This window comes from Pezoporus flaviventris, unplaced genomic scaffold, assembly GCF_033815535.1.
Source record: "Pezoporus flaviventris isolate CSIRO_AGI_PZ_B2104156 unplaced genomic scaffold, CSIRO_AGI_Pfla_v1 ptg000160l, whole genome shotgun sequence".
In the NCBI taxonomy this organism is placed as follows: Eukaryota; Metazoa; Chordata; class Aves; order Psittaciformes; family Psittacidae; genus Pezoporus; species Pezoporus flaviventris.
Genome location: NW_026892708.1, coordinates 1 through 987500, shown reverse-complemented (window position 1 = coordinate 987500; position 987500 = coordinate 1). Strand labels below are relative to the sequence as shown.

General features: G+C 49.7%; 15 protein-coding genes, 1 long non-coding RNA gene and 13 pseudogenes across 18 annotated transcripts; 14 read left to right on the top strand and 15 right to left on the bottom strand.

Annotated features, from left to right (window-relative positions):
- Nucleotides 1-288950: 288950 nt before the first annotated feature.
- On the top strand, nt 288951-293290 carry LOC133283301 (uncharacterized; the record flags this gene model as incomplete). Its single annotated transcript, XM_061479984.1, is given in 15 exon segments — nt 288951-288991; nt 289109-289141; nt 289462-289486; nt 289665-289785; nt 289875-290013; nt 290539-290620; nt 290711-290742; nt 290744-290854; nt 291569-291713; nt 292118-292198; nt 292282-292385; nt 292463-292520; nt 292720-292849; nt 292913-293027; nt 293116-293290. Coding segments are annotated over 15 exon segments (1392 nt in total), but the record flags the coding sequence as incomplete, so codon positions are not given.
- Nucleotides 293291-400122: 106832 nt separating this feature from the next.
- LOC133283275 (olfactory receptor 14C36-like) lies at nt 400123-938809 on the bottom strand. Of its 3 annotated transcripts, XM_061479967.1 has the most exons (3): nt 938648-938809; nt 817882-818053; nt 400123-401123 (listed from the first exon to the last, which is right to left on the bottom strand). In XM_061479967.1, exons 1-3 carry the CDS (start codon nt 938777-938779, stop codon nt 400123-400125), a joined length of 1305 nt encoding a protein of 434 aa, XP_061335951.1. In that variant the 5' UTR covers nt 938780-938809. The 3 variants fall into 3 exon arrangements, with proteins under 3 accessions (XP_061335951.1, XP_061335952.1, XP_061335953.1); XM_061479968.1 differs by lacking the exons at nt 817882-818053; nt 938648-938809 and adding an exon at nt 674460-674671; XM_061479969.1 differs by lacking the exons at nt 817882-818053; nt 938648-938809 and adding an exon at nt 645712-645860.
- LOC133283300 (olfactory receptor 5AP2-like) lies at nt 444643-445647 on the top strand. The gene has a single exon (XM_061479983.1). It carries the CDS (start codon nt 444643-444645, stop codon nt 445645-445647), a length of 1005 nt encoding a protein of 334 aa, XP_061335967.1.
- On the top strand, nt 478736-479693 carry LOC133283299 (olfactory receptor 5AP2-like; annotated as a pseudogene).
- On the bottom strand, nt 484943-485863 carry LOC133283298 (olfactory receptor 5T17-like). The gene has a single exon (XM_061479982.1). The coding sequence runs from the start codon at nt 485861-485863 to the stop codon at nt 484943-484945; it is 921 nt and encodes a 306-aa protein (XP_061335966.1).
- LOC133283297 (olfactory receptor 5J3-like) lies at nt 512229-513208 on the bottom strand (annotated as a pseudogene).
- LOC133283302 (olfactory receptor 5G3-like) lies at nt 532157-533077 on the top strand. The gene has a single exon (XM_061479985.1). The coding sequence runs from the start codon at nt 532157-532159 to the stop codon at nt 533075-533077; it is 921 nt and encodes a 306-aa protein (XP_061335969.1).
- Nucleotides 539809-540768, bottom strand: LOC133283296 (olfactory receptor 5AP2-like). The gene has a single exon (XM_061479979.1). It carries the CDS (start codon nt 540766-540768, stop codon nt 539809-539811), a length of 960 nt encoding a protein of 319 aa, XP_061335963.1.
- Nucleotides 541842-545476, top strand: LOC133283295 (olfactory receptor 5AP2-like; annotated as a pseudogene).
- On the top strand, nt 548965-549900 carry LOC133283294 (olfactory receptor 5J3-like; annotated as a pseudogene).
- Nucleotides 563978-564976, bottom strand: LOC133283293 (olfactory receptor 5J3-like; annotated as a pseudogene).
- LOC133283292 (olfactory receptor 5AU1-like) lies at nt 575715-576622 on the top strand (annotated as a pseudogene).
- Nucleotides 584087-585017, bottom strand: LOC133283291 (olfactory receptor 5G9-like; annotated as a pseudogene).
- LOC133283290 (olfactory receptor 5F1-like) lies at nt 589458-590398 on the bottom strand (annotated as a pseudogene).
- LOC133283289 (olfactory receptor 5AP2-like) lies at nt 590567-595697 on the top strand. The gene is made up of 3 exons (XM_061479977.1): nt 590567-590621; nt 592269-592318; nt 594759-595697. The coding sequence occupies exons 1-3, from the start codon at nt 590567-590569 to the stop codon at nt 595695-595697; spliced, it is 1044 nt and encodes a 347-aa protein (XP_061335961.1).
- On the bottom strand, nt 608220-609322 carry LOC133283303 (olfactory receptor 14J1-like; the record flags this gene model as incomplete). The annotated part of the gene is made up of 1 exon (XM_061479987.1): nt 608220-609322. A coding segment is annotated over exon 1 (900 nt), but the record flags the coding sequence as incomplete, so codon positions are not given.
- Nucleotides 687961-688918, bottom strand: LOC133283288 (olfactory receptor 5AP2-like; annotated as a pseudogene).
- On the top strand, nt 692835-693470 carry LOC133283287 (olfactory receptor 5AR1-like). The gene is made up of 2 exons (XM_061479976.1): nt 692835-692876; nt 692934-693470. The coding sequence occupies exons 1-2, from the start codon at nt 692835-692837 to the stop codon at nt 693468-693470; spliced, it is 579 nt and encodes a 192-aa protein (XP_061335960.1).
- Nucleotides 696753-697819, top strand: LOC133283286 (olfactory receptor 5AP2-like; annotated as a pseudogene).
- LOC133283285 (olfactory receptor 8U3-like) lies at nt 708024-709001 on the bottom strand. The gene has a single exon (XM_061479975.1). The coding sequence runs from the start codon at nt 708999-709001 to the stop codon at nt 708024-708026; it is 978 nt and encodes a 325-aa protein (XP_061335959.1).
- Nucleotides 714822-715748, top strand: LOC133283304 (olfactory receptor 5T17-like). Its single transcript, XM_061479988.1, has one exon. The coding sequence runs from the start codon at nt 714822-714824 to the stop codon at nt 715746-715748; it is 927 nt and encodes a 308-aa protein (XP_061335972.1).
- Nucleotides 729530-741410, bottom strand: LOC133283284 (olfactory receptor 8U9-like). Its single transcript, XM_061479974.1, has 2 exons — nt 740804-741410; nt 729530-730500 (listed from the first exon to the last, which is right to left on the bottom strand). The coding sequence occupies exons 1-2, from the start codon at nt 741408-741410 to the stop codon at nt 729530-729532; spliced, it is 1578 nt and encodes a 525-aa protein (XP_061335958.1).
- On the bottom strand, nt 751295-752236 carry LOC133283276 (olfactory receptor 5J3-like; annotated as a pseudogene).
- On the bottom strand, nt 755753-756684 carry LOC133283283 (olfactory receptor 5G9-like; annotated as a pseudogene).
- On the top strand, nt 761043-762002 carry LOC133283282 (olfactory receptor 8U3-like). The gene has a single exon (XM_061479972.1). It carries the CDS (start codon nt 761043-761045, stop codon nt 762000-762002), a length of 960 nt encoding a protein of 319 aa, XP_061335956.1.
- On the bottom strand, nt 764408-776689 carry LOC133283281 (olfactory receptor 14A16-like). Its single transcript, XM_061479971.1, has 2 exons — nt 775960-776689; nt 764408-764439 (listed from the first exon to the last, which is right to left on the bottom strand). The coding sequence occupies exons 1-2, from the start codon at nt 776684-776686 to the stop codon at nt 764408-764410; spliced, it is 759 nt and encodes a 252-aa protein (XP_061335955.1). The 5' UTR covers nt 776687-776689.
- LOC133283279 (olfactory receptor 8U3-like) lies at nt 781899-782853 on the top strand (annotated as a pseudogene).
- On the top strand, nt 785962-786891 carry LOC133283277 (olfactory receptor 8I2-like; the record flags this gene model as incomplete). Its single annotated transcript, XM_061479970.1, has 1 exon — nt 785962-786891. A coding segment is annotated over exon 1 (930 nt), but the record flags the coding sequence as incomplete, so codon positions are not given.
- A 10526-nt stretch (nt 938810-949335) lies between the features above and the next one.
- LOC133283278 (uncharacterized) lies at nt 949336-950551 on the bottom strand. The gene is made up of 3 exons (XR_009747775.1): nt 950470-950551; nt 949630-949690; nt 949336-949449 (listed from the first exon to the last, which is right to left on the bottom strand). It is a non-coding gene; the product is annotated as an uncharacterized LOC133283278 (long non-coding RNA).
- Nucleotides 950552-987500: the final 36949 nt, after the last annotated feature.

Below are 987500 nucleotides of genomic sequence, written 5' to 3'. Positions count from 1 at the left end.
GTGCTCTACTCCCTGTGCTGCTGGGCAGCCGAGAGCAAGCTCCGAAGAGGGTGCATTCAAATGGACGTTTAGGTATGAAAGCGAGGAGCGACAGCAATGATGGTGACCCCGTTGCAAAGCTGCTTGTGTGCTGAAGAGGCCAAGCACTAGCTTTCCCTGCTGGTCCTTCTGCTGTGGGAGCAGAATCCACTGTTCATTCTGTGCTGATTGTGTTGCTGCGCAGCAGAGAGCAGGCTCTGGACTGATTCCATTCAAATGCTTTTCCTGAATGAATGTGAGCAGTGAAATCAACGATGGAGGCACCAATATAAAGGTGATTGTGTGCTGAACAGGTCCAGGAGCAGCTTTCAATCCTGGCTCTTCTGCTGTGGGAGCAGAGGCCAAACGTTCGTGCTGTACTCACTGTGCTGCTGGGCAGCTGAGAGACACCACCTGAGAATTTGGATTCAAATGGACTTTTAGGTATGAAACCGAGGAGAGACTGCAATGATGGTGACACCGTTGCAAAGCTGCTTGTGTGCTGAAGAGGCCCAGCACTAGCTTTCCCTGCTCGTCCTTCTGCCGTGGGAGCAGATGCCACTGTTCATTCTGTGCTGACTGTGTTGCTGCGCAGCAGAGGGCATGCTCTGGACTGATTCCATTCAAATGCTTTTCCTGAATGAATGTGAGCAGTGAAAGCAACGATGGAGGCAGCAATGTAAAGGTGATTGTGTGCTGAACAGGTCCAGCACCAGCTTTCAATCCTGGCTCTTCTGCTGTGGGAGCAGAGGCCAAACGTTCGTGCTGTACTCACTGTGCTGCTGGGCAGCTGAGAGACACCACCTGAGAATTTGGATTCAAATGGACTTTTAGGTATGAAACCGAGGAGAGACTGCAATGATCGTGACCCCTTTGCAAAGCTGCTTGTGTGCTGAAGAGGCCCAGCACTAGCTTTCCCTGCTCGTCGTTCTGCCGTATGTGTAGATGCCACTGTTCATTCTTTGCTGACTGTGTTGCTGCGCAGCAGAGAGCAGGCTCTGGACTGATTCCATTCAAATGCTTTTCCTGAATGAATGTGAGCAGTGAAAGCAACGATGGAGGCACCAATAAAAAGGTGATTGTGTGCTGAACAGGTCCAGCACCAGCTTTCAATCCTGGCTCTTCTGCTGTGGGAGCAGAGGCCAAACGTTCGTGCTGTACTCACTGTGCTGCTGGGCAGCTGAGAGACACCACCTGAGAATTTGGATTCAAATGGACTTTTAGGTATGAAACCGAGGAGAGACTGCAATGATGGTGACACCGTTGCAAAGCTGCTTGTGTGCTGAAGAGGCCCAGCACTAGCTTTCCCTGCTGGTCCTTCTGCTGTGGGAGCAGATGCCACTGTTCATTCTGTGCTGACTGTGTTGCTGCGCAGCAGAGAGGAGGCTCTGGACTGATTCCATTCAAATGCTTTTCCTGAATGAATGTGAGCAGTGAAAGCAACGATGGAGGCACTAATGTAAAGGTGATTGTGTGCTGAACAGGTCCAGCACCAGCTTTCAATCCTGGCTCTTCTGCTGTGGGAGCAGAGGCCAAACGTTCGTGCTGTACTCACTGAGCTGCTGGGCAGCTGAGAATAACCACCTGAGAATTTGGATTCAAATGGACTTTTAGGTATGAAACCGAGGAGAGACTGCAATGATGATGACACTGTTGCAAAGCAGCTTGTGTTCTGAAGAGGCCCAGCACTAGCTTTCCCTGCTCGTCCTTCTGCCGTGGGGGCAGATGCCACTGTTCATTCTGTGCTGACTGTGTACTGCGCAGCAGAGAGCATGCTCTGGACTGATTCCATTCAAATGCTTTTCCTGTATGAATGTGAGCAGTGAAAGCAACGATGGAGGCACCAATAAAAAGGTGATTGTATGCTGAACAGGTCCAGCACCAGCTTTCAATCCTGGCTCTTCTGCTGTGGGAGCAGAGGCCAAACGTTCGTGCTCTACTCACTGTGCTGCTGGGCAGCTGAGAGACACCACCTGAGAATTTGGATTCAAATGGACTTTTAGGTATGAAACCGAGGAGAGACTGCAATGATGGTGACACCGTTGCAAAGCTGCTTGTGTGCTGAAGAGGCCCAGCACTAGCTTTCCCTGCTCGTCCTTCTGCCGTGGGAGCAGATGCCACTGTTCATTCTGTGCTGACTGTGTTGCTGCGCAGCAGAGAGGAGGCTCTGGACTGATTCCATTCAAATGCTTTTCCTGTATGAAAGTGAGCAGTGAAAGCAACGATGGATGCACCAACGTAAAGGTGATTGTGTGCTGAACAGGTCCAGCACCAGCTTTCAATCCTGGCTCTTCTGCTGTGGGAGCAGATGCCAAAATTTCGTGCTGCACTAACTGTGCTGCTGGGCAGCTGAGAGACACCACCTGAGAATTTGGATTCAAATGGACTTTTAGGTATGAAACCGAGGAGAGACTGCAATGATGGTGACCCAGTTGCAAAGCTGCTTGTGTGCTGAAGGGACACAGCACTAGCTTTCCCTGCAGGTCCTTCTGCCGTGGGAGCAGATGCCACTGTTCATTCTGTGCTGTGTTGCTGCCAGCAGGGAGCAGGCTCTGGACTGATTCTATTCAAATGCTTTTCCTGTATGAGTGTTAGCGGTGAAAGCAACGATGGAGGCACCAATGTAAAGGTGATTGTGTGCTGAACAGGTCCAGCACCAGCTTTCAATCCTTGCTCTTCTGCTGTGGGAGCAGATGCCAAACGTTCGTGCTGTACTCACTGTGCTGCTGGGCAGCTGATAGAGACCACCTGAGAATTTGGAATCAAATGGACTTTTAGGTATGAAACCGAGGAGAGACTGCAATGATGGTGACCCCTTTGCAAAGCTGACTGTGTGCTGAAGAGGCCCAGCACTAGCTTTCCCTGCTCGTCCTTCTGCTGTGGGAGCAGATGCCACTGTTCATTCTGTGCTGTGTTGCTGCGCAGCAGAGAGCAGGCTCTGGACTGATTCCATTCAAATGCTTTTCCTGAATGAATGTGAGCAGTGAAAGCAACGATGGAGGCAGCAATGTAAAGGTGATTGTGTGCTGAACAGGTCCAGCACCAGCTTTCAATCCTGGCTCTTCTGCTGTGGGAGCAGAGGCCAAACGTTCGTGCTGTACTCACTGTGCTGCTGGGCAGCTGAGAGACACCACCTGAGAATTTGGATTCAAATGGACTTTTAGGTATGAAACCGAGGAGAGACTGCAATGATCGTGACCCCTTTGCAAAGCTGACTGTGTGCTGAAGAGGCCCAGCACTAGCTTTCCCTGCTCGTCGTTCTGCCGTATGTGTAGATGCCACTGTTCATTCTGTGCTGACTGTGTTGCTGCGCAGCAGAGAGCAGGCTCTGGACTGATTCCATTCAAATGCTTTTCCTGAATGAATGTGAGCAGTGAAAGCAACGATGGAGGCACCAATAAAAAGGTGATTGTGTGCTGAACAGGTCCAGCACCAGCTTTCAATCCTGGCTCTTCTGCTGTGGGAGCAGAGGCCAAACGTTCGTGCTGTACTCACTGTGCTGCTGGGCAGCTGAGAGACACCACCTGAGAATTTGGATTCAAATGGACTTTTAGGTATGAAACCGAGGAGAGACTGCAATGATGGTGACACCGTTGCAAAGCTGCTTGTGTGCTGAAGAGGCCCAGCACTAGCTTTCCCTGCTCGTCCTTCTGCCGTGGGAGCAGATGCCACTGTTCATTCTGTGCTGACTGTGTTGCTGCGCAGCAGAGAGGAGGCTCTGGACTGATTCCATTCAAATGCTTTTCCTGAATGAATGTGAGCAGTGAAAGCAACGATGGAGGCACTAATGTAAAGGTGATTGTGTGCTGAACAGGTCCAGCACCAGCTTTCAATCCTGGCTCTTCTGCTGTGGGAGCAGAGGCCAAACGTTCGTGCTGTACTCACTGTGCTGCTGGGCAGCTGAGAGTCACCACCTGAGAATTTGGATTCAAATGGACTTTTAGGTATGAAACCGAGGAGAGACTGCAATGATGATGACACTGTTGCAAAGCAGCTTGTGTTCTGAAGAGGCCCAGCACTAGCTTTCCCTGCTCGTCCTTCTGCTGTGGGAGCAGATGCCACTGTTCATTCTGTGCTGACTGTGTTGCTGCGCAGCAGAGAGCATGCTCTGGACTGATTCCATTCAAATGCTTTTCCTGTATGAATGTGAGCAGTGAAAGCAACGATGGAGGCACCAATAAAAAGGTGATTGTGTGCTGAACAGGTCCAGCACCAGCTTTCAATCCTGGCTCTTCTGCTGTGGGAGCAGAGGCCAAACGTTCGTGCTGTACTCACTGTGCTGCTGGGCAGCTGAGAGACACCACCTGAGAATTTGGATTCAAATGGACTTTTAGGTATGAAACCGAGGAGAGACTGCAATGATCGTGACCCCTTTGCAAAGCTGACTGTGTGCTGAAGAGGCCCAGCACTAGCTTTCCCTGCTCGTCGTTCTGCCGTATGTGTAGATGCCACTGTTCATTCTGTGCTGACTGTGTTGCTGCGCAGCAGAGAGCAGGCTCTGGACTGATTCCATTCAAATGCTTTTCCTGAATGAATGTGAGCAGTGAAAGCAACGATGGAGGCACCAATAAAAAGGTGATTGTGTGCTGAACAGGTCCAGCACCAGCTTTCAATCCTGGCTCTTCTGCTGTGGGAGCAGAGGCCAAACGTTCGTGCTGTACTCACTGTGCTGCTGGGCAGCTGAGAGACACCACCTGAGAATTTGGATTCAAATGGACTTTTAGGTATGAAACCGAGGAGAGACTGCAATGATGGTGACACCGTTGCAAAGCTGCTTGTGTGCTGAAGAGGCCCAGCACTAGCTTTCCCTGCTCGTCCTTCTGCCGTGGGAGCAGATGCCACTGTTCATTCTGTGCTGACTGTGTTGCTGCGCAGCAGAGAGGAGGCTCTGGACTGATTCCATTCAAATGCTTTTCCTGAATGAATGTGAGCAGTGAAAGCAACGATGGAGGCACTAATGTAAAGGTGATTGTGTGCTGAACAGGTCCAGCACCAGCTTTCAATCCTGGCTCTTCTGCTGTGGGAGCAGAGGCCAAACGTTCGTGCTGTACTCACTGTGCTGCTGGGCAGCTGAGAGTCACCACCTGAGAATTTGGATTCAAATGGACTTTTAGGTATGAAACCGAGGAGAGACTGCAATGATGATGACACTGTTGCAAAGCAGCTTTTGTTCTGAAGAGGCCCAGCACTAGCTTTCCCTGCTCGTCCTTCTGCTGTGGGAGCAGATGCCACTGTTCATTCTGTGCTGACTGTGTTGCTGCGCAGCAGAGAGCATGCTCTGGACTGATTCCATTCAAATGCTTTTCCTGTATGAATGTGAGCAGTGAAAGCAACGATGGAGGCACCAATAAAAAGGTGATTGTGTGCTGAACAGGTCCAGCACCAGCTTTCAATCCTGGCTCTTCTGCTGTGGGAGCAGAGGCCAAACGTTCGTGCTGTACTCACTGTGCTGCTGGGCAGCTGAGAGACACCACCTGAGAATTTGGATTCAAATGGACTTTTAGGTATGAAACCGAGGAGAGACTGCAATGATGGTGACACCGTTGCAAAGCTGCTTGTGTGCTGAAGAGGCCCAGCACTAGCTTTCCCTGCTCGTCCTTCTGCCGTGGGAGCAGATGCCACTGTTCATTCTGTGCTGACTGTGTTGCTGCGCAGCAGAGAGGAGGCTCTGGACTGATTCCATTCAAATGCTTTTCCTGTATGAATGTGAGCAGTGAAAGCAACGATGGAGGCACTAATGTAAAGGTGATTGTGTGCTGAACAGGTCCAGCACCAGCTTTCAATCCTGGCTCTTCTGCTGTGGGAGCAGAGGCCAAACGTTCGTGCTGTACTCACTGTGCTGCTGGGCAGCTGAGAATAACCACCTGAGAATTTGGATTCAAATGGACTTTTAGGTATGAAACCGAGGAGAGACTGCAATGATGATGACACTGTTGCAAAGCAGCTTGTGTTCTGAAGAGGCCCAGCACTAGCTTTCCCTGCTCGTCCTTCTGCCGTGGGAGCAGATGCCACTGTTCATTCTGTGCTGACTGTGTTGCTGCGCAGCAGAGAGCATGCTCTGGACTGATTCCATTCAAATGCTTTTCCTGTATGAATGTGAGCAGTGAAAGCAACGATGGAAGCACTAATGTAAAGGTGATTGTGTGCTGAACAGGTCCAGCACCAGCTTTCAATCCTAGCTCTTCTGCTGTGGGAGCAGAGGCCAAACGTTCGTGCTGTACTCACTGTGCTGCTGGGCAGCTGAGAGACACCACCTGAGAATTTGGATTCAAATGGACTTTTAGGTATGAAACCGAGGAGAGACTGCAATGATGGTGACACCGTTGCAAAGCTGCTTGTGTGCTGAAGAGGCCCAGCACTAGCTTTCCCTGCTCGTCCTTCTGCTGTATGAGAGGATGCCACTGTTCTTTCTGTGCTGACTGTGTTGCTGCGCAGCAGAGAGGAGGCTCTGGACTGATTCCATTCAAATGCTTTTCCTGTATGAATGTGAGCAGTGAAAGCAACGATGGAGGCACTAATGTAAAGGTGATTGTGTGCTGAACAGGTCCAGCACCAGCTTTCAATCCTGGCTCTTCTGCTGTGGGAGCAGAGGCCAAACGTTCGTGCTGTACTCACTGTGCTGCTGGGCAGCTGAGAATAACCACCTGAGAATTTGGATTCAAATGGACTTTTAGGTATGAAACCGAGGAGAGACTGCAATGATGATGACACTGTTGCAAAGCAGCTTGTGTTCTGAAGAGGCCCAGCACTAGCTTTCCCTGCTCGTCCTTCTGCCGTGGGAGCAGATGCCACTGTTCATTCTGTGCTGACTGTGTTGCTGCGCAGCAGAGAGCATGCTCTGGACTGATTCCATTCAAATGCTTTTCCTGTATGAATGTGAGCAGTGAAAGCAACGATGGAAGCACTAATGTAAAGGTGATTGTGTGCTGAACAGGTCCAGCACCAGCTTTCAATCCTAGCTCTTCTGCTGTGGGAGCAGAGGCCAAACGTTCGTGCTGTACTCACTGTGCTGCTGGGCAGCTGAGAGACACCACCTGAGAATTTGCATTCAAATGGACTTTTAGGTATGAAACCGAGGAGAGACTGCAATGATGGTGACACCGTTGCAAAGCTGCTTGTGTGCTGAAGAGGCCCAGCACTAGCTTTCCCTGCTCGTCCTTCTGCTGTATGAGAGGATGCCACTGTTCTTTCTGTGCTGACTGTGTTTCTGCGCAGCAGAGAGCAGCCTCTGGACTGATTCCATTCAAATGCTTTTCCTGAATGAATGTGAGCAGTGAAAGCAACGATGGAGGCACTAATGTAAAGGTGATTGTGTGCTGAACAGGTCCAGCACCAGCTTTCAATCCTGTCTCTTCTGCTGTGGGAGCAGAGGCCAAACGTTCGTGCTGTACTCACTGTGCTGCTGGGCAGCTGAGAGACACCACCTGAGAATTTGGATTCAAATGGACTTTTAGGTATGAAACCGAGGAGAGACTGCAATGATGGTGACACCGTTGCAAAGCTGCTTGTGTGCTGAAGAGGCCCAGCACTAGCTTTCCCTTCTGGTCCTTCTGCCGTGGGAGCAGATGCCACTGTTCATTCTGTGGTGACTGTGTTGCTGCGCGGCAGAGAGCAGCCTCTGGAGTGATTCCATTCAAATGCTTTTCCTGTATGAATGTGAGCAGTGAAAGCAACGATGGAGGCACCAATGTAAAGGTGATTGTGTGCTGAACAGGTCCAGCACCAGCTTTCAATCCTGGCTCTTCTGCTGTGGGAGCAGAGGCCAAACGTTCGTGCTGTACTCACTGTGCTGCTGGGCAGCTGAGAGACACCACCTGAGAATTTGGATTCAAATGGACTTTTAGGTATGAAACCGAGGAGAGACTGCAATGATGGTGACACCGTTGCAAAGCAGCTTGTGTGCTGAAGAGGCCCAGCACTAGCTTTCCCTGCTGGTCCTTCTGCTGTGGGAGCAGATGCCACTGTTCATTCTGTGCTGACTGTGTTGCTGCGCAGCAGAGAGCAGGCTCTGGACTGATTCCATTCAAATGCTTTTCCTGAATGAATGTGAGCAGTGAAAGCAACGATGGAGGCACCAATGTAAAGGTGATTGTGTGCTGAACAGGTCCAGCACCAGCTTTCAATCCTGGCTCTTCTGCTGTGGGAGCAGAGGCCAAACGTTCGTGCTGTACTCACTGTGCTGCGGGGCAGCTGAGAGACACCACCTGAGAATTTGGATTCAAATAGACTTTTAGGTATGAAACCGAGGAGAGACTGCAATGATCGTGACCCCTTTGCAAAGCTGACTGTGTGCTGAAGGGCCCAGCTGTAGCTTTCCCTTTTGGTCCTTCTGCTGTGGGAGCAGATGCCACTGTTCATTCTGTGCTGACTGTGTTGCTGCGCAGCAGAGAGCAGGCTCTGGACTGATTCCATTCAAATGCTTTTCCTGAATGAATGTGAGCAGTGAAAGCAACAATGGAGGCACCAATGTAAAGGTGATTGTGTGCTGAACAGGTCCAGCACCAGCTTTCAATCCTGGCTCTTCTGCTGTGGGAGCAGAGGCCAAACGTTCGTGCTGTACTCACTGTGCTGCTGGGCAGCTGAAAGACACCACCTGTGAATTTGGATTCAAATGGACTTTTAGGTATGAAACCGAGGAGAGACTGCAATGATGGTGACCCCTTTGCAAAGCAGCTTGTGTGCTGAAGAGGCCCAGCACTAGCTTTCCCTGCTCGTCCTTCTGCCGTGGGAGCAGATGCCACTGTTCATTCTGTGCTGACTGTGTTGCTGCGCAGCAGAGAGCAGGCTCTGGACTGATTCCATTCAAATGCTTTTCCTGAATGAATGTGAGCAGTGAAAGCAACGATGGAGGCACCAATGTAAAGGGGACTGTGTGCTGAACAGGTCCAGCAGCAGCTTTCAATCCTGGCTCTTCTGCTGTTGGAGCAGAGGCCAAACGTTCGTGCTGTACTCACTGTGCTGCTGGGCAGCTGAAAGACACCACCTGAGAATTTGGATTCAAATGGACTTTTAGGTATGAAACCGAGGAGAGACTGCAATGATCGTGACCCCTTTGCAAAGCTGCTTGTGTGCTGAAGAGGCCCAGCACTAGCTTTCCCTTTTGGTCCTTCTGCTGTGGGAGCAGATGCCACTGTTCATTCTGTGCTGATTGTGTTGCTGCGCAGCAGAGAGCAGGCTCTGGACTGATTCCATTCAAATGCTTTTCCTGAATGAATGTGAGCAGTGAAAGCAACGATGGAGGCACCAATGTAAAGGTGATTGTGTGCTGAACAGGTCCAGCACCAGCTTTCAATCCTGGCTCTTCTGCTGTGGGAGCAGATGCCAAACGTTCGTGCTGTACTCACTGTGCTGCTGGGCAGCTGAGAGACACCACCTGAGAATTTGGATTCAAATGGACTTTTAGGTATGAAACCGAGGAGAGACTGCAATGATGGTGACACCGTTGCAAAGCTGCTTGTGTGCTGAAGAGACCCATCACTAGCTTTCCCTTTAATTCCTTCTGCCGTGGGAGCAGATGCCACTGTTCATTCTGTGCTGACTGTGTTGCTGCGCAGCAGAGAGCAGGCTCTGGACTGATTCCATTCAACTGCTTTTCCTGTGTGAATGTGAGCACTGAAAGCAACGATGGAGGCGCCAATGTAAAGGTGATTGTGTGCTGAACAGGTCCAGCACCAGCTTTCAATCCTGGCTCTTCTGCTGTGGGAGCAGAGGCCAAACGTTCGTGCTGTACTCACTGTGCTGCTGGGCAGCTGAGAGACACCACCTGAGAATTTGGATTCAAATGGTCTTTTAGGTATGAAACCGAGGAGAGACTGCAATGATCGTGACCCCTTTGCAAAGCTGCTTGTGTGCTGAAGAGGCCCAGCACTAGCTTTCCCTGCTGGTCCTTCTGCTGTGGGAGCAGATGCCACTGTTCTTTCTGTGCTGATTGTGTTGCTGCGAAGCAGAGAGCAGGCTCTGGACTGATTCCATTCAAATGCTTTTCCTGAATGAATGTGAGCACTGAAAGCAACGATGGAGGCACCAATGTAAAGGTGATTGTGTGCTGAACAGGTCCAGCACCAGCTTTCAATCCTGGCTCTTCTGCTGTGGGAGCAGAGGCCAAACGTTCGTGCTGTACTCACTGTGCTGCTGGGCAGCTGAGAGACACCACCTGAGAATTTGGATTCAAATGGACTTTTAGGTATGAAACCGAGGAGAGACTGCAATGATCGTGACCCCTTTGCCAAGCTGACTGTGTGCTGAAGAGGCCCAGCACTAGCTTTCCCTGCTGGTCCTTCTGCTGTGGGAGCAGATGCCACTGTTCATTCTGTGCTGACTGTGTTGCTGCGCAGCAGAGAGCAGCCTCTGGACTGATTCCATTCAAATGCTTTTCCTGAATGAATGTGAGCAGTGAAAGCAACGATGGAGGCACCAATGTAAAGGTGATTGTGTGCTGAACAGGTCCAGCACCAGCTTTCAATCCTGGCTCTTCTGCTGTGGGAGCAGAGGCCAAACGTTCGTGCTGTACTCACTGTGCTGCTGGGCAGCTGAGACACACCACCTGAGAATTTGGATTCAAATGGACTTTTAGGTATGAAACCGAGGAGAGACTGCAATGATGGTGACACCGTTGCAAAGCAGCTTGTGTGCTGAAGAGGCCCAGCACTAGCTTTCCCTGCTGGTCCTTCTGCCGTGTGAGCAGATGCCACTGTTCATTCTGTGCTGACTGTGTTGCTGCGCAGCAGAGAGCAGGCTCTGGACTGATTCCATTCAAATGCTTTTCCTGTATGAATGTGAGCAGTGAAAGCAATGATGGAGGCACCAATGTAAAGGGGATTGTGTGCTGAACAGGTCCAGCACCAGCTTTCAATCCTGGCTCTTCTGCTGTGGGAGCAGAGGCCAAACGTTCGTGCTGTACTCACTGTGCTGCTGGGCAGCTGAGAGACACCACCTGAGAATTTGGATTCAAATGGACTTTTAGGTATGAAACCGAGGAGAGACTGCAATGATGGTGACACCGTTGCAAAGCTGCTTGTGTGCTGAAGAGGCCCTGCCTTAGCTTTCCCTGCTCGTCCTTCTGCCGTGGGAGCAGATGCAACTGTTCATTCTGTGCTGACTGTGTTGCTGCGCAGCAGAGAGCAGGCTCTGGACTGATTCCATTCAAATGCTTTTCCTGTATGAATGTGAGCAGTGAAAGCAACGATGGAGGCACCAATGTAAAGGTGATTGTGTGCTGAACAGGTCCAGCAGCAGCTTTCAATCCTGGCTCTTCTGCTGTGGGAGCAGAGGCCAAACGTTCGTGCTGTACTCACTGTGCTGCTGGGCAGCAGAGAGACACCCCCTGGGAATTTGGATTCAAATGGACTTTTAGGTATGAAACCGAGGAGAGACTGCAATGATCGTGACCCCTTTGCAAAGCTGCTTGTGTGCTGAAGAGGCCCAGCACTAGCTTTCCCTGCTGGTCCTTCTGCTGTGGGAGCAGATGCCACTGTTCATTCTGTGCTGATGGTGTTGCTGCGCAGCAGAGAGCAGCCTCTGGACTGATTCCATTCAAATGCTTTTCCTGAATGAATGTGAGCAGTGAAAGCAACGATGGAGGCACCAATGTAAAGGTGATTGTGTGCTGAACAGGTCCAGCACCAGCTTTCAATCCTGGCTCTTCTGCTGTGGGAGCAGAGGCCAAACGTTCGTGCTGTACTCACTGTTCTGCTGGGCAGCTGAGAGACACCACCTGAGAATTTGGATTCAAATGGACTTTTAGGTATGAAACCGAGGAGAGACTGCAATGATGGTGACACCGTTGCAAAGCAGCTTGTGTGCTGAAGAGGCCCAGCACTAGCTTTCCCTGCTGGTCCTTCTGCCGTGGGAGCAGATGCCACTGTTCATTCTGTGCTGACTGTGTTGCTGCGCAGCAGAGAGCAGGCTCTGGACTGATTCCATTCAAATGCTTTTCCTGAATGAATGTGAGCACTGAAAGCAACGATGGAGGCACCAATGTAAAGGGGATTGTGTGCTGAACAGGTCCAGCAGCAGCTTTCAATCCTGGCTCTTCTGCTGTGGGAGCAGAGGCCAAACGTTCGTGCTGTACTCACTGTGCTGCTGGGCAGCTGAGAGACACCACCTGAGAATTTGGATTCAAATGGACTTTTAGGTATGAAACCGAGGAGAGACTGCAATGATGGTGACACCGTTGCAAAGCTGCTTGTGTGCTGAAGAGGCCCTGCACTAGCTTTCCCTGCTCGTCCTTCTGCCGTGGGAGCAGATGCCACTGTTCATTCTGTGCTGATGGTGTTCCTGCGCAGCAGAGAGCAGCCTCTGGACTGATTCCATTCAAATGCTTTTCCTGTATGAATGTGAGCAGTGAAAGCAACGATGGAGGCGCTAATGTAAAGGTGATTGTGTGCTGAACAGGTCGAGCAGCAGCTATCAATCCTGGCTCTTCTGCTGTGGGAGCAGAGGCCAAACGTTCGTGCTGTACTCACTGTGCAGCTGGGCAGCTGAGAGACACCACCTGAGAATTTGGATTCAAATGGACTTTTAGGTATGAAACCGAGGAGAGACTGCAATGATGGTGACCCCGTTGCAAAGCTGCTTGTGTGCTGAAGAGGCCCAGCACTAGCTTTCCCTGCTGGTCCTTCTGCCGTATGAGCAGATGCCACTGTTCATTCTGTGCTGACTGTGTTGCTGCGCAGCAGAGAGCAGGCTCTGGACTGATTCCATTCAAATGCTTTTCCTGTATGAAAGTGAGCAGTGAAAGCAACGATGGAGGCACTAATGTAAAGGTGATTGTGTGCTGAACAGGTCCAGCACCAGCTTTCAATCCTGGCTCTTCTGCTGTTGGAGCAGAGGCCAAACGTTCGTGCTGTACTCACTGTGCTGCTGGGCAGCTGAGAGACACCACCTGAGAATTTGGATTCAAATGGACTTTTAGGTATGAAACCGAGGAGAGACTGCAATGATGGTGACACCGTTGCAAAGCAGCTTGTGTGCTGAAGAGGCCCAGCACTAGCTTTCCCTGCTGGTCCTTCTGCTGTGGGAGCAGATGCCACTGTTCATTCTGTGCTGACTGTGTTGCTGCGCAGCAGAGAGCAGGCTCTGGACTGATTCCATTCAAATGCTTTTCCTGTATGAATGTGAGCAGTGAAAGCAATGATGGAGGCACCAATGTAAAGGGGATTGTGTGCTGAACAGGTCCAGCACCAGCTTTCAATCCTGGCTCTTCTGCTGTGGGAGCAGAGGCCAAACGTTCGTGCTGTACTCACTGTGCTGCTGGGCAGCTGAGAGACACCACCTGAGAATTTGGATTCAAATGGACTTTTAGGTATGAAACCGAGGAGAGACTGCAATGATGGTGACACCGTTGCAAAGCTGCTTGTGTGCTGAAGAGGCCCTGCACTAGCTTTCCCTGCTCGTCCTTCTGCCGTGGGAGCAGATGCAACTGTTCATTCTGTGCTGACTGTGTTGCTGCGCAGCAGAGAGAGGCTCTGGACTGATTCCATTCAAATGCTTTTCCTGTATGAATGTGAGCAGTGAAAGCAACGATGGAGGCACCAATGTAAAGGTGATTGTGTGCTGAACAGGTCCAGCAGCAGCTTTCAATCCTGGCTCTTCTGCTGTGGGAGCAGAGGCCAAACGTTCGTGCTGTACTCACTGTGCTGCTGGGCAGCAGAGAGACACCCCCTGGGAATTTGGATTCAAATGGACTTTTAGGTATGAAACCGAGGAGAGACTGCAATGATCGTGACCCCTTTGCAAAGCTGCTTGTGTGCTGAAGAGGCCCAGCACTAGCTTTCCCTGCTGGTCCTTCTGCTGTGGGAGCAGATGCCACTGTTCATTCTGTGCTGATGGTGTTGCTGCGCAGCAGAGAGCAGCCTCTGGACTGATTCCATTCAAATGCTTTTCCTGAATGAATGTGAGCAGTGAAAGCAACGATGGAGGCACCAATGTAAAGGTGATTGTGTGCTGAACAGGTCCAGCACCAGCTTTCAATCCTGGCTCTTCTGCTGTGGGAGCAGAGGCCAAACGTTCGTGCTGTACTCACTGTTCTGCTGGGCAGCTGAGAGACACCACCTGAGAATTTGGATTCAAATGGACTTTTAGGTATGAAACCGAGGAGAGACTGCAATGATGGTGACACCGTTGCAAAGCAGCTTGTGTGCTGAAGAGGCCCAGCACTAGCTTTCCCTGCTGGTCCTTCTGCCGTGGGAGCAGATGCCACTGTTCATTCTGTGCTGACTGTGTTGCTGCGCAGCAGAGAGCAGGCTCTGGACTGATTCCATTCAAATGCTTTTCCTGAATGAATGTGAGCACTGAAAGCAACGATGGAGGCACCAATGTAAAGGGGATTGTGTGCTGAACAGGTCCAGCACCAGCTTTCAATCCTGGCTCTTCTGCTGTGGGAGCAGAGGCCAAACGTTCGTGCTGTACTCACTGTGCTGCTGGGCAGCTGAGAGACACCACCTGAGAATTTGGATTCAAATGGACTTTTAGGTATGAAACCGAGGAGAGACTGCAATGATGGTGACACCGTTGCAAAGCTGCTTGTGTGCTGAAGAGGCCCTGCACTAGCTTTCCCTGCTCGTCCTTCTGCCGTGGGAGCAGATGCCACTGTTCATTCTGTGCTGATGGTGTTCCTGCGCAGCAGAGAGCAGCCTCTGGACTGATTCCATTCAAATGCTTTTCCTGTATGAATGTGAGCAGTGAAAGCAACGATGGAGGCGCTAATGTAAAGGTGATTGTGTGCTGAACAGGTCGAGCAGCAGCTATCAATCCTGGCTCTTCTGCTGTGGGAGCAGAGGCCAAACGTTCGTGCTGTACTCACTGTGCAGCTGGGCAGCTGAGAGACACCACCTGAGAATTTGGATTCAAATGGACTTTTAGGTATGAAACCGAGGAGAGACTGCAATGATGGTGACCCCGTTGCAAAGCTGCTTGTGTGCTGAAGAGGCCCAGCACTAGCTTTCCCTGCTGGTCCTTCTGCCGTATGAGCAGATGCCACTGTTCATTCTGTGCTGACTGTGTTGCTGCGCAGCAGAGAGCAGGCTCTGGACTGATTCCATTCAAATGCTTTTCCTGTATGAAAGTGAGCAGTGAAAGCAACGATGGAGGCACTAATGTAAAGGTGATTGTGTGCTGAACAGGTCCAGCACCAGCTTTCAATCCTGGCTCTTCTGCTGTTGGAGCAGAGGCCAAACGTTCGTGCTGTACTCACTGTGCTGCTGGGCAGCTGAGAGACACCACCTGAGAATTTGGATTCAAATGGACTTTTAGGTATGAAACCGAAGAGAGACTGCAATGATGGTGACACCGTTGCAAAGCAGCTTGTGTGCTGAAGAGGCCCAGCACTAGCTTTCCCTGCTGGTCCTTCTGCCGTGGGAGCAGATGCCACTGTTCATTCTGTGCTGACTGTGTTGCTGCGCAGCAGAGAGCAGGCTCTGGACTGATTCCATTCAAATGCTTTTCCTGAATGAATGTGAGCAGTGAAAGCAACGATGGAGGCACCAATGTAAAGGGGATTGTGTGCTGAACAGGTCCAGCAGCAGCTTTCAATCCTGGCTCTTCTGCTGTGGGAGCAGAGGCCAAACGTTCGTGCTGTACTCACTGTGCTGCTGGGCAGCTGAGAGACACCACCTGAGAATTTGGATTCAAATGGACTTTTAGGTATGAAACCGAGGAGAGACTGCAATGATGGTGACACCGTTGCAAAGCTGCTTGTGTGCTGAAGAGGCCCTGCACTAGCTTTCCCTGCTCGTCCTTCTGCCGTGGGAGCAGATGCCACTGTTCATTCTGTGCTGATGGTGTTCCTGCGCAGCAGAGAGCAGCCTCTGGACTGATTCCATTCAAATGCTTTTCCTGTATGAATGTGAGCAGTGAAAGCAACGATGGAGGCGCTAATGTAAAGGTGATTGTGTGCTGAACAGGTCGAGCAGCAGCTATCAATCCTGGCTCTTCTGCTGTGGGAGCAGAGGCCAAACGTTCGTGCTGTACTCACTGTGCAGCTGGGCAGCTGAGAGACACCACCTGAGAATTTGGATTCAAATGGACTTTTAGGTATGAAACCGAGGAGAGACTGCAATGATGGTGACCCCGTTGCAAAGCTGCTTGTGTGCTGAAGAGGCCCAGCACTAGCTTTCCCTGCTGGTCCTTCTGCCGTATGAGCAGATGCCACTGTTCATTCTGTGCTGACTGTGTTGCTGCGCAGCAGAGAGCAGGCTCTGGACTGATTCCATTCAAATGCTTTTCCTGTATGAAAGTGAGCAGTGAAAGCAACGATGGAGGCACTAATGTAAAGGTGATTGTGTGCTGAACAGGTCCAGCACCAGCTTTCAATCCTGGCTCTTCTGCTGTTGGAGCAGAGGCCAAACGTTCGTGCTGTACTCACTGTGCTGCTGGGCAGCTGAGAGACACCACCTGAGAATTTGGATTCAAATGGACTTTTAGGTATGAAACCGAGGAGAGACTGCAATGATGGTGACACCGTTGCAAAGCAGCTTGTGTGCTGAAGAGGCCCAGCACTAGCTTTCCCTGCTGGTCCTTCTGCTGTGGGAGCAGATGCCACTGTTCATTCTGTGCTGACTGTGTTGCTGCGCAGCAGAGAGCAGGCTCTGGACTGATTCCATTCAAATGCTTTTCCTGAATGAATGTGAGCAGTGAAAGCAACGATGGAGGCACCAATGTAAAGGTGATTGTGTGCTGAACAGGTCCAGCACCAGCTTTCAATCCTGGCTCTTCTGCTGTGGGAGCAGAGGCCAAACGTTCGTGCTGTACTCACTGTGCTGCTGGGCAGCTGAGACACACCACCTGAGAATTTGGATTCAAATGGACTTTTAGGTATGAAACCGAGGAGAGACTGCAATGATGGTGACACCGTTGCAAAGCTGCTTGTGTGCTGAAGAGGCCCTGCACTAGCTTTCCCTGCTCGTCCTTCTGCCGTGGGAGCAGATGCCAGTGTTCATTCTGTGCTGATGGTGTTCCTGCGCAGCAGAGAGCAGCCTCTGGACTGATTCCATTCAAATGCTTTTCCTGAATGAATGTGAGCAGTGAAAGCAACGATGGAGGCACCAATGTAAAGGTGATTGTGTGCTGAACAGGTCCAGCACCAGCTTTCAATCCTGGCTCTTCTGCTGTGGGAGCAGAGGCCAAACGTTCGTGCTGTACTCACTGTGCTGCTGGGCAGCTGAGAGACACCACCTGAGAATTTGGATTCAAATGGACTTTTAGGTATGAAACCGAGGAGAGACTGCAATGATCGTGACCCCTTTGCAAAGCTGCTTGTGTGCTGAAGAGGCCCAGCCCTAGCTTTCCCTGCTCGTCCTTCTGCCGTGGGAGCAGATGCCACTGTTCATTCTGTGCGGACTGTGTTGCTGCGCAGCAGAGAGCATGCTCTGGACTGATTCCATTCAAATGCTTTTCCTGAATGAATGTGAGCAGTGAAAGCAACGATGGAGGCACCAATGTAAAGGTGATTGTGTGCTGAACAGGTCCAGCACCAGCTTTCAATCCTGGCTCTTCTGCTGTGGGAGCAGAGGCCAAACGTTCGTGCTGTACTCACTGTGCTGCTGGGCAGCTGAGACACACCACCTGAGAATTTGGATTCAAATGGACTTTTAGGTATGAAACCGAGGAGAGACTGCAATGATGATGACACCGTTGCAAAGCAGCTTGTGTGCTGAAGAGGCCCAGCACTAGCTTTCCCTGCTGGTCCTTCTGCCGTGTGAGCAGATGCCACTGTTCATTCTGTGCTGACTGTGTTGCTGCGCAGCAGAGAGCAGGCTCTGGACTGATTCCATTCAAATGCTTTTCCTGTATGAATGTGAGCAGTGAAAGCAGCGATGGAGGCACCAATGTAAAGGTGATTGTGTGCTGAACAGGTCCAGCACCAGCTTTCAATCCTGGCTCTTCTGCTGTGGGAGCAGAGGCCAAACGTTCGTGCTGTACTCACTGTGCTGCTGGGCAGCTGAGAGACACCACCTGAGAATTTGGATTCAAATGGACTTTTAGGTATGAAACCGAGGAGAGACTGCAATGATGGTGACACCGTTGCAAAGCTGCTTGTGTGCTGAAGAGTCCCAGCACTAGCTTTCCCTGCTCGTCCTTCTGCCGTGGGAGCAGATGCAACTGTTCATTCTGTGCTGACTGTGTTGCTGCGCAGCAGAGAGCAGGCTCTGGACTGATTCCATTCAAATGCTTTTCCTGTATGAATGTGAGCAGTGAAAGCAACGATGGAGGCACCAATGTAAAGGTGATTGTGTGCTGAACAGGTCCAGCAGCAGCTTTCAATCCTGGCTCTTCTGCTGTGGGAGCAGAGGCCAAACGTTCGTGCTGTACTCACTGTGCTGCTGGGCAGCTGAGAGACACCCCCTGGGAATTTGGATTCAAATGGACTTTTAGGTATGAAACCGAGGAGAGACTGCAATGATCGTGACCCCTTTGCAAAGCTGCTTGTGTGCTGAAGAGGCCCAGCACTAGCTTTCCCTGCTGGTCCTTCTGCTGTGGGAGCAGATGCCACTGTTCATTCTGTGCTGATGGTGTTGCTGCGCAGCAGAGAGCAGGCTCTGGACTGATTCCATTCAAATGCTTTTCCTGTATGAATGTGAGCAGTGAAAGCAATGATGGAGGCACCAATGTAAAGGTGATTGTGTGCTGAACAGGTCCAGCACCAGCTTTCAATCCTGGCTCTTCTGCTGTGGGAGCAGAGGCCAAACGTTCGTGCTGTACTCACTGTGCTGCTGGGCAGCTGAGAGACACCACCTGAGAATTTGGATTCAAATGGACTTTTAGGTATGAAACCGAGGAGAGACTGCAATGATGGTGACACCGTTGCAAAGCTGCTTGTGTGCTGAAGAGGCCCTGCACTAGCTTTCCCTGCTCGTCCTTCTGCCGTGGGAGCAGATGCAACTGTTCATTCTGTGCTGACTGTGTTGCTGCGCAGCAGAGAGCAGGCTCTGGACTGATTCCATTCAAATGCTTTTCCTGTATGAATGTGAGCAGTGAAAGCAACGATGGAGGCACCAATGTAAAGGTGATTGTGTGCTGAACAGGTCCAGCAGCAGCTTTCAATCCTGGCTCTTCTGCTGTGGGAGCAGAGGCCAAACGTTCGTGCTGTACTCACTGTGCTGCTGGGCAGCTGAGAGACACCCCCTGGGAATTTGGATTCAAATGGACTTTTAGGTATGAAACCGAGGAGAGACTGCAATGATCGTGACCCCTTTGCAAAGCTGCTTGTGTGCTGAAGAGGCCCAGCACTAGCTTTCCCTGCTGGTCCTTCTGCTGTGGGAGCAGATGCCACTGTTCATTCTGTGCTGATGGTGTTGCTGCGCAGCAGAGAGCAGCCTCTGGACTGATTCCATTCAAATGCTTTTCCTGAATGAATGTGAGCAGTGAAAGCAACGATGGAGGCACCAATGTAAAGGTGATTGTGTGCTGAACAGGTCCAGCACCAGCTTTCAATCCTGGCTCTTCTGCTGTGGGAGCAGAGGCCAAACGTTCGTGCTGTACTCACTGTGCTGCTGGGCAGCTGAGAGACACCACCTGAGAATTTGGATTCAAATGGACTTTTAGGTATGAAACCGAGGAGAGACTGCAATGATGGTGACACCGTTGCAAAGCTGCTTGTGTGCTGAAGAGACCCATCACTAGCTTTCCCTTTAATTCCTTCTGCCGTGGGAGCAGATGCCACTGTTCATTCTGTGCTGACTGTGTTGCTGCGCAGCAGAGAGCAGGCTCTGGACTGATTCCATTCAACTGCTTTTCCTGTGTGAATGTGAGCACTGAAAGCAACGATGGAGGCGCCAATGTAAAGGTGATTGTGTGCTGAACAGGTCCAGCACCAGCTTTCAATCCTGGCTCTTCTGCTGTGGGAGCAGAGGCCAAACGTTCGTGCTGTACTCACTGTGCTGCTGGGCAGCTGAGAGACACCACCTGAGAATTTGGATTCAAATGGACTTTTAGGTATGAAACCGAGGAGAGACTGCAATGATCGTGACCCCTTTGCAAAGCTGCTTGTGTGCTGAAGAGGCCCAGCACTAGCTTTCCCTGCTGGTCCTTCTGCTGTGGGAGCAGATGCCACTGTTCTTTCTGTGCTGATTGTGTTGCTGCGAAGCAGAGAGCAGGCTCTGGACTGATTCCATTCAAATGCTTTTCCTGAATGAATGTGAGCACTGAAAGCAACGATGGAGGCACCAATGTAAAGGTGATTGTGTGCTGAACAGGTCCAGCACCAGCTTTCAATCCTGGCTCTTCTGCTGTGGGAGCAGAGGCCAAACGTTCGTGCTGTACTCACTGTGCTGCTGGGCAGCTGAGAGACACCACCTGAGAATTTGGATTCAAATGGACTTTTAGGTATGAAACCGAGGAGAGACTGCAATGATCGTGACCCCTTTGCCAAGCTGACTGTGTGCTGAAGAGGCCCAGCACTAGCTTTCCCTGCTGGTCCTTCTGCTGTGGGAGCAGATGCCACTGTTCATTCTGTGCTGACTGTGTTGCTGCGCAGCAGAGAGCAGCCTCTGGACTGATTCCATTCAAATGCTTTTCCTGAATGAATGTGAGCAGTGAAAGCAACGATGGAGGCACCAATGTAAAGGTGATTGTGTGCTGAACAGGTCCAGCACCAGCTTTCAATCCTGGCTCTTCTGCTGTGGGAGCAGAGGCCAAACGTTCGTGCTGTACTCACTGTGCTGCTGGGCAGCTGAGACACACCACCTGAGAATTTGGATTCAAATGGACTTTTAGGTATGAAACCGAGGAGAGACTGCAATGATGGTGACACCGTTGCAAAGCAGCTTGTGTGCTGAAGAGGCCCAGCACTAGCTTTCCCTGCTGGTCCTTCTGCCGTGTGAGCAGATGCCACTGTTCATTCTGTGCTGACTGTGTTGCTGCGCAGCAGAGAGCAGGCTCTGGACTGATTCCATTCAAATGCTTTTCCTGTATGAATGTGAGCAGTGAAAGCAATGATGGAGGCACCAATGTAAAGGGGATTGTGTGCTGAACAGGTCCAGCACCAGCTTTCAATCCTGGCTCTTCTGCTGTGGGAGCAGAGGCCAAACGTTCGTGCTGTACTCACTGTGCTGCTGGGCAGCTGAGAGACACCACCTGAGAATTTGGATTCAAATGGACTTTTAGGTATGAAACCGAGGAGAGACTGCAATGATGGTGACACCGTTGCAAAGCTGCTTGTGTGCTGAAGAGGCCCTGCCTTAGCTTTCCCTGCTCGTCCTTCTGCCGTGGGAGCAGATGCAACTGTTCATTCTGTGCTGACTGTGTTGCTGCGCAGCAGAGAGCAGGCTCTGGACTGATTCCATTCAAATGCTTTTCCTGTATGAATGTGAGCAGTGAAAGCAACGATGGAGGCACCAATGTAAAGGTGATTGTGTGCTGAACAGGTCCAGCAGCAGCTTTCAATCCTGGCTCTTCTGCTGTGGGAGCAGAGGCCAAACGTTCGTGCTGTACTCACTGTGCTGCTGGGCAGCAGAGAGACACCCCCTGGGAATTTGGATTCAAATGGACTTTTAGGTATGAAACCGAGGAGAGACTGCAATGATCGTGACCCCTTTGCAAAGCTGCTTGTGTGCTGAAGAGGCCCAGCACTAGCTTTCCCTGCTGGTCCTTCTGCTGTGGGAGCAGATGCCACTGTTCATTCTGTGCTGATGGTGTTGCTGCGCAGCAGAGAGCAGCCTCTGGACTGATTCCATTCAAATGCTTTTCCTGAATGAATGTGAGCAGTGAAAGCAACGATGGAGGCACCAATGTAAAGGTGATTGTGTGCTGAACAGGTCCAGCACCAGCTTTCAATCCTGGCTCTTCTGCTGTGGGAGCAGAGGCCAAACGTTCGTGCTGTACTCACTGTTCTGCTGGGCAGCTGAGAGACACCACCTGAGAATTTGGATTCAAATGGACTTTTAGGTATGAAACCGAGGAGAGACTGCAATGATGGTGACACCGTTGCAAAGCAGCTTGTGTGCTGAAGAGGCCCAGCACTAGCTTTCCCTGCTGGTCCTTCTGCCGTGGGAGCAGATGCCACTGTTCATTCTGTGCTGACTGTGTTGCTGCGCAGCAGAGAGCAGGCTCTGGACTGATTCCATTCAAATGCTTTTCCTGAATGAATGTGAGCACTGAAAGCAACGATGGAGGCACCAATGTAAAGGGGATTGTGTGCTGAACAGGTCCAGCAGCAGCTTTCAATCCTGGCTCTTCTGCTGTGGGAGCAGAGGCCAAACGTTCGTGCTGTACTCACTGTGCTGCTGGGCAGCTGAGAGACACCACCTGAGAATTTGGATTCAAATGGACTTTTAGGTATGAAACCGAGGAGAGACTGCAATGATGGTGACACCGTTGCAAAGCTGCTTGTGTGCTGAAGAGGCCCTGCACTAGCTTTCCCTGCTCGTCCTTCTGCCGTGGGAGCAGATGCCACTGTTCATTCTGTGCTGATGGTGTTCCTGCGCAGCAGAGAGCAGCCTCTGGACTGATTCCATTCAAATGCTTTTCCTGTATGAATGTGAGCAGTGAAAGCAACGATGGAGGCGCTAATGTAAAGGTGATTGTGTGCTGAACAGGTCGAGCAGCAGCTATCAATCCTGGCTCTTCTGCTGTGGGAGCAGAGGCCAAACGTTCGTGCTGTACTCACTGTGCAGCTGGGCAGCTGAGAGACACCACCTGAGAATTTGGATTCAAATGGACTTTTAGGTATGAAACCGAGGAGAGACTGCAATGATGGTGACCCCGTTGCAAAGCTGCTTGTGTGCTGAAGAGGCCCAGCACTAGCTTTCCCTGCTGGTCCTTCTGCCGTATGAGCAGATGCCACTGTTCATTCTGTGCTGACTGTGTTGCTGCGCAGCAGAGAGCAGGCTCTGGACTGATTCCATTCAAATGCTTTTCCTGTATGAAAGTGAGCAGTGAAAGCAACGATGGAGGCACTAATGTAAAGGTGATTGTGTGCTGAACAGGTCCAGCACCAGCTTTCAATCCTGGCTCTTCTGCTGTTGGAGCAGAGGCCAAACGTTCGTGCTGTACTCACTGTGCTGCTGGGCAGCTGAGAGACACCACCTGAGAATTTGGATTCAAATGGACTTTTAGGTATGAAACCGAGGAGAGACTGCAATGATGGTGACACCGTTGCAAAGCAGCTTGTGTGCTGAAGAGGCCCAGCACTAGCTTTCCCTGCTGGTCCTTCTGCTGTGGGAGCAGATGCCACTGTTCATTCTGTGCTGACTGTGTTGCTGCGCAGCAGAGAGCAGGCTCTGGACTGATTCCATTCAAATGCTTTTCCTGTATGAATGTGAGCAGTGAAAGCAATGATGGAGGCACCAATGTAAAGGGGATTGTGTGCTGAACAGGTCCAGCACCAGCTTTCAATCCTGGCTCTTCTGCTGTGGGAGCAGAGGCCAAACGTTCGTGCTGTACTCACTGTGCTGCTGGGCAGCTGAGAGACACCACCTGAGAATTTGGATTCAAATGGACTTTTAGGTATGAAACCGAGGAGAGACTGCAATGATGGTGACACCGTTGCAAAGCTGCTTGTGTGCTGAAGAGGCCCTGCACTAGCTTTCCCTGCTCGTCCTTCTGCCGTGGGAGCAGATGCAACTGTTCATTCTGTGCTGACTGTGTTGCTGCGCAGCAGAGAGAGGCTCTGGACTGATTCCATTGAAATGCTTTTCCTGTATGAATGTGAGCAGTGAAAGCAACGATGGAGGCACCAATGTAAAGGTGATTGTGTGCTGAACAGGTCCAGCAGCAGCTTTCAATCCTGGCTCTTCTGCTGTGGGAGCAGAGGCCAAACGTTCGTGCTGTACTCACTGTGCTGCTGGGCAGCAGAGAGACACCCCCTGGGAATTTGGATTCAAATGGACTTTTAGGTATGAAACCGAGGAGAGACTGCAATGATCGTGACCCCTTTGCAAAGCTGCTTGTGTGCTGAAGAGGCCCAGCACTAGCTTTCCCTGCTGGTCCTTCTGCTGTGGGAGCAGATGCCACTGTTCATTCTGTGCTGATGGTGTTGCTGCGCAGCAGAGAGCAGCCTCTGGACTGATTCCATTCAAATGCTTTTCCTGAATGAATGTGAGCAGTGAAAGCAACGATGGAGGCACCAATGTAAAGGTGATTGTGTGCTGAACAGGTCCAGCACCAGCTTTCAATCCTGGCTCTTCTGCTGTGGGAGCAGAGGCCAAACGTTCGTGCTGTACTCACTGTTCTGCTGGGCAGCTGAGAGACACCACCTGAGAATTTGGATTCAAATGGACTTTTAGGTATGAAACCGAGGAGAGACTGCAATGATGGTGACACCGTTGCAAAGCAGCTTGTGTGCTGAAGAGGCCCAGCACTAGCTTTCCCTGCTGGTCCTTCTGCCGTTGGAGCAGATGCCACTGTTCATTCTGTGCTGACTGTGTTGCTGCGCAGCAGAGAGCAGGCTCTGGACTGATTCCATTCAAATGCTTTTCCTGAATGAATGTGAGCACTGAAAGCAACGATGGAGGCACCAATGTAAAGGGGATTGTGTGCTGAACAGGTCCAGCAGCAGCTTTCAATCCTGGCTCTTCTGCTGTGGGAGCAGAGGCCAAACGTTCGTGCTGTACTCACTGTGCTGCTGGGCAGCTGAGAGACACCACCTGAGAATTTGGATTCAAATGGACTTTTAGGTATGAAACCGAGGAGAGACTGCAATGATGGTGACACCGTTGCAAAGCTGCTTGTGTGCTGAAGAGGCCCTGCACTAGCTTTCCCTGCTCGTCCTTCTGCCGTGGGAGCAGATGCCACTGTTCATTCTGTGCTGATGGTGTTCCTGCGCAGCAGAGAGCAGCCTCTGGACTGATTCCATTCAAATGCTTTTCCTGTATGAATGTGAGCAGTGAAAGCAACGATGGAGGCGCTAATGTAAAGGTGATTGTGTGCTGAACAGGTCGAGCAGCAGCTATCAATCCTGGCTCTTCTGCTGTGGGAGCAGAGGCCAAACGTTCGTGCTGTACTCACTGTGCAGCTGGGCAGCTGAGAGACACCACCTGAGAATTTGGATTCAAATGGACTTTTAGGTATGAAACCGAGGAGAGACTGCAATGATGGTGACCCCGTTGCAAAGCTGCTTGTGTGCTGAAGAGGCCCAGCACTAGCTTTCCCTGCTGGTCCTTCTGCCGTATGAGCAGATGCCACTGTTCATTCTGTGCTGACTGTGTTGCTGCGCAGCAGAGAGCAGGCTCTGGACTGATTCCATTCAAATGCTTTTCCTGTATGAAAGTGAGCAGTGAAAGCAACGATGGAGGCACTAATGTAAAGGTGATTGTGTGCTGAACAGGTCCAGCACCAGCTTTCAATCCTGGCTCTTCTGCTGTTGGAGCAGAGGCCAAACGTTCGTGCTGTACTCACTGTGCTGCTGGGCAGCTGAGAGACACCACCTGAGAATTTGGATTCAAATGGACTTTTAGGTATGAAACCGAGGAGAGACTGCAATGATGGTGACACCGTTGCAAAGCAGCTTGTGTGCTGAAGAGGCCCAGCACTAGCTTTCCCTGCTGGTCCTTCTGCTGTGGGAGCAGATGCCACTGTTCATTCTGTGCTGACTGTGTTGCTGCGCAGCAGAGAGCAGGCTCTGGACTGATTCCATTCAAATGCTTTTCCTGAATGAATGTGAGCAGTGAAAGCAACGATGGAGGCACCAATGTAAAGGTGATTGTGTGCTGAACAGGTCCAGCACCAGCTTTCAATCCTGGCTCTTCTGCTGTGGGAGCAGAGGCCAAACGTTCGTGCTGTACTCACTGTGCTGCTGGGCAGCTGAGACACACCACCTGAGAATTTGGATTCAAATGGACTTTTAGGTATGAAACCGAGGAGAGACTGCAATGATGGTGACACCGTTGCAAAGCTGCTTGTGTGCTGAAGAGGCCCTGCACTAGCTTTCCCTGCTCGTCCTTCTGCCGTGGGAGCAGATGCCAGTGTTCATTCTGTGCTGATGGTGTTCCTGCGCAGCAGAGAGCAGCCTCTGGACTGATTCCATTCAAATGCTTTTCCTGAATGAATGTGAGCAGTGAAAGCAACGATGGAGGCACCAATGTAAAGGTGATTGTGTGCTGAACAGGTCCAGCACCAGCTTTCAATCCTGGCTCTTCTGCTGTGGGAGCAGAGGCCAAACGTTCGTGCTGTACTCACTGTGCTGCTGGGCAGCTGAGAGACACCACCTGAGAATTTGGATTCAAATGGACTTTTAGGTATGAAACCGAGGAGAGACTGCAATGATCGTGACCCCTTTGCAAAGCTGCTTGTGTGCTGAAGAGGCCCAGCCCTAGCTTTCCCTGCTCGTCCTTCTGCCGTGGGAGCAGATGCCACTGTTCATTCTGTGCGGACTGTGTTGCTGCGCAGCAGAGAGCATGCTCTGGACTGATTCCATTCAAATGCTTTTCCTGAATGAATGTGAGCAGTGAAAGCAACGATGGAGGCACCAATGTAAAGGTGATTGTGTGCTGAACAGGTCCAGCACCAGCTTTCAATCCTGGCTCTTCTGCTGTGGGAGCAGAGGCCAAACGTTCGTGCTGTACTCACTGTGCTGCTGGGCAGCTGAGACACACCACCTGAGAATTTGGATTCAAATGGACTTTTAGGTATGAAACCGAGGAGAGACTGCAATGATGATGACACCGTTGCAAAGCAGCTTGTGTGCTGAAGAGGCCCAGCACTAGCTTTCCCTGCTGGTCCTTCTGCCGTGTGAGCAGATGCCACTGTTCATTCTGTGCTGACTGTGTTGCTGCGCAGCAGAGAGCAGGCTCTGGACTGATTCCATTCAAATGCTTTTCCTGTATGAATGTGAGCAGTGAAAGCAGCGATGGAGGCACCAATGTAAAGGTGATTGTGTGCTGAACAGGTCCAGCACCAGCTTTCAATCCTGGCTCTTCTGCTGTGGGAGCAGAGGCCAAACGTTCGTGCTGTACTCACTGTGCTGCTGGGCAGCTGAGAGACACCACCTGAGAATTTGGATTCAAATGGACTTTTAGGTATGAAACCGAGGAGAGACTGCAATGATGGTGACACCGTTGCAAAGCTGCTTGTGTGCTGAAGAGTCCCAGCACTAGCTTTCCCTGCTCGTCCTTCTGCCGTGGGAGCAGATGCAACTGTTCATTCTGTGCTGACTGTGTTGCTGCGCAGCAGAGAGCAGGCTCTGGACTGATTCCATTCAAATGCTTTTCCTGTATGAATGTGAGCAGTGAAAGCAACGATGGAGGCACCAATGTAAAGGTGATTGTGTGCTGAACAGGTCCAGCAGCAGCTTTCAATCCTGGCTCTTCTGCTGTGGGAGCAGAGGCCAAACGTTCGTGCTGTACTCACTGTGCTGCTGGGCAGCTGAGAGACACCCCCTGGGAATTTGGATTCAAATGGACTTTTAGGTATGAAACCGAGGAGAGACTGCAATGATCGTGACCCCTTTGCAAAGCTGCTTGTGTGCTGAAGAGGCCCAGCACTAGCTTTCCCTGCTGGTCCTTCTGCTGTGGGAGCAGATGCCACTGTTCATTCTGTGCTGATGGTGTTGCTGCGCAGCAGAGAGCAGGCTCTGGACTGATTCCATTCAAATGCTTTTCCTGTATGAATGTGAGCAGTGAAAGCAATGATGGAGGCACCAATGTAAAGGTGATTGTGTGCTGAACAGGTCCAGCACCAGCTTTCAATCCTGGCTCTTCTGCTGTGGGAGCAGAGGCCAAACGTTCGTGCTGTACTCACTGTGCTGCTGGGCAGCTGAGAGACACCACCTGAGAATTTGGATTCAAATGGACTTTTAGGTATGAAACCGAGGAGAGACTGCAATGATGGTGACACCGTTGCAAAGCTGCTTGTGTGCTGAAGAGGCCCTGCACTAGCTTTCCCTGCTCGTCCTTCTGCCGTGGGAGCAGATGCAACTGTTCATTCCGTGCTGACTGTGTTGCTGCGCAGCAGAGAGCAGGCTCTGGACTGATTCCATTCAAATGCTTTTCCTGTATGAATGTGAGCAGTGAAAGCAACGATGGAGGCACCAATGTAAAGGTGATTGTGTGCTGAACAGGTCCAGCAGCAGCTTTCAATCCTGGCTCTTCTGCTGTGGGAGCAGAGGCCAAACGTTCGTGCTGTACTCACTGTGCTGCTGGGCAGCTGAGAGACACCCCCTGGGAATTTGGATTCAAATGGACTTTTAGGTATGAAACCGAGGAGAGACTGCAATGATCGTGACCCCTTTGCAAAGCTGCTTGTGTGCTGAAGAGGCCCAGCACTAGCTTTCCCTGCTGGTCCTTCTGCTGTGGGAGCAGATGCCACTGTTCATTCTGTGCTGATGGTGTTGCTGCGCAGCAGAGAGCAGCCTCTGGACTGATTCCATTCAAATGCTTTTCCTGAATGAATGTGAGCAGTGAAAGCAACGATGGAGGCACCAATGTAAAGGTGATTGTGTGCTGAACAGGTCCAGCACCAGCTTTCAATCCTGGCTCTTCTGCTGTGGGAGCAGAGGCCAAACGTTCGTGCTGTACTCACTGTGCTGCTGGGCAGCTGAGAGACACCACCTGAGAATTTGGATTCAAATGGACTTTTAGGTATGAAACCGAGGAGAGACTGCAATGATCGTGACCCCTTTGCAAAGCTGCTTGTGTGCTGAAGAGGCCCAGCCCTAGCTTTCCCTGCTCGTCCTTCTGCCGTGGGAGCAGATGCCACTGTTCATTCTGTGCGGACTGTGTTGCTGCGCAGCAGAGAGCATGCTCTGGACTGATTCCATTCAAATGCTTTTCCTGAATGAATGTGAGCAGTGAAAGCAACGATGGAGGCACCAATGTAAAGGTGATTGTGTGCTGAACAGGTCCAGCACCAGCTTTCAATCCTGGCTCTTCTGCTGTGGGAGCAGAGGCCAAACGTTCGTGCTGTACTCACTGTGCTGCTGGGCAGCTGAGAGACACCACCTGAGAATTTGGATTCAAATGGACTTTTAGGTATGAAACCGAGGAGAGACTGCAATGATGGTGACACCGTTGCAAAGCAGCTTGTGTGCTGAAGAGGCCCAGCACTAGCTTTCCCTGCTGGTCCTTCTGCCATGTGAGCAGATGCCACTGTTCATTCTGTGCTGACTGTGTTGCTGCGCAGCAGAGAGCAGGCTCTGGACTGATTCCATTCAAATGCTTTTCCTGTATGAATGTGAGCAGTGAAAGCAATGATGGAGGCACCAATGTAAAGGTGATTGTGTGCTGAACAGGTCCAGCACCAGCTTTCAATCCTGGCTCTTCTGCTGTGGGAGCAGAGGCCAAACGTTCGTGCTGTACTCACTGTGCTGCTGGGCAGCTGAGAGACACCACCTGAGAATTTGGATTCAAATGGACTTTTAGGTATGAAACCGAGGAGAGACTGCAATGATGGTGACACCGTTGCAAAGCTGCTTGTGTGCTGAAGAGGCCCTGCACTAGCTTTCCCTGCTCGTCCTTCTGCCGTGGGAGCAGATGCAACTGTTCATTCTGTGCTGACTGTGTTGCTGCGCAGCAGAGAGCAGGCTCTGGACTGATTCCATTCAAATGCTTTTCCTGTATGAATGTGAGCAGTGAAAGCAACGATGGAGGCACCAATGTAAAGGTGATTGTGTGCTGAACAGGTCCAGCAGCAGCTTTCAATCCTGGCTCTTCTGCTGTGGGAGCAGAGGCCAAACGTTCGTGCTGTACTCACTGTGCTGCTGGGCAGCTGAGAGACACCCCCTGGGAATTTGGATTCAAATGGACTTTTAGGTATGAAACCGAGGAGAGACTGCAATGATCGTGACCCCTTTGCAAAGCTGCTTGTGTGCTGAAGAGGCCCAGCACTAGCTTTCCCTGCTGGTCCTTCTGCTGTGGGAGCAGATGCCACTGTTCATTCTGTGCTGATGGTGTTGCTGCGCAGCAGAGAGCAGCCTCTGGACTGATTCCATTCAAATGCTTTTCCTGAATGAATGTGAGCAGTGAAAGCAACGATGGAGGCACCAATGTAAAGGTGATTGTGTGCTGAACAGGTCCAGCACCAGCTTTCAATCCTGGCTCTTCTGCTGTGGGAGCAGAGGCCAAACGTTCGTGCTGTACTCACTGTTCTGCTGGGCAGCTGAGAGACACCACCTGAGAATTTGGATTCAAATGGACTTTTAGGTATGAAACCGAGGAGAGACTACAATGATGGTGACACCGTTGCAAAGCAGCTTGTGTGCTGAAGAGGCCCAGCACTAGCTTTCCCTGCTGGTCCTTCTGCCGTGGGAGCAGATGCCACTGTTCATTCTGTGCTGACTGTGTTGCTGCGCAGCAGAGAGCAGGCTCTGGACTGATTCCATTCAAATGCTTTTTGTGAATGAATGTGAGCACTGAAAGCAACGATGGAGGCACCAATGTAAAGGGGATTGTGTGCTGAACAGGTCCAGCACCAGCTTTCAATCCTGGCTCTTCTGCTGTGGGAGCAGAGGCCAAACGTTCGTGCTGTACTCACTGTGCTGCTGGGCAGCTGAGAGACACCACCTGAGAATTTGGATTCAAATGGACTTTTAGGTATGAAACCGAGGAGAGACTGCAATGATGGTGACACCGTTGCAAAGCTGCTTGTGTGCTGAAGAGGCCCTGCACTAGCTTTCCCTGCTCGTCCTTCTGCCGTGGGAGCAGATGCCACTGTTCATTCTGTGCTGATGGTGTTCCTGCGCAGCAGAGAGCAGCCTCTGGACTGATTCCATTCAAATGCTTTTCCTGAATGAATGTGAGCAGTGAAAGCAACGATGGAGGCACCAATGTAAAGGTGATTGTGTGCTGAACAGGTCCAGCACCAGCTTTCAATCCTGGCTCTTCTGCTGTGGGAGCAGAGGCCAAACGTTCGTGCTGTACTCACTGTGCTGCTGGGCAGCTGAGAGACACCACCTGAGAATTTGGATTCAAATGGACTTTTAGGTATGAAACCGAGGAGAGACTGCAATGATCGTGACCCCTTTGCAAAGCTGACTGTGTGCTGAAGAGGCCCAGCACTAGCTTTCCCTGCTGGTCCTTCTGCTGTGGGAGCAGATGCCACTGTTCATTCTGTGCTGATGGTGTTGCTGCGCAGCAGAGAGCAGGCTCTGGACTGATTCCATTCAAATGCTTTTCCTGAATGAATGTGAGCAGTGAAAGCAATGATGGAGGCACCAATATAAAGGTGATTGTGTGCTGAACAGGTCCAGCACCAGCTTTCAATCCTGGCTCTTCTGCTGTGGGAGCAGAGGCCAAACGTTCGTGCTGTACTCACTGTGCTGCTGGGCAGCTGAGAGACACCACCTGAGAATTTGGATTCAAATGGACTTTTAGGTATGAAACCGAGGAGAGACTGCAATGATGGTGACACCGTTGCAAAGCTGCTTGTGTGCTGAAGAGGCCCAGCACTAGCTTTCCCCGCTCGTCCTCCTGCCGTGGGAGCAGATGCCACTGTTCATTCTGTGCTGACTGTGTTGCTGCGCAGCAGAGAGCAGGCTCTGGACTGATTCCATTCAAATGCTTTTCCTGTATGAATGTGAGCAGTGAAAGCAACGATGGAGGCACCAATGTAAAGGTGATTGTGTGCTGAACAGGTCCAGCAGCAGCTTTCAATCCTGGCTCTTCTGCTGTGGGAGCAGAGGCCAAACGTTCGTGCTCTACTCACTGTGCAGCTGGGCAGCTGAGAGACACCCCCTGAGAATTTGGATTCAAATGGACTTTTAGGTATGAAACCGAGGAAAGACTGCAATGATGGTGACACCGTTGCAAAGCTGCTTGTGTGCTGAAGAGGCCCAGCCCTAGCTTTCCCTTTAGGTCCTTCTGCCGTGTGAGCAGATGCCACTGTTCATTCTGTGCTGACTGTGTTGCTGCCAGCAGAGAGCAGGCTCTGGACTGATTCCATTCAAATGCTTTTCCTGTATGAATGTGAGCAGTGAAAGCAATGATGGAGGCACCAATGTAAAGGTGATTGTGTGCTGAACAGGTCCAGCACCAGCTTTCAATCCTGGCTCTTCTGCTGTGGGAGCAGAGGCCAAACGTTCGTGCTGTACTCACTGTGCTGCTGGGCAGCTGAGAGACACCACCTGAGAATTTGGATTCAAATGGACTTTTAGGTATGAAACCGAGGAGAGACTGCAATGATGGTGACACCGTTGCAAAGCTGCTTGTGTGCTGAAGAGGCCCAGCACTAGCTTTTCCTGCTCATCCTTCTGCCGTGGGAGCAGATGCCACTGTTCATTCTGTGCTGACTGTGTTGCTGCGCAGCAGAGAGCAGGCTCTGGACTGATTCCATTCAAATGCTTTTCCTGAATGAATGTGAGCACTGAAAGCAACGTTGGAGGCACCAATGTAAAGGTGATTGTGTGCTGAACAGGTCCAGCACCAGCTTTCAATCCTGGCTCTTCTGCTGTGGGAGCAGATGCCAAACGTTCGTGCTGTACTCACTGTGCTGCTGGGCAGCTGAGAGACACCACCTGAGAATTTGGATTCAAATGGACTTTTAGGTATGAAACCGAGGAGAGACTGCAATGATGGTGACACCGTTGCAAAGCTGCTTGTGTGCTGAAGAGACCCAGCACTAGCTTTCCCTTTAATTCCTTCTGCCGTGGGAGCAGATGCCACTGTTCATTCTGTGCTGACTGTGTTGCTGCGCAGCAGAGAGCAGGCTCTGGACTGATTCCATTCAAATGCTTTTCCTGAATGAATGTGAGCACTGAAAGCAACGTTGGAGGCACCAATGTAAAGGTGATTGTGTGCTGAACAGGTCCAGCACCAGCTTTCAATCCTGGCTCTTCTGCTGTGGGAGCAGAGGCCAAACGTTCGTGCTGTACTCACTGTGCTGCTGGGCAGCTGAGAGACACCACCTGAGAATTTGGATTCAAATGGACTTTTAGGTATGAAACCGAGGAGAGACTGCAATGATGGTGACACCGTTGCAAAGCTGCTTGTGTGCTGAAGAGGCCCAGCACTAGCTTTCCCTGCTGGTCCTTCTGCCGTATGAGCAGATGCCACTGTTCATTCTGTGCTGACTGTGTTGCTGCGCAGCAGAGAGCAGCCTCTGGACTGATTCCATTCAAATGCTTTTCCTGTATGAATGTGAGCAGTGAAAGCAACGATGGAGGCACCAATGTAAAGGTGATTGTGTGCTGAACAGGTCCAGCACCAGCTTTCAATCCTGGCTCTTCTGCTGTGGGAGCAGAGGCCAAACGTTCGTGCTGTACTCACTGTGCTGCTGGGCAGCTGAGAGACACCACCTGAGAATTTGGATTCAAATGGACTTTTAGGTATGAAACCGAGGAGAGACTGCAATGATCATGACCCCTTTGCAAAGCTGCTTGTGTGCTGAAGAGGCCCAGCACTAGCTTTCCCTGCTGGTCCTTCTGCCGTGGGAGCAGATGCAACTGTTCATTCTGTGCTGACTGTGTTGCTGTGCAGCAGCGAGCAGGCTCTGGACTGATTCCATTCAAATGCTTTTCCTGTATGAATGTGAGCAGTGAAAGCAACGATGGAGGCACCAATGTAAAGGTGATTGTGTGCTGACCAGGTCCAGCCCCAGCTTTCAAACCTGGCTCTTCTGCTGTGGGAGCAGAGGCCAAACGTTCGTGCTGTACTCACTGTGCTGCTGGGCAGCTGAGAGACACCACCTGAGAATTTGGATTCAAATGGACTTTTAGGTATGAAACCGAGGAGAGACTGCAATGATCGTGACCCCTTTGCAAAGCTGCTTGTGTGCTGAAGAGGCCCAGCACTAGCTTTCCCTGCTGGTCCTTCTGCCGTGGGAGCAGATGCCACTGTTCATTCTGTGCTGACTGTGTTGCTGCGCAGCAGAGAGCAGCCTCTGGACTGATTCCATTCAAATGCTTTTCCTGTATGAAAGTGAGCAGTGAAAGCAACGATGGAGGCACTAATGTAAAGGTGATTGTGTGCTGAACAGGTCCAGCAGCAGCTTTCAATCCTGGCTCTTCTGCTGTGGGAGCAGAGGCCAAACGTTCGTGCTGTACTCACTGTGCTGCTGGGCAGCTGAGAGACACCACCTGAGAATTTGGATTCAAATGGACTTTTAGGTATGAAACCGAGGAGAGACTGCAATGATGGTGACACCGTTGCAAAGCTGCTTGTGTGCTGAAGAGGCCCTGCACTAGCTTTCCCTGCTCGTCCTTCTGCCGTGGGAGCAGATGCCACTGTTCATTCTGTGCTGACTGTGTTGCTGCGCAGCAGAGAGGAGGCTCTGGACTGATTCCATTCAAATGCTTTTCCTGTATGAATGTGAGCAGTGAAAGCAACGATGGAGGCACCAATGTAAAGGTGATTGTGTGCTGAACAGGTCCAGCAGCAGCTTTCAATCCTGGCTCTTCTGCTGTGGGAGCAGAGGCCAAACGTTCGTGCTGTACTCACTGTGCTGCTGGGCAGCTGAGAGACACCCCCTGGGAATTTGGATTCAAATGGACTTTTAGGTATGAAACCGAGGAGAGACTGCAATGATCGTGACCCCTTTGCAAAGCTGCTTGTGTGCTGAAGAGGCCCAGCACTAGCTTTCCCTGCTGGTCCTTCTGCTGTGGGAGCAGATGCCACTGTTCATTCTGTGCTGATGGTGTTGCTGCGCAGCAGAGAGAAGCCTCTGGACTGATTCCATTCAAATGCTTTTCCTGAATGAATGTGAGCAGTGAAAGCAACGATGGAGGCACCAATGTAAAGGTGATTGTGTGCTGAACAGGTCCAGCACCAGCTTTCAATCCTGGCTCTTCTGCTGTGGGAGCAGAGGCCAAACGTTCGTGCTGTACTCACTGTGCTGCTGGGCAGCTGAGAGACACCACCTGAGAATTTGGATTCAAATGGACTTTTAGGTATGAAACCGAGGAGAGACTGCAATGATGGTGACACTGTTGCAAAGCAGCTTGTGTGCTGAAGAGGCCCAGCACTAGCTTTCCCTGCTGGTCCTTCTGCCGTGGGAGCAGATGCCACTGTTCATTCTGTGCTGACTGTGTTGCTGCGCAGCAGAGAGCAGGCTCTGGACTGATTCCATTCAAATGCTTTTCCTGAATGAATGTGAGCAGTGAAAGCAACGATGGAGGCACCAATGTAAAGGTGATTGTGTGCTGAACAGGTCCAGCACCAGCTTTCAATCCTGGCTCTTCTGCTGTGGGAGCAGAGGCCAAACGTTCGTGCTGTACTCACTGTGCTGCTGGGCAGCTGAGAGACACCACCTGAGAATTTGGATTCAAATGGACTTTTAGGTATGAAACCGAGGAGAGACTGCAATGATGGTGACACCGTTGCAAAGCTGCTTGTGTGCTGAAGAGGCCCTGCACTAGCTTTCCCTGCTCGTCCTTCTGCCGTGGGAGCAGATGCCACTGTTCATTCTGTGCTGATGGTGTTGCTGCGCAGCAGAGAGCAGCCTCTGGACTGATTCCATTCAAATGCTTTTCCTGAATGAATGTGAGCAGTGAAAGCAACGATGGAGGCACCAATGTAAAGGTGATTGTGTGCTGAACAGGTCCAGCAGCAGCTTTCAATCCTGGCTCTTCTGCTGTGGGAGCAGAGGCCAAACGTTCGTGCTGTACTCACTGTGCTGCTGGGCAGCTGAGAGACACCACCTGAGAATTTGGATTCAAATGGACTTTTAGGTATGAAACCGAGGAGAGACTGCAATGATCGTGACCCCTTTGCAAAGCTGACTGTGTGCTGAAGAGTCCCAGCACTAGCTTTCCCTGCTGGTCCTTCTGCTGTGGGAGCAGATGCCACTGTTCATTCTGTGCTGATTGTGTTGCTGCGCAGCAGAGAGCAGGCTCTGGACTGATTCCATTCAAATGCTTTTCCTGAATGAATGTGAGCAGTGAAAGCAATGATGGAGGCACCAATATAAAGGTGATTGTGTCCTGAACTGGTCCAGCAGCAGCTTTCAATCCTGGCTCTTCTGCTGTGGGAGCAGAGGCCAAACGTTCGTGCTGTACTCACTGTGCTGCTGGGCAGCTGAGAGACACCACCTGAGAATTTGGATTCAAATGGACTTTTAGGTATGAAACCGAGGAGAGACTGCAATGATGGTGACACCGTTGCAAAGCTGCTTGTGTGCTGAAGAGGCCCTGCACTAGCTTTCCCTGCTCGTCCTTCTGCCGTGGGAGCAGATGCAACTGTTCATTCTGTGCTGACTTTGTTGCTGCGCAGCAGAGAGCAGCCTCTGGACTGATTCCATTCAAATGCTTTTCCTGTATGAATGTGAGCAGTGAAAGCAACGATGGAGGCACCAATGTAAAGGTGATTGTGTGCTGAACAGGTCCAGCACCAGCTTTCAATCCTGGCTCTTCTGCTGTGGGAGCAGAGGCCAAACGTTCGTGCTCTACTCACTGTGCAGCTGGGCAGCTGAGAGACACCCCCTGAGAATTTGGATTCAAATGGACTTTTAGGTATGAAACCGAGGAGAGACTGCAATGATGGTGACACCGTTGCAAAGCTGCTTGTGTGCTGAAGAGGCCCAGCCCTAGCTTTCCCTTTAGGTCCTTCTGCCGTGTGAGCAGATGCCACTGTTCATTCTGTGCTGACTGTGTTGCTGCGCAGCAGAGAGCAGGCTCTGGACTGATTCCATTCAAATGCTTTTCCTGTATGAATGTGAGCAGTGAAAGCAATGATGGAGGCACCAATGTAAAGGTGATTGTGTGCTGAACAGGTCCAGCACCAGCTTTCAATCCTGGCTCTTCTGCTGTGGGAGCAGAGGCCAAACGTTCGTGCTGTACTCACTGTGCTGCTGGGCAGCTGAGAGACACCACCTGAGAATTTGGATTCAAATGGACTTTTAGGTATGAAACCGAGGAGAGACTGCAATGATGGTGACACCGTTGCAAAGCTGCTTGTGTGCTGAAGAGGCCCAGCACTAGCTTTTCCTGCTCATCCTTCTGCCGTGGGAGCAGATGCCACTGTTCATTCTGTGCTGACTGTGTTGCTGCGCAGCAGAGAGCAGGCTCTGGACTGATTCCATTCAAATGCTTTTCCTGAATGAATGTGAGCACTGAAAGCAACGTTGGAGGCACCAATGTAAAGGTGATTGTGTGCTGAACAGGTCCAGCACCAGCTTTCAATCCTGGCTCTTCTGCTGTGGGAGCAGAGGCCAAACGTTCGTGCTGTACTCACTGTGCTGCTGGGCAGCTGAGAGACACCACCTGAGAATTTGGATTCAAATGGACTTTTAGGTATGAAACCGAGGAGAGACTGCAATGATGGTGACACCGTTGCAAAGCTGCTTGTGTGCTGAAGAGGCCCAGCACTAGCTTTCCCCGCTCGTCCTCCTGCCGTGGGAGCAGATGCCACTGTTCATTCTGTGCTGACTGTGTTGCTGCGCAGCAGAGAGCAGGCTCTGGACTGATTCCATTCAAATGCTTTTCCTGTATGAATGTGAGCAGTGAAAGCAACGATGGAGGCACCAATGTAAAGGTGATTGTGTGCTGAACAGGTCCAGCACCAGCTTTCAATCCTGGCTCTTCTGCTGTGGGAGCAGAGGCCAAACGTTCGTGCTCTACTCACTGTGCAGCTGGGCAGCTGAGAGACACCCCCTGAGAATTTGGATTCAAATGGACTTTTAGGTATGAAACCGAGGAGAGACTGCAATGATGGTGACACCGTTGCAAAGCTGCTTGTGTGCTGAAGAGGCCCAGCCCTAGCTTTCCCTGCTGGTCCTTCTGCCGTGGGAGCAGATGCCACTGTTCATTCTGTGCTGACTGTGTTGCTGTGCAGCAGAGAGCAGCCTCTGGACTGATTCCATTCAAATGCTTTTCCTGAATGAATGTGAGCAGTGAAAGCAACGATGGAGGCACCAATGTAAAGGTGATTGTGTGCTGAACAGGTCCAGCCCCAGCTTTCAAACCTGGCTCTTCTGCTGTGGGAGCAGAGGCCAAACGTTCGTGCTGTACTCACTGTGCTGCTGGGCAGCTGAGAGACACCACCTGAGAATTTGGATTCAAATGGACTTTTAGGTATGAAACCGAGGAGAGACTGCAATGATCGTGACCCCTTTGCAAAGCTGCTTGTGTGCTGAAGAGGCCCAGCCCTAGCTTTCCCTGCTGGTCCTTCTGCCGTGGGAGCAGATGCCACTGTTCATTCTGTGCTGACTGTGTTGCTGCGCAGCAGAGAGCAGGCTCTGGACTGATTCCATTCAAATGCTTTTCCTGTATGAAAGTGAGCAGTGAAAGCAACGATGGAGGCACTAATGTAAAGGTGATTGTGTGCTGAACAGGTCCAGCACCAGCTTTCAATCCTGGCTCTTCTGCTGTGGGAGCAGAGGCCAAACGTTCGTGCTGTACTCACTGTGCTGCTGGGCAGCTGAGAGACACCACCTGAGAATTTGGATTCAAATGGACTTTTAGGTATGAAACCGAGGAGAGACTGCAATGATGGTGACACTGTTGCAAAGCTGCTTGTGTGCTGAAGAGGCCCAGCACTAGCTTTCCCTGCTGGTCCTTCTGCCGTATGAGCAGATGCCACTGTTCATTCTGTGCTAACTGTGTTGCTGCGCAGCAGAGAGCAGGCTCTGGACTGATTCCATTCAAATGCTTTTCCTGTATGAATGTGAGCAGTGAAAGCAACGATGGAGGCACCAATGTAAAGGTGATTGTGTGCTGAACAGGTCCAGCACCAGCTTTCAATCCTGGCTCTTCTGCTGTGGGAGCAGAGGCCAAACGTTCGTGCTCTACTCACTGTGCAGCTGGGCAGCTGAGAGACACCCCCTGAGAATTTGGATTCAAATGGACTTTTAGGTATGAAACCGAGGAGAGACTGCAATGATGGTGACACCGTTGCAAAGCTGCTTGTGTGCTGAAGAGGCCCAGCCCTAGCTTTCCCTGCTGGTCCTTCTGCCGTGGGAGCAGATGCCACTGTTCATTCTGTGCTGACTGTGTTGCTGTGCAGCAGAGAGCAGCCTCTGGACTGATTCCATTCAAATGCTTTTCCTGAATGAATGTGAGCAGTGAAAGCAACGATGGAGGCACCAATGTAAAGGTGATTGTGTGCTGAACAGGTCCAGCCCCAGCTTTCAAACCTGGCTCTTCTGCTGTGGGAGCAGAGGCCAAACGTTCGTGCTGTACTCACTGTGCTGCTGGGCAGCTGAGAGACACCACCTGAGAATTTGGATTCAAATGGACTTTTAGGTATGAAACCGAGGAGAGACTGCAATGATCGTGACCCCTTTGCAAAGCTGCTTGTGTGCTGAAGAGGCCCAGCCCTAGCTTTCCCTGCTGGTCCTTCTGCCGTGGGAGCAGATGCCACTGTTCATTCTGTGCTGACTGTGTTGCTGCGCAGCAGAGAGCAGGCTCTGGACTGATTCCATTCAAATGCTTTTCCTGTATGAAAGTGAGCAGTGAAAGCAACGATGGAGGCACTAATGTAAAGGTGATTGTGTGCTGAACAGGTCCAGCACCAGCTTTCAATCCTGGCTCTTCTGCTGTGGGAGCAGAGGCCAAACGTTCGTGCTGTACTCACTGTGCTGCTGGGCAGCTGAGAGACACCACCTGAGAATTTGGATTCAAATGGACTTTTAGGTATGAAACCGAGGAGAGACTGCAATGATGGTGACACTGTTGCAAAGCTGCTTGTGTGCTGAAGAGGCCCAGCACTAGCTTTCCCTGCTGGTCCTTCTGCCGTATGAGCAGATGCCACTGTTCATTCTGTGCTAACTGTGTTGCTGCGCAGCAGAGAGCAGGCTCTGGACTGATTCCATTCAAATGCTTTTCCTGTATGAATGTGAGCACTGAAAGCAACGATGGAGGCACCAATGTAAAGGTGATTGTGTGCTGAACAGGTCCAGCACCAGCTTTCAATCCTGGCTCTTCTGCTGTGGGAGCAGAGGCCAAACGTTCGTGCTGTACTCACTGTGCTGCTGGGCAGCTGAGAGACACCACCTGAGAATTTGGATTCAAATGGACTTTTAGGTATGAAACCGAGGAGAGACTGCAATGATTGTGACCCCTTTGCAAAGCTGACTGTGTGCTGAAGAGGCCCAGCACTAGCTTTCCCTGCTGGTCCTTCTGCCGTGGGAGCAGATGCCACTGTTCATTCTGTGCTGACTGTGTTGCTGTGCAGCAGAGAGCAGGCTCTGGACTGATTCCATTCAAATGCTTTTCCTGAATGAATGTGAGCAGTGAAAGCAACGATGGAGGCACTAATGTAAAGGTGATTGTGTGCTGAACAGGTCCAGCAGCAGCTTTCAATCCTGGCTCTTCTGCTGTGGGAGCAGAGGCCAAACGTTCGTGCTGTACTCACTGTGCTGCTGGGCAGCTGAGAGACACCACCTGAGAATTTGGATTCAAATGGACTTTTAGGTATGAAACCGAGGAGAGACTGCAATGATCGTGACCCCTTTGCCAAGCTGACTGTGTGCTGAAGAGGCCCAGCACTAGCTTTCCCTGCTGGTCCTTCTGCCGTGGGAGCAGATGCCACTGTTCATTCTGTGCTGACTGTGTTGCTGCGCAGCAGAGAGCAGCCTCTGGACTGATTCCATTCAAATGCTTTTCCTGAATGAATCTGAGCAGTGAAAGCAACGATGGAGGCACCAATGTAAAGGTGATTGTGTGCTGAACAGGTCCAGCACCAGCTTTCAATCCTGGCTCTTCTGCTGTGGGAGCAGAGGCCAAACGTTCGTGCTGTACTCACTGTGCTGCTGGGCAGCTGAGAGACACCACCTGAGAATTTGGATTCAAATGGACTTTTAGGTATGAAACCGAGGAGAGACTGCAATGATGGTGACACCGTTGCAAAGCTGCTTGTGTGCTGAAGAGGCCCAGCACTAGCTTTTCCTGCTCATCCTTCTGCCGTGGGAGCAGATGCCACTGTTCATTCTGTGCTTACTGTGTTGCTGCGCAGCAGAGAGCAGGCTCTGGACTGATTCCATTCAAATGCTTTTCCTGAATGAATGTGAGCACTGAAAGCAACGTTGGAGGCACCAATGTAAAGGTGATTGTGTGCTGAACAGGTCCAGCACCAGCTTTCAATCCTGGCTCTTCTGCTGTGGGAGCAGAGGCCAAACGTTCGTGCTGTACTCACTGTGCTGCTGGGCAGCTGAGAGACACCACCTGAGAATTTGGATTCAAATGGACTTTTAGGTATGAAACCGAGGAGAGACTGCAATGATGGTGACACCGTTGCAAAGCTGCTTGTGTGCTGAAGAGGCCCAGCACTAGCTTTCCCCGCTCGTCCTCCTGCCGTGGGAGCAGATGCCACTGTTCATTCTGTGCTGACTGTGTTGCTGCGCAGCAGAGAGCAGGCTCTGGACTGATTCCATTCAAATGCTTTTCCTGTATGAATGTGAGCAGTGAAAGCAACGATGGAGGCACCAATGTAAAGGTGATTGTGTGCTGAACAGGTCCAGCACCAGCTTTCAATCCTGGCTCTTCTGCTGTGGGAGCAGAGGCCAAACGTTCGTGCTCTACTCACTGTGCAGCTGGGCAGCTGAGAGACACCCCCTGAGAATTTGGATTCAAATGGACTTTTAGGTATGAAACCGAGGAGAGACTGCAATGATGGTGACACCGTTGCAAAGCTGCTTGTGTGCTGAAGAGGCCCAGCCCTAGCTTTCCCTGCTGGTCCTTCTGCCGTGGGAGCAGATGCCACTGTTCATTCTGTGCTGACTGTGTTGCTGTGCAGCAGAGAGCAGGCTCTGGACTGATTCCATTCAAATGCTTTTCCTGAATGAATGTGAGCAGTGAAAGCAACGATGGAGGCACCAATGTAAAGGTGATTGTGTGCTGAACAGGTCCAGCAGCAGCTTTCAAACCTGGCTCTTCTGCTGTGGGAGCAGAGGCCAAACGTTCGTGCTGTACTCACTGTGCTGCTGGGCAGCTGAGAGACACCACCTGAGAATTTGGATTCAAATGGACTTTTAGGTATGAAACCGAGGAGAGACTGCAATGATCGTGACCCCTTTGCAAAGCTGCTTGTGTGCTGAAGAGGCCCAGCCCTAGCTTTCCCTGCTGGTCCTTCTGCCGTGGGAGCAGATGCCACTGTTCATTCTGTGCTGACTGTGTTGCTGCGCAGCAGAGAGCAGGCTCTGGACTGATTCCATTCAAATGCTTTTCCTGTATGAAAGTGAGCAGTGAAAGCAACGATGGAGGCACTAATGTAAAGGTGATTGTGTGCTGAACAGGTCCAGCACCAGCTTTCAATCCTGGCTCTTCTGCTGTGGGAGCAGAGGCCAAACGTTCGTGCTGTACTCACTGTGCTGCTGGGCAGCTGAGAGACACCACCTGAGAATTTGGATTCAAATGGACTTTTAGGTATGAAACCGAGGAGAGACTGCAATGATGGTGACACTGTTGCAAAGCTGCTTGTGTGCTGAAGAGGCCCAGCACTAGCTTTCCCTGCTGGTCCTTCTGCCGTATGAGCAGATGCCACTGTTCATTCTGTGCTAACTGTGTTGCTGCGCAGCAGAGAGCAGGCTCTGGACTGATTCCATTCAAATGCTTTTCCTGTATGAATGTGAGCACTGAAAGCAACGATGGAGGCACCAATGTAAAGGTGATTGTGTGCTGAACAGGTCCAGCACCAGCTTTCAATCCTGGCTCTTCTGCTGTGGGAGCAGAGGCCAAACGTTCGTGCTGTACTCACTGTGCTGCTGGGCAGCTGAGAGACACCACCTGAGAATTTGGATTCAAATGGACTTTTAGGTATGAAACCGAGGAGAGACTGCAATGATTGTGACCCCTTTGCAAAGCTGACTGTGTGCTGAAGAGGCCCAGCACTAGCTTTCCCTGCTGGTCCTTCTGCCGTGGGAGCAGATGCCACTGTTCATTCTGTGCTGACTGTGTTGCTGTGCAGCAGAGAGCAGGCTCTGGACTGATTCCATTCAAATGCTTTTCCTGAATGAATGTGAGCAGTGAAAGCAACGATGGAGGCACTAATGTAAAGGTGATTGTGTGCTGAACAGGTCCAGCAGCAGCTTTCAATCCTGGCTCTTCTGCTGTGGGAGCAGAGGCCAAACGTTCGTGCTGTACTCACTGTGCTGCTGGGCAGCTGAGAGACACCACCTGAGAATTTGGATTCAAATGGACTTTTAGGTATGAAACCGAGGAGAGACTGCAATGATCGTGACCCCTTTGCCAAGCTGACTGTGTGCTGAAGAGGCCCAGCACTAGCTTTCCCTGCTGGTCCTTCTGCCGTGGGAGCAGATGCCACTGTTCATTCTGTGCTGACTGTGTTGCTGCGCAGCAGAGAGCAGCCTCTGGACTGATTCCATTCAAATGCTTTTCCTGAATGAATGTGAGCAGTGAAAGCAACGATGGAGGCACCAATGTAAAGGTGATTGTGTGCTGAACAGGTCCAGCACCAGCTTTCAATCCTGGCTCTTCTGCTGTGGGAGCAGAGGCCAAACGTTCGTGCTGTACTCACTGTGCTGCTGGGCAGCTGAGAGACACCACCTGAGAATTTGGATTCAAATGGACTTTTAGGTATGAAACCGAGGAGAGACTGCAATGATCGTGACACCGTTGCAAAGCTGCTTGTGTGCTGAAGAGGCCCAGCCCTAGCTTTCCCTGCTCGTCCTTCTGCCGTGGGAGCAGATGCCACTGTTCATTCTGTGCGGACTGTGTTGCTGCGCAGCAGAGAGCAGCCTCTGGACTGATTCCATTCAAATGCTTTTCCTGAATGAATGTGAGCAGTGAAAGCAACGATGGAGGCACCAATGTAAAGGTGATTGTGTGCTGAACAGGTCCAGCACCAGCTTTCAATCCTGGCTCTTCTGCTGTGGGAGCAGAGGCCAAACGTTCGTGCTGTACTCACTGTGCTGCTGGGCAGCTGAGACACACCACCTGAGAATTTGGATTCAAATGGACTTTTAGGTATGAAACCGAGGAGAGACTGCAATGATGGTGACACCGTTGCAAAGCAGCTTGTGTGCTGAAGAGGCCCAGCACTAGCTTTCCCTGCTCGTCCTTCTCCCGTGGGAGCAGATGCCACTGTTCATTCTGTGCTGACTGTGTTGCTGCGCAGCAGAGAGCAGCCTCTGGACTGATTCCATTCAAATGCTTTTCCTGTATGAATGTGAGCAGTGAAAGCAATGATGGAGGCACCAATGTAAAGGTGATTGTGTGCTGAACAGGTCCAGCACCAGCTTTCAATCCTGGCTCTTCTGCTGTGGGAGCAGAGGCCAAACGTTCGTGCTGTACTCACTGTGCTGCTGGGCAGCTGAGAGACACCACCTGAGAATTTGGATTCAAATGGACTTTTAGGTATGAAACTGAGGAGAGACCGCAATGATGGTGACACCATTGCAAAGCTGCTTGTGTGCTGAAGAGGCCCTGCACTAGCTTTCCCTGCTCGTCCTTCTGCCGTGGGAGCAGATGCAACTGTTCATTCTGTGCTGACTGTGTTGCTGCGCAGCAGAGAGCAGGCTCTGGACTGATTCCATTCAAATGCTTTTCCTGTATGAATGTGAGCAGTGAAAGCAACGATGGAGGCACCAATGTAAAGGTGATTGTGTGCTGAACAGGTCCAGCACCAGCTTTCAATCCTGGCTCTTCTGCTGTGGGAGCAGAGGCCAAACGTTCGTGCTGTACTCACTGTGCTGCTGGGCAGCTGAGAGACACCCCCTGGGAATTTGGATTCAAATGGACTTTTAGGTATGAAACCGAGGAGAGACTGCAATGATCGTGACCCCTTTGCAAAGCTGCTTGTGTGCTGAAGAGGCCCAGCACTAGCTTTCCCTGCTGGTCCTTCTGCTGTGGGAGCAGATGCCACTGTTCATTCTGTGCTGATTGTGTTGCTGCGCAGCAGAGAGCAGGCTCTGGACTGATTCCTTTCAAATGCTTTTCCTGAATGAATGTGAGCAGTGAAAGCAACGATGGAGGCACCAATATAAAGGTGATTGTGTGCTGAACAGGTCCAGCACCAGCTTTCAATCCAGTCTCTTCTGCTGTGGGAGCAGAGGCCAAACGTTCGTGCTGTACTCACTGTGCTGCTGGGCAGCTGAGAGACACCACCTGAGAATTTGGATTCAAATGGCCTTTTAGGTATGAAACCGAGGAGAGACTGCAATGATCGTGACCCCTTTGCAAAGCTGACTGTGTGCTGAAGAGGCCCAGCACTAGCTTTCCCTGCTCGTCCTTCTGCCGTGGGAGCAGATGCAACTGTTCATTCTGTGCTGACTTTGTTGCTGCGCAGCAGAGAGCAGCCTCTGGACTGATTCCATTCAAATGCTTTTCCTGTATGAATGTGAGCAGTGAAAGCAACGATGGAGGCACCAATGTAAAGGTGATTGTGTGCTGAACAGGTCCAGCACCAGCTTTCAATCCTGGCTCTTCTGCTGTGGGAGCAGAGGCCAAACGTTCGTGCTGTACTCACTGTGCTGCTGGGCAGCTGAGAGACACCACCTGAGAATTTGGATTCAAATGGACTTTTAGGTATGAAACCGAGGAGAGACTGCAATGATGGTGACACCGTTGCAAAGCTGCTTGTGTGCTGAAGAGGCCCAGCACTAGCTTTCCCCGCTGGTCCTTCTGCCGTGGGAGCAGATGCCACTGTTCATTCTGTGCTGACTGTGTTGCTGCGCAGCAGAGAGCAGCCTCTGGACTGATTCCATTCAAATGCTTTTCCTGTATGAATGTGAGCACTGAAAGCAACGATGGAGGCACCAATGTAAAGGTGATTGTGTGCTGAACAGGTCCAGCACCAGCTTTCAATCCTGGCTCTTCTGCTGTGGGAGCAGAGGCCAAACGTTCGTGCTGTACTCACTGTGCTGCTGGGCAGCTGAGAGACACCACCTGAGAATTTGGATTCAAATGGACTTTTAGGTATGAAACCGAGGAGAGACTGCAATGATGGTGACACCGTTGCAAAGCTGCTTGTGTGCTGAAGAGGCCCAGCACTAGCTTTCCCTGCTCGTCCTTCTGCCGTGGGAGCAGATGCCACTGTTCATTCTGTGCTGACTGTGTTGCTGCGCAGCAGAGAGCAGGCTCTGGACTGATTCCATTCAAATGCTTTTCCTGAATGAATGTGAGCACTGAAAGCAACGATGGAGGCACCAATGTAAAGGGGATTGTGTGCTGAACAGGTCCAGCAGCAGCTTTCAATCCTGGCTCTTCTGCTGTGGGAGCAGAGGCCAAACGTTCGTGCTGTACTCACTGTGCTGCTGGGCAGCTGAGAGACACCACCTGAGAATTTGGATTCAAATGGACTTTTAGGTAGGAAACCGAGGAGAGACTGCAATGATGGTGACACCGTTGCAAAGCTGCTTGTGTGCTGAAGAGGCCCAGCACTAGATTTCCCCGCTGGTCCTTCTGCCGTGGGAGCAGATGCCACTGTTCATTCTGTGCTGACTGTGTTGCTGCGCAGCAGAGAGCAGGCTCTGGACTGATTCCATTCAAATGCTTTTCCTGTATGAATGTGAGCACTGAAAGCAACGATGGAGGCACCAATGAAAAGGAGATTGTGTGCTGAACAGGTCCAGCACCAGCTTTCAATCCTGGCTCTTCTGCTGTGGGAGCAGAGGCCAAACGTTCGTGCTGTACTCACTGTGCTGCTGGGCAGCTGAGAGACACCACCTGAGAATTTGGATTCAAATGGACTTTTAGGTATGAAACCGAGGAGAGACTGCAATGATGGTGACCCCTTTGCAAAGCTGCCTGTGTGCTGAAGAGGCCCAGCACTAGCTTTCCCTGCTGGTCCTTCTGCTGTGGGAGCAGATGCCACTGTTCATTCTGTGCTGATTGTGTTGCTGCGCAGCAGAGAGCAGCCTCTGGACTGATTCCATTCAAATGCTTTTCCTGTATGAATGTGAGCAGTGAAAGCAACGATGGAGGCACCAATGTAAAGGTGATTGTGTGCTGAACAGGTCCAGCAGCAGCTTTCAATCCTGGCTCTTCTGCTGTGGGAGCAGAGGCCAAACGTTCGTGCTGTACTCACTGTGCTGCTGGGCAGCTGAGAGACACCACCTGAGAATTTGGATTCAAATGGACTTTTAGGTATGAAACCGAGGAGAGACTGCAATGATGGTGACACCGTTGCAAAGCTGCTTGTGTGCTGAAGAGGCCCAGCACTAGCTTTCCCTGCTCGTCCTTCTGCCGTGTGAGCAGATGCCACTGTTCATTCTGTGCTGACTGTGTTGCTGCGCAGCAGAGAGCAGGCTCTGGACTGATTCCATTCAAATGCTTTTCCTGAATGAATGTGAGCAGTGAAAGCAACGATGGAGGCACCAATGTAAAGGTGATTGTGTGCTGAACAGGTCCAGCACCAGCTTTCAATCCTGGCTCTTCTGCTGTGGGAGCAGAGGCCAAACGTTCGTGCTGTACTCACTGTGCTGCTGGGCAGCTGAGAGACACCACCTGAGAATTTGGATTCAAATGGACTTTTAGGTATGAAACCGAGGAGAGACTGCAATGATGGTGACACCGTTGCAAAGCTGCTTGTGTGCTGAAGAGGCCCAGCACTAGCTTTCCCTGCTCGTCCTTCTGCCGTGGGAGCAGATGCCACTGTTCATTCTGTGCTGACTGTGTTGCTGCGCAGCAGAGAGCAGGCTCTGGACTGATTCCATTCAAATGCTTTTCCTGAATGAATGTGAGCACTGAAAGCAACGATGGAGGCACCAATGTAAAGGGGATTGTGTGCTGAACAGGTCCAGCACCAGCTTTCAATCCTGGCTCTTCTGCTGTGGGAGCAGAGGCCAAACGTTCGTGCTGTACTCACTGTGCTGCTGGGCAGCTGAGAGACACCACCTGAGAATTTGGATTCAAATGGACTTTTAGGTAGGAAACCGAGGAGAGACTGCAATGATGGTGACACCGTTGCAAAGCTGCTTGTGTGCTGAAGAGGCCCAGCACTAGCTTTCCCCGCTGGTCCTTCTGCCGTGGGAGCAGATGCCACTGTTCATTCTGTGCTGACTGTGTTGCTGCGCAGCAGAGAGCAGGCTCTGGACTGATTCCATTCAAATGCTTTTCCTGTATGAATGTGAGCACTGAAAGCAACGATGGAGGCACCAATGAAAAGGAGATTGTGTGCTGAACAGGTCCAGCACCAGCTTTCAATCCTGGCTCTTCTGCTGTGGGAGCAGAGGCCAAACGTTCGTGCTGTACTCACTGTGCTGCTGGGCAGCTGAGAGACACCACCTGAGAATTTGGATTCAAATGGACTTTTAGGTATGAAACCGAGGAGAGACTGCAATGATGGTGACCCCTTTGCAAAGCTGCCTGTGTGCTGAAGAGGCCCAGCACTAGCTTTCCCTGCTGGTCCTTCTGCTGTGGGAGCAGATGCCACTGTTCATTCTGTGCTGATTGTGTTGCTGCGCAGCAGAGAGCAGCCTCTGGACTGATTCCATTCAAATGCTTTTCCTGTATGAATGTGAGCAGTGAAAGCAACGATGGAGGCACCAATGTAAAGGTGATTGTGTGCTGAACAGGTCCAGCACCAGCTTTCAATCCTGGCTCTTCTGCTGTGGGAGCAGAGGCCAAACGTTCGTGCTGTACTCACTGTGCTGCTGGGCAGCTGAGAGACACCACCTGAGAATTTGGATTCAAATGGACTTTTAGGTATGAAACCGAGGAGAGACTGCAATGATGGTGACACCGTTGCAAAGCTGCTTGTGTGCTGAAGAGGCCCTGCACTAGCTTTCCCTGCTCGTCCTTCTGCCGTGGGAGCAGATGCCACTGTTCATTCTGTGCTGACTTTGTTGCTGCGCAGCAGAGAGCAGGCTCTGGACTGATTCCATTCAAATGCTTTTCCTGTATGAATGTGAGCAGTGAAAGCAACGATGGAGGCACCAATGTAAAGGTGATTGTGTGCTGAACAGGTCCAGCAGCAGCTTTCAATCCTGGCTCTTCTGCTGTGGGAGCAGAGGCCAAACGTTCGTGCTGTACTCACTGTGCTGCTGGGCAGCTGAGAGACACCACCTGAGAATTTGGATTCAAATGGACTTTTAGGTATGAAACCGAGGAGAGACTGCAATGATGGTGACACCGTTGCAAAGCAGCTTGTGTGCTGAAGAGGCCCAGCACTAGCTTTCCCTGCTGGTCCTTCTGCCGTGTGAGCAGATGCCACTGTTCATTCTGTGCTGACTGTGTTGCTGCGCAGCAGAGAGCAGGCTCTGGACAGATTCCATTCAAATGCTTTTCCTGAATGAATGTGAGCAGTGAAAGCAACGATGGAGGCACCAATGTAAAGGTGATTGTGTGCTGAACAGGTCCAGCACCAGCTTTCAATCCTGGCTCTTCTGCTGTGGGAGCAGAGGCCAAACGTTCGTGCTGTACTCACTGTGCTGCTGGGCAGCTGAGAGACACCACCTGAGAATTTGGATTCAAATGGACTTTTAGGTATGAAACCGAGGAGAGACTGCAATGATGGTGACACCGTAGCAAAGCTGCTTGTGTGCTGAAGAGGCCCAGCCCTAGCTTTCCCTGCTGGTCCTTCTGCCGTGTGAGCAGATGCCACTGTTCATTCTGTGCTGACTGTGTTGCTGCGCAGCAGAGAGCAGCCTCTGGACTGATTCCATTCAAATGCTTTTCCTGTATGAATGTGAGCAGTGAAAGCACTGATGGAGGCACCAATGTAAAGGTGATTGTGTGCTGAACAGGTCCAGCACCAGCTTTCAATCCTGGCTCTTCTGCTGTGGGAGCAGAGGACAAACGTTCGTGCTGTACTCACTGTGCTGCTGGGCAGCTGAGAGACACCACCTGAGAATTTGGATTCAAATGGACTTTTAGGTATGAAACCGAGGAGAGACTGCAATGATGGTGACACCGTTGCAAAGCTGCTTGTGTGCTGAAGAGGCCCAGCACTAGCTTTCCCTGCTGGTCCTTCTGCCGTGTGAGCAGATGCCACTGTTCATTCTGTGCTGACTGTGTTGCTGCGCAGCAGAGAGCAGGCTCTGGACTGATTCCATTCAAATGCTTTTCCTGAATGAATGTGAGCAGTGAAAGCAACGATGGAGGCACCAATATAAAGGTGATTGTGTGCTGAACAGGTCCAGCACCAGCTTTCAATCCAGTCTCTTCTGCTGTGGGAGCAGAGGCCAAACGTTCGTGCTGTACTCACTGTGCTGCTGGGCAGCTGAGAGACACCACCTGAGAATTTGGATTCAAATGGCCTTTTAGGTATGAAACCGAGGAGAGACTGCAATGATCGTGACCCCTTTGCAAAGCTGACTGTGTGCTGAAGAGGCCCAGCACTAGCTTTCCCTGCTCGTCCTTCTGCCGTGGGAGCAGATGCAACTGTTCATTCTGTGCTGACTTTGTTGCTGCGCAGCAGAGAGCAGCCTCTGGACTGATTCCATTCAAATGCTTTTCCTGTATGAATGTGAGCAGTGAAAGCAACGATGGAGGCACCAATGTAAAGGTGATTGTGTGCTGAACAGGTCCAGCACCAGCTTTCAATCCTGGCTCTTCTGCTGTGGGAGCAGAGGCCAAACGTTCGTGCTGTACTCACTGTGCTGCTGGGCAGCTGAGAGACACCACCTGAGAATTTGGATTCAAATGGACTTTTAGGTATGAAACCGAGGAGAGACTGCAATGATGGTGACACCGTTGCAAAGCTGCTTGTGTGCTGAAGAGGCCCAGCACTAGCTTTCCCCGCTGGTCCTTCTGCCGTGGGAGCAGATGCCACTGTTCATTCTGTGCTGACTGTGTTGCTGCGCAGCAGAGAGCAGCCTCTGGACTGATTCCATTCAAATGCTTTTCCTGTATGAATGTGAGCAGTGAAAGCAACGATGGAGGCACCAATGTAAAGGTGATTGTGTGCTGAACAGGTCCAGCACCAGCTTTCAATCCTGGCTCTTCTGCTGTGGGAGCAGAGGCCAAACGTTCGTGCTGTACTCACTGTGCTGCTGGGCAGCTGAGAGACACCACCTGAGAATTTGGATTCAAATGGACTTTTAGGTATGAAACCGAGGAGAGACTGCAATGATGGTGACACCGTTGCAAAGCTGCTTGTGTGCTGAAGAGGCCCAGCACTAGCTTTCCCTGCTGGTCCTTCTGCCGTGTGAGCAGATGCCACTGTTCATTCTGTGCTGACTGTGTTGCTGCGCAGCAGAGAGCAGGCTCTGGACTGATTCCATTCAAATGCTTTTCCTGAATGAATGTGAGCACTGAAAGCAACGATGGAGGCACCAATGTAAAGGGGATTGTGTGCTGAACAGGTCCAGCACCAGCTTTCAATCCTGGCTCTTCTGCTGTGGGAGCAGAGGCCAAACGTTCGTGCTGTACTCACTGTGCTGCTGGGCAGCTGAGAGACACCACCTGAGAATTTGGATTCAAATGGACTTTTAGGTAGGAAACCGAGGAGAGACTGCAATGATGGTGACACCGTTGCAAAGCTGCTTGTGTGCTGAAGAGGCCCAGCACTAGCTTTCCCCGCTGGTCCTTCTGCCGTGGGAGCAGATGCCACTGTTCATTCTGTGCTGACTGTGTTGCTGCGCAGCAGAGAGCAGGCTCTGGACTGATTCCATTCAAATGCTTTTCCTGTATGAATGTGAGCACTGAAAGCAACGATGGAGGCACCAATGAAAAGGAGATTGTGTGCTGAACAGGTCCAGCAGCAGCTTTCAATCCTGGCTCTTCTGCTGTGGGAGCAGAGGCCAAACGTTCGTGCTGTACTCACTGTGCTGCTGGGCAGCTGAGAGACACCACCTGAGAATTTGGATTCAAATGGACTTTTAGGTATGAAACCGAGGAGAGACTGCAATGATGGTGACCCCTTTGCAAAGCTGCCTGTGTGCTGAAGAGGCCCAGCACTAGCTTTCCCTGCTGGTCCTTCTGCTGTGGGAGCAGATGCCACTGTTCATTCTGTGCTGATTGTGTTGCTGCGCAGCAGAGAGCAGCCTCTGGACTGATTCCATTCAAATGCTTTTCCTGTATGAATGTGAGCAGTGAAAGCAACGATGGAGGCACCAATGTAAAGGTGATTGTGTGCTGAACAGGTCCAGCAGCAGCTTTCAATCCTGGCTCTTCTGCTGTGGGAGCAGAGGCCAAACGTTCGTGCTGTACTCACTGTGCTGCTGGGCAGCTGAGAGACACCACCTGAGAATTTGGATTCAAATGGACTTTTAGGTATGAAACCGAGGAGAGACTGCAATGATGGTGACACCGTTGCAAAGCTGCTTGTGTGCTGAAGAGGCCCAGCACTAGCTTTCCCTGCTCGTCCTTCTGCCGTGTGAGCAGATGCCACTGTTCATTCTGTGCTGACTGTGTTGCTGCGCAGCAGAGAGCAGGCTCTGGACTGATTCCATTCAAATGCTTTTCCTGAATGAATGTGAGCAGTGAAAGCAACGATGGAGGCACCAATGTAAAGGTGATTGTGTGCTGAACAGGTCCAGCACCAGCTTTCAATCCTGGCTCTTCTGCTGTGGGAGCAGAGGCCAAACGTTCGTGCTGTACTCACTGTGCTGCTGGGCAGCTGAGAGACACCACCTGAGAATTTGGATTCAAATGGACTTTTAGGTATGAAACCGAGGAGAGACTGCAATGATGGTGACACCGTTGCGAAGCTGCTTGTGTGCTGAAGAGGCCCAGCACTAGCTTTCCCTGCTCGTCCTTCTGCCGTGGGAGCAGATGCCACTGTTCATTCTGTGCTGACTGTGTTGCTGCGCAGCAGAGAGCAGGCTCTGGACTGATTCCATTCAAATGCTTTTCCTGAATGAATGTGAGCACTGAAAGCAACGATGGAGGCACCAATGTAAAGGGGATTGTGTGCTGAACAGGTCCAGCACCAGCTTTCAATCCTGGCTCTTCTGCTGTGGGAGCAGAGGCCAAACGTTCGTGCTGTACTCACTGTGCTGCGGGGCAGCTGAGAGACACCACCTGAGAATTTGGATTCAAATGGACTTTTAGGTAGGAAACCGAGGAGAGACTGCAATGATGGTGACACCGTTGCAAAGCTGCTTGTGTGCTGAAGAGGCCCAGCACTAGCTTTCCCCGCTGGTCCTTCTGCCGTGGGAGCAGATGCCACTGTTCATTCTGTGCTGACTGTGTTGCTGCGCAGCAGAGAGCAGGCTCTGGACTGATTCCATTCAAATGCTTTTCCTGTATGAATGTGAGCACTGAAAGCAACGATGGAGGCACCAATGAAAAGGAGATTGTGTGCTGAACAGGTCCAGCAGCAGCTTTCAATCCTGGCTCTTCTGCTGTGGGAGCAGAGGCCAAACGTTCGTGCTGTACTCACTGTGCTGCTGGGCAGCTGAGAGACACCACCTGAGAATTTGGATTCAAATGGACTTTTAGGTATGAAACCGAGGAGAGACTGCAATGATGGTGACCCCTTTGCAAAGCTGCCTGTGTGCTGAAGAGGCCCAGCACTAGCTTTCCCTGCTGGTCCTTCTGCTGTGGGAGCAGATGCCACTGTTCATTCTGTGCTGATTGTGTTGCTGCGCAGCAGAGAGCAGCCTCTGGACTGATTCCATTCAAATGCTTTTCCTGTATGAATGTGAGCAGTGAAAGCAACGATGGAGGCACCAATGTAAAGGTGATTGTGTGCTGAACAGGTCCAGCACCAGCTTTCAATCCTGGCTCTTCTGCTGTGGGAGCAGAGGCCAAACGTTCGTGCTGTACTCACTGTGCTGCTGGGCAGCTGAGAGACACCACCTGAGAATTTGGATTCAAATGGACTTTTAGGTATGAAACCGAGGAGAGACTGCAATGATGGTGACACCGTTGCAAAGCTGCTTGTGTGCTGAAGAGGCCCTGCACTAGCTTTCCCTGCTCGTCCTTCTGCCGTGGGAGCAGATGCAACTGTTCATTCTGTGCTGACTTTGTTGCTGCGCAGCAGAGAGCAGGCTCTGGACTGATTCCATTCAAATGCTTTTCCTGTATGAATGTGAGCAGTGAAAGCAACGATGGAGGCACCAATGTAAAGGTGATTGTGTGCTGAACAGGTCCAGCAGCAGCTTTCAATCCTGGCTCTTCTGCTGTGGGAGCAGAGGCCAAACGTTCGTGCTGTACTCACTGTGCTGCTGGGCAGCTGAGAGACACCACCTGAGAATTTGGATTCAAATGGACTTTTAGGTATGAAACCGAGGAGAGACTGCAATGATGGTGACACCGTTGCAAAGCTGCTTGTGTGCTGAAGAGGCCCAGCACTAGCTTTCCCTGCTGGTCCTTCTGCCGTGTGAGCAGATGCCACTGTTCATTCTGTGCTGACTGTGTTGCTGCGCAGCAGAGAGCAGGCTCTGGACAGATTCCATTCAAATGCTTTTCCTGAATGAATGTGAGCAGTGAAAGCAACGATGGAGGCACCAATGTAAAGGTGATTGTGTGCTGAACAGGTCCAGCACCAGCTTTCAATCCTGGCTCTTCTGCTGTGGGAGCAGAGGCCAAACGTTCGTGCTGTACTCACTGTGCTGCTGGGCAGCTGAGAGACACCACCTGAGAATTTGGATTCAAATGGACTTTTAGGTATGAAACCGAGGAGAGACTGCAATGATGGTGACACCGTTGCAAAGCTGCTTGTGTGCTGAAGAGGCCCAGCACTAGCTTTCCCTGCTTGTCCTTCTGCCGTGGGAGCAGATGCCACTGTTCATTCTGTGCTGACTGTGTTGCTGCGCAGCAGAGAGCAGCCTCTGGACTGATTCCATTCAAATGCTTTTCCTGTATGAATGTGAGCAGTGAAAGCACTGATGGAGGCACCAATGTAAAGGTGATTGTGTGCTGAACAGGTCCAGCACCAGCTTTCAATCCTGGCTCTTCTGCTGTGGGAGCAGAGGACAAACGTTCGTGCTGTACTCACTGTGCTGCTGGGCAGCTGAGAGACACCACCTGAGAATTTGGATTCAAATGGACTTTTAGGTATGAAACCGAGGAGAGACTGCAATGATGGTGACCCCGTTGCAAAGCTGCTTGTGTGCTGAAGAGGCCCAGCACTAGCTTTCCCTGCTGGTCCTTCTGCCGTGTGAGCAGATGCCACTGTTCATTCTGTGCTGACTGTGTTGCTGCGCAGCAGAGAGCAGGCTCTGGACTGATTCCATTCAAATGCTTTTCCTGAATGAATGTGAGCAGTGAAAGCAACGATGGAGGCGCTAATGTAAAGGTGATTGTGTGCTGAACAGGTCCAGCACCAGCTTTCAATCCTGGCTCTTCTGCTGTGGGAGCAGAGGCCAAACGTTCGTGCTGTACTCACTGTGCTGCTGGGCAGCTGAGAGACACCACCTGAGAATTTGGATTCAAATGGACTTTTAGGTATGAAACCGAGGAGAGACTGCAATGATGGTGACACCGTTGCAAAGCTGCTTGTGTGCTGAAGAGGCCCTGCACTAGCTTTCCCTGCTCGTCCTTCTGCCGTGGGAGCAGATGCCACTGTTCATTCTGTGCTGACTGTGTTGCTGCGCAGCAGAGAGCAGGCTCTGGACTGATTCCATTCAAATGCTTTTCCTGTATGAATGTGAGCAGTGAAAGGAAAGATGGAGGCACCAATGTAAAGGTGATTGTGTGCTGAACAGGTCCAGCACCAGCTTTCAATCCTGGCTCTTCTGCTGTGGGAGCAGAGGCCAAACGTTCGTGCTCTACTCACTGTGCTGCTGGGCAGCTGAGAGACACCACCTGAGAATTTGGATTCAAATGGACTTTTAGGTATGAAACCGAGGAGAGACTGCAATGATCGTGACCCCTTTGCAAAGCTGACTGTGTGCTGAAGAGGCCCAGCACTAGCTTTCCCAGCTGGTCCTTCTGCTGTGGGAGCAGATGCCACTGTTCATTCTGTGCTGATTGTGTTGCTGCGCAGCAGAGAGCAGGCTCTGGACTGATTCCATTCAAATGCTTTTCCTGAATGAATGTGAGCAGTGAAAGCAATGATGGAGGCACCAATATAAAGGTGATTGTGTGCTGAACAGGTCCAGCACCAGCTTTCAATCCTGGCTCTTCTGCTGTGGGAGCAGAGGCCAAACGTTCGTGCTGTACTCACTGTGCTGCTGGGCAGCTGAGAGACACCACCTGAGAATTTGGATTCAAATGGACTTTTAGGTATGAAACCGAGGAGAGACTGCAATGATCGTGACCCCTTTGCAAAGCTGACTGTGTGCTGAAGAGGCCCAGCACTAGCTTTCCCTGCTCGTCCTTCTGCCGTGGGAGCAGATGCCACTGTTCATTCTGTGCTGACTGTGTTGCTGCGCAGCAGAGAGCAGGCTCTGGACTGATTCCATTCAAATGCTTTTCCTGAATGAATGTGAGCAGTGAAAGCGACGATGGAGGCACCAATGTAAAGGTGATTGTGTGCTGAACAGGTCCAGCACCAGCTTTCAATCCTGGCTCTTCTGCTGTGGGAGCAGAGGCCAAACGTTCGTGCTGTACTCACTGTGCTGCTGGGCAGCTGAGGGACACCACCTGAGAATTTGGATTCAAATGGACTTTTAGGTATGAAACCGAGGAGAGACTGCAATGATCGTGTCCCCTTTGCAAAGCTGACTGTGTGCTGAAGAGGCCCAGCACTAGCTTTCCCTGCTGGTCCTTCTGCCGTGGGAGCAGATGCCACTGTTCATTCTGTGCTGACTGTGTTGCTGCGCAGCAGAGAGCAGCCTCTGGACTGATTCCATTCAAATGCTTTTCCTGTATGAATGTGAGCAGTGAAAGCAACGATGGAGGCACCAATGTAAAGGTGATTGTGTGCTGAACAGGTCCAGCACCAGCTTTCAATCCTGGCTCTTCTGCTGTGGGAGCAGAGGCCAAACGTTCGTGCTGTACTCACTGTGCTGCTGGGCAGCTGAGAGACACCACCTGAGAATTTGGATTCAAATGGACTTTTAGGTATGAAACCGAGGAGAGACTGCAATGATCGTGACCCCTTTGCAAAGCTGACTGTGTGCTGAAGAGGCCCAGCACTAGCTTTCCCTGCTCGTCCTTCTGCTGTGGGAGCAGATGCCACTGTTCATTCTGTGCTGATTGTGTTGCTGCGCAGCAGAGAGCAGGCTCTGGACTGATTCCATTCAAATGCTTTTCCTGAATGAATGTGAGCAGTGAAAGCAACGATGGAGGCACCAATATAAAGGTGATTGTGTGCTGAACAGGTCCAGCACCAGCTTTCAATCCTGGCTCTTCTGCTGTGGGAGCAGAGGCCAAACGTTCGTGCTGTACTCACTGTGCTGCTGGGCAGCTGAGAGACACCACCTGAGAATTTGGATTCAAATGGACTTTTAGGTATGAAACCGAGGAGAGACTGCAATGATCGTGACCCCTTTGCAAAGCTGACTGTGTGCTGAAGAGGCCCAGCACTAGCTTTCCCTGCTCGTCCTTCTGCCGTGGGAGCAGATGCCACTGTTCATTCTGTGCTGACTGTGTTGCTGCGCAGCAGAGAGCAGGCTCTGGACTGATTCCATTCAAATGCTTTTCCTGAATGAATGTGAGCAGTGAAAGCGACGATGGAGGCACCAATGTAAAGGTGATTGTGTGCTGAACAGGTCCAGCAGCAGCTTTCAATCCTGGCTCTTCTGCTGTGGGAGCAGAGGCCAAACGTTCGTGCTGTACTCACTGTGCTGCTGGGCAGCTGAGAGACACCACCTGAGAATTTGGATTCAAATGGACTTTTAGGTATGAAACCGAGGAGAGACTGCAATGATCGTGTCCCCTTTGCAAAGCTGACTGTGTGCTGAAGAGGCCCAGCACTAGCTTTCCCTGCTGGTCCTTCTGCTGTGGGAGCAGATGCCACTGTTCATTCTGTGCTGATTGTGTTGCTGCGCAGCAGAGAGCAGGCTCTGGACTGATTCCATTCAAATGCTTTTCCTGAATGAATGTGAGCAGTGAAAGCAACGATGGAGGCACCAATGTAAAGGTGATTGTGTGCTGAACAGGTCCAGCAGCAGCTTTCAATCCTGGCTCTTCTGCTGTGGGAGCAGAGGCCAAACGTTCGTGCTGTACTCACTGTGCTGCTGGGCAGCTGAGAGACACCACCTGAGAATTTGGATTCAAATGGACTTTTAGGTATGAAACCGAGGAGAGACTGCAATGATGGTGACACCGTTGCAAAGCTGCTTGTGTGCTGAAGAGGCCCAGCACTAGCTTTCCCTGCTCGTCCTTCTGCCGTGGGAGCAGATGCCACTGTTCATTCTGTGCTGTGTTGCTGCGCAGCAGAGAGCAGCCTCTGGACTGATTCCATTCAAATGCTTTTCCTGAATGAATGTGAGCACTGAAAGCAACGATGGAGGCACCAATGTAAAGGTGATTGTGTGCTGAACAGGTCCAGCACCAGCTTTCAATCCTGGCTCTTCTGCTGTGGGAGCAGAGGCCAAACGTTCGTGCTGTACTCACTGTGCTGCTGGGCAGCTGAGAGACACCACCTGAGAATTTGGATTCAAATGGACTTTTAGGTATGAAACCGAGGAGAGACTGCAATGATCGTGACCCCTTTGCAAAGCTGACTGTGTGCTGAAGAGGCCCAGCACTAGCTTTCCCTGCTGGTCCTTCTGCTGTGGGAGCAGATGCCACTGTTCATTCTGTGCTGATTGTGTGCTGCGCAGCAGAGAGCAGGCTCTGGACTGATTCCTTTCAAATGCTTTTCCTGAATGAATGTGAGCAGTGAAAGCAACGATGGAGGCACCAATATAAAGGTGATTGTGTGCTGAACAGGTCCAGCAGCAGCTTTCAATCCTGGCTCTTCTGCTGTGGGAGCAGAGGCCAAACGTTCGTGCTGTACTCACTGTGCTGCTGGGCAGCTGAGAGACACCACCTGAGAATTTGGATTCAAATGGACTTTTATGTATGAAACCGAGGAGAGACTGCAATGATGGTGACACCGTTGCAAAGCTGCTTGTGTGCTGAAGAGGCCCAGCACTAGCTTTCCCAGCTCGTCCTTCTGCCGTGTGAGCAGATGCCACTGTTCATTCTGTGCTGACTGTGTTGCTGCGCAGCAGAGAGCAGGCTCTGGACTGATTCCATTCAAATGCTTTTCCTGTATGAATGTGAGCACTGAAAGCAACGATGGAGGCACCAATGAAAAGGAGATTGTGTGCTGAACAGGTCCCGCAGCAGCTTTCAATCCTGGCTCTTCTGCTGTGGGAGCAGAGGCCAAACGTTCGTGCTGTACTCACTGTGCTGCTGGGCAGCTGAGAGACACCACCTGAGAATTTGGATTCAAATGGACTTTTAGGTATGAAACCGAGGAGAGACTGCAATGATGGTGACCCCTTTGCAAAGCTGACTGTGTGCTAAAGAGGCCCAGCACTAGCTTTCCCTGCTGGTCCTTCTGCTGTGGGAGCAGATGCCACTGTTCATTCTGTGCTGATTGTGTTGCTGCGCAGCAGAGAGCAGCCTCTGGACTGATTCCATTCAAATGCTTTTCCTGTATGAATGTGAGCAGTGAAAGCAACGATGGAGGCACCAATGTAAAGGTGATTGTGTGCTGAACAGGTCCAGCACCAGCTTTCAATCCTGGCTCTTCTGCTGTGGGAGCAGAGGCCAAACGTTCGTGCTGTACTCACTGTGCTGCTGGGCAGCTGGGAGACACCACCTGAGAATTTGGATTCAAATGGACTTTTAGGTATGAAACCGAGGAGAGACTGCAATGATCGTGACCCCTTTGCAAAGCTGACTGTGTGCTGAAGTGGCCCAGCACTAGCTTTCCCTGCTGGTCCTTCTGCCGTGTGAGCAGATGCCACTGTTCATTCTGTGCTGACTGTGTTGCTGCGCAGCAGAGAGCAGGCTCTGGACTGATTCCATTCAAATGCTTTTCCTGAATGAATGTGAGCAGTGAAAGCAACGATGGAGGCACCAATGTAAAGGTGATTGTGTGCTGAACAGGTCCAGCAGCAGCTTTCAATCCTGGCTCTTCTGCTGTGGGAGCAGAGGCCAAACGCTCGTGCTGTACTCACTGTTCTGCTGGGCAGCTGAGAGACACCACCTGAGAATTTGGATTCAAATGGACTTTTAGGTATGAAACCGAGGAGAGACTGCAATGATCGTGACCCCTTTGCAAAGCTGACTGTGTGCTGAAGAGGCCCAGCACTAGCTTTCCCTGCTGGTCCTTCTGCTGTGGGAGCAGATGCCACTGTTCATTCTGTGCTGATTGTGTTGCTGCGCAGCAGAGAGCAGGCTCTGTACTGATTCCATTCAAATGCTTTTCCTGAATGAATGTGAGCAGTGAAAGCAACGATGGAGGCACCAATGTAAAGGCGATTGTGTGCTGAACAGGTCCAGCACCAGCTTTCAATCCTGGCTCTTCTGCTGTGGGAGCAGAGGCCAAACGTTCGTGCTGTACTCACTGTGCTGCTGGGCAGCTGAGATAGACCACCTGAGAATTTGGATTCAAATGGACTTTTAGGTATGAAACCGAGGAGAGACTGCAATGATGATGACACCGTTGCAAAGCAGCTTGTGTTCTGAAGAGGCCCAGCACTAGCTTCCCCTGCTCGTCCTTCTGCCGTGTGAGCAGATGCCACTGCTCATTCTGTGCTGACTGTGTTGCTGCGCAGCAGAGAGCAGGCTCTGGACTGATTCCATTCAAATGCTTTTCCTGAATGAATGTGAGCACTGAAAGAACGATGGAGTCACTAATGTAAAGGTGATTGTGTGCTGAACAGGTCCAGCAGAAGCTTTCAATCCTGGCTCTTCTGCTGTGGGAGCAGAGGCCAAACATTCGTGCTGTACTCACTGTGCAGCTGGGCAGCTGAGAGACACCACCTGAGAATTTGGATTCAAATGGACTTTTAGGTATGAAACCGAGGAGAGACTGCAATGATGGTGACACCGTTGCAAAGCTGCTTGTGTGCTGAAGAGGCCCAGCACTAGCTTTCCCCGCTCGTCCTTCTGCCGTGGGAGCAGATGCCACTGTTCATTCTGTGTTGACTGTGTTGCTGCGCAGCAGAGAGCAGCCTCTGGACTGATTCCATTCAAATGCTTTTCCTGTATGAATGTGAGCAGTGAAAGCAACGATGGAGGCACCAATGTAAAGGTGATTGTGTGCTGAACATGTCCAGCAGAAGCTTTCAATCCTGGCTCTTCTGCTGTGGGAGCAGAGGCCAAACGTTCGTGCTGTACTCACTGTGCTGCTGGGCACCTGAGAGACACCACCTGAGAATTTGGATTCAAATGGACTTTTAGGTATGAAACCGAGGAGAGACTGCAATGATGGTGACACCGTTGCAAAGCTGCTTGTGTGCTGAAGAGGCCCAGCACTAGCTTTCCCTGCTGGTCCTTCTGCCGTGGGAGCAGATGCCACTGTTCTTTCTGTGCTGATTGTGTTGCTGCGCAGCAGAGAGCAGGCTCTGTACTGATTCCATTCAAATGCTTTTCCTGAATGAATGTGAGCAGTGAAAGCAACGATGGAGGCACCAATGAAAAGGTGATTGTGTGCTGAACAGGTCCAGCACCAGCTTTCAATCCTGGCTCTTCTGCTGTGGGAGCAGAGGCCAAACGTTCGTGCTGTACTCACTGTGCTGCTGGGCAGCTGAGAATAACCACCTGAGAATTTGGATTCAAATGGACTTTTAGGTATGAAACCGAGGAGAGACTGCAATGATCGTGACCCCTTTGCAAAGCTGACTGTGTGCTGAAGAGGCCAAGCACTAGCTTTCCCTGCTGGTCCTTCTGCTGTGGGAGCAGATGCCACTGTTCATTCTGTGCTGATTGTGTTGCTGCGCAGCAGAGAGCAGGCTCTGTACTGATTCCATTCAAATGCTTTTCCTGAATGAATGTGAGCAGTGAAAGCAACGATGGAGGCACCAATGTAAAGGCGATTGTGTGCTGAACAGGTCCAGCAGCAGCTTTCAATCCTGGCTCTTCTGCTGTGGGAGCAGAGGCCAAACGTTCGTGCTGTACTCACTGTGCTGCTGGGCAGCTGAGAGACACCACCTGAGAATTTGGATTCAAATGGACTTTTAGGTATGAAACCGAGGAGAGACTGCAATGATGATGACACCGTTGCAAAGCAGCTTGTGTTCTGAAGAGGCAGAGCACTAGCTTTCCCTGCTCGTCCTTCTGCCGTGTGAGCAGATGCCACTGCTCATTCTGTGCTGACTGTGTTGCTGCGCAGCAGAGAGCAGGCTCTGGACTGATTCCATTCAAATGCTTTTCCTGAATGAATGTGAGCACTGAAAGAACGATGGAGTCACTAATGTAAAGGTGATTGTGTGCTGAACAGGTCCAGCAGAAGCTTTCAATCCTGGCTGTTCTGCTGTGGGAGCAGAGGCCAAACATTCGTGCTGTACTCACTGTGCAGCTGGGCAGCTGAGAGACACCACCTGAGAATTTGGATTCAAATGGACTTTTAGGTATGAAACCGAGGAGAGACTGCAATGACGGTGACACCGTTGCAAAGCTGCTTGTGTGCTGAAGAGGCCCAGCACTAGCTTTCCCCGCTCGTCCTTCTGCCGTGGGAGCAGATGCCACTGTTCATTCTGTGTTGACTGTGTTGCTGCGCAGCAGAGAGCAGCCTCTGGACTGATTCCATTCAAATGCTTTTCCTGTATGAATGTGAGCAGTGAAAGCAACGATGGAGGCACCAATGTAAAGGTGATTGTGTGCTGAACATGTCCAGCAGCAGCTTTCAATCCTGGCTCTTCTGCTGTGGGAGCAGAGGCCAAACGTTCGTGCTGTACTCACTGTGCTGCTGGGCAGCTGAGAGACACCCCCTGAGAATTTGGATTCAAATGGACTTTTAGGTATGAAACCGAGGAGAGACTGCAATGATGGTGACACCGTTGCAAAGCTGCTTGTGTGCTGAAGAGGCCCAGCACTAGCTTTCCCTGCTTGTCCTTCTGCCGTGGGAGCAGATGCCACTGTTCTTTCTGTGCTGATTGTGTTGCTGCGCAGCAGAGAGCAGCCTCTGGACTGATTCCATTCAAATGCTTTTCCTGAATGAATGTGAGCACTGAAAGCAACGATGGAGGCACCAATGAAAAGGTGATTGTGTGCTGAACAGGTCCAGCACCAGCTTTCAATCCTGGCTCTTCTGCTGTGGGAGCAGAGGCCAAACGTTCGTGCTGTACTCACTGTGCTGCTGGGCAGCTGAGAATAACCACCTGAGAATTTGGATTCAAATGGACTTTTAGGTATGAAACCGAGGAGAGACTGCAATGATGGTGACACCGTTGCAAAACTGCTTGTGTGCTGAAGAGGCCCAGCACTAGCTTTCCCTGCTCGTCCTTCTGCCGTGGGAGCAGACGCCACTGTTCATTCTGTGCTGACTGTGTTGCTGCGCAGCAGAGAGCAGCCTCTGGACTGATTCCATTCAAATGCTTTTCCTGTATGAATGTGAGCACTGAAAGCAACGATGGAGGCACCAATGTAAAGGTGATTGTGTGCTGAACAGGTCCAGCACCAGCTTTCAATCCTGGCTCTTCTGCTGTGGGAGCAGAGGCCAAACGTTCGTGCTGTACTCACTGTGCTGCTGGGCAGCTGAGAATAACCACCTGAGAATTTGGATTCAAATGGACTTTTAGGTATGAAACCGAGGAGAGACTGCAATGATCGTGACCCCTTTGCAAAGCTGACTGTGTGCTGAAGAGGCCAAGCACTAGCTTTCCCTGCTGGTCCTTCTGCTGTGGGAGCAGATGCCACTGTTCATTCTGTGCTGATTGTGTTGCTGCGCAGCAGAGAGCAGGCTCTGTACTGATTCCATTCAAATGCTTTTCCTGAATGAATGTGAGCAGTGAAAGCAACGATGGAGGCACCAATGTAAAGGCGATTGTGTGCTGAACAGGTCCAGCAGCAGCTTTCAATCCTGGCTCTTCTGCTGTGGGAGCAGAGGCCAAACGTTCGTGCTGTACTCACTGTGCTGCTGGGCAGCTGAGAGACACCACCTGAGAATTTGGATTCAAATGGACTTTTAGGTATGAAACCGAGGAGAGACTGCAATGATGATGACACCGTTGCAAAGCAGCTTGTGTTCTGAAGAGGCCCAGCACTAGCTTTCCCTGCTCGTCCTTCTGCCGTGTGAGCAGATGCCACTGCTCATTCTGTGCTGACTGTGTTGCTGCGCAGCAGAGAGCAGGCTCTGGACTGATTCCATTCAAATGCTTTTCCTGAATGAATGTGAGCACTGAAAGAACGATGGAGTCAGTAATGTAAAGGTGATTGTGTGCTGAACAGGTCCAGCAGAAGCTTTCAATCCTGGCTGTTCTGCTGTGGGAGCAGAGGCCAAACATTCGTGCTGTACTCACTGTGCAGCTGGGCAGCTGAGAGACACCACCTGAGAATTTGGATTCAAATGGACTTTTAGGTATGAAACCGAGGAGAGACTGCAATGATGGTGACACCGTTGCAAAGCTGCTTGTGTGCTGAAGAGGCCCAGCACTAGCTTTCCCCGCTCGTCCTTCTGCCGTGGGAGCAGATGCCACTGTTCATTCTGTGTTGACTGTGTTGCTGCGCAGCAGAGAGCAGCCTCTGGACTGATTCCATTCAAATGCTTTTCCTGTATGAATGTGAGCAGTGAAAGCAACGATGGAGGCACCAATGTAAAGGTGATTGTGTGCTGAACATGTCCAGCAGCAGCTTTCAATCCTGGCTCTTCTGCTGTGGGAGCAGAGGCCAAACGTTCGTGCTGTACTCACTGTGCTGCTGGGCAGCTGAGAGACACCCCCTGAGAATTTGGATTCAAATGGACTTTTAGGTATGAAACCGAGGAGAGACTGCAATGATGGTGACACCGTTGCAAAGCTGCTTGTGTGCTGAAGAGGCCCAGCACTAGCTTTCCCTGCTTGTCCTTCTGCCGTGGGAGCAGATGCCACTGTTTTTTCTGTGCTGATTGTGTTGCTGCGCAGCAGAGAGCAGCCTCTGGACTGATTCCATTCAAATGCTTTTCCTGAATGAATGTGAGCAGTGAAAGCAACGATGGAGGCACCAATGAAAAGGTGATTGTGTGCTGAACAGGTCCAGCACCAGCTTTCAATCCTGGCTCTTCTGCTGTGGGAGCAGAGGCCAAACGTTCGTGCTGTACTCACTGTGCTGCTGGGCAGCTGAGAATAACCACCTGAGAATTTGGATTCAAATGGACTTTTAGGTATGAAACCGAGGAGAGACTGCAATGATGGTGACACCGTTGCAAAACTGCTTGTGTGCTGAAGAGGCCCAGCACTAGCTTTCCCTGCTCGTCCTTCTGCCGTGGGAGCAGACGCCACTGTTCATTCTGTGCTGACTGTGTTGCTGCGCAGCAGAGAGCAGCCTCTGGACTGATTCCATTCAAATGCTTTTCCTGTATGAATGTGAGCACTGAAAGCAACGATGGAGGCACCAATGTAAAGGTGATTGTGTGCTGAACAGGTCCAGCACCAGCTTTCAATCCTGGCTCTTCTGCTGTGGGAGCAGAGGCCAAACGTTCGTGCTGTACTCACTGTGCTGCTGGGCAGCTGAGAGACACCACCTGAGAATTTGGATTCAAATGGACTTTTAGGTATGAAACCGAGGAGAGACTGCAATGATCGTGACCCCTTTGCAAAGCTGCTTGTGTGCTGAAGAGGCCCAGCACTAGCTTTCCCTGCTCGTCCTTCTGCCGTGTGAGCAGATGCCACTGTTCATTCTGTGCTGACTGTGTTGCTGCGCAGCAGAGAGCAGGCTCTGGACTGCTTCCATTCAAATGCTTTTCCTGAATGAATGTGAGCAGTGAAAGCGACGATGGAGGCACCAATGTAAAGGTGATTGTGTGCTGAACAGGTCCAGCACCAGCTTTCAATCCTGGCTCTTCTGCTGTGGGAGCAGAGGCCAAATGTTCGTGCTGTACTCACTGTGCTGCTGGGCAGCTGAGAGACACCACCTGAGAATTTGGATTCAAATGGACTTTTAGGTATGAAACCGAGGAGAGACTGCAATGATGATGACACCGTTGCAAAGCAGCTTGTGTTCTGAAGAGGCCCAGCACTAGCTTTCCCTGCTCGTCCTTCTGCCGTGTGAGCAGATGCCACTGCTCATTCTGTGCTGACTGTGTTGCTGCGCAGCAGAGAGCAGGCTCTGGACTGCTTCCATTCAAATGCTTTTCCTGAATGAATGTGAGCAGTGAAAGCGACGATGGAGGCAGCAATGTAAAGGTGATTGTGTGCTGAACAGGTCCAGCACCAGCTTTCAATCCTGGCTCTTCTGCTGTGGGAGCAGAGGCCAAACGTTCGTGCTGTACTCACTGTGCTGCTGGGCAGCTGAGAGACACCACCTGAGAATTTGGATTCAAATGGACTTTTAGGTATGAAACCGAGGAGAGACTGCAATGATCGTGTCCCCTTTGCAAAGCGGACTGTGTGCTGAAGAGGCCCAGCACTAGCTTTCCCTGCTGGTCCTTCTGCTGTGGGAGCAGATGCCAATGTTCATTCCGTGCTGATTGTGTTGCTGCGCAGCAGAGAGCAGGCTCTGGACTGATTCCATTCAAATGCTTTTCCTGAATGAACGTGAGCAGTGAAAGCAACGATGGAGGCACCAATGTAAAGGTGATTGTGTGCTGAACAGGTCCAGCAGCAGCTTTCAATCCTGGCTCTTCTGCTGTGGGAGCAGAGGCCAAACGTTCGTGCTGTACTCACTGTGCTGCTGGGCAGCTGAGAGACACCACCTGAGAATTTGGATTCAAATGGACTTTTAGGTATGAAACCGAGGAGAGACTGCAATGATGGTGACACCGTTGCAAAGCTGCTTGTGTGCTGAAGAGGCCCAGCACTAGCTTTCCCCGCTGGTCCTTCTGCCGTGGGAGCAGATGCCACTGTTCATTCTGTGCTGACTGTGTTGCTGCGCAGCAGAGAGCAGGCTCTGGACTGATTCCATTCAAATGCTTTTCCTGTATGAATGTGAGCACTGAAAGCAACGATGGAGGCACCAATGAAAAGGAGATTGTGTGCTGAACAGGTCCAGCAGCAGCTTTCAATCCTGGCTCTTCTGCTGTGGGAGCAGAGGCCAAACGTTCGTGCTGTACTCACTGTGCTGCTGGGCAGCTGTCACCACCTGAGAATTTGGATTCAAATGGACTTTTAGGTATGAAACCGAGGAGAGACTGCAATGATGGTGACACCGTTGCAAAGCTGCTTGTGTGCTGAAGAGGCCCAGCACTAGCTTTCCCTTCTGGTCCTTCTGCCGTGGGAGCAGACGCCACTGTTCATTCTGTGCTGACTGTGTTGCTGCGCAGCAGAGAGCAGGCTCTGGACTGATTCCATTCAAATGCTTTTCCTGAATGAATGTGAGCAGTGAAAGCAACGATGGAGGCACCAATGTAAAGGTGATTGTGTGCTGAACAGGTCCAGCACCAGCTTTCAACCCTGGCTCTTCTGCTGTGGGAGCAGAGGCCAAACGTTCGTGCTGTACTCACTGTGCTGCTGGGCAGCTGAGAGACACCACCTGAGAATTTGGATTCAAATGGACTTTTAGGTATGAAACCGAGGAGAGACTGCAATGATCGTGACCCCTTTGCAAAGCTGACTGTGTGCTGAAGTGGCCCAGCACTAGCTTTCCCTGCTGGTCCTTCTGCCGTGTGAGCAGATGCCACTGTTCATTCTGTGCTGATTGTGTTGCTGCGCAGCACAGAGCAGGCTCTGGACTGATTCCATTCAAATGCTTTTCCTGTGTGAATGTGAGCAGTGAAAGCAACGATGGAGGCACCAATATAAAGGTGATTGTGTGCTGAACAGGTCCAGCAGCAGCTTTCAATCCTGGCTCTTCTGCTGTGGGAGCAGAGGCCAAACGTTCGTGCTGTACTCACTGTGCTGCTGGGCAGCTGGGAGACACCACCTGAGAATTTGGATTCAAATGGACTTTTAGGTATGAAACCGAGGAGAGACTGCAATGATCGTGACCCCTTTGCAAAGCTGACTGTGTGCTGAAGTGGCCCAGCACTAGCTTTCCCTGCTGGTCCTTCTGCCGTGTGAGCAGATGCCACTGTTCATTCTGTGCTGACTGTGTTGCTGCGCAGCAGAGAGCAGGCTCTGGACTGATTCCATTCAAATGCTTTTCCTGAATGAATGTGAGCAGTGAAAGCAACGATGGAGGCGCTAATGTAAAGGTGATTGTGTGCTGAACAGGTCCAGCACCAGCTTTCAATCCTGGCTCTTCTGCTGTGGGAGCAGAGGCCAAACGTTCGTGCTGTACTCACTGTGCTGCTGGGCAGCTGAGAGACACCACCTGAGAATTTGGATTCAAATGGACTTTTAGGTATGAAACCGAGGAGAGACTGCAATGATGGTGACACCGTTGCAAAGCTGCTTGTGTGCTGAAGAGGCCCAGCACTAGCTTTCCCCGCTCGTCCTTCTGCCGTGGGAGCAGATGCCACTGTTCATTCTGTGCTGACTGTGTTGCTGCGCAACAGTGAGCAGCCTCTGGACTGATTCCATTCAAATGCTTTTCCTGAATGAATGTGAGCAGTGAAAGCAACGATGGAGGCACCAATGTAAATGTGATTGTGTGCTGAACAGGTCCAGCAGCAGCTTTCAATCCTGGCTCTTCTGCTGTGGGAGCAGAGGCCAAACGTTCGTGCTGTACTCACTGTGCTGCTGGGCAGCTGAGAGACACCACCTGAGAATTTGGATTCAAATGGACTTTTAGGCATGAAACCGAGGAGAGAATTCTATAATGGTGACAACGTTGCAAAGCTGCTTGTGTGCTGAAGAGGCCCAGCACTAGCTTTCCCAGCGCGTCCTTCTGCCGTGGGAGCAGATGCCACTGTTCATTCTGTGCTGACTGTGTTGCTGCGCAGCAGAGAGCAGGCTCTGGACTGATTCCATTCAAATGCTTTTCCTGTATGAATGTGAGCAGTGAAAGCAACGATGGAGGCACTAATGTAAAGGTGATTGTGTGCTGAACATGTCCAGCACCAGCTTTCAATCCTGGCTCTTCTGCTGTGGGAGCAGAGGCCAAACGTTCGTGCTGTACTCACTGTGTTGCTGGGCAGCTGAGAAAAACTACCTGAGAATTTGGATTCAAATGGACTTTTAGGTATGAAACCGAGGAGAGACTGCAATGATGGTGACACCGTTGCAAAGCAGCTTGTGTGCTGAAGAGGCCTAGCACTAGCTTTCCCTGCTCGTCCTTCTGCCGTGTGAGCAGATGCCACTGTTCATTCTGTGCTGACTGTGTTGCTGCGCAGCAGAGAGCAGCCTCTGGACTGATTCCATTCAAATGCTTTTCCTGTATGAATGTGAGCAGTGAAAGCAACGATGGAGGCACCAATGTAAAGGTGATTGTGTGCTGAACAGGTCCAGCACCAGCTTTCAATCCTGGCTCTTCTGCTGTGGGAGCAGAGGCCAAACGTTCGTGCTGTACTCACTGTGCTGCTGGGCAGCCGAGAGACACCACCTGAGAATTTGGATTCAAGTGGACTTTTAGCTATGAAAAGGAGGAGAGACTGCAATGATGGTGACACTGTTGCAAAGCTGCTTGTGTGCTGAAGAGGCCCAGCACTAGCTTTCCCTGCTGGTCCTTCTGCCGTGGGAGTAGATGCCACTGTTCATTCTGTACTGACTGTGTTGCTGCCAGCAGAGAGCAGCCTCTGGACTGATTCCATTCAAATGCTTTTCCTGTATGAATGTGAGCAGTGAAAGCAACGATGGAGGCACCAATGTAAAGGTGATTGTGTGCTGAACAGGTCCAGCACCAGCTTTCAATCCTGGCTCTTCTGCTGTGGGAGCAGAGGCCAAACGTTCGTGCTCTACTCACTGTGCTGCTGGGCAGCTGAGAAAAACCACCTGAGAATTTGGATTCAAATGGACTTTTAGGTATGAAACCGAGGAGAGACTGCAATGATGGTGACACCGTTGCAAAGCTGCTTGTGTGCTGAAGAGGCCCAGCACTAGCTTTCCCTGCTCGTCCTTCTGCCGTGGGAGCAGATGCCACTGTTCATTCTGTACTGACTGTGTTGCTGCCAGCAGAGAGCAGCCTCTGGAGTGATTCCATTCAAATGCTTTTCCTGTATGAATGTGAGCAGTGAAAGCAACGATGGAGGCACTAATGTAAAGGTGATTGTGTGCTGAACAGGTCCAGCACCAGCTTTCAATCCTGGCTCTTCTGCTGTGGGAGCAGAGGCCAAACGTTCGTGCTGTACTCACTGTGCTGCTGGGCAGCCGAGAGACACCACCTGAGAATTTGGATTCAAATGGACTTTTAGCTATGAAAAGGAGGAGAGACTGCAATGATGGTGACACTGTTGCAAAGCTGCTTGTGTGCTGAAGAGGCCCAGCACTAGCTTTCCCTGCTGGTCCTTCTGCCGTGGGAGCAGATGCCACTGTTCATTCTGTGCTGACTGTGTTGCTGCGCAGCAGAGAGCAGCCTCTGGACTGATTCCATTCAAATGCTTTTCCTGTATGAATGTGAGCAGTGAAAGCAACGATGGAAGCACCAATGTAAAGGTGATTGTGTGCTGAACAGGTCCAGCACCAGCTTTCAATCCTGGCTCTTCTGCTGTGGGAGCAGAGGCCAAACGTTCGTGCTGTACTCACTGTGCTGCTGGGCAGCTGAGAGACACCACCTGAGAATTTGGATTCAAATGGACTTTTAGGTATGAAACCGAGGAGAGACTGCAATGATGGTGACACCGTTGCAAAGCTGCTTGTGTGCTGAAGAGGCCCAGCACTAGCTTTCCCTGCTCGTCCTTCTGCCGTGGGAGCAGATGCCACTGTTCATTCTGTGCTGACTGTGTTGCTGCGCAGCAGAGAGCAGGCTCTGGACTGATTCCATTCAAATGCTTTTCCTGTATGAATGTGAGCAGTGAAAGCAACGATGGAGGCACTAATGTAAAGGTGATTGTGTGCTGAACAGGTCCAGCACCAGCTTTCAATCCTGGCTCTTCTGCTGTGGGAGCAGAGGCCAAACGTTCGTGCTGTACTCACTGTGCTGCTGGGCAGCTGAGAAAAACTACCTGAGAATTTGGATTCAAATGGACTTTTAGGTATGAAACCGAGGAGAGACTGCAATGATGGTGACACCGTTGCAAAGCAGCTTGTGTGCTGAAGAGGCCTAGCACTGGCTTTCCCTGCTGGTCCTTCTGCCGTGGGAGCAGATGCCACTGTTCATTCTGTGCTGACTTTGTTGCTGCCAGCAGAGAGCAGCCTCTGGACTGATTCCATTCAACTGCTTTTCCTGTATGAATGTGAGCAGTGAAAGCAACGATGGAGGCACTAATGTAAAGGTGATTGTGTGCTGAACAGGTCCAGCACCAGCTTTCAATCCTGGCTCTTCTGCTGTGGGATCAGATGCCAAACGTTCGTGCTGTACTCACTGTGCTGCTGGGCAGCTGAGAGACACCACCTGAGAATTTGGATTCAAATGGACTTTTAGGTATGAAACCGAGGAGAGACTGCAATGATGGTGACACCGTTGCAAAGCTGCTTGTGTGCTGAAGAGGCCCAGCACTAGCTTTCCCTGCTCGTCCTTCTGCCGTGGGAGCAGATGCCACTGTTCATTCTGTGCTGACTGTGTTGCTGCCAGCAGAGAGCAGCCTCTGGACTGATTCCATTCAACTGCTTTTCCTGTATGAATGTGAGCAGTGAAAGCAACGATGGACGCACTAATGTAAAGGTGATTGTGTGCTGAACAGGTCCAGCACCAGCTTTCAATCCTGGCTCTTCTGCTGTGGGAGCAGAGGCCAAACGTTCGTGCTGTACTCACTGTGCTGCTGGGCAGCTGAGAGACACCACCTGAGAATTTGGATTCAAATGGACTTTTAGGTATGAAACCGAGGAGAGACTGCAATGATGGTGACACCGTTGCAAAGCTGCTTGTGTGCTGAAGAGGCCCAGCACCCGCTTTCCCTGCTGGTCCTTCTGCCGTGTGAGCAGATGCCACTGTTCATTCTGTACTGACTGTGTTGCTGCCAGCAGAGAGCAGCCTCTGGACTGATTCCATTCAAATGCTTTTCCTGTATGAATGTGAGCAGTGAAAGCAACGATGGAGGCACAAATGTAAAGGTGATTGTGTGCTGAACAGGTCCAGCACCAGCTTTCAATCCTGGCTCTTCTGCTGTGGGAGCAGAGGCCAAACGTTCGTGCTGTACTCACTGTGCTGCTGGGCAGCTGAGAGACACCACCTGAGAATTTGGATTCAAATGGACTTTTAGGTATGAAACCGAGGAGAGACTGCAATGATGGTGACACCGTTGCAAAGCTGCTTGTGTGCTGAAGAGGCCCAGCACTAGCTTTCCCTGCTCGTCCTTCTGCCGTGTGAGCAGATGCCACTGTTCATTCTGTACTGACTGTGTTGCTGCCAGCAGAGAGCAGCCTCTGGACTGATTCCATTCAAATGCTTTTCCTGTATGAATGCGAGCAGTGAAAGCAACGATGGAGGCACCAATGTAAATGTGATTGTGTGCTGAACAGGTCCAGCACCAGCTTTCAATCCTGGCTCTTCTGCTGTGGGAGCAGAGGCCAAACGTTCGTGCTGTACTCACTGTGCTGCTGGGCAGCCGAGAGACACCACCTGAGAATTTGGATTCAAATGGACTTTTAGGTATGAAACCGAGGAGAGACTGCAATGATGGTGACACCGTTGCAAAGCTGCTTGTGTGCTGAAGAGGCCCAGCACTAGCTTTCCCTGCTGGTCCTTCTGCCGTGGGAGCAGATGCCACTGTTCATTCTGTGCTGACTGTGTTGCTGCGCAGCAGAGAGCAGGCTCTGGACTGATTCCATTCAAATGCTTTTCCTGTATGAATCTGAGCAGTGAAAGCAACGATGGAAGCACCAATGTAAAGGTGATTGTGTGCTGAACAGGTCCAGCCCCAGCTTTCAATCCTGGCTCTTCTGCTGTGGGAGCAGAGGCCAAACGTTCGTGCTGTACTCACTGTGCTGCTGGGCAGCTGAGAGACACCACCTGAGAATTTGGATTCAAATGGACTTTTAGGTATGAAACCGAGGAGAGACTGCAATGATGGTGACACCGTTGCAAAGCTGCTTGTGTGCTGAAGAGGCCCAGCACTAGCTTTCCCAGCTCGTCCTTCTGCCGTGGGAGCAGATGCCACTGTTCATTCTGTGCTGACTGTGTTGCTGTGCAGCAGAGAGCAGGCTCTGGACTGATTCCATTCAAATGCTTTTCCTGTATGAATGTGAGCAGTGAAAGCAACGATGGAGGCACTAATGTAAAGGTGATTGTGTGCTGAACATGTCCAGCACCAGCTTTCAATCCTGGCTCTTCTGCTGTGGGAGCAGAGGCCAAACGTTCGTGCTGTACTCACTGTGCTGCTGGGCAGCTGAGAAAAACCACCTGAGAATTTGGATTCAAATGGACTTTTAGGTATGAAACCGAGGAGAGACTGCAATGATGGTGACACCGTTGCAAAGCTGCTTGTGTGCTGAAGAGGCCCAGCACTAGCTTTCCCTGCTGGTCCTTCTGCCGTGGGAGCAGATGCCACTGTTCATTCTGTGCTGACTGTGTTGCTGCCAGCAGAGAGCAGCCTCTGGACTGATTCCATTCAACTGCTTTTCCTGTATGAATGTGAGCAGTGAAAGCAACGATGGAGGCACTAATGTAAAGGTGATTGTGTGCTGAACAGGTCCAGCACCAGCTTTCAATCCTGGCTCTTCTGCTGTGGGATCAGATGCCAAACGTTCGTGCTGTACTCACTGTGCTGCTGGGCAGCTGAGAGACACCACCTGAGAATTTGGATTCAAATGGACTTTTAGGTATGAAACCGAGGAGAGACTGCAATGATGGTGACACCGTTGCAAAGCTGCTTGTGTGCTGAAGAGGCCCAGCACTAGCTTTCCCTGCTCGTCCTTCTGCCGTGGGAGCAGATGCCACTGTTCATTCTGTGCTGACTGTGTTGCTGCCAGCAGAGAGCAGCCTCTGGACTGATTCCATTCAACTGCTTTTCCTGTATGAATGTGAGCAGTGAAAGCAACGATGGACGCACTAATGTAAAGGTGATTGTGTGCTGAACAGGTCCAGCACCAGCTTTCAATCCTGGCTCTTCTGCTGTGGGAGCAGAGGCCAAACGTTCGTGCTGTACTCACTGTGCTGCTGGGCAGCTGAGAGACACCACCTGAGAATTTGGATTCAAATGGACTTTTAGGTATGAAACCGAGGAGAGACTGCAATGATGGTGACACCGTTGCAAAGCTGCTTGTGTGCTGAAGAGGCCCAGCACCCGCTTTCCCTGCTGGTCCTTCTGCCGTGTGAGCAGATGCCACTGTTCATTCTGTACTGACTGTGTTGCTGCCAGCAGAGAGCAGCCTCTGGACTGATTCCATTCAAATGCTTTTCCTGTATGAATGTGAGCAGTGAAAGCAACGATGGAGGCACAAATGTAAAGGTGATTGTGTGCTGAACAGGTCCAGCACCAGCTTTCAATCCTGGCTCTTCTGCTGTGGGAGCAGAGGCCAAACGTTCGTGCTGTACTCACTGTGCTGCTGGGCAGCTGAGAGACACCACCTGAGAATTTGGATTCAAATGGACTTTTAGGTATGAAACCGAGGAGAGACTGCAATGATGGTGACACCGTTGCAAAGCTGCTTGTGTGCTGAAGAGGCCCAGCACTAGCTTTCCCTGCTCGTCCTTCTGCCGTGTGAGCAGATGCCACTGTTCATTCTGTACTGACTGTGTTGCTGCCAGCAGAGAGCAGCCTCTGGACTGATTCCATTCAAATGCTTTTCCTGTATGAATGCGAGCAGTGAAAGCAACGATGGAGGCACCAATGTAAAGGTGATTGTGTGCTGAACAGGTCCAGCACCAGCTTTCAATCCTGGCTCTTCTGCTGTGGGAGCAGAGGCCAAACGTTCGTGCTGTACTCACTGTGCTGCTGGGCAGCCGAGAGACACCACCTGAGAATTTGGATTCAAATGGACTTTTAGGTATGAAACCGAGGAGAGACTGCAATGATGGTGACACCGTTGCAAAGCTGCTTGTGTGCTGAAGAGGCCCAGCACTAGCTTTCCCTGCTGGTCCTTCTGCCGTGGGAGCAGATGCCACTGTTCATTCTGTGCTGACTGTGTTGCTGCGCAGCAGAGAGCAGGCTCTGGACTGATTCCATTCAAATGCTTTTCCTGTATGAATCTGAGCAGTGAAAGCAACGATGGAAGCACCAATGTAAAGGTGATTGTGTGCTGAACAGGTCCAGCCCCAGCTTTCAATCCTGGCTCTTCTGCTGTGGGAGCAGAGGCCAAACGTTCGTGCTGTACTCACTGTGCTGCTGGGCAGCTGAGAGACACCACCTGAGAATTTGGATTCAAATGGACTTTTAGGTATGAAACCGAGGAGAGACTGCAATGATGGTGACACCGTTGCAAAGCTGCTTGTGTGCTGAAGAGGCCCAGCACTAGCTTTCCCAGCTCGTCCTTCTGCCGTGGGAGCAGATGCCACTGTTCATTCTGTGCTGACTGTGTTGCTGCGCAGCAGAGAGCAGGCTCTGGACTGATTCCATTCAAATGCTTTTCCTGTATGAATGTGAGCAGTGAAAGCAACGATGGAGGCACTAATGTAAAGGTGATTGTGTGCTGAACATGTCCAGCACCAGCTTTCAATCCTGGCTCTTCTGCTGTGGGAGCAGAGGCCAAACGTTCGTGCTGTACTCACTGTGCTGCTGGGCAGCTGAGAAAAACCACCTGAGAATTTGGATTCAAATGGACTTTTAGGTATGAAACCGAGGAGAGACTGCAATGATGGTGACACCGTTGCAAAGCTGCTTGTGTGCTGAAGAGGCCCAGCACTAGCTTTCCCTGCTGGTCCTTCTGCCGTGGGAGCAGATGCCACTGTTCATTCTGTGCTGACTGTGTTGCTGCCAGCAGAGAGCAGCCTCTGGACTGATTCCATTCAACTGCTTTTCCTGTATGAATGTGAGCAGTGAAAGCAACGATGGAGGCACTAATGTAAAGGTGATTGTGTGCTGAACAGGTCCAGCACCAGCTTTCAATCCTGGCTCTTCTGCTGTGGGATCAGATGCCAAACGTTTGTGCTGTACTCACTGTGCTGCTGGGCAGCTGAGAGACACCACCTGAGAATTTGGATTCAAATGGACTTTTAGGTATGAAACCGAGGAGAGACTGCAATGATGGTGACACCGTTGCAAAGCTGCTTGTGTGCTGAAGAGGCCCAGCACTAGCTTTCCCTGCTGGTCCTTCTGCCGTGGGAGCAGATGCCACTGTTCATTCTGTGCTGACTGTGTTGCTGCCAGCAGAGAGCAGCCTCTGGACTGATTCCATTCAAATGCTTTTCCTGTATGAATGTGAGCAGTGAAAGCAACGATGGAGTCACCAATATAAAGGTGATTGTGTGCTGAACAGGTCCAGCAGCAGCTTTCAATCCTGGCTCTTCTGCTGTGGGAGCAGAGGCCAAACGTTCGTGCTGTACTCACTGTGCTGCTGGGCAGCTGAGAGACACCACCTGAGAATTTGGATTCAAATGGACTTTTAGGTATGAAACCGAGGGGAGACTGCAATGATGGTGACACCGTTGCAAAGCTGCTTGTGTGCTGAAGAGGCCCAGCACTAGCTTTCCCTGCTTGTCCTTCTGCCGTGGGAGCAGATGCCACTGTTCTTTCTGTACTGCGTTGCTGCCAGCAGAGAGCAGCCTCTGGACTGATTCCATTCAAATGCTTTTCCTGAATGAATGCGAGAAGTGAAAGCAACGATGGAGGCACCAATGTAAAGGTGATTGTGTGCTGAACAGGTCCAGCACCAGCTTTCAATCCTGGCTCTTCTGCTGTGGGAGCAGAGGCCAAACGTTCGTGCTGTACTCACTTTGCTGCTGGGCAGCTGAGAATAACCACCTGAGAATTTGGATTCAAATGGACTTTTAGGTATGAAACCGAGGAGAGACTGCAAGGACGGTGACACCGTTGCAAAGCTGCTTGTGTGCTGAAGAGGCCCAGCACTAGCTTTCCCTGCTCGTCCTTCTGCCATGTGAGCAGATGCCACTGCTCATTCTGTGCTGACTGTGTTGCTGCCAGCAGAGAGCAGGCTCTGGACTGATTCCATTCAAATGCTTTTCCTGTATGAATGTGAGCACTGAAAGCAACGATGGAGGCACCAATGTAAAGGTGATTGTGTGCTGAACAGGTCCAGCACCAGCTTTCAATCCTGGCTCTTCTGCTGTGGGAGCAGAGGCCAAACGTTCGTGCTGTACTCACTGTGTTGCTGGGCAGCTGAGAGACACCACCTGAGAATTTGGATTCAAATGGACTTTTAGGTATGAAACCGAGGAGAGACTGCAATGACGGTGACACCGTTGCAAAGCTGCTTGTGTGCTGAAGAGGCCCAGCACTAGCTTTCCCTGCTGGTCCTTTTGATGTGTGAGCAGATGCCACTGTTCATTCTGTGCTGACTGTGTTGCTGCCAGCAGAGAGCAGCCTCTGGACTGATTCCATTCAACTGCTTTTCCTGTATGAATGTGAGCACTGAAAGCAACGATGGAGGCACCAATGTAAAGGTGATTGTGTGCTGAACAGGTCCAGCACCAGCTTTCAATCCTGGCTCTTCTGCTGTGGGAGCAGAGGCCAAACGTTCGTGCTGTACTCACTGTGCTGCTGGGCAGCTGAGAGACACCACCTGAGAATTTGGATTCAAATGGACTTTTAGGTATGAAACCGAGCAGAGACTGCAATGATGGTGACACAGTTGCAAAGCTGCCTGTGTGCTGAAGAGGCCCAGCACTAGCTTTCCCTGCTGATCCTTCTGCCGTGTGAGCAGATGCCACTGTTCATTCTGTACTGACTGTGTTGCTGCCAGCAGAGAGCAGGCTCTGGACTGATTCCATTCAAATGCTTTTCCTGTATGAATGTGAGCACTGAAAGCAACGATGGAGGCACCAATGTAAAGGTGATTGTGTGCTGAACAGGTCCAGCACCAGCTTTCAATCCTGTCTCTTCTGCTGTGGGAGCAGAGGCCAAACGTTCGTGCTGTACTCACTGTGCTGCTGGGCAGCTGAGAGACACCACCTGAGAATTTGGATTCAAATGGACTTTTAGGCATGCAAAGGAGGAGAGACTGCAATGACGGTGACACAGTTGCAAAGCTGCCTGTGTGCTGAAGAGGCCCAGCACTAGCTTTCCCTGCTGATCCTTCTGCCGTGTGAGCAGATGCCACTGTTCATTCTGTACTGACTGTGTTGCTGCCAGCAGAGAGCAGCCTCTGGACTGATTCCATTCAAATGCTTTTCCTGTATGAATGTGAGCACTGAAAGCAACGATGGAGGCACCAATGTAAAGGTGATTGTGTGCTGAACAGGTCCAGCACCAGCTTTCAATCCTGTCTCTTCTGCTGTGGGAGCAGAGGCCAAACGTTCGTGCTGTACTCACTGTGCTGCTGGGCAGCTGAGAGACACCACCTGAGAATTTGGATTCAAATGGACTTTTAGGTATGAAACCGAGGAGAGACTGCAATGACGGTGACACCGTTGCAAAGCTGCTTGTGTGCTGAAGAGGCCCAGCACTAGCTTTCCCTGCTGGTCCTTCTGCCGTGTGAGCAGATGCCACTGTTCATTCTGTACTGACTGTGTTGCTGCCAGCAGAGAGCAGCCTCTGGACTGATTCCATTCAAATGCTTTTCCTGAATGAATGCGAGAAGTGAAAGCAACGATGGAGGCACCAATGTAAAGGTGATTGTGTGCTGAACAGGTCCAGCACCAGCTTTCAATCCTGGCTCTTCTGCTGTGGGAGCAGAGGCCAAACGTTCATGCTGTACTCACTGTGCTGCTGGGCAGCTGAGAGACACCACCTGAGAATTTGGATTCAAATGGACTTTTAGGTATGAAACCGAGGAGAGACTGCAATGACGGTGACACCGTTGCAAAGCTGCTTGTGTGCTGAAGAGGCCCAGCACTAGCTTTCCCTGCTGGTCCTTCTGCTGTGGGAGCAGATGCCACTGTTCATTCTGTGCTGACTGTGTTGCTGCGCAGCAGAGAGCAGGGTCTGGACTGATTCCATTCAAATGCTTTTCCTGTATGAATGTGAGCACTGAAAGCAACGATGGAGGCACCAATGTAAAGGTGATTGTGTGCTGAACAGGTCCAGCACCAGCTTTCAATCCTGTCTCTTCTGCTGTGGGAGCAGAGGCCAAACGTTCGTGCTGTACTCACTGTGCTGCTGGGCAGCTGAGAGACACCACCTGAGAATTTGGATTCAAATGGACTTTTAAGTATGAAACCGAGGAGAGACTGCAATGATGGTGACACCGTTGCAAAGCTGCTTGTGTGCTGAAGGGGCCCAGCACTAGCTTTCCCTGCTGGTCCTTCTGCCGTGGGAGCAGATGCCACTGTTCATTCTGTACTGACTGTGTTGCTGCGCAGCAGAGAGCAGGCTCTGGACTGATTCCATTCAAATGCTTTTCCTGTATGAATGTGAGCAGTGAAAGCAACAATGGAGGCACTAATGTAAAGGTGATTGTGTGCTGAACAGGTCCAGCACCAGCTTTCAATCCTGGCTCTTCTGCTGTGGGAGCAGAGGCCAAACGTTCGTGCTGTACTCACTGTGCTGCTGGGCAGCTGAGAGACACCACCTGAGAATTTGGATTCAAATGGACTTTTAGGCATGCAAAGGAGGAGAGACTGCAATGGCGGTGACACCGTTGCAAAGCTGCTTGTGTGCTGAAGAGGCCCAGCACTAGCTTTCCCTGCTGGTCCTTCTGCCGTGTGAGCAGATGCCACTGTTCATTCTGTACTGACTGTGTTGCTGCCAGCAGAGAGCAGCCTCTGGACTGATTCCATTCAAATGCTTTTCCTGAATGAATGCGAGAAGTGAAAGCAACGATGGAGGCACCAATGTAAATGTGATTGTGTGCTGAACAGGTCCAGCACCAGCTTTCAATCCTGGCTCTTCTGCTGTGGGAGCAGAGGCCAAACGTTCGTGCTGTACGCACTGTGCTGCTGGGCAGCTGAGAGACACCACCTGAGAATTTGGATTCAAATGGACTTTTAGGTATGAAACCGAGGAGAGACTGCAATGATGGTGACACCGTTGCAAAGCTGCTTGTGTGCTGAAGAGGCCCAGCACTAGCTTTCCCTGCTGGTCCTTCTGCTGTGGGAGCAGATGCCACTGTTCATTCTGTGCTGACTGTGTTGCTGCGCAGCAGAGAGCAGCCTCTGGACTGATTCCATTCAACTGCTTTTCCTGGATGAATGTGAGCACTGAAAGCAACGATGGAGGCACCAATGTAAAGGTGATTGTGTGCTGAACAGGTCCAGCCCCAGCTTTCAATCCTGGCTCTTCTGCTGTGGGAGCAGAGGCCAAACGTTCGTGCTGTACTCACTGTGCTGCTGGGCAGCTGAGAGACACCACCTGAGAATTTGGATTCAAATGGACTTTTAGGCATGAAACCGAGGAGAGACTGCAATAATGTTGACACCGTTGCAAAACTGCTTGTGTGCTGAAGAGGCCCAGCACTAGCTTTCCCTGCTCGTCCTTCTGCCGTGGGAGCAGATGCCACTGTTCATTCTGTGCTGACTGTGTTGCTGCGCAGCAGAGAGCAGGGTCTGGACTGATTCCATTCAAATGCTTTTCCTGTATGAATGTGAGCACTGAAAGCAACGATGGAGGCACCAATGTAAAGGTGATTGTGTGCTGAACAGGTCCAGCACCAGCTTTCAATCCCGTCTCTTCTGCTGTGGGAGCAGAGGCCAAACGTTCGTGCTGTACTCACTGTGCTGCTGGGCAGCTGAGAGACACCACCTGAGAATTTGGATTCAAATGGACTTTTAGGCATGCAAAGGAGGAGAGACTGCAATGACGGTGACACCGTTGCAAAGCTGCTTGTGTGCTGAAGAGGCCCAGCACTAGCTTTCCCTGCTGGTCCTTCTGCCGTGTGAGCAGATGCCACTGTTCATTCTGTACTGACTGTGTTGCTGCCAGCAGAGAGCAGCCTCTGGACTGATTCCATTCAAATGCTTTTCCTGAATGAATGCGAGAAGTGAAAGCAACGATGGAGGCACCAATGTAAAGGTGATTGTGTGCTGAACAGGTCCAGCACCAGCTTTCAATCCTGGCTCTTCTGCTGTGGGAGCAGAGGCCAAACGTTCGTGCTGTACTCACTGTGCTGCTGGGCAGCTGAGAGACACCACCTGAGAATTTGGATTCAAATGGACTTTTAGGGATGAAACCGAGCAGAGACTGCAATGATGGTGACACAGTTGCAAAGCTGCCTGTGTGCTGAAGAGGCCCAGCACTAGCTTTCCCTGCTGATCCTTCTGCCGTGTGAGCAGATGCCACTGTTCATTCTGTACTGACTGTGTTGCTGCCAGCAGAGAGCAGCCTCTGGACTGATTCCATTCAAATGCTTTTCCTGTATGAATGTGAGCACTGAAAGCAACGATGGAGGCACCAATGTAAAGGTGATTGTGTGCTGAACAGGTCCAGCACCAGCTTTCAATCCTGGCTCTTCTGCTGTGGGAGCAGAGGCCAAACGTTCGTGCTGTACTCACTGTGCTGCTGGGCAGCTGAGAGACACCACCTGAGAATTTGGATTCAAATGGACTTTTAGGTATGAAACCGAGGAGAGACTGCAATGATGGTGACACCGTTGCAAAGCTGCTTGTGTGCTGAAGAGGCCCAGCACCCGCTTTCCCTGCTGGTCCTTCTGCCGTGTGAGCAGATGCCACTGTTCATTCTGTACTGACTGTGTTGCTGCCAGCAGAGAGCAGCCTCTGGACTGATTCCATTCAAATGCTTTTCCTGTATGAATGTGAGCAGTGAAAGCAACGATGGAGGCACAAATGTAAAGGTGATTGTGTGCTGAACAGGTCCAGCACCAGCTTTCAATCCTGGCTCTTCTGCTGTGGGAGCAGAGGCCAAACGTTCGTGCTGTACTCACTGTGCTGCTGGGCAGCTGAGAGACACCACCTGAGAATTTGGATTCAAATGGACTTTTAGGTATGAAACCGAGGAGAGACTGCAATGATGGTGACACCGTTGCAAAGCTGCTTGTGTGCTGAAGAGGCCCAGCACTAGCTTTCCCTGCTCGTCCTTCTGCCGTGTGAGCAGATGCCACTGTTCATTCTGTACTGACTGTGTTGCTGCCAGCAGAGAGCAGCCTCTGGACTGATTCCATTCAAATGCTTTTCCTGTATGAATGCGAGCAGTGAAAGCAACGATGGAGGCACCAATGTAAAGGTGATTGTGTGCTGAACAGGTCCAGCACCAGCTTTCAATCCTGGCTCTTCTGCTGTGGGAGCAGAGGCCAAACGTTCGTGCTGTACTCACTGTGCTGCTGGGCAGCCGAGAGACACCACCTGAGAATTTGGATTCAAATGGACTTTTAGGTATGAAACCGAGGAGAGACTGCAATGATGGTGACACCGTTGCAAAGCTGCTTGTGTGCTGAAGAGGCCCAGCACTAGCTTTCCCTGCTGGTCCTTCTGCCGTGGGAGCAGATGCCACTGTTCATTCTGTGCTGACTGTGTTGCTGCGCAGCAGAGAGCAGGCTCTGGACTGATTCCATTCAAATGCTTTTCCTGTATGAATCTGAGCAGTGAAAGCAACGATGGAAGCACCAATGTAAAGGTGATTGTGTGCTGAACAGGTCCAGCCCCAGCTTTCAATCCTGGCTCTTCTGCTGTGGGAGCAGAGGCCAAACGTTCGTGCTGTACTCACTGTGCTGCTGGGCAGCTGAGAGACACCACCTGAGAATTTGGATTCAAATGGACTTTTAGGTATGAAACCGAGGAGAGACTGCAATGATGGTGACACCGTTGCAAAGCTGCTTGTGTGCTGAAGAGGCCCAGCACTAGCTTTCCCAGCTCGTCCTTCTGCCGTGGGAGCAGATGCCACTGTTCATTCTGTGCTGACTGTGTTGCTGCGCAGCAGAGAGCAGGCTCTGGACTGATTCCATTCAAATGCTTTTCCTGTATGAATGTGAGCAGTGAAAGCAACGATGGAGGCACTAATGTAAAGGTGATTGTGTGCTGAACATGTCCAGCACCAGCTTTCAATCCTGGCTCTTCTGCTGTGGGAGCAGAGGCCAAACGTTCGTGCTGTACTCACTGTGCTGCTGGGCAGCTGAGAAAAACCACCTGAGAATTTGGATTCAAATGGACTTTTAGGTATGAAACCGAGGAGAGACTGCAATGATGGTGACACCGTTGCAAAGCTGCTTGTGTGCTGAAGAGGCCCAGCACTAGCTTTCCCTGCTGGTCCTTCTGCCGTGGGAGCAGATGCCACTGTTCATTCTGTGCTGACTGTGTTGCTGCCAGCAGAGAGCAGCCTCTGGACTGATTCCATTCAACTGCTTTTCCTGTATGAATGTGAGCAGTGAAAGCAACGATGGAGGCACTAATGTAAAGGTGATTGTGTGCTGAACAGGTCCAGCACCAGCTTTCAATCCTGGCTCTTCTGCTGTGGGATCAGATGCCAAACGTTCGTGCTGTACTCACTGTGCTGCTGGGCAGCTGAGAGACACCACCTGAGAATTTGGATTCAAATGGACTTTTAGGTATGAAACCGAGGAGAGACTGCAATGATGGTGACACCGTTGCAAAGCTGCTTGTGTGCTGAAGAGGCCCAGCACTAGCTTTCCCTGCTCGTCCTTCTGCCGTGGGAGCAGATGCCACTGTTCATTCTGTGCTGACTGTGTTGCTGCCAGCAGAGAGCAGCCTCTGGACTGATTCCATTCAACTGCTTTTCCTGTATGAATGTGAGCAGTGAAAGCAACGATGGACGCACTAATGTAAAGGTGATTGTGTGCTGAACAGGTCCAGCACCAGCTTTCAATCCTGGCTCTTCTGCTGTGGGAGCAGAGGCCAAACGTTCGTGCTGTACTCACTGTGCTGCTGGGCAGCTGAGAGACACCACCTGAGAATTTGGATTCAAATGGACTTTTAGGTATGAAACCGAGGAGAGACTGCAATGATGGTGACACCGTTGCAAAGCTGCTTGTGTGCTGAAGAGGCCCAGCACCCGCTTTCCCTGCTGGTCCTTCTGCCGTGTGAGCAGATGCCACTGTTCATTCTGTACTGACTGTGTTGCTGCCAGCAGAGAGCAGCCTCTGGACTGATTCCATTCAAATGCTTTTCCTGTATGAATGTGAGCAGTGAAAGCAACGATGGAGGCACAAATGTAAAGGTGATTGTGTGCTGAACAGGTCCAGCACCAGCTTTCAATCCTGGCTCTTCTGCTGTGGGAGCAGAGGCCAAACGTTCGTGCTGTACTCACTGTGCTGCTGGGCAGCTGAGAGACACCACCTGAGAATTTGGATTCAAATGGACTTTTAGGTATGAAACCGAGGAGAGACTGCAATGATGGTGACACCGTTGCAAAGCTGCTTGTGTGCTGAAGAGGCCCAGCACTAGCTTTCCCTGCTCGTCCTTCTGCCGTGTGAGCAGATGCCACTGTTCATTCTGTACTGACTGTGTTGCTGCCAGCAGAGAGCAGCCTCTGGACTGATTCCATTCAAATGCTTTTCCTGTATGAATGCGAGCAGTGAAAGCAACGATGGAGGCACCAATGTAAAGGTGATTGTGTGCTGAACAGGTCCAGCACCAGCTTTCAATCCTGGCTCTTCTGCTGTGGGAGCAGAGGCCAAACGTTCGTGCTGTACTCACTGTGCTGCTGGGCAGCCGAGAGACACCACCTGAGAATTTGGATTCAAATGGACTTTTAGGTATGAAACCGAGGAGAGACTGCAATGATGGTGACACCGTTGCAAAGCTGCTTGTGTGCTGAAGAGGCCCAGCACTAGCTTTCCCTGCTGGTCCTTCTGCCGTGGGAGCAGATGCCACTGTTCATTCTGTGCTGACTGTGTTGCTGCGCAGCAGAGAGCAGGCTCTGGACTGATTCCATTCAAATGCTTTTCCTGTATGAATCTGAGCAGTGAAAGCAACGATGGAAGCACCAATGTAAAGGTGATTGTGTGCTGAACAGGTCCAGCCCCAGCTTTCAATCCTGGCTCTTCTGCTGTGGGAGCAGAGGCCAAACGTTCGTGCTGTACTCACTGTGCTGCTGGGCAGCTGAGAGACACCACCTGAGAATTTGGATTCAAATGGACTTTTAGGTATGAAACCGAGGAGAGACTGCAATGATGGTGACACCGTTGCAAAGCTGCTTGTGTGCTGAAGAGGCCCAGCACTAGCTTTCCCAGCTCGTCCTTCTGCCGTGGGAGCAGATGCCACTGTTCATTCTGTGCTGACTGTGTTGCTGCGCAGCAGAGAGCAGGCTCTGGACTGATTCCATTCAAATGCTTTTCCTGTATGAATGTGAGCAGTGAAAGCAACGATGGAGGCACTAATGTAAAGGTGATTGTGTGCTGAACATGTCCAGCACCAGCTTTCAATCCTGGCTCTTCTGCTGTGGGAGCAGAGGCCAAACGTTCGTGCTGTACTCACTGTGCTGCTGGGCAGCTGAGAAAAACCACCTGAGAATTTGGATTCAAATGGACTTTTAGGTATGAAACCGAGGAGAGACTGCAATGATGGTGACACCGTTGCAAAGCTGCTTGTGTGCTGAAGAGGCCCAGCACTAGCTTTCCCAGCTCGTCCTTCTGCCGTGGGAGCAGATGCCACTGTTCATTCTGTGCTGACTGTGTTGCTGCCAGCAGAGAGCAGCCTCTGGACTGATTCCATTCAACTGCTTTTCCTGTATGAATGTGAGCAGTGAAAGCAACGATGGAGGCACTAATGTAAAGGTGATTGTGTGCTGAACAGGTCCAGCACCAGCTTTCAATCCTGGCTCTTCTGCTGTGGGATCAGATGCCAAACGTTTGTGCTGTACTCACTGTGCTGCTGGGCAGCTGAGAGACACCACCTGAGAATTTGGATTCAAATGGACTTTTAGGTATGAAACCGAGGAGAGACTGCAATGATGGTGACACCGTTGCAAAGCTGCTTGTGTGCTGAAGAGGCCCAGCACTAGCTTTCCCTGCTGGTCCTTCTGCCGTGGGAGCAGATGCCACTGTTCATTCTGTGCTGACTGTGTTGCTGCCAGCAGAGAGCAGCCTCTGGACTGATTCCATTCAAATGCTTTTCCTGTATGAATGTGAGCAGTGAAAGCAACGATGGAGTCACCAATATAAAGGTGATTGTGTGCTGAACAGGTCCAGCACCAGCTTTCAATCCTGGCTCTTCTGCTGTGGGAGCAGAGGCCAAACGTTCGTGCTGTACTCACTGTGCTGCTGGGCAGCTGAGAGACACCACCTGAGAATTTGGATTCAAATGGACTTTTAGGTATGAAACCGAGGGGAGACTGCAATGATGGTGACACCGTTGCAAAGCTGCTTGTGTGCTGAAGAGGCCCAGCACTAGCTTTCCCTGCTTGTCCTTCTGCCGTGGGAGCAGATGCCACTGTTCTTTCTGTACTGCGTTGCTGCCAGCAGAGAGCAGCCTCTGGACTGATTCCATTCAAATGCTTTTCCTGAATGAATGCGAGAAGTGAAAGCAACGATGGAGGCACCAATGTAAAGGTGATTGTGTGCTGAACAGGTCCAGCACCAGCTTTCAATCCTGGCTCTTCTGCTGTGGGAGCAGAGGCCAAACGTTCGTGCTGTACTCACTTTGCTGCTGGGCAGCTGAGAATAACCACCTGAGAATTTGGATTCAAATGGACTTTTAGGTATGAAACCGAGGAGAGACTGCAAGGACGGTGACACCGTTGCAAAGCTGCTTGTGTGCTGAAGAGGCCCAGCACTAGCTTTCCCTGCTCGTCCTTCTGCCATGTGAGCAGATGCCACTGCTCATTCTGTGCTGACTGTGTTGCTGCCAGCAGAGAGCAGGCTCTGGACTGATTCCATTCAAATGCTTTTCCTGAATGAATGTGAGCAGTGAAAGCAACGATGGAGGCACCAATGTAAAGGTGATTGTGTGCTGAACAGGTCCAGCACCAGCTTTCAATCCTGGCTCTTCTGCTGTGGGAGCAGAGGCCAAACGTTCGTGCTGTACTCACTGTGTTGCTGGGCAGCTGAGAGACACCACCTGAGAATTTGGATTCAAATGGACTTTTAGGTATGAAACCGAGGAGAGACTGCAATGACGGTGACACCGTTGCAAAGCTGCTTGTGTGCTGAAGAGGCCCAGCACTAGCTTTCCCTGCTGGTCCTTTTGATGTGTGAGCAGATGCCACTGTTCATTCTGTGCTGACTGTGTTGCTGCCAGCAGAGAGCAGGCTCTGGACTGATTCCATTCAAATGCTTTTCCTGTATGAATGTGAGCACTGAAAGCAACGATGGAGGCACCAATGTAAAGGTGATTGTGTGCTGAACAGGTCCAGCACCAGCTTTCAATCCTGTCTCTTCTGCTGTGGGAGCAGAGGCCAAACGTTCGTGCTGTACTCACTGTGCTGCTGGGCAGCTGAGAGACACCACCTGAGAATTTGGATTCAAATGGACTTTTAGGTATGAAACCGAGGAGAGACTGCAATGACGGTGACACCGTTGCAAAGCTGCTTGTGTGCTGAAGAGGCCCAGCACTAGCTTTCCCTGCTGGTCCTTCTGCCGTGTGAGCAGATGCCACTGTTCATTCTGTACTGACTGTGTTGCTGCCAGCAGAGAGCAGCCTCTGGACTGATTCCATTCAAATGCTTTTCCTGAATGAATGCGAGAAGTGAAAGCAACGATGGAGGCACCAATGTAAAGGTGATTGTGTGCTGAACAGGTCCAGCACCAGCTTTCAATCCTGGCTCTTCTGCTGTGGGAGCAGAGGCCAAACGTTCGTGCTGTACTCACTGTGCTGCTGGGCAGCTGAGAGACACCACCTGAGAATTTGGATTCAAATGGACTTTTAGGTATGAAACCGAGGAGAGACTGCAATGACGGTGACACCGTTGCAAAGCTGCTTGTGTGCTGAAGAGGCCCAGCACTAGCTTTCCCTGCTGGTCCTTCTGCTGTGGGAGCAGATGCCACTGTTCATTCTGTGCTGACTGTGTTGCTGCGCAGCAGAGAGCAGGGTCTGGACTGATTCCATTCAAATGCTTTTCCTGTATGAATGTGAGCACTGAAAGCAACGATGGAGGCACCAATGTAAAGGTGATTGTGTGCTGAACAGGTCCAGCACCAGCTTTCAATCCTGTCTCTTCTGCTGTGGGAGCAGAGGCCAAACGTTCGTGCTGTACTCACTGTGCTGCTGGGCAGCTGAGAGACACCACCTGAGAATTTGGATTCAAATGGACTTTTAAGTATGAAACCGAGGAGAGACTGCAATGATGGTGACACCGTTGCAAAGCTGCTTGTGTGCTGAAGGGGCCCAGCACTAGCTTTCCCTGCTGGTCCTTCTGCCGTGGGAGCAGATGCCACTGTTCATTCTGTACTGACTGTGTTGCTGCGCAGCAGAGAGCAGGCTCTGGACTGATTCCATTCAAATGCTTTTCCTGTATGAATGTGAGCAGTGAAAGCAACAATGGAGGCACTAATGTAAAGGTGATTGTGTGCTGAACAGGTCCAGCAGCAGCTTTCAATCCTGGCTCTTCTGCTGTGGGAGCAGAGGCCAAACGTTCGTGCTGTACTCACTGTGCTGCTGGGCAGCTGAGAGACACCACCTGAGAATTTGGATTCAAATGGACTTTTAGGCATGCAAACGAGGAGAGACTGCAATGGCGGTGACACCGTTGCAAAGCTGCTTGTGTGCTGAAGAGGCCCAGCACTAGCTTTCCCTGCTGGTCCTTCTGCCGTGTGAGCAGATGCCACTGTTCATTCTGTACTGACTGTGTTGCTGCCAGCAGAGAGCAGCCTCTGGACTGATTCCATTCAAATGCTTTTCCTGAATGAATGCGAGAAGTGAAAGCAACGATGGAGGCACCAATGTAAATGTGATTGTGTGCTGAACAGGTCCAGCACCAGCTTTCAATCCTGGCTCTTCTGCTGTGGGAGCAGAGGCCAAACGTTCGTGCTGTACGCACTGTGCTGCTGGGCAGCTGAGAGACACCACCTGAGAATTTGGATTCAAATGGACTTTTAGGTATGAAACCGAGGAGAGACTGCAATGATGGTGACACCGTTGCAAAGCTGCTTGTGTGCTGAAGAGGCCCAGCACTAGCTTTCCCTGCTGGTCCTTCTGCTGTGGGAGCAGATGCCACTGTTCATTCTGTGCTGACTGTGTTGCTGCGCAGCAGAGAGCAGCCTCTGGACTGATTCCATTCAACTGCTTTTCCTGGATGAATGTGAGCACTGAAAGCAACGATGGAGGCACCAATGTAAAGGTGATTGTGTGCTGAACAGGTCCAGCCCCAGCTTTCAATCCTGGCTCTTCTGCTGTGGGAGCAGAGGCCAAACGTTCGTGCTGTACTCACTGTGCTGCTGGGCAGCTGAGAGACACCACCTGAGAATTTGGATTCAAATGGACTTTTAGGCATGAAACCGAGGAGAGACTGCAATAATGTTGACACCGTTGCAAAGCTGCTTGTGTGCTGAAGAGGCCCAGCACTAGCTTTCCCAGCTCGTCCTTCTGCCGTGGGAGCAGATGCCACTGTTCATTCTGTGCTGACTGTGTTGCTGCGCAGCAGAGAGCAGGGTCTGGACTGATTCCATTCAAATGCTTTTCCTGTATGAATGTGAGCACTGAAAGCAACGATGGAGGCACCAATGTAAAGGTGATTGTGTGCTGAACAGGTCCAGCACCAGCTTTCAATCCCGTCTCTTCTGCTGTGGGAGCAGAGGCCAAACGTTCGTGCTGTACTCACTGTGCTGCTGGGCAGCTGAGAGACACCACCTGAGAATTTGGATTCAAATGGACTTTTAGGCATGCAAAGGAGGAGAGACTGCAATGACGGTGACACCGTTGCAAAGCTGCTTGTGTGCTGAAGAGGCCCAGCACTAGCTTTCCCTGCTGGTCCTTCTGCCGTGTGAGCAGATGCCACTGTTCATTCTGTACTGACTGTGTTGCTGCCAGCAGAGAGCAGCCTCTGGACTGATTCCATTCAAATGCTTTTCCTGAATGAATGCGAGAAGTGAAAGCAACGATGGAGGCACCAATGTAAAGGTGATTGTGTGCTGAACAGGTCCAGCACCAGCTTTCAATCCTGGCTCTTCTGCTGTGGGAGCAGAGGCCAAACGTTCGTGCTGTACTCACTGTGCTGCTGGGCAGCTGAGAGACACCACCTGAGAATTTGGATTCAAATGGACTTTTAGGGATGAAACCGAGCAGAGACTGCAATGATGGTGACACAGTTGCAAAGCTGCCTGTGTGCTGAAGAAGCCCAGCACTAGCTTTCCCTGCTGATCCTTCTGCCGTGTGAGCAGATGCCACTGTTCATTCTGTACTGACTGTGTTGCTGCCAGCAGAGAGCAGCCTCTGGACTGATTCCATTCAAATGCTTTTCCTGTATGAATGTGAGCAGTGAAAGCAACGATGGAGGCACCAATGTAAAGGTGATTGTGTGCTGAACAGGTCCAGCACCAGCTTTCAATCCTGGCTCTTCTGCTGTGGGAGCAGAGGCCAAACGTTCGTGCTGTACTCACTGTGCTGCTGGGCAGCTGAGAGACACCACCTGAGAATTTGGATTCAAATGGACTTTTAGGCATGAAACCGAGGAGAGACTGCAATAATGTTGACACCGTTGCAAAGCTGCTTGTGTGCTGAAGAGGCCCAGCACTAGCTTTCCCAGCTCGTCCTTCTGCCGTGGGAGCAGATGCCACTGTTCATTCTGTGCTGACTGTGTTGCTGCGCAGCAGAGAGCAGGCTCTGGACTGATTCCATTCAAATGCTTTTCCTGTATGAATGTGAGCACTGAAAGCAACGATGGAGGCACCAATGTAAAGGTGATTGTGTGCTGAACAGGTCCAGCACCAGCTTTCAATCCTGGCTCTTCTGCTGTGGGAGCAGAGGCCAAACGTTCGTGCTGTACTCACTGTGCTGCTGGGCAGCTGAGAGACACCACCTGAGAATTTGGATTCAAATGGACTTTTAGGCATGAAAAGGAGGAGAGACTGCAATGACGGTGACACCGTTGCAAAGCTGCTTGTGTGCTGAAGAGGCCCAGAACTAGCTTTCCCTGCTGGTCCTTCTGCCGTGTGAGCAGATGCCACTGTTCATTCTGTACTGATTGTGTTGCTGCTAGCAGAGAGCAGCCTCTGGACTGATTCCATTCAAATGCTTTTCCTGAATGAATGCGAGAAGTGAAAGCAACGATGGAGGCACCAATGTAAAGGTGATTGTGTGCTGAACAGGTCCAGCACCAGCTTTCAATCCTGGCTCTTCTGCTGTGGGAGCAGAGGCCAAACGTTCGTGCTGTACTCACTGTGCTGCTGGGCATCTGAGAAAAACCACCTGAGAATTTGGATTCAAATGGACTTTTAGGTATGAAACCGAGGAGAGACTGCAATGATGGTGACACCGTTGCAAAGCTGCTTGTGTGCTGAAGAGGCCCAGCACTAGCTTTCCCTGCTCGTCCTTCTGCCGTGGGAGCAGATGCCACTGTTCATTCTGTGCTGACTGTGTTGCTGCGCAGCAGAGAGCAGGCTCTGGACTGATTCCATTCAAATGCTTTTCCTGTATGAATGTGAGCAGTGAAAGCAACGATGGAGGCACTAATGTAAAGGTGATTGTGTGCTGAACAGGTCCAGCACCAGCTTTCAATCCTGGCTCTTCTGCTGTGGGAGCAGAGGCCAAACGTTCGTGCTGTACTCACTGTGCTGCTGGGCAGCTGAGAGACACCACCTGAGAATTTGGATTCAAATGGACTTTTAGGCATGAAACCGAGGAGAGACTGCAATAATGTTGACACCGTTGCAAAGCTGCTTGTGTGCTGAAGAGGCCCAGCACTAGCTTTCCCTGCTCGTCCTTCTGCCGTGGGAGCAGATGCCACTGTTCATTCTGCGCTGACTGTGTTGCTGCGCAGCAGAGAGCAGCCTCTGGACTGATTCCATTCAACTGCTTTTCCTGTATGAATGTGAGCACTGAAAGCAACGATGGAGGCACCAATGTAAAGGTGATTGTGTGCTGAACAGGTCCAGCACCAGCTTTCAATCCTGGCTCTTCTGCTGTGGGAGCAGAGGCCAAACGTTCGTGCTGTACTCACTGTGCTGCTGGGCAGCTGAGAGACACCACCTGAGAATTTGGATTCAAATGGACTTTTAGGGATGAAACCGAGCAGAGACTGCAATGATGGTGACACAGTTTCAAACCTGCCTGTGTGCTGAAGAGGCCCAGCACTAGCTTTCCCTGCTGATCCTTCTGCCGTGTGAGCAGATGCCACTGTTCATTCTGTACTGACTGTGTTGCTGCCAGCAGAGAGCAGCCTCTGGACTGATTCCATTCAAATGCTTTTCCTGTATGAATGTGAGCAGTGAAAGCAACGATGGAGGCACCAATGTAAAGGTGATTGTGTGCTGAACAGGTCCAGCACCAGCTTTCAATCCTGGCTCTTCTGCTGTGGGAGCAGAGGCCAAACGTTCGTGCTGTACTCACTGTGCTGCTGGGCAGCTGAGAGACACCACCTGAGAATTTGGATTCAAATGGACTTTTAGGTATGAAACCGAGGAGAGACTGCAATAATGTTGACACCGTTGCAAAGCTGCTTGTGTGCTGAAGAGGCCCAGCACTAGCTTTCCCAGCTCGTCCTTCTGCCGTGGGAGCAGATGCCACTGTTCATTCTGTGCTGACTGTGTTGCTGCGCAGCAGAGAGCAGGCTCTGGACTGATTCCATTCAAATGCTTTTCCTGTATGAATGTGAGCACTGAAAGCAACGATGGAGGCACCAATGTAAAGGTGATTGTGTGCTGAACAGGTCCAGCACCAGCTTTCAGTCCTGTCTCTTCTGCTGTGGGAGCAGAGGCCAAACATTCGTGCTGTACTCACTGTGCTGCTGGGCAGCTGAGAGACACCACCTGAGAATTTGGATTCAAATGGACTTTTAGGCATGCAAAGGAGGAGAGACTGCAATGACGGTGACACCGTTGCAAAGCTGCTTGTGTGCTGAAGAGGCCCAGCACTAGCTTTCCCTGCTTGTCCTTCTGCCGTGTGAGCAGATGCCACTGTTCATTCTGTACTGACTGTGTTGCTGCCAGCAGAGAGCAGCCTCTGGTCTGATTCCATTCAAATGCTTTTCCTGAATGAATGCGAGAAGTGAAAGCAACGATGGAGGCACCAATGTAAAGGTGATTGTGTGCTGAACAGGTCCAGCACCAGCTTTCAATCCTGGCTCTTCTGCTGTGGGAGCAGAGGCCAAACGTTCGTGCTGTACTCACTGTGCTGCTGGGCAGCTGAGAGACACCACCTGAGAATTTGGATTCAAATGGACTTTTAGGTATGAAACCGAGGAGAGACTGCAATGATCGTGACCCCTTTGCAAAGGTGCTTGTATGCTGAAGAGGCCCAGCACTAGCTTTCCCTGCTGGTCTTTCTGCTGTGGAAGCAGATGCCACTGTTCATTCTGTACTGATTGTGTTGCTGAGCAGCCGAGAGCAGGCTCTGGACTGATTCCATTCAAATGCTTTTCCTGTATGAATGTGAGCAGTGAAAGCAACGATGGAGGCACTAATGTAAAGGTGATTGTGTGCTGAACAGGTTCAGCACCAGCTTTCAATCCTGGCTCTTCTGCTGTGGGAGCAGAGGCCAAACGTTCGTGCTGTACTCACTGTGCTGCTGGGCAGCTGAGAGACACCACCTGAGAATTTGGATTCAAATGGACTTTTAGGTATGAAACCGAGGAGAGACTGCAATGATGGTGACACCGTTGCAAAGCTGCTTGTGTGCTGAAGAGGCCCAGCACTAGCTTTCCCTGCTGGTCCTTCTGCCGTGGGAGCAGATGCCACTGTTCATTCTGTGCTGACTGTGTTGCTGCCAGCAGAGAGCAGCCTCTGGACTGATTCCATTCAAATGCTTTTTCTGTATGAATGTGAGCAGTGAAAGCAACAATGGAGGCACTAATGTAAAGGTGATTGTGTGCTGAACAGGTCCAGCAGCAGCTTTCAATCCTGGCTCTTCTGCTGTGGGAGCAGAGGCCAAACGTTCGTGCTGTACTCACTGTGCTGCTGGGCAGCTGAGAGACACCACCTGAGAATTTGGATTCAGATGGACTTTTAGGCATGCAAAGGAGGAGAGACTGCAATGACGGTGACACCGTTGCAAAGCTGCTTGTGTGCTGAAGAGGCCCAGCACTAGCTTTCCCTGCTTGTCCTTCTGCCGTGTGAGCAGATGCCACTGTTCATTCTGTACTGACTGTGTTGCAGCCAGCAGAGAGCAGCCTCTGGTCTGATTCCATTCAAATGCTTTTCCTGAATGAATGCGAGAAGTGAAAGCAACGATGGAGGCACCAATGTAAAGGTGATTGTGTGCTGAACAGGTCCAGCACCAGCTTTCAATCCTGGCTCTTCTGCTGTGGGAGCAGAGGCCAAACGTTCGTGCTGTACTCACTGTGCTGCTGGGCAGCTGAGAGTGACCACCTGAGAATTTGGATTCAAATGGACTTTTAGGTATGAAACCGAGGAGAGACTGCAATGATGGTGACACCGTTGCAAAGCTGCTTGTGTGCTGAAGAGGCCCAGCACTAGCTTTCCCTGCTCGTCCTTCTGCCGTGGGAGCAGATGCCACTGTTCATTCTGTGCTGACTGTGTTGCTGCGCAGCAGAGAGCAGGCTCTGGACTGATTCCATTCAAATGCTTTTCCTCTATGAATGTGAGCAGTGAAAGCAACGATGGAGGCACTAATGTAAAGGTGATTGTGTGCTGAACAGGTCCAGCACCAGCTTTCAATCCTGGCTCTTCTGCTGTGGGAGCAGAGGCCAAACATTCGTGCTGTACTCACTGTGCTGCTGGGCAGCTGAGAAAAACCACCTGAGAATTTGGATTCAAATGGACTTTTAGGTATGAAACTGAGGAGAGACTGCAATGATGGTGACACCGTTGCAAAGCTGCTTGTGTGCTGAAGAGGCCCAGCACTAGCTTTCCCTGCTGGTCCTTCTGCCGTGGGAGCAGCTGCCAGTGTTCATTCTGTGCTGACTGTGTTGCTGCGCAGCAGAGAGTAGGCTCTGGACTGATTCCATTCAAATGCTTTTCCTGAATGAATGTGAGCAGTGAAAGCAACGATGGAGGCACCAATGTAAAGGTGATTGTGTGCTGAACAGGTCCAGCACCAGCTTTCAATCCTGGCTCTTCTGCTGTGGGAGCAGAGGCCAAACGTTCGTGCTGTACTCACTGTGCTGCTGGGCAGCTGAGAGACACCACCTGAGAATTTGGATTCAAATGGACTTTTAGGTATGAAACCGAGGAGAGACTGCAATGATCGTGACCCCTTTGCAAAGGTGCTTGTATGCTGAAGAGGCCCAGCACTAGCTTTCCCTGCTGGTCTTTCTGCTGTGGAAGCAGATGCCACTGTTCATTCTGTGCTGACTGTGTTGCTGCGCAGCAGAGAGCAGGCTCTGGACTGATTCCATTCAAATGCTTTTCCTGTATGAATGTGAGCACTGAAAGCAACGATGGAGGCACCAATGTAAAGGTGATTGTGTGCTGAACAGGTCCAGCACCAGCTTTCAATCCTGGCTCTTCTGCTGTGGGAGCAGAGGCCAAACATTCGTGCTGTACTCACTGTGCTGCTGGGCAGCTGAGAGACACCACCTGAGAATTTGGATTCAAATGGACTTTTAGGCATGCAAAGGAGGAGAGACTGCAATGACGGTGACACCGTTGCAAAGCTGCTTGTGTGCTGAAGAGGCCCAGCACTAGCTTTCCCTGCTTGTCCTTCTGCCGTGTGAGCAGATGCCACTGTTCATTCTGTACTGACTGTGTTGCTGCCAGCAGAGAGCAGCCTCTGGTCTGATTCCATTCAAATGCTTTTCCTGAATGAATGCGAGAATTGAAAGCAACGATGGAGGCACCAATGTAAAGGTGATTGTGTGCTGAACAGGTCCAGCACCAGCTTTCAATCCTGGCTCTTCTGCTGTGGGAGCAGAGGCCGAACGTTCGTGCTGTACTCACTGTGCTGCTGGGCAGCTGAGAGACACCACCTGAGAATTTGGATTCAAATGGACTTTTAGGTATGAAACCGAGGAGAGACTGCAATGATGGTGACACCATTGCAAAGCTGCTTGTGTGCTGAAGAGGCCCAGCACTAGCTTTCCCTGCTGGTCCTTCTGCTGTGGGAGCAGATGCCACTGTTCATTCTGTGCTGACTGTGTTGCTGCCAGCAGAGAGCAGCCTCTGGACTGATTCCATTCAAATGCTTTTCCTGTATGAATGTGAGCAGTGAAAGCAACAATGGAGGCACCAATGTAAAGGTGATTGTGTGCTGAACAGGTCCAGCACCAGCTTTCAATCCTGGCTCTTCTGCTGTGGGAGCAGAGGCCAAACGTTCGTGCTGTACTCACTGTGCTGCTGGGCAGCTGAGAGACACCACCTGAGAATTTGGATTCAAATGGACTTTTAGGTATGAAACCGAGGAGAGACTGCAATGATGGTGACACCGTTGCAAAGCTGCTTGTGTGCTGAAGAGGCCCAGCACTAGCTTTCCCTGCTGGTCTTTCTGCTGTGGAAGCAGATGCCACTGTTCATTCTGTACTGATTGTGTTGCTGAGCAGCCGAGAGCAGCCTCTGGACTGATTCCATTCAAATGCTTTTCCTGTATGAATGTGAGCAGTGAAAGCAACGATGGAGGCACTAATGTAAAGGTGATTGTGTGCTGAACAGGTTCAGCACCAGCTTTCAATCCTGGCTCTTCTGCTGTGGGAGCAGAGGCCAAACGTTCGTGCTGTACTCACTGTGCTGCTGGGCAGCTGAGAGACACCACCTGAGAATTTGGATTCAAATGGACTTTTAGGTATGAAACCGAGGAGAGACTGCAATGATGGTGACACCGTTGCAAAGCTGCTTGTGTGCTGAAGAGGCCCAGCACTAGCTTTCCCTGCTGGTCCTTCTGCCGTGGGAGCAGATGCCACTGTTCATTCTGTGCTGACTGTGTTGCTGCCAGCAGAGAGCAGCCTCTGGACTGATTCCATTCAAATGCTTTTTCTGTATGAATGTGAGCAGTGAAAGCAACAATGGAGGCACTAATGTAAAGGTGATTGTGTGCTGAACAGGTCCAGCACCAGCTTTCCGTCCTGGCTCTCTTGCTGTGGGAGCAGAGGCCAAACGTTCGTGCTGTACTCACTGTGCTGCTGGGCAGCTGAGAGACACCACCTGAGAATTTGGATTCAAATGGACTTTTAGGTATGAAACCGAGGAGAGACTGCAATGATGGTGACACCGTTGCAAAGCTGCTTGTGTGCTGAAGAGGCCCAGCACTAGCTTTCCCTGCTGGTCCTTCTGCCGTGTGAGCAGATGTAACTGTTCATTCTGTGCTTATTCTGTTGCTGCGCAGCAGAGAGCAGGCTCTGGACTGATTCCATTCAAATGCTTTTCCTGTATGAATGTGAGCAGTGAAAGCAACGATGGAGGCACCAATGTAAAGGTGATTGTGTGCTGAACAGGTCCAGCACCAGCTTTCAATCCTGGCTCTTCTGCTGTGGGAGCAGAGGCCAAACGTTCGTGCTGTACTCACTGTGCTGCTGGGCAGCTGAGAGACACCACCTGAGAATTTGGATTCAAATGGACTTTTAGGCATGAAACCGAGGAGAGACTGCAATAATGTTGACACCGTTGCAAAGCTGCTTGTGTGCTGAAGAGGCCCAGCACTAGCTTTCCCAGCTCGTCCTTCTGCCGTGGGAGCAGATGCCACTGTTCATTCTGTGCTGACTGTGTTGCTGCGCAGCAGAGAGCAGGCTCTGGACTGATTCCATTCAAATGCTTTTCCTGTATGAATGTGAGCACTGAAAGCAACGATGGAGGCACCAATGTAAAGGTGATTGTGTGCTGAACAGGTCCAGCACCAGCTTTCAATCCTGTCTCTTCTGCTGTGGGAGCAGAGGCCAAACGTTCGTGCTGTACTCACTGTGCTGCTGGGCAGCTGAGAGACACCACCTGAGAATTTGGATTCAAATGGACTTTTAGGCATGCAAAGGAGGAGAGACTGCAATGACGGTGACACCGTTGCAAAGCTGCTTGTGTGCTGAAGAGGCCCAGCACTAGCTTTCCCTGCTTGTCCTTCTGCCGTGTGAGCAGATGCCACTGTTCATTCTGTACTGACTGTGTTGCTGCCAGCAGAGAGCAGCCTCTGGTCTGATTCCATTCAAATGCTTTTCCTGAATGAATGCGAGAAGTGAAAGCAACGATGGAGGCACCAATGTAAAGGTGATTGTGTGCTGAACAGGTCCAGCACCAGCTTTCAATCCTGGCTCTTCTGCTGTGGGAGCAGAGGCCAAACGTTCGTGCTGTACTCACTGTGCTGCTGGGCAGCTGAGAGACACCACCTGAGAATTTGGATTCAAATGGACTTTTAGGTATGAAACCGAGGAGAGACTGCAATGATGGTGACACCGTTGCAAAGCTGCTTGTGTGCTGAAGAGGCCCAGCACTAGCTTTCCCTGCTGGTCCTTCTGCTGTGGGAGCAGATGCCACTGTTCATTCTGTGCTGACTGTGTTGCTGCCAGCAGAGAGCAGCCTCTGGACTGATTCCATTCAAATGCTTTTCCTGTATGAATGTGAGCAGTGAAAGCAACAATGGAGGCACCAATGTAAAGGTGATTGTGTGCTGAACAGGTCCAGCACCAGCTTTCAATCCTGGCTCTTCTGCTGTGGGAGCAGAGGCCAAACGTTCGTGCTGTACTCACTGTGCTGCTGGGCAGCTGAGAGACACCACCTGAGAATTTGGATTCAAATGGACTTTTAGGTATGAAACCGAGGAGAGACTGCAATGATCGTGACCCCTTTGCAAAGGTGCTTGTATGCTGAAGAGGCCCAGCACTAGCTTTCCCTGCTGGTCTTTCTGCTGTGGAAGCAGATGCCACTGTTCATTCTGTACTGATTGTGTTGCTGAGCAGCCGAGAGCAGCCTCTGGACTGATTCCATTCAAATGCTTTTCCTGTATGAATGTGAGCAGTGAAAGCAACGATGGAGTCACTAATGTAAAGGTGATTGTGTGCTGAACAGGTTCAGCACCAGCTTTCAATCCTGGCTCTTCTGCTGTGGGAGCAGAGGCCAAACGTTCGTGCTGTACTCACTGTGCTGCTGGGCAGCTGAGAGACACCACCTGAGAATTTGGATTCAAATGGACTTTTAGGTATGAAACCGAGGAGAGACTGCAATGATGGTGACACCGTTGCAAAGCTGCTTGTGTGCTGAAGAGGCCCAGCACTAGATTTCCCTGCTCGTCCTTCTGCCGTGGGAGCAGATGCCACTGTTCATTCTGTGCTGACTGTGTTGCTGCGCAGCAGAGAGCAGGCTCTGGACTGATTCCATTCAAATGCTTTTCCTCTATGAATGTGAGCAGTGAAAGCAACGATGGAGGCACTAATGTAAAGGTGATTGTGTGCTGAACAGGTCCAGCACCAGCTTTCAATCCTGGCTCTTCTGCTGTGGGAGCAGAGGCCAAACATTCGTGCTGTACTCACTGTGCTGCTGGGCAGCTGAGAAAAACCACCTGAGAATTTGGATTCAAATGGACTTTTAGGTATGAAACTGAGGAGAGACTGCAATGATGGTGACACCGTTGCAAAGCTGCTTGTGTGCTGAAGAGGCCCAGCACTAGCATTCCCTGCTCTTCCTTCTGCCGTGGGAGCAGCTGCCAGTGTTCATTCTGTGCTGACTGTGTTGCTGCGCAGCAGAGAGCAGGCTCTGGACTGATTCCATTCAAATGCTTTTCCTGAATGAATGTGAGCAGTGAAAGCAACGATGGAGGCACCAATGTAAAGGTGATTGTGTGCTGAACAGGTCCAGCACCAGCTTTCAATCCTGGCTCTTCTGCTGTGGGAGCAGAGGCCAAACGTTCGTGCTGTACTCACTGTGCTGCTGGGCAGCTGAGAGACACCACCTGAGAATTTGGATTCAAATGGACTTTTAGGTATGAAACCGAGGAGAGACTGTAATGATGGTGACCCCGTTGCAAAGCTTTTTGTGTGCTGAAGAGGCCCAGCACTAGCTTTCCCTGCTGGTCTTTCTGCTGTGGAAGCAGATGCCACTGTTCATTCTGTACTGATTGTGTTGCTGAGCAGCCGAGAGCAGCCTCTGGACTGATTCCATTCAAATGCTTTTCCTGTATGAATGTGAGCAGTGAAAGCAACGATGGAGGCACTAATGTAAAGGTGATTGTGTGCTGAACAGGTCCAGCACCAGCTTTCAATCCTGGCTCTTCTGCTGTGGGAGCAGAGGCCAAACGTTCGTGCTGTACTCACTGTGCTGCTGGGCAGCTGAGAGACACCACCTGAGAATTTGGATTCAAATGGACTTTTAGGTATGAAACCGAGGAGAGACTGCAATGATGGTGACACCGTTGCAAAGCTGCTTGTGTGCTGAAGAGGCCCAGCACTAGCTTTCCCTGCTGGTCCTTCTGCCGTGGGAGCAGATGCCACTGTTCATTCTGTGCTGACTGTGTTGCTGCCAGCAGAGAGCAGCCTCTGGACTGATTCCATTCAAATGCTTTTCCTGTATGAATGTGAGCAGTGAAAGCAACAATGGAGGCACTAATGTAAAGGTGATTGTGTGCTGAACAGGTCCAGCACCAGCTTTCCGTCCTGGCTCTTCTGCTGTGGGAGCAGAGGCCAAACGTTCGTGCTGTACTCACTGTGCTGCTGGGCAGCTGAGAGACACCACCTGAGAATTTGGATTCAAATGGACTTTTAGGTATGAAACCGAGGAGAGACTGCAATGATGGTGACACCGTTGCAAAGCTGCTTGTGTGCTGAAGAGGCCCAGCACTAGCTTTCCCTGCTGGTCCTTCTGCCGTGTGAGCAGATGCCACTGTTCATTCTGTGCTGACTGTGTTGCTGCCAGCAGAGAGCAGCCTCTGGACTGATTCCATTCAAATGCTTTTCCTGAATGAATGTGAGCAGTGAAAGCAACGATGGAGGCACCAATGTAAAGGTGATTGTGTGCTGAACAGGTCCAGCACCAGCTTTCAATCCTGGCTCTTCTGCTGTGGGAGCAGAGGCCAAACGTTCGTGCTGTACTCACTGTGCTGCTGGGCAGCTGAGAGACACCACCTGAGAATTTGGATTCAAATGGACTTTTAGGTATGAAACCGAGGAGAGACTGCAATGATCGTGACCCCTTTGCAAAGGTGCTTGTATGCTGAAGAGGCCCAGCACTAGCTTTCCCTGCTGGTCTTTCTGCTGTGGAAGCAGATGCCACTGTTCATTCTGTACTGATTGTGTTGCTGAGCAGCCGAGAGCAGCCTCTGGACTGATTCCATTCAAATGCTTTTCCTGTATGAATGTGAGCAGTGAAAGCAACGATGGAGGCACTAATGTAAAGGTGATTGTGTGCTGAACAGGTTCAGCACCAGCTTTCAATCCTGGCTCTTCTGCTGTGGGAGCAGAGGCCAAACGTTCGTGCTGTACTCACTGTGCTGCTGGGCAGCTGAGAGACACCACCTGAGAATTTGGATTCAAATGGACTTTTAGGTATGAAACCGAGGAGAGACTGCAATGATGGTGACACCGTTGCAAAGCTGCTTGTGTGCTGAAGAGGCCCAGCACTAGCTTTCCCTGCTGGTCCTTCTGCCGTGGGAGCAGATGCCACTGTTCATTCTGTGCTGACTGTGTTGCTGCGCAGCAGAGAGCAGCCTCTGGACTGATTCCATTCAAATGCTTTTCCTGTATGAATGTGAGCAGTGAAAGCAACAATGGAGGCACTAATGTAAAGGTGATTGTGTGCTGAACAGGTCCAGCACCAGCTTTCCGTCCTGGCTCTTCTGCTGTGGGAGCAGAGGCCAAACGTTCGTGCTGTACTCACTGTGCTGCTGGGCAGCTGAGAGACACCACCTGAGAATTTGGATTCAAATGGACTTTTAGGTATGAAACCGAGGAGAGACTGCAATGATGGTGACACCGTTGCAAAGCTGCTTGTGTGCTGAAGAGGCCCAGCACTAGCTTTCCCTGCTGGTCCTTCTGCCGTGTGAGCAGATGCCACTGTTCATTCTGTGCTGATTCTGTTGCTGCGCAGCAGAGAGCAGGCTCTGGACTGATTCCATTCAAATGCTTTTCCTGTATGAATGTGAGCAGTGAAAGCAACGATGGAGGCACCAATGTAAAGGTGATTGTGTGCTGAACAGGTCCAGCACCAGCTTTCAATCCTGGCTCTTCTGCTGTGGGAGCAGAGGCCAAACGTTCGTGCTGTACTCACTGTGCTGCTGGGCAGCTGAGAGACACCACCTGAGAATTTGGATTCAAATGGACTTTTAGGCATGAAACCGAGGAGAGACTGCAATAATGTTGACACCGTTGCAAAGCTGCTTGTGTGCTGAAGAGGCCCAGCACTTGCTTTCCCAGCTCGTCCTTCTGCCGTGGGAGCAGATGCCACTGTTCATTCTGTGCTGACTGTGTTGCTGCGCAGCAGAGAGCAGGCTCTGGACTGATTCCATTCAAATGCTTTTCCTGTTTGAATGTGAGCACTGAAAGCAACGATGGAGGCACCAATGTAAAGGTGATTGTGTGCTGAACAGGTCCAGCACCAGCTTTCAATCCTGGCTCTTCTGCTGTGGGAGCAGAGGCCAAACGTTCGTGCTGTACTCACTGTGCTGCTGGGCAGCTGAGAGACACCACCTGAGAATTTGGATTCAAATGGACTTTTAGGCATGCAAAGGAGGAGAGACTGCAATGACGGTGACACCGTTGCAAAGCTGCTTGTGTGCTGAAGAGGCCCAGCACTAGCTTTCCCTGCTTGTCCTTCTGCCGTGTGAGCAGATGCCACTGTTCATTCTGTACTGACTGTGTTGCTGCCAGCAGAGAGCAGCCTCTGGTCTGATTCCATTCAAATGCTTTTCCTGAATGAATGCGAGAAGTGAAAGCAACAATGGAGGCACCAATGTAAAGGTGATTGTGTGCTGAACAGGTCCAGCACCAGCTTTCAATCCTGGCTCTTCTGCTGTGGGAGCAGAGGCCAAACGTTCGTGCTGTACTCACTGTGCTGCTGGGCAGCTGAGAGACACCACCTGAGAATTTGGATTCAAATGGACTTTTAGGTATGAAACCGAGGAGAGACTGCAATGATGGTGACACCGTTGCAAAGCTGCTTGTGTGCTGAAGAGGCCCAGCACTAGCTTTCCCTGCTGGTCCTTCTGCTGTGGGAGCAGATGCCACTGTTCATTCTGTGCTGACTGTGTTGCTGCCAGCAGAGAGCAGCCTCTGGACTGATTCCATTCAAATGCTTTTCCTGTATGAATGTGAGCAGTGAAAGCAACAATGGCGGCACCAATGTAAAGGTGATTGTGTGCTGAACAGGTCCAGCACCAGCTTTCAATCCTGGCTCTTCTGCTGTGGGAGCAGAGGCCAAACATTCGTGCTGTACTCACTGTGCTGCTGGGCAGCTGAGAGACACCACCTGAGAATTTGGATTCAAATGGACTTTTAGGTATGAAACCGAGGAGAGACTGCAATGATCGTGACCCCTTTGCAAAGGTGCTTGTATGCTGAAGAGGCCCAGCACTAGCTTTCCCTGCTGGTCTTTCTGCTGTGGAAGCAGATGCCACTGTTCATTCTGTACTGATTGTGTTGCTGAGCAGCCGAGAGCAGCCTCTGGACTGATTCCATTCAAATGCTTTTCCTGTATGAATGTGAGCAGTGAAAGCAACGATGGAGGCACCAATGTAAAGGTGATTGTGTGCTGAACAGGTCCAGCACCAGCTTTCAATCCTGGCTCTTCTGCTGTGGGAGCAGAGGCCAAACGTTCGTGCTGCACTCACTGTGCTGCTGGGCAGCTGAGAGACACCACCTGAGAATTTGGATTCAAATGGACTTTTAGGTATGAAACCGAGGAGAGACTGCAATGATGGTGACACCGTTGCAAAGCTGCTTGTGTGCTGAAGAGGCCCAGCACTAGCTTTCCCTGCTCGTCCTTCTGCTGTGGGAGCAGATGCCACTGTTCATTCTGTGCTGACTGTGTTGCTGCCAGCCGAGAGCAGCCTCTGGACTGATTCCATTCAAATGCTTTTCCTGTATGAATGTGAGCAGTGAAAGCAACAACGGAGGCACTAATGTAAAGGTGATTGTGTGCTGAACAGGTCCAGCACCAGCTTTCAATCCTGGCTCTTCTGCTGTGGGAGCAGAGGCCAAACGTTCGTGCTGTACTCACTGTGCTGCTGGGCAGCTGAGAAAAACCAGCTGAGAATTTGGATTCAAATGGACTTTTAGGTATGAAACCGAGGAGAGACTGCAATGATGGTGACACCGTTGCAAAGCTGCTTGTGTGCTGAAGAGGCCCAGCACTAGATTTCCCTGCTCGTCCTTCTGCCGTGGGAGCAGATGCCACTGTTCATTCTGTGCTGACTGTGTTGCTGCGCAGCAGAGAGCAGGCTCTGGACTGATTCCATTCAAATGCTTTTCCTCTATGAATGTGAGCAGTGAAAGCAACGATGGAGGCACTAATGTAAAGGTGATTGTGTGCTGAACAGGTCCAGCACCAGCTTTCAATCCTGGCTCTTCTGCTGTGGGAGCAGAGGCCAAACATTCGTGCTGTACTCACTGTGCTGCTGGGCAGCTGAGAAAAACCACCTGAGAATTTGGATTCAAATGGACTTTTAGGTATGAAACTGAGGAGAGACTGCAATGATGGTGACACCGTTGCAAAGCTGCTTGTGTGCTGAAGAGGCCCAGCACTAGCTTTCCCTGCTCTTCCTTCTGCCGTGGGAGCAGCTCCCAGTTTTCATTCTGTGCTGACTGTGTTGCTGCGCAGCACAGAGCAGGCTCTGGACTGATTCCATTCAAATGCTTTTCCTGAATGAATGTGAGCAGTGAAAGCAACGATGGAGGCACCAATGTAAAGGTGATTGTGTGCTGAACAGGTCCAGCACCAGCTTTCAATCCTGGCTCTTCTGCTGTGGGAGCAGAGGCCAAACGTTCGTGCTGTACTCACTGTGCTGCTGGGCAGCTGAGAGACACCACCTGAGAATTTGGATTCAAATGGACTTTTAGGTATGAAACCGAGGAGAGACTGCAATGATCGTGACCCCTTTGCAAAGGTGCTTGTGTGCTGAAGAGGCCCAGCACTAGATTTTCCTGCTGGTCTTTCTGCTGTGGGAGCAGATGCCACTGTTCATTCTGTACTGATTGTGTTGCTGAGCAGCCGAGAGCAGGCTCTGGACTGATTCCATTCAAATGCTTTTCCTGTATGAATGTGAGCAGTGAAAGCAACGATGGAGGCACTAATGTAAAGGTGATTGTGTGCTGAACAGGTCCAGCACCAGCTTTCAATCCTGGCTCTTCTGCTGTGGGAGCAGAGGCCAAACGTTCGTGCTGTACTCACTGTGCTGCTGGGCAGCTGAGAGACACCACCTGAGAATTTGGATTCAAATGGACTTTTAGGTATGAAACCGAGGAGAGACTGCAATGATGGTGACACCGTTGCAAAGCTGCTTGTGTGCTGAAGAGGCCCAGCACTAGCTTTCCCTGCTGGTCTTTCTGCTGTGGGAGCAGATGCCACTGTTCATTCTGTGCTGACTGTGTTGCTGCCAGCAGAGAGCAGCCTCTGGACTGATTCCATTCAAATGCTTTTCCTGTATGAATGTGAGCAGTGAAAGCAACAATGGAGGCACTAATGTAAAGGTGATTGTGTGCTGAACAGGTCCAGCACCAGCTTTCAATCCTGGCTCTTCTGCTGTGGGAGCAGAGGCCAAACGTTCGTGCTGTACACACTGTGCTGCTGGGCAGCTGAGAGACACCACCTGAGAATTTGGATTCAAATGGACTTTTAGGTATGAAACCGAGGAGAGACTGCAATGATGGTGACACCGTTGCAAAGCTGCTTGTGTGCTGAAGAGGCCCAGCACTAGCTTTCCCTGCTGGTCCTTCTGCCGTGGGAGCAGATGCCACTGTTCATTCTGTGCTGTGTTGCTGCGCAGCAGAGAGCAGGCTCTGGACTGATTCCATTCAAATGCTTTTCCTGTATGAATGTGAGCAGTGAAAGCAACGATGGAGGCACTAATGTAAAGGTGATTGTGTGCTGAACAGGTCCAGCACCAGCTTTCAATCCTGGCTCTTCTGCTGTGGGAGCAGAGGCCAAACGTTCGTGCTCTACTCACTGTGCTGCTGGGCAGCCGAGAGACACCACCTGAGAATTTGGATTCAAATGGACTTTTAGGTATGAAACCGAGGAGAGACTGCAATGATGGTGACACCGTTGCAAAGCTGCTTGTGTGCTGAAGAGGCCCAGCACTAGCGTTCCCTGCTGGTCCTTCTGCCGTGGGAGCAGATGCCACTGTTCATTCTGTGCTGACTGTGTTGCTGCGCAGCAGAGAGCAGCCTCTGGACTGATTCAATTCACATGCTTTTACTGTATGAATGTGCGCAGTGAAAGCAACGATGGAGGCACTAATGTAAAGGTGATTGTGTGCTGAACAGGTCCAGCACCAGCTTTCAATCCTGGCTCTTCTGCTGTGGGAGCAGAGGCCAAACGTTCGTGCTGTACTCACTGTGCTGCTGGGCAGCTGAGAGACACCACCTGAGAATTTGGATTCAAATGGACTTTTAGGTATGAAACCGAGGAGAGACTGCAATGATGGTGACACCGTTGCAAAGCTGCTTGTGTGCTGAAGAGGCCCAGCACTAGCTTTCCCTGCTCGTCCTTCTGCCGTGGGAGCCGATGCCACTGTTCATTCTGTACTGACTGTGTTGCTGCCAGCAGAGAGCAGGCTCTGGTCTGATTCCATTCAAATGCTTTTCCTGTATGAATGTGAGCAGTGAAAGCAACGATGGAGGCACTAATGTAAAGGTGATTGTGTGCTGAACAGGTCCAGCAGCAGCTTTCAATCCTGGCTCTTCTGCTGTGGGAGCAGAGGTCAAACGTTCGTGCTGTACTCACTGTGCTGCTGGGCAGCTGAGAGACACCACCTGAGAATTTGGATTCAAATGGACTTTTAGGTATGATACCGAGGAGAGACTGCAATGATGATGACACCGTTGCAAAGATGCTTGTGTTCTGAAGAGGCCCAGCACTAGCTTTCCCTGCTGGTCCTTCTGCCGTGGGAGCAGATGCCACTGTTCATTCTGTGCTGACTGTGTTGCTGCCAGCAGAGAGCAGCCTCTGGACTGATTCCATTCAAATGCTTTTCCTGTATGAATGTGAGCAGTGAAAGCAACGATGGAGGCACCAATGTAAAGGTGATTGTGTGCTGAACAGGTCCAGCACCAGCTTTCAATCCTGGCTCTTCTGCTGTGGGAGCAGAGGCCAAACGTTCGTGCTGTACTCACTGTGCTGCTGGGCAGCTGAGAGACACCACCTGAGAATTTGGATTCAAATGGACTTTTAGGTATGAAACCGAGGAGAGACTGTAATGATGGTGACACCGTTGCAAAGCAGCTTGTGTGCTGAAGAGGCCCAGCACTAGCTTTCCCTGCTGGTCCTTCTGCCGTGGGAGCAGATGCCACTGTTCATTCTGTGCTGACTATGTTGCTGCGCAGCAGAGAGCAGGCTCTGGACTGATTCCATTCAAATGCTTTTCCTGTATGAATGTGAGCAGTGAAAGCAACGATGGAGGCACCAATGTAAATGTGATTGTGTGCTGAACAGGTCCAGCACCAGCTTTCAATCCTGGCTCTTCTGCTGTGGGAGCAGAGGCCAAACGTTCGTGCTGTACTCACTGTGCTGCTGGGCAGCTGAGAGACACCACCTGAGAATTTGGATTCAAATGGACTTTTAGGTATGAAACCGAGGAGAGACTGCAATGATGGTGACACCGTTGCAAAGCTGCTTGTGTGCTGAAGAGGCCCAGCACTAGCTTTCCCTGCTCGTCCTTCTGCCGTGGGAGCCGATGCCACTGTTCATTCTGTACTGACTGTGTTGCTGCCAGCAGAGAGCAGGCTCTGGTCTGATTCCATTCAAATGCTTTTCCTGTATGAATGTGAGCAGTGAAAGCAACGATGGAGGCACTAATGTAAAGGTGATTGTGTGCTGAACAGGTCCAGCAGCAGCTTTCAATCCTGGCTCTTCTGCTGTGGGAGCAGAGGTCAAATGTTCGTGCTGTACTCACTGTGCTGCTGGGCAGCTGAGAGACACCACCTGAGAATTTGGATTCAAATGGACTTTTAGGTATGATACCGAGGAGAGACTGCAATGATGATGACACCGTTGCAAAGATGCTTGTGTTCTGAAGAGGCCCAGCACTAGCTTTCCCTGCTGGTCCTTCTGCCGTGGGAGCAGATGCCACTGTTCATTCTGTGCTGACTGTGTTGCTGCCAGCAGAGAGCAGCCTCTGGACTGATTCCATTCAAATGCTTTTCCTGTATGAATGTGAGCAGTGAAAGCAACGATGGAGGCACCAATGTAAAGGTGATTGTGTGCTGAACAGGTCCAGCACCAGCTTTCAATCCTGGCTCTTCTGCTGTGGGAGCAGAGGCCAAACGTTCGTGCTGTACTCACTGTGCTGCTGGGCAGCTGAGAGACACCACCTGAGAATTTGGATTCAAATGGACTTTTAGGTATGAAACCGAGGAGAGACTGTAATGATGGTGACACCGTTGCAAAGCAGCTTGTGTGCTGAAGAGGCCCAGCACTAGCTTTCCCTGCTGGTCCTTCTGCCGTGGGAGCAGATGCCACTGTTCATTCTGTGCTGACTATGTTGCTGCGCAGCAGAGAGCAGGCTCTGGACTGATTCCATTCAAATGCTTTTCCTGTATGAATGTGAGCAGTGAAAGCAACGATGGAGGCACCAATGTAAATGTGATTGTGTGCTGAACAGGTCCAGCACCAGCTTTCAATCCTGGCTCTTCTGCTGTGGGAGCAGAGGCCAAACGTTCGTGCTGTACTCACTGTGCTGCTGGGCAGCTGAGAGACACCACCTGAGAATTTGGATTCAAATGGACTTTTAGGTATGAAACCGAGGAGAGACTGCAATGATGGTGACACCGTTGCAAAGATGCTTGTGTGCTGAAGAGGCCCAGCACTAGCTTTCCCTGCTCGTCCTTCTCCCGTGGGAGCAGATGCCACTGTTCATTCTGTGCTGACTGTGTTGCTGCCAGCAGAGAGCAGCCTCTGGACTGATTCCATTCAAATGCTTTTCCTGTATGAATGTGAGCAGTGAAAGCAACGATGGAGGCACCAATGTAAAGGTGATTGTGTGCTGAACAGGTCCAGCACCAGCTTTCAATCCTGGCTCTTCTGCTGTGGGAGCAGAGGACAAACGTTCGTGCTGTACTCACTGTGCTGCTGGGCAGCTGAGAGACACCACCTGAGAATTTGGACTCAAATGGACTTTTAGGTATGAAACCGAGGAGAGACTGCAATGATGGTGACACCGTTGCAAAGCTGCTTGTGTGCTGAAGAGGCCCAGCACTAGCTTTCCCTGCTCGTCCTTCTGCCGTGGGAGCAGATGCCACTGTTCATTCTGTGCTGACTGTGTTGCTGCGCAGCAGAGAGCAGGCTCTGGACTGATTCCATTCAAATGCTTTTCCTGTATGAATGTGAGCAGTGAAAGCAACGATGGAGGCACCAATGTAAAGGTGATTGTGTGCTGAACAGGTCCAGCACCAGCTTTCAATCCTGGCTCTTCTGCTGTGGGAGCAGAGGCCAAACGTTCGTGCTGTACTCACTGTGCTGCTGGGCAGCTGAGAGACACCACCTGAGAATTTGGATTCAAATGGACTTTTAGGTATGAAACCGAGGAGAGACTGCAATGATGGTGACACCGTTGCAAAGCTGCTTGTGTGCTGAAGAGGCCCAGCACTAGCTTTCCCTGCTGGTCCTTCTGCCGTGGGAGCAGATGCCACTGTTCATTCTGTGCTGACTGTGTTGCTGCGCAGCAGAGAGCAGCCTCTGGACTGATTCCATTCAAATGCTTTTCCTGAATGAATGTGAGCAGTGAAAGCAGCGATGGAGGCACCAATGTAAAGGTGATTGTGTGCTGAACAGGTCCAGCACCAGCTTTCAATCCTGGCTCTTCTTCTGTGGGAGCAGAGGCCAAACGTTCGTGCTGTACTCACTGTGCTGCTGGGCAGCTGAGAGACACCACCTGAGAATTTGGATTCAAATGGACTTTTAGGTATGAAACCGAGGAGAGACTGCAATGATGGTGACACCGTTGCAAAGCTGCTTGTGTGCTGAAGAGGCCCAGCACTAGCTTTCCCAGCTCGTCCTTCTGCCGTATGAGCAGATGCCACTGTTCATTCTGTGCTGACTGTGTTGCTGCGCAGCACAGAGCAGCCTCTGGACTGATTCCATTCAAATGCTTTTCCTGTATGAATGTGAGCAGTGAAAGCAACGATGGAGGCACTAATGTAAAGGTGATTGTGTGCTGAACAGGTCCAGCACCAGCTTTCAATCCTGGCTCTTCTGCTGTGGGAGCAGAGGTCAAACGTTCGTGCTGTACTCACTGTGCTGCTGGGCAGCTGAGAGACACCACCTGAGAATTTGGATTCAAATGGACTTTTAGGTATGAAACCGAGGAGAGACTGCAATGATGGTGACACCGTTGCAAAGCAGCTTGTGTGCTGAAGAGGCCCAGCACTAGCTTTCCCTGCTCGTCCTTCTGCCGTGGGAGCAGATGCCACTGTTCATTCAGTGCTGACTGTGTTGCTGCGCAGCAGAGAGCAGCCTCTGGACTGATTCCATTCAAATGCTTTTCCTGAATGAATGTGAGCAGTGAAAGCAACAATGGAGGCACCAATGTAAAGGTTATTGTGTGCTGAACAGGTCCAGCACCAGCTTTCAATCCTGGCTCTTCTGCTGTGGGAGCAGAGGACAAACGTTCGTGCTGTACTCACTGTGCTGCTGGGCAGCTGAGAGACACCACCTGAGAATTTGGATTCAAATGGACTTTTAGGTATGAAACCGAGGAGAGACTGCAATGATGGTGACACCGTTGCAAAGCTGCTTGTGTGCTGAAGAGGCCCAGCACTAGCTTTCCCTGCTGGTCCTTCTGCCGTGGGAGCAGATGCCACTGTTCATTCTGTGCTGACTGTGTTGCTGCCAGCAGAGAGCAGCCTCTGGACTGATTCCATTCAAATGCTTTTCCTGTATGAATGTGAGCAGTGAAAGCAACGATGGAGGCACCAATGTAAAGGTGATTGTGTGCTGAACAGGTCCAGCACCAGCTTTCAATCCTGGCTCTTCTGCTGTGGGAGCAGAGGCCAAACATTCGTGCTCTACTCACTGTGCTGCTGGGCAGCTGAGAGACACCACCTGAGAATTTGGATTCAAATGGACTTTTAGGTATGAAACCGAGGAGAGACTGCAATGATGGTGACACCGTTGCAAAGCTGCTTATGTGCTGAAGAGGCCCAGCACTAGCTTTCCCTGTTGGTCCTTCTGCCGTGGGAGCAGATGCCACTGTTCATTCTGTGCTGACTGTGTTGCTGCGCAGCAGAGAGCAGGCTCTGGACTGATTCCATTCAAATGCTTTTCCTGAATGAATGTGAGCACTGAAAGCAACGATGGAGGCACCAATGTAAAGGTGATTGTGTGCTGAACAGGTCCAGCACCAGCTTTCAATCCTGGCTCTTCTGCTGTGGGAGCAGAAGCCAAACGTTCGTGCTCTACTCACTGTGCTGCTGGGCAGCTGAGAGACACCACCTGAGAATTTGGATTCAAATGGACTTTTAGGTATGAAACCGAGGAGAGACTGCAATGATGGTGACACCGTTGCAAAGCTGCTTGTGTGCTGAAGAGGCCCAGCACAAGCTTTCCCAGCTCGTCTTTCTGCCGTATGAGCAGATGCCACTGTTCATTCTGTGCTGACTGTGTTGCTGCGCAGCACAGAGCAGCCTCTGGACTGATTCCATTCAAATGCTTTTCCTGTATGAATGTGAGCAGTGAAAGCAACGATGGAGGCACTAATGTAAAGGTGATTGTGTGCTGAACAGGTCCAGCACCAGCTTTCAATCCTGGCTCTTCTGCTGTGGGAGCAGAGGTCAAACGTTCGTGCTGTACTCACTGTGCTGCTGGGCAGCTGAGAGACACCACCTGAGAATTTGGATTCAAATGGACTTTTAGGTATGAAACCGAGGAGAGACTGCAATGATGGTGACACCGTTGCAAAGCTGCTTGTGTGCTGAAGAGGCCCGGCACTAGCTTTCCCTGCTGGTCCTTCTGCCGTGTGAGCAGATGCCACTGTTCATTCTGTGCTGACTGTGTTGCTGCGCAGCACAGAGCAGCCTCTGGACTGATTCCATTCAAATGCTTTTCCTGAATGAATGTGAGCAGTGAAAGCAACGATGGAGGCACTAATGTAAAGGTGATTGTGTGCTGAACAGGTCCAGCACCAGCTTTCAATCCTGGCTCTTCTGCTGTGGGAGCAGAGGCCAAACGTTCGTGCTGTACTCACTGTGCTGCTGGGCAGCTGAGAGACACCACCTGAGAATTTGGATTCAAATGGACTTTTAGGTATGAAACCGAGGAGAGACTGCAATGATGGTGACACCGTTGCAAAGCTGCTTGTGTGCTGAAGAGGCCCAGCACTAGCTTTCCCTGCTGGTCCTTCTGCCGTATGAGCAGATGCCACTGTTCATTCTGTGCTGACTGTGTTGCTGCCAGCAGAGAGCAGGCTCTGGACTGATTCCATTCAAATGCTTTTTCTGTATGAATGTGAGCATTGAAAGCAACGATGGAGGCACCAATGTAAAGGTGATTGTGTGCTGAACAGGTCCAGCACCAGCTTTCAATCCTGGCTCTTCTGCTGTGGGAGCAGAGGCCAAACGTTCATGCTGTACTCACTGTGCTGCTGGGCAGCTGAGAGACACCACCTGAGAATTTGGATTCAAATGGACTTTTAGGTATGAAACCGAGGAGAGACTGCAATGATGGTGACACCGTTGCAAAGCTGCTTGTGTGCTGAAGAGGCCCAGCACTAGCTTTCCCTGCTGGTCCTTCTGCCGTGGGAGCAGATGCCACTGTTCATTCTGTGCTGACTGTGTTGCTGCGCAGCACAGAGCAGCCTCTGGACTGATTCCATTCAAATGCTTTTCCTGTATGAATGTGAGCAGTGAAAGCAACGATGGAGGCACTAATGTAAAGGTGATTGTGTGCTGAACAGGTCCAGCACCAGCTTTCAATCCTGTCTCTTCTGCTGTGGGAGCAGAGGCCAAACGTTCGTGCTGTACTCACTGTGCTGCTGGGCAGCTGAGAGACACCACCTGAGAATTTGGATTCAAATGGACTTTTAGGTATGAAACCGAGGAGAGACTGCAATGATGGTGACACCGTTGCAAAGCTGCTTGTGTGCTGAAGAGGCCCAGCACTAGCTTTCCCAGCTCATCCTTCTGCCGTGGGAGCAGATGCCACTGTTCATTCAGAACTGACAGTGTTGCTGCCAGCAGAGAGCAGCCTCTAGACTGATTCCATTCAAATGCTTTTTCTGTATGAATGTGAGCAGTGAAAGCAACAATGGAGGCACTAATGTAAAGGTGATTGTGTGCTGAACAGGTCCAGAACCAGCTTTCAATCCTGGCTCTTCTGCTGTGGGAGCAGAGGCCAAACGTTCGTGCTGTACTCACTGTGCTGCTGGGCAGCTGAGAGACACCACCTGAGAATTTGGATTCAAATGGACTTTTAGGTATGAAACCGAGGAGAGACTGCAATGATGGTGACACCGTTGCAAAGCCGCTTGTGTGCTGAAGAGGCCCAGCACTAGCTTTCCCTGCTGGTCCTTCTGCCGTGGGAGCAGATGCCACTGTTCATTCTGTACTGACAGTGTTGCTGGCAGCAGAGAGCAGCCTCTAGACTGATTCCATTCAAATGCTTTTTCTGTATGAATGTGAGCATTGAAAGCAACGATGGAGGCACCAATGTAAAGGTGATTGTGTGCTGAACAGGTCCAGCACCAGCTTTCAATCCTGGCTCTTCTGCTGTGGGAGCAGAGGCCAAACGTTCGTGCTGTACTCACTGTGCTGCTGGGCAGCTGAGAGACACCACCTGAGAATTTGGATTCAAATGGACTTTTAGGTATGAAACCGAGGAGAGACTGCAATGATGGTGACACCGTTGCAAAGCTGCTTGTGTGCTGAAGAGGCCCAGCACTATCTTTCTCTGCTGGTCCTTCTCCCGTGGGAGCAGATGCCACTGTTCATTCTGTGCTGACTGTGTTGCTGCGCAGCAGAGAGCAGGCTCTGGACTGATTCCATTCAAATGCTTTTCCTGAATGAATGTGAGCAGTGAAAGCAACGATGGAGGCACCAATGTAAAGGTGATTGTGTGCTGAACAGGTCCAGCACCAGCTTTCAATCCTGGCTCTTCTGCTGTGGGAGCAGAGGCCAAACTTTCGTGCTGTACTCACTGTGCTGCTGGGCAGCTGAGAGAGACCACCTGAGAATTTGGATTCAAATGGACTTTTAGGTATGAAACCGAGGAGAGACTGCAATGATGGTGACACCGTTGCAAAGCTGCTTGTGTGCTGAAGAGGCCCAGCACTAGCTTTCCCTGCTCGTCCTTCTGCCGTGGGAGCAGATGCCACTGTTCATTCTGTACTGACAGTGTTGCTGCCAGCAGAGAGCAGGCTCTGGACTGATTCCATTCAAATGCTTTTCCTGTATGAATGTGAGCAGTGAAAGCAACGATGGAGGCACCAATGTAAAGGTGATTGTGTGCTGAACAGGTCCAGCACCAGCTTTCAATCCTGGCTCTTCTGCTGTGGGAGCAGAGGACAAACATTCGTGCTGTACTCACTGTGCTGCTGGGCAGCTGAGAGACACCACCTGAGAATTTGGATTCAAATGGACTTTTAGGTATGAAACCGAGGAGAGACTGCAATGATGGTGACACCGTTGCAAAGCTGCTTGTGTGCTGAAGAGGCCCAGCACTAGCTTTCCCTGCTGGTCCTTCTGCCGTGTGAGCAGATGCCACTGTTCATTCTGTGCTGACTGTGTTGCTGCGCAGCACAGAGCAGCCTCTGGACTGATTCCATTCAAATGCTTTTCCTGTATGAATGTGAGCAGTGAAAGCAACGATGGAGGCACTAATGTAAAGGTGATTGTGTGCTGAACAGGTCCAGCACCAGCTTTCAATCCTGTCTCTTCTGCTGTGGGAGCAGAGGCCAAACGTTCGTGCTGTACTCACTGTGCTGCTGGGCAGCTGAGAGACACCACCTGAGAATTTGGATTCAAATGGACTTTTAGGTATGAAACCGAGGAGAGACTGCAATGATGGTGACACCGTTGCAAAGCTGCTTGTGTGCTGAAGAGGCCCAGCACTAGCTTTCCCAGCTCGTCCTTCTGCCGTGGGAGCAGATGCCACTGTTCATTCAGTACTGACAGTGTGGCTGCCAGCAGAGAGCAGCCTCTAGACTGATTCCATTCAAATGCTTTTTCTGTATGAATGTGAGCAGTGAAAGCAACGATGGAGGCACTAATGTAAAGGTGATTGTGTGCTGAACAGGTCCAGCAGCAGCTTTCAATCCTGGCTCTTCTGCTGTGGGAGCAGAGGCCAAACGTTCGTGCTGTACTCACTGTGCTGCTGGGCAGCTGAGAGACACCACCTGAGAATTTGGATTCAAATGGACTTTTAGGTATGAAACCGAGGAGAGACTGCAATGATGGTGACACCGTTGCAAAGCTGCTTGTGTGCTGAAGAGGCCCGGCACTAGCTTTCCCTGCTCGTCCTTCTGCTTTGTGAGCAGATGCCACTGTTCATTCTGTGCTGACTGTGTTGCTGCGCAGCACAGAGCAGCCTCTGGACTGATTCCATTCAAATGCTTTTCCTGTATGAATGTGAGCAGTGAAAGCAACGATGGAGGCACCAATGTAAAGGTGATTGTGTGCTGAACAGGTCCAGCACCAGCTTTCAGTCCTGGCTCTTCTGCTGTGGGAGCAGAGGCCAAACGTTCGTGCTGTACTCACTGTGCTGCTGGGCAGCTGAGAGACACCACCTGAGAATTTGGATTCAAATGGACTTTTAGGTATGAAACCGAGGAGAGACTGCAATGATGGTGACACCGTTGCAAAGCTGCTTGTGTGCTGAAGAGGCCCAGCACTAGCTTTCCCTGCTCGTCCTTCTGCCGTATGAGCAGATGCCACTGTTCATTCCGTACTGACTGTGTTGCTGCCAGCAGAGAGCAGGCTCTGGACTGATTCCATTCAAATGCTTTTCCTGTATGAATGTGAGCAGTGAAAGCAACGATGGAGGCACCAATGTAAATGTGATTGTGTGCTGAACAGGTCCAGCACCAGCTTTCAATCCTGGCTCTTCTGCTGTGGGAGCAGAGGCCAAACGTTCGTGCTGTACTCACTGTGCTGCTGGGCAGCTGAGAGACACCACCTGAGAATTTGGATTCAAATGGACTTTTAGGTATGAAACCGAGGAGAGACTGCAATGATGGTGACACCGTTGCAAAGCTGCTTGTGTGCTGAAGAGGCCCAGCACTATCTTTCTCTGCTGGTCCTTCTCCCGTGGGAGCAGATGCCACTGTTCATTCTGTGCAGACTGTGTTGCTGCGCAGCAGAGAGCAGCCTCTGGACTGATTCCATTCAAATGCTTTTCCTGAATGAATGTGAGCAGTGAAAGCAACGATGGAGGCACCAATGTAAAGGTGATTGTGTGCTGAACAGGTCCAGCACCAGCTTTCAATCCTGGCTCTTCTGCTGTGGGAGCAGAGGCCAAACTTTCGTGCTGTACTCACTGTGCTGCTGGGCAGCTGAGAGACACCACCTGAGAATTTGGATTCAAATGGACTTTTAGGTATGAAACCGAGGAGAGACTGCAATGATCATGACCCCTTTGCAAAGCTGACTGTGTGCTGAAGAAGCCCAGCACTAGCTTTCCCTGATCGTCATTCTGCCGTGGGAGCAGATGCCACTGTTCATTCTGTGCTGATTGTGTTGCTGCCAGCAGAGAGCAGCCTCTGGACTGATTCCATTCAAATGCTTTTCCTGTATGAATGTGATCAGTGAAAGCAACGATGGAGGCACTAATGTAAAGCTGCTTGTGTGCTGAAGAGGCCCAGCACTAGCTTTCCCTGCTCGTCCTTCTGCTGTTGGAGCAGATGCCACTGTTCATTCTGTACTGACAGTGTCGCTGGCAGCAGAGAGCAGCCTCTAGACTGATTCCATTCAAATGCTTTTCCTGTGTGAATGTGAGCATTGAAAGCAACGATGGAGGCACCAATGTAAAGGTGATTGTGTGCTGAACAGGTCCAGCACCAGCTTTCAATCCTGGCTCTTCTGCTGTGGGAGCAGAGGCCAAACGTTCGTGCTGTACTCACTGTGCTGCTGGGCAGCTGAGAGACACCACCTGAGAATTTGGATTCAAATGGACTTTTAGGTATGAAACCGAGGAGAGACTGAAATGATGGTGACACCGTTGCAAAGCTGCTTGTGCGCTGAAGAGGCCCAGCACTAGCTTTCCCTGCTGGTCCTTCTGCCGTGGGAGCAGATGCCACTGTTCATTCTGTACTGACTCTGTGGCTGCCAGCAGAGAGCAGCCTCTGGACTGATTCCATTCAAAAGCGTTTCCTGCATGAATGTGAGCAGTGAAAGCAACGATGGAGGCACCAATGGAAAGGTGATTGTGTGCTGAACAGGTCCAGCACCAGCTTTCAATCCTGGCTCTTCTGCTGTGGGAGCAGAGGCCAAACGTTCGTGCTGTACTCACTGTGCTGCTGGGCAGCTGAGAGACACCACCTGAGAATTTGGATTCAAATGGACTTTTAGGTATGAAAAGGAGGAGAGACTGCAATGATGGTGACACCGTTGCAAAGCAGCTTGTGTGCTGAAGAGGCCCAGCACTAGCTTTCCCTGCTGGTCCTTCTGCCGTGGGAGCAGATGCCACTGTTCATTCTGTACTGACTCTGTTGCTGCCAGCAGAGAGCAGCCTCTGGACTGATTCCATTCAAATGCTTTTCCTGTATGAATGTGAGCAGTGAAAGCAACGATGGAGGCACTAATGTAAAGGTGATTGTGTGCTGAACAGGTCCAGCACCAGCTTTCAATCCTGGCTCTTCTGCTGTGGGAGCAGAGGCCAAACGTTCGTGCTCTACTCACTGTGCTGCTGGGCAGCTGAGAGACACCACCTGATAATTTGGATTCAAATGGACTTTTAGGTATGAAAAGGAGGAGAGACTGCAATAATGGTGACACCGTTGCAAAGCTGCTTGTGTGCTGAAGAGGCCCAGCACTAGCTTTCCCTGCTCGTCCTTCTGCTGTGGGAGCAGATGCCACTGTTCATTCTGTACTGACAGTCTTGCTGGCAGCAGAGAGCAGCCTCTAGACTGATTCCATTCAAATGCTTTTCCTGTATGAATGTTAGCAGTGAAAGCAACGATGGAGGCACCAATGTAAAGGTGATTGTGTGCTGAACAGGTCCAGCACCAGCTTTCAATCCTGGCTCTTCTGCTGTGGGAGCAGAGGCCAAACGTTCGTGCTGTACTCACTGTGCTGCTGGGCAGCTGAGAGACACCACCTGAGAATTTGGATTCAAATGGACTTTTAGGTATGAAACCGAGGAGAGACTGAAATGATGGTGACACCGTTGCAAAGCTGCTTGTGTGCTGAAGAGGCCCAGCACTAGCTTTCCCTGCTGGTCCTTCTGCCGTGGGAGCAGATGCCACTGTTCATTCTGTACTGACTGTGTTGCTGCCAGCAGAGAGCAGCCTCTGGACTGATTCCATTCAAAAGCTTTTCCTGCATGAATGTGAGCAGTGAAAGCAACGATGGAGGCACCAATGGAAAGGTGATTGTGTGCTGAACAGGTCCAGCACCAGCTTTCAATCCTGGCTCTTCTGCTGTGGGAGCAGAGGCCAAACGTTCGTGCTGTACACACTGTGCTGCTGGGCAGCTGAGAGACACCACCTGAGAATTTGGATTCAAATGGACTTTTAGGTATGAAACCGAGGAGAGACTGCAATGATGGTGACACCGTTGCAAAGCAGCTTGTGTGCTGAAGAGGCCCAGCACTAGCTTTCCCTGCTCGTCCTTCTGCCGTGTGAGCAGATGCCACTGTTCATTCTGTGCAGACTGTGTTGCTGCGCAGCAGAGAGCAGGCTCTGGACTGATTCCATTCAAATGCTTTTCCTGTATGAATGTGAGCAGTGAAAGCAACGATGGAGGCACTAATGTAAAGGTGATTGTGTGCTGAACTGGTCCAGCACCAGCTTTCAATCCTGGCTCTTCTGCTGTGGGAGCAGAGGCCAAACGTTCGTGCTGTACTCACTGTGCTGCTGGGCAGCTGAGAGACACCACCTGAGAATTTGGATTCAAATGGACTTTTAGGTATGAAAAGGAGGAGAGACTGCAATGATGGTGACACCGTTGCAAAGCTGCTTGTGTGCTGAAGAGGCCCAGCACTAGCTTTCCCTGCTGGTCCTTCTGCCGTGGGAGCAGATGCCACTGTTCATTCTGTACTGACTCTGTTGCTGCCAGCAGAGAGCAGCCTCTGGACTGATTCCATTCAAATGCTTTTCCTGTATGAATGTGAGCAGTGAAAGCAACGATGGAGGCACTAATGTAAAGGTGATTGTGTGCTGAACAGGTCCAGCAGCAGCTTTCAATCCTGGCTCTTCTGCTGTGGGAGCAGAGGCCAAACGTTCGTGCTGTACTCACTGTGCTGCTGGGCAGCTGAGAGACACCACCTGAGAATTTGGATTCAAATGGACTTTTAGGTATGAAACCGAGGAGAGACTGAAATGATGGTGACACCGTTGCAAAGCTGCTTGTGCGCTGAAGAGGCCCAGCACTAGCTTTCCCTGCTCGTCCTTCTGCCGTGGGAGCAGATGCCACTGTTCATTCTGTGCTTACTGTGTTGCTGCCAGCAGAGAGCAGCCTCTGGACTGATTCCATTCAAAAGCTTTTCCTGCATGAATGTGAGCAGTGAAAGCAACGATGGAGGCACCAATGTAAATGTGATTGTGTGCTGAACAGGTCCAGCAGCAGCTTTCAATCCTGGCTCTTCTGCTGTGGGAGCAGAGGCCAAACGTTCGTGCTGTACTCACTGTGCTGCTGGGCAGCTGAGAGACACCACCTGAGAATTTGGATTCAAATGGACTTTTAGGTATGAAACCGAGGAGAGACTGCAATGATGGTGACACCGTTGCAAAGCTGCTTGTGTGCTGAAGAGGCCCAGCACTACCTTTCCCTGCTCGTCCTTCTGCCGTGTGAGCAGATGCCACTGTTCATTCTGTGCTTACTGTGTTGCTGCCAGAAGAGAGCAGCCTCTGGACTGATTCCATTCAAAAGCTTTTCCTGCATGAATGTGAGCAGTGAAAGCAACGATGGAGGCACCAATGGAAAGGTGATTGTGTGCTGAACAGGTCCAGCACCAGCTTTCAATCCTGGCTCTTCTGCTGTGGGAGCAGAGGCCAAACGTTCGTGCTGTACTCACTGTGCTGCTGGGCAGCTGAGAGACACCACCTGAGAATTTGGATTCAAATGGACTTTTAGGTATGAAACCGAGGAGAGACTGCAATGATGGTGACACCGTTGCAAAGCTGCTTGTGTGCTGAAGAGGCCCAGCACTAGCTTTCCCTGCTCGTCCTTCTGCTGTGGGAGCAGATGCCACTGTTCATTCTGTACTGACAGTGTTGCTGGCAGCAGAGAGCAGCCTCTAGACTGATTCCATTCAAATGCTTTTCCTGTATGAATGTGAGCATTGAAAGCAACGTTGGAGGCACCAATGTAAAGGTGATTGTGTGCTGAACAGGTCCAGCACCAGCTTTCAATCCTGGCTCTTCTGCTGTGGGAGCAGAGGCCAAACGTTCGTGCTGTACTCACTGTGCTGCTGGGCAGCTGAGAGACACCACCTGAGAATTTGGATTCAAATGGACTTTTAGCTATGAAAAGGAGGAGAGACTGCAATGATGGTGACACCGTTGCAAAGCTGCTTGTGTGCTGAAGAGGCCCAGCACTAGCTTTCCCTGCTCGTCCTTCTGCCGTGGGAGCAGATGCCACTGTTCATTCTGTGCTGACTGTGTTGCTGACAGCAGAGAGCAGCCTCTAGACTGATTCCATTCAAATGCTTTTCCTGCATGAATGTGAGCAGTGAAAGCAACGATGGAGGCACCAATGGAAAGGTGATTGTGTGCTGAACAGGTCCAGCACCAGCTTTCAATCCTGGCTCTTCTGCTGTGGGAGCAGAGGCCAAACGTTCGTGCTGTACACACTGTGCTGCTGGGCAGCTGAGAGACACCACCTGAGAATTTGGATTCAAATGGACTTTTAGGTATGAAACCGAGGAGAGACTGCAATGATGGTGACACCGTTGCAAAGCAGCTTGTGTGCTGAAGAGGCCCAGCACTAGCTTTCCCTGCTCGTCCTTCTGCCGTGTGAGCAGATGCCACTGTTCATTCTGTGCAGACTGTGTTGCTGCGCAGCAGAGAGCAGGCTCTGGACTGATTCCATTCAAATGCTTTTCCTGTATGAATGTGAGCAGTGAAAGCAACGATGGAGGCACTAATGTAAAGGTGATTGTGTGCTGAACTGGTCCAGCACCAGCTTTCAATCCTGGCTCTTCTGCTGTGGGAGCAGAGGCCAAACGTTCGTGCTGTACTCACTGTGCTGCTGGGCAGCTGAGAGACACCACCTGAGAATTTGGATTCAAATGGACTTTTAGGTATGAAAAGGAGGAGAGACTGCAATGATGGTGACACCGTTGCAAAGCTGCTTGTGTGCTGAAGAGGCCCAGCACTAGCTTTCCCTGCTGGTCCTTCTGCCGTGGGAGCAGATGCCACTGTTCATTCTGTACTGACTCTGTTGCTGCCAGCAGAGAGCAGCCTCTGGACTGATTCCATTCAAATGCTTTTCCTGTATGAATGTGAGCAGTGAAAGCAACGATGGAGGCACTAATGTAAAGGTGATTGTGTGCTGAACAGGTCCAGCAGCAGCTTTCAATCCTGGCTCTTCTGCTGTGGGAGCAGAGGCCAAACGTTCGTGCTGTACTCACTGTGCTGCTGGGCAGCTGAGAGACACCACCTGAGAATTTGGATTCAAATGGACTTTTAGGTATGAAACCGAGGAGAGACTGAAATGATGGTGACACCGTTGCAAAGCTGCTTGTGCGCTGAAGAGGCCCAGCACTAGCTTTCCCTGCTCGTCCTTCTGCCGTGTGAGCAGATGCCACTGTTCATTCTGTGCTTACTGTGTTGCTGCCAGCAGAGAGCAGCCTCTGGACTGATTCCATTCAAAAGCTTTTCCTGCATGAATGTGAGCAGTGAAAGCAACGATGGAGGCACCAATGTAAATGTGATTGTGTGCTGAACAGGTCCAGCAGCAGCTTTCAATCCTGGCTCTTCTGCTGTGGGAGCAGAGGCCAAACGTTCGTGCTGTACTCACTGTGCTGCTGGGCAGCTGAGAGACACCACCTGAGAATTTGGATTCAAATGGACTTTTAGGTATGAAACCGAGGAGAGACTGCAATGATGGTGACACCGTTGCAAAGCTGCTTGTGTGCTGAAGAGGCCCAGCACTACCTTTCCCTGCTCGTCCTTCTGCCGTGTGAGCAGATGCCACTGTTCATTCTGTGCTTACTGTGTTGCTGCCAGAAGAGAGCAGCCTCTGGACTGATTCCATTCAAAAGCTTTTCCTGCATGAATGTGAGCAGTGAAAGCAACGATGGAGGCACCAATGGAAAGGTGATTGTGTGCTGAACAGGTCCAGCACCAGCTTTCAATCCTGGCTCTTCTGCTGTGGGAGCAGAGGCCAAACGTTCGTGCTGTACTCACTGTGCTGCTGGGCAGCTGAGAGACACCACCTGAGAATTTGGATTCAAATGGACTTTTAGGTATGAAACCGAGGAGAGACTGCAATGATGGTGACACCGTTGCAAAGCTGCTTGTGTGCTGAAGAGGCCCAGCACTAGCTTTCCCTGCTCGTCCTTCTGCTGTGGGAGCAGATGCCACTGTTCATTCTGTACTGACAGTGTTGCTGGCAGCAGAGAGCAGCCTCTAGACTGCTTCCATTCAAATGCTTTTCCTGTATGAATGTGAGCATTGAAAGCAACGTTGGAGGCACCAATGTAAAGGTGATTGTGTGCTGAACAGGTCCAGCACCAGCTTTCAATCCTGGCTCTTCTGCTGTGGGAGCAGAGGCCAAACGTTCGTGCTGTACTCACTGTGCTGCTGGGCAGCTGAGAGACACCACCTGAGAATTTGGATTCAAATGGACTTTTAGGTATGAAACCGAGGAGAGACTGCAATGATGGTGACACCGTTGCAAAGCTGCTTGTGTGCTGAAGAGGCCCAGCACTAGCTTTCCCTGCTCGTCCTTCTGCTGTGGGAGCAGATGCCACTGTTCATTCTGTACTGACAGTGTTGCTGGCAGCAGAGAGCAGCCTCTAGACTGATTCCATTCAAATGCTTTTCCTGTATGAATGTGAGCATTGAAAGCAACGTTGGAGGCACCAATGGAAAGGTGATTGTGTGCTGAACAGGTCCAGCACCAGCTTTCAATCCTGGCTCTTCTGCTGTGGGAGCAGAGGCCAAACGTTCGTGCTGTACTCACTGTGCTGCTGGGCAGCTGAGAGACACCACCTGAGAATTTGGATTCAAATGGACTTTTAGCTATGAAAAGGAGGAGAGACTGCAATGATGGTGACACCGTTGCAAAGCTGCTTGTGTGCTGAAGAGGCCCAGCACTAGCTTTCCCTGCTGGTCCTTCTGCCGTGGGAGCAGATGCCACTGTTCATTCTGTGCTGACTGTGTTGCTGACAGCAGAGAGCAGCCTCTAGACTGATTCCATTCAAATGCTTTTCCTGCATGAATGTGAGCAGTGAAAGCAACGATGGAGGCACCAATGTAAAGGTGATTGTGTGCTGAACAGGTCCAGCAGCAGCTTTCAATCCTGGCTCTTCTGCTGTGGGAGCAGAGGCCAAACGTTCGTGCTGTACTCACTGTGCTGCTGGGCAGCTGAGAGACACCACCTGAGAATTTGGATTCAAATGGACTTTTAGGTATGAAACCGAGGAGAGACTGCAATGATGGTGACACCGTTGCAAAGCTGCTTGTGTGCTGAAGAGGCCCAGCACTAGCTTTCCCTGCTCGTCCTTCTGCTGTGGGAGCAGATGCCACTGTTCATTCCGTACTGACAGTCTTGCTGGCAGCAGAGAGCAGCCTCTAGACTGATTCCATTCAAATGCTTTTCCTGTATGAATGTGAGCAGTGAAAGCAACGTTGGAGGCACCAATGTAAAGGTGATTGTGTGCTGAACAGGTCCAGCACCAGCTTTCAATCCTGGCTCTTCTGCTGTGGGAGCAGAGGCCAAACGTTCGTGCTGTACTCACTGTGCTGCTGGGCAGCTGAGAGACACCACCTGAGAATTTGGATTCAAATGGACTTTTAGGTATGAAACCGAGGAGAGACTGCAATGATGGTGACACCGTTGCAAAGCTGCTTGTGTGCTGAAGAGGCCCAGCACTAGCTTTCCCTGCTCGTCCTTCTGCTGTGGGAGCAGATGCCACTGTTCATTCTGTACTGACAGTGTTGCTGGCAGCAGAGAGCAGCCTCTAGACTGATTCCATTCAAATGCTTTTCCTGTATGAATGTGAGCATTGAAAGCAACGTTGGAGGCACCAATGTAAAGGTGATTGTGTGCTGAACAGGTCCAGCACCAGCTTTCAATCCTGGCTCTTCTGCTGTGGGAGCAGAGGCCAAACGTTCGTGCTGTACTCACTGTGCTGCTGGGCAGCTGAGAGACACCACCTGAGAATTTGGATTCAAATGGACTTTTAGCTATGAAAAGGAGGAGAGACTGCAATGATGGTGACACCGTTGCAAAGCTGCTTGTGCGCTGAAGAGGCCCAGCACTAGCTTTCCCTGCTCGTCCTTCTGCCGTGGGAGCAGATGCCACTGTTCATTCTGTGCTGACTGTGTTGCTGCGCAGCAGAGAGCAGCCTCTGGACTGATTCCATTCAAATGCTTTTCCTGTATGAATGTGAGCAGTGAAAGCAACGATGGAGGCACCAATGTAAAGGTGATTGTGTGCTGAACAGGTCCAGCACCAGCTTTCAATCCTGGCTCTTCTGCTGTGGGAGCAGAGGCCAAACGTTCGTGCTGTACTCACTGTGCTGCTGGGCAGCTGAGAGACACCACCTGAGAATTTGGATTCAAATGGACTTTTAGGTATGAAACCGAGGAGAGACTGCAATGATGGTGACACCGTTGCAAAGCTGCTTGTGTGCTGAAGAGGCCCAGCACTAGCTTTCCCTGCTGGTCCTTCTGCCGTGGGAGCAGATGCCACTGTTCATTCTGTGCTGACTATGTTGCTGCGCAGCAGAGAGCAGCCTCTGGACTGATTCCATTCAAATGCTTTTCCTGTATGAATGTGAGCAGTGAAAGCAACGATGGAGGCACTAATGTAAAGGTGATTGTGTGCTGAACAGGTCCAGAACCAGCTTTCAATCCTGGCTCTTCTGCTGTGGGAGCAGAGGCCAAACGTTCGTGCTGTACTCACTGTGCTGCTGGGCAGCTGAGAGACACCACCTGAGAATTTGGATTCAAATGGACTTTTAGGTATGAAACCGAGGAGAGACTGCAATGATGGTGACACCGTTGCAAAGCTGCTTGTGTGCTGAAGAGGCCCAGCACTAGCTTTCCCTGCTCGTCCTTCTGCTGTGGGAGCAGATGCCACTGTTCATTCTGTACTGACTCTGTTGCTGCCAGCAGAGAGCAGCCTCTAGACTGATTCCATTCAAATGATTTTCCTGTATGAATGTGAGCAGTGAAAGCAACGATGGAGGCACTAATGTAAAGGTGATTGTGTGCTGAACAGGTCCAGCACCAGCTTTCAATCCTGGCTCTTCTGCTGTGGGAGCAGAGGCCAAACGTTCGTGCTGTACTCACTGTGCTGCTGGGCAGCTGAGAGACACCACCTGAGAATTTGGATTCAAATGGACATTTAGATATGAAAAGGAGGAGAGACTGCAATGATGGTGACACCGTTGCAAAGCTGCTTGTGTGCTGAAGAGGCCCAGCACTAGCTTTCCCTGCTCGTTCTTCTGCTGTGGGAGCAGATGCCACTGTTCATTCTGTGCTGACTGTGTTGCTGCGCAGCAGAGAGCAGCCTCTGGACTGATTCCATTCAAATGCTTTTCCTGTATGAATGTGAGCAGTGAAAGCAACGATGGAGGCACCAATGTAAATGTGATTGTGTGCTGAACAGGTCCAGCAGCAGCTTTCAATCCTGGCTCTTCTGCTGTGGGAGCAGAGGCCAAACGTTCGTGCTGTACTCACTGTGCTGCTGGGCAGCTGAGAGACACCACCTGAGAATTTGGATTCAAATGGACTTTTAGGTATGAAACCGAGGAGAGACTGCAATGATGGTGACACCGTTGCAAAGCTGCTTGTGTGCTGAAGAGGCCCAGCACTAGCTTTCCCTGCTCGTCCTTCTGCCGTGTGAGCAGATGCCACTGTTCATTCTGTGCTTACTGTGTTGCTGCCCGCAGAGAGCAGCCTCTGGACTGATTCCATTCAAAAGCTTTTCCTGCATGAATGTGAGCAGTGAAAGCAACGATGGAGGCACCAATGGAAAGGTGATTTTGTGCTGAACAGGTCCAGCACCAGCTTTCAATCCTGGCTCTTCTGCTGTGGGAGCAGAGGCCAAACGTTCGTGCTGTACTCACTGTGCTGCTGGGCAGCTGAGAGACACCACCTGAGAATTTGGATTCAAATGGACTTTTAGGTATGAAACCGAGGAGAGACTGCAATGATGGTGACACCGTTGCAAAGCTGCTTGTGTGCTGAAGAGGCCCAGCACTAGCTTTCCCTGCTCGTCCTTCTGCTGTGGGAGCAGATGCCACTGTTCATTCTGTACTGACAGTCTTGCTGGCAGCAGAGAGCAGCCTCTAGACTGATTCCATTCAAATGCTTTTCCTGTATGAATGTGAGCAGTGAAAGCAACGTTGGAGGCACCAATGTAAAGGTGATTGTGTGCTGAACAGGTCCAGCACCAGCTTTCAATCCTGGCTCTTCTGCTGTGGGAGCAGAGGCCAAACGTTCGTGCTGTACTCACTGTGCTGCTGGGCAGCTGAGAGACACCACCTGAGAATTAGGATTCAAATGGACTTTTAGGTATGAAACCGAGGAGAGACTGCAATGATGGTGACACCGTTACAAAGCTGCTTGTGTGCTGAAGAGGCCCAGCACTAGCTTTCCCTGCTTGTCCTTCTGCTGTGGGAGCAGATGCCACTGTTCATTCTGTACTGACAGTGTTGCTGGCAGCAGAGAGCAGCCTCTAGACTGATTCCATTCAAATGCTTTTCCTGTATGAATGTGAGCATTGAAAGCAACGTTGGAGGCACCAATGTAAAGGTGATTGTGTGCTGAACAGGTCCAGCACCAGCTTTCAATCCTGGCTCTTCTGCTGTGGGAGCAGAGGCCAAACGTTCGTGCTGTACTCACTGTGCTGCTGGGCAGCTGAGAGACACCACCTGAGAATTTGGATTCAAATGGACTTTTAGCTATGAAAAGGAGGAGAGACTGCAATGATGGTGACACCGTTGCAAAGCTGCTTGTGCGCTGAAGAGGCCCAGCACTAGCTTTCCCTGCTGGTCCTTCTGCCGTGGGAGCAGATGCCACTGTTCATTCTGTGCTGACTGTGTTGCTGCGCAGCAGAGAGCAGCCTCTGGACTGATTCCATTCAAATGCTTTTCCTGTATGAATGTGAGCAGTGAAAGCAACGATGGAGGCACCAATGTAAAGGTGAATGTGTGCTGAACAGGTCCAGCACCAGCTTTCAATCCTGGCTCTTCTGCTGTGGGAGCAGAGGCCAAACGTTCGTGCTGTACTCACTGTGCTGCTGGGCAGCTGAGAGACACCACCTGAGAATTTGGATTCAAATGGACTTTTAGGTATGAAACCGAGGAGAGACTGCAATGATGGTGACACCGTTGCAAAGCTGCTTGTGTGCTGAAGAGGCCCAGCACTAGCTTTCCCTGCTGGTCCTTCTGCCGTGGGAGCAGATGCCGCTGTTCATTCTGTGCTGACTATGTTGCTGCGCAGCAGAGAGCAGCCTCTGGACTGATTCCATTCAAATGCTTTTCCTGTATGAATGTGAGCAGTGAAAGCAACGATGGAGGCACTAATGTAAAGGTGATTGTGTGCTGAACAGGTCCAGAACCAGCTTTCAATCCTGGCTCTTCTGCTGTGGGAGCAGAGGCCAAACGTTCGTGCTGTACTCACTGTGCTGCTGGGCAGCTGAGAGACACCACCTGAGAATTTGGATTCAAATGGACTTTTAGGTATGAAACCGAGGAGAGACTGCAATGATGGTGACACCGTTGCAAAGCTGCTTGTGTGCTGAAGAGGCCCAGCACTAGCTTTCCCTGCTCGTCCTTCTGCTGTGGGAGCAGATGCCACTGTTCATTCTGTACTGACTCTGTTGCTGCCAGCAGAGAGCAGCCTCAGGACTGATTCCATTCAAATGATTTTCCTGTATGAATGTGAGCAGTGAAAGCAATGATGGAGGCACTAATGTAAAGGTGATTGTGTGCTGAACAGGTCCAGCACCAGCTTTCAATCCTGGCTCTTCTGCTGTGGGAGCAGAGGCCAAACGTTCGTGCTGTACTCACTGTGCTGCTGGGCAGCTGAGAGACACCACCTGAGAATTTGGATTCAAATGGACATTTAGATATGAAAAGGAGGAGAGACTGCAATGATGGTGACACCGTTGCAAAGCTGCTTGTGTGCTGAAGAGGCCCAGCACTAGCTTTCCCTGCTGGTCCTTCTGCCGTATGAGCAGATGCCACTGTTCATTCTGTGCTGACTGTGTTGCTGCGCAGCAGAGAGCAGCCTCTGGACTGATTCCATTCAAATGCTTTTCCTGTATGAATGTGAGCAGTGAAAGCAACGATGGAGGCACTAATGTAAAGGTGATTGTGTGCTGAACAGGTCCAGCACCAGCTTTCAATCCTGGCTCTTCTGCTGTGGGAGCAGAGGCCAAACGTTCGTGCTGTACTCACTGTGCTGCTGGGCAGCTGAGAGACACCACCTGAGAATTTGGATTCAAATGGACTTTTAGGTATGAAACCGAGGAGAGACTGCAATGATGGTGACACCGTTGCAAAGCTGCTTGTGTGCTGAAGAGGCCCAGCACTAGCTTTCCCTGATCGTCCTTCTGCCGTGGGAGCAGATGCCACTGCTCATTCTGTACTGACTGTGTTGCTGCCAGCAGAGAGCAGCCTCTAGACTGATTCCATTCAAATGCTTTTCCTGTATGAATGTGAGCATTGAAAGCAACGATGGAGGCACCAATGTAAAGGTGATTGTGTGCTGAACAGGTCCAGCAGCAGCTTTCAATCCTGGCTCTTCTGCTGTGGGAGCAGAGACCAAACGTTCGTGCTGTACTCACTGTGCTGCTGGGCAGCTGAGAGACACCACCTGAGAATTTGGATTCAAATGGACTTTTAGGTATGAAACCGAGGAGAGACTGAAATGATGGTGACACCGTTGCAAAGCTGCTTGTGCGCTGAAGAGGCCCAGCACTAGCTTTCCCTGCTCGTCCTTCTGCCGTGTGAGCAGATGCCACTGTTCATTCTGTGCTTACTGTGTTGCTGCCAGCAGAGAGCAGCCTCTGGACTGATTCCATTCAAAAGCTTTTCCTGCATGAATGTGAGCAGTGAAAGCAACGATGGAGGCACCAATGTAAATGTGATTGTGTGCTGAACAGGTCCAGCAGCAGCTTTCAATCCTGGCTCTTCTGCTGTGGGAGCAGAGGCCAAACGTTCGTGCTGTACTCACTGTGCTGCTGGGCAGCTGAGAGACACCACCTGAGAATTTGGATTCAAATGGACTTTTAGGTATGAAACCGAGGAGAGACTGCAATGATGGTGACACCGTTGCAAAGCTGCTTGTGTGCTGAAGAGGCCCAGCACTAGCTTTCCCTGCTGGTCCTTCTGCCGTGGGAGCAGATGCCACTGTTCATTCTGTGCTGACTATGTTGCTGCGCAGCAGAGAGCAGCCTCTGGACTGATTCCATTCAAATGCTTTTCCTGTATGAATGTGAGCAGTGAAAGCAACGATGGAGGCACTAATGTAAAGGTGATTGTGTGCTGAACAGGTCCAGAACCAGCTTTCAATCCTGGCTCTTCTGCTGTGGGAGCAGAGGCCAAACGTTCGTGCTGTACTCACTGTGCTGCTGGGCAGCTGAGAGACACCACCTGAGAATTTGGATTCAAATGGACTTTTAGGTATGAAACCGAGGAGAGACTGCAATGATGGTGACACCGTTGCAAAGCTGCTTGTGTGCTGAAGAGGCCCAGCACTAGCTTTCCCTGCTCGTCCTTCTGCTGTGGGAGCAGATGCCACTGTTCATTCTGTACTGACTCTGTTGCTGCCAGCAGAGAGCAGCCTCTAGACTGATTCCATTCAAATGATTTTCCTGTATGAATGTGAGCAGTGAAAGCAACGATGGAGGCACTAATGTAAAGGTGATTGTGTGCTGAACAGGTCCAGCACCAGCTTTCAATCCTGGCTCTTCTGCTGTGGGAGCAGAGGCCAAACGTTCGTGCTGTACTCACTGTGCTGCTGGGCAGCTGAGAGACACCACCTGAGAATTTGGATTCAAATGGACTTTTAGGTATGAAACCGAGGAGAGACTGCAATGATGGTGACACCGTTGCAAAGCTGCTTGTGTGCTGAAGAGGCCCAGCACTAGCTTTCCCTGCTCGTCCTTCTGCTGTGGGAGCAGATGCCACTGTTCATTCTGTACTGACTCTGTTGCTGCCAGCAGAGAGCAGCCTCTAGACTGATTCCATTCAAATGATTTTCCTGTATGAATGTGAGCAGTGAAAGCAACGATGGAGGCACTAATGTAAAGGTGATTGTGTGCTGAACAGGTCCAGCACCAGCTTTCAATCCTGGCTCTTCTGCTGTGGGAGCAGAGGCCAAACGTTCGTGCTGTACTCACTGTGCTGCTGGGCAGCTGAGAGACACCACCTGAGAATTTGGATTCAAATGGACATTTAGATATGAAAAGGAGGGGAGACTGCAATGATGGTGACACCGTTGCAAAGCTGCTTGTGTGCTGAAGAGGCCCAGCACTAGCTTTCCCTGCTCGTTCTTCTGCTGTGGGAGCAGATGCCACTGTTCATTCTGTGCTGACTGTGTTGCTCCGCAGCAGAGAGCAGCCTCTGGACTGATTCCATTCAAATGCTTTTCCTGTATGAATGTGAGCAGTGAAAGCAACGATGGAGGCACCAATGTAAATGTGATTGTGTGCTGAACAGGTCCAGCAGCAGCTTTCAATCCTGGCTCTTCTGCTGTGGGAGCAGAGGCCAAACGTTCGTGCTGTACTCACTGTGCTGCTGGGCAGCTGAGAGACACCACCTGAGAATTTGGATTCAAATGGACTTTTAGGTATGAAACCGAGGAGAGACTGCAATGATGGTGACACCGTTGCAAAGCTGCTTGTGTGCTGAAGAGGCCCAGCACTAGCTTTCCCTGCTCGTCCTTCTGCCGTGTGAGCAGATGCCACTGTTCATTCTGTGCTGACTGTGTTGCTGCCAGCAGAGAGCAGCCTCTGGACTGATTCCATTCAAAAGCTTTTCCTGCATGAATGTGAGCAGTGAAAGCAACGATGGAGGCACCAATGGAAAGGTGATTTTGTGCTGAACAGGTCCAGCACCAGCTTTCAATCCTGGCTCTTCTGCTGTGGGAGCAGAGGCCAAACGTTCGTGCTGTACTCACTGTGCTGCTGGGCAGCTGAGAGACACCACCTGAGAATTTGGATTCAAATGGACTTTTAGGTATGAAACCGAGGAGAGACTGCAATGATGGTGACACCGTTGCAAAGCTGCTTGTGTGCTGAAGAGGCCCAGCACTAGCTTTCCCTGCTCGTCCTTCTGCTGTGGGAGCAGATGCCACTGTTCATTCTGTACTGACAGTCTTGCTGGCAGCAGAGAGCAGCCTCTAGACTGATTCCATTCAAATGCTTTTCCTGTATGAATGTGAGCAGTGAAAGCAACGTTGGAGGCACCAATGTAAAGGTGATTGTGTGCTGAACAGGTCCAGCACCAGCTTTCAATCCTGGCTCTTCTGCTGTGGGAGCAGAGGCCAAACGTTCGTGCTGTACTCACTGTGCTGCTGGGCAGCTGAGAGACACCACCTGAGAATTTGGATTCAAATGGACTTTTAGGTATGAAACCGAGGAGAGACTGCAATGATGGTGACACCGTTGCAAAGCTGCTTGTGTGCTGAAGAGGCCCAGCACTAGCTTTCCCTGCTTGTCCTTCTGCTGTGGGAGCAGATGCCACTGTTCATTCTGTACTGACAGTGTTGCTGGCAGCAGAGAGCAGCCTCTAGACTGATTCCATTCAAATGCTTTTCCTGTATGAATGTGAGCATTGAAAGCAACGTTGGAGGCACCAATGTAAAGGTGATTGTGTGCTGAACAGGTCCAGCACCAGCTTTCAATCCTGGCTCTTCTGCTGTGGGAGCAGAGGCCAAACGTTCGTGCTGTACTCACTGTGCTGCTGGGCAGCTGAGAGACACCACCTGAGAATTTGGATTCAAATGGACTTTTAGCTATGAAAAGGAGGAGAGACTGCAATGATGGTGACACCGTTGCAAAGCTGCTTGTGCGCTGAAGAGGCCCAGCACTAGCTTTCCCTGCTGGTCCTTCTGCCGTGGGAGCAGATGCCACTGTTCATTCTGTGCTGACTGTGTTGCTGCGCAGCAGAGAGCAGCCTCTGGACTGATTCCATTCAAATGCTTTTCCTGTATGAATGTGAGCAGTGAAAGCAACGATGGAGGCACCAATGTAAAGGTGATTGTGTGCTGAACAGGTCCAGCACCAGCTTTCAATCCTGGCTCTTCTGCTGTGGGAGCAGAGGCCAAACGTTCGTGCTGTACTCACTGTGCTGCTGGGCAGCTGAGAGACACCACCTGAGAATTTGGATTCAAATGGACTTTTAGGTATGAAACCGAGGAGAGACTGCAATGATGGTGACACCGTTGCAAAGCTGCTTGTGTGCTGAAGAGGCCCAGCACTAGCTTTCCCTGCTGGTCCTTCTGCCGTGGGAGCAGATGCCACTGTTCATTCTGTGCTGACTATGTTGCTGCGCAGCAGAGAGCAGCCTCTGGACTGATTCCATTCAAATGCTTTTCCTGTATGAATGTGAGCAGTGAAAGCAACGATGGAGGCACCAATGGAAAGGTGATTGTGTGCTGAACAGGTCCAGCACCAGCTTTCAATCCTGGCTCTTCTGCTGTGGGAGCAGAGGCCAAACGTTCGTGCTGTACTCACTGTGCTGCTGGGCAGCTGAGAGACACCACCTGAGAATTTGGATTCAAATGGACTTTTAGGTATGAAACCGAGGAGAGGCTGCAATGATGGTGACACCGTTGCTAAGCTGCTTGTGTGCTGAAGAGGCCCAGCACTAGCTTTCCCTGCTCGTCCTTCTGCTTTGGGAGCAGATGCCACTGTTCATTCTGTACTGACAGTGTTGCTGGCAGCAGAGAGCAGCCTCTAGACTGCTTCCATTCAAATGCTTTTCCTGTATGAATGTGAGCATTGAAAGCAACGTTGGAGGCACCAATGTAAAGGTGATTGTGTGCTGAACAGGTCCAGCACCAGCTTTCAATCCTGGCTCTTCTGCTGTGGGAGCAGAGGCCAAACGTTCGTGCTGTACTCACTGTGCTGCTGGGCAGCTGAGAGACACCACCTGAGAATTTGGATTCAAATGGACTTTTAGGTATGAAACTGAGGAGAGACTGCAATGATGGTGACACCGTTGCAAAGCTGCTTGTGTGCTGAAGAGGCCCAGCACTAGCTTTCCCTGCTCGTCCTTCTGCTGTGGGAGCAGATGCCACTGTTCATTCTGTACTGACAGTGTTGCTGGCAGCAGAGAGCAGCCTCTAGACTGATTCCATTCAAATGCTTTTCCTGTATGAATGTGAGCATTGAAAGCAACGTTGGAGGCACCAATGTAAAGGTGATTGTGTGCTGAACAGGTCCAGCACCAGCTTTCAATCCTGGCTCTTCTGCTGTGGGAGCAGAGGCCAAACGTTCGTGCTGTACTCACTGTGCTGCTGGGCAGCTGAGAGACACCACCTGAGAATTTGGATTCAAATGGACTTTTAGCTATGAAAAGGAGGAGAGACTGCAATGATGGTGACACCGTTGCAAAGCTGCTTGTGCGCTGAAGAGGCCCAGCACTAGCTTTCCCTGCTGGTCCTTCTGCCGTGGGAGCAGATGCCACTGTTCATTCTGTGCTGACTGTGTTGCTGCGCAGCAGAGAGCAGCCTCTGGACTGATTCCATTCAAATGCTTTTCCTGTATGAATGTGAGCAGTGAAAGCAACGATGGAGGCACCAATGTAAAGGTGATTGTGTGCTGAACAGGTCCAGCACCAGCTTTCAATCCTGGCTCTTCTGCTGTGGGAGCAGAGGCCAAACGTTCGTGCTGTACTCACTGTGCTGCTGGGCAGCTGAGAGACACCACCTGAGAATTTGGATTCAAATGGACTTTTAGGTATGAAACCGAGGAGAGACTGCAATGATGGTGACACCGTTGCAAAGCTGCTTGTGTGCTGAAGAGGCCCAGCACTAGCTTTCCCTGCTGGTCCTTCTGCCGTGGGAGCAGATGCCACTGTTCATTCTGTGCTGACTATGTTGCTGCGCAGCAGAGAGCAGCCTCTGGACTGATTCCATTCAAATGCTTTTCCTGTATGAATGTGAGCAGTGAAAGCAACGATGGAGGCACCAATGGAAAGGTGATTGTGTGCTGAACAGGTCCAGCACCAGCTTTCAATCCTGGCTCTTCTGCTGTGGGAGCAGAGGCCAAACGTTCGTGCTGTACTCACTGTGCTGCTGGGCAGCTGAGAGACACCACCTGAGAATTTGGATTCAAATGGACTTTTAGGTATGAAACCGAGGAGAGGCTGCAATGATGGTGACACCGTTGCTAAGCTGCTTGTGTGCTGAAGAGGCCCAGCACTAGCTTTCCCTGCTCGTCCTTCTGCTGTGGGAGCAGATGCCACTGTTCATTCTGTACTGACAGTGTTGCTGGCAGCAGAGAGCAGCCTCTAGACTGCTTCCATTCAAATGCTTTTCCTGTATGAATGTGAGCATTGAAAGCAACGTTGGAGGCACCAATGTAAAGGTGATTGTGTGCTGAACAGGTCCAGCACCAGCTTTCAATCCTGGCTCTTCTGCTGTGGGAGCAGAGGCCAAACGTTCGTGCTGTACTCACTGTGCTGCTGGGCAGCTGAGAGACACCACCTGAGAATTTGGATTCAAATGGACTTTTAGGTATGAAACTGAGGAGAGACTGCAATGATGGTGACACCGTTGCAAAGCTGCTTGTGTGCTGAAGAGGCCCAGCACTAGCTTTCCCTGCTCGTCCTTCTGCTGTGGGAGCAGATGCCACTGTTCATTCTGTACTGACAGTGTTGCTGGCAGCAGAGAGCAGCCTCTAGACTGATTCCATTCAAATGCTTTTCCTGTATGAATGTGAGCATTGAAAGCAACGTTGGAGGCACCAATGTAAAGGTGATTGTGTGCTGAACAGGTCCAGCACCAGCTTTCAATCCTGGCTCTTCTGCTGTGGGAGCAGAGGCCAAACGTTCGTGCTGTACTCACTGTGCTGCTGGGCAGCTGAGAGACACCACCTGAAAATTTGGATTCAAATGGACTTTTAGCTATGAAAAGGAGGAGAGACTGCAATGATGGTGACACCGTTGCAAAGCTGCTTGTGTGCTGAAGAGGCCCAGCACTAGCTTTCCCTGCTGGTCCTTCTGCCGTGGGAGCAGATGCCACTGTTCATTCTGTGCTGACTCTGTTGCTGGCAGCAGAGAGCAGCCTCTAGACTGATTCCATTCAAATGCTTTTCCTGTATGAATGTGAGCAGTGAAAGCAACGTTGGAGGCACCAATGTAAAGGTGATTGTGTGCTGAACAGGTCCAGCACCAGCTTTCAATCCTGGCTCTTCTGCTGTGGGAGCAGAGGCCAAACGTTCGTGCTGTACTCACTGTGCTGCTGGGCAGCTGAGAGAGACCACCTGAGAATTTGGATTCAAATGGACTTTTAGGTATGAAACCGAGGAGAGACTGCAATGATGGTGACACCGTTGCAAAGCTGCTTGTGTGCTGAAGAGGCCCAGCACTAGCTTTCCCTGCTCGTCCTTCTGCTGTGGGAGCAGATGCCACTGTTCATTCTGTACTGACAGTGTTGCTGGCAGCAGAGAGCAGCCTCTAGACTGATTCCATTCAAATGCTTTTCCTGTATGAATGTGAGCATTGAAAGCAACGTTGGAGGCACCAATGTAAAGGTGATTGTGTGCTGAACAGGTCCAGCACCAGCTTTCAATCCTGGCTCTTCTGCTGTGGGAGCAGAGGCCAAACGTTCGTGCTGTACTCACTGTGCTGCTGGGCAGCTGAGAGACACCACCTGAGAATTTGGATTCAAATGGACTTTTAGCTATGAAAAGGAGGAGAGACTGCAATGATGGTGACACCGTTGCAAAGCTGCTTGTGCGCTGAAGAGGCCCAGCACTAGCTTTCCCTGCTCGTCCTTCTGCCGTGGGAGCAGATGCCACTGTTCATTCTGTGCTGACTGTGTTGCTGCGCAGCAGAGAGCAGCCTCTGGGCTGATTCCATTCAAATGCTTTTCCTGTATGAATGTGAGCAGTGAAAGCAACGATGGAGGCACCAATGTAAAGGTGATTGTGTGCTGAACAGGTCCAGCACCAGCTTTCAATCCTGGCTCTTCTGCTGTGGGAGCAGAGGCCAAACGTTCGTGCTGTACTCACTGTGCTGCTGGGCAGCTGAGAGACACCACCTGAGAATTTGGATTCAAATGGACTTTTAGGTATGAAACCGAGGAGAGACTGCAATGATGGTGACACCGTTGCAAAGCTGCTTGTGTGCTGAAGAGGCCCAGCACTAGCTTTCCCTGCTGGTCCTTCTGCCGTGGGAGCAGATGCCACTGTTCATTCTGTGCTGACTATGTTGCTGCGCAGCAGAGAGCAGCCTCTGGACTGATTCCATTCAAATGCTTTTCCTGTATGAATGTGAGCAGTGAAAGCAACGATGGAGGCACTAATGTAAAGGTGATTGTGTGCTGAACAGGTCCAGAACCAGCTTTCAATCCTGGCTCTTCTGCTGTGGGAGCAGAGGCCAAACGTTCGTGCTGTACTCACTGTGCTGCTGGGCAGCTGAGAGACACCACCTGAGAATTTGGATTCAAATGGACTTTTAGGTATGAAACCGAGGAGAGACTGCAATGATGGTGACACCGTTGCAAAGCTGCTTGTGTGCTGAAGAGGCCCAGCACTAGCTTTCCCTGCTCGTCCTTCTGCTGTGGGAGCAGATGCCACTGTTCATTCTGTACTGACTCTGTTGCTGCCAGCAGAGAGCAGCCTCTAGACTGATTCCATTCAAATGATTTTCCTGTATGAATGTGAGCAGTGAAAGCAACGATGGAGGCACTAATGTAAAGGTGATTGTGTGCTGAACAGGTCCAGCACCAGCTTTCAATCCTGGCTCTTCTGCTGTGGGAGCAGAGGCCAAACGTTCGTGCTGTACTCACTGTGCTGCTGGGCAGCTGAGAGACACCACCTGAGAATTTGGATTCAAATGGACATTTAGATATGAAAAGGAGGGGAGACTGCAATGATGGTGACACCGTTGCAAAGCTGCTTGTGTGCTGAAGAGGCCCAGCACTAGCTTTCCCTGCTCGTTCTTCTGCTGTGGGAGCAGATGCCACTGTTCATTCTGTGCTGACTGTGTTGCTCCGCAGCAGAGAGCAGCCTCTGGACTGATTCCATTCAAATGCTTTTCCTGTATGAATGTGAGCAGTGAAAGCAACGATGGAGGCACCAATGTAAATGTGATTGTGTGCTGAACAGGTCCAGCAGCAGCTTTCAATCCTGGCTCTTCTGCTGTGGGAGCAGAGGCCAAACGTTCGTGCTGTACTCACTGTGCTGCTGGGCAGCTGAGAGACACCACCTGAGAATTTGGATTCAAATGGACTTTTAGGTATGAAACCGAGGAGAGACTGCAATGATGGTGACACCGTTGCAAAGCTGCTTGTGTGCTGAAGAGGCCCAGCACTAGCTTTCCCTGCTCGTCCTTCTGCTGTGGGAGCAGATGCCACTGTTCATTCTGTACTGACAGTCTTGCTGGCAGCAGAGAGCAGCCTCTAGACTGATTCCATTCAAATGCTTTTCCTGTATGAATGTGAGCAGTGAAAGCAACGTTGGAGGCACCAATGTAAAGGTGATTGTGTGCTGAACAGGTCCAGCACCAGCTTTCAATCCTGGCTCTTCTGCTGTGGGAGCAGAGGCCAAACGTTCGTGCTGTACTCACTGTGCTGCTGGGCAGCTGAGAGACACCACCTGAGAATTTGGATTCAAATGGACTTTTAGGTATGAAACCGAGGAGAGACTGCAATGATGGTGACACCGTTGCAAAGCTGCTTGTGTGCTGAAGAGGCCCAGCACTAGCTTTCCCTGCTTGTCCTTCTGCTGTGGGAGCAGATGCCACTGTTCATTCTGTACTGACAGTGTTGCTGGCAGCAGAGAGCAGCCTCTAGACTGATTCCATTCAAATGCTTTTCCTGTATGAATGTGAGCATTGAAAGCAACGTTGGAGGCACCAATGTAAAGGTGATTGTGTGCTGAACAGGTCCAGCACCAGCTTTCAATCCTGGCTCTTCTGCTGTGGGAGCAGAGGCCAAACGTTCGTGCTGTACTCACTGTGCTGCTGGGCAGCTGAGAGACACCACCTGAGAATTTGGATTCAAATGGACTTTTAGCTATGAAAAGGAGGAGAGACTGCAATGATGGTGACACCGTTGCAAAGCTGCTTGTGCGCTGAAGAGGCCCAGCACTAGCTTTCCCTGCTGGTCCTTCTGCCGTGGGAGCAGATGCCACTGTTCATTCTGTGCTGACTGTGTTGCTGCGCAGCAGAGAGCAGCCTCTGGACTGATTCCATTCAAATGCTTTTCCTGTATGAATGTGAGCAGTGAAAGCAACGATGGAGGCACCAATGTAAAGGTGATTGTGTGCTGAACAGGTCCAGCACCAGCTTTCAATCCTGGCTCTTCTGCTGTGGGAGCAGAGGCCAAACGTTCGTGCTGTACTCACTGTGCTGCTGGGCAGCTGAGAGACACCACCTGAGAATTTGGATTCAAATGGACTTTTAGGTATGAAACCGAGGAGAGACTGCAATGATGGTGACACCGTTGCAAAGCTGCTTGTGTGCTGAAGAGGCCCAGCACTAGCTTTCCCTGCTGGTCCTTCTGCCGTGGGAGCAGATGCCACTGTTCATTCTGTGCTGACTATGTTGCTGCGCAGCAGAGAGCAGCCTCTGGACTGATTCCATTCAAATGCTTTTCCTGTATGAATGTGAGCAGTGAAAGCAACGATGGAGGCACTAATGTAAAGGTGATTGTGTGCTGAACAGGTCCAGAACCAGCTTTCAATCCTGGCTCTTCTGCTGTGGGAGCAGAGGCCAAACGTTCGTGCTGTACTCACTGTGCTGCTGGGCAGCTGAGAGACACCACCTGAGAATTTGGATTCAAATGGACTTTTAGGTATGAAACCGAGGAGAGACTGCAATGATGGTGACACCGTTGCAAAGCTGCTTGTGTGCTGAAGAGGCCCAGCACTAGCTTTCCCTGCTCGTCCTTCTGCTGTGGGAGCAGATGCCACTGTTCATTCTGTACTGACTCTGTTGCTGCCAGCAGAGAGCAGCCTCAGGACTGATTCCATTCAAATGATTTTCCTGTATGAATGTGAGCAGTGAAAGCAATGATGGAGGCACTAATGTAAAGGTGATTGTGTGCTGAACAGGTCCAGCACCAGCTTTCAATCCTGGCTCTTCTGCTGTGGGAGCAGAGGCCAAACGTTCGTGCTGTACTCACTGTGCTGCTGGGCAGCTGAGAGACACCACCTGAGAATTTGGATTCAAATGGACATTTAGATATGAAAAGGAGGAGAGACTGCAATGATGGTGACACCGTTGCAAAGCTGCTTGTGTGCTGAAGAGGCCCAGCACTAGCTTTCCCTGCTCGTTCTTCTGCTGTGGGAGCAGATGCCACTGTTCATTCTGTGCTGACTGTGTTGCTGCGCAGAAGAGAGCAGCCTCTGGACTGATTCCATTCAAATGCTTTTCCTGTATGAATGTGAGCAGTGAAAGCAACGATGGAGGCACCAATGTAAATGTGATTGTGTGCTGAACAGGTCCAGCAGCAGCTTTCAATCCTGGCTCTTCTGCTGTGGGAGCAGAGGCCAAACGTTCGTGCTGTACTCACTGTGCTGCTGGGCAGCTGAGAGACACCACCTGAGAATTTGGATTCAAATGGACTTTTAGGTATGAAACCGAGGAGAGACTGCAATGATGGTGACACCGTTGCAAAGCTGCTTGTGTGCTGAAGAGGCCCAGCACTAGCTTTCCCTGCTCGTCCTTCTGCCGTGTGAGCAGATGCCACTGTTCATTCTGTGCTGACTGTGTTGCTGCCAGCAGAGAGCAGCCTCTGGACTGATTCCATTCAAAAGCTTTTCCTGCATGAATGTGAGCAGTGAAAGCAACGATGGAGGCACCAATGGAAAGGTGATTTTGTGCTGAACAGGTCCAGCACCAGCTTTCAATCCTGGCTCTTCTGCTGTGGGAGCAGAGGCCAAACGTTCGTGCTGTACTCACTGTGCTGCTGGGCAGCTGAGAGACACCACCTGAGAATTTGGATTCAAATGGACTTTTAGGTATGAAACCGAGGAGAGACTGCAATGATGGTGACACCGTTGCAAAGCTGCTTGTGTGCTGAAGAGGCCCAGCACTAGCTTTCCCTGCTCGTCCTTCTGCTGTGGGAGCAGATGCCACTGTTCATTCTGTACTGACAGTGTTGCTGGCAGCAGAGAGCAGCCTCTAGACTGATTCCATTCAAATGCTTTTCCTGAATGAATGTGAGCATTGAAAGCAACGACGGAGGCACCAATGTAAAGGTGATTGTGTGCTGAACAGGTCCAGCAGCAGCTTTCAATCCTGGCTCTTCTGCTGTGGGAGCAGAGGCCAAACGTTCGTGCTGTACTCACTGTGCTGCTGGGCAGCTGAGAGACACCACCTGAGAATTTGGATTCAAATGGACTTTTAGGTATGAAACCGAGGAGAGACTGCAATGATGGTGACACCGTTGCAAAGCTGCTTGTGTGCTGAAGAGGCCCAGCACTAGCTTTCCCTGCTCGTCCTTCTGCCGTGGGAGCAGATGCCACTGTTCATTCTGTGCTGACTGTGTTGCTGCGCAGCAGAGAGCAGGCTCTGGACTGATTCCATTCAAATGCTTTTCCTGTATGAATGTGAGCAGTGAAAGCAACGATGGAGGCACCAATGTAAAGGTGATTGTGTGCTGAACAGGTCCAGCACCAGCTTTCAATCCTGGCTCTTCTGTTGTGGGAGCAGAGGCCAAACGTTCGTGCTGTACTCACTGTGCTGCTGGGCAGCTGAGAGACACCACCTGAGAATTTGGATTCAAATGGACTTTTAGGTATGAAACCGAGGAGAGACTGAAATGATGGTGACACCGTTGCAAAGCTGCTTGTGCGCTGAAGAGGCCCAGCACTAGCTTTCCCTGCTCGTCCTTCTGCCGTGTGAGCAGATGCCACTGTTCATTCTGTGCTGATTGTGTTGCTGCGCAGCAGAGAGCAGCCTCTGGACTGATTCCATTCAAAAGCTTTTCCTGCATGAATGTGAGCAGTGAAAGCAACGATGGAGGCACCAATGGAAAGGTGATTGTGTGCTGAACAGGTCCAGCACCAGCTTTCAATCCTGGCTCTTCTGCTGTGGGAGCAGAGGCCAAACGTTCGTGCTGTACTCACTGTGCTGCTGGGCAGCTGAGAGACACCACCTGAGAATTTGGATTCAAATGGACTTTTAGGTATGAAACCGAGGAGAGACTGCAATGATGGTGACACCGTTGCAAAGCTGCTTGTGTGCTGAAGAGGCCCAGCACTAGCTTTCCCTGCTGGTCCTTCTGCCGTGGGAGCAGATGCCACTGTTCATTCTGTGCTGACTATGTTGCTGCGCAGCAGAGAGCAGCCTCTGGACTGATTCCATTCAAATGCTTTTCCTGTATGAATGTGAGCAGTGAAAGCAACGATGGAGGCACTAATGTAAAGGTGACTGTGTGCTGAACAGGTCCAGAACCAGCTTTCAATCCTGGCTCTTCTGCTGTGGGAGCAGAGGCCAAACGTTCGTGCTGTACTCACTGTGCTGCTGGGCAGCTGAGAGACACCACCTGAGAATTTGGATTCAAATGGACTTTTAGCTATGAAAAGGAGGAGAGACTGCAATGATGGTGACACCGTTGCAAAGCTGCTTGTGTGCTGAAGAGGCCCAGCACTAGCTTTCCCTGCTCGTCCTTCTGCCGTGGGAGCAGATGCCACTGTTCATTCTGTGCTGACTGTGTTGCTGCGCAGCAGAGAGCAGCCTCTGGACTGATTCCATTCAAATGCTTTTCCTGTATGAATGTGAGCAGTGAAAGCAACGATGGAGGCACCAATGTAAAGGTGATTGTGTGCTGAACAGGTCCAGCACCAGCTTTCAATCCTGGCTCTTCTGCTGTGGGAGCAGAGGCCAAACGTTCGTGCTGTACTCACTGTGCTGCTGGGCAGCTGAGAGACACCACCTGAGAATTTGGATTCAAATGGACTTTTAGGTATGAAACCGAGGAGAGACTGCAATGATGGTGACACCGTTGCAAAGCTGCTTGTGTGCTGAAGAGGCCCAGCACTAGCTTTCCCTGCTCGTCCTTCTGCTGTGGGAGCAGATGCCACTGTTCATTCTGTACTGACTCTGTTGCTGCCAGCAGAGAGCAGCCTCTGGACTGATTCCATTCAAATGATTTTCCTGTATGAATGTGAGCAGTGAAAGCAACGATGGAGGCACTAATGTAAAGGTGATTGTGTGCTGAACAGGTCCAGCACCAGCTTTCAATCCTGGCTCTTCTGCTGTGGGAGCAGAGGCCAAACGTTCGTGCTGTACTCACTGTGCTGCTGGGCAGCTGAGAGACACCACCTGAGAATTTGGATTCAAATGGAATTTAGGTATGAAACCGAGGAGAGACTGCAATGATGATGACACCGTTGCAAAGCTGCTTGTGTTCTGACGAGGCCCAGTACTAGCTTTCCCTGCTCGTCCTTCTGCCGTGTGAGCCGATGCCACTGTTCATTCTGTGCTGACTGTGTTGCTGCGCAGCAGAGAGCAGCCTCTGGACTGATTCCATTCAAATGCTTTTCCTGTATGAATGTGAGCAGTGAAAGCAACGATGGAGGCACCAATGTAAAGGTGATTGTGTGCTGAACAGGTCCAGCACCAGCTTTCAATCCTGGCTCTTCTGCTGTGGGAGCAGAGGCCAAACGTTCGTGCTGTACACACTGTGCTGCTGGGCAGCTGAGAGACACCACCTGAGAATTTGGATTCAAATGGACTTTTAGGTATGAAACCGAGGAGAGACTGCAATGATGGTGACACCGTTGCAAAGCAGCTTGTGTGCTGAAGAGGCCCAGCACTAGCTTTCCCTGCTGGTCCTTCTGCCGTGTGAGCAGATGCCACTGTTCATTCTGTGCTGACTGTGTTGCTGCGCAGCAGAGAGCAGGCTCTGGACTGATTCCATTCAAATGCTTTTCCTGTATGAATGTGAGCAGTGAAAGCAACGATGGAGGCACCAATGTAAAGGTGATTGTGTGCTGAACAGGTCCAGCACCAGCTTTCAATCCTGGCTCTTCTGTTGTGGGAGCAGAGGCCAAACGTTCGTGCTGTACTCACTGTGCTGCTGGGCAGCTGAGAGACACCACCTGAGAATTTGGATTCAAATGGACTTTTAGGTATGAAACCGAGGAGAGACTGAAATGATGGTGACACCGTTGCAAAGCTGCTTGTGCGCTGAAGAGGCCCAGCACTAGCTTTCCCTGCTCGTCCTTCTGCCGTGTGAGCAGATGCCACTGTTCATTCTGTGCTGATTGTGTTGCTGCGCAGCAGAGAGCAGCCTCTGGACTGATTCCATTCAAAAGCTTTTCCTGCATGAATGTGAGCAGTGAAAGCAACGATGGAGGCACCAATGGAAAGGTGATTGTGTGCTGAACAGGTCCAGCACCAGCTTTCAATCCTGGCTCTTCTGCTGTGGGAGCAGAGGCCAAACGTTCGTGCTGTACTCACTGTGCTGCTGGGCAGCTGAGAGACACCACCTGAGAATTTGGATTCAAATGGACTTTTAGGTATGAAACCGAGGAGAGACTGCAATGATGGTGACACCGTTGCAAAGCTGCTTGTGTGCTGAAGAGGCCCAGCACTAGCTTTCCCTGCTGGTCCTTCTGCCGTGGGAGCAGATGCCACTGTTCATTCTGTGCTGACTATGTTGCTGCGCAGCAGAGAGCAGCCTCTGGACTGATTCCATTCAAATGCTTTTCCTGTATGAATGTGAGCAGTGAAAGCAACGATGGAGGCACTAATGTAAAGGTGACTGTGTGCTGAACAGGTCCAGAACCAGCTTTCAATCCTGGCTCTTCTGCTGTGGGAGCAGAGGCCAAACGTTCGTGCTGTACTCACTGTGCTGCTGGGCAGCTGAGAGACACCACCTGAGAATTTGGATTCAAATGGACTTTTAGCTATGAAAAGGAGGAGAGACTGCAATGATGGTGACACCGTTGCAAAGCTGCTTGTGTGCTGAAGAGGCCCAGCACTAGGTTTCCCTGCTCGTCCTTCTGCCGTGGGAGCAGATGCCACTGTTCATTCTGTGCTGACTGTGTTGCTGCGCAGCAGAGAGCAGCCTCTGGACTGATTCCATTCAAATGCTTTTCCTGTATGAATGTGAGCAGTGAAAGCAACGATGGAGGCACCAATGTAAAGGTGATTGTGTGCTGAACAGGTCCAGCACCAGCTTTCAATCCTGGCTCTTCTGCTGTGGGAGCAGAGGCCAAACGTTCGTGCTGTACTCACTGTGCTGCTGGGCAGCTGAGAGACACCACCTGAGAATTTGGATTCAAATGGACTTTTAGGTATGAAACCGAGGAGAGACTGCAATGATGGTGACACCGTTGCAAAGCTGCTTGTGTGCTGAAGAGGCCCAGCACTAGCTTTCCCTGCTCGTCCTTCTGCTGTGGGAGCAGATGCCACTGTTCATTCTGTACTGACTCTGTTGCTGCCAGCAGAGAGCAGCCTCTGGACTGATTCCATTCAAATGATTTTCCTGTATGAATGTGAGCAGTGAAAGCAACGATGGAGGCACTAATGTAAAGGTGATTGTGTGCTGAACAGGTCCAGCACCAGCTTTCAATCCTGGCTCTTCTGCTGTGGGAGCAGAGGCCAAACGTTCGTGCTGTACTCACTGTGCTGCTGGGCAGCTGAGAGACACCACCTGAGAATTTGGATTCAAATGGAATTTAGGTATGAAACCGAGGAGAGACTGCAATGATGATGACACCGTTGCAAAGCTGCTTGTGTTCTGACGAGGCCCAGTACTAGCTTTCCCTGCTCGTCCTTCTGCCGTGTGAGCCGATGCCACTGTTCATTCTGTGCTGACTGTGTTGCTGCGCAGCAGAGAGCAGCCTCTGGACTGATTCCATTCAAATGCTTTTCCTGTATGAATGTGAGCAGTGAAAGCAACGATGGAGGCACCAATGTAAAGGTGATTGTGTGCTGAACAGGTCCAGCACCAGCTTTCAATCCTGGCTCTTCTGCTGTGGGAGCAGAGGCCAAACGTTCGTGCTGTACACACTGTGCTGCTGGGCAGCTGAGAGACACCACCTGAGAATTTGGATTCAAATGGACTTTTAGGTATGAAACCGAGGAGAGACTGCAATGATGGTGACACCGTTGCAAAGCATCTTGTGTGCTGAAGAGGCCCAGCACTAGCTTTCCCTGCTGGTCCTTCTGCCGTGTGAGCAGATGCCACTGTTCATTCTGTGCTGACTGTGTTGCTGCGCAGCACAGAGCAGCCACTGGACTGATTCCATTCAAATGCTTTTCCTGAATGAATGTGAGCAGTGAAAGCAGCGATGGAGGCACCAATGTAAAGGTGATTGTGTGCTGAACAGGTCCAGCACCAGCTTTCAATCCTGGCTCTTCTGCTGTGGGAGCAGAGGCCAAACGTTCGTGCTGTACTAACTGTGCTGCTGGGCAGCTGAGAGACACCACCTGAGAATTTGGATTCAAATGGACTTTTAGGTATGAAACCGAGGAGAGACTGAAATGATGGTGATACCGTTGCAAAGCTGCTTGTGCGCTGAAGAGGCCCAGCACTAGCTTTCCCTGCTCGTCCTTCTGCCGTGTGAGCAGATGCCACTGTTCATTCTGTGCTTACTCTGTTGCTGCCAGCAGAGAGCAGCCTCTGGACTGATTCCATTCAAAAGCTTTTCCTGCATGAATGTGAGCAGTGAAAGCAACGATGGAGGCACCAATGGAAAGGTGATTGTGTGCTGAACAGGTCCAGCACCAGCTTTCAATCCTGGCTCTTCTGCTGTGGGAGCAGAGGCCAAACGTTCGTGCTGTACTCACTGTGCTGCTGGGCAGCTGAGAGACACCACCTGAGAATTTGGATTCAAATGGACTTTTAGGTATGAAACCGAGGAGAGACTGCAATGATGGTGACACCGTTGCAAAGCTGCTTGTGTGCTGAAGAGGCCCAGCACTAGCTTTCCCTGCTGGTCCTTCTGCCGTGGGAGCAGATGCCACTGTTCATTCTGTGCTGACTGTGTTGCTGCGCAGCAGAGAGCAGGCTCTGGACTGATTCCATTCAAATGCTTTTCCTGTATGAATGTGAGCATTCAAAGCAACGATGGAGGCACCAATGTAAAGGTGATTGTGTGCTGAACAGGTCCAGCACCAGCTTTCAATCCTGGCTCTTCTGCTGTGGGAGCAGAGGCCAAACGTTCGTGCTGTACTCACTGTGCTGCTGGGCAGCTGAGAGACACCACCTGAGAATTTGGATTCAAATGGACTTTTAGGTATGAAACCGAGGAGAGACTGCAATGATGGTGACACCGTTGCAAAGCTGCTTGTGTGCTGAAGAGGCCCAGCACTAGCTTTCCCTGCTCGTCCTTCTGCCGTGTGAGCAGATGCCACTGTTCATTCTGTGCTGACTGTGTTGCTGCGCAGCACAGAGCAGCCTCTAGACTGATTCCATTCAAAAGCTTTTCCTGTATGAATGTGAGCATTGAAAGCAACGATGGAGGCACCAATGTAAAGGTGATTGTGTGCTGAACAGGTCCAGCACCAGCTTTCAATCCTGGCTCTTCTGCTGTGGGAGCAGAGGCCAAACGTTCGTGCTGTACTCACTGTGCTGCTGGGCAGCTGAGAGACACCACCTGAGAATTTGGATTCAAATGGACTTTTAGGTATGAAACCGAGGAGAGACTGAAATGATGGTGACACCGTTGCAAAGCTGCTTGTGCGCTGAAGAGGCCCAGCACTAGCTTTCCCTGCTGGTCCTTCTGCCGTGTGAGCAGATGCCACTGTTCATTCTGTGCTTACTGTGTTGCTGCCAGCAGAGAGCAGCCTCTGGACTGATTCCATTCAAAAGCTTTTCCTGCATGAATGTGAGCAGTGAAAGCAACGATGGAGGCACCAATGGAAAGGTGATTGTGTGCTGAACAGGTCCAGCACCAGCTTTCAATCCTGGCTCTTCTGCTGTGGGAGCAGAGGCCAAACGTTCGTGCTGTACTCACTGTGCTGCTGGGCAGCTGAGAGACACCACCTGAGAATTTGGATTCAAATGGACTTAAGGTATGAAACCGAGGAGAGACTGCAATGATGGTGAAACCGTTGCAAAGCTGCTTGTGTGCTGAAGAGGCCCAGCACTAGCTTTCCCTGCTCGTCCTTCTGCTGTGGGAGCAGATGCCACTGTTCATTCTGTACTGACAGTGTTGCTGGCAGCAGAGAGCAGGCTCTGGACTGATTCCATTCAAATGCTTTTCCTGTATGAATGTGAGCATTGAAAGCAACGATGGAGGCACCAATGTAAAGGTGATTGTGTGCTGAACAGGTCCAGCACCAGCTTTCAATCCTGGCTCTTCTGCTGTGGGAGCAGAGGCCAAACGTTCGTGCTGTACTCACTGTGCTGCTGGGCAGCTGAGAGACACCACCTGAGAATTTGGATTGAAATGGACTTTTAGCTATGAAAAGGAGGAGAGACTGCAATGATGGTGACACCGTTGCAAAGCTGCTTGTGTGCTGAAGAGGCCCAGCACTAGCTTTCCCTGCTGGTCCTTCGGCCGTGGGAGCAGATGCCACTGTTCATTCTGTGCTGACTGTGTTGCTGCGCAGCAGAGAGCAGCCTCTGGACTGATTCCATTCAAATGCTTTTCCTGTATGAATGTGAGCAGTGAAAGCAACGATGGAGGCACCAATGTAAAGGTGATTGTGTGCTGAACAGGTCCAGCACCAGCTTTCAATCCTGGCTCTTCTGCTGTGGGAGCAGAGGCCAAACGTTCGTGCTGTACTCACTGTGCTGCTGGGCAGCTGAGAGACACCACCTGAGAATTTGGATTCAAATGGACTTTTAGGTATGAAACCGAGGAGAGACTGCAATGATGGTGACACCGTTGCAAAGCTGCTTGTGTGCTGAAGAGGCCCAGCACTAGCTTTCCCTGCTCGTCCTTCTGCTGTGGGAGCAGATGCCACTGTTCATTCTGTACTGACTCTGTTGCTGCCAGCAGAGAGCAGCCTCTGGACTGATTCCATTCAAATGATTTTCCTGTATGAATGTGAGCAGTGAAAGCAACGATGGAGGCACTAATGTAAAGGTGATTGTGTGCTGAACAGGTCCAGCAGCAGCTTTCAATCCTGGCTCTTCTGCTGTGGGAGCAGAGGCCAAACGTTCGTGCTGTACTCACTGTGCTGCTGGGCAGCTGAGAGACACCACCTGAGAATTTGGATTCAAATGGAATTTAGGTATGAAACCGAGGAGAGACTGCAATGATGATGACACCGTTGCAAAGCTGCTTGTGTTCTGACGAGGCCCAGTACTAGCTTTCCCTGCTCGTCCTTCTGCCGTGTGAGCCGATGCCACTGTTCATTCTGTGCTGACTGTGTTGCTGCGCAGCAGAGAGCAGCCTCTGGACTGATTCCATTCAAATGCTTTTCCTGTATGAATGTGAGCAGTGAAAGCAACGATGGAGGCACTAATGTAAAGGTGATTGTGTGCTGAACAGGTCCAGCACCAGCTTTCAATCCTGGCTCTTCTGCTGTGGGAGCAGAGGCCAAACGTTCGTGCTGTACTCACTGTGCTGCTGGGCAGCTGAGACACCACCTGAGAATTTGGATTCAAATGGACTTTTAGGTATGAAACCGAGGAGAGACTGCAATGATGGTGACACCGTTGCAAAGCTGCTTGTGTGCTGAAGAGACCCAGCACTAGCTTTCCCTGCTTGTCCTTCTGCCGTGGGAGCAGATGCCACTGTTCATTCTGTACTGACTGTGTTGCTGCCAGCAGAGAGCAGGCTCTGCACTGATTCCATTCAAATGCTTTTCCTGTATGAATGTGAGCATTGAAAGCAACGATGGAGGCGCCAATGTAAAGGTGATTGTGTGCTGAACAGGTCCAGCACCAGCTTTCAATCCTGGCTCTTCTGCTGTGGGAGCAGAGGCCAAAGGTTCGTGCTGTACACACTGTGCTGCTGGGCAGCTGAGAGACACCACCTGAGAATTTGGATTCAAATGGACTTTTAGGTATGAAACCGAGGAGAGACTGCAATGATGGTGACACCGTTGCAAAGCTGCTTGTGTGCTGAAGAGGCCCAGCACTAGCTTTCCCTGCTCGTCCTTCTGCCGTGTGAGCAGATGCCACTGTTCATTCTGTGCAGACTGTGTTGCTGCGCAGCAGAGAGCAGCCTCTGGACTGATTCCATTCAAATGCTTTTCCTGTATGAATGTGAGCAGTGAAAGCAACGATGGAGGCACCAATGTAAAGGTGATTGTGTGCTGAACAGGTCCAGCACCAGCTTTCAATCCTGGCTCTTCTGCTGTGGGAGCAGAGGCCAAACATTCGTGCTGTACTCACTGTGCTGCTGGGCAGCTGAGAGACACCACCTGAGAATTTGGATTCAAATGGGCTTTTAGGTATGAAAAGGAGGAGAGACTGCAATGATGGTGACACCGTTGCAAAGCAGCTTGTGTGCTGAAGAGGCCCAGCACTAGCTTTCCCTGCTGGTCCTTCTGCCGTGGGAGCAGATGCCACTGTTCATTCTGTGCTGACTGTGTTGCTGCGCAGCAGAGAGCAGCCTCTGGACTGATTCCATTCAAATGCTTTTCCTGTATGAATGTGAGCAGTGAAAGCAACGATGGAGGCACCAATGTAAAGGTGATTGTGTGCTGAACAGGTCCAGCACCAGCTTTCAATCCTGGCTCTTCTGCTGTGGGAGCAGAGGCCAAACGTTCGTGCTGTACTCACTGTGCTGCTGGGCAGCTGAGAGACACCACCTGAGAATTTGGATTCAAATGGACTTTTAGGTATGAAACCGAGGAGAGACTGCAATGATGGTGACACCGTTGCAAAGCTGCTTGTGTGCTGAAGAGGCCCAGCACTAGCTTTCCCTGCTCGTCCTTCTGCTGTGGGAGCAGATGCCAGTGTTCATTCTGTGCTGACTGTGTTGCTGCGCAGCAGAGAGCAGCCTCTGGACTGATTCCATTCAAATGCTTTTCCTGTATGAATGTGAGCAGTGAAAGCAACGATGGAGGCACTAATGTAAAGGTGATTGTGTGCTGAACAGGTCCAGCACCAGCTTTCAATCCTGGCTCTTCTGCTGTGGGAGCAGAGGCCAAACGTTCGTGCTGTACTCACTGTGCTGCTGGGCAGCTGAGACACCACCTGAGAATTTGGATTCAAATGGACTTTTAGGTATGAAACCGAGGAGAGACTGCAATGATGGTGACACCGTTGCAAAGCAGCTTGTGTGCTGAAGAGGCCCAGCACTAGCTTTCCCTGCTGGTCCTTCTGCCGTGGGAGCAGATGCCACTGTTCATTCTGTGCTGACTGTGTTGCTGCGCAGCACAGAGCAGCCTCTGGACTGATTCCATTCAAATGCTTTTCCTGAATGAATGTGAGCAGTGAAAGCAGCGATGGAGGCACCAATGTAAAGGTGATTGTGTGCTGAACAGGTCCAGCACCAGCTTTCAATCCTGGCTCTTCTGCTGTGGGAGCAGAGGCCAAACGTTCGTGCTGTACTCACTGTGCTGCTGGGCAGCTGAGAGACACCACCTGAGAATTTGGATTCAAATGGACATTTAGGTATGAAAAGGAGGAGAGACTGCAATGATGGTGACACCGTTCCAAAGCTGCTTGTGTGCTGAAGAGGCCCAGTACTAGCTTTCCCTGCTCGTTCTTCTGCTGTGGGAGCAGATGCCACTGTTCATTCTGTACTGACAGTGTTGCTGGCAGCAGAGAGCAGCCTCTAGACTGATTCCATTCAAATGCTTTTCCTGTATGAAAATGTGAGCATTGAAAGCAACGATGGAGGCACCAATGTAAAGGTGATTGTGTGCTGAACAGGTCCAGCACCAGCTTTCAATCCTGGCTCTTCTGCTGTGGGAGCAGAGGCCAAACGTTCGTGCTGTACTCACTGTGCTGCTGGGCAGCTGAGAGACACCTCTTGAGAATTTGGATTCAAATGGACTTTTAGGTATGAAACCGAGGAGAGACTGCAATGATGGTGACACCGTTGCAAAGCTGCTTGTGTGCTGAAGAGGCCCAGCACTAGCTTTCCCTGCTCGTCCTTCTACCGCTTGAGCCGAAGCCACTGTTCATTCTGTGCTGACTGTGTTGCTGCCAGCAGAGAGCAGCCTCTGGACTGATTCCATTCAAATGCTTTTCCTGTATGAATGTGAGCAGTGAAAGCAACGATGGAGGCACTAATGTAAAGGTGATTGTGTGCTGAACAGGTCCAGCACCAGCTTTCAATCCTGGCTCTTCTGCTGTGGGAGCAGAGGCCAAACGTTCGTGCTGTACTCACTGTGCTGCTGGGCAGCTGAGAGACACCACCTGAGAATTTGGATTCAAATGGACTTTTAGCTATGAAAAGGAGGAGAGACTGCAATGATGGTGACACCGTTGCAAAGCTGCTTGTGCGCTGAAGAGGCCCAGCACTAGCTTTCCCTGCTGGTCCTTCTGCCGTGGGAGCAGATGCCACTGTTCATTCTGTGCTGACTGTGTTGCTGCGCAGCAGAGAGCAGCCTCTGGACTGATTCCATTCAAATGCTTTTCCTGTATGAATGTGAGCAGTGAAAGCAACGATGGAGGCACCAATGTAAAGGTGATTGTGTGCTGAACAGGTCCAGCACCAGCTTTCAATCCTGGCTCTTCTGCTGTGGGAGCAGAGGCCAAACGTTCGTGCTGTACTCACTGTGCTGCTGGGCAGCTGAGAGACACCACCTGAGAATTTGGATTCAAATGGACTTTTAGGTATGAAACCGAGGAGAGACTGCAATGATGGTGACACCGTTGCAAAGCTGCTTGTGTGCTGAAGAGGCCCAGCACTAGCTTTCCCTGCTGGTCCTTCTGCTGTGGGAGCAGATGCCACTGTTCATTCTGTACTGACTCTGTTGCTGCCAGCAGAGAGCAGCCTCAGGACTGATTCCATTCAAATGATTTTCCTGTATGAATGTGAGCAGTGAAAGCAATGATGGAGGCACTAACGTAAAGGTGATTGTGTGCTGAACAGGTCCAGCACCAGCTTTCAATCCTGGCTCTTCTGCTGTGGGAGCAGAGGCCAAACGTTCGTGCTGTACTCACTGTGCTGCTGGGCAGCTGAGAGACACCACCTGAGAATTTGGATTCAAATGGACATTTAGATATGAAAACGAGGAGAGACTGCAATGATGGTGACACCGTTGCAAAGCTGCTTGTGTGCTGAAGAGGCCCAGCACTAGCTTTCCCTGCTCGTTCTTCTGCTGTGGGAGCAGATGCCACTGTTCATTCTGTGCTGACTGTGTTGCTGCGCAGAAGAGAGCAGCCTCTGGACTGATTCCATTCAAATGCTTTTCCTGTATGAATGTGAGCAGTGAAAGCAACGATGGAGGCACCAATGTAAATGTGATTGTGTGCTGAACAGGTCCAGCAGCAGCTTTCAATCCTGGCTCTTCTGCTGTGGGAGCAGAGGCCAAACGTTCGTGCTGTACTCACTGTGCTGCTGGGCAGCTGAGAGACACCACCTGAGAATTTGGATTCAAATGGACTTTTAGGTATGAAACCGAGGAGAGACTGCAATGATGGTGACACCGTTGCAAAGCTGCTTGTGTGCTGAAGAGGCCCAGCACTAGCTTTCCCTGCTCGTCCTTCTGCCGTGTGAGCAGATGCCACTGTTCATTCTGTGCTTACTCTGTTGCTGCCAGCAGAGAGCAGCCTCTGGACTGATTCCATTCAAAAGCTTTTCCTGCATGAATGTGAGCAGTGAAAGCAACGATGGAGGCACCAATGGAAAGGTGATTTTGTGCTGAACAGGTCCAGCACCAGCTTTCAATCCTGGCTCTTCTGCTGTGGGAGCAGAGGCCAAACGTTCGTGCTGTACTCACTGTGCTGCTGGGCAGCTGAGAGACACCACCTGAGAATTTGGATTCAAATGGACTTTTAGGTATGAAACCGAGGAGAGACTGCAATGATGGTGACACCGTTGCAAAGCTGCTTGTGTGCTGAAGAGGCCCAGCACTAGCTTTCCCTGCTCGTCCTTCTGCCGTGGGAGCAGATGCCACTGTTCATTCTGTGCTGACTATGTTGCTGCGCAGCAGAGAGCAGCCTCTGGACTGATTCCATTCAAATGCTTTTCCTGTATGAATGTGAGCAGTGAAAGCAACGATGGAGGCACTAATGTAAAGGTGATTGTGTGCTGAACAGGTCCAGAACCAGCTTTCAATCCTGGCTCTTCTGCTGTGGGAGCAGAGGCCAAACGTTCGTGCTGTACTCACTGTGCTGCTGGGCAGCTGAGAGACACCACCTGAGAATTTGGATTCAAATGGACTTTTAGGTATGAAACCGAGGAGAGACTGCAATGATGGTGACACCGTTGCAAAGCTGCTTGTGTGCTGAAGAGGCCCAGCACTAGCTTTCCCTGCTCGTCCTTCTGCTGTGGGAGCAGATGCCACTGTTCATTCTGTACTGACTCTGTTGCTGCCAGCAGAGAGCAGCCTCAGGACTGATTCCATTCAAATGATTTTCCTGTATGAATGTGAGCAGTGAAAGCAATGATGGAGGCACTAATGTAAAGGTGATTGTGTGCTGAACAGGTCCAGCACCAGCTTTCAATCCTGGCTCTTCTGCTGTGGGAGCAGAGGCCAAACGTTCGTGCTGTACTCACTGTGCTGCTGGGCAGCTGAGAGACACCACCTGAGAATTTGGATTCAAATGGACATTTAGATATGAAAAGGAGGAGAGACTGCAATGATGGTGACACCGTTGCAAAGCTGCTTGTGTGCTGAAGAGGCCCAGCACTAGCTTTCCCTGCTCGTCCTTCTGCTGTGGGAGCAGATGCCACTGTTCATTCTGTGCTGACTGTGTTGCTGCGCAGAAGAGAGCAGCCTCTGGACTGATTCCATTCAAATGCTTTTCCTGTATGAATGTGAGCAGTGAAAGCAACGATGGAGGCACCAATGTAAATGTGATTGTGTGCTGAACAGGTCCAGCAGCAGCTTTCAATCCTGGCTCTTCTGCTGTGGGAGCAGAGGCCAAACGTTCGTGCTGTACTCACTGTGCTGCTGGGCAGCTGAGAGACACCACCTGAGAATTTGGATTCAAATGGACTTTTAGGTATGAAACCGAGGAGAGACTGCAATGATGGTGACACCGTTGCAAAGCTGCTTGTGTGCTGAAGAGGCCCAGCACTAGCTTTCCCTGCTCGTCCTTCTGCCGTGTGAGCAGATGCCACTGTTCATTCTGTGCTTACTCTGTTGCTGCCAGCAGAGAGCAGCCTCTGGACTGATTCCATTCAAAAGCTTTTCCTGCATGAATGTGAGCAGTGAAAGCAACGATGGAGGCACCAATGGAAAGGTGATTTTGTGCTGAACAGGTCCAGCACCAGCTTTCAATCCTGGCTCTTCTGCTGTGGGAGCAGAGGCCAAACGTTCGTGCTGTACTCACTGTGCTGCTGGGCAGCTGAGAGACACCACCTGAGAATTTGGATTCAAATGGACTTTTAGGTATGAAACCGAGGAGAGACTGCAATGATGGTGACACCGTTGCAAAGCTGCTTGTGTGCTGAAGAGGCCCAGCACTAGCTTTCCCTGCTCGTCCTTCTGCCGTGTGAGCAGATGCCACTGTTCATTCTGTGCTGATTGTGTTGCTGCGCAGCAGAGAGCAGCCTCTGGACTGATTCCATTCAAAAGCTTTTCCTGCATGAATGTGAGCAGTGAAAGCAACGATGGAGGCACCAATGGAAAGGTGATTGTGTGCTGAACAGGTCCAGCACCAGCTTTCAATCCTGGCTCTTCTGCTGTGGGAGCAGAGGCCAAACGTTCGTGCTGTACTCACTGTGCTGCTGGGCAGCTGAGAGACACCACCTGAGAATTTGGATTCAAATGGACTTTTAGGTATGAAACCGAGGAGAGACTGCAATGATGGTGACACCGTTGCAAAGCTGCTTGTGTGCTGAAGAGGCCCAGCACTAGCTTTCCCTGCTGGTCCTTCTGCCGTGGGAGCAGATGCCACTGTTCATTCTGTGCTGACTATGTTGCTGCGCAGCAGAGAGCAGCCTCTGGACTGATTCCATTCAAATGCTTTTCCTGTATGAATGTGAGCAGTGAAAGCAACGATGGAGGCACTAATGTAAAGGTGACTGTGTGCTGAACAGGTCCAGAACCAGCTTTCAATCCTGGCTCTTCTGCTGTGGGAGCAGAGGCCAAACGTTCGTGCTGTACTCACTGTGCTGCTGGGCAGCTGAGAGACACCACCTGAGAATTTGGATTCAAATGGACTTTTAGCTATGAAAAGGAGGAGAGACTGCAATGATGGTGACACCGTTGCAAAGCTGCTTGTGTGCTGAAGAGGCCCAGCACTAGCTTTCCCTGCTCGTCCTTCTGCCGTGGGAGCAGATGCCACTGTTCATTCTGTGCTGACTGTGTTGCTGCGCAGCAGAGAGCAGCCTCTGGACTGATTCCATTCAAATGCTTTTCCTGTATGAATGTGAGCAGTGAAAGCAACGATGGAGGCACCAATGTAAAGGTGATTGTGTGCTGAACAGGTCCAGCACCAGCTTTCAATCCTGGCTCTTCTGCTGTGGGAGCAGAGGCCAAACGTTCGTGCTGTACTCACTGTGCTGCTGGGCAGCTGAGAGACACCACCTGAGAATTTGGATTCAAATGGACTTTTAGGTATGAAACCGAGGAGAGACTGCAATGATGGTGACACCGTTGCAAAGCTGCTTGTGTGCTGAAGAGGCCCAGCACTAGCTTTCCCTGCTCGTCCTTCTGCTGTGGGAGCAGATGCCACTGTTCATTCTGTACTGACTCTGTTGCTGCCAGCAGAGAGCAGCCTCTGGACTGATTCCATTCAAATGATTTTCCTGTATGAATGTGAGCAGTGAAAGCAACGATGGAGGCACTAATGTAAAGGTGATTGTGTGCTGAACAGGTCCAGCACCAGCTTTCAATCCTGGCTCTTCTGCTGTGGGAGCAGAGGCCAAACGTTCGTGCTGTACTCACTGTGCTGCTGGGCAGCTGAGAGACACCACCTGAGAATTTGGATTCAAATGGAATTTAGGTATGAAACCGAGGAGAGACTGCAATGATGATGACACCGTTGCAAAGCTGCTTGTGTTCTGACGAGGCCCAGTACTAGCTTTCCCTGCTCGTCCTTCTGCCGTGTGAGCCGATGCCACTGTTCATTCTGTGCTGACTGTGTTGCTGCGCAGCAGAGAGCAGCCTCTGGACTGATTCCATTCAAATGCTTTTCCTGTATGAATGTGAGCAGTGAAAGCAACGATGGAGGCACCAATGTAAAGGTGATTGTGTGCTGAACAGGTCCAGCACCAGCTTTCAATCCTGGCTCTTCTGCTGTGGGAGCAGAGGCCAAACGTTCGTGCTGTACACACTGTGCTGCTGGGCAGCTGAGAGACACCACCTGAGAATTTGGATTCAAATGGACTTTTAGGTATGAAACCGAGGAGAGACTGCAATGATGGTGACACCGTTGCAAAGCAGCTTGTGTGCTGAAGAGGCCCAGCACTAGCTTTCCCTGCTGGTCCTTCTGCCGTGGGAGCAGATGCCACTGTTCATTCTGTGCTGACTGTGTTGCTGCGCAGCACAGAGCAGCCTCTGGACTGATTCCATTCAAATGCTTTTCCTGAATGAATGTGAGCAGTGAAAGCAGCGATGGAGGCACCAATGTAAAGGTGATTGTGTGCTGAACAGGTCCAGCACCAGCTTTCAATCCTGGCTCTTCTGCTGTGGGAGCAGAGGCCAAACGTTCGTGCTGTACTCACTGTGCTGCTGGGCAGCTGAGAGACACCACCTGAGAATTTGGATTCAAATGGACTTTTAGGTATGAAACCGAGGAGAGACTGAAATGATGGTGACACCGTTGCAAAGCTGCTTGTGCGCTGAAGAGGCCCAGCACTAGCTTTCCCTGCTCGTCCTTCTGCCGTGTGAGCAGATGCCACTGTTCATTCTGTGCTTACTGTGTTGCTGCCAGCAGAGAGCAGCCTCTGGACTGATTCCATTCAAAAGCTTTTCCTGCATGAATGTGAGCAGTGAAAGCAACGATGGAGGCACCAATGGAAAGGTGATTGTGTGCTGAACAGGTCCAGCACCAGCTTTCAATCCTGGCTCTTCTGCTGTGGGAGCAGAGGCCAAACGTTCGTGCTGTACTCACTGTGCTGCTGGGCAGCTGAGAGACACCACCTGAGAATTTGGATTCAAATGGACTTTTAGGTATGAAACCGAGGAGAGACTGCAATGATGGTGACACCGTTGCAAAGCTGCTTGTGTGCTGAAGAGGCCCAGCACTAGCTTTCCCTGCTCGTCCTTCTGCCGTGGGAGCAGATGCCACTGTTCATTCTGTGCTGACTGTGTTGCTGCGCAGCAGAGAGCAGCCTCTGGACTGATTCCATTCAAATGCTTTTCCTGTATGAATGTGAGCATTCAAAGCAACGATGGAGGCACCAATGTAAAGGTGATTGTGTGCTGAACAGGTCCAGCACCAGCTTTCAATCCTGGCTCTTCTGCTGTGGGAGCAGAGGCCAAACGTTCGTGCTGTACTCACTGTGCTGCTGGGCAGCTGAGAGACACCACCTGAGAATTTGGATTCAAATGGAATTTAGGTATGAAACCGAGGAGAGACTGCAATGATGATGACACCGTTGCAAAGCTGCTTGTGTTCTGACGAGGCCCAGTACTAGCTTTCCCTGCTCGTCCTTCTGCCGTGGGAGCAGATGCCACTGTTCATTCTGTGCTGACTGTGTTGCTGCGCAGCAGAGAGCAGCCTCTGGACTGATTCCATTCAAATGCTTTTCCTGTATGAATGTGAGCAGTGAAAGGAACGATGGAGGCACTAATGTAAAGGTGATTGTGTGCTGAACAGGTCCAGCACCAGCTTTCAATCCTGGCTCTTCTGCTGTGGGAGCAGAGGCCAAACGTTCGTGCTGTACTCACTGTGCTGCTGGGCAGCTGAGACACCACCTGAGAATTTGGATTCAAATGGACTTTTAGGTATGAAACCGAGGAGAGACTGCAATGATGGTGACACCGTTGCAAAGCTGCTTGTGTGCTGAAGAGACCCAGCACTAGCTTTCCCTGCTTGTCCTTCTGCCGTGGGAGCAGATGCCACTGTTCATTCTGTGCTGACTGTGTTGCTGCGCAGCACAGAGCAGCCTCTGGACTGATTCCATTCAAATGCTTTTCCTGAATGAATGTGAGCAGTGAAAGCAACGATGGAGGCGCCAATGTAAAGGTGATTGTGTGCTGAACAGGTCCAGCACCAGCTTTCAATCCTGGCTCTTCTGCTGTGGGAGCAGAGGCCAAAGGTTCGTGCTGTACACACTGTGCTGCTGGGCAGCTGAGAGACACCACCTGAGAATTTGGATTCAAATGGACTTTTAGGTATGAAACCGAGGAGAGACTGCAATGATGGTGACACCGTTGCAAAGCAGCTTGTGTGCTGAAGAGGCCCAGCACTAGCTTTCCCTGCTCGTCCTTCTGCCGTGTGAGCAGATGCCACTGTTCATTCTGTGCAGACTGTGTTGCTGCGCAGCAGAGAGGAGCCTCTGGACTGATTCCATTCAAATGCTTTTCCTGTATGAATGTGAGCAGTGAAAGCAACGATGGAGGCACCAATGTAAAGGTGATTGTGTGCTGAACAGGTCCAGCACCAGCTTTCAATCCTGGCTCTTCTGCTGTGGGAGCAGAGGCCAAACATTCGTGCTGTACTCACTGTGCTGCTGGGCAGCTGAGAGACACCACCTGAGAATTTGGATTCAAATGGGCTTTTAGGTATGAAAAGGAGGAGAGACTGCAATGATGGTGACACCGTTGCAAAGCAGCTTGTGTGCTGAAGAGGCCCAGCACTAGCTTTCCCTGCTGGTCACTCTGCCGTGGGAGCAGATGCCACTGTTCATTCTGTGCTGACTGTGTTGCTGCGCAGCACAGAGCAGCCTCTGGACTGATTCCATTCAAATGCTTTTCCTGAATGAATGTGAGCAGTGAAAGCAGCGATGGAGGCACCAATGTAAAGGTGATTGTGTGCTGAACAGGTCCAGCACCAGCTTTCAATCCTGGCTCTTCTGCTGTGGGAGCAGAGGCCAAACGTTCGTGCTGTACTCACTGTGCTGCTGGGCAGCTGAGAGACACCACCTGAGAATTTGGATTCAAATGGACATTTAGGTATGAAAAGGAGGAGAGACTGCAATGATGGTGACACCGTTGCAAAGCTGCTTGTGTGCTGAATAGGCCCAGCACTAGCTTTCCCTGCTGGTCCTTCGGCCGTGGGAGCAGATGCCACTGTTCATTCTGTGCTGACTGTGTTGCTGCGCAGCAGAGAGCAGCCTCTGGACTGATTCCATTCAAATGCTTTTCCTGTATGAAAGTGAGCAGTGAAAGCAACGATGGAGGCACCAATGTAAAGGTGATTGTGTGCTGAACAGGTCCAGCACCAGCTTTCAATCCTGGCTCTTCTGCTGTGGGAGCAGAGGCCAAACGTTCGTGCTGTACTCACTGTGCTGCTGGGCAGCTGAGAGACACCACCTGAGAATTTGGATTCAAATGGACTTTTAGGTATGAAACCGAGGAGAGACTGCAATGATGGTGACACCGTTGCAAAGCTGCTTGTGTGCTGAAGAGGCCCAGCACTAGCTTTCCCTGCTCGTCCTTCTGCTGTGGGAGCAGATGCCACTGTTCATTCTGTACTGACTCTGTTGCTGCCAGCAGAGAGCAGCCTCTGGACTGATTCCATTCAAATGATTTTCCTGTATGAATGTGAGCAGTGAAAGCAACAATGGAGGCACTAATGTAAAGGTGATTGTGTGCTGAACAGGTCCAGCAGCAGCTTTCAATCCTGGCTCTTCTGCTGTGGGAGCAGAGGCCAAACGTTCGTGCTGTACTCACTGTGCTGCTGGGCAGCTGAGAGACACCACCTGAGAATTTGGATTCAAATGGAATTTAGGTATGAAACCGAGGAGAGACTGCAATGATGATGACACCGTTGCAAAGCTGCTTGTGTTCTGACGAGGCCCAGTACTAGCTTTCCCTGCTCGTCCTTCTGCCGTGTGAGCCGATGCCACTGTTCATTCTGTGCTGACTGTGTTGCTGCGCAGCAGAGAGCAGCCTCTGGACTGATTCCATTCAAATGCTTTTCCTGTATGAATGTGAGCAGTGAAAGCAACGATGGAGGCACTAATGTAAAGGTGATTGTGTGCTGAACAGGTCCAGCACCAGCTTTCAATCCTGGCTCTTCTGCTGTGGGAGCAGAGGCCAAACGTTCGTGCTGTACTCACTGTGCTGCTGGGCAGCTGAGACACCACCTGAGAATTTGGATTCAAATGGACTTTTAGGTATGAAACCGAGGAGAGACTGCAATGATGGTGACACCGTTGCAAAGCTGCTTGTGTGCTGAAGAGACCCAGCACTAGCTTTCCCTGCTTGTCCTTCTGCCGTGGGAGCAGATGCCACTGTTCATTCTGTACTGACTGTGTTGCTGCCAGCAGAGAGCAGGCTCTGCACTGATTACATTCAAATGCTTTTCCTGTATGAATGTGAGCATTGAAAGCAACGATGGAGGCGCCAATGTAAAGGTGATTGTGTGCTGAACAGGTCCAGCACCAGCTTTCAATCCTGGCTCTTCTGCTGTGGGAGCAGAGGCCAAAGGTTCGTGCTGTACACACTGTGCTGCTGGGCAGCTGAGAGACACCACCTGAGAATTTGGATTCAAATGGACTTTTAGGTATGAAACCGAGGAGAGACTGCAATGATGGTGACACCGTTGCAAAGCAGCTTGTGTGCTGAAGAGGCCCAGCACTAGCTTTCCCTGCTCGTCCTTCTGCCGTGTGAGCAGATGCCACTGTTCATTCTGTGCAGACTGTGTTGCTGCGCAGCAGAGAGCAGCCTCTGGACTGATTCCATTCAAATGCTTTTCCTGTATGAATGTGAGCAGTGAAAGCAACGATGGAGGCACCAATGTAAAGGTGATTGTGTGCTGAACAGGTCCAGCACCAGCTTTCAATCCTGGCTCTTCTGCTGTGGGAGCAGAGGCCAAACATTCGTGCTGTACTCACTGTGCTGCTGGGCAGCTGAGAGACACCACCTGAGAATTTGGATTCAAATGGGCTTTTAGGTATGAAAAGGAGGAGAGACTGCAATGATGGTGACACCGTTGCAAAGCAGCTTGTGTGCTGAAGAGGCCCAGCACTAGCTTTCCCTGCTCGTCCTTCTGCCGTGGGAGCAGATGCCACTGTTCATTCTGTGCTGACTGTGTTGCTGCGCAGCACAGAGCAGCCTCTGGACTGATTCCATTCAAATGCTTTTCCTGAATGAATGTGAGCAGTGAAAGCAGCGATGGAGGCACCAATGTAAAGGTGATTGTGTGCTGAACAGGTCCAGCACCAGCTTTCAATCCTGGCTCTTCTGCTGTGGGAGCAGAGGCCAAACGTTCGTGCTGTACTCACTGTGCTGCTGGGCAGCTGAGAGACACCACCTGAGAATTTGGATTCAAATGGACATTTAGGTATGAAAAGGAGGAGAGACTGCAATGATGGTGACACCGTTGCAAAGCTGCTTGTGTGCTGAATAGGCCCAGCACTAGCTTTCCCTGCTCGTCCTTCTGCCGTGGGAGCAGATGCCACTGTTCATTCTGTACTGACTCTGTTGCTGCCAGCAGAGAGCAGCCTCTGGACTGATTCCATTCAAATGCTTTTCCTGTATGAATGTGAGCAGTGAAAGCAACGATGGAGGCACTAATGTAAAGGTGATTGTGTGCTGAACAGGTCCAGCACCAGCTTTCAATCCTGGCTCTTCTGCTGTGGGAGCAGAGGACAAACGTTCGTGCTGTACTCACTGTGCTGCTGGGCAGCTGAGAGACACCACCTGAGAATTTGGATTCAAATGGAATTTAGGTATGAAACCGAGGAGAGACTGCAATGATGATGACACCGTTGCAAAGCTGCTTGTGTTCTGACGAGGCCCAGCACTAGCTTTCCCTGATCGTCATTCTGCCGTGTGAGCCGATGCCACTGTTCATTCTGTGCTGACTGTGTTGCTGCGCAGCAGAGAGCAGCCTCTGGACTGATTCCATTCAAATGCTTTACCTCAATGAATGTGAGCAGTGAAAGCAACGATGGAGGCACTAATGTAAAGGTGATTGTGTGCTGAACAGGTCCAGCACCAGCTTTCAATCCTGTCTCTTCTGCTGTGGGAGCAGAGGCCAAACGTTCGTGCTGTACTCACTGTGCTGCTGGGCAGCTGAGACACCACCTGAGAATTTGGATTCAAATGGACTTTTAGGTATGAAACCGAGGAGAGACTGCAATGATGGTGACACCGTTGCAAAGCTGCTTGTGTGCTGAAGAGGCCCAGCACTAGCTTTCCCTGCTCATCCTTCTGCCGTGTGAGCAGATGCCACTGTTCATTCTGTGCAGACTGTGTTCCTGCGCAGCAGAGAGCAGCCTCTGGACTGATTCCATTCAAATGCTTTTCCTGTATGAATTTGAGCAGTGAAAGCAACGATGGAGGCACCAATGTAAAGGTGATTGTGTGCTGAACAGGTCCAGCACCAGCTTTCAATCCTGGCTCTTCTGCTGTGGGAGCAGAGGCCAAACGTTCGTGCTGTACTCACTGTGCTGCTGGGCAGCTGAGACACCACCTGAGAATTTGGATTCAAATGGACTTTTAGGTATGAAACCGAGGAGAGACTGCAATGATGGTGACACCGTTGCAAAGCTGCTTGTGTGCTGAAGAGACTCAGCACTAGCTTTCCCTGCTTGTCCTTCTGCCGTGGGAGCAGATGCCACTGTTCATTCTGTACTGACTGTGTTGCTGCCAGCAGAGAGCAGGCTCTGCACTGATTACATTCAAATGCTTTTCCTGTATGAATGTGAGCCTTGAAAGCAACGATGGAGGCGCCAATGTAAAGGTGATTGTGTGCTGAACAGGTCCAGCACCAGCTTTCAATCCTGGCTCTTCTGCTGTGGGAGCAGAGGCCAAACGTTCGTGCTGTACTCACTGTGCTGCTGGGCAGCTGAGACACCACCTGAGAATTTGGATTCAAATGGACTTTTAGGTATGAAACCGAGGAGAGACTGCAATGATGGTGACACCGTTGCAAAGCTGCTTGTGTGCTGAAGAGGCCCAGCACTAGCTTTCCCTGCTCGTCCTTCTGCCGTGTGAGCAGATGCCGCTGTTCATTCTGTGCCGACTGTGTTGCTGCGCAGCAGAGAGCAGCCTCTGGACTGATTCCATTCAAATGCTTCTCCTGTATGAATGTGAGCAGTGAAAGCAACGATGGAGGCACCAATGTAAAGGTGATTGTGTGCTGAACAGGTCCAGCACCAGCTTTCAATCCTGGCTCTTCTGCTGTGGGAGCAGAGGCCAAACGTTCGTGCTGTACTCACTGTGCTGCTGGGCAGCTGAGAGACACCACCTGAGAATTTGGATTCAAATGGACTTTTAGGTATGAAACCGAGGAGAGACTGCAATGATGGTGACACCGTTGCAAAGCTGCTTGTGTGCTGAAGAGGCCCAGCACTAGCTTTCCCTGCTCGTCCTTCTGCTGTGGGAGCAGATGCCAGTGTTCATTCTGTGCTGACTGTGTTGCTGCGCAGCAGAGAGCAGCCTCTGGACTGATTCCATTCAAATGCTTTTCCTCAATGAATGTGAGCAGTGAAAGCAACGATGGAGGCACCAATGTAAAGGTGATTGTGTGCTGAACAGGTCCAGCACCAGCTTTCAATCCTGGCTCTTCTGCTGTGGGATCAGATGCCAAACGTTCGTGCTGTACTCACTGTGCTGCTGGGCAGCTGAGAGACACCACCTGAGAATTTGGATTCAAATGGACTTTTAGGTATGAAAAGGAGGAGAGACTGCAATGATGGTGACACCGTTGCAAAGCAGCTTGTGTGCTGAAGAGGCCCAGCACTAGCTTTCCCTGCTGGTCCTTCTGCCGTGGGAGCAGATGCCACTGTTCATTCTGTGCTGACTGTGTTGCTGCCAGCACAGAGCAGCCTCTGGACTGATTCCATTCAAATGCTTTTCCTGAATGAATGTGAGCAGTGAAAGCAGCGATGGAGGCACCAATGTAAAGGTGATTGTGTGCTGAACAGGTCCAGCACCAGCTTTCAATCCTGGCTCTTCTGCTGTGGGAGCAGAGGCCAAACGTTCGTGCTGTACTCACTGTGCTGCTGGGCAGCTGAGAGACACCACCTGAGAATTTGGATTCAAATGGACATTTAGGTATGAAAAGGAGGAGAGACTGCAATGATGGTGACACCGTTCCAAAGCTGCTTGTGTGCTGAAGAGGCCCAATACTAGCTTTCCCTGCTCGTTCTTCTGCTGTGGGAGCAGATGCCACTGTTCATTCTGTACTGACAGTGTTGCTGGCAGCAGAGAGCAGCCTCTAGACTGATTCCATTCAAATGCTTTTCCTGTATGAAAATGTGAGCATTGAAAGCAACGATGGAGGCACCAATGTAAAGGTGATTGTGTGCTGAACAGGTCCAGCACCAGCTTTCAATCCTGGCTCTTCTGCTGTGGGAGCAGAGGCCAAACGTTCGTGCTGTACTCACTGTGCTGCTGGGCAGCTGAGAGACACCTCTTGAGAATTTGGATTCAAATGGACTTTTAGGTATGAAACCGAGGAGAGACTGCAATGATGGTGACACCGTTGCAAAGCTGCTTGTGTGCTGAAGAGGCCCAGCACTAGCTTTCCCTGCTCGTCCTTCTACCGCTTGAGCCGAAGCCACTGTTCATTCTGTGCTGACTGTGTTGCTGCCAGCAGAGAGCAGCCTCTGGACTGATTCCATTCAAATGCTTTTCCTGTATGAATGTGAGCAGTGAAAGCAACGATGGAGGCACCAATGTAAAGATGATTGTGTGCTGAACAGGTCCAGCACCAGCTTTCAATCCTGGCTCTTCTGCTGTGGGAGCAGAGGCCAAACGTTCGTGCTGTACTCACTGTGCTGCTGGGCAGCTGAGAGACACCACCTGAGAATTTGGATTCAAATGGACTTTTAGGTATGAAACCGAGGAGAGACTGCAATGATGGTGACACCGTTGCAAAGCTGCTTGTGTGCTGAAGAGGCCCAGCACTAGCTTTCCCTGCTCGTCCTTCTGCTGTGTGAGCCAATGCCACTGTTCATTCTGTGCTTACTGTGTTGCTGCCAGCAGAGAGCAGCCTCTGGACTGATTCCATTCAAATGCTTTTCCTGTATGAATGTGAGCAGTGAAAGCAACGATGGAGGCACTAATGTAAAGGTGATTGTGTGCTGAACAGGTCCAGCAGCAGCTTTCAATCCTGGCTCTTCTGCTGTGGGAGCAGAGGCCAAACGTTCGTGCTGTACTCACTGTGCTGCTGGGCAGCTGAGAGACACCACCTGAGAATTTGGATTCAAATGGACTTTTAGGTATGAAAAGGAAGAGAGACTGCAATGATGGTGACACCGTTGCAAAGCTGCTTGTGTGCTGAAGAGGCCCAGCACTAGCTTTCCCTGCTCGTCCTTCTGCAGTGGGAGCAGATGCCACTGTTCATTCTGTGCTGACTGTGTTGCTGCGCAGCAGAGAGCAGCCTCTGGACTGATTCCATTCAAATGCTTTTCCTGTATGAATGTGAGCAGTGAAAGCAACGATGGAGGCACCAATGTAAAGGTGATTGTGTGCTGAACAGGTCCAGCACCAGCTTTCAATCCTGGCTCTTCTGCTGTGGGAGCAGAGGCCAAACGTTCGTGCTGTACTCACTGTGCTGCTGGGCAGCTGAGAGACACCACCTGAGAATTTGGATTCAAATGGACTTTTAGGTATGAAACCGAGGAGAGACTGCAATGATGGTGACACCGTTGCAAAGCTGCTTGTGTGCTGAAGAGGCCCAGCACTAGCTTTCCCTGCTCGTCCTTCTGCCGTGTGAGCCGATGCCACTGTTCATTCTGTGCTTACTGTGTTGCTGCCAGCAGAGAGCAGCCTCTGGACTGATTCCATTCAAATGCTTTTCCTGTATGAATGTGAGCAGTGAAAGCAACGATTGAGGCACTAATGTAAAGGTGATTGTGTGCTGAACAGGTCCAGCAGCAGCTTTCAATCCTGGCTCTTCTGCTGTGGGAGCAGAGGCCAAACGTTCGTGCTGTACTCACTGTGCTGCTGGGCAGCTGAGAGACACCACCTGAGAATTTGGATTCAAATGGACTTTTAGGTATGAAAAGGAAGAGAGACTGCAATGATGGTGACACCGTTGCAAAGCTGCTTGTGTGCTGAAGAGGCCCAGCACTAGCTTTCCCTGCTCGTCCTTCTGCAGTGGGAGCAGATGCCACTGTTCATTCTGTGCTGACTGTGTTGCTGCGCAGCAGAGAGCAGCCTCTGGACTGATTCCATTCAAATGCTTTTCCTGTATGAATGTGAGCAGTGAAAGCAACGATGGAGGCACCAATGTAAAGGTGATTGTGTGCTGAACAGGTCCAGCACCAGCTTTCAATCCTGGCTCTTCTGCTGTGGGAGCAGAGGCCAAACGTTCGTGCTGTACTCACTGTGCTGCTGGGCAGCTGAGAGACACCACCTGAGAATTTGGATTCAAATGGACTTTTAGGTATGAAACCGAGGAGAGACTGCAATGATGGTGACACCGTTGCAAAGCTGCTTGTGTGCTGAAGAGGCCCAGCACTAGCTTTCCCTGCTCGTCCTTCTGCCGTGTGAGCCGATGCCACTGTTCATTCTGTGCTTACTGTGTTGCTGCCAGCAGAGAGCAGCCTCTGGACTGATTCCATTCAAATGCTTTTCCTGTATGAATGTGAGCAGTGAAAGCAACGATGGAGGCACTAATGTAAAGGTGATTGTGTGCTGAACAGGTCCAGCACCAGCTTTCAATCCTGGCTCTTCTGCTGTGGGAGCAGAGGCCAAACGTTCGTGCTGTACTCACTGTGCTGCTGGGCAGCTGAGAGACACCACCTGAGAATTTGGATTCAAATGGACTTTTAGGTATGAAAAGGAGGAGAGACTGCAATGATGGTGACACCGTTGCAAAGCTGCTTGTGTGCTGAAGAGGCCCAGCACTAGCTTTCCCTGCTGGTCCTTCTGCCGTGGGAGCAGATGCCACTGTTCATTCTGTGCTGACTGTGTTGCTGCGCAGCAGAGAGCAGCCTCTGGACTGATTCCATTCAAATGCTTTTCCTGTATGAATGTGAGCAGTGAAAGCAACGATGGAGGCACTAATGTAAAGGTGATTGTGTGCTGAACAGGTCCAGCACCAGCTTTCAATCCTGGCTCTTCTGCTGTGGGAGCAGAGGCCAAACGTTCGTGCTGTACTCACTGTGCTGCTGGGCAGCTGAGAGACACCACCTGAGAATTTGGATTCAAATGGACTTTTAGGTATGAAACCGAGGAGAGACTGCAATGATGGTGACACCGTTGCAAAGCTGCTTGTGTGCTGAAGAGGCCCAGCACTAGCTTTCCCTGCTCGTCCTTCTGCCGTGGGAGCAGATGCCACTGTTCATTCTGTGCTGACTGTGTTGCTGCGCAGCAGAGAGCAGCCTCTGGACTGATTCCATTCAAATGCTTTTCCTGTATGAATGTGAGCAGTGAAAGCAACGATGGAGGCACTAATGTAAAGGTGATTGTGTGCTGCACAGGTCCAGCACCAGCTTTCAATCCTGGCTCTTCTGCTGTGGGAGCAGAGGCCAAACGTTCGTGCTGTACTCACTGTGCTGCTGGGCAGCTGAGAGACACCACCTGAGAATTTGGATTCAAATGGACTTTTAGGTATGAAACCGAGGAGAGACTGCAATGATGGTGACACCGTTGCAAAGCTGCTTGTGTGCTGAAGAGGCCCAGCACTAGCTTTCCCTGCTCGTCCTTCTGCCGTGGGAGCAGATGCCACTGCTCATTCTGTACTGACTGTGTTGCTGCCAGCAGAGAGCAGCCTCTAGACTGATTCCATTCAAATGCTTTTCCTGTATGAATGTGAGCATTGAAAGCAACGATGGAGGCACCAATGTAAAGGTGATTGTGTGCTGAACAGGTCCAGCACCAGCTTTCAATCCTGGCTCTTCTGCTGTGGGAGCAGAGGCCAAACGTTCGTGCTGTACTCACTGTGCTGCTGGGCAGCTGAGAGACACCACCTGAGAATTTGGATTCAAATGGACTTTTAGGTATGAAACCGAGGAGAGACTGCAATGATGGTGACACCGTTGCAAAGCTGCTTGTGTGCTGAAGAGGCCCAGCACTAGCTTTCCCTGCTCGTCCTTCTGCCGTATGAGCAGATGCCACTGCTCATTCTGTACTGACTGTGTTGCTGCCAGCAGAGAGCAGCCTCTAGACTGATTCCATTCAAATGCTTTTCCTGTATGAAAATGTGAGCATTGAAAGCAACGATGGAGGCACCAATGTAAAGGTGATTGTGTGCTGAACAGGTCCAGCACCAGCTTTCAATCCTGGCTCTTCTGCTGTGGGAGCAGAGGCCAAACGTTCGTGCTGTACTCACTGTGCTGCTGGGCAGCTGAGAGACACCTCTTGAGAATTTGGATTCAAATGGACTTTTAGGTATGAAACCGAGGAGAGACTGCAATGATGGTGACACCGTTGCAAAGCTGCTTGTGTGCTGAAGAGGCCCAGCACTAGCTTTCCCTGCTCGTCCTTCTGCCGTGTGAGCCGATGCCACTGTTCATTCTGTGCTTACTGTGTTGCTGCCAGCAGAGAGCAGCCTCTGGACTGATTCCATTCAAATGCTTTTCCTGTATGAATGTGAGCAGTGAAAGCAACGATGGAGGCACTAATGTAAAGGTGATTGTGTGCTGAACAGGTCCAGCACCAGCTTTCAATCCTGGCTCTTCTGCTGTGGGAGCAGAGGCCAAACGTTCGTGCTGTACTCACTGTGCTGCTGGGCAGCTGAGAGACACCACCTGAGAATTTGGATTCAAATGGACTTTTAGGTATGAAACCGAGGAGAGACTGCAATGATGGTGACACCGTTGCAAAGCTGCTTGTGTGCTGAAGAGGCCCAGCACTAGCTTTCCCTGCTCGTCCTTCTGCTGTGGGAGCAGATGCCACTGTTCATTCTGTACTGACAGTGTTGCTGGCAGCAGAGAGCAGCCTCTAGACTGATTCCATTCAAATGCTTTTCCTGTATGAATGTGAGCATTGAAAGCAACGATGGAGGCACCAATGTAAAGGTGATTGTGTGCTGAACAGGTCCAGCACCAGCTTTCAATCCTGGCTCTTCTGCTGTGGGAGCAGAGGCCAAACGTTCGTGCTGTACTCACTGTGCTGCTGGGCAGCTGAGAGACACCACCTGAGAATTTGGATTCAAATGGACTTTTAGCTATGAAAAGGAGGAGAGACTGCAATGATGGTGACACCGTTGCAAAGCTGCTTGTGTGCTGAAGAGGCCCAGCACTAGCTTTCCCTGCTGGTCCTTCTGCCGTGGGAGCAGATGCCACTGTTCATTCTGTGCTGACTGTGTTGCTGCGCAGCAGAGAGCAGCCTCTGGACTGATTCCATTCAAATGCTTTTCCTGTATGAATGTGAGCAGTGAAAGCAACAATGGAGGCACCAATGTAAAGGTGATTGTGTGCTGAACAGGTCCAGCACCAGCTTTCAATCCTGGCTCTTCTGCTGTGGGAGCAGAGGCCAAACGTTCGTGCTGTACTCACTGTGCTGCTGGGCAGCTGAGAGACACCACCTGAGAATTTGGATTCAAATGGACTTTTAGGTATGAAACCGAGGAGAGACTGCAATGATGGTGACACCGTTGCAAAGCTGCTTGTGTGCTGAAGAGGCCCAGCACTAGCTTTCCCTGCTCGTCCTTCTGCTGTGGGAGCAGATGCCACTGTTCATTCTGTGCTGACTGTGTTGCTGCGCAGCAGAGAGCAGCCTCTGGACTGATTCCATTCAAATGCTTTTCCTGTATGAATGTGAGCAGTGAAAGCAACGATGGAGGCACCAATGTAAATGTGATTGTGTGCTGAACAGGTCCAGCAGCAGCTTTCAATCCTGGCTCTTCTGCTGTGGGAGCAGAGGCCAAACGTTCGTGCTGTACTCACTGTGCTGCTGGGCAGCTGAGAGACACCACCTGAGAATTTGGATTCAAATGGACTTTTAGGTATGAAACCGAGGAGAGACTGCAATGATGGTGACACCGTTGCAAAGCTGCTTGTGTGCTGAAGAGGCCCAGCACTAGCTTTCCCTGCTCGTCCTTCTGCTGTGGGAGCAGATGCCACTGTTCATTCTGTGCTGACTGTGTTGCTGCGCAGCAGAGAGCAGCCTCTGGACTGATTCCATTCAAATGCTTTTCCTGTATGAATGTGAGCAGTGAAAGCAACGATGGAGGCACCAATGTAAATGTGATTGTGTGCTGAACAGGTCCAGCAGCAGCTTTCAATCCTGGCTCTTCTGCTGTGGGAGCAGAGGCCAAACGTTCGTGCTGTACTCACTGTGCTGCTGGGCAGCTGAGAGACACCACCTGAGAATTTGGATTCAAATGGACTTTTAGGTATGAAACCGAGGAGAGACTGCAATGATGGTGACACCGTTGCAAAGCTGCTTGTGTGCTGAAGAGGCCCAGCACTAGCTTTCCCTGCTGGTCCTTCTGCCGTGGGAGCAGATGCCACTGTTCATTCTGTGCTGACTGTGTTGCTGCGCAGCAGAGAGCAGCCTCTGGACTGATTCCATTCAAATGCTTTTCCTGTATGAATGTGAGCAGTGAAAGCAACGATGGAGGCACTAATGTAAAGGTGATTGTGTGCTGAACAGGTCCAGCACCAGCTTTCAATCCTGGCTCTTCTGCTGTGGGAGCAGAGGCCAAACGTTCGTGCTGTACTCACTGTGCTGCTGGGCAGCTGAGAGACACCACCTGAGAATTTGGATTCAAATGGACTTTTAGGTATGAAAAGGAGGAGAGACTGCAATGATGGTGACACCGTTGCAAAGCTGCTTGTGTGCTGAAGAGGCCCAGCACTAGCTTTCCCTGCTCGTCCTTCTGCCGTGTGAGCAGATGCCACTGTTCATTCTGTGCTGACTGTGTTGCTGCGCAGCAGAGAGCAGCCTCTGGACTGATTCCATTCAAATGCTTTTCCTGTATGAATGTGAGCAGTGAAAGCAACGATGGAGGCACCAATGTAAATGTGATTGTGTGCTGAACAGGTCCAGCAGCAGCTTTCAATCCTGGCTCTTCTGCTGTGGGAGCAGAGGCCAAACGTTCGTGCTGTACTCACTGTGCTGCTGGGCAGCTGAGAGACACCACCTGAGAATTTGGATTCAAATGGACTTTTAGGTATGAAACCGAGGAGAGACTGCAATGATGGTGACACCGTTGCAAAGCTGCTTGTGTGCTGAAGAGGCCCAGCACTAGCTTTCCCTGCTGGTCCTTCTGCCGTGGGAGCAGATGCCACTGTTCATTCTGTGCTGACTGTGTTGCTGCGCAGCAGAGAGCAGCCTCTGGACTGATTCCATTCAAATGCTTTTCCTGTATGAATGTGAGCAGTGAAAGCAACGATGGAGGCACTAATGTAAAGGTGATTGTGTGCTGAACAGGTCCAGCACCAGCTTTCAATGCTGGCTCTTCTGCTGTGGGAGCAGAGGCCAAACGTTCGTGCTGTACTCACTGTGCTGCTGGGCAGCTGAGAGACACCACCTGAGAATTTGGATTCAAATGGACTTTTAGGTATGAAAAGGAGGAGAGACTGCAATGATGGTGACACCGTTGCAAAGCTGCTTGTGTGCTGAAGAGGCCCAGCACTAGCTTTCCCTGCTCGTCCTTCTGCCGTGTGAGCAGATGCCACTGTTCATTCTGTGCTGACTGTGTTGCTGCGCAGCAGAGAGCAGCCTCTGGACTGATTCCATTCAAATGCTTTTCCTGTATGAATGTGAGCAGTGAAAGCAACGATGGAGGCACCAATGTAAATGTGATTGTGTGCTGAACAGGTCCAGCAGCAGCTTTCAATCCTGGCTCTTCTGCTGTGGGAGCAGAGGCCAAACGTTCGTGCTGTACTCACTGTGCTGCTGGGCAGCTGAGAGACACCACCTGAGAATTTGGATTCAAATGGACTTTTAGGTATGAAACCGAGGAGAGACTGCAATGATGGTGACACCGTTGCAAAGCTGCTTGTGTGCTGAAGAGGCCCAGCACTAGCTTTCCCTGCTGGTCCTTCTGCCGTGGGAGCAGATGCCACTGTTCATTCTGTGCTGACTGTGTTGCTGCGCAGCAGAGAGCAGCCTCTGGACTGATTCCATTCAAATGCTTTTCCTGAATGAATGTGAGCAGTGAAAGCAACGATGGAGGCACTAATGTAAAGGTGATTGTGTGCTGAACAGGTCCAGCACCAGCTTTCAATCCTGGCTCTTCTGCTGTGGGAGCAGAGGCCTAACGTTCGTGCTGTACTCACTGTGCTGCTGGGCAGCTGAGAGACACCACCTGAGAATTTGGATTCAAATGGACTTTTAGGTATGAAATCGAGGAGAGACTGCAATGATTGTGACCCCTTTGCAAAGCTGCTTGTGTGCTGAAGAGGCCCAGCACTAGCTTTCCCTGCTGGTCCTTCTGCTGTGGGAGCAGATGCCACTGTTCATTCTGTGCTGATTGTGTTGCTGCGCAGCAGAGAGCAGCCTCTGGACTGATTCCATTCAAATGCTTTTCCTGGATGAATGTGAGCGCTGAAAGCAACGATGGAGGCACCAATGTAAAGGTGATTGTGTGCTGAACAGGTCCAGCACCAGCTTTCAATCCTGGCTCTTCTGCTGTGGGAGCAGAGGCCAAACGTTCGTGCTGTACTCACTGTGCTGCTGGGCAGCTGAGAGACACCACCTGTGAATTTGAATTCAAATGGACTTTTAGGTATGAAACCGAGGAGAGACTGAAATGATGGTGACACCGTTGCAAAGCTGCTTGTGTGCTGAAGAGGCCCAGCACTAGCTTTCCCTGCTGGTCCTTCTGCCGTATGAGCAGATGCCACTGTTCATTCTGTACTGACTGCGTTGCTGCCAGCAGAGAGCAGGGTCTGGACTGATTCCATTCAAATGCTTTTCCTGTATGAATGTGAGCATTGAAAGCAACGATGGAGGCACCAATGTAAAGGTGATTGTGTGCTGAACAGGTCCAGCACCAGCTTTCAATCCTGGCTCTTCTGCTGTGGGAGCAGAGGCCAAACGTTCGTGCTGTACTCACTGTGCTGCTGGGCAGCTGAGAGACACCACCTGAGAATTTGGATTCAAATGGACTTTTAGGTATGAAACCGAGGAGAGACTGCAATGATGGTGACACCGTTGCAAAGCTGCTTGTGTGCTGAAGAGGCCCAGCACTAGCTTTCCCTGCTCGTCCTTCTGCCGTATGAGCAGATGCCACTGTTCATTCTGTGCTGACTGTGTTGCTGCGCAGCAGAGAGCAGGCTCTGGACTGATTCCATTCAAATGCTTTTCCTGTATGAATGTGAGCAGTGAAAGCAACGATGGAGGCACCAATGTAAAGATGATTGTGTGCTGAACAGGTCCAGCACCAGCTTTCAATCCTGGCTCTTCTGCTGTGGGAGCAGAGGCCAAACGTTCGTGCTGTACTCACTGTGCTGCTGGGCAGCTGAGAGACACCACCTGAGAATTTGGATTCAAATGGACTTTTAGGTATGAAACCGAGGAGAGACTGCAATGATGGTGACACCGTTGCAAAGCTGCTTGTGTGCTGAAGAGGCCCAGCACTAGCTTTCCCTGCTGGTCCTTGTGCCGTGGGAGCAGATGCCACTGCTCATTCTGAACTGACTGTGTTGCTGCGCAGCAGAGAGCAGCCTCTGGACTGATTCCATTCAAATGCTTTTCCTGTATGAATGTGAGCAGTGAAAGCAACGATGGAGGCACCAATGTAAAGGTGATTGTGTGCTGAACAGGTCCAGCACCAGCTTTCAATCCTGGCTCTTCTGCTGTGGGAGCAGAGGCCAAACGTTCGTGCTGTACTCACTGTGCTGCTGGGCAGCTGAGAGACACCACCTGAGAATTTGGATTCAAATGGACTTTTAGGTATGAAACCGAGGAGAGACTGCAATGATGGTGACACCGTTGCAAAGCTGCTTGTGTGCTGAAGAGGCCCAGCACTAGCTTTCCCTGCTGGTCCTTCTGCCGTGTGAGCAGATGCCACTGTTCATTCTGTGCTGACTATGTTGCTGCGCAGCAGAGAGCAGCCTCTGGACTGATTCCATTCAAATGCTTTTCCTGTATGAATGTTAGCAGTGAAAGCAACGATGGAGGCACTAATGTAAAGGTGATTGTGTGCGGAACAGGTCCAGAACCAGCTTTCAATCCTGGCTCTTCTGCTGTGGGAGCAGAGGCCAAACGTTCGTGCTGTACTCACTGTGCTGCTGGGCAGCTGAGACACCACCTGAGAATTTGGATTCAAATGGACTTTTAGGTATGAAACCGAGGAGAGACTGCAATGATGGTGACACCGTTGCAAAGCTGCTTGTGTGCTGAAGAGACCCAGCACTAGCTTTCCCTGCTTGTCCTTCTGCCGTGGGAGCAGATGCCACTGTTCATTCTGTACTGACTGTGTTGCTGCCAGCAGAGAGCAGGCTCTGCACTGATTACATTCAAATGCTTTTCCTGTATGAATGTGAGCATTGAAAGCAGCGATGGAGGCACCAATGTAAAGGTGATTGTGTGCTGAACAGGTCCAGCACCAGCTTTCAATCCTGGCTCTTCTGCTGTGGGAGCAGAGGCCAAACGTTCGTGCTGTACTCACTGTGCTGCTGGGCAGCTGAGAGACACCACCTGAGAATTTGGATTCAAATGGACATTTAGGTATGAAAAGGAGGAGAGACTGCAATGATGGTGACACCGTTGCAAAGCTGCTTGTGTGCTGAATAGGCCCAGCACTAGCTTTCCCTGCTCGTCCTTCTGCCGTGGGAGCAGATGCCACTGTTCATTCTGTACTGACTCTGTTGCTGCCAGCAGAGAGCAGCCTCTGGACTGATTCCATTCAAATGCTTTTCCTGTATGAATGTGAGCAGTGAAAGCAACGATGGAGGCACTAATGTAAAGGTGATTGTGTGCTGAACAGGTCCAGCACCAGCTTTCAATCCTGGCTCTTCTGCTGTGGGAGCAGAGGACAAACGTTCGTGCTGTACTCACTGTGCTGCTGGGCAGCTGAGAGACACCACCTGAGAATTTGGATTCAAATGGAATTTAGGTATGAAACCGAGGAGAGACTGCAATGATGATGACACCGTTGCAAAGCTGCTTGTGTGCTGAAGAGGCCCAGCACTAGCTTTCCCTGCTCGTCCTTCTGCCGTGTGAACAGATGCCACTGTTCATTCTGTGCAGACTGTGTTGCTGCGCAGCAGAGAGCAGGCTCTGGACTGATTCCATTCAAATGCTTTTCCTGTATGAATGTGAGCAGTGAAAGCAACGATGGAGGCACCAATGTAAAGGTGATTGTGTGCTGAACAGGTCCAGCACCAGCTTTCAATCCTGGCTCTTCTGCTGTGGGAGCAGAGGCCAAACGTTCGTGCTGTACTCACTGTGCTGCTGGGCAGCTGAGAGACACCACCTGAGAATTTGGATTCAAATGGACTTTTAGGTATGAAAAGGAGGAGAGACTGCAATGATGGTGACACCGTTGCAAAGCAGCTTGTGTGCTGAAGAGGCCCAGCACTAGCTTTCCCTGCTGGTCCTTCTGCCGTGGGAGCAGATGCCACTGTTCATTCTGTGCTGACTGTGTTGCTGCGCAGCAGGGAGCAGCCTCTGGACTGATTCCATTCAAATGCTTTTCCTGTATGAATGTGAGCAGTGAAAGCAGCGATGGAGGCACCAATGTAAAGGTGATTGTGTGCTGAACAGGTCCAGCACCAGCTTTCAATCCTGGCTCTTCTGCTGTGGGAGCAGAGGCCAAACGTTCGTGCTGTACTCACTGTGCTGCTGGGCAGCTGAGAGACACCACCTGAGAATTTGGATTCAAATGCACATTTAGGCATGAAAAGGAGGAGAGACTGCAATGATGGTGACACCGTTGCAAAGCTGCTTGTGTGCTGAAGAGGCCCAGCACTAGCTTTCCCTGCTCGTCCTTCTGCTGTGGGAGCAGATGCCACTGTTCATTCTGTACTGACTCTGTTGCTGCCAGCAGAGAGCAGCCTCTGGACTGATTCCATTCAAATGCTTTTCCTGTATGAATGTGAGCGCTGAAAGCAACGATGGAGGCACCAATGTAAAGGTGATTGTGTGCTGAACAGGTCCAGCACCAGCTTTCAATCCTGGCTCTTCTGCTGTGGGAGCAGAGGCGAAACGTTCGTGCTCTACTCACTGTGCTGCTGGGCAGCTGAGAGACACCACCTGTGAATTTGAATTCAAATGGACTTTTAGGTATGAAACCGAGGAGAGACTGAAATGATGGTGACACCGTTGCAAAGCTGCTTGTGTGCTGAAGAGGCCCAGCACTAGCTTTCCCTGCTCGTCCTTCTGCCGTATGAGCAGATGCCACTGTTCATTCTGTACTGACTGCGTTGCTGCCAGCAGAGTGCAGGGTCTGGACTGATTCCATTCAAATGCTTTTCCTGTATGAATGTGAGCAGTGAAAGCAACGATGGAGGCACTAATGTAAAGGTGATTGTGTGCTGAACAGGTCCAGCACCAGCTTTCAATCCTGGCTTTTCTGCTGTGGGAGCAGAGGCCAAACGTTCGTGCTGTACTCACTGTGCTGCTGGGCAGCTGAGAGACACCACCTGAGAATTTGGATTCAAATGGACTTTTAGGTATGAAACCGAGGAGAGACTGCAATGATGGTGACACCGTTGCAAAGCTGCTTGTGTGCTGAAGAGGCCCAGCACGAGCTTTCCCTGCTCGTCCTTCTGCCGTATGAGCAGATGCCACTGTTCATTCTGTGCTGACTGTGTTGCTGCGCAGCAGAGAGCAGGCTCTGGACTGATTCCATTCAAATGCTTTTCCTGTATGAATGTGAGCAGTGAAAGCAACGATGGAGGCACCAATGTAAAGATGATTGTGTGCTGAACAGGTCCAGCACCAGCTTTCAATCCTGGCTCTTCTGCTGTGGGAGCAGAGGCCAAACGTTCGTGCTGTACTCACTGTGCTGCTGGGCAGCTGAGAGACACCACCTGAGAATTTGGATTCAAATGGACTTTTAGGTATGAAACCGAGGAGAGACTGCAATGATCGTGACCACTTTGCAAAGCTGCTTGTGTGCTGAAGAGGCCCAGCACTAGCTTTCCCTGCTGGTCCTTCTGCCGTGTGAGCAGATGCCACTGTTCGTTCTGTGCTGACTGTGTTGCTGCGCAGCAGAGAGTAGCCTCTGGACTGATTCCATTCAAATGCTTTTCCTGAATGAATGTGAGCAGTGAAAGCAACGATGGAGGCACCAATGTAAAGGTGATTGTGTGCTGAACAGGTCCAGCACCAGCTTTCAATCCTGGCTCTTCTGCTGTGGGAGCAGAGGACAAACGTTCGTGCTGTACTCACTGTGCAGTTGGGCAGCAGAGAGAGACCACCTGAGAATTTGGATTCAAATGGACTTTTAGGTATGAAACCGAGGAGAGACTGCAATGATGGTGACACCGTTGCAAAGCTGCTTGTGTGCTAAAGAGGCCCAGCACTAGCTTTCCCTGCTGGTCCTTCTGCCGTGTGAGCAGATGCCACTGTTCATTCTGTGCTGACTGTGTTGCTGCGCAGCAGAGAGCAGGCTCTGGACTGATTCCATTCAAATGCTTTTCCTGTATGAATGTGAGCAGTGAAAGCAACGATGGAGGCACTAATGTAAAGATGATTGTGTGCTGAACAGGTCCAGCCCCAGCTTTCAATCCTGGCTCTTCTGCTGTGGGAGCAGAGGCCAAACGTTCGTGCTGTACTCACTGTGCTGCTGGGCAGCTGAGAGACACCACCTGAGAATTTGGATTCAAATGGACTTTTAGGTATGAAACCGAGGAGAGACTGCAATGATGGTGACACCGTTGCAAAGCTGCTTGTGTGCTGAAGAGGCCCAGCACTAGCTTTCCCTGCTGGTCCTTCTGCCGTGGGAGCAGATGCCACTGTTCATTCTGTGCTGACTGTGTTGCTGCGCCGCAGAGAGCAGCCTCTGGACTGGTTCCATTCAAATGCTTTTCCTGAATGAATGTGAGCAGTGAAAGCAACGATTGATGCACCAATGTAAAGGTGATTGTGTGCTGAACAGGTCCAGCACCAGCTTTCAATCCTGGCTCTTCTTCTGTGGGAGCAGAGGCCAAACGTTGGTGCTGTACTCACTGTGCTGCTGGGCAGCTGAGAGACACAACCTCAGAATTTGGATTCAAATGGACTTTTAGGTATGAAACCGAGGAGAGACTGCAATGATTGTGACCCCTTTGCAAAGCTGACTGTGTGCTGAAGAGGCCCAGCACTAGCTTTCCCTGCTGGTCCTTCTGCTGTGGGAGCAGATGCCCCTGTTCATTCTGTGGTGATTGTGTTGCTGCGCAGCAGAGAGCAGCCTCTGGACTGATTCCATTCAAATGCTTTTCCTGAATGAATGTTAGCAGTGAAAACAACGATGGAGGCACCAATGTAAAGGTGATTGTGTGCTGAACAGGTCCAGCACCAGCTTTCAATCCTGGCTCTTCTGCTGTGGGAGCAGAGGCCAAACGTTCGTGCTGTACTCACTGTGCTGCTGGGCAGCTGAGAGACACCACCTGAGAATTTGGATTCAAATGGACTTTTAGGTATGAAACCGAGGAGAGACTGCAATGATGTTGACACCGTTGCAAAGCAGCTTGTGTGCTGAAGAGGCCCAGCACTAGCTTTCCCTGCTGGTCCTTCTGCCGTGGGATCAGATGCCACTGTTCATTCTGTGCTGACTGTGTTGCTGCGCAGCAGAGAGCAGGCTCTGGACTGATTCCATTCAAATGCTTTTCCTGAATGAACGTGAGCAGTGAAAGCAACGATGGAGCCACCAATGTAAAGGTGATTGTGTGCTGAACAGGTCCAGCACCAGCTTTCAATCCTGGCTCTTCTGTTGTGGGAGCAGAGGCCAAACGTTCGTGCTGTACTCACTGTGCTGCTGGGCAGCTGAGAGACACCACCTGAGAATTTGGATTCAAATGGACTTTTAGGTATGAAACCGAGGAGAGACTGCAATGATGGTGACACCGTTGCAAAGCTGCTTGTGTGCTGAAGAGGCCCTGCACTAGCTTTCCCTGCTGGTCCTTCTGCCGTGGGAGCAGAGTCCACTGTTCATTCTGTGCTGATTGTGTTGCTGCGCAGCAGGGAGCAGCCTCTGGACTGATTCCATTCAAATGCTTTTCCTGTATGAATGTGAGCAGTGAAAGCAACGATGGAGGCACCAATGTAAAGGTGATTGTGTGCTGAACAGGTCCAGCACCAACTTTCAATCCTGGCTCTTCTGCTGTGGGAGCAGAGGCCAAACGTTCGTGCTGTACTCACTCTGCTGCTGGGCAGCTGAGGGACACCACCTGAGAATTTGGATTCAAATGGACTTTTAGGTATGAAACCGAGGAGAGACTTCTATGATCGTGACCCCTTTGCAAAGCGGACTGTGTGCTGAAGAGGCCCAGCACTAGCTTTCCCTGCTGGTCCTTCTGCTGTGGGAGCAGATGCCACTGTTCATTCTGTGCTGATTGTGTTGCTGCGCAGCAGAGAGCAGCCTCTGGACTGATTCCATTCAAATGCTTTTCCTGTATGAATGTGAGCGCTGAAAGCAACGATGGAGGCACCAATGTAAAGGTGATTGTGTGCTGAACAGGTCCAGCACCAGCTTTCAATCCTGGCTCTTCTGCTGTGGGAGCAGAGGCCAAACGTTCGTGCTGTACTCACTGTGCTGCTGGGCAGCTGAGAGACACCACCTGAGAATTTGGATTCAAATGGACTTTTAGGTATGAAACCGAGGAGAGACTGCAATGATGGTGACACCGTTGCAAAGCTGCTTGTGTGCTGAAGAGGCCCAGCACTAGCTTTCCCTGCTCGTCCTTCTGCCGTGGGAGCAGATGCCACTGTTCATTCTGTGCTGACTGTGTTGCTGCGCAGCAGAGAGCAGCCTCTGGACTGATTCCATTCAAATGCTTTTCCTGTATGAATGTGAGCTGTGAAAGCAACGATGGAGGCACCAATGTAAAGGTGATTGTGTGCTGAACAGGTCCAGCACCAGCTTTCAATCCTGGCTCTTCTGTTGTGGGAGCAGAGGCCAAACGTTCGTGCTGTACTCACTGTGCTGCTGGGCAGCTGAGAGACACCACCTGAGAATTTGGATTCAAATGGACTTTTAGGTATGAAACCGAGGAGAGACTGCAATGATGGTGACACCGTTGCAAAGCTGCTTGTGTGCTGAAGAGGCCCTGCACTAGCTTTCCCTGCTGGTCCTTCTGCCGTGGGAGCAGAGTCCACTGTTCATTCTGTGCTGATTGTGTTGCTGCGCAGCAGGGAGCAGCCTCTGGACTGATTCCATTCAAATGCTTTTCCTGTATGAATGTGAGCAGTGAAAGCAACGATGGAGGCACCAATGTAAAGGTGATTGTGTGCTGAACAGGTCCAGCACCAACTTTCAATCCTGGCTCTTCTGCTGTGGGAGCAGAGGCCAAACGTTCGTGCTGTACTCACTCTGCTGCTGGGCAGCTGAGGGACACCACCTGAGAATTTGGATTCAAATGGACTTTTAGGTATGAAACCGAGGAGAGACTTCTATGATCGTGACCCCTTTGCAAAGCTGACTGTGTGCTGAAGAGGCCCAGCACTAGCTTTCCCTGCTGGTCCTTCTGCTGTGGGAGCAGATGCCACTGTTCATTCTGTGCTGATTGTGTTGCTGCGCAGCAGAGAGCAGCCTCTGGACTGATTCCATTCAAATGCTTTTCCTGTATGAATGTGAGCGCTGAAAGCAACGATGGAGGCACCAATGTAAAGGTGATTGTGTGCTGAACAGGTCCAGCACCAGCTTTCAATCCTGGCTCTTCTGCTGTGGGAGCAGAGGCCAAACGTTCGTGCTGTACTCACTGTGCTGCTGGGCAGCTGAGAGACACCACCTGAGAATTTGGATTCAAATGGACTTTTAGGTATGAAACCGAGGAGAGACTGCAATGATGGTGACACCGTTGCAAAGCTGCTTGTGTGCTGAAGAGGCCCAGCACTAGCTTTCCCTGCTCGTCCTTCTGCCGTGGGAGCAGATGCCACTGTTCATTCTGTGCTGACTGTGTTGCTGCGCAGCAGAGAGCAGCCTCTGGACTGATTCCATTCAAATGCTTTTCCTGTATGAATGTGAGCAGTGAAAGCAACGATGGAGGCACTAATGTAAAGATGATTGTGTGCTGAACAGGTCCAGCACCAGCTTTCAATCCTGGCTCTTCTGCTGTGGGAGCAGAGGCCAAACGTTCGTGCTGTACTCACTGTGCTGCTGGGCAGCTGAGAGACACCACCTGAGAATTTGGATTCAAATGGACTTTTAGGTATGAAACCGAGGAGAGACTGCAATGATGTTGACACCGTTGCAAAGCAGCTTGTGTGCTGAAGAGGCCCAGCACTAGCTTTCCCTGCTGGTCCTTCTGCCGTGGGAGCAGATGCCACTGTTCATTCTGTGCTGACTGTGTTGCTGCGCAGCACAGAGCAGGCTCTGGACTGATTCCATTCAAATGCTTTTCCTGAATGAACGTGAGCAGTGAAAGCAACGATGGAGGCACCAATGTAAAGGTGATTGTGTGCTGAACAGGTCCAGCACCAGCTTTCAATCCTGGCTCTTCTGCTGTGGGAGCAGAGGCCAAACGTTCGTGCTGTACTCACTGTGCTGCTGGGCAGCTGAGAGACACAACCTGAGAATTTGGATTCAAATGGACTTTTAGGTATGAAACCGAGGAGAGACTGCAATGATCGTGACCCCTTTGCAAAGCAGACTGTGTGCTGAAGAGGCCCAGCACTAGCTTTCCCTGCTGGTCCTTCTGCCGTGTGAGCAGATGCCACTGTTCGTTCTGTGCTGACTGTGTTGCTGCGCAGCAGAGAGCAGCCTCTGGACTGATTCCATTCAAATGCTTTTCCTGTATGAATGTGAGCAGTGAAAGCAACGATGGAGGCACCAATGTAAAGGTGATTGTGTGCTGAACAGGTCCAGCACCAGCTTTCAATCCTGGCTCTTCTGCTGTGGGAGCAGAGGACAAACGTTCGTGCTGTACTCACTGTGCAGTTGGGCAGCAGAGAGAGACCACCTGAGAATTTGGATTCAAATGGACTTTTAGGTATGAAACCGAGGAGAGACTGCAATGATGGTGACACCGTTGCAAAGCTGCTTGTGTGCTAAAGAGGCCCTGCACTAGCTTTCCCTGCTGGTCCTTCTGCCGTGGGAGCAGATGCCACTGTTCATTCTGTGCTGATTGTGTTGCTGCGCAGCACAGAGCAGCGTCTGGACTGATTCCATTCAAATGCTTTTCCTGTATGAATGTGAGCGCTGAAAGCAACGATGGAGGCACCAATGTAAAGGTGATTGTGTGCTGAACAGGTCCAGCACCAGCTTTCAATCCTGGCTCTTCTGCTGTGGGAGCAGAGGCGAAACGTTCGTGCTCTACTCACTGTGCTGCTGGGCAGCTGAGAGACACCACCTGTGAATTTGAATTCAAATGGACTTTTAGGTATGAAACCGAGGAGAGACTGAAATGATGGTGACACCGTTGCAAAGCTGCTTGTGTGCTGAAGAGGCCCAGCACTAGCTTTCCGTGCTGGTCCTTCTGCCGTATGAGCAGATGCCACTGTTCATTCTGTACTGACTGCGTTGCTGCCAGCAGAGAGCAGGGTCTGGACTGATTCCATTCAAATGCTTTTCCTGTATGAATGTGAGCAGTGAAAGCAACGATGGAGGCACCAATGTAAAGGTGATTGTGTGCTGAACAGGTCCAGCACCAGCTTTCAATGCTGGCTCTTCTGCTGTGGGAGCAGAGGCCAAACGTTCGTGCTGTACTCACAGTGCTGCTGGGCAGCTGAGATTGACCACCTGAGAATTTGGATTCAAATGGACTTTTAGGTATGAAACCGAGGAGAGACTGCAATGATGGTGACACCGTTGCAAAGCTGCTTGTGTGCTGAAGAGGCCCAGCACTAGCTTTCCCTGCTCGTCCTTCTGCCGTATGAGCAGATGCCACTGTTCATTCTGTGCTGACTGTGTTGCTGCGCAGCAGAGAGCAGGCTCTGGACTGATTCCATTCAAATGCTTTTCCTGTATGAAAGTGAGCAGTGAAAGCAACGATGGAGGCACCAATGTAAAGGTGATTGTGTGCTGAACAGGTCCAACACCAGGTTTCAATCCTGGCTCTTCTGCTGTGGGAGCAGAGGCCAAACGTTGGTGCTGTACTCACTGTGCTGCTGGGCAGCTGAGAGACACCCCCTGAGAATTTGGATTCAAATGGACTTTTAGGTATGAAACCGAGGAGAGACTGCAATGATGGTGACACCGTTGCAAAGCTGCTTGTGTGCTGAAGAGGCCCAGCACTAGCTTTCCCTGCTGGTCCTTCTGCTGTGGGAGCAGATGCCACTGTTCATTCTGTGCTGATTGTATTGCTGCGCAGCAGAGAGCAGGCTCTGGACTGATTCCATTCAAATGCTTTTCCTGGATGAATGTGAGCAGTGAAAGCAACGATGGAGGCACCAATGTAAAGGTGATTGTGTGCTGAACAGGTCCAGCACCAGCTTTCAATCCTGGCTCTTCTGCTGTGGGAGCAGAGGCCAAACGTTCGTGCTGTACTCACTGTGCTGCTGGGCAGCTGAGAGTGACCACCTGAGAATTTGGATTCAAATGGACTTTTAGGGATGAAACCGAGGAGAGACTGCAATGATGGTGACACTTTTGCAAAGCTGACTGTGTGCTGAAGAGGCCCAGCACTAGCTTTCCCTGCTGGTCCTTCTGCTGTGGGAGCAGATGCCACTGTTCATTCTGTGCTAATTGTGCTGCTGCGCAGCAGAGAGCAGGCTCTGGACTGATTCCATTCAAATTCTTTACCTGTATGAATGTTAGCAGTGAAAGCAACGATGGAGGCACCAATGTAAAGGTGATTGTGTGCTGAACAGGTCCAGCACCAGCTTTCAATCCTTGCTCTTCTGCTGTGGGAGCAGAGGCCAAACGTTCGTGCTCTACTCACTGTGCTGCTGGGCAGCTGAGAGATACCACCTGAGAATTTGGATTCAAATGGACTTTTAGGTATGAAACCGAGGAGAGACTGCAATGATGGTGTCACCGTTGCAAAGCTGCTTGTGTGCTGAAGAGGCCCAGCACTAGGTTTCCCTGCTGGTCCTTCTGCTGTGGGAGCAGATGGCACTGTTCATTCTGTGCTGACTGTGTTGCTGCCAGCAGAGAGCAGCCCCTGGACTGATTGCATTTAAATGCTTTTCGTGGATGAAAGTGAGCAGTGAAAGCAACGATGGAGGCACCAATGTAAAGGTGATTGTGTGCTGAACAGGTCCAACACCAGGTTTCAATCCTGGCTCTTCTGCTGTGGGAGCAGAGGCCAAACGTTGGTGCTGTACTCACTGTGCTGCTGGGCAGATGAGAGAGACCACCTGAGAATTTGGATTCAAATGGACTTTTAGGTATGAAACCGAGGAGAGACTGCAATGATGGTTACCCTTTTGCAAAGCTGACTGTGTGCTGAAGAGGCCCAGCACTAGCTTTCCCTGCTGGTCCTTCTGCTGTGGGAGCAGATGCCACTGTTCATTCTGTGCTGATTGTGTTGCTGCGCAGCAGAGAGCAGGCTCTGGACTGATTCCATTCAAATGCTTTTCCTGGATGAATGTGAGCAGTGAAAGGAACGATGGAGGCACCAATGTAAAGGTGATTGTGTGCTGAACAGGTCCAGCACCAGCTTTCAATCCTGGCTCTTCTGCTGTGGGAGCAGAGGCCAAACGTTCGTGCTGTACTCACTGTGCTGCTGGGTAGCTGAAAGAGACCACCTGAGAATTTGGATTCAAATGGACTTTTAGGTATGAAACCGAGGAGAGACTGCAATGATCTTGACACCGTTGCAAAGGTGCTTGTGTGCTGAAGCGGCCCAGCACTAGCTTTCCCTGCTGGTCCTTCTGCTGTGGGAGCAGATGCCACTGTTCATTCTGTGCTGATTGTGTTGCTGCACAGCAGAGAGCCATCTGTGGGCTGATTCCATTCAAATGCTTTTCCTGTATGAAAGTGAACAGTGAAAGCAACGATGGAGGCACCAATGTAAAGGGGATTGTGTGCTGAACAGGTCCAGCACCAGCTTTCAATCCTGGCTCTTCTGCTGTGGGAGCAGAGGCCAAACGTTCGTGCTGTACTCACTGTGCTGCTGGGCAGCTGAGAGTGGCCACCTGAGAATTTGGATTCAAATGGACTTTTAGGTATGAAACCGAGGAGAGACTGCAATGATGGTGACACCGTTGCAAAGGTGCTTGTGTGCTGAAGAGGCCCAGCACTAGCTTTCCCTGCTGGTCCTTCTGCTGTGGGAGCAGATGCCACTGTTCATTTTGTGCTGATTGTGTTGCTGCGCAGCAGAGAGCAGGCTCTGGACTGATTCCATTCAAATGCTTTTCCTGTATGAATGTGAGCAGTGAAAGCAACGATGGAGGCACCAATGTAAAGGTGATTGTGTGCTGAACAGGTCCAGCCCCACCTTTCAATCCTGGCTCTTCTGCTGTGGGAGCAGAGGCCAAACGTTCGTGCTATACTCACTGTGCTGCTGGGCAGCTGAGAGAGACCACCTGAGAATTTGGATTCAACTGGACTTTTAGGTATGAAACCGAGGAGAGACTGCAATGATGGTGACACCGTTGCAAAGCTGCTTGTGTGCTGAAGAGGCCCAGCACTAGCTTTCCCTGCTGGTCCTTCTGCTGTGGGAGCAGATGCCACTGTTCATTCTGTGCTAATTGTGTTGCTGCGCAGCAGAGAGCAGGCTCTGGACTGATTCCATTCAAATGCTTTTCCTGAATGAATGTGAGCAGTGAAAGCAACGATGGAGGCACCAATGTAAAGGTGATTGTGTGCTGAACAGGTCCAACACCAGGTTTCAATCCTGGCTCTTCTGCTGTGGGAGCAGAGGCCAAACGTTCGTGCTCTACTCACTGAGCTGCTGGGCAGCTGAGAGATACCACCTGAGAATTTGGCTTCAAATGGACTTTTAGGTATGAAACCGAGGAGAGACTGCAATGATGGTGACACCGTTGCAAAGCTGCTTGTGTGCTGAAGAGGCCCAGCACTAGCTTTCCCTGCTGGTCCTTCTGCCGTGAGAGCAGATGCCACTGTTCATTCTGTGCTGACTGTGTTGCTGCCAGCAGAGAGCAGCCCCTGGACTGATTCCATTTAAATGCTTTTCCTGGATGAAAGTGAGCAGTGAAAGCAACGATGGAGGCACCAATGTAAAGGTGATTGTGTGCTGAACAGGTCCAGCCCCACCTTTCAATCCTGGCTCTTCTGCTGTGGGAGCAGAGGCCAAACGTTCGTGCTATACTCACTGTGCTGCTGGGCAGCTGAGAGAGACCACCTGAGAATTTGGATTCAACTGGACTTTTAGGTATGAAACCGAGGAGAGACTGCAATGATGGTGACACCGTTGCAAAGGTGCTTGTGTGCTGAAGAGGCCCAGCACTAGCTTTCCCTGCTGGTCCTTCTGCTGTGGGAGCAGATGCCACTGTTCATTCTGTGCTAATTGTGTTGCTGCGCAGCAGAGAGCAGGCTCTGGACTGATTCCATTCAAATGCTTTTCCTGAATGAATGTGAGCAGTGAAAGCAACGATGGAGGCACCAATGTAAAGGTGATTGTGTGCTGAACAGGTCCAACACCAGGTTTCAATCCTGGCTCTTCTGCTGTGGGAGCAGAGGCCAAACGTTCGTGCTCTACTCACTGAGCTGCTGGGCAGCTGAGAGATACCACCTGAGAATTTGGCTTCAAATGGACTTTTAGGTATGAAACCGAGGAGAGACTGCAATGATGGTGACACCGTTGCAAAGCTGCTTGTGTGCTGAAGAGGCCCAGCACTAGCTTTCCCTGCTGGTCCTTCTGCCGTGAGAGCAGATGCCACTGTTCATTCTGTGCTGACTGTGTTGCTGCCAGCAGAGAGCAGCCCCTGGACTGATTCCATTTAAATGCTTTTCCTGTATGAATGTGAGCAGTGAAAGCAACGATGGAGGCACCAATGTAAAGGTGATTGTGTGCTGAACAGGTCCAGCACCAACTTTCAATCCTGGCTCTTCTGCTGTGGGAGCAGAGGCCAAACGTTCGTGCTGTACTCACTCTGCTGCTGGGCAGCTGAGGGACACCACCTGAGAATTTGGATTCAAATGGACTTTTAGGTATGAAACCGAGGAGAGACTTCTATGATCGTGACCCCTTTGCAAAGCTGACTGTGTGCTGAAGAGGCCCAGCACTAGCTTTCCCTGCTGGTCCTTCTGCTGTGGGAGCAGATGCCACTGTTCATTCTGTGCTGATTGTCTTGCTGTGCAGCAGAGAGCAGGCTCTGGACTGATTCCATTCAAATGCTTTTCCTGTATGAATGTGAGCGCTGAAAGCAACGATGGAGGCACCAATGTAAAGGTGATTGTGTGCTGAACAGGTCCAGCACCAGCTTTCAATCCTGGCTCTTCTGCTGTGGGAGCAGAGGCCAAACGTTCGTGCTGTACTCACTATGCTGCTGGGCAGCTGAGAGAGACCTCCTGAGAATTTGGATTCAAATGGACTTTTAGGTATGAAAACGAGGAGAGACTGCAATGATGGTTACCCTTTTGCAAAGCTCACTGTGTGCTGGAGAGGCCCAGCACTAGCTTTCCCTGCTGGTCCTTCTGCTGTGGGAGCAGATGCCACTGTTCATTCTGTGCTGATTGTGTTGCTGCGCAGCAGAGAGCAGGCTCTGGACTGATTCCATTCAAATGCTTTTCCTGGATGAATGTGAGCAGTGAAAGCAACGATGGAGGCACCAATGTAAAGGTGATTGTGTGCTGAACAGGTCCAGCACCAGCTTTCAATCCTGGCTCTTCTGCTGTGGGAGCAGAGGCCAAACGTTCGTGCTCTACTCACTGTGCTGCTGGGCAGCTGAGAGACACCACCTGAGAATTTGGATTCAAATGGACGTTTAGGTATGAAACCGAGGAGAGACTGCAATGATGGTGACACCGTTGCAAAGCTGCTTGTGTGCTGAAGAGGCCCAGCACTAGCTTTCCCTGCTGGTCCTTCTGCTGTGGGAGCAGATGCCACTGTTCATTCTGTGCTGATTGTGTTGCTGCGCAGCAGAGAGCAGGCTCTGGACTGATTCCATTCAAATGCTTTTCCTGTATGAATGTGAGCAGTGAAAGCAACGATGGAGGCACCAATGTAAAGGTGATTGTGTGCTGAACAGGTCCAGCACCAGCTTTCAATCCTGGCTCTTCTGCTGTGGGAGCAGAGGCCAAACGTTCGTGCTGTACTCACTGTGCTGCTGGGCAGCTGAGAGTGACCACCTGAGAATTTGGATTCAAATGGACTTTTAGGTATGAAACCGAGGAGAGACTGCAATGATGGTGACACCGTTGCAAAGCTGCTTGTGTGCTGAAGAGGCCCAGCACTAGCTTTCCCTGCTGGTCCTTCTGCTGTGGGAGCAGATGCCACTGTTCATTCTGTGCTGATTGTATTGCTGCGCAGCAGAGAGCAGGCTCTGGACTGATTCCATTCAAATTCTTTACCTGTATGAATGTTAGCAGTGAAAGCAACGATGGAGGCACCAATGTAAAGGTGATTGTGTGCTGAACAGGTCCAGCACCAGCTTTCAATCCTGGCTCTTCTGCTGTGGGAGCAGAGGCCAAACGTTCGTGCTCTACTCACTGTGCTGCTGGGCAGCTGAGAGATACCACCTGAGAATTTGGATTCAAATGGACTTTTAGGTATGAAACCGAGGAGAGACTGCAATGATGGTGTCACCGTTGCAAAGCTGCTTGTGTGCTGAAGAGGCCCAGCACTAGGTTTCCCTGCTGGTCCTTCTGCTGTGGGAGCAGATGCCACTGTTCATTCTGTGCTGACTGTGTTGCTGCCAGCAGAGAGCAGCCCCTGGACTGATTCCATTTAAATGCTTTTCGTGGATGAAAGTGAGCAGTGAAAGCAACGATGGAGGCACCAATGTAAAGGTGATTGTGTGCTGAACAGGTCCAACACCAGGTTTCAATCCTGGCTCTTCTGCTGTGGGAGCAGAGGCCAAACGTTGGTGCTGTACTCACTGTGCTGCTGGGCAGATGAGAGAGACCACCTGAGAATTTGGATTCAAATGGACTTTTAGGTATGAAACCGAGGAGAGACTGCAATGATGGTGACCCTTTTGCAAAGCTGACTGTGTGCTGAAGAGGCCCAGCACTAGCTTTCCCTGCTGGTCCTTCTGCTGTGGGAGCAGATGCCACTGTTCATTCTGTGCTGATTGTGTTGCTGCGCAGCAGAGAGCAGGCTCTGGACTGATTCCATTCAAATGCTTTTCCTGGATGAATGTGAGCAGTGAAAGCAACGATGGAGGCACCGATGTAAAGGTGATTGTGTGCTGAACAGGTCCAGCACCAGCTTTCAATCCTGGCTCTTCTGCTGTGGGAGCAGAGGCCAAACGTTCGTGCTGTACTCACTGTGCTGCTGGGCAGCTGAGAGAGACCTCCTGGGAATTTGGATTCAAATGGACTTTTAGGTATGAAACCGAGGAGAGACTGCATTGATGGTGACACCGTTGCAAAGCTGCTTGTGTGCTGAAGAGGCCCAGCACTAGCTTTCCCTGCTGGTCCTTCTGCCGTGTGAGCAGATGCCACTGTTCATACTGTGCTGACTGTGTTGCTGCGCAGCAGAGAGAAGGCTCTGGACTGATTCCATTCAAATGCTTTTCCTGTATGAAAGTGAGCAGTGAAAGCAACGATGGAGGCACCAATGTAAAGGTGATTGTGTGCTGAACAGGTCCAGCACCAGCTTTCAATCCTGGCTCTTCTTCTATGGGAGCAGAGGCCAAACGTTCGTGCTGTACTCACAGTGCTGCTGGGCAGCTGAGAGAGACCACCTGAGAATTTGGATTCAAATGGACTTTTAGGTATGAAACCGAGGAGAGACTGCAATGATGGTGACACCGTTGCAAAGCTGCTTGTGTGCTGAAGAGGCCCAGCACTAGCTTTCCCTGCTGGTCCTTCTGCCGTGTGAGCAGATTCCACTGTTCATTCTGTGCTGACTGTGTTGCTGCGCAGCAGAGAGCAGCCCCTGGACTGATTCCATTTAAATGCTTTTCCTGTATGAAAGTGAGCAGTGAAAGCAACGATGGAGGCACCAATGTAAAGGTGATTGTGTGCTGAACAGGTCCAACACCAGGTTTCAATCCTGGCTCTTCTGCTGTGGGAGCAGAGGCCAAACGTTGGTGCTGTACTCACTGTGCTGCTGGGCAGATGAGAGAGACCACCTGAGAATTTGGATTCAAATGGACTTTTAGGTATGAAACCGAGGAGAGACTGCAATGATGGTTACCCTTTTGCAAAGCTGACTGTGTGCTGAAGAGGCCCAGCACTAGCTTTCCCTGCTGGTCCTTCTGCTGTGGGAGCAGATGCCACTGTTCATTCTGTGCTGATTGTGTTGCTGCTCAGCAGAGAGCAGGCTCTGGACTGATTCCATTCAAATGCTTTTCCTGAATGAATGTGAGCAGTGAAAGCAACGATGGAGGCACCAATGTAAAGGTGATTGTGTGCTGAACAGGTCCAGCACCAGCTTTCAATCCTGGCTCTTCTGCTGTGGGAGCAGAGGCCAAACGTTCGTGCTCTACTCACTGTGCTGCTGGGCAGCTGAGAGACACCACCTGAGAATTTGGATTCAAATGGACTTTTAGGTATGAAACCGAGGAGAGACTGCAATGATGGTGACACCGTTGCAAAGCTGCTTGTGTGCTGAAGAGGCCCAGCACTAGCTTTCCCTGCTGGTCCTTCTGCTGTGGGAGCAGATGCCACTGTTCATTCTGTGCTGATTGTGTTGCTGCGCAGCAGAGAGCAGGCTCTGGACTGATTCCATTCAAATGCTTTTCCTGTATGAATGTGAGCAGTGAAAGCAACGATGGAGGCACCAATGTAAAGGTGATTGTGTGCTGAACAGGTCCAGCACCAGCTTTCAATCCTGGCTCTTCTGCTGTGGGAGCAGAGGCCAAACGTTCGTGCTGTACTCACTGTGCTGCTGGGCAGCTGAGAGTGACCACCTGTTAATTTGGATTCAAATGGACTTTTAGGTATGAAACCGAGGAGAGACTGCAATGATGGTGACTCTTTTGCAAAGCTGACTGTGTGCTGAAGAGGCCCAGCACTAGCTTTCCCTGCTGGTCCTTCTGCTGTGGGAGCAGATGCCACTGTTCATTCTGTGCTAATTGTGCTGCTGCGCAGCAGAGAGCAGGCTCTGGACTGATTCCATTCAAATGCTTTTCCTGTATGAATGTTAGCAGTGAAAGCAACGATGGAGGCACCAATGTAAAGGTGATTGTGTGCTGAACAGGTCCAGCACCAGCTTTCAATCCTGGCTCTTCTGCTGTGGGAGCAGAGGCCAAATGTTCGTGCTCTACTCACTGTGCTGCTGGGCAGCTGAGAGATACCACCTGAGAATTTGGATTCAAATGGACTTTTAGGTATGAAACCGAGGAGAGACTGCAATGATGGTGTCACCGTTGCAAAGCTGCTTGTGTGCTGAAGAGGCCGAGCACTAGCTTTCCCTGCTGGTCCTTCTGCTGTGGGAGCAGATGCCACTGTTCATTCTGTGCTAATTGTGTTGCTGCGCAGCAGAGAGCAGGCTCTGGACTGATTCCATTCAAATTCTTTACCTGTATGAATGTTAGCAGTGAAAGCAACGATGGAGGCACCAATGTAAAGGTGATTGTGTGCTGAACAGGTCCAGCACCAGCTTTCAATCCTGGCTCTTCTGCTGTGGGAGCAGAGGCCAAACGTTCGTGCTGTACTCACTGTGCTGCTGGGCAGATGAGAGAGACCACCTGAGAATTTGGATTCAAATGGACTTTTAGGTATGAAACCGAGGAGAGACTGCAATGATGGTTACCCTTTTGCAAAGCTGACTGTGTGCTGAAGAGGCCCAGCACTAGCTTTCCCTGCTGGTCCTTCTGCTGTGGGAGCAGATGCCACTGTTCATTCTGTGCTGATTGTGTTGCTGCGCAGCAGAGAGCAGGCTCTGGACTGATTCCATTCAAATGCTTTTCCTGGATGAATGTGAGCAGTGAAAGCAACGATGGAGGCACCAATGTAAAGGTGATTGTGTGCTGAACAGGTCCAGCACCAGCTTTCAATCCTGGCTCTTCTGCTGTGGGAGCAGAGGCCAAACGTTCGTGCTGTACTCACTGTGCTGCTGGGCAGCTGAGAGACACAACCTGAGAATTTGGATTCAAATTGACTTTTAGGTATGAAACCGAGGAGAGACTGCAATGATGGTGACACCGTTGCAAAGCTGACTGTGTGCTGAAGAGGCCCAGCACTAGCTTTCCCTGCTGGTCCTTCTGCTGTGGGAGCAGATGCCACTGTTCATTCTGTGCTAATTGTGTTGCTGCGCAGCAGAGAGCAGGCTCTGGACTGATTCCATTCAAATTCTTTACCTGTATGAATGTTAGCAGTGAAAGCAACGATGGAGGCACCAATGTAAAGGTGATTGTGTGCTGAACAGGTCCAGCACCAGCTTTCAATCCTGGCTCTTCTGCTGTGGGAGCAGAGGCCAAACGTTCGTGCTGTACTCACTGTGCTGCTGGGCAGCTGAGAGTGACCACCTGAGAATTTGGATTCAAATGGACTTTTAGGTATGAAACCGAGGAGAGACTGCAATGATGGTGACACCGTTGCAAAGCTGCTTGTGTGCTGAAGAGGCCCAGCACTAGCTTTCCCTGCTGGTCCTTCTGCTGTGGGAGCAGATGCCACTGTTCATTCTGTGCTGATTGTATTGCTGCGCAGCAGAGAGCAGGCTCTGGACTGATTCCATTCAAATGCTTTTCCTGTATGAAAGTGAGCAGTGAAAGCAGCTATGGAGGCACCAATGTAAAGGTGATTGTGGGCTGAACAGGTCCAGCACCAGCTTTCAATCCTGGCTCTTCTGCTGTGGGAGCAGAGGCCAAACGTTCGTGCTGTACTCACTGTGCTGCTGGGCAGCTGAGAGTGACCACCTGAGCTTTTGGATTCAAATGGACTTTTAGGTATGAAACCGAGGAGAGACTGCAATGATGGTGACACCGTTGCAAAGCTGCTTGTGTGCTGAAGAGGCCCAGCACTAGCTTTCCCTGCTGGTCCTTCTGCCGTGTGAGCAGATGCCACTGTTCATTCTGTGCTGACTGTGTTGCTGCCAGCAGAGAGCAGCCCCTGGACTGATTCCATTTAAATGCTTTTCCTGGATGAAAGTGAGCAGTGAAAGCAACGATGGAGGCACCAATGTAAAGGTGATTGTGTGCTGAACAGGTCCAACACCAGCTTTCAATCCTGGCTCTTCTGCTGTGGGAGCAGAGGCCAAACGTTCGTGCTGTACTCACTGTGCTGCTGGGCAGCTGAGAGAGACCACCTGAGAATTTGGATTCAAATGGACTTTTAGGTATGAAACCGAGGAGAGACTGCAATGATGGTTACCCTTTTGCAAAGCTGACTGTGTGCTGAAGAGGCCCAGCACTAGCTTTCCCTGCTGGTCCTTCTGCCGTGGGAGCAGATGCCACTGTTCATTCTGTGCTGATTGTGTTGCTGCGCAGCAGAGAGCAGGCTCTGGACTGATTCCCTTCAAATGCTTTTCCTGGATGAATGTGAGCAGTGAAAGCAACGATGGAGGCACCAATGTAAAGGTGATTGTGTGCTGAACAGGTCCAGCACCAGCTTTCAATCCTGGCTCTTCTGCTGTGGGAGCAGAGGCCAAACGTTCGTGCTCTACTCACTGTGCTGCTGGGCAGCTGAGAGACACCACCTGAGATTTTGGATTCAAATGGACTTTTAGGTATGAAACCGAGGAGAGACTGCAATGATGGTGACACCATTGCAAAGCTGCTTGAGTGCTGAAGAGGCCCAGCACTAGCTTTCCCTGCTGGTCCTTCTGCCGTGTGAGCAGATGCCACTGTTCATTCTGTGCTGACTGTGTTGCTGCCAGCGGAGAGCAGCCCCTGGACTGATTCCATTTAAGTGCTTTTCCTGTATGAAAGTGAGCAGTGAAAGCAACGATGGAGGCACCAATTTAAAGGTGATTGTGTGCTGAACAGGTCCAACACAAGGTTTCAATCGTGGCTCTTCTGCTGTGGGAGCTGAGGCCAAACGTTCGTGCTCTACTCACTGTGCTGCTGGGCAGCTGAGAGACACCACCTGAGAATTTGGATTCAAATGGACTTTTAGGTATGAAACCGAGGAGAGACTGCAATGATGGTGACACCGTTGCAAAGCTGCTTGTGTGCTGAAGAGGCCCAGCACTAGCTTTCCCTGCTGGTCCTTCTGCCGTGAGAGCAGATGCCACTGTTCATTCTGTGCTGATTGTGTTGTTGCCAGCAGAGAGCAGGCTCTGGACTGATTCCATTTAAATGCTTTTCCTGGATGAAAGTGAGCAGTGAAAGCAACGATGGAGGCACCAATGTAAAGGTGATTGTGTGCTGAACGGGTCCAGCACAAGCTTTCAATCCTGGCTCTTCTGCTGTGGGAGGAGAGGCCAAACGTTCGTGCTCTACTCACTGTACTGCTGGGCAGCTGAGAGTGGCCACCTGAGAATTTGGATTCTAATAGACTTTTAGGTATGAAACCGAGGAGAGACTGCAATGATGGTGACACCGTTGCAAAGCTGACTGTGTGCTGAAGAGGCCCAGCACTAGCTTTCCCTGCTGGTCCTTATGCCGTGCGAGCAGATGCCACTGTTCATTCTGTGCTGATTGTGTTGCTGCGCAGCAGAGAGCAGGCTCTGGACTGATTCCATTCCAATGCTTTTCCTGTATGAAAGTGAGCAGTGAAAGCAACGATGGAGGCACCAATGTAAAGGTGATTGTGTGCTGAACAGGTCCAGCACCAGCTTTCAATCCTGGCTCTTCTGCTGTGGGAGCAGAGGCCAAACGTTCGTGCTGTACTCACTGTGCTGCTGGGCAGCTACGTGACACCTCCTGAGAATTTGGATTCAAATGGACTTTTAGGTATGAAACCGAGGAGAGACTGCAATGATGGTGACACCGTTGCAAAGCTGCTTGTGTGCTGAAGAGGCCCAGCACTAGCTTTCCCTGCTGGTCCTTCTGCCGTGTAAGCAGATGCCACTGTTCATTCTGTGCTGACTGTGTTGCTGCCAGCAGGGAGCAGCCCCTGGACTGATTCCATTTAAATGCTTTTCCTGTATGAAAGTGAGCAGTGAAAGCAACGATGGAGGCACCAATGTAAAGGTGATTGTGTGCTGAACAGGTCCAACACAAGGTTTCAATCCTGGCTCTTCTGCTGTGGGAGCAGAGGCCAAACGTTCGTGCTCTACTCACTCTGCTGCTGGGCAGCTGAGAGATACCACCTGAGATTTTGGATTCAAATGGACTTTTAGGTATGAAACCGAGGAGAGACTGCAATGATGGTGACACCGTTGCAAAGCTGCTTGTGTGCTGAAGAGGCCCAGCACTAGCTTTCCCTGCTGGTCCTTCTGCCGTGAGAGCAGATGCCACTGTTCATTCTGTGCTGATTGTGTTGCTGCGCAGCAGAGAGCAGGCTCTGGACTGATTCCATTCAAATGCTTTTCCTGTATGAAAGTGAGCAGTGAAAGCAGCTATGGAGGCACCAATGTAAAGGTGATTGTGGGCTGAACAGGTCCAGCACCAGCTTTCAATCCTGGCTCTTCTGCTGTGGGAGCAGAGGCCAAACGTTCGTGCTGTACTCACTGTGCTGCTGGGCAGCTGAGAGTGACCACCTGAGATTTTGGATTCAAATGGACTTTTAGGTATGAAACCGAGGAGAGACTGCAATGATGGTTACCCTTTTGCAAAGCTGACTGTGTGCTGAAGAGGCCCAGCACTAGCTTTCCCTGCTGGTCCTTCTGCTGTGGGAGCAGATGCCACTGTTCATTCTGTGCTGATTGTGTTGCTGCGCAGCAGAGAGCAGGCTCTGGACTGATTCCCTTCAAATGCTTTTCCTGGATGAATGTGAGCAGTGAAAGCAACGATGGAGGCACCAATGTAAAGGTGATTGTGTGCTGAACAGGTCCAGCACCAGCTTTCAATCCTGGCTCTTCTGCTGTGGGAGCAGAGGCCAAACGTTCGTGCTGTAGTCACTGTGCTGCTGGGCAGCTGAGAGTGACCACCTGAGAATTTGGATTCAAATCGACTTTTAGGTATGAAACCGAGGAGAGACTGCAATGATGGTGACACCGTTGCAAAGCTGCTTGTGTGCTGAAGAGGCCCAGCACTAGCTTTCCCTGCTGGTCCTTCTGCTGTGGTAGCAGTTGCCACTGTTCATTCTGTGCTGATTGTGTTGCTGCGCAGCAGAGAGCAGGCTCTGGACTGATTCCATTCAAATGCTTTACCTGTATGAATGTCAGCAGTGAAAGCAACGATGGAGGCACCAATGTAAAGGTGATTGTGTGCTGAACAGGTCCAGCACCAGCTTTCAATCCTGGCTCTTGTGCTGTGGGAGCAGAGGCCAAACGTCCGTGCTCTAATCACTGTGCTGCTGGGCTGCTGAGAGTGACTACCTGAGATTTTGGATTCAAATGGACTTTTAGGTATGAAACCGAGGAGTGACAGCAATGATGGTGACACCGTTGCAAAGCTGCTTGTGTGCTGAAGAGGCCAAGCACTAGCTTTCCCTGCTGGTCCTTCTGCCGTGTGAGCAGATGCCACTGTTCATTCTGTGCTGACTGTGTTGCTGCCAGCGGAGAGCAGCCCCTGGACTGATTCCATTTAAATGCTTTTCCTGTATGAAAGTGAGCAGTGAAAGCAACGATGGAGGCACCAATTTAAAGGTGATTGTGTGCTGAACAGGTCCAACACAAGGTTTCAATCGTGGCTCTTCTGCTGTGGGAGCAGAGGCCAAACGTTCGTGCTCTACTCACTGTGCTGCTGGGCAGCTGAGAGATACCACCTGAGAATTTGGATTCAAATGGACTTTTAGGTATGAAACCGAGGAGAGACTGCAATGATGGTGACACCGTTGCAAAGCTGCTTGTGTGCTGAAGAGGCCCAGCACTAGCTTTCCCTGCTGGTCCTTCTGCCGTGAGAGCAGATGCCACTGTTCATTCTGTGCTGATTGTGTTGCTGCCAGCAGAGAGCAGGCTCTGGACTGATTCCATTTAAATGCTTTTCCTGGATGAAAGTGAGCAGTGAAAGCAACGATGGAGGCACCAATGTAAAGGTGATTGTGTGCTGAACACGTCCAGCACCAGCTTTCAATACTGGCTCTTCTGCTGTGGGAGGAGAGGCCAAACGTTCGTGCTCTACTCACTGTACTGCTGGGCAGCTGAGAGTGGCCACCTGAGAATTTGGATTCTAATAGACTTTTAGGTATGAAACCGAGGAGAGACTGCAATGATGGTGACCCTTTTGCAAAGCTGACTGTGTGCTGAAGAGGCCCAGCACTAGCTTTCCCTGCTGGTCCTTATGCCGTGCGAGCAGATGCCACTGTTCATTCTGTGCTGATTGTGTTGCTGCGCAGCAGAGAGCAGGCTCTGGACTGATTCCATTCCAATGCTTTTCCTGTATGAAAGTGAGCAGTGAAAGCAATGATGGAGGCACCAATGTAAAGGTGATTGTGTGCTGAACAGGTCCAGCACCAGCTTTCAATCCTGGCTCTTCTGCTGTGGGAGCAGAGGCCAAACGTTCGTGCTGTACTCACTGTGCTGCTGGGCAGCTACGTGAGACCTCCTGAGAATTTGGATTCAAATGGACTTTTAGGTATGAAACCGAGGAGAGACTGCAATGATGGTGACACCATTGCAAAGCTGCTTGTGTGCTGAAGAGGCCCAGCACTAGCTTTCCCTGCTGGTCCTTCTGCCGTGTGAGCAGATGCCACTGTTCATTCTGTGCTGACTGTGTTGCTGCGCAGCAGAGAGCAGGCTCTGGACTGATTCCATTTAAATGCTTTTCCTGTATGAAAGTGAGCAGTGAAAGCAACAATGTAGGCGCAAATGTAAAAATGAGTGTGTGCTGAACAGGTCCAGCACCAGCTTTCAATCCTGGCTCTTCTGCTGTGGGAGCAGAGGCCAAACGTTCGTGCTGTACTCACTGTGCTGCTGGGCAGCTGAGAGACACCACCTGAGAATTTGGATTCAAATTGACTTTTAGGTATGAAACCGAGGAGAGACTGCAATGATGGCGACACCGTTGCAAAGCTGCTTGTGTGCTGAAGAGGCCTAGCACTAGCTTTCCCTGCTGGTCCTTCTGCTGTGTGAGCAGATGCCACTGTTCATTCTGTGCTGACTGTGTTGCTGCCAGCAGAGAGCAGCCTCTGGACTGATTCCATTCAAATGCTTTTCCTGGATGAATGTGAGCAGTGAAAGCAACGATGGAGGCACCAATGTAAAGGTGATTGTGTGCTGAACAGGTCCAGCACCAGCTTTTAATCCTGGCTCTTCTGCTGTGGGAGCAGAGGCCAAACGTTCGTGCTGTACTCACTGTGCTGCGGGGCAGCTGAGAGACACCACCTGAGAATTTGGATTCAAATGGACTTTTAGGTATGAAACCGAGGAGAGACTGCCATAATGGTGGCCCTTTTGCAAAGCTGACTGTGTGCTGAAGAGGCCCAGCACTAGCTTTCCCTGCTGGTCCTTCTGCCGTGCAAGCAGATGCCACTGTTCATTCTGTGCTCACTGTGTTGCTGCGCAGCAGAGAGCAGGCTCTGGACTGATTCCATTCAAATGCTTTTCCTGGATGAAAGTGAGCAGTGAAAGCAACGATGGAGGCACCAATGTAAAGGTGATTGTGTGCTGAACAGGTCCAGCACCAGCTTTCAATACTGGCTCTTCTGCTGTGGGAGCAGAGGCCAAAGTTCTTGCTGTACTCACTGTGCTGCTGGGCAGCTGAGAGTGACCACCTGAGAATTTGGATTCAAATGGACTTTTAGGTATGAAACCGAGGAGAGACTGCAATGATGGTGATATCGTTGCAAAGCTGACTGTGTGCTGAAGGGTCCCAGCACTAGCTTTCCCTGCTGGTCCTTCTGCCGTGTGAGCAGATGCCACTGTTCATTCTGTGCTGACTGCGTTGCTGCCAGCAGAGAGCAGCCCCTGGACTGATTCCATTTAAAAGCTTTTCCTGTATGAAAGTGAGCAGTGAAAGCAACGATGGAGGCACCAATTTAAAGGTGATTGTGTGCTGAACAGGTCCAACACAAGGTTTCAATCCTGGCTCTTCTGCTGTGGGAGCAGAGGCCAAACGTTCGTGCTCTACTCACTGTGCTGCTGGGCAGCTGAGAGATACCACCTGAGAATTTGGATTCAAATGCACTTTTAGGTATGAAACCGAGGAGAGACTGCAATGATGGTGACACCGTTGCAAAGCTGCTTGTGTGCTGAAGAGGCCCAGCACTAGCTTTCCCTGCTGGTCCTTCTGCCGTGAGAGCAGATGCCACTGTTCATTCTGTGCTGATTGTGTTGCTGCCAGCAGAGAGCAGGCTCTGGACTGATTCCATTTAAATGCTTTACCTGGATGAAAGTGAGCAGTGAAAGCAACGATGGAGGCACCAATGTAAAGGTGATTGTGTGCTGAACAGGTCCAGCACCAGCTTTCAATCCTGGCTCTTCTGCTGTGGGAGCAGAGGCCAAACGTTCGTGCTCTACTCACTGTGCTGCTGGGCAGCTGAGAGACACCACCTGAGAATTTGGATTCAAATGGACTTTTAGGTATGAAACCGAGGAGAGACTGCAATGATGGTGACACCATTGCAAAGCTGCTTGTGTGCTGAAGAGGCCCAGCACTAGCTTTCCCTGCTGGTCCTTCTGCCGTGTGAGCAGATGCCACTGTTCATTCTGTGCTGATTGTGTTGCTGCGCAGCAGAGAGCAGGCTCTGGACTGATTCCATTTAAATGCTTTTCCTGTATGAAAGTGAGCAGTGAAAGCAACAATGGAGGCACCAATGTAAAAATGAGTGTGTGCTGAACAGGTCCAGCACCAGATTTCAATCCTGGCTCTTCTGCTGTGGGAGCAGAGGCCAAACGTTTGTGCTCTACTCACTGTGCTGCTGGGCAGCTGAGAGAGACCACCTGAGAATTTGGATTCAAATCGACTTTTAGGTATGAAACCGAGGAGAGACTGCAATGATGGTTACCCTTTTGCAAAGCTGACTGTGTGCTGAAGAGGCCCAGCACTAGCTTTCCCTGCTGGTCCTTCTGCTGTGGGAGCAGATGCCACTGTTCATTCTGTGCTGATTGTGTTGCTGCGCAGCAGAGAGCAGCCTCTGGACTGATTCCATTCAAATGCTTTACCTGTATGAATGTCAGCAGTGAAAGCAACGATGGAGGCACCAATGTAAAGGTGATTGTGTGCTGAACACGTCCAGCACCAGGTTTCAATCCTGGCTCTTCTGCTGTGGGAGCAGAGGCCAAACGTTCGTGCTCTACTCACTGTGCTGCTGGGCAGCTGAGAGACACCACCTGAGAATTTGGATTCAAATGGACTTTTAGGTATGAAACCGAGGAGAGACTGCAATGATGGTGACACCGTTGCAAAGCTGCTTGTGTGCTGAAGAGGCCCAGCACTAGCTTTCCCTGCTGGTCCTTCTGCCGTGAGAGCAGATGCCACTGTTCATTCTGTGCTGATTGTGTTGCTGCCAGCAGAGAGCAGGCTCTGGACTGATTCCTTTTAAATGATTTTCCTGGATGAAAGTGAGCAGTGAAAGCAACGATGGAGGCACCAATGTAAAGGTGATTGTGTGCTGAACAGGTCCAGCACCAGCTTTCAATCCTGGCTCTTCTGCTGTGGGAGCAGAGGCCAAACGTCCGTGCTCTACTCACTGTGCTGCTGGGCAGCTGAGAGACACCACCTGAGAATTTGGATTCAAATGGACTTTTAGGTATGAAACCGAGGAGAGACTGCAATGATGGTGACCCTTTTGCAAAGCTGACTGTGTGCTGAAGAAGCCCAGCACTAGCTTTCCCTGATGGTCCTTCTGCCGTGCGAGCAGATGCCACTGTTCATTCTGTGCTGATTGTGTTGCTGCCACCAGAGAGCAGGCTCTGGACTGATTCCATTCCAATGCTTTTCCTGTATGAAAGTGAGCAGTGAAAGCAACGATGGAGGCACCAATGTAAAGGCGATTGTGTGCTGAACAGGTCCAGCAGCAGCTTTCAATCCTGGCTCTTCTGCTGTGGGAGCAGAGGCCAAACGGTGGTGCTGTACTCACTGTGCTGCTGGGCAGCTACGTGAGACCTCCTGAGAATTTGGATTCAAATGGACTTTTAGGTATGAAACCGAGGAGAGACTGCAATGATGGTGACACTGTTGCAAATCTGACTGTGTGCTGAAGAGGCCCAGCACTAGCTTTCCCTGCTGGTCCTTCTGCCGTGTGAGCAGATGCCACTGTTCATACTGTGCTGACTGTGTTGCTGCGCAGCACAGAGCAGGCTCTGGACTGATTCCATTCAAATGCTTTTCCTGTATGAAAGTGAGCAGTGAAAGCAACGATGGAGGCACCAATGTAAAGGTGATTGTGTGCTGAACAGGTCCAGCACCAGCTTTCAATCCTGGCTCTTCTGCTGTGGGAGCAGAGGCCAAACGTTGGTGCTGTACTCACTGTGCTGCTGGGCAGCTGAGAGACACCACCTGAGAATTTGGATTCAAATGGGCTTTTAGGTATGAAACCGAGGAGAGACTGCAATGATGGGGACCCCTTTGCAAAGCTGCTTGTGTGCTGAAGAGGCCCAGCACTAGCTTTCCCTGCTGGTCCTTCTGCCTTGTGAGAAGATGCCACTGTTCATTCTGTGCTGATTGTGTTGCTGCGCAGCAGAGAGCAGGCTCTGAACTGATTCCATTCAAATGCTTTTCCTGTATGAAAGTGAGCAGTGAAAGCAACGATGGAGGCACCAATGTAAAGGTGATTGTGTGCTGAACAGGTCCAGCACCAGCTTTCAATCCTGGCTCTTCTGCTGTGGGAGCAGAGGCCAAACGTTCGTGCTGTACTCACTGTGCTGCTGAGCAGCTGAGAGAGACCACCTGAGAATTTGGATTCAAATGGACTTTTAGGTATGAAACCGAGGAGAGACTGCAATGATGGTGACAGCATTGCAAAGCTGCTTGTGTGCTGAAGAGGCCCAGCACTAGCTTTCCCTGCTGGTCCTTCTGCCGTGTGAGCAGATGCCACTGTTCATTCTGTGCTGACTGTGTTGCTGCCAGCAGAGGGAAGGCTCTGGACTGATGCCATTCAAATGCTTTTCCTGTATGAAAGTGAGCAGTGAAAGCAACGATGGAGGCACCAATGTAAAGGTGATTGTGTGCTGAACAGGTCCAGCACCAGCTTTCAATCGTGGCTCTTCTGCTGTGGGAGCAGAGGCTGAACGTTCCTGCTGTACTCACTGAGGTGCTGGGCAGCTGAGAGACACCACCTGAGAATTTGGATTCAACTGGACTTTTAGGTATGAAACCGAGGAGAGACTGCAATGATGGTGACACCGTTGCAAAGCTGACTGCGTGCTGAAGAGTCCCAGCACTAGCTTTCCCCTCTGGTACTTCTGCTGTGGGAGCAGATGCCCCTGTTCATTCTGTGCTGATTGTGTTGCTGCCACCAGAGAGCAGGCTCTGGACTGATTCCATTCAAATTCTTTACCTGTATGAATGTTAGCAGTGAAAGCAACGATGGAGGCACCAATGTAAAGGTGATTGTGTGCTGAACAGGCCCAGCACCAGATTTCAATCCTGGCTCTTCTGCTGTGGGAGCAGAGGCCAAACGTTCGTGCTGTACTCACTGTGCTGTTGGGCAGCTGAGAGCGACCACCTGAGAATTTGGATTCAAATGGACTTTTAGGTATGAAACCGAGGAGAGACTGCAATGATGGTGACACCTTTGCAAAGCTGACTGTGTGCTGAAGGGTCCCAGCACTAGCTTTCCCTGCTCGTCCTTCTGCTGTGGGAGCAGATGCCACTGTTCATTCTGTGCTGACTGTGATGCTGCGCAGCAGAGAGCAGCCTCTGGACTGATTCCATTCAAATGCTTTTCCTGTATGAAAGTGAGCAGTGAAAGCAACGATGGAGGCACCAATGTAAAGGTGATTGTGTGCTGAACAGGTCCAACACCAGCTTTCGATCCTGGCTCTTCTGCTGTGGGAGCAGAGGCTAAACGTTCGTGCTGTACTCACTGTGCTGCTGGGCAGCTGTGAACGACCACTCAAGAATTTGGATTCAAATAGACTTTTAGGTATGAAACCGAGGAGAGACTGCAATGATGGCGACAGCGTTGCAAAGCTGCTTGTGTGCTGAAGAGGCCCAGCACTTGCTTTCCCCTCTGGTCCTTCTGCTGTGGGAGCAGATGCCACTGTTCATTCTGTGCTGACTGTGTTGCTGCGCAGCAGAGAGCAGGCTCTGGACTGATTCCATTCAAATGGGTTTCCTGTATGAAAGTGAGCAGTGAAAGCAACGATGGAGGCACCAATGTAAAGGTGATTGTGTGCTGAACAGGTCCAGCACCAGCTTTCAATCCTGGCTCTTCTTCTGTGGGAGCAGAGGCCAAACGTTGGTGCTGTACTCACTGTGCTGCTGGGCAGCTGAGAGTGACCACCTGAGAATTTGGATTCAAATGGACTTTTAGGTATGAAACTGAGGAGAGACTGCAATGATGGTGACACGGTTGCAAAGCTGACTGTGTGCTGAATAGGACCAGCAGTAGCTTTCCCTCCTGGCTCTTCTGCTGTGGGAGCAGAGGCCAAACATTCGTGCTGTACTCACTGTGCTGCTGGGCACCTGAGAGAGACCACCCGAGAATTTGGATTCAAATCGACTTTTAGGTATGAAACGGAGGAGAGACTGCAATGATGGTGACACCGTTGCAAAGCTGACTGCGTGCTGAAGAGTCCCAGCACTAGCTTTCCCCTCTGGTACTTCTGCTGTGGGAGCAGATGCCCCTGTTCATTCTGTGCTGATTGTGTTGCTGCCACCAGAGAGCAGGCTCTGGACTGATTCCATTCAAATTCTTTACCTGTATGAATGTTAGCAGTGAAAGCAACGATGGAGGCACCAATGTAAAGGTGATTGTGTGCTGAACAGGCCCAGCACCAGATTTCAATCCTGGCTCTTCTGCTGTGGGAGCAGAGGCCAAACGTTCGTGCTGTACTCACTGTGCTGTTGGGCAGCTGAGAGCGACCACCTGAGAATTTGGATTCAAATGGACTTTTAGGTATGAAACCGAGGAGAGACTGCAATGATGGTGACACCTTTGCAAAGCTGACTGTGTGCTGAAGGGTCCCAGCACTAGCTTTCCCTGCTCGTCCTTCTGCTGTGGGAGCAGATGCCACTGTTCATTCTGTGCTGACTGTGATGCTGCGCAGCAGAGAGCAGCCTCTGGACTGATTCCATTCAAATGCTTTTCCTGTATGAAAGTGAGCAGTGAAAGCAACGATGGAGGCACCAATGTAAAGGTGATTGTGTGCTGAACAGGTCCAACACCAGCTTTCGATCCTGGCTCTTCTGCTGTGGGAGCAGAGGCTAAACGTTCGTGCTGTACTCACTGTGCTGCTGGGCAGCTGTGAACGACCACTCAAGAATTTGGATTCAAATAGACTTTTAGGTATGAAACCGAGGAGAGACTGCAATGATGGCGACAGCGTTGCAAAGCTGCTTGTGTGCTGAAGAGGCCCAGCACTTGCTTTCCCCTCTGGTCCTTCTGCTGTGGGAGCAGATGCCACTGTTCATTCTGTGCTGACTGTGTTGCTGCGCAGCAGAGAGCAGGCTCTGGACTGATTCCATTCAAATGGGTTTCCTGTATGAAAGTGAGCAGTGAAAGCAACGATGGAGGCACCAATGTAAAGGTGATTGTGTGCTGAACAGGTCCAGCACCAGGTTTCAATCCTGGCTCTTCTGCTGTGGGAGCAGAGGCCAAACGTTGGTGCTGTACTCACTGTGCTGCTGGGCAGCTGAGAGTGACCACCTGAGAATTTGGATTCAAATGGACTTTTAGGTATGAAACTGAGGAGAGACTGCAATGATGGTGACACGGTTGCAAAGCTGACTGTGTGCTGAAGAGGACCAGCAGTAGCTTTCCCTCCTGGCTCTTCTGCTGTGGGAGCAGAGGCCAAACATTCGTGCTGTACTCACTGTGCTGCTGGGCACCTGAGAGAGACCACCCGAGAATTTGGATTCAAATCGACTTTTAGGTATGAAACCGAGGAGAGACTGCAATGATGGTGACACCGTTGCAAAGCTGACTGCGTGCTGAAGAGTCCCAGCACTAGCTTTCCCTGCTGGTACTTCTGCTGTGGGAGCAGATGCCCCTGTTCATTCTGTGCTGATTGTGTTGCTGCCACCAGAGAGCAGGCTCTGGACTGATTCCATTCAAATTCTTTACCTGTATGAATGTTAGCAGTGAAAGCAACGATGGAGGCACCAATGTAAAGGTGATTGTGTGCTGAACAGGCCCAGCACCAGATTTCAATCCTGGCTCTTCTGCTGTGGGAGCAGAGGCCAAACGTTCGTGCTGTACTCACTGTGCTGTTGGGCAGCTGAGAGCGACCACCTGAGAATTTGGATTCAAATGGACTTTTAGGTATGAAACCGAGGAGAGACTGCAATGATGGTGACACCGTTGCAAAGCTGCCTGTGTGTTGAAGGGTCCCAGCACAAGATTTCCCAGCTGGCTCTTCTGCTGTAGGAGCAGATGCCACTGTTCATTCTGTGCTGACAGTCTTGCTGCGCAGCAGGCAGCAGGCTCTGGACTGATTCCATTCAAATGCTTTTCCTGTATGAATGTGAGCAGTGAAAGCAACGATGGAGGCACCAATGTAAAGGTGATTGTGTGCTGAACAGGCCCAGCACCAGATTTCAATCCTGGCTCTTCTGCTGTGGGAGCAGAGGCCAAACGTTCCTGCTGTACTCACTGTGCTGCTGGGCAGCTGAGAGACACCACCCAAGGATTTGTATTCAAATGGACTTTTAGGTATGAAACCGAGGAGAGACTGCAATGATGGTGACACCGTTGCAAAGCTGACTGTGTACTGATGAGGTCCAGGACTACCTTTCCCTGCTGGTACTTCTGCTGTGGGAGCAGATGCCACTGTTCATTCTGTGCTGACTATGTTGCTGTGCGGACGAGAGCAGGCTCTGGACTGATTCCATTCAAATGCTTTTCCTGTTTGAAAGTGAGAAGTGAAAGCAGCGATGGAAGCACCGATGCAAAGGTGATTGTGTGCTGAAGAGGCCCAGCACAAGCTTTCAATCCTGGCTCTTCTGCTGTGGGAGCAGAGGCCAAACGTTCGTGCTGTACTCACTGTGCTGCTGGGCAGCTGAGAGGGACCACCTGAGAATTTGGATTCAAATGGACTTCTAGGTATGAAACCGAGGAGAGACTGCAATGATGGTGACAGCGTTGCAAAGCTGCTTGTGTGCTGAAGAGGCTCATCACTAGCTTTCCCGGCTGGTCCTTCTGCTGTGCGAGCAGATGCCACTGTTCATTCTGTGCTGACTGTGTTGCTGCGCAGCACAAAGCAGGCTCTGGACTGATTCCATTCAAATGCTTTTCCTGTATGAAAGTGAGCAGTGAAAGCAACGATGGAGGAATCGATGTAAAGGTGATTGTGTGCTGAACAGGTCCAGCATCAACTTTCAATCCTAGCTCTTCTGCTGTGGGAGCAGAGGCCGAACGTTCGTGCTGTACTCACTGTGCTGCCTGGCAGCTGAGAGAGACCACCTGAGAATTTGGATTCAAATGGACTTTTAGATATGAAACCGAAGAGAGACTGCAATGATGGTGACACCGTTGCAAAGCTGCTTGTGTGCTGAAGAGGCCCAGCACTAGCTTTCCGTGCTGGCCCTTCTGCTGTGGGATCAGATGCCACTGTTCATTCTGTGCTGACTGTGTTGCTGCGCAGCAGAGAGCAGGCTCTGGACTGATTCCATTCAAATGCTTTTCCTGTATGTAAGTGAGCAGGGAACGCTATGATGGAGGCACCTTTGCACAGCTGACTGTTTGCTGAAGAGGCCCAAAACTAGCTTTCCCTGCTCGTCCCTCTGCTGTGGGATCAGATGCCACTGTTCATTCTGTGCTGTGTTGCTGCGCAGCAGAGAGCAGGCTCTGGACTGATTCCATTCAAATGCTTTTCCTGTATGAAAGTGAGCAGTGAAAGCAGCAATGGAGGCACCGATGGAAAGGTGATTGTTTGCTGAACAGGCCCAGCACCATTTTTCCTTCCTGGCTCTTCTACTGTGGGAGCAGAGGCCAAACGTTCGTGCTGTACTCACTGTTCTTCTGGGCAGCTGAGACCAGCAGAGAATTTGGATTCAAATGGTCTTTTAGGTATGAAACCGAGGAGAGACTGCAATGATGGTGACACCGTTGCAAAGCTGACTGTGTGCTGAAGAGGCCCAGCACCAGCTTTCCCTGCTGGCCCTTCTGCTGTGGGAGCAGATGCCACTGCTCATTCTGTGCTGATTGTGTTGCTGCGCAGCAGAGAGCAGGCTCTGGACTGATTCCATTCAAATGCTTTTCCTGTATGAAAGTGAGCAGTGAAAGCAATGATGGAGGCACCTTTGCAAAGCTGACTGTGTGCTGACGAATCCCTGCACCAGCTTTCCCTCGTGGCTCTTCTGCTGTGGGAGCAGAGGCCAAACGTTCGTGCTGTACTCACTGTGCTGCTGAGCAGCTGAGAGGGAACACCTGAGAATTTGTATTCAAATGGAATTTTAGGTAATGAAACGGAGGAGAGACTGCAATGATGGTGACACCGTTGCAAAGCTGACTGTGTGCTGAAGATTCCCAGCACCAGCTTTCCCTCCTGGCTCTTCTGCTGTGGGAGCAGAGGCCAAACGTTAGTGCTCTACTCACTGTGCTGCTTGGCAGCTGAGGGCGACCACCCGAGAATTTTGATTCAAATGGACTTTTAGGTATGAAACGGAGGAGAGACTGCAATGATGGTGACACCGTTGCAAATCTGACTGTGTGCTGAAGAGGCCCAGCACCAGATTTGCCTCCTGGCTCTTCTGCTGTGCGAGCAGAGTCCAAACGTTCATTCTGTGCTGACTGTGTTGCTGCGCAGCAGAGAGCAGGTTCTGGAGTGATTGCATTCAAATGCTTTTCATGTATGACAGTAAGCAGTGAAAGCAATGATGGAGGCACCGATGCAAAGCTGACTGTGTGCTGAATATTCCCAGCACCAGCTTTCCCTGATGGCTCTTCTGCTGTGGGAGTAAAGAACAAACGTTCATGCTCTACTCACTGTGCTGCTGGGTAGGCGAGAGCAAGCTCCGCTGATGTTTCATTCAAATGCACTCTTAGATATGAAAGTGTGCAGTGAGAGCAATGATGGAGGCACCGTTGCAAAGCTGACTGTCTGCTGAAGATCACTCGCACCAGCTTTCCCTCCTGGCTCTTCAGCTTTGGAAGCAGAAGGCCAACGTTCGTGCTCTCCTCGCTGTGCTGCTGGGCCCCCTAGAGCAAGCCCCGGAGAGGTACAATTCAAATGGACTTTCACGTATGAAAGCGAGCAGTCGCAGGAATGATGGTGACACCGTTGTAAAGCTGCCTGTGTGCTGAAGAATCCCAGCACCAGCTTTCCCTCCTGGCTCTTCTGCTGTGGCAGTAAAGAATGACCGCTCATGCTCTACTCACTGTGCTGCTGTGCAGCAGAGTGCAGGCTTCAGAGAGGTTTTATTCAAATGCTCTTTCAGGTATGAAAGTTAATGGTGACAGCAATGATGGTGGCACACTTGAAAGCTGACTGTGAGCTGAATAATCCCAGCACCAACTTTCCCTCCTGGCTTGTCTGTTGTGGGAGCAGAGGCCAAACATTCATGCTCTACTCACAGTGCTGCTGGGCAGCTGAGAGCGACCACCTGAGAATTTGTATTCAAATGGACTTTTAGGTATGAAACGGAGGAGAGACTGCAATGATGGTGACACCGTTGCAAAGCTGACTGTGTGCTGAAGAGGCCCAGCACCAGCTTTCCCTGCTGCCCCTTCTGCTGTGGGGGCAGATGCCAAACGTTCATTCTGTGCTGACTGTGTTGCTGCGCAGCAGAGAGCAGGCTCTGGACTGATTGCATTCAAATGCTTTTCCTGTGTGAAAGTGAGCAGTGAAAGCAATGATGGAGGCACCGATGCAAAGGTGATTGTGTGCTGAAGAGGCCCAGCATCAGCTTTCCCTCCTGGCTCTTCTGCTGTGGGAGCAGAGGACAAACGTTCGTGCTGTACTCACTGTGCTGCTGGGCAGCTGAGAGCAACCACCCGAGAGTTTGTATTCAAATGGACTTTTAGGTATGAAACCGAGGAGAGACTGCAATGATGGTGACACCGTTGCAAAGCTGACTGTGTGCTGAAGAGGCCCAGCACCAGATTTGCCTCCTGGCTCTTCTGCTGTTGGAGCAGATGCCAAACGTTTATTCTGTGCTGACTGTGTTGCTGTGCAGCAGAGATCAGGCTCTGGACAGATTGCATTCAAATGCTTTTCATGTATGAAAGTGAGCAGTGAAAGCAATGATGGAGGCACCTTTGCAAAGCTGACTGTGTGCTGAATATTCTCAGCACCAGCTTTCCCTCCTGGCTCTTCTGCTGTGTGAGTAAATGACAAACGTTCATGCTCTACTCACTGTGCTGCTTGGTAGGCGAGAGCAAGCTCCGCAGATGTTGCATTCAAATGCTCTCTTAGATACGAAAGTGAACAGTGAGAGCAATGATGGAGGCACCGTTGCAAATCTGACTCACGGGTGAGTGAACTGAAGAGAGGAGCAAGGGCCAAGACTGATCGTCCCATGAGTGCTACGGCTTCAGTCTCTGGTGAGCAGTTTCTCAGATGGAATGGAAGAGCTGATTTTACTCCAGCTCCTGTGATAACGACGAATAATCCCTTTTACCACACTTAAGTGTCCAACGCTGTGATGACCATTAGAGGGGCCCTGCCTCCAGCCAGGGGGAGGTAGGGGACAATCGGATTTACTGGACTGTGTGGATCAGATGGCCTGGCACATCAGTCCCTCAGAAGTATATGGCTCTAGTAGATACCGGTGCACAGTGCACCCTGATGCCATCAAGCTGTCAAGGGGTGGAACCCATCTATATTTCTGGAGTAACAGGAGGATCCCAAGCATATACTGTGCTGGAGGCTGAAATCAGCCTGACTGGGAGGGAATGGCAAAAGCACCCTATTGTGACTGGTCCAGAGGCTCCATGCATCCTCGGCATAGACTACCTCAAGAGAGGGTACTTCAAAGACCCAAAAGGGTACCGGTGGGCTTTTGGTATTGCTGCTTTGGAGACTGAGGAAATTGAGCAGCTGTCCACCTTGCCTGGTCTCTCAGAAGATCCCTCTGCTGTGGGGTTGCTGAAAGTTGAAGAACAACAAGTGCCAATTGCGACCACAACAGTGCACCGGCGGCAATATCGCACCAACCGAGACTCCCTGATTCCCATCCATCAGCTGATCCGTAGACTGGAGAGTCAGGGGGTGATCACCAGGACCCGCTCACCCTTCAATAGCCCCATATGGCCAGTGCGAAAGTCTAATGGAGAATGGAGACTAACAGTAGACTATCGTGGCCTGAATGAAGTCACACCACCATTGAGTGCTGCCGTACCGGACATGCTAGAACTTCAGTATGAACTAGAGTCAAAGGCAGCCAAGTGGTATGCCACGATTGATATTGCCAATGCATTTTTCTCCATTCCTTTGGCAGCAGAGTGCAGGCCACAGTTTGCTTTTACTTGGAGAGGTGTCCAGTTCACTTGGAACCGACTGCCCCAGGGGTGGAAACACAGCCCTACCATTTGCCACGGACTGATCCAGACTGCACTGGAACAGGGGCAAGCTCCAGAACACCTGCAATACATTGATGACATTATTGTGTGGGGCAATACAGCGGAAGAAGTCTTTGAGAAAGGGAGGAAAATAATCCAAATTCTGCTGAAAGCCGGTTTTGCCATAAAACGGAGTAAGGTCAAGGGACCTGCACAGGAGATTCAATTTTGGGGAATAAAATGGCAAGATGGACGTAGACAGATCCCCACAGATGTGATCAACAAGATAACAGCAATGTCTCCACCAACTAATAAGAAAGAAACGCAAGCTTTCTTGGGTGCAGTGGGGTTCTGGAGAATGCACATCCCAAATTACAGTTCAATTGTAAGCCCTCTCTATCATGTGACCCGGAAGAAGAATGATTTTAAATGGGGCCCTGAGCAGCAACAAGCCTTTGAGCAAATTAAACGCAAGATAGTTCATGCAGTAGCCCTTGGACCAGTCCGGACCGGGCCAGATGTAAAAAATGTACTGTACACTGCAGCTGGGGAGAACGGTCCTACCTGGAGCCTCTGGCAGAAAGCTCCAGGGGAGACTCGAGGTCGACCCCTCGGCTTTTGGAGCCGGGGATATAAAGGATCTGAGGCCAGCTATACCCCAACTGAGAAAGAGATATTGGCAGCCTATGAAGGGGTTCGAGCTGCTTCGGAAGTGATTCGCACTGAAGCACAGCTCCTCCTGGCACCCCGGCTGCCCGTGCTGGGCTGGATGTTCAAAGGCAGGGTCTCCTCTACACATCATGCAACCGCTGCTACATGGAGTAAATGGGCTGCACTAATTACACAACGAACTCGAACAGGAAATCTCAGTCATCCAGTGTCCTGGGTTCAGCAGTAGCAGTCATGTTTTTTCCTTTGTGTTAACTGGTGCAGTGCTGTGTTTTGACTTCTAGTTTTGAGAACAGCGTTGGTGAAGCCGATGTTTTCGGTTGTTGCTAAGTGATGTTTACCCTGACCAAGGACTTTGTGAGGCTCATGCTCTGCCAGGGAGGAGGGGAAGCTGTGAGGAAGCAGAGACGGGGCGCCTGACCCGGGCTAGCCGGGGAGGTATTCCATACCACAGCACGTCATGCCCGGGGTGGGGGGTAACTGGGAGTTGCCCGGAAGGACAGGGGCTTCCGGGTGGAACTCGTTTTCTTGGCCGGTGGTATCGTATTCTCTTCCCTTGTTATTTTCCCTTATCATTGTTTTAGCTGATAGTAGCGGTGGTGATTTGTTGCTGGACTGTTCTTGTCTCAACCCGTAGGAGTTGTACTCTCTCGATCCTCCTCCCCGTTCCTCCGGGAGCGGGGAAGGGGAGAGCCCCGGTGCAGGGAGGGGGGGGAGACGAACACGGACCTTGATTGTTGTCAGCTTGGCACCACTCACTGGGAGTGAGTGAACAAGTTACCTGACTGGGTTTAAACCACGACAGTTCTTTTTGGCGCCCAACGTGGGGCACGAAGGGTTGAGATAACGACAGATTTGACTGGATTAATAGTCATTCGTCACAATGCTGATTTATTGGCTCTCAGAGTTGTTCTTGTTGATCTCACAGCTTCAGACCGTTGTAACTTACGTAGAGCCGGTATTTGCTGTGATAGTGTTTATCAAGTGTGGGGCCTGGGCTAAGGTTCTTGTCTCACTGTGCTTTATGGCAATGGCTTGTAATACGGGTGGGCTCCAGCAGCAGGGCGGGACGGACGTGGCCGTGGACTTGTACCTGGCCGTCCGGCTGCTCTTCACCGTCCTGGCCCTCGCCCTACTCTCCATCTTCGTGAGGCTGCAGGGAACTGAGGGGGAGCGGCCCCGGGAGCCGGCGGCTGCTGAAGCGGCCCGGGAGAGCGGCCCCGGGGACCAAGCGGCGGCGGGAGCGGGGCCTGAGGCCGCGAGGGGACGGCTGCTGGTGGAGGAGGTCGGGGCGGTCGAGGAGCGGAAGGAGGCGGCTGCCGAACAGCGGGAGAAGGCGGCGGAGGAGCCGAGCCCCGCGGCCGAGCCGAGCCCGGTGGCCGAGCCCAGCCCCGCGGAGGAGCCGAGCCCCGCGGCCGAGCCGAGCCCCGCGACGGCCGAGAGCATTCCCCGGCAGCCACCCGCCGAGCCCCAGGAGGATGCAGGAGACCACGCAGCACTTCCCAGCAAGGCAGAGGAGGAAGAGCTGGACTCAGGAAAAGAGAAGCCGGTGGTGGGAGAGCCGGCAAGCACAGCAGCTACACCAGCCCCAGTGACAAGCACAGCAGCATCGTTTGAGAGTTCTGAAGGCTCTGAATGGCCTTTGGGTATCCTTGGGACCTGCCTGCTGATTGTGATGGGGATCAGCATGTTGGCACACACACAGGCTGTGTTCTACCCACCACCATTTTGTCTGATCTCAAAAGTTAAGCAGAGTCAGGTTTGGGTCTTGTCTGGGGTTAGACAACAATATAGGGGGACCAAGAGATTTTCCCCAAGGCTGGAGAGTCATGAGTGGCAGGGTGTGTGGGACAGTATGGGCAAGTATCTAGTCCACTGGGCCCCTCCAGTGCTTTGGAAGCATCGGAGATGGAAGGCAGCTGTATGGAGTCCCCAGCAACAAGCTGCAGAAACTGCTTAAGGGGACAGTGAATTATTTTAAGCCTGGTGGGCCCATGGCACTTCAGGCCATCAGGGCAGAGATGCAACATATAGATGGGCCCGTGACCGAGGGGTGGACTTAACAATGGACACTATTGCCCAGGTTATTCATGAGTGTGAAACATGTGCTGCAATTAAACAAGCCAAGCGGTTAAAGCCTCTTTGGTATGGAGGACGATGGTTGAAGTATAAATATGGGGAGGCCTGGCAGATTGACTATATCACACTGCCACCAACCCGCCAAGGCAAGCGCCATGTGCTTACCATGGTGGAAGCAACCACGGGCTGGCTGGAAACATACGCTGTGCCCCATGCCACTGCCCGGAACACCATCCTGGGCCATGAGAAACAGATTTTGTGGCGACACGGCACCCCAGAGAGAATTGAGTCAGACAATGGGACTCATTTCCGGAATAACCTTATAGATATTTGGGCCAAAGAGCATGGCATTGAGTGGGTATATCACATCCCCTACCATGCACCAGCCTCTGGGAAAATCGAACGGTACAATGGGCTGTTAAAAACTACACTGAGAGCGATGGGTGGGGGAACTTTCAAGCATTGGGATACACATTTACCAAAGGCCACCTGGTTGGTCAACACCAGAGGATCTGCCAACAGGGCTGGCCCAGCCCAGTCAGAACTTTTACATATTGTAGAGGGGGACAAAGTTCCCGTGGTGCATATGAAGAATTTGCTGGGGAAGACAGTCTGGGTTATTCCTGCTTCAGGTAAAGGCAAACCCACTCGTGGGATTGCTTTTGCTCAGGGACCTGGATATACTTGGTGGGTAATGCGGGAAGATGGGGAAGTCCGATGTATACCTCAAGGGGATTTGATATTAGGGGAAAACAGCCAGTGAACTCAATTGTATGCTGTTACCTGCTGTGTAATGCTTTTATAGCCCATCAACTAGATGTCTCCAGGTCACCAGCGACTGGCCCTGACTTCCCTCCAGCCATCATCCCAACAGAGAATGAACTTGGAACATCATGGACCGAATGGACTCGGCAGCATTATAGGGATTGGTCCATGCACTAAGAAAATGATTTTTTTTTCCTCTTGGTCTGTATGTATATGGATGTATATATGTGGGAGAGCGATGGTGTATTGAAAATGTGGGATCTGAGCACGACGTGAATGGTATGGAATAAGGGGTGGATAATGTCCTGGGTTCAGCAGTAGCAGTCATGTTTTTTCCTTTGTGTTAACTGGTGCAGTGCTGTGTTTTGACTTCTAGTTTTGAGAACAGCGTTGGTGAAGCCGATGTTTTCGGTTGTTGCTAAGTGATGTTTACCCTGACCAAGGACTTTGTGAGGCTCATGCTCTGCCAGGGAGGAGGGGAAGCTGTGAGGAAGCAGAGACGGGGCGCCTGACCCGGGCTAGCCGGGGAGGTATTCCATACCACAGCACGTCATGCCCGGGGTGGGGGGTAACTGGGAGTTGCCCGGAAGGACAGGGGCTTCCGGGTGGAACTCGTTTTCTTGGCCGGTGGTATCGTATTCTCTTCCCTTGTTATTTTCCCTTATCATTGTTTTAGCTGATAGTAGCGGTGGTGATTTGTTGCTGGACTGTTCTTGTCTCAACCCGTAGGAGTTGTACTCTCTCGATCCTCCTCCCCGTTCCTCCGGGAGCGGGGAAGGGGAGAGCCCCGGTGCAGGGAGGGGGGGGAGACGAACACGGACCTTGATTGTTGTCAGCTTGGCACCACTCACTGGGAGTGAGTGAACAAGTTACCTGACTGGGTTTAAACCACGACATCCAGGCATTCTAGAAGTCATCATGGACTGGCCAGAGGGCAAAGATTTTGGAATGTCACCAAAGGAGGAGGTGGTGCGCGCTGAAGAGGCCCCACCATATAATAAACTGTCAGAAAGTGAAAAGCAGTATGCCTTGTTTACTGATGGCTCTTGCCGTACTGTGGGAAAGCATCGGAGACGGAAGGCAGCTGTATGGAGTCCTGGAGGACAAGTTGCAGAACCTGCTGAAGGAGAGGGTGAATCAAGTCAGTTTGCTGAGGTGAAAGCCATCCAGCTGGCCCTGGACATTGCTGAATGAGAAAAGTGGCCAGTACTTTATCTCTATACTGACTCATGGATGGTGGCAAATGCCCTGTGGGGGTGGTTGAAGCAATGGAAGCAGAGCAACTGGCAACGCAGAGGTAAACCCATCTGGGCTGCTGCACTGTGGAAAGATATTGCTGCCAGGGTGCAGAATCTGGTGGTGAAGGTACGTCATGTAGATGCCCATGTACCCAAGAGTTGGGCCACTGAGGAACACCAGAACAACCAACAAGTAGATAAAGCGGCTAAGATTGAAGTGGCTCAGATGGACTTAGATTGGCAACATAAAGCTGAATTATTTTTGGCCCGCTGGGCCCATGACACTTCAGGCCACCAGGGGAGAGATGCAACATATAGATGGGCCCGTGACCGAGGGGTGGACTTAACAATGGACACTATTGTCCAGGTTATTCATGAGTGTGAAACATGTGCTGCAATTAAACAAGCCAAGCGGTTAAAGCCTCTTTGGTATGGAGGACGATGGTTGAAGTATAAATATGGGGAGGCCTGGCAGATTGACTATATCACACTGCCACCAACCCGCCAAGGCAAGCGCCATGTGCTTACCATGGTGGAAGCAACCACGGGCTGGCTGGAAACATACGCTGTGCCCCATGCCACTGCCCGGAACACTATCCTGGGCCTTGAGAAACAGATTTTGTGGCGACACGGCACCCCAGAGAGAATTGAGTCAGACAATGGGACTCATTTCCGGAATAACCTTATAGATATTTGGGCCAAAGAGCATGGCATTGAGTGGGTATATCACATCCCCTACCATGCACCAGCCTCTGGGAAAATCGAACGGTACAATGGGCTGTTAAAAACTACACTGAGAGCAATGGGTGGGGGAACTTTCAAGCATTGGGATACACACTTACCAAAGGCCACCTGGTTGGTCAACACCAGAGGATCTGCCAACAGGGCCGGCTCAGCCCAGTCAGAACTTTTACATACTGTAGAGGGGGACAAAGTTCCCGTGGTGCATATGAAGAATTTACGGGGGAAGACAGTCTGGGTTATTCCTGCTTCAGGTAAAGGCAAACCCACTCGTGGGATTGCTTTTGCTCAGGGGCCTGGATATACTTGGTGGGTAATGCGGGAAGATGAGCAAGTCCGATGTATACCTCACGGGGATTTGATTTTAGGGGAAAACAGCCAGTGAACTCAATTGTATGCTGTTGCCTGCTGTGTAATACTTTTATAGCCCATCAACTAGATGTCTCCAGGTCACCAGCGACTGGCCCTGACTTCCCTCCAGCCATCATCCCAACAGAGAATGAACTTTGAACATCATGGGCCGAATGGACTCGGCAGCATTATAGGGATTGGTCCACGCACTAAGAAAATGAATTTTTCCTCTTGGTCTGTATGTATATGGATGTATATATGTGGGAGAGCGATGGTGTATTGAAAATGTGGGATCTGAGCACGACGTGAATGGTATGGAATAAAGGGTGGATAATGTCCTGGGTTCAGCAGTAGCAGTCATGTTTTTCCTTTGTGCTAGCTGGTGCAGTGCTGTGTTTTGACTTCCAGCCTAAGAACAGTGTTGGTGAAGCTGATGTTTTTGGTTGTTGCTAAATGATGTTTACCCTGACCAAGGACTTTGTGAGGCTCATGCTCTGCCAGGGAGGAGGGGAAGCCGTGAGGAAGCAGAGACAGGGCGCCTGACCCAGGCAAGCCAGGGAGGTATTCCATACCACAGCACGTCATGCCCAGAGTGGGTGGTGACTGGGAGTTACCCGGAAGGACACGGGCTTCCGGGTGGGACTCGCTTCTTGGCTGGTGATATCGTATTCTCTTCCCTTGTTATTTTCCCTTATCATTGTTGTAGTTGATAGTAGCGGTGGTGATTTGTGTACATTGGTAGCTGATCTGTTCGTGTCTCAACCCGTAGGAGTTGCACTCTTTCGATCCTCCTCCCTGTTCCTCCGGGAGCGGGGAAGCGGAGAGCCCCGGTAGGGGGGGGACACGGCCCTCAATTGTTGCCAGCTCGGCACAACTCACTGGGACTGAGTGAACAAGTTACCTGACTGGGTTTAAACCACGACAGCTCCCACAGCAGAAGAGCCAGGAGGGAAAGCTAGTGCTGAGCCTCTTCAGCACACAGGCAGCTTTGCAACGGTGTCTCCATCATTGCTTTCACTGCTCACTGTCATACATGAAAGTGCATTCGAACGCAACCTCTCCGGAGCCTGCACTCTGCTGCCCAGCAACACACTGAGGAGAGCACGAATGTTTGGCCTCTGCTCCCACAGCAGAAGAGCCACGAGGGAAAGCTGGTGCTGGGATTATTCAGCTCACAGTCAGCTTTCAAGTGTGTCACCATCATTGCTGTCACCATTCACATTCATACCTGAAAAAGCATTTGAGTACAACCTCTCAGAAGCCTGCACTCTGCTGCCCAGCAGCACAGTGAGTAGAGCATGAGCGGTCGTTCTTTACTGCCACAGCACAAGAGCCAGGAGGGAAAGATGGTGCTGGGATTGTTCAGCACACAGGCAACTTTACAACAGAGTCACCATCATTCCTGACACTGCTCACTTTCATACGTGAAAGTCCATTTGAATTGTACCTCTCCGAGCCTTGCTCTTGGGGGCCCAGCAGCACAGCGAGGAGAGCACGAGCGTTTGCCCTCTGCTTCCAAAGCTGAAGAGCCAGGAGGGAAAGCTGGTGCGAGAGATCTTCAGCAGACAGTCAGCTTTGCAACAGTGCCTCCATCATTGCTCTCACTGCTCACTTTCGTATCTAAGAGTGCATTTGAATGCAACATCAGCGGAGCTTGCTCTCGCCTACCCAGCAGCACAGCGACTGGAGCATGAGCGGCCCTTCTTTACTCCCACAGCAGAAGAGCCAGGAGGGAAAGCTGGTGCTGGGAATCTTCAGCACACAGCCAGCTTTGCAACGGTGCCTCCGTCATGGCTCTCACTGCTCACTGTCATACATGAAAAGCATTTGAATGCAATCAGTCCAGAACCAGCTCACTGCTGCGCAGCAACACAGCACAGAATGAACGTTTGGCATCTGCTCCCACAGCAGAAGAGCCAGGAGGCAAATCTGGTGCTGGGACTCTTCAGCACACAATCAGCTTTGCAACGGACTCAACATCATTGCAGTCTCTCCTCGGTTTCATACCTAAAAGTCCATTTGAATCCAAAATCTCAGGTGGTCGCTCTCAGCAGCCAGGCAGCACTGGGAGTATAGCACGAACGTTTGGCCTCCGCTCCTACAGCAGAAGAACCAAGAGGGAAAGCTGATGCTGGGCCTCTTCAGCACACAGTCACCTTTGCATCGGTGCCTCCATCATTGCTTTCACTGCTCACTTTCATACAGGAAAAGCAGATGAATGCAATCAGTCCAGAGCCTGCTCTCTGCCGCGCAGCAACACAGTCAGCACAGAATGAATGTTTGGCCTCTGCTCCCACAGCAGAAGAGCCAGGAGACAAATCTGGTGCTGGGCCTCTTCAGCACACAGTCAGTTTTGCAACGGTGCCACCATCATTGCAGTCTCTCCTCAGTTTCATACCTAAAAGTCCATTTGAATCCAAATTCTCGAGTGGTCGCCCTCAGCTGCCCAGCAGCACAGTGAGTACAGCACGAACGTTTGGCCTCTGCTCCCACAGCAGAAGAGACAGCAGGGAAAGTTGGTGCTGGGCCTGTTCAGCACACAATCACCTTTGCATCGGTGCCTCCATCATTGCTTTCACTGCTCACTTTCATACATGAAAGGCATTTGAATGCAATCAGTCCAGAACCTGCTCTCTGCTGCGCAGCAACACAGCACAGAATGAACGTTTGGCATCTGCTCCCACAGCAGAAGGGCCAGCAGGGAAAGCTGGTGCTGGGCATCTTCAGCACACAGTCAGCTTTACAACGGTGTCACCATCATTGCAGTCTCTCCTCCGTTTCATACATAAAAGTCCATTTGAATACAAATTCTCAGGTGGTTGCTCTCAGCTGCCCAGAAGCACACTGAGTAGAGCACGAACGTTCGGCCTCTGCTCCCACAGAAGAAGAGCCATTAGGGAAAGCTGGTGCTGGGATTCATCAGCACACAGGCAGCTTTACAATGGAGTCACCATCATTCCTGACACTGCCCAATTTCATATGTGAAAGTCCATTTGAATTGTACATCTCCGGGGCTTGCTCAAGGGGGCCCAACAGCACAGCGAGGAGAGCACGAACCTTTGCCCTCTTCTTCCAAGTCTGAAGAGCCAGGAGGGAAAGCTGGTGCGAGTGATCTTCAGCACACAGTCAGCTTTGCAACGGTGTCACCATCATTGCTCTCACTGCTCACTTTCATATCTAAGAGTGCATTTGAATGCAACATTTGCGAAGCTTGCTCTAGCCTACCCAGCAGCACAGTGAGTAGAGCATGAATGTTTGTTCTTTACTCACACAGCAGAAGAGACAGGAAGGAAAGCTGGTGCAGGGAATCTTCAGCACACAGTCAGCTTTGCAAAGGTGCCTCCATCATTGCTTTCATTGCTCACTGTAATACAGGAAAAGCATTTGAATGCAAACTGCGGAGCCTGCTCTCTACTGCGCAGCAACACAGACAGCACAGAATGAACGTTTGGCATCTGCTCCAACAGCAGAAGAGCCAGGAGGCAAATCTGGTGCTGGGGCTCTTCAGAACACAGTCAGCTTTGCAACGCTGTCACCATCATTGCACTCTCTCCTCAGTTTCATACCTAAAAGACCATTTGAATACGAATTCTCAGGTGGTCGCTCTCAGCTGCCTAGCACCACAGTGAGTACAGCACGAACGTTTGTCCTCTGCTCCCACAGCAGAAGAGCCAGGATTGAAAGCTGGTGCTGGACCTGTTCAGCACACAATCACCTTTACATCGGTGCCTCCATCGTTGCTTTCACTGCTCACTTTCATACAGGAAAAGCATTTGAATGGATTCAGTCCAGAGCCTGCTCTCTGCTGCGCAGCAACACAATCACACAGAATGAACAGTGGCATCTGCTCCCACAGCAGAAGGACCAGCAGGGAAAGCTACTGCTGGTCCTCTTCAGCACACAGTCAGCTTTGCAACGGTGTCACCATCTTCTCAGTCTCTCCTCGGTTTCATACCTAAAAGTCCATTATAATACAAACTCTCAGGTGGTCTCTCTGAGCTGCCCAGCAGCTCAGTGAGTACAGCAGGAAGGTTTGGCCTCTGCTGCCACAGCAGAAGAGCCAGGAGGGAAAGCTGGTGCTGGACCTGTTCAGCACACAATCACCTTTGCATCGGTGCCTCCATCATTGCTTTCACTGCTCACTTTCACACAGGAAAAGCATTTGAATGGAATCAGTCCGGAACATGCTCTCTGCTGCGCAGCACCACAGTCAGCACTGAATGAACAGTGGCATCTGCTCCCACAGCAGAAGGACCAGCAGGGAAAGCTAGTGCTGGGCCTCTTCAGCACACAAGCAGCTTTGCAACGGTGTCACCATCATTGCAGTCTCTCCTCGGTTTCATACCAAAAAGTCCATTTGAATCCAAATTCTCAGGTGGTGTCTCGCAGCTGCCCAGCAGCACAGTGAGTAGAGCATGAACGTTTGGCCTCTGCTCCCACTGCAGAAGAGCCAGGAGGGAAAGCTGGTGCTGGGCCTGTTCAGCACACAATCACCTTTGCATCGGTGCCTCCATCATTGCTTTCACTGCTCACTATCATACAGGAAAAGCATTTGAATGGAATCAGTCCAGAGCCTCCTCTCTGCTGCGCAGCAACACAGCAAAGAATGAATAGTGGCATCTGCTCCCACAGCAGAGGGACCAGCAGGGAAAGCTAGGGCTGGGCCTCTTCAGCACACAGTCAGCTTTGACACGGTGTCACCATCATTGCAGTGTCTCCTCGGTTTCATACCTAAAAGTCCATTTGAATCCAAATTCTCAGCTGCTCTCTCTCAGCTGCCCAGCAGCACAGTGGTTACAGCACGAAGGTTTGGCCTCTGCTGCCACAGCAGAAGAGCCAAGAGGGAAAGCTGGTGCTGGGCCTGTTCAGCACACAATCACCTTTGTATCGGAGCCTCCATCATTGCTTTCACTGCTCACTATCATACAGGAAGAGCATTTGAATGGAGCCAGCCCAGAGGCTGCTCTCTGCTGCGCAGCAACACAGTCAGCACAGAATGAACAGTGGCATCTGATCCCACAGCAGAAGTGCCAGCTGGGAAAGCTAGGGCTGGGCCTCTTCAGCACACAGTCAGCTTTGCAACGGTGTCACCATCAATTCTGCCACTGCTCACTTTCAAACGTGAAAGTCCATTTGAATTGTTCCACTTTGGGGCTTTCTCTAGGTGGCCCAGCAGCACAGCAAGGAGAGCACGAACGTTTGCCCTCAGCTTCCAAAGCTGAAGAGCCAGGAGCGAAAGATGGTGCGAGTGATCTTCAGCACGCAGTCATCTTTGCAACGGTGCCCCCATCATTGCTCTCACTGCTCACTTTCATATCTAAGAGTGCATTTGAATGCAACATCTGCGGAGCTTGCTCTCGCCTACTCAGCAGCACAGTGAGTAGAGCATGAACGTTTGTTCTTTACTCCCACAGCAGAAGAGCCAGGAGGCAAATCGTTTGCTGGGCCTCTTCAGCACACAGTCAGCTTTGCAATTGTGTCACCATCATTGCAGTCTCTCCTCAGTTTCATACCTAAAAGTCCATCAGAATACAAATTCTCAGGTGGTCACTCTCAGCTGCCCAACAGCACAGTGAGTACAGCACGAACGTTTGGCCTCTGCTCCCACAGCAGAAGAGCCAGGATTGAAAGCTGGTGCTGGACCTGTTCAGCACACAATCACCTTTACATTGGTGCCTCCATCGTTGCTTTCACTGCTCACTTTCATACAGGAAAAGCATTTGAATTCAATCACTCCAGAACCTGCTCTCTGCTGCGCAGCAACACAGTCAGCACAGAATGAATGTTTGGCATCTGCTCCCACAGCAGAAGGGGCAGCAGGGAAAGCTAGTGCTGGACCTCTTCAGCACAGTCAGCTTTGCAACGGTGTCACCATCATTGCAGTCTCTCCTCGGTTTCATACCTAAAAGTCCATTTGAATACAAATTCTCGGGTGGTCGCCCTCAGCTGCCAGGCAGCACAGTGTGTTTATCACGAACGTTAGGCCTATGCTCCCACAGCAGAAGAGCCAGGAAAGAAAGCTGGTGCTGGGCCTGTTCAGCACACAATCACCTTTGCCTCGGGGCCTCCATCATGGATTTCACTGCTCACTTTCATACAGGAAAAGCATTTGAATGCAATCAGTCCAGAACCTGCTCGCTGCTGCGCAGCAGCACACTCAGCACAGAATGAACGTTTGGCATCTGCTCCCACAGCAGAAGGGCCAGCAGGGAAAGCTGGTGCTGGGCCTCTTCAGCACACAGTCAGCTTTGCAACGCTGTCACCATCATTGCAGTTTGTCCTCGGTTTCATACCTAAAAGTCCATTTGAATATAAATTCTCGGGTGGTCGCCCTCAGCTGCCAGGCAGCACATTGTGTATAGCACGAAAGTTTGCCTCTGCTCCCCCAGCAGAAGACCCAGGATAGAAAGCTGGTGCTGGGATTCTTCAGCTCACAGGCAGCTTTCAAGTGTGTCACCATCATTGCTGTCACCATTCCCTTTCATACCTGAAAGAGCATTTGAATACTACCTCTGCGAATCATAGCTAGGGTAGGCTAGGCTAATCTAAGGCAGGCTAGGCTAAAGCAGGCCTAACCTTACGCCTGACCCTAACCCTTACCCCTAACCCTAATGTCTTCAACCTAACTGTAACCCCTAACCATAAACCTAACCCTTAACCCTAACCATGACCCTAATTGTAAGAGTAACACATTCTTACACTAACCATTATCCTAAACCCTAACACTAACCCATCCTAAACCTAAACCATACATTAAAACTAACCATAACCCATAACCTTAACAATTACTCTAACTCTTTTTTCTAACCCCTAACTCTAATGGCTGCCAGTTTAACCCAGCCCACTGACCCTAACATTAGCTATAACCCATCCTAACCATAGACCTAACACTAACCCCTAATGCTTACGCTAACACCTAAACCTAAACCTAACACATCCTAAAGCTTACCATACCATTAACCCTTAGGCTAAACCCTAACCCTAGCCCCTAACTCTAAACCTAACCCTAAACCTTACCCTTAATGCACCCTAATTTCTAAACCTAATCCTCTACACTCATAGCCAAAGAACCAGGCTAGAAAGCTGGTGCTGCGCATCTTTGGCACAGAGTGTGGTTTGTTACGGTGCCACCCACCTTGGGGGCGCTCCTCACTTTCCCACCCAAATGTCCAATTGAATCCAACCCATTTGGTGGTACCCTAGGCTGCCCTTCAGCACGGCCAGCAGAGCTCTCTAGCCTGGTTCTTTGGCTATGGGAGTACAGGATTAGGGTTACAAGTTAAGGTGGATTAAGGTTAGGGTAAGGTTTAGGGTGATGGTTAGAGTTAGGGGTTGGGGTTACGGTTTAGGTTAGGGGTTATTGGTGTGGTTTAGAATGTGTTAGGCTTAGGTTTAGGGTTAGGTGTTAGGGTAAGTATTAGGGGTTAGGTTTAGGTGTACAGCTAGGATGGGTTATGTCTAGTATTAGGGCCAGCGGTTATGGTTAAGGTGGCAGCGATTAGAGTTAAGGGTTAGAAATAAGAGAGTAAGGGTTAAGGTTATGGGTTATGGTTAGGTTTAGGGCAAGGGGCAGGTTTAAGATGGGTTAGTGATAGGGTTTAGGGAAACAGGGGTCTCATGTGTTACTCTTACGATTAGGGTCATGATTAGGGTTATGTGTTAGGTTTATGGTTAGGGGTTATAGTTAGCTTGAAGACATTGGGGTTAGGGGTAAGGGTTAGGGTCAGGGGTAAGGTTAGGCCTGCTTTAGCCTAGCCTGCCTTAGATTAGCCTAGCCTACCCTAGCTATGCCTGGGTTAGGTTACATTACATTAGCCTAACCTAGCCTAGCTTGGCTTAGATTAGCCTAGCTCTGCCTGCTTTAGATTACAATAGACTAGCCTAGCATCTATTAGCATAGGCTCGGTTAGATTACCATAGCCTAGCTCTGCTAGGTTAGATTAGACTAGCCTAGCTTAGTCTGGATTAGCCTAGCCTTGTCTAGATTAGCCTAGCCTTGTCTAGATCAGCCTAGCCTTGGTTAGATTAGCTGAGCGTAGCCTAGCTCTGCCTGGGTTAGATTAGGTTAGACTTTCCCAGCCTAGCCTGGGTTAGCCTAGAGCAGATGAGTCTGCCTTGGGTTACATTAGATTAGTCTAGTTTAGCCTGTGAGAGGCCAAGCCTTCGTGCTCTACTCACTCTGCTGCTGGGCAGCTGAGACCTACCACCAAAGAGGTTGGATTCAAATGGACTTCTAGATGGGAAAGTAAGGAGCAACACCAATGTCGGTGGCACCGTAGCAAAGCTCACTGTGTGCTGAAGATGCCCAGCACCAGCTTTCTAGCCTGGTTCTTTGGCTATGGGAGAAGAGGATTAGGGTTACGGGTTAGGATGGATTAAAGTTAGGGTAGGGTTTAGGGTTAGAGTCAGGGGTTAGGTTTACAGTTTAGGGTAAAGGTTAGTGGTAGGGTAAGGATTAGGATGTGTTAGGGTTAAGTATTAGGGTAAGTATTAGGGATAAGTGTTAGGTATATGGTTAGGAGGGCTTTTGGATAGTGTTAGGGTCAAGGGTTAGGGTTAAGGTGGCAGCCATTAGAGTTAGGGGTTAGAAATAAAAGATATAATAAGGCTTAAGGTAATGGGTTATGCTTAGCCTTAGGGTAAGGGTTAGGTTTAGGATGGGTTAGTTTTAGTTTTTAGGGTAAGGGTTAGGGTTATTGTATGTTACTCTTAAGATTAGGGTCATCCTTAGGGTTAAGGGTAAGGGTTAGGGTTAGGGTTAGGCCTGGTTTAGTCTAGCCTGCCTTATATTAGCCTAGCCTACCCTAGCTCTGCCTGGGTTAGATTACATTAGCCTAACCTAGCTCAGTTTGTTTTAGATTAGCATAGCTCTGCCTGCCTTAGATTACAATTAGCCAGCGTAACCTCGGTTAGCCCAGCCTTGGTTTCCTTATCATAGCCTAGCTCTGCTGGTTTAGATTACACTAGCCTTGCCTGGCCTGGGTTAGATTAGCCTAGCCTAGACTGGTTTAGCCTTGCCTGGGTTAGATTAGCGCAGCCTGCCCTAGCACTGCCTGGGTTAGATTAGGTTAGACTATTCTAGCCTAGCCTGGGTTAGCCAGGGACACCCGAGTCAGGGCTGGGGTAGATTACATTAGCCTGGCTTAGCTTTTGAGAGGACAAGAATTCATCCTCTACTCACTCTACTGTTGGGCAGTTGAGAGCTACCCCCAAAGACATTGATATCAAATGGACTTTTAGGTGGGAACGTGAGGATCAACACCAATGTCGGTAGCACCGTAGCAAAGCTCACTGTGTTGGTAACATTCCCAGCACCAGCTTTCTAGACTGGTTCTTTGGCTATGGGAGTTCAGGGTTAGGGTTATGGGTTAGCATGGATTAAGGTTAGCGTTAGATTTAGGGGTTGGTGTTAGGGTTTAGGGTAAGGGTTAGTGGTAGGGTAAGGCTTCGGATGTGTTAGGCTTTGGTGGAGGGTTCGGTGTTACAGTAAGCATTAGGGGTTAGGTTTAGGTGTACGGCTAGGAGGGGTTATGGCTAGTGTTAGGGTCAGCGGGTTGGGTTAAGGTGGCAGCCATTAGAGTTAGGGTTAGAAATAAGAGTTAGAGTAAGGGTTAAGGTTATGGGTAGGTTCAGGGTAAGGCTCTGGTTTAGGATGGGTTAGTGTTAGGGGTTAGTATAATGGTTAGGGTTCTTATGTGTTACTCTTACAGTTAGGGTCATGGTTAGGGTTAAGGGTTAAATTTACGGTTAGGGGTTACAGTTAGGTTGAAGACATTGGGGTTAGGGGTAAGGGTTAGGGTCAGGGGTAAGGTTAGGCCTGCTTTAGCCTAGCCTGCCTTAGATTAGCCTAGCCTACCCTAGCTATGCCTGGGTTAGGTTACATTACATTAGCCTAACCTAGCCTAGCTTGGCTTAGATTAGCCTAGCTCTGCCTGCCTTAGATTACAATAGCCTAGCCTAGCATTTATTAGCATAGCCTCGGTTAGATTACCATAGCCTAGCATGGCTAGGTTAGATTAGACTAGCCTAGCTTAGTCTGGATTAGCCTAGGCTAGCCTACTCTGGATTAGCCTAGCCTGGGTTAGATTAGCCGAGCCTAGCCTACCTCTACCTCGGTTAGATTAGGTTAGACTATCCTAACCTAACGTGGGTTAGCCTAGACCAGCCGTGTCTGCCTTGGGTTACATTAGATTAGTCTAGTTTAGCCTGTGAGAGGCCAAACATTTGTGCTCTACTCACTCTGCTGCTGGGCAGCCGAGACCTACCACCAAAGAGGTTGGATTCAAATGGACTTCTAGTTGGGAAAGTAAGGGGCGACACCAATCTCGACCAATCTAGGGTTACGGGTTAGGATGGATTAAAGTTAGGGTAAGGTTTAGGGTTAGAGTCAGGTTAGGGTTAGGGTTTAGGGTAAGGGTTAGTGGTAGGGTAAGGCTTAGGATGTGTTTGGGTTTGGTGTTTGAGTAAGTATTAGGGATTAGTGTGAGGTATATGCTTACGATGGCTTTTGGATAGTGTTAGGCTCAGGGGTTAGGGTTAAGGTGGCAGCCATTAGAGTTAGGGGTTAGAAATAAGAGCTGTAATAAGGGTTAAGGTTATGGGTTATGCTTAGCTTTAGGGTAAGGGTTAGGTTTAGGATAGGTTAGTTTTAGTTGTTAGGGTAAGGGTTAGAGTTATTATATGTTACTCTTATGATTAGGCTCATGGTTAGGGTTAAGGGTAAGGGATAGGCCTGGTTTAGCCTAGCCTGTCTTATATAATCCTAGCCTACCTGATCTCTGTCTGGGTTACATTACATTGCCCTAACCTAGCCTAGCTCTGCCTGCCTTAGATTAGAATAGCCTACCCTAGCCTGTCTTAGCCTAGCCTCGGTTAGATTTTCATAGCCTAGCTCGGCTACCTTAGATTAGACTAGCCTAACCTAGCCTGGCTTACATTAGCCTAGCCTTGTCTGGTTTACCCTAGCCTGGGTTAGAGTAGCCTAGCCTTGCCTACTCTGCCTGCATTAGATTAGATCAGGCTATCCTTGCCTAGCCTGGGTTAGCCTTGCCCAACCAAGCCTGGGTTAGATCAGATTAGCCTAATTTAGCTGGTGACAGGCCAAACATTCGTGCTCTACTCCCTCTGCTGTTGGGCAGCCAAGAGCTACCACCAAAGAAGTTGGATTCAAATGGACTTTTAGGTGGGAAAGTGAGGAGCGACACCTATGTGGGTTGCCCCGTAGCAAAGCTCACTGTGTGCTGAAGATGCCTAGCACCAGGTTTCAGGCCTGCTTCTTTGGCTGTGGGTCTAGAAGGTTAGGGTTACGAGTTAGCGTTAGGCTGGAGTAGGCTTAGGGTAAGGTTTACTTTAGGGTTATGGATTACAGTTAGTGGGTAGGGTTAGGGTTTAAAATCAGGCTTACAGGTAAGGATAATGGTTACCGTTAGGGGTTATAGCTAAGGGTTTAGGGTTTATGGTTAGGGTTAGGGTTTAGGGTAAGTGTTAGTGTAAGGTTTATGATGTGTAAGGCTTAGTTTCAGGTTTAGGTGTTAATTTAAGTATTAGGGGTTATGCTTAGGTGTATGGCTAGGGTTGGTTATATTTAGTGTAAGGGTAGGTGTTTAGGGTTAAGTTAGCACCCATTAGCTTTAGGGGTTAGGGTTAGGGTTAGGCCTGGTTTAGCCTAGCCTGGTTTAGCCTAGCCTGCCTTAGATTAGGCTGGAGTAGGCTTAGGGTAAGGTTTAAGTTTAGGGTTATGGATTACAGTTAGGGGGTAGGGTTAGGGTTTTAAATTAGGCTTACAGTTAAGGATTATGGTTACCATTAGGGTAAACCCTAAGGGTTTATGGTTAGTGTTAGGTCTAGGGTTTAGGGTAAGTGTTAGTGTAAGGTTTATGATGTGTTAGGCTTAGTTTCAGGGTTAGGTGTTAAGGTAAGTATTAGGGGTTATGCTTAGGTGTATGGTTAGGTTTGGTTATATTTAGTGTAAGGGTCGGTGTTTAGGAATAAGTTAGCACCCATTAGGTTTAGGGGTTAGGGTTAAGAGATAGCGTAAATATCAAGGTTATGGGTTAAGCTTAGGTTTAGGTTAAGCTTTAGGTTTAGATTCTAGATGGGTCAGTGTTAGTGGTTAGGGTAAGTGTTAGGGTTTTTATGGGTACCCTTATGGTTAGGGTCATGTTTAGGGTTTAGGGTAAGGGTTAGGGTCAGGGTTAGGGTTAGGGTCAGGGTGAGGCCTGGTTTAGTCTAGCCTGCCTTAGATTAGCCTGACCATTGCTCTGCCTGGGTTAGATTACATTAGCCTCACCTAGACCAGCTTGGGTTAGGTTTGCATAGCCCTGCCTGCCTTAGATTACAATAGTCTAGCGTAACCTCGGTTAGCCCAGCCTTGGTTTGCTTATCATAGCCTAGATCTGCTGGCTTAGATTACACTAGCTTTGTCTCGCCTGGGTTAGATTAGCCGAGCCTGCCCTAGCTCTGCGTGGGTTAGACTAGGTTAGACTATCCTAGCCTAGCCCAACCGAGGCAGGGTTGTGGTAGATTACATTAGCCTGGCTTAGCCAAACATTCATGCTCTACTCACTCTGCTGTTGGGCAGCTGAGAGCTACCACCAAAGACATTGATATCAAATGGACTTTTAGGTGGGAACGTGAGGAGCGAAACCAATCTCGGCGGCACCGTAGCAAAGCTCACTGTGTGCTGAAGATGCCCAGCACCAGCTTTCTAGCCTTGTTCTTTGGCTATGGGAGTTCAGGGTTAGGGTTATGGGTTAGCACGGATTAAGGTTAGGCTAAGGGTTAGGGTTAGACTTAGGGATTAGCTTTGGGCTTTAGGGTAAGGGTTAGTGGTAGGGCAAGTGTTAAGATGTGTTAGGCTTAGGTTTAGGGTTAGGTGTTAGGGTAAGTATTAGGGGTTAGGTTTAGGTGTATGGTTCGGATGCCTTATGGCTAGTATTAGGGTCAGGGGGTTGGGTTAAGTTGGCAGCCATTAGAGTTAGGGGTTAGAAATAAAAGTTAGAGTAAGGGTTAAGGTTATGGGTTATGGTTAGGTTTAGGGCAAGGGGCAGGTTTAGGATGGGTTAGTGTTAAGGGTTCGGGTAATGGTTAGGGGTCTTATGTGTCACTCTTATGATTAGGGTAATGGTTAGGCTTAAGTGTTAGGTTTACAGTGAGGGGTTACAGCTAGGTTGAAGACATTGGGGTTAGGGGTAAGGGTTAGGGTCAGGGGTAAGGTTAGGCCTGCTTTAGCCTAGCCTGCCTTAGATTAGCCTAGCCTACCCTAGCTATGCCTGGGTTAGGTTACATTACATTAGCCTAACCTAGCCTAGCTTGGCTTAGATTAGCCTAGCTCTGCCTGCCTTAGATTACAATAGCCTAGCCTAGCATTTATTAGCATAGCCACGGTTAGATTACCATAGCCTAGCATGGCTAGGTTAGATTAGACTAGCCTAGCTTAGTCTGGATTAGCCTAGGCTAGCCTACTCTGGATTAGCCTAGCCTGGGTAAGATTAGCCGAGCCTAGCCTACCTCTACCTCGGTTAGATTAGGTTAGATTATCCTAGCCTAGCCTGGGTTAGCCTAGACCAGCCGAGTCTGCCTTGAGTTACATTAGATTAGTCTAGTTTAGCCTGTGAGAGGCCAAACATTTGTGCTCTACTCACTCTGCTGCTGGGCAGCTGAGACCTACCACCAAAGAGGTTGGATTCAAATGGACTTCTAGATGGGAAAGTAAGGAGCGACACAAATCTCGGCGGCACCGTAGCAAAGCTCAGTGTGTGCGGAAGATGCCCAGCACCAGCTTTCTAGCCTGGTTCTTTGGCTATGGGAGAAGAGGATTAGGGTTACGGGTTAGGATGGATTAAAGTTAGGGTAAGGTTTAGGGTTAGAGTCAGGTTAGGGTAAGGGTTAGGGTTTAGGGTAAGGGTTAGTGGTAGGGTAAGGGTGAGGATGTGTTAGGGTTAGGTATTAGGGTAAGTATTATGGATTAAAGTTAGGGTAAGGTTTAGGGTTAGAGTCAGGTTAGGGTAAGGGTTAGGGTTTAGGGTAAGGGTTAGTGGTAGGGTAAGGGTGAGGATGTGTTAGGGTTAGGTATTAGGGTAAGTATTAGGGATTAGTGTTAGGTATATGCTTAGGATGGCTTTTAGATAGTGTTAGGATCAGGGGTTAAGGTTAAGGTGGCAGCCATTAGAGTTAGGAGTTAGAAATAAGAGCTATAATAAGGGTTAAGGTTATGGGTTACGTTTAGCTTTAGGGTAAGGGTTAGGTTTAGGATGTGTTAGGTTTAGTTGTTAGGGTAAGGGTTAGAGTCATTATATGTTACTCTTATGATTAAGGTCATGGTTAGGGTTAAGGGTAAGGGTTAGGCCTGGTTTAGCCTAGCCTGTCTTATATAAGTCTAGCCTACCCTAGATCTGTCTGGGTTACATTACATTGACCTAAACTAGCCTAGCTCTGCCTGCCTTAGATTAGAATAGCCTACCCTAGCCTGTGTTAGCCTAGCCTCGGTTAGATTTTCATAGCCTAGCTCTGCTAGCTTATATGAGACTAGCCTAGCCTAGTCTGTCTTAGATTAGCCTAGCCTGGCTTAGATTAGCGTAGCCTAGTCTGGTTTACCCTAGCCTGGGTTAGAGTAGCCTAGCCTTGCCTACTCTGCCTGCATTAGATTAGATCAGGCTATCCTTGCCTAGCCTGGGTTAGCCTTGCCCAACCAAGCCTGAGTTAGCCTAGCCTGGGTTAGATCAGATTAGCCTAATTTAGCTCGTGACAGGCCAAACATTCGTGCTCTACTCCCTCTGCAGCTGGGCAGCCAAGAGCTACCATCAAAGAGGCTGGATTCAAATGGACTTTTAGGTGGGAAAGTGAGGAGCGACACCTACGTGGGTGGCACCGTCACAAAGCTCATTGCGTGCTGAAGATGCCTAGCACCAGGTTTTGGGCCTGCTTCTTTGGCTGTGGGTCTAGAAGGTTAGGGTTACGAGTTAGGGTTAGGGTGGAGTAGGCTTAGGGTAAGGTTTAAGTTTAGGGTTATGGATTACAGCTAGGGGTAGGGTTAGGGTTTTAAATTAGGCTTACAGTTAAGGATTATGGTTACTGTTAGGGTTTATAGCTAAGGGTTTAGGGTTAGTGTTAGGTTTAGGGTTTAGGGTAAGTGTTAGTGTAAGGTTTATGATGTGTTAGGCTTAGTTTTAGGGTTAGGTGTTGAGGTAAGTATTTGGGGTTATGCTTAGGTGTATGGTTAGGTTTGATTATATTTAGTGTAAGGGTAGGTGTTTAGGGTTAAGTTAGCACCCATTAGGTTTAGGGGTTATGATTAAGAGATAGGGTAAATGTTAAGGTTATGGGTTAAGCTTAGGTTTAGGGTAAGGGTTAGGTCTAGATTCTGGATGGGTTAGTGTTAGTGGATAGAGTAAGGGTTAGGGTTATTATGGGTACCCTTATGGTTAGGGTCATGTTTAGGGTTAAGGGTAAGGGTTAGGGTCAGGGTGAGGCCTGGTTTAGTCTAGCCTGCCTTAGATTAGCCTAGCTGACCATTGCTCTGCCTGGGTTAGATTACATTAGCCTCACCTAGACCAGCTTGGGTTAGGTTTGCATAGCCCTGCCTGCCTTAGATTACAATAGCCTAGCGTAACCTCGGTTAGCCCAGCCTTAGTTTGCTTATCATAGCCTAGCTCTGCTGGCTTAGATTACACTAGCTTTGTCTCGCCTGGGTTAGATTAGCCGAGCCTGCCCTAGCTCTGAGCCTGAAGGTCCCTTCCAACCCAAACCACTCTATGATTCTATGATATTCTGGATTTCGTAAGGCAGGCAAATCAACACTTTTCCTAAAATCTGCAGCTTTTAGGCCGCTTCCCAGAATATGACAGGACACAACCTTTTTAATCTGAGCTATCGCTATGAAACTCAAAACTAATGCTTCCAGCCCTGGTCCTGCTTGCACCCGATACAAACCTCAAACAAATCTCCTGAAGATACTCACATATTGGTGTGAATCTGAGTCAAAGCCACTGCCTGTAACCAGTGTCAGTGTCTACAGCACTTTACATTCAATTCCTGCTTTAGCTAAAAATAGTAGGCTCCTATCTATGCACACACAGCTCCTATTTACTTCATGAAATTGCTTTACAGTGCTGCATCAAATTCCTGTTCTTTAATAAAAATGGGTTCTCTGCTTTTCTCTCCTAGTCACAGCACTGATGAAACGTGACAAGATTTTCTTTAGACATCTCATGGCCTTCTCTGATGCTAAAAACGACAGAAGAGAGAAGTATTTGTACGAGTAACCAGCAGAAGCATCAGTGGGCTCAGGATGTCCCACAAATATTCAGAACAACACAGCAGTGGGCTCGCGAAACTGCTCATGATGAACCAGTTCCTTGACGTCAGGCATTTCACTAGTAAAGCCTCGCTGCAGCCACTCTCTTTGGGGATTGCCCTTCACAGAACTGTTCAAAACCAAAGTTAATCATGCAGCAAAGCCAAGAGCCAAGGAACTCATCCCTGCCACACCACAAAAATTAGCGATGTGCTGGCATCTTCACGAGGTGCTGATTGCCACAGTTTATTGAACACCAGTGCTGAAGGCCTTACCACCCTCACAGGGAAGAACTTGTGCCTGAGATCTCCCTTGACCTGCTCCTCACGCCCTGGGGGGGGATGCAGCCCAGCACACAGGGGGGTTCTGGGCTCAAGCGCACCCTCAAGCCAGGTCACGGGGAGATTCTCGTCACCCAAAACCCCAAGTCCTTCTCCTCAGGGCTGCTCCATCCCATCCCCACTAGACTGTGCTCACAGTCCCACAACAACACGTTCAAATGCCCTCGTGTGCCCATTCCACTGGAATGACAGACTGCAGTATCTTTCCTTCAGGGACCTCACAGTGCTGATGAAACCTTCCCACTCCTCTGTGTGGTGTTCTGCTCCTGCTGTGTACCTCAGGAGGCAGGAGTTATTTTAGCAGACAGCAGAATAACAGGAAAAAACAACAGAAAATTCGATTCCCAGCTCCTTCGATTCCCAGGCAAAGCAACACCTGAGCTGCCTGGGGGGACTTGGTGCACCCTTCCATAGGGGCAGCAGCCCCTCCAACCTAAGAAGTTAGTAGTGCAACAATTGTCATGTACCCAGGCAGTTCCAGCAAGGCAACTGCATTTCCAGCTACTGAAAGACCAGCCCCCATCCCCATTCCCACGTTTTGGCACTTGAGAGGTCACTTTGGTAAACCAGATGACACCCAACAGCCACTTTGTGGCACATCAGCTGACTATCAAAGGAGAACTTTTCTGCATAGCTCATTCACGTATTTCAGAAGCCTTTCAGGGTATTGGGAAGTCAAAGTACATTAATCTCTGCTTTATACAACTCCACTGGGCAGTCAGAAACCATTCATTATCTCTGCCTGTCAGAAAGATATTGCAAACCCACACATCACTGAGGTTGTGCAATCTTATGACCTGTGCTGTGCAGCGATGAAGTTGATCTTCAGTATTTAAGGCAAGCAAATACTCTTGTAGAGATCCAAGCTCCTGCAACAAAGCCTTCAGTGAACACCAACACTTCTAGTAAAGACATCATCCTACTCATTATCATTAAAATGCTGATCATTACAGTAGTCCCCATGAACCAAAGGTATCTGAACTACACAGAAGACTCTCCCTGACTAGAACACACTTTGTGAACACAGAAATCAGTTCGTTACAGGCTGTTCCTACGTAGTGTGCAAAACCAACTCAATGAAAAGCACATTTAAATAACTTTAAATTAATTATTAAAGCAGCGTTCCTCTCAGAATAAAGAGTGGCTTTAGGGCTTGCTGCCTGAAGTGCATAAGGAGGAGTCATGACTATTATATAAGGCTCCACAATGGATATGGCAACAGCATGGCCCCTCTAGTAGAATTTGCTGCCAGACTCCACAAGAGAAAGTTTGTAATGTTTCTGAAGCATTTAATGGTTCTAAAGCTCTGATGAACTTTCCCAAGGGAAAGGAAAACTGCTTTTAATTTAACACTGAACTACGTATCATTCTGGGCACTGGGGAGAGGAGGGGTGCAAGTACAGGAACTGCTTACACTAACTCTGTTTTCTGTAACAAGGAAGAGTTCTGCAAGCGCACAACGAAGAGGAAGAAGAATCCCAGGCTTGGCCATGTCATGACAGAAGTTGTTTTCCGTACGGGTAAAAAGCTGCCAAAGTGGCTTCAACAAGGTAAGGTCACAGTCCCTGAAAAAAGCTAATTCTAATGAAATAGTGAGTGACCGTGACCTTATGCCTCTTTCTGGGAGGGAAAAAAAAACAACACAGAACCCCAAACAAATTCAAGAGAACAGAACCAAACAGTTTTAACAGATGCATCAATGAAGGAAGAGGCACAAGAATTACTCTAAAATTTAAATTCAGTCAAGTGTTTCAGCACAATTAATTTCATTCTGAATCGGTGAAGTGGAGAAAACCTCACATCTATGAATATGTCCAAATGACTTTGGTAAAACTAAGTGGCCTCCTGAAATGAGGACTTGAAAATACCTGTATCCATCACTTTGCAAAATGCTGTAGCTCCATTGATTGAAATTATCCAGTACTGCACTACAGCAGTGAGCAGGTGATGCCCTTGTATAGGGCAAAATCTCATCTATAGCTTTCAAAACAATTCCAACCCTGCCTCCTTCTTACTCCCCAGTTAAAGCCAACTAACCCAAATGTTACTTATTACACAGAGAGGATGACAAATATTGGGGAGGGGGGAGGGGAGGGACAAGGGGAAACTCAATTTCAGAACGTATCATCAGATTAACGCAAGGAAAATACTAAATAATACAAGCACAATGGAGACTTGGCCTTTCAGTAATTAAACCTGGCGTCCACATGACAAAAGATGACATTTGCTGATGAAAACACCTAAGGGAACTTGAAAAAGTAATAAACCATAAGTAATTATTACCATAAGTAATAAGACCATAAGAAAAGCACAGTTTCATTCACTGCCCAAAACCAAACCAACACAGATGCGGTCAGAAAGTGAACTGGTGTGAAACACCCCTGTGACTGCCACGGCACAACGCAGAGCCAGCACAGGCCCTGCACCACAGAACAGCCAGGGCAGTCTCACCAGCCCATCTCGGGCCCCTGTGTGGCAAAGCAACACCTGAGCTGCCTGGGGGGACTTGGTGCACCCTTCCATAGGGGCAGCAGCCCCTCCAACCTAAGAAGCAGGGGACTTGCTGCAGACAAGAACGCTTCCCTCCCCACTGCCCACTTCTAGACAGCCCTGTCTCCAGCAGCCCACTCCACGCCTGCCAGAACCACCAGTCCCCTCAACGGCCTGCAGGCAGGCAGAACAATGAGACTTCTGGAGCAAACACAGACACTAGTAACTAAATAAAGGAATAAACAAGAAATCTAAGGTTGTAACAGTGCTGCGGCTGCTCTGCAGCACACTGCAGGGTCCCTGCCACACTGCAGCCTTCAGAGTTGAAGCTGAAAAGATGTTTGGAACAAGCCCCCTATAACCTCTCCACTGGTCCCAGCAGCACCATGATGGACACAAAGAGGAGACGAAAGTCACTGTCACTCCTTGCCAAGCCTTCACTTTGCTCCTTCGCACTATGAATGTAATGAATGGCCCTTTATTTTACAGCTGTACTAATGCCAGTGCAAAAAAAAACCAATAACCGTGGGCAAACACATCACCAGTCACTGACAAAAGCTCAGACCAACCTTGGGGAGCAAAGGTGTTGGGATCCCACAGCTGCTGGACTCACACAGGACACAGTTAGAAAATCAGAGCCCAGCTCTGAAGCAAGCTGCCTCCAGTGCAATAGCAGAACTGTGGTCTCAGCAGCATCTGGAGAGATTCTATTCATTTAGCAAGCAAGAAAAATTCAACACATTCTCATCCTAAGAAATAAAAGAAATTAAACTAAAGGAGCTAAAGGCATGTGGGACTATCATCTTCTCTCCCAAGCTGCTTAGCAGCTACATTAAACCCTTTGAACTCTGATACACTCACCACACTCAGAGTGCATCACACTCGGGTGTATTACCCAGCTGCAGGTTCCTCCCTGAAATGAGCAGGTACCAACGGCCCCTGCCTAAGCCCTCTCCTGCCCCTGCTCAGAGCCTGCCATGACTGAGGGTCCACAGCAGTACCTCTAACAAAGAACACCGTCTCTCACTTGGCTTGCTAAAAGGCCACCACTAAGACTTCAAAGCCTGGGCCACCATCTGCTCTTTGCAGAGCCTCACCTTGATTTGTGAGCGCTTCTCTCAGAGCTGGGGTTATCACCTCTCACTTCCCACCCTCCTCCTTCCTCCCAGCATTCCCTTGAGTCAAGCTCATTCCAACACCTCCTTCCTCGACCTCACATTCTCTCTGTTTCAAGACAAGGAATTACAACCATTTAGATCCAAGCATCACAGTTTGAACGCTGTGGCACAGTTCAGCCACAGACCTGCTGAGCTTAAAACTGACACAAGCGTCCACATGTTAATTCCTGCATTCCTGTAATTCTGCTTTTTACCCCTCTTCCCATCGGACTCTGACCTTTCAGTTTGAGATTTAAGACAGAAAATATACTTAAATAAATAAATAAAACACCACACCAGGAACCAGGTGGATTTGTTCTACTAACACAGCAACCGGCTTCAAGCAGCCTGGGCTAGTGGAAGGTAGGTGGGGTGGAACTAGGTGAGCTTTAAAGTCCCTTCTAACCCAAAGCACTGTGTGATTCTGTGATTTAGTAACATTCTCCAGGGCATGTTAAGAAACAAGCTGTTTGAATCTCATGTGAGGTTGAGTGGGACCCCAAAGGTTGAAGCCCAAGAGTTTCAGGGCTTCACAATAACCTCATCTCTCCACAGAGCACAAACCAGAGGGAATTATACATTGCCTGGAGAGACAAGCATCTATAGTTCCAGTTATCTGGGACAGGTCAGGGGAGAAAACCACATCGCTACCACGACTCAGCCCAGGATAACTGTCACTTCTGAGACTTTATGGGTATTTATTCTTTCACATCTGAACAAAGAAGCATGAAAGTCTAAATAATTACTTTGATATTTCATAAAGCTTGTCAGCTCCTTATGGCTGGTTTTGAAATATTAAAGGAGATATGAATAAACAACCACCCAAAATCAACTGAGCACCTTTTCTTTTCACAAATGGGCTATCGCCCATCCAAGCCTCCTGCGTGCCAAAGACATCAAGAAGTTCATACAAACACTTCCAGTTTGAGTCCACCCACCAACTGTGGCCGTGACGAAGGAAACCACAGATTTCTTGTGGATCTGAGCAAAATTTCAGAAATAAAGGAGCCCCAGAAGAAAAAAAGAAAGAGAAAAACCATCCAACCAACCAAAAAACCAAAACAACACAAACCAAGAGACTCAGAGGTTCAAGGGCAAAAGAGTTCCTCGTAAGCACTTGAAAAGAAAGTAGGAGAGTAGACCATTTAGGGACAGAGGTTATTACCTTCCCCACTCATCTTGAATAAAACTCTGGCCCACACTTTCAGGGAGGCTGTTCAGGAAGGTGTTTTTTAATGACCAGTAACACAACATGGTCCAAGCTGTTTCCATCTTCTACTTCCTTTCACTCTGCTGAATTTTTAGGCAGGATTTCATTGCTTTCTATAGCACGGCAGAACTTCCCTCAAAGGCAGCGCTATAAAGTACCTGTCATTTGTTGGGTTTAAAAGCTCGTTTCTTGAGACGTGATTTATCAGCAAGATGCTTCAGCAGTAAAATATTAACCATAGAATCGCAGAGTGGTTTGGGTTGAAGGGACCTCAAAACCCATCCAGCTCCAAGCCCCTCCCACAGTCAGAGGCAGCTCCCACCAGGTGCTCCAAGCCCCAGAACGTCTCCATGGACTCCTCTGGACTGGGGTTGAACGGATTGAAAGTAGCCCTGAGAAGAAGCACTTGGGGGTGTTGGTCTATGAGAAGCTCCCCATGCCCTGGCTTCAGTGGGCGCTTGAGCCCAGATCCCCTCCCTGTGCTGGGCTGCAACCTCAGAGCATGAGCAGCAGCTCAGGGAGGGGATTCTCCCCCTCTGCTGTGTTTCGGGGAGACCCCCCTGCAGGCCTGATCCAGCTCTGGGGCAACAGCACAAGAGGGACGTGGAGCTGCTGGAGCGAGTCCAGAGGAGGAAATGGAGATGATGCGAGGGCTGGAGCAGCTCTGCTCTGGAGCCAGGCTGAGAGAGCTGGGCTGGTTCCACCTGCACAAGAGAAGGCTCCTCAAGGGGAGACCTTAGAGCAGCTCCAGTGCCTAAAGGGGCTACAGGAATCCTGGAGAGGGGCCTTGGGTAGCGGCCTGCAGGAACACCAAACAGGAGGGAAACCCTCGCCTTCTCGTGGCCCCATCCAGCAAAAAGTTCCAGGGCCTTTTATGCAATGAAAGGCACACACTTTAAGAAAACAATAATCAAGGGCTAGAGCCAGGACTAACAGAACCAGCGCTGAGGGAAAACCTTGGCAAGGCTGTCAGACAGAAAGCCTGCCTGGCAGCAAGGAACACTGCTACAACATTCCCAGGGGAGCTCTTAAAGTTCATGGATTACACGACTGAAGAGCTCAAGTTCAAATCCACGGAGCTCTGGAAGAGGTACTGCAGGGGCAAGAGGACAGCTAGAAAAGCTGATGACTTGGCCCTTACTTCAGGCTCATCTGTCACTGACACCACAGGCAAGAACCACCTGGGTTGTTCAGAAAACTGTGTTAGACATCAGGCTGCCCACAGGAACAGCACTTGGCTCCTTGCAAAACAGCCTTCTGCAGGACTAAAACATACGGGAGAAACCGGGACAGGGAGCAGACTTCCACGCAGCTACTCCTGAACACAACGCAAGAGGAGAACCCTGCTAGTGCATGTGGGCATCTTCCTGCTCCAGCTACAAAGTCTGCCTGCCACAACCCAGCTGAAGAGATGCTGACAGTGCTGCAGTTTGCTCAGCCCACAGATGAAAGGCCCTGCCAGTCTTACACAGCACAGGATACTCTCACTGCTCTCAGTCACATGCAGAATGGCTTGGAGCATTTGCAAGTGAGCACAAAGACAAACACTGGAACCTTGGTTTGAGTCATCCGTGAACCAGCAAACACCCCAACAGCAAGAAAACCTCCTTAGAAGTAGCTGCTAGTGTCAACAGAAACACAAGCCCCAGACCCCCTCCGGTGAAGCACAAAAGCCTGAAGCAAAAAGCAGACAGCGGTTGAAGCCTGACAGCTGAGAGATGGCCATCTTGGCAATCCCTTACCCCTCAGCACTGCCAGAGGAAGTGTCCTGATCAAGAGCAAATCTCATGGCATGTATTTTCAGCAAGTGTCCCTGAAATGGGGAAGGCCCCTGAGAAGCTCTCGGAAGCCAGGCTTTTACTCCTGGAACAGAAACCTCTGTGACTATGCCATAACCAGCTGGAAGGAAGCCTCCATCCACACATCCATCCCCACGCAGCAGAAGGTCCCTCACGTTATGCTCAGGCAGCAGGTCCTAGCTGCCAGCCAAAGGAAGGATGCTATTCAAGCAGACCTGCAGCTCAGCCTCCACAGGGGGAATCCTGCACTTTCTTTCCTGTGAAAAGTCACTGCTGAGGGTTTTGGACATACACAACAGCATTTGAAAACCCAAACTCATGCAGACACGTAATAAGGGAAGACTTGGGCTGCTATCCAACCACCTCACTCTGCCAGGGTGCTGCACATCTGGGAAATACAAGTGGCTAAATCATCCTACCAACATCCCATTTTCCTGTAGTTCAACATCAGCCAGAACCCTCATGGATAAAACAATTCCCACATCACAACTCTAAAAATACATCTGCAGGGCTCCAGGGCTTGAAGGTTGCTTCCCCTAGCTAGAACATCCCTGCTGGGCTGGAGGGAAAGCTTTACAGCAGCTCATTAAACCACAACTCCATCTGCTGCACAGTTCTGCCAAGGTTTGTTTGATTTGGGGAACTTCCTTCCACACACCATAAAGATTGATTCCCAAAGGAAACAAAAGAGAACTAAGGATGTGCCTGTCTCCGCCCAAAAGGCACTCCCTCACAGTTGAACATTGGGCCATACAGTCACACTTTTACTGCTTTCTTCCCTGCTAGGGTAATCACAACTAAAATCCAGGTAAATGTGATTTAAGCAGCGACCCAAAGCCCCACTTGCCAAAAGCACAGGCCAGAAAGGATGGAGGAATTCCACACTTCACCCTCTGAAAGGGGACACAGCCCAGTTCCATGCACACAACCACACCAGCTGCTTTGCCAGCAAAGCCTTGTGCTTCACGCCTAGGCTTCTCCTGCATGTTTGTTCACAGCAGATGAGACATAACAGTTCTCTTCCTTTAAAACCTACCAACCCATCCTTGTTTGGCCACTGCTGATGGCTCACAGGGACCAGCCCAACTGAGCTGGGGCACACTGAGCCCTACACAGGGAGCACAGATCCAGACCCACGCTGCCACCAGGCACCAGCAAAGGCTCTGCCAGTGGCAAAGAGGAACATCATTTCCTTGGGCAAAAGCTTCACTGCATTATTACAAGAAAATGGTTTCCACAATTACATTGAAAAAAATCCAGATGGTTGGGAACACATGTTAGCACTCCATGCAACACAGAAACAGTTTCATGACATGTTATAGCATCCAGCTCTTTCTGTAGAGCTGAGAGAATGCTACTTCTGTTCTCTTAGTGCCACTCTCTTCTGTTGAGAGAGCTTTTTGGAAAGATTGCATCTCATCTGCACATCCACAGCACCTACCAAAATGCAGTCCCCATCTCATGCCAAGCCTCTGCAACCCAACAGCAAGAGAGGGACGTCAGAAGAGCACCTCTGACACACAAACAAGGACAGGTGAATACTGGGCCTGCTTTGGCAACACAAGTATCAGCAAAGGAAGCAAAACTGTGGCTCACCTTGTAACAGGAAAGAAAAAGCAGCTCCCACTCTCCAAAGCTGCTCTTCACACAGAGCAGGGGGGCACTGGACAAGGTGAGCATGTGCTGGCACTTGAGAGCCACCTACAAACTGCACTGACCACTGCAAGCAAGAACCTGGAGAGCTGCTGCAGCTGCAGGCCCAGCCTGCGGGGCTTGTCCCACAGAACACCAGTGCAGCCAAACACAAGCTCCAGCCTGAGCTTACCTTTAAAGTAACTTTGCTTTCTTCCGCCCTTATTTAGCAGGGACTCCCAAGTCCTACCCAGAAAAAGGCAAGCCTCAAGAGCTCTTGTAATGTTATTTATGAATTATAACCCTTTTCAATGGACAAGATTTAGAGAAGAAAGATTTGAAGGAAAGGGACAAGTGTCCCTCTGGCAAATCCACATTTAAGGAAGTTTTTCTTCCGAGCCACAGCAGCAGAGGTCAAAGCCCAGCCCAGCCCAGCCAAATGAGCTGCTGCAGATGAAAGCACAGTGCTCCTACAGGAATCTTTCACACCTTAAAAGTTCCAGGAAGTTTTTGGAGAGCTCTAAACCCCTGTATCAATTTTAGTTGATTTTAAATCTGACCGTTAAGTACCCCAGCCCCATGCAGTTAGCTTAAAATACAGCTAACAATTCTTGGGGACTCCAACAAGTTTCTGCCTGCAACTCAAAATCGCAGACAACCCTTTTTCTGTAAGCCTTATACCTTAAGCACCTTGTATCTTAACACTCACTTCCTCATTTCAAATAGGACTTCAACACAAGTTTCTTCATCCAGGGTCAGCATTGTTTGGTCTTCCACAGCCCTCACATGCTCACAAAGGAGGTGATGGGCACTCCCAGGGCCATTGAACTCCCTTTCAGGGGAGAGTGCCAAAGGGGATGAGGAAACATCCCCCCTGGCAAATGCACACAGAAGAAAACAAACTTCTTGACCATGTATTGTCTCCTGTAAACCCCATCTCAGTCTTGCTCTCTGTCTCTCTCACACACACACACACACACACCCCTTTTTCTTTACATTGCAAATGTGACTCTCAGCATCATTACATTTTCGTTTGGGAAACCAAGAACATTAACCTCAAAACTGTGTCCAGAGAATATGCCCATTTGATTGCTTCCCAGACCAGCACAGAAAATTAGGGTATTACCATCACTATTACTCATGCCTGCAGTTTAGAAATACAAAGGTTAATAAAGCCATTTCATTCCCTGGAAACAAGTCTAGATTGAGCTGTCTTTCCAGTCTACAAGGGGGCCTCCAGTCTCTAGGGGGCCTCCAAGGATGCTGGAGGGGGACTCTTCACTAGGGACTGGAGTGATAGGACAAGGGGTAACGGCTTAAAACTTAAACAGGGGAAGTTGAGATTGGACAGAAGGAAGAAGTTCCTTACTTTTGCACAGATCCAACACGTGCAAATCTCTCGAGCCACAAAGCTCCGTGGCAAGGGCCAAATCACCTCCAAGTGACAAAAACAGGAGAACAGCAGGCCAAAACACCCCAAACAACCCCCAAAATAGTCCAAAACCACCCCAAAATCACCTTGTCCTGCTTCTCCTATGGGACACAGGTCAGAGCCCCAAAACTGGACAAAACCACACCAAAACCACCCCAAAAACACCTTGTCCTGTTTCTCCTGTGGGATACAAGTTCAGAACCCCAAAACAGGCTCAAAAAAGGACAAAAACAACTCAAACCTATTTAAAACCACCCCCAAAACAACCCCAAACCACCCTAAAACCACCAAAATAACACCTTGTCCTGCTTCTGTGGGATACAGGCTCAGAGCCCCAAAACAGACCCAAAACAGGCCAAAAAGAGGAAGAAAACACACCAAAACACCCAAAACCACCCCTAAAACAGCCCAAGCCAACCCCAAAACCACCTTGTCCTGCTTCTCTTATGGGATACAGGGTCAGAGCCTCAAAACAGACCCAAAACAGGACAAAACTAGCAAAATCAGCAACAAAACACCACCAAATGACCCCCAAACCACCCCAAAACCAACCTGTGAGGCTTCTCCTCTGGGATACAGGGTCAGAGCCCCAAAACAGGACAAAAAGCAAGCCAAAAGCAGGCCAAAACACCCAAAACAACCCCCAAAACAGGCCAAAACCACCCCAAAATCACCTTGTCCTGCTTCTCATGGGGCACAGGTCAGAGCCCCAAAACAGGAAAAAAACAACCCAAAACCACCTTGAACTGTTTCTCCTGTGGGATACAGGCTCAGAGCCCCAAAACAGACCCAAAACACGCCAAAAACCACCCCAAGGCAACCTTGTCCTGATTCTTCTATGGGACACAGAGTCAGAGCCCCAAAACAGCCCTAAAACAGGACAAAAACAACCCAAAACACCCGAAAACCACCTTGTCCTGCTTCTCCTACGTGATACAGGGTAAGAGGCCCAAAATAGACCCAAAACAGACCAAAACCAGGCGAAAACCAGACCAAAACACCCAAAGAAAACCCCAAAACATGCCAAACCACCCCAAAACCACTGTGTCCTCCTTCTCCTAAGGGACATAGGGTCAGAGCCCCAAAACAGACCCAAAATAGCCCCAAAAGAGGCCAAAACCAGATGAAAACAAGGCCAAAACAAGCCAAAGCAAACCCCAAAACAACCCCAAACCCCCCCAAAACCACCTTGTCCTGCTTCTCCTATGGGATACAGGGTCAGAGCTTCCAAACAGACCCAAAACAGGACAAAAACAGTCATAAACCCCCAAAAGAGCCCCAAAACACCCCAAAACCACCTTGTCCTGCTTCTCCTATGAGATACAGGGTCAGAGCCCCAAAACACCCCAAAACCAGGACAAAAACCACACCAAAAACACACCAAAACCACCTTGTCCTCCTTCTCCTGTGGGATACAGGCTCAGAGCCCCAAAACAGACCCAAAACAGACCCAAAACACCCCAAAAACCACCCCAAGGCCACCTTGTCCTGCTTCTACTATGGCACACAGGGTGAGAGCCCCAAAACAGACCCAAAATAGCCCCAAAACAGGCCAAAAACAAGCAAAAACAAGGCCAAAGCACCCAAAAACCACCCCAAAATCACTTTCTCCTGCTTCTCTTATGGGATTCAGGGTCAAAGTCCCCCAAAAAAGACCCAAAACAGGCCAAAACCAGGCAAAAACACCGTAAAACCACCTTGTCCTGCTTCGTCTAGGGCATACAGGGTAAGAGGCCCAAACAAGACCCAAAACAGGCCAAAAACGGGCCGAAACACCCAAAGCAAACCCCCAAACACCCCCAAACCACCCCAAAACCACCTTGTCCTGCTTCTCTTATGGGATACAGGGTCAGAGCCTCAAAACTGACCCAAACCAGGACAAAACCAGCAAAATCAGCCACAAAACACCACCAAATGACCCCCAACCCACCCCAAAACCAACCTGTGAGGCTATGGGGCTCTGTTAGGCTATAATAGGATTTAGGAGGCAATAATGGGGCTGTATGATGCAATAATCAGGCTCTATGAGGCAATAATGGGCTCTATAGGGAAATAATTTGGCTCTATGAGGTTATAATGGGGCTCTATGATGCAATCATGGGGCTCTATGACGCACTAATGGGGGTTCTATGACGCAATAATGGAGCTCTATGAGGCAATAATGCGGCTCTATGTCGCAACAATGGGGATCTAGGAGGCTATAGTGAGGTCTATGAGGCAATAATGGGGCTCTATGCGGTTATAGAGTCTCAATAATGCAATAATGGGGCTCTATGAGCCAATAATGGGGCTCTAAAACGCAAAACTGGGTCTCTACGAGGTAATAATGGGGCTCTATGAGGCAAAAATGGGGCTCAACGAGGTAATAATGAGGCTCTATGAGTCAAAACTGAAGCTCTAGGATGAAATAATGGGGCTCTATGAGGCAATAATGGGGCTCTATGAGGCAATAATGGGGCTCTATGAGGCTATAATGAAGTCTATGAGGCAATAATGGGGCACTATGATGCAATAGTGGAGCTCTAAGAGGCAATAATGGGGCTCTATAAGGCAATAATAGGGCTCTATGTCGTTATAAAGGGACTCTATGACGCAATAATGGGCTCTATGAGGCAATAATGGGGCTCTATGACGCAATAATGGGGCTCTATGTTGCAGAAATGGGGGTCTATGAGGCAATACTGGGGCTCTAGGTCGTTATAAAGGGGCTCTATGAGGCAATAATAAGGCTCTATGAGGCAATAATGGGGCTCTATGTCGCAACAATGGGGGTCTATGAGGCAATATTGGGGCTCTATGTCGTTATAAAGGGGCTCTATGAGGCAATAATGGGGCTCTTTGAGGCAACAGTGGGGGTCTATGAGGCAATAGTGGGGCTCTATTGGACAATAATGGGCCTCTAAGCGGTAACAATCGGCCTCTACGAGGCAATACTGGGGCTCTATATTGAAATAATGGGGCTCTATGAGGTTTTAATGGGGCTCTATGATGCAATAATGGGGCTCTATAAGGGCATAATGGGGTATATGAGGCAATAATGGGGCTCTATGAGGCAATAACGGGGCTCTATTAAGGAATAATGTGGCTCTATGAGGCTATAATGAGGTCTACGAGGCTATAATGGCGTCTACGGGGTTATAATGGGGCTCTATGAGGGTATAACGGGGCTCTACGAGGTAATAATGGGGCTCTGTGAGCAATACTGGAGCTCTATGATGCAATAATGGGGCTCTATGAGGTTATAATGGGGCTCTGTTAGCCTATAATAGGGTTTATGAGGCAATAATGGGGCTCTATGACGCAATAATGTAGCTCTATGATGCAATAATAGGCTCTATGTGGTTATAAAGGGTCTCTATGATGCAATAATGTGGCTCTATGAGCCAATAATGGGGCTCTAAAATGCAATAATGGGGCTCTACTAGGTAATAATGGGGCTCTATGGGGCTATAATGAAGCTCTATGAGGCTATAATGGGGCTCTATGAAGCTATAATATGATTTATGAGGCAATAATGGGGCTCTGTGATGCAATAATGGAACACTATGAAGCAATAATGGGGCTCTATAACGCAATAATGGGGCTCTACGAGGTAATAATGGGGCTCTATGAGGCAATAACGGGGCTCTATGACACAATACTGGGGCTCAATGATGGCTATAATGAAGTCTACGAGGCTATAATGGGGCTCTATGGGGTTCTAATTGGCCTCTATGAGGCAGTAATGGGGCTCGATGAGGGAATAATGGGGCTCTATATAGCAACAATGGGACTCTATGAGGCTATAATGGGGTCTATGAGGCTATTCTGGGGATCTATGGAGCAATAATGGGACTCTAGGAGTAAATAATGGGGCTCTATGTTGCAATCATGGCGCTCCATGAGATAAGAATTGGGCTCTAGGATGCAATTATGCGGCTCTAGGATGCAATAATGGGGCTCTATGATGCAATAATGGGGCTCTGATGCAATAATGAGGCTCTATGAGGTTATAATGGGCCTCTATGATGCAAAAATGGGGCTCTATGAAGCAATAATGCGGCTCCATGAGGCTATAATGGATTCTATGACGCAATAATGAAGCTCTATGAGGCAATAATGGGGCTCTATGAGACAATAGTGGGGTTCTATGTAGTTATAAAGGGGTTCTATGAGGTAATAATGGGGCTCTATGAGGCAATACTGAGGCTCTGTGTCGCAACAGTGGGGCTCTATGAGGCAATAATGGGGTCTATGAGGCTATTCTGGGGATCTATGGAGCAATAATGGGACTCTACGAGTAAATAATGGGGCTCTATGTTGCAATCATGGTGCTCTATGAGAGAAGAATTGGGCTCTAGGATGCAATTATGCGTCTCTAGGACGCAATAATGGGGCTCTATGAGGCAATAACGGGCTCTATGGGGAAATAATTAGGCTCTATAAGGTTATAATAGGGCTGTATATAGCAACAATGGGACTCTATGAGGCTATACTGGGGTCTATGCGGCTATTCTGGAGCTCTATGGAGCAATAATGGGACTCTTACGAGTAAATAATGGGGCTCTATGTTGCAGTCATGGTGCTCTATGAGGCAATAATGGGGCTCTAGAATGCAATAATAGGGCTCTATGAGGCAATAACGGCGCTCTGATGCAATAATGAGGCTCTATGAGGTTATAATGGGCCTCTATGATGCAAAAATGGGGCTCTATGAGGCAATAATGCGGCTCCATGAGGCTATAATGGGGTCTATGACGCAATAATGAAGCTCTATGAGGCAATAATTGGGATCTATGAGACAATAATGGGGTTCTATGTAGTTATAAAGGGGTACTATGAGGTAATAATGGGGCTCTATGAGGCAATACTGAGGCTCTATGAGGCAATAATGGGGCTCTATGTCGCAACAATGGGGCTCAATGAGGTTATAATGGGGCTCTATGAGGCAATACTGGGGCTCTATGAGGCAATAATGGGGCTCTATGTCGCAACAATGGGGCTCTATGAGTCAATAATGCGGCTCTATGAGGATTTAATGAGGTCTTTGAGGCTATAATGGGCCTCTATGGGGTTATAATGGGGCTCTGTTAGGCTATAATAGGGTTTACGAGGCAATAATGGGGCTCTATGACACAATAATCGGGCTCTATGAGGCAATAATGGGGTTCTATGTCGTTATAAAGGCACTCTATGAGGCAATAATGGGGCTCTATGAGGCAATAATGGGGCTCTGTGTCGCAACAATGGGGCTCTATGAGGCAATAATGCGGCTCTATGAGGCTATAATGGGGTCTTTGAGGCTATAATGGGCCTCTATGAGGTTATAATGGGGCTCTGTTAGGCTATAATAGGGTTTATGAGGCAATAATGGGGCTCTATGACGCAATAATCGGGCTCTTTGAGGCAATAATGGGCTCTATGGGGAAATAATTTGGCTCTATAAGGTTATAATGGGGCTCTATATAGCAACTATGGGACTCTATGAGGCTATACTGGGGTCTATGAGGCTATTCAGGGGCTCTATGGAGCAATAATGGGACTCTTACGAGTAAATAATGGGGCACTATGTTGCAATCATGGTGCTCTATGAGGTAAGAATTGGGCTGTATGATGCAATAATGGGGCTCAATTACGCAATAATGGGGCTCTACAAGGTAATAATGGGGCTCTATGAGGCAATAACGGGGCTCTATGACGCAATACTGGGGCTCAATGATGGCTATAATGAGGTCTACGAGGCTATAATGGGACTCTATGGGGTTATAATTGGCTTCTATGAGGCAGGAATAGGGCTCTATGAGGGAATAATGGAGCTCTATATAGCAAAAATAATGGGGCTCTAATGCAATAATGGGGCTCTATGACGCAATAATGGGCCTCTATGATGCAATAATGGGGCTCTATGAGGCAATAATGCGGCTCTACGAGACTATAATGATGTCTTTGAGGCGATAATAAGCCTCTATGAGGTTATAATGGGGATGTGTTAGGCTATAATAAGGTTTATGAGGCAAAAATGGGGCTCTATGATGAAATAATGGGGCTCTATGATGCAATAACTAGGCTCTATGTAGCAATAATGCGGCTCCATGAGGCTATAATGGGGTCTATGACGCAATAATGGAGCTCTATGTCGCAATAATGGAGCTCTATGAGGCAATAATGGGTCTCTATGAGGCAATAATGGGGCTCTATGTGGTTATAAAGGGGTTCTATGAGGCTATAATGAGGCTCTATGAGGTTATAATGGGGCTCTGTTAGGCTATAATAGGGTTTATGAGGCAATAATGGGGCTCTATGACACAATAATGGGGCTCTATAAGGCAATAATGGGGCTCTATGGGGAAATAATTTGGCTCTATGATCTTATAATGGGGCTCTATGAGGCAATACTGGGGCTCTATGTGGTTATAAAGGGGCTCTATGACGCAATAATGGAGCTCTATGAGGCTATAATGGGGCTCTAAGAGGTTATAATGAGGCTCTGTTAGGCTATAATAGGGTTTATGAGGCAATAATGGGGCTCTATGATGCAATAATGTGGCTCTATAAGGCAATAATGGGCTCTATGGGGAAATAATTTGGCTCTATGATCTTATAACGGGGCTCTATGAGGCAATACTGGGGCTCTATGTGGTTATAAAGGGGCTCTATGACGGAATAATGGGGCTCTATGTCGCAACAATGGGGCTCTATGAGGCAATAATACGGCTCTATGAGGCTATAATGAGGTCTTTGAGGCTATAATGGGCCTCTATGGAGTTATAATGGGGCTCTGTTAGGCTATAATAGGATTTATGAGGCAATAATGGGGCTGTATGACGCAATAATCAGGCTCTATGAGGCAATAATGGGCTCTATAGGGAAATAATTTGGCTCTATGAGGTTATAATGGGGCTCTATGATGCAATCATGGGGCTCTATGACGCACTAATGGGGGTTCTATGACGCAATAATGGAGCTCTATGAGGCAATAATGCGGCTCAACGAGACTATAATGATGTCTTTGAGGCTATAATGGGCCTCTATGAGATTATAATGGGGATGTGTTAGGCTATAATAGGGTTTATGAGGCAATAATGGGGCTCTATGCAGCAATAATGAAGCTCTATGAGGCAATAGTGGGGCTCTATGAGGCAATAATGGGGTTCTATGTAGTTATAAAGGGGTTCTATGAGGTAATAATGGGGCTCTATGCGGCAATACTGGGGCTCTATGAGGCAATAATGAGGCTCTATGTCGCAACAATGGGGCTCTATGAGGCATTAATGCAGCTCTATGAGGCAATAAAGGGTCTCTATGAGGTTATAATGGGGCTCTATGAGGCAATAATGGGGCTCTATGCCGCAACAATGGGGCTCTATGAGTCAATAATGCGGCTCTATGAGGCTATAAGGATGTCTTTGAGGCAATAATGGGGCTCTATGAGGCTATAATGGGGATCTATGTGGTTATAATGGGGCTCTGTTAGGCTATAATAGGGTTTATGAGGCAATAATCGGGCTCTATGACGCAATAATGTGGCTCTATGAGCCAATAATGGGGCTCTAAAACGCAATAATGGGGCTCTACGAGGTAATAATGGGGCTCTATGATGCAATAATGGGGCTCTATGTTGCAATAATGGGGCTCTATGAAGCAATAATGCGGCTCCATGAGGCTATAATGGGGTCTATGAGGCACTAATGGAGCTCTATGTCGCAATAATGGAGCTCTATGAGGCAATAATGGGGCTCTATAAGGCAATAATGGGTTCTATGTCGTTATAAAGAGGCGCTATGATGCAATAATGGCTCTCTATGAGGCAATTCTGGGGCTCTATGAGGCAATAATGGGGGTCTATGTCGCAACAATGGGACTCTATGAGCCAATAATGGGGCTCTATGAGGCAGTAATGGAGCTCAAAGTGGTTATAAAGGGGCTCTATGAGGTTATAATGGGGCTCTGTTAGGCTATAATAGGGTTTATGAGGCAATAATGGGGCTCTATGACGCAATAATGGGTCTCTATGAGGCAATGATGCGGCTCTATGAGGCTATAATGAGGTCTTTGAGGCTATAATGGGCCTCTCTGGGGTTATACTGGGGCTCTGTTAGGCCATAATAGGGTTTATGAGGCAATAATGGGGCTCTATGACGCAATAATCGGGCTCTATGAGGCAATAACGGGCTCTATGGGGAAATAATTTGGCTCTATAAGGTTATAATAGGGCTCTATATAGCAACAACTCTATGAGGCTATACTGCGGTCTATGAGGCTATTCTGGAGCTCTATGGGGCAATAATGGGACTCTTACGAGTAAATAATGGGGCTCTATGTTGCAGTCATGGTGCTCTATGAGGCAATAATGGGGCTCTAGAATGCAATAATGGGGCTCTATGAGGCAATAACGGGGCTCTGATGCAATAAGGAGGCTCTAAGAGGTTATAATGCGCCTCTATGATGCAATAATGGGGCTCTATGACGCAATAATGCAGCTCTATGAGGCTATAAGGATGTCTTTGAGGCTATAATGGGCCTCTATGAGGTTATAATGGGGCTCTGTTAGGCTATAATAGGGTTTATGAGGCAACAATGGGGCTCTATGATGCAGTAATGGGGCTCTATGAGGCAATAATAGGCTCTATGAGGCAATATTAGGCTCTATGGGAAAATAATTTGGCCCTACGATGCAATAATGGGGCTCAATGAGGTAATAATGGGGCTCTATGAGGCAATAATGGGGATCTATGTCGCAACAATGGGGCTCTAGGTGGCTATAATGAGGTCTATGAGGCAATAATGGGGCTCTATGTGGTTATAAAGGGTCTCTATGATGCAATAATGGGGCTCTATGAGCCAATAATGGGGCTCTAAAATGCAATACTGGGGCTCTACGAGGTAATAATGGGGCTCTATGAGGCAATAATGGGGCTCTATGAGACAATACTGGGGCTCTATGTGGTTACAAAGGGGCTCTATGACATAATAATGGGGCTCTTTGAGGCAATAATGGGGCTCTATGTCACAACAATGGGGCTCAATTAGGCAATAATGAGGCTCTATGAGGCTATAATGAGGACCACGAGGCTATAATGGCGCCTATGGGGTTATAATGGGGCTCTGTTAGGCTATAACGGGGGTTTATGAGGTAATAATAGGGCTCTGTGAGCAATACTGGGGCTCTATGATTCAATAATGGGGCTCTATGAGGCAATAATCAGGCTCTCTGAGGCAATACTGGGGCTCTGTGAGTCAGTACTGGGGCTCTATCATACAATAATGGGGCTCTATCAGGCAATAATGGGGCTCTAAAACGCAATACTGGGGCTCAACGAGGTAATGATGAGTCAATACTGAAGCTCTATGATGCAATAATGGGGCTCTATGAGGCAATAATAGGGCTCTATGAGGTTATAATGGGGCTCTATGATGTTATAATGGGGCTCTATGATGCTATAATGGGGTCTATGACGCAATAATGGAGCTCTATGCGGCAATAATGGGGCTCTATGTCACAACAATGGGGGTCTATGACGCAATAATGGGGCTCTGTGGTTATAAAGGGTCTCTATGATGCAATACTGGGGCTCTACGAGGTAATAATGGGGCTCTATGAGGTAATAACGGGGCTCTATGAGGTAATAATGGGGCTCTACGAGGCAATACTGGGGGTCTGTGAGTCAGGACTGGGGCTCTATGATGCAATAATGGGGCTCTATGAGGTAATAATGGGGCGCTATGATGCAATAATGGGGCTCTATGAGGCAATAATGGGGCTCTATGTCGCAACAATGGGGGCTATGAGGCAATAATGGGGCTCTATTAGGCAATAATGGGGCTCTATGAGGTAATAATGGGGCTCTATGAGGTTATAATGGGGCTCTGTGATGTTAAATGGGGCTCTATGAAGCTATAATGGGGTCTGTGACGCAATAATGGAGCTCTATGAGGCAATAATGGGGCTCTATGAGGCAATAATGGGGGTCTCTGTCGTTATAAATGGGCTCAATGACGCAATAATTGGGCTCTACGAGGCAATAATGGGGGTCTATGAGGCGATATTGGGGCTCTATGTCGTTATAAAGGGGCTCTACGAGGTAATAATGGGGCTCTATGAGGCAATAACGGGGCTCTATGAGGTAATAATGGGGCTCTATGAGGCAATACTGGGGCTCTGTGAGTCAGTACTGGGGCTCTATGATGCAATAATGGGGCTTTATGAGGTAATAATGGGGCACTATGATGCAATAATGGGGCTCTATGCGGATATAATGGGGCTCTATGAGGATATAATGGGGTCTATGAGGCTATAATAGGATTTATGAGGCAATAATGGGGCTCTGTGATGCAATAATGGAACGCTATGAAGCAAAATGCGGCTCTATAACGCGATAATGGGGCTCTACGAGGTAATAATGGAGGTCTATGAGGCAATAACGGGGCTCTCTGAAGCAATAATGGGGGTCTATGAGGCAATAATGGAGCTCTATCAGGTAATAATGGGGCTCTAAAACGCAATAGTGGGGCTCTACGAGGTAATAATGGGGCTCTATGAGGCAATAATGGGGCTCTATGAGGTTATAATAGGGCTCTATGATGTTAAATGGGGCTCTATGAAGCTATAATGGGGTCTGTGACGCAATAATGGAGCTCTATGAGGCAATAATGGGGGTCTATGTCGTTATAAATGGGCTCAATGACGCAATAATGGGGCTCTATGAGGCAATAATGGGGCTCTATGTCGCATCAATGGGGGTCTATGAGGCGATATTGGGGCTCTATGTCGTTATAAAGGGGCTCTACGAGGTAATAATGGGGCTCTATGAGGCAATAACGGGGCTCAATGAGGTAATAATGGGGCTCTATGAGGCAATACTGGGGCTCTGTGAGTCAGTACTGGGGCTCTATGATGCAATAATGGGGCTCTATGAGGTAATAATGGGGCTCTACGAGGTAATAATGGGGAGCTATGATGCAATAGTGGGGCTCTATGAGGCAATAATGGGGCTCTATGAGGCTATAATGGGGTCTATGAGGCTATAATAGGATTTATGAGGCAATAATGGGGCTCTGTGATGCAATAATGGAACACTATGAAGCAATAATGGGGCTCTATAACGCAATAATGGGGCTCTACGAGGAAATAATGGGGCTCTATGAGGCAATAACGGGGCTCTATGACTCAATACTGGGGCTCAATGATGGCTATAATGAGGTCTATGAGGCTATAATGGGGCTCTATGGTGTTATAATTGGCCTCTATGAGGCACTAATAGGGCTCTATGAGGGAATAATGGGGCTCTATATAGCAACAGTGGGACTCTATGAGGCTATAATGGGGTCTATGAGGCTATAATGATGTCTTTGAGGCTATAATGGGCCTCTATGAGGTTATAATGGGGATGTGTTAGGCTATAATAGGGTTTATGAGGCAATAATGGGGCTCTATGATACAATAATGGGGCTCTATGATACAATAATGGGGCTCTATGAAGAAATAATGCGGCTCCATGAGGCTATAATTGGGTCAATGATGCAATAATGGGGCTCTAAGAGGCAATAATGGGGCTCTATGTGGCAATAATTGGGTTCTATGAGGCAATAATGAAGCTCTATGTCGTAACAATGGGGCTCTATGAGGCAATAATGGGGCTCTATGAGGTAATAATGGGGCTCTATGAGGCAATACTGGGGCTCTATGAGGCAATAATGGGGCTCTATGTCGCAAAAATGGGGCTCTATGAGGCAATACTGGGGCTCTATGAGGCAATACTGGGGCTCTATGAGGCAATACTGGGGCATGTTGTGGTTATAAAGGAGCTCTATGACGCAATAATGGGGCTCTATGAGGTTATAATGGGGTATATGAGGCAACAATGGGGCTCTATGAGGCAATAACGGGGCTCTATTAGGCAATAATGGGGCTCTATGACGCTCTAATGAGGTCTACGAGGCTATAATGGCGTCTATGGGGTTATAATGGGGCTCTATGAGGCTATAACGGGGCTCTACGAGGTAATAATTGGGCTCTATGACGCAATAACGGGGCTCTATGACGAAATAATGGGGCTCAATGATGGCTATAATGAGGTCTATGAGGCTATAATGGGGCTCTACGGGGTTATAATTGGCCTCTATGAGGAAATAATGGGGCTCTATATAGCAAAAATGGGACTCTTGGAGGCTATAATGAAGTCTATGAGGCAATAATGGGGCTCTATGTGGTTATAAAGGGTCTCTATGATGCAATAATGTGGCTCTATGAGCCAATAATGGGGCTCTAAAACGCAATAATGGGGCTCTACGAGGTTATAATGGGGCTCTATGAGGCAATAATGGGGCTCTAAGAAGCAATAATGGGGCTCTATGAGGCAATACTGGGACTCTGTGAGTCAGTACTGGGGCTCTATGATGCAATAATGGGGCTCTATGAGGTAATAATGGGGCGCTATGATGCAATAATGTGGCTCTATGAGGCAATAATGGGGCTCTATGAGGCAATACTGGATGTCTATGTCGCAACAATGGGGCTCTATTAGGCAATAATGGGGATCTCTGAGGCAATACTGGGGCCCGATGTGGTTATAAAGGGGCTCTATGACGCAATAATGGGGCTCTATGAGGCTATAATGGGGTTTATGAGGCAATAATGGGGCTCTATGAGGCAATAACGGGGCTCTATTAGGCAATAATGGGGCACTATGACGCTCTAATGAGGTCTACGAGGCTATAATGGCGTCTATGGGGTTATAATGGGGCTCTAGGAGGCAAAAACGGGGCTCTACGAGGTAATAATGGGGCTCTATGATGCAATAATGGGGCTCTATGAGGCTATAATGGGGCTCTATGAGGTTATAATGGGGCTCTATGAGGTTATAATGGGGCTCTGTTAGGCTATAATAGGGTTTATGAGGCAATAATGGGCTCTATGACGCAATAATGGGGCTCTATGAGGTTATAATGGGGCTCTGTTAGGCTATAATATGGTTTATGAGGCTATAATGGGGCTCTATGAGGCAATAATGGGGCTCTGTGTCGCAACAATGGGGCTCTATGAGGCAATAATGGGGCTCTATGAGGTAATAATGAGACGCTTTGATGCAATAATGGGGCTCTATGAGGCTATAATGGGGCTCTATGAGGCTATAATGGGGTCTATGAGGCTATAATGGGGTCTATGAGGCTATAATAGGATTTATGAGGCAATAATGGGGCTCTGTGATGCAATAATGGAACACTATGAAGCAATAACGGGGCTCCATAATGAAATAATGGGGCTCTACGAGGTAATAATGGGGCTCTATGAGTCAATAACGGGGCTCTATGATGCAATACTGGGGCTCAATGATGGCTATTGTGAGATCTATGAGGCTATAATGGGGCTCTATGGGGTTATAATTGGCCTCTATGCGGCAGTAATAGGGCTCTGTGAGGGAATAATGGAGCTATATAGCAACAATGGAACTCTATGAGGCTATAATGGGGTCTATGAGGCTATTCTGGGGCTCTATGGAGCAATAATGAGACTCTACGAGTAAATAATGGGGCTCTATGTTGCCATCATGGTGCTCTATGAAGTAAGAATTGGGCACTATGATGCAATAATGGGGCTCTATGAGGCAAAAATGGGGCTCTGATGCAATAATGAGGCTCTATGAGGTTATAATGGGCCTCTATGATGCAATAATGGGGCTCTATGAGGCAATAATGCGGCTCTATGAGGCTCTAATGATGTCTTTGAGGCTATAATGGGCCTCTATGAGGTTATAATGGGGATGTGTTAGGCTATAATCGGGTTTATGAGGCAATAATGGGGCTCTATGATGCAATAATGGGGCTCTATGAAGCAATAATGCGGCTCCATGAGGCTATAATGGGGTCTATGACGCAATAATGGAGCTCTATGTCGCAATAATGGAGCTCTATGAGGCAATAATGGAGCTCTATATCGTTATAATGGGGCTCTATATCGTTATAATGGGGCTCTATGTCGTTATATATGGTAATAATGAGACGCTTTGATGCAATAAAGGGGCTCTATGAGGCAATAATGGGGCTCTATTAGGCAATAATGGGGCTCTATGTCGCAACAATGGGAATGTATGAGGCAATATTGGGGCTCTATGAGGCAATACTGGGGCTCTATGAGGCAAAAATGGGGGCCTATGATGCAATAATGGGCCTCAATTAGGCAATAATAGGGCTCTATGACGTAATAAAGGGGCTCTATGAGGCAATAATGGGGCTCTATGTGTTAATAAGGAGGCTCTATGAGTCAATACTGAAGCTCTATGATGCAATAATGGGGCTCTATGAGGCAATAATGGGGCTCTATGAGGCAATAATGGGGCTCTATGAGGCTATAATGGGGCTCTATGATGTTATAACGGGGCTCTATGAGGGTATAATGAAGTCTATGAGGCAATAATGGGGCTCTATGATGCAATAATGGAGCTCTGAGGCAATAATGGGGCTCTATGTCATTATAATGGGGCTCTATGTCGTTATAAAGGGGCTCTATGATGCAATAATGGGGCTCTATAAGGCAATAAAGGGGCTCTAAGTTGCAACAATGGGCCTCTTGGAAACTATAATGAAGTCTATGAGGCAATAATGGGGCTCTGTGGTTATAAAGGGTCTCTATGAGGCAATAATGGGGCTCTATGATGCAATAATGGGGCTCTATGGTGCAATAATGGGGTTCTATGAGGCTATAATGGGGTATATGAGGCAATAATGAAGCTCGATGAGGCAATAATGGGCCTCTAGGAGGCTATAATGAAGCTCTATGAGGGTATAATGGGGCTCTATGAGGCAATAATGGGGCTCTATGATGCAATAATGGGGCTCTATGAGACAATAATGGGGCTCTATGATGCAATAATAAGGCTCTATGAGGCCGTCATGGGGCCCTATGAGGCTATAATGGGGCTCTACGATGTTATAATGGGGTATATGACGCAATAATGGAGCTCTATGATGCAATAATAAAGCTCTATGAGGCAATAATGGGGCTCTATGAGGCAATATTGGGGCTCTATGTCGTTATAAAGGGGCTCTATGATGCAATAATGGGGCTCTATGAGGCTATAATGGGGTATATAAGGCAATAATGGGGCTCTATGAGGCAATATTGGGGCTCTATGTCGTTATAAAGGGGCTCTATGAGGCAATACTGGGGCTCTATGATGCAATAATGGGGCTCTATGAGGCTATAATGGGGTATATAAGGCAATAATGGGGCTCTATGAGGCAATAACGGGGCTCTATTAGGGAATAATGGGGCTCTATGAGGCTATAATGAGGTCTACGAGGCTATAATAACGTCTACGTGGTTATAATGGGGCTCAATGAGGCTATTACGGGGCTCTATGATGAGGTAATAATGGGGCTCTGTGAGCAATACTGGGGCTCTATGATGCAATAATGGGGCTCTATGAGGCTATAATGGGGCTCTATGATGGCTATAATGAGGTCTATGAGGCTATAATGGGGCTCTATGGGGTTATAATTGGCCTCTATGAGGAAGTAAAAGGGCTCGATGAGGGAATAATGGGGCTCTATATAGCAACAATGGGACTCTATGAGGCTATAATGGGGTCTATGAGGCTATTCTGGGGCTCTATGGAGCAATAATGGGACTCTACGAGTAAATAATGGGGCTCTATGTGGTTACAAACGGTCTCTATGACACAATAAAGGGGCTCTATGAGGCAATAATGGGTCTCCATGTCGCAACAATGGGGCTCTATGAGGCAATAATGGGGCTCTGTGATGCAATAATGGAACACTATGAAGCAATAATGGGGCTCTATAACGCAAGAATGGGGCTCTACGAGGTAATAATGGGGCTCTATGAGGCAATAATGGGGCTCTGTGACGCAATAATGGGGCTCTACGAGGTAATAATGGGGCTCTATGAGTCAATAACAGGGCTCTATGACGCATACTGGGGCTCAATTATGGCTATAATGAGGTCTATGAGGCTATAATGGGGCTCTATAGGGTTATAATTGGCCTCTATGAGGCAGTAATAGGTCTCTACGAGGGAATAATGGGGCTCTATATAGCAGCAATGGGACTCTATGAGGCTATAATGGGGTATATGAGGCAATAATGGGGCTCTATGAGGCAATAATGGGGCTCTATGAGGCAATAACGGGGCTCTATAAGGCAATAATGGGGCTCTATGAGGCTATAATGAGGTCTACGAGGCTATAATGGCGTCTATGGGGTTATAATGGGGATCTATGAGGCTATAACGGGGCTCTACGAGGTAATAATGGGGCTCTATGAGGCAATAATGGGGCTCTATGAGGCTATAATGGGGCTCTCTGAGGCTATAATGGGACTCTATGTGGTTATGAAGGGTCTCTATGATGCAATAATGGGGCTCTATGAGCCAATAATGGGGCTCTAAAAAGCAATACTGGGGCTCTATGAGCTAATAATGGGGCTCTATGAGGCAATAATGGGGCTCTCTGATGCAATAATGGGGCTCTATGAGGCAATAATGCGGCTCCATGAGGCAATAATGGGGCTCTATGAGGTAATAATGGGGCTCTATGAGGCAATACTGGGGCTCTATCTGATTACAAAAGGGGCTCTATGACACAATAATGGGGCTCTATGAGGCAATAATGGGGGTTCTATGTCACAACAATGGGGCTCTATGAGGCAATAATGGGCCTCTATTAGGCAATAATGGGGCTCTATGCGGTAATAATCGGGCTCTATGAGGCAATACTGGGGCTCTATGATGCAATAATGGGCCTCTATGAGGTTTTAATGGGGCTCTATGGAGCAATAATGAGACTCGACGAGAAATTAATGGGGCTCTATGTTGCAATCATGGTGCTCTATGAGGTAAGAATTGGGCTCTATGATGCAATAATGGGGTACTATGAGGCAATAATGGGGCTCTGATGCAATAATGAGGCTCTATGCGGATATAATGGGCCTCTACGATGCAATAATGGGGCTCTATGAGGCAATAAAGGGGCTCTATGAGGCAATAATGTGGCTCTATGAGGCTATAATGAGGTCTACAATGAGGTCTACGAGGCTATAATGGCGTCTATGGGGTTATAATGGGGCTCTATGAGGCTATAACGGGGATCTACGAGGTAATATTGGGGCTCTGTGAGCAATACTGGGGCTCTATGATGCAATAACGGGGCTCTATGAGGCTATAATGGGGCTCTATGAGGTTATAATGGGGCTCTGTTAGGCTATAATAGGGTTTATGAGGCAATAATAGGGCTCTATGAAGCAATCATGGGGCTCTATGATGCACTAATGTGGGTTCTATGACGCAATAATGGGGCTCTATGAGGCAATAATGGGGTCTATGAGGCAATAATGGGGCTCTATGTGGTGATAAAGGGTCTCTATGATGCAATAATGTGGCTCTATGAGGCTATAATGGGGCTCTATGATGCAATAATGGGGCTCTATGAGGCTATAATGGGGCTCTATGAGGTTCTAATGGGGCTCTAGGAGGCTATAATGAAGTCTATGAGGCAATAATGGGGCTCTAAGAGGTTATAAATGGTCCCTATTATGCAATAATGTGGCTCTATGAGCCAATAATAGGGCTCTAAAACGCAATACTGGGGCTCTACGAGGTAATAATGGGGCTCTATTAGGCAATAATGGGGCTCTATGAGGAAATAATCGGGCTCTATGAGGCAATACTGGGGCTCTGTGAGTCAGTACTGGGGCTCTATAATGCAATAATGGGGCTCTATGAGGTAATAATGGGGCGCTATGATGCAATAATGGGGCTCTATGTGGCAATAATGGGGCTCTATGAGGCAATAATGGGGCTCTATGACGCAATAATAGGGCTCTATGAGGCAATAATGGGGCTCTATGAGGCTACAATGGGGCTCTATGAGGTAATAATTGGGCTCTATCAGGCAATCCTGGGGTCTATGTGGTTATAAAGGGGCACTATGACGCAATAATGGGGCTCTATGAGGCAATAATGGGGCTCTATGTCGCAACAATGGGGGTCTATAATGCAATAATAGGGCTCTATGAGCCAATAATGGGGCTCTATGATGCAATAATGGGGCTCTATGAGGTTTTAATGGGGCTCTATGACGCAATAATGGGGCTCTATGAGGCTATAATGGGGTATATGAGGCAATAATGGGGCTCTATGAGGCAATAATGGGGTCTATGGGGCAATAATGGGGCTCTGTGAGGCAAGAATGAGGCTCTATGAGGCTATAATGGGGTCTGTGAGGCTATAATAGGATTTGTGAGGCAATAATGGGGCTCTGTGATGCAATAATGGAACACTATGAAGCAATAATGGGGCTCTATGAGGTAATAATGGGGCTCTATGAGGCAATAACTGGGGTCTATGATGCAATACTGGGGCTCAATAATGGCTATAATGAGGTCTATGAGTCTATAATGGGCCTCTATGAGGTTATAATGGGGATCTGTTAGGTCATAGTAGGGTTTATGAGGCAATAATGGGACTCTATGATGCAATAATGGGGCACTATGAGGCAATAATGGGGTCTATGAGGCTATTATGGGGCTCTATGTGGCAATAATGGGGCTCTAAGAGGCAATAATGGGGCTCTATGAGGTTATAATGGGGCAGTATGATGCAATAATGGGGCTCTATTAAGCAAGAATGGGGGATCTATGACGCCTAAACAGAGCTCTATGACGCAGGAATGGGGCTCTATGTGGCTATAATGGGGCTCTATGTCACAACAATTGGGGTCTATGAGGCAATACTGGGGCTCTATGTCGTTATAAAGGGGCTCTATGAGGCAACAATGGGGCTCTATGACGCAATAATGGGGCTCTATGAGGCAATAACGGGGGTCTATGACGCAATACTGGGGCTCTATGTGGTTATAAAGGGGCTCTATGACACAATAATGGGGCTCTATGAGGCATTAATGGTGCTCTATGAGGCTATAATGGGGTCTATGAGGCAATAATGGGGCTCTATTAGGCAATAATGGGGCTCTATGGGGCAGTAATTGGGCTCTATAAGGTAAAAATGGGCCTCTATGAGGCAATAATGGGGCTCTATGGGGCTATAATGGGGTGTATGGGGCAGTAATGGGGTGTATGAGGCAGTAATGGGGCTCTATGTGGTTATAATTGGGGTCGGGGGGGGCAATAATGGGGCTCCATGAGGAATTAATGGGGCTCTATGAGGCTACAATGGGGTTTATGAGGCAGTAATGGGGCTCTATGTGATTATAATTGGGCTCTGGGGGGCAATAGTGGGGCTCCATGAGGCAATAGTCATGGAATCATAGAATCATTATCGTTGGAAAGGCCCTTAAGATAATCCAGTTCCAACCCCCCTGCCATGGGCAGGGACACCTCACACTAAACCATCTCACCCAAGTCTTCGTCCAACCTGTTCTTGAACACTGCCAGGGATGGAGCATTCACAACCACCCTGGGCAACCCATTCCAGTGCCTCACCACCCTCACAGGAAAGAATTTCCTCCTTAGATCCAATCTAAACTTCCCCTGTTTCAGTTTTAACCCATCACCCCTTGTCCTGTCACTACAGTCCCTAATGAAGAGTCCCTCCCCAGCATCCCTATAGGCCCCCTTCAGGTACTGGATGGCTGCTATGAGGTCTCCACGCAGCCTTCTCTTCTCTGCTTCTGCAGAAAACCCAGAGAACTAGATGGTACTGGTATGGGTAATCAAAGCTAGGAAGTAAGATCCCGAAACATCAGCATTACAGTGCAGATGCCCTGCTAACAGTTTCCCAAATGAACTTACCCAAGTGCCCAGTGCCAGCAGAGAGCACGCCGGGTCCTGCGGCTCACGGTAGCCGGCCCGTTCGGTGCGCATGGCCACGCACAGCACAGTCAGGATGCTCCTCTTCACACACAGCTCCGCAAACACACCGCAGTCCTGACCTCCAGGGCTGCTTATTGTGGTTTGGAATGTTTCTGAACAGCTACTGCCAGAATTGTCAAAATGAATGAAATTAAAAACTGACCTACAGTGAAAACCACGCTCGGTTTTTTATTTATGACTCAAAATAAGAATATATCTTCCTACTTTTAAAGTCTGTCAAATAAGGAAAGTTTAAAATTACGTAGATAATTCACAATCAGTGATGAATTTTAAAGTCAGCCACGTGTCTCCAGTTCGTGTCAATACGTCTGAGGAAATTCTCTCGGTCGTCTTTGGTATTTGAAGAGTTAGAAGCACGTTGTAACAAACAAACAAGGACCCATGCAGAGATATCAATGGGTGGTATTGCCACAAGGCATGAAAAATTCACCAACAATATGTCAAGGTTATGTTGATGTAGCTGCGTCCATTTCGGGAAAGACACCCCCAATTATTAGTGTATCGTTATATGGATGATATACTGGTGGCTGGGAAAGTAACCTAGAAGCTGTTAAACAAGAATTGTGTTCAGTGTTGCAACAACATAAATTGCAAATTGCCCCTGAAAAGGTTCAGGATACCACACCTGGGTTGGAAAATCTTAGATCATACCATTGAATCTCAGAAAATTAGCCATCAAGGTCAATATCCATACACTTAACGATGTGCAAGTCTTGTTAGGGAATATCAATTGGATTCGAGCATTATTGGGAATTGACAGCAAAACTTTAGAACCATTGTTTGAATGGTTGAAGGGTGACACAGACTTCAATGCACCCAGACAATTAACACCAGCAGCAAAACGAGCAATAGCCATGGTAGAAGCCGCATTAAGTGAGAGACAGGCACATCGTGCGATGAATGGAGTTCCTACTGAGTTTTTGACTGTCAGTAATGATTTCCCGCCAGTAGGATTAATCATGCAATGGGTTGACTCTGATAAGGAGAAATTGAAAAAACAGTGCAAAACCCCCAAAATAGCCCCAAAACACCTCAAAACCACCTTCTCCTGCTTCTCCTCTGCGATACAGGGTCAGAGTCCCAAAACAGACAAAAAACACCCTGAAAACCACCCCAAAACCACCTTGTCCTGCTTCTCCTGTAGGATACAGGGTCAGAGCCCCAAAACAGACCCAAAACAGGACAAAAACAACCCAAAACACCCCAAACTACCCAAAACCGACCTTGTCCTGCTTCTCCTGTGAAATACAGGGTCAGGGCCCCAAAATAGGACAAAAACAACACAAAAACCCCCAAAACCAGCCCAAAACCACCTTCTCCAGCTTCTGCTCCGGGATACAGGGTTGGAGACCCCAAACAGACCCAAAACAGGCCAAAACCAGTCAGAAACCCCAAAACACCCCAAAACTACCTTGTCTTGCTTCTCCTGTGGGATACAGTGTCAGAGCCCCAAAACAGGACAAAACCAGACCCAAAACAGGACAAAAACACCCCAAAACTCCCAAAACCACCCAAAAAAACTCCCCCAAAGCACCCTAAAACCACCCCAAAACCATGTTATCCGCCTGCTTCTGTGGGATACAGGGTCAGAGCCCCAAAACAGACTCAAAACAGGACAAAAACAACCCAAAACCACTCCCGAAACCAGCCCAAAACCACCCTGTCCTGCTTCTGCTATGGGATACAGGGTCAGAGCCCCCAAACAGCCTCAAAACAGGCCAAAATCACTCCAAAACCCCCAAACCACCCGAAAACCTCATTGACCTGCTTCTCCTGGGGGATACAGGGTCAGAGCCTCAAAACAGGCCAAAAACAGGCCAAAAACAGGACAAAACACGCAAAAAAAAAAAGGTCAAGCAGGCCAAAACCACCCCAAAATCACCTTGTCCTGATTCTCCTATGGGACACAGGTCAGAGCCCCAAAACAGCCCCAAAACAGCCCAAACACAGGACTAAAACACCCCACAACCACCCCAGAACGACCCCAAAACCACCCTGTCCTGCTTCTCCTAGGGGATACAGGGTCAGAGCCCCAATACGGGACAAAAACAGCCCTAAAACTCCCCAAAAACGAACCCAAAACCACCTTGTCCAGCTTCTCCTGTGGGACACAGGGTCACACCACAAAACAGATGCAAAACAGGACAAAAGCAACCCAAAACCACCCCAAAACCACCTTGTCCTGCTTCTTTTATGGGATACAAGGTCAGAGACCCAAAACAGCCTTAAAAACAGAGAAAACCACCCCAAAACACCGAGTCCTGCTTCTACTATGGGTGCCACCCAGTGAAAACCCAAAACAGCCCCAAATCACCCCAACCCCCCCCCAAAATGTTACCTTCTGGAAGTTGCTTTGGAGATGCTTTAGCCTGGCCTTGAGCTGCGACACCTTGCCAAAACTGCATGGTGCCCCAAACCCCAATCAACCACAGGCATCTCCACCCCTCCCAACACTGCTGGCACCCCTAAATGACCCCAAACCCCATCTTTATTGAGCTCCATAAGGAAGGGTCCCCACACCCAGCACGTTGGGGTCTGGAGCCAGCGGCCCAGCTGCGCCATGATGGCCGAAATTGGCCCGCTGGGAGCGCCGCGCGGCACGACGGGAGTTGTAGTCCAAGCCGGGCGGCTCCTTAGTGGTGCTGTAGGGGTGTCGTACTGCATCATGGGAGTTGTAGTCCAGGCTGGGTGCCGCCATAACGGGGCTCAACGGGTGCCGCGCGGCATGATGGGAGTTGTAGTCATAACTGGGCGCCGCCATAACGGGGCTCATGGGTGCCGCGCTGCATGATGGGAGTTGTAGTCCCGGCTGGGTGCCACCGTAAAGGGGCTCTATGGGTGCCGCATTGCATGATCAGGGTTGTAGTCCCTGCAGTCTATGGGTCTCTATGGGGTCTCTATGGGGTCTCTATGGAGTCTCTATGGGGTCTCTATGAAGTCTCTATGGTTCACTTTGGGTTGCTTTCGGGCTCTGTGCAGTGTCTATGGATCTCTATGGGTTTCTATGAGTCTCTATGGGGTCTCTAAGGGCCTCTATGAGTCTCTGTGGGCTGTGGGTCTCTCTATGGGGTCTCTATGGGTCCCTGCAGCGTGTGACCATGGAGGGGGGGGGTCTCTTTACGAGTCCCTTGGAGGGGGAAGCAGCAGCAGCTCCAGTACCAGGATGCAGGGGGCAGAGCTCAAAACCCCGAGACCCCCCCTTTACCCCCATTGCCCCCGTTACCCCAAATTGCTCCCATTGCCCCATTACCGCCATTGCCCCCATATAAAGCCATGGGGGGAGCCAGCAGTGGGTGTGAACCTGTCCCTGCCCCATAGGGTTCTATAGGGGTCCATAGGGGTCCCATCGCCCCCCATCTCCCTCCTTTCCCCCCCAGCCAACGCGCGCTCTGTTCCTGTCTCCCCGCCCACTTCCACGACAGCCAATCAGCGCCTGGCCCCGCGCACTGCGCCGCGGAGCCAATCAGAGCGCAGGGTGGGAGAGTAACCCCTCCGCTCCCCTCAGCTGACTCCGCCCCCTGTAACAGCCGCAGGCGCGAGGAGAGGTGGGGGGCGGGGGGCAATGGGGCCGATGGGGGGCAATGGGAGTAATGGGGGGTAATGGGGACAGTCGGGGGTAATCGGGGGCAATGGGGGTAATGGGTGTATATGGGGCCAATGTGGGGGTAAAGGGGGGCAATGGGGCAGTGGGGGCAATGGAGATAATGGGGGGTGATTGGAGGTAATGTGGGCAATGGGGGTAATGGGGACAGTGGGGGTTATGAGGGACAATGGGGGTTATGGCCGGTAATGAAGGCAATGAGTGTAATGGGGATAATGGGGGGCAATGAAGCCAATGTGGGGGTAATGGAGGCCATGGGGGTAATGGGGGGTGATGGAGGAAATGGGGTAATGGGGCAATGGGTTAATGGGGGCAGTGGGGTCAATGGCGACAACAGGGTGTGATGGGAGGTAATGTGGGCAATGGGGGCAATGGGGGGTAATGGGGGCAATGGGGGGCAATGGGGGCAATGGGGTGGTAATGGGGGGTAAAAGGGGCATGGGGGGCAATGGGGACAATGGGGGTTGGTCAGTGGGGATCCTGGGGTCTCCACAGGGCGAACTGCGGCCCTTTGGGGGATCAAACTTCACAACTCCATTTCCTCACCCACATTTCATAGAATCATACAATCATAGAATAGTTAGGGTTGGAAAGGACCTTAAGATCATCCAGTTCCAACCCCCCCTGCCATGGGCAGGGACACCTCACACTAAACCATCTCACCCAAGGCCTCGTCCAACCTGGCCTTGAACACTGCCAGGGATGGAGCATTCACAACCTCCCTGGGCAACCCATTCCAGTGCCTCACCACCCTCACAGGAAAGAATTTCCTCCTTAGATCCAATCTAAACTTCCCCTGTTTAACTTTCAACCCATCACCCCTTGTCCTATCACTACAGTCCCTAATGAAGAGTCCCTCCCCAGCATCCCTATAGGCCCCCTTCAGATACTGGAAGCTGCTATGAGGTCTCCACGCAGCTTCTCTTCTCCAGGCTGAACACCCCCAACTTCCTCAGCCTGTCTCCATACGGGAGGTGCTCCAGTCCCTGATCATCCTCGTGGCCTCCTCTGGACTTGTTCCAACAGTTCCATGTCCTTTTTATGTTGAGGACACCAGAACTGCACACAATGCTCCAGGTGAGGTCTCACCAGAGCAGAGCAGAGGGGCAGGATCACCTCCTTCGACCTGCTGGTCACGCTCCTTTTGATGCCCAGGATACAGTTGGTTTCTGGGCTGCAAGTGCACACTGAAGCCGGCTCATGTTCATTTTCTCATCGACCAACACCCCCAAGTCCTTCTCCTTGGGCTGCTCTGAATCTCTTCTCTGCCCAGCCTGTAGCTGTGCCTGGGATTGCTCCCACCCAGGTGTAGGACCTTGCACTTGGCATGGTTAAACTCCATGAGGTTGGCATCAGCCCACCTCACAAGCGTGTCGAGGTCCCTCTGGATGGCATTCCTTCCCTCCAGGGTACCAACCGAACCACACAGCTCGGTGTCATCGGCAAACTTGCTGAGGGCGCGCTCAATCCCACTGTCCATGTCAGCGACAAAGATGTTGAACAAGACCGGTCCCAACACCGATCCCTGAGGGACCCCACTCGTTACTGGTCTCCAGCTGGACATTGAGCCATTGACAAGGCAAGGGAAAGCAAGGCCACTCCAGGACAGCCAGGTAGGGCCAGGTAAGGCAAGGCAAGGCAAGGCCAGTCCAGGACAGGCAACACAAGGCCAGATAAGGCCAGGGAAGGCAAGGCAAAAAAAAGCCAGGCAAGACAAGGCAAGAAAAGTCAATGCAAGGCAAGGCCTGGCCAGGCCAGGCCAGGAAGGCAAGGCAAGGCCAGTCACGGCAAGGTAAGTCTAGGCAAGGCAAGGCCGGTCCAGGACTGGCCAGTCCATGCAAGGCCAGGTAAAGGCCATGTAAGGCAAGGTAAGGCAAGGTAAGGCAAGGCAAGGCCCATGCACTAGTTGCAGTTCAGGCCAGGTAAGGCAAGCCCAGGACAGGTAAGGCCAAGTAAGGCAAGGCCTGGCCAGCCAAGGCCAGGCAAGGGCAGGCAAGCTCAGGCCAATCAAGGCCGGCGAGGGCAAGGCCAGTCCAGGCTAGGCCAGGCAAGGAAAGGCTAGGCAGGGAAAGGCAAGGCACAGCAAGGCAACAGAAGGCCAGGCAATGCCAGTCCAGGCAAGGCCAAGCAGGTCAAGGCCAGGCCAGGCAAGGCTAGGCGAGGCAAGGCAATTCAAAGCAAGGCAAGGCTAGGCAAGGCAAGGCAATGCAAGGCAAGGCAAGTCCAGGACAGGCAATGCTAGGCCAGGTAAGGCCAGGTAAGGCAAGGCAAGGAAAGGCCATGCCATGAAGGCCAGGCCAGGCCAGGCAAGGCAAGGAAAGGCAAGGCAAGGCAAGGCAAGGAAAAGCAAGGCAAGGCAAGGCAAGGAAAAGCAAGGCAAGGCAAGGCAAGGAAAGGCAAGGCAAGGTGAAGCAAAGCAAGGCAAGGCAATGCAAGGAAATTGCAGGACGGGCAATGCAAGGCCAGGTAAGGCCATGCAAGACCAGGCCAGGCCAGGCTCGGCCAGGTCATACAAAACCAGGCAAGGCAAGGCAAGGCAAGCAAGGCCAGGCAAAGCAAGGGCAGGCCAGGCAAGGCCAGGCAAGTCCAGGCAAGGCAAGGCAAGGACAGGCAAGGGAAGGCAAGGCAAGGCCAGGCAAGGGAAGGAAAAGCAAATCAAGGGAAGGTAAGGAAAAGAAAGGCCAGGCAAGGTAAGGCCAAGCAAAGACTGGCAAGGAAAGGCAAGGCAAGACAAAGCAAGGCAAGGCGAGGCAAGGCAAGGCCAGGCCAGGCCAGGCCAGGCCAGGCCAAGCCATGCAAGGAAAGTCCAGACCACACCAGGCAAGGCAAGGCAATGCAAGGCAAGGCAAGGCCAGGGAAGGCAAGGCAGACCAGGCCAGGCCAGGCCAGGAGAGGCAAGTCTAGGCAAGGCAAGGCAAAGCAAGGCAAGGCTCGTCCCGGACAGGCAATGCAGGCCAGGTAAATCCAGGTAAGTCAAGGCAAGGCCAGGCAAGGCCAGGCCAGGCAAGGCCAGTCAAGACCAGGACTGCCAATGCAAAGCCAGATATGGCAAGTTCAGTTGAGGACAGGCCAGGACAGGCAGTGCAAGTCCAGGTAAGGACAGGTAAGGCAAGGAATGGCCAGGTCAGGCAAGGGAAGGCAAGGCCAGGACAGCCCATGAAAGGCCAGGCCAGGCCATGCCAGGAAATGCAAGGGCAGGCCAGTATAGGCAAACCCTTGGCAGGCCAGGCAAGGCAAGGCAAGGCAAGGCAATGCAAGGCAAGGCTCGGTCAGGACAAGCAATGCAGGCCAGGTAAGGCAAGACAAGGCCAGCCCAAGCCAGGCAAGGGCAGGTAAGGCCAGGTGAGGCTAGGCAAACAAGGCCAGTCCAGGACTGGCCAGTACATGCAAGGCCAGGTAAGGCCAGGTAAGGCAAGCCATGCAAAGGCCAGGCCAGGCAAGGCAAGGCAAGGCTAGGACAGGCAAGGCAAGGCAAGGCTAAGCAAGGCAAGGCAAGGTAAGGCTAGGCAAGTCCAGGACAGGCAATGCAAGGCAAGGCAAGACAAGGCTAGGCAAGTCCAGGAGAGGCAATGCAAGGCCAGGCAATGCAAGGCCAGGTAAGGCCAGGCAATGCCAGCCCAGGCCTGGCCAGGCCAGGATAGGCCAAGTCATACAAAACCAGGCCAGGCCAGGCAAGGCCTGGCATGGCCAGGTAAGGCTAGGCAAGGCAAGGCCAGTCCACGACTGCCCAGTCCATGCAAGGCCAGGTAAGGCCAGGAAAGGCCAGGTAAGTCCAGTTAAAGCCAGGTCAGGCAAGGCCAGGGAAGTCCATGCATGGCCAGGCCAGGCAAGGCATGGCAAGGCAAGGCAAGGCAAGACAAAGAAAGGCAAGTCAAGGCAAGGAAAGGCAAGGCAAGGTGAACTAAGCAAGGCAAGGCAATGCAAGGAAATTGCAGGACGGGCAATGCAAGGCCAGGTAAGGCCATGCAAGGCCAGGCCAGGCCAGGCTCGGCCAGGTCATACAAAAACAGGCCAGGCAAGGCAAGGCAAGGAAAGCAAGGCCAGGGAAGGCAAGGGCAGGCCAGGCAAGTCCAGGCAAGGACAGGCAAGGGAAGGCAAGACAAGGCCAAGCAAGGCAAGGAAGGGCAAATCAAGGGGAGGCAAGGAAAAGAAAGGCCAGGCAAGGTAAGGCCAAGCAACGACTGGCAAGGAAAGGCAAGGGGAGACAAGGCAAGGCAAGGTGAGGCAAGGCAAGGACAGGCCATGCCAGGCCAGGCCAAGCCATGCAAGGAAAGTCCAGACCAGACCAGGCAAGGCAAGGCAATGCAAGGCAAGGCAAGGCAAGGCCAGGCCAGGCCAGGAGAGGCAAGTCTAGGCAAGGCAAGGCAAAGCAAGGCAAGGCTCGTCCCGGACAGTCAATGCAGGCCAGGTAAGGCCAGGTAAGGCCAGGTAAGGCAAGGCCAGGCCAGCCCAAGCCAGGCAAGGGCAGGCAAGGCCAGGACAGGCAAGGCCAGTCAAGACCAGGACTGCCAATGCAAGGCCAGATATGGCAAGTTCAGTTGAGGACAGGCCAGGACAGGCAGTGTAAGTCCAGGTAAGGCAAGGAATGGCCAGGTCAGGCAAGGGAAGGCAAGGCCAGGACAGCCCATGAAAGGCCAGGCCAGGCCATGCCAGGAAATGCAAGGGCAGGCCAGTATAGGCAAACCCTTGGCAGGCCAGGCAAGGCAAGGCAAGGCAAGACAAGGCAAGGCTCGTTCAGGACAGGCAATGCAGGCCAGGTAAGGCAAGACAAGGCCAGCCCAAGCCAGGCAAGGGCAGGTAAGGCCAGGTGAGGCTAGGCAAGCAAGGCCCGTCCAGGGCTGTCCAGTACATGCAAGGCTAGGTAAGGCTAGGTAAGGCAAGCCATGGAAAAGCCCGGCCAGGAAAGGCAAGGCAAGGCAAGGCAGGCAAGTCAAGGGAAGGGAAGGAAAGGGAAAGGAAGGGAAGGGAAGGCAAGGCTAGGGAAGGGAAGGCAAGGCTAGGCAAGGCAAGGCAAGGCCAGTCCAGGGCAGGGAATGCAAGGCCAGGTTAAGCCAGGGAAGGCCAGGGGAGGCAAGGCCAAGCCAGGCAAGGCCAGGCGACTCAAGGCCAGGGAACGTAAGGCCACCCCAGGTCATGACAGGCCAGGCCAGGCAAGGTATTTCAAGTCAACGCAAATCAAGGTAAGGCATGGCAAGGCGAGGCAAGGCAAGGCAAGGCCAGGCCAGGCAGTGCAAGTCCAGGACAGGCCAGACAAGGCCAGGCAAGGCAAGGCAATACAAGGCAAGATAAGGCAAGGCAAGCAAAGCAAGGCCAGGCAAGGCAAGGCCACGAGAAGCAATGCCAGGCAAGGCAAAGCAAGGCCAGGCATGGCAAGACAAGGAGAGGCAAGTCAAGGCCAGGCAAGGCAAGGCAAGGGAAGGCAAGGCCAGGCAAGGCAAGGCAAGGGAAGGCAAGGCCAGGCAAAGCAAGGCAAGGCAAGGCAGGGCCAGGCAAAGGAAGGCAAGGCAATTCAAGGGCAGTTCAGGACAGGAAATGCTAGGCCAGGTAAGGTGAGGTAAGGCTATGCAAGGCAAGGCAAGGCCAGGCAAAGGAAGGCAAGGCAAGGATAGTCTAGGACAGGTAATGGAAGGACAGGTAAGGCCTGGTAAGTAAGGCAAGTCAAGGCCAAGCAAAGGAAGGCAAGGCAATTAAAGGGCAGTCCAGGACAGGTAATGCAAGGCCAGGTAAGGCCTTGTAAGTAAGGCAAGGCAAGGCAATTCAAGGGCAGTCCAGGACAGGCAATGCTAGGCCAGGTAAGGCAAGGTAAGGCTATGCAAGACAAGGCAAGGCCACACATTGCAAAACAAGGCAAGGCCAGACATTGCAAGGCAAGGCAAGGACAGGTAATGCAAGGCCAGGTAAGGCCTGGTAAGTAAGGCAAGGCAAGGCCAGCCAAGGCAGGGCAATGCAAGGCAAGGCAAGGCAATGCAAGGCCTCTCCAGGACAGGCAATGCTAGGCCAGGTAATGCACTGCAAGGCAAGGCAAGGCCAGTCCAGGACAAGCAACGGAAGGCCAGGTAAGACAAGGGCAGGCAAGGGCAGGCAAGGCAAGGTAAGGCTAGGCAAGGCAAGGCCTGTCCAGGACAGGAAATGCAAGGCCTGGTAAGGCCAGGTAAGCCAAGGCCAGGCCAGGCCATGAATGCAGGGCCAGCCAAGGCAAGGCATAGCAAGGTAAGGCTAGGCTAGGCAAGGCAAGGCAAGGGAAGGGAAGGGAAGGACAGGCCAATCAAGGCAAGACAAGGCGAAGCAAGGCAATGCAAGGCAAGGCAAGGGCAGGCCAGGCCAGGCAAGTCAAGGCAAGGCAAGGATAGACAAGGCAAGACTACACAAGGCAAGGCAAGGCAAGTTTAGGCAAGACCAGGACTAGCAAGGGTAGGCCTGGAAAGTCCAGGCCAGGCCAGTCCAGGTCATACAAAACCAGGGCAGGCCAGGCAAATTCAGGCAAGGCAAAGTAATACAAGGCAAGTCAAGTCAAGAAAAGTCCAGGCAAGGCAAGACCAGGCCAGGCGAGGCATGGCCAGGCAAGGAAAGGCCAGGCTATGCAAGGCCATGCAAGGCCAGGCAAGGCAAGGAAAGGTAAGCCAAGGCCAGGCCAGGCCATGTAGGCAGGGCCAGGCCAGGCCAGGCCAGTCCATGCAAGGCCAGGCAAGGCAAGGCAAGGCAAGGTAAGGCAAATCCAGGCAAGGCAAGGCAAGGCAAGGCAAACTTAGGCCAGGCCAGGCCAGGCAATGCAATGCCAAGTAATATAAGGCCAGGGCAGGCAAGGGAAGGCTTGGACAGGCAAGGCCAGTAAAGGCCATTAAAGACAAGGCAAGGCAAGGCCAAGCAAGGCCAAGCAAGGCCAAGCAAGGCCAGGCCATGCCAGGCCAGGCTAGGTTAGAGAAGGTAAGCAAAGGCAGGGTAAGTCAGTGCAAGTCAAGGCAAGGCGTGGCTAGGCAAGGCAAGGCCAGATCAAGCCATGCAAGGCAAATCCAGACCAGGACAAGCAAGGCAAGACAATGCAAGGCAAGGCCAGGACAGGCCAGGAGATGCAAGGGCAGGCAAGGCAAGGCAAGGCAAGGCAAGGCCGGGCCGGGCCAGGCAAAGTCAGTGACGGCCTGGCAAGGCCGGGCCAGGCAAGGCCAAGCCAATCAATGCTAGGCAAGGCCACGCAATGCATGGGCAGGCAAAGCAAGGCAAGACAAGGAAAAGCCAGGACAGGCAAGGCAAGTCAGTGCAAGTCAAGGCAAGGGAAGATAAGGCAACACAAGGCAAGGAAAGCCAGGCCAGGCCTGGCAAGGCATGTCATGGCAAGGCAAGACAAGGCAATGAAAGGCAAGAAAGAGACAGGCAATGCAAGGCCAGGTAATTCCAGGTAATTCAAGGACAGGTGAGTCCAGGCCAGGCAATCCAATTCAGAGCAATGCAAGGGAAGGGAAGGGAATGCAAGGCCAGGCCATGCCAGGCAATGCAAGGTCAGGTAAGGAAAGGCCAGGCTATGACATGCCAGGAAAAGCCAGGCCAGGCAAGGCCAGGCAAGAGCAGGGAAGGCCAGTCCAACACAGGAAATGCAAGAAAATGTAAGGCCAGCTAAGCCAAGGCCAGTCCAGGCCATAAAGGGAAGGCCAGGCCTGGCCAGGCAAGGCAAGGCAAGTCAAGGCCAGGCCAGGCCAGGCAAGGGAAGGCCTGTCCAGGACTGGCCAGGCAAGGCAGGGCCAGGCAAGGCCAGGCCAGTGAAGTAAAGTCAAGGCCAGGCAAGGCCAGGCAAGGCAGGGAAATGACAGGCAAGGCAAGGCAAGGCAAGGCACGGCAAAGCAAGGCAAGGCAAGTCCAGGACAGGCAGTGCAAATCCAGAACAGGCCAGGGAAGGCCAGGTAAGCCCAGGCCAGGCCAAATCATGAAGGCAAGGCCAGGCCAGGCAAGGCAAGGCCATGCAAGGCAAGGTAAGGCTAGGCAAGGCAAGGCCAGTCCAGGACTGGCCAGTGCATGCAAGGTCAGGGAAGGCCAGGCAAGGAAGGTAAGGCCATGTAAGGCCAGGTGAGGCAAGGAAAGGAAAGGCCAGCAAGGCAAGGCAAGGCCAGTCCAGGACTGGACAGTATATTCAAGGCCAGGTAAGACAAGGTAAGGCCAGGCCAGACCAGGTAAGGCCAGGTCAGGCAAGGCCAGAGAAGGCCAGCAGGGCAAGGCAAGGCAAAGCAAGGCAATGCGAGTCAAGGCCATGCAAGGCAAGGTAAGGCTAGGCAAGGCAAGGCACGTCATGTCAATGCAAGGCAAGGCAAAGCTAGTCAAGGCAATGCAAGGCAAGGCAAGGCAAGTCATGTCAATGCAAGGCAAGGCAAAGCTAGTCAAGACAATGCAAGGCAAGGCAAGGCGAGGCAAGGCAAGGCAAGGCCAGAAAAAGCAAAGCAAGAAAATGAAAGGCCAGGGAAGCCAGGCACTGCCAGGCCACACCAGGCAAGGCAAGGCAAGGCCAGGACAGGCAAGGTAAGGGAAGGAAAGGCCAGGCCAGGCAAGGTAAGGGGAGGAAGGGGCAGACTAGGCAATGTAAGACTAGACAAGAAAAAGCCAGACAAGGCAAGGTAAGGCTAGGCAAGGCAAGACCAGTCCAGGACTTGCCAGTCCCTGCAAGGCCAGGTAAGGCTAGGTAAGGCCAGGCAAGGCCAGGTAAGGCCAGGTCAGGTGTTGCAGAATGGCTCCAAGAGCAAGGCCATGGATCCTTAGAAGCCTCGTGCGAGCAAGGCAAAGTGTAGGCCTCACAGGTAACCGGAAACTGGATGTGGGAAGAGAATGTAAAGGAAGCCATGTAGAACTAACCAATAGTGTTGTGACTAGTAGGCGTGGCTAACACCACGCAGATATAAGCGATGTGCTCCACGACTAAAGTAGAAGCTTGCTTATCACCCATATTGGGTTGGCGTGTCTTGCTTCTCCTCGCCGCTAACAGCCTTGCTTTCTCTAGCCTTGCCTCGCCTTGCCTTGCCTTGCCTTGGTTGCCTGGCCTGTCCTCCCTAGCCTTACCTTGCCTTGCCTGGCATTGCCTTGCCTTGCCTGGCCTGGCCTGGTTTTATATGAACTGGGCAGGCCTGGTTGGTCTGGCCTTGCCTGGCCTTACCTGCCATTGCACTGACTGTCCTGAACTTGACTTGTATTACCTTGCCTTGCCTTGCCTTGCCTTGCCTAGCCTTGCCTTGCCTTGCATGGCCTTCCCTTGCCTTGCCTTGCCTGGCCTGCCCTTGCCTTCATGGCCTGGCCTGGGCTTACCTTGCCTTACCTGGCCATGCATGGCCTTGCCTTAACCTATATTACCTTGCCTTGTTTTGCCTTGCTTTGCCCTGCCTTGCGTAGCCTTGCCTGTCGTGGCCTTGCCTGGCCTGGCCTTCCCTTGTCTGGCCTGGCCAGGCCAGGCCTTGCCTTGCCTTGTCTTGCCTGGCCTTGCCAAGCCTGGCCTGGCGTGGCCTGGCCTGGCCTTTTCTTGACCTGCTTGGCCTTGCCTGGACTGGCCTTGCCTTGCTTAGCCTTATCTTGCCTTGCCTTGCCTTGCCTTGCCTTGCCTGGCCAGGCCTGGCCTTGCCTGGCCAGGCCTGGCCTTGCCTTTATGGCCTGGCCTGGACTTGGCTTAGCTGGCCTTACATGGTCTTGCATTGCCTGTCTTGGACTGGTCTTGTCTTGCCTTGCCTTGCTTTGCCTTTCCTGGCCTTGCCTGGCCTGGCTTTGTCTGGCCTGCCCTCATTTTGTATGACCTGGCCTGGCCTGGCCTGGCCTTTCCTGGGCTGGCCTTTTCTTGCCTTACCAGGCCTTCCATTGCCTGTCCTGGACATGCCTTACCTTGCCTTTCCTCGGCTTGTGTAGCCTTGCCTTGCCTTGCCTTGCCTGGCCTTGCCTTGCCTGGCCTGGCCTGGCCTTACCTTGTCTTCGCTTGCCTTGCCTTGACTGGCCTTGCCTGGCCTAGTCTAGCTTTGCATTGCCTTGCATTACCTTCCCTTGCCTTGCCTTGCTTTGCCTTGCCTTGCCTTGGCTGGCCTTGCCTGGCGTGCCCTGGTTTTGTATGACCTGGTCTGGCCTTTCCTGGCCTGGCCTTCCCTGGCCTGGCCTTCCCTTGCATTACCAGGGGTTCCATTGCCTGTCGTGGATTTGCCTTATCTTGTCTTGCCTTGCATTGCCTTACCTGGCCTTGCCAGACCTTCCCTGGCCTGGCCCAGCCTTGCCTTCCCTTCCCTTCCCTTGACTTGCATTGCACTGAATTGCCTTGCCTGGCCTGCCCAGGCCTGGCCTTGCCATGCCTTGCCTGTCCAGGCCTTGCCTGGATTGGCCTGGCCTGGCCTGACCTGGCCTGGCCTTGTCTTTCCTGACCTTCTCTGGCCTCGTCTGGCCTGGCCTTTTCTTACCTGGCCTTTTATTGCCTGATCTGGCCTGGCCTTCCCTGCTCTTGTCTGGCCTTGCCTAGCCTCGCCTTTCCTGGCACGTCATAGCCTGGCCTTTCCTTACCTGGCCTTGCATTGCCTGGCATGGCCTGGCATGGCCTGGCCTTGCATTCCCTTCCCCTCCCTTGCATTGCTCTGAATTGGATTGCCTGGCCTGGCCTGGCCTGGCCTGTCCTTGAATTACCTGGAATTACCGGGCCTTGCATTGCCTGTCTCTGTCTTGCCTTTCATTGCGTTGTCTTGCCTTGCCTGGCCTTGCTATGACTTGACTTGCCTTATCAGGCCTGGCCTGGCTTTCCTTGCCTTGCCTTCCCTAGCCTTGACTTGCACTGACTTACCTTGCCTGGCCTGGCCTGGCCTGGCTTTTCCTTGTCTTACTTTGCTTTGTCTGGCCTTGCATTGCCTGGCATTGCTTAGCATTGATTGGCCTGGCCTTGCCTGGCCTTCCCTAACCTATCCTTGCCTTGCCTTGCCTTGCCTTGTCTTACCTTGCCTTGCCTTGCCTTGTCTTACCTTGCCTTGCCTTGCCTTGTCTTACCTTGCCTTGCCTTGCCTTGTCTTACCTTGCCTTGCCTGGCTTTGGCTTGCCTTGCCTGGCCTGACCTTGCCTGGCCTAGACTTGCCTTGACTTGCCTTGCCTTGCCTTGATTGTCCTTGCCTGGCCTGGCCTTGACTTGCTTTGCCTGGCCTGGCCTTCATTTGCCTTGCCTTTCCTTGCCTTGCCTTTATTGGCGTGGCCTTGCCTTGCATTGTCTTGCCTTGCTTGACCTTGCCTGGTCTGGATTTGCATTGCATGGTTTGGCCTGGCCTTGATTGTCTTTGCCTGGCCTGGCATTGACTTGCCTTGCCTGGCCTGGCCTTCATTTGCCTTGCCTTTCCTTTCCTTGACTTGATTGTCCTTGCCTCGCCTGGCCTGGCCTTGACTTGCCAGGCCTGGCCTTCATTTGCCTTGACTTGCCAGGCCTGGCCTTCATTTGCCTTGCCTTTCCTTGCCTTGCCTTTATTGGCCTGGCCTGGCCTGGCCTGGCGTGGCCTTGCCTTGCATTGTCTTGCCTTGCTTGTCCTGGTCTGGATTTGCCTTGCATGGCTTGGCCTGGCCTTGCCTTGCCTAGCCACGCCTTGCCTTGCATTGCACTGACTTGCCCTGCCTGTCCTTGCCTTCTCTGGCCTAGTCTTTCCTGGCCTGGCCTGACCTGGCCTGGCCCTGCCTACATGGCCTGGCCTGGCCTTGGCTTACCTGGCCTTACCAGGCCTTGCATTTCCTGTCCTGGACAGGCCTTGCCTTGCCTTGCCTAGCCTTACCTTGCCTTGCCTTGCCTTGCCTGACCTTGCATGGCCTGGCCTTTCCTTGCCTGGCCATGCCTTGCCTGGCCTTGTCTTGCCTGGCCATGCCTCGCCTGGCCTTGTCTTGCCTTGCCTGGCCTTGTCTTGATTTGCCTTGCCTTGTATTACTTTGCCTTGCCTAGATTTGCCTGGCCGGCCCTGGTTTGTATGACCTGGCTTGGCCTTTCCTGGCCTTTCCAAGCCTACCCTTGCCGGTCCTGGACTTGTCTAAACTTGCCTTGCCTTGCCTTGTATAGTCTTGCATTGTCTATCCTTGCCTTGCCTTGCCTGGCCTTGCCTGGCCTGGCCTTGGCTTACCTGGCCTTACCAGGCCTTGCATTTCCTGTCCTGGACAGGCCTTGCCTCTCCTAGCCTGGCCTGGCCTGGCATTGCCTTCCCTGGCCTTACCTGGCCTTGCATTGCCTGTCCTGGACTTGCCTTGGACTTGCTTGGACTGACTTGCCTTGACTGGCCTGCCCTGGCCTGGCCTTGCCTTGCCTTGCCTTACCAGGCTCTTGTTGCCTGTCTTGGACTGGCCTTGCCTTGCATTACCTGGCCTAGCATTGCCTGTCCTGGAGAGGCCCTGCATTGCCTTGCCTTGCCTTCCATTGCCTTGCTTTGCCCTGCCTTGCCTGGCCTTGCCTTGCCTTGCCTTACTTACCAGGCCTTACCTGGCCTTGCATTACCTGTCCTAGACTGTCCTTACCTTGCCTTGCCTTGCATAGCCTTACCTTGCCTTACCTGGGCTAGCATTGCCTGTCCTGGACTACCCTTGCCTTGCCTTGCCTTCCTTTCCCTGGCCTTGTCTTGCATTTCCTTGCCTTGCCTTGTCTTGCCTGACCTTGCCTGGCCTTGCCTTGCCTTGCCTGGCTTTGCTTCTCGTGGCCTTGCCTTGCCTTGAATGGCCTGGCCTTGCCTTGTCTTGCCTTGCCTTGCCTTGCCTTGCCTAGCCTTGCCTTGCTTTGAATTGCCTTGCCTGGCCTAGCCTGGCCTTGACTTGCTTGGCCTTGCCTGAACTGGCCTTGCCTTGCCTTCTGTTGCTTTGCCTTGCCTTGCCTTGCCTTGCCTTGACTTTCTGTGCCTAGCCTTTCCTTGCATGGCCTAGACTGGACTGGCCTTGCCCTGGCTGGCCTTGATTGGCCTGAGCTTGCCTGCCCTTGCCTGACCGTGGCTGGCCAGGCCTTGCCTTGCCTGGACTTTCCTGTCCCTTCCTGGCCTTGCCTGGTCTACCCTTGCCTTTCCTGGCATTGCCTGGCCTTGCCTTGCCTTGCCTTGCCTTGCCTTGCCATGCCTTGCCTTGCCTAGCCTTGCCATGCCTTGCCTTGCCTTATATTGCCTTGCCAGGCCTTAACTGGCCTTCCATTACCTGTCCTAGACTGTCCTTGCCTTCCCTTGTGTTCCCTTGCCTTCCCTTGCCTTGTCTGGCCTTGGCTTGCCTGGCCTGGCCTTGCCTTGCCTGGCCAGGCCTGGCCTTGCCTTTATGGCCTGGCCTGGATTTGGCTTAGCTGGCCTTACATGGTCTTGCATTGCCTGTCTTGGACTGGCCTTGTCTTGCCTTGCCTTGTATTGCCTTGCGTTGCCCTGATTTTGTATGACCTGGCCTGGCCTGGCCTTACCAGGGCTTCCATTGCCTGTCCTGGACTTGCTTTACCTCCTGTTGCCTTGTCTTGCCTTGCCTCGCCTTGCCTTGCCTCGCTTTGCCTTGGGTGCCTGGCCTTGCCTTGGTTGCCTGGCCTGTCCTTCCCTAGCCTTACCTTGCCTTGCCTGGCATTGCCTTGCCTAGTCTTGCCTGGCCTGGCCTTGCCTTCATGGCCTGCCCTAGCCTGGGCTTGCCTTGCCTTGCCTGGCCTTGCCTTCCCCTGTATTGCTTTGCCTTGTTTTTCCTTGCCTTGCCCTGCCTTGCCTGGCCTTGCCCGCCTGGCCTTGCCTTGCCTTGCCTGGTATTGCTTCTCCTGGCCATGCCTTGCCTTGTCTGGCCTGGCCTGGCCAAGCCTTGCTTTGCCTTCCCTTGTATTGCATTGCCTTGCCTGGCCTTGCCTGTCCTGGCCTGGTTTTATATGAACTGGGCAGGCCTGGTTGATCTGGCCTTGCCTGGCCTTACCTGGCCTTGCATTCACTGTCCTGGACTTGCCTTGTATTACCTTGCCTTGCCTTGGCTTGACTAGCCTTGCCTTGCCTTGCATTGACATGACTTGCCTTGCATGGCCTAGCCTTACCTTGCCTTGCATGGCCTTCTCTGGCCTTGCCTGACCTGGCCTTACCTGGTTTGGCCTGGCCTTACCTTGTCTTACCTGGCCTTGCATATACTGTCCAGTCCTGGACTGGCCTTGCCTTGCCTTGCCTTACTGGCCTTACTTTTCCTTGCCTGACCTGGCCTTACATGGCCTTACCTGCCTTGCCTGGCCTTCCCTGACCTTGCATGCACTGGCCAGTCCTGGACTGGCCTTGCCTTGCCTAGCCTTATCTTGCCTTGCATGGCCTTGGCTTGCCTTGCCTCCTTGCCTGGCCTGGCCTTGCCTTCATGGCCTGGCCTTACCTTGCCTTTCCTGGCCTTGCCTTCCCCTGTATTGCCTTGCCTTGGTTTGCCTTGCCTTGCCCTGCCTTGCCTTGCTTTGAATTGACTTGCCTGGCCTAGCCTTGCCTTTCCTGGCATTGCCTGGCCTGGCCTTGCTTTGCCTTGACTTGCCTTGCCTAGCCTTGCCCTGTATTGCCTTGCCTTATTTTGCCTTAGCAGGCCTTAACTGGCCTTCCATTACCTGTCCTAGACTGTTCTTTCTTGCATTGCCTTGCCTTGCCTTGTATTGCCTTTCCTTGCCTTGCCTCGCCTGGCCTATCCTGGCCTGGCCTGGCCTTGACTGACCTTACCTGGACTTGCATTGGACGTTCAGCACTTGCCTTGCCTTGCCTTGCCTTGTCTTGCTTTCCCTCACCTTTCCTTGACTTGACTTGCCTCTCCTTGCTATCCTTGCCTTGCCTTGCCTTGCCTTGTATTACCTTGCCTTGCCTTGCCTGGCCTGGCATGGCCTGGTTTTGTATGAGTTGGTCTAGCCTGGCCTGGCCTTGCCTTTCATGTCCTGGACTTGCCTTGCCTTGCCTTGATTTCCTTTGCGTTGCCTGGCCTGGCCTGGCCTGGCTGTATCTGGCCTGGCATTACGTATCCTGGACTTCTCTGGCCTTGTCTGTCCTGGCTTTGCCTGTCCTTCCCTTTCCTGTCCTTGTCTGGCTTGGCCTTGCTTTGCCTTGCTTTGTCTTGCCTTGCCTTGCCTGCTTTGCCTTGCCTGCCTTGCCTTGCCTTGCCTTGCCTGGCCTTGCCTTGTCTTGCCTTGCCTTGCCTTGCCTTGCCTTGTCTTGCCTGGCTTTACCTGGCCTTTCATTGCCTGTCCGGGACTGGCCTTGCCTTGCCTTGCTTTGCTTTGCCTTGCTTTTCTTGGCCTTGCCTGGCCTGCTCTGTCCAGGTTTGTCCTGGCCTTGCCTTGCCTGGTCTGTCCCAGTTTGTCCTGGCCTTGTCTTGCCTTGCCTTGCCCTGTATTGCCTTGCCTTGCCTGGCCTTGCAGTGCCCTGATTTTGTATGACCTGGCCCGGCCTGGCCTTACCAGGCCTTCCAGTACCTGTCCTGGACTTGCTTTACCTTGTGTTGCCTTGCCTTGTCTAGTCTTGCCTTGCCTTGCCTTGCCTGGCTTGGCCTTGCCTTGCCTTGCCTAGCCTTACCTTGCCGTGCCTGGCCTAGCCTTGCCTTGCCTTGCCTGGCCTGGCCTGGCCTGGCCTGACCTGGTATTGCCTCTCCTGGCCTTGCCTTGCCTTGTTTTAACTTGCCTTGCCTTGTATTGCCTTGCCTTGCCTGGCTTTAGCTGGCCTTGCATTGCCTGTCCTGGACTGGCATTGCCTTGCCTTGCCTTGCTTTGCCTTGCCTTGTCTTGCATAGCCTTATCTGGCCTTACCTGGCATAGCATTGCCTGTCCTGGAGTGGTCTTCCTTGCCTTGCATGGCCTTGCCTTGTCTTGCATTGCCCTGCATTGCCTTGCCTTGCCTGGCCTGGTCTGCACTTGCCTTGCATACCTTGGCCTTGCCTTGCCTGGCCTTACCTTGCCTTGCCTTGCCTTGCCTTTCATTGCCTTGCCTTGCCTGGCCTGGTCTTGAGTTTCCTTGCATGGCTTGACTTGGCCTGGCCTTGCCTTGCCTTGCCTTGTATTGCCTTGCCTTGCCTAGCCTTGATTGGCCTGGCCTGGCCTGGCCTGGCATAGCCTGGCCTTGCCTTGCCTGACCTTGAATGGCCTGGGCTTACCTTAACTTGCCTTGCCCTGCCTTCTATGGCCTTGCCTAGACTGGCTTTGCCTGGCCTTGCCGTGCCTGGCCTTACGTTGCCTGGCCTTGCATTCCCTGTCCTGGACTTGCCTTTCCTTTCCTTGCCTTGCCTTGCCTTACCAGGCCTTACCTGGCCTTGCGTTGCCTGTCCTGGACTGGTTCTTGCCTTGCCTTGCCTTGCCTGGCATTGCCTTGCCTTTCTTTTCCTTGCCTTGTATTGCCTGACTTGGCCCAGCCTGGCCTGGCCTGCCATTTCCTGGCCTGGCCTTGCCTTGCCTCGTTTTAACTTGCCTTGCCTTCTATTGCCTTGCCTCGTCTGGCCTTGCCTGGCCTTACCTGGCCTTGCATTGCCTGTTCTGGACTTGCTATGCTTTTCATTGCCTTGCCTTACCTAGCCTTGCCTTGCTTTGAATTCCCTTGCCTGGCCTGGCCTGTCGTGTCCTGGCCTGGCCTTGAATTCCCTGGCCTTGCCTGGCCTATCCTTGCCTGGCCTGGCCTGGCCTTGCCTTCCCTGCCCTTTTCTGGCCTTGCATTGCCTTGATTGGCAAGGCCTGGCCTTGACCTGCTTGGCCTTGCCTGGACTGGCCTTGCCTGGCCATGCCTGGCATAGCATGACCAAGACTGGCATGGCCTGGCCTTGCCTTTCCTAGCCTAGCCTGCCATGCATGGCCTAACCTGGCCTGGCCTTGCCCTAGCTGGCCTTGATCGGCCTGCCCTTGCCTGGCCTTACCTGTCCTGGCCTTGCCTTACCTGCCCTTCCCTGTCCTGCACTGCTGCTACTGTATGGGCCTTGCCTGGGCTTTACCTGTCCTTGCATGGACTGGCCAGTCCTGGACTAGCCTTGCCTTGCTTGGCCTTGCCTTGCCTGAGCTGGTGTGGTCTTCCCTTGCATGGCTTGGCCTGGCCTTTCCTTGTCTTCCCTTGCCTTGCCTTGCCTGGCCTGGCCTGGCCTGGCCCCTTGTCCCATCCCCACAGGCCCTTGCTCTCCCCACAAGAAATGAGGGCAGATCCCAGGATCATCCCTCGGCAGCCGCAGCGCTCCGCTGCCGGCTCAGCCAGCCCAACTCACACACCGAGTCCAAAGCAGCCACTCTGGGGAAGTCTCTTGAGGTGTTCTGGCAACTCCTACAGCACCCCAAGATCGCCATCGCCACCCACCTCCTTCCACGCTCCTCTGTCCACAGGCATCACCGGCTCTGAGACACCAAGACGGGAACCACCAGAGGAGCTGCTCTTGCCTCCTCCACCGGTAGCTTGTGTTCCGTGGGGCAGCTGTCGTCTCCCGGTGCCTCTGCTGGAGGGTTCTGTGGGGTTCTGTGACCTCACACACCTGAACAGGGGGAGTTCCAGAATCAGCCACCCCTGTGGTCTCCATGTCCCCAAGGTCATTGTGATGCAGGAGCTCTGACTGGGTCCATGGGGTGCTCTGGAGGTGCTGCAGGCATTCTCTGGGATTCTCTAAGGGTATCCCCAGGATGCCCTGGGAGTGCACAGAGACACAGGGCCGTGGAGCAAGCTGCTCTAGTGGAAGGTGTCCCTGCCCGTGCCTTTGGGAGTTGGAGCTGGGTGAGCTTTAAGGTCCCTTCCAGCCCAGCCCAGCCCACTCTGGGATTCCATGACTCTCTGCTGTGCCAATGTCGGTCCCTCTCCACTCCTCGTAGGTGGCCGTGACGCCCTGTTCCATGGCCCACGTTGAGCTGTGACCCCTCGCATGCTGCACCTCCGGACCAAAGGCACTGAGGAAGAGCAGCCCGTGAGGGATCTCCCCGAGCCGGCTGGGCAGAGGCTGGTCCCCCCGCAGCGACTCCCGGAGCACCCCTGGGTGCCCAGCGGTCATGGGCACAATGCTGCCGCCATCCCAAAGCCCCAGTGATCTGTGGGGTGGTCTCTGGTGGCTGTAGACCCTGTTTGAGGCCTCCATTTGTCCCCTGCAGAGCTTGGGCACATTCCCATGAACCTCCTAATCCCCCTAAACCTCCAGTTCCCTTCCGAACCCCAAATCCCTTCCATTTACTGCCATGGACCAACAGGGGCACTGAAGAGTCAGGGTACTCTGGGTCAAATGTAACCCCTGGTTTTGGGACACTGGCTGTTCCCCAAATGCCTGCACCACCCCAGGGAGCTTTGGGGAGCTCCCCCAATGCCGAAATCCCCTTTGAACCCCCAAACTCTTCCCCTCAACACATCTCCACGCTGGGGGAATGTTGCTCACCCAAAAGCGACTGAGGGGGCCCTGGGACCCAGGTACATGGGAGATCTCCCAGTATAATGTGCCTCCTACAGCTCATTTTGGGGATCCCCCCCTGAACCTCAAAATGTTCCTTGAACCCTCAAATCCCTCTGAACACCCAAATTCCTCCCGCTTGTGTCAACGGGGCTCCCTAGGGCATCCAATGAGATTCGGCTGCCCTGGGATTGATGGACCCCCCAGTCTCGGTAGACAGGGAGTCCCTCAAATAAATGAGCCACCCCAAAGAGTTTTGTGGACCAGCCTGAATCCCCAAATCCTCCCTGCATCCCCCCAGATCCCCCCAAACCCAAAGCCCACAGCTCCAAAGCCACCCTGGCTCAGCACAGTGGCACAGACTTGCTAAAAAAGGGGTGTTCCGAAAAGTGGTGTTCCCCCAACACCTGCCCTGGGGATCCATCAAGATGCTCTGGAACCCCGAACACACTGGGGGGACCCCAACATTGCTTTCGGTTCAGTAGTGAATTAGGTGGGCCTAAGGGGGTGGATCCCCAAAAGGTTCACCCCAATAAAGGGGCAAACCAAAACCACACTGCACCCCAAAGGGCCCTGGAGGCACCCAAAGCAATCGTGCTGCCCCTAAATCCTAGGGTAACCCCAAATCTCCCTGAAGCAGCACAAAAGCATGCAGGACCCCCAAGTGGGGGCCTGGGGCAGCACAAAAGTCACCCACACCCTTCCATCCCCCCGGCCCCCCCCAGATGAACCCAGGGACCCAAAAACCTGGAGGGGCCCCACCAAACACCCGCCCCCAACTGGGGGTACCCCAGAAAAGCTGCTCCCCCCCTCCAATGCCACCCAGCCCCAAATTGCTCCTCGTTGCCCCCAAACCACACCTCATGGGGCACCCCAGCTCCCCCGTCCCTGGTATCAGGGAGCTGGGGGGGCCAGCACCAGAGTGGGAGTTGCCTAATTTGGGATGTCCCACCAAAAGACCAAGGAGGTGTGGTGGGGGATGGAGGGTAGGAAGCTCTGCAGAGGGATCTGGACAGGCTGGATCCATGGGCTGTGGCCAATGTGTTGAGGGTCAAGAAGGCAAAGTGCAGGGTCCTGCGGTTGGGCCACAACAACCCCCTGCAACGCTCCAGGTTTGGGGAAGAGGGGCTGAAAACTGCTCATGGGAAAGGAGCTGGGGGTGCTGATTGATGGAGCTGAACATGAGCAGCTTGTGCCCAGGCAGCCAGGAAGCTCCCAGCATCCTGGCCTGGATCAGCACCAGTGCAGCAGCAGGGCCAGGGCAGTGGTGGTGCCCCTGCACTGAGCACTGCTGAGGCCGCACCTCGAATCCTGGGTTCACCTCTGGGCCCCTCACTACAAGAGAGACATTGAGGTGCTGGAGCGGGGCCAGAGAAGGGCAATGGAGCTGGTGCAGGGCCTGGAGCACAAATGTGATGGGGAAGGGCTGAGGGACCTGGGGGGACCTGATTGCTGCCTACAACTGCCTGCGAGGAGGATGGAGCCAGGAGGGGCTGGGCTCTGCTCCCAAGGAACAAGGGATGGAACAAGAGGAAATGGCCTCAAGCTGCACCAGCGCAGGTTTAGATGGAGCTGAGGAACAATTTGTCCAGGAAGCTAGGGACCAGGTTAGGAAAGCTGAGGCCCAGTTAGAATTCAAATAGGCTCGGGATGTTAAGGATAACAGGAAGGGATTCTTCAGGTATGTAGCAAATAAAAAACAGACTAGGGAGAACATAGCCCCCTTCCGGAAGCTCTCGGGAGAACTGGCTACACGGGATTTGGAGAAGGCTGAGGTTCTTAATGACTTCTTTGCCTCGGTCTTCACTGGCAAAGGCTCTGACCACACCAACCAAGTCTTGGAAGGCAGATGCAGGAACTGTGAGAATGAAGACCTTGGGCCCACTGTAGGAGAGGAGCTGGCTTGAGACCATCTTAAAAACCTGAACATGCACAAGTCCATGGGGCCTAATGAAATCCATGCACAGGTCCTGAAGGAGCGGGCGAATGAAGTTGCTAAGCCACTGGCCTTCGTATTTGAAAAAACATGGAAGTCAGGTGAAGTTCCTGACGACTGGAAAAAGGGAACTATAACCCCCATTTTCAAGAAGGGGAAAATGGATGACCTGGGGAATGACAGAGCAGTCAGTCTCACCTCCGTGCCTGGCAAAAACTTGGAGCATTCTCCTGGAAGGCATGCTAAGGCACATGAAAATCAACAAGGTGCTTGGTGACAGCCAGCAGGGCTTCACTGAGGGGAAATCCTGCCTGACCAATGTGGTGGCCTTCTATGATGGGGCTACAGAACTGATGGACAGGGGCAGAGCAGTTGATGGCATCTACCTGGACTTGTGCAAAGCGTTCGACACCGTCCCACACGACATCCTTTTCTCTAAATTGGAGAGACATCAACTTGATGGATGGACCACTGGGTGGATAAAGAACTGGCTGGATGGCCGCACACAGAGAGTTGTGGTCAATGGCTCAGTGTCCGGCTGGAGACCGGTAACGAGTGGGGTCCCTCAGGGATCGGGGTTGGGACCGGTCTTGTTCAACGGCCTGCGGCCGTTACAGGGGGGGGAGTCAGCTGAGGGGAGCGGAGGGGGTTACTCTCCCACACTACGCTCTGATTGGCTCCGTGGCGCAGTGCGCGGGGCCAGGGGCTGATTGGCTGCCGTGGAAGTGGGCGGGGCGACAGGAACAGAGCACGCGTTGTCTGGGGGGAAGGAAAGGAGGGAGATGGGGGGCGATGGGACCCCTATGGACCCCTATAGAACCCTATGGGGCAGGGACAGGTTCACACCCACTGCTGGCTCCCCCCATGGCTTTATATGGGGGCAATGGCGGTAATGGGGCAATAGGAGCAATTTGGGGTAACGGGGGGCAATGGGGGTAAAAGGGGGGTCTCGGGGTCTCGAGCTCTGCCCCCTGCATCCTGGTACTGGAGCTGCTGCTGCTTCCCCCTCCAAGGGACTCGCAAAGAGACACCCCCTCCATGGTCATGATGCGCGGATTGACTCCACAACTCATTAAAAGTTGTAAAGTAGGTATGCTTTTTATTCAGCGCTGAGACGCACGGGGATAATTCCTCAAAGTCATGCATACCTCAGTGTTGTTTCCCTCTACATTTATTCTCTAAAGTTATATATATTCATAAGGTTGCACAATACGCCTATACATATTCATGTCCTATCCCTGCTTCGTATTATAATGAGCCAGAAGGTCCTCTGCGCCTGCGCAGTGCCCCCTCTGGTCATGGGCAGGGGTCTTCAAGATGAAGTAAATGAGTCTTCCTCTTCTTGCACTTTTCACCTTTTTAGACTTATGTGTAGCCTTAGAGTTTGGTCAGTGTCCCAGCCGTAAATCCTCTACTTCTCCCCTTTATCAGTAGATTCAGGCATCTGCTTATTAACAGGACCGGAGGTCTCTGTTCTGCTTAGCAGGCATTTACAATAGATAGTCCTTTTGTTTAAACAAATTCCTCTAACCCCCTTGTACAACCCCCCTGTACAACTCCCTTGTACAATGGTCAACCCTCTGTATCAGTCAGACCCTGCAGGAACCCATAGAGACCCCATAGGGAGACCCATAGAGGCCAAACAGAGAGACCCATAGAGACCATATAGATCCACAGCCCACAGAGACTCATAGAGACCCATAGAGTTCCATAGACACCGCAGAGATCCTGAAAGCGACCCAAAGTGAACCATAGAGATGCCCCATAGAGACCCCATAGAGACTCCATAGAGACCCCATAGAGACCCATAGACTACAGGGACTACAACCCTGATCATGCAACGCGGCACCCATAGAGCCCCTTTACGGTGGCGCCCAGCCGGGACTACTACTCCCATCATGCAGCGCGGCACCCATTGAGCCCTGTTATGGCGGCGCCCAGTTATGACTACATCTCCCATCATACCCCGCGGCTCCCATAGAACACCATTATACAGCCGCCAGGCGGTACTACGACTCCCATCATGCCGCGCGGCAACCAGAGAGCACCACGAGGGCGTCGCCCAGCCTGGACTACAACTCCCATGATGCAGTGCGACACCCCTACAGCACCACTAAGGCACCGCCCAGGTTGGACTACAACTCCCGTCGTGCCGCGCGGCGCTCCCAGCGCTCCAATTTCGCCCATTGTGGCGGAGCTGGAGCTCCCCTCCGATCCCGACCTGCGCAGGTTGGAGCCCGCGGGACCCCCCAGTGGGGACTTTTGGGGTCCTGGGGGGGTTTGGGTGCTCCTGACCCCCTCTCTTTGTCTCCCCCCTCCTCCAGGCTGTGCACGGGGCCCTGTGCCCCCATCCGGGAGTACATCATGGGCCACGTGCGGCACCCGCGGTGAGGGGGGCACCCCAACATGTGGGGGGGAGGAACTGCAACATCTGGAGGGACCCCAAACCTCGGATCGGTCCCTAAAATACATGGCGGAGGGGGGGGTTGTGTGTGTTCCTATAGGAATGTGAAGAAGATCAAAGGGAACCTGCTGTGGTAACCGTTGCACCCAAAAAAGGGGTGGGGACCCAAAGCTGCCCCCTCTGGGGACCCCCAAGCTCCTTGGAGAGCCTCCAAAACCCCTCCAAAATTGCATTGGGATCCCAAGACCCACCCCAGCACCCCCCAGTTCCCCCTGTGACCCCCCCAACCTCTTTTCTCCTCCCAAATCCATGCACAGGAGCCCCAAATTCCTTTAGGACAACTCCAAATCCCATTGGGATCCCCAGGAACCCCCAATTCCCTCCCATGACCCCCCCACCAACCCCCCCCAACTCCTCCTTTAACCCCCGTTTCCTCCTTAACTCGGGGCTCAGGTACCGGCACCTCGAGGAGATTCAGGTTTGGGGGGGGGGAGGGTTTTTGGGGAGCTGTATGGGGTTTTGGGGGGTCCCAGAGGGACGGGGGTGGGCAAGATTTGAGCGGGGGTGCAAATTTCAGGGGTGGTGGAGGGAGAAAAAATGGGACTTAAGGATAGGGGGTGTGGTGTCCTCAGGTGACCTTTGGTGTCTCTCCCCAGCGAGGGGCGGGGTCAAGCACGCCTTATATGGAAGTGCATGAGGCCTTGGAGCAGGTAAGGGCGGAGCTTAAAGTGATGGGTGGGGCCGTGGGCGAGGCCGGGGCAGCGGTGCTGGAGCTGGGTGAGTTGACTGGGGGGTGGGATGGGGGGTAAAGGGGCGGGGCTACCGGTCACCTGACCTGAGGCTCTGCCCCCTTAGTTTCCTTGTAGAAGAGGCACTGGGGGCGGAGCTTAACGGCCAGGGGGCGGAGCGTCGCCGAGGGGCGGAGCTTCGCGCCCTGGGGGTGGAGTCGGCGCAGGAGGGGCTGTGGCTGCGGAGGGAGCGGGCCCAGATAAGCTCCGCCCACTCGTAAGCAAGGAGTGGGCGGGGCTTCCCCATGGGTATCCCAATGGAGGCGGGGGGCAGCATTCCCATGATGCTCTGCGCTTGCAGGGAGCCGGGGACAAAGGTGGGACTAACGTGGAAATTGGCGGTAAGAAGGGGCGGGGCTTATTGGGAAGGAGGAGGGGCTTATCTACGGGGGAGGGGTCTGAGCGTGGCCACGCCCCCATTGCCCCGCCCGCCCTCCCCCCCAGGCCGTGTGCAAGCTGCGGGAGGAGGCCCTGGAGGAGCTTATGAGGGGTGGGGCTTACGGGGAGGAGCTTAGGAGAGGGGAGGGACTTAAGAAATGGAGCTTTGGGAGGGGGTGGAGCTTAGAGAAGGGGCAGAGCCAGTGGGCTGCTGGGGGTGTGGCTTAAAGGGGGCAGGACTTCCCTTATAAGGTTCTGAGGGTGTGGCCCCAGGGCACTAGGGAAGGGGCGGGGCTACCGGTGGGTGGAGCCAACAGAGGGGCGGGGTTGCGTCCTCCCTCCATTCCCCGTTGTTCCATTGCAGGAAGGGGTACCCCAAAATCAGCCCTGACCTTGACCCCAACCCTGACCCTGATGCTCAGCCCCCTATGAAGACCCTCATCCAGGTAAATGGGGAGACTTGAGGGGCACATTTGGGGGTGCTTTAGGGCTCGGAGCTCCCCATTGATGTGGGATCCCCCCTTTGCACCTCCCAGGACTGCTGGGTGGATGTGGGGGGACTCTGGGACTCTCCACTCCTTGGCTTCCCGCCTGTCCCCGTTGAAGCTCCGGCTCCTCCAGCTGCTGGTGGAGATCCCGCAGCGCCTGGAGGGGGACCCCAAAGCCCAGCAGGCTGCCAGGTAAAACCCTGCACCCCAAAACACCTCCCTGAACCCCAAAACCACCCCTCTGCACCCCAAAACACCCACTTGCACTCCAAAACCATTCCCCATGCACCCCAAAGCACACCCCCTGCATCTGAAAACACCCCCTCTGCACCCCAAAACCATCCCCCCTGCACCCCAAAACAATCCACTACATTTCAAACCACCTCCCCTGCACCCCAAAACCTTATCCCCTGCACCTCAGAACACACCCCCTGCACCCTAAAACCACCCCCATGCACCCCAGAACCCACACGGCACCGCAAAACAACCCCCCTGCACCCCAAAACCTCCCTATGGAGTCCCTCATGCACCCAAAACCCTCTCAAGGACCCCCTGAATGCGTCCTGCAGCCCGGTTTCCCCCCCTGCACCCCAAAACTGCCCCTGGGTCCTCCCCCATAACTTTTTCCTCCCCACTCCTGAACCTCAGAACCCTTTAGGGACTCTCTCTGTACTTTAAACCCCACTGGGTTTCCTTCTGAAGCGGGTGCTGGGCTCATAGGGGTCCTTAAAGCCCCCCAGATTCTCCCTAAACCCAGTGCTGGGACCTTTTGGGGTGCCCCCAATCCCTCCATGGTCCCTGCAGTCCTTTTATGGTCCCGTCCCCCCCCCAAAAAGGGTTCTTGAACCCCTTTGGGCCTCCGAAACTCCCCTCAACGTTTGGCTTTGGGGCCCCATTGCCCCCCAGGTTGATGCTGGAGGCCGCAGGGCTCTCAGGGGCTCGGGACGCCCTGATCAAGCAGGTCCTGGAGCTACGGGGCAGCCCCATGGACTCCCCAGAAGCTGCCCTGGGGCCACTGAGGAGGCAGCTGCAGGAGGGGAAGCAGTGGCTGGTGGGTGCCAACGGGGGAATGTGGGGATTTGGGGGGGGTCCTGATGGGCTTGGGGGGGGCTGGGGGGTGGAATCTGATGGTTATGGGGAGGGGTTGGGGTCCCTAAAGGGTCCCAGCACCACTTTTTGGGAGGGATGAGGGATATCTGGGGGTCCTGGAGGGGGATTTTGGGTCTATAGGGGATGATCTGGGGGAGTTTGGGGCTTTAGAGGGGATTTGGGGGATTCAGCATTGCTGGGAGGGGTATCTGGGGTTCTGGATTGGTTTGGGGTGAAGGGAGAGGTTTTGGGGAGAAATATGGGGCGATATTTAAGGTGTTTGGGGGTCTTGAGGGGGTATTTGGGTCCCTCCCATGGCTTTGGGGTCCCTCATTTCCTTGTGTCCCCGCTCCCCACCCCTTCCAGTCCCGCCGCTGGATCCAGCTCCGGGCTCTGGCCGCATCCAATGGGAAGCTCCGGGCGCAGCTGTGCCCCCTGCAGGCCCAGGTGAGGAAGGAGGGGGAGGGAAGTGGGGCGGGGCTTAATGGTGAGTGGGCGAGGCCTCAGAGCTTTGGCCACGCCCCTTTCAGGCCCGAGGAGCTGTGCGGCTCCCCCCAGGGCTGCAGGGGGAAGGGCAGCGGCTGCAGGTAGCGCTGAGCATGCTGGGAAAGGAGAGAGTGCCCCTCCCCCCGAGGTGAGTGAATTGGGGGGGGGGAGGGTGGTGGGGGAGGAGGGGGAAGGGCTGTGCTGACCCCTCCATTCTCCCTTTAGCCCCGCCCACTACCCACTGCAGCCAATCAGACCTGCCCTAGGAATGGCAGAGAGTGAGGTGGTGGAGGGGCCATAGACGGGGAGGGGAATTGGAAGGAGGGGCCATAGAGGGGGCAGGGGTCATAAAGAGGGGGAAGGCCATAAAGGGGGAAGGGCAATGCGAGAAGGGGACATAAAGGAAGGCGGGGCAATGGAAGGAGGGGACATAGAGGGGGGAGGGGCAATGGGGCCGTTGCTCAGGGGTATTTGTGCCTCAGCCCCCACAGGGGGCGCTGTTGCGGGCGGCAGAGCTGCAGGGGGAGCTGGAACAGCTGCAGGGGGCGAGGTCAGCGCAAGGGGCGTGGTCAGCTCAAGGGGCGGGACCCGGGAAGCCCCGCCCACCCCGCGGTGAGTGAGGGGGACGAGCTGGGGGGTGAGGGTGTGGCCTGCGCTGATCCCGTCCCTTTGCAGCACCCGCGGAGGGCGTGGCCATCGCCGAGCTCCTCCCCCAGCTGCAGGCGCTGTCCATTCGGGTCCAGCAGTGCCTCGAGGGCTGGCCCCACCTCCAGGACGTCATCAGCCAATGGTGAGACAGCGAGGGTGGGTCCGTGAGCGGCCACGCCCACCATGTGTGATGTCACATTCCCCCTTCCCCCCTCCTTCGTCTTCCATAGGTGGGAGCAGCCGGCTCAGTGGATACCGGCCACCCCCCCCAGCAACATCCCCTTCTCCCATTGGCTGAAGCGCTGGTCCCAGGCCACCCGTACCCTAAACTTGCACCGCCCCCTCCCCTTAGCGCCGCCTACCAGCGACAAGGAAGGGCGTGACCAGAGCAAGCCCCACCCCTGAGCCTCGGTTTCATCAGATGCTCCTATTGGATGGGGTGCAGGAGGCAGGGCTTGGAGGGGGGTGTGGCCACAAGGCTGTGGTCCTGGAAGCGGAATAGAGTAGGTCCTATAGAAATAGAGCAGTAAATAAAGCAGGTCCTCTGTTAATTACATGTAAATGAGGTTGCACCCATGTTAATGAGATGCAAAGCAGGTCTTGTGTTAATAAACTCGTCCCGCCTGCAGTAACAGCATGTCAACAGAGCAGAGCCTCCAATAACAATGCACAGATAACATGTGGCCTACAGTAACACATAAATAAAGCAGGTCCTACAGTAACGAAAGTGTAAACAAAGCAGGTCCTGACATACTAAATTCCCTTATAAAGCACGACCTACAATAACAGCCTGGGAATAAAGTAGGACGTACAGGAATATGTAAATTAGACAGGCTCTATGTTAATGACAGGTACATAAAAGTAGATCCTACATTAAGAACTTGTAAATAAGTTACTCAGTAAAGCGGGTCCTGACATAACAACCACCCCCAATACAGTAGGTCCTACAGGAATGAAACTGTAAATACAACATGTAAATAAAGTAGGCCCTACATTAATAACTCCCTCAAAAAAATGGGTCCTACAATAATACCTCCTCGATAAAGTAGGACCTACAATAAGGGCCCATAAATGAAGTAGGTCCTGCCCCAATACCCTGTCAATAGAGCAGATCCGACAGCAACTGTACATAAAATAGGTCCTACATTAATAAGTGAGTAAATACAGGAGGTCCTGGCACAGCACCATGTAAATACAGGAGGTCCTACAGTAAGAACGTGCAAATACGAGTGGCTCCATGTTAATGACATGTAAATAAAGCAGGTCCTCCACTAAAAGGACGCAAATTAAGTAGGCCCTCCATTAATAACATGTAAATAAGGAAGGGTCTGTGTTAGTAACATGTAAATAAGTTCAAGCCTACATGAACTGCGTGTGAGTAAAGCAGGTCCTACGCTAATTGCATGTAAATAAGGGGGGGGGGTAACGATGGTGTGATGAGAAATGGGGAGGGATGGAGGGAGAGGGGGAGAAATGGCAGGAATGTGGGGAATGGGGGTGGGAAAAAGGGGAGGGGGAATGGGGGGCATAAGGGGAGGAGGAGAAGAGGGGACAAATGGGGGGCAGGGGCAAGGAAAAGCCCCATATTCAGGGCCATGGGGGGGGCAGCCGGGACGGGGTTAAATGGGGACACGAGTTGGGGAGCTCAGAGCTGATTGGCTGTTGCCTGGGCAACGGTCGCCAGAACGAGGCGGGGGGCGGGGGCAAGGTTGCCTGGCAACGCGCAGTGGTGGAAGCTCACTGGCCGTCACCTGGCAACGCAGGGGAAGCGGTACGCGGAGACCCCGTTGCCTAGCAACCAACCCGGAAGTGCGGCGAGCATCACCGAACAGGGATGGGGAAAGGCCGAAATTTGGGAGCTAGGGGGGAAAAGAGGCCTCGATTTCCTGTGAAATCTTTATTTATTGGTTAATTTTCCTTTTTATACAGTCTTAAGGTGACGCCTCCCGCCTTCCCTCCCCTTCCCCCCCTCCCCCCCCCCGCTATTTACATTGGTGTCAACAAGGCTTCGGATCGACACCCCCCCATCCCCCCTTTATCCTCCCCTCTCCCATCCTGGCTATAAAGAGGGGGGGAGGTCCCCACCCCCGACACCCCCGGGTGGGGGATGGGAGGTTGTGTCCATTGGGGACCCTCCCGCCCCCCCCCCCCGTTTTGGAAGCTGAGGGCACCCAGGGGTGCTCCGGGAGTCGCTGCGGGGGGACCAGCCTCTGCCCAGCCGGCTCAGGGAGGTCCCTCACGGGCTGCTCTTCCTCAGTGCCTTTGGTCCAGAGGTGGAGCATGCGAGGGGTCACAGCTCACCGTGGGCCATGGAACAGGGCGTCACGGCCACCTACGAGGAGTGGAGAGGGACCGACATTGGCACAGCAGAGAATCATGGAATCCCAGAGTGGGCTGAGCTGGGCTGGAAGGAACCTTAAAGCTCACCCAGCTCCAATCCCCAAAGGCACGGGCAGGGAAACCTTCCACTAGAGCAGCTTGCTCCACGGCCCTGTGTCTCTGTGCACTCCCAGGGCATCCTGGGGATACCCCTAGAGAATCCCAGAGAATGCCTGCAAGCACCTCCAGAGCACCCCATGGACCCAGTCAGAGCTCCTGCATCACAATGACCTTGGGGACATGGAGACCACAGGGGTGGCTGATTCTGGAACTCCCCGTGTTCAGGTGTGTGAGGTCACAGAGCCCCATGGAACCCTTCAGAGGAGGCACCGGGAGACGACAGCTGCCCCACGGAACACAAGCTACTGGTGGAGGAGGCAAGAGCAGCTCCTCTGGTGGTTCCCGTCTTGGTGTCTCAGAGCCGGTGATGCCTGTGGACAGAGGAGCGTGGAAGGAGGTGGGTGGCGATGGCGATCTTTGGGTGCTGTAGGAGTTGCCAGAACACCTCAAGAGACTTCCCCAGAGTGGCTGCTTTGGACTCGGTGTGTGAGTTGGGCTGGCTGAGCCGGCAGCGGAGCACTGCGGCTTCCCAGGGATGATCCTGGGATCTGCCCTCATTTCTTGTGGGGAGAGCAAGGGCCTGTGGGGATGGGACAAGGGGGATGGCTTTAATGTGACATGGAGGGGAGATTGAGATGAGATCTTAGAAGCTGTTCCCTGTGAGGGTGGTGGGGCAGTGGCACAGGGTGCCCAGAGAAGCTGTGGCTGCCCCATGGCTGGCAGTGCTCAAGGCCAGGTTGAATGGAGCTTGGAGCAAGCTGCTCCAGTGGAAGTTGTCTCTGCCAGTGGCAGGGGTTGGAGCTGGAGGAGCTTTAAGGTCCCTCCCAGTCCAAACCATTGTGTGCTTCCGTGATATCCTCAAGTCCCCTGGGGGGAAGTGAGTGAACAAGCTGTCTGGCTGGGTTTAAACCAGGACAGCAAGGCAAGGCAAGGCAAGACCAGGCAAGGCAGGTGAGACCAGGCCAGGAGAGGCAAGGCAAGGCAAGGCAAGACAAGGCAAGGGAAGGCAAGGCCCATGAAGGGAAGGCCAGGCCAGGTCAGGCAAGGAAAGGAAAGGCCAGCTAAGGCAAGGTAAGGCTAGGCAAGGCAAGGCTAGTCCAGGTCTAGACAGGCCATGTAAGGCCAGGCAAGGCCAGGTAAGGAAAGGCCAGGCAAGGCCAAGCAGGTCAGGGAAAGGCCAGGCCAGGCCAGGCTAATAAAGGCAATGCAAGGCCAGGAAATCACAGGGAAGGCAAAGCCAGGCCAGGCCAGAAAAGGCCAGGCCACACAAGGCCAGGCCAGGCAAAACCAGGGACGGACAGGCCAGGCCATGCCATGCCATGCCAGCCGAGGCAAGGCAAGGCAAGGCAAGGCCATTCCAGGACAGGCAATGCTAGGCCAGGTAAGGCAGGGTAAAGCAATGCAAGGCACGGCCAGTCAAGGGCAGGCAACTCAAGGCCAGGTTAGGCCAGGTAAGTCAAGACAAGGAAAGGCCAGGCAAGGCAAGGCAAGACAAGGCAAGGCAAAGGAAGGCAAGACCAGGCCAGGGCAGGCAAGGCAAGGCAAGAGAAGACAAGACAAGGCAAGGCCACGCCAGGCCAAGCCATGCAAGACAAGACCAGACCAGGCCAGGCAAGGCAAGGCCAAGCAAGGCAAGGCTAGTCCAGGACTGGCCAGTCCATGCAAGGCCCGGTGAAGGCCAGGTAAGGCAAGGTAAGGCAAGGCAAGGCCCATACAGTAGTAGCAGTGCAGGACAGGGAAGGGCAGGTAAGGCAAGGCCAGGACAGGTAAGGCCAGGCAAGGGCAGGTAAGGTCAGGCCAATCAAGGCCAGCCAGGGCAAGGCCAGGCCAGGTTAGGCCATGCAAGGCAGGGCTAGGCTAGGAAAGGCAAGGCCAGGCCATGACAGTCTGGGTCAGGCTATACCAAGCATGGCCAGGCAAGGCCAGGCCAGGCAAGGCCAGGCCAGGAGAGGCCAGGATAGGCCAAACATGGCAATGCAAGGCCAGAAAAGGACAGGGAAGGCAAGGCCAGGCCAGGCAAGGCCAGGGAATTCAAGGCCAGGCCAGGCCATGACAGGCCAGGCCAGGCAAGGGAATTCAAAGCAAGGCAAGGCTAGGTAAGGCAAGACAATGCAAGGCATAGCAAGTCCACGACAGGCAATGCAAGGCCAGGTTAGGCCAGGCTATGCCAGGCCAGGCCAGGCCAGTCAAGGCCAGGCAAGACAAGGCAATAAAAGGCAAGGCAAGGCCAAGTCAAGCCATGCAAGGAAAGTCAAGACCAGGCCAGGCAAGGCAAGGCAAGGCAAGGCCAGGGAAGGCCAGGCCAGGCAAGGTCAGACCAGGTTAGTCAAGGCCTGGGAAGGCAAGGCCAGGCCAGGTCATGACAGGCCAGGCCAAGCAAGGCAATTCAAGTCAAGGCAAGTCAAGACAAGTCAAGGCAAGGCTAGGCAAGGAACGGGAAAGCAAGGCAAGTCCAGGATAGGCAATGCAAGGCCAGTTAAGGCCAGGCAAGGAAATACAAGGGAAGGCAAGGCAAGGCAAGGCCAGGCAAGGCAATGTCAGGCATGGCCAGGCCAGGCCAGGCCAGGCAAGTCATGGCAAGGCTAGGCCAGGCAAGGCAAGGCAAGACAAGACAAGGCAATGCAAGGCAAGAAAAGGCAAGGCAAGGCCAGGCAAGGGAAGGTAAGTGTAGGCAAGGCAAGGCAAGTCCGGGACTAGGTAGTCCATGCAAGGCCAGGTAAGCCTAGTCAAGGCCAGGTAAGGCCAGGTTAGGCAAATCCAGGGAAGGCCAGCAGGGCAAGGCAAGGCAAAGCAAGGCAAGGCAGTGCAAGGCCAGGCAACGCAAGGTAAGGCTAGGCAAGGCAAGGCCAGTCCAGAACTGGCCAGTCCCTGCAAGGCCAGGTAAAGGCCAGGTAAGGCAAAGTAAGGCAAGGTAAGGCAAAGTAAGACAAGGCATGGCCCATACAGTAGTAGAAATGCAGGACAGGTAAGGCCAGGTAAGAAAGGCTGGGCGAGTCCCAGCCAGGCAAGGGCAGGCAAGATCAGGCCAATCAAGGCCAGCCAGGGCAAGGCCAGGCCAGGCAAGGAAAGGAAAGGCAAGGTAAGGTAAGGCTAGGCAAGGCATGGTAAGGTAAGGCTAGGCAAGGCATGGTAAGGTAAGGCTAGGCAAGGCATGGTAAGGTAAGGCTAGGCAAGGCAAGGCAAGGCTAAGCAAGGCAAGGCAAACTTAGGCCAGGCCAGGCCAGGCAATGCAATGCCAGGTAATATAAGGCCAGGACAGGCAAGGAAGGCTTGGTAAGGCCAGGCCAGGCAAGGCCAGCCAAGGCCATTAAAGACAAGACAAGGCCAGGCCAGGAGATGCAAGGACAGGCAAGGCAAGGCAAGGCAAAGCAATGCAAGGCCAGGCCAGGCAATGCAATGCCAGGTAATATAAGGCCTGGACAGGCAAGGGAAGGCTTGGTAAGGCCAGGCTAGGCAAGGCCAGTCAAGGCCATTAAAGACAAGGCAAAGCAAGGCCAAGCAAGGCCAGGCCATGCCAGGCCAGGCTAGGCCAGAGAAGGCAAGGAAAGGCAGGGCAAGTCAGTGCAAGGCAAGGCAAGGCCAGATCAAGCCATGCAAGGCAAATCTAGACCAGGACAAGCAAGGCAAGTCAATGCAAGGCAAGGCAAGGCCAGGCCAGGATAGGAGACGCAAGGCCAGGCAAGGCAAGGCATGGCAAGGCACAGCAAGGCCAGGCCAGGGCACGCCAGGCAAGGAAATTCAGTGCAATGCAAGTCAAGGGAAGGGAATGCAAGGCCAGGCCATGCCAAGGCATGCCAGGCAATGCAGGGCCAGGTAAGGAAAGGCCAGGCAATGACATGCCAGGAAAAGCCAGGCCAGGCAAGGCCAGGCAAGCGCAGGGAAGGCCAGGCCAGATCAGGCAATAAAAGGCCATGTAAGAAAAGGGCAGGCCAGACGAAGCCAGAGAAGGTCAGGAAAGACAAGGCCAGGCCAGGTCAGGCCATGGCAGGACAGGCAATCTCAGGGCAGGCCAGGCCAGGCCAGGCAGGGAGATGTAAGGGCAGGCCAGGGATTGCCAGGCAAGACAAGGTCAGGCCAGGCCAGGCCAGGCCAGGCCAGGCAAGGGCTGGCCAGGCAAGGCATGGCAAGGCCAGGCCTAGGCAGGCCAGGCCAGGCAATTCAGTGCAATGGAAGTCAAGGGAAGGGAAGGCAAGGCCGGGCCAGATGAGGCCATGACAGGCAATGCAAGGCCAGGCAAGGCAAGGCCAAACCAGGCCAGGCCTACCAAGGCCAGGTAAGGCAATGCAAGGCAAGGCAAGATAAGGCAAGTCCACAACAGGCAATGGAAGGCCTGGTAACGCAAAGCAAGGCCAGGCTAGGAAAGTCCAGGCCAGGAAAGGCCACGCCAGGGCAGGCCAGGCCAGGTCATACAAAACCAGGGCATGCCAGGCAAGGCCAGCCGATGCAAGGCAAGGCAAAGCAAGGCAAGGCAAGGGAAGGTAATGCAAGGCAATGCAAGGCAAGACTAGGACAGGCAAGGCCAGGCAAGGCAAGGCAAGCGAAGACAAGGTAAGGCAGGGCAAGGCAAGGCAAGGCAAGGCAAGGCAAGGCTACACAAGGCGAGGAAAGGCAAGGTAGGGCATGTCCAGGACAGGCAATGGAAGGCCTGGTAAGGCAAGACAAGGCCAGCCCAGGAAGGGCCAGGCCAAGTCATACAAAAGGAGGGCAGGCCAGGCAAGGCCAGGCCAGGCAAGGCCAGGAAAGGCAAGGCAAGAAAAGGCCAGTCCAAGACAGGAAATGCAAGGCCATATAAGACCAGCTAAGCCAAATCCAGGACAGGCCATAAATGCAAGGCAAGGCCAGGCAAGGGAAGGCCTTTCCAGGACTGGCCAGGCAAGGCACGGCCAGGCAAGGCCAGGCCAGGCAAGGCAAGGACAGGCAAGGGAAGGCCTTTCCAGGACTGGCCAGGCAAGGCCAGGCCAGACCAGGCCTGTAAAGTAAAGTAAAGTCAAGGCCAGGCAAGGCAGGGAAATGACAGGCAAGGAAAGGCACTGCAAAGCAAGGCAAGGCAAGTCCAGGACAGGCAGTGCAAATCCAGGACAGGCCAGGCAAGGCCAGGTAAGACCAGGCCAGGATAAACCATGAAGGCAAGGCCAGGACAGGCCAGGCAAGGCCAGGTAAGACCAGGCCAGGATAAACCATGAAGGCAAGGCCAGGCCAGGCAAGGCAAGGCCATGCAAGGCAAGGTAATGCTAGGCAAGGCAAGGCCAGTCCAGGACTGGCCAGGCAAGGCCAGGTCAGGGAAGGCCAGGCAAGGCAGGTAAGGCCATGTAAGGCGAGGTCAGGCAAGGAAAGGAAAGGCTAGCAAGGCAAGGCAAGGCAAGGCCAGTCCAGGACTGGACAGTATATACAAGGCCAAGTAAGACCTGGTAAGGCCAGGCCAGACCAGGTAAGGCCAGGTCAGGCAAGGCCAGAGAAGGCCAGCAGGGCAAGGCAAGGCAAAGCAAGGCAATGCAAGGCAAGGCCATGAAAGGCAAGGTAAGGCCAGGCAAGGCAACGCAAGGCAAGGCAATGCAATGCAAGGCAAGGCAAGGCAAGTCAAGTCATGTCAAGTCAATGCAAGGCAAGGCAAGGCTAGTCAAGTCAATGCAAGGCAAGGCAAGGCAAGGTAATAGAAGGCAAGTCCAGGGCAGTCAATGCAAGGCCAGGTAAGGCCAGGCAAGGCCAAACCAACCCGGCCTACCCAGTTCATATACAATCAGGCCAGGCCAGGCAAGGCAATGCAATACAAGGGAAGGCAAAGCAAGACTTGGCCAGGCCAGACAAGGCAAGGCATGGCCAGGAGAAGCAATGCCAGGCAAGGCAAGGCAAGTCCAGGCCAGGCCTGGCCAGGCAGGCAAGGCCAGGCAAGGCAGGGCAAGGCAAGACAAAACAAGGCAAGGCAATACAGGGGAAAACAAGGCCAGGCAAGGCAAGGCATGCCCAGGCTAGGCCAGGCCATGAAGGCAAGGCCAGGCCAGGCAAGGCTAGGCAAGGCAATGCCAGGCAAGGCAAGGTAAGGCTAGGGAAGGACAGGCCATGCAACCAAGGCAAGGCATGGCAAGGTGAGGCAAGGCAAGGCAAGGCTAGACAAGGCAAGGCAACACAAGGTAAAGCAAGTCCAAGACAGGCAATGGAAGGCCTGGTAAGGCCAGGCCGGGCCAGGTCATTCAAAATCAGGGCAATGCAAAGCAAGGCCAGGCCAGGCAAGTCAAGGCAAGGCCATGCAAGGCAAGGTAAGGATAGCAAGGCAAGGCCTGTGCAGGACTGGCCAGGCAAGGCTAGGGCAGGCAAGGCAAGGCCAGGCCAGGCAAGCTAGGACAGTCCAGTTAAGGGCAGGCCAGGCCAGGCCAGGGAAGGCCAGGTGAGTCTAGGCAAATCAAGGCCAGGCAAGGCAAGGCAATGCAAGGCAGTGCAAGGCCACTCCAGGACATGCCAGGAGAGGCATTGCAATGGCAGATAAGACCAGGTAAGGCCAGGTAAGGATAGGTAATATCAGGACAGGGCCAGGCCAGGCCAGTAAAGGAAATGAGAGGCAAGGCAAGGCAAGCCAAGCCAAGGAAATGAGAGGCAGGGCAAGGCAGGGCAAGGCAAGGCAAGGCAGAGCAGGGCAGGGCAAGGCAAGGCAAGGCAGGGCAAGGCAGGGCAGGGCAGGGCAAGGCAAGGCAAGGGAAGGCAAGGCAAGGCCAGAAAAAGCAAGGCATGAAAATGAAAGGCCAGGCAAGCCAGGCGCTGCCAGGCCACACCAGGCAATGCAAGGCCAGGCTAGGCCAGGCAAGGTAAGGGAAGGAAAGAGCAGGCTAAGCAATGTAAGTCTAGACAAGAAAAAGCCAGACAAGGCAAGGTAAGGCTAGGCAAGGCAAGACCAGTCCAGGACTTGCCAGTCCCTGCAAGGCCAGGTAAGGCTAGCTAAGGCCAGGGAAGGCCAGGTAAGGCCAGGTCAGGTGTTGCAGAATGGCTCCAAGAGCAAGGCCATAGATCCTAAGAGGCCTTGTGCAAGCAAAGCAAAGTGTAGGCCTCACAGGTAACCAGAAACCGGACGTGGGAGGAGAATGTAAAAGAAGCCATGTAGAACTAACCAATAGTGTTGTGACTAGTAGGCATGGCTAACACCACGCGGATATAAGCGATGTGCGCCACGAATAAAGTAGAAGCTTGCTTATCACCCATATTGGGTTGGCGTGTCTTGCTTCTCCTCGCCGCTAACAGCCTTGCTTTCTCTAGCCTTGCCTCGCCTTGCCTTGCCTTGCCTTGGTTGCCTGGCCTGTCCTTCCCTAGCCTTACCTTGCCTTGCCTGGCATTGCCTTGCCTTGCCTGGCCTGGCCTGGTTTTATATGAACTGGGCAGGCCTGGTTGGTCTGGCCTTGCCTGGCCTTACCTGGCATTGCATTGACTGTCCTGAACTTGCCTTGTATTACCTTGCCTTGCCTTGCCTTGACTAGCCTTGCCTTGTCTTGCATTGACTTGACTTGCCTTGCCTTGCCTAGCCTTACCTTGCCTTGCATGGCCTTGCCTTGCCTGGCCTGGCCTTGACTTCATGGCCTGGCTTGGCCTGGGCTTACCTTGCCTTACCTGGCCTTGCCTGGCCTTGCCTTAACCTGTATTGCCTGGCCTTGCCTGGCCTTGCCTTGTCTTGCCTTGCCTTGCCTTGCTTTGCCTTTCCTGGCTTTACCTGGCCTTGCATTGCCTGTCCAGGACTGGCCTTGCCTTGCCTTGCTTTGCTTTGCCTTGCTTTTCCTGGCCTTGCATGGCCTGGTCTGTCCTGGTTTGTCCTGGCCTTGTCTTGCCTTGCCTTGCCTTGTATTGCCTTGCCTTGCCTGACCTGGCATTGCCTCTGCTGGCCTTAACTTGCCTTGTTTTAACTTGCCTTGTATTGTCTGACCTTGCCTGGCCTTCGCTGGCATTGCCTTGCCTTGCCTTGCCTTGCCTTTCCTGGCATTGCCTTACATAGCCTTACCTGCCTTACCTAGCATAGCATTGACTGTCCTGGAGTGACCTTGCCTTGCCTGGCCTGGCCTTGCCTTGCCTGGCCTTGCCTGGACTTCCCTTTCCTTGAATTGCCTAGCCTGGCCTTACCTGGCATTGCATTACCTGCCCTTTCATTCCCTGTCCTGGACTTGACTTGCCTTGACTTGCCTTCACTTGCCTTGACTTGCTTTGCCTTACCAGGCCTTACCTGGCCTTGCATTGCTTGTCCTGGACTGCCCTCGCCTTGCCTTGCCTTCCTTTGCCTGGCCTTGCCTTGCCTTGCCTTGCTTTTCTTTGCCTTGCTGGGCCTGGCATTGCTCGCCTTGTTTTAACTCGCCTTACCTTGTATTGCCTTGCTTGCCTGGCCTTGCCTGGCCTTAGCTGCCCTTCCATTGCCTGTCGTGGACTTGCTATGCCTTGCATTGTCTTGCCTTACCTAGCCTTGCCTTGCTGTGAATTCCCTTGCCTGTCCTGGCCTTACCTTGTCTTCGCTTGCCTTGCCTTGCCTGGCCTAGTCTTGCTTTGCATTGCCTTGCATTGCCTTGCATTACCTTCCCTTCCATTGCCTTGCCTTGCCTGGCCTTACCTTGTCTTCGCTTGCCTTGTCTTGCCTGGCCTAGTCTTGCTTTGCATTGCCTTGCATTACCTTCCCTTCCCTTGCCTTGCCTGGACTTACCTTGTCTTCGCTTGCCTTGCCTTGACTGGCCTTGCCTGGCCTGGTCTTGCTTTGCGTTGCCTTGCGTTACCTTCCCTTGCCTTGCCTTGCTTTGTCTTGCCTTGCCTTGGCTGGCCTTGCTTGGCGTGCCCTGGTTTTGTATGACCTGGCCTGGCCTGACCTGGCCTTGCTTTGCGTTACCAGGCCTTCCATTGCCTGTCGTGGACTTGCCTTACCTTGTCTTGCCTTGCATTGCCTTCCCTGGCCTTGGCAGGCCTGGCCTGGTTTGGCCTTGCCTTGCCTGGCCTTGCGTTGCCTGTCATGGCCTGGCCTGGCCCGGTCTTGCCTTCCCTTCCCTTGATTTGCATTGCACTGAATTGCCTGGCCTGGACTGACCTGGCCTTGCCGTGCCTTGCCTGGCCAGGCCTTGCCTTGTCTTGCCTTGCCTGGCCTTGCATGGCCTGGCCTGGCCCTGCCTACATGGCTTGGCCTGGCCTTGGCTTACCTGGCCTTACCAGGCCTTGCCTTGCCTAGCCTTACCTTGCCTTGCCTTGCCTAGCCTTACCTTGCCTTGCCTTGCCTAGCCTTGCATGGCCTGGCCTTTCCTTGCCTGGCCATGCCTTTCCTGGCCTTGTCTTTCCTGGCCATGCCTCGCCTGGCCTTGTCTTGCCTTGTCTAGCCTTGTCTTGACTTGCCTTGCCTTGTATTACTTTGCCTTGCCTGTATTTGCCTGGCCTGCCCTGGTCTTGCCTTGTCTAGCCTTGTCTTGACTTGCCTTGCCTTGTATTACTTTGCCTTGCCTGTATTTGCCTGGCCTGCCCTGGTTTTGTATGACCTGGACTGGCCTGGCCTGGACTTGCCTGGACTCTCCAAGCCTACCCTTGCTGGTCCTGGACTTGCCTAAACTTGCCTTGCCTTGTGTAGGCTTGCCTTGTCAATCCTTGCCTTGCCTTGACTTGCCTGGCCTGGCCTGCTTTTGCCTTGCCTTGCCTTGCCTGGCCTGGCCTGGCCTGGCCTGACCCTGCCTTCATGGCCTGGCCTGGCCTTGGCTTACCTGGCCTTACCAGGCCTTGCATTTCCTGTCGTGGACAGGCCTTGCCTTGCCTAGCCTTACCTTGCCTTGCCTGGCCTGGCCTGCCCTGGCCTGGCCTTGCCTTTCCTGGCCTTCCCTGGCCTTGCATTGCCTGTCCTGGGACTTGCCTTGGACTGATTTGCCTTGACTGGCCTGCCCTGGCGTGGCGTTTCCTTGCCTTGCCTTACCTGGCCTTCCGTTGCCTGTCCTGGACTGGCCTTGCCTTGCCTTGCAGTGCATTACCTGGCCTAGCATTGCCTGTCCTGGAGAGGCCTTGCATTGCCTTGCCTTGCCTTGACTTGCATTGCCCTGCCTTGCCTTGCCTGGCCTTGCCTTAATTACCAGGCCTTACCTGGCCTTGCATTACCTGTCCTAGACTGTCCTTGCCTTGCCTTGCAATGTCTGGCCTTGCCTTGCCTTGCATTGCCTTACCTCGCCTTACCTGGCCTATCATTGCCTGTCCTGGACTGCCCTTGAATTGCCTTGCCTTCCGTTGCCTGGCCTTGCCTTGCCTGGCATTGCTTCTCGTGGCCTTGCCTTGCCTGGCTTTGAATGGCCTGGCCTTGCCTTGTCTTGCCTTGCATTGCCTTGCCTTGCCTGGCCTTGTCTGGCCTGTCCTGGACTTGCACTGCCTGTCCGGGACTTGCCTTGCCTTGCCTTGCCTTGCCTTGCCTTGCCTTGATTTGCTTGCCTTGCCTTGCCTTGCTTTGCCTCACATTGCCTTACCTTGATTTGCATTGACTTGAAATACCTTGCCTGGCCTGGCCTGTCATGACATGGCCTGGCCTTGCGTTCCCTGGCCTTGAGTTGCCTGGCCTTGCCTGGCTTGGCCTTGCCTCCCCTGGCCTTCCCTGGCTTAACCTGGCCTTGCATTGCCTGTCCTGGACTGGCCTTGCCTTGCATTGCCTAGCCTTGCCTTCCCTTCCCTTCCCTTGACTTGCCTGCCTTGCCTTGCCTTGCCTTGCCTTCCCTTTCCTGGCCTTTCCTTGCCTTTCCTGGCCTGGCCTTTCCATGGCTTGCCTTACCTGGCCTTACCTGGCCTTGCATGTACTGGCCAGTCCTGGACTGGCCTTGTTTGCCTAGCCTCACCTGGCCTTACCTGCCCTTGCCTGGCTTGGGCTGGCCTTGTCTTGCCTTACCTGGCCTGCATTGCCTGTCCTGAACGAGCCTTGCCTTGTCTTGCCTTGCCTTGCCTTGCCTGGCCTGCCAAGGGTTTGCCTATACTGGCCTGCCCTTGCATTTCCTGGCATGGCCTGGCCTGGCCTTTCATGGGCTGTCCTGGCCTTGCCTTCCCTTGCCTGACCTGGCCATTCCTTGCCTTACCTGTCCTTACCTGGACTTGCACTGCCTCTCCTGGCCTGTCCTCAACTGAACTTGCCATATCTGGCCTTGCATTGGCAGTCCTGGTCTTGACTGGCCTTGCCTGGCCGGGCCTTGCCTGTCCTTGCCTGTCCTGGCCTTGCCTGCCCTTGCCTGGCTTGGGCTGGCCTGGTCTTGCCTTACCTGGCCTTACCTGGCCTGCATTGCCTGTCCGGGATGAGCCTTGCCTTGCTTTGCCTTGCCTTGCCTAGACTTGCCTCTCCTGGCCTGGCCTGGCCTGGTCTGCCTTGCCTTCCCTGGCCTTGCCTTGCCTTGCATTGCCTTGCCTTGCCTGGCGTGGTCTGGACTTTCCTTGCATGGCTTGGAAATGCAAGGCCTGGTAAGGCCAGGTAAGCCAAGGCCAGGCCAGGCCATGTAGGCAGGGCCAGGCCAGGTCAGGCCAGGCCAGGGAAGACTAGGCCAGAGAAGGCAAGGACAGGCAGGGCAAGTCAGTGCAATGCAAGGCAAGGCGTGGCTAGGCAAGGCAAGGCCAGGCCAAGCCATGCAAGGCAAATCCAGACCAGGACAAGCAAGGCAAGACAATGCAAGGCAAGGCCACGCCAGGCCAGGCCAGGCCAGGCCAATAAAGGCAAGGCAAGGAAAGGCAAGGCAAATGAAGGCCAGGCCTGGCAAGTCAAGGCAAATGAAGGCCAGGCCTGGCAAGTCAAGGCCAGGCCAGGCGAGGCAAGGACAATCAAGTCAAGGAAAGGAAAGGCAAGGCAAATGAAGGCCAGGCCAGGCAAGGCAAGTCAATGCCAGGCCAGGCAAAGACAATCAAGGCCAGGCCAAACCATGCAATGCAAATCCAGACCAGGCAAGGTCAAGCAAGGCAAGACAATGCAAGGCAAGGCCACGCCAATAAAGGCAAGGCAAGGAAAGGCAAGGCAAATGAAGGCCAGGCCAGGCAAAGCAAGTCAAGGCCAGGCCAGGCAAGGACAATCAAGGCAAGGCAAGGCAAGTCAAGGCAAGTCTAGGCCAGGCAAGGTCAGGCCAGGCAAGGCAAGCCAAAGCCAGGCAAGGCAAGGTAAGACAAGGCAAGGCAAGGCAAGGTAAGACAAGGCAAGGCAAGGCAAGGTAAGACAAGGCAAGGCAAGGCAAGGCAAGGATAGGTTAGGGAAGGCCAGGCAAGGCCAGGCCAATCAATGCTAAGCAATGCCAGGCAATGCAAGGCCAGACAAAGCAAAGTAAGACAAGGAAAAGCCAGGCCAGGCCAGGCCAGGCAAGGTAAGTCAGTGCAAGTCAAGGCTAGGGAAGGCAAGGCAAGGAAAGCCAGGCCAGGCCTGATAAGGCAAGTCAAGTCATAGCAAGGCCAGGCAAGGCAAGACAACGCAATGAAAGGCAAGACAGAGACAGGCAATGCAAGGCCCGGTAATTCCAGGTAATTCAAGGACAGGCCAGGCCAGGCCAGGCCAGGCAATCCAATTCAGAGCAATGCAAGGGAGGGGAAGGGAATGCAAGGCCAGGCCATGCCAGGCCATGCCAGGCAATGCAAGGCCAGGTAAGGAAAGGCCAGGCTATGACGTGCCAGGAAAGGCGAGGCTAGGCAAGGCCAGACAAGAGCAGGGAAGGCCAGGCCAGATCAGGCAATAAAAGGCCAGGTAAGAAAAGGCCAGGCCAGACGAGGCCAGAGAAGGTCAGGAAAGACAAGGCCAGGCCAGGTCAGGCCAGGCCAGGCCAATCCAGGCAAGGCCTGGACAGGCAAGGCATGGCAAGGCCAGGCCTGGGCAGGCCAGGCAAGGCAATTCAGTGCAATGCAAGTCAAGGGAAGGGAAGGGAAGGCAAGGCTGGGCCAGGCCAGGGAAGGTCTGGCAAGGCCAGGTAAGGCAATGCAAGGCAAGACAAGATAAGGCAAATCCACGACAGGCAATGGAACCCCTGGTAATGCAAGGGAAGGCCAGGCCAGGAAAGGCCAGACCAGGTCATACAAAACCAGGGCACGCCAGGCAAGGCCAGCCAAGGCAAGGCAAGGCAAAGCAAGGCAAGGCAAGGGAAGGTAATGCAAGGCAATGCAAAGCTAGACTAGGCCAGGCAAGGCCAGTCAAGGCAAGGCAAGCGAAGACAAGGTAAGGCCAGGCCAGGCCAGGCAAGGCAAGGCCAGGCAAGGCAAGGCAAGGCAAGGCTACACAAGCCGAGGAAAGGCAAGGTAAGGCATGTCCAGGACAGGCAATGGAAGGCCTGGTAAGGCAAGAAAAGGCCAGCCCAGGAAAGGCCAGGCCAGGCCAGGCCAGGTCATACAAAATGAGGGCAGGCCAGACAAAGCCAGGCCAGGCAAGGCCAGGAAAGGCAAAGCAAGGCAAGGCAAGACAAGGCCAGTCCAAGACAGGCAATGCAAGACCATGTAAGGCCAGCTAAGCCAAGTCCAGGCCAGGCCATAAAGGCAAGGCAAGGCAAGGCCAGGCAAGCCAAGATAAGGCAAGGCAAGGCCAGTCCAGGCAAGGCCAAGCAGGTCAAGAAAAGGCCAGGCCAGGCCACGCCAGGCCAGGCTAGGCAAGGCCAGGCAAGACAAGGCAAGGTAAGGCCTGGCCTGGCCAGGCCAGACAAGGGAAGGCCAGGCCAGGCAAGGCCACGACAGGCAAGGCTACGCAAGGCAGGGCAAAGCAAGGCAAAACAGGGCAAGGTAATATAGGTTAAGGCAAGGCCATGCATGGCCAGGTAAGGCAAGGTAAGCCCAGGCCAGGCCAGGCCATGAAGGCAAGGGCAGGCCAGGCAAGGCAAGGCAAGGCAAGGCCATGCAAGGCAAGGCAAGGCTAGGCAAGGCAAGTCAACGCAAGGTAATATAAGGCAAGTCCAGGACAGTCAATGCAATGGCAGGTAAGGCCAGGCAAGGCCAGACCAACCAGGCCTGCCCAGTTCATATAAAACCAGGCCAGGCCAGGCCAGGCCAGGCAAGGCAAGGCAATGCCAGGCAAGGCAAGGTAAGGCTAGGGAGGACAGGCCAGGCAACCAAGGCAAGGCAAGGCAATGCCAGGCAAGGCTAGAGAAAGCAAGGCTGTTAGCGGCGAGGAGAAGCAAGACACGCCAACCCAATATGGGTGATAAGCAAGCTTCTACTTTAGTCGTGGAGCACATCGCTTATATCTGCGTGGTGTTAGCCACGCCTACTAGTCACAACACTATTGGTTCGTTCTACATGGCTTCCTTTACATTCTCTTCCCACATCCAGTTTCCGGTTACCTGTGAGGCCTACACTTTGCCTTGCTCGCACGAGGCTTCTAAGGATCCATGGCCTTGCTCTTGGAGCCATTCTGCAACACCTGACCTGGCCTTACCTGGCCTTGCCTGGCCTTACCTAGCCTTACCTGGCCTTGCATCGACTGGCAAGTCCTGGACTGGTCTTGCCTTGCCTAGCCTTACCTTGCCTTGTCTGGCTTTTTCTTGTCTAGTCTTACATTGCCTAGTCTGCCCCTTCCTCCCCTTACCTTGCCTGGCCTGGCCTTTCCTTCCCTTACCTTGCCTGTCCTGGCCTTGCCTTGCCTTGCCTGGTGTGGCCTGGCAGTGCCTGGCTTCCCTGGCCTTTCATTTTCTTGCTTTGCTTTTTCTGGCCTTGCCTTGCCTTGCCTCGCCTTGCCTTGCCTTGCATTGTCTTGACTAGCTTTGCCTTGCCTTGCATTGACATGACTTGCCTTGCCTTGCCTTGCATTGCCTTGACTAGCTTTGCCTTGCCTTGCATTGACATGACTTGCCTTGCCTTGCCTAGCCTTACCTTGCCTTGCATGGCCTTGACTCGCACTGCCTTGCTTTGCCTTGCCTTGCCCTGCTGGCCTTCTCTGGCCTTGCCTGACCTGGCCTTACCTGGTCTGGCCTGGCCTTACCTTGTCTTACCTGGCCTTGAATATACTGTCCAGTCCTGGACTGGCCTTGCCTTGCCTTGCCTTGCTGGCCTTTCCTTTCCTTGCCTCACCTGGCCTTACATGGCCTTACCTTCCTTGCCTGGCCTTCCCTGACCTTGCATGCACTGGCCAGTCCTGGACTGGCCTTGCCTTGCCTAGCCTTACCTTGCCTTGCATGGCCTTGCCTTGCCTGGCCTGGCCTTGCCTTCATGATTTGGCCTGGCCTGGGCTTACCTGGCCTTCCCTGGCCTGTTCTGGATTTGCACTGCCTGTCCTGGACTTGCCTTGCCTTGCTTTGCCGTGCCTTGCTTTGCCTTGCCTTGTCTGTCATTTCCCTGCCTTGCCTGGCCTTGCCTGGCCTTGGCTTTACTTTACTTCACTGGCCTGGCCTTGCCTGGCCCTGCCTTGCCTGGCCAGTCCTGGACAGGCCTTCCCTTGCCTGGCCTGGCCTGGCCTTGACTTGCCTTGCCTTGCCTGGCCAGGCCTGGCCTTCCCTTTATGGCCTGGACTGGCCTTGGCTTAGCTGGCCTTACATTTTCTTGCATTTCCTGTGTTGGACTGGCCTTCCCTGCTCTTGCCTGGCCTTGCCTGGCCTAGCTTTTCCTGGCATGTCATAGCCTGGCCTTTCCTTACCTGACCTTGCATTGCCTGGCATGGCCTGGCCTTGCATTCCCTTCCCTTCCCTTGCATTGCTCTGAATTGGATTGCCTGGCCTGGACTCACCTGTCCTTGAATTACCTGGAATTACCTGGCCTTGCATTGCCTGTCTCTGTCTTGCCTTTCATTGCCTTGTCTTGCCTTGCCATGACTTGCCTTGCCAGGCCTGGCCTGGCTTTCCTTGCCTTGTGTTGCCTTATCTTCCCTTGCCTTGACTTGCACTGACTTGCCTTGCCTGTCCTGGCTTTTCCTTGTCTTGCCTTGCTTTGCCTGCCCATGCATTGCGTGGCCTTGCCTAGCATTGATTGGCTTGGCCTTGCCTGGCCCGGCCTTGCCAGGCCGTCACTGACTTTGCCTGGCCCGGCCCGGCCTTGCCTTGCCTTGCCTTGCCTTGCCTGCCCTTGCATCTCCTGGCCTGTCCTGGCCTTGCCTTGCATTGTCTTGCCTTGCTTGTCCTGGTCTGGATTTGCCTTGCATGGCTTGATCTGGCCTTGCCTTGCCTAGCCACGCCTTGCCTTGACTTGCACTGACTTACCCTGCCTTTGCTTACCTTCTCTGGCCTAGCCTGGCCTGGCATGGCCTGGCCTTGCTTGGCCTTGCTTGGCCTTGCTTGGCCTTGCCTTGCCTTGTCTTTAATGGCCTTGACTGGCCTTGCCTGGCCTGGCCTTACCAAGCCTTCCCTTGCCTGTCCTGGCCTTATATTACTTGGCATTGCATTGCCTGGCCTGGCCTGGCCTAAGTTTGCCTTGCCTTGCCTTGCCTTGCCTGGATTTGCCTTACCTTGCCTTGCCTTGCCTTGCCTGGCCTTGCGTGGCCTGGCCTGGCCTGGCCTGGCCCTGCCTACATGGCCTGGCCTGGCCTTGGCTTACCTCTCCTTGCCTTGCCTGGCCTTGCATGGCCTTGCATAGCCTGGCCTTTCCTTGCCTGGCCATGCCTCGCCTGGCCTGGTCTTGCCTTGCCTGGACTTTTCTTGACTTGACTTGCCTTGTATTACTTTGCCTTGCCTGAATTTGCCTGGCCTGCCCTGGTTTTGTATGACCTGGACTGGCCTGGCCTGGACTTTCCAAGCCTACCCTTGCTGGTCCTGGTCTTGCCTAAACTTGCCTTGCCTTGCCTTGTGTAGTCTTGCCTTGTCTATCCTTGCCTTGCCTTGACTTGCCTGGCCTGGCCTGCCCTTGTCTTGCCTTGCATTGCCTTGCTTCGCCTTGTCTTGCCTTGATTGGCCTGTCCTTCCCTTCCCTTCCCTTGCCTTGCCTTGCCTAGCCTAGCCTTACCTTGCTATGCCTTGCCTTGGCTGGCCCTGCATTCATGGCCTGGCCTGGCCTTGGCTTACCTGGCCTTACCAGGCCTTGCATTTCCTGTCCTGGACAGGCCTTGCCTTGCCTAGCCTTACCTTGCCTTGCCTGCCCTTGCCTGCCCTTGTCTTACCTGGCCTTCCGTTGCTTGTCCTGGACTGGCCTTGCCTTGCCTTGCAGTGCATTACCTGGCCTAGCATTGCCTGTCCTGGAGAGGCCTTGCATTGCCTTGCCTTGCCTTGCATTGCCCTGCCTTGGCTGGCCTTGCCTTGCCTTACTTACCAGGCCTTACCTGGCCTTGCATTACCTGTCCTTGCCTTGCCTTGCAATGTCTGGCCTTGCCTTGTTTTGCAATGTGTGGCCTTGCCTTGTCTTGCATAGCCTTACCTTGCCTTACCTGGCCTAGCATTGCCTGTCCTGGACTGCCCTTGAATTGCCTTGCCTTGCCTTACTTACCAGGCCTTACCTGGCCTTGCATTACCTGTCCTGGACTGCCCTTTAATTGCCTTGCCTTCCTTTGCTTGGCCTTGCCTTGCCTTACTTACCAGGCCTTACCTGTCCTTGCATTACCTGTCCTAGACTATCCTTGCCTTGCCTTCCTTTGCCTGGCCTTGCCTTGCCTTGCATAGCCTTACCTCACCTTACCTGGCCTAGCATTTCCTGTCCTGAACTGCCCTTGAATTGCCTTGCCTTCCTTTGCCTGGCCCTGCCTTGCCTTGCCTTGCTTTGCCTGGCCTTGCCTTCCCTTGCCTTGCCTTGCCTGGCCTTGACTTGCCTCTCCTTGTCTTGCCTTGCCTGGCATTGCTTCTCGTGGCCTTGCCTTGCCTGGCCTTGCTTTGCTTGCCTTGCCTTATCTTGCCTTGTATTGCCTTGCCTTGCCTGGCCTTGTCTGGCCTGTCCTGGACTTGCACTGGACTTGCACTGCCTGGCCTGGCCTTGCCTTGCCTTGCCTTGCCATGCCTTACCTTGATTTGCGTTGACTTGAAATACCTTGCCTGGCCTGGCCTGTCATGACCTGGGGTGGCCTTACGTTCCCTGGCCTTGAGTCGCCTGGCCTTGCCTGGCTTGGCCTTGCCTCCCCTGGCCTTCCCTGGCTTAACCTGGCCTTGCATTGCCTGTCCTGGACTGGCCTTGCCTTGCATTGCCTAGCCTTGCCTTCCCTTCCCTAGCCTTGCCTTCCCTTCCCTTCCTTTCCCTTTCCTTCCCTTCCCTTGACTTGCCTGCCTTGCCTTGCCTTGCCTTTCCTGGCCTGGCTTTTCCATGGCTTGCCTTACCTGGCCTTACCTAGCCTTGCATGTACTGGACAGCCCTGGACGGGCCTTGCTTGCCTAGCCTCACCTGGCCTTACCTGCCCTTGCCTGGCTTGGGCTGGCCTTGTCTTGCCTTACCTGGCCTGCATTGCCTGTCCTGAACGAGCCTTGCCTTGTCTTGCCTTGCCTTGCCTTGCCTGGCCTGCCAAGGGTTTGCCTATACTGGCCTGCCCTTGCATTTCCTGGCATGGCCTGGCCTGGCCTTTCATGGGCTGTCCTGGCCTTGCCTTCCCTTGCCTGACCTGGCTATTCCTTGCCTTACCTGTCCTTACCTGGACTTGCACTGCCTGGCCTGGCCTGTCCTCAACTGAACTTGCCATATCTGGCCTTGCATTGGCAGTCCTGGTCTTGACTGGCCTTGCCTTACCTGGCCTTACCTGGCCTGCATTGCCTGTCCGGGACGAGCCTTGCCTTGCTTTGCCTTGCCTTGCCTAGACTTGCCTCTCCTGGCCTGGCCTGGCCTGGTCTGCCTTGCCTTCCCTGGCCTTGCCTTGCCTTGCATTGCCTTGCCTTGCCTGGCGTGGTCTGGACTTTCCTTGCATGGCTTGGCCTGGCCTGGCCTGGCCTGGCCTGTCCTTGCCTTGCCTCGCCTTGCCTTGCTTTGTCTTGCCTTGCCTTTCCTTGCCAGTCCTTGCTTGGCCTTACCTTGCCTGGCCTTTCTTTTCCTTGCCTTCCCTTGATTTGCTTTTCCTTCCTTTGCCTGGCCTTGCCTTGCCTTCCCTTGCCTGTCCTTGCCTTGCCTTGCCTGGACTTGCCTGGCCTTGCCTGGCCTGCCCTTGCTTTGCCTGGCCTTGCTTGCCTTGCCTTGCCTTGCCTGGTTTTGTATGACCTGGCCGAGCTTGGCCTGGCCTGGTCTTGCATGGCCTTACCTGGGCTTGCATTGCCCGTCCTGCAATTTCCTTGCATTGCCTTGCCTTGCTTTGCTTCACCTTGCCTTGCCTTGCCTTGCCTTGCCTTGCCTTGCCTTGCCTTGCCTTGCCTTTCTTTGTCTTGCCTTGCCTTGCCTTGCCTTGCCATGCCTTGCCTGGCCTGGCCTGGCCATGCATGGACTTCCCTGGCCTTGCCTGACCTGGCTTTACCTGGACTTACCTGGCCTTTCCTGGCCTTGCATGGACTGGGCAGTCCTGGACTGGCCTTGCCTTGCCTCGCCTTACCTTGCCTTGCCAGGCCTTGCCTGGCCTGCCCTGGTTTTGTATGACTTGGCTTAGCCTGGCCTGGCCAGACCTGGGCTGGCATTGCCTGGCCTTACCTGGCCTTGCATTGCCTGGCCTTTCCTGGCCTTGCATTGCCTGTCCTGGGCTTGTCTTGCCTTGCCTTGCCTTGCTTAGCCTTGCCTTGCCTTGCCTGACCTGGCCTTCCCTTGCATGACCTGGGCTATCATGGCCTGGGCTAGCATGGCCTTGCCTGATCTTTACCTGGCCTGGCTTGGCCTGGCTTTGTCTTGCCTGTCCTTGCCTGGCTTGGCCTTACCTTGCCTGGCATTGCCTAGCCTTGCCTTGCCTTCCTTTGCCTTGTCTTGCCTGGCCTTGACTGGCTTGGCATTTCCTGGTCTTACCTGGTCTTGCATTGCATGTCCTGGCCTCTCCTGGACTGGACTGGGCTTGCCTTGTCTTGCCTAGCCTAGTCTGGCCTTGCCTTGCATTGCCTGCCCTGTTCTGGCCTTGCTTACCTGGCCTGGCCTGGCCTGGCCTGGCCTTGCCTCGCCTGGTCTTGCCTGGCCTTACCTGGTTTTGCCTTGCCTTGCCTTGTCTGCCTGGGCTTCCTTGGTGTGGACTGGCCTTGCTGGCCTGGCCTAGTCCTGCCCAGCCTGTTCTTAATGGCTTATCCTTACCTGGCCTGGCCTTGCCTTGCCTTGCCTTGCCTCAACTAGGCTTCCTTGCCTTGCCTTGCCTCAACTAGGCTTCCTTGCCTTGCCTTGCCTAGCATTTCCTGCCCTGGCCTGGATTTCCTTGCCTTGCCTTGCCTTGCCTCTCATTTCCTTGCCTTGCCTTGCCTGGCCTTGCCTTGTCTTGAATTTCCTTTACTGGCCTGGCCTGGCCTGGCGTTGGCTGGCCTTGTCTGTCCTGATATTACCTATCCTTACCTGGCCTTACCTGGTCTGACCTGGCATTGCAATGCCTGTCCTGGTATGTCCCAGAGTGGCCTTGCACTGCCTTGCATTGCCGTGCCTTGCCTGGCCTTGCTTTGATTTGCCTAGACTCACCTGGCCTTCCCTGGCCTGGCCTGGCCTGGCCTTGACTGGACTGTCCTAGCTTGCCTGGCCTGGCCTGGCCTGGCCTTGCCTGGCCTTGCTTTGCCTTGCCTGGCCTTGCCTTGCCTGGCCAGTCCTGGACAGGCCTTGCCTTGCTAGCCTTACCTTGCCTTGCCTGGCCTCGCCTGTCCTTGCCTTCATGGCCTGGCCTGGCCTTGGCTTACCTGGCCTTACCAGGCCTTGAATTGCCTGTCCTGGACTGGCCTTGCCTTGCCTAGTCTTACCTTGCCTTGCCTGGCCTTGCCTGCCTTGCATGGCCTTGTATGGCCTGGCCTGGCCTTTCCTTGCCTGCCCATGTGTCGCCTGGTCATGTCTTGCCTCACCTGGCCTTTTCTTGACTTGCCTTGCATTGTATTATCTTACCTTGCCTGGCATTGCCTAGCCTTGCCTTGCCTTCCTTTGCCTTGCCTTGCCTGGCCTTGACTGGCTTGGCCTTTCCTGGTCTTACCTGGTCTTACCTGGTCTTGCCTTGCATGTCCTGGCCTCTCCTGGACTGAACTGGGCTTGCCTTGCCTGGCCTTACCTTGCCTTACCTTGCCTTGCCTTGCCTGGGCTTGCATGGCCTGGCATGGCCTGGCCTGGCCTTTCCTGCCTGCCCATGTCTCGCCTGGCTATGTCTTGCCTCTCCTGGGTTGTCTTGACTTGCCTTGCCTTGTATTACCTTGCCTTGCCTGGACTTGCCTGGCCTGCCCTGGTTTTGTATGACCTGGACTGGCTTGGCTTGGCCTTGCCTTGCCTTACCGAGCTTTCTATTGCCTGTCCTGGAGCTGCGTAAACTTGCTTTTCCTTGTGTTGTGTAGCCTTGCCTTGTCTAGGCTTGCCTTGCCTTGCCTTGATTGTCTGGCCTGTCCTTCCCTTGCCTTGCCTTGCCTTGACTTGAATGGCCTTGAATGGCCTATCCTGGCCTGCTCTGGACTGGCCTGGCCTGGCCTGGCGTTGCCTTGCCGTGCCTTGCATTGCCTTGCTTTGCCTGGCCTTGCATTCATGGCCTGGCCTGGCCTGGCCTTGGCTTACCTGGCTTTACCTGGCCTTGCATTGCCTGTCTTGGACTGGCCTTGCCTTGCCTTGCCTTGCCTTGCCAGGCCTTGCCAGGCCTGCCCTGGTTTGGCCTGGCCTGGCCTTGCCTTCCCTGTCATTTCCTGGCCTTGCATTGCCTTGATTGGCCTGACCTGGCCTGGCCTGGCCTGACCTTGCCTGGCCTTGCCTCGACTGGCCTTGCCTTGCCTAGCCTTATGTTGCCTTTCCTTGCCTTGCCTGGCCTGGCCTGGCCTGGCCTGGCCTGGCCTTCATGGCATGGCCTTTCCTTGCCTTGCCTTACCTGGCCTTACCTGGCCTAGCATTGCCTGTCCTGGACTTGCCTTGCCTTGCATTGCCTTGCCTTGCCTAGCCTTGCCTTCATGGCATGGCCTTTCCTTGCCTTGCCTTACCTGGCCTTACCTGGCCTAGCATTGCCTGTCCTGGACTTGCCTTGCCTTGCATTGCCTTGCCTTGCCTAGACTTGCCTCTCCTGGCCTGGCCTGGCCTGGTCTGCCTTGCCTTCCCTGGCCTTGCCTTGCCTTGCATTGCCTTGCCTTGCCTGGTGTGGTCTGGACTTTCCTTGCATGGCTTGGCCTGGCCTGGCCTGGCCTGGCCTGGCCTTGCCTGGCCTTGCCTTGACTTACCTGGATTTACCTGGCCTGCATTGCCTGTCCGGGACGAGCCTTGCCTTGCTTTGCCTTGCCTTGCCTAGACTTGCCTCTCCTGGCCTGGCCTGGCCTGGTCTGCCTTGCCTTCCCTGGCCTTGCCTTGCCTTGCATTGCCTTGCCTTGCCTGGTGTGGTCTGGACTTTCCTTGCATGGCTTGGCCTGGCCTGGCCTGGCCTGGCCTGGCCTTGCCTTGCCTCGCCTTGCCTTGCTTTGTCTTGCCTTGCCTTTCCTTGCCAGTCTTTGCTTGGCCTTACCTTGCCTGGCCTTTCTTTTCCTTACCTTCCCTTGATTTGCTTTTCCTTCCCTTGCCTGGCCTTGCCTTGCCTTCCCTTGCCTGTCCTTGCCTTGCCTTGCCTGGACTTGCCTGGCCTTGCCTGGCCTGCCCTTGCTTTGCCTGGCCTTGCTTGCCTTGCCTTGCCTTGCCTGGTTTTGTATGACCTGGCCGAGCCTGGCCTGGCCTGGTCTTGCATGGCCTTACCTGGCCTTGCATTGCCCGTCCTGCAATTTCCTTGCATTGCCTTGCCTTGCTTTGCTTCACCTTGCCTTGCCTTTCCTTGCCTTGCCTTGCCTTGCTTTTCCTTGCCTTGCCTTGCCTTGCTTTTCCTTGCCTTGCCTTGCCTTGCCTTTCCTTGCCTTGCCTGGCCTGGCCTGGCCTTCATGGCATGGCCTTTCCTTGCCTTGCCTTACCTGGCCTTACCTGGCCTAGCATTGCCTGTCCTGGACTTGCCTTGCCTTGCATTGCCTTGCCTTGCCTAGCCTTGCCTTGCTTTGAATTGCCTTGCCTCGCCTAGCCTTGCCTGGCCTGGCCTTGACCTGCTTGGCCTTGCCTGGACTGGCATTGCCTGGCCTTCTGTTGCCTTGCTGTGCCTTGCCTTTCCCTGCCTAGCCTTTCCTTGCCTGGCCTAGCCTGGACTGGCCTTGCCCTCGCCGGCCTTGATTGGCCTGAGCTTGCCTGCCCTTGCCTGGCCTTGGCTGGCCAGGCCTTGCCTTACTTGGCCTTACCTGTCCTGGGCTTGCCTTACCTGGCCTGAACTGCAACTAGTGCATGGGCCTTGCCTTGCCTTACCTTGCCTTACCTTGCCTTACATGGCCTTTACCTGGCCTTGCATGGACTGGCCAGTCCTGGACCGGCCTTGCCTTGCCTAGACTTACCTTGCCGTGACTGGCCTTGCCTTGCCTTCCTGGCCTGGCCTGGCCAGGCCTTGCCTTGCATTGACTTTTCTTGCCTTGTCTTGCCTGGCTTTTTTTTGCCTTGCCTTCCCTGGCCTTATCTGGCCTTGTGTTGCCTGTCCTGGACTGGCCTTGCCTTGCCTTGCCTTACCTGGCCCTACCTGGCTGTCCTGGAGTGGCCTTGCTTTCCCTTGCCTTGTCAATGGCTCAATGTCCAGCTGGAGACCAGTAACGAGTGGGGTCCCTCAGGGATCGGTGTTGGGACCGGTCTTGTTCAACATCTTTGTCGCTGACATGGACAGTGGGATTGAGCGCGCCCTCAGCAAGTTTGCCGATGACACCGAGCTGTGTGGTTCGGTTGGTACCCTGGAGGGAAGGAATGCCATCCAGAGGGACCTCGACACGCTTGTGAGGTGGGCTGATGCCAACCTCATGGAGTTTAACCATGCCAAGTGCAAGGTCCTACACCTGGGTGGGAGCAATCCCAGGCACAGCTACAGGCTGGGCAGAGAAGAGATTCAGAGCAGCCCAAGGAGAAGGACTTGGGGGTGTTGGTCGATGAGAAAATGAACATGAGCCGGCTTCAGTGTGCACTTGCAGCCCAGAAACCAACTGTATCCTGGGCATCAAAAGGAGCGTGACCAGCAGGTCGAAGGAGGTGATCCTGCCCCTCTGCTCTGCTCTGGTGAGACCTCACCTGGAGCATTGTGTGCAGTTCTGGTGTCCTCAACATAAAAAGGACATGGAACTGTTGGAACAAGTCCAGAGGAGGCCACGAGGATGATCAGGGACTGGAGCACCTCCCGTATGGAGACAGGCTGAGGAAGTTGGGGGTGTTCAGCCTGGAGAAGAGAAGCTGCGTGGAGACCTCATAGCAGCTTCCAGTATCTGAAGGGGGCCTATAGGGATGCTGGGGAGGGACTCTTCATTAGGGACTGTAGTGATAGGACAAGGGGTGATGGGTTGAAAGTTAAACAGGGGAAGTTTAGATTGGATCTAAGGAGGAAATTCTTTCCTGTGAGGGTGGTGAGGCACTGGAATGGGTTGCCCAGGGAGGTTGTGAATGCTCCATCCCTGGCAGTGTTCAAGGCCAGGTTGGACGAGGCCTTGGGTGAGATGGTTTAGTGTGAGGTGTCCCTGCCCATGGCAGGGGGGGTTGGAACTGGATGATCTTAAGGTCCTTTCCAACCCTAACTATTCTATGATTGTATGATTCTATGAAATGTGGGTGAGGAAATGGAGTTGTGAAGTTTGATCCCCCAAAGGGCCGCAGTTCGCCCTGTGGAGACCCCAGGATCCCCACTGACCAACCCCCATTGTCCCCATTGCCCCCCATGCCCCTTTTACCCCCCATTACCACCCCATTGCCCCCATTGCCCCCCATTGCCCCCATTACCCCCCATTGCCCCCATTGCCCACATTACCTCCCATCACACCCTGTTGTCGCCATTGACCCCACTGCCCCCATTAACCCATTGCCCCATTACCCCATTTCCTCCATCACCCCCCATTACCCCCATGGCCTCCATTACCCCCACATTGGCTTCATTGCCCCCCATTATCCCCATTACACTCATTGCCTTCATTACCGGCCATAACCCCCATTGTCCCTCATAACCCCCACTGTCCCCATTACCCCCATTGCCCACATTACCTCCAATCACCCCCCATTATCTCCATTGCCCCCACTGCCCCATTGCCCCCCTTTACCCCCACATTGGCCCCATATACACCCATTACCCCCATTGCCCCCGATTACCCCCGACTGTCCCCATTACCCCCCATTACTCCCATTGCCCCCCATCGGCCCCATTGCCCCCCGCCCCCCACCTCTCCTCGCGCCTGCGGCTGTTACAGGGGGCGGAGTCAGCTGAGGGGAGCGGAGGGGTTACTCTCCCACCCTGCGCTCTGATTGGCTCCGCGGCGCAGTGCGCGGGGCCAGGCGCTGATTGGCTGTCGTGGAAGTGGGCGGGGAGACAGGAACAGAGCGCGCGTTGGCTGGGGGGGAAAGGAGGGAGATGGGGGGCGATGGGACCCCTATGGACCCCTATAGAACCCTATGGGGCAGGGACAGGTTCACACCCACTGCTGGCTCCCCCCATGGCTTTATATGGGGGCAATGGCGGTAATGGGGCAATGGGAGCAATTTGGGGTAACGGGGGCAATGGGGGTAAAGGGGGGGTCTCGGGGTTTTGAGCTCTGCCCCCTGCATCCTGGTACTGGAGCTGCTGCTGCTTCCCCCTCCAAGGGACTCGTAAAGAGACCCCCCCCCTCCATGGTCAGACGCTGCAGGGACCCATAGAGACCCCATAGAGAGACCCACAGCCCACAGAGACTCATAGAGGCCCTTAGAGACCCCATAGAGACTCATAGAAACCCATAGAGATCCATAGACACTGCACAGAGCCCGAAAGCAACCCAAAGTGAACCATAGAGACTTCATAGAGACCCCATAGAGACTCCATAGAGACCCCATAGAGACCCCATAGAGACCCATAGACTGCAGGGACTACAACCCTGATCATGCAATGCGGCACCCATAGAGCCCCTTTACGGTGGCACCCAGCCGGGACTACAACTCCCATCATGCAGCGCGGCACCCATGAGCCCCGTTATGGCGGCGCCCAGTTATGACTACAACTCCCATCATGCCGCGCGGCACCCGTTGAGCCCCGTTATGGCGGCACCCAGCCTGGACTACAACTCCCATGATGCAGTACGACACCCCTACAGCACCACTAAGGAGCAGCCCGGCTTGGACTACAACTCCCGTCGTGCCGCGCGGCGCTCCCAGCGGGCCAATTACGGCCATCATGGCGCAGCTGGGCCGCTGGCTCCAGACCCCAACGTGCTGGGTGTGGGGACCCTTCCTTATGGAGCTCAATAAAGATGGGGTTTGGGGTCATTTAGGGGTGCCAGCAGTGTTGGGAGGGGTGGAGATGCCTGTGGTTGATTGGGGTTTGGGGCACCATGCAGTTTTGGCAAGGTGTCGCAGCTCAAGGCCAGGCTAAAGCATCTCCAAAGCAACTTCCAGAAGGTAACATTTTGGGGGGGGGTTGGGGTGATTTGGGGCTGTTTTGGGTTTTCACTGGGTGGCACCCATAGTAGAAGCAGGACTCGGTGTTTTGGGGTGGTTTTCTCTGTTTTTAAGGCTGTTTTGGGTCTCTGACCTTGTATCCCATAAAAGAAGCAGGACAAGGTGGTTTTGGGGTGGTTTTGGGTTGCTTTTGTCCTGTTTTGCATCTGTTTTGTGGTGTGACCCTGTGTCCCACAGGAGAAGCTGGACAAGGTGGTTTTGGGTTCGTTTTTGGGGAGTTTTAGGGCTGTTTTTGTCCCGTATTGGGGCTCTGACCCTGTATCCCCTAGGAGAAGCAGGACAGGGTGGTTTTGGGGTCGTTCTGGGGTGGTTGTGGGGTGTTTTAGTCCTGTGTTTGGGCTGTTTTGGGGCTGTTTTGGGGCTCTGACCTTTGTCCCATAGGAGAATCAGGACAAGGTGATTTTGGGGTGGTTTTGGCCTGTTTGACCTTTTTTTTTTTGCGTGTTTTGTCCTGTTTTTGGCCTGTTTTTGGCCTGTTTTGAGGCTCTGACCCTGTATCCCCCAGGAGAAGCAGGTCAATGAGGTTTTCGGGTGGTTTGGGGGTTTTGGAGTGATTTTGGCCTGTTTTGAGGCTGTTTGGGGGCTCTGACCCTGTATCCCATAGCAGAAGCAGGACAGGGTGGTTTTGGGCTGGTTTCGGGAGTGGTTTTGGGTTGTTTTTGTCCTGTTTTGAGTCTGTTTTGGGGCTCTGACCCTGTATCCCACAGAAGCAGGCGGATAACATGGTTTTGGGGTGGTTTTAGGGTGCTTTGGGGGAGTTTTTTTGGGTGGTTTTGGGAGTTTTGGGGTGTTTTTGTCCTGTTTTGGGTCTGGTTTTGTCCTGTTTTGGGGCTCTGACACTGTATCCCACAGGAGAAGCAAGACAAGGTAGTTTTGGGGTGTTTTGGGGTTTCTGACTGGTTTTGGCCTGTTTTGGGTCTGTTTGGGGTCTCCAACCCTGTATCCCGGAGCAGAAGCTGGAGAAGGTGGTTTTGGGCTGGTTTTGGGGGTTTTTGTGTTGTTTTTGTCCTATTTTGGGGCCCTGACCCTGTATTTCACAGGAGAAGCAGGACAAGGTCGGTTTTGGGTAGTTTGGGGTGTTTTGGGTTGTTTTTGTCCTGTTTTGGGTCTGTTTTGGGGCTCTGACCCTGTATCCTACAGGAGAAGCAGGACAAGGTGGTTTTGGGGTGGTTTTCAGGGTGTTTTTTGTCTGTTTTGGGACTCTGACCCTGTATCGCAGAGGAGAAGCAGGAGAAGGTGGTTTTGAGGTGTTTTGGGGCTATTTTGGGGGTTTTGCACTGTTTTTTCAATTTCTCCTTATCAGAGTCAACCCATTGCATGATTAATCCTACTGGCGGGAAATCATTACTGACAGTCAAAAACTCAGTGGGAACTCCATTCATCGCACAATGTGCCTGTCTCTCACTTAATGCGGCTTCTACCATTGCTATTGCTCGTTTTGCTGCTGGTGTTAATTGTCTGGGTGCATTGAAGTCTGTGTCACCCTTCAACAATTCAAACAATGGTCCTAAAGTTTTGCTGTCAATTCCCAATAATGTTCGAATCCAATTGATATTCCCTAACAAGACTTGCACATCGTTAAGTGTATGGATATTGACCTTGATGGCTAATTTTCTGAGATTCAATGGTATGATCTAAGATTTTCCAACCCAAATATTTCCATGGTGTGGTATCCTGAACCTTTTCAGGGGCAATTTGCAATTTATGTTGTTGCAACACTGAACACAATTCTTGTTTAACAGCTTCTAGGTTACTTTCCCAGCCACCAGTATATCATCCATATAACGATACACTAATAATTGGGGGTGTCTTTCCCGAAATGGACGCAGCTACATCAACATAACCTTGACATATTGTTGGTGAATTTTTCATGCCTTGTGGCAATACCACCCATTGATATCTCTGCATGGGTCCTTGTTTGTTTGTTACAACGTGCTTCTAACTCTTCAAATACCAAAGACGACCGAGAGAATTTCCTCAGACGTATTGACACGAACTGGAGACACGTGGCTGACTTTAAAATTCATCACTGATTGTGAATTATCTACGTAATTTTAAACTTTCCTTATTTGACAGACTTTAAAAGTAGGAAGATATATTCTTATTTTGAGTCATAAATAAAAAACCGAGCGTGGTTTTCACTGTAGGTCAGTTTTTAATTTCATTCATTTTGACAATTCTGGCAGTAGCTGTTCAGAAACATTCCAAACCACAATAAGCAGCCCTGGAGGTCAGGACTGCGGTGCGTTTGCAGAGCTGTGTGTGAAGAGGAGCATCCTGACTGTGCTGTGCGTGGCCATGCGCACCGAACGGGCCGGCTACCGTGAGCCGCAGTACCCGGCGTGCTCTCTGCTGGCACTGGGCACTTGGGTAAGTTCATTTGGGAAACTGTTAGCAGGGCATCTGCACTGTAATGCTGATGTTTCGGGATCTTACTTCCTAGCTTTGATTACCCATACCAGTACCATCTAGTTCTCTGGGTTTTCTGCAGAAGCAGAGAAGAGAAGGCTGCGTGGAGACCTCATAGCAGCCATCCAGTACCTGAAGGGGGCCTATAGGGATGCTGGGGAGGGACTCTTCATTAGGGACTGTAGTGACAGGACAAGGGGTGATGGGTTAAAACTGAAACAGGGGAAGTTTAGATTGGATCTAAGGAGGAAATTCTTTCCTGTGAGGGTGGTGAGGCACTGGAATGGGTTGCCCTGGGTGGTTGTGAATGCTCCATCCCTGGCAGTGTTCAAGAACAGGTTGGACGAAGACTTGGGTGAGATGGTTTAGTGTGAGCTGTCCCTGCCCATGGCAGGGGGGTTGGAACTGGATTATCTTAAGGGCCTTTCCAACGATGATGATTCTATGATTCCATGACTATTGCCTCATGGAGCCCCACTATTGCCCCCCAGAGCCCAATTATAATCACATAGAGCCCCATTACTGCCTCATACACCCCATTGTAGCCTCATAGAGCCCCATTAATGCCTCATGGAGCCCCATTATTGCGCCCCCCCGACCCCAATTATAACCACATAGAGCCCCATTACTGCCTCATACACCCCATTACTGCCTCATACCCCCCATTATAGCCACATAGAGCCCCATTATTGCCTCATAGAGGCCCATTTTTACCTTATAGAGCCCAATTACTGCCCCATAGAGCCCCATTATTGCCTCATAGAGCCCCATTATTGCCTCATAGACCCCATTATAGCCTCATAGAGCCCCATTAATGCATCATAGAGCCCCATTAATGCCTCATAGAGCCCCATTATTGTGTCATAGAGCCCCTTTATAACCACATAGAGCCCCAGTATTGCCTCATAGAGCCCCATTATTGCCTAATAGAGCCCCATTATTGCCTCATAGAGCCCCATTCTTGCGACATAGAGCCCCATTATAGCCACATAGAGCCCCATTCCTGCGTCATAGAGCTCTGTTTAGGCGTCATAGATCCCCCATTCTTGCTTAATAGAGCCCCATTATTGCATCATACTGCCCCATTATAACCTCATAGAGCCCCATTATTGCCTCTTAGAGCCCCATTATTGCCACATAGAGCCCCATAATAGCCTCATAGACCCCATTATTGCCTCATAGTGCCCCATTATTGCATCATAGAGTCCCATTATTGCCTCATAAACCCTACTATGACCTAACAGATCCCCATTATAACCTCATAGAGGCCCATTATAGACTCATAGACCTCATTATAGCCATTATTGAGCCCCAGTATTGCGTCATAGACCCCCATTATTGCCTCATAGAGCCCCATTATTACCTCATAGAGCCCCATTATTGCTCCATAGTGTTCCATTATTGCATCACAGAGCCCCATTATTGCCTCACAAATCCTATTATAGCCTCGCAGACCCCATTATAGCCTCATAGAGCCTCATTCTTGCCTCACAGAGCCCCATTATTGCCCCATAGACCCCATTATTGCCTCATAGAGCCCCATTATTGCCTTATAGAGCTCCATTATTGCGTCATACAACCCCCATTATTGCCTCACAGACCCCATTATAGCCTCAAAGAGCCCCGTTATTGCCTCATAGAGCCCCATTATTGCCTCATATACCCCATTATAGCCTCATAGAGCCCCATTATTGCGTCATAGAGCCCCATTAAAACCTCATAGAGCCCCATTATTGCATCATAGAGCCCCATTATTGGCTCATAGAGCCCTATTATTGCATTATAGACCCCCATTGTTGCGACATAGAGCCCCATTATTGCCTCATAGAGCCCCATTATTGTGTCATAGAGCCCCTTTATAACCACATAGACCCCAGTATTGCCTCATAGAGCCCCATTATTACCACATAGAGCCCCATTATAGCCTCATAGAGCGCCATTATTGCCTCATAGAGCCCTATTATTGCATCGTAGACCCCATTATTGCCTCATAGTGCCCCATTATTGCCACATAGAGCCCCATTATTGCATCATAGCGCCCCATTATTACCTCATAGAGCCCCATTATTGCATTATAGAGCCCCAGTACTGACTCACAGAGCCCCAGTATTGCCTCATAGAGCCCGATTATTTCCCATAGAGCCCCATTATTGCCTAATAGAGCCCCATTATTACCTCGTAGAACCCCAGTATTGCCTTTTAGAGCCCCATTATTGGCTCATAGAGCCACATTACTGCATCATAGAGACCATTTATAACAACACAGAGCCCGATTATTGCCTCATAGACTTCATTATAGCCTCCTAGAGCCCCATTAGAACCTCATAGAGCCCCATTATAGCCTCATAGAGCCCCATTATTGCATCATAGAGCCCCATTATAGCCTCATAGAGCCACATTATGGCATCATAGAGACCTTTTATCACCACATAGAGCCCCATTATTGCCTCATAGACCCCATTATTGCCTCATAGAGCCCCATTATTGCGTCATAGAACCCGCATTAGTGCATCATAGAGCCCCATGATTGCTTCATAGAGCCCCATTATAACCTCATAGAGCCAAATTATTTCCCCATAGAGCCTATTATTGCCTCATAGAGCCCCGTTATTGTGCCATAGAGCCCAATTATTGCCTCATAAACCCTATTGTAGCCTAACAGAGCCCCATTATAACCACTTAGAGCCCCATTATAGCCTCATAGAGCCCCATTATTGCATCATAGAGCCCCAGTATTGCTCACAGAGCCCCATTATTACCTCGTAGAGCCCCGTTATAGCCTCATAGAGCCCCATTATAACCCCATAGACGCCATTATAGCCTCGTAGACCTCATTATAGCCTCATAGAGCCACATTATTGCCTCATAGAGCCACATTATTGCATCATAGAGGCCCATTATATCCTCATAGAGCCTCATTATTGCATCAGAGCCCCATTATTGCCTCATAGTACCCCATTATTGCATCATAGAGCCCAATTCTTACCTCATAGAGCACCATGATTGCAACATAGAGCCCCATTAATTTCTCGTCGAGTCTCATTATTGCTCCATAGAGCCCCATTAAAACCTCATAGAGGCACATTATTGCATTATAGAGCCCCAGTACTGACTCACAGAGCCCCAGTATTGCCTCATAGAGCCCGATTATTACCGCATAGAGCCCCATTATTGCCTAATAGAGCCCCATTATTGCCTCATACACCCCCATTGTTGCCTCACAGAGCCCCATTATTGCCTCATAGACCTCCATTATTGCGTCATAGACCCCATTATAGCCTCATAGAGCCCCATTATTGCCTCATAGAGCCCCATTATTGCCTCATAGAGCCCCATTGTTGCGACATAGAACCCCCATTATTGCCTCATAGAGCCCCATTACTGTGTCATAGACCCCTTTTGTTATCAGATAGAGCCCCAGTATTGCCTCATAGAGCCCCATTATTAGCTCATAGAGCCCCATTATTGCCTAATAGAGCCCCATTATTGCCTCATACACCCCCATTGTTGCCTCATAGAGCCCCATTATTGCCTCATAGACCCCTTTATAACGACATAGAGCTCCATTATTGCCTCATAGAGCTCCATTATTGCCTCATAGACCCCATTATAGCCTCATAGAGCCCCATTATTGCCTCATGGAGCCCCATTATTGCCTCATAGAGCCGCATTATTGCCTCATAGAGCCCCATTATTGCATCAGAGAGCCCCATTATTGCCTCATGAAGCCCCATTATTACCTCTTAGAGCCCCATGATTGCGTTTTAGAGCCCCATTATTGGCTCATAGAGCCCCATTATTGCATCATAGAGACCCTTCATAACCACATAGAGTCCCATTATAGCCTCAGAGAGTCCCAGTATAGCCTCAGAGAGCACCATTATTGCCTCATAGAGCCCCATTATTACCTCGTAGAGCCCCGTTATAGCCTCATAGATCCCCATTATAACCCCATAGACGCCATTATAGCCTCGTAGACCTCATTATAGCCTCATAGAGCCCCATTATTGCCTTATAGAGCCCCGTTATTGCCTCATAGAGCCCCATTATTGCCTCATATACCCCATTATAGCCTCATAGAGTCCCATTGTTGCTATATAGAGCCCCATTATTCCCTCGTAGAGACCTATTACTGCCTCATAGAGGCCAATTATAACCCTATAGAGCCCCATTATAGCCTCATAGACCTCATTATAGCCATAGTTGAGCCCCAGTATGCGTCATAGAGCCCTGTTATTGACTCATAGAGCCCCATTATTACCTCGTAGAGCCCCATTATTGCGTTATAGAGCCCCATTATTGCTTCATAGTGTTCCATTATTGCATCACAGAGCCCCATTATTGCCTCATAAATCCTATTATAGCCGCATAGACCCCATTATAGCCTCATAGAGCCCCATTATTGCCACATAGAGCCCCATTATTGCATCATAGCGCCCCATTATTACCTCATAGAGCCCCATTATTGCATTATAGAGCCCCAGTACTGACTCACAGAGCCCCAGTATTGCCTCATAGAGCCCGATTATTTCCTCATAGAGCCCCATTATTGCCTAATAGAGCCTTATTATTACCTCGTAGAGCCCCAGTATTGCGTTTTAGAGCCCCATTATTGGCTCATAGAGCCACATTATTGCATCATAGAGACCATTTATAACCACACGGAGCCCCATTATTGAATCATAGACTTCATTATAGCCTCCTAGAGCCCCATTGTTGCGACATAGAGCCCCATTATAGCCTCATAGAGCCCCATTATTGCATCATAGCGCCTTATTATTACCTCATAGAGCCCCATTATTGCATCATAGAGCCCATTTATAGCCTCATAGAGCTCCTTTATAGCCTCATCGAGCCACATTATTGCATCATAGAGACCCTTTATCCACACATAGAGCCCCATTATTTCCTCATAGACCCCATTATTGCCTCATAGAGCCCCATTATTGCGTCATAGAGCCCCATGATTGCCTCATACAGCCCCGTTATTGCGTCATAGAGCCCAATTATTGCCTCATAAACCCTATTGTAGCCTAACAGAGCCCCATTATAACCACATAGAGCCCCATTATAGCCTCATAGAGCCCCATTATTGCATCATAGAGCCTTAGTATTGCTCACAGAGCCCCATTATTACCTCGTGGATCCCCGTTATAGCCTCCTAGAGCCCCATTATAACCCCATAGACTCCATTATAGCCTCGTAGACCCCATTATAGCCTCATAGAGCCCCATTATAGCCTCTTAGAGCCCCATTATTGCCTCATAGTACCCCATTATTACCTCATAGAGCCCCATTCTTGCATTATAGAGCCCCAGTACTGACTCACAGAGACCCAGTATTGCCTCATAGAGCCCGATTATTTCCTCATAGAGACCCATTATTGCCTAATAGAGCCCCATTATTACCTCGTAGAGCCCCAGTATTGCGTTTTAGAGCCCCATTATTGGCTCATAGAGCCACATTATTGCATCGTAGAGACCATTTATAACCACATAGAGCCCCATTATTGCCTCATAGACTTCATTATAGCCTCCTAGAGCCCCATTGTTGCGACATAGAGCCCCATTATTGAATCATAGAGCGCCATTATTGCCTCATAAACCCTATTATAGCCTAACACATCCCCATTATAACCTCATAGAGGCCCATTATAGCCTCAAAGACATCATTATAGCCTCATAGAGCCGCATTATTGCCTCATAGAGCCCCATTATTGCCTCATAGAGCCCCATTATTGCCTCATAGAGCCCGATTATTACCGCATAGAGACCCATTATTGCCTAATACAGGCCCATTATTGCCTCATAGAGCCCCATTGTTGCGACATAGATCCCCATTATTGCCTCATAGAGCCCCATTATTGTGTCATAGAGCCACTTTATAACGACATAGAACCGCATTATTGCCTCATAGAGCTCCATTATTGCTACATAGAGCTCCATTATTGCGTCATAGACCCCATTATAGCCTCATGGAGCCGCATTATTGCTTCATAGAGCCCCATTATTGCCTCATAAACCCTATTATAGCCTAGCACATCCCTATTATAACCTCATAGAGGCCCATTATAGCCTCAAAGACATCATTATAGCCTCATAGAGCCGCATTATTGCGTTGTAGAGCCCCATTATTGCTTCATAGTGTTCCATTATTGCATCACAGAGCCCCATTATTGCCTCATAAATCCTATTATAGCCTCATAGACCCCATTATAGCCTCATAGAGCCCCATTATTGCCTCATAGAGCCCTATTATTGCGTCATAGAGCCCCATTATTGCCTCATAGAGCCCCATTATTGCATCATAGCGCCCCATTATTACCTCATAGAGCCCCATTCTTGCATTATAGATCCCCAGTACTGACTCACAGAGCCCCAGTATTGCCTCATAGAGCCCGATTATTTCCTCATAGAGCCCCATTATTGCCTAATAGAGCCCCATTATAACCTCGTAGAGCCCCATTATTGCGTTTTAGAGCCCCATTATTGGCTCATAGAGCCACATTATTGCATCAGAGACCATTTATAACCACTTAGAGCCCCATTATTGCCTCATAGACTTCATTATAGCCTCCTAGAGCCCCATTAGAACCTCATAGATCCCCATTATAGCCTCATAGAGCCCCATTATTGCATCATAGCTCCCCATTATTACCTCATAGAGCTCCATTATTGCATCATAGAGCCCCATTATAGCCTCATAGAGCCACATTATTGCATCATAGAGACCCTTTATCACCACATAGAGCCACATTATTGCATCATAGAGACCCTTTATCACCACATAGAGCCCCATTATTGCATCATAGACCTCATTATAGCCTCATAGAGCCCCATTATTCCCTAATAGAGCCCCGTTATTGCCTCATAGAGCCCCATTACTGCCTTATATACCCTATTATAGCCTCATAGAGCCCTATTATTGCCTAATAGAGCCCCAGTATTGCCTCATAGAGCCCCTTTATAACGACATAGAGCCCCGTTATTGCCTCATAGAGCCCACTTATTTCATCATGGATGCCCATTATAACCTCACAGAGCCTCAATATTGCATCAGAGCCCCATTATTGCCTCATAGAGCCTCATAATTGCATCATAGAGCCCCATTATTCCCTCATAAACCCTATTATAGCCTAACACATCCCCATTATAACCTCATAGAGGCTCATTATAGCCTCAAAGACATCATTATAGCCTCATAGAGCCGCATTATTGCCTCATAGAGCCCCATTATTGCATCATAGAGGCCCATTATAACCTCATAGAGCCTCATTATTGCATCACAGAGCCTCATTATTGCCCCATAGAGCCCCATTATTTCATCATAGGTACCCATTATTGCCTCATAGAGCCCCATTATTCCCTCATAGAGCCCCATTATTGCCTCGTAGAGCCCATTATTTTGTCATAGAGCCGCATTATAGCCTCACAGAGCCCCATTATTGCTTCATAGAGCCCCATTATTGTTTCAGAGAGCCCCATTATTAGTATTTGATGAGACAATGAACATGAGCCATCAGTGTGGGCGTGCAGCCAAGAAAGCGAATCTTATCCTGGGCTGCATCAAAAGGAGCGTTACCAGCAGGTCAAAGGAGGTGATACTGCCCCTCTACTCTTCTGTCGTGAGACCTCACCTGGAGCATTGTGTGCAGTTCCTGTGTCCTCAACATAAAAAGGACATGGAACTGTTGGAACAAGTCCAGAGGAGGGAAAGAGGGTGATCAGGGTGTGAAGCACCTCCCGTATGAAGACAGGTTGAGGTTGCTCGGGCTGTTCAGTCTGGAGTAGAGAAGGCTGCGCGGAGACCTCATAGCAGCCTTGCAGTATCTGAAAGGGGGCTATGGGGATGCTGTGGACGGACTCTTCATTAGGGACTGTAGTGGCAGTACAAGGGGTAACAGGTTAAAACTGAAACCGGGGAAGATTAGATTGGATCTAAGGAGGAAATTCTTTCCTGTTAGGGTGGTGAGGCACTGGAATGGGTTGCCCAGGGAGGTTGTGAATGCTCCATCCCTGGCAGTGTTCAAGGCCAGGTTGGACGAGGCCTTGGGTGATATGGTTTAGTGTGAGGTGTCCCTGCTCATGGCAGGGGGGTTGGAACTGGATGATCTTAAGGTCCTTTCCAACCCGATCCATTCTAAGATTCTATGATTTTTCCATGACTTCACTATCACTCCTTATTGACTTCTCTATGACTACTCTGTGACTCCTCTGACTACTCTATGACTCCTGTATGACTTCGCTATGACACTTCTATGACTCTATGACTTTATGACTCCTCTCCAACTCCTATATGACTCCTGTATGAATACTCTTAGACTCCTCTATGACTCCCCTAAGACTCTATGACTCCTCTATGACAGTATGACTCCTCTCTGACTCCTCTATGTATCCTCTATGACCCCTCAGTGACCCCTCTTTGAATCCTCTATGACCCGTCTATGACTTCTCTATGTGTTCTCTATGACTCCCCTAAGACTCTTTTCGGACTCCTCTCTGACACGTCTCAGACTCCTCTATGACTCCTCTATGACCCCTAATTGACTGCTCTTTAATCCTCTATGACTTCTCTATGACACTATAACACCTCTATGACTCCTCTATGACTCTTCTTTGACTTCTCTATGACTCCTCTATGACTCTTCTATGACTCCTCTATGACTCTTCTATGACTGCTCTGACTGCTGTATGACTCCTCTATGAGTTCTCTATGACTGCTGTTACTGCTCTGACTCCTCTATGACTCCGCTGTGACTCCTCTGACTCCTCTATGACTGCTCTGACTGCTCTGTGACTTCACCATGACTCCTCTATGACTCTTCTATGACTCCAATATGACTCTCCTATGACTCCTCTATAAGTCTATGACTCCCCTATTACTCTCTATGACTCCTCCATGACACCTCTCTGATGTTTCTATGATGCCTTTATGACAGCTCTATGCTACCTCTGTGACTCCACTATGATTCCTATGACCCTTCTATGACCCCTCTATGGCCCCTTCTATGACTCCTCTATGACTGATACTTGACTGCTCTATGACTCCTCTAGGTCACCTCTATGACTCTATGACACTATGACTCCTCTCCAACTCCTCTATGACTCTAGGACACTCTGAGTCCTCTATGAATATTCTATGACTCCTATATGAGTCCTCTAAGACTCCCCTATGACTCCTCTGCTATGACACTATGACTCCTCTCCAACTCCTCTATGACTCTAGGACACTATGAGTCCTCTATGAATATTCTATGACTCCTATATGAGTCCTCTAAGACTCCCCTATGACTCCTCTGTGACTCTTCTATGACACCTCTATGAGTTCTGTATGACTCTTCTTTGTCTCCACTATGACTCCTCTGACTCCTCTATGACTCCTCTTTGACTCTTCTATAACTCCTCTATGATGCCTCTATGACACCTCTATGATGCCTCTAAGACTCCTCTATGATGCCTCTATGACCCCTATAACTCCTATGACTCCTCTAGGAGCCCTCTAGGAGCCCTCTATGACTCCTCCAATATGACACCTCTATGATGCATCTATGACGCTTCTATGATGACTCTGTGCCCTGTCTATGACTCCGGTATGAGTGCTGTACGTCCCCACTATGATTCATCTATGACTCCTCTATGACCTCACTATGAACCCTCTATGACTCCTCTAAGACTTTTCTATGACTCCTCTATGATACCCCTATGACTCCTACATGACTCCTCTATGACGCCTCCATGACTCTTCTATGAATTCTCTATGACTCCTCTAGACTTTATAACACAATTGCTCCTCTATGACTCCCCTATGACTTGCCTAGGACTCCTCTATGACTCCTCTATTACTCCTCTATGACTCAGCTATGACTCTTTTATGAATCCTCCGTGACTCCTCCATGACTCCTCTATGACCACTCTATGACCCCTCTGTGACTGGTCTATGAACTCTATATGACTCCTCTATGACTTCTCTATGACTCCTCTAGGTCTCCACTATGATTCCTCTGACTCCTCTATGGCACCTCAGACTCCTCTATGATTCCTCTATGACTTTTCTATGACTCCTCTATGACTCCTCTATGACTATATGACACCAGAGTAACTCGATGACTTCTATATGACTCCTCCAGGACTCCACCATGACAGCTATACCACTCCTCTATGACTCCACTATGACTCCTCCATGAGTCCTCCATGAATCCTTCAGGACTCCTCCATGACTCCTGAATGACTCCTTGTCCTGGGTTCAGCAGTAGCAGTCATTTTTCTCCTTCTTGGTAGCTGGTGCAGTGCAGTGTTTTGACTTTCGGCTTGGGAACAGATCTGATAACAAGGATGTTTTGGTTTGGCCAAGGACTTTGTGAGCCTCATGCTCTGCCAGGGAGGAGGGGAAACCAGGAGGAGGCAGAGACAGGACACCTGACCCAAACTGACCAAAGAGGTATTCCATACCACAGCACGTCATGCCCAGGATGTAACTGGGAGTTAGCTGGAAGGGCTGGGAGACTGCAGGGTTGGAGGAGGTATCGGTCGGTGCTTGGTCGGGCTGGGGGGGCGAGTTATCAGTTGGCTGGTGGTGAGGTGATGTATTCTCTTCCCTTGTTATTTCCTTTATCATTATTATTATTGGTGGTAGCAGTTGTGATCTGTGTTATACCTTAGTTACTAAACTGTTCATATCTCAACCTGTGCGAGTTGTATTCTTTTCGATTCTCCTCTCCGTCCCTCCGGGAGTAGGGGGAGGGAAAGAAGGGGGGGAAGTGAGTGAACGAGTTACCTGACTGGGTTTAAACCACGACACCAGTCATTGGGAACTTCCCCTGACTGCCAGGATTTCTCAAATATGACGGCCAGCGACTTCGCAACTTCATTCGCCAGCTCCTTCAGGACCCGCGGGTGGATCTCACATGGACTTGTGCACATTCAGATTTTTAAGATGGTCTCGAACCAGTCCCTCTCCTACAAGACAAAACCAGCCCAAAAACACCTTGTAATGCTTCTGCTATGGGATACAGGGTCAGAGCCTCAAAACAGCCTCTAACCACGCCAAAAACAGGCAAAAACCAGGCCAAAACACACAAAGTAAAGCCCAAAACACGCCAAAACCACCCAAAATCACCTTGTCCTGCTTCTGCTGTGGGATACAGGGTCAGAGCCCAAAAAGAAACACAAAACAGGCCAAAAAAACCTCCCAAAACACCCCAAACCCACCTTGTTCTGCTTCTGCTATGGGATACAGGGTCAGAGCCCCGAAACAGCCCCAAAACAGGAGAAAAACAGAAGAAAATCACCCATAACCAGCCCCAAAACACCCCCAAACCAACCCAAAGCCACCTTGTTTTGCTTCTCCTATGGGATACAGGGTCAGAGCCCCCAAAATGGCCAAAACCAAACCAAAACACCCAAAAAATAGCCCAAAACCAACTTCTCCTGCTTCTGCTATGAGATACAGGGTCAGAGCCCCAAAACAGACCTAAAACAGGACAAAAAAAAAACCAAACCCCTCAAAACAGCCCCAAAACACCTCAAAACCAACTTGTCCCTCTTCTCCTATGGGATACAGGGTCAGAGACCCAAAACAGATTCAAAAGAGGCCAAAAACAACCTAAAACACCCCAAAACCAGCCCAAACCCACCTTGTCTTGCTTCTGCTATGGGATACAGGGTCAGAGCCCCAAAATAAACCCCCAACCAACCCAAAACACCCAAAAAAACAGCCAAAAACCACCTTGTCCTGCTTCTGCTATGAGATACAGGGTCAGAGCCCCAAAACAGACCCAAAACCACCTTGTCCTGCTTCTCCTGTGGGATACAGGGTCAGAGCCTCAAAATAGCCCTAAAACTGGCCAAAACCAGGTGAAAACCAGGCCTAAAACCCCCAAGTAAACCCCAAAACAGGCCAAAACCACCCCAAAATCTCGTCCTGCTTCTTCTGTGGGATACAGGGTCAGAGCCCCAGAACAGGCCAAAACCAGGCCAAAAACACTCCAAAACCCCCAAAACAGGCCCAAAACACCTCAAAACCACAATGTCCTGCTTCTCCTATGGGATACAGGGTCAGAGCCCCAAAACAGATCCAAAACCAGCCAAACACAACCCCCAAAACACCCGAAAAACCAGCCCAAAACCGCCTTCTCCTGCTTCTGCTATTGGATAGAAGGTCAGAGCCCCAGAACAGCCCCAAAACACCCAAAAAACAGGACAAATCCAGCCCAAAATCACCTTGTCCTGCTTCTCCTGTGGGATACAGGGTCAGAGCCCCAAAACAGACCCAAAACAGGCCAAAAAACACACCCCAAATCACACAAAAACACCCCTAAAACGGCCCAAACCTACCCCAAAACCACCTTCTCCTGCTTCTGCTATATGATACAGGGACAGAGTCCCAAAACAGCCCCAAAACATGCCAAAAACAGTCAAAAACCCCCAAAACAGCCCCAAAACACCCCAAGCCACGTTGTCCTGCTTCTGCTATGGCATACAGGGTCAGAGCCGCAAACAGATCCAAAACAGCCCCAAAACAGACCAAAAACAGGTGAGAAACAGGCCAAAACACCCAAAGCAAACCGGAAACTGACCAAAACCACCCCAAAATAACCTTGTACTGCTTTTCCTATGGGACACATTTCAGAGCCCCAAAACAGACCAAAAACAGGCCAGAAACAACCCAAAACCCTGCCCAAAAGCACCTTGCCCTGCTTCTCCTATGGGATACAAGGTCAGAGCCGCAAAACAGATCCAAAACAGCCCCAAAACAGACCAAAACCAGGCGAAAAACAGGCCAACACACCCAAAGCAAACCGGAAACTGACCAAAACCACCCCAAAGTAACCTTGTCATGCTTCTCCTATGGGACACAGGTCAGAGCCCCAAAACAGACCAAAAACAGAACAAAACCACCCCAAAACCACCTTGTCCTGCTTCTCCTATGGGATACAGGGTCAGAGCCCCCAAACACCCCAAAACCAGCCCCAAAACACCCCAAAAGCAGCCCAAAACCACCTTGTCCTGCTTCTCCTGTGGGATACAGGGTCAGAGCCCCAAAACAGACCCAACACAGGACAAAAACACCCCAAAACACACCCAAACCACCCCAAAACCACCTTGCCCTGCTTCTCCTATGGGATACAGGGTCAGACTCTGAGAACAGCACCAAAACAGGCCAAAACCAGGCCAAAACCAAATAAAACACGCACAAAACAGTCCCAAAACAACACAAACCCAGCCCAAAACCACCTTGTCCAGCTTCTCCTTTGGGATACAGGGTCAGATCCCAAAAAAAGACGCAAAACAGGCCAAAAACAACACAGAACACCCCAAAACCCACCCCCAAAAAAACCTTGTTCTGCTTCTCCTATAGGATACAGGGTCAGAGACCCAAAACAGACCAAAACCAGTCCCAAAACAGGCCAAAAACAGGTGAAAACCAGCCCAAAACACGCAAAGCAAAGCCCGAAACAGGCCAAAACCATCCCAAAATCACCTTTTCCTGCTTCTCCTGTGGGATACAGGGTCAGAGCCCCAAAACAGACCCAAAAGAGGCCAAAAACATCCCAAAACACCCCAAAACCCACCCCAAAAATAACCTTGTCCTGCTTTGCACTGGGGGGGGTGGCACGTCAGCACCCCAAAACCAGCCCAAACCAGCCTAAAATACCCCAAAACCAGCCAAAAACAACCATAATACCCCAAAACCAGCCCAAAACAATCAAAGTGCCCAAAAACCAGCCCAAAACAGCCCAAAATACCCCCAAAGCCAGCCCCAAATCCCCCAAACCACCCCAAAACAGCCAAAATACCCCAAAACCAGCTCAAAACACCCCAAAATACCCCCAAAATAGCCCAAGACAGCCAAAATACCCCAAAACCAGCCCAAAACACCCCCAAATACCCCAAAACCAGCCCAAACCACTCCGAAGCACCCCTACAACACCCCGAAACACCTCCAAACCAGCCCAAAATACCTGCAAACAGCCCAAAACATCTCAAAACACAACCCACAGCTCTGCCACTCCCCCGGCCCCACAGCTTCCACGTCCTCGCATGAGGGTACTGCTTCACCTGAATCCCAGGCATCTCCATCACTCCCAACATTCCCACTGCTCCCAGGAGCCCTGAGACCCTCGAAGCATCCCATAACCCATCTGGTAATCAGAAACCCACCCCGCCCCAGCCGTCTCCATCCATCCCAGTAGCGCTAAGCCACCCCGAAACTACATGGTATCCCAAACCCCAACCAACCCCAGGCATCTCCATCCCTTCCAATCCCCTAAATGGTACCCCTAAACCATTCCAAAATCCACCTTGTACCCCAAATCCAAACAACGCAAGGCATCTCCAACCTAGATGGGAAACTAATAGGAGATGAGACTTATGGGATCGACATGTATCCATTCATCCATTCATCCATCATCCATCACCCATCCATCCATCCATCCATCCATCATTCATCTTCCATCATCCATCATCCATTCATCCATCATCCATCCATCCATCCATCCATCACCCATCTTCCATTCATCATCCATCCTTCCATCATCAATCATCCATCCATCACCAGTCTATCATCCATCCATCACCAGTCTATCATCCATCCATCCATTCATCCATCCATCCATCCATCCATCCATCCATCCATCCATCCATCCATCATCCATCCATCCCCAATCTATCATCCATCCATCCATCCATCCTTCCATCATCAATCATCCATCCATCACCAGTCTATCATCCATCCATCCATCCATCCATCCATCCATCCATCCATCCATCCATCCATCATCCATCCATCCCCAATCTATCATCCATCCATCCATCCATCCTTCCATCATCAATCATCCATCCATCACCAGTCTATCATCCATCCATCCATCCATCCATCCATCCATCCATCCATCCATCATCCATCCATCCCCAATCTATCATCCATCCATCCATCCATCCATCCTTCCATCATCAATCATCCATCCATCACCAGTCTATCATCCATCCATCCATCCATCCATCCATCCATCCATCCATCCATCCATCCATCATCCATCCATCCCCAATCTATCATCCATCCATCATCGATCCATCCAGTATCCATCATTTGTCATCCATCCATCCATCCATCCATCCATCCATCCATCAGCCATCCATCCCCAATCTATCATCCATCCATTCATCCATCCATCCATCCATCCATCCATCCATCCATCCATCCATCCATCCATTCATCCATCATTTGTCTTCCATCCATACATTCATCCATCCATCCATCATACATTCATCCATTCATCCGTCCATCCATCCATCCATCCATCCATCCATCCATCCATCCATCCATCCATTCATCTTCAATCATCGATCCATCAACAATTCAGCATCCATCCATCATCCATGTTCCATCCATCATCCATCCATCCATCCATCCATCCATCCATCCATCATCCATCCATCCATCCATCCATCCGTCCATCCATCCATCATCCATCCATCCATCCATCCATCCATCCATCCATCCATCCATCCATCCCTGGTCCACCCCTGGTCCATGGCTCCCCTGTTCCCCCCACAGAAGACTCCCCCGGGTGATTTCCCCCATGAGCCATCCAATCGCACAGAGGAAAGAATCCTTTAATGTGAGACTATGGTGGGAAAGGGACCTTGCATGCAGGTAAGATTCATTCCCATTGGACGTGCAGGGGTATGGGAACAAGGCACTGGAATGTGTTGCCCATCAAGGTTGTGAATGCTCCATCCCTGTCCGTGTTGAAGGCCAGGTTGGATGGAGCCTTGGGTGACACGGTTTAGTGTGAGGTGTCCCTGCCCATGGCAGGGGGTTGGAACTGAGTGAGGGCCCCATCTTCTCTGCAGCTTCTGATAGTGGCTGACAGCGGGCCACCAAGTGCCCCGTGCTTATGGGGCTGCTCTGCTCCCCTAGCACCATGGATGCAGGTGGCTTCCTGCATGCAAGCCCATGGCTGCCCTCCCATCAGATGAAGCCTGCGAGCGAGCGCTGCAGGTACGTGCTGAGGCAAAGGGGCAGCCCCGTCGGTCAGCCCCCAAGGAGCTGAGCCTAACTCTGCTGCATCCCCATCCCTGCATGCTGCCGCTGCTCCCCCATTAACAGTGTCCATCAAAGGATGGGGCTTCCCATGGCAAAGGGGCTGGAGGCTCCTCCGCTGCCAAGGTCCACCTGGAAATGCACAGGAGCAAGCTCTGGGACTGCTTGCAGGGATGGATCCATCAAAGCACAGGAAATGCAGGAAGATGCTCAACCTCTCCTGCTCACATTCCCGCTTTAGGGCAACACAGCTCCCAAAGCTGCCTTGCTGTGACATCACCCATCACGTATGACGTCACAAATCACCGGCGCTTACGTAACGCAGCCGGGTATAAAAGCAGGCCCGTCGCTGTGTCTGGGTCAGGAGGGAAGAGCTCTGCGAGCGGTTGGGTGTCATGCCCATTTGATGTCATTTTGTGCCGTACGGTGCCGTACTGTTGCGTACCGTACCGTGCCCTACCGTGCTGCGCCATTCCGTACCCTGCCCTACCGTTTCGTACCATGCCGTACCATTCCGTACCGTACCATGTCATTTCATTTCATTTCATTTCATTTCATTTCATTTCATTTCATGTCATTTTGTGCCATACAGTGCCGTTCTGTACCGTATTGTGCCGTACTGTGCCGCGCCATACCGTACCATGCCCTACCGTTTTGTATCGTGTCGTGCCGTTCCGTACTGTACCGTACCATATAATTTAATTATATGTAATTTCATTTCCTTTCCTTTCCTTTCATTTCCATTTGATGTCATTTTGTGCTGCACAGTGCCGTACCGTTGCATACCGTACTGGGCTGTTCCGTGCCGCGTGATACCGTACCATGCCCTACCGTTTTGTACTGTGCCGTACCGTTCCGTGCTGTACCATACCATGTCATTTCATTTCATTTCATTTCATTTCATTTCATGTCATTTTGTGCCGTACGGTGCCGTACCGTTGTGTACTGTACTGTGCCGTACCGTGCCGCGACATACCGTACCATGCCCTACCGTTTCGTACCGTGTTGTACCGTTCCGTACCGTACCGTACCATATAATTTAATTATATGTAATTTCCTTTCCTTTCATTTCATTTCATGACCATTTGATGTCATTTTGTGCCGTACGGTGCAGTACCGTTGCGTAGTGTACTGTGCCGTTCTGTGCCGCGCAATACCATACCATGCCCTACTGTTTCGTACTGTGCCGTACCGTTCCGTGCCGTACCGTACCATGTCATTTCATTTCATTTCATTTCATTTCATGCCGTACTGTTGCGTACTGTACTGTGCCGTACTGTGCCGCACGATACTGTACCATGACCTACCGTTTCGTACCATGCTGTACCGTTCCGTACCGTACCATACCATATAATTTAATCATATGTAATTTCATTTCATTTCATTTCATTTCATGTCCATTTGATGTCATTTTGTGCCGTATTGTGCTGTACCGTTCCGTGCCGTACCATACCATGTAATTTCATTTCATTTCATTTTATTTCATTTCATTTCATTTCATTTCCATTTGATTTCTTTTTGTGCCATACCGTGCCGTACCATTGCGTACCAGACCATGCTCTACCGCGCCGCGCGATACCATACCATGCCCTACCGTTTCGTACCGTGCCGTGCCGTACCATGTAATTTCATTTCATTTCATTTCATTTCATTTCATTTCATTTCATTTCATGTCCATTTGATGTCATTTTGTGCCATACAGTGCCATTCTGTACTGTACTGTGCCGTACCGTGCCGCGCCATACCGTACCATGCCCTACAGTATTGTGTCGTGTTGTTCCGTTCCGTACTGTACCGTACCATATAATTTAATTATATGCAATTTCATTTCCTTTCATTTCCATTTGATGTCATTTTGTGCCGTACGGTGCCGTACCGTTGCATACCGTACTGTGCTGTTCCGTGCCGTGCGATACCGTACCCTGCCCTACCGTTTTGTACCGTGCCGTACCGTTCCGTGCTGTACCGTACCATGTCATTTCATTTCATTTCATTTCATTTCATTTCATTTCATTTCATTTCCATTTGATGTCATTTTGTGCCGTACGGTGCAGTACCGTTGCGTAGTGTACTGTGTCGTTCCGTGCCGCGCGATACCGTACCATGCCCTACTGTTTCGTACCGTGCCATACCGTACCATGTCATGTCATTTCATTTCATTTCATTTCATTTCATTTCATTTCATTTCATGCTGTACCGTTGCGTACTGTACTGTGCCGTACCGTGCCGCGCCATACCGTACCATGCCCTACCGTTTCCTACCATGCTGTACCGTTCCGTACCGTACCATACCATGTAGTTTAATTATATGTAATTTCATTTCATTTCATGTCCATTTGATATCATTTTGTGCCGTACGGTGCCGTACCGTTGCATGCTGTACTGTGCCCTACCATGCCACGCCTTACCGTACCATGCCCTACCCTTTCATATGGTGCCGTACCGTTCCGTGCCGTACCGTCCCATGTAATTTCATTTCATTTCATTTCATTTCATTTCATTTCATTTCATTTCATTTCATTTCATGTCCATTTGATTTCTTTTTGTGCCATACCGTGCCGTACCGTTGCGTACCAGACCATGCTCTACCGTGCCGTGCGATACCGTACCATGCCCTACCGTTTCATGCCGTTCCGTGCCGTGCTGTACCGTACCATGTCGTTTCATTTCATTTCATTTCATTTCATTTGATGTCATTTTGTGCCGTACCGTTCCGTAGTGTGCTGTGCCGTACCGTACTGCGCGATACCGTAGCATGCCCTACCGTTTCGTACCATGCCATACCGTTCCGTAAGGTACCGTACCATATAATTTAATTATATGTAATTTCCTTTCCTTTCATTTCCTTTCCTTTCATTTCATTTCATTTCATTTCCATTTGATGCCATTTTGTCTTGTACGGTGCCGTACCGTTACGTACCGTACAGTGCCCTACTGTGCCGCACCATTCTGTACCCTGCCCTACCGTTTCATACCGTGCCGTACCGTTCTGTGCTGTACTGTACCATGACATTTCATTTCATTTCATTTCATTTCATTTCATTTCATGTCCATTTGATGTCATTTTGTGCCATACAGTGCCGTTCTGTACCGTATTGTGCCGTACCGTGCAGTGCCATACCGTACCATGCCCTACCGTTTTGTATCGTGTCGTGCCATTCTGTACTGTACCATACCATATAATTTAATTATATGTAATTTCATTGCCTTTCCTTTCATTTCCATTTGATGTCATTTTGTGCCGTACCGTTGCGTACTGTACTGTGCTGTACCGTGCCGCGCGATACCGTACCATGCCCTACCGTTTCGTACCGTGTCGTACCGTTCCGTACCGTACCGTACCATATAATCTAATTATATGTAATTTCCTTTCCTTTCATTTCATGTCCATTTGATGTCATTTTGTGCCGTACGGTGCAGTGCCGTTGCATAGTGTACTGTGCCGTTCCGTGCCGCGCGATACCGTACCATGCCCTACTGTTTCGTACCGTGCCGTACCGTTCCGTGCCGTACCGTACCATGTAATTTCATTTCATTTCATTTCATTTCATTTCATTTCATTTCATTTCATTTCATGTCCATTTGATTTCTTTTTGTGCCATACCGTGCCGTACCGTTGCGTACCAGACCATGCTCTACCGTGCCGCACGATACCGTACCATGCCCCACCGTTTCATACAGTGCCGTGCCGTACCATACCATGTAATTTCACTTCATTTCATTTCATTTCATTTCATTTCATTTCATTTCATTTCATTTCATGTCATTTTGTGCCGTACCGTTGCGTAGTGTACTGTGCCGTACCGTGCCGCGCGATACCATACCATGCCCTACCGTGTCGTACCATGCCATACCGTTCCATACGGTACCCTACCATATAATTTAATTATATGTAATTTCCTTTCCTTTCATTTCCTTTCATTTCATTTCATTTCCATTTGATGCCATTTTGTCTTGTACGGTGCCGTACCGTTACGTACCGCACCGTGCCCTACCATGCCGCACCATTCCGTACCCTGCCCTACCGTTTCATACTGTGCCGTATCGTTCCGTGCCGTACTGTACCATGACATTTCATTTCATTTCATTTCATTTCATTTCATTTCATTTCATTTCATTTCATTTCATTTCATGTCCATTTGATGTCATTTTGTGCCATACAGTGCCGTTCTGTACCGTACTGTGCCGTACCGTGCTGTGCTATACCGTACCATGTCCTACCATTTCGTACCATGCTGTACCGTTCCATGCCGTACCGTTCCGTACCGTACCGTACCATATAATTTAATTATATGTAATTTCCTTTCCTTTCATTTAATTTCATTTCATTTCATGTCCATTTGATGTCATTTTGTGCCGTACGGTGCCGTACCGTTGCGTACTGTGTCGTACCGTGCCGCGCTATACCTTACCATGCCCTACCGTTTCGTACCGTATCGTACCATTCCGTACCGTACCGTACCATATAATTTAATTATATATAATTTCCTTTCCTTTCCTTTCCTTTCATTTCATTTCATTTCATTTTGTGCCGTACCGTGCCGTACCGTTGCGTACCGTACCATGCCCTACCGTTTCGTAATGTGCCGTACCATTTCATTTCATTTCATTTCATTTCATTTCATTTCATTTCATTTCATGTCCAGTTGATGTCATTTTGTGCCATACAGTGCCGTTCTGTACCGTACTGTGCCATACCGTGCCGCGCCATACCGTACCATGCCCTACCATTTCGTACCGTGTCATACCATGTCGTACCGTTCCGTACCATATAATTTAATTATATGTCATTTCATTTCATTTCATTCCATTTCGTTTCATTTCATGTCCATTTGATGTCATTTTGTTTAATTTTATTTCATCCTCCTCATCTCATTGTATATCTCGTATCATATCACGTTACATATTATGTTTTGTCGTGTTATACCATGTTACATCATGTTACGGCGTCATATCAGATCATATAATTTCATTTCATTTCATTTCCATTTCATTGCATTTGTTTTCATTTCTCCTCCTTCTCATTTTCTTTCCCCCTGTCCTCTCCGAAAATACTGTATCATGTAATGCCATATCAAATTATATATCATATATATCATGTCATAATCTATCATATAATAACCATCCTATCATTTTATTTCATTTCATTTACCTTTCATGTCGTATCATTTTACGTTATATCATAATTTACTTTAATTTACTTTGATTTAATTTCCATTTCCATTTCCTTTCCATTCACATCATGTCTTCTCACGCTATATCAAATCATGTTATGTTATAGCATCATATCAGTTCCCGTTATTTCTTCCTTCTCATTTCATCTCATCTCAACTCCTCTAAACTCATCCTGCATCCTCCCATTTCATCTCATTCATCTCCTCTCTTCTCCTCTCTGAAAATATATCATTTCATATCACATTATATTGTATGATATAGTTTCATTTCCATTTCATTTCATTTCATCCTTCTCCTCTCCTCTCCTCTCATCTGATCTCATCACATCACATCGAATTGCATCACATCTCAACTGCTCTCACCTCATTGAATCTCACATCACCTCATCTTGTCTCATCTCGTATCCTCTCCAAAAATATACCATTTTGTATCATATCATATAATTTCATTTTCCTTTCTTTTCTTTTAATTTTATTTTATTTCATTTCATGTTCATCTGACGTAATCTCATTGAATTTCATTTCATCCTCCGCATCCCTTCCTTTCTCTTCTCTCTCTTCTCTTCTCTTCTCTTCTCTTCTCTTCTCTTCTCTTCTCTTCTCTTCTCTTCTCTTCTCTTCTCTTCTCTTCTCTTCTCTTCTCTTCTCTTCCTCTTCTCTTCTCTCTCTTCTCTTCTCTTCTCTTCTCTTCTCTTCTCTTCTCTTCTCTTCTCTTCTCTTCTCTTCTCTTCTCTTCTCTTCTCTTCTCTTCTCTTCTCTCCTCTCCTCTCCTCTCCTCTCCTCTCCTCTCCTCTCTCCTCTCCTCTCCAGACCCACATGTGGGGGTCCCAGCCCCACATACAAGGAGGACATGGGGGGCAGGTCTCCATATGGGGGAGGGGGGGTCCCTGTACCTGATGGGGGGTGCTCCTCCGCAGCCTCTCCAGGGGTAGGGGGGAGTCAGGGTTCAGCACCAGCTCCGTGAGGGAGTATAAAGACATGGCCCTTTGCACTGGGGGGGTGGCACTTCAGCACCCCAAAACCAGCCCAAACCAGCCTAAAATACCCCCAAACCAGCCCAAAATCCCCCAAAACAGCCCAAAACAGCCAAAATACCCCCAAACCAGCCCAAACCAGCCCAAAATACCCCAAAACCAGCCCAAAACAGGTAAAATACCTCCAAACCAGCTCAAAATACCCCTAAACAAGCCCAAACCAGCCCCAAATACCCCAAAACCAGCCCAAACCAGCCTAAAGTACCCCAAAAGCAGCCCAAAACAGCCCATAAAATACACCCAAACCAGCCCAAAATACCCCCAAACTAGCCCTAAGCACTGCAGAGCACTCCAAAACACCCACAATGCAGTCTGAAACACCCCAAACCCAGCCCCAAAACACCCCAAAACATCCCTGAAACAGCTCAAAAAAAAAACCAAAACCAGCCCAAACCCCCTCCACAACAGTTTAACACCCCCAAAACAACCTGAAACAATCCTAAATGCCCTCAAAACACCACGAATCACCCCAAAACACCCCTAAAAGTGCCCAAACCACCCAAAGCAGCCCAAAGCACCCTGAAAACCAGGCAAAACAGCCCCAAAACCGATGAAAGAACCTGTTTGTAATAGATTGATTTGGGTTTGGACCATTGCAAGGTAAGGCAAGGACAGTCTAGGACAGGTAATGCAAGGCCAGGTAAGGCCTGGTAAGTAAGGCAATGCAAGGCAAGGCAATGCAAGGCCTCTCCAGGACAGGCAATGCTAGGCCAGGTAATGCACTGCAAGGCAAGGCAAGGCCAGTCCAGGACAGTCAACGGAAGGCCAGGTAAGGCAAGTGTCCTGGGTTCAGCAGTAGCAGTCATGTTTTTTCCTTTGTGTTAACTGGTGCAGTGCTGTGTTTTGACTTCTAGTTTGAGAACAGTGTTGGTGAAGCCGATGTTTTCGGTTGTTGCTAAGTGATGTTTACCCTGACCAAGGACTCTGTGAGGCTCATGCTCTGCCAGGGAGGAGGGGAGGCTGTGAGGAAGCAGAGACGGGGCACCTGACCCGGGCTAGCCGGGGAGGTATTCCATACCACAGCACGTCATGCCCGGGGTGGGGGGTAACTGGGAGTTACCCGGAAGGACAGGGGCTTCCGGGTGGAACTCGCTTTCTTGGCCGGTGGTATCGTATTCTCTTCTCTTGTTATTTTCCCTTATCATTGTTTTAGCTGATAGTAGCGGTGGTGATTTGTTGCTGGACTGTTCTTGTCTCAACCCGTAGGAGTTGCACTCTCTCGATCCTCCTCCCCGTTCCTCCGGGAGCGGGGAAGGGGAGAGCCCCGGTGCAGGGTGGGGGGGGGGGAGACGGACACGGACCTTGATTGTTGTCAGCTCGGCACCACTCACTGGGAGTGAGTGAACAAGTTACCTGACTGGGTTTAAACCACGACAGTTCTTTTTGGCGCCCAACGTGGGGCTCGAGGGGTTGAGATAAGAACAGATCTGACTGGATTGATAGTCACTCGTCACAATGCTGATTTATTGGCTCTCAAGGTTTTTCCTCTTGATCTCACAGTTTCAGTATATCATATCTTACATCCATCCGGTATTGGCTGTATTAGTGTTTTTCAAGTGTGGGGCTTGGGCTAAGGTTTTTATCCCATTGTACTTTATGGTAATGACTTGTAATACAATAGAATCATTGATCATGAAACTGATCTGGCTTATGTTCCCAGTGTGGTCACCACCTTTATACTTTGGGAGGTATATGATGGAGGTGCTTAGCAATTACACATCTTTTTTCTCCTTCTCAGGTGCTCAACCTGTGAAGGAGACATCCTTTTACCCTCCTAGTCGTCCCCCCAGACCATTTACATTTGAGAGTTTTGAATTTTTTGAATGGCCTTTTAATGCTGTTGAGACTTGTTTGCTGATGGTGATGGGAATCACCATGCTAACACGCATACAGAGTGTGTTTTGCCCACTACTGATTTCAAGAGTTAAGCAGATTCAGGTTTGGGTCTTGTCTGGGGTCAAACGACGATGTAGGAGGACCGAGAGATTTTCCCAGAGGCTGGACAGCCATGAGTGGCAGGGTGTGTGGGATAGTATGGGCAAGTATCTAGGTCAGTGGGCCCCTCCAGTATTTTGGAATTTCACTACCGAACAACTGCAAAATCCAGAAGAATTAGTAAAACACTTAAATGAGGTGTGTGGTCATTCTGGCCATACCAGAGATGGACAAATCACGGCAACGTGCTGGGGCTTGGCCTATGCTTACAGGGCCTTGTTCAACACTATCCAGCACCTTCAAAAGGAAAAGAATGTCGGCGGATTTGAGGGCAAAGTGACAGTCGCTACTCAAACTTTGGCTGCAATGAACTGCGCAGCTACCCCAGTGGCAAGTACAGCAGCTGCTCAAACTTCAACTGCAACAGACAGCACGGTTACCCCAGCTCCAAGCACGGTAGCTACACCACCCCCAGCAACAAGTACAGTCGCTACTCAAACCACAGTGATAATCACTGCAGCCAAACCAGAGGACCAATTCGTACCAATATCAGTTGCCCCTGTACGCAAGAGAACAAGCAAAAAGGAGGCAAAAAGGGTGAAGCGAGATGAAGAACCAATGAATTCACCACCCGGTCCAGAATCTGATCAGGAGTCATCATCACATGACGAAGAAGAAGAAGAAGAGGTAACTTCTCGACCTCGGACCTCAACCGAGCTGCGGAATATGCGAAAAGATTTTACCCGTCAACCAGGGGAGCACATCATCACCTGGTTACTCCGATGCTGGGACAATGGGGCCGATGGTCACGAACTAGAAGGTACAGAAGCCAAGCAGCTGGGATCACTTGCTAGAGAAGGGGGAATTGACAAAGCAATTGCAAGAGAGAAAAAGTCCCTCAGCCTTTGGAGGAGGCTCTTGGCAGCTGTGAAAGAAAGGTTTCCGTACAAGGACGATGTTACGAGTCGTTCGGCCAAGTGGACTACTATAGACAAAGGCATCCAGTCTCTGAGGGAATCGGCCATCGTAGAGATGATCTATCACATCAAGCCGAATAACGGGGATACACCTATAGATCCAGATGAAGTTGAATGTACACGACCCATGTGGCGAAAACTTACACGGAATGCACCGTCATCATATGCCCATTCATTGGCAACAGTGACCTGGAATGACATAGTACCACTAACAGTGGATGAAATGGTTCATAAACTCCGAGAGTTCGAAGACAATCTCACTCCTTCCATCATCTCAGCTGTGAAAAAACTGTCCCAGGACCTTGACAAATTGAGGGACGATCTATCTGATTTATCCAGCTCCTCACGTGTACCAACACACGTCTCAGCTATTAACAAAAGACGTCCTATTGTTCAAGAGAGGAGATACAGAAGGTATACGCCACGGGGTACCCTATGGTTTTACCTGCTGGATCACGGAGAAGACATGACAAAGTGGGATGGAAAACCTACTTCAGCTTTGGAGGAACGGCTGAGTGAACTGAAGAGGGGAGCAAGGGCCAAGACTGATCGTCCCATGAGAGCTACGGCTTCAGTCTCTGGTGAGCAGTTTCCCAGATGGAGTGGAAGAGCTGATTTTACTCCAGCTCCTGTGATAATGAAGAATAATCCCTTTCAACACGACTTAAGTGTCCAATGCTGTGACGACCATTAGAGGGGCCCTGCCTCCAGCCAGGTGGAGGTAGGGGACAATCGGATTTACTGGACTGTGTGGATCAGATGGCCTGGCACATCAGTCCCACAGAAGTATAAGGCTCTAGTAGATACCGGTGCACAGTGTACCCTGATGCCATCAAGCTGTCAAGGGGTGGAACCCATCTATATTTCTGGAGTAACAGGAGGATCCCAAGAGTTGACTGTGCTGGAGGGTGAAATCAGCCTGACTGGGAGGGAGTGACAAAAGCACCCTATTGTGACTGGTCCAGAGGCTCCATGCATCCTTGGCATAGACTACCTCAAGAGAGGGTACTTCAAAGACCCAAAAGGGTACCGGTGGGCTTTTGGTATTGCTGCTTTGGAGACTGAGGAAATTGAGCAGCTGTCCACCTTGCCTGGTCTCTCAGAAGATCCCTCTGCTGTGGGGTTGCTGAAAGTTGAAGAACAACAAGTGCCAATTGCGACCACAACAGTGCACCGGCGGCAATATCGCACCAACAGAGACTCCCTGATTCCCATCCATCAGCTGATCCGTAGACTGGAGAGTCAGGGGGTGATCACCAGGACCCGCTCACCCTTCAATAGCCCCATATGGCCAGTGCGAAAGTCTAATGGAGAATGGAGACTAACAGTAGACTATCGTGGCCTGAATGAAGTCACACCACCATTGAGTGCTGCCGTACCGGACATGCTAGAACTTCAGTATGAACTAGAGTCAAAGGCAGCCAAGTGGTATGCCACGATTGATATTGCCAATGCATTTTTCTCAATTCCTTTGGCAGCAGAGTGCAGGCCACAGTTTGCTTTTACTTGGAGGGGTGTCCAGTTCACTTGGAACCGACTGCCCCAGGGGTGGAAACACAGCCCTACCATTTGCCACGGACTGATCCAGACTGCACTGGAACAGGGGCAAGCTCCAGAACACCTGCAATACATTGATGACATTATTGTGTGGGGCGATACAGCGGAAGAAGTCTTTGAGAAAGGGAGGAAAATAATCCAAATCCTGCTGAAAGCCGGTTTTGCCATAAAACGGAGTAAGGTCAAGGGACCTGCACAGGAGATTCAATTTTTGGGAATAAAATGGCAAGATGGACGTAGACAGATCCCCACAGATGTGATCAACAAGATAACAGCAATGTCTCCACCAACTAATAAGAAAGAAACGCAAGCTTTCTTGGGTGCAGTGGGGTTCTGGAGAATGCACATCCCAAATTACAGTTCGATTGTAAGCCCTCTCTATCATGTGACCCGGAAGAAGAATGATTTTAAATGGGGCCCTGAGCAGCAACAAGCCTTTGAGCAAATTAAACGCGAGATAGTTCATGCAGTAGCCCTTGGACCAGTCCGGACTGGACCAGATGTAAAAAATGTGCTGTACACTGCAGCTGGGGAGAACGGTCCTACCTGGAGCCTCTGGCAGAAAGCTCCAGGGGAGACTCGAGGTCGACCCCTCGGCTTTTGGAGTCGGGGATACAAAGGATCTGAGGCCAGCTATACCCCAACTGAGAAAGAGATACTGGCAGCCTATGAAGGGGTTCGAGCTGCTTCGGAAGTGATTGGCACTGAAGCACAGCTCCTCCTGGCACCCCGGCTGCCCGTGCTGGGCTGGATGTTCAAAGGCAGGGTCTCCTCTACACATCATGCAACTGATGCTACATGGAGTAAATGGGCTGCACTAATTACATAACGAACTCGAATAGGAAATCCCAGTCGTCCAGGCATTCTAGAAGTCATCATGGACTGGCCAGAGGGCAAAGATTTCGGAATGTCACCAGAGGAGGAGGTGGTGCGCGCTGAAGAGGCCCCACCATATAATAAACTGTCAGAAAGTGAAAAGCAGTATGCCTTGTTTACTGATGGCTCTTGCCGTATTGTGGGAAAGCATCGGAGATGGAAGGCAGCTGTATGGAGTCCTGGACGACAAGTTGCAGAAACTGCTGAAGGAGAGGGTGAATCGAGTCAATTTGCCGAGGTGAAAGCCATCCAGCTGGCCCTGGACATTGCTGAACGAGAAAAGTGGCCAGTACTTTATCTCTATACTGACTCATGGATGGTGGCAAATGCCCTGTGGGGGTGGTTGAAGCAATGGAAGCAGAGCAACTGGCAACGCAGAGGTAAACCCATCTGGGCTGCTGCACTGTGGAAAGATATTGCTGCCAGGGTGCAGAACCTGGTGGTGAAGGTACGTCATGTAGATGCCCATGTACCCAAGAGTCGGGCCACTGAGGAACACCAGAACAACCAACAAGTGGATAAAGCGGCTAAGATTGAAGTGGCTCAGATGGACTTAGATTGGCAACATAAAGGTGAATTATTTTTGGCCCGGTGGGCCCATGACACTTCAGGCCATCAGGGCAGAGATGCAACATATAGATGGGCCCGTGACCGAGGGGTGGACTTAACAATGGACACTATTGACCAGGTTATTCATGAGTGTGAAACATGTGCTGCAATTAAACAAGCCAAGCGGTTAAAGCCTCTTTGGTATGGAGGACGATGGTTGAAGTATAAATATGGGGAGGCCTGGCAGATTGACTATATCACACTGCCACCAACCCGCCAAGGCAAGCGCCATGTGCTTACCATGGTGGAAGCAACCACCAGGTGGCTGGAAACATACGCTGTGCCCCATGCCACTGCCCGGAACACCATCCTGGGCCTTGAGAAACAGATTTTGTGGCGACACGGCACCCCAGAGAGAATTGAGTCAGACAATGGGACTCATTTCCGGAATAACCTTATAGATATTTGGGCCAAAGAGCATGGCATTGAGTGGGTATATCACATCCCCTACCAAGCACCAGCCTCTGGGAAAATCGAACGGTACAATGGGCTGTTAAAAACTACACTGAGAGCGATGGGTGGGGGAACTTTCAAGCATTGGGATACACATTTACCAAAGGCCACCTGGTTGGTCAACACCAGGGGATCTGCCAACAGGGCCGGCCCAGCCCAGTCAGAACTTTTACATATTGTAGAGGGGGACAAAGTTCCCGTGGTGCATATGAAGAATTTGCTGGGGAAGAGTCTGGGTTATTCCTGCTTCAGGTAAAGGCAAACCCACTCGTGGGATTGCTTTTGCTCAGGGACCTGGATATACTTGGTGGGTAATGCGGGAAGATGGGGAAGTCCGATGTATACCTCAAGGGGATTTGATTTTAGGGGAAAACAGCCAGTGAACTCAATTGTATGCCGTTGCCTGCTGTGTAATGCTTTTATAGGCCATCAACTAGATGTCTCCAGGTCACCAGCGACTGGCCCTGACTTCCCTCCAGCCATCATCCCAACAGAGAATGAACTTTGAACATCATGGACCGAATGGACTCGGCAGCATTATAGGGATTGGTCCATGCACTAAGAAAATGATTTTTTCCTCTTGGTCTGTATGTATATGGATGTATATATGTGGGAGAGCGATGGTGTATTGAAAATGTGGGATCTGAGCATGACGTGAATGGTATGGAATAAGGGGTGGATAATGTCCTGGGTTCAGCAGTAGCAGTCATGTTTTTTCCTTTGTGTTAACTGGTGCAGTGCTGTGTTTTGACTTCTAGTTTGAGAACAGTGTTGGTGAAGCCGATGTTTTCGGTTGTTGCTAAGTGATGTTTACCCTGACCAAGGACTCTGTGAGGCTCATGCTCTGCCAGGGAGGAGGGGAGGCTGTGAGGAAGCAGAGACGGGGCGCCTGACCCGGGCATTCCATACCACAGCACGTCATGCCCGGGGTGGGGGGTAACTGGGAGTTACCCGGAAGGACAGGGGCTTCCGGGTGGAACTCGCTTTCTTGGCCGGTGGTATCGTATTCTCTTCTCTTGTTATTTTCCCTTATCATTGTTTTAGCTGATAGTAGCGGTGCTGATTTGTTGCTGGACTGTTCTTGTCTCAACCCGTAGGAGTTGCACTCTCTCGATCCTCCTCCCCGTTCCTCTGGGAGCGGGAAAGGGGAGAGCCCCGGTGCAGGGGGGCGGGGGAGACGGACACGGACCTTGATTGTTGTCAGCTCGGCACCACTCACTGGGAGTGAGTGAACAAGTTACCTGACTGGGTTTAAACCACGACAGCAAGGCAAGGAAAGGCCAGGCTAGGGCAGGCCAGTCAAGGCAAGTCAGTCCAAGGCAAGTCCCAGGACAGGCAATGCAAGGCCAGGGAAGGCCAGGGAAGACAAGGCAAGGCAAAGCCAGGCCAGGCAAGTCAAGGCAAGGCAAGGATTGACAAGGCAAGACTACACAAGGCAAGGCAAGGCAAGTTTAGGCAAGTCCAGGACCAGCAAGGGTAGGCTTGGAAAGTCCAGGAAAGTCCAGGCCAGGCCAGTTCAGGTCACACAAAACCAGGGCAGGCCAGGCAAATCCTGGCAAGGCAAAGTAATACAAGGCAAGGCAAGAAAAGGCCAGGCAAGGCAAGACCAGGCCAGGTGAGGCATGGCCAGGCAAGGAAAGGCAAGCCATGGAAGGCCAGGCAAGGCAAGGAAAGGTAAGCCAAGGCCAGGCCAGGCCATGTAGGCAGGGCCAGGGCAGGCCAGGCCAGGCCAGGCCAGGCCACGCAAGGCCAGGCAAGGTAAGGCTAGGCAAGGTAAGGCAAGGCAAGGCCAGGCCAAGCCAGGCAAGGCAAGGCAAGGCAAGGCAAGGCAAACTTAGGCCAGGCCAGGCCAGGCAAGGCAAGGCAAGGCAAACTTAGGCCAGGCCAGGCCAGGCAATGCAATGCCAAGTAATATAAGGCCAGGACAGGCAAGGGAAGGCTTGGTAAGGCAAGGCCGGTCAAGGCCATTAAAGACAAGGCAAAGCAAGGCAAAGCAAGGCCAAGCAAGGCCAGGCCATGCCAGGCCAGGCTAGGCCAGAGAAGGAAAGCAAAGGCAGGGCAAGTCAGTGCAAGTCAAGGCAAGGCGTGGCTAGGCAAGGCAAGGCCAGGCCAAGCCATGCAAGGCAAATCCAGACCAGGAAAAGCAAAGCAAGACAATGCAAGGCAAGGCCAGGACAGGCCAGGCAAAGCCAGTGACAGCCTGGCAAGGCCAGGCCAGGCCAGCTCAGGCCAATAAAGGCAAGGCAAGGAAAGGTAAGGCAAATGAAGGCCAGGCCAGGCCAGGCAAGTCAAGGCCAGGCCAGGCCAGGCCAATCAAGGCAAGGCAAGGCAAGTCCAGGCCAGGCAAGGTCAGGCCAGGCAAGGCAAGCCAAGGCCAGGTAAGGCAAGGCAAGGCAATGCAAGGGAAGGCTAGGCAAGGCAAGACAAGGCAAAGCCAGGCCAGGCCAGGCCAGGCAAGGCAAGTCAGTGCAAGTCAAGGCAAGGGAAGGCAAGGCAACGCAAGGCAAGGAAAGCCAGGCCAGGCCTGGCAAGGCAAGGCAAGTCATGGCAAGGCCAGGCAAGGCCAGACAAGGCAATGAAAGGCAAGACCAAGACAGACAATGACAGGCCAGGTAATTCCAGGTAATTCAAGGACAAGGCCAGGTGAGTCCAGGCCAGGCAATCCAATTCAGAGCAATGCAAGGGAAGAGAAGGGAATGCAAGGCCAGGCCATGCCAAGGCATGCCAGGCAATGCAAGGCCAGGTAAGGAAAGGCCAGGCTATGACATGCCAGGAAAAGCCAGGCCAGGCAAGGCTAGACAAGAGCAGGGAAGGCCAGGCCAGACCAGGCAATAAAAGGCCAGGTAAGAAAAGGCCAGGCCAGATGAGACCAGAGAAGGTCAGGAAAGACAAGGCCAGGCCAGGTCAGGCACGGCAGGACAGGCAATCTCAGGGCAGGACAGGCAATCTCAGGGCAGGACAGGCAATCTCAGGGCAGGCCAGGCCAGGGCAGGCAGGGAGATGTAAGGGCAGACCAGAGATTGCCAGGCAAGACAAGGTCAGGCCAGGCCAATCTAGGCAAGGCCTGGCCAGCCAAGGCACGGCAAGGCCAGGCCAGGGCAGGCCAGTCCAGGCAAGGGCTGGCCAGGCAAGGCATGGCAAGGCCAGGCCTAGGCAGGCCAGGACAGGACAGGCAATTCAGTGCAATGCAAGTCAAGGGAAGGGAAGGCAAGGCCAGGTCAGGCCAGGCCATGACAGGCAATGCAAGGCCAGGCAAGGCAAGGCCAAACCAGGCCAGGCCTGGCAAAGCCAGGTAAGGCAATGCAAGGCAAAGCCAGGCCAGGCCAGAAAAGGCCAGGCCACACAAGGCCATGTCAGGCAAGGCCAGGGAAGGCAAGGCCAGGCCAGGCCATGCCATGCCAGCCAAGGCAAGGCAAGGCAAGGCAAGGCAAGGCAAGGCAAGGCAAGGCCAGGCCACTCCAGGACAGGCAATGCTAGGCCAGGTAAGGCAGAGTAAAGCAATGCAAGGCACGGCCAGTCGAAGGCAGGCAACCCAAGGCCAGGTTAGGCCAGGTAAGTCAAGGCAAGGAAAGGCCAGGCAAGGAAAGCCAAGACAAGGTAAGGCAAGGGAAGGCAAGGCCAGGCCAGGCCAGGCCAGGCAAGGCAAGGGAAGGTAGGCAAGGGAAGGCAAGGCCAGTGCAGGCAAGGATAGGCCAGGCAATGCCAGGGAATTCAAGGCCAGGCCAGGCCAGGCAAGGCAATTCAAAGCAATTCAAAGCTAGGTAAGGCAAGACAATGCAAGGTATAGCAAGTCCAGGACAGGCAATGCAAGGCCAGCTAAGGCCAGGCAAGGCCAGGCAAGGCAAGGCAAGTGAAGTTAAAAGAAGGCAAGGCAAGGCCAGGCCAGGCCTGGAAATGGCAGGCCAGGCCAGGCAAGGCAAGGCAAGGTAAGACAATGCAAGGCAAGGTAAGACCAGGCAAGGCAAGGCAAGGCAAGGCCAGGCAAAGGAAGGCAAGGCAAGGCAAGGGCAGTCCAGGACAGGCAATGCAAAGCCAGATAAGGCCTGTTAAGGCAAGGAAAAGCAAGGCAAGGCAAGGCAAGTCCAGGACAGGGAATGCAAGGCCAGGCAACGTAAGGCCAGGCAAGGCCAGGCCAGGCTAGGCCAAGGCAAGGCAATGCAACACAAGGCAAGGTAAGGCAAGGCAAGGCAAAGGAAGACCACTCCAGGACAGGCAATGCTATGCCAGGTAAGCCCAGGGAAGGCTATGCAAGGCAATGCCAGGCAAGGCAAGGCAAGACAAGACAAGCCAAGGCAATGCCAGGCAAGGCAAGGCAAGACAAGGCAAGGCCAGGCAAGGCCAAGCAAAGGAAGGCAAGGGAAGGCAAGGGCAGTCCACGATAGACAATGCAAGGCCAGGTTAGGCCTGGTAAGGCAAAGCAAGGCAAGGCCAGGCTATGCAATGCAAGGCCACTCCCAGACAGGCAATGCTAGGCCAGGTAAGGCCAGGTAAGGCTATGCAAGGCAACACCAGGCAAGCCAGGCGAGGCCAGGCCAGGGCAGTCAAGGCAATGCGAGGCAAGTCAAAGCAAGGCAAGGCAGGCAAGTCAACGGAAGGGAAGGGAATGCAAGGCTAGGCAAGCAAGGCAAGGCCAGTCCAGCACAGGCAATGCGAGGCCAGGTTAAGCCAGGGAAGGCCAGGGGAGGGAACGCCAAGCCAGGCAAGGCCAGGCGACTCAAGGCCAGGGAATGCAAGGCCAGGCCGGGTCATGACAGGCCAGGCCAGGCAAGGTATTTCAAGTCAACACAAATCAAGGTAAGGCAAGGCAAGGCAAGGCTAGGCAAGGCAAGACAAAGCAAGGTAAGTCAAGCAAAGCAAGGCAAGGCAAGTCCAGGACTGGCAGTGCAAGTCCAGCCCAGGCCAGGAAGGGCAAGGCAATACAAGGCAAGGCAAGACAAAGCAAGGCCAGGCCATTCAAGGCCAGGCAGGGCAAGGCCAGGAGAAGCAATGCCAGGCAAGGCAAGGCAAGGCAAAGCCAGGCAAGACCAGGGAAGGCAAGGCTAGGCCAGGCAAAGGAAGGCAAGGCAAGGCAAGGGCAGTCCAGGACAGGCAATGCTAGGCCAGGTAAGGCAAGGTAAGGCTAGGCAAGGCAAGGCAAGGCCTGTCCAGGACAGGAAATGCAAGGCCTGGTAAAGCCAGGTAAGCCAAGGCCAGTCCAGGCCATGAAGGCAGGCCAGGCCAGGTAAGGCCAGGCCAGGCCAAGAAAGGCTAGGCTAGGCTAGGCTAGGCTAGGCTAGGCAAGGCAAGGCAAGGCAAGGCAAGGCCAGACAATCAAGGCAAGGCAAGGCAACGCAGGGCAAAGCAAGGGCAGACCAGGCCAGGCAAGTCAAGGCAAGGAAAGGATAGACAAGGCAAGGCTATACAAGGCAAGGCAAGGAGTTTAGGCAAGTCCAGGCCCAGCAAGGGTAGGCTTCGTAAGGCCAGGCAAGTCCAGGCGAGGAAAGTTCAGGCCAGGCAAGTCCAGGCCAGGCCAGTCCAGGTCATACAAAACCAGGGCAGGCCAGGCAAATCCACGCAAGGCAAAGTAATACAAGGCAAGGCCAGGCAAGGAAAGGCCAGGCCATGCAAGGCCAGGAAAGGCAAGGCCAGGCGAGGTAAGGCTAGGTAAGGCTAGGCAAGGCAAGGCCTGTCCAGGACAGGAAATGCAAGGCCTGGTAAGGCCAGTTAAGCCAAGGCCAGGCCAGGCCATGAAGGCAGGGCCAGGCCAGGCCAGGCAAGGCCAGGCAAGGAAAGGTAAGGGTAGGCAAGGCGCGGCAAGGTAAGGCTAGGCTAGGCAAGGCCAGGCCAGGCCAGGCCAAGGCAGGCAAGGCAAGGCAAGGCAAGGCAAGGCAAGGTAAACTTAGGCCAGGCCAGGCCAGGCAATGCAATGCCAGGTGATATAAGGCCAGGAAAGGCAAGGGAACACTTGGTAAGGCCAGGCCAGTCAAGGCCATTAAAGACAGGGCAAGGCAAAGCAAGGCAAAGCAAGGCCAATCATGGCCAGGCCATGCCAGGCCAGGCTAGGCCAGAGAAGGCAAGGACAGGCAGGGCCAGTCACTGCAAGGCAAGGCAAGGTGTGGCTAGGCAAGGCAAGGCCAGGCCAGGCCATGCAAGGCAAATCCAGACCAGGACAAGGAAGGAAAGACAATGCAAGGCAAAGCCAGGCCAGGCCAGGAGATGCAAGGGCAGGCAAGGCAAGGCAAGGCAAGGCCAGGCCAGGCAAAGCCAGAGACGAGCAGGCAAGGCAAGGCCAGGCCAGGACAGGCCAATCAAGGCAAGACAAGGCAAGGCAAGGAAAGGCAAGGCAAATGAAGGCCAGGCCTGGCAAGTCAAGGCCAGGCCAGGCAAGGACAATCAAGGCAAGGCAAGGAAAGGCAAGGCATATGAAGGCCAGGCTAGGCAAGGCAAGTCAACGCCAGGCCAGGCAAGAACAATCAAGGCAAGGCAAGTCAAGGCAAGTCCAGGCCAGGCAAGGTCAGGCCAGGCAAGGCAAGCCAAGGCCAGGCAAGGCAAGGCAAGGCAAGGAAAGGCTACGCAAGTCAAGGTAAGACAAAGCAAGGCAAGGCAAGGAAAGGATAGGTTAGGGAAGGCCAGGCAAGGGCAGGCCAATCAATGCTAGGCAAGGCCAGGCAATGCAAGGCCAGGCAAGGCAAGGCAAGCCAAGGCAAAGCCAGGCCAGGCCAGGCCAGGCAAGGTAAGTCGGTGCAAGTCAAGGCAAGGGAAGCAAGGCAATGCAAGGCAAGGAAAGCCAGGCCAAACCTGGCAAGGCAAGTCATGGTAAGGCCAGGCAAGGCAAAACAAGGATATGCAATGAAAGGCAAGACTAAGACCAGGTAATTCAAGGACAGGTGAGGCCAGGCCAGGCAATCCAGTTCAGAGCAATGCAAGGGAAGGGAAGGGAATGCAAGGCCAGGCCGTGCCAGGCAATGAAAGGCCAGGTAAGGAAAGGGCAGGCTATGACATGCCAGGAAGGACCAGGACAGGCAAGGCCAGACAAGAGCAGGGAAGGCCAGGCCAGACCAGGCAATAAAAGGCCAGGTAAGAAAAGGCCAGAGAAGGTCAGGAAAGACAAGGCCAGGCCAGGTCAGGCACAGCAGGACAGGCAATCTCAGGGCAGGCCAGGCCAGGGCAGGCAGGGAGATGTAAGGGCAGGCCAGGGATTGATAGGCAAGACAAGGTCAGGTCAGGCCAGGCCAGGCCAGGCCAGGCCAATCCAGGCAAGGCCTGGCCAGGCAAGGCACGGCAAGGGCAGGACAGGGCAGGCCAGGCCAGGCAATTCAGTGCAATGCAAGTCAAGGGAAGGGAAGGCAAGGCCGGGCCAGGCCAGGCCATGACAGGCAATGCAAGGCCAGGCAAGGCAAGGCCAAATCAGGCCAGGCCTGCCAAGGCCAGGTAAGGCAATGCAAGGCAAGACAAGGTAAGGAGTCCACAACAGGCAATGGAACCCCTGGTAATGCAAGGCAAGGCCAGGCCAGGAAAGGCCAGGCCAGGTCATACAAAACCAGGGCACGCCAGGCAAGCCCAGCCAAGGCAAGGCAAGGCAAAGCAAGGCAAGGCAAGGGAAGGTAATGCAAGGCAACGCAAAGCAAGACTAGGCCAGGCTAGGCCAGGCAATGCAATTGAAAGCCAGGCAAGGCTAGGCAAGGCAAGGCAAGGCCAGGCAATACAAGGCAATTTAAAACAAGGCAAGGGAAGGCCAACAGCGGCAATGCCAGGTCAGGCAAGGCAAGGGCAGACCAGGCCAGGCCTGACAAGGCAAGGAAGACAAGTCAAGGCAAGGCAAGGCCAGGCAAAGGAAGGCAAGGGCAGTCCAGGACAGGCAATGCAAGGCCAGGTAAGGCCTGGTACGGCAAAGCAAGGACAGGCAAGGCAAGGCAAGGCAAGGCCAGCCAAGGCAAGGCAAGGCAAGGCAAGGCCCAGCTGGCAAGGAAAGGCAAGGCAAGGCACGGCTGGCAAGGAAAGGCAAGGCAAGGCACATCTAGCAAGGGAAGGCAAGGCAAGGCAAGGAGACCACAGGACAGGCGATGCTAGGCCAGGTAAGGCCAGGTAAGGGAATGCAAGGCACGGCCAGTCCAGGCCAGGCAAGGCAAGGCCAGATTAGGGCAGGTAAGTCAAGGCAAGGAAAGGCCAGGCAAGGCAAGGCAAGACAAGGCAAGGCAAGGCAAGGGAAGGCAAGGCCAGGCAAGGGAAGGCAAGGCCAGGCCAGTACAAGACTGCCCAGTCCATGCAGGGCAAGGTAAGGCCAGGTAAGGCCAGGTCAGGCAAGGCCAGGGAAGGCAAGCAAGGCAAGGCAAGGGAAGACAAGGCAAGGCCAGGCAAGGCAAGGGAAGGCTAGGCAAGGCAAGGCCAGGCCAGGACTGGCCAGTCCATGCAAGGCCAGGTAAAGACCATGTAAGGCAAGGTAAGGCAAGGCAAGGCAAGGCCCATACAGTAGTAGCAGTGCAGGACAGGTAAGGGCAGGTAAGGCAAGGCCAGGACAGGTAAGGCCAGGCAAGGGCAGGTAAGGTCAGCCCAATCAAGGCCAGCCAGGGCAAGGCTAGGCCCGGCTAGGCCATGCAAGGCAAGGCTAGGAAAGGAAAGGCAAGGCCAGGCCATGCCAGTCTTGGTCAGGCTATACCAGGCATGGCCCGGCAAGGCATGGCCAGGCAAGGCCAAGCAGGTCAAGGCCAGGCCAGGCCAGGCTAGGCAAGTCCAGACCAGGAGAGGCCAGGCCTTGCCAATCAAGGCAATGCAAGGACAGGAAAGGACAGGGAAGGCAAGGCCAGGCCAGGCCAGGCAAGGCTAGGCAAGGCAACGCCAAGCCAGGCCAGGCCAGTCAAAGCAATTCAAAGCATGGCAAGGCTAGGCAAGGCAAGGGAGTGCAAGGCATAGCAAGTCCAGGACAGGCAATGGAAGGCCAGCTAAGGCTAGGCAAGACTAGGCAAGCAAGGCAATACAAGGCAAGGCGAGTTAAAACAAGGCGAGGCAAGGCCAGGCCAGGCAAGACAAGGCAAGGCGAAGAAAAGCAAGGCAAGGCAAGGCAAGGCCAGGCAAAGGAAGGCAAGGCAAGGCGAGGGCAGTCCAGGACAGGCAATGCAAGGCCAGGTAAGGCCTGGTAAGGCAAAGCAAGGCAAGGCAAGGCAAGGCAAGAACAGGACAGGGAATGAAAGGCCAGGTAATGCAATGCCAGGCAAGGCCAGGCTAGGCAATTCAAGGAAAGGGAAGGCCAGGCAAGGCCAGGCAAGGCAAGGCCATGCAAGGCAAGGTAAGGCTAGGCAAGGCAAGGCAAGTCAAGTCAATGCAAGGCAATGCAAGGCTAGTCAAGGCAAGGCAAGGCAAGGTAATACAAGGCAAGTCCAGGACAGTCAATGAAATGCCAGGTAAGGCCAGGCAAGGCCAGACCAACCAGGCCTGCCCAGTTCATATAAAACCAGGCCAGGCCAGGCCAGGCCAGGCAAGGCAAGGCAATGCCAGACAAGGCAAGGGAAGGCTAGGGAAGGACAGGCCAGGCAACCAAGGCAAAGCGAGGCAAGGCTAGAGAAAGCAAGGCTGTTAGCGGCGAGGAGAAGCAGGACACGCCAACCCAATATGGGTGATAAGCAATCTTCTATTTTAGTCGTGGCGCACATCGCTTATATCCGCGTGGTGTTAGCCACGCCTACTAGTCACAACACTATTGGTTAGTTCTAAATGGCTTCCTTTACATTCTCCTGCCACGTCTGGTTTCCGGTTACCTGTGAGGCCTACACTTTGCTTTGCTCGCACAAGGCCTCTAAGGATGCATGGCCTTGCTCTTGGAGCCATTCTGCAACACCTGACCTGGCCTTCCCTGGCCTTCCCTAGCCTTACCTGGCCTTCCCTGGCCTTACCTAGCCTTACCTGGCCTTGCATGGACTGGCAAGTCCTGGACTGGTCTTGCCTTGCCTAGCCTTACCTTGCCTTGTCTGGCTATTTCTTGTCTAGTCTTACATTGCCTAGCCTGCCCTTTTCTTCCCTTACTTTGCCTGGCCTGGCCTGGCCTTGCATTGCCTGGTGTGGCCTGGCAGCGCCTGGCTTGCCTGGCCTTTCATTTTCTTGCCTTGCTTTTTCTGGCCTTGCCTTGCCTTGCCTTGCCTTGCCCTGCCCTGCCCTGCCTTGCCTTGCCTTGCCTTGCCTTGCCTTCCTTGCCTTGCCCTGCCCTGACTTGCCCTGCCTTGCCTTGCCTTGCCCTGCCCTGCCTTGCCTTCCCCTGCCCTGCCCTACTGGGGCATGCCCTTGACTGGACTGTCCTAGCTTGCCTGGCCTGGCCTTGCCTTCCCTGGCATTGCCTTGCCTTGCCTGTCCTTGCCTTGCCTGGCCAGTCCTGGACTGGCATTGCCTTGCTATCCTTACCTTGCTTTGTGTGGCCTTGCCTTGCCTTGCCTAGCCTAGCCTAGCCTTGCATTGCCCTGATTTTGTATGACCTGGCCCGGCCTGGCCTTACCAGGCCTTCCATTGCTTGTCTTGGACTTGCTTTACCTTGTGTTGCCCTGCCTTGTCTAGCCCTGCCTTGCCTTGCCTTGCCTTGCCTTGCCTTGCCTTGGTTGCCTGTCCTGTCCTTCCCTAGCCTTACCTTGCCTTGCCTGGCATTGCCTTGCCTGGCCTTGCCTGGCCTGGCCTGGCCTTGCCTTCATGGCCTGGCCTTAGCCTGGGCATGCCTTGCCTTGCCTGGCCTTGCCTTCCCTGGCCTTGCCTTCCCCTATATTGCCTTGCCTTGTTTTGCCTTGCCTTGCCCTGCCTTACCTGGCCTTGCCTGCCTGGCCAGGTCTGGCTTGGACTTGCCTTGTGTTGCCTTCCTTCACCTTGTCTTGCCTTGATTGTCTGGCCTGTCCTTCCCTTGCCTTGCCTTGCCATGCCTAGCCTAGCCTTACCTTGCTTTGCCTTGCCTTGCCTAGCCTAGCCTTGCCTTACCTTGCTTTGCCTTGCCTGGCCTTGCCTGGGCTGCCCTGATTTTGTATGACCTGCCCCGGCCTGGCCTTACCAGGCCTTTCATTGCCTGTCCTGGACTTGCTTTACCTTGTGTTGCCCTGCCTTGTCTAGCCTTGCCTTGCCTTGCCTCGCCTTGCCTTGCCTTGGTTTCCTGGCCTGTCCTTCCCTAGCCTTACCTTGCCTTGCCTGGCATTTCTTGCCTAGCCTTGCCTGGCCTGGCCTGGCCTTGCCTTGCTTTCATGGCCTGGCCTGGCCTGGCCTTGCCTTGCATTGACTTGCCTGGCTTTTTTTTTGCCTTGCCCTACCTGGCCTTATCTGGCCTTGTGTTGCCTGTCCTGGACTGGCCTTGCCTTGCATTGCCTTACCTGGCCCTACCTGGCCTAGCAGTCGCTGTCCTGGAGTGGCCTTGCATTGCCTTGCCTAGCCTTGCCTTGCCTGTCTTGGCCTTGCCTTGCCTTGCCTAGCCTTACCTTGCCTTGCCTTGCCTTGCCTTGCCTGGCCTGGCCTTGCCTTGCCTGGCCTTGCCCTGGCTGGCCTTGATTGGCCTGACCTTGACTGCCCTTGCCTGGCTGGGGCTCGCCCGGCCTTTCTTACCTGGGCATACCTGTCCTGCATTTCTACTGCTGTATGGGCCATGCCTTGTCTTACCTTGCCTTACCTTGCCTTACCTGGCCTTGCAGGGAATGGCCAGTTCTGGACTGGCCTTGCCTTGCCTAGCCTTACGTTGCCTTGCCTGGCCTTGCACTGCCTTGCCTTGCTTTGCCTTGCCTTGCCCTGCTGGCCTTCCCTGGATTTGCCTGACCTGGCCTTGCCTAGGCTTACCTGGCCTTGCATGGACTGCCCAGTCCCAGACTTGCCTTGTCTTGCCTACACTTACCTTGCCTTGCCTGGCCTTGCCTTGCCTTGCCTGGCCTGGTCGGGCCTTGCCTTCCCTTGCCTTGCCTTGTCTTGCCTTACCTTGCCTTGTCTTGCCTTGCCTGGCCTTGCCTACCCTTGCATTGCCTTGTCTTGCCTTACCTTGCCTTGTCTTGCCTTGCCTGGCCTAGCCTTGCCATGACTTGCCTGGCCTGGCCTGGCCTGGCATGGGCTGGCCTAGCCTGGCCTTGCCATGCCTGTCATTGCTTTGCCTGGCCCTTGCCTTGCCTTGCCTTGCCTTGCCTTGCCTTGCCTTGCCTTGCCTTGCCTTGCCTTGCCTTCCCTTGTAATTCCTTGCCTGGCCTTACCTGGCCTTGCATTGCCTATCCTGGACTTGCCTTGCTTTCCCTTTCCTTGCCTAGCCTTTCCTTGACTTATCTTGCCTTGCCTTGACTTGAATTGCCTTGCTTGGCCTTTCCTGTCATGAGCTGGCCTGGCCTTGCCTTCCCAGGCCTTGACTGACCTGGCTTGGCCTTGCCTGGCCTGGCCTTCCCTGGCTTTACCAGGCCTTGCATTGCCTGTCCTGGACTGCCATGCCTTGCCTTGCCTTGCCTAGCCTTGCCTTCCCTTCCCTTGCCTGGCCTTGCCTGGCCTTGCCAGGCCTATCCAGGCCTGGCCTGGCATAGCCTGGTCTTAGCTGGCCTTGCATTGCCTGTCCTGGACTTGCTATGCCTTGCATTGTCTTGCCTTACCTAGCCTTGCCTTGCTTTGATTTCCCTTGCCTGGCCTGGCCTTGCCTTACCTGCCCTTACCTGTCCTGCACTGCTACTACTGTATGGGCCTTGCCTTGCCTTACCTTGCCTTACCTGGCCTTTCCCTGGCCTTGCATGGACTGGCCAGTCCTGGACTGGCCTTGCATTACTTGGCCTTGCCTTTCCTGGCCTGGTCTGGTCTTCCCTTGCACATGGCTTGGCCTGGCCTGACCTGGCCTTGCCTTGTCTTGTCTTCCTTGCCTTGCCTGGCCTGGCCTGGCCTGGCCTGGCCTTGCTTTGCCTTACCTGGCCTAACCTGGCCTTGGGTTGCCTGCCCTTGACTGGCCGTGCCTTGCATCGCTTTCCCTGCCTTACCTGGCCTAGCATTGCCTGTCCTGGAGTGGCCTTGCCTTGCCTTGCCTCGCCTCGGCTGGCATGACATGGCCTGGCCTGGCCTTGCCTTCCCCGGCCTTGCCTGGCATAGCCTTATGTGGCCTGGCCTTTTCTGCCTGGCCTGGCTTTGCCTTCCCTGTGATTTCCTGGCCTTGCATTGCCTTTATTAGCCTGGCCTGGCCTGGCCTTTCCCTGACCTGCTTGGCCTTGCCTGGCCTTTCCTTACCTGGCCTTGCCTGGCCTTACATGGCCTGTCTAGACCTGGACTAGCCTTGCCTTGCTAGCCTTACCTTGCCTTAGCTGGCCTTTCCTTTCCTTGCCTGACCTGGCCTGGCCTTCCCTTCATGGGCCTTGCCTTCCTTGCCTTGTCTTGCCTTGCCTTGCCTTGCCTCTCCTGGCCTGGTCTCGCCTGTCTTGCCTGGCCTTGCCTTGCCTTGCTGCCTTGCCTTGCTGTCCTGGTTTAAACCCCAGCCAGACAGCTTGTTCACTCACTTCCCCCCCAGGGACTTGAGGATATCACGGAAGCACACAATGGTTTGGATTCAGAGGGTCCTTAAAGCTCCTCCAGCTCCAACCCCTGCCACTGGCAGAGACAACTTCCACTGGAGCAGCTTGCTCCAAGCTCCATTCAACCTGGCCTTGAACACTGCAGCCATGGGGCAGCCACAACTTCTCTGGGCACCCTGTGCCACTGTCCCACCACCCTCACAGGGAACAACTTCTAAGATCTCATCTCAATCTCCCCTCTCTGTCACGTTAAAATCGTTCCCCCTTGGCCCATCCCCACAGGCCCTTGCTCTCCCCACAAGAAATGAGGGCAGATCCCAGGATCATCCCTTGGCAGCCGCAGCGCTCCGCTGCCGGCTCAGCCAGCCCAACTCACACACTGAGTCCAAAGCAGCCACTCTGGGGAAGTCTCTTGAGGTGTTCTGGAAACTCCTACAGCACCCCAAGATCGCCATCGCCACCCACCTCCTTCCACGCTCCTGTGTCCACAGGCGTCACCGGCTCCGAGACACCAAGACGGGAACCACCAGAGGAGCTGCTCTTGCCTCCTCCACCGGTAGCTTGTGTTCCGGGGGGCAGCTGTCGTCTCCCGGTGCCTCTGCTGGAGGGTTCTGTGGGGTTCTGTGACCTCACACACCTGAACAGGGGGAGTTCCAGAATCAGCCACCCCTGTGGTCTCCATGTCCCCAAGGTCATTGTGATGCATGAGCTCTGACTGGGTCCATGGGGTGCTCTGGAGGTGCTGCAGGCATTCTCTGGGATTCTCTAGGGGTATCCCCAGGATGCCCTGGGAGTGCACAGAGACACAGGGCCGTGGAGCAAGCTGCTCTAGTGGAAGGTGTCCCTGCCTGTGCCTCTGGGGGTTGGAGCTGGATGAGCTTTAAGGTCCCTTCCAGCCCACTCTGGGATTCCATGACTCTCTGCTGTGCCAATGTCGGTCCCTCTCCACTCCTCGTAGGTGGCCGTGACGCCCTGTTCCATGGCCCACGTTGAGCTGTGACCCCTCGCATGCTGCACCTCCGGACCAAAGGCACTGAGGAAGAGCAGCCCGTGAGGGATCTCCCCGAGCCGGCTGGGCAGAGGCTGGTCCCCCCGCAGCGACTCCTGGAGCACCCCTGGGTGCCCAGTGGCCATGGGCACAATGCTGCTGCCATCCCAAAGCCCCAGTGATCTGTGGGGTGGTCTCTGGTGGCTGTAGCCCCTGTTTGAGGCCTCCATTTGTCCCCTGCAGAGCTTGGGCACATTCCCATGAACCTCCTAATCCCCCTAAACCTCCAGTTCCCTTCCGAACTCCAAATCCCTTCCATTTGCTGCCATGAGCCAACAGGGGCACTGAAGAGTCAGGGTACTCTGGGTAAAATATAACCCCAGCTTTGGGACACTGGCTGTTCCCCAAATCCCTGCACCACCCCGGGGAGCTTTGGGAATCTCCCCCAATGCCGAAAACCCCTTTGAACCCCCAAACTCTTCCCCTCAACACATCTCCACGCTGGGGAATGTTGCTCACCCAAAAGCGACTGAGGGGGCCCTGGGACCCAGGTACATGGGAGATCTCCCAATATAATGTGCCTCCTACAGCACGTTTTGGGGATCCCCCCTTGAACCTCAAAATGTTCCTTGAACCCTCAAATCCCTCTGAACACCCAAATTCCTCCCGCTTGTGTCAACGGGGCTCCCTAGGGCATCCAATGAGATTCGGCTGCCCTGGGATTGATGGACGCCCCAGTCTCGGTAGACAGGGAGTCCCCCAAATAAATGAGCCACCCCAAAGAGTTTTGTGGACCAGCCTGAATCCCCAAATCCTCCCTGCATCCCCCCAAATTCCCCCAAACCCAAAGCCCACAGCTTCAAAGCCGCCCCGGCTCAGCACAGTGGCACAGACTTGCTAAAAAAGGGGTGTTCCAAAAAGTGGTGTTCCCCCAACACCTGCCCTGGGGATCCATCAAGATGCTCTGGAACCCCGAACACACTGGGGGGACCCCAACATTGCTTTCGGTTCAGTAGTGAATTAGGTGGGCCTAAGGGGGTGGATCCCCCAAAAGAGTCACCCCAATAAAGGGGCAAACCAAAACCACACTGCACCCCAAAGGGCCCTGGAGGCACCCAAAGCAATCGTGGTGCCCCTAAAACCTAGGGTAACCCCAAATCTCCCTGAAGCAGCACAAAAGCAGGCAGGACCCCCAAGTGGGGGCCTGGGGCAGCATAAAAGTCACCCACACCCTTCCATCACCCCGGGCCCTCCCAGATGAACCCAGGGACCCAAAATCCTGGAGGGGCCCCACCAAACACCCACCCCCAACTGAGGGTACCCCAGAAAAGCTGCTCCCCCCCTCCAATGCCACCCAGCCCCAAATTGCTTCTTGTTGCTCCCAAACCACACCTCATGGGGCTCCCCAGCTCCCCCATCTCTGGTATCAGGGAGCTGGGGGGGCCAGCCCCAGAGTGGGGGTTGCCTAATTTGGGATGTCCCACCAAAAGACCAAGGAGGTGTGGTGGGGGATGGAGGGTAGGAAGCTCTGCAGAGGGATCTGGACAGGCTGGATCCATGGGCTGTGGCCAATGTGTTGAGGGTCAAGAAGGCAAAGTGCAGGGTCCTGCGGTTGGGCCACAACAACCCCCTGCAACGCTCCAGGTTTGGGGAAGAGGGGCTGAAAACTGCTCATGGGAAAGGAGCTGGGGGTGCTGATTGATGGAGCCGAACATGAGCAGCTTGTGCCCAGGCAGCCAGGAAGCTCCCAGCATCCTGGCCTGGATCAGCACCAGTGCAGCAGCAGGGCCGGGGCAGTGGTGGTGCCCCTGCACTGAGCACTGCTGAGGCCGCACCTCGAATCCTGGGTTCACCTCTGGGCCCCTCACTACAAGAGAGACATTGAGGTGCTGGAGCGGGGCCAGAGAAGGGCAATGGAGCTGGTGCAGGGCCTGGAGCACAAATGTGATGGGGAAGGGCTGAGGGACCTGGGGGGACCTGATTGCTGCCTACAACTGCCTGCGAGGAGGATGGAGCCAGGAGGGGCTGGGCTCTGCTCCCAAGGAACAAGGGATGGAACAAGAGGAAATGGCCTCAAGCTGCACCAGCGCAGGTTTAGATGGAGCTGAGGAACAATTTGTCCAGGAAGCTAGGGACCAGGTTAGGAAAGCTGAGGCCCAGTTAGAATTCAAATAGGCTCGGGATGTTAAGGATAACAGGAAGGGATTCTTCAGGTATGTAGCAAATAAAAAACAGACTAGGGACAACATAGCCCCCCTCTGGAAGCTCTCAGGAGAACTGGCTACACAGGATTTGGAGAAGGCTGAGGTTCTGAATGACTTCTTTGCCTCGGTCTTCACTGCCAAAGGCTCTGACCAAACCACCCAAGTCTTGGAAGGCAGATGCAGGGACTGTGAGAATGAAGACCTTGGGCCCACAGTAGGACAGGAACTGGTTCGAAACCATCTCAAAAATCTGAACGTGCACAAGTCCATGGGTCCTGATGAGATCCACCCGCGGGTCCTGAAGGAGCTGGAGAATGAAGTTGTGAAGCCGCTGGCCATCATATTTGAGAAATCGTGGCAGTCAGGTGAAGTTCCCATGACTGGAAAAAGGGAAATATAACCCCCATTTTCAAGAAGGGGAAAATGGATGACCTGGGGAATTACAGAGCAGTCAGTCTCACCTCTGTGCCTGGCAAAAGCTTGGAGCAGGTTCTCCTGGAAGGCATGCTAAGGCACATGAAAATCAACAAGGTGCTTGGTGACAGCCAGCAGGGCTTCACTGAGGGGAAATCCTGCCTGACCAATGTGGTGGCCTTCTATGATGGGGCTACAGAACTGATGGACAGGGGTAGAGCAGCTGATGGCATCTACCTGGACTTGTGTAAAGAGTTCGACACCGTCCCACACGACATCCTTGTCTCTAAATTGGAGAGACATCAATTTGATGGATGGACCACTCGGTGGATAAAGAACTGGCTGGATGGCCGCACACAGAGAGTTGTGGTCAATGGCTCAGTGTCCGGCTGGAGACCGGTAACGAGTGGTGTCCCTATGGACCCCTATAGAACCCTATGGGGCAGGGACAGGTTCACACCCACTGCTGGCTCCATGGCTTTATATGGGGGCAATGGCGGTAATGGGTCAATGGGAGCAATTTGGGGTAACGGGGGCAATGGGGGTAAAAGGGGGGTCTCAGGGTCTCGAGCTCTGCCCCCTGCATCCTGGTACTGGAGCTGCTGCTGCTTCCCCCTCCAAGGGACTCGTAAAGAGACCCCCCTCCATGGTCAGACCCTGCAGGGACCCATAGAGACCCCATAGAGAGACCCATAGAGAGCATATAGACCCACAGCCCACAGAGACTCAAACAGACCCATAGAGACCCCATACAGACCCCATAGAGAGTCATAGAGACCCATAGAGATCCATAGACACCGCAGAGAGCCCGAAAGCGACCCAAAGTGAACCATAGAGACCCCATAGAGACCCCATAGAGACTTCATAGAGACCCCATAGAGACCCCATAGAGACCCTATAGAGACCCCATAGAGACCCCATAGAGACCCTATAGAGACCCCATAGAGACCCCATAGAGACTTCATAGAGACCCCATAGAGACCCCATAGAGACCCTATAGAGACCCCATAGAGACTTCATAGAGACCCCATAGAGACCCCATAGAGACCCCATAGAGACTTCATAGAGACCCCATAGAGACCCTATAGAGACTCCATAGAGACTCCATAGAGACCCATAAACTACAGGCACTACAACCCTGATCATGCAACGCGGCACCCATAGAGCTCCTTTACGGTGGCGCCCAGCCGGGACTACAACTCCCATCATGCAGCGCGGCACCCATTGAGCCCCGTTATGGCGGCGCCCAGTTATGACTACAACTCCCATCAAACCCTGCGGCTCCCATAGAACACCATTATACAGCCGCCAGGCGGTACTACGACTCCCATCATGCCGTGCGGCACGCAGAGAGCGCTGTCATGGCGTCGCCCAGCCTGGACTACAACTCCCATGATGCAGCGCGACACCCCTACAGCACCACTAAGGCGGCGCCCGGCTTGGACTACAACTCCCGTCGTGCCGCGCGGCGCTCCCAGCGCGCCAATTTCGCCCATCATGGCGGAGCTGGAGGTCCCCTCCGATCCCGACCTGCGCAGGTTGGAGCCCGCGGGACCCCCCAGTGGGGGCTTTTGGGGTCCTGGGGGGGTTGGGGTGCTCCTGACCCCCTCTCTTTGTCTCCCCCCCACCTCCAGGCTGTGCACGGGGCCCTGTGCCCCCATCCGGGAGTACATCATGGGCCACGTGCGGCACCCGCGGTGAGGGGGGCACCCCAGCATCTGGGGGGGAGAAACTGCAACATCTGGAGGGACCCCAAACCTCGGATCGGTCCCTAAAATACATGGCGGGGGGGGTGGGGGGGTGGGTGTTTCTATAGGAATGTGAAGAAGATCAAAGGGAACCTGCTGTGGTATCTGCTGCACCCCAAAGTGGGGGGGGGACCCCCAAGCTCATTGGGGAGCCTCCAAAACCCCTCAGGACCCCCCCAAACCCCTTTGCCTGTTAGGACCCCCAAAATTCCATTGGGATCCCAACAACCCCCCAGCACCCCCTCAGTTCCCCCTTGTGACCCCCCAACCCCTTCTCCCAGATCCATGCAGAGGAGCCCAAATTCCTTTAGGACCCCTCCAAATCCCATTGGGATCCCCAGGAACCCCCAGTTCCCTCCCAGGATCCTCCCCGACCCCCCCCAACCCCTCCTGTAACCCCTCCCCCCCAGGTTTCCTCCTTAACTCGGGGTTCAGGTACCAGCACCTCAAGGAGATTCAGGTTTGGGGGGAGGGGTGGGGAGCGTTAGAGGGTTTTGGGGGGGCTCTATGGGGTTTTGGGGGGTCCCACAGGGACCAAAACACCCCCTTGCACCCCAAAACCACCCTTCCTGCACCCCAAAACCATCCCCCCTGCATCCGAAAACACCCCCTCTGCACCTCAAAACAACCCCCCGCACCCCAAAACCATGGCCCCTGCATCCCAAAACGCCCCCCCGCACCCCAAAACCAAGCCCCCTGCACCCCAAAACACAACCCCTGCACCCTAAAACCACCCCCATGCATCCCAGAAGCCCCACAACACCCCAAAACTGCCCCCCGCACCCCAAAACACACCTCTGCACCCCAAATCTACCCCCACTGCACCCCAAAACAACCCCCTGCACCCCAAAAGCATCCACTGTGCACCCCAAAAACACCGTATGGATTCCCGCATGCACCCAAAGACCCCCCTAAATACATCCTGCAGCCCGGTTTCCCCCCCTGCACCCCAAAACTGCCCCTGGGCCCTCCCCCATGATCTTTTCCTCCCCACTCCTGAACCCCAGAACCCTTTAGGGACCCCCTCTATACTTTAAACCCCCCTGGGTTTCCTTCTGAAGTGGGTGTGTGGCTCATAGGGGTCCTTAAAGCCCCCCCAGATTCTCCCTAAACCCAGTGCTGAGACCTTTTGGGGTGCCCCCAACCCCTCCATGGTCCCTGCAGCCCTTTTGGGGTCCCCAAAATGGGATCTGGACCCCTTTGGGCCCCCCAAACTCCCCTCAACGTTTGGCTTTGGGGCCCCCCTTGCCACCAGGTTGATGCTGGAGGCTACGGGGCTCTCAGGGCCTCGGGGGGCCCAGATCCAGCAGGGCCCAGAGCTACGGGGCAGCCCCATGGAATCCCCAGAAGCTGCCCTGGGGCCACTGAGGAGGCAGCTGCAGGAGGGGAAGCAGCGGCTGGTGGGTGCCAACGGGGGAATGTGGGGATTTGGGGGGGTCCTGATGGGCTTGGGGGGGTTGGGAAGTGGAATTTGATGGTTATGGGGAGGGGTTGGGGTCCCTAAAGGGTCCCAGCACTGCTTTTTGGGAGGGATGAGGGATATTTGGGGGTCCTGGAGGGGGATTTTGGGTCTATAGGGGATGACATGGGGGAGTTTGGGGCTTTAGGGGGAATTTTGGGGGTGCTGGGAGGGGGATCTGGGGGTTCTGGATGGGTTTGGTGTTAAGGGAGAGGCTTGTGGGGAAATGTGGGGCGATATTTAAGGTGTTTGGGGGTCTTGGGGGGTATTTGGGTCCCTCCCATGGCTTTGGGGTCCCTCATTTCCTTGTGTCCCCCCCTCCATCCCTTCCAGTCCCGTCGCTGGATCCAGCTCCGGGCTCTGGCCGCATCCAATGGGAAGCTCCAGGCGCAGCTGCGCCCCCTGCAGGCCCAGGTGAGCAAAGAGGGGGCGGGGCTTAAGGGAGAGAGGGCAGAAAATGGGTATGCGGTGGGGGAGGGGAAGAGGGGCCAAATGTTGGGGGGGAGGGGCGAGGAAAGGCCCCATATTCAGCCCCATGGGGGGCAGCCGGGACGGGGTTAAACGGGGACACGAGTTGGGGAGAGCTCAGAGCTGATTGGCTGTTGCCTGGGCAACGGTCGCCAGAACGAGGCCGGCGGGGGGGGGGGACTGGCCTGGCAACGCGCGGGAAGCGGTACGGGGAGACCCCGTTGCTAGGCAACGGCGGCAGCCAACCCGGAAGTGCGGAGAGCATCGCGGAACGGGGATGAGGAAAGGCCAAAACACGGGGGGGGGGGGGGAGAGGGGGCCTCGATTTCCTGTGAAATCTTTATTTATTGGTTAAGTTTCCTTTTCATACATTCTTAAGGTGACTCCTCCCCTCTCTCCTCCTCCCCCCCCATTTACATCGGTGTCAATAAGGCTTTGGATAGACACCATTCCCCCCCCATCCCCCCCCTTTATCCTCCCCTCTCCCATACCTGGTATAAAGAGGGAGGGACCCCCGGGTGGGGGATGGGAGGTTGTGTCCATTGGGGACCCTCCCCCACATCCACGCCCCCCCTTTTGAGGGGCTGGGGGGGAGGTGAGGCCCATCCCTCCCCTTCCCCACAGACAGTTCATCAACAGGCACTTAATGACACCCCCCCACCTTCCCCGCTCACCCCACCCCCGTTTTTGGTTACATGAAGCCGTTTCTACAGGGAACCCCCCAAACCCCACGCACGCACCCACAATGTGTTTGAGGCCAACACTAAAACAGGATTGCAAAGTCAAAGAACACGGACCTGGATGCGCAGGGCAGCCCCGGGAGATGCAGCCTCCCGAGGGAGGGGAGGGCTCTCCTCTGCACTGGTTACTGCAGGGCTCTCCCTCCTTAAAGAGCCCACGCTCACCCAGCTCCAACCCCCAGAGGCACGGGCAGGGACACCTTCCACTAGAGCAGCTTGCTCCACGGCCCTGTGTCTCTGTGCACTCCCAGGGCATCCTGGGGATACCCCTAGAGAATCCCAGAGAATGCCTGCAGCACCTCCAGAGCACCCCATGGACCCAGTCAGAGCTCCTGCATCACAATGACCTTGGGGACATGGAGACCACAGGGGTGGCTGATTCTGGAACTCCCCCTGTTCAGGTGTGTGAGGTCACAGAACCCCACAGAACCCTCCAGCAGAGGCACCGGGAGACGACAGCTGCCCCCCGGAACACAAGCTACCGGTGGAGGAGGCAAGAGCAGCTCCTCTGGTGGTTCCCGTCTTGGTGTCTCGGAGCCGGTGACGCCTGTGGACACAGGAGCGTGGAAGGAGGTGGGTGGCGATGGCGATCTTGGGGTGCTGTAGGAGTTGCCAGAACACCTCAAGAGACTTCCCCAGAGTGGCTGCTTTGGACTCGCTGTGTGAGTTGGGCTGGCTGAGCCGGCAGCGGAGCGCTGCGGCTTCCGAGGGATGATCCTGGGATCTGCCCTCATTTCTTGTGGGGAGAGCGAGGGCCTGTGGGGATGGGCCAAGGGGGAACGATTTTAACGTGACAGAGAGGGGAGATTGAGATGAGATCTTAGAAGTTGTTCCCTGTGAGGGTGGTGGGGCAGTGGCACAGGGTGCCCGGAGAAGCTGTGGCTGCCCCATGGCTGGCAGTGTTCAAGACAGAGCTGAAAATACCCTGACCCTTTCCTTGGTACATGGTTGAGTTGCAGGTTTTATTCTATTTTTGGCTAAATCTGAACTATTCATGGAAGTTTCTAGCCTATTTTAAGCTTTTCCTAGCTATTTCTTAACTGGTGTAGGCTGTTTCAAACCCTTTTTTCCCCAATTCTAACACTTTTTGAACCATTTTGACCTTTTCCAAACGTTTTTTGTCCATTTCTTACTAATTTCTTGCCATTTCTAACCCATTTTTGCTCTTTCCTGACTCGGTTTGAGCCATTTTTGACCATTCCTAATCCAGTGTTGCCAATTTCTAACCCATTTTAAGTCTGGCTATTTCTAAAAAAATTATGGCCATTTCTATCCTAATTTTGGCCATTTCTTACCAGTTTTAAGCTTTTTTTTTTGGCTATTCCTAGTCCATTCTTGCCTGCTTGTCCCCTGTTTGAAGCATTTTTTACCACTTCTAAACAATTGATGACCATTTCTATCTTATTTTTGCCCATGTCTTACCAGTTTTAAGCCATTTTTGGCAATTCCTAAAGAATTCATGGCCATTTCTAGCCTGGTTTCAGCTTTTCTTAGCTATTTCTTAACTGGCTTGAGCTATTTCTAACCTTTTTTTTGCCCAATTCTCTTTTTAAGCCATTATGGCCATTTCCAAACCGTTCTTGTCCTGTACTTACCAATTTCTTTCTAACCCTTTTTATGGCCTTCCCTAACTTGGTTTAACCCATTTTTGGCCCTTTCTGACCCACTTTACCTTTTTTTTGGCTATTTCTAAACAATGGCTGGTCATTCTCACCTTATTTTTGCCCATTTCTTACCTGGTTTATGCCATTTTTGGCTAATGCTTCACTTTCTTATGGGCATTTCTAGCCTGGTTTAAGCTTTTCTTACCTATTTCTAAACAGCTTGAGCTATTTCTAACCCTTTTTTTCCAACTCATTTTAAGTCATTTTGGCCATTCCCAATCCATTTCTGTCCAGTTCTTACCAATTTTTTTCTGTTTCTAACTCAGTTTTTGCCCTTTCCTGACTTGGTTTAAACCATTTTTGGCCCTTTCTAACCCCTTTTAAGTCTTTTTTTGCTATTTCTAAACAATTGCTGGTCATTCTTATCTTATTTTTGCCCATTTCTTGCAGGTTTTATTCCTTTTTTTGGCTAAATCTGAACTATTTATGGAAGTTTCTAGCCTGGTTTAAGCTTTTCTTACCTATTTCTAAACGCCTTGAGCTATTTCTAGCCCTTTTTTTTTGTGCAATACTGACTTTTTAAGCCATTTTGGCCATTCTCAAACCCTTTCCTCCAGTTCTTACCAATTTCTTTCTATTTCTAACTTGGTTTTGCCCTTTCCTGACTTGGTTTAAACCATTTTTAGCCCTTTCTAACTCATTTTAAGTCTTTTTCGGCTATTTCTAAGCAATTGCTGGTCATTCTTACCTTATTTTTGCCCATTTTTTGCAGGTTTTATTCCTTTTTTGGCTAAATCTGAACTATTTATGGAAGTTTCTAGCCTGGTTTAAGCTTTTCTTAGCTATTTCTAAACTGGCTTGAGCTATATCTAACCCTTTTTTGCGCAATACTGACTGTTTTTAAGTCATTTTGTCCATTCCCAAACCCTTTCTGTCCAGTTCTTACCAATTTTTTTTTCTTTTTTTAACACAGCTTTTGCCCTTTCCTGACTGGGTTTAAACCATTTCTGGCTTTTTCTAACACATTTTAGGTCTTTTTTGGCTATTTCTGAACAATTGCTGGTCATTCTTATCTTAGTTTTGCCCATTTTTCTTGCAGGTTTTATTCCTTTTATGGCTAAACGTGAACTATTTATGGAAGTTTCTAGCCTGGTTTAAGCTTTTCTTAGCTATTTCTAAACTGGCTTGAGCTATATCTAACCCTTTTTTTTTTGTGCAATACTGACTCTGTTTAAGCCATTTTGCCCATTCCCAAACCCTTTCTGTCCAGTTCTTACCAATTTCTTTCTATTTCTAACCTGGTTTTGCCCTTTCCTGACTTGGTTTAAACCATTTTTGGCCCTTTCTAACGCATTTTAAGTCTTTTTTGGCTATTTCTAAGCAATTGCTGGTCATTCTTACCTTATTTTTGCCAATTTCTTACCAGTTTTATGCCATTTTTGACTAAGTCTGAACAGTTTCTTGCCATTTCTAGTTTGGTTTAAGCTTTTCATAGCTATTTCTACATTGGTCTAGATTACTTCTAACCCTTTTTTGCCCACTTCTATCTCTATTTTAGTCATTTTGGCCATTTCCAAACCATTTTTGTCCTGTTTTTACTAATTTCCTGTCATTTCTAACCCATTTTTGCCCTTTCCTGACTTGGTTTAAGCTATTTTTGGATTTTTCTAACCTATTTTAAGTCCATTTTGGCTATTTCTAAACAATTGCTTGTCATTCTTATCTTATTTTTGCCAATTTCATACCAGTTCTATGCCATTTTTGACTAAGTCTGAACAGTTTCTTGCCATTTGTAGTTTTGTTTACGCTTTTCTTAGCTATTTCTAAACTGGTTTAGACTATTTCTAACCCTTTTTTGCCCAGTTCTATCTCTTTTTTAGTCATTTTGGCCATTTCCAAACCATTTTTGTCCTGTTCTTACCAATTGATTTCTGTTTCTAAACCATTTTTGCCCTTTCCTAACTTGGTTTAAACCATTTTTGGCTCTTTCTGACCCTTTTAAGTTTTTTTTTTGGCTATTTCTAAGCAATTTCTGGTCATTCTTATCTTATTTTTGCCCATTTCTTGCAGGTTTTATTCCATTTTTGGCAATTTCTGAACTATTTATGGAAGTTTCTAGCCTGGTTTAAGCTTTTCTTAGCTATTTCTAAACTGGCTTGAGCTATATCTAACCCTTTTTTGCGCAATACTGACTCTTTTTAAGTCATTTTGGCCATTCCCAAACCCTTTCTGTCCAGGTCTTACCAATTTCTTTCTATTTCTAACCTGGTTTTGCCCTTTCCTGACTTGGTTTAAACCATTTTTGGCCCTTTCTAACCCATTTTAAGTCTTTTTCGGCTATTTCTAAACAATTGCTGGTCATTCTTATTTTTGCCTATTTCTTAGTAATTTTATGCATTGTTGACTAAGTCTGAACTGTTTCTTCCCATTTCCGGCCTGGTTTAACTTTTTCCTAGCTATTTCTAAAATGGCTTGACCTATTTCTAACCCTTTTTTGTGCAATACTGACTCTTTTTAAGTCATTTTGGCCATTCCCAAACCATTTCTGTCCAGTTCTTACCAATTTATTTCTATTTGTAACCATTTTTGCCCTTTTCCAACTTGGTTTAAACCATTTTTGGCTCTTTCTGACCCTTTTAAGTTTTTTTTTTTGGCTATTTCTAAACAATTGCTGGTCATTCTTGTCTTATTTTTGCCCGTTTTTTGCAGGTTTTATTCCATTTTTGGCTAAGTGTGAACTATTTATGGAAGTTTCTAGCCTGGTTTAAGCTTTTCCTTGCTATTTCTAAACTGGCTTGAGCTACATCTAACCCTTTTTTTTTTGTGCAATACTGACTCTGTTTAAGCCATTTTGGCCATTTCCAAACCCTTTCTGTCCGGTTCTTACCAATTTCTTTCTATTTCTAACCTGGTTTTGCCCTTTCCTCACTTGGTTTAAACCATTTTTGGCCCCTTCTGACCCATTTTAAGTCTTTTTTGGCTATTTCTAAACAATTGCTGGTCATTCTTATCTCTTTTTGCCTATTTCTTAGTAATTTTATGCATTGTTGACTAAGTCTGAACTGTTTGTCTCCATTTCCAGCCTGGTTTAACATTTTCCTAGCTATTTCTAAACTGGCTTGAGCTATTTCTAACTCTTTTTAGCCCAATTCTAACTCTTCTTAAGTCATTTTGGTCATTTCCAAACCATTTTTGTCCAGTTCTTACCAATTTCTTTCTGTTTCTAAACCATTTTTGCCCTTTTCTAACCTGGTTTAAACTATTTTTGGCTCTTTCTGACCCTTTTAAGGTTTTTTTGGCTATTTCTAAACAATTGCTGGTCATTCTTACCTTATTTTTGCCCATTTCTTGCCCATTTGAAGCCATTTTTGGCAATTTCTGAACTATTTGTGGAAGTTTCTAGTCTGCTTTAAGCTTTTCTTACCTATTTCTGAACTGGCTTGAGCTACTTCTAACCCTTTTTTGCGCAATACTGACTCTTTTTAAGCCATTTTGGCCATTTTCAAACCATTTTTCTCCATTTCTTCTTATAAATTTCTTTCTGTTTCTAACCCGTTTTGACCCTTTCCTGACTTGGTTTAACCCATTTTTGCTTCCTTATAACCCATTTTAAATCTTTTTTTTGGCTATTTCTAAGCAATTGCTGGTCATTCTTATTTTTGCTCATTTCTTGCAGGTTTTATTCCATTTTTGGCTAAATGTGAACTATTTATGGAAGTTTCTAGCCTGGTTTAAGCTTTTCTTAGCTATTTCTAAACTGGCTTGAGCTATATCTAACCCTTTTTTGCGCAATACTGACTCTTTTTAAGTCATTTTGGCCATTCCCAAACCATTTCTGTCCAGTTCTTACCAATTTTTTTTTCTGTTTTTAACACAGCTTTTGCCCTTTCCTGACTTCGTTTAAACCATTTTTGGCTTTTTCTGACAAATTTTAAGGTTTTTTCGGCTATTTCTAAACAATTGCTGGTCGTTCTTACCTTATTTTTGCCCATTTCTTGCAGGTTTTATTCCATTTTTGGCTAAATCTGAACTGTTTATGGAAGTTTCTAGCCTGGTTGAAACTTTTCTTACCTATTTTTAAACTGGCTTGAGCTATTTCTAACCCTTTTTTTGTGCAATACTGACTCTGTTTAAGTCATTTTGGCCATTTCCAAACCCTTTCTGTCCAGTTCTTACCAATTTCTTTCTATTTGTAACCTGGTTTTGCCTTTTCCTCACTTGGTTTAAACCATTTTTGGCCCTTTCTAACCCATTCTAAATCTTTTTTGGCTATTTCTAAACAATTGCTGGTCATTCTTATTTTTGCCTATTTCTTAGTAATTTTATGCATTGTTGACTAAGTCTGAACTGTTTCTTGCCATTTCCACCCTGGTTTAACCTTTTCCTTGCTATTTCTAAACTGGCTTGAGCTATTTCTAACCCTTTTTTGCGCAATACTGACTCTTTTTATGTCATTTTGGCCATTCCCAAACCCTTTCTGTCCAGCTCTTACCAATTTCTTTCTATTTCTAAAGTGGTTTTGCCATTTCCTGACTTGGTTTAAACCATTTTTGGCCCTTTCTAACTCATTTTAAGTCTTTTTTGGCTATTTCTAAACAATTGCTGGTCATTCTTATCTATTTTTGCCTATTTCTTAGTAATTTTATGCAGTGTTGACTAAGTCTGAACAGTTTCTTGACATTTCTAGTTTGGTTTAACCTTTTCCTAGCTATTTCTAAACTAGCTTGAGCTATTTCTAACCCTTTTTTTGTGCAATACTGACTCTTTTTAAGCCATTTTGGCCATTTCCAAACCATTTTTCAACTGTTCTTACCAATGGATTTCTGTTTCTAAACCATTTTTGCCCTTTCCTCACTTGGTTTAAACCATTTTTGTCTCTTTCTGACCCTTTTATGGTTTTTTTGGCTATTTCTAAACAATTACTGGTCATTCTTACCTTATTTTTGCCCATTTCCTGCTTATTTGAAGCCATTTTTGGCAATTTCTGAACTATTTGTGGAAGTTTCTAGCCTGGTTTAAGCTTTTCTTGGCTATTTCTAAACTGGCTTGAGCTATTTCTAACCCTTTTTTGCGCAATACTGACTCTTTTTAAGCCATTTTGGCCATTTTCAAACCAATTTTCTCCATTTCTTCTTATAAATTTCTTTCTATTTCTAACCCTTTTTTGCCCTTTCCTGACTTGGTTTAAAGCATTTTTGCTTCTTTATAACCTATTTTAAATCTTTTTTTGGCTATTTCTAAGCAATTGCTGGTCATTCTTATTTTTGCTCATTTCTTGCAGGTTTTATTTCATTTTTGGCTAAATGTGAACTATTTATGGAAGTTTCTAGCCTGGTTTAAGCTTTTCTTAGCTATTTCTAAACTGGCTTGAGCTACATCTAACCCTTTTTTTTTGCGCAAAACTGACTCTTTTTAAGCCATTTTGGCCATTCCCAAACCCTTTCTGTCCAGTTCTTACCAATTTCTTTCTATTTCTAACCTGGTTTTACCCTTTCCTCACATGGTTTAAACCATTTTTGGCCCTTTCTAACTCATTTTATGTCTTTTTTGGCTATTTCTATACAATTGCTGGTCATTCTTATCTTATTTTTGCCAATTTCTTACCAGTTTTATGCCATTTTTGACTAAGTCTGAACAGTTTCTTGCCATTTCTAGTTTGGTTTAAGCTTTTCCTAGCTATTTCTAAACTGGTTTAGACTAGTTCTAACCCTTTTTTTCCCACTTCTATCTCTTCTTAAGTCGTTTTGGCCTTTTCCAAACCATTTTTGTCCATTTCCTACTAATTTCCTGTCATTTCTAACCCATTTTTGCCCTTTCCTGACTTGGTTTAAACAATTTTTGGCTTTTTCTAACCCATTTAAAATTTTTTTTTGGCTATTTCTAAGCAACTGCTGGTCGTTCTTACCTTATTTTTGGCCATTTCTTGCAGGTTTCATTCCATTTTTGGCTAAATCTGAACTATTTATGGAAGTTTCTCGCCTGCTTTAAGTCTTTTTTGGCTATTTCTAAACAATTGCTGGTCATTCTTGTCTTATTTTTGCCCATTTCTTGCAGGTTTTATTCCATTTTTGGCAATTTCTGAACTATTTATGGAAGTTTCTAGCCTGGTTTAAGCTTTTCTTTCCCCAGTTCTATCTCTATTTTAGTCATTTTGGCCATTTCCAAACCACGTATGTCCTGTTCTTACCAATTGATTTCTGTTTCGAAACCATTTTTGCCCTTTCCTAACTTGGTTTAAACCATTTTTGGCTCTTTCTGACCCTTTTCAGGGTTTTTTTTTGGCTATTCCTAAACAATTGCTGGTCATTCTTACCTTATTTTTGCCAATTTCTTGCCAGTTTTAAGCCATTTTATGGCAATTTCTGAACTATTTATGAAAGGTTCTAGCCTGGTTTAAGCTTTTCTTAGCTATTTCTAAACTGGTTTGAGCTATTTCTAACCCTTTTTTTGCGCAATACTGACTCTTTCTAAGCCATTTTGGCCATTTTCAAACCATTTTTCAACTGTTCTTACCAATTTCTTTCTGTTTCTAAACCATTTTTGCCCTTTCCTCAGTTGGTTTAAACCATTTTTGTCTCTTTCTGACCCTTTTATGGTTTTTTTGCTATTTCTAAACAATTGCTGGTCATTCTTACCTTATTTTTGCCCATTTCCTGCCAATTTGAAGCCATTTTTGGCAATTTCTGAACTATTTGTGGAAGTTTCTAGCCTGGTTTAAGCTTTTCTTAGCTATTTCTAAAGTGGCTTGAGCTATTTCTAACCCTTTTTTGCGCAATACTGACTTTTTTTAAGTCATTTTGGCCATTCTTAAACCCTTTAAGTCCAGTTCTTACCATTTTTTTTTTTCTGTTCTTAACACAGCTTTTGCCCTTTCCTGACTTGGTTTAAACCATTTTTGACCCTTTCTAACTCATTTTAAGTCTTTTTTGGCTATTTCTAAACAATTGCTGGTCATTCTTATCTTATTTTTGCCCATTTCTTGCCAGTTTTAAGCCATTTTATGGCAATTTCTGAACTATTTATGGAAGTTTCTAGCCTGGTTTAAGCTTTTCTTAGCTATTTCTAAACTGGCTTGAGCTATATCTAACCCTTTTTTTGCGCAATACTGACTCTTTTTAAGCTGTTTTGGCCATTCCCAAACCCTTTCTGTCCAGTTCTTACCAATTTCTTGTAAGCGGCGAGGAGAAGCAGACAGGCCAACCCAATATGGGTGATAAGCAACTTCTACTTTATTTGTGACGCCGTTCACACATATATATAGGAGTGGTATTCAGCCACTCCTTCTTGGCACAACAGTATTGGTTAGCCCCCCACAGCTTCCTCCACATTCTCCTCCCAGGTCCGGTCTCCGGCTACCTGTGGGGGCCACCCCCTGCCTTGCTCGTACAGTCCTCCAGAACTCTATGGTCCTGCTCTTAGAGTCATTCTGCAACAATTCCCCCCTTTTTGTTTGTGCAAGCAAGGCGTTGTGGGTTATTCTGTTCACCTGTTTTATCACACAACTATAAGCAAGTCTAACGATTAACGTAATCAATGATACATAAGTGCAATACTTTAAACAGCAGTGTTTGACTCAACCTGTAATGCCCTGTAAAAACAACCATCTAATTATTCTTAGAATACTGCTCATTTACTATTGCTGGGTAAGCTGAGCCAGGGTTCTCAGCTGTGCGTACATCGAATTAGCATAATCAGAGACTCATACACCACATTCCAACAAACTCCTCAGATCCATGTCCCTGTTCCAACAACAAAAGGTTCTGCAGTCTTGCATGTCTTACAGAGTCAACATTAAAACAAATCAGGAATTGCCTTCGATGTAGAATTGTCTGCTTAGCAACTCAGCAACCCAGTCTGCTTAGTTGAGTCAAGGCCCCGGCTGAAGCACTTACGGTGATTTGGCATATTGTGATTGGATACATGTTTTGAAGACTCTTAGTGACTAACATATAATTGGTTAAACACAGGTGTGAGAACTCAACCTTGAAAGCTTGCCAACAGTCCACAGTTCTCATTAACTTGGTGAATTCCAGCTTCTTATCTTGCTTGCTTAAGCTTCTTCAGGCCTCTCATGGCCTTGCTGTATCTTTCAGGACTATTCAAAGTTTATGTACCAATCTATGTGTTCTCCTGTGAGAACACTGTCTCCACATCTTCCCCGTTTATGTTTTATATATGTTTTGGGTGACCCTACTTGAGCAGGGGATCTGGGCTAGATTATATCCCCAACATATGCCAACTACAGGCTGCTGGGCCTGCCCCTTTTTTCCTCTATATGGCTCCCTGGTAACAGGCTGTATAGCTCTCTGATCCTCCACATCAAGGTCTGGCATGGCATGTGTCCCCACCGCTCCACGCCTGCTGGGTTGCAGCCAACAGCAGAGCTAAAGGTTCTTCTTGGTGGCAAACACAGAAGCCAACCCAGTCTTGCCCTTGACTGTGGTAGCAGGCATTTTGTCAGCCTCAGTCCTTGCACCTTGTTGTCAATGCAGAGTTTCACCTCCTTCATCCAGTAACAAGTTGCTACTACAGCAAGGCACACACACATTTACATTAGCAGAGTAACTATTACAGGGTGCAGCAGCATGTTGAAGATGCTGATGGCAGCGAGGGACTAGCCAAAGAAATTTCTTACCACTGGAATTCTCCCACCTCTTAATTTGTTCCATCATCTGCTTTATAACACTACCATTGTATTAGAATCTTTCCAGCTTTTGCCTTAGCATTTTCTAACAGCTACTTCAAATTTCCATCCTCTAACATCTCTTTTACAAGTGACAAATCTATATAATACAAGGTGTGGTTTCTTATTAGCGACTGGCTAGTAAATACAGGTGGTTATATACACAAAATCACAGCCTCTAATAATAGCTACTTTACAAGCACACATATTCAAGCAGTTACTTTTCAGTTGGCCCCAAGTGACATTTTGCAATCATTAGATTTTCTCTTCCTCTATCTCATTCTGCTTGGGGTATTCACAGTCAGCTCCTGTAGCTGAGGCATCAGGTTTTTCCATTCGTCTGTCCAGCTCATGGCAAGGCTTCACAAACTTTGCAGGCAGTTGCTATGGACCTGTAGGCAGAAGGACACAAATATACCCCCTCCCCCAGGTTATCCGTTCTTGAGAAGCAGACAGGTTAAACTGCACGTTGTTAACTGGCAAGGAGTTTGCTGCATCATTGCCTTTGTTTTTGTTTTTTTTAAATCCAGAGTTGCTCACCCTACAAACCCCAGCCTGCTCAGCAGCAGCTACAGCTGCCTGCCTGCTTCAGCGGCAACCATAAACACCTGCTGGCAACCGCACTTTTGCATTAACCCTTTCATGCCCAAAATGTTAAACTGCTCCCCGTTAAAAACTTTTACATGAACCCAACACCAAAAAAACCACACAGAACACCGTCTGCCCTCAACACACGCACACACACACGCGTATGGGATCCCACAAGCACACACCACACAACTACAATATTTGAAGCACAAAATCCAGACAATCATTACTCCCACTACAGTCCCACGTACAGAACGTGGCACAAGGACCCTGTGGAGACTAACAGCAAACCAGCTCCGAGAAGCATCATTGCAGTGCGAGGTGGCAGGCTCAACCTTAGCGGGCTTCCCCACAGAGGCTCTGCCTCCCCCACATCGTATGAGGCTTGGGCTTTTATACTGACCAAAATGCACACTCATTCCGACACAGGTGGCCAGACTGTGCTGGAAGAAGTGGCCAGCAGTATCTACAAAGGTCTCCAAAGGTTGATAGAAACCTGGACATACTTATTTACTTATTTTTACCAACTTCTAGGACATGGGTATCACAGAGAAACTGTATGGGCTCCCCCTGTCAGTTGCAAGAAAAAATCATAACATATACAGCTTGAGTATAAGAGGATTTTAACGCATACGTGGTTACTGCTTGTCAGGCCTCCTTAACTATTTTGAGATCAAGAGCTTCTCACTCTTTAGCCCCCTGCTGTGTAGTAAACACAGGATATGCAGAGAGGCCCATTGCAGAAAATTCACCAGTGATCACATCTTTGATTAAACATTGTTGCAGCTGAGCATCTCCAGGGCCAGCGGAGTCTGAGCAGACCGACCTGGGAGACAAAGAGTCAGAGTCTGGAAGCAGAGGATATAAATCTGGCTCGGATTCAGGGGATTCAGGGGCTGATCCTGGGCCAAACTCAGGGTCTCCGTTGTTTGCAGCTATGTCTTTCTTGTCAGATGTCTCTCGTTTGGTATGTGGCCATCTGCAGACCTGGCTCCTCCGTAACTGAGTTAAAAATTTCCACTCTAGGGCATTAGTGGGCTGGAGAGGCTCGCGGTTCCTTTAAATCTCCCGCTCGCGCATGATCTCTATTTTCTACTGCGTGCTTCAAAGTGGCGCCGCAATCGATCCGGCGCCGAGGCACCGCCCTCTTTCTTTTGGATTCCTCTACATTCATCATGCGTATACCTTCTAATATACTTTCTCTGTCCTGTTTAAAGTCCCTACTTTCGGAACTGGGGTGGTGGGGGAGCAGGGGGTTACACCTCCTCCGCGGCACCTTCTGATGGAGGGGGAGAAAAGGAAGGGGGGGGGGGAAACCCTGTGCTCCCGTGAGTTGGGGGAAACGAGTTGTAATCTTCCCCCGGTTTCAACCGACCGGGGACGTCTGTTCCTAGTTTCTCCGTTGCTACCGCGGCAGTTTTCTTTTCCGCCTTTTATCTTTTTATACAGTTTATTACTTCTCTCCGTGGTTTACCGAGTTTCTTTGCCGTTTTATTATCATTGAGCATTGAGTCAAATAGTTCATCACCAAAACTTTCGCCACTCACTCTCCTCAAAACTGTATTAGGATCTACAAAAATCCCTTAGCCTTCCCTACAGCCACTAGACCTGCTAGCTGCTTTAGAGTCTCAGGCTCAATTCCCTGCTTTTATAAAAAGCACTGTAATAAGTCCAGGGCTCAATTCCCCACTTTTATAAAAAGCACTGTAATAAGTCCAGGGTTACCTCTCGGTCCATTTTCATGGCTGGCCTTTCCCGGATCATCTTCTTCTGGGTCGTCCTGTAACCTCGGTCTCCGGATCGGCCTCCCGATGCAGCAGTGTCTGGTTCGCCCCAGCGGCGGACTCCTTTCGGTTAGTCCAAGCACCCGGGTCCGTCATGCCACCGCAGTGGCATTGCCCGTGCTCCCCGGCCGCTGCCGCTGGTGCCACTCACTCGCTGTTCCGGGTCCCTGATACTCGGGGCCCTGTATTCCGGGTCCCTGATACTCGGGGCCCTGTATTCCGGGTCCCCGTAACTGGGGCCCTGTATTCTGGGTCCCCGTTTACCGGGGCCCTGTATTCTGGGTCCCCGCTAACCGGGGCCTTATATTCCTGGTCCCTGCTAATCAGGGCCCTTTATTTCGGGTCCCTGTTAACCGGGGCCCTGTATTCCGGGTCCCCGCTCACCAGGGCCCTGTAATCCGGGTCCTCGGTAGCCAGGGCCCTGTAGTCCATGGTCCCTGTTCGGGCGCCATTTGTAAGCGGCGAAGAGAAGCCAGACAGGCCAACCCAATATGGGTGATAAGCAAACTTCTACTTTATTTGTGGCGCACTTTGCTTAAATCTGCGTGGTGTTTAGCCACGCCTACTACTCAGAACAGTATTGGTTAGTTCTACACAGCTTCCTTCACATTCTCCTCCCACATCCGGCATCTGGTTACCTGTGAGGCCTACACCTTGCCTTGCTCGCACAAGGCCTCTAAGGCTCCATGGCCTTGCTCTTAGAGTCATTCTGCAACGGGTATATTTGTGTCCTCCAGCCTACAGGTCCATGGTGACTGCCTGAAAGTTTGTGAAGCCTTGCCATGAGCTGGACAGACGAATGGAAAAAACTGATGCCTCAGCTACAGGAGCTGACCGTGAATACCCCAAACAGAATGAGATAGAGGAAGAGAAAAACGAATGATTGCAAAACATCACTTGAGGGCAACTGAAAAGTAACATCCTGAATATGTGTGCTTGTAAAGTAGCTATTATTAGAGGTTGTGATTTTGTGTATAAAACCACCTGTATTTACTAGCTAGTTGCTAATAAGAAACTACACCTTGTATTGTATAGATTTGTCACTTGTAAAAGAGATGTTAGAGTATGGAAATTTGCAGTAGCTGCTAGAAAATGCTAAGGCAAAAGCTGGAAAGATTTTAATACAATGGTAGTGTTATAAAGCAGGTAATGGAACAAACTAAGAGGGTTGGAGAATTTCACTGGTAAGAAATTTCTTTGGCTAGTCCCTCGCTGCCATCACCATCTTCAACATGCTGCTGCACCCTGTAATAGTTATTCTGCCTATGTAAATTTATGTGCCTTGCTGTAGTAGCGACTTGTTACTGGATATAAAACAAAAGGGGGGAGATGTGGAGACAGTGTTCTCACGGGAGAATGCATAATTAGTACATAAACTTTAAATAGTCCTGAAAGATACTGCAAGGCCATGAGAGGCCTGAAGAAGCTTAAGCAAGCAAGATAAGAAGCTGGAATTCACCGAGTTAATGAGAACTGTGGCCTGTTGGCAAGCTTTCGAGGTCAAGTTCTCACACCTGTGCTTAACCAATTATATGCTAGTCACTAAGGGTCTTCAAGGCATGTATCCAATCATAATATGCCAAATCACTGTAAGTGCTTCAGCCGGGGCCTTGGCTCAGTTAAACAAGCTAGGCTGCTGGCTTGCTAAGCAGACAAATGCTACATTGAAGGCGATTTCTGATTTGTTGTTTAATGTTGACTCTGTAAGACATGCAACACTGCAGAACCTTTTGTTGTTGGAACAGGGACATGGATGTGAAGAGTTTGATGGAATGTGTTGTATGAATCTTTCTGGTCATTCTAATTCGATACATGCACAGCTGAAAACCCTGGCTCAGCTTACCCAGCAATTGCGCAATGACCTAGGAATAACTAAATGGCTGTGCTCATGGGGCATTACAGGTTGGCTTAAAACACTGCTATTTGAAGGACTGTGCTTATGTATCATTGCTATTTTAATCATTGTAGTTGTTAGACTTGCTTACAGTCGTGTGATGAAACAAGTGAACAGAATAACCCACAATATTTTGCTCGCGCAAAAGAAAAAGGGGGAATTGTTGCAGAATGGCTCTAAGAGCAAGGCCATGGATCCTTAGGGGCCTTCTGCAAGCAAAGCAAGGTGTAGGCCTCACAGGTAACCGGAAACCAGATGTAGGAGGAGAATGTGAAGGAAGCTGCGTAGAAGTAACCAATACTGTTGTGACTAGTAGGTGTGGCTAAACACCATGCTGATATAAGCGAACTGCGACACAAAGTAGAAGCTTGCTTATCGCTCATATTGGGTTAGCGCGTCTTGCTTCTCCTCGCTGCTAACATAAGCTCTCCATGGGAACACTAAGTTCTCCATGGAAATGCCAAGTTCCCCATGGAAAAGCTAAGTTCTACATGGAAATGTTCACTTCTCCATGGAAACCCTAAGTTCTCCATGCGAATGCTAAATTATCAATGGAAACGCTAACTTCCCCAAGGAAAAGCTAAGTTCCCCATAAAAACACTAAGTTCCCCATGGAAACGCAAAAGTTCTCCATGGAAACGCTAAGTTCTCCATGGGAACTCTTAAGTTCTCCATGGAAACCTGATTTTCCCATGGAAACGCTAAGTTCCCCATGAAAACGCTAAGTTGTCCATAGGAACACTAACTTCTCCAAGGAAACACTAAGTTCTAAATGGAAACATTAACTTACCAACAGAAATGGTAAATAACCCATGGAAACGCTGTTTTCCAAAGTTCTTTGTTAAAATGCTAAGCTCTCCATGGACACGCTAAGTTCTCAATGGAAAAGTTAACTTCCCCGTGGAAACACTAAGTTGCCCATTGAAACACTAAGTTGGCCATGGAAACGCTAAGCTCCCCATGGAAACGATACGTTCTCCATGAAAACGTTTAACTTGCCCATGGATATGTGAATTTCCCCTTGAAAATCCTAAGTTCTCTATGGAAATGCTAAGTTCTGCATGGAAACACTAAGTTGTCCATGGAAACGCTATGTTCTCCATGGAAATGCTAAATTTGTCATGGAAACGCTAAGTTTGCCAAGGAAGCACTAAGTTCTCCATGGAAACGCTAGGTTCTCCATGGAAACACTAAGTTCTCCATGGGAAATGCTAGGTTCTCCATGGAAACGCTTAACTTCTCCATAGATGGGTGAAATTCCCCATGAAAAGGCTAAGTTGTCCATGGAAATGCTAAGCTCTTCATGCAAACACTAAGTTCTAAATGTGAAAGTTAAAACTTCTTAATGGAAACACTAAGTTATCCTTGGAAATGCTAGATTCTCAATGAAAAAGCTAAGTTCCCAATGGAAATGCTAAGTTCCCCTAGAAATGCTAAGCTCGCCATGGAAATACTAAGTTCGCCACAGAAATGCTAAGTTGTCCATGGAAACACTAAGTTGTCCAAGAAAACCCTGAGTTCTCCCTGAAAATGCTAATCTCTCCATGGAAATGCTAAGTTGTGAATGGAAACGTTAACTTCCCCATGGAAACGCTAAGTTGTCCATGGAAACGCTTAGTTCTAAATGGAAACGTTAACATCCCAACAGAAATGGAAAATTCTCCATGGAAACACAAAGTTCCAAAGTTTCCATGGGAACACAAATGTTCCTCATGGATACGTGAATTTCCCTTTGGAAACACTACATTTCCCATGGAAACACTAAGTTCTATATTGAAATGTTAAGTTCTCCATGGATATGTGAATTTCCCCTTGGAAACGCTATGTTCTCTATGGAAACACTAAGTTCTCCGTGGAAACATTAAGATTGGTATGGAAACTCTAAGTTCTCCATGGAAACGCTTAACTTCCCCATGGATACATGAATTTTTCCATGGAAACGTTAAGTTCCAAATGGAAACGTTGTCTTCCCAATGGAAAAAGTAAATTCCTCATGGAAACGCTAAGCTCTCCATGGAAACGCTAAGTTCTAAATGGAAACCTTAACTTCCCCATGGAAACGCTAATTTCTAAATGGAAACGTCAACTTCCTCATGGAAACGGTAAGTTCTAAAAGGAAACGTTAACATTTTCATGGAAACGATAAGTTCGCATTTGAAACTCTATCTTCTCCATGGAAACTCTAACTTCCCCATGGAAACGCTAAGTTCTCCATGGAAACACTAAGTTCACCATGGAAAGGCTAAATTTGCCATGGAAACACTAAGTTTGCCATAGAAACACTAAGTTCATAAAATCATAGAATCATAGAATACTTAAGGTAGGAAAGGACATTAAGATCATCTAGTTCCAACGCCCCAGCCTTGGGCAGGGACACCTTATGCTCAAGAATATCACCCAAGGCCTCGTCCAGCCTGGTCTTGAACACTGCCAGGGATGGAGCATTCACAACCTCCCTGGGCAACCCATTCCAGTGCGTCCAGTTCTCCATGAAAACGCTGACTTTCCCATGAAACCCCAAGTTCCCATTGAAAACGCTAAGTTGTCCATGGAAATGGTATCTTCTCCATGGAAACTCTAAGTTCTCCCTGGAAACACTGAGTTCAGCATGGAAATGCTAACTTCTCCATGGATATGCTAAGTTTGCCTTGGAAATGCTAAGATCCCAATGGAAACGCTAAGCTCTCATGGAGACATGAATTTCCCTTTGGAAACGCAAAGCTGCCCATGGAAACACTAAGTTCCCCATGGAAACAATAAGTGCTCGATGGAAACACGAAGTTCTCCATAGAAACACTAAGTGCTCGATGGAAACGCTGATTTCCCCATGGAAACAATAATTCCTCTATGGAAACACTACGTTCTGTGTGGAAACACTACGTTCTGTGTGGAAACGCTACGTTCTCTATGAAAAGACTAAGTTCTCAATGGAAACCCTATGTTCCCCACGGAAACGCTAACTTCTACATGGAAACGCTAAGTTCTCCAAGGAAACACTTCATTCTCTGTGGAAACGCTACGTTTGCCATGGAAACACTAAGTTTGCCATGGAAACGCTAAGTTCTCTATGGAAACACTTACTTCCAAATGGATACGTGAATTTGCACATGCAAAAGCTAAGTTCTCTATTGAAACACTTGCCTTCCCCATGGATACATGAATTACCTCCTGGAAACTCTAAGTTCTATATGGAAATGCTACGTTCGCCATGGAAACAATAAGCTCTCCATGGAAATGCTAAGGTCTTCATGGTAACGCTAAGTTGTCCATACAAAAGCTATGTTCTCCATGGAAACCATAAGTTCCCCATGGAAACGCTGATTTCCCAATGGAAACACTAGGTTCTCCATGTAAACGCTATTTTCTCGATGGAAATGCTAAGTTCTCCTTGGAAGCACTTAACTTCCCCATGGCTATGTAAATTTCCCCTTAGAAAAGATAAGTTCTCTATGGAAACGCTATGTTTGCAATGGAAACGCTAAGTGGTCCATGGAAACGTTAATTTCTCCATGAAAATGTTTAACTTCCCCATGGATACGTGAATTTCTCCTTAAAAAAAGCTAAGCTCTCTATAGAAACGCAACATTCTCTGTGGAAACACTAAGCTCTCCATGGAAATACTAAGTTCTTCATGGAAACACTAAGTTCTCCATGGAAACGCTCAGTTCCTCGTGGAAACGATAAGTTCTCCATGGAAACGTTTAACTTCTCCATATGTGAATTTCCCCTTAGAAAAGCTCAGTTGTGTATGGAAATGCTACGTTCTCCACAGAAATGCTACGTTCTCCACGGAAACGTTAAGTTTTCCAAGGAAACACTAAGTTCTCCATTTTAATGCTAACTTGCCAAAGGAAATGCTATGTTTGCCATGGAAACGCTAAATTCTCCATGGAAACGCTAACTTCCCCATGGAAATGCTAAGTTCCCCATAGAAACAATAAGTTCCCCATGGTAAGGCTAAGTTCTACATGGAAACGCTACATTCTCCATGGAAATGATAAGTTGTCCAGGGAAACACTAAGTTCTCCATGGAAATGCTAAGTTCTCCATGGAAATGTCAAGTTCTCCACGGAAATGATAAGTTCTACATGGAAACGTTAAGTTTGCAATGGAAACGCTAAGTTTGCAATGGAAAGGCTAACTTCCCCATGGATACCTGAATTTCCCTATAGAAACACTAAGTTCTCCATTGAAAGGCTAAGCTCTCCAGGGAAATGCTACATTCTCCATGGAAACTCTAAGCTTCCCATGGAAATGCTAAGTTCTCCATGGAAATGTTAAGTTCTCCATGGAAACGCTAAGTTCTCCACGGAAACGCTAAGTTCTCTATAGAAATGCTAAGTTCTCCATGGAAACGATTAACTTCTAAATGGATACGTGAATTTCCCATTAAAAAAAGCTAAGTTCTCTATGGAAAACACTACATTTTCCATGGAATCTGTAAGCTATCCAAGGAATTGCTAAGCTCTCCAAGGAAATGTTAAGTTCTCCTTGGAAACGCTAAGTTAGCCATAGAAAAGATATGTTCTCCATGGAAATGCTAACTTCCCCATGGAAACGCAAAGTTTCCTATAAAAACACTAAGTTCCCCATGGAAAGGTTAAGTTCTCCATGGAAACGTTAAGTTCTCAATGGAAACGCTAAGTTCTCCATGGAAACGCTAAGTTTTCTGTGGAAACGTTAAGTTGTCCACAGAAACGCTAAGTTCTACATAGAAACACTAAGTTCATAGAATCATAGAATCATAGAATCGTTAGGGTTGGAAAGGACCTTAAGATCTTCTAGTTCCAACCCCCGTGCAATGAGCAGGGACATCTGACGCTAAATCATATCACCCAAGGCCTCATCCAACCTGGCCTTGAACACTGCCAGGGATGGAGCATTCACAACCTCCCTGGGCAACCCATTCCAGTGCCTCACCACCCTAACAGGAAAGAATTTCCTCCTTATATCTAACCTAAACTTCCCCTGTTTCAGTTTTAACCCGTTACCCCTTGTCCTGTCACTACAGTCTCTAATGAAGAGTCCCTCCCCAGCATCCCTATAGGCCCCCTTCAGATACTGGAAGGCTGCTATGAGGCCTCAACGCAGCCTTCTCTACTCCAGGCTGAACAGCCCCAACTTCCTCAGCCTGTCTTCATATGGGAGGTGCTCCAATCCCCTGATCATCCTCGTGGCCCTTCTCTGCACTTGTTCAAGCAGTTCCATGTCCTTTTTATGTTGAGGACACCGGAATTGTACACTATCCTCCAGGTGAGGTCTCACAAGAACAGAGTAGAGGGGCAGGATCACCTCCTTCAACCTGCTGGTCATGCTCCTTTTGATGCAGCCCAGGATACGGTTGGCTTTCTGGGCTGCAAGCGCACACTGCCGGCTCATGTTCATTTTCTCATCAACCAACACCCCCAAGTCCTCCTCCACAGGGCTGCTCTGCATCTCTTCTCTGCCCAACCTGTAGCTGTGCCTGGGATTGCTCCCACCCAGGTGTAGGACCTTGCACTTGGCATGGTTAAACTTCATGAGGTTGCCATCAGCCCACCTCGCAAGCGTGTCGAGGTCCCTATGGATGGCATTCCTTCCCTCCAGGGTATCAACCGAACCACACAGCTTGGTGTCATCAGCAAAATTGTTGAGGGCACACTCAATCCCACTGTCCATGTCAGCGACAAAGATGTTGAACAAGACCAGTCCCAGCACCGATCCCTGAGGGACACCACTCGTTACTGGTCTCCAGCTGGACATTGAGCCATTGACCACAATGCTTTGCATGTGGCCATCCAGGCAGTTCTTTATCCACCGAGTGGTCCATCCATCAAATCGATGTCTCTCCAATTTAGAGACAAGGATGTCGTGTGGGACAGTGTCGAACGCTTTGCACAAGTCCAGGTAGATGCCATCAACTGCTCTACCCCTGACCATCAGTTCTGTAGCCCCATCATAGAAGGCCACCACATTGGTCAGGCAGGATTTCCCCTCAGTGAAGCCATGCTGGCTGTCACCAAGCACCTTGTTGATATTCATGTCCCTTAGCATGCATTCCAGGAGAATCCGCTCCAAGATTTTGCCAGGCACAGAGGTGAGACTGACTGCTCTGTCATTCCCCAGGTCATCCATTTTCCCCTTCTTGAAAATGGGGGTTATATTTCCCTTTTTCCAGTCATGGGAACTTCACCTGACTTCCATGATTTCTCAAATATGATGGCCAGCAGCTTCGCAACTTCATTCCCCAGCTCCTTCAGGACCCGTGGATGGATTACATCGGTACCCATGGACACGTGCACGTTCAGATTTTTAAGATGGTCTCGAACCAGTTCCTCTCCTTCATTGGGCCGAAGGTCTTCATTCTCACAGTCCCTGCATCTGCCTTCCAAGACTTGGGTGGTTGGTCAGAGCATTTGCCAGCAAAGACCGAGGCAAAAAAGTCATTCAGAACCTCAGCCTTCTCCAAATCCTGTGTAGCCAGTTCTCCCGAGAGCTTCCTGAGGGGACCTACTTTTACCCTAGTCTGTTTTTTATTTGCTATGTACCTGTAGAATCCCTTCCTGTTATCCTTAACATCCTTAGCCAAGTTGAATTCTAACTGGGCCTTAGCTTTCCTAACCTGGTCCCTAGATCCCCGGTCAACATCCCTGTATTGTTCCCAGGATGCCTGTCTTTGCTTCCACCTTTTAGAAGCCTCTTTTTTCATTTGAATTTTCCTCAGGAACTCCTTATTGAAACAAGGAGGTCTCCTGGCCCTCCTGCTGCACTTCCTTCTGGTTGGGATGCAACACTCCTGAGCTTGTAGCAGGTGATCCCTGCATATCAACCAACAGTCTTGGGCCCCTCTGCCCTCTAGGGCTGGATCCCATGGAACCTTCCTAAGCAGGTTCCTGAAGAGGCCAAAGTCTGCTCTTTTGAAGTCCAGGGCAGTGAGCTTGCTGCACGGTCTCCTCACAGTCCTGAGGATCTCAAATTCGAGCATCTCGTGATCGCTGCATCAAAGACTGCCCTGGAGCATCACATTTCCTACGAGCCCTTCCCTGTTGGTGAGCACAAGGTCAAACACGGCACATCTCCTTGTCGGTTCTTCTATTTCTTGCAGAAGGAAGTTGTCTTCTACGCAATCGAGGAACCTCCTGGAGTGCTTGTGCCGGGCCGTACCGTCATTCCAACAGATGTCAGGGTGGTTGAAGTCACCCATGAGAACAAGGGCCTGTGAGCGTGAGGCTGTTCCTATCTGTCTATAGAGTGCTTCATCCGCACGTTCTCCTTGATCAGGCGGTCTGTAACAGATCCCCACAGTAATGTCCCCCATCACTTTTCTCCCTTTATCTCTCACCCACAAACTCTCTGTTGGCTGCTCACCTGTCCCCAGGCAGTTCCATACTCTCCAGCCATCACAAAGCTGTGGCGGTCACTGTGGAGATGCCCATTGTGACGGGGCCCCCACGGTGAGCGTGGGCTTTTTAAGTTGCCAGAGCCCTGCAGTAACCAGTGTGGAGGAGACCCCTCCCTCGGGAGGCTGCATCTCCCAGGGCTGCCCTGCGCATCCAGGTCTGTGTTCTTTGACTTTGCAATCCTGTTTTAGTGTTGGCCTCAAACACATTGTGGGTGCGTGCTGGGAAGGGAGGAGAAGCTGTCAGGAGCTGTGCTGGTGCCATCCCAGCTGTAGGAGCAGGGGATGGATGGATGAGGAGGAGGCACTGGGCTTGTTCATGTGCTTGGAGCACAGCTCTGCTTGCAGAGGTGCTGGGGGCAAAGCAGGAGCCTTCTGTGTGGAGGAGCTGCTGGTGTCAGAGGTGCTGACAAGGTGTCAGGGCAGGAGCAGCCCCTGGGCACTGCAGCTGCTGGTGCTGTCACTGGGATCTGAGCACAAGGGGACCTTCCTGGCTCCGGCAAGGATCACAGAAGCTCACCAGGCATTGCGGAAGGCGGCCGGGCCCTGGCAGGTTCTTGTGATCCCTGTGCTGGGCATTCCAGAAGGCACAGGAATTTCTAAACTTAAAAGTATGAAAACAAACACTTGTCAGTAAGTTTTATCAGTTGCTCTTTGCAATCTTCCTGCACTCAGAAACCTCCAATATGCTGTGCAACCTGAAAGACTTGACAAAACGCAGAGGTTTTAATGAGCCCCATGGTGTATTTGGGCTGAGTCCATGTACCTCAGGGGCTGAGAGGAGACTGAGGAAACCTCTCAGGAAGTCCAAGTCAGAAACAAAGCCCCAAGTGCCTTCAGCATTAATGGGCCCCACTGAGGGCTGTTACTGATGATGCCTCCCCAGGGACTCGTTAAAGCAAGTAACTGGAGGCTGTGATTACAGGGAGACAAAGGCAAAATGCAGGTGTCTGATGGTGAGAAGGCCAAGCCCTGACTGCAGCCCTTAGGGAAGAGCCTGAAATCCTGAGAATGAAGGTTCTCCTCATAGGCCTTGATGAAAGAGGCAACTGCCATAGCCCAGGGCACAGAGGCCTTTTGCTCTTTTGGGCCTTTTAGCAATGCCAGAACCCTGTCATCTCTGCTGCAGGCTGTCCTACACTGGCCCATGCCTGCACCTCTTTCCCTTCAGGCTGTTGACCCCCATCTTGCTTTCCCACCTAGCTCTCACCTGGCATTTCTGTACCTTCAGTCCCATCTCTGCACCCATCGCTGTCTGTTCCTTGAAACACAAAGCCATGGGCTGAGCCAGACTCCCTCTGGGTGACCACAAGTCACCACAAGTCCACCTTTTGAGAGACATTTCTCTTTCCTAACTTCGAATCTGAACCTTCCAAGCCGCACTTTGCAGAGGTTTCCTTCTCTTGCTGCTAGCAAGAAAACCTCCATCATCTCTGCAGCCACATTTCACATAGTTGTAGGCTGCTACTACAGTGTCAATTCAGCAGGTGGAGTGAATACCCCTCAGCAAGCTGATCTAAAGGAGGCTTCTAGAGGAATGGGTGATGCAATCAGTATAGAGAAAAAAGCACCATGAGAGAGCAGTGGGAAAACAGAATGGTCTGGATTGAGAACTTCTTGGCAAGAGCCAAAAGGAAAGGTGGTGTCCTTGGGTGCAAGGTACCCCATGCTCTGGGGACAGGGCGCTCCATCTGGGACAGCTTCCTGCCTGTAGCACCCTCTCTGCTGCGCACACCCCGCTCTCTGCCCGCACTCACAAGTGTCTCACAGAAGCTTTGCACCTCCACTGCAGGAGGTTCCTGCATTCCCCAGGCTCAGGGATGGATCCTGTATCCCACAGGAGAAGCAGGATAAGGTGTTTTTGGGGTGGTTGTGGTTTTCTGAAGGGCTGTTTTGGCTGTTTTGTTTTGGTTTTGGTCTGGTTTTGGCCTGTTTTGGGTCTGTTTTGGGGCTCTGACCCTGTATCCCACAGGAGATGAAGGAGAAGGTGGTTTTGGCATGGTTTTTGGTATGTTTTGGGGTGGTTTTGTTCTCTTTTGGGGCTGTTTTGGGGCTCTGACCCTGTACCCCACAGGAGAAGCAGGACAAGGTGGTTTGGGGCTGGTTTTCTCCTGTTTTGTGGGTGTTTTTGGCTGTTTTGAGGCTCTGGCCCTGTATCCCCTAGGAGAAGCAGGACAAAGTGGTTTTGGTGTGGTTTGGGTTTGTTTTGGTTTTTTCGGTGGTTTGGGGTTTTCTCCTGTTTTATGCCTCTCTTTTGGGGCTCCTATATCCTACAGGAGAAGCAGGAGAAGTTGGTTTTGGTGTGGGTGTGGGCTGTTTTTGTCCTGTTTTTGAGGTCTGACCCGGTATCCCATAGGAGAAGCAGGACAAGGTGGTTTTGGCTGTTTTCTGGGTTTTGGGTTGGTTTTGGCCTGGTTTTTGCCTCTATTGGGTTTGTTTTGGGGCTCTGACTTTGTATTCCACAGGAGAAGCAGGACAAGGTGGTTTTGGTGTTGTTTGGTGGTGTTTTGTGGGTGTTTTTGGTTACTTTTGTCCTGTTTTGGGTCTGTTTTGGGGGTCTGACCCTGTATCCCATAGGAGAAGCAGGATAAAGTGGTTTTAGGGGTTTTTTTGGGTGTTTTGGGGCTGTTTTGGGAGTTGTTTTGGGCTGTTTAGTCCTGTTTGGGTCTTTTTGGGGGTCTGACCCTGTATTCCAAAGAAGAAGCAGGACAAGGTGATTTTGGGGTGATTTTGGCCTTTTTTGTGGTTTTCTTTGCATGTTTTGGTCTGGTTTTCCCCTGTTTTTGGGCTGTTTTACGGCTGTTTTGGGGCTCTGACCCTATATCCCATAGGAGAAGGAGGAGAAGGCATTTTTGGGCTGGTTTTGGGTGTGCTTTGGGGCTTTTTTTGTCCATTTTTGGGGCTCTGACCTTGTATCCCACAGGGGAAGCAGGATAAGGTGGTTTTGGGATAGTTTTGGGGTGGTTTGGGGGTGTTTTGGTCTTGTTTTGTGTGGTTTTGGGGTAGTTTTGTCCTGTTTGTGTGGCTGTTTTTTGGTTCTGACCCTGAGTTTCATAGGAGAAGCAGGAGAAGATGGTTTTGGGCTGTTTTTTTGGGGGTGTTTTTGTCCTGTTTTGGGTCTGTTTTGAGGCTCTGACCCTGTATCCCATAGGAGAAGAAGGACAAGGTGGTTTGGGGGGGGTTGTGCTGTTATTGGGGTGGCACAAGATCTCAGGTCCCCATGAGCCTTCCCTTCTCCTGGCTGGAGAAGTCCAGCTCCCCCAGACTCTCCCCGCCGGCATCGTGCTCCAGTATCTCCTGACCTGAGGGCCCATTACTAAACCCACTCCTGAACTGGGGATCTGAATCCTCTATGGAGTATTCCAGATCATTCTTTCCCTTGTTCTCCTCTGTGCTCCTGCTCATACATCCCGTGATGCTGCTGTCCTCCCTTGCTGCCAGGGCACACGCTGCCTCCTGTCCAGCTCCTGCCCACCCAGACCTTTCCCATGGGCTGTTCTCAGCCTGGCAGCCCCAGCCTGTGCCATTGCAGGGGAGTCCCCTGCAGGGACCCCTGTGTCCCCTGCTCCCCTGCCCAGCACACCCTGAGATCTCTGCACCCCCCCCCATGCCATCCCATCTCCCCACTCCAGCACAACAGCCACAATCATGGGGCTCCTCAAGAGCTCTTCCTGCTGCAGGCACAGAGCAGCCATTCCAGAGCTGGAGCAGCCAGAAAGCTGCTTTCGTTCCCCTTCATTCCTGACATGTGAGGACATATCACAGAGAAGAAGTTGCTGCAGGATCATTTATTTTACTGAAATACAATCAGAGACCAGAGTGACACAAAGTCTGTGGGTCACACAACACGAGTGGCAACTTAATTAGGAGGAGATGAAAACTGACATTTCTATGAAGACAACATCATCACAAATTGAAATAGGAAAACAAATGTAAAGCAGGAAAGACAGACATGGTCTGTCATGACCTACACTGGAAACCCTTTCCAGGGTAAAGCAAGCAGTGTGTATCTGCTGAAACACATCTGGTCACCAGCTTCCTCATAGCATCCTTCAGCTCCTGGTTCCTCAGGCTGTAGATGAGGGGGTTCACTGCTGGAGGCACCACCGAGTACAGCACTGACACCATCATATCCAGGGATGGGGAGGAGACGGAGGGGGGCTTCAAGTAGGCAAAGACAGCAGTGTTGACAAGGAGGGAAAGCACGGCCAGGTGAGGGAGGCACGTGGAAAAGGCTTTGTAGCGTCCCTGCTCAGAGGGCATCCTCAGCACGGCCCTGAAGATCTGCACATAGGACCCCACAATAAAAACAAAACAGCCAACAGCAATCAGGGCAGCAACCACAAGAAGCCCGACTTCCCTGAGGTAGGAGTGTGAGCAGGAGAGCTTGAGGATGCGGGGGATTTCACAGAAGAACTGCTCCACAGCATTGCCTCGGCAGAGGGGCAGTGAAAATGTATTGGCCGTGTGCAGCAGAGCACTGAGAAACCCAGTGCCCCAGGCAGCTGCTGCCATGTGGACACAAGCTCTGCTGCCCAGGAGGGTCCCATAGTGCAGGGGCTTGCAGATGGCCACGTAGCGGTCATAGGACATGACAGCAAGGAGAGAATACTCAGCTATGAGAAAAAAGAGAAAGAAAAAGAGCTGTGCAGCACAGCCTGTGTAGGAGATGTCCCTGGTGTCCCAGAGGGAATTGGCCATGGATTTGGGGACAGTGGTGGAGATGCAGCCCAGGTCCAGCAGGGAGAGGTTGAGGAGGAAGAAGTACCTGGGGGTGTGGAGGTGCTGGTCACAGGCTGTGCTGGTGATGATGAGGCCATTGCCCAGGAGTGCAGCCAGGGAGATGCCCAGGAAGAGCCAGAAGTGGCAGAGCTGCAGCTCCCGCGTGTGTGCGAATGGCAGGAGGAGGAACTGGGTGATGGAGCTGCCGTTGGACATCTGCTGCCTCTGGGCATGGGGCACTGTCAGAGGAGAAAAAGGCAGTGACAGGTCAGGACAGGAGGGATGTCAGATACAGAAGTTCAGTTTACACACGACTCTGAGCACATTATAGGAGGACAGGAGAGGCTCAGTGTCATCACCAGTGATGTCATTATACTGCTGGGCTTTCTTCATACATACAATCAGGAGAACATGCATCAGGCAAAAAGTCTCAGTTTTTTGCAGCTTAGTACATAGCCTAGAGAGCTTCAGTGTCCATCACTCCCATTTGCCCTCTTCTTACACTTGCAATGCCTGTAAGATGCTTTCACACACATTGATCTTAAATGCCCAAGAAATATTTGTCCTGTGCTGAGACCAGGGGAGAACGGTTTCAAAGGGCAGATCACAGAGCTCTCACGCTGAGAAGCAAAGGGCTGTGGGCAGCAGAGCACAACCAGCAGCCACCTCCAGTGGCAGACCCCAAGAGAGCTGCCTGAACGCACCCTCCCCAGGGCTGGGCTGCACTTTGCCCCCACTCCCTGCCCATCCATATCTCTGCTGCCTGGAGCTGTCCCTGCCAGGAGCTGCTGCTCTGTGCCCAGCTCTGCTCCCTCTCAGTGCTCCCAGAGCCCATGCCATGGGCTGTGTGCTCAGCTCTGCCCTGCACACCCCTGCCTGTGCAGGGGCTCAGGAGCAGCTCACACAAGCCCTCACAAGACTCTCCGTGCCTTCCCCAAAGCAGAGAAGTAAATTCCCAGCTCCCACTGCCCAACCTGCCCACCAAGAGGGAAAAACATCAAAGCTCAGCATCCTTCCCTATCAGGTAAATGATGCCTCAGTGTCTTTCAGAAGGAGCCTCTGAAGAAGTGCTCAGAGTGATGGCAGATTGGAGCAGCGTCACCCATCCAGCACTTCCCTTCCCTGTCAGGGGTTTCTCCTTTCCCCTCAGCTCCCCTCGAGCTCCATGGAGAGCTCCCGGGCAGGCCGAGTGCTGACCCTGGCAGGCAGCAGAGTCCCTGCCCCTGCACACAGCCTTTGGGCTGCAGGGACCCTGCTGCAAGGGCAGCGCTGGGCACCCCTGGCTGCACACCCACATTCACACCCTGCAGCCAGCCCCGGGACAAGGGACCTGCCTTGTCCTGTCCCTGCATGGTGCAGGGGGAAGCCCTGCTCTGCAGCACATCCTCCTACTTATCTACAGAGAGAAACTGCAGCTGCATTGCCCTGCACCCAGTGCCTTACCACAAACAGGGCTGGGAAGGTTTCTCCTTCAGAAGGTTCCTCCTCCTCGTCCTCAGCATCCTCCACTGCCAAGTGCCTTTAAGCTCCCTGTGTCTCGCCGGTCTCCCCTCGGTCCCAGTTCAGCAGCAGAAGCCCAGCCCAAGGTGGCTCTGCCTCTGCCCCCATGGGCTCCTTCCAGGGCTCCCTGGGGCTCCAGGGAAACACCATGGGAAACAGCCTGATGATACAAAGATTTAAGGCTAAAAATCTTTGTTTATTACAATCAATCAATTAATTTGAAAATGGCCCTTTGAGAACATCAAATCCAACCATTAACCTATCTCTGGCAAGTCCACACACTGAGCATGAAAACATCTCTGGTAGAATACCCTGTTTGGATGGTCAGCAACAGCAACTGGGGCTTTAAAGTTGAATTTTACATCCTACCTTAATTTCACTAATTTATATCCTATTCTGTTTGTTGTTAAACATTCTGCTATACATTAGAGCATAGAAATCAGCTGAACAAGTTATGTTGATGCAGAAACCTGTCCATATATATAATCGTACTTAAACTCATTTAAGAAATTCTTAACAACTAAGCAACCAGACATTGCCCTCAATTTATAACTGGAATTCAGCTCTACTCTGTTTACTGGCACAGCGTCAAGAGGTGAGCACACCACTCTGAGAAAGATGAACTGACTTTAGTTACGGGGTGGAATGTGCTGATGCACTTCCCCCCCATTTCCTGGAGCCCTCTGCTTCCCCAGGAGTTCCTGTTAGGCCCCAGCCTTTGCACACTGCAAGGAGTTGGCTGCTAGCTGCTCCCTGGCTGCACCAGGAGCTCTGGTTGCCTGGCAAAGGTGGGAGCAGCACACAGAGATCAGGAAAGTCGGATACTCCTTGCTCATACCAGGAGCTCTTTCAGGTTGATCAGGCATTCCCTGACAGCCTGCAACAGAGCTGTTGTGCACTGTTGAAACTGACACAGAGTTGTGGCCAGGATGAAATCTGACTGATGACTAAAGCCCGTCATCTGACGACCCTACAAGTGGTAGTGCCAAGAGAGAGATCCTTTGAGCTCTCCTGGACCGCAGTGTGCTGTGAGCGGCATCTCCCTCATAGTGAGGCATCTCTGAGAGCCCCCTAAACTCTCCAGTTTAGCTAATAGGGAGATCATCTGGCTGGGCCGATCCTGCTGCTCACTGACACTCAGCCCTTCGCCCGCTGAGGAGTGCTTCCAGAGCTGCTGGGAGTATTGTGCTCTGCTTTTACTTTTCACTGCACCAAGGGCAGCTTCAGCATAGGGATGCATCTAGATCTGTGCACAGCCATCTAGCTCCATCTCAGTGTGTTGTGTTAGGTTGGATATTTAATTGCAAGTGTGTGTATATTAGCTTCAGTGATCAAGTGCTGTTAGAAATCCTGTGATTGAGTTTACAAATGCAAACTGCTGCTAGCTGGCATTTGTGATCCTTTAGATGAATAGCAGGCCTGAGACTAAGATGGAATCCAGCTGCACGCAGACTGCTCTCAGAGAGGGATCTTAGAAAGCAAAGAGATCCAATCTGAACCTCGTGACTCAACAAGAGGGTCTCCCTTATTCCTTTCTGTTTGCAGTTTCTATACACATGATTTCAGTTGAATGCCGTATAAATCACTTGAATCCAGTCCTGGATAAATCCTTGCCAAGTCTGACACAATCTCTTTTTGTAGATGGTGGAGTGGGGCCTCGCCACCAAATCCTGAGGAATCCTGCTTTTAGAAATTCACATTAAAATCACTTTTGCTGGTATGTGTGGAAGTGATTCTTTCAGCAATCCTAAAGAGTTTCACAAGAAGCACGCAGGATTTCTCTGGGAAACCCATTCCAGTGTCTCACCACCCTCCCCGGAAAGAATTTCTTCAGAGAACATGGTTTCTGTTTCACTGCAGACAAAGGAGGCAGGAGAGAAGGGGTGGGGAGCACGCACCCCAGCCCCGACTCCGCACAGGGCAGCGAGGGGTGCTGCTCTTCACTACAGCACAGCTGGGCTGAACTGAGTCAGTGCTTACACAGAAACCTGTCCTTGTCCCTGATGAAGCTCTACAGCCCACAGGCTTCTCCACAAGTTCCAGCCCATCTGTTTTTCTTGTCACGTCTTGCCCAGTGTCACAAGCTGTAGCACAAGGGGAGGCCCTTGCTGCTGTTTCTCCTGGAACACAGGGAAGTAGAAAATGAAATACTTTTTTTAATAGTGAAACCCATTCCAGTTACCACGGAAAATATGGAACAAGATGCTAGAGCCCTACAGGTTTTACCAGGAAGAGCTACAATTAGCTAAAAATTCCCTCCTGCGCTGTTTCCTTTCCCAGCCCATGGATACTTTCCTCAGTAACTGGCAAGTGCACATGGCACAGCAAGAGATCTGTGTCAAGCAAGGCCAGGCAAGGCAAGGCAATGCAAGACAAAGGAAGGCAAAGCAAGGGAAAACAATGCAAGGCAAGGCAAGGCAAGGCAACGCAAGGCAAGAAATGGCAAGGCAAGGAAAGGCAAGGCAACTCAAGGTAAGGCAAGGCAAGGCAAGGCAAGGCCAGGCAAGGCCATGACAGGCCAGGCCAGGCCAGGCAAGGAAATGCAAGGAAATGCAAGGAAAGCCAAGGCAATGCAAGGCCAGGCAAGGCAATGCTAGCCAAGGCAAGGCATGTCCAGGCCAGGCTAGGCCAGGAAAGGCCAGGCAAGGCAAGGCAAGGCCAGGCAAGGCAAGGCAAGGCCAGGCAAGGCAAGGCATGGCAAGGCTAGGCAAGGCATGGCAAGGCAAGGGAAGACACGGCAAGACAAGTCAAGGCAAGGAAAGACAAGACGTGGCAAAGGAAGGAATGGCATGGCAAGGTGATGCGAGGCAATGAAAGGCAAGGCAAGGCAAAACATGGCAAGGGAAGGTAAGTCATGGCGAGGTGAGGAGAGGCAAGGTGATGCGAGGCAATGAAAGGCAAGGCAAGGCAAAACATGGCAAGGGAAGGTAAGTCATGGCGAGGTGAGGAGAGGCGAGGCGACGCGAGGCGAGGCAATGCAAGGCAAGGCATGGCAAGGCAAGGGAAGGAAATTCATAGTGAGTCAAGGTGAGGCGAGGTAAGGCAGGGCAACAGAAATAAAGACATAGTGAGGTGAGGTGAGGCAAGGCGAGGCGAGGCAAGGCAAGGCAAGGAAAGGCATGGTGAGGAGAGGGGAGGCAAGGAAAGGCATGGTGAGGCGAGGGGAGGCAAGGCAAGGCAAGGCGAGGTGAGGCAAGGCAATGTAAGGTAAGGCAAGGCAAGGCAAGGTGAGGCAAGGCAATGCAAGGCAAGGCAAGGTAAGGCAAGGCAAGGCCATTAAAGTCCAGGAAAGGAGAGGAGAGGTAAGGCGAGGCGAGGCAAGGGAAGGGAAGGAAAGAAAAGTCAAGGCAAAGCATGGCAATGGAAGGCAAGGCAAGGCAAGAAAAGGCAAGGTAAGGCGAGGCAAGGCGAGGCAAGGCAAGGCAAGGCAATGCAAGGCAAGGCAGTGCAAGGCAAGGCAAGGCAAGGCAAAGAAAGGAAATTAATGGCGAGGTGAGGCAAGGTAAGGGAAGTCCAGGCAAGGCAAGGAGAGGCGAGGAGAGGCAAGGCAAGGCAAGCAATGGCAATGTAAGGAAAGTAATGGCGAGGTGAGGCAAGGCAAGGCAAAGGAAGGAAAACCCTCGCGAGGCGAAATGAGGTGAGGAGAGGTGAGGCGATGAGAGGTGAGGCGAGGTGATTAGAGGCGAAGCAAGGCAAGGCAAAGCAAGACCAGGGAAGGCAACGCATTGCAAGGAATGGCAAGGCAAGGAAAGGCAAGACAAAGCAAGGGAATGCAAGGCAAGGCAAGGGAAGGCAAGGGAAAGAAAGACCTGGCGATGTGAGGCGAGGCGAGGCAAAGCAATGCAAGACAAGGCAAGGAAAGGCAAGGCATGGCAAGGGAAGGAAAGGCATGGCGAGGCGAGGCAACACAAGGTGAGGCAAGGCAAGGCAATGCAAGGCAAGGCGAGGCAAGGTGAGGCGAAGCAAGGTGAGGCAAGGCGAGGCAAGGAAAGGCCATTCCTGGATAGGCAGGGCGAGGCTAGTCGAGGCAAGGTGAGGCGGTGTGAGGCGATTCCAGGCAAAGCAAGGCAAGACGAGGCAAGGCAAGGCAAAGGAAGGAAAGGCATGGCAAGGCATGGCACGACACGGCAAGGCATGGCAAGGCAAGGGAAAGCAAGGCAAGGCAAGGGAAGGCAAAGTGAGATGAGGCAAAGCCAGGCAAGGCAAGGGAAGGGAAGACCTGGCGAGGCGAGGCGAATCAACGCAAGGCAAGGTCAAGCATTGAAAAGCAAGGCAAGGCCATTTAAGGCCAGGCGAGGCGAGGTGAGGCAAGGCAAGTGAAGGCAAGGCATGGCATGGCAAGGGAAGGAAAGTCATTGTAAGACATGGCAAGGTGAGGGAAGGCAAGGCACGGGAAGGCCAGGCAAGGCAAGTCAAGGGAAGGCCAGGCATGGCATGGCAAGGGAATTAAAGGCATGGCAGAGAGGGGAAGGCAAGGCAAGGGAAGGCCAGGCAAGGCAAGGCAAGGCAAGTGAAGGCCAGGCAAGGCAATGCAAGACAAGGAATGGCAAGGGAAGGAAAATCATAGCAAGGCATGGCAAGACAAGGGAAGGTAAGGCAACGGAAGTCAATTCAAGGGAAGGCAAGAAAAGGCAAGGCAAGGCATGGCAAGGAGACGCAAGGCAAGGCGAGGCGAGGCAAGACAGGGCAAGGCAAGGCAAGGCATGGCAAGGGAAAGAAAGGCATGGCAAGGCAGGGCAAGGCAGGGGAATGCAAGGCAAGGCAATGCAAGGCAAGGTGAGGCAGGGCAAGGAAAGGCAAGGCCATTCCAGGCCAGGCAAGGCAATGAAAGGCTATGCAAGTCGATGCGAGGCAAGGCAAGGAAAGGCAAGGCAAGGCAAGGCAAGGACAGGCAAGGCCAGACCAGGACAGGCAAGGCCAGGCTAGGCATGGCAAGGCAATGCAAGGCAAGGGAAGGCAAGGCAAGGCCAGGCAAGGTAAGGCAAAGAAAGGGCAGGCAAGGCAAGGCAAAGCAAGGCAATGCCAGGCAAGGAAATGCAAGGCAGGGCAATGCAAGGCAAGGCAAGGCAGGGCAATGCCAGGCAAGGCCAGGCATGGTAAGGCAAGGTAAGGCAAGGCAAGACAAAGCAAGGCAAGTCAAGGCCAGGCCAGCCCAGGAAGGAGAAGGCAAAGCAAGACAAAGAAAGCCCTGCAAGGCTAGGAAAGGCCACGGCAAGCAGGGCAAGGCCAGGACAGTCAAGGCAATGGAAGGTACGGAAATACAATGCAAGGCAAAGCAAGGCCAGGCCAAGCCATGCCAGGAAAGGCCAGGCAAGATAAGTCAATGCAAGGCAAGACCAGGCAATGCAAGGCAAGGAAAGACAAGGCAAGGTCATGCAAGGCCAGGTAAGGCCAGGCTAGGCCAGTCCACGGCAGGCAAGGCCAGGCTAGGTCAGTCCAAGCCAGGCAAGACCAGGCAATGCAAGGCAAGGCAAAGCAAGGCAAGGCCAGGCTAGGCCAGGCCAGGCCAGGCAAGGCCAGGCGACGCCAGGCAAGGCAAGGAAATGCAAGGCAAGGCAAAGCAAGGCAAGGCCAGTCAAGGCCAGGTAAGGCCAGGCTAGGCCAGTCCAGGGCAGGCAAGGCCAGGCTAGGCCAGTCCAGGCCAGGCAAGACCAGGCAATGCAAGGCAAGGCAAAGTAAGGCAAGGCCAGTCAAAGCCAGTCCAGGCCAGCCTAGGCCAATCAAGGGCAGGCAAGGCCAGGCTAGGCCAGTCCAGGCCAGCCAAGGCAAGGAAATGCAAGGCAAGACAAAGGAAGGCCAGGCCAGGCAAGGCAAGGCAAGGCAAGGCCAGGCAAGGCCAGACAAGGCAAGGCAATGCCTGCAATGCAAGGCAAGGCAAGGCCAGGCAAGGCAAGGAAAGGACAGGCAAGGCAAGACAAAGACAGGCAAGGAAATGCCAGGCAAGGCCAAGCCAGGCAATGCCAGGCAAGGCCAGGCAATGCAAGGCAAGGCAAGACAAGGCAAGGCATTACAAGGCAAGGCAATGGAAGGAAGGCACGTCAAGGCAAGGCCAGGCCAGGCCAAGTCAGGCAAGCCTAGGCAAGGCAAGTGTCGTGGTTTAAAACTAGTCAGGCAGCTTGTTCACTAACTTCCCCCCTTCTTGCTCTCCCCCTACTCCCAGAGGGTACGGAGAGGAGAATCAAAAAGAATGCAACTCCCACAGGTTGTGAAAAGAACAGTTTAGTAACTCAGGTATAACACAAATCACTACTGCTACCACCAGTAATATTAATGATAAAGGAAGTGTCCTGGGTTCAGCAGTAGCAGTCATTTTTCTCCTTCTTGGTAGCTGGTGCAGTGCTGTGTTTTGACTTTCAGCTCGGGAACAGAGCTGATAACAAGGATGTTTTGGTTTGGCCAAGGACTTTGTGAGCCTCATGCTCTGCCAGGGGGGAGGGGAAGCCGGGAGGAAGCAGAGACAGGACACCTGACCCAAACTGACCAAAGAGGTATTCCATACCACAGCACGTCATGCCCAGGATGTAACTGGGAGTTAGCCGGGAGGGATGGGAGACTGCAGGGTTGGAGGAGGTATCGGTCGGTGCTTGGTCGGGCTGAGGGGGGGCAAGTTATCGGTCTGCTGGTGCTGAGGTGTTGTATTCTCTTCCCTTGTGATTTCCTTTATCATTATTATCATTGGTGGTAGCAGTAGTGATTTGTGTTATACCTTAGTTACTAAACTGTTCTTATCTCAACCCATGGGAGTTGCATTCTTTTCTATTCTCCTCTCTGTCCCTCCGGGAGCAGGGGGAGGGAAAGAAGGGGGGGAGTGAGTGAACAAGTTACCTGACTGGGTTTAAACCACGACAGGAAGTAACAAGGGAAGAGAATACAACACCTCAGCACCAGCTGACCGGTAACTCGCCCCACAGCCTCACCAAGCACCGACCGATACCTCCTCTAACCTGGAGTCCTAGCCCTTCCAGGTAACTCTCAGTTACATCCTGGGAATGATGTGTGGTGGTATGGAATACCTCTTTGGTCAGTTTGGGTCAGGTGTCCTGTCTCTGCTTCCTCCCGGCTTCCCCTCCTCCCTCGCAGAGCATGAGGCTCACAAATGTCCTTGGTCAGAATAAACATGACTTTGCAAAAACTAAAAACATTGGTGTTATCAGCTCTGCTCCCAGGGCGAAAGTCTAAACACAACGCTGAACCAGCTACTAAGGTGAAATATGACTGCTACTGCTAAACCAGTATCCAGCCCTGATTGCATACCATTCACGTCATGCCCAGATCCTACATTTTCAATATGTCATTGCTCTTACATATATACATCCATATATACACACGGACAGTGAGAAAGAGATCATTTCTTAGCGCAGGGACCAATCCCTATAAAGCTGCTGAGTCCATTTGGTCCATGATACCGGGTTTCATCTCTTATAACAGCCTTTCAGAACAGGAGAGGCTGTGTGCAGTGTTCACACAAGTGAATCTCCTGGGCAATAGCGTCCATTGCTAAGTCCACCCCTTCATCATGAGTTCACCTGTATGTTGCATCTCTGCCCTGATGGCCTGAAGTGCTATGGGCCCACCAGGCTCAAAATAATTCACTGTCCCCTTCAGCAGTTTCTGCCCCTTGTTGCTGGGGACTCCATACAGCTGCCTTCCATCTCTGATGTTTCCAAAACACTGGAGGGGCCTAGTTTACTAGATACTTGCCCATACTGTCCCACACATCCTGCCACTCATGACTGTACAGCCTTGAGGAAAATCTCTTGGTCCTCCAATATCAACCATAGACAAGACCCAAACTCGACTCTGCTTAACTTTTGAGATCAGACAAAATGGTGGTGGGTAAAACACAGTCTGTGTGTCTGCCAACATGCTGATCCCCACCACAATCAGCAGGCAGGTCCCAAGGGTACCCAAAGGCCATTCAAAACCTTCAGACCTCTCAAACGATGCTGCTGTACTTGTCACTGGGACTGGGGTAGCTGCTGTGCTTGCTGGCACTCCCACCACCAGCTTCCCTTTTCCTGAGTCCAGATCTTCCTCCTCTGCTTTGCTGGGAAATGCTGCGTGGTCTCCTGCATCCTCCTGGGGCTCGCCTGGCAGCTTCCAGGGAATGCTCTCGGCCGTTGTGGGGCTGGGCTTGGTCACGGGTCTCGGCTACTCCACCGCCTTATCCCGCTACTCTGCAGCCACCTCCTTCTGCCCCTCGACAGCCCTGACATCCCCCACCAGCAGCCGCTGCCTGCCGGCCTCCAGCCCCGCTCCCCCCACCTCTTGGTCCCGGGGCTGCTCTCCCGGGCCAGTTCGGCAGCTGCTGGCTCCCTCGACCGCTCCCCCTCAGCTCCCCGCAGCCTCTTGAAGATGGATTCGAGGACTAGGGCCACGACGGGGCAGAGCAGCGTACAGGTACAGGTACAAGTCCACGGCCACGTCCGTCCTGCGCTGCTGCTGGAGCTTCCCCGTATTACAAGTTATTGCACAAGGGGGAATGGCTTTAACCTGAAAAAAAGGGAGATTTAGCTTGACTTTAGGAGGAAGTTGTTCCCTTTGAGGGTGGTGGGACACTGGCACAGGGTGCCCAGAGAAGCTGTGGCTGCACCATCCCTGGCAATGTTCAAGGCTGGATTGGATGGGAGTCACCTTTGCTCTGAAGCAGTGAAGTCCAGCTCTGCTTTGCACAACACATGTCAGATGAAATCCAACGTGGTTGTAAAGTTTTCTACATGTACTCATGATTTGAATGCGTGTGGGCTGTACAACTGAAGCTCAGCATGGCCTTAGAATCATTTTCTCTCTGTTATTTATTTACTGGCTTAACATTGCTGAGGTTGTTTTGGGGGGTATAAAACATTATTTCTTTGAAAGAAAATCAGAAGAGTATTGAAACAGGGAGAAGTTCTCAGCTCTTTGAAGCTTAGTGCAGAGCCAGGGGAGCTGCAGCATCCATCAGTCCTTTCCATTTCCCCTGTGCTCAAACTTGCACTGCCTGTAAGATGCCTTCACACAAAAACTGATCTGAAGAACCCCCACAAACATCTGTCCTGTGCGGAGAGCAGGGCAGCACGGTTTCAAAGGGCAGGTCACAGAGCTCTCATGGGCAGAAGCAGAGGACTGCGTGCAGCAGAGCATGGCCAGCAGCCACCTCCAGTGCCAGACCCGAAGAGAGCTGCCTGAATGCGCCCTCCCCTTTAGATCCGCTTGCTGAGGGATGTTCAATGCATCTCTTGAATTGACACTATAGTAGCAGCCTACAGCTGCTTGAAATGTGGCTTCAGAGATGATGTAGTTTTTCTTGCTAGCAGGAAGAGAAGGAAACCTCTGCAAAGTGCAGCTTGGAAGGTTCAGACTCAAAGTTAGGAAAGAGAAATGTCTCTCAAAAGGTGGACTTGTGGTGCAAGAGGTCACCCAGAGGAAGTCTGGCTCAGCCCATGGCTTTGTGTTTCAAGGAACAGACAGCGATGGGTGCAGAGATGGGACTGAAGGTACAGAAATGCCAGGTGAGAGCTAGGTGGGAAAGCAAGATGGGGGTCAACAGCCTGAAGGGAAAGAGGTGCAGGCATGGGCCAGTGTAGGACAGCCTGCAGCAGAGATGACAGGGTTCTGGCATGGCTGAAAAGCCCAAAAGAACAAAAGGCCTCTGTGCCCTGGGCTATGGCAGTTGCCTCTTTCATCAAGGCCTATGAGGAGAACTTTCATCCTCAGGATTTCAGGCTCTGCTTCTCCAAGGGCTGTGGTCAGGGCTTGGCCTTTCTGCATCATCAAACAAACCAAGGGTTTTCTCACCATCAGACACCTGCACTTTGCCTTTGTCTCCCTGTAATCACAGCTTCCAGTTACTTGCTTTAACGAGTCCCTGGGGAGACTTTGTCAGCAGCAGCCCTCAGTGGGGCCCATTAATGCTGAAGGCACTTGGGGCTTTGTTTCTGACTTGGACTTCTTGAGAGGTTTCCTCAGTCTCCTCTCAGCACCTCAGGTTCACGGACTCAGCCCAAATACACCATGGGACTCATTAAACCCTGATGAGCCATGTCTCACTGTGTAGTTTTTGTCAAGTCTTCCAGATTGTCTTCCAGGGAACTGGGGAGGTTTCCAAGTGCAGGAAGATTACAAAGGGCATCTGATAGAAGTTATTTGAAAGGGTTATTTGAAAGGAAAATCTACGAAAGATGAGAGGAATGAAGGACGCGGTGTAACAGGCAGGAGAGTGGCAGTGCAGTTACAGGGGAAGATCGGCATTCCTTTGGGATCCCCCTTGTGAAAGGCCATTGGATTGGCAGAGGTCTCTTGGGAGAGAGGACAAGGCCATGTTGCAGTTACCTTTGATAAAGGTGCCAAGGGCAACCCAGGGGAGCCCAGACTGTACAAGCTGCCTTTGGTGAGGCGTGTGCCAGCATCAAAGTCCTCTTGGCTGACATCTCTGGGCACCTAAACGCCGTCCGAAGGGTAACTGCTGCCTGGCCAAGCTGAGAGCCTGCAGTTGTGCGTGAGGAGGCAAAGAGTGGATGTGGTTTCCCTCAGCTCCAGCACAGCTCTTGGAACGGTCTCCCTCAAGGCTGCTGTACCCAAGGGGTACACCACAGACATAACAATCCTGCTGTCCTTCTACTTATCAATTAGTTTAACTGCAGCCCATCCTGGACACCTGCCATTCCCAGATACCCCTTATCCCTGTGTCCTGTTCTTCTAGCCTGTTTTTCTTACACTCATTTTGTACTAAGGTCATAAGGGCCTAAAACTACGTCAGCTATAATGGTTTATCCTACATGAGAAAGAATTCTCAGCCTGTTCTCTAGCCGTGCTGCTTTTTTTTCTGTGTATCATGCACCTCCGTAATTTTCCATTGCTACTGTTACAAAGCCATCAAACAACATTACTTAAAACTGATTCTAAAGGTATATATATTTCATTTTGTAATGTTTTGCCTCCCCCCTTTTCTCAAATTCCCCCTTTTTATGTCCTTTTGCAAATTCTTTTGCAACATTTTTTATATTACCATTACCGTCTAAAGACTTTTTGAAATAATTTCCCGTTTCTACTTGGTGCTTAATTTCGTTCCTTTGCCAATCGTCATAATTGATCATAGACCATTTACAACAGCAGAGGGAACATTGTATCATACCACAAGTAATCAATATTAAAACAAATAACATCAATATTCCTGAAACTGGTTGCCTCAACCAGGAGAGGTTCAGGTAACCATGAAGTTATTTTTTTCCATATTTTTTCAAAACCCCAGGAGGTGTCATCCATGGCCATTTCATGAAATATCTTAGTTTGTTTCCAAATTTCCTCCAGATCTGTTTCGATTCTGCCACTTCAGTCTGTATAGGAACAACAACTTTCATTGATTATGGAAGAAAACCCTCCTTGTCATGCCAATAACATGTCTAGAGCTATTCAGTTTTGTAATACCACTTTAGACGGACTGGTTATCTCTTGTTGTTCTGCCTGAATTATATCAATGTTTTTACTTTCCATTTCCTCTATGGTTGCTGAGATATTTACAATTGCCTTCTCTAATTCACTTACTCCCAAAGATGGAATTAGCCCTCTTACAAAACTATGAAATGCAGTGTGCCATTCAATAATAGGGTTTTCCCCTCTCTTAATCCGTTTAGCAAAACTTCTAATCCAGGTCCCAGAAGGATACCTGTTGATAATAAAAATAGTAAAATTCGGTATTACAGCACCTAAGGTGCATGCCTCCTTCCAGCTTGGGGGCAGAGTCTTATAAGCATTTTCTCCACATAACCAGTACCTTTAGGAACAGGCCATCACTGAACTACAATACCATCTATATTAATAGCACGATTGCAATTTGAATGGTGACCTACATCTGTGGCATTGAAACAAGCATGATCTCCTACCCTGGTTCCTGGTGTAATACATCTTTGTGCACAGGTGTAATGTTTATTACCTGGATTAGGATTAACTATTCCAAAGTTTAACCTTTCCTTCGAATACAGATTGCTAGTGTTCACCCACAAATTTGTCCATGAGGCAGTGTTTGGAATTGGAACTCCAATTAATGGGAGATCCAGGCTTTCTCCTGATTTAGGCAACTGTGCACACACCCAATAGTCAGTACGATTAAAAACATTAGTAATATTCTGCACTAACTTCAGGTGTAAGTTCTGGTCCCAAGCTCGTGCACCAGTTATCATATGAGTCCAAATTATGACCGACGCAATTTCATACGTAAGGGTCCTGAAGGTTCGATCCGCCATGTCTTCTGTAGCTCTGGTGCTTTCTTAATTCTTGAATGATGTATCCAAGCAGGTTGTTCCTTTATCTTCACTGCTGTAAAGGTGGTCAGTAATATTGTAGGGGAGTCGTAGAAGAGTCATAGTGTGGTAGAGGAGGCATAGAGGAGTCAGATGGCTAACAGACGGCTCATAGAGCAATCTTAGGAGTCATAGTAGAGTCACAATGGGGGTCATAGAGGGGTCATAGAGGCATCATAGTGGCATCATAGAGGAGTCATAGAGGTGTCTTAGGGGAGTCATAGGGGAGTCATAGAGGAGTCATAGAGGAGTCATAGAGGTGTCATAGAGGAGTCCTAGAGAAGTCATACAGGAGTCCTGGATGAGTCATAGAGAGGTCATAGAGCAGTTGTAGAGGAGTCATGGAGGGGTCATAGAGGACTCATAGATGGGTCATTGAGTGGTCATAGAGGAGTCACAGAGGGGTCATGGAGAAGTCATAGAGGAGTCATAGAGGTGTCATGGAGGATTCATGGAGGAGTCATAGAGGAGTCATGAAGGAGTCATACAGCAGTCTGAGAGGAGTCTTGATGTCAAAAGTCACAGAGGTGTCATTGAGAAGTCATAGAGCAGTCATACAGCAGTAACAATGTAGTCATAGAGGAGTCATGGACGAGTCATAGAGGAGTCATAGTGACATAGAGGAATCACAGAGGTGTCATAGAGGTGTCCTAGAAAAGTCAGAGAGGAGTCACAGAGGAATCAGAGAGTCATAGGGCAGTCATAGAGAAGTCATAGAGTCATTGAGGAGTCACAGAGGTTTCATAGAGGTTTCATAGAGGAGTCATAGAGGAGTCATAGACGGGTCATAGAGGCGTCACAGAGGCATCATAGAGGTGTCATAGAAAAGTCATCCTGTCCAAGACTCATAGAGGATTCGGAGAGGAGTCATAGAGTCATAGAGTCATGGAGGTGTCATAGAGGACTCATAGAGGAGTCGTAGAGGAGTCGTAGAGGAGTCATAGTGTTATAGAGGAGTCATAGAGGAGTCATAGAAGAGTCAGGGGCTCATTGACGACTCAGAGGAGTCATAATAGTCATAGTGGAGTCAGAGGGGTCATAGATGCGTCATAGAAGCATCATAGATGTGTCATAGAGGAGTCATAAAGGTTTCATAGAGTTATAGAGGAGACATTCAGGAATCATAGGGGAGTCATAAAAGAGTCATAGAAGAGTCATAGAGGAGTCATAGAGGAGTCAGAGGAGTCAGAGGAGTCATAGAGGACTCATAGAGGGGTCATAGAGAAGTCATAGAGGAGTCATAGAGGAGTCATAGAGGAGTCATAGAGGAGTCATACTGTCCTAGAGTCAAAGAGGGGTCATAGAAGTGTCATAGTGTCATAGAGTCATAGGGGTGTCATAGAGGAGTCATAGAGCAGTCAAATATCAGTCATAGAGGAGTCATAAAGGAGTCATAGAGGAGTCATACAGCATTCACAGGGGAGTCATAGAGAGTCATAGAGAAGTCATAGAAGAGTCATGGAGGAATCATGGAGGTGTCATAGAGGAGTTATAGAGGAGCCATTGTGTCATAAGGGCATAGTGGAGTCATAGACAGGTCGTAGAGAAGTCATAGAAGTTTCTTTTAGTGGTCATAGAGGAGTCATAGAGGGGTCATGGAGGAGTCATAGAGAAGTCATAAATTCATACATGTGTCATAGAGGAATCAGAGAGGAGTCACAGGAGTCATAGAGTAGTCGGAGAAGTCATAGTGGAGACATAGAGGAGTCATAGAGTAGTCATAGAGGTGTCATAGAGGAGTCATATAAGAGTCATGGAAGAGTCATAGAGGAGTTATATTGGAGTCATAATGGAGTCATAGAGAAGTCATGGAATAGTCATGGAGGAGTCATGGAAGAGTCATAGAGAAGTCATAGCGGAGTCATGGGCGTGTCATAGGGGACTCATAGAGGAGTCATAGGGGAGTCATGGAGGAGTTGTAGATGAGTCATAGAGGAGTCATACTGGAGTCATAGAAGAGTCCTAGGGGACTCATAGAGGAGTCCTAGAGGAGTCAAAGAAGATTCTTATAGGCATCTTAGAGGAGTCATATAGGATTATTAGAGGGTTCATTGAATAGTCACAGATGAGTCATTGAGGATTTATAGTGGAGTTATAGTGGAGTCATAGTGGAGTCATAGAGGAGTCATAGAATGGTCAAAGTGGAGTCATAGAGGAATCATAGAGGATTCAGAGAGGAGTCAGAGAGGAGTCAGAGAGTCATAGAGGTGTCACAGAGTCACAGATGTGTCATAGAGGCGTTATGGAGGAGTTAAGGAGGATTCATAGATGAGTCGTGGTGGAGTCATAATGAAATCATAGAGGAGTCATATTGGATTCATACAGGAGTCATAGAATAGTCAAAGAGGAATCATAGAGGAGTCAGAGAGGAGTAAGAGAGGAGTCAGAAAAGAGTCAGAGATTCACAGAGGAGTCATAGAGTCATAGATGTGTCATAGAGGAGCCTTGGAGGAATCAGGAAGGAGTCATAGTGGAGTAATAGAGGAGTCGTATAGCTTTCATGGAGGAGTCATAGAGGGGTCATGGAGGAGTCATAGAGGGGTCATGGAGGAGTCATAGAGGAGTCATGGAGGAGTCATAGAGGAGTCATGGAGGAGTTGGAGGCATCATAGATTCATAGATGTGTCATAGAGGAGTCATTGTGTCATAAAGTCATAGAGGTTTCATGCAGGAGTCATTGAGGGGTCGTAGCAGAGTCATAGAATGGTCATTCTGTGGTCATAGAGGAGTCATATATAGGTCGTAGAGAAGTCATAGGGGTGTCTTAGAGGAGTCATAGAGGATTCTTAGAGGAGTCTTAGAGGAGTCATATTGGAGTCAGAGAGGAGTCATAGAGGAGTCGTAGAGGAGTCGCAGATTACTCACAGAGAAGTAGAGGAGTGGAAGAGGAATTGTAGATTAGTCATAGAGGTGTCAGAGGATTCATAGAGAAGTCATAAGGGAGTCATAGATTCATAGATGTGTTGTAGAGCATTCATCGAAGTGTCATAGAGGAGTCATTGCCTAAAGTCATAGAGGATTCATACAGGAGTGATAGAGGAGTCATAGAGGAGTCATAGAGAAGTCATAGAGGAATCATAGAGAAGTCATAGAGGAGTCAGAGAGTCAATAAGGTGTCAGAGCAGTCAATAAGGAGTCCTACAGGAGTCATAGAGGAGTTGTGGAGGAGTCATAGAGGAGTCATAGAGGAGTCATAGAGGAGTTGGAGAGTAGACATAGTATCACAGAATTATAGGGGTGTCATAGAGGAGACAGAGGACTCAAAGAGGATTCATAGAGGAGTCATAGTGTCTTAGAGGAGTCATAGTGTCTTAGAGGAGTCAGAGAGGAGTCAGAGAGGCATCAGAGAGGTGTCCTAGAGGAGTGCTAGAGGAATCCTAGAAAAGTCCTAGTGGAGTCTTAGAGGAGTCCTAGAGGAGTCATGGAGGGGTTATTGGGTGTTCATAGAGGAGTCTTAGACGAGTCATGGAGGATTCATAGAGGAGTCTTAGAGGGGTCATGGAGGAGTCATAGGGGCATCTTAGGATGGTCATAGAGCAATCATAGTGGAGTCATAGAGGAGTAATAGAGTCAAAGAGGAGTCATAGGGGGGTCATAGAGGAGTCATAGCGGAGTCATAGAGTAGTCATAGAGGATTCATAGAGGAGTCATAGTGTCATAGAGTCATAGAGGAATCGTAGAGAACTCGTAGAAGAGTCATAGAGGAGTCATAGGGGAGTCATAGATTCATAGATGTGTCATAGAGCATTCATAGATGTGTCATAGAGGAGTCATAGGGGAGTCATAGATTCATAGATGTGTCACAGAGCATTCATAGCGATGTCATAGAGGAGTCATAGAGTAGTCATTGTTCCATGAAGTCATAGAGGATTCATACAGGAGTCATAGAGGAGTCATAGAGGAGTCGCAGAGGAGTCAATAAGGTGTCAGAGCAGTCAATAAGGAGTCCTACAGGAGTCATAGGGGAGTCATGGAGGAGTCATGGAGGAGTCATAGAGGAGTCATAGAGGAGTAATGGAGGTGTCATAGGGGAGTCAGAGAGTAGTCATAGTATCATAGAGTCATAGGGGTATCATAGAGGAGACAGAGGACTCAAAGAGGATTCATAGAGGAGTCATAGTGTCGTATAGGAGTCACAGAGGAGTCATTGAGTAGTCACAGAGGAGTCATAGGGGAGTCATAGCAAAGTCATAGCCGAATCACAGATGAGTCATAGTGGAGTCATAGAGATGTCGTAGAGGAGTCCTAGAGGAGTCATAGAAGAGTCTAAGGGCAGTCATATAGGTGCTACAGAGGAGTCATAGAGTAGTCATAGTGGAGTCAGACTGGAGTCATAGTGGAGTCATAGAAGTGTCATAGAGGAGTCATAGCGAAGTCCTAGAGGAGTCATAGAAGAGTCATAGTGGAGTTTTAGTGGAGTCATAGAGGTGTCATAGGGGAGTCCTCGAGGAATCCTAGAATAGTCCTAACGGAATCATAGATGACTCATAGAGGAGTGTTAGAGGAGTTCTAGGGGAGTCATAGACGAGTCACAGAGGAGTCATAGAGTCAAAGATGAGTCATAGTGGAATCATAGAGGAGTCATTAAGGAGTCAGAGAAGTGTCACAGAGGTGTCACAGAGGAGTCACGGAGGAGTCCTTGAGGAGTCATAGTGTCATAGAGAAGTCATAGAGCAGTGAAAGAGGAGTCAATGAGGGATCAGAGAGGAGTCAGAGAAGAGTCATAGAGGATTCATAGAGTTGTCATACAGGGGTCACAGTGGAGTCACAGTGCAATCACATTATAGTTATAGAGGTTTCATAGAGGCGTCCAAGAGTAGTCACAGAGATGTCATGGAGGAGTCACAGTGTCATGGATATGTCATACAGATGTCCTAGAGGAGTCCAAGAGGAGTCCTAGAGGAGTCATAGTGGAGTCATATTGGAGTCAAAGTGTAGTCATAGTGGAGTCAAACAAGAATCACAGTTCAGTCATAGAGGAGTCATAGAGGTGTCACAGAGGAATCATAGAGTTACAGAACAGTCTTAGAAGGAGTCATAGAGGAGTCTTAGAGGAGTCATAATGGAGTCAAACAGGAGTCACAGAGGAGTCACAGGGGAGTCATAGAGTTATAGAGAAGTCCTACAGGAGTCCTAGAGGAGTCAAAGAAGAGTCATAGTGGAGTCAAAGAGGAGACATAGTGTAATCATAGAGGAATCAAAGAGGAGTCACAGAGGAGTCATAGAGTCATAGAGGAGTCATAGAGGAGTCATAGGAGAGACATGAATGAATGATAGTGAAGTCATAGAGTCATCAAAGAGGCGTAATATAGGCGTCAGAGAGGAGTCAGAGAGGAGTAGATGAGTCATTGAGGAGTCATACTGTTATAGAGGAGTCATAAAGGAATCATAGTGGAGTCATAGGGGCGTCACAGAGGCGTCATAGAGACACCTTAGAGGAATAATAGATCAGACATAGAGGCGTCAATGAGCGGTCATAGAGGAGTCAGAGTCGAGTTAGAGAGGAGTCAGAGAGTCATACAGTAGTCATAGTGTCATAGAGGAGTCATAGATTCATAGAAAAGTCATAGAGGAGTCACAGAAAAGTCATAGTGAAGTCATAGAGGACTCAGAGAACTCATAGAAGACTTGTAGAGGAGTCATGGAGGAGTCATGTTGGAGTCTTAGATGAGTCATAGTGGAGTCATAAAGGATTCGGAGAGGCGTCATAATGACATAGTGTCATTTAGCTGTCATAGAGGAGTCATGGAGTCAAGGAGGAATCAGAGAGTCATAGAGGGCTCATAAATTAATAGAGTGTTCATAGAGTCATAGAGGAGTCATAGAGAAGTCATATTGTCATAGAGGATTCATAGTGTCATAGAGGAGTCATAGAGGAGTCATAGAGGAGTCATAGAGGAATCATAGAGGAGTCAGAGGAGTCATACAGGGCTCACAGTGGAGTCCCGGTGGAGTCAAGGTGGAGTCATAGAAGAGTCATAGATGAATCATAGAGGTGTCTTAGAGTCATAGAGGAGTCATAGAGGTGTCTTAGAGTCATAGAGGAGTCGTAGCATCATAGAGGAATCATACTGTCATAGAGGAGTCATAGAGGAGTAATCCAGGAGTCATAGAGGCATCATAGAGGCATCCAAGAGGAGTCATAGAGGAGTCATAGAGGAGTCATGCAGGGGTCACAGTGGAGACACAGAGGAGTCACAGTGGAGTCATAGAGGCTTCATAGAGGCATTATAGCAGCGTCACAGAGACGTCCAAGAGGAGTCATAGAAGAGTCGTAGAGGTGTCATAAAGGAGTCATAGTGTCATACAGAGTCATAGAGGAGCCATAGAGGAGTCATAGAGGAGTCATACAATGGTCACAATCTAGTCACAGTGGAGTCACAGAGGAGTCATACGACGGTCACAATCTAGTCACAGTGGAGTCACAGAGGAGTCATAAAAGCTTCATAGAGGCATCATACAGGCGTCATAGAAGCGTCACAGAGTTGTCATAGAGGTGTCCAAGAGGAGTTATAGACGAGTCATAGACAAGTCATAGAGGAGTCATAGAGCATTCAAATATCTGTCATAGAGGAATCATAGAGTAGTCATAGTTATAGAGGAGTTATAGACGAGTCATAGACAAGTCATAGAGGAGTCATAGAGCATTCAAATATCTGTCATAGAGGAATCATAGTCATAGAGTTATAGAGGAGTTATAGAAGAGTCATAGACAAGTCATAGAGGAGTCATAGAGCATTCAAATATCTTTCATAGAGGAATCAGTCATAGAGTTATAGAGGAGTTATAGACTAGTCATAGAGGAGTCATAGAGCATTCTGCTTCCTCCCAGCTTCCCCTCCTCCCTGGCAGAGCATGAGCCTCACAGAGTCCTTGGTCAGGGTAAACATCACTTAGCAACAACTGAAAACATCGACTTCACCAACACTGTTCTCAGGCTGGAAGTCAAAACACAGCACTGTACCAGCTACTACAAAGGAGAAAAAAAAACATGACTGCTACTGCTGAACCCAGGACATTATCCACCCCTTATTCCATACCATTCATGTCATGCTCAGATCCCACATTTTCAATACACCATCGCTCTCCCATATATATACATCCATATACATACAGGCCAAGAGGAAAAGATCATTTTCTTAGTGCATGGACCAATCCCTATATTCGGTCCATGATGTTCAAAGTTCATTCTCTGTTGGGATGACGGCTGGAGGGAAGTCAGGGCCAGTCGCTGGTGACCTGGAGACATCTAGTTGATGGGCTATAAAAGCATTATACAGCAGGCAACAGCATACAATTGAGTTCACTGGCTGTTTTCCCCTAAAATCAAATCCCCTTGAGGTATACATCGGACTTCCCCATTTCCCGCATTACCCACCAAGTATATCCAGGTCCCTGAGCAAAAGCAATCCCACGAGTGGGTTTGCCTTTACCTGAAGCAGGAATTACCCCTGAAGCAGGTCTTCCCCAGCAAATTCTTCATATGCACCATGGGAACTTTGTCCCCCTCTACAAGATGTAAAAGTTCTGACTGGGCTGGGCCAGCCCTGTTGGCAGATCCTCTGGTGCTGACCAACCAGGTGGCCTTTGGTAAGTGTGTATCCCAATGCTTGAAAGTTCCCCCACCCATTGCTCTCAGTGTAGTTTTTAACAGCCCATTGTACCGTTCGATTTTCCCAGAGGCTGGTGCATGGTAGGGGATGTGATATACCCACTCAATGCCATGCTCTTTGGCCCAAATATCTATAAGGTTATTCTGGAAATGAGTCCCATTGTCTGACTCAATTCTCTCTGGGGTGCCGTGTCGCCACAAAATCTGTTTCTCAAGGCCCAGGATAGTGTTCCGGGCAGTGGCATGGGGCACAGCATGTGTTTCCAGCCACCCGGTGGTTGCTTCCACCATGGTAAGCACATGGCGCTTGCCTTGGCGGGTTGGTGGCAGTGTGATATAGTCAATCTGCCAGGCCTCCCCATATTTATACTTCAACCATCGTCCTCCATACCAAGGAGGCTTTAACCGCTTGGCTTGTTTAATTGCAGCACACGTTTCAAACTCATGAATAACCTGGGCAATAGTGTCCATTGTTAAGTCCACCCCTCGATCACGGGCCCACCTGTATGTTGCATCTCTGCCCTGATGGCCTGAAGTGTCATGGGCCCACCAGGCCAAAAATAATTCACCTTTATGTTGCCAATCTAAGTCCATCTGAGCCACTTCAATCTTAGCTGCTTTATCCACTTGTTGGTTGTTCTGGTGTTCCCCAGTGGCCCGACTCTTGGGTACATGGGCATCTACATGACGTACCTTCACCACCAGGTTCTGCACCCTGGCAGCAATATCTTGCCACAGTGCAGCAGCCCAGATGGGTTTACCTCTGCGTTGCCAGTTGCTCTGCTTCCATTGCTTCAACCACCCCCACAGGGCATTTGCCACCATCCATGAGTCAGTATAGAGATAAAGTACTGGCCACTTTTCTCATTCAGCAATGTCCAGGGCCAGCTGGATGGCTTTCACCTTGGCAAACTGACTTGATTCACCCTCTCCATCAGCAGTTTCTGCAACTTGTCGTCCAGGACTCCATACAGCTGCCTTCCATCTCCGATGCTTTCCCACAATACGGCAAGAGCCATCAGTAAACAAGGCATACTGCTTTTCACTTTCTGACAGTTTATTATATGGTGGGGCCTCTTCAGCGCGCACCACCTCCTCCTTTGGTGACATTCCAAAATCTTTGCCCTCTGGCCAGTCCATGATGACTTCTAGAATGCCTGGACGACTGAGATTTCCTATTCGAGTTCATTGTGTAATTAGTGCAGCCCATTTACTCCATGTAGCATCAGTTGCATGATGTGTAGAGGAGACCCTGCCTTTGAACATCCAGCCCAGCACGGGCAACCGGGGTGCCAGGAGGAGCTGTGCTTCAGTGCCAATCACTTCCGAAGCAGCTCGAACCCCTTCATAGGCTGCCAGTATCTCTTTCTCAGTTGGGGTATAACTGGCCTCAGATCCTTTGTATCCCCGACTCCAAAAGCCGAGGGGTCGACCTCGAGTCTCCCCTGGAGCTTTCTGCCAGAGGCTCCAGGTAGGACCGTTCTCCCCAGCTGCAGTGTACAGTACATTTTTTACATCTGGCCCGGTCCGGACTGGTCCAAGGGCTACTGCATGAACTATCTCACGTTTAATTTGCTCAAAGGCTTGTTGCTGCTCAGGGCCCCATTTAAAATCATTCTTCTTCCGGGTCACATGATAGAGAGGGCTTACAATCGAACTGTAATTTGGGATGTGCATTCTGCAGAACCCCACTGCACCCAAGAAAGCTTGCATTTCTTTCCTATTAGTTGGTGGAGACATTGCTGTTATCTTGCTGATCACATCTGTGGGGATCTGTCTACGTCCATCTTGCCATTTTATTCTCCAAAATTGAATCTCCTGTGCAGGTCCCTCGACCTTACTCCGTTTGATGGAAAAAACAGCTTTCAGCAGGATTTGGATTATTTTCCTCCCTTTCTCAAAGACTTCTTCCGCTGTATCGCCCCACACAATAATGTCATCAATGTATTGCAGGTGTTCTGGAGCTTGCCCCTGTTCCAGTGCAGTCTGGATCAGTCCGTGGCAAATGGTAGGGCTGTGTTTCCACCCCTGGGGCAGTCAGTTCCAAGTGAACTGGACACCCCTCCAAGTAAAAGCAAACTGTGGCCTGCACTCTGCTGCCAAAGGAATTGAGAAAAATGCATTGGCAATATCAATCGTGGCATACCACTTGGCTGCCTTTGACTCTAGTTCATACTGAAGTTCTAGCATGTCCGGTACGGCAGCACTCAATGGTGGTGTGACTTCATTCAGGCCACGATAGTCTACGGTTAGTCTCCATTCTCCATTAGACTTTTGCACTGGCCATATGGGGCTATTGAAGGGTGAGCGGGTCCTGCTGATCACCCCCTGACTCTCCAGTCTACGGATCAGTCGATAGATGGGAATCACTGAGTCTCGGTTGGTGCGATACTGCCGCCGGTGCACTGTTGTGGTCGCAATTGGCACTTGTTGTTCTTTGACTTTCAGCAATCCCAAAACAGAAGGATCTTCTGAGAGACCAGGCAAGGTGGACAGCTGCTCAATTTCCTCAGTCTCCAAAGCAGCAATACCAAAAACCCATTGCTACCCTTTTGGGTCTTTGAAGTACCCTCTCTTGAGGTAGTTTATGCCGAGGATGCATGGAGCCTCTGGACCAGTCACAATAGGGTGCTTTTGCCATTCCCTCCCAGTCAGGCTGATTTCAGCCTCCAGAGCAGTCAACTCTTGGGATCCTCCTGTTACTCCAGAAATATAGATGGGTTCCCCCCCTTGCCAACTTGATGGCATCAGGGTACACTGTGCGCTGGTATCTACTAGAGTCTTATACTTGTGTGGGACTGATGTGCCAGGCCATCTGATCCACACAGTCCAGTAAATCCGATTGTCCCCTACCTCCACCTGGCTGGAGGCAGGGCCCCTCTAATGGTCATCACAGCATTGGACACTTAAATCGGGGTAAAAGGGATTATTCTTCGTTATCATTGAATTGCTGAGGTGAGTAGCTCGAGAGAGGACGCCTTCAACACCGGAGCGGGGGGAGATCAGGGTCCAGGAGCCTCAACTCAGAGCGACAAGAGCCACTGAGGGAGCCTCAAGTCCTCGAGAGGACCTGCCCAGGAGCTGTCAGCTCAGCTTACACGAGCAGCTGACTCACACAGGGCGGAGCCTGAAGCAGTGGCACTAACCCTGACTGGTTAATGACCTGCCCCAGGGAGCGCGAGCGACCAGGAGCCCGGCGAACAGAGCGGGTCGAGGCAGTTTGCGTGGCAGTTCGCACCTCCCGCGTGAAGACAGGCTGAGGAAGTTGGGGCTGTAAACCTGGAGAAGAGAAGGCTGCGGGGAGACCTCAGAGCAGCTTCCAGTATCTGAAGGGGGTCTATAGGGATGCTGGAGAGGGACTCTTCATTAGAGACTGTATTGACAGGACAAGGGGTAATGGGTTAAAACTTAAACAGGGAAAGTTTAGATTGGATATAAGAAGGAAATTCTTTCCTGTTAGGGTGGTGAGGCACTGGAATGGGTTGCCCAGGGAGGTTGTGAATGCTCCATTCCTGGCAGCATTCAAGGCCAGGTTGGACGAGGCCTTGGGTGATATGATTTCGTGTGAGGTGTCCCTGTCCATGGCAGGGGGTTTGGAACTTGATGATCTTAAGGTTCTTTCCAACCATAACTATTCTATGATTCTATGAGGATTTGTTCCAGAGGCTGTGGAGCCTCCACCCATGGACATGTTCAGAAGCTGCCTGAATGAGGCCAGGAGCAACCTGATGCGGCCATGACTAGCATGACCATGACTAGTCACTGATGTGACTATGACCAGCAGGACGTAGTTATTGGTCAGAAAGGACATCTAGGAGGTCTCTATTCCTATGATGGGCAAGTTATACACATAAACACATATATATGTGTGTATATATATCAAAACACAATATTAAATGCATTCTAAACTATATATATATAGCACAGTATATTCTTGTGTTAAATGTCAACACCAACACACACAATACTAGTTTTCCTTGCCTCAGTTTAGTTGGTGTCCCAGTGATTTGTAGGGTGGGGAGGGCCCAGCTGCTATGGGCTTTTCCCAGGAAGGATGGAAACCCAAGATCTAAATGGATGAACTGATCTTTTAATGCAGTTATGGAGCAATGGGATATCGTGCATGAGCCAAGTGAGTGAAATGCAAATTCTTCAACAGGTCTGTGTTTGGAACCGGGCTGCTGAGTTAAATCACAGTCAAATTGGGCTTTGCCACTTCTTTTCAGGCAGCTGTGGAACTTCACCCTTTCAGTTTTCCTCCTCAAGTTCTGCCTCTCTCAAAGCCTTTAAGAGGAGCTCTAAGGAGTTTTCTAATTTATACCCACAGTGGTTTGTTAAAAACAAAGGCAAGAATGTTATCAGTAGAATTTGCTGCAGGAGAGTTGCACCTTGGTTTGAGGCAATGGGGATTAGAGAAACAACGGGAAAATTGAAGGTAATGGAAAAACCCAACCAAAAGTCTTTATTTCCTATGCAAGAAGTCATTCCTGGCACAAATTGCAGCTCCCCCATATCTTGGTTGCTATAAAATCACAATGCCACCAGGGGAAACAGTCACCACAGGGTTTCCCCACACACCCAAAACTTCCCTATTTCTTTAGCAGCTCATCACTCAAAGGTGAGAGATGTCCCTGATCCAACTGTGTTAACAAGCTCCACTGGGAATGGATTTGGAGCTGAAGGGCTTTTAGGAAGGAGAAGGCTTGGCTGAGTCCTGGATGGAGATTTTCCACCTGTGGTCACTTGAGCTGTGGCATCTCCAGTGGGAAAAACACTCCCTAATCCTGGGGAAAATAACCTAAACAGGGATGTGACCCTGGCCAGCACTAAGAAATAAATATTCTTTTTTTATACTTTATTCTGTATTTGTACTTTATTCTCTATCATTTACGTTGTATTTTGATTATATATATTTTTTATTTTATATATATATTATATATATTCTTATTCTTTACTCTTATTCTTTGTTCTTACTCTTTACTAAAGTTACCAGCCTGAAGCTGACTCTTACTGTTGCCAGCAGGACATGACAGTATCCACGTATGCTTGCTCTTTAGATGTCCATTTCCCCTTCAAAACTACATTTCATCTACTTCTGAACAAAATCCATTCCTTTTCCTGTGTGATTTTTGTTCCTTCTTGGTACCATTGCTCTCTGCGGTCACCTCCAAGAGGTGCAAAATGGTCACAGGAGTCCCTGTAGGTATCAAAAGGAAGAAGTTTTGAAATAAGTGGCTAGAAACTCATGGATCAGGATTTCTTATACAACACCACCATCTATTGGACGTTGCTGGGAATAGCCACCCCTTTAAGATAAAAACTTATGTGCTGGGAAGCTTTGGGTAGCCAAGTGGCTTGTTCTTACCCAAGAAACTGAGAAATAATAGATAAGTAAACTAAGGCCATCATGTTGCCTCTACAGTTGGCTGATCCTATGTAGACAGTTTATTTCCTGACCCTGTTCAAGCAATGTCAGATAGTTTAAAAGCTTCAAACAAAGTCCCCTCGGATTTAGAAATGATGCTTTAAAACCCACTTTTCCTAATGCAGTTCTTGGCTGAGGCTTCAGGTTGTATGAAATGTAGATTATTGTAGAATCATAGACTGGTTTGGGTTGGAAAGGACCTTGGTTCCAACCCCCTGCCATGGTCAGGGACACTACATGTTAGACCATGTCACCCAACACTCTGTCCAAACTGGCCTTGGGCACTGCCAGGGATGGGGCAGCCAAAGCTTCTCTGAGCACCCTGTGCCAGTGCCTCAGCACCCTCACAGGGAAGAGCTTCTTTGTTATCTGTAACCTGAACTCCCTGTGTTTCATTTGAACTCATCACCCCTTGTCCTGTCAATCCAGTCCCTAATGAAGAGTCCCTCTCCAGCATCCTTGTAGCCCCCTTCAGACACTGGAAGCTGCTCTGAGGTCTCCACACAGCTTCTTTTCTCCAGGCTGAACAGCCCCAATGTTCTCAGCCTGGCTCCATATGGGAGGTGCTCCAGCCCCTGATCATCCTCGTGGCCTCGCCTGGACTTGATCCATGTCCTTCTGTTGTTGAGGATATCAAATTCACTCTGCCTTTTAAATGTTTTTTTCATTAAATAGCCTGTGCTATCCATACACAATTTGAAGTGCTTATTTGTGGTGTTTTAAATGATTCCTTTCTCCATCAGTTGTTTCCTCTAGATCCACAGATCCCTCTCAGAAAGTGTCCCCATTGCACATCTTTACTCCTGACAAAGCCATCCCAGATTTCATAATGGAAGCAAACAAAAACACATCAGATCTCCAACCTGGTAAGGTCTCAACCTTTATCCCATGGAGGTGAAGGATTTAATTCCTTGTTGTTGATGTATGTAAATCACACCCATCACCACCTAAATCATCGCAGGGGAGCAGCTGGGCTTATTTAGGTGCTCTCTGATGCTGAATTAAATGGGTGAGGATGCCTACACAGTAACCAAGTTCCTGGGTTACTGGTGGATCCATCCTGGTAACCTGCATGGGGTAGGAAACCCACCTTTTGTTACAGAACATTACGTGCTAGGCAGGAATAGCCAGGGTCATTCCCTACTAGGGCTTTCGGGGAGTAAAGAGGTGATTTCTGTCCTTTCCTGGAAGGCCCTGCAGCCCCCTCTCATCTTTGGGAGCGCAGTAACGAAAGCATTTCTGATTGAAAAGTAAAGGCAGCTGCTTCAAAATGAAAAGGAAGTTGTGCTTTTATATTTTCATTCTAAGTAGCAGCATAAACTGAGATAAAGGAGAGCTGTATTTTCCCTACACTGAGGGTTGAACACATCTAAGAGTGCTTCCCAAGAGGTAATCTTGTTTTTGAATACGGATATGAGACAGTACATACTGCTATGTACTAAAAAAACTACCTTTGGGGATGTTTGAAGGCTGGATAAAACTCTTAAAGGCAACGATTTTGGGCTTCTTTTTTTCAAATAAGACCTTCTGATGCCATTAATTTTAAAACCTGTTGGGTGTATCCTGACCTGGCTCTTGGGAGCCCTTTGGGCTGACCCTTGCCTGGTCTGACAGCTCCCTGCCAGTTAATGTGTAATCCCCTGACTTGTTTCACCCCTGGCTCTGTGAATACCACAAAGGACAAGGCTCTGGAAGGACGGGTAGATGCTGCATGGGGGAAGACAGAGCAGCATTACCCTTCTAGCTGGAGCCTGGAGAAGCTGGGAGTATTAAAACCCATTTCAAGTGGATCTGAGAGCAAAGAGGAAGAAATCCCTGATATGAAAACCCTGCTTTGTCCTGTGGCATCCACAGGATCCACAGGCCTTGTAGCAAACCTTAACACCTCTGCTTTATATCAGGGCAGCAGAAACCATCCCCTTGAGGAATCAGAGGGATGCTGGTAGTGTGAGCATGGGGCTCTTTTGCTTCATATTTTAAACGATCCTTTTCTTTTGATAGTTTGTGCTGTATGACTCTCGAAAGAACAGCTAACCAGTGCGTTATAACTTTATATATCTGGCACCTTCCCCTTGTGCCTGTACTGAAATCTTGAGGATGACATCCACCATGATGGCTTTGGACTGCCTGAGGGGAGACTGAGATGAGCTCTTAGGCAGAAGCTCTTCCCTGTGAGGGTGCTGAGGTGCTGGCACAGGGTGCCCAGAGAAGCTGTGGCTGCCCCATCCCTGGCAGTGTTCAAGGCCAGGTTGGACACAGGGGCTTGGAGCAAGCTGCTCTAGTGGAAGGGGTCCCTGCCCGTGGCAGGGGCTGGTGCTGGATGAGCCTTAAGTTCCCTTCCAAAACAAACCTCTCTGGGATTCTATGGTTCTATGAGAACAAGCTCACTGCTACCTAACCAGGAGGTTGTGCTGCCAGGTTTTTCTTTGCTGTAGGATCTCAACAGCAGTCGGTTGTTCCCTTATCCATGTCAAGAGTTACATCTTGGATCACACTAGCAACAGTCTGCTTGGTGAGTCCTATTGCAGCTTGTTGAAAGCTTGGCCTAAAAGCAAGATGTTGCCAAATCGGAGTAGGAAAGCCACAAATGGAGGTCCTTTCCCCAGGAATACAGAGATAAATATTCAGTTAACTCTTCAGCAGAGTGTGGACCCACAACCTGCATGGATAATATCTAAACGAAGTGAGCAAGGTATGGGTTTTCAGATTAATTTATCTCCATTCCAGTGAGTGTGCGCAAGCTGCAGGGAGATGTGATTGCTGGGGGGAAGCTGTCGTGTATAGCACAAGCTGCACCCTTAGAAACATCCCAGGTTTCATATCTGCACCTTGGATCACTTCAGACCAAGCACTTGGTTTGTCAAGCAAGAAAAAGCGAGGGTGAGCCTTTGTTAATTGTGAGCTTCAGGTCAATTCTCCCCTGGCAGGAGATGTGTGTGTCTGGGCAGGTGGATGCTGCCTCAGGGAGAGGATAGAGCCCCAGACCCAAACAGTTCGATTTTCATTACTTGGCTCACATCTTCCAGCTCCATGGTGATGGTTCAGGAGCTGCTTTGCCTCCGGCATCTCTATGTGAGCAGTGAAAAGCAGCTCTAAATCCCAATTAATAACACCAGGAGACCACATGCATTGCTCACAGGACATCTGAAATGAGGAGTCTGGCTCTGGAGGTGGACCTCACCCCTTCAGCAAAGGGCCATCGAATAATGATGACTCTTAAGCATGGCTCTGCTTGTCAGACACCAGCCACGCGCACTCCTGCTTTGCTCCCTGGTGTAACTCTATCAAGTGATGATTAATGTTAGGCAGGAAAAATCAATGAGGATTTATTCTACCTGTCGTAAGCTGTGATTTTTGGAGCTGCTGATTTCTCCCAGGGAGAACTTATCTTTGATCAAGCCTGAATGTATCTTTTGTCTCCAAGTTAGGCATCGTGTCTAAAGCAAAGTGAGACGAGAAATCCTGGATCTGCACCATCCTACCTTAAGAAAAGCCACATTTGCTCTCAAAGAGCTCCTCCTGGGTCACAGAGAACAGCTATTTATTCCTCATGTATCACACTAGATTGGCAGCACCCAAAAGATGAGAAATAATTGCCTTTCCCCAGCAGTTACTCAGGATTTCAAGGACTTCCATGTGTCAATGGCTTGAGAGGAACTATGAAGAACCCTACAGTTTATTCATTCTGGTGTTGCCCTCCCTCCTTTGCCTTAAAATATCTACTTGCTTCCAAGTGTGTTGGTGGTGGTTGTGGTGCTTAGCCAAGACTGGGCTTGGGAACTTGGTGTTTTCCTCTCTCAGAATGAATTTACCTTATATTGATTTATATATATGTATGTGTGTGTATATATGTATATATACACACTTTATATTGACTTAAAGTGGTGTAACTGACTGATAGACAAAACCTGACATTCTTAACATTATTGAGGGATTTGGGCCTATTCCACATTTCAATTTCAAGACATAAAGCAGGTACTCCCAGGCCCAGCCACAGGTTAGGCAGAGAAGAGATTCAGAGCAGCCCTGCGGAGAAGGGGTGTCGGTCGATGAGAAAATGAACATGAGCCAACAGTGTGTGCTTGCAGCCCATAACCCAACCATATCCTGGGCTGCATCAAAAGGAGCGTGACCAGCAGGTCCAAGGAGGTGATCCTGCCCCTCTGCTCTGCTCTTGTGAGACCTCACCTGGAGCATTGTGTGCAGTTCTGGTGTCCTCAACATAAAAAGGACATGGAACTGTTGGAACAAGTCCAGAGAAGGGCCACGAGGATGATCAGGGGACTGGAGCACCCCCCGCATGAAGACAGGCTGAGGAAGTTCAGCCTGGAGAAGAGAAGGCTGTGTGGAGACCTCAGAGCAGCCTTCCAGTATCTGAAGGAGGCCTATAGGGATGCTGGGGAGGGACTCTTCATTAGGGACTGTAGTGACAGGTCAAGGGGTAATGGGTAAAAACTTAAACAGGGGAAGTTTAGGTTAGATATAAGGAGGAAATTCTTTCCTGTTAGGGTGGTGAGGCACTGGAATGGGTTGCCCAGGGAGATTGTGAATGCTCCATCCCTGGAAGTGTTCAAGGCCAGGTTGGACGAGACCTTGGGTGATATGATCTTAAGGTCTTTTCCAACCCTGACGATTCTATGATTCTATGAATCTCCTTATAGGTTCAATATGGTTGAAGATAATTATATGTCCCCCTCTGAGTTTATTCTCCTGGGCTTCTCAAACAGGGAAGACCTGTGGGTGATGTGCTTTGTCTTATTCCTTGCCATCTATGTGGTTACCTTCATAGGAAACCTGGGAGTAATTGCATTAATCAGAATGGATTCCTGCCTACACACTCCCATGTACTTCTTCCTAAGCCACTTGTCTCTCCTGGATGTCTGCTACTCCTCTATCATCATCCCTCAAGCCTTGCTCCATGTTCTAGTGGAGAAGAAGGTGATTTCCTTCATTAGATGTGCCACTTAGCTCTTTTCCTTTGCAACCTGTGCCACCACCGAGTGCTACGTGCTGGCTGCTATGGCTTACGATCACTACGTGGCCATTTGTAACCCCCTTCTCCTACTCCATGGTCATGTCCCAAAGGCTTTGCATTGGGATGTTGGCTGGTGCCTACTTAGCTGGCATGATCAGCTCTACCATACACACGGTTTCCATATCTCGTCTCCCATTCTGTTGTTCCAAGATGTTCCATCACTTTTTCTGTGATGGACCACCACTGCTAGCCCTCTCCTGCTCTGACACCCCTGCCATCGAGGTGATGGTTGCTGCCGTGGTGGGGTCCAAGGTACTGAGCACCACGGTCTTCATCCTCATCTCCTACTTTTTGGTCCTTTCCACTGTCATGCGGATGCGGTCTGTGGCTGGTCAACGCAAAGCTTTCTCCACCTGTGCCTCTCACCTCATCTCCATTGCTTTGTACTATGGCAGCTCTCTCTTCATGTACCTGCTCCCCAGCTCCAGCTAGTCCTCGAAGTATGACGAGGTGGTCTCCATGCTGTACTCTGTGGTTGTCCCCATGCTGAACCTGCTCATCTACAGCCTAAGAAATGCAGATATGAAGAACGCCATGAGGATAGCAAGAAGTAGAGTCTTTGTCCATTCATGGTTCCTAGTCAGCTGAAAGGAGAGGGCTACCCTGCCCTGGTGAGGAGAACAAGCAGGCTGGATATTGCACCTTCAAGGATGGCTGGATATTGGAGATTGAAAAGGATGATTGGATATAGCACCTTCAAGTATGGGTGGATATAGAACCTTCAAGTATGGGTGGATAAAGCACCTTCACAAAGCAGGGACTAAACATACTTGGAAGCATGACACCGGGAAAACACGCTTCTCCTTAAACCAAGGCTACATTCTGTGCTGGCATGGACAGGACTTTCTCTGGCTGCAGCCTGAAACCTGACAGTGACTGTGTACTGGAAAGAAAGTTGTTGTCCAAAGTGATTATTACTTAAATATTACTTGAAATTAATATATTTTAATATTTAAATGTTATTAAACATAACAATAAACTTTATTTCAGGCTTCAGAGAGCAAAATGGAGAAGGTGGTGGCTTTGCCCTCCTGGCATCAGACCAACTGGTACCTAAGCTCATGTTTTATGTTAGCAAATGATTTCTGGTGTTATTTCTGGTCTTAAGGAAATATCAACTTATATTTCCAGGTATTTCAACTCCAGACTACAAGGTTTGGTCACATGAAATGACAGAGGGGATATTGAGGTGAGCTGTTAAGTAGAAGTTGCTCCCTGGGAGGGTGCTGAGGTGCTGGCACAGGGTGCCCAGAGAAGCTGTGGCTGCCCCATCCATTGGACACAGGGGCTTGGAGCAAGCTGCTCTAGTGGAAGCTAGACAAAAGTAGACAACTACAAGTGTGCAGCTCTCTTCATTTTAGGATAAGGGGGGACCTTATCACTTCCTACACCTGCCTGACAGGAGGACGGAGCCAGGAGGGGCTGGGCTCTGCTCCCAGGGAACAAGGGATGGGACAAAAGGAAATGGCCTCAAGCTGCACCAGGGCAGGTTTAGATGGAGCTGAGGAACAATTCCTTCCCCAGAGGGTGCTCAGGCATTGGAACAGGCTGCCCAGGGCAGGGCTGCAGGCACTGGCCCTGCAACTGTTCACAAACCCTATAGACAAGGCCCTCAGTGCCATGGGTCAGTGGTGGCCTTGACAGTGCTGGGGAATGGTTGAACTTGATGAGCTTAAAGCTCTTTTCCTTTTTGCTCTCCCTTTTGCTTGGCAAATGAGAATAAACAGAGAGTGAATTCTACCGTTCCACTGGATCAAACTCCATTTCTAGACAGTGTTGTTAAATTCATTGAGGGCCTTAAGAAAAGGACAAAAACACCTTTAGCAAGAGAAATAGAGATGACAGCAAATAAGTGTGATGCCATGCAGGCAGTATTTCTAGGTTTTGATGTACAAACCTAATTCAATGATTTCTAGCACCATTCACCTCATTTCATTTCAGACAGCAAAGAATTTCAGTGGAATATGGTAAATTGTGTGACCACTACTATGAATGAAGGTGCTTTGAAAGTGTTTTAAGACGTGATAGTGATGAATCCCCACCAAGGGCAGAAACTATCAAGGAATCCCCATCCACTGCTCCACGCCTTTGCTTTTGAGCTCCCTGTTGGCAGCAACAGAAGCCACGATCTCCATGGCAGCCTGATCACACCAGAGCACAGGAGCTCTGGTGTTGCTCATCAGCCTTCAGACCTCCTGTGTGGCAGCCCATGGATTCCCGTACCGATGGCATTGCCTGCCCTGATGTCTCTCCTGTTGCTTTCCTGCACAGAGAGCTGATTGGTGATGGGCAAACATTGCATACATAAACCACCCCAAAATACTCCAATGTGTGCATTACCTCAGCCCATAGACCTGCAGCCTCTGCCAGGCCCATGGTGAAACCCGGAGCCATGGCTGAGCTTTAGGGCTATCCTAGAGACACATAATAACCTAGGCTGGAGGGAGAAGCTCCATGGCTGGATTCAGTTAAGTCAGGATCAAAGTGGTTTGCTCATTTCTTAACAACACACAACTAGCAGGCACCCAGGGTCAATCAGCTGAATCCTGCTTTGTTCCCAAAGCTTCCTGATAATTCCCTGGTTATTATTTAACCCAGATGACAGTTGTTTTCCTGCTGAGCCTTGGGGACAAGCAGGAGCAGAGGTTTCACACCCTTCTTGGCCCCTATGTCAGTGTTTGGCTGCTCTTACAGTGGGGTTTTCCCCCTCCCTCTGTTTCTAACTGGAATTTCTCATGCTGCACATTCACAATAGGAAATCTGAGATTTACCCTCATCTGCACGATAACGCACATGGAGAACTTGCAGATGGCATCAAGTCAAAGAGAATGTGACACCATTAATTCTTTCATGCATCCTTTCTCTTTTTCTAAAATCATAGAATCATGGAATGGGTTGGCATGAAGGGAGCTTAAAGCTCACCCAGTTCCAACCCCAACCCCTTCCACTGGAGCAGCTTGCTCCAAGCCCCAGTGTCCAACCTGGCCTTGAACACTGCCAGGGATGGGGCAGCCACAGTTTCTCCCGGCACCCTGTGCCAGTGCCTCAGCACCCTCACAGGGAAGAGCTACAACCCTGTCGCTCTGCTCATTGTGGCTTGACTTCAGAGGTGCTGCTCTCAGAAGGGAAAGCTTTTTGCTCCTTGTTGTGTGTGTTTAAGGAAACCAGTGGTTTGCTGTGTCTAAGGGCTGCCACTGCCTTCAATGGGGTTATCATCTGACCAGGAGAGCAAACACCAGGTGAGGTTCTAGGAAGCAGAAGCAGCAGCCAGCATTGCAATTCATCTTCCTGCTGGGTCATGATGAGCAGGCAATGAGGTGCCTGGCTTCTGGCGTTCCTGCTGATGAGCTCCTAATGGCTTTAGCTCCCCATTCTCAGGTGGAGTTGCTTTCATTGTAGTTAAGTCTGGTTTAAAGGCAGCTGAGCAAATGCTGGGTAGGAGCTACCTCCCCTTCTTTGGGTACTTAGTGATTGGATTTAGGAATCACCTCAAATGTCCTTAGGCAAGCACTTATCTCCTTACATTTGAATGCACCATGTCACCCCTATGTGTTTACTGGGTCCATCAGCTCCCTTTAGTGTTGAGGGAGATTTGGTGGGATTCATGCCTCTCACTGCAAGGCAGACACCTCCATTGCTCCAGCTGAAGAGAGCTGAATGAGCTCTGCTGATTGCATTGGCCTGAGTCTCCTTAGCTGTAATGGGACCTTGGCTCATAAATAGGTAAGGAGATACACTCATTTTTGGCTCTTAGTATTAGCTGTAGCTGTAACTGGGTGAAACAAATATCCTGATAGGTTAAAAAAAGACCCAGAAGCAAGCGAATGATGGGTTTTCCCTTTGGTTGAAAAGGTTTTGAAGATTAGGGCTTCAAATGAGTAGATCCTGCACTGAGGTTGTGATGCTCCCTGTTGTGTAAGTTCATGTATGGGAAGAACCAGGAACATTGAGTGTTGTTTTCTTGTCTCCAGGTTAACTGGAAATAGAGCTGTCTTGGTTTGGTCTTACTCCTTTTGAATTTGGTTACTAGGATATTTCTCTTATTTTTGTTTGTTTGCTTGTTTGTTTGTTTTTAATGAGAATCGAGAGAGTTTAGATTGGTTTCTTTTAGTCACCATTTCTACCATGAAGGGAAGCAACCTTGTGAGGTTGTGGTGGAAGAAGCAAGGATATCTTCTTCAAACACTGGTGAGTTCATTTCTGTGTCTGCCTTTATCACTGTTCATGGCTTGGAAAGATATGGGGTGGATTGAGATGAGCTCTTAAGCAGAAGCTCTTCCCTGGGAGGGTGCTGAGGTGCTGCCACAGGGTGCCCAGAGAAGCTGTGGCTGCCCCATCCCTGGCAGTGTTCAAGGCCAGGTTGGACACAGGGGCTTGGAGCAGCCTGCTCTAGCAGAAGGTGTTGGAGGTGGAGCTGGAGGAGCTTTAAGGTCCCTTCAACCCAAACCGTTCTATGATTTTCATTTATGATAGTTTGAACTCAAGAAAGAGCAATTTGCATATGCCAGATCTTGAGAAAGGGTGAAAGAGTGAAAGGGAAGGTTGGGTTGAGCAAGGACAGGCAGACCCATTGGCAGTACTGGTCTTGCAGTTGTGTGTCTAAAGCAGGGACCACAGAGAAAAGAGTGCTTCTGTGTGTGATAAGATGTGGGTATTTGATGTGGGATGGGTGATGTTTTGCGCTGTTTAGACAAGCTGTGGCATTGAGAATGGCTGGTTTGGGTGTTGTTAGATGCAAGGTGTGTGTTTGAGATGTCTACTGTTTACGTAGCTCTAACTTAATTATATAAGTACTAAACAAGGTGAAGGAGGAGAATGAGGATGAGGAGATGGCCATTGAGTGTGTGAGCCATTAGCAATGGGAAACAGCAGTTGCCTTCATCCCCCTGCCTGAGGTGGCTGTAGACAACTCCAGCTGGATCTTCTGAACCCCTTAGAAGGTGTTAAAGCTTTAGCAAAGCCCTGTCTGCTGTCAGCTGCTTTTCTCTACAAGGAGCAAGTCCCACTCTTGGTTTCGTTTCTTCCTTTTGCAAGCATCAAAGAGCCGTCCTGAGGGTATTTAAATCTTGAGGCATATAATGTAAAATAGCATTTCCAAAGCAAAATTTGGGTTCAAAATGGGCAGGTGGAATCAGACAGATTTCAAAAAGGGAAAATGCTGAGTCCTGCCCATGGGGAAGAGTTGCTCTAAGCACCATGACAGGCTAGGGGGCAGCTTAGCAGAGAGGGACAAGGTGGTTGTGGTGTCCACTGTGTTGAAATGAGCCATCAATGTGCCCTTGCAGCAAAGGCACCCACCAACAACATGAGAAGAGCATTGGTGGTGGGTCAGGGGACTTTGTGCAATGAACATCTGAGCACAGGCTGGGGAATGGGGAAGTAAAAGCTGCTTTGGGAAAGGTGGAGGGAGAAGATGAATTGTGCTGAAGAAATGGTCATCTTGCTTGAAAAGGGGCTGATGGAAAGAAGGACGTGGTAGGGGAAGGGGGAGGAATGCTCATTTCTCAACAGGCAATACGCATATTTTAAGGTTGTCTCCTCATCATTTTAAGGTCTGCATATTCCAGGTTAACATGAACAGCAGTCATCTCGTGTACATCTATATATAAACACATGTTCATTAAATAGAAGTAAGCACAGAGGAAGAAATATATGCAAGAATAATTCAGATGAGAAGGGGTGGTTTTTCCCTTGAAGCTATAAGTACATGGAATTGCATTCAGGGATTCTGGTCTCACCTTAATCAAGTCAAACATCACTGCAGAGTAAAAAAAATCACTGCAATGTGACCTCTTATCTGTTTAATGCAACACTAATTCTTGTGGCAAATTAAGGCATGATATTATTGTATTTACTTGTTCTTAAATAAGAACAACCCCCACAAACAGGAAGGAAATCATCCCAAACAAGCCTCCTTCTTAAAAAGAATTTGGATGCTCATGAGAAGATGCTCATCTTTTGCAGAACCAATTCTTTCCCTAACGGGCCAGTCATACCTTTAGGTTTTAAGCTCTAAGATGAGTTTTTAGGTTATAGGAACTATAGACTGTTATTTATCAAGGTATCATTTTTCAGTGTATTATTTAGAACCTTCAACCATCATGGTTTTATCTCCCAGGAATTGGGTGCAGTCCTAAAGGAAACCCCAAATCCTGCATTAACCTCATGCACTGTGTGCTCCCATGAGCTGGGAGAAGTGATTCAACCTCTTGCCATGTTTCTTTGTCTCCTGCTGCCAAGAGAGTGGCTGGAGGAAACCACTTGAGTGTGACCATGTTTGTCCTCTTGGGCTTCCCTAGCGTGTAGAAGCTGCTCTTTGGGACTGTTTTACTCATCTCCAACACCATGGTGGTGGGGAACCTTATCAAGACCAGCTCTCAGCTTCATGTGCCCATCTACTTCTTTCCTCATAGGAAATGTATTTAGTTCCTCCATAGGATGTAGCTGGGCATTTTGCTCTTCTGGATGGGCCTGCACCATGGAAAGCTGCCAGCATGCTGACCTAGGAGCAAGGTGGAATTTCATCCCCTGTGATAAGCAGTCACCCAACTTGGTTCGGGAACAGCCTTTCAAGGCACTGCTTGAGCAGTGTTGGCTTTTCCTTCGATGCCATCTGGTGCTGATGATACAGATGCTCCATGCTTCTGGCCATATGTTGTATGCAGATGTGCCCTGTTGCAGAATGACTCTAAGAGCAGGGCCATAGAGCCCTGGAGGACTGTGCAAGCAAGGCAGGGGGTGGCCCCCAGAGATAACGGGAAACCGGACATGGGAGGAGAATGTGGAGGAAGCTGTGTGGGTCTAACCAATACTGTTGTGCCAAGGAGGTGTGGCTGAATACCACTCCTATATATATGTGAACTGCATCACAAATAAAGGAGAAGTTTGCTTATCACCCATATTGGGTTGGCCTCTCTGCTTCTCCTCGCCGCTTATAAACAAGTGTACCCAGAGGAGATGACCTCAGCTTGAGCGAGCCGCAGGACTTTGGGCTCCCTTAGAGCAAACCACAGAACAAGCCCACCTTTCACATCCACTTTTGGAGCATTTCTGCGACAGTTACATCTTCAGAAGGGCCATGGTTGACATTATCATGGCAGGTAGATGAGGGGAACCTTGCTGATGGGAGCTGGCACCAGCGTCCATCAGCAATGTCAGGCACCACAGGCAATGAAGCAGCTTTCCACCCATCTTCAATTCCTTTTGCTCAAATCATAGCTCACAAGTTTGGCTGCAAAGAAGCCCACAGGAGATGGTGGTGACCTTGCTAACAGTGAGGTAAATGCTGTCCTCTACTTCTTGTCCATGCAAACATCAATGCTCACATCACCCAAGGCACTCAGATTGGTCAGGTGTGACTTGGTGTCGTGGTTTAAACCCAGTCAGGTAACTCGTTCGCTCACTTCCCCCCCCTTTCTTGCCCTCCCCCTGCTCTCGGAGGGACGGAGAGGAGAATCTAAAAGAATGCAACTCCCACATGTTGAGATAAGAACAGTTTAGTAACTAAGGTATAACACAGATCACTACTGCTACCACCAATGATAATAATGATAAAGGAAATAACAAGGGAATACAACACCTCACCACCAGCCGACCGATAACTTGCTCCCCCCAGCCCCGACCAAGCACCGACCGATACCTCCTCCAACCCTGCAGTCTCCCAGCCCTTCCGGCTAACTCCCAGTTACATCCTGGGCATGACGTGCTGTGGTATGGAATACCTCTTTGGTCAGTTTGGGTCAGGTGTCCTGTCTCTGCTTCCTCCCGGCTTCCCCTCCTCCCTGGCAGAGCATGAGGCTCACAAAGTCCTTGGCCAAACCAAAACATCGCTATCAGTTCTGTTCCCAGGCCGAAAGTCAAAACACTGCACCAGCTACCAAGAAGGAGAAAAATGACTGCTACTGCTGAATCCAGGACACTTGGCCTTGGTACCTCTGTGCTGGCTGCTCATGGTCACCCTCCTGTCCTTCCTCTGTGTGGTGACGGCTTCCTGGGGAATTTGGTTCTTCACCTCAGTGGGGATTGAGGCAGCCTCAGTCCTTGTTCTCTCCCTGATGATGACATTCACCTTCTTACACCCATTGTGTTGGAAGCACAAGAGACAAAGGAGGGCCTGAGGGAGCGGTGCCCAAAAGTGGAAGGAAAGAGATGGGGAGGAGCAGTGAGGAGTGTGGTGAAGGACTGAAATGGGCAGCAACAGGGGGAAAGGGCCCTTCTGAATGGGGGTGCTTTAAGATTGCCTCTGTCGCTGGTGGCTCTGATGGATGCTCCCAAGCCCATCACAGAATCCCAGCCTGGTTTGTGTTGGAAGGGACCTTAAAGCTCCTCCAGCTCCAACCCCTGCCATGGGCAGGGACGCCTTCCACTGGAGCAACTTGTTCCAAGCCCCTGTGTCCAACCTGGCCTTGAACACTGCCATGGATGGGGCAGCCACAGCTTCTCTGGGCACCCTGTGCCAGCGCCTCAGCACCCTCACAGGGAAGAGCTTCTGCCTAACCTCTGGCAGGTTAAAGCCTTCATGGGTGTTGTAGGAAACCTCCTTCTGCAGCGAAACATGAAAGGAAAGTGCATGTCACACGGATTCCCACCAGAGATCATCCGGATCCCCTGGCAGTGCACACTGGGAGCAAACCCTAACTATCTGGGCACCATTTTGTGTTCCAGCCACTTCCAGAGCCACATCCTCCTCTTTCCTTCTCTCTCCAGCAGTAAAACCATTCACAGGAGCTGCAGGACATGGTGAGATGCTGAGGATGCGCCCCCTCCATCCTGCTCCTGCTGTCAGCTCTGCCTCTCACACCTCCTCATCTCCCTGCTCAATACCAGCCCCACAGGCACAGCAGGAGATGGATGGGGGAGAGCCTGCTGAGGCTCTGAGGGCATGAGATATGTGTATGTATGTGATGGACATAGTAGGTGTACACAGGTATGGTCCCTCCTTGCTTTGCATCAGTCCTGGTCCCAAATCCTCACACTGCTCACGAAGCCCCCATGGCCATCTTGCAGGACATGGGAGGCAGAGGGTGTCCTCTCCATTATGATGGCCATAGGAAGGATTTAAGCACTGATCCCTAAGAAGTGAAAGGTGAGTCCCAGTTTGGATCCAGCTCCATGCAGAGCAGGGAGGGATATCAGCCCTTGCCTCCATCACCAGGGTACCATCAGGGGCAGAAGCCATCAGCGTCCATATGAGAATGTTTCCTGTAGAGCCTCAGCATCCTTCACCCTGTCCCATGGTGTGCAGTGAGGTGCTGGAGTTTGCAGTTTGAATGAAGTCATAATGCAGGTTTTAAGCTATCACCTGGAGATGCTGACAGCTTTGGAAGATATTTTTGACAGGCTAGCAAGGATCCTGGTGCTAATATCCAGTGTGGATCAGAAAAGACCAAGACACAGGGAAAAAAACCCAGATACTAAGGGCAATAAAAGAGTGTAGATAAATCAGATTGTCTGTGGTCTTTCTACACAAACCAGTCATAGGAAAAAAGCAAGACTTAGAAATGGTTCCAAACCAAGCCTGGAAACCCAAGGAAGTGGCTGGGGAAACCAAAGTCCCTGGTGTCCGTGAAGCTCTGGTGTCCTCTGTCACAAAACCAGCACAGAAACGTTGTTCTAAAGCTACATTCAAACAAAAGTGTTGATAAACTACTGAAGAATGAAAGTCTAATTTTATACTTGGTAAACAAGAAGGCACTAAGGAAAAGATAAGAACACTTGAATGTAAGGATTAATTTATTGCTATCGTCTCCTAATTTGCTCATGCAGGGACATGTTCTGGGTGGAGAAGGACTGCCAGAGCAGTGAGCACTGGCTAGGCTGTTGGGGTGCAGAGGGTGATGGGTTCTACTCTGCAGAAGCCTGGAAAGTACCACAGGGGTTTGTCTCCTTTATCTGTCTAAACAGAACCAAAGGAGAACACCCTGGTGTGCAGGGACCATCCCACAGCACCTGAGCAAGAGAAGTAGGACAGGAACAGAGAACTGGGCCAAGTTTAACCAAGGCTCCAGAGCATCAGGAAAGCTGGTGATGAGGAGGCAGATTCAAGACCAAGCCAAGTCAGGTCGAGTCAGTCTCTTTTTCAGGATCAGGTGAAAAAATTGCGAGGAAGATAGATGAGAAAACCTAGGTGACCACCAAAAGATTGCATAGGTGTGCTGAACTCCTACTAAACTGGAAACCAGAACTGCTCTAGTAAAGACTAATCCTACCTGTTCTGAGCTGAAATAGAGATGGGGGAACAATAGGAGGAGGGTGGGGATGGAGCCCCAGCTGAGGCTGCTCAGGGGGATAAAGGCCTATTAGTTCAGCCTGGGACAATTCCTCCCTGCCTCAAAATGCCTGTTTTTCATCCTTGAATACAGTGGAAGTCCAGATGCACCAGCTCAGCCTCTGGACATCCAGACACTACATGTGGATAACCCCATTGGGGCTGGAAAACTGGGTTCACCCTCCACAGAGGGACATCAGCAGCTCCAGAGATGGAGTCACTTGTTCTTCATGTTCCTTTTGAGGACTGTGTGCAAGATCTGGAATGTCTCTAAACCCATTTTCATTGTGTCTGTATGTTCAGACCAAAATGTTTGCATGGTCCACAAGTATGTCAGAAGCATCCTATGAGCTACCCATAACTGTGTAGCTGTTCTCAGGGATGGCTCACCCACACCATGTCTCTCAGATTCCCAAGCACCACAATGCCTTTCAGAGTTGATTTCACACCCTTTGCTTTTCCTTCTCTTTGTTTTCCTCTGCTAAAGCATGAGCAGCCCTGGAGGCTTCCTCCCAGGAGAGCACATGCAACTGTATTTATAGCCCCAGCACCACAAGATGGGCTCTTGGAGTCTGGCAGGAGCTCACCTCTCTTCACATCAGTTGCTTAACAGAAGTGATGCTGACATGTAGATGCTCTCTGCTGCATTGGAGATAAAACCTTGACTCCCATCACTCGATGGCAGAGGGAAGGCACAGGAGGTAATACCAACACAAGGCAGAACCTCACCTGCGTTGAGGTCGTGTGCTTTTGTCTTCATGTTCTTGCGTCCTCTTAGGTAAAGCTGTGTCAGAAAACAGCCTTACCAGTGTGGGTTTTCTTTATAAGAGGGAGTAATGTCTGATACATGCTGTGTTTCTTTTGCATAGGCAGCTAAAGCAAGATGCACTGATTTATTCAAGAGTTAAAAGTTGACGACTCCTGTTATACAGAAATGCAACAATTCAGATTGTCATCAGAATATAATCACTAACAAATGAGCCTTTGGAATCAGCCTGTTAGAACATAAATTCCTTTTTAAAGCAAGAAACTTAATGCCCATATGTTTAAGATGCTATAGCCTGCTGTAACTCAGAAGTGTATAAATCATGAATTTACCAATGTCAATGTTATTTGATGTAAATGATCTCAAATAGTTTTGTAAATGTGATTTGGTGACTGGAATGGTAACTAAAAGCTGAGGGAAAATGTCTGGAGGTCATTCATGTGTAAGCAGGGCTTTCACTGCGACTGACAATTTCTCTTGATCCATGATTAAATGCAATCCTATGAGGTTCCTCTGAGGTGTCTTCTGGTACAAATTGCCTTCAAATTGAAAGTGAATATAGATCTGAATCTTTGCTCAAACCTGAAAACACGTGTGCCTGAGTAACTCTGGTGTTTTAACTATCCCACCACAGAAAAACAAAAATGCCCCTTTTTGCTTCAAGAAACTCCATGTTCTTTTCTAAACACCTTATCTGAAAAGCATAAAATAGATATAATTTTGGTTAGAAAATAAAATGGAAAATTCTATTTGCAGTTATTCTATGGCAGTTAAAATGGTCACTGATTGAAGTTAGATATGGTCCAAATCTGAATGTCCATTTTTGAACAGTTTGATGTTTCTCTTCCTTTTGCCTCAGGAGGTAACACCTGGTCATGAGAGGAAATCACACGCAGACTAAATTTATCCTCTTGGGAATTGCAGACAGGCCATGTGAGCAGACTCCTCCTTTTGTCTTGTTTCTCCTGATTTACATTGTCACTCTGGTGGGGAACTTTGCCATTTTCACATTGGTTTGGGTGTCTCCCAGCCTCCACACCCCCATGTACTTCTTCCTTGCCCATTTTGCCTTCACTGACATCTGCTATTCCACAGTCATCTCCCCCAGGATGCTGGCAGACCTGTTATCAGAGGACAAAACCATTTCTTTCACTGGCTGCATGACGCAGTTCCTCACTTTTGCTTTCTTTGCTACTATTGAATGTTACCTCCTGGCCATAATGGCCTATGACCGGCAGGTTGCTATCTGCCAGCCCCTGCTTTATGTGACCATCATCTCCAGCCGTGTCTGCTGGCAGCTGATAGCATCATCCTACCTATTCGCCTTCCTCAGTGCCATCATCTACACATGGTGCGTGTTTGGAGGTTCCTTCTGTGGTCCCAACCGCATCGACCACTTCTTCTGTGATGTTGTCCCTGTTCTAAAGCTCGTGTGCTCTGACACCCACAGCAGTGAGATGGTCATCTTTGCCTTTGTCACCATCAACGTGGTGGGCACGAGCATGGTCATTTTACTCTCCTACATCTCTATTCTCTGTACTGTGCTAAGGGTGTGCTCAGCACAGAGCAGGGCCAGAGCCTTCCACACCTGCGCCTCCCATTTGATGTCTGTTTCCTTGTTCTTTGGGACATCATTCTTCATGTACCTACAACCTCCATCTAGCCACAGGAGCCTGGATAAGGTGGCCTCCATCATCTACACAATGGTCACCCCCATGCTCAACCCATTCATCTACAGCCTGAGGAACAAGGAGGTGAAGGGGGCTCTGCTGAAGTGCAGGAGAAATTCTTCAGCCACTGGCAACATAGAAGAGTTCTGTCATCTGGGACATGAACAGTCCATGTGCAGTGTGAAAGCCAATGGGGCACTGAAATACTGAGATTTTCCACTGATACTCATGACTTTACGGAAGTTCTTCCACAGTTTCTGCACAAAAGTCTATGATAGTACTGAATGCGAAACAGACCCCCAGATCACACCATTCTTGGAAGAAAACCAAGAGGAGATTGAGCCTCAAAGTTCATTTCACTTCGCAGGCCCGCTCCTAGAAGAAGAAATTACCCTCAATAATCCCAGGCCTCTTTTCCTCACAGGAAACACCAATCAGCTTTATTCATATTAAACGTTTGTCATTCATAAATGTGTATTTTCATTGCAAGATTCTTGACCTTGTTCCTCAGCTCCAGTAGAGGTCCTCACTATTACCTGTGAGCTCTTTATTAAAGCTGCTGGGGTGGGAGGGAAGAGGCAGTGTAGTTTTACATTTGCTTGCTGAAAAAGAGTCAGAGAAAAGGCTTCAAAAGATTGATTGCATTTGTTTGTGCCTTCCAAATAGAAGAAGTTGGTGGGAATCAAGATCTCAAGCTGCACCTTTGAATATCATGAGGAATCCCACCCCAGTCTGCAGATTCACAATAAATTTCACTTCAAAGAAGAAATTGTAGACAATATAATTCATAATACAGGATGATGAACTGTGTTGATATTTCTCAGTGTGAAGGACAATTTGGGCACATCAGGGGGTCTCCCATTCATTTTAAGTGGAGTTTTACATTCATTTGCAGTGCTGTTTACTTCAATAGTGAGAGAAATGGAATTCCAGCTGGACATCAGCACACACATCCCATGTCCATGCCCAGCTCATGCTAAAGCCCACCAGGAAACCAAATTGTCTATTTCATATAAGAATTAATTCTGTAGAAAGCTTCCATAGATGAAACACAATGCTGAACAGAATCAATGGTAATTGAGAGCTTTCTGGGTCTGAAAGAAGCCAAAGCACACTGATGGGGGAAAATATCTTTCCTTTAGCTGTTGTGACTGAGAATTAACTTATATTTGGAAAGTATGTGGATGGTGAAGAGACTGTTTATGTGCTCTGAAAAACAATGATATGAAAGGAGACTGTCTTAGGTATAAGGGGAATGTGGCTTCTACCTGCAGTCAATGAAGGGGCCAGACCCTACATCATTAAATGCTATAGAATTTGCAGGACAGAAACCTTTGATATCAGAGAACTTCCTTTAAAAACTTCACTGAACCTTGTTTTCTTCCAATCTATTTTATTGGATATTTCTGCTTAGACTATAGGTATGGAATCATGCAGCTTCAAAAAGCCCAAGTTTGACCTCAAAATAGAGGTACTGGAGAAACACAATTGTGAAGTCCAGCAATACATGAAACAGGCTTGAGGTTTTGGAAATACATTTTATACTGAGATCATCATTGCATGATTCTGCTTCAATCTTTGCAGAGAAAGGGTCTACATAATGCAGAAACTCCTGGCTGTAGACACAAAATTCCCACACCAAATACATACCAGATTTCCTCTCAATCCAAGTCTAAGAGTTTACCTGGTAAAGGAGAAGTCACTATGAACCAGAGAATGACACTTGTATATAGGGTTCAATTCATTATTCTATTTCCCTCACTGAGAACACTACCTCCTATTTTGCCCATGCAGGGACATGGTCCAGATGGAAAGCAATAGCCAAAGCAGTGAGCACTGCTGGGTGCAGAGCATGATGGGTTCTCCTCTGCAGGAGCCTGGAGACTGCCACAGGGTTGGTCTCATTCATCTCTTTAAAGAGAGGCAAAGGGGAACACTCTGGTGTGCAGGGACCATCCCACAGAATCTGAGCAAGAGAAGTTAGGCAGAACAGAGACCTGGGCCAAGTTCAGACAAGACTCCAGAGCATCAGGCAAGTTGGTGATGAGGAGGCAGGTCCAAGAACAAAACGGGTCAATACAGAAGAAGTCAACAACCTGCTCAGGATCAGGTTCAGCAATGGCTAGGGAGATCCATTAGCAAGCCTAGGTCACCATGAAAGGATTCCATAGGTGTGCACAACGCCTGCTAAACTGTAAACCACAATGCCTTTAATAAAACTCAAACTCTCTGGGCTGAGGTTAAATAGAGATGGAGGTCAAATATGCAGAGGGTAGGGATGGAGCTGCAACTGAGGCTGCTCAGGTGGATGAAGGCCTCTTAGTTCACCCTGGGATAATTCATCATTGCCTGGAAGTGTCCATTTCTCGACCTTGAGTACAGTGGAAGCCCAGAGTCAGCAGCTCAACTGTTGGACATCCAGGTACTTCATAGAATCATAGAACAGTTAGGGCTGAAAAAGACCTTAAGATCATCAAGTTCCAAACCCCCTGCATTGGGCAGGGACACCTCACACTAAACCATGTCAACCAAGGCTCTGTCCTTGAACACCACCAGGGATGGAGCTTCCACAAGTTCCTTGGGCAATCCACTCCAGTGCCTCACCACCCTCACAGTAATGAACTCCCTCCTTAGAGCCAATCTAAACTTACCCTGTTTAAATGTTAACCCATTAGCCCTTGTCCTATCACTACAGTTAATAATGAAGAGTCCCTCCCCAGCATCCTTATAGGCCCCCTTCAGATACTGGAAGGCTGCTATGAGGTCCCCATGCAGTCTCCTCCAGGATGAAGAGCCCCAACTTCCTCAGCCTATCTTCAAACAGGAGGTGCTCCAGCCCCTGATCATCCTCATGGCCTCCTCTGGATTTACCATGTAGATAGCCACACTGGGGATGGAAAACTGGGCTCTCAAGTGTCCACAGAGGGACAGCAGCAAATCCAGAGGGGGAGTCCCTTGTGCATCATGTTCCATTTTGGGACCCTCTGTAAGATCTGAAATGGCTCTAAACTCATTCTCATTCTGTGGCCAAGAACAGACAAAAAACTTTGCATTCCCCACAGGTGTGTCAGAAACACCACGAAAGCTGCTCATCAGTGCTGCTGTGTAGCTGTGATAAGGGATGGCTCAGCAACTCCATGACTCTCAGATGCCCAAGCACCACAATGCCTTTCGGAGCTGATTTCACACCCTTTGATTTTCCTTTCCTTTGTTTTCCTCTGGGAAAGCATGAGCAGCCCTGAAGGCTTCCTCCCAGGAGAGCACATGCAACTCTATTTACAGCCCCAGCACCACAAGCTGGGCTCTTGGAGTCTGGCAGGAGCTCACCTCTCTTCACATCAGGTACTTAACAGAGCTGATGCCGGCACGTAGATGTAGATGTACTCTGCTGCACTGGGGATAAACCCTTGGCTCCCATCACTGAGTGGCAGAGGGAAGGCACAGGAGGTAACACCAACACAAAGCAGAGCTTCACCTGCACTGAGGTAGTGGGCTTGTGTCTGCATGTTCTAGTTGCCTCTTTAGCAAAGCTGTGTCAGAAAACAGCCTTACCAATGTGGGTTTTCCTTATGATAAGATGGAGCAATGTCTGATGCAGGTTGTTTTTCTGTTACATAGGCAGCTTAAGCAAGATACACTGATTTATTCAAGAGTTAAATGAGGATGAATCTTATTCTGTTATAAAGAAATGCAACAGTTCAGATTGTCAGCAGAATATAGTCACTAAGAAATCAGCCTTTGGAATCAGCACATTTTAACACCAACTCAGCTTTCAAGCAAGCAGCTTAATGCCCATGCTTTTAGGATGCTTCAGCATGCTGGAGCTCACAAAGGTATAAATCATGATTTTACCAATGTGTATTTCATCCTTTGAGAATGATCTCAAATAGTTTGATAAATGTGATTTGAAGACCAGAATGATGATCAAAAACCAAGGGAAAATATCCCTTGCATGTGAAGTCATGCACGTGTAATCTGGGGTTTCCCTGGGACTGGGACTTTCTCTTGCTCCAAGCTTGCGTGCACTCATCATGAGTTTCCTCTTAGCTGTCTTCTGAAACGAATTGCTTCCAAAGTGAAAGCTAATAAAGATTTAATTCTTTTTTTCCATCTCAAAAAATATTTGTTGCAGAATGGCTCCAAGAGCAAGGCCATGGATCCTTAGAGGCCTTGTGTGAGCAAAGCAAGGTGTAGGCCTCACAGGTAACCGGAAACCAGATGTGGGAGGAGAATGTGAAGGAAGCTGTGTAGAACTAGCCAATACTGTTGTGACTAGTAGGCGTCGTTAAACACCACGCGGATTTAAGCGAAGTGGGCCACAAATAAAGTAGAAGCTTGCTTATCACCCATATTGGGTTGGCGTGTCTTGCTTCTCCTCGCCACTAACAAATGGCACCCAAACAGGGACGCAGACTACAGGGCCCCGGTTAGCGGGGACCCGGACTACAGGGCACCGGTTGACGGGGACCCGGAATACAGGGCCCCAGTTGATGGGGACCCAGAATACAGGGCCCTGAGTAACAGGGACCCGGAACGGCGAGTGAGCGGCACCAGCAGCAGCGGCCGGGGAGCGTGGGCAGTGCTACTGCGGTGGCGTGACGGACCCGGGTGCTTGGACTGACCGAAAGGAGTCCGCCGCTGGGGCGAACCAGACACTGCTGCATCGGGAGGACGATTCGGAGACTGAGGTTACAGGACAATCCAGAAAAGGATGATCTGGAAAAGGCTGGCCATGAAAATGGACCAAGAGGTAGCCCCTGATTTATTACAGCGCTTTTTATAAAAGCGGGGAATTAAGCCTGAGACTCTAAAGCAGCTAGCAGGTCTAGTGGCTGTAGGGAAGGCTCAGGGATTTTTTGTAGATCCTAATACAGTTTTTGAGGAGAGTGAGTGGCAAAAGTTTGGTGATGAGTTATTCGACTCGATGCTTGATGATGATAAAACGGCAAGGAAACTTGGTAAGCCTTGGAGAGAAGTAATAAATTGTATAAAAAAATACAAGGCGTAAAAGAAAATCGCAGCTGTAGCAACAGAGAAACTAGGAACAGAGGTCCCCGGTCTGTTGAGGCCGGGAGAATATTATAACTCGTTTCCCCCAACCCGCGGGGCGCTCCCTGTGCTCGGAGCGCAAGGTTTCCCGCCCCCCTTTCCTTTTCTCCCCCTCCTTCTTCATCAGAAGGTGCAGCGGAGGAGGCGCAACTCCCTGCTCCCCCACCACCCCAGTTGAGTTCCGAAAGGCAGAGGGATTCCGACAGGAGGGACTTTGAAAAGGACAGAGAGAGTGTATTAGAAGGGATACGCATGATAAATGTCGAGGAATCCGAAAGGAAGAGGGTGGTGCCTCGGCGCCGGATCGATTGGGACGCCATTTTGAAACATGCAGTAGAAAATAGAGTTTATGCCCTAGCGGGAGATCTGGAGGACCTGCGAGCCTTTCCAGTCCGGTACGAACCAGATGGACTGGGAGGAGCACAGGGAACCCATTATGCCCTAGATTGGAAATTTTTAACTCAGTTACGGGGTATGGTAAACGAATCAGGATTGCACGGTGAGCCCACTAAACAGATGTTAGGTTATATATGGAGTGGTACAGTTTTATGCCCTGAAGATAATAAGGGAATAATTAGGATGATCATGACACAAGCACAGCAGCTACTGTGGCAGGCGCATTGGCAGCAGCTCTGTGATAGATCATCAAATCTGCCCAGAGGTCAAAATGACCCGCTGTTTGGTGTTACAACAGAACAATTGATGGGAACTGGGTGATTTGCTAGTATAGACATTCAAGTGCAAATGGGGCCAGACGTTTGCCTGAAATCCATGCGTACTGCCCAGGAAGCCATGCAGAGGGCGTGCACGGCGCCCCCCACCCCCTGGTACATGTCCATTAAACGGGGAAAAGATGAACTATTTGCTGATTTTGTGGATAGACTAACCACAGCCATAGCGGGTACTCCAGATTATATGAGGGGTCCGTTGTTGCGCCAGTGTGTCATGGAAAATAGTAACACCTACACAAAAAGTATTTTAGTTACCCTACCCGCAGATGCCACCATAGAATGCATGAGCAGGGTGCCCGTAGGAGCTCAGGCACTATTTGTAGAAACTGTTAAAGAGATGGGAAAAGAGATAGCTCAGGCACAGAGGGAGGCAGCTCAGGCTCAGGTACAGGCTTTTGCAGCGCTGGGTCCTCTCCGGTCCAACAACATAGTGCCGGCCCAACCAAGACGTGAATGCAAGCCGCAGATTCGTTGCTTCCGATGTGGCGGAAGACATTTGAAATGAAACTGCAGAAGGACTGTCTGGTGCTCTAATTGTCACCGAAACAGCCACAGCACAGAAGCCTGCAGCTGCTCTGGAAACGGACAGATGACCGCGAACGGCCGCCGCGCGCACATAACAATTGCGGCCCCTGTTCAGGCCGCCGCCCAGTGGCCAGCGCCAAGTGCGACACCGTCGGCTGCCGCCCAGTGGCCAGCGCCAAGTGCGACACCATCTGCCGGGAGCTGCGGCCCGCAGCCGGCCTACAGCCCGCCACAAGAGGGAGCCTTGGCTTGGACCTGGCAACCGCAGTAGATGTGACCCTCATTGATCAACGGCCGTGTAAGATCCCCACCACAGTACAGGGACCACTAATGATCAATGGACAGGGCCATGGGGCATTGCTGCTTGGGCAATCCTCCAGTGGACTGAAGGGTCTGTTTTATATTACCTGGACTGATTGATGCAGACTTTACTGGAGAAATTTGCATGGTAGCTCAAATGTCATTTCCTCCGATTCATATCCCTGAAGGGAGTAAAATTGCCCAGCTAGTCCCCTTGCCACAATTAACTGCTGCAATGCAAGATACTGGCCCACTGGCCAAGCGTGGGTCCCAAGGATTTGGCTCCACAGGAGGCCTTGTTATGTTAACTGTCCCAATGACCACCAGACCCGTCGTTGACTCCACATGGTCTCGAGGGAATCAGCGTCTAAATCTACCAGCATTACTGGACACTGGAGCCAATATCACCATAATAAACACTGACAAGTGGCCACACTGGTGGCCGTGCCACCCTACCTTTGGCGGGGTTGAAGGCGTTGGCGGTACTGCTTCTGTGCAACGCACCTCTGATTTAATACAGGTGGCCGTCGATGGTCAGGTTGCCTCCATCTATGAAACCATCATTTCGTTGCCGACTGGGGTTAATGCCCTAATCGGCCGAGATGTGCTAGACCAGCTGGGACTGGTGCTGACTAACCAACATTTTTAGGAGCGGTCGCTGCACTATGGACTTTCCCAATCCAGCTCACATGGACTACTAACACTCCGGTGTGGGTCGAGCAGTGGTCGCTGAAAAAGGAAAGTCTAGAGCAAGCGCAACTTTTAGTGCCGGAACAATTACAACAGGGACATCTACGACCTTCCATGAGCCCTTGGAATATGCCGATTTTTGTTATAAAAAAGAAAACAGGAAAATATAGACTGCTACAGGATTTGAGAGCTGTCAATGCACAGATACAAGCGATGGGTGCCTTGCAGCCAGGACTGCCCAACCCTGCTATGCTCCCTGAGGGTTGGCACCTGCTGATTATTGATCTCAAAGATTGCTTTTTCACAATTAAGCTGCATCCAGTAGATACCGCACTATTTGCCTTTACCTTGCCAATGCCAAATAAAGCAGCACCTTTTCGCCGTTTTGAATGGACTGTATTGCCACAGGGCATGAAAAACAGCCCTGCCCTGTGTCAACTGTTTGTGGCCAATGCGCTCCAGCCCCTTCACCGAATATGGCCAGGAACATTAATTTATCACTCTATGGACAATATTCTATTCGCCCAAAATCAACCCTTCACTACGGACCAAGAGACTCTACTGGAGCAGCAACTGAGCAAGCATGGACTCGTTATCGTGGCTGAAAAAATTCAGCGCAGCCCTGCCTGGAAATATTTAGGCTGGCATATTACGGAGGGCCAAGTACGACTGCAAAACCTGCAACTTCACATTCAAATATCAACCTTACATGACACACAGCGCTTACTTGGAGATATACAATGGCTGCGTCCCGTCGTGGGCATTTCAAACGATGATATTGACACCCTGAGATCCCTGTTGCAAGGTACCAACCCAGCACGGCCTGTGCGACCCACGTCGGAACAGCGGCTAACCATCCAGCGCATTAGCACACAAATCGCACAGCGATGGGTTGACCGTCGAGACCCAGATCTTCCCATAGATCTTACAATACTACAAGGCCCTAAGCAACTTTTGGGTGCACTGACACAGTGCAAAAAGAAAAAGGGGGAGGAGGTGAAGATATTGGAATGGGTTTTTACTGCTATCCGGCCCAAAACTACTATTCAACAGAAAATTGAAAATTTAGCAGAGTTGGTCCAAAAGGGCCGTATGAGGGCATTGCAATTAACAGCCCAGGAACCCGGAACCATTTACTTGCCGATAAAATGGCGGGATCTTGAGTCGTATCTCCAGCATTCACAGGCGTTACAAGTCAGCCTGCTGTCTCAGGCTGCGGAGCTCAAGGTAGAACAACTGTAATCCACCACCTTGCGCTGGATCAGCCAGCAAGAATGGGTCAAGATACCAAAAAGGAGTGAGCGCCCGCTGGCCGATGCAGTAACGGTTTTTACAGACGCCAGAAAGAAGTCTCGGCGTGCCGCGGCGACCTGGATGCAGGATGAGAAATGGCACCAGCAGATATTGGCCGCAGAAGCAGAGGACTCACTGCAAACCTTAGAACTAGCGGCGGTCGTTTGGACCTTTCTGAACTGGCATCACACAGAAATAAATGTAATCTCTGATTCTATGTACGTCACAGGTGTGGTTCAGCGCATTGAGGATGCTCGACTCAGAGAGTGTCAAAACCGGCGGTTGTTTGACCTGCTGCGTCAGCTGCAGGCAACCATTCACCAGCGGGAGTGGGCTTATGCCATCATCCACATACGGAGTCATAAATGGTCACAGAGTTTGGGGGAAGGCAATGATAGAGCAGATCAATTAGTTTCCATTGCTGCACCCCTGAGCGACTTCATAAAAGCCAGGGAGGCCCACAACACTTTTCACCAGAATGCCAAAGGACTATTCCGTCAATTTAAGATTACAATGGAAGAAGCAAGAGGCATTGTTAGGGCCTGCCCCAGCTGTAGCCATCATGGACCAGGGCTGGGAATTGGGGTGAACCCTCGGGGCTTGGGCCCTTGTGAATTGTGGCAGATGGATGTCACACACGTGCTGCAGTTTGGACGCCTAAAGTATGTGCACGTCACAATTGACACATATAGCAGATTCCTATGGGCTACAGCCCAGACAGGAGAAAAGGGCTCCCATGTAGCATGGCATCTAACTAGCTGCTTTGCCGTTATGGGAGTACCTCAGCAAATAAAAACGGACAATGGGCCTGCCTATGTAGGTGAGAGAATGCACCAATTTTGTCAACAATGGGGAGTCAAACATGTGACTGGCATTCCCCTTTCACCAACGGGACAGGCAATAGTTGAGCAGGCGACTCAGAACCTGAAACAGTACCGTGAAAAGTTCAGTGACGTTCACGACGTGCAAGAAAGACTGTCTAAGGCATTGTTTGTTTTGAATTACTTGTGCATTTTTGCAGACCAGGACTCTCCCCCTGCTCAAGTGCATGGCCGAGTTGCGGTGTCTGAGTCTAAGGCACCCATGATGGTCACGTACCGTGATCCAAGCACGGGCCTCTGGCGGGGCCCAGCAGAAGTGAAGTACATGGGGCGAGGTTATATGTGTGTGCTCACGTCCACAGGTACACAATGGGTCCCCGCAAAGTGGACTAAAACAGTGTCTTTATCTTCCCCTGCTCTTCCTGATAGTAATGAAGACTCCGGAAACGGCCAGTTATCTGCCTCCGCAGCCCAAGACCAACGGGTGGGAGACAATGGTTAAGCTTAGGGGGCAGAACACCATTTGCCTCGCCTTATCTTCCCCTGGCAACCCGTTTTCAACCTGTTTGGTTGGTGTTCCTATAGATGAGTGGCCCTGCCCGTCCACCATACCGTGTGTAGCGCTGCCAACCTCAACAGCACAACAGACAGTTGGGACGCTTGGGTACCCTATTTGCCTATTGCCCCAAATGAGCCTCAGGAGTTAGAATTATTAGGGGCCGTGCGAACGGATGCCTGTGTGACACTTAGTTGGACAAGCGCCCAAGCCAAGGTGAATGGTACCGCGACAAATGTAAATTCTAGTCCTTTAGTTTACAGGAACGCCAGCGTGTGGTGCAGGTATGCTTCCCGCAACACTTCCCGCTCTACCGATCATCCCCTGAAGTTGCCCAGTGGAATGTTCCTGATTTGTGGCGATCGAGCCTGGCCTGTTATTCCCTCTAAAATGAAAGGGGGACCTTGTTCTATTGGAAGACTGACACTGTTGGACCCCAACACTTCAATAATTCCTCATATGTCTTGACAGCACCATTTAAGGCGCTTAAAACACTTTGTACATAGTTTTACTGCCAACTGTAGATCTGATGTAAAGTTTTGGTTACCTGACACTATTATAGCAACTTCTTTTCTCGCGCCAGGTGTGGCTTCGGCCAGGGCCTTGGTTCAATTAAACAGACTGGGTTGCTGACTTGCTAAGCAGACAAATACTACCTCGAAGGCAATTTCTGATTTGTTCTTTGATGTTGATTCTGTGAGACATGCAACGCTGCAGAACAGAGCCGCTATAGACTTTTTGTTGTTGGCACAGGGACATGGATGTGAGGAGTTTGATGGAATGTATTGTATGAATCTTTCTGATCATTTTAATTCGATACACGCACAGCTGAAAACCCTGGCTCAGCTTACCCAGCAATTGCAAGTGAGCAATGACCTAGGGATAACTAAATGGTTGTCCTCATGGGGCATTACAGGTTGACTTAAAACACTGCTATTCGAAGGACTGCATTTATGTATCATTGTTATTTCAATCATTGTAGTTGTTAGACTTGCTTATAGTTGCGTGATGAAACAGGTGAACAGAACGACCCACAATGTCTTGCTCGCAGAAAAGAAAAAGGGTGGAATTGTTGCGGAATGGCTGCAAGAGAAGGCCATGGATCCTTAGAGGCCTTGTGCAAGCAAAGCAAGGTGTAGGCCTCACAGGTAACCGGAAACCGGATGTGGGAGGAGAATGTGGAGGAAGCTGTGTAGAACTAACCAATACTGTTGTGACTAGGAGGCGTGGCTAAACGCCACGCAGATATAAGCCAAGTGCACCACAAATAAAGTAGAAGCTTGCTTATCACCCATATTGGGTTGGCGTGTCTTGCTTCTCCTCGCCGCTAACAAGTATTAAATCCATACTTTTAAGTGTCACATCTTCAAAAAAATACATGCCACCTGTTGCTTCAATGCTCTTGCTGTTCATTTCTAAATACCTCAACTGAAAAAAAATAAAGTATACATAATTTGGGTTAGAAAATGTAGTAGAATATTCTAAAAAGTAGCAGTTACAATGGTTATTGATTGAGATAAGATATGGTCCAAATGTGAATTTCTTTCACTGGCTGCATGATGCAGTTCCTCACCTTTGCTTTCTTTGCTACTATTGAGTGTCATCGCCTGGCCATGATGGCCTACGACCAGCACGTTGCTATCTGCCAACCCCTGCATTATGTGACCATCATCTCCAGCCGCATCTGCTGGCAGCTGGTAGCATCGTCCTACCTATTTGCCTTCCTCAGTGCCATCATCTACACATGGTGCACGTTTGGAGGTTCCTTCTGTGGACCCAAACACATTGACCGTTTCTTCTGTGACATCGTACCTGTGCTTAAACTCCTCTGCCCTAATAAATACAACAGCGAGATGGTCACCTTTGCCTTTCTCACCACCAATGTGGTCATGAGCGTGGTCATTTTGCTCTCCTACACCTCTATCATCCGCACCGTGCTGAGGGTGTGCTCAGCACAGAGCAGGGCCAGAGCCTTCCACAGCTGTGCTTCCCATTTGACGGCTGTTGCCTTATTTTTGGGGACATCATTCTTCATGTACCTACAACCTCCTTCTAGCCACAGGAGCCTGGACAAGGTGGCCTCCATCTTCTACGCTTTGCTCACCTCCATGCTCAACCCATTCATCTACAGCCCGAGGAACAAGGAGGTGAAGGCAGCTCTGGTCAAGTGTGAGAGGAGATTGCTCAGCAGATGGCAACATAAAAGAGTTGTATCACCTAGTACACCAAGTTCATCTTAAGTGAGAGACTTTGGGACACTAAAACAATGGGATTTTCCACTGATCCTCATCATTTTATATAGGTTCATCCACAATTCCTGCACATGAGTCAATGACAGTATTGAATGAGAAATACACACCACAAATCACATCTTCCTTGGAAAGAAACTAAAAGGAAAGGAACCTCAAACTTCATTTCACTTCACAGTCACCAGCCTGTGGGAAGAGATTACCTTCAATTATACCAGGCCTCTTTTCCTCACAGGAAACACCAATCAGCTTTATTCAGTTACAGGTTTCGTCACTGATAAATATTTGTTTTCCTTGCAAGATTCGTGACCTTGTCCCTCACCTCCAATAAAATTCCTCACTCTTACCTGTGAGTTCTTTCGGCCTGGGAACAGCACTGATAGCACTGACGTTTTTAGTTACTGCTCACATGTTTAGACTGACCAAGGACTTTGTGAGCCTCATGCTCTGCTAGGGAGGAGGGGAAACCGGGAGGAAGCAGAGACAGGACACCTGACCCAAACTGACCAAAGAGGTATTCCATACCACAGCACGTCATGCCCAGGAGGTAACTGAGAGTTACCTGGAAGGGCTGGGACTGCGGGGTTGGACGAGGAATTGGTTGGTGCATGGTTGGGCTGGGGGGGTGGAGGAGTTATCAGTCAGTGGGTGATGAGGTTTTGTATTCTCTTCCCTTGTTCTTTCCTTTATTATTATTGGTGGTGTTTTGTGTTATACCTTAGTTACTAAACCATTCTTATCTCAACCAGTGGGAGTTCCATTTTTCTGATTTTCTTCCCCATCCCTCTGAGAGCAGGAGGAGGGCAAGGGGGGGGGTGTGTGCGGTGTGTATGTGTGTGGGAGAGAGACTGTGTGCCTGGGTTTAAACCCAGTTTTCAATGTCAATCTGTTTTCCTGCTGGAAGGCACCAGACTGTGACAGTCCATGAGATGCACTGGAGGAGCGTAGAAAAGGATTTCTGAGTGGTTTTGAATGTCTTTCTTCCCCATTGGGTACTGGGCTAAAACCAAGGCTTGAGATGTGGGAAGATCAATATAACAGAGGGAGAAATAACCCTCAATCAATTTTGGAAATAAGAAAAATATGTAATTCAAAGATTATTGAAAAGAACTACATGAAGGCAAAAAAAGCCACCAAGAATACCTGGGTGCACTTGTGCAGGGTGAATAATGCAGCTTGAAGTCCCAGATACAGTCAGCTGGTTATTGCACTTGCTCCATCAGCTTCATCAGGGGACCCAGGCCAGCAGCACCTTGGCTGTTCAGGGGTGAGGAAGACCCCAGATCCTCTCTCCTACCAGCACTAAGGCTCATTGTACCCCTACTTAAATCCACAGCAGAGCAGAGGCTCAGATATGACTCATCCCCATTTAGTACAAGGGCTTTGTTGACCAACAGACTGTCAGAAATTTATTTCACAGAATCCCAGCCTGGTTTCTGTTGGAAGGGTCTTTAAAGCTCATCCAGATCCAATCCACCTCCAACGGGGAGGGACACCTTCCACTAGAGCAGCTTGCTCCAAGCCCTGTGTCCAACCTGCCCTTGAACACTGCCAGGGATGGGGCAGCCACAGCTTCTCTGGGCACCCTGTGCCAGCACCTCAGCACCCTCAGAGGGAAGAGCTTCGGCCTAAGAGCTCATCTCAGTCTCCCCTCGGGCAGGTTCAAGCCATTCCCCTTGGCCTGTCCCTACAGGCCCTTGTCCAAAGCTCCTCCCCAGGCTTCTTGTAGCCCATTTAGGTACTGGAAGCTTCTCTGAGGTCTCCACACAGCTTCTCTTCTCCAGGATGAACAGACCCAATATTATCAGCCTGGCTCCATACGGGAGGTGCTCCAGCCCCAGACCATCCTTGTTGCCTCCCCTGTACTTGCTTCAGCAGCTCTGTGACCTCCTTGTGTTGCAGACACCAGAGCTCTATCAAATCCTCTTGACCTTCCCGCAGTTCATCATTGAGGAAATGCTTATCAAGCAGGCAATGGAGACAGTGGTCAGTGCCTTATGTGAAGTCTGAGCCTCCTTTTTGTGGGCTCTACTTTCATTTAGCACAATACAGACACAAAACACCATGGTGCTGTCTCAGGGCTGCTATTGAGGAGCTGATACTTATTCGGATGAAATATTGAATGCTCAGGCCACACTTAAAACCACCTGAGGCTCTTTGAAGAGAACCATTTGTTATGCAGGTTCTCCATACCCTGCACTTGCTTTGTGATCTCCTTAACTGTAATAATGACCAATAGGGACCAATAATGACCAATAATGGCCAGTAATTATCAATTCCATGACCACATGTTTCTTCCTTACCTCCACAATACTGAAGAGCTCCAAATGTGCTTTCAAACCCTGCATAGATGTGGCAGCAGCTTTCTCTCCCACAGCCTCCTCAGAGCCCCCTTCACCTCCTTGTTCCTCAAGCTGTAGATGAGGGGGTTGAGGGTTGGGGTGAGGATGCAGTAACACACCGACACCAGCTTTGCCTGATCCCATGAGGATGCCTCATGAGGCTGGACATAGGTGAGGATCGCGGGTGCGTAGAAGATGATGATGGCAGCCAAGTGGGAGGTGCAAGTAGAGAAGACCTTCAGCCTCCTCGTGGCCAAAGGGATCTGCAAGATGGTGTGGAGGATGTAGGTGTAGGACACCAGGATCATCAGGAGAGGGCCCATGGCATTAAACACAGCGTTGTATACCTGGAAGACCTCATTTGTGCTTGTGTCTGAGCAGGAGAGCTGCAGGAGGGTGGGCAGCTCACAGCAGAAGTGGTTGATGCTCCTGGCCTGACAGAAGGACAACCTCCCCGCCAGCGTGATGTGCACCAGGGAGGTGAGGAACCCGATGCTGTACACCAGCACCATCATGCCATAGCAACGCACCCTGGTCATGGTAGTGGTGTAGAGCAGGGGCTTGCACACAGCCATGTATCGGTCATAAGCCATTACCCCATAGAGAAAGCTCTCACAGATAGCCAGACCCAGGAAAATATACATCTGAGCAAAGCAACCCCAAAAGGAGATGTGGCTTCTCCCCAGCAGGAAGGTCTCCAGAGCTTTTGGGATGATAGCAGAGGAAAGGCAAACATCCATGCAAGATAAGTGGCTCAGGAAGAAGTACATGGGGATGTGGAGGTGGGGGTCAGTGTTGATCAACAGGATCATCGTCAGGTTCCCCAGAACTATTAAAACATACAGGGACAAGAAGATTGTGAAGATGGTAGTTTGTAGCTCTGGGGCATCAGAAAAACCCAAGAGGACGAAGCCGGATAGAACAGTGAGGTTTCCTGTATCCGTCATTTCAACAAGTTGATGGATTTAGATTTAAATGAAAGCAATCAGTGAAATAAACCTTTAGAAGAGAAATAATGTGGAAATTTAGTTGAAGTTTAATCCATAAAGTAAATGCAATAGAAAATGGTGTATTTGTAATGCTTTACTTCTGTGTGTAGCCCAAGATCTGAAGTCAAAGTGGTGAAGGAGCTCATTACACAACCTGAAATTAAAAGAGAATAATTCTACCATGATTGATATACACTGCACAACTGATACACTGAGAAACATCACGTCTATCAAAGTATAATACAATAAAATCAAATAAATACATCTCAAAATGTGGAAAACAGAAAAGATTTTGTATTTTCTTCACTGATTTCTGGGAATTTTAAAGTTTTTTTTCTCTCTTTTTTGTATTTTTCACAGTGGATTAGTACTCTTCTGTAGCTTCATTGCTGTTGCTACATCATTTTCATTACAACACAAAGCCATGTACTTGAAATTTGGTTTACATTCTAAGTTTATTGGCTTTTGAAGAACCCCCACCATCCATAATATTAAGGGAAAGCAGTGGTCTTGGCTCCAGCAGAGCTTTGCTGTCATTGCAGTGAGCTGCCTATGACCAACCTAAATATGCACCTAAGGGTGTAAAATATATCATACATAAACCAAAATTTTAAGGCTTTAGCTTGGATATTTTCATCTCCGCCATTCAATTCCTCTGCAGATTAATTATTTAATGGAATATCAATCTATGAACGGCTACATCACTGCAAAAATACCCCTAAATCTGTTGTAGTTGGGGTGAGGAACATGGGTTTTTCAACCAAACCCACCCTGTATTAGGGCACTATTATTCACACCACAGACTATCATAGAATGCTTTGGGTCGAAGGGACCTTAAAAGTCATCCAGTCCCAACCTCCTGCCGAGAACCCCCACACTGCATAAGGTTAAGGGAATGCAGAGCTCTTGGCTCTAGCAGAGCTTTGCTGTGATTGCAGTGAGCTTCCTATGACCAAACCAAATATCCACCTAAGGGTATACAATACAAAATATACCATATATAAACCAAAACTTTAAGGCTTTACCTTGGATATTCTCATGCTAAAATATCTCTAAATCAGTTGTAGATGGGGTCAGGAAGGTTGGTATTTTTGAAGCAAACCCCATACTAGGGGCACTTCTATTCACACCGTGGGCTATCATAGAACGGTTTGGGTTGAAGGGAAATTAAAGCTCACCCAGCTCCAACCCACTGCCATTGGCAGGGACCCCTTCCACTAGAGCAGCTTGCTCCAAGCCCCTGTGTCCGTCCAACCTGGCCTTGAACACTGCCAGGGGTGGGGCAGCCACAGCTTCTCTGGACACCCTGTGCTAGCGCCTCAGCACCCTCACAGGGAAGAACTTCTTCCTTATCTCCAACCTGAATTTCCCTGTTTCAGTTTAAACCCATCACACCTTGCCCTATCAATACAGTCCCTGGAAAAGAGTGAAATTTAACATGCCATCAAGCATGTGAGAGGCAGCATGACCAGAGTCAAACTGGACACATCACCCATCAAACCCTTTTGTACCTGCTTGGTTAAAGAGGAAGGTAGTGGTGGATGCAGTGCCTGCAGCTCCTCCTGGAGACCATGCGATGGGTTGAAGGAGAGATGCTTGGGAGCAGGATGCTCCAGGCTGGCTGGTGGAACGGTTTTATATCACAGGAGGCATTACCTCAGAGGCTTGTGTTGTGCAAACTGTTCTCCCAAAGGACCCTCCTCCATCGGATAATTAGTTTGACTTGATCAGCAAAACAACCTCTCAATTCCTCTCTCCCCAAACTCCTTCTGGCTGCATCAGCACCTCCAAGAGCAGTTCTCCTGCAGAGACCTACCCAGGAAGACAGGCCCAGGACAGTTTGCTTTGTATTTCCCCATCTATCACACACCTCTTCCTTTCAGTGTTTCCTGAGGAAGCCCTTTACATCCACAGAGATCATCTAATATTGCATTGAAGGGAGCTGAAAACAAGCACAACAAAGCATCCTCTCTGTGTGGATGGTTTGCGCTGGTCATGGGGAGTCCTTTCCATCACATGCATTTATTTCCATATGTCCTGGGTTCAGCAGTAGCAGTCATGTTTCTCCTCCTTGGTAGCTGGTGCAGTGCAGTGTTTTGACTTTCGGCTCGGGAACAGAGCTGATAGAGATGTTTTGGTTTGGCCAAGGACTTTGTGAGCCTCATGCTCTGCCAGGGAGGAGGGGAAGCTGGGAGGAAGCAGAGACAGGACACCTGACCCAAACTGACCAAAGAGGTATTCCATACCACAGCACGTCATGCCCAGGAGGTAACTGGGAGTTAGCCGGAAGGGCTGGGGGACTGCAGGGTTGGAGGAGGTATCAGTCGGAACTTGGTCGGGCTTGGGGGGTGAGTTATCAGTCAGCGGGCGGTGAGGTGTTGTATTCTCTTCCCTTGTTATTTTGCTTTATCATTATTATCATTGGTGGCAGCAGTAGTGATTTGTGTTATACCTTAGTTACTAAACTGTTCTTATCTCAACCCGTGGGAGTTGCATTCTTTTGATTCTCCTCTCCATCCCTCCGAGAGCAGGGGGAGGGCAAGAAAGGGGGGGAAGTGAGCGAACGAATTACCTGACTGGGTTTAAACCACGACAGTTCTTTTTGGCGCCCAACGTGGGGCACGAAGGGTTTAGATAACGACAGATTTGACTGGATTAATAGTCATTCGTCACAATGCTGATTTATTGGGTATCAGAGTTGTTCTTCTTGATCTCACAGCTTCAGACCGTTGTAACTTACGTAGAGCCGGTATTTGCTGTGATAGTGTTTATCAAGTGTGGGGCCTGGGCTAAGGTTCTTGTCTCACTGTGCTTTATGGCAATGGCTTGTAATACGGGCGGGCTCCAGCAGCAGGGCGGGACGGACGTGGCCGTGGACTTGTACCTGGCCGTCCGGCTGCTCTTCACCGTCCTGGCCCTCACCCTACTCTCCATCTTCGTGAGGCTGCGGGGAACTGAGGGGGAGCGGCGGCGGGAGCGGGGCCGGAGGCCGCGAGGGGACGGCTGCCGGTGGAGGAGGCCGGGGTGGTCGAGGAGCAGAAGGAAGCGGCTGCCGAGTAGCGGGATAAGGTGGCGGAGGAGCCGAGCCCCGCGGAGGAGCCGAGCTCCGCGGAGGAGCCGAGCCCCGCGGAGGAGCCCAGCCCCGCGGGGGAGCCCAGCCCCGCGACGGCCGAGAGCATTCCCCGGCAGCCACCCGCCGAGCCCCAGGAGGATGCAGGAGACCACGCAGCATTTCCCAGCAAGGCAGAGGAGGAAGAGCCGGACTCAGGAAAAGAGAAGCTGGCGGTGGGAGAGCCGGCAAGCACAGCAGCTACACCAGCCCCAGTGACAAGTACAGCAGCATCAACTGAGAGTTCTGAAGGTTTTGAAAGGCCTTTGGGTACCCTTGGGACCTGCCTGCTGATTGTGGTGGGGATCAGCATGTTGGCACACACACACACTGTGTTCTACCCACAACCATTTTGTCTGATCTCAAAAGTTAAGCAGAGTCGGGTTTGGGTCTTGTCTGGGGTTAGACGACAATACAGGGGGACCAAGAGGTTTTCCCCAAGGCTGGACAGCCAGGAGTGGCAGGGTGTGTGTGACAGTATGGGCAAGTATCTAGTCCACTGGGCCCCTCCAGTGCTTTGGAAGCATCGGAGATGGAAGGCAGCTGTATGGAGTTCCCAGCAACAAGCTGCAGAAACTGCTTAAGGGGACAGTGAATTATTTTAAACCTGGTGGGCCCATGGCACTTCAGGCCATCAGAGCAGAGATGCAACACAGAGATGGACTCATGATCGAGGGGTGGACTTAACAATGGACACTATTGCCCAGGTTATTCACGAGTGTGAACACTGCACACAGTCTCTCCTGCTCTGGAAGACTGTTACAAGAGATGGAGCCTGACATGGACCAGATGGACACAGCAGCTTTATAGGGACTGGTCCATGCACTAAGATAAGAGTGCACCGAGATAAGAGTGATGGTATATTGAAAATGTGGGATCTGAGCATGACGTGAATGGTATGGAATAAGGGGTGGATAATGTCCTGGATTCAGCAGTAGCAGTCATGTTTCTCCTCCTTGGTAGCTGGTGCAGTGCAGTGTTTTGACTTTCGGCTCGGGAACAGAGCTGATAGAGATGTTTTGGTTTGGCCAAGGACTTTGTGAGCCTCATGCTCTGCCAGGGAGGAGGGGAAGCCAGGAGGAAGCAGAGACAGGACACCTGACCCAAACTGACCAAAGAGATATTCCATACCACAGCACGTCATGCCCAGGAGGTAACTGGGAGTTAGCCGGAAGGGCTGGGGAACTGCAGGGTTGGAGGAGGTATCGGTCGGAACTTGGTCAGGCTTGGGGGGCGAGTTATCAGTCAGCGGGTGGTGAGGTGTTGTATTCTCTTCCCTTGTTATTTCCTTTATCATTATTATCATTGGTGGCAGCAGTAGTGATTTGTGTTATACCTTAGTTACTAAACTGTTCTTATCTCAACCCGTGGGAGTTGCATTCTTTTGATTCTCCTCTCCATCCCTCCGAGAGCAGGGGGAGGGCAAGAAAGGGGGGGGAAGTGAGCGAACGAATTACCTGACTGGGTTTAAACCACGACACCATACAGTTGACTAGTGATTGTACAACACTTTGGTCAAAAGCATTGGCTCAAAACGTGGCTGCTTTGAGGATATATCAGGGTGAAGTCAGATTTCCCAGTCTTCATCTGAAGAATCCTGAGTGCCGGTGTGTCCCGAATGCTTCTCCTAGATGAAGAGACATGATAAAACCCTTAGGAAAAATACTAAATGATAACCTTGTCCCAGACATCTAGAAAACACAAAGGATGGGGCAATCAGGGGAGAAAATTGAGCTATGAAAGTGTGGGGAAGGAAGAAGAAGTACACAGGTGGCTTTAGATGTTTTCAATGTCAACCCGTTTTTCTGCTAGAAGGCACCAGACTGACAGTCCAGGAGATGCATTGGAGGAGGGTAGAAAAGGATTTCTGTGTGGTTTTGAATGTCTTTCTTCCCCATTGGGTAGTGGGCTAAACCGAAGTCTTGTGAAGTGGGGAAATCAGTATAACAGAGGGAGAAATAACTCACAATCAACTTCTGGAAAGAAGAGCAATATGTAATTCAAAGATTATTAAAAAGAACTATATGAAGGCAAAAAGAGGCACTAAGCATACCTGGGTGCGCTTATGCAGGGTGAATAATCAGCTTGAAGTCCCAGATGCAGACAGCTGGGTACTGCACTTGCTCCATCCGCTTCGTCAGGGGACCCAAGCAAGCAGCACCTTGGGTGTTCAGGGGAGAGGAAGACCCCTGATCCTCCCTCCTAGCAGCACTCAGGTTTTTTAGAACCCTACTTCAATTCACAGCAGAGCAGAGGCTCAGATATGACTTGTCCCCATTCAGCACAAGGGCTCTGATATCAAGAGACTGACAGAGCTTTATTTCTTAGAATCCCAGCCTGGATTCAATTACAGAAAGCTTACATGAAGAGGAAGTGGGGAGAAGTTACTGCTGGTTCCCATTTCACTGGGGATATCCCTGATGCAGTAAGGGGAGTCAGAATTCCAGACTGGTTTGAATTGAAGGGACCTTAAAGCTCATCCAGCTCCAACCCCTGCTATGGACAGGGACACCTTCCACTAGAGCAGCTTGCTCCAAGCCCCTGTGTCCAACCTGGCCTTGAACACTGCCAGGGATGGGGCAGCCACAGCTTCTCTGGGCACCCTGTGCCAGCACCTCAGCACCCTCCCAGGGAGAAACTTCTGCCTAAGAGCTCATCTCAATATCCCCTCTGTCATTTCACGTGACCAAACCTTATGGGCTGGAGTTGAAATACCTGGAAATATCAGTTAATATTTCCTTAAAACCAGAAATAAAATCAGAAATCATTTGTTAATATAAAACATGAGCTCAGATACCAGCTGGTTTGATGCCAGCAGGGCAAAGCCACCACCTTCTCCCTTTTTGCTCTCTGAAGCCTGAAATAAAGTCTATTGTTATGTTTAATAGCATTTAAATAATAAAATATATTAATTTCAAGTAATATTTATGTAACATTCACATTGGACAACAACTTTCTTTCCAATACACAGTCACTGTCAGGTCTCAGGCTGCAGCCAGAGAAAGTCCTGTCGATCCCAGCGCAGAATGCAGCCTTGGTTTAAGGAGTAGCATGTTTTCCAGCTGTCATGCTTCCAAGTATGTTTAGTCCCTGCTTTGTGAAGGTGCTATATCCACCCATCCTCATCAAGGTGCTATATCCAACCATCCTCTTCAAGGTACAATATCCAGCCATCCTTGAACGTGCAATATCCAGCTACCTTCTTCTCCTCACCAGGGCAGGGTAGCCCTCTCCTTTCAGCTGATTAGGAATCATGAATGGACAAAGAGGAGAGGACTCTACTTTCTGCTTTCGTCATGGCATTCTTCATATCCACATTTCTTAGGCTGTAGCTGAGTGGGTTCAGCATGGGGACAGCCAGAGAGTACAGCATGGAGATCCCCTCGTCATGCTTCGAGGAATGGCTGGAGACGCGGAGCAGGTACTGGAAGAGGGAGCTGCCATTATACAAAGCAATGGAGATGAAGTGAGAGGCACAGGTGAAGAAAGCTTTGTGTTGACCAACCACAGACTGCATTAGCATGACAGTGGAAAGGACCAAAAAGTAGGAGATGAGGATGAAGACCGCGGTGCTCAGTACCTTGAACCCCACCACGGCAGCCAACCATCACCTCGATGGCAGGGGTGTCAGAGCAGGAGAGGGCTAGCAGTGGTGGTCCATCACAGAAGAAGTGATGGAACATCTTGGAACAACAGAATGGGAGACGAGATATGGAAACCGTGTGTATGGTAGAGCTGATCACGCCAGCTAAGCAGGCACTAGCCAACATCCCAATGCAAAGCCTTTGGGACATGACCATGGAGTAGGAGAAGGGGGTTACAAATGGCCATGTAGCGATCATAAGCCTTAGCAGCCAGCACGTAGCACTCGGTTGTGGCACAGGTTGCAAAGGAGAACACCTGAGTGGCACATCTAATGAAGGAAATCACCTTCTTCTCCACTGGAACATCGAGCAAGGCTTGAGGGATGATGTTAGAAGAGTAGCAGACATCCAGGAGAGACAAGTGGCTTAGGAAGAAGTACATGGGGGTGTGTAGGCAGGAATCCATTCTGATTAATGCAGTTACTCCCAGGTTTCCTATGAAGGTAACAACATAGATGGCAAGGAATAAGACAAAGCACATCACCCGCAGGTCTTCCCTGTTTGTGAAGCCCAGGAGAATAAACTCAGAGGGGGACATATAATTATCTTCAACCATAGTAAACCTATAAGCAGTTTGCCTGATTTATGTCTTTAAATTGAAATGCTGAATAGGCCCAAATCCCTCAATAATGTTAAGAATGTGAGGTTTTATCTATCAATCAGTTACACCACTTTAAGTCAATAGAAAGTGTGTAGTTTTTATATACACACACATGCTGCTACTTAGAAGGAAAAAATAAAAGCACAACTTCCTTTTCATTTTGATGCAGCTGCCTTTACTTTTCAATCAGAAATGCTTCCATTACTGTGCTCCCAAAGATGAGAGGGGGCTGCAGGGCCTTCCAGGAAAGGACAGAAGTCACCTCCTTGCTCCCAAAAAGCCCTAGTAGGGAATGACCCTGTTTATTCCTGCCTAGCACTTAATGTTCTGTAACAAAAGGTGGGTTTCCTACCCCATGCAGGTTACCAGGATGGATCCACCAGTAACCCAGGAACTTGGTTACTGTATAGGCATCCTCACCCATTTAATTCAGCATCAGAGAGCACCTAAATAAGCCCAGCTGCTCCCCTGGGATTATTTAGGTGGTGATGGGTGTGATTTACATACATCAACAACAAGGAATTAAATCCTTCATCTCCATGGGATAAACCTGTTTTGAGATCTGATGTGTTTTCCTTTGCTTTCATTACAAAATCTGGGATGGCTTTGTCAGGAGTAAAGATGTGCAATGCGGACGCTTTCTGAGAGGGATCTGTGGATCTAGAGGAAACAACTGATGGAGAAGGGAATAATTTAAAACACCATGAATTTGCACTTCAAATTGTGTACGGATAGCACAGGCTATTTAATGAAAAAAAAACATTTAAAAGGCAGAATGAATTTGATATCCTCAACAACAGAAGGACATGGAGCAAGTGCAGAGGAGGAGAAGAGGACACAAGGATGATCAGGGGCTAGAGCACCTCCCATACAGAGCCAGGCTGAGAACATTGGGGCTGTTCAGCCTGGAGAAGAGAAGCTGCGTGGAGACCTCAGAGCAGCTTCCAGTGTCTGAATGGTGCTACAAGGATGCTGGAGAGGGACTCTTCATCAGAGATTGGAGTGATAGGAAAAGGGGTGATGGGTTCAAACTGAAACAGGGGGAGTTCAGGTTACAGATAACAAAGAAGCTCTTCCCTGTGAAGGTGCTGAGGCACTGGCACAGGGTGCCCAGAGAAGCTGTGGCTGCCCCATCCCTGGCAGTGTTCAAGGCCAGGCTGGACAAAGTCTTGGGTGACATGGTCTAATGTGTAGTGTCCCTGATCATGACAGGGGGTTGGAACCAAGCTCCTTTCCAACCCAAACCACTCTATGATTCTACAATAATCTACATTTCATACAACCTGAAGCCTCAGCCAAAAACTGCTTTAGGAAAAGTGGGGTTTAAAACATCATTTCTAAATGTGAGGGGACTTCATTTCAAGCTGTTAACAGGGTCAGGAAATAAACTGTCTACATAGGATCAGCCAACTGTAGAGGCAACATGACGGTCTTAGTTTATTTATCTATTATTTCTCAGTTTCCTGGGCAAGAACAAGCCACTTGGCTAATCAAACTTTCCCAGCACGTAAGAAAAAGTTTTTAATCTTAAATAAAAAGAAGTGGATATTCCCAGCAACGTCCAATAGATGGTGGTGTTGTATAAGAAATCCTGATCCATGATTTTCTAGCCACTTATTTCAACTCTTCTGCCTTTTGATACCTAAAGGGACTCCTGTGACCATTTTGCACCTCTTGGAGGTGACCACAGAGAGCAATGGTACCAAGAAGGAACAAAAATCACACAGGAAAAGGAGTGGATTTTGTTCAGAAGTAGATGAAATGCAGCTTTGAAGGGGAAATGGGCATCTAAAGAGCAGGCATATGTGGGTACTGTCATGTCCTGCTGGCAACAGTAAGAGTCAGCTTCAGGTTCGTAACTTTAGTAAACAGTTAGAACAAAGAATAAGAGTAAAGAATAAGAATATATAGATAATATATATATAATTATAAATTAAATATATATAACAAATACAATGTAAATTATAAAGTATAAAAAAAGAATAAAGATTTATTTCTTAGTGCTGGCCAGGGTCACATCCTTGTTTGGGTTATTTTCCCCTGGGTTAAAGAGTGTTTTTCCCACTGGTGATGCCACAGCTCAAGTGACCACAGGTGGAAAATCCCCATCCAGGACTCAGCCAAGCCTTCTCCTTCCTATCAGCCCATCAGCTCCAAATCCATTCCCAGAGGAGCTTGTTAACACAGATGGATCAGGGACATCTCACACCTTTGAGTGATGAGCTGCTAAAGAAATAGGGAAGTTTTGGGTGTGTGGGGAAACCCTGTGGTGACTGTTTTCCCTGGTGGCATTGCGATTTTATAGCAACCAAGATATGGGGGAGCTGCAACTTGTGCCAGGAATGACTTCTTGCATAGGAAATAAGGACTTTTGGTTGGTTTTCTTCATTACCTTCGATTTCCCTGTTGTTTCAGGGTGTTGGTGTGTTTCCATGTTTGCTTTGGGTTACTTTAATCCCCATTGCCTCAAACCAAAGTGCAACTCTCCTGCAGCAAACTCTACTGATAACATTCTTGCCTTTGTTTTTAACAAACCACTGTGGGTATAAATTAGAAAACTCCTTAGAGCTCCTCTTAAAGGCTTTGAGAAAGGCAGAACTTGAGGAGGAAAATGAAAGGGTGAAGTTCTACAGCTGCCTGAATAGAGGTGGCAAGCCCAATTTGACTGTGATTTAACTCAGCAGCCTGGTTCCAAACACAGACCTGATGAAGAATTTGCATTTCATTCACTTGGCTCATGCACAATATCCCATTGCTCCATAACTGCATTAAACCATCAGTTCATCCATTTAGATCTTGGGTTTCCATCCTTCCTGGGAAAAGCTTTGCATAGGAGCTGCCTCCTCTACCCAGCCCATAAATCACTGAGACCCCAACTAAACTGAGGCAAGGAAAACTAGTATTGTTGTGTGTTGGTGTTCACATTTAACACAAGAATATATTGAGTTATATATAAATATATAGGTTAGGATGCATTTAATATTGTGTTGTGATATATATACACACATACATAAGTGTTTATGTGTATAATTTGCCAGTCATAGGAACAGAGACCTCCTAGATGTCCTTTCTGAACAGTAACTATGTCCTGCTGGTCATTGTCACATCAGTGACTGGTCATGGTCACATCAGGTTGCTCCTGGCCTCATTCAGGCAGCTTTTGAACATGGCCATGGGTGGAGGCTCCACAGCCTCTGGAACAAAGCCTCATGTTACCCAAATCCCTGGATCAGGGTTTTCAAAGCCTCACTGTGATTCTTTCTGCTGTTCTCCTCAGAGCATCCTTCATCTCTTTGTTCCTCAAGCTGTAGATGAGAGGGTTGAGCATGGGGATCACCACCGTGTAGAAAACAGAGACCACTTTGTCATTGTTCAGGGAGTAACTAGAGCTAGGGCGTAAATACATGAAGATGGTTGTTCCATACAACATGGTCACCACAATCAGGTGGGACATACAGGTGGAAAAGGCTTTTTGCCTGCCCTCAGCATTACGGACCCTCAGGATGGCAAAGAAGATGAAGACGTAGGAGACCAGAATGGCAGAGATGGTGCTGAGCTCAATGACACCAGCCAAAGAGAAGAGGATCATCTCATTGATGTACATGCTGGCACAGGGCAGAGCCAGGAGAGGAGGAACATCACAGAAGAAGTGGTTGATGACATTGGAGCTGCAGAAGGGCAGCCTGATGATGAGGGTCATCTGAATGATGGAGTTCAGGACACCCCCAATATAGCACCCAACCACCAGCCCCACACATAACCTCCGAGTCATGAGCTAGCTACAGTGGAATGGACTGCTCTGTGGCCATCTGCTCCAAGCTTGCCCTCTAACACAGCCCAAGGAAAGAGGAGGCCCCTTCTGAAGTGAGAGCATCCCAGCTTCCCCAAACACCTCTGAGCAGATTCATTTGTATCACTCAATCCCATTTTGGTACCTACAGTTTGATGAGACCAATGGCTACAGCAGCAGAGAGGATTCGATGTGACACAAACCAAGCCACTATTTCAGGGCCAGTGGCTAGGTTCATCTGTCCTTGTGAGGACAGGGGCCTGTAGGGACAGGCCAAGGAGAATGGCTTTAACCTGCCCCAGGGGAGACTGAGATGAGCTCTTAGGCAGAAGTTCTTCCCTGTGAGGGTGCTGAGGTGCTGGCACAGGGTGCCCAGAGAAGCTGTGGCTGCCCCATCCCTGGCAGTGTTCAAGGGCAGGTTGGACACAGGGGCTTGGAGCAAGCTGCTCTAGTGGAAGGTGTCCCTGCCCGTGTCAGGGGTTGGAGCTGGATGAGCTTTAAACTCCCTTCCAACCCAAATCAGGCTGGGATTCTATGAGTACATCCCAGCAAGAATATTTCATCTCTTTAAAACCAACACAGAGGAGCAAATCTTTACCTGGCACTATTCTGAGCAGCCTCCCCAGTTGCTGCAGTGATTTCTACCAGAGCATGGCTAACCTGGACCTTTCATGGTATGGTCTCACGTACCTGTGGAAGGGGGTCACCTCTTACAGCTGTAAATTCTCTTCCACATTAGATGACACTGGATATCTGCACAGCAAATCAAGGGGATTATCTCTTGAAGGCATCTTCCTAGATTCCAAACAAGAATGTCTCTCCTGAATCTCCAAGAGCTTCCAGCCTATTTTCATCAGATGAAGTTCTTCACTTGCACCAATGTGTTGCCTTTGTATCTCTCCCTGCAGGTCTTTAAAGGCAACAGACACAAACACTTAAGGAATAAGTGTTTGTCACAGTTTTGGCTACAGTTCAGGGCTCTAAGACACGTGAACCTTGGTTGTATATTGCTGGCCCCTGAATGAGAACCCATGAGTCACAACAGCCTAAACTACTAATAAAGGTTTAGCTTTAGATTGGATCTAAGGAGGAAATTCTTTCCTGTTAGTGTGGTAAGGCACTGGAATAGGGTGCCCAGGGAGGTTGTGATTGCTCCATCCCTGGCAGTGTTCAAGACCAGGTTGGATGAGGCCTTGGATGACATGGTTTAATGTGAGGTGTCCCTGCCCATGGCAGGGGGGTTGGAACTTGATGATCATACGGTGGTTTCCAACCCTAACTATTCTATGATTCTGTGATTCTATGCACACAGGCTGATGAAATATCTCTTCTAATTATTGTCACAAAGATGTCTAACCTGTTACAACATTCAGCATAAGAACAGTGACCTCCTAGATGTCCTTTCTGAACAATAACTATGTCCTGTGGTTTTCATGGTAACATCAGGTTGCTCCTGGCCTCATTCACCTTTGAATATCAGGGGGAATCCCATCCCAGGCTTCAGCTTCACAAGAGATTTCACTTCAAAGAAGGGAATTGTAAGCAATGGAATTCATAACTGAGAATGATGAACTGTGCTGAGACCATCCAGTGGTAAGGAGAATTTGGGCACATCAAGGGCTCATCCCATTCATATTAAGGGGTGTTGTACATTCATCTGAAGTCCTATTTACTTAAATGGTGAGGTAAATGGAAATAAGCTGGAAATGAGCAACCACATGCCATGTCCATGACCAGATCATCCTAAAGCACACCAGGGAAAACTAAATTGTCTATGTCACTGTCCTGGGTTCAGCAGTAGCAGTCATGTTTCTCCTCCTTGGTAGCTGGTGCAGTGCAGTGTTTTGACTTTCGGCTCGGGAACAGAGCTGATAGAGATGTTTTGGTTTGGCCAAGGACTCTGTGAGCCTCATGCTCTGCCAGGGAGGAGGGGAAGCTGGGAGGAAGCAGAGACAGGATACCTGACCCAAACTGACCAAAGAGGTATTCCATACCACAGCACGTCATGCCCAGGAGGTAACTGGGAGTTAGCCGGAAGGGCTGGGAGACTGCAGGGTTGGAGGAGGTATCGGTCGGAGCTTGGTCGGGCTTGGGGGGCGAGTTATCGGTCAGCGGGTGGTGAGGTGTTGTATTCTGTTCCCTTGTTATTTCCTTTATCATTATTATCATTGGTGGTAGCAGTAGTGATTTGTGTTATACCTTAGTTACTAAACTGTTCTTATCTCAACCCGTGGGAGTTGCAATCTTTTGATTCTCCTCTCCGTCCCTCCGAGAGCAGGGGGAGGGCAAGAAAGGGGGGGAAGTGAGCGAACGAATTACCTGACTGGGTTTAAACCACGACAGTTCTTTTTGGCGCCCAACGTGGGGCGCGAAGGGTTGAGACAACGACAGATTTGACTGGATTAATAGTCATTCGTCACAATGCTGATTTATTGGGTATCAGAGTTGTTCTTCTTGATCTCACAGCTTCAGACCGTTGTAACTTACGTAGAGCCGGTATTTGCTGTGATAGTGTTTATCAAGTGTGGGGCCTGGGCTAAGGTTCTTGTCTCACTGTGCTTTATGGCAATGGCTTGTAATACGGGCGGGCTCCAGCAGCAGGGCGGGACGGACGTGGCCGTGGACTTGTACCTGGCCGTCCGGCTGCTCTTCACCGTCCTGGCCCTCACCCTACTCTCCATCTTCGTGAGGCTGCGGGGAGCCGAGGGGGAGCGGCCCCGGGAGCCGGCGGCTGCTGAAGCGGCCTGGGAGAGCGGCCCCGGGGACCAAGCGGCGGCGGGAGCGGGGCCGGAGGCCGCGAGGGGACGGCTGCCGGTGGAGGAGGCCGGGGCGGTCGAGGAGCAGAAGGAAGCGGCTGCCGAGCAGCGGGATAAGGCGGCGGAGGAGCCGAGCCCCGCGGAAGAGCCGAGCCCCGCGGAGGAGCCCAGCCCCGCGGAGGAGCCCAGCCCCGCGACGGCCGAGAGCATGCCCCGGCAGCCGCCCGCCGAGCCCCAGGAGGATGCAGGAGACCACGCAGCATTTCCCAGCAAGGCAGAGGAGGAAGAGCCGGACTCAGGAAAAGAGAAGCTGGCGGTGGGAGAGCCGGCAAGCACAGCAGCCACACCAGCCCCAGTGACAAGCACAGCAGCATCGTTTGAGAGTTCTGAAGGCTCTGAATGGCCTTTGGGTACCCTTGGGACCTGCCTGCTGATTGTGATGGGGATCAGCATGTTGGCACACACACAGGCTGTGTTCTACCCACAACCATTTTGTCTGATCTCAAAAGTTAAGCAGAGTCAGGTTTGGGTCTTGTCTGGGGTTAGACAACAATATAGGGGGACCAAGAGATTTTCCCCAAGGCTGGAGAGTCATGAGTGGCAGGGTGTGTAGGACAGTATGGGCAAGTATCTAGTCCACTGGGCCCCTCCAGTGCTTTGGAAGCATCGGAGATGGAAGGCAGCTGTATGGAGTCCCCAGCAACAAGCTGCAGAAACTGCTTAAGGGGACAGTGAATTATTTTAAGTCTGGTGGGCCCATGGCACTTCAGGCCATCAGAGCAGAGATGCAACACAGAGATGGACTCATGATCGAGGGGTGGACTTAACAATGGACACTATTGCCCAGGTTATTCACGAGTGTGAACACTGCACACAGTCTCTCCTGCTCTGGAAGACTGTTACAAGAGATGGAGCCTGACATGGACCAGATGGACGCAGCAGCTTTATAGGGACTGGTCCATGCACTAAGATAAGAGTGCACCGAGATAAGAGTGATGGTATATTGAAAATGTGGGATCTGAGCATGACGTGAATAGTATGGAATAAGGGGTGGATAATGTCCTGGGTTCAGCAGTAGCAGTCATGTTTCTCCTCCTTGGTAGCTGGTGCAGTGCAGTGTTTTGACTTTCGGCTCGGGAACAGAGCTGATAGAGATGTTTTGGTTTGGCCAAGGACTCTGTGAGCCTCATGCTCTGCCAGGGAGGAGGGGAAGCTGGGAGGAAGCAGAGACAGGACACCTGACCCAAACTGACCAAAGAGCTATTCCATACCACAGCACGTCATGCCCAGGATGTTACTGGGAGTTAGCCGGAAGGGCTGGGAGACTGCAGGGTTGGAGGAGGTATCGGTCGGAGCTTGGTCGGGCTTGGGGGGCGAGTTATCAGTCAGCGGGTGGTGAGGTGTTGTATTCTGTTCCCTTGTTATTTCCTTTATCATTATTATCATTGGTGGTAGCAGTAGTGATTTGTGTTATACCTTAGTTACTAAACTGTTCTTATCTCAACCCGTGGGAGTTGCATTCTTTTGATTCTCCTCTCCATCCCTCCGAGAGCAGGGGGAGGGCAAGAAAGGGGGGGAAGTGAGCGAACGAATTACCTGACTGGGTTTAAACCACGACAGTCACTTACAAAGTAAGCCTGTTGATGGTGACTTAGGTCGGGGGAAAAGTTTCTTCTACTTGTGGTCAACAAAGGAGCCACAATCAATGCAATTAAATGCTGAAAAGTTAGGAAGGACAGAGGCCTTTGAAATCAGACCAGAAAATAACACTTGAATGTAATGTTCGATTTCTCACTCTAATTTCCCTCACTGAATAGACTATCTCCTAAGTTGCCCATGTAGGGATAGGATCTGGGTGGAGAGGGACTGGCAGAACAGTGAGCACTGGCTGGGCTGTTGGGTGCAGAGGGTGAGAGATTCTAGTCTGCAGGAGACCAGAGACTGCCACAGGGGTTTGTCTTCTAAATCTGTCTAAACAGAACCAAAAGAGAATGCCATGGGGTGCAGGACCCATCCCACAGTATCTGAGCAAGAGCAGGAGGGCAGGAACAGAGACCTGGGACAAGCCAACACAGATCAAATCAATCCCCCGATTACGATCAGGTTCAGCAATTGCTAGGAAGATACATGAACAAGCTTTGGTCACCATCAAAGGATCCCATAGATGTGCACAACTCCTGCTAAAACGAAAACAAAAACTCAAAAATAGCCCAACTTCCCTGGGCTGAGCTTAAATAGAGATGAGGAGTAAATGGGTGGAGGGTAGGGATGAAGTCCCAGCTGAGGCTGCTCAGGGGAATAAAGGCCTATTAGTTCACCCTGGGACAATTCATCACTGCTTCAAATGCCCGTTTCTCATCCTTCAATACAGTGGAAGCCCTAAAGCACAAGCTCAGGTGTTGGACATCCAGGCACTATACGTGGATAATCCCACTGGGGCTCAAGTGTTCACAGAGGGATATCAGCAGCAGCTCCAGAGAAGGAGTCACTTGTGGTTCCTGTCGCATTTAGGGACCCTCTACAAGATCTGAAATGTCTCTAAACCCATCCTCATTCTTTTGGCAAAGAGAGATAGAATGCTTGGCATAATACACAAGTATGTCAGAAGCATCCCTTCATGACTCTCAGATGCCCAAGCACCACAATGCCTTTCAGAGGTGATTTCACACCCTTTGCTTTTCCTTCTCTTTGTTTTCCTCTGGGAAAGCATGAGCAGCCCTGGAGGCTTCCTCCCAGGAGAGCACATGCAACTGTATTTACAGCCCCAGCACCACAAGCTGGGCTCTTGGAGTCTGGCACGAGCTCCCTTCTCTTCACATCAGGTGCTTAACAGAGCTGATGCCGGTACGTAGATGTTCTCTGCTGCACTGGGGATAAATCCTTGGCTCCCATCACTCGGTGGCAGAGGGAAGGCACAGGAGGTAACACCAACACAAAGCAGAGCCTCACCTGCAGTGAGGTAGTGGGTTTGCTTCTTCATGTTCTCTCGTCCTCTTTGGTAAAGCTGTGTCAGAAAACAGCCTTACCAATGTGGGTTTTCTTTATAAGAAGAGGGAGCAATGTCTGATGCAGGTTGTGTTTCTTTTACATCGGCAGCTAAAGCAAGATGAACTGATTTATTCAAAAGAATCTTATTCTGTTATAAAGAAATGCAGCATTTCAGATTGTCAACAGAATATGGTCACTAACAAATCAGCCTTTGGATTCAGCCTCTTATAACATCAACTCTTTTTTAGGTCAAGCAACATAATGCCCATAGGTGTGAAGGTGCTTCAGCATGCTGGAACTCAGAAAGGTATAAATCATGACTTTAGCAATGTGAATGTTATCCTTTTTGAATTATGTATAACACTTTGATAAATGCAATCTTAAGACTGGCATTAGAACTAAAAACCAAAGGAAAATTCTGGAGGTCATTAATGTGTAAGCTACCATTTCAATGGGAATGTGACTTTCTCTTGCTCAAGGTTTATGTGTGCTCCTATGAGGTTCCTCTAAGCTGTCTTCTGACACAAACTGCCTCCAATCTGAAAGTGAGTAAAGATCTGATTCTTCACTCAAACCTGAAAAATCAGGTGCTTGAATAAATCCATAGTTTATGTTTCTCAGCGTAGAAGAACAAAAATGGCAGTTTTTGCTTCATCGCACTCTCTGTTCTTTTCCAAATACCTCAAATGAAAACCAAAATCATATAATTTGGGTTTAAAAAATACAATACAAAATATTAATTCCACCAAAACATGGCAGTTAAACTGGTGATCGATTGTAGTTAAATGTGGTCCAAAAGTGAATTTCTGTTTGCAATGATTTTGATGTTTTCTCTTCCTTTTGCCTTGGTAGGTAACACCTGGTCATGGGAGGAAATCACACGCAGACTAAACTCATCCTGTTGGGAATTACAGACAGCCCATATGCACAGACCCCTCTTTTAGTCTTGTTTCTATTGATTTACATTGTCACTTTGGTGGGGAACTTTGGCATTATCATCTTGGTGCGGGTCTCCCAGCCTCCACACCCCCATGTACTTCTTCCTCACCCATTTTGCCTTCACTGACATCTGCTATTCCACAGTCTTCTGCCCCAGGATGCTGGCAGACCTGTTATCAGAGGACAAAACCATTTCTTTCGCTGGCTGCATGACGCAGTTCCTCACCTTTGCTTTCTTTGCTACTATTGAGTGTCACCTCCTGGCCATGATGGCCTATGATTGCCATGTTGCTATCTGCCAGCCCCTGCTTTATGTGACCATCATCTCCAGCCATGTCTGCTGGCAGCTGGTAGTATCATCCTACCTATTCGCCTTCCTCAGTGCCATTGTCTACACATGGTGCGTGTTTGGAGGTTCCTTCCGTGGTCCCAACCGCATCGACCACTTCTTCTGTGACAAAGTTCCTGTGCTGAAGCTCCTGTGCTCCGACACCCACAGCAGCGAGATGCTCATCTTTGCCTTCGTCACCATCAACTTAGTGGGCACAAGCGTGGTCATTTTACTCTCCTACATGTCTATCATCCGCACCGTGCTGAGGATGTGCTCAGCACAGAGCAGGGCCAGAGCCTTCCACACCTGCGCCTCCCATTTGATGGCTGTTTCTATATTCTTTGGGACAGGATTCTTCATGTACCTACAACCTTCTTCTAGCCATAGGAGCCTGGATAAGGTGGCCTCCGTCTTCTACACTGTGGTCACCCCAATGCTCAACCCATTCACCTACAGCCTGAGGAACAAGGAGGTGAAGGGGGCTCTGCTGAAGTGTGGGAGGAGGATGTTCAACCACTGGCAACAAGCAAGACTTGTATCATGCAGGACATGAATACTCTACATCAAGTGAGAACGCCTAAACTAATGGGATTTTCCACTAATCCTCATGACTCTGTGTAGCTCTTTCACAGTTCCTGCACAATAGTCAGAGTATTTAATGAGAACTAGAACCCCCATCGCATCTTCCTTGGAAGGAAACCAAGAGGAGCAGGAACCTCAAACTTCATTTCACTTCTCAGCCACCAGCGTGTAGGAAGAGATTACCTTGAATTATCCCAGGCTTCTTTTTCCTCGCAGGAAACACCCATCAGCTTTATTCAATTCTCACTTTTGTCACTGATAAATATCCACTTTTTTTTTGCAAGATTCTTGACCTTGTCCCTCAATATATGTGTAATATGTGTTTATGTGTGTAAATATATATATGTGTGACAGAGGAATACAAATAAAACGTATAAAACTGGTATTACAAATAAAGTGACACAGATAGACTTAGAGAATCACAGAATTGTTTAGGTTGGAAAAGACCTTTAAGATCATCCAGTCCAACCATTCCCCAGCACTGCCAAGGCCACCACTAACCCATGGTACTAAGGGCCTTGTCTACACGGTTTAGGACACTTGTAGGAATGGTGAGCCCAGCTCTGCCCCGGGCAGCCTATTCCAATGCCTGAGCACCCTTTTAGATATTTCCTAAAGAGAGCTGACTGGGAGGGTACTGTCCAAATGGATGGTGGTAGCAGTGATCCTTCAGCAAGAGGGATTTATTGGAAGCCTGCTGCAGTGTTTGGCTATGGGGTATATGCTGGCTTTTGATCAGCCTTGGGGAAAACATACCTGGCATCTACACTGGATATAACTGTATAGGAGATTTTCCCACTGATTTTCCCACTGGACTCCAGTATTTAAGCTCATTTTATAAATTCATACTGTCGTTGTTTCTATTTTTCCCCAAGAAAGTGATTTCTTACTTTCTAATCTTTTTACTACTACCTTCGGTTTCCTTTGCACAAGCATACGGGCCCTTTGGGGAGGCAGCGAGATCAAAGGAAGCTGACAGAGCCACTTGTATTTAGAATTCCCATGACATTTCCCATGACAATTCCACTTGGACTCAATGTATGGATCTGCATGACTGTACTGCACAGAATCATCTCTATCTTGAGAAAAAAATGATTTTCTCACCTCCTGGCTTGCTTTATAAAACAGAGCTTCAGAGAAGTAAATCCTCCAAGTCTCCTTTTTTTTCTCTGTTCAGTTCTATAGGGTGTTGGGTGTCAATGTTTGGCTGCATCTACCAGAGACTCCTGTCTTTACCTGTTATTACTTTCTATCTTAGATGGTTGGGATACGATGCCAGCAGCCTCACTGGGCACATCACCTTTGGCAATCTTGTTTTCTCTCCCCTTCAGCTTTAGCTGAAAAATTTCCTTAGTGATTTCGTAAGTTAAAAATCTGCAGCTGTTAATTCCTCAACCTTTGAGATGAGTTGTCTTCTGGGAGACAGAATAGAACAAGATCGGACACTGTCCTGAAGTTACTGAGAAAGAGCATTTCTTAGAGGTGGCACCTCAGCATCTTCAAAGCAAAGAAACATTGAAGCTGGAAAGATTAAAGAGTCTTTACTAAGACTTGAAACACATTTCCAAATAAAAGTGCTGCCTATCTACTAAAGACCATAATTCTAATATATTTTGAAGTGGAGGAGATACTAATGACCAGAGAATAACACTGAATGGAATGCTCAGTTGATTACTCTATTTTCCTCACTGAGAAGACTATCTCCTAATTTGCCCATGCAGGGACATGGTCTGAATGGAGAGCGTGTGCCAGAGTAGCGAGCCCTGGCTGGGCTTTTGGATGCAGCCAGAGAAAGGTTCTAATTTCTTAGAATCATAGAATAGTCAGGGTTGGAAAGGACCTTAAGATCATCCAGTTCCAACCCCCTTACCATGGGCAGGGACACCTCACGCTAAACCATGCCACCCAAGGATGGTTTGCAGAAACCTGGCCAGTACCACAGGGGTTTCTCTCTTTAATCTCTTGAAACAGAGCCAAAGGGGAACACCATGGGGTGCAGGGACCACCCCACAGTACCTGAGCAAGAGAAGCAGGGCAGGAACAGAGACCTGGGCCAAGTTCAGCCAAGACTCCAAATCATCAGGCAAGTTGGTGATGACAAGATAGGTACGAGAGCAGGCCAAGTCAGATCAAATCAGGCCCTGAACCACGGTCAGGTCCAGCAATTGCTAGGGAAGTCTATGAGCAAACCTAGGTCTTCATCAAAGGATTCCACAGGTGTGCACACCTCCTGCCAAACTGGGAACTGGAACTCCTCTTATGAAGTTCAACCTCCCTGGGCTGAGATTAAATAGAGAAGGGGGACAAATGGGCAGAGGGTGGGGATGGAGCCGCAGCTGAGGCTGCTCAGGGGGATAAAGGCCTGTTACTTCACCCTGGGATAATTGATCATTGCCTCAAAATGCCCATTTCTCATCCTTGAATACAGTGGAAGCCCAGAGTCACCAGCTCAGCAGGTCTTCATCAAAGGATTACACATAAAGGATGTGCTCAGCACAGAACAGGGCCAGAGCCTTCCACACCTGCGCATCCCATTAGATGGTTGTTGACTTATTCTATGGTACAATGTTTTTCATGTACCTACAACCGCTATCTAGCCACAGGAGCCTGGATAAGGTGGCCTCCATCTTCTACACCATGATCACCCCCATGCTCAACCCATTCATCTGCAGCCTGAGGAACAAGGACGTGAAGGCGGCTCTGGTCAAGTGCACAAGGAGGTTTTTCAACCACTGGCTACACAAAAGAGCTCTGTCATCCAGGACATGAACAGTTCATCTTAACTGAGGAAGACTGCGATGCACTAAAACAATGAGATTTTCACTAATCCACATGACTTTATTTATGTTCTTCCACAGATCCTGCACAGAAGTCAATGACAGTATGTAATGAGAAAGAGACCCAGCCATCACATGCTCCTTGGAAGGAAACTAAAAGGAGAAGGAACCTCAAACTTCAATTCAGTTTGTAGGCACCAGTCTGTAGGGAGAAATTACCCTCAATTATCCCAGGCTCCTTTTCCTCACAGGAAACACCAATCAGCTTTATTCATTTATAACTTTTGTCACTCGTAATTATCTATTTTTCTTACAAGATTGTTGACCTTGTTCTCTGCTCCAATAAAATTCCTCACTCTTACCTGTGAGCTCTTTATTAAAGTTGCTGGGGTGGGAGGGAAGAGCAAGTGTAGTTTTACATTTCCTTGCTGAAAAAGAGTCGGAGAAAAGGTTTCAAAAGATTCGTAGCATTTGTTTGTGCCTTTCAAAGAGAAGAAGTTGGTGGGAATCAAGCTCTCAAGTTGCACTTTTGAATATCAGGGCAAATCCCTCCCCAGGCTGCAGCTTTACAATAGATTATACATAAAGGAAAAAATTGTAGACAGTATCATTCATAACACAGGATGATGAACTGTGCTGAGACCACCCAGTGTAAAGGAAAATTTGGGCACATCAGCTCTCCTCCCATTCATTTTGAGGGGTATTTTATACTCATTTGACATGACCTTTTACCTAAATGGTGAGAGAAATGGAATTCCAGCTTGAGATCGGCACCCACATCCCATATCCATGCCCAGCTCATGCTCAAGAGCACTGGGAAGCACCAAACAGTGGATTTCACATAAGAATTAAGCCTGTGGGAAGTTTCTGTTGATGAAAGACAATCCTGAACACAGAATCAATGGTATCCGGGTCTCAAAGAAGCCAAAACACACTGATGGGGGAAAAGTTCTTTTGCTGATGTGAGTAGGAATTAACTTATATTTGGAAAGTATGTTTATAATGAACACACTGCTTATGTGCACTGAAAAACAACATTATTAAGAGAACACGTCTTACATGTGGGGGAACGTGTTGGCAGGACAGAGACCTTTTATATCGGACAGCTTTCTTCAAAACCTTCAACACACCTTGTTTTCTTCCATTTTGTTGGATATTTTGGCTTAGACTATACATATAGAATCATAGAGCCACAGAAAGCCCAGGCTGGACCTCAAAATATTATCTGATCTGAGCTTTTGTGGAAACAGGAATCTAGATGAGCATTGTCATGTGGAGGGCTCATCCCTGTCTGATGAATTACCCCACTCTGGTGTCCTTATTTCCTCTTGGGTTTAAGAAAGTTTCCAAAGCAGAGACAACTGAAATGGTCAAAGGTTTACCCACACTTGGTGCTACCTTTCCAAGGGAAGTCTTGAATGCCATAGTCCTGTGTGTGGTGGATCCGACTCAGTGAACTGGCAATAGGAACCTCAGTCTAACGTGCAGGGGAGGCACAATTGTGAATTCCAGCAATATAAGAAACAGGCTTGAGGGTCTGGAAATACATTTTATACTGAGAGCTTCATTGCATGATTCTGCTTCAATCTTTGCAGAGAAGGGATCTACAAAAAGCAGAAAGCCCTGGCTGTAGACACAAACTTCTCACATCAAATACATGACAGAGGTCCTCTCATTAAGTACTTCTGATACCTCAAAAAGAAATCACCTTTTGGCAGGAAGAGCTGGACATGGGCCTCTTTACCCTGTTCTGCAGGTGCTGTTAGACCAGCCTGAATATTTTGGAGGAGAATATTGGATTCTCTGGAGATGATTCAAAACCTGGACTACATTGAAATGAGCATAAAAGACGATATTATTCAACAGCCTTATCTACCTAACAATTAGTTAACAAATCTCATCTTTAGATACCATATCTAGCTTTATCCATAGATAATAGAGAAGATAGAGATCTCAGAGCAGTGCCTAATTAGGTGAGGTTAATGCCAGTTTTTCTCTTAAAATAAATGTACTTCATTCATTATTTTGAGTTCATTTCCTGCACTTGTACAGAAAAAAATTCGTTGCCCTTTAATGATAGGGGAGAAAGACCCTGAAAATGAGAAGAGGTCGTAAGGCAGGTTTTAAGCCATCAACTGGGAGATGCTGATGGCCATGGAAGAGCATTTTCACAGGGCTATCAAGGAGCCCAGAACTAATGTTCAGTGCCCATCTGATAAGACAAAAAAAGAGGGGGGGGGAAATAAAGGCAATAAAATAGAGCAGATAAATTAGATTGTGGTGTTGTGCACAAGCCAGTCATAGGAAGAAAGACAGACTTGGAAATGGTTCCAAACCAGATCTTTAAGGTGAAGGAATAGGGTGGCGAAACAAAAGTCCTTGGTGTCAACTGAAGCTCTGGAGACCTTTGTCACAAAACCAGCAGCTAAACATCCTGCCAAAGCTACTTCCACCTGACAAAGTCCCTCAGGGCATTCTTCACTTCCCTGTTCCTGAGGCTGTAGATCAGGGGGTTCAGCATGGGCACCACCAGCGAGTAGAACACAGCAAAGACCTTATCCGTGCTCAGGCTGCTGCCAGACCCTAGTCGGAAGTTCAGGCCGAGGATGGACCCGTGGAAGATGGTGACTCCAGCCAGGTGAGAGGTGCACGTGGAGAAGGCTTTCCGAGCAGAGCTGATCCTTGAGACAGCAGCGAGGATGAAGGCATAGGAGACCAGGATGGCCAAGATGGTCACCATCTCCACCAGCCCACCAAGGACAAATATCAGACACCTATTGACACGTGTGTCGGAGCAGGAGAGAGCTAGAACAGGCATGAGGTCACAGTAGAAGTGGTTGACCTTGGCTGGCTGGCATAAAGGCAGGCTGAAGGCGAACTCTGTGTGCACCCAGGAATGCAGCAGGCCAAGCACATAGGAACTGGCCACCAGCAGCATGCAGAGCTGGTGGGATATGATGGACAAGTACAGCAAGGGCTTGCAGATGGCCATGTAGCGGTCGTACGCCATCGCAGCCAGGAGGAAGCACTCGGTGATGCCAAAGGCTATGAAGAAGTAAAGCTGGGTTGCGCAGCCGATGACAGAGATTGTTTGCTTCTCCATCAGAAAGTTCATTAACGTCCTCGGTGCCACCACTGATGAGTAGCAAGCATCGAGGAGAGGTAAGTTGCTAAGGAAAAAGTACATGGGGGACTGCAGCTGAGCGCTGCTCCTGATGAGCACAACCATGCCCAGGTTCCCCACCAGCGTGATGAAGTAAATGAGGAGGAAGAGGATGAACAAAGGTGCTTGTAGTTGGGGGTTGTCCGTCAGTCCCACAAGAGTCAGCTCCGTCACTTGCTTGCTTTGATTTTTCTCAGCCATCTTCTCCTAAAGCACTGCAAGATGTATTCACAGTGCCATAATAAACAGTTAATGAAGACACTCAGCACCTAAAAAGCCCATCGATCCCCAAGGTCTGGATGGCAAACCCTCTCCTTATCAGAGATCTGCTTCATTTGCATCAACATCCATCAAAAAACAGTTAGCAAAGCAATGAATGTTTTATTCTGGTAGCAGTCACTCTACCAAGTGTTCCCTATTCCATTCATTCTAATATACATCTCCCTGATGTATACTCATGGTATATATCACATTCCAGGGTAACCCTCCCAAGTTCTGACAAAGAAAGTGTAAAAGAAGGGGTTCAGTGCTTCCTGTAATGAATTAGTGACATCAATAATGAAAATTTCACACTAGACCGTGTCTTTAGAGGTGACACGGTCTAGTGTGAGATGTCCCTGCCCAAGCCTGAGAGGTTGGAACTAGCTGAACTTCAGGTGCTTTCCAACCCAAACCAGTCTGTGATTCTGTAATTCTAGGACTTAGAATCATAGAATCAACTGGGTTGGAAAAGACCTTTCAGATCATCAAATCCAACCTTTGAAGTAGAATAGAACATTTGGCATCTTAGGGAGCCTTCCCCGTAGAGGTTTTCCTTAAAGGTGATTTTGCTTGCACACTGCAGAGATAAAACAGGAAAACCCCATTTATTCTTCAGTAACTTTTCATCTGTTTTGCTATTTCAGGGTTATTCTTCTATTGGGTATATAGAAATGGTGAAGTGCCATCATGAGGGAGAAAACCATTAAAAACAAAAAATGGCACAACAAATCTTTTCCTTTTTATCAACTTTTCCTACACCTCCTCTTTCTAAAATCCATATTTAAGAGTTCTATGAAAATACACCATGGCATCCTGCCTTTTAATCACAGCATCAGGGAGGGATATGGAGCAGCCTCCACAGGGGTCCACAAGGAACCACTGTAACATAAACACTTGGAAGAGACCAAGAAAAGAGACAGGAAAACTGCTGGGAATAGCAGATCAATATTAGCCTAAGATCATGGAAAGCACTGTGCTGCTCATGGGGTGTGCGTCACTGTCAGCAAATCTCTGCAGTGCAATGAGCACAGCTTTCCTATCAGCAGTCACTGTAAAACTGGTATCAAAGAGCCTGGCTTATATTCAGAAAGGAAAATCAGATAAACCATTTATCCCTATGGAAGAAGCACATGGGCTTTAGCTCTATGTACAACCTGCAGCATGACAGAATTAATGAGGGTGGCATCCCCAGCACTGCAGTGATAAAGGATTTATTATAACTGGTATTTTAGCTGCTATTTGCTACTATTAAAAAATAACCAAACCATTATAACTGGTACAACACCCTTCACAAAATCCACGTGCTCTGTGATCTTCCTTCTTCTGTTGTTCTCTTGCTCTGCCATGAAATAAACAGCTCCTTATGGTATGTCTAATAAAGATACAACCCAAAACAATCAAATTCCTCTCTACAGACCTCATCTCTAAAGGATGAAACCATTCTCCTGCCCTCCTGCTTCCTGCAAGGAATTATGTATTGTATTGCACAAGGAGACACTGGCACAGGGTGCCCAGAGAAGCTGTGGCTGCCCCATCCCTGGCAGTGTTCAGGTCCAGGTTGGACACAGGGGCTTGGAGCAAGCTGCTCCAGTGGAAGGTGTCCCTGCTCTTGGCAGGGGTTAGAACTGGATGAGCTTTAAGCACCCTTCCAACACAAGCAATTCCGGGATTCTATGATACTATATAGCCCCTTAAAATTATAAACTACCTTCTAACTCCAGCGATAAAACAAATCCTGATGTCCCCCTGTCCTTACCAGTGAGAGCTTGGTTCTTCTTCCTTGCTTCACATTAAGTTACGACAGATGATGAGTTCACTTATATGCTCTGTCTGTCCCCCCTGCTGGTGTAACTGCTTTATAACCCTTATCTCTAATCCACTGAGACCTCCGAGGTGCTTTGGCTGAGAGGTGTTTTGCAGAACTTCCTTTGGGAGAAGTGCAATTATTATTATATTACTCTGTCATACATATATGTGTGTGCATGGGGGGGGTGCATAGAAGGATGACAGAGGAATATGAAAATAAAATAAAAAATAAAGTTAAATTAAAAAATGAACTAAAAAAATAAGATTAATAAGAATTAAAAATTATAAAAATAAATTAAAACTTCAAAACTAAACATAAAAAGCAAACAAAAATGTATATTAAAATAAATTAACTTACCTAAATTAAAGAATAGACTAGAATAATAAATTAAAATAAAATAATATGAAATAGTAAAATAAATAAAAACTAAACTGAAAACTAAACTAAACCAAACCAAATTGAAATAAAGCTGGTCTTCCTGCATGGATCCTTCTCCTTGGAGAGGGGCTTTGGATCAAGGGCTGTAGGGACAGGCCAAGGGGAATGGCTTGAACCTGCCAGAGGGGAGACTGAGATGAGCTCTTAGGCACAAGCTCTTCCCTTTGAGGGTGCTGAGGCACTGGCACAGGGTGCCCAGAGAAGCTGTGGCTGCCCCATCCCTGGCAGTGTTCAAGGCCAGGTTGGACACAGGGGCTTGAAGCAAGCTGCTCCAGTGGAAGGGGTCCCTGCCCGTGGCAGGGGTTGGAGCTCGATGAGCTTTAAGCTCCCTTCCAGCCCAAACTACTCTGGATGCCAGGTTTCATCCTAGATATTCATATAAATACAAGCATGAACACAGATTTCCATTGCTGGGACACAAACAGGCATTTCTGGGCTCTGATTCATGCGATTTGCTTTAGAGACTGGAGGTACAACAGAGTGAATTACACATAAAGGTGCCTGGTTCTTATGGTTGGGAGGAAATATCCACTTGCTGAAAGAGTTACTTTAGCACGAACATGGTTTATCCCAACTTTAAAGTTGTTTACTTGTATTTTTTACCTGGGTTTGCTTCTTTGACAGAGAGCCCTTCAGCTTTAAGAGCTGGGAAATCCAACACTGATGATTCAATCACTGCTGAAACAATCGATATTGACCCAACTTGTGATTAAGTTCTTTACATTTGCACACCGTCTGCAAAAGAACAGCAAAGACAAGGCTCAAATTGCCCAAAGGCTTCCAGGTAAATTAGCACCAACACTGTGAGATTTCAAAGGACCAAACACCTTCAGCTTGACCTGAAATTTCACTTGTAGGAACCAAGTTTTGGGTGGGAAAGCTTTATTTAAGAGTGCCACAAGCCTTATCATGAGAAAGTACAGTGGAGACTTGTGTGATTGAGTTATTAACTGATTCTATGATGTCCTGTGGTCCTTTGGGTCTATTCCGTTCTCACCCATCCCGGTAGGCACTGGATTTCAGAGACACTCCAGAAGAAGAGAGTTTCTGGCTCTTCTTTTGAGTTCACCTCTGAACCTTGGCAACCTGGAAACCCATGCCCAGGGTAGTCCATGCTGTCTCTGTAGTGACTGAACAGAGCAATGTGATGAACAGGATGAATCAAGGTGTCCGGAGGAGCTGTTTGTGCACATTGACCATTGGTGATGAATGAGGTTGGGCTTCATCTCACCCACCTTCATCTAGGCAGGTGTTACATGACAAATCAGTGTCAGATACCTTATAAATGAGAGAGAAATTACAGAGTAATCACCTCAATACACCTTCACAGAGACCTCAGTGCTGCAATGAGTCCTACTCAATAACAGCAACAAGGAAACACCCTCCTGGTCACCAGCTTCCTCCATTCACTGCTGTCCTGGGTTCAGCAGTAGCAGTCATGTTTTTTCCTTTGTGTTAACTGGTGCAGTGCTGTGTTTTGACTTCTAGTTTGAGAACAGTGTTGGTGAAGCCGATGTTTTCGGTTGTTGCTAAGTGATGTTTACCCTGACCAAGGACTCTGTGAGGCTCATGCTCTGCCAGGGAGGAGGGGAGGCTGTGAGGAAGCAGAGACGGGGCGCCTGACCCGGGCTAGCCGGGGAGGTATTCCATACCACAGCACGCCATGCCCGGGGTGGGGGGTAACTGGGAGTTACCCGGAAGGACAGGGGCTTCCGGGTGGAACTCGCTTTCTTGGCCGGTGGTATCGTATTCTCTTCTCTTGTTATTTTCCCTTATCATTGTTTTAGCTGATAGTAGCGGTGGTGATTTGTTGCTGGACTGTTCTTGTCTCAACCCGTAGGAGTTGCACTCTCTCGATCCTCCTCCCCGTTCCTCCAGGAGCGGGGAAGGGGAGAGCCCCGGTGCGGGGGGGGGGGGGGGGAGACGGACACGGACCTTGATTGTTGTCAGCTCGGCACCACTCACTGGGAGTGAGTGAACAAGTTACCTGACTGGGTTTAAACCACGACAGTTCTTTTGGCGCCCAACGTGGGGCACGAGGGGTTGAGATAAGAACAGATCTGACTGGATTGATAGTCACTCGTCACAATGCTGATTTATTGGCTCTCAAGGTTTTTCCTCTTGATCTCACAGTTTCAGTATATCATATCTTACGTCCATCCGGTATTGGCTGTATTAGTGTTTTTCAAGTGTGGGGCTTGGGCTAAGGTTTTTATCCCATTGTACTTTATGGTAATGACTTGTAATACAATAGAATCATTGATCATGAAACTGATCTGGCTTATGTTCCCAGTGTGGTCACCACCTTTATACTTTGGGAGGTATATGATGGAGGTGCTTAGCAATTACACATCTTTTTTCTCCTTCTCAGGTGCTCAACCTGTGAAGGAGACATCCTTTTACCCTCCTAGTCGTCCCCCCAGACCATTTACATTTGAGAGTTTTGAATTTTTTGAATGGCCTTTTAATGCTGTTGAGACTTGTTTGCTGATGGTGATGGGAATCACCATGCTAACACGCATACAGAGTGTGTTTTGCCCACGACTGATTTCAAGAGTTAAGCAGAGTCAGGTTTGGGTCTTGTCTGGGGTCAAACGATGATGTAGGAGGACCGAGAGATTTTCCCAGAGGCTGGACAGCCATGAGTGGCAGGGTGTGTGGGATAGTATGGGCAAGTATCTAGGTCAGTGGGCCCCTCCAGTATTTTGGAATTTCACTATCGAACAACTGCAAAATCCAGAAGAATTAGTAAAACACTTAAATGAGGTGTGTGGTCATTCTGGCCATACCAGAGATGGACAAATCACGGCAACGTGCTGGGGCTTGGCCTATGCTTACAGGGCCTTGTTCAACACTATCCAGCACCTTCAAAAGGAAAAGAATGTCGGCGGATTTGAGGGCAAAGTGACAGTCGCTACTCAAACTTTGGCTGCAATGAACTGCGCAGCTACCCCAGTGGCAAGTACAGCAGCTGCTCAAACTTCAACTGCAACAGACAGCGCGGTTACCCCAGCTCCAAGCACGGTAGCTACACCACCCCCAGCAACAAGTACAGTCGCTACTCAAACCACAGTGATAATCACTGCAGCCAAACCAGAGGACCAATTCGTACCAATATCAGTTGCCCCTGTACGCAAGAGAACAAGCAAAAAGGAGGCAAAAAGGGTGAAGCGAGATGAAGAACCAATGAATTCACCACCCGGTCCAGAATCTGATCAGGAGTCATCATCACATGACGAAGAAGAAGAAGAAGAGGTAACTTCTCGACCTCGGACCTCAACCGAGCTGCGGAATATGCGAAAAGATTTTACCCGTCAACCAGGGGAGCACATCATCACCTGGTTACTCCGATGCTGGGACAATGGGGCCGATGGTCACGAACTAGAAGGTACAGAAGCCAAGCAGCTGGGATCACTTGCTAGAGAAGGGGGAATTGACAAAGCAATTGCAAGAGAGAAAAAGTCCCTCAGCCTTTGGAGGAGGCTCTTGGCAGCTGTGAAAGAAAGGTTTCCGTACAAGGACGATGTTACGAGTCGTTCGGCCAAGTGGACTACTATAGACAAAGGCATCCAGTCTCTGAGGGAATCGGCCATCATAGAGATGATCTATCACATCAAGCCGAATAACGGGGATACACCTATAGATCCAGATGAAGTTGAATGTACACGACCCATGTGGCGAAAACTTACACGGAATGCACCGTCATCATATGCCCATTCATTGGCAACAGTGACCTGGAATGACATAGTACCACTAACAGTGGATGAAATGGTTCATAAACTCCGAGAGTTCGAAGACAATCTCACTCCTTCCATCATCTCAGCTGTGAAAAAACTGTCCCAGGACCTTGACAAATTGAGGGACGATCTATCTGATTTATCCAGCTCCTCACGTGTACCAACACACGTCTCAGCTATTAACAAAAGACGTCCTATTATTCAAGAGAGGAGATACAGAAGGTATACGCCACGGGGTACCCTATGGTTTTACCTGCTGGATCACGGAGAAGACATGACAAAGTGGGATGGAAAACCTACTTCAGCTTTGGAGGAACGGGTGAGTGAACTGAAGAGGGGAGCAAGGGCCAAGACTGATCGTCCCATGAGAGCTACGGCTTCAGTCTCTGGTGAGCAGTTTCCCAGATGGAGTGGAAGAGCTGATTTTACTCCAGCTCCTGTGATAACGAAGAATAATCCCTTTCAACACGACTTAAGTGTCCAATGCTGTGACGACCATTAGAGGGGCCCTGCCTCCAGCCAGGTGGAGGTAGGGGACAATTGGATTTACTGGACTGTGTGGATCAGATGGCCTGGCACATCAGTCCCACAGAAGTATAAGGCTCTAGTAGATACTGGTGCACAGTGTACCCTGATGCCATCAAGCTGTCAAGGGGTGGAACCCATCTATATTTCTGGAGTAACAGGAGGATCCCAAGAGTTGACTGTGCTGGAGGCTGAAATCAGTCTGACTGGGAGGGAGTGGCAAAAGCACCCTATTGTGACTGGTCCAGAGGCTCCATGCATCCTCGGCATAGACTACCTCAAGAGAGGGTACTTCAAAGACCCAAAAGGGTACCGGTGGGCTTTTGGTATTGCTGCTTTGGAGACTGAGGAAATTGAGCAGCTGTCCACCTTGCCTGGTCTCTCAGAAGATCCCTCTGCTGTGGGGTTGCTGAAAGTTGAAGAACAACAAGTGCCAATTGCGACCACAACAGTGCACCGGCGGCAATATCGCACCAACCGAGACTCCCTGATTCCCATCCATCAGCTGATCCGTAGACTGGAGAGTCAGGGGGTGATCAGCAGGACCCGCTCACCCTTCAATAGCCCCATATGGCCAGTGCGAAAGTCTAATGGAGAATGGAGACTAACAGTAGACTATCGTGGCCTGAATGAAGTCACACCACCATTGAGTGCTGCCGTACCGGACATGCTAGAACTTCAGTATGAACTAGAGTCAAAGGCAGCCAAGTGGTATGCCACGATTGATATTGCCAATGCATTTTTCTCCATTCCTTTGGCAGCAGAGTGCAGGCCACAGTTTGCTTTTACTTGGAGGGGTGTCCAGTTCACTTGGAACCGACTGCCCCAGGGGTGGAAACACAGCCCTACCATTTGTCACGGACTGATCCAGACTGCACTGGAACAGGGGCAAGCTCCAGAACACCTGCAATACATTGATGACATTATTGTGTGGGGCGATACAGCGGAAGAAGTCTTTGAGAAAGGGAGGAAAATAATCCAAATCCTGCTGAAAGCCGGTTTTGCCATAAAACGGAGTAAGGTCAAGGGACCTGCACAGGAGATTCAATTTTTGGGAATAAAATGGCAAGATGGACGTAGACAGATCCCCACAGATGTGATCAACAAGATAACAGCAATGTCTCCACCAACTAATAAGAAAGAAACGCAAGCTTTCTTGGGTGCAGTGGGGTTCTGGAGAATGCACATCCCAAATTACAGTTCGATTGTAAGCCCTCTCTATCATGTGACCCGGAAGAAGAATGATTTTAAATGGGGCCCTGAGCAGCAACAAGCCTTTGAGCAAATTAAACGTGAGATAGTTCATGCAGTAGCCCTTGGACCAGTCCGGACCGGGCCAGATGTAAAAATGTGCTGTACACTGCAGCTGGGGAGAACGGTCCTACCTGGAGCCTCTGGCAGAAAGCTCCACGGGAGACTCGAGGTCGACCCCTCGGCTTTTGGAGTCGGGGATACAAAGGATCTGAGGCCAGCTATACCCCAACTGAGAAAGAGATACTGGCAGCCTATGAAGGGGTTCGAGCTGCTTCGGAAGTGATTGGCACTGAAGCACAGCTCCTCCTGGCACCCCGGCTGCCCGTGCTGGGCTGGATGTTCAAAGGCAGGGTCTCCTCTACACATCATGCAACTGATGCTACATGGAGTAAATGGGCTGCACTAATTACACAACGAACTCGAATAGGAAATCCCAGTCGTCCAGGCGTTCTAGAAGTCATCATGGACTGGCCAGAGGGCAAAGATTTCGGAATGTCACCAGAGGAGGAGGTGGTGCGTGCTGAAGAGGCCCCACCATATAATAAACTGTCAGAAAGTGAAAAGCAGTATGCCTTGTTTACTGATGGCTCTTGCCGTATTGTGGGAAAGCATCGGAGATGGAAGGCAGCTGTATGGAGTCCTGGACGACAAGTTGCAGAAACTGCTGAAGGAGAGGGTGAATCGAGTCAATTTGCCGAGGTGAAAGCCATCCAGCTGGCCCTGGACATTGCTGAACGAGAAAAGTGGCCAGTACTTTATCTCTATACTGACTCATGGATGGTGGCAAATGCCCTGTGGGGGTGGTTGAAGCAATGGAAGCAGAGCAACTGGCAACGCAGAGGTAAACCCATCTGGGCTGCTGCACTGTGGAAAGATATTGCTGCCCGGGTGCAGAACCTGGTGGTGAAGGTACGTCATGTAGATGCCCATGTACCCAAGAGTCGGGCCACTGAGGAACACCAGAACAACCAACAAGTGGATAAAGCGGCTAAGATTGAAGTGGCTCAGATGGACTTAGATTGGCAACATAAAGGTGAATTATTTTTGGCCCGGTGGGCCCATGACACTTCAGGCCATCAGGGCAGAGATGCAACATATAGATGGGCCCGTGACCGAGGGGTGGACTTAACAATGGACACTATTGCCCAGGTTATTCATGAGTGTGAAACATGTGCTGCAATTAAACAAGCCAAGCGGTTAAAGCCTCTTTGGTATGGAGGATGATGGTTGAAGTATAAATATGGGGAGACCTGGCAGATTGACTATATCACACTGCCACCAACCCGCCAAGGCAAGCGCCATGTGCTTACCATGGTGGAAGCAACCACCGGGTGGCTGGAAACATACGCTGTGCCCCATGCCACTGCCCGGAACACCATCCTGGGCCTTGAGAAACAGATTTTGTGGCGACACGGCACCCCAGAGAGAATTGAGTCAGACAATGGGACTCATTTCCGGAATAACCTTATAGATATTTGGGCCAAAGAGCATGGCATTGAGTGGGTATATCACATCCCCTACCATGCACCAGCCTCTGGGAAAATCGAACGGTACAATGGGCTGTTAAAAACTACACTGAGAGCGATGGGTGGGGGAACTTTCAAGCATTGGGATACACATTTACCAAAGGCCACCTGGTTGGTCAACACCAGAGGATCTGCCAACAGGGCTGGCTCAGCCCAGTCAGAACTTTTACATATTGTAGAGGGGGACAAAGTTCCCATGGTGCATATGAAGAATTTGCTGGGGAAGACAGTCTGGGTTATTCCTGCTTCAGGTAAAGGCAAACCCACTCGTGGGATTGCTTTTGCTCAGGGACCTGGATATACTTGGTGGGTAATGCGGGAAGATGGGGAAGTCCGATGTATACCTCAAGGGGATTTGATTTTAGGGGAAAACAGCCAGTGAACTCAATTGTATGCTGTTGCCTGCTGTGTAATGCTTTTATAGCCCATCAACTAGATGTCTCCAGGTCACCAGCGACTGGCCCTGACTTCCCTCTAGCCATCATCCCAACAGAGAATGAACTTGGAACATCATGGACCGAATGGACTCGGCAGCATTATAGGGATTGGTCCATGCACTAAGAAAATGAATTTTTCCTCTTGGTCTGTATGTATATGGATGTATATATGTGGGAGAGCGATGGTGTATTGAAAATGTGGGATCTGAGCACGACGTGAATGGTATGGAATAAGGGGTGGATAATGTCCTGGGTTCAGCAGTAGCAGTCATGTTTTTTCCTTTGTGTTAACTGGTGCAGTGCTGTGTTTTGACTTCTAGTTTGAGAACAGTGTTGGTGAAGCCGATGTTGTCGGTTGTTGCTAAGTGATGTTTACCCTGACCAAGGACTCTGTGAGGCTCATGCTCTGCCAGGGAGGAGGGGGGGCTGTGAGGAAGCAGAGACAGGGCGCCTGACCCGGGCTAGCTGGGGAGGTATTCCATACCACAGCACGTCATGCCCGGGGTGGGGGGTAACTGGGAGTTACCCGGAAGGACAGGAGCTTCCGGGTGGAACTCGCTTTCTTGGCCAGTGGTATCGTATTCTCTTCCCTTGTTATTTTCCCTTATCATTGTTTTAGCTGATAGTAGCGGTGGTGATTTGTTGCTGGACTGTTCTTGTCTCAACCCGTAGGAGTTGCACTCTCTCGATCCTCCTCCCCGTTCCTCCGGGAGCGGGGAAGGGGAGAGCCCCGGTGCAGGGGGGGATGGGGAGACGGACACGGACCTTGATTGTTGTCAGCTCGGCACCACTCACTGGGAGTGAGTGAACAAGTTACCTGACTGGGTTTAAACCACGACATGAAGGCAGGAAAAAAGCCTTTTCCACCTCCATGTCCCACCTGATTGTGGTGATCATGTTGTACGGAACAACCATCTTCATGTATTTACGCCCTAGCTCTAGTTACTCCCTGAACAATGACAAAGTGGTCTCTGTTTTCTACATGGTGGTGATCCCCATGCTCAACCCCCTCATCTACAGCTTGAGGAACAAAGAGATGAAGGATGCTCTGTGGAGAACTGCAGAAAGAATCACAGTCAGGATTTGAAAACCCTGATCCAGGGATGTGGGTAACATGAGGCTTTGTTCCAGAGGCTGTGGAGCCTCCACCCATGGACATGTTCAGAAGCTGCCTGAATGAGGCCAGGAGCAACCTGATGTGACCATGACTAGCATGACCATGACTAGTCACTGATGTGACTATGACCAGTAGGACATAGTTATTGCTCAGAAAGGACATCTAGGAGGTCTCTGGTCCTATGACTTGCAAGTTATACACATAAACACATATGTATTTGTGTTTATATACATAAAAACACAATATTAAATGCATCCTAAACTCTATATTTATATATAACACAATATATTCTTGTGTTAAATGTGAAACCAACACCCATGAGACTGATTTTCCTTGCCTCAGTTTAGTTGGGGTCTCAGTGAATTGTGGGCTGGGTGGGGGAGGCAGCTCCTATGAAAAGCTTTTCCCAGGAAGGATGGAAACCCAAGATCTAAATGGATGAACTGATCTTTTAATGCAGTTATGGAGCAATGGGATATCGTGCGTGAGCCAAGTGAGTGAAATGCAAATTCTTCAACAGGTCTGTGTTTGGAACCAGGCTGCTGAGTTAAATCACAGTCAAATTGGGCTTTGCCACCTCTTTTCAGGCAGCTGTAGAACTTCACCCTTTCAGTTTTCCTCCTCAAGTTCTGCCTTTCTCAAAGCCTTTAAGAGATTCTCTAAGGAGTTTTCTAATTTATACCCACAGTGGTTTGTTAAAAACAAAGGCAAGAATGTTATCAGTAGAATTTGCCGCAGGAGAGTTGCACTTTGGTTTGAGGCAATGGGGATTAAAGAAACCCAAAGGAAACATGGAAACACACCAACACCCTGAAACAACAGGGAAAATCGGAGGTAATGAAAAAACCTAACCAAAAGTCTTTATTTCCTATGCAAGAAGTCATTCCTGGCACAAATTGCAGCTCCCCCATATCCTGGTTGCTATAAAATCACAATGCCACCAGGGAAAACAGTCACCACAGGGTTTCCCCACACACCCAAAACTTCCCTATTTCTTCAGCAGCTCATCACTCAAAGGTGAGAGATGTCCCTGATCCATCTGTGTTAACAAGCTCCTCTGGGAATGGATTTGGAGCTGATGGGCTGATAGGCAGGAGAAGGCTTGGCTGAGTCCTGGATGGAGATTTTCCACCTGTGGTCATTTGACCTGTGGCTTCCCCAGTGGGAAAACCACTCTTTAATCCAGGGGAAAATAACCCAAACAGGGATGTGACCCTGTCCAGCACTAAGAAATAAGTCTTTATTCTTCATTTAGACTTCATTTTTTATTTATACTTTATTCTTTAACCTTTTCCTTTTTTTTATTATGTATTTATTATATATATATTATATATATATTCTTATTCTTTACTCTTATTCTTTGTTCTTACTGTTTACTAAACTTACCATCCTGAACCTGACTCTTACTGTTGCCAGCAGGACATGACAGTATCCACATATGCCTGCTCTTTAGATGCCCATTTTCCCTTCAAAGCTGCATTTCATCTACTTCTGAACAAAATCCATTCCTTTTCCTGTGTGATTTTTGTTCCTTCTTGGTACCATTGCTCTCTGTGGTCACCTCCAAGAGGTGCAAAATGGTCACAGGAGTCCCTGTAGGTAACAAAAGGCAGAAGTTTTGAAATAAGTGGCTAGAAAATCCTGTATCAGGATTTCTTATACAACACCACCATCTATTGGACGTTGCTGGGAATAGCCACTCCTTTTTCTCTGAGATAAAACTTTAATTTCTTACGTGCTGGGAAAGTTTGATAAGCCAAGTGGCTTGTTCTTGCCCAGGAAACTGAGAGATAATAGATAAATAAACTAAGACCATCATGTTGCCTCTACAGTTGGCTGATCCTATGTAGACAGTTTACTTCCTGACCCTGTTAAATCAATGTCAGAGGGTTTAACAGATTGAAACAAAGTCCCCTCACATTTAGAAATGATGCTTTAAACCCCACTTTTCCTAATGCAGTTTTTGGCTGAGGCTTCAGGTTGTATGAAATGTAGATTATTGTAGAATCATAGAGTGGTTTGGTTTGGAAAGGAGCTTGGTTCCAACCCCCTGCCATGGTCAGGGACACTACACACTAGACCATGTCACCGAAGACTCTGTCCAACCTGGCCTTGAACACTGCCAGGGATGGGGCAGCCAAAGCTTCTCTGGGCACCCTGTGCCTGTGCCTCAGCACCCTCACAGGGAAGAGCTTCTTTGTTATCTGTAACCTGAACTCCCCCTGTTTCAGTTTGAACCCATCACCCCTTGTCCTGTCACTCCAGTCCCTGATGAAGAGTCCCTCTCCAGCACCCTTGTAGCCCCCTTCAGACACTGGAAGCTGCTCTGAGGTCTCCACACAGCTTCTTTTCTTCAGGCTGAACAGCCCCAGTGTTCTCAGCCTGGCTCCATACAGGAGCTGCTCCATCCCCTGATCATCCTCGTGGCCTCCTCCGCACTTGATCCATGTCCTTCTGATGTTGAGGATATCAAATTCACTCTGCCTTTTAAATGTTTTTTTTTTTTCATTAAATAGTCTGGGCTATCCATATACAATTTGAAGTGCTAATTCATGGTGTTTTAAATGATTCCTTTCTCCATCTAGATCCTTCCTCTAGATCCACAGATCCCTCTCAGAAAGTATCCCCATTGTACATCTTTACTCCTGACAAAGCCATCCCAGATTTTATAATGAAAGCAAACGAAAACATATCAGATCTCAAAACAGGTAAGGTCTCAACCTTTATCCCATGGAGGTGAAGGATTTAATTCCTTGTTGTTGATGTATATAAATCACACCCATCACCACCTAAATAATCCCAGGGGAGCAGCTGGGCTTATTTAGGTGCTCTCTGATGCTGAATTAAATGGGTTAGGATGCCTATAGAGTAACCAAGTTCCTGGGCTACTGGTGGATCCATCCTGGTAACCTGCATGGGGTTGGAAACCCACCTTTTGTTACAGAACATTAAGTTCTAGGCAGGAATAGCCAGGGTCATTCCCTACTAAGGCTTTCGGGGAGTAAAGAGGTGATTTCTGTCCTTTCCTGGAAGGCCCTGCAGCCCCCTCTCATCTTTGGGAGCACAGTAATGGAAGCATTTCTGATTGAAATGGAAAGGCAGCTGCATCAAAATGAAAAGGAAGTTGTGCTTTTATATCTTCATTCTAAGTAGCAGCATGAACTGAGATAAAGGAGAGCTGGATTTCCCCTACACTGAGGGTTGAACGCATCTGAGAGTGCTTCCCAAGAGGTAATCTTGTTTTTGAATACAGATACGACACACTACATACTGCTATGTACTAAAAAACTACTTTTGGGGATTTTTGAAGGCTGGATAAAACTCTTAAAGACAACAGTTTGGGGCTGGTATTGTTCAAATAAGACCTTCCGGTGCCATTAATTTTAAAACCTGTTGGGTGTATCCTGACCTGGCTCTTGGGAGCCCTTTGGGCTGACCCTTGCCTGGTCTGACAGCTCCCTGGCGGTTAATGTGTAATCCCCTGACTTGTTTTACCCCTGGCTCTGTGAATACCACAAAGGACAAGGCTCTGGAAGGACGGGTAGATGCTGCATGGGAGAAGACAGAGCAGCATTACCCTTCTAGCTGGAGCCTGGAGAAGCTGGGAGTATTAAAACCCATTTCAAGTGGATCTGAGAGCAAAGAGGAAGAAATCCCTGATATGAAAACCCTGCTTTGTCCTGTGGCATCCACAGGATCCACAGGCCTTGTAGCAAACCCTACCTCCTCTGCTTTATTTCAGGGCAGCAGAAACCATCCCCTTGAGGAATCAGAGGGATGCTGGTAGTGTGAGCATGGGGCTCTTTTGCTTCATATTTTAAACGGTCCCTTTCTTCACTCATTTGATAGTTTGTGCTGTAAGACTCTCTAAAGAGCAGCTAGCCAAACAGTGTGTTATAGCTCTAGAGAGCTGGCACCTTCCCCTTGTTCCTGTACTGAGATCTTGAGGATAACATCCACCATGATGGCTTCGGACTGTCAGAGGGGAGATTGAGATGAGCTCTTAGGCAGAAGCTCTTCCCTGTGAGGGTGCTGAGGCGCTGGCACAGGGTGCCCAGAGAAGCTGTGGCTGCCCCATCCCTGGCTGTGCTCAAGGCCAGGCTGGACACAGGAGCTTGGAGCAAGCTGCTCCAGTGGAAGGGGTCCCTGCTCGTGGCAGGGATTGGAGCAGGATGAGCTTTAAGGTCTCTTCCAACACAAACTACTCTGGGATTCTATGGTTCTATGAGAACAAGCTAACTGCTACCTAACCAGGAGGTTGTGATGCAAGGTTTTGCTTGGCTGTAGAGTCTCAACAGCAGCTGGATGTTCCCTTATCCATGTCAAGAGTTGCATCTTGGATAATACTAGCAACAGTCTGCTTGGTGAGCCCTAGGGCAGCTTGTTGAAAGCTTGGCCAAAAAACAAGATCTTACCAAATCGGAGTAGGAAAGCCACAAATGGAGGTCCTTTCCCCAGGAATACAGGGATAAATATTCAGTTAACTCTTCAGCAGAGTGTGGACCCACAACCTGCATGGATAATATCTAAACGAGGGCGGCAAGGTGTGGATTTTCAGATTAATTTATCTCCATTCCAGTGAGTTTGCTCAAGCTGCAGGGAGATCTGATTGCTGGGGGAAGCTGTCGTGCATAGCACAAGCTGCAGCCTTAGACACATCCCACGTTTCATATCTGCCCTTGGATCACTTCAGACCAAGCACTTGGTTTGTCAAGCAAGAAAAAGCGAGGGTGAGCCTTTGTTAATTGTGAGCTTCAGGTCAATTCTCCCCTGGCAGGAGATGTGTGTGTCTGGGCAGGTGGATGTTACCTCAGGGGGAGGATTGAGCCCCAGACCCAAACAGTTTGATTTTCATTACTTGGGTCACGTTTCCCAGCTCTGTGGTGATGGCTCAGGAGCTGCTTTGCCTCCGGCATCTCTATGCGAGCAGTGAAAAGCAGCTCTAAATCCCAATTAATAACACCAGGAGACCACATGCGTTGCTCAGAAGACATCTGAACTGAGGAGTCTGGCTCTGGAGGGGGAACTCACCCCTTCAGCAAAAGGTCATCAAATAATGATGACTTAAGCATGGCTCTGCTTGTCAGATACCAGCCACATGCACTCTTGCTTTGCTCTCTGGTGTAACTCTGTCAAGTGATGATTAATGTTAGGCAGGAAAAATCAATGAAGATTTATTCTGCCTGTTGTAAGCTGTGATATTAGGAGCTGCTGATTTCTCCCAGGCAGAATTTATCTTTGATCAAGCCTTAATTTATCTTTTGTCTACAAGTTAGGCATCGTGTCTAAAGCAAAGTGAGGCAAGAAATCCTGGCTCTGCACCATCCTACCCTAAGGAAAGCCACATTTGCTCTCAAAGAGCTCCTCCTGGGTCACAGAGAACAGCTATTTATTCCTCATGTATCACACTAGACTGGCAGCACCCAAAAGATGAGAAATAATTCCCTTTCCCCAGCAGTTACTCAGGATTTCAAGGACTTCCATGTGTCAATGGCTTGAGAGGAACTATGAGAAACCCTGCAGTTTATTCATTCTGGTGTTGCCCTCCCTCCTTGCCTTAAAATACCTACTAGCTTCCAGCTGTGTTGGTGGTGGTTGTGGTGTTCAGCCAAGACTGGCCTTGGTGTTTTCCTCTCTCAAAAAGAATTTACCTCATATTGACTTATATATATGTATGTGTGTGTATATATGTATATATACACCCTTTACATTGACTTAAAGTGGGGTAGCTGATTGATAGACAAAACCTGACATTCTTAATATTATTGAGGGATTCGGGCCTCTTCAGAATTTTCAGTTGCCTCTCCTGGATGTCTGCTAGTCCTCTACCATCATCCCTCAAGCCTTGCTCAATATTCTAGTAGAGCAGAAAGTGATTTCCTTCATTAGATGTGCCACTCAGCTCTTCTTGTTCACAACCTGTGCCACCATCGAGTGCTACGTGCTGGCTGCTATGGCTTATGATTGCTACGTGGCCATTTGTAACCCCCTTCTCTACTCCACAATCATGTCCCAAAGGCTTTGCATTGGGATGTTGGCTGGTGCCTACTCAGCTGGTGTGATCAGCTCTACCATTCACACGGTTTCCATATCTCGTCTCCCATTCTGTCAGTCCAAGACGATCAATCACTTCTGTGATGGACCACCACTGCTAGCCCTCTCCTGCTCTGACACCCCTGCCATCGAGGTGATGGTTGCTGCCATGGTGGGGTTCAAGGTACTGAGCACCACGGTCTTCATCCTCATCTCCTACTTGTAGGTACTTTCCACTATCATGCGGATGCGGTCTGTGGTTGGTCAATGCAAAGCTTTCTCCACCTGTGCCTCTCACTTCATCTCCATTGCTTTGTACTATGGCAGCTCCCTCTTCATGTACCTGCACCCCAGCTCCAGCCAGTCCTCGAAGCATGACGAGGAGGTCTCCATGACACACTCTGTGGCTGTCAGCATGCTGAACCCTCTCATCCACAGCCTAAGAAATGCGGATATGAAGAATGGCATGAGGAAAGCAAAAAGTAGAGTCCTCTGCTCTTTGTCCATTCATGGTTCCTAGTCAGCTGAGAGGGCTACCCTGCCATGGTGAGAACAAGCAGGCTGGATATTGCACCTTCAAGGATGGTTCGATATTGCACCTTGAAGAGGATGGTTGGATATAGCACCTTGATGAGAATGGGTGGATAAGGCACCTTCACAAAGACGGGACTAAACATACTTGGAAGCATGACACCTGGAAAACACGCTTCTCCTTAAACCAGAACTACATGCTATACTCCGATGGACAGGACTTTCTCTGGCTGCAGCCTGAGACCTGAGAGTGACTGTGTATTGGAAAGAAAGTTGTTGTCCAAAGTGAGTGTTACTTAAATATCACTTGAAATTCATATATCTTATTATTTAAATGCTATTAAACATAACAATAAACTTTACTTCAGGCTCCAGAGAGCAAAAGGGAGAAGGTGGTGTCTTTGCCCTGCCTGCATCAAACCAACTGGTACCTGAGCTCATGTTTTATATTAGCAAATGATTTATGGTGTTATTTCTGGTTTTAAGGAAATATTAACTGATATTTCCAGGTATTTCAAGTCCAGACCACAAGTTTTTTTCACGTGAAATGGCAGAGGGGATATTGAGGTGAGCTGTTAAGCAGAAGTTGCTCCCTGTGAGGGTGCTGAGGCCCTGGCACAGGGTGCCCAGAGAAGCTGAGGCTGTTGCTTCCCTGCCAGTTTTCAAGGCCAGGTTGGACACAGGGGCTTGGAGCAAGCTGCTCTAGTGGAAGGTGTCCCTGTCCATAGCAGGGGTTGGAGCTTTAAGGTCCCTTCCAACACAAACTGCGATGCGATTGTAAGAAATAAAGCTCTGACAGTCTGTTGGTCAACAAAGCCCTTGTGCTAAATGGGGACAAGTCATATCTGAGCCTCTGCTCTGCTGCGATTTTAAGTAGGGGTGTAAAGGGGCTGAGTGCTGTTACAATGGAGGATCGGGGTCTTCCTCCATCCTGAACAGCCAAGGTGCTGCTGGCCTGGGTATCCTGACAAAGCTGATGGGACTGTCTGCTTCTGGGACTTCAAGCTGCATTATTCACCCTGCACATGTGCACCCATGTATTCTTAGTGCCTGTTTTTGAATTCATGCAGTTCTTTTCAATAATCTTTGAATTATATATTGTTCTTCTTCTAAATTTGGTTGAGGGTTATTTCTCCCTCTGTTATATTGATTTTCCCACTTCACAAGCCTTGGTCTTAGCCCAGTACCCAATGGGGATGAAAGACATTCAAAATCACGCAGAAATCCTTTTCTACCCTCCTCCAGTGCATCTCCTGGACTGTCAGTCTTGTGCCTTCCAGCAGAAAAACAAGGTTGACATTGAAAACATCTAAAGCCACCTATATACTTCCCCTTCTTCCTTCCCACACTTTCATAGCTTGGTTTTCTCCTCTCATTGCCCCAACCTTTGTCTTTTCTAAATGTGTGGGACAAGGTTATCATTTAATATTTCTACTAAGAGTTTTATAATGTCTCTTCATCTAAGAGAAGCATTCAGGACACACCGGCACTCAGGATTCTTTGGATGAAGACTGGGAAATCTGACTTCATCCTGCTATATCCTCAAAGCAGCCACGTTTTGAGCCAATGCTTTTGACCAAAGTGTTGTACAATCACTAGTTAAGTGTATGGAAATAAATGCATGTGATGGAAAGGTCTCCTCATGACCAGCACAAACCATCCACACAGAGGATGCTTTGTTGAGCTTGTTTTCAGCTCCCTTTAATGCAATATTAGATGAACCCTGTGGATGTAAAGGGCTTCCTCAGGGAAACACTGAAAGGAAGATGTATGTGATAGATGGGGAAAGACAGCCAGGAAGACTTTGGGGAGAGAGGACTTGAGAGGTTGTTTTGCTGATCAAGTCAAACTAATTATCCGATGGAGGAGGGTCCTTTGGGAGAACAGTTTGCACAACACAAGCCTCTGAGGTAATGCCTCCTGTGCGATAAAACCCCTCCACCAGCCAGCCTGGAGCATCCTGCTCCCAAGCATCTCTCCTTCAACCCATCACATGGTCTCCAGGAGGAGCTGCAGGCACTGCATCCACCACCACCTTCCTCTTTAACCAAGCAGGTACAAAAGGGTTTGATGGGTGGTGGGTCCACTTTGACTCTGGTCGTGCTGCCTCTCACATGCTTGATGGCATGTTGAATTTCACTCTTCTTCAGGGACTGTAGAGATAGGGCAAGGGGTGATGGGTTTAAACTGAAACAGGGAAATTCAGGTTGGAGATAAGGAAGAAGTGTTTTACTGTGAGGGTGCTGAGGTGCTGGCACAGGGTGCCCAGAGAAGCTGTGCCTGCCCCATCCCTGGCAGTGTTCAAGGCCAGGTTGGACACAGGGGCTTGGAGCAAGCTGCTCTAGTGGAAGGTGTGCCTGCCCGTGTCAGGGTTTGGAGCTGTGTGAGCTTTAATTTCCCTTCAACCCAAACCATTCTATGATAACCCATGGTGTGAATAAAAGTGCCCTAGTATGCCTAGTAGGTTTGCTTCAAAAACACCAATATTCCTGACCCCATCTACAACTGATTTAGCGATATTTTAGCATGAGAATATCCAAGCTAAAGCCTTAAAATTTTGGTTTATATATGGTATGTTTTGTATTTTACACCCTTAGGTGGATATTTGGGTTGGTCATAGGAAGCTCACTGCAACCACAGCAAAGCTCTGCTGGAGCCAAGACCACTGCTTTCCCTTAACATTATGCAGGGTGGGGGTATTCAAAAGCAGATAACCTTAGAACCTAAAGGAAATTTCAAGTACATGGCTTTGTGTGGTGTTGAAAAGGATGCAGCACAAGTAATGAATCTACAGAAGAGCACTGATCCACTCTGAAAAATACAAAAAAGGGAGAAAAATAATCCTTAAAATTCCCAGAAATCAGTGAAGAAAATACAACATCTTTTCTGTTTTCCACATTTTGTGATGTACTTATTTGGTTTTATTGTATTACGTTTGGATAGACATGTTTCTCACTGTTTCATTAGTGATGTGTATATCATATCGATCATTGTAGAATTATTCTCTTTTCATTTCCGGTCGTGTAATGAGCTCCTTCACCTCTTTGACTTCAGATCTTGAGTTACAGACAGAAATACACCATTACAAATACACCATTTTCTATTGCATTTACTTTGTGGATTAAACTCCAACTAAACTTCCACATTATTACTCTTGTAGGGATGTGTTTCAGTGATTCCTTTCATTTCAATCCAAATCCATCAACTTGTTGAAATGACAGATACAGGAAAACTCACTGTTCTCTCCGGCTTCATCCTCTTGGGTTTCTCTGATGCCCCAGCGCTACAAACCGCCATCTTCACAATCTTCTTATCCCTCTATGTTTTCATGGTTCTGGGGAACCTGACGATGATCCTGCTGATCAACACTGACCCCCACCTCCACATCCCCATGTACTTCTTCCTGAGCCACTTATCTTGCATGGATGTTTGCCTTTCCTCCGCTATCATCCCAAAAGCTCTGGAGACCTTCCTGCTGGGGAGAAGCCACATCTCCTTTTGGGGTTGCTTTGCTCAGATGTATATTTTCATGGCTCTGGCTACCAGTGAGAGCTTTCTCTATGGGCTTATGACCGATACACGGCTGTGTGCAAGCCCCTGCTCTACACCACTACCATGACCAGGGCGCGTTGCTATGGCATGATGGTGCTGGTGTACAGCATCGGGTTCCTCGCCTCCCTGGTGCACATCACACTGGCAGGGAGGTTGTCCTTCTGTCAGGCCAGGAGCATCAACCACTTCTTCTGTGAGCTGCCCAGCCTCCTGCAGCTCTCCTGCTCAGACACAAGCACAAATGAGGTCTTCCAGGTTTACCATGCTGTGTTAAACACCGTGGGCCCTCTCCTGATGATCCTGGTGTCCTACACCTACATCCTCCACACCGTCCTGCAGATCCCTTTGGCCACGAGGAGGCTGAAGGTCTTCTCTACCTGTGCTTCCCACTTGGTTGCCATCACCATCTTCTACGCACCCGCGATCCTCACCTATGTCCAGCCTCATGAGGCATCCAGATGTTGATGCAGCCAGAAGGAGTCTGGGGAATGAATGGTTCCTTCAAACAGCTTCAGGTGATTTTAAGCATGGACTGAGTCTTTGATAATTCATCCAAATAAGTATCAGTTATTTAATAGCAGGACTGAGACAGCACCATGGTGGTTTGTGTTTAAATTGTGCTAAATGAAAGTAGTTCCCACAAAAAGAAGGCTCAGCCTTGAGGTAAGGTAGTGACCACTGTCTCCATTGCCTGGTTGATAACTGTTCATCCCAAGTGAGCTTGAAGATCTGAGGGAAGGACCAAAGGTTCAATACAGCTCTGGTATCCCCTGCAGTTCTGATACAGTTTTGGTGTCTATAGAATACTAGAATCATAGAATAGTTAGGGTTGGAAAGTACCTTAACATCACCTAGTTCCACCCCCCTGCCATGGGCAGGGACACCTCACACTAAACCATGCCACCCAAGTCTCTGTCCAACCTGGTCTTGAACACTGCCAGGGATACAACATTCACAACCTCCCTGGGCAACCCATTCCAGTGCCTCACCACCCTCACAGGAAGGAATTTCTTTAGTATATCCAACCTAAACTTCCCCTGCTTCAGTTTTAACTCGTTACCCCTTGTCCTGTCACTACAGTCCCTAATGACGAGTCCCTCGCCAGCATCCCTATAGACCCCCTTCAGATACTGGAAGGCTGCTCTGAGGTCTCCACGCAGCCTTCTCTTCTCCAGGCTGAACAGCTCCAACTTCCTCTGCCTGTCTTCATACGGGAGGTGCTCCAGTCCATGAGCATCCTCGTGGCCTCCTTTGGACTTGTTCCAGCAGTTCCATGTCCTTTTTATGTTGAGGACACAAGAACTGCACACAATGCTCCAGGTGAAGTCTCACAAGAGCGGAGCAGAGGGGCAGGATCAACTCCTTTGACCTGCTGGCCACTCTCCTTTGGATGCCGCCCAAGATACGGTTCGTTTCTTGGCTGCAAGCACACACTGCTGGCTCATGGTCCTTTTCTCATTGACCAGCACCCCCAAGTGCTTCTCTGCAGGGAACATAAGAAGGCCATGGAGCTGCTGGAGTAAGTCCAGAGGAGGCCACGAGGGTGCTCAGGGGCTGGAGCAGCTCCCGTATGGTGCCAGGCTGAGAACACTGGGGCTATTGAGCCTGGAGAAGAGAAGCTGCTTGGAGACCTCAGAGCAGCTTCCAGTGTCTGAAGGGGGCTACAAGGATGCAGGAGAGGAATTCTTCATCAGGGAGTGTAGGGATAGGACAAGGGGTGATGGGTTCAAACTGAAACCGGGGGGATCCAGATTGGATTTGAGGAAGGAATCCTTCACTATGAGGGTGCCGAGGTGCCGGCAGAGGGTGCCCAGAGAAGCTGTGGCTGCCCCATCCCTGGCAGTGTTCAAGGCCAGGTTGGACACAGGGGCTTGGAGCAAATTGGTCTAGTGGAAATTGTCCCTGCCCATGGCAGGGGTTGGAAGTTGAGAGCTTTTAGGTCCCTTCCAACATAAACCAGTCTGGGATTCTGTGATACCTGATATGAGCATCCAATACATTTATCCCGTGTAAGTGAGCTGGAGCAATGCTAAGGACCTGTGATAGGCACACATAGGTTAGCATGTGGCCAGAAGTATGTCCCAACTAAAATCTTCCTGGGATGTCTGGTCCTCACATCTTTTCCTTTCTGTATGTTCAGTACCAGGTCTGTGCTTTGTGGATTTGACCATGTCACATCCCCTTCTGTATGTCATCACATTATTGAGGGGAAAGATGCTCTAAATGAAACAGTAGATGGAGGGGTGTCGTGGTTTAAACCCAGTCAGGCAACTCGTTCACTCACTTCCCCCCCTTTCTTTCCCTCCCCCTGCTCCCGGAGGGACGGAGAGGAGAATCAAAAAGAATGCAACTCCCACGGGTTGAGATAAGAACAGTTTAGTAACTAAGGTATAACACAGATCACTACTGCTACCACCAGTGATAATAATGATAAAGGAAATAACAAGGGAAGAGAGTACAACACCTCAGCACCAGCCGACCGATCACTCGCCCCCCAAGCCCGACCAAGCTCCAACCGATACCTCCTCCAACCCTGCAGTCTCCCAGCCCTTCCGGCTAACTCCCAGTTACATCCTGGGCATGACGTGCTGTGGTATGGAATACCTCTTTGGTCAGTTTGGGTCAGGTGTCCTGTCTCTGCTTCCTCCCAGCTTCCCCTCCTCCCTGGCAGAGCATGAGGCTCACAAAGTCCTTGGCCAAACCAAAACATCCTTGTTATCAGCTCTGTTCCCAAGCCGAAAGTCAAAACACTGCACTGCACCAGCTACCAAGGAGGAGAAACATGACTGCTACTGCTGAACCCAGGACAAGGGGTTTTAACATTTAATCCAAACACACCATTTCTGTTTAATGAACTGTACAATTGCTGGAAGAACATGTACTTGTATAATGACAAACTGAATAAATTTGTTTTTTCAAATAAGCACCTTTGGAAACCGTGGTCTTCTGCAAAGAACTGTGATGAATAATGAATGAATGCAATGGCAACCAGTCAAAATCTAATTTAAGGCGGTGTGAAGTGAAATGCTCACTTTATAAGCTTTTAATCAAAGTTTCTGATGGAGTTTTCATGAAAAATAGAGACATTTGGACAATTCCCTCAAGAAAAGAGAACACAACATGTGAAGCAACTTATTCAGATAGAATAAGAGAATGACTCCTCATCAGGGCCTGTAGGGACAGGCCAAGGGGAATGGCTTTAACCTGCCAGAGGGGAGACTGAGATGAGCTCTAAGACAGAAGCTCTTCCCTGTGAGGGTGCTGAGGAGCTGGCACAGGGTTCCCAGAGAAGCTGTGGCTGCCCCATCCCTGGCAGTGTTCAAGGCCAGGTTGGACACAGGGGCTTGGAGCAAGCTGCTCCAGTGGAAGGGGTTGGGGTTGGAGCTGGAGGAGCCTTAAGCTGCCTTCCAACCCAAACCATTCCATGATTCCATGATTTTGCATAACTGAGGAGGGATGATTCTCATTAACACAACAAAGGAGCTCTTTGCTCCTTTCGGCTCCATTCTTTCATCCTCTGCACACAGGAATACATCAGAGGAGGCTGAATGCAGAGCTGCCGCTGTGTTTAGGGCATTGGGTGGTGGAAAACCCAGTTCCCCTCTCCTTGAGACATCAGGGAGTGCAGCCACAGTAATTGCCATGGCCAGCATCACCTGGGTCCTTCTCACACACCCTCTGCCATAGGCTCAGGCTCTATTTAAGCTCAGTCCTGGCAGTGGGCTCATTTCCAGGGCTGTGCTTTAACTGGGTTTGCTCCTGGTCAGTAGCAACCGTGAACCTGACTCTCAGTTTCCCCTGGGCTATCAGTGGAAGCTGCTGCTGTGCTCAGGCACACGGGGACCGTGCTCTGCTTTGTGGGCACTTTCAGCTCCCAGCTTGCCTTCCCATTGGAAATAACTGGTCCTGGCTGCTCCCTTGAGGCACCTTGCATCATGCAAACAGCACAAACAGCTCTCAATGAGAGGCAAGACCCTCTGGTGTCCAAGCTAGGGACAAGGCAAGCTCTAATGGAAACTAAGTGTTATAAACATCTCCCCCTCCTTGTCTGTGTCTGTCTCTTAGGGAAAATGACCCCTGTTCAACTGGGTGCTCCAGATAGATTGTTTCGCTCTACATCAGGCATCCAAATGCAAACTCCTACATCTGAGGGGGGAAAAGAAGTTAAAATTCTAGGTATAGCATACAGTGGGTATGCTTAGTCATGTTTTCCATGTCCAACTAACAGAAATGGTGCTGGGAGTCTATCTTTTATTTTTACCTATGAAAAACACCAAGTCAGGACTAACTTGGGTGCAGCCATGTGCAAAGTACCATGAAGTAACAGATGATCCCCCCTCTCCTGCAATGCATCCAGGTCTCTATTTGCTACAGAAAGAGCTTATTGCTAAAGGTCTCTAACAGGTTGCAGTTGGTTATTTCTGCTTTGCAGAGCATGAAGTTCTGCAGCATTCCTCAGTGGTACCTTCACAGTTAACAGATTGTGTTGGGGAAGAGTTGGGTGGGAGGAAATATCACAGCAGCCCCACGAGAAGAAACTAGGGGAAAAAAACATACTTCTCCCTAAAGTCATTACATTCAATCACACTAAAATCCTTGGCAATTGGGGAAAATCCTACTCTCAGCTGCTACTTCTCCTAAACCAGATGTGAGATGAAGCCCACAGCAAGGAGGTTAGAAATAGGTGGCCTTTAAGCTCCCTCCAACCCACACAGTTCTGAGACCTCTTTGGCTGAGCTGAATGTTTGCAGTGGTAGGAAGGAAGGTGCAGGATGACAGACACAGCTCTGCTGCCTCCAGGCTGGGATGTTCTGGTCACACAGCGATTTAGCATCTTCCCAATGCTCAATCACAGCACGCACCATGCTCATCCTCTGGCAGCTCAGTGGCTCTGCTTCTCCTCCCATTTCCTTACTTTGCACTGCACATCCTTCTGGGAGCAAATGGGATTTTATGCATTTCCTTGCATTAGCCCAAAGTAAAGTGATGTTTTTCGGATGTACCTCCTCAAAACCCTTCATCCCTCCTTGAACTTGCCTCTGGATGAATCACTGCTTGAATCAGTGCAACTTCTAAAGTTAAACTGAAGAGGGAAATTCCTCATGGGCTTCTTTTTGCCACCTCCTATGATATCACATCTATTTTCCTCAAAACAAAAACCCCAAGAGATGACAAGAGAATATTTATCAGAGACCTATATTGACGGGATGCTTAACATCACTGAGTCTCTGCAGAGTTTAAAGCATGGTTAGAATGTGCTGTACCTGCTCCTGTAAAGACATTCAGTTCCTTCCTCCTCCAGACAGCTGACACAAAACAAGTTAAAAAGGGAAAGAGGAGGAGTTCTATCAACCAACTGGGACCGGGTTGGTCAATGAGCAGCTCACAATGAGGTTACTTGCTGTTGCTTTTCTAAGGGCATCTTTAACATCCTTGTTCCTCAAGCTGTAGATCAGAGGGTTGAGCATAGGGACAAGGAGGGTGTAAAACACAGCGGTGATTTTCTCTGTCTCCAGGGAGTACTTGGAAGCTGATTGCATGTGGCTGAGCCCAGCAGGGACATAGAACAAGGTAACGGTCAGGAGGTGGGAGGCACAAGTAGAGAAGGCTTTGTGCCTTCCTTCAGCAGACCTAATCCTCAGGATGGACAAGAGGATGTATACATAGGAGGTGATGATGAGGACGAGCACAGACATGGAAATGCTCCCATGAAGAATGAATTACAAGCAAAAGCTCATTGAGGTGGCTGTTGGAGCAAGAGAGCTTCAGCAAAGGGTTAGTGTCACAGAAGTAATGGTTGATGGTGTTTGGACCGCAGAAAGGCAGCAGCAGCAAGCAACAGGTTTGGATTAGGGAATTCAAAATCCCCCCCATGTATGATGCAGCCACCAGCTGAACACAGACCCCGTGGGACATGGAAACCGTGTAGAGCAGTGGGTTGCAGATGGCTACATAGCAGTCATAAGCCATCCCAGCCAGCAAGAGCACCTCTGTGGTCACAAACATGAGGAAGAAGAAATGCTGCAGGAAGCAGGCAGGGTAAGAGATGGTTTTGTTTTCCACCAAGAAGCAGCTTTGGAGCAAAGACAGAGGAGTAGCAAAGATCGAGAACAGAGAGATTGCAGAGGAAGAAGTACATGGGGGTGTGCAGCCGGGGGCTTGTCTTGAACAGTGCCATCAGCCCAAGTTTGCCCATGAGAGTGATGAGATAAATCATGACGAAGATTACAAAGAGAGGAGTCTGCATCTTGGGCTCGCTTGTCAGGCCGAGGAGGATGAAGTGGGTCACTGCGGTGTGGTTGCCTTCAGCCCTGTTACTGTATTGCATGGCAGCATCCCTGTGGGAAGGAGGAAAGATGGAGTGAAATAGGGAAGAGCAATGCCATGTGGCTTGCATGTACTCCGTTAGGCTGGACATTAAAACAATAAAGATTTGATAGTTGAGGCAACATCTAACTGTGGTTCTTGGTGAATCTTCACAGGCAGAGAAACACATCCAAAAAACCTTCAGAAATCTCTTAATCATGAGGCTAAATCAGACCTTTTCTTTTAAAAACCCAAACCCGTTCTTTGAAAACTGGAGAAGAGGTGAAGAACTTGCAAACTGGTCATCACATTTCATTAGGGAGGCAGAAAAAGGGACTGTGCATTCCATTTGCTCCATGAGAAAGACTGAAAACATCTGAGTGTGATGCCCCAGGAGCCCTGAATCCATCACCCCAGCTCTGATACAGCATTGCTGGATCCCCAGCTGCCCACAACAACTCATTGAGTGAGATACTCAAGTCTCAGGAGGTTTCCCTGGCAGCGTGGGGCAGAGAGTCCTGTCCTAGGCAGCCAAAATAGGCTGAGCTGGCACACTGCTGTCAGTAGAATCGTTGAACAGTTAGGGTTTGAAAGGACCTTAAGATCATCCAGTTCCAACCCCCCTGCCATGGGCAGAGACACCTCACACTAAACCATGCCACCCAAGGCTCTGTCCAACCTGGCCTTGAACACTGCCAGGGATGGAGCATTCACAACCTCCCTGGGCAACCCATTCCAGTGCCTCACCACCCTCACAGTAAAGAACTTCTTCCTTATACCCAACCTAAACTTCCCCTGTTTAAGTTTTAACCCATTACCCTTTGTCCTATCAATACTACTACTACTACTCAGGTTCCAGCACAGAGAGAACTATTCCCCTCAGTGTGGCAGATGAGTCTAACAGAGAGCCAGTGCACTTAACTTCTGTTATCTGCTCCAGCTCAGGTATTATTTCCATGGTTTTCCCCACTCAAGGTCAGGAAGGGGTTGGCAGGCTGCTCCTCACAACTCTGAGACTAAGAAATGAACTGGACATCATGTTCTGTAGGTAATGGAATGCTGTTAGCAGTATTTGAGGGAAATCGTAGAATCCCAGACTGGTTTGGGTTGGAAGAGAGCTTAAAGCTCCTCCAGCTCCAACCCCAACCCCTTCCACTGGAGCAGCTTGCTCCAAGCCCCTGTGTCCAACCTGGCCTTGAACACTGCCAGGGATGGGGCAGGCACAGCTTGTCTGGGCACCCTGTGCCAGCGCCTCAGCACCCTCCCACGGAAGAGCTTCTGCCTAAGAGCTCATCTCAGTCTCCCCTCGGGCAGGTTAAAGCCATTCCCCTTGGCCTGTCCCTACAGGCCCTTGTCCCAAGCCCCTCTCCAGGTTTCCCGGAGCCCCTTCGGGCACTGGAGCTGCTCTCAGGTCTCCCCTTCAGGAGCCTTCTCTTGTCCAGGCTGACCCAGCCCAGCTCTCTCAGCCTGGCTCCAGAGCAGAGCTGCTCCAGCCCTCGCAGCATCTCCATGGCCTCCTCTGGCCTCTCTCCATCAACTCCACGTCCCTCTTGTGCTGTTGCCCCATAGCTGGATCAGGACTGCAGGGGAGCGGGGGGGTCTCCCCAGAGCAAGATAGAGGGAGGAAAAGAGGTGGGGAGGCAAATGCCCAAATAAATGATCTCTGTATGGTCCCAGCACTTCAGGTTTGGGTTTAGTGCTTCCCACTGGGGTGGCTGCTCTCCGCTTCCCTGCTGCAACCCCACATTGTTACTTATATCTCAGTGAGATTTTGCACTTTTTACATATTTATGAGCTTCCAACATACCAGAAATAGCCAGAAATGTTGTATATAGATTTCTAGGTTCTATTTCTAGCTGCTTTTACCTTCCCTTAAATGAACATCTTCTGAGAACACTCCAACATCCTTATCCCCAGAAATCCAGAACAGACCACCCAACCCTATGGCTGGGACAAAGCACCAACCTTCTGCCATTGAGGAATAACCTTTCAGAAGGTTGCTTGAGGTTTTGCAGTGCATTTTTAGTCTTCTTAGAGGAAAAACCTGGAAGGTTTCCTCATGGAATGTGCCCTGTGTGTCATTCCCAGGTATTTCTGTGCCACTGCATGCTGTGGTGCAGCTCTTGTCCTCTTCAGTTTAGGGCTGGGGCAGAAAAGCAGCCTTTTTGAATGCTTTCCCTAAGGTTTTATCACCATCAGATGGTGACACACACATAGGGTGTGAAGATAATGCCTAGAAACTCAGACCTATGGAAAACACATAGCTCAGGTATATTCTTGTTGAGCTTTTTGCCCCAAATCAGTAAATTTAGAAGCTTGAAAGCTGTGGGTTTTAATCTAGCTCTACATTTGAAGCCTATGATCCTGCTTGCCTGCCAGATTCTTATATGCCAGATCCTTACCTAGCATCCTTATGCAGCTTTCTGGGATTTACACACACGGTGTGTACGTTATCCTAAGGCAGAAGATCCATGATCTGTTTTCCTTCATTCTTCAGGTGTCTCTAATGCTATCGGAGGGGGAAGTGGCAGCTCATGGATGAAGTGAGCCAAGCACAAGTAATGCAGCAGCTCCGTCAGCAAGAAGCTTTTTGCCCAGAGCGGGTGATGACACTGTCCCAGAGGGGGACAGCACCTGGGTTTATTTACTCCTTTGGTCCTCATGGATAAAACCCCTGAAGTAAAGCTTAGCTGAGCAAAAAGGGGATCATTAGAGACTCCCAGCAGAGCCTGGAAGAGGTTTGGACCTGGGTCCTGCACCCCAGCTAATGGTGCAAGGCTCATTAACCTCAGTGCTAATGTGGAAGGGCAGGGGGGTCATCTCTGCTGAGGCAGAGGTGGGAAAGAAGCCTAGGAGTGTGTTTAATGGGATGCCAGGGGTTGGGATTTATTGTGCCGTTTGAACTGTGCAAGTCTAGAGCTTCACCTAAACCATAGTTTAAGGTAGCTGGAAGCACCAAGTGCTGTAACCAAAGTCAAATGTGCACATGAATCACTTCATCTCCCTGCGTATGGCAATGGTTTTTATAGTTTGAACTGAAACCCCCCTGATCTCTCCCACTGATCACTCTGTGCCTGGAGATCACCCCTGCAACTGCACCCAGAGAGCCATGGAGGCAGAGGAGATGCACTTCCAACCCAAAGGTATGAAGCACAACATGTACTTCAGCACAAGCCAAGTGTACAAACACCAAACCTGGTTTCTGTGGTCACACTCACGATTTTACTTGAGGCTCACTGAGGGTTTTGTGTGCATCAATTGATACAACAGCAGCAAACTTTAATGTTCCTTTAAGTCAATTAAAGGTACATGAAAGGGCAGTTCAACTTTGTTAGAAATGTTTTGTCATTTCTGCCTCATTCCTTGAGCTATTTGTGGCGTTGTGACAGTGTGATACATCACAATGTACTAGTGCTACTACTACAAGGATACTCAGGCCAGCAAGAAGTGGGCAGGGTTGAAGACTGTTTGCAGCTGCTTTATCCTGCTGCTGACTTATTTTACTTCCCTTCTATAAGCATTTTCCCACCTCTTACTTCCATTTATGATTACTTCTTTAAACATTCATCCCCTCACCAAAACCCCATTTCACTGTTACCTTTCCACATGGTCACAACAAAAGTGTTTGGAGATAAACCAGGAATACTGAATTAAAAATCTCCTGTTAGGGCAAAGTATGGATTGAAACATTTAAGGGAATACAGATCAGGAAAAACAACCCCAGTTTTTTGTCTTTAGTGCATTTTGAAATGAAGTCATTTAATTAAGTAATGAAATCTGAGTATATAAAATGACTGAACCACTGTGACTACCAGGTAAGTATCAGTTAAGGATGACAAATCATGGCAACACCATAGGAAAATGTCTTTCAATCAAGTTTCACTGATAGCTTAATACATGTAAGAAACATGTTTCAAAATACAAGTATCTTCATCATTTGAAACTCAGAGGGACTATTCACTGGGGACTGTAGTGATAGGACAAGGGGTAATGAGTTAAAACTTTAACAGGGGAAGTTTAGATTGGATCTAAGGAAGAAGCTCTTTCCTGTAAGGGTGGTGAGGCACTGGAATGGGCTGCCCAGGGAAATTGTGAATGCTCCATCCCTGGCGGTGTTCAAGACCAGGTTGGACAGAGCCTTGGGTGCCATGGTTTAGTGGGAGGTGTCGCTGCCCAAGACAGGGGGGTTGGAACTGGATGATCTTAAGGTCCTTTCCAACCCTAACTATCCTATGATGTTATGATTCTATGGTATCAAAGGTCTCTGTGCTGCCAAGCTCTTTAGCATCTGATTATATCAGTTCTGCCTCCTTCACTGAGCACAGGTTGAAGCTACTTTCCCACAGACAACATCTCATCTCTTGCTGCTGTTTGCCAGAGCACACAGAAGAGATTGTTCACCATTCATGTTCAGTTCACAACATCAGTTAATTCCCACTCACAGCAGGTAATGGAAAGATATTTTCCCCCGTCGGTGTGTTTTGGCTTCTCTGAGACCCAGACAGCTCTCGGTTAGGATCGATTCTGTGTTCAGGATTGTCTTTCATCTATGGAAATGAGCCACTGTTGAAGAATGGCTTAGAAAGAAAGGGCACAGTGGGTCTAGTGACCCTCTGTATCGAGAAAGTCAGTTTTGATGATTGCGGCCTAGTCTGGTTCAGCGGCCTTGACATCTCTACTGCTACGAGATTGACGTGGCAGTGGAAAAGTACCGACCGCTAATAACCCTAGGTCAAGTTCGGTTGAGGACAAGTATGATAAACAACTTTGAGGAAGTGCCCTCTCAGGAATAAGGATGTTAGCCTGCCGTTAAACCGCAAGTAAACCGCAAGTAGGAGAAGTATATTAATGTAACCTTTAGGCTTGCAGCCTATCAGCAACTGACTAGTAGGCGTAAATCATTGTAAGAGTATAAAAGATGACAAGTTGAATCAATAAACGAAGTCTGCTTATCACTCATATTGAGTCTGATTGCATTCTTCCTCCGCCGATGAAAGATGACACTGCTTGCGGGTCTGGGACTCTGACTCAATAACCACCCAACATTTGGCGCCCGAACAGGGACCCGAAGTCGGTGTCACCACGACGGATCGGCGGACAGGAGCACGGCACCGGGAGCAGCCACCGGTGGGCAAGAGCGACTCAACACTGTTGCGGTGTGTCGACTCCGAGGTCCGGTCCGACTGAAGACTGCCGCTGCCAGGGCTACAGGCTGAGGGGCTGCAGGAACGGGACGTTAGGGTAAGACAGCGCGCTTTATAAAAGATAAGAGGTTATGGATCTAGAAGTAGCCCTAGAAATGTTAGAAGGCTTTTTAGAAAAGCGGGGGGTTGATAAAAGTTGCGTTAAAGCACTAGCGGGACTAGTGGCAACAGGGCGTACACAGGGGTGTTTTAGGAGCTCAGAGGATATATTTGAAGAGGAGGAGTGGCGTAAGCTAGGAGATTATTTGTGGGACAGAGTAATAGATGATGACAAAACAGCAAGGAAACTGATGAAACCTTGGCGTGAAATCATTAACAATATAAAACGTTATAAGATTGAAAAAGGTCTTGCGGCAGTCGCCTCGGCAAAACTGGAGCAGGGGGGGCCTTCCCCATCCTCCACAGCCGACTGTGGCCTCTCTACATTCTCTAGTAGCGCCACGCAGGCTCCGACAGGAGGAGGGGTGATGTTTAGTGGTACACGGATACCTCCAGAGCCATGCTGGCAAAAGGTGCCTGTGAGTAAACACTCAAAGGAGCCAAGACAAGAGACAGATAGTGATACGGAGGATAAAACGGAACCGGTCACGGAATCAGATTCTATTAGGAGGTGAGTGACAGGGACGAATTGGCAGAAGGTTATGGAAGATGCGATAACTGAGGAAGGAACAGGGATACTGTCAAGTTTAGCCTTCCCAGTAATGTTCAATATTAACGAACATGGGGATGTGCACGGGGAGCATAATCCAATTAGTTGGAAAATGTTATCACAATTAAGGCAGACAGTAAATGACGCTGGGCTGCATGGGGAGCCAACGAAGCAGTTCATGAATTATATATGGGGAAGCACGCTATTGTGTCCCGAAGACATTAAGGTAATAATGAGAATGATAATGACGCAGTCGCAGATTTTATTGTGGCAAGCACATTGGCAGCGACTCTGTGAAGCCTCAGTGCAGCAGCCCAGAGGAGATAATGATCCACTGAGGGGGGTCACTGTTGAACAGCTGATGGGGTCAGGACCCTTTATTACGGTTAGAGCACAGCTGGAGATGGGACCGGAGAGGTGCCTAGAAGCAATGAGAACGGCTAAGGCAGCCATAGAGTTAGTTAAAACGACACCCCCGTCCCCATCATATATGAATATTAAACAGGGAAGAGAGGAGCCTTTCTCTGCATTCGTAGACAGATTGACCAGTGCCATAGAACAATCAGATGTTCCCGACTGGATGCATGGGGCACTACTCAGGCAGTGTGTTTTACAGAATGCAAATTCATCAACAAGGAGTGTGCTAGTGACGTTGCCGGTTGATGCGACTATCGAGATGATGTTAGAAAGAATGAGCAGGGTGCCGGTAGGTGCGCAAGCGATGTTAGTAGAGGCGGTGAAAAATCTAGGGAAAGATTTCCTGCAAGCCAAACAGCAAGCCCTCGTAGCACAGCAGCAAGCGACACAACAAGTTTTTGCTGCGTTAGCTCCGCTGAGGCCTCCAGATAAAGGCGAGCAACGAAAGGGCTCTTCTGGCAGACGACACAATAAATGTTTTCGCTGTGGCCGTGACGGGCATATTCGGCGAGACTGTCGCGCAGGTCAAGTGTGGTGTGAAAACTGCAAGTCGAGCAACCATAATACCGCAGCCTGTTATCGCTCGGGAAACGGCCAGCAGAGCGCGTCGAGCCGCCGCGCCCAGACAACAGTAGCTGCTCCAGCGCTTCAAACTCCCGTGATGCAGCAACAAGGGCCACCGGACCCGCAAGGCCCTCCTGCCAGCTACAACCAGCTACCAGAGGGAGCCTCGGGCTGGACCTGGCAACAGCAGTAGATATTACCTTGATTGACAGCAAACCACAACGCGTCGCATCGCCAGTTTATGGTCCACTCATCATCAACGGGCAAGCTGTTGGAGCACTATTGTTAGGGCGATCATCTACCGGACTCAAAGGACTAATGATTTTGCCGGGAGTCATCGATGCCGATTACCAGGGACGAATTGACATTGTGATGTACACCTTATTTCCGCCGCTCCATATCCCGGCGGGGAGCCGCGTTGCACAGCTAGTCCCAATAGCACAAGTCACAAAGGGCATGACGTCTCTTAGTAACCAAGAAAGAAATGATCAGGGGTTTGGATCTACAGGGGTAGCGGCTATGCTCACCCTCTCTATGAAAAAGAGGCCAATTGTGACTGCGCAACTATGTGCTCGGAATGAGACTGTGACCCTTGCATTACTTCTCGATACGGGTGCGGACTTGACTATCATAGACAGCAACTATTGGCCCCAGCGCTGGCCCCTCCGATCTACCACCAGAGGAGTGGAAGGGGTTGGAGGCCATTCATCAGTTCAACAAAGTGTCGATAGAGTCCAGATATACATAGGTGGATGTCAAGCTAACACCTTTGTTACTGTAATGAAATTACCTGAGGGAGTGCAAGGACTCGTTGGTAGAGATGTGCTCGATCAGATGGGAGCAATTCTAACTACCGACCAAGGTCCAAATTTTGGCTGACGGCCACTGCACAATGGGCTTTCCCGATCCCGCTAAAATGGACTACCGATAACCCAGTATGGATCGAACAGTGGCCGTTAAAATTGGAAAGCCTGCAAGCTGCACATCACTTAGTGCAAGAACAGTTCAGTCAGGGACACCTAAAACTGTCTACGAGCCCTTGGAATACTCCAATTTTTGTGATCGGGAAAAAATCTGGGAAGTACCGTCTGTTACACGACCTCCGAGCTGTTAACGACCAGATGCAAGCCATGGGGGCGCTACAGCCTGGTCTACCTAATCCTGCAATGCTGCCAGAATCTTGGCACCTTTTGGTGATTGATCTCAAGGACTGCTTCTTTACCATCAGTTTACATCCACAAGATACCCAGCGTTTTGCTTTTACCTTGCCAGCAATTAATAGGGAAGCGCCTGCTCAGCGCTTCGAATGGACGGTGCTGCCTCAAGGGATGAAGAACAGTCCCACCTTATGTCAGTTGTTTGTCGACAACGCTTTACAACCCATCAGGCAACTATGGAAGGGCGTCTTTATATATCATTATATGGATGATATTTTGTTTGCACAACAGCAGCCATTTGACCAACACCAATTACAGACCTTGCGACAACAGTTAAACTCCAAAGGCCTGGTCGTAGCAGAAGAAAAAAATCCAACAGAAAGCGCCGTGGCTTTATCTTGGCTGGAAGATTACGGACTCTCAAATACGTCCTCAAAAGATACAACTTAGGACGGAAATAAAAACCCTCAACGATGCGCAGAAATTGTTAGGAGATATCCAGTGGATTCGCCCGGTAGTTGGCATTCCCACCCATCAGCTTGAGGTTCTTCGTCCGCTACTCAAAGGCACGGATCCTGCTGCCAAGGTGGACGTTACAATGGAACAAGCTACTGTAATTCAGACCCTTGCTGAACAGATCACAGAACATTTTGTTTCAAGACGCAGTCTTGCTCTCCCCATCGATCTTACTATTTGGCATACTCACCATCAGTTATTAGGCGCCTTGACGCAATTTAAAAAGAAAAAGGGGGAGAAAAGCGAGCTTAAGATCTTGGAGTGGGTATTTACAAGTTTGCAGCCAAAAAAGTCGATTCAGCCCAAAGTAGAAAACTTAGCAGAGTTAATTAAAAAGGGCCGAACCAGAATTTTACAAATAACAGGAAAAGAACCACATTCTATACAGTTGCCGATATCCAAGGAGGACATTGACTGGTACCTGCAACACAGCCCAGGGCTACGAGACAGCCTGCTGTCAGAATATTCTCCAATTATCATAGAGCCGGTAAAATCACCCATAGTGCAGTGGATCAGTCGCAATGAGTGGATACGGCGGCCACTAAGGAGTGAGACTCCGGTAAAGGATGCGCTCACGGTCTTTACAGATGCAGGCAAGAGGTCTATGCGAGCAGCAATTACCTGGATGGCTGACGGTGAATGGCACCACCATTTGCTGAATGCTGTCCCTGGGGACTCGCTGCAGACGCTGGAACTTGCCGCAGTAACGTGGGCCGTAGAGTACTGGATTACCGTACCACTCAACGTCGTGACAGATTCACTTTATGTAGCTGGGGTGATGGAAAGGATAGAGGATGCTCGAGTAAAAGAAGTTGCCAATCCCAGACTTAATGAACTTTTTAGACAATTGCAGACTGCACTGAGCCTTCGGTCGGTCCCTTATTCGGTCATCCATATAAGGAGCCATATGTGGACAGTGGGGCTAGGGGAAGGAAATGACAAGGCGGATCAATTAGTCATGCATGCAGTACCTTTAAATGACTTTGTAAGGGCCAGGGAAGCGCATAACATATTCCATCAGAATGCACGAGGGTTAAGGTCTCAGTTCAATATCACCATAGAAGAGGCAAAGGGAATTGTGAAAACTTGTCCGCAATGTAGTCATCATGGGCCTGGCCTGGGGGTTGGAGTCAATCCTCGAGGGTTGAGGTCCTGTGAGATATGGCAGATGGATGTTACGCATGTATCTGAATTTGGAAGGCTAAAATATGTGCACGTTACCATTGATACTTACAGTCACTTTGTATGGGCCACCGCACAGGTGGGAGAAAAGGCTATTCATGTGATACGGCACCTAACGAGCTGTTTTGCAGTCATGGGGGTGCCAAAAGAAATTAAAACAGATAATGGTCCAGCCTATACCTCTGAAAAAATGAGAAAATTCTGTCAACAGTGGGGAGTCCGACATGTGACAGGAATCCCACATTCTCCCACAGGGCAGGCCATAGTAGAAAGGATGAACCAAACGCTGAAGCGTTATTTTGATAAGTTTGTAGATGTAAAGGATGTCCATGAACGGGTCTCAAAAACATTGTTTGTATTGAATTATTTATGTATCTTTGGCCCTGAGGAAGAGCCACCAGTCAGAATACATGCCGGGGTGCAGGAACGACGACAGGTTCAGGTGAAAGTGTTATACAAGGATCCAGAAACTGGACAATGGCAAGGGCCTGTTGAGGTACAATATGTAGGCAGGGGTTATATGTGCGTGCTTACACCAACAGGACCCAAGTGGATTCCGGCCAAGTGGACCCGCGCGGTTCACCTGAATGAACAGCCCGGAAGCGAGGCGACGTCGTCGTCTGCAGAGTGTACTACGACCGCTGTTGGAACCGATTGAGAGACACTTTGGGGTCCGGTTATCATATAGAACGGAAGAAGAAGCAGAAACATGCCTAAGCTGGGAACTCAACTCCCTTTGTGATAAGTTTGCTCTGCCGCGATATTGTTTTGCTTGCTTGAAAGAAACGCATCTTGCCTGGGTAAAAATCAACTGTGGGAAGTGTCATAAAGGGTGGTGGGTCTCTCAACATCAGTTGAGGCTACTTAATTGTTGCATAGATTGTAGTTGGGAATTGCAGCACAGTAACGATAACACTCCCCTTAGAGCATTTTTTGTGGAAACTGGAGCTCTCTTTTTATCGGCCTACCCAATAATTGAGAACAGAGAGGATCTAAGTTTACGATACCTGAAGTGGCGGGTACAACAACAGCTTAATTGTCTGATTGCATTCTTCCTCCGCCGATGAAAGATGACACTGCTTGCGGGTCTGGGACTCTGACTCAATAACCACCCGACAAGCCACTGTCTTAACTCCTATATGAAATACACTATTTGGTATTTCCTGGTGTGCACTAGCAAGAGTTAAACATGGGCATGGAATGTAGGTGCTTGTCTCGTGATGGAATTCCATGGATCGCACCATTTAAGTAAACGGCACTTAAGAAGAATGTAAAACTCCCCTTAAAATGAATGGGATGACCCCTTAATGTGCCCAAATTGTCCTTAACACTGGGTAGCCTCAGCACCATTCATCATCCTGTATTATGAATGATATTGTCCACAGTTTCTGCCTTAAAGTGAAATCTATCGTGAAGCTGCAGCCTGGGGAGGGATTCCCCTTGATATTCAAAGCTGGAGCTTGAGATCTTGATTCCCACCAGCTTCTTCTCTTTGAAAGGCACAAGCGAATGCAATGAATCTTTTGAAACCTTTTCTGTGACTCTTTTTCAGCAAGCAAATGTAAAACTACACTTGCTCTTCCCTCCCACCCCAGCAGCTTTAATAAAGAGCTCACAGGTAAGAGTGAAGAATTTTATTGGTGCTGAGGGAAAAGGTCAAGAATCTTGCAAGAAAAATAGATATTTATCAGTGACAAAAGTTATAACTGAATAAAGCTGATTGGTGTTTCCTGTGAGGAAAAGAGGCCTGGGATAATTCAGGGTAATTTCTTCATGCAAGCTAGTGACTGAGAAGTGAATTCAAGTTTGAGGTTCCATTACTCTTGGTTTCCTTCAGAGGAAGGATGATGCGATTTGGGGAGTCTATTTCTCATGCAATACTGTCATTGACTTTTGTGCAGTAACTGTAGAAGAACTTGCATCGAATCATGGAAATAATTGGGAAAATGCCATTATTTTAGTGCCCCATAGGCTTTCTCATTTGAGGTGAATTGCTCATGTCCTCGATGACAGAACTCTTCCATGTTGTTGAGGTGGCACTCACTAATAGCAAATAAAGCGAAGGTGAGGAACTGCATCATGCAGCCAGTAAAAGAAATGGTTTTGTCCTCTGATAACAGGTTTGCCAGCATCCTGGGGGAGATGACTGTGGAACAGCTGATGTCAACGAACGCAAAATGGGTGAGGAAGAAGTACATGGGGGTGTGGAGGCTGGGAGACACCCGAACCAAGATAATTCCAACATTCCCTATGAGTGTCACAACATAATCAATAGAAACAAGGCAAAAAGTGGGGTCTGCGCACATAGGCTGTCTGTAATTCCCAAAAGGATAAATTTAATCTGTGTGAGATTTCCTCCCATGACCAGTTGTTACCTGCTGAGGCAAAATCAAGAGAATATCACATTGATCAAAACCAGAGATTTGCTTTTGGACCATATCTAACTCCAATCAATGACCATTTCAACTGTGTCATTTTAAAATATTCCAATATATTTTCTAACCAAAATGTATCTATTTTACGTTTTTCAGATGAGGTATTCAGAAAAGTACCAGGAGTTTCCTGAAGCAGTTAATGGCAGTTTTGTTTTTCTATGCTGGGAAAAATTAAACTCTGGATTTAGTCAAGCACGTGTGTTTTCAGGTTTGAGTAAAGAATCAGATCTTTATTCACTTTCAGTTTGAAGGAAATTTGTGTCAGAAGACACCTCAGAGGAACCTCATAGGATCGCACGTAAGCGTGGAGCAAGAGAAAGTCCCAGTCCCAGTGAAATCACAGCTTACAGATGAATGACCACTGGACATTTGCTCTTGGCTTTTGATTATCATTCAGTCACCAAACCACATTTATCAAACTATTTGAGCTTATTCACAATAGATAACACTCACACTGGTAAATTCATGATACCTACCTTTCTGAGCTACAGCATGCTGAAGCATCCTAAACCCATAGGCATTAGGTTGCTTCCTTTAAAATGGAATTGATATTACAACATGTTGATTCCAAAGGCTGATTTCTTAGTGACTGTATTCTGCTGACAAACTGAAACGTTTCATTTCTTTATAACAGAAGAAGATTCATCCTCATTTAAGTCTTGAATAAATCAGTGCATCTTGCTTTAGCTGCCTGTATAAAAGAAACACAACCTGCATCAGACATTGCTCCCTCTTCTTATAAAGAAAACCCACGTTGGTAAGGCTGTTTTCTGACCAAGACAGAAAAAAGACGACCTGAGGACATGCAGAAGCAAGCCCACTGCCTCAATGCAGGCGAGGCTCTGCTTTGTGTTAGTGTTACCTCTTGTGCCTTCCCTGTGCCATCAAGGATGGGAGCCAAGGGTTTATCCTCAACACAGCAGAGAACATCCACGCGCCAGCATCAGCTCTGTTAAGCACCTGATGTGAAGAGAGGGGAGCTCCTGCCAGACTCCAAGAGCCCAGCTTGTGTTGCTGGGGCTGTAAATACAGTTGCATGTGCTCTCCTGGGAGGAAGACTCTAGGGCTGCTCATGCTTTCCCAGAGGAAAACAAAGAGAAGGGAAAGCAAAGGGTGTGAAATCACCTCTGAAAGGCATTGTGGTGCTTGAGCATCTGAAAGACATAGCATGAATGAGCCATCCCTGAGCACAGCTACAGGGCAGCAGTGATGAGCAGCTTGTATGATGCTTCTGACATACTTGTGGACCATGCAAAGGTTTCACTTTGACATTGGCAACAGAATGAGAATGGGTTTAGAGACATTTCAGATCTTGCAGAGGGTCCTCAAATGGAAACTGATGCACAAATGACCCCATCTCTGGATTTGCTGCTGTTCCTCTCTGTGCACACCTGAGAGCCCAGTTTTTCAGCCCCCGTGGGGTTATATACATGTAGTGCCTAGATGTCCAACAGCTGAGCTGGTGCCTCTGGGCTTCCACTGTATTCAAGGGTGAGAAATGGGCATTTTTAGGCAGGGATGAATTGTCCCAGGGTGAACTAATAGGCCTTTATCCCCCTGAGCAGCCTCAGCTGCGGCTTCATCCCACCCTCTGCCCATTTGTCCCCCATCTCTATTTAAGAGATTTAATTCTGTTTTACCAAGTATAATATTGGGCTTCTATGGCAGGACCTCTGTTATTTACCTGATATGAGAATTTTGTGTCTACAGCCAGGGGATTCTGAATTTTGTAGATCCCTTCTCTGCAAAGATTGAAGCAGACTCATGCAATGATGCTTTTGTCATCAAATGTGTTTTCAGAACCCCAAGCCTGTTTCTTGTTGCTGGAATTGACAGCTATTCTTCCCCTGTACGTTAGACTGAGGTTCCTCTTGGGAGTCCCCTGAGTTGGATCCACCACACACAAGACTATAGCAATCCAGACCTCCCATAGCAATGTAGCACCAAGTCTAGGTAAACCTTTATGTATTGCAGTTGTCTCTGCTTTGGAATTTTTCTTAAACCAAAGAGGGGATAAGAACACCAGAGTGGGGTAATTCATCAAGCAGCGATGAGCCTTACACGTGACACTTCTCATCTAGGCTCCCTTTCCCATTAAAGCTTGGACCAGATGATCTCTTGAGGTGAAACTTGGGTTTTCTGTGGCTCTATGATTCTATTTGTATATATTCTACATGTCTCAGCTACAATATGCAAGAAAGAAGCAAAAAACCAAGGTGTGGTGAAGGTTTTCAAGAAGCTCTCTGATACCAAAGTCTCCGTCCTGCCAAGCTCATCAGCAAGTAATTACATCAATTCTGGCTTCCTCACTGACCACAGATAGAAGTCACTTTTCCACAGACCTCTCACTGCTGTTTTCCAGAGCACACAAAAGACACTGTTCATGACCCATGTACTTCCCAAATAGAAGTTAATTCTCCCTCACAAGAGGTAAAGGAAAAACATTTTCCCACACCAGTGGTTTTTTGCTTCTTTCTGACCCAGGCAGCTCTCGGTTACCATTGATTCTGGGTTCAGGATTGTCTTTCACCAACGGAAACTTGCCTCATGCTGTATTTATAAGTGCAACCCACCGCTTGGTGTTTCCTGGTGTGCTTTAGTGTGAGCTGGGCATGGACATGGGTTGTGGGTGCTTATCTCCAGCTGGAATTCCATTTCTCTCACCATTTAAGTAAAGGGCACTTAAAAAGAGTGTAAAACACCACTTAAAATGAATAGGAAGACCACTTGATATGCCCAGTTTGTCCTTAACACTGGGTAGTCTCAGCACAGTTCATCAATCTGCACTAGGTATTACATTTTCTACACTTCCTTACATGAAGTGAAATCTCCTGTGAAGCTGCAGCCTGGGGAGGGATTCCCCTTGACATTTTAAGGTGCAGCTTGAGACCTTGATTCCCACCAACTTCTTCTCTTTGAAAGGCACAAACGAATGCAATGAATCTTTTGAAACCTTTTCTCTGACTCTTTTTCAGCAAGCAAATGTAAAACTACACTTCCTCTTCCCTCCCACCCCAGAGGCATTAATAAAGAGCTCACAGGTAAGAGTGAGGAATTTTATTGGAGCTGAGGGACAAGGTCAAGAATCTTGCAAGAAAAATAGATATTTTTCAGTGACCAAGGCTATAACTCAATAAAGCTGATTGGTGTTTTACGTGAGGAAAAGAAGCCTGGGATAATTGTGGCTAATTTCTTCCTCAAAGATGGTAACTGTGAACTGAAATGAAGTTTGATGTTCCTTCTCCTCTTGGTTTCATCACAAGGAAGGAAGATGTGATGTCACACATCCAATTGAAGGGACATAGGGGTTGCTGTGACTCCCTCTCCTGGTCAAAGCCCCTCTGGGTACCACCAGCTCAGCCATATTAAAAAGCACAGCAGCATCCACAGTGTTGTGGCTGCTCGTGCAGAGCCTCTGCAGCTCTGGAAGAGGGAAGAGAAATGTGCAATGTGGTCCCCTGTCCCCTTGCACCCATTCCAAACGCTGGTCCTGTCTCTGTGCTGCCACCTGGAACCTCACCATCTTGTCCCACACCTCCCATCTCCATGCTCAATCCCAGCCTGACAGCAGGAGATGGATGGGGAGAAGCCATGGCCGTGGGGACAAGGGACGTGTGCAGGGAGGTCACTGACACAGGGATAAAGGCTGGAGGGGGCAGAGAGCAAAGGGGCTGCTCCATAGTCCCCTTCAAACTGCAAACTCCAGCACCTCACTGCACACCACGGGGCAGGATGAAGGATGCTGGGGCTCTGCAGGAAACAAGGGACATTCTCATATGGATGCTGATGGCTTCTGCCCCAGTGGAGGCACTGGGCAAGGGTTGAAATCCCCCCATGCTCTGCATGGAGCTGGATCCAAACTGGGACTCAGCTTTCACTTCTTTGGGATCAGTGCTTAAATCCTTCGTATGTCCACCATAGCACAGAGGAGACCCTCTGCCCCCCATGTCCTGCAGGGTGGCCACAGGGGCTGTGTGAGCAGTGCGAGGATTTGGGACCAGGACTGATGCAAAGCAAGGAGGGACCATCTCCTCACATCTCCCCTGTATCCATCACATCCCTACACATTCATACACATATCCCATGCCCTGGAGGACTGACTCACTCCCATTCATCTCCCACTGTCAGCCAGGCTGTGGCTGTGGGGCTGGTATTGAACAGGAAGATGAGGAGGTGAGAGATGGACAGTTGACAACAGGAGGAGGATGGAGGGGCCTCATCTGCAGCATCGCACCATGTCCTGAGGCTCCTATGCCTGGTTTTACGACTGGAGAGAGAAGGAAAGGGGAGGATGTGGCTCTGGAAGCGGTTGGAACCAAATGGTGCCCAAATTGTGAGGGTTTTCTCCTGGTGTGCACTGCCAGGGGATCCGGATGATCTCTGGTGGGAATCTGCGTGACATGCACTTTCCTTTCATGTTTGGCTGTAGAAGGAGGTTCCCCACAACCCCCATGAAGGCTTTAACCTGTCAGAGGGGAGACTGAGATGAGCTCTTAGGCAGAAGCTCTTCCCTGTGAGGGTGCTGAGGTGCTGGCACAGGGTGCCCAGAGAAGCTGTGGCTGTTCCACCACTGGCAGTGTTCAAGGCCAGGTTGGACACAGGGGCTTGGAGCAAGCTGCTTTAGTGGAGGGGGTCCCTGCCTGTGGCAGTGGTTGGAGCTGGATGAGCTTTAAGGTCCCTTCCAACACAAAGGCTGGGATTCTGTGATAGGCTTGGGAGCATCCATCAGAGCCACCAGTGACAAGGGCAACCCTAAAGCACCCTTCAGAAGGGCCCTTTTCCCTGTTGCTGCCCATTTCAGTCCTTTACCACACTCCTCACTGCTCCTCCCCGTCTCCTTCCTTCCACTTTTGGGCACCGCTCCTTCAGGCTCTCCTTTGTCTCTTGTGCTTCCAGCACGATGGGTGGAAGAAGGTGAATGTCATCATCAAGGAGAGCACAAGGACTGGGGGTGCCTGTGTCCCCCATGGGATTAAGAACCAAGTTCCCCAGGAAGCCCTGTCCAGGCAGAGGAAGGACAGGAGGGTGACCATGAGCAGCCAGCATGGAGGTACCAAGGCCAAGTCACGCCTGAGCAACCTGAGTGCCTTGGGTGATGTGAGCATTGATGTTTACATGGACAAGAAGTAGTGGACAGCATTTACCTCGTCGTTAGCAAGGTCACCACGATCTCCTGTTGGCTCCTTTGCAGCCAAACTTGTGAGCTATGGTTTGAGTACAAGGAATTGAAGATGGGTGGAAAGCTGGTTCATTGCCTGTGGTGCTGGGATTGCTGATGGACCCTGGTACCAGCTCCCATTAGCGAGGTTCCCCTCAGCTGCCTGCCATGATAATGTCAACCATGGCCCCTGTGAAGCTGTAACTGCTTCAGAAATGCTCCAAAAGTGGATGTCAAAGGTGGGCTTGTTCTGTGCTTTGCTCTAAGGGAGCCCAAAGCTCTGTTTCTTGCTCAAGCTGAGATCATCTCCTCTGGGTACATTTCTTCTCCAAACCAAGCAGCACAGAGAAGAGATAATGACCTGCTTTGGGCTTTGTCACCTCCTGGGGCACAAAGACATTCACAGTCCCACATCCCCACATCACTTGAAATAGAAAGGGGGTTTGCTGATGCTGGTTCATTCCCAGGCTCCCTGCACAGCTCCAGGCACATTCATCTTCACATCCATCTCCGAGAGCATGAGGAGGGCAGCAGAGACAGAGCTGAGATGTAAGTGAGGGGCAGCATCTTCCAGCCCATCATTCTCCTGTGGTTCTCTCTTGCCAACAAGCAGCAGCTCCTGTCTTCATCTCCTGCCTGACTGCAGGGTCCTGGGTTTCTTGATGATGCTCTGGGCTTCCCAGGGAGCTGCTTGTGCTGTGTGCTCCCCACGCTGCTGCTGAGAAGGCAGGTTTGGAGATCACCCTGGTGGAGAACACCCTCAGGAGGCTTCCTCTTCTCAGTGACCTCAGATGTTTCCTGGATGAGCACTTCAGGCTTTCCTGTACAGGACATTCAGGGTGCTCCCCATTGCTGAGATGAGGCAGCTCCAAAAGATTACTTTTTTCCCCCAAAATATGTGTTCAAGAAGAGTTTGCTGAGCTCTGGGGTTTGCCCATTTCTATTGGAGACTCAAGGAACAGGTTAAAGAACCATGAAAAGGTTTTAGATCTGACAGAGTGTGCCAGGAGGGAGGGGAAACTGATATTAACCACTGTGTAAGATTGCACAGGAGCATAGTATGATTTCTGTTCGAAGAGACCTTAAATCTCACCCAGCTCCAAGCCCCTGTGATGGTCAGGGACACCTTCCACTAGAGCAGGTTGCCCTGTCCAACCTGCACTTTGTATAGGTCAGGAATTCATTCAAGTCATAAAGAAACTCAAGCAGAGAGGGAAGAAGCAAGTGGTTGGGAAATGCCCACAAGAGGATGAGGGATCAGCTCTGCACTGTGAAAGCACCACATTTCTCTGTGTTCCAGGTTGAGCCGGATGGTCTCCAGGCCCCAGGCTCAGCACTAATGCAGGCGATGAAGTGCAGCACTAAGGTAAAGCTACTCGGGTGAGTGGAACCTCCCCACTGCTTTCCAGAGTGGTCATTGCTCAACATCCAGAAGTGAGCCAGAGGAGCACACACCACGTTGTGCCATGGTGTTCAACTGCTTGAGCACCCCTTTGTTCTACCTGTGCTGGCACACGACTTTCACCAACCTGTTCCTCATTGATCTGTGCCTGAAGTCTCCCTTTCCATCCTGCAGGACTGTCTCTGAGCAGCTCCCACCACACAGAGGCTTTTCCACCTGGGACATCCCTGCCTCTTGGAGAAGAAACCTCCAGCCAGGAGCTCACACAGAAAGCACCATCCAGCCCATGGCACAAAGCAATTGCACCCAAGTGACCGAGTTCAACCTAGCAGGGTTCACAGAGGACCCGGTGACTCAGGTCTACTTGTTCCTGCTTTTCCTGCTCACCTACCTTGTCACCATTGTGGGCAACCTGGGCATCATCATCTTAATCAGGGCCAGCCCCAACCTCCACTCCCCCATGTATTATTTCCTGGGCAACCTGGCCTTTGTAGACCTCTGTTCTTCCACCATCATCACCCCCAGGATGTTGGTTGACTTGATGTTGGAGAAGAAGAGCATTGCTTCTGCTGGCTGCGTGGCTCAGGTGTTTCTCTTTGATATCTTTGTGGTATCTGAATGCTTCCTGCTGGCTGCAATGGCCTATGACCGTTATGTGGCCATTTGCCATCCCCTGCTGTACCCCCTTGTCATGTCCCCTAAGTGCTGTTTCCAGCTGGTGACTGGCTCATACCTCGTGGGGCTGACCAATGGTGTGGGACAGACCATCAGCATGTCCACCCTGTCCTTCTGCAGCTCCAGCGTCATCAACCTCTTCTTCTGTGACATTTCCCCCCTCATCTCACTCTCCACCTCTGACACCACCCTCAGTCACATCATCCTGACCACTGCAGCATCTCTCTTTGGTGTGTCCAGCATTCTGGTTATCCTGCTCTCCTACGTGGCCATCATCGCCACCATCCTGAGCATCAATTCAGCCGAGGGCAAGCGCAAAGCCTTCTCCACCTGCACCTCCCACCTCACCACTGTCAGCATCTTCTATGGGGCATGTTTTTTTATGTATTTATTCCACAGCTCAGACAGCTCAAGAGCAGCAGACAAATGGGCTGTGGTGCTCTACACCGTGGTGACTCCCATGTTGAACCCCTTGATCTACAGCCTGAGGAATAAGGAGGTGAAGGAGGCTTTGAGGAAGCTCAAAAAATAAAATGATCTTAATTGTTGTAAGTTGAGGACCAGATAGAATGGATGTACTGGGGGAGATGCTATGGTTTTGGTTAAGTATGAACAACATTGAGGGGTTTTCTGCAAACAGTTTGAAAGAGTTTTAAGACGTGATAGTGATTAATGCCCAGCAAAGGGCAGAAACTATCAAGGAATCCCCATCCACTGCTCCGCACCTTTGCTTTTGAGCTCCCTGTTGGCAGCAATAGAAGCCATGATCTCCATGGCAGCCTGATCACAACAGAGCACAGGAGCTGTGGTGTTGCTCAGCAGCCTTCAGACCTCCTATGTGGCAGCCCATGGCAGCCAGGAGCAATGGCATTGCCTGCCCTGATGTCTCTCCTGTTGCGTTCCTTCACAGAGAGCTGATTGGTGATGGGCAAACATTGCAAACCTAAACCACCCCAAAATACTCCACTGTGTGCATTACCTCAGTCCATAGAGCTGTATCCTCTGCCAGGACCATGGTGAAACCCAGAGCCATGGCTGAGCTTTAGGGATGTCATAGACACAATAATAACCTAGGCTGGAGGGAGAAGGTCCATGGCTGGATTCAGTTAAGTCAGGATCTAAGTGGTATGCTGATTTCTTAACAATACACAACTAACAGGCACCCAGCGTCAATCAGCTGAATCCTGCTTTGTTCCCAAAGCTTCCTAATAATTCCCTGGTTATTATTTAACCCAGATGAAGCCTAAAGCTCCTCCAGCTCCATCCCCCTGCCACGGGCACGGACACGGACACCTTCCACTGGAGCAGCTTGCTCCAAGCCCCTGTGTCCAACCTGCTCTTGAACACTGCCAGGGATGGGGCAGCCACAGCTTCTCTGGGCACCCTGTGCCAGCGCCTCAGCACCCTCACAGGGAAGAGCTTCTGCCTTAGAGCTCATCTCAGTCTCCCCTTGGGCAGGTTAAAGCATTTCCGCTTGGCCTGTCCCTACAGGCCCTTGTCCAAAGCCCCTCTCCAGGTGTCTTGTAGTCCCCTTAAGGTATTGAAAGGCCACAACAAGGTCTCTCTGGTGCCTTCTACAACAATAGTCAATGACTTTATGTCTAGCTGTTCTCTCCTTCACCATCACCAAGTGTTTAAACAGGAACATGAGCTCTTAGTGTCTTAAAAACACAAGTCTGTGGGTACAACCCTATCACTCTGCTCATTGTGGTTTCACATTGGAGCTGCTGCTCTCAAAACCAGATTTTGCTCCTTGTTGTGTGTGTTTAAGGAAGCGAGTGGTTTGCTGTGTCTAAGGGCTGCCACTGCCTTCAATGGGGTTATCATCTGACCAGGAGAGCAGAGCAAACACCACATGAGGTTCCAGGAAGCAGAAGCAGCAGCCAGCATTGCAATGCATCTTCCTGCTGGGTCATGATGAGCAGGCAATGAGGAGGCTGGCTTCTGGCATTCCTGCTGATGAGCTCCTAATGGCTTTAGCTCCCAAACTCTCAGCTGGAGCTGCTTTCATTGTAGTTAAATCTCATTTAAAGGCAGCTGAGCAAATGCTGGGTAGGAGCTACCTCCCCTTTTTGGGTACTTAGTGATTGGATTTACAATCACTTCAAATGTCCTTAGGCAAGCACTTGTCTCCTTACATTTGAATGCACCATGTCACCCCTATGTGTTTACTGGGTTCATCAGCTCCCTTTAGTGTTGAGGGAGATTTGGTGGGGTTCATGCCTCTCACTGCAAGGCAGACACCTCCATTGCTCCAGCTGAAGAGATCTGAATGAGCTCTGCTGATTGCATTGGCCTGAGTCTCCTTAGCTGTAATGGGACTTTGTCTCATAAATAGATAAGGAGAGACACTCATGTTTGGTTTTTAATTAAGTCACGTCTAAAAGAGGGTGAGTGCCCTCCTCTTTGGAGATGTCTGGTATGTCTCCGGCAGCTGGTAAGTTTAAAATGTCAACACAAGGGGAATGTATTTTATCCATTTTGATTGGAAAGGATTTCAATAGTTGGGTTTCAAATGTGTAGATTCTACACTGGGGATGTGATTCCTTTCCAGTGTGTGGCTTTCCAGACAAAGGAGAGCCTGAGGGAGCGGTGCCCGAAAAGGGAAAGGAAGGAGATGGGGAGGAACAGTGAGGAGTGTGGTAAAAGACTGAAATGGTCAGCAACAGGGGAAAAGGGCTTCAGGGAGATGTTATTGTGGCCTTTCAATACCATAAGGGGCACTGCAGGAAACCTGGAGAGGGGCTTTGGACCAAGGCCTGCAGGAACAGGCCAAGGGGAATGGCTTTAACCTGCCTGAGGGGAGACTGAGATGAGCTCTTAGGCAGAAGCTCTTCAATGGGAGGGTGCTGAGGCGCTGGCACAGGGTGCCCAGAGAAGCTGTGGCTGCCCCATCCCTGGCAGTGTTCAAGGCCAGGTTGGACACAGGGGCTTGGAGCAAGCTGCTCCAGTGGAAGGTGTTGGGGTTGGAGCTGGAGGAGCTTTAAGCTCCCTTTCAACACAAACCAGGCTGGATTCTATGATCCAGGCCCATGAAATTGTCCTTAATACACAAACATGCCAACACACTGACCCTCCAACTCACTGGCTTTGGACATGAGCCATCTCTGTCAAGCAAGGCAGCTGTAGAAGTGAACTTTGTTGGTAACAAAGAAGAAAGTTTCTTTCTTGTTATCCCCAGCTAATTAATCTCTGATGGCTTGTTATGAAGAATGAGGGAAGTCACATCCAAGTTTTCTGAGAAGCTTTTGTGGTGATGAGGAAACTTCCTTGGTAAACCCCAGAAGGTCTTGTTAAAGCTGATGACTCCTGCAAGGGTGGTTGGTCCCCAAGGACCACTTCTTGCTTTTGCAAAGTGAGCAGCATCACTTGTGATGGAAACAGCTGTGACTGCTTGTATTGTGAAAGCCTGGATTTTGGGCCTGCTGGAGGGCTTTCTGTGCCCATGCAAGCTTGGTCCTACTCTCTCTTTAAAGACACATCCCTGACTTCATGACATGTGCAGATAATGTGGTTCTTGCTAACGGGGTGCTTTTTCTCTTCCTACTTTTGACCCCTAATAAAGGGAGCTGGGGAAGCTCATTGCATTTCTCTTCACTTTTCAGCCCCCTCAAGGACACTTCATACATTGAAGTTCTTGTTATTACTTGTCTTGGGATGGATTTATTTGTGTCTCTCTTTAGTTCTTTACCTGCTAAAAATGTTCTTAAACTGTTAAACTGAGGCAAGTTGAAGTCCACTACATCTATCCTCCATGTCTTCCTGGCTTTCATAAATGTGATTTTCCTACCATTATGAATTTGGGATTGGAGAATAAGCATGGGTCACCCGACTCAACATCTAAAATTCATTGTCTAGTTATGAGATAGTCAGGTCCCTTCTAGGGTGGTTGGGAATAAAAGGATGTTTTATCACATCCTAGGACAGCTGGTGAGGATGGATGTGGTCCAGAGCAGGTCTGAACATCAGAAGGACATGTATATGCATGTCAGAATAGCTTTCTCTGGATTAAACTAATTCCAGTCAGGATCTGAAGGCCTCCTGGAGGTTAAACTGCATCAGTTGCCCCCTCAAATCTATTTTCAGTTTGTTTTAATCCAAAAGACAGGACAAGAGGAAATGGCCTCAAGATGCACCAGGGCAGGTTTAGATGGAGCTGAGGAACAATTCCTGCCCCAAAGGGTGCTCAGGCATTGGAACAGGCTGTCCAGGGCAGGGCTGCAGACACTGGCCCTGCAAGTGTTTACAAACCCTATAGACAAGGCCCTCAGTGCCATGGGTTAGTGGTGGCCTTGGCAGTGCTGTTGTAAGGGTTTGACTGGATGAGCTTGAAGGGCTTTTCCAACCTGGTTCATTCAATGAATCTAAAAGGAGCCCAGTTCATGCAGCCTGACCCCAGCCTCTGATGGGGATGGAAACACAGTGAGGGGAGGACACTCTGTGTGTGTGTGTCTTCCAACTTGAACTCTTGAAACTGCTCTTTTTATCTGAATAAATACTAGAGATACAAAAACACACCTTCACTGAGCACAGATGGAGACACAAAACTGTGATTTAATGACTCGGCTTTTAATTATCTAAATTCGAAGAAGGTGAAACTACTTCAGATCTCCTAATCCCTCCTCCCAACACTCTTAAAAGAGGTATTTTAGTTTTCCTTTCAGTTGGACTAAAACTTCGTATAGGGGGAAAACATATAAGATAATTGAAGGACTAAAAAACCACTTTCTTTGCATGTTTTCCTAGAAGTGGTGGGGAAAACTATCATTTAAGTTGAAGGGAAGGAGACAGATGCAGTGAAATGCCCCAGTTCAGGTTTGGTCTCCCTTATATAGAAATGTGGTGCCATTTCCTCTGTCCTGAAGTGCCCAGGACCTTGGCAAGCCCTTGACATGTACATCCTGCAACCTCAGAGTGAGCCCCAGGGGCATTTCCATGGTGTTAATAGTCAATGTTCAGGCAACTGAACTCTGTCCCAGATGCCTTTATGCTTCCTGACATGGTTCATCCAATCTGATCCACCTACCCATGCTCATGTGAATGTTTCACTGGGATAATGGTCTAGGACGATGGAATTATGTCTGTGTGGTGCAGTCATCATCGTGAAGAAATAACTGGGACAGCTCAGGACCAGACACACGTTACTTCATGACTTCTGGTTACCCAAAGCAGTGGTAAATGCTCCATCCCTGGCAGTGTTCAAGGGCAGGTTGGACACAGGGGCTTGGAGCAAGCTGCTCTAGCGAAAGGTGACCCTGCCTGTGGCAGGGGGTTGGGACTGGATGAACTGAAGGGACTATATGGTATCTAAAGATGAGAATTGCTAACTAATTGTTAGGTTAACAAGGCTGTCATATGAATATCATCTTTAATGCTCATGCCAATAGAGGCCAGGTTTTGAATCATCTCCACAAAAAACAATATCCTTCTCCAAAACATTTAGGCTGATCTAACAGCACCTGAAGCACAGGGCAAAGAGACCCATGTCCAGCTCTTCCTGCCCAAAAGGTGCTTGCTATTTGAGGTATCAGAACCATTTATGCAGAAGACCCCTATCATGTATTTGACATGGGAAGTTTGTGTCTACAGCCAGGGGTGGCTGCATTTTACAGATCCCTTCTCTGCAAAGATTGAAACAGAATTCATATGATGATGCTCTCAGTAGAAAATGTATTTCCAAAACCTCAAGCCTGTTTCTTGTGTTGCTGGAATTCACCATGCTGCCTCCCCGGCATGTTAAACTGAGGTTTCTATTGCCAACTCACTAAGCAGTTTCCTCCACACAGGACTATGGCAATCCAGTCCTCTGTGAGTGAAGTATCATCCAGTCTGGGTAAATGTTTGAACATTTCAGTTGTCTCTGCTTTGGAAGCTTTCTTAAACCCAAGAGGAAATAAGGACACCAGAGTGGGATAATTCATCAGACAGTGATGAGCCCTACACATGAGACTGCACATCTAGACTCCTGTTTCTACAGAAGCTCAGACCAGATGATCTTTTGAGGCCCAGCCTGGGCTTTCTGTGGCTCTATGATTCTATATGTATAGTGTAAGCCAAAATATCCAACAAAATGGAAGAAAACAAGATATGGTGAAAGTTTTGAAGGAAGCTCTCTGGTATCCAAGGTGCCAAGCCCTTTAGCGTTTAATGATACAGATTCTGGCTCCTTCATTGACTGCTGGTCGAAGCCACATTGCCCCCACACCTATGACAGTGTATGCTTTCATACTGTTGTTTTTCTGAGCACATAAAAATTCTGTTCACCATCCATATACTTTCCCAATATAAGTTAATTCTCACTCACAACAGCTAAAGGAAAGATATTCTCCCCATCAGTGTGTTTTGGCCTTATTGAGACCCAGACAGCTCTCAGTTACCACCAATTCTGTGTTCAGGTTTGTCTTTCATCTATGGAAGCTTCCTACAAACTTAATTCTTATATGAAATAGACAATTTGGTTTTCCTGGTGTGCTTGAGCATGAGCAAGGCATGGACATGGGATGTAGGTGCTTATCTCCAAGTGGAATTCTGTTTCTCTCACCATTTAGGTAAAAGGTTATTTCAGATGAATGTAAAACACCACTTACAATGAATGGGAAGAGGTCCTGATGTGCCCAAAATGTCCCTGACACTGGGTGGTCTCAGCACAGTTCATCATCCTCCATTATGAATTATATCATCTACAACTTTTTACTTTAAATGAAATCTTGATATTCAAAGGTGCAACTTGAGATCTTGATTCCCACCAGCTTCTTCTCTTTGAAAGGCACAAACAAATGCCATGAATCTTCTGAAACCTTTTCTCTGACTCTTTTTCAGCAAGCAAATGTAAAACTACACTTCCTCTTCCCTCCCACCCCAGCAGCGTTAATAAAGAGCTCACAGGTAAGAGTGAGGAATTTTACTGGAGCTGAGGGACAAGGTCAAGAATCTTGCAAGAAGAAGACATCTTTATCAGTGACAAAAGTTATAACTGAGCAAAGCTGATTGGTGTTTCCTGTGAGGGAAAGAGGCCTGGGATAATTCAGGGTAATTTCTTCCTACAGGCTGCTAACTATGAAATGAATTGAAGTTTGAGGTTCTTCTCCTTTTAGTTTCCTTCCAAGGAAGGAAGATGTGATTCTGGGGATCTATATCTCATTAAAATCTGTAATTGAGTTTTGTGCAGGAAGTGTGGAAGATTCTACATCAAATCATGGGGTTTATTGGGAAAAATCCCTTTGTTTTAGTGCCCTATAGGCTTTCTCACTTGAGATGAACTGTTCATGTCCTCGATGACAGAAATCTTCTGTGTTGCCAGCAGCTGAAAAACCTCCTCGCGCATTTCATCAGAGACCGCTTCACCTCCCTGTTCCTCAGGCTGTAGATGAAGGGGTTGAGCATGGGGATGAGCACAGCATAGAAGATGGAGGCCACCTTATCCAGGCTTCTGTGGCTAGAAGGAGGTTGTAGGTACATGAAGAATCCTGTCCCAAAGTACATGGAAACAGCCATAAAATGGGAGGCACAGGTGTGGAAGGCTCTGGCCCTGCTCTGTGCTGAGCACATCCTCAGCACGGTGCAGAGGATAGAGATGTAGGAGAGAAGAATGACCACACTTGCAAACACCGCATTGACGGTGATGAAGGCAAAGATGACCATCTCACTGCTGTGCATGTCGGAGCACACAAGCTTTAGCACAGGGACGACGTCGCAGAAGAAGTGGTCAATGCGGTTGAGACCACAGAAGGAACCTCCAAACACGCACCATGTAAAGATGATGGCACTGGGGAAGGCAAATAGGTAGGATGATGCTACCAGCTGCCAGCAGACACGGCTGGAGATGATGGTCACATAAAGCAGGGGCTGGCAGATAGCAACGTGCCGATCATAGGCCATCATGGCCAGGAGGTGGCACTCACTAATAGCAAAGAAAGCGAACATGAAGAACTGCATCATGCAGCCAAGAAAAGAAATGGTTTTGTCCTCTGATAACAGGTCTGCCAGCATCCTGGGGGAGATGACTGTGGAATAGCAGATGTCAGTGAAGGCAAAATGGGTGAGGAAGAAGTACATGGGGGTGTGGAGGCTGGGAGACACCCGAACCAAGATGATAATGCCAGAGTTCCCCACCAGAGTGACAATGTAAATCAACAGAAACAACACAAACAGAGGGGTCTGCGCAAGAGGGCTGTCTGTAATTCCCAACAGGATGAATTCAGTCTGGGTCTGATTTCCTTCCATGACCTGGTGCTACCTGCTGAGGCAAAAGGAAGAGAAACATAACAGTTTTTAGAAGTGGAGATTCATTTTCGGACCATATTTGACTCCAATCAATCACATTTTTAAGTGCCACATTTTGGTTGAATTCATATATTATGCTATCTTTTTAACCAAAATCATATGGTTTTTTGGTCTTCACTTAGTCTATTTATAAAGGAACAGGAAGCACACTGAAGCCACAAATGACATTTTTGGTTTTCTATACTGGAACACTTAAAACGATGGATTTATTTAGGCACTTTTGGACCATATTGTAATTCAAACAATGACCAGTTTAACTGCTACATTACTGTATATTCCACTCTATTTTCTAAGCCAAATTATATATATTTTATGTTATACAGTTGAGGTATCTTGAACTGGGACCGCATTCTAGGAACAAACAGTATTTTCAATGCTAGGACTCTTAAAACCATGGATTTATTCAAGCGCGTGTGTTTTCAGATTAAAGAAAAGAATCAGATCTTTCTTCACTTTCACTCTTCAGTTTTCAGAGTTAATTTGGACAGAAGACAACTGAAAACCTCATAGTAGCGCATGTAAACCAGGGGGATAGAAAGTCCCAGTCCCAGTGAAATCCAGCTTACGCGTGAATGAGCTGCACGCATTTTCCCTTGCCTTTTAGATATCATTCCAGTCACCAAATCACATTTATCAAACTATTTGACTTTATTCATAACAGATAAAATTCACATGATTTATACCTCTCTGAGCTCCAGCACAGTGAAGCATCCTAAACCTATGAGTATTAAGTTGCTTGCATTAAAAAGGAGTGGATGTTACAATGTGCTGATTTGTTACTGACTATATTAGTCAGTGACTATATTCTGCTGACAATCTGCAATGTTGCATTTCTTTGTAACAAAATAAGATTCATCTTCATTTAACTCTTGAATAAATCAGTGCATCTTGCTTTAGCAGCCTCTGTAAAAGAAACACAACCTGCATCAGACATTGCTCCCTCTTATTATAAAAAGAACCCACATTGATAAGGCTGTTTTCTGACACAGCTTTCCCAAAGAGGACCTGAGGACATGAAGAAGAAATGCCACTGCTTCAATGAAGGTAAGGCTCTGCTTTGTGTTGATGTTACCTCCTGTGACTTCCTTCTGCCACCGAGTGATGGGAGCCATGGGTTAATCCCCAAAGCAGCAGAGAACATCTATGTGCCGGCATCAGCTCTGTTAAGCACCCGATGTGAAGAGAGGTGAACTCCTTCAGACTCCAAGAGCCCAGCTTGTGGTGCTGAGGCTGTAAATACAGTTGCATGTGCTCTCCTGGGAGGAAGCCTTCAGGGCTGCTCGTGACTTACCTCAGGTAAACAAAGAGAAGCAAAAAGCAAAGGGTGTGAAATCACCTCTGAAAGGCATTGTGGTGCTTGGGAATCTGAGAGACATGGAGTGGATGAGCCAAGCCAGAGCACAGCTACACAGCAGCAGTGCTGAGCAGCTCATAGGATGCTTCTGGCATACTTGTGGACTATGCAAAGGTTTTGGTCTCACCTTGGCAACAGAATGAGGAGGGATTTAGAGACATTCCTGATCTTGCAGAGGGTCCCTAAATACAACATGAAGTACAAGTGACTCCTTCTCTGGAGCTGCTGCTGTCCCTCTGTGCACACTTGCGTGCCCAGTTTTCCAGCCCCAATAGGATTATCCACATGTAGTGCCTGGATGGCCAACACCTGAGCTGGTGCTTTAGGGCTTCCACTGTATTGAAGGGTGAGAAATGGGCATTTGAAGCAGTGATGAATTGTCCCAGGGTGAGCTAATAGGCCTTTATCCACCTGAGCAGCCTCAGCTGGGGCTTCATCCCTACCCTCCACCCATTTACCCCTCATCTCTATTTAAGCTCAGCCCAAGGTTTTTGCACTATGCTTGAGAAAGTCTGGTTTCCAGTTTAGCATTAGTTGTGCCCATCTATGGAATCCGTTGATGGTGATCTGAGGTTGCTTGTGGACTTCCCTAGCAATTGCTGGACCTAAACCTCACCAGGGGATTGACTTGACCTGTGTTGGCTTGGTTTTGGACGTGCTTCATAGTCTCCAACTCGCCTGATGCTCTGGAATCTTGGCTGAACTTGGCCTAGGTCTCTGTTCCTGCTCTACTTTTCCTGCTCAGGTACCATGGGATGGTCCCTGCACACAGTGGTGTTCTCCTTCGGTTCAATTTAGATAGATTAAGGAGACAAACCCCTGTGGCACTCCCCATGTTCCTGCAGAGTAGAACCCATTACCCTCTGCACCCAACAGCCCAGCCACTGTTCACTGCTCTGGCAGTCCCTCTCCATCCAGACCATTTCCCTGCATGGGCACAAGAGTAGATAGTCTATTCAGTGTGGGAATTAGAGTGATCAATTGAACTTTATACTGGAGTGTTATTCTCCGGTCATTAGTATCACCTCCATTTTCCAAATATAATTGTAGAATGATGTTTTGAGTAGGTGGGTAACACTGTGGTTTGGTAATGGGTTTCCAGTCTTAGTAAAAGCTCTTTGCAAACATCTCCTTGCTTAGTGGTAATGGTTATACTCGGACAAATATAAACATGTACAGAAGGAATGTCTAATATGTATTTACCCCCTCTCCTGACACAATCCTTTTTGGGGATGTATTTTATCCTATTTAAGAGATCAGCATAGACAATTTCAATAGGATATGCTCTATTTGTCTGTATTGTTGCCTTTCTAGTTCCCCTCAGCAATGATAAGGTGCAGAATCTGTCTTTGAATGATTTCCTTGGAGAAAGGAACAAGAGGTATGCACGATAATAGCTCAGCCTGAAAGAGGCTGGGTCTTCAACAGGAAACCAGAAGTGGCATCTCAGGTACTGTTTTGGGGGATGGTGGTGGAACTAGTTTTAAACTCCTCTCAAATGTCTGTGTTTGAGACACATGGTTATGTTATAAATCCTTTCTAAATGGAAGTTTTACTTCCTGACCTTAATCTGGCAGGAAATCAGTTGCTTGAAAGTATTTGCTGTTTGCTTAAGATGTAAGTTGAATGATAGAAATTAAAGGGAAAAGCACATTTTTAACAAGTCACCAGTGAAGCTGGAAGATACTGGTGAAGCAAAGATAAATGCATATGCCCTTCTCTCTCTTCTAGGTATTTATTCTTTTGAGATGAGAGCAGTTATTGAGATGGAGTTTAGCCCCAAAGTAGCCACTAACCTTGTTATTAATCAGTTGTTTTTAATGAAAACCAACATATTGCTTTTATTTCTGAGCACTTAGACTAAGGAGCAACAAATTCAGACTCTGAGCTACCTGGGGTAATGAAAAGAGTCTCTGGGACATCTTCAACCTGAAAAGCAGCATGAAAGTTAATATTCCTTTACTTTGTGTATTATCACAACAGTCAACCTGAGCTGCTCTTCCCTTAATGTGGGGAAAACTGCAGGCAGATGGAAACATAGTGAAGACCACGGTGATGTCCAAGGGAAAACTTGTTTTGTTGGCTTCAGACTTCCTTTGAAATCGGTGTGTGAAGGTAGAACATATATACAAAGCTTGATCTAAGAGCTTGAGTGGTAGATGTAGTCAGTGACTCCCTGCATGGGCAGGTGGTTGTGGACCACCTAAGCATCCTGCCAAGGTGCCTGGCTGTGTTTCATTAGAGAATGTCTTCATTATCTACAGAGTACAGGATTAAATCCCACTAATAATTAAGCAAGGGATTAAGCCATCATAACCAAGCCCACGGAAACCACCCTGCTGCCTGGGAGCTGGGAGCCTCTTGGACACTGATGGCCTGGGAAAACTGGACTACGGTGACAGAGTTTGTTTTCAAGGGGTTCACAGATTGCCTCGACTTCCAGGTTACCCTTTTGTGCTTTTCCTGCTCATCTGTGTCACCACCTTGGCATCATTGCTGCAGTCTAGCTCGATTCCCAGCTTCAAAGCCCCATGTACTTCTTCCTCAGCCACTTGTCCTACTTGGATCTGTGCTATTCCTCCGTGGTGACACCCAAAATGCTGCTGAACCTCTTGTCTGAAAGGAAGACTTTCTTTTGCTGGCTGCTTCCTACAGCTCTATATCTATGCTGCTTTTGCAATCACAGAGTGCTACCTCCTGGCTGGGATGGCGTATGACTGCTATGTTGCCATCTGCAACCCCTTGCGTTAACCCATCCTCATGTCCAAGAAGGTCTGTGTTTCCCTCTTAGTTGGGTCCTATGCAGTTGGGCTTTTTAGTTCAGCCATCTTCACAGGCTTTGCATTGAGGGTGTCCTTCTGTGGCCCCAATGTCATTGACCACTACTTCTGCGATGGGCCACCACTCTCAAAGTTGGCTTGTTCTTATACTTCCCTCAACCAAGTGTTGCTGTTTGCTTTTGGGGGCTTCAATGAGGTCACCACAATATCAGTCATCCTCATCTCCTATGGCCACATCCTCTTCACCGTCATGAGGACAGGCTCTGTGCTGGGCAAAGCTTTTGGTACCTGTGCATCCCACCTAGTGGCTGTCACCATCTTCTATGGGACCCTTATCTTCGTGTACCTACGGCCCAGCTCCAGCTACAACCTGGGCAGGGACAAAATAGTTTCTGTCTTTTACACCACGGTGACCCCAATGTTGAACCCTTTCATCTACAGCCTGAGGAACAAGGAGGTTAAGAGTGCTCTGAAGAGAACAGTGGGGAGAACGATTATTTCCCTGCCAAAGTAGTAAATGGTTTGACACTTAGTGATGGGAGTGGGGTAGGTGTTTTTGAGTCTTCTTGAGGTTGGAGAGAAGCTGTGATAATACTTCTGTGTATTATTGTCCATTTTGTAGATCAGCTTTATCGATGTGGGAGTAATTTGCTATACATTTGCCTCTTGATAGTGTATTTCATAACAGGAGAAACACATACTCACTGAAGAGCCACCAAAGGTTGATTTGTGATGAAACATGCTAAAATGTCCAACTTGTTCCTGAATATTTGAAGGCAAGAATATGTTGGATTTTCCTATGTACCTGCCATGGCTTAAGCAACCCCAAATCGCTTCTTTCTTGAAGGGAAATATGATGACAAGGCTCGGTCCTGTTAAAATAACCCATTTATGAGATTTCTGCTGAGGACTTGGACTAGTTTCTCAGCTGTCTTTTCAAGAGCCCACTTGTGGTCTCTTACAGCTGGGACATCATTCACCAGTATGGTGGACGCTCTACCAAGTGCTGTACCTCTTCCAGCCATGAGATGTGATCTATGGACTTAAGGTGAATTTCAGTGCTTCCAGGTAATCCCCATGACAGATGGGAGCATGCAGGAGAACACACAGAGCAGACCAAGGAGGCTTGGAGGAGAGAGGAGGAAGAAAAGTTCCCTAAAGCTGCAGGAAACAGGGAAGCTGAAGAGGAGCTTCTCGGAATTTTCTTCCCTGATCAACAACCCATCAAAGAATGTTCAAAGGTATTTGAAGATTTCCCTGCTGCGCTTTAATCCTTCAAAGTGCTTTTTATAGTGAAGAAATACTTCAAATGATTTTGTTAATATACAGAGCAAAGGATTGGACAGTGATGGTTCCTAAATGTACTGTTGAGTGGAATTGTTCAATACGTATATTCAAACTTAATGTACAGTAAAGCCATGCTGCGTTTGTTGCAATAAAACACATTTCTATTTTTATTCTCTTTTTTTTTTCTCTAAGCATGTAGTTCTCTGTATCCACAAGACCATTAGTTGTGGGATTTCACTGGCCAAAAATGGAGTTTAATAAGTAGACATTATATCTGATCTCAGTCTCCCTCCTTAAAAGGAACTCAAATGGCTCAAGTGAATGGTGGTGCATAAAGATATAATAAAGATATATAAAGATATTAGCTGCATATAGAACGTATATCATGATTCTGATATATTTAAGTTCAGGACATCTGAATTTCAGGTGGCGGAGGCCCACCCAGCCTATGGGTCATGGCACCTCCTTATGTCAGATTTCAGTTCTGTATAACTTCAATGTACTTTTTATTTGAAACTCCCCCTTTCCATTATCACCTTCATTATAAGAGGAAAATTAATAGGCTCAAAACATCCTTAGACACAACAGAGCTGATACAAGATGAGGAATTTAGTGATAAAAACTTCGAAGGTTTATACCTAATAACCTGATGACTGTCTACCTGCTTTCTACAAGTTGTTTTTCCTCCTTGTCATGCTGTTGTAAGAAGCAAAATAAGTTTATTCTGGCAATAACTGGAATATGTGTTTTTAGTCACCTTTTCAGGGAAGGGGAGGGTGTTTTGAGCTGTACCTGAAGGATTGGTGATACAGTGGGAACAAACAGGAATCACTGGTGAAAGTGTTGTCACAGAAACTCCCCAAATATAAACCTTGCTGTTAAAATATTGCCATTTGTAGAAGCTAAACCCAACCAGGGGTCAACACAGCTGTCTGCATTGCTCTTCTCCATCCATATTTAGGTTTGTTGGTGCAAATTGTTGCTGGTTGTGCTGGTGACATTGATGCTTTCCTCCAGAAGCTCATGGGTTCCAGTGAGTCCTGCAGCATTTCTCAGCCATTCCTTTGGCCAACTGAATGGCACCACTGGCGTTCACAGACTGGAAGATAACCTGGCACACCTATAGCTCATGTGTTGGTCTGTATGTCACACTGATGGGTAGCAAGGTGAGCCCAAACCCATCTCATTTGTCCATCTCTCAGCCAGTCCTCTAGGCTCTCAGTGATACAAATCAGTAGCCCAGTGACAGTCTCCCCAGGGAAGTGGTGGATTCCCTCCCATTGGACACTTAAGCTTCAGCTGGAGAAGGTGCTGGAACATCTAGCTTAGATCAGGCTTTGCCTAGAAAGGTTGGACCAGATGATCCTTGAGGTCCCTTCCACCCTGGTGTTCTCTGGTTCTGATGGAGAACTTAGTCTGTTCATGCAACCATGTGTGGGTCTTCTCTGGCCATGGCAAATCCTCCTTTGGGCTACACAGACTCTATTGATCCATCCAATTCCTCCTGAGGTATCATAGGATGTATGGACACAGGTCTTGGCAGGCATGGCTTGTGTCCTTTAGGGTAGCCAGAGGGATGTATGGTAGGTCTTTGATAGTCCTGGACTCCCACGTATGAACAGTTGAGCCACCACCTTCATTTCTCCTGACTGCAATGAGACTTTTGGCAGTTAGCTCATATACCAATGCTTAATGCTGTTGGCAACTGATGGATGAATAAATCCCACTTATGGATCAAATCTGATCCAAATATGACTCTGTTCATGCTGTCGGTCTAATCTCAAAGCATGGGCTTCTAGTATTTAAAGGGAAAACTCAGCTATACTGAAAGAAACACTGTGAATTGTAACACCCAAAAACGTTCCAGGCACTGGAAGAATCTGGTGTCTATTGAGTGTGTTGAGCAGAGGCAAACGACACTGAAGTTACCATGAATATACTATCAATTTGCTGCTACACCCCTCCAAAAATGTTATAGAAAGAACTGGATTAACATCATCCCTTTTCAAAAGAAGTTGTAATGGAATGGGTTTGGTCTTGCAATAGAAGTGGAGCAGTGGAATGACTTGTCTCTGTGCAAAAAGGAGTCAAAAATGGGTAGCTGAGATACTCTGGAAGTACCTGGAGCACAGTAAAAAGGTCTAATGGACCATCAGTCATGTTCTGACAAGTTGGTCCTAGATAGACCCCTGTGTTCCTAACCATCAGTAGCCTTTCAGGCTCATTTAGTGCTTGGAGGCTTGGGTCAGCCTTCATCTTCTATAATCCCAGCTTTCTTCTCCAGGCATCCATCCAGAGGTAATTACCTAAGCTGCTTGCAGCAGATGTTTAAGATAATTGACACAGACTGCCCTTTGGCTGCACCTTCTCACCTGCCCCTTGATTCTTCAAAAGGGCTTGTGAAGAACAACTTGTGCTTGTTTGGATCTCTGCTTTTCCGGTCCCTGGAGGCTGCTGAATGTTGTTACAGGTTAGAAATCTTTGTGACAACAATTAGAAGAGATTTTCCACCAGCCTGTGTGGGCAAGCTTGGAGCAAATGGCCACAGAGCAGTCCATTCCACTGTAGCTCCCTGGAAATGAATAGTGGGGATGCCCTCGATGCACAGGGTGCTAATTGTCAAGTTATCCCATTCCAGTTCAAATAAAGGCATGGTTTCCACTGTCCTGTATTTTCAAGACTTTTTTCCTTCCTTGCCAGATACAAAAGCCCTGAATGGCAGAGCAGAATCACACCTCAGCAGCAGAGTTCATTCTCAAGGGTCTCAGTGACCAAGCGGAGGTGAAGGCAGCCCTTTTTGTGCTGTTGCTGCTCATCTACACCGTCACCCTTCTGGGCAACACAGGGATAACTGTAGCCATCTGAGGTCACCCACAGCTCCACACATCCATGTACTTCTTCCTGGGCAGCCTCTCCATTGTTCACATCTGCTTCACCTCCATGGTAGCCCCCAGGACTTCGGTCAACTTCCTATTGGAGAAGACCATTTCCTTTGCTGGCTGTATGGGTCAAGGTTTCTTCTACATCGTCTTTGTGACAACTGAGTTTTTCCTGCTGGCTGTCATGGCCTATGACCGGTATGTGGCCATCTGTAACCACTTGCTCTACTCCTCTGTTATGATTCGGAGGTTATGTGTGGGGCTGGTGGTTGGGTGCTATATTGGGGGTGTCCTGAACTCCATCATTCAGATGACCTTCATCATCAGGCTGCCCTTCTGCAGCTTCAATGTCATCAACCACTTCTTCTGTGATGTTCCTCCTCTCCTGGCTCTGTCCTGTGCCAGCACGTACATCAATGAGATGATCCTCTTCTCCTTGGCTGGTGTCATTGAGCTCAGCACCATCTCTGCCATTCTGGTCTCCTATGTCTTCATCTTCTTTGCCATCCTGAGGGTCCGTTCTGCTGAGGGCAGGAAAAAAGCCTTTTCCACCTGCATGTCCCACCTGATTGTGGTGATCAAGTTGTACGGAACAGCCATCTTCATGTATTTACGCCCTAACTCTAGTTACTCCCTGAACACTGACAAAGTGGTCTCTGTTTTCTACACGGTGGTGATCCCCATGCTCAACCCCCTCATCTACAGCTTGAGGAACAAAGAGATGAAGGATGCTCTGTGGAGAACTGCAGAAAGAATCACAGTCAGGCTTTGAAAACCCTGATCCAGGGATTTGGGTAACATGAGGATTTGTCCCAGAGGCTGTGGAGCCTCCACCCATGGACATGTTCAGAAGCTGCCTGAATGAGGCCAGGAGCAACCTGATGTGACCATGACTAGCATGACCATGACTAGTCACTGATGTGACTATGACCAGCAGGACATAGTTATTGCTCAGAAAGGACATCTAGGAGGTCTCTGGTCCTATGACTTGCAAGTTATACACATAAACACATATGTATTTGTGTGTATATACATAAAAACACAATATTAAATGCATCCTAAACTCTATATTTATATATAACACAATATATTCTTGTGTTAAATGTGAAACCAACACCCATGAGACTGATTTTCCTTGCCTCAGTTTAGTTGGGGTCTCAGTGAATTGTGGGCTGGGTGGGGGAGACAGCTCCTATGAAAAGCTTTTCCCAGGACGGATGGAAACCCAAGATCTAAATGGATGAACTGATGTTTTAATGCAGTTGTGGAGCAATGGGATATCGTGCGTGAGCCAAGTGAGTGAAATGCAAATTCTTCAACAGGTCTGTGTTTGGAACCAGGCTGCTGAGTTAAATCACAGTCAAATTGGGCTTTGCCACCTCTTTTCAGGCAGCTGTAGAACTTCACCCTTTCATTTTTCCTCCTCAAGTTCTGCCTTTCTCAAAGCCTTTAAGAGAAGCTCTAAGGAGTTTTCTAATTTATACCCACAGTGGTTTGTTAAAAACAAAGGCAAGAATGTTATCAGTAGAGTTTGCTGCAGGAGAGTTGCATTTTGGTTTGAGGCAATGGGGATTAAAGAAACCCAAGGGAAACATGGAAACACACCAACACGCTGAAACAACAGGGAAAATCGGAGGTAATGAAAAAACCTAACCAAAAGTCTTTATTTCCTATGCAAGAAGTCATTCCTGGCACAAATTGCAGCTCCCCCATATCCTGGTTGCTATAAAATCACAATGCCACCAGGGAAAACAGTCACCACAGGGTTTCCCTACACACCCAAAACTTCCCTATTTCTTCAGCAGCTCATCACTCAAAGGTGAGAGATGTCCCTGATCCAACTGTGTTAACAAGCTCATCTGGGAATGGATTTGGAGCTGATGGGCTGATAGGAAGGAGAAGGCTTGGCTGAGTCCTGGATGGAGATTTTCCACCTGTGGTCACTTGACCTGTGTCTTCCCCAGTGGGAAAAACACTCTTTAATCCTGGGGAAAATAACCCAAACAGGGATGTGACCCTGGCCAGCACTAAGAAATAAGTCTTTATTCTTCATTTAGACTTCATTCTTTATTTATACTTTATTCTTTAACCTTTACATTTTTTTTATTATGTATTTATTATATATATATTATATATATATATTCTTATTCTTTACTCTTATTCTTTGTTCTTACTGTTTACTAAACTTACCATCCTGAACCTGACTCTTACTGTTGCCAGGAGGACATGACAGTATCCACATATGCCTGCTCTTTAGATGTCCATTTCCCCTTCAAAGCTGCATTTCATCTACTTCTGAACAAAATCCATTCCTTTTCCTATGTGATTTTTGTTCCTTCTTGGTACCATTACTCTCTGTGGTCACCTCCAAGAGGTGCAAAATGGTCACAGGAGTCCCTCTAGGTATCAAAAGGCAGAAGTTTTGAAATAAGTGGCTAGAAAATCCTGTATCAGGATTTCTTATACAACACCACCATCTATTGGACGTTGCTGGGAATAGCCACTCCTTTTTCTCTGAGATAAAACTTTAATTTCTTACGTGCTGGGAAAGTTTGATAAGCCAAGTGGCTTGTTCTTGCACAGGAAACTGAGAGATAATAGATAAATAAACTAAGACCATCATGTTGCCTCTACAGTTGGCTGATCCTATGTAGACGGTTTATTTCCTGACCCTGTTAAGGCAATGTCAGATGGTTTAACAGCTTCAAAGTCCCCTCACATTTAGAAATGATGCTTTAAACCCCACTTTTCCTAATGCAGTTTTTGGCTGAGGCTTCAGGTTGTATGAAATGTAGATTATTGTAGAATCATAGAGTGGTTTGGTTTGGAAAGGAGCTTGGTTCCAACCCCCTGCCATGGTCAGGGACACTACACACTAGACCATGTCATCCAAGCCCCTGTGTCCAACCTGGCCTTGAACATTGCCAGGCATGGGGCAGCCACAGCTTCTCTGGGCACCCTGTGCCAGTGCCTCAGCACCCTCACAGGGAAGAGCTTCTTTGTTATCTGTAACCTGAACTCCCCCTGTTCCATTTGAACCCATCACCCCTTGCCCTGTCACTCCAGTCCCTGATGAAGAGTCCCTCTCCAGCACCCTTGTGGCCCCCTTCAGACACTGGAAGCTGCTCTGAGGTCTCCACACAGCTTCTTTTCTTCAGGCTGAACAGCCCCAGTGTTCTCAGCCTGGCTCCATACAGGAGCTGCTCCATCCCCTGATCATCCTCGTGGCCTCCTCCGCACTTGATCCGTGTCCTTCTGATGTTGAGGATATCAAATTCACTCTGCCTTTTAAATGTTTTTTTTTTTCATTAAATAGTCTGTGCTATCCATACACAATTTGAAGTGCTAATTCCTGGTGTTTTAAATGATTCCTTTCTCCATCTAGATCCTTCCTCTAGATTCACAGATCCCTCTCAGAAAGTATCCCCATTGTACATCTTTAGTCCTGACAAAGCCATCCCAGATTTTATAATGAAAGCAAACGAAAACATATCAGATCTCAAAACAGGTAAGGTCTCAACCTTTATCCCATGGACGTGAAGCATTTAATTCCTTGTTGATGTATGTAAATCACACCCATCACCACCTAAATAATCCCTGGGGAGCAGCTGGGCTTATTTAGGTGCTCTCTGATGCTGAATTAAATGGGTGAGGATGCCTATACAGTAACCAAGTTCCTGGGTTACTGGTGGATCCATCCTGGTAACCTGCATGGGGTAGGAAACCCACCTTTTGTTACAGAGCATTAAGTTCTAGGCAGGAATAACCAGGGTCATTCCCTACTAGGGCTTTTGGGGAGTAAAGAGGTGATTTCTGTCCTTTCCTGGAAGGCCCTGCAGCCCCCTCTCATCTTTGGGAGCACAGTAACGGAAGCATTTCTGATTGAAAAGTAAAGGCAACTGCATCAAAATGAAAAGGAAGTTGTGCTTTTATATTTTCATTCTAAGTAGCAGCATAAACTGATATAAAGGAGAGCTGAATTTCTCCTACACTGAGGGTTGAACACATTTGAGAGTGCTTCCCAAGAGGTAATCTTGTTTTTGAATACGGATGTGACACACTACATATTGCTATGTACTAAAAAAATACCTTTGGGGATTTTTGAAGGCTGGGTAAAACTCTTAAAGGCAACAATTTTGGGCTGGTATTGTTCAAATAAGACCTTCCGGTGCCATTAATTTTAAAACCTGTTGGGTGTATCCTGACCTGGCTCTTGGGAGCCCTTTGGGCTGTCCCTTGCCTGGTCTGACAGCTCCCTGCCAGTTAATGTGTAATCCCCTGACTTGTTTTACCCCTGGCTCTGTGAATACCACAAAGGACAAGGCTCTGGAAGGACGGGTAGATGCTGCATGGGAGAAGACAGAGCAGCATTACCCTTCTAGCTGGAGCCTGGAGAAGCTGGGAGTATTAAAACCCATTTCAAGTGGATCTGAGAGCAAAGAGGAAGAAATCCCTGATATGAAAACCCTGCTTTGTCCTGTGGCATCCACAGTGTCCACAGGCCTTGTAGCAAACCTTACCTCCTCTGCTTTATTTCAGGGCAGCAGAAACCATCCCCTTGAGGAATCAGAGGGATGCTGGTGCTGTGAGCATGGGGCTCTTTTGCTTCCTATTTTAAACGATCCTTTTCTTCACTCATTAGACAGTTTGTGCTTTAAGACTCTCGAAAGAGCAGGTAACCAAGCAGTGTGTTATGACTTTATATATCTGGCACCTTCCCCTTGTTCCTGTACTGGGATCTTGAGGATAACATCCACTATGATGGCTTTGGACTACCAGACTGGAAATTGAGATGAGTTCTTAGGCAGAAGCTCTTCTCTGTGAAGGTGCTGAGGCGCTGGCACAGGGTGCCCAGAGAAGCTGTGGCTGCCCCATCCCTGGCAGTGTTCAAGGTCAGGTTCGATGGGACTTGGAGCAAGCTGCTCCAGTGGAAGGTGTCCCTGCCACGGGAAGGGTTGGAATGGGATGAGCTTTAAGGTCTCTTCCAACACAAACCTGTCTGGGATTCTATGGTTCCATGAGAGCAAGGTAACTGCTACCTAACCAGGAGGTTATGCTGCAAGGTTTTGCTTGGCTGTAGGATCATAACAGCATCTGGATGTTCTCCTATCCATAATGTCAAGAGTTACATCTTGGATAACCCTAGCAACAGTCTTCTTGGTGAGTCCTAGGGCAGCTTGTTGAAAGCTTGGCCAAAAACCAAGATCTTACCAAATCGGAGTAGGAAAGCCACAAATGGAGGTCCTTTCCCCAGGAATACAGGGATAAATATTCAGTCAACTCTTCAGCTGAGTGTGGACCCACAACCTGCATGGATAATATCTAAACGAGGGCGGCAAGGTATGGGTTTTCAGATTAATTTATCTCCATTCCAGTGAGTGTGCGCAAGCTGCAGGGAGATGTGATTGCTGGGGGAAGCTGTCGTGTATAGCACAAGCTGCAGCCTTAGAAACATCCCAGCTTTCATATCTGCCCTTGGATCACTTCAGACCAAGCACTTGGTTTGTCAAGCAAGAAAAAGTGAGGGTGAGCCTTTGTTAATTGTGAGCTTCAGGTCAATTGTCCCCTGGCAGGAGATGTGTGTGTCTGGGCAGGTGGATGCTGCCTCAGGGGGAGGATTGAGCCCCAGACCCAAACAGTTTGATTTTCATTACTTGGGTCACATCTTCCAGCTCCATGGTGATGGCTCAGGAGCTGCTTTGCCTCTGGCATCTCTATGTGAGCAGTGAAAAGCAGCTCTAAATCCCCATTAATAACACCAGGAGACCACACGCGTTGCTCACAAGACATCTGAACTGAGGAGTCTGGCTCTGGAGGGGGAGCTCACCCCTTCAGCAAAAGGTCATCAAATAATGATGACTCTTAAGCATGGCTCTGCTTGTCAGATACCAGCCACGCGCACTCCTGCTTTGCTCTCTGGTGTAACTCTGTCAAGTGATGATTAATGTTAGGCAGGAAAAATCAATGAAGATTTATTCTGCCTGTTGTAAGCTGTGATTTTAGGAGCTGCTGATTTCTCCCAGGCAGAATTTATCTTTGATCAAGCCTGAATGTATCTTTTGTCTCCAAGTTAGGCATCGTGTCTAAAGCAAAGTGGGGTGAGAAATCCTGGCTCTGCACCATCCTACCCTAAGGAAAGCCACATTTGCTCTCAAAGAGGTCCTCCTGGGTCACAGAGAACAGCTATTTATTCCTCATGTACTCACACTGGACTGGCAGCACCCAAAAGATGAGAAATAATTCCCACGAGTGCTACGTGCTGGCTGCTACGGCTTACGATCGCTACGTGGCCATTTGTAACCCCCTTCTCCTACTCCATGGTCATGTCCCAAAGGCTTTGCACTGGGTTGTTGGCTGGTGCCTTCTTAGCTGGCGTGATCAGCTCTACCACACACACGGTTTCCATATCTCGTCTCCCGTTCTGTTGGTCCAAGACGATCAATCACTTCTTCTGTGATGGACCACCACTGCTAGCCCTCTCCTGCTCTGACACCCCTGCCATGAGGATAGCAAAAAGTAGAGTCTTCTCCTCTTTGTCCATTCATGGTTCCTAGTCAGCTGAAAGGAGAGCACTACCCTGCCCTGGTGAGAAGCAGCAGGATGGATATTGCACCTTCAAGGATGGTTCGATATTGCACCTTGATGAGGATGGTTGGATATAGCACCTTCAAGTATGCTTGGATATAGCACCTTCATAAAGAAGGGACTAAACATACTTGGAAGCATGACAGCTGGAAAACACGCTTCTCCTTAAACCAAGGCTACATTCTGTGCTGGGATGGACAGGACTTTCTCTGGCTGCAGCCTGAGACCTGACAGTGACTGTGTACTGGAAAGAAAGTTGTTGTCCAAAGTGATTCTTACTTAAATATTACTTGAATTTAATATATTTTATTATTTAAATGTTATTAAACATAACAATAAACTTTATTTCAGGCTTCAGAGTGCAAAAGGGAGAAGGTAGGTGGCAGCTTTGCCCTGCTGGCATCAAACCAGCAGATATCTAAGCTCATGTTTTATATTAGCAAATGATTTCTGGTGTTATTTCTGGTTTTAAGGAAATATTAACTGATATTTCCAGGTATTTCAACTCCAGCCCACAAGGTTTGGTGACGTGAAATGACAGAGGGGATTTTGAGATGAGCTCTTAGGCAAAAGCTCTTCCCTGGGAGGGTGCTGAGGCACTGGCAAAGGGTGCCCAGAGAAGCTGTGGCTGCCCCATCCCTGGCAGTGTTCAAGGCCAGGTTGGACACAGGGGCTTGGAGCAAGCTTCCCTAGTGCAAGGTGTCCCTGCCCGTGGCAGGGGTTGGAACTGGAGGGCTTTAAGGTCCCTTCCAACACAAACCAGGCTGCAATTCTAAGAAATAAAGCTGTCAGTCTCTTGAAGTCAAAGCCCTTGTGGGAAATGGGGACAAGTCATATCTGAGCCTCTGCTCTGCTGTGATTTTAAGTAGGGTTGTAAAAAACCTGAGTGCTGTTAGGAGGGAGGATTTGGGGTCCTCCTCCCCCCTGAAAAGCCAAGGTTCTGCTGGGCTGGGTCCCCTGACAAAGCTGATGGAGCAAGTGCAGTACCCAGCTGTCTGCATCTGGGACTTCAAGCTGCATTATTCACCCTGCACAAGTGCACCCAGGCATTCTTAGTGGCCTTTTTTGCCTTCATGTTGTTCCTTTAAATGATCTTTGAATTATATATTTTTCTTCTTTCCAGAATTTGATTGAGAGTTATTTGTCTCTCTGTTATACTGATTTTCCCACTTCATAAGCCTTTGCTTTAGCCCAGTACCCAATGTGGAAGAAAGACATTCAAAACCACTCAGAAATCCTTTTCTGCCCTCCTCCAGTCCATCTCCTGGACTGTCAGTCTGTTGCTTTCTAGCAGAAAACAAGGTTTGCATTGAAAACATTTAAAGCGACCTGTTTGCCCCATCCTTTGTGTTTTCTAAATGTCTGGGACAAGGTTATCAGTTAATTTTTTTACCAAGGGTTTTATAATATCTCTTCATATAGGAGAAGCATTCAGGACACACCAGCACTCAGGATTCTTCAGATGAAGGCTGGGAAATCTGACTTCATCCTGCTATATCCTCAAAGCAGCCATGTTTTGAGCCAATGCTTTTGACCTAAGTGTTGTACAATCACTAGTCAAGTGCATGGAAATAAAGCTGTCTTTTGGAAAATAATCCCCATGAGCACCTCAAACCATCCACACAGAGGATGCTTTGTTGTGTTTGTTTTCAGCTCCCTTCAGTGCAATATTAGATGATCTCTGTGGAAGTAAAGGGAAACACTGAAAGGAAGAGGTATGTGATAGATGGGGAAAGACAGAGCAAACTGTCCTGGGCCTGCCTTCCTGGGTAGGTCTCTGCAGGAGAACTGGTCTTGGAGGTGTTGATGCAGCCAGAAGGAGTTTGGGGAGAGAGGAATTGAGAGGTTGTTTTGCTGATCAAGTCAAACTAATTATCCGATGGAGGAGGGTCCTTTGGGAGAACAGTTTGCACAACACAAGCCTCTGAGGTAATGCCTCCTGTGAGATAAAACCCCTCCACCAGCCAGCCTGGAGCATCCTGCTCCCAGGCATCTCTCCTTCAACCCATCGCATGGTCTCCAGGAGGAGCTGCAGGCACTGCATCCACCACCACCTTCCTCTTTAACCAAGCAGGTACAAAAGGGTTTGATGGGTGGTGGGTCCAGTTTGACCCTGGTCATGCTACCTCTCCCATGCTTTGATGGCATGTTGAATTTCACTCTTCTTCAGGGACTGCATTGATAGGGCAAAGGGTGATGGGTTTAAACTGAAACAGGGAAATTCAGGTTGGAGATAAGGAAGAAGTTCTTCCCTGTGAGGGTGCTGAGGCGTTGGCACAGGGTGCCCAGGGAAGCTGTGGCTGCCCCATCCCTGGCAGTGTTCAAGGCCAGGTTGGACACAGGGGCTTGGAGCAAGCTGCTCTAGTGGAAGGGGTCCCTTCCCATGTGTCGTGGTTTAAACCCAGTCAGGTAACTCGTTCACTCACTTCCCCCCCTTCTTTCCCTACCCCTACTCCCGGAGGGACGGAGAGGAGAATCAAAAAGAATGCAACTCCCACGGGTTGAGATAAGAACAGTTTAGTAACTAAGGTATAACACAAATCACTACTGCTACCACCAGTGATAATAATGATAAAGGAAATAACAAGGGAAGAGGATACATCATCTCAGCACCAGCCGACCTATAACTCGCCCCCCCCAGCCCGACCAAGCTCTGCCCGATACCTCCTCCAACTCTGCAGTCTCCCAGCCCTTCCGGCTAACTCCCAGTTACATCCTGGGCATGACGTGCTGTGGTATGGAATACCTCTTTGGTCAGTTTGGGTCACGTGTCCTGTCTCTGCTTCCTCCTGGCTTCCCCTCCTCCCTGGCAGAGCATGAGGCTCACAAAGTCCTTGGCCAAACCAAAACATCCTTGTTATCAGCTCTGTTCCCGAGCTGAAAGTCAAAACACAGCACTACACCAGCTACCAAGGAGGAGAAAAATGACTGCTACTGCTGAACCCAGGGCACCATGGCAGGGTGTGGAGCTGTGTGAGTTTTAATTTCCCTTCAACCAAAACCGTTCTATGATAACCCATGGCGTGAATAAAAGTGCCCTAGTATGCCTAGTAGGTTTGCTTCAAAAACACCAATGTTCCTGACCCCATCTACAACTGATTTAGCAATATTTTAGCATGAGAATATCCAAGCTAAAGCCTTAAGATTTAGGTTTATATATGGCATATTTTGTGTTTTACACCCTTAGGTGGATATTTGGGTTGGTCATACGAAGCTCACTGCAACCACAGCAAAGCTCTGCTGGAGCCAAGTCCACTGCTTTCCCTTAACATTATGCAGGGTGGGGGTTCTTCAAAAACAGATAAACTTAGAACTTAGAACAAATTTCAAGTGTGGTGTTGAAAAGGATGCAGCACAAGTAATGAAGCTACAGAAGAGCACTGATCCAGTCTGAAAAAAAAAAACAAAAAAGAGAGAAAAAAAAACCTTAAAATTCCCAGAAATCAGTGAAGAAAATACAAAATCTTTTCTGTTTTCCACATTTTGAGATGCACTTCTTTGATTTTATTGTATTACGTTTGGATAGACATGATGTTTTGCAGTGTTTCATGTGATGTGTGTATCAATCATGGTAAAATTATTCTCTTTTAATTTCAGGCTGTGCAATGAGCTCCTTCACCTCTTTGACTTCAGATCTTGGGCTACACACAGAAATACACCATTACAAATACACCATTTTCCATTGAATTTACTTTATGGATTAAACTCCAACTAAACTTCCACATTATTTCTCTTGCAGTTATGTATTTCAGTGATTCCTTTCATTTCAATCCAAATCCATCAACTTGTTGAAATGACGGATACAGGAAACCTCACTGTTCTAAGCAGCTTCATCCTCTTGGGTTTCTCTGATGCCCCAGAGCTACAAACCACCATCTTCACAGTCTTCTTATCCCTCTATGTTTTCATGGTGCTGGAGAACCTGACGATGATCCTGCTGATCAACACTGACCCCCACCTCCACATTCCCATGTACTTCTTCCTGATCCACTTATCTTGCATGGATGTTTGCCTTTCCTCTGCTATCATCCCAAAAGCTCTGGAGACCTTCCTGCTGGGGAGAAGCCACATCTCCTTTTGGGGTTGCTTTGCCCAGATGTATATTTTTGTGGCTCTGGCTGTCTCTGAGAGCTTCCTGCTTGGGGTAATGGCTTATGACCGATACACGGCTGTGTGCAAGCCCCTGCTCTACACCACTACCATGACCAGGGCGCGTTGCTATGGCATGATGGTGCTGGTGTACAGCATCGGGTTCCTCACCTCCCTGGTGCACATCACACTGGCAGGGAGGTTGTCCTTCTGTCAGGCCAGGAGCATCAACCACTTCTTCTGTGAGCTGCCCACCCTCCTGCAGCTCTCCTGCTCAGACACCCACAGAAACAAGTTTGTGTTGGTGTCCAGTGCTACTTTTAACTCCATGGTCTCTCTCCTGATGATCCTGGTGTCCTACACCTACATTCTTCACACCGTCCTGCAGATCCCTTTGGCCACAAGAAGGCTGAAGGTCTTCTCTACCTGCGCCTCCCACTTGGCTGCCATCACCATCTTCTATGCACCTGGGATCCTCACCTACGTCCAGCCTCATGAGGCATCCTCATGGGATCAGGCAAAACTGGTGTCGCTGTGTTACTCCATCCTCACCCCAACCCTCAACCCCCTCATCTACAGCCTGAGGAACAAGGAGGTGAAGGGGTCTCTGAGGAGGCTGTGGGAGCGAAAGCTGCTGCCACATCTATGCAGGGTTTGAAAGCACATTTGGAGCTCTTCAGTACTGTGGAGGTAAGGAAGGAATATGTGGAATATGTGATTATGGAATTGAGCATTACTGGCCATTATTGGTCATTACTGCTCACCATTGGTCATTATTAGAGACAAGGAGATCACACAACAAGTGCAGTGTATGAAGAAACAGCACAACAAATGGCTGCCTTCAAACAGATTCTGGTGATTTTAAGTATGGACTGAGTCTCCAATAATTCATCCAAATAAGTATCAGCTCTTCAATAGCATGCCTGAGACAGCACCATGGTGTTTTGTGTTTAAATTGTACTAAATGAAAGTAGTTCCTACAAAAAGGAGTCTCAGCCTTGAGGTAAGGCAGTGACCACTGTCTCCATTGCCTGCTTGATAATTGTTCATCCCAAGCGAGCTTGAAAATCTGAGGGAAGGACAAAGATTCAATATAGCTCGGGTATTGCCTGCAGTTCTGATAGTTTTGGTGTCTATAGAATCCTAGAACCATAAAATACTTATGGTTGGAAAGGACCTTAAGATCATCTAGTTCCAACCCCCCTGCCACGGGCAGGGACACCTCACACTAAACCTTATCACCCAAGGCTCTGTCCAACCTGGCCTTGAACACTGCCAGGGATGGAGCATTCACATCCTCCCTGGGCAACCCATTCCAGTGCCTCACCACCCTCACAGGAAAGAATTTCCTCCTTAGATCCAATCTAAACCTCCCCTGTTTAAGCTTAAACCCGTTACCCCTTGTCCTGTCACTACAGTCCCTAATGAAGAGTCCCTCCCCAGCATCCCTATAGGCCCCCTTCAGATACTGGAAGGCTGCTATGAGGTCTCCACGCAGCCTTCTCTTCTCCAGGCTGAACAGCCCCAACTTTCTCATCCTGTCTTCAAATAGGAGGTGCTCCAGTCCCTGATCATCCTCGTGGCCTCCTCTGGACTTGTTCCAACAGTTCCATGTCCTTTTAATGTTCAGGAAACCAGAACTGCACACAATGCTCCAGGTGAGGTCTCACAAGAGCAGAGTACGCTTGGTTTGTGGGATGCAAACGCACACTGAAGCTGGCTCATATTCATTTTCTCATCGCCCAGCACCCCCAGGTCCTTCTCTGTAGGGAACATAAGAAGGCCATGGAGCTGCTGGAGTAAGTCCAGAGAAGGCCACGAGGATGCTCAGGGGCTGGAGCAGCTCCCATATGGAGCCAGGCTGAGAATATTGAGGCTGTTCAGCCTGGAGCAGAGAAGCTGCTTGGTGACCTCAGAGCAGCTTCCAGTGTCTGAAGGGGGCTACAAGGATGGAGGAAAGGGACTCTTCATCAGGAACTGTAGGGATAGGACAAGGGGTGGTGGGTTCAAACTGAAACAGGGGGGATCCAGATTTTATGTAAGGAAGGAATTCTTCACTATGAGGGTGTCGAGGTGCTGGCACAGGGTGCCCAGAGAAGCTGTGGCTGCCCCATCCCTGGCAGTGTTCAAGGCCAGGTGGGACACAGGGGCTTGGAGCAAGCTGTTCCAGTGGAAGGTGTTGGGGTTGGAGCTGGAGGAGCTTTAAGCTCCCTTCCAACACAAACCATTCCATGATTCCATGATTTTGCATAACTGAGGAGGGGTGATTCTCATTAACACAATAAAGGAGCTCTTTGCTCCTTTCGGCTCCATTCTTTCATCCTCTGCGGACAGGAATACATCAGAGGAGGCTGAATGCAGAGCTACTGCTGTGTTTAGGACATTGGATGGTGGAAAACCCAGTTCCCCTCTCCTTGAGACATCAGGGAGTGCAGCCACAGTAATTGCCATGGCCAGCATCACCTGGGTCCTTCTCACACACCCTCTGCCATAGGCTCAGGCTCTATTTAAGCTCAGTCCTGGCACTGGGCCCACTTCCAGGGCTGTGCTTTAACTGGGCTTGCTCCTGGTCAGTAGCAACCATGAGCCTGACTCTCAGTTTACCCTGGGCTATCAGTGGAAGCTGCTGCTGTGCTCAGGCACAGGGGGACTGTGCTCTGCTTTGTGGGCACTTTCAGCTCCCAGCTCACCTTCCCATTGGGAATAACTGGTCCTGGCTGCTCCCTTGAGGCATCTTGCATCATGCAAACAGCACGAACAACTCTCAATGAGAGGCAAGACCCTCTGGTGTCCAAGCTAGGGACAAGGCAAGCTCTAATGGAAACTAAGTGTTATAAACATCTCCCCCTCCTTGTCTGTGTCTGTCTCTTAGGGAAAATGACCCCTGTTCCACTGGGTGCTCCAGATAGATTTTGTTTCACTCTACATCAGGCATCCAAATGCAAACTCCTACATCTGAGGGGGAAAAAAACAAGTTAAAATTCTAGGTATACCATACAGTGGGTATGCTTAGTCATGATTTCTATGTCCAACTAACAGAAATGATGCTGAGAGTCTTTTCTCTTTTATTTTTAGCTATGAAAAACACCACGTCAGGACTAACTTGGGTGCAGCCATGTGCAAAGTACCATGAAGTAACAGATGATCCCCCCCCCTCCTGCAATGCATCCAGGTCTCTATTTGCTACAGAAAGAGCTTATTGCTAAAGGTCTCTAACAGGTTGCAGTTGGTTATTTCTGCTTTGCAGAGCATGAAGTTCTGCAGCATTCCTCAGTGGTACCTTCTCAGTTAACAGGTTGTGTTGGGGAAGAGTTGGGTGGGAGGAAATATCACTTACAGCAGCCCCACAACAAGAAAATAGGGGAAAAAAAACATACTTCTCCCTAAGGTCATTACATTCAATCATACTAAAATTCTTGGCAATAGGGGAAAATCCTACTCTCAGCTGCTACTTCTCCTAAACCAGATGTGAGATGAAGCCCACAGCAAGGAAGCAAGGAGGTAAGAAATAGGTGGCCTTAATCTCCCTCTAACCCACACTGTGCTGAGACCTCTTTGGCTCAGCTGGATGTTTCCAGTGGTAGGAAGGAAGGTGCAGGATGACAGACACAGCTCTGCTGCCTCCAGCCTGGGATGTTCTGGTCACACAGAGATTTAGCATCTTCCCAATGCTCAATCACAGCAGGTACCATGCTCATCCTCTGGCAGCTCAGTGGCTCTGCTTCTCCTTCCGTTTCCTTACTTTGCACTGCACATCCTTCTGGGAGCAAATGGGATTTTATGCATTTCCTTGCATTAGCCCAAAGTAAAGTGATGTTTTTCGGATGTACCTCCTCAAAACCCTTCATCCCTCCTTGAACTTGCCTCTGGATGAATGACTGCTTGAATCAGTGCAACTTCTAAAGCTAAACTGAAGAGGGAAATTCCTCATGGGCTTATTTTTGCCACCTCCTATGATATCACATCTATTTTCCCCAAAACAAAAACCCCAAGAGATGACAAGAGAATATTTATCAGAGACCTATATTGAAGGGATGCTTAACATCACAGAGCCTCTGCAGAGTTTAAAGCATGGTTAGAATGTGCTGTACCTGCTCCTGTAAAGACATTCAGTTCCTTCCTCCTCCAGACAGCTGACACAAAACAAGTTAAAAAGGGAAAGAGGAGGAGTTCTATCAACCAACTGGGACCGGGTTGGTCAATGAGCAGCTCACAATGAGGTTACTTGCTGTTGCTTTTCTAAGGGCATCTTTAACATCCTTGTTCCTCAAGCTGTAGATCAGAGGGTTGAGCATAGGGACAAGGAGGGTGTAAAACACAGCGGTGTCATTCTCTGTCTCCAGGGAGTACTTGGAAGCTGATTGCATGTGGCTGAGCCCAGCAGGGACATAGAACAAGGTAACGGTCAGGAGGTGGGAGGCACAAGTAGAGAAGGCTTTGTGCCTTCCTTCAGCAGACCTAATCCTCAGGATGGACAAGAGGATGTATACATAGGAGGTGATGATGAGGACGAGCACAGACATGGAAATGCTCCCATGAAGAATGAATTACAAGCAAAAGCTCATTGAGGTGGCTGTTGGAGCAGGAGAGCTTCAGCAAAGGGTTAGTGTCACAGAAGTAATGGTTGATGGTGTTTGGACCGCAGAAAGGCAACAGCAGCAAGCAACAGGTTTGGATTAGGGAGTTCAAAATTCCCCCCCCCCCCCCCCCCCATGTATGATGCAGCCACCAGCTGAACACAGACCCCGTGGGGCATGGAAACCGTGTAGAGCAGTGGGTTGCAGATGGCTACATAGCAGTCATAAGCCATCCCAGCCAGCAAGAGCACCTCTGTGGTCACAAACATGAGGAAGAAGAAATGCTGCAGGAAGCAAGCAGGGTAAGAGATGGTTTTGTTTTCCACCAAGAAGGCAAGAAGCAGCTTTGGAGCAAATACAGAGGAGTAGCAAAGATCGAGAACAGAGAGATTGCAGAGGAAGAAGTACATGGGGGTGTGCAGCCGGGGGCTTGTCTTGATCAGTGCCATCAGCCCAAGGTTGCCCATGAGAGTGATGAGATAAATCATGAAGAAGATTACAGAGAGGAGTCTGCATCTTGGGCTCGCTTGTCAGGCCGAGGAGGATGAAGTGGGTCACTGCAGTGTGGTTGCCTTCAGCCCCGTTACTGTATTGCATGGCAGCATCCCTGCGGGAAGGAGGAAAGATGGAGTGAAATAGGGAAGAGCAATGCCATGTGGCTTGCATGTACTCTGTTAGGTTGGACATTAGAACAATAAAGATTTGATAGTTGAGGCAACGCTTAACTGTGGTTCTTGGTGAATCTTCACAGGCAGAGAAACACATCCAAAAGCCCTTCAGAAATCTCTTAATCATGAGGCTAAATCAGACCTTTTCTTTTAAAAACCCAAACCCAATCTTGAACCATTTGAAAACTGGAGAAGAGGTGCAAACTGGTCATCACATTTCATTAGGGAGGCAGAAAAAGGGACTGTACATTCCATTTGCTCCATGAGAAAGACTGAAAATATCTGAGTGTGATGCCCCAGGAGCCCTGAATCCACCACCCCAGCTCTGATACAGCATTGCTGGATCCCCAGCTGCCCACAACAACTCATTGAGTGAGATACTCAAGTCTCAGGAGGTTTCCCTGGCAGCGTGGGGCAGAGAGTCCTGTCCTAGACAGCAAAAATAGGCTGAGCTGGCAATTGCTGTCAGTAGAATCGTAGAACAGTTAAGGTTGGAAAGGACCTTAAGATCATCCAGTTCCAACCCCCCTGCCATGGGCAGGGACACCTCACACTAAACCATGCCACCCAAGGCTCTGTCCAACCTGGTCTTGAACACTGCCAGGGATGGAGCATTCACAACCTCCCTGGGCAACCCATTCCAGGGCCTCACCACCCTCACAGGAAAGAATTTCCTCCTTAGATCCAATCTAAACTTTCCCTGTTTAAGTTTTAACCCATTCCCCTTTGTCCTATCACTACTAGCAGTTTTGGTCAGGTTCCAGCACAGAGAGAAATATTCCCCTCAATGTGGCAAATAAGTCTAACAGAGTCAGTGCACTTAACTTCTGTTATCTCCTCCAGCTCAGGTATTATTTCCACGGTTTTCCCCACTCAAGGTCAGGAAGGGGTTGGCAGGCTGCTCCTCACAACTCTGAGACTAAGAAATGAACTGGACATCATGTTCTGTAGGTAATAGAATGTTGTTAGCTGTCTTTGAGGGATTGATAGAATCCCAGACTGGTTGGGGTTGGAAAGGAGCTTAAAGCTCCTCCAGCTCCAACCCCAACCCCTTCCACTGGAGCAGCTTGCTCCAAGCCCTGTGTCCAACCTGCCCTTGAACACTGCCAGGGATGGGGCAGCCACAGCTTCTCTGGGCACCCTGTGCCAGCGCCTCAACACCCTCCCACGGAAGAGCTTCTGCCTAAGAGCTCATCTCAGTCTCCCCTCGGGCAGGTTAAAGCCATTCCCCTTGGCCTGTCCCTACATCCCTCGTCCCAAGCCTCTCTCCAGCTTCCCTGCAGCCCCTTCAGGCACTGGAGCTGCTCTCAGGTCTCCCCTTCAGGAGCCTTCTCTTGTCCAGGCTGACCCAGCCCAGCTCTCTCAGCCTGGCTCCAGAGCAGAGCTGCTCCAGCCCTCGCAGCATCTCCATGGCCTCCTCTGGCCTCTCTCCATCAACTCCACGTCCCTCTTGTGCTGTTGCCCCATAGCTGGATCAGGACTGCAGGGGAGCGGGGGGGTCTCCCCAGAGCAAGGTAGAGGGAGGAAAAGAGGTGGGGAGGCAAATGCCCAAATAAATGATCTCTGTATGGTCCCAGCACTTCAGGTTTGGGTTTAGTGCTTCCCACTGGGGTGGCTGCTCTCCGCTTCCCTGCTGCAACCCCACATTGTTACTTATATCTCTGTGAGATTTTGCACTTTTTACATATTTATGAGCTCCCAACACACCAGAAATAGCCAGAAATGTTGTATATAGATTTCTAGGTTCTATTTCTAGCTGCTTTTACCTTCCCTTAAATGAACATCTTCTGAGAACACTCCAACATCCTTATCCCCAGAAATCCAGAACAGACCACCCAACCCTATGGCTGGGACAAAGCACCAACCTTCTGCCATTGAGGAATAACCTTTCAGAAGGTTGCTTGAGGTTTTGCAGTGCATTTTTAGTCTTCTTAGAGGAAAAACCTGGAAGGTTTCCTCATGGAATGTGCCCTGTGTGTCATTCCCAGGTATTTCTGTGCCACTGCATGCTGTGATGCAGCTCTTGTCCTACACCGAGGGAGCCTCGAGTCCTCGACAGGACCTGCTCAGGAGCCGGCAGCTCAGCTGGGGCGAGCAGGGACTCACAGTGGGGGGAGCCAGGAGGGGCGGCACCAGCCCTGAGGGGTTAAAAACCTGCCCCAGGGAGCGCGGCGAACAGAGCGGGTCGGGGCAGTTTGTGCGGGCAGGCGAGCGGGATGCTGAGCACTCGGCGTGTGAGCAGGGCCCGGTCCGGGAGCTCTGCTCTGGCTGCCCCGGTGGTGGCAGCGTAGGCACCCAGACAGAGCCGGTGAGAGGGGCGGGAGGCTGCAGTGCAGAGCTCGGGGTGCAGAGAGTGCCTGCACCGGTCTGGTGAGGGGAGGGTGCACAATGGGCAGGGCTGCACTCGGTGCTCCCTGGTGGAGGTGCTCCTGCAGCAGGGGCTGAGCTGGGGGATGCTGTTAATAGACTGTGAGATGTCAGGGAAGCTGAGAGGAAGCAGGAATGTTTGCTCCTGGCCCAAACTGTGCAGGGGCCTCGAGCTTCACCTCTAGCTCATGAAGGAAAGAAGGAGGCCGTTAACCTGGGAAGCTGGGAATTAGTGACAAAAAAAAAAAAACAAAAAAAATAGGAAAAGAACAATCAAAAGCAAGGGGCTTCCCCCTAAATCTGTTGTCCCCAGGCAGATCCGCTTTGCTGTCCTGCAGGGGGCTAATGAGAAAGAAACAGCCGGCTGATGCACTGGTAAAGAAGATCTCTACTGGTGCTGCCAGGAAAAAGTGGCGGGTCATAGTAGTAGGGGACTCTACACTGAAAGGGACAGAAGCACTCGTCTGTCGGCCTGACCCCATCTCAAGGGAGGTGTGTTGCCTACCAGGGGCATGGATCAGGGATGTGGCAGAAAGGCTGCCTGCTGTAGTACGTCCCATGGACTATTACCCACTCCTGGTGATACATGTGGGTGCTAGGAATATAGATAGTAGTAGCCTGGGGAACATAAAGAAGGACTACAGAGCCCTGGGGGAGGTGGTGAGGGGCTCTGGAGCTCAGATAGTCTTTTTGTCAATTCCCCACGATGCAGGGGAGGACATTAAAAAAGCTAGGAGGATTAGCCAGGTTAATAACTGGTTAAAAGGGGGGTGTTATAGTCAGGGGTTTGGGTGCCTTGAACACGGGACCCAAGTTTGTAGGCCAGGTCTAGTGGGGGCTGGTGGAGCTGGTCTAAAGGGAAAGAGCAGTTTTGGTAGGAGGCTTGCCAGACTGGTCAAGGAGGCTTTAAACTAGATGTGTTGGGGGAGGGGGGCATCATTACATCCCATCACACCCAGTCAGCGTCCAGCACCTATAATAAATGCTTGGAGCAATGTAGAGATATCCCAGCCGCTCCAGCCAATGAGCCGGCTTCATTTGGAGCTCGGCTCAGGTGCCTCTATAGAAATGCCTGTAGCATGGGGAACAAACAAGAGGAATTAGAGACGTGTGCACGTCTACGAGGGTATGATATAATGGGCGTCACAGAAACATGGTGGGACAGCTCCTATGACTGGAGTGTTGGAATGGAAGGTTACAGGCTCTTTAGGAAGGACGGGCCTGGCAGGCAGGGAGGGGGCGTTGCCCTTTATGTCAGGGATAGGCTGGAGAGTATGGAACTCTGTCTGGGGACAGGTGAGCAGTCCACAGAGAGTTTGTGGGTCAGGGTTAAAGGGAATATAGCTATGGGAGACATTACTGTGGGGATTTGTTACAGACCGCCTGATCAAGGAGAACCTGTGGATCAAGTGCTCTATAGACAGATAGGAAAAGCTTCACACTCACAGGCCCTTGTTCTCATGGGTGACTTCAACCACCCTGACATCTGTTTTAAGGACGGTACGGCCTGGCACAAGCACTCCAGGAGGTTCCTCGATTGTGTGGAAGACAACTTCCTTCTGCAAGTAATAGAGGAACCAACAAGGAGAGGTGCCGTGCTTGACCTCATGCTCACCAACAGGGAAGGGCTCGTTGGAAATGTGACTCTCCAGGGCAGCCTTGGATGCAGCGATCATGAGATGGTCAAATTTGAGATCCTCAGGAAAGTGAGGAGAGCACGCAGCAAGCTCACTGCCCTGGACTTCAAAAGAGCAGACTTTGGCCTCTTCAGGAACCTGCTTAGTAAGGTTCCATGGGATATAGCCCTAGGGGGCAAGGAGGTGCAAGATTCTTGGTTAATATTCAAGGATCACCTGCAAGCTTGCTGATGACACCAAGCTGTGTGATTCGGTTGATACCCTGGAGGAAAGGAATGCCATCCAGAGGGACCTCAACAAGCTTGTGAGGTGGGCTGATGCCAACCTCATGAAGTTTAACCATGCCAAGTGCATGGTCCTATACTTGGGTCGGAGCAGTCCCAGGCACAGCTATAGGTTGGGTAGTGAAGGGATTCAGAGCAGCCCTGTGGAGAAGGACTTGGGGGTGTTGTTCAATGAGAAAATGAACATGAGCCAGCTTCAGTGTGCGCTCGCAGCCCAGAAAGCAACCGTATCCTGGGCTGCATCAAAAGGAGCATGACCAGCAGGTCGTAGGAGGTGATCCTGCCCCTCTCCTCTGCTCTTGTGAGACCTCACCTGGAGCACTGTGTGCAGTTCTGGTGTCCTCAACATAAAAGGGACATGGAACTGTTGGAACAAGTCCAGAGAAGGGACACGAGGATGATCAGGGAACTGGAGCACCTCCCTTATGAATACAGGAATGAGAAAGTTAGGGCTGTTCAGCCTGGAGAAGAGAAGGCTGCGTGGAGTCCTCAGAGCAGCTTTCCAGTATCTGAAGGGGGCCTATAGGGATGCTGGAGAGGGACTCTTAATTCGGGACTCCATTGACAGGACAAGGGGTAACGGGTTCAAGCTTAAACAGGGGAGGTTTAGATTGGATCTAAGGAGGAAATTCTTCCCTGTGAGGGTGATGAGGCACTGGAATAGGTTGCCCAGGGAGGTTGTGAATGCTCCATCCCTGGCAGTGCTCAAGGCCAGGCTGGACGAGGCCTTGGATGATATGGTTTAGTGTGAGGTGTCCCTGTCCATGGCAGGGGGGTTGGAACTGAATGATCTTAAGGTGCTTTCCAACCATAACTATTCTGTGATTCTATGAGGATTTGTCCCAGAGGCTGTGGAGCCTCCACCCATGGACATGCTCAGAAGTTGCCTGAATGAGGACAGGAGTAACCTGATGCGGCCATGACTAGCATGACCATGACTAGTCACTGATGTGACTATGACCAGCAGGACATAGTTATTGTTCACAAAGGACATCTAGGAGGTCTCTGTTCCTATGACTGGCAAATTATACACATAAACACATATGTATGTGTGTATATATATCAAAACACAATATTAAATGAATCCTAAACTATATATTTATATATAGCACAGTGTATTCTTGTGTCAAATGTCAACACCAACACACACAATACTAATTTTCCTTGCCTCAGTTTAGTTGGGGTCTCAGTGATTCGTAGGGTGGGGAGGGCCCAGGTGCTATGGGCTTTTCCCAAGATCTAAATGGATGAACTGATGTTTTAATGCAGTTATGGAGCCCTGGGACATCGTGCCTGAGTCAAGTAAGTGAAATGCATATTCTTCAACAGGTCTCTGTTTGGAACCGGGCTGCTGATTTAAATCACAGTCAAATTGGGCTTTGCCACCTCGATTCAGGCAGCTGTGGAACTTCACCCTTTCAGTTTTCCTCCTCAAGTTCTGCCTTTCTCAAAGCCTTTAAGAGAAGCTCTAAGGAGTTTTCTAATTTATACCCACAGTGGTTTGTTAAAAACAAAGGCAAGAATGTTATCAGTAGAGTTTGCCGCAGGAGAGTTGCACTTTGGTTTGAGGCAATGGGGATTAGAGAAATCCAAAGAGAACATGGAAACACACCAAAACACTGAAACAGCAGGAAAATCGAAGGTAATGAAAAAACCCAATCATAAGTCTTTATTTCCTATGCAAGAAGTCATTCCTGGCACAAATTGCAGCTCCCCCATATCTTGGTTGCTATAAAATCGCAATGCCACCAGGGAAAACAGTCACCACAGGGTTTCCCCACACACCCAAAACTTCCCCATTTCTTTAGCAGCTCATCACTCAAAGGTGAGAGATGTCCGTTGATCCAGTTGTGTTAACACGCTCCTCTGGGAATGGATTTGGAGCTGAAGGGCTGATAGGAAGGAGAAGGCTTGGCTGAGTCCTGGATGGAGATTTTCCACCTGTGGTCACTTGAGCTGTGGCATCTCCAGTGGGAGAAACACTCTTTAATCCAGGGGAAAATAACCCAAACAGGGATGTGACCCTGGCCAGCACTAAGGAATAAATCTTTATTCTTTTTTTATACTTTCTTCTTTATTTATACTTTATACTTTAACACTGGAACAGGCTGCCCAGGGAGGTTGTGGAGTCTCCTTCCCTGGAGACATTCAAAACCCGCCTGGACGCATTCCTGTGTAACATTATCTAGGTGTTCCTGCTCCGGCAGGGGGATTGGACTAGATGATCTTTCGAGGTCCCTTCCAATCTCTAACATACTGTGATACTGTGATACTTTATCCTTTACGTTTTATTTCTTATTATATATATATTTATTATATATATATAATATATATATTCTTATTCTTTACTCTAATTTACTAAAGTTACCATCCTGAAGCTGACTCTTACTGTTGCCAGCAGGACATGACAGTATCCACATATGCCTGCTCTTTAGATGTCCATTTCCCCTTCAAAGCTGCATTTCATCTACTTCTGAAGAAAATTCATTCCTTTTTCTATGCGATTTTTGTTCCTTCTTGGTACCATTGCTCTCTGTGGTCACCTCCAAGAGGTGCAAAATTGTCACAGGAGTCCCTCTAGGTATCAAAAGGCAGAAGTTTTCAAATAAGTGGCTAGAAACTCATGGATCGGGATTTCTTATACAACACCACCATCTAGTGGAGGTTTCTGCAATAGTCACTCCTTTCATTTAAGATAAAACCACCTTTTTCTTACGTGCTGGGAAGCTTTGGGTAGCCAAGTGGCTTGTTCTTACTCAAGAAACTGAGAGATAATAGATAAATAAACTAAGACCATCATGTTGCCTCTACAGTTGGCTGATCCTATGTAGACAGTTTATTTCCTGACCCTGTTAAAGCAATGTCAGATAGTTTAACAGCTTCAAAGTCCCCTCACATTTAGAAATGATGCTTTAAACCCCACTTTTCCTAGTGCAGTTCTTGGCTGAGGCTTCAGGTTGTATGAAATGTAGATTATTGTAGAATCATAGAGTGGTTTGGGTTGGAAAGGAGCTTGGTTCCAACCCCCTGCCATGGTCAGGGACACTACACGCTAGACCATGTCATCCAAGACTCCGTCCAACCTGGCCTTGGACACTGCCAGGGATGGGGGGCAGCCACAGCTTCTCTGGGCACCCTGTGCCAGTGCCTCAGCACCCTCACAGGGAAGAGCTTCCTTGTTATCTGTAACCTGAACTCCCCCTGTTTCAGTTCGAACCCATCACCCCTTTTCCTGTCACTACAGTCCCTGATGAAGAGTCCCTCTCCAGCATCCTTGAAGCCCCCTTCAGACACTGGAAGCTGTTCTGAGGTCTCCACACAGCTTCTTTTCTCCATGCTCAGCAGCCCCTATGTTCTCAGCCTGGCTCCATACAGGAGCTGCTCCAGCCCCTGAGCGTCCTCGTGGCCTCCTTTGGACTTGATCCATGTCCTCCTGATGTTGAGGATATCAAATTCACTCTGCCTTTTAAATGCTTTTTTCATTAAATAGTCTGGGCTATCCATACACAATTTGAAGTGCTAATTCCTGGTGTTTTAAATGATTCCTTTCTCCATCAGTTGTTTCCTACAGATTCACAGATCCCTCTCAGAAAGTGTCCCCATTGTACATCTTTACTCCTGACAAAGCCATCCCAGATTTTATAATGAAAGCAAAAAAAAACACATCAGATCTCAAATCAGGTAAGGTCTCAACCTTTATCCCATGGACGTGAAGCATTTAATTCCTTGTTGTTGATGTATGTAAATCACACCCATCACCACCTAAATAATCCCAGGGGAGCAGCTGGGCTTATTTAGGTGCTCTCTGATGCTGAATTGAATGGGTGAGGATGCCTATACAGTAACCAAGTTCCTGGGTTACTGGTGGATCCATCCTGGTAACCTGCATGGGGTAGGAAACCCACCTTTTGTTGCAGAGCATTAAGTGCTAGGCAGGAATAGCCAGGGTCATTCCCTACTAGGGCTTTCTGGGAGTAAAGAGGTGATTTCTGTCCTTTCCTGGAAGGCCCTGCAGCCCCCTCTCATCTTTGGGCGCACAGTAATGGAAGCATTTCTGATTGAAATGGAAAGGCAGCTGCAAAGGAAGTTCTGCCTTTATTTTTTCCTTCTAAGTAGCAGCATGAACTGAGATAAAGGAGAGCTGGATTGTAACTACACAGAGGGTTGAACACTTCCAAGAGTGCTTCTCAAGAGGTAATCTTGTTTTTGAACACGGATATGACACACTACATACTGCTATGTACTAAACCACCTCTGGGGATTTTTGAAGGCTGGATAAAACTCTTAAAAGGGCTGATATTGTTCAAATAAGACCTTCTGGTGCCATTAATTTTAAAACCTGTTGGGTGTATCCTGACCTGGCTCTTGGGAGCCCTTTGGGCTGTCCCTTGCCTGGTCTGACAGCTCCCTGGCGGTTAATGTGTAATCCCCTGACTTGTTTTACCCCTGGCTCGGTGAATACCACAAAGGACAAGGCTCTGGAAGGACGGGTAGATGCTGCATGGGAGAAGACAGAGCAGCATTACCCTTCTAGCTGGAGCCTGGAGAAGCTGGGAGTATTAAAACCCATTTCAAGTGGATCTGAGAGCAAAGACGAAGAAATCCCTGATATGAAAACCCTGCTTTGTCCTGTGGCATCCACAGGATCCACAGGCCTTGTAGCAAACCTTACCTCCTCTGCTTTATTTCAGGGCAGCAGAAACCATCCCCTTGAGGAATCAGAGGGATGCTGGTGCTGTGAGCATGGGGCTCTTTTGCTTCATATTTTAAACAATCCTTTTCTTCACTCATTAGACAGTTTGTGCTGTAAGACTCTCGAAAGAGCAGGTAACCAAGCAGTGTGTTATGACTTTATATATCTGGCACCTTCCTCTTGTTCCTGTACTGAGATCTTGAGGATAACATCCACTATGATGGCTTTGGACTGCCAGACTGGAAATTGAGATGAGCTCTTAGGCAGAAGCTCTTCCCTGTGAGGGTGCTGAGGCGCTGGCACAGGGTGCCCAGAGAAGCTGTGGCTGCCCCATCCCTGGCAGTGTTCAAGGTCAGGTTCGATGGGGCTTGGAACAAGCTGCTCCAGTGGAAGGTGTCCCTGCCACGGGAAGGGTTGGAGCTGGAGGAGCTTTAAGGTCTCTTCCAACACAAACCTGTCTGGGATTCTATGGTTCCATGACAGCAAGGTAACTGCTACCTAACCAGGAGGTTATGCTGCAAGGTTTTGCTTGGCTGTAGGATCATAACAGCATCTGGATGTTCTCCTATCCATAATGTCAAGAGTTACATCTTGGATAAAACTAGCAACAGTCTGCTTGGTGAGTCCTAGGGCAGCTTGTTGAAAGCTTGGCCAAAAAACAAGATCTTACCAAATCGGAGTAGGAAAGCCACAAATGGAGGTCCTTTCCCCAGGAATACAGGGATAAATATTCAGTCAACTCTTCAGCTGAGTGTGGACCCACAACCTGCATGGATAATATCTAAACGAGGGCGGCAAGGTATGGGTTTTCAGATGAATTTATCTCCATTCCAGTGAGTGTGCGCAAGCTGCAGGGAGATGTGATGACTCTTAAGCATGGCTCTGCTTGTCAGATACCAGCCACGCGCACTCCTGCTTTGCTCTCTGGTGTAACTCTGTCAAGTGATGATTAATGTTAGGCAGGAAAAATCAATGAAGATTTATTCTGCCTGTCGTAAGCTGTGATTTTAGGAGCTGCTGGTTTCTCCCAGGCAGAATTTATCTTTGATCAAGCCTGAATGTATCTTTTGTCTCCATGTTAGGCATCGTGTCTAAAGCAAAGTGAGACGAGAAATCCTGGCTCTGCACCATCCTACCCTAAGGAAAGCCACATTTGCTCTCAAAGAGCTCCTCCTGGGTCACAGAGAACAGCCATTTATTCCTCACGTACTCACACTGGACTGGCAGCACCCAAAAGATGAGAAGTAATTCCTTTTTCCCAGCAGTTACTCAGGAATTCAAGGACTTCCATGTGTCAATGGCTTGAGAGGAACTATGAGGAACCCTGCAGTTTATTTATTCTGGTGTTGCCCTCCCTCCTTGCCTTAAAATACCTACTTGCTTCCAAGTGTGTTGGTGGTGGTTGTGGTGTTCAGCCAAGACTCGCCTTGGGCACTTGGTGTTTTCCTCTCTCAAAAAGAATTTACCTCCTATTGACTTATATATATGTATCTGTGTGTATATATATGTATATATACACACTTTATATTGACTTAAAGTGATGTAACTGACTGATAGACAAAACGTGACATTCTTAACATTATTGAGGGATTTGGGCCTATTCAGAATTTTCAATTTAAAGACATAAAGCAGGTAATCTTCTTTTAGGTTCACTATGGTTGAAGATAATTATATGTTCCCCTCTGGGGCTTCACAAACAGGGAAGACCTGCGGGTGATGTGCTTTGCCTTATTCCTTGCCATCTATGTGGTTACCTTCATAGGAAACCTGGGAGTAACTGCATTAATCAGAATGCATTCATGCCTACACATCCCATGTACTTCTTCCTAAGCCACTTGTCTCTCCTGGATGTCTGCTACTCCTCTACCATCATCTCTCAAGCCTTGCTCGGTGTTCTAGTGGAGCAGAAGGTGATTTCCTTCATTAGATGTGCCACTCAGCTCTTCTGCTTTGCAACCTGTGCCACCACCGAGTGCTACGTGCTGGCTGCTATGGCTTACGATCACTACATGGCCATTTGTAACCCCCTTCTCTACTCCATAGTCATGTCCCAAAGGCTTTGCATTGGGATGTTGGCTGGTGCCTACTTAGCTGGCGTGATCAGCTCTACCATACACACGGTTTTCATATCTCGTCTCCCGTTCTGTCGGTCCAAGACGATCAATCACTTCTTCTGTGATGGACCACCACTGCTAGCCCTCTCCTGCTCTGACACCCCTGCCATCGAGGTGATGGTTGCTGCCGTGGTGGGGTTCAAGGTACTGAGCACCACGGTCTTCATCCTCATCTCCTACTTTTTGGTCCTTTCCACTGTCATGTGGATGTGGTCTGTGGCTGGTCAACGTAAAGCTTTCTCCACCTGTGCCTCTCACTTCATCTCCATTGCTTTCTACTATGGCAGCTCCCTCTTCGTGTACTTCCGGCCCAGCTCCAGCCAGTCCTCAAAGCATGACGAGGTGGTCTCCATGCTGTACTCTGTGGTTGTCCCCATGCTGAACCCACTCATCTACAGCCTAAGAAATGCAGATATGAAGAATGCCATGAGGAAAGCAAAAAGTAAAGTCCTCTGCTCTTTGTCCATTCATGGTTCCTAGTCAGCTGAAAGGAGAGGGCTACCCTGCCCTGGTGAGGAGAACAAGCAGGCTGGATACTGCACCTTCAAGAATGGCTGGATATTACACGTTGAAGAGGCTGGTTGGATATAGCACCTTCAAGGATGGGTGTATATAGCACCTGCACAAAGCAGGGACTAAACATACTTGGAAGCATGACAGCTGGAAAACATGCTTCTCCTTAAACCAAGGCTACATTCTGTGCTGGGATGGACAGGACTTTCTCTGGCTGCAGCCTGAGACCTGACAGTGACTGTGTACTGGAAAGAAAGTTGTTGTCCAAAGTCATTGTTACTTAAATAGTAATTGAAGTTAATATATTTTATTATTTAAACGTTATTAGACATAGCAATAAACTTTATTTCAGGCTTCAGAGTGCAAAAGGGAGAAGGTAGGTGGCGGCTTTGCCCTGCTGGCATCAAACCACAGATATCTAAGCTCATGTTTTATATTAGCAAATGATTTCTGGTGTTATTTCTGGTTTTAAGGAAATATTAACTGATATTTCCAGGTATTTCAACTCCAGCCCACAAGGTTTGGGCACGTGAAATGACAGAGGGGATATTGAGGTGAGCTCTTAGGCAAAAGCTCTTCCCTGGGAGGGTGCTGAGGCGCTGGCACAGGGTGCCCAGAGAAGCTGTGGCTGCCCCATCCCTGGCAGTGTTCAAGGCCAGGTTGGACACAGGGGCTTGGAGCAAGCTTCCCTAGTACAAGGTGTCCCTGCCCGTGGCAGGGGTTGGAACTGGAGGGGCTTTAAGGTCCCTTCCAACACAAACCAGGCTGCAATTCTAAGAAATAAAGCTGTCAGTCTCTTGAAGTCAAAGCCCTTGTGGGAAATGAGGACAAGTCATATCTGAGCCTCTGCTCTGCTGTGATTTTAAGTAGGGTTGTAAAAAACCTGAGTGCTGTTAGGAGGGAGGATTTGGGGTCCTCCTCCCCCCTGAAAAGCCAAGGTTCTGCTGGGCTGGGTCCCCTGACAAAGCTGATGGAGCAAGTGCAGTACCCAGCTGTCTGCATCTGGGACTTCAAGCTGCATTATTCACCCTGCACAAGTGCACCCAGGCATTCTTAGTGGCCTTTTTTGCCTTCATGTTGTTCCTTTAAATGATCTTTGAATTATATATTTTTCTTCTTTCCAGAATTTGATTGAAAGTTATTTCTCTCTCTGTTATACTGATTTTCCCACTTCATAAGCCTTTGCTTTAGCCCAGTACCCAATGGGGAAGAAAGACATTCAAAACCACTCAGAAATCCTTTTCTGCCCTCCTCCAGTCCATCTCCTGGACTGTCAGTCTGTTGCTTTCTAGCAGAAAACAAGGTTTGCATTGAAAACATTTAAAGCGACCTGTTTGCCCCATCCTTTGTGTTTTCTAAATGTCTGGGACAAGGTTATCAGTTAATTTTTTTACCAAGGGTTTTATAATATCTCTTCATATAGGAGAAGCATTCAGGACACACTGGCACTCAGGATTCTTCAGATGAAGGCTGGGAAATCTGACTTCATCCTGCTATATCCTCAAAGCAGCCATGTTTTGAGCCAATGCTTTTGACCTAAGTGTTGTACAATCACTAGTCAAGTGTATGGAAATAAAGCTGTCTTTTGGAAACTAATCCCCATGAGCACCTCAAACCATCCACACAGAGGATGCTTTGTTGTGTTTGTTTTCAGCTCCCTTCAATGCAATATTAGATGATCTCTGTGGAAGTAAAGGGAAACACTGAAAGGAAGAGGTATGTGATAGATGGGGAAAGACAGAGCAAACTGTCCTGGGCCTGCCTTCCTGGGAAGGTCTCTGCAGGAGAACTGGTCTTGGAGGTGTTGATGCAGCCAGAAGGAGTTTGGGGAGAGAGGAATTGAGAGGTTGTTTTGCTGATCAAGTCAAACTAATTATCCGATGGAGGAGGGTCCTTTGGGAGAACAGTTTGCACAACACAAGCCTCTGAGGTAATGCCTCCTGTGAGATAAAACCCCTCCACCAGCCAGCCTGGAGCATCCTGCTCCCAGGCATTTCTCCTTCAACCTATCGGATGGGCTCCAAAAGGAGCTGCAGGCACTGCATCCACCACCACCTTCCTCTTTAAACAAGCAAGTACAAAAGGCTTTGATGGGTGGTGGGTCCAGTTTGACCCTGGTCATGCTGCCTCTCCCATGCTTGATGGCATGTTGAATTTCACTCTTCTTCAGGGACTGTATTGATAGGGCAAGGGGTGAAGGGTTTAAACTGAAACAGGGAAATTCAGGTTGGAGATTAGGAAGATGTTCTTCTTTATGAGGGTGCTGAGGTGCTGGCACAGGGTTCCCAGAGAAGCTGTGGCTGCCCCATCCCTGTCAGTGTTCGAGGCCATGTTGATTAAAGAGGTTTGGAGGAAGCTGCTCTAGTGGAAGGGGTCCCTTCCCATGGCAGTGTGTTGGGTCCGGGTGAGCTTTAGTTTCCCTTCAACCCAAACCGTTCTATGATAAATCATGATGTGAGTAAAAGTGCCCTAGTATGGGGTAGGTTTGCTTCAAAAACACCAACCTTCCTGACCCCATTTACAACTGATTTAGCAATATTTTAGCATGAGAATATCCAAGCTAAAGCCTTAAAATTTCGGTTTTTATTTTGTGTCTTTTGTATTTTACACCCTTAGGTGGATATTTAGGTTGGTCATAGGAAGCTCACTGCAATCCCAGCAAAGCTCTCCTAGAGCCAAGACCACTGCATTCCCTTAACCTTATGCAGCGTGGGGGTTCTTGGGAGGAGGTTGGGACTGGATGAGTTTTAAGGTCCCTTTGACCCAAAGCATTCTATGATAGCCTGCGGTGTGATTAAACGTGCCCTAACAAAGGGTGGGTTTAGTTCAAAAACCCACATACCTACAAGAGAGTTAGGGGTATTTTTGCAGTGATGTAGCCGTTCATAGATTGATATTCCATCAAGTAATTCAACTGCAGAGGAATTGAATGGCAGAGATGAGAGTATCCAAGATAAAGCCTTAACATTTTGGTTTATATATGATATATTCTGCACTCTTAGGTGGATATTTGAGTTGGTCATAGGCAGCTCACTGCAATCACAGCAAAGCTCTGCTGGAGACAAGTCCACTGCTTTCCCTTAACATTATGCAGGGTGGGGGTTCTTCAAAAGCAGATAAACTTAGAACATAAAGGAAATTTCAAGTACATGGCTTTGTGGTGTGATGAAAAGGATGCAGCACAAGTAATGAAGCTACAGAAGAGCACTGGTCCACTCTGAAAAATACAAAAAAGAGAGAAAAAAATCCTTAAAATGCCCAGAAATCAGAGAAGAAAATACAAAATGTTTTCTGATTTCCACATTTTGAGATGTACTTCTTTGATTTTATTGTATTACGTTTGGATAGACATGATGTTTTGCAGTGTTTCATTAGTGATGTGTATATCAATCATTGTAGAATTATTCTCTTTTAATTTCAGGCTGTGTAATGAGCTCCTTCACTTCTTTGACTTCAGATCTTGAGCTACAGACAGAAATACACCATTACAAATACACCATTTTCCATTGCACTTACTTTATGGATTAAACTCCAACTAAACTTCCACATTATTTCTTTTCTAGGGATGTATTTCACTGATTCCTTTCAATCCAAATCCATCAACTTGTTGAAATGACGGATACAGGAAACCTCACTGTTTTCTCTAGCTTCATCCTCTTGGGTTTGTCTGATGCCCCAGAGCTACAAACCACCATTTTCACAGTCTTCTTCTCCCTCTATGTTTTCATGGTGCTGGGGAACCTGACGATGATCCTGCTGATCAACACTGACCCCCACCTCCACATCCTCATGTACTTCTTCCTGACCCACTTATCTTGCATGGATGTTTGCCTTTCCTCCGCTATCATCCCAAAAGCTCTGGATACCTTCCTGCTGGGGGGAAGCCACATCTCCTTTTGGGGTTGCTTTGCCCAGATGTATATTTTCATGGCTCTGGCTACCAGTGAGAGCTTCCTGCTTGGGGTAATGGCTTATGACCGATACACGGCTGTGTGCAAGCCCCTGCTCTACACCACTACCATGACCAGGGTGCGTTGCTATGGCATGATGGTGCTGGTGTACAGCATCGGGTTCCTCACCTCCCTGGTGCACATCACGCTGGCAGAGAGGTTGTCCTTCTGTCAGGCCAGGAGCATCAACCACTTCTTCTGTGAGCTGCCCACCCTCCTGCAGCTCTCCTGCTCAGACACAAGCACAAATGAGGTCTTGCAGGTTTACAGCACTGTGTTTATTGCCATGGTCTCTCTCCTGATGATCCTGGTGTCCTACACCTACATCCTCCACACCGTCCTGCAGATCCCTTTGGCCACGAGGAGGCTGAAGGTCTTCTCTACCTGCGCCTCCCACTTGGCTGCCATCACCATCTTCTACGCACCTGCGATACTCACCTACGTCCAGCCTCATGCGGCATCCTCATGGGATCAGGCAAAGCTGGTGTCGGTGTGTTACTGCATCCTCACCCCAACCCTCAACCCCCTCATCTACAGCCTGAGGAACAAGGAGGTGAAGGGGGCTCTGAGGAGGCTGTGGGAGAGAAAGCTGCTGCCACATCTATGCAGGGTTTGAAAGCACATTTGGAGCTCTTCAGTACTGTGGAGGTAAGGAAGGAATATGTGGAATATGTGATTATGGAACTGAGCATTACTGGCCATTATTGGTCATTCTTGCTCACTACTGGTCATTATTACAGCAAGTGCAGGGTACGGAAACCAGCACAACGAATGGTTCTCTTCAAGTAGCCTCAGGTTGTTTTAAGCGAGGCCTGAGCCTTCAGTAATCCATCCAAATAAGTATCAGGTATTTAATAGCAGGCCTGAGACAGCACCATGTTTTTTCTGTCTAAATTGTGCTAAATGAAAGTAGAGCCCACAAAAAGGAGGCTCAGACTTCACATAAGGCACTGACGTCTGTCTACATTGCCTGATTTATAAGCATTTCCTCAATGATGAACTGGTGGAAGGTCAAGAGGATTTGATACAGCTCTGGTGTCCCCAACACAAGGAGTACATGGAGCTGCTGGAGCAAGTCCAGAGATGCAACAAGGATGCTCAGAGGCTGGAGCACCTCCCGTATGGGGCCAGGCTGAGAACACTGGGGCTGTGCAGCCTGGGGAAGAGAAGCTGCTTAGAGTCCACAGAGCAGCTTTCAGTGTCTGAAGGGGACTACAAGAAGCCTGCAGGAGGGCTTTGGCCAAGGGCCTGTAGGGACAGGCCAAGGGGAATGTCTTGAACCTGCCTGAGGGGAGACTGAGATGAGCTCTTAGGCAGAAGCTCTTCCCTGTGAGGGTGCTGAGGCACTGGCACAGGGTGCCCAGAGAAGCTGTGGCTGCCCCATCCCTGGCAGTGTTCAAGGCCAGGTTGGACACAGGGGCTTGGATGACATGGTCTAGTGTGTAGTGTCCCTGACCATGGCAGGGGGTTGGAACCAAGGTCCTTTCCAACCCAAACCACTCTATGATTCTACAATAATCTACATTTCATACAACCTGAAGCCTCAGCCAAGAACTGCATTAGGAAAAGTGGGGTTTAAAGCATCATTTCTAAATGTGAGAGGACTTTGAAGCTGTTAAACTATCTGGCATTGCCTTAACAGGGTCAGGAAATAAACTGTCTACATAGGATCAGCCAACTGTAGAGGCAACATGATGGCCTTAGTTTATTTATCTATTATTTCTCAGTTTTCTGAGAACAAGCCTCTTGGCAACCCAAAGCTTCCCAGCACGTAAGAAAAAGGTGGTTTTATCTTAAATGAAAGGAGTGACTATTCCAGCAACGTCCAATAGATGGTGGTGTTGTATAAGAAATCCTGATCCATGATTTTTCTAGACGGTTATTCAAATCTTCTGCCTTTTGATACCTACAGGGACTCCTGTGACCATTTTGCACCTCTTGGAGGTGACCACAGAGAGCAATGGTACCAAGAAGGAACAAAAATCACACAGGAAAAGGAATGGATTTTGTTCAGAAGTAGATGAAATGTAGTTTTGAAGGGGAAATGGACATCTAAAGAACAAGCATATGTGGATACTGTCATATCCTGCTGGCAACAGTAAGATTCAGCTTCAGGCTGGTAACTTTACTAAAGAATAAGAATAAATAAAGAATAAAAGAGAACAGATAAAGAATAAAGTATAAATAAAGAATAAAGTATAAAAAAATAAAGATTTATTCCTTAGTGCTGACCAGGGTCACATCCCTGTTTGGGTTATTTTCCCCGGGATTAAAGAGTGTTTTTTCCACTGGAGATGCCACAGCTCAAGTGACCACAGGTGGAAAATCTCCATCCACGACTCAGCCAAGCCTTCTCCTTCCTATCAGCCCATCAGCTCCAAATCCATTCCCAGAGGAGCGTGTTAACACAACTGGATCAACGGACATCTCTCACCTTTGAGTGATGAGCTGCTAAAGAAATGGGGAAGTTTTGGGTGTGTGGGGAAACCCTGTGGTGACTGTTTTCCCTGGTGGCATTGCGATTTTATAGCAACCAAGATATGTGGGGGCTGCAATTTGTGCCAGGAATGACTTCTTGCATAGGAAATAAAGACTTTTGGTTGGGTTTTTCAATTACCTTCGATTTTCTTGCTGTTTCAGGGTGTTGGTGTGTTTCCATGTTTGCTTTGGGTTTCTTTAATCCCCATTGCCTCAAACCAAAGTGCAACTCTCCTGCAGCAAACTCTACTGATAACATTCTTGCCTTTGTTTTTAACAAACCACTGTGGGTATAAATTAGAAAACTCCTTAGAGCTTCTCTTAAAGGCTTTGAGAAAGGCAGAACTTGAGGAGGAAAAATGAAAGGGTGAATTTCTACAGCTGCCTGAAAAGAGGTGGCAAAGCCCAATTTGACTGTGATTTAACTCAGCAGCCTGGTTCCAAACACAGACCTGTTGTAGAATTTGCATTTCACTCACTTGGCTCACGCACGATATCCCATTGCTCCATAACTGCATTAAAAGATCAGTTCATCCATTTAGATCTTGGGTTTCCATCCTTCCTGGGAAAACCTTTTCGTAGGAGCTGCCTCCCCTACCCAGCCCATAAATCACTGAGACCCCAGCTAAACTGAGGCAAGCAAAATCTGTATCGTCTGTGTTGGTGTTGACATTTAACACAAGAATATATTGTGTTATATATAAATATATAGTTTAGGATGCATTTAATATTGTGTTTTTATATATATACACACATATACATATATGTTTATGTGTATAATTTGCCGGTCATAGGAACAGAGACCTCCTAGATGTCCTTTCTGAGCAATAACTATGTCCTGCTGGTCATAGTCACATCAGTGACGAGTCATGGTCATGCTAGTCATGGCCGCATCAGGTTGCTCCTGGCCTCATTCAGGCAGCTTCTGAACATGTCCATGGGTGGAGGCTCCACAGCCTCTGGAACAAAGCCTCATGTTACCCACATCCCTGGATCAGGGTTTTCAAAGCCTCACTGTGATTCTTTCTGCAGTTCTCCACAGAGCATCCTTCATCTCTTTGTTCCTCAAGCTGTAGATGAGGGGGTTGAGCATGGGGATCACCACCGTGTAGAAAACAGAGACCACTTTGTCAGTGTTCAGGGAGTAACTAGAGCTAGGGCATAAATACATGAAAATGGTTGTTCCATACAACATGGTCACCACAATCAGGTGGGACATGCAGGTGGAAAAGGCTTTTTTCCTGCCCTCAGCAGAACGGATCCTCAGGATGGCAAAGAAGATGAAGACGTAGGAGACCAGAATGGCAGAGATGGTGCTGAGCTCAATGACACCAGCCAAGGAGAAGAGGATCATCTCATTGATGTATGTGCTGGCACAGGACAGAGCCAGGAGAGGAGGAACATCACAGAAGAAGTGATTGATGACATTGAAGCTGCAGAAGGGCAGCCTGATGATGAAGGTCATCTGAATGATGGAGTTCAGGACACCCCCAATATAGCACCCTACCACCAGCCCCACACATAACCTCTGAGTCATGACAGAGGAGTAGAGCAAGTGGTTACAGATGGCCACATACCAGCCATAGGCCATGACAGCCAGCAGGAAACACTCAGTTGTCACAAAGACGATGTAGAAGAAACCTTGACCCATACAGCCAGCAAAGGAAATGGTCTTCTTCTCCAATAGGAAGTTGACCAAAGTCCTGGGGGCTACCACGGAGGAGAAGCAGATGTCAACAATGGAGAGGCTGCCTAGGAAGCAGCGAACTAGGAAGCGGGTGACCTCGGATGGCTACAATTATCCCTGCGTTGCCCAGAAGGGTGATGGTGTAGATGAGCAGCAACAGCACAAAAAAGGCTGCCTTCATCTCCACTTGGTCACTGGGACCCTTGAGGATGAACTCTGCTGCTGAGGTGTGATTCTGCTCTGCCATTCTGGGCTTTTGTATCTGGCAAGGAAGGAAAAAAGTCTGGAAAATACAGGACAGTGGAAACCATGCCTTTATTTGAACTGGAATGGGATAACTTGACAATTAGCACCCTGTGCACCGAGGGCATCCCCACTATTCATTTCCAGGGAGCTAGAGTGGAATGGACTGCTCTGTGGCCATCTGCTCTAAACTTGACCTCTTACACAGCCCAAGGAAAGAGGTGGCCCCTTCTGAAGTGACAGCATCCCAGCTTCCCCAAACACCTCTGAGCAGATTCATTTGTATCACTCAATCCCATTTTGGTACCTACGGTTTGATGAGACCAATGGCTACAGCAGCAGAGAGGGATCAATGTGACACAAACCAAGCCATCAGCTCTGCCCTTGATCTCCTGTGATCAAGTTTCTCTGAAGACAGCACTGATTTTGGAAGCAGCTTCTGCCTTTAACTCATATAAGACGAAAAGCACTGTAGCTTTCCTTGGGTGGTTTTGGAAAAGTCATTGAGATGAAGGAAAAAGAGCCTTTAATTTGCTGGGAATTAAGGAAGGAGAAGGGAAGGGGAGCTGCATGACCCTAAAACTCATTCAGGACATGAAGAGTTTAATATTACAGTCTTGGAAACCTTGGGGAGGTGAAGCCAGGAGACCATGAGCAAAATTTGGGTCTGAAGATGTTATTCCCTTAGTACTATTAAGAGAATATACGATTAGGAGGAATCAACACCATGATGAGACCATTGAGCTCTGCTAAGCCAAACTCACTCAACTCTGGTTGTCTAAGTTAGGCACTAAGTTAAGCTGCTCACCCTCATGAAAAAAAAAGTGTGAATTACAGGTTTCTGTCCCTGATAACATGAAGGTTCAGAATAAAACAACTAAATCTTTACAGGATTAAAGATGAGAATTAAAATCTTACCCCACCAGATGAGTGTCAGGACCAGAAGACTCAGCAAAGATCCATTCTCCGTCAACAGAATATTTCTTTGTAGAAATATTCTTTACATTTTAAAGTGAATATCACTATTTCAGGGCCAGTGGTTAGGTTCATCTGTCCTTGTGAGTTTGCTCATCTCTTATTTTCCAAGGCTCCTTAAACATACCATAACCATCATGATAAGCACCAGTGCCTAAAGGGGCCACAAGAAAGATGGAGAAGGGCTTTGGACAGGGGCCTGTACGGACAGGCCAAGGGGAATGGCTTGAACCTGCCAGAGGGGAGACTGAGATGAGCTCTTAGGCGGAAGCTCTTCCCTGGGAGGGTGCTGAGGCACTGGCACAGGGTGCCTAGAGAAGCTGTGGCTGCCCCATCCCTGGCAGTGTTCAAGGCCAGGTTGGACACAGGGGCTTGGAGCACCCTGCTCCAGTGGAAGGGGTCCCTGCCTGTGGCAGGGGTTGGAGCTGGAGGAGCTTTAAGGTCCCTTCCAACACAAACCAGGCTGGGATTCTGTGATGGGCTTGGGAGCATCCATCAGAGCCACCAGCGACAGGTCTATCTAGGAGCAACTTGTCAGAACATGACTGATGGTCCCTTAGACCTTTTTACTGTGCTCCAGGTACTTCCAGAGTATCTCAGCTACCCATTTTTGACTCCTTTTTGCACAGAGACAAGTCATTCCAGTGCTCCACCTCTATTGCAAGACCAAACCCATTCCACTACAACCTCTTTTGAAAAGGGATGATGCTAATCCAGTTCTTTTTACAACATTTCGGGAGGGGTGTAGCAGCAAACCGATAGTATATTCATGGTAACTTCAGTGTCGTTTGCCTCTGCTCAACACACTCAATAGACACCAGATTCTTCCAGTGCCTGGAACATTTTTGGGGGTTACAATTCACACTGTTTCTTTCAGTATATAGCTAAGTTTTCCCTTTAAATAACAGAAGCCCATGCTTTGAGATCAGACTGACAGCATGAACAGAGCCATATTTGGATCAGATTTGATCCATAAGTGGGATTTATTCATCCATCAGTTGCCAACAGCATTAAGCATTGGTATATGAGCTAACTGCCAAGAGTCTCTTTGCAGTCAGGAGAAATGAAGGTGGTGGCTCAGCTGTTCAGACGTGGGTGTCCAGGACTATCAGAGACTTACCATACATCCCTCTGGCTACCCTAAAGGACACAAGCCATGCCTGCCAGACCTGTGTCCATACATTCTATGATATCTCAGGGGGAACTGGATGGATCAATAGAGTCTGTGTAGCCCAAAGGAGGATTTGCCATGGCCAGAGAAGACCCACACATGGTCCCATGAACAGGCTAAGTTTTCCATCAGAACCAGAGAACACCAGGGTGGAAGGGACCTCAAGGATCATCTGGTCCAACCTTTCTAGGCAAAGCCTGATCTAAGCTAGATGTTCCAGCACCTTCTCCAGCTGAAGCTTAAGTGTCCAATGGGAGGGAATCCACCACTTCCCTGGGGAGACTGTCACTGGGCTACTGATTTGTATCCCTGAGAGCCTAAAGGACTGGCTGAGAGATGGGCAAATGAGATGGGTTTGGGCTCACCTTGCTCCACATCAGCGTGACATACAGACCAACACATGAGCTATAGGTGTCCCAGGTTATCTTCCAGTCTGTGAACTCCAGTGGTGCCATTCAGTTGGCCAAAGGAATGGCTGAGAAATGCTGCAGGACTCACTGGAACCCATGAGCTTCTGGAGGAAAGCATCAATGTCACAAGCACAACCAGCAACAATCTGCATTAACAAACCCGAATATGGATGGAGAAGAGCAATGCAGACAGCTGTGTTGACCCCAGACAAGTGTTTGGTTGGGTTTAGCTTCTACAAATGGCAATATTTTAACAGCAGGGTTTATATTTGAGGAGTTTCTGTGCCAACACTTTCACCAGTGATTCCTGTTTGTTCCCACTTCAGGCACAGCTCAAAACACCCTCCCCTTCCCTGAAAAGGTGACTAAAAACACATATTCCAGTTATTGCCAGAATAAACTTATTTTGCTTCTTACAACAGCATGACAAGGAGGAAAAACAACTTGTAGAAAGCAGGTAGAGAGTCATCAGTTTATTAGGTATAAACCTTCAAAGTGTTTATCACTAAATTCCTTGTCTTGTATCAGCTCTGTTGTGTCTAAGGATGTTTTGAGCCTATTAATTTTCCTCTTATAATGACGGTGGTAATGGAAAGGGGAAGTTTCAAATAAAAAATACATTGAAGTTACGTAGAACTGAAATCTGACCTAAGGAAGTGCCATGACCCATATGCTGGGTGGGCCTTATCCACCTGAAATTCAGATGGCCTGAAGTTAAATATATCAGAATCATGATATACATTCTATATGCAGCTGATATCTTTACATATCGTTATTATATCTTTATGCACCATCATTCACTTGAGCCATTTGAGTTCCTTCTAAGGAGGGAGACTGAGATCAGATATAATGTCTACTTATTAAACTCCATTTTTGGCCAGTGAAATCCCACAACTAATGGTCTTGTGGATACAGAGAACTACATGCTTAGAGAAAAAAAGAAGAGAATAAAAATAGAAATGTGTTTTATTGCAACAAACGCAGCATGGCTTTACTGTACATTAAGTTTGAATATACGTATTGAACAATTCCACTCAACAGTACATTTAGGAACCATCACTGTCCAATCCTTTGCTCTGTATATTAACAAAATCATTTGAAGTATTTCTTCACTATAAAAAGCACTTTGAAGGATTAAAGCGCAGCAGGGAAATCTTCAAATACCTTTGAACATTCTTTGATGGGTCGTTGATCAGGGAAGAAAATTCCAAGAAGCTCCTCTCCAGCTTCCCTGTTTCCTGCAGCTTTAGGAAACTTTTCTTCCTCCTCTCTCCTCCAAGCCTCCTTGGTCTGCTCTGTGAGTTCTTCTGCATGCTCCCATCTGTCATGGGGATTACCTGGAAGCACTGAAATTCACCTTAAGTCCATAGATCACATCTCATGGCTGGAAGAGGTACAGCACTTGGTAGAGCGTCCACCATACTGGTGAATGGTGTCCCAGCTGTAAGAGACCACAAGTGGGCTCTTGAAAAGACAGCTGAGAAACTAGTCCAAGTCCTCAGCAGAAATCTCATAAATGGGTTATTTTAACAGGACTGAGCCTTGTCATCATATTTCCCTTCAAGAAAGAAGCGATTTGGGGTTGCTTAAGCAATGGCAGGTACATAGGAAAATCCAACACATTCTTGCCTTCAAATATTCAGGAACAAGTTGGACATTTTAGCATGTTTCATCACAAATCAACCTTTGGTGGCTCTTCAGTGAGTATGTGTTTCTCCTGTTATGAAATACACAATCAAGAGGCAAATGTATAGCAAATTACTCCCACATCGATAAAGCTGGTCTACAAAATGGACAATAATATATAGAAGTATCATCACAGCTTCTCTCCAACCTCAAAAAGACTCAAAAACACCAACCCCACTCCCATCACTAAGTGTCAAACCATTTACCACTTCGGCAGGGAAATAATCGTTCTCCCCACTGTTCTCTTCAGAGCACTCTTTACCTCCTTGTTCCTCAGGCTGTAGATGAAAGGGTTCAACACTGGGGTCACCGTGGTGTAAAAGACAGAAACTGTTTTGTCCCTGCCCACGTTGTAGCTGGAGCTGGGCTGTAGGTACATGAAGATAAGGGTCCCATAGAAGATGGTGACAGCCACTAGGTGGGATGCACAGGTACCAAAAGCTTTGCCCAGCACAGAGCCTGTCCTCATGACGGTGAAGAGGATGTGGCCATAGGAGATGAGGATGACTGATATTGTGGTGACCTCATTGAAGCCCCCAATAGCAAACAGCAACACTTGGTTGAGGGAAGTATAAGAACAAGCCAACTTTGAGAGTGGTGGCCCATCGCAGAAGAAGTGGTCAATGACATTAGGGCCACAGAAGGACACCCTCAATGCAAAGCCTGTGGAGACAGCTGAATTAAAAAGCCCAACTGCATAGGACCCACCTAAGATGGAAACACAGACGTTCTTGGACATGAGGATGGGTTAACGCAAGGGGTTGCAGATGGCAACATAGCTGTCATATGCCATCCCAGCCAGGAGGTAGCACTCTGTGATTGCAAAAGCAGCATAGAAATAGAGCTGTAGGAAGCAGCCAGCAAAAGAAATACTCTTCCTTTCAGACAAGAGGTTCAGCAGCATTTTGGGTATCACCACGGAGGAGTAGCACAGATCCAAGAAGGACAAGTGGCTGAGGAAGAAGTACATGGGGCTCCGAAGCTGGGAATCGAGCCAGACTGCAGCAATGATGCCAAGGTTTCCTATCACGGTGGTGACATAGATGAGCAGGAAAAGCACAAAAGGGTAACCTGGAAGTCGAGGCAATCTGTGAACCCCTTGAAAACAAACTCTGTCACCGTAGTCCAGTTTTCCCAGGCCATCAGTGTCCAAGAGGCTCCCAGCTCCCAGGCAGCAGGGTGGTTTCCGTGGGCTTGGTTATGATGGCTTAATCCCTTGCTTAACTATTAGTGGGGTTTAAGCCTGTTCTCTGTAGATAATGAAGACATTCTCTAATGAAACACAGCCAGGCACCTTGGCAGGATGCTTAGATGGTCCACAACCACCTGCCCATGCAGGGAGTCACTGACTACATCTACTACTCAAGCTCTTAAACCAAGCTTTGAATGTATCTTCAATCTTCACACACTGATTTCAAAGGAAGTCTGAAGCCAACAAAACAAGTTTTCCCTTGGACATCACCGTGGTCTTCACTATGTTTCCATCTGCCTGCAGTTTTCCCCACATTAAGGGAAGAGCAGCTCAGGTTGACTGCTCTGATAATACAGGGTAAAGAAATATTAACTTTCATGCTGCTTTTCAGGTTGAAGATGTCCCAGAGACTCTTTTCATTACCCCAGGTAGCTCAGAGTCTGAATTTGTTGCTCCTTAGTCTAAGTGCTCAGAAATAAAAGCAATATGTTGGTTTTCATTAAAAACAACTGATTAATAACAAGGTTAGTGGCTACTTTGGGGCTAAACTGCATCTCAATAACTGCTCTCATCTCAGAATAAATACCTAGAAGAGAGAGACGGGCATATGAATTTATCTTTGCTTCTCCAGTAACTTCCAGCTTCACTGGTGACTTGTTAAAAATGTGTTTTTCCCTTTAATTTCTATCATTCAACTTACATCTTAAGCAAACAGCAAATACTTTCAAGCAACTGATTTCCTGCCAGATTAAGGTCAGGAAGTAAAACTTCCATTTAGAAAGGATTTATAACATAACCATGTATCTCAAACACAGACATTTGAGAGGAGTTTAAAACTAGTTCCACCACCATCCCCCAAAACAGTACCTGAGATGCCACTTCTGGTTTCCTGTTGAAGACCCAGCCTCTTTGAGGCTGAGCTATTATCGTGCCTACCTCTTGTTCCTTTCTCCAAGGAAATCATTCAAAGACAGAACCTGCACCTTATCATTGCTGAGGGGAACTAGAAAGGCAACAATACAGACAAATAGAGCATATCCTATTGAAATTGTCTATGCTGATCTCTTAAATAGGATAAAATACATCCCCAAAAAGGATTGTGTCAGGAGAGGGGGTAAATACATAAGATATTAGACATTTCTTCTGTACATGTTTATATTTGTCCCAGTATAACCATTACCACTAAGCAAGGAGATCTTTGCAAAGAGAAAAGGCAATTTAAGCTCCTGTGACAATCACTGCTACATTCCTTTGGCATTGCCTCTAAGCAGATCTTCCTTGCCCATTTGCATGACTATTACACAGAAGCATCTCTGTCTTTACAGTATTTTTCCACCTCCCAGCTTGCTTTATATACCAGAGCTTCAGAGAAGAAATTTTGTGATTCTATGAGGCTGTGCTTCACCATTCCATGAAATCCTCCAAGTCTCCTTTCCTTCCCTGTTTAGTTCTACATGGTGTTGCCTGTCCATGTATGGCTGTGTCTCCCAGAGGCTCCTGTCTTCACTATTTATTGCTTTCCAGCTTAGATGGTTGACATAAGCTGCCAGCAGTCTCATTGGGCACATCACCCCATGCCAGTCTTGTTTTCTCCCTCCTTTAAATATAATTGGAAAGTTGCCTAAGGGACTTCACAAGTCAGGCATCTGGAGCTATTACTGCCTCAACCCCTGAGATGGGCTGTCTTCTGGGAGCCAGAATACACTGAAATCAGAAATTGCTGTGAGGTTATTGACAAAGAGCATCTCTTAGTGCTGACATCTCAGCACCTTGTAACTACAGAAACCCTCAAGCTGGACAGCTTTATGAGTTTTTACTAAGACTGGAAACCCATTACCAAACCACCTACTCAAAAACATCATTCTACAATTGTATTTGGAAAATGGAGGTGATACTAATGACCACAGAATAACACTCGAGTATAAAGTTCAATTGATCACTCTAATTCCCTCACTGAATAGACTATCTCCTATTGTGCCCATGCAGGGATATGGTCTGGATGGAGAGGGACTGCCAGAGGAGTGAGCAGTGGCTGGGCTGTTGGGTGCAGAGGGTAATGGATTCTACTCTGCAGGAACATGGGGAGTGCCATAGGGACTAATCTATCTAAATTGAACCGAAGGAGAACACCACTGTGTGCAGGGACCATCCCATGGTACCTGAGCAGGAAAAGTAGAGCAGGAACAGAGACCTAGGCCAAGTTCAGCCAAGATTCCAGAGCATCAGGCGAGTTGGAGACTATGAAGCATGTCCAAAACCAAGCCAACACAGGTCAAGTCAATCCCCTGGTCAGGTTTAGGTCCAGCAATTGCTAGGGAAGTCCACAAGCAACCTCAGATCACCATCAATGGATTCCATAGATGGGCACAGCTAATGCTAAACTGGAAACCAGAATTTCTCAAGCATAGTGCAAAAACCTTGGGCTGAGCTTAAATAGAGATGAGGGGTAAATGGGTGGAGGGTAGGGATGAAGCCCCAGCTGAGGCTGCTCAGGTGGATAAAGGCCTATTAGCTCACCCTGGGACAATTCATCACTGCTTCAAATGCCCATTTCTCACCCTTCAATACAGTGGAAGCCCTAAAGCACCAGCTCAGGTGTTGGCCATCCAGGCACTACATGTGGATAATCCTATTGGGGCTGGAAAACTGGGCACGCAAGTGTGCACAGAGGGACAGCAGCAGCTCCAGAGAAGGAGTCACTTGCTCTTCGTGTTGTATTTAGGGACCCTCTGTAAGATCAGGAATGTCTCTAAATCCCTCCTCATTCTGTTGCCAAGGTGAGACCAAAACCTTTGCATAGTCCACAAGTATGCCAGAAGCATCCTATGAGCTGCTCAGCACTGTTGCTGTGTAGCTGTGCTCAGGCTTGGGTCATCCACTCTCAGATTCCCAAGCACCACAATGCCTTTCAGAGGTGATTTCATACCCTTTGCTTTTTGCTTCTCTTTGTTTTCCTCAGGTAAGTCATGAGCACCCTGGAGGCTTCCTCCCAGCAGAGCACATGCAACTGTATTTACAGCCTCAGCACCACAAGCTGGGCTCTTGGAGTCTGAAGGAGTTCACCTCTCTTCACATCGGGTGCTTAACAGAGCTGATGCCGGCACATAGATGTTCTCTGCTGCTTTGGGGATTAACCCATGGCTCACATCACTCAGTGGCAGAAGGAAGTCACAGGAGGTAACATCAACACAAAGCAGAGCCTCACCTTCATTGAAGCAGTGGTATTTCTTCTTCATGTCCTCAGGTCCTCTTTGGGAAAGCTGTGTCAGAAAACAGCCTTATCAATGTGGGTTCTTTTTATAATAAGAGGGAGCAATGTCTGATGCAGGTTGTGTTTCTTTTACAGAGGCTGCTAAAGCAAGATGCACTGATTTATTCAAGAGTTAAATGAGGATGAATCTTATTTTGTTATAAAGAAATGCAGCATTGCAGATTGTCAGCAGAATATAGTCACTAACAAATAAGCACATTGTAACATCAACTTTTTAATGCAAGCAGCTTAATGCTCATAGGTTTAGGATGCTTCATTGTGCTGGAGCTCAGAGAGGTATAAATCATGTGAATTTTATCTGTTATGAATAAAGTCAAATAGTTTGATAAATGTGATTTGGTGACTGGAATGATAACTAAAAGGCAAGGGAAAATGCGTGCAGTTCATTCACGTGTAAGCTGGATTTCACTGGGACTGGGACTTTCTATCCCCCTGGTTTACATGCGCTACTATGAGGTTTTCAGGTGTCTTCTGACCAAATTAACTCTGAAAACTGAAGAGTGAAAGTGAAGAAAGATCTGATTCTTTTTCTTTAATCTGAAAACACATGCGCTTGAATAAATCCATAGTTTTAAGAGTCCTAGCATTGAAAATACTGTTTGTTCCTAGAATGCGGTCCCAGTTCAAGATACCTCAACTGTATAACATAAAATATATATAATTTGGGTTAGAAAATATGTGGAATATACAGTAATGTAGCAGTTAAACTGGTCATTGTTTGAATTACAATATGGTCCAAAAGTGCCTAAATAAATCCATCGTTTTAAGTGTTCCAGTATAGAAAACCAAAAATGTCATTTGTGGCTTCAGTGTGCTTCCTGTTCCTTTATAAATACACTAAGTGAAGACCAAAAAACCATATGATTTTGGTTAAAAAGATAGCATAATATATGAATTCAACCAAAATGTGGCACTTAAAAATGTGATTGATTGGAGTCAAATATGGTCCAAAAATGAATCTCCACTTCTAAAAACTGTTATGTTTCTCTTCCTTTTGCCTCAGCAGGTAGCACCAGGTCATGGAAGGAAATCAGACCCAGACTGAATTCACCCTGTTGGGAATTACAGACAGCCCTCTTGCGCAGACCCCTCTGTTTGTGTTGTTTCTGTTGATTTACATTGTCACTCTGGTGGGGAACTTTGGCATTATCATCTTGGTTCGGGTGTCTCCCAGCCTCCACACCCCCATGTACTTCTTCCTCACCCATTTTGCCTTCATTGACATCTGCTATTCCACAGTCATCTCCCCCAGGCTGCTGGCAGACCTGTTATCAGAGGACAAAACCCTTTCTTTTCTTGGCTGCATGATGCAGTTCCTCATGTTCGCTTTCTTTGCTATTAGTGAGTGCCACCTCCTGGCCATGATGGCCTATGATCGGCACGTTGCTATCTGCCAGCCCCTGCTTTATGTGACCATCATCTCCAGCCGTGTCTGCTGGCAGCTGGTAGCATCATCTTACCTATTTGCCTTCCCCAGTGCCATCATCTTTACATGGTGCGTGTTTGGAGGTTCCTTCTGTGGTCCCAACCGCATTGACCACTTCTTCTGCGACATCGTCCCTGTGCTAAAGCTCGTGTGCTCCGACATGCACAACAGCGAGAGGGTCATCTTTGCCTTCGTCACCATCAATGTGGTGGGCACAAGTGTGGTCATTTTGCTCTCCTACATCTCTATCCTCTGCACCGTGCTGAGGATGTGCTCAGCACAGAGCACGGTCAGAGCCTTCCACACCTGTGCCTCCCATTTAACGGCTGTGTCCATATACTTTGGGTCAGCATTCTTCATGTACCTACAACCTTCTTCTAGCCACAGAAGCCTGGATAAGGTGGCCTCCATTTTCTATGCCGTGGTCACCCCCATGCTCAACCCATTCATCTACAGCCTGAGGAACAAGGAGGTGAAGGGGGCTCTGGTGAAGTGTGGGGGAAGGCTTTTCAACAGCTGGCAACATAGAAGAGTTGTATCATCCCGGACATGAACATTTCATGTGATTTGAGAAAGCCTATGGGGCACTGAAACATTGGTATTTTCCTCTAATCCTCATGATTTTATGTAGTTTCTTCCACAGTTCATGCACAAAAGTCAATTACAGTATTTAATGAGAAATGAACCCCACAAATCACTTTTTTTCTTTCTTGGAAGTAAACCAAGAGGAGAGGAACCTCAAACTTCATTTCACTTCGCAGTCACCAGCCTATATGAAGAAATTGCCCTGAATTATCCCAGGCGTCTTTTCCTCACAGGAAACACCAATCAGCTTTACTCAGTCATAACTTCTGTCACTGGTAAAGATGTCTTTTTCTTGCAAGATTCTGGACCTTGTTCCTCAGCTGTTAGAAATTTCCTCCCTCTTACCTGTGAGTTCTTTATTAAAGCTGCTGGGGTGGGAGGGAAGAGGAAGTGTAGTTTTACATTTGTTTGCTGAAAAAGAGAGAAAAGGTTTCAAAAGATTCATTGCATTTGTTTGTGCCATTCAAAGAGAAGAAGCTGGTGGGAATCAAGGTCTCAAGCTCCAGCTTTGAATATCAGGGGGAATCCCTCCCCAGGCTTCAGCTTTGAATACCAGGGGGAATCCCTCCCCAGGCTTCAGCTTCACAAGAGATTTCGCTTCAAAGAAGGGAATTGTAAGCAATGGAATTCATAACTGAGAATGATGAACTGTGCTGAGACCACCCAGTGGTAAGGAGTATTTGGGCACATCAAAGACTCATCCCATTCATTTTAAGGGGTGTTTTGCATTCATCTTATATCCTGTTTACTTAAATGGTGAGATAAATGGAAATAAGCTGGAAATAAGCACCCACATTCTATGCCCATGGCCAGCTCATGCTAAAGCACACCAGGGAGAACTAAATTGTCTATGTCACTTACAAATTAAGCCTGTTGATGGTGACTTAGATCCAGGGCAAAAGGGTCTTATACTTGTGGTCAGTGAAGGAGCCAGGATCAATGCAATTAAATGCTGAAAAGCAAGGAAGATCAGAGGCCTTTGAAATTGGAGGGCTTCCTTAAAAACCTTCACCGTGCCTTGTTTTCTCCCTTCTAGTTTGTCAAATATATGCAGTATATAGCTTAAAGGACAAACAGGAAGGGGAAAAAATGATACATAATGACATACAGCAGATACATCAGATTGTCTGCGGTATTGTAGCACAAGCCCGTTGTAGAAACAAAGCAAGACTTGCAAATCATTGAAAACCAGGTCTGTAAGGAGAAGAAATAAGGTGGGGAAACGAAAGTCCTTGGTGTCAAATGAAGCCCTGAAGTCTTCTGGGACAAAATCAGCAGATAAACATCATGCCAAAGCCACTGCCAAAACAAAGTGTTGCCAATCAAACGAACACTAAAAACCTAATATTATACTTGGTAAAGGAGATAGCACAAAGGATCAGAAAATAACACTTGAATGTAATATTCAATTTCTTACTCTAATTTCCCTCACTGATTGGACTATCTCCTAATTTGCCCATGCAGGGATATGGTCTGGATGGAGAGGGACTGCCAGAGGAGTGAGCACTGGTTGGGCTGTTGGGGGCAGAGGGTAATGGGTTCTATTCTGCAGGAACACGGGGAGTGCCACAGGGGTTTGTCTCCTTAATCTAAACCGAACTGAAGAAGAACACCATTGTGCGCAGGGACCATCCCACAGTACCTGAGCAAGAGAAGCAGAGCAGAAACAGAGACCTAGGCCAAGTTCAGCCAAGATTTCAGAGCATCAAGCGAGTTGGGGATTATGAGGAGGTCCAAGACGAAGCCAAACCAAGCCAACACAGATCAAGTCAATCCCTGAATCGGGGTCAGGTTCAGCCATCACTAGGAAGGCACATGAACAAGCTTTGGTCACCATCAAAGGATTCCACAGGAGCCTGGATAAGGTGGCCTCCATCTTCTATGCCGTAGTCACCCCCATGCTCAACCCATTTATCTACAGCCTGAGGAACAAGGAGGTGAAGAGGGCTCTGGTGGAGTGAGGGAGAAGGCTTTTCAGCCACTTACAACACAAAAGAGTTGTATCATCCAGGACATGAAGATTTCATGTCAAGTGAGAAAGCCTATAAGACACTAAAACATTGGGATATTCCACTAACCCTCCTGATTTTATGTAGGTTCTACCACAGTTCCTGAACAAAAGTCAGTGACAGTATTGCATGAGAAATGGACCCAGCCTTCACATCTTCCCTGGAAGAAATCAAGAGGAGAAGGAACCTCAAACTCCAATTTACTTTGCAGTCACCAGCCTATATGAAGAAACTGCCCAGAATTATCCCAGGCCTCTTTTCCTCACAGGAAACACCAATCAGCTTTATTCAGTTATAACTTTTGTCACTGATTGTCGTGGTTTATACCCTAGCCAGACAGCTTGTTCACTCACTCCCAGTGAGTGGTGCTGGGCTGAGAGCAAGCGAGGCCCCACCCCACCCCAGGGCTCTCCCCTTCCCCGCTCCTGGAGGGATGGGGAGGAGGATTGAAAGAGTGCAACTCCCATGGGGAGATAAGAGCAGTCCAGCAATCAATGTACAACACAAATCACCACCACTACCACCAACGACAACAATGATAAGAGAAAATAACAAGGGAAGAGAATACAATACCACGGGCCAAGAAATGAGTCCCACTCGGAAGCCTGTGTCCTTCCAGGTAACTCCCAGTTACCCCCCACCCCGAGCATGACGTGCTGTGGTACGGAACACCTCCTTGGCTAGCCTGGGTCAGGCACCCCGTCTCTGCATCCTCACAGCTTCCCCTCCTCCCTGGCAGAACATGAGCCTCACAATGTCCTTGGTCAGGGTAAACATCACTTAGCAACAACCGAAAACATTGGTATCACCAGCACTGTTCCCAGGCTGGAAGTCAAAACACAGCACTGCACAAGCTACCACGAAGGAGAAAAATGACTGCTACTGCTAAACCCAGGACACTGATAAAGATGAATTTTTTTTTTTTTTTTTTTTTGCAAGATTCTGGACCTTGTCCCTCAGCTCCAATAAAATTCTTCACTCTTACCTGTGAGCTGTTTAGTAAAGCTGCTGGGGTGGGAGGAAGAGGAAGTGTATTTTTACGTTTGCTTGCTCAAGAAGAGTCAGAAAAAAGGTTTCAAAAGATTCATTGCATTTGTTTGTGCCTTTCAAAGAGAAGAAGCTGGTGGGAATCAAGGTCTCAAGCTCCAGCTTTGAATATTAGGGGGAATCCCTCCCCAGGCTGCAGCTTCGCAAGAGATTTCACTTCAAAGAAGGGAATTGTAAGCAATAGAATTCATAACTGAGAATGATGAACTGTGCTGAGACCACCCAGTGGTAAGGAGTATTTGGGCACATCAAGGGCTCATCAGATTCAGAATTAAGGGGTGTTGTACATTTCTTAAGTCCTATTTACTTAAATGGTGAGATAAATGGAAATAAGCTGGAAATAAGCACCCACATGCCATGTCCATGCCCATGTCAGCACGTTGCTATCTGCCAGCCCCTGCTTTATGTGACCGTCATCTCCAGACGCGTCTGCTGGCAGCTGGTAGCATCATCCTACCTATTTGCCTTCCTCAGTGCCATCGTCTACACATGGTGCGTGTTTGGAGGTTCCTTCTGTGGTCCCAACCGCATTGACCACTTCTTCTGTGACAAAGTTCCTGTAGTAAAGTTCCTGTGCTCTGACACCCACAGCAGCAAGATGCTCATCTTTGCCTTCGTCACCATCAGCATCATGGGCACAAGTGTGGTCATTTTGCTCTCCTACATCTCTATCATCCGCACCGTGCTGAGGATGTGCTCAGCACAGAGCAGGGCCAGAGCCTTTCACACCTGTGCCTCCCATTTGAGGGCTGTTTCCATATTCTTTGGGACAGGATTCTTCATGTACCTGCAACCTTCTTCTAGCCATAGGAGCCTGGATAAGGTGGCCTCTTGTCTTTTACACCGTGGTCACCCCAATGCTCAACCCATTCATCTACAGCCTGAGGAATAAGGAGGTGAAGGGGGCTTTGCTGAAGTGTGTGAGGAGGTTGCTCAACCACTGGCAACATGCAAGACTTGTGTCATGCAGGACATGAATACATCAAGTAAGCAGGTCTAAACTAATGGGATTTTCCTCTAATCCTCATGACTTTATACATCTTCTTTCACAGTTCCTACACAGAAGTCAGTTACCTTGAATTATCCCAGGCTTCTTTTTCCTCACAGGAAACACCCATCAGCTTTATTCAATTCTCACTTTTGTCACTGATAAATACCCACTTTTCTTGCAAGATTCTTAACCTTGTCCCTCAGCTCCAATATGCGTAATATGTGTATGTGTGTAAATATATATATGTGTGGCAGAGGAATACAAATAAAATGTGTAAAACTGGTATTACAAGTGACACACACAGACTTGGTGGACTCAATGTATGGATCTGCATGACTGTACTGCACAGAATCATCTCTATCTTGAGAAAAAACTGATTTTCTCACCTCCTGGCTTGCTTTATAAATCAGAGCTTCAGAGAAGTAAATTCTCCACCTCTCCTTTTTAGCTCTGTTCAGTTCTACAGGGTGTTGGGTGTCAATGTTTGGCTGCATCAACCAGAGACTCCTGTCTTTACCGGTTATTACTTTCTATCTTAGATGGTTGGGATACGATGCCAGCAGCCTCACTGGGCACATCACCCATGGCAATCTTGTTTCCTCTCCCCTTCAGATGTAACTGAAGAATTTCTTTAGTGATTTCACAAGTTAAACATCTGGAGCTGTTAATTCCTCAACCTTTGAGATGGCTTGTCTTCTGGGAGACAGACTAGAACAAGATCAGAAACTGCTCTGAAGTTACTGAGAAAGAGCATTTCTTAGAGATGGCACCTCAGCATCTTCAAAGCAAAGAAACATTGAAGCTGGAAAGATTAAAGAGTCTTTACTAAGACTTGAAACCCATTTCCAAACAAAAGTGCTGCTCATCTACTAAAGACCATAATTCTAATTTATTTTGAAATGGAGGAGATACTAATGACCAGAGAATAACATTGAATAGAATGTTCAGTTGCTTACTCATTTGCCTCACTGAGAAGACTATCTCTTAATTTGCCCATGCAGGGACAAGGTCTGAATGGAGAGTGACTGCCAGAGTAGTGAGCACTGGCAGGGCTGTTGGGTGCAGCCAGAGAAAGGTTCTAATTTGCAGAAACCTGGCCAGTACTACAGAGGTTTATCTCTTTAATCTCTTTAAACAGAGCCAGAGGGGAACATCATGGTGTGCAGGGACCATCCCACAGTACCTGAGCAAGAGCAGTAAGGCGGGAACAGAGACCTGGGCCAAGTTCAGCCAAGACTCCAAATCATCAGGCAAGTTCATAGAATCATAGAATCACAGAATAGTTATGATTGGAAAGGACTTTAAGACCATCTAGTTCCAACCCCCCTGCCATGGACAGGGACACCTCACACTACACCGTATCCCCCAAGGCTCCATTCATATTGGCCTTGAACACTGCCAGGGATGGAGCATTCACAACCTCCCTGAGCAACCCATTCCAGGGCCTCGCCACCCTAACAGGAAAGAATTTCTTCCTCATATCCAATCTAAACTTCCCCTGTTTAAGTTTTACCCCGTTACCCCTTGTCCTATCAATACAGTCCCTAATGAAGAGTCCCTCCCCAGCATCCCTATAGGCCCCCTTCAGATACTGGAAACTGCTCTGAGGTCTCCACGCAGCCTTCTCTTCTCCAGGCTGAACAGCCCCAGCTTTCTCAGCCTATCTTCATACAGGAGGTGCTCCAGTCCCTGATCATCCTCGTGGCCTCCTCTGGACTTGTTCCAACAGTTCCATGTCCTTTTTATGTTGAGGACACCAGAACTGCACACAATGCTCCAGGTGAGGTCTCACAAGAGCAGAGTAGATGGGCAGGATCACCTCCTTCGACCTTCTGGTCACACTCCTTTTAATGCAGCCCAGGATACGGTTGGTTTCTGGTCTGTGAGCACACACTGAAGCCGGCTCATGTTCATTTTCTCATCTACCAACACCCCAAGTCCTTCTCCGCAGGGCTGCTCTGAATCTCTTCTCTGCCCAACCTGTAGCTGTGCCTGGGATTGCTCCCACCCAGGTGTAGGACCTTGCACTTGGCATGGTTAAACTTCATGGGGTTGCCATCAGCCCACCTCGCAAGCATGTCGAGGTCCCTCTGGATGGCATTCCTTCCCTCCAGGGTATCAACCGAACCACACAGCTTGGTGTCATCAGCAAAATTCTTGAGGGCGCACTAAATCCCACTGTCCATGTCAGCGACAAAGATGTTGAACAAGACCGGTCCCAGCACCGATCCCTGAGGGACACCACTCGTTACTGGTCTCCAGCCGGACATTGAGCCATTGACCACAATGCTTTGCATGTGGCCATCCAGGCAGTTCTTTATCCACCGAGTGGTCCATCCATCAAATTGATGTCTCTCCAATTTAGAGACAAGGATGTTGTGTGGGACAGTGTCGAATGCTTTGCACAAGTCCAGGTAGATGCCATCAACTGCTCTACCCCTGACCATCAGTTCTGTAGCCCCATCATAGAAGGCCACCACATTGGTCAGGCAGGATTTCCCCTCAGTGAAGCCATGCTGGCTGTCACCAAGCACCTTGTTGATATTCATGTCCCTTAGCATGCATTCCAGGAGAATCTGCTCTAAGATTTTGCCAGGCACAGAGGTGAGACTGACTGCTCTGTCATTCCCCAGGTCATCCATTTTCCCCTTCTTGAAGATGGGGGTTATATTTCCCTTTTTCCAGTCTTTGGGAACTTCACCTGACTGCCAGGATTTCTCAAATATGATGGCCAGTGGCTTCGAAACTTCATTCCCCAGCTCCTTCAGGACCCATGGATGGATTACATCGGTACCCATGGACACGTGCACGTTCAGATTTTTAAGATGGTCTCGAACCAGTTCCTCTCCTACAGTGGGCGCAAGGTCTTCATTCTCACAGTCCCTGCATCTGCCTTTTGAGACTTGGGTGGTGCAGTCAGAGCCTTTGCCAGTGAAGACCGAGGCAAAGAAGTCATTGGGAACCTCAGCCTTCTCCAAATCCTGTGTAGCCAGTTCTCCTGAGAGCTTTCTGAGGGGACCTACTTTTACCCTAGTCTGTTTCTTATTTGCTATGTACCTGTAGAATCCCTTCCTGTTATCCTTAACCTCCTTAGCCAAGTTGAATTCTAACTGGGCCTTAGCTTTCCTAACCTGGTCCCTATATCCCCGGTCAACATCCCTGTATTGTTCCCAGGATGCCTGTCTTTGCTTCCACCTTTTAGAAGCCCCTTTTTTTGTTTGAATTTTCCTCAGGAACTCCTTATTGAAACAAGGAGGTCTCCTGGCCCTCCTGCTGCACTTCCTTCTGGTTGGGATGCAACACTCCTGAGCTTGTAGCAGGTGATCCTTGCATATCAACCAACAGTCTTGGGCCCCTCTGCCCTCTAGGGCTGGATCCCATGGAACCTTCCTAAGCAGGTTCCTGAAGAGGCCAAAGTCTGCTCTTTTGAAGTCCAGGGCAGTGAGCTTGCTGCACGGTCTCCTCACAGTCCTGAGGATCTCAAATTCGAGCATCTCGTGATCGCTGCATCAAAGGCTGCCCTGGAGCATCACATTTCCTACGAGCCCTTCCCTGTTGGTGAGTACAAGGTCAAGCACGGCACCTCTCCTTGTCGGTTCTTCTATTTCTTGCAGAAGGAAGTTGTCTTCTACACAATCGAGGAACCTCCTGGATTGCTTGTGCTGGGCCATACCCTCCTTCCAACAGATGTCAGGGTGGTTGAAGTCACCCATGAGAACAAGGGCCTGTGAGCGTGAGGCTGTTCCTATCTGTCTATAGAGTGCTTCATCCACAGGTTCTCCTTGATCAGGTGTCTGTAAGAGATCCCCACAGTAATGTCTCCCAGAGCTATATTCCCTTTAACCCTGACCCACAAACTCTCTGTTGGCTGCTCACCTGTCCCCAGACAGAGTTCCATACTCTCCAGCCATCACAAAGGTGTGGTGGTATCTGTGGAGACACCCATTGTGATGGGGCCCCCACGGTGAGCGTGGGCCATTTAAGGAGCCAGAGCCCTACAGTAACCAGACTCCTCCCTCGGGAGGCTGCATCTGTCGTGGCTGCCCTGCACATCCAGGTCCGTGTTCTTTGACTTTGCAATCCTGTTTTAGTGTTGGCCTCAAACACATTGTGGGTGCGTGCTGGGAAGGGAGGAGAAGCTGTCAGGAGCTGTGCTGGTGCCATCCCAACTGTAGGAGCAGGGGATGGATGGGTGAGGAGGAGGCACTGGGCTTGTTCATGTGCTTGGAGCTCAGTTCTGCCTGCAGAGGTGCTGGGGGCAAAGCAGGAACCTTCTGTGTGCAGGAGCTGCTGATGTCAGAGGTGCTGAGAAGGTGTCAGGGCAGGAGCAGCCCCTGGGCACTGCAGCTGCTGGTGCTGTCACTGGGAGCTGAGCACAAGGGGACCTTCCTGGCTCCGGCAAGGATCACAGAAGCTCACCAGGCATTGCAGAAGGCGGCTGGGCCCTGGCAGGTTCTTGTGATCCCTGTGCCAGGCATTCCAGAAGGCACAGGAATTTCTAAACTTGAAAGTATGAAAACAAACACTTGACAAGAACTTTTATCAGTTGTTCTTTGCAATCTTCCTGCACTCAGAAACCTCCAATGTGCTGTGCAATCCAAAAGACAAAACCCAAAGGTTCTAATGAGCCCCATAGTGTATTTGGGCTGAGTCCATGAACCTCAGGGGCTGAGGAAACCTCTCAGGAAGTCCAACTCAGAAACAAAGCCCCAAGTGCCTTCAGCATTAATGGGCCCCACTGAGGGCTGTTACTGGCAAAGCCTCCCCAGGGACTTGTTAAAGCAAGTAACTGCAGGCTGTGATTACAGGGAGACAAAGGCAAAATGCAGGTGTCTGATGGTGAGAAGGCCAAGCCCTGACTGCAGCCCTTAGGGAAGAGCCTGAAATCCTGAGAAGGAAAGGTCTCCTTATAGGTCTTGATGAAAGAGGCAACTGCCATAGCCCAGGGCACAGAGGACTTTTGTTCTTTTGGGCCTTCCAGCCATGCCAGAATCCTCAGCCATTTCTGCTGCAGGCTGTCCTTCACTGGCCCATGCCTGCACTTCTTTCCCTTCAGGCTGTTGACCCCCATCTTGCTTTCCCACCTAGCTCTCACCTGGCATTTCTGTATCTTCAGTCTCATCTCTGCACCCATGGCTGTCTGTTCCTTGAAACACAAAGCCATGGGCTGAGCCAGACTTCTTCTGGGAGACCTCTTGCACCACAAGTCCACCTTTTGAGAGATATTTCTCTTTCCTAACTTTGAATCGGAACCTTCCAGGCTGCACTTTGTAGAGGTTTCCTTCTCTTCCTCCTAGCAAGAAAACCTCCATCATCTCAACAGCCACATTACAAGTAGTTGTAGGCTGCTACTACAGTGTCAATTCAAGAGATGCATTGAATATCCCTCAGCAAGCTGATCTAAAGGAGGCTTCTAGAGGAATGGGTGATGCCATCAGTATAGAGAACTAAGCACCATGGGAGAGCAGTGGGAAAAGGCAATGGTCTGGATTGAGAACTTCTTGGCAAGAGCCAAAAGGAAAGGTGGTGTCCTTGGGTGCAAGGCACCCCATGCTCTGGGGACAGGGCACCTCATCTCGGACAGCTTCCTGCCTGTAGCACCCTCTCTGCTGCACACACCCCACTCTATGCCCGCACTCACAAATGTCTCACAGAAGCTTTTCACTTCCCCTGCAGCAGCGACACCTCACTGCAGGAGGTTCCTGCATTCCCCAGGCTCAGGGATGGATCCTGCATTCCAGGCAAGTTTGGGTAGTGCAGGAGAGGGAGACAGGAAGGTGGGCTCATGGGGCATGATGAGCAGCGTTCAGGCACCCCCAGCAGTGGGCATTCCCCATGTGCCGCGCTGAGGCATGTTCCCATGAGGGAAAGTTCTCAGGTAGCCTCTAGTCTGTCCAGGGCCTGCAGCCACACTCCAGGAGCACCTACTCCTCCTCCACCTACAGATACCAGCTGCTCCCCATTGCTGGGCTTTGTCCTGCTTGTAAGGATTTGTTAAAGCCCAGAACCATCGCCTTGCTTCTTGCTGACTTCCCTCCACCCTCTCTCACCTCCCTACACACTGCTCATTGCCACCAGTAACTAACTGAAGAGTTAAGAAGCTCTCAAGGCTTTCCTCAGGGGCTGACCATGTTTCTCCATTCACCACTGATGGATCCATTGAGTGCCAGGTGTGAGGTTCCTGCAGAGGCAGAGATGCCCCTGGGCAGAGCCCTGCTGCTGGGAGCAGCGTGCAGGGCAGAGCTGAGCACACAGCCCATGGCATGGGCTCTGGGAGCACTGAGAGGGAGCAGAGCTGGGCACAGAGCAGCAGCTCCTGGCAAGGACAGCTCCAGGCAGCAGAGACATGGGCAGGGAGTGGGGGGAAAGTGCAGCCCAGCCCTGGGGAGGGTGCGTTCAGGCAGCTCTCTTGGGGTCTGCCACTGGAGGTGGCTGCTGGCCGTGCTCTGCTGCCCACAGCCCTTTGCTTCTCTCCATGAGAGCTCCGTGATCTTCTCTTTGAAACCGTGCTCCCCTGCTTTCAGCACAGGACAGGTGTTTGTGGGGATTCTTAAGATCAATTTGTGTGTGAAGGCATCATATACAAGTGTTGTAAGCACAGGGCAAATGGGAAAGGACTGATGGACACTAGCCCTCCTTGCTCTGCACTAAGGAGCTGAGAACTTCTCCCTGTTTCAATATTGTTCTGATTTTTTTGTCATACAAAGAATGTTTTATAGTCCCGTCCCCCCCCTAAAAGTGTTATGAGAGTAAATAAATAACACAGTCCAAATGACTCAAAGGCCATGCTGAGCCTCTCTGGTGCAGCCCAGACTCACTTGAGTCATGAGTACAAGTAGTGAACTTTACAATGTAGTAGGATTTCATCTGTCATCCCTTGTGAACATCAGAGGTGGACAAAGCACTGCTTCAGAGCAAAGCTGACTTCCATCCAACCTGGCCTTGACCACTGCCAGGGATGGGGCAGCCACAGCTTCTCTGGGCACCCTGTGCCAGTGGCCCACCACTCTCAAAGGGAACAACTTCATCTGAATGTCCAAGCTAAATCTCCCTTTTTTCAGCTTAAAGCCATTCCCCCTTGTCCTGTCACTGCACAGCCTCATAAAAAGCCCCTCTTCAGATTCTTTGTAGGCCCTGCTTAGACACGGGAAGATTGCTAAGATGTCTCCCTGAAACCTTCTCTTCTCCAGGCTGAAGACCAACATCTCTCAGCCTGTTTCCATTGGAGACGTGTTCCAGCCCTTAGAGCATCTTTGTGACTCTTCATAAGCCCATCATTGTAGGATCAGAAGTGAACAGAGGTTGGAAGGGACCCCAGGATATCTCAAGTCAAACCCACCAGGAGCAGGGTCAGAGCAAGTGTTTCAAGGCTTGATTCAGTCTGAGTTGGCAATCCTTAAGGCCAGAGACTGCACAGCCTCTCTGGGTGACCTGATGCAGCACTTGCCTGAGCTGATGGGAACAAGGTTTCCTTCTGTCCTGGCTGAACCTCTCCTCTGTCACTGTCCCCCACTGCCTTTTGTCCTCCCACCAGGCACCATGGTGAGGAGCCTGGCTCTGTATTCTCCATGTCCTCCTTGCCGCTACAGGCAGCCAGTCCCCAACAGCCTTCCCTTCCCAAGATCTCAGGTCCCCACCAGCCTCCCCTTCTCCAGGCTGGAGAAGTCCAGCTCCCCCAAACTTTCCCCACAGACACCGTGCTCCAGTATCTCCTGACCTGAGGGCCCATTACTAAACCCACTCCTGAACTGGGGATCTGAAACCTGGATGGAGGATTCCAGATCATCCCTTCACTTGTTCTCCTGCCGTGCTCCTGCTCATACAGCCCGCGATGCTGCTGTCCTCCCTTGCTGCCTCCTGTCCAGCTCCTGCCCACCCAGACCTTTCCCATGGGCTGTTCTCAGCCTGGCAGCCCCAGCCTGGGCCATTGTAGGGGAGTTCCCTACAGGGACTCCTGTGTCCCCTGCTCCCCTGCCCAGGACACCCTGAGAGCTCTGCAGCCCCCCCCCCCCCCTATGCCATCCCATCTCCCCACACCAGCACAACAGCCCCATTCATTGGGCTCCCCAAGAGCTCTTCCTGCTGCAGGCACAGAGCAGCCATCCCACAGCTGGAGCAGACAGAAAGCTGCTTTCATTCCCCTTCATTCCTGACATGTGAGGACGTATCACAGAGAAGAAGTTGCTGCAGGATCATTTATTTCCCTTAAATACAATCAGAGACCAGAGTGACACAAAGTCTATGGGTCACACAACACGAGTGGCAACTTAATTAGGAGATGAAAACTGACATTTCTATGAAGACAACATCATCACAGATTGAAATAGGAAAACAAATGTAAAGCAGGAAAGACAGGCATGTCCTGTCATGACCTACACTGGAAACCCTTTCCAGGGTAAAGCAAGCAGTGTATATCTGCTGAAACACATCTGGTCACCAGCTTCCTCACAGCATCCTTCAGCTCCTGGTTCCTCAGGCTGTAGATGAGGGGGTTCACTGCTGGAGGCACCACCGAGTACAGCACTGACACCACCAGATCCAGGGATGGGGAGGAGATGGAGAGGGGCTTCAGGTAGGCAAATGTGCCAGTGCTGAGAAGCAGGGAAAGCACGGCCAGGTGAGGGAGGCACGTGGTAAAGTCTTTGTGGCGTCCCTGCTCAGAGGGCATCCTCAGCACGGCCCTGAAGATCTGCACATAGGACCCCACAATAAAAACAAAGCAGCCAACAGCAATCAGGGCAGCAACCACAAGAAGCCCGACTTCCCTGAGGTAGGAGTGTGAGCAGGAGAGCTTCAGGATCTGGGGGATTTCACAGAAGAACTGCTCCACAGCATTGCCTCGGCACAGGGGCAGTGAAAATGTATTGGCCACGTGCAGCAGAGCATTGAGAAACCCAGTGCCCCAGGCAGCTGCTGCCATGTGGACACAAGCTCTGCTGCCCAGGAGGGTCCCATAGTGCAGGGGCTTGCAGATGGCCACGTAGCGGTCGTAGGTCATGACAGTGAGGAGAGAATACTCTGCTGAAATGAAGAAGAGAAAGAAAAAGAGCTGTGCAGCACAGCCTGTGTAGGAGATGGCCCTGGTGTCCCAGAGGGAATTGGCCATGGATTTGGGGACAGTGGTGGAGATGCAGCCCAGGTCCAGCAGGGAGAGGTTGAGGAGGAAGAAGTACATGGGGGTGTGGAGGCGCTGGTCACAGGCTGTGCTGGTGATGATGAGGCCATTGCCCAGGAGCGCAGCCAGGGAGATGCCCAGGAAGAGCCAGAAGTAGCAGAGCTGCAGCTCCCGTGTGTGTGCGAATGGCAGGAGGAGGAACTGGGTGATGGAGCTGCCGTTGGACATCTGCTGCCTCTGGGCATTGGGCACCGTCAGAGGAGAAAAAGGCAGTGACAGGTTAGGACAGGAGGGATGTCAGATACAGAAGTTCAGTTTACACATTCACAACTGAGCACATTTTAGCAGGAGAGGAGAGGTTCAGCGTCATCACCAGTCATGTCATTACACTGCTGAGGCTTCTTCCTAGGTACAATCAGAAGAGCATTGCATCAGGCCAAAAGTCTCAGTTCTTTGCAGAACCAAGAGAGCTGCAGTGTCCATCAGTCCTCTCCCACTTGCGCTCTGCTCAAACTTGCACTGCCTGTAAGGTGCCTTCACACACAAATTGACCTTAAGAACTCCCACAAACATCTGTCCTGTGCTGAGACCAGGGGAGAACGGTTTCAAAGGACAGTCCACAGAGCTCTCACGCTGAGAAGCAAAGGGCTGTGGGCAGCAGAGCACGGCCAGCAGCCACCTCCAGTGCCAGACCCCAAGAGAGCTGCCTGAACGCACCCTCCCCAGGGCTGGGCTGCACTTTGCCCCCACTCCCTGCCCGTCCATATCTCTGCTGCCTGGAGCTGTCCCTGCCAGGAGCTGCTGCTCTGTGCCCAGCTCTGCTCCCTCTCAGTGCTCCCAGAGCCCATGCCATGGGCTGTGTGCTCAGCTCTGCCCTGCACACCCCTGCCTGTGCAGGGGCTCAGGAGCAGCTCACACGAGCCCTCACAAGACTCTCGGTGCCCCCCCCAAACCAGAGAAGTAAATTCCCAGCTCCCACTGTCCAACCTGCCCACCAAGAGGGAAAAACATCAAAGCTCAGCATCCTTCCCTATCAGGTAAATGATGCCTCAGTGTCTTTCAGAAGGACCCTCTGAAGAAGTGCTCAGACTGACGGCAGATTGGAGCAGCCTCACCCACCCAGCACTTCCCTTCCCTCTCAGAGGCTGTTCCCTTCCCCTCAGCTCCCCTCTCCCCCTCTGAGCTCCATGGGGAGCTCCCGGGCAGGCCGAGTGCTGACCCTGGCAGGCAGCAGAATCCCTGCCCCTGCACACAGCCTTTGGGCTGCAGGGACCCTGCTGCAAGGGCAGTGCTGGGCACCCCTGGCTGCACACCCACATTCACACCCTGCAGCCAGCCCCGGGACAAGGGACCTGCCTTGTCCTGTCCCTGCATGGTGCAGGGGAAGCCCTGCTCTGGAGCACATCCTCCTCCTTATCTACACAGAAACTGCAGCTGCATTGCCCTGCACCCAGTGCCTTACCACAAACAGGGCTGGGAAGGTTTCTCCTTCAGAAGGTTCCTCCTCCTCCTCCTCAGCATCCTCCACTGCCAAGTGCCTTTAAGCTCCCTGTGTCTCGCAGGTCTCCCCTCGGTCCCAGTTCAGCAGCAGAGGCCCAGCCCAAGGTGGCTCTGCCTCTGCCCCACTGGGCTCCTTCCAGGGCTCCCTGGGGCTCCAGGAAACACCATGGGAAACAGCCTGATGATACAAAGATTTAAGGCTAAAAATCTTCGTTTATTACAATCAATCAATTAATTTGAAAATGGCCCTTTGAGAACATCGAGTCCAACCATTAACCTATCCCTGGGAAGTCCACACACTGAGCATGAGAACATCTCTGGTAGGATACCCTGGTTGGATGGTCAGCAACAGCAACTGGGGCTTTAAAGTTGAATTTTACATCCTACCTTAATTTCACTAATTTATATCCTATTCTGTTTGTTGTTAAACATTCTGCTATACATTAGAGCATAGAAATCAGCTGAACAAGTTATGTTGATGCAGAAACCTGTCCATATATATAATTGTACTTAAACTCATTTAAGAAATTCTTAACAACTAAGCAACCAAACATTGCCCTCAATTTATAACTGGAATTCAGCACTACTCTGTTTACTGGCACAGCGTCAAGAGGTGAGCACACCACTCTGAGAAAGATGAACTGACGTTAGTTACGGGGTGGAATGTGCTGATGCACTTCCCCCCCCATTTCCTGGAGCCCTCTGCTTCCCCAGGAGTTCCTGTTAGGCCCCAGCCTTTGCACACTGCAAGGAGTTGGATGCTGGCTGCTCCCTGGCTGCACCAGGAGCTCTGGTTGCCTGGCAAAGGTGGGAGCAGCACACAGAGATCAGGAAAGTTGGATACTCCCTGCTCATACCAGGAGCTCTTTCAGGTTGATCAGGCATTCCCTGACAGCCTGCAACAGAGCTGTTGTGCACTGTTGAAACTGACACAGAATTGAGGCCAGGATGAAATCTGACTGATGACTAAAGCCCGTCACCTGACGACCCTACAAGTGGTGGTGCCAAGAGAGAGATCCTTTGACCTCTCCTGGACCGCACTGTGCTGTGAGCGGCATCTCCCTCATAGTGAGGCACCTCTGAGAGCCCCCTAAACTCTCCAGTTTAGCTAATAGGGAGATCATCTGGCTGGGCCGATCCTGCTGCTCACTGACACTCAGCCCTTCGCCCGCTGAGGAGTGCTTCCAGAGCTGCTGGGAGTATTGTGCTCTGCTTTTACTTTTCGCTGCACCAAGGGTAGCTTTAGCATAGGGATGCATCTAGATCTGTGCACAGCCATCTAGCTCCATCTCAGTGTGTTGTGTTAGGTTGGATATTTAATTGCAAGTGCGTGTATATTAGCTTCAGTGATCAAGTGCTGTTAGAAATCCTGTGATTGAGTTTACAAATGCAAACTGCTGCTAGCTGGCATTTGTGATCCTTTAGGTGAATACCAGGCCTGAGACTAAGATGGAATCCAGCTGCATGCAGACTGCTCTTGGAGAGGGAGCTTAGAAAGCAAAGAGATCCAATCTGAACTTCGTGACTCAACAAGAGGGTCTCCCTTATTCCTTTCTGTTTGCAGTTTCTATACACATGATTTCAGTTCAATGCTGTATAAATCACTTGAATCCAGTCCTGGATAAATCCTTGCCAGGTCTGACACAATCTCTTTTTGTAGATGGTGGAGTGGGGCCTCGCCACCAAATCCTGAGGAATCCTGCTTTTAGAAATTCACATTAAAATCACTTTTGCTGGTATGTGTGGAAGTGATTCTTTCAGCAATCCTAAACAGTTTCACAACAGGCACCAGGACATCTCTGGGAAACACGTTCCAGTGTCTCACCACCCTCACCAGAAAGAATTTCTTTAGAGAACACAGTTTCTGTTTCACTGCAGACAAAGGAGGCAGGAGAGAAGGGGTGGGGAGCACGCACCCCAGCCCCGACTCCGCACAGGGCAGCGAGGGGTGCTGCTCTTCACTACAGCACAGCTGGGCTGAACTGAGTCAGTGCTTACACAGAAACCTGTCCTTGTCCCTGATGAAGCTCTACAGGCCACAGGCTTCTCCACAAGTACCAGCCCATCTGTTTTTCTTGTCACGTCTTGCCCAGTGTCACAAGCTGTGGCACAAGGGGAGGCCCTTGTTGCTGTCTCTCCTGGAACACAGGGAAGTAGAAAATGAAATACTTTTTTTAATAATGAAACCCATTCCAGTTACCACAGAAAATATGGAACAAGATGCTAGAGCCCTACAGGTTTTACCAGGAAGAGCAACAACTAACTAAAAATTCCCTCCTGCGCTGTTTCCTTTCCCAGCCCATGGATACTTCCCTCAGTAACTGGCAAGTGCACATGACACAGAAGAGATCTGTGTATCTGCTGCACATGAAGGTGAACAGTTCCTTTTGGTGTTAGAGCTGTAGAGTCAGATTTATCTCCAAAGCAACTCAACCATGGACCAAGGAAACAGGCAGGGAATTTTCAGCTGTACCTGCAGTGTCCTGCAAAAGCAGGCAAGTCAGGGCCAGGATGCACAAGGCAAGGCAGGGCAAGGTGAGGCAAGGCAAGACAGGGCAAAACAAGTTATGGCAAGGTAAGGCAAGGTAAGGCAAGGCCAGGAAGGGCAGGGCAGGGCAGGGTAAGGCAGGGCACGGAGAGGTAGGGCAAGGCAGAGCAAGGAAGTTCAAGGCAGATCACGGCAAGGCAAGGCAAGGTAAGGCAATGAAAGGCAAGTCAAGTCAAGGCATGGCAAGGCAGGGTAAGGCAGGGTAAGGAAGTTCAAGGCAGATCAAGACAAGGCAAGGCAAGGCAAGGAAAGGCAAGGCAAGGCAAGGGAGTCAAGGCCAGGGCAGGCTAGGGCAGGCCAGGCAAGGCCAGGCAAGGTGAGGCAAGGCGAGGCAAGGAATGGCAAGGCAAGGAATGGCAATAGAAGGAAAGTAATGGCGACGCGAGGCATGGCAAGGCGAGGTGAGGCATGGCAAGGTGAGGTGAGGCAAGGCAAGGCGAGGTAAGGCAAGGCAAGGCGAGGTGAGGCAAGGCGAGGCGAGGCGAGGCAAGGCAAGGCCATTAAAGGCCAGGCAAGGAAAGGAGAGGCGAGTCGAGCTGAGGCAAGGCAAAGCAAGGGAAGGAAACTCCTCGCAAGGCGAAACTAGGTGAGGAAAGGCGAGGTGATGAGAGGTGAGGCAAGGCAAGGCAAGGGAAGGAAACTCCTCGCGAGGCGAAACTAGGTGAGGAAAGGCGAGGTGATGAGAGGTGAGGCAAGGCAAAGCAAAGCAAGACCAGAGACCAGGAAAGGCAAGGCATTGCAAGGGAAGGAAAGACATGGCAAGGAAAGGCAAATCAATGCAAGGCAAACCAATGCAAGACAAGGGAAGGCAAGGGAAGATAAGGCAAGGAATGGCAAGGCAAGGAAAGGCAAGGCAAAGCAAGGGAATGCAAGGCAAGGGAAGGCAAGGGAAGATAAGGCAAGGCACGTCAAGGGAAAGAAAGACCTGGCATTGTGAGGTGAGGCGAGGCAAAGCAATGCAAGGCAAGGCAAGGAAAGGCAAGGCATGCAAGGGAAGGAAAGGCATGGTGAGGTGAGGCAACGCGAGGCGAGGCAAGGCAAGGCAAGGCAAGGCAAAGCGAGGTGAAATGAGGTGAAGCGAGGCGAGGCAAGGAAAGGCCATTCCAGGCCAGGCAGGGCAAGGCTAGTCGAGTCAAGGTGAGGCGATGTGAGGCGATTCCAGGCAAAGCAAGGCAAGGCGATGGAAGGCAAGGCAAGGGAAGGAAAGGCATGGCAAGGCATGCCAAGGAAAGGCATGGCAAGGCAAGGGAAAGCAAGGCAAGGCAAGGCAAGGGAAGGCAAAGCGAGGCGAGGCAAAGCCAGGCAAGGCAAGGGAAGGAAAGACCTGGCGAGGCGAGGCGAAGCAACGTAAGGCAAGTTCAAGCAAGGAAAAGCAAGGCAAGGCCATTTAAAGCCAGGCAAGGCGAGGTGAGATGAGGCGAGACTAGGTGAGGCAAGGCAATGTGAAGGCAAGGCAAGGCATGGCAAGGAAAGAAAAGTCCTGGTGAAGCCAGGCGAGGCGTATTGATGCAAGACAAGGGAAGTCAAGGCATGGCATGGCAAGGGAAGGAACACCTCAGCACCAGCCGGCCGATAACTCGCCCTGCAGCCTGACCAAGCACCGACCAATACCTCCTATAACCTGGAGTCCTAGCCCTTCCAGGTAACTCTCAGTTACATCCTGGGAATGATGTGTGGCGAGGACAAGGGCCAGGACAGGGAAGAGCAACGTACAGATACAGGTACAAAGCCACGGCCACCTTCGTCCCGCCCTGCTGCTGGAGCCCGCCTGTACTACAAGTTATTGCCATAAAGCACAGTCAGACAAGAACCTTAGCCCAAGCCCCACACTTGATAAACACTAAGACAGCAAATACTGGCTCTAAGTAAGTTACAACAGTCTGAAACTGTGAGATGAAGAGGAACAATTCTGAGAGCCAATAAATCGGCATTGTGATGAGTGACTATTAATCTGGTCAAATCTGGCGTTATCTCAACCTCTGTGCCCCAGTTAGGCGCCAAAAAGAACTGTTGTGGTTTAAAACCAGTCAGGCAGCTTGTTCACTCACTCCCCTCCTTCTTACCCGCCCCCTACTCCCAGAGGGACAGAGAGGAGAATCGAAAAGAATGCAACTCCCATGGGTTGAGATAAGAACAATTTAGTTACTAAGGTCTACCACACATCACTACCGCTACCACCAATGACAAAGGAAATAACAAGGGAAGAGAATACAACATCTCACCACCAGCTGACTGATAACTCACCCCCCCCCCCAACCTGAACAAGCACCGACCGGTACCTAGTCCAACCTGGCAGTCCTCTAGCCCTTCTGGGTAACTCCCTGTTACATCCTGGGCATGACATGATGTGGCTTGGAATACCTCTTTGGTCAGTTTGGGTCAGGTGTCCTGGCTCAGATTCCTCCCAGATTCCCCTCCTCCCTCGCAGAGCATGAGGCTCAGAAAGTCCAAGCCTTAAGTCAAAACCACAGCGCTGCACCAGCTACTAAGAAGGAGAAAAATGACTGCTACTGCTAAAGCCAGAACACTCACCAATGACCTTTCTAAGAGTCAACTAAGACCCCTCTATGACCCCTCAAGGAGTCCTGTATGACTCCTCTGACACTCCTCAATGGTGCCCCTACGACTCCTCTATGATGCCCCTATGACACCTCTATGATTCCTCTATGACTCCACTATAACTCTAAGACACCTCTATGACTGTAAGACTCTTCTATGTCTAACTTCTCCATGACTCACTCCCCTACAATTCCTCTAAGACTCCCCTGACTCCTAGATGACTCTACTATGACTCATCTATGAGTCCTCTACGACTCCTCTATGACTGCCCTATGAATCTATGATCCTATGACTCCTCTAAGACTCCTGTAAGACCCCACTATTACTCTCTATGACTCCTCTATGACCCGTCTATGACTCCTCTATGACTCCTCTATAACGACTCTATGATGTCTCTATGACACCTCTATGACTGCTCTATGAATCTATGACACTAGGACTCCTCTATTATTCCAATATGACTCCCCTATGACTATTCTTTGACTCCACTATGACTCCTGTATGACTCCTGTATGAGTCCTCGATGACTCCTCTATGAATCTATGACACTATGACTCCTCTAAGACACCTCTATGACTCCACTATGACTCCTCTATGACTCCTCTATGTCTCTTCTATGACAACTCTAAGACACCTCTATGACTCCACTATGACTCCTCTATGACTCCTCTATGTCTCTTCTATGACAACTCTAAGACGCCTCTATGACCTCTCTATTACTACACTATGACCCCTATATGACCCCTCTAAGACGCTTCTATGACCCCCTACGACTCCACTATGACCCCATTATGACTCCTCTAAGACATCTCTGTGACTCCACTATGACCCCTCTATGACCCATCTGTGACTCTTCTATGAATCTTCTATGACTCCACTATGACTCCTCTACGACTCTTCCATGTCTCCTCTACAACACCTGTACGAATCCTCTACGATTCCTCTACGACTCCTCTACAACTTCTCTACAATTCTTCTATGACTTCTCTATGACATTATGACTCCTCTTTGATACCACTATGATTCCACTATAAACTCCTTTATGACTTCTGTATGAGTCCTTGATGATTCCTCTATGGCTCCTCTATCAATCTATGACACAATGACTCCTCTATGACACCTCTATTAATCCTCTATGACTCCTCTCTCACTCCTCTATGAAACCTTTATCACTCCTCTATGACTCCTATATGACTCCGGTATGATTCCTCTACGATTCTGGCTCCTCAAGGACTCCACTAGGACTCTTCTGTGACGCCAGCATGACTACTCTATGTCTCTTCTATGAATCCTCTATGACTCGATGACTCCTGCATGACTCCTCTATGACTCCTCTATGACTCCTGATTGACTCCTCTATGACTCGTCTATGACTCCACTATGACTCCTTGTCGTGGTTTAAACCCAGTCAGGCAACTTGTTCACTCACTCCCAGTGAGTGGTGCCGGGCTGACAACAATCAAGGCCCCCCCCCCCCACCGGGGCCCTCCCCTTCCCCCCTCCCGGAGGAATTGGGAGGAGGATCAAAAGGGTGCAACTCCTACGGGTTGACACAAGAACAGTCCAGCAACCAATGTACAACACAAATCACCACCGCTACTACCAACAACAACAATGATAAGAGAAAATAACAAGGGAAGAGAATACGATACCACCGGCCAAGAAACGAGTCCCACCCCGAAGCGCGTGTCCTTCCGGGTAACTCCCAGTCACCCCCCACCCCGGGCATGAAGTGCTGTGGTATGGAATACCTCCCCGGCTAGCCCGGGTCAGGCGCCCCATCTCTGCTTCCTCCCGGCTTCCCCTCCTCCCTGGCAGAGCATGAGCCTCACAAAGTCCTTGGTCAGGGTAAACATCACTTAGCAACAACCGAAAACATCGACTTCACCAACAATGTTCTCAGGCTGGAAGTCAAAACACAGCACTGCACCAGCTAGCACAAAGGAAAAAAAAAACATGACTGCTACTGCTGAACCCAGGACATTATCCACCCCTTATTCCATGCCATTCACGTCGTGCTCAGATCCCACATTTTCAATACACCATCGCTCTCCCATATATATACATCCATATACATACAGACCAAGAGGAAAAGATCATTTTCTTAGTGCATGGACCAATCCCTATAATGCTGCCGAGTCCATTCGGTCCATGATGTTCCAAGTTCATTCTCTGTTGGGATGATGGCTGGAGGGAAGTCAGGGCCAGTCGCTGGTGACCTGGAGACATCTAGTTGATGGGCTATAAAAGCATTACACAGCAGGCAACGGCATACAATTGAGTTCACTGGCTGTTTTCCCCTAAAATCAAATCCCCTTGAGGTATACATCGGACTTCCCCATCTTCCCGCATTACCCACCAGGTATATCCAGGTCCCTGAGCAAAAGCAATCCCACGAGTGGGTTTGCCTTTACCTGAAGCAGGAATAACCCAGACTGTCTTCCCCAGCAAATTCTTCATATGCACCACGGGAACTTTGTCCCCCTCTACAATATGTAAAAGTTCTGACTGGGCTGGGCCAGCCCTGTTGGCAGATCCTCTGGTGTTGACCAACCAGGTGGCCTTTGGTAAGTGTGTATCCCAATGCTTGAAAGTTCCCCCACCCATCGCTCTCAGTGTAGTTTTTAACAGCCCATTGTACCGTTCGATTTTCCCAGAGGCTGGTGCATGGTAGGGGATGTGATATACCCACTCAATGCCATGCTCTTTGGCCCAAATATCTATAAGGTTATTCCGGAAATGAGTCCCATTGTCTGACTCAATTCTCTCTGGGGTGCCGTGTCGCCACAAAATCTGTTTCTCAAGGCCCAGGATAGTGTTCCGGGCAGTGGCATGGGGCACAGCGTATGTTTCCAGCCACCCGGTGGTTGCTTCCACCATGGTAAGCACATGGCGCTTGCCTTGGCGGGTTGGTGGCAGTGTGATATAGTCAATCTGCCAGGCCTCCCCATATTTATACTTCAACCATCGTCCTCCATACCAAAGAGGCTTTAACCGCTTGGCTTGTTTAATTGCAGCACATGTTTCACACTCATGAATAACCTGGGCAATAGTGTCCATTGTTATGTCCACCCCTCGGTCACGGGCCCACCTGTATGTTGCATCTCTGCCCTGATGGCCTGAAGTGTCATGGGCCCACCGGGCCAAAAATAATTCACCTTTATGTTGCCAATCTAAGTCCATCTGAGCCACTTCAATCTTAGCCGCTTTATCCACTTGTTGGTTGTTCTGGTGTTCCTCAGTGGCCCGACTCTTGGGTACATGGGCATCTACATGACGTACCTTCACCACCAGGTTCTGCACCCTGGCAGCAATATCTTTCCACAGTGCAGCAGCCCAGATGGGTTTACCTCTGCGTTGCCAGTTGCTCTGCTTCCATTGCTTCAACCACCCCCACAGGGCATTTGCCACCATCCATGAGTCAGTATAGAGATAAAGTACTGGCCACTTTTCTCGTTCAGCAATGTCCAGGGCCAGCTGGATGGCTTTCACCTCGGCAAATTGACTCGATTCACCCTCTCCTTCAGCAGTTTCTGCAACTTGTCGTCCAGGACTCCATACAGCTGCCTTCCATCTCCGATGCTTTCCCACAATACGGCAAGAGCCATCAGTAAACAAGGCATACTGCTTTTCACTTTCTGACAGTTTATTATATGGTGGGGCCTCTTCAGCACGCACCACCTCCTCCTCTGGTGACATTCCGAAATCTTTGCCCTCTGGCCAGTCCATGATGACTTCTAGAATGCCTGGACGACTGGGATTTCCTATTCGAGTTCGTTGTGTAATTAGTGCAGCCCATTTACTCCATGTAGCATCAGTTGCATGATGTGTAGAGGAGACCCTGCCTTTGAACATCCAGCCCAGCACGGGCAGCCGGGGTGCCAGGAGGAGCTGTGCTTCAGTGCCAATCACTTCCGAAGCAGCTCGAACCCCTTCATAGGCTGCCAGTATCTCTTTCTCAGTTGGGGTATAGCTGGCCTCAGATCCTTTGTATCCCCGACTCCAAAAGCCGAGGGGTCGACCTCGAGTCTCCCCTGAAGCTTTCTGCCAGAGGCTCCAGGTAGGACCGTTCTCCCCAGCTGCAGTGTACAGCACATTTTTTATATCTGGCCCGCTCCGGACTGGTCCAAGGGCTACTGCATGAACTATCTCACGTTTAATTTGCTCAAAGGCTTGTTGCTGCTCAGGGCCCCATTTAAAATCATTCTTCTTCCGGGTCACATGATAGAGAGGGCTTACAATCGAACTGTAATTTGGGATGTGCATTCTCCAGAACCCCACTGCACCCAAGAAAGCTTGCGTTTCTTTCTTATTAGTTGGTGGAGACATTGCTGTTATCTTGTTGATCACATCTGTGGGGATCTGTCTACGTCCATCTTGCCATTTTATTCCCAAAAATTGAATCTCCTGTGCAGGTCCCTTGACCTTACTCCGTTTTATGGCAAAACCGGCTTTCAGCAGGATTTGGATTATTTTCCTCCCTTTCTCAAAGACTTCTTCCGCTGTATCGCCCCACACAATAATATCATCAATGTATTGCAGGTGTTCTGGAGCTTGCCCCTGTTCCAGTGCAGTCTGGATCAGTCCATGGCAAATGGTAGGGCTGTGTTTCCACCCCTGGGGCAGTCGGTTCCAAGTGAACTGGACACCCCTCCAAGTAAAAGCAAACTGTGGCCTGCACTCTGCTGCCAAAGGAATGGAGAAAAATGCATTGGCAATATCAATCGTGGCATACCACTTGGCTGCCTTTGACTCTAGTTCATACTGAAGTTCTAGCATGTCCGGTACGGCAGCACTCAATGGTGGTGTGACTTCATTCAGGCCACGATAGTCTACTGTTAGTCTCCATTCTCCATTAGACTTTCGCGCTGGCCATATGGGGCTATTAAAGGGAGAGCGGGTCCTGCTGATCACCCCCTGACTCTCCAGTCTACGGACCAGTCGATGGATGGGAATCACTGAGTCTCGGTTGGTGCGATATTGCCGTCGGTGCACTGTTGTGGTCGCAATTGGCACTTGTTGTTCTTCAACTTTCAGCAACCCCACAGCAGAGGGATCTTCTGAGAGACCAGGCAAGGTGGACAGCTGCTCAATTTCCTCAGTCTCCAAAGCAGCAATACCAAAAGCCCACCGGTACCCTTTTGGGTCTTTGAAGTACCCTCTCTTGAGGTAGTCTATGCCGAGGATGCATGGAGCCTCTGGACCAGTCACAATAGGGTGCTTTTGCCACTCCCTCCCAGTCAGGCTGATTTCAGCCTCCAGCACAGTCAACTCTTGGGATCCTCCTGTTACTCCAGAAATATAGATGGGTTCCACCCCTTGACAGCTTGATGGCATCAGGGTACACTGTGCACCGGTATCTACTAGAGCCTTATACTTCTGTGGGACTGATGTGCCAGGCCATATGATCCACACAGTCCAGTAAATCCGATTGTCCCCTACCTCCACCTGGCTGGAGGCAGGGCCCCTCTAATGGTCGTCACAGCATTGGACACTTAAGTCGTGTTGAAAGGGATTATTCTTCGTTATCACAGGAGCTGGAGTAAAATCAGCTCTTCCACTCCATCTGGGAAACTGCTCACCAGAGACTGAAGCCGTAGCTCTCATGGGACGATCAGTCTTGGCCCTTGCTCCCCTCTTCAGTTCACTCAGCCGTTCCTCCAAAGCTGAAGTAGGTTTTCCATCCCACTTTGTCATGTCTTCTCCGTGATCCAGCAGGTAAAACCATAGGGTACCCCGTGGCGTATACCTTCTGTATCTCCTCTCTCGAACAATAGGACGTCTTTTGTTAATAGCTGAGACGTGTGTTGGTACACGTGAGGAGCTGGATAAATCAGATACATCGTCCCTCAATTTGTCAAGGTCCTGAGACAGTTTTTTCACAGCTGAGATGATGGAAGGAGTGAGATTGTCTTCGAACTCTCGGAGTTTATGAACCATTTCATCCACTGTTAGTGGTACTATGTCATTCCAGGTCACTGTTGCCAATGAATGGGCATATGATGACGGTGCATTCCATGTAAGTTTTCGCCACATGGGTCGTGTACATTCAACTTCATCTGGATCTATAGGTGTATCCCCGTTATTCGGCTTGATGTGATAGATCATCTCTACGATGGCCAATTCCCTCAGAGACTGGATGCCTTTGTCTATAGTAGTCCACTTGGCCGAACGACTCGTAACATCGTCCTTGTACGGAAACCTTTCTTTCACAGCTGCCAAGAGCCTCCTCCAAAGGCTGAGGGACTTTTTCTCTCTTGCAATTGCTTTGTCAATTCCCCCTTCTCTAGCAAGTGATCCCAGCTGCTTGGCTTCTGTACCTTCTAGTTCGTGACCATCGGCCCCATTGTCCCAGCATCGGAGTAACCAGGTGATGATGTGCTCCCCTGGTTGACGGGTAAAATCTTTTCGCATATTCCGCAGCTCGGTTGAGGTCCGAGGTCGAGAAGTTACCTCTTCTTCTTCGTCATGTGATGATGACTCCTGATCAGATTCTGGACCGGGTGGTGAATTCATTGGTTCTTCATCTCGCTTCACCCTTTTTGCCTCCTTTTTGCTTGTCCTCTTGCGTACAGGGGCAACTGATATTGGTACGAATTGGTCCTCTGGTTTGGCTGCAGTGATTATCACTGTGGTTTGAGTAGCGACTGTACTTGTTGCTGGGGGTGGTGTAGCTGCTGTGCTTGGAGCTGGGGTAACCGCGCTGTCTGTTGCAGTTGAAGTTTGAGCAGCTGCTGTACTTGCCACTGGGGTAGCTGCGCAGTTCATTGCAGCCAAAGTTTGAGTAGCGACTGTCGCTTTGCCCTCAAATCCGCCGACATTCTTTTCCTTTTGAAGGTGCTGGATAGTGTTGAACAAGGCCCTGTAAGCATAGGCCAAGCCCCAGCACGTTGCCGTGATTTGTCCATCTCTGGTATGGCCAGAATGACCACACACCTCATTTAAGTGTTTTACTAATTCTTCTGGATTTTGCAGTTGTTCGGTAGTGAAATTCCAAAATACTGGAGGGGCCCACTGACCTAGATACTTGCCCATACTATCCCACACACCCTGCCACTCATGGCTGTCCAGCCTCTGGGAAAATCTCTCGGTCCTCCTACATCGTCATTTGACCCCAGACAAGACCCAAACCTGAATCTGCTTAACTCTTGAAATCAGTAGTGGGCAAAACACACTCTGTATGCGTGTTAGCATGGTGATTCCCATCACCATCAGCAAACAAGTCTCAACAGCATTAAAAGGCCATTCAAAAAATTCAAAACTCTCAAATGTAAATGGTCTGGGGGGACGATTAGGAGGGTAAAAGGATGTCTCCTTCACAGGTTGAGCACCTGAGAAGGAGAAAAAAGATGTGTAATTGCTAAGCACTTCCATCATATACCTCCCAAAGTATAAAGGTGGTGACCACACTGGGAACTTATGTGGCTTATGCCAGATCAGTTTCATGATCAATGATTCTATTGTATTACAAGTCATTACCATAAAGTACAATGGGATAAAAACCTTAGCCCAAGCCCCACACTTAATAAACACTAACACAGCGAATACCGGCTCTACGTAAGATATGATATACTGAAACTGTGAGATCAAGAGGAAAAACCTTGAGAGCCAATAAATCAGCATTGTGACGAGTGACTATCAATCCAGTCAGATCTGTTCTTATCTCAACCCCTCGTGCCCCATGTTGGGCGCCAAAAAGAACTGTCGTGGTTTAAACCCAGTCAGGTAACTCGTTCGCTCACTCCCAGTGAGTGGTGCCGAGCTGACAACAATCGAAGTCCGTGTCCGTCTCCCCCCCTCCCCCGCACCGGGGCTCTCCCCTTCCCCGCTCCCGGAGGAACGGGGAGGAGGATCGAGAGAGTGCAACTCCTACGGGTTGAGACAAGAACAGTCCAGCAACAAATCACCACCGCTACTATCAGCTAAAACAATGATAAGGGAAAATAACAAGGGAAGAGAATACGATACCACCGGCCAAGAAAACGAGTTCCACCCCAAAGCCCCTGTCCTTCCGGGTAACTCCCAGTTACCCCCCACCCCGGGCATGACGTGCTGTGGTATGGAATACCTCCCCGGCTAGCCCGGGTCAGGCGCCCCGTCTCTGCTTCCTCACAGCTTCCCCTCCTCCCTGGCAGAGCATGAGCCTCACAGAGTCCTTGGTCAGGGTAAACATCACTTAGCAACAACCGAAAACATCGGCTTCACCAACACTGTTCTCAAACTAGAAGTCAAAACACAGCACTGCACCAGTTAACACAAAGGAAAAAACATGACTGCTACTGCTGAACCCAGGACAAAAGGGTAGACAGTATTAAGATTACATTTAACATATATGAGGGTACCGTTTGTCATGTAGAACCTATTGAGAAAAGCATCTCCCTTCTTATGGCAGTAACACCATCATACATTTTTTAATACAAAATAGTAACCATAAGTCTTTTGCTTTTGGTGGTTAAATAACTTTATTAGAATAATCCCTCCCGAGTTCATGGGAGATTACGTATGATCACTTTATGTGCATATATATATGTACTCTAGGTACAAATAACTCCTCTATGCGCTTTTGCAGACAACAGAAACTAGGAAGGTCTCTACTTGTTCATCTAACCTGTCATCCTGCTTAAATAAGTATCAGTTATGCTTTAAGCCACTGTCTTTAAAAACCTACAGCAATGAGGTAACAAGATTGTTTGAAAGCATTTTCATGCTAATATTCAAGACTCAATAAGCCTACTTTGTAAGTTGTTTCTAAATGAATGAGTTAAAATCTTGGCTTGATTTCAGAGATCAATGTCTGGAAGTGTTCCAATTTAATGGCCTCATCTTGAGTCTGTTCAGTGAGGTACCCGAGGAAATATTTTGGAAAACAAAACAAGCAACATCTATTGGACACAAACTCTAAAAAATGAGCTTCCAAGAAAAAAAAAAATACCCAAGACACTATGGGAATAGTCTGTAAAAGAGCCAATAGCTATGGCATGTTGCACCATGTTTAACACGAGTTGAATCAGGGGAAAAAAAAGCAGGTACCCCATGTCCCTGCGCACTACTACTAAAATGGGGTGAGGGAACAATTGTCAATTTTACAATAATTGGTAGCTATACATGACAATTTTTCTAAGTAGGCATAGTTTCTCAACTTAAATGATCTATGACACACTCAAATTTTTCAAATGTTCACTAGTCCAGACAGAAGGAGAGAATAACTTTACAATCACATGTTCGGGTTGCGCATTTGGGAGATATGGGTCCACTTCTTACCAGTTTAAATGACTATGGGTTTTGGGTGGGGTGTTTTCAGTTTTGTTTGTTGGGGTTCTTCTGATACAAAGTATTTGCAGCAGCAGCAATGTTTGTGAAATTCAGCCTACTCCATGCAGAAGTGAGTTCCAGCCTGTAAAGCTCTGATAGTGGGATCAGAACACTGGAACTGGGACAATGGACAGGTGACCATGTGTTGCTCCAAGAGGTCTAAGACATTTGCTAATTGCTTCTCAGTTGCAGCAGTTCACACTATAGCACTTTAGAAGAAAGACAATGACTTTGTTTTGCCTTAAAGTGCAGTACTTGAAAATACTGCTGTTCTGAATTTAATTAATGAGGGGGGCAGACATCTAGACGGTGACCACTTTGCCTTCAGCAAGCTTAACTATTCTACCTGAAGATCAAACCTCTGCATTCATTACACATTGTGTAGGAAAATCAGTCATCTCTCACAGGGCTGAGGGCTCAATGAGGAAAAGTAACATTAGACTCCGTCTATTTCTTATTTGTGAATAACTGGAAGAAACAAATCTGATACATAATTGTTGCAGAATGGCTCCAAGAGCAAGGCCACGGATCCTTAGAGGCCTTGTGCGAGCAAAGCAAGGTGTAGGCCTCACAGGTAACCGGAAACCGGATGTGGGAGGAGAATGTGGAGGAAGCTGTGTAGAACTAACCAATACTGTTGTGACTAGGAGGTGTGGCTAAACACCACGCGGATATAAGTGAAGTGCCCCACAAATAAAGTAGAAGTTTGCTTGTCACCCATACTGGGTTGGCGTGTCTTGCTTCTCCTCACCGCTAACAAATGGTGCCCAAACAGGGACCTGGATTACAGGGCCCCGGTTAGCGGGGACCCGGAATACAGGGCCCTGAGTATCGGGGACCCGGAACGGCAAGTGAGCGGCGCCGGCGGCAGCAGCCTGGGAGCGTGGGCAATGCTGCTGCAGTGGCGTGACGGACCTGGGTGCTTGGACTGACCGAAAGGAGTCCGCCGCTGGGGCGAACCAGAACCTGCTGCGTCGGGAGGCAGATCCGGAGACCGAGGTTACAGGACGACCCAGGAGAAGACGATCCGGAAAAGGCCGGCCATGAAAATGCACCGAGAGGTAGCCCTGGACTTATTACAGTGCTTTTTATAAAAGCGGGGAACTGAGCCCTGAACTTTTTACAGTGCTTTTTATAAAAGCAGGGAATTGAGCCTGAGACTCTAAAGCAGCTAGCAGGTCTAGTGGCTGTAGGGAAGGCTAAGGGATTTTTTGTAGATCCTAATACAGTTTTTGAGGAGAGTGAGTGGCGAAAGTTTTGGTGATGAACTATTTGACTCAATGCTCAATGATAATAAAACAGCAAAGAAACTCGGTAAACCATGGAGAGAAGTAATAAACTGTATAGAAAGATACAAGGCAGAAAAGAAAACCGCCGCGGTAGCAACGGAGAAACTAGGAACAGACGTCCCCGGTCAGTTGAAGCCGGGGGAAGATTACAACTCGTTTTACCCAACTCGCAGGAGCACAGGGTTCCCCCCCCCCCGCTTCCTTTTCTCCCCCTCCTTCTTCATCAGAAGGTGCAGCGGAGGAGGTGTAACCCCCTGCTCCCCCACCACCCCAGTTCTGAAAGTAGGGACTTTGAAAAGGACAGAGAAAGTATATTAGAAGGGATACGCATGATAAATGTCGAGGAATCCGAAAGAAAGAGGGCGGTGCCTCGGTGCCGGATCAATTGGGGCGCCATTTTGAAGCACGCAGTAGAAAATAGAGATCATGCGCTAGCGGGAGATTTAAAGGAACTGCGAGCCTTTCCAACCCATTATGCCCTAGAGTGGAAATTTGTAACTCAGTCACGGAGGAGCCAGGTCTGCAGATGGCTACATACCGAACAAGAGATATCTGACAAGAAAGACACAGCTGCGAGCAAGGGAGACCCTGAATTCAGCCCAGGATCAGACCCCGAATCCCCTGAATCCGAGCCAGATTTATATCCTCTGCTTCCAGACTCTTTGTCTCCCAGGTCTGTCTGCTCAGACTTGCTGGCCCTGGAGATGCTCAGCTGCAACAATGGTTAATCAAAGATGTGATCATTACTGGTGAATTTTCTGCAATGGGCATCTCTGCATATCTTGTGTTTACTACACAGCAGGGGGCTAAAGAGTGGGAAGCTCTTGATCTCAAAATAGTTAAGGAGGCCTGACAAGCAGTGACCACGTATGCGTTAAAATCCTCTTATACTCAAGCTGTATATGTTATGATTTTTTCTTGCAATTGACAGGGGGAGCCCATACAGTTTCTCTGTGATACCCATGTACTAGAAGTTGGTAAAAATAAGTAAATAAGTATGTCCAGGTTTCTATCAACCTTTGGAGACCTTTGTAGATACTGCTGGCCACTTCTTCCAGCACAGGCTGGCCACCTGTGTCAGAATGAGTGTGCATTTTGGTCAGTATAAAAGCCCAAGCCTCATGTGATGTGGGGGAGGCAGAGCCTCTGCGGGGACGCCCACTAAGGTTGAGCCTGCCACCTCGCACTGCAATGATGCTTCTCGGAGCTGGTTTGCTATTAGTCTCCACAGGGTCCTTGTGCCACATTCTGTACGTGGAACTGTAGTGGGAGTAATGATTGTCTGGATTTTGTGCTTCAAATATTGTAGTTGTGTGGCGTGTGCTTGTGGGATCCCATACGCGTGTGTGTGCGTGCGTGTGTGTGCGTGCGTGTGTTGAGGGCAGACGATGTTCTGTGTGTTTTTTTTGGTGTTGGGTTCATGTAAAAGTTTTTAACGGGGAGCAGTTTAACATTTTGGGCATGAAAGGGTTAATGCAAAAGTGCGGTTGCCGGCAGGTATTTATGGTTGCTGCTGAAGCAAGCAGGCAGCTGTAGGTGCTGCCGAGCAGGCTGGGGTTTGTAGGGTGAGCAACTTTGGATTAAAAAAAAACAAAAACAAAGGCAATGATGCAGCAAACTCCTCGCCAGTTAACAACGTGCAGTTTAACCTGTCTGCTTCTCAAGAACTGATAACCTGGGGGAGGGGGTATATTTGTGTCCTCCTGCCTACAGGTCCATAGCAACTGCCTGCAAAGTTTGTGAAGCCTTGCCATGAGCTGAACAGACGAATGGAAAAACCTGATGCCTCAGCTACAGGAGCTGACCGTGAATACCCCAAGCAGAATGAGATAGAGGAAGAGAAAATCTAATGATTGCAAAAAGTCACTTGGGGGCAACTGAAAAGTAACTGCTTGAATATGTGTGCTTGTAAAGTAGCTATTATTAGAGGTTGTGATTTTGTGTATAAAACCACCTGTATTTACTAGCCAGTCGCTAATAAGAAACCACACCTTGTATTATATAGATTTGTCACTTGTAAAAGAGATGTTAGAGGATGGAAATTTGAAGTAGCTGCTAGAAAATGCTAAGGCAAAAGCTGGAAAGATTCTAATACACTGATAGTGTTATAAAGCAGATGATGGAACAAATTAAGAGGTGGGAGAATTCCAGTGGTAAGAAATATCTTTGGCTAGTCCCTCGCTGCCATCAGCATCTTCAACATGCTGCTGCACCCTGTAATAGTTACTCTGCTAATGTAAATTTGTGTGTGCCTTGCTGTAGTAGCGACTTGGTACTGGATGAAGCAGGTGAGACTCTGCATTGACAAGAAGGTGCAAGGACTGAGGCTGACAAAATGCCTGCTACCACAGTCAAGGGCAAGACTGGGTTGGCCTCTGTGTTTGCCACCAAGAAGAACCTTTAGCTCTGCTGTTGGCTGCAACCCAGCAGGCTTGGAGCGGTGGGGACACATGCTATGCCAGACCTTGATGTGAAGGATGGCCTCCCCTGTTATCAGAGAGCCATACAGCAGGAAAAAGGGGCAGGCCCAGCAGCCTGTAGTTGGCATATGTTGAAGATATGATCTAGCCCAAATCCGCTGCTCAAGTAGGGTCACCCAAAACATATATAAAACAAAAAGAGGGAGATGTGGAGGCAGTGTTCTCAAAGGAGAATGGATAATTAGTACATAAATTCTGAATAATCCTGAAAGATACAGCAAGGCCATGAGAGGCCCGAAGAAGCTTAAGCAAGCAAGATAAGAAGAAGCTGGAATTCACTGAGCTAATGAGAACTGTGGACTGTTGGCAAGCTTTCGAGTTTGAATTCTCACACGTGTGTTTAACCAATTATATGTTAGTCACTAAGGGTCTTCAAGACATGTATCCAATCATAATATGCCAAATCACTGTAAGTGCATGTAAGAAATAGTATACAAGGAGTTAAGGCTTTGTAATAAATTTGGCAATTGCTTGATCACATTGATCGTCTCTGCGTTGTCTATGACTCCCGCGTCAACAATCTTGTAGTGTTCATGACTGCAGATATAATTTATTACCTTTACATAACAATACACTGAAATCATAGACCCATATTTTGTGAACTTACAAGAAAAACAGCCATATAGACTACCAAATATTTTATGCAACCAGCAAATTCAAAGAAATGTCAAAGGAGGTAAAATTAAGTACCAAGAAGCATATTTTGGTGGCTTCATCCAAACCTTCCAGAGGATCAAGTTTGTTCTGCTCTAGATCTACAGGACCAACAATGGGTGGCTCCACATCTTGATCTTGTTCCCTTTCTTCCACTTCAGTATGCTCACGTTCAGCCAGGGAACTGATCTTTCTCTAAGAGGAATACAGCATTATTGACAAAATCTAGATAGAAAAAAAGGCAGCATATGCTGTGACAGCTGTAGATAATACTAGTGTATCTGCAATCAGCATTTTCTATGAACATTTTAAGACTTGGACCGTGCTCAGCCCCCTACTCCAGAGACAAGCTGCTGCTACTGCTAAGAAATACCGAGTGGGTCATTTTGAAGGGGAACAGTGTTAAATGGTCTGCAATGCAGTATCAGGAGCAAAATTCCTCGCTCCGACAACGCTATCGCTTTCTATTTGCTGTTTATGATGTACCTGCTGTGTAGGGACAGAGGGACAAAATGCACGGCAATCCTCTCCCTACCAGTCCAGTCACCACTGCAGAATTAAATGCACCACTGCTACCTGATACATGAGAAAAAAAGGAAGACAAAAGACACAAGCAGTACATTTTCCTTCCCAGCCATTAAATTGCTCTGAAGAAAAGCAACAAAAACTTACACACTAAACCTGCTATTTGCTGAGTTCGTTCAAGCCAGGATATGATGAAAGCCCATCAAGAGCCCCAATTAACATTTCAGAACGCAAACTTCACAGGATGACCAGTGTCTAATGCTTACATCTAACACTAACATGGGACACAGCTTCTCCAAAATACTCTCCAAAATTCTGCCGTCCTTCTGCACTAATGCTGCCATTTCAATATCCTCATGAAGTATTTCCATTGTTAAAACTTGAAGATTATGAAACAGAAAAAGTGGGATTCAGGAGGGATTTGGCTGGGTTTGCATGCACACTCAGGCTTTGGGATGGAAGGGGTATTTCTGGCAACCAGGTCCCTGGGGAAGGCGTGAATACAAGAGGAAGCGCAAGCCCCATCGTATGAATTAGCTGGCAAGACAAAAGAGCTCAGAGAATAACCTCCATGTCCTCCCACTCAGCGCACTTTCACGTCACTGCTTTTGGTTTTGCTGAGTGCCTCTCACCAACCCCATCCTGGGCTCCCAGCCTGGCAAAACCCTCCCTTGGCAGCCCAGTGAGTGAGCACCACTGGAGCTGCTCACTGCTCCCATCCGGGCAGAGCTCATTGCCTTTAGAGAACTAACAAAGTCATCCCCCTAAGAAGAGGGGTCACTTTACTGACTAGAATGGAAAGTCATCTATTAGAGACTGCTTTAGGAAGGCAACAATTACCAAGTCATCACTTTTCACTCACTGAGATTGCAACTGAATTGGTGGTGATGAAGGTACCTGGAGTAAGAAAAACGGTCCAATTTCAAACCAAAGATACTCATTTTGCTTTGCACCTCGGTGGCTTTGCACAAGATGGGCCAGCCCACGTTCTCTAGAGCACCAGGAGCCACATGCAACCTCAGACAGTGATCTCCAGGGGGAACCAAACCTCTACCAAGTGGGAATTGCAGAGCAGTACACGGAGAGGTGTGTGTCTCCTGCCTACCCACTGCTCCTTCCACTGCTTCCCAGCCAGTCTGACACAGGACTCAGCTCTAGGGAAGGTGGCACCTCCTCAGTCTCCCAGATGTGGAGCCCACCCACCCAGCTCACATCCAACCATCCCACACCCATGGGCTCCAGCAGCTCTTGGAAGAGGAGTCCAGGCAGGAAGGGGGAGCCACCTGCTCCCTTTCAAACCCATCCTCCACCAACTTGCAAATTAAAGGGGCACACAAGTAACACTGCCCCAGGCTTCAGGAACAGCACAGGGACAGAGTGGAACAGAGCCCCTGTCCCACAGTAGAACTGCATCAGAGTTGACCTCCAGCAAAAGACACATCTGCTGGCACAGGCCAGGCTCGTTGGGGCCTCCATGCAGTGATGGAGGCCACATCCATAAACTGTGTGCTTGTAGCAGCCTCCTCAGCCTCGGAGCATCAACTAACAGCACAGAAAGACACAAACAAATTCCAAGAACATTAAGCTGAGTGCAGAGGTTTAAATCTGCTCCCCAGGCACATCTGATGTAAGAAATCCACAGCACACAGGTCACGGAATCACAGACTGCTTTGGGTTGAAAGGGACCCTAAAGCTCATCCAGTTCCAACCCCCTGCCACCATGTGACAATGGTACCTTTCAATCTACCTTCCTCCTCCACCTGAGGAGTCCTGGCCATCCAAAAGGAAGTTTCCACTGAGCAGTGGGGAAAGAACGCACAGGTGACCCCAGACATATGCACAGCCTTGCTATACAGCTGGAAAATTAAAATGGGAAATGCTGGTTATTCCACCCATTCCTCAAACAACAGAGACTTCAGGAGATTCACAAATTCGAGGAGACCAAGGGCAGGTTGGACAGGGCTCGGAGCAACCTGCTCTACTGGAAGGCATCCCTGCCCATAGCAGGGGGTTGCAGCTGGGTGAGCCTTAAGGTCCCTTCCAACCCAAACCACTCTATGATTCGATGATATTCTGGATTTCGTAAGACAGGCAAATCAACACTTTTCCTAAAATTTGCAGCTTTTAGGCCGCTTCCCAGAATATGCCAGAACACAATCTTTTTAATCTGAGCTATCACTGTGAAACTCAAAACTAATGCTTCCAGCCCTGGTCCTGCTTGCACCCGATACAAACCTCAAACAAATCTCCTGAAGATACTCACATATTGGTGTGAATCTGAGTCAAAGCCACTGCCTGTAACCAATGTCAGTGTCTACAGCACTTTACATTCAATTCCTGCTTTAGCTAAAAATAGTAGGCTCCTATCTATGCACACAGAGCTCCTATTTACTTCATGAAATTGCTTTACAGTGCTGCATCAAATTCCTGTTCTTTAATAAAAATGGGTTCTCTGCTTTTCTCTCCTAGTCACAGCACTGATGAAATGTGACAAGATTTTCTTTAGACATCTCATGGCCTTCTCTGATGCTAAAAACGACAGAAGTATTTGTACGAGTAACCAGCAGAAGCATCAGTGGGCTCAGGATGTCCCACAAATATTCAGAACAACACAGCAGTGGGCTCGCGGAACTGCTCATGATGAACCAGTTCCTTGACGCCAAGCATTTCACTAGGAAAGCCTCGCTGCAGCCACTCTCTTTGGGGATTGCCCTTCACAGAACTGTTCAAAACCAAAGTTAATCATGCAGCAAAGCCAAGAGACAAGGAACTCATCCCTGCCACACCACAAAAATTAGCGATGTGCTGGCATCTTCACGAGGTACTGATTGCCACAGTTTATTGAACACCAATGCTGAAGGCCTTACCACCCTCACAGGGAAGAACTTGTGCATGAGATCTCCCTTGACCTGCTCCTCACGCCCTGGGGGATGATGCAGCCCAACACACAGGGGGGTTCTGGGCTCAAGCGCACACTCAAGCCAGGTCACAGGGAGATTCTCGTCACCCAAAACCCCAAATCCTTCTCCTCAGGGCTGCTCCATCCGATCCCCACTAGACTGTGCTCACAGTCCCACAACAACACGTTCAAATGCCCTCGTGTGCCCATTCCACTGGAATGACAGACAGCAGTATCTTTGTTTCAGGGACCTCACAGTGCTGATGAAACCTTCCCACTCCTCTGTGTGGTGTTCTGCTCCTGCTGTGTACCTCAGGAGGCAGGAGTTATTTTAGCAGACAGCAGAATAACAGGAAAAAACAACAGAAAATTCGATTCCCAGCTCCTTCGATTCCCAGGCAAAGCAACACCTGAGCTGCCTGGGGGGACTTGGTGCACCCTTCCATAGGGGCAGCAGCCCCTCCAACCTAAGAAGTTAGTAGTGCAACAATTGTCATGTACCCAGGCAGTTCCAGCAAGGCAACTGCATTTCCAGCTACTGAAAGACCAGCCCCCATCCCCATTCCCACGTTTTGGCACTTGAGAGGTCACTTTGGTAAACCAGATGACACCCAACAGCCACTTTGTGGCACATCAGCTGACTATCAAAGGAGAACTTTTCTGCATAGCTCATTCACGTATTTCAGAAGCCTTTCAGGATACTGGGAAGTCCAAGTACATTTATCTCTACTTTATACAACTCCACTGGGCACTCAGAAACCATTCATTATCTCTGCCTGTCAGAAAGATATTGCAAAACCACACATCACTGAGGTTGTGCAATCTTATGACCTGTGCTGTGCAGCGATGAAGTTGATCTTCAGTATTTAAGGCAAGCAAATACGCTTGTAGAGATCCAAGCTCCTGCAACAAAGCCTTCAGTGAACACCAACACTTCTAGTAAAGATATCATCCTACTCATTATCATTAAAATGCTGATCATTACAGTAGTCCCCATGAACCAAAGGTATCTGAACTACACAGAAGACTCTCCCTGACTAGAACACACTTTGTGAACACAGAAATCAGTTTGTTACAGACTGTTCCTACGTAATGTGCAAAACCAACTCAAGGAAAAGCACATTTAAATACCTTTAAATTCATTATTAAAGCAGCATTCCTCTCAGAATAAAGAGTGGCTGTAGGGCTTGCTGCCTGAAGTGCGTAAGGAGGAGTCATGACTATTATATAAGGCTCCACAATGGATATGGCAACAGCATGGCCCCTCTAGTAGAATTTGCTGCCAGACTCCACAAGAGAAAGTTTGTCATGTTTCTGAAGCATTTAATGGTTCTAAAGCTCTGATGAACTTTGCCAAGGGAAAGGAAAACTGCTTTTAATTTAACACTGAACTATGTGTCATTCTGGGCACTGGGGAGAGGAGGGTTGCAAGTACAGGACCTGCTTACACTAACTCTGTTTTCTGTAACAAGGAAGAGTTCTGCAAGTGCACGACGAAGAGGAAGAAGAATCCCAGGCTTGGCCATGTCATGACACAAGTTGTTTTCCGTACGGGTAAAAAGCTGCCAAAGTGGCTTCAACAAGGTAAGGTCACAGTCCCTGAAAAAAAACTAATTCTAATGAAATAGTGAGTGATCGTGACCTTATGCCTCTTTCTGGGAGGGAAAAAAACCCAACACAGAACCCCAAACAAATTCAAGAGAACAGAACCATACAGTTTTAACAGATGCATCAATGAAGGAAGAGGCACAAGAATTACTCTAAATTTTAAATTCAGTCAAGTGTTTCAGCACAATTAATTTCATTCTGAATCGGTGAAGTGGAGAAAACCTCACATCCATGAATATGTCCAAATGACTTTGGTAAAACTAAGTGGCCTCCTGAAATGAGGACTTGAAAATACCTGTATTCATCACTTTGCAAAATGCTGTAGCTCCATTGATTGAAATTATCCAATACTGCACTACAGCACTAAGCAGGTGATGCCCTTGTATAGGGCAGTCAAAATTTCATCTATAGCTTTCAGAACAATTCCAACCCTGCCTCCTTCTTACTCCCCAGTTAAAGCCAACTAACCCAAAAGTTACTTACTACACAGAGAGGATGACAAATACTGGGGAGGGGGGAGGGGAGGGAAAAGGGGAAACTCAATTTCAGAATGTATCATCAGATTAACGCAAGGAAAAATACTAAATAATACAAGCACAATGGAGACTTCTCCTTTCAGCAATTAAATCTGGTGTCCACATGACAAAAGATGACATTTGCTGATGAAACCACCTAAGGGAACTTGAAAAAGTAATAAACCATAAGTAATTATTACCATAAGTAATAAGACCATCAGAAAAGCACAGTTTCATTCACTGCCCAAAAACAAACCAATACAGATGCGGTCAGAAAGTGAACCGGTGTGAAACACCCCTGTGACTGCCACGGCACAACGCAGAGCCAGCACAGGCCCTGCACCACAGAACAGCCAGGGCAGTCTCACCAGCCCATCTCGGGCCCCTGTGTGGCAAAGCAACACCTGAGCTGCCTGGGGGGACTTGGTGCACCCTTCCATAGGGGCAGCAGCCCCTCCAACCTAAGAAGCAGGGGACTTGCTGCAGACAAGAACACTTCCTTCCCCACTGCCCACTTCTAGACAGCCCTGTCTCCAGCAGCCCACTCCACGCCTGCCAGAACCACCAGTCCCCTCAACGGCCTGCAGGCAGGCAGAACAATGAGACTTCTGGATCAAACACAGACACTAGTAACTAAATAAAGGAATAAACAAGAAATCTAAGGTTGTAACAGTGCTGCGGCTGCTCTGTAGCACACTGCAGGCTCCCTGCCTCACTGCAGCCTTCAGAGTTGAAGCTGAAAAGATGTTTTGAACCAGCCCCCTATAACCTCTCCACTGGTCCCAGCAGCACCATGATGGACACAAAGAGGAGACAAAAGTCACTGCCACTCCTTGCCAAGCCTTCACTTTGCTCCTTCACACTACGAATGTAATGAATGGCTCTTTATTTTATAGCTGTACTAATGCCAGTGCAAAAAAAAACAATAACCATGGGCAAACACATCACCAGTCACTGACAAAAGCTCAGACCAATCTTGGGGATCAAAGGTGTTGGGATCCCACAGCTGCTGGACTCACACAGGACACAGTCAGAAAATCAGAGCCCAGCTCTGAAGCAAGCTGCCTCCAGTGCAATAGCAGAACTGTGGTCTCAGCAGCATCAGGAGAGATTCTATTCATTTAGCAAGCAAGAAAAATTCAGCACATTCTCATCCTAAGAAATAAAAGAAATTAAACTAAAGGAGCTAAAGGCATGTGGGACTATCGTCTTCTCTCCCAAGCTGCTTAGCAGCTACATTAAACCCTTTGAACTCTGATACACTCACCACACTCAGAGTGCATCACACTCGGGTGTATTACCCAGCTGCAGGTTCCTCCCTGAAATGAGCAGGTACCAACGGCCCCTGCCTAAGCCCTCTCCTGCCCCTGCTCAGAGCCTGCCATGACTGAGGGTCCACAGCAGTACCTCTAACAAAGAACACCGTCTCTCACTTGGCTTACTAAAAGGCCACCACTAAGACTTCAAAGCCTGGGCCACCATCTGCTCTTTGCAGAACCTCACCTTGATTTGTGAGCGCTTCTCTCAGAGCTGGGGTTATCATCTCTCACTTCCCACCCTCCTCCTTCCTCCCAGCGTTCTCTTGAGTCAAGCTCATTCCAATACCTCCCTCCTCAACCTCACATTCTCTGTTTCAAGACAAGGAATTACAACCATTTAGATCCAAGCATCACAGTTTAAACACTGTGGCACAGTTCAGCCACAGACCTGCTGAGCTTAAAACTGACACAAGTGTCCACACGTTAATTCCTGCATTCCTGTAATTCTGCTTTTTACCCCTCTTCCCATCAGACTCTGACCTTTCAGTTTTAGATTTAAGACAGAAAATATACTTAAATAAATAAATAAAACACCACACCAGAAACCAGGTGGACTTGTTCTACTAACACAGCAACCAGCTTCAAGCAGCCTGGGCTAGTGGAAGGTAGGTGGGGTGGAACTAGGTGAGCTTTAAAGTCCCTTCTAACCCAAAGCACTGTGTGATTCTGTGATTTAGTAACATTCTCCAGGGCATGTTAAGAAACAAGCTGTTTGAATCTCATGCGAGGTTGAGTGGGACCCCAAAGCTTGAAGCCCAAGAGTTTCATGGCTTCACAATAACCTCATCTCTCCACAGAGCACAAACCAGAGGGAACAATACATTGCCTGGAGTGACAAGCATCTATAGTTCCAGTTATCTGGGACAGGTCAGGGGAGAAAACCACATCGCTACCATGACTCAGCCCAGGATAAGTGTCACTTCTGAGACTTAATGGGTATTTATTCTTTCACATCTGCACAAAGAAGCATGAAAGTCTAAATAATTACTTTGATATTTCATAAAGCTTGTAATCTGTCAGCACCTTATGGCTGGCTTTGAAATATTAAAGGAGATATGAATAAACAACCACCCAAAATCAACTGAGCACAATTTCTTTTCACAAATGGCAAAAAAAGGTTAGAACTAGTCTAAACCAGTTTAGAAATAGCTACGAAAAGCTTAAACCAAAGTAGAAATGGCAAGAAACTGTTCAGACTTAGTCAAAAATGGCATAAAACTGGTAAGAAATTGGCAAAAATAAGAATGACCAGCAATTGTTTAGAAATAGCCAAAAAAAACTTAAAATGGGTTATAAAGAAGCCAAAAATGGTTTAAACCAAGTCAGGAAAGGGCAAAACCAGGTCAGAAATAGAAAGACATTGGTAAGACCTGGACAGAAAGGGTATGGGTATGGCCAAAAAGGCTTAAAAAGAGTGAGTACTGCGCAAAAAAGGGTTAGATATAGCTCAAGCCAGTTTAGAAATAGCTAAGAAAAGCTTTAACCAGGCTAGAAACTTGCATAAATAGTTCAGAAATTGCCATAAAATGGCTTAAAACTGGCAAGAAATAAGCAAAAATAAGAGAAGAATGACCAGCAATTGCTTAGAAATAGCCAAAAAAGACTTAAAATAGTTTAGAAAGAGCCAAAAATGGTTTAAACCAAGTCAGGAAAGGGAAAAACCAGGTTAGAAATAGAAAGAAATTGGTAAGAACTGGACAGAAAGGGATTGGGAATGGCCAAAACAGCTTAAAAAGAGTCAGTATTGTGCAAAAAAGGGTTAGATACAGCTCATGCCAGTTCAGAAATAGGTAAGAAAAGCGTAAACCAGGCTAGAAACTTCCATAAATAGTTCAAAAATTGCCGAAAATGGCTTCAAATGGGCAAGAAATGGGCAAAAATAAGCTAAGAATGACCAGCAATTGTTTAGAAATAGCCAAAAAAAACTTAGAAGGGTCAGAAAGAGACAAAAATGGTTTAAACTAGGATAGAAAAGGGCAAAAATGGTTTAGAAACAGAAAGAAATTGGTAAGAACAGGACAAAAATGGTTTGGAGATGGCCAAAATGACTTAAGAAGAGTTAGAATTGGGGAAAAAAGGGTTAGAAATAGCTCAAGCCAGTTTAGAAACAGCTAGGAAAAGGTTAAACCAGGCTGGGAATGGAAAGAAACAGTTCAGACTTAGTCAACAATGCATAAAATTACTAAGAAATTGGCAAAAATAAGATAAGAATGACCAGCAATTGTTTAGAAATAGCCAAAAAAGATTTAGAATGGGTTAGAAAGGGCCAAAAATGGTTTAAACCAAGTCAGGAAAGGTCAAAACCCAGGTTAGAAACAGAAAGAACATGGTAAGAACTGGACAGAAAGGGATTGGGAATGGCCAAAATGGCTTAAAAAACAGTCAGTATTGCGCAAAAAAGGGTTAGATATAGCTCAAGCCAGTTTAGAAATAGGCAAGAAAAGCTTAAACCAGGCTAGAAACTTCCATAAATACTTCAGAAATTGTTCAGATTTAGGCAAAACAGGAATAAAACTTGCAAGAAATGGGCAAAAGTAAGACAAGAATGACCAGCAATTGCTTAGAAATAGCCAAAAAAAAAAGATTTAAAATGGGTTATAAAGAAGAAAAAATGGGTTAAACCAAGTCAGGAAAGGGCCAAAACGGGATAGAAATAGAAATAAATTGGTAAGAAATGTTGAAAAATGGTTTGAAAATGGCCAAAATGGCTTAAACAGAGTCAGTATTGCGCAAAAAAAAGGGTTAGATATAGCTCAAGCCAGTTTAGAAATAGGTAAGAAAAGCTTAAACCAGGCTAGAAACTTCCATAAATAGTTCAGAAATTGCCAAAAAAGGAATAAAACCTGCAGGAAATGGGCAAAAATAAGATAAGAATGACCAGCAATTGTTTAGAAATAGCCAAAAAAGACTTAAAATGGGTTAGAAAAAGCCAAAAATGGTTTAAACCAAGTCAGGAAAGAGCAAAAACTGAGTTAGGAACAGAAAAGAAATTGGTAAGAACTGGACAGAAAGGGTTTGGGAATGGCCAAAATGGCATAAAAAGAGTCAGTATTGCGCAAAAAAGGGTTAGATATAGCTCACGCCTGTTTAGAAATAGGTATGAAAAGCTTAAACCAGACTAGAAACTTCCATAAATTGCTCAGGAATTGCCAAAAATGGAATAAAACCTGCAAAAAATGGGCAAAAATAAGACAAGAATGACCAGCAATTGTTCAGAAATAGCCAAAAAATACTTAAACCAGGCTAGAAACTTCCATAAATAGTTCAGATTTAGCCAAAAATGGCATGAAACCTGCAAGAAATGGCCAAAAATAAGAATGAACAGCAGTTGCTTAGAAATAGCCAAAAAAAAGATTTAAAATGGGTTAGAAAAAGCCAAAAATGGTTTAAACCAAGTCAGGAAAGGGCAAAAATGGGTTAGAAATGACAGGAAATTAGTAGGAAATGGACAAAAATGGCTTGGAAATGGCCAAAACGACTTAAAAAGAGATAGAAGTGCGCAAAAAAAGGGTTAGGAATAGTCTAACCCAGTTTAGAAATAGCTACGAAAAGCTTAAAGCAAACTAGAAATGGCAAGAAACTGTTCAGACTTAGTCAAAAACGGCATAAAACTGGTAAGAAATTGGCAAAAATAAGATAAGAATGACCAGCAATTGTTTAGAAATAGTCAAAAAAGACTTAAAATGGGTTAGAAAGGGCCAAAAATGTTTTAAACCAAGTCAGGAAAGGGCAAAACCAGGTTAGAAATAGAAAGAAATTGGTAAGAACTGGACAAAAAGGGATTGGGAATGGCCAAAACAGCTTAAAAAGAGTCAGTATTGTGCAAAAAAAGGGTTAGATATAGCTCATGCCAGTTCAGAAATAGGTAAGAAAAGCATAAACCAGGCTAGAAACTTCCATAAATACTTCAGAAATTGCTGAAAACGGCTTCAAATGGGCAAGAAATGGGCAAAAATAAGCTAAGAAGGACCAGCAATTGTTTAGAAATAGCCAAAAAAAACTTAAAAGGGTCAGAAAGAGACAAAAATGGTTTAAATTAGGATAGAAAAGGGCAAAAATGGTTTAGAAACAGAAAGAAATTGGTAAGAACTGGACAGAAAGGTTTTGGGAATGGCCAAAATGACTTAAAAAGAGTCAGTATTGGGCAAAAAATGGTTAGAAATAGCTCAAGCCAGTTTAGAAACAGCTAGGAAAAGGTTAAACCAGGCTGAAAATGGCAAGAAACAGTTCAGACTTAGTCAACAATGCATAAAATTACTAAGAAATAGGCAAAAATAAGATAAGAATGACAGGCAATTGTTTAGAAATAGCCAAAAAAGACTTAAAATGGGTTAGAAAGGGCCAAAAATGGTTTAAACCAAGTCAGGAAAGGGCAAAACCAGGTTAGAAATAGAAAGAAATTGGTAAGAACTGGACAGAAAGGGATTGGGAATGGCCAAAACGGCTTAAAAAGAGTCAGTATTGTGCAAAAAAAAAGGGTTAGATATAGCTCAAGCCAGTTTAGAAATAGGTAAGAAAAGCTTAAACCAGGCTAGAAACTTCCATAAATCGTTCAGAAATTGCAAAAAAGGAATAAAACCTGCAAGAAATGAGAAAAAATAAGACAAGAATGACCAGCAATTGCTTAGAAATAGCCAAAAAAAGATTAAAAATGGATTATAAAGAAGCAAAAATAGGTTAAATGAAGTCAGGAAGGGGCCAAAATGGGTTAGAAATAGAAATAAATTGGTAAGAAATGTTGAAAAATGGTTTCAAAATGGCCAAAATGGCTTAAAAAGAGTCAGTATTGCACAAAAAAGGGTTAGAAATAGCTCAAGCCAGTTTAGAAATAGGTAAGAAAAGCTTAAACCAGGCTAGAAACTTCCATAAATAGTTGAGAAATTGCCAAAAATGGCTTCAAATGGGCAAGAAATGTGCAAAAATAAGGTAAGAATGACCAGCAATTGTTTAGAAGTAGCCAAAAAAGATTTAGAATGGGTTAAAAAGGGACAAAAATGGTTTAAACCAAGTCAGGAAAGGGGAAAACCAGGTTAGAAATAGAAAGAAATTTGTAAGAAATGGAGAAAAATGGTTTGGGAATGGCCAAAATGGCTTAAAAAGAGTCAGTATTGCGCAAAAACTGGGTCAAATATAGCTCAAGCCAGTTTAGAAATAGGTAAGAAAAGCTTAAACCAGACTAGAAACTTCCATAAATCATTCAGGAATTGCCAAAAAAGGAATAAAACCTGCAGGAAATGGGCAAAAATAAGATAAGAATGACCAGCAATTGTTTAGAAATAGCCAAAAAAGACTTAAAATGGGTTAGAAAAAGCCAAAAATGGTTTAAACCAAGTCAGGAAAGAGCAAAAACTGAGTTAGGAACAGAAAAGAAATTGGTAAGAACTGGACAGAAAGGGTTTGGGAATGGCCAAAATGACTTAAAAAGAGTCAGTATTGCGCAAAAAAATGGGTCAGATATAGCTCAAGCCAGTTTAGAAATAGGTAAGAAAAGCTTAAACCAGGCTAGAAGCTTCCATAAATTGCTCAGAAATTGCCAAAAAAGGAATAAAACCTGCAAGAAATGGGCAAGAATAAGACAAGAATGACCAGCAATTGCTTAGAAATAGCCAAAAAAGACTTAAAATAATTTAGAAAGGGGCAAAAATGGCTTACACCAAGTCAGGAAAGGGCAAAACCAGGTTAGAAATAGAAAGAAATTGGTAAGAACTGGACAGAAAGGGTTTGGGAATGGCCAAAATGACTTAAAAAGAGTCAGTATTGCGCAAAAAAATGGGTCAGATATAGCTCAAGCCAGTTTAGAAATAGGTAAGAAAAGCTTAAACCAGGCTAGAAGCTTCCATAAATTGCTCAGAAATTGCCAAAAAAGGAATAAAACCTGCAAGAAATGGGCAAAAATAAGACAAGAATGACCAGCAATTGCTTAGAAATAGCCAAAAAAAGATTTAAAATGGGTTATAAAGAAGCAAAAAATGGTTTAAACCAAGTCAGGAAAGGGCAAAAACGGGTTAGAAATAGAAAGAAATTTGTAAGAAATGGAGAAAAATGGTTTGGGAATGGCCAAAATGGCTTAAAAAGAGTCAGTATTGCGCAAAAAAGGGTTAGAAATAGCTCAAGCCAGTTTAGAAATAGAAAGAAAAGCTTAAACCAGGCTAGAAACTTCCGTAAGTAGTTCACACTAAGCCAAAAATGGAATAAAACCTGCAAGAAAAAATGGGCAAAAATAAGGTAGGATGACCAGCAATTGTTTAGAAATAGCCAAAAAACCTTAAAAGGGTCAGAAAGAGCCAAAAATGGTTTAAACCAAGTTAGGAAAGGGCAAAAATGGTTTAGAAACAGAAATCAATTCGTAAGAACAGGACATAAATGGTTTGGAAATGGCCAAAATGACTAAAATAGAGACAGAACTGGGCAAAAAAGGGTTAGAAATAGTCTAAACCAGTTTAGAAATAGCTAAGAAAAGCGTAAAACAAACTAGAAATGGCAAGAAACTGTTCAGACTTAGTAAAAAATGGCATAAAACTGGTAAGAAATTGGCAAAAATAAGATAAGAATGACCAGCAATTGTTTAGAAACAGCCAAAAAGGACTTAAAATGGGTTAGAAAAATCCAAAAATGGTTTAAACCAAGTCAGGAAAGGGCAAAAATGGGTTAGAAATGACAGGAAATTAGTAGGAAATGGACAAAAATGGTTTGAAATGGCCAAAATGACTTAAAAAGAGATAGAAGTGGGCAAAAAAGGGTTAGAAGTAATCTACACCAGTTTAGAAATAGCTACGAAAAGCTTAAACCAAAGAGGAAATGGCAAGAAACTGTTCAGACTTAGTCAAAAATGGCATAAAACTGGTAAGAAATTGACAAAAATAAGACAAGAATGACCAGCAATTGTTTAGAAATAGCCAAAAAAGACTTAAAATGGGTTAGAAGGGGCCAAAAATGTTTTAAACCAAGTCAGGAAAGGGCAAAACCAGGTTAGAAATAGAAAGAAATTGGTAAGAACCGGACAGAAAGGGTTTGGGAATGGCCAAAATGGCTTAAAAAGAGTCAGTATTGCGGAAAAAAAAGGGTTAGAAATAGCTCAAGCCAGTTTAGAAATAGCTAGAAAAAGTTCAACCAGGCTGAAAATGGCAAGAAACAGTTCAGACTTAGTCAACAATGCATAAAATTACTAAGAAATAGGCAAAAATAAGACAAGAATGACCAGCAATTGTTTAGAAATAGCCAAAAAAGACTTAAAATGGGTTAGAAAAAGCCAAAAATGGTTTAAACCAAGTCAGGAAAGGGCAAAACCAGGTTACAAATAGAAATTGGTAAGAACTGGACAGAAAGGGTTTGGGAATGGCCAAAATGACTTAGAGTCAGCACTGACCAAAAAAAAGGGTTAGATATAGCTCAAGCCAGTTTAGAAATAGCTAGGAGAAGGTTAAACCAGGCTAGAAACTTCCATAAATAGTTCCCATTTAGCCAAAAAAGGAATAAATCCTGCAAAAAATGGGCAAAAATAAGGTAAGAACGACCAGCAATTGTTGAGAAATAGCAAAAAAAAGACTTAAAATGAGTTAGAAATGGCTAAAAATAGTTTAAACCAAGTCAGGAAAGGGCAAAACCAGGTTAGAAACAGAAAGAAATTGGTAAGAACTGGATGAAAGGGTTTGGGAATGGCCAAAATGGCTTAAAAAGAGTCAGTATTGCGGAAAAAAAAGGGTTAGAAATAGCTCAAGCCAGTTTAGAAATAGCTAAGAAAAGCTTAAAGCAGGCTAGAAACTTCCATAAATAGTTCAGATTTAGCCAAAAATGGAATAAAACCTGCAAGAAATGGGCAAAAATAAGAATGACCAGCAGTTGCTTAGAAATAGCCAAAAAAAAAAGATTTTAAATGGGTTAGAAAAAGCCAAAAATGGTTTAAACCAAGTCAGGAAAGGGCAAAAACGGGTTAGAAATTAGGAAATTAGTAAGAAATGGACAGAAATGGTTTGGAAATGGCCAAAACGACTTAAAAAGAGATAGAAGTGGGCAAAAAAGGGTTAGAAATAGTCTAAATCAGTTTAGAAATAGCTACGAAAAGCTTAAACCAAAGTAGAAATGGCAAGAAACTGTTCAGACTTAGTCAAAAACGGCATAAAACTGGTAAGAAATTGGCAAAAATAAGAATGACCAGCAATTGTTTAGAAATAGTCAAAAAAGACTTAAAATGGGTTAGAAAGGGCCAAAAATGTTTTAAAGCAAGTCAGGAAAGGGCAAAAACTGAGTTAGGAACAGAAAAAAAAAGGTAAGAACTGGACAGAAATGGATTGGGAATGTCCAAAATGACTTAAAAAGAGTTAGAATTGGGCAAAAAAGGGTTAGATATAGCTCAAGCCAGTTTAGAAATAGGTAAGAAAAGCTTAAACCAGGCTAGAAATGCCCATAAAAAAAGTGAAGCATTAGCCAAAAATGGCATAAACCAGGTAAGAAATGGGCAAAAATAAGGTGAGAATGACCAGCCATTGTTTAGAAATAGCCAAAAAAAAACTTAAAGTGGGTCAGAACGGGCCAAAAATGGGTTAAACCAAGTTAGGGAAGGCCAAAAAAAGGGTTAGAAAGAAATTGGTAAGAACAGGACAAGAACGGTTTGGAAATGGCCATAATGGCTTAAAAAGAGTTAGAGCTGGGCAAAAAAAAAGGTTAGAAATAGCTCAAGCCAGTTAAAAAATAGCTAAGAGAAGCTGAAACCAGGCTAGAAATGGCCATGAATTCTTTAGGAATTGCCAAAAATGGCTTAAAACTGGTAAGACATGGGCAAAAATAAGATAGAAATGGTCATCAATTGTTTTGAAGTGGTAAAAAATGCTTCAAACAGGGGACAAGCAGGCAAGAATGGACTAGGAATAGCCAAAAAAAGAGCTTAAAACTGGTAAGAAATGGCCAAAATTAGGATAGAAATGGCCGTAATTTTTTTAGAAATAGCCAGACTTAAAATGGGTTAGAAATTGGCAACACTGGGTTAGGAATGGCCAAAAATGGCTCAAACCGAGTCAGGAAAGAGCAAAAATGGGTTAGAAATGGCAAGAAATTAGTAAGAAACGGACAAAAAATGTTTGGAAAAGGTCAAAATGGTTCAAAAAGTGTTAGAATTGGGGAAAAAAGGGTTCGAAACAGCCTACACCAGTTAAGAAATAGCTAGGAAAAGCTTAAAATAGGCTAGAAACTTCCATAAATAGTTCAGATTTAGCCAAAAATGGAATAAAACCTGCAACTCAATCATGTACCAAGGAAAGAGTCAGGGTATTTTCAGCTCTGTCTTGAACACTGCCAGCCATGGGGCAGCCACAGCTTCTCTGGGCACCCTGTGCCACTGTCCCACCACCCTCACAGGGAACAACTTCTAAGATCTCATCTCAATCTCCCCTCTCTGTCACGTTAAAATCGTTCCCCCTTGGCCCATCCCCACAGGCCCTTGCTCTCCCCACAAGAAATGAGGGCAGATCCCAGGATCATCCCTCGGCAGCCGCAGCGCTCCGCTGCCGGCTCAGCCAGCCCAACTCACACACCGAGTCCAAAGCAGCCACTCTGGGGAAGTCTCTTGAGGTGTTCTGGCAACTCCTACAGCACCCCAAGATCGCCATCGCCACCCACCTCGTTCCACGCTCCCCTGTCCACAGGCGTCACCGGCTCTGAGACACCAAGACGGGAACCACCAGAGGAGCTGCTCTGGCCTCCTCCACCGGTAGCTTGTGTTCCGGGGGGCAGCTGTCGTCTCCCGGTGCCTCTGCTGGAGGGTTCCGTGGGGTCTGTGACCTCACACACCTGAACACGGGGAGTTCCAGAATCAGCCACCCCTGTGGTCTCCATGTCCCCAAGGTCATTGTGATGCAGGAGCTCTGACTGGGTCCATGGGGTGCTCTGGAGGTGCTGCAGGTATTCTCTGGGATTCTCTAGGGGTATCCCCAGGATGCCCTGGGGGTGCACAGAGACACAGGGCCGTGGAGCAAGCTGCTCTAGTGGAAGGTGTCCCTGCCTGTGCCTTTGGGGGTTGGAGCTGGGTGAGCGTGGGCTCTTTAAGGAGGGAGAGCCCTGCAGTAACCAGTGCAGAGGAGAGCCCTCCCCTCCCTCGGGAGGCTGCATCTCCCGGGGCTGCCCTGCGCATCCAGGTCCGTGTTCTTTGACTTTGCAATCCTGTTTTAGTGTTGGCCTCAAACACATTGTGGGTGCGTGCGTGGGTTTTGGGGGGTTCCCTGTAGAAACGGCTTCATGTAACCAAAAACGGGGGTGGGGTGGGCGGGGAAGGTGGTGGTGGGGGGGGGGGGGGGGTCATTAAGTGCCTGTTGATGAACTGTCTGTGGGGAAGGGGGGGGGATGGGCCTCACCTCCCCCCCAGCACCCCAAAACGGGGGGGGTGGATGTGGGGGAGGGTCCCCAATGGACACAACCTCCCATCCCCCACCCGGGGGTCCCTCCCTCTTTATACCAGGTATGGGAGAGGGGAGGATAAAGGGGGGGGATGGGGGGGGGGATGGTGTCTATCCAAAGCCTTATTGACACCGATGTAAATGGGGGGGGAGGAGGAGAGAGGGGAGGGGTCACCTTAAGAATGTATGAAAAGGAAACTTAACCAATAAATAAAGATTTCACAGGAAATCGAGGCCCCCTCTCCCCCCCCCCCCCCGTGTTTCGGCCTTTCCTCATCCCCGTTCCGCGATGCTCTCCGCACTTCCGGGTTGGTTGCCTCCGTTGCCTAGCAACGGGGTCTCCACATACCACTTCCCGCGCGTTGCCAGACGGGGCAGGACCTACTTCATTTATGGGCCCTTATTGTGGGCCTTACTTTATCGGGGAGGTATTACTGTAGGACCCAATTTGCTGAGGGGGTTATTAATGTAGGGACTACTTTATTTACATGTTGTTATGGGAGGACCACCGGTATTTACAGTTTCATTACCGCAGGACCTACTTTATTACAGGTTATGGTATGTCCTGCTTCATCTACATGTTGTTATTGAAGGACCTACTGTATTGGGGGTGGTTGTTATGTCAGGACCTGCTTTATTGAGTAATTTACTTACAAGTTCTTAATGTAGGACCTACTTTATGTACCTGTCATTAACATAGATCCTAATTTACATATTCCTGTAGGTCCTACTTTATTCCCAGGCTGTTATTGTAGGTCCTGCTTTATTAGGGGGTTTATTATGTCAGGACCTGCTTTGTTTACACTTTTGTTACTGTAGGACCTGCTTTATTTATGTGTTACTGTAGGCCACACGTTATCTGTGCATTGTTACTGGAGGCTCTGCTCTGTTGACATGCTGTTACTGCAGGCGGGAGGAGTTTATTAATGTGTAGCCCTGCTTTGCATCTCATTAACATGGGCGCAACCTCATTTACACGTAATTAACACAGGACCTGCTTTATTTACTGCTTTATTTCTATAGGACCTACTGTATTCCCCTTCTAGGACTCTCTGCCATCCCTAGAGCACGTCTGATTGGCTGCAAGGGGCTCTGGGCGGGGCTAAAGGGAGAAGGGAGGGGTCAGCACAGCCTTTCCCAACCCCCCCCCCCAATTCACTCACCTCGGGGGGAGGGGCGCCCTCTCCTTTCCCAGCATGCTCAGCGCTTCCAGCAGCCCCTGCCCTTCTCCCTAAGGCCTGAAAGGGGCGTGGCCAAAGGGATGAGGTCACGCCCCCTCTCCCTTAAGCCCCGCCCCTTCCTCCCCCTCTTTGCTCACCTGGGCCTGCAGGGGCCGCAGCTGCGCCTGGAGCTTCCCATTGGATGCGCCCAGAGCCCGGAGCTGGATCCAGCGACGGGACTGGAAGCGGTGGAGGGGGGGGACACAAGGAAATGAGGGACCCCAAAGCCATGGGAGGGACCCAAATACCCCCCAAGACCCCCAAACACCTTAAATATCGCCCCATATTTCCCCACAAGCCTCTCCCTTAACACCAAACCCATTCATAACCCCCAGATCCCCCTCACAGGAGCCCCAAAATTCCCCCTAAAGCCCCAAACTCCCCCATGTCATCCCCTATAGACCCAAAATCCCCCTCCAGGACCCCCAGATATCCCTCCCAAAAAGCGGCGCTGGGACCCTTTAGGGACCCCACCCCCTCCCCATAACCATCAAATTCCACTTCCCAGACCCCCCCAAGCCCATCAGGACCCCCCCAAATCCCCATATTCCCCCGTTGGCACCCACCAGCCGCTGCTTCCCCTCCTGCAGCTGCCTCCTCAGTGGCCCCAGGGCAGCTTCTGGGGATTCCATGGGGCTGCCCCGTAGCTCTGGGCCCTGCTGGATCTGGGCCCCCTGAGCCCCTGAGAGCCCCGTGGCCTCCAGCATCAACCTGGGGGGCAAGGGGGGCCCCAAAGCCAAACGTTGAGGGGAGTTTGGGGGCCCAAAGGGGTCCAGATCCCATTTTGGGGGGTGGAGGTTGGGGACCCCAAAAGGGCTGCAGGGACCATGGAGGGGTTGGGGGCACCCCAAAAGGTCCCAACACCGGGTTTAGGGAGAGTGGGGGGGGAACTTTAAGGACCCCTATGAGCCCAGCACTCACTTCAGAAGGAAACCCAGGGGGGTTTAAAGTATAGAGGGGGTCCCTAAAGGGTTCTGGGGTTCAGGAGTGGGCAGGAAAAGATCATGGGGGAGGGCCCAGGGGCAGTTTTGGGGTGCAGGGGGGGAAACCGGGCTGCAGGATGCATTCAGGGGGTCCTTGAGAGGGTTTTGGGTGCATGGGGGAATCCATAGGGTGGGTTTGGGGTGCAGAGGGGTTGTTTTGGGGTGCACAGTGGGTGCTTTTGGGGTGCAGGGGGTTGTTTTGGGGTGCAGAGGTGTGTTTTGGGGTGCAGGGGGGCAGTTTTGGGGTGCCATAGGGCTTCTGGGATGCATGGGGGTGGTTTTAGGGTGCAGGGGTTGTGTTTTGGTGTGCAGGGGGCATGGTTTTTGGGGTGCGGGGGGGCGTTTTGGGATGCAGGGGGTTGTTTTGGGGTGCAGGGGAGATGGTTTTGGAGTGCAGAGGGGGTGTTTTCGGATGCAGGGGGAATGGTTTTGGGGTACAGGGGGGTGTTTTGGTCCCTGTGGGACCCCCCAAAACCCCACACAGCCCCCCAAAACCCTCAAACGCTCCCCACCCTGCCCCCCAAACCTGAATTTCCTTGAGGTACTGGTACCTGAGCCCCGAGTTAAGGAGGAAACCTGGGGGGGGGGTTAAAGGAGGGGTTGGGGGCGTCGGGGACTATCATGGGAGGGAATTGGGGGTTCCTGGGGATCCCAGTGGGATTTGGAGGGGTCCTAAAGGAATTTGGGCTCCTGTGCATGGATCTGGGAGAAGAAAAGGGGTTGGGGGGGGGGGTCACAAGGTGGAATTGGGGGGTGCTGGGGGGTTGTTGGGATCCCAATGGAATTTTGGGGGGTCCTAATAGGCAAAGGGGTTTGGGGGGGTCCTGAGGGGTTTTGGAGTCTCCTCAATGAGCTTGGGTGTCCCCCCCCACTTTGGGGTGCCGCGGATACCACAGCAGGTTCCCTTTGATCTTCTTCACATTCCTACAGGAACACCCCCCCCCCCCCCCCGCCATGTATTTTAGGGACCGATCCGAGGTTTGGGGTCCCTCCAGATGTTGCAGTTCCTCCCCCCCACATGTTGGGGTGCCCCCCTCACCGCGGGTGCCGCACGTGGCCCATGATGTACTCCCGGATGGGGGCACAGGGCCCCGTGCACAGCCTGGAGGTGGGGGGGAGACAAAGAGAGGGGGTCAGGAGCACCCCAACCCCCCCAGGACCCCAAAAGCCCCCACTGGGGGGTCCCGCGGGCTCCAACCTGCGCAGGTCGGGATCGGAGGGGACCTCCAGCTCCGCCATGATGGGCGAAATTGGCGCGCTGGGAGCGCCGCGCGGCACGACGGGAGTTGTAGTCCAAGCCGGGCGCCGCCTTAGTGGTGCTGTATGGGTGTCGCACTGCATCATGGGAGTTGTAGTCCAGGCTGGGCGACGCCATGACAGCGCTCTCTGCGTGCCGCGCGGCATGATGGGAGTCGTAGTACCGCCTGGCGTCTGTATAATGGTGTTCTATGGGAACCGCGGGGTATGATGGGAGTTGTAGTCATAACTGGGCGACGCCATAACGGGGCTCAATGGGTGCCGCGCTGCATGATGGGAGTTGTAGTCCCGGCTGGGCGCCACCGTAAAGGAGCTCTATGGGTGCCGCGTTGCATGATCAGGGTTGTAGTGCCTGTAGTTTATGGGTCTCTATGGGTCTCTATGGGGTCTCTACGGGGGCTCTATGAGGGCTCTATGGAGTCTCTATGGGGGCTCTATGGGGTCTCTATGAAGTCTCTATGGGGTCTCTATGGAGTCTCTATGGGGTCTCTATGAAGTCTCTATGGGGTCTCTATAGGGTCTCTATGGGGTCTCTGTGGGGTCTCTATGGGGTCTCTGTGGGGTCTCTGTAGGGTCTCTATGGTTCACTTTGGGTCGCTTTCTGGCTCTCTGCGGTGTCTATGGATCTCTATGGGTCTCTATGAGTCTCTATGGGGTCTCTATGTGGTCTCTATGGGGTCTCTATGGTTCACTTTGGGTCGCTTTCGGGCTCTCTGCAGTGTCTATGGATCTCTATGGGTCTCTATGAGTCTCTATGGGGTCTCTATGGGCCTCTATGAGTCTCTGTGGGCTGTAGGTCTATATGGTTTCTATGGGTCTCCCTATGGGGTCTCTATGGGTCCCTGCAGGGTCTGACCATGGAGGGGGGGTCTCTTTACGAGTCCCTTGGAGGGGGAAGCAGCAGCAGCTCCAGTACCAGGATGCAGGGGGCAGAGCTCGAGACCCTGAGACCCCCCTTTACCCCCATTGCCCCCGTTACCCCAAATTGCTCCCATTGCCCCATTACCGCCATTGCCCCCATATAAAGCCATGGGGGGAGCCAGCAGTGGGTGTGAACCTGTCCCTGCCCCATAGGGTTCTATAGGGGTCCATAGGGGTCCCATCGCCCCCATCTCCCTCCTTTCCCCCCCCAGCCAACGCTTGCTCTGCTCCTGTCGCCCCGCCCATTTCCACGGCAGCCAATCAGCGCCTGGCCCCGCGCACTGCGCCGCGGAGCCAATCAGAGCGCAGGGTGGGAGAGTAACCCCGCCGTTCCCTTCAGCTGACTCCGCCCCCTGTAACGGCCGCAGGCTGTTGAACAAGACCGGTCCCAACACCGATCCCTGAGGGACACCACTTGTTACTGGTCTCCAGCCGGATACTGAGCCATTGACCACAACTCTCTGTGTGCGGCCATCCAGCCAGTTCTTTATCCACCGAGTGGTCCATCCATCAAATCGATGTCTCTCCAATTTAGAGACAAGGATGTCATGTGGGACAGTGTCGAACGCTTTGCACAAGTCCAGGTAGATGCCATCAACTGCTCTGCCCCTGTCCATCAGTTCTGTAGCCTATCATAGAAGGCCACCACATTGGTCAGGCAGGATTTCCCCTCAGTGAAGCCATGCTGGCTGTCACCAAGCACCTTGTTGATTTTCATGTGCCTTAGCATGCCTGCCAGGAGAATCTGCTATTTCCTTTGTTGTTATTATCATTGCTGGCAGCAGTAGTGATCTGTGTTATACCTTGGTTACCAAACTGTTCTTATCTCAACCCAGGGGAGTTGCATTCTTTTCGATTCTCCTCTCCATCCCTCCGGGAGTAGGGGGAGGGCAAGAAGGGGGGGAAAGGAGTGAACAAGCTGTCTGGCTGGGTTTAAACCACGACAGCAAGGCAAGGCAAGGCAAGGCAAGGCCAGGCAAGACAGGCGAGACCAGGCCAGGAGAGGCAAGGCAAGACAAGGGAAGGCAAGGCCCATGAAGGGAAGGCCAGGCCAGGTCAGGCAAGGAAAGGCAAGGCCAGTTAAGGCAAGGTAAGGCTAGGCAAGGCAAGGCTAGTCCAGGTCTAGACAAGCCAGGCAAGGCCAGGTAAGGAAAGGCCAGGCACGGCCAAGTAGGGCAAGGCAAAGGCAAGGCAAGGCAAGGCAAGGCAAGGCGTTTAGGCAAGTCCAAGATCGGCAAGGGTAGGCTTCATAAGGCCAGAAAAGTCCAGGCCAGGCAAGTCCAGGCCAGGCAAGTCAAGGCCAGGCCAGTCCAGGTCATACAAAACCAGGACAGGCCAGGCAAATCCAGGCAAGGCAAAGTAATACAAGGCAAGGCAAGTCAAGACAAGGCCAGACGAGGCATGGCCAGGCAAGGAAAGGCCAGGCCAAGCAAGGCCAGGCAAGGCAAGGCAAGGCAAGGTAAGGCTAGGCAAGGCAAGGTAAGGCCAGGCAAGGCAAGGTAAGGCCAGGACAGGAAATGCAAGGCCTGGTAAGGCCATGAAGGCAGGGCCAGGCCAGGCCAGGCCAGGCAAGGCCAGGCAAGGAAAGGTAAGGCCAGGCCAGGCAAGGCAAGGTAAGGCTAGGCTAGGCAAGGCCAGGCCAGGCCAGGCTAAGGCAGGCAAGGCAAGGCTAGGCAAGGCAAGGTAAACTTAGGCCAGACCAGGCCAGGCAATGCAATGCCAGGTAATATAAGGCCAGGAAAGGCAAGGGAACGCTTGGTAAGGCCAGGCCAGGCAAGGCCAGTCAAGGCCATTAAAGACAAGGCAAGGCAAGGCAAAGCAAGGCAAAGCAAGGCAAAACAAGGCCAAGCATGGCCAGGCCATGCTAGGCCAGGCTAGGCCAGAGAAGGCAAGGACAGGCAGGGCCAGTCAGTGCAAGGCAAGGCAAGGCGTGGCTAGGCAAGGCAAGGCCAGGCCAGGCCATGCAAGGCAAATCCAGACCAGGACAAGCAAGGAAAGACAATGCAAGGCAAGGCCAGGCCAGGCCAGGAGATGCAAGGGCAGGCAAGGCAAGGCAAGGCAAGGCCAGGCAAAGCCAGAGACGGGCTGGCAAGGCAAGGCCAGGCCAGGCCAGGCCAATAGAGGCAAGGCAAGGAAAGGCAAGGCAAATGAAGGCCAGGCCTGGCAAGTCATGGACAGGCCAGGCAAGGACAATCAAGGCAAGGCAAGGAAAGGCAAGGCAAATGAAGGCCAGGCAAGGCAAATCAACGCCAGGCCAGGCAGGTACAATCAAGGCAAGGCAAGGCAAATCAAGGCAAGTCCAGGCCAGGCAAGGTCAGGCCAGGCAAGGCAAGCCAAGGCCAGGGAAGGCTAGGCAAGGCAAGGTAAGACGAGGCAAGGCAAGAATAGGTTAGGGAAGGCCAGGCAAGGCCAGGCCAATCAATGCTAGGCAAGGCCAGGCAATGCAAGGCCAGGCAAGGCAAGGCAAGACAAGGCAAAGCCAGGCCAGGCCAGGCAAGGTAAGTCAGTGCAAGTCAAGGCAAGGGAAGGCAAGGCAAATGAAGGCCAGGCCTGGCAAGTCATGGACAGGCCAGGCAAGGACAATCAAGGCAAGGCAAGGAAAGGCAAGGCAAATGAAGGCCAGGCAAGGCAAATCAACGCCAGGCCAGGCAGGTACAATCAAGGCAAGGCAAGGCAAATCAAGGCAAGTCCAGGCCAGGCAAGGTCAGGCCAGGCAAGGCAAGCCAAGGCCAGGGAAGGCTAGGCAAGGCAAGGTAAGACGAGGCAAGGCAAGGCAAGGAAAGGATAGGTTAGGGAAGGCCAGGCAAGGCCAGGCCAATCAATGCTAGGCAAGGCCAGGCAATGCAAGGCCAGGCAAGGCAAGGCAAGACAAGACAAAGCCAGGCCAGGCCAGGCAAGGTAAGTCAGTGCAAGTCAAGGCAAGGGAAGGCAAGGCAACACAAGGCAAGGAAAGTCATGGCAAGGCCAGGCAAGGCAAGACTAGGATACGCAATGAAAGGCAAGATCAAGACCAGGTAATTCAAGGATAGCTGAGGCCAGGCCAGGCAATCCAATTCAGAGCAATGCAAGGGAAGGGAAGGGAATGCAAGGCCAGGCCGTGCCAGGCAATGAAAGGCCAGGTAAGGAAAGGCCAGGCTATGACATGTCAGGAAAGGCCAGGACAGGCAAGGCCAGACAAGAGTAGGGCAGGCCAGGCCAGACCAGGCAAGAAAAGGCCAGGCCAGATGAGGCCAGAGAAGGTCAGGAAAAACAAGGCCAGGCCAGGTCAGGCCACGGCAGGACAGGCAATCTCAGGGCAGGCCAGGCCAGGTCAAGCCATGGCAGTACAGGCAATCTCAGGGCAGGCAGGGAGATGTAAGGACAGGCCAGGGATTGCCAGGCAAGGCAAGGTCAGGCCAGGCCAGGCCAGGCCAGTCCAGGGAAGGCAATGCAAGGCAAGTCCACGACAGGCAATGGAAGGCCTGGTAATGCAAGGCAAGGCCAGGCCAGGCCAGGTCATACAAAACCAGCGCACGCCAGGCAAGGCCAGCCAAGTCAAGGCAAGGCCAAGCAAGGCAAGGCAAGGGAAGGTAATGCAAGGCAATGAAAAGCAAGACTAGGCCAGGCAAGGCCAGTCAAGGCAAGGCAAGCGAAGACAAGGTAAGGCCAGGCAAGGCCAGTCAATGCAAGGCAAGCGAAGACAAGGTAAGGCCAGGCAAGGCCAGTAAAGGCCAGGCAAGGCCAGGCAAGGCAAGGCAATGCTACATGAGGCGAGGAAAGGCAAGGTAAGGCATGTCCAGGACAGGCAACGGAAGACTGGTAAGGCAAGACAAGGCCAGCTCAGGAAAGGCCAGGCCAGGCCAGGCCAGATCATACAAAAGGAGGGCAGGCCAGGCAAGGCCAGGCCAGGCAAGGCCAGGAAAGGCAAGGCAAGGCAAAGCAAGGCCAGTCCAAGACAGGCAATGCAAGACCATGTAAGGCCAGCTGAGCCAAGTCCAGGCCAGGCCATAAAGGCAAGGCCAGGCCTGACCAGGCAAGGCAAGGCAAGGCCAGGCAAGCCAAGGTAAGGCTAGGCAAGGGAAGGCCTGGCCAGGACTGGCCAGGCAAGGCAAGGACAGGCACGGCCAGGCAAGGCCAGGCAAGGCAAGGCCAGGCAAGGTCAAGCCAGGCCAGGCCAGTGAAGTAAAGTAAAGTCAAGGCCAGGCAATGCCAGGCAAGGCAAGGAAATGACAGGCAAGGCAAGGCAAGGCAAGTCCAGGACAAGCAGTGCAAATCCAGGACAGTCCAGGCAAGGCCAGGTTAGGCCAGTCAAGGCCAGGCAAGGCAAGGCCAGGAGAGGCCATGCCAGGCAAGGCAAGGCCAGTCCAGTCCAGGAGAGGCAAGGCCAGACAAGTCAAGGGAAGGGAAGGCAAGGACAGTCTAGGACAGGTAATGGAAGGCCAGTTAAGGCCTGGAAAGGCAATATAAGGCAAGGCAAGGCAAGGCAAGGCATGGCAAGGCTAGGCAAGGCAAGGCAAGGCCAGGCCAGGCAATGCCAGGAAAGGCAAGGGTCAGGAAAGGCCAGGCAAGGCAAAACAAGGAAGGCTAGGCCAGGCAAGGGCAGGCAAGCTCAGGCCAATCAAGGCCAGCCAGGGCAAGGCCAGTCCAGGCTAGGCCATGCAAGGAAAGGCTAGGCACAGAAAGGCAAGGCAAGGCAAGGCAAAGCAACAGAAGGCCAGGCAAGGCCAGTCCAGGCAAGGCCAAGCAAGTCAAGGGCAGGCTAGGCCAGGCAAGGCAATTCAAAGCAAGGCAAGGCTAGGCAAGGCAAGGCAATGCAAGGCAAGGCAAGTCCAGGACAGGCAATGCTAGGCCAGGTAAGGCCAGGTAAGTTAATGCAAGGCAATACAAGTCCAGGACAGGCAATGCAAGGCCTGGTAAGGCAAGGCAAGGAAAGGCCAGGCAAGGAAAGGCAAGCTAAGGTAAGGAAAGGGAAGGCAAGGCCAGACTGGGCCAATCAACACAAGGCAAGGCCAGGAAAGGACACGGAAGGCAAGGCCAGGCCAGGACAAACCTGGCCAGGCTTGGCAAGGCCAGGCAAGGCAAGGCAAGGCAAGGCCAGGCCAGGCAAGGCCACGCCAGGCAAGGCTAGGCAAGGCAGGGCAAAGCAAGGCAAAAAAGGCAAGGCAATACAGGTTAAGGCAAGGCCAGGCAAGGCCAGGTAAGGCAAGGTAAGCCCAAGCCAGGCCTGCCCATGAAGGCAAGGCCAGGCCAGGCAAGGCAATACCATGCAAGGAAAGGTAAGGCTAGGCCAGGCAAGGCCAGTCCAGGACTGGCCAGTGCATGCAAGGTCAGGGAAGGCCAAGCAAGGCAGGTAAGGCCATGTAAGGCCAGGTCAGGCAAGCAAAGGAAAGGCCAGCAAGGCAAGGCAAGGCCAGTCCAGGACTGGACAGTATATGCAAGGCCAGGTAAGGCCAGGCCAGACCAGGTAAGGCCAGGTCAGGCAAGGCCAGAGAAGGCCAGCAGGGCAAGGCAAGGCTAGGCAAAGCAAGGCAAGTCATGTCAATGCAAGGCAAGGCTAGTCAAGGCAAGGCAAGGCAAGGTAATACAAGGCAAGTCCAGGACAGTCAATGCAATGCCAGGTAAGGCCAGGCAAGGCCAGACCAACCAGGCCTGCCCAGTTCATATAAAACCAGGACAGGACAGGCAAGGCAATGCAATACAAGGGAAGGCAAGGCAAGGCTTGGCTTGGCCAGGCCAGGCCAGACAAGGCAAGGCATGGCCAGGAGAAGCAATGCCAGGCAAGGCAAGGCAAGGCCAGGCTAGGCCTGGCCAGGAAGGCAAGGCCAAGCAAGGCAGGGCAACGAAAGGCAAAACAAGGCAAGGCAATACAGGGGAAGGCAAGGCCCGGCAAGGCCACGCAAGGCAAGGCAAGCCCAGGCTAGGCCAGGCCAAGAAGGCAAGGCCAGGCCAGGCAAGGCAATGCAAGGTAAGGCTAGGGAAGGACAGGCCAGGCAACCAAGGCAAGGCAAGGCGAGGCAAGGCAAGGCAAGGCTAGACAAGGCAGGCAACACAAGGTAAAGCAAGTCCAGGACAGGCAATGGAAGGCCTGGTAAGGCCAGGCCGAGCCAGGACATACAAAATCAGGGCAATGCAAGGCCAGGCAAGGCAAGGCAAGACAAGGCCAGGACAAACCAGCCCAGACCAGACCAGGCAAGGCCAGGAAAAGCAAGGCAAAGCAAAGCAAAGCAATGCAAGGCCAGTCCAGGACAGGCAATGCAAGGTCAGGTAAAGCCAGGCAAGGCCAGTCCAGGACAGGCAATGCAAAGCCAAGCAAGGCAAAGCAAGGCAAGGGAAGATAAGGCAAGGCAAGGCCAGGCAAGGCAAGGCAAGGCAAAGCAGGCAAGGCAAGGCAAGGCAGGCAAGGAAAGGCAGGCAAGGCAAAGCAAGACAAAGCAAGGCAAGGACAGGAAAGGGAAGGACAGGCAAATCCAGGCCAGGCAACGCCAGAGAAGTGCATGATAGGTAATGCCAGGCCAGGCCAAGCCAGGCCAGGCTAGGCGAGGAAAGGCCAGGCCAGGTAGGGCCAGGCCAGGCCAGGCCAGGCCAGGCTAGGCCAGGAAAGGCCAGGCCAGGTACAGCCAGGCCAGGCCAGGCCAGGCCAGGCTAGGCCAGGAAAGGCCAGGCCAGGTACAGACAGGCCAGGCCAGGCCAGGCAACGCAAAGGCAATCAAGGCAAGGCAAGTCCAGGACAGGAAAGGCAAGGCCAGGCCAGGCAACGCAAAGGCAACCAAGGCAAGGCAAGTCCAGGACAGGAAAGGCAAGGCCAGGCCAGGCTAGGCCAGCTCATACAAAACCAGGCCATGCCAGGCCAGGCAAGGTAATACAAGGCAACCAAGGCAAGGCAGTGAAAGCAAGGAGAGGCAAGTCAAGTCAAGGAAAGGCGAGGGAAAGCAAGGCGAGGGAAGTGCAGAACGTGCAATGCAAGTCCAGGTAAGGCCAGTCAAGGCCAGGCCAGGCCAGGCTAGGCCAGGTCATACAAAACCAGGCCAGGCCAGGCGAGGCCAGGCAAGGAAAGGCAATACAAGGCAAGGAAAGGCAATACAAGGCAAGGAAAGGCAAGGAAAGCAAGGACAGTCTAGAATAGGTAATGGAAAGCCAGTTAAGGCCTGGTAAGGCAAAATAAGGCAAGGCAATGCAAGGCAAGGCTAGGCAAGGCAAGGCAAGGCATGGCAAGGCAAGGCAAGGCCAGGTCAGGCAATGCCAAGAAAGGAGAGGCAAGGCAAGGCCAGGCCAGGCAATGCCAGGCAAGGCAAGGCAGGACCAGGCAAGGCAAGGCAAGGCCAGGCCAGGCAATGCCAGGCAAGGCAAGGCTAGACCAAGGCCAGGCCAGGAAGGGACAGGAAAGGCCAGGCAAGGCAAGGCAAGGCAAGGCAGGCTAGTCCAGGCAAGGCCAGACAAGGCAAGGCAAGTCCAGGACAGGCAAAGTCCAAGTCCAATGCAAGGCCAGGTAAGGCCTGGTAAGTAAGGCAAGGTTAGGCAAGGCAAGGCAAGGCAACACAAGTCCAGGACAGGCCAGGACAGGCAATGCAAGGCCAGGTAAGGCCAGGTAAGGCCAGGCAAGGCCATACAAGGCAAGGTAAGGCAAGGCAAGGCAAGGGAAAGACAGGCCAGGCAGGCATGGCAAGGCAAGACGAGGCGAGGCGAGGCAAGGCAAGGTAAGGCAAGGCAAAGCAAGGCAAGGCAAGGCAAAGCAAGGCAAGGCAAGGACAGGACAGGACAGTCCATACAAAGCAAGGCAAGGCAAGGCAAAGCAAGGCAAGGCAAGGACAGGACAGGACAGTCCATGCAAGGCAAGGCAAGGCAAGGCAAGGCCAGGCCAGGCCAGACCAGGCCAGGCTAGGCCAGGTGAGGACAATCTAGGCAGGGCAAGGCAATTCAAGGATAGGTTATGGAAGGCTAGGAAAGGACAGTCAAGGACAGGCCAATCAAAGCCAGGCAAGGCAAGGCAGGGCAAGTCAAGCAAGTCAAGGCAAGGCAGGGAAAGTGAAGGAAGGCAAGGCAAGGCAACGCCAGGCCATTCCAGGCAAGGCCAGGCACTGCAAGGCCAGGTAAGGAAAGGTAATACAAGGGCAGGCCAGGTAAGGCCAGGCAAGGCAATTCAGTGCAATGTAAGGCAAGGGATGGGAATGCAATGCCAGGCCAGGCCAGGAAATGGAAGGCCAAGTAAGGCCAGGCGAGGCAAGGCGAGGCAAGGCAAGGCAAGGCATGGTAAGGCAGGTCCAGGACAAGGAATGCAAGGCCTGGTAAGGTCAGGCCACGCCAAGCCATGCAAGACAAGTGCAGACCAGGCCAAGCAAGGCAAGGCAATGCAAGGCAAGGAAGGCAAGGCCACTCCAGGAAAGGCAATGCTATGCCAGGTAAGGCCAGGTAAGGCTTTGCAAGGCAAGGCAAGGCAACGGCAGGTAAGGGAAGCCAAGAAAAGGCAAGGCAAGGCAAGGCAGGGCAAGGGAAGGCAAGGCAACACCAGGCAAGCCAGGCGAGGCCAGGCCAGGGCAGGCAAGGCAAGGCAAGGCAAGGAAGGCAAGGCAAGGCAAGGCAGGAGAAGGCAATGCTAGGCCAGGTAAGGCCAGGCAAGGTAATGCAAGGCAAGGCCAGTCCAGGACAGGCAACGCAAGGCGAGGTAAGGCCAGGTAAGTCAAGGCAAGAAAATACGAGACAAGCCAAAGAAAGGGAAGGCAAGGCCAGGCCAGGCCAGGCAAGGCAAGGAAAGGCAACATAAGGCTAGGCTAGGCAAGGCCAGGCCAGGCAAGGCCAAGCAGGTCAAGGCCAGGCCAGGCCAGGCAAGGCAAGGCCATTCAAGGCAAGGCAAGGCAAGGCAAGGCAAGGCAAGGCAAGGCAAGTCAAGACAAGGCAAGGCAAGGGAAGGACAGTCCAGACAATCAAGGCAAGGCAAGGCAAGCCTAGGCAAGGCAAGCCTAGTCAAGGCAAGGCTACACAACGCAAGGAAAGGCAAGTTTAGGCAGCTCCAGGACAGGCAATGGAAAGCTTGGTAAGGCCAGGCAAGGCCAAGCCAAGCCAGTCCAGGTCATACAAAACCAGGGCAGGCCAGGCAAGTCCAGGCAAGGCAAGGTAATACAAGGCAAGGCAAGTCAAGACAAGGCCAGGCGAGGCAAGACATGGCCAGGCGAGACATGGGCAGGCAAGGAAAGGCCAGGCCAGGCCATGCCAGGCCATGCAAGCCCAGGCAAGGCAAGGCAAGGCAAGGTAAGGCTAGGCAAGGCAAGGCCAGTCCAGGACAGGCAATGCAAGGCAAGGCCAGACTAGGCCAGGCAAGGCCAGGCAAGCCCAGTCCAGTCCAGGAGAGGCCAGGACATGCAAGGCAAGACCAGGTAATGCCAGGTAAGACCAGGAAAGGCCAAGCCAGTCAAGGCCAGGCAAGGCAAGGCAAAGGAAGGCAAGGCAAGGTTAGGCAATGCCAGGCAAGGTAAGGTAATACAAGGCAAGGCAAGTCAAGACAAGGCCAGGTGAGGCAAGACAAGGCCAGGTGAGGCAAGACATGGTCAGGCGAGACATGGGCAGGCAAGGAAAGGCCAGGCCAGGCCATGCCAGGCCATGCAAGCCCAGGCAAGGCAAGGCAAGGTAAGGCTAGGCAAGGCAAGGCCAGTCCAGGACAGGCAATGTAAGGCAAGGCCAGACTAGGCAAGGCAAGGCCAGTCCAGGACAGGCAATGTAAGGCAAGGCCAGACTAGGCCAGGCAAGGCAAGGCAAGGCAAGGCAAGGCAAGGCAAGCCCAGTCCAGTCCAGGAGAGGCCAGGACATGCAAGGCAAGACCAGGTAATGCCAGGTAAGACCAGGAAAGGCCAAGCCAGTCAAGGCCAGGCAAGGCAAGGCAAAGGAAGGCAAGGCAAGGTTAGGCAATGCCAGGCAAGGTAAGGTAATACAAGGCAAGGCAAGACAAGGCCAGGTGAGGTAAGACATGGCCAGGCGAGACATGGGCAGGCAAGGAAAGGCCAGGCCAGGCCATGCAAGGCCATGCAAGGCAAGGTAAGACTAGGCAAGGCAAGGCCAGTCCAGGACAGGCAATGCAAGGCCTGGTAAGGCCAGGTAAGCCAAGGCCAGGCCAGACCATGAAGGCAAGGCCAGGCCAGGCCAGGCAAGGCAAGGTAAGGCTAGCAAGGCAAGGCCTGTCCAGGACTGGACAGGCAAGGCAAGGACAGGCAAGGCCAGGCCAGGCCAGGCAAGCTAGGACAGTCCAGTCAAGGCCAGGCCAGGCCAGGCCAGGGAAGGCCAGGTGAGTCTAGGCAAATCAAAGCAAGGCCAGGCAAGGCAAGGCAATGCAAGGCAGTGCAAGGCCACTCTGGGACATACCAGGGCAGGCACTGCAATGCCAGATAAGACCAGGTAAGGCCAGGTAAGGATAGGTAATATCAGGACAGACAAGGCCAGCCAATGCCAGGCCACGCCAGGCCAGTAAAGGAAATTCAAGGCAAGGCAAGGCCAGGCAAGGCAAGGCCAGGCAAGGCAAGGAAATGAGAGGCAAGGCAAGGCCAGGCAAGGCAAGGCAAGGAAATCCAGGCCAGGTCAGGAAATGCTAGGCAAGGCAAGGCCAGGCAAGGCAGCCTAGTCGGGGCAAGGCAAGGCAAGGCCAGGCAAGGCCAGGCCAGGTAAGGATAGGCCATTAAGGACAGGCCAGGCAAGACCAGGCCAGGCCAGGCAAGGCCAGTCCACACCAAGGGAGCCCAGGCAGACAAGGCAAGGCAAGGCAAAACCAGGTAAGGCCAGGCAAGACCAGGCCAGGCCAGGCCAGGCCAGGTAAGCAAGGCCAGACCAGGGCAGGCAATGCAAGGCAAGGCCAGACTAGGCCAGGCAAGACAAGGCAAGCCCAGTCCAGTCCAGGACAGTCCAGGACATACAATGCAAGACCAGGTAAGGCCAGGTAAGACCAGGAAAGGCCAAGCCAGTCAAGGCCAGGCAAGGCAAGGCAAAGGAAGGCAAGGCAAGGCTAGGCAATGCCAGGCAAGGTAAGGCCAAGCCAGGCAAGGACAGGCAAGACAAAGCCAGGCCAGGCCAGGCCAGGTAAAGATCAGGCAAGGCCATGCTAGCGCACGCCATGATAGGCCAGGTCATGCAAGGGAAGGCCAGGCTAGGCAAGGCAAGGCAAGGCAATGCAAGGCTAAGCAAGGCAAGGCAAGGCAAGGCTAGGCAAGTCCAGGACTGGCAATGCAAGGCCAGGTAAGGCCATGCAATGCCAGGCCAGGCCAGGCTAGGCCAGGTCATACAAAAACAGGCCAGGCCAGGCCAGGCAAGGCAAGGGAAGGCAAGCAAGGCCAGGGAAGGCAAGGCAAAGGCAGGCCAGGCAAGTCCAGGCAAGTCCAGGCAAGGCAAGGCAAGGACAGGCAAGGGAAGGCAAGGCAAGGCCAAGCAAGGCAAGGAAAGGTAAATCAAGGGAAGGCAAGGAAAAGAAAGGCCAGGCAAGGTAAGGCCAAGCAAGGACTGGCAAGGCAAGGCAAGGCAAGGCAAGGCAAGGCAAGGTGAGGCAAGGCAAGGACAGGCCATGCCAGGCCAGGCCAAGCCATGCAAGGAAAGTCCAGACCATGCCAGGCAAGGCAAGGCAATGCAAGGCAAGGCAAGGCCAGGGAATGCAAGGCAGGCCAGGCCAGGCCAGGCCAGGAGAGGCAAGGCTAGGCAAGGCAAGGCAAAGCAAGGCAAGGCTCGTCCCGAACAGGCAATGCAGGCCAGGTAAGGCAAGGCCAGGCCAGCCCAAGCCAGGCAAGGCCAGGCAAGGCCAGGCCAGGCAAGGCCAGGCAAGACCAGGACTGCCAATGCAAGGCCAGATACGGCAAGTTCAGTTGAGGACAGGCCAGGACAGGCAGTGCAAGTCCAGGTAAGGTCAGGTAAGGCAAGGAAAGGCCAGGTCAGGCAAGGGAAGGCAAGGCCAGGACAGCCTATGCCAGGAAATGCAAGGAGAGGCCAGTATAGGCAAACCCTTGGAAGGCCAGGCAAGGCAAGGCAAGGCAAGACAAGGCAAGGCTCATTCAGGACAGGCAATGCAGGCCAGGTAAGGCAAGACAAGGCCAGCCCAAGCCAGGCAAGGGCAGGTAAGGCCAGGTGAGGCTAGGCAAGCAAGGCCAGGTAAGGCCAGGTAAGGCAAGCCATGGAAAGGCCAGGCAAGGAAAGGCCAGGTAAGGCAAGCCATGGAAAGGCCAGGCCAGGAAAGGCAAGGAAAGGCCAGGAAAGGCAAGGCAAGGCAAGGCAGGCACGTCAAGGTAAGGTAAGGTAAGGGAAAACAAGGCTAGGCAAGGCAAGGTAAGGCCAGTCCAGGACAGGCAATGCAAGGCCAGGTTAAGCCAGGGAAGGCCAGGGGAGGCAAGGCCAAGACAGGCAAGGCCAGGCAACTCAAGGCCAGGGAACACAAGGCCAGGCCAGGTCATAACAGGATAGGCCAGGCAAGGTATTTCAAGTCAAGGCAAATCAAGGTAGGGCAAGGCAAGGCTAGGCAAGGCAAGGCAAAGCAAGGCAAGGCAAGCAAAGCAAGGCAAGGCAAGGCAAGGCAAGTCCAGGACAGGCAGTGCAAGTCCAGGACAGGCCAGACAAGGCCAGGAAAGGCAAGGCAATACAAGGCAAGACAAGGCAAGGCCAGGCCATTCAAGGCCAGGCAAGCCAAGGCCACAAGAAGCAATGCCATGTAAGGCAAGGCAAGGCCAGGCCAGGCCAGGCCAGGCAAGACAAGGAGAGGCAAGGCAAGGCCAGGCAAAGCAAAGCAAGGCAAGGCAAGGCAAGGCAAGGCCAGGCAAAGGAAGGCAAGGCAATTCAAGGGCAGTCCAGGACAGGCAATGCTAGGCCAGGTAAGGTGAGGTAAGGATATGCAAGGCAAGGCAAGGCCAGACATTGCAAGGCAAGGCAAGGACAGTCTAGGACAGGTAATGCAAGGCCAGGTAGGGCCTGGTAAGTAAGGCAAGGCAAGGCAATGCAAGGCAAGGCAATGCAAGGCAAGGCAATGCAATGCAAGGCCTCTCCAGGACAGGCAATGCTAGGCCAGGTAATGCACTGCAAGGCAAGGCGAGGCCAGTCCAGGACAGGAACGGAAGGCCAGATAAGGCAAGGCAAGGAAAGGCCAGGCCAGGGCAGGCCAGTCAAGGCAAGTCAGTCCAAGGCAAGTCCCAGGACAGGCAATGCAAGGCCAGGTAAGGCCAGGGAATGAAAGGCCAGGCTAGGCCAGGGAAGGCAAGGCCAGGCCATGCCAGGCAAGGCCAGGCAAGGCAAGGTAAGGCTAGACAAGGCAAGGCCTGTCCAGGACAGGAAATGCAAGGCCTGGTAAGGCCAGGTAAGACAAGGCCAGGCCAGGCCATGAAGGCAGGGCCAGGCAAGGCAAGGCAAAGCAAGGTAAGTCTAGGCTAGGCAAGGGAAGGGAAGGGAAGGGAAGGGAAGGGAAGGGAAGGGAAGGGAAGGGAAGGGAAGGGAAGGACAGACAATCAAAGCAAGACAAGGCGAAGCAAGGCAATGCAAGGCAAGGCAAGGGCAGGCCAGGCCAGGCAAGTCAAGGCAAGGCAAGGATTGACAAGGCAAGACTACACAAGGCAAGGCAAGGCAAGTTTAGGCAAGTCCAGGACCAGCAAGGGTAGGCTTGGAAAGTCCAGGAAAAGTCCAGGCCAGGCCAGTCCAGGTCATACAAAACCAGGGCAGGCCAGGCAAATCCAGGCAAGGCAATGAAAGGCAAGACCAAGACAGGCAATGCAAGGCCAGGTAATTCCAGGTAATTCAAGGACAGGTGAGTCCAGGCCAGGCAATCCAATTCAGAGCAATGCAAGGGAAGGGAAGGGAATGCAAGGCCAGGGCATGCCAAGGCATGCCAGGCAATGCAAGGCCAGGTAAGGAACAGCCAGGCTATGACATGCCAGGAAAAGCCAGGACAGGCAAGGCCAGACAAGAGCAGGGAAAGCCAGGCCAGACCAGGCAAGAAAAGGCCAGGTAAGAAAAGGCCAGGCCAGATGAGACCAGAGAAGGTCAGGAAAGACAAGGCCAGGCCAGGTCAGGCACGGCAGGACAGGCAATCTCAGGGCAGGCCAGGCCAGGGCAGGCAGGGAGATGTAAGGGCAGGCCAGGGATTGCCAGTCAAGAAGAGGTCAGGCCAGGCCAGACCAGGCCAGGCCAGTCCAGGCAAGGCCTGGACAGGCAAGGCCAGGGCAGGCCAGGTCAGGCAAGGCCTGGCCAGCAAGGCACGGCAAGGCCAGGCCTAGGCAGGCCAGGCCAGGCAATTCAGTGAAATGCAAGTCAAGGGAAGGGAAGGCAAGGCCGGGCCAGATGAGGCCATGACAGGCAATGCAAGGCCAGGCAAGGCAAGACCAAACCAGGCCAGGCCTGGCAAGGCCAGGTAAGGAAATGCAAGGCAAGACAAGGTAAGGCAAGTCCACGACAGGCAATGGAAGGCCTGGTTACGCAAAGCAAGGCCAGGCTAGGAAAGGCAAGGCAACACAAGGTAAAGCAAGTCCAAGACAGGCAATGGATGGCCTGGTAAGGCCAGGCCGGGCCAGGTCATACAAAATCAGGGCAATGCAAGGCCAGGCAAGGCAAGGCAATACAAGGCAAGGCAAGGTAAGAGAAGGCCAGGCCAGGCATGGCCAGGCAAGGCAAGGCCAGGACAAACCAGGACAGACCAGGCCAGGCAAGGCCAGGAAAAGCAAGGCAAAGCAAGGCAAGGCGAGGCCAGTCCAGGACAGGCAATGCAAGGCCAGGTAAAGCCAGGTAAGCCAAGGCCAGGACAGGCCAGTCCGTGAATACAAGGCCAGGCAAAGCAAAGCAATGCAAGGCACGGAAAGGCAAGTCCAGGCCAGTCCAGGCCAGGCAAGGCCATGCAAGTCAAGGCAAGTCAAGACAAGGCAAGGCAAGGCAAGGCAAGGCAAGGCAAGGCAAGGGAAGGACAGGCCAGACAATCAATGCAAAGCAAGGCAAGCCTAGACAAGGCAAGGCTACACAACGCAAGGAAAGGCAAGTTTAGGCAGCTCCAGGACAGGCAATGGAAAGCTTGGTAAGGCCAGGCAAGGCCAAGCCAAGCCAGTCCAGGTCATACAAAACCAGGGCAGGCCAGGCAAGTCCAGGCAAGGCAAGGTAATACAAGGCAAGGCAAGTCAAGACAAGGCCAGGCGAGGCAAGACATGGGCAGGCAAGGAAAGGCCATGCCAGGCCATGCCAGGCCATTCAAGTCCAGGCAAGGCAAGGCAAGGTAAGGCTAGGCAAAGCAAGGCCAGTCCAGGACAGGCAATGCAAGGCCTGGTAAGGCCAGGTAAGCCAAGGCCAGGCCATGCCAGGCCATTCAAGTCCAGGCAAGGCAAGGCAAGGTAAGGCTAGGCAAAGCAAGGCCAGTCCAGGACAGGCAATGCAAGGCCTGGTAAGGCCAGGTAAGCCAAGGCCAGGCCAGGTTATGAAGGCAAGTCTAGGCCAAGCCAGGCAAAGCAAGGCAAGGCCAGGCAAGGCAAGGTAAGGATAGCAAGGCAAGGTCTGTCCAGGACTGGCCAGGCAAGGCAAGGACAGGCAAGGCAAGGCCAGGCCAGGCAAGCTAGGACAGTCCAGTTAAGGGCAGGCCAGGCCAGGCCAGGGAAGGACAGGTGAGTCTAGGCAAATCAAAGCAAGGCAAGGCAAAGCACAGCAATGCAAGGCAGTGCAAGGCCACTCCAGGACATGCCAGGACAGGCATTGCAATGCCAGATAAGACCAGGTAAGGCCAGGTAAGGATAGGTAATATCAGGACAGACAAGGCCAGCCAACGCCAGGCCACGCCAGGCCAGTAAAGGAAATTCAAGGCAAGGCAAAGCCAGGCAAGGCAAGGCAAGGAAATGAGAGGCAAGGCAAGGCCAGGAAAGGCAAGGCAGGGCAAGGCAGGGCATGGCAGGGCAGGGCAAGGCAAAGCAAGGCAAGGCAGGGCAGGGCAGGGCAGCGCAGGGCAGGGGAAGGCAAGGCAAGGCAAGGCAAGGCAAGGCCAGGCCAGAAAAAGCAAGGCAAGAAAATGAAAGGCCAGGCAAGCCAGGTGCTGCCAGGCCACACCAGGCAAGGCAAGGCCAGGCCAGGCAAGGTAAGGGAAGGAAAGGCCAGGCCAGGCAAGGTAAGGGAAGGAAAGGGCAGGCTAAGCAATGTAAGACTAGACAAGAAATAGCCAGACAAGGCAAGGTAAGGCTAGGCAAGGCAAGACCAGTCCAGGACTGGCCAGTCCATGCAAGGCCAGGTAAGGATAGGCAAGGCCAGGCAAGGCCAGGTAAGGCCAGGTCAGGTGTTGCAGAATGGCGCCAAGAGCAAGGCCATGGATCCTTAGAGGCCTTGTGCGAGCAAAGCAAAGTGTAGGCCTCACAGGTAACCAGAAACCAGACATGGGAAGAGAATGTAAAGGAAGCCATGTAGAACTAACCAATACCGCTGTGACTAGTAGGCGTGGCTAACACCACGTGGATATAAGGGATGTGCGCCACGAATAAAGTAGAAGCTTGCTTATCACCCATATTGGGTTGGCATGTCTTGCTTCTTCTCACCGCTAACAGCCTTGCCTTGTCTAGCCTTGCCTCGCCTTGCCTTGCCTTCGTTGCCTGGCCTGTCCTTCCCTAGCCTTACCTTCCCTTGCCTTGCCTTGCCTTGCCTGGCCTTACCTTGCCTTCGCTTGCCTTGTCTTGACTGGCCTGGCCTGTCCTAGTCTTGCCTTGCATTGCCATGCATTACCTTCCCTTGCCTTGCCTTGCCTTGCCTGGACTTACCTTGTCTTCGCTTGCCTTGCCTCGCTTTGCCTTGCCTTGCCTCACCTCGGCTGGCCTTGCCTGGCATGCCCTGGTTTTGTGTGACCTGGCCTGGCCTGCCCTGGCCTGGCCTTTCCTGGCCTGGCCTTTCCTAGCCTGGCCTTGCTTTGCGTTACCCGGCCTTCCATTGCCTGTCGTGGACTTGCCTTACCTTGTCTTGCCTTGCATTGCCTTACCTGGCCTTGCCAGGCCTGGCCTGGTTTGGTCTTGTCTTGCCTGGCCTTGCATTGCCTGTCATGGCCTCATCTGGCCCAGCCTTGCCTTCTCTTCCCTTGACTTGCATTGCACTGAATTGCCTGGCCTGGCCTGCCTAGGCCTGGCCTTGCCGTGCCTTGCTGGCCAGGCCTTGCCTACATTGGCCGGGCCTGACCTTGTCTTGCCTGGCAATCCCTGGCCTGGCCTGGCCTGAGATTGCCTGTCCTGCCATGGCCTGACCTGGCCTGGCCTTGTCTTTCCTGACCTTCTCTGGCCTCGTCTGGCCTGGCCTTTTCTTACCTGGCCTTTTATTGACTGGTCTGGCCTGGCCTTCCCTGCTCTTGTCTGGCCTTGTCTGGCCTGGTTTTTCCTGGCATGTCATAGCCTGGCCTTTCCTTGGCATGGCCTGGCCTTGCATTCCCTTCCCTTCCCTTGCATTGCTCTGAATTGGATTGCCTGGCCTGGACTCACCCGTCCTTGAATTACCTGGAATTACCTGGCCTTGCATTGCCTGTCTTGGTCTTGCCTTTCATTGCCTTGTCTTGCCTTGCCTGGCCTTGCCATGACTTGCCTTGCCTTGCCAGGCCTGGCCTGGCTTTCCTTGCCTTGCTTTGCCTTGCCTTCCCTTGCCTTGCCTTGCCTTGATTGTCCTTGCCTGGCCTGGCCTTGACTTGCCTGGCCTGGCCTGGCCTGGCCTTCGCCTTGCCTTTCCTTGCCTTGCCTTGATTGTCCTTACCTGGCCTGGCCTTGACTTGCCAGGCCTGGCCTTCATTTTCCTCACCTTTCCTTGCCTTGCCTTTATTGGCCTGGCCTGGCCTAGCCTGGCCTTGCCTTGCCTTACCTTTCCTTGCCTGGCCTTGCATCTCCTGGTCGGGCCTGGCCTGGCCTGGCCTTGCATTGTCTTGCCTTGCTTGTCCTGGTCTGGATTTGCCTTGCATGGCTTGGCCTGGCCTTGCCTTACCTTGCATTGCACTCACTTCCGCTGCCTGTCCTTGCCTTCTCTGGCCTAGCCTGGCCTGGCATGGCCTGGCCTTGCCTGGCCTTGCTTTGCCTTGCTTTGCCTTGCCTTGCCTTGCCTTGTCTTTAATGGCCTTGACTGGCTTTGCCTGGCCTGCCCTTACCAAGCCTTCCCTTGCCTGTCCTGCCCTTATATTACTTGGCATTGCATTGCCTGGCCTGGCCTGGCCTTCCCTTTCCTTGCCTTGTCTTGCCTTTCCTTGCCTTGTCTTGCCTTTCCTTGCCTCGCCTTTCCTTGCCTTGCCTTACCTGGCCTTACCAGGCCTTGCATTGCCTGTCCTGGGCTTGTATTGCCTTGCATTAACTTACCTGGCCTTACCTGGCCTAGCATTGCCTGTCGTGGACTTGCCTTGCCTTGCATTGCCTTGCCTTGCCTAGCCTTGCCTTGCTTTGCCTAGCCTTGCCTAGCCTTGCCTTGCTTTGAATTGCCTTGCCTGGCCTGGCCTTGCCTGGCTTGGCCTTGCCTGGCCTTCTGTTGCCTTGCCTTGCCTTGCTTTTCCCTGCCTAGCCTTTCCTTGCATGGCCTAGCCTGGACTGGCGTTGCCCTGGCTGGCCTTGATTGGCCTGAGCTTGCCTGCCCTTGCCTGGCCTTGGCTGGCCAGGCCTTGCCTTACTTGGCCTTACCTGTCCTGGGCTTGCCTTACCTGGCCTTACTTTGCCTGAACTGCAACTACTGTATGGGCCTTTCCTTGCCTTACCTTGCCTTACATGGCCTTTACCTGGCCTTGCATGGACTGGCCAGTCCTGGACTGGCCTTGCCTTGCCCTGCCCAGACTTTCCTTGCCATGCCTGGCCTTAACTTGCCTTGCCTGGCCTGGCCGGGCCTTGCCTTCGTGGCCTGGCCTGGCCTGGTCTGGCCTTGCCTTGCATTCACTTGTCTTGCCTTGCCTTGCCTTGCCTGGCTTTTTTCTTGCCTTGCCCTACCTGGCCTTATCTGGCCTTGTGTTGCCTGTCCTGGACTGGCCTTGCCTTGCATTGCCTTACCTGGCCCTATCTGGCCTAGCAGTCACTGTCCTGGAGTGGCTTTGCATTGCCTTGCCTTACTTACCAGGCATTACCTGGCCTTGCATTACCTGTCCTAGACAGTCCTTGCCTTGCCTTGCCTAGCCTTGCCATGCCTTGCCTTGCCTTACATTGCCTTACCAGGCCTTAACTGGCCTTCCATTACCTGTCCTACACTGGCCTTGCCTTGCCTTGCCTCTCCTTGCCTTGCCTTGCCTTGCCTGGCCTTGCCTCTCCTGGCCTGGCCTGGCCTTGCCTTGCCTGGCATGGCTTCTCCTGGCCTTGCCTTACCTGGCCTTGCCTGGCCTGTCCTGGATTTGCACTGCCTGTCCTGGCCTTGCCTTGCCTGGCCTTGCCTTACCTTGCCTTGCCTGGCCAGTCGTGGACAGGCTTTCCCTTGCCTAGCTTTGCCTTGCCTGGCCTGGCCTTGCCTTGCCTTGCGTGGCCAGGCCTTGCCTTGCCTTTATGGCCTGGCCTGGCCTTGACTTAGCTGTCCTTACATGATCTTGCATTGCCTGTCTTGGACTGGCCTTGTCTTGCCTTGCCTTTCCTTGCCTGGCCTTGCCTGGCCTGCCCTCCTTTTGTATGACCTGGCCTGGCCTGGCCTTTCCTGGGCTGGCCTTGTCTTGCCTTATCAGGCCTTCCATTGCCTGTCCTGGACATGCCTTACCTTGCCTTTCCTCGCCTTGTGTAGCCTTGCCTTGCCTTGCCTGGCCTGGCCTTACCTTGTCTTTGCTTGCCTTGTCTTGACTGGCCTTGCCTGGCCTAGTCTTGCTTTGCATTGCCTTGCATTACCTTCCCTTCCCTTGCCTTACTTCCCTTGCCTTGCCTGGCCTTGCCTGGCCTTGAATGGTGTGCCCTGGTTTTGTATGACCTGGCCCGGCCTTTCCTGGCCCAGCCTTTCCTGGCCTGGCCCTGCTTTGCATTACCAGGCCTTCCATTGCCTGTCGTGGACTTGCCTTACCTTGTCTTCCCTTGCATTGCCTTACCTGGCCTTGCCAGGCCTGGCGTGGTTTGGCCTTGCCTTGCCTGGCCTTGCATTGCCTGTCATGGCCTCACCTGGCCCGGCCTTGCCTTCCCTTCCCTTGACTTGCATTGCACTGAATTGCTTTGCCTGGCGTGCCCAGGCCTGGCCTTCCCGTGCCTTGCCTGGCCAGCCCTTGCCTGGACTGGCCTGCCCTGTCCTGGCCTTGCTGTGCCTTGCCTTGCTTTACCTTACCTGGCCTTGCATCTCCTATCCTGGCCTGGCCTGGCCTTGCCTTGCATTGTCTTGCCTTGCTTGTCCTGGTCTGGATTTGCCTTGCATGGCTTGGCCTGGCCGTGCCTTGCCTAGCCACGCCTTGCCTTGCCTTGCACTGACTTGCCCTGCCTTTGCTTTCCTTCTCTGGCCTAGCCTGGCCTGGCATGGCCTGGCCATGTTTGGCCTTGCTTTGCCTTGCCTTGTCTTTAATGGCCTTGACTGGCCTTGCCTGGCCTGGCCTTCCCAAGCCTTCCCTTGCCTGTCCTGGCCTTATATTACCTGGCATTGCATTTTCTGGCCTGGCCTTGCATTGCTTTGCATTGCCTTACGTTGCCTTGCCTGGCCTTATATTACCTGGCATTGCGTTGCCTGGCCTGGCCTGGCCTAAGTTTGCCTTCCCTTGCCTAGCCTTGCCTTGCCTGGCTTGGGCTTGCCTTGCCTTGCCTAGCCTTACCTTACCATGTCTTGCCTAGCCTTACCTTGTCTTGCCTTGTCTTGCCTGGCCTGCCCTGGCCTTGCCCTGGCTGGCCTTGATTGGCCTGACCTTGCCTGCCCTTGCCTGGACGGGGCTCGCCCGGCCTTTCTTACCTGGCCTTACCTGTCCTGCATTTCTACTACTGTATGGGCCATGCCTTGTCTTACCTTGCCTTACCTTGCCTTACCTGTCCTGCACTGCTACTACTGTATGGGCCTTGCCTTGCCTTACCTTGCCTTACCTGTCCTGCACTGCTACTACTGTATGGGCCTTGCCTTGCTTGGCCTTGCCTTGCCTGGCCTGGTCTGGTCTTCCCTTGCATGGCTTGGCCTGGCCTGGCCTGGCCTGGCCTTGCCTTGCCTTGTCTTGTCTTGTCTTGCCTTGCCTGGCCTAGCCTTGCCATGACTTGCCTGGCCTGGCCTTGCCATGCCTGACATTGCCTTGCCTTGCCTTGCCTTCCCTTGTGTTTCCTTGCCTGGCCTTACCTGGCCTTGCATTGCCTATCCTGGACTTGCCTTGCTTTCCCGTTCCTTGCCTTGCCTTTCCTTGACTTGTCTTGACTTTCCTTGAGTTGAATTGCCTTGCTTGGCCTGGCCTGTCATGACCTGTCCTGGCCTTGCCTTCCCAGGCCTTGACTAACCTGGCCTGACCTTGCCTGGCCTGGCCTTCCCTGGCTTTACCAGGCCTTGCATTGCCTGTCCTGGACTGGCCGTGCCTTGCCTTGCCTTGCCTAGCCTTGCCTTCCCTTGACTTGCCTTATCTTGCCTGGCCTTGCCAGGCCTGGCCTGGCCTGGCCTGACCTTGCATGGACTCTCCTGGCCTTGCTTTGCCTTGTTTTAACTTGCCTTGCCTGGCCTTAGCTGGCCTTGCATTGCCCGTCCTGGACTGGCATTGCCTTGCTGGGCCTTGCCTCGTCTTGCCTTGCCTTCCCTGGCATTGCCTTGCCTTGCCTTGCCTTCCCTAGCATTGCCTTGCCTTGACTTGCCTTTCCTTGCCTTCCCTGGCATTGCCTTGCCTTGCCTTGCCTTTCCTTGCCTTGCCTGGCATTGCCTTGCCTTGCCTGGCATTGCCTTGCATAGCCTTACCTGGCATGGCATTGCGTTTCCTGGAGTGGTCTTCCCTTGCCTTGCCTTGCCTTGTCTTGCATTGCCTTGTCTTGCCTGGCCTGGTCTGCACTTGCCTTGCATGCCTTGGCCTAGCCTGGACTTGCCTTGCCTTGCCTTGCCTTTGGTTGCCTTGCCTTGCCTGGCCTGGTCTTGACTTTCCTTGCATGGCTTGACATGGCCTGGCCGTGCCTTGCCTTGCTTTGAATTCCCTTGCCTGGCCTGGCCCGTCATGGCCTGGCCTGGCCTGGCCTTGCCTTCCTTGTCCTTTTCTGGCCTTGCATTGCCATGATTGGCCTATCCTGGCCTTGCCTGGCCTGGCCTGGCCTGGCCTGGCCTTGACCTGCTTGGCCTTGCCTGAACTGGCCTTGCCTGGCCGTGCTTGGTATAGCCTGACCAAGACTGGCATGGCCTGGCCTTGCCTTTCCTTGCCTAGCCTTGCCTTGCATGGCCTAACCTGGCCTGGCCTTGCCCTGTCTCGCCTTGATTGGGCTGACCTTACCTGCCCTTGCCTGGCCTTACCTGTCCTGGCCTTGCGTTACCTGCCCTTACCTGTCCTGCACTGCTACTACTGTATGGGCCTTGCCTTGCTTTACTTTGCCTTACCTGGCCTTTCCCTGGCCTTGCATGGACTGGCCAGTCCTGGACTAGCCTTGCCTTGCTTGGCCTTGCCTTGCCTGGCCTGGTCTGGTCTTCTCTTGCACGGCTTGGCCTGGCCTGGCCTTGCCTTGTCTTGTCTTCCCTTGCCTTGCCTTGCCTGCCCTGGCCTGGCCTTGCCTTCGCTTGCCTTGCCTTGTCTTGCCTTGCCTTGCCTGGCCTTTCCTTGCCTTGACTTACCTGGCCTAACCTGGCCTTGGGTTGCCTGCCCTCGACTGGCCGTGCCTTGCATTGCTTTACCCTGCCTTACCTGGCCTAGCATTGCCTGGCCTGGAGTGGCCTCGCCTGGCCTTGCCTTCCCTGGCCTTGCCTGGCCTGGCCTTGTGTGGCCTGGCCTTTTCTGGCCTGGCCTGGCTTTGCCTTCCCTGTGATTTCCTGGCCTTGCATTGCCTTTATTAGCCTGGCCTGGCCTGGCCTTTCCCTGACCTGCTTGGCCTTGCCTGGCCTTTCCTTACCTGGCCTTGCCTGGCCTTACATGGCCTGTCTAGACCTGGACTAGCCTTGCCTTGCCTAGCCTTACCTTGCCTTAACTGGCCTTGCCTTTCCTTTCCTGACCTGGCCTGGCCTTCCCCTTCATGGGCCTTGCCTTCCCTTGTCTTGCATCTCCTGGCCTGGTCTCGCCTGGCGTTGCCTTGCCTTGCCTTGCCTTGCCGTCCTGGTTTAAACGCAGACAGACAGCTTGTTCACTCACTTCCCCCCAGGGGACTTGAGGATATCACGGAAGCACACAATGGTTTGGATTCGGAGGGTCCTTAAAGCTCCTCCAGCTCCAAACCCTGCCACTGGCAGAGACAACTTCCACTGGAGCAGCTTGCTCCAAGCTCCATTCAACCTGGCCTTGAACACTGCCAGCCATGGGGCAGCTACAACTTCTCTGGGCACCCTGTGCCACTGTCCCACCACCCTCACAGGGAACAACTTCTAAGATCTCATCTCAATCTCCCCTCTCTGTCACGTTAAAATCGTTCCCCCTTGGCCCATCCCCACAGGCCCTTGCTCTCCCCACAAGAAATGAGGGCAGATCCCAGGATCATCCCTCGGCAGCCGCAGCGCTTCGCTGCCGGCTCAGCCAGCCCAACTCACACACCGAGTCCAAAGCAGCCACTCTGGGGGAGTCTCTTGAGGTGTTCTGGCAACTCCTACAGCACCCCAAGATCGCCATCGCCACCCACCTCGTTCCATGCTCCCCTGTCCACAGGCATCACCGGCTCCGAGACACCAAGACGGGAACCACCAGAGGAGCTGCTCTGGCCTCCTCCACCGGTAGCTTGTGTTCCGTGGGGCAGCTGTCATCTCCCGGTGCCTCTGCTGGAGGGTTCCGTGGGGTTCTGTGACCTCACACACCTGAACACGGGGAGTTCCAGAATCAGCCACCCCTGTGGTCTCCATGTCCCCAAGGTCATTGTGATGCATGAGCTCTGACTGGGTCCATGGGGAGCTCTGGAGGTGCTGCAGGTATTCTCTGGGATTCTCTAGGGGTATCCCCAGGATGCCCTGGGAGTGCACAGAGACACAGGGCCGTGGAGCAAGCTGCTCTAGTGGAAGGTGTCCCTGCCCGTGCCTCTGGGGGTTGGAGCTGGATGAGCTTTAAGGTCCCTTCCAGCCCACTCTGGGATTCCATGATTCTCTGCTGTGTCAATGTCGGTCCCTCTCCACTCCTCGTAGGTGGCCGTGACGCCCTGTTCCGTGGCCCACGTTGAGCTGTGACCCCTCGCATGCTCCACCTCCGGACCAAAGGCACTGAGGAAGAGCAGCCCGTGAGGGACCTCCCCGAGCCGGCTGGGCAGAGGCTGGTCCCCCTGCAGCGACTCCCAGAGCACCCCTGGGTGCCCAGTGGCCATGGGCACAATGCTGCCGCCATCCCAAAGCCCCAGTGATCTGTGGGGTGGTCTCTGGTGGCTGTAGCCCCTGTTTGAGGCCTCCATTTGTCCCCTGCAGAGCTTGGGCACATTCCCATGAACCTCCAAATCCCCCTAAACCTCCAGTTCCCTTCCGAACCCCAAATCCTTTCCATTTGCTGCCATGAGCCAACAGGGGCACTGAAGAGTCAGGGTACTCTGGGTAAAATATAACCCCTAGCTTTGGGACACTGGCTGTTCCCCAAATCCCTGCACCACCCCGGGGAGCTTTGGGAATCTCCCCCAATGCCGAAAACCCCTTTGAACCCCCAAACTCTTCCCCTCAACACATCTCCACGCTGGGGGAATGTTGCTCACCCAAAAGCGACTGAGGGGGCCCTGGGACCCAGGTACGTGGGGGATCTCCCAATATAATGTGCCTCCTACAGCGTGTTTTGGGGATCCCCCCTTGAACCTCAAAATGTTCCTTGAACCCTCAAATCCCTCTGAACACCCAAATTCCTCCCGCTTCTGTCAACGGGGCTCCCTAGGGCATCCAATGAGATTCGGCTGCCCTGGGATTGATGGACGCCCCAGTCTCGGTAGACAGGGAGTCCCCCAAATAAATGAGCTACCCCAAAGAGTTTTGTGGACCAGCCTGAATCCCCAAATCCTCCCTGCATCCCCCCAAATCCCCCCAAACCCAAAGCCCACAGCTCCAAAGCCGCCCCGGCTCAGCACAGTGGCACAGACTTGCTAAAAAAGGGATGTTCCGAAAAGTGGTGTTCCCCCAACACCTGCCCTGGGGATCCATCAAGATGCTCTGGAACCCCGAACACACTGGGGGGACCCCAACATTGCTTTCGGTTCAGTAGTGAATTAGGTGGGCCTAAGGGGGTGGATCCCCAAAAGGGTCACCCCAATAAAGGGGCAAACCAAAACCACACTGCACCCCAAAGGGCCCTGGAGGCACCCAAAGCAATCGTGCTGCCCCTAAATCCTAGGGTAACCCCAAATTTCCCTGAAGCAGCACAAAAGCAGGCAGGACCCCCAAGTGGGGGCCTGGGGCAGCACAAAGTCACCCACACACTTCCATCACCCCGGGCCCCCCCAGATGAACCCAGGGACCCAAAAACCTGGAGGAGCCCCACCAAACACCCGCCCCCAACTGGGGTACCCCAGAAAAGCTGCTCCCCCCCTCCAATGCCACCCAGCCCCAAATTGCTCCTCGTTGCCCCCAAACCACACCCCATGGGGCATCCCAGCTCCCCCATCTCTGGTATCAGGGAGTTGGGGGCGCCAGCCCCAGAGTGGGGGTTGCCTAATTTGGGATGTCCCAACAAAAGACCAGGGAGGTGTGGTGGGGGATGGAGGGTAGGAAGCTCTGTAGAGGGATCTGGACAGGCTGGATCCATGGGCTGTGGCCAATGTGTTGAGGGTCAAGAAGGCAAAGTGCAGGGTCCTGCGCTTGGGCCACAACAACCCCCTGCAATGCTCCAGGTTTGGGGAAGAGGGGCTGAAAACTGCTCATGGGAAAGGAGCTGGGGGTGCTGATTGATGGAGCTGAACATGAGCAGCTTGTGCCCAGGCAGCCAGGAAGCTCCCAGCATCCTGGCCTGGATCAGCACTAGTGCGGCAGCAGGGCCGGGGCAGTGGTGGTGCCCCTGCACTGAGCACTGCTGAGGCTGCACCTCGAATCCTGGGTTCACCTCTGGGCCCCTCACTACAAGAGAGACATTGAGGTGCTGGAGCGGGGGCAGAGAAGGGCAGTGGAGCTGGTGCAGGGCCTGGAGCACAAATGTGATGGGGAAGGGCTGAGGAACCTGGGGGGGGACCTGATCGCTGCCTACAACTGCCTGAGAGGAGGATGGAGCCAGGAGGGGCTGGGCTCTGCTCCCAAGGAACAAGGGATGGGACAAGAGGAAATGGCCTCAAGCTGCACCAGGGCAGGTTTAGATGGAGCTGAGGAAGAATTTCTCCGGGAAGCTAGGGACCAGGTTAGGAAAGCTGAGACCCAGTTAGAATTCAGATAGGCTCGGGATGTTAAGGATAACAGGAAGGGATTCTTCAGGTATGTAGCAAATAAAAAACAGACTAGGGACAACACAGCCCCCTTCCGGAAGCTCTCGGGAGAACTGGCTACACGGGATTTGGAGAAGGCTGAGGTTCTGAATGACTTCTTTGCCTCACTCTTCACTGGCAAAGGCTCTGACCACACCACCCAAGTCTTGGAAGGCAGATGCAGGGACTGTGAGAATGAAGACCTTGCGCCCACTGTAGGAGAGGAGCTGGCTCGAGACGATCTTAAAAACCTGAACATGCACAAGTCCATGGGGCCTAATGAAATCCATGCATGAGTCCTGAAGGAGCGGGCGAATGAAGTTGCTAAGCCACTGGTCTTCATATTTGAAAAAACATGGAAGTCAGGTGAAGTTCCTGACGACTGGAAAAAGGGAACTATAACCCCCATTTTCAAGAAGGGGAAAATGGATGACCTGGGGAATGACAGAGCAGTCAGTCTCACCTCTGTGCCTGGCAAAAGCTTGGAGCAGATTCTCCTGGAAGGCATGCTAAGGCACATGAAAATCAACAAGGTGCTTGAAGCAGGGCTTCACTGAGGGGAAATCCTGCCTGACCAATGTGGTGGCCTTCTATGATGGGGCTACAGAACTGATGGACAGGGGCAGAGCAGTTGATGGCATCTACCTGGACTTGTGCAAAGCGTTCGACACCGTCCCACACGACATCCTTTTCTCTAAATTGGAGAGACATCAATTTGATGGATGGACCACTTGGTGGATAAAAAACTGGCTAGATGGCCGCACACAGAGAGTTGTGGTCAATGGCTCAGTGTCCGGCTGGAGACCAGTAACAAGTGGGGTCCCTCAGGGATCGGGGTTGGGACCGGTCTCGTTCAACAGCCTGCGGCCGTTACAGGGGGCGGAGTCAGCTGAGGGGAGCGGAGGGGGTTACTCTCCCACCCTGCGCTCTGATTGGCTCCGCGGTGCAGTGGGCAGAGCCAGGCGCTGATTGGCTGCCGTGGAAGTGGGCAGGGCGACAAGAACAGAGCGCGCGTTGGCTGGGGGGGGAAAGGAGGGAGATGGGGGGCGATGGGACCCCTATAGAACCCTATGGGGCAGGGACAGGTTCACACCCACTGCTGGCTCCATGGCTTTATATGGGGGCAATGGCGGTAATGGGGCAATGGGAGCAATTTGGGGTAACGGGGGGTAATGGGGGTAAAGGGGGGGTCTCGGGGTCTCGAGCTCTGCCCCCTGCATCCTGGTACTGGAGCTGCTGCTGCTTCCCCCTCCAAGGAACTCGTAAAGAGATCCCCCCCCTCCATGGTCAGACCCTGCAGGGACCCATAGAGACCCCATAGAGAGACCCATAGACAACATATAGACCCACAGCCCACAGAGACTCATAGAGGCCCATAGAGACCCCATAGAGACTCATAGAGACCCATAGACACCGCAGAGAGCCAGAAAGCGACCCAAAGTGAACCATAGAGACCCCACAGAGACCCCATAGAGACCCCATAGAGACCCATAGACTACAGGGACTACAACCCTGATCATGCTGATACAGAGGGTTGACCATTGTACAGGGGGGTAGTACAGGGGGGTTGTACAAGGGGGTTGTACAGGGGCGTTGTACAGGGGGGTTAGAGGAATTTGTTTAAACAAAAGGACTATCTGTTGTAAATGCCTGCTAAGCAGAACAGAGACCTCCGGTCCTGTTAATAAGCAGACGCCTGAATCTACTGATAAAGGGGAGAAGCAGAGGATTTACAGCTGGGACACTGATCAAACACTACTGATAAAGGGGAGAAGTAGAGGATTTACTGCTGGGACACTGATCAAACTCTACTGATAAAGGGGAGAAGTCGAGGATTTACAGCTGGGACACTGACCAAACTCTAAGGCCACACGTAAAGACTAAAAAAGGTGAAAAGTGCAAGAAGAGGAAGACTCATTTACTTCATCTTGAAGACCCCTACCCAGAGGAGGAAGACTCATTTACTTCATCTTGAGACCCCTGCCCATGACCAGAGGGGGCACTGCACAGGCGCAGAGGACCTTCTGGCTCATTATAATACGAAGCGGGGATGGGACATGAATATGTATAGGCGTATTGTGCAACCTTATGAATATATATAACTTTAGAGAATAAATGTAGAGGGAAACAACACTGAGGTACGCATGACTTTGAGGAATTATCCCCGTGCGTCTCAGCGCTGAATAAAAAGCATACCTACTTTACAACTTTTAACGAGTTGTGGAGTCAATCCGCGCATCAATTTGGCGAGCCAGCCAGGAGGTCTCTGTTCGGCTGCAGGATCGGCTGAGGGGCGGACATCCTAGGCGCCCCAGGCCGCTTGCCTGGAGGAGCTCCGCTCCTCGTCCGCTCACTGCGAGGACAGACAACAACCTGTGCCGGCTGCGGAGAAACGGGGGGCCTGTAAGGCGTACGCGTGGCCCGGGGCTGCTGGTAAGGCGCACAGAGACGTCTGGCACACAGCGTAGTTCCCCTTGGCAGGTAGGGCTTGCAAGCAGGGGACTCGCTGACCGGTAGAGCGGCCGCTAGCGATCCTGAGGGTGGATCGGGTGAGTTCGGGTTTTCGCTGCATCCCAAGTTTTGGGAGCCAGGAAGGATCTGCTAATGACTGTAGTGGAAGCAGATGAACCGGTAGGCGAACCCACCAGGTCTCCGCTGCATCTCAAATTACAGATCTGCTACCATAGGAAGCAGGAGAAGGGTAAGGCGGAACCATAGTGTGAGTGTGTGGGATCCCATGTGTGTTTGTGTTTCTGTGTGACTGAGACGTAGCACAGCTACGAAGGGAGTGTGGAGTCCTGATCCGCGGTTCCGTGTTCTCTGCGTCTTTGTTTTGTGTTGCGCCTAAGTGCTTTGTGTGTATATGTCTGTCGTTAGTGTTAAAGATTAGCGTTTAAGCGGTGGGGGAGGAGTAGACAAAAGTAAACTGTGGCTAATGGGGGTTTAAGAAGAGTTCCCTCTCTGCGCCCCAGTGGCTGTATAAGAAAAGTATAACCTCTAATATCTGTAGTCCTATTCTTGAGATCTGGACTTTACACTCAGTACCAGAGGCTTGTAGCCTCACATATGGGTGCATATTAACTTCTGAACAGTGGAACCTGCCGTGGATACTAGTGTAAATTTTGCTGGAACCGAAACTATGATCTAACAACAGGGGAACTGATCCGCAGAACCCAGAGATATTATTTTACTGAACCCCTGAGAGTATCATAAAACTTGTGTGTAGGTGCTCTCATTTTTAAGTGCATTTGCAGAGCACTAGGAAAGAGAAGCTATAGATTTGTAAAAGATTGTTTGAAATGGGAGCTGGTCGAAATAAGGGAATTCTGAAGAAAAGCCCATTGGGTTACATTTTGGCACATTGGAAAGAACTGGGAGGGTCTTCTGGGGGTTCGGTAAACAAGAAAACGTTGATAAAATATTGTAAAATTCTCCATTCCTGTAATTTTGCATGATGTACACCCCTGTTATTTTTAACTTGTAAAATTTGATAGGAAACTTCTCTGGATAAAATTGAGTACTTGATGCATACGTATGGAATATCAGGTCTTGTGTGCAGGTATATAATTTTATGAAGACTGTGATGTTCCTATCTGTAAAAATATTGTGAGTGTAAAAAGCTTACTTTTGAAAAATTCATTGCCAAGCTTGTGATTGTTTATGAGATTGGGAAAGTATTAATTGGGATTTTGGTGTGAAGTCTCTGAAGTTGAGTACCAGAGGACAAGTATTAGCCCCCTATTTATTATATGCTTATCCGTAAAAAAAAACCCCATAAGACATTCAGGAATGATATGGAAAGAGAACAGTGTGTCAATGAAATGACTCTTTCCCATGGTCATCATCTGTATGTGTTTGATTTGCCTTTCCAGACTTGGATTGCTCTGGAGACTGCTAAGCATTTTTCCTATTTGATATGGAATTTTCCCTGACTTGGATTCCTCCTTCTGTCTGTCGTGTGTTAGGGTTTGATAGCAGTTCTTTAAGGATGTTTGATGCCTAAGGCAGAGGATCCTCTGGCAGTGTGTACATGTATAAATTATTTATTTTAAATTTATCAGATCAGAAAATGGGGCTACAGCTCCCATTGTCTGTCTGGTAAATCTTAGTGAATTTAATTATATAAAGCAATGAAAATGGTTGAATTATAGGAGAGAGGTTAAAAAAAAAAAAAAAAATCACATTTTAATCTCATGTCTCAAGCTGGGCATGGGGAGGCTTAGTCTGGGTATTAGGAAAAATTTCTTCACCAAAATGTGATCAAGCATTGGAACAGGTGGCCCAGGGAAGTAGTGGAATACGTGTCCCTGGAAGCGTTCAAAAAAAAAAAAAACAACAACATTGAGATGAGGCCTTTAATGGCATGGCTTAGTGGTGGTTTGGGCAGTCCTGGGGTAATGGTTAGACTTTATGATCTTAAAGGTCTTTTCCAACCCGATTAATTCTACAATTCTGTGATCAGGAGAAATGGCCTAAAAATGGAACTTTAAATTATAATACATTGCTACAATTAATGTTGGTTTTGAGGGGGCCAGGAAAATGGGATGAAGTACTATATACAGATAGGGATCTGGCAGAGCTAATTTCACATCCTGTCTGCCACTCCGGGTGGTTTCTTAAAGTGAAAAACCTAATTTTGGCTTTGGAAAAGGACAGAGAAAACCAGAAAGCTAAGCTGAAGAGATGTTGTGATATTGGGAGAATGATGTTTAAAAGTTGAATCAGGAAAATAAATAATAGAAAAATTATATATATCACAGATACCTCTGAGAGGAGCATCCTCTATACCTGTCCTATCAGATATTGATAAGGAGGAGGAGATTCTGTCACTCGCAGCAAGCAACAAAACCAGAAGTGCTGTTGCAGAGGCAGGCATCTGTAACCCCTGCAGAGCAGGGTGAGCAGCTGTGAGAAGAAAAAAAAAAAACCAAAAAAAAAAGGGAAAACCAAAGGGGAAAGGAGGGGAGCTCGAGCAGCTCCTGTGTTTGAGCACGGAATGAGTGCTGGGGCAGGCAAACAAGTGGGAACAGACATGTTGATAGACGGGACTGAGGGGTTGTTGAATGTTTTGAAACTGGTGGAGGAGGAATGTCGGGCAAAGGTGGGGGAAGTGGGTTTTTCTCCTATGGGACCGGGTGCTGTGGAGAGTTTTTGCCCTGGGGGAAGAATTCCATGGACAAAGGACCTGGGGAATCTGCCCTAGTAGATCCACTGATTAAATTAAAACTAGAGACCAGAGGAAATAAAGTGGAATTTTAGTGGATACAGGAGCAACTTATTCGGCGTTCATTCAGAGGGAAAAGAATTTGTTACAGATGTGGGAGCAGCCTGAGCACGGATAAGGTCTTTGCTGTGTTCTACTCGCTGGTGGTGCCCATGCTGAACCCCCTGATCTACAGCCTCAGGAACACGGAGGTGAAGAACGCCCTGAGGGACTTTGTCAGGTGGAAGTAGCTTTGGCACGATGTTTAGCTGCTGGTTTTGTGACAAAGGTCTCCAGAGTTTCAGCTGACACCAAGGACTTTTGTTTCCCCACCCTATTCCTTCACCTTAAAGATCCGGTTTGGAACCATTTCCAAGTCTGTCTTTCTTCCTATGACTGGCTTGTGCACAACACCACAATCTGATTTATCTGCTCTATTTTATTGCCTTTATTTTCCCCCCCTTCTTTTTTTGTCTTATGAGATGGGCACTGAACATTAGTTCTGGGCTCCTTGATAGCCCTGTGAAAATGCTCTTCCACAGCCATCAGCATCTCCCAGTTGATGGCTTAAAACCTGCCTTACGACCTCTTCTCATTTTCAGGGTCTTTCTCCCCTATCATTAAAGGGCAACGATTTTTTTTCTGTACAAGTGCAGGAAATGAACTCAAAATAATGAATGAAGTACACTTATTTTAAGAGAAAAACTGGCATTAACCTCACCTAATTAGGCACTGCTCTGAGATCTCTATCTTCTCTATTATCTATGGATAAAGCTAGATATGGTATCTAAAGATGAGATTTGTTAACTAATTGTTAGGTAGATAAGGCTGTTGAATAATATTGTCTTTAATGCTCATTTCAATGTAGTCCAGGTTTTGAATCATCTCCAGAGAATCCAATATTCTCCTCCAAAATATTCAGGCTGGTCTAACAGCACCTGCAGAACAGGGTAAAGAGGCCCATGTCCAGCTCTTCCTGCCAAAAGGTGATTTCTTTTTGAGGTATCAGAAGTACTTAATGAGAGGACCTCTGTCATGTATTTGATGTGAGAAGTTTGTGTCTACAGCCAGGGCTTTCTGCGTTTTGTAGATCCCTTCTCTACAAAGATTGAAGCAGAATCATGCAATGAAGCTCTCAGTATAAAATGTATTTCCAGACCCTCAAGCCTGTTTCTTATATTGCTGGAATTCACAATTGTGCCTCCCCTGCACGTTAGACTGAGGTTCCTATTGCCAGTTCACTGAGTCGAATCCACCACACACAGGACTATGGCATTCAAGACTTCCCTTGGAAAGGTAGCACCAAGTGTGGGTAAACCTTTGACCATTTCAGTTGTCTCTGCTTTGGAAACTTTCTTAAACCCAAGAGGAAATAAGGACACCAGAGTGGGGTAATTCATCAGACAGTGATGAGCCCTCCACATGACACTGCTCATCTAGACTCCTGTTTCCACAAAAGCTCAGATCAGATAATATTTTGAGGTCCAGCCTGGGCTTTCTGTGGCTCTATGATTCTATATGTACAGTCTAAGCCAAAATATCCAACAAAATGGAAGAAAACAAGGTGTGGTGAAGGTTTTGAAGGAAGCTGTCCAATATCAAAGGTCTCTGTCCTGCCAAGCTCTTAATGACATCAAGCATTTAATGACAATTCTGGCTTCTTCACTGACTGCAGGTAGGAGCCACGTTCCCCCCACATGTAAGACAATGTGTTCTCTTAACACTTGTTTTTCAGAGCACGTAAACAGTGTGTTCATTATAAACATACTTTCCAAATATAAGTTAATACCTACTCACATCAGCTAAAGAATTTTTCCCCCATCAGTGTGTTTTGGCTTCTTTGAGACCCGGATAGCTCTCAATTACCATTGATTCTGTGTTCAGGATTGTCTTTCATCAACAGAAACTTCCCACAGGCTTAATTCTTATATGAAATCCACTGTTTGGTGTTTCCCAGTGCGCTTGAGCATGAGCTGGGCATGGACATGGGATGTGGGTGCCGATCTCGAGCTGGAATTCCATCTCTCACCATTTAGGTAAAAGGTCATGTCAAATGAGTATAAAATACCCCTTAAAATGAATGGGAGGAGACCTGATGTGCCCAAATTTTCCTTTACACTGGGTGGTCTCAGCACAGTTCATCATCCTGTGTTATGAATGATATTGTCTACAGTTTTTTCCTTTATGTATTATCTATTGTAAAGCTGCAGCCTGGGGAGGGATTCAGCCTGATATTCAGAAGTGCAACTTGAGAGCTTGTTTCCCACCAACTTCTTCTCTTTGAAAGGCACAAACAAATGCTATGAATCTTTTGGAAACTTTTCTCTGACTCTTTTTCAGCAAGCAAATGTAAAACTACACTTGCTTTTCACTCCCACCCCAGCAACTTTAATAAAGAGCTCACAGGTAAGAGTGAGGAATTTTATTGGAGCTGAGAATAAGGTCAACAATCTTGTAAGAAAAATAGATAATTACGAGTGACAAAAGTTATAAATGAATAAAGCTGATTGGTGTTTCCTGTGAGGAAAAGGAGCCTGGGATAATTGAGGGTAATTTCTCCCTACAGACTGGTGCCTACAAACTGAATTGAAGTTTGAGGTTCCTTCTCCTCTTGATTTCCTTCCAAGGAGCATGTGATGGCTGGGTCTCTTTCTCATTACATACTGTCACTGATTTCTGTGCAGGATCTGTGGAAGAACATAAATAAAGTCATGTGGATTAGTGAAAATCTCATTGTTTTAGTGCATCGCAGTCTTCCTCAGTTAAGATGAACTGTTCATGTCCTGGATGACAGAGCTCTTTTGTGTAGCCAGTGGTTGAAGAACCTCCTTGTGCACTTGACCAGAGCCGCCTTCACGTCCTTGTTCCTCAGGCTGCAGATGAATGGGTTGAGCATGGGGGTGATCATGGTGTAGAAGATGGAGGCCACCTTATCCAGGCTCCTGAGGCTAGATAGCGGTTATAGGTACATGAAAAACGTTGTACCATAGAATAAGTCAACAACCATCAAATGGGATGCACAGGTGTGGAAGGCTCTGGCCCTGCTCTGTGCTGAGCACATCCTTTATGTGTAATCCTTTGATGAAGACCTGCTGAGCTGGTGACTCTGGGCTTCCACTGTATTCAAGGATGAGAAATGGGCATTTTGAGGCAATGATCAATTATCCCAGGGTGAAGTAACAGGCCTTTATCCCCCTGAGCAGCCTCAGCTGGGGCTCCATCCCCACCCTCTGCCCATTTGTCCCCCTTCTCTATTTAATCTCAGCCCAGGGAGGTTGAACTTCATAAGAGGAGTTCCAGTTCCCAGTTTGGCAGGAGGTGTGCACACCTGTGGAATCCTTTGATGAAGACCTAGGTTTGCTCATAGACTTCCCTAGCAATTGCTGGACCTGACCGTGGTTCAGGGCCTGATTTGATCTGACTTGGCCTGCTCTTGTACCTATCTTGTCATCACCAACTTGCCTGATGATTTGGAGTCTTGGCTGAACTTGGCCCAGGTCTCTGTTCCTGCCCTGCTTCTCTTGCTCAGGTACTGTGGGGTGGTCCCTGCCCCCCATGGTGTTCCCCTTTGGCTCTGTTTCAAGAGATTAAAGAGAGAAACCCCTGTGGTACTGGCCAGGTTTCTGCAAACCATCCTTGGGTGGCATGGTTTAGCGTGAGGTGTCCCTGCCCATGGTAAGGGGGTTGGAACTGGATGATCTTAAGGTCCTTTCCAACCCTGACTATTCTATGAAATTAGAACTTTTCTCTGGCTGTACCCAACAGCCCAGCCAGGGCTCACTGCTCTGGCACACGCTCTCCATTCAGACCATGTCCCTGCATGGGCAAATTAGGAGATAGTCTTCTCAGTGAGGAAAACAGAGTAATCAACTGAGCATTCTATTCAGTGTTATTCTCTGGTCATTAGTATCTCCTCCATTTCAAAATATGATATTAGAATTATGGTCTCTAGTAGATAGGCAGCACTTTTATTTGGAAATGTGTTTCAAGTCTTAGTAAAGACTCTTTAATCTTTCCAGCTTCAATGTTTCTTTGCTTTGAAGATGCTGAGGTACCATCTCTAAGAAATGCTCTTTCTCAGTAACTTCAGGACAGTGTCCGATCTTGTTCTATTCTGTCTCCCAGAAGACAACTCATCTCAAAGGTTGAGGAATTAACAGCTCCAGATTTTTAACTTTCGAAATCACTAAGGAAATTTTTCAGCTAAAGCTGAAGGGGAGAGAAAACAAGATTGCCATAGGTGATGTGCCCAGTGAGGCTGCTGGCATCGTATCCCAACCATCTAAGATAGAAAGTAATAACCGGTAAAGACAGGAGTCTCTGGTAGATGCAGCCAAACATTGACACCCAACACCCTATAGAACTGAACAGAAAAAAAAGGAGACTTGGAGGATTTACTTCTCTGAAGCTCTGATTTATAAAGCAAGCCAGGAGGTGAGAAAATCATTTTTTTCTCAAGATAGAGATGATTCTGTGCAGTACAGTCATGCAGATCCATACATTGAGTCCAAGTGGAATTGTCATGGGAAATGTCATGGGAATTCTAAATACAGGTGGCTCTGTCAGCTTCCTTTGATCTCGCTGCCTCCCCAAAGGGCCCGTATGCTTGTGCAAAGGAAACCGAAGGTAGTAGTAAAAAGATTAGAAAGTAAGAAATCACTTTCTTGGGGAAAAATAGAAACAACGACAGTATGAATTTATAAAATGAGCTTAAATACTGGAGTCCAGTGGGAAAATCAGTGGGAAAATCTCCTATACAGTTATATCCAGTGTAGATGCCAGGTATGTTTTCCCCAAGGCTGATCAAAAGCCAGCATATACCCCATAGCCAAACACTGCAGCAGGCTTCCAATAAATCCCTCTTGCTGAAGGATCACTGCTACCACCATCCATTTGCACAGTACCCTCCCAGTCAGCTCTCTTTAGGAAATATCTAAAAGGGTGCTCAGGCATTGGAATAGGCTGCCCGGGGCAGAGCTGGGCTCACCATTCCTACAAGTGTCCTAAACCGTGTAGACAAGGCCCTTAGTACCATGGGTTAGTGGTGGCCTTGGCAGTGCTGGGGAATGGTTGGACTGGATGATCTTAAAGGTCTTTTCCAACCTAAACAATTCTGTGATTCTCTAAGTCTATCTGTGTCACTTTATTTGTAATACCAGTTTTATACGTTTTATTTGTATTCCTCTGTCACACATATATATATTTACACACATAAACACATATTACACATATTGGAGCTGAGGGACAAGGTCAAGAATCTTGCAAAAAAAAAGTGGATATTTATCAGTGACAAAAGTGAGAATTGAATAAAGCTGATGGGTGTTTCCTGCGAGGAAAAAGAAGCCTGGGATAATTCAAGGTAATCTCTTCCTACACGCTGGTGGCTGAGAAGTGAAATGAAGTTTGAGGTTCCTGCTCCTCTTGGTTTCCTTCCAAGGAAGATGTGATGGGGGTTCTATTTCTCATTAAATACTCTGACTATTGTGCAGGAACTGTGAAAGAGCTACACAGAGTCATGAGGATTAGTGGAAAATCCCATTAGTTTAGGCGTTCTCACTTGATGTAGAGTATTCATGTCCTGCATGATACAAGTCTTGCTTTTTGCCAGTGGTTGAACATCCTCCTCCCACACTTCAGCAGAGCCCCCTTCACCTCCTTGTTCCTCAGGCTGTAGGTGAATGGGTTGAGCATTGGGGTGACCACGGTGTAGAAGACGGAGGCCACCTTATCCAGGCTCCTATGGCTAGAAGAAGGTTGTAGGTACATGAAGAATCCTGTCCCAAAGAATATAGAAACAGCCATCAAATGGGAGGCACAGGTGTGGAAGGCTCTGGCCCTGCTCTGTGCTGAGCACATCCTCAGCACGGTGCGGATGATAGACATGTAGGAGAGTAAAATGACCACGCTTGTGCCCACTAAGTTGATGGTGACGAAGGCAAAGATGAGCATCTCGCTGCTGTGGGTGTCGGAGCACAGGAGCTTCAGCACAGGAACTTTGTCACAGAAGAAGTGGTCAATGCGGTTGGGACCACGGAAGGAACCTCCAAACACGCACCATGTGTAGACGATGGCACTGAGGAAGGCGAATAGGTAGGATGATACTACCAGCTGCCAGCAGACATGGCTGGAGATGATGGTCACATAAAGCAGGGGTTGGCAGATAGCAACATGGCAATCATAGGCCATCATGGCCAGGAGGTGACACTCAATAGTAGCAAAGAAAGCAAAGGTGAGGAACTGCGTCATGCAGCCAGTGAAAGAAATGGTTTTGTCCTCTGATAACAGGTCTGCCAGCATCCTGGGGCAGAAGACTGTGGAATAGCAGATGTCAGTGAAGGCAAAATGGGTGAGGAAGAAGTACATGGGGGTGTGGAGGCTGGGAGACCCGCACCAAGATGATAATGCCAAAGTTCCCCACCAAAGTGACAATGTAAATCAATAGAAACAAGACTAAAAGAGGGGTCTGTGCATATGGGCTGTCTGTAATTCCCAACAGGATGAGTTTAGTCTGCGTGTGATTTCCTCTCATGACCAGGTGTTACCTACCAAGGCAAAAGGAAGGAAAACATCAAAATCATTGCAAACAGAAATTCACTTTTGGACCACATTTAACTACAATCGATCACCAGTTTAACTGCCATGTTTTGGTGGAATTAATATTTTGTATTGTATTTTTTAAACCCAAATTATATGATTTTGGTTTTCATTTGAGGTATTTGGAAAAGAACAGAGAGTGCGATGAAGCAAAAACTGCCATTTTTGTTCTTCTATGCTGAGAAACATAAACTATGGATTTATTCAAGCACCTGATTTTTCAGGTTTGAGTGAAGAATCAGATCTTTACTCATTTTCAGATTGGAGGCAGTTTGTGTCAGAAGACAGCTTAGAGGAACCTCATAGGAGCACACATAAACCTTGAGCAAGAGAAAGTCACATTCCCATTGAAATGGTAGCTTACACATTAATGACCTCCAGAATTTTCCTTTGGTTTTTAGTTCTAATGCCAGTCTTCAGATTGCATTTATCAAAGTGTTATACATAATTCAAAAAGGATAACATTCACATTGCTAAAGTCATGATTTATACCTTTCTGAGTTCCAGCATGCTGAAGCACCTTCACACCTATGGGCATTATGTTGCTTGACCTAAAAAAGAGTTGATGTTATAAGAGGCTGAATCCAAAGGCTGATTTGTTAGTGACCATATTCTGTTGACAATCTGAAATGCTGCATTTCTTTATAACAGAATAAGATTCTTTTGAATAAATCAGTTCATCTTGCTTTAGCTGCCGATGTAAAAGAAACACAACCTGCATCAGACATTGCTCCCTCTTCTTATAAAGAAAACCCACATTGGTAAGGCTGTTTTCTGACACAGCTTTACCAAAGAGGATGAGAGAACATGAAGAAGCAAACCCACTACCTCACTGCACGTGAGGCTCTGCTTTGTGTTGGTGTTACCTCCTGTGCCTTCCCTCTGCCACCGAGTGATGGGAGCCAAGGATTTATCCCCAATGCAGCAGAGAACATCTACGTACCGGCATCAGCTCTGTTAAGCACCTGATGTGAAGAGAAGGGAGCTCGTGCCAGACTCCAAGAGCCCAGCTTGTGGTGCTGGGGCTGTAAATACAGTTGCATGTGCTCTCCTGGGAGGAAGCCTCCAGGGCTGCTCATGCTTTCCCAGAGGAAAACAAAGAGAAGGAAAAGCAAAGGGTGTGAAATCACCTCTGAAAGGCATTGTGGTGCTTGGGCATCTGAGAGTCATGAAGGGATGCTTCTGACATACTTGTGTATTATGCCAAGCATTCTATCTCTCTTTGCCAAAAGAATGAGGATGGGTTTAGAGACATTTCAGATCTTGTAGAGGGTCCCTAAATGCGACAGGAACCACAAGTGACTCCTTCTCTGGAGCTGCTGCTGATATCCCTCTGTGAACACTTGAGCCCCAGTGGGATTATCCACATATAGTGCCTGGATGTCCAACACCTGAGCTTGTGCTTTAGGGCTTCCACTGTATTGAAGGATGAGAAACGAGCATTTGAAGCAGTGATGAATTGTCCCAGGGTGAACTAATAGGCCTTTATTCCCCTGAGCAGCCTCAGCTGGGACTTCATCCCTACCCTCCACCCATTTACTCCTCATCTCTATTTAAGCTCAGCCCAGGGAAGTTGGGCTATTTTTGAGTTTTTGTTTTCGTTTTAGCAGGAGTTGTGCACATCTATGGGATCCTTTGATGGTGACCAAAGCTTGTTCATGTATCTTCCTAGCAATTGCTGAACCTGATCGTGATCGGGGGATTGATTTGATCTGTGTTGGCTTGTCCCAGGTCTCTGTTCCTGCCCTCCTGCTCTTGCTCAGATACTGTGGGATGGGTCCTGCACCCCATGGCATTCTCTTTTGGTTCTGTTTAGACAGATTTAGAAGACAAACCCCTGTGGCAGTCTCTGGTCTCCTGCAGACTAGAATCTCTCACCCTCTGCACCCAACAGCCCAGCCAGTGCTCACTGTTCTGCCAGTCCCTCTCCACCCAGATCCTATCCCTACATGGGCAACTTAGGAGATAGTCTATTCAGTGAGGGAAATTAGAGTGAGAAATCGAACATTACATTCAAGTGTTATTTTCTGGTCTGATTTCAAAGGCCTCTGTCCTTCCTAACTTTTCAGCATTTAATTGCATTGATTGTGGCTCCTTTGTTGACCACAAGTAGAAGAAACTTTTCCCCCGACCTAAGTCACCATCAACAGGCTTACTTTGTAAGTGACATAGACAATTTAGTTTTCCCTGGTGTGCTTTAGGATGATCTGGTCATGGACATGGCATGTGGTTGCTCATTTCCAGCTTATTTCCATTTACCTCACCATTTAAGTAAATAGGACTTCAGATGAATGTAACACCCCTTAATATGAATGGGATGAGCCCTTGATGTGCCCAAATTCTCCTTACCACTGGATGGTCTCAGCACAGTTCATCATTCTCAGTTATGAATTCCATTGCTTACAATTCCCTTCTTTGAAGTGAAATCTCTTGTGAAGCTGAAGCCTGGGATGGGATTCCCCCTGATATTCAAAGGTGAATGAGGCCAGGAGCAACCTGATGTTACCATGAAAACCACAGGACATAGTTATTGTTCAGAAAGGACATCTAGGAGGTCACTGTTCTTATGCTGAATGTTGTAACAGGTTAGACATCTTTGTGACAATAATTAGAAGAGATATTTCATCAGCCTGTGTGCATAGAATCACAGAATCATAGAATAGTTAGGGTTGGAAACCACCGTATGATCATCAAGTTCCAACCCCCCTGCCATGGGCAGGGACACCTCACATTAAACCATGTCATCCAAGGCCTCATCCAACCTGGTCTTGAACACTGCCAGGGATGGAGCAATCACAACCTCCCTGGGCACCCTATTCCAGTGCCTTACCACACTAACAGGAAAGAATTTCCTCCTTAGATCCAATCTAAAGCTAAACCTTTATTAGTAGTTTAGGCTGTTGTGACTCATGGGTTCTCATTCAGGGGCCAGCAATATACAACCAAGGTTCACGTGTCTTAGAGCCCTGAACTGTAGCCAAAACTGTGACAAACACTTATTCCTTAAGTGTTTGTGTCTGTTGCCTTTAAAGACCTGCAGGGAGAGATACAAAGGCAACATATTGGTGCAAGTGAAGAACTTCATCTGATGAAAATAGGCTGGAAGCTCTTGGAGATTCAGGAGAGACATTCTTGTTTGGAATCTAGGAAGATGCCTTCAAGAGATAATCCCCTTGATTTGCTGTGCAGATATCCAGTGTCATCTAATGTGGAAGAGAATTTACAGCTGTAAGAGGTGACCCCCTTCCACAGGTACGTGAGACCATACCATGAAAGGTCCAGGTTAGCCATGCTCTGGTAGAAATCACTGCAGCAACTGGGGAGGCTGCTCAGAATAGTGCCAGGTAAAGATTTGCTCCTCTGTGTTGGTTTTAAAGAGATGAAATATTCTTGCTGGGATGTACTCATAGAATCCCAGCCTGATTTGGGTTGGAAGGGAGTTTAAAGCTCATCCAGCTCCAACCCCTGACACGGGCAGGGACACCTTCCACTAGAGCAGCTTGCTCCAAGCCCCTGTGTCCAACCTGCCCTTGAACACTGCCAGGGATGGGGCAGCCACAGCTTCTCTGGGCACCCTGTGCCAGCACCTCAGCACCCTCACAGGGAAGAACTTCTGCCTCATCTCAGTCTCCCCTGGGGCAGGTTAAAGCCATTCTCCTTGGCCTGTCCCTACAGGCCCCTGTCCTCACAAGGACAGATGAACCTAGCCACTGGCCCTGAAATAGTGGCTTGGTTTGTGTCACATCGAATCCTCTCTGCTGCTGTAGCCATTGGTCTCATCAAACTGTAGGTACCAAAATGGGATTGAGTGATACAAATGAATCTGCTCAGAGGTGTTTGGGGAAGCTGGGATGCTCTCACTTCAGAAGGGGCCTCCTCTTTCCTTGGGCTGTGTAAGAGGGCAAGCTTGGAGCAGATGGCCACAGAGCAGTCCATTCCACTGTAGCTAGCTCATGACTCGGAGGTTATGTGTGGGGCTGGTGGTTGGGTGCTATATTGGGGGTGTCCTGAACTCCATCATTCAGATGACCCTCATCATCAGGCTGCCCTTCTGCAGCTCCAATGTCATCAACCACTTCTTCTGTGATGTTCCTCCTCTCCTGGCTCTGTCCTGTGCCAGCACGTACATCAATGAGATGATCCTCTTCTCCTTGGCTGGTGTCATTGAGCTCAGCACCATCTCTGCCATTCTGGTCTCCTACGTCTTCATCTTCTTTGCCATCCTGAGTGTCCGTTCTGCTGAGGGCAGGCAAAAAGCCTTTTCCACCTGTATGTCCCACCTGATTGTGGTGACCATATTGTATGGAACAACCATCTTCATGTATTTACGCCCTAGCTCTAGTTACTCCCTGAACAATGACAAAGTGGTCTCTGTTTTCTACACGGTGGTGATCCCCATGCTCAACCCTCTCATCTACAGCTTGAGGAACAAAGAGATGAAGGATGCTCTGAGGAGAACAGCAGAAAGAATCACAGTGAGGCTTTGAAAACCCTGATCCAGGGATTTGGGTAACATGAGGCTTTGTTCCAGAGGCTGTGGAGGCTCCACCCATGGCCATGTTCAAAAGCTGCCTGAATGAGGCCAGGAGCAACCTGATGTGACCATGACCAGTCACTGATGTGACAATGACCAGCAGGACATAGTTACTGTTCAGAAAGGACATCTAGGAGGTCTCTGTTCCTATGACTGGCAAATTATACACATAAACACTTACGTATGTGTGTATATATATCACAACACAATATTAAATGCATCCTAACCTATATATTTATATATCACTCAATATATTCTTGTGTTAAATGTGAACACCAACACACAACAATACTAGTTTTCCTTGCCTCAGTTTAGTTGGGGTCTCAGTGATTTATGGGCTGGGTAGAGGAGGCAGCTCCTATGCAAAGCTTTTCCCAGGAAGGATGGAAACCCAAGATCTAAATGGATGAACTGATGTTTTAATGCAGTTATGGAGCAATAGGATATTGTGCATGAGCCAAGTGAATGAAATGCAAATTCTTCATCAGGTCTGTGTTTGGAACCAGGCTGCTGAGTTAAATCACATTCAAATTGGGCTTGCCACCTCTATTCAGGCAGCTGTAGAACTTCACCCTTTCATTTTCCTCATCAAGTTCTGCCTTTCTCAAAGCCTTTAAGAGAAGCTCTAAGGAGTTCTCTAATTTATACCCACAGTGGTTTGTTAAAAACAAAGGCAAGAATGTTATCAGTAGAGTTTGCCGCAGGAGAGTTGCACTTTGGTTTGAGGCAATGGGGATTAAAGTAACCCAAAGCAAACATGGAAACACACCAACACCCTGAAACAACAGGGAAATCGAAGGTAATGAAGAAAACCAACCAAAAGTCCTTATTTCCTATGCATGAAGTCATTCCTGGCACAAATTGCAGCTCCCCCATATCTTGGTTGCTATAAAATCGCAATGCCACCAGGGAAAACAGTCACCACAGGGTTTCCCCACACACCCAAAACTTCCCTATTTCTTTAGCAGCTCATCACTCAAAGGTGTGAGATGTCCCTGATCCATCTGTGTTAACAAGCTCCTCTGGGAATGGATTTGGAGCTGATGGGCTGATAGGAAGGAGAAGGCTTGGCTGAGTCCTGGATGGAGATTTTCCACCTGTGGTCACTTGAGCTGTGGCATCACCAGTGGGAAAAACACTCTTTAATCCAGGGGAAAATAACCCAAACAAGGATGTGACCCTGGCCAGCACTAAGAAATAAATCTTTATTCTTTTTTTATACTTTATAATTTACATTGTATTTGTTATATATATTTAATTTATAATTATATATATATTATCTATATATTCTTATTCTTTACTCTTATTCTTTGTTCTAACTGTTTACTAAAGTTACGAACCTGAAGCTGACTCTTACTGTTGCCAGCAGGACATGACAGTACCCACATATGCCTGCTCTTTAGATGCCCATTTCCCCTTCAAAGCTGCATTTCATCTACTTCTGAACAAAATCCACTCCTTTTCCTGTGTGATTTTTGTTCCTTCTTGGTACCATTGCTTTCTGTGGTCACCTCCAAGAGGTGCAAAATGGTCACAGGAGTCCCTTTAGGTATCAAAAGGCAGAAGAGTTGAAATAAGTGGCTAGAAAATCATGGATCAGGATTTCTTATACAACACCACCATCTATTGGACGTTGCTGGGAATATCCACTTCTTTTTATTTAAGATAAAAACTTTTTCTTACGTGCTGGGAAAGTTTGATTAGCCAAGTGGCTTGTTCTTGCCCAGGAAACTGAGAAATAATAGATAAATAAACTAAGACCGTCATGTTGCCTCTACAGTTGGCTGATCCTATGTAGACAGTTTATTTCCTGACCCTGTTAACAGCTTGAAATGAAGTCCCCTCACATTTAGAAATGATGTTTTAAACCCCACTTTTCCTAAAGCAGTTTTTGGCTGAGGCTTCAGGTTGTATGAAATGTAGATTATTGTAGAATCATAGAGTGGTTTGGGTTGGAAAGAAGCTTGGTTCCAACCCCCTGTCATGATCAGGGACACTACACATTAGACCATGTCACCCAAGACTTTGTCCAGCCTGGCCTTGAGCACTGCCAGGGATGGGGCAGCCACAGCTTCTCTGGGCACCCTGTGCCAGTGCCTCAGCACCCTCACAGGGAAGAGCTTCTTTGTTATCTGTAACCTGAACTCCCCCTGTTTCATTTTGAACCCATCACCCCTTTTCCTGTCACTCCAGTCTCTGATGAAGAGTCCCTCTCCAGCATCCTTGTAGCACCATTCAGACACTGGAAGCTGCTCTGAGGTCTCCACGCAGCTTCTCTTCTCCAGGCTGAACAGCCCCAATGTTCTCAGCCTGGCTCTGTATGGGAGGTGCTCTAGCCCCTGATCATCCTTGTGTCCTCTTCTCCTCCTCTGCACTTGCTCCATGTCCTTCTGTTGTTGAGGATATCAAATTCATTCTGCCTTTTAAATGTTTTTTTTTCATTAAATAGCCTGTGCTATCCGTACACAATTTGAAGTGCAAATTCATGGTGTTTTAAATTATTCCCTTCTCCATCAGTTGTTTCCTCTAGATCCACAGATCCCTCTCAGAAAGCGTCCGCATTGCACATCTTTACTCCTGACAAAGCCATCCCAGATTTTGTAATGAAAGCAAAGGAAAACACATCAGATCTCAAAACAGGTTTATCCCATGGAGATGAAGGATTTAATTCCTTGTTGTTGATGTATGTAAATCACACCCATCAGCACCTAAATAATCCCAGGGGAGCAGCTGGGCTTATTTAGGTGCTCTCTGATGCTGAATTAAATGGGTGAGGATGCCTATACAGTAACCAAGTTCCTGTGTTACTGGTGGATCCATCCTGGTAACCTGCATGGGGTAGGAAACCCACCTTTTGTTACAGAACATTAAGTGCTAGGCAGGAATAAACAGGGTCATTCCCTACTAGGGCTTTTTGGGAGCAAGGAGGTGACTTCTGTCCTTTCCTTGAAGGCCCTGCAGCCCCCTCTCATCTTTGGGAGCACAGTAATGGAAGCATTTCTGATTGAAAAGTAAAGGCAGCTGCATCAAAATGAAAAGGAAGTTGTGCTTTTATTTTTTCCTTCTAAGTAGCAGCATGTGTGTGTATATAAAAACTACACACTTTCTATTGACTTAAAGTGGTGTAACTGATTGATAGATAAAACCTCACATTCTTAACATTATTGAGGGATTTGGGCCTATTCAGCATTTCAATTTAAAGACATAAATCAGGCAAACTGCTTATAGGTTTACTATGGTTGAAGATAATTATATGTCCCCCTCTGAGTTTATTCTCCTGGGCTTCACAAACAGGGAAGACCTGCGGGTGATGTGCTTTGTCTTATTCCTTGCCATCTATGTTGTTACCTTCATAGGAAACCTGGGAGTAACTGCATTAATCAGGATGGATTCCTGCCTACACACCCCCATGTACTTCTTCCTAAGCCACTTGTCTCTCCTGGATGTCTGCTACTCTTCTAACATCATCCCTCAAACCTTGCTCAATGTTCTAGTGGAGAAAAAGGTGATTTCCTTCATTAGATGTGCCACTCAGGTGTTCTCCTTTGCAACCTGTGCCACAACCGAGTGCTACGTGCTGGCTGCTATAGCTTATGATCGCTACATGGCCATTTGTAACCCCCTTCTCCTACTCCATGGTCATGTCCCAAAGGCTTTGCATTGGGATGTTGGCTAGTGCCTGCTTAGCTGGCGTGATCAGCTCTACCATACACACGGTTTCCATATCTCGTCTCCCATTCTGTTGTTCCAAGATGTTCCATCACTTCTTCTGTGATGGACCACCACTGCTAGCCCTCTCCTGCTCTGACACCCCTGCCATCGAGGTGATGGTTGGCTGCCGTGGTGGGGTTCAAGGTACTGAGCACCGCGGTCTTCATCCTCATCTCCTACTTTTTGGTCCTTTCCACTGTCATGCTAATGCAGTCTGTGGTTGGTCAACACAAAGCTTTCTTCACCTGTGCCTCTCACTTCATCTCCATTGCTTTGTACAATGGCAGCTCCCTCTTCCAGTACCTGCTCCGTGTCTCCAGCCATTCCTCGAAGCATGACGAGGTGATCTCCATGCTGTACTCTCTGGCTGTCCCCATGCTGAACCCACTCAGCTACAGCCTAAGAAATGTGGATATGAAGAATGCCATGACGAAAGCAGAAAGTAGAGTCCTCTCCTCTTTGTCCATTCATGATTTCTAATCAGCTGAAAGGAGAGGGCTACCCTGCCCTGGTGAGGAGAAGAAGGTAGCTGGATATTGCACGTTCAAGGATGGCTGGATATTGTACCTTGAAGAGGATGGTTGGATATAGCACCTTGATGAGGATGGGTGGATATAGCACCTTCACAAAGCAGGGACTAAGCATACTTGGAAGCATGACACCTGGAAAACATGCTACTCCTTAAACCAAGGCTGCATTCTGTGCTGGGATCGACAGAAATGAAGAAGCCTGAGACCTGACAGTGACTGTGTATTGGAAAGAAAGTTGTTGTCCAATGTGAATGTTACATAAATATTACTTGAAATTAATATATTTTATTATTTAAATGCTATTAAACATAACAATAGACTTTATTTCAGGCTTCAGAGAGCAAAAAGGGAGAAGGTGGTGGCTTTGCCCTGCTGGCATCAAACCAGCTGGTATCTGAGCTCATGTTTTATATTAACAAATGATTTCTGATTTTATTTCTGGTTTTAAGGAAATATTAACTGATATTTCCAGGTATTTCAACTCCAGCCCATAAGGTTTGGTCACGTGAAATGACAGAGGGGATATTGAGATGAGCTCTTAGGCAGAAGTTTCTCCCTGGGAGGGTGCTGAGGCGCTGGCACAGGGTGCCCAGAGAAGCTGTGGCTGCCCCATCCCTGGCAGTGTTCAAGGCCAGGTTGGACACAGGGGCTTGGAGCAAGCTGCTCTAGTGGAAGGTGTCCCTGTCCATAGCAGGGGTTGGAGCTGGATGAGCTTTAAGGTCCCTTCAATTCAAACCAGTCTGGAATTCTGACTCCCCTTACTGCATCAGGGATATCCCCAGTGAAATGGGAACCAGCAGTAACTTCTCCCCACTTCCTCTTCATGTAAGCTTTCTGTAATTGAATCCAGGCTGGGATTCTAAGAAATAAAGCTCTGTCAGTCTCTTGATATCAGAGCCCTTGTGCTGAATGGGGACAAGTCATATCTGAGCCTCTGCTCTGCTGTGAATTGAAGTAGGGTTCTAAAAAACCTGAGTGCTGCTAGGAGGGAGGATCAGGGGTCTTCCTCTCCCCTGAACACCCAAGGTGCTGCTTGCTTGGGTCCCCTGACGAAGCGGATGGAGCAAGTGCAGTACCCAGCTGTCTGCATCTGGGACTTCAAGCTGATTATTCACCCTGCATAAGCGCACCCAGGTATGCTTAGTGCCTCTTTTTGCCTTCATATAGTTCTTTTTAATAATCTTTGAATTACATATTGCTCTTCTTTCCAGAAGTTGATTGTGAGTTATTTCTCCCTCTGTTATACTGATTTCCCCACTTCACAAGACTTCGGTTTAGCCCACTACCCAATGGGGAAGAAAGACATTCAAAACCACACAGAAATCCTTTTCTACCCTCCTCCAATGCATCTCCTGGACTGTCAGTCTGGTGCCTTCTAGCAGAAAAACGGGTTGACATTGAAAACATCTAAAGCCACCTGTGTACTTCTTCTTCCTTCCCCACACTTTCATAGCTCAATTTTCTCCCCTGATTGCCCCATCCTTTGTGTTTTCTAGATGTCTGGGACAAGGTTATCATTTAGTATTTTTCCTAAGGGTTTTATCATGTCTCTTCATCTAGGAGAAGCATTCGGGACACACCGGCACTCAGGATTCTTCAGATGAAGACTGGGAAATCTGACTTCACCCTGATATATCCTCAAAGCAGCCACGTTTTGAGCCAATGCTTTTGACCAAAGTGTTGTACAATCACTAGTCAACTGTATGGAAATAAATGCATGTGATGGAAAGGACTCCCCATGACCAGCGCAAACCATCCACACAGAGAGGGTGCTTTGTTGTGCTTGTTTTCAGCTCCCTTCAATGCAATATTAGATGATCTCTGTGGATGTAAAGGGCTTCCTCAGGAAACACTGAAAGGAAGAGGTGTGTGATAGATGGGGAAATACAAAGCAAACTGTCCTGGGCCTGTCTTCCTGGGTAGGTCTCTGCAGGAGAACTGCTCTTGGAGGTGTTGATGCAGCCAGAAGGAGTTTGGGGAGAGAGGAATTGAGAGGTTGTTTTGCTGATCAAGTCAAACTAATTATCCGATGGAGGAGGGTCCTTTGGGAGAACAGTTTGCTCAACACAAGCCTCTGAGGTAATGCCTCCTGTGAGATAAAACCCTTCCACCAGCCAGCCTGGAGCATCCTGCTCCCAAGCATCTCTCCTTCAACCCATCCCATGGTCTCCAGGAGGAGCTGCAGGCACTGCATCCACCACTACCTTCCTCTTTAACCAAGCAGGTACAAAAGGGTTTGATGGGTGATGTGTCCAGTTTGACTCTGGTCATGCTGCCTCTCACATGCTTGATGGCATGTTAAATTTCACTCTTTTCCAGGGACTGTATTGATAGGGCAAGGGGTGATGGGTTTAAACTGAAACAGGGAAATTCAGGTTGGAGATAAGGAAGAAGTTCTTCCCTGTGAGGGTGCTGAGGCGCTGGCACAGGGTGTCCAGAGAAGCTGTGGCTGCCCCACCCCTGGCAGTGTTCAAGGCCAGGTTGGACGGACACAGGGGCTTGGAGCAAGCTGCTCTAGTGGAAGGGGTCCCTGCCAATGGCAGTGGGTTGGAGCTGGGTGAGCTTTAATTTCCCTTCAACCCAAACCGTTCTATGATAGCCCACGGTGTGAATAGAAGTGCCCCTAGTATGGGGTTTGCTTCAAAAATACCAACCTTCCTGACCCCATCTACAACTGATTTAGAGATATTTTAGCATGAGAATATCCAAGGTAAAGCCTTAAAGTTTTGGTTTATGTATGGTATATTTTGTATTGTATACCCTTAGGTGGGTATTTGGTTTGGTCATAGGAAGCTCACTGCAATCACAGCAAAGCTCTGCTAGAGCCAAGAACTCTGCATTCCCTTAACCTTATGCAGTGTGGGGGTTCTCGGCAGGAGGTTGGGACTGGATGACTTTTAAGGTCCCTTCGACCCAAAGCATTCTATGATAGTCTGTGGTGTGAATAATAGTGCCCTAATACAGCTTGCCTTCATGTAGTTCTTTCAATAATCTTTGAATTACATATTTTTCTTATTTCCAAAATTGATTGAGGGTTATTTCTCCCTCTGTTATATTGATCTTCTCACGTCTCAAGCCTTGGTTTTAGCCCAGTACCCAATGGGGAAGAAAGACATTCAAAACCACTCAGAAATCCTTTTCTACGCTCCTCCAGTGCATCTCATGGACTGTCACAGTCTGGTGCCTTCCAGCAGGAAAACAGATTGACATTGAAAACTGGGTTTAAACCCAGGCACACAGTCTCTCACACACACACGCACTGCACCCCCCCCCCTCCCCCCTTGCCCTCCCCCTGCTCTCAGAGGGATGGGGAAGAAAATCAAAAGAATGGAACTCCCACTGGTTGAGATAAGAATGTTTTAGTAACTAATGTATAACACAAAACACCACCAATAATAATAAAGGATATAACAAAGGAAGAGAATACAAAGCCTCATCACCCACTGACTGATAACTCCTCCACCCCCCCAGCCCAACCATGCACCAATCAATTCCTCGTCCAACCCCGCAGTCCCAGCCCTTCCCGGTAACTCTCAGTTACCTCCTGGGCATGACGTGCTGTGGTATGGAATACCCCTTTGGTCAGTTTGAGTCAGGTGTCCTGTCTCTGCTTCCTCCCGGCTTCCCCTCCTCCCTAGCAGAGCATGAGGCTCACAAAGTCCTTGGTCAGGCTAAACATGTGAGCAGTAACTAAAAATGTCAGTGCTCTCAGTGCTGTTCCCAGGCTGAAAGAACTCACAGGTAAGAGTGAGGAATTTTATTGGAGGTGAGGGACAAGGTCACGAATCTTGCAAGGAAAACAAATATTTATCAGTGACGAAACCTGTAACTGACTAAAGCTGATTGGTGTTTCCTGTGAGGAAAAGAGGCCTGGTATAATTGAAGGTCATCTCTTCCCACAGGCTGGTGACTGTGAAGTGAAATGAAGTTTGAGGTTCCTTTCCTCTTAGTTTCTTTCCAAGGAAGATGTGATTTGTGGTGTGTATTTCTCATTCAATACTGTCATTGACTCATGTGCAGGAATTGTGGATGAACCTATATAAAATGATGAGGATCAGTGGAAAATCCCATTGTTTTAGTGTCCCAAAGTCTCTCACGTAAGATGAACTTGGTGTACTAGGTGATACAACTGTTTTATGTTGCCATCTGCTGAGCAATCTCCTCTCACACTTGACCAGAGCTGCCTTCACCTCCTTGTTCCTCGGGCTGTAGATGAATGGGTTGAGCATGAAGGTGAGCAAAGCGTAGAAGATGGAGGCCACCTTGTCCAGGCTCCTGTGGCTAGAAGGAGGTTGTAGGTACATGAAGAATGATGTCCCCAAAAATAAGGCAACAGCCGTCAAATGGGAAGCACAGCTGTGGAAGGCTCTGGCCCTGCTCTGTGCTGAGCACACCCTCAGCACAGTGCGGATGATAGAGATGTAGGAAAGCAAAATGACCACGCTCATGACCACATTCGTGGTGAGAAAGGCAAAGATGACCATCTCGCTGTTGTATTTATTAGGGCAGAGGAGTTTAAGCACAGGTACAATATCACAGAAGAAGTGGTCAATGTGTTTGGGTCCACAGAAGGAACCTCCAAACAGGCACCATGTGTAGATGATGGCACTGAGGAAGGCAAATAGGTAGGACGATGCTACCAGCTGCCAGCAGACGCATCTGGAGATGATGGTCACATAAAGCAGAGGATGGCAGATAGCAATGTGCCGGTCGTAGGCCATCATGGCCAGCAGGTGACACTCAATAGTACTAAAAAAAGCAAAGGTGAGGAACTGCATCATGCAGCCAGTGAAAGAAATGGTTTTGTCCTCTGATAACAGGTCTGCCAGCATTCTGGGGGAGATGACTGTGGAATAGCAGATGTCAATGAAGGCAAAATGGGTGAGGAAGAAGTACATGGGGGTGTGGAGGCTGGGAGACACCCAAACCAAGATGATAATCCCAACGTTTTCCACCAGGGTGACAATGTAAATCACTAGAAACAAGACAAAAAGTGGGGTCTGCGCACATGGGCTGTCTGTAAATCCCACCAGGATGAATTCAGTCTGGGTGAGATTTCCTCCCATGACCAGGTGTTACCTGCTGAGGCAAAAGGAAGAGAAACATCAAACTGATTAAAAATGGTGGTTCACTTTTGGACCATATCTAATCTCGATCAGTAACCATTGGAACTGGTACATTTTCGAATATTTTTCTACATTTTCTAACCCAATTTATGTATACTTCATGTTTTTCAGTTGAGGTATTTAAAAATGAATAGTAAGAGCATTGAAGCAACAAATGGCATTTTTGTTTTCCTAAGATGTGACACTTAAAAATACGGATTTAATATAATGCTTGCTTTTGAGATTTAAAAGAGGAATCAAATCGTTATTCACTTTCAGTTTGGAGGCAGTTTTTTTCAGAAGACAGCTAAGAGGGAACTCATGGTGAGTTCAAGCAAGCTCGGAGCAAGAGAAAGTCCCAGTCCCAGGGAAACCCCAGGTTACACATGCATGACCTCCGGATATTTTCCCTTGGCTTTCAATTATCATTCCAGTCACCAAATCACATTTATCAAAGTATTTGAGATCATTGGCAAAGTATGAAATATGCATTGGTAAAATCATGTTTTATACCTTTGTGAGCTCCAGCATGCTGAAGCATCTTAAACCCACGGGCATTAAGCTGCTTGCTTGAAAGCTGAGTTGATGTTAAAATGTGCTGATTCCAAAGGTTGATTTCTTAGTGACTATATTCTGCTGACAATCTGAAATGCTGCATTTCTTTATGACAGAATAAGATTCATCCTTATTTAACTCTTGAGTAAATCAGTGAATCTTGTTTTAGCTGCCTATTGAGTAAATCAGTGAATCTTGTTTTAGCTGCCTATGTAAAAGAAACACAATATACATCAGCCTTAGCTCCCCCTTTCATAAAGAAAACCCACGTTGGTAAGTCTGTTTTCTGACACAGCATTGCTAAGGAGGACACGAGGACATGCAGAAGCAAGCCCACTAGGTCAGTGAAGGTGAGGTTCTGCTTTGTGTTGGTGTTACCTCCTGTGACTTCCTTCTGCCACCGAGTGATGGGAGCCAAGGGTTTATCCCCAGTGCAGCAGAGAACACCTACGTGCTGGCATCAGCTCTGTTAAGCACCTGATGTGAAGAGAGGGGAGCTCCTGCCAGATTCCAAGAGCCCAGCTTGTGGTGCTGGGGCTGTAAATACAGTTGCATGTGCTCTCCTGGGAGGAAGCCTCCAGGGCTGCTCATGCTTTGCCAGAGGAAAACAAAGAGAAGGAAAAGCAAAGGGTGTGAAATCACCTCTGAAAGGCATTGTGGTGCTTGGGCATCTGAAAGAGATGGTGTGGATGAGCCATGCCTGAGCACAGCTACACAGCAGCAGTGATGACAGGCTTACATGATGCTTCTGACATGCTTGTGGGGAAAGCAATGGTTTTTGTTTGTCTTTGGCAACAGAATGAGAATGGGTTTAGAGAAATTTCCAATCTTGCAGAGGGTCCTCAAATGGGACATGAAGCACAAGTGACTCCATCTCTGGAGCTGCTGCTGTCCATCTGTGGACACTTGAGAGCCCAGTTTTCCATCCCCAGTGTGGTTATCCACATTCAGATTCAGAGCAGCCCTGCAGAGGAGGACTTGAGGGTGTTGGTTGATGAGAAAATGAACATGAGCCGGCTTCAGTGTGCGCTTGCAGCCCAGAAACCAACCGTATCCTGGGCTGCATCAAAAGGAGCGTGACCAGCAGGTCAAAGGAGGTGATCCTGCCCCTCTACTCTGCTCTGGTGAGACCTCACCTGGAGCATTGTGTGCAGTTCTGGTGTCCTCAACATAAAAAGGACATGGAACTGTTGGAACAAGTCCAGAGGAGGCCACGAGGATGATCAGGAGCACCTCCTGTATGAAGACAGGCTGAGAAAGTTGGGGCTGTTCAGCCTGGAGAAGAGAAGGTTGCGTGGAGACCTCAGAGCAGCCTTCCAGTACCTGAAGGGTGCCTATAGGGATGCTGGGGAGGGACTCTTCATTAGGGTCTGGAGTGACAGGACAAGGGGTAATGGGTTAAAACTTAAACAGGGGAAGTTTAGATTGGGTGTAAGGAGGAAGTTCTTCACTGTAAGGGTGGTGAAACACTGGAATCGGTTGCCCAAGGAACTTATGAAAGCTCCATCCCTGGTGGTGTTCAAGGATAGAGCCTTGGTTGGCATGGTTTAGTGTGAGGTGTCCCTGCCCACGGCAGAGGAATTGGAACTTGATGATCTTAAGGTCTATGATTCTATGAAGTGCCTGGCTGTCCAACACCTGAGCTGGTGACTCTGGGCTTCTACTGTATTCAAGGGTGAGAAATGTGCATTTTCAAACATTTACAAATTGTTCCAGGGTAAACTAATTGGCCTTTATTCACCTGAGAAGCCTCAGTTGCTGCTCCATCCCCACCCTCTGCAAATTTGCCCTCCATCTCTATTTAAGCTTAGCCCAGGGAGCTTGACCTTTACTAGAGCATTATGGTTTCCAGTTTAGCAGGCGTTGTGCACACCTATGGAATCTTTTCATGGTGACCTAGGCTTTGCTAATGGATCTCCCTAGCCATTGCTGAACCTGATCCTGAGCAGGTTGTTGACTACTTCTGTATTGACCTGTTTTGTTCTTGGACCTGCCTCATGATCACCAGCTTTCCTGATGCTCTGGAGTCTTGGCTGAACTTGGCCCAGATCTCTGTTCCTGCCATATTTCTGTAGTTCAGGTACTGTGGGATGGTCTCTGGAAAGGTGTCCCCTTTGTCTTTGTTTAAAGAGATGAATGAGACGAGCCCTGTGGCAGTCCCCAGGCTCCTGCAGAGTAGAACCCATCATCCTTTGCACCCAACAGTGCTCATTGCTCTGACTGTTGTCTCCATCCAGACTATGTCCCTGCATGGGCAAAATAGGAGACAGTGTTCTTAGTGAGGGAAATAGAGTAATGAATTGAACGTTATATACAAGTGTCATTCTCTGGTCCATAGTGCCTTCTCCTTTACCAAGTATAATATTAGACTTTGATCGAGAGGAAATCTGGTATGTATTTGGTGTGGGCATTTTGTGTCACAGCCAGGAGTTTCTGCATTATGTAGACCCTTTCTCTGCAAAGATTGAAGGAGAATCATGCAATGACACTCTCTGTATAAAATATATTCCCAAAACCTCAGGACTCTTTCTTGTATTGCTGGAATTCACAATTCTGTTTTTCTTGCACATTAGACTGAGATTCCTCTTGGACAGTCACAAAGTTGCATACAAGACTATGGCAAACCAGAGCCCTCTTAGGACCATAGCATCAAGTCTGGGTAAATGTTTGAGCATTTCAATTATCTCTGCTTTGGAAACTTTATTAAAGCCAAGAGGAAATAAGGACACCAGAGTGGGATAATTCATCAAGCAGTGATGAGCCCAGCACATGACACTTCTCTTGTAGGCTCCCTTTCCCAGAAAAGCTTGGATCAGATGATCCTTTCTGGCTCAACCTGGGGATTTTTGACTCTAAGATTCCGTACCTATAGTCTAAGCAGAAATATCCAATAAAATAGAAGGAAGAAAACAAGGTGTGGTGAGGTTTTTAAATGAAGCTCTCTGATATCAAAGGTCTCTGTCCTGCCAAGCTTTATAGCCTTTAATTATATAGGTTCTGGCTCCTTCATTGACTGAAGCTAGAAGCTATGTTTCCCTCACACCTAAGACAATGCTCCCTTTCATACCGTTGTTTTTCTGAGCACATAAAAATTCTGTTCACCATCCATATACTTTCCCAATATAAGTTAATTCTTACAACAGCTGAAAGAAAGATATTCTCCCCCATCAGTGTCTTTTGGCTTTATTGAGACCCAGACAGCTCTCAGTTACCATCGGTTCTGTGTTCAGGATTGTCTTTCATCTATGGAAGCTTTCTACAGAATTAATTCTCACAGTAGACATTTTGGTTTTCCTGGTGTTCTTGAGCATAAGCTGGACATGGACATGGGATATAGGTGTTTATCTCCAAGTGGAGTTCCATTTATGTCACCATTTAGGTAAAAGGTCATTTCAGATGAATGTAAAACACCCCTTAAAGGGAATGCGAGGATCCTTTGATGCACCCAAATTGTCCTTCACAGTGGGTGGTCTCAGCACAGTTCATCACCATGTATTATGAATTATATTGCTGTGTCAGTGACACCACAAAAATAGAAAAGTACTGTGTGTTCATGTTGGCTCCTCCCCGAAAAGTCCTCCTTTGGCTCCTCTCTGGAAGATCCCGCTTTGGCTGATCCCTGGAAAAGTCCCAACCCTGGGAGACCTTTCTAGATATTGCTGGCCACTTCTTCCAATGTAGGCTGGACCCCTACATCAGAATGAGTGCGCATTCTTGCTAGTACAAAAGCCAGAACCTCATGCGATGCAGGGAGGCAGAACCTCATACCATCAGGTCAGTGTTGTCTTCGCAGGGACGCCTGCTAAGGTTGAGCCTGCCACCTAGCACTGCAATGATGTTTCTCAGGGCCGGTTTCCTGATCATCATTACATGGTCTTTGGGGTTGGTAAGATAACCAGCCATCAGAATTATCCTTTACTGTACCTTATCTCTATATTTTCCCTGTATTAATATACTTGTTGTGATTCATTACTGTGTAGCATTTCTCTGAACCCGGAATCCTCAAACTCTGGAACAATTGCCTACAATAACTTTCTTTAAGTGAAATCTCTTGTGAAGCTGCAGCCTGGGAAAGGTTTCCCCTTGACATTCAAAAGTGAAGCTGGAGATCTTGATTCCCACCAGCTTCTTCTCTTTGAAAGGCACAAACAAATGCAATGAATCTTTTGAAACCTTTTCTGTGACTCTTTTTCAGCAAGCAAATGTAAAACTACACTTGCTCTTCCCTCCCACCCCAGCAGCTTTAATAAAGAGCTCGCAGGTAAGAGGGAGGAATTTTATTGGAGCTGAGGGACAAGGTCAAGAATCTTGCAAGAAAAATAGATATTTATCAGTGACAAAAGATATAACTGAATAAAGCTGATTGGTGCTTTCTGTGAGGAAAAGAGGCCTGGGATAATTGAGGGTGATTTCTTCCTACAGGCTGATGACTGAGAAGTGAATTGAAATTTGAGGCTTAGTCTCCTCCTGTTTTTCTTCCAAGAACAGTGTGATTTTGGGGGTCTGTTTCTCATTCAATACTGTCATTGACTTTTGTGCAGGAACTGCGGAAAAATCTACATCAAATCATGGGGAGTATTGGAAAAAAATGTACCATAGGCTTTCTCAGTTGACACGAACTGTGCCTGTGCTAGATGATAGAACTTTCTTATGTTGCCAATGGTTGAAGAGCCTGCTCCTGCACTTCACCAGAGCCCCCTTCACCTCCCTGTTCCTCAGGCTGTAGATGAATGGGTTAAGCAGGGGGGTGATGATGGTATAGATGATGGAGGCCACCTTATCCAGGCTCCTGTGGGTAGAAGGAGGTTGTAGGTACATGAAGAATCCTGTCCCAAAGTACATAGAAACAGCCACCAAATGGGAGGCACAGGTGTGGAAGGCTCTGGCCCTGCTCTGTGCTGAGCACATCCTCAGCACAGTGCGGATGATAGAGATGTAGGAGAGAAAAATGATCATGCTTGTGCCCACCACATTGATGGTGATGAAAGCAAAGATGACCATCTCACTGCTGTGAGTGTCAGAGCACATGAGCTTCAGCACAGGAACTTCGTCACAGAAGAAGTGGTCAATGCTGTTGGGACCAGAGAAGGAACCTCCAAACAGGCACCATGTGTAGATGATGGCACTGAGGAAGGCGAATAGGTAGGATGATGCTATCAGTTGCCAGCAGATGCGGCTGGAGATGATGGTCACATAAAGCAGGGGCTGGCAGATAGCAACGTGCCGGTCGTAGGCCATCATGGCCAGCAGGTGACACTCAATAGTACTAAAAAAAGCAAAGGTGAGGAACTGCATCATGCAGCCAGTGAAAGAAATGGTTTTGCCCTCTGATAACAGGTCTGCCAGCATCCTGGGGGAGATGACTGTGGAATAGCAGATGTCAGTGAAGGCAAAATGGGTGAGGAAGAAGTACATGGGGGTGTGGAGGCTGGGAGACACCCAAACCAAGATGATAATCCCAACATTCCCCACCTGAGTGACAATGTAAATCAATAGAAACAAGACAAAAAGAGGAGTCTGCAGACATGGGCTGTCTGTAATTCCCAAGAGAATGAATTCAATCTGGGTGTGATTTCCTCCCATGAACAGGTGGTCCCTGCTGAGGCAAAAGGAAGAGAAACATCAAACTGATCAAAAATGGAGATTCAAATCTGAACCACATCTATCTCCAATCAATGACCACTATACCTGCCACACATTAGATTATTCTAATATATTTTCTAACCAAAATTATATGCATATATTATGTTTTTCAGATGAGGTAATCAGAAAAGAACAGGTAGTTCATTGAAGCAGGAAATGGCATTTTTATTTTTCTATGCTGGGACAATTAACACTGGCTTTAGTCAAGCAGGTGTGTTTTCAGGTTTCAGCAAAGAATCAGATCTTTATTCACTTTCAGTTTGAAGGAAATTTGTGTCAGAAGACACCTCAGAGGATCCTCATAGGATTGCACGTAAACGTGAAGCAAGAGAGTTTCTCAGTCTCAGTGAAAGCCCAGCTTACACATGCATGACTTCCAGACACTTTTCTTTGGCTTTTGATTGTCATTCCAGTCACCAAATCACATTTAACAAACTATTTGAGATCATTAACAACAAATAACATTGACTTTGTTAAACTCATGATTTATACCTTCCTGAGCTCCAGCATAATAAAGCATCCTAAACCTATGGGCATTCAGTTTCTTGCTTTAAAAAACAGTTGCTGTTATAACAAGCTGATTCTAAAGGCTGATTTGTTAGTGACTGTATTCTGCTGACAGTCTAAAATGTTGCATTTCTGTGTAACAGAATAAGATTCATCCTCATTTAACTCTTGAATAAATCAATGTATCTGGCTTAAGCTGCCTTTGCAAAAGAAACACAACCTGCATCAGATGTTGCTCCATATTATTATAAAGAAAACCCACATTGGTAAGGTTGCTTTCTGACAAAGCTTTACCACAGATTACACGAGGACATGCAGACACAAGCCCACTGCCTAAGTGCAGGTGAGGCTCTGCTTTGTGTTGGTGTTACCTCCTGTGACTTCCTTCTGCCACCGAGTGATGGGTGCCAAGGATTTATCCCCAACGCAGCAGAGAACATCTATGTGCCAGCATCAGCTCTGTTGCACCTGATGTGAAGAGAGGGGAGCTCCTGCCAGACTCCAAGAGCCCAGCTTGTGGTGCTGGGGCTGTAAATACAGTTGCATGTGCTCTGCTGGGAGGAAGCCTCCAGGGCTGCTCATGCTTTCCCAGAGGAAAAGAAAGAGAAGGAAAAGCAAAGGGTGTGAAATCAGCTCTGAAAGGCATTGTGGTGCTTGAGCATCTGAGAGACATGGAGTGGGTGAGCCATGCCTGAGCACAGCTGCACAGCAGCAGTAATGAGTAGCTCATAGGATGCTTCCTACATACTTGTGGACCATGCAAATGTTTTGGTCTGAACATATTGACACAATGAAAATGGGTTTAGAGACATTCCAGATCTTGCACACGGTCCTCAAATGGGACATGAAGAAGTGACTCCATCTCTGAAGCTGCTGATGACCCTCTGTGGAGGGACAGTTTTCCAGCCCAAATGGGGTTACCTACATGTAGTGCCTGGATGTCCAACAGCTGAGCGGGTGCCTCTGGACTTCCACTGTACTCAAGGATGAAAAACAGGCATTTTGAGGCAGAGAGGATTTGTCCCAGAATTAACTAATAGGCCTTTATCCCCCTGAGCAGCCTCAGCTGGGGCTCCATCCCCACTCTCTTCCTGTTGTTTCCCCCATCTCCATTTAAACTCAGAACAGGCAGATTGAGCTTTACTAGAGGAGTTCTGGTTTCCAGTTTAGTAGGAGTTCAGCACACCTATGCAATCTTTTGGTGGTCACCTAGGATTTCTCATATATCTTCCTCGCAATTTTTTCACCTGATCCTGAACAAGGGATTGACTTGACCTGACTTGGCTTGGTCTTGAATCTGCCTCCTCATCACCAGCTTTCCTGATGCTTTGGAGCTGTGGTTGAACTTGGTCCATGTCTCTGTTCCTGCCCTGCTTCTCTTGCTCAGGTACTGTGAGATGGTCCCTGCACCAGGGAGTTCTCCCTTGGTTCCGTTTAGACAGATAAAGGAGACAAACCCCTGTGGCAGACCCCAGGCTCCTGCACAGTAGAACCCATCACCCTCTGCACCTGACAGCCCAGCCAGTGCTCACTGCTCTGACAGTCATTTTCCATCCAGAACATGTCTCTACAGGAACAAATTAGGAGGAAGTTTTTCAGTGATGAAAAGTAGAGTAACAAGTTGATCCTTACATTCAAGCATTGTTATCTTTTCCTTAGTGCCTTTTCTTTTACCAAGTATAACATTAGACTTTCAGTCTTCAGCAGATTGGCAACACTTTGGTTTGGAAGTATCTTTCGGGCGATGTTTATCTGCTGGTTTTGTGACAGAGGACACCAGAGCTTCAGTGACACCAGGGACTTGGGTTTCCCCAACCTCTTCCTTAGGCTTGCAGGCTTGGTTTGGAACCATTTCTAGGTCTTGCTTTCTTCCTATGACTGGTTTGTGCAACAAGACCACAGATAATCTGATTTATCTACACTCTTTTATTGCCCTTAGTGGTTATTTTTTTTCCCCTATGTCTTGGTCTTTTCTGATCTACACTTGACATTAGAACCTGGCTCCTTGCTAGCCCTGTCAAAAATATCTTCCAAAGCTGTCAGCATCTCCAGGTGATAGCTTAAAATCTGCATTGTGACATCTTTCAAACTGCAAACTCCAGCACCTCACTGCACACCATGGGGCAGGATGAAGGATGCTGGGGCTCTGCAGGAAACAATGTACATTCTCATATGGATGCTGATGGCTTCTGCCCCTGGTGGTACTCTGGTGATGGAGGCACTGGGCAAGGGCTGAAATCCCTCCCTGCTCTGCATGGAGCTGCCTCCAAACTGGGATTCAGCTTTCACTTCTTTGCGATCAGTGCTTAAATCCTTCTTGTGTCCATCATAGCGGAGAGGAGAGCCTCTGCCCTCCATGTGCTGCAGGGTGGCCACAGGGGCTGTGTGATCAGTGCGAGGATTTGGGACCAGGACTGATGCAAAGCAAGGAGGGACCATCTCCTCACATCTCTCCTGTATCCATCACTACACATTCATACACATACGCCATGCCCTGTGGAGAACTGACTCAGTCCCATTCATCTCCCACTGTCAGCCAGGCTGTGGCTGTGGGGCTGGTATTGAACAGGGAGATGAGGAGGTGAGAGATGCAGAGTTGACAACAGGAGGACGGTGGAGGGGGGTCATCCGCAGCATCGCACCGTGTCCTGCAGCTCCTGTGAATGGTTTTACTGCTGGAGAGAGAGAGAAAGGGGAGGATGTGGCTCTGGAAGGGGTTGGAACCCCAAATGATGCCCAGATTGTGCGGGTTTGCTCCCAGTGTGCACTGCCAGGGGATCTGGCCGATCTCTGGTGGGAATCCGTGTGACATGCACTTTCCTTTCATGTTTGGCTGTAGAAGGAGGTTCCCCATAACCCCCATGAAAGCTTTAACCTGTCAGAGGGGAGACTGAGATGAGCTCTTAGGCAGAAGCTCTTCCCTGTGAGGGTGCTGAGGTGCTGGCCAGGGTGCCCAGAGAAGCTGTGGCTGCCCCATCCCTGGCAGTGTTCAAGACCAGGTTGGACACAGGGGCTTGGAGCAAGCTGCTTTAGTAAAGGGTGTCCCTGCCTGTGGCAGAGGTTGGACCTGGAAGAGCTTTAAGGTCCTTTCCAACACAAAACAGCCTGGGATTCTGTGACAGGCTTGAGAGCATCCATCAGAGCCACCACCGACAAGGGCAACCCTAAAGCACCCTTCAGAAGGGCCCTTTTCCCCTGTTGCTGCCCATTTCAGTCCTTTACCACACTCCTCACTGTTCCTCCCCATCTCCTTCCTTTCACTTTTGGGCACCGCTCCCTCAGGCTCTCCTTTCTTTCTTGTGCCTGATGGGTGGAAGAAGGTGAATGTCATCATCAAGGAGAGCACAAGGACTGGGGCTGCCTCAGGCCCACTGTGGTGAAGATCCAAATTCCCCAGGAAGTTTTCTCCAGGCAGAGTAAGGATAGGAGGGTGACCATGAGCAGCCAGCACAGAGGTACCAAGGCCAGTCACGCCTGACCAACCTGAATGCCTTGGGTGATGTGAGCATTGATGTTTGCATGGACAAGAAGTAGAGGACAGCATTTACCTCGTCGTTAGCAAGGTCACCATGATATTCTGTTGGCTCCTTTGCAGCCAAACTTGTGAGCTATGGTTTGAGTACAAGGAATTGAAGATGGGTGGAAAGCTGGTTCACTGCGCATGGTGCCTGGCATTGGTGAGGGACCCTGGTACCAGCTCCCACTGGCAAGGTTCCTCTCAGCTCCCTGCCATGATAATGTCAACCATGGCACTTGTGAAGCTGTAACTGCCTCAGAAATGCTCCAAAAGTGGATGTCAAAGGTGGAGTTTTTCTCTGTTTTGCTCTAAGGGAGCCCAAAGCCCTGTTGCTCGCTCAAGCTCAGGTCATCTCCTCTGGGTACATTCTCCTTCTCCAAACTAATCAACACAGAGAAGAGATAATGACCTGCTTTGGGCTTTGTCACCCTCCTGGGGCACAAAGAGATTCACAGTCCCACATCCCCACATCACTTGAAATAGGAAGGGGGTTTGCTGATGCTGGCTCATTCCCAGGCTCCCTGCACAGCTCCAGGCACGTTCATCTTCACATCCATCTCCAGGAGCATCAGGAGGGCAGCAGAGACAGAGCTGAGATGTAAGTGAGGGGCAGCATCTTTCAGCCCATCATTCTCCTGTGATTCTCTCTTGCCAACAAGCAGCAGCTCCTGTCTTCATCTCCTGCCCTACTGCAGGGTCCTGGGCTTCTTGATGATGCTCTGGGCTTCCCAGGGAGCTGCTTCTGCTGTGTGCTCCCCACGTTGCTGCTGAGAAGGCAGGTTTGGAGATCACCCTCATGGAGAACACACTCAGGAGGCTTCCTCTCCTCAGTGACCACAGATGTTTCCTGGATGAGCACCAGAAGCTTTCCTGTACAGGACATTCAGGGTGCTCCCCATTGCTGAGATGAGGCAGCTCCAAAAGATTACTTTTTTTTCCCCAAAACATGGGTTCAAGAAGAGTTTGCTGAGCTCTGAGGTTTGCCCATTTGTATTGGAGACTCAAGGGAAAGGTTAAAGAACCATGAAAATGTTTTAGATCTGACAGAGTGTGTCAAGGGGGAGGGAAAACCGATACTAACCACTGTGTAAAGTTGCATAGGATCATAGTATGGTTTGTGTTGGAAGAGACCTTAAATCTCACCCAGTTCCAAGCCCCTGTGATGGCCAGGGACACGTTCCACTAGAGCAGGTTGCCCTGTCCAACCTGCACTTTGGATAGGTCAGGAATTCATTCCAGTTAGGAAGAAACTCAAGCAGAGAGGGAAGAAGCGGGTGGTTGGGAAAAGCCCAAAAGAGGATGAGGGATCAACTCTGCACTGCGAAAGCACCACGTTTCTCTGTGTTCCAGGTTGAGCCGGATGGTCTCCAAGCCCCAGGTTCAGCACTATCACAGGCGAGGAAGTGCAGCACTAAGGTAAAGCTACCTGGGTGTGCAACCTTCCCACTGCTTTCCAGAGTGGTCATTGCTCAGCATCTCAAGGTGAGCCACAGGAGCAGGCACCATGTTGTGCCATGGTGTTTAACTGTTTGAGCACCCCTTTGTTCTACCTGTGCTGGCACACGACTTTCACCAACCTGTTCCCCACTGAGCTGTGCCTGAACTCTCCCTTTCCATCCTGCGGGACTGTCTCTGAGCAGCTCCCACCACACAGAGCCTTTTCCACCTGGGACATCCCTGCCTCTTGGAGAAGAAACCTCCAGCCAGGAGCTCACACACAAAGCACCATCCAGCCCATGGCACAAAGCAATTGCACCCAAACGACCGAGTTCAGTCTGGCAGGGTTCACAGAGGACCCGGTGACTCAGGTCTACTTGTTCCTGCTCTTCCTGCTCACCTACCTTGTCACCATTGTGGGCAACCTGGGCATCATCATCTTAATCAGGGCCAGCCACCTCCTCCACTCCCCCATGTATTATTTCCTGGGCAATCTGGCCTCTGTAGACCTCTGTTCTTCCACTGTCATCACCCCCAAGTTGCTGGTTGACTTGATGTCAGAGAAGAAGAGCATTGCTTATGCTGGGTGTGTGGCTCAGGTCTTCCTCTTTCAGCTTCTTGGGATAACTGAATGCTTCCTGCTGGTTTCAATGGCCTATGACCGTTACGTGGCCATTTGCCATCCCCTGCTGTACCCCCTTGTCATGTCCCCTAAGTGCTGTTTCCAGCTGATGACTGCCTCGTACCTCATGGGGCTGACCAATGGCGTGGGACAGACCATCAGCATGTCCACCCTGTCCTTCTGCAGCTCCAGCACCATCGACCTCTTCTTCTGTGACATTTCCCCCCTCATCTCACTTTCCACCTCTGACACCACCCTCAGCCACATCATCCTGACCACTGCAGCATCTCTCTTTGGTGTGTCCAGCATTCTGGTTATCCTGCTCTCCTACGTGGCCATCATCGCCACCATCCTGAGCATCAATTCAGCCGAGGGCAAGCGCAAAGCCTTCTCCACCTGCACCTCCCATCTCACTACTGTCAGCATCTTCTATGGGGCATCCTTTTTTATGTATTTATTCCCCAGCTCAGACAGCTCAAGGGCAGCAGATAAATGGGCTGTGGTGCTCTACACCGTGGTGACTCCCATGCTGAACCCCTTGATCTACAGCCTGAGGAATAAGGAGGTGAAGGAGGCATTGAGGAAGCTCACAAAAATAAGATGATCTTGAATGGTGCAAGTTTACGGCCAGACAGAATGGAGATGTGGGGTAGATGATCGGGTATCAGTTAAGTATGGACAACATGTTGGGGGTCTTCTGAACCCAGACTTACATGATGCACTGGTTGATATGATTGAAAATACAAATAATTTCACTCTCTAAACTTTGATAATTATATTTAGTAGTTTATTTCACTTAATTAGTTAATTTGTACTTTATTTCACCTAACGAAGACACAGGTAGACAACTACAAGCATGCTCTCCTCTTCATCTCAGGAAAAGGGGGGACCTGATCGCTGCCTACACCTGCCTGAAAGGAGGATGGAGCCAGGAGGGGGCTAGGCTCTGCTCCCAGGGAACAAGGGATGGGACAACAGGAAATGGCCTCAGGCTGCACCAGGGCAGGTTTAGATGGAGCTGAGGAACAATTCCTGCCCCAGAGGGTGCTCAGGCATTGGAACAGGCTGCCCAGGGCAGGGCTGCAGGCACCGGCCCTGCAAGTGCTCACAAACCCCTCAGTGCCATGGGTTAGGGGTGGCCTCAACAGGGCAAGGGAACACTTGGAGTGCATGAACTTAAAGATCTTTTCTTTTTTGCTCTCCCTTTTGCTTGGCAAATGAGAATAAACTGTGAATTCTACCGTTCCAGTGGATCAAACTTCATTTCATAATGGTGTTGTTAAATCATTAAGGGCCTTAAGAAAAGGACAAAAACACCTTTAGCAAGAACACCAGAAATGATAGCAAATAAGTGTGATGCCATGCAGTCAGTATTATTAGGTTTTGATGGACAAAATGATTTCCAGCACCATTGACCTCATTTCATTTTAGACAGCAAAGAATTTAAGTGAAATATGGTACTTGTATTATGACTGAACGCGCTTTGAAAGTGTTTTAAGACGTGATAGTGATGAATCCCCACCAAAGGGCAGAAACTATCAAGGAATCCCCATCCACTGCTCCACACCTTTGCTTTCCATTCCCCTGTTGGCAGCAATAGAAGCTGTTGCAGAATGGCTCCGAGAGCAAGGCCATGAATCCTTGGAGGTCTTCTGCGAGCAAAGCAAAGTGTAGGCCTAACATGTACATGACTTAAGCTGAAGGACACACTGTCCTTGAGCTCTGGGGAAAGTACCCAGAACTGAATTGCAGCTGATGTAATGAGGAAGATCCTTGAAAACAGAAACCGGATGTGGGAGGAGAATGTAAATGAAACCGTTTAGAACTAACCAATGCTGTTGTGACTAGTAGGCATAATTAACACTATGAGGATATAAGCGATGTGCGACACAAATAAAGTAGAAGCTTGCTTATCACTCTTATTGGGTTGTCGTGTCTTGCTTCTCCTCGTCGTCAGCAGAAGCCATGGTCTCCATGGCAGCCTGATCACAACAGAGGACAGGAGCTGTGGTGCTGTTCAGCAGCCTTCAGATCTGATACGTGGCAGCCCCTGGCAGCCTGGAGCGATGGCATTGCCTGCCCTGATGTCTCTCCTGTTGCTTTCCTGCTCAGAAAGCTGAATGGTGGTAGGCAAACACAGTATATATAAAACACCCCAAAATGCATCACTTTCTGCATTACCTCAGCCCATGGAGCTGCAGCCACTGCCAGGACCGTGGTGAAACCTGGAGCCATGGCTGAGCCTTAGGACTATCCTAAGGACCCACATTAACCTAGGCTGGAGGGAGAAGGTCCATGGCTGGATTCAGTTAAGTCAGGATCTAAGTGGTTTTCTCATTTCTTAACAACACACAACTCACAGGCACCCAGGGTCAATCAGCTGAATCCTGCTTTGTTCCCAGAGCTTCCTGATAATTCCCTGGTTATTATTTAACCCAGACAACGGTTGTTTTCCTGCTGAGCCTTGGGGACAAGCAGGGGCAGAGGTTTCACACCCTCCCTGGCCCCTATGTCAATGTTTGACTGCTCTTACAGTGGGGTTTTCTAACTCCCTCTGTTTCTAACTGGAATTTCCCATGCTGCAAATTCACAATAGGAAATCTGAGATTTACCCTCATCTGCACGATAAAGCACATGGAGAACTTGCAGGAGGCATCAAGTGAAAAAGAATGGGACACCATTAATTCTTGCATTAATCTTTTATCTGTCCCTGAAATCATAGAAGCATTGAATGGTTTGGGTTCGAAAGGGACCTTAAAGCTCCTCCAGCTCCAACCCCTGCCACGGGCAGGGACACCTTCCACTAGAGCAGCTTGCTCCAAGCCCCTGTGTCCAACCTGGCCTTGAACACTGCCAGGGATGGGGCAGCCACAGCTTCTCTGGGCACCCTGTGCCAGCGCCTCAGCACCTTCCCAGGGAAGAGCTTCTGCCTAAGAGCTCATCTCAGTCTCCCCTCGGGCAGGTTCAAGTCATTCCCCTTGGCCTCTCCCTAAAAGCCCTTGTCCAAAGCCCCTCTCCAGATTTCTTGTAGCCCCTCTTAAGGGATTCAAAGGCCACAATAAGGTCTCTCTGGTGCCTTCTGCAACAATATTCAATGACTTTATGTCCAGCTTCTCCCTCCTTCACCATCACCAAGTGTTTAAACAGGAACATGAGCTCTTAGTGTCTTGAAAACACAAGTCTGTAGCTACAACCCTATCGCTCTGCTTCTTGTGGCTTCACATTGGAGCTGCTGATATCAAACCCCAAAGCTTTTTGCTCCTTGTTGTGTGTGTTTAAGGAAACCAGTGGTTTGCTGTGTCTAAGGGCTGCCACTGCCTTCAATGGGGTTATCATCTGATCATGAGAGCAGAGCAAACAGCACATGATGTTCTAGGAAGCAGAAGCAGCAGCCAGCATTGCAATGCATCTTCCTGCTGGGTCATGATGAGCAGGCAATGAGGTGCCTGGCTTCTGGCATTCCTGCTGAGGAACTCCTAATGGCTTTAGCTCCCCACTCTCAGGTGGAGCTGCTTTCATTGTAGTTAAATCTGGTTTAAAGTGAGCTGAGCAAATGCTGGGTAGGAGCTACCTCCCCTCCTTTGGGTACTTAGTGATTGGATTTAGGAATCACCTCAAATGTCCTCAAGCACTTATCTCCTTACATTTGAATGCACCATGTCACCTCTATGTGTTTACTGGATCCATCAGTTCCCTTTAGTGTTGAGGGAGATTTGGTGGGGTTCATGCCTCTCACTGCAAGGCAGACACCTCCATTGCTCCAGCTGAAGAGATCTGAATGAGCTCTGCTGATTGCATTGGACAGTCTCATCAGCTGTAATGGGACCTTGGCTCATAAATAGATAAGGAGAAATTTTCATGTTTGGCTTGTACTGTATGTCACGTCTAAAAGAGGGTGAGTGCTGTCCTCTTTGGAGATGTCTGGTATGGCTCCCTTAGCTGGTAAGGTAAAAATGTCATGAAACAAGGGGAACATGTTTTTTCCATTTTGATTGGAAAGGATTTCAAGGCTTGGGTTTTGAATGTGTGGATTTTACACTGAGGATGTGATTCCTCTCCAGTGTGTAGTATCTAGATGTATAAGAAGAACCAGGAACACGGAGTACCAAGCTTTTCTCTCCAGGGTAGCTGGAAACTGAGCTACTTCCCTTCATTACAAGGGGTAATGGGTTAAAACTTGAACAGGGGAAGTTTAGGTTGGATATAAGAAGGAAATTCTTTCCTGTGAGGGTGGTGAGGCACTGGAATGCGTTGCCAAGGGAGGTTGTGAATGCTCCATCCCTGGCAGTGTTCAAGGCCAGATTGGATGAGGCATTGGGTGATATGATTTAGCGTTAAGGTGTCCCTGCCCACGGCAGGGGGGTTGGAACTAGATGATCTTAAGGTCCTTTCCAACCCTAACGATTCTATGATTCTATGTAGAAATGAAAAGGTGAAATTCACTTTGGTTTTACTCCCTTTAAAACTGTTGGCCATGTTATCTTTATTTTCTTTTTGAAAAAGAATTGGGAGATATTAGAATGGCTTCTTTTAGACACTGTTGTTACTTGGAGGAACCCTTCTGAGGTCCTGGTGGAAGAAACAAGGAGATTTTCTTCAAGTACTGGTGAGTTCATCTCTGTGTCTGCCTTTACCAGTATTGATGGCTTGGAAAGAGATGTTGGTGGCTTGAGATGAGCTCTTAGGCAGAAGCTCTTCCCTGGGAGGGTGCTGAGGCGCTGGCACAGGGTGCCCAGAGAAGCTGTGGGCCAGTTTTAGGTCCAAAATGGGCAGGTGGAATCAGACAGACTTCAAAAAGGGAAAATGCTGAGTCCTGCCTATGAGGAGGACTTGCTCTAAGCACTAAGACAGGCTGGTGGGCACCTTATCAGAGAGGGACAAGGCTCTTGTGGTGTCCACTGAGTTGAAATGAGCCATCAATGTGCAATAAACGTCTGAGCACAGGCTGGGAATGGGGAAGTAAAAGCTGCTTTGGGAAGGGTGGAGGGAGAAGATGAATTGTGCTGAAGAAATGGTCATCTTGCTTGAAAAGGGGCTGATGGAAAGAGGGGAGTGGGAGGGGAAGGAGGAGGAATGCTCATTTCTCATCAGGCAATATAGTTATTTTAAGGTCATCCCCTCATCTTTTTAAGGTCTGCATACTTCAGGTTAACATGAACAGCAGTCATCTCGTGTACATCTATACATACATACATGTTCTTTAAGTAGAAGTAAGAACAGAGGAAGGAATATATGCAAGAATAATTCAGATGAGAAGGGGTTGGTTTTTCCCTTGAAGCTACAAGTACGTGGAATTGCATTCAGGGATTCTGGTCTCACTTTAATTGACTCAAACATCACTACAGAGTCAGAAAATAACTCCAATTTGATTTCTTATCTATATAATGCAACACTAATTCTTGTGGCAGATTAAGGCATGATATTATTGTATTTACTTGTCCTTAAATAAGAACAACTCCCACAGACAGCAAAGAAATCATCCCAAACAAGCCTCCTTGTTAAAAAGATTTTGGATGCTCATGAGAAGACACTTATCTTTTGCAGGACCAATTCTTTCCATAACAGGCCAGCCACAGCTTTAGGATTTAAGGTTTAAGATTATTTTTTTCCATATAGGAACTATTGCCTATTATTTTATCAAGGTATTATTTTTCAGTATATTATTTAGGACCTTCAACCATCATGGTTTTATCTCCCAGGAATTGGGTGCAGTCCTAAAGGAAACCCCAAATCCTGCATTAACCTTATGCACTGTGTGTTCCTGTGAGCTGGGAGAAGTGATTCAACCTCTTCCCATGTTTCGTTGTCTCCTGCTGCCAAGAGAGTGGCTGGAGGAAAGCACTTGAGTGTGACCACGTTTGTCCTCTTGGGCTTCCCCAGCGTGTAGAAGCTGCTCTTTGGGACTGTTTTACTCATCTCCATCAGCATGGTGGTGGGGAACCTTATGACGACCAGCTCTCAGCTTCATGTGCCCATCTCCTTATTTCCTCATAGGGAATGTACTTATTTCCTCCATAGGATGTATCTGGATGTCTTGCTTTCCTGGATGGGCCTGCTCCATGGAAAGCTGCCACCATGCTGACCTAGAAGCAGAGTGTAACTTCATTCCCTGTGATAAGTAGTCACGTAACTTGGTCCAGGAACAGCCTTTCAAGGCACTGCCTGAGCAGTGTTGGCTTTTCCTTGGATGCCATCTGGTGCTGATGACACAGATGCTCCATGCTTCTGGCCATATGTTGTATCCAGACATGTCCAACCTATTTCATGGCTCAAAGACTCTCAGTGTTGTCTGGAGCTACCCTATCATTTCTTCTTTTCCTTATGTCTCTCCATTTAGGCAAAGGTTATTTTCCATCCCAGCTGCAGCTTACTCATGATTTCTCATTCCAGGGTTTGGGGGTTGAGTCACATCAGTCCAGGAGTCATCTTATCTAACTGTAGGCTTTCACATCTGAATTAGACACAGAAGGTTCCCCTTATGGAGACAAGGATGCATCTGGGGTTTTTGATTCAGCTTGGATCTATTTTAAGCATCCATATCAGAGATTTCTTCTGGAAAAAGTGCATGGTTCTCTGCATTTGCAGTGAAGGGTGATGGGCAGACACAGCTACAATGTGGATTGTGTTCAGAGCAGACAGAGGCCATCGCCTGAGGAGTAAGTTTAAGTCTAATGGGAAACATCAGCTCACTGTGCTGATGTGTTGGGGTCCTTCAGAAACCCCACTCAAAAGTGAGGAGGTGAAAGCAGCTTTTCATACAACCATGGAATGGTTTGGGTTGGAAGGGAGCTTAAAGCTCACCCAGTTCCAGCCCCCTGCCACAGGCAGAAACACCTTCCAGTAGAGCAGGTTGCTGCAATCACCATCCAACCTGTCCTCAATCATTTCTGTTGGTCAATAATGTCTAATGCAGTAGAGCCTCAAAGCTCAGCATGCATAAATCACTTCCTGAACAGAATAGGAAAGCAAAATGGAGGTAGGCAGTGTCCTGGCTGTGTGTTTGCTTTTAGAAAGGTTGCTAATAGCAGATATTAACTTCCTAATGAGGGGTTTCTGTTCTGCATGGATGGATAGGAAATTATTGCCTAGAAGATACTAGTGTTGGTTTGCTCTTTTTAGAGCCATAAGAAAGGAACTTTTCCCCATAAACCTGTGCCTAAAGGGGTTTCAGGAAACATGGAGAGGGGCTTAGGACAGGTGCCTGCAGGAACAGGCCAAGGGGAATGGCTTTAACCTGCCAGAGGGGAGACTGAGATGAGCTCTAAGGCAGAAGCTCTTCCCTGTGAGGGTGCTGAGGCGCTGGCACAGGGTGCCCAGAGAAGCTGTGGCTGCCCCATCCCTGGCAGTGTTCAAGGCCAGGTTGGACACAGGGGCTTGGAGCAAGCTGCTCCAGTGGAAGGTGTCCCTGCCCGTGGCAGGGGTTGGGGCTGGAGGAGCTTTAAGGTCCCTTTCAACACAAAGCAGGCTGGGATTCTATGATCCAGGCCCATGAAATTGTCCTTAATACACAAATATGCCAACACACTGACCCTCCAACTCACTGGCTTTGGACATGAGCCATCTCTGTCAAGCAAGGCAGCTGTAGAAGTGAACTTTGCTGTTAACAAAGAAGAAAGTTTCTTTCTTGTTATCCCCAGCTAATTAATCTCTGATGGCTTGTTATGAAGAGTGAGGGAAGTCACATCCAAGTTTTCTGAGAAGCTTTTGTGGTAATGAGGAAACTTCCTTGGTAAACCCCAGAAGGTCTTGTTAAACCTGATGACTCCTGGAAGGGTGCTTGGTCCCCAAGGACCACTTCTTGCTTTGGCTAAGTGAGCAGTATCACTTGCGATGGAAATAGCTGTGACTGCTTGTATTGTGAAAGCCTGGATTTTGGGCCTGCTGGAGGGCTTTCTGTGCCCATGCAAGCTTGGTCCTACTCTCTCTTTAAAGACACATCCCTGTCTTCATGGCATGTGCAGATCATGTGGTTCTTCCTAATGGGGTGCTTTGTCCCTTCCTACTTTTGACCACTAATAAAGGGAGCTGGGGAGGCTCATTGCATTTCTCTTCACTTTTCAGCCTCCTCAAGGACACTTCATACATTGAATTTCTTGTTATTAGTTGTCTTGGGATGGATTTATTTGTGTCTCTCTTTAGTTCTTTACCTGTTAAAAATGTTCTTAAACTGTTAAACTGAGGCAAGTTGTAGTCCACTACATCCATCCTCCATGTCTGTCTGGCTTTCATAAATGTGATTTTCCTACCATTATGAATTTGGGATTGGAGAATAAGCATGGGTCACCTGACTCAACATCTAAAATTCATTGCCTAGTTATGAGATAGTCAGGTCCCTTCTAGGGTGGTTTGGAATAAAAGGATGTTTTATCACATCCTAGGACAGCTGGTGAGGATGGATGTGGTCCAGAGCAGGTCTGAACATCAGAAGGACATTTATATGCATCTCAGAATAGCTTTCTCTGGATTAAACTAATTCCAGTCAGGATGTGAAGGCCTCCTAGAGGTCAAACTGCATCAGTTGCCCCCTCAAAACTATTTTCAGTTTGTTTTAATCCAAAAGACAGGACAAGAGGAAACGGCCTCAAGATGCACCAGGGCAGGTTTAGATGGAGCTGAGGAACAATTCCTGCCCCAGAAGGTGCTCAGGCATTGGAAAGGCTGCCCAGGGCAGGGCTGCAGGCACCGGCCCTGCAAGAGTTCACAAACCCTATAGACAAGGCCCTCAGTGCCATGGGTTAGTGGTAGCCTTGGCAGTGCTGTTGTAAGGGTTTGACTGGATGAGCTTGAAGGGCTTTTCCAACCTGGTTGATTCAATGAGTCTAAAAGGAGCCCAGTTCATGCAGCCTGACCCCAGCCTCTGATGGGGATGGAAACACAGTGAGGGGAGGACACTCTGTGTGTGTGTGTCTTCCAACTTGAACTCTTGAAACTGCTCTTTTTATCTGAATAAATACTAGAGATACAAAAACACACCTTCACTGAGCACAGATGGAGACACAAAACTGTGATTTAATGACTCAGCTTTTAATTATCTAAATTCGAAGAAGGTGAAACTACTTCAGATCTCCTAATCCCTCATCCCAACACTCTTAAAAGAGGTATTTTAGTTTTCCTTTCAGTTGGACTAAAACTTCATATAGGGGGAAAACATATAAGATAATTGAAGGACTAAAAAACCACTTTCTTTGCATGTTTTCCTAGAAGTGGTGGGAAAAACTATCATTTAAGTTGAAGGGAAGGAGGCAGATGCAGTGAAATGCCCCAGTTCAGGTTTGGTCTCCCTTATATAGAAATGTGGTGCCATTTCCTCTGTCCTGAAGTGCCCAGGACCTTGGCAAGCACTTGACATGTACATCCTGCAACCCTCAGAAGGGTTGGGTCATTCTGGAGCCACATGTGAAAGCTCAGAGTGAGCCCCAGGGGCATTTCCATGGTGTTAATAGTCAATGTTCAGGCAACTGAACTCTGTCCCAGATGCCTTTATGCTTCCTGACATGGTTCATCCAATCTGATCCACCTACCCATGCTCATGTGAATGTTTCACTGGGATAATGGTCTAGGACGATGGAATTATGTCTGTGTGGTGCAGTCATCATTGTGAAGAAATAACTGGGACAGCTCAGGACCAGACACACGTTACTTCATGACTTCTGGTTACCCAAAGCAGTGGTAAATGCTCCATCCCTGGCAGTGTTCAAGGGCAGGTTGGACACAGGGGCTTGGAGCAAGCCGCTCTAGCGAAAGGTGACCCTGCCTGTGGCAGGGGGTTGGGACTGGATGATCTGAAGGGACTATATGGTATCTAAAGATGAGAATTGCTAACTAATTGTTAGGTTAACAAGGCTGTCATATGAATATCATCTTTAATGTTCATGTCAATAGAGGCCAGGTTTTGAATCATCTCCAGAAAAACCAATATTCTTCTCCAAAACATTTAGGCTGATCTAACAGCACCTGAAGCACAGGACAAAGGGACCCATGTCCAGCTCTTCCTACCAAAAAGGTGCTTGCTATTTGAGGTATCAGAACTTTTCATGGATAGGACCCCCGTCATGTATTTGATGTGGGAAGCTTGTTTCTAGAGCCAGGGGTGGCTGCATTTTATAGATCCCTTCTCTGCAAAGAATGAAACAGAATTCGTACAATGATGCTCTCAGTATGAAATGTATTTCCAAAACCTCAAGCCTGTTTCTTGTGTTGCTGGAATTCACCATGCTGCCTCCCCGGCATGTTAAACTGAGGTTTCTATTGCCAGATCACTGAGCAGTTTCCTCCACACAAGACTATGGCAATCTAGAGCTCTGTTAGTGAAGTAGCATCCAGTCTGGGTAAATGTTTGAACATTTCAGTTGTCTCTGAAATGGAAACTTTCTTAAACACAAGAGGAAATAAGGACACCAGAGTGGGCTAATTCATCAAGCAGCGATGAGCCCTACACAGGACACTGCTCATCTAGACTCCTGTTTTCACAGAAGCTCAGACCAGATGATCTTTTGAGGCCCAGCCTGGGCTTTCTGTGGCTCTATGATTCTATATGTATAGTGTAAGCCAAAATATCCAACAAAATGGAAGAAGACAAGATATGGTGAAGATTTTGAAGGAAGCCGTCTGATATCCAAGGTGCCAAGCCCTTTAGCATTTAATGATACAGATTCTGGCTCCTTCATTGACTGCAGGTCAAAGCCACGTTGCCCCCACACCTATGACAGTGTATGCTTTCATACTGTTGTTTTTCTGAGCACATAAAAGTTCTGTTCACCATCCATATACTTTCCCAATATAAGTTAATTGCCACTCACAGCAGGTAAGGGAAAGATACTTTCCCCCATCAGTGTGTTTTGGCTTTATTGAGACCCAGACAGCTCTCACTTACCATCAATTCTTTGTTCTTTCATTTATGGAAGCTTGCCACAAAGTTAATTCTAATGTGAAATAGACAGTTTGGTTTTTGCGGTGTGCTTGAGCATGAGCAGGGCATGGACATGGGTTATGGGTGCTTATCTCCAAGTGGAATTCCATTTCTCTCACCATTTAGGTAAAAGGTTATTTCAGATGAATGTAAAACACCACTTAAAATGAATGGGAGGAGATCTTGATGTGCCCGAAATGTCCCTAACACTGGGTGGTCTCAGCACAGTTCATCATCCTCTATTATGAATTATATTGTCTATAACTTTTTCCTTTAAATGAAATCTCCTATGAAGCTGCAGCCTGGGGAGGGATTCCCTTTAACATTCAAAGGCGCAGCTTGAATCTTTATTCCCACCAGCTTCTGTTCCTTGAAAGGCACAAACAAAAGCAATGAATCTTTTGAAACCTTTTCTCTGACTCTTTTTTAACAAGCAAATGTAAAACTACACTTCCTCTTCCCTCCCATCCCAGCAGCTTTAATGAAGAGCTCACAGGTAAGAGGGAGGAATTTTATTGGAGCTGAGGGACAAGGTCAAGAATCTTGCAAGAAAAATAGATCTTTATCAGTGACAAAAGCTATAACTGAATAAAGCTGATTGGTGTTTTCTGTGAGGAAAAGAGGCCTGGGATAATTGAGGGTAATTTCTTCCTACAGGCTGCTAACTATGAAGTGAAATGAAGTATGAGGTTCCTCTCCTTTTGGTTTCCTTGTGGATCATTCAAAGGTTTTGTTTTGACATTGGCAATGGAATCAAAAATGGGTTTAGAGACATTTCAGATCTTGTAGAGTGTCCCCAAATGGGACATAAAGCACAAGTGACTCCATCTCTGGAGCTGCTGATGTCCATCTGTAGACACTTGAGAGCCCAGTTTTCCATTCCCAGTGGAGTTATCCACATGCCGTGCCTGGATGTCGAACAGCTGAGCTGGTGCCTCTGGGCTTACACTATATTCAAGGGTGAGAAATGGGTATTTTCACACAGTGATGAATTGTCCCAGCTTTAACTAATAGGCTTTTATCCCCCTGAGCAGCCTCAGCTGGGGTTCCATCCCCACCCTTTGCCTATTTGTCCCCCATCTCTATCAAAGCTCAGGAAGACTGAGGTTTTTTAGATGAGTTTTGTTTTGAACTTTAGCAGGAGTTCTGCACACCTTTGCAATTCTTTGATGGTGATTTTGGCTTTCTCATTTATCTTCCTAGCATTTTTTGGACCTGTTCCTGAACAAGGGATTGACTTGACCTCACTAGGCTTGGTCCTGGATCTGCCTCATAATCACCTGCTTGCCTGATGCACTCTAATCTTGGCTGAACTTAACCCAAGTCACCCAAGTCTTCTTTTGCTGCCCTACTTCTCTTGCTCAGGTACTGTGGGATGGTCCCTGCACACTGTGGTGCTCTTCTTTGGCTCTGTTGATAGAGATTCAAAAGTCAAACCCCTGTGGCAGTCCCCAGGCTCCTGCAGAGCAGAACCCATCACCCTCTGCACCCCAACAGCCCAGCCAGTGCTCACTGCTCTGGCAGTCCCTCTCCATCCAGAGCATGTCCCTACATGGGAAATTAGGAGACAGTCTTTTCAGTGAGGTGAGTAGAGTAATAAATTGAACCTTATTTTCAATTGTTATTATCTTTTCCTTAGTGCTTTCTCGTTTACCAAGTACAGCATTAGACTTTCATTCTTCAGCAGATTGGCAACACTTTGGTTTGGATGTAGCTTTGGCATGATGTTCATCTGCTGGTTTTGTGACAGAGAACACCAGAGTTTCAGTGATACCAAGGACTTTGGCTTCCCCAGCCTCTTTCTTAGGCTTCCAGGCTTGCTTTGGAACCATTTCTAAGTCTTGCTTTCTCACTGTGACTGGTTTGTGCAACAAGACCACAGATAATCTGATTTATCTACACTCTTTTATTGACCTTACTGGGTTGTTTTTTTTTCTCCTGTGTGTAGGTCTTTTCCCATCTACACTTGACATTTCCACCAGGCTCCTTGCTAGCCCTGTCAAAAATATCTTCCAAAGCTGTCAGCATCTCCAGGTGATAGCTTCAAACCTACATTATGACCTCATCTTATTTTCAGGGGCTTCTTCTTTTTTCTAGTGAAGTACAGGAATTGTAATGGTATTATTTAATGAAGTAGATTATTTTAAGATGAAAGATGCATTTCTCTCATTGATGTTAGGCCCTGCTTTGTAATTTCTGTCAGCTCTCTTATCTAACTGATAAAGCAAGATAACTTATCCAAAGAGTCTATATATTTTATGGATATATAGGTTCTATATATGTAAGAAGACAGTCTTAAATGCTCAGGTCTATATGGGCCACATACCTAATAGCAAAGGTCTCTGTGCTACCAAGCTCTTTAGCAATTAATGGCATTGATTCTGGCTCACTCGTTCACAAATATTGAAGCCACTTTCCCCAGACCTAAGACAACATCTCCCATCTAGATGCTGTTTGACAGAGCACACACTGTTCACCACCCACATACTTGATAAATATAAGTTGATTTCCACTCAAAACAGGTAAGAGAAAGAGATTTTCCCACACCGGTGTGTTTTGGCTTCTTTGAGAGGCAGGCAGCTCTCAGTTACCATTGATTCTGTGTTCAGTTTACTCTTTCATCTAGGGAAACTAGCCACATTCCTAACTTCTATAAGAAATCCACAGTTTGGTTTCCTGTTGTGCTTAAGCATGGTCTTGGCATGGACATGGGATGTGGGTGATTATCACCAGCTGGAATTCCATTTATATCTAAGTAAATGGCACTTCAGATGAATGTAAAACACCATTTAAAATGAATGGGAGGAGCCCTTGATGTGCCCAAATTATCCTTAACACTGGGTGGTCTCAGCACAGTTCATCATCCTGTATTACAAATTATGTTATCTACATTGTCTTCCTTTAAGTGAAATTGCTCGTGAAGCTGCAAACAGGAGAGGGATTCCCCTTGACATTCAAAGGTGCAGCTTGAGACCTTGATCCTTACCTGCTTCTTCTCTTTGAAAGGCACAAACAAATGCAATGAATCTTTTTAGGCCTTTTCCCTTACTTTTTTCAGCAAGCAAATGTAAAACTACACTTCCTCTTCCCTCCCACCCCAGCAGCTTTAATAAAGAGCTCACAGGTAAGAGTAAGGAATTTTATGGGAGCTGAGGAACCAGGGCAAGAATCTTGCAAGAAAAAGACATCTTTATCAGTGACAAAAGCTATAACTGGGTAAAGCTGATTGGTGTTTCCTGTGAGGAAAAGAGGCCTGGGATAATTGAGGGTGATTTCTTCCCACAGGCTGGTGACTGAGAAGTGAATTGAAATTTGAGGCTTAGTCTCCTCTTGATTTTCTTCCAAGAACGGTGTGATTTTGGGGGTCTGTTTCTCATTCAATACTGTCATTGACTTTTGTGCAGGAACTGCGGAAAAATCTACATCAAATCATGGGGAGTATTGGAAAAAAATGTTTTAGTGTACCATAGGCTTTCTCAGTTGACATGAACTGTGCCTGTGCTAGATGATCGAACTTTCTTATGTTGCCAATGGTTGAAGAGCCTGCTCCTGCACTTCACCAGAGCCCCCTTCACCTCCTTGTTCCTCAGGCTGTAGATGAATGGGTTAAGCATGGGGGTGATGATGGTATAGATGATGGAGGCCACCTTATCCAGGCTCCTGTGGGTAGAAGGAGGTTGTAGGTACATGAAGAATCCTGTCCCAAAATACATAGAAACAGCCACCAAATGGGAGGCACAGGTGTGGAAGGCTCTGGCCCTGCTCTGTGCTGAGCACATCCTCAGCACAGTGCAGATGATAGAGATGTAGGAGAGAAAAATGACCACACTTGCACACACCGCATTGATGGTGACGAAGGCAAAGATGACCATCTCACTGCTGTGGGTGTCAGAGCACACGAGCTTCAGCACAGGAACTTCGTCGCAGAAGAAGTGGTCAATGTGGTTGGGACCACAGAAGGAACCTCCAAACAGGCACCATGTGTAGATGATGGCACTGAGGAAGGCGAATAGGTAGGATGATGCTATCAGTTGCCAGCAGATGCGGCTGGAGATGATGGTCACATAAAGCAGGGGCTGGCAGATAGCAATGTGCCGGTCGTAGGCCATCATGGCCAGGAGATGACACTCAATAGTACTAAAAAAAGCAAAGGTGAGGAACTGCATCATGCAGCCAGTGAAAGAAATGGTTTTGTCCTCTGATAACAGGTCTGCCAGCATCCTGGGGGAGATGACTGTGGAATAGCAGATGTCAGTGAAGGCAAAATGGGTGAGGAAGAAGTACATGGGGGTGTGGAGGCTGGGAGACACCCAAACCAAGATGATAATCCCAACATTCCCCACCTGAGTGACAATGTAAATCAATAGAAACAAGACAAAAAGAGGAGTCTGCAGACATGGGCTGTCTGTAATTCCCAAGAGAATGAATTCAATCTGGGTGTGATTTCCTCCCATGACCAGGTGGTCCCTGCTGAGGCAAAAGGAAGAGAAACATCAAACTGATCAAAAATGGAGATTCAGATCTGGACCACATCTATCTCCAATCAATGACCACTATACCTGCCACACATTAGATTATTCTAATATATTTTCTAACCAAAATTATATGCATATATTATGTTTTTCAGATGAGGTAATCAGAAAAGAACAGGTAGTTCATTGAAGCAGTAAATGGCATTTTTATTTTTCTATGCTGGTACAATTAACACTGGCTTTAGACAAGCAGGTGTGTTTTCAGGTTTCAGCAAAGAATCAGATCTTTATTCACTTTCAGTTTGAAAGAAATTTGTGTCAGAAGACACCTCAGAGGATCCTCATAGGATTGCACGTAAACGTGAAGCAAGAGAGTTTCTCAGTCTCAGTGAAAGCCCAGCTTACACATGCATGACTTCCAGACACTTTTCTTTGGCTTTTGATTGTCATTCCAGTCACCAAATCACATTTAACAAACTATTTGAGATCATTAACAACAAATAACATTGACTTTGTTAAACTCATGATTTATACCTTCCTGAGCTCCAGCATAATAAAGCATCCTAAACCTATGGGCATTCAGTTTCTTGCTTTAAAAAACAGTTGCTGTTATAACAAGCTGATTCTAAAGGCTGATTTGTTAGTGACTATATTCTGCTGACAGTCTGAACTGTTGCATTTCTGTATAACAGAATAAGATTCATCCTCATTTAACTCTTGAATAAATCAATGTATCTGGCTTAAGCTGCCTTTGCAAAAGAAACACAACCTGCATCAGACGTTGCTCCATATTATTATAAAGAAAACCCACATTGGTAAGGTTGCTTTCTGACACAGCTTTACCACAGATTACACGAGGACATGCTGAAGCAAGCCCACTGCCTAAGTGCAGGTGAGGCTCTGCTTTGTGCTGGTGTTACCTCCTGTGACTTCCTTCTGCCACCGAGTGATGGGTGCCAAGGATTTATCCCCAACGCAGCAGAGAACATCTATGTGCCAGCATCAGCTCTGTTGCACCTGATGTGAAGAGAGGGGAGCTCCTGCCAGACTCCAAGAGCCCAGCTCGTGGTGCTGGGGCTGTAAATACAGTTGCATGTGCTCTGCTGGGAGGAAGCCTCCAGGGCTGCTCATGCTTTCCCAAAGGAAAACAAAGAGAAGGAAAAACAAAGGGTGTGAAATCAGCTCTGAAAGGCATTGTGGTGCTTGAGCATCTGAGAGTCATGGAGTGGGTGAGCCATGCCTGAGCACAGCTGCACAGCAGCAGTAATGAGTAGCTCATAGGATGCTTCCTACATACTTGTGGACCATGCAAATGTTTTGGTCTGAACATATTGACACAATGAAAATGGGTTTAGAGACATTCCAGATCTTGCACACGGTCCTCAAATGGGACATGAAGAAGTAACTCCACCTCTGAAGCTGCTGATGTCCCTCTGTGGAGGGACAGTTTTCCAGCCCAAATGGGGTTACCCACATGTAGTGCCTGGATGTCCAACAGCTGAGCTGGTGCCTCTGGACTTCCACTGTATTCAAGGGTGAAAAACAGGCATTTTGAGGCAGAGAGGATTTGTCCCAGAATTAACTAATAGGCCTTTATCCCCCTGAGCAGCCTCAGCTGGGGCTCCATCCCCACTCTCTTCCTGTTGTTTCCCCAATCTCTATTTAAACTCAGAACAGGCAGATTGAGCTTTACTAGAGCAGTTCTGGTTTCCAGTTTAGTAGGAGTTCAGCACACCTATGCAATCTTTTGGTGGTCACCTAGGATTTCTCATATATCTTCCTCGCAATTTTTTCACCTGATCCTGAACAAGGGATTGACTCAACCTGACTTGGCTTGGTCTTGAATCTGCCTCCTCATCACCAGCTTTCCTGATGCTATGGAGCCTTGGTTGAACTTGGTCCATGTGTCTGTTCCTGCCCTGCTTCTATTTTTCAGGTACCGTGGGATTGTCCCTGCACACCAGGGTGTTCTCCTTTGGTTCTGTTTAGACAGATAAAGGAGAAAAACCCCTGTGGCAGTCCCCAGGCTCCTGCAGAGTAGAACCCATCACCCTCTGCACCTGACAGCCCAGCCAGTGCTCACTGCTCTGGCAGTCATTTTCCATCCAGAGCATGTCCCTACAGGAGCAAATTAGGAGGTAGTTTTTCAGTGATGAAAAGTAGAGTCTCCACACAGCCTTCTCTTCTCCAGGCTGAACAGCCCCAACTTCCTCAGCCTGTCTTCATACGGGAGGTGCTCCAGTCCCCTGATCATCCTCGTGGCCCTTCTCTGGACTTGTTCCAACAGTTCCATGTCCTTTTTATGTTGAGGACACCAGAACTGCACACAGTGCTCCAGGTGAGGTCTCACCAGAGCAGAGTAGAGGGGCAGGATCACCTCCTTCGACCTGCTGGTCACGCTCCTTCTGATGCAGCCCAGGATACTGTTGGCTTTCTGGGCTACAAGCACACACTGAAGCTGGTTCATGTTCATTTTCTCATCAGCCAACACCCCCAAGTCCTTCTCTGCAGGGCTGCTCTGAATATCTTCTCTGCCCAACCTGCAGCTGTGCCTGGGATTGCTCCCACCCAAGTGTAAGACCTTGCACTTGGCATGGTTAAACCTCATGAGGTTGCCATCAGCCCACCTCACAAGCGTGTCGAGGTCCCTCTGGATGGCATTCCTTCCCTCCAGGGTATCAACCCAACCACACAGCTTGGTGTCATCGGCCACCAAATTGGTCAGGCAGGATTTCCCCTCAGTGAAGCCATGCTGGCTGTCACCAAGCACCTTGTTGATTTTCATGTGCCTTAGCATGCCTTCCAGGAGAATCTGCTCCAAGATTTTGCCTGGCACAGAGGTGAGACTGACTGCTCTGTAATTCCCCGGGTCATCCATTTTCCCCTTCTTGAAAATGGGGGTTATATTTCCCTTTTTCCAGTCATCGGGAACTTCCCCTGACTGCCATTATTTCTCAAATATGATGGCCAGCGGCTTCGCAACTTCACTCGCCAGCTCCTTCAGGACCCACGGATGGATCTCATCAGGACCCATGGACTTGTGCATGTTCAGATTTTTAAGATGGTCTTGAACCAGATCCTCTCCTACAGTGGGCGCAAGGTCTTCATTCTCACAGTCCCTGCATCTGCCTTCCAAGACTTGGGTGGTACAGTCAGAGCCTTTGCCAGTGAAGAGTGAGGCAAAGAAGTCATTGGGAACCTCAGCCTTCTCCAAATCCTGTGTAGCCAGTTCTCCCGAGAGCTTCCTGAGGGAGCCTACATTCTCCCTTGTCTGTTTTTTATTTGCTATGTACCTGTAGAATCCCTTCCTGTTATCTTTAAACATCTTTAAACTTACCCCTAGCTAAGTTTAATTCTAACTGGGCTTTAGCTTTCCTAACCTGGTCCCTAGCTTTTCGAACAATATCCCTGTACTCTTCCCATGCCACCTGTCCTTGCTTCCACTTATTATAAACCTCTTTTTTCAATTGAATTTTCCTCAGGAGCTCCTTATCCATCCAAGGAGGTCTCCTGACCCTCCTGCAGCACTTCCTTCTGGTTGGGATGCAACACTTCTGAGCTTCCAGCAAGTGATCCTTGAATATCAACCAACAGTCTTGGGCCCCTCTGCCCTCTAGGGCTGGATGCCATGGAACCTTCCTAAGCAGGTTCCTGAAGAGGCCAAAGTCTGCTCTTTTGAAGCCCAGGGCAGTGAGCTTGCTGCACGCTCTTCTCACTGTCCTGAGGATCTCAAATTCAAGCATCTCATGATCGCTGCATCCAAGGCTGCCCTGGAGCGTCACATTTCCAATGAGCCCTTCCCTTTTGGTGAGCACGAGGTCAAGCACGGCACCTCTCGTTGTCGGCTCCCCTATTTCTTGCAGAAGGAAGTTGTCTTCTACACAATCGAGGAACCTCCTGGATTGCTTGTGCCGGGCTGTACCGTCCTCCCAACGGATGTCAGGGTGGTTGAAGTCACCCATGAGAACAAGGGCCTGTGAGCGTGAGGCTTTTCCTATCTCTCTATGGAGTGCTTCATCCACAGGTTCTCCTTGATCAGGCGGTCTGTAACAGATCCCCACAGTAATGTCTCCCAGAGCTATATTCCCTTTAACCCTGACCCACAAACTCTCTGTGGACTGCTCACCTGTCCCCAGACACAGTTCCATACTCTCCAGCCTATCCCTAACACAAAGGGAAACTCCCCCTCCCGCCTGCCAGGCCCGTCCTTCCTAAAGAGCCTGTAACCTTCTATCGCAACACTCCAGTCATAGGAGCCATCCCACCATGTTTCTGTGATGCCTATTATATCATTCCCCCATAGATGTGCACACATCTCTAATTCCTCTTGTTTGTTCCCCATGCTACGGGTGTTTGTATAGAGGCATCTGAGCCGAGCTCCAACTGAAGCCGGCTCATTGGCTGGAGCGGCTGGGATATCTCTACATTGCTCCAGGCATTTATTATAGGTTCTGGCAACTGACTGGGTGTGTTGGAATGGAATGATGCTCCCCTCCCCCAACACATCTAGTTTAAAGCCTTTTAATACCTGAGCTGGAGGAGATAACAGAAGTTAAGTGCACTGACTCTCTGTTAGACTCATCTGCCACACTGAGGGGAATAGTTCTCTCTGTGCTGGAACCTGACCAAAACTTCTAGTAGTGATAGGACAAAGGGGAATGGGTTAAAACTTAAATAGGGGAAGTTTAGGTTGATCTAAGGAAGAAGTTCTTTACTGTAAGGGTGGTGAGGCACTGGAATGGGTTGCCCAGGGAGGTTGTGAATGCTCCATCCCTGGCAGTGTTCAAGGCCAGGCTGGACAGAGCCTTGGGTGACATGGTTTAGTGTCAACCCATGGCAGGGGGGTTGGAACTGGATGATCTTAAGGTCCTTTCCAACCTTAACTGTTCTACGATTCTACTGACAGCAGTGTGCCAGCTCAGCCTATTTTGGCTGCCTAGGACAGGACTCTCTGCCCCAGGCTGCCAGGGAAACCTCCTGAGACTTGAGTATCTCACTCAATGAGTTGTTGTGGGCAGCTGGGGATCCAGCAATGCTGTATCAGAGCTGGGGTGATGGATTCAGGGCTCCTGGGGCATCACACTCAGATGTGTTTAGTCTTTCTCATGGAGGAAATGGAATGTACAGTCCCTTTTTCTGCCTCCCTAATGAAATGTGATGACCAGTTTGCAAGTTCTTCACCTCTTCTCCAGTTTTCAAAGATTGGGTATGGGTTTTTAAAAGAAAAGGTCCGATTTAGCCTCATGATTAAGAGATTTCTGAAGGGTTTTTGGATGTGTTTCTCTGCCTGTGAAGATTCACCAAGAACCACAGTTAGATGTTGCCTCAACTATCAAATCTTTATTGTTTTAATGTCCAGCCTAACAGAGTACATGCAAGCCACATGGCATTGCTCTTCCCTATTTCACTCCATCTTTCCTCCTTCCCACAGGGATGCTGCCATGCAATACAGTAACAGGGCTGAAGGCAACCACACTGCAGTGACCCACTTCATCCTCCTCGGCCTGACAAGCGAGCCCAAGATGCAGACTCCTCTCTGTAATCTTCTTCATGATTTATCTCATCACTCTCATGGGCAAACTTGGGCTGATGGCACTGATCAAGACAAGCCCCCGGCTGCACACCCCCATGTACTTCTTCCTCTGCAATCTCTCTGTTCTCGATCTTTGCTACTCCTCTGTCTTTGCTCCAAAGCTGCTTCTTGGTGGAAAACAAAACCATCTCTTATCCTGCCTGCTTCCTGCAGCATTTCTTCTTCCTCATGTTTGTGACCACAGAGGTGCTCTTGCTGGCTGTGATGGCTTATGACCACTATGTAGCCATCTGCAACCCACTGCTCTACACGGTTTCCATGCCCCACGGGGTCTGTGTTCAGCTGGTGGCTGCATCATACATGGGGGGGGTGGGATTTTGAACTCCCTAATCCAAATCTGTTGCTTGCTGTTGCTGCCTTTCTGCGGTCCAAACACCATCAACCATTACTTCTGTGACACTAACCCTTTGCTGAAGCTCTCTTGCTCCAACAGCCACCTCAATGAGCTTTTGCTTGTAATTCTTCATGGGAGCATTTCCATGTCTGTGCTCGTCCTCATCATCACCTCCTATGTATACATCCTCTTGTCCATCCTGAGGATTAGGTCTGCTGAAGGAAGGCACAAAGCCTTCTCTACTTGTGCCTCCCACCTCCTGACCGTTACCTTGTTCTATGTCCCTGCTGGGCTCAGCCACATGCAATCAGCTTCCAAGTACTCCCTGGAGACAGAGAAAGTCACCGCTGTGTTTTACACCCTCCTTGTCCCTATGCTCAACCCTCTGATCTACAGCTTGAGGAACAAGGATGTTAAAGATGCCCTTAGAAGAGCAACAGCAAATAACCTCATTGCGAGCTGCTCATTGACCAACCCGGTCCCAGCTGGATGATAGAACTCCTCCTCTTTCCCTTTTTAACTCATTTGGTATCAGCTGTCTGGAGGAGGAAGGAACTGAATGTCTTTACAGGAGCAGGTACAGCACATTCTAACCATGCTTTAAACTCTGCAGAGGCTCAGTGATGTTAAGCATCCCCTCAATATAGGTCTCTGATAAATATTCTCTTGTCATCTCTTGGGGTTTTTGTTTTGGGGAAAATAGATGTGATATCATAGGAGGTGGCAAAAAGAAGCCCATGAGGAATTTCCCTCTTCAGTTTAACTTTAGAAGTTGCACTGATTCAAGCAGTGATTCATCCAGAGGCAAGTTCAAGGAGGGATGAAGGGTTTTGAGGAGGTACATCCAAAATACATCACTTTACTTTGGGCTAACGCAAGGAAATGCATAAAATCCCATTTGCTTCCAGAAGGATGTGCAGTGCAAAGTAAGGAAACGGGAGGAGAAGCAGGGCCACTGAGCTGCCAGAGGATGAGCATGGTATGTGCTGTGATTGAGCATTGGGAAGATGCTGAATCTCTGTGTGACCAGGACATCCCAGCCTGGAGGCAGCAGAGCTGTGTCTGTCATCCTGCACCTTCCGTCCTACCACTGGAAACATCCAGCTCAGCCAAAGAGGTTTCACAGCACTGTGTGGGTTGGAGGGAGCTTAAAGGCCACCTATTTCTAACCTCCTTGCTGTGGGCTTCATCTCACATCCGGTTTAGGAGAAGTAGCAGCTGAGAGTAGGATTTTCCCCTATTGCCAAGGATTTTAGTGTGATTGAATGTAATGACTTTAGGGAGAAGTATGTTTTCTTCCCCTATTTTCTTGTTGTGGTGCTGCTGTAAGTGATATTTCCTCCCACCCAACTCTTCCCCAACACAACCTGTTAACTGAGAAGGTACCACTGAGGAATGCTGCAGAACTTCATGCTCTGCAAAGCAGAAATAACCAACTGCAACCTGTTAGAGACCTTTAGCAATAAGCTCTTTCTGTAGCAAATAGAGACCTGGATGCATTGCAGGAGGGGGGGGGATCATCTGTTACTTCATGGTACTTTGCACATGGCTGCACCCAAGTTAGTCCTGACGTGGTGTTTTTCATAGCTAAAAATAAAAGAGAAAAGACTCTCAGCATCATTTCTGTTAGTTGGACATAGAAATCATGACTAAGCATACCCACTGTATGGTATACCTAGAATTTTAACTTGTTTTTTTCCCCCTCAGATGTAGGAGTTTGCATTTGGATGCCTGATGTAGAGTGAAACAAAATCTATCTGGAGCACCCAGTGGAACAGGGGTCATTTTCCCTAAGAGACAGACACAGACAAGGAGGGGGAGATGTTTATAACACTTAGTTTCCATTAGAGCTTGCCTTGTCCCTAGCTTGGACACCAGAGGGTCTTGCCTCTCATTGAGAGTTGTTCGTGCTGTTTGCATGATGCAAGATGCCTCAAGGGAGCAGCCAGGACCAGTTATTCCCAATGGGAAGGTGAGCTGGGAGCTGAAAGTGCCCACAAAGCAGAGCACAGTCCCCCTGTGCCTGAGCACAGCAGCAGCTTCCACTGATAGCCCAGGGTAAACTGAGAGTCAGGCTCATGGTTGCTACTGACCAGGAGCAAGCCCAGTTAAAGCACAGCCCTGGAAGTGGGCCCAGTGCCAGGACTGAGCTTAAATAGAGCCTGAGCCTATGGCAGAGGGTGTGTGAGAAGGACCCAGGTGATGCTGGCCATGGCAATTACTGTGGCTGCACTCCCTGATGTCTCAAGGAGAGGGGAACTGGGTTTTCCACCATCCAATGTCCTAAACACAGCAGTAGCTCTGCATTCAGCCTCCTCTGATGTATTCCTGTCCGCAGAGGATGAAAGAATGGAGCCGAAAGGAGCAAAGAGCTCCTTTATTGTGTTAATGAGAATCACCCCTCCTCAGTTATGCAAAATCATGGAATCATGGAATGGTTTGTGTTGGAAGGGAGCTTAAAGCTCCTCCAGCTCCAACCCCAACACCTTCCACTGGAACAGCTTGCTCCAAGCCCCTGTGTCCCACCTGGCCTTGAACACTGCCAGGGATGGGGCAGCCACAGCTTCTCTGGGCACCCTGTGCCAGCACCTCGACACCCTCATAGTGAAGAATTCCTTCCTTACATAAAATCTGGATCCCCCCTGTTTCAGTTTGAACCCACCACCCCTTGTCCTATCCCTACAGTTCCTGATGAAGAGTCCCTTTCCTCCATCCTTGTAGCCCCCTTCAGACACTGGAAGCTGCTCTGAGGTCACCAAGCAGCTTCTCTGCTCCAGGCTGAACAGCCTCAATATTCTCAGCCTGGCTCCATATGGGAGCTGCTCCAGCCCCTGAGCATCCTCGTGGCCTTCTCTGGACTTACTCCAGCAGCTCCATGGCCTTCTTATGTTCCCTACAGAGAAGGACCTGGGGGTGCTGGGCGATGAGAAAATGAATATGAGCCAGCTTCAGTGTGCGTTTGCATCCCACAAACCAAGCGTACTCTGCTCTTGTGAGACCTCACCTGGAGCATTGTGTGCAGTTCTGGTTTCCTGAACATTAAAAGGACATGGAACTGTTGGAACAAGTCCAGAGGAGGCCACGAGGATGATCAGGGACTGGAGCACCTCCTATTTGAAGACAGGATGAGAAAGTTGGGGCTGTTCAGCCTGGAGAAGAGAAGGCTGCGTGGAGACCTCATAGCAGCCTTCCAGTATCTGAAGGGGGCCTATAGGGATGCTGGGGAGGGACTCTTCATTAGGGACTGTAGTGACAGGACAAGGGGTAACGGGTTTAAGCTTAAACAGGGGAGGTTTAGATTGGATCTAAGGAGGAAATTCTTTCCTGTGAGGGTGGTGAGGCACTGGAATGGGTTGCCCAGGGAGGATGTGAATGCTCCATCCCTGGCAGTGTTCAAGGCCAGGTTGGACAGAGCCTTGGGTGATAAGGTTTAGTGTGAGGTGTCCCTGCCCGTGGCAGGGGGGTTGGAACTAGATGATCTTAAGGTCCTTTCCAACCATAAGTATTTTATGGTTCTAGGATTCTATAGACACCAAAACTATCAGAACTGCAGGCAATACCCGAGCTATATTGAATCTTTGTCCTTCCCTCAGATTTTCAAGCTCGCTTGGGATGAACAATTATCAAGCAGGCAATGGAGACAGTGGTCACTGCCTTACCTCAAGGCTGAGACTCCTTTTTGTAGGAACTACTTTCATTTAGTACAATTTAAACACAAAACACCATGGTGCTGTCTCAGGCATGCTATTGAAGAGCTGATACTTATTTGGATGAATTATTGGAGACTCAGTCCATACTTAAAATCACCAGAATCTGTTTGAAGGCAGCCATTTGTTGTGCTGTTTCTTCATACACTGCACTTGTTGTGTGATCTCCTTGTCTCTAATAATGACCAATGGTGAGCAGTAATGACCAATAATGGCCAGTAATGCTCAATTCCATAATCACATATTCCACATATTCCTTCCTTACCTCCACAGTACTGAAGAGCTCCAAATGTGCTTTCAAACCCTGCATAGATGTGGCAGCAGCTTTCGCTCCCACAGCCTCCTCAGAGACCCCTTCACCTCCTTGTTCCTCAGGCTGTAGATGAGGGGGTTGAGGGTTGGGGTGAGGATGGAGTAACACAGCGACACCAGTTTTGCCTGATCCCATGAGGATGCCTCATGAGGCTGGACGTAGGTGAGGATCCCAGGTGCATAGAAGATGGTGATGGCAGCCAAGTGGGAGGCGCAGGTAGAGAAGACCTTCAGCCTTCTTGTGGCCAAAGGGATCTGCAGGACGGTGTGAAGAATGTAGGTGTAGGACACCAGGATCATCAGGAGAGAGACCATGGAGTTAAAAGTAGCACTGGACACCAACACAAACTTGTTTCTGTGGGTGTCTGAGCAGGAGAGCTGCAGGAGGGTGGGCAGCTCACAGAAGAAGTGGTTGATGCTCCTGGCCTGACAGAAGGACAACCTCCCTGCCAGTGTGATGTGCACCAGGGAGGTGAGGAACCCGATGCTGTACACCAGCACCATCATGCCATAGCAACGCGCCCTGGTCATGGTAGTGGTGTAGAGCAGGGGCTTGCACACAGCCGTGTATCGGTCATAAGCCATTACCCCAAGCAGGAAGCTCTCAGAGACAGCCAGAGCCACAAAAATATACATCTGGGCAAAGCAACCCCAAAAGGAGATGTGGCTTCTCCCCAGCAGGAAGGTCTCCAGAGCTTTTGGGATGATAGCAGAGGAAAGGCAAACATCCATGCAAGATAAGTGGATCAGGAAGAAGTACATGGGAATGTGGAGGTGGGGGTCAGTGTTGATCAGCAGGATCATCGTCAGGTTCCCCAGCACCATGAAAACATAGAGGGATAAGAAGACTGTGAAGATGGTGGTTTGTAGCTCTGGGGCATCAGAGAAACCCAAGAGGATGAAGCTGCTTAGAACAGTGAGGTTTCCTGTATCCGTCATTTCAACAAGTTGATGGATTTGGATTGAAATGAAAGGAATCACTGAAATACATAACTACAAGAGAAATAATGTGGAAGTTTAGTTGGAGTTTAATCCATAAAGTAAATTCAATGGAAAATGGTGTATTTGTAATGGTGTATTTCTGTGTGTAGCCCAAGATCTGAAGTCAAAGAGGTGAAGGAGCTCATTGCACAGCCTGAAATTAAAAGAGAATAATTTTACCATGATTGATACACACATCACATGAAACACTGCAAAACATCATGTCTATCCAAACGTAATACAATAAAATCAAAGAAGTGCATCTCAAAATGTGGAAAACAGAAAAGATTTTGTATTTTCTTCACTGATTTCTGGGAATTTTAAGGTTTATTTTTCTCTCTTTTTTGTTTTTTTTTTTCAGACTGGATCAGTGCTCTTCTGTAGCTTCATTACTTGTGCTGCATCCTTTTCAACACCACACTTGAAATTTGTTCTAAGTTCTAAGTTTATCTGTTTTTGAAGAACCCCCACCCTGCATAATGTTAAGGGAAAGCAGTGGACTTGGCTCCAGCAGAGCTTTGCTGTGGTTGCAGTGAGCTTCGTATGACCAACCCAAATATCCACCTAAGGGTGTAAAACACAAAATATGCCATATATAAACCTAAATCTTAAGGCTTTAGCTTGGATATTCTCATGCTAAAATATTGCTAAATCAGTTGTAGATGGGGTCAGGAACATTGGTGTTTTTGAAGCAAACCTACTAGGCATACTAGGGCACTTTTATTCACGCCATGGGTTATCATAGAACGGTTTTGGTTGAAGGGAAATTAAAACTCACACAGCTCCACACCCTGCCATGGTGCCCTGGGTTCAGCAGTAGCAGTCATTTTTCTCCTCCTTGGTAGCTGGTGTAGTGCTGTGTTTTGACTTTCAGCTCGGGAACAGAGCTGATAACAAGGATGTTTTGGTTTGGCCAAGGACTTTGTGAGCCTCATGCTCTGCCAGGGAGGAGGGGAAGCCAGGAGGAAGCAGAGACAGGACACGTGACCCAAACTGACCAAAGAGGTATTCCATACCACAGCACGTCATGCCCAGGATGTAACTGGGAGTTAGCCGGAAGGGCTGGGAGACTGCAGAGTTGGAGGAGGTATCGGGCAGAGCTTGGTCGGGCTGGGGGGGGCGAGTTATAGGTCGGCTGGTGCTGAGATGATGTATCCTCTTCCCTTGTTATTTCCTTTATCATTATTATCACTGGTGGTAGCAGTAGTGATTTGTGTTATACCTTAGTTACTAAACTGTTCTTATCTCAACCCGTGGGAGTTGCATTCTTTTTGATTCTCCTCTCCGTCCCTCCGGGAGTAGGGGTAGGGAAAGAAGGGGGGGAAGTGAGTGAACGAGTTACCTGACTGGGTTTAAACCACGACACATGGGAAGGGACCCCTTCCACTAGAGCAGCTTGCTCCAAGCCCCTGTGTCCAACCTGGCCTTGAACACTGCCAGGGATGGGGCAGCCACAGCTTCCCTGGGCACCCTGTGCCAACGCCTCAGCACCCTCACAGGGAAGAACTTCTTCCTTATCTCCAACCTGAATTTCCCTGTTTCAGTTTAAACCCATCACCCTTTGCCCTATCAATGCAGTCCCTGAAGAAGAGTGAAATTCAACATGCCATCAAAGCATGGGAGAGGTAGCATGACCAGGGTCAAACTGGACCCACCACCCATCAAACCCTTTTGTACCTGCTTGGTTAAAGAGGAAGGTGGTGGTGGATGCAGTGCCTGCAGCTCCTCCTGGAGACCATGCGATGGGTTGAAGGAGAGATGCCTGGGAGCAGGATGCTCCAGGCTGGCTGGTGGAGGGGTTTTATCTCACAGGAGGCATTACCTCAGAGGCTTGTGTTGTGCAAACTGTTCTCCCAAAGGACCCTCCTCCATCGGATAATTAGTTTGACTTGATCAGCAAAACAACCTCTCAATTCCTCTCTCCCCAAACTCCTTCTGGCTGCATCAACACCTCCAAGACCAGTTCTCCTGCAGAGACCTACCCAGGAAGGCAGGCCCAGGACAGTTTGCTCTGTCTTTCCCCATCTATCACATACCTCTTCCTTTCAGTGTTTCCCTTTACTTCCACAGAGATCATCTAATATTGCATTGAAGGGAGCTGAAAACAAACACAACAAAGCATCCTCTGTGTGGATGGTTTGAGGTGCTCATGGGGATTATTTTCCAAAAGACAGCTTTATTTCCATGCACTTGACTAGTGATTGTACAACACTTAGGTCAAAAGCATTGGCTCAAAACATGGCTGCTTTGAGGATATAGCAGGATGAAGTCAGATTTCCCAGCCTTCATCTGAAGAATCCTGAGTGCTGGTGTGTCCTGAATGCTTCTCCTATATGAAGAGATATTATAAAAACCTTGGTAAAAAAATTAACTGATAACCTTGTCCCAGACATTTAGAAAACACAAAGGATGGGGCAAACAGGTCGCTTTAAATGTTTTCAATGCAAACCTTGTTTTCTGCTAGAAAGCAACAGACTGACAGTCCAGGAGATGGACTGGAGGAGGGCAGAAAAGGATTTCTGAGTGGTTTTGAATGTCTTTCTTCCACATTGGGTACTGGGCTAAAGCAAAGGCTTATGAAGTGGGAAAATCAGTATAACAGAGAGACAAATAACTCTCAATCAAATTCTGGAAAGAAGAAAAATATATAATTCAAAGATCATTTAAAGGAACAACATGAAGGCAAAAAAGGCCACTAAGAATGCCTGGGTGCACTTGTGCAGGGTGAATAATGCAGCTTGAAGTCCCAGATGCAGACAGCTGGGTACTGCACTTGCTCCATCAGCTTTGTCAGGGGACCCAGCCCAGCAGAACCTTGGCTTTTCAGGGGGGAGGAGGACCCCAAATCCTCCCTCCTAACAGCACTCAGGTTTTTTACAACCCTACTTAAAATCACAGCAGAGCAGAGGCTCAGATATGACTTGTCCCCATTTCCCACAAGGGCTTTGACTTCAAGAGACTGACAGCTTTATTTCTTAGAATTGCAGCCTGGTTTGTGTTGGAAGGGACCTTAAAGCCCTCCAGTTCCAACCCCTGCCACGGGCAGGGACACCTTGCACTAGGGAAGCTTGCTTCAAGCCCCTGTGTCCAACCTGGCCTTGAACACTGCCAGGGATGGGGCAGCCACAGCTTCTCTGGGCACCCTTTGCCAGTGCCTCAGCACCCTCCCAGGGAAGAGCTTTTGCCTAAGAGCTCATCTCAAAATCCCCTCTGTCATTTCACGTCACCAAACCTTGTGGGCTGGAGTTGAAATACCTGGAAATATCAGTTAATATTTCCTTAAAACCAGAAATAACACCAGAAATCATTTGCTAATATAAAACATGAGCTTAGATATCTGCTGGTTTGATGCCAGCAGGGCAAAGCTGCCACCTACCTTCTCCCTTTTGCACTCTGAAGCCTGAAATAAAGTTTATTGTTATGTTTAATAACATTTAAATAATAAAATATATTAAATTCAAGTAATATTTAAGTAAGAATCACTTTGGACAACAACTTTCTTTCCAGTACACAGTCACTGTCAGGTCTCAGGCTGCAGCCAGAGAAAGTCCTGTCCATCCCAGCACAGAATGTAGCCTTGGTTTAAGGAGAAGCGTGTTTTCCAGCTGTCATGCTTCCAAGTATGTTTAGTCCCTTCTTTATGAAGGTGCTATATCCAAGCATACTTGAAGGTGCTATATCCAACCATCCTCATCAAGGTGCAATATCGAACCATCCTTGAAGGTGCAATATCCATCCTGCTGCTTCTCACCAGGGCAGGGTAGTGCTCTCCTTTCAGCTGACTAGGAACCATGAATGGACAAAGAGGAGAAGACTCTACTTTTTGCTATCCTCATGGCAGGGGTGTCAGAGCAGGAGAGGGCTAGCAGTGGTGGTCCATCACAGAAGAAGTGATTGATCGTCTTGGACCAACAGAACGGGAGACGAGATATGGAAACCGTGTGTGTGGTAGAGCTGATCACGCCAGCTAAGAAGGCACCAGCCAACAACCCAGTGCAAAGCCTTTGGGACATGACCATGGAGTAGGAGAAGGGGGTTACAAATGGCCACGTAGCGATCGTAAGCCGTAGCAGCCAGCACGTAGCACTCGTGGGAATTATTTCTCATCTTTTGGGTGCTGCCAGTCCAGTGTGAGTACATGAGGAATAAATAGCTGTTCTCTGTGACCCAGGAGGACCTCTTTGAGAGCAAATGTGGCTTTCCTTAGGGTAGGATGGTGCAGAGCCAGGATTTCTCACCCCACTTTGCTTTAGACACGATGCCTAACTTGGAGACAAAAGATACATTCAGGCTTGATCAAAGATAAATTCTGCCTGGGAGAAATCAGCAGCTCCTAAAATCACAGCTTACAACAGGCAGAATAAATCTTCATTGATTTTTCCTGCCTAACATTAATCATCACTTGACAGAGTTACACCAGAGAGCAAAGCAGGAGTGCGCGTGGCTGGTATCTGACAAGCAGAGCCATGCTTAAGAGTCATCATTATTTGATGACCTTTTGCTGAAGGGGTGAGCTCCCCCTCCAGAGCCAGACTCCTCAGTTCAGATGTCTTGTGAGCAACGCGTGTGGTCTCCTGGTGTTATTAATGGGGATTTAGAGCTGCTTTTCACTGCTCACATAGAGATGCCAGAGGCAAAGCAGCTCCTGAGCCATCACCATGGAGCTGGAAGATGTGACCCAAGTAATGAAAATCAAACTGTTTGGGTCTGGGGCTCAATCCTCCCCCTGAGGCAGCATCCACCTGCCCAGACACACACATCTCCTGCCAGGGGACAATTGACCTGAAGCTCACAATTAACAAAGGCTCACCCTCACTTTTTCTTGCTTGACAAACCAAGTGCTTGGTCTGAAGTGATCCAAGGGCAGATATGAAAGCTGGGATGTTTCTAAGGCTGCAGCTTGTGCTATACACGACAGCTTCCCCCAGCAATCACATTTCCTTGCAGTCAGAGCTGACACTGACTGGAATGGAGATAAATTAATCTGAAAACCCATACCTTGCCGCCCTCGTTTAGATATTATCCATGCAGGTTGTGGGTCCACACTCTGCTGAAGAGTTGACTGAATATTTATCCCTGCATTCCTGGGGAAAGGACCTCCATTTGTGGCTTTCCTACTCCGATTTGGTAAGATCTTGCTTTTTGGCCAAGCTTTCAACAAGCTGCCCTAGGACTCACCAAGCAGACTGTTGCTAGTATTATCCAAGATGTAACTCGTGACATTATGGATAGGAGAACATCCAGATGCTGTTATGATCCTACAGCCAAGCAAAACCTTGCAGCATAACCTCCTGGTTAGGTAGCAGTTACCTTGCTCTCATGGAACCATAGAATCCCAGACAGGTTTGTGTTGGAAGGGACCTTAAAGCTCATCCCGCTCCAACCCTTCCCGTGGCAGGGACACATTCCACTGGAGCAGCTTGCTCCAAGCCCCATCGAACCTGACCTTGAACACTGCCAGGAGATGGGCAGCCACAGCTTCTCTGGGCACCCTGTGCCAGCGCCTCAGCACCTTCACAGAGAAGAGCTTCTGCCTAAGAGCTCATCTCAATTTCCAGTCTGGCAGTCCAAAGCCATCATAGTGGATGTTATCCTCAAGATCTCAGTACAGGAACAAGAGGAAGGTGCCAGATATATAAAGTCATAACACACTGCTTGGTTACCTGCTCTTTCGAGAGTCTTACAGCACAAACTGTCTAATGAGTGAAGAAAAGGATTGTTTAAAATATGAAGCAAAAGAGCCCCATGCTCACAGCACCAGCATCCCTCTGATTCCTCAAGGGGATGGTTTCTGCTGCCCTGAAATAAAGCAGAGGAGGTAAGGTTTGCTACAAGGCCTGTGGATACTGTGGATGCCACAGGACAAAGCAGGGTTTTCATATCAGGGATTTCTTCCTCTTTGCTCTCAGATCCACTTGAAATGGGTTTTAATACTCCCAGCTTCTCCAGGCTCCAGCTAGAAGGGTAATGCTGCCTGTCTTCTCCCATGCAGCATCTACCCGTCCTTCCAGAGCCTTGTCCTTTGTGGTATTCACCGAGCCAGGGGTAAAACAAGTCAGGGGATTACACATTAACCGCCAGGGAGCTGTCAGACCAGGCAAGGGACAGCCCAAAGGGCTCCCAAGAGCCAGGTCAGGATACACCCAACAGGTTTTAAAATTAATGGCACCAGAAGGTCTTATTTGAACAATATCAGCCCCTTTAAGAGTTTTATCCAGCCTTCAAAAATCCCCAGAGGTGGTTTAGTGCATAGCAGTATGTAGTGTGTCATATCCATATTCAAAAACAAGATTACCTCTTGAGAAGCACTCTTGGAAGTGTTCAACCCTCTGTGTAGTTACAATCCAGCTCTCCTTTATCTCAGTTCATGCTGCTACTTAGAAGGAAAAAATAAAGGCAGAACTTCCTTTGCAGCTGCCTTTACTTTTCAATCAGAAATGCTTCCATTACTGTGCGCCCAAAGATGAGAGGGGGCTGCAGGGCCTTCCAGGAAAGGACAGAAGTCACCTCGTTACTCCCCAAAAGCCCTAGTAGGGAATGACCCTGGTTATTCCTGCCTAGCACTTAACGCTCTGCAACAAAAGGTGGGTTTCCTACCCCATGCAGGTTACCAGGATGGATCCACCAGTAACCCAGGAACTTGGTTACTGTATAGGCATCCTCACCCATTCAATTCAGCATCAGAGAGCACCTAAATAAGCCCAGCTGCTCCCCTGGGATTATTTAGGTGCTGATGGGTGTGATTTACATACATCAACAACAAGGAATTAAATCCTTCACCTCCATGGGATAAAGGTTGAGACCTTACCTGAGATCTGATGTGTTTTTGTTTGCTTTCATTATAAAATCTGGGATGGCTTTGTCAGGACTAAAGATGTGCAATGGGGATACTTTCTGAGAGGGATCTGTGAATCTGTAGGAAACAACTGATGGAGAAAGGAATCATTTCAAACACCACGAATTAGCACTTCAAATTGTGTATGGATAGCCCAGACTATTTAATGAAAAAAGCATTTAAAAGGCAGAGTGAATTTGATATCCTCAACATCAGGAGGACATGGATCAAGTCCAAAGGAGGCCACGAGGACGCTCAGGGGCTGGAGCAGCTCCTGTATGGAGCCAGGCTGAGAACATTGGGGCTGCTGAGCATGGAGAAGAGAAGCTGTGTGGAGACCTCAGAGCAGCTTCCAGTGTCTGAAGGGGGCTTCAAGGATGCTGGAGAGGGACTTTTCATCAGGGACTGTAGTGACAGGAAAAGGGGTGATGGGTTCGAACTGAAACAGGGGGAGTGCAGGTTACAGATAACAAGGAAGCTCTTCCCTGTGAGGGTGCTGAGGCACTGGCACAGGGTGCCCAGAGAAGCTGTGGCTGCCCCATCCCTGGCAGTGCTCAAGGCCAGGTTGGACAGAGTGTTGGGTGACATGGTCTAGTGTGTAGTGTCCCTGACCATGGCAGGGGGTTGGAACCAAGCTCCTTTCCAACCCAAACCACTCTATGATTCTACAATAATCTACATTTCATACAACCTGAAGCCTCAGCCAAGAACTGCACTAGGAAAAGTGGGGTTTAAAGCATCATTTCTAAATGTGAGGGGACTTTGAAGCTGTTAAACTATCTGACATTGCTTTAACAGGGTCAGGAAATAAACTGCCTACATGGAATCAGCCACCTGTAGAGGCAACATGATGGCCTTAGTTTATTTATCTATTATTTCTCAGTTTCTTGAGTAAGAACAAGCCACTTGGCTACCCAAAGCTTCCCAGCACGTAAGAAAATGTCTATAAATATATAAAGGGGGAGTGTCACGAGGACGGAGCCAGGCTCTACTCAGTGGCAAACAATGATAGGACAAGGGGTAATGGGTACAAACTGGAACACAAGAGGTTCCACTTAAACTTGAGAAGAAACTTTTTCTCAGTGAGGGTGACGGAACACTGGAACAGGCTGCCCAGGGAGGTTGTGGAGTCTCCTTCCCTGGAGACATTCAAAACCCGCCTGGACACATTCCTGTGTAACATTATCTAGGTGTTCCTGCTCCGGCAGGGGGATTGGACTAGATGATCTTTCGAGGTCCCTTCCAATCTCTAACATACTGTGATACTGTGATACTGTGAAAAAGGTGGTTTTATCTTAAATGAAAGGAGTGACTATTGCAGAAACCTCCACTAGATGGTGGTGTTGTATAAGAAATCCCGATCCATGAGTTTCTAGCCACTTATTTCGAAACTTCTGCCTTTTGATACCTAGAGGGACTCCTGTGACCATTTTGCACCTCTTGGAGGTGACCACAGAGAGCAATGGTACCAAGAAGGAACAAAAGTCGCATAGAAAAAGGAATGAATTTTCTTCAGAAGTAGATGAAATGCAGCTTTGAAGGGGAAATGGGCATCTAAAGAGCAGGCATATGTGGGTACTGTCATGTCCTGCTGGCAACAGTAAGAGTCAGCATCAGGATGGTAACTTTAGTAAATTAGAGTAAAGAATAAGAATATATATATTATATATATATAATAAATATATATATAATAAGAAATAAAATGTAAAGGATAAAGTATAAAGTATAAATAAAGAAGAAAGTATAAAAAAAGAATAAAGATTAATTCCTTAGTGCTGGCCAGGGTCACATCCCTGTTTGGGTTATTTTCCCCAGGATTAAAGAGTGTTTTTCCCACTGGGGAAGCCACAGGTCAAGTGACCACAGGTGGAAAATCTCCATCCACGACTCAGCCAAGCCTTCTCCTTCCTATCAGCCCATCAGCTCCAAATCCATTCCCAGAGGAGCTTGTTAACACAACTGGATCAGGGACATCTCTCGCCTTTGAGTGATGAGCTGCTAAAGAAATAGGAAAGTTTTGGGTGTGTGGGGAAACCCTGTGGTGACTGTTTTCCCTGGTGGCATTGTGATTTTATAGCAACCAAGATATGGGGGAGCTGCAATTTGTGCCAGGAATGACTTCTTGCATAGGAAATAAAGACTTATGATTGGGTTTTTTCATTACCTTTGATTTTCCCGTTGTTTCAGGGTCCTGGTGTGTTTCCATGTTATCTTTGGGTTTCTCTAATCCCAATTGCCTCAAACCAAGGTGCAACTCTCCTGCGGCAAATTCTACTGATAACATTCTTGCCTTTGTTTTTAACAAACCACTCTGGGTATAAATTAGAAAACTCCTTAGAGCTTCTCTTAAAGGCTTTGAGAAAGGCAGAACTTGAGGAGGAAAACTGAAAGGGTGAAGTTCTACAGCTGCCTGAAAAGAGGTGGCAAAGCCCAATTTGAATGTGATTTAACTCAGCAGCCTGGTTCCAAACACAGACCTGTTGAAGAATTTGCATTTCACTCACTTGGCTCATGCACAATACCCATTGCTCCATAACTGCATTAAAACATCAGTTCATCCATTTAGATCTTGGGTTTCCATCCTTCCTGGGAAAAGCCCACAGCAGATGGACCCTCCCCACCCTATAAATCACTGAGAATCCAACTAAACTGAGGAAAGGAAAATCAGTATCGTGGGTGTTGGTGTTGACATTTAACATAAGAATATATTGTGTTATATATAAATCTATAGTTTAGGACGCATTTAATATTGTGCTTTTGTATATATAGACACATATACATATAAGTTTATGTGTATAATTTGCCAGTCATAGGAACAGAGACCTCCTAGATGTCCTTTGTGAGCCATAACTATGTCCTGCTGGTCATAGTCACATCAGTGACTAGTCATGGTCACATCAGGTTGCTCCTGGCCTCATTCAGGCAGCTTCTGAACATGTCCATGGGTGGAGGCTCCACAGCCTCTGGAACAAAGCCTCATGTTACCCAAATCCCTGGATCAGGGTTTTCAAAGCCTGACTATGATTCTTTCTGCAGTTCTCCACAGAGCATCCTTCATCTCTTTGTTCCTCAAGCTGTAGATGAGGGGGTTGAGCATGGGGATCACCACCGTGTAGAAAACAGAGACCACTTTGTCAGTGTTCAGGGAGTAACTAGAGCTAGGGCGTAAATACATGAAGATGGTTGTTCCATACAACATGGTCACCACAATCAGGTGCGACATGCAGGTGGAAAAGGCCTTTTTCCTGCCCTCAGCAGAACGAACACTCAGGATGGCAAAGAAGATGAAGAGGTAGGAGACCAGAATGGCAGAGATGGTGCTGAGCTCAATGACACCAGCCGAGGAGAAGAGGATCATCTCATTGATGTACGTGCTGGCACAGGACAGAGCCAGGAGAGGAGGAACATCACAGAAGAAGTGGTTGATGACATTGAAGCTGCAGAAGGGCAGCCTGATGATGAAGGTCATCTGAATGATGGAGTTCAGGACACCCCCAATATAGCACCCAACCACCAGCCCCACACATAACCTCCGAGTCATAAAAGAGGAGTAGAGCAGGGGGTTGCAGAAGGCCACGTACCGGTCATAGGCCATGACAGCCAGCACAAAACACTAAGTTGTCACAAAGACGATGTAGAAGAAAGCTTGACCCATACAGCCAGCAAAGGAAATGGTCTTCTTCTCCCACAGGAAGTTGACCAAAGTCCTGGGGGCTACCACAGAGGAGAAGCGGATGTGAACAATGGAGAGGCTGCCCAGGAAGAAGTACATGGATGTGTGGAGCTGTGGGTGACCTCGGATGGCTACAATTATCCCTGTGTTGCCCAGAAGGGTGACACTGTAGATGAGCAGCAACAGGACAAATAAGGCTGCCTTCATCTCCACTTGGTCACTGAGACCCTTGAGAATGAACTCTGCTGCTGAGGTGAGATTCTGCTCTGCCATTCTGGGCTTTTGTATCTGGCAAGGAAGGAAAAAAGTCTGGAAAATACAGGACAGTGGAAACCATGCCTTTATTTGAACTGGAATGGGATAACTTGACAATTAGCACCCTGTGCATCAAGGGCATCCCCACTATTCATTTCCAGGGAGCTACAGTGGAATGGACTGCTCTGTGGCCATCTGCTCCAAGCTTGCCCTCTTACACAGCCCAAGGAAAGAGGAGGCCCCTTCTGAAGTGAGAGCATCCCAGCTTCCCCAAACACCTCTGAGCAGATCCATTTATATCACTCAATCCCATTTTGGTACCTACAGTTTGATGAGACCAATGGCTACAGCAGCAGAGAGGGATCGATGTGACACAAACCAAGCCATCAGCTCTGCCCTTGATCTCCTGTGATTAAGTTTCTCTGAAGACAGCACTGATTTTGGAAGCAGCTTCTGGCTATAACTCATATAAGACTAAAAGTACTGTAGCTTTCCTTTGGTGGTTTTGGAAAAGTCATTGAGATGAAGGAAAAAAAGCCTTTAATTTGCTGGGAATTAAGGAAGGAGAAGGGAAGGGGTGCTGCATGACCCTAAAACTCATTCAGGACATGAAGAGTTTAATATTACAGTCTTCAAAACCCTGGGGAGGTGAAGCCAGGAGATCACATGGGTCTGAAGATGTGATTCCCTTGGTACAATTGAGAGAATATACAAATAAGAGGAGTCAACACCATGATGACACCATTGAGCTCTGCTAAGGCAAACTCACTCAACTCTGGTTGTCTAAATTAGGCATTAAGTTAAACTGCTCACCCTCATGAAAGTGTGAATTACAGGTTTCTGTCCCTGATAACATGAAGGTTCGGATAAAACAATTAAATCTTTACAGGATTAAAGATGAGAATTAAAATCTTACCCCACCAGATGAGTGTCAGGACCAGAAGACTCAGCGAAGATCCATTCTCCATCAACAGAATATTTCTTTGTAGAAATATTCTTTACATTTTAAAGTGAATTTCACTATTTCAGGATCAGTGGCTAAGCTAATCCTTCCTTGAGAGTGTTCTCCTCTCTTCTTCTCCAAGGCTCCTTAAACATACCATAAGCACCATGATAAGCACCAGTGCCTAAAGGGGCCACAAGAAAGACGGAGAAGGGCTTTGGACAAGGGCCTGTACGGACAGGCCAAGGGGAACGGCTTTAACCTGCCAGAGGGGAGACTGAGATGAGCTCTTAGGCAGAAGCTCTTCCCTATGAGGGTGCTGAGGCACTGGCACAGGGTGCCCAGAGAAGCTGCGGTTGCCCCATCCCTGGCAGTGTTCAAGGCCAGGTTGGACACAGGGGCTTGGAGCAAGCTGATCCAGTGGAAGGTGTCCCTGCCCGTGGCAGGGATTGGAGCTGGATGAGCTTTAAACTCCCTTCCAACCGAAAGCAGCCTGGGATTCTATGAGTACATCCCAGCAAGAATATTTCATCTCTTTAAAACCAACACAGAGGAGCAAATCTTTACCTGGCACTATTCTGAGCAGCCTCCCCAGTTGCTGCAGTGATTTCTACCAGAGAAGGGCTAACCTGGACCTTTCATGGTATGGTCTCATGTACCTGTGGAAGGGGGTCACCTCTTACAGCTGCAAGTTCTCTTCCACATTAGATGACACTGGATATCTGCACAGCAAATCGAGGGGATTATCTCTTGAAGGCATCCTCCTAGCTTCCAAACAAGAATGTCTCTCCTGAACCTTCAAGAGCTTCCAGCCTATTTTCATCACCAGATGAAGTTCTTCACTTGCACCAATGTGTTACTTTTACATCTCTCCCTGCAGGTCTATAAAGGCAACAGACACAAACACTTGGGGAACAAGTGTTTGTCATGGTTTTGGCTACAGTTCAGGGCTCTAAGATACATGAACCTTGGTTATATATTACTGGCCCCTGAATGAGAACCCATGAGTCACAACAGCCTAAACTGCTAATAAAGGCTTAGCTATGCACACAGGCTGATGGAAAATCTCTTCTAATTGTTGTCACAAAGATCTCTAACCTGTTACAACATTCAGCAGCCTCCAGGGACAGGAAAAGTAGAGATCCAAACAAGCACAAGTTGTTCTTCATAAGCCCTTTTGAAGAATCAAGGGGCAGGTGAGAAGGTGCAGCCAAAGGGCAGTCTGTGTCAATTATCTTAAACACCTGCTGCAAGCAGCTTAGCTAATTACCTCTGGATGGATGCCTGGAGAAGACAGCTGGGATTATAGAAGATGAAGGCTGACCCAAGCCTCCAAGCACTAAATGAGCCTGAAAGGCTACTGATGGTTAGGAACACAGGGGTCTATCTAGGAGCAACTTGTCAGAACATGACTGATGGTCCATTAGACCTTTTTACTGTGCTCCAGGTACTTCCAGAGTGTTTCAGCTACCCATTTTTGACTCCTTTTTGCACAGAGACAAGTCATTCCACTGCTCCACTTCTATTGCAAGACCAAACCCATTCCATTACAACCTCTTTTGAAAAGGGATGATGTTAATCCAGTTCTTTCTACAACATTTCTGGAGGGGTGTAGCAGCAAATTGATAGTATATTCATGGTAACTTCAGTGTCGTTTGCCTCTGCTCAACACACTCAATAGACACCAGATTCTTCCAGTGTCTGGAACATTTTTGGGGGTTACAATTCACACTGTTTCTTTCAGTATAGCTGAGTTTTCCCTTTAAATACTAGAAGCCCATGCTTTGAGATCAGACCGACAGCATGAACAGAGTCATATTTGGATCAGATTTGATCCATAAGTGGGATTTATTCATCCATCAGTTGCCAACAGCATTAAGCATTGGTATATGGGCTAACTGCCAAGAGTCTCTTTGCAGTCAGGAGAAATGAAGGTGTTTCCTGCAGCTTTAGGGAACTTTTCTTCCTCCTCTCTCCTCCAAGCCTCCTTGGTCTGCTCTGTGAGTTCTTCTGCATGCTCCCATCTGTCACGGGGATTACCTGGAAGCACTGAAATTCACCTTAAGTCCATAGATCACATCTCATGGCTGGAAGAGGTACAGCACTTGGTAGAGCGTCCACCATACTGGTGAATGATGTCCCAGCTGTAAGAGACCACAAGTGGGCTCTTGAAAAGACAGCTGAGAAAACAGTCCAAGTCCTCAGCAGAAATCTCATAAATGGGTTATTTTAACAGGACCGAGCCTTGTCATCATATTTCCCTTCAAGAAAGAAGCGATTTGGAGTTGCTTAAGCAATGGCAGGTACATAGGAAAATCCAACACATTCTTGCCTTCAAATATTCAGGAACAAGTTGGACATTTTAGCATGTTTCATCACAAATCAATCTTTGGTGGCTCTTCAGCGAGTATGTGTTTCTCCTGTTCTGAAATACACAATCAAGAGGCAAATGTATAGCAAATTACGCCCACATCGATAAAGCTGGTCTACAAAATGGACAATAATATATAGAAGTATCATCACAGCTTCTCTCCAACCTCAAAAAGACTCAAAAACACCAACCCCACTCCCATCACTAAGTGTCAAACCATTTACTACTTTGGCAGGGAAATAATCGTTCTCCCCACTGTTCTCTTCAGAGCAATCTTTACCTCCTTGTTCCTCAGGCTGTAGATGAAAGGGTTCAACATTGGGGTCACCGTGGTGTAAAAGACAGAAACTATTTTGTCCCTGCCCACGTTGTAGCTGGAGCTGGGCCGTAGGTACACGAAGATAAGGGTCCCATAGAAGATGGTGACAGCCACTAGGTGGGATGCACAGGTACCAAAAGCTTTGCCCAGCACAGAGCCTGTCCTCATGACGGTGAAGAGGATGTGGCCATAGATGAGGATGACTGATATTGTGGTGATCTTACTGAAGCCCCCAAAGCAAACAGCAACACTTGGTTGAGGGAAGTATCAGAGTAAGCCAACTTTGAGAGTGGTGGCCCATCACAGAAGAAGTGGTCAATGACATTGGGGCCACAGAAGGACACCCTCAATGCAAAGCCTGTGAAGACAGCTGAATTAAAAAGCCCAACTGCATAGGACCCAGCTAAGAGGGAAACACAGACCTTCTTGTACATGAGGATGGGGTAAGGCAAAGGGTTGCAGATGACAACATAGCGGTCATATGCCATCCCAGCCAGGATGTAGCACTCTGTGATTGCAAAAGCAGCATAGATATAGAGCTGTAGGAAGCAGCCAGCAAAAGAAAGTCTTCCTTTCAGACAAGAGGTTCAGCAGGATTTTGAGTGTCACCACGGAGGAGTAGCACAGATCCAAGAAGGACAAGTGGCTGAGGAAGAAGTACATGGGGCTCTGAAGCTGGGAATCGAGCCAGACTGCAGCAATGATGCCAAGGTTTCCTATCACGGTGGTGACATAGATGAGCAGGAAAAGCACAAAAGGGTAACCTGGAAGTCGAGGCAATCTGTGAACCCCTTGAAAACAAACTCTGTCACCGTAGTCCAGTTTTCCCAGGCCATCAGTGTCCAAGAGGCTCCCAGCTCCCAGGCAGCAGGGTGGTTTCCGTGGTCTTGGTTATGATGGCTTAATCCCTTGCTTAACTATTAGTGGGGTTTAATCCTGTACTCTGTAGATAATGAAGACATTCTCTAATGAAACACAGCCAGGCACCTTGGCAGGATGCTTAGATGGTCCACAACCACCTGCCCATGCAGGGAGTCACTGACTACATCTACCACTCAGGCTCTTAGACCAAGCTTTGAATGTATCTTCTATCTTCACACACTGATTTCAAAGGAAGTCTGAAGCCAACAAAACAAGTTTTCCCTTGGACATCACCGTGGTCTTCACTATGTTTCCATCTGCCTGCAGTTTTCCCCACATTAAGGGAAGGTTGACTGTTGTGATAATACACAAAGTAAAGGAATATTAACTTTCGTGCTGCTTTTCAGGTTGAAGATGTCCCAGAGACTCTTTTCATTACCCCAGGTAGCTCAGAGTCTGAATTTGTTGCTCCTTAGTCTAAGTGCTCAGAAATAAAAGCAATATGTTGGTTTTCATTAAAAACAACTGATTAATAACAAGGTTAGTGGCTACTTTGGAGGCTAAACTGCATTTTAATAACTGCTCTCATCTCATAAGAATAAATACCTAGAAGAGAGAGAAGGGCATATGCATTTATCTTTGCTTCTCCAGTAACTTCCAGCTTCACTGGTGACTTGTTAAAAATGTGCTTTTCCCTTTAATTTCTATCATTCAACTTACATCTTAAGCAAACAGCAAATACTTTCAAGCAACTGATTTCCTGCCAGATTAAGATCAGGAAGTAAAACTTCCATTTAGAAAGGATTTATAACATAACCATGTGTCTCAAACACAGACATTTGAGAGGAGTTTAAATCTAGTTCCACCACCATCCCCCAAAAAAGTACCTGAGATGACACTTCTGGTTTCCTGTTGAAGACCCAGCCTCTTTGAGGCTGAGCTATTATTGTGCATACCTCTTGTTCCTTTCTCCAAGGAAATCATTCAAAGACAGAACCTGCACCTTATCATTGCTGAGGGGAACTAGAAAGGCAACAATACAGACAAATAGAGCATATCCTATTGAAATTGTCTATGCTGATCTCTTAAATAGGATAAAATACGTCCCCAAAAAAGGATTGTGTCAGGAGAGGGGGTAAATACATAAGATATTAGGCATTTCTTCTGTACATGTTTATATTTGTCCAGTATAACCATTACCACTAAGCAAGGAGATGTTTGCAAAGAGAAAAGGCAATTTAAGCTCCTGCGACAATCACTGCTACATTCCTTTGACATTGCCTCTAAGCAGATCTTCCTTGCCTGTTTGCGTGACTATTACACAGAAGCATCTCTGTCTTTACAGTATTTTTCCACCTTGTAGCTTGCTTTATAAATCAGAGCTTCAGAGAAGAAAATTTGTGATTCTATGATGCTGTGCTTCACCATTCCATGAAATCCTCCAAGTCTCCTTTCCTTCCCTGTTTAGTTCTACATGGTGTGGCCTGTCCATGTATGGCTGTGTCTCCCAGAGGCTCCTGTCTTCACTATTTATTGCTTTCCAGCTTAGATGGTTGACATAAGCTGCCAGCAGTCTCATTGGGCACATCACCCCATGCCGGTCTTGTTTTCTCCCCCCTTCAAATATAATTGGAAAGTTGCCTTTGGGACTTAACAAGTCAGGCATCTGGAGCTATTACTGCCTCAACCCCTGAGATGGGCTGTCTTCTGGGAGCCAGAATACACTGAAATCAGAAATTGCTGTGAGGTTATTGACAAAGAGCATCTCTTAGTGATGACATCTCAGCACCTTGTAACTACAGAAACCCTCAAGCTGGACAGCTTTATGAGTTTTTACTAAGACTGGAAACCAAACCACAGTGTTACTCACCTACTCAAAAGCATTATTCTACAATTATATTTGTAAAATGGAGGTGATACTAATGACCGGAGAATAACACTCAAGTATAAAGTTCAATTGATCACTCTAATTCCCTCACTGAATAGACTTTCTCCTGTTGTGCCCATGGAGGGATACGGTCTCGATGGAAAGGGACTGCCAGAGCAGTGAGCAGTGGCTGGGCTGTTGGGTGCAGAGGGTAATGGGTTCTACTCTGCAGGAACATGGGGAGTGCCACAGGGGTTTGTCTCTTCAATCTATCAAAATTGAACTGAAGGAGAACATCACTGTGTGCAGGGACCATCCCACGGTACCTGAGCAAGAGAAACAGAGCAGGAACAGAGACCTAGGCAAGATTCCACAGCATCAAGCAAGTTGGGGACTATGAGGCAGGTCCAAAACCAAGCCAACACAGGTCAAATCAATCCCCTGGTAAGGTTTAGGTCCAGCAATTGCTAGGAAAGTCCATAAGAAACCTCAGATCACCCTCAAAGTATTCCATAGATGTGCACAACTCCTGCTAAAATGGAAACAAAAACTCAAATATAGTCCAACCACCTTGGGCTGAGCTTAAACAGAGATGGGGGCAAATGGGCCAAGGGTGGGAGTGGAGCCCCAGCTGAGGCTGCTCAGGTGAATAAAGGCCTATTAGCTCACCCTGGCACAATTCATCACTGCCTCAAATGCCCATTTCTCACCCTTGAATACAGTGGAAGCCCTAAAGCACCAGCTCAGGTGTTGGACATTCAGGCACTACATGTGGATAATCCCACAGAGGATGGAAAATTGGGCACTCAAGTGTGCAGAGGGGCAGCAGCAGCTCCATAGATGGAGTCACTTGTACTTCACGTTGCATTTAGGGACCCTCTGCAAGATCTGAAATGTCTCTAAACCCATTCTCATTCTGTTGACAAGGTCAAACTGAAAACTTTGTATGGTCCACAGGTATGTAGGAAGCATCCTATGAGCTGCTGATCACTGCTGCTGTGTAGCTGTGCTCAGGAATGGCTCATCCACATCATGTCTCAGATGCCCAAGCACCACAATGCCTTTCAGAGGTGATTTCACACCCTTTGCTTTTCCTTCTCTTTGTTTTCCTCTGGGAAAGCATGAGCAGCCCTGGAGGCTTCCTCCCAGCAGAGCACACGCAACTGTATTTACAGCCCCAGCACCACAAGCTGGGCTCTTGGAGTCTGGCAGGAACTCACCTCTCCTCACATCAGGTGCTTAACAGAGCTGATGCTGGCACACAGATGTTCTCTGCTGCATTGGGGATTAACCCGTGGCTCCCATCACTCGGTGGCAGAAGGAAGTCACAGGAGGTAACATCAACACAAAGCAGAGCCTCACCTTCATTGAAGCAGTGGTATTTCTTCTTCATGTCCTCAGGGCCTCTTTGGGAAAGCTGTGTCAGAAAACAGCCTTATCAATGTGGGTTCTTTTTATAATAAGAGGGAGCAATGTCTGATGCAGGTTGTGTTTCTTTTACAGAGGCTGCTAAAGCAAGATGCACTGATTTATTCAAGAGTTAAATGAGGATGAATCTTATTTTGTTATAAAGAAATGCAACATTGCAGATTGTCAGCAGAATATAGTCACTGACTAATAGAGTCAGTAACAAATCAGCACGTTGTAACATCCACTCCTTTTTAATGCAAGCAGCTTAATGCTCATAGGTTTAGGATGCTTCAGTGTGCTGGAGCTCAGAAAAGTATAAATCATGTGAATTTTATCTGTTATGAATAATCTCAAATAGTTTAATAAATGTGATTTGGTGACTGGAATGATAACTAAAAGCCAAGGGAAAATGTGTGCAGTTTATTCATGTGTAAGATGGATTTCACTAGGACTTGGACTTTCTTTCCCCCTGGATTACATGTACTACTATGAGGTTTTCAGGTGTCTTCTGACCAAATTAACTCTGAATACTGAAAAGTGAAAGTGAAGAAAGATCTAATTCTTTTCTTTAATCTGAAAACACATGTGCTTGAATAAATTCATAGTTTTAAGAGTCCTAGCACTGAAAATAGCATTTGTGCCTTGAATGCAGTCCATGTTCTTTTCAAGATACCTCAGTTGAATAACATAAAATATATATAATTTGGGTTAGTTAATATAGTAGAATATACAGTAATGTGGCATTAAACTGGTCATTGTTTGGATTAAAATATGGTCCAAAAGTGCCTAAATAAATCCATCGTTTTAAGTGTTAGAGCATAGAAAACCAAAAATGCCATTTGTTACTTCAGTGTGCTTCCTGTTCTCTTATAAATACACTAACTGAAAACCAAAAACCATACGATTTTGGGTTAAAAATATAGTACAGTATATGAATTCAACCAAAATGTGGCACTTACAGTGGTGATTGACTGTAGTTAAACATGGTCCAAAAATGAATCTCCGTTTTTAAAAAAATGTTTCTCTTCCTTTTGCCTCAGCAGGTAACACCAGATCATGGGAGGAAATCAAACCCAGATTAAATTCATCCTTTCAGGAATTACAGACAGCCCGGGTGCTCAGATCCCTCTGTTTGTGTTGTTTCTGCTGAATTACATTGTCATTTTGGTGGGGAACTTCGGCATTATCATCTTGGTTCGGGTGTCTTCCAGCCTCCAGACCCCCATGTACTTCTTCCTCTCCCATTTTGCCTTCATTGACATCTGCTATTCCACAGTCATCTCCCCCAGGATGCTGGCAGACCTGTTATCAGAGGACAAAACCATTTCTTTTACCGGCTGCATGATGCAGTCTCAAAGCTTTACACACTTTGCTGTTATTGAGTGTCACCTGCTGGCCATGATGGCCTACGATCGGTACGTTGCTATCTGCCAGCCCCTGCTTTATGTGACCATCATCTCCAGACGCGTCTGCTGGCAGCTGGTAGCATCATCCTACCTATTTGCCTTCCTCAGTGCCATCATCTGCACATGGTGCACGTTTGGAGGTTCCTTCTGTGGTCCCAACCGCATTGACCACTTCTTCTGTGACGTTGTTCCTGTGCTAAAGCTCGTGTGCTCTGACACACACAGCAGTGAGATGCTCATCTTTGCCTTCGTCACCATCAATGTAGTGGGTACGAGCGTTATCATTTTGCTCTCCTACATCTCTATCATCCGCAACATGCTGAGGGTGTGCTCAGCACAGAGCAGGGCCAGAGCCTTCCATACCTGCACCTCCCATTTGGTGGCTGTTGCCTTGTTATATGGGTCAGCATTCTTCATGTACCTACAACCTCCATCTAGCCACAGGAGCCTGGATAAGGTGGCTTCCATCCTCTATGCTGTGGTCAACCCCATGCTTAACCCATTTATCTACAGCCTGAGGAATAAGGAGGTGAAGGAGGCTCTGATCAAGTGCAGGAGAAGGTTCTTCAACCACTGGCAGCGCAGAAGAGTTGTATTATCCACGACATGAAGATTTCATGTCAAGTGAGAAAGCTTATGGGACACTGAAACAATGGGATTTCCCACTAATCCTCATGACTTTATGTAGGTTCTTACACTGTCCCTGCACAAAAGCCAATGACAGTATTTAATGAGAAAGAGACTCCCCCAAATCACATCTGCATTGGAAGGAACCCAAGAGGAACAGCAACCTCAAACTTCATTACATTTTGCTGTTATCCTCCTCTAGGAAGAATTTACCCTCAATTATTCCAGGCCTCTTCTCACAGGAAATACCAATCAGCTTTACTTGGTTATAACTTTTGTCACTGATAATATTTTTTTTTTTTTGCAAGATTTTTGACCTTGTCCTTCAGCTCTAATAAAATTCCTCACTCTTACCTGTGAGCTTTTTATTAAAGCTGCTGGGGTGGGAGGGAAGAGCAAGTGTAGTTTTACATTTGCTTGCTGAAAAAGAGTCAGAGAAAAGGTTAGAAAAGATTCATTGCATTTGTTTGTGCCTTTCAAAGAGAAGAAGCTGGTGGGAATCAAGGTCTCAAGCTGCATCTTTGAATATGAAGAGGAATCCCTCCCCAGGCTGCAGCTTCACAAGAGATGAGGTCTTGGGTGATCTGATTTAGTGTAAGGTGTCCCTGCCCACGGCAGGGGGGTTGGAACTAGAAGATCTTAAGGTCCTTTCCAACCCTAATTATTTTATGATTCTATAAAGGAAGAAATTGTAGATTTAATTAATACATTATAACTAATGTCAATATAATTAATTACTATGTTTCATTAATGTTAATATAATATATAATAAAGAGTGAACTGTTCTGAGACCACCCAGTGTTAAGGACATTTTGGGCACATCAGGGAGTCCTTCAATTCATCTTAAGTGCCCTATACTTAAATGGTGAGATAAATGGAATTCCAGCTGGAGATAAGTACCCACATCCCATGTCCATGCCCAGCTCATGATAAAGTACACCACGGAACACAAATGGTGTATTTTACTGACAAATGAAACCTGCGGCTTGTTTCCATAGATGAAAGGCAATCTTGAGCACAGAATTCCTGGTAACTGAGAACTGTCTGGGTCTGAGAAAAGCCAAAACACACAGATGGGGGATAACAGCTTTCCTTTACCTGTTGAGTGGGAATTAACCTGTATTTGATAAGTGTATGGATGGTGAACAGTCTCTTTTGTTTGCTCTGCCAAACCACAGCAAGAGAGGAGATGTTGTCTAAGGTCTCGGGGAAAAGTGGTTTCTACCTGTGTCCACTGATGGAGACAGCAGAAATGTGATTAAATGCTGAAGAACTTAAGGTGTCAGAGACTTTTAATATCAGAGAGCTTCCTTGAAAACCTTCACCATAACTTCTTTTCCTCCTTCTAGTTAGTTGGATGTCTTTGCTTACACTGTACACATAAAATCATAGAGCCACAGAAAGCCCAAGCTGGACCTCAAAAGATCATCTGGTTCAAGCTTTTGTGGGAAAGGGAGTCTAGATGAGAAGCGTGATGTGTAGGGCTCACCACTGCTTGATGAATTACCCCACTCTGGTGTCCTTATTTCCTGTTCGGTTTAACAAATTTTCCAAAACAGAGACAACTGAAATGCTCAAAGGTTTACCCACACTTGATGCCATGCTCCTAAGAGAGCTCTGGTTTGCCATAGTCTTGTGTGCGGTGGATCCAACTCAGTGAACTGGCAATAGGAACCTAAGTCTAATGTACAGGGGAGGCAGAACTCTGAATTCCAGCAACACAAGAAACAGGCTGGAGGTTTTGGAAATACATTTTACACCGAGACAATCATTGCATGATTCTGCTTCAATCTTTGCAGAGAAATGATCTACAAAATGCAGAGATCCCTGGGGGTAGACACAAACTTCCCACATCACATACATACAAGAGGTCCTCTCCATAGAAGTCTCACATCACACTTGGTAAAGGAGAAAGCACCAAGGACAAGAGAATAATACATGAACTTAAGGTGCACTTGATTACTCAACTTCCCTAACACAGAAGAATAGCTCCAAATTTGCCCATTTAAGTACATGATCTAGAGAGAGAGGGAATGCCAGAGCAGTGAGCCCTGGCCGAGCTGTTGAGAGCAGTGTGCTGGGTTCTGCTCTGCAGGAGCATGAGGAATGCCACAGGAGTGTCTTTCTTTATCTCTTTAAGTAGAGCCAAAAAGGAACACCATGGTGCACAGTGAGCATCCCACAGTACCTGAGCCAGAGAAGTAGGACAGGAACAGAGACCTGGGCCAAGTTCAGCCAAGACTCCAATCATCAGGCAGGTTGGTGATGATATGAAAGACACAGGTCCAGGACTAAGCCAAAGAATGTCAGATCAAGCCAAGTCAATCCCCTGAACAGGGTCAGGTCCAGCAATTGCTAGGAAGATACATGAGCAAGCTTTGGTCACCATCAAAGGATTCCATAGATGTGCACAACTCCTGCTAAAATGGAAACAAAAACTCAAACATAACCCAACTTCCCTGGGCTGAGTTAAAATAGAGACGGTGGGCAAATGGGTGGAGGGTGGGGACGGAGCCCCAGCTGAGGCTGCTCAGGGGGATAAAGGCCTATTAGTTCACCCTGGGACAATTCATCCTTGCCTCAAATACCCATTTCTCATCCTTCAATAGAGTGGAAGCCCCAAAGCACCAGCTCAGCTGTTGGCCATCCAGGCTCTACGCATGGAGAACCCCACTGGGGATGGAAAACTGGGCTCGCCAGTGTCCAAGGAGGAACATCAGCAGCTCCAGAGAAGGAGTCACTTGTGCTTCCTGTCCCATTTGGGGATCCTCTGCAAGATCAGAAATGGCACTAAACCCATTTTCATTCTGTTGCCAATGACAGACAGAAAGCTTGGCATAGTCCATAAGTATGTCAGAAGCATCCTATGAGCTGCTCATCACTGCTGCTGCTGTGTAGCTGTGCTCAGGTTTGGCTCATCCACGCCATGTCTCTCAGATGCCCAAGCACCACAATGCCTTTCAGAGGTGATTTCACACCCTTTGTTTTGTTTTCCTCTGGTAAATCATGAGCAGCCCTGGAGGCTTCCTCCAGCAGAGCACATGCAACTGTATTTACAGCCCCAGCACCACAAGCTGGGCTCTTGGAGTCTGGCAGGAGCTCACCTCTCTTCACATCAGGTGCTTAACAGAGCTGATGCCGGCACGTAGACTTTCTCTGCTGCGTTGGGGACTAACCTGTGGCTCCCATTACTCGGTGGGAGAAGGAAGTCACAGGAGGTAACACCAACACAAAGCAGAATCTCACCTGCATTGAGGCAGTGGGCTTGCTTCTGCATGTCCTTGGGTTGCCTTTGGGAAAGCTGCATTGGAAAACAGCCTTACCAATGCAGGTTTCCTTTATAATAAGAGGGAGCATTGGCTTATGCAGGTTGTTTTCTTTTACATAGGTAGCTAAAGCAAGATGAACTGAATTACTCCAGAGTTAAATGAGGATGAATCTTATTTTGTCATAAAGAAATGCAGCATTTCAGGTTGTCAACAGAATATGGTCACTAACAAATCAGGCTTTGGATTCAGCCTCTTATAACACCAACTCTTTTCTAAGGCAAGCAACATAATGCCCATAGGTTGAGGGTGCTTCAGCATGCTGGAACTCAGAAAGGTAGAAATCATGACTTTAGCAATGTGAATTTTATCCTTTTTGAATTATAGGTAACACTTCGATATATGTGATTTTAAGACTGGCATTAGAATTAAAAGCCAAGGGAAAATATCTGGAGGTCATTAATGTGTAAGCTACGATTTCAATGGGAGTGTGACTTTCTCTTGCTCAAGGTTTACTTGAGCTCCTATGAGTTTCCTCTAAGCTGTCTTCTGACACAAACTGCCTCCAATCTGAAAGTGAATAAAGATCTGATTCTTCACTCAAACCTGAAAAATCAGGTGCTTGAATAAATCCATAGTTTATGTTTCTCAGCATAGAAGAACAAAAATGGCAGTTTTTGCTTCATCGCACTCTCTGTTCTTTTCTAAGTACCTCAAATGAAGAACAAAATCATATAATTTGGGTTTACAAAATACAATACAAAACACCAAAATGCCAAAACATGGCAGTTAAACTGGTGATTGATTGTAGTTAAGTATGGTCCAAAAGTGAATTTCTGTTTGCAATGATTTTGACGTTTTCCTTCCTTTTGCCTTGGTAGGTAACACCTGGTCATGGAAGGAAATCACACGCAGACTAAATTTGTCTTCTTGGGAATTACAGACAGACCATGTGCGCAGACCCCTCTTTTTGTCTTGTTTCTCCTGATTTACATTGTCGCTTTGGAGGGGAACTTTGGCGTTATCATCTTGGTTCGGGTGTCTCCCAGCCTCCATACCCCCATGTACTTCTTCCTCTCCCATTTTGCCTTCACTGATATCTGCTGTTCTACAGTCATCTGCCCCAGGATGCTGGCAGACCTGTTATCAGAGGACAAAACCATTTCTTTCACCGGCTGCATGATGCAGCTCCTCACCTTTGCTTTCTTTGTCACTATTGAGTGTCACCTCCTGGCCATGATGGCCTACGACCGGCACATTGCTATCTGCCACCCCCTGCTTTATGTGACCTTCATCTCCAGAGGCGTCTGCTGGCAGCTGGTAGCATCATCCTACCTATTTGCCTTTCTCAGTGCCATCATCTGCACATGGTGCGTGGTTGGAGGTTCTTTCTGTGGTCCGAACCACATTGACCACTTCTTCTGTGACGGTGTTCCTGTGCTAAAGCTCGTGTGCTCTGACACGCACAGCACTGAGATGGTCCGTCTTTTACACCGTGGTCACCCCAATGCTAAACCCATTCATCTACACCCTGAGGATCAAGGAGGTGAAGTGCCCTCTGCTGAAGTGCAGGAGGAGGTTGTTCAACCACTGGCAACATGCAAGACTTGTATCATGCAGGACATGAATACATCAAGTGAGAAAGCCTAAACTAATGGGATTTTCCACTAATCCTCATGACTTTATGTAGGTTCTTTCACAGTTCCTGCACAACAGTCAATGAGAGCATTTAATGAGAAATAGAACCCCCATCGCATATTCCTAGGAAGGACACCAAGAGGAGCAGCAACTTCAAACTTCATTTCACTTCTCAGCCACCAGCGTGTAGGAACAGATTACCTTGAATTATCCCAGGCCTCTTTTTCCTCACAGGAAACACCAATCAGCTTTATTCAATTCTCACTTTTGTCACTGATAAATATCCACTTTGCTTGCAAGATTCTTGACCTTGTCCCTCACCTCCAATATGCGTACTATGTGTGTATGTGTGTAAATATACGTATGTGTGACAGAGGAATACAAATAAAATGTATAAAACTGGTATTAGACATAATGTGACACAAACAGACTTGGACTCAATGTGTGGGTCTGCATGACTGTACTGCACAGAATCATCTCTATCTTGAGAAAAAACTGATTTTCTCACCTCCTGGCTTGTTTTATAGAATCATAGAATCATTAGGGTTGGAAAGGACCTTAAGATCATCTAGTTCCAACCCCCCTGCCGTGGGCAGGGACACCTTATGCTAAACCATATCACCCAAGGCCTCGTCCAACCTGGTCTTGAACACTGCCAGGGATGGAGCATTCACAACCTCCCTGGGCAACCTATTCCAGGGCCTCACCACCCTCACAGGAAAGAATTTCCTTCTTATATCAAACTTAAACTTCCCCTGTTTCAGTTTTAACCCGTTACCCCTTGTCCTGTTACTACAGTCCTTAATGAAGAGTCCCTCTCCAGCATCCCTATAGGCCCCCTTCAGGTACTGGAAGGCTGCTATGAGGTCTCCACGCAGCCTTCTCTTCTCCAGGCTGAAGAGCCCCAACTTCCTCAGACTGTCTTCATACGGGAGGTGCTCCAGTCCCCTGATCATCCTCGTGGCCTCCTCTGGACTTGTTCCAACAGTTCCATGTCCTTTTTATGTTGAGGACACCAGAACTGCACACAATGCTCCAGGTGAGGTCTCAGAAGAGCAGAGTAGAGGGGCAGGATCACCTCCTTTCACCTGCTGGTCATGCATCTTTTGATGCAGCCCAGGATATATTTGCTTTCTGGGCTGCAAGCGCACACTGCGAGCCCATGTTCATTTTCCCATCAACCAACACCCCCAAGTCCTTCTCCTTGGTCTGCTCTGAATCTCTTCTCTGCCCAACCTGTAGCTGTGCCTGGGATTGCTCCCACCCAGGTGTAGGACCTTGCACTTGGCATGGTTAAACTACATGAGGTTGGCATCAGCCCACCTCACAAGCGTGTCAAGGTCCCTCTGGATGGCATTCCTTCCCTCCAGCGTATCAACCGAACCATACAGCTTGGTGTCATCGGCAAACTTGCTGAGGGCGCACTCAATCCCACTGTCCACATCAGTGATGAAGATGTTAAACAAGACCGGTCCCAACACCGATCCCTGAGGGACACCACTAGTTACTGGTCTCCAGCCGGACATTGAGCCATCGACCACAACTCTTTGCATGCAGCCATCCAGCCAGTTCTTTATCCACCGAGTGGTCCATCCATCAAATTGATGTTTCTCCAATTTAGAGACAAGGATGTTGTGTGGGACAGTGTCAAACGCTCATTCAGATTATTAAGATGGTCTCGAACCAGTTCCTCTCCTACACTGGTGTAAGTTCTTCATTTTCACAGTCCCTGCATCTGCCTTCCAAGACTTGGGTGGTGCGGTCAGAGCCTTTGCCAGTGAAGACCAAGGCAAAGAAGTCATTCAGAACCTCAGTCTTCTCCAAATCCTGTGTAGCCAGTTCTCCCGAGAGCTTCCTGAGGGGGCCTACTTTTTCCCTACTCTGTTTTTTATTTGCTACATACTTGTAGAATCCCTTCCTGTTATCTTTAATACCCCTAGCCAAGTTTAATTCTAACTGGGCCTTAGCTTTCCTAACCTGGTCCCTAGCTTCCCAAACAACATCCCTGTACTCTTCCCATGCCACTTGTCCTTGCTTCCACTTATTATAAGCCTCTTTTTTCATTTGAATTTTCCCCAGGAGCTCCTTATCCATCCAAGGAGGTCTCCTGACCCTCCTGCTGCACTTCCTTCTGGTTGGGATGCAGCACTCCTGAGCTTGTAGCAGGTGATCCTTGAATATCAACCAAGAGTCTTGGGCCCCCCTGCCCTCTAGGGCTGTATCCCATGGAACCTTCCTAAGCAGGTTCCTGAAGAGGCCAAAGTCTGCTCTCTTGAAGTCCAGGGCAGTGAACTTGCTGCACGGTCTCCTCACAGTCCTGAGGATCTCAAATTCGAGCATCTCATGATCGCTGCATCCAAGGCTGCCCTGGAGCGTCACATTTCCAACGAGCCCTTCCCTGTTGGTGAGCACAAGGTCAAACATGGCACCTCTCCTTGTCGGCTCCTCTATTACTTGCAGAAGGAAGTTGTCTTCTACACAATGGAGGAACCTCCTGGATTGCTTGTGCCAGGCTGTACCGTCCTTCCAACAGATGTCAGGGTGGTTGAAGTCACCCATGAGAACAAGGGTCTGCGAGTGTGAGGCTGTTCCTATCTGTCTATAGAGTGCTTCATCCGCAGGTTCTCCTTGATCAGGCAGTCTGTAACAGATCCCCACAGTAATGTCCCCCATCGCTTTTCTCCCTTTATCTCTCACCCACAAACTGTCTGTTGGCTGCTCACCTGTCCCCAGACAGTTCCATACTCTCCAGCCATCACAAAGCTGTGGCGGTCGCTGTGGAGACACCCATTGTGATGGGGCCCCCACGGCTTTTTAAGTTGCCAGAGCCCTGCAGTAACCAGTGTGGAGGAGACCCCTCCCTCGGGAGGCTGCATCTCCCGTGGCTGCCCTGCGCATCCAGGTCCGTGTTCTTTGACTTTGCAATCCTGTTTTAGTGTTGGCCTCAAACACATTGTGGGTGCGTGCTGGGAAGGGAGGAGAAGCTGTGAGGAGCTGTGCTGGTGCCATCCCAGCTGTAGGAGGAGGGGATGGATGGGTGAGGAGGAGGCACTGGGCTTGTTCATGTGCTTGGAGCACAGCTCTGCCTGCAGAGGTGCTGGGGGCAAAGCAGGAGCCTTCTGCGTGCAGGAGCTGCTGGTGTCAGAGGTGCTGAGCAGGTGGCAGGGCAGGAGCAGCCCCTGGGCAGTGCAGCTGCTGGTGCTGTCTCTGGGAGCTGAGCACAAGGGGACCTGCCTGGCTCTGGCAAGGATCACGGAAGCTCACCAGGCATTGCGGAAGGCGGCCGGGCCCTGGCAGGGTCTTGTGATCCCTGTGCCGGGCATTCCAGAAGGCACAGAAAATTCTAAACTGAAAAGTATGAAAACAAACACTTGTCAATAAGTTTTATCAGTTGCTCTTTGCAATCTTCCTGCACTCAGAAACCTCCAATGTGCTGTGCAACCTGAAAGACTTGACAAAACGCAAAGGTTTTAATGAGCCCCATGGTGTATTTGGGCTGAGTACCTGAACCTCAGGGGCTGAGAGGAGACTGAGGAAACCTCTCAAGAAGTCCAAGTCAGAAACAAAGCCCCAAGTGCCTTCAGCATTAATGGGCCCCACTGAGGGCTGTTACTGGCAAAGCCTCCCCAGGGACTCGTTAAAGCAAGTAACTGGAGGCTGTGATTACAGGGAGACAAAGGCAAAGTGCAGGTGTCTGATGGTGAGAAGGCCAAGCCCTGACTGCAGCCCTTAGGGAAGAGCCTGAAATCCTGAGAAGGAAAGGTCTCCTTACAGCTCCTGATGAAAGAGGCAACTGCCATAGCCCAGGGCACAGAGGCCTTTTGTTCTTTGGACCTTCCAGCCATGCCAGAATCCTCAGCCATCTCTGCTGCAGGCTGTCCTTCACTGGCCCATGCCTGCACCTCTTTCCCTTCAGGCTGTTGACCCCCATCTTGCTTTCCCACCTAGCTCTCACCTGGCATTTCTGTACCTTCAGTCCCATCTCTGCACCCATCGCTGTCTGTTCCTTGAAACACAAAGCCATGGGCTGAGCCAGACTCCCTCTGGGTGACCACAAGTCACCACAAGTCCACCTTTTGAGAGACATTTCTCTTTCCTAACTTCGAATCTGAACCTTCCAGGCTGCACTTTGCAGAGGTTTCCTTCTCTTGCTGCTAGCAAGAAAACCTCCATCATCTCTGCAGCCACATTTCACCTAGTTGTAGGCTGCTACTACAGTGTCAATTCAGCAGGTGGAGTGAATACCCCTCAGCAAGCTGATCTAAAGGAGGCTTCTAGAGGAATGGGTGATGCAATCAGTATAGAGAAAAAAGCACCATGAGAGAGCAGTGGGAAAACACAATGGTCTGGATTGAGAACTTGTTGGCAAGAGCCAAAAGGAAAGGTGGAGTCCTTGGGTGCAAGGTACCCCATGCTCTGGAGACAGGGCGCTCCATCTGGGACAGCTTCCTGCCTGTAGCACCCTCTCTGCTGCACACACCCCGCTCTCTGCCCGCACTCACAAGTGTCTCACAGAAGCTTTGCACCTCCACTGCAGGAGGTTCCTGCATTCCCCAGGCTCAGGGATGGATCCTGTATCCCACAGGAGAAGCAGGATAAGGTGTTTTTGGGGTGGTTGTGGTTTTCTGAAGGGCTGTTTTGGCTGTTTTGTTTTGGTTTTGGTCTGGTTTTGGCCTGTTTTGGGTCTGTTTTGGGGCTCTGACCCTGTATCCCACAGGAGATGAAGGAGAACGTGGTTTTGGCATGGTTTTTTGTATGTTTTGGGGTGATTTTGTTCTCTTTTGGGGCTGTTTTGGGGCTCTGACCCTGTACCCCACAGGAGAAGCAGGACAAGGTGGTTTGGGGCTGGTTTTCTCCTGTTTTGTGGGTGTTTTTGGCTGTTTTGAGGCTCTGGCCCTGTATCCCCTAGGAGAAGCAAGACAAAGTGGTTTTGGTGTGGTTTGGGTTTGTTTTGGTTTTTTCGGTGGTTTTGGGTTTTCTTCTGTTTTATGCCTCTCTTTTGGGGCTCTGACCCTATATCCTACAGGAGAAGCAGGAGAAGTTGGTTTTGGTGTGGGCTGTTTTTGTCCTGTTTTTGAGGTCTGACCCGATATCCCATAGGAGAAGCAGGACAAGGTGGTTTTGGCTGTTTTCTGGGTTTTGGGTTGGTTTTGGCCTGGTTTTTGCCTCTATTGGGTTTGTTTTGGGGCTCTGACTTTGTATTCCACAGGAGAAGCAGGACAAGGTGGTTTTGGTGGTGTTTGGTGGTGTTTTGTGGGTGTTTTTGGTTAGTTTTGTCCTGTTTTGGGTCTGTTTTGGGGGTCTGACCCTGTATCCCATAGGAGAAGCAGGATAAAGTGGTTTTAGGGTTTTTTTTGAGTGTTTTGGGGCTGTTTTGGGAGTTGTTTTGGGCTGTTTAGTCCTGTTTGGGTCTTTTGGGGGGTCTGACCCTGTATTCCAAAGAAGAAGCAGGACAAGGTGATTTTGGGGTGATTTTGGCCTTTTTTGTGGTTTTCTTTGCATGTTTTGGTCTGGTTTTCCCCTGTTTTTGGGCTGTTTTACGGCTGTTTTGGGGCTCTGACCCTATATCCCGTAGGAGAAGGAGGAGAAGGCATTTTTGGGCTGGTTTTGGGTGTGCTTTGGGGCTTTTTTTGTCCATTTTTGGGGCTCTGACCTTGTATCCCACAGGGGAAGCAGGATAAGGTGGTTTTGGGATAGTTTTGGGGTGGTTTGGGGGTGTTTTGGTCTTGTTTTGGGTGGTTTTGGGGTGGTTTTGTCCTGTTTGTGTGGCTGTTTTTTGGTTCTGACCCTGTGTTTCATAGGAGAAGCAGAAGAAGATGGGTTTGGGCTGGTTTTTTGGGGTGTTTTTGTCCTGTTTTGGGTCTGTTTTGAGGCTCTGACCCTGTATCCCATAGGAGAAGCAGGACAAGGTGGTTTGGGGGGGGTTGTGCTGTTATTGGGGTGGCACTGTGCACCCAGGGGTGCTCCGGGAGTGACCACATGAGTAACCTGTTCTAGTGGAAGATGTCCCTACCTGTCGTAGCGCTTTCAATGAGCTTTAAGATCCCTTCCACCCTAACCCACTCTGGGATTCCATGATACTCTGCTGTGCCAATGTCGGTCCCTCTCCACTCCTCGTAGGTGGCCGTGGCGCCCTGTTCCATTGCCCACGTTGAGCTGTGACCCCTCGCATGCTCCACCTCCGGACCAAAGGCACTGAGGAAGAGCAGTCTGTGAGGGACCTCCCCGAGCCAGCTGGGCAGAGGCTGGTCCCCCTGCAGGGACTCCTGGAGCATTCCTGCATTCCCCAGGCTCAGGGATGGATCCTGCATTCCAGGCAAGTTTGGGTACTGCAAGAGAGGGAGACAGGAAGGTGGGCTCATGGGGCATGATGAGCAGCGTTCAGGCACCCCCAGCAGTGGGCATTCCCCATGTGCCACGCTGAGGCATGTTCCCATGAGGGAAACTTCTCAGATAGCCTCTGGTTTGTCCAGGGCCTGGCCTGCAGCCACACTCCAGGAACACCTACTCCTCCTCCACCTACAGACACCAACTGCTCTCCATTGCTGGGCTCCATCATGCTTGTAAGGATTTGTTAAAGCCCTGAACCATCACCTTGATTCTTGCTGACTTCCCTCCACCCTCTCTCACCTCCCTACACACTGCTCATTGCCACCAGTAACTAACTGAAGAGTTAAGAAGCTCTCAAGGCTTTCCTCAGGGGCTGACCATGTTTCTCCATTCACCACTGATGGATCCATTGAGTGCCAGGTGTGAGGTTCCTGCAGAGGCAGAGATGCCCCTGGGCAGAGCCCTGCTGCTGGGAGGGGTGTGCAGGGCAGAGCTGAGCACACAGCCCATGGCATGGGCTCTGGGGGCACTGAGAGGGAGCAGAGCTGGGCACAGAGCAGCAGCTCCTGGCAGGGACAGCTCCAGGCAGTAGAGATATGGATGGGCAGGGAGTGGGGGGAAAGTGCAGCCCAGCCCTGGGGAGGGTGCGTTCAGGCAGCTCTCTTGGGGTCTGCCACTGGAGGTGGCTGCTGGCTGTGCTCTGCTGCCCACAGCCCTTTGCTTCTCTCCATGAGAGCTCCATGATCTTCTCTTTGAAACCGTGCTCCCCTGCTTTCAGCACAGGACAGGTGTTTGTGGGGGTTCTTAAGATCAATTTGTGTGTGAAGGCATCACACACAAGTGTTGTAAGCACAGGGCAAATGGGAAAGGAGTGATGGACACTGCAGCCCTCCTTGCTCTGCACTAAGCTACAAGGAGCTGAGAACTTCTCCCTGTTTCAATATTGTTCTGATTTTCTGTCATACAAAGAATGTTTTATAGCCCCCCCCCCCCCCAATAAAAACACCTCAGCAGTGTTATGCCAGTAAATAAGTAACACAATCCAAATGACTCTAAGGCCATGCTGAGCCTCTCTTGTGCAGCCCAGACTCACTTGAGTCATGAGTACAAGTAGTGAACTTTACAATGAAGTTGGATTTCATCTGTCATCCCTTGTGAACATCAGAGGTGGACAAAGCACTGCTTCAGAGCAAAGCTGACTCCCATCCAACCTGGCCTTGACCACTGCCAGGGATGGGGCAGCCACAGCTTCTCTGGGCACCCTGTGCCAGTGGCCCACCACTCTCAAAGGGAACAACTTCATCTGAATGTCCAAGCTAAATCTCCCTTTTTTCAGCTTAAAGCCATTCCTCCTTGTCCTGTCACTGCACAGCCTCATAAAAAGCCCCTCTCCAGATTCTTTGTAGGCCCTGCTTAGACACGGGAAGATTGCTAAGATGTCTCCCTGAAACCTTCTCTTCTCCAGGCTGAAGACCAACATCTCTCAGCCTGTTTCCATTGGAGATGTGCTCCATCCATTAGAGCATCTTTGTGACCCTTCATAAGCCCATCATTGTAGGATCAGAAGTGAACAAGGGTAAAGAAGGGACCCCAGGATGTCTCAAGTCAAACCCACCAGGAGCAGGGTCAGAGCAAGTGGTTCAAGGCTTGATTCAGTCTGAGTTGGCAATCCTTAAGGCCAGAGACTGCACAGCCTCTCTGGGTGACCTGATGCAGCACTTGCCTGAGCCGATGGGAACAAGGTTTCCTTCTGTCCTGGCTGAACCTCTCCTCTGTCACTGTCCCCCACTGCCTTTTGTCCTCCCACCAGGCACCATGGTGAGGAGCCTGGCCATGTCCTCCTTGCCGGTACAGGCAGCCAGTCCCCAACAGCCTTCCCTTCCCAAGATCTCAGGTCCCCATCAGCCTTCCCTTCTCCAGGCTGGAGAAGTCCAGCTCCCCCAAACTCTCCCCGCCGGCATCGTGCTCCAGTATCTCCTGACCTGAGGGCCCATTACTAAACCCACTCCTGAACTGGGGATCTGAAACCTGGATGGAGGATTCCAGATCATCCCTTCACTTGTTCTCCTGCCGTGCTCCTGCTCATACAGCCCGCGATGCTGCTGTCCTCCCTTGCTGCCTCCTGTCCAGCTCCTGCCCACCCAGACCTTTCCCATGGGCTGTTCTCAGCCAGGCAGCCTCAGCCTGTGCCATTGCAGGGGAGCTCCCTGCAGGGACCCCTGTGTCCCCTGCTCCCCTGCCCAGGACACCCTGAGAGCTCTGCACCCCCCCCCATGCCATCCCATCTCCCCACTCCAGCACAACAGCCACATTCATTGGGCTCCCCAAGAGCTCTTCCTGCTGCAGTCACAGAGCAGCCATCCCAGAGCTGGAGCAGACAGAAAGCTGCTTTCATTCCCCTTCATTCCTGACATGTGAGGACGTATCACAGAGAAGAAGTTGCTGCAGGATCATTTATTTCCCTTAAGTACAATCAGAGACCAGAGTGACACAAAGTCTGTGGGTCACACAACACGAGTGGCAACTTAATTAGGAAATGAAAACTGACATTTCTATGAAGACAACATCATCACAAATTGAAATAGGAAAACAAATGTAAAGCAGGAAAGACAGGCATGGCCTGTCATGACCTCCACTGGAAACCCTTTCCAGGGTAAAACAAGCAGCATATATCTGCTGAAACACATCTGGTCACCAGCTTCCTCACAGCATCCTTGAGCTCCTGGTTCCTCAGGCTGTAGATGAGGGGGTTCACTGCTGGAGGCACCACCGAGTACAGCACTGACACCACCAGATCCAGGGATGGGGAGGAGATGGAGGGGGGCTTCAAGTAGGCAAAGACAGAAGTGTTGACAAAGAGGGAAAGCACGGCCAGGTGAGGGAGGCACATGGAAAAGGCTTTGTGGCGTCCCTGCTCAGAGGGCATCCTCAGCACGGCCCTGAAGATCTGCACGTAGGACCCCACAATGAAAACAAAACAGCCAACAGTAAGCAGGACACCAACCACAAGAAGCCCAACTTCCCTGAGGTAGGAGTGTGAGCAGGAGAGCTTGAGGATCTGGGGGATTTCACAGAAGAACTGCTCCACAGCATTGCCTCGGCACAGGGGCAGTGAAAATGTATTGGCCACGTGCAGCAGAGCATTGAGAAACCCACTGCCCCAGGCAGCTGCTGCCATGTGGACACAAGCTCTGCTGCCCAGGAGGGTCCCATAGTGCAGGGGCTTGCAGATGGCCACGTAGCGGTCATAGGACATGACAGTGAGGAGAGAATACTCTGCTGAAATGAAGAAGAGAAAGAAAAAGAGCTGTGCAGCACAGCCTGTGTAGGAGATGGCCCTGGTGTCCCAGAGGGAATTGGCCATGGATTTGGGGACAGTGGTGGAGATGCAGCCCAGGTCCAGCAGGGAGAGGTTGAGGAGGAAGAAGTACATGGGGGTGTGGAGGCGCTGGTCACAGGCTGTGCTGGTGATGATGAGGCCGTTGCGCAGGAGCGCAGCCAGGGAGATGCCCAGGAAGAGCCAGAAGTGGCAGAGCTGCAGCTCCCGCGTGTGTGCGAATGGCAGGAGGAGGAACTGGGTGATGGAGCTGCCGTTGGACATCTTCTGCCTCTGGGCATTGGGCACCGTCAGAGGAGAAAAAGGCGGTGACAGGTTAGGACAGGAGGGGTGTCAGATACAGAAGTTCAGTTTACACATTCACAACTGAGCACATTTTAGCAGGAGAGGAGAGGTTCAGCGTCATCACCATGTCATTACACTGCTGAGGCTTCTTCCGAGGTACAATCAGAAGAGCATTGCATCAGGCAAAAAGTCTCAGTTCTTTGCAGAACCAAGAGAGCTGCAGTGTCCATCAGTCCTCTCCCACTTGCCCTCTGCTCAAACTTGCACTGCCTGTAAGGTGCCTTCACACACAAATTGACCTTAAGAACTCCCACAAACATCTGTCCTGTGCTGAGACCAGGGGAGAAGGGTTTCAAAGGACAGTCCACAGAGCTCTCACGCTGAGAAGCAAAGGGCTGTGGGCAGCAGAGCACGGCCAGCAGCCACCTCCAGTGGCAGACCCCAAGAGGGCTGCCTGAATGCACCCTCCCCAGGGCTGGGCTGCACTTTCCCCCCACTCTCTGCCCATGTCTCTGCTGCCTGGAGCTGTCCCTGCCAGGAGTTGCTGCTCTGTGCCCAGCTCTGCTCCCTCTCAGTGCTCCCAGAGCCCATGCCATGGGCTGTGTGCTCAGCTCTGCCCTGCACACCCCTGCCTGTGCAGGGGCTCAGGAGCAGCTCACACGAGCCCTCACAAGACTCTCGGTGCCTCCCCCAAAGCAGAGAAGAAAATTCCCAGCTCCCACTGCCCAACCTGCCCACCAAGAGGGAAAAACTTCAAAGCTCAGCATCCTTCCCTATCAGGTAAATGATGCCTCAATGTCTTTCAGAAGGACCCTCTGAAGAAGTGCTCAGATTGAAGGCAGATTGGAGCAGCCTCACCCACCCAGCACTTCCCTTCCCTCTCAGAGGCTGTTCCCTTCCCCTCAGCTCCCCTCTCCCCCTCCGAGCTCCATGGGGAGCTCCCGGGCAGGCTGAGTGCTGACCCTGGCAGGCAGCAGAGTCCCTGCCCCTGCACACAGCCTTTGGGCTGCAGGGACCCTGCTGCAAGGGCAGCGCTGGGCACCCCTGGCTGCACACCCACATTCACACCCTGCAGCCAGCCCCGGGACAAGGGACCTGCCTTGTCCTGTCCCTGCATGGTGCAGGGGGAAGCCCTGTTCTGCAGCACATCCTCCTCCTTATCTACAGAGAGAAACTGCAGCTGCATTGCCCTGCACCCAGTGCCTTACCACAAACAGGGCTGGGAAGGTTTCTCCTTCAGAAAGTTCCTCCTCCTCCTCCTCAGCATCCTCCACTGCCAAGTGCCTTTAAGCTCCCTGTGTCTCGCAGGTCTCCCCTCGGTCCCAGCTCAGCAGCAGAGGCCCAGCCCAAGGTGGCTCTGCCTCTGCCCCCTGTGCTCCTTGCAGGGCTCCCTGGGGCTCCAGGGAAACACCATGGGAAACAGCCTGAAGCAAGCACTGATCTTCCCTCCCTCCGCTGGAAGGCACACTGCCTTCCTGCAGTGCCATTTCTCTGATGATACAAAGATTTAAGGCTAAAAATCTTTGTTTCTTACAATCAATCAATTAATTTGAAAATGGCCTTTTGAGAACATCGAGTCCAACCAAACCTATCCCTGGGAAGTCCACACACTGAGCATGAGAACATCTCTGGTAGGATACACTGGTTGGATGGTCAGCAACAGCAACTGGGGCTTTAAAGTTGAATTTTACATCCTACCTTAATTTCACTAATTTATATCCTATTCTGTTTGTTGTTAAACATTCTGCTATACATTAGAGCATAGAAATCAGCTGGACAAGTTATGTTGATGCAGAAACCTGTCCATATATATAATTGTACTTAAACCCATTTAAGAAATTCTTAACAACTGAGTAAAGCAACCAAACATTGCCCTCAATTTATAACTGGAATTCAGTACAACTCTGTTTGTTGGCACAGCAGCAAGAGGTGAGCACAGCACTCTGAGAAAGATGGACTGACTTTATTTACGGGATGGAATGCATCTCGATCTGTGCACAGCCATCTAGCTCCATCTCAGTGTGTTGTGTTAGGTTGGATATTTAATTGCAGATGCGTGTATATTAGCTTCAGTGATCAAGTGCTGTTACAAATCCTGTGATTGAGTTTACAAATGCAAACTGCTGCTAGCTGGCATTTGATTCTTTAGATGAATAGCAGGCCTGAGACTAAGATGGAATCCAGCTGCATGCAGACTGCTCTCAGAGAGGGAACTTAGAAAGCAAAGAGATCCAGTCTGAACCTCATGACTCAACAAGAGGGTCTCCCTTATTCCTTTCTGTTTGCAGTTTCTATACACATGATTTCAGTTCAATGCTGTATAAATCACAGTCAAATTGGGCTTTGCCACCTCTTTTCAGGCACCTGTGGAACTTCACCCTTTCAGTTTTCCTCCTCAAGTTCTGCCTTTCTCAAAGCCTTTAAGAGAAGCTCTAAGGAGTTTTCTAATTTATACCCAGAGTGGTTTGTTAAAAACAAAGGCAAGAATTTTATCAGTAGAATTTGCCGCAGGAGAGTTGCACCTTGGTTTGAGGCAATGGGGATTAGAGAAACCCAAAGATAACATGGAAACACACCAGGACCCTGAAACAACGGGAAAACCAAAGGTAATGAAGAAACCCAATCATAAGTCTTTATTTCCTATGCAAGAAGTCATTCCTGGCACAAATTGCAGCTCCCCCATATCTTGGTTGCTATAAAATCGCAATGCCACCAGGGAAAACAGTCACCACAGGGTTTCCCCACACACCCAAAACTTCCCTATTTCTTTAGCAGCTCATCACTCAAAGGCGAGAGATGTCCGTTGATCCAGTTGTGTTAACAAGCTCCTCTGGGAATGGATTTGGAGCTGATGGGCTGATAGGCAGGAGAAGGCTTGGCTGAGTCCTGGGTGGAGATTTTCCACCTGTGGTCACTTGAGTTGTGGCTTCCCCAGTGGGAAAAACACTCTTTAATCCAGGGGAAAATAACCCAAACAGGGATGTGACCCTGGCCAGCACTAAGGAATAAATCTTTATTTTTTTATACTTTCTTCTTTATTTATACTTTATCCTTTATATTTTATTTCTTATTATATATATATTTATTATATATATATAATATATATATTCTTATTCTTTACTCTAGTTTACTGAAGTTACCATCCTGATGCTGACTCTTACTGTTGCCAGCAGGACATGACAGTATCCACATATGCCTGCTCTTTAGATGCCCATTTCCCCTTCAAAGCTGCATTTCATCTACTTCTGAACAAAATCTTTTCCTTTTCCTGTGTGATTTTTGTTCCTTCTTGGTACCATTGCTCTCTGTGGTCACCTCCAAGAGGTGCAAAATGGTCACAGGAGTCCCTCTAGGTATCAAAAGGCAGAAGATTTCAAGTAAGTGGCTAGAAACTCATGGATCAGGATTTCTTATACAACACCACCATCTAGTGGAGGTTTCTGGAATAGTCTCTCCTTTCATTTAAGATAAAACCACCTTTTTCTTACGTGCTGCAAGGTTTTGCTTGGCTGTAGGGTCTCAACAGCAGTCGGATGTTCCCTTATCCATGTCAAGAGTTACATCTTGGATAACACTAGCAACAGTCTGCTTGGTGAGTCCTAGGGCAGCTTGTTGAAAGCTTGGCCAAAAAGCAAGGTGTTGCCAAATCGGAGTAGGAAAGCCACAAATGGAGGTCCTTTCCCCAGGAATACAGGGATAAATATTCAGTTAACTCTTCAGCAGAGTGCGGACCCGCAACCTGCATGGATAATATCTAAACGAGGGCGGCAAGGTATGGGTTTTCAGTTTAATTTATCTCCATTCCAGTGAGTGTGCTCAAACTGCAGGGAGATGTGATTGCTGGGGGGAAGTTGTCGTGTATAGCACAAGCTGCAGCCTTAGACACATCCCAGCTTTCATATCTGCACCTTGGATCACTTCAGACCAAGCACTTGGTTTGTCAAGCAAGAAAAAGCAAGGGTGAGCCTTTGTTAATTGTGAGCTTCAGGTCAATTGTCCCCTGGCAGGAGATGTGTGTGTCTGGGCAGGTGGATGCTGCCTCAGGGGGAGGATTGAGCCCCAGACCCAAACAGTTTGATTTTCATTACTTGGGTCACATCTTCCAGCTCCGTGGTGATGGCTCAGGAGCTGCTTTGCCTCCGGCATGTCTATGTGAGCAGTGAAAAGCAGCTCTAAATCCCCATTAATAACACCAGGAGACCACACGCGTTGCTCACAAGACATCTGAACTGAGGAGTCTGGCTCTGGAGGGGGAGCTCACCCCTTCAGCAAAAGGTCATCAAATGATGATGACTCTTAAGCATGGCTCTGTTTGTCAGATGCCAGCCACGCACACTCCTGCTTTGCTCTCTGGTGTAACTCTGTCAAGTGATGATTAATGTTAGGCAAGATAAATCAATGAGGATTTATTCTACCTGTCGTAAGCTGTGATTTTAGGAGCTGCTGATTTCTCCCAGGGAGAACTTATCTTTGGTCAAACCCGAATATATCTTTTGTCTCCAATTTAGGCATCGTGTCTAAAGCAAAGTGGGGTGAGAAATCCTGGTTCTGCACCATACTACCCTAAGGAAAGCCACATTTGCTCTCAAGGATCTCCTCCTGGGTCACAGAGAACAGCTATTTATTCCTCATGTACTTACACTGGACTAGCATCACCCAAAAGATGAGAAATAATTCCCTTTTCCCAGCAGTTACTGGGGAATTTAAGGACTTCCATGCGTCAATGGCTTGAGAGGAACTATGAGGAACCCTGCAGTTTATTCATTCTGGTGTTGCCCTCCTTCCTTTGCCTTAAAACATCTGCTTGCTTCTAAGTGTGTTTGTGATGGTTGTGGTGTTTAGCCTTGGAACTTGGTGTTTTCCTCTCTCAAAGAGAATTTACCTTATATTGACTTGTATGTATGTAAGTGGTGTAACTGATTGATAGACAAAACCTGACATTCTTAACATTATTGAGGGGTTTGGGCCTATTCAGCATTTCAATTTGAAGACATAAATAAGGCAAACTGCTTATAGGTTCACTATGGTTGAAGATAATTATACGTCCTCCTCTGAGCTTATTCTCCTGGGCTTCACAAACAAGGAAGACCTGTGGGTGATGTGCTTTGTCTTATTCCTTGCCATCTATGTGGTTACCTTCATAGGAAACCTGGGAGTAATTGCATTAATCAGAATGGATTCCTGCCTACACACCCCCATGTACTTCTTCCTAAGCCACTTGTCTCTCCTGGAAGTCTGCTACTCTTCTAACATCATCCCTCAAGCCTTGCTCAATGTTCTAGTGGAGAAGAAGGTGATTTCCTTCATTAGATGTGACACTCAGCTCTTCTGCTTTGCAACCTGTGCCACCACCTAGTGCTACGTGCTGGCTGCTATAGCTTACGATCGCTACATGGCCATTTGTAACCCCCTTCTCCTACTCCATGGTCATGTCCCAAAGGCTTTGCACTGGGTTGTTGGCTGGTGCCTACTTAGCTGGCGTGATCAGCTCTACCATATACACGGTTTCCATATCTAGTCTCCCGTTCTGTCGGTCCAAGACGATCAATCACTTCTTCTGTGATGGACCACCACTGCTAGCCCTCTCCTGCTCTGACACCCCTTCCATCGAGGTGATGGTTGCTGCCGTGGTGGGGTTCAAGGTACTGAGCACCACGGTCTTCATCCTCATCTCCTACTTGTAGGTCCTTTCCACTGTCATGCGGATGCGGTCTGTGGTTGGTCAACGCAAAGCTTTCTCCACCTGTGCCTCTCACTTCATCTCCATTGCTTTCTACTACGGCAGCTTCCTCTTCATGTACCTGCACCCCATCTCCAGCCAGTCCTCAAAGCATGATGAGGTGGTCTCCATGACGCACTCTGTGGCTGTCCCCATACTGAACCCACTCATCTACAGCCTAAGAAATGCAAATATGAAGAACGCCATGAGGAAAGCAAAAAGTAGAGTCCTCTGCTCTTTGTACATTCACGGTTCCTAGTCAGCTGAAAGGAGAGGGCTACCCTGCCCTGGTGAGGAGAGCAAGCAGGCTGGATATTGCACCTTCAAGGATGGCTGGATATTGGGCGTTGAAGAGCCTGGTTGGATGTAGCATCTTCAAGGATGGGTGGATATAGCACCTTCGCAAAGAAGGGACTAAACATACTTGGAAGCATGACAGCTGGAAAACACGCTTCTCCTTAAACCAAGGCTACATTCTGTGCTGGCATGGACAGGACTTCCTCTGGCTGCAGCCTGAGACCTGACAGTGACTGTGTACTGGAAAGAAAGTTGTTGTCCAAAGTCATTGTTACTTAAATATTACTTGAAATTAATATATTTTATTATTTAAATGTTATTGAACATAGCAATAAACTTTATTTCAGGCTTCAGAGTGCAAAAGGGAGAAGGTAGGTGGTGGCTTTGCCCTGCTGGCATCAAACCAACTGGTATCTAAGCTCATGTCTTATATTAGCAAATGATTTCTGGTGTTATTTCTGGTTTTAAGGAAATATTAACTGATATTTCCAGGTATTTCAACTCCAGCCCACAAGGTTTGGTCACGTGAAATGACAGAGGGGATATTGAAGTGAGCTCTTAGGCAGAAGCTCTTCCCTGGGAGGGTGCTGAGGCACTGGCAAAGGGTGCCCAGAGAAGCTGTGGCTGCCCCATCCCTGGCAGTGTTGAAGGCCAGGTTGGACACAGGGGCTTAGAGCAAGCTTCCCTAGTACAAGGTGTCCCTGCCTGTGTGCAGGGGTTGGAACTAGAGGGGCTTTAAGGTCCCTTCCAACACAAAAGAAGGCTGCGATTCTAAGTAATAAAGTTGTCAGTCTCTTGAAGTCAAAGCCCTTGTGGGAAATGGGGACAAGTCATATCTGAGCCTCTGCTCTGCTGTGAATTTAAGTAGGGTTGTAAAAAACCTGACTGCTGTTGGGAGGGAGGATTTGGGGTCCTCCTCCCCCCTGAAAAGCCGAGGTTCTGCTGGGCTGGGTCCCCTGACAAAGCTGATGGAGCAAGTGCAGTACCCAGCTGTCTGCACCTGGGATTTCAAGCTGCATTATTCACCCTGCACAAGTGCACACAGGCATTCTTAGTGGCCTTTTTTGCCTTCATGTAGTTCTCCTAAATAATCTTTGAATTGCATATTTTTCTTCTTTCCAGAATTTGATTGAGAGTTATTTCTCTCTCTGTTATATTGATTTTCCCACTTCACAAGCCTTTGCTTTAGCCTAGTACCCAATGTGGAAGAAAGACATTCAAAACCACTCAGAAATCCTTTTCTACCCTCCTCCAGTCCATCTCCTGGATTGTCAGTCTGTTGCTTTCTAGCAAAAAACAAGGTTTGCATTGAAAACATTTAAAGCGACCTGTGTACTTCTCCTTCTTCCTTCCCCACACTTTCATAGCTCAGTTTTCTCCCCTGTTTGCCCCATCCTTTGTGTTTTCTAAATGTCTGGGACAAGGTTATCAGTTAATTTTTCTACCAAGGGTTTTATAATGTCTCTTCATCTAGGAGAAGCATTCAGGACACACCAGCACTCAGGATTCTTCAGATGAAGACTGCGAAATCTGACTTCATCCTGATATATCCTCAAAGCCGCCACATTTTGAGCCAATGCTTTTGACCTAAGTGTTGTACAATCACTAGTCAAGTGTATGGAAATAAAGCTGCCTTTTGGAAAATAATCCCCATGAGCACCTCAAACCATCCACACAGAGGATGCTCCGTTGTGTTTGTTTTCAACTCCCTTCAATGCAATATTAGATGATCTGTGTGGAAGTAAAGGGCTTCCTCAGGGAAACACTGAAAGGAAGAGGTATGTGATAGATGGGGAAATACAAAGCAAACTATCCTGGGCCTGTCTTCCTGGGTGGGTCTCTGCAGGAGAACTGGTCTTGGAGGTGTTGATGCAGCCAGAAGGAGTTTGGGGAGAGAGGACTTGAGAGGTTGTTTTGCTGATCAAGTCAAACTAATTATCCGAGGGAGGAGGGTCCTCTGGGAGAACAGTTTGCACAACACAAGCCTCTGAGGTAATGCCTCCTGTGAGATAAAACCCCTCCACCAGCCAACCTGGACCATCCTGCTCCCAAGCATCTCTCCTTCAACCCATCGCATGGCCTCCAGGAGGAGCTGCAGGCACTGCATCCACCACCACCTTCCTCTTTAACCAAGCAGGTACAAAAGGGTTTGATGGGTGGTGGGTCCAGTTTGACCCTGGTCTTGCTGCCTCTCACATGCTTGATGGCATGTTATATTTCACTCTTCTTCAGGGACTGCATTGATAGGGCAAGGGGTGATGGGTTTAATCTGAAACAGAGAAATTCAGGTTGGAAATAAGGAAGAAATTCTTCCCTGTGAGAGTGCTGAGATGCTGGCACAGGGTGCCCAGAGAATCTGTGGCTGCCCCATCTGTGGCAGTGTTCAAGGCCAGGTTGGACACAGGGGCTTGGAGCAAGCTGCTCTAGTGGAAGGTGTCCCTTCCCATGGCAGGGTTTGGAGCTGTGTGAGCTTTAATTTCCCTTCAACCCAAACCATTCTATGATAACCCACGGCGTGAATAAAAGTGCCCTAGTATGGGGTAGGTTTGCTTCAAAAACACCAAAATAACAAACTTAGAACTTAAAACAAATTTCAAGTACATGGCTTTGTGTGGTGTTGAAAAGGATGCAGCACAATTAATGAATCTACAGAAGAGCACTGATCCACTCTGAAAAATACAAAAAAGGGAGAAAAATAATCCTTAAAATTCCCAGAAATCAGTGAAGAAAATACAACATCTTTTCTGTTTTCCACATTTTGTGATGTACTTATTTGGTTTTATTGTATTACGTTTGGATAGACATGATGTTTCTCACTGTTTCATTAGTGATGTGTATATCAATCATTGTAGAATTATTCTCTTTTAATTTCCTGTTGTGTAATGAGCTCCTTCACCTCTTTGACTTCAGATCTTGAGTTACAGACAGAAATACACCATTACAAATATACCTTTTTCTATTGCATTTACTTTGTGGATTAAACTCCAACTAAACTTCCACATTATTTCTCTTGTAGGGATGTATTTCAGTGATTCCTTTCATTTCAATCCAAATCCATCAACTTGTTGAAATGACAGATACAGGAAAACTCACTGTTCCCTCCGGCTTCATCCTCTTGGGTTTCTCTGATGCCCCAGAGCTACAAACCACCATCTTCACAGTCTTCTTATCCCTCTATGTTTTCATGGTGCTGGGGAACCTGACAATGATCCTGCTGATCAACACTGACCCCCACCTCCACATCCCCATGTACTTCTTCCTGACCCACTTATCTTGCATGGATGTTTGCCTTTCCTCCGCTATCATCCCAAAAGCTCTGGAGACCTTCCTGCTGGGGAGAAGCCACATCTCCTTTTGGGGTTGCTTTGCCCAGATGTATACTTTCGTGGCTCTGGCTATCTGTGAGAGCTTTCTCTATGGGGTAATGGCTTACAACAGATACACGGCTGTGTGCAAGCCCCTGCTCTACACCACTACCATGACCAGGGCGCGTTGCTATGGCATGATGGTGCTGGTGTACACCATCGGGTTCCTCACCTCCCTGGTGCACATCACGCTGGTGGGGAGGTTGTCCTTCTGTCAGGCCAGGAGCATCAACCATTTCTTCTGTGAGCTGCCCACCCTCCTGCAGCTCTCCTGCTCAGACACAAGCACAAATGAGGTCTTGCAGGTTTACAGCACTGTGTTTAACGCCATGGTCTCTCTCCTGATGATCCTGGTGTCCTACACCTACATCCTCCACACCGTCCTGCAGATCCCTTTGGCCACGAGGAGGCTGAAGGTCTTCTCTACCTGCGCCTCCCACTTGGCTGCCATCACCATCTTCTATGCACCCGCGACCCTCACCTATGTCCAGCCTCATGAGGCATCCTCGTGGGATCAGGCAAAGCTGGTGTCGGTGTGTTACTCCATCCTCACCCCAACCCTCAACCCCCTCATCTACAGCCTGAGGAACAAGGAGGTGAAGGCGGCTCTGAGGAGGCTGTGGGAGCGAAAGCTGCTGCCACATCTATGCAGGGTTTGAAAGCACATTTGGAGCTCTTCAGTACTGTGGAGGTAAGCAAGAATCATGTGGTCATGGAATTGATAATTACTGGCCATTATTTGTCATTATTGGTCCCTATTGGTCATTATTACTGTTAAGGAGATCACAAAGCAAGTGCAGGGTATGGAGAACCTGCACAACAAAAGGTTCTCTTCAAGGAGCCTCAGGTGGTTTTAAGTGTGGCCTGAGAATTCAATATTTCATCCAAATAAGTATCAGCTCCTCAATAGCAGCCCTGAGACATCACCATGGTGTTTTGTGTCTTCATTGTGCTAAATGAAAGTAGAGCCCACAAAAAGGAGGCTCAGACTTCACATAAGGCACTGACCACTGTCTCCATTGCCCGCTTGATAAGCATTTTCTCAATGATGAACTGTGGGAAGGTCAAGAGGATTTGATAGAGCTCTGATGTCTGCAACACAAGGAGGTCATGGAGCTGCTGAAGCAAGTACAGAGGAGGCAACGAGGATGGTCAGGGGCTGGATCACCTCCCGTACGGAGCCAGGCTGATAATATTGGGTCTGTTCATCCTGGAGAAGAGAAGCTGTGTGGAGACCTCAGAGAAGCTTCCAGTACCTAAAGGGGCTACAAGAAGCCTGGGGAGGAGCTTTGGACAAGGGCCTGTAGGGACAGGCCAAGGAGAATGGCTTGAACCTGCCCAAGGGGAGACTGAGATGAGCTCTTAGGCCGAAGCTCTTCCCTCTGAGGGTGCTGAGGTGCTGGCACAGGGTGCCCAGAGAAGCTGTGGCTGCCCCATCCCTGGCAGTGTTCAAGGCCAGGTTGGACACAGGGCTTGGAGCAAGCTGCTCTAGCGGAAGGTGTCCCTGCCCGTTGGAGGGGGATTGGATCTGGACAAGCTTTAAAGACAATTCCAACACAAACCAGGCTGGGATTCTGTGAAATAAATCTCTGACAGTCTGTTGGTCAACAAAGCCCTTGTGCTAAATGGGGACAAGTCATATCTGAGCCTCTGCTCTGCTGTGAATTTAAGCAGGGGTACAAAGAGCCTTAGTGCTGGTGGGAGAGAGGATTTGGGGTCTTCCTCACCCCTGAACAGCCAAGGTGCTGCTGGCCTGGGTCCCCTGATGAAGCTGATGGAGCAAGTGCAATAACCAGCTGACTGTATCTGGGACTTCAAGCTGCATTATTCACCCTGCACAAGCGCACCCACGTATACTTAGTGGCTTTTTTTGCCTTCATGTAGTTCTTTTCAATAATCTTTGAATTACATATTTTTCTTGTTTCCAAAATTGATTGAGAGTTATTTCTCCCTCTGTTATATTGATCTTCCCACGTCTCAAGCCTTGGTTTTAGCCCAGTACCCCATGGGGAAGAAAGACATTCAAAACCACTCAGAAATCCTGTTCTACGCTCCTCCAGTGCATCTCCTGGACTGTCAGTCTGGTGCCTTCCAGCAGAAAAACAGATTGACATTGAAAACTGGGTTTAAACCCAGGCACACAGTCTCTCTCTCACACACACACACACCACACCCCCCCCCCCCCTTGCCCTCCCCCTGCTCTCAGAGGGATGGGGAAGAAAATCAGAAGAATGGAACTCCCACTGGTTGAGATAAGAATGTTTTAGTAACTAATGTATAACACAAAACACCACCAATAATAATAAAGCAAATAACAAGGGAAGAGAACACAAAACCTCATCACCCACTGACTGATAACTCCTCCACCCCCCCAGCCCAACCATGCACCAACCAATACCTCGTCCAACCCTGCAATCCCAGCCGTTCCAGGTAACTCTCAGTTACATCCTGGGCATGACGTGCTGTGGTATGGAATACCTCTTTGGTCAGTTTGGGTCAGGTGTCCTGTCTCTGCTTCCTCCCGGCTTCCCCTCCTCCCTGGCAGAGCATGAGGCTCACAAAGTCCTTGGTCAGTCTAAACATGTGAGCAGTAACTAAAAACGTCAGTGCTATCAGTGCTGTTCCCAGGCCGAAAGAACTCACAGGTAAGAGTGAGGAATTTTATTGGAGGTGAGGGACTGTCGTGGTTTAAACCCAGTTAGGTAACTCGTTCACTCACTCCCCCCCTTCTTTCCCTCCCCCTACTCCCAGAGGGACGGAGAGGAGAATCGAAAAGAATGCAACTCCCAGGGTTGAGATAAGAACAGTTTAGTAACTGAGGTATAACACAAATCACTACTGCTACCACCAATGATAATAATGATAAAGGAAATAACAAGGAAGAGAATACAACACCTCACCACCAGCCGACCAATAACTCGCCCCCCCTAGCCCGACCAAGCTCTGACCGATACCTCCTCCAACCCTGCAGTCTCCCAGCCCTTCCGGCTAACTCCCAGTTACATCCTGGGCATGACGTGCTGTGGTATGGAATACCTCTTTGGTCAGTTTGGGTCAGGTGTCCTGTCTCTGCTTCCTCCTGGCTTCCCCTCCTCCCTGGCAGAGCATGAAGCTCACAAAGTCCTTGGCCAAACCAAAACATCGCTATCAGCTCTGTTCCCGAGCTGAAAGTCAAAACACAACACTGCACCAGCTACCAAGAAGGAGAAACATGACTGCTACTGCTGAACCCAGGACATTATCCACCCCTTATTCCATACCATTCACGTCATGCTCAGATCCCCCATTTTCATTATACTCTTATCTTAGTGCATGGACCAGTCCCTATAAAGCTGCTGAGTCCATCTGGTCCATGATGTCAGGCTCCATCTCTTGTAACAGTCGGAGCAGGAGAGGCTGTGTGCAGTGTTCACACTCGTGAATAACCTGGGCAATAGTGTCCATTGCTAAGTCCACCCCTCGATCATGAGTCCATCTCTGTGTTGCATCTCTGCTCTGATGGCCTGAAGTGCCATGGGCCCACCAGGCTCAAAATAATTCACTGTCCCCTTCAGCAGTTTCTTCAGCTTGTTGCTGGGGATTCCATACAGCTGCCTTCCATCTCCGATGCTTCCAAAGCACTGGAGGGGCCCAGTGGACTAGATACTTGCCCATACTGTCCCACACACCCTGCCACTCATGACTGTCCTTCCTTGGAGAAAACTTCTTGGTCCCCCTATATTGTCGTCTAACCCCAGATAGGACCCAAACCTGACTCTGCTTAACTTCTGAGATCAGACAAAATGGTTGTGGGTAGAACACAGTCTGTGTGCGTGCCAGCATGCTGATCCCCACCACAATCAGCAGGCAGGTCCCGAGGATACCCAAAGGCCATTCAAAACCTTCAGAACTCTCAAACGATGCTGCTGTACTTGTCACTGGAGCTGGTGTACCTGCTGTGCTTGCCGGCTCTCCCACAACCAGCTTCTCTTTTCCTGAGTCCAGCTCTTCCTTTTTTGCCTGCTGGGAAATGCTGCGTGGTCTCCTGCATCCTCCTGGGGCTCGGCGGGCGGCTTCCGGGGGATGCTCTCGGCCGTCGTGGGGCTTGGCTCCCCGCGGCCTCACGAAGATGGAGAGTAGGGCGAGGGCCAGGGCGGTGAAGAGCAGCCGGACGGCCAGGTACAAGTCCACAGCCATGTCCGTCCCGCCCTGCTGCTGGAGCCCGCCCGTATTACAAGTCATTGCCATAAAGCACAGTGAGACGAGAACCTTAGCCCAGGCCCCACACTTGATAAACACTAACACAGCAAATACCGGCTCTAAGTAAGTTACAATGGTCTGAAGCTGTGAGATCAACAAGAACAACTCTGAGAGCCAATAAATCAGCATTGTGACGAGTGACTATTAATCCAGTCAAATCTGTCGTTATCTCAACCCCTCGTGCCCCATGTTGGGCGCCAAAAAGAACTGTCGTGGTTTAAACCCAGTCAGGTAATTCGTTCGCTCACTTCCCCCCCTTTCTTGCCCTCCCCCTGCTCTCGGAGGGACGGAGAGGAGAATCGAAAAGAATGCAACTCCCACGGGTTGAGATAAGAACAGTTTAGTAACTAAGGTATAACACACATCACTACTGCTACCACCAATAGTAATAATGATAAAGGAAATAACAAGGGAAGAGAATACAACACCTCAGCACCAGCTGACCGATAACTCGCCCCCCAAGCCCGACCAAGCACCGACCGATACCTCCTCCAACCCTGCAGTCTCCCAGCCCTCCCGGCTAACTCCCAGTTACATCCTGGGCATGACGTGCTGTGGTATGGAATACCTCTTTGGTCAGTTTGGGTCAGGTGTCCTGTCTCTGCTTCCTCCCGGCTTCCCCTCCTCCCTGGCAGAGCACGAGGCTCTCAAAGTCCTTGGCCAAACCAAAACTTTGCTGTCAGCTCTGTTCCCGAGCCGAAAGTCAAAACACTGCACTGCACCAGCTACCAAGGAGGGGAAACATGACTGCTACTGCTGAACCCAGGACAACCATCTGCATCAAGAAGCTCCCATCCACGCGCCGGAGGAACCTTCTAGAACGCAAATGAGTTCCTCTATAGGTCCTCCAGCAGATATGGGGTGGTTAAAAACCCCATAAGGACCAAGGCACGGGGGTTGTGGGGCTGCTTTCAGTCCCCTCTCCTTCACCCTCAGCAGGTCTATGATGGACCCCATAACCGTGCCCCCCATACCAGCCAGTGGGACCCTTCTGCTCTTCATCCGTACTAGAACGCTGCCACAGCCCCACTGCCCTTGGAACCTGCCCCATAGATCTATGGGTCAGCCTCGGACCCTTTTCCCCCCTGCAGGATGGGGGTCAAACCAAAAACCCCCCAAGTGGAACGATGGCTTGAGTCCTTCCCCAAGCTCCCACCCCATTTCTCACCCCACCATCATTACCCCGCCCCTTATTTACATGCAATTAGCATAGGACCTGCTTTATCCGCACGTAGGGCCGACCTTATTGACACGTTACTTCCTTATTTACGTGTTATTAACGGAGGGCCTGCTTAATTTACATGTCATTAACATAGAGCCGCCCCTATTTGCATGTTCTGATTGGAGGGCCTCCTCTATTTACATATTTATTAACGTAGGACCTAATTTACATACAGGTTGCTGCTCTATTGACAGGGTATTGGGGCAGGACCTACTTCATTTAGGGCCATTATTGTAGGTCCTACTTTATCAGGGGGGTATTATTGTAGGGCCCAATTAATTGGGGGAGTTATTAACGTAGGGCCTACCTTATTTACATGTTCATTACAGTCTCATTACAGGTTATGGTATGTCCTGCTTCATTTACATGTTGTTAGTGTAGGACCTACTGTATTGGGGGTGGTGGTCGCGTCAGGAGCCGCTTTATGGAGTCATTTGCTTAATGTAGGACCTACTTTATGTACCTGTCATTAGCATAGAGCCTAATTTACATATTCCTGCTTTATTGCCAGGTTGTTATTGTAGGTCCTGCTTTATTAGGGGGTTTAATTATGTCAGGACCTGCTTTATTTACGTGTTATTGTAGGCCACGTGTTATCTGTGCATTGTTATTGGAGGCTCTGCTCTGTTGACATGCTGTTACTGCAGGTGGGAGGAGCTTATTAACATGTAAATGTTAACGCATCTCATTAACATGGGAGCAACCTCATTTACATGTAATTAACACAGGACCTGCTATATTTATGTCTTATTGTAGGCCACGTGTTATCTGTGCATTGTTATTGGAGGCTCTGCTCTGTTGACATGCTGTTACTGCAGGTGGGAGGAGCTTATTAACACGTAGACCTGCTTTGCATCTCATTAACATGGGCACAACCTCATTTACATGTAATTAACACCCTCCCATTGGATGCTGGATCCAGCGACCGGACTGGAAGGGATGGAGTGGGGGGGACACAAGGGAATGAGGGACCCCAAAGCCATGGGAGGGACCCAAATACCCCCCAAACACCCGAAATATCGCCCCATATTTCCCCCCCAAACCTCTCCCTTCACCCCAAACCCATCCAGCATCAACCTGGGGGGCAAGGGGGGCCCCAAAGCCAAACGTTGAGGGGAGTTTGGGGTCCAGATCCCATTTTGGGGACCCCAAAAGGGCTGCAGGGACCATGAAGGGGTTGGGGGCACCCCAAAAGGTCTCAGCATTGGGTTTAGGGAGAATCAGGGGGGGCTTTAAGGACCCCTATGAGCTCAGCACCCACTTCAGAAGGAAACCCAGGGGGGTTTAAAGTATAGAGGGGGTCCCTAAAGGGTTCTGGGGTTCAGGAGTGGGGAGGAAAAGGTCATGGGGGAGGGCCCAGGGGCAGTTTTGGGTTGCAGGGGGGGAAACCGAGCTGCAGGATGTATTTGGGGGGGTCTTTGGGTGCATGCGGGAATCCATACGGTGGTTTTGGGGTGCACAGTGGATGCTTTTGGGGTGCAGGGGGTTGTTTTGGGGCGCAGTGGGGGTAGATTTGGGGTGCAGAGGTGTGTTTTGGAGTGCAGGGGGGCGGTTTTGGGGTGCCGTGGGCTTCTGGGATGCATGGGGGTGATTTTAGGGTGCAGGGGTTGTGTTTTGGGGTGCAGGGGGCATGGTTTTGGGGTGCAGGGGGTTTTGGGGTGCAATGGGGGTAGATTTGGGGTGCACAGTGGGTGCTTTTGGGGTGCAGGGGGGCGGTTTTGGGGTGCCGTGGGGCTTCTGGGATGCATGGGGGTGGTTTTAGGGTGCAGGGGTTGGGGTGCAGGGGGCTTGGTTTTGAGGTTCAGGGGGGTGGTTTTGGGGTGCCATGGGGGTAGATTTGGGGTGCAGAGGTGTGTTTTGGGGTGCAGGGGGGCGGTTTTGGGGTGCCGTGGGGCTTCTGGGATGCATGGGGGTGGTTTTAGGGTGCAGGGGTTGTGTTTTAGGGTGCAGGGGGCATGGTTTTGGGGTGCGGGGGGCGGTTTGGGATGCAGGGGGTTGTTTTGGGGTGCAGGGGGGATGGTTTTGGAGGGCAGAGGGGGTGTTTTCGGATGCAGGGGGGGTGGTTTTGGGGTGCAGGGGGGGGTGTTTTTGGATGGAGGGGGTGTGGTTTTGGGGTGCAGGGGGGTGTTTTGGTCCCTGTGGGACCCCCTAAAACCCCACAGAGCCCCCCAAAACCTGAATCTCCTTGAGGTGCTGGTACCTGAGCCCCGAGTTAAGGAGGAAACCTGGGGGAAGGGGGGGTTAAAGGAAGGGTTGGGGGGGGGTCGGGGAGGATCCTGGGAGGGAACTGGGGATTCCTGGGGATCCCAATGGGATTTGGGGGGGTCCTAAAGGAATTTGGGCTCCCCTGCATGGATCTGGGAGAAGAAAAGGGGTTGGGGGGTCACAAGGGGGAACTAAGGGGGTGCTGGGGGGTTGTTGGGATCCCAACGGAATTTTGGGGGGTCCTAACAGGCAAAGGTGTTTGGGGGGGTCCTGAGGGGTTTTGGAGGCTCCCCAGTGAGCTTGGGGGTCCCCCCCCCACTTTGGGGTGCAGCGGATACCACAGCAGGTTCCCTTTGATCTTCTTCACATTCCTATAGGAACTCCACCCCCCCCACCCCCCCCCCCCCGCCATGTATTTTAGGGACCGATCCGAGGTTTGGGGTCCCTCCAGATGTTGCAGTTCCTCCCCCCCACATGTTGGGGTGCCCCCCTCACCGCGGGTGCCGCACGTGGCCCATGATGTACTCCCGGATGGGGGCACAGGGCCCCGTGCACAGCCTGGAGGTGGGGGGGAGACAAAGAGAGGGGGTCAGGAGCACCCCAACCCCCCCAGGACCCCAAAAGCCCCCACTGGGGGGTCCCGCGGGCTCCAACCTGCGCAGGTCGGGATCGGAGGGGACCTCCAGCTCCGCCATGATGGGCGAAATTGGCGCGCTGGGAGCGCCGCGCGGCACGACGGGAGTTGTAGTCCAAGCCGGGCGCCGCCTTAGTGGTGCTGTATGGGTGTCGCACTGGATCATGGGAGTTGTAGTCCAGGCTGGGCGACGCCATGACAGCGCTCTCTGCGTGCCGCGCGGCATGATTGGAGTCGTAGTACCGCCTGGCGGCTGTATAATGGTGTTCTATGGGAACCGCGGGGTATGATGGGAGTTGTAGTCATAACTGGGCGACGCCATAACGGGGCTCAATGGGTGCCACGCTGCATGATGGGAGTTGTAGTCCCGGCTGGGCGCCACCGTAAAGGGGCTCTATGGGTGCCGCGTTGCATGATCAGGGTTGTAGTGCCTGTAGTTTATGGGTCTCTATAGGGTCTCTATGGGGTCTCTACGGGGGCTCTATGGGGGCTCTATGGAGTCTCTATGGGGTCTCTATGGGGTCTCTATGAAGTCTCTATGGGGTCTCTATGAAGTCTCTATGGGGTCTCTATAGGGTCTCTATGGGGTCTCTATGGGGTCTCTGTGGGGTCTCTGTAGGGTCTCTATGGTTCACTTTGGGTCACTTTCTGGCTCTCTGCGGTGTCTATGGATCTCTATGGGTCTCTATTAGTCTCTATGGGGTCTCTATGTGGTCTCTATGGGGTCTCTATGGTTCACTTTGGGTCACCTTCAGGCTCTCTGCGGTGTCTATGGATCTCTATGGGTCTCTATGAGTCTCTATGGGGTCTCTATGGGCCTCTATGAGTCTCTGTGGGCTGTAGGTCTATATGGTTTCTATGGGTCTCCATATGGGGTCTCTATGGGTCCCTTCAGGGTCTGACCATGGAGGGGGGGTCTCTTTACGAGTCCCTTGGAGGGGGAAGCAGCAGCAGCTCCAGTACCAGGATGCAGGGGGCTGAGCTCGAGACCCTGAGACCCCCCTTTTACCCCCATTGCCCCCGTTACCCCAAATTGCTCCCATTGCCCCATTACCCCATTGCCCCCATTTAAAGCCATGGGGGGAGCCAGCAGTGGGTGTGAACCTGTCCCTGCCCCATAGGGTTCTATAGGGGTCCATAGGGGTCCCATCGCCCCCCATCTCCCTCCTTTCCCCCCCAGCCAACACGCGCTCTGCTCCTGTCGCCCCGCCCACTTCCACGGCAGCCAATCAGCGCATGGCCCCGCGCACTGCGCCGCGGAGCCAACCAGAGCGCAGGGTGGGCGAGTAACCCCGCCGCTCCCCTCAGCTGACTCTGCCCCCTGTAACGACCGCAGGCCGCTGAACAAGACCGGTCCCAACCCCGATCCCTGAGGGACCCCACTCGTTACTGGTCTCCAGCCGGACACTGAGCCATTGACCACAACTCTCTGTGTGCGGCCATCCAGCCAGTTCTTTATCCACCGAGTGGTCCATCCATCAAATTGATGTCTCTCCAATTTAGAGACAAGGATGTTGTGTGGGACAGTGTCGAACGCTTTGCACAAGTCCAGGTAGATGCCATCAACTGCTCTACCCCTGTCCATCAGTTCTGTAGCCCCATCATAGAAGGCCACCACATTGGTCAGACAGGATTTCCCCTTAGTGAAGCCCTGCTGGCTGTCACCAAGCACCTTGTTGACTTTCATGTGCCTTAGCATGCCTGCCAGGAGAATCTGCTATTTCCTTTATTGTTATTATCATTGCTGGCAGCAGTAGTGATCTGTGTTATACCTTGGTTACCAAACTGTTCTTATCTCAACCCAGGGGAGTTGCATTCTTTTCGATTCTCCTCTCCATCCCTCCGGGAGTAGGGGGAGGGCAAGAAGGGGGGGAAAGGAGTGAACAAGCTGTCTGGCAGGGTTTAAACCACGACAGCAAGGCAAGGCAAGGCAAGGCAAGGCCAGGCAAGACAGGCGAGACCAGGCCAGGAGAGGCAAGGCAAGACAAGGGAAGGCAAGGCCCATGAAGGGAAGGCCAGGCCAGGTCAGGCAAGGAAAGGCAAGGCCAGTTAAGGCAAGGTAAGGCTAGGCAAGGCAAGGCTAGTCCAGGTCTAGACAAGCCATGCAAGGCCAGGTAAGGAAAGGCCAGGCACGGCCAAGTAGGGCAAGGCAAAGGCAAGGCAAGGCAAGGCAAGTCAAGGCAAGGCAAGGCGTTTAGGCAAGTCCAGGATCGGCAAGGGTAGGCTTCATAAGGCCAGGAAAGTCCAGGCCAGGCAAGTCCAGGCCAGGCAAGTCAAGGCCAGGCCAGTCCAGGTCATACAAAACCAGGGCAGGCCAGGCAAATCCAGGCAAGGCAAAGTAATACAAGGCAAGGCAAGTCAAGACAAGGCCAGACGAGGCATGGCCAGGCAAGGAAAGGGCAGGCCAGGCAACTCCAGGCAAGGCAAAGTAATACAAGGCAAGGCAAGACAAGACAAGGCCAGACGAGGCATGGCCAAGCAAGGAAAGGCCAGGCCAAGCAAGGCCAGGCAAGGCAAGGCAAGGCAAGGTAAGGCCAGGCAAGGCAAGGTAAGGCCAGGACAGGAAATGCAAGGCCTGGTAAGGCCAGGTAAGCCAAGGCCAGGCCAGGCCATGAAGGCAGGGCCAGGCCAGGCCAGGCCAGGCAAGGCCAGGCAAGGAAAGGTAAGGCCAGGCCAGGCAAGGCAAGGTAAGGCTAGGCTAGGCAAGGCCAGACCAGGCCAGGCTAAGGCAGGCAAGGCAAGGCTAGGCAAGGCAAGGTAAACTTAGGCCAGACCAGGCCAGGCAATGCAATGCCAGGTAATATAAGGCCAGGAAAGGCAAGGGAACGCTTGGTAAGGCCAGGCCAGGCAAGGCCAGTCAAGGCCATTAAAGACAAGGCAAGGCAAGGCAAAGCAAGGCAAAGCAAGGCCAAGCATGGCCAGGCCATGCTAGGCCAGGCTAGGCCAGAGAAGGCAAGGACAGGCAGGGCCAGTCAGTGCAAGGCAAGGCAAGGCGTGGCTAGGCAAGGCAAGGCCAGGCCAGGCCATGCAAGGCAAATCCAGACCAGGACAAGCAAGGAAAGACAATGCAAGGCAAGGCCAGGCCAGGCCAGGAGATGCAAGGGCAGGCAAGGCAAGGCAAGGCAAGGCCAGGCAAAGCCAGAGACGGGCTGGCAAGGCAAGGCCAGGCCAGGCCAGGCCAATAGAGGCAAGGCAAGGAAAGGCAAGGCAAATGAAGGCCAGGCCTGGCAAGTCATGGACAGGCCAGGCAAGGACAATCAAGGCAAGGCAAGGAAAGGCAAGGCAAATGAAGGCCAGGCAAGGCAAATCAACGCCAGGCCAGGCAGGTACAATCAAGGCAAGGCAAGGCAAATCAAGGCAAGTCCAGGCCAGGCAAGGTCAGGCCAGGCAAGGCAAGCCAAGGCCAGGGAAGGCTAGGCAAGGCAAGGTAAGACGAGGCAAGGCAAGAATAGGTTAGGGAAGGCCAGGCAAGGCCAGGCCAATCAATGCTAGGCAAGGCCAGGCAATGCAAGGCCAGGCAAGGCAAGGCAAGACAAGGCAAAGCCAGGCCAGGCCAGGCAAGGTAAGTCAGTGCAAGTCAAGGCAAGGGAAGGCAAGGCAAATGAAGGCCAGGCCTGGCAAGTCATGGACAGGCCAGGCAAGGACAATCAAGGCAAGGCAAGGAAAGGCAAGGCAAATGAAGGCCAGGCAAGGCAAATCAACGCCAGGCCAGGCAGGTACAATCAAGGCAAGGCAAGGCAAATCAAGGCAAGTCCAGGCCAGGCAAGGTCAGGCCAGGCAAGGCAAGCCAAGGCCAGGGAAGGCTAGGCAAGGCAAGGTAAGACGAGGCAAGGCAAGGCAAGGAAAGGATAGGTTAGGGAAGGCCAGGCAAGGCCAGGCCAATCAATGCTAGGCAAGGCCAGGCAATGCAAGGCCAGGCAAGGCAAGGCAAGACAAGACAAAGCCAGGCCAGGCCAGGCAAGGTAAGTCAGTGCAAGTCAAGGCAAGGGAAGGCAAGGCAACACAAGGCAAGGAAAGTCATGGCAAGGCCAGGCAAGGCAAGACTAGGATACGCAATGAAAGGCAAGATCAAGACCAGGTAATTCAAGGATAGCTGAGGCCAGGCCAGGCAATCCAATTCAGAGCAATGCAAGGGAAGGGAAGGGAATGCAAGGCCAGGCCGTGCCAGGCAATGAAAGGCCAGGTAAGGAAAGGCCAGGCTATGACATGTCAGGAAAGGCCAGGACAGGCAAGGCCAGACAAGAGTAGGGCAGGCCAGGCCAGACCAGGCAAGAAAAGGCCAGGCCAGATGAGGCCAGAGAAGGTCAGGAAAAACAAGGCCAGGCCAGGTCAGGCCACGGCAGGACAGGCAATCTCAGGGCAGGCCAGGCCAGGTCAAGCCATGGCAGTACAGGCAATCTCAGGGCAGGCAGGGAGATGTAAGGACAGGCCAGGGATTGCCAGGCAAGGCAAGGTCAGGCCAGGCCAGGCCAGGCCAGTCCAGGGAAGGCAATGCAAGGCAAGTCCACGACAGGCAATGGAAGGCCTGGTAATGCAAGGCAAGGCCAGGCCAGGCCAGGTCATACAAAACCAGCGCACGCCAGGCAAGGCCAGCCAAGTCAAGGCAAGGCCAAGCAAGGCAAGGCAAGGGAAGGTAATGCAAGGCAATGAAAAGCAAGACTAGGCCAGGCAAGGCCAGTCAAGGCAAGGCAAGCGAAGACAAGGTAAGGCCAGGCAAGGCCAGTCAATGCAAGGCAAGCGAAGACAAGGTAAGGCCAGGCAAGGCCAGTAAAGGCCAGGCAAGGCCAGGCAAGGCAAGGCAATGCTACATGAGGCGAGGAAAGGCAAGGTAAGGCATGTCCAGGACAGGCAACGGAAGACTGGTAAGGCAAGACAAGGCCAGCTCAGGAAAGGCCAGGCCAGGCCAGGCCAGATCATACAAAAGGAGGGCAGGCCAGGCAAGGCCAGGCCAGGCAAGGCCAGGAAAGGCAAGGCAAGGCAAAGCAAGGCCAGTCCAAGACAGGCAATGCAAGACCATGTAAGGCCAGCTGAGCCAAGTCCAGGCCAGGCCATAAAGGCAAGGCCAGGCCTGACCAGGCAAGGCAAGGCAAGGCCAGGCAAGCCAAGGTAAGGCTAGGCAAGGGAAGGCCTGGCCAGGACTGGCCAGGCAAGGCAAGGACAGGCACGGCCAGGCAAGGCCAGGCAAGGCAAGGCCAGGCAAGGTCAAGCCAGGCCAGGCCAGTGAAGTAAAGTAAAGTCAAGGCCAGGCAATGCCAGGCAAGGCAAGGAAATGACAGGCAAGGCAAGGCAAGGCAAGTCCAGGACAAGCAGTGCAAATCCAGGACAGTCCAGGCAAGGCCAGGTTAGGCCAGTCAAGGCCAGGCAAGGCAAGGCCAGGAGAGGCCATGCCAGGCAAGGCAAGGCCAGTCCAGTCCAGGAGAGGCAAGGCCAGACAAGTCAAGGGAAGGGAAGGCAAGGACAGTCTAGGACAGGTAATGGAAGGCCAGTTAAGGCCTGGAAAGGCAATATAAGGCAAGGCAAGGCAAGGCAAGGCATGGCAAGGCTAGGCAAGGCAAGGCAAGGCCAGGCCAGGCAATGCCAGGAAAGGCAAGGGTCAGGAAAGGCCAGGCAAGGCAAAACAAGGAAGGCTAGGCCAGGCAAGGGCAGGCAAGCTCAGGCCAATCAAGGCCAGCCAGGGCAAGGCCAGTCCAGGCTAGGCCATGCAAGGAAAGGCTAGGCACAGAAAGGCAAGGCAAGGCAAGGCAAAGCAACAGAAGGCCAGGCAAGGCCAGTCCAGGCAAGGCCAAGCAAGTCAAGGGCAGGCTAGGCCAGGCAAGGCAATTCAAAGCAAGGCAAGGCTAGGCAAGGCAAGGCAATGCAAGGCAAGGCAAGTCCAGGACAGGCAATGCTAGGCCAGGTAAGGCCAGGTAAGTTAATGCAAGGCAATACAAGTCCAGGACAGGCAATGCAAGGCCTGGTAAGGCAAGGCAAGGAAAGGCCAGGCAAGGAAAGGCAAGCTAAGGTAAGGAAAGGGAAGGCAAGGCCAGACTGGGCCAATCAACACAAGGCAAGGCCAGGAAAGGACACGGAAGGCAAGGCCAGGCCAGGACAAACCTGGCCAGGCTTGGCAAGGCCAGGCAAGGCAAGGCAAGGCAAGGCCAGGCCAGGCAAGGCCACGCCAGGCAAGGCTAGGCAAGGCAGGGCAAAGCAAGGCAAAAAAGGCAAGGCAATACAGGTTAAGGCAAGGCCAGGCAAGGCCAGGTAAGGCAAGGTAAGCCCAAGCCAGGCCTGCCCATGAAGGCAAGGCCAGGCCAGGCAAGGCAATACCATGCAAGGAAAGGTAAGGCTAGGCCAGGCAAGGCCAGTCCAGGACTGGCCAGTGCATGCAAGGTCAGGGAAGGCCAAGCAAGGCAGGTAAGGCCATGTAAGGCCAGGTCAGGCAAGCAAAGGAAAGGCCAGCAAGGCAAGGCAAGGCCAGTCCAGGACTGGACAGTATATGCAAGGCCAGGTAAGGCCAGGCCAGACCAGGTAAGGCCAGGTCAGGCAAGGCCAGAGAAGGCCAGCAGGGCAAGGCAAGGCTAGGCAAAGCAAGGCAAGTCATGTCAATGCAAGGCAAGGCTAGTCAAGGCAAGGCAAGGCAAGGTAATACAAGGCAAGTCCAGGACAGTCAATGCAATGCCAGGTAAGGCCAGGCAAGGCCAGACCAACCAGGCCTGCCCAGTTCATATAAAACCAGGACAGGACAGGCAAGGCAATGCAATACAAGGGAAGGCAAGGCAAGGCTTGGCTTGGCCAGGCCAGGCCAGACAAGGCAAGGCATGGCCAGGAGAAGCAATGCCAGGCAAGGCAAGGCAAGGCCAGGCTAGGCCTGGCCAGGAAGGCAAGGCCAAGCAAGGCAGGGCAACGAAAGGCAAAACAAGGCAAGGCAATACAGGGGAAGGCAAGGCCCGGCAAGGCCACGCAAGGCAAGGCAAGCCCAGGCTAGGCCAGGCCAAGAAGGCAAGGCCAGGCCAGGCAAGGCAATGCAAGGTAAGGCTAGGGAAGGACAGGCCAGGCAACCAAGGCAAGGCAAGGCGAGGCAAGGCAAGGCAAGGCTAGACAAGGCAAGGCAACACAAGGTAAAGCAAGTCCAGGACAGGCAATGGAAGGCCTGGTAAGGCCAGGCCGAGCCAGGACATACAAAATCAGGGCAATGCAAGGCCAGGCAAGGCAAGGCAAGACAAGGCCAGGACAAACCAGCCCAGACCAGGCCAGGCAAGGCCAGGAAAAGCAAGGCAAAGCAAAGCAAAGCAATGCAAGGCCAGTCCAGGACAGGCAATGCAAGGTCAGGTAAAGCCAGGCAAGGCCAGTCCAGGACAGGCAATGCAAAGCCAAGCAAGGCAAAGCAAGGCAAGGGAAGATAAGGCAAGGCAAGGCCAGGCAAGGCAAGGCAAGGCAAAGCAGGCAAGGCAAGGCAAGGCAGGCAAGGAAAGGCAGGCAAGGCAAAGCAAGACAAAGCAAGGCAAGGACAGGAAAGGGAAGGACAGGCAAATCCAGGCCAGGCAACGCCAGAGAAGTGCATGATAGGTAATGCCAGGCCAGGCCAAGCCAGGCCAGGCTAGGCGAGGAAAGGCCAGGCCAGGTACGGCCAGGCCAGGCCAGGCCAGGCCAGGCTAGGCCAGGAAAGGCCAGGCCAGGTACAGCCAGGCCAGGCCAGGCCAGGTCAGGCTAGGCCAGGAAAGGCCAGGCCAGGTACAGACAGGCCAGGCCAGGCCAGGCAACGCAAAGGCAATCAAGGCAAGGCAAGTCCAGGACAGGAAAGGCAAGGCCAGGCCAGGCAACGCAAAGGCAACCAAGGCAAGGCAAGTCCAGGACAGGAAAGGCAAGGCCAGGCCAGGCTAGGCCAGCTCACACAAAACCAGGCCATGCCAGGCCAGGCAAGGTAATACAAGGCAACCAAGGCAAGGCAGTGAAAGCAAGGAGAGGCAAGTCAAGTCAAGGAAAGGCGAGGGAAAGCAAGGCGAGGGAAGTGCAGAACGTGCAATGCAAGTCCAGGTAAGGCCAGTCAAGGCCAGGCCAGGCCAGGCTAGGCCAGGTCATACAAAACCAGGCCAGGCCAGGCGAGGCCAGGCAAGGAAAGGCAATACAAGGCAAGGAAAGGCAATACAAGGCAAGGAAAGGCAAGGAAAGCAAGGACAGTCTAGAATAGGTAATGGAAAGCCAGTTAAGGCCTGGTAAGGCAAAATAAGGCAAGGCAATGCAAGGCAAGGCTAGGCAAGGCAAGGCAAGGCATGGCAAGGCAAGGCAAGGCCAGGTCAGGCAATGCCAAGAAAGGAGAGGCAAGGCAAGGCCAGGCCAGGCAATGCCAGGCAAGGCAAGGCAGGACCAGGCAAGGCAAGGCAAGGCCAGGCCAGGCAATGCCAGGCAAGGCAAGGCTAGAACAAGGCCAGGCCAGGAAGGGACAGGAAAGGCCAGGCAAGGCAAGGCAAGGCAAGGCAGGCTAGTCCAGGCAAGGCCAGACAAGGCAAGGCAAGTCCAGGACAGGCAAAGTCCAAGTCCAATGCAAGGCCAGGTAAGGCCTGGTAAGTAAGGCAAGGTTAGGCAAGGCAAGGCAAGGCAACACAAGTCCAGGACAGGCCAGGACAGGCAATGCAAGGCCAGGTAAGGCCAGGTAAGGCCAGGCAAGGCCAGGCAAGGCAAGGCCATACAAGGCAAGGTAAGGCAAGGCAAGGCAAGGGAAAGACAGGCCAGGCAGGCATGGCAAGGCAAGACGAGGCGAGGCGAGGCAAGGCAAGGTAAGGCAAGGCAAAGCAAGGCAAGGCAAGGCAAAGCAAGGCAAGGCAAGGACAGGACAGGACAGTCCATGCAAAGCAAGGCAAGGCAAGGCAAAGCAAGGCAAGGCAAGGACAGGACAGGACAGTCCATGCAAGGCAAGGCAAGGCAAGGCCAGGCCAGGCCAGACCAGGCCAGGCTAGGCCAGGTGAGGACAATCTAGGCAGGGCAAGGCAATTCAAGGATAGGTTATGGAAGGCTAGGAAAGGACAGTCAAGGACAGGCCAATCAAAGCCAGGCAAGGCAAGGCCCGGCAAGGCAAGGCAGGGCAAGTCAAGCAAGTCAAGGCAAGGCAGGGAAAGTGAAGGAAGGCAAGGCAAGGCAACGCCAGGCCATTCCAGGCAAGGCCAGGCACTGCAAGGCCAGGTAAGGAAAGGTAATACAAGGGCAGGCCAGGTAAGGCCAGGCAAGGCAATTCAGTGCAATGTAAGGCAAGGGATGGGAATGCAATGCCAGGCCAGGCCAGGAAATGGAAGGCCAAGTAAGGCCAGGCGAGGCAAGGCGAGGCAAGGCAAGGCAAGGCATGGCAAGGCAGGTCCAGGACAAGGAATGCAAGGCCTGGTAAGGTCAGACCACACCAAGCCATGCAAGACAAGTTCAGACCAGGCCAAGCAAGGCAAGGCAATGCAAGGCAAGGAAGGCAAGGCCACTCCAGGAAAGGCAATGCTATGCCAGGTAAGGCCAGGTAAGGCTTTGCAAGGCAAGGCAAGGCAACGGCAGGTAAGGGAAGCCAAGAAAAGGCAAGGCAAGGCAAGGCAGGGCAAGGGAAGGCAAGGCAACACCAGGCAAGCCAGGCGAGGCCAGGCCAGGGCAGGCAAGGCAAGGCAAGGAAGGCAAGGCAAGGCAAGGCAGGAGAAGGCAATGCTAGGCCAGGTAAGGCCAGGCAAGGTAATGCAAAGCAAGGCCAGTCCAGGACAGGCAACGCAAGGCGAGGTAAGGCCAGGTAAGTCAAGGCAAGAAAATACGAGACAAGCCAAAGAAAGGGAAGGCAAGGCCAGGCCAGGCCAGGCAAGGCAAGGAAAGGCAACATAAGGCTAGGCTAGGCAAGGCCAGGCCAGGCAAGGCCAAGCAGGTCAAGGCCAGGCCAGGCCAGGCAAGGCAAGGCCATTCAAGGCAAGGCAAGGCAAGGCAAGGCAAGGGACGGGAAGGCAAGGCAAGGCAAGGGAAGGACAGTCCAGACAATCAAGGCAAGGCAAGCCTAGGCAAGGCAAGCCTAGTCAAGGCAAGGCTACACAACGCAAGGAAAGGCAAGTTTAGGCAGCTCCAGGACAGGCAATGGAAAGCTTGGTAAGGCCAGGCAAGGCCAAGCCAAGCCAGTCCAGGTCATACAAAACCAGGGCAGGCCAGGCAAGTTCAGGCAAGGCAAGGTAATACAAGGCAAGGCAAGTCAAGACAAGGCCAGGCGAGGCAAGACATGGCCAGGCGAGACATGGGCAGGCAAGGAAAGGCCAGGCCAGGCCATGCCAGGCCATGCAAGCCCAGGCAAGGCAAGGCAAGGCAAGGTAAGGCTAGGCAAGGCAAGGCCAGTCCAGGACAGGCAATGCAAGGCAAGGCCAGACTAGGCCAGGCAAGGCCAGACAAGGCAAGGCAAGGCCAGTCCAGTCCAGGAGAGGCCAGGACATGCAAGGCAAGACCAGGTAATGCCAGGTAAGACCAGGAAAGGCCAGGCCAGTCAAGGCCAGGCAAGGCAAGGCAAAGGAAGGCAAGGCAAGGTTAGGCAATGCCAGGCAAGGTAAGGTAATACAAGGCAAGGCAAGTCAAGACAAGGCCAGGTGAGGCAAGACAAGGCCAGGTGAGGCAAGACATGGCCAGGCGAGACATGGGCAGGCAAGGAAAGGCCAGGCCAGGCCATGCCAGGCCATGCAAGCCCAGGCAAGGCAAGGCAAGGTAAGGCTAGGCAAGGCAAGGCCAGTCCAGGACAGGCAATGTAAGGCAAGGCCAGACTAGGCAAGGCAAGGCCAGTCCAGGACAGGCAATGTAAGGCAAGGCCAGACTAGGCCAGGCAAGGCAAGGCAAGGCAAGGCAAGCCCAGTCCAGTCCAGGAGAGGCCAGGACATGCAAGGCAAGACCAGGTAATGCCAGGTAAGACCAGGAAAGGCCAAGCCAGTCAAGGCCAGGCAAGGCAAGGCAAAGGAAGGCAAGGCAAGGTTAGGCAATGCCAGGCAAGGTAAGGTAATACAAGGCAAGGCAAGACAAGGCCAGGTGAGGTAAGACATGGCCAGGCGAGACATGGGCAGGCAAGGAAAGGCCAGGCCAGGCCATGCAAGGCAAGGCAAGGCAAGGTAAGACTAGGCAAGGCAAGGCCAGTCCAGGACAGGCAATGCAAGGCCTGGTAAGGCCAGGTAAGCCAAGGCCAGGCCAGACCATGAAGGCAAGGCCAGGCCAGGCCAGGCAAGGCAAGGTAAGGCTAGCAAGGCAAGGCCTGTCCAGGACTGGCCAGGCAAGGCAAGGACAGGCAAGGCCAGGCCAGGCAAGCTAGGACAGTCCAGTCAAGGCCAGGCCAGGCCAGGCCAGGGAAGGCCAGGTGAGTCTAGGCAAATCAAAGCAAGGCCAGGCAAGGCAAGGCAATGCAAGGCAGTGCAAGGCCACTCTGGGACATACCAGGGCAGGCACTGCAATGCCAGATAAGACCAGGTAAGGCCAGGTAAGGATAGGTAATATCAGGACAGACAAGGCCAGCCAATGCCAGGCCACGCCAGGCCAGTAAAGGAAATTCAAGGCAAGGCAAGGCCAGGCAAGGCAAGGCCAGGCAAGGCAAGGAAATGAGAGGCAAGGCAAGGCCAGGCAAGGCAAGGCAAGGAAATCCAGGCCAGGTCAGGAAATGCTAGGCAAGGCAAGGCCAGGCAAGGCAGCCTAGTCGGGGCAAGGCAAGGCAAGGCCAGGCAAGGCCAGGCCAGGTAAGGATAGGCCATTAAGGACAGGCCAGGCAAGACCAGGCCAGGCCAGGCAAGGCCAGTCCACACCAAGGGAGCCCAGGCAGACAAGGCAAGGCAAGGCAAAACCAGGTAAGGCCAGGCAAGACCAGGCCAGGCCAGGCCAGGCCAGGTAAGCAAGGCCAGACCAGGGCAGGCAATGCAAGGCAAGGCCAGACTAGGCCAGGCAAGACAAGGCAAGCCCAGTCCAGTCCAGGACAGTCCAGGACATACAATGCAAGACCAGGTAAGGCCAGGTAAGACCAGGAAAGGCCAAGCCAGTCAAGGCCAGGCAAGGCAAGGCAAAGGAAGGCAAGGCAAGGCTAGGCAATGCCAGGCAAGGTAAGGCCAAGCCAGGCAAGGACAAGCAAGACAAAGCCAGGCCAGGCCAGGCCAGGTAAAGATCAGGCAAGGCCATGCTAGCACACGCCATGATAGGCCAGGTCATGCAAGGGAAGGCCAGGCTAGGCAAGGCAAGGCAAGGCAAGGCAAGGCTAAGCAAGGCAAGGCAAGGCAAGGCTAGGCAAGTCCAGGACTGGCAATGCAAGGCCAGGTAAGGCCATGCAATGCCAGGCCAGGCCAGGCTAGGCCAGGTCATACAAAAACAGGCCAGGCCAGGCCAGGCAAGGCAAGGGAAGGCAAGCAAGGCCAGGGAAGGCAAGGCAAAGGCAGGCCAGGCAAGTCCAGGCAAGTCCAGGCAAGGCAAGGCAAGGACAGGCAAGGGAAGGCAAGGCAAGGCCAAGCAAGGCAAGGAAAGGTAAATCAAGGGAAGGCAAGGAAAAGAAAGGCCAGGCAAGGTAAGGCCAAGCAAGGACTGGCAAGGCAAGGCAAGGCAAGGCAAGGCAAGGTGAGGCAAGGCAAGGACAGGCCATGCCAGGCCAGGCCAAGCCATGCAAGGAAAGTCCAGACCATGCCAGGCAAGGCAAGGCAATGCAAGGCAAGGCAAGGCCAGGGAATGCAAGGCAGGCCAGGCCAGGCCAGGCCAGGAGAGGCAAGGCTAGGCAAGGCAAGGCAAAGCAAGGCAAGGCTCGTCCCGAACAGGCAATGCAGGCCAGGTAAGGCCAGGTAAGGCAAGGCCAGGCCAGCCCAAGCCAGGCAAGGGCAGGCAAGGCCAGGCCAGGCAAGGCCAGGCAAGACCAGGACTGCCAATGCAAGGCCAGATACGGCAAGTTCAGTTGAGGACAGGCCAGGACAGGCAGTGCAAGTCCAGGTAAGGTCAGGTAAGGCAAGGAAAGGCCAGGTCAGGCAAGGGAAGGCAAGGCCAGGACAGCCCATGAAAGGCCAGGACAGCCTATGCCAGGAAATGCAAGGAGAGGCCAGTATAGGCAAACCCTTGGAAGGCCAGGCAAGGCAAGGCAAGGCAAGGCAAGACAAGGCAAGGCTCGTTCAGGACAGGCAATGCAGGCCAGGTAAGGCAAGACAAGGCCAGCCCAAGCCAGGCAAGGGCAGGTAAGGCCAGGTGAGGCTAGGCAAGCAAGGCCAGGTAAGGCCAGGTAAGGCAAGCCATGGAAAGGCCAGGCAAGGAAAGGCCAGGTAAGGCAAGCCATGGAAAGGCCAGGCCAGGAAAGGCAAGGAAAGGCCAGGAAAGGCAAGGCAAGGCAAGGCAGGCACGTCAAGGTAAGGTAAGGTAAGGGAAAACAAGGCTAGGCAAGGCAAGGTAAGGCCAGTCCAGGACAGGCAATGCAAGGCCAGGTTAAGCCAGGGAAGGCCAGGGGAGGCAAGGCCAAGACAGGCAAGGCCAGGCAACTCAAGGCCAGGGAACACAAGGCCAGGCCAGGTCATAACAGGATAGGCCAGGCAAGGTATTTCAAGTCAAGGCAAATCAAGGTAGGGCAAGGCAAGGCAAGCAAAGCAAGGCAAGGCAAGGCAAGGCAAGTCCAGGACAGGCAGTGCAAGTCCAGGACAGGCCAGACAAGGCCAGGAAAGGCAAGGCAATACAAGGCAAGACAAGGCAAGGCCAGGCCATTCAAGGCCAGGCAAGCCAAGGCCACAAGAAGCAATGCCATGTAAGGCAAGGCAAGGCCAGGCCAGGCCAGGCCAGGCAAGACAAGGAGAGGCAAGGCAAGGCCAGGCAAAGCAAAGCAAGGCAAGGCAAGGCAAGGCAAGGCCAGGCAAAGGAAGGCAAGGCAATTCAAGGGCAGTCCAGGACAGGCAATGCTAGGCCAGGTAAGGTGAAGTAAGGATATGCAAGGCAAAGCAAGGCCAGACATTGCAAGGCAAGGCAAGGACAGTCTAGGACAGGTAATGCAAGGCCAGGTAGGGCCTGGTAAGTAAGGCAAGGCAAGGCAATGCAAGGCAAGGCAATGCAATGCAAGGCCTCTCCAGGACAGGCAATGCTAGGCCAGGTAATGCACTGCAAGGCAAGGCGAGGCCAGTCCAGGACAGGCAACGGAAGGCCAGGCTAGGAAAGGCAAGGCAACACAAGGTAAAGCAAGTCCAAGACAGGCAATGGATGGCCTGGTAAGGCCAGGCCGGGCCAGGTCATACAAAATCAGGGCAATGCAAGGCCAGGCAAGGCAAGGCAATACAAGGCAAGGCAAGGTAAGAGAAGGCCAGGCCAGGCATGGCCAGGCAAGGCAAGGCCAGGACAAACCAGGACAGACCAGGCCAGGCAAGGCCAGGAAAAGCAAGGCAAAGCAAGGCAAGGCGAGGCCAGTCCAGGACAGGCAATGCAAGGCCAGGTAAAGCCAGGTAAGCCAAGGCCAGGACAGGCCAGTCCGTGAATACAAGGCCAGGCAAAGCAAAGCAATGCAAGGCACGGCAAGGCAAGTCCAGGCCAGTCCAGGCCAGGCAAGGCCATGCAAGTCAAGGCAAGTCAAGACAAGGCAAGGCAAGGCAAGGCAAGGCAAGGCAAGGGAAGGACAGGCCAGACAATCAATGCAAAGCAAGGCAAGCCTAGACAAGGCAAGGCTACACAACGCAAGGAAAAGCAAGTTTAGGCAGCTCCAGGACAGGCAATGGAAAGCTTGGTAAGGCCAGGCAAGGCCAAGCCAAGCCAGTCCAGGTCATACAAAACCAGGGCAGGCCAGGCAAGTCCAGGCAAGGCAAGGTAATACAAGGCAAGGCAAGTCAAGACAAGGCCAGGCGAGGCAAGACATGGGCAGGCAAGGAAAGGCCATGCCAGGCCATGCCAGGCCATACAAGTCCAGGCAAGGCAAGGCAAGGTAAGGCTAGGCAAAGCAAGGCCAGTCCAGGACAGGCAATGCAAGGCCTGGTAAGGCCAGGTAAGCCAAGGCCAGGCCAGGTTATGAAGGCAAGTCTAGGCCAAGCCAGGCAAAGAAAGGCAAGGCCAGGCAAGGCAAGGTAAGGATAGCAAGGCAAGGTCTGTCCAGGACTGGCCAGGCAAGGCAAGGACAGGCAAGGCAAGGCCAGGCCAGGCAAGCTAGGACAGTCCAGTTAAGGGCAGGCCAGGCCAGGCCAGGGAAGGACAGGTGAGTCTAGGCAAATCAAAGCAAGGCAAGGCAAAGCACAGCAATGCAAGGCAGTGCAAGGCCACTCCAGGACATGCCAGGACAGGCATTGCAATGCCAGATAAGACCAGGTAAGGCCAGGTAAGGATAGGTAATATCAGGACAGACAAGGCCAGCCAACGCCAGGCCACGCCAGGCCAGTAAAGGAAATTCAAGGCAAGGCAAAGCCAGGCAAGGCAAGGCAAGGAAATGAAAGGCAAGGCAAGGCCAGGAAAGGCAAGGCAGGGAAAGGCAGGGCATGGCAGGGCAGGGCAAGGCAAAGCAAGGCAAGGCAGGGCAGGGCAGGGCAGCGCAGGGCAGGGGAAGGCAAGGCAAGGCCAGGCCAGAAAAAGCAAGGCAAGAAAATGAAAGGCCAGGCAAGCCAGGTGCTGCCAGGCCACACCAGGCAAGGCAAGGCCAGGCCAGGCAAGGTAAGGGAAGGAAAGGCCAGGCCAGGCAAGGTAAGGGAAGGAAAGGGCAGGCTAAGCAATGTAAGACTAGACAAGAAATAGCCAGACAAGGCAAGGTAAGGCTAGGCAAGGCAAGACCAGTCCAGGACTGGCCAGTCCATGCAAGGCCAGGTAAGGATAGGCAAGGCCAGGCAAGGCCAGGTAAGGCCAGGTCAGGTGTTGCAGAATGGCGCCAAGAGCAAGGCCATGGATCCTTAGAGGCCTTGTGCGAGCAAAGCAAAGTGTAGGCCTCACAGGTAACCGGAAACCAGACATGGGAAGAGAATGTAAAGGAAGCTATGTAGAACTAACCAATACCGCTGTGACTAGTAGGCGTGGCTAACACCACGTGGATATAAGGGATGTGCGCCACGAATAAAGTAGAAGCTTGCTTATCACCCATATTGGGTTGGCATGTCTTGCTTCTTCTCACCGCTAACAGCCTTGCCTTGTCTAGCCTTGCCTCGCCTTGCCTTGCCTTGCCTTCATTGCCTGGCCTGTCCTTCCCTAGCCTTACCTTCCCTTGCCTTGCCTTGCCTTGCCTGGCCTTACCTTGCCTTCGCTTGCCTTGTCTTGACTGGCCTCGACTGTCCTAGTCTTGCCTTGCATTGCCATGCATTACCTTCCCTTGCCTTGCCTTGCCTTGCCTGGACTTACCTTGTCTTCGCTTGCCTTGCCTCGCTTTGCCTTGCCTTGCCTCGCCTCGGCTGGCCTTGCCTGGCATGCCCTGGTTTTGTATGACCTGGCCTGGCCTGACCTTTCCTGGCCTGGCCTTTCCTAGCCTGGCCTTGCTTTGCGTTACCCGGCCTTCCATTGCCTGTCGTGGACTTGCCTTACCTTGTCTTGCCTTGCATTGCCTTACCTGGCCTTGCCAGGCCTGGCCTGGTTTGGTCTTGTCTTGCCTGGCCTTGCATTGCCTGTCATGGCCTCATTTGGCCCAGCCTTGCCTTCTCTTCCCTTGACTTGCATTGCACTGAATTGCCTGGCCTGGCCTGCCTAGGCCTGGCCTTGCCATGCCTTGCCTGGCCAGCCCTTGCCTGGACTGGCCTGCCCTGTCCAGGCCTTGCCGTGCCTTGCTGGCCAGGCCTTGCCTACATTGGCCGGGCCTGACCTTGTCTTGCCTGGCAATCCCTGGCCTGGCCTGGCCTGAGATTGCCTGTCCTGCCATGGCCTGACCTGGCCTGGCCTTGTCTTTCCGGACCTTCTCTGGCCTTGTCTGGCCTGGCCTTTTCTTACCTGGCCTTTTATTGACTGGTCTGGCCTGGCCTTCCCTGCTCTTGTCTGGCCTTGTTTGGCCTGGTTTTTCCTGGCATGTCATAGCCTGGCCTTTCCTAGGCATGGCCTGGCCTTGCATTCCCTTCCCTTCCCTTGCATTGCTCTGAATTGGATTGCCTGGCCTGGACTCACCCGTCCTTGAATTACCTGGAATTACCTGGCCTTGCATTGCCTGTCTTGGTCTTGCCTTTCATTGCCTTGTCTTGCCTTGCCTGGCCTTGCCATGACTTGCCTTGCCTTGCCAGGCCTGGCCTGGCTTTCCTTGCCTTGCTTTGCCTTGCCTTCCCTTGCCTTGCCTTGCCTTGATTGTCCTTGCCTGGCCTGGCCTTGACTTGCCTGGCCTGGCCTGGCCTGGCCTTCGCCTTGCCTTTCCTTGCCTTGCCTTGATTGTCCTTACCTGGCCTGGCCTTGACTTGCCAGGCCTGGCCTTCATTTTCCTCACCTTTCCTTGCCTTGCCTTTATTGGCCTGGCCTGGCCTAGCCTGGCCTTGCCTTGCCTTACCTTTCCTTGCCTGGCCTTGCATCTCCTGGTTGGGCCTGGCCTGGCCTGGCCTTGCATTGTCTTGCCTTGCTTGTCCTGGTCTGGATTTGCCTTGCATGGCTTGGCCTGGCCTTGCCTTACCTTGCATTGCACTCACTTGCACTGCCTGGCCTTGCATTGTCTTGCCTTGCTTGTCCTGGTCTGGATTTGCCTTGCATGGCTTGGCCTGGCCTTGCCTTACCTTGCATTGCACTCACTTGCGCTGCCTGTCCTTGCCTTCTCTGGCCTAGCCTGGCCTGGCATGGCCTGGCCTTGCTTGTCCTTGCTTTGCCTTGCTTTGCCTTGCCTTGCCTTGCCTTGTCTTTAATGGCCTTGACTGGCTTTGCCTGGCCTGCCCTTACCAAGCCTTCCCTTGCCTGTCCTGCCCTTATATTACTTGGCATTGCATTGCCTGGCCTGGCCTGGCCTTCCCTTTCCTTGCCTTGTCTTGCCTTTCCTTGCCTGGCCTTTCCTTGCCTTGCCTTACCTGGCCTTACCAGGCCTTGCATTGCCTGTCCTGGGCTTGTATTGCCTTGCATTAACTTACCTGGCCTTACCTGGCCTAGCATTGCCTGTCGTGGACTTGCCTTGCCTTGCATTGCCTTGCCTTGCCTAGCCTTGCCTTGCTTTGCCTAGCCTTGCCTAGCCTTGCCTTGCTTTGAATTGCCTTGCCTGGCCTGGCCTGGCCTGGACTGGCCTTGCCTGGCCTTCTGTTGCCTTGCCTTGCCTTGCTTTTCCCTGCCTAGCCTTTCCTTGCATGGCCTAGCCTGGACTGGCGTTGCCCTGGCTGGCCTTGATTGGCCTGAGCTTGCCTGCCCTTGCCTGGCCTTGGCTGGCCAGGCCTTGCCTTACTTGGCCTTACCTGTCCTGGGCTTGCCTTACCTGGCCTTACTTGGCCTGAACTGCAACTACTGTATGGGCCTTGCCTTGCCTTACCTTGCCTTACATGGCCTTTACCTGGCCTTGCATGGACTGGCCAGTCCTGGACTGGCCTTGCCTTGCCCTGCCCAGACTTTCCTTGCCATGCCTGGCCTTAACTTGCCTTGCCTGGCCTGGCCGGGCCTTGCCTTCGTGGCCTGGCCTGGCCTGGTCTGGCCTTGCCTTGCATTCACTTGTCTTGCCTTGCCTTGCCTTGCCTGGCTTTTTTCTTGCCTTGCCCTACCTGGCCTTATCTGGCCTTGTGTTGCCTGTCCTGGACTGGCCTTGCCTTGCATTGCCTTACCTGGCCCTACCTGGCCTAGCAGTCACTGTCCTGGAGTTGCTTTGCATTGCCTTGCCTTGCCTTGCATTGCCTTGCCTTACTTACCAGGCATTACCTGGCCTTGCATTACCTGTCCTAGACAGTCCTTGCCTTGCCTTGCCTTGCCTTGCCTAGCCTTGCCATGCCTTGCCTTGCCTTACATTGCCTTACCAGGCCTTAACTGGCCTTCCATTACCTGTCCTACACTGGCCTTGCCTTGCCTTGCCTCTCCTTGCCTTGCCTTGCCTTGCCTGGCCTTGCCTCTCCTGGCCTGGCCTGGCCTTGCCTTGCCTGGCATGGCTTCTCCTGGCCTTGCCTTACCTGGCCTTGCCTGGCCTGTCCTGGATTTGCACTGCCTGTCCTGGCCTTGCCTTGCCTGGCCTTGCCTTACCTTGCCTTGCCTGGCCAGTCGTGGACAGGCTTTCCCTTGCCTAGCTTTGCCTTGCCTGGCTTGGACTTGCCTTGCCTTGCGTGGCCAGGCCTTGCCTTGCCTTTATGGCCTGGCCTGGCCTTGACTTAGCTGTCCTTACATGATCTTGCATTGCCTGTCTTGGACTGGCCTTGTCTTGCCTTGCCTTTCCTTGCCTGGCCTTGCCTGGCCTGCCCTCCTTTTGTATGACCTGGCCTGGCCTGGCCTTTCCTGGGCTGGCCTTGTCTTGCCTTATCAGGCCTTCCATTGCCTGTCCTGGACATGCCTTACCTTGCCTTTCCTCGCCTTGTGTAGCCTTGCCTTGCCTTGCCTGGCCTGGCCTTACCTTGTCTTTGCTTGCCTTGTCTTGACTGGCCTTGCCTGGCCTAGTCTTGCTTTGCATTGCCTTGCATTACCTTCCCTTCCCTTGCCTTACTTCCCTTGCCTTGCCTGGCCTTGCCTGGCCTTGAATGGCGTGCCCTGGTTTTGTATGACCTGGCCCGGCCTTTCCTGGCCCGGCCTTTCCTGACCTGGCCCTGCCTTGCATTACCAGGCCTTCCATTGCCTGTCGTGGACTTGCCTTACCTTGTCTTCCCTTGCATTGCCTTACCTGGCCTTGCCAGGCCTGGCGTGGCTTGGCCTTGCCTTGCCTGGCCTTGCATTGCCTGTCATGGCCTCACCTGGCCCGGCCTTGCCTTCCCTTCCCTTGACTTGCATTGCACTGAATTGCTTTGCCTGGCGTGCCCAGGCCTGGCCTTCCCGTGCCTTGCCTGGCCAGCCCTTGCCTGGACTGGCCTGCCCTGTCCTGGCCTTGCTGTGCCTTGCCTTGCTTTGCCTTACCTGGCCTTGCATCTCCTATCCTGGCCTGGCCTGGCCTTGCCTTGCATTGTCTTGCCTTGCTTGTCCTGGTCTGCATTTGCCTTGCATGGCTTGGCCTGGCCTTGCCTTGCCTAGCCACGCCTTGCCTTGCCTTGCACTGACTTGCCCTGCCTTTGCTTTCCTTCTCTGGCCTAGCCTGGCCTGGCATGGCCTGGCCATGCTTGGCCTTGCTTTGCCTTGCTCTGCCTTGCCTTGTCTTTAATGGCCTTGACTGGCCTTGCCTGGCCTGCCCTTCCCAAGCCTTCCCTTGCCTGTCCTGGCCTTATATTACCTGGCATTGCATTTCCTGGCCTGGCCTTGCATTGCTTTGCATTGCCTTACGTTGCCTTGCCTGGCCTTATATTACCTGGCATTGCGTTGCCTGGCCTGGCCTGGCCTAAGTTTGCCTTCCCTAGCCTAGCCTTGCCTTGCCTGGCTTGGGCTTGCCTTGCCTTGCCTAGCCTTACCTTACCATGCCTTGCCTAGCCTTACCTTGCCTTGCCTTGTCTTGCCTGGCCTGCCCTGGCCTTGCCCTGGCTGGCCTTGATTGGCCTGACCTTGCCTGCCCTTGCCTGGACGGGGCTCTCCCGGCCTTTCTTACCTGGCCTTACCTGTCCTGCATTTCTACTACTGTATGGGCCATGCCTTGTCTTACCTTGCCTTACCTTGCCTTACCTGTCCTGCACTGCTACTACTGTATGGGCCTTGCCTTGCCTTACCTTGCCTTACCTGTCCTGCACTGCTACTACTGTATGGGCCTTGCCTTACCTTGCCTTACCTGGCCTTTCCCTGTCCTTGCATGGACTGGCCAGTCCTGGACTCGCCTTGCCTTGCATGGCCTTGCCTTGCCTGGCCTGGTCTGGTCTTCCCTTGCATGGCTTGGCCTGGCCTGGCCTGGCCTGGCCTTGCCTTGCCTTGTCTTGTCTTGCCTTGCCTGGCCTAGCCTTGCCATGACTTGCCTGGCCTGGCCTTGCCATGCCTGACATTGCCTTGCCTTGCCTTGCCTTCCCTTGTGTTTCCTTGCCTGGCCTTACCTGGCCTTGCATTGCCTATCCTGGACTTGCCTTGCTTTCCCGTTCCTTGCCTTGCCTTTCCTTGACTTGTCTTGACTTTCCTTGAGTTGAATTGCCTTGCTTGGCCTGGCCTGTCATGACCTGTCCTGGCCTTGCCTTCCCAGGCCTTGACTAACCTGGCCTGACCTTGCCTGGCCTGGCCTTCCCTGGCTTTACCAGGCCTTGCATTGCCTGTCCTGGACTGGCCGTGCCTTGCCTTGCCTTGCCTAGCCTTGCCTTCCCTTGACTTGCCTTATCTTGCCTGGCCTTGCCAGGCCTGGCCTGGCCTGGCCTGACCTTGCATGGACTCTCCTGGCCTTGCTTTGCCTTGTTTTAACTTGCCTTGCCTGGCCTTAGCTGGCCTTGCATTGCCCGTCCTGGACTGGCATTGCCTTGCTGGGCCTTGCCTCGTCTTGCCTTGCCTTCCCTGGCATTGCCTTGCCTTGCCTTGCCTTCCCTAGCATTGCCTTGCCTTGACTTGCCTTTCCTTGCCTTCCCTGGCATTGCCTTGCCTTGCCTTGCCTTTCCTTGCCTTGCCTGGCATTGCCTTGCCTTGCCTGGCATTGCCTTGCATAGCCTTACCTGGCATGGCATTGCGTTTCCTGGAGTGGTCTTCCCTTGCCTTGCCTTGCCTTGTCTTGCATTGCCTTGTCTTGCCTGGCCTGGTCTGCACTTGCCTTGCATGCCTTGGCCTAGCCTGGACTTGCCTTGCCTTGCCTTGCCTTTGGTTGCCTTGCCTTGCCTGGCCTGGTCTTGACTTTCCTTGCATGGCTTGACATGGCCTGGCCGTGCCTTGCCTTGCTTTGAATTCCCTTGCCTGGCCTGGCCCGTCATGGCCTGGCCTGGCCTGGCCTTGCCTTCCTTGTCCTTTTCTGGCCTTGCATTGCCATGATTGGCCTATCCTGGCCTTGCCTGGCCTGGCCTGGCCTGGCCTGGCCTTGACCTGCTTGGCCTTGCCTGAACTGGCCTTGCCTGGCCGTGCTTGGTATAGCCTGACCAAGACTGGCATGGCCTGGCCTTGCCTTTCCTTGCCTAGCCTTGCCTTGCATGGCCTAACCTGGCCTGGCCTTGCCCTGTCTCGCCTTGATTGGGCTGACCTTACCTGCCCTTGCCTGGCCTTACCTGTCCTGGCCTTGCGTTACCTGCCCTTACCTGTCCTGCACTGCTACTACTGTATGGGCCTTGCCTTGCTTTACCTTGCCTTACCTGGCCTTTCCCTGGCCTTGCATAGACTGGCCAGTCCTGGACTAGCCTTGCCTTGCTTGGCCTTGCCTTGCCTGGCCTGGTCTGGTCTTCTCTTGCACGGCTTGGCCTGGCCTGGCCTTGCCTTGTCTTGTCTTCCCTTGCCTTGCCTTGCCTGCCCTGGCCTGGACTGGCCTTCGCTTGCCTTGCCTTGTCTTGCCTTGCCTTGCCTGGCCTTTCCTTGCCTTGACTTACCTGGCCTAACCTGGCCTTGGGTTGCCTGCCCTCGACTGGCCGTGCCTTGCATTGCTTTACCCTGCCTTACCTGGCCTAGCATTGCCTGGCCTGGAGGGGCCTGGCCTGGCTTTGCCTTCCCTGGCCTTGCCTGGCCTGGCCTTGTGTGGCCTGGCCTTTTCTGGCCTGGCCTGGCTTTGCCTTCCCTGTGATTTCCTGGCCTTGCATTGCCTTTATTAGCCTGGCCTGGCCTGGCCTTTCCCTGACCTGCTTGGCCTTGCCTGGCCTTTCCTTACCTGGCCTTGCCTGGCCTTACATGGCCTGTCTAGACCTGGACTAGCCTTGCCTTGCCTAGCCTTACCTTGCCTTAACTGGCCTTGCCTTTCCTTTCCTGACCTGGCCTGGCCTTCCCTTCATGGGCCTTGCCTTCCCTTGTCTTGCATCTCCTGGCCTGGTCTCGCCTGGCGTTGCCTTGCCTTGCCTTGCCTTGCCGTCCTGGTTTAAACGCAGACAGACAGCTTGTTCACTCACTTCCCCCCAGGGGACTTGAGGATATCACGGAAGCACACAATGGTTTTGATTCGGAGGGTCCTTAAAGCTCCTCCAGCTCCAAACCCTGCCACTGGCAGAGACAACTTCCACTGGAGCAGCTTGCTCCAAGCTCCATTCAACCTGGCCTTGAACACTGCCAGCCATGGGGCAGCCACAACTTCTCTGGGCACCCTGTGCCACTGTCCCACCACCCTCACAGGGAACAACTTCTAAGATCTCATCTCAATCTCCCCTCTCGGTCACGTTAAAATCGTTCCCCCTTGGCCCATCCCCACAGGCCCTTGCTCTCCCCACAAGAAATGAGGGCAGATCCCAGGATCATCCCTCGGCAGCCACTCTGGGGAAGTCTCTTGAGGTGTTCTGGAAACTCCTACAGCACCCCAAGATCGCCATCGCCACCCACCTCCTTCCACGCTCCTGTGTCCACAGGCGGCACCGGCTCTGAGACACCAAGACAGGAACCACCAGAGGAGCTGCTCTTGCCTCCTCCACCGGTAGCTTGTGTTCCGTGGGGCAGCTGTCGTCTCCCGGTGCCTCTGCTGGAGGGTTCCATGGGGTTCTGTGACCTCACACACCTGAACACAGGGAGTTCCAGAATCAGCCACCCCTGTGGTCTCCATGTCCCCAAGGTCATTGTGATGCAGGAGCTCTGACTGGGTCTATGGGGTGCTCTGGAGGTGCTGCAGGCATTCTCTGGGATTCTCTAGGGGTATCCCCAGGATGCCCTGGGAGTGCACAGAGACACAGGGCTGTGGAGCAAGCTGCTCTAGTGGAAGGTGTCCCTGCCCGTGCCTTTGGGGATTGGAGCTGAGTGAGCTTTAAGGTCCCTTCCAGCCCAGCTCAGCCCACTCTGGGATTCCATGATTCTCTGCTGTGCCAATGTCGGTCCCTCTCCACTCCTCGTAGGTGGCCGTGACGCCCTGTTCCATGGCCCACGTTGAGCTGTGACCCCTCGCATGCTCCACCTCCGGACCAAAGGCACTGAGGAAGAGCAGCCCGTGAGGGACCTCCCCGAGCCGGCTGGGCAGAGGCTGGTCCCCCTGCAGCGACTCCCGGAGCACCCCTGGGTGCCCTCAGCTTCCAAAATGGGGGGATGGGGGGGGCGGTCGATCCGAAGCCTTGTTGACACCAATGTAAATAGCGGGGGGTGGGAGGGGGGGAAGGGGAGGGAGGGCGGGAGGCGTCACCTTAAGACTGTATAAAAAGGAAAATTAACCAATAAATAAAGATTTCACAGGAAATCGAGGCCTCTTTTCCCCCCTAGCTCCCAAATTTCGGCCTTTCCCCATCCCCGTTCGGTGATGCTCGCCGCACTTCCGGGTTGGTTGCTAGGCAACGGGGTCTCCGCGTACCGCTTCCCCTGCGTTGCCAGGTGACGGCCAGTGAGCTTCCACCGCGCTGCATGTTGCCAGGCAACCTTGCCCCCGCCCCCCGCCTCGTTCTGGCGACCGTTGCCCAGTCAACAGCCAATCAGCTCTGAGCTCCCCAACTCTTGTCCCCATTTAACCCCGTCCCGGCTGCCCCCCCCATGGCCCTGAATATGGGGCTTTTCCTTGCCCCTGCCCCCCATTTGTCCCCTCTTCTCCTCCCCCCCTTATGCCCCCCATTCCCCCTCCCCTTTTTCCCACCCCCATTCCCCACATTCCTGCCATTTCTCCCCCTCTCCCTCCATCCCTCCCCATTTCTCATCCCACCATCGTTACCCCCCCCCTTAATTAACATGCAATTAGCGTAGGACCTGCTTTACTCACACGCAGTTCATGTAGGGTTGAACTTATTTACATGTTACTAACACAGACCCTTCCTTATTTACATGTTATTAATGGAGGGCCTACTTAATTTGCGTCCTTTTAGTGGAGGACCTGCTTTATTTACATGTTATTAACATGGAGCCACTCGTATTTGCATGTTCTTACTGTAGGACCTCCTGTATTTACATTGTGCTGTGCCAGGACCTCCTGTATTTACTCACTTATTAATGTAGGACCTATTTTATGTACAGTTGCTGTCGGATCTGCTCTATTGACAGGGTATTGGGGCAGGACCTACTTCATTTATGGGCCCTTATTGTAGGTCCTACTTTATCGAGGAGGTATTATTGTAGGACCCATTTTTTTGAGGGAGTTATTAATGTAGGGCCTACTTTATTTACATGTTGTATTTACAGTTTCATTCCTGTAGGACCTACTGTATTGGGGGTGGTTGTTATGTCAGGACCCGCTTTACTGAGTAACTTATTTACAAGTTCTTAATGTAGGATCTACTTTTATGTACCTGTCATTAATATAGAGCCTGTCTAATTTACATATTCCTGTACATCCTACTTTATTCCCAGGCTGTTATTGTAGGTCGTGCTTTATAAGGGAATTTAGTATGTCAGGACCTGCTTTGTTTACACTTTCGTTACTGTAGGACCTGCTTTATTTATGTGTTACTGTAGGCCACATGTTATCTGTGCATTGTTATTGGAGGCTCTGCTCTGTTGACATGCTGTTACTGCAGGCGGGACGAGTTTATTAATACAAGACCTGCTTTGCATCTCATTAACATGGGTGCAACCTCATTTACATGTAATTAACAGAGGACCTGTTTTATTTACTGCTCTATTTCTATAGGACCTACTCTATTCCGCTTCCAGGACCGCAGCCTTGTGGCCACACCCCCCTCCAAGCCCTGCCTCCTGCACCCCATCCAATAGGAGCATCTGATGAAACCGAGGCTCAGGGGTGGGGCTTGCTCTGGTCACGCCCTTCCTTGTCGCTGGTGGGCGGCGCTAAGGGGAGGGGGCGGTGCAAGTTTAGGGTACGGGTGGCCTGGGACCAGCGCTTCAGCCAATGGGAGAAGGGGATGTTGCTGGGGGGGGTGGCCTGTATCCACTGAGCCGGCTGCTCCCACCTATGGGAGACGAAGGAGGGGGGAAGGGGGAATGTGACATCACACATGGTGGGCGTGGCCTCTCACAGACCCACCCTCGCTGTCTCACCATTGGCTGATGACGTCCTGGAGGTGGGGCCAGCCCTCGAGGCACTGCTGGACCCGAATGGACAGCGCCTGCAGCTGGGGGAGGAGCTCGGCGATGGCCACGCCCTCCGCGGGTGCTGCAAAGGGACGGGATCAGCGCAGGCCACACCCTCACCCCCCAGCTCGTCCCCCTCACTCACCGCGGGGTGGGCGGGGCTTCCCGGGTCCCGCCCCTTGAGCTGACCACGCCCCTTGCGCTGACCTCGCCCCCTGCAGCTGTTCCAGCTCCCCCTGCAGCTCTGCCGCCCGAAACAGCGCCCCCTGTGGGGGCTGAGGCACAAACACCCCTGAGCAACGGCCCCATTGCCCCTCCCCCCTCTATGTCCCCTCCTTCCATTGCCCCGCCTTCCTTTATGTCCCCTTCTCGCATTGCCCTTCCCCCTTTATGGCCTTCCCCCTCTTTATGACCCCTGCCCCCTCTATGGCCCCTCCTTCCAATTCCCCTCCCCGTCTATGGCCCCTCCACCACCTCACTCTCTGCCATTCCTAGGGCAGGTCTGATTGGCTGCAGTGGGTAGTGGGCGGGGCTAAAGGGAGAATGGAGGGGTCAGCACAGCCCTTCCCCCTCCTCCTCCACCACCCTCCCCCCCCCCCAATTCACTCACCTCGGGGGGAGGGGCACTCTCTCCTTTCCCAGCATGCTCAGCGCTGCCTGCAGCCACTGCCCTTCCCCCTGCAGCCCTGGGGGGAGCCGCACAGCTCCTCGGGCCTGAAAGGGGTGTGGCCAAAGCGCTGAGGCCTCGCCCACTCACCATTAAGCCCCGCCCCACTTCCCTCCCCCTCGTTCCTCACCTGGGCCTGCAGGGGGCACAGCTGCGCCCGGAGCTTCCCATTGGATGCGGCCAGAGCCCGGAGCTGGATCCAGCGGCGGGACTGGAAGGGGTGGGGAGGGGGGACACAAGGAAATGAGGGACCCCAAAGCCATGGGAGGGACCCAAATACCCCCTCAAGACCCCCAAACACCTTAAATATCGCCCCATATTTCCCCACAAGCCTCTCCCTTCACCCCAAACCAATCCAGAACCCCAGATACCCCTCCCAGCAATGCTGAATCCCCCAAATCCCCTCTAAAGCCCCAAACTCCCCCAGATCATCCCCTATAGACCCAAAATCCCCCTCCAGGACCCCCAGATATCCCTCATCCCTCCCAAAAAGTGGTGCTGGGACCCTTTAGGGACCCCAACCCCTCCCCATAACCATCAGATTCCACCCCCCAGACCCCCCCAAGCCCATCAGGACCCCCCCCAAATCCCCACATTCCCCCGTTGGCACCCACCAGCCGCTGCTTCCCCTCCTGCAGCTGCCTCCTCAGTGGCCCCAGGGCAGCTTCTGGGGAGTCCATGGGGCTGCCCCGTAGCTCCAGGACCTGCTTGATCAGGGCGTCCCGAGCCCCTGAGAGCCCTGCGGCCTCCAGCATCAACCTGGGGGGCAATGGGGCCCCAAAGCCAAACGTTGAGGGGAGTTTGGGAGGCCCAAAGGGGTTCAAGAACCCTTTTTGGGGGGGGGGGGGGACGGGACCATAAAAGGACTGCAGGGACCATGGAGGGATTGGGGGCACCCCAAAAGGTCCCAGCACTGGGTTTAGGGAGAATCTGGGGGGCTTTAAGGACCCCTATGAGCCCAGCACCCGCTTCAGAAGGAAACCCAGTGGGGTTTAAAGTACAGAGAGAGTCCCTAAAGGGTTCTGGGGTTCAGGAGTGGGGAGGAAAAAGTTATGGGCAAAATTGAAACGCTGGGAGCGCCGCGCGGCACGACGGCAGTTGTAGTCCAACCGGGGCGGTGCCTTAGTGGTGCTGTAGGGGTGTCGCACTGCATCATGGGAGTTGTAGTCCAGGCTGGGGGACGCCCTCGTGGTGCTCTATGCGTGCCGCGCGGCATGATGGGAGTCGTAGTACCGCCTGGCGGCTGTATAATGGTGTTCTATGGGAGCCGCGGGGTATGATGGGAGTTGTAGTCATAACTGGGCGCCGCCATAACAGGGCTCAATGGGTGCCGCGCTGCATGATGGGAGTAGTAGTCCCGGCTGGGCGCCACCGTAAAGGGGCTCTATGGGTGCCGCGTTGCATGATCAGGGTTGTAGTCCCTGTAGTCTATGGGTCTCTATGGGGTCTCTATGGAGTCTCTATGGGCTCTCTATGGGGCGTCTCTATGGTTCACTTTGGGTCGCTTTCAGGATCTCTGCGGTGTCTATGGATCTCTATGGGTCTCTATGAGTCTCTATGGGGTCTCTATGAGTCTCTGTGGGCTGTGGATCTATATGGTCTCTATGGGTCTCTCTGTTTGGCCTCTATGGGTCTCCCTATGGGGTCTCTATGGGTTCCTGCAGGGTCTGACTGATACAGAGGGTTGACCATTGTACAAGGGAGTTGTACAGGGGGGTTGTACAAGGGGGTTAGAGGAATTTGTTTAAACAAAAGGACTATCTATTGTAAATGCCTGCTAAGCAGAACAGAGACCTCCGGTCCTGTTAATAAGCAGACGCCTGAATCTACGGATAAAGGGGCGAAGCAGAGGATTTACGGATGGGACACTGATCAAACTCTACTGATAAAGGGGAGAAGTAGAGGATTTACGGCTGGGACACTGACCAAACTCTAAGGCCACACATAAGTCTAAAAAGGTGAAAAGTGCAAGAAGAGGAAGACTCATTTACTTCATCTTGAAGACCCCTGCCCATGACCAGAGGGGGCACTGCGCAGGCGCAGAGGACCTTCTGGCTCATTATAATACGAAGCGGGGATAGGACATGAATATGTATAGGCGTATTGTGCAACCTTATGACTATATATAACTTTAGAGAATAAATGTAGAGGGAAACAACACTGAGGTACGCATGACTTTGAGGAATTATCCCCGTGCGTCTCAGCGCTGAATAAAAAGCATACCTACTTTACAACTTTTAATGAGTTGTGGAGTCAATCCGCGCATCATGACCATGGAGGGGGTGTCTCTTTACGAGTCCCTTGGAGGGGGAAGCAGCAGCAGCTCCAGTACCAGGATGCAGGGGGCAGAGCTCGAGACCCCGAGACCCCCCTTTTACCCCCATTGCCCCCCGTTACCCCAAATTGCTCCTATTGCCCCATTACCGCCATTGCCCCCATATAAAGCCATGGGGGGAGCCAGCAGTGGGTGTGAACCTGTCCCTGCCCCATAGGGTTCTATAGGGGTCCATAGGGGTCCCATCGCCCCCCCATCTCCCTCCTTTCCTCCCCCCCAGACAACGCGCGCTCTGTTCCTGTCGCCCCGCCCACTTCCACGGCAGCCAATCAGCGCCTGGCCCCGCGCACTGCACCACGGAGCCAATCAGAGCGCAGGGTGGGAGAGTAACCCCCTCCGCTCCCCTCAGCTGACTCCCCCCCCGTAACGGCCGCAGGCCGTTGAACAAGACCGGTCCCAACCCCGATCCCTGAGGGACCCCACTTGTTACTGGTCTCCAGCCGGACACTGAGCCATTGACCACAACTCTCTGTGTGCGGCCATCTAGCCAGTTTTTTATCCACCGAGTGGTCCATCCATCAAGTTGATGTCTCTCCAATTTAGAGACAAGGATGTCATGTGGGACAGTGTCGAACGCTTTGCACAAGTCCAGGTAGATGCCATCAACTGCTCTGCCCCTGTCCATCAGTTCTGTAGCCCCATCATAGAAGTCCACCACATTGGTCAGGCAGGATTTCCCCTCAGTGAAGCCCTGCTGGCTGTCACCAAGCACCTTGTTGATTTTCATGTGCCTTAGCATGCCTTCCAGGAGAATGCTCCAAGCTTTTGCCAGGCACAGAGGTGAGACTGACTGCTCTGTCATTCCCCAGGTCATCCATTTTCCCCTTCTTGAAAATGGGGGTTATAGTTCCCTTTTTCCAGTCGTCAGGAACTTCACCTGACTTCCATGTTTTTTCAAATATGAAGACCAGTGGCTTAGCAACTTCATTCGCCCGCTCCTTCAGGACCTGTGCATGGATTTCATTAGGCCCCGTGGACTTGTGCATGTTCAGGTTTTTAAGATGGTCTCAAGCCATCTCCTCTCCTACAGTGGGCGCAAGGTCTTCATTCTCACAGTTCCTGCATCTGCCTTCCAAGACTTGGTTGGTGTGGTCAGAGCCTTTGCCAGTGAAGAGCAAGGCAAAGAAGTCATTCAGAACCTCAGCCTTCTCCAAATCCCGTGTAGCCAGTTCTCCCGAGAGCTTCCGGAAGGGGTCTATGTTCTCCCTAGTCTGTTTTTTATTTGCTACATACCTGAAGAATCCCATCCTGTTATCCTTAACATCCTGAGCCTATTTGAATTCTAACTGGGCCTCAGCTTTCCTAACCTGGTCCCTAGCTTCCTGGACAAATTGTTCCTCAGCTCCATCTAAACCTGCGCTGGTGCAGCTTGAGGCCATTTCCTCTTGTCCCATCCCTTGTTCCTTGGGAGCAGAGCCCAGCCCCTCCTGGCTCCATCCTCCTCGCAGGCAGTTGTAGGCAGCAATCAGGTCCCCCCCAGGTCCCTCAGCCCTTCCCCATCACATTTGTGCTCCAGGCCCTGCACCAGCTCCATTGCCCTTCTCTGGCCCCTCTCCAGCACCTCAATGTCTCTCTTGTAGTGAGGGGCCCAGAGGTGAACCCAGGATTCGAGGTGCGGCCTCAGCAGTGCTCAGTGCAGGGGCACAACCACTGCCCTGGCCCTGCTGCCGCACTGGTGCTGATCCAGGCCAGGGTGCTGGTGGCTTCCTGGCTGCCTGAGCACAAGCTGCTCATGTTCAGCTCCATCAATCAGCACCCCCAGCTCCTTTCCCATGAGCAGTTTTCAGCCCCTCTTCCCCAAACCTGGAGCATTGCAGGGGGTTGTTGTGGCCCAAGCGCAGGACCCTGCACTTTGCCTTCTTGACCCTCAACACATTGGCCACAGCCCATGGATCCAGCCTGTCCAGATCCCTCTGCAGAGCTTCCTACCCTCCATCCCCCACCACACCTCCCTGGTCTTTTGGTGGGACATCCCAAATTAGGCAACCCCCACTCTGGGGCTGGCGCCCCCAACTCCCTGATACCAGGGACGGGGGAGCTGGGGTGCCCCATGGGGTGTGGTTTGGGGGCAACGAGGAGCAATTTGGGGCTGGGTGGCATTGGAAGGGGGGAGCAGCTTTTCTGGGGTACCCCAGTTGGGGGCGGGTGTTTGGTGGGGCTCCTCCAGGTTTTTGGGTCCCTGGGTTCATCTGGGGGGGGCCGGGGGGATGGAAGGGTGTGGGTGACTTTGTGCTGCCCCAGGCCCCCACTTGGGGGTCCTGCCTGCTTTTGTGCTGCTTCAGGGAAATTTGGGGTTACCCTAGGATTTAGGGGCAGCACGATTGCTTTGGGTGCCTCCAGGGCCCTTTGGGGTGCAGTGTGGTTTTGGTTTGCCCCTTTATTGGGGTGACCCTTTTGGGGATCCACCCCCTTAGGCCCACCTAATTCACTACTGAACCGAAAGCAATGTTGGGGTCCCCCCAGTGTGTTCGGGGTTCCAGAGCATCTTGATGGATCCCCAGGGCAGGTGTTGGGGGAACACCACTTTTCGGAACACCCCTTTTTTAGCAAGTCTGTGCCACTGTGCTGAGCCGGGGCGGCTTTGGAGCTGTGGGCTTTGGGTTTGGGAGGATCTGGGGGGATGCAGGGAGGATTTGGGGATTCAGGCTGGTCCACAAAACTCTTTGGGGTAGCTCATTTATTTGGGGGACTCCCTGTCTACCGAGACTGGGGTGTCCATCAATCCCAGGGCAGCCGAATCTCATTGGATGCCCTAGGGAGCCCCGTTGACAGAAGCGGGAGGAATTTGGGTGTTCAGAGGGATTTGAGGGCTCAAGGAACATTTTGAGGTTCAGGGGGGGATCCCCAAAATGTTCTGTAGGGGGCACATTATATTGGGAGATCTCCCATGTACCTGGGTCCCAGGGCCCCCTCAGTCGCTTTTGAGTGAGCAACATTCCCCCAGCATGGAGATGTGTTGAGGGGAAGAGTTTGGGGGTTCAGATGGGATTTTGGCATTGGGGGAGATCCCCAAAGCTCCCCGGGGTGGTGCAGGGATTTGGGGAACAGCCAGTGTCCCAAAGCTAGGGGTTACATTTGACCCAGAGTACCCTGAGTCTTTAGTACCCCTGTTGGCCCATGGCAGTAAATGGAAGGGATTTGGGGTTCGGAAGGGAACTGGAGGTTTAGGGGGATTTGGAGGTTCATGGGAATGCACCAAAGCTCTGCAGGGGACAAATGGAGGCCTCAAACAGGGGCTACAGCCACCAGAGACCACCCCACAGATCACTGGGGCTTTTGGATGGCGGCAGCATCGTGCCCATGACCACTGGGCACCCAGGGGTGCTCCGGGAGTCGCTGCGGGGGGACCAGCCTCTGCCCAACCGGCTCGGGGAGGTCCCTCACGGGCTGCTCTTTCTCAGTGCCTTTGGTCCGGAGGTGGAGCATGCGAGGGGTCACAGCTCAACCTGGGCCATGGAACAGGGCGTCACGGCCACCTACGAGGAGTGGAGAGGGACCGACATTGGCACAGCAGAGAATCATGGAATCCCAGAGTGGGCTGGGCTGGGCTGGAAGGGACCTTAAAGCTCACCCAGCTCCAGCCCCCAAAGGCACGGGCAGGGACACCTTCCACTAGAGCAGCTTGCTCCACGGCCCTGTGTCTCTGTGCACTCCCAGGGCATCCTGTGGATACCCCTAGAGAATCCCAGAGAATGCCTGCAGCACCTCCAGAGCACCCCGTGGACCCAGTCAGAGCTCATGCATCACAATGACCTTGGGGACATGGAGACCACAGGGGTGGCTGATTCTGGAACTCCCCGTGTTCAGGTGTGTGAGGTCACAGAACCCCACAGAACCCTCCAGCAGAGGCACCGGGAGACGACAGCTGCCCCACGGAACACAAGCTACCGGTGGAGGAGGCAAGAGCAGCTCCTCTGGTGGTTCCTGTCTTGGTGTCTCAGAGCTGGTGACGCCTGTGGACAGAGGAGCGTGGAAGGAGGTGGGTGGCGATGGCGATCTTGGGGTGCTGTAGGAGTTGCCAGAACACCTCAAGAGACTTCCCCAGAGTGGCTGCTTTGGACTCGGTGTGTGAGTTGGGCTGGCTGAGCCGGCAGCGGAGCGCTGCGGCTGCCGAGGGATGATCCTGGGATCTGCCCTCATTTCTTGTGGGGAAAACAAGGGCCTGTGGGGATGGGAGAAGGGGGAACGAATTTAACGTGACAGAGAGGGGAGATTGAGATGAGATCTTAGAAGTTGTTCCCTGTGAGGGTGGTGGGACAGTGGCACAGGGTGCCCAGAGAAGCTGTGGCTGCCCCATGGCTGGCAGTGTTCAAGACCAGGTTGAATGGAGCTTGGAGCAAACTGCTCTAGTGGAAGCTGTCTCTGGCAGTGGCAGGGGTTGGAGCTGGAGGAGCTTTAAGGTCCCTCCCAGTCCAAACCATTGTGTGCTTCCATGATATCCTCAAGTCCCCTGGGGGGAAGTAAGTGAACAAGCTGTCTGGCTCGGTTTAAACCAGGACAGCAAGGCAAGGCAAGGCAAGGCAAGGCAAGGCAAGGCCAGGCAAGACAGTTGAGACCAGGCCAGGAGAGGCAAGGCAAGACAAGGCAAGGGAAGGCAAAGCCCATGAAGGGAAGGCCAGGCCAGGTCAGGCAAGGAAAGGAAAGGCCAGTTAAGGCAAGGTAAGGCTAGGCAAGGCAAGGCTAGTCCAGGTCTAGACAGGCCATGTAAGGCCAGGTAAGGCCAGGTAAGGAAAGGCCAGGCAAGGCCAAGCAGGTCAGGGAAAGGCCAGGCCAGGCCAGGCTAATAAAGGCAATGCAAGGCCAGGAAATCACAGGGAAGGCAAGGCCAGGCCAGGCCATGCCATGCCAGCCGAGGCGAGGCAAGGCAAGGCAAGGCCACTCCAGGACAGGCAATGCTAGGCCAGGTAAGGCAGGGTAAAGCGATGCAAGGCACAGCCAGTCAAGGGCAGGCAACCCAAGGCCAGGTTAGGCCAGGTAAGGCAAAGCAAGGCCAGGCCAGGCCAGGCCAGGCCAGGCAAGGCACGGGAAGACAAGACAAGGCAATGCCAGGTCAGGCCAGGCCAAGCCATGCAAGGGAAGACCAGACCAGGCCAGGAAAGGCAAGGCCAAGCAAGGCAAGGCCAGTCCAGGACTGGCCAGTCCATGCAAGGCCAGGGAAAGGCCAGGTAAGGCAAGGTAAGGCAAGGCAAGGCAAGGCCCATACAGTAGTAGCAGTGCAGGACAGGTAAGGGCAGGTAAGGCAAGGCCAGGACAGGTAAGGCCAGGCAAGGGCAGGTAAGGTCAGCCCAATCAAGGCCAGCCAGGGCAAGGCTAGGCCAGGTTAGGCCATGCAAGGCAAGGCTAGGCAAGGAAAGGCAAGGCCAGGTGATGCCAGTCTTGATCAGGCTATGCCAGGCATGGCCAGGCAAGGCCAGTCCAGGGAAGGCCAGGCTAGGCCTTGCCAATCAAGGCAATGCAAGGACAGGAAAGGACAGGGAAGGCAAGGCCAGGCCAGGCCAGGCAAGGCCAGGCCAGGCAAGGCCAGGGAATTCAAGGCCAGGCCAGGCCATGACAGGCCAGGCCAGGCAAGGGAATTCAAAGCAAGGCAAGGCTAGGTAAGGCAAGACAATACAAGGCATAGCAAGTCCAAGACAGGCAATGGAAGGCCAGCTAAGGCCAGGCAAGGCCAGGCAAGCAAGGCAATACAAGGTAAGGTGAGTTAAAACAAGGCGAGGCAATGCCAGGCCCGGCAAGACAAGGCAAGGCGAAGAAAAGCAAGGCAAGGCAAGGCAAGGCCAGGCAAAGGAAGGCAAGGCCAGGCGAGGGCAGTCCAGGACAGGCAATGCAAGGCCAGGTAAGGCCTGGTAAGGCAAAGCAAGGCAAGGCAAGGCAAGTCCAGGACAGGGAATGAAAGGGCAGGTAATGCAATGCCAGGTAAGGCCAGGCTAGGCAATTCAAGGAAAGGGAAGGCCAGGCAAGGCCAGGCAAGGCAAGGAGAAGCAAGGCAACACAAGGCAAGGCAAGTCCAGGCCAGGGCTGGCCAGGCAGGCAAGGCCAGGCAAGGCAGGGCAAGGCAAGGCAAAACAAGGCAAGGCAATACAGGGGAAAACAAGGCCAGGCAAGGCAAGGCATGCCCAGGCTAGGCCAGGCCATGAAGGCAAGGCCAGGCCAGGCCAGGCCAGGCAAGGCTAGGCAAGGCAATGCCAGGCAAGGCAAGGTAAGGCTAGGGAAGGACAGGCCAGGCAACCAAGGCAAGGTAAGGCAAGGCGAGGCAAGGCAAGGCAAGGCTAGACAAGGCAAGGCAACACAAGGTAAAGCAAGTCCAGGACAGGCAATGGAAGGCCTGGTAAGGCCAGGCCAGGCCAGGTCATACAAAATCAGGGCAGGCCAGGCAAGGCCAGGCAAGGCAAAGCAAGGCAAGGTAAGGCTAGGCTAGGCAAGGCAAGGCAAGGCTAGGCAAGGCAAGGCAAGGTAAGGACAGGCCAGACAATCAAGGCAAGACAAGGAGAAGCAAGGCAACACAAGGCAAGGCAAGTCCAGGCCAGGCCTGGCCAGGCAGGCAAGGCCAGGCAAGGCAGGGCAAGGCAAGGCAAAACAAGGCAAGGCAATACAGGGGAAAACAAGGCCAGGCAAGGCAAGGCATGCCCAGGCTAGGCCAGGCCATGAAGGCAAGGCCAGGCCAGGCCGGGCCAGGCAAGGCTAGGCAAGGCAATGCCAGGCAAGGCAAGGTAAGGCTAGGGAAGGACAGGCCAGTCAACCAAGGCAAGGCAAGGTGAGGCAAGGCAAGGCAAGGCTAGACAAGGCAAGGCAACACAAGGTAAATCAAGTCCAAGACAAGCAATGGAAGGCCTGGTAAGGCCAGGCCGGGCCAGGTCATACAAAATCCGGGCAATGCAAGGCAAGGCCAGGCTAGGCAAGGCAAGGCAAGGCCATGCAAGGCAAGGTAAGGATAGCAAGGCAAGGCCTGTGCAGGACTGGCCAGGCAAGGCTAGGACAGGCAAGGCAAGGCCAGGCCAGGCAAGCTAGGACAGTCCAGTTAAGGGCAGGCCAGGCCAGGCCAGGGAAGGCCAGGTGAGTCTAGGCAAATCAAAGCAAGGCCAGGCAAGGCATGGCTATGCAAGGCAGTGCAAGGCCACTCCAGGACATGCCAGGACAGGCATTGCAATGCCAGATAAGACGAGGTAAGGCCAGGTAAGGATAGGTAATATCAGGACAGACAAGGCCAGCCAACGCCAGGCGAGGCAAGGCCAGTAAAGGAAATTCAAGGCAAGGCAAGGCCAGGCAAGGCAAGGCAGGGCAAGGCAAGGCAGGGCAGGGCAAGGCAGGGCAAGGGAGGGCAAGTCAAGGCAAGGCAGGGCAGGGCAGGGCAGGGCAAGGCAAGGCAAGCTAAGGCAGGGCAGGGCAGGGCAAGGCAAGGCAAGGCAGGGCAAGGAAAGGCAATGCAGGGCAAGGCAGGCCAAGGCAAGGCAAGCCAAGGCAGAGTAGGGCAGGGCAGGGGAAGGCAAGGCAGGGCAGGGCAAGGGAAGGCAAGGCAGGGCAGGGCAAGGCAAGGCAAGGCAGGGCAGGGCAGGGCAAGGCAAGGAAGGCAAGGCAAGGCAAGGCAAGGCAGGGCAGGGCAGGGCAAGGCAAGGCAAGGCAAGGCAAGGCCAGAAAAAGCAAGGCAAGAAAATGAAAGGCCAGGCAAGCCAGGCGCTGCCAGGCCACACCAGGCAATGCAAGGCCAGGCCAGGCCAGGCCAGGCAAAGTAAGGGAAGGAAAGGGCAGGCTAGGCAATGTAAGACTAGAGAAGAAAAAAACCAGACAAGGCAAGGTAAGGCTAGGCAAGGCAAGACCAGTCCAGGACTTGCCAGTCCATGCAAGGCCAGGTAAGGCTAGGTAAGGCCAGGGAAGGCCAGGTAAGGCTAGGGAAGGCCAGGGAAGGCCAGGTCAGGTGTTGCAGAATGGCTCCAAGAGCAAGGCCATGCATCCTTAGAGGCCTTGTGCGAGCAAAGCAAAGTGTAGGCCTCACAGGTAACCAGAAACCAGACGTGGGAGGAGAATGCAAAGGAAGCCTTGTAGAACTAACCAATACTGTTGTGACTAGTAGGCGTGGCTAGCACCATGCGGATATAAGCGATGTGCGCCATGACTAAAGTAGAAGCTTGCTTATCACCCATATTGGGTTGGCGTGTCTTGCTTCTCCTCGCCGCTAACAGCCTTGCTTTCTCTAGCCTTGCCTCGCCTTGCCTTGGTTGCCTGGCCTGTCCTTCCCTAGTCTTCCCTTGCCTTGTCTGGCATTGCCTTGCCTTGCCTGGCCTGGCCTGGCCTGGCCTGGTTTTATATGAACTGGGCAGGCCTGGTTGGTCTGGCCTTGCCTGGCCTTACCTGGCATTGCATTGACTGTCCTGGACTTGCCTTGTATTACCTTGCCTTGCCTTGCCTTGACTAGCCTTGCATTGCCTTGCATTGACTTGACTTGCCTTGCCTTGCCTAGCCTTACCTTGCCTTGCATGGCCTTGCCTTGCCTTCCCTTGCCTGGCCTGGCCTTGACTTCATGGCCTTGCCTTGCCTGGCCTTGCCTGGCCTTCCCTTTCCTTGAATTGCCTAGCCTGGCCTTGCCTGGCATTGCATTACCTGGCCTTTCATTCCCTGTCCTGTTCTTGCCTTGCCTTGCCTTGCCTTGCTTTGCCTTACCAGGCCTTACCTGGCCTTGCATTGCCTGTCCTGGACTGCCCTCGCCTTGCCTTGCCTTCCTTTGCCTGGCCTTGCCTTGCCTTGCCTTGCTTTTCTTCGCCTTGCCTTGTCTTGCCTGGCCTGGCCTGGCCTTGCCTCGCCTTGTTTTAACTCACCTTGCCTTGTATTGCCTTGCTTGCCTAGTCTTGCCTAGCCTTAGCTGGCCTTCCATTGCCTGTCCTGGACTTGCTATGCCTTGCACTCCCTTGCCTTGCCTAGCCTTGCCATGCTTTGAATTGCTTTGACTGGCCTGGCCTGGCTTGGCGTTGCCTTGCCTAGCCTTGCCTGGCCTGGCCTGGCCTTGCCTTCCCTGTCCTTTCCTGTCCTTGCATTGCCTTGATTGGCAAGGCCTGGCCTCTCCTGGTCTGGACTTGCCTAGCCTGGCCTGGCCTGGCCTTGACCTGCTTGGCCTTGCCTGGCCATGCCTTGCCGGGCCATGCCTGGTATAGCCTGACCAAGACTGGCATGGCCTGGCCTTGCCTTTCCTTTCCTAGCCTTGCCTTGCATGGCCTAGCCGGGCCTAGCCTTGCCCTGGCTGGCCTTGATTGGGCTGACCTTACCTGCCCTTGCCTGGCCTTACCTGTCCTGGCCTTGCCTTACCTGCCCTTACCTGTCCTGCACTGCTACTACTGTATGGGCCTTGCCTTGCCTTGCCTTGCCTTACCTTGCCTTACATGGTCTTTACCTGGCCTTGCATGGACTGGCCAGTCCTGGCCTGGCCTTGCCTTGCCTAGCCTTCCCTTGCCTTGCCTGGCCTTGCCTTGCCTCCCCTACCTTGCCTTGCTTGCCTTCCCTGGCCTTGCCTGACCTGGCATTACCCACCAAGTATATCCAGGTCCCTGAGCAAAAGCAATCCCACGAGTGGGTTTGCCTTTACCTGAAGCAGGAATAACCCAGACTGTCTTCCCCAGCAAATTCTTCATATGCACCACGGGAACTTTGTCCCCCTCTACAATATGTAAAAGTTCTGACTGGGCTGGGCCAGCCCTGTTGGCAGATCCTCTGGTGTTGACCAACCAGGTGGCCTTTGGTAAGTGTGTATCCCAATGCTTGAAAGTTCCCCCACCCATCGCTCTCAGTGTAGTTTTTAACAGCCCATTGTACCGTTCGATTTTCCCAGAGGCTGGTGCATGGTAGGGGATGTGATATACCCACTCAATGCCATGCTCTTTGGCCCAAATATCTATAAGGTTATTCCGGAAATGAGTCCCATTGTCTGACTCAATTCTCTCTGGGGTGCCGTGTCGCCACAAAATCTGTTTCTCAAGGCCCAGGATAGTGTTCCGGGCAGTGGCATGGGGCACAGCGTATGTTTCCAGCCACCCGGTGGTTGCTTCCACCATGGTAAGCACATGGCGCTTGCCTTGGCGGGTTGGTGGCAGTGTGATATAGTCAATCTGCCAGGCCTCCCCATATTTATACTTCAACCATCGTCCTCCATACCAAAGAGGCTTTAACCGCTTGGCTTGTTTAATTGCAGCACATGTTTCACACTCATGAATAACCTGGGCAATAGTGTCCATTGTTATGTCCACCCCTCGGTCACGGGCCCACCTGTATGTTGCATCTCTGCCCTGATGGCCTGAAGTGTCATGGGCCCACCGGGCCAAAAATAATTCACCTTTATGTTGCCAATCTAAGTCCATCTGAGCCACTTCAATCTTAGCCGCTTTATCCACTTGTTGGTTGTTCTGGTGTTCCTCAGTGGCCCGACTCTTGGGTACATGGGCATCTACATGACGTACCTTCACCACCAGGTTCTGCACCCTGGCAGCAATATCTTTCCACAGTGCAGCAGCCCAGATGGGTTTACCTCTGCGTTGCCAGTTGCTCTGCTTCCATTGCTTCAACCACCCCCACAGGGCATTTGCCACCATCCATGAGTCAGTATAGAGATAAAGTACTGGCCACTTTTCTCGTTCAGCAATGTCCAGGGCCAGCTGGATGGCTTTCACCTCGGCAAATTGACTCGATTCACCCTCTCCTTCAGCAGTTTCTGCAACTTGTCGTCCAGGACTCCATACAGCTGCCTTCCATCTCCGATGCTTTCCCACAATACGGCAAGAGCCATCAGTAAACAAGGCATACTGCTTTTCACTTTCTGACAGTTTATTATATGGTGGGGCCTCTTCAGCACGCACCACCTCCTCCTCTGGTGACATTCCGAAATCTTTGCCCTCTGGCCAGTCCATGATGACTTCTAGAATGCCTGGACGACTGGGATTTCCTATTCGAGTTCGTTGTGTAATTAGTGCAGCCCATTTACTCCATGTAGCATCAGTTGCATGATGTGTAGAGGAGACCCTGCCTTTGAACATCCAGCCCAGCACGGGCAGCCGGGGTGCCAGGAGGAGCTGTGCCCCATGCCACTGCCCGGAACACTATCCTGGGCCTTGAGAAACAGATTTTGTGGCGACACGGCACCCCAGAGAGAATTGAGTCAGACAATGGGACTCATTTCCGGAATAACCTTATAGATATTTGGGCCAAAGAGCATGGCATTGAGTGGGTATATCACATCCCCTACCATGCACCAGCCTCTGGGAAAATCGAACGGTACAATGGGCTGTTAAAAACTACACTGAGAGCGATGGGTGGGGGAACTTTCAAGCATTGGGATACACATTTACCAAAGGCCACCTGGTTGGTCAACACCAGAGGATCTGCCAACAGGGCTGGCCCAGCCCAGTCAGAACTTTTACATATTGTAGAGGGGGACAAAGTTCCCGTGGTGCATATGAAGAATTTGCTGGGGAAGACAGTCTGGGTTATTCCTGCTTCAGGTAAAGGCAAACCCACTCGTGGGATTGCTTTTGCTCAGGGACCTGGATATACTTGGTGGGTAATGCGGGAAGATGGGGAAGTCCGATGTATACCTCAAGGGGATTTGATTTTAGGGGAAAACAGCCAGTGAACTCAATTGTATACTGTTGCCTGCTGTGTAATGCTTTTATAGCCCATCAACTAGATGTCTCCAGGTCACCAGCGACTGGCCCTGACTTCCCTCCAGCCATCATCCCAACAGAGAATGAACTTGGAACATCATGGACCGAATGGACTCGGCAGCATTATAGGGATTGGTCCATGCACTAAGAAAATGATTTTTTCCTCTTGGTCTGTATGTATATGGATGTATATATGTGGGAGAGCGATGGTGTATTGAAAATGTGGGATCTGAGCACGACGTGAATGGTATGGAATAAGGGGTGGATAATGTCCTGGGTTCAGCAGTAGCAGTCATGTTTTTTCCTTTGTGTTAACTGGTGCAGTGCTGTGTTTTGACTTCTAGTTTGAGAACAGCGTTGGTGAAGCCGATGTTGTCGGTTGTTGCTAAATGATGTTTACCCTGACCAAGGACTCTGTGAGGCTCATGCTCTGCCAGGGAGGAGGGGAAGCTGTGAGGAAGCAGAGACGGGGCGCCTGACCCGGGCTAGCCAGGGAGGTATTCCATACCACAGCACGTCATGCCCGGGGTGGGGGGTTACTGGGAGTTACCCGGAAGGACAGGAGCTTCCGGGTGGAACTCGTTTTCTTGGCCGGTGGTATCGTATTCTCTTCCCTTGTTATTTTCCCTTATCATTGTTTTAGCTGATAGTAGCGGTGGTGATTTGTTGCTGGACTGTTCTTGTCTCAACCCGTAGGAGTTGCACTCTCTCGATCCTCCTCCCCGTTCCTCCGGGAGCGGGGAAGGGGAGAGCCCCGGTGCAGGGGGGGGGGGAGACGGACACGGACCTTGATTGTTGTCAGCTCGGCACCACTCACTGGGAGTGAGTGAACAAGTTACCTGACTGGGTTTAAACCACGACACCTTACCTGGCCTTACCTTGCCCTGCAGGGACTGGGCAGTCTTGTACTGGCCTTGCCTTGCCTGGCCTGATCTGGACTTCCCTTGCATAGCTTGGCCTGACCTTACCTTCACTTGCCTTTCCTTGCATTCCCTTGCTTTGCCTTGCACTGACTTGCCTTGCCTGCCCTTGCCTTGCCTGGCCGGGCCTTGCCTTCCCTTGCCTGGCCTTGCCTTGCCTTGTCTTGCCTTGCCTTGCCTGGCCTTTCCTTGCCTTGACTTACCTTCCCTAATCTGGCCTTGCCTTGCCTGGCCTGGACTGGCCGTGCCTTGCATTCCGTTACCTGGCCTTACCTGGCCTAGCATCGCCTGTCCTGTTGTCTCCTTGCCTTGCCTTGCCTTCCCTTGCTAGACGTGCCTTGCCTTGCCTTTCCTTGCCAGCCGTGCATTGCCTTGCCTTTCCTTGCCAGCTGGGCCTTGCCTTGCCTTGCCTTGCCTTGCCTTGGCTGGCCTTGCCTTGCCTTGCCTTGCCTGTCCTTGCTTTGCCGTACCAGGCCTTACCTGGCCTTGCATTGCCTGTCCTGGACTGCCCTTGCCTTCCTTTGCCTGGCCTTGCCTTGCCTTGACTTGTCTTGCTTGCCTTGTCAGGCCTGGCCTGGTCTGCCCTTGCCTTGCCTGACCTGGCATTGCCTCTGTTGGCCTTCCCTTGCCTTGTTTTAAATTGCCTTGTATTGCCTGGCCTTGCCTTGCCTTGCCTAGCCTTGCCTGGCTTTCAATTGCCTTGCCTGGCCTAGCCTGGCCTGGCCTTGCCCTGGCTGGCCTTGATTAGCCTGAGCTTGTTTGCCCTTGCCTGGCCTTGGCTGGCCAGGCCTTGCCTTACTTGGCTTTACCTGTCCTGGGCTTGCCTTACATGGCCTTACCTGTCCTGAATTGCAACTACTGTATGGGCCTTGCCTTCCCTTACCTTGCCTTACATGGCCTTTACCTGGCCTTGCATGGACTGGCCAGTCCTGGACTGGCCTTGCCTTGCCTAGACTTACCTTGCCGTGCCTGGCTTTCCCTTGCCTTGCCTGGCCTGGCCGGGCCATGCCTTCATAGCCTGGCCTGGCCTGGCCTTGCCTTGCCTTGCATTGACTTGTCTTGCCTTGCCTTTCCTGGTTTTTTTTTTTGCCTTGCCTTACCTGCCCTTGCCTTGCCTTGCCTTGTCTTGCCTTGTCTGCCTTTACCTGGCCTTGCCTTGCCTTGCCTTGCCTTGCGTGGCCTGGCCTTACCTTGTCTTCGCTTGCCTTGCCTTGACTGGCCTTGCCTGGCCTAGTCTTGCTTTGCGTTGCCTTGCATTACCTTCCCTTGCCTTGCCTTGCTTTGCCTTGCCTTGCCTTGGCTGGCCTTGCCTGGCGTGCCCTGGTTTTGTATAACCTGGCCTGGCCTTTCCTGGCCTGGCCTTGCCTTGCATTACCAGGCCTTCCATTGCCTGTTGTGGACTTGCCTTACCTTGTCTTGCCTTGCATTGTCTTCCCTGGCCTTGCCAGGCCTGGCCTGTTTTGGCCTTGCCTTGCCTGGCCTTGCATTGCCTGTCATGGCCTGGCCTGGCCTGGTCTTGCCTTCCCTTCCCTTGACTTGCATTGCACTGAATTGCCTGGCCTGGCCTGCCCTGGCCTGCCCTTGCCATGCCTTGCCTGGCCAGGCCTTGCCTGGATTGGCCTGGCCTGGCCTGGCCTGGCCTGACCTGACCTGACCTTCCCTTGCCTATCAGTCCCTGGCCTGCCCTTACATCTCCCTGCCTGCCCTGGCCTGGCCTGCCCTGAGATTGCCTGTCCTGCCGTGGCCTGACCTGGCCTGGCCTTGTCTTTCCTGACCTTCTCTGGCCTTTTCTTACCTGGCCTTTTATTGCCTGGTCTGGCCTGGCCTTCCCTGCTCTTGTCTGGCCTTGCCTGTCCTGGCCTTTCCTGACATGTCATAGCCTGGCCTTTCCTTACCTGGCCTTTCATTGCCTGGCACGCCCTGGCCTTGCATTCCCTTCCCTTCCCTTGCATTGCTCTGAATTGGATTGCCTGGCCTGGCCTCACCTGTCCTTGAATTACCTGGTCTTGGTCTTGCCTTTCATTGCGTATCCTTGTTTTGCCTTGCCTGGCCTTACCATGACTTGCCTTGCCAGGTTTGGCCTGGCTTTCCTTGCCTTGCGTTGCCTTGCCTTCCCTTGCCTTGACTTGCACCGACTTACCTTGCCTGGCCTGGCCTGGCCTGGCTTTGCCTTGTCTTGCCTTGCCTTGCCTGGCCTTGCATTGCCTGGCCTTGCCTAGCATTGATTGGCCTGGCCTTGCCTGGCCTTCCCTAACCTATCCTTTCCTTGCCTTGCCTTGCTTTGTCTTACCTTGACTTGCGTAGCCTTTCCTTGCCTTGCCTTGCCTTGCCTGGCCTTGGCTTGCCTTGCCTGGCCTGACCTTGCCTGGCCTGGACTTGCCTTGACTTGCCTTGCCTTGATTGTCCTTGCCTGGCCTGGCGTTGACTTGCCTTGCCTAGCCTGGCCTTCATTTGCCTTACCTTTCCTTGCCTTGCCTTGATTGTCCTTGCCTGGCCTGGCCTTGACTTGCCAGGCCTGGCCTTCATTTGCCTTGCCTTTCCTTGCCTTGCCTTGCCTTGATTGGCCTGGCCTGGCCTGGCCTTGCCTTGCCTGCCTGTCTCTGGCTTTGCCTGGCCTGGCCTTGCCTTGCCTTGCCTTGCCTTGCCTGCCCTTGCATCTCCTGGCCTGGCCTGGCTTTGCCTTGCATTGTCTTTCCTTCCTTGTCCTGGTCTGGATTTGCCTTGCATGGCCTGGCCTGGCCTTGCCTTGCCTAGCCACGCCTTGCCTTGCCTTGCAGTGACTGGCCCTGCCTGTCCTTGCCTTCTCTGACCTATCCTGGCCTGGCATGGCCTGGCCATGATTGGCCTTGCTTTGCCTTGCTTTGCCTTGCCTTGTCCTTAATGGCCTTGACTGGCCTGGCCTTACCAAGTGTTCCCTTGCCTTTCCTGGCCTTATATCACCTGGCATTGTATTGCCTGGCCTGGCCTGGCCTAAGTTTACCTTGCCTTGCCTTGCCTTGCCTTGCCTGCCTTGGCCTGGCCTGGCCTGGCCTTGCCTAGCCTAGCCTTACCTTGCCGTGCCTTGCCTACCCTTACCTTTCCTTGCCTGGCCTTGCCTGGCCTGGCCTGGCCTGGCCTGGCCCTGCCTTCATGGCCTGGCCTGGCCTTGGCTTAACTGGCCTTACCAGGCCTTGCATTTCCTGTCCTGGACAGGCCTTGCCTTGCCTAGCCTTGCCTTGCCTTGCCTAGCCTTACCTCGCCTGGCCTTGCCTTTCCTGGCCTTGCATGGCCTGGCCTTTCCTTGCCTGGCCTTGCCTTGTATTACTTTGCCTTGCGTGGATTTGCCTGGCCTGCCCTGGTTTTGTATGACCTGGACTGGCCTGGCCTGGACTTGCCTGGCCTGAACTTTCCTGGCCTGGACTTGCCTGGCCTTACGAAGCCTACCCTTGCTGGGCCTGGACTTGCCTAAACTCCTTGCCTTGCCTTCTATAGCCTTGCCTTGTCTATCCTTTCCTTGCCTTGATTTGCCTGGCCTGGTCTGCCCTTGCTTTGCCCTGCGTTGCCTTGCCTTGATTGTCTGGCCTTGCCTTGCCTTGCCTTGCCTTGCCTAGCCTAGCCTAGCCTAGCCTAGCCTTTCTTGGCCTGGCCTGGCCTTACCTGGCCTGGCCCTGCCTTCATGGCCTGGACTGGCCTTGGCTTACCTGGCTTTACCAGGCCTTGCATTTCCTGTCCTGGACAGGCCTTGCCTTGCCTAGCCTTACCTAGCCTTACCTTGCCTTACCTGGCCTAGCATTGCCTGTCCTGGACTGCCCTTGCCTTGCCTTGCCTTCCTTTGCCTGGCCTAGCCTTGCCTTCCCTGGTCTTGCCTGGCTTTGCCTTGCCTTGCCTTGTCTGCCATTGCTTCTCCTGGCCTTGCCCTGCCTGGCCTTGAATGGCCTGGCCTTGCTTTGTCTTGCCTTGCCTTGTATTGCCTTGCCTTTCCTGGCCTGGGCTGGACTTGCACTGCCAATCCTGGACTTGCCTTGCCTTGCTTTGCTTGACTTACCTTGCTTTGTCTTGCCTTGCCTTGCCTTGCCTTACCTTGATTTGCGTTGACTTGAAATACCTTGCCTGGCCTGGCCTGTCATGACCTGGCCTGGCCTTGCATTCCCTGGCCTTGAGTCGCCTGGCCTTGCCTGGCTTGGCCTTCCCTCCCCTGGCCTTCCCTGGCTTAACCTGGCCTTGCATTGCCTGTGCTGGACTGGCCTTGCCTTGCTTGCCTAGCCTTGCATTCCCTTCCCTTCCATTGACTTGCCTGCCTTGCCTTGCTTTGACTTGCCTCGCATTTCCTTGCCTGCCCTGGCCTGGCCTCGCCTGGCTTGCCTGGTGTTGCCTTGCATAGCCTTACCTGGCCTTACCTGGCCTAGCATTGCCTGTCTGGGAGTGGCCTTGCATTGCATAGCCTGGCCTTGCCTTGCTTTGCCTTACCAGGCCTAACCTGGCCTTGCATTGTCTATCGTGGACTGCCCTTGCCTTCCCTTGCCTTCCTTTGCTTGGCCTTGCCTGGCCTTGCCTGGCCTTGCCTTGTCTTGCCTTGCCTTGCCTGGCATTGCCTTGGCTTGGCTTGGCTTGGCTTGCCTTGCCTGGCATTGCCTTGCATAGCCTTCCCTGGGCTTACCTGGCATAGCATTGCCTGTCCTGGAGTGGTCTTCCTTTGCCTTGCCTTGCCTTACCTTGCCTTGTGTTGCATTGCCTTGCCTTGGCCTAGCCTGGCCTGGCCTTGCCTGGCCTTACGTTGCCTGGCCTTACATTGCCTGGCCTTACATTACCTGGCTTGCATTCCCTGTCCTGGACTTGCCTTGCCTTGCCTTGCTTTTTCTTGCCTTAACAGGCCTTATCTGGCTTTGCATTGCCTGTCCTGGACTGCCCTTGCCTTGCCTTGCCTTCCTTTGCCTGGCCTTGCCTTGCCTTGCCTTGCCTGGCCTTGCCTTGCCTTTCTTTGCCTTGCCTTGCCTTACCTTGCCTTGCCTTGTTTTACCTTGCCTTGCCTTGCCCGGCCTGGCCTGCCATTTCCAGGCCTGGCCTGGCCTTCCCTTGCCTTCTTTTAACTTCACTTGCCTTGCCTTGCCTGGCCTTGCCTGGCCTTAGCTGGCCTTGCATTGCCTGTCCTGGACTTGCTATGCCTTGCATTGTCTTGCCTTACCTAGCTTTGCCTTGCTTTGAATTGCCTTGCCTGGCCTGGCCTGGCCTTGAATTCCCTGGCATTGCCTGGCCTATCCTTGCCTGCACTGGCCTTGCCTTCCCTTGCCTACCTTCCCTTGCCTTGCCTTGCCTTGCCTGGCCTTTCCTTGCCTTGACTTACCTGGCCTAACCTGGCCTTGGGTTGCCTGCCCTCGACTGGCTGTGCCTTGCATTGCTTTACTATGCCTTACCTGGCCTAGCATTGCCTGTCCTGGAGTGGCCTGGCCTTGCCTTGCCTTGCCTTGCCTTGCCTTGCCTTGCCTTGCCTTGGCTGGCATGGCATGGCATGGCCTGGCCTTGCCTTCCCTGGCCTTGCCTGACATGGCCTTGTGTGGCCTGGCCTTTTCTGGCCTGGCCTGGCTTTGCCTTCCCTGTGATTTCCTGGCCTTGCATTGCCTTTATTAGCCTGGCCTGGCCTGGCCTGGACCTGACCTGCTTGGCCTTGCCTGGCCTTTCCTTACCTGGCCTTACCTGGCCTTGCATGGCCTGTTTAGACCTGGACTAGCCTTGCCTTGCCTAGCCTTACCTTGCCTTGCCTTTCCTTGCCTGGCCTGGCCTGGCCTTCCCTTCATGGCTCTTGGCTTCCCTTGCCTTGCCTAGCCTCTCCTGGACGGGACTCGCCTGTCTTGCCTTGCCTTGCTTCGCCTTGGCTGGCCTTGCCTGGCATGCCCTGGTTTTGTATGACCTGGCCTGGCCTGGCCTTTCCTGGCCTGGCCTTTCCTAGCCTGGCCTTGCTTTGCGTTACCCGGCCTTCCATTGCCTGTCATGGACTTGCCTTACCTTGTCTTGCCTTGCATTGCCTTCCCTGGCCTTGCCAGGCCTGGCCTGGTTTGGCCTTGCCTTGCCTGGCCTTGCATTGCCTGTCATGGCCTGGCCTGACCTGGCCTTGCCTTCCCTTCCCTTGACTTGCATTGCACTGAATTGCCTGTCCTGTCCTGTCCTGCCTAGGCCTGGCCTTGCCATGCCTTGCCTGGCCAGCCCTTGCCTGGACTGGCCTGCCCTGGCCTGGCCTTGCCGTGCCTTGGCTGGCCAGGCCTTGCCTAGATTGGCCTGGCCTGACCTTGTCTTGCCTGGCAATCCCTGGTCTGCCCTTACATCTCCCTGCCTGCCCTGGCCTGGCCTGCCCTGAGATTGCCTGTCCTGCCGTGCCTGACCTGGCCTGGCCTTGTCTTTCCTGACCTTCTCTGGTCTCATCTGGCCTGGCCTTTTCTTACCTGGCCTTTTATTGCCTGGTCTGGCCTGGCCTTCCCTGCTCTTGTCTAGCCTTGCCTGGCCTGGCTTTTCCTGGCATATCATAGCCTGGCCTTTCCTTACCTGGCCTTGCATTGCCTGGCATGCCTTGGCATGGCCTGGCCTTGCATTCCCTTCCCCTCCCTTGCATTGCTCTGAATTGGATTGCCTGGCCTGGACTCACCTGGCCTTGTCCTTGAATTACCTGGAATTACCTGGCCTGGCATTGTCTGTCTTGGTCTTGCCTTTCATTGCCTTGTCTTGCCTTGCCTTGCCATGACTTGCCTTGCCTTGCCAGGCCTGGCCTGGCTTTCCTTGCCTTGCGTTGCCTTGCCTTCCCTTGCCTTGACTTGCACTGACTTGCCTTGCCTGGCCTGGCCTGGCCTGGCTTTGCCTTGTCTTGCCTTGCCTTGCCTGGCCTTGCATTGCCTGCTCTTGACTAGCATTGATTGGCCTGGCCTTGCCTGGCATTCCCTACCCTATCCTTTCCTTGCCTTGCCTTGTCTTACTTTGCCTTGCCTAGCCTTCCCTTGCATTGCCTTGCCTTGCCTTACCTGGCCTTGGCTTGCCTTGCCTGGCCTGACCTTGCCTGGCCTGGACTTGCCTTGCCTTGCCTTGCCTTGATTGGCCTGGCCTGGCCTGGCCTTGACTTGCCTGGCCTGGCCTGGCCTTCATTTGCCTTACCTTTCCTTGCCTTGCCTTTATTGGCCTGAGCTGGCCTTGCCTGGCCTGGCCTTGCCAGGCTGTCACTGGCTTTGCCTGGCCTGGCCTGGCCTTGCCTTGCATTGTCTTGCTTTGCTTGTCCTGGTCTGGATTTGCCTTGCATGGCTTGGCCTGGCCTTGCCTTGCCTAGCCACGCCTTGCCTTGACTTGCACTGACTTGCCCTGCCTTTGCTTTCCTTCTCTGGCCTGGCATGGCCTGGCCTTGCTTGGCCTTGCTTTGCCTTGCTTTGCCTTGTCTTTAATGGCCTTGCCTGGCCTTGCCTGGCCTGGCCTTACCAAGCCTTCCCTTGCCTGTCCTGGCCTTATATTACTTGGCATTGCATTGCCTGGCCTGGCCTGGCCTAAGTTTGCCTTGCCTTGCCTTGCCTTGCCTTGCCTGGCTTGGCCTTGCCTTGCCTTGCCTTGCCTAGCCTTGTCTTGCCTGGCCTTGCGTGGCCTGGCCTGGCCTGGCCTGGCCTGCCCTGGCCCTGCTTACATGGCCTGGCCTGGCCTTGGCTTACCTTTCCTTGCCTTGCCTGGCCTTCCATGGCTTGCCTTTCCTTGCCTGGCCATGCCTCACCTGGCCTGGTCTTGCCTTGCCTTGCCTTGTATTACTTTGCCTTGCCGGGATTTGCCTGGCCTGCCCTGGTTTTGTATGACCTGAACTGGCCTGGCCTGGACTTTCCTGGACTTTCCAAGCCTACCCTTGCTGGTCCTGGACTTGCCTAAACTTGCCTTGCCTTGCCTTGTGTAGTCTTGCCTTGTCAATCCTTGCCTTGCCTTGACTTGCCTGGCCTGGCCTGCCCTTGCCTTGCCTTGCATTGCCTTGCTTCGCCTTGTCTTGCCTTGATTGTTTGGCCTTCCCTTCCCTTCCCTTCCCTTCCCTTGGGGCTGTTTTGGCCTGGTTTTCAGGGTGCTTTGGGCTGCTTTGGGTAGTTTGGGCTCTTTTAGGGGTGTTTTGGGGTGATTCGTGGTGTTTTGAGGGCGTTTAGGATTGTTTCAGGTTGTTTTGGGGGTGTTAAACTGTTGTGGAGGGGGTTTGGGCTGGTTTTGGTTTTTTTTTGAGCTGTTTCAGGGATGTTTTGGGGCTGGGTTTGGGGTGTTTCAGACTGCTTTGTGGGTGTTTTGGAGTGTTCTGCGGTGTTTAGGGCTAGTTTGGGGGTATTTTGGGCTGGTTTGGGGGTATTTTATGGGCTGTTTTGGGCTTCTTTTGGGGTACTTTAGGCTGGTTTGGGATGGTTTTGGGGTATTTGGGGCTGGTTTGGGCTTGTTTAGGGGTATTTTGAGCTGGTTTGGGGGTATTTTACCTGTTTTGGGCTGGTTTTTGGGTATTTTGGGCTGGTTTGGGGGTATTTTAGGCTGGTTTGGGCTGGTTTTGCGGTGCTGAAGTGCCACCCCCCCAGTGCAAAGGGCCATGTCCCTATACTCCCTCACGGAGCTGGTGCTGAACCCTGACTCCCCCCTACCCCTGGAGAGGCTGCGGAGGGGCATCCCCCATCAGGTACAGGGACCCCCCCCTATATGGAGACCTGCCCCCCATGTCCCCCTTGTATGTGTGGCTGGGACCCCCACATGTGGGTCTGGGGAGGAGAGGAGAGGAGAGGAGAGGAGAGGAGAGGAGAGGAGAGGAGAGGAGAGGAGAGGAGAGGAGAGGAGAGGAGAGGAGAGGAGAGGAGAGGAGAGGAGAGGAGAGGAGAGAAGAGAAGAGAAGAGAAGAGAAGAGAAGAGAAGAGAAGAGAAGAGAAGAGAAGAGAAGAGAAGAGAAGAGAAGAGAAGAGAAGAGAAGAGAAGAGAAGAGAAGAGAAGAGAAGAGAAGAGAAGAGAAGAGAAGAGAAAGGAAGGGATGAGGAGGATGAAATGAAATTCAATGAGATTACATCAGATGAACATGAAATGAAATAAAATTAAAAGAAAAGAAAGAAAAATGAAATTATATGATATGATACAAAATGGTATATTTTTGAAGAGGATACGAGATGAGACAAGATGAGGTGATGTGAGATTCAATGAGGTGAGAGAAGTTGAGATGTGATGCAATTCGATGCGATGTGATGAGATCAGATGAGAGGAGAGGAGAAGGATGAAATGAAATGAAATGGAAATGAAACTATATCATACAATATAATATGATATGAAATGATATATTTTCAGAGAGGAGAGGAGATGAATGAGATGAAATGGGAGGATGCAGGATGAGACGAGTTTAGAGGAGTTGAGATAAGATGAGATGAAATGAGAAGGAAGAAATAACGCGAACTGATATGATGCTATAACATAACATGATTTGATACAGCGTGAGAAGACATGATGTGAATGGAAAGGAAATGGAAATGGAAATTAAATCAAAGTAAATTAAAGTAAATTATGATATAACGTAAAATGATACAACATGAAAGGTAAATGAAATGAAATGAAATAAAATGATAGGATGGTTATTATATGATAGATTATGACAAGATATATATGATATATAATTTGATATGGCATTACATGATACAATATTTTCGGAGAGGACAGGGGGAAAGAAAATGAGAAGGAGGAGAAATGAAAACAAATGCAATGAAATGGAAATGAAATGCAATGAAATTATATGATCTGATATGACACCGTAACATGATGTAACATGGTATAACACGACAAAACATAATATGTAACGTGATATGATACGAGATATGCAATGAGATGAGGAGGATGAAATAAAATTAAACAAAATGAAATCAAATGGACATGAAATGAAGTGAAATGAAATGAAATGAAATGACATATAATTAAATTATATGGCAAGGAACGGTACGACATGGTACGACACGGTACGAAACAGTAGGGCATGGTACGGTATGGCGCGGCACAGTACGGCACAGTACGGTACAGAATGGCACTGTATGGCACAAAATGACATCAACTGGACATCAACTGGACATGAAATGACATGAAATGAAATGAAATGAAATGAAATGAAATGAAATGGTACGGCACGGTACGAAACGGTAGGGCATGGTACGGTACGCAACGGTACGGCACGGTACGGCACAAAATGAAATGAAATGAAAGGAAAGGAAAGGAAATTACATATAATTAAATTATATGGTACAGTACGGTACGGAACGGTACGACACGGTACGAAACAGTAGGGCATGGTAAAGTATAGCACAGCACGGTACGACACAGTACGCAACGGTACGGCACCGTACGGCACAAAATGACATCAAATGGACATGAAATGAAAGGAAAGGAAAGGAAAGGAAATTACATATAATTAAATTATATGGTACGGTACAGTACAGAACAGTACGGCACGGAACGGTACGGCACGGTACGAAATGGTAGGGCATGGTACGGTATAGTGCAGCACGGTACGGCACAGTACGGTACAGAATGGCACTGTATGGCACAAAATGACATCAAATGGACATGAAATGAAATGAAATGAAATGAAATGAAATGAAATGAAATGAAATGAAATGAAATGAAATGTCATGGTACAGTACGGCACGGAACGGTACGGCACGGTATGAAACGGTAGGGCAGGGTACGGAATGGTGCGGCACAGTAGGGCACGGTGTGGTACGTAACGGTACGGCACCGTACAACACAAAATGGCATCAAATGAAATGAAATGAAATGAAATTACATATAATTAAATTATATGGTACGGTACCGTACGGAACGGTATGGCATGGTACGAAATGGCAGGGCATGGTACGGTATCGCGCGGCACGGTACGGCACAGTACACTATGGAACGGTACGGCACAAAATGACATCACATGGACATGAAATGAAATGAAATGAAATGAAATGAAATTACATATAATTAAATTATATGGTACGGTACGTCACGGTACGAAACGGTAGGGCATGGTGCGGTATGGCACGGCACGGTACGGTACAGTACAGTACGGTACGTTACGGCACCGTACGGCACAAAATGACAACAAATGGAAATGAAATGATGAAATGAAATGTCATGGTACAGTACGGCATGGAACGGTATGGCACGGTATGAAAGGGTAGGGCAGAGTATGGAATGGTGTGGCACAGTAGGGCACGGTATGGTACGTAACGGTACGGCACCGTACAACACAAAATGGCATCAAATGGAAATGAAATGAAATGAAATGAAATGAAATGAAATGAAATTACATGGTACAGTACGGCACGGAACGGTTCGGCGCTGTATAGCACAAAATGACATCAAATGGACATGAAATGAAATGAAATGAAATGAAATTACATATAATTAAATTATATGGTATGGTACGGTACGGAACGGTACAGCATGGTACAAAACGGTAGGGCATGGTACAGTATCGCACGGCACGGTACGGCACAGTACAGTACGCAACGGTACGGCATGAAATGAAATGAAATAAAATGACATGTTACGGTACAGCACGGAACGGTACGGCACAGTACGAAACAGTATGGCATGGTACGGTATCGCGTGGCATGGAACGGCACAGTACACTACGCAACGGTACTGCACCGTATGGCACAAAATGACATCAAATGGACATGAAATGAAATGAAAGGAAAGGAAATTACATATAATTAAATTATATAGTACGGTACAGTACGGAACGGTACGACACGGTACGAAACGGTAGGGCATGGTGCGGTATGGCGCGGCACGGTACGGCACAGTACAGTACGCAACGGTACGGCACCGTACGGCACAAAATTACATCAGATGGACATGAAATGAAATGAAATGAAATGAAATGAAATGAAATGAAACGAAATGAAATGAAATGACATGGTACGGTACGGCATGGAACGGTACAGCACGGTACAAAATGGTAGGGCAGGGTACGGTATCGTGCGGCACAGAACAGCACAGTACGGTATGCAACGGTACGGCACCGTACGGCACAAAATGACATCAAATGGAAATGAAAGGAAAGGAAAGGAAAGGAAATGAAATTACAAATAATTAAATTATATGGTGCGGTACAGTACGGAACAGCACGACACGATACAAAACAGTAGGGCATGGTACGGCATGGCGTGGCACGGTACAGCACAGTACGGTACAGAACGGCACTGTATGGCACAAAATGACATGACATGAAATGAAATGAAATGAAATGAAATGTCATAGTACAGTACGGCACGGAACGGTACGGCACTGTATGAAATGGTAGGGCAGGGTATGGAATGGTGCGGCACAGTAGGGCATGGTACGGTACGTAACGGTACGGCACCGTACAACACAAAGTGGCATCAAATGGAAATGAAATGAAATGAAAGGAAAGGAAATGAAATTACATATAATTAAATTACATGGTACGGTACCGTACGGAACGGTATGGCATGGAACGAAATGGTAGGGCATGGTACGGTATCGCGCGGCACGGTACAGCACAGTACACTACGGAACGGTACGGCACAAAATGACATCAAATGGAAATGGAATGAAATGAAATGAAATGAAATGACATGGTACGGTACGGCACGGCACGGAACGGCACGGCACGGTATGAAACGGTAGGGCATGGTACGGTATTGCGCGGCACGATAGAGCATGGTCTGGTACGCAACGGTACGACATGGTATGGCACAAAAAGAAATCAAATGGACATGAAATGAAATGAAATAAAATGAAATGAAATGAAATTACATGGTACGGCACGGCACGGAACGGTACAGCACCATACGGCACAAAATGACATCAAATGGACATGAAATGAAATGAAATGAAATGACATGAAATTACATATAATTAAATTATATGGTATGGTACGGTACGGAACGGTACAGCATGGTACAAAACGGTAGGGCATGGTACAGTATCGCACAGCACGGTACGGCACAGTACAGTACGCCACGGTACGGCATGAAATGAAATGAAATGAAATGAAATGAAATGAAATGAAATGAAATGAAATTACATGGTACGGTACGGCACGGAACGGTACGGCACAGTACGAAACAGTAGGGCATGGTACGGTATCGCGCGGCACGGAACGGCACAGTACACTATGCAACGGTACTGCACCGTACGGCACAAAATGACATCAAATGGACATGAAATGAAATGAAATGAAATGGAAGGAAAGGAAAGGAAATTACATATAATTAAATTATATGGTACGGTACAGTACGCAACGGTACGGCACCGTACGGCACAAAATGACATCAAATGGACATGAAATGAAATGAAATGAAATGAAATGAAATGAAATGAAATGAAATGTCATGGTACAGTACGGCACGGAACGGTACGGCACGGCATGAAAGGGTAGGGCATGGTACGGAATGGTGCGGCACAGTAGGGCACTGTACGGTACGTAACGGTACGGCACCGTACAACACAAAATGGCATCAAATGGAAATGAAATGAAAGGAAAGGAAAGGAAATTACATATAATTAAATTACATGGTACGGTACCGTACAGAACGGTATGGCATGGTACGAAACGGTAGGGCATGGTACAGTATCGCACGGCACGGTACGGCACAGTACAGTACGCAACGGTACGGCATGAAATGAAATGAAATGAAATGAAATGAAATGGTACGGTACGGCACGGAACGGTACGGCACAGTACGAAACAGTATGGCATGGTACGGTATCGCGCGGCACGGTACGGCACAGTACACTACGGAACGGTACGGCACAAAATGACATCAAATGGACATGAAATGAAATGAAATGAAAGGAAATGAAATGAAATGACATGGTACGGTACGGCATGGAACGGTACGGCATGGTACAAAACGTTGGGGCAGGGTACGGGGTCGCGCGACACTGAACAGCACAGCACGGCACGCAACGGTACGGCACCGTACGGCACAAAATGACGTCAAATGGAAAAGAAAGGAAAGGAAATGAAATTACATACAATTAAATTATATGGTACGGTACAGTACCGAACAGCACGACACGATACAAAACGGTAGGGCATGGTACGGTATGGCGCGGCACAGTACGGCACAGGACGGTACAGAACGGCACTGTATGGCACAAAATGACATCAAATCGACATGAAATGAAATGAAATGAAATGAAATGTCATGGTACAGTACGGCACGGAACGGTATGGCAAGGTATGAAACGGTACGGCAGGTTACGGAATGGTGCGGCACAGTAGGGCACGGTACGGTACATAACGGTACGGCACCGTACAACACAAAATGGCATCAAATGGAAATGAAATGAAATGAAATGAACGGAGAGGAAAAGAAATGGAATTACATATAAGTAAATTATATGGTACAGTACCGTACGGAACGGTATGGCATGGTACGAAATGGTAGGGCATGTTACGGTATCGCGCGGCACGGTGCGGCACAGTACACTACGGAACGGTACGGCGCAAAATGACATCAAATGGACATGAAATGAAATGAAATGAAATGACATGGTACGGTACAGCACGGAACGGTGCGGCACAGTACAAAACGGTAGGGCAGGGTACGGTATCGCGCGGCACGGAACAGCACAGTACACTACGCAACGGTACGGCACCGTATGGCACAAAATGACATCAAATGGAAATGAAATGAAAGGAAAGGAAAGGAAATTACAAATAATTAAATTATATGGTATGGTACAGTATGGAACGGCACGACACGATACAAAACGGTAGGGCATGGTACAGTATGGCGCGGCACGGTACGGCACAGTGCAGTACAGAACGGCCCTGTATGGCACAAAATGACATGAAATGAAATGAAATGAAATGAAATGAAATGAAATGAAATGAAATGTCATGGTACAGTACGGCACGGAACATACGGCAAGGTATGAAACGGTAGGGCAGGGTACGGAATGGTGCGACACAGTAGGACACGGTACGGTACGTAACGGTACGGCACCGTACAACACAAAATGGCATCAAATGGAAATGAAATGAAATGAAATGAAATTACATATAATTATATTATATGGTACGGTACCTTACGGAACGGTATGGCATGGTATGAAATGGTAGGGCATGGTACTGTATCGCGCGGCACGGTACGGCACATTACACTACAGAACGGTACGGCACAAAATGACATGAAATGAAATGAAATGAAATGAAATGAAAGGAAAGGAAAGGAAAGGAAAGGAAAGGAAAGGAAAGGAAAGGAAAGGAAAGGAAAGGAAAGGAAAGGAAAGGAAAGGAAAGGAAAGGAAATGGTACGGTACGGCACGGCACGGTACGAAACGGTAGGGCATGGTACGGTATCGCGTGGCACGGTAGAGCATGGTCTGGTACACAACGGTATGGCACGGTATGGCACAAAAAGAAATCAAATCTACATGAAATGAAATGAAATGAAATGAAATGAAATGAAATGAAATTACATGGTACGGTACGGCACGGAATGGTACGGCACCATACGGCACAAAATGACATCAAATGGACATGAAATGAAATGAAATTAAATTAAATTAAATGAAATGAAATGAAATTACATATAATTAAATTATATGGTATGGTGCGGTACGGTACGGAACGGTACAGCATGGTACGAAACGGTAGGGCATGGTACAGTATCGCGCGGCACGGTACAGCACAGTACAGTACGCAACGGTACGGCATGAAATGAAATGAAATGAAATGAAATGAAATGAAATGAAATGAAATGACATGGTACGGTACGGTACGGCACGGAACGTTACAGCACAGTACGTAACAGTAGGGCATGGTACGGTATCGCGCGGCACGGAACGGCACAGTACACTACGCAACAGTACTGCACCGTACGGCACAAAATGACATCAAATGGAAAGGAAAGGAAAGGAAATTACATATAATTAAATTATATGGTACGGTACAGTACGGAACGGTACGACATGGTACGAAACAGTAGGGCATGGTACGGTATGGCACGGTACGGTACGGCACAGTACAGTATGCAACGGTACGGCACCGTACGGCACGAAATGAAATGAAATGAAATGAAATGAAATGAAATGAAATGACATGGTATGGTACGGCACGGAACGGTACGGCACGGTACAAAACAGTAGGGCAGGGTACGGTATCGCGCGGCACTGAACAGCACAGTACGGTACGCAACAGTACTGCACCATGCGGCACAAAATGACATCAAATGGAAAGGAAAGGAAATTACATATAATTAAATTATATGGTACGGTACAGTACGGAAAGGCACGACACGATACAAAACGGTAGGGCATGGTACGGTATGGCGCGGCATGGTACGGTATGGCGCAGCACAGTACGGCACAGTACGGTACAGAACGGCACTGTATGGCACAAAATGACATCAAATGGACATGAAATGAAATGAAATGAAATGAAATGAAATGAAATGAAATGAAATGAAATGAAATGAAATTACATGGTACGGTACGGCACGGAATGGTACAGCACGGCACGAAACGGTAGGGCAGGGTACGGAATGGCGCAGCACGGTAGGGCACGGTATGGTACGCAACAGTACGGCACCGTACGGCACAAAATGACATCAAATGGCCATGACACCCAACCGCTCGCAGAGCTCTTCCCTCCTGACCCAGACACAGCGACGGGCCTGCTTTTATACCCGGCTGCGTTACGTAAGCGCCGGTGCTTTGTGACGTCATACGTGATGGGTGATGTCACAGCAAGGCAGCTGTGGGAGCTGCGTTGCCCTAAAGCGGGAATGTGAGCAGGAGAGGTTGAGCATCTTCCTGCATTTCCTGTGCTTTGATGGATCCATCCCTGCAAGCAGCCCCAGAGCTTGCTCTTGTGCATTTCCAGGTGGACCTTGGCAGCGGAGGAGCCTCCAGCCCCTTTGCCATGGGAAGCCCCATTCTTTGATGGACACTGTTAATGGGGGAGCAGCTGCAGCATGCAGGGATGGGGATGCAGCAGAGTTAGGCTCAGCTCCTTGGGGGCTGACCGACGGGGCTGCCCCTTTGCCTCAGCACGTACCTGCAGCGCTCGCTCGCAGGCTTCATCTGATGGGAGGGCAGCCATGGGCTTGCATGCAGGAAGCCACCTGCATCCATGGTGCTAGGGGAGCAGAGCAGCCCCATAAGCACGGGGCACTTGGTGGCCCGCTGTCAGCCACTATCAGAAGCTGCAGAGAAGATGGGGCCCTCACTCAGTTCCAACCCCCTGCCATGGGCAGGGACACCTCACACTAAACCGTGTCACCCAAGGCTCCATCCAACCTGGCCTTCAACACGGACAGGGATGGAGCATTCACAACCTTGATGGGCAACACATTCCAGTGCCTTGTTCCCATACCCCTGCACGTCCAATGGGAATGAATCTTACCTGCATGCAAGGTCCCTTTCCCACCATAGTCTCACATTAAAGGATTCTTTCCTCTGTGCGATGGGATGGCTCATGGGGGAAATCACCCGGGGGAGTCTTCTGTGGGGGGAACAGGGGGAGCCATGGACCAGGGGTGGACCAGGGATGGATGGATGGATGGATGGATGGATGGATGGATGGATGGATAGAGGGATGGAAGATGCATGGATGGATGATGGATGGATGGATAGATGATGGATGATGGATGGATGGATGGATGATGGATGGAAGATGGATGATGGATGATGCTGAATTGTTGATGGATCGATGATTGAAGATGAATGGATGGATGGATGGATGGATGGATGGATGGATGGATGGATGGACGGATGAATGGATGAATGTATGATGGATGGATGGATGGATGAATGTATGGATGGAAGACAAATGATGGATGAATGGATGAATGGATGGATGGATGGATGGATGGATGGATGGATGGATGGATGGATGGATGAATGGATGGATGGATGGATGATAGACTGGTGATGGATGGATGATTGATGATGGAAGGATGGATGATGAATGGAAGATGGGTGATGGATGGATGGATGATGGATGAATGAAAGGATGATGGATGATGGAAGATGAATGATGGATGGATGGATGGATGGGTGATGGATGATGGATGAATGGATGAATGGATACATGTTGATCCCATAAGTCTCATCTCCTATTAGTTTCCCATCTAGGTTGGAGATGCCTTGTGTTGTTTGGATTTGGGGTACAAAGTGGATTTTGGAATGGTTTAGGGGTACCATTTAGGGGATTGGAAGGGATGGAGATGCCTGGGGTTGGTTGGGGTTTGGGATACCATGTAGTTTTGGGGTGGCTTAGCGCCACTGGGATGGATGGAGACGGCTGGGGCGGGTTGGGTTTCTGATTACCAGATGGGTTATGGGATGCTTCGAGGGTCTCAGGGCTCTTGGGGGCAGTGGGAATGTTGGGAGTGATGGAGATGCCTGGGATTGAGGTGAAGCAGTACCCTCATGCGAGGACGTGGAAGCTGTGGGGCCGGGGGAGTGGCAGAGCTGTGGGGTGGGCATCAGGCCCCATGGGTCTGTTGTGGCCATGGAGGGTGCTACATCAGGAGAGCTGCTGCAGGTGATGGAAGCCCCTTGAAGGAAGCTGCTGAGAGCCAGGCTGAGAACACTGGGTCTGGAGAAGAGACCTCCGAGCAGCTTCCAGTGCCTGAAGGGGGTTACAAGGATTCTGGAGAGGGACTGCACTGCATTGCCTTGAAGAACCAGCTCCATCTTGCTCTCAACAGAGAGCTCCCAATCTACAGCTTGCAATTAACCGTGGTTTTGATTTACAGTTTACAATTCCCCCCCCCCCCCGGAGCCTCACAGCATGCATGTAGATCCCATAAGCCCCATCTCCTATCAGTTTCCCATCTGTAATGCTGAAACCCCATTGTCAAGAGCAGCACAGAGGCATTGAAACCCTCATAGGGTCCAAACCCAAATCTATTACAAACAGGTTCTTTCATCAGTTTAGGGGCTGTTTTGGCCTGGTTTTCAGGGTGCTTTGGGCTGCTTTGGGTGGTTTGGGTTCTTTTAGGGGTGTTTTTGGGTGATTCATGGTGTTTTGAAGGAGTTTGGGGTTGTTTCAGGGTGTTTTGGGGGTGTTAACCTGTTGTGGAGCGGGGTTGGGCTGGTTTTGGGGTGTTTTGAGCTGTTTCGGGGGTGTTTTGGGGTGGTTTTGGGTTGGGTTTGGGGTGTTTGCTTTGTGGGTGCTTTGAGATGTTTTGGGGTGTTTTGCAGGTATTTTGGGCTGGTTTGGAGGTGTTTCGGGGTGTTGTAGGGGTGCTTCGGAGTGTTTTGGGCTGTTTTGGGCTGGTTTTGGGGTATTTGGGGGTGTTTTGGGCTGGTTTTGGGGTATTTTGGCTGTCTTGGGCTATTTTGGGGGTATTTTGGGGTGTTTTGAGCTGGTTTTGGGGTATTTGGGGCTGGTTTGGGGGTATTTTGGCTGTTTTGGGGTGGTTTGGGGGATTTGGGGCTGGCTTTGAGGGTATTTTGGGCTGGTTTGGGCTGGTTTTCGGGTACTTCGGTTGTTTTGGACTGGTTTTGGGGTATTACGGTTGTTTTGGTCTGGTTTTGGGGTATTTTAGGCTGGTTTGGGCTGGTTTTGGGGTGCTGACGTGCCACCCCCCCAGTGCAAAGGGCCGTGTCCCTGCTCTCCCTCAAGGAGCCGGTGCTGAGCCCCCACCCCTGGAGAGGCCGCTGCCCCCCCCCCCCATCAGGTACAGGGACCCCCCCATATGGAGATCCCCCCTGTCCCCCTTGTATGTGGAGCTGGGACCCCCACATGTGGGTCTGGGATCCCCCCCCCAGTATGCGGACACCCCATTCCCCCCCTCCCATTGCCCTCCACACCCCCCCCCCCCCCCCCCCCCAGCTCCCTCCCATCCTTGGACCTACCCCAGAAGGTGTCGCAGCTCGAGGCCAGGCTAAAGCAGCTCCACAGCGACCTCCAGGAGGTACCATTTTGTGGGGGGTTGGGGTGATTTGGGGCTGTTTTGGGTGCTCACTGGGTGCCACCCATAGGAGAAGCAGGACAAGGTGGTTTGGGGGTAGTTTTTGGGGTTTTGGGGTGGTTTTCGGCTGTTTTAAGGCTCTTTTGGGGACCTGACCCCGTGTCCCTTAGGAGAAGCAGGACAAGATGGTTTGGGGCTGTTTTGGGGGTGTTTTAGGTTGTTTTTGGCCAGTTTTGGGTCTGTTTGGGGGCTCTGACTCTGTATCCCACAGGAGAAGCAGGGCAAGGTGGTTTTGGGGTGGGTTTTCTCCTGTTTTGAAGGTGCTTTGGGGCTCTGACCCTGTATCTCATAGGAGAAGCAGGACAAGGTTATTTTTGGGGTGGGTTTTGGGGTGTTCTGGGATGTTTTTGGCCTCTTTTGGGTCTGTTTTGGGGCTCTGACCCTGTATCCCACAGGAGAAGCAGGACAAGGTGATTTTGGGGTGGTTTTGGCCTGTTTTGGGCTTTGCTTTGCGTGTTTTGGGCTGGTTTTCACCTGTTTTTGGCCTGTTTTGGGGCTGTTTTTGGTCTGTTTTGGGTCTCTGACCCTGTATCCTATAGGAGAAGCAGAACAAGGTTTTTTTTGGGGTGGGTTTTGGGTTGTTCTGTGTTGTTTTTGGCCTGTTTTGCATCTTTTTTTAGGCTCTGACCCTGTATCCCAAAGGAGAAGCTGGACAAGGTGGTTTTGGGCTGGGTTTGTGTTGCTTTGGGACTGTTTTGTGCGTGTTTTATTTGGTTTTGGCCTGGTTTTGGCCTGTTTTGGTGCTGTTCTCAGAGTATGACCCTGTATCCCATAGGAGAAGCAGGGCAAGGTGGTTTTGGGGTGGTTTGGGTGTGTTTTGGGGTGTTTTTGTACTGTGTTGGGTCTGTTTTGGGGCTCTGACCCTGTATCCCACAGGAGAAGCAGGACAAGGTGGTTTTGGGCTGCTTTTGGGGTGTTTTGGGGCTGGTTTTGGGGTGTTTGGGGGCTCTGACCCTGTATCCCATAGGAGAAGCAGGACAAGGTGGTTTAGGGGTGGTTTTGTTCTGTTTTTGGTCTGTTTTGGGGCTCTGACCTGTGTCCCATAGGAGAAGCATGACAAGGTTACTTTGGGGTGGTTTTGGTCAGTTTCCGGTTTGCTTTGGGCGTTTTGGCCTGTTTTTCACCTTGTTTTGGTCTGTTTTGGGGCTGTTTTGGATCTGTTTTGCGGCTCTGACCTTGTATCCCATAGGAGAAGCAGGGCAAGGTGGTTTTGGGCTGGGTTTTGGGTTGTTTCTGGCCTGTTTTTGGTCTGTTTTGGGGCTCTGAAATGTGTCCCATAGGAAAAGCAGTACAAGGTTTTTTGGGGTGGTTTTGGTCAGTTTCCGGTTTGCTTTGGGTGTTTTGGCCTGTTTTTCACCTGTTTTTGGTCTGTTTTGGAGCTGTTTTGGATCTGTTTTGCGGCTCTGACCCTGTATGCCATAGCAGAAGCAGGACAACGTGGCTTGGGGTGTTTTGGGGCTGTTTTGGGGGTTTTTGACTGTTTTTGGCATGTTTTGGGGCTGTTTTGGGGCTCTGACCCTGTATCATATAGCAGAAGCAGGAGAAGGTGGTTTTGGGGTAGGTTTGGGCCGTTTTAGGGGTGTTTTTGTGTGATTTGGGGTGTGTTTTTGGCCTGTTTTGGGGCTCTGACCCTGTATCCCACAGGAGAAGCAGGACAAGGTGATTCTGGGCTGGTTTTGTCCTGTTTTTTGGGTGTTTTGGGGCTGTTCTGGGGCTCTGACCTTCTATCCAATAGCAGAAGCAGGAGAAGGCGGTTTTGGGCTGTTTTTTCAGGTGTTTTGGGGGTTGTGTTTGGCCGGTTTTGGGTCTGTTTTGGGGCTCTGACCCTGTATCCCATAGGAGAAGCAGGACATTGTGGTTTTGAGGTGTTTTGGGCCTGTTTTGGGGGTTTTGGAATGTTTTTGCCCTTTTTTTGGCCTGTTCTGGGGCTCTGACCCTATATCCCACAGAAGAAGCAGGACGAGATTTTGGGGTGGTTTTGGCCGGTTTTGGGGTTTACTTGGGGGTTTTAGGCCTGGTTTTCACCTGGTTTTGGCCAGTTTTGGGGCTATTTTGAGGCTCTGACCCTGTATCCCACAGGAGAAGCAGGACAAGGTGGTTATGGGTCTGTTTTGGGGCTCTGACCCTGTATCTCATAGCAGAAGCAGGACAAGGTGGTTTTTGGCGTTTTTTGGGGTGTTTTGGGTTGGGTTGGGGTTTATTTTGGGCCTCTGACCCTGTATCCCATAGCAGAAGCAAGACAAGGTGGGTTTGGGCTGGTTTTGGGGTGTTTTGGGTTGTTTTTGGCCTCTTTTGAATCTGTTTTGGCTCTCTGACCCTGTATCCCATAGGAGAAGAGGGACAAGTTGGTTTTGAGGCGTTTTGGGGCTGTTTTGAGGGGTTTGGGTTTTTTTTTGTCCTGTTTTAGGTCTGTTTTGGGGCTCTGACCCTGTATCTCATAGCAGAAGCAGGAGAAGTTGGTTTTGGGCTATTTTTTGGGTTTTTTGGTTTGGTTTTGGCCATTTCGGGGGCTCTGACCCTGTATCCCATAGGAGAAACAAAACAAGGTGGCTTTGGGTTGGTTTGGGGGTGTTTTGGGGCTGGTTATGGGTGATTTTCTTCTGTTTTTCTCCTGTTTTGGGGCTGTTTCGGGGCTCTGACCCTGTATCCCATAGCAGAAGCAGAACAAGGTGGGTTTGGGGTGTTTTGGGAGGTTTTTTTGGCCTGTTTTGTGTTTCTTTTTGGGCTCTGACCCTGTATCCCACAGCAGAAGCAGGACAAGGTGATTTTGGGGTGGTTTTGGCGTGTTTTGGGCTTTACTTTGTGTGTTTTGACCTGTTTTTTGCGTGTATTTGGCGTGGTTAGAGGCTGTTTTGAGGCTCTGACCCTGTATCCCATAGCAGAAGCATTACAAGGTGGTTTTGGGCTGGTTTTGTCTTGTAGGAGAGGGACTGGTTCGAGACCATCTTAAAAATCTGAATGTGCACAAGCCCATGTGAGATCCACCCGCGGGTCCTGAAGGAGCTGGCGAATGAAGTTGCGAAGTCGCTGGCCGTCATATTTGAGAAATCCTGGCAGTCAGGGGAAGTTCCCAATGACTGGTGTCGTGGTTTAAACCCAGTCAGGTAACTCGTTCACTCACTTCCCCCCCTTCTTTCCCTCCCCCTACTCCCGGAGGGACGGAGAGGAGAATCGAAAAGAATGCAACTCCCACGGGTTGAGATAAGAACAGTTTAGTAACTAAGGTATAACACAGATCACAACTGCTACCACCAATAATAATAATGATAAAGGAAATAACAAGGGAAGAGAATACATCACCTCACCACCAGCCAACTGATAACTCGCCCCCCCAGCCCGACCAAGCACCGACCGATACCTCCTCCAACCCTGCAGTCTCCCAGCCCTTCCAGCTAACTCCCAGTTACATCCTGGGCATGACGTGCTGTGGTATGGAATACCTCTTTGGTCAGTTTGGGTCAGGTGTCCTGTCTCTGCCTCCTCCTGGCTTCCCCTCCTCCCTGGCAGAGCATGAGGCTCACAAAGTCCTTGGCCAAACCAAAACATCCTTGTTATCAGCTCTGTTCCCAAGCCGAAAGTCAAAACACTGCACTGCACCAGCTACCAAGAAGGAGAAAAATGACTGCTACTGCTGAACCCAGGACAAGGAGTCATTCAGGAGTCATGGAGGAGTCCTGAAGGATTCATGGAGGACTCATGGAGGAGTCATAGTGGAGTCATAGAGGAGTGGTATAGCTGTCATGGTGGAGTCCTGGAGGAGTCATATAGAAGTCATCGAGTTACTCTGGTGTCATATAGTCATAGAGGAGTCATAGAAAAGTCATAGAGGAATCATAGAGGAGTCTGAGGTGTCATAGAGGAGTCAGAGGAATCATAGTGGAGACCTAGAGGAGTCATAGAGAAGTCATAGAGGAGTCATATAGAGTTCATAGACCAGTCATAGAGGGGTCATAGAGCGGTCATAGAGGAGTCATGGAGGAGTCATGGAGGATTCATAAAAGAGTCATAGCTGAGTCATAGAGGAGTAATAGAGGAGTCATAGAGGAGTCCTAGGCAAGTCATAGGGGAGTCATAGAGGAGCAATTGTGTCATAAAGTCTAGAGGAGTCATAGAGAATTCATAGAAGAGTCATGGAGGCGTCATAGAGGAGTCATGTAGGAGTCATAGGGGTATCATAGAGGAGTCATAGAAAAGTCTTAGAGGAGTCATAGAGGGTTCATAGTGAGGTCATAGAGGAGTCATAGATGAATCATAGTGGGGACGTACAGCACTCATACCGGAGTCATAGACAGGGCACAGAGTCATCATAGAAGCGTCATAGAGGTGTCATATTGGAGGAGTCATAGAGGGCTCCTAGAGGGCTCCTAGAGGAGTCATAGGAGTCATAGGGGTCATAGAGGCGTCATAGAGGAGTCTTAGAGGCATCATAGAGGTGTCATAGAGGCATCATAGAGGTGTCATAGAAGAGTCAAAGAGGAGTCATAGAGGAGTCAGAGGAGTCATAGTGGAGACAAAGAAGAGTCATACAGAACTCATAGAGGTGTCATAGAAGAGTCACAGAGGAGTCATAGGGGAGTCTTAGAGGGCTCATATAGGAGTCATAGAATATTCATAGAGGACTCATAGTGTCCTAGAGTCATAGAGGAGTTGGAGAGGAGTCATAGTGTCATAGAGTCATAGAGGTGACCTAGAGGAGTCATAGAGCAGTCAAGTATCAGTCATAGAAGAGTCATAGAAGGGGCCATAGAGGGGTCATAGAAGGGTCATAGGAATCATAGCAGAGTCACAGAGGTAGCATAGAGCTGTCATAAAGGCATCATAGAAACATCAGAGAGGTGTCATGGAGGAGTCATAGAGAGTAATAGAGGAGTCATAGAGTTATAGAGGAGTCATAGGAGAGTCATATTGGAGTCATAGAAGAGTCATAGAGGAGTCATGGTGAAGTCACAGAGTAGTCAGAGCAGTCATAGAGGAGTCAGAGGAGTCACAGCGGAGTCATAGAGGAGTCAGAGCAGTAACAGCAGTCATAGAGAACTCATAGAGGAGTCATAGAGGAGTCATACAGCAGTCAGAGCAGTCATAGAAGAGTCATAGAGTAGTCATAGAGGAGTCAAAGAAGAGTCATAGAGGAGTCATAGAGGAGTCATACAGCAGTCAGAGCAGTCATAGAAGAGTCATAGAGTAGTCATAGAGGAGTCAAAGAAGAGTCATAGAGGAGTCATAGAGGTGTTATAGTGTCATAGAGAAGTCATACAGGATTAAAGAGCAGTCAATTAGGTGTCATAGAGGAGTCATAGAGGAGTCTGAGATGTGTCAGAGAGGAGTCCGAAAAGAGTCTTAGGGGAGTCATAGAGAACTCATAGAGAAGTCATAGACGGGTCATAGAGGATTCAAAGAGGGGTCACTGAGGGGTCATAGAGGATACATAGAGGAGTTATACTGTCATAGAGGAGTCATAGAGTCTTAGAGGAGTCATAGAGGAGTCTAAGAGTATTCATACAGGAGTCATATAGGAGTTGGAGAGGAGTCATAAAGTCATAGAGTCATAGAAGTGTCATAGCAAAGTCATACAGGAGTCATAGAGTAGTCAGAGGAGTCATAGAGTAGTCAAAGAGGAGTCAATAAGGAGTGATAGTGGAGTCATGGAAAAATCATAGAATCATAGAATGGTTCAGGTTGGAAAGGACCTTAAGATCATCCAGTTCCAACCCCCCTGCCATGAGCAGGGACACCTCACTCTAAACCATATCACCCAAGGCCTCATCCAACCTGGTCTTGAACACTGCCAGAGATGGAGCATTCACAACCTCCCTGGGCAACCCATTCCAGTGCCTCACCACCCTAACAGGAAACAATTTCCTCCTTAGATCCAATCTAATCTTCCCCAGTTTCAGTTTTAACCTGTTACCCCTTGTACTGCCACTACAGTCCCTAATGAAGAGTCCCTCCACAGCAACCCCATAGCCCCCTTTCAGATACTGCAAGGCTGCTATGAGGTCTCTGCGCAGCCTTCTCTTCTCCAGACTGAACAGCCCCAGCTTCCTCAGCCTGTCTTCATACGGGAGGTGCTTCACACCCTGATCACCCTCTTTCCCTCCTCTGGAATTGTTCCAACAATTCCATGTCCTTTTTATATTGAGGACAGCAGAACTGCACACAATACTCCGGGTGAGGTCTCACGACAGAAGAGTAGAGGGGCAGGATGACCTCCTTTGACCTGCTGGTAACGCTCCTTTTGATGCAGTCCAGGATAAGGTTGGCTTTCTTGCCTGCACGCGCACACTGATGGCTCATGTTCATTTTCTCATCAAATACTAATACTGGGGCTCTATGGGGCTATGATGGGGCACTATGAAGCAATAATCGGGCTCTATGAGGCAATAATGGGGCTCTATGAGACAATAATGGGGCTCTGTGAGGCTATAATGCGGCTCTATGACGAAATAATGGGCTCTATGAGGCAATAATGGGGCTCTATGAAGGAATAATGGGGATCTATGAGGCAACAAAGGGTACCTATGATGAAATAATGGGGCTCTATGGGGCAATAATGGGGCTCTATGTGGTTATAAAGAGGATCTATGATGCAATAATGGGGCTCTACGAGGTAATAATGGGGCTCTATGAGGCTATACTGGGGCTCTATGAGGCAATAATGGGAGACTATGACGCAATAATGGGGATCTACGTGGTTATAAAGGGGCTCTCTGAGGAGATAATAGGGCTCTATGACGCAATAATGGGGATCCGTGATGCAATCATGAGATCTATGAGGTTATAATGGGGCTATAAGAAGCAATAATGGGGCTCTAAGAAGCAATAATGGGGGTTCTATGACGCAATAACGGAGCTCTATGACGCAATAATGGGGATCTATGAGGCAATAATGGGGCTCTGTGATGCAATAATGGGGCTCTATGAGGTTATAATAGGGCTCTATGAGGCAATAAGGAGCTCTATGGGGCAATAATGGGGCCCTGTGAGGCAATAATGGGGCTCTATGAGGCTATAATGGGGTCTATGAGGCTATAATAGGGTTTACGAGGCAATAATGGGGCTCTTTGATGCAATAATGGAACTCTATGAAGCAATAATGGGGCTCTATAACCCAATAATGAGGCTGTACAAGGTAATAATAAGGCTCTATGATGCAAAACTGGAGCTCTATGATGGCTATAATGCGGTCTATGAGGCTATAATGGGGCTCTATGGGGTTAGAATGAGGCTCTATGAGGCAGCAATGGGGCTCTATGAGGGAATAATGGGGCTCTACATCCAAACAATGGGGCTCCATGAGGCAATAATGGGGCTCAATGAGGCCATAATGGGGCTATATCAGGCAATAATGGGGCTTTATGAGGCTATAATGGGGCTCTATGAGGCATTAATGGGGTCTATGAGGCTATTAAGGGGCTCTATGGAGCAATAACGGGGCTCTGTGAGGCAATAATGGGGCTCTATGAGACAATAGTAGGGCTCTATGAGACAATAATGGGGCTCTACGAGGTTATAATGGTGCTCTATAGTGCAATAATGGGGCTCTATGAGGCAATTATTGGGGGTTCTATGACGCAATAATGGAGCTCTGTGACGCAATAATAGGGCTCTATCATGCAATAATGGCGCTCTATTACACAGTAATGGGGCTCTACGAGGTAATAATGCGGCTCTATAAAGCCATATAGGGGATCTATGAGGCAATAATAGGGCTCTATGAGGCAATAATGCGGCTCGATGAGGAAATAACGGGCTCTATGAGGTAATAATGGGGCTCTACGAGGCAATAATGGGGCTCTATGTTGCAATAATGGGGCTCTATGATGCAATAATGGGACTCTATTAGGCAATAATGGGGCTCTATGAGACAATAATGGGGCTCTACGAGGTTATAAGGGTGCTCTATAATGCAATAATGGGGCTCTATGAGGTAAGAATGCGGCTCTATGAAGCCATATTAGGGCTCTATGAGGCAATATTAGGGCGCTATGAGGCAATAATGGGACTCGATGAGGTTATAATGGTGCTCTATAACGCAATAATGAGGCTCTATGAGGCAAATCTGGGGGTTCTATGACGCAATAATGGAGCTCTATCATGGATAATAGGGTTCTATCATGCAATAATGGTGCTCTATAACGCAATAATGGGGCTCTACGCAATAATGCGGCTCTATGAAGCCGTATTGGGGCTCTATGAGGCAATAATGAGGCTCTACGAGGCAATAATGGGGCTCCACGAGGCAATAATGGGGCTCTATGAGACAATAATGGGGCTCTATGATGCAATAGTAGGGGTCTATGAGGCAATAATGGTGTTCTATAACGCAATAATGGGGCTCTACGAGGTAATAATGGGGCTCTATGAAGCCATACAGGGGCTCTATGAGGCAATAATGGGCTCTATGAGGTAATAATGGGGCTCTAAGAGGATATACTGGGGCTCTATGAGGCAATAATGGGGGTTCTATGACGCAATAATGGAGCTCTATGACGCAATAATAGGGGTCTATGAGGCAATAACGGGGCTCTATTATGCAATTATGGGGCTCTATGAGGCAATAATGGGGCTCTATGAGGCAATAATGGGGCTCTATGTCGCAACAATGGGTCTCTATCAGGCTTTAATGAAGTCTATGAGGCAATAATGGGGCTCTATGTGGTTATAAAGGGTCTCTATGATGCAATAATGTAGCTCTATGAGCCAATAATGGGGCTCTAAAACGCAATAATGGGGCTCTACGAGGTAATAATGGGGCTCTATGAGGCAATAATGGGGCTCTATGAGGTAATAATGGGGCTCAATGAGGCAATACTGGGGCACTGTGAGTCAGTACTGGGGCTCTATGATGCAGTAATGGGGCTCTATGAGGTAATAATGGGGCGCTATGATGCAGTAATGTGGCTCTATGAGGCAATAATGGGGCTCTATGAGGCTATAATGGGACTCTCTGACGCAATGAAGGGGCACTGTGAGTCAGTGCTGGGGCTCTATGATGCAGTAATGGGGCTCTATGAGGCAATAATAGGGCGCTATGATGCAGTAATGTGGCTCTATGAGGCAATAATGGGGCTCTATGAGGCTATAATGGGACTCTCTGAAACAATAATGGGGCTCTATGAGGCAATAATGGGGCACTAAAACGCAATACCGGGGCACTAAGAGGTAATAATGGGGCTCTATGAGGTTATAAATGGGTCTATGAGGCTATAATAGGATTTATGAGGCAATAATGGGGCTCTGTGATGCAATAAAGGAACACTAGGAAGCAATAATGGGCTTTATAACGCAATAATGGGGCTCTACGAGGTAATAATGGGCTCTATGAGGCAATAACGGGGCTCTATGATGCAATACTGGGGCTCAATGATGCCTATAATGAGGTCTATGAGGCTATAATGGGGCTCTATGGGGTTATAATTGGCCTCTATGAGGCAGTAATAGGGCTCTATGGGGGAATAATGGGGCTCTATATAGCAACAATGGGACTCTATGAGGCTATAATGGGGTCTATGAGGCTATTCTGGGACTCTATGGAGCAATAATGGGACTCTACGAGTAAATAATGGGGCTCTATGTTGCAATCATGGTGCTCTATGAGGTAAGAATTGGCCGCAATGATGCAATAATGGGGCTCTATGAGGCAATAACGGGGCACTTATGCAATAATGAGGCTCTATGAGGTTATAATGGGCCTTAATGATGCAATACTGGGGCTCTATGAGGCAATAATGCGGCTCTATGAGGCTATAATGAGGTCTTTGTGGCTATAATGGGCCTCTATGAGGTTATAATGGGGATGTGTTAGGCGATAATAGGGTTTATGAGGCAATAATGGGGCTCTATGATGCACTAATGGGGGTTCTATGATGCAATAATGTAGCTCTATCAGCCAATAATGGGGCTCTAAAACGCAATAATGGGGCTCTACGAGGTAATAATGGGGCTCTATGAGGCAATAATGGGGCTCTATGAGGTAATATTGGGGCTCTATGAGGCAATACTGGGGCTCTGTGAGTCAGTATTGGGGCTCTATGATGCAATAGTGGGGCTCTATGATGCAATAACGGGGCTCTATGAAGCAATAATGTGGCTCCAGAGGCTATAATGGGATCTATGACGCAATAATGGAGCTCTCTGTTGCAATAATGGGGCTCTATGAGGCAATAATGGGGTTCTACATCGTTAGAAAGCGGCTCTATGACGCAATAGTGGGGCTCTATGAGGCAATACTGGGGCTCTAGGAGGCAATAATGGGGCTCTATGTCGCAACAATGGGGCTCTATGAGGCAATAATGGGGCTCTATGAGGCAATAATGGGGCTCTAGGAGGAAATAATGGGGCTCTATGAGGCAATAATAGGGGTCTATATCGCAACAATGGGGCTCTATGAGTCAATAATGCGGCTCTATGAGGCAATAATGGGCACTGTGGGGAAATAATTTGGCTCTATGAGGTTATAATGGGGCTCTAAGAAGCAATCATGGGGCTCTATGATGCACTAATGGGGGTTCTACGACGCAATAATGGGGCTCTATCAGGCAATAATGGGGCACTATGTCGCAACAATGGGGCTCTATGAGGCAATAATGAAGCTCTATGAGGCTATAATGGGGCTCTATGATGTTATAATGGGGCTCTATGAAGCTATAATGGGGTCTATGACGAAATAATGGTGCTCTACGATGCAATAATGGAGCTCTATGAGGAAATAATGGGGCTCTATGAGGCAATAATGGGGCTCTATGTCGCAACAATGGGGCTCTATGAGGCAATAATGGGGCTCTATGTCGCAACAATGGGGCTCGATGAGGCAATAATGGGGCTCTATGAGGCAATAATGGGGCTCTATGAGGTAATAATGGAGCTCTATGAGGCAATAATGGAGGTCTATGTCGCAACAATGGGGCTCTATGAGTCAATAATGCGGCTCTATGTGGCTATAATGAGGTCTTTGAGGCTATAATGGGCCTCTATGGGGTTATAATGGGGTTCTGTTTGGCTATAATAGGGTTTATGAGGCAATAATGGGGCTCTATGACGCAATAATGGGGCTCTATGAATCAATAATGGGCACTGTGGGGAAATAATTTGGCTCTATGAGGTTATAATGGGGTACTATGAAGCAATCATGGGGCTCTATAATACACTAATGGGGGTTCTATGATGCAATAATGGGGCTCTATCAGGCAATAATGCGGCTCTATGTCGCAACAATGGAGCTCTATGAGGCTATAATGGGGCTCTCTGATGTTATAATGGGGCTCTATGAAGCTATAATGGGGTCTATGACGCAATAATGGTGCTCTATGATGCAATAATAAAGCTCTATGAGGCAATAATGGGGCTTAATGAGGCAATAATGGGGCTCTATGTCGCAACAATGGGGCTCTATGAGGCAATAATAGGGCTCTATGTCGCAACAATGGGGCTCTATGGGTCGATAATGCGGCTCTATGAGGCTATAATGAGGTCTTTGAGGCTATAATGGGCCTCTATGGGTTATAATGGGGTTCTGTTAGGCTAAAATAGGGTTTATGAGGCAATAATGGGGCTCTATGACACAATAATGGGGCTCTATGAGGCAATAATGGGCTCTGTAGGGAAATAATTTTGCTCTATGATGTTATAATGGGGCTCTATGAAGCAATCATGGGGCTCTATGATGCACTAATGGGGGTCCTATGACGCAATAATGGGGCTCTATGAGGCAATATTGGGGCTCTATGTCGCAACAATGGGGGTCTATGAGGCAATATTGGGGCTCTATGTCGTTATAAAGGGGCTCTATGAGGCAATAACGGGGCTCTATTAGGCAATAATGGGGCTCTATGAGGCAATAATGGGGCTCTATGTCGCAACAATGGGGGTCTATGAGGCAATATTGGGGCTCTATGTCGTTATAAAGGGGCTCTATGAAGCAATAATGGGGCTCTATGAGGCAATAATGGGGCTCTATGAGGCAATAATGGGGCTCTATGTCGCAACAATGGGGGTCTATAAGGCAATAATGGGGCTCTCTTAGGCAAGAATGGGGCTCTATGGGATAATTATCGGGCTCTTTGAGGCAATACTGGGGCTCTATGATGCAATCATGGGGTTCTATAAGGTTTTAATGGGGCTCTATGATGCAATAATGAGGGTCTATGAGGCAATAACGGGGCTCTATGAGGCAATAACGAGGCTCAATTAGGCAATAATGGGGCCCTATGAGGCTATAATGAGGTCTACGAGTCTATAAAGGCGCCTATGGGGTTATAATGAGGCTCTATGAGGCTACAACGGGGCTCTACGAGGTAATAATAGGGCTCTATGAGGTAATAATGGGGCTCTAGATGCAATAATGGGGCTCTATAAGGCAATAATGGGGCTCTATGAGGTTATAATGGGGCTCTATGAGGTTATAATGGGGCTCTGTTAGGCTATAATAGGGTTTATGAGACAATAATGGGGCTCTATGACAAAATAATGGGGCTCTATGAGGCAATAACAGGCTCTATGGGAAAATAATTTGGCTCTATGAGGTTATAATGGGTCTCTATGAAGCAATCATGGGGCTCTATGATGCACTAATGGGGGTTCTATGATGCAATACTGGGGCTCTACGAGGTAATAATGGGGCTCTATTAGGCAATAATGGGGCTCTATGAGGTAATAATGGGGCTCTATGAGGCAATACTGGAGCAATGTGAGTCAGTACTGGGGCTCTATGATGCAATAATGGGGCTCTATGAGGTAATAATGGGGCACTATGACGCAATCATGGGGCTCTATGAGGCAATAATGGGGCTCTATGAGGCTATAATGGGGCTCTATGAGATTATAATGGGGCTCTATGTGGCTATAATAAAGTCTATGAGGCAATAATGGGGCTCTATGTGGTTATAAAGGGTCTCTATGATGCAATAATGGGACTCTATGAGCCAATAATGGGGCTCTAAAACGCAATACGGGGGCTCTACGAGGTAATAATGGGGCTCTATTAGGCAATAATGGGGCTCTATGAGGAAATAATCGGGCTCAATGAGGCAGTACTGCGGCTCTGTGATTCAGTACTGGGGGTCTATAATGCAATAATGGGGCTCTAGGAGGTAATAATGGGGCTCTATGATGCAATAATGGAGCTCTATGAGGCAATAATGGGGCTCTATGAGGCTATAATAAGGCTCCATGAGGCTATAATAGGATTTATGAGGCAATAATGGGGCTCTGTGATGCAATACAGGAACACTATGAAGCAATAATGGGGCTCTATGTGATTATAAGGGGTCTCTATGATGCAATAATGGGGCTCTATGAGCCAATATTGGGACTCTAAAACGCAATACTGGGGCTCTACGAGGTAATAATGGGGCTCTATGAGGCAATAACGGGACTCTCTGACGCATTACTGGGGCTCAACGATGGCTATAATGAGCCTCTATGGGTTATAATTGGCCTCTATGAGGCAGTAATAGGGCTCTTTGTGGGAATAATGGGTCTCTGTATAGCAACAATGGGACTCTATGAGGCTATAATGGGGTCTATGAGGCTATTCTGGGGCTCTATGGAGCAATAATGGGAATCTACGAGTAAATAATGGGGCTCTATGTTGCAATCATGGTGCTCTATGAGGTAAGAATTGGCCTCTATGATGCAATAATGGGGCTCTATAAGGCAATAACGGGGCTCTGCTGCAATAATGAGGCTCTATGAGGTTATAATGGGCCTCTAGGATGCAATAATGGGGCTCTATAAGGCAATAATGGGATCTATGAGGCTATTATGCGGCTCTATGTCGCAACAATGGGGCTCTATGAGGCTATAATCGGGCTCTACGAGGCAATAATGTGGCTCTAAGAGGTAATAATGGGGCTCTATGAGGCAATAATGGTGCTCTATGAGGTAATAATGGGGCTCTATGAGGTAATAATGAGGCGCTATGATGCAATAATGGGGCTCTAATGAGGCAATAATGGGGCTCTAAAACACAATAATGGGACTCTACGAGGTAATAATGGGGCTCTATGTCGCAACAATGGGGGTCTATGAGGCAATATTGGGGCTCTATGTCGTTATAAAGGGGCTATATGAGCCAATAATGGGGCTCTATGAGGCAATAATGGGGCTCTATGTGGTTAAAAAGGGGCTCTATGACACAATAATGGGGCTCTATGAGGCAAAAATGGGCCTCTATTAGGCAATATTGAAGCTCTATGGGGTAATAATCGGGCTCTATGAGGCAATACTGGGGCTCTATGATGCAATCATGGGGCTCTATGAGGTTTTAATGGGGCTCTATGAGGCAATAATGGGGCTCTATGAGGCAATAATGGGGCTCTATGAGGCTATAATGGGGTATATGAGGCAATAATGGGGCACTATGAGGGAATAACGGGGCTCTATTAAGCAATAATGGGGCTCTATGAGGCTATAATGCGGTCTACGAGGCTATAATGGCGTCTATGGGGTTATAATGGGGCTCTATGATGCTATAACGGCGCTCTACGAGGTAATAATAGGGCTCTATGAGTCAATAATGGGGCTCTATGACACAATAATGGGGCTCTATGAGGCAATAACAGGCTCTATGGGGAAATAATTTGGCTCTATGAGGTTATAATGGGGCGCTACAGGTAATAATGGGGCTCTATGAGGCAATAATGGGGCTCTATGATGCAATAATGGGGCTCTACGAGGTAATAATGGAATGCTATGATGCAATAATGGGGCTCTATGAGGCAATAATGGGGCTCTAAAACGCAATACTGGGGCTCTACGAGGTAATAATGGGGCTCTATGAGGCAATAATGGGGCTCTATGAGGCTGTAATGGGGCTCTATGAGGTTATAATGGGGCTCTATGAGGCTATAATGAAGTCTATGAGGCAATAATGGGGCTCTATGTGGTTATAAAGGGGCTCTATGATGCAATAATGTGGCTCTATGAGCCAATAATGGGGCTCTATGAGGTAATAAAGGGTCTCTATGATGCAATAATGGGGCTCTATGAGGCAATAATGGGGCTCTATGAGGCTGTAATGGGGCTCTATGAGGTTATAATGGGGCTCTATGAGGCTATAATGAAGTATATGAGGCAATAATGGGGCTCTATGTGGTTATAAAGGGTCTCTATGATGCAATAATGTGGCTCTATGAGCCAATAATGGGGCTCTAAAACGCAATACTGGGGCTCGACGAGGTAATAATGGGGCTCTATTAGGCAATAATGGGGCTCTATGAGGAAATAAACGGGCTCAATGAGGCAGTACTGCGGCTCTGTGAGTCAGTACTGGGGCTCTGTAATGCAATAATGGGGCTCTATGAGGTAATAATGGGGTGCTATGATGCAATAATGGGGATCTATGAGGCAATAATGTGGCTCTATGAGGCTATAATGGGGCTCTATGAGGCCATAATAGGATTTATGATGCAGTAATTGGGCCCTGGATGCAATAATGGAACATTATGAAGCAATAATGGGGCTCTATAACGCAATAATGTGGCTCTACGAGGTGATAATGGGACTCTATGACGCAATAATGGAGCTCTATGAGGCAATAACGGGGCTCTATTAGGCCATAATGGAACTCTATGAGGCTATAATGAGGTCTACGAGGCTATAATGGCGACTATGGGTTTATAATGGGGCTTTAAGAGGCTATAATGGGGCTCTACGAGGTAATAATGGGGCTCTGTGAGCAATACTGGGGCTCTATGATGCAATAATGGGGCTCTATGAGGCAATAATGGGGCTCTATGAGGTTTTAATGGGGCTCTATGAGGCTATAATCGGGCTCTATGAGGCTATAATGGGGTATATGAGGAAATAATGGGGCTCTATGAGGCTGTAATGAGGTCTAGGAGGCTATAATGGCGTCTATGGGGTTATAATGGGGCTCTATGAGGCTATAACGGGGCTCTACGAGGTAATAATGGGGCTCTGTGAGCAATACTGGGGCTCTATGAGGCAATAGTGGGCTCTCTGAAGCAATAATGAGGCTCTATGGGGCTATAATGGGGCTCTATGAGCTTATAATGGGGCTCTGTTAGGCTATAATAGGGTTTATGAGGCAATAATCGGGCTCTATGAGGTAATAATCGGGCTCTATGAGGCAATAATAGGCTCTATGGGGAAATAATTTGGCTCTATGAGGTTATAATGGGGCTCCAGGAAGCAATCATGGGGCTCTATGATGCACTAATATGGGTCCTATGACGCAATAATGGGGCTCTATGAGGCAATAATGGGGCTCTATTAGGCAACAATGGGGCTCTATGAGGCTATAATGAAGTCTATGAGGCAATAATGGGGCTCTATGTGGTTATAAAGGGTCTCTATGATGCAATAATGTGGCTCTATGAGCCAATAATAAGGCTCTAAAATGCAATACTGGGTCTCTACGAGGTAATAATGGGGCTCTATTAGGCAATAATGGGGCTCTATGAAGAAATAATCGGGCTCTATGAGGCAATAATGGGGCTGGGGCTCTATGAGGCCATAATGGGGCTCTATGAGGCTATAATGGGGTCTATGAGGCTATAATAGGATTTATGAGGCAATAATGCGGCTCTATGAGGCTATAATAATGTCCTTGAGTCTATAATGGGCCTCTATGATGTTATAATGGGGATGTGTTAGGCTATAATAGGGTTTATGATGCAATAATGGGGCTCTATGATGCAATAATGGGGCTCTATGAAGCAATAATGCCTCTCCATGAGGCTATAATGGGGTCTATGAAGCAATAATGACGCTCCATGAGGCTATAATGGGGTCTATGACGCAATAATTGAGCTCTATGTCGCAATAATGGAGCTCTATGAGGCAATAATGGGGCTCTATGAGGCAATAATGGGGTTCTATGTCGTTATAAAGAGGCTCTATGACTCAATAATGGGGCTCTATAATGCAATAATGAGGCTCTATGAGCCAATAATGGGGCTCTAAAACCCAATACTGGAGCTCTACGAGGCAATAATGGGGCTCTATGAGGCAATAATGGGGCTCTATGAGGCTATAATGGGGCTCTATGATGTTATAATGGGGCTCTATGAAGCTATAATGGGGTCTATGACACAATAATGGAGCTCTGTGATGCAATAATGGAGCTCTATGAGGCAATAATGGGGCTCTATGTGGTTATAAAGGGTCTCTATGATGCAATAATGGGGCTCTATGAGGCAATAATGGGGCTCTATGAGGCAATAATGGGGCTCTATGAGGCAATAATAGGGCTCTATGTCGCAACAATAAGGGTTTATGAGGCAATATTGGGGCTCTATGTCGTTATGAAGGGGCTCTATGAGGCAATAATGGGGCTCTATGAGGCAACAATGGGGGTCTATGAGGCAATAATGGGGTTCTATTAGGCAATAATGGGGCTCTATGAGGTAATAATGGGGCTCAATGAGGCAATACTGGGGCTCTATGATGCAATAATGGGGCTCTATGAGGTTTTAATGGGGCTCTATGAGGCTATAATGGGGCTCTATGAGGCTATAATGGGGTACATGAGGCAATAATGGGGCTCTATGAGGTTTTAATGGGGCTCTATTAGGCAATAATGGGGCTCTATGAGGCTGTAATGAGGTCTACGAGGCTATAATGGCGTCTATGGGGTTATAATGGGGCTCAATGAGGCTATAACGGGGCTCTACGAGGTAATAATGGGACTCTGTGAGCAATACTGGGGCTCTATGAGGCAATAGTGGGCTCTATGAGGCAATAATGGGGCTCTATGAGGCTATAATGGGGCTCTACGAGGTTATAATGGGGCTCTGTTAGGCTATAATAGGGTTTATGAGGCAATAATGGGGCTCTATGACGCAATAATGGGGTCTGTGAGGCAATAATGGGCTCTATGGGTAAATAATTTGGCTCTATGAGATTATAATGGGACTCTATGAAGCAATCATGGGGCTCTATGATGCACTAATGGGGGTTCTATGACGCAATAATGGAGCTCTATGAGGCAATTAAGGGTGCTCTATGAGGCAATAATGAGGCTTTATGTCGAAACAATGGGGCTCTAGGAGGCTATAATGAAGTCAATGAGGCAATAATGGGGCTCTATGTGGTTTTAATAGGGCTCTATGAGGTTTTAATGGGGCTCTATTAGGCAATAATGGGGCTCTATGACGCTGTAATGAGGTCTACGAGGTTATAATGGAGTCTATGGGGTTATAATGGGGCTCTACGAGGTAATGGCGCTCTGTGAGCAGTACTGGGGCTCTATGATGCAAAAGTGGGCTCTATAAGGCAATAATGGGGCTCTATGAGGGTATAATGGGGCTCTAGGAAGCAATCATGGGGCTCTATGATGCACTAATGGGGGTTCTATGACGCAATAATGGGGCTCTATGAGGGAATAATGGGGCTCTATGTCGCAATAATGGAGCTCTAGGAGGCTATAATGAAGTCTATGAGGCAATAATGGGGCTCTACGTGGTTATAAAGGGTCTCTATGATGCAATAATGGGGCTCTATGAGGCAATAATGGGGCTCTGTGATGCAATAATGGAACACTAGGAAGCAATAATGGGGCTCTACAACGCAATAATGGGGCTCCATGAGGTAATAGTGGTGGTCTATGAGGCAATAACGGGGCTCTATGATGCAATACTGGGCCTCAATGACGGCTTTAGTGAGGTCTATGAGGCTATAATGGGGCTCTATGGGGTTATAATTGGCCTCTATGAGGCAGTAATAGGGCTCTATGAGGGAATAATGGGGCTCTATATAGCAACAATGGGACTCTATGAGCTATAATGGGGTTCCATGAGGCACTAATGGGGCTATATGAGGCTATAATGGGGCTCTACGAGGTTATAATGGGGCTCTAGGAGGCTATAATGAAGTCTATTAGGCTATAACTGGGCTCTACAAGGTAATAATCAGGCTCTGTGAGCAATACTGGGGCTCTATGATGCAATAATGAAGCTCTATGAGCCAAGAATGCGGGTCTATGAGGCTATAATGATGCCTTTGAGGCTATAATGGGCCTCTATGAGGTTATAATGGGGATGTGTTAGGCTATAATAGGGTTTATGAGACAATAATAGGGCTCTATGATGCAATAATGGGGCACTATGATGCAATAATGGGGCTTTATGAAGCAATAATGCGGCTCCATGAGGCTATAATGGGGACTATGATGCAATAATGGAGCTCTATGTCACAATAATGGAGCTCTATGAGGCAATAATGGGGCTCTATGAGGCTATAATGGGGCTCTATGAGGTTATAATGGGGCTCTGTTAGGCTATAATACGGTTTATGAGGCAATAATGGGGCTCTATGATGCAATAATGGGGCTCTATGAGGCAATAATAGGTTCTATGGGGAAATAATTTGGCTCTATGAGGTTATAATGGGGCTCTATGAAGCAATCATGGGGATCTATTATGCACTAAAGGGGGTTCTATGATGCAATAATGGGGCTCTATGAGGCAATAATGGGGCTCTATCTCGCAACAATGGGGCTCTAGGAAGCTATAATGAAGTCTATTGAACAATAATGGGACTCTATGTGTTTATAAAGGGTCGCTATGATGCAATAATGTGGCTCTGTGATCCAATAATGGGGCTCTATAACGCAATAATGGGGCTCTACGAGGTAATAATGGGGCTCTATGATGCAATAATGGGGCTCTATGAGGCAATACTGGGACTCTGTGAGTCAGTAATGGGGCTCTATGATGCAATAATGTGGCTCTATGAGGTAATAATGGGGCGCTATGATGCAATAATGGGGCTCTATGAGGCAATAATGGGGCTCTATGTCGCAACAATGGGGCTCTATGTCGCAACAATGGGGCTCTATGTCGCAACAATGGGGCTCTAGGAGGCTATAATGAAGTCGACGAGGCTATAATGGGGCTCTATGTGGTTATAAAGGGTCACTATGATGCAATAACGTGGCTCTATGAGCCAATAATGGGGCTCTAAAACGCAACACTGGGGCTCTGTGAGGTAATAATGGGGCTCTATTAGGCAATAATGGGGCTCTATGAGGAAATAATTGGGCTCTATGAGGCAAGAATGGAGCTCAATGAGCCAATAATGGGGCTCTAAAACGCAATAATGGGGCTCTATGGGGCACTAACGGGGCTCTATGACGCAATACTGGGGCTCAATGATGGCTATAATGAAGTCTATGAGGCTATAATGGGGCTCTATGGGGTTATAATTGGCCTCTGTGAGGCAGTAATAGAGCTCTATGAGGGAATAATGGGGATCTATATAGCAAGAATGGGACTCTACAAGTAAATAATGGGGCTCTATGTTCCAATCATGGTGCTCTATGAGGTAATAATGGGGCACTATGATGCAATAATGGGGCTCTATGATGCAATAATGGGGCTCTATGAGGCAATAATGGGGCTCTGATGAAATAATGAGGCTCTATGAGTTTATAATGGGCCTCCATGATGCAAAACTGGGTCTCTATGATGCAATAATTGGGCTCTATGAATTTTTAATGGGGCTCTATGACGCAATAATGGGGCTCTATGAGGCTGTAATGGGGTATATGAGGCAATAATGGGGCTCTATGAGGCAATAACGGGGCTCTGTTAGGCAATAATGGGGTTCTATGAGGCTATAATGAGGTCTACGAGGCTATAATGGCGTCTATGGGGTTATAATGGGGCTCTATGAGGCTATAACGGGGCTCTACGTCGTAACAATGGGGCTCTATGCGGCAATAATGGGGATCTATAAGGCTATAATGGGGATCTATGAGGAAATAATGGGGTCTATGAGGCTTTAATGGGGCTCTAGGAGGCAATAATGGGGCTCTATGATGCAATAATGGGGCTCTATATGGCAATAATTTGGCTCTATGAGGTTATAATGGGGCTCTATGAAGCAATCATGGGGCTCTATGACGCACTAATGGGGGTTCAATGAGGCAATAATGGGGCTCTATGAGGCAATAATGGGGCTCTATGAGGCAATAATGGGGCTCTATGTCACAACAATGGGGCTCTAGGAGGCTATAATGAGGTCTATGAGGCAATAATGGGGCTCTGTGGTTATAAAGGGTCTCTATGATGCAATAATGGGGCTCTATGAGGTAACAATCGGGCTCTATGAGGCAATACTGGGGCTCTATGATGCAATAATGGGGCTCTATGAGGCAATAATGGGGCTCTATGAGGCTATAATGGGGCTCTATGAGGTTACAATGGGGCTCTATGAGGCGATAATGGGGTCTATAAGGCAATAATGGGGGTTCTATGATGCAATAATGGAGCTCTATAAGGCAAAAATGGGGCTCTATGAGGCAATAATGGGGTCTATGGGGCAATAATGGGGCTCTGTGAGGCAAGAATGAGGCTCTATGAGGCTATAATGGAGTCTGTGAGGCTATAATAGGATTTATGAGGCAATAATGGGGCTCTGTGATGCAATAATGGAACACTATGAAGCAATAATGGGGCTCTATAACGCAATAATGGGGCTCTAGGAGGCAATAATGGGGCTCTATGAGGCAATAACGGGGGTCTATGACACAATACTGGGGCTCAATGATGGCTATAATGAGGTCTATGAGGCTATAATGGGCCTCAATGAGGTTATAATGGGGATCTGTTAGGTCATAGTAGGGTTTATGAGGCAATAACGGGGCTCTATGATGCAATAATGGGGCTCTATGAGGCAATAATGGGGTCTATGAGGCTATTATGGGGCTCTATGTGGCAATAATGGGGCTCTATTAGGTTATAATGGGGTCTATGATTCCACAATGGGTCTCTACGTGGTTATAATGGGGCTCTATGATGCAATAATGAGGCTCTATTGGGCAATAATCGGGTTCTATGAGGCAATAATGGGGCTCTATGAGGCAATACTGGCGCTCTATAAGGCTATAATGGGGCTCTATGAGGCAATAATGGGGGACTATGACGCAATAATGGGGCTCTACAAGGTAATAATGGGGCTCTATGACTCAATAATGGGGCTCTATGAGGCAATAATGGGGATGTATGATGCAATAATGGGGCTCTATGAGGCTATAATGGGGTCTATAAGGTTATAATGGGGCAATATGTGGTTATAAACGGGCTCTATGACGCAATAATTGTGCTCTAGAAGGTAATAATAGGGGTCTATGAGACAATAATGGGGCTCTATGAGGCAATAATGGGACTCTGTGGTAATAATGGGGCTCTATGAGGCAATAATGGGGCTCTATGAGGCTATAATGGGGCTCTATGTTGTTATAAAGGGGCTCTATGAGGCAATAATGGGGCTCTATGAGGCAACAATGGGGGTCTATGAGGCAATAATGGAGCTCTATTAGGCAATAATGGGGCTCTTTGAGGTAATAATGGGGCTCTATGAGGCAATACTGGGGCTCTATGTGGTTATAAAGGGGCTCTATGACACAATAATGGGGCTCTATGAGGCATTAATGGGGCTCTATGAGGCTATAATGGGGTCTATGAGGCTATAATGGGGCTCTATGAGGCAATAATGGGGCTCTATAAGGTAAAAATGGGCCTCTATGAGGCAATAATGGGCCTCTATGGGGCTATAATGGGGTGTATGAGGCAGTAATCACAGTCACAGTCACAGTATGTTAGAGATTGGAAGGGACCTCGAAAGATCATCTAGTCCAATCCCCCTGCCGGAGCAGGGTAATGGGGTGTATGAGGCAGTAATGGGGCTCTATGTGGTTATAATTGGGGTCTGGGGGGCAATAATGGGGCTCTGTGAGGCATTAATGGGGCTCTATGAGGCTACAATGGGGTTTATGAGGCAGTAATGGGGCTCTATGTGGTTATAATTGGGCTCTGGGGGGCAATAATGGGGCTCCATGAGGTAATAGTCATAGAATCATAGAATCATTATGGTTGGAAAGGCCCTTAAGATCATCCAGTTCCAACCCCCTGCCACGGGCAGGGACACCTCACACTAAACCATCTCACCCAAGGCCTCGTCCAACCTGGTCTTGAACACTGCCAGGGATGGAGCATTCACAACCTCCCTGGGCAACCCATTCCAGTGCCTCACCACCCTCACAGGAAAGAATTTCCTCCTTAGATCCAATCTAAACTTCCCCTGTTTAACTTTGAACCCATCACCCCTTGTCCTGTCACTACAGTCCCTAATGAAGAGTCCCTCCCCAGCATCCCTATAGGCCCCCTTCAGATACTGGAAGGCTGCTATCAGATCTCCACGCAGCCTTCTCTTCTCTGCTTCTGCAGAAAACCCAGAGAACTAGATGGTCCTGGTATGGGTAATCAAAGCTAGGAAGTAAGATCCCGAAACATCAGCATTACAGTGCAGATGCCCTGCTAACAGTTTCCCAAATGAACTTACCCAAGTGCCCAGTGCCAGCAGAGAGCATGCCGGGTCCTGCGGCTCACGGTAGCCGGCCTGTTCGGTGCGCATGGCCACGCACAGCACAGTCAGGATGCTCCTCTTCACACACAGCTCTGCAAACACGCCGCAGTCCTGACCTCCAGGGCTGCTTATTGTGGTTTGGAATGTTTCTGAACAGCTACTGCCAGAATTGTCAAAATGAAAGAAATAAAAAATTGACCTCCAGTGAAAAACACACTTGAATTTTTATGACTCAAAATAAGAATATACCTTCCTACTTTTAAAGTCTGTCATATAAGGAAAAGGTAAAATTATGTAGATAATTCACAATCAGTGATAAAGTTTAAAGTCAGCCACGTGTCTCCAGTTCGTGTCAATGCGTCTGAGGAAATTCTCTCGGTCGTCTTTGGTACTCAAAGAGTTGGAAGCACGTTGGGTGGTATTGCCACCATCAGTGGGTGGTATTGCCACAAGGCATGAAAAATTCACCAACAACATGTCAAGGTTATGTTGATGTAGCATTGCGTCCATTTCGGGGAAGACACCCCCAGTTATTAGTGTATCGTTATATGGATGATATACTGGTGGCTGGGAAAGTAACCTAGGAGCTGTTAAACAAGAATTGTGTTCAGTGTTGCAACAACATAAATTGCAAATAGCCCCTGAAAAGGTTCAGGATACCACACCATGGAAATATTTGGGTTGGAAAATCTTAGATCATACCACTGAACCTCAGGAAATTAGCCATCAAGGTCAATATCCATACACTTAATGATGTGCAAGTCGTGTTAGGAAATATCAATTGGATTCAAACATTATTGGGAATTGACAGCAAAACTTTAGAACCATTGTTTGAATTGTTGAAGGGTGACACAGACTTCAATGCACCCAGACAATTAACACCAGCAGCAAAATGAGCAATAGCAATGGTAGAAGCTGCATTAAGTGAGAGGCAGGCACACCATGTGATGAATGGAGTTCCTATTGAGTTTTTGGTTGCCAGTAATGATTTCCAGCCAGTAGGATTAATCATGCAATGGGTTGACTCTGATAAGGAGAAACTGAAAATTCTCGAGTGCCAATTTTTGTCACATCAACCGTCAAAAAACATTGTAACGAGACCTGAAACGTTTGCTAAGTTGCCTCTTTGCAAAACAGGGCTGCCACAGACTTCTTATTATTAGCACAAAGCCATGACTGTAAAGATTTTGAGGGTATGTGCTGCACGAATTTGTCAGACTTTTCGGAATCTATTCCTAAAACTATTCAGGAACTGAAAAAAGGAGTAACAAAGTTACAGATAAATGATGGATTTTTTGGATTAGGAAATTGTCTTAACTCTCTAGGACTTGGGACATGGGTTGTTTCATTGATCAAAGGAGGTCTTATAATGCTATTCATTGTTATTTGTATCTTACTGATTGTTCCATGTTTATTGAGTTGCCTACAGAGAACGTCAGAAAACATGGTAAACCAAGTGATGTTTTTAGAAAAACAAAAAAGGGGAGATGTAGGAGAAGAGGCATTTGGACTTGGTCAGAGGATGCTGAGTGACCTTGATTCTTTGGGGAATTAACTTTGAGCCAGACTCTGCAATTTAGCTCTGTGGGGAACTAACATCAAGCAAGAAACGTGGAGCAAAAGAAATGGAATAAAAGGGGATGAGAAGTAGAAGAAGGAACTGAGAAGTGAGGAGAAGGTCGAAAGGATAGTGTCGAAAAAGCAGACTAATCAATTATAATTTTAGATTATGCTCATGGACAGCAGCAACTAACCAAGTGTATTGTAGCTTTAAGTGCGTGGATATGATCAAAAACATATATAAACCATGTAATCTAAAGTAAAGAGGTCTTCGACCAGCAATCGGACTCCGTGCCTTCAATCCCCTCACTAAAGGAGAAAAGTGATTTTAGAAACTGGACTACTACACCCGAATATAATTGACTTCTGAAGATGCTGGTACATTTCTTTTGTACAGAGTATAAATAAGGCAAGTGCTTTTACTTAATGAGCTGTGATGTAGAAAGCGTTGATCTAGAACAGCTGGAAAAAATTAGTTATTCAGATATACTTTAGAAAAGGCTTAATACAGAAGGACAGGGAAAGGGTTGCATGTTTAATATTAGCATAGCGGAGTGACGCTTACTGCAAATTTAATTACCTAATACGCATATTTGAGTGTTGTCTGAAAATAGTCACTGACGACTTACTGTAGTGACTGAAAAATTACCAGCTCCAACTGCTGAGGATGCTAGCGGCTGACAGACGCAGTGGTTGCTGCTGTCAGAACAAAGGGAGAAGCTGGTGGGAATGCAAACACATTTTGTAAGGTAGTACTTATTATCACTAAGGTGTCTAGAGCAAATGGTGGGCAAATAGTCGTAGAACAGTTAGGGCAAGAAAGGACTTCAAGATCATCTAGTTACAACCTCCCTGCTGATACGGAGAAAACTCCAGGAACAAACTCACCACCAAAGTTTTCAAGCTGACAAGCAGGTATTCTTTATTGCAGTGCCGGGAGACACGGGGGATAGCTCCAGCTAGCATGTATCACCCCAGTTGCCACACAAGCCGTCCTTTTATAGCCACTGGGCATACATACATATTCATGAGGCTACGAATGGATTACATCATTTTCCAGAGAGTTCCCCGCATGCGTACAGAATTGTGGGGGTGGTCTCTGAGGGTCGTTTACTTCCTCCAACCATCTTCATCACTTCTGGCAGCCTTTGAAGCACGCGCAGTAGATGCTCATACCAGTTTAATTGGTTCGTTAGCACCAGAGACATAACAATCCTCCTATCCTCCTACTTATCAGTTAGTTTAACTGTAGCCCATCCTGGACACCTGCGGTTCCCAGATACTCCTTATCCTGTGTCCTGTTCTTCTAGACTGTTTTTTCCTTAAAACTATGTCAACTGTAGCAATTTCTCTTGTGAGAATTCTCAGTATGTTCTCTATGTTCTCTAGCTGCTCTATGTAATCTTTTTCTCTATGTATCATGCACCTCAGTAATTTTCCATTGCTACTGTTACAAAGCCATCAAACTTAACATTACTTAAAGCTAATTATAAAGATTTCTATATTCCATTTTGTGATTTTGTGCCCCCCCCCCCTTGTCTCACTATGGAATGCCATTGTCCCGGGGGAGGGTTACAGCTCCTCCTTGTCCATGGTGCTGAAGAAGATGTGAAATCCTCAGTGTCCCTTATGGAACTGCATCTCCCTATGGAATCCCAGCATTCCTTATGGAATGGCAGCATTCTCTATGGAATGACGGTGTTCCCTATGGAATGCCATTGTCCGGGGGGAGGGGGGGGGGGGGTGTCACAGCTCTTCCTTGTCCACAGTACCGGAGAAGAAGCGGGTGAAGCAGCAGAGATGCCGTAAGGCCGACTGCAATTCCTGCTGCAGGCACCGGTTGTTGTGGCACAGGTTGGCCACTTCCACCTGGAGAACCACCTTGTCCTGCTTCTCCTGCAGGATACAGGCTCAGAGCCCCAAAACAGCCCCAAAATTGCCCCCAAACCAGCCCATAAACACCTTAACCTGCTTCTCCTATGGGATACAGAGTTAGAGCCCCAAAACATAAGAAAAAACAGGACAAAACCACCCCAAAACAGCCACAAAACACCCCAAAACCATCAGAAAACCACCTTGTCCTGCTTCTCCTATGTGCTACCAGGTCAGAGCCCCAAAACAGGACAAAACCACACCAAAATACCCTCACAACACCACAAAAAACATCCAAAAACCACCTTGTTCTGCTTGTCCTATGAGATACAGGGTCAGAGCCCCAAAACAGGACAAAAACAGCCCAAACCACACAAAACCACACACAAAACACCCCAAACCACAGAAAAAACACACGAAAACCACCTTGTCCTGGTTCTCCTGTGGGATACAGGGTCAGAGCCCCAAAACAGACCCCAAAAATTCCCGAAACACCCCCAAAAAAGCCAAAAACGACCCCAAAACCACCTTGACCTGCTTCTGCTGTGGGATACAGGGACAGAGCCCAAAACCAGCTCCAAACCAGGCCAAAATCACTCAACCCCCCCAAAACACACCCAAAATAGACCCAAAAAACACCTTGTCCTGCTTCTCCTATGGGATACAGGGTCAGAGCCCAAAAACAGACCCCAAAACAGGCCAAAAGCACCCAAAACAGCCCCAAAACCACCTTGTCCTGCTTCTCCTATGAAATACAGGGTCAGAGCTCCAAAACAGACCCAAAACAGCCTCAAAACACCCCAAAAAAACAGCCCAAAACCACCTTGTCCTGCTTCTGCTATGGGACACAGGGTCAGAACCCAAAAACAGCCCTAAAAAAGGACAAAAACAACCTAAAACACCCCCAAAAGCAGCCCAAAACCACCATGACCTGCTTCTCCTGTGAAATACAGGGTCAAAGCCCAAAAAACAGACCCAAAACAGGACAAAAAAAAACCAAAACACCCCAAACCCACCCCAAACCCAACTTGTCCTCCTTCTCCTATGGGATACAGGGTCAGAGCCCCAAAACAGACCCAAAAGAGGCCAAAACCAACCCAAAACACCCATAAACCCAGCCCAAAACCACCTTGTCCTGCTACTGCTATGGGATACAGGGTCAGAGCCCCAAAACAGACCCAAAACAGGACAAAAACAACCCAAAACACCCAAAACCACCCCAAAACCACCTTGTCCTGCTTATCCTAAAGAATACACGGTCAGAGCCCCCAGAAAGACCCAAAACAGGCCAAAACCAACCCAAATCACTCCAAAACTCAGCTCAAAACCACGTTGTCCTGCTTCTGCTATGGGACACATGGTCAGAACCCCAAAACAGCCCTAAAACAGGACAAAAACAACCTAAAACACGCCAAAAAAACACCCCAAAACCACCTTGTCCTGCTTCTCCTATGGGATACAGGGTCAGAGCCTCCAAACAGCCCCCAAACATGCCAAAAAAAGTCAAAAACCACCAAAACAGCCCCAAAACACCCCAAAACTAACTTGTCCTGCGTCTGCTACGGGATACAGAGGCAGAGCCCCCAAAAAGACCCAAAACAGGCAAAAAACAACCCAAAACACCCAAAACCCAGCCCAAAACCACCTTGTTCTGCTTCTCCTCTGGGATACAGGGTCAGAGCCCCAAAACAGACACAAAACAGGACAAAAAAACACCAAAACACCCCAAACCCAGCCCAAAACCACCTTGCCCTGCTTCTGCTATCGGATACAGGGTCAGAGCTCCAAAACAGACCCAAAACAGGCCAAAAAAAAACCCAAAACACCCAAAAACCCAGCCCAAAACCACCTTGTCCTGCTTCTGCTACAGGATACAGGGTCAGAGCCCCCCTAAAGACCCAAAAAAGGCCAAAACCACCCCAAAACCACTTTGTCCAGCTTCTGCTAAGGGATACAGGGTCAGAGCCCCAAAAAAGACCCAAAACAGGATGAAAACAACCCAAAACACCCAAAACAGGCCCCAAACCCAGCCCAAAACCACCCTGTCCTGTTTCTCCTATAGGATACAGGGTCAGACCCCAAAACACAACAAATACCACCCCAAAACTACCTTGTCCTGCTCCTTCTATGGAATACAGGGTCAGAGCCCAAAAACAGATCGAAAAACAGGCCAAAACCACCCCATAACCACCTTGTCCTGCTTCTCCTATTGGATACAGGGTCAGAGTCCCAAAACAGACCCAAAGGAGGACAAAAACACACCAAAACACCCAAAACCAGACACAAAACATGCCCAAAACACTCCAAAACCCCCTTGTTCTGCTTCTCCTATAGGTTACAGGGTCTTTGCCCCAAAACAGGCCCCCAAACACCCCAAAAACAGGTGAAAATTACCCCAAAACCACCTTGTCCTACTTCTTCTCTTTGATACAGGGTCAGAGCCCCAAAACAGCCCCAAAACACCCCAAAACAGCCTTGTCCTGCTTCCCCTATGGGTTGCAGTGTCAGAGCCCCAAAACAGCTGCAAAACAGAACAAAAACCCAAAACCACCCCCAAATCCACCTTGTCCTGCTTCCCCTATGGGTTGCAGTGTCAGAGCCCCAAAACAGCTGCAAAACAGAATAAAAACCCAAAACCACCCCCAAATCCACCTTGTCCTGCTTCTCCTATGGGATACAGGGTCAAAAGCCCTAAACACCCCAAAAACAGGACAAAAATACCTCAAAACCAACTTGTCCTGCTTCTGCTACGGGAGTCAGAGCCCTGAAACAGACCCAAAACAGGCCACGTACAACCCAAATCAGCCCAAAACCACCTCCAAAACCCCCAAACCAACCCAAAACCACCTTGTCCTGCTTCTCCTAAGGAACACAGAGTCAGAACCCCAAAACAGTCCAAAACCAGGCCAAACCACTCCAAAACCAACTTGTCCTGCTTCTTGTATGAGACACAGGGTCAGAGCCTCAAAACAGACCAAAAAGAGGCCAGAAACACTCCAAAACACCCCCAAAACCAGGACAAAACCACCTTGTCCTCCTTCTGCTATGGGATACAGTGTCAGAGCCCCAAAACAGACCCAAAACAGGCCACAAACGACCCAAAACACCCCAAAACCACCTTGTCCTGCTTCTCCTATATGATACAGGGTCAGAGCCCCCCAAAAAGACACAAAACATGACCAAAATATGGCAAAACAACCCCAAAACTACCTTGTCCTGCTTCTACTCTGGGGTACACATTCACAGCCCCCAAACAGCCCCAAACCAGCCCCAAAACAGGACAAAACCAGGCCAAAACACCCAAAACAACCCCCAAAACCACCCCAAAATCACCTTGTCCTGCTTCTCCTATGGGACACAGGTCAGAACCCCAAAACAGGACAAAACCAACCTAAAACCAGCCCAAAACCACCTTGTCCTGCTTCTGCTGGGGGATACAGGGTCAGAGCCCCAAAACAGACCCAAAACAACCCAAAAACCACCCCAACCCCCCTTGTCCTGCTTCTCCTGTGGGATACAGGGTCAGAACTCCAAAACAGACCCAAAACAGGCCAAAAACAACCCCAAAACCACCCCAAGCCTACCTTGTCCTGCTTCTCCTGTGGCATACATGGTCAGAACCTCAAAACAGCTGCAAAACAGGATAAAAGCAACCCCAAACCATTCAAAACAGACCCAAAACACCCTAAACCAGGTGTCTGCTTCTCCTTATCAATGGTTAGTGCCTTTGTTCTGCTTAGTAGGCATGATAGGTACAGACCATACTTTTGTTTTAGCAAGTGAATTCCTCTAACCCCCTTGTACAACCCCATTGTACAACCCCCCTGTACATTGGTTAACCCTGTATCAGATGGACGGATAGATGGATGGATGGATGGGTGATGGATGAATGGATGGATGACAGCTTCGTGATGGATGGATGGATGATGGATGAATGGATGGATGATGGATGGATGATGGATGGATGGATGGATGGATGATGGATGATGGATGAATGGATGGATGATGGATGGATGGATGAATGGATGGATGATGGATGAATGGATGGATGATGGATGATGCATGTATGGAAGATGGGTGATGGATGAATGGATGAGTGGAAGGATGATGGATAATGAAAGATGGATGATGGGTGGATGATGGATAACGGATGAATGGATGAATGAATACACATAGATTCCATAAGCCTCATCTCCTATTACTTTCCCATCTGTAATGCTGAAAGCCCATCGTGAAGAGCAGCACTGAACCAATGAAACCCTTGTAGGGTCCAAACACAAATCAGTCTATTACACACAAATTCTTTAATCATGTCCAATTTAATAGTTAAGAGTCCCAGGGCAGCTCCTCACAGCAATCAGTCAAACCATGGACAGTTCAGGCTCAGTCCAGTTCAGTCACTCACAAGGGGATGGGGTGGGATTGACATGGGATGGGAAGGGGTGGGATCGAATGGGATTAGGATGGGTTGAGGTGGGATGGAATGGAGTGGGCCTGGGTGGGGTGGGATGCAAAGATGAGACGAGATGAGATGCAATGCAATGGGATGCTTTGAGATGCAATGAGATGCCATGGGATGGCAAGAGATAGGGGATAGGAGATAGAGATAGGGGAGAGGAGATAGAGATAGGGGATAGGAGATAGGGGATAGGAGACAGAGATAGATATAGGGGATAGGAGATAGAGATAGAGATAGGGGATAGGAGATGGAGATAGAGATAGGGGATAGGAGATGGAGATAGAGATAGGGGATAGGAGATAGAGATAGGGGATAGGAGATGGAGATAGAGATAGGGGATAGGAGATAGAGATAGGGGATAGGAGATGGAGATAGAGATAGGGGATAGGAGATGGAGATAGAGATAGGGGATAGGAGATGGAGATAGGGGATAGGAGATAGGGGATAGGAGACAGAGATAGATATAGGGGATAGGAGATGGAGATAGAGATAGGGGATAGGAGATGGAGATAGAGATAGGGGATAGGAGATGGAGACAGAGATAGGGGATAGGAGATAGAGATAGGGGATAGGAGATGGAGATAGAGATAGGGGATAGGAGATGGAGATAGAGATAGGGGATAGGAGATGGAGATAGAGATAGGGGATAGGAGATGGAGATAGGGGATAGGAGATGGAGATAGGGGATAGGAGATGGAGATAGGGGATAGGAGATGGAGATAGGGGATAGGAGATGAAGATAGGGGATAGGAGATGGAGATAGGGGATAGGAGATGGAGATAGGGGATAGGAGATGAAGATAGGGGATAGGAGATGGAGATAGGGGATAGGAGATAGAGATAGGGGAGAGGAGATAGAGATAGGGGATAGGAGATAGGGGATAGGAGACAGAGATAGATATAGGGGATAGGAGATAGAGATAGAGATAGGGGATAGGAGATGGAGATAGAGATAGGGGATAGGAGATAGAGATAGGGGATAGGAGATGGAGATAGAGATAGGGGATAGGAGATAGAGATAGAGATAGGGGATAGGAGATGGAGACAGAGATAGGGGATAGGAGATAGAGATAGGGGATAGGAGATGGAGATAGAGATAGGGGATAGGAGATGGAGATAGAGATAGGGGATAGGAGATGGAGATAGAGATAGGGGATAGGAGATGGAGATAGGGGATAGGAGATAGGGGATAGGAGACAGAGATAGATATAGGGGATAGGAGATGGAGATAGAGATAGGGGATAGGAGATGGAGATAGAGATAGGGGATAGGAGATGGAGACAGAGATAGGGGATAGGAGATAGAGATAGGGGATAGGAGATGGAGATAGAGATAGGGGATAGGAGATAGAGATAGGGGATAGGAGATGGAGATAGAGATAGGGGATAGGAGATGGAGATAGAGATAGGGGATAGGAGATGGAGATAGGGGATAGGAGATGGAGATAGGGGATAGGAGATGGAGATAGGGGATAGGAGATGGAGATAGGGGATAGGAGATGAAGATAGGGGATAGGAGATGGAGATAGGGGATAGGAGATGGAGATAGGGGATAGGAGATAGGAGATAGAGCTAGAGCTAGAGCTAGAGAGCTAGAGCTAGAGATAGAGCTAGAGATAGAGAGAGATAGAGCTAGAGAGATAGATAGAGCTAGAGCTAGAGAGATAGAGATAGAGCTAGAGAGATAGAGATAGAGCTAGAGAGATAGATAGAGCTAGAGCTAGAGATAGAGAGATAGAGATAGAGCTAGAGAGATAGCTAGAGCTAGAGCTAGAGCTAGAGATAGAGCTAGAGATAGAGATAGAGAGATAGAGATAGAGCTAGAGAGATAGCTAGAGCTAGAGCTAGAGGGCTAGCTAGAGCTAGAGAGATAGAGATAGAGCTAGAGAGATAGAGCTAGAGCTGGAGCTAGAGATAGAGCTAGAGCTAGAGAGATAGAGATAGAGAGCTAGAGCTAGAGCTAGAGACAGAGCTAGAGACAGAGCTAGAGAGATAGAGATAGAGATAGAGAGATAGATAGAGCTAGAGATAGAGCTAGAGCTAGAGAGATAGAGATAGAGCTAGAGAGATAGATAGAGATAGAGATAGAGATAGAGAGATAGAGAGAGCTAGAGAGACAGCTAGAGCTAGAGATAGAGCTAGAGAGATAGAGATAGAGATAGAGAGATAGCTAGAGCTAGAGCTAGAGAGATAGAGATAGAGCTAGAGAGATAGAGAGAGCTAGAGAGATAGACAGAGCTAGAGCTAGAGAGATAGATAGAGCTAGATAGATAGAGCTAGAGATAGAGACAGAGCTAGAGCTAGAGCTAGAGAGATAGAGATAGAGCTAGAGAGATAGATAGAGCTAGAGCTAGAGCGATAGAGATAGAGCTAGAGAGATAGATAGAGCTAGAGCTAGAGCTAGAGCTAGAGCTAGAGAGATAGCTGGAGCTGGAGCTAGAGCTAGAGAGATAGAGATAGAGCTAGAGAGATAGCTAGAGCTAGAGCTAGAGCTAGAGCTAGACAGAGCTAGAGCTAGAGCTAGAGAGATAGAGATAGAGCTAGAGAGATAGCTAGAGATAGAGCTAGAGCTAGAGAAGAGAAAGGGATGAGGACAATTAAATGAAACTCAATGAAATTATATCAAATGGACATGAAATTAAATGAAATAAAATAAAGTGAAAAAACAAAATGAAGTGAAATGATAGGAAATGGTATATTTTTGAAGAGAAGGAGAGAAAATGACAAGGAGGAGAAAAGAAACCAAATGCAATGAAATGGAAATGAAATTATATGATATGATATGACACTATAACATGACATAACATGATAAAACATAATATGGTATATACTATGATACAATATATGCTATGAGGGTGAAACGAATTTAAATGAAATGACATCAAATGGACGTGAAATGGAAATGAAAATGGAAGGAAATTAAATATAATCAAATTCTATGGTATGGTATGATACGGTATGGTACAGCATGGTATGTATAATATGCTATGATAGCAAAGATAAGCTATGATATGCTTTGATAAGGTATGATATGCTATGATATACTATTGTATGATATGTGATATGATGGTATGCTATACAACTGCATGACATGATCAGATATGATATGATAGATTATGATATGATAAAATACAGTATGATAAAATATGATACGATATGATCTGATACGGTATAACATGACATAATATTTTTGGAGAGGAGAGAAAATGGTGAGGATGAAATGAAATTAATTGCAATGTAATGGAAACAAAATGAAATGATATGATGATATGATGTAACATGATATAACATAATAAAACATATGATATGATACAAGATATGCTATGCTATGCTTTGACATGGTATGATATGCTATAATATGCTATATGATTCAATATCATATTCTACAGCATATGATGAGGGGAGGAGAGTAGAGGAGAGAACATGGCATGAGATGGAAGGGATGGAATGGGATGCGATGGGATTAGATGCAATGAGATGAGATGCCATGAGATGCGATGAGATGTGATGCAATGAGATCAGAAGAGATCTGGGAAGACGCTGGCTCAGGCAGTCGGCTGTGTCCCCTCTGCCTTGACAAACTGCCACCACAATCCACAAGTGGCCCGTGCCCACTGCGCCCAGAGCCTGGGATGCAAAGCAGAGAATTACAAGGGTGTCCCGGTCACACGGGGAACCCCAAATGAGGTTTTACACAGGGTTCTCACACCCTTCAAACGCTCATGTACCACACATTTGGACCAAGCACTAGCACCCTCACTGCCAATGACCAGTCCTAGTCCAACTCTGCCAGGCGCTCACGCTACTTCTGCTGCACTCCTGCTCTTGTCTATTGATGCAGATGCCCCTGGAGCCAGTCCTGCAAGAGATACTGATGAATGGTGTGCGGGGCAGTGGGAGGGTTTCAAAGACATTCTGGAGGGGCTGGGATTCTGACATTGTTTCTGCTGTGCTGCAATACCTCTTCTCCTTCACAGACAGCTCTAAGATACCCTTAAGAAAAGTCCTAGTTCCAGGGCTGGGCTGAGGCTTCCAGGGAAAATCCACTACCTCATCACATTACAGTGCACATAGAAATATATGGAGACATATATAAATAAAAGAGCCATTTATTAATACTTTAAAGACTGGTTGATCTAGTAGATAGGGGGAAGAGAATTTTCATAACATGCCTTGTGGGTCCCAAACGCCAGTGACAGGGTGGCGAGAGGCAGCAAAGATGCCATCCCAGGGGGATCAGTCTCCTGAGAGCGGGCAGGAAAAAACAACCCAGAAGTGCCACAAGCCCCCTTCCCACTTCCACCACTGGGGAAGATTGGGAAACACGCACATCAGCATCCCAGGGCCAGCGGTGCCGGCCCCATCCCTTCCCCTCGCACATGAAATTCACCTCCCCCAAACCACAGCCGGCACGGGAAAGCCTCGTTTAGGCCAGGAGATCACCAGCAGGGCAGGAAAGCATTGCGAGGGGCAGCTGCTGGGGCTGACAAAGCAAAGCCCCGCGAGGCTGCTGAAGCAGCCAGGACTCGTGGAACTGGGGCGGAACCCGAGGGAGGGGGCAGTTGGCCCCCGCCCAACCGGCACTGACCAACTGCCGGGGCAGGTACAGCAGCAGCTCCCGCTCCTCCTGGTGCTCCTGCCCTACAGGTAAACCCCAGCCGGCTCTGCCTGCCAAACTCTCACCCCAGCACCTCTCTGCTTCTCCCAACAGAGAGGCTCCCTCTCCAGCTGCCCACGGCATCGGAGGTACCCGGCGTGAGCTTCACCGCTCCGGCCATGCCGCCTCCTGTGCGTGCCTGTGTGCTGCCCTCAGGCCCGGGGCTGCCAGTCTCTGCTGAGCCTGCCCAAGTCCAGCAGCTCCCCAAGGAGCCAGCAGCAGCGGCGGCGGCGCTGGAGAACAGCGAGGACAATGTCCCTGATGTCTACGATTTGACTGACTTACTCGGTGCACTCCCTGACCCGACTGAGAATGCGGCGGAGGGCGGCTGCCGCAAGGAGCCAGCAGCGGTGGCAGGGCTGGCAGACAATGGGGACATCGTCCCTGCGGTCTACGATTTGTCTGCCTTGTTCTATGCTCTCCCTGACCTGAGAACGCGGTGGAGAGCAGCTGCCCCAAGGAGCCAGCGGCCATGGCAGGGCTGGGGAATAGTCAGAACAGCATCCTCAGCACCCATGAGAGGAGTGCCTTGCTCAGTGCTCTCCCTGATGTGCCTGAGAGAGCGGTGAAGGGTGGCAGCTCCAAAGAGCCAGCAGCCGTGGCAGGGCTGGGGAACAATGCAGACACCATCCCCAACACCCACGATAGGAGTGCCTTGCCCAGTGCTCTCCCTGATGTTCCTGAAAATGTAGTGGAGAGCGGCTGCCACAAGGAACCAGTAGCAATGGCAGGGCTGCGGAACAATGAGGACACCGTCCCTAGGGTCTATGACTTGTCTGCCTTGCTCAGTGCTCTCCCTGACCTGACTGAGAACATGGGGGAAGGTGGCTGCCGCAAGGAGCCAGCAGCTGTGTCAGGGCTGGGGAACCATGAGGACACCATCCCCAACACCCATGGTATGAGTGCCTTGCTCAGTGCTCCCCTGATGTGCCTGAGAACGTGGGGGAAGGCGGCTGCCGCAAGGAGCCAGCAGCGGTGGCAGGGCTGGCAGACAATAGGGACACCATCCCTGGGGTCTATGATTTGTCTGCCTTGCTCAGTGCTCTCCCTGACCTGACTGAGAACACGGTGGAGAGCACCTGCTGCAAGGAACCAGCAGCTGTGGCAGGGCTGGGGAATAGTCAGAACAGCATCCTCAGCACCCACAGGATGAACGCCTTGCTCAGTGCTCTCCCAGATGGGTCTGAGAAAGTGGTGAAGGGCAACAGCTCCAAGGAGCCAGCAGCCGTGGCAGGGATGGGGAACAAGGACATCATCCCCAACACCCATGGTATGAGTGCCTTATTCAGTGCTCCCCCTGATGTGTCAGAGAACATGGTGGAAGGCGGCTGCCCCAAGGAGCCAGCAGCGGTGGCAGGGCTGGCAGACAATAGGGACACCATCCCTGCTGTCTATGATTTGTCTGCTTTGCTCAGTGCTCTCCCTGACCTGTCCAAGTCTGTGGTGGAGGGTGGCTGCTGCAGGCAGCCAGCACTGGTAGTGGGGAACAATGAGGACACTGTCCCCAGCATCTATGATATGAGTGCTTTGCTCAATGCGCTTCCTGACTTGTCTGAGAACATCGCGGACGGTGGCTGCCCCCAAGCAGACAGCAGCGGTGGCAGGGCTGGCAGACAATGAGGACACCATCCCCAGCATCTATGACATCAGGGCACTCACAGACACGGAAAAGGAACTAATACTTAAAGCCGCCAGAACTCATGTTCAGGCATTAATCGCTGCACAGGCATTGCAAGGAAAGGCAGACGATTATGACCCTGCAGTTAAACCACAATGGGATTAGAATAACCCCAACCATTATCAACTTCTCACAAGGTATCGAACATGGCTTGCATTTAGATTGGAGCAAGCAATTCCTAAGTCTGTCCGTGAATTGGGGAGCTTTATATGCTGTCAAACAAAACACAGGTGAAACTCCTACAGAATTTCTGGATAGATTACGGGAGGCAATGCAAAAATGAGCTACCCTGGACCCCTCCGGAGCCCTGGGAAGGCAGCAGCTGATACCCGTCTTTCGAGGACAATCCTCAGATGATATTAGAAAGAAACTAGAAAACCTTAGAGCAGAGCACCAGAAAGATATTGAAAGGCTTACTGAGGAAGCACGGAGGGTGTACCGCAACCGAGACGGTAATGAAAGGAAAAAGCTAAGTCAAGCAATTACTCATGCGACCACTGAGGCCTTAAGGTAAAGAAACTATCAGGGAAATGGGAAAACTCAAGGCACATGGGAAGATTGCTTTTGGGGTCGTAGAATGAGGGCCCCTAATAATAGGGTACGGCCTAATCAGTCTGCTTTTTGTAAACAGGCAGGGCACTGGAAAAGCCAGTGTCCCAGACTGAGAAGGGAGGAGGGACACCTCCCACGCCCTGCTGAATCAGAAACAGAATAGGGGGGACCAGAGGGTCGAACCCCGGCCAACCCCCTGCTTATAATGAAGCTGGGGAAAGAAGACACAAACTTAGCAGCATTTCTAGTAGACACCGGAGCTACATTTGCTGTGTTAAATCAACAATTAGCTTTGATTGATAACGAATCTTTAAATGGGATTGGGGCGACAGGCCAGCCACAGAAGGTACCATACATGCAACCTCGCCGGTATAAAATGGGTAAAATGATAGGAACGCATGCATTTTTATATATGCCAAATGCCCCAAAATCATTCTTAGGAAGGGATCTATTAGAAAAATTGGAAGCAGAGATCAAGTTTAAAAATGGTGAAATACAAAGTAGAGACGATCACTTCATCGAAATGTTTAGTTCTAATCCAGCCACAGGTAACAAAACAGGTCCCCTTGGACGTCCTGGATCACGTCTACCCAGGAGTGCGGGCCGCCGGAATACCGGGTAAGGCAAAGCATGCCAAACCGATCCAAGTCAGGCTGAAGCCCCAGGCACAACTGGTAAGAATCAAACAATACCCCCTCAAACTAGGGGACCGGAAAGGAATTAAACCTGTAATAGATTCCTTTCTCAAATTTGGCCTTTTAGTAGAATGGGAACCTGAATGTAACACCCCCGTTTTGCCAATCCACAAACCGGATGGGAAAAGGTAAGGATTAGTACAAGACCTAAGAGCTACCAATAAAATAACAGAAGACCTTTATCCTGCAGTGGCCAACCCTTATACTTTGTTAACAAAACTAAGAGAGAATCTTGTTTGGTTTACTGTTTTAGACTTAAAAGATACCTTCTTCTGCCTGCCCTTGGAGCCAGAGAGCCAAAAATTGTTTGCTTTTGAATGGGAAAATGCAGAGTCAGGTCGGAAACCCCAACTCACCTGCACTGTGTTACCCCAAGGCTTCAAAAATAGCCCAACCTTATTTGGAAATGAATGGGCAAAAGACCTTGAGGACTGGACGGCACCCACTGCAGAAGGACTTTTGCTCCAATATGTGGACGAGCTGTGATAGCCACCGAAACCTCAAACAGCTGTGAGGAACGGACAGTATGCCTGTTAAATTTTCTGGGACTTAAAGGATATAAGGTATCTCAGCAGAAGGCACGAATAATGGAGCAAGAAGTCACCTACCTGGGCTATGAGGTCTCAGGGGGCAGCAGAGATTAGGACAAGAACGCAAAGAAACGATCTGCCAAACCCCTCAGCCCAAGACACCTAAGGAACTTGGGACATTTCTCGGCATGACACGTTTGTGTCGACTCTGGATCTAGAATTAGGGTACAGTAGGAAAACCCCTATACCAATTGCGGCAAGCACAAACAAGGGAATTACAGTGGACTGGGGAAGCAAAACAGGCATTTAAGGAATTAAAGAAGGAATTACTAGGGGGCCCCAGCCCTCGGACTGCCACATGTCACCAAACCCTTTTTGGGTTATTTTCACATGAGAGACAAGGCGTAGCCCTCGCAGTCCTAGCTCAAAATGCAGGACCCCAGAAAAGGGCTCTAGCTTACTTCTCAAAGCAACTAGATGAAGTAAGCAAAGGATGGCCTGGATGCTTACGGGCCGTAGCAGCCATAGTCCTAAATATCCAGGAAGCTCAAAGATGTACCATGGGACAAAAGATGACCGTCCTGGTATCACATCCCATATCTGCGCTGCTGGAACAAAGGGGGGCACTGGCTGTCTCCCTCTCCGTTCCTTGAGTACCAAGCGATATTGCTAGAACCAGATGACGTAGATACAGGCACTACTAATATTGTCAACCCAGCCTCTTTTCTCAGACAATTTCTCATTTGACATTAGGATACTTTTTCAGCTTCTTACAGAGCTGTCCATATCTTTGTCGAGAAGGATTTGTCTGCTGTTGTGTTTGGGAAAAGTTCTGCAGAAGAGGGCTTTGAATGTTAATAACATGAACACGTGGTTTTTATTAAGCAAAGAGAATAGTGAGAATAGTATGAGGAAGAGATTACACAACAGTAATAAAAAAGCCCCCTGAAATTGACACTTGTAACTAGCTGGTTTTTAACTATTCTTTTTCACAAATCTGATTACAGATTTAGCTGAAAGTCCAGCAGATCCCTGAAGTACGTGTTTAACTTCAGCCACACACTGTACTTTAAATACATCCTTACCTATTTTAACTCCGGATTTAAAAAAAAAAAAAGCTAATGAATTTCCAGTGCACATAACCTTTAAAAAGTAAACCTTTGTGATCTTGCTTTTATATTTAAATTTTGATCAAATTCTTCACAAACCCCATGCAATTTCAAACAAGTAACAACCTGCAGGTAACGTTTGAAGTTTTCTTAAATGTTTTGCCAAGGTGATACTTCAGCTTTTAACTCTGCATGCTATTTAATCTTTCAGTAATTATTACAATATATTTGCCGTAACAATGAAAGACTCTAGAATACATTCATGTGTTAAATAGGCAATCACTAGTCAGGATCTACTTAAAGTGAGTATTTTTACAAGGTAATAATCTCACCGGCTCCATTTGAAGAAAAGGAAACACTTCTGTAATGTGAGGGTGACTGAGGACTGCTGCAGGTTGCCCAGAGGCGTTGTGGAAACCATCCTCGGATCCTCTAAAGCTGGCTGGGTATGGTTCAGTGAAATCAGATAAAATTAATAAAAACAAAGTCTATGATTGGAGAAGACTTCCTTCAGAGCTCCCGTCCGACCTCAGCCACTGTGTGATTCTGGGATTCCACCAGACTCCATGGCAGTGCAATCGTTCTTTTTTGCCCACTTTCTTATTTAGATACCTAAAAAAAACCAAAAACAAACCAAGCAGACTGACTTTATACAGATAACAAAATAAAATCTATGAATCAGAGCCAAAAAGACATGTATTGCCTTTTTGAGTATAAAGTGACCTGAGGTGACAACTTCACCTACAGATTTCCAGATTTAAAGCAGGGGGGATTTCACCTTACTAATCTGCTAAAAAAAGTCATCATTTTATATTAAAAAAAAACCAATAACCAAAATTGTAGACTCAAAGAACGATTTGTGTTTGAAGGGGCTTTTAAGGATCATCTAGTCCAACCTTCTTACCACGAGCTTACCATTTCACTAGGTCAGGTTGTGCAAAGCTCATCCAACCTGACCTTGAACACTTCCAAAGATGGGGCATCAACAGCTTTTTGGGAAAGCTTTCCCAGTTTCTTACCACCCTTGTAAAAAGGTGTGTGTGTGTGTAAAACCTTGTAAAAAAAAACCTTGTGAAAAAACCTTGTAACACCTTGTGAAAAGGTGCGTGTAGGTCCTTGTAAAAACCATCTTCATTATATCCTATCTAAACCTACCCTCTTTCAGATAAAAACAAATTGCCCCTTGTCATGTCACTTCAGGCTCATCAAAAAGCCTCTGTCTTTTGTATAAGCCCCCTTTAAGTACTGAAAAAGGGCAATAAAGTGTTCCCAGAGCCTTCTCTTCTCCAGGCTGAGCAAGCCCAACTCTCGCAGGCTTATAACAGAGGTGCTCCATCCCTGTGATTACTTTTGTGGCCCTCTGCTCTGGACCTGTACTGAGGACTCCAGAGCTGAACACAGTACTCTGGATGGGATCTTGCATGAGCAGAGTAGAGGAAGAATCACCCCTACCTGCTGGCCACACTTCTTTTTATGAAGCCCGGAGAAGAGATGGCATTAAAAAAGGAAATGGAATTAACTTTAAACACAACTGACAATAAAACATAAATGTTATCAAAATTAAGAAAATATTTGTTCATTATTATTTAAAACAAAAGAGCTCAATTGTTTGTACAAGTCTCAGAACAGAAGGATCTCTTACACTTTAGAAGGGAAAATATAGGAGTAGTAACCAAATTCAACAATAAAAATTGTGATTCATCTGTGACATATGGAAATTCAGCTACGTGAAACTAAATTCAAAACCTTGGATTTTAAGGTAATTAGAGCCTTACTCAAAAAAATGCAGGATACAAACAAAAAGGCATCTTCTATTTGGGCGTTTTGAAAAATAACCCTTTAAGTGAAAACAGTCTACTGATAAAAAAATAACACCCTTCAAAAATAACACTCATAAGCTTTTTTTTCTCTTTCCCTTTCTATTCCCCAAAAGTACTTTTGTGTAAAACATTACCTATGTCCTGAAGGTTACGTGAAGCATTCAAGCATCAAACCTGCTTAACAGCACGTCTTGAACTTTAGTGTGTACTATCTGCTATTTCTACACTAACAGAGAATTTAAACCCAGGTCAGAATAAACGTTTGACTCAGACTTTGTAGAGATATGTATTAAACCCAAGAAAGATGATAAAACATCAGGCTTGCTTATTTTCCCGAAAGCCCACAGTGCTCTATTTCATCTTCATACTTGGTTCTAGGAAAGACAGGCATGAATGCATCCTTTCTTAAAAATACCCTGTGACTGCAGAAGAGCTCTTTTAGCTTTTCTCAATTACTGTCTAGTCCAGGATCAAAGTTCTGCATACTTTTCTACTGCCATAATTCAGTGAATGTGCTGACGGCTCACAGTTAAAAAGGTAGTTAAGACAAGTGAAAGAAAAGCATCATTACTGTTTTCCCAAATCTGTGAAGATAGAACTACCTCACCTAAAGGTCATAAAAATGTCATTGCTGCAGCTAATAGCATATATGTGTACATGCAACATTAGAAGGCTTTAGAGTATCATGCGATAATCATTCACACATGGGTTCTGGCAAAGTAGAAAAACAGAGAGCTGAAGCAAACCTAGCTCTTGAATGAAGCAGATTATCCCTCAATTTTCCAAAAAGATTATATTGCAAGGTTTCTTGCAGAAGAGAAGAGCCCCAAACAACCGTTTACAGAGCATTTTGGATAAAGATGAGGTTGATGTAAAACAAGACTCATCATTTTGAAAATAACGCACACGATTCTTTCCAATTGCGATCACATCAGAACTGATTTATCTATATGATAAGAGAGAGCTGAGGCGGACATGAACCGTGCTCTTCAGAACTGCTCGTCCTCAATAAGGATTATTTAGCCCTCTAAGCACTGCCGGCTGCTCACCACACAGTGAAAGTTGTGCTGATGCAAAAGTAGCTCTGACGATGCCTCACGTACACATTCATGCGGATTCCTTTTCATTTTGCTGCTGATTGACTTCAGACACTTTGCACCATTTCTCTTAAGGAGATCAAAGCCCAGAAATGCTTTTTTTTTATCAAATTTCCAGCTACTCATTCTGTTTAATGACCAAGGTGATGAATATTTTCCTTGAGAAATCAATAATTAGGAAAACTAGAAACAGGCTTCAATTTAGCTTCTGTGGTGAGGTGGTTTTCTCCCCCAGAATTTTCAGAGGGACATTCTAGAAGTTTTTTTAATATCCATTTTCTTACAATGTGAATTAATCGTGTCCAAACACTAAAAACACCACCAAAAGAATTAGTGACAAAGACGTACTGTAAGCACACACAATTCATTCCAGATGTGAGACTAAATTTAGATTCAATTCAAACAAGAAATTTATTAATCTTCATGTTCTTTGATATTTTATCAATATAAAAAATATCACACATATCCCTTATGTGTGAACATACACTACAGAAAGAGATGTCAAAGTAAAAAAAAAAAAAGGGGGCATAATAAATAAGAAGTAAGTTCCCACTGATTCCATCGGGAACAGAACTGACCACAGATCACAGGATTCAATTAAGTTTATGACATTTTACTGTATTTATAGGAAAAAATAGTAATTGCAGGAATGTAAGGTAGACATACATAAATAAACCTTATATTGAAATAAATGGAAAGATTTTTCTCTTTTTGTCTTTTCTTGTTGTCCTTTTGATGAAGGTTCTAAAGAAAGAACAATAAAGGCTGCATATTCTGCAGAAACTCTGGAATTCACTAGGATATTGTGAGGTTCTGTGAAGACGAGAACCCTTCTGTTGCCTAACGATGGCTATCTGCAGCCATCATATGAAACAGAAATGTATGTATATGCATGTATAACTGGCACGGGAGGGTAGCACTTACAGGAGCCCCACAGAAGAAGCAAGAGCTCAAGAATGAGAGCCAGAAATCCAAAGCCCTTTTAGATGTTCTATTTTTAAGTATCTTCCTTACACCTCGAGGTGCAAATTTCCAGCTGCTGAAGTGAAGGAAAGCTGTAACCTTATTTCTGTTTCAGATCTCATTTTAGCTCAAGATGCATAGTGATGGATTGGATAAGCAAATACGCAAACATTCTTTTTTTTTTGGCTCATTTGACATCTTCTTCTTCATACAATGAGAGTTTCACAGGAACATTGCTAAACATGCAGTGGCTGTCTGAACATCTTGGTTACAGTAAAAATGGATACCTGCACTTTAAAGATCACATTTTAAGGGAACATTTTAAGGAAAACAAGCAGGTTTTTGTTGGATTTATGATTTACTAGGTATTTGTCTAAGCCCACAATACCATGATGGAATATTCTAGGATTTTTAGGCATCCAATTTATAGGTCTTGAGTTTCTGAGCTAATGACAAATATGGAGGTGCATGGATAGATAAACCACACAATTTATTCTGGAAGTTAGAACGTATGTGTAGTTCCTGTGTCTGAAAAAGTACATGGGAAAAAGTGGAAGATTAGGAAAAAAAATATTGATGCTGTGCTACACTGATTTCAGGGAGATGTGTATTCATTTGTCCAAAATCTATAGTAGGCAAGAGCCATAGGAACTCAGATTTCCTTAAATAGATTGGAAAGCAAATAAGACAAGAAAGAGGTTTACTCTGGTTTACTCTACATTGAGCTTTTTTTGTTTGTTTTCTTTTTTTTTACATTGGTCTCATCTAAAATGATGTGGGTGGAGTTTTTTTCAGCTGCAATAAATGAGACAGCCTAATTAATACATGTGCAATATATGCATGGATTTACCTCCAAGTAATGTTTGCCAAAAAATATAAAACAAGACTCAAGGCTAATTATCACACAGCTAACTAAAAAGCACTGTCGTAGTTAAAGCAACGTATCAATGACAAATAGAGTATAGAATGTACAGAAAGCAATTTTGTGCTTCACTTTCTTCTTATTTCTACTATATCTAACTACAGATAAGCAGTTAATCTCCTTCCAGGTGTCTCTGGATAATGTAGTTACTGAGTACAATACCACCTGCCGAAACGAGCTCGACCGAGAAGAGACTGCCCTTCCGGGTAACTCCCCGTTACCTCCCTGGGCATGACGGGCTGTGGTATGGAATACCTCTTTGGCCAGTTTGGGTCAGGTGTCCTGTCCCTGCTTCCTCCCGGCTTCCCCTCCTCCCTGGCAGAGCATGAGACTCACAAAGTCCTTGGTCAGAGTAAGCATCAGTGTTATCAGCTCTGCTCCCAGGCCGAAAGTCAAAACACAGCTCTGCACCAGCTACTAAGAAGGAGAAAAATGGACTGCTACTGCTAAACCCCGGATTCAACTCTACACTGGAGACAACAGTCCCTAAAAAGCATTCCTTTAAAAGTCCTTTCACTGAAATTCAAAGAATTCATTGAGGGACCCTGCGGTACTCTCAGACACAGAAGCAGGACACTGCCGACTACATACCCATGTCGTGTTCCGGGATATCCAAGGTATTCTGGTTTTGATTATTTACCAGTGCCATACCCATAGCATGCCCTTCTAAGCTCCAGAAAATGTATGGATTTAGTGCCCATGCGAGCTATTATGCTATTGTAGTTTCTCAAGCAGAACAGATAAGATAAATTTCTACAAGTACAACTTGTGAACTGCTTTTGAGGACTGCTGACTATTTGATCGTGACAAAAGTCTTGTGATTTGTGGAAGGACTTGCTTCCATGAACTCAAAGCAGGACAGAAGATATGAGAAGGGACTGTAGGACTGCTGCAGCAGGATGGCTTGTTCAGCCTGGAGAAGAGAAGGCTCAGGGGAGACCTTGTAACAGTCATCCCTAGAATGACTAGGTTTTGCAGGCCTAACTCTTCTCGTGGAGTTACTGGAGAACTCCAGATACAACTACATTTATCACAGAATCCCATTTTCCACAGAATTCCAACATGCTCTGGGTTCAAAGTTCATTCAGTCCCAAGCCCCTGCCAGGCAGGAACACCTACTAGACCAGGCTGCTCAAAGCTTGCATCTGTAAAGTGAAGTCTTTAAACATGGCTTTAACCTGCCAGAGAGGAGACTGAGATGAGCTCTTAGCCACAAATTCTTCTCTGTGAAGGTGCTGAGGCACTGGCACAGGGTGCCCAGAGAAGCTGTGGCTGCCCCATCCCTGGCAGTGCTCAAGGCCAGGTTGGATGGGGCTTGGAGTAAGCTCCTCTAGAGGAAGGTGTCCCTGCCCGTGGCAGGGGGCTGGAACTGGATGAGCTTTATGATCCCTTGCAAGGCAAAGGAGGCTGGGATTCTATGATTTTAGGATAATGAATTCTGTCCCTGGAACATCACAACTTCTCTGGGGAGCTGCCCTTTGTGTCAAAAAAAAATAGGGTAGGAAGGTGACCATCCCTCCAGCATTGCTTTCCTTCTCCAAGTGGCCACTTCTACAGACCATACAAAAAGCACAGTTTCATTCACTGCCCAAAACCAAACCAAGTGAACCAGTGTGAAACATCCCTGTGACTACACAGCACAACGCAGAGCCAGCACAGGCCCTGCACCACAGAACAGCCAGGGCAGTCTCACCAGCCCATCTCAGGCCCCTCTGTGGCAAAGCAACACCTGAGCTGCCTGGGGGGACTTGGTGCACCCTTCCATAGGGGCAGCAGCCCCTCCAACCTAAGAAGTTAGTAGTGCAACAATTGTCATGTACCCAGGCAGTTCCAGCAAGTCAACTGCATTTCCAGCTACTGAAAGACCAGCCCCCATCCCCATTCCCACCTTTTGGCACTTGAGAGGTCACTTTGGTAAACCAGATGACACCCAACAGCCACTTTGGGGCACATCAGCTGACTAGGAAAGGAGAACATTTGTGCGTAGTTCATTCACGTATTTCAGAAGCCTTTCAGGGTACTGGGAAGTCAAAGTACATTTATCTCTACTTTATACAACTGCACTGGGCAGTCAGAAACCATTCATTATCTCTGCCTGTCAGAAAGATAGTGCAAACCCACACATCACTGAGGTTGTGCAATCTTATGACCTGTGCCATGCAGCGATGAAGTTGATCTTCAGTATTTAAGACAAGCAAATACTCTTGTACAGATCCAAGCTCCTGCAACAAAGCCTTCAATGAACACCAACACTTCTAGTAAAGATATCATCCTACTCCTTATCATTAAAATGCTGATCATTACAGTAGTCCCCATGAACCAAAGGTATCTGAACTACACAGAAGACTCTCCCTGACTAGAACACAGTTTGTGAACACAGAAATCAGTTTGTTACAGGCTGTTCCTACGTAATGTGCAAAACCAACTCAAGGAAAAGCACATTTAAATACCTTTAAATTCATTATTAAAGCAGCATTCCTCTCAGAATAAAGAGTGGCTGTAGGGCTTGCTGCCTGAAGTGCATAAGGAGGAGTCAGGACTATTATATAAGGCTCCACAATGGATATGGCAACAGCATGGCCCCTCTAGTAGAATTTGCTGCCAGACTCCACAAGAGAAAGTTTGTCATGTTTCTGAAGCATTTAATGGTTCTAAAGCTCTGATGAACTTTGCCAAGGGAAAGGAAAACTGCTTTTAATTTAACACTGAACTACATATCATTCTGGGCACAGGGGAGAGGAGGGGTGCAAGTACAGGAACTGCTTACACTAACTCTGTTTTCTGTAACAAGGAAGAGTTCTGCAAGCGCACGACGAAGAGGAAGAAGAATCCCAGGCTTGGCCATGTCATGACACAAGTTGTTTTCCGTACGGGTAAAAAGCTGCCAAAGTGGCTTCAACAAGGTAAGGTCACAGTCCCTGAAAAAAGCTAATTCTAATGAAATAGTGAGTGACCGTGACCTTATGCCTCTTTCTGGGAGGGAAAAAAACCCAACACAGAACCCCAAACAAATTCAAGAGAACAAAACCACACAGTTTTAACAGATGCATCAATGAAGGAAGAGGCACAAGAATTACTCTAAAATTTAAATTCAGTCAAGTGTTTCAGCACAATTAATTTCATTCTGAATCGGTGAAGTGGAGAAAACCTCACATCTATGAATATGTCCAAATGACTTTGGTAAAACTAAGTGGCCTCCTGAAATGAGGACTTGAAAATACCTGTATCCACCACTTTGCAAAATGCTGTAGCTCCATTGATTGAAATTATCCAATACTGCACTACAGCAGTAAGCAGGTGATGCCCTTCTATAGGGCAGACAAAAACTCATCTATAGCTTTCAAAACAATTCCAACCCTGCCTCCTTCTTACTCCCCAGTTAAAGCCAACTAACCCAAATGTTACTTACTACACAGAGAGGATGACAAATACTGAGGGGGGGGAGGGGAGGGAAAAGGGGAAACTCAATTTCAGAATGTATCATCAGATTAACGCAAGGAAATACTAAATAATACAAGCACAATGGAGACTTGGCCTTTCAGCAATTAAATCTGGTGTCCACCTGACAAAAGATGACATTTCCTGATGAAAACACCTAAGGGAACTTGAAAAAGTAATAAACCATAAGGAATTATTACCATAAGTAATAAAACCATAAGAAAAGCACAATTTCATTCACTGCCCAAAACCAAACCAATACAGATGCGGTCAGAAAGTGAACCGGTGTGAAACACCCCTGTGACTGCCACGGCACAACGCAGAGCCAGCACAGACCCTGCACTACAGAACAGCAGGGGCAGTCTCACCAGCCCATCTCAGGCCCCTTTGTGGCAAAGCAACACCTGAGCTGCCTGGGGAGACTTGGTGCACCCTTCCATAGGGGCAGCAGCCCCTCCAACCTAAGAAGCAGGGGACTTGCTGCAGACAAGAACACTTCCCTCCCCACTGCCCACTTCTAGACAGCCCTGTCTCCAGCAGCCCACTCCACGCCTGCCAGAACCACCAGTCCCCTCAACCGCCTGCAGGCAGGCAGAACAATGAGACTTCTGGATCAAACACAGACACTAGTAACTAAATAAATGAATAAACAAGAAATCTAAGGTTGTCACAGTGCTGCGGCTGCTCTGCAGCACACTGCAGGCTCCCTGCCACACTGCAGCCTTCAGAGTTGAAACTGAAAAGATGTTTTGAACCAGTCCCCTATAACCTCTCCACTGGCCCCAGCAGCACCATGATGCACACAAAGAGGAGACGAAAGTCACTGCCACTCCTTGCCAAGCCTTCGCTTTGCTCCTTCGCACTACGAATGTAATGAATGGCTCTTTATTTTACAGCTGTACTAATGCCAGTGCAAAAAAAACAATGTCCGTGGGCAAACACATCACCAGTCATTGACAAAAGCTCAGACCAATCCTGGGGAGCAAAGGTGTTGGGATCCCACAGCTGCTGGACTCACACAGGACACAGTTAGAAAATCAGAGCCCAGCTCTGAAGCAAGGTGCCTCCAGTGCAATAGCAGAACTGTGGTCTCAGCAGCATCAGGAGAGATTCTATTGATTTAGCAAGCAAGAAAAATTCAACACATTCTCATCCTAAGAAATAAAAGAAATTAAACTAAACTGCCTTCAGTCTCCAACTGAACAGAAGCTCCCATCACCCTTCTCCTGGCTCTGCCACTCAGAACTGAGGCTTCTGAACTGCAGGGCCCTCAGTCCAGCTCTTCTCAAGCTTGTCCTCCTTTGGTTTGAAAAGGCCATTAAGTTCTCTACAGCTTGTTGGAAGGCCCTCATCTGATCAGCAGTGGATTGGTAAAGTTCATTTGAACTACCTTCTTCTCTGCAAATAAAGTTTCAGTAACAAAATCAGAGATTGAAACAGTAAAAGCAGAGGCAAAGCTGATCTTTAAGTAGTCTTAGAGGAACACACACCCTAAATGAGCTAAAGGCATGTGGGACTATCATCTTCTCTCCCAAACTGCTTAGCAGCTCCATTAAACCCTTTGAACTCTGATACACTCACCACACTCAGAGTGCATCACACTCGGGTGTATTACCCAGCTGCAGGTTCCTCCCTGAAATGAGCAGGTACCAACGGCCCCTGCCTAAGCCCTCTCCTGCCCCTGCTCAGAGCCTGCCATGACTGAGGGTCCACAGCAGTACCTCTAACAAAGAACACCGTCTCTCACTTGGCTTGCTAAAAGGCCACCACTAAGACTTCAAAGCCTGGGCCACCATCTGCTCTTTGCAGAACCTCACCTTGATTTGTGAGCGCTTCTCTCAGAGCTGGGGTTATCATCTCTCACTTCCCACCCTCCTCCTTCCTCCCAGCGTTCTCTTGAGTCAAGCTCATTCCAACACCTCCTTCCTCGACCTCACATTCTCTCTGTTTCAAGACAAGGAATTACAACCATTTAGATCCAAGCATCACAGTTTAAACGCTGTGGCACAGTTCAGCCACAGACCTGCTGAGCTTAAAACTGACACAAGTGCCCACACGTTAATTCTTGCATTCCTGTAATTCTGCTTTTTACCCCTCTTCCCATCGGACTCTGACCTTTCAGTTTTAGATTTAAGACAGAAAATATACTTAAATAAATAAATAAAACACCACACCAGGAACCAGGTGGACTTGTTCTACTAACACAGCAACCAGCTTCAAGCAGCCTGGGCTAGTGGAAGGTAGGTGGGGTGGAACTAGGTGAGCTTTAAAGTCCCTTCTAACCCAAAGCACTGCCTGATTCTGTGATTTAGTAACATTCTCTGGGGCATGTTAAGAAACAAGCTGTTTGAATCTCATGTGAGGTTGAGTGGGACCCCAAAGGTTGAAGCCCAAGAGTTTCATGGCTGCACAATAACCTCATCTCTCCACAGAGCACAAACCAGAGGGAACAATACATTGCCTGGAGTGACAAGCATCTATAGTTCCAGTTATCTGGGACAGGTCAGGGGAGAAAACCACATCGCTACCACGACTCAGCCCAGGATAAGTGTCACTTCTGAGACTTTATGGGTATTTATTCTTTCACATCTGCACAAAGAAGCATGAAAGTGTAAAAAATTAAATAATTTATTTCCAAAAATGGAATAAAACCTGCAAGAAATGAGCAAAAATAAGATAAGAATGACCAGCAATTGCTTAGAAACAGCCAAAAAAAGATTTAAAATGGGTTATAAAGAAGCAGAAATGGGTTAAACCAAGTCAGGAAAGGGCCAAAACGGGTTAGAAATAGAAAGAAATTTGTAAGAAATGGAGAAAAATCCTTTGAATATGGCCAAAATGGCTTAAAAAGAGGCAGTATTGCGCAAAAAAGGGTTAGAAATAGCTCAAGCCAGGTTAGAAATAGGTAAGAAAAGCTTAAACCAGACTAGAAACTTCCATAAATACTTGACATTTAGCCAAAAATGGAATAAAACCTGCAAGAAAAAATGGGCAAAAATAACACAAGAATGACCAGCAATTGTTTAGAAATAGCCAAAAAAAAACTTAAAAAGAGTCAGAAAGAGCCAAAAATGGTGTAAACCTGGTTAGAAATAGGCAAAAATGGTATAGAAACAGAAAGAAATTGGTAAGAACAGGAAAAAAATGGCTTGGAAATGGCCAAAATGACTTAAGAAGAGTTAGAATTGGGCAAACAAGGGTTAGAAATAGCTCAAGCCAGTTTAGAAATAGCTAGGAAAAGGTTAAACCATGCTGGAAATGGCAAGAAACCGTTCAGACTTAGTCAACAATGCATAAAATTACTAAGAAATAGGAAAAATAGATAAGAATGTCCAGCAATTGTTTAGAAATAGCCAAAAAAGAATTAGAAGGAGATAGAAAGGGCCAAAAATGGTTTAAATCAAGTCAGGAAAGGGCAAAACCAGGTTAGAAATAGAAAGAAATTGGTAAGAACTGGACAGAAAGGGTTTGGGAATGGCCAAAATGGCTTAAAAAGAGGCAGTATTGTGCAAAAAGAGGGTTAGAAATAGCTCAAGCCAGTTTAGAAATAGCTAAGAAAAGCTTAAACCAGGCTAGAAACTTCCATAAATAGTTCAGATTTAGCCAAAAATGGAATAAAACCTGCAAGAAATGGACAAAAATAAGAATGACCAGGAATTGCTTAGAAATAGCCAAAAAAAGATTTGAAATGGGTTATAAGGAACCAAAAAAGGTTTAAGCCAAGACAGGAAAGGGCCAAAACGGGTTAGAAATAGAAATAAATTGGTAAGAAATGTTGAAAAATGGATTGAAAATGGCCAAAATGGCTTAAAAAGAGTCAGTATTGCGCAAAAAAAGTGTTTGATATAGCTCAAGCCAGTTTAGAATATTCAGTTCAGTATAGTTCAGAATAGTTCAGAAAGTGCCATAAAATGGCTTAAAACAGGCAAGAAATGGGCAAAAATCAGATAAGAATGACCAGCAATTGCTTAGAAATAGACAAAAAAGCCTTAAAATGGTTTAGAAAGGGCCAAAAATGGTTTAAACCAAGTCAGGAAAGGGCAAAAGCTGTGTTAGGAACAGAAAAAAAATTGGTAAGAACTGGACAGAAAGGGTTTGGGAATGGCCAAAATGACTTACAAAGTGTTAGAACTGGGCAAAAAAGGGTTAGAAATAGCTCAAGCCAGTTTAGAAATAGCTAAGAAAAGCTTAAACCAGGCTAGAAACTTCCATAAGTAGTTCAGAAATTGCCATAAAATGGCTTAAAACTGGTAAGAAATGGGCAAAAATAAGATAAGAATGACCAGCAATTGTTTAGAAATAGCCAAAAAAGACTTAAAATGGGTTAGAAAGGGCCAAAAATGGTTTAAATCAAGGGAGGAAAGGGCAAAACCAGGTTAGAAATAGAAAGACATTGGTAAGACCTGGACAGAAAGGGTTTGGGAATGGCCAAAAGGGCTTAAAAATAGTCAGTGTTGTGTAAAAAAAGGGTTAGATATAGCTCAAGCCAGCTTAGAAATAGGTAAGAAAAGCTTAAACCAGGCTAGAAACTTCCATAAATTGTTCAGAAATTGCCAAAAATGGAATAAAACCTGCAAGAAATGGGCAAAAATAAGACAAGAATGACCACCAATTGCTTAGAAATTGCCAAAAAAAGATTTTAAATGGGTTATAAAGAAGCAAAAATGGTTTAAACCAAGTCAGGAAAGGGTAAAAACTGAGTTAGGAACAGAAAAGACATTGGTAAGAACTGGACAGAAAGGGTTTGGGAATGGCCAAAAGGGCTTAAAAAGAGTCAGTATTGCACAAAAAAAAAGGGTTAGATATAGCTCAAGCCAGTCTAGAAATAGGTAAGAAAAGCTTAAACCAGGCTAGAACTTCCATAAATAGTTCAGATTTAGCCAAAAAAGGAATAAAACCTACAAAAAATGGGCAGAAATAAGGTAAGAATGACCAGCAATTGTTTAGAAGTAGCCAAAAAAGACTTAAACCAGGCTAGAAACTTCCATAAATAGTTCAGATTTAGCCAAAAAAAAAAAAACACCTACAAAAAATGGGCAAAAATAAGGTAAGAATGACCAGCAATTGTTTAGAAATAGCCAAAAAAGACTTAAACAAGGCTAGAAACTTCCATAAATAGTTCAGATTTAGCCAAAAATGGAATAAAACCTGCAAGAAATGGCCAAAAATAAGATAAGAATGACCAGCAGTTGCTTAGAAATAGCCAAAAAAAGATTTAAAATGGGTTAGAAAAAGCCAAACATGGTTTAAACCAAGTCAGGAAAGGGCAAAAATGGGTTAGAAATGACAGGAAATTAGTAAGAAATGGACAGAAATGGTTTGGAAATGGCCAAAATGACTTAAAAAGAGATAGAACTGGGCAAAAAAAGGGTCAGAACTAGTCTAAACCAGTTTAGAAATAGCTACGAAAAGATTAAACCAAACTAGAAATGGCAAGAAACTGTTCAGACTTAGTCAAAAATGGCATAAAACTGGTAAGAAATTGGCAAAAATAAGACAAGAATGACCAGCAATTGTTTAGAAATAGCCAAAAAAGACTTAAAATGGGTTAGAAAGGGCCAAAAATGGTTTAAACCAAGGGAGGAAAGGGCAAAACCAGGTTACAAATAGAAAGACATTGGTAAGACCTGGACAGAAAGGGTTTGGGAATGGCCAAAAGGGATTAAAAAGAGTCAGTATTGCGCAAAAAAAAGGGTTACATATAGCTCAATCCAGCTTAGAAATAGCAAGGAAAAGGTTAAACCAGGCTAGAAACTTCCATAAATAGTTCAGATTTAGCCAAAAATGGAATAAAACCTGCAAGAAATGGCCAAAAATAAGACAAGAATGACCAGGAATTGCTTAGAAATAGCCAAAAAAAGACTTAAAATGGGTTAGAAAGAACCAAAAATGGTTTAAACCAAGTCAGGAAAGGGCAAAACCAGGTTAGAAATAGAAAGAAATTGGTAAGAAATGTTGAGAAATGGTTTGGGAATGGCCAAAATGACTTAAAAAGAGTCAGTATTGCGCAAAAAAGGCTTAGATATAGCTCAAGCCGGTTTAGAAATAGGTAAGAAAAGCTTAAACCAGGCTAGAACTTCCATAAATAGTTCAGAAATTGCCATAAAATGGCTTAAAACTGGCAAGAAATGGGCAAAAATAAGATAAGAATGACGAGCAATTGTTTAGAAATAGCCAAAAAAGACCTAAAATGTGTTAGAAAAAGCCAAAAATGGTTTAAACCAAGTCAGGAAAGGGCAAAACTAGGTTAGGAACAGAAAAAAAATTGCTAAGAACTGCACAGAAATGGTTTGGGAATGGCCAAAATGACCTTAAAGAGTCAGTATTGTGCAAAAAAGGGTTAGAAATAGCTCAAGCCAGTTTAGAAATAGGTGAGAAAAGCTTAAACCAGGCTAGAAATGCCCATAAAAAAGTGAAGCATTAGCCAAAAATGGCATAAACCAGGTAAGAAATGGGCAAAAATAAGGTGAGAATGACCACCCATTGTTTAGAAATAGCCAAAAAAAAGTTAAAGTGGGTCAGAAAGGTCCAAAAATGGGTTAAACCAAGTTAGGGAAGGCCAAAAAAAGGGGTAGAAAGAAACTGGTAAGTACAGGACAAGAACAGTTTGGAAATGGCCATAATGGCTTAAAAAGAGTTAGAATTGGGCCAAGAAATAGCTCAAGCCAGTTAAGAAATAGCTAAGAAAAGCTGAAACCAGGCTAGAAATGGCCATGAATTCTTTAGGAATTGCCAAAAATGGCTTAAAACTGGGAAGACATGGGCAAAAATAAGATAGAAATGGTCATCAATTGTTTAGAAGTGGTAAAAAATGCTTCAAACAGGGGACAAGCAGGCAAGAATAGACTAGGAATAGCCAAAAAAAAAGCATAAAACTGGTAAGAAATGACCAAAATTAGGATACAAATGGCCATAATTCTTTTAGAAATAGCCAGACTTAAAATGGGTTAGAAATTGGCAACACTGGGTTAGGAACGGCCAAAAATGGCTCAAACCGAGTCAGGAAAGAGCAAAAATTGGTTAGAAATGGCAAGAAATTAGTAAGAAATGGACAAAAAACGTTTGGAAAAGGTCAAAATGGTTCAAAAAGTTTTAGAATTGGGGAAAAAAGGGCTTGAAACAGCCTGAACCAGTTAAGAAATAGCTAGGAAAAGCTTAAAATAGGCTAGAAACTTCCATGAATAGTTCAGATTTAGCCAAAAATGGAACAAAACCTGCAACTCAATCATGTACCAAGGAAAGAGTCAGGGCATTTTCAGCTCTGTCTTGAACACTGCCAGCCATGGGGCAGCCACAGCTTCTCTGGGCACCCTGTGCCACTGTCCCACCACCCTCACAGGGAACAACTTCTAAGATCTCATCTCAATCTCCCCTCTCTGTCACGTTAAAATCCTTCCCCCTTGGCCCATCCCCACAGGCCCTTGCTCTCCCCACAAGAAATGAGGGCAGATCCCAGGATCATCCCTCGGCAGCCGCAGCGCTCCGCTGCCGGCTCAGCCAGCCCAACTCACACACCGAGTCCAAAGCAGCCACTCTGGGGAAGTCTCTTGAGGTGTTCTGGCAACTCCTACAGCACCCCAAGATCGCCATCGCCACCCACCTCCTTCCACGCTCCTGTGTCCACAGGCGGCACCGGCTCCGAGACACCAAGACGGGAACCACCAGAGGAGCTGCTCTTACCTCCTCCACCGGCAGCTTGTGTTCCGTGGGGCAGCTGTCGTCTCCCGGTGCCTCTGCTGGAGGGTTCCGTGGGGTTCTGTGACCTCACACACCTGAACACGGGGAGTTCCAGAATCAGCCACCCCTGTGGTCTCCATGTCCCCAAGGTCATTGTGATGCAGGAGCTCTGACTGGGTCCATGGGGTGCTCTGGAGGTGCTGCAGGCATTCTCTGGGATTCTCTAGGGGTATCCCCAGGATGCCCTGGGAGTGCACAGAGACACAGGGCCGTGGAGCAAGCTGCTCTAGTGGAAGGTGTCCCTGCCCGTGCCTCTGGGGGTTGGAGCTGGGTGAGCTTTAAGGTCCCTTCCAGCCCACTCTGGGATTCCATGATTCTCTGCTGTGCCAACATCGGTCCCTCTCCACTCCTCGTAGGTGGCCGTGACACCCTGTTCCATGGCCCACGTTGAGCTGTGACCCCTCGCATGCTCCACCTCCGGACCAAAGGCACTGAGGAAGAGCAGCCCGTGAGGGACCTCCCCGAGCCGGCTGGGCAGAGGCTGGTCCCCCCGCAGCCACTCCCGGAGCACCCCTGGCTGCCCAGTGGCCATGGGCACGATGCTGCCGCCATCCCAAAGCCGTGGCGGTCGCTGTGGATTTGCCCATTGTGACGGGGCCCCCACGGTGAGCGTGGGCTCTTTAAGGAGGGAGAGCCCTGCAGTAACCGGTGCAGAGGAGAGCCCTCCCCTCCCTCGGGGCTTCATGTAACCAAAAACGGGGGTGGGGAAGGTGGGGGGGGATCATTAAGTGCCTGTTGATGAGCTGTCTGTGGGGGAGGGGGGCGATGGGCCTCACCTCCCCCCCAGCACCCCAAAACGAGGGGGGTGGGGGAGGGTACCCAATGGGCACAACCTCCCATCCCCCACCCGGGGGTGTTGGGGGGTGGCACCTCCCCCCCTCTTTATACCCCGGATGGGAGAGGGGAGGATAAAGGGGGGATGGGGGGGGGGTCTATCCGAAGCCTTATTGACACCGATGTAAATAGCATGGGGGGGGGGGGGGGAGGGGAGGCGGGAGGGGAGGGGCCACCTTAAGAATGTATAAAAAGGAAACTTAACCAATAAATAAAGATTTCACAGGAAATCGAGGCCCCCTCTCCCCCACGTGTTTCGGCCTTTCCCCATCCCCCTTCCGCGATGCTCTCCGCACTTCCGGGTTTGTTGCCTCTGTTGCCTAGCAACGGGGTCTCCGCGTACCGCTTCCTGCGCGTTGCCAGGCTACGGCCCATGGGGCTGAATATGGGGCCTTTCCTCGCCCCTCCCCCTCATTTGTCCCCTCTTCCCCTCCCCCACCGCATACCCATTTTCTCCCCTCCCCCCTTATGCCCCCCATTCCCCCTCCCCCTTTTTCCCACCCCCATTCCCCACATTCCTGACATTTCTCCCCCTCTCTCTCCATCCCTCCCCATTTCTCATCCCACCATCGTTACCCCCCCCTTATTTACATGCAATTAGCGTAGGACCTGCTTTATCCACACGCACTTCATGTAGGGCTGACCTTATTTACACGTTACTTCCTTATTTACATGTTATTAATGTGGGGCCTACTTAATTTGCGTCCTTTTAGTCCAGCATGCTCAGCGCTTCCAGCAGCCCCCGCCCTTCTCCCTAGGGCCTGAAAGGGGCGTGGCCAAAGGGGTGAGGCCACGCCCCCCCGCCCGCCCCTCCCTCTATCTCCCCGTCTTTGCTCACCTGGGCCTGCAGGGGGCGCAGCTGCGCCTGGAGCTTCCCATTGGACGCGGCCAGAGCCCGGAGCTGGATCCAGCGACGGGACTGGAAGGGATGGAGGGGGGGACACAAGGAAATGAGGGACCCCAAAGCCATGGGAGGGACCCAAATACCCCCCAAGACCCCCAAACACCTTAAATATCGCCCCATATTTCCCCACAAGCCTCTCCCTTAACCCCAAACCCATCCACAAACCCCAGATCCCCCTCCCAGCACCCCCAAAATTCCCCCTAAAGCCCCAAACTCCCCCATGTCATCCCCTATAGACCCAAAATACCCCCACAGGACCCCCACATATCCCTCATCCCTCCCAAAAAGCGGCGCTGGGACCCTTTAGGGACCCCAACCCCTCCCCATAACCATCAAATTCCACTTCCCAGACCCCCCCAAGCCCATCAGGACCCCCCCAAATCCCCATATTCCCCCGTTGGCACCCACCAGCCGCTGCTTCCCCTCCTGCAGCTGCCTCCTCAGTGGCCCCAGGGCAGTTCCTGGGGAGTCCATGGGGCTGCCCCGTAGCTCTGGGCGCTGCTGGATCTGGGCCCCCCGAGCCCCTGAGAGCCCCGTGGCCTCCAGCATCAACCTGGTGGCAAGGGGGGCCCCAAAGCCAAACGTTGAGGGGAGTTTTGGGGGCCCAAAGGGGTCCAGATCCAATTTTGGGGACCCCAAAAGGGCTGCAGGGACCACGGAGGTTGGGGGGGGGCACCCCGAAAGGTGTCAGCACTGGGTTTAGGGAGAGTTGGGGGGGGCTTTAAGGACCCCTATGAGCCCAGCACCCACTTCAGAAGAAAACCCAGGGGGGTTTAAAGTATAGAGGGGGTCCCTAAAGGGTTCTGGGGTTCAGGAGTGGGGAGGAAAAGATCATGGGGGAGGGCCCAGGGCAGTTTTGGGGTGTAAGGGGGGAAACCAGGCTGCAGGATGCATTCGGGGGGGGTCCTTGAGAGGATTTTGGGAGCATGGGGGAATCCATAGGGTGGTTTTGGGGTGCAGAGGGGTTGTTTTGGGGTGCACAGTGGGTGCTTTTGGGGTGCAGGGGGTTGTTTTGGGGTGCAGGGGGGAGGTTTTGGGGTGCCGTGGGGCTTCTGGGATGCATGGGGGTGGTTTTAGGGTGCAGGGGTTGTGTTTTGGTGTGCAGGGGGCATGGTTTTGGGGTGCGGGGGTGGCGTTTTGGGATGCAGGGGGTTGTTTTGAGGTGCAGGGGGGATGGTTTTGGAGTGCAGAGGGGGTGTCTTTGGATGCAGGGGGGATGGTTTTGGGGTGCAGGGGGGTGTTTTGGTCCCTGTGGGACCCCCCAAAACCCCACAGAGCCCCCCCAAAACCCTCTAACGCTCCCCACCCCGCCCCCCAAACCTGAATCTCCTTGAGGTGCTGGTACCTGAGCCCCGAGTTAAGGAAGAAACCTGGGGGGGGGGTTAAAGGAAGGGTTGGGGGGGGGTCGGGGAGGATCATGGGAGGGAACTGGGGGTTCCTGGGGATCCCAATGGGATTTGGAGGGGTCCTAAAGGAATTTGGGCTCCTGTGCATGGATCTGGGAGAAGGGGGTGGGGGGGGCGGTCACAAGGGGGAATTGGGGGGTGCTGGGGGGTTCTTGGGATCCCAATGGAATTTTGGGGCGGTCCTAACAGGCAAAGGGGTTTGGGGGAGTCCTGAGGGGTTTTGGAGGCTCCCCAATGAGCTTGGGTGTCCCCCCCCCACTTTGGGGTGCAGCGGATACCACAGCAGGTTCCCTTTGATCTTCACATTCCTATAGGAACACCCCCCCCCCCGCCATGTATTTTAGGGACCGATCCGAGGTTTGGGGTCCCTCCAGATGTTGCAGTTCCTCCCCCCCACATGTTGGGGTGCCCCCCTCACCGCGGGTGCCGCACGTGGCCCATGATGTACTCCCGGATGGGGGCACAGGGCCCCGTGCACAGCCTGGAGGTGGGGGGGAGACAAAGAGAGGGGGTCAGGAGCACCCCAACCCCCCCAGGACCCCAAAAGCCCCCACTGGGGGGTCCCGCGGGCTCCAACCTGCGCAGGTCGGGATCGGAGGGGAGCTCCAGCTCCGCCATGATGGGCGAAATTGGCGGGAACCGGACGGGACCAAACTGGGGCGGGCGCGGGGGGGGAGGGGGCGGGGCCCGGCCCGATCCTGGCCCCTGCGCGCCCCCCGCAGTCCCCTCTCCCACCTCCGCGTCACGTGGTCATCACCCAGCACCGCCTCCTGCCCCACCCCCGCGGGCTCTTCGCCCTCCAGGTCACCTCGGGTCACGTGGGGCGGGGCCTCGGCACCCCCCGCACTATAGGGGTGCCCCATAACTTTGAGGGGGGCACAGAGGGGGTGCCCCATAACTTGGGCGGCTCCATAGGGGAGACCCAGACCTCGCCCCATAACTTGGGGGGCTCCATAGGGGACTTCCAGAGCCTGCCCCATACCTTGGGGGCCACAAAGGGGGTGCCCCATAACTTGGGGGAGGGCACAATCGGGGACCCCCAGACCCCGCCCCATAACTTGGGGGTCCCAGTGCCCGCCCCCCAACACCCCATAGCGCGGGTCCTGGCCCCCCGCTTGGGGGCGCTGTTGTACCGGGCCCCGGTGCTGCTACGGGAGCGGCGCCGCTCGGTGCTGGGGGCGCTGCTCCGTGGGGGGGGCACCGGGGCTTCCCCCTCCGGCTCTCGCCGCTGCTCCGGGGGCACCGGGACCTGAACCCGGGAGCTCGGGGCTCGAACCGGCGGCCCCTGGAGCCTCAATGGGAGCCGCAACCGGATGTGCGGCGGGACCGGGGCATCCCCAGCCCCATCTTTGGATCCAGTGCGGAGCAGCTGAAGTGGGTTGGGAATGGGGGTAACGGGTGGCAATGGGGGTAATGGGTAATGGGGGGACAATAGGGTAACATGGGCAATGGGGGGCAATGGGGGTAATGGGGGCATTGGGGGTAATGGGCAATGGGGGTAATGGGGAGGGCAAAGGGGGTAATGGAGGCCAATAGGGTCAATGGAGACAATGGTGGGCAATGGTGTCTCTCCCCCCCACCCCAGAGCCCCCCGTCCGGGAGTCCGGTTCTGCTCTTCCAGCCCCATGGAATTCCGTGTCCGCGCTCCCCCCTACAATCGGATCCGGACCTGGATCCGTGTCCATGTGTGGAGCATCCGGATCTGGATCCAGATCCCATAGGATCTGCTCCCAAGCACCAGGAGCTGTGATGCCAATGGGATCCCGTGCTCCCAGATGATCCAAGGCTCTGGAATGAGGCAGAGCTGCAGCACGAGCCGGTGCTTCGGGGTTGGCTTGGGCTGTTTTAGGGGTGGTTTTGTGTGTTTTGATGTGGTTTTTTCCTCTTTTTGGCGTGTTTTGGGGCTCTGAGCCTGTGTCCCACAGGAGAAGCAGGACAAGGTGGTTTTTTTGGTGGGTTTAGGGTGGTTTGGGGTTGTTTTGGGGGTGGTTTTGAATAGTTTTTGTTGTTTTTGTGCTTTTTTGAGCCTGTTTTGGGGTTCTGAACTTCTGTCCCACAGGAGAAACAGGACAAGGTGATTTTGGGGTGGTTTTGTCCCATTTTGGGGGTTGTTTGGGGTGTTTTGGCCTGCTTTTCTCCTGTTTTTTCCTGTTTTGTGGCTCTGACCCTGTATGCCATTGGAGAAGCAGGACAAGGTGGTTTTGGGGTGGTTTGGTGGTGTTTTGGGGTTTGCTTTGGGTGTTTTGGCCTGGTTTTGGCCTGTTTTGGGCCTCTTAGCCTGTATCCCCTAGAAGAAGCAGGACAAGGTGGTTTTGGGGGGTTTGGGGTTGTTTTTGGCCTGTTTTGGTTTTTTTTGGGGCTCTGACCCTGTATCCCATAGGTGAAGGAGGAGAAGGTGGTTTTGGGGTGGTTTGGGGTTGTTTTGGGGTTTGCTTTGGGTGTTTTGGCCTTGTTTTCGCCTGTTTTTGGCCTGTTTTGGGGCTATTTTGGGTCTCTTTTGGGGCTCTGACCCTGTGTCCCTTAGGAGAAGGAGGACAAGGGGGTTTTGGGGTGGTTTGGCATGGTTTGGCGTTTGCTTTGGGTGTTTTGGTCTGGTTTTCACCTGTTTTTGGTCTGTTTTGTGGCTATTTTGGTCCTCTTACCCTGTATCACGTAGGAGAAGGAGGACAAGGTGGTTTTGGGGTGTTTTGGATTGTTTTTGTCCTGTTTTAGGGCTGTTTTGGGGCTCTGATTCTGTGTCCCATAGGAGAAGCATGACCAGGTGGTTTTGGGGTTGGCTTGGGCTGTTTTAGGGCTGGTTTGGGGTGGTTTGGGGTGGTTTTTTCCTCTTTTTGGCCTGTTTTGGGTCTGTTTTGGGGCTCTGAGCCTGTGTCCCACAGGAGAAGCAGGACAAGGGTTTTTTTGGTGGGTTTAGGGTGGTTTGGGGTTGTTTTGGGGGTGGGTTTGAATATTTTTTGGTTTTTTTGTACTTTTTTGAGCCTGTTTTGGGGTTCAGAAATTGTGTCCCACAGGAGAAACAGGACAAGGTGGTTTTGGGGTGGTTTTGGGGCTCTGACCTGTGTCCCATAGAAGAAACAGGACAAGGTGATTTTGGGGTTGGTTTTGGCCCATTTTGTTTTTTTTTGGGGGTGTTTTGGCCTGCTTTTCTCCTGTTTTTGTCCTGTTTTGGGGCTCTGACCCTGTATGCCATTGGAGAAGCAGGACAAGGTGGTTTTGGGTGGTTTGGGGGTTTTGGAGTGATTTGTCCTGTTTTGGGGCTGTTTAGGAACTCTGACCCTGTATCCCATAGCAGAAGCAGGACAAGGTGTTTTTTGGCTGGTTTTGCGGGTGGTTTTGGTTTGGTTTTGGCCTGTTTTGGGTGCTTTTTGGGACTCTGACCCTGTATCCTACAGAATAAGCAGGACAAGGTGGTTTTGGGGTGGTTCGGGGAGTTTTGGATGTTTTGGCATTCTTTTGTCCTGTTTTTGGGCTCTGACGCTGTATCCCAAAGGAGAAGCAGGACAAGGTGGTTTTGGGGTGGTTTTGGGTTGTTTTGGGGCTGTTTTGGGTGTTTCGAGTTGGTTTTTCATTGGTTTTGGCCTGGTTTGGGGCTTTTTGGGGGTCTGACCCTGTGTCCCTTAGGAGAAGGAGGGCAAGGTGGTTTTTGGGTGGTTTGGGGGTGTTTTGGGAGTGGTTTTGGGTGTTTTGGGGTGTTTTTATTCTGTTCTGGGTCTCTTTTGGGTCTCCTACCCTGTATCCCATAGGAGAAGCAGGACAAGGTGGTTTTGGGTGTGGTTTTGGGGATGTTTTGCATTGTTTTTGCCCTGGTTTTGTCCTGTTTTGTGTCTCTGACCCCGTATCCCATAGGAGAATCAGGGCAAGGTGGTTTTGGGGTGGTTTTAGGGTGGTTTTGGTTTATGTCCTGTTTTGGGATTCTGACCTTGTGTCGCGTAGGAGAAGGAGGACAAGGTGGTTTCGGGTGTTTTTGTTCTGTTTTGGGGCTGTTTTGGGGCTCTGACTCTGTATTGCATAGGAGAAGCAGGACAAGGTGGTTTTGGGGGTGGATTTGGTGTATTTGTGGCCTCTTTTGGGGCTAGTTTGGGGCTCTGACCCTGTGTCCCCTAGGAGAAGCAGGACAGGGTGGTTTTGGGGCCGTTCTGGGGTGGTTTTGGGGTGTTTTTGTCCTGCTTTTGGGCTGTTTGGGCTCCGCTGTTGGCAGTGGGGACACATGCCATGCCAGACCTTGATGTGAAGGATGGCCTCCCCTGTTACCAGAGAGCCATACAGCAGAAAAAAGGGGCAGGCCCAGCAGCCTGTAGTTGGCATATATTGGAGATATGATCTAGGGCAAATCCCCTGCTCAAGTAGGGTCACCCAAAACATATATAAAACAAAAAGGGGGAGATGTGGAGGCAGTGTTCTCACAGGAGAATGGATAATTGGTACATAAATTCTGAATAATCCTGAAAGATGCAGCAAGGCCGTGAGAGGCCCGAGGAAGCCTGAACAAGCAAGATAAGAAGAAGCTGGAATTCACTGAGGTAATGAGAACTGTGGACTGTTGGCAAGTTTTCGAGGTCAAGTTCTCACACCTGTGCTTAACCAATTCTATGTTAGTTACAAAGGGTCTTTGAGACATGTATCCAATCATAATATGCCAAATCAAGACACGTATCCAATCATAATATGCCAAATCACTGTAAGTGCATGTAAGAAATAGTATATAAGGAGTTACGGCTTTGTAAAAAATGGCTTTTGTCTGATCATATTGATCTCTGACTGAGTCCATGTGTTTTCTGTGGCACGGAGTTATTGGGGGGGGGGAGGCAGTGAGACCGGTCCCTGCCAGGCAGGAGGCAGCAGGCGGGCACTAGGACCCTGATTCCGGCGCTAGAGGGGGCGGGCACTGGGACCGGCTCCTGACAGGGAGGAGGCAGCGGGCGGGCACTAGGACCCCGATACCGGAGCTATATAGTGCTGAGGGTGCTGGGGGTTCTGTGGGTGCTGGGGTTTCTATAGGTGCTGGGCTGACTGGGTGCACTGGAGCTGTTGTGGTTGCTGGCAGTGGTGGGGGTGGTATGGGTGCAATGCATGCTATGGGTGCTGTGGGCTCTATGGGTGCTGGGGGTGCACTGGGTGCTGTGAGCCCTGGCCCCAGTCCCTGCTCCAGGCACTGGGGACCCCAGTGCTGGCATCTGGGAGAGGTCCAAAGAGTGCTGGGATGGGTGTTGGGAGCTGGGATGGATACAACCTTGAAGCTTGTGAGGTCCTAAGGGAAGATCCCAAGCCTGGAAGCAGGATGCTCCAGCTGGATGCAGGGATGAAGCAGAACCATGGAAGTTTGGGTTCTTCTTCATCATTAGGGTGTGGAGAGGAGCCTTCAGCATGGATTGGAGCCATAGGACAAGGGGTGATGGGTTCCAACTGGAACAGCGAAGTTCAGGTTGGAGATAAGGAAGTGAGGGTGCTGGGACACTGGGATGGGTGGGATGGAGAAGAATGGATGGGCTTGGAGGAACCTGGTCTAATGGAAGCTGTCCCACCTGCCTCTTCATGCCGTGCTTTAATGGTGGGGCAATGATTGGACTTGATGCTCCTGAAAGTCTTTCACAAACTGGTTGATTCCCTGATTCCCAGCTCCCGCTTCCCACTGTTCCCTGCCCTCCATCCCTCATCCCCATCCCTGCGCACGGACCAGAAGAAGAGGTGGGCACGCAAAGCATCCTCTCTATGGGAAAATAAGGCAACTGTATTGAAGCTGAAGCCAACTTCAAGCGACGCCGCTCCTCAAGGCTTCTTCCCCCTTAGAGCCTGCAGCAGCTCCTGCACCCGACTGACAAATTCCACGAGCACCCGGTATGGGAAGGAGCAGATGTCACCGGTGCTCGAGGCCGTCGGAGCCGGCATCGTCTGCTGGATGGGTGCATGCGAGCCGTGCTGGTGGCTCCATGTTGAGGGCGTCGCGGAGGCTCCCGCGGAGTGGAACGTCCCCAGCTGGTGGAGGATCCACTCATGGAAGTGCCTTGTTGAGGTGTAGACCCCCGGTTGCTTGGCCCTGGCGCAGCCGCGGCCCCAGCTCGTCAGCCCCACAACCCAGAAAAAGTTGGCATGGTTGTCCCGGCACATGAGGGGACCGCCACTGTCACCCTATGGAGGAGAAACAGAGAGGGGATGAGGATGGGGATGGGTGGCCATGGCAACGCCTGAGGGGACCACCGCTGCCACCCTGTGGAGGAGAACGGGAGAGGATGGGGAGGGGTGGCCATGGCAACGCAGAGGGGACAACTGCTGCCACCCTATGGAGGAGAACGGGAGAGGATGAGGATGGGGATAGGTCGCCATGGCAAAGCAGAGGGGACGACTGCTGCCACCCTATGGAGGAGAACGGGAGAGGATGAGGATGGGGATGGGTCGCTATGGCAATGCCGGAGGGGACCACTGCTGTTACCCTATGTGGATGGAAGGGTTCTCCTTCATCATTTGGGTGTGGAGAGGGACCTTCAGCATGGATTGGAGCCATAGGACGAGGGGTGATGGGTTCCCACTGGAACGAGGGACTATGGGTTGGAGATAAGGAGAAATTGTTCCCTATGAGGGCGGTGGGACACTGGAATGGGTTGGATGGAGAAGGATGGATGGGGCTTGGAGCAACCTGCTCTAATGGAAGGCATCCTTGCCCCTTGCTTAGAACTGGATGCTTTAAGCTCCTTCCCAACCTAACCCATTCCATGAATCCATGCTCACGACATGGTTTAGTGGTGGAATCTCAATGCTCTTAAAGCTCCAACCTCTATGGTCCCTGCGCAGGGATGATGGAGCAGGAGCTGGATGCGCTTCCAAAGCTGGGATAAAGGGGGATGCAGAGCAAGGCCCTGCAGATGGGAGAGGAGAAGGGAGCCCCAGTGGCACATCCTTACCTGGCAGGTGTCGATGCCACCCTGCGGGTACCCAGCACACAGGTTGTGGCTCTTGATGGCCCCTCGGTACCATAGGCTGCTGTTGCAGACCTTGGCATCGATGAGGCGGACCTTGGCCTCCTGCAGGGCAGATGGGGACGATGCCCCCGCTGTGGGGACACAAAGGGGGTCAGGACTGGGGGGAGAAGGAACGGATATGGGGCTATTTGGGGCTGAAAAGATCAATGGGAGCCATCAACACCGCCCCATGGCATGGGCTGCATCCCCTTTGTTCTGCATCCTCAACATAAGGAGGACATGGAGGGACCTTCAGCGATGGGACAAGGGGTGATGGGTTCCAACTGAACCAGGGATGCTCAAGTTGGAGAGAAGTAAGTGGTGGGAGACTGGGATGGGTTGCATGGAGAAGGTCGGGATGCTCCATCCCCAGTCGGAGCAACATCCAATAGACCTGGATGAGCTTTACCCTCCCTTCCATCCCATTCCATGAATCCATGACCCGGCATCCCAAGGCCAAAGGGGCCATCGGGCACTCACTTCTGGCCTCCCTCGCGCCCCATCCGCTGATGAAGCACTCGGAGAGCTGGGACACGCTGAGCGTCGCATCGGGCAGGCAGGCGAGCTGCACGTGGTACCCGCACTGCACCGGCTGGTCCAGCTCCACCAAGGCAATGTCGAAGCCGCCGGAGACGTTAGTGTAATATTCATGGACCACGACCCTCTGGATCCAACGTTTCTGGGTCTCGGAATTGGCCCAAGCCAGGTCTGTGATTCCGACCATCACGTACCAATCCGTGGTGAAGCTGGGAGGGAGTGGAAGAGCAGGGATTGGAGCCATAGGACAAGGGGTGATGGGTTCTGACTGGGAATTGCAGGTTGGAGATAAGGAAGGGATTCCCTATGAGGGCACTGGGATGGGATGGATGGAGAAGGTTTGGATGCTCCATCCCTGGTAGTGCTCAAGGCCAGCTTGGAGCAAGCTGCTCTATGGAAGGCATCCCTGCCCATGGCAAGGGCTTGGAACTGGATGATCCCAAGCTCCTTTCCCACCCAACCCATTCCATGATCCATTCCATTCCATCCCATCCCATCCCATTCTATGGAGGGGTGGGAAGGAGCCACATTCCTGCTGCTGCCCAAAGGAAAGCACTGCCCCAGCTCGCCTTAGGCTCAAGGGCTGTCAAGCTGGAAGCAGCCTTCTCCTGAGCGCTCCTCCAAGTGCATCCAGGATGGGGAAGGGGACAGGATGGGAGCTGCTCCTTGGCTATTCCCTATGGCTGGAATCCCTTCTCCCCCTTACTTTTGCCCGACAAAGCAGTGAGCGGCCGTGAGGACCCATTGCGGGGTGATGAGGGACCCCCCACAGATGTGCGAGAAGCCGGTGGCCGTGGGGAACTGGATGCTGACCATCCATGGCCAGGCGCCCTGGTGCGCATCCACGCCTCCGACGATGCGCGACACCCCATAGGAATCAGCCATGGGACGGGTACCGCAGGTCCCTCTGGAAGCAGAAGCCCAACACCGGATGGTTAGGGATGAAGGGCGGGCATCATCCCGCCCCACTGGGTGACGCAGGGACAAGGGACCCTATGGGGTGCCCCATAGCTGCGCTGTGCCACCGCATGGGGTGATGGCGAGGAAGCGGGACTCTCCCAGTCCCACCACCCCACTGGTGTGACCATGGTTGGGAGCAGCAGCATCTCCCTATGGAATACCAGGAGCCCCGGAGCCTGGTGCCACTCACCCACAGCTGTCCCAGGAGCCATGCACCAGCCAGGCCAATGCCAGCAGGATGAAGACATGGAGCAAAGCCATCGCTGTCATCACCGCTGAGGGTGACCCCAAGGTGCCACCAAGGTGCTGCCACCACCACTGAGGGTGACACCAAGGAGCTGCCACCAAGGAGCTGCCACCAAGGAGCTGCCACCAAGGAGCTGCCACCAAGGAGCTGCTACCACCACTGCGCCCAAAGCGCAACTGCCCCAGGGATACGGGTGCTGCATACAGGTCCCTTGGTGCTGCGGCTGATGTCATAGAGAGGCAGGTTTCATGGGGGAAGGGGGGGGGGGGGGGGGGGCATGGGGGATTCCATGGGGGGTTCCATGGGGGATTCCATGGGGGGTTCCATGGGGAGATGGAGGGGGTCTGATGGGCTTGGGATGATCTGAATCCCTGTGGGATGCAAAAAATGGAAGCAAATGGGGAGCACCCAAAAATGGATGGGGGCACGCCAAAGGGCAATGGAAGCAGATGGGGGCACCCAAAGGCTCAAACAAACACATGGGAGCCTGCCAAAAGGACCAGGAAGGTGCCCAAGGAACCGCAAGGATGAGGGATGCAGGGGGCAGAAGCAGCATCCCCATGGAGCAAGGTCCCTGGTGAGGATTTATCCCACATTGATCCCAAAACCACCACTGTTTGCCCCTCAAAAGCACCCAAAATCCTGGGATTTGGTGGGCAAGGAGTGGTGAAGGGGTTGTCCTTATATCCCAGAGCCTGGAAGCGGGATCTGGCAGCAGGAGCCTCCGTGCACGCCCGGATCCAAGGACATGGCTGCTGCCCCAGAAGCAGCTTCCCAGCTTCTTCTTTGGGCCAAAAAGAGGTGGAATGGGGCCCAGGTTCTTGTTAAAAGCCACTTTGGGGGGGGTGGGGGGGAGTTCAAATGGTGCCAAATCCAGGGAATTTGCCCAGGAGGGGGAGGGGGAGGGTGGGGAAAAGAAGGGATTGGAAAGGGATTGGTGCAGAAGGAATGGGGTTTGTGTGGTATTCCTGGAAGTGGGCATGGTTGGATGGGGGTTGGAGCATCCCGCTCCATGGAAGGTGTCCTTGCCCATGGCAGGGGGTGGAGCTGGATGAGCTTTAAGGTGCCTTCAACCCAACCCATTCCGTGATTCCATGACTCCATGATCCCACACCTCTGTGCTGCAGTGTGGATGTTCCCTGGTGTAGGGACCTTAGGGAGGAGCTGGTGGCACAAGGGAGCTCCAGAGCATGCCACAAGCAGAGCATCCCACAGGGATTCACAGCATCCCATAGGGATTCACAGCATCCCACAAGCAGAGCATCCCACAGGTGTTCAGAGCATCCCACAAGCAGGGCATCTATCTTGGGTTCAGCAGCAGCAGTCATTTTTTCTCCCTCTTGGTACCTGGTGCAGGCTGAGTTTTTGACTTTCAGCCTGGGAACAGCGCTGATAACACTGATGCTTTTCGTTGCTGCTCAAACGTTCAGTCTGACCGAGGACTTTGTGAGCCTCATGCTCTGCCATGGAGGGAGGAGGAAGGGAAGCCGGGAGGAAGCAGAGACAGGACACCTGACCCAAACCAGCCAAAGAGGTATTCCATAGCACAGCACGTCATGCCCGGGAGGTAACAGGGAGTTACCCAGAAGGGCACTCACTGCTCGGTCGGCAGGTGGTATTGTATTCTCTTCCCTTGTTATTTCCCTTATTGTTATTGGTGTAGCAGCAGTGGTTTGTGTTACACCTTAGTTACTGGGCTGTTCTTATCCAACCCGGGGGAGGTACATTCTTTCCATTCTCCTCCCCATCCCTCCGGGAGCGGGGGCAAGGGAAGAAGGGGGGGGGGGGGAGGTGAGCGAGCGAGACTGCGTGGCTGACTGGGTTTTAAACCACGACTAAAGTTGAGATTGCGATTGCATGGGAACCTAGATACTCCTCTACCACACAACAGCAACATTTCACAGAGTAAACTTAGGCAAGAAGCTAACTCCACACAGAAAAATTACCTTCAGCAACCAAATTGCTGTCATCCATCAGGTCCTACTTTGTTCCTCATCTGCACAGAGCTGTTTCAGGTCTCGGTTTCCTCATGATTTGTTAGGCTAGGCGGCCACAGCACATTTTTTTAGCACTAATGCATACCTTGAACACAATACCTGTTGAAATAAAAGCCACTAATTGTCCTATTTTATAAGAGACAGCTGAATATTGTTTTCAGAAACCTTAAAGAATCTTCAGCTTACCTAAAAATTGTGGTTTACTTTAATCTGTATCCGAATAATAAGCTTGTACCTTAAAGCAGAATCCATGGTTTGTTGGTGCTCCAGAAATCTTTTTGCCTGTCAAAGACATGTACGTATCACTAAGGCTGAATTCACAGAAAAACTGCAGATGCCTTGGCTCCTAAAAAGAAGAGCAATGTACTATAGTTAGACTATTTTTAGCCAGCCCCTCCAGATAAGAGAATCAGGAGATGTAGTGGTTATCCTGGTCCAAAATAGTCTTAACATACTGTACGTTTGACATTGTGAAATCTAGAAAGAGACAACTCAGCAGCAATTTCATAATGCAGAGAAAAACCACATCAAACTAGTCAAAGAGCTCATTCTGTCAGAGAGGGAGAAAAAACGAAGTACAAGTGATGACACTTCTGGGAAAGCATCCGCTAAATTCAAGCCACAATAATATTACAGTAGGAGTCACGTTTTGAGAGCTGTATGCATTTCAAACATCAAAATAAAAGGTACTTTCATAACCTGAAAACTGTCCACTCCTCTTTCTAACCATTATCTCCATCCTCTTAGATGAACCAAGTTAAGGAAGAAAACAAAAGAGGTTTGCTGAAGGATACAAAAGCAGCTCAATGATTACTCTGGCAGTTAGCACAGAAAATTCACAACAAGAAAAATCTTTAAGTGCTTTACGTAAAAGGTGTCTCAACTCCAGTGTCTCCTGTTTAACATTATCAGGTTTCAAGAACCGCCACCAAAAAGTTGAAGTAGTAAAATGGAAAACTGTACAGTGACAGAACGTGAGAACTCGCAAAATCTTCCTGTAAAATCCCTTTATACACAGGGGTTTTTTATTTTACATCATGAAGTAAGACAACCCCTTTTGAAAGCACCTACTTCCACTTCAGCATTTTAACTACCAGTTGAAAATTGATTTTAAAAGAGTACGCTGTTAACTGACTGGAAAAATATTGATCAGAATGAAGCAAAGTTAGGCAAAAGGAAATTACTCTAAGACAATACTTTTCCAATTTTATATCACTCTACATTTTATCCAGAATAAATATTTTTCTTCGTTTTTATCGTTGAAAGTTGAAATTCAATTTTTTCTTATTAGAACAGATTTTAAATACATACACCTTTGCTCTAACTTCGTTATGTTACTATATTCACCCTTTTTTATTTTCCCTTACCTTAGATGTACCTTTAGTGGAAAAATAAAGGCCAGATCTTCTCAAAAGAAAGTACAGTTCTGTCTGGGATTTTTCCCCCTGCTCCTTTGCATGCAAATAACTGTGAATCTCAGGGGATGTGCTGGAGCTTAGGAACATCTGAAAGAAAACATCAGATATGCATTTCTCCTTCCACCTGAAACCAGCTTTCTATTTCACTAACATACTCAGACAGAACTAAGGGGAATAAACCCCTAAATCCAGTATCACACCACAGGAATTCAATTATGATTGCATCTAATCCCATTAAGAGTACTTCTGACTTAAGATGTGTAGAATGTCACACAGCTCCAAGGTATGCTAAGCAAGTTACATATTTATATAGAACGTATGGTTTGAAATGAGAGTATTAACTATGCAATATGTTGACTTCAGCAACAAAACCAGTGTTAAGAAGTTCTGATCCCCTGCCTCAGACCCTACGTATAGAAAACTGCAAATGAACGCTACCAACAGATGAAGAAGAAACAAAACAAAGCTACCTCTCCTTCCTCCTGTGTTACAAACCAGGTAAAGGAACCGATCTGAGCTAAAATTAATCCAGCAAAGAACTCACAAAAACTGAATCACAAACCCATGCAGGTCAGGTAGATGTTACCATTTTCAAAAGGAGGAGACAAAGGAGCCACCTGAAGGGGTGCCTGAGCAGGAGCTTTAGGAGCCAAAAGCAGAAGCTGGGCCAATCGTCGAGACAGCTGCTCGAGATATTCAATGGCTTTGCTTTAGCCATTTCAACCAGACATTGTCAGAGCGCAACACAACTGTTACCTAGCAAGACACTGTTATCTTAGCAAAGAGCAAGTACACAGTTCTACTCAGTCTGCAGGACAAAACTGCAGAAGTACCCATTAAAAGCCGGCAACCACATTAACTTTATGCTCATTCCATGAAATGCATTATTCATTTTTATTCCTCTTCTTCCAATAAAACTGCTCAGAACAATGACTCACATCTAAGCATACTAACCTAGAATCCTTCAATTTCCAGATACGCAAAGGAACCAACGTCATTACTAAGCTCTTAAAGGAAAATTGCCCCAGGCTGCTCTGTACTATTATCAATTCTATCCAGACTTCTACAGAGATAGGCAACAAAGGGGTTTCGGGTTGATAGCTGCAGTTTCCACTGCTGCATTTTCCTCCTGTCCACTGCCACTTCCAGAAAATCGGATTTGAGGACACAAAGCAAAAGTTGAGCAGACAACAGGCAGAATGGACACTACAGGACTGCAGGAAAATAATGAAATGAATGTGATTTTGGAAGCACACCAGGTTCTTCAGACACTAAATAATGCAGTTCAACCAAGAAACACAAGGTTGCTTTCGCTTCTATTGTTCTCCTGTCCTGCAGTCTAAATTGAGCTGGTGTGAATGCAGTAACATGGGCAGGCTTCACTTGACAGGGGAGCGTCCTAGCTCACAACAAAGAATGCATTATGCATAGCTTCACCGCTGTTCACCTGAACAGTTACGTTACAGTAAGACTAGGTACATCTGTCTACAGCGCTGCTGGCACACAGCTGGGTGCAAATGCAGTTTAAGCTATTTCAGCCACACTGAAGCAGAAGGGGAGGTTCTGGTAGGTGTTCCAGCCTGTTCATCTCCCCATTTGCCACCAATGAACGGGTTCACTGGTAGCAAACATAAAGGCTGAGTTGAAGAAGTATTTTAACTCCATAAACAACGTCAAATGGAAGCTTTAGGAAAATCTAAACGAGTCAATCTAGGTAAAAAAAGAACAGCATCTTTTTGGGTTTTAGTATCTCTGCTTAACACGAAAGGAGTGCTTGGCTCGCAGCCTGCACAAGTGTCTTTCCCAGGATTTCTGCCATAAGAGCTTCAAACCAGAAGTGCTGTCATGAAAAACGCTTTTCTTACTCAGCAGACCAAAGTGGAATACAAAATACAAAGCTCAGCTTCAACAGTCATCGTTGTGCCCATGCTATCAATTAAAATAAAGGAGCAATAATGCTAGGAAAAACGCAATCCCAGATCCATCTTTTTCTTTCTAAGACAGCAGAGGACTGTGTGAGAAAGTACAACCTGAGCAAGCTGAAGTTAAACTAGTAAACGTCAGAAGGAATGCGCAGTAAAAATATTTCAGAGTCAGAACTGAATGCAATAAACACCTAGAACTAAGGATAGGAGAAAAGATCCCTTCTTCGGGATTTTTGTTCTGGCTTGGTTTTGGAAGGGTTTTCTGTTGTTGTTTTGGTTGTTCCTTGGTTGGTTGTTTTTATTTAACGGAGGTATGTGCAAATTTACTAGTGGGGGAATGGATCCCTCTTCAAACAGATAACCAATATATGCCTAGTATCAGAAAAATAAGTCCTTAATATAGGAAGATGAATTGCAGAGTTAAATGATGGTATGCTGCAGGCAGGGATTACCAGTCACACGGTACACAGAAACAAACTTGCACCCTCTCTCCCATGCAGTGAAATATAGAACATGATTTGTAGGCTGGTGTCAAACGTCACCATGTCTTTCCGAGAGTAGCATATGACAGCACCAAGGACTCAATGATGATTTGCTTAACTGCAAAGCCAACCCATTGAAAACCAATCTGAACAAAAACCAAAGCAAAATAAATGCCTTTTGTTGGTAAAAAAACAAATCAATCAACAGGTGAGAAAACAGAACAGGAAAAAAACATTGCACTGTCTCAGATGAATACAACAAAAATCAGAAACTCTAGATGTCACTAAATGCAATGAAGTTTGAGAGCCATACTCTTAACTAGAAACCTTATCTGTCTGCACCTGCAACATTTTGAATGAAAGACTGGCTGCAGTAGCATGGAAAATATTTGCTAAGGTGGATGCTTCTCAAGCATTACACACTATTTCCGACAGTCAAAGAAGCCAACATTTTCCCAAGGCTCTGTGAATCCAGTTTGAATTTGATGACTGATTTCTTCAAAGATGTGACCACAGTTGGCAGTGATCCAGCCCAATGCTGCTGGGAATGAGCAGGATTTTGCCCTGAACCTGCTGACAAATTCTAGGGCCCCAAGCAGTGCCAGTGAAGAGCTGTTACTGACTCTCAGTATTGTCTCCTGTTGACTTCAGTCAGTCTGAGAGCTTTAGACTGGCAGAAAGGCCAGAAAAACCTAGAAGGGAAAATGAGGAAAGGCAGACTGGACATGCCGAGGAGATTGACAAGAGACTGAAGTTCCGTGCACGGCTATTTCAGCCTGAAATCTGGAACAGAATCAGATGGGAAACTGCTCAGGGACAGAGAGACTTTCTGTGGCAGAATGGTTAGAGAAAGAAAGCTTAACTCTGAAATCTGTGAAGGCAGAGAATGAGAACAACTCAGAACATGGGGGAGTGGGGCAAGAGATGGCAATGGGGAAGGCCAAAAGGAAAAGTCACTACCAGGAATTCTACCTTTCACAAAAGGATGAGTGCCTGTCTTGGTAAGCCCGCTGTGTCTTTAACTTAATTTTTGCATATATAAGATTTATTTTGTTATGCTTATTTAGGAAGGGCATGTGCTCTCTTCTTTAACATATCCTACATCAGGTGCAAGGTTCTTTTTATTCCTCTGGAAGACAGGTTGGACGTGTGCTGTCTACAATAGGTTTTTCTAACGTATTCACATTACATGTAAAAAGCTATTAGAAAGAAGCTGCGAAATTGGCCAACAGAACTCTGAACTTCAAGTCTACTGACCAAACCTGAGTATCAGTTGCATCTATTAAACAGTGGGCAGTGGGAGGGGAATAGGTTTATTCTTAAAAACAAAACCAGAAAGAACTGTAATTACCCAAGTAATTTCAATCTTCTGTTTTTGAAGGTGTCACTGTTAAATTTAAAACACTGACATACTGCATAGTGAAAAAAGATCAGTGACAAATACAATTAAATATAAAACCTCCAACATTAAAAATTGCAGAAATGTTATTCACAGACAAAAAACAAGCCAAACCAAAACAAAAAAAAAAGAAAAAAAAGGGGGGGGGGGGAGAAAAAAGAAAGAAATCTAGGATAAAATTTTGACCCTTCAAAGGAATTTAAAAAAAAAAACCACCAACACCTTATTGACTTCAGTGAGGGTAGGATATCACCTACTAACGACTCAGTTCTGTCAACACTCTGTGCTGTGCAGTCTATTCACTGGAAATGCTGTCATGAGTAAGAGAGGCCTCAGATAAAGAGCTTCATGCTACCTTCCTTCTTGAAATGCTTTTAAGCATCCGATTTGCTTAAATAGCCTACAGCAAGACTTCCAGATTATTCACACTGCCTACCACTAGACATGTACATACAGTGTTGTCTCAGAGAAACCATATTCTAATAAATACGGCTTCTAATTCTAATAGTGACACACTTTATTTTTAGGCTATAGGTCAAACCTCTCTTCGGTACACACAGACATCTGGTGTAGGTCAGACCTAGTAATTTCACTTAGCACATGCTAAATGGATAGCAGGCAGTTAACTGGTTTTTGTTCTGAGGCTATTCAGATGTTCTGACTTAAAGCCATCAGCCAAAATACTCACTTTCAATGAAAGTCAAGAAAAACATACTTGAAAAATATTTTACTCGCTCACTGCTCAATCCACAAAAAACTATAAAAGTATCAGAAGTGATTTTTTAATCACTTGTAAGCACTGAGTTGGTAAAACTAATGTCTCTCTTGCTACTTGACCAAGCACATCACAAAGAATAACCAAGACCGTTAACTTGTCTTAATGAAAGTTTCCAAGGATATAGGGACTGGCTGTGAACAACTGACCCAACAGCTTCTGCTGAAACGGGCGTGCGTGAGGACTGCACAGTTCACAAAGGTGTTCTCTGCCTCATGCCTCCTAAGTTTTATTGAACAAAATACAATTAAACAGACAATACACCATAAAACAGCAACAGAGGAGCGTTCACAACAGATTTTTCCATCTATCAAAATGGGGTGGAACCATTACCTCTTTAGAATGATTCTTAATCTTACCCACAAGCTCTGCACATTCGCTGTATATCGTATATGGGCAAGAGCATCCAAATCAAATGTTTCTGTTACGCTGCAAAATCTACTTGATATTTGGGTAGCAAAAGTGAACCAATTTTCATTGGATATGCAGCATCTGTAGAAATTAATTCTTTTTATTTAGGTTTGTAATAATTATTTACAGAATCTAGTTCTGTATGTGTCAATTATATTTAATTTGAAACATTTTTAATCCATTGGGGGTTAGCTTAACCTCCTGACTAAACATCCATTTTTATAACTTTTTAATACAGAAGAATGTTTTGAGAATTATTTATTTAATGTTTTTCCTTTACTGGTGGATGCTAGAGTAGAATTTATTCTATAATTAAAAAAAAAACCTCAACAACCTAGCTTTAATATTTCTTTTAGTTTTACCTTTAAAATCCTGTGTTCTTATGTTGCCTTTCCAACCAGTCTTTATCCCCAAAACTCACACATAGGCTTGTTGTCTTAAGACCACTGAAAGTTCTTCTATTAATTAATTTTTCTAGTGACAAGCAAGCGAGAGTGATGAGTATGTTTCCACCTTTAGTACTCATTTTTCCCCTCTTTGGGAAGTAAGACCATGATCCCTGATATGGTCATTCTGTGAATCTATTCCCACTGTAAGTTAAAATCTTGTGTCCACTTAAAGATGACTAACACTGAGTGACCTACCTTGTTTTTCCCCAAAGGCTACAGTAGCCTTCCAGCTAACAAATCATACTAGTCACTCTGAATTTTCTACTCATTAAGTTTAACCTTTTAAGCCTTTTTTTTTAGGGGGTTGTATCACATTCCCATTTCCTCATTATCCTACCAATGCCTGCTGTTAAGTATGTGCCAAGTACTGCAGCACTCCACCTTTTTAAGGAAACAGGGTCTTTCACCTGAAATACCCAAGAAAGGCATTAACCATTTTTACTTCATCTTCTGTTTTGACACTCCGAAAGAATGCCTAAGTTTCCAAGTGCGGTCATACAGTAACTGTCTGGCAGGGACACACCACTTCATACCTCATAAGGAAAAAAGTAGTAACCATATTTTGAGGTATTCATAACCTAGGAACAGATCCAACAGTGGCAAAGAATTATGCTCACAAAAAAACAGGCAATGGGAAATTCTAAGCTATGCTGGCTCATCTTCATTCAAAGATTACACACCTGTAATATCCCAGAGTGGCTTACAGCTGCATGGGGCTCACTGGGAAAAGGTATCATATGATCCGGAAAAAAGCTCTGGAACAATAACAATTTGTATCAAAGTTCAAGAAAAATAAATATAAAACTTCCTATCCCTTTTGGATGCAAAATTAAAGTTCTCCATGCCCTGCAAGAAACTGCAGGTTCTCTGATCCAGGAATTCACATTTACCTTACTATCATTCCTCAATTTGTGGTATCTGATATATTATTTGCTGAAAACCTTAAAAACTTTGAGAAAACATCACCAGTTTCTGGAATCAAGAGGGTTTCATACACCACTACTTGGCTCTTAGTGCTGTTTTTCTAGTAGTAATTTCTATTGCTATTGACGTTTAAGAGTTGCCTGGGGGTTCAACGTGCTGCAAAGTAGGGGCAACATATGCCAACAGTGTTTTCTACTGCTTTCCTTACACTAGAAACCCAGCAAACCTTTTTTGGAAAAACTGCCAGTAATAGAGAATAAGTCCTCTCAGTTTTTATCTAACTATCCACTTTGTGTACGAATATCAGTTAGATCTGACAACATCAATATGGTATGGTTAAAAAGCCCACATTTAAAGTGTTGATTTCATTATCAAGGAAAGCTCAAGGGGTAATTTATGGATAGACCTGCAGCTGGGGAGTTCAGTACACTCATGCAAATATGAACCGGCCAAGAATTTGATCACTACTTATGAAGTAAAGGCACAGCTACGGGTTGGGCAGAGAAGAGATTCAGAGCAACCCTGTGGAGAAGGACCTGGGGGTGCTGGTCAATGAGAAAATGAACATGAGCCAACTTCAGTGTGCACTCCCAGCCCAGAAAGCCAACCGTATCCTGGGCTGCATCAAAAGGAGCGTGACCAGCAGGTCGAAGGAGGTGATCCTGCCCCCTCTACTTTGCTCTTGTGAGACCTCACCTGGAGCATTGTGTGCAGTTCTGGTGTCCTCAACATAAAAAGGACATGGAACTGTTGGAACAAGTCCAGAGGAGGGACAAGAGGGTGATCAGGGGACTGGAGCACCTCCCCTATGAAGATTGGCTGACAAAGTTGGGGCTGTTCAGCCTGGAGAAGAGAAGGCTGCGTGGAGACCTCATAGCAGCCTTCCAGTATCTGAAGGAGGCCTATAGGGATGCTGGGGAGGGACTCTTCAGTAGGAATTGTAATGATAGGACAAGGGGTAACGGGTTCAAACTTAAACAGAGGAAGTTTAGACTGGATATAGGGAAGAAATTCCAGGCGAGGCACTGGAATGGGTTGCCCAGGGAGGCTGTGAATGCTCCATCCCTGGCGGTGTTCAAGGCCAGGTTGGACGAAGCCTTGGGTGGAATGGTTTAGTGGGAGGTGTCCCTGCCCATGGTAGGGGGGTTGGAACTAGATGATGTTAATGTCCTTTCCAACCCTAACTATTCTATGATTCTAAGTTTTCCCAAGGTCTGGACAAGTTTGAAGCTAATATTCCCTTGACCATCAAATGTCCAGTGACCTTCATTTTTAATAAAACTGAACTACTGGTAGGGTTGATTCACATCAACAAAGCATCCCTGCTACACCTGGGTTCACAGTACCCAGAAGAATGACTCAAGCAGAAACAGTAAACTCTCTGATCAACCACAGTTGCTTATGCTAGTCATACCTGCATGTCTGCCACACTCCACAGCTGGTTCCAAGCACTGGCTAACCAACACACTTCTTTGAAAGCTTCTCAACTAACCATTGACTGTCTCAAGCTTAGGATTTTTCACTGGTGCAATCACACCTCTAGATTGGGGAGTACATGATTTGCCCAGAGAAACACAGGTGGAGAAAGAAAAAGCCTCAGATCTCTTGGATCTTTTGTTACCTTAATATTTACCTTTTCATCTTTTTCACAGGTAGATAATTTGAGTTCCCTGCCACTGTTCACCTTTCAAGTCCTCATACATTTCTATTTCTCCCTTTGACATCTGAAACAAGCTGGCTTTACAAAAGACGGCATTACCAGTGACCCAAATACACCATGCATTTGAGCAACCAGAGGGTGAACTCCTCCAGCTGAGCCAGGACTGCTTCCACGGCCTTTGTCATCAGCCACAGCCTGAATTAGCAACATTAACCTTTGGCAATACCCTTGAATTAGGAGTTGTCTCTGCTCTCCTTCCATTCCTTACATACACTAACTCCGGCTTCACTTCCACTTGCTCCTAACAGGCTACAGCTGCTCACAGCCCTTTGGGTCAGCTGTCATGTAGCTGCAGCTGTGAGAAGCTGCCACAGGGCACCACTGGCCCAGAACATCCAATTTTCACTTAAACAATAAAATCCATCTTTGCTACAGATGCCCCTCCTCACACTGCTTCATTTTATGTTTTGTTGTCACTCGATGGAAACTTCACTCAATCTCAATCACTTTATTTTGTTGCAGGTCTATGTGCAAACTTCAATAAAGTTAAGCCCATGCCTGCATGATGTTTATAGCTGAGACTAATTAACAGCTGAGCTAGTGGAGAGGCAAAGATATGTTGCTTGGCCTCCCTCTGCTCAGCTTTGGGCCAAGGCAGGGGAGCAGGCCTGCTGTCCTGTCGCTGGTCACTCCACTAAGGTGGTCGTGTGTTCTCAGAAGCCCCAACAGAAGGTGGGGATGCTCAAAGGCTGGTAGTTGCGAAGCAGAGGAGGAGAGGTGGGCAGGCTGCCTTACCTTGCCTGGGCGGCAGGCTGCTGGCCCTCCCTTTGCTGTTTTGTCTCCTCCAAGGCTGCTTTTGGTTCCATCCTGTACATGGTAGGTCCTTTTCCGTAGACGTCCAGTTCCACCTTGGGGAAAGCAGCAGGACCTGGTGTCTGTAAGAGAGGCAGGGAGGTTGCTGGGTACACAAGTGTTCTGCTGACAGGAAGGGTACTCAACAAAACGATCACACACTCTCTGTACAACATGCACAGTGGATTAAACCAGCACACTAAAGCAAACAAGCACAGGAAAGCGAACTGGGTAGATATTTCTATACAGTAAGTAAGTACAGTAAAACAAATTGTGTACATGTATAAAGTACAGATGACAATTAGCAGTGCATCGAATCAATACTGCATAGAGAGACCAGAGACTTAGAAGAAAGACATCACCAGTCATCATCAAACCATCCTCCAGGCCCACACTTCAGCTGGGAAGCCCCATTGCAGCCATTGCCGGGAGACTCAGGTAATCAGGAAAGTTCCTACGAGGTCCATCCACACATAGGTGAGGCCTCGGAGTCAGCTACAAGAGGCTCCTGCTTTTGTACCCTTAGAAACACAAGGGGCTTTATGCCAGCTCTGCCACTGTTTACTCGTGGGCCCGTGCAGTTCCTCATCATCTCAGTGTTGGTCACACTGACAGCATTGGCCAGGTGGCCCAGCGTGCCCAAGCAGGAAGCTCACGGAACAGCTGCACCCTCATGGTTTCCTGCCTCTTTCCGACAAACACTCACCATGAACATACACACATGGACTCTGCCAAATACACTGTGAAAAACCCACACTGGGTTGTCTCTCAGTCAGGAGAGGGAATCAACTCTCAGCGAGGTTCCCATCCGTTACAGTCACAGCCAAATCCAAGCACAGGAGCGGTATGCACATAGAGATGGAGACGAAAATGGAGATAAGAAAAATAATGTAAAACAATATTTTATTTTCACAAAATAATGAAAAACAACCAAACTTGTCTTCCTGATACAGACACTCAAGTTTTCTACTGCAATTGAAAATAATCTGAACAAAACAAAACTCTTGGAGCCAAGACTACCCATTTTCTAAGAGCCTTCTCAGCTTTCACAGTGGCACACACAGTCCTGACTTCCACAGGAGGAACTCAAAGGTACGCTTCTGTTGAGCTGGACATTTGTGATGGAGGTTCTGTGGGAGTATGGGCCCTGAATACCCCATGAGGGAGGCCATCTCTGCTTTTATAACAGGGACACAGGGCTATGACTTCAGTTTTCCAGAGAAAAAGAATGTTGTGCTTTGATTTGATTAACCCTGCTGTGATTGATGCAAGAAGCCTCAGCGTCTGTATTTCAGGCAGCCTGCTTGCACAAGTCACACAGTGTTTATGGTGAAGATTTCACGTGCCACACGCCTGACAAATTACTTTGCCCTTTTAAGTAGAAAAAGAATGCATTTCACATGGTATCTGCAAACTGTGAACAGCCACTGCACTCACACAAAGCAGCAAGACCACTGTCTGCAAGGAAAATGATTCATATCCCCATGAGGAAAACACCCAGTCTGCGGCAGTGCCTATAATCTACCAGTTGTGGACATGCAGTATCAGTTCACTCCTTCTCACACCCTTTCCCCTGACTGCAAGGCTGAAGGACAGCCTCTACCTGGGTCCCAGTACCCTTGGGTAAGGAGCATTCCGGAGGGTAGATTTTGTCTAGTTAAGCCCACCAGCACTTTTGGATCACTGACTACTGCGGCGCTTGAGCCTTTTGGGCATCTCCCCACTGCCCCAGTCCTGCCAGCCCATCTGTGCCAAGCACTTACAATCAACTGAGGGAAGCAGAGTAATGAGGACGCATTTAATGAAATGCTCAGTACTACTAAGGCCATAAATGATAGAATCACAGAATACCTCCCTACTGAACACAAGTGCACGTGTCCTGTCTTTCACACAACTGCCTCCTGTGCTCTTCAAGATGCCTTCCTCAGCTTACGTGGTTTACCTTTAATGCTAATTTCTATTCAAGCTGGTTTGAATCCTATTAACCCTTAAAGCTCTCACAATGCAATCAGAGAAACCCCAGCTGGATCAAACTATTTTTACAGAAGTCACCTGTTAGAAACATGCATGCCAGGAGGTAAATTGCTCTTTTGTTAGATTTATTCTCAATTACCTTTATGCAGATGTTGGTTTGGGGCTGCACCTGTGGAGCTATTGGTGACTCCCATCCAATGCAAGTGGGTGTAGTCACTGGCAGCAGATGTCTGCATTCAAGACATGGTGCCACCTGAAGAACAAGCCACATCACATCATGTCATGAAGGCTATCAAGAGGTTTTCAGTGTTTTCCTGGTCAGAGTCTGCAGCAGCAAAGTCACTAGAAACACTGAAGCTGACAGCCACAGCTGCTGGGACGGATCCTTACAGATCAAAGGCTACTGAGAAAATAGGAAGACAACTGGAAAGAGTGACTTTACTGACAACTAAAACTAGGCCAGAAAGGTACTAAGTTAGTTCTCAGTAAAATTAAAAAGCCAGAGAGAAGATAGAGGCATCACTGTAAAAACTTGGTGCTCTTACATATATGCCCACACCTGGCACCATTTAAGGTTTGAGGCATGATGGATCTTCTGTAGCTATGACACAAGCAGTAGTTACTAACTGCACTACTTAGCACTGGAACAAGATGTATGCGCAGGTCCTGAAGATGCGGTGGTTGTTGTTGCTGCAGCATGAAGAGGAACCTGAATTTGGTCATGTTTCCTGACACTGGTGAAGAAAACACAATTTACTTTTCCAGTCTTACCCCTACTAACATAACTGGCACTGGAAGGAATCTGTGGTTCATTCTGCCCATTATTTAAGAATTACATCCAGTGCTAAAGGTATGGAACAAAATCACAGAATCTCAGAATCCCAGTCTGGTTTGGGTTGGCTCCTTAATGAAATGCGCCCTCATAAAAATCATGAAATGCAAACAAAAGTCTCAAGGCTCAAAGTTTCACATGAACACGTAAGGAAGGTTTTATAATTATAGAATATATATAATTATATAAAAATATACATAATTAAAATTATCCATAATAATAATAGAAATGCTTACATATCTCTCTTACCATTATAAATCATACAGTCTAAGAGAAATGCTTTTCAGCCCTCTGGGCTCATGACACCTCAGACCATAGGTGCACACGTGTGTGTGCGCGTGCTGCGGGTGCGGCAGTCGGGTCGGGGGGGCTGCAGCATCTGCAGAATGGCTTCCCTACATGTAAAACCTGCACTTGCTGGATATGTGACAGGGCTCACGTCCAGCCCCACAGTCTCACCGCATTGCTTGTTCCAATGAAGAGTGGCCATAGTGGAACATCAGCTGGTTTGCCAGAGGCCCAGGAACAAGAGGCAAAGGCACCAGCAAGGGTCCGTGGACCCAGCGCAACTGCAAAGTTCACCAGCCAGAGAAACACAAAGGCATCGGCTACCTGGAAGATGAAGAGGTACTCAGGTACGGGCTTTCTCCTCCATAAAAAGCAAAAGTACGCTGAGCACCTGCACACAGTTCAGTCACCTTGGTTGTGCTAAAAGCCTGTCCGGGAAGAGAAATCAACACCACAATGATAAGCACTGAATCCTGTGTTCACAGGCTCTGAAATTTAGCAGCTTCATACAAATCACATCATTCTGCTTGATGTCTCATTAGATCATTCAACACTGCACTCCAGTACTATGTAACCTGTTTGCATATATAAGGACTCATGTCCTATGCAGGTGTTTAACTTTATACGGTTGGCAAACAGGGCTGCTTACCACATGACTGAAACCTAGAGATATGGAATTTGAATGTCAGAAATATACTTTTAAGATACACAAACGCTTCCGTTTCATTAAAGAAAAGCTGCTCACATAAAAAGTAATTTTGAGGAAATAAGAACAATTGAAAACCAAAGGGTAAGTCAAAACCAGAGGCTTGTGCAAATCACAATCGAGCTGAAATCAACTGAGCTGAGCCATTCTGTACAAGCTGCCACAGCTTCCCTTACCCATCTCACGGTATTAAAACAGGAGCAGTCTTTACATGAAATTACTCTTCTTTACTTCTGTTGTTCAATTCATGCGTTTGCTCAGTTTGGGCATTAAATAAAACCAGTCAGTTCCTAACCCCTTTCTTTTTAGTGTTCGGGTATCAGGATGCTGGGGAATTGTCTGGGATGTACCTAACCACAGCAGTACATTGACATTTAAACACCTGAAAATAACCTTGATATAAAATTTGATAAATAATTCTAGTTTTCAAGAAACACTTCAATTCAACCCCACACACAAGTCAAAAGACAAGTATTTCTGGAGCTCCATAAAGGTCATCACTGTGCAAAAGCAGCCAAGCCTCTGCTTTGAAACCTGGCTGCTCTTTGGGCAAGTCTGAGGCATAGCTTTCAAATTCTTCCACTGCCTTTTGAGAACCACAAAACCAGAAATCCTCATGAATTCAGGAACACTTTTCCAAATAAACCTCTATTTCTGCGTCTTCTTTTCTCACCCAGAAAATGAGGCTGGTTGATACTCACCTGCTCACAGGACACTGCACAAAGAAAATGCTTCATAGCTCTAAATTGCTTTGAACAAAGGAGTCTTAGCTGAACACAAGCACTATTTTCAGATTTAACAGGAGGAATCATTACTTAAGGTACGCACATTTTCTCACATTGCATTTAACAGCGATTAAGAAATACAATTAGGATAGCTCTCACAGCAGGGAAGTATTTGTAACACCTCCCTCTGGGTCACAAGTCAGCTTTGCATACTTGCATGGTGTTGGATTAGCCATTACTTTATACACAGGTTCTCCTGATGTAGCCAGAAAACTGAATGAGGTTTTTCAAGGAGGAATCCCAGAGCTGTGGGCTTTGAGCAACTCAGGAGTCTGCAGGGGGTAACCACAAGCTCTAAAACACTTGTGCCGCTCACAGAAAAACGCTCTTGCTATGCAGAGATGGGTATGAAGGGCCACAGACAAGACTGAATACTTTCATTACTTACAGAACTAAGGCAGACTTCATCCCAGAGCTGTATGCCATGGCCCTCTTTGCATGACAAAGAACAATTTGTTTGCAAAACGTGACTGTCCCCCTTCTGACACTTTACCAAAGCCTTGCCTTTCCAGGGACAGACAATGGCTGCTGTCAGGCAATTCAGAGGACTCCTGGCGCTCTGTGTTCTCTCACTCCTTCCCTACATTATTCTGTACAAAACACACGTGGAGCCCACCCAAGCTAACTAAGCGACCATTAACATCAGGTTCACAGAGCATACAGCCAAGAAAGGGCATAGTCACTCTTTGCTGAGGTTCCTTTTTCACCCCTTGAAGCCAACCTTATGTAGTATAAAAGACCTTGTATGATCCTCTACCTTGGCATGGGTTTTAGTCCAGTTCTTTCTAATGACACTGAATTCACTATCCAGTCGGTACATCACACGCAAATGCCCAGTGAGGAAGAGTGCACCGGTGCAGCAAGTGCCAAGTGACCAAATAGCCCTTTTAACACTGGTTTGGCTAAGGTGAAAGCAGAGACTTACCCGGTCTTGTAGACCAGAAGACTGTGCCTCCAGAGAGGTACACAGATAATTAATTAATTGCAATGCTTTAACTGCACAGGAGCATAAGACAGGAAACAGGTACCTGGCTGAATGCAGAACCTCAGCATTTCCCAATCCCGTTACAAAAATCCTAAACCCTGACTCCTGAGAACCATAACATCAACAGAGAGGGCAGAAAACTACAAGCAAGTGCACACAGAGAAACTCAGAGCTAACTCCATGTGCTCTAACAGAGCTCTACTTCCGAGGCCCTCAAGGCCTTAGCTTACTTGCAGTTAAATCCAAGGGCGTGTTAAGTCCATTTCTCCTTTCTTATGTTCCCATGAAAACAAACCCAAACCAAACTCAAACCACAACTAAGAGTTGGCACTGGATAAACCAGGAACCAATGTGAATAAAGCCTATCCAGATTTCAGAAAACACAAAATGAAGAGGCCTCCCAACTCTCACATCCTGCTCTGCTTTCCTTTGTAAGCAGAGCTGAAAAGAAGAGCCTTGGACCACACCACATCACAATCTCTGGTCGTGGAATTCTCCTTTTCCCTCTGCAGACTTATGCATTTCCAGAAAAAAAGGTCTTTCCTAAATTAAAAGCCCCAGCCAAAACAACACCACTCCTCTACCACTAGTATATGTCTCTCTGGAGACAATCCAATGACAGAGCAAAGCTGGCAGCTGTAGCTCTTAGGCTCCTATTAACAGTGCCCCACACTGGGCACACACCTCCTTGCACCCAGGATACATGGGGCCACTAACAGTGTCTGTACTCTTAAGGCAGGGAGCTGGGAGATAAGAAATGTCTTCCTGCAAACGAGAGAGCTCTTATAAGCACAATGCAATGGCGATCAGGATCCGATTCCTTAGGAAGATCAGCATCAGTATGATTATGACAAACTTGCTCTAAGGTTAGAGAGCTGAGAGCACCATGTCCCGAAACATTTCCCCTCTTAGTTGTGAGCAGCGTTTGATTCATAACCCAGATCTTGTGTAAAGAGTTGGCTTCTCTCTGATTTCTATTTGTGTCACTTCAAATCCTACTGCTGCAATAGGAAGCAAAAGAATTCTCTGGACTCCACCTCGAGAAGGCAGAGTCTTAAATGCCTGAAGCACACCTCCTCTCACCCTGAGACACATCCCTTAATTCTGGGTGCCTCAGAGGGTTAGACAACAATTAAACCAGCCCAGCGGTGGTGGATGGTTACACACAGCAGGCCCTGTCTCCTCCAGCTGAAACCAAGAGTTCAGTGGAGGGAGAGGAAGACAAAGGGAAGGTATCCCTCAGCCGTGGCGTCTGGAGGTTTGCACAGGGACAGGGGAATTGGCTTCAGGTCCCACAGCTTTGACACAGCCTCAGAATCCAGACCCAGATAGTCAGAGATGATGTTCAGTTGCGATCCCCAGTACTGATAGCAGTACCCCTAGCCATCAGAACTGCACGTGGCAAGTGACCCCTGGGGTGCTCAGAGCCACAGACTTTATTCAGAACAAAGGTTTTGTAACACACATTTCAGCACCTATTTTTGATAGGGTTCTCCATGAAGGAATACATAGGCAGGTTGCTTTGCAGTTGGTCTCAGGCCAGTTCAGATCTCTTAAGTTAACGTAGCTTGTCCCCATTAGTAGTACCTCAATTCACTCATCTGAAAGTGGCACTGACCTCTGGATAAACTGTACAGTGGCTGCTAAGAATCAGGCAGGGGAGTTACACGGAAAGATGGAATAAAATCCTAATATTCTCTAGGGCCAGCATGCTAAAAAGCTCTGCCTCAACAATATGCAAAGATGCTCCTGAGCTCAATGATCCAACACAGTTACTTGAAGACACAAAGCAGAGGAAGCAGATTAAATGAGTAAACTAATGCTCTATTCATTTAGCTACCAATAGGGAGAAGCACTGCTTTAGGCTATGTGCCATTCATCATCAGTTAGTGCCTTCTAATAGAGTAGTAACAGCAGCACAAATAGTGTTTGACAGGTATTTGTTCTCTCTTGTGCCCCTCCTTGTCTTTTGTTCCAGTAGGATTGTTTTAAATATGCTGCCCTTGTAAGAGAAAGCAGTGAAGCACTTCTGAAAACCAGAAGCGATGACATTTGTGATGGTTCATTACACAGCCTCAGGACAGCCTCCAAGAAAATGCAGTCACCTGAATGTAAACAGGTCTACAAAAGATGCACACAGTTATTCGTCTCATTTCTGGGGCCCTCCAGGAGGGGGCATAAACAGACTGAGAGACAAAAATGCCCCTCCTTATCTTCATCGGGACTTAGTTCTTGCCTTCTGCTTCCCCATTGTGAAGACTGAACACCCGGGAAGTAGAATGCTAGGAACACAAGCCTTTTTCACTCTCATCACTAGTGCGACTGCATTCTGGCCCCTTACACATACGCTAGTCGCTTTGCAGAAAAGGTAGATTTTTGTACTATACAAAGAAAGTGAATTCTGATTACTTCTACGAGCAACATATGTAGAGGAGGAGATTTAACAAGGCAGAAACTGTAGCAAGACAGCGACTGAATCTTCTGAACATCCCTTAACGGATACCAAGTTTAAAGGGCACTTACTAAATGCTAACCGTGTTTGCCTCAGCTGCAGGTGCACTCTCAAGTCTGTCTGGAATCCAGTACCAGAAACAGTGAGCTCAGATCCAGGTATTCCTTTAAGATGGTCGCACTCCCAGTGACAATGCCAGATGCCTGTTAAAAATCAATCAATATCAAATGAGCGTTTTTGAAGAGTGCAAAGACAAGGTTGGGGTTATTTAAATCTTTGACAAGTGAAGCGTTTTGTCCTCAGCATGTCAGGGAAGCAAAACTAAACACGCGTTACTGCGAGACTAGCCAGCTATAACATCACATCTACAGATAAGAAAGATCAGTACAAGTGAAAGTGGACTAAGTACACTGGGGGTAAATAGTTCGGGTTACTACATCTGGGGCTAAGTATCAGCACAGCTGGATTCTTACTAAATTTTGCTGCCATTTAGGCCCTTCTCATTTAATTGAGTCTAAACCTAGGCACTAGTTCTCCCAACTACAGCATTTAACTGATGTAATCACTTGCTTTCCTTGCCCAAAATCATGCAATAAGGAAAAACAGCCTCAGAGGCTGGAGGATTACACCTACCATAACCTGTAATTCCAGTCACGCCAAAGATGAAAATCCAGAAGAGAATCCCAGCTGTGAACCTCAATAACACAAGGAAGAGCAGACTCACAATCATTGCAACGAACAGCCCACTAGAAAGACAAGAAACAGAAACCCAGGCAGAACAAGTGTGAGCATCTTTCTTGCACGCCTCTTACTCCAAATGAGGGTCCCTTCGTCTCGTGTAGGAGAACGGTTTGCAAAAATGTATTTCAAAATCTTCCTTATGAAATATTTCCTCATGGCTCTCTGCTGTTAGAAACAGACAGATTATATATGATGATCTGGACACAGCCACAATTGTCTGCGTACACCGAGTTCTCAGGGCGTCTGAATGGGACCAGCACACGTCTGGTTTGGTCATTTACACTGGCTGACCAACTCACTGCCTTTTCCAGGCCATGGCCTAGTCTACAGCACACAAACCTAAATGGGAGAAATACCTGTGTGTGGGGAGGTTACTGGTTTATGTCCTCCATTTAAAATCCCTGCTTGCACAGAAACAATATTAGGAAAGTAACATTTGAGGAGCTTTCCTAGAAAAAAAAGAATTCATTTTAGGAGGAAAACCAGTGATCCTTTCTACCCATCGGAGAAGAAAATGATCAGGGCATAGTGAGCCATAAAAAGAACCTGTTCAGAGCCATCAGTGGGACCCCTAGGATGGACATCTCCAGTGTCTTTATCAAGTCTGTGCTAAGGAAACATTTGCTTTCATTTCACTCCCAGAAAGCAAGTCAGAAAGGAAAGAATGACTGCAAAAGGCCTTTACTCAGGGGGTTTCTTCTAAAGCAATGCAAATAAAGCAGTGTGAACAATGGTTCCATCCAACAAAGATCCAGCTCAGACGCTTCACAGAACATTTCATTTCTCGAGAACTTTGAGGTGTTACATCAGAATTTTGTGTTAGAACAGACTCAAAAGAAATGAAACCCTTTTCTTCCCTGTGGTCAGGAACTTCTCTTCTGAACGTTCCCAGTTTATTTAGCCAGTGACTAAAGATAACAAACGGGTCAGCCTGACCACAAACAATCAAAACCGGATGTCTTGGGCAAACTAAGCCAGACGGGCAGAGGGACAAGAAAAAGAACATCCGTTTATTTAGTTAAGCCTTTGTAAACTGGTCTTAAGTCCTAGCCCCTTAGAGGCTTCCCAGCATGATGTGTGTTCCCTTTCTGAATGGCTTGTTTGAAATTCAGAATGTATTCCTCAAAAAAGCACTGTCATTTTGGAGTTCCTGACTGTTCTTCAAGGCAGTAAGATACCTTTATCTACGGTTAGCTTCAGATTTGCTCTAGTAACACCAAAACTGAATGAATACATGGTAACAACTGTCATTAATAGAGTGCTTCCCTTAAACTGAGCCTTGAAAGCAGCAGTTCTTTGGGAGTAGGATAAAAAGAACAGAGCAATTCCATATTAGATTTTTAATCCCACCTCCTTTCACCATCAGGCCTTCACTCTCATCACCCAAACTCTGGCACTTTCATATGTTTGCCCAGAAATCACTGGATGCATGCTGTCATTTGGTGAAAAGTGTGAGGAAAATTCTACCCAAATACTTTAAAAGTAACAACAATCCCTTATAAAAGTATCCTATTTGAAATGGGGAAACTGGCTTCAGTATGGAGAAAGTCTCTTCAGAAAATGGTCAAGTCTCTCTCCAGCCCATCTGTTGAGCAGCATCTCCTTTGAGAGAATCTTCACCATACGTCTGATTTTAATAACAGATCTAGAGAGAATGGCCATTTAGATAAAGCTAACTCTGTTCAGTAGTTTTTGTTCTTTGAGTTGCTTTGCCTGCTGCACTGGATTTGTGTATTACAATGAATTTAACTACATATTGCTAGTATCAATTTGGAAATTGGGATGTGTTTTATAGAGATACTCACGACATTTAACAACTGCAATTGGTTTGAAAGTCTCGTAATCAAGAATTTCTAGGTTTGGAATTACCATGCAGATGGGTCCTGCAACAGAAGACAGCAGCACCTCTTGGCTTTCTGCCTGGTAGGATATTAAAAAGCTACTCCAGACCATACTGTATGCATGTATGCTGTGCTATCCTTACCTCACATACAGAACCATAACAACATTATGGCAAAGCTTAAAAGTAGGTTTGGTAACAAACACGTACGTGATCAATTCTTCAATTCCCTACACATTCCATAGTAAGTTTGGAAAAACATAAAATTACCCATTAGAATCTTACATTAAAATCCAGTACCAAGAAATAGCATAGTCTTCAAAATTTTTAGTCCAATTGATCTTGCATCCAGGATATTACTCATGCTGCTGAGAAAAGACAAGACTGCTAATAGCAGAGAAGCAGAAAACAGCTCAGTGAAGCAAAAGGAGGATTTCTTGGAGTTGTTTTCCTAGCCTGCAAAGTGCTTGCACATATTAACGTTTCCTAAGAAGAAATGAAGAATCATTTTGTCAAAGAACAAACAGTGTAGTTGTAGATGCCAGAAGAAGGAAACTTCCTAAGGTGCGGGTGCTAGCACTGCTGGGAAGGTGCTAGAATGTGGCAGCCTCAGATCGAGAGGTAAGAAAAGGTACCCCTGTGCTCCAGACTGCCTGAGGATGGAGAGTAGCTGGTTGCTACCCAGCATTGGAGATGCTTGCTGTCCATCTGCAAGGGAGGGGCTGTCTGGCATCAGAGCCCAGGATGTTGCCTTTTGAACTTCAGATGTGTGCTAAAAACAGGAGCATGCTGATGAGGTGAGATGCAAAAGTACTAGGACAATCCACAGTACTAGGAAGGCTGCTGTAGGAAGGAAGAGCTGAGGCCATCACTGGCTGGCCCGAGTCCTGCTGCATGAAGACTTCAATTTGAACCTCCTTTAACTTTCCTTGCTATTAATTTTGGCCAGGAAAACCAAGTGGAATGTTTTCAAAACTGACAGTCATTCTGAGGAACACTAAAGCTTTTGGCTCCTTGCTCATTTCTGCATACCACAGTGCTGGTTTTCCCTACTGGAACTTTGCAAGTGCTCAGGCACAGAAACCATCGACCAGGAAATCTCATCCGGGTACCCTCAGCCATTTGATACAACAGATTCTGATCTTTGTTTTTCAATTCCTAAATTATTTCACAGTCTCAGAATCCAACACACAAGCACTTAAGAAAGGTAAAACCTACTTTGCAGCTCTCCTGAGGTCGGTTACATTTCTTGTTTTCCCTCTTCCATCTTTGAAGGTAGTCTGATTTGCCACAGCTAGCACGCCACTCTTCATGGAGAAGTCCAGGAAGCATCTCTTAAGAACTATTCAAAATACCAAAAGAAAGCAGAAATGGAAAGCAATGGAAAAAGGAAGCAATGGAAAAAAAGACAGAAACTATGGGTAAGACAGAGAGAGGAGGAGTTTATAAAAGAGAGAGACAAGGACAGACGTTCACATACTCATTTATGTTGCCCTGCTCTTTGCTGCACCAAATCCTTGGTTTCATTCCAAAGGGAAGAGTAGGTCAGTCCTCCTACCAGCTGTACGTCACCTTTATCTACTGGTTCTGCACTTTCCTTATCAGGTTCCAATAAGCACTGATGCCTGGGCTCAATATTCAGTCTGCAATATCTACTCCCCCACTTATTCTCAGGAAACACTTAACTAACCTGTCTCTTTTCTTCCCTCTCTGATCTTCACCTCTGGCTGTAGGCAAAAAGAAGGTAAGAACTTCTTTGCAAATGATTTTCTGTCTTTTGGGTCAGCACATCATTTTTCATACAGATTTTTAATTCTTTAGTGCTTCATCCATTATTTTCTCTTTTTGACAGCCTGGGCCTGCTTTACACAATCTCTATTTTAAAGCATGGAAAAAAGTAACAGCACTTCCTTATTTGCATGAGCTTCTAGGTCAGTGACAGATACTCTTGAGCTCTGAGACCTCTGCCTGTCTACTCAAAAGCACCTGCTGACCACAGTGACACAACCAGCTTTTTGTCCCCTTAATTCCTCTGCTGCTCTCCATAGGCAGCACTATGTGCAGCACTGAAAAGCAAGCTGCCCGGTTAACTGGGCTCAAGCACCACCTGAACTTCAACAGCTGCCCAGAGGAGCTTTCCTGCAGTCGTGGCATTTCCTTCCTGACAACAGGTTGGCTTGGGTTCGGTTGGGTGCTCACATGTTTTGGAAGGAAGAGTTTGCACCGTAAACCACTTCTTATCAGTAATGATTCAAGAGCAAGAAAGAGCTCAGCTTGACCCAATCACACTCCAAGTGTCCATGGATGGCTCTCTAGAAAAAATGATGATAAAGCTTCATACTTTCAAACTGTTTAAAACTGAATGGAGGCCACTGCCAGGTAAAAGCCAGCTCCTCGTGGTCTTGCCACAGAACACTTTTCAGGCTGGAGTTGTGATTTCATGTGAACGCTTACAGTCTGCTAAGATGTGTGTAAGATACAGAACCACTCACAAGGCCTGCTTGGAATGATCATCAAAGGACAACCTTCATCACGTAGAGCTTGAGCAACAGACTGAAAAGGGGAAAACCGGGAATGCTGAATACATAGCAGAATTAACTACGTGCGTTTTGTTTCCCTCCCACTCTGAGAAAATGCCCCAAACTGGACTCTGTAGCCTCCTCCCCAAACTTGACTGCTGGAGCTGCAAGACACATTCATGATGTGAGAATCCAGCCTCTCAATGGGATTTGGGAAAAGACTATTCTTTACTTTTCTAGTGACAAAAAAGAAAAGACCTCTTCACTTTGGATCGGCAGGTAAAGCAGCAAGGACTGGGCAATCGCTCCTTGCCTCCCCCTTACTTTTCTCCTAAAGAAGAGTAAGAATTTAACACAACTAACACAGCTTTAGTGCAAGGCGGTTTAGAGATGGGAGAAATCACACAGTACATTTGAGTCCAAAATCAGTTCCACGAAAGACAGACTTCTTTGCCTAGCTAAATTACTGAGGAGCTCTACACAACAGGAGCCTTAAGAACTGGTTTGAGACACTCTGCTCGACTGCTGCAGGGTACTTAAGTACTAAAGGATACTTCTCACAGTACTGCAACCACATGGGTAGCTGCAGATACTCTTTAAGGAAACAGGAATCACTGAAAGAGTTAGGGATGGGATGTGCATACAAGACCTTCATCCCTGACCAAATCACTGCCAAAGCGTATGTATGGGACAACTCCTTATACGGTGAGATCAGAATAATTCAAAGCTTTGCTGTAGCTCAGTAAAATCATGCTTATTACACATTGCTTGAAGAAACAAAATGGATTCCATCTCCTCCTGATACACACAGACCTTGTGAGGACTCTTAAAACCAGGTCTGCAGAACTGCTTCAAGTAATTCCACTGATCGGGTTTGTATCTGTAGGAAGCCTGAATATCAATGTAGGTCACAAACCTGCCTGGGCAATGTGAGACATAAGCTGCAAGAAAAGAAGACACACTGGGGGTAGAGAAGGGTAAGGAAAGTCAGTGCAACCAGAAAGCAAGAAAAAAGGCCACCTGCCAAACTGCCCTGTTCTATGGAATTGCCTTCAGTAATGCTTACTGCAGCATTTGGAAAGGGACACAATGCATTTGCCAGTGCATTTTGAAGGGTATGAATTTTAAAATCAAACAAATGTACGTCTAGTTTTTAAGCACCATGACTAAGAGGCATCTTTCCCTCCTGAGCAGCTATTTCCATGCAGAAGTGCTCTGTTGAGATCAACCGATTCACTTAATTCTCACAATTCAGGATTTAAAACCACTGGGAAACAGAGATAAGCAAAGCAAGCCGCTCGGCAGGTATCCCAGGAAGGTGTGCTTACAGCTGCCTGCTCCCAGACCTCTCAGTCTCCTCTCTACTGCCACTGCCTAAACACCAGAAATAAAACCCCAAGAGCTTCTCCTTCGGGTCTTTTCTGTTACTTGGTGCATGTTGAGAACAACTAAGAACCAGGCAGCAATGCTTTAGGACTACTCTTGCTCCAAGGTGGAGAAAAGAATTAATGATCCAAACTTGGGTACTTAGAAGCTGTGCCATTAGCGATGCCATCTGTAAGCTGCGCTGATCCTTTACCAAAAAGATTCTCTGAATGATGAAAACAACTGCATTTACTGTGAGGGTGGGGAGGCCCTGGAACAGGTTGCCCAGAGAGGCTGTGGATGCTCCATCCCTGGCAGTGTTTAAGGCCAGGCTGGACGGAGTCTTGGACAACACGGTCTAGCATGTGGTGTCCCAGCCTGCGGCAGGGGAATTGGAAGTGGATGATCTTAAGGTCCTTTCCAACCCAAACCATTCTATGATTCTGTGAAAAGAAAATGGCAGGCTCCCTACGGGGAAAAATCACGCATGAGAGAGAAACACTGTTGGGTTTGCACATTTGGGATGAGGCTTTGCAATATTAAGGTTTTGTAATACTAAGACTTTGCAATATTGGGGCTGGGGCTAAGTTACTCAGGGAACGAAACATAGGGTTTGAAATACCGTGACTTAAACAGGCACACTCTGTGCTTAAAGACAACGGCATCTGTGGGCAACAGACACACTCTGTGGTGCAAAAGAACTCTATCTTTGTACAGCCTATGAAGCTAAGACAGTGCAAACCGCTGCTGTAGTTAAGCAGTAAGTTGGGGTACCATGTGCCTGCCAGAGAGTTATGAAATCAAACCCTAAAAGGAGAGAAAGAAAGAAGTAAGAGGAAGGGGTGTACGAAACTGAGTAAGGGGAGGTGTAACCAGAGGCGGGACAGTTAGCACGTAGATTATACACGTCGGAGAGGCTGTAAACCTTGGAGTCCCCAACCAATGGGGTAACAAGGGAGGGAACTTGAGGATAGGAAAGGAAATACAAATCAAAGTTCTGCCTTTGCTGTGTGTGCCTGCTTGCCAGGACACCCGTTTGTGCACAAACGTTAAATAAATAGCTGCTTCACTGCTGTGTCTGACCGAGGCCTGCCTGAACCTAGAGACTGCTTCTCACCCTTCAACTTCTCAGACACCAAAACCCACGACCCATTCCCTCAGCAGGAGGCTCACCTGAGACTCCAACTTCTCGCCGCCTTCCTTTTTCTGGGACGCTGCTCTGGGAGGGGCACTTTCTCGCCTGACCTGCTGGAGGCTGCTGCTTCTCTTCTCCCTGCTCTTCACTGGCATCTTCCGCACTGCTTCTCTGGGCTTGTTTCTTCCCCTTTCTCTTCTTTACCCGTCTCTGCCAGGCATTCTCCTTCTCCTTCCTACTCACCACAGGCAAGCAGAGGGGGAAAACAAAGCAGTTGTGTATTTTTTTAACTACAGAAATCCCATGCAAACGTTTCACAGAAGAGACAATCCCCTGCAAGAAAACGTGTTTACAAAAACCAGCACTCACAGCGACTGCAGCCGTTGGCGAGGGCCTGTGCTTGAGCTACGGCAGTAACTAAGAGTCACCTCAGTGCAGGACGCGACTCCGTGACGAAGCACGGAGCCTCCCGGACACCTGCACAGACAACACATGGCCAGGAGCCTGTCCACAGAGCACCAGGACAACCTGGGAACGAGAGACTTCCCCAGAAACAAGGCCTGGAACATTTCCAGTTCATCCTCAAATAACCTCCTGTGACACCACACTCATTTTCAGCCGCACGCAGGGACCAGGAAGGTCATACATATTTTGTACTGTAGGGTGCTGTACGCGTAGCCTGTGTACCGGGCCATCCACAGCTATCTCATACATTAAAAGCGCTAGGATTTAAAGGGCATTTGTAGAGCTTTAATGAGAGAAACTCCGTTTAGTTTTAGATGGCATAAAATTACATGAACAAGCCCTAGATCAACTGCTCCCACATCTAAAGCCTTCAGCTCGATGACCAGGGTAAATCAGCAGCAGGGCAAAGAAAGGTTCTGGCCCTTCTCAACACACTGAGACTTGAAATGGAAATGGTACAATGGGCTGCTGAAAACCACACTGAGAGCAACGGGTGGTGGGACTTTCAAACACTGGGATACACTTAGCAAAGGCCACCTGCTTGCTCAACACCAGAGGATCTGCCAACAGAGCTGACCCAGCCCAATTACAGATTTTACATACCATAAAGGGAGATGAAGTTCCTGGGGTGCACATAAAGGATGTGCTGGGGCAACCAGTCTGGGTTCTTGACGATTCAGGCAAAAGAAAACCCGCTCGTGGGATTGCTTTTGCTCAAAGAGCTGGGGGCATTTGGTGGGTATTGCGGGAGGGTGGGGAAGTCCGGCGTGTACCTGAAGGAGATCTGATTTGGGGTGAAAAGAGCCGGTGAATTGAACTTTATGATGCTGTGTAATACTGAATTCCGTGATCGCTTCCATGGCGGCTGAACACCCATCACTGCGTGGGACACCTCGCGGCCCCTGTCCCCACCGCCATGGGTCTGAAGATCTGAACCTGACTCCCTTGATCACCATTAATGAAGAATGGACTTTGATCAAACCGGACAAGTGTCGCAGTGATGGAATCGGAACTGGCTTCAGCATCCAACAACCCAACACCACACACCATCCATCTTTCCTGCCTGGAGACACTGCTATGGCAGATGGAGCCCCAAGTCATGATAGTGGGAAGTGTGAGGCCTGGCATGACATAAATGGTATGGAATAAGGGGTGGATGCTGTCCTGGTTGTGGCTGGGACAGTGCTCCTTTGCTTTCTAGTACCTGGTGCTCTGCTGCGTTTTGGCTTTATTCCGAGAGCAATGCTGACAACACACTGACGTTTTAGTTGTACATAAACTGGGGGAAGTTCTTTGGAAGGGAAGGATCACTGCTCGGGTCGGGCTGGGTATCACTCAGTGGGTGCTGAGCAATTGCATTGGGCTTCACTTGTGTTTACTGGGGTGTTTTATTTTCCTTTTACTTTTTTTTTTTTCTCTCTTCTTGTTATGTCCCTTGTAATTATTATCACTATTACCAGCACTAGTACATTGTGCTTCGGTTATTAAACTGTTCTTATCTCCACCCTCGGGTTTTTCATCCTTCCCTTTCTGCTCCCCATCCCGCTCCAGGAGCCAAAACCCAGCTCAGAGTCACCGACACCTCTGCACCCCCCCTCCCCCCCCGGGTGCCGGGGATCGGCTGCCCCAGCAGCACCTCCCCCCCAGGGGGGAAACAGCCCCCAGGGCCCCCCACAACAGCCCCACTCCATCCCCAGGGCCGGAAAGGTGCGGGACCCCCACAGCTCCCAGCCCCCCATGCCCCGGCTTCGCAGCACCCCACACTCCCAGCCATCTCGCAGCCCCACTGCCCAGCGCTCGCACCCGCCCCCCGCATTCCCCCGCAGCGCCCGGCCCCACTGCCCAGAGCCTCGGGGGGCCGCAGACCCCCAGCCCCGCTCCCCGGGCTCTGCAGCGCCCCCCAGACCCGCGCCGCGCCCGCTCACCCTCACCTCCTCCCGCTCTGCCGCCGCCATTGCCGGCTGCAGCTCCGCCTCACGCCCTGGGCCCGCCTCCGCCGCAGCCAATCAGCGCACGGCTCCCCCGCGCGGGGCACGCTGGGACCTGTAGTCCGGCCTCCGGCACATGCGCACGGGGCAGTGGGCGGGGAAGAGGGGGCAGCGGGACCCCCGTGAGGGGCGGGGCCTTTCCTCATGGAGGAGCCGCCCCCCATGGGATCCCAGAGGCACCGGATGGGCTGGGGTGAAGGGACCTTAAAGCTCCTCCAGCTCCAAGCCCTGCCACGGGCAGGGACACCTTCCACATGGAAGGAGCAGCTTGCTCCGAGCCCCTGTGTCCAACCCGGCCTCCAACGCTGCCAGGGATGGGGCAGCCACAGCTCCTCTGGGCACCCTGCGCCAGCGCCTCAGCACCCTCACAGGGAAGAGCTTCCTGAGAGCTTGTGAAATACGAACTCACTCCTCTAAACGAGGTAACGAGGGTTTAGTGAGGGACAAAGGCAAGAAAGCAAAAGCGACAGCGCTGGGCGCCTGACCGCAGCCAGAGGCGCAAGGGATTAGCATTTGGTACAGGTTTATATACTTTCAGTATTACATCTGTTACATGCATATTCATAATTCCTGCACATAGGCGGGGGATATTATAACTAGCTTCGAGAATTTATTATCACAAGTCTCCTCCTCTTGGCGTCTGCGCACTACTCTGTGGTGATTGTGAGCAGGGGGCTTGAGATGAAGTAAACAGTCTTCCTCTTGTGAGCAGGGGTCTTCAAGATGCAGTAAGCAGTCTTCCTCACGGTGTACTTTTCACCTCTGGCACAGTTGGACCCCCCGGCAACCACACAACCAGCTATATCTGTAATTATTCTGATAACTAGCAAGGATTTAAAACAGCGTGACCTTCCTGCAAAATTTGTTGCAGGATGGGCAGACAAGGAGTATCCCAAGCTAGCAGAGCCTTGGGAGGCTCTGTCTCCAAACTAACTGATAAGGATGGTGTGAAATAACTCATTCGTTTTTAGTGGGGCCACTAAAGCCTGTTATCTCACCACAGGCTTACAACACAAACATTGCTCTTTAAAACTACTTTAGGAGACCCGCGTGAAACAATTAACTCATGTTTAAGTGGGGCCACTACATCCCACAGACTTACAACATAAACACTGTTCTCTTTCCACAGCCTAAATTAAGCTATAAAGTACTTTATGTTTTCCAGGCGCTAGCTTTCCTTATACCAAGCTTCACACCCCACCTTCTCTTACCTTTACAAATTCTTTTGCTATGTGACTCCATTTAGATCAAGAGATCTGAACCTTTTTAACTTGCTGTCTGGTCTGGTATCTTTAGCGTGTTTTGTTTCTGTTACTGTAAACTCCTACAGTTACATCCAGCACGTGAGCACACCTATGATTTGAGAAAGCCAATACATTTATGTGTTCATCACAATCTCACCTCAATCCACCTCTGTGGAAAGGAAAAAGGGGATAAAATGCGCAGTAAATCGCAGCCTTCTTGTGACTTCCCAAAGCCTCCGGTTTCAGTTCTAAAGCCTCGTTCGCAGGGTCCCAAGGCTCAGGTTCAGTTTCCAAAGGCTCGGCCGCGGGGATGCTGCTGCCGGGCGGGGGGCGCACGAGCCCGGCCGCGGGGCTGGGCAGGGCCCGCTCCGCCGTTCCCCGGGCTCCCGCGGCCGCGAGACCCCCCCCGCCGGCGGCTCCGCCCGGTGGCAGCGGGCGCCCGGGGCGCGCGTGGACAGAGCCGTTGACAGCGAGGCTGCGGCGGCGGCGGCAGCAGCGGCTTTTGAGCGGCTTCTGAGCGGCTTTTGAGCGGCAGCGACTTCGGCAGCGGCTTCTGAGCGGCAGCGGCTTGGGCAGGAGCAGCGGCAGCAGCGGCAGCAGCACCAGGTGAGGCGGCGGCGGCGGCAGCTCTCGGCGGTCCGGAGCCCGCCCTCCGCCGCTCCCCGCGATGGTGCCTCCCCCGTCCCCCCAGCGTCCCCCCGCAGGGGCTCGCGGCACCGCTCCCCTCTCCCGGTACTGGCAGTGGCGGCGCTGGGCGAGCCGCCGCCGCTGGGTCTGGGTCTGGCGAGGCAGCGCCGGCCCCTGGCGCTCCCCGGCCCGCCCCCAGGCCCCGCCCCGCCTGGGGCCGGCCGGGGGCCGCCACCACCCACAGGTGCCCGGCGGAGCGCGGACCGGCGGCGGAGCGCGTACCGGCGGCGGAGCGCCCGCTCCCTCCCCGCCCCGCAGCCTCCCGGCAGCCGCGACCCCCGGGATCCCGGAGCGCGGTGCTGCTGCGGGGGTGCCGTCACCGGCAGCGCGGTCGGGCAAGGTGCCCGTGCTCCTCCTGACCCGCATTGACCCGTCGGCCTATCTGCGCTCCGGGACCGGCGGGGAGCGGCGCGCCGCGGAGCCTCGGCCGGGAAAGGCCGGGAATGATGCGGCTCCGCTCGGCCCGGAGCGCCCGGTGGGGGCCGGCGGGGACCCCGCGCGCAGCGACAGCGGCCGCGTCTGTCGCACGGGGCACGACAAGGAGAGCTTCGAGCGGCTTTACCGCGTGGGACCGCTGCTGGGGAGAGGCGGCTTCGCGTCCGTGTACTCGGGGCTCCGCCTGTGTGACAACAGCCCGGTAAGGGCGGGCCCGGCGGCGGGCCGGGGAGGCGGCGGGGCTCGGCTCAGCTCAGCTCAGCTCAGCCCAGCGCTGCCCTTGGCTCGCAGGTGGCGATCAAACAAGTGGCTCGGGAGCGCATCTCCTCGTGGGGCGAGCGGGTGAGTGCGCGGGGCCACCGGGACAGTGCGGGGCAGAGCGGGTGGGGGTGAGCCGGTGGGGCCGGCGGGGGGGAAAGTGGGACGGCGAGAGGGGAGTGGGTGTGGAGTCACCAGGGGACACGGGCCGGGTAGGGGTGCACCAGAGCATCCCTGGGGATTGCGGGGGGCACCTGCAGGAGGGCATCAGAGCATCCCAGGCAGGGAGGCACAGGAGCCCCGGGCCAGCATCGGCCCTGCTGACGGTGCCGTGGTCCCCCTGCAGCCCAGCGGCACTCGCATTCCCTTGGAGATAGCCATGTTGAGGAAGGTGCGCTCCGGCTGCAGTGCCATCATCCAGCTCCTCCATTGGTTTGAGCTGCCCCACTCCTTTGTGCTGGTTCTGGAGCGTCCAGAGCCATCGCAGGACCTCTCCGACTTCATCAAAAAATGGAGGTTCCTGCCCGAGGATCTGGCGCGGGGCATTTTCCTCCAGGTGCTGGTGGCTGTGCGGCACTGCCACAGCCGCGGTGTCCTGCACAGGGATATCAAGCCCCAGAACATCATCATCAACTTGGCCACCAGAGAGGTCAAGCTTATCGACTTTGGTTGCAGCACCCTCCTCAGGGACACGGTCTACACCAAATTTAGCGGTGAGCCCACAGCCCAGGGTGCTTCCCGTACCGGGCGGTTTGTGAACAAGAGTCACGTGCTGATGACGAGGTGGCGGGTCACACCGAGCGTGCGTCCCCACGTCCGTGGCGCCACCGGTGCAGCCCCTGCATCCCTGGGGATCCGCGGGTGAGAATCCAGGAGCAGGCGGCATCTGCCTAATGAGGTGCGCCCGTATCCTGTTGTAGGAACACCTTTGTACTACCCGCCGGAGTGGTTCCGCTGGCGCTGCTACCACGGCCGTCCGGCGGCGATCTGGTCCCTGGGCGTGCTGCTGTATGAGATGGTGTGCGGGGTCCTCCCCTTCCGGTGCTGCGAGGACATCGTCAGCGGGCAGCTCTTCTTCCAGCGCCGGATCTCTGTCGGTAGGTACCTGGCTTCGCAGCAGCAGGGGAAGGTCGGGGTTTAGGGGGTGGCAGCTGATCTCCCTTGGTCAGCTGGAGGAAGTGGCCCATGTCCTGCCATCCTGCTCTCCTCCAAACCGAGTCATGGAGCAGGAGGTCTGGGTGCAGCTCTGAGCGCACCCAGGCCTGGGCGCTGCGGACGGTGGCACAAGGTAGGCAGGAGCCTCCTGCAACTGAGCGGCAGTTCCCGGATTCTCCCCAGAATGCCAGCACCTCATCAGGTGGTGCTTGTCCATGAGAGCTCGCGACAGGCCATCCCTGGACGATGTGTTCAACCACCCTTGGCTGCAAACATCCAGTGCCCCAGGAGACAGCCGCCCTCCACCCTCACAGCCTGAGCCAGCAGCTGGGCAAGTAAGCTGGGGGTGCCTCTTGGGGGGAGTGTGGAGTTTGGGCGTTTTGGCAGGTTGGGTTTTGCGGAGAGCGGGTGGTTTTGGGTGTTTGGGAGTTTTGGGAGTTTGGTGAGGTTGGGTGTTTTGGGGGGTGTTTGGGGATTGGGTGTTTTGGGGGGACTTTTGCAGTTATTGGGGGGCTTGTGGGGATTGGTTTCTGGGCTCTTTGGAGAGCAATAAGTGTCAGAGGGACACCTCATAAGAGTTAATTCTCCTCCTTGTAGCTGGGCAGTGGTGAGGTTGGGCTTTAGTCTGAGGATAACGCTGGTAACACACCGATTGTATAGTGGTTTCTGATTAGCACTTACCCTGAGCAAGGCTGATTCAGTCTCTCACGCTCTGCAGTGAGGAGAGACAAGATCTGACAGCAAAGCAGCAGACAAAGTGGCTACTCCAACACTGGCCACGAGCACTGCAGCTACTCCAACACCAGCCACAACCACTGCGGTGACACCAACAATGGCAACAGGCACGGTGGCTACTCCAGTGGCAAGGACTGTCACTACAGCTACAACTCCAGCAACATGCACTGCTGCTATTCCAACCAGGGCAAAAAAAGCAGTGTGGCTACTCCAAACTCAGTGACAAGCAGTGAGGCTTCTCAAACCCAAGCCACAGGCACTGCAGGTACTACAAATACAGCGACAGACACATCGGCCACTCAAACGCCGAGGACAGGCACTGTGGCTGGTGCGACCCAATTCAACATGCCCTGCAGTTAATCCAGCCCCAGGCACAAGGACTGCAGTTATTCCACCACCGGTTTTAAGCTCTGCAGCTACTCTATCTCTGGGAAGGAGCAATGGCGCTACTGTAAGGCCTGCTATGTATACAGTGGCTACGTCAACCCCAGCCACAAACACTGCAGCTACTCCAGTGCAAGCCACAACCACTGCACCCTCTCCAACACCAGTGACACACACTGCTGCTCCTGCAGCCCCATCGACAAGCAGTGAGGCTTCTCCAACCCAAGCCGCAAGCACTGCAGGTACTACAAGTACAGCGACAGACACATCAGGAACTCAAACGCCGAGGACAGGCACTGTGGCTGGTGCGACCCAATTCAACATGCCCTGCAGTTAATCCAGCCCCAGGCACAAGAACTGCAGTTACTCCACCACCGGTTTTAAGCTCTGCAGCTACTCTATCTCTGGGAAGGAGCAATGGCGCTACTGTAAGGCCTGCTATGTATACAGTGGCTACGTCAACCCCAGCCACAAACACTGCAGCTACTCCAGTGCAAGCCACAACCACTGCAGCCTCTCCAACACCAGTGACACACACTGCTGCTCCTGCAGCCCCATCAACAAGCAGTGAGGCTTCTCCAACCCAAGCCCTAAGAACTGTGCCTACTGCAACCATGGCAGCAGGCACATGGGCTACTCCAATGCCAAAGACAGGTGCTGTGGCTCCTACAACTCCAGTGATGGGCACTGCAGGTATTCCAACCACATCAACAAGCAGTGAGGCTTCTCCAGTGCGAGCCACAAGCACTGCGGCTTCTCACTGCCATCCACAAGCCCTGTGGCTACTGCAACCCCAGTGAGTGGGACAGTGGCTACTACATGGCAACGATAGACATAAACACTGCAGCTATTCCAGCCACTGCAACAAGAACAGCAGCTGCTGCAGTGCCAGCCACAGCAACGGGGCTACTCTAATGCCTGAGACAGACACTTCCGCTACTGCAACCTCATTGACGAGCAGTGAGGATTCTCCAAACCAAGCCACATGCACTGCGGGTACTCAAAGTACTGTGACAAACACATCAGCCACTCGAATGCAAAGTACAGGACCTGTGGCTACTCCAGCCTTGTCAAGAAGCACTTTGGACAACCCAACCCCAGGCACAAGCACTGCAGCTGCTCCACCACCAGTTTTCAGCTATGCAGCTATTCCAACTCTAGGAGGGAGCACTGCCGCTACTCTTAAGGCCTGCAACGTTTGCAGTGGCTAGATCAACCCCAGGCACAAACACTGTGGCTTCTCCAGCACCAGTGACAAACACTGCTGCTCCTCCAATGCCATCGACAAGCAGTGAGGCTTCTCCAGTGCAAGCACAAGCACTGCAGCTTCTCATTGCCAGCCAGAAGCCCTGCGGCTGCTGCAACCCCAGTGAGTGGGACAGTGGCTACTACATGGCAACCATAGACATAAACACTGCAGCTATTCCAGCCACTGCAACAAGAACAGCAGCTGCTGCAGTGCCAGCCACAGCAACGGGGCTACTCCAATGCCTGAGACAGACACTGCCGCTACTGCAACCTCATTGACGAGCAGTGAGGATTCTCCAAACCAAGCCACATGCACTGCGGGTACTCAAAGTACCGTAACAGACACATCAGCCACTCGAATGCAAAGGACAAGCACTGTGGCTACTCCAGCCCCATCAAGAAGCACTTTGGACAATCCAACCCCAGGCACAAGCACTGCAGTTGCTCCACCACCAGTTTCCAGCTATGCAGCTATTCCAACTCTAGGAGGGAGCACTGTTGCTACTCTTAAGGCCTGCAATGTTTGCAGTGGCTAGATCAACCCCAGGCACAAACACTGTGGCTACTGCAAATCCTACCAGAAGCACTACAGCTACTCCAGTGCCAGCCACAACCACTGCAGCCTCTCCAACACCTGTGACCCATCAACAAGCAGTGAGGCTTCTCAAACCCAAGCCACAAGCACTGCAGCAACTACAAGTACAGTGACAGACACATCGGCCACTCAAACGCCAAGGACAGGCACTGTGGCTGGTGCAACCCAATTCAACATGCCCTGCAGTTAATCCAGCCCCAGGCACAAGGACTGCAGTTACTCCACCACCAGTTTTAAGCTCTGCAGCTACTCTATCTCTGGGAAGGAGCAATGGCGCTACTGTAAGGCCTGCTATGTATACAGTGGCTACGACAACCCCAGCCACAAACACTGAAGCTACTCCAGTGCAAGCCACAACCACTGCAGCCTCTCCAACACCAGTGACACACACTGCTGCTCCTGGAGCCCCATCAACAAGCAGCGAGGCTTCTCCAGTGCAAGCCACAAGCACTGTGGCTTCTCACTGCCATCCACAAGCCCTGCGGCTACTGCAACCCCAGTGACTGGGACAGCGGCTACTACATGGCAACGATAGGCATAAACACTGCAGCTATTCCAGCCACTGCAACAAGCACAGCAGCTACTGCAGTGCCAGCCAGAACAATGGGGCTACTCCAGTGCCTGAGACAGACACTGCCGCTACTGCAACCTCATTGATGAGCAGTGAGGATTCTCCAAACCAAGCCTCATGCTCTGCGGGTACTCAAAGTACTGTGACAGACACATCAGCCACTCGAATGCAAAGGACAGGCACTGTGGCTACTCCAGCCCCATCAACAAGCACTGTGACTAATCCAACCCCAGGCACAAGCACTGCAGTTGCTCCACCACCAGTTTTAAGCTCTGCAGCTATTCCAACTCTAGGGAGGAGCAATGGGGCTACTCTAAGGCCTGCAACATACGCAGTGCCTAGATCAACCCTACCCAGAAGCACTGTGCCTTCTCCAACGCCACTGACAAACACTGCTGCTCCTCCAACGCCATCCACAAGCAGTGAGGCTTCTCCAACCCAAGCCCTAAGAACTGTGCCTACTGCAACCATGGCAGCAGGCACATGGGTTACTCCAATGCCAAGGACAGGTGCTGTGGCTGCTACAACTCCAGTGATGGGCACTGCAGGTATTCCAACCACATCAACAAGCAGTGAGGCTTCTCCAGTGCGAGCCACAAGCACTGTGGCTTCTCACTGCCAGGCACAAGACCTGCGTCTTCTCATTGCCAGCCACAAGCCCTGCATCTACTGCAATCCCTGCGACTGGGACTGTGGCTACTACATGGCAACAACAGGCATAAACACTGCAGCTATTCCAGCCACTGCAACAAGCACAGCAGCTGCTGCAGTGCCAGCCACAGCAACGGGGCTACTCCAATGCCTGAGGCAGACACTGCTGCTACTGCAACCTCATTGATGAGCAGTGAGGCTTCTCTAAACCAAGCCTCATGCTCTGTGGGTACTCCCCATACCCACAACTGCCCCCCAGGTGACCCTCAAGTAACCTCCTACACCCAAAACTGCTCCCAAGTGACCCCCTAGTGACCCCCAGACCAAAAACAGTTCCCCAAGTGTCCCCCAAATGAAATCCCAGACCCACAAGTGCCCTCCAAGTGACCCCAAAGACCCAGAGCTGCCCTCCAGTCATCTCCCAGACCTACAACAGTCCCACAACTGCCCCCCGAGTGACCACTCAGACCCACAACTGCCCCCAAGTGACCCCCCAGACCCACAACTGCCCCCAAGTGACCCCCCAGACCCACAACTGCCCCCAAGTGACCGCCCAGACACACAACTGCCCCCAAGTGACCCCCCAGACACACACCTGCCTTCCAAGAGAGCTCGCAGACCTACCTCTGCCCCCCAAGTGTTTACCCAGTGACCCCCAGAGCCATAACTGCCCCCAAATGATCCCCTCAGCCCTAAAATTGCCCCCCTAGTGGCCTCCCGGACCCACAACTGCCTCCCAACTGACCCCCAGTGATTCCCCAGACCCAAACCTGCCTCCCAAGTGACCCCCAAGTGACTCCCCAGACCCACACCTGCCTCCCAAGTGACCCCCAAGTGACTCCCCAGACCCACACCTGCCTCCCAAGTGACCCCCAGATGACTCCCCAGACCCACAACGTCCCCACAAGAGATCTCCCTGACCTACAACTGTTTCCCAGCTGACACCCCAGTCTGCCCCAGACCCACAACTGCCCCATGTGCTCCCCAAGTGTTTCCCAACACCCACAACTACCCCTCAGTGCCCCGCTCCCATCCCGTTCCCATCCCATTCCCACCCCGCTCCCATCCCGCTCCATCTTGCTCCCATCCTGTTCCCATCCCGCTCCCATCCCGTTCCCATCCCACTCCCATCCCAGCTCCATCCTGTTCCCATCCCTCTCCCATCCCGGCTCCATCCCATTCCCATCCCGTTCCCATCCTGCTCCCATCCCGGCTCCATCCCGTTCCCATCCCGGTCCCATCCCGCTTCCATGCCGCTCCCATCCCATTCCCATCCCGCCGCTCCATCCCACTCCATCCCTTTCCCATCCCGTTCCCATCCTGCTCCCATCCCGTTGCAATCCCGCTCCTACCCCGCTCCCATCCCGCTCCCACCCCGCTCCCATCCCGTTGCCATCCCATTGCTATCCCGTTCCCATCCCGTTCCCGTCCCGCTCCATCCCGTTCCCATCCCGTTCCTGTCCCGCTCCCATCCCGTTCCCATCCCGCTCCATCTCGTTCTCATCCTGTTCCCATCCTGGCTCCATCCCGCTGCCATCCCAGCTCCATCCCGCTCCCATCCGGCTCCATCCCGCTCCATCCCGTTCCCATCCCAGCTCCATACCGCTCCCATCCCGCTCCCATCCCGTTCCCATCCCGCTCCCATCCCGCTCCCATCCCGCTCCTACCCCGCTCCCACCCCCTTCCCACCCCGCTCCCATCCCGCTCCATCCTGTTCCCATCCCGGCCTCATCCCGCTCCCATCCCGCTCCCATCCTGCTCCCATCCCGTTCCCATCACACTCCCATCCCGGCTCCATCCCGCTCCCATCCCGCTCCTACCCCGCTCCCACCCCCTTCCCACCCCGCTCCCATCCCGCTCCATCCTGTTCCCATCCCGGCCTCATCCCGCTCCCATCCCGCTCCCATCCTGCTCCCATCCCGTTCCCATCACACTCCCATCCCGGCTCCATCCCGCTCCCATCCCGCTCCATCCCATTCCCATCCCGCTCCCATCCCGCTCCCATCCCATTCCCATCCCGGCTCCATCCTGTTCCCATCCTGCTCCCATCCCGGCTCCATCCCGTTCTCATCCCGCTCCCATCCCGTTCCCACCCCGCTCCCATCCCGGCTCCATCCCGCTCCCATCCCGCTCCCATCCCGCTCCCATCCTGTTCCCATCCCGTTCCCATCCCGCTCCCACCCCGTTCCCACCCCGCTCCCATCCCGGCCCCATCCCGCTCCCATCCCCCTCCCATCCCGCTCCCATCCCGTTCCCATCCCGCTCCCATCCCGGCTCCTTCCCGCTCCCATCCCGCTCCATCCCATTCCCATCCCAGCCCCATCCCGCTCCCATCCCGTTCCCATCCCGTTCCAATCCCGGCCCCATCCCGTTCCCATCCTGCTCCCATCCCGGCTCCATCCCGTTCCAATCCCGCTCCCGTCCCGTTCCCATCCCACTCCCATCCCGCTCCCATCTCGTTCCCATCCCGCTCCATCCCGTTCCCATCCCGCTCCCATCCCGCTCCCATCTCGGCTCCCATCCCGTTCCCATCCCGACTCCGTCCCGTTCCCATCCCGCTGCCATCCCATTCCCATCCTGCTCCCATCCCGGCTCCATCCTGCTCTCATCCCGCTCCCATCCCGCTCCCATCCGGGCTCCATCCCACTCCCACCCCGCTCCCATGCCGCTCCCACCCCGCTCCCATCCCAGCTCCATCCCGCTCCCATCCCGTTCCCATCCCATTCCCATCCCGCTCCCACCCCGTTCCCACCCCGCTCCATCCCGCTCCCATCCCGTTCCCATCCCGCTCCATCCCGGCCCCATCCCGCTCCCATCCCCCTCCCATCCCGCTCCCATCCCGTTCCCATCCCGGCTCCATCCCGCTCCCATCCTGCTCCATCCCATTCCCATCCCCGCTCCCATCCCGGCTCCATCCCGCTCCCATCCCGTTCCCATCCTGCTCCATCCCGGCCCCATCCCGCTCCCATCCCCCTCCCATCCCGCTCCCATCCCGTTCCTATCCCGCTCCCATCCCGGCTCCATCTCGCTCCCATCCCGCTGCATCCCGTTCCCATCCCGCTCCCATCCCGTTCCCATCCCGCTCCATCCTGTTCCCATCCCAGCCCCATCCCTTTCCCATCCTGCTCCCATCCCGGCTCCATCATGTTCCCATCCTGCTCCCATCCCGCTCCCATCCCGTTCCCATCCCGCTCCATCCTGTTCCCATCCCGGCCCCATCCCTTTCCCATCCTGCTCCCATCCCGGCTCCATCATGTTCCCATCCCGCTCCCATCCCGCTCCCATCCCGTTCCCATCCCGCTCCATCCTGTTCCCATCCCGGCCCCATCCCGCTCCCATCCCCCTCCCATCCCGCTCCCATCCCGTTCCCATCCCGGCTCCATCCCGCTCCCATCCTGCTCCATCCCGTTCCCATCCCGGCCCCATCCCGCTCCCATCCCGTTCCCATCCTGCTCCATCCTGGCCCCATCCCGCTCCCATCCCCCTCCCATCCCGCTCCCATCCCGTTCCCATCCCGCTCCCATCCCGTTCCCATCCCGTTCCCATCCCGCTCCCATCCCGTTCCCATCCCGCTCCATCCTGTTCCCATCCCGGCCCCATCCCTTTCCCATCCTGCTCCCATCCCGGCTCCATCATGTTCCCATCCCGCTCCATCCTGTTCCCATCCCGGCCCCATCCCTTTCCCATCCTGCTCCCATCCCGGCTCCATCATGTTCCCATCCCGCTCCCATCCCGCTCCCATCCCGTTCCCATCCCGCTCCATCCTGTTCCCATCCCGGCCCCATCCCTTTCCCATCCTGCTCCCATCCCGGCCCCATCCCTTTCCCATCCCGCTCCCATCCCGTTCCCATCCCGCTCCATCCTGTTCCCATCCCGGCCCCATCCCTTTCCCATCCTGCTCCCATCCCGGCTCCATCCTGTTCCCATCCCGCTCCCATCCCATTCCCATCCCACTCCCATCCCGCCCCCATCTCGTTCCCATCCCGCTCCATCTCGTTCCCATCCCGCTCCCATCCCGTTCCCATCCCGCTCCCATCCTGTTCCCATCCTGTTCCCATCCCGCTCCCATCCCGTTCCCATTGATACAGAGGGTTGACCAATGTACAGGGGGGTAGTACAGGGATATTGTACAAGGGGGTTGTACAGGGGGGTTGTACAAGGGGGTTAGAGGAATTTGCTTGCTTAAACAAAAGTATTGTCTGTTGTAAATGCCTGCTAAGCAGAACAAAGGCACCTGGTCCTATTGATAAGCAAAAGCAGACACCTGGTCCTATTGGTAAGCAGCTATTGATAAGGAAAAGCAGAGGCCTGAATCTACTAACAAGGGGAGAAGCAGATGGTTTATGGCTGGGATACCGGGCCAAACCCTGAGGCCATATGTGAAGACTGAAAGGTGAAAAGTGCAAGGAGAGGAAGACTCATTTACTTCATCTTGAAGACCCCTACCCACAGGAGGAAGACTCAGTTACTTCATCTTGAGACCCCTGCCCATGACCAGAGGGGGCGATGCGCAGGCGCGGAGGACCTTCTGGCTCATTATAATACGAAGCGGGGATAGGACATGAATATGTATAGGCGTGTTGTGCAACCTTATGAATATGTATAACTTTAGAGGATAAATGTAGAGGGAAACAACACTGAGGTACGCATGACTTTGAGGAATTATCCCCGTGCGTCTCAGCGCTGAATAAAAGCATACCTACTTTACAACTTCTAACAAGTTGTGGAGTTTATCCGCGCATCACCATCCCTCTCCCATCCCGTTCCCATCCCGGCTCAATCCCGTTACCATCGCGCTCCCATCCCGCTCCCATCCCGTTCCCATCCCGTTCCCATCCCTCTCCCATCCCGCTCCCATCCCACGTTTTCCTTTCCACATTCCCCCCCCCCCCCTCCGCTCCCCCCAGTCTCGGCGCGCCCGGCCCCTTCCCGCCGTCCCCTCCGTGGCGCCGGCTCTGACGTCATCCCCCCGCGCCGCCCGCTGTCATGGCGGCGGTGCAGGCGGAGGATCCTGTCGAGGGCTGGAGCTCACCCGCGTCTGCCCCGGGAGCAGGGTCAGGCCCCACAGCTCTGCTCCTGCCAGCGCTGCCGAGCCCTGCACTCACTCGATGGTGCCATCGGAGCGCCCCACACAGCGCAGCACGGGCTGGGCCGTTGCTCTGGCTCCGGCAGAGGCACAACTGCCTCGGGAAGCTGCCAGCGAGCAACGAGAGCTGAGAAGCGGCTGCAGAAGGGCTCTGCTGTGGGGCTGAAAGCCAAGGGTGCTGCAGGGAAAGGAAAGGAAGGGAAGGGAAAGGAGAGGAGAGGAGAGGAAAGGAAAAAGACTGCAGAGCCTCAGCCCTTGGGCTTCCTTCAGAGGAGGTGGCGGTGCTGCCCTCCATCCTGGCTGTTCTCCAGGCCTGACCTGCCCTCAGGGGGCTGCAGGGGCCTCTGCCGAGGCCAGCAGCAGAGACAGGATGTTCTGCACAAATGTCTGCCCCGGATCCTGGGCCTGACTCGGTGCTGAGAGCTCTTCTGCAGCCAAATGGGGATCGTGTTTTGCAGGCACGCAGTCACAGCCTGGTTTGGGGTGGAAGGGACCTTAAAGCTCACCCAGTCCCAACCCCTGGGTGCCCAGTGGCCATGGGCACGATGCTGCCGCCATCACCAAGCCGTGGCGGTCGCTGTGGATTTGCCCGTTGTGACGGGGCCCCCACGGTGAGCGTGGGCTCTTTAAGGAGCGAGAGCCTTGCAGAAGAGACCCCTCTCTCAGGAGGCTGCATCTCCCGTGGCTGCCCTGCGCATCCAGGTACGTGTTCTTTGACTTTGCAATCCTGTTTTAGTGTTGGCCTCAAACACATTGTGGGTGCAAAGCAGGAGCCGTCTGTGTGCAGGAGCTGCTGGTGCCAGAGGAGATGAGAAGGTGTCAGGGCCCACCGGGCTTAAAAGCATTTATATTAGTGTGTATAATTTGTAATGATAATACATATGTTACCGTTAAAGTCATTCAGAAAAACTAAGACACATACACACACACACACACACACACACACACACATATATGTCTGAGCCTGTAACGCTGTGGCAGTTCTGTAAAGTCCACTTGCCAGCAGTCTTGTGGACAATTGCCTTTGTTGTTCCAGGTGGGGGGCCTCTTAGCATCGTAAACGAGGTTCACACTTCTTTATAACACTTTTATAATTCCAGTCATTTGCATACTCAGAACTTGGAGCTTTAAAGCCTCAGTCATTGATTTTGTTCCCCCTTGTGTTGCCTGGTGGTTTTCTTCTCATAAGAGGTTGGGCAGCTATTACTTGCCTGTTTGGTGTAACCCACCATCCTTCATCGTGTTTCTTGGCTCCTAAGACTAGGTAATTTTCCATCCTCTGTTTGATAACTTGGAACTTCATTATCCAAGCTCTGATACTGATGAGGCAATATTAATGAAAGGTCCCCACCCACAGCTTCTTTGGCTGCTTTGTCAGCAATGTGATTACCGATATTCACTGGAGTGTTATCAAACTGATGTGCCTTAAAAGCAAATTTTGACTTTCTGACAATTTCAGAAGTCTCAGTAGCACCACCAGCTCAGCTTTCTGTGCTGATGTGTTGGGGGAGGAGGAATGCAGGGCTTTAGTGTCTCTTATGTTTGGTTTAGCTCTATTATGTTATGGTCTGTAAACAGTTGTGAGTCAGCTCTCCTGCTTCTGGATCTGTTGTCAAAACCACTGCTGGTTCTAAAGGTTTGATACTTTCAACTCTACGTCCTCTTGTCATAGAAGCACAGCCTGCCTGGGGAAAGCCCCTGACTACTTTTCTGTTCCAGAGTGGTTATTAGCATGTGAAGTACAAATACAGACCATTTTTGTCCCAATGTATTCAATACATTTTTCTGTTAGAGGCTCTAGTTCTTTTCTTGCTTCCAGTTTTATAGGATACTGTTTCTGTCTTAGCAGTGTGATGTTTGGTTTTAGAAGAATAGTTACTGCTGCTGCATCTCGTGATTGTCCTGGTGCTCTGGCAGCCCATATTTGCAGATACACCCGCTTCCTCTGGGATATCCGGCTCAGTACCTGGTTTCTGTAACATAAAAACTCGGGCCTCCACAGCCTTTTCATCAGGAACATGTACCTGAATTTTCTTTCTTTAACCCTAATTGCTGCATGTAATTTACTCAGTGTGCTGTTATCCAATAGCAGCACAGGGCACTCAGGCATGCAAAGGAATTTATGGGTCAACATCTGTTTGCCAGTTTCTCAAATGTAAAGGAAGGCTGGGTTCCTCTCCACCTGTGGCACCAGTGCCTGAAGCTGTTTGTTTGCTTAATTGCCCTTTACAAGTATTTATAACAGAATAAGTAGTTTCTGTTTCTACAAGAACTTTTACCTTCTCATTCCCCAACCTAACTGTAGCCAGGGGCTCTGCTGGGCTGGGATTCAAATCTTCCCCCACTCCTCCTCAGTCTTCCTCTAAAGTAATAATTCTCTCTGCCTGTCCTGACGTTCCACTAAATCTCCGCTGTTTATTTCGATTCTGAGGGCATTTTCCCTTTGAGTGCAACCTGTGGAGTCTGTTCACAAACCTTTCCATGTAATCCTTGTTTCCTCCCCTCCCTTTCTTGGGGGATAGCTACAGGCAGCAATTTTTCTCTCTCTTCTTTCCCCTAAAGACTCCAGTTTTACTCTGGAGCTTATCTTATGCTCCCTGTCCTGGGTTCAGCAGTAGCAGTCATTTTTCTCCTTCTTGGTAGCTGGTGCAGTGCAGTGTTTTGACTTTCGGCCTGGGAACAGAACTGATAGCGATGTTTTGGTTTGGCCAAGGACTTTGTGAGCCTCATGCTCTGCCAGGGAGGAGGGGAAGCCAGGAGGAAGCAGAGACAGGACACCTGACCCAAACTGACCAAAGAGGTATTCCATACCACAGCACGTCATGCCCAGGATGTAACTGGGAGTTAGCCGGAAGGGCTGGGAGACTGCAGGGTTGGAGGAGGTATCGGTCGGAGCTTGGTCGGGCTTGGGGGGGCGAGTTATCAGTCAGCTGGTGCTGAGGTGTTGTATTCTGTTCCCTTGTTATTTCCTTTATCATTATTATCATTGGTGGTAGCAGTAGTGATTTGTGTTATACCTTAGTTACTAAACTGTTCTTATCTCAACCCGTGGGAGTTGCATTCTTTTCGATTCTCCTCTCCGTCCCTCCGAGAGCAGGGGGAGGACAAGAAAGGGGGGGAAGTGAGCGAACGAATTACCTGACTGGGTTTAAACCACGACACTCCTGCATATATATTAACAGATTCCTAGTTGAAACCTGACACACTATAACCCACAAAACACAATATTGTATTATATTAATAATTATATTAATTCTATCAATAATATATATATTAATAATCAGGGACTGAAAGCCCTCCCCAGTACCATTGAACCATTTGAACCATTGCAGAGAACTTGCACCAGAGCAATATTGGTCCGATTGTGATAAGTCTCCAAAGCCACATCCATTATTTTTACCAGATCACATTGGTCCTCCCCCTTAAGCTTTTGTACCTTTTTCCTTATGTTTTCCATGGATTGACTTTTTGTTAACTGGCCTAACTCTTTCCTTCCTTCCTCTGATTCGGGATCAATATTAGTATATTTAGACATCACCTCTTTTAATCTTCCCATGAATCCAGCAGTTGATTCATTTACATCTTGCTCTATTTCATATAGCTTAGACCAGCTCACTGCCTTGGGGACCGCATTCCTAGTACTGACTAAAATCTACCTCCGATATTGTTTCAAAGCTTGCCTGTCCCAGTTAGGATTGGGGTTAGGAATGTGAAGATTCACTGTACCTATCGCTGTGCCTGCTGTTATTTGTTGCTCTACTGCGGTCCGAGCCGTACGAATAATCGTATTTCTGTCAACACTCTGAAAGCATGATGTGTAATTACCAGCCACTTGTTTCCAACTCTTCAAATCTATAATGGTAAAGGGAATCTTCATCATGAGCAGACCATCATTACGCACAGCTTGTCTTAAAGGTGCAATCACAGTTTCGCCTCATTTTCCCCTAGTTTGCCTTGCTGTAAGGCAAAATCCTTCAGCCCCACCCCCCTATATCTCAGGTGCCTGTGCTGGTGCTTGTGCTTGATCCTCATTGTCAGCACCTTCAGCCCCATTATTCACAATACCCCTTCTCCAGGGGCCTACCATCAAATCCAAATCCTCCTCCACATTCCTCAGATGTTTAGTGCATAACTGCCCTGTGGTGCACAAAGACCAATGGCATTTAAGCAAATTTTACTGTCTTTCTCCAAGGACAATACTGACAGGTCCTGGAGCGCAAAATGAAAACTGCAATCCTTTTGCTGTTCCAGATGATATCTCAAAGTAGAAAACATTTCTGCATAAGCTACTTCATCCCACTTTCCTTCTCGTCTCAAGAATGACATGTGACAGGATTTTACCAGAGTCTCCTGAGTAACCGAACCCCTCGGGGCTCCACCGCTTTGTTCCGGTCTCCCGAGTGACTGAACTACGCAGGGGTTCACCGATTTGTTTCCAGTGTTGTGAAATGCAACCCAGTGGGGATTTCTTCAAACCCCCCTTTGGAGGCAGTGGTACCCATGATCCTGACCTCCACCAAATACCAAAGTCCAGACAACCAAAACTAAACTGCCTTTTACCCACCGCGCAGGGCGTCCCTCTCTGCCTTACGTGGAAAGGGGCCAAAAAGAATGCCTTTTTAAAGACATTAAATCGGGGTCTCCCCGAGGTCCCGCGTTGGTCCTTCAGGCAAACTCCCCCGATGCCAGCGTGAAGGTCCCAGGGACTCCCCGGATCCATGGGAAACACGGCTGAGTGTCCCTGTTCAGGCGCCAAATTGTTACCCTAAAAGTCGGTCAGAGAAACTCTCTAAGGCTCAATTTGGACCTTCAGAAAGCAGCATTCTTTATTGCAGCGCTGGGCGCACACACGAATCCTTTCACAAGGGTGAGCACACCTGGTACTTGCCGACAGCAGCTCTATATTTAACATACTCATGCATATTCACAGCTTTTCCAACAACTGGTTCTAATATTTGCATCCTAATTACGCATGCGCTTTCTTGCTGAGTGGGGTCTTTGGTGGGCACCGATAGTCTTCCTCACTGTGTTTACTGAATGACCTCAGTGCTTGCTCAAGCTCGCAAGGTCCTAGTGCCCAGTTAGCAGTTGCTATGTCCTTGCTTCTGCTCTGTTCCAGTCTCGCCCCACGCTGGGCACCGCTCTGCTGTCTTGAAGGCTGGCATCCGTGGTCTTATTTACTGTCTCCTTAGGTGTTACCAGTCCCATGATGTTCCTTCCCCCATCAGCCAAACCTTCCTTTCTCTCTACATGTTAGTAAGGTAGAACAATTTGGCCTATTCTCCTATGCTAGAGGCGCACACACTGTTGTTAGTGTAAGATTTAAGGTTACAATGCATTCAAAGAGAATCGGCTGCCCTGGGATTGATGGACCCCCCATTCTTGGTAGACGGGGAGTCCCTCAGAAAACTGAGCCATCCTGAAGAGTTCTGGGGACCAGCCTGAATCCCAAAATCCTCCCTGCATCCCCCCAGACCCAAAGCCCACAGCTCCAAAGCCGCCCCGGCTCAGCACAGTGGCACAGACTTGCTAAAAAAGGGGTGTCCCAACAAGTGGTGTTCCCCCAACACCTGCCCTGGGGGCCCATCAAGATGCGAACACACAGGGGGGACCCCAACATTGCTTTTGGTTCAGTAGTGAATGAAGTGGGCCAGAGGGGGTGGATCCCCCAAAAGGGGCACCCCAATGAAGGGACAAACCAAAACCACGCTGCACCCCAAAAGGGCCCTGGAAGCACCCAAAGCAATCGTGGTGCCCCCTAAATCCTAGGGTAACCCCAAATCTCCCTGAAGCAGCACAAAAGCAGGCAGGACCCCCAAGTGGGGGCCTGGGGCAGCACAAAAGTCACCCACACCCTTCCATCACCCTGGCCCCCCCAGATGAACCCAGGGACCCAAAATCCTGGAGGGGCTCCACCAAACACCCACCCCCAACTGAGGGTACCCCAGAAAAGCTGCTCCCCCCCTCCAATGCCACCCAGCCCCAAATTGCTTCTTGTTGCTCCCAAACCACACCTCATGGGGCATCCCAGCTCCCCCATCTCTGGTATCAGGGAGTTGGGGGGGCCAGCCCCAGAGTGGGGGTTGCCTAATTTGGGATGTCCCACCAAAAGACCAAGGAGGTGTGGTGGGGGATGGAGGGTAGGAAGCTCTGCAGAGGGATCTGGGCAGGCTGGATCCATGGGCTGTGGCCAATGTGTTGAGGGTCAAGAAGGCAAAGTGCAGGGTCCTGCGCTTGGGCCACAACAACCCCCTGCAACGCTCCGGGTTTGGGGAAGAGGGGCTGAAAACTGCTCATGGGAAAGGAGCTGGGGGTGCTGATTGATGGAGCTGAACATGAGCAGCTTGTGCCCAGGCAGCCAGGAAGCTCCCAGCATCCTGGCCTGGATCAGCACCAGTGCGGCAGCAGGGCCGGGGCAGTGGTTGTGCCCCTGCACTGAGCACTGCTGAGGCCGCACCTCGAATCCTGGGTTCAATTCTGGGTCCTTCACTACAAGAGAGACACTGAGGTGCTGGAGGGGGGCAGAGAAGGGCAGCGGAGCTGGTGCAGGGCCTGGAGCACAGGGGTGATGGGGAAGGGCTGAGGGACCGGGGTTCAGTCTGGAGAAGAGAAGGCTCAGGGGGGACCTGATTGCTCCCTACAACTGCCTGACAGTAGGATGGAGCCAAGAGGGGCTGGGCTCTGCTCCCAAGGAACAAGGGATGGGACAAGAGGAGACGGCCTCAAGCTGCACCAGAGGAGGTTTAGATGGAGCTGAGGAACAATTTGTCCAGGAAGCTAGGGACCAGGTTAGAAAAGCTGAGGCCCAGTTAGAATTAAAATAGGCTAGGGAAGTTAAGGAAAACTGGAAGGAATTCTTCAGGTACGTAGCAAATAAAAAACAGACTCAGGAAGCTCTCGGGAGAACTGGCTACACAGGATTTGGAGAAGGCTGAGGTTCTGAATGACTTCTTTGCCTCAGTCTTCACTGGCCAAGGCTCTGACCGCACCACCCGAGTCTTGGAAGGCAGACGCAGGGACTGTGAGAATGAAGACCTTGCGCCCACTGTAGGAGAGGAACTGGTTTGAGACCATCCTAAAAATCTGAACGTGCACAAGTCCGTGGGTCCTGATGAGATCCATCCGCGGGTCCTGAAGGAGCTGGAGAATGAAGTTGCGAAGCCGCTGGCCATCGTATTTGAGAAATCATGGCAGTCAGGTGAAGTTCCCGATGACTGGAAAAAGGGAAATATAACCCCCATTTTCAAGAAGGGGAAAATGGATGACCCGGGGAATTACAGAGCAGTCAGTCTCACCCCTGAGCCTGGCAACATCTTGGAGCAGATTCTCCTGGAAGGCATGCTAAGGCACATGAAAGTCAACAAGGTGCTTGGTGACAGCCAGCAGGGCTTCACTGAGGGGAAATCCTGCCTGACCAATTTGGTGGCCTTCTATGATGGGGCTACAGAACTGATGGACAGGGGTAGAGCAGTTGATGGCATCTACCTGGACTTGTGCAAAGCGTTCGACACTGTCCCACACGACATCCTTGTCTCTACATTGGAGAGACATCAATTTGATGGACAGACCACTGGGTGGATAAAGAACTGGCTGGATGGCCGCACACAAAGAGTTGTGGTCAATGGCTCAATGTCCGGCTGGAGACCAGCAACGAGTGGTGTCCCTCAGGGATCGGTGTCGGGACCGGTCTTGTTCAACATCTTCGTCGCTGACATGGACAGTGGGATTGAGCGCGCCCTCAGCAAGTTTGCCGATGACACCAAGCTGTATGGTTCGGTTGATACCCTGGAGGGAAGGAATGACATCCAGAGGGACCTCGACACGCTTGTGAGGTGGGCTGATGCCAACCTCATGGAGTTTAACCATGCCAAGTGCAAGGTCCTACACCTGGGTCGGAGCAATCCCAGGCACAGCTACGGGTTGGGCAGAGAAGAGATTCAGAGCAGCCCTGCGGAGAAGGACTTGGGGGTGTTGGTTGATGAGAAAATGAACATGAGCCGGCTTCAGTGTGCGCTTGCAGCCCACAAAGCCAACCGTATCCTGGGCTGCATCAAAAGGAGCGTGACCAGCAGGTCGAAGGAGGTGATCCTGCCCCTCTACTCTGCTCTTGTGAGACCTCACCTGGAGCATTGTGTGCAGTTCTGGTGTCCTCAACATAAAAAGGACATGGAACTGTTGGAACAAGTCCAGAGGAGGCCACAAGGATGATCAGGGACTGGAGCACCTCCCGTATGAAGACAGGCTGAGGAAGTTGGGGCTGTTCAGCCTGGAGAAGAGAAGGCTGCGTGGAGACCTCATAGCAGCCTTCCAGTATCTGAAGGAGGCCTATAGGGATGTTGGGGAGGGACTCTTCAGTAGGGACTGTAGTGAAAGGACAAGGGGTAACGGGTTAAAACTGAAACAGGGGAAGTTTAGATTGGATCTAAGGAGGAAATTCTTTCCTGTGAGGGTGGTGAGGCACTGGAATGGGTTGCCCAGGGAGGTTGTGAATGCTCCATCCCTGGCAGTGTTCAAGACCAGGTTGGACGAGGCCTTGGGTGCCATGGTTTAATGTGAGGTGTCCCTGCCCATGGCAGGGGGGTTGGAACTGGATGATCTTAAGGTTCTTTCAAACCCTAACTATTCTATGATTCTGTGATTCTAAAATCAGCCCCAAAACACCCCAAAACTAACTTGTCCTGCTTCTCCGAGGAGATACAGGGTCAGAGCCTCAAAACAGCCCCAAAACAGCCCCAAAACAGGACAAAACCACCCCAAAACCACCGTGTACTGCTTCTCCTGTGGATACGGGGTCAGAGCCACAAAACAGACCCAAAACAGCCACAAAACATGACAAAACCCAGGCAAAAAACCAGCCCAAAACACACATAGCAAACTCCAAAACAGGCCAAAACCACACCAAAATCACCTTGTCTTGCTTCTCCTATGGGATACAGGGTCAGAGCCCCCAAACAGACCCAAAACAGGCCAAAAACACTCAAAACCCACCAAAAGAGACCCAAAACAGTCCAAAACCTCCTTATCCTACTTTTCCAATGGGATGCAGGGTCAGAGCATCAAAACAGAACAAAAACAGGCCAAAAACAACCCTAAACACCCCAAAACCCAGCCCAAAACCACCTAGTCCTGCTTCTGCTATGGGATACAGGGTCAGAGCCCCCAAAAAGCCCCCAAAAAGAGAAAAAAGCATTCCAAAACCACTAAACCAGCCCCAAAATACCCCAAAACCACCCTGTCCTCCTTCTCCTATGGGATACAGGGTCAGACTCCAAAACACCCCAAAAACAGGACAAAACCACTCCAAAACCACCTTGTCCTGCTTCTCCTTTGGAATAGAGGGTCAGAGCCCCAAACAGACCCAAAACTGCCTCAAAACACCCCAAAAACCACCCCAAGACCACCTTCTCCTGCTTCTACTATGGGACACAGGGTCAGAACCCAGAAACAGCCCCAAAACAGGACAAAAACAACACAAAACACCCCCAAAACCACCCTAAAGCCACGTAGTCCTCCTTCTCCTTTGGGATACAGGGTCAGAGCCCCAAAACATCCCAAAATCAGGACAAAACATCCTCAAAACCACCTTGTCCTGCTTCTCCTATGGGATACAGGGTCAGAGCTGCAAAACAGCCCTAAAAAAACCCAAAAACAACCAAAAACACCCCAAAACCACCCCTATGGTGGTTTGCTTGTCCTGCTTCTGCTATGGGATACAGGGTCAGAGCCCCCAAACAGCTCCAAAACAGCCCCAAAACAAGCGAAAACCAGCCCAAAAGACACAAAGTAAACCCCAAAACAGGCCAAAACCAGCCCAAAATCACCTTGTCCTGCTTCTCCTGTAGGATACAAAGTCAGAGCCCCGAAACACACCCAAAACACACCCAAAACGACCCCAAGGTCACATTTTCCTGTTCTCCACTGGGACACAGGGTCAGAACCCGAAAACAGACCTAAAACAGGACAAAACACAAAACCATTCCAAACCAACCTTAAACCACCCTAAAACCACCCCAAAATCACCTTCTCCTGCTGGATACAGGGTCAGAGCCCCAAAACAGACCAAAACCAGGCCAAAAACAACCCAAAACACGCCAAAACCCACCCCCAAACCACCTTGTCCTCTTTCTCGTATGGGATGCAGGGTCAGAGCTCCAAAACAGATCCAAAACAGCCTCAAAACACCCCAAAAACCACCTTGTCCTGCTTCTGCTGTGGGATACAGGGTCAGAGCCCCATAACATCCACCAAAAAGAGAAAAAAATACCCCAAAACCCTAAAACAGCCCCAAAACACCTCAAAACCACCCTGTCCTGCTTCTCCTATGGGATACAAGGTCAGACCCAAACCACCCCAAAACCATCTCCAAAACCCCCAAACAAACCCAAAACCAACTTGTCCTGCTTCTCCTATGGAACACAGGGTCAGAGCCCCAAAACAGGCCAAAACCAGGCCAAACCACCCCAAAACCAACTTGTCCTGCTTCTCCTATGGGACACTGGGTCAGCACAGGGTCAGAGCCTCAAAACAGACCCAAAAGAGGCCAAAAAAAGCCCCAAACACCCCAAAAACCAGGACAAAACCACCTTGTCCTCCTTCTGCTATGGGATACAGTGTCAGGGCCCCAAAAAAGACCTAAAACAGAACAAAAACCACCCCAAAACAACCCCAAAACCACCTTGTCCTGCTTCTCCTATGGGATACAGGGTCAGAGCACCAAAAAAGACACAAAACATGACAAAAATAGGACAAAACCACCCCAAAACCACATTGTCCTGCTTCTCCTGTGTGATACAGGGTCAGAGCATCAAAACAGACTCAAAACAGGCCAAAAACTGGAAAAAAACAGGCCAAAACACCCAAAGCAAGCCCCCAAACAGGCCAAAAGCACGCCAAAACCACCTTGTCCTGCTTCTTCTGTGGGGTACAAAGTCAGAGCCCCAAAAGTGACTCAATACAGGACAAAAACAACCCAAAAAACGCCAAAACCACCTTGTCCTGCTTCTGCTGTGGGATACAAAGTCAGAGCCCCAAAACTGACTCAAAACAGGACAAAGACGACCCAAAACACGCCAAAAACCACCCCAAAACCACCTTCTTTTGCTTCTCCTGTGGGACACAGGGTCAGAGCCCCAAAACAGACCCAAAACAGGAAAAAAAACAACCCAAAACACCCCCTAAACAGCCCAAAACCACCCTGTCCTGCTTCTCCTATCACATACAGGGTCAGAGCCTCAAAACAGACCCAAAACACGCCAAAAAACAGCCCACAACACCCCCAAAACCAGGACAAAAGCACCTTGTCCTCCTTCTGCTATGGAACACAGGGTCAGAGCCCCAAAACAGGCCAAAACCAGGCCAAACCACCCCAAAACCACCTTGTCCTGCTTCTCCTATGGGATACAAGGTCAGAGCCCCCAAAACAACCCAAAATAGAAAAAAAAAGAGGCCAAAACCAAGCAAAAACCCACAAAACAAACCCCCAAAACAGGCCAAAAGCACCCCAAAATCACCTTGTCCTGCTTCTTCTATGGAACACAGGTCAGAGCCCCAAAACAGGACAAAACCAACCTAAAACTAGCCCAAACCACCTTGTCCTACTTCTGCTGTGGGATACAGGGTCAGAGCCCGAAAACAGACCCAAAACAGGTCAAAAACACTCCAAAACCCCTCCAAACACCCCAAAACCACCCCAAACCCACCTTGTCCTGCTTGTCCTATGGGATACAGGGTCAGAGCCCTAAAAAAGACCCAAAACAGACCAAAAACAAGCCAAAACACCCCAAAAACGACCCCAAGGTCACATTTTCCTGCTTCTCCTATGGGACACAGGGTCAGAACCCCAAAAAAGCCCTAAAAGAGGACAAAAAAAACCCCAAACCTTCAAAATCACAACGAAACCACGCTAAAATCACCCCAAAATCACCTCTCTTGCAGGATACAGGGTCAGAGCCACAAAACAGACCCAAAACAAACCAAAACCAACCCAACACACCCCAAAAGCCACCCTAAGGGCAACTTGTCTTGATTCTCCTATGGAACACAGGGTCAGAACCCCAAAACAGCATTAAAACAGGACAAAAGCAACCCAAAATGATTCAAAACCACCCCCAAACCACACTAAAACCACACCAAAATCACCTTCTCCTGCTTCTCCTCTAGGATACTGTGTCAGAGACCCAAAACAGACACAAAACTGGAAAAAACAAGCCAAAACACACCCAAAACCAACCAAAAACCACCTTGTCCTGATTCTCCTATGGGATACATGGTCAGATCCCCAAAAGAGACCCAAAACAGACCAAAAATAACCCAAACACCCCAAAACACCCCAAAACCACCTTGTTTCGCTTCTCCTATGGTATACAGGGTAAGAGCCCCCAAACAGCTCCAAAACAGGCCAAAACCAGTCCAAAACCACCAAAACAGCGCAAAACCACCCCAAAACCACCCTGTCCTGCTTCTCCTATGGGATACAGTGTCAGACCCCAAAAACACCCCAAAACCACCTTGTCTCGCTTCTCCTATGGGATACAGGGTCAAAGCCTCAAAACAGCCACAAAACAGGCTAAAACCAGTCAAAACCCACCAAAACAACCCCAAGACACACCAAAACCACCTTGTCCTGCTTCTTCTATGAGATACAGGATCAGAGCTCCAAAAGAGACCCAAAACAGTCTCAAAACACCCCAAAAACCACCCCAAGGCTACCTTGTTCTGCTTCTCCTATGGGACGTCAGAACCCCAAAACAGCCCTAAAAGAGGACAAAACCAACCCAAAACCATTCAAAACCACCCCGAAACCACCCTAAAACCACCCCAAAATCACCTTCTCCTGCTTCTCCTGTGGGATGCAGCATCAGAGCCCAAAACCAGACCCAAAACAGGCCAAAACCAACCCAAAACACCCCAAAACCCAGCCCGAAACCACCTTGTCCTGCTTCTGCTATGGGATACAGTGTCAGAGCCCCCAAACAGCCCCAAAACAGGACAAAATCAGTCAAAAACCCCCCAAACAGCCCCCAAACCAGCCTCAAACCCACCTTGTCCTGCTTCTCGTATTGGACACAGGGTCAGAGCAACAAAACAGAACCAAAAAAGGACAAAAACATCTCAAAACCACCTTCTCTTGCTTCTCATGAAGAATACAGGGTCAGAGCCCCAAAACAGCCCCAGAAACGGCCAAAAAAACCAAAACACCCCAAAACCCAGCCCAAAACCACCTTGTCCTGCTTCTGCTATGGGATACAGGGCCAGAGCCCCAAAACAGGCCAAAACCAGACGAAAACCAGACCAAAACACACAAAGCAAACTCCAAAACAGGCCAAAACCACCCCAAAATCACCTTCTCCTGCTTCTCCTGAGGGATACAAAGAGCCCTGAAGAAGACATAAAACAGAACAAAAACAACCCCAAAAAAATCCAAAACTACCCTAAGGTCACATTTTCCTCCTCCTCCTATGGGACACAGGGTCAGAACTCCAAAACAGCCCTAAAACAGGACAAAAAAAAAACCAAAACCATTCAAAACCTCCCCTAAACCACCCTAAAACCACCCCAAAATCAACTTTTCCTGCGGGATACAGGGTCAGAGCCCCCAAACAGCCCCAAAACCAAACAAAAACAACCCAAACCCCCCAAAACACCCCAAAACCACCTTGTTTTCCTTCTCCTATAGCATACAGGGTCAGAACTCCAAAACAGCCTTAAAACAGGGCAAAACCAACCCAGCCCAAAATCACCTTGTCCTGCTTCTCCTGTGGGATACAGGGTCAGAGCCCCAAAAGAGACACAAAGCTGCCCCAAACCACCCCAAACCACCTTGTCCTGCTGCTCCTATGGGTGGCACCCAGTGAGAACCCAAAACAGCCCCAAATCACCCCAACCCCCCCAAAATGGAACCTTCTGGAGGTCGCTGTGGAGCTGCTTTAGCCTGGCCTCGAGCTGCGACACCTTCTGGGGTAGGTCCAAGGATGGGGGGGGGGGGGGGCCACTGGGGTGTCCCTAGTATGGGGGGAGGATCCCAGACCCACATGTGGGGGTCCCAGCCCCACATACAAGGGGGATATGGGGGGGGTCTCCATATGGGGGGGGGTCCCTGTACCTGATGGGGGGGCGCCCACCCGCGGCCTCTCTGGGGGGTGGTGTCAGGGCTCAGCACCGGCTCCATGAGGGAGAGCAGGGACACGGCCCTTTGCACTGGGGGGTGGCACGTCAGCACCCCAAAACCAGACCAAAACAACCAAAATACCACAAAACCAGCCCAAATCATCCCAAAACCAGCCCAAAACACCCCAAAACATCTGAAAACCAGCCCAAAATACCCCAAAACACTCTGAAACACCCCTACAACACCCCAAAACACTCTGAAACACCCTCAAACCAGCCTAAAATATTCGCAAAACATCCCGAAACACCAAAAGCAGTCTCAAACACCCCAAACCACCCCAAACAGCCCTGAAACAGCTCAAAGCACTCCAAAACCAGCCCAAAACCCCCTCCACAACAGTTTAACACCCCAAAAACATCCTGAAACAACCCCAAAACTCCATGGTACCCCAATCAACCACGGGCATCTCCATCCCTCCCTACACTGCTGGCACCCCTAAATGACCCCAAACCCCATCTTTCTTGAGCCCCATAAGGAAGGGTGCCCACACCCAGCATGTTGGGGTGCAGGGATGCTGCTTTGGGTGACAGCCCCAGCTCATGGCCCTGCAGCAGGCTCTCCCACAGCCTCAGTCTAGAACCCAGGTGGGTCACCATGGCAACGGGTCAAAACGGGGCCCTTTGTGACCTCATTTGTGTCACCCTACTTGAGTGCTTTGCTCAGGGGAGCAGACAGTGACAGGAAAGAGCAGGAGGAAGGAGCCACTGGGTTGCTGCTGAGCTCAAGCCCTGTTGGTTTGGTCCAAGCTTTCCCCTTCGCTACCCCGTTTGGAGGTGTTTGGGGTTGTTTGAGGGTGTTTTGGGGGTGTTAAACTGTTGTGCTGAGCCCCAACACCCCCCCCTGCAGAGGCTGCGGGGGGGCACCCCCCCCATCGGGTCCAGGGACCCCCCCCATGTCCCCCCTTGTATGTGGGGCTGGGACCCCCACTTCTGGGTCTGGGATCCCCACACCAACATGGGGACACCCCAGTGCCCCTCCCCATTGCCCTTTAACCCCCCCCCCCCAGCCTTGGACCTACCCCAGAAGGTGTCGCAGCTCGAGGCCAGGCTAAAGCAGCTCCACAGCGACCTCCAGAAGGTTCCATTTTGGGGGGGTTGGGGTGATTTGGGGCTGTTTTGGGTTCTCATTGGGTGGCACCTATAGGAGCAGCAGGACAAGGTGGTTTGGGGTGGTTTTGAGGTGTTTTGGGGGTGTTTTTTGAAGTGTTATGGGGCTGTTTTGGGGCTCTGACCCTGTATCCCACAGGAGAAGCAGGACAAGGTGGTTTTGGGCTGCTTTTTGAGGGGTTTTGGGTCTGCTTTGGGGCTGTGAGCCGGTATCCCCTAGGCGAAGCAGGACAAGGTGGTTTTGGGACTGTTTTGGGGGTGGCTTTGGGGTGTTTTTGTCATATTTCAGGTCTATTTTGAGGCTCTGACCCTGTATCCCATAGGAGAAGCAGAAGGTGTTTTTGAGGTGTTTTGGGCCTTTCGGAGGGTTTTGGAGTATTTTTGTCCTCTTTTGGGGCTGGTTTGAGGCTCTGACCCTGTATCCCATAGCAGAAGCAGAAGAAGGTGGTTTTGAGGTGTTTTGGGCCTTTTGGGGGGTTTTGGAGGAGAAGCAGGAGGTGATTTTGGGGTGGTTTTGGGGTTTGCTTTAGGTGTTTTGGCCTGTTTTTTGCCTGGTTTTCTCCTGTTTTGGGGGTGTTTTGGGGCTCTGACCCTGTATCTCATAGGAGACGCAGGACAAGGTGGTTTTGGGGTGTTTTGGGGGCGTTTGGGGTTGTTTTTGACGTCCTTTGGGTCTTTTTTTGGGCCCTGCCGCTGTATCCCCTAGGAGAAGCAGAAGGAGGTTTTGAGGTGTTTTGGGGCTGTTTTGGGGGTTTTGTCCTATTTTTGTCATTTTTTTGTCTTTTTGGGGCTCTGAACCCGTATCCCATAGGAGAAGCAGGACAAGGTGGTTTTGGGGTGGTTTTGGGGTGTTTTAGGGGTTGTTCTGGGTGTTTTGCCTTGGATTTCGCCTGGTTTTCTCCTTTTTTTTGTCCTGTTTATGGCTGTTTGGGGGCTGTGAATGTGTACCCTGGAGTAGAAGCAGGACAAGTTGGTTTTGGGGTGGTTTTGTCCTATTTTTGTCATCTTTTGTGTCTTTTTTTTGTGGCTCTGACCCTGCATCTCATAGGAGAAGCAGGAGAAGATGGTTTTGGGGCATTTTTGTTCTGTTTTAGGTCTGTTTTGCGGCCCTGACACTGTATCTCATAGCAGAAGGAGGACAAGGACGTTTTGTCCTGCTTTTTGGGATGTTTTGGGGTGTTTTTGGCCTGTTTTGGGTCTGTTTTGAGGCTCTGACCCTGTGTCCTACAGAAGAAGCAGGACAAGGTGGTTTTGGGTTGGTTTGGGGTTTTGAAGCTGGTTTTGGGGGTTCTGGAGTGTTTTTGTCCTGTTTTGGGTCTGTTTCAGGGCTCTGACCCTGTATCACACAGGAGAAGCAGGACAAGTTGGTTTTGGGGTGGTTTTGTCCTATTTTTGTCATGTTTTTTGTCTTTTTTTTTTCTGGCTCTGACCCTGTATCTCATAGGAGAAGCAGGAGAAGATAGTTTTGGGGCATTTTTGTTCTGTTTTAGGTCTGTTTTGCGGCCCTGACACTGTATGTCATAGCAGAAAGAGGACAAGGACGTTTTGTCCTGCTTTTTGGGGTGTTTTGGGGTGTTTTTTCCCTGTTTTGGGTCTGTTTTGAGGCTCTGACCCTGTGTCCTATAGAAGAAGCAGGACAAGGTGGTTTTGGGTTGGTTTGGGGGTTTTTGGAGTGTTTTTGTCCTGTTTTGGGTCTGTTTCAGGGCTCTGACCCTGTATCCCACAGGAGAAGCAGGTCAAGGAGGTTTTGGGGTGGTTTTGTCCTCTCTTTGTCATGTTTTGTGTCTTTTTTGGGGCTCTGACCCTGTGTTCCATAGGAGAAGCAGGACAAGGTGGTTTTGGGTTGGTTTGGGGGTTTTGGAGCTGGTTTTGGAGTGATTTGGGACATACTTGGCCTGTTTTGGGTCTGTTTCAGGGCTGTGACCCTGTATGCCATAGGAGAAGCAGGACAAGGTGGTTTTGGGGTGGTTTGGGGGTTTTGGAGCTGGTTTTGGGGTGATTTGGGTTGTACTTGGCCTGTTTTGGGTCTGTTTCAGGCCTCTGACCATGTATCCCACAGGAGAAGCAGGACAAGGTGGCCTTGGGGTGGTTTTGTCCTGCTTTGGGGGTTCTTTGGGTGGTTTTGGGACTCTGACTCAGTATGCCATAGGAGAAGCAGGACAAGGTAGTTTTGGGGTGGTTTTGTCCAATTTTTGTCGTTTTGTGTCTTTTTTGAGGCTCTGACTTTGTGTTCCATAGGAGAAGCAGGACAAGGTGGTTTTGGGGTGGTTTGGGGGTTTTGGAGCTGGTTTTGGGGTTTTTGGAGTGTTTTTGTCCTGTTTTGGGTCTGTTTCAGGGCTCTGACCCTGTATCCCACAGGAGAAGCAGGACAAGGTAGTTTTTGGGTGGTTTTGTCCTATTTTTGTCATGTTTTGTGTCTTTTTTGGGGCTCTGACCCTGTGTTCCATAGGAGAAGCAGGACAAGTTGGTTTTGGGGTGGTTTTGTCCTATTTTTGTCATGTTTTTGTCTTTTTTGAGGCTCTGACCCTGCATCTCATAGGAGAAGCAGGAAAAGATGGTATTGGGGCATTTTTGTTCTGTTTTAGGTCTGTTTTGGGGCCCTGACACTGTATCTCATAGCAGAAGGAGGACAAGGACATTTTGTCCTGCTTTTTGGGATGTTTTGGGGTGTTTTTGGCCTGTTTTGGGTCTGTTTTGAGGCTCTGAATTTGTGTCCCACAGAAGAAGGAGGACAAGGTGGTTTTGGGTTGGTTTGGGGGTTTTGGAGCTGGTTTTGGGGTTTTTGGAGTGTTTTTGTCCTGTTTTGGGTCTGTTTCAGGGCTCTGACCCTGTATCCCACAGGAGAAGCAGGACAAGGAGGTTTTGGGGCTTTTTTGTTCTGTTTTAGTTTTAGGTCTGTTTTGGGGCCCTGACACTGTATCTCATAGCAGAAGGAGGACAAGGTGGTTTTGTCCTGCTTTTTGGGGTGTTTTGGGGTGTTTTTGGCCTGTTTTGGGTCTGTTTTGAGGCTCTGACCTTGTGTCCTATAGAAGAAGCAGGACAAGGTGGTTTTGGGTTGGTTTTGGGGTTTTTGGAGTGTTTTTGTCCTGTTATGGGTCTGTTTCAGGGCTCTGACCATGTATCCCACAGGAGAAGCAGGACAAGGAGGTTTTGGGGTGTTTTTTTCCTATCTTTGTCATCTTTTGTGTCTTTTTTGGGGCTCTGACCCTGTGTTCCATAGGAGAAGCAGGACAATGTGGTTTTGGGGTGGTTTGGGGGTTTTGGAGCTGGTTTTGGGGTGATTTGGGTTGTACTTGGCCTGTTTTGGGTCTGTTTCAGGCCTCTGACCATGTATCCCACAGGAGAAGCAGGACAAGGTGGCCTTGGGGTGGTTTTGTCCTGCTTTGGGGTTCTTTGGGTGCGTTTTGGGACTCTGACTCAGTATGCCATAGGAGAAGCAGGACAAGGTAGTTTTGGGGTGGTTTTGTCCAATTTTTGTCATGTTTTGTGTCTTTTTTGAGGCTCTGACTTTGTGTTCCATAGGAGAAGCAGGACAAGGAGGTTTTGGGGTGGTTTTGTCCAATTTTTGTCATGCTTCGTGTCTTTTTTGAGGCTCTGACTTTGTGTTCCATAGGAGAAGCAGGACAAGGTGGTTTTGGGGTGGTCTGGGGGGTTTTGGAGCTGGTTTTAGGGTTTTTGGAGTGTTTTTGTCCTGTTTTCGGTCTGTTTCAGGGCTCTGACCCTGTATCCCACAGGAGAAGCAGGACAAGGTAGTTTTTGGGTGGTTTTGTCCTATTTTTGTCATGTTTTGTGTCTTTTTTGGGGCTCTGACCCTGTGTTCCATAGGAGAAGCAGGACAAGGTGGTTTTGGGGTGGTTTTGTCCTATTTTTGTCATGTTTTTTGTCTTTTTTTTTGGTGCCTCTTTCCCTGCGTCTCATAGGAGAAGCAGGAGAAGATGGTTTTGGGGCATTTTTGTTCTGTTTTAGGTCTGTTTTGCGGCCCTGTCACTGTATCTCATAGCAGAAGGAGGACAAGGACGTTTTGTCCTGCTTTTTGGGGTGTTTTGGGGTGTTTTTGGCCTGTTTTGGGTCTGTTTTGAGGCTCTGACCCTGCGTCCTACAGAAGAAGCAGGACAAGTTGGGGTTGGTTTGGGGGTTTTGGAGCTGGTTTTGGGGTTTCTGGAGTGTTTTTGTCCTGTTTTGGGTCTGTTTCAGGCCTCTGACCCTGTATCCCACAGGAGAAGCAGGACAAGGAGGTTTTGGGGCTTTTTTGTTCTGTTTTAGGTCTGTTTTGGGGCCCTGACACTGTATCTCATAGCAGAAGGAGGACAAGTCGGTTTTGTCCTGCTTTTTGGGGTGTTTTGGGGTGTTTTTGGCCTGTTTTGGGTCTGTTTTGAGGCTCTGACCTTGTGTCCTATAGAAGAAGCAGGACAAGGTGGTTTTGGGGTTTTTGGAGTGTTTTTGTCCTGTTTTGGGTCTGTTTCAGGCTCTGACCCTGTATCCCACAGGAGAAGCAGGACAAGGAGGTTTTGGGGTGGTTTTGTCCTATCTTTGTCATGTTTTGTATCTTTTTTGGGGCTCTGACCCTGA

What these genes read in the sequence shown, in the direction of transcription:
- LOC133283300 (XM_061479983.1), top strand. Translation starts at nt 444,643, where the DNA reads ATGAGAGGAAATCACACGCAGACTAAATTTATCCTCTTGGGAATTGCA.
- LOC133283298 (XM_061479982.1), bottom strand. Translation starts at nt 485,863, where the DNA reads ATGGCTGAGAAAAATCAAAGCAAGCAAGTGACGGAGCTGACTCTTGTG.
- LOC133283302 (XM_061479985.1), top strand. Translation starts at nt 532,157, where the DNA reads ATGGCACAAAGCAATTGCACCCAAGTGACCGAGTTCAACCTAGCAGGG.
- LOC133283296 (XM_061479979.1), bottom strand. Translation starts at nt 540,768, where the DNA reads ATGGAAGGAAATCAGACCCAGACTGAATTCATCCTGTTGGGAATTACA.
- LOC133283289 (XM_061479977.1), top strand. Translation starts at nt 590,567, where the DNA reads ATGGTCCACAACCACCTGCCCATGCAGGGAGTCACTGACTACATCTAC. An exon ending in TGACTACATCTACTACTCAA is followed by an intron (nt 590,622 to 592,268) that starts GCTCTTAAACCA and finishes GTTTTTACTAAG; the next exon opens with ACTGGAAACCCATTACCAAA. An exon ending in AAAAACATCATTCTACAATT is followed by an intron (nt 592,319 to 594,758) that starts GTATTTGGAAAA and finishes AATCAGACCCAG; the next exon opens with ACTGAATTCACCCTGTTGGG.
- LOC133283287 (XM_061479976.1), top strand. Translation starts at nt 692,835, where the DNA reads ATGCTCTCACTTCAGAAGGGGCCTCCTCTTTCCTTGGGCTGT. An exon ending in CTCCTCTTTCCTTGGGCTGT is followed by an intron (nt 692,877 to 692,933) that starts GTAAGAGGGCAA and finishes CACTGTAGCTAG; the next exon opens with CTCATGACTCGGAGGTTATG.
- LOC133283285 (XM_061479975.1), bottom strand. Translation starts at nt 709,001, where the DNA reads ATGGGAGGAAATCACACCCAGATTGAATTCATTCTCTTGGGAATTACA.
- LOC133283304 (XM_061479988.1), top strand. Translation starts at nt 714,822, where the DNA reads ATGGCACAAAGCAATTGCACCCAAACGACCGAGTTCAGTCTGGCAGGG.
- LOC133283284 (XM_061479974.1), bottom strand. Translation starts at nt 741,410, where the DNA reads ATGACGGATACAGGAAACCTCACTGTTCTAAGCAGCTTCATCCTCTTG. An exon ending in CAAGTTTGTGTTGGTGTCCA is followed by an intron (nt 730,501 to 740,803) that starts GTGCTACTTTTA and finishes TGGTCATGGGAG; the next exon opens with GAAATCACACCCAGATTGAA.
- LOC133283282 (XM_061479972.1), top strand. Translation starts at nt 761,043, where the DNA reads ATGGGAGGAAATCAAACCCAGATTAAATTCATCCTTTCAGGAATTACA.
- LOC133283281 (XM_061479971.1), bottom strand. Translation starts at nt 776,686, where the DNA reads ATGTACTTCTTCCTCCTCAACCTCTCCCTGCTGGACCTGGGCTGCATC. An exon ending in CCAGGAGCTCAAGGATGCTG is followed by an intron (nt 764,440 to 775,959) that starts TGAGGAAGCTGG and finishes TTTCCATTTTAG; the next exon opens with CAGGAGTTGTGCACATCTAT.
- LOC133283275 (XM_061479967.1), bottom strand. Translation starts at nt 938,779, where the DNA reads ATGTGGCTTGTTCTTCAGGTGGCACCATGTCTTGAATGCAGACATCTG. An exon ending in AAACCAACATCTGCATAAAG is followed by an intron (nt 818,054 to 938,647) that starts GTAATTGAGAAT and finishes CCCTGTGTTCAG; the next exon opens with GTGTGTGAGGTCACAGAACC. An exon ending in ACACAGGAGCGTGGAAGGAG is followed by an intron (nt 401,124 to 817,881) that starts GTGGGTGGCGAT and finishes CTCCTCTGACAG; the next exon opens with TGCCCCATGCCCAGAGGCAG.